Source organism: Schistocerca gregaria, chromosome 3 (assembly GCF_023897955.1).
Source record: "Schistocerca gregaria isolate iqSchGreg1 chromosome 3, iqSchGreg1.2, whole genome shotgun sequence".
NCBI lineage: Eukaryota > Metazoa > Arthropoda > Insecta > Orthoptera > Acrididae > Schistocerca > Schistocerca gregaria.
This window is the reverse complement of record NC_064922.1, coordinates 821,528,524-822,681,956: the sequence shown is the minus strand read 5'-3', so window position 1 is coordinate 822,681,956 and position 1,153,433 is coordinate 821,528,524. Positions and strand designations below refer to the sequence as shown.

At 44.1% G+C, this 1,153,433-nt stretch overlaps 1 protein-coding gene and 2 pseudogenes across 1 annotated transcript; 1 reads left to right on the top strand and 2 right to left on the bottom strand.

Annotated features, from left to right (window-relative positions):
* Positions 1–555,228: 555,228 nt before the first annotated feature.
* Positions 555,229–1,044,054, bottom strand: LOC126355612 (netrin-1-like). Its single transcript, XM_050005974.1, has 3 exons — positions 1,043,130–1,044,054; positions 988,952–989,399; positions 555,229–555,356 (listed from the first exon to the last, which is right to left on the bottom strand). Exons 1-3 carry the CDS (start codon positions 1,043,919–1,043,921, stop codon positions 555,229–555,231), a joined length of 1,368 nt encoding a protein of 455 aa, XP_049861931.1. The 5' UTR covers positions 1,043,922–1,044,054.
* On the bottom strand, positions 742,737–742,855 carry LOC126357240 (5S ribosomal RNA; annotated as a pseudogene).
* A 91,029-nt stretch (positions 1,044,055–1,135,083) lies between the features above and the next one.
* LOC126357334 (5S ribosomal RNA) lies at positions 1,135,084–1,135,201 on the top strand (annotated as a pseudogene).
* The last annotated feature ends 18,232 nt before the right edge of the window (positions 1,135,202–1,153,433 follow it).

Sequence of the window (1,153,433 nt, the reverse complement as noted above, 5' to 3'; positions counted from 1 at the left end):
GCTGCGGAACTGGAAGCTGAAAATACCAATCTCTGAATATTCGCAGGATTTGTAGAAGCATCAAAGTGCTCTCAAATCAGCTGCTGAAATAAAAGAGGATAACTTTAAAAAATGAATAATTTTGTAATCAATCTTCTCCAGAGGAAGGTATTCTATTACTAAATCGTTTGGATTGCAAAGACAAGCAGCATTTCTGTCTGAATGCTCTTTCTAGACCGTTCTGTCAAGTAGACGTCAATAACATTAGGGAAAAAATGACTCTGAGCACGACGGTACTTAAAATCTGAGGTCATCAGTCCCCTAGATTTAGAACTACTTAAACCTAAGGACATCACACAGATCCATGCCCGAGGAAGGATTCGAACCTGCGACCGTGGCAGCAGCGGGGCTCCAGACTGAAGCGCCTAGAACCGCTCGGCCACAAGGGCCGGCAGCATTAGGGAGATATATGAAATAAACATCACGTATTTAAAAAAACATGTGTAACGAGGAAAACAATGTGCATAGTTTCCAAACCATAGACTGGTTTGATCACGATGGATTCGGTGGATTTTGTCTTTCAATAGATTTTACAGTAGATACAATACCACACCGACCCCTGGTAGAGACAAATAGTCCGTGTACGATTTCGTGTTACAACAGCGATTGGTCTACGATATTCTTAACATGCAGATCGCTGTTCTTGACAGAGAGCCATCCAAAGATACAGAAATTATTAATTACTTCCATGGTGACACAGACAGTGTCATGTACAACTAAAGAAAAAAACCCTGGATGATTAATTGAAGAGGAAGAACTTCACGCACTGAGCAAATCAACAACGTGAGACTTCCTGACAGATTAAAACTGTGCGCCGGACCGAGACCTTTGCCTTTCGCGGGCAAGTGCTCTACCAACTGAGCGACCCAAGTACGACTCACGCCCCGTCCTCACAGCTACAATTCTGCCAGTACCTCGTCTCCTACCTTCCAAACTTCACATGAGCTCTTCTGCGAACCTTGCAGAACTAGCACTCCTGGAAGAAAGGAATTTGCAGAGACATGGCTTAGCCACAGCCTAGGGGATGTTTCCAAAATGAGATTTTCACCTTGCAGCGCAGTGTGCGCCGATATTAAACTTCCTGACAGATTAAAACTTCTTCCAGGAGTGCTAGTTCTGCAAGGTTAGCAGAAGAGCTTCTGTGAACTTTGGAAGGTAGGAGACGAGGTACTGGCAGAATTGAAGCTGTGATGGCGGGTCGTGAGACGTGCTTGGGTCGCTCAGTTGGTAGAGCACTTGGCCGCGAAAGGCAAAGGTCCCGCGTTCGAGCCTCGGTCCGGCACACAGTATTAATCTGCCAGGAAGTTTCGTATCAGCGCACACTCCGCTGCAAAGTGAAAATCTCAGTCTGATATCAATAACGCGTTTATGCAGCCTTGGTCGTTATGCAAGCAGTTATTCGGCTTGGCACTGAAAGATAGAGTTGTGGATGTTCACCTGAGGGATATCAAGTCAAATTCTGTCCAACTGGTACGTTAGAGCGTCAAAATCCCGAGCCGGTTGAAGGGCCCTCTTCATAACTCTCCTAACGTTCTTAACTGGGGAGAGATGAGCTACGGCGACCTTGCTGGCCAAGGTAAGAGTTTGGCAAGCACGAAGATAAGCAGTAGAAACTCTCGCCGTGTGCAGGCAGGCATTGTCTTGCTTAAATGTAGGCTCAGGATGGATTGCCATGAAGGGAAAGGAAATGGGGCGTGGAATTTCGTCGATGTGCAGTTGTGCCGTAAGGGTGCAGGACTCCTTTGGCTGTCATCTGCGGCACCCTTACAGCACTAAGGTACGTTGACTGTATTCTACACTCAGATTCTTTGCCCTTCATGGCAAGCCATTCTGGCCTTACATTTCAGCAATATAACGCTCGCCCGCGCCCAGCGAGCGTTTCTACTGGTTGTCTTCGCGCTTGCCGAACCCTACCTTGGTCAACAAGGTCGCCAGAGCTGTCGCCAGTTGAGACCGTTATGAGCGTTGGGGATTTTGACAATCAAACACGCCATTTGGGCAAAATGTGGTAGCATATCCCTCAAGAGGACACTCAACAACTCCAGCAATCAATGCCAAGCCAAATAACTGCTTGCAAAAAGGGAAATGGAGGAGCAACGCGTTACTGACTTGGTCAGTTTGTGAAGGTCTTTCTCTCGAATATATCAATATTTTTTTTAAATTGTAATCATTTCTTTGACTGTACATGCATATCGCATCTACCGATTTCCGTCCCATTCTTGTTCGTGGTGAGTCATTTTTTGTCTTGGACTGTATTTTATATTGAATTAATTAGTGAATAAATTTAGTTTCACATGTACTGTAAGATAACACTCTTGTCAACTTAAAGATGGTTAGTTACATCTGAATGTAGATACAATTATGTTCTTGGAGGGAGATGTAAGTGTAGTTGTGTGTCATTAGGTTATCAGAGTGTCGCAACAGGGTTTCCTCATACAAATACGCTGGCCAAATAATGGTTGAGGATACTAACTGGAACGAGAAAATTGATTCAATGGTGATTGAAGTACGAGAGACGGTTAGATTCATTACCAGGAAACTGGGAAACAGCAGGACTAATGTACGAAGACTTTCACCAAGAAATTACGTCGCTCTTTGTTTTGGTGGTTGGCGCAAAGTATTTACTGACAGTACGAGGGTGCCGAGTATTTCTGTGGGACATACCTTCTACTAGGGAGCCGTTGGACATTGCTGATCTTTGTTGTTAACCTACAGAGCCGTCTGAACTAATTGCTGACTAAACTGCCATGTTCCACGACATACTGCATATAACAGAGGTTCAACTCGGCAGAGTCCGGACATTCACCAATTCCATACGTTCTCTGTTGTTCCTTGCAAGAGGAGCTTCGGGGATAGCTGCAAACTATCTTGCGCAATACTTCCTAAGACACATTACTACCCGTAAATCTCTTGCCAGTGGATACAAGGGCACATGAGCATAAGGGGGACAACGAACGCGTTTCCACTTTAATATCCTTCCGCAATGTGATTACTACAGGTTTGCCTTAAAGCAAAGGCTGCATATAACGAGGATATTATCTTCGCATGAACTACGTACTAGTCTTTTCAACATCGCATACCTCGTAGTTCACTGTTTGTTAATTGTGGTCTCAAGTGGAAGGTGACTGGCACCGTTAATAGGTTAATGCCCCACGGTTACCAACAAAACGAAACACTTGTAACGGGTAACAGCCTTTACGGTGAAGAAGATTAACATGCTTGCCGTGACGCCTACGTCATCAGAGATGGAGAACAAACTCGGTTTCGGGAAAGAGAGTAAGGAAAGGTCTGTGTCCTTTCAAAGGTACCTCCCCGACACTCACCTTTTTTCTCAAAACATACTTCTTGTTAAGAGTCAGAATTTTGTGACAACATACATTAACATGTCTTGTCAAGTCCTATCTTTCTACGTAGTCTCCATCACGTTCTATGGCCGTACGCCAACGTTGTGGAAGAGCATGTATTCCCTGCTGTTAAAAGCTGTTGTCCTGTAGTCGTAGCCTTGTTTTCACTGCGTGTGCCAACACTATCGTCATCTTCAAAGTTGCCGACAACTGTAGAGCCAATTGTCGAGTTGTGATGGGTCGATAGGTACGAATAACGGCATACTCGCGATTCAGCATGTCTGGAGCAGTGGCTGCCACAAGACATTCCGACCTGGCTGATCATGGAGCTCTGTTTCTGCAATTCCTGAGGCTGTAACATCCTTTACCCATCGCCCAGCTATACTCCTATCAACTGAAACATCGCCATACACTGCACACAAACGTTTACAGATGGTCACCACGTTTATTTTCCTGCACACTGTGGTTTTAATTACCACATCTATCGGACCACGAAAAGATAAGTCCTTGAAAAATAAAAGCAACATGCCATTAACTTGTTACGGTACGAGGGCTGTTCAAAAAATTCCGAAACATTCGCAATTTCGCGCCAATGGCGTCTTGGAGCGAGATGTGGTTGGTATTCCTGCGCACGCCTGTGTTTACTGTGTAACTTCAAATGGTTCAAATGGCTCTGAGCACTATGGGACTTAACAGCTGAGGTCATCAGTCCCCTAGAACTTAGAGCTACTTAAACCTAACTAACCTAAGGACATCACACGCATCCGTGTCCGAGGAAGGATTCAAACCTGCGACCGCAGCGGTCGCGCGGTTCCAAACTGTAGCGCCTAGAACCGCTCGGCCACCCCGGCCGGATACTGTGTAACTGCCGGAAGCTTCGTTGTGTGTGCGTTAGTTGCTATTCAATGCTGTATTGAGTAGAACGTTGTGTTGCACAGTTTGCGTATTTCGAGATGGCAGAGTTAGAGGAGCAACGCGTCTGCATTAAATTTCGCACGAAACTCAAGAAAATGGTTCAAATGGCTCTGAGCACTATGGGACTTAACATCTGTGGTCATCAGTCCCCTAAAACTTAGAACTACTTAAACCTAGCTAACCTAAGGACATGACACACATCCATGCCCGAGGCAGGATTCGAACCTGCGACCGTAGCAGTCACGCGGTTCCGGACTGAGCGCCAGGAACCGCGAGACCACCGCGGCCGGCGAAACTCAAGAAAACTGCAGGAAGCCGACGGTGATGAGTGCTTATGCCATAACCGGTGTTACGAGTGATTCAGATGTTTTCAAAATGGCCAGAACGAAGTTAAAGATGACCTCCGTTCAGGAAGCCACGTCTACTAACATCGCTCATGTCAGAAACGTGAATGAAGCTTTGTATGCCAATTGAAGACTGACTGTCCGAGAGATTTCAGAAGAATTTAACAATTCAACTGAATCATGTCATTATATCGTGACACTGCATCTTGGAGTGCATCGTGTTACCAGCAGGTTTGTCCCGTGACTCATGAGTCAAGACCAGAAAAGCCTTCCCTCGCAATCTGTTAAGAGCTTTTACATCGCGCAAATGGGAACGAGGGTTTCCTTAAGAGAATCATGACTGGCGATGAGACGTGGGTCTACGGTTATAGTGTTGAGACCAAGGTTGAGTCTTCACAATGGGTCGGGAAAGTAATCGTGTGAGACCCAACTCGCTTTATTTGTTCATGAGACCCAGAAAATATTAGATACGGGCTCTCAGGTAGATGCCACTTTCCTTGACTTCCGGAAGGCGTTCGATACAGTTCCGCACTGTCGCCTGATAAAGTAAGAGCCTACGGAATATCAGACCAGCTGTGTGGCTGGATTGAAGAGTTTTTAGCAAACAGAACACAGCACGTTGTTCTCAATGGAGAGACGTCTACAAATGCTAAAGTAACCTCTGGCGTGCCACAGGGGAGTGTTATGGGACAATTGCTTTTCACAATATATATAAATGACCTAGTAGATAGTGTCGGAAGTTCCATGCGGCTTTTCGCGGATGATGCTGTAGTATACAGAGAAGTTGCAGCATTACAAAATTGCATCGAAATGCAGGAAGATCTGTAGCGGATAGGCACTTGGTGTAGGGAGTGGCAACTGACCCTTAACATAGACAAATGTAATGTATTGCGAATACACAGAAAGAATGATGCTTTACTGTATGATTATATGATAGCGGAACAAACACTGGTAGCAGTTACTTCTGTAAAAAATCTGGGAGTATGCGTACGGAACGATTTGAAGTGGAATAATCAAATAAAATTAATTGTTGGTAAGGCGGGTGCCAGGTTGAGATTCATTGGGAGAGTCCTTAGAAAATGTAGTGCATCAACACAGGAGGTGGCTTACAAAACACTCGTTCGAACTATACTTGAGTATTGCTCATCAGTGTGGGATCCTAATCAGGTTGGGTTGACAGAGGAGATAGATAAGAGCGGCGCGTTTCGTCACAGGGTTATTTGGTAAGCGTGATAGCGTTACGGAGATGTTTAGCAAACGCAAGTGGCAGACTCTGCAAGTGAGGCGCTCTGCATCGCGGTGTAGTTTGCTGTCCAGGTTTCGAGAGAGTGCGTTTCTGGATGAGGTATCGAATATATTGCTTCCCCCTACTTATACCTCCAGAGGAGATGACGAATGTAAAATTAGAGAGATTCGAGAGCGCACGGAGTCGTTCTTACCGCGAACCATACGTGACTGGAACAGGAAAGGGAGGTAATGACAGTGGCACGTAAAGTGCCCACCACCACACACCGATGGGTGGCTTTCGGCGTACAAATATAGATGTAGATGTAGAAAGGTTCTCCAAGACCTAATAAAGCTCGTCAGGTGAGGTCAAATGTCAAAGCCATTCTGATAGTTTTCTTTGACTTTGAAGGATTATTTCATCATGAATTTGTGCCTCAGGGACAGACTGTTAATTAATGGTGCTATCGGGACGTGTTGCGAAGCTGGGGAGAAAATGTGATACGGAAACGGCCTGAAATGTGGCTAGACAATTCATGACTATTGCATCACGATAACGCATGCGCACATTCCTCCCGGTTGTTGCGTGACTATTGCGCGTACACACGCACACACACACACACACACACACACACACACACACACACACACACAAACCGAAACCACTGTGCTGCCTCATCCTCCGTACTCTTCAGACCTAACTTCCTGCGGACATTTTTATATCAAAAGTTGAAAATCCAGTTGAAAGGACGAAGAGCAGCGACAGACGAGATAATAGAAAATTCGCAGACGGAGCTTCTTGCGATCCAGCACAAGATGTGCCAGTATTGCTTCGGGAAGTGGGAACGGCGTTGGGAGCGGTGTATCAATTGTGTAGGAGAGTATTTAGAAGGAGATTATGCACAATAAGTATGAGGTAAGAGTAGAAAAATTTTGTGGCCAAAGTTCCGGAAATTTTTGAACCGGCCTCGTATAGTGTGAATGCTGCTGCTGAGATGACTGTCGCTCAGTGCGCGGTATGTGAGACGGCGAGGGCGCCGATGCCGGCTTCCCGCCCAGGCCGGGCCACCGGCAGCCACGTGGAGCAGGTGCGCGCCCCGGCTAATGCGATGAGACGCGCCACGCCTGGGGCAATCAGACTGCCTGCCGCGCCGCGCTAATTGTTAATCACGCCCGGAGACGCCGCGACGCCAGACTGTCGCCCATTACGCGCTAAACGCCGCCTGCCGCCTCTCGCCTCCCGGAGATAGAGCTCAGCCGCAGCCCCTAGCCGCGCAAGAGAATGCCGCCTTCCGCAGCCAAAGCGAATCTCCAATCTGCGACAATCTGCCGCAATTTCTCCACCGAAGGAGGGCACCTCGATCTTCCATCACCTGCCACCCCTCACCTGCCAAACCACCGAGCGGGGTGGCGCAGTGGTTAGACACTGGACTCGCATTCGGGAGGACGACGGTTCAATCCCGCGTCCGACCATCCTGATTTAGGTTTTCCGTGATTTCCCTAAATCACTCCAGGCAAATGCCGGGATGGTTCCTCTCAAAGGGCACGGCCGAATTCCTTCCCCATCCTTCCCTAATCCGATGAGACCGATGTCCACGCAGTCTGGTCTCCTTCCCCGAACAACCAACCAACCAACCTGCCAAACCTGTACACGAACTGCTGCCTCCGTATTCACCCGTTTGTGGGCGGCTGTGCAGTGCATCAGAACCACTACTCGTCCACCGAGCCAGGTGGCGCAGTGGTTAGCACCCTGGACTTGCATTCGGGAGAACGACGGTTCAATTCCGCGTCCGACCATCTTGTTTTAGGTTTTCCGTGATTTCCCTAAATCGCTCCAGGCAAATGCCGGGATGGTTCCTCTGAAAGGGCACGGCCGACTTCCTTCCCCGTCCTTCCATAATCCGATGAGACCGATGACGATGTTTGGTCTCTTCCTCAAAACAACCCAACTACTCGTCCGTTCCCACCCCTTTCCCCCCTTTGCAGCATCAGCAGACAATGCGCGGCACGTACGACAAGAGTGTCATAGTCATCGTGTGAACCACCTCCTACAGGAGATAGCAAACCGAAGGCCGGACACGACCGTTCAATGTGGTGGTAGACGGTTGTAGTCCTGTTGATGGAAGAAAATTTTATTGCTAATGCTTGGGTGGCAAGGGGAGGAGAGGCGATGGCGTACAGTTACTGATCAGCGGACTCCTTTTTCATCTATAGGGTGTTTCCATAAAAGCGTGCAAGAATTTAACAAGACATGCAGGACGCACTACTGAACAATCTGGCATAGGGAAGCTGGGGTCGGAGAAGCCTGGTTAAGGAGATAATAGGAATATGATCACATTCCTTACAGTTCACTGCAGATACCATCATCGACCCAATGAACGCACGATTTGTACTGTATGTTACAAAATGTGCTGAAACTGAGGGCCTTCAGTCTCTGTGCAAGCATGACATCGGTGAACAAGATTGTAACGCACACTGGCAAATATCTCTGGTGTGTTTCGAAGCCATCACACGCAGCTACAATTGGAGCAGCTAATTCCATCTCCGTACTCACTGGGGCTTCACACACAAGTGACTTTAGTTATCCTCATAGGAAATAATCAGGGGGATTCACGTCAGGTGACCTCGCAAGCCATGGAATAGGACCTCACCTTCCAATCCAGCGACCAGCAAATACAGCACTGAGATGGTTGTGGGAATCCACACACAAGTCAGGCGGTGCACCGTCATTTTGCATCCACATCCTGTCACGAACAACCATGGGTACGTTCTCTAACAACTCAGGTAAAGCTATTTTCAGGAACCTCAAATACAGGTGGCCATTCAGACGGCCAGGCAGAAAATACGGCCCAGTGAGACTGTCTCCTGCAGTGCCGGCGCAGATATCGACATCAAAACGTACTTCGTGGTGTGTCTCTACTTCAGCGTGATGGTCTTCTTCGTCCCCCACATGGCTATTCATGCTGTTCAAAATACCATCACGATCAAATGAGGCTTTGTCTACATCTACATCCATACTCCGCAAGTCATCTGACGGTGTGTGGCGGAAGTTACTTTGAGAACCTCCATCGGTTCTCCCTGCTATTCCAGTCTCGTATTGTTCGCGGAATGAAAGATTGTCGGTAAGCCTTTGTGTGGGCTCTAATCTCTCTAATTTTATCCTTATGGTCTCTTCGCGAGATATACGTAGGAGGGAACAATATACTGCTTGATTCCTCGGTGAAGGTATGTTCTCGAAACTTCAACAAAAGCCCGTACCGAGCTACTGAGTGTCTCTCTTGCAGAGTCCGGTGAGCAGTATTCAACCAGTGGGCGAACAAGTGTACTGTAACCTACTTCTTTAGTTTTCGGATTGCATTCCCTTAGGATTCTTCCAGTGAATCTCAATCTGGCATCTGCTTTACCGACGATTAATTTTATGTGGTCATTCCATTTTAAATCACTCCTAATGCCTAGTCCCAGGTAATTTATGGAAATATCTGCTTCCAATTGCTGACCTGCTATATTGTAGCTAAATGATAAAGGACCTTTCTTTCTATGTATTCGCAGCACATTACACTTGTATACATTGAGAGTCAATTGCCATTCCCTGCACCATGCGTCAATTCGTTGCAGATCCTTCTGCATTTCAGCACAATTTTCCGTCGTTACAACCTCTCGATGTACTACAGCATCATACGCAAAAAGCCTCTGTGAACTTCCGATGTTGTCCACAAGATCATTTATATATATTGTGGCCGGCCGCGGTGGTCTAGCGGTTCTAGGCGCTCAGTCCGGAACCGCGCGGCTGCTACGGTCGCAGGTTCGAATCCTGCCTCGGGCATGGATGTGTGTAATGTCCTTAGGTTAGTTAGGTTTAAGTAGTTCTAAGTTCTAGGGGACTGATAACCGCAGATGTTAAGTCCCATAGTGCTCAGAGCCATTTGAACCATTCTATATATTGTGAATAGCAACGGTCCTACGACACTCCCCTGCGGCACACCTGAAATCACTCTTACTTCGGAAAACTTCTCTCCACTGAGAATGACAAGCTGCGTTCTGTTATCCAGAAACTTCTCAATCCAATCACACAATTGGTCCGATGGTCCATATGCTCTTACTTTGTTCATTGAACGACTATGGGGAACTGTATCAAACACCTTGCGGAAGCCAACAGCACGATTTGTAGGAAATGGATGGAGGAAATCTGCTCGATCAATCAGTTGTTGTTGCAACTATTGCCAAAACGCGACCCTTGGTAGAAAGTCAGTCACAAGAACTGCGTGGACTCGTGTGTGATGTGGGTGTAATTGTTGTTCGTGGAGTACTAGCCATACGCTAGTATGTGCAGCACCCATTTCAGGTGCAATACGACGGGTAGTTGCAGTGTGGTTCGATGCAACACGTACCACCACTTTCTCTTCAAAATCGGGTGCGCGAGTGGTCCTCATGTTGCCAGAACCCTCACTCCTTCTTTCCAATGAGCCAGTTTCCCAAATTCGTAGATCGAGAGAAATAAACACTCGTCGTGACGGATGAAACCTGTCGGGAAATCGCTTCCTGTATAGACTTTCGGCGACGAGAGCATTGCAAAGTACTTTCTGGTGCATAAGGTGCATGTCAGTGAGTTCTGCTGAACTGTACCGGTACTGCTCTATCGCATACGTTTCCGAATAGCACTGAGTAATGAATGGCTGTGTCGTTAATTCATGGCACGTTCTGTGATGGGAAAATGTAAATATGATACGACAGAGCCACTTAATGAACAAGTGAAGTAAACAGAACCTGCATTACGACTTCCTACTATTCGGCCGGCCGAGGTGGTCGAGCGGTTCTAGGCGCTACAGTCTGGGACCGCGCGACCGCTACGGTCGTAGGTTCGAATCCTGCCTCGGGCATGGATGTGTGTGATGTCCTTAGGTTAGTTAGGTGTAAGTAGTTCTAAGTTCTAGGGGAATGATGACCTTAGCAGTTAAGTCCCATAGTGCTCAGAGCCATATGAATCATTTCAACCTAGTATTCAGGCTCGCTGTCCTTGTTTCCTTGCAGTGAATAAAGAATGTACATGTAAATAAACGGCACAGTACGTGTAAACTTGTAAGCATGTTAGTTGTAAATAAGCTGAAAAGCAGTACGCTAGACATAACGGAAGACAAGTTTACCTGCATATCTCCTTATGGTTGGTTTCTCCGACCGCAGATTCCCTTCCTCAAACTGGTCAGTGGACCGGTCTCTATGTCCTGTTACATTTTTGCACGTTGTTACGTAAACACCCTGTATACTGCGCTAGCCATCGTATGGTGTATGATAGAGCGTACTTAGTGATCTGCTATCACTTCCCCCTTTTCTCTTTCAGCCACTACAGATGCGCAGGAAGAACAATTGTTGGTAAACCTCCGGGTGAAATGCCAATCTCATTTTACCGTCACGCTCTATCCACGAGGAAGGAATATTTTAGGTGCTTTTGCTTTTGGAAAATTTACAGTAAACACAGCGTGATCCAAAATATCTCTCTTGTCTAGTAACATCTGCCACTAGACTTGGATGTGCATTTCTGTGACGCTTTCCTGCTTACTAAACGAACCTGTGACGAAATGCGCTGGCTTTTCCTAGAATCCCCTTTATTTCGACTACCAATCCTATCAGTTTCGAGTGCCAGGCTGGCGAGTAATATTCAAGTATATGTCGAACGAGAATTTTCCAGTTAAATATTAATTAAACAATTTGTGCACTGTCTCACTAATACCACAATACGTAAGTTTATCTATAGGAATTCAGAGCATTTAATATTTGATCAGTGAAAGCTTATATACCATTTTCTGTTGAAAAGCCTTTCTGAAAATCAAACTGTCCTTTTATTAGAACTTGCATACATTATTTTTTAAGAATTTTTACAAAACTGTCAGGATTGACATTCGAATGCAGTTGTTAGCATCACACCTGTCCCCATTTTTATGCAATAGTTTAACAATATATCTCAGTATATCAGGAAAAATGTCGTGTTTCAATGAGCTGTTATGTATGTGGCTAATCCTACTTATCTTTTTCAATTCTTTATTGGAGATGTCTTCAGCTCCCTACGAGCTTTTACTTTTGAGTGAATTTATTATTTTCCTTATTTCAGTAGGAGAGGTGAGCTGAATTTCAATTTCATTAAATTGCATAGGTATTGCTTCTTACATATATAGCTTTGCCTTATCTAATGAACATTTATATTTTGTTTTCTTCAAATCATTTAAAAATGATTATTAAAAATATTTTCAACCGCTGAATTTTTGTTATTAAAAGTTTCAGTCTGATGGTAATACAGTCTTCCTGTGCTGTTGGTTGTCCTATTTCCCTTTCGACAATGTTCCAAATTGTTTTAATTTTACTATCGGGGTTGCTAATCTCAGACATAATACGCATACTTCTGGACTTTTTAATAACATTCCTTAATATAGTACAATAGTTTTTATAGTATTTTACTGTTTCTGGGTCATTATTTTTTATTGCTATTAGATACATTTTCCTTTTCTAGTTACAGCATAGACCGTCAGTAAGCCACAGTTTTTTTTACGTGGTTTCTTGCAATTATTTTTCACTATTTTCTTACGGAAAATGCATTCAAAAATACAAACATATCATAAAATAAAATATATTTCAAATTAGCGTAGAGTTCCCAGTACACCTTGTCCCAGTATAACTGCTGCAAGCTTTCCATAAACTTAGAAATCGCTAAACCGTTAACTGAATGCACCATTTTGGAAGGCTGCTTTACATTACTGTACAGAGCTATGTCATATCTGTAACTAGCTATGCCTCATGAGCAGAAAGACCACTCTTAACAGGATAAATGTGTATCTGATTAAATTTATTATGACAACATTATCTATCAGTGTGCTGATTTCTTGTACTACCTGAATAGGAGACTCAATAACTGATTTCAAATTGAAAGAACCGAGTAATACTTCAGGATCATTCTTCCTATCAGACTGTTTCAGCAAATCACACTGGAATCCCTACAAATAATAATTTGCTTTCTTCTGTCTGACAGATAACATAGAAAGGAATCCAAGTTTTTTAGAAATACATAAAAATTTCCCAATGGGAACTATACGTAACTACAGTTATGAATGTAGTATTATTTAGTTTAAGCTCACAGGCACAGGTTTCTGTACGTTGCTCTACACAAATTTTTTTAGTTTCTAAATTTTTCACACTATGTTAGCTTTTAATGTACCTGACAATTTATTTTTCCATGTGGTCTGTACTTACTTGTGCTCAAATATTATTACCAATTACATTTACCTACTCCATATCTGTGACTGTACGATGTTCAGACAGGAATAGTGCATCTATTGCATTCTCTGTTTCTAAATCTTCCAAAGTATCAAGAAATTCGCCTTCTGTGTTTTCAATCCCCTGATATTCTGATGCAATGGACTACCATTATTTTTCTCTGTACTTCGATAAAACTTTTGTGATATTTTAACATCTTTAATACCTGGCTGTCTGAACTTCTCATTATGCTTTAGCCGGCCGGAGTAGCCGAGCGGTTCTAGGCGCTACAGTCAGGAACCGCGCGACCACTACGGTCGCAGGTTCGAATCCTCCCTCGGGCATGGATGTGTGTGATGTCCTTAGGTGAGTTAGGTTTAAGTAGTTCTAAGTTCTAGGCGACTGATGACCTCAGAAGATAAGTCGCATAGTGCTCAGAGCCATTTGAGTCATTTTGAACCATTATGCTTTATTCCTTTCAATGTTGTATCACTGTTTTTAGCCTAAAACAGAAGTACTCCCATGAGTTTCATTGTCCCCTCCCCTCAAGGAAATTCCTATCAACCCAGCCAATTTACCCTTTACTTTCCTATACCTGTATCTATATTACGAATCTGCACCTGGTCCATATAATGCAGATATTGCATCATTAAATTATTACATTCCTAAATTTCAATTAGAAGTTTTCAACAGCTGTTATTAATACAATTTGGAAAGTAAAGCTTCATCATTACTTAACAATTTAAATTCATACTGTCGAATATTTATTTTCAAGTTGTGATATGATACTGTCTACATAAGTAAGTTTCTCTCTATGTTTTTCATTATACATTTAGTTATAATGGCGTTGGTATATCAGTAATGAAACCATGATAGATCAAATCAATGATAAAGGTTCGTATCAAGTTGAATAGTTTTAATTCAGATTTTAAATGCAGTATAAATTAGTTCATCCGAAGTAACACGTTACAAGAGATGCCATATAAATTTCACATAGCTAAATTACTTTCATTACCGAGCTCTTCTGACATTAACATAGCGACTGGTATAAAAATCCTAATTTCCTTTAAATCCTATTTCTTTGAAATGGTCTGTGCATTGCTTACTATGTTTCAGGTCGCTATCCTTTCCTTGTAAGTGAACAGATTTTCGGTGATAAATTACTATTCCAACACGGCTTATGTCCTTAGCTACTGGCGGACCGTTATTATACCGTATAACGTAAAATCATACACAGTAATAGTTTTATAGATTTCCCACGTTAACGCACTGCTCTCTCTCGTTGTGTGTGTAATACCAGTAACAGGTCCCTATTAATTCCATCAGGCAAACCACAAAAACACTGGCACTTACAATTAAAATAGGTATTCTAGTTTTTACGTGTCAAAACTAGGTAGCAACGTTGTAACCACTAATTTCTACTCACTCAGTTAAGATAAACACAGGATTAGTAGGCAATTAAAGAGTACTGGCGTCTGTAGTTGTAGAGCAATGACGTACGATATGCAGTCGTAAGGTTTCAAATATCAGCTCGAAGAGAATAAATTTACGTTATTAATTTGTTTGCAGTTTCATGTCTCTAGGCCTGATACACACTGAAATTACTCCTGCACAGCATCGTAACATGACGCTGGAGAAGACAAAATAAAATCATACCCCGATCTTCTCACTATCAATGCGCTTGCATTTAGATGTAATTTTTTAAACTTTCCGTAACTCTTTCTTTTTCCTCCTAAATTTATCGCGCACAATGCACATACAGTACAGCAGGAAGCAGTGATCGAAGAACAGTATGCCGACTGTTTGCTGTCTCATACTATAGCGGCCTGAAGGTCTAAATACAGGAAGACCGCCCACGGCTAATTGCCGCTGGATCTCCGCTACGGAGAGCACAGCCCAAATTGTCTGCGTTTCGAGAGCGGAGCAACTGGCTAGCCCGCTAACCCGGAAAGCCGGCCAGAAGTTGCCATTCAGCTGTCGCAGCGTGATCGAGAGAATGGACATTGCGACTTCTCGAAACGGATGGCAACTGCAACGTCCAGCAATCGTTTCCAAGTAGCCACGGTAACTTTCTCCTGGACCTTCGTGCACGTCGGTCTACTGTACATACTGATTGCGTTTCACCTTACAGCTGACCATCGAAAGCAAATCCTCAGTCCCAGAACAATATTGTGCACTGGTGTGTACCCTACAGAAAGGTATGGCAATCTGCGGTGAAGAAGTAAGCATAATGGTAGAGATTAGAGATTACACGTAATCAAGAGGAAAAGAGAAGTAACTAAGTGAGCCAGAAAGGGTGACATACGCAACGATAAAAATATTGGTAAGCGTAAGAAGACTATCTTTCGATCGTGGGATACTGCAAGCCTGCAAGCGTACAGATCGCGGTACGAGACAACATAGCGCATAGAGCAATGACCCAGCTACACAGCATTTTCTACTACAATGAAGATCCAAAGAAACTGGTGCACCTGCCTAACATCGTGTATGCCACCGCGAGAAAAAAATAATAAAAAAAAAAAAAACTCGTCGGATATTCATGTGCTACTGTTGAGAGAATCTACGGAAAGAGGTAAAAGGACAGTGAAACTACCACTAGGCGCGCTACATGGTTGGGCGTCCATGACTCTTCACAGAAAATGGGGATCAGAGGGTTGTCTGCTCTGTACAGTAGCACAGATGTTGATTTGTGGCACATAAGCCGCAAGAGCCCAATGCTGGTACACATACAACTGTTTCTGAGCACACCGTTCGTCGTACATCGTTGAAGAAGGAGCTCTGCAGCACAGCACCACCACGTGTTCACATGTTGGCCCATCGACATCGTCGATTACGATTGCTGTGGGCACGGGACCATCGGGATTCGACTGTCGATCAATGGAAACATGTCGGCCCTTCAAGTGGGTTACGTTTTTGGCACACTAGGCCGATGGTCGTCTCCACAAACGCCGGTTCGAAACGTGCAGAGCGCCAAGGATGCAGGCAGGTAGGAGCAGTATTATGCTGTGGGAGGCATTCTTCTGCGCCTGCATGGGACCTGTGGTAGTAATCGAAGACGCGCTGACAACTGCGAACCACTTGCATCCCTTTATGTAGGTGGTATATGTTCTTTTTCGGATATCTAATGCCAGCCACATACTTCTATAAACCCACCAACAAACTGTTGAATTCCTTGCAATAGAGGAACAGTCACGAGACGCTGATTGTATAAGCATGACAATTCACCCTGTAATATAGTAGCATCTGTGAAGCAGTAGCTTAAGGACAGTAACCTTCCTGGAATGGACTGGCCTAATTGAATACCTTCGGAATTACTCAGGACGTCACCTTCAATCCAGACACCAGCGTCCATCATCAGTACATTCTCTGGTCTGGGCTCTTGGGAAGAACGGCCTGCCATTCCTCCACATATCTTCATACACGTCACTGAAAGTGTCCCTGGCAGATTTCGAGTCGCCATGACGCCAAAGGGTGGACACACCGCATATTGATGTCCTCTAGAAATTGTTCGGATACTTTTCTTTAGATTAAGTATTATAAGACAATCTGCCACTAAAAGTGTATGAAATAGACGATGTGGCACGATGCAGATCTGAAGGGAAAGTGCAGAATTGTATACGAGAAGAACCAACAAAGAGAACGCTTTGGTGATTATCGCATTTTTGTTTTGTTTTTGTGTATGTTTTTTTCTTTCCTTTCTTTTTGGTGTTGACAAAAAGACACTGCGGAAACGAATAATCGGGTCGTTTTAGAAGAAAATCCAACTCATTATAAGCGTGAGTTTGTTGGTCAGGACGCGACAGGGATTCACCATTCCAACACGAAATATAAATACAATATTTGACTCTATCAAATTCAAAAAACATTTCAAAATTCCTCCGCTTAACTAGAAAGCGTTCACCGTTGGCAGTCTGATGCTGCCAGAGTGGAGAGTCAAACGAAATGCAAAACATTTCAATTATTCACAGAAACAACATGATATCCGTCTCTCACATCAAGCACACAGTCCAGCTAGCTTACAGCCCCACGATTTAAAACGTGAACCCTGCCAACCGATCGTGTGTGTGCTCACCAGGCAACAACACTCGCCCACAACAGCAGGAAAAATCAGTTTGAATTCCCCACCGCCACCCTGAAACACACTGGGATAATTCTTCCTATCTTTCCGTACTGGGGGATAAACTTCCGACGTCAGATGGATTTTCTCTCGTGTACGCGGAACTGAAATCCCGAAGACTTACAAAGTTTACGCAATTCTTTACATAAGTATTGCAGAACAGGGAGCAGTGAGCGTTAACTAAATATCAATTTGGCACATGAAGACATCCGTCAACATACTAAGTGTGCCGAAATTACGAACGTTGCGGTGTTTTCTACTCCCATCAAGAATCTGTCGGCAATTTACATTAAAACTCCCCGTGAATCTTCGGATGTGCCCCAGAAACGGCGCGCTTCCACGAATTTAAATGTTTGGTGGGACAGAAATACCCTGCTGCGACTGTTGAAATACTGTAGAGCGTCTGAATGTTTCTAGGGTGCTTCAGAGCACGGGCGTATAGATTCGACCCCGTGTGCTATGTCGGGTGCTGCAGACAGATCTATGTGGCGACTCGAATGCACGGGAAGCACTTTGAAAGTGACTCCGCAGTGCTGTATATAGATACGGTAAGGGCAGATGTCAGCAGTAGCTGTGCAAAACCGTACTGTATAAATTACCTCAAAAATAATTTCGTGACTAACTCTCGTTCTTGCTATGGTAGAATCAAGTGTGGCCTACTAGAACCGACAACGTGTGGGCGTCGAAACGTGCTGTTGCAATCTGTTTGTAAAGCGGACGGCGAATAGTCTGCAAAATAAATAAGGTAAGTATCAGCGCGATAATACTCGTTCCAGTGACACTAAAATGCACTGAAGGAAATGGAAGTGTTACACCATTAACCACCAGTCTGATATATATCGAACTATGTGGAGACGTACACCACTTTTTTTTTTGTTGTAAGTCATCAGTCTACTGACTGGTTTGATGCGGCCCGAGACGAATTCCTTTCCTGTGCTAACCTCTTCATCTCAGAGTAGCACTTGCAACCTACGTCCTCAATTATTTGCTTGACGTATTCCAACCTCTGTCTTCCTCTACAGTTTTTGCCCTCTACAGCTCCCTCTAGTACCATGGAAGTCATTCCCTCACGTCTTAGCAGATGTCCTATCATCCTGTCCCTTCGCCTTATCATTGTTTTCCACATATCCCTTTCCTCTCCGATTCTGCGTAGAACGTCCTCAATTCCTTACCTTATCAGTCCACCTAATTTTCAACATTCATCTATAGCACCACATCTCAAATGCTTCGATTCTCTTCTGTTCCGGTTTTCCCACAGTCCATGCTTCACTACCATACAATGCTGTACTCCAGACGTACGTCCTCAGAAATTTCTTCCTCAAATTAAGGCCGGTATTTGATATTAGTAGACTTCTCTTGGCCAGAAATGCCTTTTTTGCCATAGCGAGTCTGCTTTTGATGTCCTCCTTGCTCCGTCCGTCATTGGTTATTTTACTGCCTAGGTAGCAGAATTCCTTAACTTCATTGACTTCGTGACCATCAATCCTGATGTTAAGTTTCTCGCTTTTCTCAGTTCTACTACTTCTCATTACCTTCGTCTTTCTCCGATTTACTCTCAAACCATACTGTGTGCTCATTAGACTGTTCATTCCGTTCAGCAGATCATTTAATTCTTCTTCACTTTCACTCACGATAGCAATGTCATCAGCGAATCGTATCATTGATATCCTTTCACCTTGTATTTTAATTCCACTCCTGAACCTTTCCTTTATTTCCATCATTGCTTCCTCGATGTACAGATTGAAAAGTAGGGGCGAAAGGCTACAGCCTTGTCTTACCCCCTTCTTAATACGAGCACATCGTTCTTGATCGTCCACTCTTATTATTCCCTCTTGGTTGTTGTACATATTGTATATGACCCGTCTCTCCCTATAGCTTACCCCTACTTTTTTCAGAATCTTGAACAGCTTGCACCATTTTATACTGTCGAACGCTTTTTCCAGGTCGACAAATCCTATGAAGGTGTCTTGATTTTTCTTTAGCCTTGCTTCCATTATTAGCCGTAACGTCAGAATTGCCTCTCTCGTGCCTTTACTTTTCCTAAAGCCAAACTGATCGTCACCTAGCGCATTCTCAATTTTCTTTTCCATTCTTCTGTATATTATTCTTGTAAGCAGCTTCGATGCATGAGCTGTTAACCTGATTGTGCGATAATTCTCGCACGTGTCAGCTCTTGCCGTCTTCGGAATTGTGTGGATGATGCTTCTCCGAAAGTCAGATGGTATGTCGCCAGACTCATATATTCTACACACTAACGTGAATAGTCGTTTTGTTGCCACTTCCCCTAATGATTTTAAAAATTCTGATGGAATGTTATCTATCCCTTCTGCCTCATTTGACCGTAAGTCCTCCAAAGCTCTTTTAAATTCCGATTGTAATACTGGACCCCCTATCTCTTCTAAACCGACTCCTGTTTCTTCTTCTATCACATCAGACAAATCTTCACCCTCATAGAGGCTTTCAATGTATTCTTTCCACCTGTCTGCTCTCTCCTCTGCATTTAACAGTGGAATTCCCGTTGCACTCTTAATGTTACCACCGTTGCTTTTAATGTCACCAAAGGTTGTTTTGACTTTCCTGTATGCTAAATCTGTCCTTCCGACAATCGAATCTTTTTCGATGTCTTCACATTTTTCCTCTAGCCATTTCGTCTTAGCTTCCCTGCACTTCTTATTTATTTCATTCCTCAGCGACTTGTATTTCTGTATTCCTGATTTTCCCGGAACATGTTTGTACTTCCTCCTTTCATCAATCAACTGAAGTATTTCTTCTGTTACCCATGGTTTCTTCGCAGCTACCTTCTGTGTACCTATGTTTTCCTTCCCAACTTCCGTGATGGCCCTTTTTAGAGATGTCCATTCCTCTTCAACTGTACTGCCTACTGCGCTATTCCTTACTGATGTATCTATACAGTTAGAGAACTTCAAACGTATCTCGTCATTCCTTAGAACTTCCGTATCCCACTTCTTTGCGTATTGATTCTTCCTGACTAATGTCTTGAACTTCAGCCTACTCTTCATCACTACTATATTGTGATCTGAGTCTATATCTGCTCCTGGGTACGCCTTACAATCCAATATCTGATTTCGGAATCTCTGTCTGACCTTGATGTAATCTAATTGAAATTTTCCAGTATCTCCCGGCCTTTTCCAAGTATACCTCCTCCTCTTGTGATTCTTGAACAGGGTATTCGCTATTACTAGCTGAAACTTGTTACAGAACTCAATTAGTCTTTCTCCTCTTTCATTCCTTGTCCCAAGCCTATATTCTCCTGTAACCTTTTCTTCTACTCCTTCCTCTACAACTGCATTCCAGTCGCCCATGACTATTAGATTTTCGTCCCCCTTTACATACTGCATTACCCTTTCAATATCCTCATACACTTTCTCTATATGTTCATCTTCAGCTTGCGACGTCGGCATGTAAACCTGAACTATCGTTGTCGCTGTTGGTCTGCTGTCGATTCTGATTAGAACAACCCGGTCACTGAACTGTTCACATTAACACACCCTCTGCCCTACCTTCCTATTCATAACGAATCCTACACCTGTTATACCATTTTCTGCTGCTGTTGGTATTACCCGATACTCATCTGACCAGAAATCCTTGTCTTCCTTCCACTTCACTTCACTTCACTGACCCTTACTATATCTAGATTGAGCCTTTGCATTTCCCTTTTCAGATTTTCTAGTTTCCCTACCACATTCAAGCTTCTGACATTCCACGCCCCGACTCGTAGAACGTTATCCTTTAGTTGATTATTCAATATTTTTCTTATGGTAACCTCCCCCTTGGCAGTCCCCTCCCGGAGATCCGAATGGGGCACTATTCCGGAATCTTTTGCCAATGGAGAGATCATCATGACACTTCTTCAACTACAGGCCACATGTCCTGTGGATACACGTTACGTGTCTTTAATGCAGTGGTTTCCATTGCCTTCTGCATCCTCATGTCGTTGATCATTGCTGATTCTTCCGCCTTTAGGGGCAATTTCCCACCCCTAGGACAAGAGAGTGCCCTGAACCACACCACATAAAGGGTATTAAATAATTAAACTTTCACTCCATCCTGAACTGGTGTCTGTTACCAACATTGGTACGTGGTGTGAACGCCACGGGCATAAATACTGTGTTGTGATATGGAAAGAAACGGCCTCCAGATGCCATCATGAGTAATTTCTTGCTATGCCTAAAACAAATGCTGGATAAGTTGACGAAGATATCTGGTGGAGGCCTATACAAAACCGTGTGTCTTCACATACTGCGTCGCAGACGTATTCTGTAGGCGACGGATCAGGTGTTGGAGCAGGCCAGTCAAGAATCTATAAATTCATCAAAGAGTTTGTGATTCGAACTGGGGTGTCAGATCTTCTTTTACACAGCTCAGACACATCATTTTGCTCCACTGTTATGAAGGGTATGACAGTAAGGTTTACTATTAAATTTCTTTTGTGACGGCATCCGCCTTGAGCGAACACAATTTTTTCTTCTTTCATCCAGACATGTTTCGCTGAAGTTACAGCATCAGTGGTGGTTTTTTTTTCCTTTCCTTCCTGTTGAATGACAACAATAATGATCTTTACTGTATCTACAGATATAAATTTTGGCTTTTGATAAAGTATTCACAGCTTTGAAAACAGACAAGATTTTTTTTTAATACACTATAGGGTGCTTCAGATGGCCCTACCGATAACGTTATATGCCACCCGCAATGTTATATCTGGTTTTCAAAAGTCAGGCGCGAGATTTTCATATTCTCTCTCGCTACGTGCTAACTACGGTATCAATCCTTCAAAAAAAAAAAAAAAAAAAATGAGGAAGACGTTTGTTTAGGAAATTTATTGTGATTAAATTTTATACTTGGGTACGTTTTCGGTAGAGGCCGTAGTTTTAGAGTTATTCAAGGAAAAAAGTACAAAAGTGATCTTCGAATGCACCCACACTCCCAAATTCAGCCCTCACCGTTCAGGATTTCCAGTATATTGTTCAGGGCACTGTGTTCTACCACTGCACAAAAATTTGCGACTGCACGAACAGCTTCACACATTTGACCCGTTTTGTTCTTCGTTGACTCGCCTTACCAAGACACCGGCTTAGCCAAGCACTTACATTTTGTAAAACTGGCGTCTGAGTAAATTTTATCTAACAGTTTTGTGAATTTTAACAGCATACAATAAACAATTACATCGTTGTGTTAGTCAGGCTTTCAGGCTACGACTTGTAAGGCTTAAGTAATTATCAACATAATTAGTTTTATCGTAACGTTTACAGAAGCTATTTTTGTTTCATTACCCACACGGGCACGTTTAAATTAATAATGTTAAGGAATTAGCCGGCTGTTCTGGTGGCGTAACAGCCCAATAATCGGGAATAGTTCTTTTAGTTGGAAAGTTTTGTACAGTGGCAGTAGTGAGTGCCACGTACGACAAACTAGAAATGCTGACTTGTGAGCAATAAGCGAGCGGGCAAAAAGGTGCTGTTCGTTTCTTATTGTGGCACTAATAGTTAGCAAGCGAGAGAATATGAGAATCTCGTGCGCGGTTTTTGAAGGCGAGACATAGAATTGCGGATTGCACAAAACGACATCGGTAGGGGTAACTGAATCATCCTGTATATACCGTGTTACCATATGCTATCGATTTTGTAGTGTTCTATATTTTGCATTACCACAAAACTATAGCACCAGAGACGTACTCCGAAACTCACGCGGAACAGTACCGTTCTTATGGTCAAAGGGTCTAAATTGCGCACAGGTTCACCGTGAGATTCTAGCGGTATGTCGACCAAATATGGTGTCGCGTCCAGCCGTACTGAAACGTTGCCAACAACTTGAGCAAGGCCGCACAAACGATGGCGACACTGATAGGGAAGTCCAGCTCTTTCAGCACGCGATTTTCGTGCGAATTAACGCCTGAAGGGGGAAGGGAGTTTACAACGTTGAGGACATTCAAAAAGCGGTTCTAAAATGCCTCGCCGACCGAGGAGCGGATGTATATCGGCAAGGAGTCGAAGTCCTGCTAGAATGTTCCGATTGTTATTTACAGATATTCAGTGAGTAAGCTGAAAAACTACGTCATGTATGTATGTACCTTTTCTGTCTAGTGCACCATACAATAAAAGTTTCTTGGCCTACCGTAATAATGTGTAACTTGCGTTTTGAAGCACCTCCTAGGCTGCAGTAATAATGCAGATACGAAAGGAATTTCTCAGGATAGTCTAGCGTCAGGAATGCCGTCAAGCCAGTCCTCGGCTTAAGACGATAATAGTGTTGGGTGGTTGTTTGGGGGATCGGATTACGGAAGGACAGGCCCTTTCAAAGGAACCATCTCGGCATTTGCCTCGAGCGATTTAGGGAAATCATGGTAAACCTAAATCAGGGTGGCCGGACGCGGGAATGAAGCGTCGTCCTTCCGAATGCGAGTCCAGTCTGCTAGCCACTGTGCCACCTCGCCCGGTAGCAACAGGAGATTTAACTAATTAGAACGTCGAACAAACGCTTGAATATAAAATGTTTCAATTAAGAAACAGAACTTTAAAAAAAAATGTTAATACAAAATATGCACTTTGTATGATGCTTGCCAAATGGCATGCGAAAAGACACTTGGCACATGGCATGCGGTACTAAAATCGAAAGGAGTCACAAAGTAACCTCTACACTAAAAACTAAACAATAACAAAGCAATATCAACAGAAATTAAACACAAAAGCGCGTAATAATAATCTGCCGTCTGTCAGAGTCGCTTATCTCAGTGGACTGTCCATTTCCAGCCCACACCTTTGCTAGAGTTATCCGCCGTCCGTGTCCGTTCCGCTTACATACATGTGTAACTGCTGCACGTGCCCGCCAACAATACCAAGCAGCATCCAACGTTGCGGTGGGCGGTGCTCATGAGGTTTTGGCTCATCATTTTATGTCGGAATTCTACAGTGCTAGGATTACGCTCTCTAAGACTACGGTGTATTGTTATACGATATTACTGCTCACGTTGTTCAGAACCGTATGACTGTCGTGGGAATATTGAAGAGCTGTGCCCAGGAAGGCCACCTCAGCGCTGTGCAGGATGTCTGCCGCATACGAGACAGGCTCTCGACGCGTCGTGCAGCGTCGTACAGCTACTGCCGGATCACGCGCGGCGTGTCGGGAAATGGGCTGATTGCAGCTCCACATAGACACTGCGATGTCTGGAGCACCGCACACTTTCACCACGGGAACCACTGTTGCGGCTTCACTTGAGGCGGCAGTAGACAAAGGCGGGCCGACAGTGTCGCGCCCAAAATCGCTGCACACACGACTGCCGTCACGTCATCTTTCAAAAGCGTGCAGGTTCTGCATATAATATCACGATGGACGCAGCGAAGCCTCTTAGGAGAACGAAAGTTGCCAGATTGTATTTGTCACCGTCATACGGGCTCAGTATTTGGTGTAATGGTGTCACTGATTAGACAACACGGTCACTTCTGGTTTGCACATCTGTTAATTTAGTCAGCTGCCGTCACATTTCTGACGAGTATAGGCCAGTGGCTGAGCCCTAACTGGGGCGCTATCAGCGTCAAGTTATCTTTTTGCAAGTCAAAGAAAGCTTCGAAGATAGCTGTGCTGTCCTGACCTACGTAGATACAGACGCTGTCCGACTGTGCCCTGGCCAATTAGTTCTCAAGTCTCTCATCCATTGAGAAATCTGGTCATGGGTTGTCGAGACACTGGCACTCTTCTACTCGCCAGCCACTACCATAAATAAATTCTGGCTTTAGACTGAAACAGTATGGACTGAGGTGCCCGTGTCTGTCATCTAAGGTGTGTGTGACTGGATGCTGAGATGGGCTGGAGTCGTTATGGGAGCTCTGCGTACTAAACTACGCACCTTCTACAACCCCAACTCGGCTACAAATGTCATCTTGTATTCAGAATTAAATTTTCACTCTGCAGCGGAACATATGCTGATATGAAATATCCTGGCAGATTAAAACTATTGTGCCGGACCGAGACTTGCGCTCGGGACCTTTGCCTTTCGCGGTGAAGTATTCTACCCACTGAACTACCCAAACACGACTCACGACACCTTCTCACAGCTTTGCTTGCACCAGTACATCGTCTCCTATCTTCCAAACATCACAAAAGGTCTCTTGTGAACCTTGCAGAACTAGCACTTCTTTCATTCGGGATCATCCCTCACGCTATGACTAAGCTATGTCTCCACAACATCCTTCTTTCCAGAAGTGCTAGTTCTGCAACGTTCGCAAGAGAGCTTCTGCGAATTTTGCAAGATAGGAGACTCGGTACTGGCGAAAGTCAAGCTGTGAGGACTGGCCGTGAGTCGTGCTTTGGTAGCTCAGTCTATACAGCAATTGCCCGCGAAAGGCAACGATCCTGAGTTCGAGTCTCGGTCTGGCACACAGTTTTAATCTTGTATTCTTCCCACTGTGCTCTATAAGCACAATAAGTTAAATTACATTATTTTCTGTCCTTGCTGGTATAACAACTTAACGTTCAGAAATCGCAGTGGCGTGCAAAACCTGCGCACGAAAGTAACTTTCACATGATATGTTACTGCTAAGTAACATAGCTCGATAAAGCATAGAGATTAGATAGAAGAAACTGCTACAGTACTGTACAAAAGATAAGTGAAAAAGTATTCAAGTAAACGAACATTTTTATTCGCACACTACAATTACATTGAAGTCACGCGATTGATGTGGTCCCCTGGGCAATAGAAAACGCGGGACCTGATTCTTAACGGGGTATGTGTTCACCACGAACGTCAATGCATGTTGTGCAACGTGCTCACATGCTGGCCACATGGTCGGCGAGGAATTCCTTTGGCAGAACGTTCCATTCCTCTACTAGAACTGTTCACAACTGGTGGATGGTCGTTGGTGAATGTGGATGGTACTGTAACACGTCTCTCCAACGCTTTCCACACGTGCACGATGAGACTGAAGTTGCGACGAAGCGATGTGGCGCAGTGGTTAGCTCGCTGGACTCGCATTTCAGAGGATGACGGTTCAAACCCCTTCCGGCCATCCTGATTTAGCTTCTCCGTAATTTCCCTAAATCGCTTCGAGCAAATGCCGGAATCGTTCCTTTGAAAGGGCACGGCCGACTTCCTTCCCCATCCTTCCCTAATCCGATGGGACTGATAACGTTGCTGTTTGGCGCCCTCCCCCAAATCAACAAAGCAAGCAACAGAAGTTGGGGGAACGAATAGATCAGCCAATTCGCTGAATATACTGTCGTTCCGAGAGCTTTTCCATCTGTACTGCTCGACGCGGTCGCCATTGTCATTCATAAAAATGATGTCAGGGCCGAATGCATCCCTGGAAAGACGCACATGGGAAAGTAATGCAGCGTGACACTAGCGGTGATGGGTGAGTGCACCGTGTTCCAAGGATTTGCAGGTCAGTAGGCCGATGCAACATTATGTCGCTCCACAGCGTAACACCTGGACCACCAAAACGATCATGTTTGTCAGTGTTCGTGGGTGTATTACCTATTCCCACCTCTCGCTATACGAGGGTGCCTCCAACAATGCCCCGCTGCAGAGTGAAAATTTCGTTCTGGAAACATCACCCTGGCTCTGGCTGAACCATGTTTCTGCAATATCCTTTCTTCCAGGGGTGCTAGTTCTGCAAGGTTCGCAGAAGAGTTTCTGTGAAGTTTGGAAGGTAGGAGACGAGGTACTGGCAGAACTGAAACTGTGATGGCGGGTCGTGAGCCGTGCTTGGGTAGCTCAGTTTGTAGAGCTCTTGCCCAAGAAAGGCAAAGGTCCACAGTTCGAGTCTCGGTCCGGCACACAGTTTTAATTTGCCAGGAACTTTCACTGCCCAACATGATCGTTTTGCTACTCGCATGTGGAGGCGAAATGTCCGTCATGACGGACGGAACAAAGAGGACATAAATGGCAGACTAGCACTGCCAAAAAGGGCATTCCTGGCCAAGAAAAGTATATTAAAGTAAAACTAACGTCTTAATTTGACGAAGAAATTTATGAGAATGTACGTTTTGATTACAGCATTGTATGGCAGTGAAACATGGACTATGTGAAAACCAGAACACAAGAAAATCGAAATATTTGAGGTGTGGTGCTGCCGAAGAATGTTGAAAATTAGGTGGACTGACAAGGTATGCAATGACAAGGTTCTCATCAAAATCGACTAGGAAAGGAATATACGAAAAACATTGACAAGAAGAACGGACAGGTAGGTAGGACATCTGTTAAGACTTCACGGAATAATGGTTCAAAAATGGCTCTGGGCACTATGGGACTTAACATCTGTGGTCATCAGTCCCCTAGAACTTAGAACTAATTAAACCTAAGGACATCACACACATCCATGCCCGAGGCAGGATTCGAACCTGCGACCGTAGCAGTCGCGCGGACCCGGACTACGGAATAATGGTACTCGAGGGAGTAGTAGTGGGTAAAAATTCTAGAGGACGACAGAGATCGAAATACATCCAGCAAATAATTGACGTCAAAAAACTGAGGACGTCGTTTGCAAGTGCTACATTGAGATGAAGAGGTATTGGCAGCCAGCCTCCTCAAACCTATCAGAAGAGTGATGACTAAAAGAAAAACAGACAAATATCTTGACACTGCAGGGGCTTATTGACCTTTGAACACAGTACAAAGTTATTGTGATACTGTACTCCTTTCCCAAGTGCCTCTTTTCAGAGCTGCCTTCGAGTCTGACTTCATTTCTGTGGATAACAATGCGCGACCGCATAAAAAAAAAAAAATGGTTCAAATGGCTCTGAGCACTATGGGACTCAACTGCTGTAATCATTAGTCCCCTAGAATTTAGAACTACTTAAACCTAACTAACCTAAGGACATCACACACATCCATGCCCGAGGCAGGATTCGAACCTGCGACCGTAGCAGTCTCACGGATCCGGACTGCGCGCCTAGAACCGCGAGACCACCGCGGCAGGCGCGACTGCATTCAACAGAACAGGTGTAGAAGATCTCGGAAAGAAGGGTTAATCGACGAATGGACTTTCCTCCCGGGGCCCTGACTTAAATCCAATCAAGCACGTGTGGGATCCCGTGAGCAGATGTACTGCACCACAACCACTAGCGCCAATGCACCTCAGTTGACAACCGGGCCAGTGGAACGCCTTAGCACGTACACTACTGGCCATTAAAATTGCTACACCACGAAGGTGACGTGCTACAGACGCAAAATTTAACCGACAAGAAGAAGATGCTGTGATATGCAAATGATTAGCTTTTCAGAGCATTCACACAAGGTTGGCGCCGGTGGTGACACCTTCAACGTGCTAACACGAGGAAAGTTTCCAACCGATTTCTCATACACAAACAGCAGTCTGCCTGGTGAAACGTTGTTGTGATGCATCGTGTAAGGAGGAGAAATGCGTACCATCACGTTCCCGACTTTGATAAAGGTCGAATTGTAGCCTATCGCGATTGCGGTTTATCGTATCGTGACATTGCTGCTCGCAATGGTCGCGATGCAATGACTGTTAGCAAAATATGGAATCGGTGGGTTCAGGAGGGTAATACCGAATGCCATGCTGCATCCCAACGGCCTCGTATCACTAGCAGTCAAGATGACAGGCATCTCATCCGCATGACTGTAACGGATCGTGCAGCCACGTCTCGACCCCTGTGTCAACATATGGGGACGTTTGCAAGACAACAACCATCTGCACGAACAGTTCGACGACATTTGCAGCAGCATGGACTATCAGCTCGGAGACCAGGGCTGTGGTAACCCTTGACGCTGCATCACAGACAAGAGTGCCTGCAATGGTGTACTCAACGTCGAACCTGGGTGCACGAATGGCAAAACGTCATTTTTTCGGATGAATCCAGGTTCTGTTTACAGCATCATGATGGTCGCATCAGTGTTTGGCGAAATGGCGGTGAACGCACATTGGAAGCGTATATTCGTCATCGTCATACTGGCGTGTCACCCGGCGTAATGGTATGGGGTACCATTGGTTACACGCCTCGGTCACCTCTTGTTCGCACTGACGGCACTTTGAACAGTGGACGTCACGTTTCAGATGTGTTACGACCCGTGGCCCTACTCTTCATTCGATCCCTGCGAAATCCTACATTTCAGCAGGATAATGCATGACCGCATGTTGCAGGTCCTGTACGGGCCTTTCTGGATACAGAAAATTTTCGACTTGGCCAGCACATTCTCGAGATCTCTCACCAATTGAAAACGTCTGGTCAATCGTGGCCGATCAACTGGCTCGTCACAATCCGCCAGTCACTACTCATGATGAACTGTGTTATCGTGTTGTAGCTGCATGGGCACATGTACCTGTCCACGCCATCCAACCTCTGTTTTACTCGATGGCCAGGCGTATCAAGACCGTTATTACGGCCAGAGGTGGTTTTTCTGGGTACTGAGCTCTCAGGATTTATGGACCCAAATTGCGTTAAAATGTAATCACATGTCAGTTCAAGTATAATATATTTCTCCAACGAATACCCGTTTATCATCTGCATTTCTTCTTGGTGTAGCATTTTTAATGGCCAGTAGTGTAGCACAAGAGCGCCTTATGACCCTCGTGGGTAGCGTGAGAGCACGATGCAGAGCACGGATTGCCGAATGTGGTGATCAGGCACACGATTAAGAATTATGTCCCTCTTTTTCTAGTATTAAGGGGACCATCACAAATCGCGGTGGCTTCAGTACAAATATCGCCTTTCAATGAAAGTGTCTTTTCTGTTCGTCTAATCCTGTATTTCATTGAGTCAGCTTTCAGCATGTCTTTCTGTAGTGTACCAGTTCTTCCTACATATGCTCCAACCACCAATGAGCTATGTTATTTGGCAGTGACATATCATGCGAGACTTACTTTCGTACTCAAATTTTGGATACTAGTGTAGTTCTCACATCTGCTTGACATATAGGTTACAGTATGTAGCAATACGGCATAAACGCAACATAATGACTGTCACGCCAACATTTTATCTATGTTTAGCTCGGAAACTTCCATGTTTCTCTAACAATGGGATAGGTAGCCTACCAGTTTTCCTCGAAGTTCTCACGGCAAGTAGTCGGTGAACTATATAGCAATTTGCACGGCTCCTTTCGAATACACTCAGACACTTCCATCCACGAGACATGTTACATTGTTCAAATGCTAGGAGAAGGCATCCAGTCCTCAGCCGAGGAGTCCTATTCGATGCAGTCCGAGTAGCTGCAACGCTTTTCTAACCAACAGTTGTATGCAGGGCGGCTGCGTGGATGGGCGCCATTTGCAGTGAACCGCGGAGTAAGCTAATTCCCGCGAGCTAAGTGCGGCCGGCGCCTGTGTACGGCATGCCCGGGGTGGCAAGCAGCTGTGGCGAGACCGCAGCGCGTGACCAGACTCGTCGGCTGACGACTCGCAAACGTGCAAATGTTAATCCAATAGCAGCTGTGCACTTCTAATTAGCTCTACAAGCTGCGGTTCCACAAGCCAGTCACGAGTTAATCCCGAAACAGCGGCTGAATGCATACACTGCATGTTGAGTGCCAAATACGAACGAGAACCATACATTGTTGGCTTTCCGTCGTACACTGAGATGACAAAACTCGTGCGATTGCGATGGTCACATTTACACGAGGTATAAAAGAGAGTGCTTCGGCGGAACTGTCAAAAAATCAAATGGCTCTGAGCACTATGGGACTTAACGTCTGAGGTCATCAGTCCCCTAGACCTAGAACTACTTAAACCTAACTAACCTAAGGACATCACACACATCCATGCCCGAGGCAGGATTCGAACCTGCGACCGTAGCAGCAACGCGGTTCCTGACTGAAGCGCCTACAGCCGCTCGGTCATATCGGCCGGCGCGGAGCTGTCATTTGTACTTAAGTTATACATGTGAGAAGGTCTCAGACACGATTAAGACCGCACGACGTGAATTAACACGCTTTAGTTGGAGCAAGGCAGATAGGATATTCCATTTCGGAAATCCGCAATCCACTGTGTCAACAGTATCCGAGAACAAGCTCGCAATAAACATCAAAATCGATTTTCTCAAAAACAAAGGTTCGTCGCTAAAAAAGCGGATAGCCAGGTATTCAGGGTAAGTGCCTCTACAACATATTTGAAGCGCATCAAAATGCGTGATTTACAATATGGAGGGTCCCCTTGTTAGAGAGGAGCGCGTAGATTTTCACAAGCATCGATTTCATCCAATCAGAACCAGTCATTTTTCGACAACACCATCTCGCTCTGCAATTTTGATCCCGTAATCAGCAGAAGACTAATATGCATTCCGTTTTCCCAATAAAAAAAGGTAACACTGCAGTAGAAATTCAGATGAAATTAATTTTACTAAAACTACAGATAGCCGCAAAATTGAATTGGTTCCAAGTGGAGACGAAACAGAGAGACACTTCAGCGACAATAGGCAACTCTCACTGCAGAAACATTGCGACAGACCCGCTGAACTCTATACGGTGTGAGTGGAAAGCGTCGCTGAAAACCTCTCGAGAGCTCGGATCCGGCGCAGGCCGCACCGTCACGCACAATTAACGTCACCCGACAAAAATAAAGTTTATTTATTCACGACCGTTTGTTCTGGAACAAAGAAACACGTTTTATTCTCTTGTCAGGCGGGTTTTGGTTCCTTGTGGACACACTAATGACACCCGAAGGAATTTCCCCTTAACGCATCTGGAACAAGACCAACGGGAAGACGGCGGGTCTAGTGGTCAGTGGATTTTGATGCAACAGACGAATGTTAGTACACTCTGAGACAAAACTAACGACGCGCCACGAAAGAATTATCAAATGGGCGGAAATCGGTGGATGTGATGTACATGTTGAGACAAACAAGTGATTACAACTTCAGAAAAATTGAACAATTAATTCACGTGCGGCGCCCGTAGTAGAACGGTGCATCAACGATATTCTACGCTCAGTTTTGTCGCCTTTCATGATAAGCCACACTGGACTTAAATATCAGTATGACAATGCCCGCACGCACCCGGGCGAGTTTTTCTACTGCTGGTCTTCCTGTTTGCCAAACCCTTCTTTGGCCAGCAAAGTCGCCGGATGTCTCCCCGACTGGCGACGTTTGGAGCGTTATGGGTAGGGCCCTCCAAACAGCTCGGGATTTTGAAGATCTAATGCGTCGGTTGCATAGAATTCGGCACGACATCAGCCAGGAACACCTCCAACAACTCTATCAATCAATGCCTACCCGAAAACTCTTGGCATACGGGTCAGAGGAGGACCAACGCGGTATTGATTTGTTCAATTTGAGAAGCTCTATCTCTCGAACAAGTCACCCAATTGTTCAGAAATTGTATTCATCTACATCAACATCTACATCCATACTCCGCAAGCCACCTGACGGTGTGTGACGGAGGGAATCTTGAGTACCTCTAAAGGTTCTCCCCTCTATTCCAGTCTCGTATTGTTCATTTATTGATAGTACATGTACATGATATCTACCGATTTCCGGTCCGATGGATAATTCTTCCGTCGCACATCTTTTTTTAAAATTATGTTAGTCTTAGTGTGTGTGTGTATACCCATTTAAAGAACGCCTACCGATTTTCGTCCATCAAAAACGGGATGTAATAATACGATTAGTAGGAGCAATAGTGTGTTACTACAACCAAAAAAAGTTTACGATCACCACGGTTCCGACATTTCCGAAACCTGTACAGAAAACTGGAATAGAGATCAACATAAACGTCATTTCCGCCCTTTTTATTGCTCATTAAAAATACACATAGCATATTGTATCACCATACTGCGAGACCTTCAGAGGTGGTGGTGCAGACTGCTGTACACACACACCTGTACATACCCAGCAGCATATCCTCTTGCATTGATGAGTGCCTGTATTCGTCGTGGCATACTAGCCACAAGTTCATCAAGGCACTGTTGGTCCAGATTGTCCCACTCCTCAACGAAGATTCGGCGTAAATCCCTCAGAGTGGCTGGTGGGTCACGTCGTCCATAAACAGCCCTTTTCAATTTATCCCAGGCATGTGCGATAGGGTTCATGTCTCGAGAACATGCTGGCTACTCAAGTGGAGCGATGTCGTTATCCTGAAGCAAGTCATTCATAAGATGTGCACGATGGGGGCGCGAATTGTTGTCCTTGAACACGAGTGTCTCACCAATATGCTGCGGATATGGTTGCGCTATCGGTCGGATGTTGGCATTCACGTATCGTACAGCCGTCACGGCTCCTTCCATGAGCTCTTCCCACATAATGCCAACCCAAAACAGCAGAGAACCTCCACCATGCTGCACACGCTGGATTGTATCTAAGGCGTTCAGCCTAACCGGGTTGCCTCCAAACACGTCTCCAACGATTGTCTGGTTGAATGCATACGTGATGCCAATCCTGAGCGGTCCATTCGGCATGTTGTTGGGCCCACCTGTACCGCGCTGCATGGTGTTGTGGTTGCGAAGATGGACCTCGTCATGGACGTCGGGGGTGAATATGCGCATCATGCAGCCTATTGCGCACAGTTTGTGTAGTAACACGACGTTCTGTGGCTGCACGAGAAGCATTATTCAACATGGTGGCGTTGCTGTCAGTGTTCCTCCGTGCCATAATTCGTATGTAGCGGTCATCCACTGCAGTAGTAGCCCTTGGTCGGCCTGAGCGAGGCATGTCATCGACAGTTCCCGTCTCTCTGTATCTCCTCCATCGCTTTGGTTAAGTCCGAGACGCCTGGGTACTTCCCTTGTTGAGAGCCCTTCCTGGCACCTAGTAACAATGCGTAAGCGACCGAACCGCGGTATTGACCGTCTAGGCGTGGTTGAACTACAGACAACACGAGCCGTGTACCTCTCCTGTAGGAATGACTGGAAATGATCGGCTGTCGGACCCCCTCCATCTAATAGCCGCTGCTCATGCATGGTTGTTACATCTTTGGGTGGGTTTAGTGACATCTCTGAAGAGTCAAAGTGTCTGTGACTGTGAAACATTATCCACAGTCAATGTATATCTTCAGCAGTTCTGGCAACCTGGGTGGTGCAAGACTTTTTTGATGTGTGTAGTATATGATATTACCTACAAATGCCATGGATTGAGATTTTATTCCTCAGAGATCCGACTTTCAGACTTGTTCAATCCGCTCGCATTTGTGCTTATACTCAAAGATACGTTGCATTATACGCACCTGCAAAGTACCTTTCGCTTGATGGCGATAGTGACGAGTTCTGGCATGGACTCTGCGTAACGCCGAAGGTTTTGTGGGACCATCCTGACCAGCAATGGCTCAACCGGATGACGACGACATGTATGTGGGGGCCCATGACAGCATCGTCCTTAACGCCCGTACTAAAATTTCATGAGTCAATTGTGGCTAAAGGGCGCAAACTGATAAAATCTGAACTACAAGGAGAAACTCAAATATCGCCCGCAGAACGTACACGCGGGCGTACACACACACACACACACACACACACACACACACACACACACACACACACACACACACGTACGCGTCGAGCGCGCGCTACGAAAATCACGTACGTTGTCACTCTTCGTACGCTAAAAACGAAAAATCAAGGGAAGGAAGTGAAAGAATACAGCGCAGAGCTGTGGCTGGCTGTTCGCTCATACAAAAAGGATAAACCAGGTACTCTGGAACACACTATGATCATCAGCCTAAAAGCTTAGGTTACAGTTCATAGACCTTATAAAACTTGAAAACCTTCCCTCGTCAGCAGCTGAAATATAGGGCAGAGCCCCACCGAAATTCGATTCTGTCGTTAGAACATAAAGTGCACTCGGTGAAAAAATGGATCCTCCCGTCGGAGGTTCGAGTCCTCCCACGGGCATGGGAGTGTGTGTTGTCCTTAGCGTAAGCTAGATTAAGTAGTGCGTAAGCTTAGGGCCCAGTGACCTCAACAGTTTGGTGCCAAATTTACAAAACGTGGTGCACAGTGATTCGCGAACACACGGGCTGGAAGATCCTTTCGCCAGAGTTGGAAGTCTTGCGTTAGGGGACAATGCCCATTTCGGAGGTGGGTCAGGCTCAATTCATCCTGTCGGAGTGACGTGCATGACGTTACGGCCGGATAATTGGATTCAGCAATTGCAGGTGACTGTCCCTCGCTGCCAGCCACTCCTCACTCAATAATTGCAATAATTGCATGGATCTCTGACGCGACAGAGAAATGACAGCCTGCACGGGAATGGCACACTGTGTCACATTACGTTCCCTCGTTCCCTGAAGGCCTCCTCGGCGGCTCGGTCTGCTTGTTGATTTCCCCAAATTGCCAAGTGCCTCCGTAGGCTGCCGAATGATACCTGTTTCCGCCATCGCTGTAGGAAGTATAGTTGATCACATATTAGGTGCACCATTTTTTTCTGCAGGGTATATCCACTGCAACGATTGTAGGGCACTAAGGGAATCGGAGAGAACAAGAAACTGTTTGGTGGAGACGCTTCATCCGGTCGAGTGCCTTCAAGATCGCATGGAGCTCTGTAGTAAATTCGTGGGGAAGGCGAATCCTGAAGATATTGTATGGGGGCATTACTGAAAAGCCAAGACAGTCCACTTGTTTGGAAGAACTAAGAGTAGAATGGTGGAGGACATCAGTCGTGCATTTTCATATGAAGAATCGCTTAAGGATTTAGCGATTTCGTGAAATCCCGCAAAACCTAAATCTAGATGGGCAGACGAGAATTTGAACAGCCGTCCTTCCAAATACGAATGTTACCACTGCGTTAACTCGCCGTCTGCCGTCCCTGGTCTGCTCCATAGAATTGTACTAATACCAACAGCGTAGCATGCTTGCATTAACAAATTTGCTTCTCAAAAGGAAGTGAATTAATTGAAATGACTATTTCAAAACTTATTCTGACCAAACAATCTTTAAATTCTGGCAAACAATTTCAAACAAAGGAACTGACATTTTTACATATCAGGGTCCTGTTGCGTTTTTTAAAGAAATGGTATGGAAAGTTTCAGCAAGTTGAATGTAATATATGGCAAAGTACTCTCGTTCTAAAGAATGACTGTAAACATTATCATTGTATTTAATACCCACAGTGACTATTCTTGGCTAACTCTTGACAGTAAAATGAATGAAAAAGTAACGACATCTGCAGTCTTCTCATTAGTGTAATTACTTCACCAACGCACATGTCGAAGCACAGATCCATCTTTTTGGGCTGTAGTTGGTTATTGTCCATCGAACGAGCTTCACTGTTTTGTCAACATGACTGAAACGCGTGTTAGTGAATTTTACTGTTTTCTGTATAGTATAATATCGCACGGAGTATCTTCCTCACGTTACACACTTATATCTCAATACACAATTTTCACGGAATATATTACAATTTAAACGAATTTTGCGTATTAAATGGATATTTCAGTTCTTCGAAGACGACAAAAAACTTGGATTCTAGTAACTGTAACATGATCTCTGCACAAATTTCACTCATCTGTTTTATGGGTAAAGTAATATAGTCTAATCTTTTAGCACGTTGAAACTTCACGTGGAAACTAATATTACTGGTTGAAACACGTATACGAATTATTGAGCATTCGATGTAATTATTGACCAGACAATGTGACTTCCTACAGTTTTATATACCAGAATATCGTCTAGGAATGTAATGCGTAACAGCCATTATCTTCTGAGAAGAAATATGCGAGGTTTCCAATAATGAACCTATCAGTATTGACACGTCGAGAAGTATAAGAGAGGAGTGACTTGTCGCAAAGGTGTAATAGACGAAGTGACTTGTAGCAAAGATACAAGACAGGAAATGACTTGTAGTAAAGACATAGGTCTCGGAGTCCGCCGTTTACTTCATCTGCAAGTGAGCCTTTGCGGACTTATCGCAATTAATACACAACTGCATGACATGATAGGACTGATTATAATTTATTAATGCTGTAGTTAAAGGATTCAATTCTCTTTGTTTCGTGACTTTGAAAATTACTTCGATATGTCTCGCACAGAACTTCTTCATAGATTTTTTTATCATACACTAACCGCCAGATACAGCAACTAGTAACATCTGCTCTGTCATTAATTATAATATTAATAACAATGATTCTATTATAGTCCTCTGGCTAACATCAGATATTAGTTCAGCGTCTGTAGACCATATAAAGGAAGCAATGTTATAATTCAACGAATAGGTCGTTGTAGATGGAGCACTGGGGAAAGAAATAGGAAGTGTCCACCTAGGGGGAAACATCCCAGCATTTACCTTTATCGTTTTAGTGAAACCGCGGAACATCTACGTATGACCGCACATATATTCCACCGCTATCCACCTGAAGTCAAGTGACTATAGATGATAGTGTGGACTCTCCTGAAAGAAAAACTAATTTTCCATCCAATCGTAAATCTCCTTAGACATTTCTTTAGATGACATTTTAATCTAACCCTTTGTCTAGCATTGACAAGTAGGTGTCCAACGATAGGTTATCAGGAAGAAAGTGGGGATTTGTTGCATATTATTGCTGTAAATCAAAGTCCCACTGGTAAAGGAGAGCCAGCTAACGGCTTGCAGATTTCTTATAATTACAGCTTGCACTTGTAGGTAGTGTTGATTTGCTAAGCGGTTTGCCGTCTCGCATTCCCAGCCAATTAGTGTCTACGTACTGCACGCACATACTGACGTATGCCGTATCACAGTCGGTGCCCATACTGTAAAGTGAGTCAAAAACTTGGGGGATACACTATGCATCGATGCGTGTTTGTTTTATGTAGCTCTTTTAGTTTTTGCGGAGTTGTCTTCTGAAGACCAGGAGATACGAATAACGGTGTAATTTTTTTCTCATATTGTTACTTCTGACTGCAAAATTATTTAAAATAAGTATAAATTAAGGTCTTACATATAAAAATGGTAGGGAAAGGGCAAAAAGAGGAAAAACCCATCGTCATTTTGGGAGGACATTGCATTCGCTTCCCAAGGCGATTTGGTTTGCGTCCACTTCGGAAATGATGTCTTCATTCCGAAGCCAATAGACGCACCATGAAGAGGTCAAGTGATTGACCGATCGGAGTGTGGGGGTACGCAACGAGTTTCGCTGACGAGGCAAGTCGTCAGGTACAGCTGGCTGAGTAGTGCTTCTAGGTCGCGGCCTACGAAGCCCCCCCCTCCCCCGCGCTCTCACGCACGACGCAGCACGTCGCACGTTGCGCCGGCAGCTCCGCAATCTGCGTGCTGACGCGCGTCGCTCAGCGACGACGCAAAAATGGCCATCGATCGCGGGGGGGCTCGTTAAAAGTTGCCCGCGGTGCCGCGCTCCGCCTCGTTATACCGCAGCGCCTTTAAAACTTTCCGCTGCCGCTGCCGCCTAATTGGATAAGCGCGTTATCCCAGGCGGGCTACTTAGCCACAACAGGCGTGCCCTCAGTTATAACAATCACCGCCTGCGCTACGTGCGCTCGCCCAACTTCTGCCCGCCTATACGTAGCAACCTGTTGTCGATCGGCAGCTCCAGAAAATGCGGCCCAACTCACTAATTGAATTACGGACTGCACATACCGTGTATCAATGACTTTCAATACATACTGCGAATTTACGCAACATTCGTAAAAGCTGTCTGCGTTATTTCGTTACCAGCATCATAATAAATACGAAGATCTTTTTGTCTGCTTCGCAACAACCACTACTAATTCTGCGGGGGGCGTTCAAAAAGTAATTCTACCCTGTTTTCTCTGAAAGTGAGTTGGTTTTATTCAAGATTCCAATACACCACGTTATTCCCCACTCTTCTGGCTAAAAAAACCTATTTTTCAACATAATTTCTGTTCAATGCGACTACCTCACGCCCCCTTACTGGGAGGGCCTCAATGCCCTCATGGTACCACTCTACTGGTCGACGTCGGAGCCAACGACCTGCTACATCAATAATCTCCCCGTCATCCACGTACTGCATCACGCGGAGTGCACCCTTTATTGGGCCAAATAGATGGAAGTCGGAAGGTGCGATATCCGAGCACTGACCTTTGAGTACCCCAACTGGTGCACTAGTGTGTCAGCACTACCAACAGACAGCTCCAGTTGAGCAGCGAAGTTTTTGTTTGTGACATGTCGATCTCCTCGAATGGAAGTGTCCGCACGCTCCATTTTTACAGATGTCACAGCTGTGTGCGGTCGGCCGGAAAGCGGAGATCGCACGTGTTTGCGCGGCCTTGTTGCGATGATGACAGACGCTTCGCCCAACGACTCTCCGTGCTTCTGTTCACTGATAGCTCTCCGTAGACATTCTACATCGACATCGGCGTGATTACTCTGCAATTCACAATTAATTGCCCGTGCAGAGAGTTCATAGAACAACCTTTAAGCTGAAACTTCCTGGCAGATTAAAACTGTGTGCCCGACCGAGACTCGAACTCGGGGCCTTTGCCTTTCGCGGGCAAGCGCTCTACCATCTGAGCTACCGAAGCACGACTCACGCCCGGTACTCACAGCTTTACTTCTGCCAGTATCCGTCTCCTACCTTCCAAACTTTACAGAAGCTCTCCAGGTTCGCAGGAGAGCTTCTGTAAAGTTTGGAAGGTAGGAGACGGATACTGGCAGAAGTAAAGCTGTGAGTACCGGGCGTGAGTCGTGCTTCGGTAGCTCAGATGGTAGAGCGCTTGCCCGCGAAAGGCAAAGGTCCCGAGTTCGAGTCTCTGTCGGGCACACAGTTTTAATCTGCCAGGAAGTTTCATATCAGCGCACACGCCGCTGCAGAGTGAAAATCTCATTCTGGAACCTTTAAGCTACTTCTCTACTGATCCACTCTCGAGCAGCGCGTGTGAAAAACGAACACTTAAATCTTTCCGTGCGAGCTCTGATTTCCCTTACTTTGTTATGATGAATCGTTTCTCCCTATGTTAGTGGGCGCCAACAAAATATTTTCTCACTCCAAGGAAAAAGTTGGTGCTGGCCGGAGTGACCGAGCGGTTCTAGGCGCTACAGTCTCGAACCGCGCGACCGCTACGGTCGCAGGTTCGAATCCTGCCTCGGGCATGGATGTATGTGATGTCCTTAGGTTAGTTAGGTTTAAGTAGTTCTAAGTTCTAGGGGACTGATGACCTCAGCAGTTAAGTCCCATAGTGCTCGGAGCCATTGGAACCATTTGAGAAAGTTGGTGACTGATAATATCATAAGAAATTCCTGTCGCAGGAGAAAAGGCTTTAAAAAAAATTGAATGCCACTTATGTTCGTGTCATATCCGTGGTAGCCTCTCCCTTATTTCGTGATATTATTGAACGAGCTGCCCTTCTTTGAACATTTTCGATGTTCACCGTCAAGCCTATCTGATCCTACACCGTACAGCACTATCCACAAGAGGGCGGACAAGGGTAGTGTAAGCTGTCTCTTTAGCAGACCTTTGACGTTTTTTAAGTTTTCGACTTTTCCCACAACATAATCCACGAGATCATTCCAATTTAAGTGATTCGTAATTGTAATCCCTAAGCATTTAGTTGAGTTTACGGCCTTTAGATTTGTGTGCTTTATCATGTAACTGAAATTTAGCTGATTCTTTTTAGTAATCATCTGGATGGCTTCATACTTTTCATTATTCAGAGTCAACTGCTACTTTTTGTGCCCTACAGACGTCTTGTCTGAATCATTTTGCAATTCATTTTGATCATCTGATGACTTCACATGACGGTCATTTGCTAACAATTTAAGAGGACTGTTCAGATCGCTTCCTAAATCATTTATGTAGATCAGGAACATCAATGGGCGTACAACACATTCTGCAAGCACCTATGAATATCTGCGATGCTCTGGTTTTCCGCCAAAAGAAATTCAATAACAGCTCTCTGCTTGTATCGCATAACTGTTAAGAGGCCAATTTGAAGAAATGTATAGCACGACCACCTCTCAGAACTTCATGAAACTATTGGGGCGGAATCGGGAATATTCAACGATGTCCCACAATAAATTTCGCATTTTTTCAAGCGAAATTAGCCGAGAGAAAAATGATTTGCATTACTTACTGAACGCCCCATGTTCTGCTACAAGACTTACTTTAGGATGTAAAAAGGTGTGCTGGCGTTAACCCGTACCTTCCACTCTGCAATGGGGTGCAGGCTGTTTTGAAATTTCTCGACAGATTAAAACTGTTTCTGAGATCTGACATGTTTAAGGTAAGACGTGATACGTAATAGTCCACTATAATTTTATTAGTCTTGATAGCAATGTAAAGAAGCAATTTGATAACCAGTTTCCGTTGTTGAACAACCATCGTCATATCTAGGAGAAACAGAGGTAAATGGTTATGGAACGAGGGAAATGACATAGGTGGAAACTCAACATACAACAAAATCTTAAAAAAAATATTTTAAAACTAAGACATGATAACGGACGAAGGTTCCTAATGTAAGTGGTTTCGCAAAGCACATTGTGAAACATAACCAACTGCAGCATGTTTGGCTACTTGGTATGCCTAAAACCATAATTTTTTGCTTAAACACGACTCCAGCGTAGCAGACTGCCTTGTGGTAACGAGCTAATGCGTAGCTGTTCACGTCGATACAGTGTCTGCAGGTCTCATTGGTTGATCGTGGCGCGTCTTATACGGTAACGCTGCTTTTCCTGGCCTATGGCCGGCCGCGGTGGCCGTGCGGTTCTGGCGCTGCAGACCGGAACCGGGGGGCTGCTACGGTCGCAGGTTCGAATCCTGCCTCTGGCATGGGTGTGTGTGATGTCCTTAGGTTAGTTAGGTTTAAGTAGTTCTAAGTTCTAGGGGACTTATGACCTAAGATGTTGAGTCCCATAGTGCTCAGAGCCATATGAACCTGGCCTATGATACGCCATAATTAGGAGCAGAGTGTCCACTGGAGCTTGACAATGAGTTAGGTGGTAGCCGTAGCCAAGAGCGGTAGTCAGTAGGCCTGAGCAAAAGTGTGTTTACTGCTCAGGGTTTCAGTTTTAATACTTTGAGATTCAACATCAAATTCAGATCTGTAATTTCGTGGCTTGCGTTCCGAATAAAAGGTCAAACTGAGCAGTCAGGAATAAGAAAATATAATACTCGTCAGTCGTTTACAATGTGTAGCACCAAATGATGGTAGCTGAAACAGCGACAGTCAGAAGTGTTGCGTTAAGCATTCCAACTGCGGAATGAACTCCTGGCCCCCATTAAAATTTACGTTCTTATTACTGGGAAGAAGCCCTGCACGCTGTATAAGAATTTCACACAGCCCATCATCAACGGAACCACGACCGAATATGATCTTCTGCTTGAGAGACTCAACTTTAGAAGAGGCAATGTGACCTGTCAGCAATTAGGGGACGTGTGGCTAAGGTTACACATGTCCACGTGCACTGGTAGGCTGTTACAAACAGCTACACTCCCACGTCTGCATTTAAGAAGAGATGGTGCATGATAGGAGTGCATGGCAGAGAGAAAATTGTCAAGGAGTCGAAAATGTATCCATTGCAATACCAGCATGATGGACACCCGCCACTAACTACGTCCCAGACTGAGACTCGAACCCCCCTTGCTTTATCAGAATGGACGCAAAACATACGTTAGAAAATCAACCCATCTAAAACGCAAGCAATCTTTGCTGCTCACGATAGACTTATTGCTTCTCAATTCAGAGAATCTCTTCCACTCTAATCCTAAGCAGCACAAAAATACCATGTATTTCCTCTCCGGCTTAAAAAGGAACTCTCCCTCCTTGATTATGGTGATACTATTCTCCAAGGACTTTTATACGAGACATCACTTCCGCTGGAACTGGCGACGAATGCTTGTGTGCGCTATTTAGACCATATGACTCCGGCCTCTGAACGGTTACGATGGTTACGTGCAGATAATCGTATAGATTATCATATCCTTTGTTTGCCGTATCGTCTACTCAATCATTGCAGTCCTTCCTATTTTTCACCAACCCTTACACTACTGTCTGAACAAGATGGCATCTATATTTGTTCTCAACAAGGTAAAATCCACTCCGCACCATTAAATAACATTAAAATGTTCTCCAAATAATTTGCTGCACCAGGAATCCGACTTTGGAACAATCTTCCTCAAAATAATAGAGAAATTAAAATACTTTCAAGACAGTCTATCAGAACAACTGTCTCTTCTATAGACGCGTCTCCAACTGACGCTCTTCAACCCTCCCTCACCCACTACTTTCCCCTCCCCTTCTGTACAGAGTTCTCCATCGGAGCTCTCTTCTTTCCTAGAGGCCATGTCACTTTCATTTCAGTCTTATCTTCTTTCGCTATCCCTTCCACTTCTTCTAACAGCAAACAAGGCTTCAAAATGCGAATTATTGTGTCGTTATGCAATACTTTTTGTACGTGTTCTTCCTGGTCAAATGTAAGAGAGAGTCTTAAAGTTCTGACATGGTCAGGCTAAATAAGCACTAAATAAATAAAACCTCGTCTTCACAGGCACTACTCTTGCTGACTCAGCTACTCATCGTAGACAACCTATGACCTGATTTCACACCGTTGCTCTCAAAAGGCAATGGTCTGGTTTTGAGTCCCAGTCTAGCATATATATATATATATATATATATATATATATATATATATATATATATATATATATATATATAAGGGGCTGTCAAATGAAAACCAGACAGATGCAAAAAATAAGCTACCTGTTTATTATTTTAAAAATTAATCGCCATAGCTGTTAACGCATTTACCCCGTTGTGAGACAAGACGACCGGTGCCTTCATGTAAATATGTTGTCAGCTCCCTACAGAACCATGACTGTACCCAGGCATGCGTCTTTTCGTCCGAATCAACGAATATCTTTTTTTCAGGGCTTCAATTCTCGAAAAATACCGATATCGTATGAGGAGGTATCGGGACTCCATGGAGGATGTGTAAGCGAAACTTTTACAGCGTAGTCGCAACGAACTTGGCAACATGTGGGCGGGCATCATACGGCAACAGAATGATGCTATCGTCAACATTCGTGGGTATTTAGACTCGATTGCGAGCTCCAACTCTTGCAAAGTGTTCGCATTTTTCCATGAAGGCTGCGGGCTTTCACAATAATAAATGAGGTGGTGCCCCTCGTACCCTCAGACTCACTGTTGAAATATTAAGAGTTTTGGCTGGTTTCGTTGTATAGGGGCTGGGATACGTAGTTGCCGTATTATAATCCAAATACTGCCGAGTCTACAGTACACAATATGAATAGACACATGAATCGAATGGTCGAAGGTTCCTATCACTCGGCAATTGGGAATTTTTTTAATGTAACATAGTCATTTATAAATGAAAGATTGTAAGTAAATAAAATCTGCAAGTACTATCTTAACGACTCTAAATGATGAGTACGATAGCGCCAGTACCTTTAAGAATGTGATTTATTACTGTAAACACTTATTGGTGTAGATGATCCAGCAATTAAATAGAATAGAAGTTGAATAACAGGGAAACAATAGACTTCTACTTCACGTAATTAGTCATGAGCAACGACATAGTTCGCGGGACAATCTCTTCTAAACGCATACTACGACTGCACTGCAGAAGACACGGAAATCTTACAAGTGCACAAGTCGGTACTACGAAATATTTCTATCTCCCTCTACCTCGAAAAAGTGCTCCACACTCCAAATCTTTCGCGCGACTGTGCGTCCGTCAGGCTGTACTGTCCATCACTCTCCGTCCAGCATCTCCCGTGTCCTGTGCGACTCTCCCTCACGCCGCCCTGTCTAGAACTCCCCCTCCACTCACCCTTAGTAACGATAGCTGTGATTGGCGGTAGCGCTCCCGACATGTCTCCAAGCCAACGCACATTCACAAACATTTTGAAACATCAGAATGAGATTTTCACTCTGCAGCGGAGTGTGCGCTGATATGAAACTTCCTGGCAGATTAAAACTGTGTGCCAGGCCAAGACTCGAACTCAGAACCTTTGCCTTTCGCGGACAAGTGCTCTACCAACTCAGTTACCCAAGCACGACTCACGCCCCGTCCTCACAGCTTTACTTCTGCCAGTAGCTCGTCTCCTGCCTTCCAAGGTAGGGGGCTTCCTTGATGCTGATCAATAATTCAGTCTTCTGGACGGTGATCTTCGGGTCCGTCGTAACTGCTGCACTGTAAAGACCCTGTTAAGTCTTGAGCTGACTCCTCTATATTGTTCTTAGTACGGAAAGGTCATCGGCAAAACGTAGGCACGGTCCTCTGAGGTTACCTTTCATGCATCTTAGCTGCGGTCCAGCTCCTGCTGGTAGCATTGCCGTCCATTCTCTGATAATTGTATAGGACGCAGTTGAATAGACTGCAGCAGAACCCATCGTCGTGTCTGACTTCTGTTCCGACGGGGAAGCTTCCGGATAACTCACTCTACCTCTTCTAGTCTTTATATAAAGTAATTGCATTTTGTTTAGAATTGCATTTTTGAATAATTTTTCGACCAATTTTGATTAAGATTAAAAAAGTGACAACTGCAACATTCATGGAACGAAGACTTCTGTATAATCTTCAGTAGTAATACATGGATAATTATAGAACTATATCGTTGATGTCAATCTGTTGTAGAATTATGGAATATGTTTTATACTCAAGAATTATGACATTTTTTGTAAGCGGGCATCTCCTCTGTAAAAATCAATATGAATTTCGCAAACAGAGTTCCTGCGAAACTCAGTTCGCTCTGTTCCGCCATGAGATCCACAGCGCAGGTTGGTTGCGAAGTGTGATGTAGATGTAGTGATGGAAAGATATTTTTTCAACTTCTATTTGGGTAGCGTCTTCATTGTCACTCGCAAGTGGTACCATTCCCATACCTCCTGAGCCACCAAGCCATACATACTTCATTTGTAGTATAAAACTAATTCCATAACATGTATCTTTCTTAGAGTTGCAATTTTTCGCAAACGTCAGTCTATACGGAAGACCTCTCATTCATTCAAGGCGGTACCAGAGTGCCGTGGACTCTATTTGGTACGAGGGGGTCGTGGCTGGTGCCATCTTGCTGTCGCCGTGTTGTTTACGAGCTAAAAGATGTTTTTCGACCGGAAGCGATTCTCCTATGTTCACGGCGCAATTCAGCTGCTGCGATCTGCGTCTCTACTCTGTGACGACGCTGCACAGCCAATGGGCGTGAGCATTGGTCATTCCACATCTCGATGTTGAAAATATTTTCAGCTACCTTCTGTGAAGTTTGGAAGGTAGGAGATGAGGTACTGACGGAAGTAAACTTGTGAGGTCGTGCCGGGAGTCGTGCTTGGGTGGCTTAGTAGATGGACCACTTGCCCGTGATTGGCAACGGTCCCGAGTTCGAGTCCTGATCCGGCACACAGTTTCCATTTGCCACGAAGTTTCTTCCCAGGTCTTGGCGGCGTATGTCCATGCAGAGGGTGTAACTCATTTTCTTCTATTTTCTTCGTTTCGGAGCTTGTGGCTACATCCCGCTGGAATTAGAGAGGCAATGCCTGCCTTTCAGTATAATTTACCAACAGGAGTTCATTTAAAGCCTCCAGTAATTAGCCTTGCAGTTTCATTGAAGGCTACATCTACCTCTTTCATGCGAGCTGAGTTATACCACACAGGGTACGTATGTTGACCAGCCGAGAAACAGGGTATGGATCACCTGGGATTGAGCACCCCACCTACTACCAAGAAGTATCCAGGTGATGTTTTAGAGTGACACCTTACATATGGTAGTGAGTCAGCGCCGCCGATAAACCAGTGGTCTCTGTAAAGCAACTCCAAGATGACTGTACGAAAAACAATGCTCCAGCTCGACCTCTTTCCAAATTACTTACAAGTTCCCTAAACAGGATGTTTATTTCAGTATTCTCGGTTATAAAATATTGCCCTCTCGTCTACAGCTTGACGAAAATGCTGCGAACCTTACGTGCTCAGCTGGATATGAGGGATCAGAAGAAAGTTGTAGGCTGTCTACCTAGTCGTTATCAAGGCGGTATTACACGATACTGATGTGAAGTCTCCTGGAGTGACTAATTTTTGTCCTGTGAGGTTAAGTATATTCCGCTCTTTCAAAACTACTGAGTTTGATTTTTAGCAATTACCAGCCTTTTAACCATATCGTCGCCCACAAAAGTGTACTGCACATATGCTGCATGCATCTCCTCTTCCCCCTCTCTGTCGATCTCCTCGTCCTCCCTCTCTCATTCCATTTCGTCCTTCCAATCAGCTCTTTCCTTCCCCTCCTACCCCTCTCTCTGTCCACCTCCTCTTCTGTCCACCTCCCCTTCTGTCCACCTCCCCTTCTGTCCACCTCCTCTTCTGTCCACCTCCTCTCTCCATCTCCTCCTCCCTACCCATCTCCTATTGGCACCTCCATCTGTCCATCTCCTCTTTCCTCCTTTCTCTGCCCATTTCATCCTCCCCTATCTCACTATTGATCATCTCTCTCTGCTGAGACGTGCCCATCTGCATGTATACTTCCTGCAACAGTGCAACAGTCTGATAGTAGCTACAAAAAACGTCTTGCAGGCCAGCCTAGATGTCCGGCATTACCAATCCTTCCAACCCATTCTTACAGGGGCTAGGTGATTCTCACCTTCACAGAACATCTATCTGGACTCTGTGAAGTATATATACTAAATTTGACTGAAATCGGTCCAATGGTTTAGGAAATGTGGAACTGGTACACACATGCAACCATAAATACATAGAGGGTGTTTGTTTTAACCACAGCCAACAAAATATTTTGAAAATGATGCACTGTAAAAAAAAAAGTTCTAGTAAAGGGGACATCTGTCTGTGGTACAACTGGCCCTTTCCTAACTGCCCCTCCTGTGTGAGCAGAGACAAATTTGTGTTTTGAAATGAGAGCCCCCCCCCCATTTTTATTGCATATTTGTATCTTGCACCAAAAAACACCTATGGTGTTCTGAAACCATTGTTTTCCAGTAGTGCGCTGTAATCAAAAATTATCAAGTGTTCCTGTCCATAGCTCGTGATATAGTGGCTAGCGTTGCTGCCTCTGGATCACGGGGGCCCGGGATCGATTCCCGGCCGGGCTGGGGAGTTGGTCCTCATCATTTCATTATCATCATCATCATGCCTGACAGAGACTAGATTTGACTCAGTAAAAATTGTGGATTGTGGAAAAATTGGGACTTTCTATGGGCGCTGATGACCGCACAGTTGAGCGCCCCACAAACCATATGTCATCGTCATCAAGTGTGCATGTTTTGGAAGAAAGAAGATTTGGTTCCACATTTAATTTATGATGTAAATGTGAGCCTTCATGCTCTAACGGTTGATGTTTAATAGTTACTATGCTTATTCCTAACGTGATTGTACAGCACAAATACACTCCTGGAAATTGAAATAAGAACACCGTGAATTCACTGTCCCAGGAAGGGGAAACTTTATTGACACATTCCTGGGGTCAGATACATCACATGATCACACTGACAGAACCACAGGAACATAGACACAGGCAACAGAGCATGCACAATGTCGGCACTAGTACAGTGTATATCCACCTTTCGCAGCAATGCAGGCTGCTATTCTCCCATGGAGACGATCGTAGAGATGCTGGATGTAGTCGTGTGGAACGGCTTGCCATGCCATTTCCACCTGGCGCCTCAGTTGGACCAGCGTTCGTGCTGGACGTGCAGACCGCGTGAGACGACGCTTCATCCAGTCCCAAACATGCTCACTGGGGGACAGATCCGGAGATCTTGCTGGCCAGGGTAGTTGACTTACACCTTCTAGAGCAGAACGCTCCCCACACCATGATGCCGGGTGTTGGCCCTGTGTGCCTCGGTCGTATGCAGTCCTGATTGTGGCGCTCACCTGCACGGCGCCAAACACGCATACGACCATCATTGGCACCAAGGCAGAAGCGACTCTCATCGCTGAAGACTACACGTCTCCATTCGTCCCTCCATTCACGCCTGTCGCGACACCACTGGAGGCGGGCTGCACGATGTTGGGGCGTGAGCGGAAGACGGCCTAACGGTGTGCGGGACCGTAGCTCAGCTTCATGGAGACGGTTGCGAATGGTCCTCGCCAACACCCCAGGAGCAACAGTGTCCCTAATTTGCTGGGAAGTGGCGGCGCGGTCCCCTACGGCACTGCGTAGGATCCTACGGTCTTGGCGTGCATCCGTGCGTCGCTGCGGTCCGGTCCCAGGTCGACGGGCACGTGCACCTTCCGCCGACCACTGTCGACAACATCGATGTACTGTGGAGACCTCACGCCCCACGTGTTGAGCAATTCGGCGGTACGTCCACCCGGCCTCCCGCATGCCCACTATACGCCCTCGCTCAAAGTCCGTCAACTGCTCATACGGTTCACGTCCACGCTGTCGCGGCATGCTACCAGTGTTAAAGACTGCGATGGAGCTTCGTATGCCACGGCAAACTGGCTGACACTGACGGCGGCGGTGCACAAATGCTGCGCAGCTAGCGCCATTCGACGGCCAACACCGCGGTTCCTGGTGTGTCCGCTGTGCCGTGCGTGTGATCATTGCTTGTACAGCCCTCTCGCAGTGTCCGGAGCAAGTATGGTGGGTCTGACACACCGGTGTCAATGTGTTCTTTTTTCCATTTCCAGGAGTGTAATATGGCTAGACATGGAAATTTCTAGCAAATAAGCTACGCACATGTTAATGTAGTGTTGTACTCCATAAGGAGTTAATTGCAGTGGTTCAAAATGGTTCAAATGGCTTTGAGCACTATGGGACTCAACTGCTGTTGTCATCAGTCCCCTAGAACTTACAACTACTTAAACCTAACCAACCTAAGGACATCACACACATCCATGCCCGAGGCAGGATTCGAACCTGCGACCGTAGCAGTCGCACAGTTCCGGACTGCGCGCCTAGAACCGCGAGACCACCGCGGCCGGCTAATTGCAGTGAATCCCCAAACTATCGGAATGCTTGATTTCGGCAGCCGCCGTCGAATTCTGCCATCAGGATGACTGATTTTCATCCAAATGCTAACTCTCGTACTGGCCGATACACGGCTACTGGCGGAATGCTAGCCACACACGTTTAATAAGGTGAAATGTCCATGAAGCGATATTGACAGGCGTGCGTGCCATGGATATTCACTGGATTCAAGCATCCCAATGGTGTGACGCAAGGGGACTCGCCGGTAGCAAGCATCCCGATGGGAACAGAAAAATGTTACATCCGCATCATTGTTCGTGGATCACGCTAAACGTAGTTTTTAACCAGAAATTGTAACGGGTAACCATATTGCACTGTACAATCAAATCGGCTACAGTAAAGCTAACTTCGAAGATAAACATCAACCGTTAGGACAAAAATGTTTGCATTTACGTCGTAAATTAAGTGTAGAATCTAATTTGTCGGTTCTTATTTGGAAAAATAGACACACATGATATTTGTCGATGAAAGCGCCGTCTACAACGAACGGGAAACGATGAATTGGGCCAACTGTACGCATTTTTTGGCATAGAATCCGAATGCGCAACAACAAGCGGTGTGGGGAGGTTCCCATTCAAAAGCATAAAGTTGTTCCCACCCACGCGGGAGGGGGTGGTTATGAAGTGGCAAGTTGTAGCACAGACGATGTCCCCCTTTACTAATAGTAACTTTTCAGCCGGAACATTTTTCTTTTTCGTGCAATATGACGTTTTCGAGTTATTTAATTGTCTCACTTTAAAACAAACACGCTGTGTATTCAGCCATTCTACTTCAATTTACGTTTTTCCCCCATTATGCTCATGTTGCTAAAGTCTTGCTGTTGGTAATGCGTGGGTGCGTTTTCGGCTGCAGCCCGATGGTATCACCGGTGGGTGCGCCGCACCCAAATGTGGTTCTCTGAGTCCCGACGAAACTTGTGAAGGCGTCTACCTCCCGTCTCCATTACGGTGTTCGCAGGCGCGACCGTGAAAAATAGCGAGTTGCCTCAAAACCGACAGCGAGTATTAATTAAGCGGACCCGCTGCACCGGGAAGAAAAGCGGTGAAAGCGGCGAATTTTTTCCGTTAATTTTTCCCCTCCTTTCGTAGTCGTCCTTATCCGAGCTCTTTCCGCCAACACATTCTTATACTAAAGCGAAAGCGAATTAAATCCCAAATGTTTCTACCCAAATCTCTGAAACAGAAATGGAATTCCTTTCACGCAGTAAAACTAAAATATTTTGCCCTTTTTTTGTTTTAACTCTGTATCCCGTAATTACGTAAATACAAGATGTAAATTTTTCCTGGGAACAGAGCGAACAGAACGTTACGGTGCTCTGATTAATTCTGAAACGGCGTGCAATTAATGGCATACAAAAATGTAATATCTGCAGGGTCCAATTTTGTCGGTGAAGAATTCCTTTAAACAAATGGGGTTAATAAACTAATTGTACAGTTTAGAAGCTGTTCGTAATAATTTGATGGTTTTGTATGAGGACAGTTGCCCACTCACTGGTTAGCCGAACCGTCAGAGGGTTTTATGCCGTCTCGTTTCGAATTATGCAAGGTCTTAAAATATCCTGCACAGATTTTAACCATGTGCAAAGAGCAACAGATACTTACCTCGTTATAAGGTAAATAATTATGGTGGACGGACTGTTTTGCACTGAAATATCTCGCGAAGTGATTAGCACTCAATAACCATGGGGAAGAACGACATTTATTTTACTGGATTGTGCATTTGTCATGCGTATCTAAACCGACAGCAAAGGATGTGAAAATCTAGTAAGCTTGGTGGTCCGAAGCTTGTATTTGTTGAAGAATTAGATTTTCACTTTGCAGCGGAGTGTGTGCTGTTAAGAGACTTCTTGGCAGATTACAAGTGTGTGCCGGAGCCAGACTCTAACTCAGGAGTGGAGTCAATTTGTGATCGAAGACAATGCTTTTGCAGTCGAATCGTCACCGGCACGTAACCTACAAAACAACACAACAAGTCATTATAGTAATTATCATTGCGTCTAATTTTCTTTTTTTGTTACTTTGCGCTAAGAACACGAAGGGATAAACAAACAACCGTGACGTTAAAAGCCGAAGGAATACTACTTTAAGCTATTATGAAACAGCCTAGAACGATGTGGTTACAGAGGTATTTAAACCCACCTCAACAGGTGGAGGTTATTTTTCAGGCACTATCTACACCATGGAACATCAACTCAGTCTTATAGCAAGGTTTACACGACTACTCAGGGCCTCTGGCATATAACCGCACGAGCAATTTTGTAGCGTTTATTTGAACTACTTTTACAACAAATGACGAATAATCCGGTTTTAATTGAGCATTAACCGAGCGGTCTAAGGCGTTGCAGTCATGGACTGTGCGGCTGGTCCCGGAGGAGGTTCGAGTCCTTCCTCGGGCATGGGTGTGTGTGTTTGTCCGCAGGATAATTTAGGTTAAGTAGTGTGTAAGCTTAGGGACTGATGACCTTAGCAGTTAAGTCCCCTAAGATTTCACACACATTTGAACATTTTTAAGTGAGCAGTTTTAGGCGAATATCCCACCTTTTGAAATTAAACCTAACTTTTTCGTTTTTGGCACTTAACATGGATTCATTTTCAGTCGACATTTGACGTTAACCATCTAGCCGAGGAAATTTTAGAAAAGCTTTGAAATAATGTCTACAGTTTGTTGCAAGACACTAATTGCTCAGCTTATCAAACACTATAAGATTATAGCCTGGGTAATTTGTGAAACATTTCAAGCAAAAGATAGTTCTTTACACATCTCAATATTTATGGCGCCCTATATGTGAACACTGCCTGCAGAATGTGCTGCGAATAGCGTTACTAGTAAAGAAGTAATGAATTAAAGTGTCATGCCTAATGGTGAAGTTTTACTGCATCATGCTATTTCGTTTCGTCATTCTGTGTGTTCGGGGGAGAGGGTGGGGGGGGGTGGGGGGGGAGAGGGGAGTGGCAGTGATAAAAGTTTTTGAAACTTCGAAAAGATCTGTTGACAGTCGTTAACTGTTCTCATTTTTAAATACTGGATGGACATGGTCTGGGTATTTGCGCGTCCTGTGTTACCAACGTAACAATATATACACACAACGTCTAACTGTAATACATGACCTTGTGTATTAAACGTTTAACATAAGATTATTTCTCTTAATTAGTACAATGTGAGTGTATTTTACAATTTTCAAACTCTGTCAATAATTCGATGAAATATTGAAAATCAAATTTTGTTGCCGCTGGAAGCCGCTAGAGGTTGCACCTGTAACTGCATCTCAACGCCGTGAACTAGGTTAGTCTTCTGGTAACATACTGCATACGGGTGTGTAACATATCTTAGGCGAACATATTAGTCGTCTTGAAAGGCCTGACATATTTCTGTAAGGTATTCCAATTTTAAGGCGTCCCAACTTATCTTACACTTATAATTGCTTTATTTTGGTAATACGCAGTCTAAAACATGTAGTAGGTGCATTGCATACACAATAAATCAAACTGCGGGTGCAATTTAAATTTCTGCGAATATGTCGTCTGTGTGGTTGCTGCATACAATATTCAAGATTGTTGTTGTTGTTTTCATTGGTTTAATCTAATATCTGTGCCAGAACAGCGTGAACAATAGTTCCAGGCCAAATTAATATCCAGTTATCTCAAATTCAAATTCGTGAAAAAGACCAAAGGTTGAAATATTAGAAAAGGTAAAGGGGACAAAAACTACCAGAAAGATTTAAATGTATCCATACGCGAATTATTGCTCGGTCAAAATAAACCTGATGAGCATCTCAAATTCGCCTGTGTAACGCTCCTTACAAAATCTGCAAAGATGCACCATTATGTAGCAGATGGATGAATAAAGTGTCAGGAGTCGCTTAGTTTAAGTAGTAATAACACGCGTTTAGTTGAAAAACATAAGTCTTGACTAGTTATGGAGATGATGGACTCGTACACTGTTGTATTAAAGTTCCACTGAACACAAAAGTTAATTACGTAGGACTGTCAACTGAGAGTTCTAACCCCATTTAGGCTTACTCACTAATTAAAATGTTTTCTCCTTATGGCTGTTGTCTTAAGCGACAATTAACCATTTACGTGATCTAGTGCAATGAGAGCAAATAGACAGCACATTTTAGCGTATAAAACGTTTGATGATACAGCAAGTAGCACTCGACAGTGGTCTGGTAGGGAATGTAAACAGAAAACAACTTCAGTTTATGTATGTACAAAGAATTATACAGTCATGGGTGAAGCAATTTATAGGTTTTGACTACAGTGCATCTATGAAAGACATTCCATATAAAATGCTTATACGACCCATGTTGGAAACTGATCAAGTCTTCACAAGCACATCATCATTGATTAACACAGGACAACGAATATATAGGAACAATGGAAATACGAATGGTCGGTGCTGTTTGAGTCGTGGCAGTGGGTCTCAGAAATGTTAAAACACTTAACAAGTTTATTCGTCCGGAAAGATACCAAATATATCGCTTCAATCTGAGAACCATAACATGGAATTTACGAATATTCTTCAGGTTCCTACAAACTTTCCCAAGAGAAAATGAGAAGGTAAAATTTCATCCCAAAATTCATTGGTAAACGCAAAGTGAAGAAAATTTAATGCACTGTGCAGTACGAAGTCTCAACTTACAATAATTTGCACTATAGATGAAAAGCAATTGCTTAACAAACATCAACAAACCGCTCGCAAGACGGCGTTCTCCTGTGTGAAGAACACTTATTATGATACCTTCGACGTTCGCAAAGTTTTTCTTCCATCGGGAATCCATAGAAAACGTACATGAGTAAAAAGAAGACCAACTGAGTTACTGAAAGTAGCAGTCGGCAGATGTTGCCGACTTCCACCCCATCGCTCACTCCCCATACTAAGAACGAGCCCTCTAAATTAATCGCGTCACTTTCTTCATAAAGTCAATTTCCCGGTATCAGTAGTAAGATATGGCAAGTTTACCCACAAACTCTTCTCTCACACCTACCCTCTAGCAGTTCCTTTCTTTTTTATTAAACAAGCTGAATCCACTTCTCCTCTCTGGCAAAGTCAATTTTCTCGGCAGCCGGCTTCTTCTCCTTCCTCCTCCTCTCTCGAGGAAGTTTGAAACATACAAACAAAATTACATATTAGAATATAGATTAAATTTGGCGTCGCATCGATTGGGGACGCCCGGCGGTCTGGATTACCTCGGAGCGCCGGTACACCCACTGACGTAGACAACTTGCATCGGATGATCAGACCTGTCTCTCCATGGGAAGGCACACTACAGTCGTTTAGAAGCACGATAATCACACGCACATAGCGCCGTTGAAAATGGACCACGTCAGTCCACATGTTTACACTTTCGGTGAACTGATACTAAATATTTTTCAGTATGCCTGCATTCTTAGTTTTTACATCCATTAGACAACGCCACATACACGGAAAGCTTGTTAGGCGTCGGGCTACAGCTATGGTTTCACTAACTTAATGTAACTTTATAACTGAGCAGTGTTGACAGAAATCAAGCCACCACTGAGGGAGTGAGGTGGAATGGGGCAAGGCTGGTACCTTCCATTGCTGCGAATCTTGTAATACAAACCATTGTCAAGTACGCCAGTTTTTATCTCCAAGATCAATTATCTACAACTCGTAGCCTAAAAATATCGTAAACGGAGGCTGCCTTGTCTGCATAGAAATTTTAAAAAGCTACAAAATTGTGTATTTATTTCAGGTCACCATTTTTGAAATTTAATGATGGCCTCTGACATACACTACTGGCCATTAAAATTGCTACATCACGAAGATGACGTGCTACAGACGAAAAATTTAACCGACAGGAAGAAGATGCTGTGATATGCAAATGATTAGCTTTTCAGAACATTCACACAAGGCAGGCGCCTGTCGCGACACCTACAACGTGCTGACATGAGAAAAGTTTCCAACCGATTTCTCACACACAAACAGCAGTTGTCCGGCGTTGCCTGGTGAAACGTTGTTGTGATGCCTCGTGTGAGGAGAAATGCGTACCAACATGTTTCCGACTTTGATAAAGGTCGAATTGTAGCCTATCGCCATTGTGGTTTATCATATCGCGACATTGCTGCTCGCGTTGGTCGAGATCCAATGACTGTTAGCAGAAAATGGAATCGGTGGGTTCAGGAGGGTGATACGGAACGCCATCTTGGATCCCAAAGTCCTCATATCACTAGCAGTCGAGATGACAGGCATCTTATCCGCATGGCTGTAACGGATCGTGCAGCCACGTCTCGATCTCTGAGTCAACAGATGGGGGACGTTTGCAAGGCAACAGCCATCTGCACGAACAGTTCGACGACGTTTGCAGCAGCATGGACTATCAGCTCGGAGACCATGGCTGCGGTTACCCTTGACGCTGCATCACAGACAGGAGTGACTGCGATGGTGTACTCAACGACGAACCTGGGTGCACGAATGGCAAAACGTCATTTTTTTCGAATGAATCCAGGTTCTGTTTACAGCATCATGATGGTCGCATCCGTGTTTGGCGACATCGCGGTGAACGCACATTGGAAGCGTGTATTCGTCATCGCCATACTGGCGTATCATCCGGCGTGATGATATGGGGTCCCATTGGTTATACGTCTCGGTCGCCTCTTGTTCGCTCTGACGGCACTTTGAACAGTGGACGTTACATTTCAGATGTGTTACGACCCGTGGTTCTACAATTCATTCGATCCCTGCGAAACCCTACATTTCAGCAGGATAATGCCCGACCGCATGTTGCAAGTCCTGTACGGGCCTTTCTGGATACAAACTGACCTTTAAAGGTGGTGGTCAAATTGTCGACCACCAGCTTCGAAACAAGTTTCTACTCAGCCGAGAAAAGACAATATTCAATCATGTTAATGTCACCACATGTTAAAAGTGGGTTGCTGCGAAACGTGCGCGAAGAGAGTCAGTGAGGTTCTGGAAGGCACCAACAGGTATGTGGAGGCATGTCGATTCCAGCGTCGTTTCCAGGTGCGCTAGGTTTCTCAGTTGAGGATCCATGACGCGAACAGCCCCATGGAAGTGTTCCCACAGATTACCAATTGGTTTTCAATCCTGGGAGTTTGGTGACCTGGTGTTTTTCGAACGACACAGGTACACTGTGAGCTGCGAGACACGTTGTATTGCCCTGTTAATAGATACCACCGAGCTAAGGAAGTATAAAATGCATGTAGGAATGGACGGACCGCAACAATAGATGCGTACTTCTGTTGATCCAGTGTGCCTTCCTGAATGAGGAAATGCCCCAGGGAATGCCACGAAAATATTCCCCAAACCATAATGCTTCCTCCTCTGGCCTCGACCCTTTGCTTTCACACGTCTCAGGCTGTATACGCCATCTATCGGGTGGAGCATACAACGTGTTCATCTTAAAGGCATCTTAAAAGGTCACCTGTCGCCACTCAGTGGACGTCCAGTAGCGGTATAGGTAGGCATGCAATTTCTAGCTTTCGTCGTCGATGAGCAGCTGCCACCATGGGAGTATGAAGCAGCGCCCATTGAGGAAGCCCATACGCAGCAGCGTTTCGCTGAAGGGTCGTTGAGGAGACACTGCTGGTTACCCTTGGTTCACCTGGGCAGTCAGTTCCTCGACAATTGCACGTCTTATATCACGTACACATCTCCGCACACGTCGTTCACCCCCGTCGTCTATTGCCCATGGAGATCCACAGTGGCCTCGGCGCCAGTTTTGGATGGCGCCATTTTGCCGTGCACGGTATACTTTAACTATAGTGGCACACGAACGGTTTACAGATTTACGATTTCCGAAATGCTTCCACCCTCGGTCCGAAAGCTAATGACTATACCCTTTTGAAACACGTGTAAATCGCTCCGTTCCCGTATTGCGACACCGACCGCAGTGTTGTCCGCGTCGACTCCGACTCCGATACTGACGTGTCACCCTAAGGCACGTGTGTTGGCAGGATAAGCATTTTTGTGCTGTGCCTGCAGAACCTGAAATATGTGATTAAGAATGTCCTGACAGTTGCGGGGTCCTGGCGGTTGATGGGGGGTGTTTCCTAAGGCTGTTGAGGAGTGGGTCATTCCAGGTGAGGTTATTGGTCCAATCCCTGTATGAGTCGGTTGCGGGAGTGACCCGCTTTTTCATAGAACTGGCGTGCAATGACTTGGAAACGGTCATGCCTGTGTCCTTATGAAGGAGGGTGGAGGGATATAACCAGAGGAGGCCCAGCGCAAGTTTGAGCGCCTTGTTCCGGACCCGTCGTAGAGAGGGTATCGAGGAGTCGGGGGCATTGCCCCACACCACGGCCGCATACTCAAACAGTGGGCGCGCCAGTGTCAGATACAGCGTGATGCCGTGGCGCGGGGGCAATGTCGACTTTGGATTTAGTAGGGGATAGAGCACACGAAGCCGCCCTATAGCCCTATTCCTGATCCACTGAACGTGCGGGACCCAGGTGAGCCGCTGGTCCAATCTCACTTCGAGGTCTGTCGCTGTTTTGCACCACGAGATGGGGCCTCCCGCGATGTATGAAGGTTCCACATTACGTGATACTTTCCGCCTAGTGAAAGCAACCGCCTGGCTCTTCCCATCATTAAATATAAGGCGCCACTTGGTGGCCCAAGCACCAAGTGATTCACAGCCTTGCTGGAGGCGGCGTCCCATATAATTCAGGTTCATGCTGTGCACTCGCGGTGCGTCAGCTGTGGAGAGTGAGTAGAGCAGGGAACCATGTGCGGACCCCTGTGGTACTCCAGCACGAATTGACCTGACAGAAGACGTTCGTTGGTCCGCCCCGACGTGTCCTGCCAGACAGGTATGACCTGAGGATGACCCCGTGTGACGTCGGCACCCCTAGTACAAACAGTTTGTACACGAGGCCCTCGTGACACACGGAGTCAAAGGCGCGGGAGACGTCCAGGAATACCGGCCCTACTGCTGCCACCTGCCGTCTGCTAGTGATTATTACACTCGTCGAACATAGGCGGTGGTCTAATTTACGTGACTGATCTGTGTAGATGCACACGATTACGGCGCTGCCTGACATTTCCTATCCATCAAATGTTCACATAAAAGAAACATAGCACGGTTTGCTAATTCAAACATGAAATCATCTGATGTTCTGTGCGTTGCTTCATGCTTCTTTAAAAGCCTCAGCAGGTATCCGAGCGGAAAAATAACTGCTAAAATAAGTAATGCACTCACTTGTATCATGATTACATTCCAGGACTGCTCCCAGCGGAAAGCCCATGAACAGCAAGTGCTTTCTCACCTCCAGACATGCGCTACTTGCGCCAGAGTTTCAATACAACAAGCAACTCCCTTCGAAATTACAATAAATGTAGAAGTTCCACACACTCTGACATTCTAAAATATCCTTAAATGCTGAACTTGTTGTTTTTAACAAAATACAATCATTCTGTTACTTATGAAGGCAAATTCCCCATAATATATGGCACATGCACAGCATTACGTATACAATGTCTAAGAGGTCACAACTTCCAGTGAACATACGTGAGCCGGCGTCTAGGCCCGAGCGGATCTAGGCGCTTCAGTCCGGAACCGCGCTGCCGCTACTGTCGCAGGTTCGAATCCTTCCTCGGGCATGTATGTGTGTGATCTCCTTAGATTAGTTAGGTTTCAGTACTTCTAAGTTCTAGGGGACTGATGACCTCAGATGTTACGTCCCATTGTGCTTAGAGCCATTTGAACCATTTTTGAAGGCACGTGACGTGTGCGACTAACATGATAGAGATACTCAAAGATTCTATGGTGTCGTCTGCTAGAAATTAAGGATGTTATTCTAGCCTTATACTTTCTACCATTTAATCAGAAATTTCAGCTCAGGCAACAGCAATACAAGTGGACATGTCTAGTGATCGAGGTGGTGTGGTGTAAACATTTCATGCACACAGGACGATGATGCTGCTGATTTGTGGCGTGTTGCACTGCCCTGCTCAGAGTTGTTAAATCCTGCCTAGTCGTTGAATATGGGGTGTGTAGGAAACCTGCTTTCTCGGATCGCAAGGCAAAAAATTCAAACAAATCGTATTAATGAGTTTTATTACGAAAAATAAATGAGAATACTTAACTTTGAGAATTACATAGATGTGACGCAAGGAAAGGGCGACATCCTAAGTAAACTAGCTGCTTCAGTATAACAATTCTATACAAGCGAAGTAATGAGCTTTGACGCTTCTATTCAGGTCGCTACTCTTGAAACTTCCCTTCGAGTGGGCCGCTTATGTCCTTTTCGCATAGAAGCCGCTGCTGTCGCGTTGTCGTCCTGGAGAGGGGTCTGACGTCTTCACAGCACTGTCAGCTCTCTCGTTCCCGAATGGCGGGCCGGTGCTTGACGTAACGCCGTAACAATAGTAACAAAGCTGACGCTCCTATTCTCTCAAGTTTTTTTCAAGCTCCTCCAGAATTCCCAAAGACACGGCACTGTTCACTGTCGTCTCAAAGAATAAGGGCCCCATAAAGCGTGTGCCGGAAATGGCACACCAAACACCAATCTCCTCGTCATGTAACGGTACCTGGTGGATTGCGTGTAGATTTTCTGTCGACAAGTACTTGTTATTTGGGGAATTTATGTAGCCAGATAGGAGGAACCAAGCCTCGTCACCCATGATGAGCCTTAGTGTGTCCAACACACCACTTACAACATTCCTCAACAGCCATGAACAGAAATGCATTCTCTTCTGTAGTTCAGGCTCCTTCAGTTCTTGCATAGCACTTATGCTGTACGGTTGTAACTTCAGTCCCCTTAAGCCACGTCTGCGACTTCTCTCACTCGCGTGAACCTGTTGATTCGATTACCTGGTTGACTTGAGAGCACTCCTCGTCACTATCTCCTGCCCCTGCCTCTTCAAAGCAGGTGTGCAGACAGGTGGTGGTCTGTTCCTGTGAGCATTTTCAACCCATCCTCAACGCCGCCATTTTTCAATCAAGTCTTGTATGGTGCTTTTTGCTGGCACAGAACGTCTGGAAAGTTCTCGTGGAACGAATTCCTTGTTTACATAAATAGATCTAGTTCGAATGAATGCTTCAACAGTGGCAACACGCTCTGCAAGCGAATACGGCATTATCACATACTCACACTAACCCAGCTTCACACAACGAGGCCTTTTTCTCAACGGGTTTCAACAAGTTTCAGTGGCTAGGCTGCAGCTGCCTTATATAACAACAAAATTCCGCGCATTGTCGTTGCATCAGAGGAAATTTATGGTTCGTACGCGACTGTCTGAACGAACTTTCTCGTTTCCCATTGTCACTAACTCGCGCACACGCATTGCAACATTGTCGTTTTACGTGCCGCACCCTGTACGTTGCCGTATATCCTCTGGTGTATTCCGTACCTTTTTTGAACCGTGTTTGTAAGCCAATCACAGGTAAAATTATCTAAGGGCATAAAATCTTGTGAACGAGACGTCCAAAGTACAGGTCCCTTTCATCCAGTCCATGGACTATGTTTACCACGCGCTGAACAGTTATCCAGCCGATACAACACTAGTTTATGTACTACGTGATGTAAATATGAAAGTTGTCTGTTGCATTCAACTGCTCAGTTACGAGGGTATGATGCTCGTTTGTTTCCTGTGCAGTATGCGGACTGCACTGCGACGTCCTTGTCGGGTACTTCGCAATAGTTAAGAAGTAAGTCTTGGCAGTAAGTGCTCTTTACCTATACTGAAAAAGCCGATATATTACCTGCGTATGGAGGATGTAGGAAGAACGCCATTTGTTCTATTTGTTGTTGTTGTTGTTGTTGTTGTGGTCTTCAGTCCAGAGACTGGCTTGATGCAGCTCTCCATGCTGCTCTACCCTGTGCAAGCTGCTTCATCTCCGAGTAACTGCTGCAACCTACATCCTTCTAAATCTGTTTAGTGTATTCATGCCTTGGAATCCCTCTACAATTTTTACCCTCCGCGCTTCCCTCCAATACTAAATTGATGATCCCTTGATAACTCAGAACGTGTCCCACCAACCTATCCCTTCTTCTAGTCAAGTTGAGCCAGAAATTCCTCTTCTCCGTAGCTCTATTCAGAACCTCCTGCCCTATACGCGGCACGATATCCGTCTAGACGTCACCCACCTCCACCGTTGTTTGTCGACCTCTCAACCGGTCATGCTCAACGAGATGTAACAGCTAGAAAAGGCACGGGATACAACAGCTTCCCTTCACTGGTTGTTTCCATATCGTTGGACTGAGCGAAGTACTTTGACCGGCCAGTCCACGACAGAGCGATGCTTTGAGAAATGCTGCGATGAGAACGAATCGACAAAGAAAGAAGAAAACAGTATCGTCATTTTTTTCAGATAGCAATTTGTCGCAGCTGCATCAGACGCAGTGCATCATTCTGAGCCTTTCGTGTTGCAGATTTCAGGTCGGAGCTGCCGCTGATCAGATTAAGGACAGGAAACAGGCGCTATCATCTCGGGTGACTGCATTGCAAAAACCCATTTAGCTGCCGCCTGAAGCGCTGTAAGAAGCACGATGACAGTGGCGGATGATGCAAAAATGCCCGTCTGCAACGCAAACCGAGAGTGTGCTGCGCCAGTCAATAAGTGACAGGAAACTTATACCAGCTCTGAGAAACAGAAGTTGGTAATTATAACAGAAGCTACTCCTTCAGTTACTCTTACCCAAGAAAAATAATTAGGACTTCGCAGACAGAGCGATTTATAGTTTTAGGACAACACAAAATTTATCGTAAGGAATGCAGAAGACAGCAGATTCGCTGAAAGATTCCTCAGGAAGTATAGTGCACCTGCAGAAGGGTATAAGCTACATACTATCCCTGAGGTCGATGGTTAAAACAGAACCGTTAGCGTAACTTCTCTTTGGAGGTGAAAACGGTGGGGGTCGGCACTGAGATGTAGAAGAATGGGGAGTCACGCTTGCTATAGTGTAACGGAGATACGGAAGGAACCGTGTTGCAAAAATTTTGATACATGACACGTATCCACAGTTGCGAATGTGAATCTCATTCCTCTGTATATTAGAATTACAACAAAAATTTGTGCCAGTATTTCCCTCTTTACGCCTGTGGTCGCCTTAACCGTTTCGGCTATCCGTGCACGAATCATGGCCAGAACCAAGCTTCCAAATGTCGTCGTCCTTATAAGACAGTATGCACTCGTACGTTATGCATATTCCTGTCCAGGAAAGACAATTATTGAATGTCGAAGGCCTGGTATTGGCGGATAAATACGAAATGCAGTGAATATATTATTAAGAATGCATGCGTGTCCGAAGCAACAATGTATCGTACTTCTTAATAACATAGGCACTGCCATTTCGTCATTTTAAATTTGAATTAAAATGTGTTTGTTGATGTGCGTTCCTACACACACACATCAAGAAATACTGTTGAACGCATAAAGTTCTGTCGAACAGCGAGTATTACGTGCTTACGTCCGCATACAACTCCGGCCCCGCGTGTACGGAATTATTGGATTAATTATCGTTTGCTGGATTGGAGTGCTCGAATGTGAATGTTACGTCTAGGAATGCAAATATCCAGTTAGTAAACGATGCACACCTGGGAAGTGATCATTTGTTATCAATATACTGAAGTTTATCAGATTCATAGCACACCCACAAATTCCCTCCGTAGCAAACAGTGTATTTAGTACACATTTCAGCTTGGTGATAGCAGTGCTGCGGAGGAAGAAGCGAACGTGTACTGTACAGTGGCTGGCATTACGGTCGTTAAAATAAACTTGGAGATCCTCTGCAATGCTGTTCGTGTTTAGTGGGATTACCAAGTAGGCAGGGGCGTCAGTAGGAATACGTAGTGAGCAAGGAGGAGTGCTAAGATAGTTCGTGCAATTGTGCAGAGCTACTGAGTCAGGATGGCGTAGTGGTTAGCGTATATGTCTAGTGACCAGAGACCAAGGTTCAAATTCCGGCCTTGGTACAAATTTTCATTCGTCGATTCAGTCTGCATACATACATCCATCATAGATGTTTCAGATCTGGAAGAGTTTCTGGCATCATATAGTTTCGTTTCATTAAAGTATATTCCCTCCCAACCCACCTTTGTTCGACAAGAGAGGAAGCGTACAAAACCTTCGTTCGGCCGATACTTGACTATTACTTGTTTGAGTGACACCCTTACCACATAGGATTCGTAGGTAAAATAGAGAGGAAACAAAATGAGCTTCTCGTCAGAGGTTCGTTTAGTGGACAATAAAGGGTCACGGAAATGCTTATCCAACTCCAGTTGCAGGCACTGCAATAGACGCAGCGTGCACCATCCCGGATTTGTTTGCTGTTATCTTTCACAGATCATACTTTCCTGAACGAAAGAAGCAACATGTGTCTTCCTTCTTCATATATCTCGCGGAAATGCCGTGAAGGCAAGATTAGAGACATTTGAACTCGCAAGGAGGTTCATCAACAATCAGTCTTGCTGCGCATTATTCGTGATTGGAAAAAAAAGGAAGTGATACTAAAACACAAAGTAACCTTCGCTCCTTTCCGGGCGGGAAGAAGCGCCTGGTCCCCGACACGAATCCACCCGGCGGATTTGTGTCGAGGTCCGGTGCGCCGGCCAGACTGTGGATGGTTTTTAGGCGGTTTTCCATCTGTCTCAGCGAATGCGGGCTGGTTCCCCTTGTTCCGCCTCAGTTACTCTATGTCGGCGATTGCTGCGCAAACAAGTTCTCCACGTACGCGTACACCACCATTACTCTACCACGCAAACATAGGGGTTACACACGTCTGGTGTGAGACGTTTCCTGGGGGATCCACCGGGGGGCGAACCGTACAATAACCCTGGGTTCGGTGTGGGGCGACGGAGGGGTGAAATGGACTGCGGTAGCCGTTGTGGGGTTGTGGACCATTGCGGCTGCGGCGGGGACGGAGCCTCTCCGTCGTTTCTAGGTTCCCAGTTATACAATACAATACAATACAACCTTGGCTCACATCACAGGGCTGCTCACGTACTGCAGCTGTAGATGTACGTGTAAATGAAGAGAACACTGTCAAATATGTATGTCAGAGTTTCAGTTATAAACGGCACACACTCAATTACAGAATAGCAAACCAAACTTTTGAGGTTCGATACTCAACCTTCAGCTTTATGACTGCTTTACTTGATGTAACGATGTGAATGTTTTATTCAGGTAAAGGTGCGACAGTTTTGTGCAATGTGTTGTAATTAAAGCAAAGATAGCTTGATTAGCATCAGTCCTGAGAAGATGCAGAACCTTTGCTTAGAAACACAGTCGGTTCCACACAAAAGTGTACGCTGTTATCTGTTGAAATAAAAGACACTACTATAAATAAATGTTTACACGAAAATACATGTTATTACTAATTGCGCAATTACCTAATAGTTAGTCCAATCGCCGCCATGATCGTTTATAGCTTCGCATCTTTTTGGCATGCTTTTCACGAGATTACGTGCATATTCCCTCGATAATGATCTTCATATCGTCCCGTTTTTATATGATAGTTGCTTCAAAGTATGTAGTGCCTTTCCTTTAAGTTTATCTCAATATATAAGCAAACATTTTCGATCGGATTTGCATCCGGAGATTTTGCAGGTCAATCCATCGTGGACAACGATCATTATCTCTTTAAGCACCCAGTTTGCCTCTTTCGAATCAAATAGATTCTTAACAAACGTCAGAATGCACTTTTGATAAATATTGGATGTTTTCTCAGCGTTTAAAATTGGCTGTAAACAGCCAAAACTGCAACCGACAAATCAAAACATTCAACTCTCACTCTGTTTATCTATACACTGTGCAGAAGAGCACTGAATACAGATTCGAGACCAGCACCAAAGATGTCGCTGCGGACGTTACATTTAACATTATGGCGTATACTTTCTTATGGAACTACTGTATGTGAAATGAACACTAATCTGTAACTAATTCAAAGTTTGGTTACATGCAGTTGGGTGACGGTTTTTTGCACTACATGAGCTATAAGTTTCATACACGCCTTGAACTGTGTGAATTACAAATGGAAGAAAGGAAAAAATTCTCCATTGTTTTATACCTTATGATTCATAAACCTCGTACTCACTGGTACTATTTCGACAAATTATTTAAACTGAAATATGCAAAATGTTTCAGTAAGGCTTCTGTTGAAAACAGATTTTCCAATAAATTGCATTTTGAAATACTGGGTGAGGAGAGGATTTTACTGCCTTGCTGTAGTCCCAACTAGCGTCACTCACTCTCAGTAATTAACCGGGCGGTAGATAGAAAAATCAGTCAAATATTAAGAATTTCTAAGTACTGCTCGACAGTTAAACAACTAGGATTAATTTCGTTACAAATGAATTCTTTGTGCAGGATACGATGTATTTAGCGACGAGACTCGCCCGCAATGTCAGAACTATCCCGGGTTTCATACACAGGGAGTTTCGTCAGTTGAAGTCTTTGCAATATTACCGCCTTTGGAAGCAAATGAGAAATAAAAGAAGATTAAAGGGATCTGCAAGACGTGAGTTGTGTTAAAAGGAAAAACAATGGAGAATAGAAGTTCACTTGACAAATGCACATACTTTTCCATCCGTATCCTGATCTTAATATAGCACTTTCATTTTACTATAACTTGAGTATGTGATTTGTCACTTTTCCGGACAGGGGTAACAACATTTTTGAAAAGTCTAGTTTCTCTAGGAAATAAAAAAATTAGCTTCATAACGATTACTGCAAAGAAGACAGCCGACCTTCTAAAAATTACAAAGGCACTGCCTCGATGTTTCGAGCTACGGAGGACTCAGCACGATCATATTCGGCCTCATAATTTAGTTAACATGACCAGCTGATCGATCTATCTTACCTCTGCGTGTTTGAGAAAGTAAACTGTCCACTTCCTTGATGTATGCCTTTGAAGATGTCATATAATTCCTCAACCGTGTACAGCTTTTGAATAATGTTATGTTTATACTGACCAATACATTCGTCTTTATATACAGAGTCAAAACCAAGACGCGTAACTCTAAGCGATTTCTCAGGGAATTCTATTAATATAAACACAAAAGCATGAAAAGAAATTACATGGGAAACCCACAACTATTTCTTCAACTGCAAGTTCTCTCGTAACGCACACAGATACTGAAATTTCAGATTTCAATAACCAGTACACATGACTCGGTAAGCAACCAATTCATGTGTTATCATCCAAGCTAGCCAATTTCTTCTGTGAAAAACAAGAGGGCGTGGGGGCGAGTCTTTGAATGTAGTTAAACCATGTTTATGAAGTCTCATAATTATTTCTGGTCCTATAGAAACGACTATTACCGAATATGGAATAGAATTATCGTTATTTATTCTGCGAAAATACATGGCTATTCAGAAGAAGGAGCAGATTTCAAACATTTAATGCTTCCAAACTACAAAAGATAGAAACAACACAGTTCCACCGTTCCTGGAAAGAGAAAAAATTCAAATTTTGATACATTCAGTGTGAGTATCATGAATTGCACAACAAATATCAGAACGATGGCTCATTTTCTGCGACACATTAAAGCCGCTGTTCTCTTGTTATAGAATTCACAGCTTCAAAAATGCGATGTCGCAGACATTCGAAAGTGTCAGGCATAAAAGGGGGAGGAGGGGTTAAAAACGCGTTTTTTTACGTAACCCCACAGATAAAAGTCACAAGGTGTGAGATCTGGAGAGCTAGGAGGCCACCGGCTATGAAGTTCATCTTCTGCTCCCCCCCTTCGAATACAACGTCCCAGACCTCACCCTTTATGACATTTATCTGTGGGGTTACCTAAAAGAACGCGTTTTTATCCCCACTGAGCCTGATACTCTTGACGGTCTGCGACATCGCATTTCTGAAGCTGTGAATTCTATAACGTGAGACCAATTGCTTCGTGTGTGGCAGGAAATGAGCCATGGTTTTGATGCTTGTCGTGTTATTCATGGTGCTCCCGTTGGTTGCATAAGAATTTGAACTTCTCTTTCGACGAAAGTTGGAATTGTGTTTCTGTCTCTTGTAGTTTGGAAGCAATAAATGTTTGAAATCTGTTCCTTCTTTTTGAATTGACTTGTATTGATGATATAGGATTATATAATTGATTATGATACAAAACGGTAAGTACCTAACGTAGTACGACCAATTACCAAAGAGAAGTAAACTTTTTAAGCTAAAGTTTTTAAACAATTAGATTCAATTTTATTATCCTTTGGCGAATAACGAATAACCGTCTACGAAAAACCTGTATTATCTACTTATATATCCTCTTATTATTCCTAAATATGGGGGTGTAAGAAGTTTGGAACACGTGGTGAGACTTCAGTATCATTTTCTCAATAGAAGAGGGCTCAGTTTATACAATCATAATCTTTTACGCTACATGGTGTTGATGGACGCTGATGTGGGTTTGGAGCAGGTAAAATTGAAATTATTATGAATGGCGGTCTCTGGAATTTACGTACATTGCACAACGACTGTGACTAAAGAATGGCTGTAATAATCATGTTTCAGAGTTTAACATGATAAGAGCTGGTGTTTCGGATCGGGTAAATTCCTAGAATGGTATCTGACGTCCCTTCAACTGCTGCAGTGAAGATACGAACTACGCTGGTATAATATTACAGTGGTATCTCACGTGGCGAGCTAAGCAAAATACACTGCCTCCCAAACACCCACAGCTGAGGACTCGTTAGCTCACTCCCTGCTCGCTGAGATTTGCCTAAAAGAACCGAATTCTGCAGACGGCAGTAATTTAAAACTCCACACCCTTCTGCCGAGCTGGATAGGAGAAAACAATCGTGGACTAAAACGTGCACACCGAAGCATCAGTCACGGATTTAAACCTAAACATTCCTAAAGAACTCTCCCTGCAAGCTAAGTGAAAAGAAGAGACGATTCGCAATTGCTCTTCTTTCAAGCTAGAGAAATATATTTAAAAAAAAGAATTGTCACACAGTATGCAGTTAATTGACTACAATACTATGGACAGCCAATAAATGAATTTCGAAACAATATTCATAAACATTTACTAGTTCAAACCAAGCACAGTATCCCACATCTTCGAGGTATACAATGGAAATGGCAGAGAGCAATATATAGGGTGAGGCAGCTAAGTCATAACACCACTTGGGTCTCCCCAACCGTAACAGATACAAAGATGCCGTTTGGACAGTGAATTGCAGGGATAGGGGCTACTTGAATACATCACATTTCATGTTTGTGCTATATTTTATTACAGAGATATAAGGCCATCTTCATTTTCTTATTTAAATGGAACCCGGTATTAAATTTTAGCGTAACATGATGGGCGTAAAAAGACGGTTTAAATATGTGTATATCATAATATTTAGGCGAATAGTTTTGAGACACAGATATGTTCTCGTATCGTGTCAGTCCTTCAAAGTGGCGTTGTCCAATGTGACAATAATATCTGCGCTACATCATCAGTTAGTTTTGCGCAAAATATCGCAGTATGTATTACTTTTTTCGGTAAATGGGGGTGTTTGTGTGAGGACGGCCTCGCGACGTTTACCATGTAATCTTCACAAAAGGAAAGGTCACATTGAACAACGCGGCTTCGAGGGACGAAAACGATACGTGAACATATCTGTGTCTCAAAAACTATTCGCCTAAATATTATGATACACACATATTTGAAACCGGCTTTTTAAGCCCATCATGTTACGCTACAATTTAACATAAAGTTCCATTTAAAAAACCAAACATGGCCTCATATCTCTGTAATAAAAACAGCACAAACATGAAATGTGATGCATTCAAGTAACCCCTGTCCCTGAAATTCACTGTCCAAACGGCATCTCTGTATCTATTACGGCTGGGGAGATACAAGGGGGGTTATGACTTAGCTGCCTCACCTTGTATAAACAGTATTTCCTTTTCTCTAGTTGGCGACCACAGGTGATGGATCTCTTGTCTAATAGCGTCAGATTTAATTTACAAAGGAATGACGAAACGGCCATCTACATTTTTTTCAGTTGTTGACTAGATGCATTCGATGCCCTCGGCAAAATGTCCAAAAGTCATTAGCAAGATAGAGCGTCGAAAGACGGTGTCCAATTTTACACAGGATAATGTGTCACACTATAGTTTCTATTTTCTTTCACCTACATTTTTCTCCGTTGATCTTGTAAGATAAAATCCATGTTCTCATCCTGAAGGAAACGCCGAGAAGCGTACCATTTCTGAATCAACATATGTACTCTGAAAACGACTCTGAAGTACAGGACAAAAGTTACTTCCTGTACCCGTATTAAGATTTCTTATCCTTCCATCCGCGTATAGAGCATAGGAAGAACGATTGCTTAAATGTCTCTAGGCACGCTCTAAGTAATGTAACCTTGTTTCCGTGGCCACTGCCTACGGAGGCCAGGACGTGATGGGTTGCTTCATATTCTAAGATTCCTCACTTAATACTAAGTGTTCTTGACAGTCTATAGTCTGTCTTCAGTGCGGTAGCTGACTTTTATCTTCAAGCGTCTGCCGGCCCAAGATTTTGAGGGTCCAGTGACGCCCTCCCGTGGGTCAAACAACCCTGTGACCATCACAGTCATTCTTCTTTGTATGCGTCAGTAAAGTGTGTGTAGAGTCTTCACCGAAAGTGAAAGCACAAAAGGAGATTTTTCTGTTTTTAGGTGCTGTGGAACGTGTCATAAAGATGGCAAAATTGCATAGAAACCCATTTCACAGCAACCGAAGTTTGTCTTCTTTCCCTCCTGTAATCAGAGCTCTGTGTTTGTGGCTGTAGTTTGTCCAGAGAGTTTAATTTTAAGGCTGCCGGACTGTACAGCCCTGTTTCTCTCGTGCTGGCAGCGAGCGACCGACCGCAAAGGGCATCGGAAACGCAGGCCAAGCAGAAGGACGGGCCCTTATCATTATTTCAGGACGAAAAGAGATCGATCGATAGGCACGAGGAGTGTCCGTCTTAGGTCGCAGACCGTCTACAGGTCCTGACTCGCCGCCTTCCACTGTATCGTCCCATGTATTTGCCACTCCTTTCTCCGGCCAACTGCAAACCTCTGCACAGTCGCTTTTCAACACAATTTTTTTCTCCCGGATCCGTTGGTTCCGATACAAACACAATTCAACGATTCATTCCAGTGGGACGCGTCCACCAGATAACAATATGATGCTATCCGTGGCATTTTTAATACCGATCTCGCACCATAGCCATTTCTTACAGAGGATACTTACTGGAACGATAAGTGGATTGGACAGGGGGTAAAGAGAAGGTTGGTACTACTGTCCTAACCAGGCGTTCAACCATAACAACCATGAGCAAAGTTCCTTAAAGGTCTTTAACACCAAGGTAGGCGAAAACGAGTCTACTCCCATTTCAGTATCTGCCATAGTGACAATAATCTAAGTATTTATCATCTGCTCTGCTTCTTGCTTACGTTCAATTCTGGAGGACATTTGCTGAGTGACAAACCAAAAGTAGTTAAGTTGTAAGAAAAGTTTCGCGGTGCAGCCTTCGACAACTTTTCTAAGCCGTATATAGCGCACTCAATGCATCCTCCTACAGCGCAAGCGCTTTTTAACACGTGTCTATCTCTGGCTGTTATATATTATCAGACATGAAGCTGTCGATTAGTGAAATAATGATTAACATGTTCGCAGAAGCTTTTTCCGAGGCCTCAAAAGATTTGGAAACATGTGATAACCACCCTACTATCTTCCCGAACAGACGGTAAGAAATCATCTGATACATTTAGAGTGACTCTAAATGTTAAAGTTTTTGTCTATTTTGCGTAATTTCACTCACTAACCTCATGTAGAATATTATACTCAAAATAGTTCGAGACAAAAATGTTTATTTAAAAAACATGTAATGTGGGATTATAAGTGAACTGTTCTCACCTCGTCAACTGGGAATGAAACTTGACTTTCAAATGACAACTGTATAATGTATTATGTTTCGAATGGTGCTGGAACTTATCCATCTTGATGCAGTCTACGGATCACGGTGAATAAATACCTCAATTAGTGAATGAAGCGAATCAATGAATGAATGAATTATTGTTAATAATCAGGGAACGTAAATGAGAATATCTTGGAGAAAGGAAATGTTGTTATTGCGAAACCCTGTTTGATAAATTTAGAGAACCGATATTTGAGGGAGAATGCAGAACATATTTGCTGTCGCTATCGTATATCTCGGATAGGAATTAAGAGGATAAAAAGAGAGAGAGCTGCACCCACTCAGGTATAAAATGGCTCTGAGCACTATGGGACTTAATATTTGAAGTCATCAGTCCCCTAGAACTTAGAACTACGTAAACCTAACTGACCTAAGGACACTACACACATCCATACTCGAGGCAGGATTCGAACCTGTGACCGTAGCAGTCGCGCGGTTCCGGACTGAAGCGACTAGAACCGCTCAGTCACCGCGGGCCGGCCACTGAGGTATAGAGTCATTTTCGCCCTGCTCATGGCTCGAATGTATCAAGATAGGTATGGGCATATTATTTCAATGTACTCTCCACCACGCATTTACAGTGCCTTGTGGTGCGGAGTAGGTATGTATTGTGTTCTTCAGTATCTCACGAAATGACTGTGATGGTAAGGTCAGAAATGTCTAACTTATTACTGAGTTTTTCTGTTCGTATACGTGGTTTGGCGAGTTTAAATTTTGATCTAGACTTACTTCGTGAATGTGGTCACTGGATTAGGAAAATAGGTACCTACCAGCCCGTGAGTGTTATATAAGCGACAAACCGTAAAGCAGTGGTCACCAAACGTAAGAAGCTTCTGAACTACCGTACCGTTTGTAAAGAAACTGGGACAGAAATGAGAACATTTAAAAAAATTGTACTTTTTTATTGTCTATAAACTTGCATTTCTAGTAAATATATAATGATTTTTAACTAAACTGTAGAATGAAAAGAAATGCTATTCAATTGTACATAAGAAAGAAACTGAAATGTAGCTAGTAGGAAATTACAAATGTAAGAACAGATTTTTTTTATCAGACTTATTAACTTTAATGAGCTGTATCGCATTCTTTCTCATGATCAACAAGTCTATTTAATGATGGTACATTAGATAGAGGCTACCGTTCGAATACAGCTCTCCGAGTGTTGATCAGTCAGGCTGTCTCAGAGCTTGCTTTCTATAAATTCAATGCTGGAAAAAGAAACCTTACACAGGTATGTAGAGCTAAACATTACCTACACCTTGAGACCAGGCAGACCAAAACTGGGTATTTTCTTTAGGAACAAGAGGACACTTATTTTCAGAGCTTGAAGAAAATTATTTTAAGTTGTTACTTCATTCTTGTCTTATGGTTTTATAGATGTTGATTTTTTAAAATTAAGTTTGGATTTTATCTGACCTACCTCCTCTTATCTTAGAGCAGAATGCAGTGGTAAATCCTTTTCAATCCCTCAGTGAACGGTTTTGAATTGACATTCAACGTTTCCTTTCTTGCGAACTGATACACTTGCATAACACAGTAAACACATCACCACCACCACCACCACCACCACCACCACCACCACCACCACCACCACCACCACCACCACCACCAGTGTTCTGCTATGCTTCTAGGTCTTTTGCATCTCCAATTCTGCGATCCACTGATTTTTCCTTAAACACATTTGTCCCTTACCTGGATAAAGGAGTAGCCTGTTTTCCATTTCGAATGTAAGTGATAAGTTTTGTGCCTTCTGTGTCCTCCTGCTTAGCTGAGGGGTAACATGTTGCCTACCATGCAGCGGTCATGGGTTCCATCCCCCGGTCGCGTCCCCTCGTAGACTGACTGTTGTGTTGTGCTCATCATCCTTTCATCATGTTCATTAGCGACACGCAAGTCGCCCACTAAGCCGTCGACTGAAATACGACTGCAACCCGGCGGCCAAACTTCCCCGGATGAGGCATCCCGGGCAACAATGCCACACGATTATTTCATTCTTTCTGCCTTCTGCTGGAGCACATCATGATAAAAACAAACCTAGCTTCTTATCAATGTGTAAATCAATCTCCCCACGTTAGGAAATGTCTGATGTACACGCGGAAAACATAAATGCACAACCCCACGTGTATACAATCAGCTATGAGACTGACAATTAGTATTCTTGACTGGCAATGGGGCTTGTGCGGGCGTAACAAGTGATCGTTAACCTGAGCGCGATCGGAGCTCAGTGGAGCAAGTAACGTTAGCTGAACTGGGCGTTCCCGAGATCTACCGAAAACGTCGCCACGAACTACTAATAGCTCGAAATCGACAGTTTGGCGATCTCTGCCGCAACAGAAACGTACGAGGGCTATCCGTTTATTAAGTTCCGATCTATTGCGAAATGGAAATCACAGTAAAAAAAAAATGTTTGTGACAGTTAGCTACACCTTCCAGTTACTTCTCTACGTAGTCACCGCTCCTACTTAGACCAGCTTTCCAATAACCTCGTCACAAAAGGCAGTCGTCTGCGATTTCCGCCAATTCTTTACGCTGGTCTGCAGCTCAGAGTCTATGCCAAAATGTTGTCTTCATAGCGAGCGGTTCGTATGAGCAGAGATGAGACTCAGAGAGAGCCACGTCCCTGCTTGTATGGAGGCTGGTCAAACACTTCCCATCGAAAACGCGGCAGAAGCATTCTGACTGTCGCTGCAGCGTGAAGCCTAGATTTCAAGACAAAGGAACTGCACGACAGTTACGTTATGTGGGCTGCACGAAATCAGGAGAAATCTCTCAGCAGGTACTCATACTTGGCGGCAGACACTAACACATCTGTATTCAGAACAGGAAAGAGCCATAAGACGTGACTGACAGCCATACTAGAGAACTACCCTCCACATCTGTACAAATCTTTACTGGATTTTCAGTATGGTTTCCCTTCCGCGAGCGATCTGGCCTTGATAAACGAATAGCCCTCGTAGAAACAATGTCGACAACATTTTCAAGAAGCTAACGAACTTGATCATCTGGATTCGACACATTAATGAACATGTTAACGGTCGTACCTAATAATCCGCCTGCACAGCTGAAGCCATTAAATCACCGGCTCAGGGTTTCCGAGAAGTGAGCCTGATTTGGATGGAATCTACATAAAGCTGGCTGAAGTCAGAGATAAATTCTGCCGAAATTTTTACAAAGGCACAGACGGTGTTTAGAAAGGATAGATTGCATGCAACCGGTGGTGGCGTGTTTGTCGCTGTTAGTAGTAGTTTATCCTGTAGTGAAGTAGAAGTGAATAGTTCCTGTGAATTATTATGGGTGGAGGTTACAATCAACAACCGAGCTCGGTTAATAATTGGCTCCTTTTACCGACCTCCCGACTCATCAGAATTAGTGGCAGAACAACTAAGAGAAAATTTGGAATACATTTCACATAAATTTTCTCAGCATGTTATAGTCTTAGGTGGAGATTTCAATTTACCAGATATAGACTGGGACACTCAGATGTTTAGGACGGGTGGTAGGGACAGAGCAACGAGTGACATTATACTGAGTGCACTATCCGAAAATTACGTCGAGCAGTTAAACAGAGAACCGACTCGTGGAGATAATATCTTGGAAGTACTGATAACAAACAGACCCGAACTTTTCGACTCTGTAAGTGCAGAACAGGGAATCAGTGATCATAAGCCCATTGCAGCATCCCTGAATATGGAAGTTAATAGGAATATATATAAAAAGGAGGAAGGTTTATCTGTTTAGCAAGAGTAATAGAAGGCAGATTTCAGACTACCTAACAGATCAAAACGAAAATTTCTGTTGCGACACTGACAATGTTGAGTGTTTATGGAAAAAGTTCAAGGCAATCGTAAAATGCGTACCGAGTAAAACTGTGAGGGACGGAAAAAACCCACCGTGGTTCAACAACAAAGTTGGGAAACTACTGCGAAAGCAAAGAGAGCTTCACTCCAAGTTTAAACGCAGCCAAAACCTCTCTGACAAAGAGAAGCTAAACGATGTCAAAGTTAGCGTAAGGAGGGCTATGCCTGAAGCGTTCAGTGAATTCGAAAGTAAAATTCTATGTACCGACTTGACAGAAAATCCTAGGAAGTTTTGGTCTTACGTTAAATCAGTAAGTGGCTCGAAGCAGCATATCCAGACACTCCGGGATGATGATGGCATTGAAACAGAGGATGACACGCGTAAAGCTGAAATACTAAACACCTTTTGCCAAAGCTGTTTCACAGAGGAAGACCGAACTGCAGTTCCTTCTCTAAATCCTCGCACAAACGAAAAAATGGCTGACATCGAAATAAGTGTCCAAGGAATAGAAAACCAACTGAAATCATTCAACAGAAGAAAGTCCACTGGACCTGACGGGATACCAACTCGATTCTACACAGAGTACGCGAAAGAACTTGCCCCCTTCTAACAGCCGTGTACCGCAAGTCTCTAGAGGAACGGAAGGTTCCAAATGATTGGAAAAGAGCACAGGTAGTCCCAGTCTTCAAGAAGGGTCGTCGAGCAGATGCGCAAAACTATAGACCTATATCTCTGACACCGATCTGTTGTAGAATTTTAGAACATGTTTTTTGCTCGAGTATCATGTCGTTTTTGGAAACCCAGAATCTACTCCGTAGGAATCAAGATGGAATCCGGAAACAGCAATCGTGAGAGACCAAACTCGCTTTATTTGTTCATGAAACCCAGAAAATATTAGATACAGGCTCCCAGGTAGATGCTATTTTCCTTGACTTCCGGAAGGCGTTCGATACAGTTCCGCACTGTCGCCTGTAAAATATCTGAAAGTATGCGAACGGAACGATTTGAAGTGGAATGATCATATAAAATTAATTGTTGGTAAGGCGGGTACCAGATTGAGATTCATTGGGAGAGTCCTTAGAAAAACAAAGGAGGTGGCTTACAAAACACTCGTTTGACCTATACTTGAGTACTGCTCATCAGTGTGGGATCCGTACCAGATCGGGTTGACGGAGGATATAGAGAAGATCCAAAGAAGAGCGGCGCGTTTCGTCACAGGGTTATTTGGTAAGCGTGATGGCGTTACGGAGATGTTTAGCAAACTCAAGTGGCAGGCTCTACAAGAGAGGCGCTCTGCATCGCGGTGTAGCTTGCTCGGCAGGTTTCGAGAGGGTGCGTTTCTGGATGAGGTATAGAATATATTGCTTCCCCCTACTTATACCTCCCGAGGAGATCACGAATGTAAAATTAGAGAGATTCGAGCACGCACGAAGGCTTTCAGACAGTCGTTCTTCCCGCGAACCACGCGCGACTGGAACAGAAATTTAGGTAATTACAGTGCCCTCCGCCACACACCGTTGGGTGGCTTGCGGAGTATAAATGTAAATGTAGATGTACCTAGAGCATTAACGGCGAGAGCTGAGGAGCCAGGCAGACTGGATGTGGATTTAAGGCGATTTCCCACATGAACCTGGACAAACTATTGGCTAGTACCCGTGTCGCATCGCAGACACATGCTTTGTAAACATTTAGAAAACGTTCCACATTTGAACATAGATTTGCTCTAGAGGCAAACACACAATCCGCCATGTGGCAGTGGCGGCGTCAGAGACAGCATCTGGCCACTAACCACTACTAATGTTCAATATCGCTTCATCCATCCGTACTATGAGGGACGGCAGACAACCACCGACATAGATGTAGCCAGCAAGGAAGGTAAGAGACGAGGCACTGGCAGAAGTAAGGCTGTGAGGACGGAGCGTGAATCGTGCTTGGGTAGCTAAGTTGGTAGAGCACTAGTCCGCGAAAGGCAAAGGTCCCGAGTTCGAGTCTCGGCACGGCACACAGTTTTAATCTGCCAGGAAGTTTCATATCAGCGCACACTCCACTGCAGGGTGAAAATCTCATTCTGGAAACGAACAGAGTTTTATGTTCATCTCTGATTAATTCCAGAGGCAACTGGTTTTGGCATCCCATTACGCCATCATCACGCCATTTATGGGAACATAGTGACGGAGCTTTTATTGCCAGACAAAATATCATCCAGAAGCAACCGAGCGTCCGCTCCAGCGTATGTAGCACGCCTGTACATTCTCAAAATATCTGAGTGCTCAGATATATTGTCTGGCAATACAAGCCCAGCCACTATGTTACCATAGATGGCCTCATGATGGCATAATGGAATGCACAAATCGGTTGCCTCTGGAATAAATGTAGGAAGGTAATACAACTCTTGGTTTACTTGTTGCTGGCTATACAACTAACATTGCATCATCCCAGACAACAGTACTGACACCGGGAAAGAGCGGGGAACGGCAACAGAAGAACAAGGAGGAGGAGAAGAGAAAAGGTTACACCGGATTGATTACACCACGACTTTACCAAGTCATTTACAGTGCCGAGCTGCATGGAAGATTACGTTTTGCCGAATGGGAATGCCAGAAGCAGAAGATCTGGCAGCTCATTGTTCTCGGGCCCTGCTCTCGTAGCAGGTGGGCCGCTGCCTGCGAAAGCAACGTAATTCCAAGCCAGCTTCCGAACGCAGCCCTCTTTTTCTTGGACGCTTCTTCAGAGGAGTGCGAGCACCGTTCCGACAGAGCGGGCGAGGCAAATGGCCAAATAAAAATCATACTCCAGAGAGTGTTTTCACGCGCTGCAGACGCTACGGCGGCCGGCCAGAGGCGGCTTCACGGCCGCTGCTGTGGGCTGAGGAGGCGCGGCGCAGCGGTGCGGAACTGAGCAGCGGCGAGGCAGCAGCAACGAGAGGCGCACTGCCAGCCCGTGTGCTGCCGCTGAGGGCCGAGCCGAGCCAAGCCGCTACTGGCTGCTCCTCTCGACACTGACAGAAGTCGCCAGTGTGGTACAACAATCATCAAAAATATTGGGTTGGTGCATAAGTTCGTAGCATTTTTTGTAAGTCTAATACACTACTGGCCATTAAAATTGCTACACCACGGTCTACAGACGCGAAATTTAACCGACAGGAAGGAGACGCTGTGATAAGCAAATGCTTAGCTTTTCACAGGATTCACGTGCTTACATGAGGAAAGTTTCCAGCAGATTTCTCATACACAAGCAGCAAATGGCTGGCGTTTCCTGGTGAAATGTTGTTGTGATGCCTCGTGTAAGGAGGAGAAATGTGTACCATCACGTTTCCGACTTTCATAAAGGTCGGAATGTATCCTATCGCGATTGCGGTTTATCGTATTGCAACATTGCTGCTCGCTTTGGTCGAGATCCGATGACTGTTAGCAGAATATGGAATCGTTGGGTTCAGGAGAGTAATACGGAACGCCGTGCTGGATCCCAACGGCCTCGTATCACTAGCAGTCGAGATGACAGGCATCTTATCCGTATGGCTGTAACGGATCGTGCAGCCACGACTCGATCCCTGAGTCAATAGACGGGGACGTTTGCAAGGCAACAGCCATCTGGATGAACAGTTCGACGGCGTTTGCAGCAGCCTGGACTATCAGCTCGTAGACCATGGTTGCGGTTACCCTTGACGCTGCATCACAAACAGGAGCGACTCCAATGGTGTACTCAACGACGAACCTGGGGGCACGAATGGCAGAACGTCATTTTTTCCGATGAATCCAGGTTCGGTTTACAGCATCCATGATGGTCGCATACGTGTTTGGCGACATCGCGGTGAACGCACATTGGAAGCGTGTATTCGTCATCGCCACACGGGCGTATCACCCGGCGTAATGGTATGCGGTGCCATTAGTACACGTCTCTGTCACCCCTTGTTCGCATTGACGGCACTTTGAATAGTGAACGTTACATTTCAGATGTGTTACGACCCGTGGCTCTACCCTTCATTTGATTCCTGCGAAACCCTACATTTCAACAGGATAATGCACGACAGCATGTTGCACGTCCGATACGGGCCTTTCTGGATACAGAAAATGTTCGACTGCTGCCCTGGCCAGCACATTCTCCAGATCTCTCACCAACGGAAAACATCTGGTCAATGGTGGCCGATCAACTGGTTCGTCACAATACGCCAGTCGTGCTGGCCGCGGTTGTCTAGCGGTTCTAGGCGCGCAGTCATGAACCGCGCGACTGCTACGGTCGCAGGTTCGAATCCTGCCTCGGGCATGGATGTGTGTGATGTCCTTAGGTTAGTATAAAATAGTTCTATGTCTAGGGGACTAATGATCTCTAATGTTAAGTCCCATAGTGCTTAGAGCCATTTGAAACATTTTTTGCACTTCATGTATGGCAAAGCGAATGGCAGGGCCCTTGTGGCTGCACGATTATATGAAGAATGTTTTCCTTTCCGCAGGCAGCGAGACAGACGGACATTTTATCGTTTACATCAGCGCGTTAGAGAAACAGGGGCCACGCGGGATTAGCCGAGTGGTCTAGGGCGCTGCAGTCATGTGTGTGTGTGTGTGTGTGTGTGTGTGTGTGTGTGTGTGTGTGTGTGTGTGTGTGTCCTTAGGATAATTTATGTGAACCATTTTTAAGTGACTGAACTGTAGTTTTCACTAAGCCTGTATTTGGAATCCAACGTAGAAACGCGTGTAAATATATGCTGACGAACAGATTGTAGCGGACAAGTAGGAAGAATCCTTAACAAGTGGAATTTTTTTCTTGGCATATTGCACTTTCGGAAAAAAAAAGATTCGTGTCAGGATTCTGCAGTTCTTATTAGTAGTCAAAACTACTTAGGCACTGCAGCTGCTCAGTTTATTGGCTCATTCTTACAGCTACAAATCACATCCAGAAATTATGAAAGCATGTCTACTGCAACGTCTAGAATGTCACGAAACAGAACGGCGGCGAGAAAACGTACCTCAGTCACGTAGTCCGAAATACATGGTCTAAAAGACCTACCTTATGTGCTCAAACAAGCCGGTGATGGAAAGCAGCAGCATCCGTTCTTTTAGCGTACTGCCACGAATTTTACCTTTGCACTTGTAATGAATTCGCTCCCGATGAAACGCAATATTAAAAAGTATTATCATGCTCTGAAGAAGCAAAGAGGGGGTTTCCTGTTCTCACGACGAACAGAGAGGGGGAAATGGCCTCTTTTTCACATGTTTTCAGCGCACTCGTAATTACTACCAAGCGTAGTCAGATGGTTTTTATTTCAAATTTAAGTAATTTTTCTGTGTAGTTCCTACGGTTTTATTTATACAGTTCCTACTGACGTTATCACTCCACTGCTGACGTTGCAGACAGTGACTCAGCTGGCGTTAACTCCTGTCAGAACAGTCATTAAATCACCCGGGTACGCGTCGTCCTCTTTGTTCTAACGAAACCACGCGCACGGGAAGAATATTTTTATGAGAGTTTAAACGGCGTCCCAGGGGTCATCCGACGGGCAGACTTGATAAATCACCCCATAACAGTAAACACAGACTTACGAGCATTCCGAAACCGTGTTCAGTTCATCTCTCACGTCTCCTCGCATTCTCTGAGGAATCGAACTGTAAATCTTTCGTTCGCGCTGCGAGAGTATCTAAAGGAGCTGCATCAAAAGGAACATGTCGGAAAATAAATTCTGGCCGCAAGCTTCCGTGTGGCTGTGCCTCGCGTCACATCAATAACGCCAGGATGCGAGGGGAATAATAACTTTCACGCTCACGGGCTGCTTTGTTGCAGGCAGTAAAACTACGAATCGGCCGCCGAGTCGCCGCCGCCCACGCTGGCCGGTGCGTGTACCTGTCCAGGGCGGGGGAGTCGTTCCTGCGGCTCCGCTTCGTCTTCAGGGCTTCCTTCTCGTGGGCGGGAGTACACAATGAAACCCGCTGGCTGGCTTTCTAATCATCTTTTGCCATTTACATAACGTTCGGTGCTACTGGAGACCAATTATTATCGACAACGACATGTCTTTTTCCGTTTCTACCTTACACCAGTTGAAAAAGACCCTCTTCGCAGGGTCTTTATTGTCATTTGTAACTCTTACACTAATGTTTCTTGTACATGCCTTTGCGACCAATTTCTTTCGCGAACTTTAAACGTAAGTCTATTTATTTTTACAGCCTCACTCGATCCTCCTCTCTAGTAATTCTCTTCCGTTGTCAAGTTAAAGAAGTATTTCGCTTCTAATCTGCCTCATTTCTTCACTATTCTTTCCGCTTACTTATTTTCAATTCACCACAGTCCATATGTCTCCCTCTTCGACATAAAAGGTACCCTGTTAAATTTAATACTACTTAACACGTCAAAACTCCAATTTCTACAGTGTTCACTGCCTCAAGAAATTCACTTTCACTTCAACTTATACCACATTCTCTCTCTTTCCCTTTCTCCAATCTCCTCTAATCGATTTCCATATGCGTCCCGCCTTCACCTATTTATACCCTTCTGCGCTACACTATATGATCAAAAGTATCCGGACACATGGCTGAAAATAACTTAAAAGTTCGTGGCGCCCTCCATCGGTAATGCTGGAATTCAATATGGTGTCAGACCACCCTTAGCTTTCATGACAGCTTCCACTCTCGCAGGCATACGTTCAATCAGGTGCTGGAAGGTTTGTTGAAGAATGGCAACCCATTCTTCACGCAGCGTTGCGCTGCGGAGAGGTGTCGATGTCGGTCGGTGACGCCTGGCACGAAGTCGGCGTTCCAAAACATCCCAAAGGTCTTCTATAGGATACAGGTCACGACTCTGTGCTGGCCAGTCCATTACAGCGATGTTATTGTCGTGTAATCACTCCGCCACAAGCCGTGCATTATGAACAGGTGCCAGATCGTGTTGAAATATGCAATCGCCATCCCCGAATTGCTCTTCAACAATGGGAAGCAAGAAGGTGCTTAAAACATTAATGTAGGACTGTGCTGACATAGTGGCACGCAAAACAACAACGGGCGCAAGCCCCCTCCATAACACGACTACAGCATAACACTTCCGCCTCCGAATTGTACTGTTACACAAGCTGGCAGATGACATTCGCCATACCCACACTTTGCCATCTGATCGCCCCGTTATGTATCTTGACTCGTCACTCCACACAACGTTTTCCCACTGTTCAGTCGTCCAGTGTTTACGCTCCTTACACCACGCGAGGCGTCATTTGGCATTCACCGGCGTGATGTGTGGCTTATGAGCACCCACTGGACCATGAAATCCAAGTTTTCTCACCTACCTCCTAACTGTCCATAGTTCTTGCAGTGGGTCCTGATGCGGTCTGGAATTCCTGTGTGATGGTCATTACGACCCTCTTCAACTGTCGGCAGACCCTGTCAGTCAACAGACGAGGTCGGCCGGTACGCTTTTGTGCAGTACGTGTCCCTTCACGTTTCCATTTTACTATCACTTCATAAACAGTGAAGCTAGGAATGTTTAGGAGTGTGGAAATCACGCGTGCAGAAGTATGACACAAGTGGCACCCAATCACGTGACCACGTGCGAAGTCCGTGAGTTTCGCAGAGCGCCCCATTCTGCTCTCTCACGATGTCTAACGACTACTGAGGTCGATGATATGGAGTACCTGGCAGTAGGTGACAGCATAATGCACCTAATATGAAAAACGTTTGTTTTTGGGGCTGTCCGGATACTTTTCGTCACACAGTGTAAAACGTATCTCCTCGACAACACGACAATGGAACACACAACGGCATTCCAGAACTTTTTTCGAACATTATGGAAATTTCTGCAACATCATGGAAAATTCTAGCTCACTCTCGAACCTTCTGGAAGATTCTGTAACGTTATCCAACATTTTAGAAGAAACATTTTGACCTGTTTCGGCCACTTCGATACCTCTGACACCACTATCTTATAATGAAACTTCTGGAGTTCAAAACCGAAACCACCTCCGTAGATGTGGCTGTATGGATGGCTGTGGAGTTACAGCGGCGAGCACACAATTATCTGACATTGTATATCTTGTGCGTGTGAAGTTTTGTACAGCTTTATTTTATGTAATTTCAGTGCTATGCAGAGAGATAAAACGGTATTACTGCAAATTCAGTGAAGAGAAGTAGGGAAACAGGTGAAAGAGTGTTGCAGGAGTAGGATTATGGAATCGTAAAGAGAGAGGCTGTTCGAATTCTTTCTATGAAAGACGATTTACGGTGTACAAGGTCAATTATTTTTTTGTGGACGGATGTGTGTAGCAGAGGACGAATGGTAAATTATCAAGAAGCACTTTCAAGGTGAAAATCCTACAGGAAAGCTAAAGGACAGGGTGTGTTAAGAGGACATGGTAATGGGGACTGTCGATCTTGTTGGCCGCACAAAAATTTTGTACCCAAGAACATCAAAATATAATCGTATGTGTCGAACATGTGTCAGTAGTGCTCAGACTGCCTAAAGGTTTCCCAGTAACATCGTAAGGGAAACAAAGTGAGTGTACTGACTGCACAAGACATGTGGACTGTGTATCAAGAAGATTCTGCAAAATTGACGTGGGAGTTTTGGTGTATAAACAGTGCCGCACAACTGAGACTAACTAGCACGCTGACTTCATTGAGCGGCTAATAAATAACGTTAGCACCTCAGTGAAAACAAATCAATCGTTTTTGCAAACCCACGTCTACGCGAAAATTTTATATCAATCCCGTTCGAACATGTCATCCCAACTTCTTGAAAGTATTTGTTTACTCGAAAGCTGAATTTTCCAGTGTCTTAGGCCAAAAATGGAACAGCAGCAGTTTTAACAACTGACTTGCACATATTGAAAACTATGAGTCGCCACAGTGGAGGCAGCGGCATTAAAGCAGAAAGTGGAACTCAAATGTTCAAATGTGTGTGAATTCCTAAGCGACCAAACTGCTTAGGTCATCGTTCCCTAGACTTACACACTACTTAAACTAACTTATGCTAAGAACAACACACACACCCATGCCCGAGAGATGACTCGAACCTCCGGTGGGAGGGGCAGAAGTGGAACCCGAGATCGAAGGATGAAGTTGTTTTTTGTAAACAAATTTAGTCATCGAATAGCATTGACAGCAGACAGCGTTGTGAAGAAAATAAACTGTGTCTCGCAGCAGTTCAGAGTGTAGTATGCAGTTGTATTTTGAATTAACATAGAGTATGACTTAGTTCTTTCATCGGGTAAAAAAAAAAAAAAATCCCTCTCGCAGAGGACATTATACAAACATTTCTCATGGTTACTTGGTCGTGTTGAAGTCTGTGTACTGTAGGAATATCATCCATAAATGAAGGACTAGAAAAGTGTAGGGAACTCCGGACCTGAACCGTAGTGAATATGCTTTGACCACACGACAACACTGACTATTGTGTAAGCCCCAATAACCTGCAACACCTCTGAGATTAAAGCTTGCTAAAACCTACATATTTTATCATTTTAACGCCATTTTGTTGGATTGTTTCTATACATTAGCAAACATATTTTTGGATGCCTATATACTAGTCACAATTTATGTTTCAATTATTTTAGTTACAAAAATTGTTAGGCAGTGCGTAATCATTAAAAATGACAATACAAAAATATTTACCTTACGCGCTAACATATAAAAAAAAAGCACTCCGTCTCCAGGCCAGAAGTGGCCCATCGGTACCATCCGACCACCGTGTCATCCTCAGAGGAGGATGCGGATAGGAGGGGCATGTGGTCAGCACACCGCTCTCCCGGTCGTTATGATGGTTTTCTTTGACGGAGCCGCTACTATCCAGTCGAGTAGCACCTCAATTGGCATCACGAGGCTGGGTGCATCCCGAAAAATGGCAACTGCGCACGGCGGCCGGATTGTCACCCATCCAAGTACTGGCCACACCCGACAGCGCTTAACTTCGGTGATGTCACGGGAACCGGTGTATCCGCTGCGGCCGCTAACGTGTAAAGTGTACTAGTCTCTTGGATTGTTGTGGACTACTGTAATTATCACAAATTCGTGTCACGTTGTGAGGTTTTCTACCTGTTCCATTGCTGTGGTTCTCCGCACAGTGGTGTTCTATGTTGTTGGAAGTTTGTTGGTGGTGTACTTCTGGATTGTAAAAAAAAAAAGTGGACAGCAAAAAGTACAGAAGAGCACAGTGATGGGAGGTGGAGGGTGGACTGCCTTTTTTTATTGGTGGGGCTGCAAGTTCGACAACCAACTACACTCCTGGAAATTGAAATAAGAACACCCAGAATTCATTGTCCCAGGAAGGGGAAACTTTATTGACACATTCCTGGGGTCAGATACATCACATGATCACACTGACAGAACCACAGGCACATAGACACAGGCAACAGAGCATGCACAATGTCGGCACTAGTACAGTGTATATCCACCTTTCGCAGCAATGCAGGCTGCTATTCTCCCATGGAGACGATCGTAGAGATGCTGGATGTAGTCCTGTGGAACGGCTTGCCATGCCATTTCCACCTGGCGCTCAGTTGGACCAGCGTTCGTGCTGGACGTGCAGACCGCGTGAGACGACGCTTCATCCAGTCCCAAACATGCTCAATGGGGGACAGATCCGGAGATCTTGCTGGCCAGGGTAGTTGACTTACATCTTCTAGAGCACGTTGGGTGGCACGGGATACATGCGGACGTGCATTGTCCTGTTGGAACAGCAAGTTCCCTTACCGGTCTAGGAATGGTAGAACGATGGGTTCGATGACGGTTTGGATGTACCGTGCACTATTCAGTGTCCCCTCGACGATCACCAGAGGTGTACGGCCAGTGTAGGAGATCGCTCCCCACACCATGATGCCGGGTGTTGGCCCTGTGTGCCTCGGTCGTATGCAGTCCTGATTGTGGCGCTCACCTGCACGGCGCCAAACATGCATAAGGCCATCATTGGCACCAAGGCAGAAGCGACTCTCATCGCTGAAAACGACACGTCTCCATTCGTCCCTCCATTCACGCCTGTCGCGACACCACTGGAGGCGGGCTGCACGATGTTGGGGCGTGAGCGGAAGACGGCCTAACGGTGTGCGGGACCGTAGCCCACATTCATGGAGACGGTTGCGAATGGTCCTCGCCGATACCCCAGGACCAACAGTGTCCCTAATTTGCTGGGAAGTAGTGGTGCGGTCCCCTACGGCACTGCGTAGGATCCTACGGTCTTGGCGTGCATCCGTGCGTCGCTGCGGTCCGGTGCCAGGTCGACGGGCACGTGCACCTTCCGCCGACCACTGGCGACAACATCTATGTACTGTGGAGACCTCACGCCCCACGTGTTGAGCAATTCGGCGGTACGTCCACCCGGCCTCCCGCATGCACACTATACGCCCTCGCTCAAAGTCCGTCAACTGCACATACGGTTCACGTCCACGCTGTCGCGGCATGCTACCAGTGTTAAAGACTGCGATGGTGTTTCGTATGCCACGGCAAACTGGCTGACACTGACGGCGGCGGTGTACAAATGCTGCGCAGCTAGCGCCATTCGATGGCCAACACCGCGGTTCCTGGTGTGTCCGCTGTGCCGTGCGTGTGATCATTGCTTGTACAGCCCTCTCGCAGTGTCCGGAGCAAGTATGGTGGGTCTGACACACCGGTGTCGATGTGTTCTTTTTTCCATTTCCAGGAGTGTATAACAGACAGAAAGTACGATAAAGAGAGAAAAAGAAAAGAGAATGGAAAGTGACGTTCGATTCCGACGTCATAAGAGATGCGCTGTAGTTCGGCAGAAAGGTGGATGGAAGGCATTGTTTGTTGGCCACTTAAGGAAACAACCCTGATCTTCGTGCACTGCAATGGAGGGAAACCACGCAACGATCTTAGTTGAACAAAAAACGAGAAAAACCTCGAGAAAACATGAAATGTTACTTTCATACCGTTTACGGAGTAAGGCTACAACACAGGTCACATTTTTTTGTCACTGCACAACGCCGAGGAAAGAGGAACAATAGAGGATAGAAGCCCTTAATGAAAATTTCAGTCTGTAACTGAGTGCATGCAGGTAACGTAAATCCCTTTCTGATTGAAACTAATACCCCCAGCCAAGACTCGACGACCAACCTATTTAACTTGAGATGCGGGGGATCACAAAAGGCGGGACATGCGATCGAGTCTCCGTCCAGATGCAGTTTCAGTCAGGAAGTTTCAGAGAAGGGATAGAGTTGCCTCTCGTAGGTAACTAGCAGTCGCACGAGGCACGAGGCTGTCGTCTTTCGCAGCTGCACGTGCGGCCAGATATCCGGCTAAGGCTGCCTTTAAAACTGCACCGGTTGCGTGACGAAGCAAAGTGGTCACGAAGCTCCAGCCCTCCTGTGCAGTCATTTATTATTTCTCGTCAGAAGACTACTGCACAGCGCAGCGACTGTTCGCTAAAAGACAGATTCAGTTCTGCATACTGCTGCTGTACACAGAATGCGACTGCCGACTCCTATGAAATACTGAAAGGCAAGTAAGGTACCAGTGTAAAGTTTGTGGCGAATGATCCAGAGAGTATGGAGGTAAAGGTGGTACACTTCTTTGGGCTCACGACATCGAGGGCTTTAGTGGCACAGGTGACAAGGCGATTTGATGGGCAAGTGAGAGAAGGATCCAGAGTATCGAAACCGTGTAACTAAGCAACGCACTAGAGATGGCCAATTTCCTTTCAGTTCAGTGTTGACGACATATCTACACACACACACACACACCCTGAAATCCACCGTGCAATACATGCTGACGGGCACTTCACACCGTTAACAGGCCCAATTTATTCCAGTCCGTCTGCGTATGAAACAAGGGTAAATCAACATCTGATTGCATATCTACTATTCCCACATTTTTTGTGACCGATTTTTGCAGACCTTTTGGAACGTTCAGCTGTGTTTAATAATAGTGCATGTTGGGAACATTTGTATCGGCTATTTTCATGAATGATGTTCATACATTTATATATATTATAATGGCCCCGCCAGGTTTTTCTGCGTCTGTCTTGAAGGCTGTTCTCAGAAACTACTATAGGAATTTTGACGAACAAAAGGTACATTTTCTCAGTTTCTACGCAATATATTCCGCTGAAATTTTCAGGATTTACTCAAACGTATATTTTGCATTACATTAAGTTTTTTTCATATAAATATAGATATTCTTAACATATTATTGTCCTATAGGACGAAAATGTAAAAGAAAAGAATCATGCATAGACAAAAAAATTCTATTCATGCATAGACAAAAAAATTCTATCTTCCCTTGTAGGAAATAATACTAAATTCTTGTAATTTCATTAGTCACACAAGGAATGTATCTGTGATTCCTAAAAATTCCAGAACTTTTGCTTCCATACTATCTGATATAATGTACCTTATACTGAACCTAATTTTATATTCTTCGAATAAGGAATTCCGTTTTTCCTTCAGCAGGTGGTCATAACGTTTTTAATATTAAAAAGGAAAACACTTTCTAATGTTCCGCAAAATTATGTTTATTTGTCCACGAACCGCCTTCGGCTTCTCAGACTATCTTGAGGTGACAAATGACTGTCGCAAACACAGATAAACAATATGTGGGACTTACATAGGTGTTATTTGTACATCACGTTTATCTGAGTTTGCTACAATCATTTGTTACCTGAAGATGGCCTGAGAATCCGAAAGCCGGTTCTTGGCCAAGTAATTACAATTTTGCACAACATCAGAAAGTGTTTTCCTATTTGATATTATCATTACGTTCTCCCAAGCACTAACGGAAAATTCAGTTAATATCAATGTTTTTACTCGTCAGTGAATAACTGCGTCTTTGAACAATTGTTTTATCCGCTGCCATAACTCGTCTACAGGTAAATCTACATGGATATTCTGCAAATAATAGTTAAATGCTTGGCAGAGGGTTCATCGAACCACCTTTACAATAATTCTCTGTAACTCCAATCTAGAACAGCATGCGTAAGAAACTAACGCCTGTATCTTTCCACGTAACCTCTGATTTATATTATTAGGACGGTCGTTTTTAAATATGCAGGTCATCGTCAACATATTTTCACATTCGGAGCAGAAAGTTGGCGATTGAAATTTAGTGAAATTCCGCCGCAACGAAAAACGCCTTTGTTTTAATGGTGTCCAACCCAAATCCTGTATCATGTCAGCGACACTGTCTCCCCTATTTCGCGATAACACAAAACGTGCTGCTCTTCTTTGAACTTTCTCGGTGTATTTCGTTAATCCTGCCTGACAAGGATCGCACACCGCGCAGCAGTACACAAAATGAGAACGGACAAGCGAGGTACCTGTCTGTTACATTTTCTTAAGTGTTTTGCCGATAAAACGCAATATTTGGTTTGCCTTCACCACAACATTTTCTGTGTGTTCTTTCCAATTCAAATTGTTCGTAATTGTAATTCCTGGATATTTAGTCAAATTTACGGACTTAAGGTTTCACTGACTTTACACTTTTCATTATTTAGGGTCAAGTGCCAACTTTCGCACCATTCGGATATCTTTTCTAAATCGTTCTACAGTTTGTTTTGATCTTCTGACGACATTACTAGACGACAAACGACAGCATCACATGCGAAGAAGCGATGGCTGCTCAGGCTGTCTGTTACAGAAACCAGACGACTGTTATTGTTACGAAACGAGGTACATAAGAAGAAAGCAGTGGTTGGTCGGTTGTTTGGTCGGTTGATTTGGAGGAGGGGACGAAACAGCAAGGTCATCGGTCCCATCGGATGAGGGAAGGATGGGGAAGGAAATCGGCCATGCCCTTTCAAAGGAACCATTTGCCTGAAGCGATTTAGGGAAATCACGGAAAACCTAAACCAGGATGGCCGGACGCGGGTTTGAACCGTCGTCCTCCCGAACGCGCGTCCAGTGTGTTAACCACTGTGCCACCTAGCTCGGTCCAGACTGTCTCCTAAATCGCTTATATAGGTAAGGAACAGCGGAGGGCCTGTAACAGTACCTCGAGGAAAGGCCAGAAATCACTTCTGTTTCACTCGAAGAATTTCCGTCAGTTACTACGAACTGTGACCACTCTGTCAGGAAATCACGAATCGCGTCACATAACTGAGACGATTTTCCGCATGCAAGCATATTCACTCGATGCAGCTGCTGTGGTACAGTGTCAAAAGCCTTCTGGAAATCTAGAAATACGGAATCAATTTGAAATCCGTTGTCAATAGCATTCAGCACTTCATGCGAATAAAGAGCAAGTTGTGTTTCATAGGAATGATATTTTCTAAATCCGTGCTGACTGTGTGTCAACAGAACCCCTTTCTTCGAGGTAATTCGTTGTGTTCGAACACAGTACATGTTCATATATATGTCTATATCGTCTGCAATGTGCTGCCTAGAGCAAAGCCCTTGGGCAGAGGTCCCAGGAACTGGGACGCGGCTGTACCGTGACGGACAGTGTCGGAGTACGAGAGGTGACGTAATATGACGTAACGAGACGGGACGGAACGGCAAGGGCCGTCCGTGCAGCCGGCGGATCGGCTTTAATAAAACGCGCTGCCGATATTAGGCGCGCTGCAACGCGATGCCCGCCCGAGGCGTTTTATTGACTTTCACGAGTGGGGAGCGCTTGCTCCCGGCCCCTGCGGGCAATTTGTTTGCAGTCGCTAATGAAAACACAGCGGCGCGAGTCACACGTCGCCTGGGGCTGGAGGCGCCCGTCTTCCCCCACGTCCGCTCACAGCGCCGCTTCTTCCTCGCTTCCCCACTTTTTCGATGATCGCGTACAGCGACCACCAGTGCGTTCAATGGACGGCAAGAGACGAATTAGCCTAATTAACCACCGAGCACGTGACCTATACTGTATTACTGCACCAGTTGCAGGTTGCCTGTGGACCAGGCTACCAGGACTAACAAACATTTAATCTTCAATAGTGCGTGTTATAATTGACCAAAGTTTTCGATTTAAAATGCTGTTCTAACGTGCAGGGTGCATAAAATTTCGCTACTTGAGACGCCACCATAAAGAACAAGTGATCACAGTACAATGAAACTTCATGGAAGCCTTTGGAGCGCGGGTATAGCCGAGCGGTCTTGCTACACCATGGAACATCAACTCAGTCTGATAGCAAGGCTGACACGGCTACTCAGGGCCTCTGGCATATAGCCGCACGAGCATTTGTGTAGCGTTTATTTGAACTACTTTTACAACGAATGACGAATAGTCTGATTTTAAGTGAGCATTAGCCGAGCGGTCTAAGGCGCTGCAGTCATGGACTGTGCGGCTGCTCCCGGCGGAGGTTCGATTCCTCCCTCCTTAGGATGATTTAGGTTAAGTTGTGTGTAAGCTTAGGGACTGATGACCTTAGCAGTTAAGTCACATTTGAACAAACCTTTGTAACGTCGTACGGAAGAAATGTTTCAAATGGCTCTGAGCACTATGGAACTTCTTAACATCTGAGGTCATCAGTCTCCTAGAACTTAGACTACTTAAATCTAACTAACCTAAGGACATCACACACATCCATGCCCCTGACAGGATTCGAACCTGCGACCGTAGCAGTCGCGCGGTTCCGGACTGAAGCGCCTAGAACCGCTCGGCCACCCCGGCCAGCCGTATGGAAGAGGAATAACGAATATGTTATTGAAGGAAACACATTTTAATTTCTACATGAGAGGGGAACATTTGTTAATTGCTTATCATGTTTAAGATCCAATCTTCGGAGCGAAGACCCTACACCAAGAATAACAACAACAACAACAACTTGTTTGAGCTTTTCTGCCCACGTCCCGTTACTAATCCATTACATATGGAAACATTTCTAAAAGTCTTTCTTGCATTCACAGCGCCAGATCTGCACCTGATGGCAAAAATTGGAACGTTTTTCAGCAATACTTTTCGAACGGTGCCCCACAGAGCATTCAGCTGTCGCGACACAGCTCGTGCCCTGCTTGAAAATAGCACATTGCATCCAGTACATCTTCAACAATTTGTGACGCAGTCGGCCGTCGTCGCAAATCGCCAGTTAATTCGAATGATGTTCTGCAACCCTGGTGCGGAAAGAGAACCTCTCCATATTCCTGTAACGCGTCTGGACTCGCGAAGACGGGCATGACTATTACTGTCATTTTAATAATACAGCTTCACTAGTGAAGGCTTGTCCAGACGCGCATTGGTTGTCTGCAACTCTAATGTACACTGATAATCGTGCTTGAACGTTACGTCACCGTACCAGTAACGGCACCTAACCGCAAGTCATGACACTAACAATCTTGATTAATAAAATTCTTTTCCGGGCTATTATGCCGTGGTCTGATGGATTTCGCATTGTAAACCAACGTTTCGTCCCCATCTGCGGAGGACATCTTCAAGGGGGTTCGTGGCTTCTGTTAACTTCCGAAACACACACTGTCTCACTACTGCCTGCAGCAAATTTTTGTTTTCGCGTGCTCCCGCGCATAGGCGTGACGTCACATGTTTTGAATACGCGAGCGCAATTGGCCGTTGTCGGTTGCCGCCGTCCGCTGTTGCTATCATCCCATGGCGGAAGACTGGTACACATCTTCTTCAGCACCGGCATCCAGATGTCATTCAATTTCACGCCCTCCTCCTTCCTCCTAGAGCGAGGAACATCTGTGAACCTGGGCTACTGGATACGGAACTGGAACACCTCACTGATGCATTACTCAGGAATGGTTACTCGGCTGCTGAGATAAAAAGAGCGTTAAGACCGCCGCGTGAAAATCATAGCAATGCACAAGCGCTTGCAAAATCGAAAGTTTTCCTGCCTTTTATTAAGGACGTCACTGACCGCATAGGGAAAATATTGAACATCATCCCATGGCGGAAGACTGGTACACATCTTCTTCAGCACCGGCATCCAGATGTCATTCAATTTCACGCCCTCCTCCTTCCTCCTAGAGCGAGGAACATCTGTGAACCTGGGCTACTGGATACGGAACTGGAACACCTCACTGATGCATTACTCAGGAATGGTTACTCGGCTGCTGAGATAAAAAGAGCGTTAAGACCGCCGCGTGAAAATCATAGCAATGCACAAGCGCTTGCAAAATCGAAAGTTTTCCTGCCTTTTATTAAGGACGTCACTGACCGCATAGGGAAAATATTGAAAAAACGGAATATCGCGGTGATTTACAAACCTACCCGGAAGATACAAGAACACCTGAGATTGGCTAAGGATGCTCGTAAACCGCTGGAAAAAGCAGGAATTTACAGTATCCCGTGTAGTTGTGGGGAGGTATATGTGGGTACCACAAAAAGAACGGTCAAAAAACGACTAGAAGAGCACAAGGGCAATTGTAGAAGGGGAGAGATTGATAGATCAGCTGTTGCGGAACACGGTTTGCAGTCAGTAGACCACCACATTTATTTTGATAGAACTCAAGTACTAGCAGCCACAAGCGGATATCATGAAAGGCTTTACAGAGAGGCTATAGAGATTATGAAACACCCCAGGAATTTTAATAGGAAGGAGGAGGGCGTGAAATTGAATGACATCTGGATGCCGGTGCTGAAGAAGATGTGTACCAGTCTTCCGCCATGGGATGATAGCAACAGCGGACGGCGGCAACCGACAACGGCCAATTGCGCTCGCGTATTCAAAACATGTGACGTCACGCCTATGCGCGGGAGCACGCGAAAACAAAAATTTGCTGCAGGCAGTAGTGAGACAGTGTGTGTTTCGGAAGTTAACAGAAGCCACGAACCCCCTTGAAGATGTCCTCCGCAGATGGGGACGAAACGTTGGTTTACAATGCGAAATCCATCAGACCACGGCATAATAGCCCGGAAAAGGATTTTATTAATCATGACAGTTCCGGCCGTGAAAGTTTACATTTTACACTAACAATCTTAACAACGAAAATCCTGCAGCGCATAGTCTTGTCATCACTGCTGCCAACTTCGATTCTCACACGTTAGTTTTCCGTCTGCACTGGCTCAAGTAGCGAAAGTTTATTTATAATCGCACTGAACTCCTTAAGACATATAGTCTTAAAGGTTTAACAAGAGAAATTGGGTATTTGTCCTCAGGCAGTGTGGCTCAAGGCGCGCAAATTACCCACCCCATATTCATCCACTGTTTGAGAATGAGAGCACTTTGCGTCTACCAATGAACTTTCCACATACTTTGAAACCGTTTTGAAACTTTTTCTCGATGATTCCCTCAGCAAAATAATGAAAGGAAAAATAGTTTACCGCTCACTTAGCTTTCGCCGTTCATTCACAGAAACTTCAACATTAAGCATGATGATGTTATTTCGTACCTGCTAGCTGTACTCGCAACAATTTTCCGAATAGTATCCACAAATACCCTGAATATAACTACCAAAACATATCATTGTACGACACTAGGTTTGGTTTCGACTTTTTAATTGTCTGTGAATGACTAATCTAACGCCGGCCGTTGTGGCCGAGCGGTTCTAGGCCCTCCAGTCCGGAACCGCTCTGCTGCTACGGTCGCAGGTTCAAATCGTGCCTCGGGCATCGATGTGTGTGATGTTCTTAGGTTAGTTAGGTTTAAATAGTTCTAAGTCTAGGGGACTGATGAACTCAGATATTAAGTCCCATAGTGCACAGAGCCATTTTTTGAACTAATCTAAAACAAATAAAACGAATATACTTACGGTTTTGCGTCTTCAACTACACAGATATAACGCGCTTAAAGTCTAATATTAAACACATCAACTCATTTCTAAAACAATCAGATGTTTTACGTTGTTTTACACATGGATATATGGCGGGTGGAGAGTTAAAGTTTCTTCATATTCTCTCACTGCTGCAAAGATGAGTGGACCTAGCTGAAGTCCTTTGTTGCCTTTGTCACTGAACCGTAAGTCTTTTAGATTGTTAGGCCACATAACGGTCCTCTTGAAATCCTTCTTCTCATTCGATTTTTCGACGCCTCTGGTGGGATGTTCTTCAGTATCTTCTGGCATCCGCAGTCAGCTGAACACTGTCAAAGGCGGGTGACGCCTTCACTTATAAAAGGAAGTTTTTCGAGCTTGTTCTGAAGAAGAAGGGTCTAGATACAAAAACTTCCAGCTACTATTGCTGGCCCATCGTCATTGGATGGATGGCGATAGCAGGCAGAGAAATCGTGGGAGAATATTCACCAAAATATTGTCGTGTGCCGCAGAGGTGTCTTCCAGATAGTTCTTTGTATTCAACGAGCACCGTGGCAGGTAACGGAACGTCAGGAAAACTGCGGTCGGTATACAGATTTCAACAACGTATCGCTTCTACCCGAAAAACGTTATATTTATAGAAGGAAATATACACTCCGTTCAAGTCCGGAAACAGCTGGCAAAAATTCAGTTACAGCGATTTATAACCGGTAATAATTTGGCGAATTATACATTGAAGTATAACAATTGGCGCTTGGTTATGGCATTAAAGAAATTATTAACGTTTTATTATGTAAATTAGCAGTTCGATCCTAAATTCTTGGTTCCTGTCCAAGAAAACATTTTCGTGTTCGTCAACGAGCACAAATTTCTTTTGTTTCATTGTTTTACTTATTGAGCATTAACAATGATATCATTTGAAACATCCATTCTACTGCCTTTTTTTTTTTTTTTTTTTGCCGTTGACTGTCTGACGACGAGAGTACGATGATTAGAGATAGAGTACGTAGTTGGGACTACATTACCGATGTCGTTAAATGTTACTTATAGATAGATACATTCACAGCATTCGACAAAACGGAAGGTTTACAGGTAAGATGAAACACTTCACCTGTATTGTTGTGGTCATTACGAATCAAAATGGAATAGGCAGTTATCTTTTTGTGCGAACGAAATATACAAAATGACACCAGTTTCAAAGCGAAGTAATGTTAGTTACTGTTCATCGCATATTTGCATTTTCGGTCGCACGCAATAAACTGTCAAAGTGGTCCTGGTATGTTGTTGGTGTTTCGATCTCGTCGTTTTCTTTTTCCACAGCTTAACGCTAAATAGCTTCCAAGTATCCTATTTTGTAGCAATCGTTATAAAATAATCTGTACGAAGAACACGACAGAGAAAGCAATCAAAGTTCCGTACAATGACATTCTTCTTTACGACGCCAATAACCCGATGGGAGAGACGCTGCAATGTTATAAAAGTGGTGGCAATTATCCCTCAAAAAGAGTGTGGCAAGTGGCGGGGATATAAATTCAGGTGAGAACAGAATGTGACGTGGATGCCCTCTTACAGCGTATCACGGGTCATCGAGCGGATTCTCGTTACGGACTCCTGGCCTCTTGTAACGGATCTCAGGTTCTCGGAAATAACATATCAGGTATGTTCATTAAGTAAAGGGTCTGTTAGCCGCTCAAGACAGGCGACTCTAATGTCGCACAATATACAGACCCTCCAATTTAGGCAAAGTTTATCGTTACCGAGGATACAGCGTCCAGCCAGATTACTCGGGGTTTATTTATTACACACCACTTTCAATTTTGTGGGTAGTTTTCCATGGAGTGTCCTCTTTCTATCTGGAAACAGGCTTAGTTTATGCTTATGACTGAGAGACAAGGCGTTGTGTCATAGCTAAAACGGCCAAAATACCCGTGTGTGTGTGTGTGTAAAAATAGAAAACGACCGAGTCGTAGCAGTCTAAAGACTGATCCACTAGATTTCAGGCGTGCCACCGGAGAAACCCTGTGTCTTCACCTAAGAAAGACGTTCCTACGCGACAAGTAGTGAATAACATTAGCTCTCCAGATTACGATATTGCCGACAGCTTGAGGGAAAATGTGCCCAATATATATATGAAACTCTGAGGATCATTATAGTACAATTTAAATCAGTTATATTGAACGGTTCTAATTTATTGGTCAGCTTTGATGTGGTTTCCTTGTTCACTAAGATTACCCAATCTGTATCTCTTACTGGCAAAAGTTTTAATAAAGAACATATGGTTTTCTTAAAACATATTTCACCTTCGGCTTATTTCTTTTTCTAATTAATAGCTAATTTTTTGAACAGGCTGACGGTGTCGATTTGGTAGTACCTTCTACCTCTTGGTGGTTAATATGTATAAGGAAAAGACACTGGAATCTAATCGTTTTAAACTCACAGTAAAAATGGTTCAAATGGCTCTGAGCACTATGGGACTTAACTGCTGAGGTTATCAGTCCCCTAGAACTTAGAACTACTTAAACCTAACTAACCTAAGGACATCACACACATCCATGCCCGAGGCAGGATTCGAACGTGCGACCGTAGCGGTCTCGTGGTTCCAGACTGCAGCGCCTAGAACCGCACGGTCACTTCGGCCGGCCGAAAATCTCAGTATTTTAGAGATATGTTGACGATACGCTTATAGTCTGTTCCAATGTTGAGGGAAAATTACAGAGATTTTTAAAACTTCTTAATCCTATCCACCAAAATATTCAGTTTACAATAGAAATGAAAAGGAGCCTTTTGTTTGTTTTGTTTTAGGGTGCAAAAACAACTGATGTCATAATCTCCCATGTCATAACCTTAAAACAATAATAAGAAAAAGATATCAAAGGTGACTTCCCGTTAAGTCCAATCGCCAGAAGGAAAGAGAGCTAAAAACAAGAATTACCTCTTGGAAAGAGGTACAAAATACACCGGAGACAACGGAGGTCCAGAATCAAGCATTAAATCTCCCTCGCCATGTTGCTACGACGAATAAAAAGTAAAACGTGAACGCCTGCACGTCGTTCGTTAAAACGACCGATAGCTCATACGGCAAAAAAGTCCCCTAGAACTTAGAACTCCTTAAACCTAAGTAACCAAAGGACATCACACACATCAATGACCGAGGCAGGATCCTAACCTGCAACAGTAGCAGTCGCGCGGTTCCGGACTGAAGCGCCTAGAATCGCCCGGCCACCGTGGCCGGCTCATATGGCAAACATACACTAGAACGTAAGCAGATAAAAAAAAGGCATTCTATCAGGAAACGGCGAACAGTCAAAGGATGACGATAATGAGCACGAAGTGGTGTGGTATCACCACTCAACAAATGGCAAAGGCTAAAAAGACAGCGCCCAATATGCAATAAAGATAAAATGATCTCGCGACAAGAGCGGCGACAGGACGTAGGCCAAGCTAATAGGAGGGATTTAATTCCCCAGAGCTCGTTCCCGTTAAGAGAAGACCAGTGGCGATGCCAAAGTGATACCACCTGCCGACAGACGGCTACACGGAGACGATGCGGAGAAATGGAAGAGCTAGCAGGACGAGGAGGCAGGACTGCAGTATTGGCAGCAGCCTCATTCCCCGTCAGACCGACATGACCAGGAACCAACATGGACATCACGGTGGCTCCCCCAACAGCGAGCAAGTAGAAGCTTTCTTGGACCCGTTGGGCTAAGGGATGGACTCTGTACAACACGCACAGGCTAAGAAGGGCACTGACAGAATGGGAGCAAATGACACAATTAAAAAGCCTGTATCGCCGGATGTACTCGGTGGCCTGATACATGGCAAAGAGTTCTGCTGTAAATATTGAGCAGTCTTCTGGAAGCTGATACCGAAAATGACGAAGGCACACCCGGCACCACGGTCACTCTTAACGCTATCAGTGCACACGAAGTGCTGTCGCTAAGCTGCGTGTGAAGACCGAGGAACCTACAGCGATATATCGAACCCGGAGTAGTTTCCTCGGGAAGCGAATGATGTCCAAGATGAACACGGGGCACCACACGAAGCTAAGGCAGTGAAGGGTTCACAGCCATCGGGAACGTGGCAGACAGCATGAAGTTAAGCTGCCAGAGCAGTAGCCCAAAGCGAACTCTGGGAGGTAACAGAGAAGAAGGAAGCGCCCCATACTGGCAGTCATGGGAGTCATCGAAAAAGAGGGCATAGGATGGGTGGCCGGGAAATGGAGACAGACGGCACGAGCGCTGTTATGACACTGGTAGTTATGAACCTTCTGTATACAGACTCTCTAGTTCAGAAGGTGCCATTGGCCAAACGCATTTCACGACGGTGGGTTTTACTAACCCAGCGTAAGATGGACGGACGTGCTGGTCAATCAACAAAACAATTATAGTCTAGTTTCGAACGGACAAGGAATCGGTACAAACGGAAGAGGTAGGTCCGATCCGCACCCCAGAAAGTACTGCTTAGGACACGTAGGACTTGAACTGTGTGAAATGTGCAGCCGAGTAAGACGCGTGGGAGGACCGAGAAAGTTTCCTGTCGAGCATGAGCCCCAGGAATTTGGTAGTTTCAGCGAAGAAGAGCAACAGGCTCAAGTTGTAAAGTCGGTGAAGAAACCCATTGCGGCCCCAGAAATTCATACGAACGGTATTGCCAGTGGAAAAGCAAAAGCCATGTCGATGCTCCACGAGTAAAGACATTTCTGAAGATGCTGATCGAGGAGACAAGTCCGTGGCGAACTACAATAGATCATAAAGTCGAGGACGAAAACGGAAACGGAGATGGCTGGTGGGAAACTGGCTGTGGTAGGGTTTATGGCTACAGCAAAGAGGACAAAGCTCAGAACGGAACCCTGAGGCATGCCGTTTTCCTGGATAAAGGTGTCTGACAAGGCAGAACCCACACGTACCTTGAAAACTCGGTTTTTTAAAAATTCGTCAAAGAAACGGGGCAGGCGACCACAGAAGCCACACGTGTAGAGAGTACGGAGGCTACCAGTCCTCCAGCAGCTGTCGTAGGCTTTCTCCAAATCGAAAACTGCCACCACAGTCTGGGATTTCCACAGAAAACCATGGTTTGACAAAGTGACGACATTGTTAACTGCAGAACGGCGAGCCAGAGATCCACATTGTACAGTGGTTAGTAGATTGTGCGAGACTCACCAAACCATCTGGCTATGAATCATACGATCCGTCACCTTGCAGACACAGCTGGAGAGAAAAATGTGGCAGTAGCTAGAAGGTAGGTGTTCGTCCTTCCTGTGTTTAGGTGTGGGTATGAGAGTGGATTCACGCCAGCGTCTAGGAAATGTGCCATCTGCCCAAATACGATTGTGTGTATGAACGAGAAAGTGCTTGCTCGCAAGATAAAGGTGCTGCAACGTCCTAACCAGGGACGGAAGATCAGGATAAAGTGAAAGAACTGTCTAGCTCCCTCATAGAAAACGCGGCACTGTAGCATTCACGATCCTGAGAGGAAAAGGATATCACCCAAGCCCCCTCCACTTGTTTCCGAAGGGAGCAAGACGGGGTGATAGTGGGCAGAGCTCGAAATCTTCGCAAAATAGCAGTCTAAGTTGTTGGAGATAGCAATAGGATCCATAATGACATCATCTGGTACGGTCAGAATGGAAATCAGGGAACAGACCTTGGTTCCAGAGAGCCCACGGAGGTTGCCCCACACAATGGAAGAGGGAGTGAAACAGTTAAAAGCATTAGTATATGAAATCCAGCTAACTTTCTTGCTATTCCGAAGAATGCGACGACATTCCGCACTCAGCTATTCATAAAGAATACAGTTCGTCATCATAGGAGGACGGTTAAAAACGCGGAGAGTACGACTCTGCGCGCCAATCGCGTCGCGGCACGCCTCAGTCCACCTGGGGACCAGGACACTGCGAGGTAAGGATGAAGTTTGAGGTATGGAACGTTCTCCGGCGGTAAGAATGGCAACATCCGTAAGGTACACTACCTGGGCCTCACAGGGGAAATGATGTGATTCTTGAGTTTCTCCAGGCGTATTTGATAATCAAAATATCCACGGGTGTACTGCCGGTCTATAGTGTCCAACGGGCACAATATTTCGGCGATCAAACATGTCGCCATCATCAGGTGAACTGACGGACTGAGCTCCTGTGAACGTGCCGGCACGGAGATCCGTACGCTATGGCTGCTCAGGGGGAACTGGGTTCGGTCGCGGCGGCGGCCGATTTGAATACCCTCCGCCCGCGGCGCGCTCCCTCCGCCGTCCGCGCCCCGCGCCACGGTAGCGCGGTGGAACAGATTGCGACGGCGTCTGAGATGACGTCGGTGTGATGGCTCTGTCCGCCGTGGTCGTCACAACTATGTGTTTGCAAGACGGGGTGATAGTGCAAACGCATAGTTGTGACGACCACGTCGGACAGAGCCCAGCACGAACTCGCCAAAGAGTGATGAGTCTCCTGCGGGGAAAAGGTGGAATGTGTTCCACTCTTGGATGCTTTGTTTCGCCGCAAAGCTGACTCATACGGGTTGTCACCACCTTTTCCAGACGCTTGATACTGGCAGAAGTTCAGTTCACAGAGTAGACAGCACTACTGACAAGAGCAGTCTGAAACATTAACTTTTACATTTGAAAGGAGTTCTACATCTACATCCATACTCCGTAAGCCACTTGAGGGTGTGTGGCAAAGGGTACTTTGAGTACCTCTACCGGTTCTCCCTTCTATTCCAGTCTCGTATTGTTCGTGGAAAGAAAGATTGTCGGTATGCCTCTGTGTGGGCTCTGATCTCTCTGATTTTATCCTCATGCTCTCTTCGCGAGATATACGTAGGGGGGAGCAATATACTGCTTGACTCCTCGGTGAAAGTATGTTCTCGAAACTTCAACAAAAGCGCTTACCCAGCTACTGATCATCTCTCCTGCAAAGTCTTCCATTGGAATTTATCTATCATCTCAGTAACGCTTTCGCGATTAATAAATGACCCTGTAACGAAGCGCGCTGCTGTCCGTTGGATATTCTCTATCTCCTCTATCAACCCTACATGGTACGGATCCCACACTAATGAGCAATATTCAAGCAGTGGGCGAACAAGTGTAATGTAACCTACTTCCTTTGTTTTCGGATTGCATTTCCTTAGAACTCTTCCAAGGAATGTTAGTCTGGCATCTGCTTTACCGACGATCAACTTTATATTATGATTCAATTTTAAATCAGTCCGAATGCCTACTCCCAGATAATTTATGGAATTAACTGCTTCCAGTTTCTGACATGCTATTTTGTAGCTAAATGATAAAGGATATTTCTTTCTATGTATTCGCAGCACGTTACACTTGTCTACATTGAGATTCAATTGCCATTCCCTGCACCATGCGTCAATTCGTTGCAGATCCTCCTGCATTTCAGTACAATTTTCCATTGTTACAACCTCTCGATATACCAGAGCACCATCCGCAGAAAGCCTCAGTGAACTTCCGATGTTATCCACAAGGTCATTTATATATAATATGAATAGCAAAGGTCCTACGGCACTCCTATGCGGCACACCTGAAATCCCTCTTACTTCGGAAGACTTTTTGAAGAAATTTGGTATTCTCCATAACAGATACGTACCGCGCTACGGTGGACTTTACAAATGAGCAAGATGACACGGAGAGGTGTAAGTGCGCAGCATTATATTAACATACGACCATATCTCTATGTCTTTCACGTTTTTGTCAGGCTGTGAACTTCACAGCGTAAAAAAGAAAGGTAAAGAAAAAGAAAAAAGTATTACTTTTAGCAACAAATATTTCTCTTAAGGAAATCGTTAGTGTACAGAAGGCAGCGGCATAAAATCTTCCGCTGCATTAGCCGTGAGTGGACCAGGTACTAAAGCTTGCGCAATACGGTGTAGTGAAGGCGCACCTCGGGAGTGCACTTAAAGCACGCTGCCGGAACAGCTGAGACCTCGGTGAGTCAGTGCGCGTGATGGTGCCGTGACGGGAGACTCCGTCGGCTTTCTTGCGAGCGGAGAACGGCGTGGTGGGTCCGGTGCCTCGGTGTAATGGCCGGCAATTGCGATTCTCAGAAACGGATGCAATTAGGCGGGGGCTGCCGCGGCCGTAATCGCGGCTAAGCGAAGCGGACCAAGCAGCCCGAGGCACCTGGCCCTCCGGTCTGCGAGGAAGCACCGGGGATTAACTGTCGCCTCCGTCGCCAAGTGCTCTCTAGCGGTCCGTCAACGTCTCTGTAAGTGACCTAGCTGTGTCGCAGTTTCCTGCTTCCCAATCGCAGCTCGTAGAATGGCAGGAATCCTTAAAGGGGAATGCCGTACTGTGATTCTCTGATCCTTAAATATCGTTAAAAAGAGTGAAAATAACTACGTCGTTATTACAGGTGACGATCTGCTCGTATGGCGTGACGCACAGCCCTCTATCTTCCCAGCCAGGGCGCTGAGTCAGACGTGACAAGGATCGAGTTCGCGCGACGAATTAACGACCGCGGCTGATGTACCTAAGTGTGATTTCCCACGCTCCTTTACCCAAATGCTGGGCTAGTCGCCGACACCCGCCTCAAGAAATACAATACACAGACAGTCAGACAGAATCACACAAAAAAGGCGAATAACGGACATCTTGCCATTCCCCCATTTATCCCTACACAAGTATCACTTGCTACAAGGGAAATTACAAAAAAAAGATACATTTTTGTAGCTTGCGTAATTTATTTTTGCACAACGTGTTTACTAGTTGAAATTTCGAAATTGTTCGATGAAACTGAGCACTAGGTACCATGACGAACGAAAAAAATACGGCTTTCAGATATACAGGGTGACAATTATTGGCATATATGAAAAAAAGTAAATTAGATACAAACTACGGCGTGGGCACACTTTATTCAAAATGCAAACGTCTCTACGAATATTCAGATTTAGGTTATGACATGTTAGGTACGTCTGCCACCATAAGCGATGTTGTGGCGCAGATGAATAGCGAAATTCTGCATAACCCGCTGAAGTGTCGGAACGTCGATGATTTCCTGAATGGCTGTTTTTAGCTAAGCAATGGCAATGGTTTTGGCATTATTGCTGTACATCTTTTCGTTAATATAGCCCCACAAAAAGGAGTCGCATGTGTTCAGATCCGGAAAATATGGCGCCCAATCGAGGAAGATACCAGAATGCAATCCCCAAATTATTCGTCCTGGGGATCCAGCTTCGTCTTGCATGAACAACATCTTGCCAAAATCAAGGTCATTTGCATAATGGAGATGAAATCTTCCAAAACCCACACGTACCGTTCATAGTCACCCTGTCATTAAGGAATATCGCACCGATTATTCCGTGACGGGACATTGCACACCACACAGTCACCCGTTGAGGATGAAGATACTTCTCGATCGTGAAATGCGGATTCTCAGTCCCCCAAATGCGCGAACTTTGCCTATTGGCAAACCCAACCAAATGAAAGTGAGCTTCGTCTAATTCCCGTCATCCCCCCCCCCCCCCCCTCTCCCAGGCCAACCGTGCAGTTGTAACGCCCTAACGCGAACAATTTAGAAGTTATGACGATTTTATTTCACATAGCTCAATAATTTTCACCCTATAAAACCTGTGTATGTAGCTGTAGGGGTCTTAAACTAGAGACTGTAAACGTGAAACAATATTCTCGTTTATGCAACTGCAGTACATATTGGAATCTAGATTAGGAAATAATTCCAACTTACAAAATAAGTCAAAGTCCATTCGGCCCCTCCAAGTCGTCCTCTTACCTGAAACAAAACGAAAAATTGTTCTAAACGTTGAAGATTTCAAAACATATAAACATTAACCGCGTATTAAATGTTTTACACACACAGTGAATGCATATGGTATTCTACAGGTGATAGTGTGAAGAGAAGAAACAGGAGGAGGTAATTACTGAGAACATCCAATGTATTTCCCATTCTTCACACTACGCTACGCTTTCAAGATCTACAAATTATTTATCTGTAGTCAAAAATTTGTGCTTAATAATTGTGAAATATGAATACGCTACAGAAGATTGATGAAATGCTTTTCTAACTGCTCTGCAAAATACCATAGCTCTGTTGCACAATGAACTGCGTGGAAAGCAATTTTAATACCAAATTAGTTCTCACCGGTTTAGACTCTTCAAGAAGATTGAGACTGAGATGTCTCACCCTACCCTCACCCTTCCCCCAGTCAAACTCTATTAGTGCTCATCTCTAATAATAGCGCATCTGTTGGAAGGTCATGCTAATTGGAATAGCTACGAAAGTAATCTGAAGCGGAATTGAAAAATAAACGTAGGTGCAGACGTCTGCGAAAACTGCAACACCAAGTGAATAAATGTAACTGAAACGAACTTTATACAACAAATAAGAAGCATGATAATACACAAGGTAAAATGATTACACGTGAAGCTGCAGCCACTGTCAGAAACTCTATTAATCGTCTTAGCACGGACTGCGACAGAACTTCAGTATTTTCACTCCCCGTGGTTTGTCTAGGATTCTAGAGAGGTTTCCGACCAGTAAGCGTACATTTGGTGTCGAGTCTTGTACCGTACGAAGCAAGGGAGAGGAAGCTGTTATGGGTGGCCGTTATCCTCTTTCTACAACCGAAATGCACACGTGGATTAACACGGATCTTTATTTACAAGCAGCAGCTACTTAACATGAGTAGAGTCCATGTTGAGGAACAAGCTCGTCACTAATAGTCCTGTTGCAGACAATATCGGTAATCTTGCTATTACACTAATCTGGTCGCTAGGTACTGTCGCAGCCTGTGATGTGAACTATTAGCGGGTCAATATTGCCCTCCGGTCAGCGACGGCGTCCTAAATACGTGCTGTCGAGAGGGTATTGGCGGCGTGTTGCTTGTCGGTGTGTCTCTGGCCTCTCTCGTGGCAGGTGCCCTTGATCCAGCGCCTACTATCGATCTTCGTGGTATATCTTTTCCGACTGGTGTGCTGGCGACAGCTTAAGCCAGCACACTTGGTAGTAATACAATGGCATCGTGCACTGGCTGCTCATGTACACCTGCAATAGATCTGATGGCAGTTCTTAGATAACCGAAACTACTTACCACCAGTAAAACTAAAATTATGCGATTCGATCTGATACTTTTAATGCATTCTAACAACAATCTTAACATACTTTTAATGCATAGTAACAACTATCTTAACAATACAGATATCATCTGTGACGTCACGCTCCGTGACGCTCCTAAAGGGTGCTGTGAGGAGCCAAAATACCTGGTGGTTATAATGGAAGTGCAGCTACTCATGAAGGTCCAGAGTGAGCCGTAATTATCGTGTCGCAGCGAAACTTGGTAAACATGCTAAGGCGTTAATGCGAAACCGATTTACGCTAAAAAAAATTAGTTCCCATTTTGGTATTAATTAGTGTTACCTCTGCGTTGCAGAGGTGGGTCTCGCTAACCATTACTAAAATCGTTGGCTTCTGGGGCACGCTGGAAGCGGGGGCGACAGTAACAAACTGAACCCCCTACCACCAGAACTGAACCCCACATTCTCATCAGGACTAGGTCAGAACCTTTCTCTGTTACGTTTTATTTATTCTTCTCGATTAATTCTTTAATTATTTTTGTTTATAAGTGTTCTAAACACCTTTCTGTAAATTATGCACTGATTCATTTTATGATCAGGTAGCTCTGGCTCATACGGAACCTGATGAACAAATAAATATTTTTTAGCGAGGGTCTATAACACTATGTATTACGTCAATTGTTGGCTTTCGCGGACGTTATCAATTCCTCTGGCATGTAGACTGTGTCGCGTTGAATAAATGATGAAACAACGTTTCGGCCACTACTGGAAGTGGATTTCGTCAGGGTATATTACAGGGTAGTTATAACAAACTTTCGCTACTGGAGGCAGCGTAGACGAAAAACAATTTACCGTAGGGGTCTCCTACATTATGGGGATGAGGTTCAGACGGCGTGTTTCTCGATTTTTGCTGTTAGTGGTGTCAGCGTCACGAATTATCGTTAGATGCCGGTAATGGTGCGGCGAAATAGGTTCAAATGCCAGATCAGTGTGCATTACAGCTGCAGACAGTTAACATGGGTCTAGACGAGGTGAGCAGGGCATAACGCGTAAAGCTGTTTCATCACAAGAACACCAATAGTGCTGCAGCTCTTTGCGATTATCGACGCATTTAAGGAATGCGGAAAGGTCCCCTTGATTCGGAAGTGCCGGCCGAGGTGGCCGAGCGGTTCTAGGCACTACAGTCTGGAACCGCGCGACCACTACGGTCGCTGGTTCGAATCCTGCCTCGGGCATGGACGTGTCTGATGTCCTTCGGTTAGTTAGGTTTAAGTAGTTCTAAGCATAGGGGACTGATGACTTAGAAGTTAAGCCCCATAGTGCTCAGAGTCATTTGAACCATTTTTTGATTCGTAAGTTCGAAATAACTGGCTATCTGAGAACTGCTCATGGGAGAGACCGACGGCCACTTGCCCCACAAATTGTTAAAGTCACTGTTACCGTGGCTGAGAATGTTGGAAGCACTGTGCAGTATTCGAGCAATGCATGAACTATGTCACATCAGCTGAACACTCCACGCTCCACCGTTCGAAACATTCTGCGAACAGTTGTGGAAAGGTAGGTCTAGTGCGTTTCCAGGCTGTCGTCGATGAACATGGTCGCTACAATGAGGAACATTTGTGACATGGACTACAACTTGGTACTTAAGTAATCATATGTTAACCTCTTATGTGGAAATTAAAATGTGTTTCTTTCAATAATTTATTCGTTATTTCTCTTCTGCGCGTCCTTGCCAACTTTCCCAGAAGGCTGGCCGGTGTGGCCGTGCGGTTCTAGGCCCTTCAGTCTGAGACCGCTACATTCGCAGGTTCGAATCCTGCCTCGGGCATGGATGTGTGCGATGTCCTTAGGTTAGTTAGGTTTAAGTAGTTCTAAGGTCTAGGGTACTGATGACCTCAGATGTTAAGTCCCTAAGTGCTCAGAGCCATTTTTTCCCAAGAAGTTCACTGTCCTACTATCACCCTTTTTCAGGCGGCCCATGTGAAGTAGCGATATTTTACTTAGAACCACCCTGTACATAAGCTGCGTATAACCCAAAGGGACACCACACTGAGGTGATAAAAGTCACGAGATACATCCTAATATCGTGTCGGAACTCATTTGTCCCGGGGTAGTGCTGCAAGTCGAGGAGGCATGGACACAAGCCATGCTGCCTCTACAACAAATATCGCAGGAGCAGGATTTTGTGCTTGAACTGAACTCTAGATTGTGCCCAATTAATGTTCGATGGGAGTCATTTCTGACGCTGGAACTGTTACCCCGTGACATGGCGCGTTGTCATCCACCGAAATAGCATCGTTGTTTGGGAACATGAAGTCCATGATTGGCTGCGAATGGTCAATGATCGGTTCAGTTGGACCAAAGGACTTAGTCAATATCATCTAGAACAGCCCGCACGACTATGGTCCCACTACCAGCTTGGACAGTGCCTTGTCGACAACCGTGCTCCATGGCTCTGTGGGGTCTGCGCCACACTCTAAATCTTCCATCTGAAATTTGGACTCGTCTGACCAAGCCACGGTTATCCAGTCGTCCAGAGCGCAACCGATATGGTCGTGAGCCCAGCGCTGAAGCTGTTGCCATAGACCATTAACGTTAAGGTTCGTCCGCACCGTCCTAACTCATACGGTCGTCGTTCGTCACAAATTGATTTCTGCGGTTATTTCACGCAGTGTTGTTTGTCTGGTAGCACTGATCAACTGTACGCAAAAGCCGTTGCTCTCAGCCCTTAAGTGAACACCGGCGGCTATTTCGTACTCACAAGGGAACCTCCCCATCGCACCCCCCCTCAGATTTAGTTATAAGTTGGCACAGTGGATAGGCCTTGAAAAACTGAACACAGATCAATTAAGACAACAGGAAGAAGTTGTGTGGAACTATCAAAAAATAAGCAAAATATACAAACTGAGTAGTCCATGCGCAAGATATGCAATATCAACGTGGGTGTGAGCTTAGGAGCGCCGTGGTCCCGTGGTTAGCGTGAGCAGCTGCACAACGAGAGGGCCTTGGTTCATCAAGCCTTCCCTCTAGCGAAAACTTTGCGTTCTTTATTTTCGGAAAGTTATGATCTGTCCGTTCGTTCATTGACGTCTCTGTTCACTGTAATAATTTTAGTGTCTGTGTTTTGCGACCGCACCGCAAAACCGTGCGATTAGTATACGAAAGGACGTTCCGCTCCAATGGGAACCGAAAACATCGAAAGGTCATAGGCCAACCGATTCCTCCACAGGAAAACACGTCTGATTTATTGTATACGACACTGGTGACGGCATGGGCGTCACATGACAGGAATATGTTGTCGACCCACCTAACTCGTACACTTGGCGAATGGGTAAAAAGATTCTTCTACCTTGCCCGATTTAGGTTTTCTTGTGGATGTGATAATCACTCCCAAAAAAGTGATGAAAACATAAGAGTTTGGAACATAAACTGCAACAAATGAATGCAACAGTTTCACAGTCGCACAGTTTTCCCTGTGCTCTGTCAAAACTTATGTTTTTAATGTTTTCAAATTTTTCTGTGTGTAGACCCTCAAATCCTGCACATGTCCAAGCAAATCTGAACATGTCCTGGAATTTTGGAGAGCGAAGTTGATTATGTGTGTAATTGTCTTAAAATAAAAAATTAAACTTTTCACTCGAGAGACGACTTGAACCAAGGACCTCTCTACCCGCAGCTGCTCACGCTATACACGGGACCACGGCGCTCCTGAGCTCACATTACCCTTGATGTTGCATATCTTGCCGCATGGACTACTCAGCTTGTATGTTTGCTTATTTTCTTCATAGTTCCACACAACTTCTTCCTGTTTTCTGGATTGATCTGTGTTCAGTTTTTCAAGGCTTATCCACTGTGCTAACTTAGGACTACATCTGACGGGGGTGCGATGGGGAGGTTCCCTTGTCAGTGGTGGGTGGTAATGTCTGAAATTTGTGGTAATGTCTGAAATTTGGTATTCTGGGCACTCTTGACATTGGGGTCCTGGAATATTGAATTCCCTAACGATTGTCCCACGCGTCTAGCTCCAACTTCCATTCCGCACTCAAAGTCTTTTAATTCCTATTGTGCGGCCATAACCACGCCGGAAACCTTCTCACATGGCTCACATGTCTGCAAATGACAGCTCCCCCAATGTACTGCCCTTTCTTCAACTTGTGTAATGCGATACTACCGCCATCTGCATACGTGCATATTGCTGTCCCATGACGCGTCACCTCAGTCTATGAAAATTCCAGAGGCGTGTTTGTGTTTCAAAGCGCTGAACGAAGGTACGTTTTCGGCATGCGACTGGCATGCCCGAGTGCTCGAGTGCTGCCTGCCCCTCGGTTTTCGGCGAGGCCGTCAGAGCTGGCCTGTGCGAGGCTAGTCTAGCCTAGCCTAGCCTAGCCGAGGCGCCACAAATAACAGCCCCGGTCAGCGCGTGGCCGTCACGGTGAGCAAGACGCATGGTTCGCCCGCCGGCCAGATAATGGCGGCCCATTGCCGCAATTTGGGGCCACGGCGGAGGGCGGGGCGCGCCGGATCGCCACTTTGCGCCTCTCCGGACGTCTCTATCGGCAGCGGCCACGCTCCGGTGCTGCTCCCACTGACAGGCCCTTCCAGGGAAAGTCGCTCTCCAGCACCGGCCGCGCTCCAGAGTTCGTGGAGCGCTCGCCGCTGACGATTTGTACTGTGCTGAATTACAGCGTACACTTGACAGCCCGTAGCTAGTAATCTTGCGAGGAAAGCATCGTGGATTGATCAATGCAGTCCGGCGTGAATACAGGTAACGTCAGATCACCCAAGCGAAAATGAAACATTTCCTTACTCTACTAATCATCAGCATTTTTTGTTATTCTGAACGTAAAACGTACACCGCACCTTTTAACAATTTACCCATTACATACACAATATCTTATCAAAAGTTCCCTGACACACCCATATAATGCAGAAATTGCCAACAGATGTCATGACAGATGGATACGCCACCATAAAACGAGACGGGGATTATTGAGTTGTCAGTAGAGAAGCAATAATATCAGAATGGGGGCGATCAGAAGAGGTCAGTGACTTCGAACACGTGCTAGAAATCTCATGTCACCTGAGAACATATCCATCGGGCACATTTAAAAGCGACCCAAGTCGATTGCTGCTGAGGACACTTGTAACGCCGGAAATGCATATCCTCCTATTTCAATCTATTGTACTATAATTTTTTCCCTTATTTTGTTAACTGAAGGTATGACATTTCTGTGTCTTTATATATATATTGTAATTGTTTTACAAGTGTGTGTGTGTGTGTGTGTGTGTGTGTGTGTGTGTGTGTGTGTGTGTGTGTGTGCACGTATAATTGGTTTGTTTTGTAAATATTATTTGTATTTTTACACTGGGTTTGGCCTAGGGAAAACTATGTTATCGAACGATTACATCGATAGGTCGTGTGGAGAACCAAAGTGTTTAGGATCTTTTGTAGTGTTAACTCTTCCGCGTGGAGCGCGGGCAGAGCAGGGAGAGTCTGGCTGGAGTAGGGCGGTGGAGCAGGTGTGGTTTAGCAGCATGTAATTGCGCTCGACTTGGTATGATAGTTTCTGGCACGGTGTCGCGGACGGGAGCATTAGCTGGCGCACATCAAGAGCCCCTTTCACCTGGTGACTGTGTCGAGAAGGAGGCGCGCCAACATCCAGCTTCTGCAACAGCGACGGCCGATAATAAGTGATTGTCGCCACCTCCTCGATGGACGGCTTCAAACCTTCAGTCAACCAACAAGAAAGACTGAAAGCACGTAAAGTTTTAGAACTGCATAGCAGACGTCAGCTTTTCAAACTGTTTCATTTTCATCACTAAAATACAGCATCTTAGCATGTACCTTTGTTGCTCATTGTCCCAATTGCATTACCAAGCAGGGTCCCTTCCTTTTCCGAATGAACCCATGTGGCGTTGATACTCAAACGCCAGCATTGAAGTAATATCATTCCATTTCACTGCTTTAATTTCAAAGTTCAGTTAAAGCAGTCATAGTTGGCTACAATATTTAGGTCACACAAGCACAAATTAAGAGTGCGAGTTTTGTTACCATATTTTAGCTTACCTATGACTGCAGCTCACCTTGGTGCGTAGTAAATTTTACTATTGTTAATTTTTCAAAATCATTTAATTCAAGTTCAAAGTTAAATCCCTTATTTCTAAATTGCGTAGATTCAAGTTGCTTTTGAGGTGATTGTTGAGGTAGTCGAAGACTAACCGTACTTTATTTAATTTCGTAGTGCTTCAGAAACGGAGTTCACTACTAATTTCAGTTACTAAATTAAATTTCAATTTTCTGCTTTTATTAATTATTTTCCTAAATTAAGTCAGAGTGTAGCGCAATTTATTACTTCTGACAAACATTCAGTTTTCACACAACACGTGTCAACCCTCAGTTGTCACGCTTTTATTGCTAATTACATGTGCATTAACCTTTATTTTTCAGTTATTATAGTAGTTGTCCATAGAACTAGCGACCGTAATTTCCCCCAAATCTCAAATATCTAATTAACGCCAGTTAATTGTTAACGTAACGACCGCACATTTACTTTCTTCATAAACTTTACCCTTTTTCAAAATCAATTTCACCAATTTCATTTGCATTTTTCCTTTCATTTGCATTTTTCCTTTCATTTAGATATAACCCTTCCTTCCTCTTTACCGACAGATTAACTTCGGTGACGATTGCTTTTTCCAAATTTCCATAAGGTACACGCGGTTTAATTTTTCACTGTCACTAAGGTCGATAAGTGACGGGGAGGTTACAGAGTGAAGTGGAAACACGGGGGAACAGCTATTGCTAAACCGAGACCAGGCACTCGTCCAGTGCTGATCAACAGGGATCGTCGAGTACTGAGGAAGGCGGCTGTAAGAATCGTATGAATTCAGCGGAGGGACTCACACGTCAGTTTCGAGTCACCAGCATGGCAGTTACCACGACAGCTGTATGTAGGGAGTTGAAAAGAATAGAGTACAATGGTCTAGCAATTCTTCATAGGGCGCAAATTTCTGCAGTCAGTGCTAAGCGACGCTGCAGGTGGTGCAAAAAGCGACGGCACTGGACATTCGAGAACTGGAAACGAGTGATTGGGAAGAACCCATCACGCTACACCGTGCGGCAATCCGATTGTAAGGGTTTGGGTTTGTCGAATGCCTTGAGTACGTTACTTACAATCATGTGAAGTCCCAACAGTGAGGAATGGAGGACGGCGTGTTAAAAAAAAAAAAAAAAAAAAAAATGGCTCTCAGCACTATGAGACTTAACATCTGAGGTCATCAGTCCCCTAGACCTAGAACTACTTAAACACTTTACAGCGCTACGTACAATAGAGGAGCTGAGAGATGATTCTTGATTATATCAGCATAACAGTACACCCTGACATAAAGCTGCATCTGTGAGGCAGTTGTTTCCTAAAACGGACTGGCCTGTTCAGAGTCCCGACCTGAACCCAATGAAACACCTTTGGGATGAGTTAGAACGTCGACTTCGCTTAAGAGCCAGAATACAACATTATTCCCTTACTTGGGTTCGGCTCATAACTAAGAATGGGCTGCCATTCTCCCCCCACCCCCCCTCTTCGCAAGCAATCAGACATCTCACTGAAAGTAAGCAGCAGTGTTCAGGCCATCATAGATGCGAAAGGTGGACACACCCCATATTAACATCTGTTGAAGGGTAGCCGCATGCATTGAGCAGTTAGTCACGAGGATGCAGTCCCAATTTGGAAACAGAAGAGGTGTCCTTAGCTGAATACGCAAAGTTATCAATATTTTCACCAATGAGTTCCCTTTTCTACAGGACTGTTGGATTACCGATGGTATCGATGCAACTCGGTTGATTACTGAGAAACACTGCGAGGAGTCCAAGTAACTTCTCTTGACTTTCCTGGACGTGAAAAGGCTTCTGACCGTGTATTACACGATATTATGTGATTTTCCGTCCGAGAGAATGGAGTACTTCAAACACTAACTGAATGCGTTTGGCTAATCTACCACGATTCTAAAAGTCAAGTACATTCTGCTGCTGATGTATCAAGTGACTTTCTTTTTTCTGTGGGTTCCCATCGGGCATCTGCTCGTTCTCTGCATCTCTTCATCATAATATCTGACACGGTGACCAGAAATCTTCAGAAATTAGTACCTTTGTGACTTTTGTATGCTTGTAATGCTCTGCTGGCTGCTGAAGACGGGACTAACGTTCAGTGACAAGTCCAAGCATGGAAAACCGCCTACAACAGTCCGGAATTCAGCATTAAATTTCGGGCATGCAGCCGAACAAATAAAATTTCCCCCACTGATATTTCGGCCGCGTACCGATCCTGAGAATGAGGCACAAGACTGACGACAAGATGCCAAGCGCGGCCTTACATGCTCCACCCCGGCGGTACTACGCATGCGGGCCACAGATGCCGGTCGGCGGCAAAGAAATACGCTTACACATGCGCCGCCTTGGCGAAGGCGTACAGGCATTCGATTCGCTTATCGATGTATGGTCGACGGCGGTGACACCATGACGACTTCTCTGCAGTTTGATTAGCCCAAGAGCCGGATTCCATGCTTTGTCCAAATTAAAACCTTTATCTCTATTTATTAAATTATTACGTCATCTAACCTCTATAGCTTCCTTGAACACAGATTCCCAAAAGGAAGAGGTGGATGTTAAAATCTTCACATCACTGTAATTCATGGAATGCCCTGTGTCAGTGTAATGTTTGGCCACAGCTGACTTGTCTGGCTGTAATAAGCGTGTGTATCTCGATGCACCACACATCTCTCACGAACAGTGTGCGTTGTTTGACCTATGTACGACTTCTCACATTTTCCACAAGGAATCTGATACACACACGCTTTACGAAGCTGTAAAGTTGCAATCTTCGTGAGGGGCTGGAAGATGGATGGGCCATCCCCACCAAAAATATACTTTTTTCTTAAGTTCTACAGACTTGGTTTGACTGAACTTTACCGTTCCCGGACTAAACTACAATATAGCAATAATGTTTTAAAAAAAGAACTGTGATAACCATTCGGTCACTCTCAGACAGTTTACAATAATCATAAATAAAGGATTGTTCATAAATAAATAAGCTAGCTTTTATGCTCAAGTATGCTCCGGACAAATGACAACAGATTGTCAATAATATTGTTCAAACAATTACTTGGGCCTGCTTTTCAGAAGCGTCTTCTGGCACTTTTTAGTAGCTGTGTCAGCTAACACACTCAACTCAACAGTTTTCAACTAGTACATTTTTAATAGCTCTTGAAATGAAAATTCAAATGAAGTTATTGGAAAATAGTAAACTGTTGATTAAATGAATACACAAGTATGACAATATGTGAGTTATTCATGTTGTATTCATATGCTGTGTAATTGTGGAGCATAAAACACTCTGACAAATATTTGTGTGAAAAAAATACAGAAAAGACGACGTCGGTTAATAAATAAAACAGGTACAGATGAGTGGCTTTCAGGGATGACAGCCGTCATGCAATGCTGTCATCTGAGATATCGTTTGTTGAAATCGCGTGAAGCGTTTAAAAAGTTGTTGATTCAGAGATTCATCGTGAAAATGTTTAGGCACTGTGAAATATAACTTGAGTATTTTTTAAGATACTGAAAATATTGTTGTGTTATTGGATGCACCTCATTTTCCTGAGGTCATAGATGTATTCAGGTTTGCTTTAATACTACACTGTACATTATTATAGATTCTCAAAAAGCTGTAAGAAGCCATCTTGCAGCTTGTCTGACACTCCGCCATTTTTGTGCACCTCCTGCATGAAGTCCACACGAGCAACAACCCTTCAAATTCCGAACTTCGGGATTTACCCTTTCCAGCGACTCTACTCGTCTTTGCACCTAGACCTACCACAGCCCACCTTGAGCCCTGGGCTCGTCAGCGTTCAGCCTTACAACAAATTCATCTTAGCTTGAGTTAATACTGGGCGGCCAACATGCACGCCTACATACGCGTAACGTTACAGGGTCTTTGTGATGCAGCTGGCTCGCTCGCTCCCCAGCCTTCATCGAGTAGAAATGGTGAAAACACAGCATGAGAATTCGTTTTGCTTCCTCATTTTCAACAGCAGCAATTCAGTTACAACTGCATGGTGTGATTCTGGTCGGAAATACGCCACTACACTTCCGACAGTTTAAGAGGTTTACAAATCTGTAGTTAGCATTGGTATCCAAGGTCACCTGATATCAAAGCATGTGATACTTTTTTTTTTAAAGGGGATTTGTGAAAGACTGCCCACGCCCTTGTATTACTTTTGTGTGGAAGATAATGCCGCATAGAATCAGCTGTGAATGTTTTAACTCCACAAATGCTTGCAACACTATTGTGCAAGTTTGAATATGGCTTGGATGTCTGTCACATGTCTGATAGAGGGCACACTGAACTTTTATGAAAGACAAAATGAAAGCTCCCATCCTAGACATAATCGTAATAATTATTTAAATAAACACACATTTATAATATAAATTATGTTTAAATTAGATTAAAAGTTTAAAAGAATTTCTCCAAACCCCATACAGATAGTTCTGAAAATTTGTAATTGTAAATTTTTGACAGCTAATAAAATCACATTTTTCATTATAAATATTACACGCATTTGCACTGCTATTAAAAATTCACCGCCACAAATTTTCAGAATTTGCTGTCTGGGGTAACGAATCTGTATGGAGCTGGGTGAAATTATTTTATCCTTCTCAGTCCATGTGCTATATTAGAATCTCTTCATTTAATTAATCATTTTTTACCTTTAATCTTGTGCGTGTAAAATTTCTGAATGGATTTTAAACATTCTGATGAGATCATATTATTGTTGTGAACTATTGTAATCGCAGTCCAACAAGGATCTTGTAGCAAACTACTGTAAATGCAGTCCAACAAGGATCAGGAATGAATCAAAGCACCAGTTGATACTGGCGGATTGCTCAGGTCCTTCAACAGTGCTTAATCAATTGTGACCAGGAGCACAACAACAAGAGGAAAATAGACAGACAACACAGCGTAACATGACAACAAAGCTCAGATGAGTAACCTGAGAGTGAAAGCTTAAGGCACAGCGGAATCCGAGATCAAATCAGTCGTGTGTAATCAGAATGATACAATGGCGCAGCGAATACTAAATTGTAGGCAGAACCGCGGACAGTTAGCTTTAAAGCGCGAAGGCGAGCACTAATTGGTTGGCAAGGTGGGCGTGGCCCTGTGGCGCTGTGAGGCTTGAGCAGCGCTCACAGATGTACTAGCAGCCGTCATCGAGTTCCATGCATACCGCCTGGAACACATTCTGATACTGCCGACACAACATACCGATCCCACAGGGCAGCAGAGATGTAATGTGTTACCAATCACTTTCACCACAACCCTCACCCCTATTTGAGCTAGGTGGCTCACACAGACAAAAAAGCGAGTTAAAATCGCATTGTTATCCCGCTTTAAGCCATGTTTTAAATTTAGAGTCTCTAGCACAATTTGCAGTTAGTTTAAATTCAATATCAAAATTTGTACAAAGAGACAGACAGACAAGGAAGCGACCTAATAAAAATGTGTTAAAAAGTATACCACAGTTTATGAGCACTCATGTAACTTTTTAGACCTATATGTAAGATAAAATTCATCCCAAGTTTCTGTCTTTATTAGTGCAGAAGATATAGTCTTGCGAAATACTCTATATTTTTTATTGGTTCCACTTCACAAGTTCTCGAGAAGCTTAACAGAGTAGCAGAAAGTAGTTTGGGTTGAGAATAAAGACAAGCAAATTTTTTAACAGATCATTATCCTGGTTGACTGTATTTCATAGTGATGACACTAAATCGCTACCAAAATCTTGTTATTCGACAGAGTGCAGCTATTTTCTTTGGATGTTTGTGATGCATCATGTGTATATTAGCAGGCCACAATGAATTGCTGCGCTTGACTCTGAAATCTCATGTCAAACTTCTGAAGAAAAACACTACAGTAATGAAATAAAGTCATGAAGAAATGTATGGCAACAAGTAAAGTATTTCACAGAATGGCGAAGAATATCAATATAATTTAATAGTAAACGGAGGAAACTGCAGTTGACAAAGCTTTCTATCACACCCTTTACTTCTGATATCCATCTTACTTTCATTTATGTCGGTAAGAGACAAGATAAAGACATGCAGTAATCATGAATACGAATGGATAGACAACATTACAAAGAAAAGAAAATTTTCACAGAAAACATTTTTATTCCAGGATTCATTCCAAACTGTTGTTGACCATGATACACAAGTTAATTAGAACTGACACAGGGTCGAAGATGAGAACAAGGAATCACGAAACGATTGTATATTGCTTCCATTAATAAGGAACACTACAGAAATCAATGTAAAATGGTTTGATTGTGAGAGAAAATTACATCTTATGTAACAAAATCTGCTGACTACAGACATTAATAACTGTCCCACGCATCATACTAATAACATCGATATAAAGATACAGAATACAGGGTAGTCTCAAGTGATGTGGGCTAGCTCCTGTAGTGTCAGTGAAGGTACGTCAGGTGATAGAATATGACTACTGGACCTACAAATATGGTTAGCTAGTTACGGAAAAAAGCAGTTCATGAAGCGAAGAGACTCTTACCATATTACGAATTGTATAGGAATACAGGTCAAAGACCTTTTAGCGGCAAGAAACAATCAATGCCTTCTCTGCGTGATAACAATGGAGATACTATCGAAGACAATGCTGCCAAAGCACATTTACTAAACACAGCCTTCCGAAATGCCTTTACAAAAGAAGACGAAGTAAATATTCCAGAATTCAAACCGAGAACAGCTGCCAACATGAATAACGTAGAAGTAAATATACTCGGAGTAGTGAAGCAACTCAGGTCACTTAATAAAAGCAAGTCTTCTGGTCCAGACTGTATACCAATTAGGTTCCTTTCGGAGTATGCTGATACATTAGCTCCATACTTGACAATTATATACACCCGTTCGCTAAACGAAAGATCCGTACCCAAAGACTGGGAATTTGAACAGGACACACCAATATTCAAGAAAGGTAGTAGAAGTAATCCACTAAATTACAGGCCCATATCGTTAACATCGATATGCAGCAGGATTTTAAAACATATATTGTGTTCGAACATTATGAATTACCTCGAAGGAAACGATCTATTGACACACAGTCAACATGGGATTAGAAAACATCGTTCCTGTGAAACACAACTAGCTCTTTATTCACATGCAGTGCTGAGTTTCAAATCGATTCCGTATTCCTGGATTTCCGGAAGGCTTTTGACACTGTACCAAATAAAAGGCTCGTTGCATGCTTATTGAATATCGTCTCAGTTATGTGACTGGATTTGTGATTCCCTGTCAGAGAGGTCACAGTTCGTAGTAACTGACGGAAAGTCATGGAGTAAAACAGAAGTGATTTCAGGCATTCCCCAAGGTAGTGGCATAGGCCCTTTGCTGTTCCTTATTTATATAAACGATTTGGGAGACAATCTGAGCAACCGTCTTCAGTTGTTTGCAGATAATGCTGTCGTTTATCTACTAATAAAATCATCAGAAGATCAAAACAAACTGCAAAACGATTTAGAAAAGATATCTGAATGGTGCGAAAAGTGGCAGTTGACACTAAATAATGAAAACTGTGAGGTCATCGACATGAGTGCTAAAAGAAACTCGTTAAACTTCGGTTACACGATAAATCAGTCTAATCTAAAAGCCGTAAATTCAACTAAATACCTAGGTATTACAATTACGAACAATTTAAATTGGAAAGAACACACACAAAATTTTGTGAGGAAGGCTAAACAAAGGCTGCGTGTTATTGGCAGGACACTCAGAAAATGTAACAGACCTACTAAGAACACTGCCTACACTACGCGTGTCCGTTCTCTTTTACAATACTGCTGCGAGGCGTGGTATCCTTACCAGATTATACTGACGGAGTACAGCGAAAAAGTTCAAAGAAAGGCAGCACGTTTTGTACTATCTCGAAATATGGGAGAGAGTGTCACAGAAATGATACAAGATTTGGGCTGGAAATCGTTAAAAGAAAGACGTTTATCGTTGCGACGGAATCTTCTCATGAAATTCCAATCACCAACTTTCTCCTCCGAATGCGAAAATATTTTGTTGACACCGACCTGCATAGCGAGGAAAGATCACCACGATAAAATAACGGAAATCAGAGCTCGTACGGAAATATATAGGTGTTCATTCTTTCCACGCGCTATACGAGATTGTAACAATAGAGAATAGTGGAGGTGGTTCGATGAACCCTCTGCCAGGCACGTAAATGTGATATGCAGAGTATCGATGTAGATGTAGAGGGCAGCTACGAATGCACATAGTGTTTCAGTACAGTGGTTAGAAACTTTCAGGCGAGTGAGAGTACACCTATGGAAAATCACATAGCAATGCATGGTCGGAAACACTGTCCTGGCGCGATAGCACGTAATAAAACACAGGACAGGAAGAACACGAAAAGAGTGAGAAACATGTTCATTATGCATAGTACAGGAGAAATAAAAAACCAGACCTAAAACAGTAAACGGTCGCCATCACAGGTGTTCAAAGTTACGATCCCCGACTGTGATGCAGGCCTCATATCTTCGGGGCATGTTTCTGTTCGTATTTCTTGGTTTTGTGCTGTAGTTAGCATAATAAATATGTTTTCTCACCCTATTCGTATCCTTCCTTTCTTCACTACCGCGCCAAGAAAGTGTTTCCCATCATGCATAGCTATGTAAATTTCCGTCGTCTAAATGTACTCTATCTCTCCTAAAGGTTTACAACCGCTCTGCTGAAACACCCTATTATACAAAAAAGGTATTGCATAAACGGTCGTATAGCACTGATAAAGGAGGACGAACCTATAAATTCATCAAAAGTATTCCACAGATTGTTTAACCATGATGCTCCTTTCATCCGTACACGTTCGTGACCATCGATGCAGTGACTCAATACCACTGGATACGGCGTCATTGCCACAGCAGCTAAGCAGGCACAGATAATTCTCCGTCATTAGGAGTCTAGGCGGCCAGGACCAACGGTGTAACTCAGTGCTAAAACGACCACATACTCATTTTACTGTCAGCTGAGAGAATATATTCACATACTGTACAACCTGTACAAAAGACATGATAGCAGGTAAGTCAAGAAACAGATTTCAGAAAGCACGTGTTTTTCCAAGTGACATTTCATTCTTGTGTTCGATTTCAAATGGCTCTGAGCACTATTGGACTTAACTTCTGAGGCCATCTGTCCCCTAGAACTTAGAACTACTTAAACCTAACCAACCTAAGGACATCACACACATCCATATCCGAGGCCGGATTCGAACCTGTGACCGTAGCAGTCGCGCGGTTTCGGATTGAAGCGCCTAGTGACACTCGCTCACAGCGGCCGGCTTATTCGATTTCATTATGAAGCAGCGTTACGATGCTTCTACAACGTCAAACACATTTTTTCCCCACAAACGAAAATATTTTCTATGTTGGATACAATATCTCTGCTGTCCTCGGCAATAAGACTTTTTCCATGTTTTTTTCCTGTCAGCTAACCTGCATGGCATTTTATTACGACAGAGTTTAAATATAAATTACATTTTTTTACCTTTAAAAATGAATTAGCTTTTTAATTCCCCGCGTATGTAAATATAGCATGTTATTGCTGTCCGTGCGGATCAACGGATTGGTAGCAAAATAATTGAAAAAAACATTAAATTTTAATTACAGTCCTGGATCATTGCGCGTCCCAGCACCTACAAATATAGTCCCGGAATGAATGGCGTCGACATTCAATTGACGTGGGGTAATTCTGGAAGCTGCGCGAGCGGCAAATTGGCTTACGACCTGCGAGTGGAGCGCCGCGCGATTACTGTGTCTGCCGAAGGCGCTGCTCTGGACTAAATGTCACCTCGTTATGTGGGTCAACCGCGGGCGACCTGAACGTCGGTTCGGTACAAGGGACTATAGAAATAGTGGAAACATCGCTGTTCCGGACGGCAGCCCAATTTGCATGACCACAAATGCGCTGTCAGTTCGATTGAAGTTAAGCGGATTAATTAGCTTCCTCAACGGCTATGAATTCTGTTAGACGTATCTAGATCGTTGTAGCATACGGATAACGTCGTATTATGGATTTGAGGCACCAGAGTGATCCAGAGATCACGTAACATTCGAGCGTTCAATTTACGCACAAGTTATCAACATAGCAAGTTAATCATAAACACAAGGTATTTTCCGACATTGAATATAAAAGAAAATATGGCAGTGAAACTGAAGAGCTTAGTAATACAAAAAAAATTTAAAGGATTCCAAATTACCTGGGCATTTACATGTTCATCTATATCCTGCAGAGCAATGTGAATTGCATGGCAGAGTGTATGTCCCTATGACCCAGTTATTAGGGTTTTTACCTGTTCCATTCACGTAAGGTGCGTGGAATATTGCAGATTAAATATTTCTGTAATTGTCGTTAATTGCCGTAATCTTGTTCTCACAATCCATGTAGGAGTGATACGCAGTAGGGTAAAATATAGAGCTATAAATTAAATCGTCCGCCCCGATAGCTGAGTGGTCAGAGCGTCGGACTGTCATGCCAAGGGGTCCGGGTTCGAATCCCTTTGGGTCGGAAATTTTCTCCGCTCAGGGACTGGGTGTTGTATTATCCTAATCATCATCATCATCATCATCTTATCGCCATCGCCAGGCAAGTCACCGAAGTGGTGTAAAGTGAAAAGACTTGCACCAAGCGACCGACCTACCCGACTAGAGACCCTAGCCACACGATATTTCATAAATTAAATCCGGTTCTCGAAACTTTGTGAGCGGGATTTCTCGGGTTTGTTTACATATTATAGTTTGTCGTGGTGTGGGAGGTGCTTTTATGTTGAATATTTAATTTTATACATTAATACTGCCCTATATATCGGTACTCAACAAAACAATGATAAAGGAGTTTATTCTACTGTGAAATTGGAGGAGGATTACACGTAAATTAAAAATAAGTGGTATAATAATCATTGCCGGTAATAACGTAATGAATTGGGAATTTTGGACAGGGGATATTTAACGTGAAAATGAACTGTGTCTGGGTAAAACAAGTCGTTACGTGACTGCCGAATGTTAGTGTATAAAGATACAAAACGCTACAGAAAAGTATGCATTTACATCTATGGTCGGAGTTGAAAGCATATGGCGCCTCTAATCGCTAACATACGAGGGTTTAAAACTGTGTTCCGCACCGAGACTCGTACTCGGGACCTTTTCCTTTCGCGGACAAGTGCTCTACCATCTGAGCTACCCAAGCACGACTCACGCCCCGTCCTCACTGCTTTAATTCCGCCAGTATCTCGTCTCCTACTTTAAAAACTTCGCAGAAGCTCTCCTGTGCACGCTCAGCTTCTGAGTGAAAATCTCATTCTGGATACGAAGGTTGTTCCCACTTCTCTACATAGTCGCCGCTCCAACTTCGAGTGTTGTCGTCGTGTTGTATCAACTTTCCGATATCCTCGTCATAGACAGCAGCCGCCTGTTCTTTCGGCCAGTTATCTGCACTGGTCTGCAGCTCATTGTCTGGGGTAAAAATTTTGTCTTCATAGGCAGCGGTTCTTGTGAGCATAAATGAGACTCAGGGAGAGCCAATTACGGACTGTATTGTGGGTGATCAAACAGTGGACAGTGTGCGGCCGAGAATTGGCAGGAGATAGGAACTGCTCGACAGTGGCGTTATGTGGGCTGCATGATACAGGCGAAATCTCTAACCAGGCCCTCATACTTGGTGTGGGACGCTATTCCCTACGTATCTTCACGTGCTCACTGTTCACTCGAAACTGAAAAGAGCGACACGACACGATCGACGGGCTTACTAGAAACACTGCCCAACACATCTGTGCAAAGCTATACCGGATTCTCCCAGTGGTTTCCATTTCGCGAACGATCGGAACTTCTTTCTGGACAACCCTCGTATTTTCGGAATGAAACTTGGAGTTACTAAACACAGTTAAAAATGACATGACTTGTCCTACACCTCACATCGCTCTTGCGGCTAAATCACACCATATTCATTATCTGCAAGCGGCAATTGAAGTTGTTGCAACATCGGTCATTGGCTCTCTAGCAATAATTCGCTGCTGCATTTGAGTTCAGCTCAATCTAACGAAAGCTTTTTGTCTCCGGAGTAAGGTCCACTCATGGAGATCACTACAAGAGAAGTCCATCAAGATACTGAAATTCGACGTAACTTTCCATTATGCGCCTCCGACAAGGAAGACTAAGTTCTCTGCGTTTTTGAAGCATCATGTAATTTTGACTGCCCGAATAGTAAATATTCCGAGTTTCGACCAGTAAGATGTTGTCTTAAAAGATGCTGACCTCTCACCATTACTATCACATTTCATGTGGCTAACCAGCTACAAATTTCATTATACTTCACACTCCGAAACTGTCTCCTACTCTCTCCCTCGCTCTCTCTGGCTACATTGAAGTGTTGTAAAATAAGGGAGCACACCCATGTTTGTTACTCCCAAATCTAAGCTATTTACGCTAACCAGTGGCAGCTGTTTTTACATATCCTTAAATATTCTTTCTTACGGGACACCACTGTGGTTTTCGCGTCTCATAATATTCAATGGAACCATAAGCTTTCTGTTCCCGTTCCACTCTATACGTTGTTATCTTAACGACCCACGTGTTTTGACAAATTCAGATTTTCTGCAGTTATTTCCACAGTATCTGTTCTTCTGGGACACGCATCCCGTCCCCTCGACCACACACAGATAGCTAAAAACGATCTTCATTGTCCTATCACAGCCTGGGGATATGGTTCAAATGGCTCTGAGTACTATGGGACTTAACTGCTGAGGTCATCAGTACCCTACAACTTAGAACTACTTAAACCTAACTAACCTAAGGACATCACACGCATCCATGCCCGAGGCAGGATTCCAACCTGCGCCCTAGCAGTCGCGCGGTTCCAGACTGTAGCGCCTAGAACCGCTCGGCCACCCCGGCCGGCCCCTGGGGATGTAATCTGATTTGTGACTTCGATCGCCCGGCAGAAAGGCCACGCCCTACAAAGTAGTGTCCAGTCCAACCATCTGGTGTGAACGGGCCTTCCTCGAATTTTCTGGTCGCTGTTTCCCTGCTGACTTTTTTGCCCTACAGATCGTGTGCTCGCCTACAGCCGAGTGCACACGTGCCTTCACAATGGCTTCTATTGAGGTGCGGGCAACGGCCTTGCCACAGCGGACACACCTGTTCCCGTGAGATCACCGAAGTTAAGCACTGTTGGGCGTGGCTGGCACTTGGCTGGGTGACCATCCAGCCGCCATGCGCTGTTGCCATTTTTCGTGCACTCAGCCCCGTGATGCCAATTGAGGAGCTACTCGACCGAATAGTGGCGGCTTCGGTCAAAAATACCATCATAACGACCGGGAGAGCGGTGTGCTGACCCCACGCCCCTCCTATCCGCATCCTCCTCTGATGAAGACACGGCGGTCGGATGGTCCCGGTAGGCCACTCGTGGCCTGAAGACAGAGTGCTCTATTGAGGTGTACATACAGTTCAATATTTATAATTGTAAGAACTTGCAGTCACACGTACTTAATCATATTTCATTTTTCTGTGCTAATTCATTTATCCCGATTTGATGTGACTTTTCCTTTCGAGTTGTATATATGTTATTGGACAGTTAAAAAAACAGTCGCGTAACAGTCTAGCTTCAAGAAACTGTCAGTTCAGATTCTTCAGCTTCTCTGTTACTCTCCCACCCGTCAAAAAAACCTGTGTTGCCCTTCTCTGCATGCATTCAGTATCCTTAATTGGTTCTATTTGATACGGGTACCACATACTTGACCAATATTCTAGGATGGGATAATTTTGAGAGAAGCTATGCACGAGGGTGGCGCCAAAAACCATTTACCACGAACTAGCCGCACGACCATAAACTTTTATTCCAACGACATTTTGAAGCTCTTCCGTTGAAAGGGGGCTGTCCTATTAGACGTAGTGATTTTAATATAGTTTCCGCCAAAACTGTGAAGGAAGATGTGAATTTGATAAATGTACTCAACCTCCATGGGATCGATATAACCATATTCTTTGCAGGTCTGTCCCTGAGACCACGGTTCTTGGTTTTACTTTGTAAGAGTAACAATCAGTGTGTATTAGACAGCCTGGAAATATAGTTCGTTTGAAAAGGATGGAAGCTGACCTTTCGTATAGTGGAGTCAGTATTACTTAAAAAAGGATTTTGTGTAAATATATTCTGAGCAAAAATTTCGTGGGACTGAGGTGACGTGAGTGCAAGAAAGGCAGAAGGGAAGTTTTCTAAGGTAACCTAGTTCGTGTATATGTAGCTAAAATTTACTGTAAAAATTTTACAGTGAATCACATTAATTTGTCTCATAATTGAAACAAGTGTCAAGGAAAATAATTGCACTCATGAAAATTATTACGAAATATTTTTCTAAGTGTCAAGTTGTGAGAAGTTCATGAAAGAGTGTAATGTTGTTATGGCTTAATGAAGCACAATTTGACTTCGAGTCTTGTTACCATTTATCAGTCAAGTGTAGTTCCTCATTTTCATTCTTTACCTTTTTGAATGTGTTTGTTTACTCGCATTGCACATAGCGAGCTGTGTGCTGCAGAAGGATTTTGTGAAAACTGCTATGATACCGCCTTGCATTGCATATCGCAAGTACGGCAAATGAAATTTGGTTTTGGACGGTCAGATTAATATACGTAATACTAACGGGTGGCAACACAGACGAACGTTCCTTGCGCGCAGGTAGGCCATCAAATTTAATTATTATCCGAATTCATGTCCACTATAAAGTACATGATTGTCGGAATGTATTAGTGAAAATATCGATTTAGAAATTTCACGTCAGTTAGAGGTTTCAGCAAAGTGATATCTTCTAAGTTTTCACGCAGTTTATCAGCAAGTTACATGTGTTAATTTATAAGTTCATTTTCTTTGTAATTACAGAAACTATTCTGGTATAGTGATTGTTTACAATACAGAGATAAACTATATTCAGGCCCCAACATTTTAATTTCAATCATTTCGTTTGCAGCCAGATAGAATACGTAAATTGTATTGAAAACGAATTACTCTCTCGCAGGCCAGTTATTTGATATAGTGACTAGTCTGGATTTCGCATTGGTCCATGAAGCATGGACCTTCCCATTAGTGGGGAGGCTGGTGTGCTTCAGCGATACAGATAGCCGTACCGTAGGTGCAACCACAACAGAGGGGTATCTGTTGAGAGGCCAGACAAACGTGTGGTTCCTGAAGAGGGGCAGCAGCCCCTTCAGCAGCTGCAGGGCAAAAGTCTGGGTGATTGACCGAACTGGCCTTGTAACATTAATCAAAACGACCTTCTTGTGCTGGTACTGCGAACGGCTGAATGCAAGGGGAAACTACAGCTACAATTTTTCCCGAGGGCATGCAGCCTTACTGTATGGTTAAATGATGATGGCATTCCTTTGAGTACAATATTTCGGAGCTAAAATAGTCCCCCATTCGGATATCCGGGCGGGAATATTCAGGAGGACTTCGTTATCACGAGAAACGAAACTGGCGTGCTACGGATCGGAGCGTGGAATGTCAGATCCCTTAATCGGGCAAGAAGGTTAGAAAATTTAAGAAGAGAAATGGATAGGTTAAAGTTAGATACAGTTAAGTTCGCTGACAGGTGAATACAGGGTTATAAATGCAAAATCAAATAGGGGTAATGCAGGAGTAGGTTTAATAACGAATGAAAACATAGGAGTGCGGGTAAGCTACCACAAACAGCATAGTGAACGCATTATTGTAGCCAAGATAGAAACGAAGTCCACGCCCACCACAGTAGTACAAGTTTATATGCCAACCACCTCCGAAGACGACGAACAGACAGAAGAAATGTATAATGAGATAAAAGAAATTATTCAGATAGTGAAGGGAGACGAAAACGTAATAGTCATGCGGGACTGGAACTCGATAGTAGGAAAAGGAAGGGAAGGGAAAGTAGTAGGTGAACATGGAATGAGGGTAAGGAATGAAAGAGAAGCCACCTGGTAGAATTTTGCACAGATCATAACTTAATCATAGTTAACACTTGGTTCAAGAATCATGAAAGAAGGCTGTATACATGGAAGAGGCCTGGAGATACTGAAAGGTTTCAGATTGATTATATAATGGTAAGACAGAAATTTAGGAACCATGTTTTAAATTGTAAGACATTTCCAGGGGAAGATGTGGACTCTGACCACAATCTATTGGTTACGAACTCTACAGTAAAACTGAAGAAACTGCAAAAAGGTGGGAATTTGAGGAGATGGGACCTGGATAAACTGAAAGCGGCAGAGACTGTAAACAGTTTCAGAGAGAGCATTAGGGAACGATTAACAAGAATGGGGGAAAGAAATACAGTAGAAGAAGAACGGGTAGCATTGAGAGACGAAATAGTCAAGGCAACAGAGGATCAATTACGTAAAAGGGCGAGGGCTAGTAAAAATACTTGTATAACAGAAGAGAGATTGAATTTAATTGGTGGAAGAAGAAAATATAAAAATACAGTAAATGAAGCAGGCAAAAAGGAATACAAAAGTCTCAAAAATGAGATTGACAGGAAGTGCAAAATGGCTAAGCAGGGATAGCTAGAGGACAAATGTAAGGTTGTAGAGGCATATCCCACTAGGGGTAAGATAAATACTGCCTACAGGAAAATTAAAGAGACCTTTGGAGAAAAGAGAACCATCTGTATGAACATCGAGAGTTTACATGGAAACCCAGTTCTAAGCAAAGAAGGGAAAGCAGAAAGGTTGAAGGAGTATATAGAGGGGTCTATACAAGGGCCATGTACTTGAGTGCAAATTATGGAAATGGAAGAGAACGTAGATGAAGATGAAATGGGAAATATGATACTGCGTGATGAATTTGACAGCGCACTGGAAGACCTAAGTCAAAACAAGGCGCCGGGGGAGGATTACATTCCATTAGAATTAACGATAGCCTCGAGAGAGCGAGCCATGACGAAACTCTACTATCTAACAAGCAAGATGTGTGAGACAGGTGAAATACCATTAGACTTCAAGAACAATATAATAATTGCAATCCCAAAGAAGGCAGGTGTTGAAAAGTATGAAAATTACAGAACTTTCAGTTAAATAAGTCACTGCTGCAAAATATTTACAGACGAATGGAAAACCTGGTAGAAGACGACCTCGGAGAAGATCAGTTTGGATTCCGCAAAAATGTAGGAACACGTGAGGCAGTACTGATTCTACGACTTAGAAGATAGATTAAAGAAAGACAAACCTACGTTTCTAGCATTTGTAGACTTAGAGAAAGCTTTTAACAATGTTGACTGGAATACTCTCTTTCAAATTCTGAAGGTGGCAGGGGTCAAAAACAGGGAGAGAAAGGCTATTTTCAATTTGTACAGAAACCAGATGGCAGTTATAAGCGTCGAGGGGCATGAAAGAGATGCAATGGTTGGGAACGGAGAGAGACAGCGTTGAAGCCTATCCCCGATGTTATTCAGTCTCTACATTGAGCAAGCAGTAAACGAAACAAAAGAAAAATTTGGAGAAGGAATTAAAATCCATGGAGAAGAAATGAAATATTTGAGGTTAGTCGATGAGACTGTATTTCTGTCAGAGACATCAGAGGGCCTGAATAGGCAGTTGAACAGAATAGACAACGTCTTGAAAGGAGGAGGTAAGATGAACATCAACAAAAGCAAAACGAGGATAATGGAATGTAGTCTAATTAAATCAGGTGATGCTGGAGGATTTAGATTAGGCTATGAGACAAAGTAGATGAGTTTTGTTATTTGGGGAGCAAAATAACTGATGATGGTCGAAGAGAGAGGATATAAAATGTAGACTGGCAATGGCAAGAAAAGCGTTTCTGAAGAAGAGAAATTTGTTAACATCGAGTATAGATTTAAGTGTCAGGAAGTCATTTCTGAAAGTATTTGTATGGAGTGTAGCCATGTATGTAAGTGAAACATGGACGATAAATAGTTTAGACAAGAAGAGAATAGAAGCTTTCGGAATGTGGTGCTACAGAAGAATTCTTAAGATTAGATGGGTAGGTCACGTAACTAATGAGGAGGTACTGGATAGAATTGGGGAGAAGAGAAGTTTGTGGCACACCTTGACTAGAAGAAGTGATCGGTTGGTATGACATGTTCTGAGGCATCAAGGGGTCACCAGTTTAGTATTGGAGGGCAGCGTGGAGGGTAGAAATCGTAGAGGGAGACCAAGAGATGAATACACTAAGCAGATTCAGAAGGATGTACGTTGCAGTAGGTACTGGGAGATGATGAAGCTTGCACAGGATATAGTAACATGGAGAGCTGCATCAAACCAGTCTCTGGACTGAAGACCCAACAACAACAACAACAACAACAACAACGTGTACTTCACATGCTTCCGTTCAAAATTTACTCTGACCACAGTTCTGTTGCGCTGCACTGAGATTTACGGATTTCAATATTATAATAAGTTTTATACATTTATCAAATATCAACCAGATGCAAACTCGTGTTTATAATTTTGTTTAACATTTCAGCCTGAACTGACAATCAAAATAGACATCGGTGAATTACATACGTCCTTTAGGTTTGGGCAGATTCACTGTTCATCTCAAATATTTCTGGAATTGTGAGTGACATCGTAAACCTGTTTCCAACCGGGTAAATTGTAAAGAAAGTTATCACCCTTGTCATAGCTATGTTAACCACAGAAATATCTTTATCAGCTTCATTTTTTGAAACAGTACTGTAGTTCTGCACTTCTATTTGGAAGGAAGAACAAATATTAGTAATCCTAGAAAATTGAGGTTAAAATTCATCTTTGTGCAGTATCGGAATTTATATTTCTGGTGGGGGGGGGGGGGGCGGGAGGGGGGTTATCTTATTTTGTCAACTGAGCTATCCAGACATGACTAACGAGCCACCACCATCACAGAGTCACTTCTAACGGCACCTTCGTCCTGATCTTCCAAACTTGACAGCAGTTCACCTGCATAAATTGAAGGACTAGCAATTCTGGAAGAAAGTATGATATGGAGAAATGGCTTAGCCACAGCCTAGGGGATATTTTCAATAATTAATCTTTCACTGCGCAGCGCAGATCCATGCAAGATGACGAAGCCTCATAGAGGATGATTTTGCTGAATTCGGACAAAATGCAACGACGCATCCTCAGATGACGAGGAGCAAAAAAAAGTCATATGCTGGATATTTATACCAAGGGAGATACCGCTACTTGAAAGTGGAGAGAAAAGATCTTTAACAATATAGGTTTCACTAATTCACAGCACACGTGAGAACACAGCAACCAAATAGGAATGTTCTGTCTGTACTTGTTTTAACTCCGCACTCAAGAGAACAGTGAACTAAAGCACCATCGTGTAGCTGCCTTATTACCGTTCGTACCACCAAAGGCAAGCACTCCGAAGAGCGAGCAGGTAACCGCAGGAAATGCAGATGTATTCCGCCTGTGAAGCGTTGGGGAAGGTTGACTGGGCCCACAAGGCGATCGCCAGTAATTCCCACCGATCACAGAACACAGAAATACAGGTTGGCAACTACCGAAATATATGTAATAAAATCGTCATAACGTGTGAAAAGTTTGCATTAGGTCGTTCAATCTGCACTGATGGCCTGGGGGCACGATGGGAATTAGTACGCGCACGGATGGTTTGGTTGAACAACGAGGCTCACTTTCATTTGGATGGGTTCGTCAATATGCCAACTTGGCACATTTTGGGAATTGAGAATCCACATTTCGCGATCGAGAAGTCTCTTCAACCTCAACAGGTGACTATGTGGTGTACAATTTCCAGTCACGGAATAAACGGTGCGATATCCCTTGACGGCTCGGTGACCACCGAACGGTACGTAAAGGTTTTGAAAGATGATTTCATCCCCAATATCCAAAGCGACCTGATTTCGACAAGATGTGGTTCACGCAAGACAGAGCTCGACCTCATCGAAGCTGGAGAGTGTTTGATGTCGTGGAGGAGCACTTTTGGGAACCGCATTGTGATTTTGGGGTACCCAGAGGCCACTGGCATGGGCCTTAATTGGCTGCTATATTCTCCGGATCAGAACACATGGGACACCTGCTTGTGGGGCTAGATTAAAGACACGGAGTACAGGAATAGCCCCAAAAGCATTGTTGAGCTGAGATTCAGGAGGTCATAGACATCATCGATGTTCCGACGACACTTCAGCAGGTCGTGTAGAACTTCGAAATTCGTCTGCCCAACATCATCGTCAAGGATGGCAGGCGCATGGAACATGTCATAACCTAAATCTGAATATATCAAGTGACGTTTACATATTGAATAAAGTGTAAGCGCGCCGTAGTTTTAACTAATTTAAGTTTTTTTTTCATGTAGTTCAGTAGTTGTCACCCTGTACCTACAGAAAGCAGCCGCGCTGCTGTTTACTATTTCCGCTTGTTTACTCATTGCCTCGCTTTTACGTATGGTTTGCTTTAGATTTGTTAATTTTAAAGTTAATCATAGCTAGTTCATTTTAAAACTGCCGTCGTCAGAGCGCGAAACTAAACTTCGTTTACGTACTGACGGGACCGAAGGTGTCCGACAGTACTGTATAGTACACCCTAGACGCATGCGTTCGGCATTGTGCGGTTGCGTTTTAGTGGTAGTGCGGTACCATTTCTGCGTCTTCTTAGCGTCTGCTGAAATGAAAAGCCTTCTCGTAAACATACGCTATAGAAGACTATGTGCAGATGGAAAAGTATTGATAAATAACGTAGGTCAGTTTTGTCGAGAAGAAAATCGAAAAAGTTTGTGCGGTTTTAAAAAATATAAAACTAGATCACTTCTGTTTGAGGAGGAGGGCGTTTTGGCATGGCATGCACGCTTTCTTAGAGCAATTACAGAAAATGAGAAAGGCGCAAAAAAAACCTGCAATTGTGAGTTGAGCACAAACTTCAGTTGTTAGACTGTAACACAACAGTTTTATTTTAGTTTTGTTTTTCATTTCCTACACTCTCCTGTAGAAAAAAATATTTGAAGACTAAGTACCGTTGCCTCTCACATGAACAGCTGCATTGTTCGAGCGCGAAGTAAGTTTATTTTGATGTTGTTCATTTCGGTTGTTGTTCTGTAGAAGAATGCGTTAACAGAATGTATGTTTGATTTATTTGCTGCACGTATATCAAGTACAGCTGAGGAACCGGGCTAGAGATCGACAGTGCACAGTTATATCGTTAGTAGGTCATTCAAAACAGCCAATAGCAGAACACACCAACAGTTCGCAGCGCCCTCGGCTGAAATGGCAATAGCAAAGTGGACAGGTTATATATAAATGCGCGAATAAATTCAGCAGTACAGGCTTCGTTGTGAACAAAATAATATGGGTGGCAGTTGCCTGAAGCCACGCAGCATAGACTGAAAAAACATCCAGTCAGAGTAATGGACTAATAACGTACGGTGCCTTCATTTGCGTAAATTTTTCTTTCATTTCCAGGATCGGTTCGTATCGGCAAAATACGAATAAGAGAAACACGAGGCAGCTTCGCACTCCGCATGGCAGGGGACAATAGCCGCGCATGTGGAGCGGAGCTGCCAACCTCGTCGCAGTCTCCAATGTATCTAACGTATTTTCTCAAAAATGGAAAGAGGTATGGCTCTCCTTCCACCTTTAAAAACAATTTCGATATGTTAGCTATATTTTGTGGGCAGTAAAGGTTAGCATAAAACGCACCAAACGTAAACTGGCCAGGCACTACGTTATTCACTCCAAAATTTTCAAAAGTGTAGTGTAGCAATTTACTATGTAGTATCACGATAACTATTAGTCATAACGAAAAGAAAACAAGTTTATTGTGAAGCTTCAATGTATTGTTATAAGATGAGGAAAAATTATATTTTTCTATCAGACAGTTTCCCCAAAACAGAATGAGAGAAAGTGTGCACAGCCGAGGACACGTGCATCGAAAAGAAATGCTTCTTTTTGTGCTAAAAGTAAACGTTTCACTGAGAAATTAAGTACAGTGACAAATGCAACATTGCTTCATCTACATAAAAAAATATTTTAAACAAATCAGAAGAGTTGAAATTTCGCTCCCTGTGTATCGTGCGATACGAGTTGCGCCGAGTTACCAGCAGCCCATTGGTTGAGGGGGCCCAGAGGGACGGGGGAGCTTGTCACCTCGCGCTCCCCCAAAGACCACTTTGTTTAATTCTATGCTCTGTGCCGCCCACTTACTAAGGCCAAACCGTCTGTCATTTCCCATACAGATTAAAACTCTCCGGCGACCCAGACTCAAACTGCGGACCTTTGCATTTCGCGGGCAGCGTACACTCCGCTGCAGAGTGAAAATTTCATTCTGGAAACATCCCCCAGGCTGTGGCTAAGCCATGTCTCCACAACATCTTTTCTTCTAACACTGCTAGTCTTTCAAATTTCGCAGGAAAGTTTCTGCAAAGTTTGGAAGGTAGGAAACGATGCACTGGCGGAAGTGAAGCTGTGAGGACGTGTCGTGAGTCGTGCTTGGGTAGCTCAGTCGCTAGAGCATTTACCCACGAAAGGCAAAGCTCCAGAGTTCGAGTCTCGATTCGACACAGAGTTTTAATCTGCGAGAAAGTTTTACGATAGTGAAGCAAAGAGTCATAAAAACGTTTATAAATGGTTTGCTTGGTTTCGTGTTGGTAGTGACAGCGTACCAGATGATCTACGTCCGGGAACACTAAATTACTAAAACAATTGTGCATCACACAATTACATAAAATTAGAAAAAAAGGGAATTTATTGCCGGTGTGTGCCTTACTCGTTCACTGACGATCAGAAAGATTGCAAATGGAACACTGCAGAGACGTGAATAGGGATCAAGATTTCATGTCTTGCATCGTAACAGATGATGCAACTTGCTGTTTCATTATGAATCACTTTCTAAGCGCCAATGATCAAATGGAAAGGTCCAGAATCACCGAGAACGCAAAAAGTGCGCGTGCAGAACACTTCTCGCTGTTTTCCTTGATTCAAAAGGAATTATCCATGAAAAATTCGCTCCACAAGGTAAAACAGTGAGTGCATATTACTGCCTGGCTGTTTTAAATCGCTTATTGGCGTTGATTGTTGGGGATGAACGTGAATACCGGAATCAAGGAATATAGTTTGGCCGACCGGAGTGCCCGAGCGGTTCTGGGCGCTACAGTCTGGAACCCGCGCGACCACTACGGTCGCAGGTTCGAATTCTGCCTCGGGCGTGGATGTCTGTGATGTTCTTAGGTTCGTTAGGTTTAAGTAGTTCTAGGTTCTAGGGGACTGATGACCTCAGCAGTTAATTCCCAAATTCCCATAGTGCTCAGAGCCATTTGAACCATTCTGAGTAGGGTTTTTGTTGCACAACAACGCACAAAATGAAGATCGTGTTAGATTTTCTGGCTAGAGGAAAATGTACTGTGCTGCTTGAAAACCCTCGTTATTTGCCTCATTTGTCGCTGTGTGACTTCTGCTTATTTCCGAAACTGAAAATGGCAATGAAAGGAAAGCGTTTCGACTCGAGTTCAGATATCCAGAAGGCTATGAGCATGGTACTGCAGGTAATTTCAAAGGCTTAGTATCAGAATTGTTTCTAACAATTTTTGTAACGCTACTAGTTGTGTGTTGAGTCACCAGGAGCCTACTTTGAATAAAAAGTCATTAAACTGGAAATAAAGAATGTCTTGCATTTCAGTTTACATCAGTCCCGTATCATTTGGGGCAGAATTTATACATGTATGTATATAATCGTAGCTTCAGTTTATTTTCTGCATGTCCATTACATACAGAAACGGACCATTTCCCCACTTCAACACACGCTATTGTTTCAAAAATGTGTGTAAATTCCTGAGCGACCAAACTGCTAAGGTATTCGGTCCCTAGACTTACACACTACTTAAACTAACTTACGCTAAAGACAACACACACCCATGCCCGAGGGAGGACTCAAACCTCCGGCGGGAGGGGCCGCACGATCCGTGACATGACGCCTCAAACTGCTCGGCCACTCCGCGCGGCGCTATTGTTTCAATGCCCAGAGTAGCACTCTAATTACTTTTTTAATAAGTGTCCATTTTAGCAGTGTTGGATACATAATGTAACATATTATATAAATTTTTCATTGCTATCCGAATCATGTAAGCAAAAAGGGGTCTTAAAAACCAAGAGAGGAGGACTTCTTAGAACGGTTAAGACTTTTTTTAGACACAGCTGCAGCTCTGGGTCACACTTCTTAAATAAAAAATATGACATGCAAAAAACAGGAACTGTATGCTCTGAGGAGACCAGAGAAATTATAATACCGCAGAAAATGTAGAGGTGGTATCAGGTCGCGCGTAATGAGGGAAGTACCCGTTGCATTAGTGTCTGGATACTTTTCCTAAACCACGCCAGGCTACTTCCTCCAATTCCTCGCCGGTTCTAGGCAGTATTCGGCGACATCTCGTTGCCATGACCCAGTTTGCTGCGGACGCGAGGTCCTTGTTTTCACGAGTGTGCGTCAGCTGGGACCCGGCAGCAGGGGAAGTGTGCGCTCGCGTGCTGTAGATTACAAGTCACGGAGCCTTCATTTATCCCACTTAGCTCCTCTGCGTTTCATCTCGCCTGTAATTAGCAGCTCCTAAGGCGTCAAGCGACGGCGGCGAGGCTCGTAAAATAATCGTTACTCAGGCGCGGGACATCTGGAGACTCCCACAACACCTCATTTCGTTTCTAACGTGCCGCTGGAGAACGCGTTGTCTCCTTAATGACTTCCAGCGCTATGTAGGTTCGGCACTTTCACATAATGAAGTTTCATTAGAGACAGATACCAAACAACGTTAAGTCATTCGTTACAGATTTTTCTTTTTTAAATTAAATCTGCGATACCGAGCACTGAATAAATACTGGCTCGTACTCGAGATAAGCACTGATCAGTCAATTTGATGCTCACCTGTGCCTCATATTCAGCTTACAGAGGTTTTCTATGATGTTCAATGCAAACTCCACGTCTACTGTGATTTTCTGTATCATTGTCTTACGGCGTTAGTTAGGTGACGCACTTACATAAACACTTAACTCACATTCGAAAGAAGCGAAATTAAAAACCCCATCCAGTCATTCAATCTCAATCCTACTACACTGAAGCGCCAAAGAAACTGGTACAGGCATGCGTATTCGAATACATAGTTACGTAAACAGACGGAAGGCGGCGCTGGGGTCGGCAACGCCTATATAACACAACAAGTGTCTGGCGCAGTCGTTAGATCGGTTACTGGTGCTCAGTGGAAGGTTATTAAGATTTAAGCGAGTTTTAACGTGGTGTTATAGTCGGCGCACGAGCGATGGGACACAGCATCTCCGAGGTAGTGACGAAATTGGGCTTTTCTTTTACGACCATTTCACGAGTGCACCGTGAATAGCAGGAATCTGGTAAAACATCGAGTGCCTGACGTCGCTGCGGCCGGAAAAAGATCCTGCAAGACCGGAACCAACGACGACTGAAGAGAATTGTTCAACGTGACAGAAGTTCAAGCCTTCAATAGGTAATGCAATATATTTTTTTCTGTCGACCAATTTCGGTAGAATTTATGCGGAATTTGTTGTGGGACATAGTAGAACATTCACGCTTCAGACCCTATAGCTGCATGAAGTTCCAATTAGTTGCAGCGCAATCGAAGCCTTGTAAATGGTTTCTGTAACCGAGCTGCGTTCCAAGCACAGAGCTGTCATGGAGTTTCCTTTGGTGGAAAACTAGAGCATCGCAGGTACTGAAAGGTGCTTGCAGAATGTCTACGGAGACCTGCAGTGGATGACAGCACGGTGAGTCGTTGGGCGAGGCTTCTATCACCACCGCAGCAAGTCACGAAAATTTGCCAGATTTCCTGCGTGCCAGCCATGTATTGTACCACTCTCACGGAACTGGACAAATAACTTCAACGTGTTCGTCGCTATAAAACTGCAAACGAACTTCCCAAAATGCACGTCTGCCCACACGAGAGGAACTCAAAAAAAAAAAAAAAAAAAAAAAACTCCAACAGACTGTTCTTGCTCGTCCACCGTACAGCCCGAATCTCGCTCTTTCCGACTTTCCATCTGTTTGGCCCACTCCGCGTGGAGCAATACGCGGATGATGAGAGGTTATTGGCGTAGGAAGAGGTACCACGCGGGCACACTGGCCATCCTAGTAAGGTGGTTTAAGGCTGTCCCACTGAACGGAGCGTATGTTGCAAAGTAGGGTCTTGTAGCCCCAAGAGTGGTGTGTTGGAATCCTAAATATAATCAATCTACTTTTAGAAAAAAAAAGATATTCTGTATACATAATGAAAGCCTCTCGTATTAGACTGAAAGATAAATTAATGAACTAAAAGGAATTAAAGACAAAATTGATTGAAATCAAAGAGACAAGAAAACGTGGATTAACTGAACACGTAACTCTAAATGACAGTTTCAGGAAGAATATCTTCGTAGGAACACTCCTGGGAAAAAATCGAGGGACAGTCTTAGAACTTCCGTATTGCAAAGTGTTATCATTGGGATCAGTTGCAGCACATACAACCAAACAGTACAGATGGCGAGGGCCTGAGAAGGATGATTGTATCAACAAGGCGTTGCCTTTTGTGTCTGACAATGGGCAAGTAACACTGTCAACATGTACATATATACTGCAAAAGCCATCTGACGGTGGGTGGCAGAGGGTACTTCGTCTAACACTGAAGCCCTTTCCCTGTTCCATTCGCATATGGCCCGTAGGAAGAATCACTGTCGGTAAACCTCTGTTGTTGTTGTTGTTGTCTTCAGTCCTGAGACTGGTTTGATGCAGCTCTCCATGCTACTCTATCCTGTGCAAGCTGCTTCATCTCCCAGTACCTACTGCAACCTACATCCTTCTGAATCTGCTTGGTGTACTCATCTCTCGGTCTCCCTCTACGATTTTTACCCTCCACGCTGCCCTCCAATGCTAAATTTGTGATCCCTTGATGCCTCAAAACATGTCCTACCAACCGATCCCTTCTTCTAGTCAAGTTGTGCCACAAACTTCTCTTCTCCCCAATCCTATTCAATACCTCCTCATTAGTTACGTGATCTATCCACCTTATCTTCAGTATTCTTCTGTAGCACCACATTTCGAAAGCTTCTATTCTCTTCTTGTCCAAACTAGTTATCGTCCATGTTTCACTTCCATACATGGCTACACTCCAAACAAATACTTTCAGAAAGGACTTCCTGATACATAAATCTATATTCGATGTTAACAAATTTCTCTTCTTCAGAAACGCTTTCCTTGCCATTGCCAGTCTACATTTTATATCCTCTCTACTTCGACCATCATCAGTTATTTTACTTCCTAAATAGCAAAACTCCTTTACTACTTTAAGTGCCTCATTTCCTAATCTAATTCCCTCAGCATCACCCGATTTAATTTGACTACATTCCATTATCCTCGTTTTGCTTTTGTTAATGTTCATCTTATATCCTCCTTTCAAGACACTGTCCATTCCGTTCAACTGCTCTTCCAAGTCCTTTGCCGTCTCTGACAGAATTACAATGTCATCGGCGAACCTCAAAGTTTTTACTTCGTCTCCATGAATTTTAATACCTACTCCAAATTTTTCTTTTGTTTCCTTTACTGCTTGCTCAATATACAGATTGAATAACATCGGGGAGAGGCTACAACCCTGTCTCACTCCTTTCCCAACCACTGCTTCCCTTTCATGCCCCTCGACTCTTATTACTGCCATCTGGTTTCTGTACAAATTATAAATAGCCTTTCGCTCCCTGTATTTTACCCCTGCCACCTTTAGAATTTTAAAAAGAGTATTCCAGTCAACATTGTCAAAAGCTTTCTCTAAGTCTACAAATGCTAGAAACGTAGGTTTGCCTTTTCTTAATCTTTCTTCTAAGATAAGTCGTAAGGTCAGTATTGCCTCACGTGTTCCAACATTTCTACGGAATCCAAACTGATCTTCCCCGAGGTCTGCATCTATCAGTTTTTCCATTCGTCTGTAAAGAATTCGCGTCAGTATTTTGCAGCCGTGGCTTATTAAACTGATAGTTCGGTAATTTTCACATCTGTCAGCACCTGCTTTCTTTGGGATTGGAATTATTATATTCTTCTTGAAGTCTGAGGGTATTTCGCCTGTCTCATACATCTTGCTCACCAGCTGGTAGAGTTTTGTCATTACTGGCTCTCCCAAGGCCGTCAGTAGTTCTAATGGAATGTTGTCTACTCCGGGGGCCTTGTTTCGACTCAGGTCTTTCAGTGCTCTGTCAAACTCTTCACGCAGTATCGTATCTCCCATTTCGTCTTCATCTACATCCTCTTCTATTTCCATAATATTGTCCTCAAGTACATCGCTCTTGTATAAACCTTCTATATACTCCTTCCACCTTTTTGCCTTCCCTTCTTTGCTTAGAACTGGGCTGCCATCTGAGCTCTTGATATTCATACACGTGGTTCTCTTCTCTCCAAAGGTCTCTTTAATTTTCCTGTAGGCAATATCTATCTTACCCCTAGTGAGATAAGCTTCTACATCCTTACATTTGTCCTCTAGCCATCCCTGTTTAGCCATTTTGCACTTCCTGTCGATCTCATTTTTGAGACGTTTGTATTCCTTTTTGCCTGCTTCATTTACTGCATTTTTATATTTTCTCCTTTCATCAATTAAATTCAATATTTCTTCTGTTACCCAAGGATTTCTAGCAGCCCTCGTCTTTGTACCTACTTTATCCTCTGCTACCTTCACTACTACATCCCTCAGAGCTACCCATTCTTCTTCTACTGTATTTCTTTCCCCTATTCCTGTCAATTGTTCCCTTATGCTCTCTCTGAAACTCTGTACAACCTCTGGTTCTTTCAGTTTATCCAGGTCCCATCTCCTTAATTTCCCACATTTTTGCAGTTTCTTCAGTTTTAATCTACAGGTCATAACCAATAGATTGTGGTCAGAGTCCACATCTGCCCCTGGAAATGTCTTACAACTTAAAACCTGGTTCCTAAATCTCTGTCTTACCATTATATAATCTATCTGATACCTTTTAGTATCTCCAGGGTTCTTCCACGTATACAACCTTCTTTCGTGATTCTTAAACCAAGTGTTAGCTATGATTAAGTTGTGCTCTGTGCAAAATTCTACTAGGCGGCTTCCTCTTTCATTTCTTAGCCCCAATCCATATTCACCTACTATGTTTCCTTCTCTCCCTTTTCCTACACTCGAATTCCAGTCACCCATTACTATTAAATTTTCGTCTCCCTTCACTATCTGAATAATTTCTTTTATTTCATCGTACATTTCTTCAATTTCTTCATCATCTGCAGAGCTAGTTGGCATATAAACTTGTACTACTGTAGTAGGTGTGGGCTTCGTATCTATCTTGGCCACAATAATGCGTTCACTATGCTGTTTGTAGTAGCTTACCCGCATTCCTATTTTCCTATTCATTATTAAACCTACTCCTGCATTACCCCTATTTGATTTTGTGTTTATAACCCTGTAGTCACCTGACCAGAAGTCTTGTTCCTCCTGCCACCGAACTTCACTAATTCCCACTATATCTAACTTTAACCTATCCATTTCCCTTTTTAAATTTTCTAACCTACCTGCCCGATTAAGGGATCTGACATTCCACGCTCCGATCCGTAGAACGCCAGTTTTCTTTCTCCTGATAACGACATCCTCCTGAGTAGTCCCCGCCCGGAGATCCGAATGGGGGACTATTTTACCTCCGGAATATTTTACCCAAGAGGATGCCATCATCATTTAATCATACAGTAAAGCTGCATGTCCTCGGGAAAAATTACGGCTGTAGTTTCCCCTTGCTTTCAGCCGTTCGCAGTACCAGCACAGCAAAGCCGTTTTGGTTAATGTTGCAAGGCCAGATCAGTCAATCATCCAGACTGTTGCCCCTGCAACTACTGAAAAGGCTGCTGCCCCTCTTCAGGAACCACACGTTTGTCTGGCCTCTCAACAGATACCCCTCCGTTGTGGTTGCACCTACGGTACGGCCATCTGTATCGCTGAGGCACGCAAGCCTCCCCACCAACGGCAAGGTCCATGGTTCATGGGAAACCTCTGTATTAGCCCTAATTTTCAAGTTTTCTCATTGTGATCATTTTGCGAGATTTATGTGGGAGGAAGTAATAAGTGGTCCGACTTTTCTTGAAAATGCTCTCTCGGAATATCAATAGTAAAGCTAATCGTGATGTACAACGCATGCTACAAGGCATCTACCACTGGAGTTCGTAGAGCATCTCCGTGACGCTCTCACGCCGACTGAAGGATCCAGTGACGAAACGCGTCGCTCTTCGTTACATCTCCTCTGTCCTTACTGTCAGTCTTATCTGTAAAGGGTCACAGGGTGATGAGCGATATTCAAGAATCGGTCGAACAAACGCCCTATGAGTCGCTAATGAGTTACATTTCCTGTAGCTTCTTCCTATGAGTCTTAGTCAGACACCTGCTTTCCCTACTGTTTGGTTTATGTGGTCATTCCACTTAATGTCGCTCGGGATGATTACTCCTACATATTTTACGTTGGGCATTGTTTCAAGCAATTTGTCATGAATAGTGTAGATGTACATATCTCTTCTTGTGTATGCGCAATATGCAACATTTATTCACAGTCTGGGTCAACTCCCATAGCCTGCCTATTCATCAATCCTCTGAAGGTAATTCTGCAAATCGATTCTGTCTTCTGACCTTATTACGTTCTAGCAGACTACAGCATCTTCTGCGAACATTCTTAAAGAGCATCCAATGCTTTCTAATGGATCATTTATGCAGCGTGAACATTAATGAAACTGACAAACTGCAAGAACGGATTCCTTACTGGAAATAGAAAAGGTCCTACGATACGTGTCCGGAAATGCATCGTTCCCACGGTAGACGGTGCTCACGAATGACTGTTGCTCTGACCACGGCCCGCGTATTCTTTGTGTGCTGTAGGCTGTGTGATTGATTGACGCAACTTACTCTAAGCAGCAGAATGGTCCGGTATTCATGTCGTGGAACAAGCTGAGATAGTGTTCGTGTACGGTCAAGCAGGTGGAAACTATCGAGAGGAACCAACCTTATCACACAACATTTCAAGGCATTTTTGGCCGTTTGTGTGATGATTGGTCCTTTCAGACAGACGAACGTGCAGGGAGGCGACAGACTGTGCGTCTACAGATTTGGAGGACCAGGTTATACAGGGTAATGAGACGAAAGTAAGTACAAGCTCCAGGCATGTGGGTCGCCAACATGCTGTCAGCCAAAGTACAATTATGTGTATCCCGTATGGCAATCGCTATTATTCCCGTCACCGGCAACGAGTGGAAGGATTATCAGCGGCGGATTTCCCTCTACGGGAAGGACTTTGTCGATAGTTTTTGCACAGGAGCATTACAATTATGGGATTTCTGCCATCAGTCCTCTTTACTGACGAAGCAGCCCTTACCAGAACTGTCATCATCAACCTGCATAATCGTCATCCGTGGGCTACAAACAATCCTTGGGGAATGATTGAGGCGTGTCATCAGCATTGGTTTAGCATGAATACATGGGCAGGGATTCTCCGCGCACACATACTTGGACCGGTTACTATTCCACAACTCCTATATGGAGGAAAGTATCTGGACTTCCTAGGGAATACTCTGCCTGGGCTGTTAGAGAATGTGCCTTTGGCAATACGACAGGTTACGTGATTTTTGCGTCACGGAGGACCACTCCATTTCCGCGCTACAGTTTGCCGAAACATCAACAAGGTCTTCCCCGGGACCTGAATAGGACGTCTCCTAGATCACCGGACTTGAATTCTTTGGATTTTTACCTCTGGGGGCATCTGAAAAGCGTTGTGTATGTTTAACCGGTTCCTGATGTGCAAACGCTTCAACAGCGTGTTCGCGGTGCCCCAGACGCTGTTCTGAGAAAGGCCGTAAAGTGCGAAACAGTACGTCAATCCAAGTTGCGGCGTGTGAACGCGTGCAGTGCATCCCGTCGATGCCACTTTGAACATCTGCTGTGATGTGGATGCGATGCATTTCTGCCATTTTTGTTGTCGCTGCCCGCACTCCGGCCATTACCGGACACATGTTCATGTTCATAGGAACGTTTTTCTTCCATTCTCAATCATGAATGCGCCCCTGCAGTTAATCGGTTTTTATTAATGTTCGCCCTAAGGTGCAGAGATTGGCCTGCTTAGCCATAACGGGCGGAATTAGCAGCACACCAACCGCTGGAATGGAAGCCATGCTGGATATGCCTCCACTTCACCTTTGGGTTAAGATGGAGGCTGCAGCTGGGGCACACAGACTTAAAACGAGCCAAAACTGGGTTTCATTCGGATATCCAGAAACACACACACGCACACACACACACACACACACACACACTAACATAGTGAGTGAGGTAAATATAGGTATGGCTGGGGAAATGCCTGCGGACTATATAATAACTACCAACTGCTTCGACAAGCCTTACAACATAATAATTGGAAGGAGGAAGCAGTGGGAGAAAACACCGTACGGGGGACATCGTTTGGTTCACCGAAGGGGTCGAAAACAGACCAAGGCATTGGGGCAGGGTTGTATGGGGTTCAGCCAAGACTGGGGAGCATCATCTCTATAGGGAAACTGGCCTCTGTATTCCAAGCTGAAATTACTGCAATCAGGGCATGTGTGGAGGAGAATATGCGTAGGTGCTACTATGACTGTAGCATCTACGTCTATTCAGACAGCCAGGCAGCCCTGAAATGATTGGCAGCTCCTGCAACAATATCTAAGATTGTTGCACATTGCCACAGGGCTCTGGTGGAGCTAGGGGGAAGCAATAGCGTGAACCTAGTGTGGGTCCCTGGCCTCTCAGGGATCTGTGGCAATGAACAAGCCGATACATTGGCTAGGATGGGGTCAACAACATTTATTGGACCGGAACCTGTCCTGGCAATCACAAAGGCTATGATCATGTTAGAACTACGCAACTGGCTTAGGAAACAGCACGTAGGATATTCGATCAAGGTCCATAAACAAAAACATCGTAAGGTAATGATGCCCAAGCCATGTTTTAAAAGCAGCTCTGTAATACTGGGACTGAACAGGAAAAAGATAAAACTCATGACTGGACTGATGACCTGCCATGGGAGTTTCAAAAAACACCTACACACAATGGGCATAACGGAGGAGGATCCTAAATGTAGGATCTGTGATGAGGGTGAAGAAACTGAATTACACCTAATCTTCGAATGCATGGCATTGGAGAGTAAAAGATACAGAATCTACGGGACAACAAGACCTGAAGAAATTGTGTCTAACAAAAAGCGGGTAGAGGGACTCCTTGCACTATTTAAAGGCACTGGTTGGCTTTACTAGATATACAGGGAGCGATACCGCACAATAAACGACGCTTCGGTGCGGGCAGTGGCGGGTGAAACCTAAGCTGTTTTAGCTCCCTGTTGAAGTCAATCAATCAGTCAATCAACGTTCACCCTGTCTTACATTGCAAACAGTAACGGTCCTATCAGCCTTCATTGGGGTACTCCGGGAATTACTTTCACATCTGTCGATTTTGATCTGTTAAGGGCGATGTGCTGAGTTCTCGAGGAAGTCACAAATCTGTTCAGATACTGCGTTAGGTCGTTTTTCTCTCACTGATCAGCAGTGCTGGCACGTGTCAAATGGCTTGACGAAGTCAAGGAACCCGGAATCAACGCGAACGCCGATACCTACAGCGCTGTGGATCTCATGGACGAACAGAGCCTGCTGTTGTTGTTGTGCTCTTCAGTCCAGAGACTGGTTAGATGCAGCTCTCCATGCTACTCTATCCTGTGCAAGCTTCTTCATCTCCCAGTGAATACTGCAACCTATATCCTTCTGAATATGTTTAGTATACTCATCTCTTGGTCTCCGTCTGAGTTTTTTACCCTCCACGCTGCCCTCCAATACTAAATTGGTGATCCCTTGATGCCGCAGAATATACCATACCAACCGATCCGTTCTTCTAGTCAAGTTGTGCCACAAATTTGTCTTCTCTCCAATTCTATTCAGTACCTCCTCATTAGTTATTTGATCTACCCATCTAATCTTCAGCACTCTTCTGTAGCACCACATTTCGAAAGCTTCTGTCTTCTTGTCCAAACTATTTATCGTCCATGTTTCACTTCCATACATGGCTACACTCCATACAAAGACTTTCAGAAACGACTTCCTGACACTTAAACCTATACTCGATGTTAACAAATTTCTCTTCTTCAGAAACGCTTTCCTTGCCATTGCCAGTCTACATTTTATATCTTCTCTACTTCGACCATCATCAGTGATTTTGCTCCCGAAATAGTAATACTCGTTTACTACTTTAAGCGTCTCATTTCCTAATCTAATTCCCGCAGCATCACCCGATTTAATTCAACTACATTTCATTATTCTCGTTTTGCTTTTGTTGATGATCATCTTATATCCTACTTTCAAGACCAAATCCATTCCGTTCAGCTGCTCTTCCAGATGCTTTGGTGTCTCTGACAGAATTACAAAGTCATCGGCGAACCTCAAAGTTTTTATTTCTTCTCCCTGGATTTAAATTTAAATACCTACTCCAAATTTTTCTTTTGTTTCCTTTACTGCTTGCTCAATATACAGATTGAATAACATCGGGGAGAGGCTACAACCCTGTCTCACTCCCTTCCCAACCACTACTAAAACTCTCTTTGCGGAATCCATGTTGATTTCTATACAGGACTTTTTTCGTTCTCCAAACAGGTTATAATATTTGAGCATAAAACATGTGCCATAATTCGACAGTGTCTCCACTGAGTGACGACGCGCAGTCATTAGCACACTGGACTCGCATTTGGGAGGGCGACGGGTCACACATGCTTCCGGCCATCCAGATTTAGGTTTCCCGTGATTTCCCTAAATCGCTCCTGGCAAATGCCGGGATGGTCCCTTGAAAGGGTACAGTCGATTACCTTCCCCATACTGAAAAGGATCCGAGATTGTGCTCCGTCTTTAATGACCTGAAACTTAATCCCCCTTCCTTCTTCTACGACGTCCCGGATACACGCCCGAGAAACTGTCCAGTTTTCACGCGAAGTAGAGATGAACACAGAGCGGCACGGGCCGGCGGCCTCGCTGCGACGCGTTCCGACTGCTGTCGGTGCGTCGCGTCTTGAGACGGAGGAGGCGGCGGCGGCGGCGCGCGGATATTGCGTGGCGTGGCGTGCCAGCAGCAGAGGCAGAGGCGCAGGGCTCCTTATTACCGGGCCCGGGGCTCTAATTGAGCTAACGAGCGTGCCGCCGCTGCCTGCCCGTCCGCTCTCAAGTGGCGCTGCTAATAAATTTATCAGCCCGCGCGGCTTATTAACTTATTAGGGGGCGATATTGCGGCGAGCGTTACGCCCCGCCTTCCGACTGCAACCACTACAACCACAACCGCCACCACCGCCACTTGCGCGCTCGCGGCAGGTTCCCCGGCTCGTGGCGTGTACCTGCGAAACTTGCGTGCTGTCCAACTGCCGCAACTTTGTAAAACTCAATCCTACTAAACTGAAGCGCCAAACAAACTGGTATAGGCAGATGCAGAGACATGGACGGAATACGGCGGTGCGGTCGGCAACGCCTATATAAGACAAAAAATACCTGGCGCAGTTGTTAGATTGCTTACTGCAGCTACACTGGCATGTTATCAACATTTAAGTGAGTTCGAACATGGCGACACTGAAAACAGGTACAACATTCTTCGTTATTGTTGTCAGAACAACATATTTTTTTTGTAATAATAACTCAATTTCACTTGAAACGCCCCTTAGAAAAATTATACACGACTGTGCTTAAACTGACACAATATTTTTTTAGCGCAACGCAATCTGTCTTTTAATAATCCCTACAAAAGAATGGCCCTGACTAACATTAACCTATACCTTTCACAAATCACTTACCTCACAAAAATCCTCGTTACTCGAACTACTGCAATACAGCGAGCGCCACTACTGCCAGCTAAATAAAAGATTCAAACTACTGAAGGAACTAACTACTGATAGGGATAGTTAGCAAATGAAAGATTTTAATACAGAACAAACAATGTATTTACTTTAATAGTCATAATACATATAGCAGTTCATGACATCAATTCTTACAAATTTCAAAACTCCGCTATCTCTCTCCCCACGTCCACCACTGCTGGCGGCTCACCTCCAACTGTGCAACGCTACGCGCTGTTAACATCCAGCTGCCCAACGCTACAATGGCGAGTATTACAACAATGCCACCCAGCCACAGACTGCACACAGCACAGCCAGTGATTTTCATACAGTGCGCTACGTGGCGTTACCAATAAGAAAACCTAAACAGCCTACTTACACACTTAATACACCGAAGCTGGATCCAGTGTAGGAAAGAATGACAAGTTATTTATTTAACTGATCACATGTGCACTCCCACAAAATAAATCCCTCCATCCAATTAGGTGAGATCTGTGAAATGAATGAATGTATGGTCGTCTGCTAACCGCAGATGGTGAATGTGCAATATACGATCATCTTTGAGACGGTCCTTTGGTGGAACCAAAGAGATGAAATTTACCTGAGCTTTGAGCGCCTGAAATGTGGCTGACCAATACAGTAGCATGGTGTTCCCCTACCTCGACGGAGGTGCGAGATGACCTGAAGAACGGCCATGTTGGATCTTGTGTTGCTAAGACCTGTCTTAGGTGTGCTCCGTAAAGACAAAAGAGTGGACACAATGGTATACTTGTGGATTACTTAAAAGTAGTTAGAATAATAATTCCTCTATTTCAGGAACTTTTGTGGGCAGAATTAAATGTCAGGCAGGTAATACTAAGGGGATCGTAGTAATCTTCGGAAGTGACCAACGGTCACAATGAGACCACGTGTAGCAACAAGTTGAAATACTTCCGAGTGCTCAAGTTAAGCTGAATTACTGGCGTGTGTACTATAAGTTGGAAATATTTAAGAAATAGCGTGTGCAGGACTTGAAATTAGAGACGAGCACTTCTACGTGGTGAGTACTGTGTAAGTCTCAATCTGTGTATGAGACAAAGGATAAAGATAAGTACTCGTCCATGGTATCAGTTGAGGACTCGCGTGTGTGACGAATATGACCTTAATATTACTCTGTGTGTTATGTTTCCGTGTGACGCTGGATTCAAACTGTAGTACTCTGGGAGAGAAGCAAGGTGAGTCAGCCGTCTATCCAGCAACGCCACTTCGCTTGCATCGCACAGGAAGACGTGCATGTATCCTCCAGAGTTCATAGTAGGGAAGAAAAGTTACGAAGTGGGGCAGTGTCGTGTGAAACTGGGATGAATACTCATTGAAGTGGGAAAGCTGAAAGTGAAGTGATTCTAACGTTGTGATGTATTGTATGTTGCCAGTGTGACGTATTTCATGTAATTTAAGTATTTGTGGTTTGCATGGGACAGCAGCAAGATAGGTTCAGAGGCAGTGGGTTATGCATGTTCCTTTTTGTACCGCTCGGTCTGGAGGAAATTTTCGTGATGATGGGTGTGAGAGTCGAAGTGTGAGATATAGCAAAAAGATCCACCATCCTATCCAGAAAGTGGACTGCAGCGATAGATCATTATGAGACCATAAGATAGAGAATCACCAATGTAAAGCCACGCCCACTGGGCGGAGTTTCTCATGTGTAATTGTAGTATAAAATGTAATGGTGTGTTTAGTTTATCTGTGAATCATAATAGAATTTATTTGAATAAAAAAGATAGTGAAAAGAAAAAGATTGGTGGCCTTGCTCTTCGAATAGTGTGTAGTCATGATTTACCAGAATTTATAACGTGAGCGTCATTCATATTCAGTGCGATGGCCAAAAGAAAATGTGGTATTGCCAGTGCGTAGTGAACAATCAGAGTTGTGTAAATTTTTAATAGTCATATGTGCGTTATCCTTTTCCGTTGCGTAATGTTCAAACAGGAGAATAATTTGTAGTCTAATTGTGGGTAATAGAGCTTATAATCAGTCATTGATGTTACACGAGAAATAACAAGAAATCCACTCGCTTGGCAGACCACTCATCTTGCAGGCCTGACTGCTTGATGCCACAGTATGAGTAAGGCATGTGGGTGCCTCTCAATGTAGCCGGCGCACGAGCGATGAGACACAGCATCTCCGAGGTAGTGAGGAAGAGGGGATTTTCCCGCACGACCATTTCACGAGTGTACCGTGAATATCAGGAATCCGGTAAAATATCAAATCCCCGACATCGCTGCTGCTGGATAACGATCCTGCAGGAACGAGACCCATATGCTAGCACATACAGATTCTTAACCCAATAAAGATAGTCCTGAACATTTGTGTCTGTGAATTTTTAATAGCTATGACAATGTTTATAAGACTTATAAAGAAAAGCGTAGGGTACATGCAATACATAATAGATGCACATACAGTTATGACTATTAAGTACTGCATAAACCAACGTTTTCCATTATAGATCTTACAAATATAGTCACACCTTTTAAATTTTCTCAAGCATAAACGTTCAGTACTATCAGTATGGGGTTAGGAGCCTGTACTGGATAGGAAATATTATTTTGTACTTTTTAATCTGAGTTAAAAATATGTAACATTAAAAATTTGATTTTCTTTAAATAATCATTATCTTCTTTTAAGTCGGTGAGTGTAAAATTTCTCAATACATTTAAAAAAAATTGATGAGATTATAGTTTTTATTTAAATAATTATTTACATACCCTACCTTTTTAGTCGCTACTTTGCTGACGTAAGCATGTCACTGTAATGGCACTTGCAAGTTGTTTCCAAATAGGTATAAGTAAGATTAAAAAGGAAGCAATGCGCTGCAGCAGAGATGCTGTTAGATGAAATCTGTGTGACTGTCTCTTTTCTGAGTTCTTTAATTAGGCAACACAATCAACAATTAGCAAGTTATACAGCAGTTGTATTCAAGACGACCATCACAGTAGAAACGAGAGGTGAAGTTTCCCACTGAGAAAAAATACAACTAAGAGCTTTCTCTATTAAATTTTCTAAAAAGTTTGTTTCAGATACGTTGGATGATGTCTGTTCGGCAGCAGGCCATAAAATCATTTCATTAGCGACCATTTATGACGTCACTGTTAAAAATCATGAAACACTACCAATTCAAAAATTCCAATACATTATCTAACCAGTAGTAAAAATAGAATATAATAGATTACATATATTGCAGACCATCTCCTCCTCGCCCACTCTCTGCTCGGCTGCGCCAACACACTCACATATTGCTTGCAATACGTTCTCATACTACCCACATAGCATGTCAGTGATGCGGGGCAACCAAGACGTCAGGCGTTACCCCAAACATTTTCACCTAGATCCCCCCCCTCCCAACAAAACAGGCTGCCAACATAGCTAGTTAGTACTGAACTGTCATCTTACGAATTCTGCTTAAAATTTCAAGTCTCTAGCTCATCGTGTGATTAGTTTAAAATAAATTGCAAAATTTCTACTGAAAAGACAGAAATGAAAGCGGCCTAATAAAGAACGTGTTACAAAGAAGGGCAGGCTTTCGAGATTAACAAAAATTGTTCTGGTTTCTGTAGGTTCCCATCGCGTTCACGTTTGCTTATGCCATGCAGTTCCCTCGTCAGTCTATTTCTTGTTACAGAGTGACAATTATCGAACTGTATGAAAAAAAGGAAATTAGCTACAAACTATGGCGTGCATTCACTCTATTCAACACGTAAACGTTACTACAAATATTCGGATTTTGATTATGACGTGTTCGAGATGCCTGGTATCATTGGTGATGACGTTGCGCAGACGAACAACGAAATTCTGTACGACTCGCTGAAGTGACACAACATCGATGTTGTCGATGATCTGCTGAATGGCTGTTTTCAGCTCAGCAATCGTTTTGGGATTATTGCTGTACACCTTCTCTTTAATATAGCCGCACAAAAGAAGACGTAGGTTCAGGTCCGGAGAATATGGCGGCCAATCGGGGCCCATGGCAGTGGCCTCTAGCTACCCTACAGCCAGAATGCGGTCCCCAAAGTGCTCCTCCAGGACCTGAAGCACTCTACTGCTTCGATGGAGTCGATCTCCGTCTTGCATGGGGGTCCCATTGAATACTGGTGATGAAATCATCTTCCAAAACCTTCATGACCGTTCGGCAGCCACCGTGCCATCATGAAATGTCGCACCAATTATTCCTTGAGCGTACAGTTCACACCACACAGTCACCTGTTGAGGATGAAGAAACTTCTCGGTCGCGAAATGCGGATTCTCAATCCCCCAAAGAGGACAACTTTGCTTACTGATGAGCCAATCCAAACGAAAGTGGGCTTCATCGCTAAACCAAACCACAATAACATTAAAGTGCCGTTCGTCAATTATGTGGGCAATAGTGTTCTCGAAATACAACGCTGTTCCATGGTCCAGGGCTTAATGGCTCATGGGTTTGGATTTTGTTTGGGGAGATGTGCAGGTCTTCAACAACAATTTGTTAGAGTGTTTCCCGGTTGATTCCCACCTGTTGTGCACCTCGTCTGATCGATTTCCTGGGGCTAGTTTGGTGGTGGTGGTGGTTAGAGTTTAACGTCCCATCGACAACGAGGTAATTAGAGACGGAGCGCAAGCTCGGGTTAGGGAAGGAAATCGGCCGTGCCCTTCCAAAGGAACCATCCCGGCTAGTTTGAAACACAGCGCGTGTCTTCTTGATGTTTTCAGTTGTTTTCGTCGACCGACATTGCCAACACTGTCATAATGAACACTACCCGTTCTCTGAAATATGCGAATCAAATTCTTCATTATGAGCACATTTCGACCGGTTGTCTTCAGCTTTAACTCTGTCACAGATTTCAGTTGGGCTGTGACTGTTCGCATCGTAGGTCTTCAGAAGCGCTACACGCTCAGGCACTCTGTACCACGACACTTTCACGTGCAAACAGAGACCAGTAAAGTTTCCGTTGCATGTGCTGAAAAGTGACTGAACGAATCTGTTGGTGCCCAGTCTTGATCGGTCACAGGCGCTGCGGCGCGACAGCTCATCCGGCGAGATGCGACGCAGAGATTGGCATCAGAGTGTGTGAACGGCAGAGGAGAGGTGAGAACGCGCTGGAGGCGGCAGATGGCGTGCGTGGTTGTACCTGGTCCGTTTCCGGGGCTATTTGCGGGCGGCTAAGTTTAGCGGCACCTGTGGCCGCTGCCGCTGCCTGCCGACCATTGAGTCGGCCATTCAGGGCTGCTGTGGGGCGCACGGCGTGTGGGCAGCTGCGAGCGGCGCCCATTCATCCTCTCACGCGGAGACGCTCGCTTCCGCCGCGCCGCTCTCGGCCATTAACCTCTTAGCCCGCTCGGCCGGCTGGCCGGCGCTGATTGTGGGCACGCTCCCACCTGTGTGCCGGCAGCCATCGACTCAGTCATTAGCGACGCTCCATTCTCCGACGCAGGCGCGGATGTAGCAGGGGGACGGAGGGGAGTCTTCATGACACCCCCCCCCCTTCCCACCACAAAAAATTTAGAGCTTTTATGTTTCTACATTGATGACACTGTCCGCCTCCGGTAGCTGAGTGGTGCCGGCACAGTAGCTCAGCGTGTTCGGTCAGAGGGTTTAGCTACCCTCTGTAACAAAAAAACTGAGCGAATGGCTCAACGAACAACCTGAACGAATGTCATGGGACGTCCGCCTCGAACATATACAACGAACAATATAGACCAAAATGAGATGCGAAAAAAAAGTGGTGAGCACGGACTGTCAGTCCTAAATTCCCGACTGGGTCGGAGATATTCTCCGCTCAGGGGCTGGGTGTTGTGCGGTCCTAATCATCATCATTTCATCCCCATCAACGCACAATTCGCCGAAGTGGCGTCAAATTGAAAGACTTGCACCAGGCGAGCGGTCTACCCGACGGGAGGCCCTCGTCAGACGACATTATTATTTATACTGATGACACTGCTGCCCTGAGTAAAGTGAAGAAGAATCACATGATCTGCTGAATGGAACGAACAGTATAACGACTACGGAAGATGTACTTAGAGTTAATCGAAGTAACACGGAACTAACAGGAAGTAGTAGGAATGAGAACAGCGAGAAACTTAACATCAGGATTGATGGTGAAGAAGTGGATGAAGCTAAGGAATTCTACTACCTAGCCAGTAATATAACCAATGACGGACGGAACAAGGAGAACATCAAAAGCAGGCTAGCAATGGCAAGGGCATTCCTGGCCGAGAGAAGTCTGCTTCTATCGAACATAGGCCTTAATTTGAGGAAGAAGTTTCTGAGAATGTACGATGGAGCACAGCTGTGAACGGTCATGAAACACGGGCTGCGGGAAAACCGGAACAGAAGCGAATCGAAGCATTTGAGATGTGGTGCTACAAACGAATGTTGAAAATTAGGTGGACTGGTGTAACACGTGTATATTTCTATTGTCTACTGTCAAACCACAATTTATGAAAGATGTTTATATTTTATTAATAGGATTAAGTAGGAATAATTAATATTTGTGATGTTGGAAGTAATTGTGGTAGCAGCGAATGTCTGCACCAAAGTATTGTTGGCAGGAGAGACCATACATTGATAAAATTTTAAAAGGGCGGGAGAGACCGCGTATGGATACATTTTAAGAAAAGAGCGGGAAAGACCGCTCATTGATACATTTTGTAATGGCAGCAGGGATTGTCTGCACCAGAAAGCATTGTTGGCGGGATAGACCGCACTTTAGCGTTTGTAGGAAGTCAGTAGTAAGCGAGTCGGTAGCAGGTCTGAAACGAGAGGTTGAGAGGAGCGGTGTGCCTGCCAGCCCCCAGCTATGATTTACAAGAGATTATAAACGGATGTACAGAGACATCAGCTAACTATTATCATAGAGGAACTAATATTATTGAACTATTTTTTTGAGAAACTCAAGACTACTGAAGGTATGTTTGCGCAATCCTAGTTGTAAGATTATTGTAAAAAGTAAGTCCCATTTGAACGTTTGTAAAATAATTTCATTCAGAACATAATTTCTTTTTGCCAGCAATACTGCATTACTGATTATAATACATACCAGAAACCATCAACGTAAGACTTTGCAAAATTTTATTGTTGTCAAGAAAACGTTTAACTATGGATTACTTAAAGTGAGTCAAATTAATTAAAGAATAACGTCAGCTTTGGTAATAAATACAGCCACTTGTTATGACAGTCCACCAGCAGCTAATAAAGTATAGTAAAACAGAGTAAGTATATTCATATCGCAATTCGATGTAGCAGTCAGATGGCGATACAGTAACAGTAAAAAAGGTAAGGAACAGTTTTGGTTTATTGCAGGTAACGACTGAGGGCCACGACGACGACACATTCTATGTTTCGTCGAAATAATCAGAAAATCACTTTTAAAAAGCAGCAATTAAATTTGTATACGAAGATTGAGAAAGAGAATAAATTTCAAAGGGAAGATTTCATTTGTCATTATTAAGCAAGAGATAGAAATCCTAAGGGAAGGTTTCATAGGTTATTGTAAAAGGAAAGGTTGCGTAACAAAAGAGATATAGAGGAGACAGGAAGGTTTCATTTCACCGGTAAGGTGAGGACTGAGAAGGATCTGCGCAGAATCGGAGAGGAAAGGAATGTGTGGAAAACAGTGACAAGGAGAATGGACAGAATGATACGACATTTGTTAAGACGTCAGGGGATGACTTTCAACGTATTAGAGGAAGCTGTAGAGGGCAAAAACTGTAAGGTAAGACAGAGATTGGGATACATCCAGCAAATAATTGAGAACGTAGGTTGCAAGTGCTGCTCTGAGATGAAGAGGTTGGCACAGGAGAGGAAATCGTGATTCGTGGTGGGCCGCATCAAACCAGTCAAAATACTGAGGGTTCAAAAAAAAGTTAATTTTTACATTCAGGGCATTCGGAAAATCCCGTTCAAACCTTTAGAGGGGAGTAAGTAGATAATATTCTGAATAGGAATCCGTGTCCGGAAACTTAACGTTCCCGCGCTACACGAGTGTGCTAGGGAGGTATGCTACAGGGTAGCCATCGTGGGTGTGCTTACGTTGGATCGGCCGAAGTCGTTTGTCGTCTGTCTTAACACTCTGACCTTGTCTGAGTCTCACTCAAGTGTCTGCGAGTGTCAGAGCAACACGGATGAGTAGAAGTTTGCAGAATACACCTAAATGATCCTTCTGAATGGCGAACCTCACGGTAATGGAACAGCTTCTTGTCGTATTTATCAACGTCGTTCTTCACATTGTCCCACTACATCTCGTACCCCTTTCTCCATCCTCGTAGGCTGTTTCTACACTCCTGGAAATTGAAATAAGAACACCGTGAATTCATTGTCCCAGGAAGGGGAAACTTTATTGACACATTCCTGGGGTCAGATACATCACATGATCACACTGACAGAACCACAGGCACATAGACACAGGCAACAGAGCATGCACAATGTCGGCACTAGTACAGTGTATATCCACCTCTCACAGCAATGCAGAATGCTATTCTCTCATGGAGACGATCGTAGAGATGCTGGATGTAGTCCTGTGGAACTGCTTGCCATGCCATTTCCACCTGGCGCCTCAGTTGGACCAGCGTTCGTGCTGGACGTGCAGACCGCGTGAGACGACGCTTCATCCAGTCCCAAACATGCTCAATGGGGGACAGATCCGGAGATCTTGCTGGCCAGGGTACTTGACTTACACCTTCTAGAGCACGTTGGGTGGCACGGGATACATGCGGACGTGCATTGTCCTGTTGGAACAGCAAGTTCCCTTGCCGGTCTAGGAATGGTAGAACGATGGGTTCGATGACGGTTTGGATGTACCGTGCACTATTCAGTGTCCCCTCGACGATCACCAGAGGTGTACGGCCAGTGTAGGAGATCGCTCCCCACACCATGATGCCGGGTGTTGGCCCTGTGTGCCTCGTTCGTATGCAGTCCTGATTGTGGCGCTCACCTGCACGACGCCAAACACGCATACGACCATCATTGGCACCAAGGCAGAAGCGACTCTCATCGCTGAAGACGACACGTCTCCATTCGTCCCTCCATTCACGCCTGTCGCGACACCACTGGAGGCGGGCTGCACGATGTTGGGGCGTGAGCGGAAGACGGCCTAACGGTGTGCGGGACCGTAGCCCAGCTTCATGGAGACGGTTGCGAATGGTCCTCGCCGATACCCCAGGAGCAACAGTGTCCCTAATTTGCTGGGAAGTGGCGGTGCGGTCCCCTACGGCACTGCGTAGGATCCTACGGTCTTGGCGTGCATCCGTGCGTCGCTGCGGTCCGGTCCCAGGTCGATGGGCACGTGCACCTTCCGCCGACCACTGGCGACAACATCGATGTACTGTGGAGACCTCACGCCCCACGTGTTGAGCAATTCGGCGGTACGTCCACCCGGCCTCCCGCATGCCCACTATACGCCCTCGCTCAAGGTCCGTCAACTGCACATACGGTTCACGTCCACGCTGTCGCGGCATGCTACCAGTGTTAAAGACTGCGATGGAGCTCCGTACGCTACGGCAAACTGGCTGACACTGACGGCGGCGGTGCACAAATGCTGCGCAGCTAGCGCCATTCGACGGCCAACACCGCGGTTCCTGGTGTGTCCGCTGTGCCGTGCGTGTGATCATTGCTTGTACAGCCCTCTCGCAGTGTCCGGAGCAAGTATGGTGGGTCTGACACACCGGTGTCAATGTGCTCTTTTTTCCATTTCCAGGAGTGTATTTCCCTGGTATTCTACCAATAAATCGCAGTCCGCCACCTACTTTGCCTACGACTGTGACTATGCGATCGATCCATTTCATATTCCTACCCAGTCCTAGACCACGGTACCTGTATGAGGTGGCCCTTTACAGCTATGACGTCCTCATGTTATAGTCATACAGTTTGTTTGCTTCTGTAAACTACACAATTTTACATTTCTAAACATTATAAGCAAGTTGACAATCTGTGTTGCACCACTTTCGAATCTTATCAAGAAGTAGCTGAATATTTGCACAGATTCTTTCAGACAGTGCGTCATTATACATAACTGCATCATCTGCCAAAAAGTTGAGTTTACTGTTAATAACTTCCGCTAAATCATTAATATAAACGTGAACGAAAAGGTATCCAAAACATTTCCCTGGGGCAAATCCGAAGCTACTCCTACATCCGTCGATGACTTTCTATGCAAGATAACTCCCTGCATTTTCCTTACCAAAATGTCCTCAATCCAGTACAAATTTCTGTTGATACTCCATACCATCGTCGTTGGTAATACGGGTTGATGTGGTACTAAGTCAACAGCGTTTTTGAAAATCGAGGAATGTTTCGAATGATCTATGTTTTGTAGTCCGTGCTGGTTGGCGTGGAGGATGTCGTTATGTTGGAGATACCTCACTGTGTTTGAGCTCAGAATATGTTCCAAGATTCTACAACAAACGGGTGTCAAGAATAATAGATGTAAGTTCTGTGGACCATTGTGCTATCCTCCTTGTGTGCCGATGTGACCTGAGCTTACTCCGAACTACATAGCACTACTTGTTGTTCGAAGGATCTATGGTAGATTACAGTTAAAAAAGGGGCTAATTCAGCCACAAATTCAGAAGAGATTCTGATAGGGATTCCACTGAGCCCTCGAGATTTGTTAAATTCTAACTATATCAGTTGTTTCTCTAAGCCACTGACTTTAGTATTGCTACGCCATCTATTTATTACGTAGAAGTATCCACTATAAACAGTGTTGCACCTGTTTACCACACATGGTGATACATCCTTCAGTCCTCCTTTGCAATGAATCACGACCTCTTTCAAATACACTTGGCCGCATTCACATTACATCTCATGCATTGATCATACGCTCCTACGCTTCTGCACATTGTCAATGGGTTAGCCAAACACAAGCGGTTTTAAATGTCCACCTAATCAGACCTCCACAGGATTCATGTCCGGTTAACAGGCAAGGCATGTTTCCGGAACTCCCCTACAGTCAGTCGCTCACGAAACGCTGCAGTGAGATAGTGCCGCAAGATCCGCTGAAAATCGGGTTGTCCGCCATCGTGGATAAACCACAGTAGTTATGTCTGTACAAGGATAACGTTCTCCAAAGGCACTAGTAATTCATCGCATAGAAATCTGTAGTGCACAGCACCTGCTTATCTGTTTGGTATAGTGTGTTGCCCCAAGAGTCTGACACCGACAATTCCTGGCCATACACTGATACTGAAGCTACCTTCATCCTTACCTCCATGACTGCTCGAGGATTTTCATCTGTCCACAACTGCGTGATGTAGTACTTTACTACGGCATCGCTTCTGTATCCTGCTTCATCTGTAAATACTGCACATTACTCGTCACAAGGAAAGCTACTCGTATTTCAATAGGCAGGAAAATTTTTCTAGTTTTCACCGATACTACATTCGGTAGTGATAAGAGACACTTTTCCTTAAATGGCCTGTAAAATCTTCAGCTAACTTTCGGAGAGTAATGTAGCACGAAAAGTACGTATTGTAAATTGCACAGAACACTACGAGGGTTATTCTACAATTATAGCATGTTCATTTCTGGAAGGCTGCGCGCGGTAGTCGCGCGGTCTGGGCGCCTTGTCATGGTTTGCGCGGCTTCTCCCGTCGGAGGTTAGAGTCCTTCCTCTGACATGGATGTGTGTTATGCTAAGCCTAAGTTTAAGTTATATTATCCACTATCTAAGCCTAGGGACCGATGACCTCAGCAGTTTGGCCTCATAGTACCTCACCCCAAACTTCCAAATTTCTGAAGGCATTTTTATTCCAGGCAGTGAAAGGGAACTTGTTTTGCAACGTCGTTTGGTATCTTAGCTATTTTTCTACGTCCACCTTCAAAAGGGTTGAAAGGTCTCTGTTGGATTCCTTTCATGTTTATTTCTGAAATCTGTTGTCATTTACGGCATAAATTCTTCTTCTAAATTTACTGTGGTGTTTCTGACTATCTGGGAGGAGAATGAGCAGTGAAACGTGTTACTTTCACACATAAACAAGAACGATCTGTCACACTATCACACTGTAAAAAACAGTTTATATGTAATTCATGTCACACAGTCTCATACGGAACCTAGATCCGCTTTCTTTTATATACTGTAATGATAAGATACTGTCATCCCCCATCCCTTCTGTGTGAGAGGATGAATGAGCAAATGTATTTCTAGTTGCATGCTGGATGGTAGCAGACAAGCCTGTCTGCTAGAGAACAGTAGAACTAACGTCGGAACAGGTAGCTACGCTTTCTAAAAGCAAAGAGGTTTCTATCCTTAGTATGGTCCTGTCCGTCCCTTGTCATGTTGGTATAGGAAGCTGTCTCTCTGGTCACTTCCGTTTTGTATACGGAAGCACCCTTGGTAGGAGCCCAGGTCAGTCTGCCCGCGGCGAGCGTCTGAAGTGGTAAGATCTCCGGCTAAGCGCTTGTCAGGTAAGTCCGTAGGACAATTGATTTCTTAAGATCAGCCTAACTGAAAACTTAATGACCTTTATTTCAGGTTTATCTCTAAAATATCTAATGTTATCTTAAATTGCAACGCAGTGTATTTCGAGTGTGAAGTTCAAAATGTCTTCCAGTAGTTGCTTTGTCACTACTTTGTGAGTAAAGTGGAACCACGTGTTGATCAGTAACTCTAACTAAGATCATCAATCTTAAATGCGAATGTGCGTGAGATTATAACGTCTCGTCTTGACAATATTTTTCAATATAGCAACTTTTCTTTATGTTCAACCCACGTGGGGTGTACTTTCTGAGAGCAGTACCACGTGCTTATAGAATTGTTGGACCCATCAGGTTAATCGTAAGATGATAGCAACCAGTTCGAGGTTCTTCTTTAGTAAATTGCGTTTTGATGTAATTTATTTTAATTATCAAAATTACTGTGGAATTACCCTCTTTGTGTAAACCAAGTTGACCACGTGAAGCATGTGGTGTAAGCAACAAAGTAGCCCTCAGCTATTCTTTTCGGGAAGATTTAACAGATAGTTAGTATGAATTTAGTATACCAGTGTGTGGTAATTTCATGACGGACAGGATTGCGCTACGAACGTAACTTCTTTGGGTGAAAATTGAATCGGTTGGTTGTGGTTAACTTCCTCTTGCATATGTTTCAACGTTCTTCGTGTGTTATTTTATGAATGCAGTGTTGTATGCAGTCTCCCAATCTTGGCTCCATATTTGATGTGTTCCGTAAGATTACAAACTCACATTTTCACAATCCTAAATAAGGCACCAGTTTAGTTATGAATCAAGTTTAATACGCTGAAATTTCAATGATCAATGTTAAAATAAATGTCCAAAAATAAACTTATTTATTTCGTTTTATTTAAATAATATATATCACCGGTTGTCGTATGACAATTAAAAGATTATAATTAATGTTAGTCTGGTTAGTAATTTGGTAAGCTAGGCTTGATACCTGCTGAAACAGTTGCTCAGTAATGCACGGTTAATTTCCCCATACAGCTCACAGCTTTTAACCCGCTTTTGTTGTCTATCAGCACCGCCTTCGTATCAAATTAATGCAACAACGTTACAGGGTTTACCTCGCTTGGAAAGCGTTTCCGACCGTATGTTGTTATGATCTTTTGTGTGTGAAATCTGATGGGACTTAACTGTTAAGGTCATCAGTCCCTAAGCTTACACACTACTTAACCTAAACTATCCTAAGGACAAACACACACACACACACACACACACACACACACACACACACACACACACACACACACACACACACACACACACACACACACACACACACACACATGCCCGAGAGAGGACTCGAACCTCCGCCGGGACGGGCCGCATAGTCCACGACTGCAGCGCCTTAAGCGCTCGGATAATCCCGCTCGGCCCTTATGATCTTCTTTGCTTCTTATCCTCTCGGGGTCGTTTGCTGAAGTTTGTCCCCACTTGTCAAACTCACCCTGCACACTTTCCTCACCACGCCACGTGCCCACAATGCCACCAGGCGAAATTCTGTCTCGCGTTGGATAATGGTCATAATGTTTCTGCACATTCTTGCATTTTTACTTCATTAGCTTTCTCCGTGTAATTCAAGTTTTCGGTATTAGTTTCCTGTTCACAAATTATCCCAAACATTACTAACATTTATTGGAAGTCAGAACCACATCTAATTCGCAGCGATAAAGAGGTATTGTGTGGTACAGCTTCCACAATCTAACACACAAAACTTGATGCAGAGAGCACCGCTGAACTCTCTTTTTGACACGACATATTCTATAGAAAGTATTCTAAAACAACCGAGTTATCACATTTGATATTCTAAATCAAAAATACTGCGATACAGGTATTTTATTTGATCTAAAATACAATGAGTTAATTAATATCAGTTAACCGAAATACCTGTAATTTACAAAGTACTTTCCCTTGGTAGAATGCGATTCCAGATTACTTATCTACAAAAAAAATGTATTGTTTTCATACAGAAAAGTGAATCACCAACTAAACGTCAAAATCAAACACAATGTGATAGATGTAAACTTCCTCTTCTTGAGCCAGTGCAGACGAAAAACTATTTAATCTGTGGGTACCCAAATGCTTCAAATGGCTGTGAGCACTATGGCACGCAACTTCTGAGGTCATCAGTCCCCTAGAACGTAGAAGTACTTAAACCTAACTAAGCTGAGGACATCACACACATCCATGCCCAAAGCAGGATTCGAACCTGCGACCGTAGCGGTCGCGCGGTTCCAGACTGTAGCGCCTAGAACCGCTCGGTCACTCCGGCCGGCTGTGAGTACTCAAACTTATGCGAATTATGTTCAGACTGTGCGCTGCAAGATTTGCGTTGTTAGTAGTGTTAGTGTCATGGATTGACGTAAGACGTCGGTACTGGTACGGCGGCGTAGGTTTCAATAGAAGCACCAGTGTGCACTGAAGTTGGTGTACGATTGTAAGCTGTTTTATCTATAAAATAAATAAAAAATAAAACAGCAATACTGCTGTTGCTCTTCTCGAGTATTGACGCATTAAAGGAATACGGAGAGGTCCTCTTTCCGTACCGGTGTTGAAGTACGTCATTTGAAAGTTCGAATTAAATGAAGATTTAGGTATTGCTCCAGGGAGAGGCCACTGCCACTTGCGCCGCAAATTGATGCAGAAGCTACTCTTGCCCTGGCTGAGAATGCTGGTGCAATGTGCGTTATTCAAGCAGTGCACGAGGTGCCTCACGACAGCTGAACATTCCAGGGTTCACCCTTCGCAAGGTGCTGTTAACAAATCTCAAATCGGCCAGCCGCGTGGTCTAACGAGCTGCTACCCGAGTGGGAAGGTGTGCCGGTACCCGGCACGAATCCGCCCCGCGGATTAGTGTCGAGGATCGGTGCGCCGACCAGCCTGTGGATGGTTTTTAAGACGAGTTTCCATCTACCTCGGCGAATGCGGTGCGAGCTGGTCCCCCTTATTCCGTCTCAGTTGCACTATGTCAGCGACTGCTACGCAAACACTGTCTCCACGTACGCATACACCATAATTACTCTACCATGCAAACAGTTGGGCCTACACTCGTCTGGTATGAGACGTTCCCCCGGGGAGTGTGGCAATGTGTCGGAGGGGGGGAAAGGCGAACCGCACAATAACTCTGAGTTCGGTGTGGAGCGGCGGTGGGGTGGGTGGACTGCTGTGGGGTTGTGAACCACTGAGAGCTACGGTGGGACGAAACCCCTCCGTCGTTTCTACGTCCCCATTTAAATACCCAATACAATTCTCAAATGGTATGCAGGCTGTCATCGTGGATGCAGATGGTCGCAACATTGAGCAACGTGTGTGCCTTGGAACGTAAACAAGTTACCCTCTCATGTGTTCATTAAAATAGCTTTCTTTCAATGGTTTACTTGCTATTCCTCTTCCACATTCCTTACGAATGTTTCCACAAAGTTTCTTCGTTCCACGATCACTAGTTTTTCGTGGCTGCCCAGTGAATCAGCAGAAATTTTATTGGAACTAACCTATATATAAAATCAAATTATGAATGTCTTTCAAATGCGAAAATATAATTACATTTTGTTTCATATTTATATTGACATTTTTGTGGTGGTTTTTGTTTGTCTTAACCCTTCTATCCTTTTGTCAATCCGGTTCAAGAAATATATTTTGAACACGATTTGCTCGCAATCAGAACTACCAGTCTGAATTTTAATCTGATCCACTGAACCACACTGAAAATTGTCCATCAAAGTTATTTACAACTGTGCAAATGATAATTTCATTCACAAGACACTCAGAGGGGCTTACAAAACAATGACTTCACAAGCCAAAATAACAAAAGAAGCTGATTCATCTCGAAGGAAGGCAGTCCTGGAAGGTTCTTCAGACAGCTGTGGCGGCCACTAGCAGAGTGAGACGAGCAATAGGTGCTGGTTGACAGCTCCACGTACCACCGTGCATCATCGATGCTGATAAGAATTTTGTGGTAACAATGACGATGGTGATTTTAAAACAAAGTGAGTTTTTTTTGTATTTTGTGCTGAATAATGTAACTATTACAAGAACTTAACATGCCATATAAACCTGTAGACCTGCAAGTCTGGTCAAAAGGACTGCAAAAAGGTAAGTGTATCCATAGCAGTTGTGTATTTGGGAAACTTCTGACTGGAGGTTCTACTTCATGCCCTGAACAAAACACCGGCAGATCTCAAAGATTATGTACCCAAGTAATGTCACCCGGTTGTGCTGTAGCGAGATAATTTGACAATGCCACTTTAGATTTCCATACGGTCACTCTACTGAAACACGTCTTTTTATTTTCACTGACATTATATAGCGTGTCCCAGGTATATGACAATAACAATAATTCAAAGAAAAAATTTCTAGTAGACATGGGCACTACTTCATCTTCGCTGATGTAAAATATCTCTCTTCTACCGAAGAAGTACTTACAGCTTGTGAGTTATGCATTTTAGAACCCATGTTTACTAGACATTTTTGCTTCGAATGATCGTTTTTGTCATATTCCTGAACGTTGACCACTCCTCGTGAAACACCATGTGTTAGGACCTTCTGACTTGACTGACAAAAAATTGTTGGTCACATAATTCTATTACAGTAGTTACGCTTTTGTCGGATCTTACATAGAACACATGCCCGATTTAGTTCCTCTTCGAGATACAAGATGCAAGCTACAGTGGGCTGTTCGAATAATCGACAAAGGGAAGACGTCTCACCTCAAATGTACTATAAGAAAGTTAATTGGGTTTTTTCATAGAGTTCGAGCAAAACCTTCTAATCTCTACAATAATTCAAAAAAATGTCAAATGTGTGTGAAATCTTATGGGACTTAACTGCTAAGGTCATCAGTCCCTAAGCTTACACACTACTTAACCTAAATTATCCTAAGGACAAACGCACACGCACCCATGCCCGAGGGAGGACTCGAACCTCCGCCGGGACCAGCCGCACAGTCCATGACTGCAGCGGCCTAGACCGTTCGGCTAATCGCGCACGGCTACAATAGTTAACTGCGTTTACTAAAACGAGCACTGCGGCCTTACGGATGATTCCACATGTATTTAGACTGGTTATTTGATTCAACGCTTTTTAGAAGTGGCACCTAGCAATAGAAGTCGCCACTACCTGTACGAAAACAGTTTTAATAGGTTTTGGACCTGTTCTCATAATCGTCAAACTGATGTAGGCCGTCAACAGTTGCGGCTCAAATGCTGGAGCTATTTATTATACTACGTGGTTACACACCTGCAACTCTTTATTTCAACCGTTAGTGGTAGTGGAGCAGCTAAGCCCGTAACAACTTCCAATCTTCTCTATTCATATAGATATATAAAAAGTTGTGTGTGTGGGAGAGGAGGCCAGTTGTGTGCGTATGGTTATCATTGAGAAAGAGTTCACACTTAATGCCTGGAACAATTTTTAACCTAAATTAGTACGTGTATAGCTTACTGACTGCAAACAAGTACTATTGGGACACGACATCACTAGCATCTTTAGGGGTGGTGTGCGGATGTGAAGACGGTGATACAAGTATAATTGAAAGCGGTCGTTAGTGCTATCGAATCCATAGTTTTCGAGGCTGTCTGCTGACATTTCTGGTGACATTCGACTCGTAGGAGTGGGATAGCGGCAGGAACGGATCACATGTGAAGCGAAACTAGGGGCGTATGGAGTAAATTCAATAAAACATGGTGCGTACAATAGGAGTATAGGGCTGTGACAAGTAACCAGGCTCCTCCGGCAAACGGCTGTGTGCAAAGTGTAAGACAGAACATCTCGAGCTTCAAGTCAAGCACGGCGAAAAAACGTCACTTCCGCTACATCCCAATTATGGCTCGTATCCTGGTCCGACAACAGATGGTTTACAACAGAAACTGTTTAACGGCCTCGCACTTACAATGGGTCACCTTCTTTGGTGTTCTACCTTCGTCCCTTTCGTAGCCACGTACGATCCGCCCACAGTATTCTGCGTAAGAATGCCTGCAGCGGGGTGAGCCGTGCTGCGACACTAACAGGGGGATCCCCAGGCCGAGATCTGGCTTGTGTGTGCTGCGGCCGTACGGTGGGGGAAGGGGTGGGGGCGAGGGAGGGAGAGCTAAACGCCGCCATTTGTCAGGGGCGACAAGGTCCGCGCTGCGCCGCATCGCATTCCCGAATAATGAGCCCGCGTGGCGTGGCCCGGCTCGGCCGTCATTGACGGCGGCCTTTGTGGGTCGCCCCGGGCTCCCGTGAATGGGGCGAAACTGGCCCGCTCGGCTCAGCTCACGTGAGAATGCCGCCGTGCAGTCGCGCCTCGCACGCCAGCCCCGCATTCCTGTCTGCTTGGTCCCAAGCCAAACTGATCGATTACCGATTTTTCTCTCCGCGAGGCCCATGCCGCACCATGTCGTTACCGACCCAACAGACTCGATTTGACTCCACAGCCTGAGCCGAATTCGGTGGATCTATGGCATACGCGGCTCAGCTGTTGGTCATCGGAATGGTAATGACAGCATACGCACACACATTACTGATCACGTAGGTCGTCGTCGTCATCGTCATCAACAACATTCCATAAACCTCCCCATCAACATCACCTGATCTCAATCATCATCTCTCACCCTCCATATCTCCATCATTATCACCATCACCACCACCACCACCACCACCACCACCACCACCACCACCACCACCACCATTCCTGTCACCATCATCCCCATCATCCTCTCATCGTCCAATCATCATAATCATCATCAAAATCAACCACACCATCGTCCCCATCGTCACCCAACCATCACACCCAGCCATCACACCCAGCCATCACACCCAGCCATCACACCCAGCCATCACACCCAGCCATCACACCCAGCCATCACACCCAGCCATCACACCCAGCCATCACACCCAGCCATCACACCCAGCCATCACACCCAGCCATCACACCCAGCCATCACACCCAGCCATCACACCCAGCCATCACACCCAACCATCACACCCAACCATCACACCCAACCATCACTCAGTCACCACTCAACCATCATCAGCAGCAGCAACATCAAGTTATTTGTAATAAAAACGTCACAACGCCTTACGGTTGTCCACGTCTGTAGACAAAAGTGTTTATTTACTATGAAAAAGGAAATCCGTTTCTTGGTTCAAATGGATCCGAGCACTATGGGACTTAACATCAGAGTTCATCGGTCCCCTAGAACTTAGAACTACTTAAACCTCACTAACCTAAGGACGTCACACACATCCATGCCAGAGGCAGGAATCAAACCTGCGACCGTAGCGGTCGCGCGGTTCCAGACTGAAGCGCCTAGAACCGCTAGGCCACATCGGCCCACAAATCCGTTTCTGATTTTCTACAAAAACTTTTGATGATGGTCTAATAAGCCGAGAACTGGTTTGGGACCAAATAAAATACGTTATAGGCTTTCACGTCAGGTGTTTGTCATTTTTTGAAAACCCTTTTTTCCCTATGGGCCGTTGATCGTATCCCAGGGTCGTTTCTGTGTCTAAAGTTTTGCCCACACTGAGAGTATCCTTAGAAGCTATGTTGACTGTTACTATTTTCAAATTTAATTAAACTCTGCAATTTCAACAGTTTTAATTTCAGAAACGGTTTAAATTTGAAAACAGCAACATTCTTTATAGCGTCTGAGGATTTCTCCAGTATTTAGCGGGCGGAGAGGTTAGGCACATAACCAAGCCTTCGGCCACGCTGTAAAGCCCATATAGCTAAAATCAACAAGTATTGATATAAATAACAGTTACTGAGTAAGAAGGAGTTCCCATTTTATATTGTTGTCCTGTTGTGCAAAGTATCGACGGAGAATTCAATTAATGACAAACGTTCATTTTTTACGTGGTGCAGCATAACCAGTAATTTACACGCACTGAGTACTGGTTTGGATCCAATCCTATTTCACGTTGTTAATCGCATGTTCTCCTTCCACAAACAAAGCTTTGTGATGGCGTGCGGACCGCGAACTCACGGTTAATCGACGAACCGGGACAGAGATCATTGCCATTCACTCGCGATTGTTTCAGAGGGTGTCCTGCTGACCATTCTCCTTCAGTCCTTCAGGTGTGCACCACTCTAAAGAGGGTAGCAGTCTCCAGCGACTCAGCTGAATGGGGCGACCGACCAACTGTCTACAGCCACGCACGCTCATGTTCTTGATGTTTGTTTTCTAATGTTCTCTGCCCAACATTCGTTAGGTCGACTTCTCACTCATTTATTCTTATCTCTTGGAATTCTACCGTGATTCTTCTACCAGTCGCTCGCCTCTCAGCTACAGTATCGTTTTCATCGCATACACAGATACGTTTATACCTCTGATATCATGCTTCGTCTGCAACAGGAGTCAACACTTCTCCACAAAGTACACACCACAACTTCGTGGTCAGAATGATTAGACATGATTGCTTGATACTTCTGACAGTAAACAGTTTTTTAAATAAAAGTGTTCCAACTATCACAACGAACTTGGTCCGCTGTACCTGTATTTATTCAGGCCACTTATAAACCCAAAAAATCGGTTTCGCAACTTTTGAGTTGCATCTTGTGGTGCAAATATACATGCTACGTCAATGACGAAAGTCATTATTACCATTGTCATTGACGATGGGATTTTTTGTCAATTTACCGGTGCTGACATATTTACGTAGCCACACCAATTGTTACAATGCGGCATTCTGTAACATATGACACAGAAAACAACCATACTAGGATTTTTTCCTTCACTTGTAATCGTAAATCTTGCTTCTTGCCAAATTTTATTATTCTAGGTCAACCGGAAGCACTGATTTGTGCGTTTTCGAGTACCAAAATATGTGACGTAAATGGCCATATCTTTTGACTGAAGTGACTTAGTAGCTTAAAATATTAACACCTCCAAGGTACCACAGACTTTAATATGTGGCATAATTTTGAAGCCCATACATCAATCCATTCCTGAGAAAACGGGTTCTTCACTGTCGGACAGATAGACTAACGACCAGACAAGACAACAAAGAAATCCTGTAAGACTTCCATTTTAATTGATTGAGGCACAGAACCCAAAAGATGGAAGCATATGCTGGTAAATTAGCTCTAATGATCTGCACACTTCGATGAGAAATACCCTCATAATTGCCTTCCCAAAGGTGTAACTAAAATCTAGCAACCAGGGGACCCACGCGAAACTTTCGTACTTTTGTAGTTTTAAGTAATGCCAGTATTTTGTATCCGTGTAGTCGTTGGAGTAAGAGTTGAGCTAGCGTAAGCTGTCGCCAGCACAGCGGCTGGCAGAGACGTTGTAAGAACATCGATAATAGGCGCTGAATCAAACGCATCTACCAGAAGAGAGGCCAAGGACAGAGTACATATATAAAGATGGTGTCTGTTCTTTCGGACATATCCATCGGTGACCGTGGGCCGCGGTGGCCGAGCGGTTCTAGGCGCTACAGTCTGGAACCGCGCGACAGCTACTGTCGCAGGTTCGAATCATGCCTCGGGCATGGATGTGTGTTGTCCTTAGCTCAGTTAGGTTTAAGTAGTTCTAAGTTCTAGGGGACTGATCTCCTCAGAAGTTAAGTCCCATAGTGCTCAGAGCCATTTGAACTTGAACCATCGGTGACCGTGCAGCTCTTTAGAGTGAAATTACAATGAAATCAGTACTATGAAATGAATACCCTTAGCTGCATACAGGCGTTGATATACGTCAACGGCGACGGTTGAAAATGTGATCGCCGACCGGGACTCGAACACGGGATCTCCTGCTTACATGGCAAACGCTCTATCCATCTGAGCCACCGAGGACACATAGTATAGTGTGACTGCAGAAGTTATCTCTGGCACGACCCCCGTGAGACCCACATTCCCATCTAATTGTTCCGCTCTATATTCGTATTACTCCTGCCCATCACACTGATTAATCGCGGCTGTACCGATTCCCGTAAGAGTTCGGGCACTGTTTGTGCATCCGCACAGATGATGGTCAAATGGCCGGTGAGCCTTAACTATTTATATGAAGATGGTGTCTGTTCTTTCGGACATGTCCCGCATACGCACGCACGCACACACACACACACACACACACACACACACACACACACACACACACACACATTCATTCATTCATTCATTCCCATGTATTCACACCAAAAAATAACAAGCAAATAACAATTTTGAATTATTTTTATACCAAGTGACGTAGAGTAATTAAAGTTTCGAAAAGAAAATTCCAATTAAGTCATTTTATGTACTGTGAGCTTTGTTATGACTTCAGATGAAAATAAAAGAAATTTGATTATTGTTCCTAAAAGTTCTGAAACAAAGTGTCGGTTTTAGGATATTTAATTGATTTTCTCAACCTCTGTAACTATAATAGATAAAAATCTGAAATTTAGAAAGGATCCCTTCATTAATAACAAAAGATTGCGTACCAGGTTTGAACAAAATCGGATGATAGTTACTATGGTTTATTTAGGGGGTATGACTTTGCGCACCGACTGAATGTTACTTGAGACCGTTCGCACGGCCGGTAACGTCAGCTGCGCTGTGAGTCAGAGTTAAGAAAAAACATAGCCGTCCTGAGGCCACCGTGCTATACGGCTGCGTGCCTTACTGCATCGAATGTTATCTCGTACTAACTTACTATTTTACAACCTCTTCATCTCAGAGTAGCAATTGCAACCTACGTCCTCAATTATTTGCTAGATGTATTCCAATCCCTGTCTTCCTTTACAGTTTTTACCCTCTACAGCTCCCTGTAATGCCATGGAAGTCATTCCCTCATGTCTTAATAGATGTCCTACCATCCTGTCCCTTCTTAACAAGTGTTTTCCACGTATTCCTTTTCTCTCCAATTCTGCGCAGAACCACCTCATTCCTTATCAGTCCACCTAACTTTCAACATTCGTCTGTAGACTACATCTCAAATGCTTCGATTCTCTTTTTTCCGATGTTCCCACAGTGCATGTTTTACTACCATACAACGCTGTACTCCAGACGTGCATTCTCAGAAATTTCTTCATCAAATTAAGGCCGATATTGGATATTCTCTTTGCCAGGAATGCCCTTTTTGCCATTGCTAGTCTGCTTTTGACGTCCTCCTTGCTCCGTCCGTCACTGGTTATATTGCTGCCTAGGTAGCAGAATTCCTTAACTTCATCTACTTCGTGACCAGCAATTCTGATGTTGAGCTTCTCGCTGTTCTCATTTCTACTACTTCTCATGACCTCCTCCTTTCTTCGATTTTCTCTCAATCCATACTCTGTACTCATTAGATTGTTCATTCTGTTCAGCAGATCATGTAATTCTTCTTCACTTTCACTCAGGATAGCAATGACATCAACGAATCATATCGTTCATATCCTTTCACCTTGAATTTTAATTCCACTCCTGAACCTTTCTTACCATCATTGCCTTCTCGATGTACAGACTGAACAGTACGGGCGAAAGGCTACAGTCTTGTCTTACACCCTTTTTGATACGAGCACTTCGTTCTTGGTCGTCGACTCTTATTATTCCCTCTTGGCTCTTCCTCATGCTGCATTTGACCCGTCTCTCCCTAGAGCTTACCTCTACTTTTATCAGAATTTCGAACATCTGTCACCATTTTACACTGTCGAACGCTTTTTCCAGGTCGACAAATCCTATGAACCTGTCTTGATTATTCTTTAGTCTTGCTACCATTATTAACCACAACATCAGAATTGCCTCTCTCATGCCCTTACCTTTCCAAGAGCCAAACTGATCGTGATCTAGCGCATCCTCAATTTTCTTTTCCATTCTTCTGTATATAATTTTTGTAAGCAACTTGGATGCATATGCGATAATACCCGTACTTGTCAGCTCTTGCCGTCTTCGTAATTGTGTGGATGATGCATTTCCGAAAGTCAGATGGTGTGTCGCCTGACTCATACCTTCTACACACCAGCGTGAATAATCGTTTTGTTGCCACTTCCCCCAATGATTTTTGAAATTCTGATGGAATGTCATCTATCCCTTCTGCCTTATTTGATCTTAAATCCTCCAAAGCTCTTTTAAATTCTGATACTAATACTGGATCTCCTATCTCCTCTAAATCGACTCTCGTTTTTTGTTCTATAACTTCAGACAAATCTTCCCCCTCATACAGGCTTTCAATGTACTCTTTCCACCTATCCAATCTTTCCTCTGCATTTAACTGTGGAATTCCCGTTACACTCTCAATGTTATCAGCCTTGCTATTAATGTCACCGAAGGTATTTTAACTTTCCTGTATGCAGAGTCTGTCCTTCCGACAATCATTGCTTTTTCGATGTCGTCACATTTTTCCTGCAGCCGTTTCCTCTTAGCTTCCCTGCACTTCTTATTTATTTCATTCCTACGCGACTTGTGTTTCTTTATTCCTGAGTTTCCCGGAACATTTTTGTATTACCTCCTTTCATTGATCAATTGAATTATTTCTTCTGTTACCCTTAGTTTCTTCGCAGTTACCTTTTTTGTATCTATGTTTTCCGTCCCCTCTTCTGTGATGGCCCTTTGTAGAGATGTCCATTCCTCTTCAACTGTACTGCCTATTGAGCTATTCCTTATTGCTGTATCTATAGCCTTAGAGAACTTCAACCTATCTCGTCATTTCTTAGTACTTCCGTATCCCACTTCTTTGCGTATTGATTCTTCCTGACTAATGTCCTAAACTTCAGCTCACTCGTCATCACTGCTGTATTGTGATCTGAGTCTATGTCTGCTCCTGGGTACGCCTTATAATCCAGTATCTAATTTCGGAATCTCTGTCTGACCATGATGTAATCCCACTGAAATCTTCCCGTATCACCTGGTCTTTTCCAAACATACCTCCTCATCTTGTCATTCTTGAACATAGTATTCACTGCTACTAGCTTAAATTCATTACAGAACTCCGTAGTCTTTCTCCTCTCATATTCCTTGTCCCAAGCCCATAATCTCCTGTAAACTTATCCTCTTCTACTTCTCCTACAACTGCATTCCAGTCTCCTATGATTACTTTCAATACCTTTTTACATATCGTATTACCCTTTCAATATCCTCATACGCTTTCTTGATCTCTTGATCTTCAGCTTGCAGCGACTGCATGTTTACCTGAACTATCGTTGTCGGTGATGGTTTGCTGTCGATTCTGATAAGAACAACCCTATCACTGAACTGTTCACAGTAACACACACTCTGCCCTACCTCCCTACTCATAACGAATCCTACTCCTGTAATACCAATATCAGCTTCTGTTGATATTACCCTATACTCATATGACCAGAAATCCTTGTCTCCTTTCCACTTCACTTCACTGACCCCCACTTTATCTAAATTGAGCCTTTGCATTTCCCTTTTTAGATTTCTAGTTTCCCTACGACATTCAAGCTTCTGACACTCCACGCCCCGACTCGTAGTACGTTATCCTTCCGTCGATTATTCAATCTTTTTGTCATGCTAACCTCCCCTTTGGGAGTCCCCTCGTGGAGATCCGAATGGGGGACTATTCCCGAATCTTTTGCCAATGGAGAGATCATCATGACACTTCTTCAGTTACACTCCACATGTCCTGTGGATACACGTTACGTGTCTTTAATGCAGCGGTTTCCGTTGCCTTCTGCATCCTCATGCAGTTGATCATCGCTGATTCTTCCTCATTTATAGGCAGCTTCCCACCCCTGAGACAAGAGAGTGCCCTGAACCTGTGTCCGCTCCTCCGCCCTCTTTGACAAGGCCGTTGGCGGAGTAAGGGGTGACTTCTTATTCCGGAAGTCTTCGGCCCCCAATGCTGATTATTAATCAAAATTTTAGCAGCGGCGAGGTTCGAACCCGGGATCGAAGCCGCTTTTTTTTATGATGAATCATAGACGCTACCCCTAGACCACGGAAAACAACAAAAAACGAAAGAAGTAGGACCTCTGCTATAGGGGCTGGTCTTTCGTTCGTTCACAGTGCGCGAAATCAGTGGATGCCCGGAAGCGGGAACAGCACGCAGCTCAGCTACCGGCGGGCGACGCGAGGCACATTTGTATGTAAACGAGCCGTCGGCGGCTTACGCGGTGTTTAGAGAGCATTAGCCGGCCGTGGGGGCCCACGCGCTGCATTTGCATACAGCGGCAGGTGTTGCGTTGGCTGCAACCAGCGTCCGCCGGGCTTCCTTTACGGGCAGGGCTGGAGTAGATTACATCACGATGCGAGTATACCGGCGAAACAGCCCTCTGTTTCGCATTGCTAGCATAACAGCTAGCGATTGAATTGTACTTAAACCTATCTGTGTTCTATAGAACCGGATGAGGTCTGCGATGTTTCACGAAATTTATAAACGACACGCTTTTCTGTTCCGGTCTGTTTTGCTGTGCACGACCTCGTCCAGAATGGTAAGGCTACAGTGCGATGCTAAAACTGTCGTCGTAGGAAACCTGGACAGGAACAGAAACGATTATCGAAGAAGTAAACGCAGCATTCAGAAGATTTACTTAAATCGTATTTCTTCAAGCGTGCGAAGACTCATTACAAATAGTGCAGCAAGGAACTGATTCCAGCTATCACGATGTCCACCAGGATGAGGCTCGCTGTACTTGGCGCGATAGCGGAGAGGCTCTACGTAGTACAAATGGCTGAATGGCTGCCGTCGACCGTCCAGAAGAGGTGAGTAAATGTCCATTAAATCGCACTGTCCGAAATTCGCAACTAGCCCCGGATGTACGAGATGCGTTCAATAAGTAATGAAACACTTTTTTCTCGGTCTGTTTTGACTAAAAACTACGGAATTTGTTGTGCGATATCGTGGAATATTTTCGCTTCAGCCCTTGTAGTGTCATTAAGTTCCTATAGGTGGGGGCGCTAACGTAGCATTCAAAATGGCGTGTGTAATTGACGTGCGTTCCAAGCAGACAGTTATCATCATTGGCTTTCGTTTGGCAGAAAACCAGAGCGCTTCCAGAATGTCTACACACACATAACACTGAACAAAAACACGGTTAGTCGTTGGGCGAGGTGTCTGTCATCATCGCAACAAGATCGCACAAACCTCTTCAATCTTCTGAATGCCGGCCGGCCGCACACGACTCTTGCAGTGCTGGAACGTGCGGACATTCTTAATGGAAGTGATGGACAGTTTACAATCAAACACTCGTCCACTAGTTAGATACTGAAACATGTGTGCTGGCAGGGTTTATCACCGCAGACCATCAGGAGTATCTACTAGCCGGCCGGAGTGGCCGTGCGGTTCTAGGCGCTACAGTCTGGAAACGTGTGACGGCTACGATCGCCGATTCGAATCCTGCCTCGGCCATGGATGTGTGTGATGTCCTTAGGTTAGTTAGGTTTAAGTAGTTCTAAGTTCTAGGGGACTCATGACCTGAGAAGTTAAGTCCCATAGTGCTCAGAGCCATTTGAACCATTTTTGAGTATGTATTTGGCCCAATGTAGGATCACGCCGCGGGAAGCAACACGTGGATAACGGGTTGCCTATTGATGCAGCAAGACGTTGGTTCCGACATCGACCAATATGATGGTATCATGGGGGCATACAGGACTTCCCAATAACGTGGCATAAGGCCGTCGCAACGAGCGGAATTTATGTTGAAAAGCAGAGTTTTGTAGCCAAAAGTGTGGGGAATAACATGTTGTACTGGAAACCTGAGTAAAACCAAGCTGCTTTTAGAAAAAAAAAAGGTACATTGTTTACTGAATGCCATTAGGAGGAGAGCAGAGTGCTCTAATACTACAGAGATGCTAAACAAGAATTATAATGCCGAAACTTTTACATTCGAAAGTTTCAACCATTTATTTAGTTTTGTGTCTGTCGCAATAACATCTTTTTTTCTTATTACCCGTACTGCTACTCGTGTTCCAGAGCCAGTGGAGGCGTGGCGCACTGGGCATGCTCCATTGGTTCCGTCCGATCCTGCGCGACCGCTACTGGCGTCTGACGGAAACTTGAAATTCTGTTGCTGTGATGAACATGGGGTGGTATCCGTACATAATACCACACGTTCATTTTCCTCAGCCCTTATGTGGCGTTTATACCACATCCAATGTTATTTTTTTTTCTATTCGAGATAATTAACTAAACTTGGAATACCTGGTTGTAGCGTGTACTTTACACTATGTGTTTTCCACGCATCACTTGTTTTCGTTGCTGTAAGCTACCAGTAAGTTTCAGAATCTCCTGGAAGAAAGCTGTACATCGCCACGTCAGCATGGCTTCGACAAATAGAGGTAATTTCTGTTCATTTTTACTAATTTTGAACTAGAATGTATTAGAGTATCCTACACTGCCGAATAAGTGATTGCTTGTTTCATTACAACACTTTCTTTTTTTTGATGTAGCACTGTGTCTACATTCGGCAAGGCCTATACTTTCACATTCAACATATAGAATCCAAGAGGAATTAGAAGAGGAGGAATATGATGAGAAAGATGACGAAAAACAACCAGGAGAAACCTTTCAGATCTCGGTTGCCTATCTGTAAGGGTTTCACATTTGTGAAGTGCACTAAATGCAAAACATATTTCCGTTTCACAGGAAAAAAAATGCGTTTTCCCCAATTCTAGAACAGATTGTAGAATATTATGGAAAAATTTTTGATTGTAATTTCATATGTATTACAATAACGTTCTGTGTCACTTCCAAAAATATACTCGTATAAACTGAATTGAAGTACCCACTTATCATGGCACAACGGTACTGAATCGTATTTAGACATTCAAAAGAACGATCGTTATTTTGGGGATTTTCCCAAAACTCGTAATGAAGGCCTGCTATTCATTTTGTAACAGAACAAGTGTGTTCATGAAGATTGTACACCTCGTTTCTGACTTGAAATACACCCCCAGACACTGAACATGTTCCATTAATAAAGCAATCTGATTACCATTATGAAGTTTCAGAGATGGCAAAACTTTTGCCACGTGCAACGAAATCGGGGGGGGGGGGGGGGGGGGGTTGCGGCGACGGATTACTCGAAAGTAACACACACGAAATTTACATTAGAACACTGACTGTAAACATCGTGCTACTTTGCCACAAAGTGTAATATATTTTTCCTCACAGGCTCAGTTTGTGAAGGACAAATGTGTGTGTCGTATGGGACTTACCCCGCTTTATACCTTTAAATAACTGCGAGCTCTTGTGGTGGAACAATTAGGTCTGATGACGCCGTCGCTGCCGCCGTGTCTTCCGAAATTCTGCATTTCCGTTACGCTACCTGAAGTGTTGTAAAATTCTTTCGCGGAGATACCTGTAAGTACTGCTACCTCTGAGCAGGTTGAAATGTAAGTGAATGCAGCACGATTCTGGAGCAAATCGTAAGTGTTCACTTACAGAGATAAGGGAAACGGAGTAGCGATCGCAAACAAAGGAAGAGGAACAAGATGATAAATTCGCTAAGACTAAACGAATGATAAACGGAATAAAAAGCTTAAAAATACAACACACAAAAGTTTACTCGTCATGGATGAATACAAGCATCGTATCAACCAGTTTGACCCCGCTCCGGTCATCATAGCACAAGAATATTCGAAATAACATTAGAGGCTTGTGAAATATGATCTCCCGAGTTAGAGAGACATTAAGTCACTTGCGTTTACGGCCGCTTAACTCAGAACACCGATCAACACCTGTTCTGACGAGATCAGAAGCGAGAACTCAGGCAAAACATTTCTCAGGCCAAGACCGAATCCACACGCAATGCGAGAAGGACACAATTCTGCATAAACCCAAAGTACTTCTGTATTCCAATCGCATGATGAGTCACTCCCAAGCAACATAACTCGACGAAGCTTGGACTATAAATAGAAAGAGCTGCTATAATGTGGTTCGGGAAGTAACAATGAAATACTAGTGAGACGAACAGAACTGACACTTATTCAATAACAATAATGCAAAAATCATCAGACTGCTGTAACTATGGAAGTATCAAGAATGGTGCCACACAGGGTTCAGTCTTGGGTCCCTCATTGATCTTAATATATATTAATGCCTTGTGCCGGCCGGAGTGCCCAAGGGGTTCTAGGCGCTACAGTCAGGAATCGCGCGACCGCTACGATCGCAGGTTCGAATCCTGCCTCGGGCATAGATGTGTGTGATGTCCTTACGTTAGTTAGGTTTAAGTAGTTCTAAGTTCTAGGGGACTGATGACCAAAGATGTTAAGTCCCATAGTGCTCAGAGCCATTTGAACCATTTTTTGTAGTTTTATTAGCCTAGTGATAGCCTTCACGTGAATAGTAAGTAGGGAAGAAGAAGACTTCTAGGGGACTTATGACCTCAGTAGTTGAGTCCCATAGTGCTCAGAGCATTAATGCCTTGCCACTCTACATTGCTGAGTATGCTCTTCTTGCTGATGATGCAAATATAGTAATGACACCCAATTGGTAAGAATTAGACGAGGAATTTTGTAAATAATGTATTTTAGAAAGTTTTTTGGGAACTGGCTCTCACAAAATTTTTAGAAATAACAGTACATACAATTCGGTACAGTAAATGGCATAACACCACCGATAAATGTAGACTTTGAACAGAAGCCTATTGCTAAGGGAGAACATTCAAAATTTCTTGGTGTGCTCACTGATGAAAAATTGAACTGGAAGAAACACTTTGCTGATACGCTGAAAGGATTAGATTCAGCTACTTTGCTATTAGGGTTATTGGAAATTTTGGTGGTAAACGTACAAGTAAATTAGCCTACTGTGCCTATTTTCATTCACTGCTTTCATATGGCATCATATTTTGCAGTAATTCATCATTAACAGAAAAGTATTAGTTGCACAAAAGCGTGTAATGAAGCTGGAGCCCAATAAAGATTACCATGCAGACATTTATTTAAAGAACTCGGGAAATTCACAGTACCTTCGCAACACATATATTCATTTATGAACGGAAAACGTGAGGCAATACTGACCCTCCGACTTTTCTTTGAATAAAGATTAAGGAAAGGCAAACCTACGTTTCTAGCATTTGTAGACTTAGAGAAAGCTTTTGACAATGTTGACTGGAATACTTTCTTTCAAATTTTAATTGTGGCAGAGGTAAAATACAGGGAGCGAAAGGCTATTTACAACTTGTACAGAAACCAGACGGCAGTTATAAGAGTCGAGGGACATGAAAGGGAAGCAGTGGTTGGGAAGGGAGTAAGACAGGGTTGTAGCCTTTCCCCGATGTTCTTCAATCTGCATATTGAGCAAGCAGTAAAGGAAACAAAAGACAAATTTGGAGTAGGTATTAAAATCCAGGGAGAAGATATAAAAACTTTGAGGTTCGCCGATGACATTGTAATACTATGAGAAACAGCAAAGTACCTGGAAGAGCAGTTGAACGGAATGGACAGTGTCTTGAAACGAGGATATAAGATGAACATCAACAAAGCAAAACGAGGCTAATGGAATGTAGCCGAATTAAGTCGGGTGATGATGGGGGTATTAGATTAGGAAATGAGACACTTAAAGTAGTAAAGGAGTTTTGCTATTTAGGAAGTAAAATAACTGATGATGGTCGAAGTAGAGAGGATATAAAATGTAGACTGGCAATGGCAAGGAAAGCGTTTCTCGTTAACATCGAGTATAGATTTAAGTGTCAGGAAGTCGTTTCTGAAAGTATTTGTATGGAGTGTAGCCATGTATGGAAGTGAAACATGGACGATAAATAGTTTGGGCAAGAAGAGAATAGAAGCTTCCGGAATGTGGTGCAACAGAAGAATGTTGAAGATTAGGTTGGTAGATCACGTAACTAATGAGGAGGTATTGAATAGGATTGGGGAGAAGAGAAGTTTGTGGCACAACTTGACTAGAAGAAGGGAGCGGTTGGTAGGACATGTTCTGAGGCATCGAGGGATCACAAATTTAGCATTGGAGGGTAGCGTGGAGGGTAAAAATTGTGGAGGGAGACCAAGAGATGTATACACTAAGCAGATTCAGAAGGATGTAGGCTGCAGTTGGTACTGGTAGATGAAGGAGCTTGCACAGGATAGACTAGCATGGAGAGCTGCATCAAACCAGTCTCAGGACTGAAGACCACAACAACATGGAATTTGTTACTGACCCGTTCCAATTAAAAAATAACGACACAAGTGCATAGCTACAACGCTAGAAGAAAGGATCATCTCCACTATTCTCGGTTAAATCTGACTCTGGAACAGAAAGGGGTAAACTATGCTGCCACAAAAATCTTTGGTCATTTGCCAAATAACATTAAAAGTCTGACAGGTACCCATCTAACGTTTGAAAATAAATTAAAAGAATTTGTGAATGAAAACTCATTCTACTCAGTAGACGAGTATTTGGATATGAAGTAGTGTCTATAAGAAAAAAATTACAGTGTGTAAAAGAAAATTTATGTTAAACTGAAGTGTTCCACATCGTTACGAAATGTCGTATTCATGATCTGTGGAACAAGTATCAATGTTATGTACTGTAAAGTTCTTAACGGTGTGTGTTATCACCACAGACTGGAGTGCGTCTTCTGCAACGTAGTTCCACACTGGCACGAGGATGGTAAGAACTTTTGGTAAGGTCCAGGTGTCCATCATGATTCGCGATGACTTCATCGTAATCACTGTCTTTGAATAAAATAATCATTCGTGTTAGTCTCATTGTATACTCTTTTCAGTTACAATACTGGCCATTAAAATTGCTATACCACGAAGATGGCGTGCTTCAGACGCGAAATTTAACAGACACGAGGAAGATGCTGTCATATGTAAATGATTAGATTTTCAGACCATTCACACAAGGTTGGCGCCGGTGGGGACATGAGGATTTCTCATACACAAACAGCAGTTGCCTGGTGAAACGTCGTTGTGATGCCTCGTGTAAAGAGGAGAAATGCGTACTAACGCGTTTCCGACTTTGATAAAGGTCGGATTGTAGCCTATCGCGATTACAGTTTATCGTATCGCGGCATTACTGCTCGCGTTGGTCAAGATCCAATGACTGTTAGCAGAATATGGACTCGGTGGGTTCAGGAGGGTAATATGGAAACGCCGTGCTAGATCCCAACGGACTCGTATCACTAGCAGCCGAGATGAAAGGCATCTTATCCACATGGCTGTAACGGATCGTGCAGCCACGTCTCGATCCCTGAGTCAACAGATGGGGACGTTTGCAAGGCAACAACCATCTGCACGAACAGTTCGACGACGTTTGCAGCAGCATGGACTATCAGCTCGGAGACCATGGCTGCGGTTACCCTTGACGCTGTATCACAGACAGGAGCGCCTGTGATGGTGTACTCGACGACGAACCTGGGTGGACGAATGTCAAAACGTCATTTCTTCGGATGAATCCAGGTTCTGTTTACAGCATCATGATGGTCGCATCCATGTTTGGCGATATCGCGGTGAACGCACATTGGAAGCGTGTATTCTTCATCGCCATACTGGCGTATCACCCGGCGTGATGGTATGGGGTGCCATTGGTTACACGTCTCGGTCACCTCTAGTTCGCATTGACGGCACTTTGAACAGTGGACGTTACATTTGAGATGTGTTACGACCCGTGGCTCTACCCTTCATTCGATTCCTGCGAAACCCTACATTTCAGCAGGCTAATGCACGACCGTATGTTGCAGGTCCTGAACGGGCCTTTCTGGATACAGGAAATGTTCGATTGCTGCCCTGGCCAGCACATTCACCAGATCTGTCACCAGTTGAAAACGTCTGGTCAATGGTGGCCGAGCAGCTAGCCCGTCACAATACGCCAGTCACTACTCTTGATGAACTGTGGTATTTTGTTGAAGCTGCATGGGCAGCCATCCAGGCTCTGTTTGACTCAATGCCCAGGCGTATCAAGGCCGTTATTACGGCCAGATGTGGTTGTTCTGGGTACCGATTTCTCTGTATCTTTGCACCCAAACTGCGTGAATATGTAATCACATGTCTGTTCTAATATAATATATTCGTCCAATGAATACCCGATTATCATCTGCATTTCTCTTGGAGTAGCAATTTTAATGGCCGGTAGTGTACTTGATGTACTGCACTTCACTGTACCGCGACAGTTCTTTGAATGTATGATCAAGCCTCATGGAGCTATGTTACTTGGCAGTGGCACGTTAAGAAACAGCTGCTTCCATCCTGGAGTTTTTCACACCATTGTCGTTAAAAGTATGCCGGGAAAACATCAGATCAGATTGATGCCAGATAATTTAAACCGGTTTATAGGGCGTCTCACACTACTGGGAACACAATATGTTCCCCTCAGCACCTTGTGATGTTGCACATGCACAGGAGGGAAACGGCGGGGGACTGTGGGTACACCTAACGGCTCCGCCTCTGACGCACGGGAGGGAGCAGAGCGTCACGCGCGTGCCGTGCCGTGCCGTGGCGCCGCCGCCCAGGAAACCCGAGAGCCGCGCCGAGGGCCGGCGTGAGCGCGGCCGCGTGAAATCGCCGTGTCGACACCGCTGCTGCGCCCCGCTTACGACATGTGTAGCGAGCACGCCACCATCCAGCACAGTCCAGCCGTCGGCCCCTCATCTCACCGCCCAGTGGCTGCCGCCGTTATCGCACGCGGTATTGGTAAAAACAACAACAAAAGTTAATCACCCAGGAACACTCAGTCGGATGCCAAGGTGACTATGTACACGTAGACCACCACAGTAGCAATTCTCTGTAGCACGTAAGATATCTACCAGTGCAACAGTGTTGTTTGTGTATAGTGTTGTTAGCAGGCCTGGTATCGTAATACGCTATTAACAAATGAACATGAAAATAGAAGTACCGATTCTTAATAATAATTGCACTCTGAAGAGTCAAAGAAACTGGTATACCTGCCTCACATCGTGTAGGGCCACCGGGAGCACGCAAGCACTCTGAAGAGTCAAAGAAACTGGTATACCTGCCTCACATCGTGTAGGGCCACCGGGAGCACGCAAAAGTGCCACACCACGACGTAGCATGGACTCGACTAATGTCAGAAGTAATGTTGGAGGGAACTGACTCCCTGAATCCTGCAAGGCTGTCCATAAACCCGAAGAGTACGACGAGGTGAGGTCTCTTCTGAACAGCACTTTGCAACGCATCCCAGAAATTCTCAATAACATTCGTGTCTGGAGAGTTTGGTGGCCAGCGGAAGTGTTTAAACTCAGAATTGTGCTCCTGGAGCTACTCTTTAGCAATTCCGGACGAATGGGTTGTCACATATCCCTACAGGAATTGCCCAAGTCCGTCGGAATGCACAATGGACACGACGAATGAACGCACGCGATCAAACAGGATGCTTAAGTATGTGTCACTTGTCAGAGTCGTATCTAGACGTATCAGGGGTCCCATATCACTCCAACTGCACACGCCCCACCCCGTTACAGAGCCTCCACCAGCATCAACAGTCCCCTGTCGACATGCAGAGTCCGTGAGTTCACAGGGTTGTCTTTATACCCGTACACGTCCATCCGCTCGGTACAATTTGAAACGAGACTTGTCAGACCAGGCAACATGTTTCCAGTCATCAACAGTCCAATGTCCGTGTTGACAGGTCCATGCCAGGCATAAGGCTTTCTGTCGTGCAGTCGTGAAGGCTGCAGGAGTGGGCCCCTGGCTCGTGATGTAGAGGTTTACCCCATGGCCAGCAAGGTCTCTTAGACCTGTCCCCGAGAAAGAGTTGTGGGACCAGCTCGGACCTCAACTCCGTCTCAGTGGCTGTATCCAGGAAATCGAAGACCAGTTTCAAAAGTTGTGGGCCACCACATCTCGGGTGATCATAAAACGGCTTTATGACACCCTTCCCAACCGAATCATTGCGCGCACGCACACACACACACACACACACACACACACCCACACACACACACCCACACACACACACACACACGTTCTGTGCCAACGTTTCAACAAGTTTGCTACTTTTCATATTCAGGCGAAGACTTCGCCTGAAGATGACAAGTAGAAAATTTGTTGAAGCGTTGCCGCAGAACGACGCCTTGAGTCGGCCGATAACCCGAGAAGACTTGATCATCAAGACTCTCGACATTCGCCGAGAAAGTCTAAATTCGCTTATAGTAGTGAATCTCTTCGCCTATTTATGCGCCGTATCTCATGCTCATTGATGTTCAGAGTCAACTGACAGCGCCTGTACCAACCGTCGATCTGCCTCAGGTCTCCCTACATTTTTTGCTACTGTCTTCTGTTCTTGATATCTTCCTATACAAAAAAAGAGCATCGTTCGGGATTGGCCTCACGGAAACTGCTACAGTATGCATCAGGTCATTAATACAAACTGTCAACAGTTATGGCGCTACAACATTTCCTCGTGGTTCTCCCGAAATTAGCTTTAGATCTATCGATTTTGTTCTATTAAGAACGACCTGTTGAGTTCTGCCTATAAATGAGTCCTGAATCCAGTCACAAATCTCGTCCGATACTCGGTAAACTCTTATCTTGTTCATTAATGACAGCGCAAAATCGTATTGTATACTTTCTTGAAGTCTATGAGCATGGCATCTACCGCGGTGCCTTTATCTACTATGCTCTGGACCTCATTGACGAAGACAGAGACCTGACTATTGCTAGACCACTGCTCACGCGGTTCATGTTGATATGATGGCTTTCACAGAAGACATTATTGTTCTCCAAAAACGCCAAAAGAAGTGACTATAACATATGTTCTATGATTCTACCATAGATTCACGCCAGCGATATAGACCTATATTTATTCACAGATTTTTTCACAACAGTGCAGCAATACATCAAACTTTCCTTCATTCAAGATGTTGATCGAATCTTAGCACCTTACTAACATCTAAAATTCTTTCTGTAGTCCTATTCGGCAGGAGCGTTGTTCAGATGCCCAACAACGCAGCTTGATTCACATTTTTCGTGGTTTCTCTAAGCACTCTGTGCGATGCCTGCGTGTTCCCATCAGTTAACACAACCACCATCAGCGTTTTACAGCCTCATAAACCATCTCTGATGTTGTCACTGACGACACAGTATTTTAATACTGCGGGGAAGTTAGGTCTCACATTGATACAGATTAATAAAATGTTCGAGTTTCGTGAAGTTAAATTGCACGTGCTTACCGCCGAGTATCCTCGGACATAATAAAAAGCTAACAGGCTGCTTTTTTTCAGTCTACTGTTTGTCAGTCCGTTGTCTTCTCGGACTGAAAGCAGAACGTGCGCGCTCTTCATATACACTGATTCTAAATACTACGAAGATCAAAATAAAACCATTAAAAGATCAAATACGAAGATGTAATTAATTAAGAGAGTGCTCTTAATGTGATGGTGAATGACTGCTGAGTATGATGAAGCTGTTGTAATCCTGGTGACGGCGATCAGCCTGGGACTTTCAGCTGAATGGTGTTTGATTGTGGCAGTGAAAATGGAAGTGGAAGAGGGGTATAGTTGAAGAGCTGATGAGGATACGCGGGTTGGGGAAAGGAATGTCAAGTAAGTACTTCGAGGATTAGGATAATGTAACAGGATCTGGTTGTGCTTTTGGTGACGACTGGTTGAGTAAGATTTGAGATCCCGCACCATGGTAAGGTGGGAGTGAGATTCAAAAGAACTAGGGGGAAGCAAGTGAAAGCAGTACTGGGAACGGGTTACGCTGGCATTGAGTGAAACACAGAGGGAGCAGCTCGTGTGATTTGTTCCACGATATGGGGTTAGTAGGATGTGAGGTCGCAGAAGCAGGTAGATATTTTGGAAAATGGTTGTTACCAAAAGGATTACCTCCTGGCTGACGGCAGTGAGACATAATGCCGCGCCGGATTAGACGAGAGGTCTCAGGCGCTGCAGTCATGGACTGTTCGGCTGGTCCCGGCGGAGGTTCGAGTCTTCCGTCGGGCATGGGTGTGTACGTTTGTCTTATGATAATTTAGGTTACGTAGTGTGTAAGCATAGGAACTGATGACCGTGGCAGTTAAGTCCCATAAAATTTCACACACATTTGAACATTTTGAGACATAATGAGTTTATTGGGAGAAATGGCCTGTCAGTAGGCGGATAGAGACAGTTATTTAAGGCTTCCTTAAAAAAAAAAAAAGCTCTGAGCACTATTGGACTTAACATCTGAGGTCATCAGTCCTCTACACTTAGAACTACTTAAACCTAACTAACCTAAGGACATCACACACATCCATGCCCGAGGCAGGATTCGAACCTGCGACAGTAGCGGTCGCGCGGTTCCAGATTGAAGTACCTAGAACCGTCCGGCCACAACGGCCGGCTAAGGCTTCCTACAAGATGGTTTTGCCTTATACGTATAGTACAGTAGCTGAACTATGAAAGTTTCCAGGTGTTACACAACGGCGAGAATTGGAGGTTGAGACACACTTCTAGGTGGTGATCAGCACAGCAAGTGGGAAAATTTGGGGAATTTTTTTATCTTTGCTCAGATGGTCGTTATACGTTACGCCTTTCAGGCAAGAGCATAATTACGAACGATATTTGCAGGATACAACGCTGCGTCTATGGTCGTAAATAAAGAAACAGTTGGTAATGAGCTAATCGATACTTGTAAAGGACTCTGAAAAGACGAAGAATGTGGGATTGGAGACGTCATTGCTCCGCGAATATAAAACACATGTTAGGTGTAACGTTCTAGATTGAGTGTTGAGTGAGTGCGTACACTCGTAAAACTACCGTATGGCAGTAATGTAATTGCTCCACTGTCCATTGCGGACGCGACACGTAAATATTGCTTTGTTTAGCGATGAACTGAGCTCCACTGACGCAGGAAGCTGACAGAATGGTTTGACAATAAAAAGACATCACGGCAGTCGTTAACATTTCGCAGTAGAGTGCAGGCGTAACATGGAGAATATTTTATTAAATTACAGTTTATTGTTCATAATACGGTATGCTTGTCACACAGTAAGACATCTGACACTACTTTTAATTCTTACAAAGTGTTTATAGACAGAATCAACTCAGCTGCAAGACACGGCTTTTTCAGTTGCGTTCACTGGAGCCGAAAAATTGTATATCGTAAAGAGATGAATGATAGTGGTTCCAGGAGCAGAATTAGTTTAGAAGGGGCAGCACGCAATTACAACCGTCACACATGCGGCAGAATAACACGAGTAAGGCCAAAAGTTTGCGATGTATGTTTCCTCCCACATGAAAATAATTATACTATTACGCATACTTCAAGTACCACGAAGTGTGCAGGAACCTGACCAGAAAATAGCGAATTAGAAAGGTAACGGAACGCAAACTCTGAGATTAAACCTAAATACACCTGGGATATTTCTTTATAATGTAACGAGTACAGCTGACTTACCACTTCTCGGTCTGTTTTGCTGGTTCTTACCTGAAAACAAAAGATAAACAGTATGTTAGAAACTCTTATACAACAGACCACACATTTTACCACATATTATATACAACATGTATGTATATCAACAGTTTGGTGCTTATTGTTTTCATAGACCGTTCTACAGCAATAAACTGCGTTAATTGTAACATATACCTAAGTAAATTTTACGAAGCGTTGTAAGAGCACACTGTTTGAAAGAGATTTCGATTTTTTAAAAAAATATGCTTCGTTACGTAGTTTCTCCGCATCATACGAGACTGGGAAGTAACAAGCAGAGATACCGAAAACCACTCGTACTTCTACGTAATACCACTTGCCGGAAACCCTGTTTACGTTCTTAATTCGTTTGTGCAATAAATGTGTGCGTTCACTTTCCATACCTCACTACGTATGCGCCTTTCATACTTCCATTTTATCCTGTTCCCAATGTCGTTATTTACAATGGGTGTAGGTGGTACAAACACTTCATACCGCAGCGGCTGATACTAATGCAGTGACATAACTAAAAAGAAAGCAGTAAATCTTAAAATTAAAATCTTGTTCTTATTAAAGAAAATAATTCTGAGACACTTTCCATAACGAATAAGTATCGCTGCAAATACGGCCGAAACGTCTGTTTTTACATTGTTTCGTAATTACGCGAGCCCGTAGTCAAAAAGATGTAATTGAAAGTTAGACTGACCGTAGAAGCCTCAGCATTTATAATAAAGACTTACATATGGATGTAACAGATTGTGCACCAAGGTGTCGAAATCTCAGCGCAGTGACCCATAGAGCCAGGACTTATGCATTTAAAAACGATTCCACTCTTCCTGGCAAATTACATGTCTTACCAGACGAAGTTTCAAACGAGGACGTGTGCCTTCCGTGAGCAACGCTCTAGCCCTCAAAGCAAGAGCGTCAGTCCCCACGGCCCCAGTCAAAGTCTCATTGTATCAATATAATAATACTTCTTTGGAAAGTCACATGTTACACTCCGCCGCAGAGAAAAAAACAAGCCTTTTAAAAAAACCTCAGTTGAAACCGGCACCCTGTATTATTTTCACCTTTATGCTGCTCTTAGTTGCTGGCAGTAGCTTATATAATATTTTCTCCATCCCAATAGAGGTGGGTTGTTGGAAGTGTAATTATTCGATCCGAGGAGTAATTTTACGTGCCCTAATTGCAGAGCGGCAGACCGCTGTAGTCGTGAAGAGTGGGACGAGCCATAGTGGCGTTTTCGTAAGGCTTTCCGAACTGCACGGAAGCTGGAATAATCCCTTTGTCGGCAGCTTTGGTAGTATGATGGGTTTTCTGGAATCTGAGAATGTTCTCACTGCACCGATCATTCAGAGGGTTTGCCGTGACGTGGTGAGAACTTTACTTATCGTTAGTTTGCCAAAAGGTTGGTGCACCTAGAAAGTAGCACTGAGGAAAGTGCTGATATTAGCTGTAGAGGAGGATGAACCAATAAAATATTTGCAGACAGGCAACTAACAAAATATTCCTTAGCTTCCACGTTGTTAGGTTAACAACATTAAATGTTACCGAGAACTAAGGACTTGCTCTGAACTGGCAGAATTTGGCAGTCGGTTTTTGATAGACTTCGTTATTTTAGCGCGGGCTTTGAATGATTCCTAATCAGTTTTCACCTAACACATTGTACTTAATGGCCAAGATGAAAGAGTGCTTGGTGCTCTTTTACTATGAGTAACTCTTAGATCAATTAAATTCTTCATTTTTTTGGCCATATTGTCCATAGTTACTTTACAATATTCATGAAGGTATTTGCGTTCTGTCGTTGCAGCTACAAAAAAGCGTGGTTTTTTCTTTTTTCAAAAGACACATTTCGCTTTATTGAGGTAATGAATCATCAGTGGTCTGTGATTAAATTACAGTTGATTTGCTTTAAGGTCGAAAAACATTTCTTTAACATACTTTTGGTCTAATTTTTAGTTGTTATGCAGCACTATGCATTTTTTTAATGTTTTACGCAGCACACTTTCTCCCATATCATTGTTTTCTGTTTGTTTTTGCTTCTAAGTATGTGTTGCGTGTTGTGGTTTGTGTTTTGTAGTGTTGTCAACTTAACCTTGCCACCTTGCCACCAGTTTGTCTTTGACATACAGTCTTTTTTTGTGGAGGAGGGAGAAACCATGACGAGCGGACTTAAGTGCATAGTTGTCTGATGGAGAGAAAGTTAGAGGAGAAGGTGAGGAGCAACAATGAAATTTGGAGGGGGCGCGTGGGAATTGAGAGGGAGAGTGGAAGGGAGTGAAAGATGGAAAAGGCACTTTTCTTTTTCATACAATTTTATCAGTTATTTTTTTATAGAGTCTGGGTTTTTATGTTTATTTGGTCATTGAGCAACTGTTTATTTTGTATGTGGAAATTTTCTTGGAAAGAGAGGTGGTGTGTGTCTTACCCATTTTTATGATATTCGTAACTTTTTCAATAATGCTTAGTCTATGGTGTTCTTGTTTTAGATGATGTGCAAATGTTGAATGGTTTATACCGTATTTAAATGCTCTAACGTCTTCTTTATGTCTTGTGTCGAATGTCCAGCCAGTAATTCCTGTGTATATCTTTTCACAATCTCTGCAACTCAGTTGATAGATACCAGATAGTTGGTATCTGTCTGGTTTTGATTTCAGTTTTGGGACGTGCTTTTCTATCGAGTTGTTTATTTTGCAAGCAATGTTTATGACTTGTCTTTTGAATATGTTACCTATTTTATGCGTGAATTTGTTGTGGTGGGTCATTGTATGCTATTTTTATGTTGTAGGTTCAAATGGCTATGAGCACTACGGGATTTAATATCTATGGTCATCAGTCCCCTAGAACTTAGAGCTACTTAAACCTAACTAACCTAAGAACAGCACACAACACCCAGTCATCACGAGGCAGAGAAAATCCCTGACCCCGCCGGGAATCGAACCCGGGAACGCGGGAGTGGGAAGCGAGAACGCTACTGCACGACCTTTTATGTTGTAGTGTAGGTTGTATTGTTTGATTAGTTTTTTCATTATTTGTCTATTTTTCAGTTTAGTTTGTCTATAATAGTTTCTTTGTGTCCATTTTAACGCTCTTTGTTTTAAAACGAGAAGCTCTTTCTGGTAATCACAAGTGTTTAGGGGGATACTGTTCAATCTGTTTAACGCGCATCCGACTGCAGCCTGCTTCTGACTCTGTGCGTGGGTTGAGGTTGCATTTAAGATATGTCAATTCTTGTGGGTTTTCTGTATACGTCAAATGTGTGATTGTTATTGTCTTTTCTTACGGTTTTGTCTAGAAAGTTGAGTGAGTGTTCTTGTTCTTCTTCTATTTTGAACTTTAGGTTTTTGCGTATAGTCTTTATGTCTTTGTGTAGTTTCTGTATTACGTTTTTAGATTCATGTGCCATGCACATTATCTCATCCATGTATCTGCACCAGTAGATGATGTAGCTTTGCTTTGTTATTAAGTCTTCAAATATAATTTTTTCTATATGATTCATGAAAATGTTGGCGAATGTTCCAGAAATAGGTGAATCCATGAGGAAACCTTCAAATGACGAATAAGTAATTCAATTAAAACTGAAATGAACGGTTGTAAACTTGATAAAAACACATCAAAATAAAATATTAAATAATCAAATAGCTATTGAAAGTGCCAACAAGCAGTTTGGTTTGGAGAAGCCCAGGCTGAAACGTCAGGTGAATTACATGAAATAACATTAGGATCGCAATGAAGAAATAACTGGACATTTATCTTCTAGTTAAATTATTCTAACACAAGCGATACCAGATAAAATTATAATCAGAAGCGAATTCTGGTGCCTGATACTCATTACACAATACGGCTCACGATCACGAATTATGCCTCAACATTTTGGAAGTATGTAGGATAAGTAAAAGAAGGGTTTAACCAAGCAAGCGCGCGTTAGACAACGTGCGTTCTCGACGCAGAGAGAGAGAGAGAGAGAGAGAGAGAGAGAGAGAGAGAGAGAGGGAGGGAGGGAGAATAGAATCTACATTGGTACTGGTCAGCCCCATGGTCAGAAACTTTCATAATAGTTCCCAAATTCGGAAATACAAAATAAAGAAACATTTTGAACAAAAACAATTTGGCACACGATATAGAACTTAGATTGAACAACGAACCTGAACACACAAATAACAAGGCTACACTATTCAGTAATACACAAAGTCCTCCTCCAGTAAACGAGCTTGAAGGTACTGATCTCTCGATAAATACAACAAAAAGAAACACAATTACCGAGATTATGAATTTAGTATTCAAAGTGAGCAATTCCACCAAGCGTCGTGAACGCACGTTGTCTAACACGGACAAGAAACACAACGCGGAACACACAACTCGCGACATATATTTGTACTCAATAAAATCACACTCACGCGAAAGATGATTAAAAAGGCTGCAGCAAAATACGACGAATTATCAAATCTGAAGGGTAAGTACACCACAACACATGAGAAACAAGTGAGTGCGATCACACAATCTTGCATGCTATGGGAAAAATGAAAGAAGCGAAATGAAATGAAATGAAATCGAATGACAGAAAAGAAATTCTGTCAGGAAAATGCACAAAACACACAACCCATTCACACACAAGAGATACACGCTAACTGAGCTTAGACATATGCTGGCTGGATCACTCTCCCCTCTCTAAGTTCCGGTGGGACAACGGATCAAAGTAAAGAAATTCAGTATTAATAAACATGTTGCCACTCCTAACTGAAATGAATCACACGACAAGATTTGCAAAATTTACAACTGAAAGAAATTCATTAGGACTTCAGTCAAAACTAACTCCTGCACGTTCCAACTTCCTATTTTACACTACTACTAGAGATTACCAAAGTTATACTCATTAATTTATATCAAATTTTAAACTTTGCGGTAGATTTTATTCTCCAGACCAAGATTTACAATCTGCTTCGTTTTTGCTAATTATTCCTCTACACCCACCTTACTGGAACTAAGTAATGCCAATTCACTGTTAAGTGAGATGATAACAACTGCTTATCTGCTCTATCTAGCAGAAACACTCTCCTAGCCTTCTTGACTGATTTATTAACTTTCGTGATTATATAGCTTGACTCTTACACAGAAAATGATAGTGACCATTCACAAGTAGCTGGTTGCTGTTATTTTCTATGTAATAGTCAACCTACATTTTGTACACAGCCACGGGCTTTGAATGTCAGCTTTCGACAAAATAGCATTTCGTAATTATAGTTGCTATAATAACATCGTTATCGCTAATTCCCGTTTCTACACTGACATTGTCAATAAGGTCCGACCTATTTGTAGCTGCAAAGTCCTAAGATATTTACATTTCGTGTCGGGAGCAGGGATAACTGCTCAAGACAGTTTTCAGAAAACGTGTTCAAAGGTATTTCGCATGAATGTCTGTCTGTACTCCCCGTAATGAATCCATGGACATATCAGACTGTGTTCGGTAGGTTAAAGTTGCCTCCAACTAGTGCTGCATTATCTGAGTATTTACTCGCTACTGACAGTAGACTTTTCTTTGAATGACTCTAGAACTGTCACAACGGAATCGGGTGGCAGGTAAAACCATCCAACAATTAACTGGTTTTCACCTATAACTGTTATATGCGACCAGATAACTTCAATATCACGCTCAACTTCGACCTCAATAGAGACAGTATTAGTGCCAACTGCAGTGAACACTACCCCTTCGCCCTAATTTGAATTTCCGATGTACGTTCCATGACTCGCTAAATACCTCAAAGCTTTCGACCAAGGTTTTTCCCAAGAATAATTTGAGCGCGAGTACTTTCCTGAGGGGCAGTTAATTCAGAAACTTTATTACGAAAGCTTCGACAGTTTACTGATAAAATTTTGTCAGCCAAAGTGTCTTTATTGTGAACGCCGTCTGACTTCCCTTGCTTCATATCGACTGACGAATGTTCATCAGGATATCTCAAACTACCGTCTAGACTGAACATCTATCAAGTGCACTGTACAAGTACTCTGCTACCCGAGGAGCTGCTTTCTCTGCGTAGTGCAGCCTTAACCTATCAAGGGGAGCCCAAAAATCCCCACACGAATACGCAAGTCCATCACAGAGTAGATGAAGCCTTCGGCTGAGACCCTCCTCTCGGCTCCAAACCAAAGGACCCCGATCAAATCTGGTAACAAGGCTACAAAATGCGATCTCTACTTGCCGCACACACGAGAGGCTAGCAGTTTTCACCGCCTCTGTCAGCCACCTATATGAACTGAGGATGGACTCAGAACTCATGAGACATGCGTCGTTGGTTAGCACAAGAGCCACTCTGCGCTCCCGATAGACGCAGACAAGATCGCCTGCACACCACGGGTGAGGTCCCCCAGTAGAAATACTGAGTGCATGTTGACTTTTATTCTAGCCCTGAAGGCTATCTGCATAAGGCGCTGCGTAACACGACTAACTAGTAAAACCCTCCCCCTGTGTGCCTCCTCGGATCCTGGTGAAGCAGCGGCCACCTGTCCACTCACAGGATGAATGGGCGAGGCCATCCGACCAGTCTACTCACTGGCCCTCCACCTCGAGCGACGCAAACCATTACAACACACCGCTCGCCCAGCTCCGAGGGTGGTTCCAGCACATGAGATGTTCTAGGAGGTGCCTTGGAAGCAGAGTCTGTGAGCAAAACAAACGACACCTGAGGCGTCCCATGTGATGGGCCAGATCGTCCACGATCGCTACACCCCTAGACAGCAGCCTAAAGGTGACTGATCATAGCCAAAAGCACATTCAGCTGTTCGCGAAATACAGCCCATTCCACCTGGATCTGCATACAACAGATGCACATCCTAACCATCCTACCAAGACTAACTGAAGAAGTAAATTATGAAAGCAGAAAGAATCCTAAATGTGCAACTTGCTAACCTCTTGATGTGTAACCAATGGAGGCTCATCCATTAATGAGCTATGTAGCTGCCTATTCAGTGAGCAGCTACTACAGTGAATAAATTTGCACTTACAAAAATCGCTAGATTAAAAGTCTTACACAGAAAAACATGCACGAAATTTAAACACACACACACACACACACACACACACACACACACAGGCTGAACTCGTGGTAGAGGGCCTGGCACTAACAATGTTGGGTGGCGGCCTATCGCGTCCACGCCTGTCACGAAAACATTTAAAGACCGCCGCTGAGCCCACTGGTGACTGAGAGCTGAGTGTTTTTACCAGGCCTCGTAGGGTATACAAGGGGTATATAACAGCATTGGATGTTGAAGGATCAGTGTGAAAGACACGGAGGTGCCTCGTACTTGTGAGAGACAGCGTTATCAGCACCTGTCATGGTTCTGAAGGGTGTTCATTATAGGTGTCCATTTGGCCTTCTCATCGTATCATGCTATACCCAGAATTGTTGGGTATTCTGGTATGACAATGGCTCGATGCTGGACTGTAGAGGAACTTGAGGTCAGGCATATCCCATGTCAAGGTTCCGGTTGCCCACGTCTGATAACCAAAAGGTAGAATCGCCGTATTGTGCACCAAGCGTGCTTTAAGACCGACACATCTGCACCAGCTGTCCGAGAACAAGTAATGTAAACCTTGTGTGTCATTCCGCACCACTGATCGGTGGCTAGCAGCATCCAGACTAGGGAATTACCATCCCATGCACAGGCTGTCTTCAACACCACACCACAGAAGGCTGAGTTTTGTGTGATGCTCTGTTCAAATCAAATGTGTGTCAAATCTTATTGGACTTAACTGCTAAGGACATCAGTCCCTAAGCTTACACACTACTTAACCTAAATTATCCTAAGGACAAACACACACAAGCCGGAGGAAGGTCTCGAACCTCCACCGGGACCAACCGCACAGTCTATGACCGCAGCGCCTGAGACCGCTCGGCTAATCCCAGAAGGCTGTGATGCTCTGCTAGGGAAGGATGGACTGCAGATGACTGGAGTTGCATTGTGCTGAGAGATTAATCGCTGTTCTGCACTATCTCGGATGGCCAAGGTCGGCGAGTATGGTGGTGATCTGGGAAGAAGTTAATTTCATCCAATGTTTTGTAAAGGCTCAGCCGTGTTACTCCTGACGTCATGGCGTAGGGGAAACATTGGTTATGATTTAAGGTCTTTGCTGGTAGAGATCGAGGAAACTCTGAGGTCACACTGGTAAATAGAAAACGTCCTGCACTCTCACGTTTAACGCCATCATGCGACAATATTGTAAATCTGATTCTCAACCACACATGCCATGTCTATAATTTTTCTGCGTGATATTGAGAGTCTCCTATGGCCATCAGGATCCCCAGATCTCTCCCTGAAAGAATACCCACAACGAGCTATTATACATGAAATGTCATCGGCAGAGTACCACTAAGACCATGTTTCTACAAGGATATGTCACTAATATGAACGACTTTGGTTGTTCCCTATGTCAACACACAATCAGCTCCATCGTTTTTGGGTCTCAAGACAGGTGATTTCTCCAGACAATGTGAGATACATACATCAACATCGGTGAAATTAATCCAAACATTCTACACTCATATCTCAACCCGTCAGCACCTCAACCCCATTCCCAATCTCTCTGGTCATGACTTTGATGATTCGGCCTAGCACCATGAATACTATGGATTCGACATTAAAATTCACAATTTTTTTATTTTTATTTTATGTGCTGCCCACCCCAAATGGAAAATCAAACCTAACCATGCCCCAAAGAGTGAAATATCTTCATTAGTGTGGCCGATCATCCTAACGATACTGGAAACCATGGGTTCGACACTAATATAAACCATAGTACGATGACTTTTACATGTACCCTTCTTCACGCAACCAGTCCTAGTGGTTCCAGGCCTGAGGAACCTCCCCCTCCCCCACCCCCTCCGACCCTCCCCCGCCTCGAGAAACATCTTTCATATGTACTACGTACAATCGTAAACACACACCACATGTCGAACTCGTGGTAGCGGGCCTGATAGTATCCAGGATGTTGGGTGGCATCCATGGCGTACACGCATGTCTCTAAACCACTGTAGAGACCGTAGCTAAGCCCAGTGGCGGCAGAGACTTCAGCGTCACCACTTACGTTCCGATGAACGTGTTGCCTAGCTGCACGCACTCTCACACCCAGCCCAGTATCTTCGACGCGGCGTATTTTCGTTTGACGGAGATTCTGGAAATGGATTCCTATACTCCATTTCCTTTACATCGAGGCACTCTCTACAGCCGGTCGATATTTGTCGGTGTGCTTTTAAACGGAATGTTTCATTCGATCTGAAGGTCTAGGTGGAGAGTAAAAAAGCGGAGCCGTTGGTGGCTGCTGCGGCCGCGAGTGCGCTGAGCGACCTCCGCAAACGTCGGCGAGGCAGCGGAGTGAGAAGGACGTAGCGGCTGCGACGGCGCAACCCGAGACCAGCGGCTGGCGACCACGTCTCGCCAAGTGTCCAGCGCCGGGCCGACACGGCGCCCATTTAAGGAGCGCGCCGCACCGCCCTGCCACGTATCAGGTCGCCAGTGTCCGATGGAACATAGGCGGCCTCCCAATTTGGCAGCACAGACTACACACTTGAGGAGCCAAGCGGGCTGTCTGTTGACTCTACGTCGCCATTTTATGGAATTTTTTTATGACCCACAGTTTTGTTTCTTCCTTTACGGAGGCCTGTGGGGAAAGAGAGAGGGGCGGTTCATAACATTGAAAAAACCTAATATTATTACACTACTGGATATTAAAATTGCTACACCACGACGATGACGTGCTACAGACACAAATTTTAACCGACAGGAAGAAGATGTTGTGATATGCAAATGATTAGCTTTTCAGAGCATTCACACAAGGTTGGCGCTGGTGGCGACACCTACAACGTGCTGACATGAGGAAAGTATCCAACAGATTTCTCATACACAAACAGAAGTTGACCGGCGTTGCCTGGTGAAACGTTGTTGTGATGCCTCGTGTAAGGAGGAGAAATACGTACAATCTCGTTTCCGACTTTGATAAAGGTCGTATTGTAGCCTATCGCGATTGCGGTTTATCGTATCGCAACATTGCTGCTCGCGTTGGTCGAGATCCAATGACTGTTAGCAGATTATGGAATAGTTGGGCTCAGGAGGGTAATACGGAACGCCGTGCTGTACCCCAACGACCTCGTATCACTAGCAGTCGAGATGACGGGCATCTTATCCACATGGCTGTAACGGATCGTGCAGCCACGTCTCGATCCCTGAGTCCACAGATGGGGACGTTTGCAAGACAACAACCATCTGCACAAACAGTTCGACGACGTTTGCAGCAGCATGGACTACCAGCTCGGAGACCATGGCTGCGGTTATACTTGACGCTGCATCACAGACAGGAGCGCCAGCGATGGTGTACTCAACGATGAACCTGGGTGCACGAATGGCAAAACGTCGTTTTTTCGGATGAATCCAGGTTCTGTTTATAGCATCATGATGGTCGCAACTGTGTTTGTGCGACATCTCGGTGAACGCACATTGGAAGCGTGTATTCGTCATCGCCATACTGGCGTATCACCCGGCGTGATGGTATGGGGTGACATTGCTTACACGTCTTGGTCACCTCTTGTTCGCATTGACGGCACTTTGAACAGTGGACGTTAAATTTCAGATGTGTTACGACCGTGGCTCTACCCTTCATTCGATCCTGCGAAGCCCTACATTTCAGCAGGATAATGCACGACCGCATGTTGCAGGTCCTATACGGTCCTTTCTGGATACAGAAAATGTTCGACTGCTGTCCTGGCCAGCTCATTCCCCAGATCTCTCACCAATTGAAAACGTCTGGTCAATGGTGGCCGAGCAACTTGCTCGTCACAATACGCCACTCACTACTTTTGATGAACTGTGGTATGGTGTTGAAGCTGCATGGGCAGCTGTACATGTACACGCCATCCAAGCTCTCACTCAATGCCCAGGCGTATCAATGCCGTTATTACGGCCAGAGGTGGTTGTTCTGGTTACTGATTTCTCAGGATCTGTGCACCCAAATTGCACGAAAATGAAATCACATGTCAGTTCTAGTATCATATATTTGTCCAATGAATACCCGTTTATCATTTGCATTTCTTCTTGGTGTAGAAATTTTAATGGCCAGTAGTGTATTATTATCATGTTCGCCCCCCGGTAGCTAAGAGGTCAGTGCGACAGAATCTCAATCCTAAGAGCCCGGGTTCGATTCCCGGCTGGGTCGGAGATTTCCTCCGGTCAGGTGCTGGGTGTTGTGTTGTCCTAATCATGATCATTTCATCACCTTCGACGCGCAAGTCGCCGAAGGGCCGTCAAATCGAAAGATTTGCACCTGGTGAACGGTCTACCCGACGGGGGGCCCTAGTCAAACGACATTTAAATTTACATTATTATCATGTCATCAACATACATAAAACTCAGTTTATAGGATCATTGACGGATCAACACAATTTATATAATTTTTAAGCACAATGTGGCCACTCCAAGTGCATTTTCCGTTGGCTGGTACAGGTCACCTTCTGTGCGGGTGGCTCGACACTGCCGACACTGGAGCGTGTGTTGAACAATCTGTTCTTCCCCGCAGTCACAATGGGTTTTCCTTTCTTCAATGTAACCTCATTTTGCCAGATTAGCCCGGATCTGCCGATTCCTGACCTCAGCCCATTCGAGGACTTCCACCAGATTGGCTGATTCTCGTCATGACCAGGGGGTAAAGTTTCTGAAAACCTTTTCCAACTAGGAGGGTGGCATGTCTCACCCTCCATAGTTGCAGCCTAGCTTCATAATCAGTTTTTGTTACTTTCTCCAATGTTCTCAGGAAAATTTTGCATGAATTTAGTCGTTGCGTGTAGGATTGTTGCCCATGCATGGAATCCTCCCTCGGGCATGGATATGTGTGATGTCCTTAGGTTAGTTAGGTTTAAGTAGTTCTAAGTTCTAGGGGACTAATGACCTCAGAAGTTGAGTCCCATAGTGCTCAGAGCAAACCTTAAACAATTTTGGCTGATTTTATGACAAAATCTATATATTTAGTCAACATACAGGGACACAATTGGAGGTACACTCTGAGTTAAAAGAAAACAGAACTTGAAATATACATCGGTGGTTTTAACCAAGAAATAAATGTACCAGAATCTGTCAACAGAATTAAGTGTAAAATGTAATACCCATAGAAAAAAAAAGATCACAGGGAAATTACCCGGTTCAGTCATATTGTGACCACCGCCTATGTTCGACATCAAAGTGTAACAATCACTCTCAGACGACAGGTAGCTTCACTGGTAGTGCAGGGGATATAAAGCGTGCTGAAGGACGCAGAAAACAGTACAGTCGTTGTCGTAATGGCGAAACGGAGCCATTTATCTGAAGTCCGACAGGGCATGGTCATTGGATTTCGGGCCAGGGGTGGAAGCATTTCCGATACGGCTAAGTTTTTAAATCGTTCACGTGCCACTGTGGTTAAAGAAATGCTATCCAAAACTAGCATTGAGGAAACAGTGGTGCACCACTACCCATTGGTGACAGGGGAGAATGATGGTTGTGGAGATGTGTATGGGCGAACAGACGAGCAACTGACCGCCCAGATGAACCAAGGGACCACGCCAGCGTCTTCTCTGCGACCATTCAACGGACGTTGTTGTGCACGGTCCTCAGCAGCACATGTCGCTGTAATCTCCTGGTGAAGTTCCTCCAGGTTGTGTGGCTTACATACGTCGATAAACGTTATCTTTTACAGTTCTCCACAAGTAAAAGTCCATAGATGTTAGATCTGGGGACCGAGGAAAGAACTCAATGGGCCCTATTCGACAATCCAATGCCCCGGAAAATTGTCATCCAGGAAAGCTCGTACGGCTAGGTGACAGTGTGGTGGCGCCGTATCCTGTTGGCAGTAGACCTCTTCATCAGTCCATAAAGCGCACGTATACCTGGTAAAATTCACGTGCATAACATTTCCAGGTTCACTTTTCCAGTGACAGTAGCATCAAAGGAAAAGGGTCCTACTAAGCCCCTAGATGACTGTCCACACCACACATGAACCCCTGGCAGACTGACCGCCTTATCCACATAACAATGCAGATTTTCCGGTGCTCAGTAGGCACTGTCATGCCTAGTCATGGTTCCATTGTCCGGACCCGGTAGCTGAGTGGTCAGCGTGACGGAATGTCAATCGTAAGGTCCCTGGTTCAATTCCCGGCTGGGTCGGAGATTTTCTCCGCTCAGGGACTGGGTGTTGTGTTGTCCTAATAATCATCATTTCATCCCCATCGACGCGCAAGTCGCCGAAGTGTCGTCAAATCGAAAGACCTGCACGAGGCGAACGGTCGACCCGTCGGGAGGCCCTAGTCACATGACATTTCATTTCATGGTTCCATTAAGTTTAAATAGTGCTTCGTCACTCCACACTACCTTCGTCACAAATTGTCCGTCATCAGTTACCATTTGCTGATACCATTTGCAAAATTGCATTCCGCGATCAGGATAATCTTTATTAATTGCTTTCAGTAATCGTGGAACGTAAACTTTCCACTTTGCAGCTTTCCGAATTCTTGTACTGCTAACCCCCACTCCACGTGCACATTGCGGAGCAGACTTTGGTGGAGAATTAACAAAAGACGAGAGTCAATTAGATTAGATTAGATTAGATTAAGACTTGTTCCATAGATCATGAATACGACACTTCGTAATGATGTGGAACGTGTCAGGTTAATAAAAGATGTCTGTACAAGATATTACATTACACAAAATATTGCATGAAACTAATGTTTAAGCTTTTTTCCCCTTAATTTATGTCTAAAAATTCAGCCAATGAGTAGAAGGAGTTGTCATCTAGAAATTCTTTTAATTTATTTTTAAATGTTAGTTGGCTATCTGTCAGGCTTTTGATGCTCTTTGGTAGGTGACCAAAGACTTTTGTGGCAGCATAATTTACCCCTTTCTGTGCCAAAGTCAGATTTAACCCTGCATAGTGAAGATCATCCTTTCTCCTGGTGTTATAGCTATGTACACTGCTATTACTTTTGAACTGGGTTGGGTTATTAACAACAAATTTCATAAGTGAATATATATACTGTGAGGTTACTGTGAGGATCCCTAGATCCTTAAATAGATGTCTGCAGGATGACCGTGGGTGGGCTCCAGCAATTATTCTCATTACACGTTTTTGAGCAATGAATACTTTTCTACTCAACGATGAATTACCCCAGAATATGATGCCATACGAAAGCAGTGAATGAAAGTAGGCATAGTAAGCTAATTTACTGAGATTCTTATCACCAAAATTTGCAATAACCCTAATAGCATACGTAGCTGAACTCACACGTTTCAGCAGACCATCCATGTGTTACTTCCAGTTTAACCTCTCATCAATGGACACACCTAAAATTTTTGAAAATTCTACCTTAGCTACAGACTTCTGTTCAAAGTCTATATTTATTACTGGAGTTGTGCCATTTACTGTACGGAACTGTATATACTGTTTTATCAAAATTTAGAGAGAGTCCATTTGCTGCAAACCACTTAATAATTTTGTGAAAAACATCATTTACAATTACATCACTTAGTTTTTGGTTGTTGGGTGTTATTACTATACTTGTATCATCAGCAAAAAGAACTAACTTTGCATCTTCATCAATGTGGAATGGTAAGTCATTAATGTATATCAAAAACAGTAAAGGACCTAAGACCCAACCCTGTGGGACCCCATACTTGATAGCCCCCCAGTTTGAGCTGTTGTTTTAACATTACATAACCACTTATTTCAACTTTCTGCATTCTTCCAGTTAAGTATGAATTAAACCATTTGTGCACTGCCCCACTCAAACCATAATGATTAAAAGAGTTCCATGATTTACACAATCAAAGGCCTGTGAGAGATCACAAAAACTACCAATGGGTGATGTCCGGTTATTCAGAGCGTTTAATATTTGATCAGTGAAAGTGTATATAGCATTTTCTGTTGGAAAGCCTTTCTGAAAACCAAACTGACATTTTGTTAGTACTTTATTTTTACAAATATGGGAGGCTACTCTTGAATACATACAAGCAAGACGCTGTCTTCCTGATCTTCCTTTGTGACCATCACAAATCGTTCCATGCAATTCAAACTTGTCAATGATGCGTTTAATTGCTAGGCGGGTTGGCGGTTTTGATTCAAACTCCTGCCTCCACTGATGTTGCACTTCAACGGCATTATCAAACTTGAAAAACCGCTTCACAAAACATTTTAGTTGTTCGAAAGTAAAGTATTCTCCAGCCATCTTATTTTCTCAATACCGAGACGGAAGTACTAACAACTGTTGAGCCAAAGACCGTACTAGAACACACTCGTAACTCAAATCGAATGACAATATCGGTATCTCAATAGAGCCTGACGAAGAGTGTATACATTCTTCTGGCGGACTCTTTATAATTAAGCACGAAATTCTGTGCTAATGACGTCTAATAGAATGGCTGGAGAACAGAAATACTATGTAGTTCGGTCTATAGTCTGAGATGTGTGTCTGTGCTACTGACATCTCTGTAGTGTCGTTTGGTTGCCTAACGAACGCAGGAAGTTAGTCAGCGCTGGGCTGTGCTTGTGCAGGCAGCATTAGCCGTGTTGCATGCTGCAAAACCGACGCGTTATGTGAAACGTTAGCAGCGAGTTTCTTGCGCGTAATTGGTTCTGTCTTTTCGCTTTGTTGAACTATGGGTCTACCTCGTAGTTTATTTCGTTTTTGGTGCTTTTAGTCTTTATTCCCTTTTGTATCACTTACAGCTGTGTCAGTTGGGACGAGAGGTACAAGCCCAACACGCGAATTGAAATGGGAGAATATAAAAGGGCTACAAAGTCAAGCGATTTCGTATGTTCGGCGCGGAACTACATTCAGAATAAAAAGTAAAAGCGTGAGCCCTTGTTTCGTGTCATTCAGCTCTCAAGGGACCTCAATAGCTTTAAAAATAAGCAAGGACACTGTTGTACCGACAGGAAAAGTACAATACAGTACATCTGTGGTGTGAGTTCCACAATAAAACTGCAGACACCAGGAAGAAAGTGACCGAGGAAGAAGCAAGTGACAGTTTTGTATGATTATCATGCGTCGTCATACACCATGAACTGTTTTAAGAGAAGAGAACATCCTACACTATCGAAACTGCTCGTCACTGCAGTTTGACGAGCTTTTTAGAGACAGAAAATATTCATGACGTATGACTACAGTACTCAAAACCATAGGCTTTAGCTGTAAAATATGAACGAAGAGGACGTATGTTGTTGCATGGCAGAGTAGGTGTCCGCAGAGAATCAACGGGTGTGGCATTCAGAAGTATTTGGTTAGAAGAAATTTTAGTTTACTCCAATCGAAGTAAAAGTTGCAGTGATGTAACCCCGCGGCAGACCGGTATCGTCTGTTGGAAAATGAGTCCAAATTACTGTTTTACGTGCAAGCGCATTGAAGGATTTTGTACTAATCGCCTGTTACGTTTCGTTCGAAAACGCAGCGATTATCATGAGGAGATGAATAGTTTAGTTCCTAGGAAGTAGTTCTGAAAAATCGCTTATGGTAAATCTCACAGGGTCATCAGTCATTGTTGTGGATAAATGTCCGTATAATTCAGTTGTTCATGATACAATACCAGCTTCGGCAACAACGAAAGACGAAATTTTTCGAAGTTGAAAAGACGATATTTAGATCTCACAGTAGATTGGAAATAAGATGGATTTCTCGTAATTTGGTACAAAAGAAACCACAATTTGCCTCATACGTTACACGTCCAATTACGACATAGGTGTTGTCGCAGTTTTTGTTCTTGCCGCTTGAGAGCGCGAGTAGTAGTGACCGTGCACACGCTGCGAGAATTGTCAGTACTAACCACTCCCCTCACGAACTATAGGACTTAGGACCAGCAGTTTTCGCTATGGTTTAAATCATTAAAAATACTGTAACTTTAAAAGTACTTAGTCTTAAAGATATATCAGTCTATCGGAGTTTCCATACTGTAAACAGGAGAGTGGGGCACTGTCTTGAGTGAGTATGGCACGTCATACACTCAGTCTGGTAGCTGTAAGAGACCAACGACCATAAACCTCGTGTGCATGTCAAACTAATTCTTTCACGAATATTTTTGCTGCTAATATGTCATCTTGTGTCACACACAATTTTATTCTCCCGCTTATATTGTGCTTGAAGACTGTGTATTACTAGCAAAAACATTCCTGCCCTATAAATTAGTCACGGACAGCCTTTGACGAAATATCTCTTAATAACTGATGTACTGATCGACTCCCTTTCTAGTAAGATAGCGTTCTACACGCCACGCTGCATGAGAAGTTAAGGAATCGTAAATAAGTCACACAACAAGGTGCGCAGCACATGTCGATCTAGCAGTCAAATTCGCTCTGTACACTGAAGAACACACGTACTTTCACATACAGTAGGGCTTCAGTTTTTTTGTCTGGGATATACTGTACCACAACTAAATTAAAAATAATTCCCTCTTGTATTAAAAATTAGGACTCCCTCTACTAACAGCTTGTCTTGTATCTAGCTGAAAAGCACCTGACTCTACGTGGATTATTACTGGATCAGCCTGTTGTAGCTAAAGAATGAAAGACATTTAAGATAACAAGTACAGAGGACATCAGGTACCTAACTTCCAAAATACTGCTGTTTAATAAATTGTGTTATTTTCTTCTAAGATTACCTATGAAAATTCCTGATACATTAAAACTGTACACAGAAACTTTGTCTAACGTAGGCAAATCCTCTAGCGACAGAGCTACAGTTTCATTCCGTTCTTAAGTTTTTCCCTCTCATGTTACGACCCAAGTAACGACACGAATTGCCGTAGAAAACAGCCTGTGACATTACTGTCCAGTATCACTATGCGATATCAATTGATTTTAAGGCCAGTATTTTGCCATTAGGTTTGTGGACACTTGGACTGTGTGCTAGAAAAGAAAATTTCACACCCTTCTAGAGTCTCAAGTTGGGCCCGGTGGTCGTATTGTCAGCAGTAAACTTCATTGCGTCAACCATACCTCCTTGGGTGGAGGGTGGGGATCGAGGGAGGGGGAAGCTGGGGGGGGGGGGGGAGGTGGGTGATTGATTAGCCATGGAGTGAGGCAAGGGACGACACTGAGTGTAGACAAGTGACGCCAGTCTGGGGAGTGGACGTCGCATCTGCCTCGCCACCCTCTGGAGAAAAATCAAATACAACAATTGAAACGCCCCTTACAAAAATTGTGCAAGAGTGCTTAAGCTGACACACAATATTTTTTAGCGCAACGAAATCTGACTTTGAATAGTCCCTAGAAAAGAATGGACCTATACCTTTCACAAATCACTTACCTCACCAAAAATCTTCGTTACTCGAACTACTGCTATACAGCGAGCGCCACTACTGCCAGCTAAATAAAAGATTCAAACTACTGAAGTCACTAACTACTGATAGGCACAGTTAGCAAATGAAAGATTTTAATAGAGGACAAATAATGTATTTACCTCAATAGTGTTCAAAAGTCATAGCAGTTCATGACATCCAGTCTTACAAATTTCAAAACTCCGCCATCTCTCTCCCCACACCCAGCACTGCTGGCGGCTCACCTCCAACTGCGCAACGCTACTCGCCGCTAACAGCCAACTTCCCAACACTACAATGGCAGACAACAATGCAAACCAGCCACAGAGTGCACACAGCCCAGCCAGTGATTTTCATACAGAGCGCTACGTGGCGTTACCAATATAAAAACCTAAGCAGCCTACTTACACAAGGTGACTTCTCTGTTCTCGCTTTTTAACATCCGACACCGCTGCACCAGCCGGGTAGTGTGGAAGTATCATCTCTGTTTGTCCTCCAGTGATGGGTTAACGCACTGAGATTGCACCGTGACGCATAGTGCAGGGCGTGAACAGGCTGAACAGTCGAGATTACACTGCTTCCAAGAACATAATACATGCTTCGTGTATGCGAAGAGGGAGAAGTTTTCTGTCCTCTCCCTGAGTTTCTGAAATTTTTTTCAAATTCCTCATCCGTCACATCGGCAGCAGAAGAGAGCCAGCCTCAAAACCTGGAATTTTTGAGGGGCTGCATGTTGGTCAGAAGGAAGCACCTTTTCAAGGATTTTGGAGCTGAGTTTCGAGGGACGCGGTCGGTAATCGAGGGAGACGAGAGCTGACGGCCATCCGGGTCAGTTTGCAGCACTCTGCTGACCGGTAGCAGGGCCCAGCTTTCTCAATTCCTGGTAGCACGATCTGTAAACTGACCATTCTGCTTCTCAACTGTTTCGGATGTGCCACCTAAATTGCTGATTTAATCCCAGTTTGAATTTCCGTTCTTCAGTCTTGCATCAGCGAGCTGTACCGTTGAAGATATCTTGGCGCTGTAGCCTCCATGCAGTCTTCCTACCATGCGGTTCCTCCCACAGCGTTTTGCTCACTTTTTGCTAACGTAATGCAAGGTTCAAGGAATTCTGTTTCACAGCTAACTTTTGATTAACCTAAAGCTGATTTCGTAGTAAATTAGTTTCTGTTAAAAGCAGATTAATCGTGATTAACAAGTGGTTTATTTAATAGTAAATGAAGTTCTGTTCAAGGTCTATACCTTTTTATTTACTTCTGCTAAACTTTAGAGTAAATAAAATTCGGTTTAAAGCAGACTTGATTAATAGATCGTGAACTTCTCCTGTACCTCCTCGTCAGTTCGTGTGGTTCAAATAGCACTGAGCACTATGGGACTTAACATCTGAGGTCATCAGTCCCCTAGAACTTAGAACTAATTAAACCTAACAAACCTAAGGACATCACACACACACACACACACACACACACACACACACACACACCCATGCCCGAGGCAGGATTCGAACCTGCGACCGTAGCGGTCGCGCGGTTCCAAACTGAAGCGCCTAGAACCGCTCAACCACAGCGGCTGGCTCAATTCATATAAAGATAAGCTGGTATACTATTAAGTTGTGCTTTGCCGTGTCGGTGTTGGCCACTGTAACGATGTAATGAAAGCAACTTAAGCACACACGATCTAGCACATAACTAACTAAAAAAAATATAATCGCACTACGAAGAAATTATCTGAATGGGGCGGAAATCGGTAGATATGATGTCGATGTACAGACAAACAGATGATTGCAATTTCAGGAAAACTAGATAATTTATTCCAAGAGAAAGAGTTTCACTAATTGAGGACGTCAATAAAGTATCGGTCCACTTCAGGTCCTTATGCATGGAGTTATTCGGCTTGCGATTTATTTACAGAGTAGTGGAATGTCTTGCTGGGGGATATCGTGCCAAATTCTGTCCAATTGGAGCGTTAGGTCTTCAAAATCCCGAGCCGTTTGGAGGACTCTCCCTTAATGCTCCCAACATTCTCAGTTGGGGAGATACCTGGCGACCGTGCTCGCCAAGGTAATGTTTGGCAAGCAGGAAAAGAAGCAGAAGAAACTCTCGCAGTGTGGGCGGCCCTACCTTGTTGAAATGTAGGCCCAGGACGCCTGGCCATGAAGCGCAATAAAACGGTGCGTAAAACATCGACTACGTACCGATCAGCTGTTAAGTGTGAAGCGGGTGATAACCGAAGCAGTCCTCTTATGAAAAGAAATGGCACCCTAGACCATAATTCCTTGTTGTAGGGCCGTATGGCGGGCAACACTCAGGTTGGCATCCAGCCGCTGTGCGCGGTGGCTCCAGACACATCTACTCTGCCCGTCGAGATTCACTTCGTACCGGGACTCATCGCTGAAGACAATTCTGCTCCAGTAAATGAGATGCCAGGCCGAAGGCATGTTTGGGGGTGACTCAGACATCGGTGGGATACCACCAACCTGAGTGTCACCCTCCTTAGGGATCAACACCCACAAATGATGCCCGTACCAGGACCTGTTTGGATGTCCGCTGCGGCACCCTGCTGGCATGCCGGTCTGTCGACGATATACTACGCCCCGTTTTGTTGCCCATCTTGGCAAACCATCCTGGGCTTATATTTCAGTAAGATCATGTCCTTCCTATCACAGTGAGAGTTTATACTGCTAGTCTTCATGCTTGTGAAGCCGTACCTTCATCAGCAACGTCGCCGAATCCCTCTCCAGTTAATAATGGTTAGAGCATTATGGGCTGAATCTCGTGACTCCGACGCTCTAAAGCATCAACTGGACAGAATATGCACAGTACCTATCAGGAAGACATCCAACAAATCTATCAATCAGTGCCAAGCCAAGTAACTGCTTGCAGAAGGATCAGACCGACGCGTTGACTTGCTCAATTCGTGAAACTCTCTCTGAAATAAATGATCCAATTGAAATTGTAATCATTTGTTTTTCTGTGCATCTGCCGAGCGCTGTTGGAAAGCGGTGTGCACTCAGCCCTTGTGAGGCAAATGAGGAGCTACTTGATTGAGAAGTACCGGCTCCGGTCTTGGAAACTGACATACGGCAGGGAGAGCGGTGTGCTGACCACATTCCCTTCCATATTCTCATCCAGTGACGCCTATGAGCTGAGGATGTCATGGCGGCCGGTCAGTACCGTTGGGCCTTCATGGCCGGTTCGGTAGGAGTTTCTAATTTTTAAATCTACCTATTTCCGTCTCATTCTGATAATTCCTTCGTGGGCATCACCCTCTTTTTCTTTTTTCTTAGAGTCTATACAGAATCAAATCAGATTTAAGATGACCTATTCCCAACTTTGTTTGCTGGTAATATATAATTTAGCACAACTTGAAATATATATTCCAAGAGAAATCGACCTTTCTTCAGTACTGAAATAAAATCTTGTACTAATTTTACTAAACCAAGGAATCGGCAGAATTTTTGGGACAACTGGCAAGTCCGATATCTTATTAAAATGTATTACTTTGTTTCCAACAAAGCATCGTAACTGTCTAGAAAAGACGGAAGTTTCTTTTTAAATTTAAAAATTTATTGTGTGTAACAGACTATGTTTCACACAGAGTGAGAAATTCCATGGTTGAAGAGAACTTCCATTTGATAAATTCTTATGGAGATAATAAAACGTGTCGACGGAAGTAACTAATTGTTTAATACAGAAAATTCAATAACTCAAAATATTATGTTACTCGTTTGTCACGTTTTGGGGGAGAGTATTTCAGCCCAGCGCACACTTTGCGCGAGACAAAAAAAATGAAACACAATGGATCCACGAACATGATAAATTAAAAGGGTCCAACACTACCTGATTTATTTAGGCTGGCAGGCCAGCCCTTTCAGATTCGGCAGAAAAGGAAAATAGTTCAGGACTGTAAATTAGAAAGCCAAATTTAATTAGATTTCTGCCGAGAAGAAATACTGCGGCCAGTGTGAACACGCCGGCGCCCACACGGGCCGGCGCGGCGGGAGTTCACATAATTCCCGCTGAGGCCGCCCTGCGGCTATACTACCGTAGCAGCATCTGCTGCAAGGCGCCCTCCCACAGCCGACCGATGGTTTTGCTGCCAGCTTACAAGCTCTTCTGGAAAATAGCTCGCTCTCACTGCACCTTACCTATTTGCTGTGTAACTACTAAACCTATTAGACAAGTCGCAGTTCCTCTGTGTCACCTGTTTGAGAGCTCATTTATTTATCGTGTCAGAAGCATTCATACACTGAAGGGCCAAAGAAACTGATACACCTGCCTAATATGCTGTAGGGCCTTCTAGAGCACGCAAAAGTGCCGCAACACGACGTGACATGGACTCAACTAATGTCTGAAGTAGTGCTGGAGGGAACTCGCACCATGAATACTACAGGACAGCCCATAAATCCTTAAGAGTACGAGGGGGTAGAGCTCTCTTCAGAGCAGCTCGTTGCAAGGCATCCCAAAATGCTCAGATGTTCACGTCCAGGGAATCTAATAGCCAGCGGAAGTGTTTAAACTCGGAAGAATGTTGCTGGAGCCACTCTGTAGCAATTCTGGACGTGTCGCATTGTCCTGCTACAATAGCACGCACAACTGACATAAATGGATGCAGGTGAACAGACAGAATCCTTACGTACGTGTCGCCTGTCCGAGTCGTATCTAGCCGTACCAAATGTACCAAGAGTCCCAAATCACTCCAACTGCACACGCCCCACACCACTGCAGAGCCTCCACCAGCTTGAACAGTCCCCTGCTGGTATGCAGGGTCTCCATAGCCGTACACGTCCATCCGCTCGTTACAATTTGAAACGAGACTCGTCCGACCAGGCAACATTTTCCAGTCGTCAACAGTCCGATGTCGGTGTCGACAGGCCCAGGCGAGGCGTAAAGCTTTGCGTCGTGCAGTCATCAAGGCTACACGAGTGGGCCTTTGGGTCCAAAAGCCCATATCGATGATGTTTCGTTGAATGGTTCGCACGCTTACACTTGTTGATGGCTCAGTATTGAAATCTATAGCAATTTGCTGATGGGTTGCACTTCTGTCACACTAAACGATTCTCTCCAGTCGTCGCTGGTCCCGTTCTTGCAGGATCTTTTTCCGGCTGCAGCGATGTCGGAGATTTGACGTTTTACCGGATTCCTGACATTCATAGTACACTCGTGAAATGGTCGTACAGGAAAATCCACACTTCATCGCTACCTCGGAGATGCTGTGTCGCATCGCTCGTGCGCCAACTATGACACCACCTTCAAACTTATTCAAATCTTGGCAACCTGCCACTGTAGCAGCGATAACCCAACTAGCAACTGCGCCAGACACTTGTTGTCTTTCATAGGTATTTCCGACCGCAGTGCCTTATTCTGCCTTTTTACATAATTCTATTTGAATGCCTATACCAGTTTCTTTGGCGCTTCAGTGTCCATCAAAGAGCTGTACTACGGCTTAGTTACATGTGTCATAATAACTAAAACAGAAATGTTATGTTGACATCTAATGGTAATTAAAACATAAGTAGCTACTGTATAACATGTGTATTAAATTTTCGCGGACCAATGTTTGCCCACACAGAATGCACACGCGAAGCTTTGTTCAGATCGGCAATGAACGTAGCAGGGCACAGACTGCATTGCAACAGGTGGTCCGTAGCTTGTTAAATACCACACCTGCACAGCGCTGAGTCCACTATGAATGCCTTCCAAGTGGTCTCCAGAGGGTCTTCTCTCGTCCGATACATGTCAGCCTTTGATGTGTTGCCTCCTGGTGCCCCACTCAAGTCTTGCTTGCTTAGGGAGTTCTGCAAGCACCAAGCTTACAGGACTTAAGTCTTGGTTGTGCTGGTAAACCATCCTGGCATTACATTTCTGAAAGTTAATGCCCATCTGCAATCGGTGTGAGTTTCTAATGCTTGTCTTCGTGTTTGCCAAATTCTAGCTTGACCTGTAAAGCCTCCATATCTCTCCCCAACTGTAAACGTTGGGAACACTACGGGCTGGGAGCTCCAACCACTTAGAGATTTTGACGATCTAACGTGCCAATTTGAGAGAATTTCGCACGATATCCCCCAGGAGGACATCTAGCAACTTTTCCAGTCAATGCCAAGCCGAATAAAGGTTTGCGTAAGGGCCAGAGGTGGACCAAAGCGTTATTGACTTGCTCAATTTGTGAATCTCTTTCTCTCGAATAACTCACCGAATTTTTCTGAAAGTGCAATCATTTGTTCATCTGTACATGTTGTTTTTTGTCTTAGTGTGTACTTTGCACTTGTGTTTCACGTTGAGCTAATAATGCGATGTTCTTGTTGTTGCTGCCGCTGTGGCTTTCAGTCCAGAGACTGGTTTGATGCAGCTCACCATCCTACTCCATGGTGTGCAAGTCTCTTCATCTCCCAGTAACTACTGCAATCTACATCCTTCTGAATCTGGTTAGTGTATTCATCTCTTGGTCTCCGTCTACGATTTTTACCCTCCGCGTTTCCCTTCAATACTAAATTACCGATCCCCTGATGGCTCAGAACATGTCCTACCAGCCGATCCCTTCTTCTAGTCCAGTTGTGCAACAAATTCCTCTTCTCCCCAGTTCTGTACAGCACCTTCTCATTAGTTACGTGACCTACCCATCTAATCTTCAGCATTTTTCTGTAGCACCACATTTCCAAAGCTTCTGTTCTCTTCTTGTCCAAACTACACTCCTGGAAATGGAAAAAAAGAACACATTGACACCGGTGTGTCAGACCCACCATACTTGCTCCGGACACTGCGAGAGGGCTGTACAAGAAATGATCACACGCACGGCACAGCGGACACACCAGGAACCGCGGTGTTGGCCGTCGAATGGCGCTAGCTGCGCAGCATTTGTGCACCGCCGCCGTCAGTGTCAGCCAGTTTGCCTTGGCATACGGAGCTCCATCGCAGTCTTTAACACTGGCAGCATGCCGCGACAGCTTGGACGTGAACCGTATGTGCAGTTGACGGACTTTGAGCGAGGGCGTATAGTGGGCATGCGGGAGGCCGGCTGGACGTACCGCCGAATTGCTCAACACGTGGGGCGTGAGGTCTCCACAGTACATCGATGTTGTCGCCAGTGGTCGGCGGAAGGTGCACGTGCCCGTCGACCTGGGACCGGACCGCAGCGACGCACGGATGCACGCCAAGACCGTAGGATCCTACGCAGTGCCGTAGGGGACCGCACCACCACTTCCCAGCAAATTAGGGACACTGTTGCTCCTGGGGTATCGGCGAGGACCATTCGCAACCGTCTCCATGAAGCTGGGCTACGGTCCCGCACACCGTTAGGCCGTCTTCCGCTCACGCCCCAACATCGTGCAGCCCGCCTCCAGTGGTGTCGCGACAGGCGTAATGGAGGGACGAATGGAGACGTGTCGTCTTCAGTGATGAGAGTCGCTTCTGCCTTGGTGCCAATGATGGTCGTATGCGTGTTTGGCGCCGTGCAGGTGAGCGCCACAATCAGGACTGCATACGACCGAGGCACACAGGGCCAACACCCGGCATCATGGTGTGGGGAGCGATCTCCTACACTGGCCGTACACCTGTGGTGATCGTCGAGGGGACACTGAATAGTGCACGGTACATCCAAACCGTCATCGAACCCATCGTTCTACCATTCCTAGACCGACAAGGGAACTTGCTGTTCCAACAGGACAATGCACGTCCGCATGTATCCCGTGCCACCCAACGTGCTCTAGAAGGTGTAAGTCAACTACCCTGGCCAGCAAGATCTCCGGATCTGTCCCCCATTGAGCATGTTTGGGACTGGATGAAGCGTCGTCTCACGCGGTCTGCACGTCCAGCACGAACGCTGGTCCAACTGAGGCGCCCGGTGGAAATGGCATGGCAAGCCATTCCACAGGACTACATCCAGCATCTCTACGATCGTCTCCATGGGAGAATAGCAGCCTGCATTGCTGCGGAAGGTGGATATACACTGTACTAGTGCCGACATTGTGCATGCTCTGTTGCCTGTGTCTATGTGCCTGTGGTTCTGTCAGTGTGATCATGTGATGTATCTGACCCCAGGAATGTGTCAATAAAGTTTCCCCTTCCTGGGACAATGAATTCACGGTGTTCTTATTTCAATTTCCAGGAGTGTATTTATCATCCACGTTTCACTTCCATACACGGCTACACTCCGTACAAATACTTTCAGAAACGGCTTCCTGAAACTTAATCTATACTCGATGTTAGCAAATTTCTCTTCTTCAGAAACGCTTTCCTTGCCGTAGCCAGTCTACACTTCATACCCTCTCTACTTCCACTATCATCAGTTATTTTGCTTTCCAACCACTAAAATTCATCTACTACTTTAAGTGTCTCATTTTTTAATCTAATTCCTTCAGCCTCACCTCATTCAATTCGACTATATTCCATTATCCTCGTTTTGATTTTGTTGATTTGCATCTTATATCCTCCTTTCAATACACTACCCCTTCCAATCAACTGCTCTTCCAGATCCTTTTGCTGTCTCAGACAGAACTACAATGTCGTCGACATACCTCAAAGATTTTCTCTCTTCTCCATGGATTTTAATACCTACTCCGATTTTTTCTTTCGTTTGCTTTAATGCGATATAATTTGCAAATCTTACGCGGTGAACGTGAATCCCGTTCAACAGTTTTTTCCCTTTGAAAACTGTCATGGCCTTTTCAATGAAAAGGTTGAAAAATGAAAGGGGTACTGTGCTTCTTTGGCTTACATTTTTTCTAATTTTGCCTTTACGTTTATTTTCTATTACTGTCAATCTTCACACTTTGGTTTTTTGTGTGCTTAATAATGTTCTTCTAAGATTCCAGCCCAAAGGTTTATCTTCCAGAATCTTTAAGAGCTTCTTCCACGTAAGAGTATGAAATGCCTTTGCTATAGAATATTAGCTTACTACGTCTACTTATCATTATTCTGGACATCAAAACCGGGTGAATTCTATTGGTTTCGTCGCTATAAAGACGTGTAAGATACAGCTGTATGGACGCCCGTTCTGACAGGTGGCAACTCGCGCCCTTATACGTCTTACCGGGAGCAGCGTCCTTCACGCAGGTGGTGGGGGAGGGATCAGATAAGACGCGCACTCTAAGAAATTCATGCGTCCCTACAAGCTGCGGCTGCACCTTGCCACTCGCTGAGTCTTAACGCATTTCTCCTCGCCCTTTCCGTGCGCGCCGCTCAGGCGCTGCGATTTAGATGCTATCTTCGCCGTTAAATCCGAAAATTTATAACCGTTCTTGTAACCAGGAGCAATGAGATTTTTGTCGGCTCGTATAGCAGCGAACGTTAGAGGCGCAAGAAGAGAATATTACTGAAACAAGAGCCAATAATGTGGAACGGATAGGGAAATAAACACTGTCTTAACACGCGGTTTATTGGCCAGAAGTCTCTCTTATGTACCCGACCGCGGCTACCTGTCAACCGGCTCGCTGCTTCTAGAGCCCGTGTGCAGTTATTAACGGCTGAGACGTCAGCTCCAGAATTCCATGTAAAATATGAAACCAGTCCGCGTAAGGGCTGTCTATTAAATTCCTTGTAGTAAATGCCGATCGTAATTTCTCGAACGGTCGCAGCAATGAAAGTTAAATTTGTCGTAGTTACCGTTCACCGTTGAGCTGCATCGGTGAAGGTCATCAGCTATAAACTTAAATGTGGGATTAATTTTAATACTGTTTTAACCTACCTCTTGCAAGGCTCGGAATTATTTGTAAGACGTGCCTTGTAGGATTATTTCGTAAATCAGGTAACAGCGCTGCAGTGAGAGAACTGTTGGTTCAGCTACTCTCGCAGGAATGTACAGAGTGCCCCAATAATGTTTTACAACTGCTCAACGAAATTACATGAACGAATATGGGCCTGCAACGTAAAGTTATTTCCGCATTTATTGCAATTAAGAAGTAAGGCAGACGTGTATCGTTTCGTTGATGTTGGGGCCATTAGTATCTGAACACAAGGTAGGACTGGGGAAAAATGTGGATCGGACATCTGGTTTCGAAAGGAGTCTTACCGACTTTTGCCTTAAGCAACTGGTGAAACATCAATATAGTATCACCGTCCTCCTGAAAGATTTACTGCGCCAAGTCTTTCAGTCTTTTACAACACATGCAAATGGAGATTAACGTAATGTCTGGTAAGTTTCAGGCCGAGTCCGCAAACGAGCCCTCATAATCGGCACCTTCACTTTTACGGACAATTCCCATTCCATTTTAACTATGCAGGCACGAACCACGGCTCATCCCGATGGCTTCAGCATTACCAGATCCTACACGGATTGTGAATATAAAGTGAAAATTATAAAATGAATCAATGTGTGAAACTATATATTGAAATCTGATCAGAGCGGTTTAGAGGAACTTCACAACATAGTACGGCAATCATAACGTTCTCTCGCCAATCAATACTGAAAATGGCACAACATGGTGAAAGAAAATAATTTTGATATAATGCCAGATAACGGCTGGCGTGAAAAAATCATTAAGAAATTTTACATAGGCGAGTGGCCTCACAGAAGCCGCCAAAAATACTTGAATGTACTGCAATTAATGAAGACTCTTAAGTCCATGATAGACCTAAAGCATATGATTTTCTGAGAAAATTCTTCTACATTTGGAAAAGGGTTTACTTTATCTGAAGACAGTGGCATTTTCCGTTGAACAAACTTTTTAAATCTAGGGGTATAGTCAACGAACGTTGTGTCGCTATGATACTGGATATCGCAAGATTACATGTGTCGCGTTGTCTGATAGCAGAAATTACCTTATCATGCAGATCCTGTATCTGATGGCAGCTTGCAAAATCACATGGTGTGCAATTTTCTCTACCCCCGAAAACTAATTGCGGACAAGCCACTTCTATAAGAACTAGCCTTTAAAAGTTTATGAGCCAAGTTAAAAGGATAACGCGAAAATTACAGCCCTACGCATAGCTCTTAAAGTAGTGGATTTGCACAAGATGCCGCTCTCATTAACACCATCTGACCGCAGTAGCGTGTTCGATATGATTTAAAACGACTGCTAATATCTTCGTGAATATACACTGAAGCGTCAAAGGAACTGGTATAGGCATGAATATTCAAATACAGAGATACGTAAAAAGGCATAATACAACGCTACTGTCGGCAAGCCTATGTAAGACAACTACTGTCTGGCGCAGTTGTTAGATCGGTTACTGCTGCTACAGTGGAAGATTATCAACATTTGTGTGAGTTTGAACGTGGTATTATAGTCGGCGCATGAACGATGGGAGACTGTATCTCCGAGGTAGCGATGAACTGGAGATTTTCCAGTACGACCTTCTCACAAGTGCGCCGTAAATATTAGGAATCAGGTAAAACATCAAATCTCCGACATGACTGCGGCCGGAAAAACATCATTCAAGAACGGGACCAACGACAACTGAAGACAATCGTTCAACGTGCAAGTGCAATACTTCCACAAATTGATGCAGATTTCAATGCTGGTCCATCAACAATTGCAAACCATTCGACTGAACATCATCGATATGGGCTTTCGGAGCCGAAGACCCACTCGTGTACACATTATGACTTTACACCTCGCCTGGGCCCGTCAACACCGACATTGGACTGTTGGTGACTGGAAACAAGTTGCCTGGTCGGACGAGTCTCGTTTCAGGTTGTATCGAGCGGATGGACGTGTGTGGGTATGGAGACAGCCTCATGAATCCATGGACCTTCCACGTCAGCAGCGGTGTCTTCAAGCTGATGGTGGCTCTGTAATGGTGAGGGGTGCGTGCAGTTGGAGTGACATGGGACCCCTTATACCTCTAGACACGACTGTCGGGTGACACGTACGTAAACATCCTGTTTGATCACCTGCATCCATGCATGTCCGTTGAGTATTCCGACGGACTTGGACAATTCCAGCAGAACAATGCGACACACCACACGTCCAGAATTGTTACACACTGGCTCCAGAAACACTCTTCTGAGTTCAAACACTTCCGTTGGCCGCCAAACTCACCGGACATGAACATTATTGAACATATCTGTGATGCTGTCCAGAAGAGACCTCCACCCCATTTTACTCTTACGGATTCATGGACAGCCCTGCAGAATTCATGGTGTCAATTCCCTCCAGCACTACTTCAGACGTCGAGTCCATGCCAGGGCGTGTTGCGGCACTTCTGCGTGCTCGCGGGGGCCCTACACGATATTAGGCAGGTTTACCTGTTTCTTTGGCCATTCATTGTACGTTAAAAGCCTACAACTTAACGTATGTGAAGACATCGAACAGGAAAAATGATTAAATTCAATATTCCCATTTATTCATAAACATATTTTTCGGATCAACATATAAATCAGTAATCTACCAGAATTTTCATGAAGAGTAAATGGAAATCGGTGTGACTCTCCTATCAGTTGAATTACTTCTTGTCTTCTTAATATTTACTGTCTCCCGATATTCAAACGTAACTGACAGCTATTTAAACCTGTAACTCTCGATCGGAACAGTGACTGGAATTTGGTGACAAAAATCCAGAAGTCTACAGAGTCATTACAGGTGTAAAACGAGATAACACAGTGTAAAATCAAATTGGTCTTTTGGTGCTGCAAATTACGCTCGCCGTAGTATAACTGGACTGCGTCGAGTTGTGTGCTGCAGACATGCTGGCCACTTTGCGAAGACGGAGTCCTAATCACCTTTGTGGGACATCAGGATGCGGCAGCCTCTATCACGCTGTTAGCCCAAGTCGATTAGGCTACTGGAATGTCGAACCGGACACTTGCGTCTTTCCGTCTACTACTTCTCTTGCAGCGTTCACTTATAACCTTCGTATTCCCAGTCGCCAAAAGATGCCAGTCGCCAATAGCAAAATCACGAACCACGGCGGCTAAATAACGAGGATTCCGTCCGCCCTCCGACCCCCTCCCCCCCACCCTCACCTCCCCCCCCCCCCTCCCCGAAGGACAATCCCGCCGAAAACAGCGCGTCTTGTTCCAGCCTACAACAACAACTTGAAACTCTCCCATAGTAACAAATAGCATTAACTTCAACGCTGCAATCTGACATCACACTTCTTCACGCCAACTGCACGTTCTCCCGTCAATATTCATAGCATCCCAACTGAGTTTACAGTTCTTCCCTGTGGCCTTCACTTTCACAAGCGGCAGATGCTAATCTTCAAATGAAGTGAGAAACCACTGAAAGGAGGCCGCGCCTCCCGCACATCGCGCCATGTCACCCTTGGCCGGTATTTGTCGCAAGCTGTCGTGTGGGAGGACAATGGTAGCCACCCCCTGAGGGTTGCAGACGACTCCAGTAATCTTACCCCAACCAGCCACGATGCCGACCTGCTTGGTCGAAGCGTCTCCTGTTGCTCTTTCTCAAATCCAATGCTCTGCACATTTTCACGCACCCCAGTATCATTCATAGTTAGTTAAAAACCGTCTCTGGGGTAACAATGAGACACGCAAATTACACAGGGCAATCTACTGCCAGTTACCGTGTTGCATAATACCAGTAACATTTTTATACCAATTGTCCCTGTTGACGGCCGCAGAATGATAAGTGTATTCTAATTATTGACGTACATGAGATGCAAAATAGTTTCCCCGTTTCAAACTATTTGGCCATCAGACGATACGGTTTTCGCGGAAAGGCAATCTACCAATGTCTTCCTCTGATACGGCTAAATGTGTCCTCCACAGCATCCTTCATGAGTAGTATTCCTACTGTCTTAACTATAAATTGAAGTACACGTCTAATGACGCCGCAATCCTTCGAAAAAACTTCGAAAACAAAAAATACGAGCGCTATTAAGTACAAAACATTTCAAGTATGTTAAGTAATAGATGGTAAATGAAAGAAAAGCTTATCGAATAATTTATATTTTCGCGAAATCAAAAATGGTTCAAATGGCTCTAAGCACTATGGGACTTAACATCTGAGGTTCAAAAACTGTTCAAATGTGTGTGAAATCTTCTGGGACTTAACTGCTAAGGCCATCAGTCCCTAAGCTCACACACGACTTAACCTGAAGTATCCTAAGGACACACACACACCCTTTCTCGAGGGGGGACTCGAACCTCCGCCGGGCCCAGCCCCATAGTCCATGACTACAGCGCCTAAGACCGCTCGCCTAATCCCGCGCGGCTGACATCTGAGGTCATCGGTCCCCTAGACTTAGAACTACTTAAACCTAACCAACCTAAGGACATCACACACATCCATGCCCGAGGCAGGATTCAAACCTGCGAGCGTTGCAGCACCGCGGTTCCGGACTGAAGCGCCCAGAACCGCTCGGTCACAGCGGCCGGCTTCGCGAAATTCGTGTTCCGATTCCCCAAACTGGTACGTTATTTTTTACTTTCACTTACAAATTATATGAAGCGAGGAAATTTTAAACTTTCTAAATGTCAAAACTCACATTTGTCAGGAAAATAAAAAATTTTTTTTAATCTACTCGTATCTGTTTTTGTACACAACTCATTTGCACACCACAAAATTGAGAAACTATACTGATACCACAGAACTGGCCTGCTCACCTTGTGAGAGGCTAATTTGAATTAACCAACATTGCGGTAGTTTTAATAATCTGTTCTGCCTGGACTGAATGAGAAACACATTGCTCCCCATGAGCTCAGATACGGAAATGATTCTATAGTGCACAGGATCATAGGAGTTTAATTAGAAAAAGTGGCCATCGAAAATGAGTCCTGGGTGTTAATTCTCAGTAAACATTAAGTATTAATAACTGGAGCGGGTCATCTACTTACTGAATTGAAAGTCTTAGTTCAGTTTAACCCCATTTATATTTGCTCTTCGGAAGCATACACACAAAAAAGGAAAGGAGCACACATTAATATGAATGTTAAGAAAACAAAAAAGAAAAGGGATGACAAATACTGAACTCTACTCTGAAACGATTTAACTGAGTATTACACCAGCCTGACAAGATCCCCAAAGAGTTGCTAAAATATGAATGACCATCATCTCAGTACGCCGTTCTCTAACATTCATGATCACTGTTGGGTGTGCAGTGTACCGGGAAATTAGGTGCAGATTCCACAGGCAACTGCCTACACCCTCTAGCTCATGGATGAGCCCCCGACTACAAGACTAGACACTGAATCGTGTTACCTAACCATGTTCAGTACGAAACGAATCGGAAATGCCTAATCATAATCCTTCCTAGGTAACCAACGCTGCAATCTCCTCTCACCAGAACCGAAGACTCAAGATGACCAAATACTGCATCTGTTGCAGCTCGATGGTGGCAACAGTTCTTCAATGGTGATGTGATGAATTGGTTCTCGAGCTAGTAGTCTGCGTTTCGTACCACGTCTCCCAGCCAAGTCTGTCTTCTTCTTCATCTCCACCCAGAGTGTCCCGAAACATTCCGCATTTTCTCTCTGCTCTGCACAAAGTCAGCAAAAATGCTCTCCGACCAATAGGAATAGTTCAGCCAGTGATTAAGCAATAAGACTATTGTAAAGTGCGACCGAACGCCCCACCTAGCACATATTTTTAACTCCCCCATTGAGCTGCCTTCTCGCAAATGAAATTTTGTGAACTGGAGTTCCAAGTTCCCACTTAGCTGCCGTCTCACATTGCCAGAGATAAATTTGCAGTCCACGTGGAATGACGTCGAGTGGCGTACCCAGACGACACGAGGAGGAATAAAAAAAGTTTTGACAATAACAGCCACATGGCTTCCAAAGTAAAACCAGGAAGACGACCTGCTTTCGGCTAGCGGAGTCATGAAACTATTTAAATACAGGACATGAAACTAAATATACAGAAGGGAAACTGAACTTAGATGTGTGTTAGCAACTTGATCTATGCAATCACTGAAACTTCCCATGGTATCAACCCAAATATGGCAGTCGGTACAACTGTCAAGCACATTTTGATAAGCTTGTGTCAATAGAAACGATATACGAAACACTTCAGTCCAGAGTGATGCGTTTCAACCTTATCACTGCAAAAAATGAGACAAACTGGAAAATAAATAATATACACTCCTGGAAATGGAAAAAAGAACACATTGACACCGGTGTGTCAGACCCACCATACTTGCTCCGGACACTGCGAGAGGACTGTACAAGCAATGATCACACGCACGGCACAGCGGACACACCAGGAACCGCGGTGTTGGCCGTCGAATGCCGCTAGCTGCGCAGCATTTGTGCACCGCCGCCGTCAGTGTCAGCCAGTTGCCGTGGCATACGGAGCACCATCGCAGTCTTTAACACTGGTAGCATGCCGCGACAGCGTGGACGTGAACCGTATGTGCATTTGACGGACTTTAAGCGAGGGCGTATAGTGGGCATGCGGGAGGCCGGGTGGACGTACCGCCGAATTGCTCAACACGTGGGGCCTGAGGTCTCCACAGTACATCGATGTTGTCGCCAGTGGTCGGCGGAAGGTGCACGTGCCCGTCGACCTGGGACCGGACCGCAGCGACGCACGGATGCACGCCTAGACCGTAGGATCCTACGCAGTCCCGTAGGGGACCGCACCGCCACTTCCCAGCAAATTAGGGACACTGTTACTCCTGGGGTATCGGCGAGGACCATTCGCAACCGTCTCCATGAAGCTGGGCTACGGTCCCGCACACCGTTAGGCCGTCTTCCGCTCACGCCCCAACATCGTGCAGCCCGCCTCCAGTGGTGTCGCGACAGGCGTGAATGGAGGGACGAATGGAGACGTGTCGTCTTCAGCGATGAGAGTCGCTTCTGCCTTGGTGCCAATGATGGTCGTATGCGTGTTTGGCGCCGTGCAGGTGAGCGCCACAATCAGGACTGCATACGACCGAGGCACACAGGGCCAACACCCGGCATCATGGTGTGGGGAGCGATCTCCTACACTGGCCATACACCTCTGGTGATCGTAGAGGGGACACTGAATAGTGCACGGTACATCCAAACCGTCATCGAACCCATCGGTCTACCATTCCTAGACCGGCAAGGGAACTTGCTGTTGCAACATGACAATGCACGTCCGCATGTATCCCGTGCCACCCAACGTGCTCTAGAAGGTGTAAGTCAACTACCCTGGCCAGCAAGATCTGCGGATCTGTCCCCCATGGAGCATGTTTGGGACTGGATGAAGCGTTGTCTCACGCGGTCTGCACGTCCAGCACGAACGCTGGTCGAACTGAGGCGCCAGACGGAAATGGCATGGCAAGCCGTTCCACAGGACTACATCCAGCATCTCTACGATCGTCTCCATGGGAGAATAGCAGCCTGCATTGCTGCGAAAGGTGGATATACGCTGTACTAGTGCCGACATTGTGCATGCTCTGTTGCCTGTGTCTATGTGCCTGTGGTTCTGTCAGTGTGATCATGTGATGTATCTGACCCCAGGAATATGTCAATAAAGTTTCCCCTTCCTGCGACAGTGAATTCACGGTGTTCTTATTTCAATTTCCAGGAGTGTATTAAGAACGTTTCAAGTCCCAAAAAGAAAGATTTTCTTTCAAATGCCATTAATACAGAGATATTATTTTTTTTTTTTTTGATAGTACAAGTACAGAAACTGAACAGTAATCATTTAACTAGTAGAACTATAGTCAACAAATACCTTTTCTCATATCTTTTCAGTTTGTTACGAGAGAATAACAAACGCAAGGAAAGATCTTTCAGCGCTGACTTCTATTTCTTACTCCACTCCTCTTTTGGATCAGATGTTGCAAACGCTACTGTCGAACACCCTGCGCTGTTGCGGAAGAGATGGCCTTTCATAACATTTTTCAGAGAGATGTTGTTTTGTCTGTTCATTTCTCCAACTCTTTTTTACTGGTTTTGAAACCCAAGTTATGTACTTCCACTACAAAGTTGTGCTACTGATACAAACAAAAGCTTAGGTATACTCTTCTTACCACACAAAAGGCGCGTCAGCTAAAAGCAAGAGATTTTGAATCAGGCCACATGGAACTCTAGAGGGAAGTACAACGTGGCACAAAGGCCATGAGGCATCTAGTATTTTCTTCTTAATTTGGCACTTAGAAGAAGGCTAGGGACATGCAAAAAAGTATCAAGACCACAACGGCACTGAAAATGCGTGAAAGAATAGTATTTAAAAGGTAAACTCCCCATCGCAACCGCCTCAGACTTAGTGACAAAATGCCGCAGTGGATAACCTGTCAAAAACTGAACACAAATCAAGCTCAAGATGTGTAACATCCAGCGACGACTTGTAAGCACTACAGTGCGGTGGTTGCAGGGTCGCGTGATGGATTGCGAAAAGGAGATTCGACTTCAAACCTCATTTGTCCCACATTTTTTTCACAAATTTACAGCCTGTCCGTCCGGTCATTGTCTGTTCTCCTCCTGTAGTATTGGCAATTGGTTATAGAATATGAGTCATGTTGCAAGAATATGTTACCGTCGCAAGTATTGCGATGAATAGCGAGAGCAAGCGAGGTGCCATATAGAGCTCCCATGGAAATGAAAGCAACAAATAAACAGGTGTGAAATACGTTACAAGGAAATAGTTCAAGAGTGAAAACTTCCAAAACGGAACGCAGGAGAAGTAACTTGTGCTACTTGTGTAGAACAAATAGAAGGTACGTTTGGAGGACCTTTCTTTACACGTCGCTGTTTTAAACGAACATTACATCACGACATAGATACAAATTTGAATACAGAGAACAGACATGTCAATGACCGAACGGACAGTTGATAATACTGTGGAAAAAAAAGTGGGTCATCTCCCCCTTCGCATCCCAACACCGTCACCACATCATCACGACACCCCATTGATTCAAAGTCGCTCGGTGTTGCACACGTTGATCTTGGACGGCTCACTGTTTCTATTTTTCTTCTTTTTCCACAGTTCAGTGCACGTTCTTTCTGTTTTAGTGCTTCATCTCTTCTCAGTTTTTGACGGTTTAGCCAATGGACCATCTTACCACTAAATCCGAGGGTGATGCGACGGGTTGTTTTCATTGTTAGAACATCTGACATTTCCACTTTTCATATATCTATTATCAAATTGAGATTGAGGTAGCAATAAGTACCTTAACAGGCATAAAAATCTTAATGCTTGAAGTGCAGAAGATGATGATCATCAAATGAAAATGTTAATTCACAAATGCTGAAACATAATTTTTAATAAAAATTACTTCGATTTATTTTCCATCTCTAAATGCACAAAAATAAATTAAAATTTGATAGAGACATGAGAAATGGCTTATTATTAAAATCAAAAATTATCTACATCAATGACACTGTTTACCCGCCGGCCGGTGTGGACTAGCGGTTCTAGGCGCTTCAGTCTGGAATCGCGTGACTGCTACGGTCGCAGGTTCGAATCCTGCCTCCGGCATGGATGTGTGTGATGTCCTTAGGTTAGTTAGGTTTAAGTAGTTCTAAGTTCTAGGGGACTGATGACCACAGATGTTAAGTCCCATAGTGCTCAGAGCCATTTGAACCATTTGAACTGTTTACCCTCTAGGAATACCGGAGTGCTTCATTTTCTATTTGATATTTCTCATAACGAACCAATGACCTCACAAATACGAAACATATATCCTAGATGCTATTTTGACAAAAACTGACATTCTGAGCCCGTGACTATGTACAAAATATAGATTGACTCTTACATAGAAGATAACAGCAATCATCCACTTTTTGCAGTGTTATTTATTTATTTAAATAGCACCGGTACCAGTTTCGCACGGACAAGTTCGTCTTCAGACGGCTAGGTCACGTTAAGATACATTTTACATTAGCTGTCGCTTTTTGTTTACCCAACTGATGAAGTTTCCTTATGGTGACTGATGTAGAATGTATCTGGCGTGGACTTTTCATCGGCATCACCACCCCAAGGAAACTGCATCAGTTGGGAAAACAAAAAGCAACTGAAAACAAAAAGCGAAAGCTATTGTAAAATATATCTTAACGTGAACTAGCCATCTGAAGATGAACCTGTCGCTTCGAAACTGGTAACTGAGCTATTTAAATAACTAAATAATATTGCAAAAAGTGTTGGGTTACTGTTATCTTATATGTAAGAATCTATATATTCTACAAGTTCAGCTCGCGAGAGATTACTTTAATGTGCAGTTAATATCCTGTACTCAACAGTGATTGGAAATTTTCTAATCTTCAGAGCCGATTTTTTTGAGTTCTTAATAGAAAATTCTCCTATTGATTTAGGAAACTGATGTCCAGACACTGACTTTCAGTCTGCTCACTCCTGATTTAATAGTCCTCAACTGCTTTGGTTTGTAACTTTTATCTTGATTTCACGTATATTTTATATAAAAAGAAATGGGTATGAACTGTTTCTTTTGAGGGCAGATACAAGTCGAATTTGCTGCTTCGGTGGCCACAAGCTGCAAGCTGCTGCACTAGGCGGAAAACTCTGACACTTCTGATAACGCTGGAATTCCTCTGGAACACAGTTGTCACTGTGTCTAGTTTTTCCTCACTCGAGTGTCAGTGATAACACAGATGGGATCTCTCATCTCTTGGCGAATGGCGAATGTGGGAACTATTAACAAAGTGGCCCCTTTGTGGAATAGCAACAGGTAAATTACCAACAGGTAAGAAGCACTTAAATTTTGGGAACTTGTCTGAGTGCCTAATCTGTTGGGCCCACTCCATATTTTCAAGTCTGCAAGTCCGCAGAAGTGCAGAGTATGGGTATGCTCGCCATTTCGAACTACAATGTCAGGCGGTCAATGGCGCTCCTCAGAATACTACGAGACAGATGCGGGGAATAGACCAGTTTGCACTTGTTAAGCTTGCCGGGAGATGTCGTTACCAACGTACATGAACGCTTAGAATCAGTTAACTTATAGGATGACTTCAGTGGTCATGAGGCCTGAGAGCATCGACGAATACAGAATTCACAAGGAGTGATAAGAAAGGTAGGAGACTATTTTTGCTTTGCAAGGATGACAGGTTACAAGAATGAGGAGTCAGCAAGAAATATCAAGGTCCGAGGACGAAGATGTGGAGCACAGATGGGTAAAATCCATTAGCATTTTCCAGTTTCCATTCACACTAGAAAGTGTTAATTATGTAGGTAATAACACAGACCGGAAAATACACTTGTCTGCATTTTGAAAATCCTCCAGCGAATATAACCAATTGGACTTTACATTGGTAACTGCTAATTGTACGTGTGTGGCCAAAACTAATTTTTGATTGTTAACGTCAGAACTTTTTATATATACATAATGTTGCACCACACCCTAGCCTGGAGAATTGAACTGCCTGGCGTCATTAGGGAGAGAAGTGCCATCATTGTGGTGATCCCACACTATGAACTAAGAAGACATATTTAGAGTGAAAGACAGCTTATTCGGAAATAACTAGCCAGCACCTCTGCAGGGTGAAGTTGGGCAATATTACAGCTCCGGTTAAGCTGCTTCAGGAGCTGAGTAAACAAGGTCAACAGAACGGATGAAGTAATGGCGACACCCGGCTGCTGCAGCCTGTTGTTACTTCCTGAGGGGAGTGCTGCTGTTGGAGACGTATTGGCCGGCAGGCTGTAATAATTGTACTCCCAAATCAGATTCTCACTCTAAGGTGTTCGCCGCAGTTCTCTGTGCACCACCGTGGTGTATGTACGTGACGCCTACCACCATTGTCTCCATCACCTGCTGACTCCGAGATGGAGACTATGCAGATCCAGATGAAGCATCCAGTGACCTACCAATGACTTCACCTCGAGGAGCAGCTGGCAAACACCAGTTCTGGGGACCACATGCAGACGCCCACCACTTGGTCTCCCACGGGGTTACCACCTCCTGCTGGTAGACACCTCTGTAGTGTGACGCCCAGTCAGGATGGGTGTAGTCCAGTCTCTCTGTTGCTGTGCGCTGGCTTCTGGAGTCTTGAATTGACAATGATCATCACCCAGAGTGGGCACACGCCTCCACTGTTGATCATGCTGGGGGCTACGATTTGAGTACCCTGGGCTGTACTCTGGAGCCCGGGCTGGACCAGCAACCGGGACAGAGTTGTCATGCATTGCTGTAGGCGTGGTGCGCGATCTGTGCCAGCTGTCAACTGGCACGCTGCTTCTTCAGCTGTCCTGCTAACTTCAGCGGGAGACGCTTCTTATGCATCCCGCAGGCCACGTGTACCTGCTGATGACGGCTTGAAGAGCTCTTCCAGGGCCAACGGCCTCTCCTCCAGTAACGACCACACGTCTTTAGCTAATATGAATAAAACTCTGATTCAATCAGGGGTGTCGTACTAGCGGTTTGCCGCCCATTTCCAGTCACCACCACCGCCACCACCACTCTCAACTGGCATGATGATGATGATGTTTGGTTTGTGCGGCAATCAACTGCGAGTTTATCAGCGCCTGTACAAATTCCCGACCTTTCTCAGTCCAACCTTGCCACTTTCATGAATGATGATGAAATGATGAGGACAACACAAACACCCAGTCATCTCGAGGCATCAACTGACATCTCGGCAAAGGAGGTGGCGTTACTTCCTGATCTTGGCATAGCTTTTTGCTCCGCCACCAGCCACTAAAACATCAACAACAATTCATTTTCGTAATATTATTGAAGTTTCTCTGTGATACAGTCACAAATATCTTGACAATAATTCGTGTTCACGTTTACATAAATACTGTCTGCAACAATAATTTCCATTTGTTGGTGAATATTGTACACTTCTACATTCTTCCGATTCTTCACAATATTCAAGCCACTTTTCAACGAAGAAGTGCCCGAAACATTTCCACGTTCTGTACAATGCGATTTAGACTGCAATTCTGCACTGTCTAGTTACTCACGTGGTTCTCAACACACGCTGACTGCCACGTGTCCGTCCAGGCAAACACGACCAGCTCCAGCGACACTGCTTAAGCAAGTGCCGGTGCGATACTTAAATATCCAAATACTGCGCAAAGCGCAAAGAGATTACGCTCACAAGTTGCGAATTACATTGCCTGTGAAATGCCTTCCCTGTGCGAGACTCGGTCCCACAAATAGTTTGTCTATTAGGAGGGTGCTCATGAGCAGATGGAGAGAATATTTTAAAGAAATCCTGGAGGGTAATCACACCGACGAGGAACAGCGGATATATCATACAGTAGAAACAAGAACAGAAAAGCATACCATTGCAGAAGTACAGAAGGTAGTGAATTGTCAAGAAATCACAAATCTCTGGAAAATGGTGGTATAATTGCCGAGCTGCTAAATGGCAAATGCATTACTTTATACAAACGGATACATAAACTTACCTGCTTAATCTAGAATTAAAAAATAATTCCAAAAGAATGGAGTATAGGTGTAATTTAGCCCATAGATAATAAAGGTGACACGACGTACTGCTGCTCTAACTACAGAGGGATCAATGCACTGAACGTCGCATATAAGGTTTTACCCGGAATCTTATACAATAGAGTAGTCCCACATGTGGAAGATGCATTGCATGGATGAATAGCAGTGTGGCTTTGGGCCTAATAGGTCCCACGATTCGAAGATAGCTGAATATCAATGTGGTCTTAGGTGTAATAGATCAACTGTGGACCAAATATTCGTGCTGAGAAAAATAGAGAAAAAATCTTATAAACAGGACATGTTAGGAGATATAAAACTGCTTGGCATGCCATCCAAATATAATTCGGTTATTAACAACACACCCTTTGCAGATTCCAAGGCAATGGTGAGGGTGAACGAAGAATTAACCAACTGTTTCAATATCAGTGAAGTAGTTAGAAAACGTGATGCTCTTTCCACAACGCTTTTCAGTTTGGCCTTAGAAACAATACTACAAAAACTGCAGATATCTGGGCACATAGGTATTAGGACTACACAATTGGCTGCATATGCTGATGACGGTGCGATTATTAGTAGACGAAGGATTTGATTGGAGAGAGTAGTGATGGAACTAAAAACCCGCACAACACAGGGGACTGGAAATTAATGAATAAGAAACTAAATATATTAAGTTCCATAGAATAGGGGACAATGTCCTAGATAACTCGTCTGCAGCAGGTTTTAATTTTCAGCATGTGGAGGACGTTGAATACCTATGGCCTAATATTAAAAAATAATTTCCATAGCCACTGAAACAAAGGCCCGTGTTTTAAGTGATAACAGGTTTTATCACAGCTAGAATAGTAAACAAACAGCTCAGAATGACTATACTGGGTGTCCGAAAAGTCTTTCCCTGAGTACATAAATTGATAACTCAGGCTAGAAGTAAGATACAAATATGAAACTGATGTCTAATTGTTTTCAAACTATCAAAGTTGTTTTATACATCAGTAAACTTCCACATGAGCACCTTTTGTACCACGTAGCACATCTAGGCGATATTCTGTTTCCGTCCACACATTAGCCAACATCACTGGAGGGATCGCTTCAAACGACTGTGGTTATCCGTTGCCGCAGGGTTTCAGGATCTGGTACACGCGTTCGGTAGACCTCGTCCTTGACATAACCCCATAAAAAGAAGTCTAATGGGGTTACGCCTGGAGAGCGTGGAGGCCAAACCGTTGGTCCATAACGACCAATCCATCGCCCAGGAAAAGTTCATATCGAGATAGGCACGGACGTCCAAACCCCAATGAGGTGGTGCACCGTCTTGCTGAAATACGACATCGGGGTGATACTGAAGCAGCTGAGGAACAGCATACAGTTGCAACATGTCCAGATACACTGCAGATGTTAAAGTAGCCTCAGCGAAGAAGAATGGCCCGATAATTCGATCGTGCAATAGCGTGCACCAAACATTCACCTTTGGACTGCCTCTGCTGCACTCCATGACTTCGCCAGGGGGTTGTGAACCCCAAATGTGCACATTATGGCGATTCACTATTCCACTGACAAAAAAGGTCGCTTCGTCTAAAAAGGCAATCCGTGTGAGATAACCACCATCGTCCTCAATACGTGATAGCATTTCGACCGCAAAGTCATATCGACGTGTACCGTCATTGGGCAACAAGGCCTGAACGATTTGCACTTTGAATGCACGAAACAATAAACGTTTGTGTAAAATGTCATGGAGAGCGCATTTTGGCATCTGTAATACACGTGAGGCCCTGCGCACCGATTTCTTTGGACTTCGCAGAAAAGACTGCCATACAGCTTCCAGCCTGTCTGCTGAGGTTCTTGGTCGACCAGACCTCCGAACCGTGGTGGTCTCGCGGTTCTAGGCGCGCAGTCCGGAACCGTGCGACTGCTACGGTCGCAGGTTCGAATCCTACCTCGGGCATGGATGTGTGTGATATCCTTAGGTTAGTTAGGTTTAAGTAGTTCTAAGTTCTAGGGGACTGATGACCACAGCAGTTGAGTCCCATAGTGCTCAGAGCCATTTGAACCAAGACCTCCGAAGGTCAGCAACTGATACTGTGTTCTTGAACTTCTCATGCCAGGCTTTAATGCTCTTCATGTCAGGTGGATTCGTTCCAAATGTTGTCTGGAAGTGTCTCTGCTCTGTGGTTGGTGATCGTGTCTCATGGTACCACAGGGCACACTGTGCCTTCTCTTGAATGGTTAACAAGCCAGTGGTTACATGTGGATGTGAAGCATGAGCGCTAAACAGAACTTATGAGCAACAACTCGGAATATTTCAACGAAAATACTACGGAAGATTTATGGTGGGATTCTAAACAATTGTGGCAGCTGGAGAGCAGGGACCAGTTATGAGTTGGATCATCTCAAGGACGGAGGGGATATTGTAAGACTGATTAAAAGTAAAGGGTAGTCTGGCTGGGGTATGTCCTAAGGAGGGAGGACACAAGTACTTCAAATAAAGTCTCCCCTTGGTAACCGACAGGAAAAAGATTAAATGGAATATCGCGTAAACGATGACTGGACGAAGCGGAAGAAAACATCAGAGCCCTAGGATTCGGAGGCTGGAGAAGGGCAATAAACGAGAGGCCAGAATCGAACTAAATTGTCACGAAGGCCCAAGAGAAAGGAGGACGTAAGCATCACAGACTCCGCTGCATAGTGAAAGAGGCATTCTGTGATCAACATTAACTTGTTAACGTGGGCTAAGCAAATCGCCGTCTACACACTTGTAAGACGGATGAAATAGCTGATGAATGAAATTCACTTACAGTGAGACTATATCTTTTCTTTATTGTCTTGTTGAAGATATGGAACATTGCCGGATATAGGCGTGGTGGCAGACGGACAAAGAAATTGTTCTGAGCACTAAGGGATTTATCATCTGAGGTCATCAGTCCCCTAGAACTTAGAACTACTTAAACCTACCTAGCCTAAGGACACCACACACATCCATGCTCGAGGTAGGATTGGAACCTGCGACCGTAGCGGTCGTGCGGTTCCAGACTGAAGCGCCTAGAACCGCTCAGCCACACCGACAGGCTGCAGACGGACAGAACTAGCCTGGCGTTGACTGAGTGCTGCATCCGCGCGCGTGGGCGTGCTCCACGCTACGCCACGACAAAGGCGTCCGCGGTGGTACGGGCGGAAGGGAGGGGAGGGGCAAGCAGAGTGCTGGGCTAGGCTGCGGCCGCTACCTGCTACCTGCCGCGACCCTAATTAACACGGGGTCAGGGGTCAGCGCAAGCCTTTGTGGCGCCGCCAGGCACTCTGCGAGCGACCGCAGCGCCTCGCCGCGCCGCCCCTTGCAGTCATCCCGCGTCAAGTGCCGCGGTTAAAACTCCTCTGTGAAACCACACACACGACGCGAATCTCTTGCCCAACGTAAAGTCCCGAGCGGTGACTGGAAAAAAGCGCAGGTGACGCCTGTATATAAGAAGGGTAGAAGGACGGATCCTCAAAATTACAGACCAATATCTTTAACATCGGTTTGTTTCAGGATTCTCAAACATATTCTCAGTTTGAATATAATGAATTTCCTTGAGACAGAGAAGCTGCTGTCCATGCATCAGCACTGCTTTAGAAAGCATCGCTCCTGCGAAACGCAAATCGCCATTTTTTCGCATGATATCTCGTGAACCATGGATGAAGGGTATCAGAGGAATGCCATATTCCTTGACTTCCGGAAGGCGTTTGACTCGGTGCCCCACTGCAGACGCCTAACTAAGGTACGAGCATATGGGATTGGTGACCCAATATGTGAGTGGCTCGAAGACTTCTTAAGTAATAGAAACCACTACGTTGTCCTCGATGGTGAGTGTTCATCGGAGGTCAGAGTATCATCTAGAGTGCCCCAGGGAAGTGTAGTAGGTCCGCTGTTGTTTTCTATCTACATGAATGATCTTTCGGGTAGGGTGCATAGCAATGTGCGGCTGTTTGCTGATGATGCTGTGGTGTACGGGAAGGTGTCGTCGTTGAGTGACTGTAGGAGGATACAAGATGACTTGGGCCGAATTTGTGATTGGTGTAAAGAATGGCAGCTAACTCTAAATATAGATAAACGTTAATTAATGCAGATGAATAGGAAAAAGAATCCTGTAATGTTTGAATATTCCATTAGTAGTGTAGCGCTTGACACAGTCACGTCGAGTAAATATTTGGGCGTAACAATGCAGAGCAATATGAAGTGGGACAAGCATGTAATGGCAATTGTGGGGAAGGCGGATAGTCGTTTACGGTTCATTGGTAGCATTTTGGGAAGATATGGTTCATCTGTAGAGGAGACTGCTTATAAAACACTAATACGACCTATTCTTGAGTACTGCTCGAGCGTTTGGGACATAGAAGCAATTCAGAGGCGGGCTGCTAGATTTGTTACTGGTAAGTTTGATCATCACGCGAGTATTACGGAAATGCTTCAGGAACTCGGGTGGGAGTCTCTGGAGGAAAGGAGGCGTTCTTCTCGTGAATCGCTACTGAGGAAATTTAGAGAACCAGCATTTGAGGCTGGCTGCAGTACAATTTTACTGCCGGCATCTTATATTTCGCGGAAAGACCACAAAGATAAGATAAGAGAGATTAGGGCTTGTACAGAGGCATATAGGCAGTCATTTTTCCCTCGTTCTGTTTGGGCGTTGAACAGCGAGAGAAGATGCTAGTTTTGGTACGAGGTACCCTCCGCCACGCACCGTATGGTGGATTGCGGAGTATGTATGTAGATGTAGACGGCATTTTGTCCCGGGAAACTCGAGTGTCAATTCCGCTAAGCCTCAAAGTATCCCTCTAACTCACTACATTTATACTGTTTGACAATTGCTGAAGTTAGTGCTGTTCAGGTTGAATAGATACGGTGAAGAACGCTTAGCACGAAAATGATGAGATCGAAACACTGGATAATTACACTCTAAGACAAAAAACGGAGTCACTACGAGGGGATTATATGAAAGGAACGGAAACTGTGGATGTGATGTGCAGGTACAGACAAACAAATGTTAACAATTTCACAAAAAAATGAGATGATTTATTCGAAAGAAAGAACTCTACGCGTTGAGGAAGTCAATAACGTGTTGGTCAACCTCTGGCCCTTACACAAGTATTTATTGGCTTGGCATTAACTGATAGGCTTGCCGGATATCCTCCAGAGGATATCGTGCCGAATTCTGTCCAAATGGCACGTTAGACCGTCAAAACCCAGAGCTGATTGCAGGGTACTGCCCATAATATTTCAAACGTTCTCAATTGGAGAGAGACCTAGTGACCTTACTGGCCAAGATAGGGTTTGGTAAGCTTGAAGACAAGCAGTAGCATCTCTCTCTTTATGTAAGCGGGCATTATCTTGCTGAAATTTAAGACCATGATGGCTTTCCATGAAGGGAAACGAAACGGGGTGTAGAATATCGTCGACGTACCTTTGTGCTGTAGCGGTGTCGCAGATGACAACCACGCGGGATTAGCCGAGCGGTCTAGGGCGCTGCAGTCATGGACTGTGCGGCTGCCCCCGGCGGAGGTTTGAGTCCTCCCTCGGGCATGGGTGTATGTATTTGTCCTTAGGATAATTTGGGTTGGGGACTGACGACCTTAGCAGTTAAATCCCATAAGATTTCACACACATTTGAACATTCGAATTTTTGAGCAGGTGACAACCAAAGGAGTCCGGCAACGAAAAGAAATGACACCCCAGAACATCATTCCTGATTGTCGTGCCTTATGGCAGCCGTCAGTCAGGCGGTATCCCACTGATGTCCGTGGTGTCGCCAGACACGTCTTTGCTCTGGAATCTCATTGAATGGGGCAAAATTGTCTTCATTGATGAGTCCCGCTTTTAAGTTCAAATGGCTCGCTTTTAAGTGAGCCGCGAAGATCAGCGGAGACGTGTCTGGAGACTAGACAGTGGTGGAATACCAACCTGACTGTCGCCCTCCATAAGCCCCGACAACCAGGAGAGAAGGTCTGGGGTCCTGTTTATTTTCACAGCAGGACACTTTTGGTTGTCAGCCGTGGCACCCGTACAGCACAGCGGTACGTTGACGATATTCTATGCCCGTTTTGTTGCCCTCATGACAAAGCACCCTGGGCTTATATTTCAGCAAGATAATGCCCACCCGCATACGGAAAGTGTTTCTATTGCTTGCCAGTGTGGTTTCCAGACCCTACCGTTTTCGGCGGGATCGCCAGATCTCTCTCTAGCTGAGAATGTTTGGATAACTTTGGGCATAGCCTTCCAACCAGCTCGAGATTTTACGATCTAACGCACCACTCGGATAGAATTTGGCACGACGTCTCTCAGGTGAACATCTAAAAATTTTTTCAATGAATGCGAACCAGAAATACTGCTTGCGCAAGGGCTACAGTTGGACAAACGCGTTATTGACTTGCTCAATTTGTGAAGCTCTTTCTCTTGAAAATGTCATCCAATTTTTTCCGAAACCGTAATCATTTGTTTGTCTGTGGATATACATCGCGTCTATCAATTACCGACGCATTTGCATAATTCCTTCGTGACGTATCTTATGTATTAATTTCTCTGTTTTTGTCTTGGAGTGTATAGTAAAGCCCATGAAACATTTCAAAAGGCAGGTACAGCTAAATGTCCAGCAACAAATCATGTAGAAAGTGAAAGACAAACTCTCAAAGACGTTTTACAATGGTTATTAATGCTCTTTATGTGCATCTTTTGGAAGACAGCACACATGTAACGGGACCGCAGCTCTTGGTATAGTGGCTAGCATTGCTACCTCTGGATCATGGGGTCCTGGGTTCGATTCCCAGTCGGGTTGGGGATTTTCTCTGCCGGGGACTGGGTGTTTGTGTTGCCATCATCATCATCATCATTCGTGACAGTGGATAGATTGGACTGTGAAAAAATTAGACCGTGAAAAAATAGCGACTTTGTACTGGCGCTGATGAACGTGCAGTTAAGCGCCCCATAAACGAAACATCAGTAATCAGTGGTCGAATTCTGACCATTCAGGTCGGGACTGTGTGGATGTCAGTAAACTTCAGGAAACTGACTGCCCACAAACTATTGCCTCACGTATGTTGCTTTATGGTAGAGCACACTGTTATGATGACAAAAACAATCATCGTATTCGATCTGTTCCTTTGCTATACCCAGTACGCACTGATATAGAATTTATTTATATCCGTCCTTCTTAGCACTTCCTGAAGTGCAACAAGGGGACAACATCCTAACTACGAAAGCCGGCCGGAGTGGCCGTTCGGTTCTAGGCGCTACAGTCAGGTCGCTACGGTCGCAATTTCGAATCCTGCGTCGGGCATTGATGTGTGTGATGTACTTAGGTTAGCTAGGTTTAATTAGTTCTAAGTTATATGGGACTGATGACCTCCGAAGTTAAGTCCCATAGTGCTCAGAGCCATTTGAACCTAACCACGGAAAACACTTTCATACCATAACAGCACCACCATAACTACTGACATCCTGTACAGTGCTGTTCACAACATTGTCCGTTGAGTACAGTTATCGTTGAGAATGACGGCCGACATGTAGAGTATCTGTTATAAAGAGCGCAGTCTTTGCTAAAAATCAACTGTCACGTTTTATCATACGAAACGCCGTTTCTTTGTCATTTTGAGCACTTTTCTTGGTCATTCCAAGTACGTTGATGGTGTTGGGACAGCAATCATCTACAAATTTACTTTCAGTTCCTTTATTCAAAGGGTACCATTACCGGTTTCGAATCGTTGTGATTCGTCTTCAGACGGTTTACACGCTTTCTTTATAACACGTTGTGTGTTTTTTTACAGATTAATTGTCCTAAAATATAAATAATACATAGTTATAAGCACGCCACACACAGATGGTTGTGTTGGAGATTTTCGTTGCTGTCCCAAACCCTCAACATATTTCTTCAAATAACACCCACGGTCTCCAGCCATGTCATATGAAAAAATTGCATTCCAAGTGTGTGTTAAATTTTAACTTTCTACCGAACTATCAGTTTAATAAGTCACAGCTGCAAAATACTAACACGAATTATTTACTGACGTATGGAAAAACTGATAGAAGCCGACCTCAGGGAAGATCAGTTTGAATTCCGTAGAAATGTTGGAACACGTGAGGCAATACTGACCTTACTACTTATCTTAGAAGAAATATTAAGGAAAGACAAACTTACGTTTCTAGCATTTGTAGACTTAGAGAAAGCTTTTGACAATGTTGACTGGAATACTCTCTTTCCAATTCTAGAGTTGGCAGGGGTAAAATACAGGGAGCGAAAGGCTATTTACAATTTGTACAGAAACCAGATGGCAGTTATAAGACTCGAGGGGCATGAAAGGGAAGCAGTGGTTGGGAAAGGAGTGAGACAGGGTTGTAGCTTCTCCCCGATGTTATTCAATCTGTATATTGAGCAAGCAGTAAAGGAAACAAACGAAAAATTTGGAGTAGGTATTAAAATCCAGGGAGAAGAAATAAAAACTGTGAAGTTCGCCGATGACATTGTAATTCTGTCAAAGACAGCAAAGGACTTGGAAGAGCAGTTGAACGGAATGGACAGTGTCTTGAAAGGAGGATATAAGATGAACATCAACAAAAGCAAAACGAGGATAGTGGAATGTAGTCAAATTAAGTCAGGCGAATCCGAGGGAATTAGATTAGGAAATGAGACACTTATAGTAAATTCTGTCACAGACAGCAAAGGACTTGGAAGAGCAGTTGCACGAAATGGACAATGTCTTGAAAGGAGGATATAAGATGAACATCAACAAAAGCAAAACGAGGGTAATGGAATGTAGTCGAATTAAGTTGGGTGATGCTGAGTGAATTAGATTAGGAAATGAGACACTTAAACTAGTAAAGGAGTTTTGCTATTTGGGGAGAAAAATAACTGATGATGGTCGAAGTAGAGAGGATATAAAATGTAGACTGGCAATGGCAAGGAAAGCGTTTCTGAAGAAGAGAAATTTGTTAACATCGAGTATAGGTTTAAGTGTCAGGAAGTCGTTTCTGAAAGTATTTGTATGGAGTGTAGCCATGTATGGAAGTGAAACGTGGACGATAAATAGCTTAGACAAGAAGAGAATAGAAGCTTTCGAAATGTGGTGCTACAGAAGAATGCTGGAGATTAGATGGGTTGATCACATAACTAATGAGGAGGTATTGAATAGAATTGGGGAGAAGAGGAGCTTGTGGCACAACTTGAGAAAAAGAAGGGACCGGTTAGTAGGACATGTTCTGAGACATCGAGGGATCACCAATTTAGTATTAGAGGGCAGCGTGGAGGGTAAAACTCGTAGAGGGAGACCAAGAGATGAATACACTAAGAAGATTCAGAAGGATGTAGGATGCAGTAGGTACTGGGAGATGGAGAAGCTTGCACATGGTAAATTACCATGGAGAGCTGCATCAAACCAGTCTCAGGGATGAAGACAACAACAACAACTGAGTTATTCTATGAAGTATTGAAATTTTCAGCTGTTAGCTGACTTTTTGATCACCCTGTATATAAGAACAGAATTTCATTTAATAATAAGCGTAACAAGGCGAAGACCGCTCATAGCGGTGGAAGAGGGAGTAAGTGTGGGCAGCCTGGCAAGAGTCGGTGAGGGCGCTGCGGACGCGAAGGGCAACGAAGATTCGGCTGGGGGGGGGGGGGGGGGGCGTGGCGGCGGCCGCGACTCCTCTGGGAGTCGTATAGTCCTCAGACAGAGGGCAGGCGACAGCAGGGGACGGCGCGTTCCGCTTTACGACCACCCCGGGCGCCCGCAAAGGGTAGCGGCCAATCTGAGGCCACTCTCCCGCGGCGCCGGCAGGCAGTAGTCCTGCGGGAGGACTTACAGGCCGCAACCACCTCCAGGCTGGAGATGGCTGCCGGAAGGAGGCCACTGCCCCCCGGCCTCTCATCGCTGGGCTGGACAGTTGCCCAATTCCTGCCTCCAGGGAACTCTGCTCCAGTGCCTTTTTTTTCTTTTCTACTTACTTTTCACGTGAAGGCTATCACTAGGCTAATAAAACTCCATTACCCGCTGAAGTTTCAGGTCTAAGTAGCAAATATCGTAACTTACATACGAAGTTCTACAATGTCACCAGCGAGGGGCGTACAGATTTTTTTTTTCTGGAAACAGGCTGGTTTTATTCAGGATTCCATTACACCTTGTTATTTCCCACTATTTTGGCGAAAAAACATTTTTCAACACACGTTCAATGCGACAGCCTCACGCCACCTTCCTGGGAGGGCCTGTATGCCCACATGACACCACTCTACTGTTTGACGTTGTTATATTTCTGGCTTATTCAGCCGTCATATTAGTCTCCAGGAAGCTATTCCCAGGGCAGTGGAGATGCAAGAAGCATAGAGATGACGCAATGTGGGATGAGGTACCGGTGACAGATGTTAGATTCGATACCATTCCCGTGAGAAAGACTACCAGCATGACGCTGCTGCTGTGTGATTGGCTGCTGTGTTCGGGGGTAGGGAGCCAAAACGTCAAACTTTAGTTGCTATTATTAATTAAACCTGTCATCCAAATTACTTCATTTTTTAAATAAACACCTCTCAACAGCCAGCTCTCAATCAGTCATTTCAAAACTATTAAAATCAAAGTATAACTAAAACCAAAGACTGACGATATTACTGCCGATGCACGTCGGTGGCGTTCGGGTCACGCCTTGCTGGCTTGGCGCGCCAAGTGTCTCGGGCAGTCCGGCTCTCCAGTTCTGGCCGCTCCAGTAGACAGAAACGTTGTCTGTTATGGTTCGTTTCCATCTTTGTGGCGACGAGTCACTGACGTTCCTTCTTCAATTTTCTGAGGATTGCACACTTCACTTCCCAGTTGATCGTTGCACCATGAGCGAGGACATCAAACAGAATAGCCCCGTCACAGTACTACAAGACTGTCGCCACCCGCCAGGATAGCCGAGAGCGCTAACGCGCTGCTTCCTGGACGCGGGTATGCGCGCCGGCCCCGGAACGAATCCGCCTGGCGGATTAACGACGGCGGCCGGTGTGCCGGCCAGCCTGGATGTGGTTTTTAGGCGGTTTCCCACATCCTACTAGGTGAATACCGGGCTGGTCCCCACGTCCCCCCTCAGATACACGACTCGCAGACATTTGCAACACATTCACACTATTTCATAATGTACACTAGACCCATCAGCTGGGGTACCCACCCCTTAACTAAACCATGCCAAATCCGTCCTTAACCCTGTCAACCCTGCGCCCACTGCGGGATTAAGGCAGTAGCGTAAAAAAGAAAGTACCACTAGACTGTCGAGGTGACTTTACCGGCCAAAGGTGCGGGTTTGAACTTTTTCTTCGGAGGAGAGGTAGTGTCACGCCACTCCGTGGGTTGGCGTTTTGCCTCATGTTCGAAGAAAAAACCAATCTTTCATTTCCTGTAGGGATAATCGACAAGAAACTGTCACAATCAGCCTCGTAATACGAAAGAAATTCCGCAAAGATGGTCCTTTTCTGCTCCCTACAGTCTTCTGTTAGGCGGTGAGGAAACCAGCGTGCACACACCTTTGGGAACCTCAACTGGTGGACGAGTTTGTCAGCACTACCAATAGAGACACCCGGTTGTGCAACGAGGTGTTTAATTATAATCCGTAGAGCCCTTCGAATGGGAGTGTGCGCACTTTCCAACATTGCAGGAGTCACACTTGTGTGCAGCGCGCCCGCGCCGGGAAAGTCGGAAAGGTTTGCACGACCTTGTCGCCCAATAACTCGCCCTGCTTTTGTTCACTGCCGGGTCTCCGTAGACATTCTGCAAGCGCCTTTGAATATCTGTGATGCTATGACTCCGGTCAAAACAAACATAACGCTCATCCGTTACAGACACCAATGTGAAGGCTACTACAGAGTCATCTATCGAAACTTCATGAAACTATAGAGGCTGAAGCGTCAATATTCCGCCACGTCCCACAACAAATTTAGCATTTTTTGAACCTAAACTGGCAGAGAGAAAAAATGTGCTCCATTACTTATTCAACGTCCTTCGTAATTTCATGGTAGCCATTGTGTCTATTCTTGATGATGATCTTTGGTTTGTGGGGCGCTCAACTGCGCGGTTATCAGCACCCGTATAATGTCCCAACCTTTGCTCAGCTCAATTTCGCCGTTTTTCTGGATGATGATGAAATGATGACAACACAAACACACAGTCATCTCCAGACAGGTGAAAATTCCTGAACCCGGCGGGAATCGAACCTGGGACCCTATGCTCGGGTAGCGAGAACGCAACCGTGAGACCACGAGCTGCGGACTGTGCCTATTCTTGGAAAAACCTAGTCAGATAAATGAATGGAAAACTTGATACTAAAATCCGTCTATTGTCTTATCAATCGCGTGTTTTAAATCGCCGATGTACATTTCCATGTTCAAATGTGTGTGAAATCTTAAGGGACTTAACTGCTAAGATCGTCAGTCCCTAAGCTTACACACTACTTAACCTAAATTATCCTAAGGACAAACACACACACTCATGCCCGAGGGAGGACTCGAACCTCCGCCGGAACCAGTCGCACAATTCATGACTGCAGCGCCGGAGACCGCAAGGGCTAATCCCGCGCGGCTTTCCATGTCGAAGATGAAGTGCGGACAGAAGTTCAAAACGTACGTTGCGAAATACACTGCTTGAAAAAAAAAAGTGAAGCGACCGCAAGACATGGTCGGATGTCAATATAACGTCCTACACGTTCACACCATCGGCGGGTACGTGAATGTTTACGAGGTGAAGTTCTCTCTGACAGAATGGGCACCAAAATACATTACTGTGGCTCGTTTGTTTTGTTCAAAAATGTTCAAATGGCTCTAAGCATTATGAGACTTAGCATCTGAGGTATCAGTCCCCTAGACTTAGAACTACTTAAGTCCAACTAACCTAAGGACATCAAACACGTCCATGCCCGAGGCAGCACTCGAATCTGCAAACGAAGCAGCAGCGCAGTTCTCGACTGAAGCGCTCGGCCACAGCGGACGGGTGTGTGCACGGTGTCTTACAAATGTAGTGAAAGGGTCCTGTAGCCACCTTTCATTCGTTCGGTAGCCCATTTTCATTACCATTTCTCTTTCTTTTCCTTGTTTCTCTTTTCTCTTTACTCTCATAGTGGCGTGATTGAATGAATGTGGTTGTGTGTCACGTTGCTAGACGGTGGCGTAGTCTGCTGCAGAAAGTCTGCGATAGTCGTACAAATTCATCTGCAGTTGTACAGAATAGCCAACTCGCGTAGTGTTCAAGTCGGCAAAGAGGTTTTCGCGCTACTTGTGAGAAATCCACCTACTTTAGGTTGGTGGAGGAAATGGCATCTTTGGGTTTTCCGGGCCACGCGGAGCGTGGAACAGGCTGGAGAAGCGGGAGGCAGTCTGCCGCCGGTACGGGAAGCGTCCACAGCTGTGCTCCAGTCGAAGAAGGGTGAGTTAGACTGACCGCGTGGCGCGTTGTTACTTGGCGAGGGGAGAGCTGTTAGCTTTTGGTCTCGCTTTTCAAATCTGGAAGATTGCTTTGCCTTGTCGCAGCAAGGAATGCAAATTTCTGTAGCAGACTTACATCCGCCGGAAGAGCTCCACACAAAGGTGTTGATAAGAAGTGAGCACTCGCTTCTGTATGAATGTCTGTTTGCCTTCAGCTGTGCCTGCATAAGCTTTCACCTTTCTAAATATTTAGAGCTTTGCCTTCCCGTAATTTTTCCTTGCTTTATGTGTCTTTCGTCCGTGGAGAGCCAACCACGTGGTAGAACTTTATAGTTGTTGGGCTACCGGCATCACTAACTGTCCGATCTCATGTTTGTTTTAGATAAAGTTAACATGATTGTGTGATGTGATATTGTTGGAATTTGGGCACTATACCTAGAAATTGTATCTCCACAAACGACGTGTTATCAGGAACCGTGTACATGTCTCACATCCTTATCTTCGGAATAAATGATTTTATCTGCAATTTTCTCTTGTGTTCCGAGATTACGTTTTTGCACTTAAGCCACTCACCTCGTAGCTTTCCCGTTAGCACACCCAATGCGTTTCCTTATGCACAGGTCCAGTGATTAGTTTCCTCTTTTATTTTAAAACAGGTGTTTCAGATTAAGTCTTATTTTCAGGTGTGTTGCTGGGAGCTGACCTTATGCAGTGTTCATGCATGTTCTATTTTATTTTAAATGTTTGATTGTCGTGAACAGTGCGCGGGCAATACTATTAATTACATTGTATCCGCTATGAGCGACATCACAACGTATGCATTTTTGTGTGTTTTTGGTCTGTGATCAAATTAATTTATTTTCCGACTCGACCAAACTTTCGATTAGTTGTATGGTTAGAGTCGGTGGCGACCCTAATCTTCTCACGTTAACTTTCCAAGCAATAAGTATTTACATTCCCAATAATAACGTAATAACCCGTAGAAACAGGTTAGTTACAGTAGTGACGAACTTCTAGGAAAGGTCGGGCGCATCTCAAGGACTGAGAACTGCAGAACAACCCGTAGCCGCAAATGTCGCCGTACGTCGCTAGGTGGTGCTGCATACGAGAGTACACGAGGTGAACGCGAGGATTTCCTCATTTGAGAGCCAGCCAGCACTCCAGAAGCACGGAACGGTAAATGAACGGCGAGCTTGAAGTCGTGTTCTTGATCAATGGACGAACCGCCTGACCGCTTCGAATTATGAAACGTGTCTGGAACAGATTCTTCCTGGACGTTGTTCCAATATGATGGGTCGATTGTACATTTTGAACTGGCTGTTCGTAGGCATTTGACTAGGTCTCGTCGATGGACTGGGCGTGCTGGACAGGTCAGTCCCTATGCACACTGGATTTATCGAGCCCTGATTTTTTTCTGTGGGGAGCCACCTCTCATGTATGACGATCCTGTGAAATCTGATATGGATCTGGCAAGAATCGTCTGGGCAGCTGTTGCAATCAAAAGAAGTACTGCTTTATTCGAGCGTCGTCGGCAGTCATTGTTCCGTCAATGTCAGGCAAGCGTGGCGCGTAATGATGTAAACTTCGAGCATCTTTTGTAACATTAGAGCTGCACTAATTTAGAAAACCATGTGTACTGATTATTTCCAGTAAATGTTTCAGATGAATCACTCTGTTGTTTCCTTTCCGGTCTACGATCTCTGCTACCACTTGGCCCTGACGTTTGCGCCCATAGATCGCTATGCGATTATCAATGCTGGGGATGCGCCCCACCTTCTCTAGAAGTTTGTAGCGTCATTTCTGGGCCACCTTGTATAAGGGGGCGCGCACAGTGCCACATGTTAAGTGATCACTGTGAAGGACACGGAGATGCCATTTGCTCATCTGAGTTAGCATTATCAGCACCTAACAGAGTTTCAAATAAGCCTCATTACGAGTCGCCATTTGGCTGGCTGGTCCAATCGTCCGAAACGAGTATAAAGATTTGTGAGGCATTCGGATGCGACAATGTCCAGATTTTGGCCTGCATATGAGCGTGAGAGCTGGCATTTCCATCGTCAAGGGTTTGGCCCACCACGTTTGACCACCCCAAGAGAGGAACGCTGTACTGTCTACAAAGCACATCGTAACGCCTTCATATCTGCGTCTGCTATCCGATAACGAGCAGTCGACACTCTTCAACGTTTTGTGTCATACAGCACCACTGATTGCAGAATAGCAGCTGCCTGTCTAGGAAATTACCGTCCTGTACGTAGGCTGCCGTTAAGGGGGGACGTTGATGAAATTGACTAAAAATGTCAATTTTCGATTTATTATTAGTTTCATTTTTTTGGTTTGTACAACTCATGGACAATAAGTTCCCAAAGTTTCAATGTTGAAATCGCATCCGAAGAGCCTGAAAATGGATTAAAAGTGTGACGCGGCCTTCATGACAAGCCCACGTTATGAAGCAGCACTTCAACACCAGATCAGTGAACAACGATTCTGTGTATTACTTTCAACCAAACATGTGCGGGTTATATCTAGAAGGCAGTGATACATACTATTTGGTTTTATAGATCATCTTTGACTATATTCAGTATCATATAAACAATAACAAACTAGCTGCATCGTTTATAACGAAGTTTTTTTTTCCTTGTGATACTGACGACGATTTATACAAGTGTTCGGGAGTGATGACCTCAGATGTTAAGTCCCATAGTGCTCAGAGCCATTCGAACCATTTGAACCATGATGGGAACGTCGGGAGGTTGAAGGTATTAGAAAGAATGGGCTTAAAAATAGGAAATTTCACTAAAGACATTCTGAGAAAAATAGATTTACAGCGCGTCTCTGCTGCTGAAAAGTCAGTTGAAGACTTGGTAAAGGAAAGAAGACAGACAACAAACCAAAAGAGAAGCCTTGAAGGGAAAGACGACCCACAGTACAAATGTGGTGCCTTCTGAAGAAGTGACATGAGGAAAAACGTTAGTTGAACTTTTAAAGTGCGTTTCCTAAAAAGTTTGTTTTTTAAAGTTTATTTACCTTTTCCTAAGATTCTATGAATGCTAGAATTATGCAATTTTGAACACATATTTCTGTAAATCTAATAAACGTTGTCTCAAGAGCAAGTTTTGAAATTCTGATTGCAAGTTGAGATATGGGGCAAAGTGCTTGGAATTTTGCATTAATTTAAAAGTGTACTTGTGCAATTATAATTAAAAAATTATGAAAATTCTCCTATTTGGCCTATTCTAAAAACCTCGTGAGAGAAGCTTACAACATATAAAGAGATGAAGCAGAGAAATTTTTGTAGAAATCTCTTGAATACTTTCTGAGAAAAAGGAAAATACATTTAAAAAAAATAAAACTTCAAATTTAATTTAAAGAAAGGATTTTGTATTTAAATGTGTTACTTTCATGTAAAGCGTGGTATATAATTTCAATGCAATATCTCCAAAACTGTGGATTTGGTGCATTTTTCAAATAGCGGGTGTTTTTCATCATTGTCCCCCCTTAAAGTCAAAAACTTTACGGACTGTGCCTAAAGTGGACCTGTGATCGGGAAGTATGGAATGCTGACGAATGGGGTCGCACTGCGTTGAGCACTTAACCGCGGTTCTGCGCTACCACAGATGACCGTCGTCAGCGATTATGGCGGCGACCTGAGAAAAGATTCCAGTCTTCCAATATTTTGGAGAGGAACAGTGTTGTTACTCGTAGCGTCATGGCTTGGGAGCATCGAGTATGACTTCAAGTCATGGCTGGTAGTGACTGAAAGAACTCTGACGGCACAGCAATACGTCACGGACATCATGAGTTCAAAATGGTTCAAATGGCTCTGAGCACTATGGGACTTAACATCTATGGTCATCAGTCCCCTAGAACTTAGAACTACTTAAACCTAACTAACCTAAGGACATCACACAACACCCAGCCATCACGCGGCAGAGAAAATCCCTGACCCCACCGGGAATCGAACCCGGGCGTGGCAAGCGAGAACGCTACCGCACGACCACGAGATGCGGGCGGACATCATGAGTCCTGACGTGTTACCTACCTTGTGACGGTATCATAGTGCCATTTTTTATCAGGACAATGCTCATCCATAGGTCACATGTGTCTCCGAAATGGCTGCACTATGGTGACCTACGTCCGAGATCAGCAAGATTCCCAGCTCTGTCCCTGACAGAGCATAGGTGGAAACAGCCTGGATGTCGGTCAGTATCCAAGATATCAAGGACCAGTTGCAACAGTTGTGGAGCTTGCCTCAGGACAGGACAGAATGGCTCCATGACACCCTCCCCAGCCGGCCGCGGTGGCCGTGCGGTTCTAGGCGTTCCAGTCCGGAGCCGCGCTGCTGCTACGGTCGCAGGTTCGAATCCTGCCTTGGGCATGGATGTGTGTGATGTCGTTAGGTTAGTTAGGTTTAAGTAGTTCTAAGTTCTAGGGGACTGATGACCACGGCAGTTGGATCCCATAGTGCTCAGAGCCATTTTGAACACCCTCCCCTACAGAATCAGTGCATGCATCTTGGCCAGAGATGTTCTAACGTCATGCTTATAAGGGAGCTCATATTGCAAAATTCTCTGCAAATTTGACATGATTTTGTAATCACTGAAAGAACAACACATTCCCTCTCAACCTGTGAAGTTTCATTTCCTTTCCTCTTTCGCCTCTTGGTATTTCACTTTTTTGGCAGTTAGTCTAGTAGAAAACGGTGCTGATAAGACTGTAGGCCAATTTCACGCCCACTTACTTTTCTTCCACTTCGACTTAGCGTCTAAAAAACTCTTCTGTACTGGACCGCTGAACGTGTCCAAATGATACTAAAAGGAAATGGTCCGGAGTTTTACTTTTCGTCAAATAGAAGCATCATCTGCAGTAATAATGCTGATAGCTTGCTCATACTCTCTACACTCAAATGACAATTTTACTGTCTTCGCTAAGTCGCAGGCATTCTCTTGGAGTTCGACCAACACAATATGGTGTTATCTCGTGAGCCTGATACTTCCAAGCACGCCAGAACCCCAAGACAACATTCATTTCAGAAGTATGATCCATGCGATACAAGCGTGCTCGTTTTGCCCAAGATATCCTGCAAACCTTGGATGTAGGCCAACACATAGTTTCTGTACTCCTAGGTTGTCAGAAAGCATTTGCCTCTGTACGAGAGATTAGAGTAAAAAAATTTCGAGAGTACATAATGGGTACTTAAACGTGTGACTGGCTCAGAGACTTGATTAATAGAACCCATTACGTTGGGGTAGTAAGGCGTACTCAGAAGTAGGTACAGACTACTATAAGTACTTGTAAATTACGAAAAGTAGGTTGAAGGTTAAACAAGTAGTATAGCTTAATTGAAATCTTTAGCAACTGTAATAAAAGTCTTACGCAGGCCTGGTCTGAATAATACTTTTGCTACAGTTGCTAAAGGCGGCAGTAAACTACACTACTTATATAAGTGTGTGCAATTGCGGTAAAAGAGGAAAAAAAAGAAGCAAAGAAGACAAACAGTAAAGATTAAGCATATCATCGGATCGGGAACAGTCGACGTATAAGGAAGTGGGATGCTGAAGTACCGATTGATTCCAATTCTAAAGAAAGCAGGTGCTGACAAATGTGAAGACTTCCGAGCTATTTATTTAGTACGTAATGAATGCAAAATATTAACATGCATTATTTACAGCAGGGTGGAAAGAAATTTAGGATCATACGAGTCAATACTGACTTCACGACTTATTTTAATATATACGCTGAAGAAAGGCATATTTACGTTTATAGTACTTACAGAGAAAGCTTTTGATACTGTTGCCTGGAACACATTCTATGAAACTGTGCTGGTTGCAGGAATTGAAGTGGCACGAAAGGGCAGCAATAGTTGAGGAAGGAGGGGGCAGGGATGTATCCTATCTCCAATATTGCTCAATTAGTACACCGAGCAAGCAGTTTAACTTCAGGGTTAAGAAATAAAAACATTGAGGTTCGCTGATGGAATTGTACAACAGCCATAGATGTCACTGGACTTCGAAGACCAGCTGAAAGGGATGTATACTGCTTTGAAAAGTGAAACAAGACGAATGAAATATTGTCGAATGAAACCAACGAATGCTGACCGCATTATGTATGGAAAAATGGTTCAAATGGCTCTGAGCACTATGGGACTTAACATCTATAGTCATCAGTCGCCTAGAACTTAGAACTAATTAAACCTAACTAACCTAAGGACATCACACACATCCATGCCCGAGGCAGGATTCGAACCTGCGACCGTAGCAGTCGCGCGGTTCCGGACTGAGCGCCTAGAACCGCGAGACCACCGCGGCCGGCTATGTATGGAAGTAAGACACTAAAAATATATCACTTTATCTCTTTGGGCAGCAAAACAATTGTCAACGGCAGAAGTAGAAAGGATATTAAAAGTTCAAAAGAGAAAATTGTGAAGTTGGAAAAAAAATTTAAAAGTTGGGAAAAGTTTTCAGCAGCTATTTGGTTGGAGCATAGCCTTGCACAGAAGTGAAAAGCTAATGCTTAAATAGTTTAGGTAATAAGAGAATAGGAACTTTTATGTGGTGCTACAGAACAAGGCTGAAGATCAGATGGTAGCTCGGGTAACTAATGAACAGGGCTCGATCTAAATGGGGGGAAATGCGATGTATAGTACAAGTTAATTAAAAGAAGGGATCTGTTGATGCGACACATCCTGAAGTATCAATCAACTGTCACTTTAGTAATGAAGCAAAGTGTGGGTGGTAAGAAGTACAGAAGGGGAGCAAGGTTTTTACTATGGTAAGCAGGTTCAAACGGCCGTGGTTCGAACAAATGACGCAGATATGAGGCGGCTTGCACAGGGTAGGCTATCGTCTAGAGCTGCATCAGACCAGTGTTCCGACTGAAGACAACAAACAAGACGAAAAATAATGCTCGTTCGAAGTTTGTTTGAGGCTGGAGGTACAGCAGTACTGAATACCAGACTAGGTAGTCCACTGAGCAGGAACGAGAATCTCCAAAAAGAACAATGCGTCAAGCAGATATTGGTATAAGATAGTTAACTGTGAAGTTAGTGACAGGCCAAATACCTAGACAAAGGAATACGTCGATGTATGCCACAAACAGAGGAAAGCAACGGCAAAACAGATAACGAGAATGGAAAATGGACAAAATTTTAAAAAAATTGTCGAGATGATTTAAGGAATTATGAATCTCGAAATATGGCAGAAACCCAATGGTTCCTGGAGGTATGTAAAAATTCACCAGAAGCAAGACACGATCAATACCTTCACTGCGTGACAGCAATGTTAATGTCACTGATGACAGAGCCGCTAAAGCAGAATTACCACACACGTTTTCCCGAAACTCCCTCACCTAGAAGACGAAGTGAACATTCCAGAATTCGAATCTGTATCAACTGCCAACACGAGTAACTTATAAGCAGACATCCTCTGTGTAGCGAAGCAGCTTAAATCTTAAATCGCTTAATAAAGGCAAGGCTAATCAGGTTCCTTTGAGAGTATGCTGATACAATAGCTCCATACTTAGCAATCACATACAACCACTAGCTCGTAGAAAGATCCGCCCCTAAAGACTGCAAAGTTCCACAAATCATTTCAATATCCGAGAAAGGAAATGGAGTAATCCGCTGAATTACAAACCCATAACACTAGCATCAATTAATAGTAGAATTTTCGAACATATACTGTGTTCGACCATTATGAATTACTTCGAGGAGAAAGATTCATTAACAAATAGTTACCACGGACTCAGAAAACACTGTTTTTGTTAAACACAACTACTCTCACGAATTGATGAGCGTTACCGACAGGGAATGTCAAATTGATTCCATATCGTCTTGTATTATGGCGAAATAGGGTAAAGAGTGCCACGGACAGGATACGTGAAGTCGTGTGGCAATCATTAAAAAAACGACGTTTTTGTTGCGGCAGCATCTTCTCATGCTATTTCAATCACCAACTTTCTCCTCCGACTCCGAAAACATTTTATTGGTGCCCACCTACACAGGGAGAAACTATCATCATAATAAAAATGAGACAAATCAGAGCCCGCGCGGAAAGATTTAAGGGCTCGTTTTACCTGCACGCAATTCGAGAGTGGAACGGTAGAGAAATGGCTCGAAGGTGACTCGATAAACACTCTGCAAGGCACTTAACGCTGAGCTTCAGAGTTATCACGTAAATGGAGCGGAAGTACCTTCATTGTCGACTGTAACGTGTCGAGAGATCGATGGAAGAAATTTAAAGTTGCTTTTGCACACCAATGAGACTGTTTCAGCCAACAAAACAACAACAATAAAACAACTATAACTGAATGTTATAATGAAAGGAAATGTTAGGTCACATTCAGGTAATGTCCTGGCGTAAACAGAAAGCAAAAAATGTCACGTTGGAATTTAATGTACGGCACTGTTGTACAGGATTTTGATAGTGCTCTTGTGCAGCTAATTTTTATGCTATGCGATGAACAGAACACGGGAGGTGTCATTTGTCCTAATGTTTCCTATTGTGGTAATCACCCCAGGTGAACGGAAATGCTACCTTGAAATTATTTGACAATTACCCTAATTCGCTTGAGATAACTACGATACCACGTAATCCTAATGTAGCTCCGGTGCGTAGCCCTGTCGAGTTATGGATCGTGAAACATAATGATACGTGACAACATTGGTGGTAACGACTGGAAGTGCGAAATATGCTTAGCCACTCTATTACAAACTTTAATGAGAGGCGCATTCATAGATGATGCGATTAAGCCGGGGGAACTACACGACCCATGAAATAGGTGCCCGTTTCCGAGAGTGGAAAAAAAAGGATCGAACAGTGGAAAAAAGCTACAAATAAATTGTGGAACTTACGCCAATTAGCTGAAAACAAATATAGATCGTCCACTGAGTACATACTAAAAATGTGAATCCTGTTCGAAGGCCTCGAAAGAATGAAATTTCTAAAATCCGCTTAAAACAGATTGCAGATAAATTAGTAACGTCGAATTTAACACAGAAGCGAGTAAATGAATCTGGTGAACCTATTTTGTAAAGTTCCTTCTGTGATCGTTTCGAACACAGCAACATCGAACCGAAGAACTGTTTTAAATCTGATTTACTCGCCTGTCCGTACTTTTGTCAGACATTAGTAATATGAATCAAATTGCAGTTCAGATTTAAGACATATCATTTGTGCGCAAAGCTAAGAATAAAAAAAGAACCTTCACTACTTTTTTCGTAAACAAAGTTAATTACCTGAATATAGTTGTCTCCTATAGTCTTTGAACAGATTGTGTGATCATTTCCTCCATCTAGAACTAAAAGATGCGAAAAGATTTGGCCGCAATGTAAGTAAAATTGATCTTCTGCGCAGCAGAAAACAAGAACGTGAAACATAAACAATACTACAATATCTACCGGTGCTCTATGCACGCCATGTATGATACATCGGAGCAAAAATTATCTCGATTTATCTCATGCACATATTTTTAATACCTACTGTAGTTTTGATTGTTGTATTCCTGTGTCACTGTTGCAACCGTGATATAATTTACGAGTACAATACATGTTACGTTTCATGTCTTGTACACTATATTACCAATGAAAGGCTGTATCAGAGCTAAGTCCACTGTAAATAAACAACTGATAATTGCGCAAGCAATAGAAGCATCACATAAGTCACTATAATTGGTCTCCGCATATCCCACTGAATTACTGGAGATTCCTAGAAATCTTTAGGTAATGTAAAGGACAACCGGAAATCTAGTTTTCTGACAAACCTCGTTAGTACTTCGCTATTTTACCTGTAATGTCGCATTCATGAATATAACTCGTATGCCTTTCTTCTTTCGCATTTATATATTGCTTTATCGATGTTGTAATGACGACACGCAATTGTATAGTTCTATATGGAGGTTATTAAGCAATTACGTCACTTCATTCATTTTCAAGGAAACAGCGCCAGACGCTGCACGTATGTACGGAAGCGCGTTCAGCTATAAATAATAATTCCGTAAAGTGCAGTTAGTTCCCGACAGCAAGTTCGTACAGTGGGATGCATGCCTTGCGTATCAAGAAAATCAACAGCACACCACAGATTTAATGGCTCTTATCCAGGCTTTACATTGCAGCGTCTGTGATTTCCACTTTCTGCAGTAATGGAAGCTGTCTTTGTGGAGAGGAAAAGTAGCGAAGACGTTTGCAATATTACTCTATTTGTGAAAGCTTTACCAGAAGATATGCGTGGAAAGTCTGCAAGTCGGCCGCGGTGGCCGAGCGCTTCTAGGCGCTTCACTCCGGAACCACGCTGCTGCTACGGTCGCAGGTTCGAATCTTGCCTCGGCATGGTTGTGGGTGATGTCATTAGGTTTCATTAGAACTAAGTCTAGGGGACTGATGACCTCAGATGTTAAGTCCCATAGTGCTTAGAGTCATTTTCACATTGTTGAAAGTCTGCAATGTCGTAAGGAACTTACAGAATCAGCGGTAAATTTTTGTTGCAAGAGGACTTTTTCCAACTTCGTTTTTGCTTTAAGAGTTCCTTCCTGACTTTTAAGATTAGGCTCGGGTTCTTTGTAAACTAAAGATACACAACAGGTGTGAGTGGAAGGAAATTGCTTTCTTCAATGTTTTGTGGGACTGTCTTTTCTTCGACTATCTACACAACGTACCAGACTAAATCAAGCCTCAGTTGGACGTTGTGAATAATAAATGCAAAACAATCTTGCCGGTTTCAATTCATCTTCTGCTCTTAGTGAAAACTTAGTAAAAGAAAGGAAGGAAGGAAGATTAATATTTAACGTCCCGATGCACAAGCTCTGGTTTGGGAAGTTTAGTAAAAGAAATCTGTCGAGTTCTTTTCAACCGGACCATCCATGTATTTGCCTTAGGCGATATCGGGAATCCGCGAAAAACCTAAATTTGGGTGGCGGCCGAGGGGGAGGGGGGGAGGGGGCGGAACGGCGATTCGAATCGCCGCACTCCCGATGGTACACAATGCACGAAGTGTCCACTCGGCTGATGTTCGTGCTAAGTTCCAGTTTCTGCATGCGAGAGTAGAAAGGGCTGCCGGATTTTTACATCTACATCTACATCCATACTCCGCAAGCCACCTGACGGTGTGTGGCGGAGGGTACCCTGAGTACCTCTATCGGTTCTCCCTTCTATTCCAGTCTCGTATTATTCGAGGAGAGAAGGATTGTCGGTATGATTCTGTGTGGACTCTAATCTCTCTGATTTTATCCTCATGGTCTCTTCGCGAGATATACGTAGGAGGGAGCAATATACTGCTTGACTCTTCGGTGAAGGTATGTTCTCGAAACTTTAACAGAAGCCCGTACCGAGCTACTGAGCGTCTCTCCTGCAGAGTCTTCCACTGGAGTTTATCTATCATCTCCGTAACGCTTTCGCGATTACTAAATGATCCTGTAACGAAGCGCGCTGCTCTCCGTTGGATCTTCTCTATCTCTTCTATCAACCCTATCTGGTACGGATCCCACACTGCTGAGCAGTATTCAAGCAGTGGGCGAACAAGCGTACTGTAACCTACTTCCTATGTTTTCGGATTGCATTTCCTTAGGATTCTTCTAATGAATCTGTCTGGCATCTGCTTTACCGACGATCAACTTTATATGATCATTCCATTTTAAATCACTCCTAATGTGTACTCCCAGACAATTTATGAAATTAACTGCTTCCAGTTGGTGACCTGCTATTTTGTAGCTAAATGATAAGGGATCTATCTTTCTATGTATTCGCAACACATTACACTTGTCTACATTGAGATTCAATTGCCATTCCCTGCACCATGCGTCAATTCGCTGCAGATCCTCCTGCATTTCAGTACAATTTTCCATTGTTACAACCTCTCGATACACCACAGCATCATCCGCAAAAAGCCTCAGTGAACTTCCGATGTCATCCACCAGGTCATTTATGTATATTGTGAATAGCAGCGGTCCTATGACACTCCCCCGCGGCACACCTGAAATCACTCTTACTTCGGAAGACTTATCTCCATTGAGAATGACACGCTGCGTTCTCTTATCTAGGAACGCCTCAATCCAATCACACAATTGGTCCGATAGTCCATATGCTCTTACTTTGTTCATTAAACGACTGTGGGGAACTGTGTAGAACGCCTTGCTGAAGTCAAGAAACACGGCATCTACCTGTGAACCCGTGTATATGGCCCTCTGAGGCTCGTGGACGAATAGCGCGAGCTGGGTTTCACATGATAGCTCGTTATTGTCTGATTATGTTTACATCATGAATAAGCAAAATGCAACAAAATGATGTCGCAAATTTCAAAAGAGAGGAAGTGATGATAATGGACTCTCAGAGGTTTTTCTGTGGTGAGGGGAGCGGATTATTTCCAAATCCATGAATAGTGTGCCAAGGATGGGGGCAATCACCCATCATATACACACAACTGACCTCAAAATTACAACAGTAAGCGGGAATGAAAATTAAATTTTACTTATTATCCACAAACATTGAGATGACAAAAGTCATGGGATACCTTGTAATATCGCATCGGACTTCGTTTCGGGCGACTTTGTGCGGCAACTCAATGGGGCACCGACTCCACAAGTCGTTGGAAGTCCCTTGGAGAAATACTGAGCCATGATAACTCTATTGCCGTCCATAATTGCGAAAGTGTTGTCGGTGCAGGAGTTTGTGCAGGAACTGACCTCTCGATTATGTACCATAAATATTCGATGGGATTCACGCCGGGTGATTTGGATGGCCAAATCATTCGCTCAGACTGTCCGGAGTGTTCTTCAAACAATTCGCGAACAATTGTGGCCCAGTGACATTTTTGGGAACATGAAGTCTACGAATAGCTGCAAATGGTCTCCAAGTAGGCGAACATTGACATTTCCAGCCAATGATGTGTTCAGTTCGACCAAAGGACCCGGTCCATTCCATGTAAACACAGTCCACACCATGATGGGGCTACCCTACCAACCGGCTTGCACACTGCTTTGTTGACAACCTGGATCTATGGCTTCGTTCGGTCTGCGCTGCACTCGAAACCTATCGTCAGACCTTACCAACTAAAATCTGGACTCATCTGACCAGGCTACGATTTTCTACTAGAGTAGGGTCCAATCTATTTGGTCACGGGCCCAGGAGAAGCGCTGCAAGCGATATCGTGCTCTTAACACAGGTACTCGCGTCGGCCATCTGCTGCCCATTAACGCCAAATTTCGCCGCACTGTTCTAATGGATACGTTCGTCTTACGTCGCACATTGATTTCTGCAATTATTTCACGCAGTGTTGAATGTCTGTTAACGCTAACAACTCTTTGCGAAGGCCGTTGCTCTCGCTCGTTAAGTGAAAGCCACAGGGCACTGCGTTGTCTGTGGTTAGAGGTAATACCTGAAATTTGGTATTCTCGGCACACTCTTGACACTGGAGATTTCGCAATATTTTAATTCCCTAACGATTTCTGAAATGGAATGTCCCATGCGTCTAGCTCCAACTACCATTCCTCGTTCAAAGTCTATTAATTCCCTTCGTGTGGACATAAATCAACTAAGTACAGTTCCGCCAATACACTGCCCTTTTATAGCTTGTGTATACAATACTATCACCATCTGTATATGTTCATATCGCTATGTCACCTCAACATTTAAACTGTGTCTTTTATTATTGTCAGTGTGTTGCTAGTTTATTTTTTTTTCTCTCTGGGTCAAACATTCTTCCCTCAAACACATCAGATAATTTACTACCTGATATTTGCTGCGTAATCATAACTGCTCCACTAAGTGGACTACGCCTGCAATACTGAATAACAGTTTTACTTCCACGCGTACACACTTGAATATCTGAATTGTTGCTGCCAAGGTAAAAATAAGCACTAAGGGGTTGTTATTGCTACATGTATTTGTAGTTACTAATTAAACTAAAAGCAGACTACTTTAGTAGTAATAATTATTACTTTGCAAATGAAATAAATACTGACGAAATCTTGTCCAGTGCGCTATCTTCAGTCATCAATAAAAGTATATCCTCTTACGCCTGTTACACGCTGTACATATTTCTCGTCCTGATGCGGATGTTACTGTTGATTGTGATAGCTAAGTTGAACATTTCATTATTGTCTTTCTCCCTGATAATTCCTACCAGCTCGTCCCTCTCGTGCTGGTAAAAACAAGAACCTACAATAGTATTTTTTTTTTAATTAAAAAGGCAGCGAAGAGAAGGTAGTTTGGATGGAAGCATACCGAAAGACGTAATTTTTATGTGGGATGCAAAATCCGGTTGACGTAAGTCCCGAATTCATATTCAACAATTAAATAATAAAATGAACATAAGACTACAACTCAAGCAACAACACCTTTGGTGACCTACTTCATAGCGCCGGTGACCCAGTATTTTAAGTCGTTTATCTACGATGAAAACGTAAGTGGTCGTATAATGCTATCCTGGGACACAACCGAAAGTTGCTTTCGTTTCTGCTGAATACTGATTGACCAGTATACCATATCGGGCCTTATTAGTGAAAGGTTCCTCCAACCAGTCCCTAAGAATTTACCGGATTATGATTTTTTTTCCAGCGTGCTTTCCTTCTAAATTCAGATTTGTCGTTCCATCGTCTTCACTTGAGAGTGAGAATTGCTTGTACTACTCTGATATGGTACTTTTATCTGTGATCCGACTGCATGTATATAAATACATATCTTTATGATGTGATTTCGAGTGTTCAGCCGAGTTGTTGATTCAATTTTTCCGAGCGATATTTCGACGACCGAACGAGTCGTCCTCTTCTTCCGGTGCTGCGAGGTGTATTATGTGTACTCGCCGCCGGGACTGCAACCAGATGGAAATAATTTTTTCCAAGAAAAAGAACTTCTAGTAGTATTGCGTTGCTGTTTGAAGTGCATTTCCACGTTTTGCGCACACTGTGTTCTCATTTGTTGTTCATTTCATTTCATTGCTATTTCGTGGAACACTATTCTGTCATCATTTTATAGCTCTGGTCTGTGTGGCGGTAGGCGAGATCTCAGTAAATTGAGTGCCAACTCTTGTTTAAATTGAAACCTACGTTTCGGTTTGGCAGGTCTCCCGATATCAGAGGCTGAGAGACGGTGCATTTCACGGAGTAACAGCGCGGGTGCTGGAGGACAAATGGGCTTCAAAGGGCTTGGCGGTCACCGGGAGTCGAACTCGGCCGTAAATAGAGCAGCGACACCAACGATCTCTCATTGTCTGGTTGAGGTATAGGCAGCAAGTGTGCCTAACAACGCAGCTCGTAATAGCTGAAGAAGGCGAGTGAGTCGCTCGTCGAAATACCGTGGTGAAAAGTGACGTCAACAACTTGGATGAACAACCGAAAGCACATAATTTCTCGATCACGGTGAAAAACTCTGAGAGATCGGAAATATCTTTATTGGAAAGCAGGCTTCCTCGGCGAATTTGGATGCTTGCTTGTTGGAGTTAAAGCGACCAAACTGCGAGGTCGTTAGTCTCTTCGCCCTAAGTGTATCGAGCCAGAAATAATCCTCACAGGGAGATAAATCCTGGGAAGCCTAGTATTAGCTAATATATAATAAGACAGATATAAAATCAAGGAAAAATAGGAGGTGAGTGAGAGGACGTACTGTGAGCGACCCGCTCTGCCCAGAATGCAGGTGGAGATCCCCTGGGCATGGTATGCTATGGAAGACGCACTCTCTGCATCCCACCAGCCCTACCTTGCCGCCCATTAACTCAAGAAAACGAGTGCCACAGATAAAATGACAAAATTAGAGGAAAGATAAAACGTTAGAAACACCAAACACGAGAGAATGAGGAGAATAAAGTGGTGGGAAGGGTATGGGCTAGGCTGGACCGCAGAGCAAGGGCTACAGTGGTTCCTCTGGGCCAGAGCAGGCGAGGGATGGCCCTAAGGCGGTCAATGAGACCACAGGGACGAGTGGAAACCACTGTCGCGGGAGAAACGTAAAACTAGGCCAGCAGCTTTGGCATAGCCCACTAGCAACAGAGTTAGTGCGTCAGGAAATTTAAGATATCACCGCAAAGTAGCCAAATTTGGGAAATCTAGTAGAATGTAGACCACTGTCAGGCGAACGCTACATCAGTCTTAAGGTGGATTCTCAAGTCGGATAATGTGGACGTGGGTCAGGGCTAGGCTGGACCGCTCAATGTGTAGCCAAAAACGGACAATGGATTCCCTGCAAGAAGTTTGAAGTGAAGGCTGCCACTTGGTTGTGGTCTCCTTTTCTCGTCCTCTGTTTGGGGAGTCAAGGGTGGACCATTCCAAGTTGCACATCTCCAACAACTGATGGCGTAGAGTCACCGAAGGTCTAGTTCTGGGACCACTATTTTCAAAACCGGCACTCTGATAGCCAAATTCGCCTACTGGTAGTCGTGTTCATTTCCTGAGATGCCAACATGTCCAGGGGTCCGAACAAAGACGACCAGCGATCAAGCTTGATGGAGGTCATAAAGAAGATCGTGAACAGTCGTGACTAATGCATGACGGGGGTAGCACTGGTCAGTACCCAGAAGGCTGCTCAGGAATTCACTGCAGATTAGAAGTATCTTGCCGGTGAAAGAACAAGCATGGCTAAGGGCTCATCTGATGGCCACAAATTCAGCATTGAAGATACTGGATCCATTTGCTAGGGATCGTACGTCACTGCACGCTGCGTGAGTGTATGCAAAACCAGTTCGCTTATAGACCGCTGAACCGTCAATATGTAACACTTCCGAAGCAGGAAATGCATCAAAGAGGCCGGCCGCGGTGGCAGAGTAGTTCTAGGCGCTTCAGTCCGGAACTGCGCGACTGCTACGGTAGCAGGTTCGAATCCTGCCTCGGGCATGGATGTGTGTGATGTCCTTAGGTTAGCTAGGTTTAATTAGTTTTAAGTTCTAGGGGACTGATGACCTCAGACGTTAAGTCCCATAGTGCTCAGAGCCGCTGGACCGCAGGCGCCACCAGAGAATCGCGAATGGCTCAATCGCTGGACACTCGACAGAGGAGACTGTGCTCCAGCCGCTCTAAAGGAACGAACTGCCCACGAACGCGACATTGTCCTGAGGATGACGAGTGGGAAACTGGTCGGAACGCTGCGACAAAATGACGCAACGTTTCGACTGATAACATCATATCTTAACAGACAACCCGTGGAATACTGGAGCCATTGCACTGCAGACAGTAGTGTTTACCATCTGGCGGCGGTGTTTGGATTCGAAACAAAAGATCAGGAACGAACTGAGCAGCCCGCTGGCTTACGAGGCTGCGCGTCCCTTCCCGACAAATGGCAGCCACTCGGGCTGTCATCGCCCGCCGCCAGCTAATGGTCCATTATCACCGCCACTTGTCAGCGCCAATTACCGATTGCCTATAATTGGACATTGTACTTCTCGCCGCGGGGGAAGGAGCGGGACGCCGAAAGCAATTATCGCGGCAGTTTGTCGATGACAGTTTTGATTTGGGGGCCGCGCTGATACGGCCAGGGCAGTGTGGCGGCTCGGTCATTAGGCGCGCGGCGACACGGGGTTATTGATGCCGCCGAGTGCTGGCTGGCCGTGAGCTGGCGCACACCTGGCCGCCGGCGGGCGACTGCCGCCTAATGGAAATCCTTAACAGCGCGAGAGTAGTCGTCGCGTTAAGAGCCTCTTTCAAAACACTCGCGAGTCCTGCGGAGGAAAACACTGCGTAGGCGTATCGCCAACGACGCACGTCAGGCCGTGCAGCTGCGACTCGGCTCTGCAGACGCCACACTCTGCGCCAGAATCCCGGAAAAGTGGCCACAAATAAAAATGGTTCATAATGGTTCTGAGTACTTTGGGACTTAACTGCTGAGGTCATCAGTCCCCTAGAACGTAGAACTACTTAAACCTAACTAACCTAAGGACATCACACACATCCATGCCCGAGGCAGCATTCGAACCCGCGACCGTAGCGGTCGCGCAGTTCCAGAATGAAGCGCCTAGAACCGCTCGGCCACACCGGCCGGTCATTCATTTGTTAGCGGCGCGCCGAGCTACCCGAGCTGGGAAAGTACTGCGTCGTTCGGATGAAATATTTTTGTTTAGCGAAATCAGTGCGATTTTTTTTTTTTTTATGGACACGACATGGACATGATACAGGGCTGAGGGTGTACGTCACTAAAAGAAAAGTGTTTTTCGTTGCCGTGGGATCCTACCACAAAATTTCAATCACCAACTTTCTCCTCCGAATGTGAAAATATTTTGTTGACACCGATTTACAGAGGGAGGAACGGTCACCACGATAAAATAAGGGAAATCAGAGCTCGAAAGGGAAGATTTAGGTGTTCGTTGTTCGAGAGTAGAATAACAGAGAATAAGTGCAAAGCTTGTTCGTTGAAGTCTTTGCCAGGCACTTAAGAGTGATTTGCAGAGTAGCAATGTGGATGAAGATTCCAGTAGCTATGTGCTTAATTACGTACACTTATATCATTATTATGACATTAATCAAGAATTGGTTTTTGTTAATTAACTTCTTCCAGCGTCGCAAACTAGAAAACTGCAAAATGAAAGAAAGAGAATTTTTAGATTCCAGGACATTCCAATTTCGTTTTCATTCCGTCCTTAGGCACGTACTGTTCGTTATCTTCGCGAATCGGCCTTAAAATCCAGCAACTGGTCGCAACTCCAGCTCTCTGTCGCTTTTTTAAAAGACAGTTGCAAAATTTTATTATCTACACAGAGAAAATACAAATTGGCGTCTAGGAGTTCCGAACCAGGTCGGAGAGTTAGGACAGTCAAATGACAATAGCTGATGCAGCGTAAGGATCTCATCCACCCCTCTCCCATCATGACTACAAAAATGTATTCTAACGGCTGTGGCACGGGAACGGTACGTTTCCGGTGACAGGTTCCTGTTCAAATTATTATCCACTCAGTCCCCTCTATATGTCCTAGAAGTTTCTAACGGGTATTTCCAAACACACTATATACAGCCCATAGCTTGTGTAATACAGGCATTAATAGGAGAAGTTTTGTAAAAAAGTTTAGCATTAAAATTATAAATGTCCACAGAAAAATTTTGTCCACTTCGTTAATTTTGTCCAGATTCTTTTCGCCATATGGGATCCACCATTTTGAATTTTTCAATTGTGATGCAAAAATTATTATCAGAAGGGCCAGAAAATGCATTACATCAACTGTTGGCCATGCTGGAGCAGTTTTGAAATTTTTGCCTGGTTTTCAGGATTCTGGCCCACTGTGCGCCACAGCGACACAATTAAAACACAGTTGACATCCAATTGTCAGAAAGCAGCAGCTACATGATTCGTAATCACGGGGCACACATCTCTCTCTGTCTCGCCCTCCGCCCCCCCCCCCACCTCTCTCTCTCTCTCTCTCTCTCTCTCTCTCTCTCTCTCTCTCTCTCTCTCTCTCTCTCTCTGTCTCTCTCTCTGACGTCACCTCGTATCTTGTCACCACTTTTTCTTTGCCGCAGTCCCCTCGACGCTGGAGGGAGATGTGAAGGCAGCACCAAGTGCATTCGGCCAGATTGCTTCAATGACAAGTGCAAGGCAAGTAAATACAAGTTCGTAAAATAGAGATAGTCAACAGATGAAAGAGAAGGACAATTATTTGTTTTAACACAAGACACAATTGTCAAAAAAAGAAAAAAAATCTTAATTTTCTGAGATTGGATCGTTGTCCAGTGAGAAACTGTGTCGCTCGCTGTCTGGCACCATTACGCAACAGGCACTCAAGCTGACTCATTTGTTTTAAATTCTTAGCACCTAATGATGATGTGATCTTGCCAAGTCTAAAGAATAATTCATGAGATTACGTAATAGGTACAGTTAACTGACGAAGTACGCTATCTTGACTCTCATGATCTTGAGCAGGTTCGACGTTCACATTATGTATTAGCGTACTACTTCGATGAAACTGTGGCAAATTGGTGACAAATTGACAATGACGTTAACTAATGGGAATAATCTCCACTTGTCCCTTGTTGAACGAAAGAAGGATAAATGATAATGAATTACCGGTGTCTGGCGCATTCTACCTTTCCGGCGACGTATTCAGCACCCGCCCTTCATTATGTAAAGTCACGAGAACGGAGTAGTAAGTGTGAGAGACTTCTTACACGGATGAAGCAGTTCGTCATTTTCAGTGCTATTTTGGAGCTATATTTTACGGATTAACCTTCCAAGGAACTACAATAATTTTTAAGTATTTGGTCCGCTTAGCGAATGTCAAATACTTATACTCGGAGTATCATAAAGAATTGAACAAACGCCTACCGTTGAACGTACACGATACTAAAAGCAAAAGAATCGCAGTAAACGCTAACCGTTTGCGAAACAATCGCAACTTTATGGTTACCAGCCACTCATGACTTGATTCTGTGTAAACACTATTCCAGTTAGGTAAAGGTAAAAGTACCGTAGAACTTTGAGGAAGGTTATGAGAAACACTTTGGAAGAAGTGCAACGTTTTGAATGAACAAGACAAAAGGTACATGACTGTACATTTGGTTAATGGGGGTGTTGAAAGTGTCGTCCTTGTACCGAGATGCAACCATCCATCCGTCGCCGCAGTGAGTTTCGAAACTTTTCAAACATGACTGGATCGTTTTTAAGCTCCTGGTAAGTACCGACAGCTGCCTGCTCCAATCTTCAACAGTTTTAACCGGAGTGGTCCCACACATAGAAATCCATACGGTTCAGATCATGTGATCCTTGAGGCCACTGTACAAGTCGTCCTCGCCTCCATATCGGCGCCTTAGATGTCCTCTCATCACAACAGCAAAATGTGCCGTTGTTCCATCAAGCGTCTACCGTATCCTCTGGCGTTACTCCAAGCGAACATCCTCAAGCAATCCTGCAAGTTGATGCCGCAGAAAGCGAATGTAATTCCGTCCATTGGGTTGGTTTGGTAACATTTACGGCCCAATGCGACGATCCTCTAGTTCCCTTAAACACACGTTCAATGAGAAATGTCGCTCATGTTGAGACTCGTGTACAGCATCTGCGTTGAAGCCTTAATTATTCCAAACTTGAAAACTGTGATAAACTCACACCATCACGGTTGAACCCTGCTTCACCTATATGAACAAAAATGTAAATGTTCCTTCATTCGAAAGCGATTCCCTCTGAACGTTTGAAATTTTGACACAACGTTGAATTCTAATACGAGCATGTTTTTAGGTACCTAGTTCTTTAATATACGTAAATCTTTAATACATACTCGTGTAATACACGTTATTACCAAAATTCTCAAATGTGCGGTTCCGATTTACTTAAAATGTTTACATGTTACTGTAATAAATGTTTAGACACATATAGGCTGTATACTTTTTAATAAACAATAGTGTACAGTGCTTAATTTGTGAAAAAAGTAGGTTCTAGGAAATGACCTTCCAGAGGTGTTTTTCTTAATGTAGACGCCTTAAAACGTTATTTTAACGCTGTTTTTGGTCAGTGGTACCTGTGCGTACCATCACAGAACACTAAACACACACACACACACACACACATATATATATATATGTGCGGATGGATGTGTGTGTAAGCGCGCGCGTATACCTGTCCTTTTTTTCCCGTCCTTTCCCCCCCCCCCCCCCCTAAGGTAAGTCTTTCCGCTCCCAGGATTGCAATGACTCCTTACCCTGTCGCTTAAAACCCACATTCTTTCGTCTTTCCCTCACCTTCCCGCTTTCCTGATGAAGCAACCATGGGTTAAGAAAGCTTGAATATTTGTGTGTGTGTGTGTGTGTTTTTTATTTTATTGTGGCTATCAACATACCAGCGCTTTCTCGTTTGGTAAGTTAATACATCTTTTTATATTCATATATATATATATATATATATATATATATATATATATATATATCCCACGTGGAATGTTTCCCTCTCCCTCTCTCTCTCATATATATATATATATATATAACTTTGTTAACAAACATGACAAACAGGGATGTTGCATTTATGGCTTACTTGTAGATGATTAGAATACTATCACCGAATCTGAATTTACAATAACAATAAATAGGGCTCAATATCAGAGAAAGGAGGAAGACGAGATTGACAGAGAGGTGGGATGAAATACACACAGAAAACTGGAAGGATGAGATGCACAGAGCAAGGAGTAGAAGGAGAGAGAGGGGGAGGAAGAAAGATGGACAGAGAAAGGGGGCAGGACGTGATGGATTGAGAGAGGGGGCGGGAAGAGGAGCAGGAGGAGATGGAGAGAGAGGGGGGAGGAGAAGGTGGGCAGGGGAAGGGGAAGAGGTGAGGGATGGAGAGAGGGAGAAGGATCAGGAGATGGACAAAGATAATGGTAGGGGGAGACAGACAGAGACTGGGGAGAAAAGGAGATTAGGCCATATATCCTAAATTCCCATACATCTTAGAAACGTGTACTCTCTCTTTTCTTTCTTTTCCACTAACGTAGACTGCGCCACAGCAAAGTGTGGCTGGGTGCAGCTAGTTTGTAAACAAAATGTTACTGTCGAACGTAGCATTTTCCTGCAGCTTGTTTATACATCCACTGCATGAACGTTGGTCTATGACAAAAAGTCCTCCTCACTAAGGCACTGAACTAGTTGGAGGTGGTACAGATACACTGCACTGCGATGCATTATTCCCCAAACACTACTGTGGCTCATTCCAGGAATGTGTTTGGCAAGTATTCTTATAGACATTCCTGGAGTGTGTTCGCCTGTTACGAGCACTACATCTTCAAGCGCAGGTGTAATTCGTACAGGCCTACACACCCCCGCAGCAGCTCACAGTTTCTTGAAGGCGTTGATGCACACTTGTAAACGTTTGATTTTCGGGCTTCTTTCGGGAAGTATATGCTTCTTCCTACAAGCACTGCAGCCTCGTGTGCATTGTCGTTAGCCCTGCCAGACATAAAATGCCTATGGGCACATTCCTCACCGCCTGTTGTGGCCGAGCGGTTGTAGGTTCTTCAGACTGGAACCGGGTGACCGCTACGGTCGCACGTTCGAATCCTGAATCGGGCATGGATGTGTGATGTCTTTAGGTTAGTTAGGTTTACGTAGTTCTAAGTTCTAGGGGACTGATGACCTCAGATGTTAAGACCCATAGTGCTCACAGCCATTTGAACCATTTTGGCACGTTCCTCGTTAAAATGATGTTCCATTTTACCACTAACCCTCGTACAATACAACTGATGCGTTAAGGTGGCACAGTAGGACAATAGGAAACGTAGAGCACGACTCGACACAATTCGGAGATTGCAGCACTATAACGCTATGTCCACTCGAACATCTATAGATTCATCTTCATACACACTAAGGTGTAAGGTGTCGATAATAGAGCGATAAATACCTCCGTACGAGTCCTCATTTTGTCGGCGGCTCGTGGTCTAGTAGCTAACGTTACTGCCCCTGGATCACGAGGCCCCGGGTTCGATTCCCGACCTGATTGGCGAATGTCTCTGCCCGGGATGTGGGTATGTGTGATGTCCTCCTCATTTCATCATCATGATTCGCAATAGTGTCTAGATTGGACAGTGAAAAAGAAATTGGACTGTGTAAAAATTGGGACTTTGTACGGGCACTGATAAGCGTTCAGCACAAACGAATCACCATCATCTCGAGTTCTCAATTTTATTATCTCACCTTCCTGGTCTTTACGCGAAAGTGCGTTGCGGAAGTAGAATCGTTCTGCATTCAGTTTCAACTGCAGGTTCTCTAAATTTTCTCAGCAGCGTTTCTTGAAAATAACGAAGCCTTCCGTCCAGGGTTTCCCATTTGAATTCCCGAAGCATCTCCGTAACACTAGCTTGTTGTTCGGACTTAACGGTAATAAATCTAGCTACCTGCCGCTGAATTGCTTCGATTGCTTTATTTAATTCAACCTGATTCCGATCCCAAAAACTCTAGCAGTACTCAAGAACAGGCAGCACTATTGTCTTATACGCATGCAAATTTATCAAGTGTAATATTGCTACATGGCTGCATCAATGAAAACTAGTTGACATATGATGAAATTAATCGAGTAGTATTCAGTCTGGTCAAAATATAGAAAGCTCGTATTACAAACAAAAATACGTCAAACCTATTGTAAACACAGGCTGAGATCATCCTTTGTAGGATTAATACACAAAAGCGTAATAGTAATTACACAAGTATATTGTAACTGTGGTGTAATTAACAAAAATATTAAAAAATTGTTATTAATGAATATTTCAAGAAATTTAATTATGAAAACCGAAATATTTAACCACACTAATTCTATGAGACATACGTTCATGATATTGTAAGGCAAAATACGTAACCAGCTTTGTGAAAGCAACTAAATTTCAATTGTAAGTTCAATTACGTTTAAATTACATAATATCTTAAGTAACGTTGTAATTGCCGGATCCTATAAAAGGACCTGTGCCGGTATCAGAGACGAGTAAGTATAGGGTTAGTGTTGCGTCAGTCTTACATTAGGATTTGGGCACTGAACCGTCGTCACTTTTATCTGCATTGTGAAGCAATAAACATACAGTGAGGTGACGAAAGTCATGGGATAGCGATATGCAGGTACACTGATGGCGGTAATATCGCGTACACGAGGTGTGTGAGGGCACCGCATTGCCGGAGTCGTCGTCTGTGCTTAGGAGATTCATGTGAAAGAGTGTGCGACGGGATTATGGCCACACGACGGGAATTAACAGGCTTTGAACGCGGAACGGTAGCACTGCACATTCCATTTCGGAAATCGTCAGGGAATTCAATATTCCGAGATCCACAGTATTAAGGGTGTGCCGACAATGCGACATTTCCGACATTACCTCTCACCAAGGATAACGCAGTGACCGACGGCCTTCACTTCACGACCGAGAGCAGAGGCATTTGCCTAGAGTTATCAGTGTTGGACAAGCAGCACTGCGTGAAATAAGCGCAGAAATAAATATGGGACGTACGACGAACGTATCCGTTAGGACAGTGGGGCGAAATCTGGCGTAAGTGGGCTATGGCAGCAGACGACCAACGCGAGTGCCTTTGCTACAACCATCCTGGGCTCGTGACCATATCGGTTGGACGCTACATTACTAGAAAACCGTGGGCTCTTCAGATAAGTCCCGATTGCAGTTGGTAAGAGCAGATGGTTGGATTCGTGTGTGGCGCAGACCCCCACAAAGTCTTGGATTGAAATGGTTCAGATGGCTCTAAGCACTATGGGACTTAACATCTGAGGTAATTAGTCCCCTAGACCTAGAACTACTTAAACCTAACTAACCTAAGGACATCACACTCATCCATGCCCGAGGCAGGATTCGAACCTGCGACCGTAGCAGCCACGATGTTCCGGACTGAAGCGCGTAGAACCGGGCGGCCACAGCGGCCGGCGGATTGAAGTTGTCAACAAGGTACTGTGCAAACTAGTGGTAGCTCAACAATGGTGTGAACTGTGTTCACATAGAATGGGCGGGGTCCCCTGGTCCAGCTGAACCGATCATTGACTGGAAATTGTTATGGTCGGTTACTTGAGGACCATTTTCAGCCATTTTTTGTTTTATATAAAATGGCTCTGAGCACCATGGAACTTAACATCTTAGGTCATCAGAACTACTTAAACCTAACTAACCTAAGGACATCACACTCATCCATGTCCGCGGCAGAATTCGAACCTGCGACCGTAGCAGTCACGCGGTTCCGGACTGCAGCGCCTAGAACCGCAAGACCGCGGCCGGCTTTCAGCCATTCATACATGAAATTTTCAAGGATGACAATGCACCATGTTACCGCGCCACAGTTGTTCGCGACATTCTGGATAGTTCGAGCGAATAACTTTACCACCCAGGTCGCCTGACATGAATCCTATCGAACATCTATGGGACATAATGGAGAGGTCAGTTAGCACACAAGATTCTGCACCGGCAACACTTTTGCAATTCTGGATGTTATTCTGGCAGCACGACTCATTATTTCTGCAGGAGACTTCCACCGACCAGTTGAGTCCATGCCACGTCGATTTACTGGACTACGCCTGGCAAAACGAGGTCCGACACAATATTAAGAGATATCCTCAGAGTTTTGTCATCTCAGCATGGCTAAAGAGTATTTTGTGCTACTTTTAAAATAAAAACCGCGTTTCTTGCTGCATTGCACCAAGAAAAGGCGGTTTTTATTTACAAAATGAATATTTTTGTGGGGCTGGGTTGATTTGGGGAGAAGAGACCAAAAAACGAGGTCATCGGTCTCATCGGGTTAGGGAAGGATGGAGAAGGAACCACGCCAGCATTTGCCTGAAGCGATTTAGGTAAATCACGGAACCCAAATTAGAATGGCCGGACGCGGGATTGAACCGTCGGTGTTTTTTTTTTTATGGCCACAGAAACATTCCTAGTATTTTGTGTGTTTGGACTACGTTATTTCTTGGTGAACGCGTCGAAATTTACCTGACAGTACGTAAAACTGAAGCCAGGTGATATTTTATGTGGATGATCTGTATTAAAGCTGAGTTACACACATAATTTCTTCGACTATCATGACGTTCAGTAGCTGAGATGAAACCACTAAAAGTGATTCCTTTTTAACGGTCCGGAAACAACTCACATGGCAGCCAATCTGACTGTGGGCTATGCTACCATGATACCATTGCACCTGACCTTCCTTGTCCTTTATTGGAAACGGGCGGTGACATCACAGTAAATAAAAAGGACACAAATCTTTTCGACTGTCGTACACGCTGTTTAAGTGCGACTGGCTTCCCCCGCAAGTAGTCTTGTCGTTAAAACAGCAGAGCACACAGTCTGGTCGTCTTAAGCGCACAGGCAAACACACGAGGCGACCGAAGCACCCTCACCCCCAGGTGCAATAATAGCGTGGTCGACTAATACTATATGTCGTGTCCATTCCGTTTACAACTGCACGTCTCGACAATGTAAAAAAAGACGACAGTACGAACTGGCATGCGGTGTTTGCACGGATCACGTCAGCAGTGGCTGGTGGCCATAAAGTCGCATTCGTCTCTCATATTGTTTGTGGACCTACTTTTATTCAGACGTTTTGGCTTCTAGTGTCGGGTGCTTGTAAACTGTATGCGTTTAAGCCATTAATCAGGGTACACACCTGTACTGCTAGCCGTCAGTACTTAAGTTTTAAATAATGAGGCAGGTAGTAGTTAATCAGACCCAGGTAAACACGTCACCTTTCGCTTAGCCGAGCGAAACTCACACCGGTTTCCAGTTGTGCCTTCTTCGCCTGCAGACGCACAGGTCGGTGGAAAAATGTTAGTGTAGCTGAGTAGCTTTCCGTCCCGCCACTTAGTTTATAAGCAGAAATAGTGGCTCGCAGGTCAGTACTGATTAACTTTTTCGAGTTATTGTTGCAATTATGAATACGGAAGCGCATTTATTAAATTGTTTATGCCACACTGATTTCCAAGATTTTTCTTCATTCCCTGTATGGACAAGTGGTGTTCAATAAGTAATCCAACAGTTTTTTTTTCTCGGCGAATTTAGACTGAAAAAATGCGGAATCTGTTGTGGGACACGGTGGAATATCCCGCTTCCGCCCCTATAATTTTGTGAAGATCCGTAATTGGCGGCGCTATTCGTAGGCCTCGAAATGGCGTCTGTATCAAATGTGGGTTCCAAGCAGAGACCTATTACTGAGTTTCTTTTGGTGGAAAACCAGAGCATCGTAGATATTCACGGGCACTTGTAGAGTGTCTACGGAGACCTGGCAGTAAACAAAAGCAAGGTGAGTCGTTGGGGATGCAAACCTCTCCGATGTACCGCATGCCGGCCGGCCCCGATAGCTGTGACTTCTGCAATGTTGGACGTGCGGACGCTCTCATTCAAAGTGATGGATGGATCACGAACAAACTCCTCGCTGCACAACTAAACGGCTTCGTTAGTAGTGCTGACACACTCGTCCACTAGTTGGGGTACTCGAAGGTTTGTTCCCCCTGGGTTCCTCGCCGCCTATCAGAAGACCATACAAAGCAGCGAAGGACCATCCGCGCACAATTACTTGCTTGTTGTGAGGGTGATCATGACAATTTTTTGCCGAACATAGTCACAGGCGATGAAACATGGTTTCTTCACGTCGAATCCGGAAAAAAGAGTAATCCATAAGAAGGCGCCACACCACCTCTCTTCTGAAACAAAAAAAAGTTCAAAGCTGCACCCTCAGCCGATGGCGACGGCCTTCTGGGACGCTGAAAGGTTTTTTTTGCTTGATGACCACCCTCATGGTGCCACGACCAACTCAGAAGTGTCTTGTACTACCCTCATGAAATCGAAGAAACGACTTGAGCGTGTCCGCCGCCACAAAAATGCAACCAAGGACTTCTCGTTCTCCACAAAGTAAGGAAGCGCAACATAGAGCAGCTCACACAACTTCATTAGACCATTCTTCCTCATACACTCTACAATCCGAATCTCGTACCTTCCGGCTTACATGTGGGCCAATGAAGGATACACTCTGTGGGAAGCAATACGTGGATGATTCAGAGGTTATTGAAGCAGCAAGACGTTGGCTCCGATATAGAGTGGTACCACACGGCAATACATAACCTCCCAGCAGGGTGCCGTACGGCCGTCGTATTGAACGGAGATTACGTTGAAAAATCGAGTTTTATAAACAAATGACTGGGGAATAATATATGTTGGAATCTTAAATGAAACCAACCAGATTTCAGAAAAAAATGTTAAATTGCGTCCTGATTGCCCCTCGTACATTTATCTACGCCCTGCTGCGACGTGTCGATGTCTCCAGGTCTTTATTCGCCAGAAGCAGACAAATGTAACTAATTAATTTTAATTCGTTAAGATAATGTATACGTGAAGAGCAGAGTTCGTAACGATATAGCTAAAGAGGAGGGGGCATGTAAATACTTTTATTGTGCTTTATTTTGTAATGTTTAGTTCAAGTACCTATGTGCACATTAAATGCAAATTTATTTTTTAATAGAGTCTCGAAGTATGGGTTCTAATGGTTCAAATGGCTCTAAGCACTATGGGACTCAACATCGTAGGTCATCAGTCCCCTAGAACTTAAAACTACTTAAACCTAACTAACCTAAGGACATCCATGCCCGAGGCAGGATTCGAACCTGCGACCGGAGCAGCAGCGCGGTTCCGGACTGAAACGCCTAAAACCACTCGGCCACAGCGGCTGGCCTAAGTACGGGTAAGTAACCTTTGTTGTGATAGTGAATCGAAATACAATGTCGATAGTGATATGTAGGCAGAGTGTTTGGGATGGTAAAGCATGGCTCTTCGTTATTTTCCCGTGTGTCGTGATGCTGTTACAATGTAGTAATTGCCGTGTGGACTGGATTACTAAGGGAAGCACAATGGCAGTGACTAGCGGTGAATGACCGGTGAACTGTGATTCTGAGCTCAATACACAGGACGGTTTCGTGAGAAATATGGTTAACAATTTCACGCCTATAGTTCAAACAATATTGCGTGATGTTAACATCACCAGTACGACGACTCCGAGTATCATAACTGTGACGTAACTGTGAATTTTGGTATTGCTGTTGTTGTTTTCGTCCGACCACTGGTTTGATGCGGCTCTCCATGTTGCTTTATCCTGCGCAACACTCTTCATCGGAGAGCTACGCAACCTACATCCTCCTGAATGTGCTTATTGTATTCATCTCTCTGTCTGTCTCTATGATCCCCGCGCCCCCACCACACATCCCACATGTCATCAATATTAAATTGGTGATACTTTTCATGTCTCAGAATGTGTCCCAGTAATCGATCCCTTCTGTTATTCAAGTTGTGCCACAAACTTCTGTTTTCCCTATTCTGTTCCGTACCTCCGCATTAGTTACGTGATATACCGATCTCATCTTCAGCAGTCTTCTGCGGCACCACATTTCAAAAGGTTCTATTCTTCTCTAGTCTAAACTGTTTATCGTCTATGATTCACTTCCACATAGGGCTACACGCCCGACAAATACCTCCAGAAGAGACTTCGTTTAACTTGTATCTATATTCTATGTTAAGAAGTTTCTTTTATTTATTTTATTGCCATTCTCCGTTTTACATCCTTCCTACTTCGGCCATCATCAGTTATTTCGCTGCCCAACCAGCAAAATCCATCTACTACTTTTAATGTCCCGTTTCCTAATCTAATAACCTTGGTATCACCTGGTTTAACTCGATAGTATTCCATTATTTTTGCTGATGTTCACCTTAGATCCTCCTTTTAAGGCAATGTCCGTTGCGTTTAGCTGCTTTTGGAAGTGCTTCGTCATGCGCAAATAAACAGACAACTACGGTTTCGCGGTCATTAACAGAACACTTAATACTTTCACGTGAAACTGGATTAATCTGAAAAGAACAAGGGCTGTAATTAACTGGGAATAAACTATGGACTATATCATACAGCAAGGCAGACAAATAATGTCCTGTGGCTAGTGCAGAGTGCTTAAGTATGTGCTCAGTTACACTCTGTAATGAGTTATATGGCTCGTGTTCATACTGTACACGTCTAGATACCGGGAGCCGGCTGTATAAAATCTCGACTATGAAATGAAGAGGGTTATTGTCGGAATACTGCCTAAAACGTACAGATAAACAGTCTGAAGTTGTCATTCATGATCGCCGAATGCAAGCATTGCAAACAATTATCGTCAGAGAGTACTAGAATCCAGTAACGAAGTAAAACACAGTCAACACAGAGGCGCCTGTGATGGACTTTTATAGAAAACAACCTCTCATATTCGGAAAGATATTTGTTTTGCATTACCGGTAGACCAAAAGAAGTTGCGTAAATTTTGATGATTTTGTAATTAACAAAATTCTTTTGATCTCCCTCTATCTGTACTAAGCGATGGTTATTACTGAAACTTATTTCATTCTACAGTGTAATAATTTTCGATATCAGTTTGTCCTAAAATTATTTTGCTTCGTGATTCAAGCGCGAGCGTGTAAACGTAATTCCAGCGGTAGTGAAGATCGTTAAATGGTTGTCATTAATGACAGACTGTATCAGAACCCTACTTATAAATTGTTTCTTTCGCGGGTGAATGCAAAACAGCTGCTGATAAATTACGCTGCTGTCATTAATGTAAAGTTTATTACCACATTACTTTTTTCATTCACTTGGCTACCAATTCGCCGGAAATTTTTATATCAGTACGCATACATATGAAGTAATATTCAGCGCATATTGAAAGATCTATCAGGCAACAACTTTACGCGTGATAAGATTTTGTAAACTTAAGCGATGAAACGCTTATACCGTGCGCGCGCCAGCGTAAACATGATCTCTGCTGCTGTTCTTTAGCACCGTAAACTATGAAATTTCATTGTTTGTTATGTTTCACTTGGGGTTTCAACAGATTGTCTACCATATTCAAATAGTAACAACACAAATAAAACGAGTTCATGTCACCAACTGCATACATAGCTAATTCCTTTACTAAAATAAGGTCCACCACTCCCGACTTTCGTTTAAACTCACATCCCCAACCGTGCGTCTTCGTTCAGAAAGTAAGAAGAAAACATCGTAAGGACATGACACACGTTCTATGCTCTTCTTCTCTTTGGACTGTTAGCGTAAAGCATATTTTCTCCTCAAGCTATTTTCCCCGTGGCGAGAGTGTGCAGTTATGACCGGATAATGGTTTTTGTTTAGACTACTAAAAATAGTTTTATTCCGACGGCATAATACCGTCGACTACTGCTTGAATGCTGAGCGTAAGCTGCTGTGGCCGAAGCAAAGAATGGGGGAGATTTAGTTTGATTACATTTATCGCGATAAAGCAGCTCACGTGCACGCCACTAACGTTTCACCATCACGCCATGGGCTGAAGTTCAGAAGAGTTTGAGAGGAAACCCTACCGGCCCAGTTTTTCGAATAAATAGCGACGACTGAAGCAAACTGTCTGTAATGTGACTGCATAAGACGATCATCAAATAACCTATCGAAGGTGTTGGACTACTTGAATCACAATATCTTTTGAAGTAAATTAGAATATTACAATATCAAAGGAAAAGCCACAAAATGGTTAAAACCGTACCTCTCCAACAGGCAACAAAGATTTTCCATAGGACAGAGACCTCTATTAAATTATCAGTCACCACCCCATTAACAACTAATTACATGTTGTGTGACACAAAATTTTATCTTAGGGCCATTTTTTTTTGCGTGAATGGTCCATCGTCAGTAACATTACAAATGACACTTTGAGTTTTCAGGTACTACAAACTTTATGATAAATAGCAAATCAAGCATCGTTTTAGAAAGAGCAGTTAATGAAATGTTCATGCTCATTAATAAATGGTTTCTACCAAACTATTTGTAAATTAACTTTGAAAAGACACATTATACACACTTCAGAACTTTCAAGCGACTTCTTCTCTGTAAATAGTTAAAATATTGCAAGTAGACGGAAGAGGTTGACAACGTTAAATCTCTGGGATCACTACTTGATAACAAATTGAACTGGTAGGAACATACCACTGAACTACAAAACTGCCTACATAAATCTTTATTTGCAATGCGGAAGATAAAGGGAATAGGTTATAAAGCTACTTGTTCGTCGAGCAGCTTTATATTTATAAACTTAACTTTTGGGGGTTCATTTTTAGATGAAGAAATCGGAGAATTCTTCACACTTCACATTATTTATTTACAGGCGTCACTTGTACAGACTCTCCAGCCGAAATCATCACAAACAACTGACTGACCCTGACCTCGCATCATCTCTGCTTATATAGAATTTTAACAATCACTCACAAAATATTGCATTATTAATTCTGAAGAATTTCAAAGTTACAATTAAAATGTACAAAATGTTTGCGAACAGACATTACATCCGAACAAGGAAAAATTAACAATATTAATTGACGTAATTTTTGTAGTGTCATCACTAGGTTTAAATATTAAAATTCGATATGGTTCTAATTACAATAATGTCTTTTGTGAATTTTGAGTTATTTAATTAATTACAGTTCGGTTTCAGATACTAACATTTAATGACATCACAAATTCTGCTTTCTATCAGACTGTATACAAGGAAGTTACAAATACGCCCTGAAATACGAAAAATCTGAACATTGTGTGATGCAAACAATTGGAGAGTTAATCAAAATGTGTTTACAAAGTACATTAATTTCAAAATAGGATATAAAATGAATAACAAGTACGAATACATTGCTTGGTAATCACTTAAAAAGCTGTTTCTCAAGATAATGAAGCTTTTTCTATACTAATACATTTCTTGTTCCAAATGATCGTAATTAGTGGCTCTGACCACTTACACCAATACTTCTACAGTATCTTATTATCCGTTACTTTACATTTCTTAGCTCACCCTGCTGATGAATCATTTAATTTGGCATTTATTATGTAATTCCGTTAATGACAACAATGACGACAATAAAAGTCTTTTCACAATGAATACAGAATATTACTAGTAAATGCGACAGACTAATATATAAATACACATAGGTACACATACAAATCCCTAGGGCACTGAATTGTCCAATAACTACACAGTTACATATCAAAAAACAGTTGGTATCAGTCATTTCAGTTAACCCACGGGTCGGGCTGTATTGTTATAAGGTGATAGAAAAATAAAAAAAGGCGCGAATCTTTGTTTACTTTTGTTCCATGATGTCGTGTGTGGTGATATCTTGGAGAAACTCGTCAAGTCGAGCTCAAATTTTCTCGAGTCCAGAACAGTGCAACAGAAATGACGTTTGGAGTAACATAAAAAATCCAACGGTCTTGGAGCAGTGGTTAACACCGTTTACCGTCAGATCACCGAGGTTAAGCGCTGTCAGGCTGGGCTAGCATTTGGATGGGTGACCATCCGGTCTGCCGAGCGCTGTTCGCAAGTCGAATGCAGTCAGCCCTTGTGAGGCAAACTGAGGAGCTACTTGATTGAGAAGTGGCGACTCCGGTCTCGTAAACCGACATGCGGCCGGAAGAGCGGTGTGCTGACCACGTGCCCCTCCATATCCGCATAAAATGACGCCTGTGGGCTGAGGATGACACGGCGACCGGTCGGTACCGTTGGGCCTTCCAAGAACTGTTCGGAAGGAGTTTAGTTTCTGTTTTAGTAACATCAAAAACGTCCTGCGGAGGCCTTTTCCAGGAACTGGAAATTCTAACGTATCACATCCCAGTATTCTGATTCCTTAATGAAATTTGTCATAAAAGGTGTATGAATATTTTAAGCCAACAGCTGAGTTCATGGTATCAACATTAGGTACCCGAATAATTTAGACAAAAGTATAACGTCACTCACTTTGTTCCAATTAACATTTGAGGATGCTCGCGACTGATGAGCGAAAACCATGAAGCACACTAAGGGAAGGTGGCGCTACAGACTTAGGTCGTACATCGATGTGAGCCCGCGCTGCCATGTTAGTAGTTCCTGAACATTAGCAGACTACTTGTTCTTTATTTCTGTCGTGTTCACGCAATAGCTGTTGTAAACAGAAAAATTTTACAATGCTTTCGTAAATAACACAGTGTTAGAAAGGCATTTTCAGGTCTTAAAGGCAGATTTGATCCAGTAATACGACATTTTGCCTCTTTAATGTAACTTCCTCTTTGCTACATGTTTCGAGTACCAAGAAGCGAAGCGTTTGCTGTGAAAAGGCTGCTTCCACAATCCAGCATTTTTTTTTAATACCGAAAATGCCAAGAATATGGTTTGCTATGTCTGGACGGTTAGCAATATTTCCTTCTGACGGCGTTAAACGAGAGTGCTCTACGACTTGTAACTGTAGGAAATCTTAAGCCAGACTGCAGACATAAAACTCCTATAGTAAACGTGACCAGCACAGTTAAAATTCATGTGTACAGAGGAAAATATCTCTTGAACGAGTCCACTCACAAATGGAATTTGATTCCTTTGCACTTTACACTACCATCAAAACAAGTGATAGACCTGTAAATGGTGCAAACTGCCATTTTTTATCAAAACTCTTCACAAGGTAATGTTTGGAGGTACTAACACGGCGGACGTCGACTTCAAGTTCTGACGTCATGACAACTTTCCTCATTATACCTCCTTGACAAAATTAGTAATAAGTGGAATGATACGTGAGTTTGGTTTTTAACTCTGTATGGGGAGGGGGAGGGCGGAGGGTGCTTATGGGCGTTTAACGGTGAGACTATCAGCACCCTTACGTCTAAAATGCTATAAAACAAGTAACAGTAAATATTATATGGAATTGTATTCACTTCTCCACAAACTCCCTGTCACACACTTAATCACACTATCTCACAGCGTTGAAAGACTGGCAAAAATACGGTTAAATGTTATATAACTGCCAATCAAAACATACGCAATAGAAGCAGGAGGTGAAAACAATTATTCAGGGATATGTGGCTGGTTGATCACTTGAAAAAAAGAAAAGAAAAAAAATTGGAACCCAGTCTACTAACAAAATAAAAACTAATCACTAAAACTTTAGGGGACAAGTCGGGCAAAGCACAGAATCTCAAGACTCCAACTGAGTTCGACATGCCACTTAGTTGTCACCGCTCTATGAACTCTAATACTGTAACGAAATGTGCGATGGAATAAGGGTATTAAATGAATGGATCTAGTAAGTGAATTCTGGGTATTCGTTCTCTCAAAAATATGTCGGAAATGACAAATCTGAGATCGTATAGCTACTGAAACGAAATATTGGTTCAAACTGACCCCGATGTATTGCACTATTCCCTGTGTGATCATACATGCAAATGATACTAGGACGAAACGTTATTGTGATCCATAAAACACAGAGAAAACGAAAACTATCATTTAGGAGCAACTGACAATATAATGGGAGCGCTTATCATGTCACAATGCACTGAGAAAAAAAAAATGAACGTTACAGTCACACAGTGATTGTACCGATGTTGGCAGAAGGAGGTATGATAACTATATGCAAATAACATAAATATCCTAGTCACTGGTGAGCCTACGATCATACAGACTAGCCGTAGAAATCGCGGAACCTAATCCAGCCTACGCAAAGCGCCTACCGGCGGCTAACAACTCTCATTTCCCGACTGCCAGCGCTGCGGGTTCTCACCGTAATTTATACGCTGGAGAATGGAGTGCGGCGGCTGGTGTGGTCCGATAACAGCAGCTGGACACCAGCCACTGTACGCTGAGGAAGCTGAAGAGCAAGTTCTCTGTTGACAGAAGCCGAAGACGAAGTCTTCTCATCCGCAGACAGACTAAGTGTTCTCTCCCGAAGCTGACGGCTCAGTCTTTTTAGACAAGACTGTTCTCTCCCAAAGTGGAAGTCCAAGTGCTTTCCCGACCAAACTATTTTATCTCAGCTCTCCAGAAGTCCGAGAAAAATCAACTGATCCATTCAGATGGCTTCATCAAAAGTTGTCCAACGGTATTTTTAACAAATTACCCTAATACTCTCCCAGTAAAAGTTTTAACTGGTAGCCACTTGTCTCTCTTCCTCTATAAGCCACGTCTCCAGAGTTACAATGCCAAATGCCCGTTTCCGGAGAAACCAGTATTAGAATCAGAATTTGTGAGAGCTTTGGAGGACCTAAGATCAAAAAAGGGTCCGCATCTCGTGGTCGTGCGGTAGCGTTCTCGTTTCCCGCGCCAGGGTTCGATTCCCGGCGGGGTCAGGGATTTTCTCTGCCTCGTGATGGCTGGGTGTTGTGTGTTGCCCTTAGGTTAGTTAGGTTTAAGTAGTTCTAAGTTCTAGAGGACTAATGACCATAGTTGATAAGTCCCATAGTGCTCAGAGCCATTTGAACCAACAAATAAGGCGGAAGAGATAGATAACATTCCATCAGAATTTCTAAAATCATTGTGGGGAGTGGCAACAAAACGCTGGCGTGTAGAACTTATGAGACTGGCGACATACTTACTGACTTTCGGGAAAATATCATCCACGTAATTCCGAAGACAGCAAGTGAGAACTATCGCATAATAAGCTTAACAGCTCATGGATACATTTTACTAACAAGACTAATAAACGGAAGATTGGAAAAGAGAACTGACGATGTCAGATGACGCTCAGTTTGGCTTTAGGAAAGTTAAAGACACCAGAGAGCACCACAGACGCAGTTATGGCGTTCCACGTGAGAGCAGAACCAGGAGTGAGAAAATCAAGAGAGTTTCATACGGTTTGTCAAAATAGAAAAAGCAATCGACAAATAAATGTTACAACATGTTTAAAATTATGAGAAAAAGAGTAAGCTATAGGAAAATACGGTTAAGACAAAATGTATGCTAAAACCACGAGGGGACAGTAAGAATGGAAGACCAAGAACGAAGTGCTCGGATTAAAAAGGGTGTAAGACAAGAATGCAGGCTTGGCACCTACTATTCAATCAATACATCAAAGAAGCAATAACGTAGATAAAATAGAGTGGGGTTAGAACTCAGCATGAAAGGGTATCAGTGATGAGTTTCGCTGATGGCATTGCTATCCTCAGTGAACGTGGAGAAGAATTAAAAGATCCGTTGGATGAAATGAATAGTCTAATGAGTATAGAATACTGATTGAGAATAAACCGAAAAAGGACATAGATAATGAGAAGTAGCAGAAAGAAGAAGAGAGAGAAACTTAACATCTAAACTGATGATCACGAAGTAGACGAAGTTAAGGAATTCTGCTATCTTGCAAGCGAAACAGTCCACGATGGATGATCCAAAGAGGACACAAAAAGTTGACTAGGAATGGAGAAGAGGGCTTCCCTGGCCAAAAGAAATCTGCTGGTATCAAATTTAGGCATTAATAAGAGGAAGAAATTCCTGAAGATGCACTTTCTGAGAACAGTGTTGTATGGTAGAGAATCGTGTACGGTGGGAAAACCGGAAAAAGAGGAGACTCTAAGCGTTTGACATGTGACGCTACAGAACTACGTTGAAGATTAGGTACACTGAAAAGGTATGGAACGAGGAGGTTATATACAGAATCGGCGACGTAAAGAATATATTGAAAATACCTATAAGAAGACGAGGCAAGATCTTAAGAAATCGGGAAGTCCCTTCCATGATACTACACGGAACTGTAAAGAATAAAAACTAAAGGGGAAGGCACAGACTGAAATACATCCAACAAGTAACTGAGGACGTGGGATTGGCTTGGACTGACGGGATTAAAAAGACCAAACAACAATGTCGCTGGTCCCTCCATTCTATATGCATCAAGCTGGGAGTAGTTCTCTCAGTGGGAGGACACAGAAGGCAAAGCCTGATGAACCCAACTGTAACCAAGAATCAATAAAACCATGAGACAGAAGTGAGAGACGGGTAGAAGGAGTAAGGTGGAATAGTTGTTTTGCCCATAAAGCAGTTCGAGACACCTGGGACATGTTAAGTGACGAGAGAGACGCCCCCTTCCATCTGACTGGTGTTTCCTGACTGGTGTTTCCTCATCGTCCATTATCACAAGAAAGCTAGCAACGCGGAGAAGCTGATAAAATCTTCAGAGAGAGAACTTTAATGACAAACAATAAAATCAATTAAAGAGGTGGGAAGGGCAGGAGGCAGGCTGGACCATATGACAAGAACAGCTGTGAGTCAGAGAAGGCTATAGGGCACCCCTGAAGCAGTCGATGAAGCCAATGTGACCTACCTGACAACGAGTATAATAAACCACCTTCATGGGTAAAATGTAACACCATATCCGCGACTTTGGCGTCGTCTTCTAGCTCTAAAGACAGCGTATTGTGCTGTATGGTTGCCAAATTAGGGAAGTCTAGTAATATATGAGCAGCTGTCAGACAAGTTTCGGATCGACAGTGGTGTGGATCCTCAGAACTAGGATGTGACCATGAATCAGCCAACTGTGGCCAACTAAAAGTCGACAGAGAGAAATAGATTCTCTGCAAGAAGCAAATGGTCCTGGTCCCCTTTATTGCTCACAGTTTGCTCAGAGAAGAAATGGCAGATTAAACTATGTAGCAAGCCTCCAACAATCGACGGCTGAGGGTCGACCAAAGGTCGTGGTCCATTACCCTCATCCAAAGTCGGAATCCGAGTAGACACCTTGGCTGACTGGTGAGCATGTTAGTTCTTCGAGATCCCAACATGAATTGGGATCCAGACAAAAACCACCAATCATCCAACTTGATAGGTCAGAAAGGAGATCCTAGATAGTCACAACCAATGGCTGTGGAATATAGCACTGGTTGATAGCTAGAAGACTACTCAGGAAGTCACTGACGATTAAGGACATCTCGCCAGTACTAGAACGAAAGTGACTGAGGGCTCTGCGCCTGCCGCTGTGGTCGGGGCGAGCGGTTCTAGGCGCTTCAGTCCGGAACCACGCGGCCTCTAAGGTCGCAGGTTCGAATCCGGCCTGGGGAATGGATGTGTGTGATGTCCTTAGGTTAGTTAGGATTATGTAGTTCTAAGTCTAGGGGACAGATGACTTCAGATGTTAAGTCCCTCATTGCTTAGAGCCATTTCAACCGATTCTGCTCTCAATACACTGGAACCATTTCATAGGGAGTGTTGTTCACTGCCCCTTGCAAGTGTGTAGGTAAAACCAATGCGTCTCTCAATTGCAGATATTCTCCAAGGATGGGAGGTGGTGAAAGAACATGGGGTCAAAGCAGTCTTTCGGGCCAAAGGATAGACTGTGGCAGTTCTGAGGATGGGGCAAATTAGAGTTCTCTGCAGGGACAATGTACGAGAACTGCCAGTCGTGGGCCTCTGTGGTGGGAGGTGAATCTCCTACCAGTAAGAAGAACACAGTAGTTCAGATGCTCAGAGAAACAGCAAATGTGTATCACATATTTGAGCAGCAGTTATTGGCGTCTAATCTGTAGCGGAGAAACCCCATCCATCACACATACGCTGTTTACAGATCTAGTCTGAAAGGCATCTGTCGCAGGTCAGACCTAGCAGTCGGTTCCACTGTAGAGCATTAGCCTGACTCCTGTAATCTCAACGGGACAAAATGGTTCAAATGGCACGGAGCACTGTGGGACTTAACACCTGAGGTCATCAGTCCCCTAGAACGTACAACTACTTAAATCTAATTAACCTAAGGACATCACACACATCCATGCCAGAGGCAGGATTCGAACCTGCGACCGTAGCAGTCGCACGGTTCCGGACTGCGCGCCTCGAACCGCGAGACCACCGCGGCCGGCACACTGAGACAGTGAAGAGTATTAAGGTGTGACCAGCACGTTCGCTTCGTTGGCGAAGACGGGGAAAGTCAGCTAATGGGGAACCGAAGACCAGTCCCAGAAAGTGGTAACACTGCACCACGACGAGCAATTGGTCGTCACGGTGTAGTTCAGCTTGGGATAGAGAAAAAAAAATGGTTCAAATGGCTCTGAGCACTATGGGACTTAACATCTTAGGTCATAAGTCCCCTATAACTTAGAACTACTTAAATCTAACCAACCTAAGGACATCACACACACCCATGCCCGAGGCAAGATTCGAACCTGCGACCGTAGCAGCCCTGCGGTTCCGGACTGCAACGCCAGAACCGCACGGCCACCGCGGCCGGCTGTGGATAGACAGTACACCAGCAATGGAAGTGCATGACGCATGTCTTGGCGGTTGAAAACTGGTGGCCATGTGTGAGACCCTATGACTGCAGCTTTTTTATGGCACCTCGCAATCAGCGTTCACCAAATTCACAGAGGACGTAGGATGTAAATGCTACTCTGAGATGAAGATGGGAAATAAATGTGTGCTGGTACCCACCAGAGAGATGTCCTTCCATGTCTTTTGCAGGTGGAGAAGGGCGTCCTGGATAGTCTAGACTACTTTATCCGCTGCGTTATTGGAAAAAGTGAAGGACACTCTGGGAACCGGAACAGTCGAGGAATGTAGCAGCCGCAACACGTATCATCTGCTCCAGCGCTCTCACGATATTGTATGATTCCGCATCGAACACTGAATTCTCGAATACTCGGATGCCCCACTGATCGTCTGCATGGTACACTTCGCACGCACATGCGACGTTCCCACCCCCTTCCCGCTATTTCTGGTACGGTAAGTGGATCAGCAGAGCGAGGTCTCTCGCGCTTGGCGGGGTCCAGGTCGCTGAGTGACGGGCGCGTGTGTGGCGGCCGTTTCCGGCCGTGTCGTGTTGAGCCGCGACGCACATATAGCAGGCGGCGGGCGACCACCCAGCACCGCTGCTGTGTCGGCGTCGGCAACAGGTGGACGCTGCGCCGCGCCTCGCCACGCCCGCCGCACCTGTTGACTGATAATAACCGCCGCCGCCCCTGCGGCCCGGCCGCCTACTTATAAACGTGACGGGATGCCGCCCAACGCCCACCGCCCGGAGTCGCTATTACCGTCACTCGCCTCCCCCCAGAATCCCTCCGGCACACGACCGACTCCCACACACTCTACAGCATCAAAACGCAAAACTTAGCAGATATTCGTGCGTCTATTAAAATACCATAATTTTAACGGGCACGTTAGCGAGGTAACATCCATCTGTTCCTGATGATGAATATTAGGGAAAAAACCAGTTAAGATCACATAATCATTTAATAAAATGACCTCTTTCGGCACGTTTAAGCCATCTTCAGATTATGAGACCATTTGCCTGTAGCTGGCGGCGTGATGAACAGATGCGTGTGGTCAGAACGGTGACTGTCTTTTGAACGTGCCGAAAGCGGTGGTTTCAATACACCACTGGCCATTAAAATTGCTACACCGCGAAGATGACGTGCCACAGACGCTAAATTTAACCGACAGGAAAAAGATGCTGTGATATGCAATTGATTAGCTTTTCAGAGCATTCACACAAGGTTCGCGCCGGTGGCGACAGCTACAACGTCCTGACATGAGGAAACTTTCCATCCGATTTCTCATACACAAACAACAGTTGACCGGCGTTACCTGGTGAAATGTTGTTGTGACGCCTCTTGTAAGGAGGAGAAATGCGTACCATCACGTCTCCGACTTTGATAAAGGTCGGATTGTAGCCTATCGCGATTGCGTTTTATCGTATCGCGACATTGCTGCTCCTGTTGGTCTACATCCAATGACTGTTGGCAGAATATGGAATCGGTGGGTTCAGGAGGGTAATACGGAGCGCCGTGCTAGATCCCAACAGCCTCGCATCACTAGCAGTCGAGATGACAGGCATCTTTCCCGCATGGCTGTAACCGATCGTGCAGACGTGCTATTGTTTGACGGTTGCACACACTCGTGTGGAGGGGACCGAAACAGGCCTTTACTGGCGTTCATGAGCAGCTAAAACAGCTGGCAACAAATAAGTCGCCATGACTGGATGGAATACCAGTTCTGCTTTACAGAGAGTATACTTCGGCTCTGGTCCGTCACTTAGCTTGCACTTACCGTATTCTCTCGACCACACCAAAGTCCCAAGCGACTGGAAAAAAGCGCAGATGACTCCCGTATATAAGTAGGGTAAAAGAACGGATCTGCAAAATTGCAGACCAATATCCTTAACTTCGGTTTGCCTCAAAATTCTTGAACGTATTCTAAATTCGAATGTATAAAATTTCCGTGAGTCAGAAAACCTTCTGCCCACAAATCAGTACGGATTTAGAAAGTGTCGGTCACGAGAGTCTCGGCGAACACGCACACACACACACACACACACACACACACACACACACACACACACACACACACAGACACAGAGAGAGAGAGAGAGAGAGAGAGAGAGAGAGAGAGAGAGAGAGAGAGAGAGAGAGAGACTAAGTATCAGCTATATTTTATCATTTTAAAAATAATAGGGTTCCAAGAAAAGTCTTTCATTCTACAGTTTGGTTAGGTGTTAAAGTGGGTTGGTGATAATGTGGGGGTGGGAGCGGGTTGCGGTAGGGCAGGGGTGCTATCTAATGTCTGATTGCACCCAGGAGTAATGGTCTAACAAAGGTTGGGAACCATTGACTTAGACATAATTCTTATTTTATACGGTCGATGGCAGCTTGTTATAAATGTGTAAAAATTTAAGTTAATACAGATGAATAGCAAAAAAAAAATCCAGTAATGGTCGAATACAGTATTAGTGGTGTGATGCTCGACATCTACATCTACATCTACATGACTACTCTGCAATTCACATTTAAGTGCTTGGCAGAGGGTTCATCGAACCACAATCATACTATCTCTCTACCATTCCACTCCCGAACAGCGAGCGGGAAAAACGAACACCTAAACCTTTCTGTTCGAGCTCTGATTTCTCTTATTTTATTTTGATGATCATTCCTACCTATGTAGGTTGGGCTCAACAAAATATTTTCGCATTCGGAAGAGAAAGTTGGTGACTGAAATTTCGTAAAAAGGTCTCGCCGCGACGAAAAACGTCTATGCTTTAATGACTTCCATCCCAACTCGTGTATCATATCTGCCACAATCTCTCCCCTATAACGTGATAATACAAAACGAGCTGCCCTTTTTTGCACTCTTTCGATGTCCTCCGTCAATCCCACCTGGTAAGGATCCCACACAGCAATATTCTAACAAAGGACGAACGAGTGTAGTGTAAGCTGTCTCTTTAGTGGACTTGTTGCATCTTCTAAGTGTCCTGCCAATGAAACGTAACCTTTGGCTCGCCTTCCCGACAATATTATCTATGTGGTCCTTCCAACTGAAGTTGTTCGTAATTTTAACACCCAGGTACTTAGTTGAATTGACAGCCTTGAGAATTGTACTATTTATCTGAGGTGATAGTATGGACCAAAACATAAGAAAAGATTTCCAGTAATCATGGGCTTTAAACAGCGTATCTTAAGAGCTGTGAGGCATTGTTCAGTAGAAGAAATAGATTTCACAGTCACATATCGTGGTGTAGGGCCAAAAAGTGACACGGAATGGGACGAAGACGTAAGGACGACAATAGGGAACGCAAATCGTTCGGTTTGTTGGGAGCGTTATAGGAAATTGTAGCACATCTGTAAAAGAGGCGGCGTAGAGAACGCTAGTACGACACAGTCTTGAGTTCCGCTTGAATGTTTTGGATCAAAAAGAAAATAAAATAAAAAGGGCTCTGAGCGCTATGGGACTTAACATCCCAGGTCATCAGTCCCCTAGAACTTAGAACTACTTAAACCTAACTAACCTAAGGACATTACACACATCCATGCCCGTTTTGGATTCCCACAAGGTCAGATTAAAGGAACACACAAAGCAATTCACAGGCACGCTGATAGGTTTCTTACCGGTAGTTCCAATCGACACGTTAACATTACGGGGCAACGGTATTCAGTGGAAGCAAGACGACTTTTTTTTTCTCCTTGCGAAACACTGATGAAGAAATTTACAAAACCGGTATTTTTAGTGACTGTATAACATTACTACTCCCACCAACGTAGATTGCGCTTAAGGACCGCGAAGGCAACACAAAAGAAATTGCAGCTCGGATGGAGGCGAACAGGAAACGGAATGACTAGCAGTGGCACATGGTACCCTCCGCCAGGCACCGTATGATGATTTGCGAAGTATGTGTAGAGATGAAGGGGAGGGGAAGTGGGGTAGGGCCCTGACCTACGTAACACCACCCTACGATCAGCACCTGAACAATAATTCCCACTTTACTTTCCGTCCTCAAGCTCATATTCACCACTTCTCGGTCTTTTGTCTGATTTGTTTCTCCGGTATTGTTTTTCTGAACCAGAATTAAAACGATAAACTTTCTGAGGTGATAGTATGGACCAAAACATAAGAAAAGATTTCCAGTAATCATGGGCTTTAAACAGCGTATCTTAAGATCTGTGAGGCATTGTTCAGTAGAAGAAATAGATTTCACAGATGCGAAGATGAACAAGTACTCACATCTGTTTCAGTATGCATTTTAGAACCCATGTTCTCCAGACTTTTTTCTAGTTTCTGAAAGTTTGTCGGTGGACTTCCGGTTCACACTGTACATTATAAACGGAAACACAGGATGGTCGTATTTTCTCTGCCTCGTGATGACTGGGTGTTGTGTGATGTCCTTAGGTTAGTTAGGTTTAAGTAGTTCTAAGTTCTAGGGGACTGATGACCATACCTGTTAAGTCCCATAGTGTTCAAAACAATTTGAACCATTTTGAACAGGGAGGTCATTCTTACCTTTACCTCTGGTACACACAGGTCCCACGTCAAAAACCAATGCTACATACGTCTCCCATCTTTGGAAAACGAAAGGGTTGGAAATATTTTTCTTTTTTTCATATTATTGCTTCTGACTATGACATTAATTAAAATAACCGTACATTAATGTCTTTCATTCCGGAAAAATAATATCAGTGATAAGGTTAGGAACTATGCACTACTGTATGGTTAGGTCTGCTAATGAAGAAATTAATGCAAGAACAGTACTGCGATACTGCACTGAGCCGTTCCTGCTCTTCTGTATCTGAAAGTTGATATAACTACGGTTTGGTGGTAGCGTGTTACAAATTTTTTCGCTGTCGTGAAAATATCTTCACAGAACAAACCAAACTGCATAATAAACCGAATAAATCGCTTTTATACGATTACTTTGTAAAGAGCCATTAGTATCTTATAACAAAATTTTCAGACATCATCCCTCAAAGACATCCGAAATTTTGTCGGTGGCGATCTGGTTTACCTCTTATTTTGTGTCTTACAGATTTAGAAATAAAGTTATAGAGACTACAATATGTTCCACACTTCATAACTTACGAGCGTATGTAGCCGGATGGCTCGCGTACACCTGTACGGTGGCCCTCGACTCGGGGGTAGGCCGGTTCGAATCCTAGTGATAGATAACATTCCCTCTGCCAGTATTTGGCTGGGAAAGGAAGGAAAGGTAGTGGCCTTACGCACACAATGTCGTGTACTCAATCCCAAACCTCTTCGCAGCGTCTCATGAAATGAGGGCATTTGGCACTGTTGATGAGGAATCGTCCTTCATCCACTTTCGATAGCTCACGACAGTGATACACGAAGAGCCGATAGTTTCCCCGTTTCTGAAATGCTCGTTTCCAAACACTGGCAAGAACCATCTGAACATTGTAAAAGTCGCTTACATCAGTTTATTTCCGCATTTGCGGATCCCAACGCCGCTATAATGATTTCCCAGTAGTCTCTGCTCCGTTGACATACTCTGCTCAAAAGAGTTAGGAGAACACGTATATCAACATCTGTTACGTTAAATCTATTTTAATAGGGGCCCGAGATCTTAATTTTCAATGTATGAAGCGACTAAAGTCATTCACAATTTACCGGCTGTTTTGCATTCCAGTATCAGGTGATCCTTCAGAAAGAAATGGGCACCGCTGTCTCACTGTTCTCTAGTGAGAGACACAGACGGCTGTTTTATTCAGTCAAGTACACGCAATGCGTTATCTTCATCCAATGGAAGTTGCAAGGGCAGTGTGTCTGAACCAAGAAGGATGGACTTTCCTTTGCATTCCTGCAGATACCAATCTCTGTCCATCCGTCATCCATAAGCTGTGGATATGTTGCAGGGAGACAAGTCAGCACACAAGACAATTCTCACAAGGTCGACAACCCCTCGTGAAGACCAATATATGGCCATCTGTGCGTTGCATCGTCATACGGCTACCGCTAGAGCCTTTCAAGGTGCTCCCAAAAGAGCCATTAGAGCCGCTGTCCCTGATTAGACAGTAAGGTTCACGTTACAGTTAAGGCCCTTACGACACTGACGTCCTATCTGAGTACCCCCTTGACATCTCATCTGGCAGCTCACTTCAGTTCTGCCGTTCCCATGTCAACCGGCAATTTCGTCGTTAGCGAAACGTGTTATTCACAGACGACTCCAGATTTCCAATGATGCAAAGTGTTGGCCATGTTCATGTGTGGACACGCCATGGTGAGCGGTACCTGCCGAATGTTTTCCAGGAAATCGTCAGATTCAGGAAAGGTTCTGGGATGGTGTTGGGGGTTATCATTGTTGATAACGGTTGCTGCCGTACAGATCTTGTCGTGTCCATGTTCGCCTTGTCCCCAGGCAGTACACCGAACAGATGCTGTTGGAGCACGTGGGTACAGCTACATACCGTGGTGGCCATAAATGTCTTTTCATGCACGGTACTACCTAGACCCTTGTGGCAGCCGTGATCAGGGATGTGTTGCGAAGCCCGGACACTGAAGTAATGGAATGGCCACCTCCAATGAGTCCTGACCTAAACCCCTTCGAGTATGAGTGGAATAGGCTTAACAGACATGTTTGTGGTGGTCCAGTTTCAGTACACTCTCCAACAGCTGTCAAGGGCTCTCATTGAGGGTGGCTTCCGTGGACTTATACAGAGCTTTTCACCTAGGTGTCAGGCTGTGATAAATGCTCACGGGGAAAATAAAAGTTATTGAAACTTAATGTTCAAAGGGAAGAACCCTAAGTGACGGGATGAATGACTGTTTCCACTTCGTTTAAGACACCTCTCAGACAATTCAGTTCTTGTTATGTAACTGGCAGAGAATGTAACGATATTTTGTTTCGTACATAATTTGTGAAAGATGAAGGTACGAGGGCTGTTTGGAAAGTAAGGTCCGATTGGTCGCGAAATGAAAACCAAAGTGGAAATTAATTTTTTTTTTTATTCGCGACAGTTAGTCACACTTTCCAGCGACCTCTCTAATTAGTCGCGGCTCCGAGTTAGACATTTCTCGAGGCGTTGTACAAACTTTCCAGTACCTTCGACACAGAAAGCAGCCGCCTATTCTTTCCCCCAATTCTCTACGCTGGTCAGCCTTTCGTTATTTGTGCCAAAATGTTGTCTTCGTAGCCAGCGGTTCATGTGAGCAGAGATGAACAACGGAGGGAGCCAGCTAAGGGCTGTTTTGTGGGTGATCAAACACTTCCCATCGAAAAGGCTGCAGGAGCGTCTTCATTGCCCCTGTATAATGAGGCTGAGAACTGTCTTGAAGACAGAAACGCACGACGTTAATGTTACGTGAGCTGCATAGCTTCAGGCGAAATCTGTCACTAGATCCACATACTTGGCGGAAGATAATGAACTGAAAAGAGCAGAGTGAAGCAATCGAAGGGCACACTAAAGACACAGCTGTGCAAAATTCCATCGTATTTGCACAGGTGTTTCGATTTCGCGACTAATCGAACCTTACTTTCCTAATACGCCTTGTATAATTTGGTAACATATCCAGTCCTAATTAATGCTAAGTGGAGTATGGAAGACCCCTGCAGTCGTGTTCTCTGCATTCTTTAGAGCAGCCTGTTTTATTTACCACATAACTTGCCTGCAACGCCAGCAGGTGGCAGTTAGTATCGCGAAGGACAGTAGTCATAACGTTTTGGATCAAGAGTGTGCACTTGATGGCTCTATGATGCCTTTTTTTCTTCTTAAAGGAAGATAGTGACATCTACAGGAATTCAAGATCTGGTTATCCACTTATGGGGGTTCTGTTAAACGGCAGAAAATAAACATAGGCAGCTCTCTCAAGTGTACTTATTATCGCGAAGACTGCCGCACCATTAGAATTATACCACTCGAAGAGCGGTTTACAGCGTACTGGTGTCATTAACGCCTGGCAGCTCACTCGCAGAAGAGGAGGGGTGCGGCTGAGTGTTGCGTGGGCCGCACCTGGCAGAGCACACACCGCCCACGCGCGCGCGTCGCAGACACTTGTTTTACGACGGCCGCCAAACGCGTACATGCGCGTCGACAGCAAACAACCCAAGTGAGCGCCGCTGCCGGCTAGGGCCGCTGAGCCGTCACGCGACAGTTACAGCTGCGAGCGCGGGCGGGCTCTTCAGCTCGTTGGGATCTCCTGGGCTCGGGGGCAATGGCAGGCTGGCTGTGGCAGTAAATACTGCAGAGCGGCGCCTCTGCCCCTGCTGCGACGCGCCCATTAGCTCTGACAGCTAGCTGTATCTCAGACACGTGTATTCGCGATAACTACCGCTACGGCCGGAGGTTATCTCCGCGGGCTACCTGCCGGAGTGCTTCCGACAAGCTTGTTGTTAGCAGACCTCAGCTACTGGAACTGTTCCACTGGCTCTTTGCAGCTGCAGCATTGCGAAGATCGCTGTTACGTAATGGGGCTTTGAGAACGAGCTGGAGCGAGAGTAATATTAATGTGGAATGTTCAACATTTTCGTTGCTAAACGTCTCAGTCTACTTCTACATGACTAGGCTGCAATTCACAATGAAGTACCTGGCAGAGGCAGCAACGAGCCATCTTCAGACTATTTCTCTACCGTCTCATTCTGGAACAGCGCGCAGAAAATAGGTCCACTTAAATCTTTCCGTACGAGCTCTTATTTTTGTTATCTTATTGTAATCATCCTTTTTCCCTAGTTACGTGAGCCCCCCCCCCCCCCAAAAAAAATACTTTTGCTTTCAGAGGAGAAAGTTGGTGATTGAAATTTGGTGAAACCATGTCGCCCCAACCAAAAACGCCCTCTTTTTAATGACTGCCACGCTAACTCGCCTAGCATATCCGTGACCCACTCTCTCGTATTTTCACGAAAATACAAAACCGGTTGCCCTGCTTTCATCTTTTTCGATGTCCTCCGGCAATCCTATTTGATGTGGATCCCATACCGCGCAAGAGTGACATAACAGTATATATCTTAGGTGTTGCGAAACAACTCAAATCGCTTAAGAAAGGCAAGTCTTCCGGTAAAGATGGTATACCAATCACGTTCCTTTCAGAGTATGCAGAGACAATAGGACCTTTCTTAGCTTTCTAAAGACTGGAATGTAGCACAGGTCACACCAAGATTCAAGATAGGAAATAGGAGCAACCCATTCAATTACAGACCCGTATCACTGACCTCAATTTGCAGTAGGATTTTGGAACATATATTGTACTCGAACATTATGAATCACCTTGAAGAAAATGAATCATTGATACATAACCAACACGGATTCAGAAAATATCGTTCTTGTGCAACACAGCCAGCTCTTTATTCTCTTTAAGGAATGGGTGGTTTACAAGGGATCTCAGATCGATTCCATATTCCTAAATTTTCATAAGGCTTTTGATACCGTTCCTCACAAGCGACTATTAATCAAGCTGCGTGCATATGAAGTAACGTCTCCGTTGTGTGGCTGGATTCGGGATTTCCTCCCAGAGAGGTCCCAGTTCGTAGTGATAGGCAGTAAATCATCGAGTAGAACAGAAGTGATATCTGTCGTTCCACAAGGTAGTATCATAGGCCCTTTGCTGTTCCTGATTTATATAAATGATCTAGGTGATAATCTGAGCAGCCCCCTTAGATTGTTTGCTGACGACGCTGTAATTTACCATCTAGTAAAATCATCAGACGATCAAATTCAATTATAAAATGATCTGAAGAGAATTTCTGTATGGTTCAAAAAGTAGCAATTGGCATTAAACAAAGAAAAGTGCGAGGTGATCCAGATGGGCACTAAAAGAAATTGGATAAACTGCAAAGTAACCATGTAAATGTAGATGTGCAAGAGAACCGGCAAGCTTTAATGTGGGCAGTCTGTGTAGACCTTTGCACCTTCTGCCAATAAAATGCAACTACAATTCCTCAGTACGCCACAGGAGATAGTCCTTCCGCCAATGTAAGTAACATGTTGCTCTTTCAGCCAATCAGAATCAGGAGCAGAAGTCAGCATTCTCAATGAGCATTTCCTCCTCCTCCTCCTCCTCCTCCTCCTCCTCCTTTTTACAGCGCTTCTGTAAGGTGCTACCTTACTTTAAGAACTGTTTGCTGTAGCGGATGCTGGAAACACATGGCCGTCATGGGGAAATTACTCTCAACGTACGGCAGCCATGAGGGCTTCGGCCAGGAGCCTTTTAGGAGTATTAGGGAAAGACCGGTTCATCACCTCCAAGTTGGAGAACACCGCCTTTCTCCGGATATACCTAGTCCTGGCAGACACAATAGCCAGCCACCTAAAGAGCCCACAGGTATGGCAAGGAATTGATATGTCACACCCGTGCCAAGATCCGATGCTGTGCACATCTTCCTGCAACTCGACACAATTTTCCAGCGTTGCGTCTGCTCTATAAACAACAGAATCATCTGCAAAACTCATGGAGTTTTCGACATTATCCCTTGGGAAACATCAGCAATACAGCGCGATTCAAAAATTAAAAACAAATTTCAACTGTTTATTATAGACAAATTGTGAAAGAGAACTGTTGCGCATGTCACTGGATAGAAGAGGATTCAAAGCTTTATGTTCGCAAAGACACTATACCATACATTCAACATGAGCACCATGTGTTGCTCCAGAAAGATAGAAACGCTTGTCCATTTCATTCCACTTGAAAGGTCTCTGTTGGATTCCTTTCATGTTAATTTCTTAAATCTGTTGTCATTTACGGCATACATTCCACTTCCGAATTTACTGTGGCGTTTCTATCTGCGAGGAGACTTAGCAGTGGAACGTGCTACTTTTACACATAATGAACGATCTGTCACACCACTACATATTAAAAACAGTTTATATGTAATTCATGTCACACAGTCTCATGCGGAACCTACATACGCTTTCTTTTATATACTGTATATGACAAGATACTGTCATCCCCCTTCCCTTCTGTGTGAAAGGATGAATGAGCAAGTGTATTTCTAGTTGCATGCTTGATGGTAGCAGAAAAGCCTGTCTGCTAGAGAACAGTAGAACTAACGTCGGAACAGGTAGCTACGCTTTCTAAAAGCAAAGAGGTTCCTATTCTTAGTATGGTCCTGTCCGTCCCTTGTCATGTTGGCATAGGAAGCTGCCTCTCTGGTCACTTCCGTTTGTATCTGTGAAGCACCCTCGGTAGGGACCCACGTGTCTGAAGTGGTAAGATCTCCAGCTAAGCGCGTCTCTGCTAAGTCCGTAGGACAATGGATTTCTTAAGTTCAGCCTAACTGAAAATTTAATCACCTTTATTTCAGGGTTAGATCTAAAATATCTTATGTTATCTTAAATTGCAACGCAGTGTAATTCGAGTGTGAAGTTCAGAATATCTTCCAGTAGTTGCTTTGTCACTACTTTGTGAGTAAAGTGGAACCACGTGTTGATGATACGTAACTCTAAGATCATCAATCTTAAATGCGAATGTGCTTGAGATTATAACGTCTCGTCTTCACAATATTTTTCAATATAGCAACTTTTCTTTATGTTCAACCCACGTAGGCTGTACTTTGTGAGGCCAGTACCATGTGCTTATACAATTGTTTGACCCATCAGGTTAATCGTAAGACGATAGTAACCAGTTCGAGGTTCTTCTTTTGTAAATTGCGTTTCGATGTAATTTATTTTAATTTTCAAAATTATTGTGGAGTTACTCTTTGTGTAAACCAAGTTGACTACGTGAAGCATATGGTGTAATCATCAAAGTATCCCTCAGCTATTCTTTTTCGGGAAGATATCACAGAGAGTTAGTATGAATTTAGTATACGAGTGTGCGGTAATTTCATGACGGACAGGATTACGCTACGAACGTAACTTCTTTGGGTGAAAATTGAGTCGGTTGGTTGTGGTTAACTTCCTCTTGCATATGTTTCAACGTTCTTCGTGTGTTATTTTATGAACGCAGTGTTGTATGCAGTCTCCCAATCTTGGCTCCATATTTGATGTGTTCCGTAAGATTACAAACTCATATTTTCACAATCCTAAATAAGGCACCAGTTTAGTTATGAATCAAGTTTGATATGCTGAAATTTTAACGGAACATTGATCAATGTTAAAATAAATGTCCAAATATAAACTGATTTATTTCTTTTTATTTAAATTCTCTTTATGTATATGTATCACCGGTTTTCGTAAGATGACTATTAAAAGATTATAATTAATGTTAGTCTGGTTGGGAATTTGGTAAGCTAGACTAGATACCTGGTGAAACAGTTGCTCAGTAATGCAAGGTTAACTTCCTCAGATAGCTCACGACTTTTAACCAGCTTTTATTGTCTTGAATATCAGCAGCGCTTTCAGAACAACTTAATGCATCAACATTACACACTCACGAACGGAAAGGTCCCTGTTTGCTGAATCGATAGCCTCAACAATTCGATGTCTCGTATCTTGAAGATTAGCTGCCACAGGTGGGGCAAAGACACTTTCTTTTATGTACCCCCTCAGAAAAAAAATAGCAAGGTGTGAGGTCTGGCGAAGTGGGAGGCTAAAAAGTATGAACGAGATCTTGTCTGCATCTTACAATCCAATGTTGTGGGACAGTATTATGAAGATAACGCTGCGCGTCAACGCGGAAGTGAGGTGTGGCACTGTGGTACATAAATATCAAATCATTGGAATGTTCGTGAAGATGAGGAAACAACTAACTTTGCAGCATGTCCATGCATGGTATTCGTGTCACCGTGTCCTCCCCAACAAAGGAAGGACCATAAATTTTGTGGAAAAAGTCGGCACAAAACACATTCAGATTCGGTGACTCATGTTAGACAACAACGACGCCAGGATTTTGTGAACACCAAATCCTTACATAATGGTGATTTACTTTACCCAATGTATGAATCATCGATTCGTCCGAATACAACAGTCGTTTGGAAGAAATGTCCTCTGGCATATCCTAGAGCATTGAAATGCTAAATTCGTACCTTCTGTTATGCTTTTCGGCACGCAGTTACTGCAGTAACTGTAACCTTTAAGGCTTCACATGCTAGTGTCGTTTCAGAACACACAGAAAGGAGTCTACTGGAACACATTTGTATGTGGCACCCGAATATGATTTTATAAACGATTTATGTCTTTGACAGGTTTTATATCGCTGACTGTGTAAGACCGCAGACCCAGAGATATTGCTTCTGGTCTGAGATTATTATAGTGTTGGACTAAGAGCGCTTGGCGCACAGTTGAAGATAGCTGTCTGTGAGCGAAAGAGGATGGAGTAGGCAGAATTTGTCGTGTGCTCTGTGAAGCCACTAAGTGTTAGAATAATGTAGGTATGTCAATATTGTTGAACATGGAAACAGAAGTCTGCATGCAATCAATGTAAAAATGTTAAATAATTATAATTTTTGTTTTTGGCAGCGCGTTAGTATAGTTGAGTTGGCTGATAATTTGTGGTTGTTGAGTAACCCCAGAATGTACGTAAACTGATTTGATATAAAGGCTAGTTAGATATTTCACTATTGTAATGCTTCTGAGATTTGTTAAGAGAGCTATATGTCATTTGATAATTTGCAATTATACAAATGTTTTTGAATGGGGTCCGCCTTTAGCAAAACACAATTTTGTGTTTTATCCTAAACATATTCACTGCAGTTGCAGCATATTCAGTGGGCTTTTATTTTTATGGCTATTAAAGATAAAGAATGTTCTTTACTTTTTGTATCGATGTAAATATTAGTTTTCAAAAAAGTAATTACAGATATTTGAGGAAACACATAAAATTGTGAATTCATACCTTTTTACCACATGGTGTGGTTTTCATGATGTGTTATGTTTCTACAGTGACTTTTGTTTCACAGTTTGTCATCTTCAACCACATACACCTTAAGGCAGATAAATTATTTAGGCCAAAATCACGATTTGAAGACTGTTATGGCTTTGCCTAAAATTAATTAATTCTGTGTGGACGGTTCTGTGTGTGTGTGTGTGTGTGTGTGTGTGTGTGTGTGTGTGTGTGTGTGTGTGTATTTACATTCTTACGTTTTCTTTTTCCTCATCTTCTTCACTGAGAAGCACTATATATTGAGCTGCCACTGTCACTGTTTCACTGTTTTACCAATTGTAAAAACAAACATGGCTGACAGTGGAACAGTTGAAGGTGTTTCTGGCAGTTGTTCTGAATATTTCTTTGTGTGTGTGGGGGGGGGGGGGGGGGGGCGGGAGAGGGTAAAGCTCTACAGGTTGGCCTTGTCTAATAGTTCTTTGAGGGCAGAGAACAGAGTTCCACTGTAGAGAACTGTGTATTCATTTTTCACTGTTTTCCTTCCACTACGGCTTTTTATATTTGATAATTTTATTCAGTTATTTGTTTTTGTGGGGGAAGTTTGCAATTACGCTGGTATAATGAGGTTAGATATTACTTGCTGTTTAAATCTCATTGTTTGTGAAATAATTGTGAGTAATTTAATTTCAATTGTTAGATTTTTTTGAAAAGACAAACTCGCAATATAAGTTTGCTAAAAAACTCAGTAATTCGCCACTATTTCCTCCCCCCCCCCCCCCCCCCCCCCCCCCTTGAACCATGGACCTGGCCGTTGGTGGGGAGGCTTGCGTGCCTCAGCGATACAGATGGCCGTACCGTTAGGTGCAACCACAACGGAGGGGTATCTGTTGAGAGGCCAGACAAACATGTGGTTCATGAAGAGCGGCAGCAGCCTTTTCAGTAGTTGCAGGGGCAACAGTCTGGATGATTGACTGATCTGGCCTTGTAACACTAAGCAAAACGGCCTAGCTGTGCTGGCACTGTGAACGGCTGAAAGCAAGGGGAAACTACAGCCGTAATTTTTCCCGAGAGCATGCAGCTTTACTGTATGGTTAAATGATGATGGCGTTCTCTTGGGTAAAATATTCGGGAGGTGAAATAGTCCCCCATTCGTATCTCCGAGCGGGGACTACTCAGGAGGATGTCGTTATCAGGAGAAAGAGAACTGGCATTCAGCGGGTCGGAGCGAGGAATGTCAGATCCCTTAATCGGGGAGGTAGGTAAGAAAATTTAAAAAGGGAAATGCATAGGTTAAAGTTAGATATGGTGGGAATTAGTGAAGTTCGGTGGCAGGAGGAACAAAACTTTTGGTCAGGTGAATACAGGGTTATAAATACAAAATCAAATACGGGTAATGCAGGAGTAGCTTTAATAATGAATAAAAAAAATAGGAGTGCGGGGTAAGCTACTACAAACAGCATAGTGAACGCATTATTGTGGCCAAGAGAGACACAAAGCCCATGCCTACTACAGTAGTACAAGTTTATATGCCAACTAGCTCTGCAGACGATGAAGAAATTGATGAAATGTATGATGAGATAAAAGAAATTATTGCAGAAGTGAAGGGAGACGAAAATTTAATAGTCATGGGTGACTGGAATTCGTCAGTAGGAAAAGGGACAGAAGGAAACATAGTAGGTGAATATGGATTGGGGCTAAGAAATGAAAGAGGAAGCTGTCTGGTAGAATTTTGCACAGAGCATAACTTAACCATAGCTAACACTTGGTTCAAGAATCATAAAAGAAGGTTGTATACATGGAATAATCCTGGAGATACTAAAAGGTATCAGATAGATTATATAATGGCAAGACAGAGATTCAGGAACCAGGTTTTAAATTGTAAGACATTTCCAGGGGCACATGTGGACTCTGACCACAATCTATTGGTTATGATCTGCAGGTTAAAACTGAAGAACCTGAAAAAAGGTGGGAATTTATGGGCATGGGATCTGGATAAGCTGAAAGAACCAGAGGTTGTACAGAGTTTCAAGGAGAGCATAAGGGAACAATTGACAGGAATGGGGGAAAGAAATACAGTAGAAGAAGAATGGGTAGCTCTGAGGGATGAAGTAGTGAAAGTAGACGAGGGCAGACGAGGGCTGCTAGAAATCCTTGGGTAACAGAAGAAATATTGAATTTAATTGATGAAAGGAGAAAATATAAAAATGCAGTAAATGAAGCAGGCAAAAAGGAATACAAACGTCTCAAAATGAGATCTACAGGAAGTGCAAAATGGCTAAGCAGGGATGGCTAGAGGACAAATGTAAGGATGTAGAAGCTTATCTCACTTGGGGTAAGATAGGTACTGCCTACAGAAAAATTAGAGAGACCTTTGGAGAGAAGAGAACCACGTGTATGAATATCAAGAGCTCAGATGGCAACCCAGTTCTAAGCAAAGAAGGGAAGGCAGAAAGATGGAAGGAGTATATAGGTTTATACAAGGGCGATGTACTTGAGGACAACATTATGGAAATGGAAGAGGATGTAGATGAAGACGAAATGGGAGATACGATACTGCGTGAAGAGTTTGACAGAGCGCTGAAAGACCTGAGTCGAAACAAGGCCCCCGGAGTAGACAACATTCCATTAGAACTACTGACGGCCTTGGGAGAGCCATTCATGACAAAACTCTACCATGTGGTGAGCAAGATGTATGAGACAGGCGAAATACCCTCAGACTTCAAGAAGAATATAATGATTCCAATCCCAAAGCAAGCAGGTGCTGACAGATGTTAAAATTACCGAACTATCACTTTAATAAGTCACAGCTGCAAAATACTGAAGCGAATTCTTTACAGACGAATGGAAAAACTGGTAGATGCAGACCTCGGGGAGGATCAATTTGGATTCCGTAGAAATGTTGGAACACGTGAGGCAATACTGACCTTACGACTTATCTTCGAGGAAAGATTATGAAAAGGCAAACCTACGTTTCTAGCATTTGTAGACTTAGAGAAAGCTTTTGACAATGTTGACTGGAATACTCTCTTTCAAATTCTAAAGGTGGCAGGTGTAAAATACAGGGAGCAAAAGGCTATTTACAATTTGTACAGAAACCAGATGGCAGTCATAAGAGTCGAGGGGCATGAAATGGAAGCAATGGTTGGGAAAGGAGTGAGACAGGGTTGTAGCCTCTCCCCGATGTTATTCAATCTGTATATTGAGCAAGCAGTAAAGGAAACAAAAGAAAAATTTGGAGTAGGTATTAAAATTCATGGAGAAGAAGTAAAAACTTTGAGGTTCGCCGATGACATTGTAATTCTGTCAGAGACGGCGAAGGACTTGAAAGAGCAGTTGAACGGAATGGACAGTGTCTTGAAAGAAGGATATAAGATGAACATCAACAAAAGCAAAACGAGGATAATGGAATGTAGTCAAATTAAATCGGGTGATGCTGAGGGAATTAGATTAGGAAATGAGACACTTAAAGTAGTAAAGGAGTTTTGCTATTTAGGAAGTAAAATAACTGATGATGGTCGAAGTAGAGAGGATATAAAATGTAGACTGGCAATGGCCAGGAAAGCGTTTCTGAAGAAGAGAAATTTGTTAACATCGAATATAGATTTATGTATCAGGAAGTCGTTCCTGAAAGTATTTGTTTGGAGTGTAGCCATGTATGGAAGTGAAACATGGACGATAACTAGTTTGGACAAGAAGAGAATAGAATCTTTCGAAATGTGGTGCTACAGAAGAATGCTGAAGATAAGGTGGACAGATCACGTAACTAATGAGGAGGTATTGAATAGGATCGGTTGGTAGGACATGTTTTGAGGCATCAAGGGATCACAAATTTAGCATTGGAGGGCAGCGTGGAGGGTAAAAATCGTAGAGGGAGACCAAGAGACGAATACACTAAGGAGATTCAGAAGGATGTAGTTTGCAGTAGATACTGGGAGATGAAGAAGCTTGCATAGGATAGGGTAGCATGGAGAGCTGCATCAAACTGAAGACAACAACAACAACAACAACCCTATCAACGTCATATATTTTTCAAAGAAATTGAATTTTCTTAAATGTTCTCGCTTATCAGCCCAAAGACTTTCACGTGCATTTCAAGTATTATGGCCACTACTGAACCTGTAGTTAGCATTTGTGTGTGTTTTATGAGAGGCCAGAATATATCGCGTTACACTGTTGTTGTTTTAGAGGTAAGACAATTAAATTTATTTGTTATGTACACAGGAACCAAAGCTGTCAGTTTTGAACAGGCCAGATGATTCAGTGCCTAAGGGGGCTGAATATATTCTACAGTGTCTGTATTTCTTTATTGGTATTGGGAGTTGCATTGCCAAATCAATTCGTATGAAGTTTTTGCTAACACAGAGTAAGCTCTCCACTTATAGTCACAACACGCAGCACGACAATTCGAGTTCGGCACCCATTCCACAGATGAGACATTTATTCAACGTAATCGTAAAGCATTAATCATTTTTAAAAGAACGTTACACCTGGCGACAGCTCTGCCAGTAGTTCGCTTTATGCAGTCTTTGATATTAAAATGGTCATATATAAATTTTTCCACAGTTCATCGAAATTCTTATGCTCCACCTTGTTTTCGATTGATTCGATTGTTCAATATTTTCTGTCTTTGGAATTGCACCCTGTATATGATTTACGATGTCGCGCAAAAGTGTTAAGGTACCGGTGCGTAATCTTACAATTAGAGATATCGAAATAAACGACTTTCCTGTTACTGACAACAATGTTGAGAATTCTGCGGTGCAACAGGTGCAAAACACCACAGAAAACGTGAGTTCCTTTTCCAAATAAAATGTACAGTTTCCTGACAGTATAATTTCACCCACTAGTTTTTACTAGTAATCAGACGGTAGATTCTGGTACTGCGGACGCCGCTGATCTGCACAATTCAAATCTTGATTGTTTACCTAATGAGGTCAACGATTTATCCACTTTTCACACAATTACTTAGATTGCCAATAGTAAGCCGGAGGAAACAATACTGCATAGTACTCAGTATATTCTTTAACATCCGTCAGATTCCATTAGCGGTAATTATGCAGATCATGCAACAAACTTTATGTCCATGTTTGTAGATGATGTCTCCACACCACAAAAACTGCCTATTCCATCGCCTTTCGCTCACAGACAGCTACCTACAACTGCGCGCCAAGCACTCCCTTACTCCCAACATCATAATAATCTCAGACCAGAACCAATATCTCGGGGTCTGTGGTCTTACACAGTCAGCGATATTAAGCCTATCAAAGACGTAAATCGTTTACACTACTGGCCATTAAAATTGCTGCACAAAGAAGAAATGCAGATTATAAACAGGTATTCATTGGAAAAATATATTATACTAGAACTGACATTTTCACGCGATTTGGATGTATAGATCCTTGGAAATCAGTACCCAGAACAACCACCCAAACAGAGCTTGGATGTCATGTACAGGTACAGCTGCCCATACAGCTTCAACACGATATCACAGTTCATCAAGAGTAGTGAATCATGTATTGTGACGAGCCAGTTGCTCGGCCACCATTGACCACACGTATTCAATTGGTGAGAGATCTGGAGAATGTGCTGGCCAGGGCAGTAGTCGAACATTTTCTGTATCCAGAAAGTCCCGTACAGGACATGCAACATGCGGCCGTGCATTATCCTGCTGAAATGTTGGGTTTTGCAGGAATGTAACGAAGGATAGAGCCACGGGTCGTAACACACCTGAAATGTAACGTCCACTGTTCAAAGGGCCGTCAATCCGAACAAGAGGTGACCGAGACGTGTAAGCAGTGGCACCCCATATCATCACGCCGGGTGAAAAGCCAGTATGGCGATGACGAATACACGCTTCCATTGTGCGTTCCCCGCTATGTCACCAAACACGAATGCCACCATCATGAGGCTGTAAACAGAACCTAGATTCATCCGAAAAAATGACGTTTTGCCATTCGTGCACCCAGGTTCGTCGTGCAGTACACCATCGCTGCGTCAAGGATAACCACAGCCATGGTCTCCGAGCTGATAGTCTATGTTGCAGCAAACGTCGTCTAACTGTTCGTACACATGGTTGTTGCATTGCAGAAGTCCCCATCTGTTGACCCAGGGATCGAGACGTTGCTGCTCGATCCATTACAGCCATCTGGATAAGATGCCTGTCATCTCGACTGCTAGTGACACGAGGCCGTTGGGATCCGGTACGGCGTTCTGTATTACCCTCCTGAACCCATCGAATCCATATTCTGGTAACAGTCATTGGATCTCGACCAACGCGAGTAGCAATGTCGCGATACGGTAAACCGCAATCGCGACAGGCTACAATCCGACCTTTATCAAAGTCGGAAACGTGATGGTACGCATTTCTGCTCCTTACACAAGGCATCACAACAACGTTTCACCAGCCAACGCCGGTCAACTGCTGTTTGTGTATGAGAAATCGGTTGGTAACTTTCCTCATGTCAGCACGTTGTAGGTGTCGCCACCGGCGCCACCCTTGTGAATGGTCTGAAAAGCTAATCATTTGCATATCATAGTATCTTTGTCCTGTCGTTTAAATTTTGCATCTGTAGCACGTCATCGTCGTGGTGTAGCAATTTTAATGGCCAGTAGTGTATAAAAGCATATTCGGGTGACACATACAAATGTGCCCCTGTTTGTCTGAGGAAAGTGAAGATCTCGGCTTGCACGTCTTGTGGTCTTCCGCGGGCTCTGCGTAAACGCATTCCTATTCGCTCGACATTTTTATCAGAAGCGCGTGGTCGTCGGCCAGTGCTCTTCCCTTTGCATATGCAACCCACTCCTAAAACTTTAGTATACCAGTCATAAATCTGACAGTGCAGAGGCGGCTTCTTGCTGAATCGACGGCGGAATGTACGCTGCAATTTAACAATGGACTGATTTCGCGGAAATGCCGAGACAAAATGATTTCTATTGTCATGTAGCACCTACGGTGCTACAAACAACGCAGCTATGTCAAAACTTTGGGCCTTCCTCTGTTCAGTCTATCCGGTGACAGGCACAAGTGTTTGTGCCTGCCGGCCGCTGTGGCCGAGTAGGTCTAGGCGCTACAGCCTGGAACTGCGCGACCGCTACGGTCGCAGGTTCGAATCCTGCCTCGGGCATGGATGTGCGTGATGTCCTTAGGTTAGTTAGGTTTAAGTAGTTCTAAGTTCTAGGGGACTGATGACGTCAGATGTTAAGTCCCATAGTGCTCAGAGCCATTTGAACCATTTTCTTGTTTGTGTCTTTTCACAGTTTGCCTTGGCTATGGCTCTGAGCACTATGCGACTTAACTGCTGAGGTCATCAGTCCCCTAGAACTTAGAACTGATTAAACGTAACTAAACCTAACGGCCGGCACAGTTTGCTTGTAAGCAAAAACTGAAATCAGCTATTTCCTTTTGAATCACCCGGCACTGCCGGTGGAGTTACTGATTCAGCCTGCATATGCAAATGTAGACTTGGACGGGCAGCGGGGTGGCGGCACAGCACGCACCGTGCCGCGGCGCTGTCGGCTCTCGTGAATCACTCGTTACGGCGCGTCGCCGCCGCCGCCGCCGCCGGCAGAGGCGGAGTCCAGAGTCCGAGGCGTGATCGCCGCCTTCTCGCCGCCGCGGCCGGCAGGCGTGCTGAGCTGTGCTGCGCCGCGCCGCGCCACGGCGATCGTATCGCCCTTCACGCTCCACCAGCCGCAGCCGCCCGCCGCGCCGCGCCTCCTCTGCTCTCCACTGTGCTCAGTTCTTCTCACGCCGCGCCGGCCGCCAGCCGCCTCCCGCTGCTCCGTGCCGTTCCCTCACCTGGCCGTTCGCACCGTGTCTCACTGCCCTTCCTCGAATACAGACACAGCTCATGCTTTCGACGCGACATGCGCGACGAAACCGATCGGAAATCTTTTTCCGCCACAGTGTCTTACATATTAGTCCTGAAACGATTCTACTGATCTGATAAAATAATACCTACAATATTGCAGTGCCTGTGTCGTTAAGAAGTACGACGCGATTTTCCTTCGAACATGCCTGCTTGCCCAAAGGAACACTGCATCGTTCTTCATAACAGCCACTGCAGTATCCTGTTCATCCGCCGATGTCAGGCACCGACTTTCAATTAAAATATGCTCCCCTGCACAGGAACTATGCAATTTTTGTACAGATTGTGGGGCATGGACGACGACATAAGTAAGTCTGGGGATGGCTGTGACTCGTGCGCGGATAGCGAAAGCGGTTAAAGCCACCACCTGCATTAAGGGGAAATTCAAGTCCTGGTCCGGCACAGGTTCCCGTTGTCATTATTTCCTTACACAGCTGACTGTTGTCTGTATTCTCAATTGTGAATATGTTGCAATTGCGTAACACAAATCAGATACAGATATCAACTGCATAGTAGTGTATCTGTATCTTCACATTATTTTTCGTGAAAAGAGATGTAATTTCTTTATGGTGTCAGAGGAGGATGACTCAATATTAGAGTTTAACACCACACTGACAATGAGTCCCTTGAAGATTGTGAAACCATCCCAGTTATCACCATAACTGATATGGGAGATGGCAAAAATATTAAATCTGTATGGCTGGACGGGGATTTGAACAGCCATCGTCCATAATACGAGCACGGTGCCACTTCACTCAGTCAGCAAAAGGAACAGGGGAGGGAGACGCAGAGGCAGAGGAATGTGAGCAGGAAGAGGCAGGGGAACAGCAAAATGGAGGACAAGGTAAAGGTCTAGTTGAGGGACAGGGTGAAGAAGAATGTGAAGACCAAAGTGATACAGAAGATGAATAGCAAAGTGAAGAAGAAGGTGTAGATGAAGAGCAAGAGGGAGGTGAAGTGCAAGAGGGAGGTGAAGAGCAAGAGGGAGGGGAAGAGCAAAGTGGATAAGAAGGTGTAGAGTAGGAGCAAGGTGAAGGACAAGGACAAGGACAAGGACAAGGACAAGGACAAGGGCAAGGAGAAGGGAAAGGGCAAGGAGAAGGGAAAGGGCAAGGAGAAGGGAAAGGGCAAGATGAACAGAGGTAACGATTGTTAATGAAAAATATTAAAAAGACCTACCCACTCCAATTACTATGTGCAAAGCTTTCTTTATATTCACATATATCAAGTAGTTTGTCCTGTAAGTCTAATGTGCTCATTGTTCAAACATTATTGCACTCCACAGCAGACAGTCAATATGGGTCAGGAAAAGATGAGCAGGGCTTTATTTGTAAAACTGTTTTATCAAAATAACAGTCATAGGGCTGCAGGTCTTAATGAGTGTCGACACACTAAAGGAATACGTGGAGGTCCCTTCCTGCACTGCAACTGAAAAACGTGGTTCGGAAGATCGAATTAATTGGCGATTTGGGGACTGCTGGTTGGAGAGGCCGGCGACCAACTGCGCCACAAGTTTTTGACGGAGTTACTGTTGTCACTGCTGAGAGCGTTGAATACAATGTGCGATCTTCAAGCAGTCCATGAGCTGTGTCACGGCAGCTGAACTTTTCCTGACCCACCATTGATTTGGGAAAGAGTATAGCAACCTCTAGTGCGGCTCCAGGCTGTCGTCGATGGAGATGGTCATCGCATTTACCAGTGTTTGTATACGGAAACGTAAACATGGTACGCAGTTAACAAATGTGTCCTTCTCGTGTGGAAATTAAAATGTACTTCTTTCATTGGTTTATTCGTTATCTCTTTTCCGCATGTCCTTACAAAGTTTCACAAAGTTTCATTGTCCAACGACACCCAGTTTGTCACGGCGGTCTTCTCAAGTAACGAATGTTTCATTCAAACCACCCCGTATTTTCGATGCCCCACAATGCATCCTATCAACCCATCCCTTTTGAAGCCACGGATTCAGAGAAACCCGTAACAGTCAAGATTGCAAATTTGATTTTATACGATTCCTAGTTTCGGCTTATCTACGAGCCCTCCTCAGATCATAACAAATTTCACTGATAAGTGTAATAGTGCCCAACGGTGGGAGCCATCGTCATAATTCTTGTGAGCTGGATCGTTTTTTATGCAATCTAATGGAATAATAATATCTGGCAGTTGTATACTAATCAATGTAATTTGTTATGATCTGAAAAAGACTTTTAGATTTGTGTTACTAAACCCCTAAAACGGTGCACAATCTCAGTTGCAGGCTTCCTCTCGAATTGTTTCCAGGGTAAACAATTTTTTTTATTATTTGATATAATTAACGCTCAAATTTAAAAATTTTAAATGCTGTCTAATATACCCATTAAGAGGCCTAATCCTACGTTAGAGGTTTAAAGCAAATTTAGAAACTGTGTACATGTGTTGAGGCAGCGTAACTGATGGCGTGCAAATTACCCATACTATACATCCAGTATTTGGAAACCAAAGTAGTAGCAACTTCCAACAAATTCTGTACGTAAGTTCAAACCATCACGAAACTACTTCTACCTGGCACCACCCGTAGAATGGTGAAAGGTATACCGTTACGAGTACGTGAGTGAGTTATTCGGCAGCTTAGGCTTGGCATTGAGGAGAGGCGAATTTTCTTAATTGGTGAGTGCGAATTTGCGTAACCGTTATGCGGTGAGCCCAGATCCAGGGGCGACGAGCACGTGGCTGGAAATGGGTACATCCTGGACAATTTGGACGACCATTGCTCGTTTAGGACGACATGAGATATACCAGGAATTCTGGAGTGTTAGTCTCACATGTGACTACTTACAGCTCTTAGAAAATCTATAATAAATCACAGTTATATAATCAAGCAAATCTGAATACATCATCCATCTCAGAAAAATGAGGCGCATAAAATGAGAGACAATGATTTTTTAGTATCTTTAAAACTACAAAAGTTAATCATTTACAGTGACTAAATATTTTCACAATTAACTTTAGAATTAACATCTTTTAAATACTTCATGCCATTTCAACAAACGATATCTGAGATGATAGCACTACACTATAACTATCATCCCTGAAAGCTACTGATACGATCTAATTTATTTATGGATTTATTATGTATTTTTATCTTTTTCATGCAAGTATCTAACAGAATCATCATGCTCTCCACAGCAGCAGAATGCAGCATCAATACCTCATATCTTGTCATACTTGTATAGTTATTAAAGGAATACGCTAGTATTTTGCCAACTGTTGTTTACAATTGATATAAAATATTGTGGTAATTGAAAAGAGTTAGCTGACACCAACATTGAAACGAGAACCAAAAGACGCTTATCTCAAGAAGACATAAACAATTGCTTAAGCGATATTTAATGACAATCTGTTGTCACTTAACGTGATCCCACTGCCACAAGAATGCTGGTATATTTATTTATGAACAAACTTATTTATATCCATTATGATTGGTTTGAGTATGACTCACTGTTTAAAACATTTTCTTATTTCAATATTGTTGTAATATATTATTTTGGTTCAGAAAGTGGTCACATTAAGGCACATCATATCTGAAGAACATAATAATGATGTATTTTTGATGGGAATGCAGACCTGTCTATAACGCAGTGCTCTGTTTGGTCGTGTGCGTGATGAATGGTTGCCACAATACTTTAACTTCTGAAGGAAATCTAAGTCTGTAGATGTCTACATGTGCTCCATTGTAGAACTTCGCCTTTTTCCACTTTCTTTAACACGGAATTGAAAACAGATGTTTGTTATATCTTGTGTGTTGTTATGCAGATCGTCATACCGAACTCTGAATTATTTTGAACTCATAAATATTTCGTGTATTGTGATCACGAAATGGGATTAGTTTTTCCACATGTCTTGTATAACCATTTAGCTTGGGGATTTTGCTACCAATCTCGTAATGCCCTCAATGCAACATTACTGCATTTAATAACATTATTTCCGTCTGCATTGTACTTAGTTATCGCAAAGCCACTTTTCGTGTATTTGTGATATATCTTCTTGAATAAACATTACTCAGCATAATTCCCTGTCGTCTGTATCAATTTCAGACGTTAGAACAGAATGCTTTTTGATAATTATTGCTTAAAATTTAATAAATCCGTCTGTTTATTGTATTAATTCACAATTATAACTAGTACGCAGACTATTTGACTCCAGAATCACAACTATAGATGATTATTTGCAGCGAGTTAGCTGTTGAACATGAAAGCAGACATGTGCGACTCTACCCTCCGACATCACTGAGCTGTTCTTTTTAAACAGAGCCGTACATAGCCCAGTTACCTAAAGTTCGGGTCAGCGCAGGTAAAGACGCAGTTGGTTTGCTCGTACAGGATGCTGGTTAGAGAAGCTACTATTCAGCAGTAGAACATCCATTACGTAAACCCACAAAGGAATACGTCATCGCTTACTAGATATCAGTTGTTTACACAGCAAAACTTCGGTATCATCCACTGCCATATAATTTATTTATTTATTTACTACTAACTCGAAACACATTTTGAAAACAGAAGCTACACATACCACTGAATAGACCTGCAAAATTATATCATACTACGACACATTTGTTAGGAAGTATACTGTCATAAATAATGAGATGCGTGAAAAACTAGCTTTTCAAAAAAACCACTGAGCTCTATCATTTATAGAGTCGGAGGTTCAATTCCAGATTTTCCAGATTATTAACACTGGCATTCAATCTCCGAATAATAAATATCGCCTTCATGGAATTTAGATCATTCTTAATTTATGTTCTACGAAACAGTACAGAACCTGATTGCAAATTTACACAAAATGTCAAGTATCATACATTTATCAATATCTGCTCCATTTACAATGCGTAAAACTGAGTACTCACCTCTAGGCAACAGTGCTACTTAATGTTGCGAATCTCTTTTCTTATTCATTTTCCCATATTTCATGGTATTATTATAAGCTTTTTTTATCGCATGGTAGCGAATATATAAAATCTTACTCCGGTGACAATGACCTACTATGGTTGAACTACAAAGGTGGAATTGCTAACACTGTTCGACAAGGGTTCTACATCTACATCTACATCTACATGACTACTCTGCAATTCACATTTAAGTGCTTGGCAGAGGGTTCATCGAACCACAATCATACTATCTCTCTACTATTCCACTCCCGAACAGCGAGCGGGAAAAACGAACACCTAAACCTTTCTGTTCGAGCTCTGATTTCTCTTATTTTATTTTGATGATCATTCCTACCTATGTAGGTTGGGCTCAACAAAATATTTTCGCATTCGGAAGAGAAAGTTGGTGACTGAAATTTCGTAAAAAGCTCTTGCCGCGACGAAAAACGTCTATGCTGTAATGACTTCCATCCCAACTCGTGTATCATATCTGCCACAATCTCTCCCCTATAACGTGATAATACAAAACGAGCTGCCCTTTTTTGCACCCTTTCGATGTCGTCCGTCAATGCCACCTGGTAAGGATCCCACACCGCGCAGCAATATTCTAACAGAGGACGAACGAGTGTAGTGTAAGCTGTCTCTTTAGTGGACTTGTTGCATCTTCTAAGTGTCCTGCCAATGAAACGCAACCTTTGACTCGCCTTCCCGACAATATTATCTATGTGGTCCTTCCAACTGAAGTTGTTCGTAATTTTAACACCCAGGTACTTAGTTGAATTGACAGCCTTGAGAATTGTACTATTTATCGAGTAATCGAATTCCAACGGATTTCTTTTCGAACTCATGTGGATCATCTCACACTTTTCGTTATTTAGCGTCAACTGCCACCTGACACACCATACAGCAATCTTTTCTAAATCGCTTTGCAGCTGATACTGGTCTTCGGATGACCTTACTAGACGGTAAATTACAGCATCATCTGCGAACAGTCTAAGAGAACTGCTCAGATTGTCACCCAGGTCATTTATATAGATCAGGAACAGTAGAGGTCCCAGGACGCTTCCCTGGGGAACACCTGATATCACTTCAGTTTTACTCGATGATTTGCCGTCTATTACTACGAACTGCGACCTTCCTGACAGGAAATCACGAATCCAGTCGCACAACTGAGACGATACCCCATAGCTCCGCAGCTTGATTAGAAGTCGCTTGTGAGGAACGGTGTCAAAAGCTTTCCGGAAATCTAGAAATACGGAATCACCTTGAGATCCCCTGTCGATAGCGGCCATTACTTCGTGCGAATAAAGAGCTAGCTGCGTTGCACAAGAGCGATGTTTTCTGAAGCCATGCTGATTACGTGTCAATAGATCGTTCCCTTCGAGGTGATTCATAATGTTTGAATACAGTATATGCTCCAAAACCCTACTGCAAACCGACGTCAATGATATAGGTCTGTAGTTAAATGGATTACTCCTACTACCCTTCTTGAACACTGGTGCGACCTGCGCAACTTTCCAATCTGTAGGTACAGATCTATCGGTGAGCGAGCGGTTGTATATGAGTGGGCTATAGTATCAGCGTAATCTGAAAGGAACCTAATCGGTATACAATCTGGACCTGAAGACTTGCCCGTATCAAGCGATTTGAGTTGCTTCGCAACCCCTAAGATATCTACTTCTAAGAAACTCATGCTAGCAGATGTTCGTGTTTCAAATTCTGGAATATTCCATTCATCTTCCCTGGTGAAGGAATTTCGGAAAACTGCGTTCAATAACTCCCCTTTAGCGGCACAGTCGTCGATAACAGTACCATCGGCACTGCGCAGCGAAGGTATTGACTGCGTCTTGCCGCTTGTGTACTTTACATACGACCAGAATTTCTTCGGATTTTCTACCAAATTTCGAGACAATGTTTCGTTGTGGAACCTATTAAAGGCATCTCGCATCGAAGTACGTGCCAAATTTCACGCGTCTGCAAATTTTAGCCCATCTTCAGGATTTCGCGTTCTTCTGAACTTCGCATGCTTTTTCCGTTGCCTCTGCAACAGCGTTCGGACCTTTTTTGTGTACCACGGGGGATCCGTTCCATCTCTTACCAACTTATGAGGTATGAATATCTCAACTGCTGTTGCTACTATATCTTTGAATTTGAGCCACATCTCGTCTACATTCGCATAGTCAGTTCGGAAGGAATGGAAATTGTCTTTTAGGAAGGCTTCTAGTGGCATTTTATCCGCTTTTTTAAATAAAATTATTTTGCGTTTGTTTCTGATGGATTTGGAAGAAATGGTATTCAGCCTAGCTATTACTGATATTAAAGTATGCGCTTCTAAACTAGTTTACCATGGTAAATTCAAATATGTAAACAAAATATAGTTATCAGAGATACTTTTTATGGAATATGTATACATATAACCAATAAATATATAACCAAAATACATGACAAACACAGGGACGTTGTAGAGAAATACCGGTGTGTTGCCGCATCCAGTAGGGATGGAACGTGACAGTTTCTTGTTCACCATCAGGTGTGAAGAATCAGACGTCGTTGGGTTATCCCCCGCCACACGTATGTCATTACGACCACCTGCAATAGCTCATTAACTCGAACGCTGACAGCCGGTCGCTGCCCCGGCAGTAAACCTCCAGGCTTCCCAGAGGCAGGTGCACCGAGCTGACGGCAGCGGTGTTAGCCGTAATTTGTGTCATACTTAACGAGTGGATGTTTTGGCTGCCTATTAGCCGTCTCTGTCATATTTCCGAGCACAGTTGAACTTATAAGTTTCTGTGTTTAAACTGATTTAGCCTGGTGCTGAAGGTAAATTGACTGTTTATTTTTACGTATCAGCGTTTCTCTAGTTCTCTAGTTTTAATGTAGTACGGGTCTTTTACTGAAGAGGTATTTTTAAGTTTTCAGAAATTTCACGTCGTCGTGGATGTCAATATAAGTCAGAAAGTTGTGCTATACCTGAGGGAAGTTCACCTCTGTCAGAAATAGGAAAAAAAACTTCAACAGTCATAAAGAAGGCACATAAACATTACTTTGGAGTAGAGGTAGGAGACCAAGATGAAGACTGGGCACCACATTTCTGTTGTGCTACATGTTACTGCAAACTAATTCATTGGTGGGAAGGTAAACAAAAATTCAGGGTTTTACAAACAAATAATCGAAGAGGCACATTGTTTACCCAGATCTGCCTTGAGCATTCCGACAGCCTTCCAGTACCTTCAACAGCTCCAGGTCAAATTCGGAATGACAGTGTGATCAAATCATATCAAGATCTGGGGTGCAATACGTCATTGAAGGTATAAAATGGCTCTGAGCACTATGGGACTTAACTACTAAGGTCATCAGTCCCCTAGAGCTTAGAACTACTTAAACCTAACTAACCTAAGGACATCACACACATCCATGCCCGAGGCAGGATTCGAACCTGCGACCGTAGCGGTCGCGCCGTTCCAGACTGTAGCGCCTAGAACCGCTCGGCCACCCCGGCCAGCTTTGAAGGTATATATGATGGACTCTCATCAGAACTACTTCACAGAGGATTGTTGTGACGTATCAGATGAACACGGCGAAAGATTCCACAAACACATTTCTACCACAGAAAAAAGGTGTGAAGGGAAGTGAATACCTTCTACGTTAGCAGAGTATTGATGGAATATCATTCGAGAGAATGAAGATTCACAATACAAGAGAAAAAAGTGATGTGCATTACAATACAAGGGCTCATTTTTTTGTCAGTCTTCTGTAATTTCTCATGTCAAATAAACGCTACAAAGCGTATACACAAAGATTACAGTGTTATATGTTAGATCTATCCCTCCACTGATGTGATGAACTTATAATCTGATAAAAAAGTGAATTTGTTTATCGAATTTCACCTCATGTTTTCTGCACAATATTGAAAACAGAAAAGAGAAATAAAATTGCGATTGCTCATAAACTATACCTAACAAAAAATTAAACTAAAAACCAGTTATGAATTCAGCACTAAGTACAAATAGGAGCAAAAAGTATTTTTTTCAGAAACAGAAAAAAAGTTCGCCATGAGTAGACTGCAGCACTGTTTGAAGTATTTCCTTCTTTTCTCACGTGTTTACGCTTTCATCAGGGTGGAAATATGGTTAGGCTAACGAGAAACTACTGCTTTCGAAAGCACCAATCTGTCACTTCCTCTAACAGTAGTAACTGCAGATGAAAGACACACGATGCTTCAGTAGACCACAGCATTTTCGTTGCGTGTAGCACAGTTGCATGTTAACAATCCTTCCTCTCCCTTCCCACCCCGAATCCCCTTTGCACTCTGTTCTTTTCCTGTCTGCGGTCAGAAAAACAAACAACGTGAACGCTACGTCGTGAAAGGCCGTCGGACATAAATATTGGAGCTTCCATTACCCGCAGCATGCAAAGACGGGCAGAAAAGTGACACAGGGAACGTATAGAAGACAACCTCGGGCAGCCATCCCTGCTCCGCTTTCCAGGTGATTTAACCAAACTCACCAACTCACAATGTAAGTGCAATCCGACCGAAAGATTCCCGCATGAAAATCCAAACCAGGTAAAGAAAAGTAGCCGTTAAAGATCAGCTTTGCGTTTACCATCAATGAAGGTGTCCGATATTTTTATATCGAGGAAAAAGGCCTGACTAAAGAGAAGCAGGGGTTTAATTTTCAGAACGAGAAGTATCAGGTAAGCACTTTAGAGGACGACGAATGTACTTGTCTCACAATGTTACTGGTGGCTATTTCTATGAACTCGCACGCTGACAACGACTGGCAGATAATGTGGGAAGTTACAATCTAGTATGCAAAAGACTGGAAAGACATTTACAAATACACCGTTACCGAAGCGCAAGTACGAAAGCATAATAAATACACGCGAATTCCGTTTTTTAGGTGGCCTATCACAGCACCGAAGCACAGTAAGTCTGTTTGGCACCACTTACCAATTTTCTGTGCTAGCGGAAGCACTTAAATACTCACTGATCGGTGTGAAGTGAAGTGTTAAATGTAGACTGAAGGTGGAGGTGGAGGTGGAGGGGAGCGGGGGAGAAAATAAAGGAAAGGGCAGGGCAGGGCAGGGCTTACTGGTGTCAGCTGCATCGGGACATTACGCGGAATCAGCGACGAAGAGTGAAAATGTACACAGGACCGGGATTCGAACCCAGGATCTCCTGCTTACTAGGCAGATGCATTAACCACTGCACCATCTGGGACACTGTTATCGCCACGCCTCACGGCCGACCCTCATTTTCACGAAACACCACCTACCCGCAGTCCTTGTCCATTTCTTTCATATTCGCTTCTCTGAAATGTTCGCAGGAGGTCAGATGTACTTGTGCATCCGTACGGAAGAAGGTGGATACGTTGCCCATCTAGGCAAATCAGTTATACACTCCTGGAAATTGAAATAAGAACACCGTGAATTCATTGTCCCAGGAAGGGGAAACTTTATTGACACATTCCTGGGGTCAGATACATCACATGATCACACTGACAGAACCACAGGCACATAGACACAGGCAACAGAGCATGCACAATGTCGGCACTAGTACAGTGTATATCCACCTTTCGCAGCAATGCAGCCTGCTATTCTCCCATGGAGACGATCGTAGAGATGCTGGATGTAGTCCTGTGGAACGGCTTGCCATGCCATTTCCACCTGGCGCCTCAGTTGGACCAGCGTTCGTGCTGGACGTGCAGACCGCGTGAGACGACGCTTCATCCAGTCCCAAACATGCTCAATGGGGGACAGATCCGGAGATCTTGCTGGCCAGGGTAGTTGACTTACACCTTCTAGAGCACGTTGGGTGGCACGGGATACATGCGGACGTGCATTGTCCTGTTGGAACAGCAAGTTCCCTTGCCGGTCTAGCAATGGTAGAGCGATGGGTTCGATGACGGTTTGGATGTACCGTGCACTATTCAGTGTCCCCTCGACGATCACCAGAGGTGTACGGCCAGTGTAGGAGATCGCTCCCCACACCATGATGCCGGGTGTTGGCCCTGTGTGCCTCGGTGGTATGCAGTCCTGATTGTGGCGCTCACCTGCACGGCGCCAAACACGCATACGACCATCATTGGCACCAAGGCAGAAGCGACTATCATCGCTGAAGACTACACGTCTCCATTCGTCCCTCCATTCACGCCTGTCGCGACACCACTGGAGGCGGGCTGCACGATGTTGGAGCGTGAGCGGAAGACGGCCTAACGGTGTGCGGGACCGTAGCCCAGCTTCATGGAGACGGTTGCGAATGGTCCTCGCCGATACCCCAGGAGCAACAGTGTCCCTAATTTGCTGGGAAGTGGCGGTGCGGTCCCCTACGGCACTGCGTAGGATCCTACGTCTTGGCGTGCATCCGTGCGTCGCTGCGGTCCGGTCCCAGGTCGACGGGCACGTGCACCTTCCGCCGACCACTGGCGACAACATCGATGTACTGTGGAGACCTCACGCCCCACGTGTTGAGCAATTCGGCGGTACGTCCACCCGGCCTCCCGCATGCCCACTATACGCCCTCGCTCAAAGTCCGTCAACTGCACATACGGTTCACGTCCACGCTGTCGCGGCATGCTACCAGTGTTAAAGACTGCGATGGAGCTCCGTATGCCACGGCAAACTGGCTGACACTGACGGCGGCGGTGCACAAATGCTGCGCAGCTAGCGCCATTCGACGGCCAACACCGCGGTTCCTGGTGTGTCCGCTGTGCCGTGCGTGTGATCATTGCTTGTACAGCCCTCTCGCATTGTCCGAGGCAAGTATGGTGGGTCTGACACACCGGTGTCAATGTGTTCTTTTTTCCATTTCCAGGAGTGTATGAATGCGTGGTATATGGTATATCAGACAAGTCCGGAAAAACAGACACCACACATGCATGTAAGTGAAGCCTTTTTGACCATATCGATTTTGATACAGCGATATGCCATCCAGGATTGGTTAGCGAACTAGCACCTTTCTCTCGTTGCGTTGCACTATCGTTAGCCTGTAGCTTTTTGGTTTTAATGAGTGAAAGTAAATGAAATTGCCGGTTAGCGAAATACAGTTTTTTCTAGCTGAGCAAGTGTCAGTGGGCGTAAGAATAATGAAATTTACACACTCACTCAGGGCTTTGTGGATTCTGAATGTCTTCTATGTTGTGTGTGATGTCCTTAGGTTAGTTAGGTTTAAGTAGTTTTAAGTTCTAGGTGACTGATGACCTCAGAAGTTAAGTTCCATAGTGCTCAGAGCCATTTGCACTATTTCTTCTATGTTATTTTCGCATTACTACCTCGATGTTTGTGGTTCATCACTCTGTTCCTACTTAATGGGGTCTCTTGAATCTGTATGTATAGCGTTTGAACATCAGTTACCAGTGACAGTGCAGTACTTAGTCATATCTGCGATGTTACAGACGAAAGCAGGGAGGTATTTAAACCAGGTGCCATAACTGCGACTGTGTTTTCAGCAATCATGAGCATTACCAAACCAAACAATTTCTTCCAGTGATCGTATTAGTCCTCAAAGCTTTATTCCACCATTGTGTCAGACTTCGGAGAAACACCTGTTATCGAAAGCAGGCTTCTTGCTCGTGTTCTGCAGCAAACAGCTACACCTTCCTTTCCCAACAGCTCAGTCCCCTCCCTCTTCCTGTCGGCAGTTCTGCCGAAGGAAATCAAGTTGTTTCTAGCAGCAGGCTACAGCTTATCCATAAAACCAGATTTAGTGCCTACACCCACGCATTTGAATCCTCAGAATATTCAGTTATGAAAACTATAATTGCTTATCCCCAGTCACAAGATTTGATTTCTATGTAGTACAACCATCACTTACTAACGACAAAACGAAGCTCGTAACAAAAACCAGAGATCATAAAAATTAAAAGGTAGACTTTTTCACTTTCAGAACCTTTATGTCACAGGAAACGTAATATACATTTATGACCGGAAGACAATATAGAGGGATTAAGAGTGGAAGACTAAAGATATCAGAGATGAAATCTGCTCTCGATTGAAACTTAGCAAGCAGAGAATCAGTACTACCAATCTCTCCCCCCTCCCTGCCAGAGTTTAATCTTCCCAATCACGGCTAATGCAAGAACAGACAGAGTCGCATCGATCTTATAAAGGAGTGAAGAATGACGAAGATATCAATCTTTATGAAGACCAAGGGATAGTGTGAAAATTCAAATTCAAACCATTTAATACAGCGTTATTTATTTTTCTTGCCTACTTCGTCAGTGTCATTTCAGGACGAGGAGAGAATGTGAGTAAAACTTACTTTGCTTCTTGGACCCAAACAAGCAGCTTCTTTCATAGCGTAATGTGGCGGGTAGTTTGCCTGTTTACACGTGAACAGGTAGCTAAGGAAGTGAAAGTTTGTCAACAGAAGATTCCTGACGAGAAAGGACTGTGAATAACGCAACGTAACCATGACACAGGAGGCAAATGATGGAGAGATGCTACCAACAGCTTTTAATTTTATTGTAGAAGATGACACACTTACTTGTATTTACTGGCTAATAGTATGAGAACAGCTATTATTTTGGTTTCCTAAGTTCACAATACGGATTGGTAAGTTAAACCCCCCATGCCACCTGTGAGCGGCTGTTAGTAAACAAATACAAAAACGTGAATTTGTGTGTCAGCGTTATACAATTGGGATTGCTATAGCGTTGTGGGTACAGTTTTTGTGTGCACTAGATTGTTACGTAGTATGTCGTGCACTCTCGTTAGTTGGACGGCTTGCAGCTATTTTTATTCACAGAAAAACGTAACTTTTGTACTTTGATCGTAATCCAAAACATTGCGCCATTTTGCTGTTCTTGTGTGTCGCGAGAAATGTATCGCATGCAGCGAGGATTCTGACGACTTCTGTTTCTTATTTTGTCACTGCGTTTTTTATTTTTATTTATTTATTTATTTATTTTTTTTTTTTTTTGGAGGGCGTGGGGGCGGGTGTCGGGGAGAGGTGGTTCCTTCGCGTGTGCGTGTTTCCCGTTCCGTGGCCTCTGTCAGTACTCTTAGAGTGGTAAAGAGTGTGTTGTTGCAAACTGTTGTGTTTTAGATTATTACGTTTTTCCCTTCCACTATTACCTTTTGTATGTAATGAATTTCTTCTATTGTTAGTTGTCTGTATAAATTGTTGCTGTTTTTCAGGTTTTTTAGATAACTTTCTATATCAATGGGGCTATGGGTTTTTGTTCATTATGTGTTCTGCGAAAGTGGAATGTGTGCTGGCACTCTTCAGATCTCTCATAAGCCCTGTGTACCTCGTTCGGAATTTTCTGCCCCACATTTTCCATATTGCTGTTTTTGTATGTAAATATGGTCCCATGGAAGAAATGGCTCTGAGCACTATGGGACTCAACTGCTGTCGTCATTAGTCCCCTAGAACTTAGAACTACTTAAACCTAACTAACCTAAGGACATCACACACATCCATGCCCGAGGCAGGATTCGAACCTGCGACTGTAGCAGTCGCACGGTTCCGGACTGCGCGCCTAGAACCGCGAGACCATCGCGGCCGGCCCCATGGAAGAATTTCAAGATAAAAAATTATTGTTTTGCATAGCACTTTATTTCGACCCCTATCCGTCTTTTATGCCTTCACCTTGGTTTGGCTTGTAACTGGTACGATATTTCTAAACAAATTTCTTTAATTTATTTTTCTCAACTTTGTTCAAACGTGTGTGAATTCCTAAGTGGCGAAACTGCTGAGGTCATCGGTCCCTAGACGTACACACTGCTTAAACTAACTTTACTAAGAACAACACATACACACATCCATGCCCGAGGGAGGACTCGAACCTCCGCGCAGCATATTTCAGTTTTAAGTCACTAAATGACAATCATCGGCACTTAGCGTTGCTATCAGTTGATGGCACGCTGAGCGGTTGAAACCAGTTCTGCATCTAAATCTCTACGCGGCAAGCCACCTTAGCGTGTGTGGCGGGGAGTACTTCTGCTACCACTATAGTTTTTCCTCCTTCCTTGTTCCTTTCGCGAATGGTATGTGGGAAGAATGACCACCAGTCTGCTTCCGTGTAAACTCTAATTTCTCTGATTTTATCGTAGCGGTCATTTCACGAGACACGGGTGAGCGAAAGTGTTGTTCCCGACTCTTTTTCGAACATATGCTCTCAGAATTTCAACAGTAACCCCCCTCCGTCACACAACGCCTCTCTTGTAGCGTCTGACACTGTTCAGGATCTCCGTGAAACTCTTGCGCCTACTAAACGATCAAGTGATGAAACGCGCCGCTCTTCATCGATCTCTCTCTTTCTCTCTCTCTCTCTCTCTCTCTCTCTCTCTCTCTCTCTCTCTCTCTCTCCCCTCCCACCCCTAATAATCCAGCCTGGTAAGGAACAACACTCGGGTATCGGTCGAACAATTGTTTTGTAAGCCACTTCTTTCACAGTTGCTATTTATTTCATTTAGATGATTCCCGTGACAGCCTGCAGTCTGTTTTCCCTACAATTTATTTTATGTTGGCATTCAGCTCTCGGTCGCTCAGGACAGTTACTCATAAGTATTTTGAGGTTGTTACTGTGTCCAGTGATTATTCACTAAACGTGTAAACAAACACTAAGGAACCTCTCTACTTACTTACTCGTAATGTTACATTTACTTTTGTTCAGGCCTCGGGCATGGATGTGTGTGATGTCCTTAGGTTAGTTAGGTTTAAGTAGTTCTAAGTGACTGATGACCTTAGCAGTAAAGTCCCATAGTGCTCAGATCCATTTGAACCATTTTTGAACTTTTGTTCAGGGTCACCTGCCACTCCATGAACTAATCACTAATCCTCTGCAGGTCTTTCTGCATTTGCTCCAGTCTTCTGGCGTTACCTCATCTTCCTATTTGCAGGAAGTCTCATGCAGCGTCCGACGTTACTCAAGATGTCACTTAGGCATATGTTGTAAGCAATAGTGGCTCTACACACACATACACACATACACACACACACACACACACACACACACACACACACACACACACACACACACACACACACACATGCCCGAGGGAGGACTCGAACCTCCGCCGGGACCAGCCGTACAGCGCATTTGGATACTCCCCTAAATTACCTTTGCATCTGTCAAAGTCACAAAATGTTTTGGAATTTTTAGTCAGTTTGGTTTGCTAAATTTTACTTTGAAATTCATTGAGATCGTCTCCCATTGCTCTCCTTACACTTATTTTGGCTACGTTCTGCTTTTGTTTGTCAACTAGACTTTGATTTCGCTTGAATCTGTGATGAACCGTCCGCAGCTCATGGTCGTGCGGTAGCGTTCTCGCTTCCCACGCCCGGGTTCCCGGGTTCGACTCTCGGCGGGGTCAGGGATTTTCTCTGCCTCGTGATGACTGGGTGTTGTGTGATGTCCTTAGGTTAGTTAGGTTTAAGTAGTTCTAAGTTCTAGGGGACTGATGACCATAGATGTTAACTCCCATAGTGCTCAGAGCCATTTGAACCATTTTTTTTTTTGTGATGAACCGCTCTTTGATTTCGAAACAAGTTTCTAACACGGCTATTGTACCACGGTGTGCCTCTATGATCTCTCACAATCTTGAGCGACACTTACCTGTCTCAGGCGTGTTCTACAATGTTTCTCAACTTCATTATGACATACCATTCGTGTGACTGAGGATAAAAAGTAAATAATTTACAAGAAGTTCACTGTGAATCTCTAGTCTGTTAATGCCTCTTGTCTTTTGAGCAGTTTCCTCTAGGTCTTTATTCCGTTTTACGTTACTTCTACGAGTGACCTCAAACTATGTAAAACGAGTCTTACGTTTAACTACACGAACGGTATGGTCCTTGGTTGAGACATCCGCATATTCGACTGGGACACAAAGGAGCTGCGATCGATCGTCGGTCCCGTCATGGATTTTTCTTTTGTGGGAAGACGGGAAAAGGGTCAGGTCAGCACTGCGATAACAATTGATGAGCTGCCTTAAGAAGGGGCGGCAACGCTTTCTGCGGTCAAATTCGTCGGCTGGGACTGCGATGTGCTGAGTGTTGCTGCTCCAACAGCCACCGCCGTCTTATTAGGCTTGTCCTTTACGGATATTCTTTAATACGTGATTGTGTATTGAACATATATTCGGAAAAACTGCGACTACTCACTTTCTGAAATACTTGTTTATTCCCATCAACTAATTTTCGCGTGTTTTCCATGCGCGAACTCATGTGGGGCATGCAGAAGTTACATCTTTACTTCCATACAATGAATATACACATAAATACTGATCGACACCATACATCCAGAACCATCCACAATGTTCTGTACAAGTGATGTAAATTACGAAGACCATCACACAACGATATAACATACTTTGCACAGAAACAGTTCTTTCAATTTTCGGTGTATAATACCTGATGCAGCAACAATTCAATGTATGCGATGGAATGGTAGGCAGTTGTGTCTGTCTCTCTATGGCCTCCTGCCATTTCTGCTTGTTATTGTCTGAAAGAAATTTATTCATAAAACTCTTCTAGACAAGCTACATGATCTGTTCATGTTAACAAGAGGAAGCACATTCCAGTGATATCTCCTACGTAACTTGCGTGATATCTATTACGACGGATGGATTGGCAGGAAAGAACCAGTTCTATGGCATTCACGGCATACGCCTGATTATTTTCGAGGAGACAAGCCAAACTAATCGGATTATGGAGCACAGATTTTGAACCCAATACGCTTCACCAGCGTGTCACAAGGCTTGCGAAGACATTCTTAATCGCTACAGGGGGTGCCACAGCCCACAATCCGACGAGTGCATGCCTGATTATAAGTAAGTGAAGGACATTTTGAATATTTGTTATAAATTTGTGACTTGAGAAGTTGCAAGGAGGAGTCCGCAGCAGTGGTATCAACTCTTTGAAACTATCTGTACGGTGATTTCAGTTATTACCCCCTGCAGCCATTCACCTGGGTGGACCCTCGTTTGCGAGTTATCGACGGAAAAAAGCTGAATTTTGCATGACGTTCAATAGCGTTAAGAAAGTAATAACGTGTCGAATGGTTCCGTGGTGTAATGGACGGACACTGCTTTCACGTTCAGAAGGTTGTCGGTTCAAACCGTATCAGGCTATTTCAATTTTTTATTTTTATTTTTGAATCTTTATAGAAATGACTTTGATCACTGGCTTTTTTCAGTTAAGTAGTTTAAATGTAATTTTATGTGTCTATTCCTTTATCACGTCATTTTAATCATCATATCAATTTCTTCATTTGTCCTCATTTTTCTATCATTCTTTTTCCTCTTGAAGTCTTTGCTCGTCAGATTTTAATTAATTTTACGTATTAATTTCGATTTAATTTCTTCTTTCGTTTAAATCTACATCTACATTATTTTGTCTGTAGTGCTATAGGAATTTAGGCCATGTTTAGATATTTTTATGATGATTACCATCCAAAAACAAATGCTCATCTTTTAACGAAAAATACATTTTGGACACCATTGTACCGTCGACATAGATTATTTCGTCTTTTGTTTTTTTAATCGATAGATTGACATTTTCATATATTTAAATATCATGAAAGATAAATATAGTTAAACACACATTCATAAAAATTTGAAGTGGGAAAAGAATGATAGGAAGAAAAATAAGGGCAAATAAAGAAATTGATATGATGATTAAAATTTGACAAAGGAATGGAAATATAAAATTACATGCAAACCACTTAACTGAATAAAACCGAAGCTATTCCAATAAAGATTTAAAAAGAATAATAATGTAAGTCACCTGACAAGCTCTAAATCCAAAACCTTTTGCACGTGAAGACACTTGTCTGTCCATCCAACCACGGAACCAGTCAACACAAACGTAATGATTTTACGTTATGGAAAGCCATACAAAGTTCCTATATTTTTTTGTCAATTATTCGCAAACGAGGATCCACGAGGGTGTATGACTGCAATGGGTGATACCTGGCATCTTAACCTACATCACCGTATAGATGGTTTCAAAAGACGAGCCCATTGTTAGGACCCTCTCTTTCTTAGTAAAATGTTTCACTATTAACTCAGTTTTCGGATTAGGTGGTGTTATGGATTAGATAGAGAGGAATTATTGCAGAATGCGACACACACATTTAGTAATCATGCCGACAGACTTTTAGCAAGTATGCAGATGATTACTATTACAACATTTATTTTTCACTAACACTGATTACCATTCATCACGTCATCTGCAAGTATACTCAAATTATTTATATAAAAGATTGGTTCCTTTGTCAGTTAAAGACTGGTACATTCCACGTATTTTCTCAATTCCAAATATAAGCAGAAACACGCCATGATTCTAGACATGGTAAAGTTCTGCAGATATTAGTAACATATTTCGAAAAGTAATATGTTTAATTTAAAACTGTTAATTTATGATTATTAAAAGCACATACCTTGCAAAAGTGATACGGTACTGATGTATACAGGGTGTTCCGGAACTATGCGTTCAAATTAATACAGCAGACAGGCAACATCAAAAAATATTTTCAGGTAACAAACATATGGTTTCTGAAGTCATCTTGTAAGATTACGAAACATTTGGTCAGAGGTGCTGACGTTAGAGACTGTCACTGTCGTTAAATGGGAATGTATACTGACACTCAGATATCCACAGTTTACAAGTTTGGGCACACGTGAATTCACGAGTTACTTTTGAGTACCTCGTGAATTCACATGTGCGAAAAGGTATTCTCGGTGATAGGTTTATTGGATCATAAATTCTTCCATTTCGTCTCAACGAACGGAGATACCGCATCTTCGTGGAACATGTCTTCCGAAACTTCTGTAGGATGTACCTCTGAATGTTAGACAAAGGATTTACTTCCAGCACGAGGGGACAGCAGCCCATTTGAGCATTGCTGTGAGGAATCATGTGAGAGTCGCCTTCAGGAATAGATGTATCGCCCGAGGTGGTCCTGGGGCCTTACCACTAAGGTCACCTGACCGCATGTGTCTGAATTTCTTCTTCTGGGGCATACGAAGCAGCTGGTGTATGAAACCGTTGTAGAGGTGTAAGAAGACCTTGTCGCTAGAACTGCCGTCCTTTCTGGTACCATAGCGGATTTGCCAGGAACCTTCGAACGGACATGGTCCAACTATGTACTACGTGCATGCAGGCCCATGGTCGCTCATTGTAGCAGTTTCTGTGAATGCCACTGCTGTACTTAGCATGATAAACTACCTTCTGTGTAAATCACCCCTAGCATCAGAAACTGCCGTCAGGGATCATTGGCACAATAACGGAATATATTTGTTTTGATGTTTTCTACCTTCTCTATTAATTTAAACGAATCGTCTACGAACAGCCCGTATTACTCAGCTCTGAGTATAAAATTTGTCTTTACGTTCCCTCAGTGCGTCATGATGAGCTTCAATAACTTCGTAATTGAAGTAATTTTTTGTAATTATAATTTATTAAAAATGTTATTGTCAACAAAATGTAATCTTGTTCTTCTTCCTCCTGGCGTTATCGCATATCTCCACGGGATTTGCATGTTATTTTGCAGATGTTGTACATTTAGGGGTAGTAGGTGGCCAGATGCCGTTATGTCCATATACGTAAACCACGCACATGCAGACACACGTGATGTGTGATAACATGCATGTTACAGAAAACGAACTTTCTCATTTAAAATAAGTGGGCAAGGGAAATATACCCGAGTCATTTCAAACGAACCACCCCAGAATTTGCCTGGAGCGATTTAGGAAAAATCACTAAAAATCTTGATAGTCGGACACGATTTGAGCCGCCATCGTCCCAAATGAAAGTCGAGCGTGCTAACCTCTGCGCCACCTCGCTCGGCAGGATTCTTCGGAAAGAAAGTGTAATACTTATGATAAAGTACGAGGGTTAGTCGGAAAGCAAGGAACGATCGGTCACGGAATGGAAAATACAGTGAAAATCTGATTATCTTTGCACAGATGTGTTGGGCACCGTGTCTAGTACGCCCGTCGATCGCATCATGTCGCTCGCTTCAGTTCTGAGCTCACAGTGAGCACGTCAATATGGCTAGAAATTAGCGTCTTCCGCCAAGTACGAGGGCATGGCAAAAGATTTCGCCTGAAGCTATGCAATCCACATAACTTAAATGTCATGCAGTTCATTCTACGTGACAATTCTCGGCCGCACTCTGCAGGGGTAATGAAGATGCTCCTGCAATGTTTTCGATGGGAAGTGTTTGATCACCCACAATACAGCCCGTAATTGGCTACCCCTGAGGCTCATCTCTGCTCAAATGAACCGCTGACTATGAAGACAATATTTTGACACAAACAAACGACCTGCATTCCAGAGTAGAAAATTGTCGAAAAACACTGGCGGTTGTCATCTATAACGACGGAATTGATAAGTTGGTACAATGCTACGACAGATGTCTAAGTCTGAGCGGCGACTGTGTAGAGAAGTTGCTGCAGGTGTAGCTAACCGTTGCAAATAAAACAGTTTTGATTTTCACTGTGGTTTCCATTTCGCGACCTATCGTTCTTTACTTTCCGAATAGCCCTCGTAATTTGGTAATTTCATTTAAAGTATCGAATGAAAATTTATTAACACACACAATTACGTTTAGGCTACGTACACGAATCATATCACTTTATTGGTCTCTCTGCATATCTGACACTGGGCCACCTGCATCACTTTGCCTGCAGACTCCCAGAGACTGCTATTATGCTGCAGCAGGCCCTGGGTTGTGGGGCGGATTACGCTCTAAGGAAGCATAAATGCTACTTTTGAAGCAGCTGCGAGGAAGTTAGGCCTGGAATTAACATACAGGGTGTTTCAGAAGTGATGGTCAATAATTCACGCATGGAAAGTATAGGGCAAAAGTAGCAAAAAATCTCCAATAAACATGGGTCCGCAGCTGAAACGTTGCTGTGGCATAGCATTAATTCGAGATGGGAACTAGCTGTAAACGCCCCTGGATACCGCGGTATTTAAGTTGGTTTCTCAAGGGTTGGGATCGATTATCTGTTTTTTTACGCACGCGCAACTACTTTCCTTTCCCCCTTCGTGCACTGTGCTAAACCGGCCTCACGATCAGTTACGAACGTGAAGGTACCATGGACAGAGGTAACATCTATGAAGAGTACGCTGATATGTACTTCATGTATGGCAAAGCGAAGAGCAGCGCCCTTGTGGCTGCACGACTGTGTGAAGTTTTTCCTCTCCGTAGGAAGCCCGACAGGCGTTCATTTAGTAGGTTACATCATCAGCGCCTTAGAGAAACCGGGAGTTTTGCACACCATGTATTAGACGGTCGACCCAGATCCGTAACACCCGTTGTTGAGGAAAGGGTGTTACGCATTGCACACGCAGGTCAGAGTACTTCAACAAGGGGGATTGCTACCCAGAAGTATGTCATGAGCCATAGCAGTGTGTGGCGGATTTTGCAACGACAAGTACTCTATCCACGTCATCTCCAGCGAGTGCAAGTCAGCAAGAACGCAAACTTCCCTCCTAGAGAAAATTTCTGCCAGTGGGTGCAACAACAGTGTACCCAGAATCTCCTGTTTGTAAGCAGTATCCCGTTCATGAAGAAGGCTGGATTTGCCCGGGACAGTATTTTCAACTACCATAACTGACACACTTGGGCCGATGTCACTCCTAATGCAACACACATATCACGACTTCAGCAGCGTTATTCGTTGAACGTCTGCGCGGGGCTGCTCGGAGGCCGTATAATTGGACCACACTTCCAACCACAGAAACTAACCGAACAGCAGTGCATGCGGTTCGTGACGACTGTATTTTCAGATATACATGATGATGTCCCACTGAATCAACGCCTGAACATGTGGTTCATGCGTGATGGTGCTCCAGCACATTTTCATTTTCGAGTGCGCCGGCTTCTGACTCGGATGCATGGTCAGCATTGGATAGTTAGAGAGGGGCCTGTGCCAGGGCCACCAAGCACGATTTAAACCCCAAGAATTCCTGTCTGTGGGATCACGTCAAAAGCCTGGTCTAGGCTTCCGAAGTCAGCTCTCTTGAGGAATTACGCTGTGTGCCGGACCGAGACAGGAACTCGGGAACTTTACCTTTCGCGGGCAAGTGATCTTCCAACTGAACTACCCAAGCACGACTCACGCCCCGTCCTCACAGCTTTACTTCTGCCAGTACCTCGCCTCCTACCTTCCAAACTTTACAGAAGCTCCGCTTTCTTTCAGGAGTGCTAGTTCTGCAAGGTTCGCAGGAGAACGTCTGTAAAGTTTGGAAGGTAGGAGGCGAGGTACTGGCAGAAGTAAAGCTTACCTCGCCTCCTACCTTCCAAACTTTACAGAAGCTCCGCTTTCTTTCAGGAGTGCTAGTTCTGCAAGGTTCGCAGGAGAACGTCTGTAAAGTTTGGAAGGTAGGAGGCGAGGTACTGGCAGAAGTAAAGCTTTGAGGACGGGGCGTGAGTCGTGCTTGGGTAGCTCAGTTGGTAGAGCACTTGCCCGCGAAGTGCAAAGGTCCCGAGTTCGTGTCTCGGTCCGGCAGACAGTTTTAATCTGCCAGGAAGTTTCATATCAGCGCACACTCCGCTGCAGAGTGAAAATCTCATTCTCGATACCTACTTAACGTTTAGAGATGCCATGTGTTCCTAGACACTGATGAATCGCGACAGAAAATGTGTTGCATCTCGAAAATGGCTAATTTATGTATTCACGTTTATTGTACTTTTTTTAGCTACTCTTGGCCTGTACTTTTCACGTGTGAATTATCGACCATCCCTTCTGAAACACCCTGTAGATAAAACAAAATGTATGATGGAAGATCATGGTGGGGATAGAGAAGATACTTCAATAAGAATAAATGGGAAAGAGTACCTATTCTATTCTATCGCTTGCGCCTTGTCCCGCGGTCACGCAGGGTCGGCCATGCTTAACCAGATTTGGCATCTTAATTTTAAGGGATGGCCGGATGCCTTTCCTGCCGCCACCCCGTACCCTCCAGGACGGAATTAGTGTACCCCAGCTGTCTGCATCGAGTGTAAATCGTGAAATAGTGTGAATGTGTATCAAATGTCTGTGAGTCGTGTAACTGAGGCCTGACGTGGGGACCAGCCCGGTATTCATCTAGTAGGATGTGGAAAACCGCCTAAAATCCACATCCCGGCTGGCCGGCATACCGGCCGTCGTCGTTAATCCGCCGGGTGGATTCGATCCGGGGCTGGCGCGCCTACCCGAGTCCAGGAAGCAGCGCTTTAGCGCTCTCGGCTATCCTGGCGGGCCAAATGGGAAAGAGTACCAAAGAATGGAAAAGAATAAATACCTAGACTCGATAATAGTGGAACATAACAGGGCAGTAGCAAAAATTCACCAAACGATAGCAACTAGATGTTGTTAATTGCAGAATGTATTCATATCCAGAAATGTCAGTAGGAAAAGAAAAAATCTAAATGTATTGTACTATATTAAGACTTATAGCGATATAAGGACCAGAAGGCTGGGCAATGATCACAGAGGAGGAAGGCTAGTTGTTAAGATAAGAAAGAAAGATTTTTTAAAAGATATTTGGGGCGCTGAGAGAGGAAGGAAACTGGAGAATAGGGGCGACTGCACAACTACAGACACTTTCTGGACACATGGGCTTTCAAAGGAAAAAATAATGGATGGAAGAATAAGATGGACTGGACACTTAAGAGAATGCCAGAAACTCTAAGTGTTGAGAAATTGTTTATAGGAAAGCCCGAAAGGAGAAGAGGAAGAGTCATGAAAAGATGGCTTGAAGATATGGAGGAAGACCTCAAAGCAACGGGAGTCAGGATCTGGAAAAGTGAAGAGATGGACAGAGAAGAATGGAGGCATGTGACAAAGGAGGCCAAGATTCTACAACGCCTGTAGCGCCGACTAATAAATAAGAAAGTATCACACTCTCTTCGCCGGGCCGCGTCGCGTTGTAGGGCGCAGATAGGAGATACAGAGCAGCGATGGTAACACAACAGAGCGTGTATGGCGCACGTTCGCCGCTGCAGGCGGCGCGCGGCGGGGCAGTGTGGGGTGTGTTGGGTTGTGGCGTGGCGAGGTGTGGGTGGCTGGTATCTGGTGTTTGAGCGGCAGCTAGCCAGGGCGCTTATCGCCCCGTGCTGGGTGCCGGGCGGCTCGCGCCCGCCCTCACAAATATTGACTCGCGCGAGATCCGGAATTGGGTCAGCATTCACAGTGCAGCTGTGCACAGGAACGGCCGACACACTGGGAACAAACCGGAAACATCTCGCAGCTCGTCAACTTTGCAGACGTACAAAGGTACAGAAAGGAAGGTTCAGAATCTCCATATGGATCAGGACTGGGCAGTGAGTAGACGGTGCTTTTTTTTTCACGGATCTGTACCTCAATTGATAAAAACAGAACCCTTATGGAATCACTTCGTTGTCTGCCCGATTTTTAAGACTCCTTTTTGTCAGCAATGGATGGAGTTACCGTGCTGAAATTTACGTCACATGCTAACGCCTACAGTTTGTTGGTGCGTAAAAAAAAATTAAGGTACTAAGCCAATGCAGTCAAGAGATAGGGCCACACATGTCACATATTTTGATTCTCGCATACTCACTCATCAAAATCTATTGATGAATATCTGTATACATTGAGGTGACGAAAGTAATGAGGTAGCGATACGCACATATACAGAAGGCGGTAGTATCGATTACACCAGGTATAAACCGGCAGTACACTGGTGGAGCTGTCGTCTGTACTCAGGTGATACATGTGGAAAGGATTTCGACGTGATTATGGCCGCACGACGGGAATTAACAGACTTTGAACGGGAATAGTAGTTTTAGTTAGACGCATGGGACGTTCCATTTCGTTAGGAAATTCAGTAGTCCGAGATCCGCAATGTCAAGAGTGTGTCGAGAATACCACATTTCAGGCATTACCACCGAGCGAGGTGCCGCAATGGTTAGCACACTGGACTCGCATATGGGATGACGATTCAATCCCGCGTCCGGTCATCCTGATTTAAGTTTTCCGTTATTCCCTAAATCGCTCCAGGCAAATGCCAGGATGGTCCCTTTGAAAGGCCATAGCCGACTTCGTTCCCCATCCTTCCCGAGACCGATGACCTCGCAGTTTGGCCTCTTCCCCCCAAAACAACTCAGGCATTACCTCTCGCCACAGACAACGCAGTGGCCGACGGTCTTCACTTTATGACAGAGAGCAGCGGCGTTTGCGTATATGTGTCAGTGCTGACAGACAAGCAACACCAAATAAATCACTGTGGGACGTACGATGAACTTAACCGTTAGGACACAGCGGTGAAATTTCGTTTTAATGGGCTATGGAAGCAGACGACCACGCGAGTGTCTTTGCTAATTGCTAGACATCGCCTGCAGAGCCTCTCCTGGCTCGTGACCATATTGGCTGGACCCTAGACGATTGGAGTACAGTGTATTGATCAGATGAGCCGATATTTCAGGTGGTAAGAACTAGTGGTAGGGTTCGAGTGGTGCACAGACAGCACGAATCCATGAACCGAAGTAAACGATCAAAGTCTCAAAAACCTTCAAGGATGGACATACACGAACTTGGTGAACCGAAGTTGTCAACAAGGCACTGTGCATGCTGGTGGTGCCTTCATAATAGTGTGGACACACTGGGCTGGGTTTCTGCTCCAATTGAACCGATCGTCGACTAGAAACTGTCATGTTCGGTTATTTGAAGACCATTGTCAGCCATTCATGGACTTCATGTTGCACAAATAACGATGACATTTGTAAGGCGTCAGGCAAATCCAACACCTTCCATGAAAACCCTGACATGATAAGCAAATCCAGTAGTATGTCACATAGCTCCGAATAATCGTGACATTAAATTAACCAAAGTAATACAAGCAACGAGTGAGCAAATGGAATACCACAAACTAACACAAGAATGCCTAAATGCATGTCGTACCTTCCCACCGGGAGGCAGACGCAGTTCCGAGGGGAGAAACGAGGACAGAAGCCGAGAGCAGAACCGTGTTAAGCTAGAAGGTCCTACGATAAGGGACGGACCGGACACCCACGTCGCCAGCTAACCGCTAAGACCACACCACCCGCAAGTTTTAGCGTGAGACTTTTTTGCGTGTCTGTTACGTTAGGACCACCCCCCAACCCATGTTAAAAGATAGAGCCCTCCAGTAGAACAGTATAGATCTTACGATAACGCTAAAAGGACCACACCAGCTGCAAGTTTTACCGTGAGACTTTTTCGCGTCTCTGTTACGTTGCAAACTTTAAAAACATTGCCCCACCGCGAAAAGTATAACGTTTCTCATTGGATGGACAGAATTTTTGTAGGCGGAGCTTAAGGTTAACATTGAGACCCTGATTGGTACAGCCAAATAGTTTAAAAAAAAAAACATCTTCGGTAAATGGTAGTAAGGAGAAGTGAGGAAAGAGTTGCTTCCGAGATGGCGAGGTAAGCGGAGCTGTGCTGCGCCGGCCGACGCCCTGACGCTGCCTAAACACCGACCGATGCCGCATTTTTGAGCGCATAAGGCTTCACTCAGAACTGCATAAGTCTCATCTGTTACACCCCCTTTTTGATGAAATACTAGCGTCGATCGTCAATTAAACCTCATGGTGCTCACATTTGGCACTTGAAGTAAAAATCTGAAACGCGATGATTTCTCTGTTATATAATTATTGAGAAGCCACAACAGCCACTGTAATTTACGAGAAGGTAGATATGTAATTAAAGATAATTGATGGTCACTGTAGACCATTTCGATAGTTTTCTCTTTTGTGAAACTTAATTTAAACCTAGATTATAGATTTGTTATGGCATAGGTCATCCTTCGATCCATTGTAGAACTTGGGAACCCATTCAGGGAATATTCGTTCACATTTTTGTTGAACGCAGTTGGTTTTTACCATCCTGTATTGAAACATTTCCTATTATCAATAGTGCAATTTATAAACAATGTTTTGTGAGTAGAATAAAATTTCCAATGGTAAACTTAACTGCTTTTTCGACGTTATTTTACCAGCTAACTAAAAATAGGAAAGCCTTGAACCCCTTCCACTAAATTTAGTTAGTATTAAGATTATTTTACAGGAAGTGCAGTGGAGCTGACGCTGAGATCATTAAGTATTTGGTTATATCATGGCTAGTCTCACTGAACTCTTCTGAATTCTACATGTCATGTGTGCTCTGGCGTCTCCTTACCAGTAACAGGTCCCAGGTTCAAACTACTCAATTCCCTAGAAAAACACGCTCAGAGCGTCGTTGCGGGAAAGTGGTAGGGAGACACGATATAGAAGAGACAGACAACACCATGGATGTTAGATATTTTTATGGATGGCAATGCACCCGGCCACAGATCTTCGCTGTTGGTTTGGAACAAATTCCGGACATTTCGAGTGAATGATTGAACACCCAGATCGCTTGACATGAATCCTTTCGAACATTTATCTGACATAATCGAGAGCTCAGTTCGTGCACAAAATCCTGCAACAGACACACTTCCGCAATTATGGATGGCTATAGAGGCAGCATGGCTCAATATTTCTACTGGGGACTTCCAACGACATGTTGAGCCCATGCCACGACGAGTTGCTGCACTACGCCGGGCAAGAGGAGATCCGACACGACGCTAGGTGGGTTCCCATGAGATGTCACCTCAGTGTAAGATTACGGCCCACCGCGAGATTGAACGCCACGCGGTGGCGTTGCGGGCACTTGAGTCGGTAAAAAGAAGACGTAAGCGAAGCAGAGACGAATGGGAAATCATTCTAGCGACGGTAAGGGTCACAAATGGTGATATGCTCTGATAAAAGCGACTTTGATCAAGGCGAGATTGTTATGGTCTGGCGCCTCAGAAGAACATATGGAAACGCCAAAACTGGCCAGCTGTTCACATCATACTATCGTCAGCATGTCTGGGCAGTGAATGAAGGACTATTACATTGTAAGTGACGATGTGCTGGACGTGTACGTCTCTTCACAGAACTTGGAGGTCGGCTGTTTCCTCGCTCTGTAAAGCAAGATAGGCGGCAATCTGTGGCTGATCTGACGACAGCCTACAGTGCTGCACAAGTCTTTCGGAGCTCACCGTTCAGCACAGATTATCGAACCTGTCTCTCCTCGGCAGACGACCTTTTCTTATCAAAAACGACGTTCAGGGTCCGTGAGCGTTCCACTGCGCTCCGCGCCAGTGGTTGGTGCAGGACGAGAAGGGGCGTCTCAGTGGCGGGCGCAGACTGTGCGGCGGCAGAGACCCAGACGCTGATGCTGACGCAGCCACCGACGGAGGTGCGGCGCGGCCCCCTGCGCTTCCCGAGATAAGCGGCCGCAGTTTGTTTTTACGCGCCCCGCCGTGGTGGCTGAGATAGCGGCCAGGCCTAGCTGGGATCGCCACACTGCCTGCCTAATTGCCTCCCGCCGCGAGATCCTCAGATAGCGCGACACGGGCTGCATACACAGCAGGCGCGCCGACCGCACTCCGCCGGCGTCTCTCTTAAAGACACACCGCTAAAGACAAGGACAACTCCCGCGTGCGATACCTCCTGATAACCTGCCTCTCACCCTAATCGGTATATGTAGGTGAAATTGGCCGCCATCACTGTTCCTTGTGCTCGGTGCTACTCTTGGACTATGCTACATTCTGAACTCGCTTATTTGTTTGTTGTACTAATCTTTTTTTTCTTTTTGTTTCCTATTTCTGCTGGTAAAATTGTTCACCCACACAACCAGTCCTTGTTTACATAGTTTCATTGTATAAGCGGATACACTTTTTCCATGAGTTGTTCCTCTGGCTCTCCTGCGTTGCACAATTCATCGGTTAAGACGATTTTTCCGAAGTATAGATCATTCGAGAATATTTTAGAAGATTCGAAAAGATGCATTATAGCGTTCATGCAAGGCAGGTGTTGTGGTTGTAGACAGACAAATACTTTAAAAGGTCGTCAATCACATCGTAGTGGTCAACTGAGCAGGCCGGCCTTGTGACCGAGCGGTTCTAGGCGCTTCAGTCTGGAACCGAGCGACCGCTACTGTCTCAGGTTCAAATCCTGCATCGGGCATGGATGTGTGATGTCCTTAGGTTACTTAGGTTTAAGTAGTTCTATGTTCTAGGGGACTGATGACCTCAGATTGTATGTCCCATAGGGCTTAGAGCCATTTGAACGTTTTTTTGTCAACTAGGTATCATCTGTCACTTTCGCAAGGGGAAAAAAGTCGAGATTGTTCGACGATACTCCCGAGATTTATGAATATTTTCGAATGCTGTTGAATATTCTCAAGTACAGAATAAGCAAGGGAAGTTCCACTAGAACTACATGACGGGTAAACTAAATTCACGAATGTATAAATAAATGACAATACAACACAGTAGGAAACCCCTGCAGATTTATTACCAAACGTTTGAAGAAGTAGATGAGTTTAAACCTCTTGAGGCAATAGTAAACAACAGAAATGAAGAGAAAAAAAACAGACGCGACAACCAAAGTGGAACCCAGAACGTCATATTCACTCAACAAATTACTGTGAAATAATTTTTTTCAAGAGGAACCAAAATATGGATACAGAAATAAATAATGAGGCATGTATTACTATAGGCACCAGAAATAAGGTGAATAGAGGGGCATATACAGAGAAATGTAACTGTTTTTGAAAATAAAACCCTACAGAAGATATATGGACCAACTTGTGAAAGAAGAGAATGGCGATAGAACACTGTGCTCAGGGAGATAAAATGAACAAGACGTTGTTTTGGAAGTCAAGAGAAGGAGATTGGAATTGGGTGACCACGTCTGTAGAAGTCAGACTGAATAGAGACAGAGTGAACTGTCTAGGAAGAGCCCCAAGGACAAAGACCTGTAGCAAGACTGAAAATCAGATGGATAGACCGGGCGTCTAAGGATCTTCAAATACTTAGAACAACGAAAGAAGATGCCAAGTGAAAACCTCTGTGGACAGACTAACTGACAAGGCCAATAACTCAATGCGGTCTTTGGGGCTGAGAAAGTACGTTTAGGTAAGTAAACAAGGAGCATAAAAGCTATCTGTTCGAATTTCATACCGGGTGATCAAAAAGTCAGTATAAATTTGAAAACTTAATAAACCACGGAATAACGTAGACAGAGAGGTAAAAATTGACACACATGTTTGGAATGACATGGGGTTTTATTAGAACCAAAAAAAATTTAAAATAAATAAAGTATTGCTAGATGCGTGAAAGGTCACCAGTCCCTAAGCTTACACACTACTTAATCTAAATTATCCTAAGGACAAACACACACACACATGCCCGAGGGAGGACTCGTACCTCCGCCGGGACCAGCTGCTCTTTATTTCATACGTAACCTCTCTTATACTAATTGTCAACGATTAACCGGTCCCTCTATTACATTACAGTCGTGTTAGTTCAAGTGGCCGTGTCTCTCCAGCTCGCTGCGGCTACTTATCCGCATGACTTCTACATCAGCGGTAGCAACTCTGCTCTAAGTGCTAACTCATCGTCGACGTTACTCTCCTGCACACAAAGGAACATGCAGCTACATGCAATAATGCTTTATATTTTTTATTTAAATTAAACATAGTTTTAATCAGTGAGTTCGGATCAAGGTGTCCGAGAGGTTTCCCTTGATCAAATGATAGACACTCGAATTTGTAATCGCCTGCGTAACATTTCCCTAGGCGTAAGACTAGTAAAGAATAAGAAAAATAGAAACCCGGATCAACTATTATGCACAGGGCAATAAATGCACTTTTTTTGCAGTCAAAACAGATACAAATCCAAGGACCAACAGAATGGTGCAAGTAACTCCACAGGAGATTAAGAGATTACAAGAATGTATAATGACATGAAGAAAATTGTTCAGACACTTAAGGGAGACAAAAATTTAATTCCGATGGGAGACTGGAACTTGACAGTAAAGAAACGAAGAGAAGGAAAAATCTAGAACAACGTGGACGGGAAAAAAGGGAAGTCGTCTTTTACAATTCTGAACAGAGCACAATTTTATCACTGGTAACACTTGGTTCAAGAATCATGATGAAGGTTGTATACGTAGAAGCGGCCTCGAAACACTGGAAGGTTTAAGACGGATTACATAGTGATAAGAGTGTAGATGTTGACTATGGCCATAATTTATTAATAATGAACTGCATATTAAAGCTGAAGTTATAACAGAAAAGGTCTGAAAATAAGGAGTAAGGGTATACATAAACTGAAAGAACTGGAAGTCGTCAAAAGTTACAAAGAGATCGTTAGGGAACCACTGAACGAAATAGGGGTGACTAACATAGTCGGAGACTAACTGATAGCTTTGAGACACGAAACACTGAAGACAACAAGAAGCAAATAGACAAAAAAATAAGGTCCGGTAGATTACTTGCATAACACACGGGTATGGAATGTAATTGGTAAAATGAGAAAATAAGCAAATGAAATAGGCAAAAGGGAATACATGCGCTTAACGGTGCGATTGACAGAAATTACGCAGTATCAAAGATGGAAAAGCAAAAGGACTAAAGGAACACTGTAGAAGGAGTTTTCTTATTGGTGGCCCAGAAGAAAATTCCAGTTACATCGTAGCTATGAATTGACACGAAAGGCCTTAGCGGGTTTCTCAAAAGGCGTCAATGAAAGAGCCCCGTCCCTTGGAGCACTGATTCCCACATATTTGGCGGTCTGAAACGACAAAAACGACAGTTTGCAGTGCTATGAGCAGCAGAACGACGTTCTTGATAACTTCTGAGCGTGGTCGCACCCCTTTGGGATGTAGACCGTAATTTTTGCTCTAGTGTACAAGATGGAACCATACGGTCCATTCGAAACCGAATCTGATTCTTAGGTGTCGGTGTGACAGTCAACCAATTCGACATCACTCACTTGAGTAGCGCTGAACCAGCGCCTGCTGGTTGCCTGTGAAATCTAATGGGTATCGGAAGGGATGGCTGTCACACCGGCTCCTAGCAATCAGTGAATGGCTGTCTCTGTACAAGGATTTAGAGTGCACACCAAAGGTGCGCGGGTGATTCCAAGGTTGTTGCCAAATTAGCGGGTGTTAGAGCTACACTTTATTGTTTTATTAATCTATGTGCCAATGCTGCATCCCGCTCCCCCTTTCATCACGCGACATGTGAACGCAAAAACAGGAGTTCTAGAAAAGCATAACAACTTACACTGCCTCGGATCACGTTCAGATTTCATCGAACGATTTTAAACGGTCCCTAGCGGCTCCACCTAGTAAGCGAGAGTAAAAATTACGGTCGCAGTATACTCCAAAGGGTTGCGATTACTTTCAGTGGGGTTGCAGGTCGAGTATGTCCTTAGAGAAGGGTCTAATTGCCCGAGGAGGAGGGGAGGGGGAAAGGTTATCAGCAGTGTTAAAGATTGTCAGGAATGGCACTCCGAACTGTCGTTTTCGACTGCGAAATACGTAGGAATCAACGTCCTAGAGGAAGCGGTTATTTCGTATTCCATCCACTGAGGCCTTTTCGTGTCGCTTCCGAGCAGCGGGTGTGGCTGAAATGTTTTCCTCGGGTACTGCGTGATTTCTGTTCTCGGTGTCGCGTCTCTGACTCCCATCACAGAGGCGTCTTTTACGAAGGCCTGAGATGTGGGTAAAGAGGGGGTGTTAAACCCTTCCCGTCCCGTGACACGCCCAGTGTGGACTTGACAGAACTGTGGTGAAATTTGGTGCCAATATGATATCATGAACCCACCTCGCAGCTTACTTGAACTTTTGACTTCTTGCCTTTTTTCGCGTGTATACCTTGCCATTTGTAGCGTCTCTGAGCCCGTGGGTGGGGTCGCACGGCGGCACGCTTTCGCATCATTACAGAGAAACATTGTAGGCAAACTTTGAGAAAAAATTTACAACTAATGCGTCGCAATGGCGGCCTGCTAGATTTGTTACCGGTAGGTTCGAACAACATGCAGGTGTTACAAATACGGGAACTCAGACGGGAATGCGTGGAGGGAAGGCAACGTTCTTTTCAAGAATCATTATAGAGAAAATTTAGAGAACCGGCATTTGAAGCTGACTGCCGAACGATTCTACTGCCGCCAGCATACATTGCGCGTAAGGACTACGAAGTTAAGATACGAGAAATTAGAGCTCGTACGGAGGTATATGGACAGTCGTTTTCCCCTCGTTCTATTTGCGAGTGGAACAGGAAGGTAAAGGTATCCTCCACCACGCACCGTACGGTGGCTTGCGGATTATCTATGTAGATGTAAAGCTTTGGTGTTTGAAATAAGCTAAGCTTTAGTTGTTACGGAGTGTAGAAGCAATGAGGTTAGTTTTGGCACTTCGATTTCTTGAAACCGAACAGAGTTCTCAAGGGTTTGTACTCTATTTCAGGTTATCTACTATCATCCCAGATGTTCACTGTCCTCTATGAAATACTAAATTAAAATATGTCGAGAATTACTTAATCATCAGCGTCAACATCATGAAGAAACTGTTGACTAGAACTTTTGGGGTCAGTGTGAACACGAAAGTGCTTTTGTGGCAACAACAGGTAATTTGCCCTTAAACGTACTGAGCAATCTCCAACTCCATCGACCGATACGTGTACGGTGCACTCAGCTCCGATCAATCTTCGTTAACTGAAATCCTGGCGGTGATTTCAACTCCACGAGGTAGCCCTGACATAGAAGCGATTGGGAAAACGGGTCCAGATGAGACATCGCAGAATCGCTACTCGCCTGTTTACGCGAACTCCGCAAAACGCCAATCAGGAGCTGCGAAGGGGAGATGAAAAGCAGCGATTCCCGATGTAAGAATGGCGATCGCTACCGGGGCCGTCCAGAAGCGCAGGCGGCCGTGAAAAGCAGGTAGCGAGCGCGTCGGCGTTTCGTTTTCCCGGGTTGATGACCAGCTGACGAGTCGCGGGCCCGTTTAGCGAGCGGAGCGTAATTAGGCACCGAGAGGGGGCGGAGGGAAGAGGAGAGAGGCAGAGCCGGCAAAAAGCAGAGGCCGGCCGCATTGTGATCGCCAGCGCACGTGCAGCCTCCCGCCTGCCTACCGAATGGGCGTCTTGTCGCCTCTCTGCCCCCTGCAATTACCACTACACGCAACCGAAACTGAAGTGCAGGCCAGCACAGCCTCTCCTCCTCAGTTCGTATCACTCCGAACATCTACACGGAGGTGACAAATATTACGGGAAAGCGATATACACATCTAACTGGGAGCGGACCAAAGAGCGAGGCGTCGGTCCAAGAGGATCAGGGAAGGATGGGGACGGAAGTGGGCCGTGCCCTTTCGAAATAACGATCCCGGTATTTGCCTGAAGCGGTTTAGGGAAACCACGGAAAACCTAAATCAAGGTGGCCGGATGCGGGTTTGAACCTTCGTCCTCCCGAATGCGAATGCAGTATGATAACCACTGCACCACCTCGCTCGGTGTATACACATGGAGGTAGCATCGCGCACGCAACATATAAAGCGGCAGTGCTTTGGTAGAGCTGTCATTTGCAGTCAGGTGATTCGTGTGAAAAGGTTTCCGACGTAATTATGGCCGCGCGACTGGAGTTAATAGATTCTGAACACGAATGTTAGTTGGAATAGACACATGTGACATGCCAGTTCGGAAATCGTTGGAAACTCAGTATTCCGAGACCCACAGTGTCGAGAACGTGTCGAGAATACCAAATTTCAGTCATCACCTCTAGCCACGGACAACTCACTGGTCGACGGCCTTCGATGAACGACTGAGAGCAGCGGCGTTTGCGTAGAGTTGTCAGTGCTAACAGACAAGCAACACTGCCTCAAATAACCGCAGAAATCAATGTGGGAAGTACGACCAACGTATGCTTTTCGATAGTGCGGAGAAATGTTAGTTAACATGTGGCAAACAGTATGTTTAACAAATTAGAATGATTAAAATATTAAACAAACAAATTATCATAATTTCGTTATTAACAATTATTGCACGATACAGTATTGCATATTTTCACGTGATATGTTAATTTTCGTGTGAAGTTCAGTTTCAATTGATCATATTTACACGGTATACTGATGGAACGTTTGCATTTGTGACTGATACTGACGTATGTATTCAAGAACAACACACTGATCAGCCGTTAACATATTTGAGCAAATAAAGTCCTTAGCCAGAGCGTTTGCAAACGCAACAAAATATGGTTTTGGTGGTATCGAATGCGTAAGTATATGCTCTCCGTTTGTTACATTACACCACCTAATGGGGCCGGCCGGAGTGGCCGAGCGGTTCTAGGCGCTACAGTCTGGAACCGCGCGACCGCTACGGTCGGAGGTTCGAATCCTGCCCCGGGAATGGGTGTGTGTGATGTCCTTAGGTTAGTTAGGTTTAAGTAGTTCTAAGTTCTAGGGGACTGATGACCTCAGAAGTTTAAGCCCCATAGTGCTCAGAGCCATTTGAACCATTTTGAACCACCTAATGGGAAAAAGATGAAGGGTGCGTCCCGGTCGACGATGAGGACATTAGAAACGGAGACTTATGATATCAATTTTTAGCGTAGGTCACGACGCCCTACTGTTTTGCTTTTACGTGATTCTTAACTATAAATACGACATCACCACTGGTTGTGAGTGTGACCGCGTCTCACCCATTTCCTGGATGTGACCCCCCCCCCCCCCCCCCCCCACACACACACACACACACGCACGCAAAATCACTTCATCCATTTCATACTCCAGCCGCAAATAATGAGTAAGCGTCCATATAGCATCGAACATGTCTAATTTTACCTTCATAGACTAATAGACTATTCTCGACGTGCATGTAGGACGAAGTAAATGTTGGTGGACGTACAGCCTAGTAGTTTTAATAGTACGATATATCGTCAGGCATAACGCCTGCATGTATGTCCGAAGTAATACTGCAGCATTCTCCTTAACAACAGAAGCACAGAAATATCGTAATGTTTTCATTTCCTAGGGCTTTCATATGCGTCACGTTGTTAAAAGGCCGCGACAAGTACTCTTTGACCATTATTAAGTGGGAATGACTGCTGCTGGGCTGTCGGTACGCCCGTATGTAGGCGAGCTACTGAGTGTGACGTCACTGGTTCCCAAGACATCAAATACGCGTTCAGTGCGCCCGCTTCAACCTCGCGATAGCTGAATCCACAGTCACAATAACCTGTAGTCCAAAGTATCTGTCATAAGCGCCGTCTGTAATTTTTATTTAAATGTCTTCTTTAATTACTCTATCCCAAAAGCAGTTACTGCGAGTCACAACGGAGGCGACGTCGAACTTGCTCCCGTAACTGTTCTGCAAAGCGTACTCAGTACGTGGCAGCTTAGGCGAAAGCATCTCTGACGCCCATCCATTCAAGGTGATACATTTGAAACGTTCCCTTCGACCGTGTTCGGATATTCCGAAGCGTCTTTCAATGTCCCAGTCTCGTCTGCAACCAGAATTGACACACACTTTAAGCAACATGCGGCACGCGAGACGAACTATGCAACATATGTAATCAATTTGTTTTGTGTGTCTCAGTTAAATATCTGCACTACTGCACTTACAATATCTGCCTAAGTGAGGGTCACCAGGCTCGCTTCGACCAACATGAGGAAGTTAAACTTCTACCTACCCCAAGATCAATAATTAAAAAATAGTTCAAATGGCTCTGAGCACTATGGGACATAACATCTAAGTCCCCTAGAACTTAGAACTACTTAAACCTAACTAACCTGAGGACATCACACACATCCATGCCCGAGGCATATTCGAATCTGCGACCGTAGCGGTCATGCGGTTCCGGGCTGAAGCACCTAGAACTGCTCGGTTATCAAGCTACCTTCAGAATGATTTCGAGGTCAAAGAACTGGACTGGAAAACGTACGCCGCAGACACTCCAAACACCGCCTCCAGGAGCCTCCTAGCAACTTTCGCCAATAATCAGCAAAATAACAAAACAGGAGTGACCTTCAAATTCAGTTAGTCAGAAGAAACATGGGTACACCATACTTTCCACGCTGACAAACGTAACTTGTCTTCAATGAAACTTCAAGTCCGTCACTTTCGTCACACATCATCTCCCTATTAGGTACTGGACCCGTGACATGATATAGGGACTGTTCGTACTTAGCATGTGTGCACCCGTTCAAGCAACATCCGCCGAGCACAAGGAATTATGGAGGATTACAGAATGACCCACCCATTATCTCCAGGCTGGACAAGCCCTCTTGACGCCGCCGCCCCCTTCCCCACCCCTCCTCTGCCCCATCACGGTTACCCGAAACCGATTGTACAGTAGCTACACAATATTTACTCGGCGAGCACGCAGGAGCGGCAGTGACGTCACAGCTAGCACCTAGGATGTACAGGGTGGGCAAAATAAACCTTGTCCAAAAAATGTATCACGCACCTTAAAATATGCAATCCAAATAACCTCATCAGTCCTGGGTGTGGGTGATGTAAGTTATATTGCCTGTCTCAAGGAGAATGAAACATTTTTGGGCCAATTTTATTTGCTCATCATGTACAGTGTGACAATTACTGAACTATATGGAAAAAATAGTCGTAACGTATGAATGGTTTGCGTTAGGACGTTCAAACTGCATGGTTGGCAGTGGGCCATGATAGGAATTAGTATGCGCTGTCAGGTTTGGTTTAGCGACGAAGCCCGCTTTCATTTGGATGGATTCGTCAATAAGCAAACTTTGCTCATTTGGCGGACCGATAATCCGCATTTCGCGACCGAGAAGTCTCTTCACCCTCTACGAGTGACTGTGTGGTGTGCAACGTCTGGTGACGGAATAATCCATGCGATATTCCTTGATGGCACGGTGAGTACTGAATGGCATGTGAAGGTTTTGAAAGACGGTCTCATCCCCATTATTCAAAGTGACCCTGATTTCGAAAAGATGTGCTTTATGCAAGACGGAGCTCGACCCCACCAAAGCAGGAGAGTGATGTCCTGGAGGAGCACTTTGAGGACTGCATTCTGACTCTGGGCTACCCAGAGGCCACTGGCATAGGCCTCGATTGACCGCCCTGTTCTCCGGATCTGAACACAGACAACTCCTTTTTGTTGGACTATATTAAAGACAAGATGTGCAGAAATAACCCCAAAACCATTGCTGAGCTGAAAACAGCCATTCAGGAAGTCGTCTACAGTATCGATGTTAAGACACTTCAGCGGATCATACAGAATCTCGCTATTTGTCTGCGCCACATCACCACATCACATTTTGTAACCTAAATCCGAATATTTGTAGTGTCGTTTGCATGTTGAATAAAGTGTGTGGACGCCGTAGTTTGTAACTAATTTACTTTTTTCATATAGTTCAATAACTGTCACCCTATAGTATATTATAACTAGGCTAGTAGTAGTGATTCCCTCCTGACAATGGGCAATGTGTATCTGCTCAAAAACTCGTGGTACTTTAGTGATTCGCAGCCGCGGTCGGAAGCCGGAGGGCATTTTAAAATGGTGCGGAGCTCTGCATTCTTTCAATTCTTGGTGATTTACTGATTAACAACTAGCACTGACAAGCGGACAAGCAGCCCACAACTACCGCCTGTCAGTCATACTTCCTCCAGCGCTCGCCACTGTTCGCCTGGGTCCCCCCCCCCCCCCCCCCCCTCCCGCCACGCCTTCGCGGGTCGTGGCGGGGTTGATGCGGCGACGGCGCCCGGGTGAGTCACGCCGCAATCTGCGCGAAACGCCTCGCCTCGGAGGGTAGCGTCCGGGCGGATCGCCGCGGTTGCGAAACGGCTTGGCCCCTAATTAGTCTTCATTGCTTGAGGAATGCCCTGAATTGGGCACGTGGACGCAACACTTGGCGCAGATGGTGCGATACCCTCGCACTTTGTTAGCGCCTCGTCTTCTCCGAAGCGTTACACAAACACTGTTATGACCGACTGCCTGATCCGAGCTGTCAGCCCAGCTGCACAGTGCCTTGTCATAACGTGTATGCTTTCACGGCCACCCGTCTTCATTAATTAATACTTCCGAGCTAAGGGGCCGTAGTCGAACAGTAGAAATACTTCCTCCTGACGTTTCGTTGCCAACTGGAAGCAACATCTTCCGAGGTGAGCCAACGACTGGCTGCTAGACCATGGAGATGCAGTTTATATAGAGTGCGCTACCATTCATCACGGGGTGTCGACGGTAAAACTATCTCTAACGCCATTACTCTCGATCAAAGGTAATCGACTGCCACATCGCTAGTAAAAAGTCGAGCACCATTTCTTATCTAACTTTAAACCTTCTTGATTTCTGTTATAATTATTGTGGTATTTATAGATCTCTATGGCTTCTCTGTATATACGTGCATGATAATGACATGTCTTAGCTAGCAGGCTCGTCTCATTAAATTTTATTTCATGATCATCGTCTTCGAAAAATGTAGGCATGCCGCTAAGGCCGAGAGGTTCTAGACGCTTCAGCCCGGAAACGCACTGCTGCTATGATCGCAGGTTCGAATTTTGCCTCCATCATGGATGTGTGTGCTGTCCTTAGATTAGTTAAGTTTAAGTAGTTCTAAGTCTAGGGGACTGATGATCTCAGATGTTAAGTCCCATAGTACTTAGAGCCATTCGAACCATTTTTTTGAAAATATGTTCCGCTTGAACATCCCAGATTTTATTCCTTTACTGAATTTTATGCAATTTATTGAAGCCGCCAAACAGTTAATTATTATGATTATATGACCGTGTGCTTAATGGAAGAAAGGTTATCGGTTTTTCTTCTGGTTTCGGGGGTATTTCAACCGAGTGCGGCTGTTCCAATATTGAATAGTGGAAATGATAGAGGGTTTGTCTATTATTAAGGACCACAAAGGTTGCGATGTACAAACTGATATATATATTTCCTACAAACATACAAATGCTGAGGCAGTTGCTACCTTCGCCTTACACGTCTAATCACAGTTATATCTTTTTATTGGTTGTTGTTTTTCAGTACTTCGTCACACGCAATGCTGATGGTTAACATTCACAACAATCCTCACGCGAAACACGTAATTCGGCACTTGTCACTTTTGGTGTGACATCACTCGCGAATCGGTATCGATGAGGGTCCACCCCACGACGATTAGGGGGACGCGCTCATCTGTCACACTTCGGTAAATTTACTCGACCACCATTCTTGCCCGTCTCTCCAGCACTACTTCTCACTCGACAGTCTCTATTACTATTCGCACTCAACACTAGTCTCACTGCCTCCTCCAGCGCTCAACAATCGATTCCTGTCTACTATCGACCTTGGCTTCGAATACTAGCAAACTATGTTCGTGGGATCGCGGATCCCTTACACGCTACAGCCGATTTGTCGGTGTGCCCTAGACGACAGTTCAAAACAATGTTCAAATGTGTGTGAAATCTTATGGGACTTAACTGCTAAGGTCATCAGTCCCTAAGCTTACTCACTACTTAACCTAAATTATCCTAAGGACAAACACACACACCCATGCCCGAGGGAGGACTCGAACCTCCGCCGGGATCCATGACTGCAGCCCCGAGACCGCTCGGCTAATCCCGCGCGGAGACGATAGTTCCTTTTGTGTTTCGTTATTCCAATATAAGCTCTCTGTATAAACTGGACCTCCACCGCCTAGCAGCCAGTCGTTGGCTTGTCTCGGAAGAAGTTTCCCGCAGTTGGCAACGAACGTCAGGAGGAAGAATTTATACTGTTGGACCACGGCCTCTTAGCCCAGAGGTTTTAATCAATAATGCACAATGCCTTGTTCAAAGGAGTAACTATAATTACATTCCTTCTTCTGACTTCTTCTGGACTGGTGCGGCCGGTTCCCATTGGAAATTATATACACTGACGGGCAAAATATGAAGACCGAAGTAAATTTCGCTTTATGTGTCACTGTGTACTAACGTAACTCGATGAAACTTGGACACTGCAGAATTGTACAGGATGTAACTGAAAGAAATACGCAACGAGACCAACAGAAATGACACTTTTATTCAAACATAATAATTACACTGAAGGCACCACGGTTCATGATCGTCCCCTGTACATTGTAAAAGGCGGGACATGGTTCTTAATATAGTGTGTGATCACCTCGAACAGCACTGCATGTTCTGCAATGTGCCCCCACGCTGGACAGAAGTTTGGTGAGGAGTCCCTGTGGTGTAGAGTCCCATTCCCCCACCTCCGCGGTTGCCAACTGCTGGTTGGTGCAGGTGGAAAGGCTGCAGTATGTCTCCCCAACGAATCCCACATATGCTTGATTGGATTTAACTCATTTATGTCGGCGGAAAGGGAAAGCCAGCCCGTTTGCCGAGTATTCTCTCGTTCCAAAAGCTCCTCCACCTGCGTAACCAAGGGAGGTGACGCAGTCGTTAGCACACTGGACTCGCATTCTGGTGGACAACGGTTGAAACCCGCGACCGGTATCCTGATCTAGGTTGTCGGTGATTTCCCTAAATCGCTTCAGCCAAATGCTGAAATGATTACTTTGAAAGGGCATGGCCGACTTCCTTCCCCATCCTTCCCTAATCCGTTGGGACTGATGACCTCGCTATCTCGTTCCCTCCCCCGACAGACCGACAGACACATTCATACATACCGACTGACAGACACATTCATACATACATTCCGACTGACGAACCAACCAACCGACAGACGAAAAACAGACAACCCGCGTAGTTCGACGCGGGAGTACACTGTCATCCACAAAAATATAAAGTGCGCGCTGACTGCACCTCAGAAAAGACCCATTTGGTGAAGGAGTACAGTGCCATAATAACGATGACAGTTGAGTGTACCACGTTCAAAGATTTGCAGATCTTGTAACATTATGTCTCCCCACACCACAATACCTAGCCACCTAAAAGATCATGATCGTCAATATCCCTGGGTGCTTTAGTTGTTGCCACATAACACTATATGAGTGTACGACCAGCGTGGTCTAACATGTCGCGGTGCGAATAGAAAGAATGTAACATAAGATATTTTAAATTATTTGCTGACATGACCACTTGGTTTTTAATTATATAGTACAACTAGCCAGACCCATTTTTTCGTATCAGTTCCTTTAATTAAATACTTTAAGAATATGAATCGTTCTCGAAGTTACTGTATATCGTATTGAATTTATCTTGAGCATCTCAGTATTTTTACACAAATGCAAAGTTAATGTGAAGCAACGGCTATTCATAAACGTGGACGAAAATTTCAGCTAAAACTACTTATTGGCACTGTATAAAGCAAATATCGAGACGATAACAACACTGACGAGAGACTAGAACAGCGTTCAGTTAAGAATAATGATTTAACAATGCCAAAATGATCGAATGCTTACGCTCATAATTGTATGCGCCGTGGATCAGACACTCCAACAGTCGCTCGTCGGGGTGCAGAGGGGTGCGAACTTGGTTACAGATCGTTTATAGTGACGGCTAGACATACGCTTAACTGTGAAACTGAAGCACCAATGTGTGAATATGTACACTCCTGGAAATTGAAATAAGAACACCGTGAATTCATTGTCCCAGGAAGGGGAAACTTTATTGACACATTCCTGGGGTCAGATACATCACATGATCACACTGACAGAACCACAGGCACATAGACACAGGCAACAGAGCATGCACAATGTCGGCACTAGTACAGTGTATATCCACCTTTCGCAACAATGCAGGCTGCTATTCTCCCATGGAGACGATCGTAGAGATGCTGGATGTAGTCCTGTGGAACGGCTTGCCATGCCATTTCCACCTGGCGCCTCAGTTGGACCAGCGTTCGTGCTGGACGTGCAGACCGCGTGAGACGACGCTTCATCCAGTCCCAAACATGCTCAATGGGGGACAGATCCGGAGATCTTGCTGGCCAGGGTAGTTGTCTTACACCTTCTAGAGCACGTTGGGTGGCACGGGATACATGCGGACGTGCATTGTCCTGTTGGAACAGCAAGTTCCCTTGCCGGTCTAGGAATGGTAGAACGATGGGTTCGATGACGGTTTGGATGTACCGTGCACTATTCAGTGTCCCCTCGACGATCACCAGAGGTGTACGGCCAGTGTAGGAGATCGCTCCCCACACCATGATGCCGGGTGTTGGCCCTGTGTGCCTCGGTCGTACGCAGTCCTGATTGTGGCGCTCACCTGCACGGCGCCAAACACGCATACGACCATCATTGGCACCAAGGCAGAAGCGACTCTCATCGCTGAAGACGACACGTCTCCATTCGTCCCTCCATTCACGCCTGTTGCGCCACCACTGGAGGCGGGCTGCATGATGTTGGGGCGTGAGCGGAAGACGGCCTAACGGTGTGCGGGACCGTAGCCCAGCTTCATGGAGACGGTTGCGAATGGTCCTCGCCGATACCCCAGGAGCAACAGTGTCCCTAATTTGCTGGGAAGTGGCGGTGCGGTCCCCTACGGCACTACGTAGGATCCTACGGTCTTGGCGTGCATCCGTGCGTCGCTGCGGTCCGGTCCCAGGTCGACGGGAACGTGCACCTTCCGCCGACCACTGGCGACAACATCGATGTACTGTGGAGACCTCACGCCCCACGTGTTGAGCAATTCGGCGGTACGTCCACCCGGCCTCCCGCATGCCCACTATACGCCCTCGCTCAAAGTCCGTCAACTGAACATACGGTTCACGTCCACGCTGTCGCGGCATGCTACCAGTGTTAAAGACTGCGATGGAGCTCCGTATGCCACGGCAAACTGGCTGACACTGACGGCGGCGGTGCACAAATGCTGCGCAGCTAGCGCCATTCGACGGCCAACACCGCGGTTCCTGGTGTGTCCGCTGTGCCGTGCGTGTGATCATTGCTTGTACAGCCCTCTCGCAGTGTCCGGAGCAAGTATGGTGGGTCTGACACACCGGTGTCAATGTGTTCTTTTTTTCATTTCCAGGAGTGTATAAAGTGCGCGCTGACTGCACCTCAGAAAAGACCCATTTGGTGAAGGAGTACAGTGCCATAATAACGATGACAGTTGAGTGTACCACGTTCAAAGATTTGCAGATCAGTACGACAATGTTACATTATGTATCCCCACACCACAATACCTAGCCACCTAAAAGATCATATTCGGCAATATTCCTGGGTGCTTTAGTTGTTGCCACATAACACTATATGAGTGTACGACCAGCGTGGTCTAACATGTCGCGGTGCGAATAGAAAGAATGTAACACAAGATTTTTTTAATTATTTGCTGACATAACCACTTGGTTTTTAATTATATAGTATAACTAGCCAGACCCATTTTTTCCCATCAGTTTCTTTAATTAAATACTTTCAGAATATGAATCGTTCTCGAAGTTACTGTATATCGTATTGAATTTATCTTGAGCAACTTAGCGTTTTTACACAGATGCAAAGTTAATGTGAAGTAACGGCTATTCTTAAACGTGGACGAAAATTTCAACTAAAACTACTTATTGGCACAGTATAAAGCAAATATCGAGACGATAACAACACTGACGAGAGACTAGAACAGCGTTCAGTTAAGAATAATGATTTAACAATGCCAAAATGATCGAATGCTTACGCTCATAATTGTATGCGCCGTGGATCAGACACTCCAACAGTCGCTCGTTGGGGTGCAGAGGGGTGCGAACTTGGTTACAGATCGTTTATAGTGACGGCTAGACATACGCTTAACTGTGAAACTGAAGCACCAATGTGTGAATATGTACAATACTTCTGCACGAAACAATATACCTGGTTCTTTTCAAAGGCTGTAAAATGTAAACAGGTTTCTGGGCATGGGTATGATTTCTGTAAGGTAATTTTTTGCACGATAAAGTGTGTCCGAGATAGGACAGTAATGATCATTCAAAACCACTAAGTCTAGTATAAATGGGTTCTAGAATGAATACCTTATGAGTACTAGCACTTGTTTAGTAGAAGAGACGTGTTTCACAGTATCGAAGAAGATGAAAGAGTGCTCATCGTTCTATAGCCCATGTTTACTGAACTTTTTTGCTTAAAATTACCGTTTCCGTCATATTGCTGAATACTCACCATACCTGCTGGCACACGCTCCTCACAAATTAATTTCTGAAAGTTTAAGGACTAGATTCAAATAATTTTAATTAATAGACATCATCAAATCTTTTCCGTAAAACTGAATGCAAACAGTGACTAAAATTTGACAATGTTCGTTTCTTCTTCACGTATCCCTAAGAGAACTTTCATCATCCTCAACTGTGTATCCCCGACGTTACATCAGCTTCGTTAGTCCTGTGCTCATTGAATCTGGAGAAACTTAATCCACAGCAATATATTAAACAGTTTTAAATGTAGGAAAGGAGAATTAGTCCATACAGTACACGATTAAAGAAATATCTGTAATGCTTATTTTAAATTTCGTGTCTCTTCTGAGATGTCCTCATGTGTCCCTGGGTTAAGTCAACCCTTTCTGGAATGAGGGGAAGGGGGGTGGGGGCGGCAGAGTATTATACAGGGTGTTTCAAAAATGACCGGTATATTTGAAACGGCAATAAAAACTAAAAGAGCAGCGATAGAAATACACCGTTTGTTGCAATATGCTTGGGACAACAGTACATTTTCAGGCGGACAAACTTTCGAAATTACAGTAGTTACAATTTTCAACAACAGATGGCGCTGCAAGTGATGTGAAAGATATAGAAGACACCGCAGTCTGTGGGTGCGCCATTCTTACGTCGTCTTTCTGCTGTAAACGTGTGCTGTTCACAACGTGCAAGCTTTGCTGTGGGCAACATGGTTTATTCCTTAGAACGGAGGATTTTTCTGGTGTTGGAATTCCACCGCCTAGAACACAGTGTTGTTGCAACAAGACGAAGTTTTTAACGTAAGTTTAATGTAACCAAAGGACCGAAAAGCGATACAATAAAGGATCTGTTTGAAAAATTTCAATGGACTGGGAACGTGACGGATGAACGTGCTGGAAAGGTAGGGCGACCGCGTATGGCAACCGCAGAGGGCAACGCGCAGCTAGTGCAGCAGGTGATGCAACAGCGGCTTCGGGTTTCCGTTCGCCGTGTTGCAGCTGCGGTCCAAATGACGCCAACGTCCACGTATCGTCTCATGCGCCAGAGTTTACATCTCCATCCATACAAAATTCAAACGCCGCAACCCCTAAGCGCCGCTACCATTGCTGCATGACAGACATTCGCTAACGATATAGTACACACGATTGATGACGGCGATTTGCATGTGGGCAGCATTTGGTTTACTGACGAAGCTTATTTTTACCTGGACGGCTCCGTCAATAAACAGAACTGGCGCAAATGGGGAACCGAAAAGCCCCATGTTGCAGTCCCATCGTCCCTGCATCCTCAAAAAGTACTGGTCTGGGCCGCCATTTCTTCCAAAGGAATCATTGGCCCATTTTTCAGATCCGAAACGATTACTGCATCACGCTATCTGGACATTCTTCGTGAATTTGTGGCGGTACAAACTGCCTTAGACGACACTGGGAACACCTCGTGGTTTATGCAAGATTGTGCCCGGCCACATCGCACGGCCGACGTCTTTAATTTCCTGAATGAGTATTTCGATGATCGTGTGATTGCTTTGGGCTATCCGAAACATACAGGAGGCGGCGTGGATTGGCCTCCCTATTCGCCAGACATGAACGCCTGTGACTTCTTTCTGTGGGGACACTTGAAAGACCAGGTGTACCGCCAGAATCCAGAAACAATTGAACAGCTGAAGCAGTACATCTCATCTGCATGTGAAGCCATTCCGCCAGACACGTTGTCAAAGGTTTCGGGTAATTTCATTCAGAGACTACGCCATATTATTGCTACGCATGGTGGATATGTGGAAAATATCGTACTACAGAGTTTCCCAGACCGCAGCGCCATCTGTTGTTGAAAATTGTAACTACTGTAATTTCGAAAGTTTGTCCGCCTGAAAATGTACTGTTGTCCCAAGCATATTGCAACAAACGGTGTATTTCTATCGCTGCTCGTTTAGTTTGTATTGCCGTTTCAAATATACCGGTCATTTTTGAAACACCCTGTACATACCTTAGTTGTACGTGTTTATACCACTGCTTTAGTTCAGTTAATTTAATTACTACACGCTGCTTGCACACAAAAGACTGAATGAAAAGTCCAACCGATATGTAAAACTACTCCCGAATGAGTCAAGTGTTTCGGAATAACCGACTGAACGATTGTTTTCGTTCTGGCACATCCCTCCTACTCCCAGCTCGCCTGGTGTTTGACTGTAAAATCTGTGACTCTCCAACTCATCGTACTCGAACAGACTGCTCTACCTTTAGGGATACTCCGTATTCAGGCCACGAGTGGCCTACCGGGACCATCCGACCACCGTGTCATCCTCATCGAGGATGCGGATAGGAGGGGCATTGGGTCAGCACACCACTCTCCCGGTCGCTTTGATGGTATTCTTGACGGAAGCCGCTACTATTCGGTCGAGTAGCTCCTCAATTGGCATCACGAGGCTGAGTGCACCCCGAAAAATGTCAACAGCGCATGGAGGCTGGATGGTCACCCAGTCAAGTGCCGGCCACGCCCAACAGCGCAACCTTTTAGGGGTACGCCATGGGAAAAAAAAACGCATTTGCTTAAAAAGTGATAATCCATAGTTTAGAAAAGCCACTTGTATCACTGTAGGTGACTGATGTGTATAATAAACATTTTGAAGCCAGTAATAAATTCACTTACGAAAAAAGCCTAACTGTTGTTGTGGCCATAGAAACTACTTTCGCCCGACCACAACTGTAGATTCTGTAAGTGTTCTGGACGATGGTTCATTTTTAACTATGACAGATGAATTATTGGTTACTTTATTACATAAGTGAACATAAGATTTACTTAACTCTGACACGCTTCTTTGCCACAGGATTGTTTGTTAACTTATAACTGTTACTGACTATTGGAGTACATTTAAATGAACGATTCCACCGGAAACTTTAACCATAACATTGCACTGCTGTGCTGAGAGGAAGGTGTAGTTTGCTGGAGAGCCTTCCATATTTCGTTACGAAATGCAGCGTGCTCTCGCTAATGCCTGTGGTATCGACTCGCTTTGCCAGCTTTGATGTGGCACCGCGATCTCTGGGCAGTTCCACAACTATTCGACCGATAGCAACTGTACAAAAATTATGAAAATTTTACAGGTGTCCATCATCGCATATGCGCATGGAATTAAATTTGTGCGTTGTGAATGACAGTTTTCCACTGTCAAGTAGTGGCAGAAAAGTTGTAAGGAAGTAAAACAGAATAAAGAAAAAAGATACAGTTACAGCGTGTGTTCAGGGTGAAAAGTATTTAAACCGACAAATTCTGAGATGTTCTACGGGACACAAAAACAAATATTTTTCCCTAATGTCATTTTTCCTATGAGGATTATTTAAACCGGTGGAAGCCGTATTACGCTCTTCAGTTGTTAGAGAGGTTAGAGGACGTATTACGCTCTTCAGTTGTAGGCAACTGCTGTCCACCAGTGTAGTAGTGCATTGTCTCTGTTCACTAATGGAGCGATACACCTGGAGTGAGTACAGTGATGTGGTTGGTGCGTATTACGTAGCGCACCACAACTGACGAGGTGCACAGCCGGGATCCTTCAATCAGCACTCGTGCAATTGCACGTAACATGAGGACTAATCAGACGAATGTAAGAACAGTCCTTCGAGAGCAACCAGTTGATTATCCACCCAGAGCACAGATTTCGCAGTGGTACCTGGAACAGTGTGAAATGCGTCCTACTTTTCCATCCTCTGTGTTGTTTACCGATGAGGCAACGTTCGGGCGTGATGGAGTCTTCAACATGCACAATTCGCATGTTTGCAGTGAGGATAACCCACATGCCAGAGTTACTAGCGTTCATCAAGTGCGGTTGTTCGTTAATGTGTAGGTAGGTGTTGTTGGGGACTGTTTAATTGGGCAGTATCTGCTACCTATGCCATTAAATGGCAGGCACTATTACAATTTTCTCGCCATAGTATTGCCAGAATTGCTGGAAGACGTCCCGCCCCCTACAAGAGAACGTATGTGGTTGCAACATGACGGGGCGTCGATTCTTGCACAGACGGTTCCCAGAAACGTGGACTGGCGGAGGTGGCCCTGTATCATGGCCTGCTCGATCCCCAGATATGTCCCCCTCTGGATTTTTTTTTTTTTTTTTTTTTTTGTATGTGAAGAGATGCACAACCTTGTTTACACGACTCCTGTTGCATAAGAAGAGGATCTGGTTGCTCGGATAGTAGCAGCAGCAGCAGGAACAATTCAGGATACTCCTGGGGTTTTTGCCTGTGTCAGACAGAATATAATTCGACAGTGTAACCTTTGTTTACGTGTCAATGGAGGCATTTTTGAAAATCTACTGTAATAGAAATTGGGTTGTGTTGATGTGTTGTCAAATGGCTCTGAGCACTATGGGACTAAACTTCTGACGTCATTAGTTCCCTAGAACTTGGAACTACTTAAACCTACAGACATCACACGCATCCATGCCCGAGGCAGGATTCGAACCTGCGACCGTAGCGGTCACGCAGTTCCAGACTGAAGCGCCTAGAACCGCACGGCCACACCGGCCGGCTTCTTGGTCACAAAAAAAAATGGAACAGTGTTTGTTGGTTTAATTAATCTGCCGCCAGAGAAATCTCCCTCTACGAGTTTAAATACTCCTCATAGGAAAAAAAATTACATTAGGGAAAAATATTAGTTTTGATGTCCCCTACAACCTCCCGGAGTTGGTCGATTTAAGTACTTTTCACCCTGTATTTCGTGTACTAGAATCTGGCAAAGTGAATGACGTCAAGAGGAGGGAACACTCGTTTGCGTCCTGACAGTGGGAGTAGGGAAGACGAGGACGGAGAGACGGTGCGATCTTGTGCGCCGACCGCACAGCGTCGGCACAAGCCAGAGAGTGGGTGGGCGGAGGGGGGGGGGGGGGGGGAGACAGCCCGTGCGGCCCGGCGGCGGCTGCTGGTGCGGCAATACGGCCGCGGGCGACTTCCACGGATCATAACGCCGCGCCGGGCCAACTCGGCGCTAACAAGCCGGCTTGTTACCCGCTGCTGCTGATGCTGCGGTGCGGCCGAACCGCCCCGTGGCGAACGAGGTGAGGCGCCCGCCTTAATGACGTTCCCGGGAAACCGCCGCCAAGTTCCGACGCGGCGCCAGACATCCGCCCTGGGCGGCCTCTGTAGCGGTCTGACCTACAAGGCCTGCGCGCACACACTCGTGTAGAAGCCTTCCTAAGTTCCCAGTCTGGCGCCGGCGGAAGCTCGCCCAGACACTAATGCGCGACGAAATTCAGCGCGCTGAACAATCTGGAAGCCATGGGTCAGGGCTAATACTCTGGCGGGAAAAAAACCCAACATCAAGACGTAATTAATGTACAGTAACGAAATTTCTCCATATAATATATTTAAATGATTAACGTTGCAAGTTAACAAGTTAATGTAATAGCAAGATAAGCCGTTGCAAATGTGAAACGCTGGTACATTAATAACCAGAGTAACTGCAAAATGCTAGATGCAAACACGCACGCATTGTGTCGTACACGTACCGGGTGTCAGTTCGCGGGATGGATTTTCTAATCTCCCCCTCCTTCGCGTTTACAGTTGTTGTTCTTGTTGTGGTCTTCAGTCCTGAGACTGCTTTGATGCAGCTCTCCATGCTACTCTATCCTGTCCAAGCTTCTTCGTCTCCCAATATCTACTGCAACCTACATCCTTTTGAATCTGCTTGGTGTATTCATCTCTTGGTCTCCCTCTACGATTTTTACCCACCACGCTGCCCTCCAATAACAAATTGGTGATCCCTTGATGCCTCAGAACATGTCCTACCAAACGATCCCTTCTTCTGGTCAAGTTGTGCCACAAACTCCTCTTCTCTCCAATTCTATTCAATACCTCCTTATTAGTTATGTGATCTCCCCATCTAATCTTCAGCATTCTTCTGTAACACCACATTTTGAAAGCTTCTATTCTCTTCTTGTCTGAACTACTTATCGTCCACTTTTCACTTCCATACATGGCTACACTCCATACTTTCAGAAACGACTTCCTGACACTTAAATCTATACTCGATGTTAACAAATATCTCTTCAGAAACGCTTTCCCTCCCATTGCCAGTCTACATTTTATATCCTCTCTACATCGACCATCAAAAAATCTGTTATTTTGCTCCCCAAATAGCAAAACTCCTTTACTACTTTGAGTGTCTCATTTCCTGAACTAATTCCCTCGGCATCACCCGACTTAATTGGACTACATTCCATCATCCTCGTTATTGCCCACAAAAACAAAGTCTTTTGTGAAAAATCTGAGAGGAGCGAAGATTACAATAAACCTTCTAGTTCACTTAGCTTTTCATGTAGAGTTGGCGCCGGCCACCACGGTCGCAGGTTCGAATCCTGCCTCGGGCATGGATGTATGTGATGTCCTTAGGTTAGTTAGGTTTATGTAGTTCTAACTTCTAGGGGACTGATGGCCTCAGATGTTAAGTCCCATAGTGATCAGAGTCATTTGAACCATTTTTTTTGTTAAATGACCTGAAGTCCTTGGCAAATATCTCCAGAGACTTGTCGTCAAATAAAGGAAGAACGCACACTGCTGGAAGAGCAGTATTGCACATGTACGTTTGAACTAGTGATACATTTACTATTACAAGGGATAGGCAAAATAATGTGAACGTCTGTACTTACTTGGGAATGGTTTATTAATAAGGGGGGCTGGATCCCCATTTGCCCGTAACACAGCTGCGATTCTACTGCCGTGGCCGTGTGAAAGGGTCCATTATCGTCCTGAAATATGGCTTCATTGTTGCGGAGCAACATTCTAATCATCGGGTACACCCGATCCCCTAAAATGTTCACATAATCGTTGGCTGTAACACAACCTTTGAGAGTAATGATGGGACCAGAAGAATGCCATGATATAGTTGGGCAAACCATCACACTTCTACCTCCACATTTAACCTTTGGAATCAAGCAATCAAGATTCTAGGTTCCTTTTGACGTTCTCCAGGCGTAAACCCGGCCCGTTGTTGGAAACAACGAAAACGTCGCCTCGTCGGACCACATGGTGCGTTTCCACTCATTACCCGTCCAGGATTTATGCTCCTGGCACCATGTTTTATGCTTCTTTGCGTTGGTTGTCGTCACTCTTAATTTCGGTATAGGAGCTCGACCATCAATATTCGCTTTATGGAGTTCTCAGCTGACAGTATCGACAGATACGGGGTCTCGAAGATGGCTCTTGAGCTTGCAGTCATTTTAGCCGCCGTAGTTTTGCGTTGTTTCGACACAATTCGCGTTAGCGTACGGCGACCTCTGTCATTTAGTTGTAATTTGCGCTGACCATTACGTTTACACAATGATGTCTTTCCATATTTTGTGTAGGCTGCCGTGACTGGTGAAACAGTTGCTCTTGAAACATTCATTAAGTTGGTTATCTTTGTTACTAATGCTCTAGCTAACCGAGTATCCACAACCTGCCCTCTTTGGAACTCTGTAAGGTCTTTCATTGCACGTCGACCTCCGCCTCTGAAAGCAAATACGAAGTGTGCACTACTCGTAATCAACGTGCACTGATGCCTGGTCCCTACTGCACACGCACGGTCCAGGGCGGCAAGTGCCTCACCTACATTGTTGACCGTCAAACACAAAAAAATGGCTCTGAGCACTATGGGACTTAACATCTATGGTCATCAGTCCCCTAGAACTACTTAAACCTAACTAACCTAAAGACATCACACAACACCCAGTAACGTCAAACACAACCGACCCATTACTACCACTGTTCACATTATTTTGCCTATCCCCTGTGCGTCTTTCCTTCCACCGTAAAGATACGACCCACTTTCACGTCTTGTCGTGGCACAATCTACGTATCGTGGTACAATCACAGCCTAACATAACAGTCACGACACTTCGCCTCGATTTTGTTGCCCAGCACACTAGCAGCGCCCCAAGTTGCCAGTAACTTAAACTGTGAATTTGGCGCGATCGTGAAAGCGAATAGTGGTTGTTTATTTTGATTTCTACAGTGATTTTTGCAAGCTGGAGCGTCTGTAGCGCAAGAAATTGCAGTAACAACAGGAAGAAGACACCACAGCTGTCTTTTTTTTAGGTTTCCTAAGGATCCTGAGAGGTTACTAAACTGTATCGTCAGGTTCAAATGGTTCAAATGGCTCTGAGCACTATGGGACTCAACTGCTGTGGTCATTAGTCCCCTAGAACTTAGAACTACATAAACCTAACTAACCTAAGGACATCACACACATCCATGCCCGAGGCAGGATTCGAACCTGCGACCGTAGCAGTCGCACGGTTCCGGACTGCGCGCCTAGAACCGCGAGACCACCGCGGCCGGCTGTATCGTCAGGATTCACTTGCAAACTACATGTGAATTAATGATTAATGTTTCGTTTTAGGAGCAGTAAATCGTTAGTCAGTAGCAAACGAGAAGACCTCATGAAAAAGATCCAGTTTACCTGTATAATAATATTAGGCTTTGTTCGCTACATTTCGAACAAAACCTGTTCATGAATGTCGACAATAATAAACTCGTGTAGAATGCAGTACCCACACTGACTGACATCCCACTTACTTTACTTTTTCGTGTCCGGAGATTTGTTTCAAAGCCTTTCAGTCCAATGTCGGGCCAAGTCCAATGTTTCTCTCTTCTCAAGCCATAGTTCGTCAAGGGTACACCTTGTGGGGCAGATGGAACACTGTAGAAGGTGTTCCATATCCTGAACTTCACCACAGTCTCATTTGTTATCTCCTTCGTCCTTGAAGCCTCATTTCACTAGGTTTGCTTTAACTGGTGCTACGCCTTTTCTGATGCGGTTCATTGTTCTCCAAATCTTCCAGCTTGATGTACTGCCGCTGGGTATTTCTCGTGAGGCAGGGTAGTCCTTCGGAGGCTCGTTCAATTAACTAATGAGAAATCTCTTGCGGGATTGAACCACATGAAGAACCATGCAGCGGGTGGCGCTCGTCGAAAATCTGTTTTGACGTCCCAAATAAGCCACCTCAACTGACGATGACGAGGAAACTGCCACAAAGATTCGACAATCCATCTAAAGCTGTACAACAGACCTATGACACAGCAGCAGCCCTCTCAGCTCTCCATGTATCAAAAAATGGTTCAAATGGCTCTGAGCACTATGGGACTCAACTGCTGTGGTCATGAGTCCCCTAGAACTTAGAACTACTTAAACGTAACTAACCTAAGGACATCACGCACATCCATGCCCGAGGCAGGATTCGAACCTGCGACCGTAGCAGTCGCACGGTTCCGGACTGCGCGCCTACAACCACGAGACCACCGCGGCCGGCTCTCCATGTATCAGTGCCAAATTCGTGTTAATCGTCAACACAGACTTTCTTTGACGATAAAGTGGTTAGATTAAGTGGAGTTATTCGAGTCTTACAAAAAGGTTTGTTGTTAGTCAATTTTCCTTGCTTCCTTCGTGTGATGACATTATTTTGTTAGCACCTTGTTCACTGACAGATTGTTTGAAAATTATTCAAGTATTTGGTTTTGCGCGAAATGTAATGTAACCAGCTCATTATAATGTTTTCAACATATTTCTCCCACTATTTGGCAGTTGCTTGCCCTACTTAGAATAATATAAAGATGAAGGTCGTACCTGTGGCAACAGGCGACAACATGATAGAACGATAAATGACCTGCCGATCGCTTTTGCATGTAAAGGTACATGTCTGTGCTTCTTCCGTGTGAATCTGTGTGTTTATATTCTTTTGATATCAGTGTGGTAAAACTGCAGTTCTATCCGATGTCCCAAGTGTTTCTTCACGAATGTGTTGCAGCTCGCCACTCGATTTACGGTTTTTGTCCATACTTGTGCTTATTTTAGAATCATTTTTAGAAACATATATGCCTTCTGATACTATACAAACCCTTAGAGGAAAGAAAATAACTCCAATATTACGTAAATTACGTAGGAAATGGATGCTAAACAAACGTTACGCTTACGACAAGTCTGACGTTCATCTTGCTCGCCGCTTGGAGAGCTAGTGTCGCTCTATCTGTCAAACGGTAACAACTTTTACAGCAGTGAGTGCCGCGACTGAAATAAAAACCGGAACGAGTGCAGTCGGCTGCGGTAGTGGCGTGACGTTCTGCTCGCAGCAGACGGTAGGCTGCGACGGCAGATGGACCGCTGGGAGAGTCCCTCCCCCACCCTCGTCCTCCCGCTTAGCGCCCGAGGCGGTGCCGGCTCCCCTCGGCCCCTGGAGGAGAGGAGGGCAAACAGCGGCCGGCCCGGGTATCGTGTTATGAGTTGTAGCCGGGGATCACTTATCGGCTCTTCCCGCCTGCATCTCTGTGCAAACACGGCCGGGACGCGGCCCCTGTCCCTCCGGCGTTCTGTAATCGAACTGGGCTGGCGGCGCGCTCCAGCCGCGGCTGCCGCGAGCTTCGCTGTCGGCCCGCCACGGAAATGCCACTCTCAACAGGCGGGACACGTCGACGGGAAACATGTCCTCCTCCCTTTAGCGCCCGTTCCATTCATTCTATAGTCGCCCATCTACTCGTGATCTGTTCTTAACAAAATTGTACAATAGCTACCAACCAATGAAAATTACATATTAAGGAAATAACTTATTCGTAATTTTATATGCTTTCGGTTGTTTCTTTCTTGCTTTTATATTACTGTAGACGTGACCTTCCCATGCAACTACACAGGTTCCAAAATTAAAGCAAAAAAAGCGCTGTTTCTCCTTGCTGTATCTGATTCACGATATAATAATACAAAATTGTCGACAGATGTCCGTACGATCGCGTTCTGCACGGAAGATGGCATTCCAGTCAACGGACAACTAGAGAGCCTGTATAGGACGATACGGCGGCCATTTTTCTGCCAAACTGCGGGCGGGACTTTCGAATGGCCAGTAGTGGAGTGCACACTCAGTGAATCAAAAGCTCAAGACAGTATGGTGAAATCATTCGTTAAATGCCTTTGTTTATAAGAATAATGGTTATAATAATTTTCACACAGCCAATTTACGGGTCTGTTTTCCAATTTAACTATGTATATTGCAAGATGTTTTATATGTAGTAAAAAGCAAAAACGACTTACTTCGCATAGATAAGAGTACTTGGTTGGTTTCCACAAGGCTCCTGTTTATGTCAGCCCAGTTGACTGCGACTGCCCACTGCTTTCGTCTTTCTTCATTGCGTGGAAATGCTAACATGCGAAATCCACCTTCGCCTCTATTGGAACAACCAAATGCAGCACAACCTGGCATCGTTTACGAACGTCTGCAGAACGAATTACTGAAGTCAAAAACAATACTGAACAATTACTGACGTGTTTACTTCAAACATGTAGGCCTAGCGACTTAATCACAAAACGCTTCGTTATTTCAACTCGTATTTAAGATCGCAAATGCTAATTACGTACTAAAAACGATATACAACTAAATCGAACATGCATGCACAACGCATAACAAGTCTCTCAATAATTCAAATACCTTTTAATCGTTTTCAAAAGTCCTCTGAACTTCAATTCAACTCAAAAGCACGGCGAACATAGGAAGCGCGAGAGACGTTTGGCGCCATTTTTCGCCAAAGCTAATCAACCAATCACGGGCAACTTCACCTATGGCCAATCTCTCTGTATACAGGCTCTATACGGAGAACCACGCCAGCAATGACGTCAGGGCACCAATAAATAGAGTAGTTTTTGTCGGGTAATCCCACACCCACAATCGCTGTGTACATACATTATTTAAAGACGGTGCAGTATGGCACAGAGAAGACTCCTGCCAGACTCTCTGTAATGGAGAGGATATGAAGAATGGATGCAAGACAGACACAAAATAATGTGGCCCGATGATTTAAAGTGGGTCGTTCTGTTGTTTCTCTGATGTAGCGACAGCTAAGAGCGACCGAAATTGTATCCCAAAGACCAGGGCAGGGCCGATCATGTGTGACATTAGAAACACAAGATCGTAATTTGGCTGTAGGGGTACAACGATACCGCCTTAGTACTGCACTGCAACTGGCACCTCACCTCGGAGCATCCAGTGAACGTGTTGTATCGAGGCAGACGGTATACTGAGGACTTCGGCAGAGTGGCCTTCATTGTCGGAGACTTGCTGTATGTGTACCTCTGACGCGTCTTCACAGAAGGGGACGTCTGGAGTGGAGTCGTCAACATGTCATCCGGACTGTCGAATAGTGGGTCAATGTTCTTCTCACAGGTAAGTCCCGATTTCGTCTGGAGAGTGATTCTCGATGGATTCGCGTCTAGAGGGAACGTTGACTACGACTTCAGGACCCAAATATTGTGGAAAGAGACCGATATCGAGAAGGATCCCTAATCGCGTGGGCAGGGATTATGCTGGCCACTCGTCCAGTTTTTCATGAAATATTACTGGTGAATCGACAAAGTTTAACTGCTGTCAGGTACCGTGACGGGGTCTTGGACCTCATGTGCGGTTGTTGCGAGAAGCTTTCGGCACAGTCTTCGTACCGATGGACAATAATACTCGATCTTATAGAGCACAGGTAGTTTATGTTTTCTCGGTGTAACACCCCACCCGTCACTTATCTGGTTTTGGTGTGTGTTCACTCCAGGTAATTGACTAACAGATCAACAGAGAGTGCAAAACTGACGCAATGTCGGATAACGCAAAGAAAGTAATAAGGCCCTGTGACTCCTGACTGAACTGCGGTGGCAGTGTTGACATTAATTGATTCACAATTGGTCCCTTTTAATTAAGAAGGGGTGAACATTGATGCTAATATTCAGCTATTGAACTCCAGATGCAAATGTTGAACATAAAATTAATTAAGAAAGTGACTTGGGATTTCAACTATTTGATTGAAAACAGATGCATTCGATTAGCACAGATTGATATCAACTCACGACTTTCAATCACCACATTACATGACTCTCCTAACAGGCAATTGTAATAAAGTGCATTTGCGTGTAGTAAAGCGCGATAAATCAAAAGTAATTCCTATCGACTGACCCAGGCGTAATGCGAAATACGAGAAGAATTCTGCGATACACAGCCCATGAAACCCTCGTGGAAACTTTGCCGACGTGATCCAACAAATTAATCAGTGGCCGGAGCGGGCGTAATATCACCGAATACAGCGTGGCGGAGCGGCGACGTTGTGCAGACGTCGCCTGACCTCGTAGTGCTGCAAAGCTGCGTTCGCCCATTCACTCCTAGCTATCTTGCTCAGTACATAGCTGAGCCAAAACGTCCTATCTCCGAGCTCAATCGTTCCATTTGCTAAGTCCTAAACTGCAGAGATGCTCACTCTTTCCAGGCAAGCTGAGTAAAGAACGCCACGTCCGCACTCTAGGCAAGCTCGGAACGGAAGACCTCTACTGAGACTTCTGCCAGTCCGCTCTTCGCCTCGGTTTCCCCTCCAGCAAAATCACTTACGCCAATTGCAGCGCAAGTCACGTTAATTATGCATCTCTTCCCAGGGCCGACCAACGCCTGCTCTGAGAAGTGAACAAATTCCCACAAAATTTCCCTTCCTCCCAACTTCTTCTATTTAGCTCCCCCCAGGCCAAATGGTTCAAATGGCTCTAAGCACTGTGGGACTTAACATCTTTGGTCACCAGTCCCCTAGAACTTAGAACTACTTAAACCTAACCAACCTAAGGACAGCACACGACACCCAATCATCACGCCCATAGGCCACCCATCAAGGTTAGCATCTGCACAAACTTCAAGTTTTCCAGAATTCTGACTCCCAGGAGAGTACTTCAAATTCATTGGCCCTACGTTCCCATCAGATCCTGGCGTATTTCATGCTGTCGCTCTTCACCTGATTTACTTCAGGCTCTGCGGACCGTGAAGTCAGCGTGAAGTTGCTATAGTCACAAACACGCATATTTTGACCTCTGTTGACCACTCCACCATAGCTTTGCGCAGTGCTGTCACATGTTTCACAGTAAATGGGACGACGGACATATATCAACAGGCGTACAAGTTCTCTGTCTCTTTCCCGGTACACCACCATGGAGTCGGGGTCAACCACCCACTCACAGTCACTCATCTTAAGGCGGCTGGAGGCCGCACCACGTTACCACTTTCTCAGAGCTTGAGCTGCTTTAAGCTGCCTATTCTCGCTTCCCTTCACCGTTCCCCAGACGGCCACGGTGAACTCTAAATGTTTCCCTGGGGTAAACTAGCGTCCAGTAAATCGACTTGTTTCCACAAAGTTTTCATGTCGTGTGAATTACTTTAAAACCATCACCCGACATTAATTATTCCAATACGTCCATACTATACCCTCTACAAAATGCATTGTGCCTTGTCAGTCATTTTTGTGGAGCCCTACTGATCGCTCAACGTGAGTTAGGTGATCTTTAATGACTTCATGTAAGGGGCATAGTTCTTGCCATCTTACATCAGAAACGGAAGATATTGCACGCATGGCGTGGCCTGCTCGCTCTCCCAATTTGAATCCTATAGAGCATTTCTGGGATGCATTAGAGAGACGGGCTCTATCATGTCAGCATCCACCAATTGCTCTGGAAGACTTGCGAGCAGCTCCGCAGGAAGAATGGGTGTTACTGCCTCAACAGGATCCTGATAACATCATTCACTTCATGTCCCGTCGTTATCAGGCTTGTATTGCTGCCAGAGGTGGTCACACCCATAAAAAACACATTAATCAGTTGTCGGAATGTGTATGCAAATCCTTTAAGTTCGAAAAAACGAAGAACATTTTTGTCTACTGTTATGCATCTTGCAGTTGTCTAGGTTCTGTATCCTTTACATTGTTTCTACTTTACCATCGCCTGTTTATACTAATTTGTGGCCAAATAAACGCAACTTTGCAAAATTTCCGTTTGTTGCTTTAATTAAAGACACTAGTGTAAATGAAAGGATGTTTGTTTTGTGCCATATGCGCTCGCTTCTTTTTATTTATGAAGCCTCTTCATTGGGCTGTTAAACGTGTGTGGTTTTTCTATACAATAATTTTGAGACTACGTGTACGAAGTGCGACAATACATTGATGAAACTCGTTTTTTTTTTCTTCCCTAGGGCGGCAACCCTGCAGCCTGCTACCGCAGGCGGTGTGTGACCATCTCTCCCCACCACAAACTCAACTGACGATGACTGTGAAAGAATTGGCACGATTAGTGGGAGTGACACAGAGAACATTTCAAAACGTCTCAAGGCTGTGGGCATGATTCAGAAAGAAGGAACTTGGGTCCCATGTGAGCTGAAACCAAGAGACGTTGAGTGGCGTTTTTGTGTTTGTGTACAGTTCCTTCAGAGGCAAAAACGGACGGGATTTCTGCATCGCATTCTGACCGGAGATGAAAAATGCGTTCATTACGATAACCCTAAACGCAAAAAAATCATGGGGACATCCGGGCAATGCTTCCACATCGACGGCCAAACCGAATATTCACGGCTCCAAGGTCATTCTCTGCATTTGATGGGACCAGCTCGGCGTCGTGTACTATTGTAATGTTGTCGCTTTAATTTGTTATGTGAAAGCGGTGCTGATAGACAGTAAAAGAGGGTTAAAAGCGGTGAGTTATCTGAGGAAGTTAACGTTGCATTACTGAGCAACTGTTTCACCAGGTATCCAATCTAGCTTACCAAATTTCCAACCAGACTAACATTAATTATAATCTTTTAATAGTCATACGAAAACCGGTGATACATATATAAAAAAGAGAATTTAAATAAAAATAAATAAATCAGTTTATATTTGGAAATTTATTTTAACATTGATCATTGAAATTTCAGCATATTAAACTTGAGTCTTAACTAAGCTGGTGCCTTATTTTGGATTGTGAAAATGTGAGTTTGTAATCTTACGGAACACATCAAATACGGAGCCAAGATTGGGAGACTGCATACAACACTACATTCATAAAATAACACACGAAGAACATTGAAAGATATGTAAGAGGAAATTAACCACGACCAACCGATTCAATTTTCACCCAAAGAAGTTACGTTTGTAGCGCAATCCTGCCCGTCATGTAATTACTACACACTGGTATACTAAATTCATACTAACTCTCTGAGAAATCTTCCCGAAAAGAATAGCTGAGAGCTACTTTGATGATTACACCACATGCTTCACGTGGTTAACTTGCTTTACACAAAGAGTGTAACTCCACAATAATTTTGATAATTAAAATGAATTAGATCGAAAAGCAATTTACAAAAGAAAAACCTCGAACTGGTTACTATCGTCTTACTATTAACCTGATGGGTCAAACAATTGTATAAGCACGTGGTACTGGTCTCACGAAGTACACCCCACGTGGGTTGAACATAAAGAAAAGTTGCTATATTGAAAAATATTGTTAAGGCGAGACGTTATAATCTCACGCACATTCGCATTTAAGATTGATGATCTTAGTTAGAGTTACTGATCAACACGTGGTTCCACTTTACTCACAAAGTAGTGACAAAGCAACTACTGTAAAATTTTCTGAAGTTCACATTCGAAATACACTGCGTTGCAATTTAAGATAACATTAGATATTTTAGATGTAAACCTGAAATAAAGTTGATTAAATTTTCAGTTAGGCTGAACTTAAGAAATCCATTGTCCTGCGGACTTGCAGACACGCGCTTAGCCGGAGATCTTACCACTTCAGACGCTCGCCGCGGACAGACTGACCTGCGCTCCTACCGAGCGTGCTTCCGTATACAAAACGGAAGTGACCAGGGGGGCAGCTTCCTATACCAACATGACAAGGGACGGACAGAACCATACTAAGGGTAGAAACCTCTTTGCTTTTAGAAAGCATAGCTACCTGTTCCGACGTTGGTCCTACTGTTCTCTAGCAGACAGGCTTGTCTGCTACCCTCTCACACAGAAGGGAAGGGGGATGACAGTATCTTATCATATACAGTACATAAAAGAAAGCGTATGTAGGTTCCGTATGAGACTGTGTGACAAGAATTACATATAAACTGTTTTTCACAGTGTAGTAATGTGACAGATCGTTCTTGTTTATGTGTAAAAGTAACACGTTCCACTACTCAGTCTCCTCGCAGATAGTCAGAAACGCCACAGTAAATTTAGAAGAGGAATTTATGCCGTAAATGACAACAGATTTAAGAAATTAACATGAAAGGAATCCAACAGAGACCTTTCACTATGAAGTGTTAAAACCAAGTGAATCAATCACAGGTGCTCGTTACCGAACGCAATTAATGCGGTTGAGCAGAGCATTAAAAGACAAACGGCCGCAGTACAGCGAGACGCAAGATAAAGTGATTTTGCAGCACGACAACGCCCGACCCCGCCTCGCAAAAGAGGTCAAAACGTACTTGGAAACGTTTAAATGGGAAGTCCTACCCCACCCGCCGTATTCTCCAGACATTGCTCCCTCTGACTATTACCTGTTTAGATCAATGGCGCATGGCGTGGCTGACTAAGACTTCCGACCTTATGAAGAAGTCACAAATTGGATCGATTCGTGGATCGCTCCAAAGATGAACAACTTTCTCGCCGCGGGATCCCTATACTGCCCAAAAGATAGGAGAAAGTAGTTGCCAGCGATGGAAAATACTTTGAATGATACATGTGTATCCAATTTGTTTCATTAAAGCCTCAAATGATGGGGAAAAAAACGGCAGAAGCAAAGTTGTACACCTCATATGTAAAGCGTTCCACCACTAACTTGCACCCCTGTGAAAATGCCAGCACGAAATATTCATCAATCCATCGTAACTAATACACAGTCTGAGAATTCGAAGGAACATTTTGCCAAACGATAGCACGCAAAGAGAAGAGTATTCTGCTGCATGATTAATATGTACAACTCCTATCTCTACCACGATATTCAAGAAATTACGAGGTGCATTCAAGTTCTAAGGCCACCGATTTTTTTTCCGGACTGGAAGAAGATAAAAACATGCGCATTGTTTTAAAATGAGGGCGCGTTCATTGTCAATACGTCCCAGAGATGGCAGCACCGTACGGCAAATGGAATTTTACCGCCAGCGGCGAGAATGAGAAGTGTTTTAAATACTTAAAATGGCGACGTTTTCCCTACTTGAACAGCGTGCAATCATTCGTTTTCTGAATTTGCGTGGGGTGAAACCAATTGAAATTCATCGACAGTTGAAGGAGACATGTGGTGATGGAGTTATGGATGTGTTGAAAGTGCGTTCGTGGGTGCGACAGTTTAATGAAAGCAGAACATCATGTGACAACAAACCGAAACAACCTCGGGCTCGCACAAGCCATTCTGACGACATATCGACAAAGTGGAGAAAATTGTTTTGGGGGATCGCCGAATGACTGTTGAACATATCGCCTCCAGAGTTGGCATTTCTGTGGGTTCTGTGCACACAATCCTGCATGACGACCTGAAAATGCGAAAAGTGTCATCCAGGTGGGTGCAACGAATGCTGACGGACGACCACATGGCTGCCCGTGTGGCATGTTGCCAAGCAATATGAAGCGCAACGACAGCATGAATGGGACTTTCTTTTCGTCGCTTGTGACAATGGATGAGACGTGGATGCCATTTTTCAATGCAGAAACAAAGCGCCAGACAGCTCAATGGAAGCACACAGATTCACCACCACCAAAAAAATTTCGGGTAACCGCCAGTGCTGAAAAAATGATGGTGTCCATGTTCTGGGACAGCGAGGGCGTAATCCTTACCCATTGCATTCCAAAGGCCACTACGATAACAGGTGCATCCTACGAAAATGTTTTGAAGAACAAAGTCCTTCCTGCACTGCAACAAAAACGTCCGGGAAGGGCTGCGCGTGTGCTGTTTCACCAAGACAACGCACCCGCACATCGAGCTAACGTTACACAACAGTTTCTTCGTGATAACAACTTAGAAGTGATTCCTCATGCTCCCTACTCACCTGACCTGGCTCCTAGTGGCTTTTCGCTTTTTCCAACAATGAAAGACACTCTCCGTGGCCGCACATTCACCAGCCGTGCTGCTATCGCCTCAGCGATTTTCCAGTGGTCAAAACAGACTCCTAAAGAAGCCTTCGCCGCTGCCATGGAATCATGGCGTCAGCGTTGTGAAAAATGTGTACGTCTGCAGAGCGATTACGTCGAGAAGTAACGCCAGTTTCATCGATTTCGGGTGAGTAGTTAATTAGAAAAAAAAAATCGGAGGCCTTAGAACTTGAATGCAGTTCGTATTGATCTTTTCAGTGAAATAATATAATTTTTAAGAACCACCGAAATTGGGCGAAACGAGAATTGTCAGTTTTGCAGTAATGTAGATGAAGGAATCCCATGTTCATTTTTGCACTAAGAATGGGCTTTTTCATGAACTGCTGACCTGTCTTGCCCTCTGTTGCTAGTTCAACTGCATTAGAGTGTTAGTGAGACGAATATTTGTAAACTCTGTTGTGGTTTGGCAAAAGAAGCAGATTTTAACATGGAATCAAGAAAAATTACGTATTACTCAAAACTCGTCACAGTTCCTCATGAATCCATGTCTCCTCAACAACCTTCTTAATATGGCTGACATCTAGAGCCTAGTCCTGCGGTGTAACATTTTCAATGGTTTGTTTTGTCATCATTTCAACCTCACTGCACGTAAACTTCTTGCTATTTTTTGCCACATTACATTTCGCTTAGGCCCATGTATTCACAGTCGAATTTAAATGAGCATGATACTGAGGAAGTCTGATTGAACTATGCCCTTTAGCGTTAGTCAGTTCGTCTACCTGGCAGCATGGAGTTTTTGCTTGTATAACACTAGAAGTTCTCTTAAGTCCGCCTTATACATGGTAGGTTGAATGGAATACTTTTTTTTTATCCAGACCAAAATACCCGCTTTCCTCCATTGCATTGTTGGAACTTTTCCATCGCAACAGAATCGCATGATGCGTTGTCCATACTACCATCGAATTCAGATAAATGTTTTGCAGCAGAAAATTATGTTCACAGCCGGTGAACTTTTTCATGGACGATCAGTTTTATTGCCAGTCTCGCGTTCAGATGTGCTGCTCTGTTATTACTGACTCAACGCCAACACAAAATACCTGATGATTGCAGAACACTTCAACGCAGGACGATACCACTTTACAACGAAAACTGACGAATGTAGATGCATCTAACGCGCGAAAGCACATGGTACTGTTTATCCACGGCGTGGCAAGAGGGACGCTTTACCAACCAAACAGCTGACGGCGTGGCAGGAAAGCCGGCTGCCAGTTTTGTTACCTGGGCAAAGGCGTCGTTTTACCTTTGGTGAGACAAACGTCGAAAGTCGCAACTAATCATAAAGGCACTAAGTTCCTGTATTAGGAGTCGTGTCGCAGGGAAGCAGCCTACTCGCGCCATATAAAATTCATATGCTTTCCATCGTGTGCCAGCCTAGTCCTCTGCAACTAGCTATGACGTCACGAATGTTGCGCAATACCTTAAAAATAAAGTAAATAATCAGAAAAGTTAATAGCATGTCATGCTAAAATAATAATGTGTTGTGTTAAGTTTCAGTTTGGTAAGTTCAACAGTTTTCGAAATTTGGACATTCTATGTAAAAATCATCGGCGCAACAGGAAGGAGCTAGAAACTTCAAAATTTATATTCACATTCCTTTTTCATTGTAAATTAATGGTAACAGCATGCTGGATCTCACAAAGTAATATTTTGGTTGAAATTCATGATTTTCTGTTTTTGTGTCCTAAAAGCTCGGAAGCTAGATAGATTAAGTAAGTGATTACATAAAGCTAGGATGTTTAGATTTAGGTAGAATGGAGATACGCTACAATAGTATAATAACAAACATGTGAGAGGTTTCAAACAGGTGGCTATAAAACAATATCTGTAGCGTCTCTCCAAAAGGCAAGTTCAGAGTTCATCTATTGCGTGCAGTACAACTCAAATAATTCTCTCGCCAAAAGTATTTAGCCTAGCCACGTCAGATTTTTATTATAAATACTTCCCTGTGTGATTATTGCACAGTTAAATTCAGAGTTTCATTGGCCTTCAGCGAATGAAAAAATTAATAATTTAGTAACTTGGAGTGGTGCTTTGCTAGGCCGAGCGGCTGGTCGGCTGGTCAAGAAGGCAAATGTTGTCGGCTGCACCTCCAGCGGTCCGCACCGTAGCTATATACATAAGAGCGTGCGAGCTAGAGTAATGCCCCAATTCCCTTCTAGATTCGAATCAGGGAGCACTCCGTATCGGAAGGCGCGTCGCGTTTGTGCAGTTGCAAGGAACAGCCTTGGATGCCTTATTGTGTAACTCGATATGCACTTAAAAATGAGTTCGCATTGGGGTAAAGTGTTAATTACGGAACGACTCCAGTGATTTAGTCTCAATTTGCGTACGTCGTATTTTCACGTGTCACCGCAGGACAGACTTTCTACCATTACTAGCGTGGCGTTTGATGAGTATTAACATCAAATTTTGGCGAGCATTCACTTTGAACATTTACATCGATAACGATTATTGATCAGTTTCATTATCAAGGGATGATAGGATCCTTTCAATAGACTCTGAACAGCTCTGATAGTACAATAGCTGATATGGGTAATCATTTGTCTGGAATTTTACGCTTCATCGTTTTCAGAATATAGTGAAAATTGTTATAGTAAACTGCATTTTCTGTGAATCCCCGACATCATCCTAAATCCTCAGCGTAATGAACTTCAATAATCAACCATTATTTTTGTCCATCAGAGTGGGCACAGTGAACTTTAATTGCAGGCATTCAAGTTTTTGCTAATCTCTTTCTCGTTGCCAACGTTGTAGTTAGAGAGCCTGTGTTTAGAACGGCATACAATACAAAATATATAAACTAATTTTACAACCTGCCGCCCCACAGAGTGACCTGTTTGTCAGGACAACTATCAACACCTTTGAATGCCCTCGCGCTTCATCACCCTCGGGTGTGAGTTGTTTGTTGCTAACAAGGGAAATTCCCCATCGCACCCACCTCAGATTTTGTGGTAAGATGGCCAATTGGATAGCCCGTCAAAAACTAAACACCGATCAAGCATGAAAGCAGGAAGAAGGTACATGGAACTGTGGAAAAAACCAAAATAGGAACAGTGAACGGTTCAAGTTAACAAGTGTAATACCGAGGAAAGATCAACAACAGCCACGTCATGGTTAAGTGCCCACGGTGTTGGACTGAAAACCGGACGAGCCGAAGCTCTCTCGTGCCATTTTTTTCTTCTTTAAGACATTATTAACTGTCCGTCCGGTCATTGAAATATTTGTTCTCTTTCTGTAGTCTTGGAAGTTGTCATACTAACCAGTGGTTATAGAATATGAGTCCTATGCTAAGAATACGATCACAAGTAAATGTGATGAATAGTGAGAGCAGACGAGACGCCACATAGACGTCACCCAGAAATGAAAACAACAAATAAATGGCTGTCGAATATGTTACAACGAAGGAGTTCAAGAGTGAGAACTTCCAAAACGGAACGCAACTTCAAAAACGTTAAAAACATTTAATTTGACACAGCACAGAAAAACTGTGTGAGTGTGAAGCTGCTGAGTTCATTTGTTGCAGCTCATGTGACAAACTATAATGTTTTCGTCATTTCCCTGGGAACGGGCAAGGAGGCACATCTCACTCACTCACCAGGCGTACAAATTAGGTGCGTCGATAACAGATTCCTGTCACATGACACTCTTACTGTCACTAATGCCGTGTATGACACACCAGGCTTGGTTTCCGGTGGATGAGTCGGCTGACTTGTTGCCTTGTAATCAAACGTTTGTGGTTCCCATTGTAAAGCCACTTCCTTTCGGCTACTAATAGAGTAGTTGTGGAGAATCAACTGTCATAGTTCCCTACCTTACAACCCGCTGTCGCAGACGGACTTTACACCACGACACAGTCACAACTTTGAATAAAGCCAACAGTGACCAAAAAAGGGAGGTCTGAACACGGCTCACCCGACTGGCACTTCAACGCCGTGGCCGCTTAACCACGACGCCGTTTCCGGCTGCTCTATCTTGCACTTCTTATCCTTACACCGCTCGCTGTCTCTATTCTGTTTTTTTATTATTTATTTTTTCCACTGTTCGGTACCTGTTCTTCCTGTTTTCATGTTTGATCTGTGTTCAGTTTTTGACAGACTATCCACTGGTTACTGTTACAACAAAATCTGGGTTGGGAGTTTCCCTTGCAGGACACTAGAAATCCAACAAGCTACCTGCTACGTCAGGTCCATTGTACCACAATTATTCAGTGACATCTGTCGCGGTGTAGGGTGCAGACAGTGTAACAGATAATCACTGGGGTAGACGAAGGCGACTTCTTTTTGTAGCGCCTGGGAGCCGAAGATCGACGAGCAGTTTATAATTAACGCACGTTTAGCGTTTCCGTGCTCGGCTGCCGCGCTCCGTGGAAACAGAAATAGCTGCGCGCTCGTCCTTCCACAGTGGCGGCTCCCACCAATTTAACCCCAAACTTCCAGCTTACACGGCTACTTTTTTATACAGACGATTACGGTAGGCCGCCGAATGCAGATGGCCGCCTACATCGCAGAATGGAAAGCCGACAATAAAAATAAAACGTAATGTCCGGCGCTCAGCGCTTTTCCCTCCAACCGTGACAAGATGAGAAAGCAGATACTTCTGCGGCACCCGAGATCAGGCACAAAGTTAGCTCCAACAAATACACTTACGAAACTGCCTATTCGCAACATCCTTTCGTGATCACGCCATTGTAGACCTGAAGAGAGAGTGATCAGTAATGACTCAGTTCTCGCGAATGGCTACAGTGTAATGGTGTTAACACGGGCGCAGTTAGCAATAAAGAATAACGGCTTTCACGATGAAAATAATCCTTCATTGCGACGCTGACCTCGTAGCGCATAATTTGCTTCGAACTTTAGTGTTTTCACTCGGAATGATAGAAGAAAGAAACCTGATGGCTTAACGTGCCGTAGACAATATGAATATTTGAGGCATAGTACGAAATCGAATGGTCATGCCTAGAGACAGAATTGTGACGTTACCCTACTGTATTGCCCAATGCATATATGATTCAGTTTTCCCAACCACCCGTCCTGTTCTTCACCTTTAAAATCTATATTAATTCATAAACTGATATTTTCTTAGAAGACCACAGAAAGGCTTATAAGCAATGTGGGATATGTAGACCACACATCTGTACACTATTTGATGTATCTTCAGACTAAGATTTATTTACCATGTGTCGCCAAATGAAAAGAGAAGATATACCACTGAGTGTTCGTATAATTAGATCTGAGACATCGTTCGAGGTATCGAAATGAATGATTTCACTAAGATGGCGGATGAAGGCTGTAACTCCCTTTGTGAGCCGTCTTGTCACCTGCGGAAGAGTACGCGGTGATTTGTTTTAATGAATGGGACAATGAGTACTGGAAATGAGAGAAAAATCCGATACACATTTCCAGAGACAGAAGAGTTTTCGTGGCTACGCCAGTAAGCGGAACTGAAAGGGTGGTAGTGGTGGTAGGTGGTTGATTCGGGGGAAGCGACCAAACAGCAAGCTCATCGGTCCCATCGGATTAAGGAAGGATGGGGAAGGAAGTCGGCTGTGCCCTTTCAGAGGAACCATCCCGGAATCTTCCTGGTGCGATTTAGGGAAATCATGGAAAACCCAAATTAGGATGGCCGGACGCGGGTTTGAACCGTCGTCCTCCCGAATGCGAGAGGGTGGTAGTGTTTCAACAGGTAAAACGTATTTACATCATACACTATAACTGGAAACAGGTATCGAACAGCAGAAAAGAAAAGAAAATTGGGAATATTGTGAAAAACCACTGGTTCCGCTTCAGTACAGTTAATACGGTGTCAGACATATGCCATGGGGCCCATAACCTAGCTGTTTGGTTGGTTGGGAAGTTGGTTGGTTGACTGATTTGGGAGAGGGGATCAAACGTGTGTTACTAATAATTCAACAACTCTTTTTAAGGCACGTTACAGTGAATGGCAGACGGTACTCCGTACCTACATGGATCGGTCATGTGACCTCAATGTCTTCGAATCATTGGATGTCACCCGACTGATAACCCACCAGGGGCATCTGAACCCTTAAAAATCTGCCCAAGTCGAATGTTGGTGATGTGATTGTGAAGTGGAAATGCGAAGGAACAACCAGAGCTAAACATATACCAGGTAGACGTCATGTACTGACGGACGGAGACGGTTGAGTTTTGCGGAGGGTGACTGTAAAACATCGCATGAAATCAGCAGACGGAATCACTCGTTAATTCCAAAGTGCAACCAGCAGATCAGCTGGGAATGTTAAACAGAATGATATAGAATGGTCGAGCAGCTCCTCATAAGCCACATATTTCTACAGTCAAAGCTAAGCGGCACTTTGTAAGGAGTACAGAGCGATGCCACTGGACAGTGGGTGGCTGGAAACGAATGATTTGGGGTGATGAATCATGCTACACCCCGCGGAAATGCGATTAAATGGCTTGAGTTTGTCAAATTCCTGGAGAACGCTACCTGCCATCATGTGTTGTGCCTACAACGAAGAACGGAGGAGATGGTGTCAGGGAATGAGGGTGCTTTTAGTGGTTAGTGTGAGACCCAATTACTGAGCTTAGCAAAGCGCTAAATGCGGAAGGATATGGACATAATTTACAGCACTGTTTACTGCGTATAGTAGATGAACCATTCGGAGACGATGATGGTTTGAGCACGATAGTGAACCCTGCCATAAAGCAGCATCCGTGAGACAATGGTTTGTGCAAAGTAACATTCCAGAAATGAACTGTCCTGACCAGTTCCCATAACTGAACCCAATGAAACCCCTTTTGCATGAGTTAGAGAGTCGACTTCCTCCAGACGCCAGCGTCCAATTTAAGTTCAAATGGTTCAAATGGCTCTGAGCACTATGGGACTTAACTGCTGTGGTCATCAGTCCCCTAGAACTTAGAACTACTTAAACCTAACTAACCTAAGGACATCACACACATCCAGGCCCGAGGCAGGATTCGAACCTGCGACCGTAGCAGTCGCGCGGTTCCGGACTGAGCGCCTTACCCACTAGACCACCGCGGCCGGCCAATTTAAGTGCCGCCTCCGGTTTCGGCTCAGAAAGAATAATGAATTACCGTTCTTTCATAGACATTCAGACACCTGATTGAAACTGTGCCCAGCAAATTTCAAGTGGTCATGAAGGTGAATAGCGGATACATCCCACATTAATGCCCAGTGATAGGTGTCCGGATACTGTTGATCGTATGTGTATGCGCCTGCATATAATTAATGCCATGATGTGTATCATCTCGTTCACGATTGGCGTAGACGCATTCTCATGGTTAAATATCTACCATACGGAAGTGGTGATAACCCATTTACATGTCAGATATTGTTTAAGGTTTTGACATGAGTTGAAATATAATGCCTCTTGAATCCCTCATTTGTGCGGCCATAGTTTCCGTCGTAGCTTTATAATTCATGGGGATATTTTTGATCCGTCGCTGCAACTACAAAAATGCGTTATTTTTTCACCAGACGCTTTTCGCTTTATTGAGGTAAAGCATCATCAATGGTCTGTAATTGAGTTTACTCACAGTTTGATTTGCTTTTTAGATAGAAAAACAGGTCGTTAAGGATAGGTTGATTTGTACTTACGGTGATTTTTCGGCTGATTTCTCGCTTACATCCGGAAATGCCGTCTGCTAGCACATCGTTGTTTTTCTGTGTTAGACACACACAATTTTCGTCTACTTTTTAGATGTTCTGCGGTACTATGCGTTTCTCACAACACGCTTTTATGCACACCACTGTATTCTGGTTGTTTTCGTACATTAAGTACGTGCTGATGTTTGTGTTTTGTAGTGTTGCCAACATAACCTATCCACTACTTTTTCTTTGACCTACAAATAGTCTTTTTTAAATTAGATTATTGTATTTGTGTAGTTCTACATAAGTATGTTTCTGTGTGTGTATTTATATACTGTGTAAGAGTAGGGAAGGAATAGCGATGGAGATTTTTATTTAGTTATTGGGAGAAGAAACCATGAAGAGTGGGCATAAGTATATACCAATGTGATGGAATGTCGGTTAGAAGCGAAGGTGAGGAGCGAGAAGTGAAATGAAACTGTGAGGGGCTCGGGCATGGATGTGAGTGATTTCCTTAGGTTACTTAGGTTTAAGAAGTTCTAAGTCTAGGGGACTTATGATCCCATATGTTAAGTCCCATAGTGCTCAGAGCTATTTGAACCATTTTGTTAGATTATAAGAGAAATACAGAAATAGATGTTATCCTGGATATAGGATAAAGTCAATTGACAATGAGAGGCTAAAAGTATCACTGGGCCACTCGTCCTCAGCTCAATGTCTTCCTAAGCACTCCCTCCTGGATAGCATCGGTGGTGGCATTCTATGAACCTAAATCTATTTCCTATCTTCCTATGTTCGTGTCTTCTCAATACATAGACTGTTAATGTTAAGTTGGTTGGTTGTTTGGTTGGTTGACGTGGGCGAGGGGATCAAACAGAGAAGTCATCGGTCCGATCGGATAGGGAAGGATGGGGAAGGAAATCGGCCGTGCCCTTTCAAAGGAACCATCCCGAAAGGTGCCTGAAGTGATTTAGGGAAATCGCGGAAAACCTAAATTAGGATAAACGGAAGCTGGTTTGAACCGTCGTCCTTCAGAATGCGAGTAGACTGTGCTACCCAGTGCACCACCTCGCTCGATGTTCATTTTAAGCATTTTCGTTTCGTAATTAGCTTTAAGCTTACGAGTATTTAAAGCTGCAACACTGTTAAAACTGTGTTAAAATAATAAGAAATCAAACAAGCATCATATTATGTACGTGTACAATTTAATATTGTGGAAATTCAAATGTGTGTGAAATCTTATGGGACTTAACTGCTAAGATCATCAGTCCATAAGCTTACACACTACTTAACCTAAATTATCCTTAGGACAAAAACACACACCCATGCCCGAGGGAGGACTCGAACCTCCGCCGGGACCTGCCGATTGTAGAAATGCGACCTGTCTTAATCATCAGGTGGCACGCCATTTGTAAATGGCAGCATATAAAACAAGGGAGTCTGCAAATAATGTGATAACGGCGCTGCTGTTTCTAGCTGGTATCATTTATGTACGATAAGAAGTCTTCAGTCCTCTTACGCTTTACGCTTCTGTGGGTCACAGCCTTAGAAAACTGGAATGCTGAAGGATGACAATAGTCGCGCGGAGTGGCCGCGTGGTTTGAGGCGGCATGCCACGGATTGCGCGGCCCCTCCCGCGGGAGGTTCGAGTTAGCAGTGTGTAAGTCCAGGGACCGATGACCTCAGCAGTTTGGTGCCTTAGGAATTCACACACATTTGAACATTTGATGACAATATCTGGCTCTAATATTGCGGTGATTACCTAGTATTTACCTAGGCCAGGTACCGAGGAACAAACTAGATCTCGTTTCTTTACGCCTTTTAGGATTGACATTTACCAGAGGCAAAGCTCATGTTAATGTTTGTCTTAACATTACACAGACTACAACGTGGCCCTGATTGAGTAAAGCACCAAGCGTGCGCCAAAATTGAGTGATTTCTCCATTCAGAAACAAGACAAAATATAGAACAATCTTTTGGAGAATAATGAATTGCAATTTCCTCCCACCTGTGTAAAGAGACATGTACGACGCTGCCATCAGCGTTCTGTGTGCCCGCGACAGCGCACTATATTCAGGAAAAATATTTTACCAGATGTGACATACAGAAGATAGTACTCAACTACGATCATGTTTTAGTAACTGCCGTGAAATTCGTTTGTGATGAATTTGCCAAATCAAATAATGCATGTTTCAGTAAAGTATATCTATCACTGTGGTTTCTCTCAATCAAGCATCCGGACACTTACAGCCTCTGCGACACCCTGAGAGCATGTAGATCACTGAGAAACTGAACTGGTTCTTGCTAATTTTACGTCAGAAGGACTGAGGACTGATTACAAGTCTCGAGTCGGTGTTTGTTAGGCGACTCATTGAAAAACGGGTGGTGGGCGCTGGTCGGTTCTGAAGACACCTTCATGGAGCAGGTGTTTGCTGTTATGGCACCTAGCTCGTTCGATTTCTGTTTCATTCCGGCTAACAAAAGCAGAAGAAACAATCAGCAAGCGTGCAATGACGTATGTCAGGGGAACAAAAGAGTTTGCAGACGGCGCTCTCGCCAACATTCAAGAAGTGATTCATTACTTTTTTTATATGCGAGGTAGGAGGGGAGGAAGAGCAGCAGTCAAGAGCAGTGTCTGTGGGGCGCAGGTATGCTCTGTTCTCACGTATGGGCGTTTAAAGGAGACAGTCAGCTCAGAGTAAAAGCCAGCCAGTACCTACGTATAAGCTCTGGTATTGTGCTTGCACACGGGACATGTTATTGTAAATATCGCCCATGGCTTGTGTTTAAGCAGCAGGGATGTCTCTACTTTAAACGGCCGTTTCCAGTAAATGAATCGATATCTAGCCGTCAACCAGCAAATAAATCGTGTTATAATGTTCAGAATGTCAATAAACTACATCTATACTTAGAGCAACTATGAAATTACATGATGTACGGTGATTTTTTTAAATCCTGTATTACAGTTTCATCTCCCTACGCTAATGATTAGAAAGTGGGAGTAATTGGCTGCCTATACACATCTGAGCGAACTGCGATTCGCAAACTTTAACCTCTACTGTCGAAACAGGGGCGATAGACAAATGGCTACTAAAATTATCGTATTCTCTATTTAGAACCGATTCATGGAATTTGTCAAGTAACTAAGTATCATGCAAATATCTTCGGGTGTCTGACAGAGATTTTCCGCCATTTTCTTTATACAGGGTGTTACAAAAAGGTACGGCCAAACTTTCAGGAAACATTCCTCACACACAAATAAAGAAAAGATGTTACGTGGACATGTGTCCGGAAACGCTTATTTTCCATTTTAGAGCTCATTTTAGTTTCGTCAGTATGTACTGTACTTCCTCGATTCGCCGCCAGTATACCCAATTGAAGGAAGGTAATGTTGACTTCGGAGCTTGTGTTGACATGCGACTCATTGCTCTAGAGTACTAGCATCAAGCACATCAGTACGTAGCATCAACAGGTTAGTGTTCGTCACGAACGTGGTTTTGCAGTCAGTGCAATGTTTACAAATGCGGAGTTGGCAGATACCCATTTGATGTACGGATTAGCACGGGGCAATAGCCGTGGCGCGGTACGTTTGTATCGAGACAGATTTCCAGAACGAAGATGTCCCGACAGGAAGACGTTCGAACCAATTGATCGGCTTCTTAGGGAGCACGGAACATTCCAGCCTACGACTCGCGACTGGGGAAGACCTAGAACGACGAGGAGACCTGCAATGGATGAGGCAATTCTTCGTGCACTTGACGATAACCCTAATGTCAGCGTCAGAGACGTTGCTGCTGTATAAGGTAACGTTGACCACGTCGCTGTAGGGAGAGCGCTACGGGAGAACCAGTTGTTTCCGTACCATGTACAGCGTGTGCAGGCACTATCAGCAGCTGATTGGCCTCCACGGGTACACTTCTGCGAATGGTTAGTCCAACAATGTGTCAATCCTCATTTCAGTGCAAATGTTCTCTTTACGGATGAGGCTTCATTCCAACGAGGTCAAATTGTAAATTTTCACTATCAACATGTGTAGGCTCACGAGAATCCGCACACAATTGTGCAATCACGTCATCAACAGAGATTTTCTGTGAACGTTTGGGCAGGCATCGTTGGTGATGTCTTGATTGGGCCCCATGTTCTTCCACCTACGTTCAATGGAGCACGTTATCATGATTTCATACGGAAACTCTACCTGTGCTGCTAGAACATGTGCCTTTACAAGTACGACACAACATGTGGTTCATGCACGATGGAGTTCCTGCACATTTCAGTCGAAGTGTTCGTACGCTTCTCAACAACATATTCGGTGACCGATGGATTGGTAGAGGCGGACCAATTCCATGGCCTCCACGCTCTCCTGACCTCAACCCTCTTGACTTTCATTTATGGGGCATTTGAAAGCTCTTGTGTACGCAACCCCGGTACCAAATGTAGAGACTCTTCGTGCTCATATTGTGGACGACTGTGATACAATACGCCATTCTTCAGGGCTGCATCAGGGATTCCATGTGACGGAGTGTGTATGCATGTATCCTAGCTAACGGAGGACATTTCCTGTAACAAAGTGTTTGAAGCCACGCTGGTACGTTATGTTGCTGTGTGTTTCCATTCCATGATTGATGTGAGTTGAAGAGAAGTGATAAAATGAGCTCTAACATGGAAAGCAAGCATTTTCGGACACATGTCCACATAACATATTTTCTTTCTTTGTGTGTGAGGAATGTTTCCTGAAAGTTTGGCCGTACCTTTTTATAACACCCTATATACAGGGTATTTCTGTAAGAGCCTGCAAAAAGGTAACAGAACATATACAATGATCAGCTGAACAATCTGAAGTAGTGAACCTGACCTCGGAGAAGCTATCTTAAGGAGATATGGAAGTAAATTTGTCTACCACTTTGTCTAGCGTTACTGTTTCCCAGCTTATTTATAACTAACATGCTTACGAGTTTTCACCTACTGTGCTGTTTATTTACATACATATTCATTATTTCCCGCAAGGATAGAAGCGAGCCTGATTGCCAGCAAGTCATGATGTAGTTTAAGTTTACTTCACTTGTTCAAAATGGTTCAAATGTCTCTGAGCACTATGGGACTTGACATCTGAGGTCATCAGTCCCCTAGTCCTAGAACTATTTAAACCTAACTAACCTAAGGACATCACACATATCCATGATCGAGGCAGGATTCGAAGCTGCAACCGAAGGAGTCGCGCAGTTCCAGACTGTAGCGCGTAGAACCTCTCGGCCACCTTGTCCGGCTTCCACTTGTTCATACAGTGGCTCAACTGTATCGTATTTACATTGTCCCATGACAAAATGTGCTACGAATCAATGACAGACCCATTCATTTCTCAGTGCACTTTAGAGATGCACAGTACAATACGATGCAGCAGTATCGGAACAGTAGTTCCCTGTCGCTGGATTGGAAGGACAGGTCCTGATCCATGGCCTGCGAGTCATCTGACCTGAATCCCCTTGATTGTTGTATATGTGGATATCTAAAGCCATTTGTGTATGAGACCCCAGTGGATACGGAGATTGAATTACTTGCTAGAATTGTAGCTGCCAGTGATACGATTCGAAACACACCAAGGATAGACTTATTTGTCAGGGTGCGCCAGAATCTTGTTTGCCGTTGTCATGCTTGCATTGAGATTGATGGCCGTCAGTTTCAGCTTATTTTGTAAGATGCAGTATAGGTTCATTGTGTCAGTGATTGGATTTGCAGTTACCTGTAACTAATGAAAATAAAAATGTGCGCAACAATGTGATTTAATTCCTAATATCTCCTTAAGCTGGATTCTGCGACCCCAGGTTCACTGTCTCAAATTGTACAGTGGAGCATCATCTATGCTCTATGAAATTTTTGCACCCTCTTATGGAAACACCCTCTATATCCGTGAGGTTCACAACTCTAGTGCTTTTTCTATCCGTTTGATATCCTCAAGTGCAACGTAACATGAATGTCAGAGTGAAACGCTTTCGGGTACAGGCGTTGCAAGTGTCTTCTGAGTCTCTCAACAGACAACAAAATTAACAGAAGAAGAGAGGATTGCCTGAAGTGCTATTGGTGCGTAAACAGGGCTCTCAAAATTAAGCTTACGATTCGTCTGAAATGTTATTTCTACCATGGACATTTGATCACCATAAGTAGCGATTCCTCTCGGTTGTGGAACAGACGATAACTGATAAGCCGTTACACTCCTGTCGGTTAAGATATTTACACGACCAGTATTTTTGTGCTATCTTACAAGACTGCGAGTGGTGCAACATTCCGTGTAGACACGTTGGACGGTCCTCTTTGGCAGACCAAGAAATCGGCTAATTCTCTTCACGGTGTGGTCACAGACACGTCCAAACACGACAACTCTTTCCTGCCGTCGTGTCAAGTCTCTGCGATGGCCCATCTGGCTGCGGTGATTCAATAAAATTTAATGACGTCCCTCCCCTACTTTACACACACACACACACACACACACACACACACACACACACACACACACACACACACACACACACGAGAGCGCTCGCTCACACGCACACCAGTTCGTTGTCACCAGATCGAAACCACGCAAAGTGACCAGTGTGATATTTTTAAGGGAGTCACTAATAATTTATCCGGTGGGGTTACATCTATGCCGCCGATGACTCTTCGTCCAAATAAAATATTGTACCCTATCTGCCAGCTGGTACTCATTTCAGTAACAATCCTGCTTAGGTACGCCATTTTTAGCAGGCTGGAGCCAGCGTCAACAGCTACATGTCTACCTGTTTTATGAGACAGAAATGAGATTCAATCGAATCCTACCTGTTTTATGAGACAAGCTCTCCCGAAGTCCCCCTCTCCCCCCCCCCCCCCCCCCCTCTTACAGAAATGTAAATCGAACGCATCCCCAGTCGGGACTACAGAGCGAGTTGAGGGTTCCGAGGTCCGGGCGCTCTGCCGTGTCCGGTCTCGGCCGCGAGAGGCGGCAGAGGAGCAACAAAATGGCGGTGTGACGTATGGCGGCAGGGCAGCGGCGCGCCGGCATCTGATAAGCTAACTGGACAACGGTCGGCGCGGGACCGCGCGTGATGCAGCGATACGGCGACAGAACTCCTGTACTCGCATCGTCGGCACTAAATCAAAAATTCCAGCGGCGGCCATTATAACGAGGCGGTGGGACGCAGCAGCCTCGAGCGCCGGGGGCCGCCGTCGCCGTCGCCGTCTCCGCGGTCGCCTGCCTCGTCACGGGCCGGGACGGCGGAGCACGAAATTTAATGAGGGCGGTAAATCTTTATTAAGGCGCCGCGACACGCCGACAATTTGTAGGACCGCTCTCGCGTCCTCTTCTCGTCTCGCCGGGCCAGACGGGCCGCACGGCCCGCAGTGTTGCGCGGGCCTGCCCGGTCGGCGCCGTCTTATCTCCGCCGCTGCTACCGCAGAGCCGAGTCCAGTCGGCTCGCCTTACACGTGCAACTCACGGTAGCTGCCGGCTGCCGGCGGCCGCCTTAATGGTTATTTATTCGCTCGACCGACCGCGGCCGTCTGCCCGCCGTGCTGCGTCCAACGGGTTGTTCTGCGCACCTGTCCGAGTCTGTTCCCACACTTCTTGCAGGCCACCAAGTTTCCCGGAAGAAAAGCCGTAATTTAGTCTTGTCCGCCGTGTGTGTGGACGCAGTCAACTCCACGACTACACTCATACTACTCTCTTCAATTTAATAGTAATATTGTGTCTCATTTTATAGCATCATCATACAGTGTCATCGTACAGTGTCAACACAACTATATCAGTGTACAGTATCAGATGGTTCAAATGGCTCGGAGCACTATGGGACTTAACTTCGGAGGTCATCTGTCCCCTAGACCTTAGAATTACTCAAACCTAAATAACCTAAGGACATCACACACATCCATGCCCGAGGCAGGATTCGAAACTGCGACTGTAGCGGTCGCGCGGTTCCAGACGGCAGCACCTAGAACCGCCCGGCCACACCAGCTGGCGTACAGTATCATCGTAATGTGTCATTGTACAGTGTCAACACACTATGTCATCGTTGAGTGTCAACACACCAAGTCAGCGTACATTGTCAAAATGTGTGTGAAATCTTATGAGGCTTAACTGCTAAGGTCATCAGTCCCTAAGCTTACACACTACTTAACCTAAATTATCCTAAGGACAAACGCACACACCCAGCCGGCCAGTGTGGCCGAGCGGTTCTAGGTGCTTCAGTCTAGAACCGCGCGACCGCTACGGTCTCAGGTTCGAATCCTGCCTCGGGCATGGATGTGTCTGATGTCCTTAGGTTAGGTAGGTTTAAGTAGTTCTAAGTTCTAGGGGACTGCTGACCTCAGAAGTTAAGTTCCATAGTGCTCAGAGCCATTTGAACCATTTTTGAACACACACCCATACCCGAAGGAGGATTCGAACCTCCGCCGGGACCAGCCGCACAGTCCATGACTGCAGCGCCTTAGACCGCTCGGCTACTCCCGCGCGGCGTGGGGAAAGAGTACCATGTAATATTTAATAAGAAAAACACTGATTAGCTAAAAAAGAAAAATTAGATGGTCGCCAGCGCACTAGGGCAATGGTTTCCACTATCCTATGAAAGGTAATAACAAAGAAAATCAAGCAATCAATCACTGGCGTGGCAATAGAAGATTGTCACGTTTTTTCACAGCACAACAGTTCACGAGAAAATAAATATATCAGAAACCACTGACTTTGCAGTTACTTGTTCTGAAATACTAAATTTTGAAAGAAAAGTCAAATTAAATTGCTGGTTAAATAAAAGACTGACTGTGACTGAAGCATTGTTGGAAAAAAAAAAAAGGAATTTCAGGAACCTCGGTATAACGTAAAGCAAAGTTTGCAAAAAGCTAAGCAATCTATTTTTAGCTATTGAAAGACTGAACTGAATTTACTTTTAGTAAATGAGCAACCGATTTCCTTTTAACATAAGAACAATAACATATGTACTAACCCAATAGAAGTCACTCGCTAAACTAAATACAGAATAAATGAAATTGCGCTTTCTTACTCTGTGCTGTATCTTTAGTTATTAGTTTTACCTGGGAAATGTTTCGTTATTTTAATTGAGTGAACTTGAATATTCAAAACTGCAAATTAATTAAGCGTCTGTTATGCAGTATAAGACTGAACACTTACACAGGCAACAAATTTAGACAAAGTGGTCATTAGCGAACAAACAAAACTGGCAGTAAATAGTTAACCACTTTTCATATTTTTACGACATTCGGTGATTGCACGGAAAGGAAATGGACTCTGCTTGGTAATAATGTCTGTGGAAATAATAACACAGGTGCTCTGCAAGTTTCTTGGCTAGTACAGGTTGTTACTCAAGGAAGTTAGTCATTAAAGTTTGTTACAGAACTGTCACTTGGTAATGCCTGTACCATATTAGTTATACTCTGACACTTAACAGTCGTTGACGATGTTGTAGCTTTAAGGACGACGAAGAATGTAGCCGAGGACAATGCTGGGCTACTGCTGTTGCTGCTGGTTGAGAACTACGAGTCGTCTCCAGAGGCACGAAAAATTATGGGACGGGCAATAGTTAGAAATGCAGCTTCCTCCGCCTGTCCTCTCCTTCCGTGCTCTCAATACTCGCGGGTTAACGTATCAGGCGCGCCTACACTGGAGCGGTCATAACTGCACACCGCGTCAGCGGGAGCGCCCAACAAACGCTTCCGCACTCTTTCAAGACTCAAGCTGCTCTGCTTCCTATCTGTCCGCAGCGCGAAAGTGACTATCCATACGCAAAGACAAACAACGGCACAGCTACTGCCATTTTGTCATTGCTATCGGTACATTTGAACGTTGTTCCCTTAAGGGTTAACCAGTAATTTACAATATTTACCTTACAATTACAATCAATGATGTACGTTCACTAATAAACACACTATTACATATATTACATAGAGTTTCAGTAATAAAGCTTATCTATTCAGAAATAGCGGTGGTGGTTGTTAAGGTCTTCAGTCCAGACACTAGTTTGATGCAGCTCTCCATGCTACTCTATCCTGTTTCTAGCTTCTTCATCTCCCAATACCTACTGCAGCCTACATCCTTCTGAATCTGCTTAGTGTATTCATCTCTTGGTCTCCCTCTACGATTTTTACCCTCCACGCTGCCCTCCAATACTAAACTGGTGACCCCTTGATGCCTCAGAATATGCCCTACCAACAAATCCCTTCTTATAGTCAAGTCGTGCCACAAATTTCTCTTTTCTCCAATTCTATTCAATACCGCCTCATTAGTTACGTGATCTACCCATCTAATCTTCAGCTTTCTTCTGTAGCACCACATTTCGAAAGCTTCTGTTCTCTTCTTGTCCAAACTATTTATCATCCACGTTTCACTTCCATACACGGCTACACTCCATACAAATACTTTCAGAAGTGACTTCCTGACATTTAAATCTATACTCGATGTTAACAAATTTCTCTTCTTCAGAAACGCTTTCCTTGCCATTGCCAGTCTACATTTTATATAATCTCTACTTCGACCATCATCAGTTATTTTGCTCCACAAATAGCAAAACCCATTTACTACATGAAGCGTCTCATTTCCTAATCTAACTGCCACAGCATCATTCGATTTAATTCCATTAATTCCATTATCCTCGTTTTGCTTTTGTTGATGTTCATCTTATACCCTCCTTTCAAGACACTGCCCATTCCGTTCAGCTGCTCTTCCATGTTCTTTGCTGTCTCTGACAGCTTCCATGAAAACCCTGACATGATAAGCAAATCCAGTAGTGTGTCACATAGCTCCGAATAAATCGTGACATTAAATTAACCAAAGTAATACGAGTAACTAGTGAGCAAATGGAACACCACAGACTAACACAAGAATGCCTAAATGCATGTCATACCTTCCCACTGTGAGACAGATGCAGTTCCGAGGGGAGAAGCGAGAACAGAAGCCGAGAGCAGAACCGTGTTAGCTGGAAGGCCCTACGATAAGGGACGGACACCCACGTGGCCAGCTAACCGCTAGGACCGCCCCAGCCGCAAGTTTTAGCGTGAGACTTCTTCGCGTCTCTGTTGCGTCAGGACCACCCCCCAGCCCATGTTAAAAGCTAGAGCCCTCCAGAAGAACAGTATAGATCTTACGATAACAAAAAAAGGGCCACACCCCAGCCGCAAGTTTTACCGTGTGACTTTTTCACGTCTCTGTTACGTTTCAAACTTTAAAAATCATTGCCCCACCACGAAAAGTATAACGTTTCTCATTGGATGGACAGAATTTTTGTAGGCGGAGCTTAAGGTTAACATTGAGACCCTGATTGGTTAGATGAAAACACAGCCAGATAGTTTTTTTTAAACCAACTTCGGTAAATTGTAGTAAGGAGAAGTCACAGGGAGTTGCTTCAGAGACGGCAAGGTGAGTGGAGCTGTGCTGCCCGCTGCCCGCCGCCCCCTGACGAACACCGGCAAGGTAATGAACGCACGCGATGCCGCATAACAGCGCATAAAGCTTCACTCAGAACTACAGAAGTCTCATCTGTTACACCCCCTTTTTGCGTAATACTAGTGTCGATCGCAAATTAAAGGTCATGGTGTTCACATTTGCCACTTGAAGTAAAAATCTGAAACGCGATGATTTCTCTGTTATATACTTATTGAGAAGCCACATCAGCCACTGTAATTTACAAAAAGTTAGATAAGTAATTAAAGATAATTGAGGGTCACTGTAGACCATTTTGATAGTTTTTTCTTCTGTGAAACTTAATTTAAACCTTGATTATAGATGTGATATGGCATAGGTCATCCTTCGATCCATTGTAGAACTTTGGAACCCATTCAGGAAATATTCGTTCACATTTTTGTTGAACGCAGTTGGTTTTTACCATCCTGTATTGAAACATCTCCTTTTATCAATAGTGCAATTTATAAACAATGTTTTATGAGTAGAATAAAATTTCCAATGGCAAACTTAACTGCTTTTTCGACGTTATTTTACCAGCTAACTGAAAATAGGAAAGCCTTGACCCCCTTCCACTAAATTTATTTTACAGGAAGTGCAGTGGAGCTGACGCTGAGATCATTAAGTATTTGGTTATATCATGGCTAGTCTCACTGAACTCTTCTGAATTCTACATGTCATGTGCGCTCTGACGTCTCCTTACCAGCAACAGGTCCCAGGTTCAAACTAGTCAATTCCCTAAAAACACACTCAGAGCGTCGTTGAGCGAGAGTGGTAGGGAGACACGATATAGAACAAATGGACACCACGCGGAATGTTAGACACGTCATCGACGAACCTCAAAGTTTTTATTTCTTCACCATGGATTTTAATTCCTACTCCGAATTTTTATTTTGTTTCCTTTACCGCTGTATATTACAAGTTATCTGCAGATACTAAACGGCGAAATATTTTGGATGGTGCAGTAGGTATTTTACCTGCATTTTCTGTGTTACAACCTTTATGATTGATTGTATGCGAGCACACACGCCGTATCATATACTACTACAAAGATGAACCCCGTCTCACATCACTTCTCAATAAAATGACCTTGTCCTATGGAGTGTTGCATTCTTGTACGTTAATCAGGTCGTTCCGCTTGTTTTATTAACAGCTTGCAACGACTTTGCGAGGTTTTAGGAGATCAGATTCGTGACTTGCGTTTGATTGTATCTGTACTGTTTCTTATTTGTATTGGCATATGTTCATGAACTGGTAGCAAAAGATGTGAGCCAGACAGCTGCATTCCCTAATTTCTACTTATCCCTCAATTTATGAGGGTTCATACATTTGATGGAGAAAGAGGGAGGTAATTTTTGGTTTCGAATTCCGCCAATGACGAGGTCACTGGAGACGAATGTTGGGAAATTATGAGGAAGGAAATGAGCTGTGAACTTTGTCGAATGAACCATGCGAGTATTTGCTCCGGGAGATTATGGAAAACACAGAAATTTAAATCCAGATCATGGAACCGAGATTTGAACCGCAAACCTCTAGAAACGATACTCAGTGTCTTAACAACTCCGTTCTGGAGTGAGATACGGTGTTTCTTGGGTAAGGACGCAGTGGTGAAACTGAGGAGTGTGTGCATGTGAAGCAGCTAAAGGTCGACTCGCGGCGAGCGCTGCCTGTTAGCAGGCACGTAACGTGGGACGACTCGGAGGCTCAGAAGCGTGGCTGGCCGCTCTCAGGCCCGCTGTCAAGGCGGCTGGCGGAGCTCTCGCCTCAGCTGAAAGGCAGCGCGGTTCGCCTCGTCCTTTTCTCTTTGTCACTGCCATCGCGCGTGTGAAGAATCTTGAATAATTTATCAACGGCAGCGCGCGCCAGCCGGTGTGTGTGTGTGTGTGTGTGTGTGTGTGTGTGTGTGTGTGTGTGTGTGTGTGTGTGTGCACGCGCTATGTAAATGCTCGTCCGCCTACACGCCAAGCTTGAGAGCCTGCAGCCTCCAGCGCGGACTATTGTCCATCGGAACCTGCAGTTTGACAGCGCCAGATATCAACATGGCCAGACAAGGCGGTAAATATGTGAGGTTGCAGAGTCCGTTAGCAAGTTGATTATTACTCTAATAGCGCTGGCATCGAATTTGACTGTGTCAATCGCGCTAGTGTGTGTGTGTGTGTGTGTGTGTGTGTGTGTGTGTGTGTGTGTGTGTGAGAGAGAGAGAGAGAGAGAGAGAGAGAGAGAGAGAGAGAGAGACAGAGAGAGAGAGAGAGAGAGAGAGACAGGCAAAGTGCAAGAAGACAAGACACGGAGGTAGAGAAAGAGGGAGAGGATGGAAAGAAACACAAGAAAGAGGAGGAAGATACAATGAGGTTAGAGTCGAACGTTTAGTTGATAGCATGATTATTAGAGTCTACAACTGATCGATGATTGAAGGTGGAGAGAGGAACTGGCTGCACAAACTTGATCAAGGGAAAAAAGTAGAGAGGGAAAAGAAAAGAAGAAGTGAAGTAAGGTAAGGTAAGGTAAGGTAAGGTAAGGTAAGGTAAGGTAAGGTAAGGTAAGGCAAAAAGGTAAGGTAAGGTAAGGTAAGGCAGGGTAAGGCAGGGTAAGGCAAGGTAAGGTAAGGCAAGGCAAGGCAAGGCAAGGCAAGGCAAGGCAAGGTAAGGCAAGGTAAGGCAAGGTAAGGCAAAGTAAGGTGAGTGTATTGAGAAAATAAGGACGAAGATGAAGAGCTGAGTGAGCGAAGTTGAGTGGAATAGTGAGAGGGTATAGAGGGGCAACGCAGAAAAGGAAGCGAGAAGGAGAGGTGGTAAGGAAAAGAGGAAGAAAAGGAGAAGAGAAGTTAGAGTACAGAGGGATAGAAGTAGAGCGGAGGAGAGGAAGAAGCCTATCAAAATGGAACAGTTGCTATTCCTTTAGAAAGTGTGTACAATGACTTCCTTCAGTTGCCTCTAGACCCATTCAGTGAAAGTTACAGAGTAGTAGTAAGAGGATAAATGTAATTAAAATTATTATTTACTCTCATTTCTTATATTGGTCGGCAGTATGTCTCGACCTCCATTTCTTCCTATTTTCTGGAGGGTTCTTCAGGTCATAGTATGTTGTTACTTTTGTATCCCGTGTTCTCTGTTCAGTGTACTGTAGGCTTGATATTAAGTTGCTTATTCGGTCGTACAAGGTCCAAAAACGTTAATAACGCCAAACCGAGGTAGGTTTGTGCGGATTTTTACACCTACGTGGAATATGAGGCAACCATGGTCCATACCGAACCCAAAGTCGCCTGTCAGACATCACTTGCAAAGACGAGGTTGATGATCCTACACCGATGATATAAAAACGCAGAGACGTCATCCACGTCGTCTGTATAAAGCGTTATTGTAATAGTACTGAGGCGCAGACCAACGATAGCGCCTTTGAGATGCGACCTGAAAAACCACCCAACAACCGACCTTAGGATGTGAGTACAAGACCAAAATGCGAAGATCCACAGCGCTGCCATATGATCACTGACTAGATCAAAACCAAGGTTGATACAGAGTACTCTGAAACAGGGTTCCTGTTATGCGAGATGAGAGTGCAATGCTAAGCGTTGTCCGCCGTAGTCAAAGGTTACTTATCACAAACATCTGTGATTTCTGGAAGCTATTTATTGACTGAATATTGTAATTACATAGAACATTCCATGTACGAGTCAACTGGAACAAACACTCCTGAGATGGCATTTCAGCCGCGGCGTTACTTCGAAGTGCGCTCAATAAACATGTTTTCGTGAGGAGTGTTAGTTGTGCTTGACGAAATTGATTTCTTAACTGATACCTGATTCTGGCTTATACGTGGCAATTTTTGTGCTATTAACACTGAATACTATTCCGTGAAAGCACCGGATTGTTCACGAAAATAGCCGCACAAAAACCCTGACACAGGGAGGTAGAACAATGTTAAACGCAAGAAAAACCACAGAATGGAATTCATAAAGATACACTACACCGTAGGATCGAATACTTCGAAAGATTCAATATAAAAAGTGGCAACAATAGTACACCTAAGGCCTCTAGAATACACCTAAAATGAAAATGATGATATTTTCGAAATTTGCATTGCAATATGTCTTCGTAAACTGAGGTGACGAAACCCATTAGATACACACATGTGGATGGCAGTAGTATCGCAAACACAAGATATAAATGGGCAGTGCATTGGCGGAGCTGTTAAGAGTACTCAGGTGATTCATGTGAAAAGGTTTGCGACGTGATTATGTCCGCACGACGCGAATTAACAGACCTAGAACAAGGAATGGTAGTTGGACTTAGACGCATGGAACATTCCATTCCGAAATTGGTACGGAAATCTATATTCTGAGAGCAACAGCGTTCTAATTGAGCCGAGAATACCTAATTTCAGGTATTACCTTTCAATATGGACAACACAGTGGCCGTCGACCTTCACTTAACGACCGAAAGCACTGGCTTTTTTCACTTCAGTGTATTTGTCAGGACATTGGTGTTATACACTACACCGTGAACTACTGTTACTGGTGAATAGAGATACAATTGTCTATGTATTGCTAGTACGTGTTGCGTGTTGAAGTAATGTCCCTAGGAATTCTGTGAAATAACTATGTCAGACAAGTAAAACGACCATCAACATCTGAGCGACGTGTAATAGGTAACACACACACACACAAAGTATACAGGATGTTTCAAAGCCTTTGTATAAAGTGTCTAGGTGTGATGGATCACGTCAAGAGGAACAACTCTTGTTAGAGACAGAATGTTCATTAACGTTTTCCGACGACGTAAGGAGTCTTTTTCTTTCTTAATTCGCTGGCCATGGGACGGAGAGATTTCAGCGAACTGGTAAGGTCTACTAAGCAGATGTACTGCATCTGCATACTACCTATCCCAGTAAACTGATCGAGTAATTGGCAGCAGAAAACCTGAAGATTGGGTGTCTCCAAGCAGAGAAAGATATTCCTGAAGCTCGGCCTACCCCCTTCCATGGAGATCACATGTCTGGATGATAGACTTGACTATGTATATAGTGCAGACTTTCCAACAATCAGGCGCAGACATATTCACGTTGCGACCGCCTCTCCGTCCCTATTCGTTTGACGATTTATTGTTCAGCGTATTCAAGGAAGTATGGCTCTGTATACAAGTTGGTTTTATTTTGTATTTATTGTACTAGTATTATACCAGCACGTATTTTTCTCTCTTTTATACAGATAACCTAATGATGACTTTGCAATAAGTCGAGAAATGCTTTGATACTTTTTGCGTTACCTGAGGTTGAAGTGTATAAAAATATAAAAATACACTACTGGCCATTAAAATTGCTACACCACGAAGATGACGTACTACAGACGCGAAATTTAATCGACAGGAAGAAGATGCTGTGATATGCAAATGATTAGCTTTTCAGAGCATTCACACAAGGTTAGCGCCGGTGGCGACACCTACAAACGTGCTGACATGAGGAAAGTTTCCAACCGATTTCTCATACACAAACAGCGGTTGACTGGCGTTGCCTGGTGAAACGTTGTTATGATGACTCGTGTAAGGAGGAGAAATGCGTACCATCACTTTTCCGAATTTGATAAAGGTTGTCTTGTAGCCTATCGCGATTGCGGTTTATCGTATCACGACATTGCTGCTCGCATTGGGCGAGATCCAGTGTCTGTTATGGAATCGGTGGGCTCAGGAGGGTAATACGGAACGCCGTGCTGGATCCCAACGGCCTCGTATCACTAGCAGTCGAGATGACAGGCATCTTATCCGCATGGCTGTAACGAATGGTGCAGCCACGTCTCGACCCCTGAGTCAACAGATGGGACGTTTGCAAGACAGCAACCATCTCCACGAACAGCTCGACGACGTTTGCAGCAGCATGGACTATCAGCTCGGAGACCATCGCTGCGGTTACCGTTGACGCTGCATCACTGACAGGAGCACCTGCGATGGTGTACTCAACGACGAACCTGGGTGCACGAATGGCAAAACGTCATTTTTTCGGATGAATCCAGGTTATGTTTACAACATAATGATGGTCGCATCCGTGTTTGGCGACATCGCGGTGAACGCATTTTGGAAGCGTGTATTCGTCATCACCATCCTGGTGCATCACCCGGCGTGATGGTATAGGGTGCCATTGGGTACATGTCTCGGTCAGCTCTTGTTTGCATTGAGGGCACTTTGAACAGTGGACGTTACATTTCAGATGTGTTACGACCCGTGGCTCTACCCTTAATTCGATCCCTGCGAAATCCGACATTTCAGCAGGATAATGTACGACGGCATGTTGCATGTCCTGTGCGGGCCTTTCTGGATACAGAAAATGTTCGACTGCTGCCCTGGCCAGAACATTCTCCAGATCTCTGTCCAATTGAAGACGTCTGGTCAATGGTGGCCGAGCAACTGGCTCGTCACAATACGCCAGTCACTATTCTTGATGACCTGTGGTATCTTGTTGAAGCTGCATGGGCAGCTGTACCTGTAAACGTCACCCCAGCTCTGTCTGACTCAATGCCCAGCCGTATCAAGGCCGTTATTACGGCCAGAGGCGGTTGTTCTGTGTACTGATTTCTCAGGATCTATGCAACCGAATTGCGTGAAAATGTAATCACATGTCAGTTCTAGTATAATATATTTGTCCAATGAATAGCCGTTTATAATCTGCATTTCTTCTTGGTGAAGCAATTTTAATGGCCAGTAGTGTATATTTCACTAGCTAGAAACATTCTTTCTAGCTCTGATACACTAAGATCTGTACTTTGGTGTAACCGTCAGACACATGTAACGCGGTCAAGTGCGTGTAGACCATTTTGATGAAACCAGAGGTGCAGGATGGGCACTTCTGCCGCAGAATGGCATGAGCGCGAGTTGTGACATGGGAACTTCAGGTACCACGGAGAACTCTGAATCGCGAGAGCTTACTGAACAGCAACATTCTTACTTGATCGATGCTTCCATACAGGAGGTCGACGACTGTTGGCCCGTGCAAGCCGCGGCTAGTGGGCGGCGAGTGATATCACGGAGGCAGTAGAATGTTGTGGCGGCACAGCAACGGATGGCGTCGTGCGGCCTTGCTGACGCGAGACGGTCGTCCGTGATGTGACTGCTGAGTCGAAAACACTGTACGCGGTCCAAGGAGGCTGCGATGAGTCCAGAACTCGTGGAACTACCTGGAGTGTCGGACGGTGGCTCCCAATGGGTGACCTCGGCTGGGCGATGCGAATTGAAAGCCCACAGATAGATGTAAATCACACAAGGGTCAAGTCGGGACTGTATGGAGGATAATGAAGCGAAGGCGTCGGATTGCTTCAGACTTCGCAGTGCTCGTTTGTGGTGTGGCATTGTCGAGGGTGGTCCGTGTTTGGACGAACACGTCGATTTCGTTTTTTTCAGTTTTCTGAGGGTTCCTCACGCACTGACAGTATCGTTACAATCGACCGTGTTGCACACTACAACTAGGAGCCCTCTAGCGCAACTTGTGTCAGAGAAGTATGAAAATCGACCGAGTATTGCGTATTACATGACATGTACAATAATAGCTCAACCGATACTGAAAACAGGATATAAAATCGTAGGCATTACCTTTCACCATGCCCTCGTAAAAGGGGATAGCATTGAAGGCCTGTGGGAACATGGATGGGCTTGTCGGTAGACTGTTGCAGATGTTGGGCGCATTGTTTCAATGGTGAGTCGGTGCTTTCAGCAGTTGTCTGTGGAACATTCACACGAACGCACTACAGATTCCTGAAGTCCGAGAAGTACAGACAAACGTTGAAATGATTATGACGATGATGATTATGTGTTTAAGGGACTAAACTACTGGGTCATCAGTCCTTCTTATTGTGAAACATGTTAAAAGCGAGAACAATGGCGACTTGGCTGCTCGAACTGTATAAGCAAGTCAAAGAGTGGCGAGACAGTAGTTGTAACTCGATAGGTGAAAGAAAATGGAGATAACGTAGGCAGCATCTTACACATGAGGGTCTAAAGGCACGACAAGGTGAGAGGCGAAGAAAGTAACCAGCGGTCACTTGCTGTGTACCCGCCACGGGGGAAGGTTCTCTCTCTCACAACCTCTCCTAACAATGGAAGTGGAAGAGTGATATAGGTTACAGTAAAATTCGCCATTCCTCAGGAAATGCAACGCTTTGGTAGTGGCTGTCATGTCATCCGCAAGCATCTGAGATAATGAGGTGCCAAGCTCAGAGAGTGTCGCACATCGGCCAGCAGAGGGCACTTAACAAGAACATGTGCTGTCAAAAATGTTCAAATGTGTGTGAAATCTTAGGGGACTTAACCGCTAAGGTCATCAGTCCCTAAGCTTACACACTACTTAACCTGGAGTCGAACCTCCGCCGGGATCAGCCGCACAGTCCATGACTGTAGCGCCTTAGATCGCTCGGCTAAGCCCGCGCGGCATGTGCTATCATCAGCAGAGTACCGCAGCTGCAGTGAAGGGGATCCTCCTGGCGCAGAAGGAACTCATGTGTGAGTCTCGTGTGGCCATTGTGTAGTCTGTGGGCACAACACAATGGCGTCTATCCGAGAGTACTGGAAAGATGTATGCCACACATTAGTGGACCGTTTAATCGTCCACAACTTGTTTTGGGTAGTAGTAGCTCGCCATTCCAATTCCTGTAGCCTCAAAATATTGCGTAGAAGTAGTAATCTTAAGTCTGTTCCCAGTATCCCGACGTCAAATAGATCTCCTGTAGTTGCGTCTTTAGCTAGACGGTCAGCGAGTACTTTTCCTGGAATGCCTATGTTGCTCGGTGTCCAGGTGAAGGTAATTGTCTTTCCAGAGCTCAGAGGTCAGCCAGTAGGTCCTGAATGTTGGTGACCAAAAGATTTTTGGGATACCACAGGACTATGCCTTTTAAGCAACTCATGGAATCGCTACAGATCAGAAAATGTGTCACGGCCTGGGATTTGACGTACCCCGAAGCCTGAGAGATGGCAACCAACTCTGCAGTGTAAACTCTGGACTGCAGGCACTCGTTAGAGAGAGATTCTCGTGTCCCCTTGCATATGCAAAAGCTGTCGTTGACTTTCGGTCCACCTGTGTGGATCCATACCAAATTAGGATAATAGTGAAGGATTGAAAGCAAGATGTGTCGGAGAAGGGTATGATCGGAATTATTCTTGGGCCACAAAAGAGGTCCATCGGTATCACAAGACAGGGTACAGCCCACAGACACACGTCAAGATCTAAGCATTGTGTGAGCGGCCGGGGCTAACCGTAACTTCCATCAAACCTGCGATTACATCATTTGTTTCTAACTTATCTTCCCATTTCACGATATCGTGTTCTTTATCTTGTTTTATAAGTCAGAAACCTATTTGTAATAATCGTCACTCTTGTATTCGCGTGTCCTCCTTTATACTTTCTCACACATTATAATAGACTCGTATTTTCGGAACTGCAGTACTGATACAGTCAAAAACCTTCTGTAGGTACAAGATCAATAGGTGACCAGTTACGGAAGACAACCATCACTCTGGTTCCTACGTTCTATCTTTCTCACATTTAATATTTTATTTATTATACAGAAAATGTGTTTCTGATACCGTACAATTAGGAGTCTTTTGATACAAGTCACTCCATATACAGTTGCATGTACGGCTATCAACGAATGAATGCAAATTGCGTTTCTCGATCTCTGTTATGCACTGAAACTTAATTTCTGTGGCAATTATTTTCGAACGTTGTTATGCAATAACGACGGTCGCATAATGGGCTTTGTATGGGATTACTTCATTAAGAACTTCATCAAACCTAAAATGTGGCGATTTGCATATAACTCATTATATTACTTAAAATTAGTCACACATTAGTGTAAATATGCCATTGCGAACGATGCTGGATGGTGAATCACTCAGCGTATGCAGTCGAATACATTTAATTGGGTATGTTTCAGTAAATACTGAAGTAATCAAAATAAACTGACAACCGCATTAATAACCTTTAGCATATTTAACTCTGGCCACATTAAACAATGGACGTAATCATTTGATACTTGATGCAAAAAAGTTATACACAATTTTTTTATGCATTACACAGTGCTGGATAAAATTTAGTTATTTTTCTTTTCCAATATTTTATCTGATTTTCCTTGACATAGATCTGGTTCAATTAAATTATTGTAAACTAGGATTAATCTCCGAAAGAAAGATCAGCTTGTAACGGTCTTCCCTGTGGCCGAGCGCTTCTAGGAGCTTCAGCCAGGAACCGCGCTGCTGCTACGGTCGCAGGTTCGAATCCTGCCTCGAGCATGGATGTTTGTGATGTCCTTACGTTAGTTAGATTTTAGTTGTTCTAAATCTAGGGGACTGATGCCCTCAGATGGTAAGTCCCATAATGCTTAGAGCCATTTGAACCGTTTGTAACGGTCTTCCCCGATTGCAATAACAATTTTATTTATAACCGAAACTATCTCATTACGTTATTTAAAGAAGTTTCGTGAATTACAACTCGTGATGTAGTTTACCCTGCTTGGAAATAGAATTAGAGCTCAGTAACAATCAACACGTACTAATAACTTACAGGTGGTGTGGTTCGGACGCGACACAACCGTTAGTGATTATTCCTCTATTTTAGGTAGAAAGGCAATTTCTGGCCGTCATACTCAACGAATAAGTATCTTATATTGTATTGACAGTTGGGAAGTGTGTTTCTGTGATGTAACAAACAATACGGAAATAGCATGACACTTCCTGGCAGGTTAAAACTGTGAGCCTGGCAGAGGCTCGAACCTCGGACCTTTGCTTTTCGACGGGATGTGCTCTTACGACTGAGGTTTTTTTTTTATAAGTAATAAAACCATTCATTGTGCTGAAACACAATGAAATACAATGTTTTATACATGTTAATTCAAAGCTTGCCGTTATCAATACATTCTTCAAATTATTTACAGTAAGAAAGAAAGTAACTAATTAAAAAAACGAAAAGAAGAAGACAATCCATACGTAGATTTCGTATTCACAAGATTTGTATATTGTTTAAAACAATATAACAGAATTAAATTCTTGTTGAATGCTTTTTTCTGTACCACGTTCATACCCTATATGAACTGCTTTTAAATGTAAAATAGAGAAATTGAGAAGAAAAATCGTGAGAGTTGCCACAGATCATATTTTTTTCCTAAAATAAGAATTTCATGTGAATTACAAAAAATAAAATTGTGATATGTATGTTATGATGTGGACGATTCATTCATATTTTTGTTGATGAAAATTGTTGGTCCAATTTTTTTGTTTATTAAATTATATACATAATAAAAATAGATGTGAAAATTATCCAAGCACGAATCACGACCCACCCTCACAGCCTTCTTGCGGCAGTACCTCTCCGCCGCAGAATGAAAATTCATTCTTGATAAAAATAACTCATTGATACACTCCTGGAAATGGAAAAAAGAACACATTGACACCGGTGTGTCAGACCCACCATACTTGCTCCGGACACTGCGGGAGGGCTGTACAAGCAATGATCACACGCACGGCACAGCGGACACACCAGGAACCGCGGTGTTGGCCGTCGAATGGCGCTAGCTGCGCAGCATTTGTGCACCGCCGCCGTCAGGCTGGTGCACGTGGCCGTCGACCTGGGACCGGACCGCAGCGACGCACGGATGCACGCCAAGACCGTAGGATCCTACGCAGTGCCCTAGGGGACCGCACCGCCACTTCCCAGCAAATTAGGGACACTGTTGCTCCTGGGGTATCGGCGAGGACCATTCGCAACCGTCTCCATGAAGCTGGGCTACGGTCCCGCACACCGTTAGGCCGTCTTCCGCTCACGCCCCAACATCGTGCAGCCCGCCTCCAGTGGTGTCGCGACAGGCGTGAATGGAGGGACGAATGGAGACGTGTCGTCTTCAGCGATGAGAGTCGCTTCTGCCTTGGTGCCAATGATGGTCGTATGCGTGTTTGGCGCCGTGCAGGTGAGCGCCACAATCAGGACTGCATACGACCGAGTCACACAGGGCCAACACCCGGCATCATGGTGTGGGGAACGATTTCCTACACTGGCCGTACACCTCTGGTGATCGTCGAGGGGACACTGAATAGTGCACGGTACATCCAAACCGTCATCGAACCCATCGTTCTACCATTCCTAGACCGGCAAGGGAACTTGCTGTTCCAACAGGACAATGCACGTCCGCATGTATCCCGTGCCACCCAACGTGCTCTAGAAGATGTAAGTCAACTACCCTGGCCAGCAAGATCTCCGGATCTGTCCCCCATTGAGCATGTTTGGGACTGGATGAAGCGTCGTCTCACGCGGTCTGCACGTCGAGCACGAACGCTGGTCCAACTGAGGCGCCAGGTGGAAATGGCATGGCAAGCCGTTCCACAGGACTACATCCAGCATCTCTACGATCGTCTCCATGGGAGAATAGCAGCCTGCATTGCTGCGAAAGGTGGATATACACTGTACTAGTGCCGACATTGTGCATGCTCTGTTGCCTGTGTCTATGTGCCTGTGGTTCTGTCAGTGTGATCATGTGATGTATCTGACCCCAGGAATGTGTCAATAAAGTTTCCCCTTCCTGGGACAATGAATTCACGGTGTTCTTATTTCAATTTCCAGGAGTATATTTTACTACTGCATTTCCTGCATCACCACATTCGCAAGCCGGCCGGTGTGGCCGAGCGGTTCTAGGCGCTTCAGTCTGGAACCGGACGACCGATACGGTCGCAGGTTCGAATCCTGCATCGGGCATGGATGTGTGTGATGTCCTTAGGTTAGTTAGGTCTAAGTAGTTCTAAGTTGTAAGGGACTGATGAGCTCAATGTTAAGTCCCATAGTGCTGAGAGCCATTTGAATCATTTGAACCACATTCGCAACTTCCAGAATATGGTCTGAGTACCACCTATAGAACCTGCAAACTGCCAAAACTTGTCATTTGTTTTCACTATGGCTGTGTAGTCTTTGAGGCAACTACCATGAGGGGGCTCCGAGTTTAATGTAACTGATATAATAATAATAATAATAATAATAATAATCGCCGAGGCATTTGTTGACAGAACTGAACGAATCACCAGACGCGCGATTTACGAACACCAGGGAAACTATAAATCACTGTCACTCGACTAAGGCTTAAACCGTGCTCCCCAAATGTACGAGGGTTGCCCAGAAAGTTTTTTCTTCAACAATTCTTTAGTGAACATACTGAGAATTACACATACGAAAGAATGGTGTTTTTTTCCTCCATACCCTATTTTTCTACGTAATCTCCATCCCTTTCTATGGTCTTCCTCCAGCGTATATGCCCTGTCGGTACCAATCTCTGTCCTTGTGGTGGAGCCACTTCTTCACTCTTGTATTACCTCCAGACGCAGCGCCAATTCCGAGTCGTAATGCGCCTGTCCTCGCGAATGACGACAGCAGCTCGCTGCAACGTGTCAGGTGTGGAGTGTCTTCCGGGCCGCTGCAAATCATGGATCTCCGCTGAACCGCCTTCCTATGACCTCACCCTCCGTGCCCAGCACCTAACTGCACTTCAGTTGACAGCAGATGCTACATAGACTTTGCACAAGCGTTTGTGAATATTCCCCAAAGTTTCTTTCGTTGCAGTGAGAAATTCAATGACAGCACATTGTTTGTAACTGCAGCTAAGCTATCTGTCGGAAGCGACGGAAACCTGCAGCGCCCACTCAGGAGACTTGACAGAATACATACGCAACGTTACGCATTCCTAGCAGTGTCTTCGGTTGAGAAAAAAAAAATGTGGTGCATTACTTTCTGGACAACCCTCGTAACTAATACTTTGGCTCCTCAGAATGGGTACATTTAATTCAGGCTCTAGAGGCTAAAGCTATTTTCAAAACATTGTCTGCAGGACAACTTATATTTCGCAATATGAAGAATTTGTGGTACATCGTCAGAAAACGTGTGGTTTGCGTGAGCCTTTCCTCTGAATACATTCATCTCCTTCTTACACAAGGCTAATTCTAACGCAATCCTGCGTCAAAATCACAGGTATGGTCTTCACATCGCATCGCTGCTGGTGTTAGATGTCGCAATAAAAAAAGAAAAAAGGTCAACCAAGCTGTAACGTGGCGTCAATCTCAGCATTACGTCCACAATGCCGCTGAAGACAGAGAGGATTCCAGTTGCCCATAACTGCGTACACGAGTTAAAATAATAAAAGATAAAACGTGAATACGAGTACTTTCGATCGTGTAAAACCGAGGCAGACAGAAAAGTGCCATTAAAACAAGTCGCTCTCTCGGCAAAATTATTTTATCTGCATTCAGACATCTCGCTTTGTTCAGAGCCTCGCCGCTGGGTTAAATAAAATTTCTTCAAAAGCTCAGGCCGTCAACCTGTTGAGAAATCAGAATCTGTTTGTCAGGCCACTGTTTCTTCCGCATTTTCCTTACTGGCCGTAACTTGTCTGAAACTAAAAACGGACAAACAGAAACATGAGCAGAAGCACATTACCTTCAGGTTTATGTCTATTAAGAATGGGAAGACAGAAGGAACAGGAGGCAAAAATAAGTACTGAACCGCAATCTTACAGTTGTAAATAGAGTAAATAGTGAGATAATTTAAGTGTGATGCGCGGAAACATTACATATCTCAAAACAAAATATGAATAGCTAAACAATCATCTCTAATTTTTTATAAATCACTGATGATCCCTAGTACCAATAGGTGAAACACGTTTGACTGAAAATAATATTACCCGTTGAGTTGCAAAATACATATAGTATTTACTCTTACTTACATGAAAATAGCCGGCCACTGTGGCCGAGTGGTTGTAGGCGCTGCAGTCCGGAAGAGCGCGACTGCTACGGTCGCAGGTTCGAATCCTGCCTCGGGCTGGATGTGTGTCATGTCCCTAGATTAGTTAGGTTTAAGTAGTTCTAAATCTAAGGGACTGATGACCTCAGATGTAAAGTCCCATAGTGTTTAGAGCCATTTGAACATGAAAACATAAATTATGTTTTGAGTTGGGCTATGTGGAAAGCAGTTTCCTGTCCCAAAGAAACGACGACTGGGTTGAGCTGAGGTAACTTCGTCTTGGTACCAAGTGTATGTATAATTTTTAGTTTTTTTATTCACACTTTTTGAAATTTGCAAGTAAAAAGTTGTTAATTATTATTTATAATTACCACAACTAGATATATCACAATTACAACTGTGACAGAAAACTAGAAACACAGTTATTAGAAAAAATCAGCGTTCTCTCAAATTCGATGTTAACATCTGAAGAGTAGCAAATGATCACAGACATTTGGTCCAACGTAAGCTCAACTCGAAACTAATAGCGATAATGAAGAAGAAAAATGGTAGTTTTGGTAGCATCTTTCATGCAAATAAAACTTCTGCATTTGTAATAAACAATTATGTTGTATACTGTGCATATGCCATTATGAGATTACTGACTTTTGTATTATTTTATATTTCGGTAAATATTCCTTACTAAGAACTCCGCATTACTCAGTCAATAAACGAAGACATTATGAAAGTTTTATATAGCACTGTTTCTCTCTTCCTCCCACAAAGAAGAGCAGATGTGTAACATGGTAAGCTCGTAACTGAACTCGCATAAACACCAGACACTTCCAAACAGCCTAAGGCTCGGTATAAAACAATAACACAGGCTCCCCAATTTTCTGATCTGACAGCTTTGGATGTGACAGAGCTCCTTTTTGTGCTTTATGGACAATAATCTCACTGCCGAGAGCCGCGTAGTGACAAAGTAACAACACGGTTAACTAACAGAAACGTACTCCTTTGCAATAATATTTTATAGTGTTCCTCTCCACTGCAGCACTTCGCCTACACATGGTATGTGGGGAAACGTTTATAAACATTTTTCTCGCCGAGCTGTTTTACGTAACCGGACGTTAGGTTGTGCCGCAAAGGCAGTAAAACCTCCGTTTGTATGCAAAGTTCATAACCATAACTCGTTTACAGTAGAGCCAAGTTTCTCTCCTTGGTACAAGCAAGGTGTAGCAGCTGGAATCGTAGTCGGGCAAATGTGATTCGAAACACGTCGTATGAGAAAGCAGGAACCTCCACAACGGCGTCATATTTTCCGTAAATACCATTAAGCGTAACTAGCCATTCCTCTTGTCAAAGTTTATCCCATGGCGGAAGGTAATGTAGCGATAGAGCAAAGCTGGTTATTCGAGTAATTCGACAGGGATACTGACCGTACTTAATGGCGGAGGCTACTTCTAACTAATTTTATTGATTTCATACCATATTCTGTTCGCGTACTCAATGAGGGCAAATAATAGTGTCTATTTGTCTCTGGGCCCTCCTTCATCTCTCATGCTCATGTGATATATAAGAGTGCACGGTGCAATACTTTAGGAACGACTTAAGACTTTGTTATGAACTGACAAAGTTGCACGATTAGCGGTCTGTTATCGGAAGTGCAATTATAGTCAATCAAGCATAAAGCAAAACTATACACACTTGAGATACCGTACCTATGACACGTGTTACTTTTTTAAGGGAACAATTGTATTTCAGAAGAATGAAACCGTCCGGGTCGTGTGTCAAGAGACCGTTTCTTCATTCCTGTCCCCAAAAACAGCTCGTAATAACACTGTAGACACTTTGGTGATATGTATTCTTGCACTGTGTTACAACAACAACAAAAAACCAGTGGCATTCTTTGAATGAAAGGGGGTGGTTGCAAGTTGTTCACATACCCATTAAAAGTTATGGTTTGGCAGAAAAAATCGGTCTAATAACCCCTGTGGCACTAACTGCGCATCTCACTCCTGTTGTATTACGCAGAGATTCTTTGTATGACGAGACTTTTCAGAATTCCAACATCTATCGTCGTGCAGGTCACCTACATCGATACATGCAGCCATATCTATTCTCATAAATAGAACATTTAAGGCTCATCTTATTCTCACGAGCAGAGTGCAAGCGCCAGAAACCAACACGCCGTTGCCACTATCCCAGCGATGGGCCATAATACCATAGGGCGTTCGCAGCCTGCTTACGGAATATTGATTCCCGTGCTGCGCAAGAAAATGCGGCTCGATTGTATGAGAAACAAACCGAATTACAAAAATATTTTTTATAACTTTCACTAGTGACAAATGCTGTTGTAATTACTCTAATTTACACTGAGGACGCGTGCGTGCGTGCGCGGTTGTGTGTGTGTGTGTGTGTGTGTGTGTGTGTGTGTGTGTGTGTGTGTGTGTGTGTCTCGCAATATTTAAAGTAATTCGTGTTACGCGGAAACAGAAACTTCCCACGTTAATATTTTTGAATCAGGAAAGAGAGATCACTGAGATTTAATATAACTGTTGTGATAAGAGAGCATTGGATATTTACGTTTGAACATCTGAGTTAGAGATACTGTTGTACCTACACTGTGTCATAAAGAAAGTGATGCACCAAGAAGGTGTGGTCAGATATCAGCTTTAGCGTAACATGGTTTTCTTGGGAATATCCTGTCCCACTATAAGATTCCACAACAGCTAAAGATGATCGCGACGTTCTGTAAGTTAGTACGTAGTATGTAAGTGGGGAGCATCCACTGTGCGTGCCCCGCTCGGTGGTTTGTGCAGATGGGGCGAAGGGCAGCGGCAAACCGTGACGTGAGGTAGAAGGAGTAACTTGCTGTATGGGCCAATTTACGTTTAGGGATAAAGACTTGGTGGTGGCCTGAACTCCTAAGAGTAAGAAGACCGTTGACAATGTCAACGGGCGGCCCGAAAAAATGAAAAACGGAATCGCTGACTTCAAATTTTGATGTACGACTTGAGAGTCGGGCGATGTATATGTCATGCTGACGTTGATTTATAAAGCTTTTTGTGAGCTGCTTGATTGGTATCTGTCTATTAGTGAGTTAAAGGGTTAATATATAGACGAGTTTTTGTGGAGTCGAATTCATTTAGTAGCTCGGAATACTTGATACTTTCTTACAGCACCACCCCTGCCAGGAAACGAAGACAGTAAGAAGAAGAATGTCGTACACGGCCGTGGGACGGATTAACTGGACCACAAGAAGCATCAACAGATACTACCGTGTGTTTGAAAGATTTGTTAAAGGTAACATTCATTGAGAGAGTGACAGATCCAACGCCACTGTGACGTATCACACATACCTACATTGCATTGTACAGTGTAACTCCGTACAATGGTGGATACATAAGAGATTAGAGTTACAGTTCTCTATGGCAGGTAGAACAACGGCCACCGTAGTGCATTACTTTTGTTCGCGTTTGTTGTTGTTGGCGTGCCGAGTATGGTACATCAGGGGTGTAAACAGAATCTTAGGTTGAGCGGTCACTGTGAAGGACACGGACACGCCGTGAGCTCGTTGAGACATCGGCGTCATCATATGACAGTTTGACAGAGCCTCATACGGGTCCTCCATTTAGTATTCTGGTCGAAACGTCCCATATCCAGATTTATAGACGTTCGTATTGTAATAAATCCTAGCTTATTAAAACTTATGTGATGAATAAACGGGAAAAATGGTTACACATTAGTGTCACTCAACTCAATGAAAAATATAAAAGGAGAATGGTAATGGTTATTGTTATTGTTATTCTTTAAATCTTTGCGTTATTCTTTAAGTTTCACACGCAGTTCATATAAGTTGGATTATACAACACTGTTAAGAGAATGATGTCCATTTCACGTAATAGTACCGTAGTTAAAATCGAACTTCTCAGAGTAATTACTATTTGCTTAAAGATGTCGCTACCTACTTAAGTGTGTGGCAAATGGCTCTGAGCACTATGGGACTTAACTTCTGAGGTCATCAGTCCCCTAGAACTTAGAACTACTTAAACCTAACTAACCTAAGGACATCACACACATCCACGCTCGAGGCAGGATTCGAACCTGCGATCGTAGGGGTCGCGCGGTTTCAGACTGTAGCGCGTAGAGCCGCTCGGCCACTCTGGCCGGCCCTAAGTGTGTGACGTCGACTGCTCTCTCAAATAGTAGATTAAATAGGAGTACATGAGCTATCTTGTTTACAGGGGAAATGTGGTTTCTACATGTACGTGTGCTGATAACCAGGAAAACGTTTATAAGCAACTGAAAATAGTAAAAGAAAATTCTCTCTGTCAATGTTTAACGTACGTGGCTGGCTGTGTCCTGGTGTACCTGAAATAATTTAAAATTCTGATCGTATGTGCTTGTATTGCTTTCACGTTTTATTTCTCTTGTCTGACGAAGTCAGTTTTTAGCGAATATGTCGACGCCACGGCCAGCTTTAGCAGAATTTAGAAAATGTTGCAGCAATGGCTGCCAACAATTAATGTACTGAAAACGGTAATAACTCTGAGGAAAGGTGCTTTACACACACATGAACATTAATTAAATAATTTATTTTCTGTTAACGAACACTAATCATTTACTGAGATAACAATTTAGAAATTATTACGTCACAGACTTTCTGTCAGCGTAATGAAATGTTAACGTACGAATTTGCGCCTTATTCTTCCAAGGACTCGCACAGAAGTAAGTGTTAACAATGAACACTATTTTCTTTGATTTTGTTACATCGCAAATACGACTATTATCTTAGTTTATTTGATTTTGTGCTTTTGTCACTTCGTGTCTTTTCATACGGAAGAAAACATTTCTTTAGCATTTTACATCTACATGGTTACTCTGCAAACCACATTTAAGTGCCTGGCAGTGGATTCGTCGAACCACCTTCAACAATTCTCTGTTACTCCAATCTCGTATAGCGCGTGCAAAGATGAACACCTATATCTTTCCGTACGAGCTCTGATTTCCCTTATTTTATAATGGTTATAGTTTCTCCCTATGTAGGTCGTCGTCAATAAAATATTTTAGCATTCGGAGGAGAAAGTTAATGATTGGAATTTCGTGAGAAGATTCCTCCTCGACGATAAACGCCTTTATTTTTATAGCGTCCATCCCAAATCCTGCATCATGTCCGTGACACTCTCTCCCCTATTTCGAGATAGTACAAAACGTACTGCCCTTCTTTGAACTTTTTCGATGTATTCCAACAATCCTATCTGGGAAGGATCCCACAATGCGCAGGAGTATTTTAAAAGAGGGCGCACAAGAGTAGTGTAGACAGTCTCCTTAGTAGATCTGTTACATTTCCTAGGTGTCCTGCCAATAAAACGCAGTCTTTGGTTAGCCTTCCCCACATTTTCTGTTCTTTCCAGTTTACGTTGTTCGTAATTTTAATTCTTAGGTATTTAGTTGATTTTACGGTCTTTAGATTTTACAGATTTATCATGTAACCCGAGTTTAACGGATTCATTTCAGCACTCAAGTTGATGACCTCACACTTTTCGTTATTTATGGTTAACTGCTAATTTTCACACCATACATATATCTTTTCTACATCATTTTGCAATTTGTTTTGATCTTCTGATGACTTTACTACTCGATGAACAACGGCTGCTCTGTTTACCTCCCAAATCGTTTATACAGGGTGGTCCATTGATAGTGACCGGGCGAAATATAGCACGAAATAAGCATCAAACAAAAAACTACAAAGAACGAAACTCGTCTAGCTTGAAGGGGGAAACCAGATGGCGCTATGGTTGGCCCGCTAGATGGTCCTCCCATAGGTCAAACGGGTATCAACTGCGTCTTTTTTTCTTTTTTTAAAAAATAGGAACCCCCATTTCTTATTACATATTTGTGTAGGACGTAAAGAAATATGATTGTTTTAGTTGGGCCACTTATTTCGCTTTGTGATAGATGGCGCTGCAATAGTCACAAACGTGTAAGTACGTGGTATCACGCAACATTCCACAGTGCGGACGGTATTTGCTTCGTGATACATTACCCATGTTAAAATGAACCGTTTACCAATTGCGTTAAAAGTCGATATCGTGTTGATGTATTGCTATTGTGATCGAAATGCCCGACGGGCGTGTGGTATGTATGCTGCTCGGTATCCTGGACGACATCATCCAAGTGTCCGGACCGTTCGCCGGACAGTTACGTTATTTAAGGAGACAGGAAGTGTTCAGCCACATGTGAAACGTCAACCACGACGTGCAACAAATAATGATGCCCAAGTAGGTGTTTTAGATGCTGTCGCGGCTAATCCACACATCAGTAGCAGACAAATTGCGCGATAATAGGGAATCTCAAAAACGTCGGTGTTGAGAAAGCTACATCAACATCGACTGCACCCGTACCATATTTCTATGCACCAGGAATTGCATGGCGACGACTCTGAACGTCGTGTACAATTCTGCCACTGGGAGCAAGAGAAATTACGAGACGATGACAGATTTTTTGCACGCGTTCTATTCAGCGACGAAGCGTCATTCACCAACAGCGGTAATGTAAACCGGCATAATATGCACTATTGGGCAACGGATATCCACGATGGCTGCGGCAAGTGGAACATCAACAACCTTGGCGGCTTAATGTATGGTGCAGCATTATGGGAGGAAGGATAATTGGCCCCCATTTTGCTGCCATGAATGCTGATTTCCTACGTAATGTTCTACCGATGTTACTACAAGAGGTTTCATTGCATGACATAATGGCGATGTACTTCCAACATGATGGATGTCCGGCACATAGCACGCGTGCGGTTGAAGCGGTATTGAATATCTCATTTCATGACAGGTGGATTGGTCGTCGAAGCACAATACCATGGTCCGCACGTTCACCGGATCTGACGTCCCGAGATTTCTTTCTGTGGGGAAAGTAGACAATTCGCTCGGTCACAGCGGACGGCGTATCGAATACGGTAAAGATACTTCCAGTAGATCTGAGAGTTCCTCAACAACCGCTTTAAAGTTGAATTGGTTGTCCGATAAGCGCCGAGTGCTTGACCCTTAAGATCTCCGAACCTGAATATATCTTGATTTTCTCTTACGGAGATTCATCGAGGATATTCTGTTTGTACTACCCGTAACGAGTTCTCTAGCAGAACCCAGAGCAAGACTTTACGCCGCAGTTGAGTGTTCTACCCACAACAAGCTGGAGCGAATTAGAAAAGAAATCGACTTTAGATCGGATGTGTCCCACATAAGTAAAGAGACGTTTAAGCTGTTTAGTTTTAAGGTAAAAAGAAATGCTCTTTGCTCTAAAGTGACACCAGAAACCAGATCTATGGCTCGTATGAATAAATATGCACGAATTTTGAAAGTTGTTTAGTCATTTTACACTGAAGAGCTAAAGAAAGTGGTACACGTGCCTAATATCGTGTAGAGCCTCCGCGAGCAATGCAGGATTGCCACAACAGGACGTGGCATGCTCTCGACTTGCCTGAAATAGTGCTGGAGGGGACTGACACCATGAATCCTGCAGGGCTATACATCAATCCGAAAGAGTACACGGGGGGGGGGGGGGGGGGGGGGCGGGGGTTTGGAGGTATCTTCTGAACAGCACGCTGCAAGGCAATCCTGATATGCTGGATAATGCTCACGTCGGGGGAGTTTGGTGACCGCTTGAAGTGTTTATACTCAGAAGAGTGTTCCTGGAGCCACTCTGTAGCAATTCTGGACGTGTAGGTGTCGCATTGTACTGCTGGATTTTCCCAGGTCCATAAGTATGCACAATGGACATGAATGGATGCAGGTGATCAGGCAGGATGCTTATGGACGTGTCACACGTCAGACTCGTATCTAGACGTATCATAGAACGCATATGACTAACTGCGTACTCCACACACCGTTACAGAGTCTGCACCACCTTGAACAGTCCCCTGCTGCCATGCAGCGTCCATGGATTCATGAGGTTGTCTCCACTCAAACACATCCATCCGCTCGGTACAACATGAAACGAGACTCGTCCGAACAGGCAACATGTTTCTTCCAGTCATCAGCAGTCCAGGGTCGGTGTTGACGCGCCCAGGCGAAGCGTAACGCTTTGTGTCGTGAGATCATCAAGGCTACACGCGTAGGCGGCCTTCTGGCTCCAAAAGTCAATATCGATGATGTTTCGTTGAATGGTTCGCACGCTGACACTTGCTGATGGCCCAGCATTGATATTAGCAGTGATTTTCGGAAGGTTGCACCTCTATCACGTTGAACGATTCTCTTCAGTCGTCGTTGATCCCGTTCTTGTAGGACGTTTTTCCGGCCGCAGCGATGTCGGAGATTTGATGTCTCACCGAATTTCTGATATTCACGGTACATTCGTGAAATGGTCGTAAGGGAAAATCTCCACTTCATCCGTACGTCGGAGATCCTGTGTTCCATCGCTCTTGCACCGACTATAAAACCACTTTCAAATTCACTTAAATCCCGGTGCCCTGCCACTATAGCAGCACAGCCCGATCTAACAACTGCGCTAGGCACTTGTTGTCTTACATAGACGTTGTCGCCCACAGAGCCGTATTCTGCCTGTTTAGGTATCTCTGTAGCTGAATACACATGCCTGTTCCAGTTTATTTGGTGCTTCGGTGTAGCAACACCTTGTGTTTTATTAAAGAAATAGTGTTGCATTTTGCGTTTGGGAGCGGTGTCAGGTCGAGTTACTCTGTTGTACCTGCTTTGGATGGCCCTGCGGGGTAATGGTCCGGCACACAAAGGCGTCGAGCCGTGTCAGGTTGCTGCGAAGTGCACAAAGAGTGGCCGGCGCGGTGTCCTTGCTGGGGAAGCGGCGACCCGCAGACAGCGCCGTGGCCGGCCGCAGGCGGCGGCTCGTAGCTGGCCGCTGCGCGAGGCGGCGTGGCTCCGGTCCGCTCTGCGGAGCGGCCAGCCATCGGGCGGCCGACACGTTCTGTTCTTCCAGGCTGCGCGCGGGAAGCACAGTTAAGCCATCGTCGCACGGAGCTGACGTTGGCGTGGCGGTCTAAGACTCTTGGGCTGTCGTCATCGCAAACACTGAGTTCTGCGATATTTCGGCAATGTTCCACGTAAAGTAGAAACAGTAAGAAGCAAGAAAGCCCCTACCTCACAAGCAGAAAGCAAGACGCCATACTGTATGTGTCCAGTTCATTGGTGAGTTTATTGTTATACGTTGTTGTTGTTGTTGTGGTCTTCAGTGCTGAGACTATTTTGATGCAGCTCTCCATGCTACTCTACCCTGTGCAACCATCTTCATCTCCCAGTACCTACTGCAGCCTACATCCTTCTGAATCTGCTTAGTGTATTCATCTCTTGGTCTCCCTCTACGATTTTTACCCTCCACTCTGCCCTCCAGTACTAAATTGGTGATCCCTTGATGCCTCAGAACTTGTCCTACCAACCGATCCCTTCTTCTAGTCAAGTTGTGCCACAAACTCCTCCTCTCCCCAATTCTATTCAATACCTTCTCATTAGTTATGTGATCTACCCATCTAATCTTCAGCATTCTTCTGTAGTACCACATTTCGAAAGCTTCTATTCTCTCCTTGTCTAAACTATTTATCGTCCACGTTTCACTTCCATACATGGCTACACTCCATACAAATACTTTCATAAACGACTTCCTCGGATTTAAATCTATACTCGATGTTAACAAATTTTTCTTCTTCAGAAACGATTTCGTTGCCATTGCCAGTCTACATTTTATATCCTCTCTACTTCGACCATCATCAGTTATTTTGCTCCCCAAATAGCAAACTTCCTTTACTACTTTAAGTGTCTCATTTTCTAATCTAATTCTCTCAGCATCACCCGACTTAATTCTACTACATCCCATTATCCTTGTTTTGCTTTTGTTGGTGTTCGTCTTATACCCTCCTTTCAAGACACTGTCCATTCCGTTCAACTGCTCTTCCAGGTTCTTTGCTGTTTCTGACAGAATTACAATGTCATCGGCGAACCTCAAAATTTTTAAATCTTCTCCATGTATTTTAATACCTACTCCGAACTTTTCTTTTGTTTCCTTTACTGCTTGCTCAATACAAAGATTGAGTAGCATCGGGGAGAGACTACAACCCTGTCTCACTCCCTTCCCTACCACTGCTTCCCTTTCATGTCCCTCGATTCTTATAACAGCCATCTGGTTTCTGTAGAAATTGTAAATAGCCTTTCGCTCCCTGTATTGTACCCCTGCCGCCTTTAGAATTTGAAAGAGAGTATTCCAGTCAACATTGTCAAAAGTTTTCTCTAAGTCTACAAATGCTAGAAACGTAGGTTTGACTTTCGTTAATCTTTCTTCTAAGATAAGTCGCAAGGTCAGTATTGCCTCATGTGTTCCAACATTTCTACGGAATCCAAACTGATCTTCCCCGAGGTCGGCTTCTATCAGTTTTTTCCATTCGTCTGTAAAGAATTCGCGTTAGCATTTTGCAGCTGTGACTTATTAAACTGATAGCTCGGTAATTTTCACATCTGTCAACACCTTCTTTCTTTGGGATTGGAATTATTATATTCTTCTTTAAGTCTGAAGGAATTTCGTCTGTCTCATAAGTCTTGCTCACCAGATGGTAGAGTTTTGTCAGGACTGGCTCTCCCAAGGCCGTCAGTAGTTCTAATGGAATGTTGTCTACTCCAGGGGCCTTGCTTGGACACAGGTCTTTCAGTGCTCTGTCAAACTCTTCACGCAGTATCATATCTCCCATTTCATCTCCTTCTACATCCTCTTCCATTTCCATAATATTGTCCTCAAGAACATCGCCCCTGTATAGACCTTCTATGTACTCCTTCCACCTTTCTGCTTTCCCTTCTTTGCTTAGAACTGGGTTTCCATTTGAGCTCTTGATATTCATACAGGTGTTTCTCTTTTCTCCAAAGGTCTCTTTAATTTTCCTGTAGGCAGTATCTATCTTAGCCCTAGTGAGATAAGCCTCTACATCCTTACATTTGTCCTTTAGCCATCCCTGCTTAGCTATTTTGCACTTCCTGTCGATCTCATTTTTGAGACGTTTGTATTCCTTTTTGCCTGCTTTACTTACTGCATTTTTGTATTTTCTCCTTTCATCAATTAAATTCAGTATCTCTTTTGTTACCCAAGGATTTCTACTAGCCCTCGTCTTTTTACCTACTTGATCCTCTGCTGCCTTCACTACTTCATCCTTCAGAGCTACCCACTCTTCTTCTACTGTATTTCTTTCCCCCATTCCTGTCATACCCTATGAATGTACACTGTTTATAAGCAGTGGCATGGCTCGAGAACAATCCGTTATTGGTACCAAGTGTTGCAGTAAAATGACGGGAAACGTCATATTGGTGGCTAAAGAACTTTCGCATTCAGTTAATTTCGCGGTACAACTCCCGTGTCATGAGCGAAAACAATTTTTAGGCAACGACCCATTGAAGATTCATGCAAACGTTTCATTCTTGTTATGATTTGTTATAATTGTCGATTAATGACATTTCGGCGATTAAATTCTTTATAACACTGTAACAAAAAAGACGGGGTCGTGAAAAGCACAGATTCAGCATGGCGATGTTTTTGTGTATACAGGGTGGTCCATTGATCGCGACCGGGCCAAATATTTCACGAAATAAGCGTCAAACGAAACTTGTCTAACTTGAATGGGGAAACCAGATGGTGCTATGGTTGGCCCGCTAGATGGCGCTGCCATAGGTCAAATGGTTATCAACTGCGCTTTTTTTTAAATAGGAACCCCCATTTTTATTACATACTCGTTTAGTACGTAAAGAAATATGAATATTTTAGTTGGACCACTTTTTTCGCTTTGTGGTAAATGGCGCTGTAATGGTCACAAACATATGGCTCACAATTTTAGACGAACAGTTGGTAACAGGTAGGTTTTCTAAATTAAAATACGGAACGTAGGCACGTCTGAACATTTTATTTTGGGTTGTTCCAATGTGATACATGTATCATTTCTGAGAACGCACGCTGTTACAGCGTGATTACCTGTAAATACCACATTAACGCAACAAATAATGAAAATGAGGTCCGTCAACCTCAAGGCATTTGGCAATACGTGTAACGACATTCCTCTCAACAGCGAGTAGTTCGCCTTCCGTAATGTTCGCACTTGCTACGGTCGCAGGTTCAAATCCTGCCATGGGCATGGATGTGTATGATGTCCTTAGGTTAGTTAGGCTTAAGCAGTTCTCAGTCTAGGGGACTGATGTCCTCAGATGTTAAGTCCCATAGTGCTTAGAGCCACTTTTTTTTATTCGATACGAAAATTGCGTGGCGCTGTTGCCGCAGAATGATTCTTCGAGCCAAAAAGTTCAGCTAGCACCTTTGTGACCGGAGGAGACCGTCATGTTACCTGCTCTTGTCTTGACCAGTTCCCGTTGGTGTGATTCGCGCTAGTCTACTATCTGAATCAAAACTTCATATTTTTATATTCTACAAAATTATTCCAAAACTGGCTACATAAATCCTATCATTAAATGCGAACGAATTTTCAAATTATACAGCCATTTCACAACACTACCTGATGAAATACATCTATGTCTACGTCGTACTCCGCAAGCCACCTAATGGTATGTGGCGAAGTGTACTTTCGGCACCACAATCTGATCCCTTCAACCCTGTTCCACTCGCGAATAGTGCGTGGGAAGAATGATTGTCGGTAAGCCTCTGTATTGGCTCTAATTTCTCTAATTTTCTCCTCGTCGTCAAAACGTGAGATCTATGTGGGGAGAAGTGATGTCGTCCGTCTCCTCCTGTAAAGTGCTGTCCCGAAATTTCAGTAGTAAATCTCTCCCTGATGCACAAAGCCTCTCTTGTAACGTCTGCCAGTGGAGTTTCTTTAGCATCTCCGTAACGCTCTCTCGCCAGCTAAACGATCCCGTGACGAAACGCGCCGCTCTTCGTTGGATCTTCTCTATCTCCCCTATCAGTCCCATCTGATAGGGATCCCAGACAGATGAACAATACTCAAGAATCTGGCGAACAAACGCTTATAAGACACTTCTTTCGTGAATGAGTTACATTTCCTTAAGATGTTTCTGATGAATCTGAGTCTGGTATCTGCTTTACCGCTATCTGTTTTATGTTATCATTCCACTTAAGGTCCCTCTGATAGTTACGCCTACATATTTTACGACAGACGCTGTCTCCAGCTGTTTTTCACCAATAGTGTAGCCACACAGTAGTGGATTTCTTTTCCTGTGTATGGGCAATATGTTACATTTATTTACGTTCAGGGTCAACTGCCGGAGACTGCACCATTCATCAATTCTCTGCAGGTCGTTCTGTAAATTGTTACAACCTTTTGGCACTGCTACTTTGGTATAGACAACTGAGATCGTTTATATATATTTTAAACAGCAACGGTCCTATCAAATTTCCCTGTGTTACTCCGGATATTACCTTTACAACTGTCGACTTTGTTTCGTTAAGAGCGACATCTTGAGTGCCACCTGCATCAGAGTCTTGAATCCAATCGCAAGTCTGCTCTGATACTCCGTAAGTTCCTACGTTTTTCCGTTGAGAGGTAATGCGGGACTGTGTCAAATGGCTTACTGAAATCAAGGAACACGGCATCAACCTGAGCACCGTTGTCCACTGCGCTGTGGATCTCGTGGAGGAACAGAGTGAGCTGAGTGCGTACGTCGCTATGTAATGCGGAACTGACGATTTAGTGTCACTACACGCGCACCCGAGACTGCACGAGTAGTTGTTACCAGTAGAGGAGTAACAGCAGGATGAGGCGGTCAGGAAAGGTCACTGACTTCCAACGTGGACTGGCCACTGTGTGCCGCCTGAGGGACGAGCCCATCACGGACAATCCAACTTAAGTCAGTGTTTTCCCTCCTGGGGGGGTAATTACTCCCTAAGAGGTAAAATGAAATTTTCTGAGGGGTAAAAACATAACGACGCCATTACGCTTCGATCGCGAAGCTAAATACTTTTTGAAGGCCATTACTATTATCACTATTTCGTAAGACTGTAATACTGATTACACAAGTTACCAATAATTACAATTTATTTTGAAAGACTAGCGCTAAGGTGGGACACAGTGCGCCAAAGGTTACACCTCGTCAAATGAATTTATGAACAAGCAGTTCTATAAAAGTTTTTACTGGTTGAAATGTCGCGCTTTGACTAGCATTCCTGCTGTAGGCAGAGAATACAGGAGTGTTCATAGCCTAAGTTAAATACAGACTGCACGATGCATGCATACCACGAAAGTAACAGAGTCTTTAAACATCCATTTCATTAGTGGCACAGGAATGCTAACAAATCGTACAGGCCGCAGTCCAATTCGTGATTATTTCAACTCAAAAATAATCGCTGATACAAGGAAGAAACCAATATTCTGTACGTGAAACAAGTGGCGTACTATGCCACCACACGAGGAAAGGTTGAACAACAACAAAATTATTAGCAAATTCTGGAAACATTTAAGTAAACGGGAGTGTGACGTGTTGAACACCTCTACCATTCGGATGGATAAATGAAAACCTGAATCTGTACCCGGTGCATCGATAGCCAACCACTTCTCACTAATCAACACAAGTAAGAACACATTAAAAATCTAAAAATGTTGCAAGCAATATAACGCAAGATGTGAACCACAGCCTCACCATACTTTTGTTGCCTTTTGCGCGAGACTTAAGTTGAAAAAACTTGCACAGCCGCCCTGAGTAAGACTATGTGTGTGTGTGTGTGTGTGCGTGTGTGTGTGTGTGTGTGTGTGTGTGTGTGTGTGTGTGTGAGAGAGAGAGAGAGAGAGAGAGAGAGAGAGAATTATTTTTGTATATATGTAAGTCACAATTTTGTTTCTATCTGATATTACATACATTCCGCAAATTCTATGCCTCTATAGAAGTGACATGTCTACGTCGTTGTACAAAATTATCGCAGTATTTCATCATCGCCGTCGCCTTTGCCGTTGCCGTCGTCGTCGTCATCAACATTATTAATAAGATGTCGGTTATTATAGTTTGCGTTTAGTGAATACAGTCACATACGAAACTGCAAATTAACAATAAAATTATATTAAATGAAGTAATGTTTACTCACTTTTGAGGGTCACGTCAAGGCCTTAAGTGGCTTTCACTCACCTGAAACATAAGAAAACGATAGGATAGTATTATTATCAAACAACACAACTGGAAAGTGTCATTCACTTGATCTTAAACGACAAAGAAATACAGAGCTCATGAAACACGGGTAAATGGATAATTTGAATATCGGACTGTTTATTATTCAGGGCAGAAAATTACCAAACTTTCATTCGCCGTATCAAAGAGTCGTAACGCTTCCTACTGGTGCAGGGACACACGAGGCAATAATGACCATACGACTGATTTTAGAAGATAGGCTGAAGAATGGCAAACCAGCGTTTATAGAACTTGTTATGTTAAAGGAAGCTTTTGATATAGTGACTGGACCACACTCTTTAGAATTCTGAAGGCGGTGGGGATGAAAAGCAGGGAGCAAGAAGTTATATGCGGTCTGTACAGGAATGAGATTGCAATTATAAGAGCCGGAGGACACGAGAGGAAAACAGTAGTCAACAAGAAAGTGGGACAGGGTTGTAACCTATACCCCATGTTATTCTATCTGTACGCTGAAGAAACTGGTAACGAAAGTAAGAAGTAGTTCTGAAAGGTATTTAAAATTCACAGAAGAGAAAAAAAAATCTTTGGTTTATCCGATGACACTGTAATTCTGTCAAAGACTTCAAAGCACTTTCAAAAGCACTTGAGCTGAATGAATAGCGTCTTCCTAAAATGAATATCAACTATAGTATCCAGTAATAATGACATTTAGACTAAATAAATCAGATGATACTGGTGGAATTAGATTAGTAAATAATACATTAAAAGTAGTAGATGAGTTTTGCTGTTCAGACAGCAAAATATCTAACAACGGCAGAAGCAAAGTAGATATACACTTTAGATCCAAAGAAACTGGTACACCTGCCTAATATAGTGTAGGACCTCCGCAAGCACGCGGAAGTGCCGCAATACGATGTAGCACGGACTTCACTATTGTCTGAGGTAGTACTGGAGGGAACTGAGACCACGAATCCTGCAGGGTTGTCCACAAATCCGTAAGAGTACGAGGGGGTGGAGATCTCTTCTAAACAGCACGTTGCAAGGCATCCCAGATGTGCTCAATAATGTTCAGGTCTGGGGAGATTGGTGGCCAGCGTAAATGTTTAAACTCAGAAGTGTGTTCCTGGAGCCACTCTCTAGCAATCCTGGACGTGTGAGGTGTCACATTGTTCTGTTGGAATTCCCCAATTCCGAAGTCTGTCGGAATGCACAGTGGACATGAATGGATGCAGGTGATCGGAGAGGATACTTACGTACGTGTCAACTGTCAGAAACGTATCTAGATATATTAGGGGTCCCGTATCACTCCAACGGCAGACGTTGCATGTCACTACAGAGCCTCCACCAGCTTTAACAGTCCCCTGCTGACATGTAGGGTCTATCGATTCATGAGGTTGTCACCATACCTGTACACGTCCATCCGCTCGATATAATATGAAACGAGACTCGTCCGACCAGGCAATGCGTTTCCAGTCATGAACAGTCAAATGTCGGTACTGGTCGCCACAGGCGAGGCGTAAAGCTTTGAGTCGTGCGGTCATCAAGGGTACAAGAGTAGGCCTTAGGTACTGAAAGCACACGTCGATGATGTTTCGTTGGATGGTTCGCATGCTGATACTTTTTGATCGCCCAGCATTGAAATCTGAAGCAATTTGCGGAAGGGTTGTACTTAAGTCACGTTGGACGATTCTCTTTATTCGTCGTTGGTTCCGCTCTTGCAGGATCTTTTTCCGGCAGCAGCATTTGATGTTTTACCAGATTCCTGATATTCACGGTACACTCGTGAAATGGTCGTACGGAAAATTCCCACTTTATCGCAACCTCAGAGATCCTGTGTCCCATCGCTCGTGCGCCTACTGTAACCCCACACTCGTACTCACTGAAATCTTGATAATATGTCATTGTAATAGCAGTAACCGATCTAACAACTGCGCCAGACAGTTGTTGTCTTATACAGGCGTTTCCGATCGCAGTGCCGTATTCGGATTGCTTACATATCTTTTTATTTGAATACACCATTTTGTTTGGTGCTTCAGTGTAAAACGCAGTCTAGTATTAGCTCGGAAACCATATCCGTAGATTATAAGAAGACAATAGAAGATTGTGAAATGTGGTTCTACAGAACAATGCTGAAGATTAGGTGTGTAGATCGGGTAAATAATAGGGAGGTTCTAAACCGGACTGAGGAAGAACGAAATCCATGCCACAAGTTGACTATTCCGAGCAATATAAGCGAGGTGACTCAGTGCTTAACACACAGCAGTGGGAATGTGAGGACATCGGCCATATTTTTCATATTCATAAATAGTTTAAGGTATATAATGCATGACTCTTTTCAGAAGGAGTAACAACCCCTGCCTCCTCCTAGCTGGTGAGGTATCAGACTGAAATTACCGTGGCATTTTCAGTGCCTACTAGAACGTTAAATTACTACGATATGCTGTATTGTTTCCTAGCTAAGGAAGACAATGTACAAAAACAATCCGTATTGGACCTTGTAGTGACTTCGTAAACTCTCCCGGCGTAATACCGGACAAGTCTGACTCCTAGCGATTCCTCCGCTCTCAGAAAAGTACCCAGTTACCTCATGCCTATAATAGGTAGTGAAGAACCTACAAATTGTTATGCAAGTGTGCTAATAAAAATTTTCTGAATAAGTTACAAGTGAAACATTTATTGTGTCAACCAAAAACATCGACACTGGAGTGCAGTTTGCATTTGTGAGGCATGTTCCATGTAAGTAGAAGACATTATGAATATTATTTCTGAAATAAATGAAGTTACAAGCTACTCTCTTGTACACTTTCCATCGTATTCTGGTGGAGAGCGACGGGGGGGGGGGGGGGGGGGTGAGGAGGGGAGGGAGATTCTTTTTAGGTCAGGACTGTGCTCTTGCTGCCATTTGTTGGACGCATTCTGTCAGGTAGAGAAGCGCATTGCCTTGTTGGATAAAGTTATCCTTCTTTCTGAAAACCATCATAGTGTACGATGTAACGTGATTCCTCAACCATATCGGATAAAAGTACTTCTACATGGGCTACTGCTTTTATGGATGGTATCAGGCCACTTGCTCACATCATTACTTAGACCCTGCCACTGTTTTTTTTTCCTCTCTCTCTCTCTCTCTCTCTCTCTCTCTCTCTCTCTCTCTCTCTCTCTCTCCCCTTACAAATCTGATACATTTCTTCCTTTATCAATGTCCCAGGGAGAGAGAGAGAGAGAGAGAGAGAGAGAGAGAGAGAGAGAGAGAGAGAGAGAGAGGCGGTACGTGATCGATTGTCAAAGATCTCGTGATTCCTCGCTAGGAGCTGACAGAGTTGGAACTCTCCGAAAGAAAGCAGCGGTCACGTCCCGGCTGTGATCTTCTGTCCCGCCTGCCAACTATACTCTACGTGGCACCGGACGAGTAGTGTCTGCAGCGCCGGCTCTGTTGTTGTTGTTGTTGTTGTTGTTGATGTGAGTTGCGAGAAGATCGTGCAGAAGTTGTGCGGTGGCGTTCTGGCTGTTGCATGCGTGGTGTCGCTTTGTGGCCGACGTAATGTACCTTGCATTGGAGTAACCGTGGCAGCCATAGTGGATGGCAGCCCGATACGGAGTATTAATTACGGCCGAGCACGCCGGCAACTGGAAACACCAGAGGGACTTGTCGGCCACCTCCCGTATTAGCTGCCTTCTGTGGATACTTCCCGAGAAATGTTAGCTAATGCAGAACGAGGGACCACTTCAGTGCATGGTGAACGTCATGTTCGCATGCAATTTTTTTTTCATTTGCAGTAGGACAAAAGCCTCATTTGTGCTCTGAACGTTCGGGTGTGTGTTTGGGCCTTGAATTTCCTGAGTTCGACAGGTCCTAAGGCTTTTGTTGGTTTAAGAATTTGTTGTTTTGACAATGGAGATAAACTGGGTAAAATGCAGTATGTATTTGTCTTGAAAATACCTTTTAAACGTTCTTATGGTGTCGGCCCACTTATTTTAGTGCAGTTAAACTTTCTGTAGTTCGTTTTAATTAAAATGGCTATGATGCGTGAAACAAATGCCTTGTGTCGTTCTATCAGCTGATGGCACTGAGCCGACATTGAGTTCACATAACTTGCAATAGTTAAAATTGTACCTTAATGTAAAGTGTATTTTATGTTAATTTTTGTCTGGAGCTCTTGGGCATAACCTTTTTAGTGAATATTATGAGACGCACTTAACTTGATTTTCTCCACAAGACTGGCTACGTAAGTGTCAAACAGGCTTCATTTAATTATGCTGAATGATTATTTGTCAGTGTACGTTTTGTAGCTTTTTTTTAATGTGTGTGTTTTAGATTTTGCCTGTACCCGATATGTGTTCTTGTGCCGTACAGCAAGAACACAGGGGCTGTTTCCCGGCCTGAGTGGACGAACGGTTCTAGCCGCTACAGTCTCGAACCGCGCGACCGCTACGGTCGCAGGTTCAAATCCTGCCTCGGGCATGGATGTGTGTGATGTCCTTAGGTTAGTGAGGTTTAAGTAGTTCCAAGTTATAGGAGACTGATCACCTCAAATTTTAAGTCCAATAGTGCTCAGAGTCATTTGAACCACTTGAACAGGGGCTGTTTGTTTGAAGGCTATGCCATTCGTTGTGTGCCAACGTCACTGTAACTTGAAAATTTTGTGAACCATTGAGACTTTTTTCTGGTAATTAATTGTTGAATAAATTTTTACAATTTGTGTGTTCTTCCACGACAAAATTGAGGGTGCTTAAGTTTTTTGTGCAGCTGTACGACTAGGACTGATCAGAGACTACAAGCTCGGAATGGATAGAGATCGAGAAGGTATTCGGTAGTAGTTACATGAAACAAAGTATTTAACGCCACAGTCTTAATCAGTTTAGGGAAACTACTAGAGATCTAAATCTAGGTGGCATGACGTGGATCTGAACCGCACTCTTCTTGAACGCGAGTCCAGTGTGCCAACCACCGCGTGACATTGTTCGGTGCGATACGAACAAGTGATTCAAATGGCTCTGAGCACTATGGGACTTAACTTCTGAGGTCAGCAGTCCCCTAGAACTTAGAACTACTTAAACCCAACTAACCTAAGGACATCACACACACGCATGCCCGAGGCAGGATTCGAACCTGCCACCGCAGCGGTCGCGCGGTTGCAGACAGTAGCGCCTAGAACCGCTCGGCCACCCCGGCCGGTTGATACGAACAACCCGCCTGCAGCTCCCTGGCGAACACATTAGCAGATGGTACAACGAACAACGCGCTTAGCTACAGATTTACGACTATGTGGCGGTGACGGCAGAGGCGCTCGGAGAACTTCTGGACTGGCTGCCTGTCGCGAGCTGTGGGGAGCCCCGACCGGCTGCAACGCGGCGCGCAGAGTCGCGTCGAGTCCGCCGGAGCAGGTGTCCGCGCGCGGCAGAATGCCATATATTAGGAGCCATTATGCATCCATCAGGGCGAAACCTGTTCACATTTCACGCGCGTTATGTAAATGTAAGAGGCCGGCCGGGCTCGTATGCAGATGAGGCGCGCGCGGCCACGTGCCTGCGGCCGCTTGTCGCGATTTATGATTCGTCACCGGCTGGGTGGCCACCAGCACCTTGCAGCCGGCAGCTGGTTGTTGGTTGCTGGAGCCGCCGGCAACCGGCCGCACGCAGTCCAGCGAGGTGTAGAGGCCGAGGGGTTCTCTGCTTCCAAAATAGCTACAGCATCGTCGAGTCACATTAATAGTGGCCACCTTCTGGTTGTAGCTTCTACAGTTCGGGGCTCAAGACATATGAGCGCTGGTCAGCAACAGAAACTGAGACTGATTTATTTCACAGATGTTGAAAGATACCTCTCATATTTTACTAGAGCAAGATACTGGTAAGATCAGATTCGTGAGGTCTCTCTTTTATGATTTGGTTCAAATGGCTCTGAGCACTATGGGACTTAACATCTATAGTCATCAGTCCCCTAGAACTTAGAACTACTTAAACCTAACTAACCTAAGGACATCACACAATACCCAGTCATCACAGGGCAGAGAAAATCCCTGACCCTGCCGGGAATCGAACCCGGGCGTGGGAAGTGAGAACGCTACCACACGACCACGAGCTGCGGACGCCTACGTTTATTGAAATATTAATTATTAAACCGATAAAAACCCTGAATCCTTGTACGCTAGTGAAATGCTTTATCATAAAAGAATACAAAATTCTAAGGTAGTAGGCCCCAAAGGAACAGTCGATAGATGTAGATTACAGTCTCTAAAATCAACCGAAAAAGTATCAAATCTTACGGCGGACATTACAAAAAGGAGACTGAAATGTTACGGGCGCATCCGCAGACTCCCAACAACACGATACACAGAATATGAAGGACTGCTACATAGTACCCTTCCATGGCTCCAGCAGGTCAAGAAGAATTTACCATAGGCTCGTACAAGTCCATCAGAAAATTTTAGCAGACAATCATACATAAAAAAAAAGATTAGCAAACGGTAAGTAGGATCAGAGAAGAAGTCAACACCGGGCGAAGCAGCAAGTTAAGTGAAGAAAGGAAATAGATCTATGGAGAAAAAAATGAGTGCGGCTTGAAAACTTTGAAGATTTAAAGCATCTTGCACGATAGGTTGTGCTGGAAAAGCATCTGTCACGTTCCGCAGTTAAATAGCACTGAAGTCAGCCAATCAGGCCACTGGATGCGTAAATTCAAACTGTCCGCCAGATATGGTGTCATCAAACGTATACTTCGTTTGGTTTCCTAAAACCGAACATGAAAGCGATACAAAAATTGGATATGGAACCCTAGTAAGGATCGAACCCAAACAAAAAGCTGAGTTGTCTCGCTTCTTCAAATACTGGTATCTGTAGATTTCTACGTGATACGGCGATCACTTTGAGGGGAACCGATGTTGGAAGCTTCCTACATGTCGGTCAGGGGCCTGAAGATGGCGTAATAAATCGCCAAAACTTGTAACCGAATATCCTTACAGTTTGTAAATTAGGCGACTGAAAGGTATTTTATTTGACCTCCTGTGCCGCAACCGTCTCTGACAAAGAGGGGGAAACAGAAACTAATTGCATCTGGTGAGCCGCTTGAATGTCCGTTCATAATGGTCTGATTCGGTAACTCAGTGTTAAATAACTCGGAAACGACGCAGCGTACCGAATTTTTTTCTTAAAAATTATTTTTCAGCTCTAACTGAACTGTAACATTCTTACAAGTTATTCAGACTGTTTGTGACCACACGGTATATATACACCGAGACGAAAGGCTTATCACTTCGTCACCAAACTATAAAAAAAAAAGTTACGACGATTAAGATTTCCGTTTACATTTGGATATTAACAGATATACTACAAAATGAGGTTATTTATGTCTTAAAACGTGGTAGAAGTACTGTAATAATTTCTGAGATGGTCTTTATGTGTTAAGTGTTGTGTTGTGTTGTATTGTATTGTATGTTAACCGGGAGCCTAGAAACGACTGAGAGGCTCCGTCCCCGCCGCAGCCGCAGTGGTCCACAACCCCACGACGACTACGGCAGTCAACTTCACGCCTCTGCCGCCCCACACCGAACCATTCTTTCAGGGTTTTTGTGCGGTTCGGTCCCCGGTGGAAGAGTGTAATCACTATGCTTGCGTGGTAGAGTAATGGTGGTGGACGCGTACGTGTAGAACTTGTTTGCGCAGCAATCGCCGACATAGTATAGCTGAGGTGGAATAAGGGGAACCAGCCTGCATTCGCTGAGGCAGATGGAAAACCGCCTAAAAGCTATCCACAGACTGGCCGGCACACCGGACCTCGACACAAGCCCGCCGGGGGGATTCGTGCCGGGGACCAGGCGCTCCTTCCCAATTCGGAAAGCCGTGCGTTAGACCGCACGGATAACCGGGCGGGCTATGTGTTAACTAGCCATTCTGCTTTGGGTTGGCCAGACTTTTTTTGTCTTGGAATTAAACCGGGTGAATACTGAAACGGTTCTTACTCACTGGCCCTGGTCGATGCTTTCCCCATTCATTGTCTACTCTTAACCTTTCAAAGAATGAAGCAAACTTTATGTCGAATATTTATCGTTACTGTTACTATCATTTTGCAGTTTCGTACTTCACAATTTCACATTGCTACCATTTCTTTAAAAATACTCTTAGCTTATAAGAATGTGGTCTACTGTCAGTTGAGTAAAAGACAGAAATACATATGTAGTTCAAGTTCACTTAAATCAGCATATTTGTTTACCATCCTCAGTTATCGGGAAAAAAATGTTCCATAGGAGGAATCGTTTCTCATTTTCATGGTCACTCCACTCGTTAAAGCGCAACTTTAATGTACAGCTCGGACAGCAGACAATCTGTTGCCATTAACGCATCGTGGTAGTGGCGGGCAAACAAAGCCGCAATGAAGCACGTCTCCCAATGGTAAACCAATAGCCAGCAAACAAAAGATCATTCGCAAACAATCGCTCGGTAAATCGCAAGCGCAAAATTTAATGCACGCGACGTAAACATTTGTAGAGCGGCGCAATGCAGCCACTGTTGATCGAGTAAATAAACGGCTGTATATGTTTGCCTCGCACGGCGGGAGTTCGCCCTGCTGAGTGGGGTGATCTGGAATTAGGCGGCTTGGTCGAGGGCAGTCACTGCCGCAATTGCTGACGCTCTATTAACGGAAAGTCTGTCAGTTACTATTTACTGTTAGCGACAATTTAGGAGTACAAAGATGTGCACTGTTATAGTCCTGAAATATCAGACGCTGATTTGGAAGATACCGAATTCAAATTTTGTTATGCGCATGCTGACTTATAACATGCTGCGTAAAGGAAACGATATAAAATATACGCTTATCTACGCAGCAAAGCTGTTTGTCAGACCGTAAGCAAAGAATATAAAGAAAAAGGTCATCATGATGGAACAACATGTTGCCTCATGCTAATCACGTGATATTTATCTATTATGGAACGTATATGCCATTTACAAAGTTAGAGGCAAGAATGAGAGGGAGACTTTCCTTCAGTTTTTCTCCTTCAAAATGAAGCACAGTATAATAGGTATAATTTGGCGAGAAAGTGTCTTACAAGCATATTCAGTATTTAATTTTATGCTTTACTTTTTATGCAATAAGGAAATGTGGTTTTGCCTTAACGAAACACAATTTTTCTTTTTTTACTACCATACATATTTCGGAGAAGTATTTTCATTTTCAGTGGGTTTTCTTTATTATTTGCTGCAGTGGATTTTATTTATTATCTGCTAGAATAATTGCCTTCCAAAAATGGTTCAAATGGCTCTGAGCACTATGGGACTTAACATCTGTGGTCGTCAGTCCCCTAGAACTGAGAACTACTTAAACCTAACTAACCTAAGGACATCACACACATCCATCCCCGAGGCAGGATTCGAACCTGCGACCGTAGCGGTCACGCGGTTCCAGACTGTAGCGCCTAGAACCGCACGGCCATCCCGGCCAGCTATTGCCTTCCAATTCGCAGATGACTTACTGGAAGGTAATAGTAGCTCTGCTGAAAATAACAGACAGACTTGTTAATGCTAATATGTAATAAGTGGGACCAAATGTTTCTGTTTCTGTAAATACTTATAATAATGTAAAGACTACAGTCTCAAAAAACCAGCAAATATCTAACTGCATAAGTTATTTTTACACTGTTCAAGAGATAATAAACGAAACCTACTGAGTATGGTGAAACTTCTCCGAAATATGTTTGGGTAGTTAGAGAAAAAAGATTGTGTTTGTTCAAGGCAGAGCCATATTTCGTCATGAAAACGCGGACATGAAAAGAGCTTCGACCAGAAAATATAACTTCCTTATTGCAAATCTAATTTTACTGCCACTGACCAGAAGTCAAGATGGTAAAAATATAACTGTCCCGGAAAATATTTACAGTAAAATTAAGGCGTGATTGAACCTCGTTAATGAACATCACACAAGTTGCTGTAAATGGCCAACGTTGACCTCGATGAACCTCTATGTCCACTTTATCGAACTAAAAGACACGCGAAGCACGTCTGCAGGAGGGATAGCAGCAACAGAGTTTTCTGTGATCTATTGTAGCTGTTCCAATGTAAAAAGATTATTTTATTACAACTGACCCGTCAATGTGGCCCACGGGTAAAACCGATAGGTAGTGAGATCAGGCTATGAGATGGCGAGGAGATCACACAGTCTCTGCTGAGTTTCGTCTCCCAGCCGAACGCCTAACGCACTTTTGACAAGGTCGTCAAGGCACTGTGTGCAGTTGCTAAGTCTTCCTGAAAATATTCTTAACAGTCGTTCACGTTCTGCGAGTTGATACACCACATATGATAAAACACTTTCTTCACTAGTGATCCACTGCAAGAATAACTTACTTATTACCTCGTCAAAGCTCCCGCTCGTCTTGTGCAGTACAATATAGTTTCTTTGATAATCAGTGTAAAAGCAACGAGCACTGTACTTTTTCATCCTGCATCAGTATACCATGTTCTCAAGTGGTGATTGGTTGGTTGATTCGGGGAAGGGGACCAAACAGCGAGTTCATCGGTCCCATCGGGTTAGGGAAGGAAGTCGGCCGTGCCTTTTCAAAAGAGCCATCGCTGCAGATGGCTTAAACGATTTACAGAAACCACTGATAACCTAAATCATAATGGCCCGACGTGGGTCTGAACCGTCATCCTCCCAAACGCGAGTGTTAAGTGGTGGCGTGTGAAAGCAATGAGCATTGCAAGCGTTCGACTTGCAACACTGGACACACGAGGATAATGGTTCACTTTATCTTTGGAATGTTCCTTTCAGCAGACATTAATTGTGATGCTCACGTTTACACTATGTTAGCGCTTGCAGAATGATACAACCACATTCGTGGACATTCGTATGGTTTTAGAAATCAAGAAGTACTTCGAACAATTTAAATAGCTCATACGGCATGTGTTAGGTGCAGATGGACGTCTGAGGATAGCGTTAGTGACTGCAAAATCGGCAATATACTTTAACTTCATAAACAGATACAATTAAATGGTATATAAAAAAAGCACTCCGTCTTCAGGCCACGAGTGGCCTACAGGGATCATCCGACTGCCGTGTCATCCTCAGTGGAGGATACGGATAGGAGGGGCGTGGGGTCAGCACACCGCTCTCCCGGTCGTTATGATGGTATTCTTGCCCGAAGCCGCTACTATTCGGTCGAGTAGCTCCTCAATTGGCATCACAAGGCTGAGTGCACCCCGAAAAATGGCAACAGGACATGGCAGCCTGGATGGTCACCCATTCAAGTGCCGACCACGCCCGGCAGCGCTTAACTTCGGTGATCTCACGGGAACCGATGTAACAACTGCGGCAAGGCCGTTGCCACAAATGGAATATACGCAACAGATATTTTATCGAATAAAGCTAAAAATGCAAGAAGTCCAAATGCAAAGATTGATTAGTTGAAAAAAGTGGAGAAGAGTTTCGCCGTATTGTTTTGAGTCCTCTAGCTGCCTTCTGTGCTAGGATTTCAGTGTGTACCAATATTGCAGGCATATAGCTTTCATCAAATTTACTGTGTTCTCCAGAAGATACGAAACATAGACGTCCGTGGAAGAGTGCTGCCTAGCACTCAGGTGCGAGGGAGTCACGGCTACTATTCAACAGAGGGCAACCAGGGCAAGACCTGTTATACGCTTCTGCCCTGCGTACCACAGATATTTCCCCAATGGACATACAATCGCCGAACACGGACGTAAGAAGACACTTGGCTCCACTCAACACAGCATCCCCAAAGCATCGAGACAGCATCAGCCTCGGGTCTATAGTCGCCGGCAGGCCGAAGTTTCCGAGCGGTTCTAGGCGCGTGACCGCTACGGTCGCAGGTTCGAATCCTGCCTCGGTCGTGGATGTATGTGATGTCCTTAGGTTAGTTAGGTTTAAGTAGTTCTAAGTTCTAGGGGACTGATGACCTCCGATGTTAAGTCCCATAGTGCTCAGAGCCATTTGAACCATTTCTACAGTCGCCGCCAGGAAGAGAGAAACCGGACATTCTGCAAGTGATGGCAGTTGTCATTCACCGGATCCACGGCTACAGCAGACAAAGACGTAAGTGCAAGTGAACTCTGAGTTTCTACGGCATGTCATCTTGATACCGTAGTGCAGTATTTTTAAGGTTTCTATGAACAAATTATTATAAATTACTGATAAACTGCGTTGCCATCGTTCCCCATAATGTTACCTAATCCTGTGTGGCCTTCTGAAGAGACCATATAGCTGCAGTTTTCAAGGAAACCACCCCATGACACAAATTTTTCTTCTTTATGGCCAGTAGCATAATGTATGTGTGATAACGGCATGATTATTACTTTCGATGCACCAAGTAGCTGCTTATAATAAGCATTCTTTATTCACGATAGACTGTTTCCGATTTATCGCCATTTTCAAATATGTCTAAATTCATGAGACGCCTAAGTGGGGTCGGAAGAGTGGAACTTCAAACTGCTGCCACATCGTGATTAACATTACTTTACAACATACTGACGTCATTTACCGTCTTACTAAAACAGTGACAGTTATGAGACAGTCCACTAACGACTTAATATGGACGTCACATCAGTCCAGACGGTCTTGCCAGTGGTGATAAAGCCGAAACAGTCTGTCGTGAATAAAGATTACTTATTATAAGCAAGTATTTGGTGCCTCTAATGTAATACGGCTTACCTTACAAGAAAGATTAAGGAAAGGCAAAACCAGGTTTCTAGCATTTGTAGATTTAGAGAAAGCTTTTGACAATGTTGACTGGAATACGCTCTTTCAAATTCAGGGGTAAAACACAGGGAGCGAAAGGCTATTTACAATGTGTGCAGAAACCAGATGGCAGTTATAAGAGTCGAGGGGCATGAAAGGGAAGTAGTGGTCGGGGAGGGAGTGAGACACGGTTGTAGCCTCTCCCCGATGTTATTCAATCTGTATATTGAGCAAGCAGTAAAGGAAACAAAAGAAAAATTTGGAGTAGGTATTAAAATCAATGGAGAAGAAATAAAAACTTTGACGTTTGCTGATGACATTGTTATTCTGTCAGAGACAGCAAAGGACTTGGAACAGCAGTTGAACGGAATGGACGGTGTCTTGAAAGGAGGATATAAGATGAACATCAACAAAACAAAACGAGGGTAATGGAATGCAGTCAAATTAAATCGGGTGATGCTGAGGGAATTAGATCAGGAAATGAGACACTTAAAGTAGTAAAGGAGTTTTGCTATTTGGGGAGCAAAATAACTGATGGTCGAAGTAGAGAGGATATAAAACGTAGACTGGCAATGGCAAGGAAAGCGTTTCTGAAGAAGAGAAATTTGATAACATCGAGTATAGATTTAAGTGTCAGGAAGTCATTTCTGAAAGTATTTGTATGGAGTGTAGCCATGTATGGAAGTGAAACATGGACGATAAATAGTTTGGGCAAGAAGAGAATAGAAGCTTTCGAAATGTGGTGCTACAGAAGAATGCTGAAGATTAGATGGGTAGATCACGTAACTAATGAGGAAGTATTGAATAGGATTGGGGAGAAGAGAAGTTTGTGGCACAACTTGACCAGAAGAAGGGATCGGTTGGTAGGACATGTTCTGAGGCATCAAGGGATGACCAATTTAGTATTGGAGGGCAGCGTGGATTGTAAAACTCGTAGAGGGAGACCAAGAGATGAATACACTAAGCAGATTCAGAAGGATGTAGGTTGCAGTAGGTACTGGGAGATGAAGAAGCTCTGACAGGATAGAGTAGCATGGAGAGCTGCATCAAACCAGTCTCAGGACTGAAGACCACAACAACAACAATCAAGTATGTCTACATTGATGAGACGTCCATACAGCGCCGTAAGAATGGAACTGTCTAACTGCTGTCACATCTTAATTAACATTATTTTGCAACATACTGACATCGTTTACCATCGTATTTAAACACTGACAGGTATAGGACAGTGGACTAAGTTTACCATCGTATTTAAACACTGACAGGTATAGGACAGTCGACTAAAGACGTGATATAGACGTTACATCAGTCTAGACGGACTTGAAAATGGCGACAAAGCCGAAAGGGTGTGTCGTGAATAAAGATTACTTATTATTAGCAGCTATTTGGTGCATCTAATGTAATAATCGGAACGGCAAGTATTTAGGAAGGGGAGGATGAGTAGAGGGTTCTCTTCCTGCCACATATTTACGTATGAGACGAGTATTTTATGAATAAAACGTAACAAAAAATTCATTACGTAAGTATAATTTTTCGTGGTGGTAATGAAAACTTCGTGACCACCCGTCGTACATTGGTTAGATGGCAACTACACGTTAGCTCTTCAACAGCTGCAAGCAAAGGCATCGTACATGTTTTCCCCAGCAGGGGCTACGGAGGAAAAAACGTCGATCGTAAAAGAAAAAGAAATGCACATGACAGCTGAGCTGCGATTGGATGGTCAACAACAAAAAGATGACTCAGTTCCCCGAGTCCTTGGGCAGGTAAAGATACGTCTGCCCTACCAATCTCGCCCGTGTCCCTTCCCGACACTACCCTGCTGTGTGTGTGTGTGTGTGTGTGTGTGTGTGTGTGTGTGTGTGTGTGTGTGTGTGACAAACAAGTGAAACGAACTCGTTAGGCAGAATAAACAGAGCAGCGGCGCGGGGCCGCGCGCCCCCGGCATACTAAGCGGCCGTGTGCAGGGGGCGTGGCTGCCCGCCGGCGTAGGGGACTGGTCGCCGCTCATTTCGAGCCGTCGGCAGCCGCCGTGACCACCGTAATCAGCGCGGCCTCTCACGACACCGGCCACGCGCCGCTCCTTATAATCGCAGCGCCGCTCGGGCTACAAGCCGGCCGTAGCGGAGTACACTGAGGTCCAGCTGTCTTTGTGATACACACGGTGTTTCAGGAGGAATCCATATCATGGAAATGGATGTACGTATGTTCCACATCACCTCCTAAACAACCGGACTGATTTCAGCCACACGTGGTACACAAATCACTTACTGTATGGAGGGAAGTGCTGCGCGAGTAACAACTATCTATAAAAGCCGGCCGTACAGGATGTCAAATTAAATGCCTTTCAACCGTCTAGTTTCCAAACTTATTTTATTCGGCTACCAGTTTCAGTGTCTTACTACGCCATCTTCAGGCCTCTGACCGACGTGTATGAAGATTCTGCCTCGGTTTTGACCAGAATCGAGGTAGAATCGTCCTACACGTCGGCCTGAGACCTGAAGATGGGGGAGTAAAACGCTGAAACTGGTAGCCGAATAAAATGAGATTGGAAACTAGACGGATGAACGGTATTTAATTGACGTCCTGTATCTAGCATAGGGACGCGGACGAAGGTGAAAAACAAGTGTAGCTCATGACGTGACAATACACAGTCTTCATTCGACCAGTATCTCAGAATGAGTGCAGTTTGCGACTTTTAACAAACTTCAAACATTATTTCAAACCCTTACGAATCTTACCCTCGCTGATGACCTCCGCAAAATCACGAAAGCCGGCACGGTGTGACCGAACGGTTCTAGGCGATACAGTCTAGAACCGCGCGACCTCAACGGTCGCAGGCTCGAATCCGGCCTAGGGCATGGATGTGTGTGCTGGCCTTAGGTTAGTTAGGTTTAAGTGGTTCTAAGTTCTAGGGGACTGATGACCTTTTTTGATAATCATGAAAACAACTAATTTTATCGCTTACTACATTTTCGCTGTAACACTGCCGCATCAGGCAGGACATTTCAATTTATTACTTCTTTGCAACTACCTGAAGTCGCAACCACATTTGACAAGTATCTTTCTCTCTTTCTTTCTTTTGCTACCGCCTTTATCACGCATTCTGCGCAGAGTCGGCAGGGTTAAGTACGGATTTGGCAAGGTTAATTTTAAGGGGTGGCCTGATGCCCTTCCTACCGCCACCCCATATCCCCCGGGATGGAAGTAGTGTACTCCAGCTGTCTGCGTCTAGTGTAAGACATGGAATAGTGCGAATGTTTTTCAAATGTCTGCGAGTCGTGTAACTGAGGCGGGACGCAGGGACCAGCCCGGTATTCATCTAGTAGGATGTGGAAAACCGCCTAAAACCCGCATCCAGGCTGGCCAGCACACCGGCCGCCGTCGTTAATCCGCCGGGCGGATTCGACCCGGGGCCGGCGCGCCTACCCGAGTTCAGGAAGCAGCGCGTTAGAGCTCTCGGCTGTCCTGGCGGGTTAAACAGTATCCACGTATGCTGCTGAATATATCTACAAAATTATGTCATTGTACAACACATAGTTCAAGAGATTTGATGTTAACATTGAGACGGCCCAAAACGGAACTGCAGTATGAAATTGCTAGTGACATACATGGGCGACGCCATGAGTAATGAAGTCCTTCTCAACCCCTGGAGAGAAATAATTTGAGGGAAGAATGACCAACATTCTGTTGGGGCACGGATGATTGATAGAGAATGGTGGATAAGAGGGTATGGAAGACTAAGCGGGGTTAAGGAGGCGATGGACACAGATATGGAGGGAGAGGAGACGGACACAGAGCGCGGTGGTGATTGACACAGAGAGGGGAGGAGAAGATGGATAGACCGAGGGGAGGAGGAAATGGAGAGTAACAGGAGGATAGATAGACAGAGGAAGATGCAGTCGCCAACGTACGTTTCGTGTAAGGACTATAAAGATGAGAGATTCGGGCTCTACAGAGGCATATAGACAGTCGTTTTTTCCGTGCTCTATTTGCAAGTGGAAGATGAAAGGAAACGATTAGTAGTGATAAAAGGTGCACAATACAGTGGTTCGCGGAGCACGGATGTACACATAGACGACGAGATGGAGAGAGGGGGCGCGGGGGGGGGGGGGGGGGGGAGAACAAGAGATGTAAGGAAATGGAAGAGGACGAGATAGACAGAGGGAAAGTAGGAGATGCGGTGACAGTGGAACGGTGGAGGAGATGAACAGTGAGAGGAGGTATGGAAGATGGAAAGAGAGGGGACAGAGTACTAGATGGACATAGACTAGGGGTCGGAGGAAATGGACAGATAGGTGAGAGAGAAAACGGACGGAGATAGAGAGAGGGAGCAAGGAGATGGACATGGAGGGGTGGGAGGAGGTGGTGAACAGACAGAGGGAGAAGGACTAACAGAAGGTAAGAATAAATAACTCACACCACGCCAGATACTCAGCTGGCAGCAAACATTTTAGAAAGTGGTAGTGTAGACTGATTCGAATGAACCATGACCTTTGACTGATTCGAACCAATGAGAACGCAGGCCGCTAGAATTCCGTTGTAACGGCATGACATGAACGAGATTTTACACTTGCTTCTGGGTCCTGTTTTGGAGTGGTAGATGTTCCGGCGAAAGACGGTGGTGTTTCAGTGCTTCTCTGCGCTGTCTAGTACAACTGGGTGCGAATTCTGGCACCTACAGCCCTTATCCGTGCAATTCTTTCTCGTTGTTTTTGTGGTTCCTGTGTTACCGAGATGTTTTCTACTAACGTTTATTCAAAATAACAGCCTTCCGTGTCATGTATCGATAATTTTCAACAGAAGTTTGTTATTCCTTGGTGATCCGTTCGGATCCATACGCGCACATGGGTGGCGGTATCCGGCTATAACTGTTCCATTTGTGAATGTAAATGTCTCTTAGTATCTGTCTCGTAAAACGCACAGGAAACACTGTGTTGTTTTCATTATAACTTTCACCATCTCATTATAGTACACCATTTGCTAACTTGTGCATCGCTTGTACTAATGATTTATATTACCCATGTGGGAATACAATTTCGGTGCTATTACTTCCAACATTATAACATTCATTGTCCACATTTTTCGTACGCATATTCATTGCAGTAAAGAATTTACTTTGCCGACACACATGCAGGGTGATTCCCTAAGAGCGCGCAAAAATGTAACAGGACATTAAGAATGCTCCATTGAACAATTTGTGGTAGGGAACCTAGTGTCGGAGAAAGCAGCTTAAGGAGATATGAAAATAAACTTGCCTACCGCTTTGCCTTACGTTACTGTATTCCAGCTTATTTACAACTAACATGCTTACAAGTTTACACGTATTGTGCTGTTTATTTACATGTACATTCTTTATTTCCTGCAAGAAAACAAGGACGACGAGCATGATTACAGGAAGTCATGATGCAGGTTTTGTTCACTTTATTTGTCCATAAGCTAAGTCTGGTGTCTCGTATTTACATTGTCCCATGACAGAGCGTACTGTGACTCAACGACAGACCCACTCATTACTCAGTGCTGGTCAGAGACGTACATCAAAATACGATGGGGCATTATCGGTATAGTACTTCCTGGTCGCTAGATTGGAAGAGGAGGTTATATTCCATGGCCTGCGAGGTCACCTGACCAGAATCTCCTTGATTATTTCCTATGGGGATATCTAAAGTCACTTGTGGATGAGACCCTTGCGGGTAAGGAGATGGAATTAGTTGCCAGAACTGCAGTTGCCTGCGATTTGATTCGAAACCCACCAGGATATTTGTCAGGTTACGTCAGAATCGTCTTCGCCGATGCAATGCTTCCATTGAGGTTGATGGCTGTTAGTTACAGCACGTTTTGTAGATACATTACAAATGATACGTTCATTGTGTCAGTGATGGTATTTGCAGTATATAACATAATGTCGTGTGCCTAGGGCCTCCTGTCGGGTAAACCGTTCGCCGGGTGCGAGTCTTTCGATTTGACGCCACTTCGGCGACTTGCGTGTCGATGGGGATGATGATTGGGAGAACACAACACCCAGTCTCTGAGCGGAGAAAATCTCCGACCCAGCCGAGAATCTAACCCGGACCCTTAGGATTGACATTCTGTCGCGCTGACCTCTCAGCTACCGGGAGCGGACGGTATTTGGAGTTAAAAAATGTAAATAAAAAAGTACACAGTAATGTGATGTTATTCCTATTATCTTCTTAAGCTGGCCTGTCCGACCCTAGGTTCCGTATCTCAAATTGTTCAGTGGAGCATCGTATACGTTCTGTTAAATTTTTTCACGCTCTTACGGAAACACCCCATACAGCCACGTCACTGCGGTCATTCACACTGATGCGAGGTAGTCACCTGGGACGTAGCTCCTTATTTCTGTGTAGTCTGGTCTGAAAACAAAGCACCTATTCACTTTGCAATGTACGAGTCAGCTATCTTTCGTAATAGTTCTCAGCAATAAGGGAAGCATGGTGCTCTGCGGTTCCTGAGATGCTGCTTGAGTAGTGGTTCGATAATTTTCAAGTCCAGCACAGTTCGCTATTCAGTAATTTTGCAAGTGGTAACTACAAGGTACGGCAAGCACGATTGCCTTGAGGGAACTGAGCCCTTTTGGTTAAATAAGTCTAAGACACGTTTGGACTTTGTTTAAGGAGTATGTATTCATAGTATTCTATCTGTGTTAAATAAAGAAATAAAAACACACACGTAATACTGTTTCGCGCTTGCGAACATTCTCCAACGTCAATACGTAAATTTTACAACTCATTCTGGGATATGCAGTAGACGATATATCGTCAAAGGACGTTCGCTTCCAAGAAATAGAAAAAGTCATAGATGATGATCTAATGGAAGGCGGGTAACATCGTGCTTCCTGAAGACTGAAGCGAGTGGAAAAGTATAGAGGCGGCGTTTATTCAGCAGTGGATGTCACCTGGTGGTGGTGGTGGTGGTGGTGACAGCAGCGGTAGTAGAAGTAGGGGTGGCGGTGACAGCAATGACGGTGGTGACACTGACCATGCCGACCGCGAAGATGACGATACGACAACGATGTTGATGATGATGACAACAATGATTATGATGTGATGTATTTTCAACTCTAAGAGATTACAGAAACATTGTTAATGTAAGTTATTTGTTAAAAATGATATAAAATGATAGTTAATACATGAAGTAACCTGTTTCGTTTTCGAAAGCGGCATTTCAATGCGCCCCAGTGTTGGCGCCCACTGGCAATGGTTATTGGTAGCAGTGATTCGAATTCTGTCAAGGACCACGCAAGCGGTTAGGAATTCTGCCGTGCTGTGAGTAGTTTGGTCCACATCTCGTGTTGTTTGGGTGCGCGCCTAGGTTCAAAATGGTTCAAATGGCTCAGAGCACTATAGGACTCAACATCTTAGGTAATAAGTCCCCTAGAACTTAGAACTACTTAAACCTAACTAACCTAAGGACATCACACACACCCATGCCAGAGGCAGGATTCGAACCTGCGACCGTAGCAGTCCCGCGGTTCCGGACTGCAGCGCCAGAACCGCACGGATACCACGGCCGGCCGCGCCTAGGAGAGCGCCGCGGGACGCCACAGGAATCCTAGTGTGCGTGGGCGGCAGTTGCTGCCTATGTGTCCCAGCTGCGAAAACAAAGCAGGCACCGCGGGGCGGGCAGCCGCCTACCGCTACCGAGCTGCGCACGCCAACGTCTCGCTCACGCCCATAACGATGTCTTCTGAATTCGGGCTTTTGCACGGCACAGTCACGTGGAGCACAACTTGCTGCGGGCTGCGTGTCGTTTCCATTCAGGGCAGTGTCAGCGTTTGCTGACGACGATGTTGTCTACGGCAAAGCACCGACGATGTACAATCTCAAGAAAACACCAAAAATAACTTAGATCAAATTTCTACTTGGTGTAATGTGGATAACTGCAAGATAATGAACTGAACTCCGTACGAACAAGCCTCGGAAGGCTCAACGGCACCGACCGAACGCCGTGTCATCCTCAGCCGATAGGCGTCACTGGGGGTGTGTACGGAGGGGCATGTGTCCAGCACACCGCTCTCCCGACCGCTATCAGTTTTTTGTGGCCGGAGCCGTTACTTCTCAGTCAAGTAGCTTTTCAACTGGGATCACAAAGGCAGTGCCAGACAATTCCCCGAGACATGGCAAGTTTGCAGATGACATGCTGTCAAAAAAAAAAAACGAAAACGAGCACTAAAATAGCTACAGTTCAATTAGCGATGTAATTTTAAGGTGAGTGTCCAAACAAAACTAATCAAATTGTAAATATTGTATTTCTTAGGCCTACAGTAATTAAATTATTACAAATGTTATATTGTACTTTACAGAAAATAAAAAAAATTAATCCACAGAAGATGACATATTGGAGTCGAAATATGTCTGAGGAAATATAAAAATAAAATAACTGTGTTTGCATAATACTAATTTCCAAAATAACCCAGTTTTTAAATCGCAAACATAGAAGAACGAGAAGAAGAGCTACAATCCTTAGTAATATGGGTATAAAAGAACCCGTTTGTATGTGATTAGAGTATGAGTGGGTAGCTTTTGGAACACTTCACATCATTGACATTTTCATAGGTGTTACTTAGCGATGCATAATGAGACTAACACAAAGAGTCACCACTGGGAAAACCAGTATGGTCGGTCTGTCTGTCTGTCTGGATGGGTAGGGTGCGAGTTTAGCTCTGAAAGTTATACGGGTTTATTATCGGCGACGCAGCTTTGGAGTACAGGAACTCGGCAGTATCCCAAGCAATATGAAAGTCATGCCGCCTTTTGCGACAGTATAAAATCTTATCTGGTCTAAATAAAACTTATTGCAGTCTCAAAAACGGCGTAACTCACATATTAGTCTTAAAATTGTGACTACCCAAGAGGGGCCTTGAAAAAGAAAACGACAACATGTCAGGAGCTCCCACTGACTCGCAAAACAGACCACTCGTTCAATGTCTTTAATTGCATTTATGCAATCGCCATATTAATTCCGTCATTCGCAAGAAACTTTATACCTCTAATTCGGCTTCCAGATGGCATGAGTTGACTTAATCTCAGTTATTCCATATAACTTGGAAAAGTAACAGAACTACATAACCGAAATTACTTAAATTAATTTATTTTCTAAGTGCCATTTACGTCTTTTATCGGTCTTGAGTATTGGTTACCTTCGAGATTGGCCGTGGTGAGCTGATTTAGTGAAGAATGCATTCCGGGAGACAAAGACGCACCTTACTTCGTTTGAACGTGGTCGTGTAACGGGGCTATGAGAAGCTTGATGTTCGTTCTGTGATACTGGAGAAAGACTTGGCAGGAATGCAGCCACTGTGCATGACTGGCAGCGGTGGTCACGAAAATGTACAGTGCAAGAAGACTGTGCTCCGGACAGCCACGTGGCACTACCGAGAGCAAACACCGCCGTGTTCGGCGTATAGCTCTTGCACATAGTATTGTACCTGCATCAGCACTCTGAGCAGCAACTGGCACAACGAACTGTTACAATTCAGTAACTTCAAGAAGAGCTACGAGCCAGAGGATCTGTAGCGTTCATTTCATTAGCACCAAACTACCGCCATTTGCGACTTCAGTGGTGTCAAGCGAGAGCTCATGGTAGGGCAGCATGGAGGTCTGTTGAGTTTTCTGACAAAAGCTTGTTCTGCCTCGGTGCCAGTGATGGCTGTGTGTCTGTTAGGAGGAGGACAAATGAGGACCTGCAGTCAAATGGTTCAAATAGCTCTGAGCACTATGGGACTCAACATCTTAGGTCATTAGTCCCCTAGAACTTAGAACTACTTAAACCTAACTAACCTAAGGACATCACACACACCCATGCTCGAGGCAGGATTCGAACCTGCGACCGTAGCAGCCCCGCGGTTCCGGACTGCAGCGCCAGAACCGCACGGCCACCGCGGCCGGCCGACCTGCAATCAACCTGTCTGCGTGCTAGACACGCTGGACCTACACTTTGAGTGGATGCGACCTCGTATGACAGCAGCAACACTCTCGTTGCTACATCACGCACCCTGACTGCAGATTTGTACGTCCGTCTGGTGACCTGACCAGATGTGCTGTCATTCGTGAACAGCATTCCTTGGGGTGTTTTCCAACAGGATAACGCTCGCCCACATACTCTTATGTAACCCAGCATGCTCTTCTGAGTGTCGACGTATTGCCTCAGCTTGCTCGATCACCAGATCTGTCCCAAACAGAGCACATATAGGACATCATCGGACGACAATTCCATCGTCATCCACAAACAGCATCAACCGCCTCTGTATCGATGAAGTGTACCGGGCATGGAACTCCAGCCCACAAACTGACATCCAGCACATGTAGAACACAATGCTTGCATGCTTGCAGTCAACAGTCTGACGGCTACACTGGTTATTAACGAAGACGTAAGACAGCAAGGTCCAGTTATGTAATAACTTTTACCAACGGCCTCTTTCGTTTAGTATGAGGCAGTGGTAATAGTTGTCTGTTAAAACCGATCTTCTCTCCAGGTTGTTTCTGAAGTCGTCTTAGACAGACCTTCCGGGTGTTCTACTCTGCATCCACACCACGACGAGTAGTTTCTGCTTCTTGAGTTCTACAAGTACTGTTATTGGGTAAACATGAATAAACACACATTCTCTGAGTTAATTCTATTAAATATGTTCCTATCAGGGGCGTTCAAAAAGAAACTAGCTGGAGGCATAATTACAGAAACCACTACCTGAACGTTAAAAGTACTGACCTTGGCTGTTGAGACTCTTGTCCCACTGTGACACAAGGCGGTGAATGGCTCTCTCATAAAATTCCCGGGGCTGCGATGTTAACCAGTTCCGCTCGTACAGCTGGACGTCGTCGTCTGAGGTGAATCGTTTACCCCTCAGAACCTTTTTAAGAGGACCAAAAATGGAGTAATCACAGGGGGGAGATATATGGACTGTATGGGGGGTGGCCGAGAACCACCCATTTGAATTTCTACAGGAGTGCCGCGACTGTGTTGGCCGTATGAGGCTTTGTATTGTCGTGGACCAGAATGACCGAATGGGTGAGATTGCCTGGTCGTATTGAATTGATCACTAGGCGAGGGATGATCAAGTTTTGCGATTAACGCTAGGCTTTCACTGTTGTCCCGTGCTGGAGGACGTGAATCAGAAGGGGGGCCACCTTGGTCAAAGAAGAACGTCAGCACAACCTTTCCTGCAATCATGTGGACGGCGACGTCCACCTATATGTGCAGAACTGGTTAACATCGCAGCCCCTGGAATTTCATGAGACAGCCATTCACCGCCTTGTGTTACAGTGGGACAAGTGTCTGAACAGCCAGTGTCGATACTTCTAACATGCAGGTACTGAGTCTGTTATTATGCCTCCGGCTCGTTTCTTTTTGAACGCCCCTTATATATATTTGGAATTTTAAATTTTGCTTTTATTACTGTTGCATTCCACCACTTACGAGCTGACCAGCTGTATTAACATTCATTCGATCTCCTTTTCCTCTTTTACAGCACAGTATCATTGATCTAAATTTCTTCAGCGAACTTCTAAGTATTCATAACTTTTGTTCGCAGTAGCTTGGGATGAACTAAATTGGTAAGGTCGTCATGAAGTCAATTTTATCATGGGGCGTTTATATCCTGTACATGAGTTTTGAGGGAAATAAATTGGATTTTTATAGACTATAGAGAGTTTGTGAGCGATTTGTTATGCGAAGTTGGACTTTAAAAATTCCTACTAAAACCAAGTGGAAGTGGTGAAAGTAAAAAACACAGGAGTGTTTCTGTTATGAAATACATAGCAAGGTTACAGCATACAGCCATTGTTGTATAGTTTATATGTGTAAGCAGCAGTCAAGGAAGTGAAAGCAAATTTTGCCGGCCGCGGTGGTCTCGCGGTTCTAGGCGCGCAGTCCGGAACCGTGCGACTGCTACGGTCGCAGGTTCGAATCCTGCCTCGGGCATGGATGTGTGTGATGTCCTTAGGTTAGTTAGGTTTAAGTAGTTCTAAGTTCTAGGGGACTAATGACCACAGCAGTTGAGTCCCATAGTGCTCAGAGCCATTTGAACCATTTTTTTTGAAAGCAAATTTTAGAACAAAATCATACGTGCAAGGTGACATGGTTAAAGAAGGCAGAACAACTGTTAACTGGATTTGGTAGCCCAAAATTCAGGGAATGTAGAGTAGGTGTAATAAGAAGAATAAGATAGCTGTAATGAAGAATAGCAGGAAGAATAAATGAATTAAAAAGAGTCTTTAAGGCAACTGCGAAGACCTTAATAAAGACATACCACTCATACTAAGACCTCTGCTGTTTCATCTGATTAGACGCTCTAGCAAGAGTTGTTTTATTGCTTTTAATACGTTGTCGAAGGAAAATTGTAAGCTAAATTTTGGAAATTAGTGGTAAGATCGTGTGGGACCAAACTGCTGAGGTCATCGGTCCCTAAGCTTACACACTATTTAATCTAACTTAAACCAACTTACTTACGCTGAGGACGATACACACACACACACACACACACACACACACACACACACACACACACGCCCGAGGGAGGACTCGATCCTCCGATGGGGGGAGTCGCGCGGACCGTGACAAAAGGCCTGAGACCACGCGGAAATTTTTTAGCTAACCTGAAGAAGCCCCGTGAAGGTGAAAGGTGGTGTTAATAAAAGAATAAGTTGCCACCGTAAGTGTTTTTGTGGTATCATGGATCGATATCACCCTGAACGGCGCCTCACAGTTTGCAGACAGTCGCCAATAGCGATCGCAGGGAGACATGGCGGATCCAATGATGCTCGCCCGCTGCGCCACGCCTTCAGCATCTCTGTCTACGAGCGCCCTCTGCCGCTGCGATACAGGCTGGTTGACAGCAGCTACACGAATAGTCTGTGACAGTCTTCAACAATCTTCAGTTTTGACAGTTCGCCTGTGCATTAGGAACGAGAGCTTTGCACTGTACGATACTCCTAATTTGCTTGTTTGTAAGAGATGGACTTTATTGCTGTTTGTCCTTTTGTATAGTTTCTTCACAACGCTTTTAGAAAGCTACAAGTTACGTAAAACTTAATGTTTACCGTAATCACTTCTGCTGATGTCCAGCAAATCTTAATGTTTACTGTATTTACGTTTTTGCTAATTATTTCTGTTGATTTCCTGTTTCCTTATGAGGACAGTTGCTGCATAAGTCTGTAGCTCACCTCTTCTTATCGTTGTGTATGAAGTAGAACAGCATTTTAAAATCAAATATTCCACATACAGTAGCCAACGGCCTTGCAGCAATGGTAGCACAAGTCCCTGTGAGATCACTGAAGTTAAGAGCTGTCGGGCTAGGCTAGCACATGGATAGATAACTGTCTAAGTGCCGGTGCTGTAGACGAGCGGTTCTAGGCGCTTCAGTCCGGAACCGCGCGACTGCTACGGTCGCAGGTTCGATCCTGCCTCGGGCTTGTTTGTGTGTGATGTCCTTAGGTTAGTTAGGTTTAAGTAGTTCTAGGGGACTGATGACCTCAGATGTTAAGTCCCATAGTGCTCAGAACCATTTGAACTACACTCCTGGAAATTGAAATAAGAACACCGTGAATTCATTGTCCCAGGAAGGGGAAACTTTATTGACACATTCCTGGGGTCAGATACATCACATGATCACACTGACAGAACCACAGGCACATAGACACAGGCAACAGAGCATGCACAATGTCGGCACTAGTACAGTGTATATCCACCTTTCGCAGCAATGCACGCTGCTATTCTCCCATGGAGATGATCATAGAGATGCTGGATGTAGTCCTGTGGAACGGCTTGCCATGCCATTTCCACCTGGCGCCTCAGTTGGACCAGCGTTCGTGCTGGACGTGCAGACCGCGTGAGACGACGCTTCATCCAGTCCCAAACATGCTCAATGGGGGACAGATCCGGAGATCTTGCTGGCCAGGGTAGTTGACTTACACCTTCTAGAGCACGTTGGGTGGCATGGGATACATGCGGACGTGCATTGTCCTGTTGGAACAGCAAGTTCCCTTGCCGGTCTAGGAATGGTAGAACGATGGGTTCGATGACGGTTTGGATGTACCGTGCACTATTCAGTGTCCCCTCGACGATCACCAGAGGTGTACGGCCAGTGTAGGAGATCGCTCCCCACACCATGATGCTGGGTGTTGGCCCTGTGTGCCTCGGTCATATGCAGTCCTGATTGTGGCACTGACCTGCACGGCGCGAAACACGCATATGACCATCATTGGCACCAAGGCAGAAGCGATTCTCATCGCTGAAGAAGACACGTCTCCATTCGTCCCTCCATTCACGCCTGTCGCGACACCACTGGAGGCGGGCTGCACGATGTTGGGGCGTGAGCGGAAGACGGCCTAACGGTGTGCGGGACCGTAGCCCAGCTTCATGGAGACGGTTGCGAATGGTCCTCGCCGATACCCCAGGAGCAACAGTGTCCCTAATTTGCTGGGAAGTGGCGGTGCAGTCCCCTACGGCACTGCGTAGGATCCTACGGTCTTGGCGTGCATCCGTGCGTCGCTGCGGTCCGGTCCGAGGTCGACGGGCACGTGCACCTTTCGCCGACCACTGGCGACAACATCGATGTACTGTGGAGACCTCACGCCCCACGTGTTGAGCAATTCGGCGGTACGTCCACCCGGCCTCCCGCATGCCCACTATACGCCCTCGCTCAAAGTCCGTCAACTGCACATACGGTTCACGTCCACGCTGTCGCGGCATGCTACCAGTGTTAAAGACTGCGATGGAGCTCCGTATGCCACGGCAAACTGGCTGACACTGACGGCGGCGGTGCACAAATGCTGCGCAGCTAGCGCCATTCGACGGCCAACACCGCGGTTCCTGGTGTGTCCGCTGTGCCGTGCGTGTGATCATTGCTTGTACAGCCCTCTCGCAGTGTCCGGAGCAAGTATGGTGGGTCTGACACACCGGTGTCAATGTGTTCTTTTTTCCATTTCCCGGAGTGTATCTAAGTCTATTGAACACTGTTGACAAGCGGGGTGCACTCAGATCTTGCGAGGCCAATGGAGCAGCTACGTGACTGACAAGTAGCGACTCCGATCACGAAAACTGACAACAGCCGCGAGAGTGGTGTGCTGAGCACGTGCCCTTCGATATCAGCATCTAGTGACGCCTATCGTTCAGGATGACATGACGGTCGATCGCTCCCATTGGAGCTTCCGAGGCCGGTTCTGACGGGGAGACAAGAGCGTGGGAAATACGGCTGCTGTACCTGATGGCCTAATGGCGTGGAAGAAATTTTACAGTAGTAAGAATAGTGAGGAGTGAAACATCGAAGAGTTGGGGACGCTAAAGTGAAAGACGCAACAAGATTCTGCCCTTTAGAAAATGAGCTTACTAAGAGACGTAGGCATAAGATTTTAATTATCATCTCCATAAAATAAAGTTTAAATTCTTTTATTTTCTTCAGGTACGTGACTGCAGCCCCGGTACACGTCCAAATCCTCTGGCAGCAGTACCGTAGCAGGCTGCTGAAGAAACCCAAAAACGGTGCAGACCACTGACGAAGGGGACAGAAGTTGCGCCATTTTGTGTTACGTGAACCAGGACAGCCGACATGCACAACAACAAAAAAAGAGAGAATACTGCATTTCTTCAAGAATTTACGACTACCTTTCGCCGTTAGAATAACATTGGCGCAGGTTTGTAGAGCATTCTTCAATAAAATGGTCCTACTGGTACCACGCGTTGACAGCGAATTATATCTGGAGCACAGTACTGATTAGAAGTGAGATGTGAACAGTGGAAAAACCATAAACAGAAGGAACTAGAAAATTGTAAATATGCTGGCAAACAGTAATTTAAAAATTGAGCGGATTAAGTAAGAATTAAGGGAATACTACACACGATAAATGAAAAGTCTACAGGAAACTTAATACAGAAGTATCTTGGCATTGAAAGGAGTAGCAAAGAAAAGAATATCATAAGTGTAGATCAAGTACGGAATGTTTAAAACACGTCATCCATTACAGAAGGTATCCCAGGATGAAGAGAATGGGATCAGATAGAAAGACAACCACAGAACAACCGAAAGAGTGTTGAGTATTTGGAACAAAACCGAACTGGACTGCTGATTTCCATTACAAATATTTCTCATGTCAATTTTTTTCGGGCTGCGACTGATTTTGAGACTGACTTGGAGACCATGCTGGAAAAGTCGTTTGGGAGTCTGTGTATGTTAGCGCCGCTGTAATCTGCGAGTGCTGAGCTGATGTTCCAATTTGGACCCAGATAACGTTGCAAACGGAGACCACTCGGCCATCCACAAAAAAGGAGACGCGGCAGGCAGGGATCGCTGTAGGCCTGGTGCGTGCGCGCCTTTGCCGCTGCCGGCGCGGCTGGAATCCGGTTAGGAGCGACCCTTGTTTTTCCAAGGCAGCCGTCACCGCCGCGCCACCAGTAGAAAGTGTTGAAAGAAGAGCGGAACGTGGGGGAGGGGGCTAGGGAGGGAGCGTGGCCTCTGAGGACAGCTGGGCTCTAGCGCAGCCAGCAGGTGGCCGGGTCAAGGACCACTTCATCTCCAGCCGCTGTGTATACTGCACTCTACAGCTAAGCTACTTGCGGCTCACTCCTGTGTCACTGCGCCCTCGTACAGACACTATTTCCGGGAATCTAATGTCCCTTTTCAACGATCGACTTTTCTGTCTCAATTGCCTATTCGTGACAAGTGAGTCTACCGCAGCGCCCTTTGAGGAGAAAAAGCGCACTTGTAAGATGTTGGCCCCAACAATCAATTCGCGATAAAATATAGCCCGTAATTCTGATTCTGAAAGTACAGCTCTTAAATTTTCGTGCGCACCGATTGTGACTAGCTCCACCCCACTGCACCCGCCTAATGCCCGATAGCCAAGCACTGTACAGCGGAATGAATAAGAGGTTCGTGTTTGTAATGTCGGTGAAGCAACAAGTGGTAGTGCTTTGCTCGTTGTGTCAAAGTGCGCAGTTTCCACACTGTACCTGTACCGGTTGTGTCTTTGCTTTGAACCGTTTTATGATGCGATTCACAGATGCAGTGCAATGTTAATGAAATGAATGAGTGTGTCATTAAAGTAGTTGTTTAGTGCTAATCAATTAACTGTGTTGTGCGCTATTTCGTTTTGATTGAAAACACATTATTAAGGCGAAGTTTTGCAGGAGTTGCGCTATTCTCCAATGTGATTGGCCAGACTAAATTATAAATCTCAAATCCATTTCGTAATAATTCAATTGCTTACGTCTGTTCAGTTTGAGTTCAAGGCATTTATATAATAATACTGAATACAGAAGTGCGTCAGTATGACATATTACGCACTATGTAAGTCAGCAGTCTTTCGTGGTCATTGTCACTGTGTTTGAAATCTTCTGGATTGTTAGGTCGCGTCATAGTGCTGCAAACATTCGACGTTTTCATTCCTTTGCTGGGATCTTCTTCAGGATCTTATTGTGTCTACTGCACAGTGGACAGTCAATGCCTAATCTACAGGGGACACCACAAGATCCTGAAGAAGAATACAGCAAAGAGGTCGAAACGTCGATCATTTGAGGAAATATGACGCGGTCTAACAACCCAGAAGATTTTAGCTTCATATTGCACACACTTTTCGAGTAAAATAACACATTCACAAACAATATTTCAATATCTTTGTCGTTCCGAGAAAATACGTTAACTTCCGATGCCAGCTGACGCCTCCAGTCCCCTGTTTCTGAGAGTGGTGAAGTATGCAACATAAATGGATCCTCAGAACTCCACACTCTGTATAGTCAACTCACCACCGAGGGCACTGTCTTCCTCGCGACATGATTGGCTAATGATTGACACGCAAACAAATGATGTGCAGCCAAAACGGGTAGTCAATATTGACCGGGAAGTGGCAGGTCTAAAGCAGTCTCAACAGATACTGAAACTTCCTGCCAGATTAAAACTGTCAACCGGACCGGGACTCGAACCCAACACTTTGCCTTTCGCGAGATGTGATCAATCCGCTTCAGATAACCAGGCACGATCCACGAGCAGCCCGCCTTTATTTACCTCCCACATTCCGAACTTCACGCAAGTACTACCGCATAACTGTCATGAGTAATACTTCTATAAGTAAGGATAATGTGGAAAAATGGCTCAGCCACAGCCTAGGGGATCACTTAACCGCAGAGTGAAAGTTCATTCTGAAAAGGCATAGCGACACTTGCAAGTCATGCGTGGTATAAAGCCGGGTCAATTAATAATGACATTCCGGAGCCTTTCTGCACAATATTTCTGTGACTGAAGGGAATGTTTTTGCTCACTTCAAATTGTCCAGGCAAGCACTAGCTCGACATATTTGTTAACATATTATGACACTTCATCCTCGCTTAAGTGATGCACGCACAAATAACACACAGATTACAAGTGTAAATGATATCGTGGCTACTTTTAATGAAACGTATGTAGTCACCCAAAAAGTGAAAGTGACGCCGAAATGGGTTCTGCTAAATTTATTCGGTAGTAAACCTGGTGATGCAGATAGTACTCTGCTTTTTGGATGAAATTCTAATCTACAATCGCAGAGCTCAAAAACTTCCACTTGTAACACCTATAAAATAAATTTCTTGCGATTGAATTATGTAATATTTTGAATTTATAGATCGGTATTACCGATCTCCCATAACCTCTAACACCAGAAATTATTAATGGGATCAATTTGACTCCTAGACATCACAACCCAGAAAGACTCCATCTCGGTTGCAATGCTTGAGAGGTCTTATACGTATGTCCTATCAACCGACTCCTCCCTGTGCTTACGTTGTGCCAAACATTTATTTTCTCCCCAAATTAAATGGAACATGGCACGTAATCTGCTGGTTTCACAATGAATGCTAGAAAAACCACAAATGTTGAGTATAAACCAGAGCAAGAACTCCCGGGACCCGGTTACTTCCTGTTTATCCACAATAATATCCCTCCAGTTTCAGGAAAAGATTTATAGACGTTATAGAAAAGTCACATTTGCTAAAAATTTAATAGCGTATTTACACAAATTTATGATCTTCAATAGCACCAAGAACGCAGTCTGTCCGAAATTGTGCCGCAAAGACAACACGCCACGTTAACTACGTAACTATAATAATAAATAGCAGCCTTGGGTGTCAAATATGAGGACGGAGGTACCTCAGAAGTTATGATCTATGTAACAAAATACTATTATATAAATTTCATCGATTTTATTGCCGAATCGTTTCCTTTCCCTAGATCTTTATCTTCAACATGTAGATAGTTTGAAACACAAATACACTACTGGCCATTACAATAGCTTCACCAAGAAGAAATGCAGATGGTAAACGGGTATTCATTGGACAAATATATTATAATAGAACTGACATGTGATTACATTTTCACGCAGTTTCGGTGCATAGATCCTGAGAAATCAGTACCCAGAACAACCACCTCTGGCCGTAATAACGGCCTTGATACGCCTGGGCATTGAGTCAAACAGAGCCTGGATGGTGTGTACAGGTACAGCTGCCTATGCAGCTTCAACAAGGTACCACAGGTCATCAAGAGTAGTGACTGGCGTATTGTGACGAGCCAGTTGCCCGGCCACCATTGACCAGGCGTTTTCAATTGGACAGAGATCTGGAGAATGTTCTGGCCAGGGCAGTAGTCGAACATTTTCTGTATCCAGAAAGGCCCGCACAGGACCTGCAACATGCCGTCGTACATTATCCTGCTGAAATGTCGGATTTCGCAGGGATCGAATGAAGGGTAGAGCCACGGGTCGTAACACATCTGAAATGTAACGTCCACTGTTCAAAGTTCCGTCAATGCGAACAAGAGGTGACCGAGACGTGTAACCAATGGCACACCATACCGTATGCCGATGACGAATACACGCTTCCAGTGTGCGTTCACCGCGATGCCTCCAAACACGGACGCGGCCATCATGATGTTGTAAACAGAACCTGGATTCATCCGAAAAAATGACGTTTTGCCATTCGTGCACCCAGGTTCGTCGTTGAGTACACCATCGCAGTCACTCCTGTCTGTGATGTAGCGTCAAGGGTAACCGCAGCCATGGTTTCCTAGCTGATATTCCATGCTGCTGCAAACGTCGTCGAGCTGTTCGTGCAAATGGTTGTTGTCTTGCAAACGTCCCCATCTGTTGAGCCAGGGATCGAGACGTGGCTGCACGATCCGTTACAGCCATGCAGATAAGATGCCTGTCATCTCGGCTGCTAGCGATACCAGGCCGTTGGGATCCAGCACGGCGTTCCGTATTACCCTCCTGAACCCACCGACTCCAGATTCTGCTAACAGTCATTGCATCTCGACCAACGCGAGGAGCAACGTCGCGATAAGATAACCCGCAATCGCGATAGGCTACAATTCGACCTTTATCAAAGTCGGAAACGTGATGGTACGCATTTCCCCTCCTTACACGAGGCATCACAACAACGTTTCACCAGGCAACGCCGGTCAACTGCTGTTTGTGTATGAGAAATCGGCTGGAAACTTTCCTTATCTCATCACGTTGTAGGTGTCACCACCGGCGGTAACCTTGTGTGAATGCTCTGAAAAGCTAATCATTTGCATATCACAGCATCTTCTTCCTGTCGGTAACTACAGATCACTTATTAAAAGGATGATCGTTATCTTGGATTCCACTTTGAAAGAGCGTTAATCGCTTTGCTGCGCATGTTTCTCTAACAAATTCGTGTGAAAGTGCATTTTCTATTATTACTAATGAGAAAACAATTAAACGTGGAAGTTTCAAATGGTTCAAATGGCTCTGAGCACTATGGGACTTAACATCTGAGGTCATCAGTCCCCAAGGACTAAGAACTACTTAAACCTAACGAGCCTAATGACATCAGACACATCCATGCCCGAGGCAGGATTCGAACTTGCGACCGTAGCAGTCGCGCGGTACCAGACTGAAGCTCCTAGAATCGCTTGGTCACCGCGACCGGCTTTTGTTTACACTCTGTAGTTCATAATCAATGAATAAATCGTCCCAAAATGTAAACTAATTAGTATAAACAAAAGTTATGTATATATTCCAAGCCACTGAAGATGCCTTGCAGTTAATAAAGGCGAAACGCATATGGCACAGTTGTAATTAGACGGTCCTAAAGTAAAAATTATCATCATACTGTAATATTGTGAATATTATACTTAAAATTTGAGTTTCTATAGGTACAGATGTTAAAAAGCAATTTTTCCTGTTGTTTAATAGAAGGTAAAATAAGAACCCCACTGACGTTGCTGCAACTTCATTGAAAAATGTCTGGGTAGAAACGAAAGCCGGCAAGAGTGGCGGAGCGGTTCTAGGCGCTACAGTCTGGAACCGCGCGACCACTACGTTCGCAGGTTCGAATCCTGCCTCGGACATGGATGTGTGTGATGTCCTCAGGTTAGCTAGGTTTAAGTAGTTCTAAGTTCTAGGGTACTGATGACCTCAGAAGTTAGTATCTTAGTGCTCAGAGCCATTTTTTTTAGAAAAGAAGCAAAAATGTTTGTTCAAGACTGAACCTGCCCAAAAGAAATTTATTTATAAGCAAACGTGGATACAAGGGTGACGTTCCGCCCGAAGACGAAAGAAGAGTGTAAATGCATACACGGTGAGAATTCTTGAACTATCTGAAAGAAAATCGTCATAACTTCTGAACGGTTTCCGTTACGACGTTCAAACTGCACACTTGGCTGCGGGGCATGATCGGAATTCGTACCCGCATTATGATTTGGTTTACCGACGAAGCCCACTTTCATTTGGACAGGTTCGTAAATATGAGAAATCGGCGCATTTGAGGGACTGAGAATCCGCTATTCGTCATCTAGAAATCTCCTTACCCTCAACGGGTGACTGAATGGTGCGCGCTGTCCACTCAAGGAACAATCGGCGCAATATTCCTTGACGGTACGATGACTACCGAACGGCTGGAACATTATTTCATCCCCATCATCCAAAGTGACCCTGACTTCGACAAGATATGTTTCATGCGAGACGGAGCTCGACCTCATCGAAGCAGGAGTGTTTGACGTCCTGGAGAAGGACTTCGGGGACGGCATTCTGGCTCTGGGGTACCCAGAGTCCACTCACATGGGCCTGGATTGTACCCAGAGTCCACTCACATGGGCCTGGATTGGCCGCCATATTCAGCGGATCTGACCACACGCGTCTCTTTTTGTGGGGCTCTATTAGAAACACAATATACAGTGATAAACCCAAAACCATTGCTGAGCTGGAAACAGCCACTCAGGAGGTCATCGACAGCATCTATCTTAAGAGACTTCAGCGGACCATGCAGAATTTCGCTATTCGTCTGCGCCAAATCATATTCAATGATGGCAGGCATATCGAACATGTCATAACCTAAATCCGAAAAGCTGTAGTGACGTTTACATCTCGAATAAAGTGTGTGCACACCTAGTGTGCAACTAATTTATGTTTGTTTTTCACATAGTTCAGTAATTGTCACTCTTTAAATAGGAGACACAAAAAAAGGAAGGAAGCTTATTATTCAACGCCGCATCGACAGCAAAGTCATTAGAGGCGGAGCACAAGCTTATCTAAATCTACAGGGATACTCTGCAAATCACATTTAAGTGCCTGGCTGAGGGTTCATCGAACCACCTTCACAATTCTCTATTATTCCTATCTCGTATAGCGCGAGAAAAGAATGAACATCTATATCTTTCCGTATGAGCTCTGATTTCCCTTATTTTATCGTGGTGATCGTTCCTCCCTAAGTAGGTCGGCGTCAACAACATATTTTCGCATTTGTAGGAGAAAGTTGGTGACTGGAATTTCGTGAGAAGGTTCCATCGCAACGAGCAACGCCTTTCTTTTAATGATTTCCAGCCCAAATCCTGTATCACTCCTGTGACACTCTCTCCCATATTTCGCGATATTACAAAACATGCTGCCTTTCTATGAACTTTTTTGATGAACTCCGCCAGTCCTATCTGGTAATGATCTCACACCACGCAACAGCATTCTAAAAGAGGACGGACAAGCGTAGTGTAGGCAGTGTCCTTGGAAGGTCTGTTACATTTTCTAAGTGTCCTGCCAATTAAACGCAGTCTTTGGTTTGCCTTCCCCAGAACATTTTCTATGTGGTCCTTCCAATTTAAGTTGTTCGTAACTGTAATACCTATGTATTTAGTTGAATTTACACCTTTTAGATAGACTGATTTATTGTGTAACTGAAGTTTAACGAGTTCCTTTTAGCACTCATGTGGATTACTTCACAATTTTCGTTATTTAGGGTCAACTGCCACTTTTCGCACCATTCAGATATTTTTTCTAAATCGTTTTGCAGTTTGTTTTGATCTTCTGGCAACTTTATTAGTCGATAAACAATGGCATCATCTGCAAACAACAGATTAGGGAACAATGGGAAGGAAATCGACCGTGCCTTTTCACAGGAACCATCCCGGCATTTGCCTTAAGCGATTCAGGAAAATCACGGGAAATCTAATTCTGAATGGCGAGTCGGGGTTTTGAACCTCTGTCTACATCTACAACTACATTTATACTCCGCAAGCCATCCAACGGTGTGTGGCTGAGGGCACTTTACGTGCCACTGTCATTACCTCCCTTTCCTATTCAAGTCGCGTATGTTTCGCGGGAAGAACGACTGTCTTAAAGCCTCCGCACGCATACTCCCAGATATTTTACAGAAGTAACTGTTACCAGTGTTTGTTCCGCTATCATATAATCATACAATAAAGGATCCTTCTTTCTATGTATTCGCAATACATTACATTTGTCTATGTTAAGGGTCAGTTGCCACTCCCTGCACGAAGTGCCTATCCGCTGCAGATCTTCCTGCATTTCGCTACAATTTTCTAATGCTGCAACTTCTCTGAATACTACAGCATGATCCGCGAAAAACCGCATGGAACTTCCGACACTATCTACTAGGTCATTTATATATATTGTGAAAAGCAATGGTCCCATAACACTCCCCTGTGGCACACCAGAGGTTACTTTAACGTCTGTAGACGTCTCTCCATTGAGAACAACATGCTGTGTTCTGTTTGCTAAAAACTCTTCAATCCTGCCACACAGCTGTTCTGATATCCGTAGGCGCTTACTTTGTTTATCAGGCGATAGTGCTGAACTGTATCGTCCGCCTTCCTGAAGTCAAGGAAAATAGCATCTACCTTGGAGCCTGTCCTCCCAAACGCGAGTCCAGTGTGCTATCTACTGCGTCCTCTCGCTCGGTGACGCAAGGATGAAAAGATAGAGAAGAAGTAGTAGTTGGAATGGCACCCACATCGCCGAACACGCAACTAAAAACGTAGTAAGGAAAGGAGAGCATCCGCACTGGTGAGCTTCAAATGGATTCAGTTACGCCGAGTAATGAGCTGTGTGACTCGACCGTACCTACGCCCACGAGGTGTGATACGTAAGAGATAGCCGTGTTTTAAGCGTGAGCCCTGGACGGCTGCGGCCGCTGTGTGTGTGTGTGTGTGTGTGTGTGTGTGTGTGTGTGTGTGTGGAGTCCCCCATTACGGCGGACAAAACGCAGGCCGCCCGCCTCACTTCAAACAGGGCGCAGCAGAGCCAGCGCCACGGCCGCCCGGCCTCAATAAGCACGTCACGGCCGCTCGCTTTCAGGGCAGGAATCCCATTGTGGGGAGATCTCCGCGCACAGTAAAAATCGGGCCGCCTCGCCGATGCTGCGCGCCCCGCCCACAATAGCCGGCGGCGTCTCACGGCTCGGGACGCAGGGGTGGGTCCGGCCGCGCGCGCGCGCTACACGCACAAAGGTAACGGCGGCGAGCCGTGACCGCGGGTACACCAGTGGCGAGTCGCCTCCTCCAGCTGTGGCTGCCTAGCCGCGCCATTACCGCGTCGCGCCCCGTTCACGTTGCGTCGTTCCACTGGCAACAGATCCTCGGGAGAAGTACAGCAATGCTACGTACATCTACGACTGTAAGCCGCAAGCCACCCCTCGTTCTGACGTGTAGCGCCTTAACATCGCGCCTATAGAAGGCACGTCGTAAGGCGTGCTTAGATGGCTCAGTCGGCACTGTACTTGCCCGCGGAAAGCAGAAGGTGCCAGATACGAGTGCCGGCTCACTAATCTTCCGTTACGCCTAACTTCCATAAAGGGGATTTCTTCCATCAACAGTATTAATATGACACAGAAATCACTTTATTTAAACAGCTAAATGCAAAATCTTTCACTAATTATATTAATGTAAATTATCGTACTTGATACTGGATTAGCAACTGACGATATAACAAATCGAGAATAAAGTCATAAGACTGTCCACAAATTATTGCCGGCCGTGGTGGCCGAGCGGTTCTAGGCGCTACAGCTGGAACCGCGTGACCGCTACGGTCGAAGGTTCGAATCCTGCCTCGGGCATGGATGTGTGTGATGTCCTTAGGTTAAAGTAGTTCTAAGTTCTAGGGCACTGGTGACCTTAGAAGTTAAGTCCCATAGCGCTCAGAGCCATTTGAACAAATGTATTAAGAACGATGTATTGATGAACTGAAGCAAAATTTACATTTAGGTACGTTATTATTATTATTATTATTATTATTATTATTATTATTATTATTTAAACTAACCTCAGAAGCTCTAGAAATTTTTTTCATATTTTTAAACGGAAAAAAACCACCTTCACTCTGCTTGGTGGCGTAGTACTTTGTCACGAATGAAACCGTGTTGCGAAGTTTTAAAAAAAAGTTGGTTGAAATGAAATGTAGCTTGTTTCTTTACATGAATTTGTTCTAAGAAGTGTAGTACAAACTTCCACAACGAATGGAACAATTTAATAGAAGTAGTCTGACAATAAGCTTGAAGATCAGTAACAATAAGACTAGAATAACGACAATATCGAAAAATATTACCAACTGAAAAGCAGTTCAAATAACCAGTTGATAGTTATTTGTATTCAGGAAGCTGGAGACGAAGATTTGATAGACTGCCAAAGAAATAAACAGGAGAATAAAAGGTGGCGGCAGTTGTTTTGTTCAACGTCCGTTATGTTTGAAAAGGAATGTTTACTGTCGGTATGTATTACTAGTTTTGAGTGATGACAGTGAGTCTTGGATTTTGATACGGAAATGTTTAAAAATTCTTCAATTTTTTTAGTCCGATAACGGACCACAAAAATATTTATGAATCTGACTTGAGTGACCCATCCAAATGCTAGCCAAGCCCGACAGCGCTTAATTTTCGTGATCTAACGGGAACCGGGGTTAACAAATTGAGGCGGCATATGTAAAAATGGAACAGTCACATGCAATGAAGCCTTTCACGACCGGATGCCATATTTGCTGACTAGTCTTTCGGGGTTTATGGCTGTAGTTGAAGAGACTTTTCCGTTCCTGACGTTTCGACCGGAGTTCTGCTTGACATTTTCGAAGGTGCTCCTGGCGACTCTGAGTCTTGTCAGCTTAGTCGTCAGGATTCAGCGTCGCTATGAGCATCTCCGAAAATTTCAGGCGCAACTGCGGACGAAATGTAAGGAAGCGAAAAATCTCTTCAACCGCGGCCATACAGCCCGGAACGCTCCTCAGGTACAGTCACAGTTATTAGCCAAACAAACTTCTTCATTCTCTTATAAAATCTTAGTACCATGTGCATAGCTATAACAGACGTGCTGACACACTGTGTCTAATCAGTTTCTGCAGAACTCAAGCAGTCTAGTATCATCGTTCGAATGTGTGACTAGTGTGGCGTTTGATACTGGACAGGTTGAATTAAGAAGTGACGTTACGTGTGAAGAGATGGCTTTAGCCTGATGTCCATATTGTTCTGTTCCACTTTGCTTTGACCACTCTATTAAAATTTCACGCCTGAGCGTTGACGACTGAATAGCTGTCAATAACCACCAGGTCAGTAAAAGAAGTTGGTTGTTCAAATAGCGTAATTATTTTATGCACAGGGAAATATATAAATAGGTCAGTGTGTAATATAGGAATTTTTGATCCTATTATACCGGTATTTTGTTTCTTCGCATTACTGAAGTTCCTCTTTAGATACTTGAATAACTTATCATCCAAACAGCTCTCGTGATTACACACGCAGTTTTGCTTACAAATTGTTCATACCACTATTTTTGGGATAAGCGAATTGTATTTTAAGTACATTTTCTTGAGGTTTCGAGTGTTCGAGATCATGCACTTCCCTTGTAAGAAAACACCACCACCGCAACAAGCGGCATATTACTTCAACACCCGCACAAGGTTGGTTGCCGACTGCCCCCCATCGCTAGTTCCAAACAAGTGCAGGGCGACACCTGCCACCCTTGGACAACGACCTTCCCCTGTAGCCGCCTCCACAACCAAATTTGGAGGAATTGGGGACGAGGATCCCGACATCTCCAGGCTAGAGAAAGGTCTCCAGAAATTGAAAACTGGCTCTACTACAAGCAAAACAACATGACGAGCACAAAGGCCTGCCGAGAAAGCGATATACACTGTCCAGTAACATTACTGTGACCAATCAGTCCACGCCCGGGTTCCCGGGTTCGATTCCCGGCGGGGTCAGGGATTTTCTCTGCCCCGTGATGACTAGGTGTTGTGTGCTGTTCTTAGTTCTACTTAAACGTAACTAACCTAAGTTCTAGGGGACTGATGACCATAGATGTTAAGTCCCGTAGTGCTCAGAGCCATTTGAACCATTTTGAACCAATCAGTCAAAAGCCTAAATAACCACCTTCTAAAGCTTGAACGTGCAGGAATAGAGTCAATGCTGTTCTGGAAGATACCGTCAGGGATGTGGAGCCATACCGTCACTATTGCCGCGGCCAGCTGTATTAGATTGCTCGGCTGAGGGTACATGACCCGAACAGCCCGATCCAGATGATCCGAAAAATTCTAGATTGAATTTGAATTCTGGGAGTTTAGCGGCCACGAGGGAAAAGTAAAATTCTGTTGCTCTTCGAGCTGTGTGACACGTTGCCTTGTACTGCTAGCAGATGACATCGTGCCGAGATAAAAAAAAATCTAGAGGTGAACATGGTCCCCCCCAAGGATAGATGTATATACTTATGTTGATCTATTGTACCTTCCAAGATGTCGAGATCACCCAACGAATACCACGACCATAACGCCCCGACGATTGTTGCAGAGTGTTTGCTTTCAGACGTTTCATACCGTACATGCCAACGGCCATCTGTCCGGAGGAGCATAAAATGTGATTCCTCTGGAAAGGCCACCTGTCTCTACTTAGTGCACGTCCAGTTGCAGCACTGGCGTGCAAATTCCAGCCTGAGTCGCCAATGAATAGCAGTTACAAGGGTGTATCGATCAGGAGGCTTCTGCGGAGGTCCATACGCAGCAACGTTCGCTGAACAGTTGTTGGAGAGACACTACTGGTAGCCCTTGATTCATCTGGGTAGGCAGTTGCTCAACAGCTCCACGTCTATTCGTCAGTAAACATCTCCGCAGCAATCTCTCACCCCTGTCATCTGTGGCCTGCGGTGCAACACAGTTGTCTTGGAACCGATTTTGGATAGAGCCATTTTTCTATGCACTATATACTTGAGTCACAGTGGCATGCGAAAATTTTGCAAACTTTGTTGTTTCGGAAATGCTTTCACCCTCGGCCCGAAAGCCAACGAACATGCCCATTTGGACGTGAGATAAATCGCCCCGTTTCCGCATTATGACAAAGACTGCACCGTTTTCCTCATCTCCGGAGCCTCTTCAGATAACCTCCACTGCAAATGCTGTAACCTCCCGTCTGTGAGTGGTTATTGCAGGTTAATGTCAACATAGGAAGTGGTCACATTAATGTAATTGGACTGTGTATTGTCGGTCCAGGTGTGGCGCGCAAAATGAGCACATAAGATACATCTACCGTCGACTTCACTTCCTGGCCCGCAAATCCCGCACCATGTGAGTTAACGAGTATTTCGCTCTCATTTAAATATATGGCGGGAACAGCCAGCCTTCAATAATTGTGAAATGAACCCTGTCGGCCAGGACCGTGTGCTACAATGAGAGCAGATTCGCCACGAGATGGGGAAACTCACAGGCGTCTATTGTGCTGAATAAGGCCTAGGTGTTGAACTGTGCGAGCGAGACAGACAAGAGCCTACGTCATAGGGAACCCCTGTAGAAGGCTTTTGGGGCCAGGGAGACATAGCAGTGTTAAATATGGCAGACCTAAGATCGGCCATAAAGGAAAACATTTATGAAAACTACTTAATTCTGCAGTAATTCAGGGGATGAAGCCCCAGTAATTTTAATCTACCGTCCTTCATAAATTTTCATGGTGATCCCGATAAAACATGAATATTGATGATATCTATAATAGTTTAGGATTTAATGTCAAAGTGAAATTCACAAGTTTAGTAACAGTGACCTGAATGCTAAAATCTGAACGCTTTTGTCGATCTTAAGGATCGACATTTCATATAGAAGCGCATCATTAAAATGACAAATGTTGTAAATAACAACCCTGTAACTTTGTTTACAAGACATAGTAAATTTACACCACCAATATTTTCAGTTAAGCATCAGATCATCATTTCCTCCACATAAAACACATTGAACGATAGGAGCATGACATCTTACTAAATCGTTAGGATGGTTGGTTGGTTTAAGAGAGGGGGGAAGGGACCAAGCTACGAGGTCAACGGTCCCTTGTTCCTAATAAAACAATGCCACAAGTGCGAGAATAAAGCAGTCGAGACGCATACCACAAAACGGAAAGAAAGGAAAAACCATAAGAACGAAGGAAAGGCAACGAACACTAAAAGGAACAAAAGAGGACAAGAAAACAACAGAGACGCTAGAAACAGAAGAGAGCAAAACAAGAACGCAGATTGCAGTGGCTGGCCGACCAAGAGAATAAAAAGGAAAAGCCAGCCACTCTGCAACACATTAAAACCTCCACCCTAAAAGCGCTAGGGTGGAGGACACAGAGGGACAAAGGACATGCGCTAAAAATTAGATCAAACGATAAAACCCACCCACACGAATAAAACGTAAAGCTAAATCAGCCGATGAGGAGTTGTCAGATAAAATGAGTGGCAACCAGTCCGGTAACCCAAGATTTCGTCGCTGTGCAGTCAAAGTGAGACACTGCGCCAGAATTTGGGCCACTGTCAACCGGGCGCCACACCGGCACAGGAGCAAGAGGTAACCTTGGGTCGCCCAAGCGTGGCCAATGCGGAGCCGGCAGAGGACAACTGACTCCCTGCAAGAGGCCCGCATGGAAGATTTCCACACATTCGAAGTCTCCTTAACGAACAATAGAATATACGTTGTAAAGTTTAGTGCACAATAATTACTTTTGTTCTTTATTTATTTATCAGAAAGCACATTGGTGCAAGGCTACTGGCTGTGACATTCAAAGTTAAGAAGGAAACTGTATTGGTATTATGTAAAAGTTTAACGTTTATTATATAATGGATTCCGTAGAAATGTTGGAATACGTATGGCAATACTGACCCTACGACTTATCTTAGAAAATAGATTAAGGAAACGCAAACCTACGTTTATAGCATTTGTAGACTTAGAGAAAGCTTTTGACAATGTTGACTGGAATACTCTTTCAAATTCTGAAGGTGGCAGGGGTAAAATACAGGGAGCGAAAGGCTATTTACAATTTGTACAGAAACCAGATGGCAGTTATAAGAGTCGAGGGACAGCAAAGGACCTGGAAGAGCAGTTGAACGGAACGGACAGTGTCTTGAAACGAGGATATAAGACGAACATCAACAACAGCAAAACAAGGATAATGGAATGTAGTCGAATAAAGTAGGGTGACGCTGAGGGAATTAGATTAGGAAATGAGACACTTGAAGTAGTGGATGAGTTTTGCTATTTGGGGAGCAAAATAACTGATGATTGTCGAAGTAGAGAGGATATAAAATGTAAACTGGCAATGGCAAGGAAAGCGTTTCTGAAGAAGAGAAATTTGTTAACATCAAATTTAGATTTAAGTGTCAGGAAGTCTTTTCCGAAAGTATTTGTATGGAGTATAGCCATGTATGGAAGTGAAACGTGGACGATAAATCGTTTAGGCAAGAAAAGAATATAAGCCTTCGAAATGTGGTGCTACAGAAGAATGCTGAAGATTAAATGGGTCATTACATAACTTATGAGGAGGTATTGAATAGAATTGGGGAGAAGAGAAATTTTGCAGCACAACTTCACTAGAGGAAGGGATCGGTTGGGAGGGCATATTCTGAGGCATCAGAGATCACCAATTTAGTGTTGGAGGGCAGCGTGGAGGGTAGAAATCGTAGAGGGAGACCAAGAGCTGAACACACTAAACAGATTCAGAAGGATGTAGGCTGCAGTAGGTACTGGGAGATGAAGCTTGCACAGGATAGAGTAGCATGGAGAGCCGCATCAAACAAGTCTATGGACTGAAGACCACAACAACAACAATGTAGTTTAAGCTGTAACCAATCAGATGGACGGCTTCAGGAAAGGGAACTGCCCTAGTCAGTTGAGCGAGGATATTCGGCGTGCGGGAAAGGCGGCCGGGGACGGGCAGAGACGAACAGTACTGGTTCACACGTGAAAGCGGACAGGGCAGTTCTGGTCCAGAAGCCAAGGGGTACAGTACTGGTGGAGGCGTGAAAACGGACGGTCGGTCTTTAGGTAGATACCAAGTGAAACGCCTTAAAAAATGTCGCGTTGTGTGGTATAGCGGGACTTAGTCTCTGAACCGCGCGCCGGTGTGAACTCTCAACTTTTCGCGTAGTTAACGACGTGGAGTATTGGACTTCCAATCCAAACCGCGATGAGATTGCCAATGATCGAACTATGTCAAATGGACATGCGCTCGGCTGTAACAGTAATTCTTAATACGACCACTTTCGCTATTAGTTTTCTTTCTGAATAAACATTATTCTAAACAAATCGCAGCGGTGTGGCCCACATCATTTATGGGTAGTTAATGTAGTTCCCGATGTTATCAGTACTGTTGTTATATATTGTATTAACGTTGTATGGTTCATACAATCTCACAAACTTGCCATCAGCCAGAAAATTTAACCAAAGGGTCACAAGTGTCTAATTTAGGGCTCGTAATGCGACACGTGCGGTTCAACCCCTAGACGGGTTTGAGCCAAGACATTTCGAATAAGGGGAACCGCATGTGAGCCCGAACATCTTTGGGATGCTAGCTCGCAAACCAGCCACATGGTATGTCCGGCACATGGGAAAGCGGGAATGCTGTCCGGGTGCCGGAGAGGTTCCACGTTCGGGTGCGCACTCGCCCCGCAGCCCGGCTACCACACAGACGTAAACAAGTCGCTGCTGGCGGCTTAATGTGCGTCCAGTTCACAGGTCTCCCGTGACCTCGGCAGGCGACGGCGGGCACCACCGTGACCCTGCGTGCAACCTTCTGTTTGCTTCTTTGCAGCGAGTCACATCTGCTGTGTGCAGCTGGCAGCTGCTGCCTTACCGGTAAGTGTAAGCCGGCGAGAACACTGTTTGGTTCGACCACGATCTAAGAACACTACGGCGGACCAGCAACAGAGATCCAACTAAACGGCAGTGTTGGTTAGTGGAAAACTTGATATTTAATTTGCAATTTCATTTGCATACTGGAAAGACAACGAGACACACGTTTTACGCCCTTTGAGGAGGTCGTCAGTGACCAGATGGCCTCTACAGAATGCAGAATGCCCCTAGTGATGTCTTATGCAGCCCGCAATGTTGTGTCTGGCCTTCAAAAACCACGCACTACATTTTCATATTCTTTCGCTCGCTACACGCGAACTATTAGCCCTACCGTAAAAAGAACGCGACCGTTTAGTAGTAAATGTAATGTAGTTCAATTTCGTACTGGATTAAGTTTTCGCTGGAGACGACGTACAAAAGTGACCTTCAAGCTCTCCTCCAACCCCACTCTCAACCTGCACCAGTCAGGATTTCTAGTATGTGGTTAGTGGCACTCCCTCCTATCGCTGTATATTTCCGACAACACGAGCTACTACTGATATTCTATTCGACCTTTTTTTGGTCCCTATTGACTGGGCTATTACGCCACGAGCATAGTCGGCTATTTCATTAGGATTATTAATTTAAAATTGCCCATGGGGGTATTGAAATAAAATGAGTTTTGTGAATGATACGCTAATACTAAGTACCTTGGCAATTCGATACGAACTTAATCCTTACGAGCAGAGTGGTTTCGTAGTTAGAACGCCTGACGAATTCACAAAATTGTCAGGTAAGATTTACACAAACCTAAGTTTTACAATTTCTAGGTGCTCGACTAAGGTGGTGGCGTAACAAGGTGAGTAATGAAACTCACGAAAGGTTGTATGCGGGAAATAATTCTTAAAGTCGCAATTTTTTATAATATTGGTAGAGGGCAATGCCATGAACAATATACTATAAATTCTGACCGGTGGAGGCTGAGTGTGGGAGTGGGGGTGCGTTTGAAGGTCGCTTGTCGCTTTTTCAAGTTTTTCTTGGATAACTCAAAAACTACGGCCTTTAGGGAAAACTTATCCCAGTATAACATTTAACTACTACATTTCCGACAAAAAGTTGCTGCTCTGTAGGAATAATAGTTTGCGCGTAGCAAGCGAGAGAATATGAAAATCTTGTGCTTGGTTTCTGGAGGCCAGACATACCACTGCAGGTTGCATAAGACGAAATCGGTAGGGACAGTTGAACCACCCCGTGTATCATTCGCAACCAGGTCGTCCACTTGGCTGCCAGTCACAGGACATATTACTCTCAGTGCCTACATTTCTGGTGTTGTAATTTCCGTATTGACTTCAGTCTATATATTATACACGTAAAAAAAATCAAATTCACCTGTGGTACACATGCCTGTAGAGGCTCTAAGCATGTTAAAAATCTGTTGTTCAGTTTTAATTGGGAACAGAGTTGCGCTAATTTATTCTGGCCTTGAGACGTTCATATGTCAAGGGAAGAACACTGCTCGACCACGAACGACCGATGAAAATGTCGTGCGTATCTGTGATGCGTTCACGCGTAGCCCTCTGAGTTCCACAAGATGGGCAGACCAGGAACTTAAACTTCGTCAAACAACGGTGTGGTGTGTTCCGAAACGACGCGTGCATATGAAGCTTTACAAGTTGTAGTTACTGCGTTTGGTGGCCATAACAGAAGGTAAGAATTTCGCATTTCTGTTCTCCATCATATGGTGCAGGACAGTTTCTCCGAACGGGTCACCTCTTCGGAGGAATTGATGTTTCATCTACGCGGTAAAGTAAACCGCCATTACGTAAGAATTTGGGGATCACAAGATCCTGGAGTCATCATCGAACATGAAAGAGACTCACAGAAACTAAATGTGTTTTGTGCCGTTCTGTTCACTAAGTTCACTCACCTTTCTTTTTTGGGAAGGAAACTGTGACGGGAATGTCGTTCCTGGGAATGTTGCAAAATTTGTTGGTTTCTCAGCTTGACGCAGATTCCAGTGGTTTCATTTTCATGCTAGATGGCGCCGCGGCTCACTTTCACCATGAGGTGCCGCGGTATCTGAACAACACCATTCCATAATCTTCGATTGGAAGAGGGAGGCAACAAGAACCTGTTCAATGTTTTTGGGCTCCCTGGTCACTAGAACTCACACCTTGTGAATTTTTTCTGTTGATTCGCGGGTGATGTTTCTCGATCAACAGATGGCGCTCATGTTCAGTGTATGGTGTAGTGTCTGAGCAAATGTAATAATCTGAACCTTCCTGTATACAGTCTCTCTGTAATAAACAACTAAAATCTGTTCTTTCTTTTTGAGTCCCCCTGTACTTTCCATAGCACGTCACGTAGCCGAGGCGTCACCAGTCGGCATTTTACTTCGCGGTGGGCAGTGGTCGTAACATCTTGCTCACCAGTTACCTATTAATCAGCATTCCGCATATTGTCTATAACGAATTTTCCCAGTTTCTCCGTGTAATCTGATGACATGAAGGAAAGGAGCTGTCGCGATTTCACGCCGTGCACTTTGTCGCTCTGCGTCGGCAGCAGACGCTTGGGAAGAGTTGGGCGTGGAGTCCCGGGCGCTTGTCTCGTCTCGTCTTCGCCCGGAGGCAGCGGGCGTTCTCAAGTTGCAGGGGCGGAACTTTGTAATCGCCGCGCCTAGAAAGTGAAACTCATTTATCATATTTAGCTAATCGAGGTGGGTGGCATTTAGAGCTATTAGGGGAGCAACCCCATCGTACCCCGCGGAGAGGCGGAACGCGCCAGACAGCCTGATTAAAAAGTTCTGCACTCTCTACTCCAGCATCGCGCCATTCCGGTGCGGCGTAGGAAACTGTAGTGAGAAACCGCCCCCCGCCCCTTCCTCACAGGCTGTTTTGTGGTTCAATTACGGTAAGAATACTGTGATGGTGAGAGTTGGTGTGAGTGAGAGAGGGAGGGGGTGTGGGAGGGAATTGAATGACAGAGAACTTCCGCGGCAGCTTCTTTATCACCGTATTCAGTTGCAACTAAGGCCCATAAGCGGGCCGCCCTGATTCTTAATACAAAACTATTCTGAAATGCGTTTTGATCCCTTAAAGATTTTTTTCCCAGACAAATGGATGATTACGGTTAGCCTTCCAGTCCAAGACGAGGCCATTCCAGCGAGACTGTGGACAAACTTATACCGGACTAGTCAGACAAGAATTCGAAAATGGCTATACCAGAAACATTACCCGTATTTGCCTTCCAAAAGTGGTTCAAATGGCTCTGAGCACTATGGGACTTAACATCTGAGGTCATCAGTCCCCTACAACTTAGAACTACTTAAACCTAAATAACCTAAGGACATCACACACACCCATGCCCGAGGCAGGATTCGAACTCGCGACCGTAGCGGGCGTGTGGTTCCAGACTGAAGCGCCTATAACCGCTCGGCCACACTGGCCGGGTGGCGTATTTGCCTGAAAAGATTTATAGGAACAGTCGAACACCCAAATCACTGTGGCTTTGTACAGGGTAATAATAATCCCACTGCTGTGAACTGGCGGGTTACCGTCTAAGTGACACAGTGGACTCGCCCTTAGCGGAAGTGGGGTTCACACCCCGCCCGACCATCCTGCTTTAGGTTTCCCACGATTCCCCTAAACCGCTGAAGGTAAGCAGTCCGCCTCTGCACCCGAGTGGTCGGCGTGGACAGCTATCATACGTAGGAGCTGGATTCGATTCCCAGTACTGCCAAGGACTTTTTCTTGCTGGAAGAACTAGTAAGGGGTGAACTGAGCCTCTTGATGCCAAATGAGGAGGTACCTGGATGACAAGTAGCGGCTGCAAGGCCTGGAAAGCCGACGAAACGGTCTTAAGAGCGGTGTGCTGACCACATGTCTCTCCAGGCCGCATCCTCAAGACCGTCAACAAGTGGAGTTTGAGTCCTTTAAAACTCTGGCCTCAGCCTCTCAGCAGCTGTAGGCGAATTGGTCTTTCTGATGCTCACCTATGGGATTCCGTCCACAGATTCAATCCAACTTTTCCACTTCTGGAGCTCAGTGCTAGATCGACAGGGTGTTTGAAAATTCCCGTTACAGGTTTTTAGTGTATATAGAGGGGACGCAGTACATCAAGTTTTGATAGTGAACCCATAGGTGGAATCTTGACACTTGGGCATAAAATAAGTTTGAAGATCGCATCACCTTCGAATCTGCAACTGGAATCTTGTAAAGAAGTCGAGTTTTAGATGGATCTTTAACGCGCTGGTAGCTCCGTTCATAATAAAACGCTCGACAATGTAAAATGGTGCAAGATGTTCGAAATTCTGAGAAAAATAGGGGCAAGCTATAGGGAGAGACGGGTAATATACGAGATGTACAAGAGCCAAAAGGGAATAATAAGAGTGGACGACCAAGAACGAAGTGCTCGGATTAAAAAGGGTTTAAGACAGGGACGTATTATTTTGCCCCTACTGTTCAATCTGTATGTCGAAGAAGTAATGATGTAATTAAAAGAAACGTTCAGGAGTGGAATTAAAATTCAAGGTGAAAGGATACCAATAATACAATCGCTGATGACATTGCTATCCTGAGTGAAAGTGAAAAAGAATTACATGATCTGCTGAATGGAATGAACAGTCTAATGATTACATAGTATCGACTGAGAACAAATCGAATAAAGACGAAAATAATGAGAAGTCGCAGAAATGAGAACAATGAGAAACTTAACAGCAGGACTGATGGTCACTATGTACGAGTAGATGAAGTTACGAAGTTCTACTACGTAGGAAGCAAAATAACCACTGACGGACGGAGAGAGGAGGACATCAAAAACAGACTAGCGTTGGCAAAAAGGGCATTCCTGGAAAAGAGAAGTCTATTAGTATCAAACAAAGCACTTAATTTGAGGAAGAAATTTCTGAGAACGTACGTTTAGAGCACGGCATGGACTGTGGGAAAACCGCAACAGAAGAAAATCGAAGCACTTGAGATGTGGTTCTACAGAAGAATGTTGAAAATTAGGTGAACTGATAAGGTAAGGAATGAGGAGGTTCTCTTCAATATCAGAGAGGAAAGGAATATATAAGAAAACAGTGACAGGGAGAAGAGACAGGATGATAGTACATATGTTAACACATCAGGGAATGACTTTCGTGATGCTACAAGGAGCTGTAGAGGAAGACAGAAATTGTAATACATGCAGCAAATAATTGAAGACGTTGGCTGCAAGTGCTAATCTGAGATGAAGAGGTTGACACACGAGAGGAATTCGTGGCGGGCCGCATCAAACCAGTCAGAAGACAGATGACTAAAAAAGAGAGCAACACAAAGCTTTTTTGCATCACAGAAATTTTAGTACAAAAACTCATCAAATATGACACTATGCCACAAGAACAACAAAACCAACTATAGCGTGTTCCCATTAGTTTCCCATCAGCCAATCACAACACAGGGGTAGCGGCGTGCTAGTGGCTAGACGTGATTAGTAATATACGTAAGTACCGATTAACGAACATCTTTTCTCGATGAAAATTCACTCTAACACGTCTTGAAGAATTCTTCTATAGTCGCGGAATCGAAAAGTTAGCCCATCGTTAGCAAATTGTAGTAAATTGTGAAGGAGAACTTATTATTGATTACTAACGTCTCTGTTAGGTGTCTCTCTCAAGCTTACTAAACTTACGCTACGAACATGTGCGACAACCTAATATATTCCATTGTACGTGAACAGATATTTGGCGACATTAGGCATTACGCTACCATACTATGTGATGAGAGCGAACCTTTCATAGATGTAAACACATTCTGTTAGAACAACCATGTAATTGCTAAAGTGCGGCCTTTATAACGCATGCAAGATGCCGAAAAAATTAGTGCTTCCCCTGTCTTTACGATGAAAATCATCCCAACACGTGTAAATCATAAACTGCAAAATAATAACAGTATCTAATTTTATACATGAAAGTGTCGCGTACCGCCTTACAATCCCTTCCTGGAAATTTATTTGCAATTCCAAATTTTCCTTCGCGTTCTCGTTTCATACATTTTTTGAAAATGTTAATAAGTAAAATATACTAAGCATTATTTCGATTTATTTGCAGTGTAAGTAATGTAAAAATTGAAAAATTAGGGCCTTTTTTTTTTACTACTATCGGTCTATCCGATCATCCTCCCTTTGTACACGCCCCCCCCCCCCCCCTGCTGTTACCACCACCAGCAACATCTAACGTCACAACAACGCAGATCTCCTATTGCATTTTTAATCATTAAACTAAGGTCATTTACTAGGGACTGTCCTGTTTTCATGCTTTGTCTACAGTTGTTTTGAAACTGATTGAGGACAACAAGTGTCCTTATTTTATTTTTGTCCTCAGTTTTTGAAGTTTTCCAAAATAACTGAATTAGGAAGAACGTGCTGAACAATTTAAACTAGGAACATAATATGCCAGTGCAACAAAATTTGGCATGAATTATTTATTGAATTGCAAGATAATGCAGTATGCAGTAACGTGAAATTTATACTGAGACAACAGTTTGCAAGTGCAAGGCATACAGTTTCTATAATTATGTCCCGTCGATAAAAAAGTCATGACACTCTCTTCCCTATTATTATTTGCCTGTAAATCAAATTTTAAGAAAAGAACAGATCATTTGTTGGAGAAAAGACAGTGTAGGTCTTTTCTCGTGCTGTGAGTCTCACTCAGAGACAGAATTACAGAGAGACACCAACTCATTTCTACCTATGGGTACAACGAACTGCACTTACCTTTTACTCTTTTTAGGTACGTTGAAAGGGAAGTACAAAACCTAGCTTCTAAATTCGTAATCGATTATCCACAGGAAACAATAGTAGAACCAAAAACACCTCCAGAACCACTCAATACAGCTGATGCTTGACAAACGATCGGCAAAGATAAAAGAAAGAGGGACTGAGGGAGGTAACCGCAAGTCTGGGTTTAACACTTTGCAAGGATGTGGAATGGCATGATCGCATAGGTTCAGTCGTGGGTAAAGCAAGAGGTAGACTTCGGTTGGTAGAATACTGGGGATTTGCAATCAATCCACTAACGAGATTGCTTACAAATCATTCGGGCGATCGTTTGTAGAATATTTCTCAAGTGTGTGGGACCCGTACCGGACAGTACTAACGGGGGATACTGAATGCATACAGATAAGGGCAGCACGAATGATCACAGGTTTGTTTAATCCGTTGCAGAGTGTCAGAGATACTGAAGGAAGTGCACTGGAAGACTCTCGAAAACAGACGTAAACTATCCCAAGAAAGTCTGTTAAAGTTTCAAGAATCGGCTTTAAATGGTTGCTTTAGTAGTACACTACAACACCCTACGTATCGCTCACATAGGGATGGTGAGGATAAGATTGGAATCATTAATGAACGCACAGAGGCATTCAAGCAATCATTCTTCCCGGGCTCTATACCTGAGTGGAACGGGAAGAAACCCTAATAACCGTGACAGGTGGACGTACCCTCTGCCATGCACCTCACGTCGGTTTGCAGAGTATAGATGTAGATGTAGGAGTAGAAGCCAGCTCACGTGCCTCGCTCCAGCGCTCGGCAGAGATGAATCGAAGTCATATTTGTTCCCGCTTCATACTCGCAACACGACTGGTTTCATTTTGAATTAGGTACAGGAAATTTGTTTACATTCGTCAAAGTAAGTAATACGTTATTAACTAACTTTCTGTATGCTTTTGAAAACAATACGATGTTTTAATTTCTATTCTTTTTCAATATTTCTCATTTCCTCCATTTTTTCACTATTTGATTTGAAATTAATTTTTCCGCCTTTTGCCTCCATTACAATTTTGCCACGCTAGGCGGTTGCCTGGACTTGCCTAATGCTAGACACCGCCCTGCAAGTACCGAGACATCACGCACACTATAAAGCGTGAGAGGAGGGGATCGGGAGGAGCGACGAGTGACAGCCGTGAAGCGCAAGGCTGCAGACACGTCAGACCCGACATCTGGGAGCGGCTGCGGCTCGGATTCAATTTAGCGGAAGGCGCGGCGAGGCGGGTGTGGGTCGCGTCTCGTCTCGTCGTTCTGGGGCCACCTGGCGCTGGCTGCGCCTGTGGCGCGCTCCGTTCCGGAAGCGGGCGGTGTTTGCGGGATCGTCGGCAGGGTTCGCACGCGGTCGCATTTTCCGCGTGGCCGGGCGCGCTCTAAAGGTCGCATTCCTCCTGCCCTGCCAGCGCCGCCATTCAGGGCCGCCGCCGCCGCTGCCGCAGGGATTTGAGCCCCACGCGTTCTGATCAGGGGTGTACAGCGCGCAGTGGACCGGCTGGCTGGCCAACAGGCACGCGACAGCGGTTAGTGCAGAAGGCGCGGCGTGAGGGCAGAGAATTTGCAGCTAAGTGTGACGAATGCACTTAGAGAGGTTACAGTGAGGCAGTTGGCGACGGAAGTGGAGCAGCAGTGATTAGCGCGGGAGATTTTGTACTTTATTCCCCAACATCAGCGAACGGTTAGAAATGAGGTACATCGGCTTCGCTGCGGCACGGTCTACTTCCTGACTGGACATGGACCTTACACCATGCATTTTCCCCCTTTTGTCTCGTGTAAAAGGGAACAAAGTACGCTATTGGCCATTAAAATTGCTTCACCAAGACGAAATGCAGATGATAAATGGGGATTCATTGGACAAATATATTATACTAGAACTGACAAGTCATTACATTTTCATGCAATTTGGGTGCATAGATACTGAGAAATCAGTACCCAGAACAACCGTCTCTGGCCGTAATAACGGCCTTGATACGCCCGGGCATTGAGGCAAACAGAGCTTGGATTGCGTGTACAGGTGGTACAGCTGCCCATGCAGCTTCAACACGATACCACAGTTCATAAAGACTAGTGACTGGCGTTTTGTGACGATTCGGTTGCTCGGCCACCATTGACCAGACGGTTTCTATTGGTGAGAGATCTGGAGAATGTGCTGGCCAGGGCAGCAAGCGAACATTTTCTGTGTCAAGAAAGGCCCGTACAGAACCTGCAGCATGAGGTCGTGCGTTATCCTACTGAAGTGTAGGGTTTCGCATGGATCGAATGAAGGGTAGAGCCACGGGTCGTAACACATCTGAAATGTAACGACCACTGTTCAAAGTGCCGTCAATGGGAACAAGAGGTGACCGAGACATGTAACCAATGGCACCCCATACCATCACACCGGGTGATACGCGAGTATGGCGATGGCGAATACACGCTTCCAATGTGCGTTCACCGCGATGTCGCCAAACACGGATGCAACCATCATGATGCTATAAACAGAAGCTGGATTCATCCGAGAAAATGACGTTTTGCCATTCGTGCACCCAGGTTCGTCGTTCAGTACACCATCGCAGGCGCTCCTGTCTCTGGTGCAGCGTCAAGGGTAACCGCAGCCATGCTCTCCTAGCTGATATTCCATGCTGCTCGAAACGTCGTCGAACTGTTCGTGTAGATGGTTGTTGTCTTGCAAACGTCCCCATCTGTGGACTCAGGGATCGAATCGTGGCTGCACGATCCGTTACAGCCATCTCGACTGCTAGTGATAAGAGGCCGTTGGGATCCAGCACGGCGTTCCGTATTACCCTCCTGAACCCACCGATTCCATATTCTGCAAACATTCATTGGATCTCGACCAACGCGAGCCTCAATGTCACGATACGATAAACCGCAATCGCGATAGGCTACAATCCGACCATTATCAATGTCGGAAACGTGATCGTACGCATTTCTCCTTCTTACACGAGTCATCACAACAACGTTTCACCAGGCAACGCCGGTTAACCGCTGTTTGTGTATGAGAAATCGGTTTGGAACTTTCCTCATGTCAGCACGTTGTGTGTCGCCACCGGGGCCAACCTTGTGTAAATGTTCTGAAAAGCTAATCATTTGCATATTACAGCTTCGTCTTCCTGTCGGTTAAATTTGGCGTCTGTAGCACGTCATCTTCGTAGTGTAGCAATTTTAATGGGCAGTAGTATACTTGTCGGAAGAGATGCTTCGCAGAGCATGTCACAATACACTGCAGACTTCACACACAGTTCAGACGACTAGGGCCCGTATACGAGGACTTATAAAATACGATTAGAGACGAAACGGCATAGAAAGACATCAATAGTATGGGAGACAAGCTCCAAAGCCTTGTATCGTCAGTACACTGATACGGGGCCGTAGATAATACCGGAGGAATTTCTCTATTATCTGGATGCCACGAACGCGTCAGCGCCTTTGTGCTGTTTGAAATTATAAGCGCCCAGTATCATTAGTGGCGCTGTGTGTCGTGGGAGCTTGCTTGGACCATCTCAGCTTTGTAAAATGCACGGACGATGATGTGCATTGTTAATCGTGAGATGAGGAGAGAGAGTTGACGGCAGTGGTGTGTCACGAATAGTAAGTATGACACAGGCCGAGCGGTACAGCCGCATTTATACTCCAAGGAAGTGGAACGCGTTGAATTAGTGATTAATGATTTAAGATGAGGAACGAGATTGATGTATTCTGAGAAGAATATCTAATTGTGATTATTTTGAAGAGTAATAGAAAATAATTTCATATAAGGTAACTGATTTCAAATTTTGCGGCAGCTTGGAATTACGCATTCTTGGTCCAGACACTAGAATACAGGGAAAGATGAACATCCACGCATAATTTTCAATTTGAATTTGTGTGTAGAAAAAACTGTTGAACATTTAATGTCATTTTTACGAGCTGCATTTGTGAAAAGATCTCCGTTGATGTTAGAGAATATTTAAGTTTGTCCCTCAAGAATGGTAGTTTTAGTGTTTGTGAAGCAAAAAAGAGATAATTTTCGATACAGAACTTTTCTACTCAGAAAACTAATTACATTTCTTGTTATAATTTATCGCAAGTCACTGCCAGCATCCAAATCCGTGCCAAAATAAGAGTTATAATTTTTACTTATTCAGATTTGTTATGAACCAAGTATATTTTGTCTTTTTTTAAAAGATAGGCGTATTGCACCAGGTGCATCTTAGTTGTAACTCAGCAAATGCGACGCGCTTTCAACACTAGAGCAATGTCCCGGTGTTTCCTTTGTGCAACAGGTAATCCAAAATTAAATAATAAAAAAAGGGAACATTGAGGTTTTCCAGGGCCAGTTTATCAGTTTATAGGTTCACAGTGTTGAATTCAGACTGTAATCTTGCCACTACGAATGCTTAGACAGACAAGCAACCAGACAAGTACTTTCTAGATACTTTCAAATGGCTCTGAGCACTATGGGACTTAACATCTGAGGTCATCAGTCGCCTAGAACTTAAAACTAATTAAACCTAACTAACCTAAAGACATCACACACATCCATGCCCGAGGCAGGATTCCAACCTGCGATCGTAGCAGTCTAGTTACTTTCTCACAGTCAGAAATTTAAACACATTCTTGCAGTCGAACTCTTATATTAAAAATTACGAATTCGTAAAGTTGAAAGTTTATGTAAGCTTACTATTTTTACTGACATAACATTCACACAAAAGAACGAGAAAATAGACCTGACATGGAATCCAGCGCACAGTAAACAAACAATCTAACACACCTCCAACCAAGATTGCGAAACTGATCCAAGCAACAACACAGACGAAGATTGTGACAACTTCATTGACCAAACACCTTAGAATAAAATTCATAAGAGTTTATGTACCTAGTACCACGTAAAGCCTGTAAATGAGAAGTAGACACACAGCTTAAGTAACAACACAAACCAACAGTATGTGCATGTCTAGGTGTCTTGGTGAATGTAAGTCTATACAATTGTTTACACTAAATACATTCAGGCACGTTACTATGCTTTTATGAATGAAACAGATTACAAAGTGGCTCGACAAATATTAATATCCTTGTGCAGTTCAGGAGCAGAAGACATGCAGATGACCAAAACACCAATATAACTGAGAATTTTAGCCGTCTGAAGAAGAGCGTGGTAGCCCGAAATCAGCCATAGCATTGAAATAAAGCATTTGTGGCTCGTTCCGTTATTCATGAACAATCATCAAAAGCCGCAGAATTCACAAGATCCAACTTGCGTAAAATAACATTAATCGCAGTTTTTACTTCAGTTGTGATCTACTGCCATCTTCAGGTCAAAATCACACCTTGGGCCAATAACTATAAAGATGAAACTAGGGGACTGATGACCATATATATGTTAAGTCCCATAGTGCTCAGAGCCATTTTTGATGAAACTAGTGATTGTCATCAGGTATAATAAAAGAACAAAAAGAATCGAAGAAACATGTTTACAGGAAGCATCGAATGTCCAAGAACATTGCATTCTTGTCTGTGGTTCTCTCTCTCATTTCCCTCTCTATTTCAGTGCTGACTGATTTAAATCTCTGAACATTTGAACAATGTATACGTGACCACTAGTCTTCGTTAGCACAGTGCAAAACACAAAAATTACGATATTAAAGACTAATAACCCATCGAGATTGAATAACATCAAAATTACTCTTGGTTGCTTCCATCCATAATATTAAACTGGGAAAAACTAGAATGAGGAGCTTCTTGATGGAATGTATCTGAACCACCTTTTTTTTCCTTTTATGGTGGTGTTATGTTTGTCTGTAGTGCAGAGAAAGTTGAATTGTGAATTGAGAAATTTAAAAGGGCAAGTGTGAAAGTAGACGTCAAAAGAAATTACAGTATGGCAAATATAGCGCCAAAGTAATCATCGAAAAAAATTAGCACAAACTGAAAGAAAGAAATTGTGGCTTTTGAAGAGTTACAAACCTATATTTCGCTTATTACGTAACGGTTAAGAGCTGAACGTTATATTAGTGTCATTATAATAGTGTCATTCTATACGTAATTTCTCTATGGTTACCAAACTGGTAATAATGTTAATAGGCAGAGATGTGAAATATTACACAGACCTTTTTACACAAGTCCAGTACCTGTCATATAAAAAAAAGAAAAGGACATTAGTTTACGCCTTAACAAAGGCAGGCAAGCTACATGAATAGGAAACTTACTCGTCAGCTATCCACAATTATTTATGAAAAATAATAGCCCGTTGGCGAAACAGTACATCTTTGAACTGATATCACTGATTATTTTTGGTCTACCATTATTGCAGATAAAAAGTCAGCCTGAAATTCACCTGGAGTCGCATTACACATACGAGAGTTGTTCGGAAAGTAAGGTCCGATCGACAGCGAAATGGAAACCACAGTGAAAAATCCCATGAAGCTTCGCGCAAAGGTGCTGAACTGTGCCCGTGGTACGTCCGCCGATCGTGTCACGTCGCTCTTTCAGTTCCGAGAGCAAAGTGAGCACGTATAAAGCATAGGAAACAGTGTCTGCCACCAAGTATGACAGCCTGTAAGAGATGTCGCCCCATTTCATGCAACACCACATAATGCAACTGTCATGCATTTCCTTCTTCATGACAATGTTCGGCCGCACATGGCAGGAACAATGAGGAAACCTCTCCAGCGTTTTAGATGGGAAGTGTTTGATCACCCACCGTACAGACCAGACTTGGGTCTCTCTGATTTTCATCTCTACTCAAATGAACTTCTGGCTATGAAGCCAGCTTTTGGCAAAGACAATAAGCTGGAGATCAGTGTAGAGAATTGGAGGAAAGCTGAGACGGTTGACTTCTACGACAAGGATACGGAAAAGATGATACAATGCTACGACGTGTCTCAGGCGCAGCGGTGATTGTGTAGAGAAGTAGCTGGAAGGCCTAGCTAACTGTTGCAAATAAAAATTTGAGATTTTCACTATGGTTTCCATTTTGCGACCGACCGGACCTTGCTTTCCGTATAGCCCTCGCACATAGTAACCCTACCAGTAGGTATTTTTCTGTGGAAGGTGATAGGTCAGATCTTATTGGTTAACAAGCTAGAAGCAGGGGACTAGTGTTTTCTAGGGAGAATTTTTGTCGGTCGGTGCTCGGAAGATCTGGAGTCCACCAAATCTGAATTTAGGAAGTGTGCAAAACGTGGAATTGCAAGGCTTCCTTTTAATTAACATTCGATCAGAAATCATTTGGTCTTCGGGATCCTCTACCACCTGATTTCCACAACGAGAGCAGCCATGACATCGAAATAAGTGTCCAAGGAATAGGAAAGCAACTGAAATCACTCAACAGAGGAAAGTCCACTGGACCTGACGGGATACCAATTCGATTCTACACAGAGTACGCGAAAGAACTTGCCCCCTTCTAACAGCCGTGTACCGCAAGTCTCTAGAGGAACGGAAGGTTCCAAATGATTGGAAAAGAGCACAAGTAGTCCCAGTCTTCAAGAAGAGTCGTCGAGCAGATGCGCAAAACTATAGACCTATATCTCTGACGTCGATCTGTTGTAGAATTTTAGAACATGTTTTTTGCTCGAGCATCATGTCGTTTTTGGAAACCCAGAATCTACTCTGTAGGAATCAACATGGATTCCGAAAACAGCGATCGTGTGAGACCCAACTCGCTTGATTTGTTCATGAGACCCAGAAAATATTAGATACAGGCTCCCAGGTAGATGCTATTTTCCTTGACTTCCGGAAGGCGGTCGATACAGTTCCGCACTGTCGCCTGATAAACAAAGTAAGAGCCTACAGAATATCAGACCAGCTGTGTGGCTGAATTGAAGAGTTTTTAGCAAACAGAACACAGCATGTTGTTATCAATGGAGAGACTTCTACAGACGTTAAAGTAACCTCTGGTGTGCCACAGGGAGTGTTATGGGACCATTGCTTTTCACAATATATATAAATGACCTAGTAGATAGTGTCGGAAGTTCCATGCGGCTTTTCGCGGATGATGCTGTAGTATACAGAGAAGTTGGAGCATTAGAAAATTGTAGCGAAATGCAGGAAGATCTGGAGCGGAAAGGCACTTGGTGCAGGGAGTGGCAACTGACCCTTAACATAGACAAATGTAATGTATTGCGAATACATAGAAAGAAGGATCCTTTATTGTATGATTATATGATAGCGGAACAAACATTGGAAGCAGTTACTTCTGTATAATATCTGGGAGTATGCGTGCGGAACGATCTTAAGTGGAATGATCATATAAAATTAATTGTTGGTAAGGCGGGTACCAGGTTCAGATTCATTGGGAGAGTCCTTAGAAAATGTAGTGCATCAGCAAAGAAGGTGGCTTACAAAACACTCATTCGACCTATTCTTGAGTATTGCTCATCAGTGTGGGATCCGTACCAAATCGGGTTGACGGAGGAGATAGAGAAGATCCAAAGAAGAGCGGCGCGTTTCGTCACAGGGTTATTTGGTAACCATGATAGCGTTACGGAGATGTTTAACAAACTCAAGTGGCAGACTCTGCAAGAGAGGCGCTCTGCATCGCGGTGTAGCTTGCTCGCCAGGTTTCGAGAGGGTGTGTTTCTGGATGAGGTATCGAATATATTGCTTCCCCCTACTTACACATCCCGAGGAGATCACGAATGTAAAATTAGAGAGATTAGAGCGCGCACGGAGGCTTTCAGACAGTCGTTCTTCCCGCGAACCATACGAGACTGGAACAGGAAAGAGCGGTAATGACAGTGGCACGTAAAGTGCCCTCCGCCACACACCGTTGGGTGGCTTGCGGAGTATAAATGTAGATGTAGATGTAGACAACTACTCTATCCGCTTGCCACACCTACTGAGCTGAAGCATTGGGATCTTAGAAAAGTTCCGAGCTGATCTGCGCTTAACTGCTGGCGAGGGTCGTTGGCTGCACCAATGTTCGGTTCTGCAGCCTCTTCTGCCTCAATCTGCAGTACTATAGTGAGATTGAGCCACAACCGTGAGATAAGGTGTACCGACATTGAAGTCATTTTGTCTCTATTTTCCTACTTCAAGGTTCACTCTGAATACTTGTATTCTAACTTCAGTGAATAGTCTGCTTTAAATCCGATCACATGTGTGATGCATACCCTTCTCTAATACCTTCGGTTTTCAATTAACATTACGACTATCACGGACACTTTGTGATTACAATTAATCCACTTGCGCGATTATTAGGATATTTTCCCTTGACTCATATTCCAGATAGATCGCAGCTCTTATTATATTAATGTTGCCACAGTTTGTCATGTATTTTGCAAATAATGTTACTGGAATAAATGAAAGTAATTATGATGTGCGTTTCATTTAGTATTCATCAGCTTCATTATTTTGGAGGACACCCCGATATTACTGAGATACCTGCTGGTCTTACTTTCCAATTTAAAAACCAAGCCACCTTACAGCTGCACCTAGCTCCCGTCTGTGACGATAGTCTCTAAACACCTTATTACCAAAAATAATGCATTAACGCAATCCACATAGTGCCTAAACAGAACAATTTAGATCACATGTGATACGAAGACAGCAATATGGTTCGATGAATCATAGTTCACTTTCTCCCACAATAGATAAGGCACTATGTACACAGTGGAGGCAAGAAGGATCTTACGATTTCTGCTGCCTATCGTCAACACAATGTGGTTCTACAGTTACTTTATAAAACTGAACAATGACCAAAAATTAAAAAGGACAACCTCTTCAAGCATGATATCACCACCGTATCGACTGATACCTCTATTCAGGCGTGGTCTGATGAACATGGTAATTAATGTCAACATTATTCTGCCCTGCCAGGTTACCAGCTCTGAACAAAGAGCTTCTAATGAAAGTTGCTTCTGCATTTGAGACAACGCAGGAATCTCTCATTGCTATACTGCGTATGATCTCTATAAATGTATTTTGCCATCCTTCGCTATCTGTCAGGAAGCGTCACGTGTGTGGGTGAATTTGAGGGTTCTTACTTCCTGAAGTGTAGCATTTTGTTTGTGTTTATGTAGTTACGGATGTGAATGTAAAAAGAGGGTTCAGGGATGGAAAAGTATGCATTTACGTAGGCTCACACGAATAGTAACAAGTGGGCTGCTGCGCTTGAAGTTCCCACCAACCAGACGAATTAACAGATGCTACATGCACTCACTTCATGAGAAACTACCTAGGTCTAAGAAACTGCGCTGCACCACTTATTCTGACATTCTTGGCGGAATACTGATGCTGTCCTGAGCTTCCGAAAGCAAGATATTTCATCAGCCGCCTCAGAGATGACAGAACAGTCAACAAGTGATCTTGGTTACATAGATAAGTGTTCTGTTGCGTGAAAGGTTTACTTTGATAGACACTTGTATTTGGCGCGCCTTTTAAACACTATACACTTAATCGATCGATAACCAGACAGATGCAACCAGAAGTGATTTTAATCAGCACGGTTGGGAGCGTCAGAGATCTTACTTGTAGTAATTACTTATGAAGAAACAATCACGATGGCAAAATATCATTTATTTAAAATGGCCAATTTCGACACATACAGTAGGCCATCTTCAGATTAATTGCGCTGTGAAGATTGTAAGAGAGTATGGCAGTTAGGAAAGTCAGTCCTGCATAAGACGTGCAAATATTAAACTGAAAACGAGATGTTTTACCCAGCTCCAGCACTCTCATATTACATCCTAATTTCATGAAACTTTACAACACTGTTTTAACAGTGGTTTTATAATCTGGATGTTTGTTGTTGCCCAAAAGATTGGCCGCCACTACTTTAAATAAAACCCAAGTCGTTTTTCTCGCTGTATTCATTGTACTTCCAAACAAACTGTCATTAAACTTCTCATGTCCAGCCTCACAAAGATACCTCCTTCAAATTTCTCTTAAGATACTTCCGGAAATCTTGTTACCAAGTCCAGGAAGCTGTCAACACATTTTGAAAGCGCTCTAGTGAACATTTTTCGTAATCCAAGTTTGATTTTGTAGAGGCGGTAGTAGTACTTGCTTGGTTGAACAATTTGTTCTTTTATTACATGTTGTGAACTGGACTGGAGAGTTTTTTTTTTGGGGGGGGGGGGCTGTTTACCAACTTCCGGTGCTTACCTTTGGCTTGGCTGGCCAGCTCACAAATGAAACAACCCATTTTTGTGTAGGCCGTTTTGGTAACCAAGTAACATGCCCACTACATTCAAATTCCCACATACTGTCCAAGAATGTTTTTCATATTTCAGGTATGTCAACATAGCTTTGAGGCTTTTATACATCTGTTGATCGTGTACTAAAAGAGCAACAAATTTCCTTTATTTAGAAGTAAACTTGTCAGTCTACGTTATGGCGAGTCTATGAACACTAACCACTGCCTTGTAAATATCACAACAAAAAACCATATGGCCTCCTTCTTTAAAGAATTTTATTAATTGCTTAATCTCTGTCCCTGTACCGAGAGAACGATACTCTGGGTAGTAGAATTTGTTTTGCTTCCAATCTTGACCCAAGCAATTCGACGCCATCTTCTGACAGATTGAAGTTAAATCTTTTATTTCGTTTTGAATTAACAGTTCTGGTGCAGAATCATCACCATTGTCGCAATGATTTTCTGAGCTACTCTCCTGTTGCAAATCTTCAAGAACGGTAAGTGGAATAGTAACAGGGACAGATTCCCTAACGTAGCAGGTCGTAAGGGTGAAGAAATGTTAGGATATTTTATATCCTTGATACCTTTTGCGTTATGACCTTCACAGTTAAAAATACAAAATTTACTGTCTTGTTCCTGTTTTTGTGGCTGTCTTCAAACAATGGGAATTTCAAAAGCCATTGATTTCCTCTTCCGATTTTCTCGCAGTTGCTATCTCTCAGCACATATGCGGCATAACTTGTGCGGTCCCCTTGCATCGTCTAGATCACCAGAAGTATGCTTAGCAGTCATTATTCACGAAACTGTTAATGTCCTGCCTCTTTTTAGAAATTACGTAACTACAGCAAACGAACATATTAGAATCCGTTTGGGTTATTCAAACCTAGAGGGAACTCATTTCTAAAACACTGCAGAACTACGATTTACGGCAGAAACGTAACCTTACAAACACTGTGGCATGTCAATAATGAATTAACGTTCCCTGCCTAGCAACCACGTGAGTGTCCCAAGCGTGGTGAAATATTCCGTCTGTCTACAATAAAATTTCCCGTACTTTAAACAAAATTTGTCTCTGTGGAACTTGCGTTTAAATGAAAAACGTTGTACTTGATTTGTGAAAAACTGTACTTGATAGAAAAAAAGTAAGAACAGATCTGAAATCAGCACAAAATCGTGCTTCAGGTACAGCGGAAGTTACGAAAACGTCAAAAAATCATGTTGCATAGTATTACCTCTGTACCACTGTTACAATCGCTGTTAATTATTGTTCTTACACTACTTGAATACAGCGCCCGAGTGTTGGACTGTTGAAAATTCGCATGTGCAGTCTGCGGTATATATTTACATATTAATTAACCAGGAAACGAGGTGAATCTACCAGTTCATACACACAAGCACACTATTTCAAATCCGACTGGAGTGAAACGATCATTTATAATGTATAATTACTTAGCATGCAATGCCGTTTCGCATTAGAGAGCTTAAATCCTGTTAAGTGTACTGGAAAGTTTCAGTTAAACTATTCATGTTACACGGATATCCACCAATATTGTCTGCTTAGGGGTCAAATAATTTAATTATGACAAGAGAATACCTAGATCGATGTTCGCGCACGCTTCAGCGTTTCGCATCAGTAGCTTGCACACAAAATAATGAGACATTCAGTAATTCATGGCATGTGCAGTTTTACTTGCGATTAAAGAACTTAGAAATTCTTTAAGTAGAAAAGGATTAGAATGTCTCATAGGTCGTCACTGACAACCTATTATATGTTTAGAAAATTATTTGATTACGCCAGGCACAGAGATTGTAAAGTGTTATTAGCATGACGCATAAGTAACACGACATTACAAAAATTATTACTCTCTTTATAGTTCAGTATCAGGGGTTAACTGGTTTCTATTGCCCTTAGATGATGTCTATATTATTTTCGTTTTTTTTTTTTAAATATATAAGCCTGTAAATTTGTTCTGCTATTTTATTGAGCATATTAATTTGTTCTATTGAGGTTTCAAACTTTATAGCTACAGCTATTTCACCTGTGAAATGTAAACTACTAATACTACTACTACTACTACTACTACTACAATTATTATTATTATTATTATTATTATTATTATTATTATTATTATTATTATTATTATTACTTACTGATTTGTCTCTCAGTTCAACAGCTATTATTCGGATATTGCTACACAACAATGCTTGAACACAATTTATCACATATTACATTTGTATACGTATATTTTATGTTATAGTGGTTGATACCCATATTATTCTCCCATGTTCAATATATAAATAGCATAGGTGAAGTACCGTTACATCTAAAGCTCAAGTCTCCATACGAAAATAGAATGTAAGCCGCAGTTTTCTTATTACGAGTTGTCAACGATGCTGGCACCCAAACCACAGAAGCAGATGTTTTCAGTTCATCACTAGCAGGGCTTTAAATGAGCAAAAGAATGTGACGTTATACAGTGTCCACCTACTGACATAGTATATGCAAGGTGGTATATGACGAAGTGACACGTATAACGATCATACGTGCCAGAGTATTTGACTTTGAAATCTGTCTTCTGGTTGACCAGTAACTGATCAACAAAAAGTTGTCACTACACTCATTAAAATGAATGATATATATATTAAGTTTGAAACAAGTACTTCAACAGTTTATTTCGATTAATACTATGATCTACCAACATCAACAGAGGAAGAATCCTTACATCCCCCCCATGTGAGGCAGATGTGAGCGAACTTCCAAGACAGCCATATGGAGGCATCAGCTATTTATTTCATATCTGAAGATTAAGTTCCAGATGATAGTGACCGCATTCCGCCAGATATACCATGGTGCAAGTTACTCATTTCCCACACTGCACGTGTTTGCACACCCATATACAGTGAAATTGTCCGAAACAAATAGATATTGGTTCTCTGCATGTAAAATGTAGATGGTCTGAGTTTTGATTCTTGATACCTATTTGGAGATAGGAAAACAGGAACGTAGGTAGGAAACAAGAGCGGGAGAAATGGAGTGATGGAGGTAGGGAGGAAAAAAGATACATGGGTGGTTAAAGAAGGAAAGAGGGGTGTGGGAAAGCAGCAAGTGAAGGTGAGATAGAAGACGAAGGAATAGCCAGAATGGGAAATCGAGGTGGAGGTTTGATGGGAGAGAAGTTTTTTTTTACTTTTCTAAAATTTATTTACTAGTGTTTTCCCCATAGCTTTAGTGGACATATATTTGGCTCACAACTCCCTCCCTCCCCCCTCTCCTCTCTCTCTCTCTCTCTATCTCTCTCTCTCTCTCTGTCTCTCTCTCTCTCTCTCTCTCTCTCTCTCTGTCCATCTCCTCCTGCTCCTCACTCTCTACACCTTTTCAGTGTCATATCAACCTATTCATCTCCTCCTCCCCCACTACCTATTCACCTTGTCCTCTCTCTTGCTCTCTCCATTATTCCTTCCCTCTCTCCTCCTCCTATCTCTGTCCCTCCTACTACTACACTCCCTCTGTCCCTCCAGATCTTTCTGTCTATCATCTCCTGCCACAATCTCTACCTATCATGCCCCTGCCTGTCCCCTCTACTGTGTATCTTACATTTCCCAAGAGCATGCCTATCATCATAGGTAATATGTCAATGAAGCAGGCCAGTACTACTACCGCAACATGGCTGCTATGTAGGGCAGCCTACAAGTCGGGAGGGGGGGGGGGGGGGGGGGGGTTGATGCTGAAATACAGGCTGCCCAGCAATGCAGATCGACAAGGCAGTCTGATATCATTCCCATAAAACAAATCTCCCACGTGGGACAGTCTATACAGTTGAGAATTAAAAAAGAAAAAAAGCACATTCTTTTCCTGATCTTGACTGCAGTTACAAGTAGGAGATTGCAAATCAAACAGTGCTGCTACTCATGAAATTTGCTGTTCCTATGTCAAGTTTGCTTGAAATCGATCTAGAGGTTTGAGGTCTGATCCTGGACTTACATACATACAGTCTGCTAGTATATAATATACTAGCTGTCTCCCCAAGGCTTCACCTATGTACATGTTCAACATATATATTGCACACACCTCCTAAACCACTATTTCAGTCCATATCCTCTTCCCCCATCTCTTCCATGTTCTCCTGGCCCCAGCTCTGCACATCTCCTTCTCACACCCTCGCAGCCCCCTTCTCCTCTTGCCATCCTCTGTCTATCTCCTCCCACCCTCTACCTGCACTCTCTTCCCTCTCTGCTCATGCACCCCCCTCCCCCTCTTCCTATCCATCTCCTCTTCCTCCCTTTCTGCCCATCTCTTTGACCACTCTCCATTTCCATACTCTCTCCCCTCAGCCATCTCCAGCCCTTTCTCTGACGATATCTTCTTCCCCCTCCCTTTGTCCATGTTGTCCTCCCCTTCCTCTGTCTATACCCTCCTGCCCTCTTCCTTTTCCACCTGCCCACTACCCTTCTGTCCACTCCATCTGCTTTTTGCATCTCCCCTCTCAATGTGTAACTCCTCCTCCCACTCTCTCTCCATCCCCACATCGCCCCATTTTCTGTCCATCTCCTCTGCTCCCCTATCTCTGTCCATCTCCTCCACTTTTATTTATCTGGGCACCTCATCCTCCCCTGTCTCTCTATGTACCTCCTCCACCACATCTCCCTGCTCAACTGTGCCAATCTGTACATGTTCTGCTTGGAAAGAAGGTCGATATAGTAGGTGATATTACTTCCAGACAAAAAGCCTGTCATGCACAGTACCATATATGTTGGAGCTGGAAAACTGTTTCTTACATTTCTTATCCCTGATACATAATTTGTACTGCAAAAGCAGGGTGGTAAGGCAGGTTGATACTATTCCCACCCAAGCCACCTGTCATACAGGGCAGGCTATACACCAGGGGCAGAAAAAGAAAAGGAAATAACGTTTTTGCCCATATCTCTGCTTCTATTGGAGCTAACTTATAAACCTGTCATAAGGGCATAGTCCATGGCGCTACTCTCTGCCTAACGTTTCGTCTTCGTTGGTGGGGACATGAGAGGCTTCAACACCTCATAAAAGAGTTAGAGATTCAGACAAATTCAACAAGCGGAACAGCTTACATGTATCCACGCAACGGTCAGTTCGTGACATGATCAGGCCACTGCCTAGGGCTACACTTTCATTGGCTGTGGGTTCCGACCCACCCAATGTGACGTCGCCACTCGGACTGTCAGGAGACTAACGCACTGGTGGGATGCAACTGGGGCTTTTATAATACAGCCGATGCTGGCTAAAAGGCCAGGCCCAGTCGCGTCAACTACCTGCGAGGGGTCTGAGCCGACCAAACTTGTATATTTCGGCATGAGTAGTGAGCCCGACTTTGGGAAGTGCTGTGGTTGCGTTGCAGGAGAATTTGCGTCTGAAAATGGATGAAAGAGTTTCGCGAAGTGAGCAAGCAATTCGGGATTTACGTGTCTATCAACATCACAACCTTGATCTAAAATAAATGCTCACAGGAACTGTAGACAGTCCTCCACATATATCGCATCTGAGTACCTTCAATGTATGAGTTCCTACGATGACTGTACCACTGACATCTAAGACTTCCTCACCAGCATCCCTCTTCCTGACCACCGATTTTTCTACAGAGTTCATCGGTCACATTTTATCATTCTGGGCTCCAGTTGATGGGGAAGAAATTCATCAGAGCAACGTGTTTGGCCCCATCCTGTTCGTAATGTTAGGTGTACTGTAAAGTTGCACCCCATGAGTTTTTTAGTCTCTGGCCTGTCGACCCGACTATGGGGATCACTCCGTGATGCAGTTTCCTCAAACTTTTCATGAGATTTATAACTTCTTGCAAAACCTAGCAATACTAAAAGGAGTTATAATAGTTTGTATGTGTAACTGCCTCATAACTGTGATATGAAAAAGGGTGCTGGCGATACGGAAATCGTCTGTAGATCAGCAATAACACTAAGCACTTTCCATAGAGATGTATACAAAAATGAATTATGTGGCTGGCTGTTCTAGACACATGAACCAGACATTCCAATGCCACGTTTGTCAAGACTTTTCTTTCACTACGCGGAATACAGGTATGTGCTGGCATGAACGCCACTCTTGGAGCAAGTTGGAACTTGCAGTGTGAGTTGCATGAGCCCTTTCACAGCAGATGGCCTCTGGAGGGCTGCCGTCGAAGATTGCTGCAAGCTCACCAGCAAAGTCTCTACCAAATTGTTGACACAAAGCCATGGATCATCCAAACACTTTATAGTACACAAGATGGAGCAACATAGTACTGAATGTTACCCACGAGCATATTTTCATTCTACTTCACAGACGCACCTTTTCACTTGTGTAAATTTTGCTCTTATTCTCTTTGTATATACTACAACACACACATTCATCCACGCTGATGGAGCAAAGCATTTGCTTAATGGCTTATATTAAAAAATAATTTTAGATAATAAATATTTTAACTGTGATTTCAGAAATAGTTACGTCCCGGCTCCTGGTAATGAGTATCTCGAAAACTGCAAAGTCCTTAGTACTCCTACGCTGGCTTCGTGAAAACTACCTGACACGGCACTCTAATCCCCGCCATGACGACTTGGCGTCCTTGGGCGCTCTGTCGCCCCACCTCGCGGCAATGGATTACTCTGACCTCCGCGCACTGCCACGAATTCTGATTTCAGTATTGAATTAAAACTGAAATATCTCGTGAGCCTTAACGCTGATCACGTGGAGTTTGCGCCAAACGCTCTTAGTTCTAGATTCCTAAACCTTCATCGAGCGAAGTGGCGCAGTGGTTAGCACTGGACTCTGACATGGGAGAACGCCGGTGCGAACCCACGTCCAGCCATCCTGATTTAGGTTTCCCGTGATCTGAGTAAATCGTTTAAAGAAAATGCCACGATGTTTCTTTAAAAGGGCACCGCCTACTTCCTTCCCTATCCCACCCTAATCCGATGGGATCGATGACATCGTTGCTTGGCTCCCTCCCCCGAATCAACCAACCAACTATCACGGTATAAGTGTACATTTTTATTTTTATAATTATATATTTTATGATTTTTGTTGGGGTGGCTTTAAATATTGTGTGCTAGCATGAGACTTTTAATTAACTTATACCGCGATAGCTCTCGTAGGGACATCGGCTGCCCCGAAGTACGTACGATATACACTCCTGGAAATGGAAAAAAGAACACATTGACACCGGTGTGTCAAACCCACCATACTTGCTCCGGACACTGCGAGAGGGCTGTACAAGCAATGATCACACGCACGGCACAGCGGACACACCAGGAACCGCGGTGTTGGCCGTCGAATGGCGCTAGCTGCGCAGCATTTGTGCACCGCCGCCGTCAGTGTCAGCCAGTTTGCCGTGGCATACGGAGCTCCATCGCAGTCTTTAATACTGGTAGCATGCCGCGACAGCGTGGACGTGAATCGTATGTGCGTTGACGGACTTTGAGCGAGGGCGTATAGTGGGCATGCGGGAGGCCGGTGCACGTACCGCCGAATTGCTCAACACGTGGGGCGTGAGGTCTCCACAGTACATCGATGTTGTCGCCAGTGGTCGGCGGAAGGTGCACGTGCCCGTCGACCTGGGACCGGACCGCAGCGACGCACGGATGCACGCCAATACCGTAGGATCCTACGCACTGCCGTAGGGGACCGCACCGCCACTTCCCAGCAAATTAGGGACACTGTTGCTCCTGGGGTATCGGCGAGGACCATTCGCAACCGTCTCCATGAAGCTGGGCTACGGTCCCGCACACCGTTAGGCCGTCTTCCGCTCACGCCCCAACATCGTGCAGCCCGCCTCCAGTGGTGTCGCGACAGGCGTGAATGGAGGGACGAATGGAGACGTGTCGTCTTCGGCGATGAGAGTCGCTTCTGCCTTGGTGCCAATGATGGTCGTATGCGTGTTTGTCGCCGTGCAGGTGAGCGCCACAATCAGGACTGCATACGACCGAGGCACACAGGGCCAACACCCGGCATCATGGCGTGGGGAGCGATCTCCTACACTGGCCGTACACCTCTGGTGATCGTCGAGGGGACACTGAATAGTGCACGGTACATCCAAATCGTCATCGAACCCATCGTTCTACCATTCCTAGACCGGCAAGGGAACTTGCTGTTCCAACAGGACAATGCACGTCCGCATGTATTCCGTGCCACCCAACGTGCTCTAGAAGGTGTAAGTCAACTACCCTGGCCAGCAAGTTCTCCGGATCTGTCCCCGATTGAGCATGTTTGGGACTGGATGAAGCGTCGTCTCACGCGGTCTACACGTCCAGCACGAACGCTGGTCCAACTGAGGCGCCATGTGGAAATGGCATGGCAAGCCGTTCCATAGGACTACATCCAGCATCTCTACGATCGTCTCCATGGGAGAATAGCAGCCTGCATTGCTGCGAAAGGTGGATATACACTGTAGTAGTGCCGACATTGTGCATGCTCTGTTGCCTGTGTCTATGTGCCAGTGGTTCTGTCAGTGTGATCATGTGATGTATGTGACCCCAAGAATGTGTCAATAAAGTTTCCCCTTCCTGGGACAATGAATTCACGGTGTTCTTATTTCAATTTCCAGGAGTGTATTATTATTTAAACACAGCGTGAGACTCGCCACCTTCTAATAAATAGTTTGCGTGAGCGCTGTTATTTAGAAAAGAAAATGTGCGTATTCTTACGTATACTCTAATTATTAATATGGGTCTCAGGGGCTACTGGTTATTTATGTGCCAAATTACACAAAGATTAACTGAGATATTGCGGAATGTAATGCTTTTCAATATTTGTTGTTCATTATTTGCAAGGCATAACTGGAGAGAATCTCGTCTGTCGTTAGGCGGCCAAAATGAAACATACTGAGCTCATTCAGTGCTGCGAAGTTTGGTTCAAAATGGTTCAATTGGCTCTGAGCACTATGGGTCTCAACTGCTGTGGTCATTAGTCCCCTAGAACTTAGAACTACTTAAACCTAACTAACCTAAGGACATCACACACATCCATGCCCGAGGCAGGATTCGAACCTGCGACCGTAGCAGTCCCACGGTTCCGGACTGAGCGCCTAGAACCGCGAGACCACCGCGGCCGGCGCGAAGTATGGTAACTGAAATCAATTATAACTTCGAAATTAAAGAAAATCAAAATTGAGAAGGCTCTCGCATTTACATTTAGTATTCATCATCATCATCATCATCATCATCATCATTTAAGACTGATTATGCCTTTCAGCGTTCAGTCTGGAGAATAGCACCCCCTCATAAAATTCCTCCGTGATCCCCTATTCAGTGCTAACATTTGTGCCTCTTCTGATGTTAAACCTATTACTTCAAAATCATTCTTAACCGAATCCAGGTACCTTCTCCTTGGTCTGTCTCGACTCCTCCTACCCTCTACTGCTGAACCCATGAGTCTCTGGGGTAGCCTTGTTTCTTCCATGAGCGTAACATGACCCCACCATCTAAGCCTGTTCGCCCTGACTGCTACATCTATAGAGTTCATTCCCAGTTTTTCTTTGATTTCCTCATTGTGGACACCCTCCAGCCATTGTTCCCATCTACATCTACATCTACATCCGTACTCCGCAAGCCACCTGACGGTGTGTGGCGGAGGGTACCCTGAGTACCTCTATCGGTTCTCCCTTCTATTCCAGTCTCGTATTGTACGTGGAAAGAAGGACTGTCGGTATGCTTCTGTGTGGGCTCTAATCTCTCTGATTTTATCCTCATGGTCTCTTCGCGAGATATACGTAGGAGGGAGCAATATACTGCTCGACTCCTCGGTGAAGGCATGTTCTCGAAACTTCAACAAAAGCCCGTACCGAGCTACTGAGCGTCTCTCCTGCAGAGTCTTCCACTGGAGTTTATCTATCATCTCCGTAACGCTTTCGCAATCACCAAACGATCCCGTAACGAAGCGCGCTGCTCTCCGTTGGATCTTCTCTATCTCCTCCATCAACCCCACCTGGTGCGGATCCCACACTGCTGAGCAGTATTCAAGCATTGGGCGAACAAGCGTACTGTAACCTACTTCCTTTGTTTGTCTACTAGTATCTGCAGTCATCTTAGCTACTTTCATATCCGTAACCTCAACCTTGTTGATAAGGTAACCTGAATCCACCCAGCTTTCGCTCCCATACAACAAAGTTGGTCGAAATACATATGGTGCACAGATAACTTAGTCTTGGTACTGACTTCCTTCTTGCAGAAGAGAGTAGATCGTAGCTGAGCGCTCACTGCATTAGCTTTGCTACACCTCGCTTCCAATTCTTTCACTATGTTGCCATCCTGTGAGAATATGCATCCTAAGTACTTGAAACTATCCACCTGTTCTAACTTTGTTCCTCCTATTTGGCACTCAATCCGTTTGTATTTCTTTCTCACTGACATTACTTTCGTTTTGGAGATGCTAATCTTCATACCATAGTCCGTACATTTCTGATCTAGTTCTGAAATATTACTTTGCAAACTTTCAATAAAATCTGCCATCACAACTAAGTCATCCGCATATGCAAGACTGCTTATTTCGTGTTCATATATCTTTATCTCACCCAGCCAGTCTATTGTTTTCAACATATGATCCATAAATAATAAAACAACAGTGGAGACAGGTTGCAGCCTTGTCTTACCCCTGAAACTACTCTGAACCATGAACTCAATTTACCGTCAACCCTAACTGCTGCCTGACTATCCATGTAAAGACCTTTAATTGCTTGCAAAAGTTTGCCACCTATTCCATAATCTAGTAGAACAGACAATAACTTCCTCCTAGGAACCCGGTCATATGCCTTTTCTAGATCTATAAAGCATAGATACAGTTCCCTGTTCCACTCATAACACTTCTCCATTATTTGCCGTAAGCTAAAGATCTGGTCCTGACAACCTCTAAGAGGCCTAAACCCACACTGATTTTCATCCAATTGGTCCTCAACTAATACTCGCACTTTCCTTTCAACAATACCTGAGAAGATTTTACCCACAACACTGATTAAAGAGATACCTCTGTAGTTGTTACAATCTTTTCTGTTTCCATGTTTAAAGATTGGTGTGATAACTGCTTTTGTCCAGTCTGATGGAACATGTCCCGACTCCCACGCCATTTCAATTATCCTGTGTAGCCATTTAAGACCTGACGTTCCACTGTATTTGATGAGTTCCGACTTAATTTCATCCACCCCAGCTGCTTTATTGCACTGCAATCTATTGACCATTGTCTCCACTTCCTCAAATGTGATCCTATTTCCGTCATCATTCCTATCCCATTCTACCTCGAAATCAGAAACATTGCTGATCGTATTTTCACCTACATTGAGCAACTCTTCAAAATATTCCCTCCATTTGCCCAAGGCATCCACAGGATTCACCAGCAGTTTTCCTGACCTGTCCAAAATACTTGTCATTTCCTTCTTACCTCCCTTTCGAAGACTGCTAATTACACTACAGAATGGTTTTCCAGCAGCTTGACCCATAGTCTCCAACCTGTTTCCCAAGTCTTCCCAAGATTTCTTCTTGGATGCTGCAATTATGTGTTTGGCTTTGTTTCTTTCTTCAACATAACTTTCTCTGTCTACCTGAGTTCTAGCATGTAGCCATTTTTGATACGCTTTTTTTCCCTTCTACAGGCTGCCTTGACTGTGTCATTCCACCAAGCTGTTTTCTTCATCCTATTTTTACACACCACTGTTCAAAGACATTCTTTAGCCACTTCTAGTACTGTGTCCCTGTACCTTGTCCATTCCTTTTCCAGTGACTGTAATTGACTACATTCAACTAACTGGTACCTTTCTGAGATCGCTGTTATGTACTTGTGCCTGATTTCCTTATCCTGAAGCTTCTCCACTCTTCTCCTCCTACATATGGACCTGACCTCCTGCACTTTCGGTCTCACAATCCCAATTTCACTGCAGATTAAATAATGATTAGTGTCTTCAAAGAATCCCCTAAATACATGTGTGTTCCTCACAGCCTTCCTGAATTCCTGATCTGTTATTATATAGTCAATGACAGATCTGGTTCCCCTGCCTTCCCAAGTATACCGGTGAATGTTCTTATGTTTAAAAAAGGAGTTTGTGATTACTAAGCCCATACTGGCACAGAAATCCAAGAGTTGTTTCCCGTTCCTGTTGGCCTCCATATGCTCTCCAAATTTACCCATAACCTTTTCATACTCTTCTGTTTGATTTCCAATCCTGGCATTAAAATCACCCATGAGCAGAACATTGTCCTTGTCCTTTACTCTAACAACTACATCACTGAGAGCCTCATAAAAACTATCGATCTTATCTTGATCTGTCCCTTCACAATGCGAATATACTGACACAATCCTAATTTTCTTGCTAGACACAGTCAAATCTATCCACATCAGTCGTTCGTTTACATACCTTACTGCAACTACGCTGGGTTCCATTTCTTTCCTGATTTAAAGCCCTACACTCCATTGTGCTATTCCTGCTTTGACTCCTGACAGGTAGACCTTGTATTCTCCCACTTCCTCTTCTTTCTCACCCCTTACCCGAATGTCACTAACAGCTAAAACGTCCAGCCCCATCTTACTTGCAGCCTCTGCCATCTCTACCTTCTTCCCAGAGTAGCCCCCATTAATATTAATAGCTCCCAATCTCATTACCATTTGTTTGAAAAGTCGTATTTTAGGAGTCCCTGGTTTGTCAGTTAGAGGTGGGACTCCGTCACCTCCAAAGGTCCGAGGCATTTTGCTCTGATTGTTGTCAACTGGCTGCAGACATTTAATATTATGACCTGAAATTTTAATTAAATAATACAATCAGCGACAATGGCCGACTAAATCCTGCTAGGGGAGATGAACTCCCTCCACTACGAAGTTCTGTAAAAAAATTTTTAATTATAGTTAATGGTTGCAATCATGATAGGTGACGACTAAGTCAATAATACACACTTTCTAATAATTTCTATTATATTTTTCAAAAATACAGATAAAACTTACGTTAATTATCAGACAGTACTACAATGGCGGCCTACCGCTAGATGAAACAAAACAGGAGAGATCGTTCAATAAAAGCATTGTCGCTGATCTTCATGGCCTATGTTACACAGAGATTATACCAAAAATACTGTGTTTTGTTAATTACATCGATATTTGTGTTTTGATAATAACAACTTACGTTCTTTACTATTTGTTATACATCGTGCACACGTACACAGTCTTGAAATAATTTGTAATTCACACGTCCAATAGCCGGCCGGGGAGGCCGAGCGGTTCTAGGCGCTACAGTCTGGAACCGCACGAACGCTACGGTCGCAGGTTCGAATCCTGCCTTGAGCATGGATGTGTGTGATATCCTTAGTAACAGTTAGGTTTAAGTAGTTCTAAGTTCTAGGGAACTGATAACCTCAGAAGTTAAGTTCCATAGTGCTCAGAGGCATTTGAACCTATTGTTCAAGGTTAGATAAACGACCGCTTTCATACACCTTTTGTTCCAACGTGTTCCTCATCTTAATCAGTTCTTATGCTTCCAAAAATAAGAGTATCGCCAGTGAGAAATGTCTGTGTTTGTATGTGTTACTACCATGCCTCAAGACAGCAATATCTCTCACTGGATGCGAGACATTTAACTGCGACATGTTCACTTAGCAAATTCGAGCCTGACAAACTTCCGTGTGCGTGTTCTGAGGTGCAGAGAGCCTGGCGTGCCGGGCGCATCGCGGGATACCTGGCGCCTAGGGCGCGGCTGGCCATCCCTGCGCGGTGATAAAGTGCTGCGGCCGTGGCGTCGGGCAGCGCCAGCAGCCGCTATTCACACCGCGCCGTCTGCTGCCTGCCCGTCTACCCACCCACCTCCGTGTACCTAAAACCTAAACCAGTACCTCCAACTGCCCTGCCAGTTGTCTGGCCGCCTTCTGCGCCCACACAATTACGTCTCTCCAACCCCTGGGGTAACGTCTACAGTCCGTCTGCGATAAGCGCGTCCCCGAGGAGCTGACGTTGCATGCCGCTGACCCGTGTGCAGCGACTCTGGCGTGACCAAGTATTTTCCCCTGACGCTGCTTGTCTTTTCTGCACAATTCTTTAGTGGGTTAGCCAGATTAATGCCACCTTAGCAAAAGAAATGTCACCTACTAAAATGTTATTTTTATTTTGTCCATTAAAAATGACTGGCGACAACCTCAAGCCGCAAAAATAATGGTTGTATTTGTTTTAAAACAATATTTACTGCTCCCATTCGAGATTTTCCTTATTAATCTACCTATTTGTTGCACGGCGCGCCTCGAAAAATGACTCCCATTAACCAGCGTATTTTTCGTATGTTATGAAAGGGAAGCAGTGGTTGGGAAGGGAGGGAGACAGGGTTGCAGACTCTCCCTGACGTTACTCAATCTGTATACTGAGCAAGCAGTAAAGGAAACAAAAGTTCGGAGTAGGTATTAAAACTCGTGGAGGAGAAATAAAAACTTCGAGGTTCGCCGATGACATTGTAATCCTGTTAGAGACAGCGAAGGACTTGAACGGAATGGAGAGTGTCTTGAAAGGAGGATATAAGATGAACATCAACAAAAGCAAAACGAAGATAATGGAATTAAGTCGAATTAAGTCGGGTGATGCTGACAGTATTAGATTATGAAATGAGACACTAATCTGGAACCGCGCTACTGCTACAGTCGCAGGTTCGAATCCTGCCTCGGGCATGGATGTATGTGATGTCCTTAGGTTAGTTAAGTTTAAGTAGTTCTAAGTTCTAGGGGACTGATGACCACAGATGTTAAGTCCCATAGTGCTCAGAGCCATTTGAACTATTTGAGACACTTAATGTAGTAAAGGAGTTTTGCTATTTGGGGAGCAAAATAACTGATGATGATCGAAATAGAGAGTATATAAAATGTAGACTGGCAATGGCAAGGAAAGCGTTTCTGAAGAAGAGAAACTTGTTAATATTGAGTATAGATTTAAGTGTCAGGAAGTCATTTATGAAAGTGTTTGTATGGAGTGTAGCCATGTATGGAAGTGAAAATGGACGATAAATGGTTTGGACAAGAAGAGAATAGGAACTTTCGAAATGTGGTGCTACAGAAGAATGCTGAAGATTAGATGGGTAGATCACATAACTAATGAGGAGGTATTAAATAGAATTGGAGAGAAGAAGAGTTTGTGGCACAACTTGACAAGAAGAAGGGATCGGTTTGTAGGACAAGTTCTGAGGCATCAAGAGATCACGAATTTAGCATGGGAGGGCAGCGTGGAGGGTAAAAATAGTAGTGGGAGACCAAGAGATGAATACAATAAGCAGATTCAGAAGGATGTAGGTTGCAGTAAGTACTGGGAGATGAAGTTTGCACAGGATAGAGTTGCAGGGAGAGCTGCATCAAACCAGTCTCTGGACTGAAGACCACAACAACAACAACATGGTATTTATGCGTAATGTTTGCATTGTATGACTGCAGCACTAAACTGGTGCCTTTATTGCGAAGTACTGCGTGTCTCAGGAGGAATGTTCAATATTCAGAGATATGAGAGGAATAATCTTCCGAAGCAAAAGAATTCGAGTAAATATGGCCTCTAAAATGCATACCTAAAGAACTATGACCACTTGTCCAGTGGAAAAGATCTGTATCATAGGAGAGAGAGTGCACAAGTGCTCATAGCGGTTAAGATACGCGTTTCAGAGCCCATGTGTGCCGGCCCTTTTTGCTTCGAGTAATCGTTCCTGTCATATCCCTGAGTACTATTTCAAGAGCGGCACTCTGTATAAACACGTGAAATTTTTTAATTAATGGATAATCTTTCGGTACAGACAACGAAAAAATTCAAAATAATTTTTACTTATGGATTTCTTGTTATCCTCTTTAGCTGAAACTTTCCCATATTACTCATGACTTACAGAACTGTCATTCCACGGTAGCCATCAAAAGCGGAAACATATAACAAGAAACAATAACAAATATTTTTGATGTATGTTTCTGTTATTGACGTGTACTATCGACTGCCTATCGTGTAACTGATGTACAATACGTGTGAGTTTTTGCGTAAGAGGAGACAAGAAATTCGCAAATCATCATCATCATCATCAACAACAACAACAACAACTACTACAGCAACAAAAGATTAAATTCATAGCGGAATGGAGGCTTTCTCGGATAATTTCGTGGGTGAAATCTCGTATCATCAGCCAAGTTGTGAAGTCGAGTTGCCGCTACGTTCCGATGACTTCTTTCTTCATCTTCAGGCAAAAATGGCAAGTAAGAAACTCGTCGAAACATGGTGACAACGCAATAACCCGACTCAGCAATGAAGTTCAAAGTCAATAACGAAAGAGACACGGAAAACACTATACTCAGTTTTCGACGAAAAAAATTTACGGTTCTCTAAAAGTTTTGATATGGTCATAGTATGGATGAAAACACGACAAAAATGTCCGATTAACATGGGCCCAAAACTAAATACCTTAAGATCTTTGAGCATTCTTTCGTCTTCGGTACTTTGAAACCTATCTCTTCTACTTCAGGCTCCTTACTATTACGGGCGACCTCCACAAAAATGGCTCTGAGCCCTATGCGACTTAACTTCTGGGGTCATCAGTCGCCTAGAACTTAGAACTACTTAAACCTAACAAACCTATGGACGTCACCCACATCCATGCCCGAGGCAGGATCCGAACCTGCGACCGTAGCGGTCGCTCGGTTCCAGACTGTAGCGCCTAGAACCGCACGGCCACTCCGGCCGGCGACCTCCACAATTCAGTAAACAAATGAGGACACGTTCCATTGTTACTGTCCACGGATATGGCATGCAGTAAACACGTTAGTGTTGTTACTGTAAACCGTACCACAGTTATGGGTAAGTGCATCACATATATTAGTTTTTGTTTCGATAAGTTTGTGAAAAGCTTTTACATTCTAGTTGCATGGCGTCATTAGAACCTATTATTCCACAAGGGAAATGACAGATATGACCTCCTGCTACGGTATGGCAAACGGAAGCAACTGTCTAGCTCGTGTCGTGAATGTTGAAAAATACCACAGTCACCGAATCATGTGTTCTCGTTTCTTTAATGCATTTTTAAGTAGTTCGTAACGGCTAAGACCTTGCAGCAGAAGAGATGTGCTTCACAGTAGCGAAAATGAGTAAATGCGCGAAGGTCTTCTTGTTTTGGTATATACTACCACCTCTCAAAATGTAGAATACTTTTTTAAAACACTGTGTAATTTATTGGCTTTAATGAAGCCTTATCAACTCAGTCTTGTTCACACCGCTGAGATAGCTACTATGTATGTAAATCGAAGGTGGAGAGAGGAAGAAAGGAAAGGAAAGGAAAGGAAAGGAAAGGAATGACTGCTGCATTGAGACGTTACACGGAATCAACGCCGACGAGTGAAAATGTGCATCACAGCGGGATTCGAACCCGGGATCTCCTGCTTACCAGGCAGGTGTGTTAACCACCCCGCCATCTCGGACGCAGCTGCGAGGACTGTCTCGGCACGTCTCTCAGCCGATCCAAATTACCATCAAGCGCCACCTTCCTGTACAAAAGGACACCGCGCTTGCGTATAATGAGGTAGTTACTGTTTTGCGACATACATGTTGTGAAAACGTTTTACGTATCGATATTTCTTGTTTTATGAAAAAATACTTACGTTTCATCATCTTAATTTTGGAGATTCCATCCAGTTTGTGGAGTTACTACGCGAAAATTTTGTATCGCGGTGTCCGAACGACGTCATTGAGGTGATTGAGAAGTGTGTGAGAACGGCCCCGCCCATCTCGTGAGATAAGAGGGAGATTTATAGCGGGGAGCCCCGCGCCCTGTCCTAGGTCTTCCTCCTCGCGCTGTTCCCAGCCGCAGGTCGCACGGGTGGAAGGAGCAGGCCGCACTTTATTGGGTTGTCCGGCGGTGATAGACATCGCACTTGTCGGCCGCCTCGTTACAACAGCCCGTCCCGCGTCGGCTGGACTAAGGTGGACTGGACTGGACGCACACCCGGAAGGTCGGCACCCTCTCTACCTCTCCTCCCACACCTCCGTGTCCTCTACCGGCCAGCCTCTCGGCGAACGCCTCACTACTGAAACTAGCGAGCCTCTACTGCGTGAGGTAGTTTTCCTACAAGTTACAAGACAAGGCTGACAATCACCATCACAGCACGCATCGATGAACCAAAACATTATGATCACTTCCCTCTGCAAGAATGAATGACGCTGGTGGCGTTGCAAGCTCCTGAAGTGGACCAGAGACGAGTGGATGTTCATTCTAGCGACGGTACATCCAGCAAAGCGGGAAAATCCACAGACACAACTGACTCTGACAAAGGGAAGATTGTTAAGGTAAGGGGCCTGGGAATGAGTCTATCTGAAACGGCGATGTTGAACGGCTGTTCGCATGATACAGTCGTAACCATACATGGAAAATTTAAGTCCGCGAAAAACTGTTGCATATCCAAGCCTCATCAGAGAGTGTGGAGGTCGGAGAACTGCCCGGTCTGTTATGTGGGATATGTGTGACAGTAGCTGATCTGACGGAAGAGCAGAAAGCTGGAAGTACAATTGTTTCGGAACACACCGATCAGCGCAGATTTCTGAACGCGTAGTTCCGCGACAGAAACGTTCCGTGTCCCCATGCTAACCCGACGATATCGTCAATTAAGACTGCTGTGGACACGGGATTATCGGTACTGGATGTTGGATCAATGAAAACATGGCGCCTCATGAATCACCTTACTTCTTACACCAGGTCGTCGACCGTGTACGGATATGCGTTCATCCAAGCGAACATCTGCTCGAAAATACGCTGCGCCACGAAAGCAGGTCGGCGGGAGCTATATTATGCATTGGGGACATTCAGCTGGACGTCCGTGGGACCTGTGGTAAAATTCGAAGGCACCATCACGACAGTGGACTACTGAAACATTATTGCCGACACCCCTGCATGACTTACCGCTTGACGTTTTCAGCGGGGGCGACGGCTTCTCCCAGCAGAATCGCTGTCCGTGTCAAATGACCAGAATAAGTCTACAGCTGCTTCAGGAGCACCATAATGAACCACGATGATGTTCTTCTCCTCTTATTATCGGGTGTGCATATCCAAGGAGGACTCTAACTCGAACTGCAATATATATTTTGATCACCCATGTGCAAGTATCATTACTAACGCGTCTGTTGATTTTTGTGGTCTTCAGTCCTGAGACTGGTTTGATGCAGCTCTCCATGCTACTCTATCCTGTGCAAGCTACTTCATCTCCCAGTACCTACTGCCACCTACATCCTTTTGAATCTGCTTAGTTTATTCATCTCTTGGTCTCTCTCTACGATTTTTACCCTCCACGCTGACCTCTAATACTAAATAGGTGAGCACTTGATGCCTTAGAACATGTCCTACCAACCGATCCCTTCTAGTCAAGTTGTGCCACAAACTCCTCTACTACCCAAATTCTATTCAATACCTCCTCATTAGTTATGTGAGCTACCGATCTAATCTTCAGCATTCTTCTGTAGCACCACATTTCGAAAGCTTCCATTCTCTCCCTTTCCAAACTATTTATCGTCCACGTTTCACTTCCATACATGGCTACAATCCATACAAATACTTTCAGAAACGACTTCCTGACACCTAAATTTATACTCGATGTTAACAAATTTCTCTTCTTCAGAAACGCTTTCCTTGCCATTGCCAGTCTACATTTTATATCCTCTCTACTTCGACCATCATCAGTTATTTAGCTCCCCAAACAGCAAAACTCCTTTACTAGTTTAAGTGTCTCATTTCCCAATCTAATTCCCTCAGCATCACCCGACTTAATTCGACTACATTCCATTATCCTCGTTTTGCTTTTGTTGATGTTCATCTTATATCCTCCTTTCATGACACTGTCCATTCCGTTCAATTGCTCTTCCAAGTCCTTTGCTGTGTCTGACAGAATTACAATGTCATCGGCGAACTTCAAAGTTTTTATTTCTTCTCCATGGATTTTGATACCTACTCCGAATTTTTCTTTTGTTTCCTTCACTGCTTGCTCAATATACAGAGTGAATAACATCGGGGTGATGCTACAACCCTGTCTCACTCCCTTCCCAACCACTGCTTCCCTTTCATGTCCCTCGACTCTTATAACTGCCACCTGGTTTCTGTATAATTTGTAAATAGCCTTTCGCTCCCTGTATTTTACCCCTGCAACCTTCAGAATTTGAAAGAGAGTATTCCAGTCAACACTGTCAAAAGCTTTCTCTAAGTTTACAAATGCTAGAAATGTAGTTTGCCTTTCCTTAATCTTTCTTCTAAGATAAGTCGTATAGTCAGTATTGCCTCATGTGTTCCAATATTTCTACGGAATCCAAACTGATCTTCTCCGAGGTCGGCTTCTACTAGTTTTTTCCATTCGTTTGTAAACAACTCGCCTTAGTATTTTGTAGCTGTGGCTTATTAAACTGATAGTTCGGTAATTTTCACACCTGTCAACACTTGCTTTCTTTGGGACGTCTATCGGTGTAAAGAAAGAATGACAACATGTTCGTCCTGTTTGGACGCATTTGACAATAACGTCGCCATAGTTCACGTTTCCGCATTTACATCACGCACGTCCGAAAGACAAGTATGTCGCAGTAATCCGTTGCCGACATGTCGGTGCTTATATACCCTCATATAAGTCACGCAATATTGCATATACGCTGCAGCAACATCCTCCGACCAAAACTCGGTGATCGCCTCCTCATAATTACGTTATTTCGTATGGCCTGGGAACACTGTGGTAGTTCAGAAAAACGCGATCCGAAAGAGGAAAAGCACATGCCGATCGGAAAGCAGTATAGGGTGAACAATACGTAATTGCAGATACCGTTAACGTATCTCCTGTGGACAGTAAATTTCCGAAATATCGCAAGCATCGTTGCCTGGATACTGGACTTTAGAACACAACCTGTGAAGCCTATAATCCTCGGGCAGTGCACTAAACAACGCCGAGCGTCTCCACGTTAAGTTATAAAAACGAGAGTTCCTGAATGTACAGTCTTTTAGAACCAACCTCGCCTGGCTTGATGAGGTTCTCGGATAACGGTGCTTTTGTGTGGTGGCTCACTACTGTAAAACCTATGGGCAAAGCCGGCTCCTCCACTGGATGTAATTTTGACTTACCTTACGACGGAAAGATAAACGAAGGCAAGGTGAAAGAGCTGACTCAGCCTCTGTATACCAGTCTCCTCCTGATGATTTGCTATGAGCGCACATGTATTCTCCATTTATTTGACTTTTCCGATCGTCCTTGGCCTTGCCACCGATCAGGTGGAAGATAAACTGGAGACAGAACGTATTTCGAGTTGACTCATTCAGATGACTCGTTCAGATGACTCCTCTCGCATTCCCAGTCACAAGCGTCATCGGATACCACCTCACCTCACGACTCTGGAGACCGGAATTCCGCGCACCCAACAAGGCGCTTCTGCAGTATGCGAGGGATCAAATTACGATGCTGCTGGATACGACACGCGCCGTGAACACGGCTAGATAACGCCTTCGCATCCTTGCAGCACCGTAACAGGAGACTCCGACACCCTGCAGCTGAACAGGATGCAAGATAACTTCATATGGTTGTCCTGGATGGCAATATTTTCTGTTTTTCCTTAAAAGTTTGATACATCTTGGAATACTTATGTACCGGAGCACATCATGCACAATGTGGTGTGTTGATCCATGACTAATCTGTAAACATGCTGCAGTGTCATTCAGTGTCACTCGTCGGCTTTCCTTCACTATGGCTTCAACTGCTGCAACGTTCTGTGGAGTCACAACTCGTTGTGCCTGACCTGGACGAGGTGCATCTTCCACTGAAGTCACGCCATTTGCGAACTTCCTACTCCATTCGTAGACTTGGTGCTGTGACAAACATGCATCACCGTACTGAACCTTCATTCGTCGATGAATTTCAATAGCTTTCACACCTTCACTAGGCAAAAACCGAATAACACAACGCTGTTCTTCCCTGGTGCAAGTCGCAAGTGGGGGCGGCCATCTTTATACTGATACTGCACTACGGTACCACCTACAGGCCATTCTGAACGGTGTTTGTAGCACGCTTACCAACTTAGAGGACAGCGGAGCGAAATTTCGATTTGTTATTACAAATTTAAGGTTTTCATTTGACTCACCCTCGTACTTTTGATGATGTAGTGTATTAGAAACATGTCAACATTGTTATGTAATGTGTGTAGCAGAACTGACAGCCCGCGGTAGCTCTGCAGTAGATACGGTTACCTTGTGAACAGAGAGACCGCGAGCTGCGGCCGGAGCAGGCTGCAATGACGCGAAACCAAATCCGGATGTGAGGACGCGGGCGCAGACAGCAGAAGTGGAGACGTCCACAGTGGGGCGTGTAGCTGTCTGCCCGTCCAGCTGAGTGGGTCGGTGTCTCTCCCAGCGCCTAACGATGAAAAATGGACGCCGCCGCCTGGGCCCCACCTGGCGTCGCCGGACAAGGTGGCGAGGCGTCGTTTTATTACCGGCCACCGGTCACAGGACGACCCGTTTCTGGAGCTCGTTACTGGGACGGCATGGAACAGCCGAACCCACTGCCCGGGCAGCTCGGATTCTCCGTAAGCGTTCAACCAGCTCACAGCTAGACAGAAGCAAACTAGTTAACTTTCGGCAGTGTGTGAGATGTCTGCCATTTCTTCAAAAAACCGCCAAGTAGAGTTGTATCCCAAAAACATGAGGGCGGATATTTGCATCATACAGTGTAGATTTAAAAAAAATGTATACACACTTCGATAAAGAACAGAGGACCAGTTTGAAACTATCGCACTTTCATTTTTCTAAACAGTAACAGGACCTTGGATAAGTGTAGCCTCTGGGATAAGTATAGCTGTGGGGATAAAGAGGAAACATGAAACTTCCTGGCAGATTAAAACTGTGTGCCGAACCGAGACTCGAACTCGGGACCTTTGCCTTTCCGGGCAAGTGCTCTACCAACTGAGCTACCCAAGCACGACTCACGACCCGCCCTCACAGCTTTACTTCTGCCAGTACCTCGTCTCCTACCTTCCAGACTTAACGGAAGCACTCCTGCGAACCTTGCAGAACTAGCACTCCTGAAAGAAAGGACATTGAGGAGACATGGCTTAGCCACAGCCTCGGGGATGTTTCCAGAGAGTGATTTTCACTCTCCAGCGGAGTGTGCGCTGATATGAAACTTCCTGGCAGATTAAAACTGTATGCCGACCGAGGTACTGGCAGAAGCAAAGCTGTGAGGGCGGGGCGTGAGTCGTGCTTGGTTGGCTCAGATGGTAGAGCACTTGCCCGCAAAAGGCAAAGGTCCCGAGTTCGAGTCTCGGTCCGGCACGCAGTTTTAATCTGCCATGAAGTTTCATATCAGCGCACACTCCGCTCTAGAGTGAAAATTTCATTCTATAAAGAGAAAACTTCTTTACAAATGAACCGAACGACGTATAATGATGTGATATTTAAAGCTTGCCCGGCGTACTGATTGCTCCATAAAAACAAGGGAGAACAACAGGATATCAGTAACGTCCTGCCACGATATTTCGGCGCAGAGTCTTCTAGTGATCTTCAGGTGAGTGCCACTGTAATAGTATTGGCGAGTACGCGCTGGGCTCCACTATTTAAAGTCATACTCAGGTGACATTGCGCATGCCCTGCTTAGCGTGCGCGTTCATAACTCCGTGCGCTGCGCCTCGCGCCCTCCGCGGTAAAAGCTTGGCGTATCGATATCAGGTCGATTTTCATCTTTATGCAGATACCTACGTCGACTACGAAGTTTCTCTATAACAGGATTACGAGCAGAGTTTAGCTGATAACCGCTGTCTCGACTGATGAGAGTCTCGTTGTCAAACAATCTTATTTCCACAGATTCATTGATAATAGAGCTCCAAAAATTCGACGTATGGGCCAAAATTTGTGTGTCGTCGTCATTCATGGAATGGTCTGTGTAAATACAATGTTCGGCGATTGCGTACTTCGTGGGTTGTAGAAGGCGAGCATGCACAGTTCGTGTTGTTTGCCCTGTATATCATTTGCCGCATTCACACGGAATTTTGTTAACACCTGATTTACGCAGCCCCGGATCGTCTTTAACAGATCCCACCAGTGATGATATTTTCGCCCTCTCCTTCTCCAACCCACCAAGTCCGCAATCGCCGAACATTATATTCACACAGACCATTCCATGAATTACAACGACACAAAAATTTTGGCCCATACATCAGACTTTTGGAGCTCGATTATCAATGAATCTGTGGAAATAAGATTGTCTGACAATAGTCAGATAGTGGTTATCAGCTAAACTTTGCTTGCAATCCTGTTATAGAGAAACTTCGTAGTCGACGTAGGTATCTGCATAAAGATGAAAATCGACCTGATGTCGATACGCCAAGCTTTCACCGTGGAGGGCGCGAGGCGCAGCGCTCGGAGTCGTTATGAAGGCGCACCTTGAGCAGCGCATGCGCAATGTCACCTCATTATGGCTTTGAATAGCAGAGCTTAGCGCGTACTCGCCAATACTACTACAGTGGTACTCACCTGAAGGTGGCCACAAGACCCTGCGCCGAATATCGTGGCAGGACGTTACTGATGTGCGGCAGTTCTCCCTCGTTTTTATGGAACGACGTATAGCGATAACCTAGAATTTATGAAACATCTTTGTATGTATAATTCTATGCTCATATTTTTGAACAAAATTCTTTACAGAGTGTTTACAACACCTCGGTGTATACGATGTACATCTACATCTGCACCCACTACTTCAAAAAAATGTTAAAATGTGTGTGAAATCTTATGGGACTTAACTGCTAAGGTCATCAGTCCCTAAGCTTACACACTACTTAACCTAAATTATCCTAAGGACAAACACACACACACTCATGCCCGAGGGAGGACTCGAACCTCCTCCGGGACCAGCCCCACAGTCCATGACCCACTACTTCAAAGATACTACGCAAGCCACTGTGAGTGAGGAAGGGAGGGTCCCTGTACCAGTACTACCCATTTCCTTTCCTGTTACACTCGCAAAAACAGCAAGGGAAAAACGCTTGTCTATATGCTTCCGAATGAGCCCTAACTTCTCCAATCTTATCTTCGTGGTCCTTACGCGCGAGGTATGTTGGCAGTAGTAGAATCGTTCAGCGATCAGCTTCAAATGCCGGTTCTCTAAATTTTCTCAGTAGTATGTCTCGAAAAGAACGTCGCCTTCGGTCCAGGGACTCCCATTTGTGTTCCCGAAGCATCTCCGTAACACTTGGGTGTTGTTCGACATACCCGCCTCTGAACTGCTTCGATGCCTTTCTTCAATCCGACCTGGTACGGATCCCAAACACCCAAGCGGTACTCAAGAACAGATCGCACCAGCGTGCTATACGCGGTCTCCTTTACAGTTGAACCACTCTTCCCTAAAATTCTCCGAATAAACCGAAGTCTGCCATTCTATATCTGACTTAAGAATGTTATCTTACATTTTGTTTTTCATTTTCTTTAAAGGCTACAAATATGTTAGTTGATTTAGTTACCCTTGAAAAGCTTACATACAACTGTTCGTGAGTAAAGATGGAACTCAGTAAATACAATCCGCTATTCGAAGCTTATGACTCTGCAAAATGTTTATGTTGGAACGTGGTGTTCGCTTCGTACCTGGTATAGCACTATCCACAATAACCTCTGACTGTATTTTGAGATTTTAGACGCACTTCGTACATTATGATGTTGTTGCAACACGTAACTTCACTACAGAAGCACCAATTACTAATATATATTTCTGTGTCTAAAATATGTTTTTCATTCGGAATGTTTGTCCCGGCTTGTATGACGGGCAGAGATCAGGGACTGTCAGTAGGGGCACACAACCTCTACCTTTAACTCGACAAACATTTTCAGTTAAAGTAAGCACGTTAGGCCTAATAGCAATACGTAAATCACAGTTCAGTGCGACAGTGACAATATGTTTGTCGTTTGCGGAAGTGCATCCTATTAGAAAAGTCAACTTACGACGAGCAGAGAAAAGCTGCAAAAGATTCCGGTCATTCTTTCCGATACATTCGCACCCGACGAGGCAAGATAAGCAGTGTGGGATCGGAGTTAGCGCCTAGCATTTGACTATTGCTCCCCCTCCCCCACCTTACCACCACCACCACCACCACCACCAGAGCGGCGTCTGACCCAATAATGATAGAAGAGGTGTTGACCGATAGGAGCACAAAAAGGAGGCACGATGTAGCAACAAACTCAGTCTACAGGCATCACCTGAAGATGATGCCATGGTACGCTGTCGAAATATCGTGTTTCGTAAATAGCTGAGCCCGGCTGGATACGCGAGAACTATAAAGACGCTACTAAATTTAATTCGTGCCTCCTTTTCCGCAGCAACCACCCCGCGTCACGCCAGCAACTTCATTTACCCCAGAGATTAGTAGCTTCTAATCCATGTGTCAGTGAGTCTACAAATTCCTCGGCTCTTCAGATATCAATGAGAGAGGCACTTTAGATTGTTGGTGTTACTCCCACAATTCTGAGAAGCAATCTGAGTTTGATGTCTCCATCCAGTATTTCAGTTGACCTCAGAGTGACGAGATGAGCAAAGTGTGCAACGTTTTAGGGGGAAAGGCTCTCACGTGGCACATTACACCTGTGCCCTTACAAGCCAGCAGCACGTAAGGGGGCGGAAATGTTATGTCGATCGGCGCGAGATGCCACCGTTCCCACCTCAGACGCGATCATCTCAGGTGAGAGGAACGCAACAACCGGTTTAGAAGCGGGAACTGATTCAGGTTTCTCTCTTCTTTTTAAAGGATGGAGTTGATACCGTTCGTTTTTTCCTCGCTGTCAGGTAAACGAAATCGTACAGAAACTCGGCGCGATGCGGCTAAGTAGTCGTCCACTGGAACATTATTTCTGCTCCTGGAATTTTAATAGAATATCACAACTCACTGCTGTGCTCCTCAGAACGGTTGGCTGCTTAAAGAGCACACCTGTAACAGATTCTTAATGATGCCACTTTTAGAAGGCTGTCTGCGAGTCACATCGATGGAAGAAACACAACAAGCGCAAAAGAAAACACGTCTCTTCTCCAATACAGGTTGGGTGAACTGCGAAGACAGTATGTTCGGAGAGTAAATCAGAGAATTTTTCAGTGTTCAAGGTTGCCGCTAACACTAAAATTACCGAGCAGGGTGGTGCAGTGGTTAGTACACTGGGCTCTCATTCGGGAGGACGTTGGTTCAAACCTGCGTCACGACCATAAACATTTTGGTTTCCGTGATTTGCATAAATCATTCCAGGCAAATGCCGAGATGGTTCCTTTGAAAGGGAAAGGCAGATTTCTCTCCGCATCTTCCCCAATCAGAGCTTGTACTCCGTCTGTAATGACCCAGATGTCGACGAGACGTTAAACACAATCTTCCTTCTGTCTTTTTTCCTTTTAACACTAAAATTCAGAAATATTTATAATTTCTCGCCTGTATCATTCCGATTTCATCAAAGTCACCAAAAACCAGACGAACAGCGCACCAAGAAAAATAGCGAAATCGTAAACAAATTAGACTCTGATTCGTATGTTCGAGACCCTGCTCAATTATCCTAATTGATATTTTCCACGGATTTCCTAAATAATTTCACGCAGTTTACAAGATCGTTTGTCCTGAGAGAAACAGTCGACTTCTTGCAGCACTGTTTTTGAAAAAACGCACTTTTGTGTCTAGAGATTTCTCATATCGAAGAGCCTATAAGCAGAACTCGATTTTATTACATGTAGAATACGGAAAGAAATATTCCTAAAATGCACCTGTAGAAATGATGTAAGAAACTTCTGTTGCATGTGTGTCTTTATGCAGTCTTAAATATAAAGCAGAACATAATGTAAATGGTTAAAATGGCTCTGAACACTATGGGACTTAACTTCTGAGGTCATCAGTCCCCTACAACTTAGAACTACTTAAACCGAACTAACCTAAGGACATCACACACATCTATGCCCGAGGCAGGTTTAGAACCTGCGACCGTAGCAGTCGCGCGGTTCCGGACTGAAGCGCCTAGAACCGCTTGGCCACAACGACCGGCTTATTTCATATAGTTTAATTATTGTCGCCCTGTAGGTTCACAGCCGCGCACACACCGATACAGAGCGAAAGACGTATTTCGGTCTTGCATTTTTTGTGCGTCTTAACTGGATGTCAATCTCTGCAACTGTTAAATTGGTGACTTCCCATTTGCTGTGTAACCAGGGTTAAAGTTGGTCTGTTTTCCTCTGAAACACAATACAGCATAGAGTGGCCCTCATTGCAAAGCTTCACTTGTTTAGGCTGACATGCGTCGTTTCACAGACCACAGGAAGTATCCTGGACACCGGTTTCTCTGTAGAGTTTATTAAATTTGTCATGTTTGTCAGTGATCCTAACTGAACGCAAAATATATGGGCACGCACGAGCCTCTCGAAGAGCAAACAACTGCAGCGTCATTGGAGGGCGGGTAAACACGCAGCCAGCCAGCCAGCCAGCCGGCGTCTGAGATCACTTACGTAGATAAACAAGGCTAATGAACCCATCACGCTACGTAAGGAAGTCAGAATCGTGAGTTAGCTCAGGCTAACAGCGGGCCGTTTACAGCGATTAGTATGGTTACATATCTCTCTCTTCCCAAATTATCTTCACGCGTTCTTTGAGTCGTTTCTTTAGGTCATTTGCGATCTTACACTTTGCCCTGTTATTTTGCCCTGTGGTTATAAATTCATGTTTCTTCACGGTATTCCTAAACTGATCTCCATCTTTGAAGTAATCTGCTGTCGTACCGACTTATCTGAGGTCACTTTGCTTTATCCGCTTGGTTTTTTCTGACAGCATGGACAGCTTCGAGATTTTTACCGCGATTTAGTTTTCGTTTATTCTGTGAGTGTGTCAGCATTCTTCCTTTACTCAAAATGTCCGTAATTCCATCCGTGTGCTTGTATATTTATGATGTTGGACTCTTGGTACAAATTGTCTCTCTAATTATTGGTTCCAAAACTTTTCCAGCCGGCCGCTGTGACCGAGCGGTTCTAGGCGCTTCAGTCCGGAACCGCACTGCTGCTACAGTCGCAGGTTCGAATCCTGCCTCGGGCATGGGTGTGTGTGATGTCCTCAGGTTAGTTAGGTTTAAGTAGTTTTACGTTCTAGGCGACTGATGACCTCAGATGTTAAGTCCCATAGTGCTTGGAGCCATTTGTATTTTCAACGTTTCCAAGTATTTACTCGTTCCTGATATTATATTTCTTTAATTTTTGCCTGTCCAGTTTACGTTGTTTCTATTGTATATAGCGCTACCAGAAGTATAAATGTGTTGCAGGTCCCAACCTTCCGTTGATGAATATCAATTTTTTCCTTGTAATAATTCCAAGTGTGCGCGAATGCATTCCTATACTACTTCTCGGGTAAATCCGCCAAATTTTGAAAGAGCGAGAGCTTTGGTTCAAAACCGTACGCCATTCTCCAAGAATGCTGTATCAGCCGAATCACGAATGGCTATACGTTTATAATGATCTAAGCCCGCAATAACGGGTATGGTCATTTATTTTACTGTGGTATGTCCCGTTATAAAGCTGTTGGTCTAGTCTTCAGTGTCGTGAAATTACCTCCTTTCAGCGGCCCACTGTCCCCTGTTTGTTGCAACACACGCGATCCCGCTTCTAGAGGTAATTACGCTACAAAGCGATGGATTTGTGCTGCTATATTCCAAACAGAAAAAAAATAAAATTTGGTCGATCTCCCCTTGACGCCGGGCCCTTGGACACAGGGATAAAGTTAATAATGGTGAAGGACATGAAGTATGCAGTTTTGAAGGGAACCATCCGGACGTTTACCCTTTTAGATTTAGAGTAACGACGGGAAACTCATGTCGTCTTGACGGACGAGAATTTTAATGACCGCTTGCTCGAATTCGAATCCACTGTCTGACAAGTGCGCTTTGCTATATTAGATAAATATTATTTGATTATGGTCGCTAACCTTGATTTAACTCTAAAGGCAAATTAGGAAAGATTCAGCCTTGACAACTAATTATTACCCGGTAGGAATCCGAGTCTGCTCTGTAGGAACGCGATTCTAACACGGGAAACGCCCCATCGCACCCTGCTCAGATTTAATGGTAAGATGTCTGAACGGATGACCCGCCAACAGCTGAACACAGGCCAAGTATGAAAATGGGAAGAGGGTATTCTGAACTGTGGAAAAAGAAGAAAAATATAAACAGTGAACGGTCCAAACTTGAGCTATACAGTATCGAGCGAATTTGAACAGTCAACGGCGTCGTGGTTCTGTGGCCACAGTGTTAGAGATACACGTTAAAACATCGCTCGTGCCCCGTTTCTTTTCTCAAAATTAACGGCTGTTCGCCGGTCATTGGCGTGTCTGTTCACTGTATTCAAATTTGTACCTGTGCCGTGGTGCAACGTCCTTCTGCAACAGCCAGGTGTAAGGACGTACGTAACTCTCATACTTTCCACACAAGTACCACATGTTATGACTTTTGAGTTCCTTTTCGGAAGTTTTGACTCTTGAATTCCTTCTTTGTAGCATAGTTCACACCCATTTGTTTGTTGTTTTTATTTCTATGAGAGATTTATGCGGCTTATCACCTGGTCTCACTGTTCAGTACATTTACTTGTGACGGTAATATGTTCCTACGATATGACTCATGCTATATAACCAGTGTATAGTATGACAACTGATACGATTACAGAAGGAGAAGAGTCATGTCAATGACCGGACAGACAGTTCACCAATCTGTGACAAAGATGTTGGACACAAGTGAGACTGGAAGACGAATCTCCCGCTTTGCAGTCCAATACCGCGACCACGCAACTACGCCGCCGTTGTTTTTGCACTGCACTGGATGTTTTACATCTCGAGTTTCTCTTTTTTCACATTTCAGTACACCTTCTATCAGTTTTCATGCTTGATCTGTGTCCTGTTTTTGAGGGGCAATCCACTGGGCCATCTTTCAATTAAAACTGAAAAAGCGGGGGGGGGGGGGGGGGGGGGTCGATGCGGAGTTTCCCTTGTAAGAGAAATACGAAAATATAACCACTGGTCTGCAAGCACACCGTGCTAAAAGCTCTAGTGAACCCCAACTAACTCTTTGCAGCGTCCTCGAAAATGTCAGCAAAGAGAAAAGTATTAGGGTAACAACTCAAAATTATTATGAAGTTTGGGAAATCATACCAACAAAAATACACTCCAGTTTCACGGAAAAGAATGCAGTTTCTTCCTGCTTATTCGAACGCATCTTCTATAGGTATCTACATGCTCCGTGATCGAATATGTAACTGCCTCTGAACGGCAACTCAATTTCGGGCTAAGTTACCGCACCCTCAACTTTGAGAATCACACTCATGAAAAGCCGCTTACAAAACCCTCATTTGAACCATATTTGAGTACTGAATTTCTTTAACCATTACTAGACAGGATTGCTACGAGAAGTATTTATTCATTTATTTAACCTGATAAAATTATGGCCGTCAGCCACTGTCTCATATCTGACAAATCATTCTACTTATTTTATATACACTTAGTACAGTAAGCATGTCATATTACAGAAGCAGAGAAGATACAACGGAGAGCAGTCCATTTCATTACCTGTTCATTCTCTAATTACGAAAGGGTGCACGGGGATACATATCCAACACCAGTTGTAACGTATCGGTGGTGTGCTGTTTGAAAGTCACGACGATCTAGCCCTGCTACACGGTCATGTTGCAAAGCGATATGAAATGGGCGAGCACGTAATGTCGGTGGTGGCGAAGGCAAATGGTCAGTTTATTGGGAGAAAACTAGGAAAGTGCAGCTCATCTATAAATGAGATTGAGTACACAACACTAGTGTGACTCGTTCTTGACTACCGCTCGAGTATTTTACAACCCACGTAGGTCTTATTAAAGGAGGACACTGAATAAATTCAGAGGCATGCTCCTAGGTTAGTTACTCGTAGGTTCATGAGCATCACGGAGATGCATCATGATCTCAAATGGAAATCCCTGGAGGGAAGACGTCGTTCTTTCCACGAAACGCTACTGAGAAAATTTAGAGAATCGCCATTTGCGGCTGAATGCAGAACGATTCCAATGGCATCAACTTATATTTCATGTTTACACGTGAGCTAAGAGGAATTAGGGTTCATATAAAGGCATACAGATACTCGCTTTTCTCTCATTGCATTTGAGCAGTCACAAAAATTGGTACCTCAACGTCATCTCACCGTCCTACATCATGGCCAGTTTGTGATAATTTCAAAGGTTAGTAAAAATTCCGAAAAAAATATTAAAAGTCTCTACGTTAAGTCTAGAATATAATGGAGTGTTTTCTGAAAGAAAACTGTTGCCAGCTGCTAAGAAGAAAATAAGAACTACCATTACAAGAAATTTTGAAAAAAAAACGTTTTTGCTTCCATCATGTGGATAAAAATAGAATCACTGGCATATTTCGATTGATAAGTTTCAGAGTTTATAGACGGATGTGATACGTATTTTACTGTGAAAACATAAATGTACCCCGAGGAAAAAAATAAGATATGATGGAGGTGCGAAACTGTTCCGGCTCTGTAACGAAAAATGCTGTCGCTGATAAACATGCGCTCTATTGGACCACGTAGAAACTTCCAGCGAGGAAGTTGAAAAGGAAACTATGAAATTAATTGTGGCAACATCCGAGTAATCATCAGTGTACCAAATGGCTCTGAGTACTATGGGACATCAGTCCCCTAGAACTCAGAGCTACTTAAACCTAACTAACCTAAGGACATCACACACATCCATGTCCGAGGCAGGATTCGAACCTGCGACCGTAGCGGTCGCGCAGTTCCAGACTGAAGTGCCTAGAACCGTCATCAGTGTACCGTGTCACGTATGAACGCATTTTATTTACATGACACTTCATGCGTAGCAGAACTGTATACCGCCGCAGGGATTTTAGTCCAGATGGCTCGCCTTAATGCGACCGAGCATATTCCCTATCCTCGGAATCTCTTTATTTGCAGCTCTTACTGACCCTTCGTCACTGCACCCATCACCCAAATCCCCGATAAACGCTACACAAAAGAAACCAAGTTCTTTCGAGCCAATATTTCATTCGAAGTAGACCGAAATATATTTTGCGTGTGGTTTTGTGAAACCCAAGCTTCAGCGAAGGATACAACAACAGTATCGTCTCCAGCACACAATAAGTGCACTGCGTACGGGGAACTTCGTTGATGCTGCTGCTGCGTCTTTGCATTCAATTAAAATTGTTTGTCTATCACTACACTTTCTAAAACCAAGTGAGCAGAGAAGACAAAGAACGAAAGTCTCTGAGCCAGTATAACTCCTTTCAACGTGATCACCCTGTATTTTTCTAGCCATCGGATACTCTCATCGGTCGTAATATGTAGGTACAGTTCTGTGCACTAACGTATTTATGAAAATCGTCAAATTCCATAGATTTCCATTTTCATTTATGTTCCTCGCTTGGAGAATGAAACAAACGCTCATATCTAAAGATTCTGCCGACGTTAGTGCACTGTTAATATGAAATTAGTCGATTCCGAAATACAACAAGGTTTTGTTGCCATTTTATGAATTGGCACGAAAGTTATATTATTTCTGATTTCTTTACTGTCATCCAGATCAATAAAAACTTCTGTACATTCGATACGAAAATTTTAAATTCTTTTCGAATGTTTCTACGCCCTCTGCGCAGGCCTTCGCTCGTGCCTTTTTCCCTATACTAAACACACGTCAGTGCTTCATACAACGGAAGACTGAAATCACCCGTGACCACACGATATCACACCGAAAAACAGAACAATCGGCTGGCCTTGACCTCCTGCACTGCCATCAATGTGAGAACTAAGCTATGCGATAGGCGAATCACAGCTCTTGGCTCCTGTGGACTGCAGGTAAAGGTGAAACTTCCTAGAAGATTAAAATTGTGCGCCGGACCGAGACTCGAACTCGGGACCTTTGCCTTTCGTGGGCAAGTGCTCTACTTACTGAGCTACCCAAGCACGACTCACGCCCCGTCCTCACAGCTTTGATTACGCCAGTACGTCGTCTCCTACCTTCCAAACTTCACAGAAGGTCTCCTGCGAACCTTGCAGAAATAGCACTCCTGGAAGAAAGGATATTGTGGAGACATGGCTTAGCCACAGCCTGGGGGATGTTTCTAGAATGAAATTTTCACTCTACAGTGGAGTGGGCGCTGATATGAAAATTGCTTGGGTAGCTCAGTCGCTAGAGCACTTGCCCGCGAAAGGCAAAGGTCCCGAGCTCGAGTCTCGGTACAGCACACAGTTTTAATCTGCCAGGAAGTTTCATATCAGCGCAAACTCCGCGGTAGAATGAAAATTTCATTCATTGCAGGTAGAGGTGTCTAATTTCATGACAGCAACTCAGTAGTGGTACAAGATACCCGCAGACTCATAATCCATATAGTGGTTTGAGGAGTTATGGTTCAAATGGCTCTGAGTACTATGGGACTTAACTTCTGAGGTCATCAGTCCCCTAGACATAGAACTACGTAAACCTAACTAACCTAAGGACATCACACACACCCATGCCCGAGGCAGGATTCGAACCTGCGACCGTAGCGGTCGCGCGGTTCCAGACTGAAGCGCCTAGAACCGCTCGGCCACACTGGCCGGCTTGAGGAGTTATGCACGTAGATCCAGAGGTGGACGGTACAAGAGACGCGGTGGCCCCATCGTGGTGTGATTTACTGTCAAAATTACAAGCGCATACTTTCCAAGCTGTGTCAGCTTTATAATCACTTCTCGTCTCATAAATGTCGCGACATGGCCACGTTAGGAAAATCAGAGAAATTAGAAATTATTGCAGAGGCTTAGCAATTATCATTCTTCTCGCACACCAGACGCGAATGAAAAAGTAAAGGAAGGAAGAATGGTGGCTTGCGGAGTGTTAATGAGACACAGAAATAGTATCCAGGCGTATAAAGAAACAGCTTCGTGCAGAAAACAAATTGTAACATGTCAAGGGTTCAGTCTTTCAGACACTGTAGTGTCGTGCTAAATTTAAGAGACCTGTGCAGACGGCCAGCTGTGTTACACCGCTACGAGTCCTCGCTTCCGTTGTAAACACGTTCGAGTGCCGAAGACGTTAATTTAGGAGAGGCGGCGGCGGCGGCGGCGGCGTGTCGCAGAAAGGCAGCTGCGCCAGCAGCCGGTTTACGGCCGGCTCATCACGGCCGGTGTTTTCGGGCGGCTATTAGCCGACACGAGAGAGCGCGCCCGGCCGGCGACACGCGGCTACAAGGCGGCCCTCATTTCACTCCCAAATGCTGCGGCGATAAACGGACGGAGCAGGGCCAGCCAGCTAGCATTGCCAGTCCGCGCATTCGGCCACACGGCTCGCTGTCCCCTCGTGTCGGCTCTAGCAGACCACCTCCATTCGTTCCACCGCTACTTCGGGCACAAAGTAACTGCTATACCCCGTCACATTGAATGCACCTCTCTTATGGATGCAGTGAATCTGAATACTGTTACTGACGGGGACCGTGTACGGTTTCGGAATGAGTAAGCACAAGCTAAGTTCGGAGTGACGCCTTATTTTTCTACGACAAAAAACACTCTTGAAACAATACTCGCAGATAGGGCAGCTCCCGGGGTAAGTGGTGTGGGAGCAACAGGGAGGGAAGTGCCCCTCCCCCCCCCCCCCCCATCCCCTCACTTTGTGAGTCAGTCAGTCAGGCAGTAGTAGCTGACCAAGACAGATGCAGCAACAGGGAAGTAACTGCTTTTGTGACGTTTACGAGTTCCTAACCAGGAGCACGTCCGAGTCCTCCGATTGGTTCTCACCGGTCGACAACCCAGTTACTGCTCGCACTGAGGCTGATCTCTCATCTGTGTGCCTTAATAGTTTAGTTCCTTGAGATTTGCGTGTAAATTTAATATCTAATAGCCACTGTTCTCGCGTTTTCGTTTGCGTCGGAAAGCAAACCAACTTTGTGACATGTGACATGTTACATCTACATCTACATCTACATCTATACTCCGCAAGCCACCTGACGGTTTGTGGCGGAGGGTATCTTGAGTACCTCTATCGGTTCTCCCTTCCATTCCAGTCTCGTATTGTTCGTGGAAAGGAGGATTGTCGGTATGCCTCTGTGTGGGCTCTAATCTCTCTGATTTTATCCTCGTGGTCTCTTCGCGAGATATATGTAGGGGGTGGGGGGGGGGGGGGAAGCAATATAATGCTTGACTCTTCGATGAAGGTATGTCCTCGAAACTTTAACAAAAGCCCGTACCGAGCTACTGAGCGTCTCTCCTGCAGAGTCTTCCGCTGGAGTTTACCTATCATCTCCGTAACGCTATCGCGATTACTAAATGACCCTGTAACGAAGCGCGCTGCTCTCCGTTGGATCTTCTGCATCTCTTCTATCAACCCTATCTGGTACGGACCCCACACTGCTGAGCAGTATTCAAGCAGTGGGCGAACAAGTGTACTATAAACTACCTCCTTTGCTTTAGGACAGCGTTTCCTTAGGATTTTTCCAATGAATCTCAGTCTGGCATCTGCTTTACCGACGATCAACTTTATATGATCATTCCATTTTAAATCACTCCTAATGCGCATTAGCAGATAATTTATGAAATTATTTGCTTCCAGTTGCTGACCTGCTATATTGTAGCTAAATGATATGGGATCTTTCTTTCTATGTATTCGCAGCACATTACACTTGTCTACGTTGAGGTTCAATTGCCATTCCCTGCACTATGCGTCAATTGTTTCTGAATAACTGCCTATTATTAGACACAGTTCCTGTGATTTTTTTTTTTCTTCAGGGTCTACAGGACAGTTGCGCAGCCCATGCCGATAGTCTGTTTATCTGCATAGTTTAGTTTTCCACCGTCTTTAGTATGGACAACGACTGCGATTGTTGTGTTGCGGATGCGAGCCGAGTTGGTGACACTTCGCTCTTAGCTTCAGGCTGTGATGGCTTCTATTACACAGCTTGAGGCTGCGGTGGATGAGCACCACAGTTGTGGGACGGCTGTGGAGATCCAACGGGCGTCCAGCACGTCCGAGTCCTCAGTCCTCACTGGTGGACAACCCAGTTACAGGGGAATAATGCGACTTTAGTCAAGGAAATAATCGAATGCCGTGTGACATGCACACCTGACAAAAGAAGTGACACTCCTGGAGACATGGTCGGACGTCAGTTACGAGCAGCGGTCAGTAAGGAAGCAAACCGTTTCCTTCCTCGGCCAATTTCAGTTGTAGAAGTATGGAATTTGTTGTGGGACAGCATGAAATATACTCGTTTCAGCCTCTGTGCTTTCATGAAGTTCCGGTAAGTGGCGGCGCTATACGTGGCCTTCAAAACGGCGTCTCTGACGGAGGTGCCTTGCAAGGAAAGAACTGTCACCGAATTTCTTCTGTCGGAATACCAGAGCATGACAGATATCCACCGGCGCTTCCAGAGTGTCTACGGAAACCTGGCAATGAACAAAACCACGGTGAGTCGTCGGTGAGGCCACAACAGCTGTGATTCCTGCAATGTTGGAACGTGCGGACACTCTCATTCCAGGTGATTGATAGATCACAATCAAACACCTCGCAGCACAGTTTCACGTCTCTGTTGGTAGTGCTGACACGCTCGTCCACCAGTTGGTGTACTCACAGGTCTGTGCCCACTGGGTTTCTCGCCACCTAACGAAAGACCACAAAGGAGCAACGAAGGACCATTGTGCAAAATTGTTTGCGCGTTACGAGGTTCATCATGACGATTTTTTATCGAACATCGTCACAGGCGATGAAATATTGCTCTATCGTTTCGAACAGCATACAAAACCCCAATCATCTAGTGGCGCCACACAACCTCTCGCCCGAGAAAACATTCAAAGCCGCGCTCTCGCCGGCCAAGTAATGACGACCGTCTCATGGGTCTCTCAAGGGTTCGATGTCCTCCCTCGTGGCGCAACGACAAACTCAAATATATTTGCTACCATCACGAAATTGCATCACATAATTGCAAACGAACTTTTCCTTCTTCATGACAACCCAAGGCCTCGCACAAGTCTGCGCACCCGAGATTAGCTCATAAAACTTCATTTCACTGTTGTCCCTCAACCACCGGCCGCGCAGGGTAGCCGCGCAGTCTGAGGCGTCTAGTCACGCTCCACGCGGCTTCCCCCGCCGGAGGTTCGAATCCTCCCTCGGGCATGGGTCGTAAGTTAATTTAAGCTAGGTTAAGTAGTGTGTAAGCTTAGGGACCGATGACCTCAGCAGTTTGGTCCCATAAGCCCTTACCACAAATTTCCAATTTTTTTCCTCATCCACCCTTCAGCCTGGATCTCGTACCTTCCGACTTCTATCTGTTTGCCCGATGAATGATGCAATGTGCGAGAAGCTGTACGTGTATGATGGGAGGTTACTGATTTAACAAGCCGTTGGTTCCGACGGCGACCAGTAGAGTGATACAACGAGGGCTCGCATTGAGAGGAGATTATGCTGAAAAATAGGGTTTTTTTTAGCGAAAAGAGCAGCTAATAATACTGTGTTATGGAATTCTGAATAAAATCAACCAGTTTTAGAAAAAAAATGTTCCATTACTTACCGAACGCCCCTCGTAACTTCTTAAATGTACACAAAACTAGGGGTTTAAAATATGGTTCAAATGGCTCTGAGCACTATGCGACTTAACTTCTAAGGTCATCAGTCGCCTAGAACTTAGAACTAATTAAACCTAACTAACCTAAGGACATCACACACATCCATGCCCGAGGCAGGATTCGAACCTGCGACTGGAGCGGTCGCTCGGCATCAGATTGTAGCCACTCCGGCCGGCGTCAACTAGGGGTGGGGGTATGTCCTGTGTATCATTGGTCAGAGACTATCAGCAGCCGTACTAGGGAATCACCGTCCCTTGCCTAGGCTGTCGTAAAAACCACAACACAAGCGGTAGACTGATGCCATGACTGGGAAGCACGGATGAACGGAAGCAGGTGGACAGCTCGTGGGCAGCCGGTGTGTTGGGCTGCGGCCGCTGCGGTTAACGCACCCTGACGTCTGAGGTCGTTAACATTTTTCAGCCGCCGCCGCCGCCGCCGCCTCGCGCCGTGACACTCCCGTAGAGCCCCGTCAGCCACCGCGCGATACGCGTCACATCTCTCGGAGGTCGGGCCCCGCTGAGCCGGCTTAACGGCCGCCCGTCCGTCTCGCGTATTACGGGACGATTGTCCATCTCGACGCCCTATCTCACATCATTTCACCCTACGTCAGCAGCAAGAGGCTGCCGCACGACGAGCAACAGTCGGCTGCTCGGGCGGACAAGGCGATAGACATTACACTAGTGCTCGAAGCTGATGATGATGCGGTGAGCGCGGAGACAAAACACACCTGAGAGGTTCCGAAAAACCCATTGTTGGCATCCCCACAGGGTCATAACCACTCAGAAATTTCTGCCTTTGGAAATACCTTTACGCTGGACACGTAGCCCGTAAAAGTCACTCCTAGTAACGTGTCGGACCTCCTTTTGCCTTCTATACTGCAGCTGCTCCACGTAGCATGGAGTTAACAAGTAGATGGTAGTCCACTGTAGAAATACTGAGCCGCGTTGCCTCTACAGCCTTCCGTAACTGCGTAACAGTTGGCGGTGGAGGATGTTATGCACGAACTGATCTCTCGATTAGGTACACTACTGGCCATTAAAATAGCTACACCACGAAGATGACGTGCTACACAAACGAAACTTAACCAACAGGAGGAAGATACTGTGATATGCAAATTATTAGCTTTTCAGAGCCTTCACACCAAGTTGGCGCCGGTGGCGACACCTACAACGTGCTGACATGAGGAAAGTTTCCAACCGATTTCTCATACACAAACAGCAACTGACCGGCGTTGCCTGGTGAAACGTTGTTGTTATGCCTCGTGTTAGGAGGAGAAACGCGTACCATCACGTTTCCGACTTTGATAAAGGCCTATCGCGATTGCGGTTTATCGTATCGCGACATTGCTGATCGCGATAGCCGAGATCCATTGACTGTTAGCAGACTATGGAATCAGTGGGTTCAGGAGAGTAATACGGGACGCCGTGCTGGATCCCAACGGCCTCGTATCACTAGCAGTCGAGACGACAGGCATCTTATTCGCATGGCTGTAACGGATCGTGCATCCCCGTCCTGATCCCTGAGTCAATAGGTGGGGACGTTTCCAAGACAACAGCCATCTGCATGAATAGTTCGACGACGTTTGTATCAGCTCGGAGGCCATGGCTGCGGTTACCCTTGACGCTGCATCATAGACAGGAGCACCTGCGTTGGTGTACTCAACGACAAACCTGGGTGCACGAATGGCAAAACGTCATTTTTTCGGATGAATCCAGGATCTGTTTACAGCATCATGATGGTCGCATCCGTGTTTGGCGACATCGCGTTGATCGCACATTGGAGGCATGTATTCGTCATCGCCGTACTGGCGTATCACCCGGCGTGATGGTATGCGGTACATTGGTTACACGTCTTAGTCACCTCTTGTTCGCATTGACGGCACTGTGAACAGTGGACGTTACATTTCAGATGTGTTTCGACTCATGGCTCTACCCTTCATTCGATCCCTGAAAAAACCTTCATTTCAGCAGGATAATGCACGACCGCATGTTGCAGGTCCTGTACGTGCCCTTCTGGATACAGAATGTTAGACTGCTGCCCTGGCCAGCACGTTCTCCTGATGTCTCACCAATTGAAAACGTCTGGTCAGTGGTGGCCGAGCAACTGGCTCTTGATGAACTGTGTTATCGTGTTGAAGCCGTACACGCCATTCAAGCTCTGTTTGACTCAATGCCCAGGCGTATCAGGGCCGTTACTACTGCTAGAGGTGGTTGTTCTGGGTACTGATTTATCAGGATCTATGCACCCAAATTGCGTGAAAATGCAATTACATGTCAGTTCTAATATAATATATTTGTCCAATGAATACCCGTTTACCATCTGCATTTCTTCTTGGTGTAGCAATTTTAATGGCCAGTAGTGTAACATAAATGTTCGACGGGATTCATGTCGGACAATCTGAGTGGTCAAATCATTGGCTCCAAATATCCACAGTGTTCGTCAAACTAATCGCGAACAATTGTGGCCCGGTGATATACGGCGCATTGTCATCCACAGAAGTTCCGTCGTTATGTGGAAACATGAAGTCCATGAAAGGCTATAATTGGTCTCCAAGTAGCCGAACATAACAATTTCCAGCTAATAACTGGTTCAGTTGAGCCAGAGGACCTAATCCATTACATGAAAACGCAGCCCACACCATTATTGTGCCATCACCAGCTTACACAGTGCCTTGTTGACAACTTGGGTCCATGGCTTCGTCGGCTGTGCGCCACACTCGAACCACGCCAACTGAAATGGAGACTCATCTGATCACACAACGGATTTCCAGTCATCTAGGACACTTCCGATACGGTCAGGAGCCCAGGAGAAGCGCTGAAGGCGATGTTGTGCTGGTAGCATAGTCACTCGCCTCAGTCGTCTGCTGCTACAACCGTTTAACCCCAATTTTCACTGCACTGTCCCAAACGCATACTTCTGTCGTAAGTCTCACATTGATTTCAGCGGTATTGCACGTGGTATTGCTTGTCTGTTAGGACTGATAAATAAAAACCATAAGTTTAAAGCTGACTTTGAATCACAGTGCGACTTGGAATTTTTTTTACACTAAAGATCATTGGAGGATGAGAAAAAAGCTTTAAGAGACAGAAACAGTCGTAGGACCGACTGGGAATTCAACATTAGACCTCTGGATTCCTCGTCTGACTTACTCACTAAATCATTGATTATGGAATGAAAGGTAAGTCTGTTTTGTTATATGTATTTCATTTTCTTTCAATACGTTGTCTGATAAGAGGAATGTCCCTTGCTGAAAGTGTGTAAGTGCTGAATACCCCATATTTAAGGTAGCTAAGTTGGAGAAATAGGTAAAAACTATAAGCCTACGGTTTACTGTTGAAAAACTTCTTAAGTATTTCCACGACTTGTGATATAGTTGTGCAGGAGGAGCTATGACCCCGGAATATTTACTACTCTCTTTGTGTTTACAAGGGAAACTTTATCAAGTAATTAATTTAGAACTACAGAGATCGCCTTCAGACATGGGTACAGGAAAGAGTGCTAACATATCCAAACAACGTGCATGACTGTCCCGAACTTACGTAACTGATTCGTATGGGCCGGCCGGTGTGGCCGTGCGGTTCTAGGCACTTCAGTCTGGATCCGCGTGACCGCTACGGTCGCGGGTTCGAATCCTGCCTCGGGCATGGATGTGTGTGATGTCCTTAGGTTAGTTGGGTTTAAGTAGTTCTAAGTTATAGGGGACTGATGACCACAGATGTTAAGTCCCATAGTGCTCAGAGCCATTTGAACCATTTTTTGACTCGTATGTGTTGGCTCTCTTTCCTGTTCTCACGTCTGAAGATGATCACTCGGGCCGAAACCAGCTGCCTGTTATAGTTTTACGATTAGTAACTGGAAATAAGATGATGATATTGCAGACGTCTTTCTTCACATGGACAACCGTTCCACCCGTCGCCAGTTCCCTCCAAGGTCTGCGAGCCTCCATTGTATTACGATTGCATTTAAGATTCGTTCATTTTCTCTACGCTCTTATGTTCAGAGACTTTTCGCTAATGAAACAGATATTAACTCCACTCATTAACTTCCGCCGTCAGCTCCTCCGTCTCTTAATTTAAGATGGCGATCTCTTAATATGCAAAACAGCCGATAATTATTGCTATCATATTTAAGTGCCACTCTGTAGCGGCCTCAGCTTTCCACTTTTGGGATAAACGCGGAAGTAAGCTCAGGGGGACCTGTCACGAAAGGTCCTCTTCAAAGGCTGCCGCCCTAATTTTGGGAAACTATAATACGATAATATACTTTCCATCAAAATAGTTCAACTTTCATCGCTCGTTCGGAGAACTGAATCCTGTAATTCATTTTGGGCGACGGAGTATCTAATCTTAAAACGGGTACTCATTTTCTCGTTGATACACAGAAAAAGTCAGATACTTTACTGACAGTTTATCGTATCCGTCCTTAGTTCTGGCAATGGGTGACAATTCAGACTAGCCGCTGTGTATTGCTGTTACGATACGGTGTGCTGCCTATATCGTCAGAAGCTTCGTGATGCTGTTGACACAAGGAAGTAGCAACGTCAGAAAACTTCAGCGAAATGTAAGATCTGCGGAGTATCAACACTTGAAGTAGGGTGTATGGCCTGGCTGTTAGACCCCAAAATAAATAAATAAATGACACATATTAAAAGGAAATTTACTGTCAGTCACTTGGACACATGTAAAAATAATATGTAATACACAAAATAATGAAACGAAAATATAAGAACTCGTTAAAAATGGAGTATATAAATAAAAAAGATTAAAACTGAAGAGAAATTAACATTAAATACACGAAATTTCGCTATAAAATCATAGTTTTGGGTAACTACACACAGTATTTACAAAACTGGCTAAGGAAGAGACTGTGCGTATAATGGTTTAAACAAGGCTTTATAGCGGCTCATAACATGCCCGGTATACTCTTCTCAGCATTTGTCAATGTTGCTTTCTGCGAAACAAGCGTGGGCATCCGTCTACATACCAGGCCCAACTGGAAAGTTGACGACATGTCGCTACTCAAATAAAAACGCTACCTGAGCACTTACCGTAAAACAACCTTTTACTCGCAGACTCTGCACCATTCATAGCACATTCTCAAAATGCCCTTCAGAGGCTTATTGACGAGTCTGCTACTGCATAGGAACTCTACGTCTGTAAGTGTGAAGAAAACTGCGGTTATGGCCCAAAGGTACATGGAGTTGGCTGCCATAATATTGGCTGATGGTGGTGGTAAGTTCCTATGGTACCAAACTGCTTAGGTCATAGGTACCTAGGCTTACACACTACTTAATCTAACTTAAACTAACTTACGCTAAGGACAACACTTACACCCATGCCCGAGGGAGGACTCGAACCTCCGACGGGGGAGCCGCGCCAACCGTGTCAAGGCGCCGAAGACGGCGCGGCTACACCGAGCGGCAGAATATTGGATGATTCCCAGTTGAATGCAGTCAACTGATTCTGCTACCTGAAGTCGTTAGTGTCAGAAGATGTCTCTCTGGGCGACGAAAAAATATGCGAGAATTGGCAAAGTTGCAAATTCTTCCGGGAAGGTCCGGACAAGAGTATGGGACAGAAAACAAGTAACGGTAGACGCAAAACTGCCCGTCCATCAAGCATGTATGTTGAGCGCATTTTTGTATGGTACCGAGACTTGGACATTATGTGTTAAACAATAACGTAAGCTCAACATCCTTTGTTTGCGTTGCTTATGAAATATTCTAACCTTTACATGGAGGGGCCATGTGACAAATGAGACGTTGCTGAACACTGTGAAGCAAGCGAGTACCACAGCACCTGTCAAGGAATGTCGCCTGCGGCGGCCAGGACTCTGACGTCACATGGAGCGCTCCCGCATTTTCCGTTGCACGTTACTAACGAGAAAAACTCTCCATCGCATCTTCCTCAGATTTAGTGACAAGATGGCCAGTGGATAGCCAGTCAAAAACTGAACACAATTCGAGTATGAAAACAGGAAGGAGATGTACTGAAGTGTGGGAAAAATGCTAAATAGAAACAGTGAACCGTCCAAGCTTAACAGCTGCACGATTGAGCGATATAGGAGAGCCATGACGTCGTGGTTAAGTAGTCACGGCGTTTGTCTACGAGCCGTGTTCAAGACTCCCTCGAGTCAATTTTTTTTTCTTTTTTCACAAAAATATGAACTGTGCGTCCGGTAACTGGAATGTTTGTGCATTTTGTGTAGTCTTTGCAATTGTCATGCTACACATCGGTTGTAGACTATGAATCATGTGGTAAGAATACATTACCGTCGCAAGTAAATGTGAAAAATAATGAGAGCAGGCGAAGTAACACATAGACATTTAACAGAAATGAAAGTAACAAATAAACGGATGTGAACTATTTTTCAACAATGAAACTCAAAACTTCCAAAACGGAATCCAACTTCAAAAACATTAAAAAACTTGTGTTTGATAGAGCACAAGAAAACAATGATTGTGAAACCGTTGATTTCATTTGTGGCAGCTTATGTGACAATCATTTATATATTCATTACTTTAGGAGTGATCAAATTCACATCCTTAGGATCAGGCTCGCGCGATCATAATTGAAGAGCAAATACGCAATGCCACTTGATTCGCAACAGTAGAAAATAATTGTTTTATAGCTAGATAATAAGATTAAATTAAGCCTAAGAACAAAACTGTCACGGTTACACAGCATTCGAAACGATTTACAATGTAACCGAACAAATTATTTATATGACTCAAATACTCCTTACGACTGCGAGAGACAGATTATCTCTGACTATTAAGATAAAAACTTTATGGATAGAATGTGGAACATTACGTGTACAGTGGACAATTGAGAATTTCGGAGAGTAGTATTGCAGTGGAATTGTAATTAGCGACACTGTTGTAAACTGCCATTTTGAATCGGAATGTAATTTGATTAATAATGATAACATTTCATCTCATAGGAAAATCATTTACGGAAAAATATAACTTCGTGAATGGAAAAGATACGTTCAATTCTTTGGTTATTTTAACTTCTCCCTTGTCTGTGAGTCGGAACATTATTTGGCGTGTCTTAACTCGTAGGGAACTTTTTATCCTGGGAAGTCAGTAAAGCCTGCACCACGGTCGCGAATGCTCTGTGTTGAGAGATTAATTTCTGGACTTTTATCGAAATTAATGCACAACTCTGACATTGATCCCCATGCTGCAGGATAAGTACGTCGTAGCACTCAAGACGGATTCCCCACGGCGTACGATCGTGCCACTGACTTAAGAATTTTCAGAGCCGACAGTCACCGGCAATCTGCGGAGGCACAAAGATTTTATTCCAGGTGCTGACTTCGACAACGAGAGTCAGAAAAGGTATGATTATGTACTGTAACTTCTAATAATTTTGTTTTATAGATTTGATAAGTCAAAATAGTAACAAAATTTCTACCTGGAAGAGGGAGATAACTGTGTAAGAATATTGAGTAAGCGACTTCTCTTCCCCAAAAGATTCCATTCAAGTAGCTAGTCATAGTAATTTAACTTCAATTTCAAGGGGTTGGAAGTCAAACATTCGCGTTCACGTCTTCCTTATACACATCCTTCTCAACAATAGTCGCCGAATCTTGTTCACTTCCATTTACTACTACTGTTATCTTGGTCTATTGGATAGAAGGTGTATGTCGTACTGCGGTATAGTTGTCTGTTTCACAGTGTGTATCATACCTTTACGAGAGACTGTAAGATCGGGTTAACCCAGTACACTGTAGCAAAGTCTTGTGACGAAAAAGTTTCTGCCGTTACCTGACCTCCGTTTCCGACCAAGTACTGGTGAACAGTTTTGTTGCAGCACCGCGATGGGAGTTCACTTTCTAACCGAGCAACACCACAGCGGCATGCGTTCACCATCTCCGCTACGAAGGAAGTCGCCTTAGAACTTACAAGGACGTTTACATCTACTCTCTGCGAACCACCTGGTGAGGTGTGGTGTAGGGTACCACTGCCTCTTCTTCCCTTTCCCGTTCTAATCGCGAATGGTCTGCAGGCAGAAAGATTGTTGGTAAAACTCTGTGAAAGCTCGGATATCTCAACTCTCATCTCCGTGTTGATTTCGTGAGATATACGCTGAAAGCAGCAATGTATCGTCTAAGAACGTACGCTCATGGAATTTTAACAGCGGGCCACAGTGTGATGCACGACGCCTCTCTCGCAGAAACTCTCGATGGAGATGGGTGAGAATCTCCGTGACGCTTTCGCTAACTGAACCTCTGACGAAACAGACTGCTCTCCCTATCTGATACGGATCAAAGACTGACGAGCCACATTCAAATATTGGTCATTACCTACCTCCTTGGTGGATCGACCACACTTCTAATGAATCTCTATCTGGCATCTGCGTTATTTGCGATCAATTTAATGTGATCTGACAAATATGAATCTGGCTAGCCGCATAGGAATTCGAACTGCCGTATGCGTGTACACACACACACACACACACACACACACACACACACACACACACACACACACACACACACACACACACGACAGTATTTCATGAGTGAGAATCAACACCATACACCACCGAGGTTAACACCGTGATGACGCTCCGAGGTAACAGTCAGAGAAATAAATTAGTGACAGATGGCGGCCACAGGGTAAGGAGGCCGCAAAAAGACCTTGTTATACACTGATGAGCCAAAACATTACGGCAACTGCCCACCGCGACGTTGGATATCGCCTGGTGAAATTGAGCGCACGTGACGCGGAAGCAAAAGTATGTAAGCGGAGCAGACATGGACGGGGGATCTCTCTAGCGAAGATATGGGCTGAAAACGGGGAAATACATTGAGATAAGCGACTTTGACAAAGGGCATATTATTATTATTATTATTATTATTATTATTATTATTATTATTATTATTATTATTATTATGCAGAGCCTGTGACGAGTGTCTCGAAAACGGGGAAGCTGGTTCACGTGCTACCGTAGTGAGCATCTACGGAAAGAGGTAGGACAGTAGAATGCGCTAAATGGTTGGACCTCCACGACTGTTCATAGAATGTGGAGTTCGTTAGCTTGTCTGCCCTATAAAGTAGAATAGGTGGTGATCTGTGGCATCTCTGCCGACAGAGCACAATGCTAAAGAGTTTCGGAGCACACCGTAATCGAAGACAGGCTGACAGCTTCGGACCACCTGCATCCCTTCATGCTTGACGTCTTCCCCGACGGCGATGTCATCTTTCAGCAGTACAGGTGTCCGTGTCTCGGAGCCAGAACCGTTCTACACTGATTTGAGGAGCATTATGTTACGCTCACGTTGATGTCTCAGCGACCAAATTCGTCTGATGTAAATCCCATAGAACCCATCTGGATCGCTGTCGAGTGTCGTCACCGCGTACGCAAATCAGCGGCGCGTTATTTTAGCGAATTACATGACCTGAGCGTAGACATAACGCCACATAACTCCACAAACCTACCAACAAACTGTCGGAGCCCTGAATGAGCAGAATCAGTGACGTATTACGTTTCGAAGGCGGACAAACAAGCTAGTAAGCACATGGTCATAATGTTTTGGCTCATCAGTGTATGCAGCGATATGGCCGCCATTCACGGCATCCCAACGCGACAGTGAAGAGCTGCCGAGGGATCGAGTGGCCGCTGAACCCAGCTAATGTGAAAGGAGACACTCGCTGGCACTGCTGAGAAGGGCGGGCAGCCGTCCAGCGGTCGGTCGAACGCCTTTGCAGGGCTCTCTCTTTCATCCACAACGAGCTACTTAGTTCCTACCAACAGCTCGAGAGAAGCCAAACGGCTATCAAAACGGAATTAAAATGTAATGATACTTCTCGTGAAATGTGAATGACTACTTCCGGTTTTTCATTTTGCAAGTTATTAACTTAAAGCTTTTTTCTTAATTTTAAAGAGCGCTCACCCTATAAAATATTAAAACGGCACAGCCATCGCTTTCGAGCGCCGCACACATTACACAGCTGGTACCATTCGGTCAGCCCGCCCGGTTAGCCGTGCGGTCTAACGCACGGATTCCCGCGTCGGGAAGAGCGCCAGTCCCAGGCACGAAGCCGCCCGGCGGATTTGTGTCGAAGTCCGGTGAGCCGGCCAGTCTGTGGATGGTTTTTAGGCGGTTTTCCATCTGCCTCGGCAAGTGCGGGCTGGTTCCCCCTATTCCGCCTCAGCTGCACTATGTCAGCGACTGCTGCGCAAACAAGTTCTCCACGTACGCGTACATCACCATTAGTCTACCACGCAAACATAGGGGTTACACTCGTCCGGTGTGAGACGTTCCATGGGGAGGGGGGTGGGTCAACCAGGGGCCGAAACGCACAATAACCCTGGGTTCGGTGTGGGGCGGCGGAGGGGTGAAGTGGACTGCGTTAGTCGTCGCGGAGTTGTGGACCACTGCGGCTGCGGCGGGGACGGAGCCTCTCCGTCGTTTCTACGAGTAGGTCCCCGGTTAACATAACAACCATTTAGTCACGTGAACGTCCACGGTTGTCATGTCAGTAAGGTGGTGTGTGTGTGTGCGTGTGTGTGCGTGTGTGTGCGTGCGTTTGTGAGCGTGTATTCAGCGCAGTCGAGACCTACGAGAATGAAGAAAAAGAGCTACCTCTTTTGGACGCGCCCAAGACCACACCATGGAATCGTTGCCAGATTGTTAGTTGTACCAACGCGAAATGTAGAAAGAATGGTATACCACTGGCAGCCACGTGTAACAGTGATCACAAAACGTTTCTTACCACAGGAAGCGGAGGTGCTGTTTATGACTGCAGTGAGAAACTACCGTGAAGACCAGATAGCCTCAAGTCTTGTGCACTGCATTTACACTCGTCCCATCTAACAGGCCCATCTAACAGGTACATTGTCTTCTCAGCAGAACTGTAGCATTTCTCACACCACTTGTTTGTTCCTCGCTTCTGCCAGAATTGTTATTAAAACAGCACTGATCCCTTTTCTTATTTTCCACAACAGCCCAATATTTCAAGGCAACGCAAATTTGACGAATAAAAATTACTCGTTCTTTAAAAAAGGTTTAATTAAAACGAGAAATTTTACAACTGCTGCTACAGTTAATTAATATTTCCATTTTTTGTCCGGTTAGTAGTTAAAAACACCTGCTATAACCGGGACCAATCAAGTACCGAAAATATCTGTTCTACAGAACTAAGATACCTGTATCAGTTTTAAGTGTTCGGTTTTTCTCACCCGTAGTCTAGGTTCATTATTGTAGCCACAGCGCTAATTAGTAAACACACATTCCCAGCCTGTCACTCTTTAACGTGAATCCCTTCAAATTAATGGTTTGTATTATCTTTTCGTTTCTCTTCAAGACTTGACTTTCCGCGTCTAGTCGTTCCAGCCAACTACACGTGCGACTACACGAGTGCTGCATCGATGGAACAAACCCGAAGAGTAGCACAGGACGTTTACTAAGATTAGCAGAGCCCACTATTCTTTCAATAACCTGCACAGATGCCCCAGTCAGTCTGTCTGAGCCTATCTTGTATTTTGCATCTATCCCTGCCTCCATTATTCTGCATTTGCCCTTAAATATCACTTTTCCTTTCGAACACATTTCCACATTTCCCATCCACCCCTGTCGCCGATAAGATTGGCATATAAAATAACTCCATCCATCCTGGAGGAGCCCACCGTAAATCGTGACTTGAATTTATGACTTTCAGTCGCCTCTGACAACCACCTACTCCATCTTGCCCACATCCCCTTTTTCTGCCTCCTATTCGCAAGAGAGTATTTCACTTGTCACCAGCGCGAGAAGCAAAATCTGTTAGTTTATTGCATTAATTACATTTTTTTTCTTGGAAAAATGCTGAGAGCATTTACTGCGTAAGGAAACTGATAGATCAGCGATAATCAACCCGCTCCCTAGCACCCACTAGTGGGTGCTCCAGCTTTCATAGTGAGCGGCACACAGTAACAGATTTCGAAACCCGTTTCATTAGGTTTTCATAAATTTTTGATGCAGTATATCGTAAGTAATTATTACAGTATGTTTGAACTTGCTGTAACTCTGCTTTATAAATTTAGTAAAGTAAAGTTACTTCTCTACTCTACAAATCACCATTACTGCAGAACAGGTGGCGATTAGAAAATTTTACTGCTAAAAGAAATAAAAAAAGTTGGCGGTAGGTAAAAAAAGTTGATTACTCTCGCGTTAGATTATCGTAACATCCCTACACATCTGACCCAACATACGCATACTACTAAAAGGCTCGTAAATTATTCTTAGTACTTGTGTTCGGTTAAGACTGTTTATGAGAAAGTTGCAGGCACTGTCATTCGGCTACGTGTTCTGTAACGATATCAACAGTGTACTACAAGTAAATGCTGAGCTGTTACGTTCCTCCCATCTTGTCAATGAGCTCGTAAAATTTGAAATTACCTTGCTGCATTCAACAGGTTAAGATGCTGTAGCAAGACGTTCAGCAAAACACCTCGTGAACTGTTGTGATTAAAGCGTAACACACCTGTCCATTTAAACCAACTCCTAAGCAAACTGTCTCTATCCTGAACTTTTATGGCTAAGATTCTGTTAAGTAATATCTGTCTCTAAGAATGATTGACTGAGGACGCAGATACGGAAGAGGAGGAGGAAATTAGTGTTTAACGTCCCGTCGACAACGAGGTCATTAGAGACGGAGCGCAAGCTCGGGTGAGGGAAGGATGGGGAAGGAAATCGGCTGTGCCCTTTCAAAGGAACCATCCCGGCATTTGCCTGAAGCGATGTAGGGAAATCACGGAAAACCTAAATCAGGATGGCCGGAGACGGGATAGACCCGTCGTCCTCCCGAATGCGAGTCCAGTGTGCTAACCACTGCGCCACCTCGCTCGGTCAGATACGGAAGACAAGCACATTTCATTCACATAGAAAATAAATATATTTAAGTGAGACACAAGAACGGATTAAATACTGTTTAGAAAGAGATGCTGTAGCAATACATAACTCTGGAAATGTGAGTAGGCAGTGAAAGTTTGTTATGCGGGAAAGTCCTTTATCAAGCTAGGTAATTTGATGTATAGGCCTATTGGCTTATTACTGTCAGCAGTTTAGATCGGTTAGAAGGTCTCAGCGTAAACGGTTATATCAACATACCTTGTTATGAGACAACTACGTACAGTTATGGCATTTGAAATAGCCCTTCACGGCACAGAGCGTAAATTTAATCTGAGGAGTTACTGGAGAAGATCTGTTTGAACGGTAAATTGAAAACTGTCTTGAAGTCACTAAAGCACTTTATCAATGGGTGTTCGTACTGACAAACAGCAGTGATATAATGTCCGTTAATAATCGGGAATGTGATTACAGAGATGTGCGTGCTACAGCTTCTTACCTGGAACGACTGCTCTAGGATCTCTGGTGCCGATGCTCCGTTGTCTCGTTGTTCGCTGAACCGTCGAAATACTCCATCATCAACTTTCCTTGTTTCAGAAGAAGGGGACAAGCCGATCGATTAAATTTAAAGGTAACAACACAAGATGATTTCCAGAAAACAGCGGTGGACGGCTGGCCGAATATACACAGCAGGCAAACCTTCCGTTCATAACACAATGTCAGAATTGAATTGTTTAGGAACTAGGCCTCGCATAAATTTCAGATACAGTTTTGAGCACACGGAACCTGACCATACACAGTTCACCGTCTGAAATGACAACAATGTGTCTCACTCGTAATGTCCAGCATTACTCCTAAACGCAACATACCATCACTCACTATCGCTCCTCAACTGCCTTTTTTTAGCACTTTCCTCCAATATTAATTTTCCTAGCGGGGCGAGGCTTGTCGAATTACAACGAAATTACATTACACGTGGGAACAATATTAGATTATAAATAATAACACTGATTCTACATAATACATTACACTGCATGAGAACATACGAAATAATTATAATTAAAGACAAGCAACGTTAAAACAAACCAGAAAAATATACATGCAGACTTCATTAACGTTCTGCAAAACAACGATCAGCAGTAGTACGTGTAGTACGTGTAGAAGTGTAAATTAATGCAAATGAATACGGAAAAAAATCTCGTAATGTTTGAATACTCCATTAGTAGTGTAGCGCTTGACACAGTCACGTCAATTAAATATTTGGGCGTAACACTGCAGAGCCATATGAAGTGGGACATGCACGTAATGGCAGTTGTGGGGAAGGCGGATAGTCGTCTTCGGTTCATTGGTAGAATTTTGGGAAGATGTGGTTCCTCTGTAAAGGAGACCGCTTATAAAACACTAATACGACATATTCTTGAGTACTGCTCGAGCGTTTGGGATCCCTATCAGGTCGGACTGAGGGATGACATAGAAGCAATTCAGAGGCGGGCTGCCAGATTTGATCATCACGCGAGTGTTACGGAAATGCTTCAGGAACTCGGGTGTGAGTCTCTAGAGGAAAGGAGCCGTTCTTTTCGTGAATCGCTACTGAGGAAATTTAGAGAACCAGCATTTGTGGCTGACTCCAATACAACTTTACTGCCGCCAACTTACATTTCGCGGAAAGACCACAAAGATAAGATAAGAGAGATTAGGGCTCGTACATAGGCATATAGGCAGTCATTTTTCCTTCCTTCTGTTTGGGAGTGGAACAGGGAGAGGATGCTAGTTTTGGTAGGAGGTACCCTCCGCCACGCACCGTATAGTGGATTCCGGAGTATGTATGTATGTATGTATGTAGATGTACCACATAACAACACAAGCCAAGTAAGCCCGTTACATTACTACTGTCTCTGACCATTAAGTGTGGTGGTTTTGTGTTTAACATCCCGTCGACAACGAGGTGATTAGAGACGGAGCGCAAGCTCGGGTTAGGGAAGGATTGGGAAGGAAATCGGCCGTGCCCTTTCAAAGGAACCATCCCGGCATTTGCCTGAAGCGATTTAGGGAAATCACGGAAAACCTAAATCAGGATGGCTGGAGACAGGATTGAACCATCGTCCTCCCGAATGCAAGTCCAGTGTGCTAACCACTGCGCCACCTCGCTCGGTGACCTTTAAGTATTCAATTGGGCTACAAATTTCCAACTGCCTGCTCGCCACGTGGAAATGTCAGTCAGACTAGGAGTAAGGCCGAACATCAGTATGACAGCAAAGCTTTGGACACAGCAAGTTTAGTACCTGCAGAATTTTAATTTAAGGACCCAGTTTGCTCCGCTCCAATTATTTAACGAGGGCTGGGCCAGAGCACCGTATGCGCCTTGTAGCTCTGACTGCTTCCTCTGCAGTGAGACGGGGGTTACGTTTAGAACGCTTGCTCCCATTCTTTGCAGCAGCTTTCTCGCATCACTAGTCACGAACACACTCAACAGAAACCGCGGCAGTCTGGCACACACTACTATTCCTGCTTACACCGCGCATTAGCAACACACAGGGAAACATCTAGAGAGCATTACACATTGTAATCTTGGACTTGAAGTGAAAGTAAGTGCACATTCATCCTGAACAATAATGACTGAAACTGTGCTTACACTATCCTCTATGTGAAGATCTCTGTGTGTTTCGCGGGCGTTCTCCACAAGTCTATCTTTCTATATCATGGCGAATGGAGTTTCGCCACCAAATTTGGATCTTCCTCTTCTTCGAGTTCCGCCAACCTATATAGAAACTGTTAAATTAGGTGACACACTGATGAGCCGAAACATTACGACCGTATGTTTAATAGCGTGTTGGTCCACATTTGCAACGCAATGCAGCAGCGCTCTGCGTGGCATGGATTCGACAAATCCAAGATGTGTTCAGTCGGAATCAGATCAGGTGAACTTTGGTGGCCATGATATCAAGGTGAGTTCACTACCACGTTCTTGAATCCGCTGTAGAGGGATGACGTTGTGACATGAACTATTATCCTGTTGGAAAATCCCATGGCCGTCGGGAAAGACATCGAACTTGAAGAGATCCATTAAGGTTCATAACAAGTTAGTTTTATATTGCTTTCACTGGCAACCCGGAACCGCTGCGACAGTTTTACAGTAATTCAAAGAAAGCCTACGGCCAATAGCGCGTAAATACCCCACATCATGCGATAATAGTTGGAGGCGACTTTAACCTTCCGAGTATAGACTGGGATGTCTCTGGATTCAGTGAAGGGGGGAGGGGGGGGGGGGGGGGGGGGGGAGGCTGCGGACAGACAGTCTTGCGAAGTACTTTTGAACACGTTTTCCGAAAACTATACTGAGCAGCTAGTTCGGCAGTCCACATGCAATGGAAGTATCTTAGAACCTGTAACTACAAACTGACTGGACCTTATCCATGACGTCAGTATAGAGACGGGGATTAGCGAGTATGGTATCATACCGACTATGGTTACGAACGTTAATAAATCGATCATTAAGGTGAGAGTGTGTTTCTGCTAAAACGAGCAGATAAGTAATTGTTAGTATCTCACACGGACGATGAACTGAGACCACTTAGTTCCAGTATGATTGACGCAGAGGAACTATCTGCTAAGTTTAAACGAACTGTAAATCGTGCTCTGGGAAAGTAGGACCTAGTAAGTGGATCAAGGAAGGGAAAGATTCACAGTGGTTTAACAACGGAATCAGAATACTGCTGAGGAAGCAAAGGCTGTTGCACTCTCGATTCAAACGCGAACGCGCAACTGATGATAGGCAAAGGTGCGTAAAGATTCATGCATGTGTAAAAAAAACTGTACGTGCGAAGCATACAACTACCACTGAGATAACTTAGCGAAAGATCCGGCCGACAACCCGAGAAAATTCTCGTCTTGTGTAAAATCGCTAAGCGGGTCTAAGGCTCCCATCCAGTCAGTCCTTGACCAATCTGATGTGGCAATTGAATACAGCGAAACATAAGCCGAAATTATAAATTTCGCGTTCAAGAAATAGTTCACGTAGGAGAATCATACAAACATTCCGTCGTTTGCCTGTCGCAAAGGGTCCCGTATGGACGACAGAGTAATAACCATCTCTAGCTTAGAGAAACAACTGAAAGAGTTGAAAAGAAATAAGTCACCAGCTCCGGATGGAGTCCCAGTTCGGTTTTACAAAAAGTTCTCTACGGCATTGGCACCTTACTTACCTTGTATTTATAACGAATCTCTCAATCAGCGCAAAGCGCCAAGCGACTGGAGAAAGTGCAGGGGACTCCTGTATGTAAGAAGGGTAAAAGAACGGACCCGCAAAATTACAGACCAATATCCTCACAATAGGTTTGCTGCAGAATTATAGAGCGTATTCTGAATTCCAATACGATAAATTTCCTAGAGACAGAGAATTTTATGTCCACGAATCAACGTGGTTTTAGAAAGTATTGCTCATGCGAGACACAGATTGCCCTTTTCTCTCACGATACTTTGCGAACTATGGATGATGGGCAACAGGTAGATTCCATATCCGTAGATTTCCTAATATCATTTGACACCGTGCCACACTGTAGACTGTTAACGAAGGAAAGAGCATATGGAATACGTTCCCAGATATGTGTGTGGCATATTCGGAAAAATAATTCGATTCACACGTTTCAGTTAAGCTGAAGTTCTTAAGTATTTCAACAGTTAAACATAACGAAGTCCTAACTCAGCCTGCTTCCTATCACCTAAACCCCCCGCTCCTTAAAAGCTACAATCCGTACTCACCAAGCGTTCACCGAAGAGTGCCCCTTTCTCTTTCGAGATTACCTAGCTCCCCGTGCAACGGAAGCTACCAGAGGGGTAGCCCTCCGTCACCAACCTCACACACAAAAACAGCCTTCGACTAAGATGGGTAAACCTCTCTGTTCAGGTATTGGAAACCTAAGTTGGTCTGCTCCCAGCAGACGATGACCAACTAAGCGTTTCCCACAAAACAAAACCGAAGCCGCACATTAAAACACACATCTAATATTCAATTGGCTTTGTTTGAGTGCTCAGTCCTGGAAGAGTTCATGAATTGAGCTAAAATCAGGTAGTAAAATGAATGAGTTGCACCGAATTCGACAAGCGTCTTATGAAACGACTTTACAGAGACGTTTCACATGTAGTCCTGTTTTGTTGTTCTGTATCATTATGATTCTGTCCTGGAAATGCTCATTAAGAAGACATCTGCTTAGGCGGGTCTGGTACTGTACTATAAGTCCTAAAGCTGGAGTCGTTTGTAATCAATTTTAACAAATTTACTATCAATATTCTGTGTGATAATGTTCAGTAATGTAGATGGGTGGCGTTCCTTTGGCTCACTTCAGAGAACATGATACAATTTTCAGCGTTTCCTATCGCTATCTTTACTCGGCAGATGAGAAGATGAGTCAAAACAAGAATCATCACTTATCTTTCCGGAGCAAGAGACGGTATGTTGTGAGGTTCATTTCCTGGTCACCAGAGTGTGCACTGATCTGCTCGATTAAACTCTACGGTCTCCGCTGCGTCTCCTGAAGCAGGGCACGTGGTGTTTTTTGTGGCATCCGTCGTCGGACGGGGTCGTTAAGCTCCTGAGAGTGCTGGGTGTTATTGTAGAGGAGCAGCCAACGTGCCGACATCAAGTTTCATCCCGCCTCTCCTCTCACGCCAAACTCATCCGTAACAACACAAACACAGCGCTACGCTGTACTTGCGAAAGCACGATTCGCCGCCGCAGTCACCCACACGCAGGAGGAAAGCGACGGCAAAACCAATCCCCATACAGCACTGTCGAAATTGCGAACTATCCTCATTACTCACTCAGCGACAAGTATGGTATTAACTTAGACTTTGTAAGTCAGTACATGTCTCTTTCTCTCTGTTTTATAAGTGTACTTATTTATAAGGCGCTTAAGCATCTATATGGCGGCTAGCGTCGCTTTATTAGATCGCGCGATCCTACGTTAGATTCCCGGCTGGGTCGGAGATCTTCTATGCTCAAGCACTGGGCTGAGTGATTCTGCTGTGCCAATCATCCTATCTGTTCTTCATGAACGCCCAAGTCGGCAAGTAGCGTCAGATAGGATGAATTGCACCAGGTGGCTGAACAACGCCAGACGGTGACTTCCAACCAATGATGCTATACCATCACTCTCTCGTTTAAAAGCGATTCCGAAAGAACACTGCCTGTGTGTGTGCGTGTGTCAAAACTTAAATGTTAATTTCTTGTAATAAACTCTTCTATTGCGCCAGACCTAACAACACAAAGTTTTATGTTTGAGGTTGAGTTTAACGTTCAGTTGTGAGACACAGTTCTTACTGTAATTCAGAATTATGCGGCCACAACAGCAATCATTCTCTAGGAGCTCATCGTTTCATTATGGCAGTACAGAGCTTCGAGCCACTTAGTATACAATAGGGAACCCCTTGAGGACGAGGTCACAAAAGACCAATGATGCTGACGGTATTCGAGGCCCCACATTTTGTCTACCACGCAACCACTATATCGGCTACTAATGGACACAGGGGGCAGAACTGCAGGTGTCCAATGCCAACGCCACCCAGAGGAGATTTTCTGTGAAATTTGGAAAGTAGGAGACGAGGTACTGGCGGAAGTAAAGCTGTGAGGACGGGACGTGAGTCGGACTTGGGTAGCTCAGGCGGCGGCGCGGGTGAGCAGTTCATCCTGACTGTGCAGCGCGGAGCGGCAGCCGGATCACGGCACGCGGTTTTACAGCAGAGCTTGACTGCGCTTGGCGCGCCTCACCATCGCGGACGTTTCCGCCTTCGCAGGCTGTACTTCTTGCGGAGAGTCGAAGAGGTGGAGAGACGAAGAAGGGGAAGGCGACTAAGCATCTCCAGCAAGAAGTACAGCATGCGAAGGCGGAAACGTCCGCGACGGTGAGGCGCGCCAAGCGCAGTCAGGCTGTGCTGTAAAACCGCGTGCCGTGATCCGGCTGCCGCTCCGCGCTGCACAGTCAGGATGAACTGCTCACCCGCGCCGCCAGACAGCTCGGCGACAGCGTGCCGGCACCGCGCTGGCTGGCAGGCTGGCCGGCCGCCAGGAGACACGCGGCGGCGGCGGCGGCGGCGGCGGCGGCGACCCGTGTCTCCACACCGCCGCCGCGACAGGCCACACCGACAACGCCGCGGTCGCCAGCTTACCACGAAATATTCTCCACTCTCGCACTAGTTACTCTCCCACTGGTACACTTACCAGTAACAGCTCATACGAGGCTCCACTCAGTGGTTCTGCAAAGGCAGTTTATGGTAAGTTCAGCTAAATAAATATTATTGGGATGTTCAATAGGAGCCGACTTTCAATGATGCCCATATGCACGCTGTCTCTGCCTTGATGATTCCAGCACTAGGGGTCTAACGGGTAAGTTATACACTGTGGTGAGGAGAGTCATGGGACAGCGATGTGCACATACACAGGTGACGGTAGTAACGCATACACAAAGCCTAAAAGAGTAGTGCAATGGGGGAGCTGTCATTTGTACTCAGGTGATTCATCTAAAAATGTTGCCGACGTGATTATGGCCGCTCGACGGGATTCCACAGATATTGAACGAGTTGGAGCCGGACGCATGGGACGTTTCACTTCAGAAATCATTAGGGAATTCGACTTTCCGAGATCCACGGTGTCAAGAGGGTGCCGAGAATTCCCAGTTTCAGGCGTTACCCCTCAACGTGGAAAACGAAGTAGCCGACTGCCTTCACTTAACGACCGAGAGCTGCGCCCTTTGCGTAGAGTCAGTTGTCAGTGCTAACAGCCAAGGAACACTGAATGGAATTGCCAAAGAAATCAGTGTGGGACGTACGGCGATCGTATCCGCTGGTACAGGCTATGGCAGTACACGGCCGATGCGAGAGCCTTTGCTGACAGCACGACGTCGCCTGCAGCGCCTCCCCTGGGACCTAGACGACTGGAATATTGTGGCTGGTCATATGAGTTTACATTTCATTTGGTAAGAGCTGATTGCAGGGTTCGAGTGTGACGCCGACCCCACGAAGCTGTAGATCCACTTTGTCAACAATGCACTGTGCAAGCTGGTGGTGGTTCCATAATGGTGTGGGCGGTGTTTCCATGGAACAGACTGTGTCCTCCGGTCCAACTGAACCGATCATTGACTGGATATGGTTATGTTCGGCTACCTGAAGATCATTTGCAGCCATTCATGGACTTCATGTTACCAGACAACGATGAAATTCTTACAGATGACAATGGACCATGTCACTCAGCCACAGTTGTTCGAGATTGTTTTTCAAACCAATCTTGACAGTTCGAGCGAATGATTTGACCACCCAGATCACCCCCATATTAATCCCCTCCAACATTTATGAGACATAATCCAGAGATCAGTTCGTGCACAAAATTCTGCACTGGCAACACTTTGGCAATTATGGACAGCTAGAGAGGCAAAAAAGCTCAAAATTTCTGCAACGGACTCGCAACGACCTGTTGACGCCATGCCACGTCGAGTTGCTGCACTACGCAAGGCAGGAGGAGCTCCGACACGATATTTGTAGGTCCCTCATGACGTATCACCTCAGTGTACATACGCCGTGATCAACGTGTTTGAACTGCGAGCAGCGCGGGGTAGCGTGCGGTCTAAGGCGTCTCGTCACGGTTCGTGCGTCTCCCCCCATCGTAGTTTCGAGTTCTCCCTCTGGTGCGCGCGCGCGCGGGCGTGTGTGTGTGTGTGTGTGTGTGTGTGTGTGTGTGTGTGTGTGTGTGTGTGTGTTTTGTCCTTAGGCTTAGTTAGTTTAAGTTAGATTAAGTAGCGCATAAGCCTAGAGACCGATGACCTCAGCAGTTTGGTCCCATAGTCCTTACCACAAATTTCCAATTTGAATTGCGCCACGATTCACGTTTATCAAGCTGACCAGTCTGTATAATTCCCCCTTCCTTCCACGGACTTGCTTTTGAAAGTCTAAATTTTCAGTTATGGTACCTACTTGAAATCTGGAAGACCTCACGATGAATTTATAAAGTTTCTTGCGATTCTGAGAGAAATGAAGGTGCAGCACCTGTGGTTTTTCTGTCGACGAAATGACACGATGTAGTAAGACTACATTACATAAACCCAAATAGAGAGACAAACATTAGAGTTTAGTTCCCCGTCGACGTCGAGGTCATTAGCGACGGAGCTCCGAATTAACAAGAAACGGGAAGGAAATCTGCCACTACAGAACTACCCCAGCATTCGTTGCAATCCGTTTCTGGAAAGATCGATAGCCGTTATTCTTCAATGCTAGTCCAGTGTTTTAACCATTGGCTGCGTCGTCTGGTAGCTTGAGAAGCAATATGAGAGTATCCTTTGATCCTTCTTTCCTTCATTCATTCATTCATTCATTCATTCATTCTTTCTTTCTTTCTTTCTTTCTTTCTTTAACTCTTTCGTCTGCCATCTACAATTCCGCTGGCAGAGCCCATACGGACGACCAGAACCCAGGAAACGGTCGAACGATGATTCCGTAAGAACTCTTTCGTACGTGAGTCTTTACTATTGTTGCAACAACTGAATCGGCTTGCCCCTTAGTTAATGAAATCAGCTTGTAGCGATAAAAAACGAGCGAGTGCAACGCTTGTTACTGTCACAGAATGTAAGAGGAAAACCAAATCGTACTGGTGCGAGACTAGTACGAGCAATGCTCGTTGCTACCACAAAATAATAACTTATCCTCGTAGTTGGTTCAAAAATGGCTCTGAGTACTATGGGAATTAACATCTATGGTCATCAGTCCCCTAGAACTTAGAACTACTTAAACCTAACCAACCTAAGGACAACACTTAACACCCAGCCATCACGAGGAAGAGAAAATCCCTGACCCCGCCGGGAATCGAACCCGGGAACCCGGGCGCGGGAAGCGGGCTCCTCGTAGTTGGCCACTGTGCAGAACAACAACACCGCCACAGTGAAATGAAATAATTGTGTATACAACAAGTTGCATTCATTTTTTTAACGAGGCCTAGAGAGGAAAAGCTTTAAGACAAGTTAAAGAATCTTGAAATTAAGCCAAGCCTTAAAGTAACAGTTATTTATCTTCTCTTATGATTGACATAAATTGCAATGGAATTAACAGGGAGCAAATTTCTATGTAGTTCCAACAAAATTACAAAGTGACGGCCGGCCGTTATGACCGAGCGGTTCTAGGCGCATCAGTCCGGAATCGCGCTGCTGCTACGGTCGCACGTTCGAATCCTGCCTCGGGCATGGATGTGTGTAATGTCCTCAGGTTAGTTAGGTTTAAGTAGTTCTAAGTCTAGGGGACTGATGACCTCAGATGTGAAGTCTCATAGTGGTTAGAGCCATTTGAACAATTTTTGAAAAAAAAAAATGACGCTAACACAGTGGGGAGGTACCAATAAGTGTAGAAGACAGTATGTAGAAAGCACAACAAGATACGCTGTTCTAGGCAGCTCGCGAAATAAAAGTTAATTATACATAAAGAGGACACAAATTAGCAACGCAAGTTGTGTGAGAAAGTAACCAAGTAGCGGACTGCACACAATACGGATCGTGCTACCGCAGCTGCGACACCTATATTCCCCTAAACAATTAGCATGAGCCGATCAGCACCAGGCAGCGCCCGAAGGTGATCCACCCCAGCTTTCTACTTCCAGAAAACTCGACATGTAGGGCATGACTCCACGCTGTTGTCAATGTGACGGACAAGAACTGTTGCTAAGTTCATTAAAAAAAGAGGAGGAAGGCACACGTAAAGTCCCTTCTTTTGCATCCAAGACGCACAATCTTAAATACGAAGCTGGTACTGGGCCAAAGAAGTGTCTCCATAATTAGTGAACCTTCTGCAACAAGAACACTGTCCACAGCAACACAATGTCAATGGGTGAACCAAATTTTTTGAGCAAACGCAACTGACTCCCCCACACCGGACGGACGGTGTCACAGAAACTGACTCTTTGAAGTATCGCAGCATTCACTGACAGAGAGTGCAAATACCTGCCCGGCATTCAACAGCTGCGAAGTGGGTCACTTTTCAAAATTATCTGAAATTGCTCGTATCCCCAGAGGAGGCCCTCTTGACCTAATGAGATATGCAGGCTGTCTTCTGCCGGAAAAAAAAGAAACCACTTCCGAGAAGTTTTAATTGTCTCACTCAGTATGGCGAGTGGGAGGCTGCCTTTTCAAACACACTGATCCAGTATTCTCGCTAAAATAATAGCGAAATAAAGGTATAAAATGAATTAATATCGCACGGTGGTATATGTCAGCAACGTCAGACTGCAATCAAGTGTCACGGGATCTAGTCATCTACTTACTACATTTTCATTCTATTTACAGAAAACAAAGCTCAAATTCTATAATAATATGGTGGTACAGCACATTTACAGAAGGCTAAAGGGAGAGTAAAAGTGGAGTTTAAGCATATGAAGTGAGATTTCTTCCAGGTCAGTTGCCCTATTTCCCAACAACTTACTAACCATGCGATCTCCCTGCTCACAAAATCCTTGCAACTTTCAGCAACCAATTACATGTAAAAGCGTTTGACTCAGTGCCACAGCTGTGTTTTTCACCAAAGGTATTATCATACTCGATAATTGGGGGTGGATTCAGGATTTTTTTGGAGGATAGAAGCAGCATGTAATCTTGGCTGGAGAGTTATCGTTAGATGTAGTAGTAACTCCGACTGTGCCCCAGGGAAGTGTATGGGACCCTTGCTGTTCATGTTATCTACTAATTACCTTGCGAAAAGTATTAATAGTAGCCTCGGATTTTCTGCAGATGACTCAGTTGTCTAGAGTGGCGAACTGTTGGAAAGAAGCTGCATAAACATTTAGTCAGATCTTGATATGATTTCAAAGTGGTGCAAAGACTGCTTTAAATGCACAGAAATATAATTCTGTGCACTTCACAAAACTAGAAAATCTAGTACACTACTGGTCATTAAAATTGCTACGTCTGAAATGTAACGTCCACTTTTCAAAGTGCCGTAAATGCGAACAAGAGGTGACCGCGACGTGTAACCAATGGCATCCCATAGCATTACGCCGGGTGATACGCCAGTATGGCGACGACGAATACACGCTTCCAATGTGCGTTCACCGCGATGTCGCCAAACACGGATGCGGCAATCATGATGCTGTAAACAGAACCTGGATTCATCCGAAAAAATGACGTTTGGCCATTCGTGTACCCAAGTTCGTCGTTGAGTACACCATCGCAGACGCTCCTCTCTGTGATGCAGCATCAAGGATAACCGCAGCCATGGTCTCCGAGCTGATAGTCCATGCTGCTGCAAACGTCGTCGAACTGTTCGTGCAGATGGTTGTCGTCTTGCAAACGTCCCCATCTGCAGACTCAGGGATCGAGACGTGGCTGCACGGTCCGTTACAGCCATGCGGATAAGATGCCTGTCCTCTCGACTGCTAGTGATACGACGCCGTTGGGACCCTCCTGAACCCATCGATTCCATATTCTGCTAAAAGTCATTGGATCTCGACCAACGCGAGCAGTAATGTCGCGATACGATAAACTGCAATCGCGATAGGCTACAATCCGACCTTTATCAAAGTCGGAAACGTGTTGCTACGCATTTCTCCTCTTTACACGAGGCATCAGAGCAACGTTCCACCAGGCAACACCGGTCAACTGCTGTTTGTGTATGAGAAATCGGTTGGAAACTTTCCTCATGTAAGCACGTTGTAGGTGTCACCATCGGCATCATCCTGTTGTGAATGCTCCGAAAACCTAATCACTTGCCTGTCACAGCAGCTTCTTCCTGTCGGTTACATTTCGCGTCTGTAGCACGTCATCTTCGTGGTGTAGCAATTTTAATGGCCAGTGGTGAATAACATCAGTGAGTCGCAGTTGAAAAGGCTAACTTGCAAGAGTACCTGGATGTAATACTGTGTAGGGTTATGAAATGAAACGATCACAAAGGCTCATTTGGGGTAAAGTAGATGGTAGACTTCGGTTTACTGGTATAACACTGGGAAACTGCGATCACTTTACAAAGCAGATTATTATAATAACTCTTGCGATCCATTCTGGAATACTTTAGAAATATGTGGAACCCATACCAAAGATTACTATCAGTGGATACTGAAAGCATACAGGGAAAGGCAGTACGAATAGTCACAGGTTTGTTTGATCTATGGGAGAGTGAGTCGCTGAAGTAAGATTCTTTAAGATAGACGTAAACGACCGCGAAGAAGCCTACTTACTAAGATTCAAGGCCAAGCTTTAAGTACTGATTCTAGGAATATTCTACAACCACGTATTTACCGCTCATACAGTAATCGTTAGGACAAGATTGGATTAATTATATAGACTGCACAGAGGCACTTGAACAATCATTTTTCCCGCGCTCAATTTGTGATTGGAGTGGGAGTAAACCCAAATAATTGATACCCTCTTCAGACTGGTAGAACTTTTCAAGGGGCATTTTCTGAGCAGCATGCGACCTCTCACTGAGCGATGTGACAGCTTTGATCAGACCGCAGCTGGCCGGCTTAGTGGATTGCGTTGTGTTACTACTTCCCGGTCGCACAACTGCTGTGCCCGCTGTATAAGGCGAACTTTCACCTGTCCGGTACTTATTCTACTACGGAAAGACTACTTCTTGCCTGACGCGAGCAAAAGTACTGCCCATCTACAGCAGCCTGCAGTTAAAGCTTTCAGCAGATATGGCAACAATTAAAACCACTGAGGAAATTCTGACTTCATCGCCGAAATACGAGCTGCGGGTAGTTCAAAAGCTGTATAAAAGTCGTTGAACCAAAACCATACTAGTTGCGTGTACATGCCTGCACCTTGCTTAATAAATGTTTTTAAGTTTACGCCACCTACCTGTCAAAGCTATCTGATTTTATTTATTAATCAAGTCTGTTTTTCGTTTTCAGTTTGAAGGAGAATTTCAAAAACAAAATACGGTGAAATTTTATCTGATTTCTTTATATCAGTTTTTTGTTAAAAGTGTAAACTGTCTTTTTATCTGCGAGAAACGAACAAATCTGAGGCCCTGCGATTGTAACAATATAAACCTGATGTACTCATAAAGACTCTGTAGCGTGACGATAATTAAAGACCCTGAAGTGTTGGTTTTGCCGTGGTTCGAACAAGAAATATTCCGTAACAGACAATGAAAAGGCTTGTAAAGAAAACTAAACAGAACAAATACGGGCGAACGTGGAGAATTAGAGTTGTGGCTGTAAATATTATGCCTGTTCGTTTCGAGGATCAGCAGTAGCAGCCGCCATTTCGTATCTACTTCCTGATAGAGCTCCCACTGAAATCCCTCATACATTACAGAGTTGAACCACTGACGTCACCAGCGTCTCTCATCAAATAGTCGTCCCGGTATTTTCTTAGTTCTCGGAATTCGCCGGAAATCGAAACTTGCTCTCTCATATCCCTCGATTCATTTTAGTAGATTATCTGCGTGAAGATTACAGTATTAGTGACAAAATGATGGCAGTTCGCGTGTGTTCAATTAAGACATGTTACGGCTTAGTTTCAACACTTTCAGGATCCAAAAGCTTTCTATAGGGCAGATAGGTGTTGTGGCACTGTGTGACACCTTTATGCGAGTCTTCTCTTGATTTATATTCCTCTCTATCCCGAATAATTTTGATGGAAGCTAACGCACTGGTGGGCATATTCTTTACGTACAGTAAGCTGAATGATATGCCATACATCTATCCACTTGCTTTCACAGCGTTAACTGTATGTTCAACATATATTACCATAATGCACATTTTGCACACACTATTTTAAAATTTGAAGCCTGCTAGATTGTGACAAACCAGCACGATAGTTGCATCATAGTACCAATTTTAGCAGCTTTTTGGAAGTATAACGAGTAATAGCATTCAGCGAATTAAAGTTACAATACGTGTTGAAAGATTACGTTAAACAAGGGAGATATATTTAAGAGGCAATCAAATAAAAAGGATAGAGATAAAAAAAACGTACGTAAACTGTTTATTATTTTAAAGGTGATCACCGTAACGGTTGATACATTTATCCCACTGTGAGACAAGAAACTCAGTGCCTTCATGGAGAACTGTTTGCCGTTGTCTGCAGAACCACGTTTGTACTGAAGCAAATAGAAGACCTCGAACGTCTTTTATTGAAGGTCTCAAATATAAGGAAATCGCCTTTCAAGAGATCGGGACTGTAAGGGCTTCGCAACGGAACCTCTGCAGTGCACTGTAAACAACCTAGGCAACATGTGGGCGGCCATTAATCTGCGACAGTATGATACTGATCAACATTGCGGCGCGCTTCAGTTTTTGCAAGCGTCCACGTTCCCCCGTGCGTTAACTGTGGCGCCGTGTTACAGGAAGTCAATGAGCAGCTGGTTGACGGACCACATCGTTCTGTTGTGGGTTGATGGCCACACAGATGTTGCCAAGATAGTTTCGACTACGGTGCCGACGTTTCTCCGAGAAGCCCTAACACATTCTCCCCACGCGATTTAAATTTTTTGGAGCCCTGAGAATACGTGGCCATCGATTTGCTTCGACCGAAGAGCTGTGCGCCTGGGTAGAACCATGGTACCGTAGCCACTGGCAAATTGTTTCCATAAAGGCGTTGACCGTCTTGTCTCACCATAGGATAAACATGCGGCGGCTACTTTTGAAAAAATGAACGGTTTACTTAGTTGAAACAAATAATTGTAGCTTCGTCGTAAGTTGAATTGATAAGTAGCTGTTTTTTATTTCTTTGTTGTTGTTGTTGTTGTTGTTGTTGTTGTTATCTTCAGTCCTGAGACTGGTTTGATGCAGCTCTCCATGCTACTCTATCCTGTGCAAGCTTCTTCATCTCCCGGTACCTACTGCAACCTACATCCTTCTGAATCTGCTTAGTGTATTCATCTCTTGGTCTCCCTCTACGATTTTTACCCTCCACGCTGCCCTCCAATACTAAATTGGTGATCCCTTTATGCCTCAGAACATGTCTTACCAACCGATCCCTTCTTCTGGTCAAGTTGTGCCACAAACTTCTCTTCTCCCCAATCCTATTCAATACTTCCTCATTAGTTATGTGATCTACCCATCTAATCTTCAGCATTCTTCTGTAGCACCACATTTCGAAAGCTTCTATTCTCTTCTTGTCCAAACTATTTATCGTCCATGTTTCACTTCCATACATGGCTACACTCCATACAAATACTTTCATAAATGACTTCCTGACACTTAAATCTATACTGGATGTTAACAAATTTCTCTTCTTCAGAAACGCTTTCCTTGCCATTGTCAGTGTACATTTTATATCCTCTCTACTTCGACCATCATCAGTTATTTTGCTCCCCAAATAGCAAAACTCCTTTACTACTTTAAGTGTCTCATTTCCTAATCTAATTCCCTCAGCATCACCCGACTTAATTCGACTACATTTCATTATCCTCGTTTTCCTTTTGTTGATGTTCATCTTATATCCTCCTTTCAAGACACTTATTTCTTTATGATTATTAATATCGGACACATGTGTCCGTTTTCAGACCATCCGTTCTGTAAGTGTGACAAACACAGGCGATAGCATGCTGCTGTTAAGTCGATAAAATACTGCTTTGATTAATCCAGGGGCAGTTTGTCTACATGGGCTATCGCCTTTATTTATCGCATTTATAGCGAGCACTCCGTCTTCGGGTTACAAGTGACCCATCGGGACCATCCGACCGCCGTGTCATCCTCAGCTTAGGATGCAGATAGGAGGGGCGTGTGGTCAGCACACTGCTCTCCCAGTCGTTATGATGGTTTTCTTTGACCGGAGCCGATGCTATTCGGTGGAGTAGTTCCTGAATTGGCATCACGGGGCTGAGTACATCCCGAAAAATGGCAACAGAGCATGGTGGCCCAGATGGTCACCCATCCAAGTCCCGGCCACGCCCCACAGCGCTTAACCTCGGTAATCTGACAGGAACCGGTGTATCCAGTGCGCAAAGGCGGTTATAGCATGGATGGTTTGAAAATGGACTCAGGTGGAACTTGTCACCATCAAGAAATAAAAATTAGATACTTTTGAATGCAACTTACGGCGAAGCTTCAACCATTTGTTTCAATTACAAGACAAGTTGCGGACCTTGTATTCAGGTGCAATATGCTGCTAGTTCGTAAGATGTAGTTCCTTTTTCTGCACCTATGTGGGTTTATTTGACTGATTCTTGTGTATATTATGCACATGTAAGCATACTGTAATATAGCTGCCTATCCTGAGGCAGTATTATTACTCGCCGCTGTGGAGCGCACAGAGAACAGTTGTCGGGAGTCCTGGCTGAGCATCTGTGCTCTGTGTGTGTGTGTGTGTGTGTGTGTGTGTGTGTGTGTGTGTGTGTGTGTGTCACGTGCAGCGCGGACGTCATAGCTGGAAAGCGCAAACTGCTTTATTTCGTTGAGCTAATTAACATCTTTACCACGGAAGTTGCGTATTTTACATCAGTGTGGTATGTGTTACACTGAAGAGTCAAAAAAACTGGTACACCTGCCTAATACCACGTAGGGCCCCCGCGAGCACGCGCAAGTGCCGCAACACGACGTGGCATGGACTCGACTGATGACTGAAGTATTGCTGGAGGGAACTGACACCATGAATCCTGCAGGTCTATCCACAAATCAATAAGAGTGCGAGGGGGTAGATATTTCTTCTGAACGGCGCTTTGTAAGGAAGCCCACATATGCTCTGGAGAGTATGGTGGCCTGGGGAAGTGTTTAAACTCAGAAGAGTGTTCCTGTAGTCACTCTGTACCAGTTCTGGACGTGTGGTCGCATTGTCCTGCTGGTTTTGCCCAAGTCCGTCGGAAGGCACTATGGACATGAAGGGCTGCAACTGATCAGACACGATACTTACATACATGTCACCTGTCAGAGTCGTATGTAGACGTATGAGGGGTCCCATATCACTCCAGCTGTACACGCCGCACACCATTACAGAACTTCCACTAGCTTGAACAGTCTCCTGCTGAAATGCAGAGTCCGTAGATTTATGCGGCTGTCTCCATAACCGTACACGTCCTTCCGCTCGATACACTTTCAAACGAGACTCGTCCGACCAGGCAACACGTTTCCAGTCATCAATAGTCCTGTGTCGGTGTTGGCGGGTACAGGCGAGGGGTAAAGCTTTGTGTCGCGCAGTCATCAAGGGTACAGGAGTGGGCTTTCGGCTCCGAAAGCCCCTATCGATGATGTTTTGTTGAACGGCTCGCACGCTGACATTTGTCGATGGCCCAGCATTGAAATCTGCAGAAATTTGCGGAAAGGTTGCACTTCTGCCACGCTGAACAATTCTGTTCAGTCGTCGGAGATTTGATGTTTTACCGGATTCCTGATATTCACGGTACACTCGTGAAATACTGGCACGGGAAAATTCCCACTTCACCGCTATCTCGGAGGTGCTGAGTCCCATCGCTCGTGAGCCAAATATAACACCACGTTCAAATTTACTAAAATCTTGATAACTTGCCATTGTAGCAGCACTAACCGATCTAACAACTGTTCCTGGTACTTTTTTTAGTCTTATATAGTCGTTGCCGACCGCAGCGCCGTATGCTGCCTGTTTACATATATCTGTATTCGAATACGCGTGCGAATAAGTGTTTCTTTGGCACTTCAGTGTATGTCATATCTCCATAAATTGTCCCACCCAAGTACTTGTGTAACTTCAGTAATTCCCGTTGTAAGTCATTCACATTGTAGTCATACAACGCTAGTGAAATTTGTGCAGATTTTTCCAGGTACATCATTACAGGTAGCTGCATCATCTGCAACAGCTAGTGCTCTATCTCTAACGACTTCCACTTCGGGGCAAGTAGTTACCGACTGAATTTCTGTCGAACTCTGATGACAGCAGTCAACCCGAGTGTTTTATTAGGACGGCAATAGGTTTCATTTTTACCTTGCAACTATCAGATAAGTACATTACAGTCTCTAACAGTCGCTTTTGTGTGAGCGCACCCGAAACGTGCTGCCATCTAACGAATATTACAGGATTTTAGCTTAGCTGGAGCGGCAAGAGGACAACCGCCGAGCGGAAACGCGTGACTTCGGCGCACGCGGTTATAAAACACACAATCCAAATGCATTTTTTTTACATAACTTTGTGCAGCAATCACTAAGAGAATTTTTGTTATTTTCTACGCCTGGCGTGTTGCACTCTCCTACACAAGTCAAAGTGATTCCACGTGGGACGTTCAGTAAGCAATGCAACACTTTTTTTTCTGAAAGCAAATTGCTTTTATTCACGATTTGAATATTCCATACTACTCCCCACTCATCTGGCTACAAAACCCAATTTCAACAATATCCGCAGGTGCTCCTTTCTCCTGAACTGTTTTGATCGTTGTTTAAGCTGATAATCTCAAACACGTTTACCACTACAGCATAACTGTAAAAAAGTCACAAAAGCATAGAATACCGCACACTAAAATTTTTCCTCTTGATTATTCTTATGGCCTTAATGAGTGAATCGATAGGCCACAAACAGTACACTTAAAGCGCTTATATTTAAACAACCGACTGACATGAACCACTATATAAGCTAGAACAGGGCTGAAACTACTTCGTCGCCGGTCCCTTTTGTACAGGCGCTTGTCTCTGCGCTCCCCATCTTTTGCTGCAGATGTAATTAGCATTAACAGTGCATACAAACGGCCGAAATATTAGTTTCCAAATCAAGAGATTTAGACTAATATGTGGTAGCAAATGGCAGAAGTGATGACACTGCCACATTCGGCAGTGCGTTGACACGAAGCCAAAAATTCGAGGTTGTGGCTTGCGTCACAGAGCAGGTCTGCATATTCTCCTCGAGATGTTTTTACATGTTACGTTTCTATGGAGAACGACAAAATTTTGCTAGAAAATATTTCGAAAATTTGTTTTCCAAACATACTAAATGATTAATTATGGCATGCTTAAATAAATCAAAATAAAACATATTCTGAGCAATAAAGCTGACTGTATGTCAAAACGTTTCAAACGTTCCAAATTTTAATTTAATTTCTTCAAAAAGCAGACTGTTACATATATAGTGTGAAGATATCTGTGTTTTCCCTGGATATGCATTCAGTTCGTTGCTCGTCCCTCAAATATAACTTACAAATAGCGTAATTTGAACACCCACGTAGCATTATTAAAGAAATTGACATATTCACAATCTTGTGGAGTCAAAGACAGTGCTGCAAGCCATGACAATATTGAAAAATTCCGAGAAATTTTTATTTTCATATCGTGACGTGAACCAAGAAACGGTGGCAAGGCATCGTGGCCTAGAAACAACACGTTGTCACCATGCACACTGTTGCCAGCTACGGCGACACCAGCGCAGGGCATCGTGGCCTAGAAACAACACGTTGTCACCATGCACACTGTTGTCAGCTACGGCGACACCAGCGCTCCGAGTGCTGCTGGCCGTTGTTGAGCTCCATATATGCCACAAGAATCAGCTTACTTTCCATAGAATTGTACGAAACGTTTCCCTCTCAATGGCTGGTCCGACACCAGAACAACAGATTATCGACAATGCTCATGCAAATGATTACAGCTTACACTGTTGAAACCAAAAGAATATAAGCACACTATTCCACACAAAAGAAAGACGGAAATGTACATCCACTGTACTTCCACGAATAAAAGGGTTGGGTTGATTTGATGCAAGAGACCAAACAGCGAGGTCATCGGTCTTATTTAGTTAGGGAAAGTTGGGGAAGGAAGTCGCCGCGACCTTTAAAAGGAACCATCCCGCCATTTGCCTGAAGCGATTTAGGGAGTCCGCATCTCGTGGTCGTGCGATAGCGTTCTCGCTTCCCACGCCCGGGTTCCCTGGTTCGATTCCCGGCGGGGTCAGGTATTTTCTCTGCCTCGTGATGGCTGGGTATTGTGTGATGTCCTTAGGTTAGTTAGGTTTAAGTAGTTCTAAGTTCTAGGGGACTGATGACCGCAGATGTTAAGTCCCATAGTGCTCAGAGCCATTTTTTCGATTTAGGGAAATCAAGGAGAACCTAAATCAGGATGGCCGGACGTGGGATTGAACCGTCGTCCTCCCGAATGCGAGTCCAGTGTGCTAACCACTCCGACACCTCGCTCTGTCACGAATAAAAGAAAGAACTATTACCAGTGTTTTATAAGGAATTTGAGATGTATGTAACTTTAGATACCTGATACGCTTCGTTATGGCCACGCTGTAACCTTGTAAAAGATAAATATTTCCTTTTTGGAAGCAGGTAACAATTGGTGCAAAGCAGTACCTTATGAAGAGATACACTGATTATATGTAAAATAATGCGATGACATTTTTGTCGCTAAACTGAATAAAACCAGTTTATGAAGATCGAAAATAATAATAAGAAGATGAGTTTAACGTATCGTCGATATCTAGATCATTAGAGACGGAGCACAAGCTCGGATTGTGTCAAGGATGGGGAAGGAAATCAGCCATACCCTTTCAAAGGATTTAGGGAAATCACGGAAAACCTAAATCTGCTTGGCCAGGCGCGGGTTTGAACCGTCATCCTATCGAATGCGAGTCCAGTTTGCTAAATACTGAACCACCTCGCTAGGTAGGAAAATAATAAGCTGGTATGAAATGCAGTATCTTCATTATTTTACAACTGTAGCTGAAAATGCCACAAATGAGACGGAACTTCGCGTGTACTAAAATAAGTCTCAGACCTAAAAATGAGAACTTCAGTGTCTTTTAATAGTTGTCGCAACACATATCCTCGTCTGTAAAATATGCAGACCAATGAAACAATTCGAAATGCGTTCGTTAAAAACCAAACTAATTTGCTGGCAATTTGGCTGGCTGCTGTCGCAGCAAGTAACATATATATGATCAAAAGTTTGTACTATACGTGCTTGTCTGTTTGTTGTGGCAAGGATGCGAGAAGCAGCGAGAGCAAAACCGCTGGAGCTAACATGTGGGTAGTTAAGAATCAGTTATTGGGAAAAGTGGAAGTAGCATGAAAGAACACATTATCAGAGAAAGACATAGAAAGCAAATGAAACTAGAAAACTGGTTCTAATATAAAACAAGTGTGGTGGAAAATCTGTTCCAAACACAAAGAACATAAATGCGATACCGTTCGAACACGAAGATTGGCGATATTGAAGCTTCATTCAGAATCTTGAAATAATACATACGTGATCCATTTGTGACACAATACATATATGTATGTACATTGAGATATTTAACAGTGCATTGTCACATTTACAACGCACGATCCGTGTAGCAGCGATTAACAAGCGCTATGCATAAAAGAAACAAACTGGGGCGTTGTTTTAAACGTGATAATGTGGTCTAACTTAAGACACATGTACACTTAACAAAGGAAACCCTTTGGCGTAGTGTGCATCGTTACGGAAGTGAGCTTGTAGTAAACCACTGATGTTCTCAAAATGAGTGGTGAACTTTTTTCTTCAGGAGAATTTTAAAGTTATGTAGTGTTGCTTTGTCAGTACCACCACATCATAGTACAACTCACATCTTCACCAAAGGCAACGGATCACGCCTTTGACTGGGTTCAGGTCTGTATTTTCTTACGTATTCCGCGAGCCGAATATCTAGGCTTTTTAAAAAGCAAATATTGTCAGCAAACTAATTCAATTGGCCTCGTATTCCGCGCTATGATAATCATTAATGTGTTTCACTGAATACATACATAATTGAAATACTAAAATAACATTCACAAGCATCTGCAACAAATGTAAGCTTTTGTGTTAATAATTATCAAAAAAAAATACATAATCTGACAAAGAATATTCTAAAATTAAGTTGGCGTATAACTGGTACTACCTTTTTCCTCGTGGCATGCTGGATGGCAATGCATAGAGGGATGATGAAGGAAGGCAGCTTACCTGTGAAAAAGAAAATGATATATTAGCAACTGCAGCTAAGGGATCAGTGGATTTCGGTACGTTTGTTATAAACATAGTATACTAATAAATCAGCAACACGTCTCCTTTCAAATAAATGACTTTAGCACAAGTTCCGGCTGAAAGAGAGAGAGAATTTTAATTGAAAGACGGCGATCATATTACTTAGTAAATAAGCACCTGGAAACACACTAAACTGATTTACCGAAGCGTACTATAGTAATTATTGACCATAATTCGTTAAGCATCAGAGGTGGGTTTTTTTTTTTTTTTACTATCAGTGGAAAATACAAATGGGTTTTCAGTACTGTGACTCAGAATCGTAGTGATTTTTTCCCTTCATTTATAAGACCCGCTAGAAAAGACCAGTGATTGTTGAAAACTGCTCAGACAATATTTTCAAAAAGGATAACATTGTTGTGTACTTAATGATTAATTCACTACCATACTACATAAAGTGGACGAACAACGTTCTTTGTCAGAAAGATATTTAGTTGCTCTATTGCAATGAAGATCTTTGGTCTACCTGATGACAATGTTCGGAATTCGTATAACGTTCGCAGTGTATTTTTATTTTACAAAAGAAACACTTTATGCGACTCCGTGAATTCAGAAATGATTATCTGCCGATTTTTGCAGAGTAAAACATTTACAGAAGATCGTCGAACATCGAACGGTAAGTGGAAATTACATTAGGAACATTTTCTCTTCTTTTGAAACATTAGGGTATACTGCTTTGCAGTAATTGCAATCTGTTTGGAATTGTTATATTAAACGTCAACAGTCATTTGAGAGATTTTCTCCATACAAGGCACGATTAGAAAGTAAATGATTTTAGCTTCTGTAGCAAAGACACTAGTTCCGGAGCAGAACAGCTTTTCATTCAATGTTTTTCAAACACTGGTGTTCACGGAAGCTGGCCCATTATTAGAATTAAATGTAACACTTCTGCATGCAGGTCCGTGTACTAAGTGCTTTATTTGTTGTTAACATGTATTTATACCTTTGTTGTGCAGTTCTAAAACTTTATCTGTTATCTGCACACATTCGTCGAAGCGCACGAAATTTTTATGATTATAGAACAGGAACGCATAGATAATTAAAATGTTTCTGCCTTCCAGCTTATACATCACAAATTATGTGCACGAACTGCGTTATTTCTGCTGATGTTCCTTTTAAGTAAGGGTTTTTCTCTTTTTTTTTCAGCCATTTAGCTCGATTGTACGAAAAATATAGCAAATTATTACCCACTTTTTAACTCCAAAGAAGAGTGACTACTGAAACTTGTCTTGCAGGTATTATTTATAGACAGTATCTCTCGTGAGTCATAGCGCGGCTTTGTGTTTTTTTTTGTGTCATTTCATATTGTTGGAATGAGAACAATACTGCTAACGATGCAGAAATAAAAACACGTGCGCATGACGCTATTTTACTCAGTTTGACAATTTCTCGTAGAAAAATCTCCATAAATCTGAAGAGTCAAATGTCAAGCACAACAAACGTATAAATAGACATTTCGTTTGTTTTATCGCCTGTTAAGATGTTGTCAGTCATCTCATATGAAGCGAAGCAATATATTTCCTACATAAAATGCAAATTCCTAAAATAAAATGTTCGCAATCTGGAGGAATGGATTTAAAATCTACATCCAGATATTCAAATTTAGATTTTACTTTGACTCCATAAATCGTTTAAAACAAATGCCTCATCGTTCCGTCTTAAAACACACCGATGATTTTGTTACCCATTTCTGTCCAATCCGAGCTATGCTCCGTCGAATGATAGCGTCGTCGGCGGAACTTCATTTTTTATTTTTTTGCGAAAGGTAAGGCACTGTGTCAGCGCAGAATGATGCTCGAAGTGAGAACAACGTGGTATGAAATTTGGAAATAATTAAATCCTGGGTAGTAAGATTTCTCGATATATCGCGTAGAGAAACAGCCTAACCTAATTGGAGATATACGTAAAAAATACACACAACTCGTTAGGCTGGAAGGCTGTTTCACCTACAAGGCAGTACGAGGAGCTATCTACGTTCGTGGGGCATGTGGTGAGCACGTCGCCAATCCCTCCAGCTGTTATTGCCAGTAGATGAGTCCTGCTGATGCCACTGCTTCTTTACTCAAGCTGCTCCTCACAAGCTTGAGCTGACCCTTTTCAGACCTACCTTTCTCAGAAAAATCCGAGATGATACCCAGAAACGAACCCGGGTTCTTCCGTACTAATATTTTGGTTACGAAGACCTCGATAGTGTAAGTAACAGATAAAAGAGTTACCAGCTTTCGATGTGATTTTGTGTATAACGCAATGTTCTCAATCTGAAGAAATGAAAACTGTTCGGAAAGTTGAGTCTAGAATTCTGAACAGAGCAAAAGAAAAAAAGAAATAAAAAAAGAAATATAAATCAACTACGACTAAAAGTTGTCTAACATTCTGCGTGGTGTCTGTCTGTTCTATATCGTGTCTCCCTACCACTTTCGCGCAACGACGCTCTGAGCGTGTTTTTTAGGGAATTGACTAGTTTGAACATAGGACCTGTTGCTGGTAAGGAGACGTCAGAGCACACATGACATGTAGAATTCAGAAGAGTTCAGTGAGACTAGCGATGATATAACCAAATACTTAATTATTTCAGCTTCTGCTCCACTGCACTCCCTGTAAAAGGATCATAATACTAACTATATTTAGTGGAAGGCGTTCAAGGCTTTCCTATTTTTAGTTAGCTTGTAAAATAACGTCGAAAAAGCAGTTAAGATTACCATTGGAAATTTTATTCTACTCTCAAAACATTGTTTATAAATTGCACTACTAATACAAGGAAATGTTTTAATACAGGATGGTAAAAACCAACTGCGTTCAACAAAAATGTGAACGAGTATTCCCTGAATGGGTTTCCAAGTTCTACAATGGATCGAAGGATGACCTATGCCATAACACATCTATAATCTAGGTTTAAATTAAGTTTCACAAAAGAGAAAAATTATCAAAATGGCCTACAGTGACCCTCAGTTATCTTTAATTACTTATCTAACTTTTTGTAAATTACAGTGGCTGATGTGGCTTCTCAATAACTATATAACAGAAAAATCATAGCGTTTCAGATTTTTACTTCAAGTGGCAAATGTGAACACCATGAGGTTTAATTGACGATCGACACTAGTATTATGCAAAAAGGGGGTGTAACAGATGAGACTTCTGCAGTTCTGAGCGAAGCTTTACGCGCTGTTATGCAGCATCGCGTGCATTCATTACCTTGTCGGTGTTCGTCAGGGGGCCGCGGGCAGCACAGCTCCGCTCACTTCGCCGTCTCGGAACCAACTCTCGTACTAACTTCTCCTTACTACAATTTACCGAAGTTGGTTTAAAAAAAAGTATCTGGCTGTGTTTTCATCTGACCAATCAGGGTCTCAATGTTAACCGTAAGTTCCGTCTACAAAAATTGTCTATCCAATGAGAAACGTTATACTTTTCGTGTGGGGCATTGTTTTTTAAGGTTTGCAACATAACAGAGACGCGAAAGAGTCTCACGCTAGAACTTGCAGCTGGTGTGGTCCTTTTAGTGTTATCGTAAGATCTATACTGTTCTTCTGGAGGGCTCTATCTTTTAACATGGGCTGGGGGTTGGTCCTGACGCAACAGAGACGCGAAAAAGTCTCACGCTTAAACTTGCGGCTGGGGTGGTCCTAGCGGTTAGCTGGAGACGTTGGTGTCCGTCCCTTATCGTAGGGCCTTCCAGCTTAACAGGGTTCTGCTCTCGGCTTCAGTTCTCGTTTCTCCCCTCGGAACTGCGTCTGTCTCACGGTGGGAAGGTATGACATGCATTTAGGCATTCTTGTGTTAGTCTGTGGTATTCCATTTGCTCACTAGTTACTCGTATTACTTTGGTTAATTTAATGTCACGTTTTATTCGGAACTATGTGGCATACTACTGGATTTGCTTATCATGTCAGGGTTTTCATGGAAGGTGTTGGATTTGCCTGACACCTTACAGTTGCAATGGACTTTAACGTCGAACATGAACTATATTACGTCTTTACCGGCACCCTTCAAGTTATTTTGAAGCACAGAGCAAAGGTTATCTTTATTTTGCAGCTTACATGGAAAGTTTGTTTATGTTCTATCACGGTTGAAGCATTGGAGTAAAGCGTACTTATATGTCTAAGGGCGAGGTGCAATAGATTTAAACCGCGATACCGAAGGCAGATTAGTTTTGATTGTAAATGTGTTCAAGTTTCGGTTGAACTGGTTCCAAAAAGCATGTTTCATAGTTAACTTGGCTCCAAATTCCGTTCATAAACTATAAGATTACACTGGCTTTTTAAAAAGTTTGGCGGTTTTGACAGTTTATTCATCGTAGCTTTACAGCTCTCTCACTAACATCAATAGCCGAAATTATAAAACGAGGTATAAAGAAATATCATGTAATGGACGTACGCAATATTTTGTCGAGCGCTTAAAACCGCATAGTCATTGCCACATAAATATAGGATAGGACATAAAGTTTGTCGAAATACATAATATCAAGAAATATCTCACAGCAGTGCAAAAGAATTTATAGCACAGGAAGCAACTAATAAACGACCGAACACACACACAACCAATAAATAATTGCTACTGATGTAAAATAAACACACACACACACACACACACACACACACACACACTAAAATGAGTAGTTACCCCAGATGCCATCAAATACTACCGATAACAAAGCAAAGAACAATAACATGGTAGGATGGTATGCACACAGCTTGCGTGCTTTTCTGACAGCTGGTTGCGCCGAAACTAGCTGTTTGAATTAAATTTCTTTGACGACACGGCTGGGATGGTTAGTTATCTTTATTTACGTCATCAGCCACTGTCCCACGTCCACCAGAATGGACGGACTTCCACAAGTTCCCATGATGGTTAGTTCATTGAGACCTTGCCCGCCTGCTGACTTTGGTCTGCCGAATGTCGGATCAGCCAGAGGAAGAGGAAGAGGGAGGGTCAGTAAATGAGTACACGGTGTTTAGGGAGTGGAGTGAGGCTGCGACCGCGTGGCTTTCACAAGGCGCGGCTAATGCGCGCTGCCGAGCCCAGATTTATTCCCCATGCCTTCTCCGAACGGAACGCTTTCTTCTGTTCACGTCTTAATTAAGGCCTCTCATCAGGCTCGGGCCGTGTACCCACTCGCTGCTTACATCGCCGGCCATCACTACCCGCCTTACTTAGCATATCGGTTCAATTAAAATGTTTGAATTAATAACGAAGAGGGTCTCTGTACAGGCCTAATAAAAGGTGTGTGTGGGCGAGACGCCGTGCCTCCGGTATACGTGACACGCTCCATTCAACTGTGCCGACAGCGATCGCAGGATACAGTAATCATCGTGGAAAGGTTGATTTCACATCTTGAGGAAGTCAGCTCGATCTGTTGACCGGTGAGACCCAGAAGGTCGTGTGAAAAAATTGACACGTTGTAGCCATGTTCTCGACTACCTGAAAACATTCAGTTCTGTTCCACACTGCCGCGTATTGAACAAAGTACGAATAACTGAATATGCCACAAGCTTTGTGACTGTATTCAGAATTACCTTGCACATATAACTCAACACATGATTCTTAACGGGGCTAACTGGACAGTTTGAAAAGTAACTGCGGAAAATGAGGTCATAAATGAAATGAAATGAAACACGTCGTTACTGTTCGCGATGTGTACAGGGTGTAACAAAATTACCTTTGCAGACTTGAGGACAGGTTCCTTACACCAAAACAAGAAAAAATTCTAGTAAACGTAGGCTCAAACTTTAACAGCTGTGAGCACTTGTTCATCCTCGATACTGTAAAATGAGTCTCCTTTACTGCAAACTCTTTGCTCTGAATATTGACCACAACACTGGAAAAATGTCCAATAAACGTGGATTGTAAAATGCATACCTTTAGGTACTTGTTCATCTGCGCTACTGTGAAACATCTCTTCTATTGAACCAGTGCTCACAGCTCATAAGATATGCATTGTGGAGTCCATGTTAAAAAAATACATTTATTTCTTGTTTTAGGGTAAGGAATCGCTTCTTAAAATCTGTAGAGAGAATGTAGTTACACCGTGTAGAAATGATTTAGTAGACAACGCCGAAAGCTCCGTAAGATTGTCAGTGGATGATGCTGTTCTAGAGGTCGGTGCAGAGAAACGGAAAAATTTGAAATAAGTAGAAAAAAAATTAAAGATACTTACGATAACTTTATTTGATACTGAGATGTGTTTTCTACACGAACAGAAATTACATTAGGGATCACTGTTTAAAAATTATGGTATGTGAGTGCTGTCCCTTTTTCTGCATACATTCAGTAAGCCGATACTGAAGATTTTGCATGGTGTGGCGCAATGTGTCCTCCGGGTTGTTGATGATGTTATCTTCACTTTGAGTCCTGAGCTGCGCTAGGTTTGTTGGTCTCGTCTTGTACACAACGCTCTTCCGATGTCACCATAGCACGTAGTCACAGTTTGAGAAATCTGTCAACATTCCTTGAAATTATGCGATCCCCAAACACAAGTTTTGCTGTAGCCACAGACAATCTGACCACGTGTTAGGTGGCTCCATCTTCATGAAACACTCTGTACTTAATGTCAAGATCTGGAAGAAAATGGAGTCTTGGAGACAAAAATATCTCTGTCATTCTGACATAACACTGAGACGCCACACTGACAGCGGAGCTCCTCCATCTTCAAAGAAGTAAGGGCGTATCACCCCCATGACAGGCAACTGCGCACCATACAGTAACTTTAGCACTGTGTAACAGACACAGGTGAAGTGCAGTAAGATTTTCTCGTGTGCAGAATTGCCGTATTCTGCTCTTTTATGTATCCACTAAAGTGAAAATGGGCGTAATCTGACATTAAAAAATGTTCAGTGAACTTATCATCCTTATTGATTTTATCCAACAGGTTTTCACAGAACTGTGTAATACAGAATTATTAGATTTCAGTTCTTGAACAATCTGAAGCTTGAAAGATGAAACTGAAGACTGTGGACGGTTCTTTCCATGCTCCGACGTAGAGCCTCAATGAAGAAGTTATTTTTTCAACCGAGTGTGTGGGGTCCTGCCCACTCGTCTCTTATAGGTTGCTAAAGGATGTTGCTTTCTTGGATATCTATACAACAATTCAAGTAAATCACATTAATGGTTTTTATTACAATAAATTAGGTTGATAATACTTAACTTTGCTACGAATTTCCGCAAGCGATGGGCGACACGCAAACAATCAATGTCCTTCGCTATAGACGATGTCCACATAAGCAAGTAATGTAAGGGAATTGTATCAGTATAACAGTTAAGACGACGGCTCTACTAGTGTGCGTCTTCTACTGCCCGGGTCTGCTAGTGCCGGTCTCCTCCTGTGCGGCCGGAGCTTGCAGGAGCGGCGCTTATATTCTCCTGTTGTAGGGGCCGCTCCTGTCGTGGTGCGGTCCTACTCAGCGAGATATTGGCTGACGTCTCACAGCCTTCTCTGTTCACCCTGATAGTTGAGTGGTCAGCGTGACGGATTGCCGTGTTATGGGCCCAGGTTCGATTGCCGGCTGGGTCGGGGAGTTTCTCCGTTCAGGGACTGGGTGTCGTGTTGTCATCATCATTTCATCCCCATCCGGCGTGCAGGTCGCCCAATGTGGCGTCGAATGTAGTAAGACCTGCACCAAGGCGGCCGGACCTGCCCCCGCAAGTGGCCTCCCGGCCAATGACGCCAAACGCTCATTTCATTACAGCCTTCTCTGCTCTTGCGTTTATCGTCTTTGTCCGTCACTCCTTGTTACGCCGGAACAAAATGATTGACTCCTCGCAGTTGTTGCTCGCGCAGCATCGTGTTTGTTGTGGTATGCACAGGCAATGCACCCCATTACTCTCTTTTTTTCCAAAGCTAAAACAATCTCTTCAAAGCTATGGACCTACGATTTGAATGAGTGTGAAGAAGGAAATTAACAGTGGGGCGGAATCTTGTAGTGTGTTGCTGTCACACAGTCACCACGTTGGTAGTATGCACTCACGACCACCATATGTTTCGCTCCGCTCTACAGCACTCTCGACAAATAGGTGCCCTCCCTCCCTCCCTCCCTCCCTCCCTCCCTCCCTCCACACACACACACACACACACACACACACACACACACACACACACACACACACACACACACACACACACACACACACTTATTGAATATCTACATAACTCCCAACATCAGCTTTCAAAGTTCCCGATTCTGTGATTCACACAGTATGCAGAAAACTATCGACTCTAAGCAACTGTAGGTCAGACATGTAAGACGTGTGGAGAATCGATGGTTCATGCTTGGAATAATAGGTGACGCTAGGAGTAAACAAATAAAAAGTATTGGTGCTACAGGAGAATTACGAAAACTAAATGGGTAGGTCACGTTACTACTCAGGAGAAACTTAATAGAATTGGGAAGGAAGGAATATGTGGCAAAACCTGACAAATAGAAGGGATCGGTTCATGGAACACATTCTGCGACATCAATGTATCACCAGTTTAGTATTCCAGGGAAGTGTGTCGGGTAAAAATCTTAAATGGAGACCAAGAGCTAAATACCGTGAGCAGAGTCAGAAGGATTAGGTTGCAGTAGTTATTTGGAGATTGGCAACGGCCTTGCCGCAGTGGATGCACCGGTTCCCGTCAGATCATGGATGGGTGATCATCCGGGCCTCCATGCACTGTTGCTATTTTCCGGGGTGCACTCAGCCTCGTGAGGCCAACTGAGGAGCTACTCGACCGAATAGTAGCGGCTCCGGTCAAAGAAAACCATCATAACGACCGGGAGAGCGGTGTGCTGACCACATGCCCCTCATATCAGCATCCTCAGTTGAGGATGACATGGCGGTCAGATGCTCCCGGTGGGCCACTTGTGGCATGAAGAGGGAGCGCTAGCTATCTGCAGATTAAGAGGCTTGTACAGGGTGGAGTAGTATGGAGAGCTACATCAAACTTTGGAGTGAAGACCACAACAACAACACTGCGCGAATATCAGTGCGAAGACTCATCACCTTGCGATTACGCCAATGGCGATAAATAACTTGAAACAGTACCAACTCGAACATAACCTGAAGTAACGGCCCGGTGCAACATGAAGTGGAATGAGAATTAACTAGTCAATTAAGTTTTTTAGTATTTTACTATTCAAAATTAAACATCGTAGTTCAACAACCAAGAACTGATAATAAAAACTCCGTTATTTTCAACTAGTTTCAATATTCAGATCATTATCATGTATCCTGCACATTAACGGAGCGAACACATGGAATTTATTTCTTATTTAACTGTCAATACAACGCTATTTGATGTACATGGTCACTAAAACTCTCGTAATACGATGTCACATACTCACTAAAAGTCATTTTAACAGCTTACATGGCAACATAAAACCTTAAAGCGAGTATGTCACACAGTATTACGATAGCGTTGACAAATATGAAATATGTTTCATTTGTTCTCTCCATTGACACACAGAATACCTCGTGAGGGTATAGTACATTTCGCTCGAATTCGTTTCATCTACTTTTTTTCTCCTTACATTTTCTTGTGCTAACAAGCTATAGTTCTCTATAGAAGATTAGTGTATGATCACGGTCACTCACGTGATTGGAACCGGTCAAGCAATACGGAAAAGAACGTTTGTGTCGCCTCGAGTCGGCAAAAATGGTAACTTCTAATGGAAGGTGTGAAGGCAATGTGTGATCAGAGACCGACAGATGGCAGCACAGTAGCTAAAAGTCAACGAAATAAAGATAAACTTGGAAGAATAAGTGGAGTTCCGAAGACTAACATTTTCAGTGGACCTTCAATCTGTATTGTCAAAGAAAGTAAACAGTTATAAAAAACATATATATATATATATATATATATATATATATATATATATATATATATATATATATATTGGTTGATTGTTAATGTAGAATGAAAATTCTTCTGTAACTACATTCTGTCATTCTCTTGCAGACATTATTTCAGAAATGAATATTAAATAGTTACCAAACAGAAGGATAAAGTTAGTCGATAAAGTTATTATTAACTTGTGACAGCGCACTGTTTTCCTTTGTTGTCGTCTTTCTTCTTTATTACCGAACAATTAAAAGAAAAAATAAATTCCACCTTTCACACTGGTTGTGACTGATTTAAAAGCAGAAAATCACTTTATTGGCTAAGTATTTTTTCGTGTTGCTGTCGAAAGCTGCTTACGGAAAGGTACAGAAAAACTTTTTTTTTCTTTTTTTACTCGACAGTGATTTATGACTCTCTGACCTGGAGCCGAGCTACAAACGAGTAACCGCAGACTGTTCTCGCAGTGTTATCAAATGTCGACATCACTAGCATTTTTTTCGTTTCTTTCTATTGAGGCTGTCATTGCGCATGATGTTCGGCGATCGTTTTTATAGACTCCGTTCTTTAATGTTCTGTTGCATTATATCTACACAACAAGTCTTAGAATATTAAATGTTTATTGAAGTTCTCTCGTTCTCAGGAAATCGCACCCTCATGATGATCTGAAAATTAAAAGTCGATGTGAATACAGAAGAATAGTAGGCAGCTCTTGACGGTTCGAGCACGACATTCTTTAAACATTTAAGGTGTCGGGCATTATATCCACAAAATATTTTACGATCCTTTTTTTTTTTCTTTCTTTCTAAGCGGATCACGTGATGATGCCTTCGTTATATTTCGAAACCAGTTATGATACTAGTTGCGTGGCCTGAGGATAAAGTAAAAAAACCTGTCACCTCGCCGGCTGGAGTGGTCGTGCGGTTCAAGGCGCTGCAGTCTAGAACCGAGCAACCGCTACGGTCACAGGTTCGAATCCTGCCTCGGGCATGGATGTGTGTGATGTCCTTAGGTTAGTTAGGTTTAATTAGTTCTAAGTTCTAGGCGACTGATGACCTCAGAAGTTAAGTCGCATAATGCTCAGAGCCATTTGAACCATTTTGAACCTGCCACCTCCTAACCAAATAAAGCTCGGACAAAGCATCTGACTACAACAATACAGAGGCAAAATAGTAACTGTATTTAGTCTCTGTCTGCGCACGTAGAATGTCACACGCCACAGTGTCATTAAGTCAGGGAACGAAGCCGAGGTCTGTTTATGTAGCTTCAACCGACCCGAGAATCTGTGACTTGCAGGCGATTTGGGGAGCAACTGTCGGACAGTACAGTGATTGCAAAACAGTGGACGATCCCGCATCTGGGAGAGAGAGCTCAGAAACTGCTGGCCTTTGTCGCCGATTGGAAGGACGGATGGGGTGTGTTGACAGGCGCGATGAGACGGCCTCGGGCGGGGCGTGGCCGTGACGCCGGCGTCGCCCGCGGCGCGCCCTTTGATCCCGGCAGACGCGCGCGCACGCGTGTGTGCGGCTAATAATGTGTGCGACTTAAATCCCCCGCGGACGCCGTCAGCGGCAGGCAGCGCGCAACCACGCCGGACCTCAAAGCGACGCCGCCTCCGCAGCAGCAGACCACCTGTCCGGCCGCCGCCTCAAAGTGACCTCCTGCTCCTCCCTCCACCCGCACCTGTGCTCGGGTCGCGCTGACAGCCGCCTGATGAGCGCGGCTTGAAAGGGATCCTCATGTTGCGGCCTGATTGCGCTGAATGGACACACGTCACGGCGTCTCCTGCACCACTCTGCTCTGACGGAGATCTCTCCCATTATTGCTGTGGATCCCATATGAAGTGTACTTGGAATAATTGCCATCCGCTCCCTCCGCTCCCTCTGCTCCCTGCTTCTCAGTTCTAACGTATCACCTCTTTTAAAACAATTTTAATGTATTGTTTATTTTTCAGTCCCAGTTACACATTTTTTAACAATATTGTAAGTAAGGTTCCAGTACAAGGCTTAAAGCATTTATTGATTATTCCAACAGCGGTTTCGGAAGATTTCCATTTTTAAGTACGTCTACATTGTCCTGACGCATAGATGTGTTACATCTGGCGTGACTGTATCTGGTGACTGTTCTAGTTATATTTCACGTGAAATCCTAAAATGTCGATTTCGAGGTTTTTTATCCAGTGAGGCATAATACACTACTGGCCATTAAAACTGCTACACCACGAAGATGACGTACTAAAGACGCGAAATTTAATCGACAGGAAGAATACGCTGTGATCTGTAAACTATTAGCGTTTCAGAGCATTCACACAAGGTTGGCGCCGGTGGCGACACCTAAAAAAGTGCTGACACGAGGAAAGTTTCCAACCGATTTCTCATACACAAACAGCAGTTGACTGGCGTTGCCTGGTGAAACTTTGGGGTGATGCCTTGTGTAAGGAGGCGAAGTACGTACCATCACGTTTCCGACTTTGATAAAGGTCGGATTGCAGCCTATCGCGACTGCTGCTTATCGTATCGCTACATTGCTGCTCGCGTTGGTCGAGATCCAATGACTGTTAGCAAACTATGGACTCGGTGGGTTCAGGAGGGTAATACGGAATACCGTACTGGATCTCAACGGCCTCGTATCACTAGCAGTCGAGACGACAGGCATCTTATTCGCATGGCTGTAAAGGGTCGTGCAGCCACATCCCGATCCCTGAGTGAACAGATGGGGACGTTTGCAAGACAACCACCATCTGCACGAACAGTTCGACGATGTTTGAAGCAGCATGGACTATCAGCTCGGAGACCATGGCTGCTGTTACCCTTGCGCTGCATCACAGACAGGAGCGCCCGCGATGGTGTACTCAACGATGAACCTGGGTGCACCAATGGCAAAACGCCCTTTTTTCTGGTCAATCCAGCTTCTGTTTGCAGCATCGTGATGGTCACATCAGTGTATGGCGACATCACGGTGAACGCACATTGGAAGAGTGTATTCGTCATCGCCATACTGGCGTATCACCCGGCGTGATGGTATGGGGTGCCATTGGTTACACGTCTCGGTCACCTAATGTTCGCATTGACGGCACTTTGAACAGTGGACGTTACATTTCAGATGTGTTACGACCCGTGGCTCTACCTTTCATTCAATCCCTGCGAAACCCTACATTTCAGCAGGATAATGCACGACCGCATGTTGCAGGTCCTGTACCGGCCTCTCTGGATACAGAAAATGTTTTAATGCTCCCCTGGTCAGTACTTTCTTCAGATCTCTCACCAATTGAAAACGTCTGGTCAATGGTGGCCGAGCAACTGTCTTGTCACAATACGCCAGTCACTGCTCTCGATGAACTGTGGTATCGTGTTGACGCTGCATGGCCAGCTGTACCTGTACACGAATCCAAGCTCTGTTTGAATCAATGCCCAAGCGTATCAAGGCGTTACTACTGCTAGAGGTGGTTGTTCTGGGTACTGATTTATCAGGATCTATGCACCCAAATTGCGTGGAAATGTGACCACATGTCAGTTCTAGTATAATACATTTGTCAAATGGTTCAAATGTCTCTGAGCACTATGAGACTCAGCTGCTGTGGTCATTAGTCCCCTAGAACTTAGAACTACTTAAACCTAACTAACCTAAGGACATCACACACACATCCATGCCCGAGGCAGGATTCGAACCTGCGACCGTAGCAGTCGCACGGTTCCGGACTGCGCGCCTAGAACCGCGAGACCACCGTGGCCGGCATTTGTCCAATGTATACCCGTTTATCATCTGCATTTCTTCTTGGTGTAGCAATTTTAATGGCCAGTATTGTATTTTGTTTAATATTGTAGATATTTCCTGTAATTTTTAGCCGGCCGCGGTCCGGAACCGCGCGACTGCTACGGTCGCAGGTTCGAATCCTGCCTCGGGCATGGATGTGTGTGATGTCCTTAGGTTAGTTAGGTTTAAGTAGTTCTAAGTTCTAAGGGGCTGATGACCACAGCAGTTGAGTCCCATAGTATTCAGAGCCATTTTTGGTAATTTTTAGGATTTCACACCATAGATGTTTTAAATTTACATAGTAACAGTATGCCTCACTGTATAAAACAATACAAAATCGACGTGAAATAGATATCTTAAAATTTCACGTGAAATATAACTAGAACAGTCACACCAGATGTAACATATACATACGTCAAGACAAAACAGCTGTCGTAACAATCAATGTGGGCTTTAAGCAGGGTTACTGGAACCTTACTTACTATTATTGTTTTCAGGCCCAATCAAATTGTTTTAAATATCAGTACGGGTGCCGATTTCTCTCGCGACGAATATGTCGGTTTCACTGGGTGATCAGAAACAGTATGAAAAGTCTGTAAGGGTGTTGCAGGATAGGATGCGCTGAGAAATAATCGTGCAGAAAAAACGATATGTTTCTCCGTTTCTAAGTTAACTAGCACTGACGTTAAGCAATCAGGCCGATGCGAGCTCAAATTCAAGCGGCCCGCCAGAGACGGTGTCACCTACCGTGTTCTTCCTTTGGGTTTTCTAAAATCGAACAAGAGAACAATACAAAAACTAGACCTGGTATGATAGCAAAGATCGACCCCGAGCCAAAGACTGAGCGATCTCGCGCTCTATCATCTACGCTTTGAGAACAACTGAGACTATAGGAAATTCAGGAATGTAATAACATTATGAAAATGAAAGTTGCTACTCACCATATAGCGGGGATGCTGAGTTGTAGATGGGTACAACAAAAGGACTGTCACGAGTAAAGCTTTCAGCCAGTAAGGCCTTGGTCAAAAACAGACCCCTCCCCTCCTCCCCCCCGCCCCTACACACACACACACACACACACACACACACACACACACACACACACACACACACACACACACACACACAAACGCAGCTTTTACACACATGCAGTCTCAGGCAACTGAGACCACACTGAAGCCTCAGCTCATTCGTTGCATCTTATGCCATTGTGTCCTTGTGGTTACCAAAAACAGGCTTTTGGCGAGGGAGATTCCTTAGGATGTTCAAATATGTGCGAAATCTCATGGGACTTAACTGCTAAAGTCATCAGTTCCTAAGCTTACACACTACTTAACCTAAGTTATCCTAAGGACAAACACACACCCCCATGCCCGAGGGTGGACTCGAACCTCCGCCGGGACCAGCCGCACAGTCCATCAATGCAGCGCAGCTTAGGATGTACAGCACCAGATAGTTTGCAGTTTACTCCGAAGCTGTTCTTGAAAGGCTTAACAGAACAAAAAACAATCGGTGTGTATTATGAATCTGTTGACTCCATTTAGTACGACCGATAATGACAAGCCGAGCGGGGTTAGCCGAGCGGTGTAAGGCGCTGCAGTCATGGACTGTGCGGCTGGTCCCGGCGGAGGTTCGAGTCCTCCCTTGGGCGTGTGTGCGTGTGCGTGTGTGTGTGTGTGTGTGTGTGTGTGTGTGTGTGTAAGCTGAGGAGCTGATGACCTTAGCAGTAAGTCCCATAAGATTTCACACACATTTGAACATTTTGATAATGACAACGTTCATCTGTATTACACATGTTTCTGTAGGTGGCAAGGATATCTATCTCACCGTAAAAAGAACCTTCCGGAGAGATATCTGGTATTTTTCGAACCATCTGTAAAAAGTTTGTGTCAGCAGCTCCAAAAGCGGTATAATTTAGTCTTGTGAGACTCTTAAGTCACTCACATAGCCTGTCTCTGTCCCAACTTCATAACCATATACTGAATAATGCACACCAGCTGCAGTATCATTTAACTGCGACCAAGTTCACAGGAAAATACGAAACTGATAGTGGACTGGTAAACATCCAAGCACAGTGCAAAGCCGGTAACAATGGTTTGCGGTTCTTCTAACAAACAAGACGTCAAGCGCAGAACTCTTAGGGTGCAACACTTAACAATAGTTACAAATTCGTTGTTGAAATTTTTACGTAGCAACGGTTGCTCACTGCCCGTAACAATGGCAACACAATTCGAATAAAATGCTACTACCATAAATTCGAATGAAGAGAGGAATCCGGTGTTACCAAGCCTGCTCTAATAAACAGGCCAACTTCTCAGCATCCTAAGGCATTTAAACCAGAGGGGGCACACAAATTTGGGCGGTAAAACTGAAAATTTTAAGTCACTGGATTTTACTCGTATATTCATGTTAGTAACGGTTTATGTCTCCTGACCAGCATGATATAAACCATAATACATCACAAAAGCTTCATATAGTGGACAGTAAACAATTTCAGTATTTACAACTAATGTTCAGAGTGGATTGTACTACTAGAATTTTACGCGTTTCGGCTATCGCCATCGCCAGAATGATGATACACTATACCTATTCAAGACTAGTACCACCAATAGCATTACTAGTCCTACTGTATTTATTTTTATACTAATGGTCTAGCCGACAGTAAAACTGTATCAGATGTTTACGTAGCTCTGCTGTCTAGCGTGAAAATTGTAAATAACACAAGAACACAGCGAGACAGCACGTAACGGCCGTTATAATGGAATCACCTTCTCTATTTTCGACGGCTATTCTCGTTTTTGTTTCGTTGTATCTTCCAAAATAAAAGGGGTGCTACTGTCAAAAGAACGTCGTTTTATCTTTTGACAGCTAGTTAAAACTATAGTCTTAACAGTCACTAGGCTGATTTTAGCTCTATTAAAAATTAATCTGCTGCAGAATGAAGTCCACAACCAACTGTAAAGCACATGCAAATGAGTTGTTTGAAACTAGGGTACTAACTGAACGTCCTCTTAAAGCTAAACTGCAGCAAATAGAATAAGTGAAAGTACATAAATAATAGAAATTCGTCGGAGCAATCAAAATTTTCGAATCTGTACCCTCTCTCCATCAATAACGATTTCATTATTACAAACCCGCTACGTAACGTTTTCTTTACGGTTTTATCGGTATCGATCTACAGCCATACAGAGAAGAACCGCATATCTACCAACTTCTTTTGTTTTGGTTTCCTCCAGATTCCAGGAGATTCTGCAACTGTTTCGGAGCTGAGGGCTACGCCACTTCTTCCACAGCTCTTGGTGAATGCAAGTGAAAGTTCGGCTTATTGTAATTCTGATACTGACGAAACAAAGCAGGAAAACAGATGGAGCATCTAATACAGGACTGAGTTAATGTACCAATAATTTACGGACTAACTGTCTCGACTTGCAAACGAATTCCAGTAAAATACAGGGTGTTCCAGAAAGAATAGCCCGATTTCAAAATTCCATATTTATTGACAAAAACATACTACAAACATGGAATCAATTACAAAATACAAAAGCTTAAAAAAAAGCTTAGCTATGGTATTACAAATGCTCTATTTGACCACCAGTGGTAGCAGCTCGAACAACCGTCTAGACGATAGTTAAATGCGTCATAAACTTTACACAATGTATCTACACTAACAGACGTTATGGCGTCTGTTATTTTGTTCTTCTTTTCTTCTATATCACGGGGTAGAGGGAATATAAACACACTTTCCTTCAGGTATCCCCACAAAAAAAAAGATTGCAATGCGACCATATCTGGCTACCTGAGACCCCAAGAATGTAGGGCTATCTAGCGTTGAGGCAGCATCATTGAGAATTTGACGTACGCCGTTGTGTCAGTGTGGTGGAGCTCCATCCTGTTGGAAAATTAAGTCATCGGAGTCCTCCTGAAGTTGTGGAAAAAGCCCATTGTGCACCATTTGAAGATAGCTCATTCCACTTGCTGTGTTTTTCTCAAGAAGGAAGGAAGGAAGGAAGCGTACACTTTTTCTCAGACAAAGTGTTTACCATTCCGTGCTCAATAGTGTCATGTGGCTTGTGAGTCCCCATATGCGCACGATACTGCTAACATGAAATGTTTCGTCGCTGAAAATGAACTGTGGTGAAAATGTACAAACATGTCTACGCTGCTGCTCGTGGACACACTGAGCGTTTGTGATAGCGTAACTGAAACTTCGAGATTTTGTGATTTTTTTTTGCAACTAATCCCATGTTTGTAATATGTTTTTATCAATAAATATGGAGTTTACAAATCAGGTCATTCTTTCTGAAATACCCATTGTATCGAAGTTTGTCACGTGAGCCTCTTCATTTCATCCTTTTTTCCGTATCACCAAGTAGCTGCATTTGAAAATTCGGAAAATTTCCTAGTAAAAGTCAACAATAATTAGTCTTAGAGAAAATGTAGATTACGTTTGCGAATTTACGTGACTGACAAAAGTTAAACCGGTAGTTTAGCATTGTAATATGTAACTTATATTCCAGTACAGTGGAAATATATAACAAAGAAAGTATTATATTCACAGAAAAAATTAAGAGCAGAAGGACGTGTCCGAAACAATTCTTATCTTGTAAGCGGCGTTGATCTTTTTATTCTCGTTTACGTAATTCTACACAGAGTTAAGGATATACCCACTAATTCCAGAAAAAAAACTCCAGATTTTTAAATTTTTACCCAAACATGTTTAACTTCCAAGTACCCTCATCTGTGCGTTTCCATTTACTGTACTATTTTAGTGATCGGCACCCTCAGAATTTTTAAGGTTTGTACTCTGCATACACCTGAAGTCCGCAAGCTACCTTATGGTGTTTGGAGGAGAGCTTGTTGTGATTTATGACCTTGAAACCATATTCTCGTCAGTTTTCCACTTTAATTTCTGTAACAAAAGCTGCAAAACTTCCTTATGCTAACATCTTTCTAATAAAGAAGACTTCACACAACTAAATCTCAAGTAGTTTGTTACGTCTTCTAGGCGCAGTAGATAATTTTGTTTTGGAAATAATTTGAACATCTCGTGGTCGTGCGGTAGCGTTCTCGCTTCCCACGGCCGGGTTCCCGGGTTCGATTCCCGGCGGGGTCAGGGATTTTCTCTGCCTCGTGATGGCTGGGTGTTTTGTGATGTCCTTAGGTTAATTAGGTTTAAGTAGTTCTAAGTTCTAGGGGACTGATGACCATAGATGTTAAGTCCCACAGTGCTCAGAGCCATTTGAACCATTTTTTTGAATAATATGAAACAAATTTTCAGTTGCATTTCAGCAGTATATAAATCACATGGGTTACATAACGAATTGTAAGATGCTAAGGAAGAAGTGATTTTAGAACCGCATAATCTCGTATGAAATCCTACTGAAACGGAACTAAATGAGCGCATATAAGCAGTTTAGCATGTACGCGTGAGACTGTATTTTCTCAGGGTAGTCTGAGTAGAATTTCCATGAAGCTCTGCGCAGCCAGAGGTAAGCTGCAGCCTCCACAGACGCCGTTGTCCACGAGCCCTACGAGCGACCCCTCCTCTGAGTCACTGTGCAACCAAAGTTCACCAGCCTGTCCACCCCACGTGTTCATCTGCCTCGCAAATGACCTCCAGCGACAGCCGACGCTCTAATATTGCTTTTGTACGAGTCTAAACATGTCCTGTCGACACGCACGTAATTAAAGCCGAGGAACACGGACTGCTTTAAGTAACGGGCGTGCGACCGATGTAAGGGAAATACGGCCTTTGATCTAACAATTTCTGAAGGACAAGGCGAATAAAGAATGTCGATCTGAGATTTCTGGTCGACCACGGGGTACAGAATTGGTACAACGGAGTGGCTTCGAAATTAATTTCTACAACCGCCATCTACCGCCTTAGAATCCAGATATCACCAATGACACGCAAGAAGAAACAGGCGAACTCTATAAGGATCTGCAGAGACCCAGTCTTGTGGCTGCCCTAACGCCTGACGGTAGGCAAACCGCACCTGAACGGTGTAGAGGGCGCTGCGTCAAATAAAGACTTATCAGGACGGGCCTTCCGACGAAATATACCATACAAACATTTCATTTACATGGGGCTAGAGCGTAGGGTATTACGTATCATATGCGATTTTGACATAACGCTCCAGTGCACTGATACTGAGACGATAGTAAAAGTAGAAGCAAGGGGCACGAAGCACGTATAAACTGACTCGTGCCAATGTGAAGACACAATAGGGAGTAAGAAATGTTATATGGACAGGTATGAATCTAACAATGGAAGCATACGCCAAAGGGGTCACCGATTTTTGCTCATGTTTTTCACGATTTTAGTACTTACGTGCACAGGGTGAACAAAATAAAACCGGCCAGGAAAGTAGACTATGCATAAAAATTGAAGGATCGCTTTCTCGAAACCCCGTAATTTTCTACCATTGCGACGCATAAGTTTGGAATTTAACTCAAAAGTGCCTACTACCTTCCTCTGTAGTGGTGCCAAAGCGCGGCTCCCTGCGACGTCATCATTGGGCTCAGTGACGCTTGGAGGACCAAGGTGTCGAGAAATGCAACAGAAGGGCATACCAAGTGGTCGTGTCACACGATGGCAAGTTCGGCAACAGTCTCAGTGCCATCCATGCACCTTTGTTGATCACTTAAAAATGTACCCGTCGCAGAGACCCAGTCTTGTGGCTGCCCTAACGCCTGACGGTAGGCAAACCGCACCTGAACGGTGTAGAGGGCGTTGCGTAACCGTCACGGAAAAGAAGTGGTGAAATGTGGGTAAGAGGCGGTGTGACGACCTTCCCATCACGTGACACCTCTGCTGTGTCGTTGGGCAGAATTGGTGAAATTCTGTGCCAATGTGACATCATTAACCCACCTTAAAGCTTACATGAACATCGGAGCTGTGACCGTTTTCGCATTAGTCAGCACCTTGGTGTTTGCAGTGCCACTGAACCAGATCGTGACGTCGCAGGGCGCCACGTTTTTGCAACATTACGGTGAAATTAAAGTGCATGATGTAAAGCAAGTCTATACTGAATTTTATGCTGCATTACATTCTCGCACCATTGTTACAGAGGAGATTTAAGCGACCTATTGAACGTTGGCGGCTTCTCTTTACATGTGAGGTAGTACAGAACAGCGTAGCTGAATACTGGCTGACGAAATATTTCTATCCATATGTACACACTGTAGAAAGCGCTCTATTCAACTCCAGGTTTACTTTCAACGTCACCGCGCAGGTGGATGTTCGTAGTGATTTTTGTTTGGTCTATAGAGCTTGTTCCCTCTGAGACTACTGTTCAATATGATACGCAAAATTTCTCTTTCTGGCGCATGGAAATCACTACGTTGCAAGGCAGTAGCATTGTTGCGGGTGCTACGTTCACATGTATTGGCTGGAATATGATGCCTTCAAAAACTTATTGTTTTATAATATTTATTGCAAACCGCATCTCATTCGAAGTTAAAGGAGAATTATAAGACGTCTACTCCATTTTCAGCATTAAACTATTATTATGGAATTTTAAGTTATATTCGCGTGCTTGCAGAGAATAATAATGAAGTAAAAGTAAAGAGTGTCCGCCTTTTTGCTAGAGCGCAGTTTTTTTTTATTATTATTAATACTCAAACACGTTTCGCCACACTTGTGGATCCTCAGTGGGCTTTTCTTCCATTGTTCCTGGAAGGACGTTGTGAATCGCAGCTAAGAGCCTAGTAAAATATTTGCCGGTATACAATGAAGCGGAGAGTGTTGTGTTGTGTTGTGTTGTGTTGTCACACCCAATAACAGCAGAATGGGTCTCTAAGGAGAGGGCATTGACTTCGAACGTGGACCAGTAATTTGATGGCACATGAGTAACAAATCTGTCAGGCATTTCAACCCTCTAAAAGGTGCCGAAGTTGACTATTGGTGATGTGATTGTGAAATGGAAACGAGAAGTAACATCCACAAGTAAACCTAGACCCGAGAGACTAACTGTAATGACGAACAGCGGTCGCGAGCGTTGTGCAGGGCGGTTGTAAAATATCGAATGGAAGCACCGGAAGGGATCATTCGTGAGATACTAGTAGTCCAACTACACAGTGACTGCGTGAGGAGAGTTAAAAAATGAGTTGTGTTGGTCGAGCAGTCCTCATAAGCCACACTTTCCTGCAGTCAGTTCTAAGCGTCACTTGAGGTGGTGTAAAGAGGAACGCCACTGGGCAGTGGATGACTGGATTGGCGCAGGATATGATTCATCAGTCCAAATCACTTGTTTCCAAACGAAGCGACTAGGTTTGGCGTATGTTTGGAAAACGTTACTTATCATGGTATGTACTGCCAACAGTGAGGTACGGGCACGGTGATATGAGGGTATGGGGATGTTTTTCGTGGTTAGAGTGCGGTCTCATTGCACTGAAGGAAACGCTCAATCTGGTAGGGTTTGAGCACACTGTACAGCAATGTGTATTGCGTACAGTACAGGAACAGATCGGAGGCGTTGATTGATTGCACCAGTATGAAAGTACCCCCTGTCAAAGTACCATCTCTGAGGAAATGGTTTGTGGACATGAACATTCCTAAAAATAGACTGGCCTGCCCAAAAGACCGACCTGAATTCAATGGAACACCTTTGGGGTGAGTTATAACATGTTCTTCACTAATGATCCCAGCGTCAAATATCACTATCCTCTCTGGTTTCGGCTCTTGAGGATGAATGACCTGCCATTCCTCCACAGCCTTTCAGATACCTCATAGAACGTGTCCCCAGCGGAGTTGAATCGTCATAAAGGTGAAGGGTGGATACATCCCATGTTAGTGCCCACTTATAGGTATCCAGATACATCTGATCAGATAGGGTACGAGCAAAAATTTCGTAGAAGATATGTGGGGCATTATTGAAAGCCGTTCAAAATCAAGTGCGAAAACGAATTTTTCTTTAGTGTATGGAACGGTAACTGATTGCGTGTGTCAGTTCGCTAGTTCTGTTACCCCTGCTGAGACATGGGTCTAGTGCTTCGCCCACATTAACGAATCAACAATCGGAGCAGTGCGTGTAAATCCGAAGTACTGCATCAGAAAAAGTGATTTCGTCTGCTGAGAATGTTATGGCACGTGTTTTCCGCGTGTCCTTACAAACTACCTTGCAAAGAAAGGAAAAATACACAGTTTAATTTGGGAAAGAGGAGAATCTGGAACTGGGAAAGACAGAAGACGGACAGTGTCCTATTCACGGGAGACATCCACGTATTTGCAGTAAGTGATTAGGTAAAGACACCGAAAGAAATAAATCTGGGTTCTACTCTTACGAATGAGATTCCAGCGTCTTAACCACTTGTCGTCGCATTCGATATTTTTCAGTGGGTGAAGTTATTCCTGGTGGTCCTACAGTTTTGCAATGTTGTCTTGCTAATTTAAATAAAATTTTGTGGTAATTGCTATACAAGAAAAACAAATAATTCCTGGCACACATCTTTCAAACCTTTGTACTCCTGAGGCATACTGAGTCTCACCTTTATCCATATCTCAGGAGTACCAACTACTGCATATGTGATTAATGTATCATCTACGCTTCAGATACAGGCAGGATTAACCCCATTTCGGTCACTGCTAAGCTTCTATTCCAGTATTGCAGAACCTTGATAATACTGATGCGAGTGTAGAAGGTGAATGGCAGTGGGCTGAGGCATGAGTTGAAATTTGTATTTGTGAGGTAGACTATTAGGTCAGTCCATGTCACTGTGGTATCTGTGGTGCCAGTGTGGCGTAACAGATGATAATCTGCCTAATAAGGAGTCCCAGGTTCAGATCCCGGCGCTGGTACATGTTTTACTTCACTGCTTTCGCGTACATCATTGTCACACTTCTCAAAGTATCTGGAGAAAAGGATGAAAAATACGTGAGAAGAGTTACGGATTACAAAAACCTTTAAAGACGACAAACCATTTGCTTACAAGCTGTTTTGGTTATGAGAGAACTGAGGGATTTGATATAGGAATCCTTGAAACATCGAATTTAACTGTCATAATTACCACTATTTGACTTCCTCCTATTTCGACATCTAAATAAACTTTGGTTTTAATATGGTTTACGTTAAAGTTAGAAATTATTTTGGCTGTAGACAGTTATTTTTCATAACTCTCAGTATGCCATTTCAGGACCGAAATTCAATCAGTAGAAAAATGTTAGTGAAAATGAATTTATCCAAAAGGGACTAGGATTACAAGTCGGTTCAGTTTTTACCTTGCATAACATTCTTTCACTGCTACACATAAAATATCTGAAGTACCTTTCTCGCTCGGATGTCCCAAGCTGACATAATAACTGACCGTTTTATTTCGATAAACACGCCTTACCCACTAGAATAAAACGGGTAATTAAATAATCTTTTATTATACCTGCTGCGGTGCCACACACACTTTGTTGCAAAGAAGGCATCGATGCACTGTAATCACTTGATAGTTCACAACTGCAGTCACCTTTCATGTCGTCGTAAATTGGAAGAAAGTATCGCGAGAAAATTCAGATAGTCTAGCGTCAAGTCAAAGCGTCTCTAATCTGAAGAACAGCAATTCCAAACTTAGTCCAGCTGAAATCCAGTAAACAGCCAAATCAGAAAAGTACTATGTAAGCGAGGAAAAGACTTTGGTGCTGCACGATTCGACGTTCTTGCAGTGTACTGGCCAGTGTAACGGCCCTCTGGCGCCTCCCACCAGCTGCTGCAGGAATCGTTGACAGCGGACATCCCACGTTATGGGCGTCGCTGTCGTATGTCAGAGATACAGCACTTTTAGTCGTCATTGCGGGTTTTATAGCACTGAACGTAGTTGACATTATTAAACGAACGTTATAATTATAGTAACTGGGTAATTATTAATTACATAATTTTAAAGAACTATCAAGATCTGTCCTAGGTTTGCGTTTAAAGCGTACAGTCGGTGCGTTAATGAAATACAGCAACTGTGTCAATTAAGTTTGTCGTGTCATTCGTAGCCGGGATGCGTTATGTTTAATTAAGGAATCATGAAGCGTCGCACTTGTGTGCTTTGGGAGTCACGAAGAATGTCTAATTAAAGTTGGATGTAAAACAGCAGTAGCACAGCGAGGAGACACTATTGTACTCCGTATTCGAGCACACGTTGGCTCTTTTGTGTCCCGGCGCTGGCACGTTTATGGCAGCACAGATACCACCTCTTTGTGCGCAATCCAAGAATTACGGGACGGCGCCCGCACGACGCGGCAATAATTGCTGTTTCGCCGAATGTTGTTGCGTCGGCGGCACGCCAACCCCCTTTATGGCTGTCCTGGGGGAGGAGATAACTGTAAAAACGCCGCACTCGCCTCTGTACTTGAAAAGATTCCAATTCTAGCGCTCAGCTTTACTACATTGTCACGTTATCTCTACATCCGGTCACAGCCAAGCCGTCTCATCACATCACATTAATCACAACGTGACTTGTGATTAACAGAAATGAAACAGCGGTGGAGTATCTTCATTTCGTTGTTCCTCCGTATTCGTGTGACGCATGTTACACCAAGAAGCACCAGGGCATCAATGCCATATATAACAAGGGTATTCCCCAGCTGCAGGAGGTACTTTCAGGGGATGGACAAATGTATATAAACATCAAACACACTGCATATTCCCGTACCTAATAAGGTGTGCGAAACCTGTTGGCATTCAATATAGTTTCCAGTCTTCTCGAAATGGGTAATATAGGTATTGTATAACATTCAAGAGTATCTTGTAACACTCTTCCTCGAATATAGTGGCGATTTCAGGCAACAGTGATGGAGGTACATAGGGATCACGTACCTTTCTGTCTACAGTAGACCACAAAGGCTTAATAATATTGAGATTCTGTGATTGTGTTGGCCACGGAACATGCACACTTGAATCTCGTGCTCACAAAACCAAACCTGGAAGATGCGTCTTGTGTGAGCGCAGCATCGCCATTCGGTAACAAACGCTTTACCATGTGATGGACATGATCAGTCTTATGGTAACATAGTCCTTGGCAGTAATGCGATCTTGCAGAGTAGTCATGGAGCTACGGAATACCACGATATTGCTGCCCAAATCATCACCGTAGAACGTCATGTTTTACTCTTGGAACGTAAAATCTGCCCTAATTTGGGAACAGTGTTAAGCAAGACTAACTACCAAATGAATTTCGTCAATAGCTCCATAGTCCAGGTTTTATGGCCTCCACACCACGTTTTCCTGTTATGTGCATTTGAATCACTGATGCGTGGCTTTCAAATTCCAGCCCGCCCTAAAATTCCCGGATGATGGAGCTGCTCTCTTCTTGTTTCGGTGCTGACAGCGTTCGCGAGAGCAACATTCAGTTCTGCAGTAACTTTTGCAGCTGTCGCCGTCTTATTCTCCCCGTAATCCTTTTCAGTAACACACAGTTTCGTCTCTATTGTGACTTAGCGGATGAGGTTTTTCAGCTTTCCTGTATGCGGTATAAACCTCTTACATCTACATAGATACTCCGCAACCCACCTTATGGTGCGTGGCGGAGAGTATCCTGTACAGCAACTAGTCATTTCCTTTCCTGTTCCACTCGCAAACAGAGCTAGGGAAAAACGATTGCTTATATGACTCCGTATGAGTCATAATTTCTCGTATCTTATTTTCGTGGTCCGCTGTGTATGTTGGCGGCAGTAATCTTCGGCACTCAGCTTCAAATGCCAAATATGATACAATACGGTGCTTCTTGCAACACCAAACATTTGGGGTACCTGGGTTATGGAAACACCCACCATGCAAGCCTGAACAATTTACCTTAGATCGAACTCACTTAACCCCGGCCCGCATCTCGTGGTCATGCGGTAGCGTTCTCGCTTCCCACGCCCAGGTTCGATTCCCGGCGGGCTCAGGGATTTTCTCTGCCTCGTGATGACTGGGTGTTGTGTGTTGTCCTTAGGTTAGTTAGGTTTAAGTAGTTCTAAGTTCTAGGGGACTGATGACCATAGATGTTAAGTCCCATATTGCTCAGAGCCATTTGAACCATTTTTGAACTTAACTCCGGCATAACGCACACACAACTACACACAGTACTGTTATGACGACGATTGACGCTTGCAACGTATTTGAGAGAAATTTCACTGTCAAATACAAAAACGCCACTTTCGGGCTTGGCTGACGTCTGTATTTACGTTCAAGCATGCATTTCTCGGTGTGTCTCGATATTTTCGTTTAATCTCTGTACAATCAGCACGGCTAGATACTTCATAAGTGTACAAGATGAGACTAGCATCGCATTCTGTGCTTAGAGCTTACTTTTGAACAATTAGAATTCTCTTCTAGGAAGATTACTGCGTACAGAATACTTTTAAATATGAAAATAGCAAGCAAAATTAGGGTATCTTCATTTGTTCACCAAGAAGCACTAGGGCATCAGTACTGCCACACACAACAAGAGTATTCCCCAGCTGCGGAGGTTACCTTCAGATGTATTTTCTGAATTAGAAGCCTGGAAACCCAAAGGTTTATAAATTTAGTCCTTTGACAGCGGAGGGAGGGGGAGAGAGAGAGAGAGAGAGAGAGAGAGAGAGAGAGAGAGAGAGAGAGAGAATATTGGCCATGTGTAATATTATTGATTGAATTTGCTTACGTTACCAAGGTGACGTGAAAACCTTACTCTTTCCATAAAAAAAGGGGGAAGCCACTTGTAGAAAATGTGTCTTAATTCAGATCAGTATGGAAAAAATACTGTTATATTCGATTACAGAGCTAGTGGCGTGTTACTCTACACAGTAGTGTCGATTAAATATCTAGACGTAACACTGCAATGTGCAAGATATGGAACGAGCACGTAGGGTCGGTTGTAGGGGAGTCTAGTGGTCGACTTCGGATTATTGGAAAAATTCTACAATAAAAATATGGCATTTATTTATTTATGCATTTATTTTACCTGGCAAGATTAGGGCCTTCAGGCCCTCTCTTACACCTAACCAGGCATACTCAGATTGAACGAGTTACAGTTTCTACATAACATTAAGGACATATAACGTATTATGCAGTATTTATGTTAAAGAAAAAAATAGAGACTGTAAAAGTAGTACAATGGTAATTATAACAATAAAAAAATAATTTAAGTCTTTGATCGCTACTTTTTATTTCCAGTGACCGGTTTCAGACGAGCTGCCCATCTTCAGATCATAGTTTTGTACTGACAAGTTACTCTGTAACTGCAATATATGATCTGAAGATGGGCAGCCTGAAACCGGTCATTGAAAATAATAAATAGCGATCAAACACTGAAATGACAAATTTTTATTCAAAGAACGATCGCAGCAATCCCAATAAGACAATCATGTCTACTTTTGATAAAATTCTACAACACTGTAGCTTATCTATGAAGGGAACCGCTTACAGAACACCCATGTTACCCATTCTTGCTTACTGCTCTAGTGTTTGGGATCTCCACGAAGTTGGATCCAAAATTTGTTATCAGTAGATTCGAGCACCATGCTAGTGTAACGGAAATGCTTCGGAATCCTTGGACGGGAAAAGACGTTATATTCACGAGAACCGGTAGTTGCAAACAGACTACAGAACGCTCTGCTGCCTCCAATGTACATCTCGCGTAGGGACCTCGAAGACAACGTAAGAGAAATCAGGGCTCGTTCCACACCGTACTCATAATCCTTTTTTCCTTGTTCCATTTTCGAGTCAAACAGGAAAATGAATGACTAGTGGTGGCTTTTCAAGTATGTAGGCAGACCAAGAAAATATCTAAATGAAGGCCAAGGAGTATAATAAAATATAAATTATAATAGTTATTAGAACTAGCAGAAAGTCGGAACGATACAGCCAGTGGAGCCGTACCAGGATGGGGCAGCGTTAAAATCTCAGTCAGTCTATCTTGTTCAGCTTTCCTGTGTTTTCTCTTATTTATTTAAGTTGTATGGTTTCTAGTTTATTTTTGCTATTTAAGGACTGTGATATTTTATTTTAATTATATGTTTTATAATTTCTTGTGCACTGGACATTTTTGAAACAGTGATCTTCAGTAGCCGATATGATACGCCACAAAGGTTCTGAGAGCAAACACTGTGAACCCTGGTTGCCAGTAACAATGCCGTTGCTGTTGCATTTTGTGAGAAGTAATTGAGGCGGGTGTTGGTCGCACTACTGAGCGCTCTAGAAATTTCTAACAGAGCACATAGATACAAATGAAAATGATATTGAATTTTGGGGATATGGTTTGGTAAAGACCGACTTGAGATCTACGAAGATATTCAGGTAATGTTGTTGCTGCATTGCTTGCTGGCATGTAGTTTATGAGGTGTTTGTAACAGGGAAAGTTTTAGTGGGATTTTCCTTTATTGGTATGGATTAGTTAGTTTCACTATTCATAAGTCATTAAACAAAGTTATTTGCTCACGTAACTTGCACTCCCAGGTTCAGATACACCACACCTTTACCATTTCAGAAACTAATCTCGTCACAAAGTAACATATTTTTGCATAAGAGATTTTTGAAAAGATGATAACAATTGTTAAGATATCAGAGATTCAGTATAGTTTTTGAATGGTAGACTCTCTTACATCATTCAGTTAAATTAACTCCTCCGTACCCTCACGAAAATTATGATTTTTAATTGTGTATCACAAGATTGCACTTCGCGGAACACAGTGGTTAAAACTAAAGCTTTATGTGCCTGGCATTAGCTGGTTTGCTGCGGTGCTGTATTTTTTTATGCTCATTACTTTCGAGCAGTATCGAGTTTCCGTCTCCACAGATAAGCCATGAAAATTTATCAGGGGCAATTCCACATTACACTCGGAACATAGTAATATCATTGAGTTAAGCTTTGCATTTCAGAATTATTACTAAGTTCGGTTTAGATAAATTTCAGTGCAGATATTATTGAGAGTTGCAACGTTAAGGTGTCTCTTCACCTGTTTGACTTGCGGCTAAAAACCGTGCAGACATTCTTATTCTTGAAAGAGCAGAGTTACGTTTATGTATGCATCATTTAGTGTTTTGAATTTTGTTTAGTCGCTATGGATTCGTAAAATTACTGGGCATTTACACAGAAACATTTTCGTTATTTACTTTTTTCAAAATTCAATTTGTAATTTTATGTAGTTTTTGTATTGTGTCAGTTTTGTATGCTTGAACTGCAAGTCACGTACTTCTACCTCACGCGTTGAAGCATTGTTCCCTGCACTGCACAATAAAGTAATTCACATGAGCGATTCTTTGGTTTACTGCGTTGGGCTTTGTAATTAATCTGGTTGAAGTTGAGTGCAACACAGTTACAGCTACGTTTGGCGACTCATTTTATCAGATAGTATTTTCGTAATTACGCCACTTGTATTGTTCAAGATTAAAACACTGATTCAACACGAAGCTGAAAACGGGAAACCATTTCAGTTCAGCTGACTTATAGTTCACGTTATTCAATACACTATGTTATTTTTTATTATATATAAGACTTACAAGTTAAAGCCATGGGTAGATCCCATTCCCCATTGCCATCCTATCTGTGCGAACACTGATTATGCATTAATCTTCACGCCGATGGGAAGAAAAGCTCTTGTCTTTTCATTAATTCCTTGTGATTTCGTCCGATTTTTCGAGGAAGAAGAGGAGGAGATTAGTGTTTAACGTTCGTTCGACAACGATATCATTACAGACGGAGCACAAGTCATATTAGGGAAGGATGGAGAAGGAAGTCAGCTGTGCCCTTTCAGGGAAACCGTCCCGGTATTTGCTTGAAGCTATTTAGGGGAATCACGGAAAACCTAAGTCGGGATGGCCGAACGCGGATTTGAACCGTCGCCCTCCAGATTGTGAGTCCAATGTGCTAACCGTATTGCTACCTAGCTCGGTTAATTCTTTGTTTAACTATTTAGTCAAGAGAAAGTGCTTCATAGATTGAGCTTTAATAAAGCTTTCGCCTCCCTCTGGCCATTACGCAAGAAGATATTCGGCTTGGGATGGACTGATACCGTGATGGATGTCCTCCTGACGGATATCGTTCCAAATTCTGTCCAACTGGCGCGTTAGATCGTCGAAATCCCAAGCTGGCTGGAGAACCCTGTCGATAATGTTCCATATGTTCTGAATTGGGGAAAGATTCAGCAACCTTGTTAGTCAAGGAAGGGTTTCGCAGCACGAAGACAAGCAACAGAACCTCTCGCCATGTGTGAGCAGGCATTATCTTGTTAAAACGTAAGTCCGCGATCGCTTGTCAAGTAGGGCAACAAAACGTGGCCTAGAAAATCGTCGACGTACCGCTGTGAAGCAAGGGTGCGGCGGATGACAGGTAAGGGGATCAAGGGGATCGCTGTCTGGGGCCTCTCCAGAAACGTTTTCGTTGGTCATAGGGGCTCAATTCGAACCGGGATTCGCTAGTGGAGACAATTCTACTACAGTCAACGAGAGGACACACCAGAGACATGTCTGGTGACGACCCGGTCGACGGTGGGATACCAACTTCACTGACGCCCATCATGTGGCCCCAAGACCAGGAGTGATGCAGCCTTATGCAACGGCGGTACGTCGACGATACTCTACGCCCCGTTATATTGCACTTCACGGCAAGCCATCCTTGGCTTACTTTTCAGCAAAATAATGCCCGGCCACACAGTGTGAGAGTTTCTACAACTTCTCTACTTGCTAGCCAAACTCCATGTTGGCTAGTAAGGACGCAAACCTCCCCCCAGTTGAGAACGTTTGGAGCATTAAGGGCTGGGCCCTCCAATCTCGGGATTTTGACGATCAACACGCCAACTGGACAGAATTTGACACAACATCCGGAGGACATCCAGCAACTCTATCGATCAAGGCCAAGCCGAAGAACTGGTTGCATAAGGGCTAGAGGTGGGCCAATGAGTTACTGACAGTATGTGACGTTCTCTCTATTCATCACTTAGGCTTTTTCAAATTGCAATCATTTGTTTGTCTGTACATGTACATGGAACTTCCGTCCCATTCGGATAACTCCTTCATGGCGGGTCGTTTCTTTTTATTCTTTTTTTCTTAGAGTGTATACACTACTGGCCATTAAAATAGCTACACCAAGAAGAAATGCAGACGATAAACGAGTATTCATTGGACAAATATATTATACTAGAACTGACATGTGATTACATTTTCGTGCAATTTGGGTGCATAGATACTGAGAAATCAGTACACTGAACAATCACCTCTGGCCGTAATAACGGCCATGATTTGCCTGGTGCATTGAGTCAAACAGGTGCTGTAAACAGAACCTGGATTCATCCGAAAAAATGACGTTTTGCCATTCGTGCACCCAGGTTCGTCGTTGATTACACCATCGCAGGCGCTCCTGTCTGTGATGCAGCGTCGAGGGTAACTGCAGCCAGGGTCTCCGATCTGATAGTCCATGCTGCTTCAAACGTCGTCGAACTGTTCGTGCAGATGTTTGTTGTCTCGCAAACGTCCCCGTTTGTTGACTCAGGGATCGAGACGTGGCTGCACGATCCGTTACAGCCGTGCGGATTAGATGCCTGTCATCTCGACTGCTAGTGATACGAGGTAGTTCGGATCCAGCACAGCGTTCCGTATTAGCCTCCTGAACCCACCGATTCCATATTCTGCTAACAGTCATTGGAACTCGACCAACGCGAGCAGCAATGTCGCGATACGATAAACCGCAATCGCGGTAGGCTACAATGCGACCTTTATCAAAGTCGGAAGCGTGATGGTACGCGTTTCTCCTCCTCATACGAGGCATCACAACAACGTTTCACCAGGCAACGCCGGTCATCTGATGTTTGTGTATGAGAAATCGGTTGGAAACTTTCCTCATGTCAGCACGTTGTACGTGTCGCCACAGGCGCCAACCTTGTATGAATGCTCTGAAAAGCTAATCATTTGCCTCTCACAGCATCTTCTTCCTGTCGGTTAAATTTCGTGTCTGTAGCACCTCATCTTCGTGGTGTAGCAATTTTAATGACCAGTAGTGTATTTTGCTCACGAGAGCCCGTCATCGAATGTTTAACAACAAAGTGAGACGGGTGATCAGAAAATAAGGGTAAGGGGAACTGTTTTTCATGTAGTGTTTGCCTCATTATTTCCCGCACGTGGTTAGGGTGCACGACATACTATACAATATGTAATTATTTGCTGCTGGACATACCGAAGGAAAGTAAAAGGGATTTCTGTCCTTTGCGACAAGAGGTTATCGGCGAGTCCCGCTCTTGCTCATCATTTTTCCTTCCACATCAAGAGCAGATGACACGGCGCCTGGCTGCGGATAATCCAGGGCCCGCAACGAGCCGCCTGCGGCTGACCACCGAATGCCGCTCCCTGCTATTGGCGTCCCCTCCTTAAAAGCCTCTGTTCATGGGGGCTCCGAAAGCCTGCGTTCTGCGGGCGCTTAATCTCTGCTTACAACTCACTGGCGTGTCATCGACAGCGAAATCGCAGCTGTCTGCGTACCAGCTTAGGTGGCCAGAGAGGAGGGAACTCCTCGCCCTGTCCCAGCAGCTGGGAGTAATCAACATACGCAACGATTAATTCACACAAATCGTTGAGGTTCTCACTCACTTTTTGTACAGAGGAGGACTGGGAAAAACGATTAGAGAATGAAAGGAAATCTCACATTACCTGCAGAACAGTCTAATTCACTCTGCAATCATACAAAGAAGAATGTATTGGAATGCAATAAATTTTTTCTGTCGGCCAACTTCGATTGAATAAATGCGGAATTTGTTGTGGGACATCGTCGAATATTCCCGCTTCAGTCCCTATAGTGTCATGAAGTTCCGTAGGTGGCGGCTCTATACGTCTTCGTCCACGTGATTACTCTGCTATTCATAATAAAGTGCCTGGCAGAGGGTTCAATGAACCCCCTTCAAGCTGTCTCTCTACCACTCCACAATGGCGTCTCTAGCGAAGGTGAGTTCCATGCAGAGAGCTATCATCGACTTTCTTACGGCGAAAACACAGTCTATCGCAGCTATTCGTAGGCATTTGCGGAATATATACGGAGACATGGCAGTAAACAAAAGCACGGCGAATCGGTGGGCGTGGCGTCTGTCATTGCAACAAGGGCGCTCAAACCTGTCCGATGTCTCGCATGCCGGCCGACCCCACACAGTAGTGAGTCCTGCGATGATGGAACGTGCGGACACATTCATTCGAAATGATCGAAGGTTCACGATTAAGCACTTCGCTGCACAACTTGACGTCTCTGTTGATGATGCCGACACATCCGTTCACCAATTGTGTTGCTCAAACGAGCGTGCGCGCTAGGTTCCTCACCAGCTAACAGAAGACCGTAATAGAGCAACGAAGCGCCATCTGTGTGGAACTGCTTGCACGTTACAAGGCTGATCATGACGATTCTTTGTCGAGGATTCATCACTTCGATCCGTAAACGAAAAGGCAATTCATGGAATGGCGCCACAAAGTCTGTCCTCCGAAGAAAAAGTTCAAAGCCGCACCCTCAACAGAAGACTATCTTCGGGGACTCTGAAGGGTAATTCCGCCTGATGTCCTCCCTCCATCATCTCTGCGATACCCTTACGAAACTGAAGAACCGGCTTCAGCCGTGATCGTCACCACAAAGATGCAAACGAACTTCTCCATAACAACGCAAGGCCTCACGGCGCACGTAGAGCAGCTCACGAAACACAGAACAGAACTGTTCTCCCTCATCCATCCTGTGGCCTGGATCTCGTACCTTCCGATTGCCACGAACCTGTTCGAACTACAAAGGATGTATGTGACGTGTTGTGGTCCGGCTGTTGTGAACTTGAATTGCACCCTTATGTTATGACATAATCACCAGCACTGTTGAACTTAATGGAAATAGTAGACCTGTTCTTGCACTCCGCCGGAAAAAAATATACGAGACCTGGCACAAACTAAGCTGCTAGAGAAAGTGTGCATACTTGCCGGCGTGTTGGGTTATTGGTGGTCGCTTTAAAAATAGGACGCATCTGAGTACATACAGGTGTTCATTCAGCCATTCCATTGCTCAATTTACTTCTGTACGCTGTTTTTCTTGGTACTACACTGGAAGTTCACTGGTCTGGTCTTCTGGTGGAGATCAGTAAAACGCATTCACTCAAGTGGTCTTCCATTCTCACCAAATTTATCCATTTTCGTACAAATATGCAAATTATCACAGGGTGAGGATGTTGTTCGAAATCGAAAAACGATTCACACTAAAAAGCCGCGAGAAATGGTTCATTAGTAATGCGAGAAGTCCCGTCCCTTTCTTGTCGAACTTTGTGCTTCTCCTCGACAGTTGACAGAGAATAATAAGCAGAAATTGTTTCCCTCGTAGCGCATGTGAGGTGCAGCCAGTTCCACTCTGCTTGACAGCCAAGGTGAGATTCGATGCAAGAGATGCGTTGCTCAAATAGCGGAGTACCGAGAATAGGAACTGGCCAAATAAAAGGTGGATTATTATTGCAGAGGATGTTGCGAACGGAGAATGTGGTCAAAAACGTCATTTTGGACAATACTTGTTAGTTATAATTTGTTTACTTGCGGATCCTTTGAAGGAACGACATTTGTGCCTATGTGTGTCTGGTCTAAGCTTGGAGAAGTGTGGTGGAAAGGGGTGGAGAGGCAGGGGAGGGAGTGAAAAAAGTAAAATAAACAAAAAACAAAACAAAAACAGAGAAAGGGGGAAAGGAGATGCAGGGACTTACAAAGTGGCTATCAAACATTTCTTGCCTCTATTTTGGCCATACTCAGAGTGAACTAAACTGTCGGATATAAACAAATAGTACAAACACATAAAATTATTCGCAGTTACATATACATACGACCATCAGCTGTGTGAGGGAATGACGACGATGAAAATTTGTGCCAGATAGGGACTCGAACCCAGATTTCCGACATTACGCGAGCAGTCACCTTAACCGCTTTGGCTATTCGTGCTCAACTCACGACGAGACACAAACTTCCATATATCGCCATTCCTGCGTCACAACCTTTCCTACACAAATTATGTGATTCCCGTACAGGGAGGGTATTTTAATTGAAAACCGCTACCTGTTATCGGCGGATAGCTACGACTTCACAGTGCTTGCGTTGTTAAGACGAACGATGAAATGTTGCTTCGGACATACATGTATCGTCCTTCTTAACACCAGAGGCATCGCAATATCGCAAAAAGTACAATGGCTAGAAAGTAATGTTTTATGAATTCCAAAGTTATTGTACATGTCACATTTCCTTGATCGGCTTTGGCTGAGGGAATGACTCCGCAATAGATTCATGAAAGCAATTATTCAACTGAAGGTATGTAGTGAAAACACAAACATTTTAAATCAAAATGGCGGGATAAGAATTTCAGTAGTGTTTCTAGTGAATGCGAGTTTACTGTCTGATCCACTGCGCCATCTTGTTCGACAATGACGAAGATATCTAACACTGGCTCTGAGCTTCTAGCAGCGGAGTATTGTGTCTCTGGCTACACACAATATCCTGATTCTTCTCTGGTGGGAATACCTTAGTTAAGTCAGGTATACCTGAAGTCCAACTTTTGGGCACTTTGCGGCATCATCAACAACGATCTGTTTTTATTAATCTTGCGGATCGGGAACGACCATCTTGAGACAATACTCTGACAACATTTCAAGTACTCTCCATTCATACTTACCCATATCGACCTGTGTGACATTTTAAAATAAATGTAAATGGTTCTTCAGTGTGCATTTTATCTTAACTGTGTTACACTGCACTTCACTAAGGAAAGAACATGTATTGTTTTTCTGTGTCACAAAAACGATAAGTAAGATTACTATTAACGTGTGTTCAACGTAATAATATTCTAAATGCCGGCTTCCCGTACTGGTGGATCACGTACGAGGTGTATATTGTTTTAGCGGGTGAGCTGAAGAGTAACAGTTAATCTCGTGATTTCTAGTGTAATATCAGGCCTCCACAAAGAGTGTTCTTGCCACTCCATTAGAGCCCTCCTCATAATGCGAAGTCTACCTCGTTTCCTCCGCCTTTGGGTTTTCCAATAAACAGCCTATTTCACCGCTAAACATGCCCTTTCCTCAGTGTGTCCCATACGTTTCGAGGTTCCCCTTTGACCAGTTTCTCTTTTTGTTTCTGCCTAACTGCTAACATTGACCTGCTACTGCTTATTATTCGTACGTTCGATCACTATGTTTGTAGCTGGTTTCTAAGCCATGTGTACAAGGAGGTCGAGATTTCTCTCGTCATTTCTTCAGCCATTTTCCACTAATCACCTTCTTACAGGAGTATCTTCGATAAGTTACTCTTAAATATTCGCATCTTGTAACTGTGCCGAATTTTCTGCCGCTTCTTTATTAAATTAAATAAAATCTCGGTTTGCAGGCCTCGTCACAATGTGTTAAAACTCTAAGTAGGCTGTTTAGGTTTTTATGTTGGCAACGCCACGTAGCGCTCAGTATGAAAATCACTGACTGCGCTGTGTGCAGTCTGTGGCTGGTTGGCATTGTTGGAATATTCGCCACTGCTATAGCTAGATGTGAACAGCGCGTAGCGTTGGGCAGTTGGAGGTGAGCCGCCTGCAGTGGTGTATGTGGGGGGACAGATGGCAGAGTTTTGAGAGCGGCCGATCTGGACGTGTGTCCGTCAGAAAAAAGGAAATTTGTAAGACTACCTTGTTGTGGCACAGTCTTTGCTTCTTAGCAGTCTCTTACATTCTTAGTTGAAGTGTGATACGTGATGGACTTATTCCGTAGTGCTGTGCTATCTTGTGATTGTATCTCTTAGATGAAGAAAGATTTATTGAAAAGGGCAGCAAGGATAAATGTGATATTGGTAGGAGCAAAGAAAATTTCGAGTAATGTTATTAATTTTGAAGAGGAGAACTTTGAGGTAAGACTGAAGCACCGTTCAGCTAGTTTGTCGGAATGATTATTGTCAGGTAGTTAACTGTATTTGAAAAGCAGTCAGTGGCAGAGTAATAACAGTCGGTATTTGTCACGTTTACGTATATTTTCTGACAGACAGCGTTATCGTGAGCTACTTAACACAGTAGATTTTCCATAAAGGGTTCTTAGTCTTTGATTACTATTGGCGATGATTATGGCAACTAACATCATTACATCCCAGACTAACCTTATTTGTGTGCATGGTAGACGCGTCCATCCTACAGGTAAGATAGCGCGTGTCCATTTTGTCAATCTTTGTGAAACTTCCTGGCAGATTAAAACTGTGTGCCAGACCGAGACTTTAACTCGGGACCTATGTTTCTCGCGGGCAGCTGCTCTACCGTCTGAGCTAAAGCACGACTCACGACCCATCCTCACACCTTCAATTCCGCCAGTACCTCGTCTTCTACCTTCCAAACCCTTTGTCACACGATTTCAAAGTCATTACGGCCATTTACTAAATTTAACTTTTGTTCGTTTGGAGCATACGACAGTCTTATGCTGCAATCTCAATTCAAAACAAATTTCGGCATTCAAAACTGCGGCTATCTATAGTGAACTTTAATTTATTACCGTTTTTTATATATCAGTTGTTGTACGCAGTAACAAAAACTCGTGCTACAGCGATCAGGTCGTAACTGTCTACATTCTAGTGGTAAACGTTGATCTTGGTATTCGGTACCTTGTTTTCACAAACAATGGAACGTTAGGTACACGTGTCACAATAATATCTTACAAACTGTGTAGAGTATAAATACGTTATAACTGTCTCGAGGTTAGCGGCATAATGGCAGCGTAAGGAGCCGAAATCGAAAGGCCGTCTAAAGCCACGAAACTAAGACAATATTCCCTTGCTATGACGTACACGTCAACTCAGTCGACAGGCACTGGTGGACTCATCGGAACCGACCGGCTGCCGTGTCAGCCTCTGCCTATGCCGTCATCGGTTGCAGTATGAGGGGGGGGGGGGGGGAGGGAAGGGAAGGGAGAGGGAAGGGAAGGGAGGGGAGGGTAGGGAGGGGAGGGTAGGGTACAGCGCATAGCGCATCGCTGTCCCGGCCGTTGTCAATCCTCGTGCCCTGGAGCTGGTGCTACCCCTTGGTACGAATGAGGGCCTCACCAGGGATCGAAGCCGGCCGGCCAGAAAGCGACAGGAGTGTCGCGACTGCGCAACCTCGGTCGGTCGCTGACTCTGGAGACTGGAAGCGGTGCCGCTCGCGGAACAAGGCCAGCGGTTGGTTGCGCGGCCGTAGCGGCCTATGTGAAGGCCCGGGTTTATTCGCGGGCGGTGACGCGGAAAGGTTTCCGAAATCACATCAGAAGCAAGCGCTCTGGAGCCGGGACACCGTAAACGGGCCGAGAGCTACTACTTTTTAAAGCCCTGCGGAATGCTGGTCGGGAACAAGAATTTCAATGAGCTACACGTATCTGTAAGCACATTCTGCAGCAATGTCGTTAAGTCTAAGTCTTTATTACTGCGGCAGCTGAGAAAAGGAACTCACGTCATTAAGGGAGCTTAAGCGCCCAGTAGCTACCTACGTCCACCCCGTCGAAAGTAAAGGCTCTCAGTGGAAGTTAGATATTTTCTTGCAGTTATTTTCCGATGTCAGAGATCTATAAATTAACAAAGTAAATGTTTCAGTCTTTCGTATACCGCCACAATGTAAATTGCATTACACCGCCGCGTGGGATTAGCCGAGCGGTCTGAGGCGCTGCAGTCATAGACAGTGCGGCTGGTCCCGGCTGAGGTTCGAGTCCTCCCTTGGGCATGGGTGTGTGTGTTTGTCCTTAGGCTAATTTAGGTTAAGTAGTGTGTAAGCTTAGGGACTGATGACCTTAGCAGTTAAGTCCCATAAGATTTCACACACATTTGAACATTTTTTTGCATTACACCAACACGGGAGACGCACTTAATGTTAATATTAGCCGGCCAGGGTGGCCGAGCATTTCTAGGCGCTACAGTCTGGAACCGCGCGACCGCTACGGTTCGAATCCTGCCTCGGGCATGGATGTGTGTGATGTCCTTAGGTTAGTTAGGTTTAAGTAGTTGTAAGTTCTAGGGGACTGATGGCCTCAGAAGTTAAGTCCCGTAGTGCTCAGAGCCATTTGAACCATTTTTTGTTAATATTCCTAATGTCGGGAACGGGGTAGTACCCGAAAGATTGACATTTCCTAATCAATTTCCACGACGTGCAAAGCGGAAAACCTTTACTCATTGCCTTTATCTGTGGAAACTTTTGCATACTAATGTTTGTGACGGCATAGTACCTCTTCAGTAGCATTACTGAAACGAGATTGACCTACGATGTCATATTCCCTATACACTGAGATGACAAAAGTCATCCGATAGCGATACGCACGTACACAGATGACGGTAGTTTCGCGTACACAAGGTGTAAAAGGGCAGTGCATTGGCGGAGCTATCATTTGTACTCAGGTGATTCATGCGGAAAGGTTTGCGACGTGGTTATGGCCATACGACCGGGAGAAACAGACTTTGCTAGCGAAATTTTAGCTGGAGCTAGACTCATAGGCAATTTCATTTCGGAACTCGTTAGGGAAAACAATATTCCGAGATCCACGGTGTAGAGAGTGTGCCGAGAATATTAAATTTCAAGCATTACCTCTTACCACGAACAAGTCAGTGCCCGAGGGCCTTTACTTTTCGACCAAGAGGAACGGCGTTTGCGTAGAGTTGTCAGTGGTAACGTAAAAGCTACACTGCGTGAAATCCGCAGAAATCAATGTGTGGTGTACAACGAGCGTATCAGTCACGAAAGTGCCTCGAAATGTGGCTTTTATGAGCTATAGCATCAGATGACCGACTGGAGTACCTTTACTAACCGCACGACATTGCCTGCAGTGCCTCTCCTGGGCTCGTGACCATATCTGTTGCACCCTAGATGTTCAAATGATTGTGAAATCTTATTGGAATTAACTGCTAAGGTCATCAGTCCCAAAGCTTACACACTACTTAACCTAAATTATCCTAACGACAAACGTACACACCCATGGCCGAGGGAGGACTCTAACCTCCGCCGGGATCAGCCGCGCAGTCCATGACTGCAGCGCCTCAAACCGGTCGGCTAATCCCGCGCGGCGGCTGGACCCTAGACGACAGGAAACCCGGGCCTTGGTCAGATGCAGATGAGTCCCGATTTCAGTTGGAAAGAGCTGATGGTGGGATTCGAGAGTGGCGCAGACTCCACGAAGACATGGACCCAAGCTGTCAACAAGGCACTGTACAAGCTGGTGGCGGCCTCATACTGGTGTGGGCTGTGTTTACATGGAATGGACTAGGTCCTCTGGTCTAACTAAGCCTATTCTTGACTGGAAATGGCTATTTTCGGCTACTTGGAGAACATTTGAGCTATGTATGGACTTCATGTTCCCAGACAACGAAGGAATTCTTATGGATGACAATGCACCATGTCACCGGGCCACAGTTGTTTCCATTCTGGACAGTTAGAGCGAATAATTTAGCCAACCACATCGCCTGACAGAGGCGTGCACAAAATTCTGCACCGGCAACACTTTCGCAATTATGAATGCCTATACAGGCGGCATGGCTCAATACCTCTGCGGGGGATTTTTGACTACTTGTGGAGTCCACGGCACATCGAGCTGCTGCACCACTTCTGGCAAAAGAAGGACTGACGCGACATTAGGAGATATCCCATGACTTTTGTCACCTCACCTGTTTGCCGACGTACCATGGAACGCATGATGGGTTTTGCGTCTCTGGAGAAGATATTAAAATCTAATTTTATACAAAGAGCTGAAGAATATTCGCAGATCACACCAGCAAATCCTGTTCTTGCTATTTGTTACTGACTTTCTCCCAGTGTCTGCTCGTTTTGTTATTGAACTATTTTTTCTGTTATTGAACTATTTTGTTTAATCACCATTTGAGATCCAAACAATCCCGAAATCATTCGCACTACCCTTCTTTACAAACGCTTGATGTTCCTGGCTAGAGCCATCTGACGCAATTCTCATCCACCATAGAAATTTTAGACATACAGAACTGAGGTACTGCACTGTAGCAGTACAGCGTGACATTCACCACTGGCCCTTATAATGGTTTCCTTGTCGTGGTAAAGAATTATGACTTAGTTTGTTCTTTTGGGTGTATTACGTAAGGTATTGGACTCATGATCCGAAAAAAAGGGGGGCTGCAAATCCCCCTCTGGCCATCCCCTTTACATCACTACAGGCAGACGCCAGTCCAGAGTTCCTATTCCAAATCTTCATAACGCTAGTGACCTACCTTTAATGGCCACTATGCTGATGAGTCGCGGAAATTTTACTACTACTTTACTCCCACATGTCAATTACACTCCTCATTCAGGTTATTGACCGCTGCAGGGCACAGATGAACGGATAGTGAGCGATCAGTATCCACATAGCCGCGAAGAAGTCTTTGGTATTCGAGTAACATTAAATTGCACGTTATTTGCAGATGTTATATTTCAAGAAGACAACTGACTTCACATATCCAGAACTAAAATTTCACTCTGCAGCAGGCGATTGGCTGTTGTGGAAGATTCCTCCTATAGACAGCAGCTAAGATGTGGCTCAAGTCATTTCTCCGTGCCACCTTTACTTAAGGAAGAGCTGGTTCAACAAGGGGTGCAAAAGAGCTTCCGTAAAGTCTGGAACGCAGGACAGTTGTACTGGCTGAAGTAAAGCTGTGAGGATGACCCATGAGTGGTGCACATCGTATTAAATTCGTTTTATCTGGTAACTACCAAACTTTCATGAACCAGGCGAATACAACAACTTCTCTTTTGAATGGTAGTCATTCCTCACAATACAGTTTAATCGATTTAATATGCAGCTAATATATCTTGCCTAGAATGACTTGAATTGTAGGCTTAATTCGAAGACAAGACAAGTAACAGCCGAGGAGCAGACATTTTGAAACTTCCTGGCAGATTAAAACTGTGAGCCGGACCGAGACTCGAACTCGGGACCTTTGCCTTTCGCTGGCAAGTGCTCTACCATCTGAGCTATCCAAGTGCGACTCACGCCCCGTCCTCACAGCTCTACTTCTGCCACTACACCGTTTCCTACCTTCCAGCAGACGTTATGTTTTTCGATTGTACACGGAGTGGCAGAATCTATTATTTTCTAAATGATCTCTTTCTCCACACCCCACTGTAAATATGGTCATTGTTCACAACTGAAATGTCCACTGCATAGTCATATTCAAATGGCTGTGGTAACAACAAACAGATGACACACATACCGAAGAGAACAGACACGTAAGTAACGCATAGCAATTTAAACAGTAACAGCTGGGCCGTAAGGCACTCAGTCTTTTTGTCTCTTTTCATTTACCAAGCTTCTTGGAGATCAGTATAGCTTTCTTCTTTTCCGACAAATGCCGCACTAGCTCTTAGCAGGGTAGACGAGGTGGAGATGGCAAAATTCCAGTTTCGGATATTTTCATGCAGTCAAGCCTTGTCCTACCCCGGACGACTGAAGTTATTTTTGATGTGTTTCTGGGACGAAAACTTTTAGATACAAATATGACAGAACGCGCGCGCGCGCGCGCGTGTGTGTGTGTGTGTGTGTGTGTGTGTGTGTGTGTGTGTGTGTGTGTGTGTGTGTAAGTAACAAGTGAAATCTGTCACTTGCTCCACATGCATGAGTTTCAGACAGGTAAATCAACTCCAAGTGACAACAATACATCATTTGTACGTCAATGAACGAAGCGGTAATATACAAGTTGACAGAAACGCAGGGGTGGACACGCACTTTGTGTAGCCTCAGTGTCGTCGAACAATAACTAAAGCAACAGCTAGGATGACATGGTCCGACGACCGTAGCGCAAATTTCAGATACACTAATTGTAGACGTAATTTCCCAAATCTGTGTAGATGTAAGTCTGCAGTATATGCACTGTGTAAAGAAAATGTCGATGATGTTGTGTTCAGTCCGAATATTAGTTTGATGCAGCTCTCCATGCTACTCTGTTGTTGTTGTTGTTGTTGTTGTCTTCAGTCCTGAGACTGGTTTGATGCAGCTCTCCATGCTACTCTATCCTGTGCAAGCTGCTTCATCTCCCAGTACCTACTGCAACCTACATCCTTCTGAATCTGCTTAGTGTACTCATCTCTCGGTCTCCCTCTACGATTTTTACCCTCCACGCTGCCCTCCAATGCTAAATTTGTGATCCCTTGATGCCTCAAAACATGTCCTACCAACCGATCCCTTCTTCTAGTCAAGTTGTACCACAAACTTCTTCTCCCCAATCCTATTCAATACCTCCTCATTAGTTACGTGATCTATCCACCTTATCTTCAGTATTCTTCTGTAGCACCACATTTCGAAAGCTTCTATTCTCTTCTTGTCCAAACTAGTTATCGTCCATGTTTCACTTCCATACATGGCTACACTCCAAACAAATACTTTCAGAAACGACTTCCTGATACATAAATCTATATTCGATGTTAACAAATTTCTCTTCTTCAGAAACGCTTTCCTTGCCATTGCCAGTCTACATTTTATATCCTCTCTACTTCGACCATCATCAGTTATTTTACTTCCTAAATAGCAAAACTCCTTTACTACTTTAAGTGTCTCATTTCCTAATCTAATTCCCTCAGCATCACCCGATTTAATTTGACTACATTCCATTATCCTCGTTTTGCTTTTGTTAATGTTCATCTTATATCCTCCTTTCAAGACACTGTCCATTCCGTTCAACTGCTCTTCCAAGTCCTTTGCCGTCTCTGACAGAATTACAATGTCATCGGCGAACCTCAAGGTTTTTACTTCGTCTCCATGAATTTTAATACCTACTCCAAATTTTTCCATGCTACTGTAGTCATTAATGATTCTAACTGACCTCCACTGAGGTTTTTCCACACTGTAAGGTACTATGTCATTTATCCTGACTAACTGTACATCATGATCAGAGGGAGCATTTGTTTCTGGGAAAACAGCTGCTTCCTTGCTTTGTGCCTCATCAGAGAAAATATGATAAATAGGGACCTACTGTCTTTATCCACCCACGTAGGAAAGTTAACTACCGAGAGCAAATTGTGGGACCTAAATAAGGTTTCCAGTTCGTTTTTCCTATCAGAATTCTTTAGAAAATCTGCATTGAAGTCACCAGAGACTATTAACTAATTGCTGATGCGTGGCACATAGCACAGTAAGGAATCCAGGTTCGTCATAAATAATTCAAAATTTCCCAGTGGGGATCTATATACTGTTACAATTAAAAGTGAACTGTTTTTCAGCATTAATTCACAAGCACACACTTCTATATGCTGATCACTACAAGATCTACTTGTTTATTCGTGTTAGTATTTGCAACCATAACTTATCAAATTAATAGTTCGGTAATATTCACACCTGTCAGCGTCTACTTTCTTTAGAATTGGAATTATTATATTCTTTTTGAATTTGAGGTTATTTTCTATGTATCACACATCTTACTCACGAGCTGGAACAGTTTTGTCACAGATGGCTCTCCCAAGGCGATCAGTAGTTCTAACAGAATGTCGTCTACTCCGGGGCCTTGTTTCGACTTAAGTCTTGTAGTGGTTTATCAGATTGTTCTCATAGTATCATATCTCCCATTTCATCTTCATCTACGTCGTCTTACATTTCTATAACACAGCCCTCAAGTACATCTCCCTTGTACACACACTATGTAGACTCTCCACCTTCCAGCTATCCATTCTTTGCTTAGAACTGGTTTTCCATCTGAGCTCTTGGGATTCATGCTTCTCTTTTCGCCAAAGGCCTCTTTAATCTTCCTGCAGGCGGTATCTATTTTTCCCCTAGTGATATATGCTTCTAAGTCCTTACATTTGTCCTCTAGCCACTCCTGTCAATATCCATTTTTAGATGTTTGTATTCCACTTTGCCTGCCTCATTTTCATTTATTATCTCCTTTCATCAACTAAAGTAAGTACTTCTTGTGATACCCAATTATTTCTGCTAGTCCTCACCTTTTTACATATTTGATCTTCTGCTGCGTTCATTATTTCATCTCTCAAAGCTACCCATTCTTCTTTTACAGTATTTCTTTTCCCTGTTCTAGTGAACCGTTGTGTAATGCTCCCTGTGAAACTATCAACACCCTCTGGTTTTGTTCAGTTTATACATGTCGCAACTTATTAATTTCCTAACTTTTCGCAATTTCTGCAGTTTTAGTCTACAGTTCATAATCAATAAATTGTTGTCTGAGTCCACATCTGACCCTGGTAATACCTTACAATTTAAACCTGGGTCCTACATCCGTCTTGCCATTATATAATCTATCTGAAACCTTCCAGTGTCTCCAGGTCTCTTTCACATATGCAATCTTCTTTCATTATTCTTAAAAAACGAAGTGTTAGCTATGATTCAGTTATGCTCTGTGCAAAATAATGCCAGGCGGCTTACTCCTTCATTCCTTTCCCCCAGTCTATATTCACATACAACTTGTCCTCCTCTTCCTTGTCCTACTATCTAATTCCAGTCCCCCATTATTATTAAATTTTCGTCTCCATTCACTATACAAATAATTTCTTTTATCTCATCATGCATTTCTGCAACCTTTTCATCAAATGCGGAGTTAGTTGACATATAAACTTGTACTACCATGGTGGGTGCGGGCTTCGTGTCCGACTTGGCTACGATAATGCGTTCACTACACTGTTCGTAGTTTAGCCGCATTCCTTTTCTTATTCTTTCCCTATTTTATTTTGTATTTATAATCATGTACTCATCTCACCAGAAGTCCTAGTCCTTCTGCCACCGAACTCCACTAATTTCCCCTGTATTTAACGTTAACCCATCCATTTCCCTTTTTAAATTTTCTAACCTACCTTTCCAATTAAGGAATCTGTCATTCCACGCTCCGATCCGTACAAGGACAGTTTCGTTTCTCCTGATAATGAAATCTTCCTGAGCAGTCCTCGCCCGGAGATCCGAATTGGAGACTATTTTATCTCCCGAATATTTTCCCAAGAGGATGCCATCATCATTTAACCACACAACAGAACTGCGTACTCTCAGGAAAAATTACGGCTGCAGTTTCCCCTTGCTTTCATTCGTTCGCAGCACCAGCACAGCAAGGCCGTTGTAGTTGATGTTACAAGGCCAGATCAGTCAGTCATCCAGACTGGTGCCCCTGCAACTACTGAAAAGGTTGCTGCTCCTCTTCCTGAGCACTCAAACCTCTCCACCCAACGGCAATGTCCATGGTTCATGGGAGGGGGGGACGTAACGTACACAAAATCTTAGTACGTGGGTACGTTTACAGGAGATACAAAGAAACGCTTTTCCATGTGAGATTTGTCACAGAAACACCGTTTCCCCACTGTGGATCCATGATGATATTGAAACTAGTGATGTCTAGAGATGGCGTTCAAACTGCTGTTGAATGAAAATTGCTGTAGAAACACTGTTTAAAACGTCGTCCGTTGACATTGATGCAAAATTGGCATCTGCTTGCTAATGACTAACACGCCCAAAACAACCAGATCATTTTTTGTGTCACACAACAAATGTTGCTTTTTATCACCTCTGTACTCACTAGAATTTGTGCACGTGGTCTTCTTACGTCCTTTATATAGTTTCCGGTATTGTTCTTAAGTTTTATAAAGTTGTTTGTATTCAGCGAGACCATGAATTCGATTCAGATGAAATTAATGGAAATATGAGTAACTATTTAAAAACATTTAACTTTTCCGTTATCTTGCACTCACCGGAAGCTTTGAACCGTTTATTTGTAATGACATTTTTGTTTTTGTACCATAATGCACTGGTCTGAAGCACACCTCATTTTCATGTTGATAAGTACTAGTCACATACGGAACAAATTTCACGTTATTTTGGATGCTACCTAAGCGACGGAATAATTTCTGGCAGCTAATTTATTTACATACTTCACTGAAGCTTCGTTGATGTGTGTTGTCCCAGTTGGATGGATGTATACCGGTAAGAGACCTCCCACGGAGTTTCTGATGAATCATTCCGAGCTTCAGCTCACATGTGACTCATATAAATCACGTGAAATAATAACCTAGGGACGTGACGTTGAGAGATGACCCGTGCATTAAGTGCCTCCTTGGAGGATTTCTAATCCAACGTTTCTGTAGAGGCTGTAAGGAGGAGAGATTGTACATCATCGCATGTGGCAGCAAATCTTCAAGCAAAGTCGCGCTTGAGAAACATGCTTACTATTTCCTAAAGGACGAGAAACTATCACTCTACCTTCAAAAACGCTGAGTCCGACCTTAAGGCGTTATACTTTAATCCAACGGCTTTACAGCACACTTCTACGATTGACTGGCTCATTGAGTAACATATAATTCTCATACAAGATATCTGTCTTGCGCCTCCACCTGTCGCACTCTAGGAGACGTTTAAATTGAGACAGATGTTTTGACGATTTTATGCTCTTTTAGCCATTTATTCTGTAGGTATGTTTCAGACATGACGTTTCCATTTATTACTTCTGTACTACAGACACTGTTTGCAGCACAGTTTGCAGACAGTATCCGCATATACCACTGAATGTACCTGCAAAATTATATCGTTTCACGACAGATATTTTAGGAGATATGTCATAACGACTGAGATGCGTAAAGAACTAGCTTTCGGTTAATATGAGGCTCAGATTACCCAGACTGTAATCATGCAGCGTTGTGTGAACGACACACTTAGCTTCTTCAAACAAACTAAGAGTAATTTCGAATCTTTTACAATTTTTTTCTCACTAACATGATTAGCGTCAAATGTTTAACAGATTAATTCATTTGTTAAGTAATCAGACGTTTGAAGTTGCTTTACACATGGGAGTTTGATTCTTTGAAGTATCGGGGATTTACTGATTTCATAATAATGAACAACATGCTGATGAGGACATCCCTGTTCTCTCATAGTTACTAACCGTATCTGAGAGAATAGATACCAATGGTTGTGAAGTTACTGATCTTAACTATCGCGCCAGACTCGGCGGTAGCGCACTTCTACATAACCTAAGTTTGTACTAAGTTAGTTTTCCAAACATTCTTTATTTAGGTTGGTAGAAGTCTAGGCTTTAATATTGTCGCAGAAGAAGCTGAGTAGTACGGTGGTGTGGTGGTTATGATACTAAACTGTTGAGTGGAGGGCCGTGTGTTCTAAACTCACCTGTACTATACCATTTTAATTTCTATATACGGTTCGAGTACATTCTAGAACTATCCACAAATGTCAAAAATAATTGTACTGGAATTTTCTGTAGCTATATATATATATATATATATATATATATACTGTATGTGTTCTGGCTGGAGGCAGTTTGCTCCGCGCTCTTGTATGTGCAAGTGCTGAATAAACATTCGTTAAGTGAAGTTAGTGTTCGTCATTCATCTACTTACATCTTCTTCTACGTGACAATATGACGCTCTTGCGTGACGTGGCCTGTTTATTTACATATCAGTGACCACAAAAATTAGGATTGTTACAGGATACTCATTCGTACTGTGAATAACTTCTGGCTCACAATGGCATCATCAGACAATAACTAACTACCGTCTAAGGCGCTGCAGTCATGGACTGTGCGACTCGTCCCGACGGAGGTTCGAGTCCTCCCTCGGGCATGGGTGTGTGTGTGTGTTTGTCCTTAGGATAATTCAGGTTAAGTAGTGTGTAAGTTTAGGTTCAAATGGCTCTGAGCACTATGGAACTTAACTTCTGAGGTCATCAGTCCCCTAGAACTTAGAACTACTTAAACCTAACTAACCGTAGCGGTCGCGCGGTTCCAGACTGTAGCGCCTAGAACCGCTCGGCCACCCCGGCCGGCCTGTAAGCTTAGGGACTGATGACCTTAGCAGTAAGTCCCATAAGATTTCACACACCATTTGAACAGTTTTGAACTATCGTCATCAAGATGTCACAAAGCGCATGAAAAGTTTTGCGATGTTTTACAGTAAAGTATCTATAAATATATATCCGTAGCGATTTTAAGTGGAACGACCACTTAGACTTAGATGCCAGAAGAATTTATAGGAATAATCTGTAAGAAAACTTAACTCAGTCATGGAGGTAGTTGCTTATGAGGTGCTTGTTTGACCGATTGATGAGTACTGTTCATCAGTATAGAATAGTTACTAGGTAGGACTGACAGGATAGATAGATAGATAAGATCCAAGGAAGAGCGGCGCGTTTCCTTACGGCTTCGTTTAGTCGGCACGAAAGCGTTACACAGATACTCAACAAACTCCAGTGGCAGACGCTTGAACCGTTCGTCGGGTGCAAGTCATCCGATTTTACGCCACTTCCGCGACTTGGGCGTCGATGGGGATGAAATGACGATGATCAGGACAACAACACAACACCTAGTCCCTGAGTGGAGAAAATCTCCGACCCAGCCGGGAATCGAACCTGGGCCCTTAGCATTGACATTCTTTCGCGCTGACCACTCAGCTACAGGGGGAGGGGAGGCGACCTTCAAGAGGATGACGGAGAGGTTTACTGTTTATATTTCGACACAGTACGTTCCGGGGAGAGTCTGAAAACGTATTACTTCCTCCCACATACTCATGCGTCTCGCGAAATTACCACAACGAGAAAATTACAGATAATGCAGAGGCTTGTCGACAATCGTTCTTCCATTACGTCATTCACGAATGGAACAGGGAGGGGGTGAGGGGTGGGGGGGATGGGGGATACGTCGTACCAAAGTATCCTCCGCCATACACTTACAGCTGATGGCTTGCGGATTATTGACAGAAGTGTAGATATTTTGCTGTGGAGCTTGTTTAATACATTCTAATATCACATGGTTGAGATAAAAAACTTTCTTTTTTTTAAATTGCGAACTGCACTGATCATTGCCGGCCTTGGTGGCCGAGCGGTTCTAGGCGCTACAGTCTGGAACCACTCGACCGCTACGGTCGCAGGTTCGAATCCTGCCTCGGGCATGGGTGTGTGTGATGTCCTTAGGTTAGTTAGGTTTAAGTACTTCTGAGATCATCAGTCCCATAGAACTTAGAAGTTTTCGGGAGGACGACGGTTCAATCCCACGTCCCTAAATCACTCCGGGCAAATGCCGGGATGGTTCCTTTGAAAGGGCACGACCGACTTCCTTCCCCATTCTCTCCTAATGCGATGAGACCGATGACCTCGCTGTTTGGTCTCTTCCCCCCAAACAACCTAACTAATCTCAGAAGTTGAGTCCCACAGTGCTCAGAGCCATTTGGACCGTTTGCACTGATCATTGGTACAAAAATTCTCCTACTGCGTTGTTTCCCATTACTGTTCCCACTGCCAGTACGCTACTTCTCTTGAAACGTGTAGAAAGTGTAAACAGCAAAGAAAAATATATAGCTCTTTCCCTTATCAGATGCCGTATTTTGCGCGGCCATATACTGTACTGATTACGTGTTTCTTTAGCAACATCAGACGAAATGTTTTAATTTTTTCTTTCACTTTCATTATCGAGTCCCAAAAAGTTAAGTGAATGAGTCTGTCAGAAACGGAGCCGTTATAAAAGCATATTCGCAGCTCGTAAAGCTTAGGCCACGACAGGCGTCGCCAAATTGTGCTATCGAGCCTGAAATTTCCGGCGCAGTAAGATGCTAGTCACCCAGCTAGTGTCACTCTAAAAATATTGCAACAAGCAGAAACAGCTTCCGCAACAAGCGGCCACCTTCTTTATGGACTCCTGCAGAGGTCCAGAAGCGACATGTGTTCGCCTTCCTGCACAAGGTGGCTACAGATTGAGACGTACAGCTTCTTTCAGCGCCGGTGGGCGGCGGTCAGAATGTATGTTGTACGGATCGGGAACACATTAACGTCAGAGATTCCTGAATTCATGTCGGGCGGCGGGCTAAGCACAGCGCGGCTCGCATAAACCTGCTGCCGCCAGTCGCCGGGCGCACCCGTGTTGAAAGGTAACGACGCAGTTGGCTTGCTCGCCCACGGTACCGAGATAAACAGCCGCGTGCGGACGTCCCGCCGGATAAACGGAAAATTACATTTCAATTTATGGAAAACTGCTCGTAGCGCGCAATAAGGCGGCCATTTGAATTACAGATGCGGGACGCCCACGTCCGGGGAGACACGTCCAGGCCGATCTGGGAGCGAAGAGTGACTCAGCGGAACACCTGCAGCGTGGGCGAAAGAGTGTCCCAGCGTCACAGCTCATACGGTGGTCGCCGATGGACACGGCGATACCCGGGCGGTAATGAAGGCTCGAGACGCGCCGCGGTCCAAGGCCGCCTCCGCTAGCTCTGTGGCCCGCTATTATCTGCACCAGCTGAGGCATTACTGCAATCCTCGGTGACAGTGCCGTTCACATCTACACAAACTGCAGCACTTCCTCTAAATGTATTTTACAATCTCGGTGGGGGTCTTTGGACTGCAATGGATGGCACTGTACAGGGTGGTCCATTGATAGTGACCGGGAAAAATATCTCACCAAATAGGCATCAAACGAAAAAACTACAAAGAACGAAACTCGTCTAGAATCAAGGGGGGAACCAGATGGCGCTGTGGTTGGCCCGCTAGATGGTGCTGCCACAGGTCAAACGGATATCAACAGCGGTTTTTTTTTAAATAGGAACCCCCATTTTTATTACGTTTTCGTGTAGTACGTAAAGAAATACGAATGTTTTAGTTGGACCACTTTTTTCGCTTTGTGATAGATGCCACTGCAATAGTCACAAACGTATAAGTACCTGATATCACGTAACATTCCGCCAGTGCGGACGGTATCTGGTTCGTGATACATTACCCGTGTTAAAATTGACCGTTTACCAATTGCGGAAAAGGCCGATATCGTGTTGATGTATGGCTGTTGTGATCAAAATGCCCAACGAGCGTGAGCTATGTATGCTGCTCGGTATCCTTGACGACATCATTCAAGTGTTCGGGCCGTTCGCCGGATAGTTACGTTATTTAAGGAAACAGGAAGTGTTCAGCCACATGTGAAACGTCAACCACGACCTGCAACAAATTATGTCCAAGTAGGTGTTTTAGCTGCTGTCGCGGCTAATCCGCACATCAGTAACAAACAAACTGCGCGAGAATCGGGAATCTCAAAAACGCCGGTGTTGAGAATGCTACATCAACATCGATTGCACCCGTACCACATTTCGATGCACCAGGAATTGCATAGCGAAGACTTCGAACGTCGTGTACAGTTCTGGCACTGGGGACAAGAGAAATTACGGGACGATGACAGATTTTTTGCCCGCGTTCTATTTAGCGACGAAGCGTCACTCACGAACAGCTGTAACGTAAACCGGCATAATGTGCACTACTGGGCAACGGAAAATTCACGATGGCTGCGAGATGTGGAAAATCAGCGACCTTGCCGTGTTAATGTATGGTGCGGCATTATGGGAGAAATGATAATTGGCCCCCATTTTATCGATGGCAATCTAAATGGTGCAATATATGCTGATTTCCTACGAAATCTTCTACTGATGTTACTACAAGATGTTACACTGCCTGACAGAATGGCGATGTACTTCCAACATGATAGATGTCCGGCACATAGCTCGAGTGCGGTTGACGCGGTATTGAATAGCGTATTTCATGATAGGTGGATTGGTCGTCAAAGCACCATACTATGGCCCGTACGTTCACCGAATTTGACGTCCCCGGAATTCTTTCTGTGGGGAAAGTTGAAGGATATTTGCTATCGCCTGATAACATGTGTCAGCACATTGTCAATGCATGTGAGGCCATAACGGAAGGCGAACTACTGGCTGTTGAGAGGAATTTCGTCACACGTTTTGCCAATTGAGGTTGATGGAAATCATTTTGAGCATTTATTGCATTAATGTGGTATTTACAGGTAATCACGCTGTAACAGCATGCGTTCTCGGAAATGATAAGTTCACTAAGGTACGTGTATCACATTGGAACAACCGAAATAAAATGTCCAAGCATACCTACCTTCTGTATTTTTATTTAAAAAACCTACCTGTTACCAACTGTTCGTCTAAAATTGTGAGCCATATGTTTGTGACTACTACAGCGCCGTCTATCACAAAGCGAAAAAAAGTGGTCCAAGTAAAACATTCATATTTCTTTACGTACTACACGAATATGTAATAAAAAATGGGGGTTCCTATTTTAAAAAAAGACGCCGTTGATACACGTTTCACCTCTGGGAGCACCATCTAGCGGGCCAACCATAGCGCCATCTGGTTTCCCCCTTCAAGCTAGACGAGTTTCGTTCTTTGTAGTTTTTTTGTTTGATGCTTATTTGGCCCGGTGACGATCAATGGACCACCCTGTATGCACGAGGGAATCTAAAGAAAACGATACACATGCGATAAGTGAGTAAACTGTTTATTATTTCAAAAGTAATCGCCAAGACCGTAAAGAGATTTACCCCACTATGAGACAAGCCGGTCAGCGACTTCATGGTGAAATGTTTGCGGTTGCCTACGGAACCATGATTGTCTCCAAACCAGCATCTCTACCCGAAGCAAATCGAAGGTCCGATATCTTTCTTCAGGGCTGAAAAAAAAAAATGTAAGTCGCATGCGGATAGATAAGGACTGGACGGAGAATGTGTAAGAGCTTCCTGGTGAAACTTCTGTAGCGTAGTCGAAATAATGTTGGAAACCTGTGGGCAGGCGTTACGCTGTAACAGAATGATACCGCCCGTTAACGTTCCTGGGCTCTTGAACCTGATGGCGCGCTTCAGTTTTTTCAAAGCGTTCACTTACCGCTGTGCATTAATCTTTGGCACCGTGTTCCAGAAAGTCAATGAGCAGCGGGCCTTGTCAGTCAAGTAAAAAGGTCATTATGTCTTCCAGGAGATGGCGTACCGGTTGTGTTGATTATTTTGCGGAAGTTTCGCTAGGTCCAAAGGGAACCACGAACATTTTTCCGTGGAGGTACATCTACATCTACATGACTACTCTGCAATTCACATTTAAGTGCTTGGCAGAGGGTTCATCGAACCACAATCATACTATCTCTCTACTATTCCACTCCCGAACAGCGAGCGGGAAAAACGAACACCTAAACCTTTCTGTTCGAGCTCTGATTTCTCTTATTTTATTTTGATGATCATTCCTACCTATGTAGGTTGGGCTCAACAAAATATTTTCGCATTCGGAAGAGAAAGTTGGTGACTGAAATTTCGTAAAAAGGTCTCGCCGCGACGAAAAACGTCTATGCTGTAATGACTTCCATCCCAACTCGTGTATCATATCTGCCACACTCTCTCCCCTATAACGCGATAATACAAAACGAGCTGCCCTTCTTTGCACCCTCTCGATGTCCTCCGTCAATCCCACCTGGTAAGGATCCCACACCGCGCAGCAATATTCTAACAGAGGACGAACGAGTGTAGTGTAAGCTGTCTCTTTAGTGGACTTGTTGCATCTTCTAAGTGTCCTGCCAATGAAACGCAACCTTTGGCTCGCCTTCCCGACAATATTATCTATGTGGTCCTTCCAACTGAAGTTGTTTGTAATTTTAACACCCAGGTACTTAGTTGAATTGACAGCCTTGAGAATTGTACTATTTATCGAGTAATCGAATTCCAACGGATTTCTTTTGGAACTCATGTGGATCATCTCACACTTTTCGTTATTTAGCGTCAACTGCCACCTGACACACCATACAGCAATCTTTTCTAAATCGCTTTGCAGCTGATACTGGTCTTCGGATGACCTTACTAGACGGTAAATTACAGCATCATCTGCGAACAACCTAAGAGAACTGCTCAGATTGTCACCCAGGTCATTTATATAGATCAGGAACAGTAGAGGTCCCAGGACGCTTCCCTGGGGAACACCTGATATCACTTCAGTTTTACTCGATGATTTGCCGTCTGTTACTACGAACTGCGACCTTCCTGACAGGAAATCACGAATCCAGTCGCACAACTGAGACGATACCCCATAGCTCCGCAGCTTGATTAGAAGTCGCTTGTGAGGAACGGTGTCAAAAGCTTTCCGGAAATCTAGAAATACGGAATCAACTTGAGATCCCCTGTCGATAGCGGCCATTACTTCGTGCGAATAAAGAGCTAGCTGCGTTGCACAAGAGCGATGTTTTCTGAAGCCATGCTGATTACGTGTCAATAGATCGTTCCCTTCGAGGTGATTCATAATGTTTGAATACAGTATATGCTCCAAAACCCTACTGCAAACCGACGTCAATGATATAGGTCTGTAGTTAAATGGATTACTCCTACTACCCTTCTTGAACACTGGTGCGACCTGCGCAATTTTCCAATCTGTAGGTACAGATCTATCGGTGAGCGAGCGGTTGTATATGAGTGCTAAGTAGGGAGCTATAGTATCAGCGTAATCTGAAAGGAACCTAATCGGTATACAATCTGGACCTGAAGACTTGCCCGTATCAAGCGATTTGAGTTGCTTCGCAACCCCTAAGGTATCTACTTCTAAGAAACTCATGCTAGCAGATGTTCGTGTTTCAAATTCTGGAATATTCCATTCGTCTTCCCTGGTGAAGGAATTTCGGAAAACTGCGTTCAATAACTCCGCTTTAGCGGCGCAGTCGTCGATAACAGTACCATCGGCACTGCGCAGCGAAGGTATTGACTGCGTCTTGCCGCTTGTGTACTTTACATACGACCAGAATTTCTTCGGATTTTCTACCAAATTTCGAGACAATGTTTCGTTGTGGAACCTATTAAAGGCATCTCGCATCGAAGTACGTGCCAAATTTCGCGCGTCTGTAAATTTTAGCCCATCTTCAGGATTTCGCGTTCTTCTGAACTTCGCATGCTTTTTCCGTTGCCTCTGCAACAGCGTTCGGACCTTTTTTGTGTACCACGGGGGATCCGTTCCATCTCTTACCAATTTATGAGGTATGAATATCTCAATTGCTGTTGCTACTATATCTTTGAATTTGAGCCACATCTCGTCTACATTCGCATAGTCAGTTCGGAAGGAATGGAAATTGTCTTTTAGGAAGGCTTCTAGTGGTACTTTATCAGCTTTTTTAAATAAAATTATTTTGCGTTTGTTTCTGATGGATTTGGAAGAAATGGTATTGAGCCTAGCTACAATGACCTTGTGATCACTAATCCCTGTATCAGTCATGATGCTCTCTATCAGCTCTGGATTGTTTGTGGCCAAGAGGTCAAGTGTGTTTTCGCAACCATTTACAATTCGCGTGGGTTCGTGGACTAACTGCTCTAAATAATTTTCGGAGAATGCATTTAGGACAATCTCGGAAGACGTTTTGTGCCTACCACCGGTTTTGAACAAGTATTTTTGCCAACATACCGAGGGTAGGTTGAAGTCCCCACCAACTATAACCGTATGAGTGGGGTATTTATTTGTTACGAGACTCAAACTTTCTCTGAACTGTTCCGCAACTGTATCATCGGAGTCTGGGGGTCGGTAGAAGGAGCCAATTATTAACTTAATTCGGCTGTTAAGTATAACCTCCACCCACACCAATTCGCACAGAGTATCTACTTCGACTTCACTACAAGATAAACCACTACTGACAGACACCAACACTCCACCACCAATTCTGCCTAATCTATCTTTCCTGAACACCGTCTGAGACTTCGTAAAAATTTCTGCAGAACTTATTTCAGGCTTTAGCCAGCTTTCTGTACCTATAACGATATCCGCTTCTGTGCTTTCTATTAGCGCTTGAAGCTCAGGGACTTTTCCAGCGCAACTACAACAGTTTACAACTATAATTCCGACTGTTCCTTGATCCAAGCACGTCCTGTAATTGCCAAGCACCCTTTTACATTGCAGCCCATCCCGCACTTTCCCGAGGCCTTCTAACCTAAAAAACCGCCCAGTCCACGCCACACAGCCTCCGCTACCCGTGTAGCCGCCAGCTGAGTGTAGTGAACTCCTGACCTATTCAGCGGAACCCGAAACCCCACCACCCTATGGCGCAAGTCAAGGAATCTGCAGCCAATACGGTCGCAAAACCGTCTGAGCCTCTGATTCAGACCCTCCACCCGGCTATGCACCAAAGGTCCGCAGTCGGTTCTGTCAACGATGCTGCAGATGGTGAGCTCTGCCTTCATCTCGTAAGCAAGACCGGCAGCCTTCACCAAATCAGATAGCCGCTGGAATCCAGAGAGAATTTCCTCAGATCCAAAGCGACACACGTCATTAGTGCCGACATGTGCCACCACCTGCAGCTGGCTGCACCCTGTGCTCTTCATGGCATCCGGAAGGACCCTTTCCACATCAGGAATGACTCCTCCCGGAATGCACACGGAGTGCACACTGGATTTCTTCCCCTCCTTAGCCGCCATATCCCTAAGGGGCCCCATTACGCGCCTAACATTGGAGCTCCCAACTACCAGTAAGCCCAACCTCTGCGATTGCCCGGACCTTGAAGGCTGAGAATGATCCTCTGAAACAGGGCAGGCAGCTGCATCTGGCTCAGCCAGAGACAGTGCCTGAAACCGGTTTGTCAGACGCACCGGGGAGGCTTTCTGGTCAGCTTCCGGGGACGCCTTTCGCTGCCTGCCACGCCTTGGAACGACCTCCCAATCAACCACAGGCGAGGGCTCAGCTCCACTGCGGGCAGCAACCGGGGCAACCACAGCGGCAGACCGATCTGGGGACAGACGGGACGAGGTTGACATCCCCGTGATACCCGAGTCCGGCTCCCCACAGTGGTGCCCATTGGCAACAGCCTCAAGCTGCGCGACCGAAGTCAGCGCCGATTGCAGCTGTGAGCGAAGGGATGCCAAGTCAGCCCTCATCCGAACACAGCAATCGCAGTCCCTGTCCATTCTAATCGATGTTTAACAACAGTTACTGAAACACGAGTCGGTGCCTAGATAACGCAAGCGGAACACGCAAAGAATGTATCAACTAACCTGTACAAATGCCTAACGACTGCGCTACAATCTGCTGAATTTACGATTACAGTAACTAAAACTGGAAATTGCACCTCCTATACGAAACTCACACGCAATTTAAATAAGAATCTACGAAGTAAACACTAAAGCGCGATGCTTCAACTGACCAATACTATAATACGCCCTAAATATATGAATTAAACAATGCAAGCACCCAAAAACACGCAAAGAAATTAAACTATGTAACAAATAAGAAGCTAGGGTTATACGACTTGCTGCTGCAGCTGCTTATCCAACGGCGGCAGGGAGCACACTGACTGGCCAACCGACTCTGGCCGTTCACAACAAAAACAGAAGACAGATGACTACGCAAATTTGCACTATTCAGGTACTAAGGCGCGATGCTACAACCCTCAAATACTATAATACGCCCGAAATATACGAATTAAACAATGCAAGTACCCAAAAACACGCAAAGAAATTAAACTATGTAACAAATAAGAAGCTAGGGTTATACGGCTTGCTGCTGCAGCTGCTTATCCAACGGCGGCAAGGAGCACACTGACTGGCCAACCGACACTGGCCGTTCACAACAAAAACAGAGGACAGACGACTACGCAAATTTGCACTATTCAGGTACTAAGGCGCGATGCTACAACCCTCAAATACTATAATACGCCCGAAATATACGAATTAAACAATGCAAGTACCCAAAAACACGCAAAGAAATTAAACTATGTAACAAATAAGAAGCTAGGGTTATACGGCTTGCTGCTGCAGCTGCTTATCCAACGGCGGCAAGGTACTGAACTTCTTGTCTCAAAGTACGATACATCTACATCTACATCCATACTCCGCAAGCCACCTGACGGTGTGTGGCGGAGGGTACCCTGAGTACCTCTATCGGTTCTCCCTTCTATTCCAGTCTCGTATTGTACGTGGAAAGAAGGATTGTCGGTATGCTTCTGCGTGGGCTCTAATCTCTCTGATTTTATCCTCATGGTCTCTTCGCGAGATATACGTAGGAGGGAGCAATATACTGCTTGACTCTTCCGTGAAGGTATGTTCTCGAAACTTTAACAAAAGCCCGTACCGAGCTACTGAGCGTCTCTCCTGCAGAGTTTTCCACTGGAGTTTATCTATCATCTCCGTAACGCTTTCGCAATTAGTAAATGATCCTGTAACGAAGCGCGCTGCTCTCCGTTGGATCTTCTCTATCTCTTCTATCAACCCTACCTGGTGCGGATCCCACACTGCTGAGCAGTATTCAAGCATTGGGCGAACAAACGTACTGTAACCTACTTCCTTTGTTGTCGGATTGCATTTCCTTAGGATTCTTCCAATGAATTTCAGTCTGGCATCTGCTTTACCGACGATCAACGTTATATGATCATTCCATTTTAAATCACTCCTAATGCGTACTCCCAGATAATTTATGGAATTAACTGCTTCCAGTTGCTGACCTGCTATTTTGTAGCTATCTTTCTATGTATTCGCATCACATTACACTTGCCTACATTGAGATTCAATTGCCATTCCGTGCACCATGCGTCAATTCGCTGCAGATCCTCCTGCATTTCAGTACAATTTTCCAGTGTTGCAACCTCTCGATACACCACAGCATCATCTGCAAAAAGCCTCAGTGAACTTCGGATGTCCGTATGCTCTTACTTTGTTCATTAAACGACTGTGGGGAACTGTGTCAAACGCCTTGCGGAAGTCAAGAAACACGGCATCTACCTGTGAACCCGTGTCTATGGCCCTCTGAGTCTCCTGGACGAATAGCGCGAGCTGGGTTTCACACGACCGTCTTTTTCGAAACCCATGCTGATTCCTACAGTGTACATTTCTAGTCTCCAGAAAAGACATTATACTTGAACATAATACCTGTTCCAAAATTCTACAACTGATCGACGTTAGAGATATAGGTCTATAGTTCTGCACATCTGTTCGACGTCCCTTCTTGAAAACGGGGATGACCTGTGCCCTTTTCCAATCCTTTGGAACGCTTCGCTCTTCTAGAGACCTACGGTACACCGCTGCAAGAAGGGGGGCAAGTTCCTTCGCGTACTCTGTGTAAAATCGAACTGGTATCCCATCAGGACCAGCGGCCTTTCCTCTTAAGCATTAACAGCTATGGCGATTACTTTTGAAATAATAAACGATTTATAACTTTGTTCCACTTGCATTGTTTTCAAATGACTGCGTCTTATAGTTGGTTATACGGTCCTAGACAGTCCACGTGGTATTGACGAAAGCTTGGGGAAATACGAGGGTCGTTCATTAAGCAACACCACAATTTTTTTTCTCAGAACATATTTATTGTTAAGAATCAGAATTTGGTGACAATATGTATCAACCTGCCTTGTCCGTGTCCTATTTTTCTACGTAGTCTCAGCACGTTTTGTGGCCGTACGCCGACTTTGTGAAAGCGCATGTATTTCCTGCTGTTAAAAGCTCTTCTCCTGTAGGCGTAGCCATGTTTTCACTCCGTGATTGGCACTCTCGTCACCTTCGAAGTATGTTCCCTGTAAAGAATCTTTAAGCGGCCCTAAGAGGTGGTCGGAACGAATAATGGCATCCGCACGATTCAGCATTTCTAGAGCAGTGGCTATGACAAGAAGTCCCGAGCTTGGCTCATCATGGGGCTCTGTCTCTGAATTTCCTGAGGCTACAACTTTCTTTACCTATCGCCCAACTGTATGCCTATCAATGGCAGCATCGCCATACACTGCACACAAACGTTTATGGATGTTCACGACGGTTTCCTTTTCTGCACAAAAGAATTCAATATCAGCACGCTGTTTGTAACGTTAGTCGCATGCAGACGCCATTTTGACGCTGTACTATCGCTCTGCCATCTGCCAGAACGGATCCAAACCTCACCACCGCACAGAACAAACATCTACATCCACATCCACATCCATACTCCGCAAGGCTCCTGACGGTGTGCGGCGGACGGTACCTTGAGTACCTCTATCGATTCTTCCTCCTATTCCAGTCTTGTATTGTTCGTGGAAAGAAAGATTGTCGGTATGCCTCTGTGTGGGCTCTAATCGCTCTGATTTTATCCTCATGGTCTCTTCGTGAGATATATGTAGGAGGGAGCAATATATTGCTTGACTCCTCGGTGAAGGTATTTCTCGAAACACCATCATAAGCCCGTACCGAGCTACTGAACGTCTCTCTTGCATTGTCTTCCATTGGAGTTTATCTATCATCTCCGTAACTCTTTCGCAATTACTAAATGATCCTGTAGCGAAGCGCGCTGCTCTCCGTAGGATCTTCTCTATCTCTTCTATCAATCCTATCTGGTACAGATCCGGTGAGCAGTATTCAAGCAGTGGGCGAACAAGTGTACTGTAACCTACTTCCTTTGTTTTCGGACTGTATTTCCTTAGGATTCTTCCAATGAATCTCAGTCTTGCATCTGCTTTACCGACGATTAATTTTATACGGTCATTTCATTTTAAATCACTCCGAATGCCTACTCCTAGATAATTTATGGAATTAACTGCTTCCAATTGCTGGCGTGCTATATTGTAGCCAAATCATAAAGGAGCTATCTTTCTGTGTATTCGCAGCACATTACAATGTCTACATTGAGATTCAGTTGCCATTCCCTGCACCACGCGTCAGTTCGTTGCAGATCCTCCTGCACTTCAGTATAATTTTCCATTGTTGCAACCTCTCGATATACTACAGCATCATCCGCAAATAGCCTCAGTGAACTTCCGATGTTACCCACAATGTGAAGCACCAACAAAGACGTTTGTCTGTATATATTAATGGCTTTTTAAAAAAATATGGGGCATTACTTACTGAACGACCCTTGTACGTACACTATGGAATCATAAGTATACAAACACCCATATGTAATGTATTATTGGTTACTGTCACTAGAGACGGAATGCCAGTATGAATAGAGGCGTGAGGATTGTGATGTCAGTAAAGAAGCAGCACCAGAAAAATAGGTTGATCAGAGAACTTATTGACTTTGAGCATGGATTAGACAGCTGGTGTCACGTGAGTGACAAATCCATCAAGAGCATTTCAACCGTTCTGAAGGTGCCCACGTCCATCGCAGGTGATACGATTGTTGAATGGATATGCCAAACATTTTCCTAGGGCGCGCGCGCGCGCGCGGGTGTGTGTGTGTGTGTGTGTGTGTGTGTGTGTGTGTGTGTGTGTGTGTCGTCCTTCGTGTAAGTTAGCTTAAGTTAGATTAAGTAGTGTGTAAGCGTCAGCAGTTTGGTCCCATAAGACCTTACCACAAATTTTCAGTTTCCAAATATGCGGATGAGCAACCACAGATAAACCAAGACCAGACAGACCTCAAGTACTGACGGGCAGGGACCATCGAACATTAGGGAGAATGGGTGAAAGAATCGCATCAAATCGGTGGATCAGCTAGTACAATGACTGTGCGCAGGAGTTAAAACGAATGAGGTACAATGGTGGGGCAGCTTATAAGCCACACATTTCTGTATTCTCTGCCTAGCGACACATGAGGTGGTGTGAAGAGACGATGCCTTTCGATAGAGGATCATCCGACGAACAGGATGAGCAGCAATGTGCGGCTGCTTGCTCATGCCGCTGTGGTGAACCGGAAGGTGATGCTGGTGATGATATTCGATTTGTTTGGCGTTGAACTGCGCGGTTATCAGCGCCCGTATAAATTCCCAATATTTACACAGTCCACTCTCGACATTGTCCCGAATGATGATGAAATGATGAGGACAATCCCCCACCCAGCCGGGAATGGAACTCTGGACCCCGTGATCCAGAGACAGCAGCGCTAGCCATTAGACCACGAGCTAAGAACGTACCGGCAAGTGACGACGTTGAGTGACTACAGTAGGACACAAAATGACAAGTTAATGAAGACGAGTAGGGAAAACAACCCTGTCATGTTCGAACGCACCACTGGTGGTATCCTGCTCGACACAGGAGGAAGAGATTAGTGTTTAACGTCCCGTCGACTACGATCTAGTTAGAGACGGAGCACAACTTCTGATTGTATCGAGAATGGGAAAGGAAATCTGCCGTGCCCTTTCGAAGGAACCATCCCGGCATTTGCCTTAAGCGCCTTGGGGGGGGGGGGGGGGGGGGGTACGTAAAACCTAAATGTGGATGGCCGGACGCGGATTTTAACCTCCGTCTTCCCGAATTCGATTCTAATATGATAAACATTGCCTGACAGTCACGTCCGTTAAATATCATGCCGGCCGAAGTGGCCGTGCGGTTCTAGGCGCTGCAGTCTGGAACCGCGCGACCGCTACGGTCGCAGGTTCGAATCCTGCCTCGGACATGGATGTGTTTGATGTCCTTAGGTTAGTTAGGTTTAACTAGTTCTAAGTTCTAGGGGACTAATGACCTCAGAAGTTGAGTCCCATAGTGCTCAGAGCCATTTGAACCATTAAATATCATGGTGTAACGCTGCAAAGCGATTTGACATGGAACTAGCACGTAAGGGCGACAGTCGGCAATTTAATAGTCTTCCTCGGTTTATTGTGACAATTCTAGGAATATGTAGTTTATATGTAAACGAGGCGGCATATAGGACACAGAGGCGACCTGTTGTTGAGTGCTGCTACAGTGTTTGGCATCTGCACTTGGTCGGACTAAAGGAGACAGAGAAGCAGTTCAGGACGGAGCCAATAGATGTCTTACCAATAGATTCGATCAACATGCGAGTATTACGGAGATGCTTCGTGAACTCAAATTGGAATCCCTGGAAGGAAGACGACGGTCTTTTCGCCAAGCACTGTTGCAAAAAATTAAGAGAAACGGCATTTGAGACTGACTGCAGAACGATTCTGTCGCCGCCAACACACATTTCGCATCATGGGCTCGAAAATAAGGTAAGAGAAATTAGTGTTCATACGGAGGCATATACACTTTAGCTCGCTCTATTTGCAAGTACCACAGCCAAGGAAATGATGATGATGATGATGATGATGATGGATTGGTTTGTGGGGCGCTCAACTGTGCGCTAATCAGCGCCCGTACAAATTCCCAACCTTTGCACAGTCCAGTCTCGGCACTTTCATGAATGATGGTGAAATGATGAGGACAACACCAACACTCAATCATCTCGAGACAGGTGAAAATCCCTGACCCCACCGGGAATCGAACCCGGAAGACCGTGCTAGGGAAGCGAGAACGCGGCCTCGAGAGCTCGAACTGCGGAAGAAAGGAAATGATAGTAGTGGTGGAAGGTGCCCGCTGCCATGTACGATATCATGCCTTACAGAGTATGTATACTGGAAATGAGTAGATACTAATGTCCACTAGTATATCTAAATTTATTCGCCAACTGGATATTCTATTATATCAGCTTATTAGGTGTAGATGTAAAACTTTAGTGCGATGTGAAAATTTGTGGCAGACCGGGACTTGATCATGATTTCCCACTTATTGCGAGCGGTCACTTTAACTTCTTCGGCTACATGCGCACCCTCCCTATACCGGCCCAACTGCCATATGTCATACTATCTACATCCTCATTCCATAACCTACTATATTCATCACCTACTGCTCGCCAACATTATAAACTGGATTCCCGTTCAGGGAGAACGAGACTATGAGGTTCAAATGGCTCTGAGCACTATGGGACTTAACATCTGAGGTCATCAGTCCCCTAGAACTTAGAACTACTAAAACCTAACTAACCTAAGGACATCACACACATCCATGCCCGAGGAGGGATTCGAACCTGCGACCGTAGCGGTCGCGCGGTTCCAGACTGAAGCACCTAGGCTATGAGGAATCGAGACGAATATTGTTGTCGTGATATGTCCGTCTAGGCATTGTAACACTTCCTTGGGTGTCTGAAATAACGGACATCGTTGACAATCCACAGCTGCAGGAAGTAATTCAAAATTTATTCGCCGACTCCTAAATCTTTGAAGTTCTTGAAATCCGGGTTCAAGTACTGGTCCTGTAAAAATTTTCACGTAGCACTAATAGGTAGTACATCCGTAACTAATATAGCTGATGTCAAAAAATCTGTAGTCTGTGAATAAATTTCATACAGCTATGGATCACCAACAATGTCTTGTTTCAAAGACACAATTAAGTACCACTAGGAAGAGTCCTGATACTTTTGATCGGATGATGTAAATCGGATGGTATGTGGTTCCGGAGCAGGACAAGGTCGCCTACGTTAAAAATTTTGTATTTCATTGTATTATCATGCTGCGTTTCTCGAATCTCTTCTTTGCAGCTTATTCGACAGGCACAAGCTGTTTAATTTCCTTGTGCGCTGATACAGGGTGACAATTTTTGAACTGTATGAAAAAAAAACTAAATTAGTTACACTCTACGGCGCGCACACACACACACACACACACACACACACACACACACACACACACACACACACAATTCAACATGTAAACGTCGCTACAGATACTTGGATTTAGGTTGGGACATGTTCGATATGCCTCCTGTCACTGGCAGTCAAATGGCGCAGACGAATAGCGAAATTCTGAATGGCACACTGCCGTGTCGGAACATCGATGCTGTCGTTGACTTCCTGAATGGCTGTTTTGAGCTCAGCAATGGTTTTGGGGTTATTGCTGTACACCTTGCCTTTATATAGCCCCACAGAAAGGAGCCGCAAGTGTTCAGGACTGGAGTTTATGGCGACAATCGAGGCGCATGCCAGTGGCCTCTGGGTACCCCAGAGCCAGGATGCGGTTCCCTTCCAGTACATCAAACACACTCCTGCTTCGATGGGGTCGAACTCCGTCTTGCATGAAGCACATATTGTCGTAATCAGGGTCACTTTGGATAATGGGGTTATAATTGTAAGTACGCTGTTTAGGTTTTTATGTTGGTAACGCCACGTAGCGCTCTGTATGAAAACCACGGACTGTGCTGTGTGCAGTCTGTGGCTGGTTTGCATTGTTGGAACATTTGCTATTGTAGTGTTGGCCAGTCGTATGTGAACAGAACGTAGCGTTGCGCAGTTGGAGGTGAGCCGACAGCAGTGGTGGATGTGGGGAGAGAGATGGCAGAATTTTGAGAGCGGACGATCTGGACGTGTGTCCATCAGATGCAGTAAATTTGTAATATTGGATATCATGATCTGATATACCGGGTGATCAAATCATCATCATCATCATCATCATCATCATCATTTAAGACTGATTATGACTTTCAGCGTCAGTCTGGAGCATAGCCCCCTTATAAAATTCCTCCATGATCCCCTATTCAGTGCTAACATTGACAAAAAGTCAGTATAAATTTCAAAACGTAATAAACCACGGAATAATGTAGACCTCAGTCCGTGCGATTATTGGCTTTGGGGTTACCTGAAGTCGAAAGTGTATCGTGATCGACCGACATCTCTAGGGATGCTGAAAGACAACATCCGACGCTAATGCCTCACCGTAACTCCGGACATGCTTTATAGTGCTGTGCACAACATTATTACTTGACTACAACTGCTGTTGAGGAATGATGGTGGACATATTGAGCATTTTCTGTAAAGAACATCTTTGCTTTGTCTTAGTTTGTTATGCTAATTATTGCTATCAGATGAAGCGCCAGCTATCGGAAGTTCTTTGAACGTTTGTATTTTTTTGGTTCTAATAAAACCCCATGTCATTCCAAGCATGTGTGTCAATTTGTACCTCTTTATCTACATTATTCCGTGATTTATTCAGTTCTCAAATTTATACTGACTTTTTGATCACCCGGTATATATATATGACGACTTATGAACATTATTAAGGTAAATACATTGTTTGTCTCTATCAAAATGTTTCAGTTGCTAACTATGCCTATCAGTAGTTAGTGCCTTCAGCAGTTAGAATCTTTTATTCAGCTGGCAATATTGGCGCACGCTGTATTGCAGTAGTTTGAGTAACGAATACTTTTGTGAGGCAGGTGATTCACGAAAGCTATAGGTTATTGTTAGTCAGGGCCATTATTTTGCAAGGATTATTGAAAGTCAGATTGCGTTGCGCAAAAAAAAATATTGTGAGTCAGTTTAGTGATGATCATAATAAGTAAAGAGAGAAATGTCTGAGTACGTTCAGTTTTGCTCAGCTGTTTGAAAATCAAATAACGTAGAGATTTTGCAGCACTGTCAGTGAGGACCGGCTGCTGTGGCCGAGCGGTTCTAGGCGCTTCCGTCCGGAACCACGCGGCTGCTGCGGTCGCAGGTTCGAATCCTGCCTCGGGCATGGATGTGTGTGATGTCCTTAGATTAGGTTTAAGTAGTTCTATCTCTAGGGGAGTGATGACCTCAGATGTTAAGTCCCATAGTGCTCAGAGCTATTTGAAGCATTTGAATCGCCCGTTGAGCGTGTAGAGACTTCTTGATCGTGAAATACGTCGCCCGAATGAACCAATTTTGCTTATTATGAGCCCATTCAAATGAAAGTGGGCTTCGTCGCTAAACCAAACAATACGCATACTAATTTCCATGATGCCCTGACAATGGTACAGTTTGAACTTCCTAAAAGAAACCTTTGAGAAGTTATGACGATTGTATTTCGTGCAGTTTAATAACCGTCGTTCTGTGTGTACTTTATCCTAATTCCTGCAAGGAGGTCGCCAAAATAATCGAGTCTTTACATTGACTATAACTAAGAAAAGTACTGGCACATTAAGGCCGGAACCGCTGTGAAGAGTTTGGTAAACACGGGAGCAGGTGTGAGAGGAATGGACTCTGCGAGCCACGTCCCGTTCAGTGGCAGAGGCGGCGGCGGCTGCAGAGGCAGTGGCTCTGGCGGCGACTGCGGTTGCGCCAGGCCTCCCAAAACGGGGTGTGGCGGCCGCCGCAAAAGGAAGCGCCGTTTAGCCGGCTGTACAAAGACTGCCGAGCAGAGCCGCACCTGGCGAGCCGGCGGGAGCAAAGGCGAGGCACGTCGCTGGCAGCCAGCACCGGCCAGGAGCCGCTGCCGCCGCTGCTGCTGCTACTGCTTCTGGCGCTCTCCTTACCTCACCCGTCAGCCCCCTACATCTCTCACATCCATCCTCCCCATAGCTGGCATTATACGAAGACGTACGGTAAACAAAGCTCCTACAGCTACAATTTGTTTCTAGACCGATAAAAAAAAGCACTCTGACTTCAGGCCACGAGTGGCCTACCGGGACCATCCGACCGCCGTGTCATCCTCGGTGTAGGATGCGTATAGGAGGGGCGTGAGGTAAGCACACCGCTCTCCCGGTCGTAGGGTGGTATTCTTGACCTAAGCTGCTACTATTCGGTCGAGTAACTCCTCAATTGGAGGAGGCTGAGGCTGAGTGCAAACCGAATAATGGCAACAGCGCATGGCGGCCTGGATGGTCACCCATCCAAGCGCCGACCACGCCCGACAGCGCTGAACTTAGGTGATCTCACGGGAACCAGTGTATCCACTGCGGCAAGGCCGTTGCCCTTCTAGTCCGATAAAAAGTTTCGAAATTCTGAGAAAAATAAGAGTAAGCTCTAGGGAATGACGGATATGTGCAAGAACCAAAAAGAAACAATAAGAATGAAATACCAAGTACGAACTGCTAGTCTTATAAAGGTCCTTTCGTCCCTGCAATTGAATCTATACACCGAAGAAGGAATAACGAAATACGTTCAAGCGCCAAAGAAACTGACATAAGCATGCGTATTCGAATACAGACATATGTAAACAGGCAGAATACGGCGCTGCGGTCGGCACGCCTATATAAGACAGCAAGCGTTTGGCGCAGCTATATCCACAACCATAGGTGGAAGCACAAGCGGCCAAAGATACATCTAGCTAGGGCATAACCACCTATGGTAAGCTAACATACGCGAACAAGCGACAAACGCCGGCAAGCCCCTGCATATCAGCAACACTGACCGGTAATTACCAGCTGCTATTAGAGCCGAGCAACAGGCCACAGCAGGGACACCGACGAGCTCGCCCACTGACGCACAAACAAACCGCCAACGTTGCATTACACTCTGCTTCCGACATATGACCTGTTGTTGTTGTTGTTGTTGTTGTTGTTGTCTTCAGTCCTGAGACTGGTTTGATGCAGCTGTCCATGCTACTCTATCCTGTGCAAGCTTCTTCATCTCCCAGTACCTACTGCAGCCTACATCCTTCTGAATCTGTTTAGTGTATTCAGCTCTTGGTGTCCCTCTACGACTTTTACCTTCAACACTGCCCTTCAATACCAAACTGGTGATCCCTCGATCTCTCAGAACATGTCCTACCAACCGATCCCTCCTTCTGGTCAAGTTGTGCCACAAACTTCTCTTCTCCCCAATCCTATTCAATACTTCCTCATTAGTTATGTGATCTACCCATCTAATCTTCAGGATTCTTCTGTAGCACCATATTTCGGAAGCTTCTATTCTCTTCTTGTCCAAATTATTTATCGTCCATGATTCACTTCCATACATGGCTACGCTCCATACAAATACTTTCAGAAATGACTTCCTGACACTTAAATCTATACTCGATGTTAACAAATTTCTCTTCTTCAGAAACGCTTTCATTGCCATTGCCAGTCTACCTTTTATATCCTCTCTACTTCGACTACTATCAGTTATTTTGCTCCCCAAATAGCAAAACTCCTTTACTAGTTTAAGTGTCTCATTTCCCAATCTAATTCCCTCAGCATCACCCTACTTAATTCGACTACATTCCATTATCCTCGTTTTGCTTTTGTTGATGTTCATCTTATATCCTCCTTTCAAGACACTGTCCATTCCATTCAACTGCTCTTCCAAGTCCTTTGCTGTATCTGACAGAATTACAATGTCATCGGCGAACCTCAAAGTTTTTATTTCTTCTCCATGGATTTTAATACCTACTCCACGTTTTTCTTTTGTTTCCTTTACTGCTTGCTCAAATACAGATTGAATAACGAGATAGGCTACTCCGGGGGCCTTGTTTCGACTCAGGTCTTTCAGTGCTCTGTCAAACTCTTCACGCAGTATAGTATCTCCCATTTCATCTTCATCTACGTCCTCTTCCGTTTCCACAATATTGTCCTCAAGTACATCGCCCTTGTATAAACCCTCTATATACTCTTTCCACCTTTCTGCTTTCCCTTCTTTGCTTAGAACTGGGTTCCCGTCTGACCTCTTGATGTTCATACGAGTGGTTCTCTTATCTAGATAGGTCTCTTTCATTTTCCTGTAGGCAGTATCTGTCTTAGCCCTAGTGAGATAAGCCTCTAAATCCTTACATTTGTCCTCTAGCCATCCCTGCTTAGCCATTTTGCACTTCCTGTCGATCTCATTTTTGAGACGTTGGTGTTCCTTGTTTCCTGCTTCATTTACTGCATTTTTATATTTTCTCCTTTCATCAATTGAATTCAATATTTCTTCTGTTACCCAAGGATTTCTACTAACCCTCGTCTTTTTACCTACTTGATCCTCTGCTGCCTTCACTACTTCATCCCTCAGAGCTACCCATTCTTCTTCTACTGTGTTTCTTTCCCCCATTCCTGTCAATTGTTCCCTTATGCTCTCCCTGAAACTCTGTACAACCTCTGGTTCTTTCAGTTCATCCAGGTCCCATCTCCTTAAATTCCCACCTTTTCGCAGTTTCTTCAGTTTTAATCTACAGGTCATAACCAATAGATTGTGGTCAGAGTCCACATCTGCCCCTGGAAATGTCTTACAATTTAGAACCTGGTTCCTAAATCTCTGTCTTACCATTATATAATCTATGTGATACCTTTTAGTATCTCCAGGTTTCTTCCATGTATACAGCCTTCTTTTATGATTATTGAACCAAGTGTTAGCTATGATTAAGTTGTGCTCTGTGCAAAATTCTATCAGGCGGCTTCCTCTTTCATTTCTTTGTCCCAATCCATATTCACCTACTACGTTTCCTTCTCTACCTTTTCCTACACTTCAATTCCAGTCACCCATGACTATTAAATTTTCGTCTCCCTTCCCTATCTGAATAATTTCTTTTATTTCATCATACATTTATTCCACCTCATGGTCTAAAAATAGAGTTAAAATATTTTTCTCCATTACAATTATTTATTTTATTTATGTGGCTTCTAAAATGATGACTTATTTATTTATTACAATATTATTGAGGTACAAGTTCCCGACACACTGTATTTTTCATTGTAAGTTCCAATCAGTTCAGTGAATACAGTAATATGACTTCTTACAGTTAGCATAGTAATAATTGCACAATGCACATCACAAATACAATGCTAGATGAACAATGAGGCCTAACCACATTAACGTTCACGTAACATTTCTAGAAATTACATTTTTTGCAGCTGCCAAGCCACTTCACCTTCAGGGTTAACGAAGTAGTTTGCAAATCCATCTCTGGCACTGTTCGCAATATTTCCTCCACGGACTAAACGAGGTGACATGTCCTGCAATCCCTGTATAGTTAACGTATCCTCAAACGACAAAGAGTGTAAAACAATCCTTTCTCCAGCCGATCATGTAGCAGTGGATGTACGTGTAATAAACGTTTTGCCTTCATTCTCCTCCTCCTCCTGCTGCTGCTGAGAAGTACCAACGATAGTTGATCCTCGCTCGAGTCCATTTCACTAACTTATCAGTTGGCAATACCTGTGGTGTCGGACACCGGTGATCCAGGCATGTTCACCAAAATTACCGGTGACCGTCACTGGCGACCGTCACCAGTGTCGCAGTTCGCGAGGCGTTGTGAAAGACAACCAGTTCCATCTGTTCCATTGGAAACTTTTGGTACTTTTGTGTGTGTCGTCTTTCTTTCTAACTTCAGATTTTAATCCAGTTTTCTTTATGGAGGAGATATTACAAACCGGCTGAAGACCGTTTACTGACTGTTTGCACTACTCGTTTCACAATCCAATGAATCGAAAGCAGCTGTATTACTACAGGGCACTGATTAATTGTGTAGAAGAAGTGGCTGTTTTTTAACCCCCTCTCGCGTGGCAAAGCAAGGCTTGTGGTCCTTGTTTATCACCGTATCACATGTGTAGCAGTGGATGGAAAATGATCTGGGTCCGTCGACAAACGTTTTCGAGGGAGACTACAGAGAAATACGTCGCACTCTTTGTTCGCGCACCGCGGCAGCACTGTGGATCTTCGATGTGGAAGCTCCAAGTCGACAGGAAAGAAGGATCATCTCATTAAAAAGCGTCGCTAGTGCGAACCACGGTTCGAACTTTCTACACACGCTATCCTGTGAACCACGAATGCAGGCAAAAACGCATATTTTGTATTCCTAGATTTCCGGGTCGACAATGTACCGCACTTTATTATGAAACGTCTGTCCATAAGGTTCTCAAACATGTGACTGGTTCTAAGACGGTTTGAGAAACATAACCCTGTACGTTGTCCTCGATGACGAGTGTCCATCAGAGACGATAGGGAACGAACTGCGGTGTCAGAAAGGGAAGATCGTGTATTTGAACTCCTGGTCTGCATTCAACAAAGTATTCAAAAAATGGCTCTGAGAACTATGGGATTCAACATCGGAGGTCATCAGTCACCTAGACTTAGAACTACTTAAACCTAAGGACATCACCCACATCCATGCCCGTGGCATGATTCGAACCTGCGACCGTAGTAGCAGCGCAGTTCCGGACTGGAGCGCCTAGAACCGCTCGGCCACCGTGTCCGGCTCAACAAAGTATTTACTGAGCTAAAGGTTTCAATATTTTCTCTTAATACAGCTAATTCTGTTATAATAATCTGCTATTTCATCAGTTGGTAGTGAAATCCAGCAGCAAAAAAGGCAAGAGAAAACGATTTTAATCATCAGAAGATTTTCGAGAGACTTCAAGCTCCACATCTGTGAATACATCAGTCTAAGCTCGACACACAGTTAACTTGCAAGATACACTATACCACGCTTGCAGGCAGATAAACTGTTTATTAACTTACGTATATACGTATGATTACTCATACAGGTGCGTCACTGCAGCACGATTTATGTAGTAACAACGTGTTTGCATATTTTGTGAATAGTAACACGAGAAGGGTGGCAATTTTAAGAATTATTCGCTATGACTCAGATTGCGGCGATTATTTCCAAGTTGAAACACAAGCAGATCACATTACGAAACTTCCTGGCAGATTAGAACTGTGTGCTGGACTGAGACTCCAACTCGGGACCTTTGCCTTTCACGGGCAAGTGCTCTACCAACTGAGCTACCCAAGCACAACTCACGACCCGCCCTCACAGCTTTACTTCTGCCAGTATCTCGTCTCCTACCTTCCAAACTTCACAGAAGCTCTCCTGGTCCTGAGTTCGAGTCTCGGTCGAGCAAACAGTTTTAATCTGCCAGGAAGTTTCATATCACCGCACACTCCGCTGCAGAGTGAAAATCTCATTCTAGACCACATTATGTTCAAAGACTTGTAAGAAACGTATCGAGGAAATCGTCCGAACCGATTGAAGGATATCTTGGAGGAATTAAAAGCGTTAAATAATTCAGTCCTGGATTTACTAGATGACTATGAATCAAAGTTCAACTCGGTAACATATGAAGAGTATACATAAGAAACGCAAACGGGTTTCGCTCTGAAGGTGCATGGGGCTTTTGTGGAAGAATATATTCAAGGGATAGGAATAACGCTGATATTGCTGCAACATCATCTTTATAGCGCAGCAACCCCATGTAAACGTCTAGCATCCACAGTGAAACTACATTCATATGTGGGAGATACAAAAACCTGACTGCAGGTGACTTGAAAGTCTAAAAATGGACCAGCTGAACTATGCCTCGCGTAGCCCCAGCTGCTCGTGAGTTTGCTCTTGTTCTTGTCTTGGTTATGCCCGATTATTCGATCGTCTGCTGCTGTTTCACATCATGTTGCTGTAAATCTGTTGGTGAGATCGCTGCAGGCCACTGGCTTCAGCAGCACATTGCCAATGTAATCGGTATCGTCGCGCGGCGTGGCTGCGCGGTTAGAGGTGTCATGTCACGGATTGCGCGGCCCCTCCCGTTGGAGGTTCGAGTCCTCCCTCGGGCACGGGTCTTTGTGTTGTTCTTAGCATAAGTTAGTTTAAGGTAGTTTGAGTAGTGTGCACGTCTAGGGACCAATGACCGCAACAATTTGGTCTCCTAGAAATTCACACCCATTTGAACATTTTTAATCGGTATCATTCATGTAGGAAGAGCATGTTTATCCAATGCCGCTCTTACATTTAGATATGGTAAATCTCTTTCTGTTACTTGGCGCTTCGATTCAAAACGGAACTCAGCTCTTTATGGTGTCCACTGTCCACGTCCACGCGGAGCGGAATATCCATGTGTGCTACTACCGTCTATGATCATGCCAGACAGTAAAGCCCCCTCGCGTTCAGAAACTGTCAGTGCCATTCTTTGATATTATTATTGCGTGTATCACGTAAAGTGAGTTATTTCTTTTGTCCTCAGTTTGAATTTCGATGTTGATTAAGGTTCAAAAAAATGGTTCAAATAGCTCTGAGCACTATGGGACTTAACATCTTAGGTCATCAGTCCCCTAGAACTTAGAACTACGTAAACCTAACTAACCTAAGGACATCACACACATCCAAGCCCGAGGTAGGATTCGAACTTGCGACCGTAGCAGTCGCGCGGCTCCGGACTGAGCGCCTAGAACCGCGAGACCACCGCGGCCGGCGTTGATTAAGGTGGTTTAATGTATGTCTGCATATTTTGTGAAGGGAATGGTTTCCTAATAGAGCGAATTATTTACAAATTTGTTGCAGCTGTGTGTATTTTGCCGGCCGCTGTGGCCGAGCGGTTCTAGGCGCTTGAGTCCGGAACCGCGCTGCTGCTACGGTCGCAGGTTCGAATCTTGCCTCGGGTATGGGTGTGAGTGATGTCCTGAGGTTAGTCAGGTGTAAGAAGTTCTAAGTCTAGGCAACTCATAACCTTAGATGTCAAGTCCCATAGGACTTGGAACCATTTGATTTGTGTTTTTCGAAACTGTCTTTTTCTGGTAACCACGAGCTTATGTAAGGTCACAATGACCGCATGCCCTGTTTAATTTCACCGGCACTCATAAATACGTTGTGCGTTTCAGAGCAGCGTGAATACTATTCTGTAATGTGTGATTTTTCATCTTTTTTGGTAAGTACTTGTACAACAGACATACGGTAAACGCAGCAGCACAGCCAGTGTACACTGCAATTCAGCTCTTAGCAAATGCTCGGAGAAAAGCTGTTCATCGGTCAGAATTTTTGCATTTATTGTAAGGTTGATAGTTGTTTCATATTATACAAACTGCACAGACATGCGCATTGCCCGGGAGGACGTCTGTAAGACTACCTCCATTACATTAAGAGTTTCTTCAACTTTCCACCCAACTTAAGGGAGTCTGAGAGTCATGAGTCAGCTTTCTGTTGCTCTTACGAAGGTTAACTGTTGTCACTACGTAAGTCCTTTTTACTGGGGCCTACCAGAAAAAAAAAAATGCTGCAGTCATTTACGAGTATTTAAAATTTTTTGAATTGCTGATATTAATGAGGACAGTACTTATCGTCCAACGTTGTCTGTGTTTTTCTCATTCGCCAACAGCTTGACATGGTTTGTAGATACCACACGAAAGTAATAACTTTCCTTTCATGTCCGATGACATGTTACTGAAGCTGCTCACAAACGAGAATCTCGTTAAGTTGCATATTTAGTAAGCATTCAATGTGTTCTAAATTTCTCATTGTACCCACTCTAAATATTTCTCCACGCGTGATACTTACATTTTAGAGCTAAAAGATTCAGCATTATCCTGTAAACACGGAATGGCTACGTTTTCGTCACATCGCTGGCTAAGGTATGATCAACTATTGCACTATCGATTTCAGCCTGAGCCAATTTCAAGTGGCTTATTAAGGCGCCAAACAAAGTGAAAATATTGTATCCTGTAAATGTTGTAAAGTATACCCCAAAAAAAACCACTCTGGACAAAAACCGTTGAGAATTTTCTAAGTAACATACGAGAAACGCACAAAGTATTCAGACGGCATTCAACAAGTCATAATGAGATCAGATTTAAATTCGTGGAAATCGTATCTGACATGTGTCTGTCAACGGCCGCGATCTCCTGCGTTAAACATCTGGCGCGCTGTGTAGAAACAGATGCGATGACGGACGCGTAACCAGCGCCGGTCAGTTCTGGCGTTTACATGAGTCTCTGGTCGCAGGACGCCTCCCTTCTCAGCGTAAACACCGGCATCCTACACTGAACACTCAGTCCATCTCTACACTTCCGGCAGCAGCACTTCATCTGTCTTTCCCACCGCTGTTCGCAAAGTATTTCTGCTTGCTGAAAAATAACGTCGTGGATCTACGTCACAATGCAGTATTTAATAAAAGTTACATGGCCTGCAGTAATAAAGTGTAATTATGAATGAAACACAACATTGGTGCAATATTCTACAATATTTATTATTTGTTACACGATCCGGTTTTTGGCTGTTACGTCGTCATCAGATACAAAGATAAGTATGTGGTGCATTGAAACTAAAGAAGGTGATAGTAACAAGGTGAAAAATGAAGTATTACATCACATCCACAAAGGAAGGAAGATGAACTGTCTCAAAATTACGGAAATTAATAAACACATGTTCATCAACCCAAGCCTATTACTGAATGACCAGACACATTTCCCTTACTCTTCTGACTGCAAGTACTAATCATAATCCCATCCAGGCCACGTTGTAAATTATCACTCTTACTTACATGCTCCAGCTCCTTAATTTCACTTCCTATAGATTTTCTTGTTGTGTTAGAAAATTTACATTGTATAATCACAGCTGCATCGCTCTCTTACTTATCAGTATTATATCTCATCTGTTTGGAATTTACGACGTATTAAAGACAAGATTACCTTGTTCAGCCACATCTTCGAAATTTCTAATCAAAGCTATTGTTCAATTACGTTGTTGTATGTACAATTGCTGTAATTTGTATATAGTTCATTAGTTAGTGTGTCACATATTTTATCTTAGTTAAATAAATGTACAAAATATTGTACAAGAACCGACGGAACTGCCAATCATTGCAATAAAGTGTAGCTTACTTTATTAAGTTCCCTCGTACCAGCGCAGCATAAAAGTTGATACTCTTGTAATAACGAATCATGTCCGTATCTAAATACACCCAAAAGGATTTTGCCACCTACAGTGAAGTAGTGCAAAGATTCCCATTAACCTCTATACATTTTTTGTCTCCCTGTTTTCGAAGACTGAGAGAATGCCAGAGAAGCCAGTTTTTGTTTCTCACTGAAACCAGTAGGACGCTCTTTATTAACCGGTCCGCCATTATCAGGTACCCGCAATTAGAACGATGCACATAAAGTGGCAGCGTACTTAAAATTACTAGCGGGGAAATGTGTAAATACAAGTACATACTTGGAATAATTGTATGCACAAAGGATAATAGCCGGCTTGGGTAGCCGAGCGGTTCTAGGCGCTACAGTCTGGGGCCGCGCGACCGCTACGGTCGCAGGTTCGAATCCTGCCTCGTGCATGGATGTGTGTGATGTCCTTAGGTTAGTTAGGTTTAAGTAATTCTAAGTTCTAGGGGACTGATGACCTGCGAAGTTAAGTCCCATAGTGCTCAGAGACATTTGAACCATTTTGAAGGATAATAAAACCACTAAGGTAACTTGAAAAGTTAACACGTTTCTTCTATGTAGTATTTATCCTAATGAGTTTTATGTTCCAGGCATCATATCCACAGAGAACCAACTAAATATTTTATTGTTGTTTTCTTAGTCCGAAGTCAGAGGCTGCACGGTACACAGCTATTTAACTTGTATGGAACAAATATGGTACATAATTACCAAAACAATCCAAAATAGTTGAAAGACAACAAACTGAAGCAGTAGTGTAACTCCTGGTAGAGAATAGATCCATGGACTGACGAACTGAGTCCCGTTCGTAGGGGTGCTAAGAGCTCTTGCTCCCTCCCAAAGATAGGATGCGAAATATGTCATAGTTGTTGGTTCCTTCAAACTTCTGTCATCGCCCGTCACTCTTGTGTCCACTCACTCGTGTCTCTGAGCCTCAGCAGCAAGGTAACTGTATGTAGGGAAAGGCATATTATCCCACATTATTTCAGATAAAAGCTACCTTCATGCAAAAAATTTACGTATTTGTTTCCAAGAATTCCCTGGTCCCCATCGCATCCTACCAATAAAACACGATCTTGTTGAGGAAAGATTCAGCTGAAGATGAAAGTGATTGAAAAATGAATGTGAAGCTGCAACCATACAGCTTACTCGTATGACAACTTTGTCGCTATTGTTAAAATTTCTAGAAAATGAACGTCTCTCTTGGAGGTGACAAGTTTGATTGCTACAAAAATTGATGTAAATGAGACAGCGTCACGGAATTTATTAGGACAAAAAAGAAACAAAACTATATAGTTCGTAAAACGATTGTCTTACTGTGCTCATCACATTGTCGATCCTGTTTTAATTGCGAAAGTCGACCATACATATGATCTCGAGAGACTGACGATATAGAAAATAGACTACTGATACACAGAAAATAGAATTCTGACGATACAGCTACTCTCTACAGCCATCCTCATTAGGAATTTTCTCACTGCTGTGGTATATTTTCGCACAGCATTCTTCTAGACAAGCGTGTAGTTACATGATGGAGCATGAGCGACCAAGAGTGTGACTGACGAGAGCTAAGCTCTGTCTTGCTTGGTGTCTTGATTTCTGCGGTGAAACATCATGGTAAACCAACATTTTTCCTATAGTAACACCAGGTTTCAGCGACTGCCTGGTGAACACCTATGGGTCTTCGTATATATTTAGTGTTTGGTGTTTCAAAAAGGACTTTACAACTTTGAAAATTCATATAAATTAATTCACAGTACCTACAGAGCTGACTGTAGTGTCAATTTGTAGAGAAATACATCAAGTTTTGTCTCTCGTAGTTCGCTAGTGCCGAATCGCTCCGTAAGGAGCGCTAGCGGCAGTTACGTTAAAGATGGCTGCCTTCACTTGATCCGTGCGTGTGAGTTTCGGTTTGAAGAATCGAAGTCGGCGACAACGTATCAGCGTCAGGGAGCTCGGTAAGACGCAGAGAGAGTGAGACAACGTTTGGTCAACAGCCCCACGTAATCGACCCGACGTGCATCTCGCGAACTGCAAATCCCACATACGATTGTTTGACGTGTGTTGAGAAACCGTTTGCATTTGAAACCGTACAGATTGACGTTCGTATAAGCAATAAAAGACACTGATAAAATTGCTCGCAAGAACTTCTGTAAGAATATGTTATATCGATTACACGAGGATGAACGTTTCTTGGACAAAATCATCTTTTCTGACGAGTCGACTTTTCATCTAAGTGGCAAAGTTAACACATACAACTGTAGGATTTGGGGCAATGAAAATCGACATCACACATTGCAACATGTTCGTGATAGCCCTAAAGTGAACGTTTTTTGTGCACTGAGAGAACCATCTACGAGAGAGTTTACCTGGAGATGTTAGAACAATTTTTGATACCTCAGATCGATGAGGACGACCAAAAATGAAATATTTACTTCATGAAAGATGGTGCACCACCACACTATCTGGCTGATGTCCGAGATTTTCTCAGTGACCGCTTTCCAGGTCAATGGATCGGCTGTGATGCGCTAATTGCAAGACTCCCACGTTCTCCCATGTAAACACCTACAACGCTGCAGCGAGTTTGGGAAGAAACTGACTTCCAAAAGGATGTGTGCAGGATAACCAACGGAAGGCACATACAACATCTTTAGTTCACGGTAAAAAAACTCGATGTGTGTTTTCCTACAAAATAACACTAAACCCTGCTCTATGTCTTCTTTCAATAAATTTGTATGAATTTTTAAAGTTTTGAAGTCCTTTTTGAAACATCCTATATATAAAAAGACAGATAGGTTAAACTTGTTAAGGTTTCATCTACATCGATGGCGCGCGGTATTAACCTGAAGTGATTTATTGAAGTTACGGAAAACGTAAATCCGTCTAATCGGACAGGAATTCCAAACAAAGTATTTTTGAGTCACAAATCCGGAGACTTAGCCGCAGCGCCAACTCGCGTGACGTAAAATATGCAGAGGTATATATATGCCACGATCCCTGTAATTTTTATCAGGAAAACATGCGTAGTAAGTCTTGCGTAAGATGCCGTGTTCAGCTCTCATCGTTGTTGTACATAAAAACAATTTGATTTGTATTTAGGACTTGTACCACCACCGTTATGGCGAGTCAACAGAAAAAAGATCACAGCGGAAGAATTCTTAATGCCGAGAAGCGGATGTCAGATTGCATAATCACATTAATTTGCTTACAAGTGTGTCGGCATGCGAGGTAAAATTTGAGGAATCCTGCCTTGTCGGTCCTGACAAAAGGAATAATGAGGCTCTGAGCGCTGCATGAGCCGTGGCTGTAACACGAATTCGGTGGCAGCGCTGAGAAAATCGTGTCGCGTCCTCGGCTAACATGTGTGTCGGGCCTTCGGAACGTCCTGTTCAACTTGGAACAGATATGTTAATTTCATTATATGTTTTGAAACAACGTTGTTAATCTGAGCTCTGAGACTGTAGAGAAGAAATGAAACGAAATGAATTTCCATTTGAAGTTTTCGGCAGTGAGAGTTAGTGGTAGAAAGGTAACGGAAAAGAGAAAAGGTCACAAAGTAATAAAGGACGACACACACACACACACACACACACACACACACACACACACACACAGAGAGAGAGAGAGAGAGAGAGAGAGAGAGAGAGAACTTTCATCAACGTTGTAGACTAAAGTGAAGAACGTTTCTAAGAATGTCATAAATCAGACCACGTTTATATCTACATCCAATCTTTTGGAACGCTACGCTCTTCTAGAGACCTACGGTACACCACTGCAAGAAGGGGAGGACGTGCAACAGGCACATTGTAAACAAAAAAGATCGTAAATGTGTATGGTTTCGTGATAGAAGGTACGAGGGACACTTAAAGGTAGTGACGTGTCTGTGATGCTACACCAATTGTGCATGTAACAGGCTAGTCGCCATGTTACATCGATCTTTGTATACATCTACAGAGATTTTAAGTCGGTCAATATTCTCACTGCTCCCCACATGAGTGCAGAAAAAAGGTTGAATTACATTTATATTTAAATTTTCAATTGCAATAACTGAACTATTACGTAAAATTTTTTAAAATCATCTTCATGGTTTCTAAGTGAAGTGACTCAGTTACTTCCAAAACTGTAATAAATGTTCAAAAAACAGAACGACTAATTTCTTTCAGTTTCTAATGAAATACTGTCTGCTCGCATACGTAACACACTTTAAGTGCACAAACTTAATTATATAAATCGAAACATAACAGAACCGTTAGTATCAGATATTACAAAGTAACTAATACCATATACTGAGACAAAGGCAGTAGAACGGGTGGACACATGGCAGGGAGATCAAAAGGAAAAAAATGATTCAAATGGCTCTGAGCACTATGGGACTCAACATCTGAGGTCATCAGTCCTCTAGAACTCAGAACTACTTAAACCTAACTAACCTACGGACATCACACACATCTATGCCCGAGGCAGGATTTGAACCTGTGGCCGTAGAAGTCATGCGGTTCCGGACTGAAGTCCCTAGAACCACACCGCCACCACGGTCGTCCTCTAAAGAAAAACGCACAGTCAAAACAATGAAGGTGATTGGCGGGCTACGAACTATCAGACAAGTAGTGGTGCACAATTATTGATACAGTTCAGCATTCTGTTATATCTGTGCAGACCTCATCTCTGAAAAACAACTGAAACTTGCGTCCACTTCTACTTGCTTACTATAGGCAGGCAATAATTCAGAGTGACAAGTGTCAGCGAGATCATTAAGAATGATGGAACCAACTGTGGAGTGTGCGGAGCTTAAATCCGGACAAATTTCAGTCTGAATTTCCTGCCATATCGTAGTTCCGCCGGAGGGCGCGATTGGCGTTCTTGAAAGCCATAGGCGTCTAGTAAACAGTCAGAGCCTCAAAATGGCCGATATGTTACGGACAAGTACGGAGTACAACCGAAGAATCGCGATTATCTAAAGTCTTCGCTCTGGGCGTTCGCCCACCGAAATAGTTCGATGCTTTGGGTACCCGAGATCAACGGCTTACGATGCTGTGGCCAAGTCTAATGCTTCAGAGAAGTCTAGGGAAGGTTCTACTAACCCCATACGAGGAAATGTGTGTCACAAACTGCGGCTGTCATTGAAAAGAATCAGGCGCTGATGTCGGAGGACCCGAGGCAATCGCTAGTCAGTATTCAACGTTAGCGAGCGGACAATGGGTGGGATGGCAGAGGAGGACCTCATACGAGCCATTTAGTCCAAACTGGCTCCCGGATGACGTTGACACGTTCTGGTCAAAGGAGTTCTCGTCTCCCATCAGCTTGAATTCGACGTCCCTCGACTACAATGTTTGGAGCGCAGTCGAAAGAGTTACCTGTAAGACGATACACTCTAAGCCGCATCTCTACGCACCACTATGGAAGCAGCATTTGCGAATATGTACAGAGCTGTTTTAAAGAGTGCGTGCGATCGCTTCAGTACAGGATTGGAGGCGGATATTGCGGCTGAAGGGGGTTACATTAGTAACGTTACTCTTTAAAGATACCACCATATTTATGTAAAAGGATTGTCATTTTCATTTGTACTTTGTTTTAACAAATTTGCTTTTAAAAAAGTTTCATTTTGTCAGAATTTTACAAAGATTAAAGCCAACATCAAAGTCATAAGCAGAAAATGAGTGTGCGAGGGAGGATGCAGGAATACTGCATCGTCGCTCTTGGTAAGTTTTTAATGGGGGTGGTTCGCTGTTGCCTTCCTGCGACCTGTTACGAAGCGTCCAACACGTATCTGTGTAGCACAGTGTAATGCAGGGCTTGTTTTGCTTTGACTGATTCAAGGGAAGGCATATCGCCTACGCCTCTCAAATATCGTCAGTGGGCATACGGAAGTTAACGTCTCCATCCGACGAACGAATCTTCATCGACAGAGTCAAATGCACTCACTTCATGCGGAGAGATTTGTAATGTAATGCCGGACATTGGCGTAAGGCCGTTGACGCACGACGTCTCCTCCTCTTCGCGGCCAAATACTGGTAGTCAGAATCTTCCACAATCAGGAGTGGAGCTGGTGTACCTTCCTGTCGACCACCACCGCACAGGCTTGCGTTACCGTCCTCGGCTTAGGAAGAGGGGAACGACAACGTAATACCACAACTAACTCTCATATCATCGATCGAAGGTAAATAAGTAGACCAAAGAAGAATGGCAGAAAGGAGCTGAACAAACACAGTATTTATCTGAGCGGTATAAAATAGGCTATAAACACGGAAATGGCCAGCAGGCGAATGAAGGCTGTTTATGATCCTGCCCCCTTTATAAGGATATTCTGAAGGTACTGGACACTTGAGGGATGCCGTAGGTGAACAGACAGAAGATAATTTAGGGCTCTACAGTCTTATCTTTCGCTCATGATATGCAATGATAGTAGTAAGAGTTCCAGTCCATCGTATGTAACTGTAACTCGCACAAGAACACTACCACCACATGCATCAGCAGAGTCCTGTTAGCACGCAGGCTGCTGACATAGCCCCATGTTGCTTTCAGCGTACTGCTACCCCTCCGTCGGGGTGTACTGGTGTATAGCGCGTTTCGTCAGCGTGGGCGACCTCGACCGAGTCAAAGCATCCATCAGCAGTGTTTTGGCACCCATACCAATCTCACTGATCTGTGATTCACGGAGAGCAGAGGTACGTAAGCGGGGCAAATACTTTGGACCTCACAAAGCTGGGGTGCGTCTCAGTGGTGCGGACGTTCACTAGTTGTCATTGTCACGCAGAACTGAATTAGTGATTTGCTGCATTGTGATCCGTACATCCACAGGTACAATTTTCGATAGTGAATGGTTCTCCCTGTCATCAAACCTATGATACAGGCGCGGAGCCAAAGTGGGAGGAAGGGCGAAGCTATTGGAGACATGCCAGCACACCAGCCCTTCACCAGCACGCCCTGCGAGCAACATTTGACTAAAAGTGTTCACTTTTTACACTGATCATTTACCAGTTTCGTAGACAAGTTTCTGAAAAAATGGCAAGGAATTTGCGACGCTACCTAACGGTTTTCTGCTGGTTGGTTGCTCTTTAAGCAGCAGTCCATTCTATCAAAGCGGTTCCTACTTTGCCTGATGCTGGTCGCGCCTGAGGCGACTGGGGAAATGCACGGCTCTGCTAAAAAGAATACCTCGACAACGCCGTAGGGTCGAGCCTCACACGTCTGCTTTCTTGTCCTGCAACTAACTCGCTGCATATAACAACTTGTAGCTGTGATGCCACAGTCAAATTATCTATGCATTGGTTCGCATTGCGCATTAACAAAATAAACACATTAAATAAAGACAAAAGAATAATTAAAGAATATAATTCCTTATCACAGGCAAACCACAAGAAGTTGAGTAAGCCAAGGCAGAGGGATAGGTCGTGCACTAAGAGACAAAAAAAACTCTGTCTTTTCTTACCCCAAGCGAAAGCGACCAAAAGAAATATTAATCCTTCCATTTGCACACTCGAATTGTCATCGTCGTCAAATGTGCATTCACGGTATTAGTCCTAAGTACTAACAATGCTGGTGTATGTACCCTCCGATATTATGTAGTTTAAATTAGTATTCTTGTAATATGCTTATTATTATAACATTAAAACATCACTTATATTCAAGGTCTCTCTCGTAAGAGTAGTGGGAAAAAAATACCTCTCGTTACGTCTTTCAACAGAAAGTCTCATTTTCCTGGATTACTGGTTATTTATCATGTTTTACTGCCCCTGTTAATGCATTTCCGTAAACAAATATGGCATCAGACCAATTTGGGATCTCTCTATTGAATGGACAAGTAAATTGACGCTTTAAAATAATTTCGTCACTAAATTGTAACAAACTGACGATTTTCCGTTTACACTGGAACTCGATATCTGTGTGGGCTGAGTCGGGCTTTCTTCAGTCTTCTCACTGGTTTTATGTTTGATGCTGCCAGCCATGAACTACTCTCCTGAGCCAACGTTTTCATCTCACAGTAGCACTAGCCCTCAATTATTTGCTGGATGTCTCCAGATCTGTGTCTTCCTCTACAGTTTTTATCCTCTGCAGCTCCCTCTAGAACCATGGAAGCTATTACCTGCCGTCTTAAAAGAAGTCCTATCGTCCTGTCTCTTCTTCTTGTCAGTGTTTTCCATTTATTCCTTTCCTCGCCGATCTTGCAGAGAATCTCCTCATTCTTTGCCTTTTCAGTCCACCTAATTTTCAACATTGTTGTATAGCATCACATCACAAATGCTCCTGTTCTCTTTTATTCCAGTTTCCCACAATCCATGTCCAGCTGCACACTACAAAACCGAAACAGCAAATATCTGGAAAAAATCGCTGGACGTTTAAGAACAACCTACCTATGAGAGGGGCGGGGGTGGGGGGTGAAATAGCAGTGTAGCTCACGATGCGCGAATTCGCAGACTTTATTCGTGTTTGAGAATGAGAACACTTCGAGATTTGCAACAGACTTTGCGCATAATTTTAAATCTTGACGAAGCTTTTAATCGCTGACAACCGCCACTAAATGATAAATCAGGGTAAGTTTATCGTTCAGACCATTTTGGCTATTCATGCAGTGAAACTGCCGCATCAGCCATGACATTTTAAATGACTACTTTTTAGTACTAACTTTATTCGCAATGTATTTTGCAGACGATATTCACATATACCACTGAACGTAATGCAAAATTATATCATTGTACAACACACAGTTCAGGAGGTATGAAGGTATGACGTCATAAACATTGAGATGCGTAAAATCGAAACTGCAGGACGAAATTCTCTACAGATACAGGACAAACAATAAATGTACGTTAAACGTACACTATGTGATCAAAAGTATCCGGAAACTCCCAAAAACTTATGTTTTTCTTATTAGGTGCATTGTACTGCCACGTAGTGCCTGGAACTCCGTATCACCGACCGCAGTAGTCATCAGATATGGTGAGAGAGCAAAATGTGGAGATCCGCGGACTTGGAACGTGGTCATGTGATTGGGTGCCACTTGTGTCATGCGTCTGTACGCGAGATTTCCGCACTCCTGGACATCCCTAGGTCCACTTTTTCCGGTGTGATAGCGAAGTGGAAACGTGAAGAGACACATAAGGACAAAAGCGTTCAGGCCGACCTCGTCTGTCGGCGGACAGTGACCGCCGACAGTTGAAGAGGGTCGTAATGTGTAATAGGTAGACATCTATCCAGATCCAGACCATCGTACAGGAATTCCAAACCGCATCAGGATCCACTGCAGGTACTACGATAGTTAGGTGAGAGGTGAGGAAACTTTGATTTCATGGTCGAGTGGCTGCTCAGAAGCTATACATCACCCCGGTAAATGCCAAACGACGCCTCGCTTGGTGTAAGCAGCGTAAACATTGGACGATTGAACAGTGGACAAACGTTGTGTGGAGTGAAGAATCACGGTACACAATGTGGCGATCCGATGACAGGGTGTGGGTATGGCGAATGCCCGGTGAACGTCATCTGCCAGCGTGTGTAGTGCCAACAGTAAAATTCGGAGGCGGTGGTGTTATGGTGTGGTCGTATTTTTCATGGAGGGAGCTTACTTCCCTTGTTGTTTTGCGTGGCACTATTGCAGCACAGGCCTACACTGATGTTTTAAGCAACTTCTTGCATCGCACTGTTGAAGAGTAATTCGGGCATGGCAATTGCATCTTTGAACACCATCGAGCACCTCTTCACAATGCAGGGCCTGTGGCAGACTGGTTACACGACAATAGCATCCCTGCAATGGACTGGCCTGCACACAGTCCTGACCTGATTCCTATAGAACACCTCTGGGATGTTTTGGAGCGCCGACTTCTGTTAGGCCTCACCGACCGACATCAATACCTCTCCTCAGTGCAGCACTCCGTGAAGAATGGGCTGCCATTCCCAAGAAACATTCCAGCACCTGGTTCAACGTATGCCTGCGAGAGTGGAAGTCGTCATCAAGGCTAATGGTGGGCCGACACCATATTGAATTCTAGCATTACCGATGGAGGGCGCCATGAACTTTTAAGTCATTTTAAGCCATGAGTCCGGATAGTTTTTATCACGTAGTGTATGTCAGATATATGTGATATGTGCGTACTCTGGGAAAGCTATGGTTAAGAAGCTGCTGCTAAATTCCCAGATCTCTTCCTAGTTAACGTGGTATAGACACAAGAAAGAAATTCGGTAGGAATGAGAACCAGCAACATCCTGTTTAGGAGGGGGAAGGGGTGATAACGTGTAGACAGAAGGGGGAGAAGAAATGGAGAGAGGGGGACGAACAACATGGACCATGGTCACAGACAAGTATGGGCATTAGCAGATGGACACAGAGACAGGCAGGGCGAAATGGACAGTAAAAAAATGATAGGAAGAGATGGACTGATAAGGGGTGGAGTAGGAGATGAATAGTGAAGAGTGGGGGAGGGAGGAGATGGACAGAAGGAAGGGTGGAGGAAATGGACAAAGAGAGGGGGAAGGTGGAAATGGGCTAATAGAATTGGAATAAATACATACCCAGGCAACGCTAGGTGCTCAGTTAGCTTTCAATATAATTGAATGTAACTGCTCATGACTGTAGGACTCACACCTTTCTAATGTCACTTTTCGACACCTACGACGCTTCTTCACGATATAGGAAGGAAGATTACAGTTTAACGTACCGTCGGGGACACGGTCATTAGTGACGGAGCACAAGCCCTGACTAGCAAAAGATGGAGAAGGAATTCTGCCATCCTTATCAAATGACCCATCCCTGCTTTTGCATTGATCGATGTAGGTAAATCGCGGAGAACCTACGTCTGAACTGGCGGACGAGGATTTGAACAGTCGTCGTTCAAATGCGAATCAATTCTTCACCTCGAAGTAGTTCCTCAGATGTTTGCATGTGGCTGACTTAACCTCCTCCTTCCCAGAAAATTTGTAATCGCTAAGATCGAGAACTGTTTATCGAGCAGCAGTCGTACATGGTGGGTGTATGATACGGCTATGATATCTCGCCAGTTATTTATTTTCTCGTAGAAGCAGCACGTACGGACTGCTGTAACTAGCGCTTGGCGAAAAAACCGCTGCTGTTAGCTCATTTCCCGCGGCCAGAAGAGGCCGTTGTGTGAGTTCTTAACTGGTTTCCGCGAGCGCCGAGGCACGGCCAGCGGCAGGGAGTGGCCGCGGCCGTCCGGCGCGCTCGTCAGACGCCTGGCCTGATGAGTAACTGCAAAAACTCTGCCCTGCTCAGAGCTGCGCTGCTCCACCAGACCGTCCCAGCCGGCGCGGCGCCGACGACTCCTGCAGGCCAGCTCGCTGGGAGCGTCAGCCAGCAGTCAAAGGCCGCTACACACCGAGTTAAACATCAGCTGGAGGCCCGTCTGGTGACTCCTAGTGTATGCTCCTAAGCAGACGGCGTTAGCTAAGACAAAAACGATGGGCCACAAAGGAATTATACGAATAGGACAGAAATCGGTAGATGTGGTGTACATGGACACACAAACGAACGATTACAATTTCAGAGAAATTGAATTATTGATTCAAGAGAGAGCGCTTCACATATTGAGAAAGTGAACATGTTGGTCCATCTGGAACCCTTATGCTAACAGTTATTCGGCTTGGCACAGTTGTTGGATGTTATATTGGGGGATACCGTGCCAAATTCTGTCCAATTGGCGAATCAGATCGCCAGATACCCAACTGGTTTGAGGACGCTACCCATAATGCCCCAAACGTTCTCAGTCGGGGAGAGATCCGCCGAACTTGCTGGCCAAGGTATGGTTTGGCAAGCACGAAGAAGAAGAATAGAAACTGTCTCCGTGTGCGGGCGGGCATTATCTTTCTGAAATTTAAACCTAGGACGGCTTGCCAAAAAACGGAGCTTATAATATCGTCGACGTACCGCTGTGCTGTGAAGAGTACCGCGGATGACAACCAAAGAACTCCTGCTATAAAATGAGATTGAATCCAAGCCCATTATGCCTGCTTGTGCCAGCACTGTCCGGGGCGTCTCCAGACGTCTTCCTCCTGGAACCTCATTCACTGGAGTAAAATTGTCTTCAGTGATGAGTCGCGTTTAGAGTTCCTCTCCGATGACCAGCAAAGATGCATCTGCAGACGCCCCGGACAGTGGCGGTATACCGGCCTGATTGTCGCCCGCCACACCACGTACCACAACAGCTTTGATTGTCATTCTTGTCACTCTCACAGCCCAGAGGTAAGTCGATGATATTCTACTCCCTCTTTGCATGCCCTGTATAGCAAGTCATCTTAGGGTTGTATTTCAGCAAGATAAAGCCCACCTGCACACAGCGAGTGCTTCCACCGCTTTTCTTCGTGGCTGCCAAACACTAACTTAGCCAGCGAGGTCGCCGAATCTCTCGTCAATTGAGAACACTGAGCATTATGGGGAGGGCCCTCCAACCATCTTGAGGGTTTGGCGATCTAAGGCGCCAATTGGACACAGTCTGGCACGATACGGTCAGGGTAACATCCAGCAACTCTGTCAATTAATGCCAAGCCGAGTAACGGCTGGCGTAAGATCCAAAGGATGACCAACACGTTACTGACACATTTAATTTGCGAAACTCTCTCTTGACGGAATCATCCATTTTTCTATGAAATTGTAATGATTTGTTTGTGCATGTACATCACATCTACCGAGTTCCGTCCCAGGCGTATGATTTCTTCGTGGGGTGTCATTTTTTTTCTTTCACTATGGACATCTGCTTGCCTGCAGCGAGATTCACATGTTTTCGGACGATAGCCGCGGTGCTATTTTCTTCATGTATTTTTGTCTCAACACAATCTTGCCAGCCTCGAGTTCTATCGGCGTCTGACTCCGTAGCTTTAAGCGTGGCTATCTCCGAAACACGCTTGGTTGGAATCTAACCTCACACTGACTTTACAGTGTCACAATGGAAAAATGAAGCATCTGCGAGAGACTCTCGCTTTAATGCTCCATTCTTACAACTAAGGCTAGAGTTTCAAATGTTGCACTGTTGGTCACTGATTCCAACACCATGAAGACGGCAACCAATATGTAAATTGCCATAAAGTGTACTACATGCTTGGATCTTTAAGTGATTAGTATTTCAGTTCAGCCACACGAAGCTGGAGGAACTGAAGCCATCTACAGATACAGATACAGGGTGAACGACAATTCTAGCGACAAACTTTCGGAGGTTGTTCAGGGATGCTTACTAAATATTGTGATTGGAGGTAGCGGTCTTCATTAAATCCTTAGGGAGTGTTGTTGTTGTTGTTGTTGTTGTTGTTGTTGTGGTCTTCAGTCCTGAGACTGGTTTGATGCAGCTCTCCATGCTACTCTATCCTGGGCAAGTTTCTTCATCTCCCAGTACTTACTGCAACCTACAGTCTTCTGAATATGCTTAGTGTATTCATCTCTTGGTATCCCTCTACGATTTTTACCCTCCACGCTGCCCTCCAATGCTGAATTGGTGATCCCTTTATGCCTCAGAACATGTCCTACCAACCGTCAAGTTGTGCCACAAACTCCTCTTTTCCCCAATTCTATTCAATACCTCCTCATTAGTTATTTGATCTACCCATCTAATCTTCAGCATTCTTCTGTAGCACCACATTTCGAAAGCTTCTATTCTCTTTTCGTCCAAATTATTTATCGTCCATGATTCACTTCCATACATGGCTACGCTCCATACAAATACTTTCAGAAACGACTTCTTGACACTTAAATCAATACGCCATGTTAACAAATTTCTCTTCTTCAGAAACGCATTTTGAGAGAAAAAATGCAATTGTGCTAAGAAACGAATAATTCAAAATGCCTTTACAACAGCGATAAAGCCAGTAATATACAATCACAAATATGTACAACGGAGAGCACAGAGCAATGGAATATCGTCAGATGTGATGGGGTTACTGTTATTGTGGGAATAGCTGAACGTAGTATCACTCCACGGTTCTTCTTCCGCATTCAATGAACCCGTACACGAATTGTCTACAGGCCAACCCTACAGCAGTAAACCCATCTCCACTGCTGTAAATTACTGTTAGTGCATAACTAATATTGCCGGAAAACGGACACTAGCCAGAAACGAGGACGAAGAGTGAACAGCACTCTTGTTAACAGCAAGTACCATGAGGGAACAGAACAAGCTTGTTTCCAAACAAGACAGACAGTGCACGGCGTCGACATTTGCGCTGTTGTGCAGATATTTTCTCTGCAATGCAGATACAAAAATAAATTGTGGTAAGATACCAAACTAAATGCAGTTTAAGTGCCACCGTAAACCTACAGTTTCTGATACCAAAGTACTCAGAAACTGTGCCTGAACAACGTCCAGAATTTTGGCAACAGAGTCTGGTTCACTCTGTGTATGAACCGTAGAAAACCAGAGTGGTTTCTGCGCTGTGCCATACAGTTTACTCACAATGCACGGAAACTTGTTGTGGGAAAGCAGTATAGTGATAACTCGCACCGGAGTCACTTGAGAGCTCCAAATGCACGCCAGGGCCAAGTGCGTCGCGGGAGTAGTGATGTAAGTCAAACGGCGAGGCCACGTGATCTTGTTGTTCTGTGTTGTTTTGCGTGTTTGTTTACGCTCTAAAATCAAAAACGCATTTCAATAATGCTAATAAGTATTATCATTGTGCCGGCCGCGGTGGTTTCGCGGTTCTAGTCGCTCAGTCCGGAACCGCGCGACTTCTACGGTCGCAGGTTCGAATCCTGCCTCGGGCAAGGATGTGTGTGATCTCCTTAGGTTAGTTAGGTTTAAGTAGTTCTAAGCTCTAGGGGACTGATGACCATAGATCTTAAGTCCCATAGTGCTCAGAGCCATTTGAACCATTTTTTTATTATCATTGTTTTCTTTCTTTACACTTGTAATATCCAGATATTATTAAAGCAACAATTATCTTAATAAAGGAAGTTTGCACTCCATGTCGATGTCTAGGTAAAACCTACCCGAATCAAGCAATGGCATCTCACATTAAATACATAAACCATAAAACCCGTCCTCTCAACAATGCTGTGCGATCTGTCAACACGGCGAAAAAGACCCTTCTCGTGCACATCTCTCCGGTGCGCCACGCTTTCTTCGACCAAGTGACAGCTGCAAGTTCGTCTCAGGACTCTGGACCTGGACATGTTGACCCTTTGGCACAGGAAGGTGATGTGGCGGTGAAATCGAATAAACAGACATGCTCCATTATAGAGCCTCTTGAAGTATTAGCATGACAAGAATTACATTTTAAGAAATTGTGACATTTAGAAACAACAACTTATTTATAATCCGTAGATGAACGCAAGTCTGAACTATTAGACAGGCTCAGTTGGTAGCATTCCAGTAATTAACGACAATAATGAAACTATTTTAAAAATATTGTAAGAGAAAAGTGCATAGCGGGAACAATAAGTGCAGACACGTTTACTGTATAACTTTACGTTTATGTTTTCGAAATTAATTGCAATTATGGAGATTAAAAGACAGAGTATTTCTTCTCAGAGCCGGCCGGTGTGGCCGAGCGTTTGTAGGCGCTTCAGTCTGGAACCGCGCTACCGCTACGGTCGCCGATTCGAATCCTGCCTCGGGCATGGATGTGCGTGATGTCCTTACGTTACTTAGGTTTAAGTAGTTCTACGTTCTAGGGGGCTGATGACCTGAGAAGTTAAGTCGCATAGTGCTCAGAACCATTTGAACAATTCCTCCTCAGGGATTCAACTTTACCAAAACGTTTATACGAAGGGTAGTAAAACTTGTTGATTTATACCACTTCACCTTCACTGAGTAAATTTCTCAGAGGAAAAACGATACTCCAACTTTTAGGAATCATAAAAAGGAATTTAAGGTATAACTAACTAAAATGTCTGTAGTAAACGTAATATTCCATTTGTAGATTTCATCAAATTAATCACGAATTGTTGTAGTCATATACATTAAACGAAACACAAAACTTTTCACTCTGAATTAGGATAAATTGTGTTATACCACTTTGGCTCTCAGCGACTCATGTATAGAACGACTATCCAGCATGTTTCCCATTACAAAATGAATTTTGCATGCTTGCGAGAAGATCGTATTATGGCTGGTGTAAGAAGTGGAAGCGTCTAACAGTATGTGACGGAACTGGGAAGTGTCAGGATCGCGGCTGTGGTGTGCTGGACACGTTGGGGGGATAGTGAGTGCTGGTGACAGGCCGTGGGGCCCAAGGCACGCCCTTAATTTGCGAAGAACTCTTGGGGTTGTTTGGGGGAGGAAACGAAACAGGTCTCATCGGATTAGGGAAGGATGGGAAGGGAAGTCGGCCAGCCGGCCCGAGTGGCCGAGCGGTTCTAGACGCTACAGTCTGGGACCGCGCGCACGCTGCGGTCGCAGGTTCGAATCCCGCCTCGGGCACGGATGTGTGTGATTTCCTTAGGTTAGTTAGGTTTAAGTAGTTCTAAGTTCTAGGGGACTGATGACATCAGAAGTTAAGGCCCATAGTGCTCAGTGCCATTTTTTTTTTAAGTCGGCCATGTCCTCTGAAGGGAACCACCCCGGCATTTACCGGAAGCGATTTAGGGAAATCACGGAAAACACAAATCAGGATGGCCAGACTCGGGATTAGACCGTTGTCCTCTTGAATGCGAGTCCAGTGTCCTAACCACTGCGCTACCTCGCTCGGTGAAGGACTTTTATTGATTTCGATTCAGGAGAGGAATTCGTTGGCCGGCCGCATCAAATCAAACCAGTCTAAAGACTGACGACCCAAAAAAAAAAAAGTAGTACGTAGTGTAGTGAGGCAGGCTCATCTCTTCCCGTTGCCCGTGGCTGGTACTGATGAAAGGGCGGTGGCTTCCGCCAGCAGCTGCCGTGCTGGGCGCTGCGTCTGTGAAACCGGCAGCCTTTGGAGGCCACGGCCGTTGACGTCAGCGGTGCTACGTGTTCTGCAGCGATGGCGTTACCCCGGGAACGGCCCCTTCTCTCCTCGCGCGGCCGCGGTGGGTGGGTGAGTGAGTGAGTGAGTGAGTGAGTGAGTGAGTGAGTGAGTGAGTGAGTGAGTGAGTGAGTGAGTGAGTGAGTGAGTGAGTGAGTGAGTGAGTGTGCTGGCCTCAACCCGTCGCCATCAAAAATGTGCCGGCTAGAGACCCACCAGGAGCTCAATTCGGTGGCGGCAGGCACAGGCGGCATGGCTGTAGCACCAGGTCCCGTGGAGGACTTAGTGGTGGCGGTACGCAAAGCTCGGCCTCGAAACCGTGGCTTCTGCTGGAGATGCCTACTCCTCTGGCTGGCTGACGTCGTGTTAGTCCTGTTGGCTTCCGGGGATTAAAAGCTGTCATCAATATTCAGACTTATTTATGTGCCTCTGGTGCCTATTTGTTTCACTAAAACCTGGCGCCTCGTCTCGTTGCCCTAAAAAGAACCTCACCCTGGCGTAGGGATACTGCACCACTTGCTACATTATCACCACCGTGTGTCGCCGTTTACCGCTGTTCTCGACTATCCTCGCTTCGCAGTCCACTGGTGTGTCAGTTATTGTGACTCACATGTCGCTCCTCTGGCGGCTACCGATCAGCAGCTGTTAAGGCTGTACGGCACTTACATGTTAAAGACTAATTACATTTCCGTCCCGAGAGTGGGTCGTGACACTACACAGCCTAACGAGACCGCAATTTATCGCTCCGCGATATTGCTGATGGCACCGATCAGGACCTCACGACTGTTAAACAAATTTGAGTTGAGTTGTTGACTTTAGGATTGCCACACTACACGTTATGCAGGGTCTGAATGGTCTCACGTGACTAGCGCCTGAGGGAACAGACATGTTTGCTCGGCTGTGCAAGATACAACCACATCACTTATCTTCAGTTGGAAACAGACTTGTTTGAAACAAGACAAGTGTCCAGACAAACAAAATGTCGATGCGTGTACTACCACCAACTGTCAATAAGGCGATCATTATATGACTTCCCCTGATGCTGCAGCAAATGGTACAAATGGCTCTGAGCACTATGGGACTTAATTTCTGAGGTCATCAGTCCCCCTAGAAATTAGTACTACTACTAACTAACCTAAGGACATCACACAAATCCATGCCCGAGGCAAGATTCGAACCTGCGACCGTAGCGGTCGCGCGGTTCCAGACTGTAGCGCCTAGAACCGCTCGGCCACTTTGGCCGGCGATGCTGGAGCAGTGACACCCGCTAGCAACGGTATGCCACGTAACAGGAGTGGCACCACGTCGTATTTTCAGATTAGTCGCGCCCGTCTGAAGTTCCGCTGGAAACGAACGTTTCCAGATTGTATTCGTTGCGATCCAAAGGGCACAGCACCTAGCACGATGATTCGAGATGTCATCGGATATACAACGCGATTCACATAGCCAGTAGTTTGGAAAACAGATGATACATTTCTGACATGTCATGGCTAGTGGCTGTGTCTTATCTTAGAGTTCTCCGTGACCTTATCTTTCAACGAGATCGTGTAGGATCGCAGACAGCCCGTGCTGTTCCGACGAACGATATAAAGGCTGTTCAGCTGTTGTCCTAGCCAAAAAAAATCTACAAATCTCCTCCCACTAAAAAAGTCTGGTCAAAGGTTCTCAAGAGACTGGTACGCCACCACTCTCGAGCCACTACGTTTGACCATCTCCGCTATGGAGTTGAAGCAGCGTGGAATGATATACCCCGCTTCTGTCTTCCAAGCTCAACATCACTTGATGCCCACCAAAGTGCGACGACAAGAGAAGTGGCAGCTCTGTGTACTATATTTTTTTTATTGTATACCATCCTAGAAATTTAACTACATACCCTTGTTGCTGTACAGTATAAGCACAATAAGTAACACTTTATAGTATTTCAAGATGCTACTCATCAATACGATGCTTCAAATTGAAAGACTAAGTTTCATTCGAATGCTAACAACACTAGTGCTCTCTGTATAATACAGAGAACATTCTTCCGAATTTTTCTTTTTTTCCATTTTCCTGAAACCACCAAAATACCTAGTATTGCAAGTTTTCTCTGAGCGTTGACACTTGAGACGGCCATTTGACCATCGAACTACACGTCGCAGACCTGGGACAGTGCGACAGCTACGATAGGGGAACTGGTCGCCCCTGATGCCTGAAACCAACAGTAAATTGGAAATATGTGGTAAGATCCTATGGGACCAAACTGCTGAGGTCATCGGTCCCTCGGATTACTTAATCTAACTTAACTAACTTCAGCTATAGCCAACACACACACACACACACACACACACACACACACACACACTCATGCCCGAGGGAGGACTCGAACCTCCGACGGGGGAAGCCTTGCGAACCGGGGCAATGTGCCCAGACTGCACGGCCAGCCCGCGCGGCCCTGAAAACAACAGTCAGGCGTTCCGTCGAGAAAACATGGTAATGTTGCCCCATGTGACATGTGGGCTTGAGGATGGCACGCGCCCGGCTTAGATTTCGTGTTCCTCGCTTTATGTTTTTATAATCTCAGGTCTGTGTCCTCGACCACAAGAATCCTCTTAACATCTTCACTTGGCTAGGCCGCGTTCTCAAGCACAACGAATCTTCCAAAATTTCGATAAGCGGTTTTACAACATCAAATAATGCTATTCATGCTAAATATGGCTCGATCGCTGTGAACTACAAATTATAGTGCAGAAGTTTGTGTACAGGGCGGTATAGTACTCTTCTTTCTGGCAGACGATAGCTTTAAACCGTCCAGTAACAGAGTCGCTGTGCTGAATTTCTTATTTATTCACAGACCTAAAGACGATATATGGAGATGTATTGCTGGAGGTTGCATTCGCACAAAACAATAAAAAAAAACTGTTGTGACGACTTCGTACACAACGGTAAGGAGAGGTGGTTACAGAGTGGCGCTACTGTCATCGTAGGAAAGCTGGACGGGAGCAGAAATGATTACTGAATAGCTAAGACAGCAAACAGAAGATTTTCTTAACTTTCATTTCTCCCAACGTACGAAGACTCGTTACGAATATTGCGACAACTGATAGAGTGCTGCTCATGGTGTCCACAAAAAAGAGGCTCCCTGCACCACAGTGTGAACTATGGTGTTAACTAGGCGGTGTGTGCATAGCAACAGCTCAAGACGTGGCTCTGAGCGTGAGTGGGGAGAGCCGCTGCCTCCGGCTCACCTTTATTGCGGCGGGAGGGCGCGCTCGTGGCACAGAGCTGCTACGGGCGTGGCTCAGCGGGCGTATTCCACTGGGTCCACCGGATCCCGCACGAGTGCTATCGGTGACTCAGGGAAACTTGAAGTCCCGTTGTTAGGACGGTGGGGTAGTATGAGTACATGATACCCCGAGAACAACCAAAAACCAACCAAGGCTGATGGACTGGCACATTTACAGGGTCCGTCTTTTAGATTTAGGGCACAAAACAGCTGAGGTCATATGGCTGTGTATAAAATACATCGTACACGCTCGCTATGCAGCATATGGCGAAATTTTTTTAGTGGGAGCTCCCGCCTGGAAAGTGTGGTTTTTGTTGTGTTTGTCATCAGAATGTGTTTGTATAGAGTGTAGACATGTATGGAAGGAAACGTGGACGATAAATAGTTTGGACAAGAAGAGAATAACAGCTTTCGAAATGTGGTGCTACAGAAGAATGCTGAAGATTAGATGGGTTGATCACATAACTAATGAGGAGGTATTGAATAGAATTGGGAAGAAGAGGAGCTTGTGGCACAACTTGACAATAAGAAGGGACCGATTAGTAGGACATGTTCTGAGACATCGAGGGATCACCAATTTAATATTGGAGGGCAGCGTGGAGGGTAAACATCGTAGAGAGAGACCAAGAGATGAATACACTAAGCAGATTCAAAAGGATGTAAGTTGCAGTAGGTACTGGGAGATGATGAAGCTTGCACAGGATAGAGTAGCATGGAGAGCTGCATCAAACCAGTCTCTGGACTGAAGACCAAAAAAACAACAACAACAAAAAAACAATAACAACAACAACAGAGTTTATTAACATTCAGTGTGAGGTGGATGTACAGATCGAACCTGTGAGACGAGTCTTACGGTGAGAAATACATTCTATCCGCAGAATAGTGTATTGGCAATGACTTCTTAAGGTTGCAGTCAGACAGGACAGACAAAGAGCTAGCAGCGTCTCCTTTTGTAGGAGCCCAGTTACGCGAATGTGGAAACGCGAGAGTGAGTACAGGTATGTCTCGGTGATGTTGATGGGATCCAACACATCAGAATGTGAGAATAATTTGGAACCGGGAACAATGTTCGATCTTCGAGAAACGGCCTTGCATTGCCGCAAAATTTCGCCTGCTACTGGGAGCGCTCTTATAAGAACAGTTTTGTCACGCATGCGAGCACGCTTGCGGGAACGTGTGTGTGTGTGTGTGTGTGTGTGTGTGTGTGTGTGTGTGTGTGTGTGTGTGTGTGTGTGTGTGCGTGTGTGCGTGTGTGCGTGTGTGCGTGTGTGCGTGTGTGCGTGTGTGCGTGTGTGCGTGTGTGCGTGTGTGTGTGAGAGAGAGAGAGAGAGAGAGAGAGAGAGAGAGAGAGAGAGAGAGAGAGAGAGAGAGAGAGAGAGGGGGGGAGAGAGAGAGAGGGAGAGGGAGAGGGAGAGAGAGAGAGGGGGGGAGAGAGAGAGAGAGAGAGAGAGAGAGAGAGAGAGAGAGAGAGAGAGAGAGAGAGATGAATGGATAGAAGAACGTGATACCCAAGACAGCAGCGTTATAGTCCGTGGAATTTGACCACAGATGGATGGATACTGTTCTCTTGTTCGCCTGACCGTAAAAGGTCGTATATCTTAATTCACAATTCCTTCACGGTACTGGATGACGGCAACAGATGTGGAACTGTCGGAATCGACGATTCGAATCCATCTGCTGCAGGATGGACTGGCCACACACTTCGACGTCGAATGTCCAAAAAAGGAACGCTAAGCTCCTCAGACCACAAGGAGAGTGAACACAGTTGCTCCTGAGTTTTCGGACAAGTCCTCTTCAGGTAGTCCTGCGTTCCTGAAGGAAGGACAGAAGATCAGGATTTAACGCGATGTCGACGACTAGATCACTATAGAAAGAGTACAAGCCCTGACTAGGAAGGAAAATGCACGCATCTCTTTCAAAGGAATCATCCGGACATTTGCATTAAGCGATGTAAGGAAACCACAGAAAATCTAACCGCCTCGAACGACCTCAACGGGCGTTTAACCCAAATCTATCTATCTTTCTTCGTTCCTTCCATCCCTCCGAAAATCTAAATCGCTATGGTGGAATGGGATTTCAAACCACCGCACTCCTGAATTCGAGTCCACTGTTTTGCCACCGGTACCACCTCAACATTGTCCCCATACGTAACAGACGATACCATTGTGACGTCAGTCTGGCAGCTTATGAGTGTGTCGTCATTTCCCAGACCACCAGACTTCACTCTGTATCTGGGTTAAACGCCAAATCACACCACAGTCTCTGTCACAGTTATGACACTTGACACTGCTGATAATGATCTACCCGTTACACACTGGGGATGGTATACACCACAGGAGTCGCCATGTACGGAGACCAGATTTCATCCTCCACTTTCCTTCGTTCGATAACTATACAGCTAGAACAGTACATTGCAGTACGTGTTATGCCGAGAGCGTGAACCACTGAGCTATCGTCCTCACCTTACGTCCTGCGAACATTTAAGCAAGCTGACTGAAATGTTCTGATTCAGACTAATGACTTACCGTTTCAGACTATGGATTTTGTAGAGATACTTTATGCAGAACACCAGACAACATTTATTATGGGATACCTCACGGCTGAAGTTTGAAGCAAAAGGTAACAACAACACGATAAAACGTGTCGTATTTGAACAAACGAATTGGGAAATGCCTAGAGAGGATATAAGAATACACAACTATAATCTTTTTAGAAAGACGATTCTAAATAATAAAAATGCGAAGAAAACAAAATATGAACTCATGTTGGGTAGACAAGCACATTTCATCACTCAAACTGACCGATAGAACAGTAGCTTAGAATACAGAAAAATTTTACAGGTACACTGCGGTCTCTTTAAATGTTCTCATACCTCAGTAGATGAATCAGAAATACAGCTACTGCATAATAAAAACAACAACACTGAGCAAGTAATGCCAAGTGAGGTATACAGACCTACTCGGGTTATGAACAAAAGATTTCCACCTGAAGCCGTAAAATGGTGCAATTTTAAAACCGCAGCCACAGCAGAGGCCACGAGTTTCTGTGTTTAGGGAGCTGGGGACGACTGAATTGATGCGAAAAAAAAAAAGAATTCATTGGAATGCTTTTAAAAAACTGAATTGGGTTTCCAAAACAAAGTTTCAAGCGAGGCCGAAATGACGAACTTCTACATCTTTGACTATCCCCTCTCTTTGGAACGAATGTTAGTCTGATCATGCCTTCACCATTGGCTGTACTACCAGTTATGATTCATAGCATGAGACATGGACTTTTAACTTGTAAGCCTTCCAAGAACTGAGTATTGGTCAACAAGTAATAGTGAGAAGCATGCTGAAAATAAAAATTAAAGTCAGGAAAAGAAAATAATGAATCAAGGAATACATAGGATTCGAAGATGTGAATGTAGCAGGAATGAAAGAAAAGACAGAAACGATGTGGATGATGACTTTTAGGTTACTTTTAAGCAGTTCATGTTACACCAACTTGCCAGTCCACATCCCTCTCCCAAGGGAGAGGCAGGAAGAAGCACGATCCAATACAAAATATAAATTGAGGTCCATTGATAGTGACCGGGCCAAATATCTACGAAATAACCGTCAAACGAAAAAAGTACAAAATATGAAACTCGTCTAGCTTGAAGGGGGAAACAAGACAGCGCTATGGTTGGCCCGCTAGATGACGCTGCCATAGGTCAAAAGGATATCAATTGAGTTTTTCAAACAGGAACCACTATTTCTTATTAGATATTCGTGTAGTACGAAAAGAAATATGAATGCTTTAGTTGGACCACTTTTTTCGCTTTGTGATAGATGGCGCTGTAATAGTCACAAACGTATAAGTACTTGGTATCACGTAACATTCCGCCAGTGCGGACGGTATTTGCTTCGTGATACATTACCCGTGTTAAAATGGACCGTTTACCAGTTGCGGAGAAGGTCGATATCGTGTTGATGTATGGCTATTGTGATCAAAATGCCCAACGGGCGTGTGCTATGTATGCTGCTCGGTATCCAGGACGACATCATCCAAGTGTCTGGACCGTTCGCCGGGTAGTTACGTTATTTAAAGAAAGAGGAAGTGCTCAGCCACAAGTGAAACGTCAACCACGACCTGCAACAAATGATGATGTCCAAGTAAGTGTTTTAGCTGCTGTCGCGGCTAATCTGCACATCAGTAGCAGACAAATTGCGGGAGAATCGGGAATCTCAAAAACGTCGGTGTTGAGAACGCTACATCAACATCGACAGCACCCGTACCATATTTATATGCACTAGGAATTGCATGGTGACACTTTGAACGTCGTGTACAGCTCTGCCACTGGGCACAAGAGAAATTACGGAACGATGACAGATTTTTTTTTTTTTTTTTTTTTTTTTTTTTGCACACGTTCTATTTAGCGACGAAGCGTCATTCACCAACAGCGGTAACGTAAACCGGCATAAAAGGCACTATTGGGCAACGGAAAATCCACGATGGCTGAGACAAGTGGAACATCAGCGACCTTGGCGGGTTAATGTATGGTGCTTCATTATGGGAAGAAGGGTAATTGGCCCCCATTTTATCGAAGGCAATCTAAATAGTGCAATGCATACTGATTTCCTACGTAATGTTCTACCAAAGTTACTACAAGATGTTTCACTGCGTGACAATGACGATGTACTTCCAACATGATGGCGGTCCGGCACATAGCTCGCGTGCGTTTGAAGCGGTATTGAATAGCATATTTCATGACAGGTGGATTGGTCGTCGAAGCTCCATACTATGACCCACAGTTCACCGGATCTGACGTCCCCGGATTTCTTTCTGTGGTGAAAGATGACGAATATTTGCTATCGTTATCCAACGACAACGCCTGACAACATGCGTCAGCGAATTGTCAATGCATGTGCGAACATTACGGAAGGCGAATTACTCGCTGTTGAGAGGAATGTCGTAACACGTTTGCCAAATGCATTGAGGTTGACGGACATCATTTTGAGCATTTATTGCATTAATGTGGTATTTACAGGTAATCACGCTGTAACAGCATGCGTTCTCAGAAATGATATGTTCACAAAGGTATATGTATTAAATTGGAACAACCGATATAAAATGTTCAAACGTACCAACTTTCTGTACTTTAATTTAAAAAACCTACCTATTACTAACTGTTCGTCTAAAAATTGTGAGCTATATGTTTTTGACTATTACAGCGCCATCTATCACAAAGCGAAAGAAGTGGTTCAACTAAAACGCTGCCTCTTGGTGGCCGAGTGGTTCTAGGCGCTTCAGTCTGGAGCCGCACGATCGCTACTGTCGCAGGTTCGAATCCTGCCTCGGGCATGGATGAGTCTGATGCCCTTAGGTTAGTTAGGTTTAAGTAGTTCTAAGTTCTATTGGACTGACGACCAGAGATGTTAAGTCCCATAGAGCTCAGAGCCATTTGAACCAACTAAAACATTCATATTTCTTTACGTACTATGTTATAAAAATGGGGGTTCTTATTTAAGAAAAACGCAGTTGATATCCGTTTGACCTATGGCAGCGCAATCTAGCGGGCCAACCATAGCGCCATCTGGTTTCCTCCTTCAAGCTAGACGAGTTTCGTTTATTGTTGCTTTTTCGTTTGACGCTTATTTCGTGAGACATTTGGCCCGGTCACGATCAATGGACCACCCAGAATTGTGAGACGTTCTTCTCGATACATCCAGTATCTTCAACAGCAGAAACGTTTCCTAAAATTGAGTTCATAAGACTGAAATTTTCATGAACGACACTTATTTGATCTTATAATGTGTGAAATGTGAGCTGGATTAGCGATTTAGGAGCCCGAAAACCACGCAGCGGAGTATGCACCTTTTTAGCATTATCCTCCGGCACGAGTGGAATATTCCGATTACATCTCCGAAGCCGCCAAATAAAAGTGCGAAGGGAAAGACCCGAAGCAAAGCGATAGGGCAGGGCACACGTACTCAGCAAAAAAAATCGCCGAGCGGGAGGAAGGCGCGTGAATGGGCCAGTTCAATTTGCGCGAACGACCGCCGCGGTGGCAATGGTGGCGGCGAATGTGGGCCGAGAGCGAGCCGCGATTACGCGGGTGGAGGTGGGGGGGTGGGGGGGGGGGGGGGCGGCGTCGCGAGGCGAGGCGAGTCAAGGCGCCGCTTACATATTCATGAACCGCCGCAGCCACGGCCCAGACCGAGCATTTGCATTCCGGCGGCGCGCGGACACTCGGGAGACGAGTAGGGACGAGCGGCGTGGCTCTGTCCACCTGCACCGAGGTCCGGCAGCTCGAGAAATTGCCGCCCCCAACACGACGCATGCCGGGGCTTTCAGGCGCGTTAGTTTTGTCGCGCAGCTTCACCAAATCAATGCATATCATCGCAACATCGACTTGCGTTACATTTTTATCATTGACAGTATCGGTATCGTGGACTTCGGCACCGACGATACCGGTATCGCTGTCAGCTTCAGCGTCAGCGCCGTCAAGTTCAGCGTCAGTGCCATCAGCTTCAGCGTCATCAGCCTCAGAATTATCGGCTTCAGAATCAGCGTCATCAACTTCAGTAGTAGCATCACCAACATCATTCTCAGGGTCATCAGCTTTTGCATCAACACCGTTATGCCATTAGCAGTATCTGTCTCACCAACACAATCGTCATCAGAATCATTACCATAAGCGTCATCATCATTAGCAGCAGCGTCAGTGTGTCATCATCAAACCATAAGTAGTAACAACACCAGTACTACTATAATTATCATCATCATCATCATCATCATCATCATCATCATCATCATCATCATCCGACTATTACCACTACCACTGGCCGAGTCGTTCTAGGCGTTTGAGCCTGGAATCGCGCTACCACTACTGTCGCAGGTTTGAATCTTGCCTCGGGCATGGATGTGTGTGATGTCCTTAGGTTAGTTAGTTTTAAGTAGGTCTAAGTTCTAGGGGACTGAATACCTCACATGTTAAGTCCCATAGTGCTCAGAGCTATTTGAATCATTTTCTTTATCTCTCTATCTATCTAGTTACTAACTCAGTCTCCATCCCCGTACTTTGCATTCGCTGTCCACTTTCACTACCTGAACTCCTATTGGCCCCATTGCCCCCCCCCCCCCCCCCCACACCAGCTTACTCTCCATTTACATCTTCGGCCCCTCCCCCTTCTCCATTTCGCTTACATACTAAATAAATTCATATCATCATATTTAAAATGACATGATACATATGTGGCAAACTGCAAACGAGGAGACCATTTTTAGATCAAGGGAAAACCGCAACTAGTGCTTAAATTGGCAACACTCAGAGCCATTTTTTGAACCACCACCACCATCACCACCAGCACCATAGTCATTAGAATCACCACCATTTGGATCAGTACCAGTAGCATCGTCTTCAACATCAGTACCTGTACGATCATATTCACCATTACTATCAGCATAGTAAGCATGAGTATCGCCATTCCGCCTCCACAGGCTAGGTCGTCAGCGCGCAGCTATGCAGTGGTGCTAGACTCTGAGGTAAGCCAGCTCCAATACTGGTGGTGGGACAAATTTTCACCGCTGGTACTTGGTCGGCAAGATGATGGCGAAATTTTCCTGAATACAACACTTTGCGCCAGTGTTTTGCGTTAAATTCTAACCTCCCTGCAGTGCCTCATGGAGTAACGGCATGTGACACTGTTGGTAATAAAATGCCCATCAGATGCGGACGTTAAGGCCGACAGCCCCCTTCGTGCTATTCGAGACAAGTACGCTATGTGCTGTCAATGGCTTCGACCGTTGGGTTGTTTGGGAGGAGGAGACCAAACAGCGAGGTCATCGGTCTCATCGGATTAGGGAAGGACGGGGAAGTAAGTCGGCCGTGCCCTTTTAAAGGAACCATCCTGATATTTTGCCTGGAGCGATTTAGGGAAATCACGGAAAACCTAAATCAGGATGGCCGGAGGCGGGATTGAACCGTCGTTATCCCGAATGCGAGTGCAGTGTGCTAGCAACTGCGCCACCTCGCTCGGTCGGGTTCGACCGTCTTTTCTCCCACCATGGTACAATGCAAACAAGATACCAAACCATACCCACCCACCACAGTAACACTTAACTGATGTACTTAACTGCCAAATCCACATTCAGCAAAGAACAGTTGACATTATACGCACAGGAAAGACAAGCCTTTCAGTTTGGCAGCTGAGCCTGTTTCTCAGTATCTCCCAGGCAACCATGCCACACGATAATCACTCAATCAGTATTGCCACAGACACCTTCAATATCGCCGCCACAGCTGCAGCCACCATCATCATGATAAACGACCAACACCATCATTAACGACCAACACCAACATGCATGACAAACACCATTTTCATTGTTGACGTCGTCATTTTCTAGTCTATATTTATTGGTTGTTACGGCGAAGTGCTAGTCATCTCTTTTTCTTGTACTTTTGCTAGTATCAATGCAGCAGCGAGTAAGAAGGTGTGGGACGCAAAAGTTTTGCATTCACTGTGCGAGAGAGTCTCATTAGCACTGTTGTGTAGGGCGATAACACAGTTTGAGAGAGGAAACCCTATAAACTACTGGGTCGAAAGTTATAAGGAAAACGAGAAAACTTCAAATTTACTGTAGGTCTTCTAAGGCCGATAAACATCTAAATGGCTACTTTTTTGAAATAATTTCTTTATTTGCTCATCATTTACAAGGCGTCCCACCGCTGATATACATTACTGTGGCCTAGATATATTTCAAAGCACTCTCTGGCACGATGAACAATCACCTTCTGAGGTGGTTCTAGGAACGTAAACAGTAGTGGCAATAAAGTGCTGCACTTATAGCTGCAGACGTGGTTATTTACGAACAAAACTTTATAAAGAGCAGAAGGAAGGCTGCAATAGTAGCGTCTCGTCGACCTCGAGATCAACAGGGACTGAAGGCGGCGCTGCGGTCGTCAGGCACCTGAGACCAGATGGCGGGGGCGCGTTTTTGCTCTACGCGGGACTCGAAACCGAGTCTCGCGCTCGTGCGCCCTCAGATTTACGGCTGCAATTTCAGGAGTAATCTCCGCAGCGACAATAGCGGCTGAGAGCCAGCCAGCATCCCGGGTTCTCAGAAGAAACCCCCCCCCCTCTCCTCCTGCTGGAAAACGTTGCATGCCTGTCTCTCCCGGATCTTCCCACAGCCTTGTTCCGGCACGGGTGGCTTCCAAAACAGACATAGCTTTTAGCTCACTGTTTCACACTCTCTCTCTGCAAGAGTATCAGGAAACAGAAATTTAATTTCTGTCGTTCACCTCAGAAACGTAATATCTGGAGAGTAAATCACTGCCAGGCTGAGAAACGTACTGAGGTGGCGTTGCTCATGCACAAATTAAGTCTTTCACGAAAGTCTTGACCGATTCAATGGTAATTATAGTCCTTCCATCTGGATTTCTTATAAAATAAATTTGACATAAAACAGAAAGTTCGAAAACGACTTGCGCGATCTGTCACTGAATTATTAGGGCCTTCACTGAGAGGTACTACAGGAAGGTGTTACTGAATGACATTGCTTTTAAAAATCAAATCCCTTGATTTACGAAAGGAGTTAAACAGCATAGAAAATGTACTACATAATTTTAATCATCATGAAGTTGGTAGATCAATACCTCCAGTATTCTTCTGAAAATATTTAACGAACATCAAAAAATTTGAAAAGTAGAACACCTTGGTATAATCAGGAAATATATTGCTAACCTGCTATCCAAAAATTAAGGGAAACATTTCCACTTCAAATTAAAACAAAATGAAACCTATATTTAGTCTTGCCAAGTCTTTACTATTGTGCTGCAGTTCAACATGACACAAATAGTGACAATTCCGAAACACTCGAGCTAGCTATGAAAGCGCAACATTCTGTTGATTCATCATACAGAGTTATTTGTTCCACAGTGTAAAAATTCTAGGGACTGATCGACATGAGGATACGGAACCAAAAAGGTCTAATGAACCAGATCTGGAAACGCATGGTTTCCGTGCTAGAGATCATTGACTCAATCACACATTGTTACAGGGATTTCGGTCTAATAATCGCTGTACCATGCAGCCACAGTAACAGCATGTGTGGTTTCCTCCTATCCTCATACGTCATGCCCTAGCACCCTCTCCTGCCGTAGTAATCGTAGTGGACATGATACAGCGTCGTACACAGTTGCTCCGTATTCGAATCGAGAGCCTGACGACATGGTGTTGACTTAGGGAAAAACAAATGGCAACGGGCGACGGGCACCAAGGTTGTACCAGGAGACCTATCCCCGCAGACAACCACCACAGCATTCACTGTTTGGAATAGTGCTTCGCCGTTTGTCTGAGACAGGGTCGTTCCAGGAAGCAGGAAATCATGAAGAACGTACCAGGACACCACACCGGAGGCAAATATGATAAACACTGTGGAAGGCGACCGCCGTGTCAGTACTAGGCAGTTGACCCGCCAGTACAGGGTTCACCAGACGACCGTGGGGAACACTCTCGAGACAATTGTTACTATCCTTATCACTTATAGCGTGTGCAGGGCTAACTAGCGACAGACGTTCCACATCTGGAGCAGTTTTGTCACTGTTTTTTTTCACCAGGCAACCACGTTTCCGGGATTTGTGTCATCCATCCTATTCACGGATGAGGCCACCTTTACGCGGAGAGATACCTTCAGCTTTCATGACAGTCATCTGTGGGATAGTATGTAGAACCCCCTTGGTATGGTAACAGCAAATCATCAATATAGGTCCAGCCGGTATGTGTGGGCCAGGATAATTGGCAACCGTACTTTGGGACCAGCCTTCCTTCCACGTCGCCTAACATGTCGGAACTACCAACGTTTCTTGCAGATGACTTTGCCTCCCCTTCTGGAAGAAGTGCCATTGAGGATTCGAAGGGTTATGTGGCTGCTACATGATGATGCGTCATAGTCTTCATCGAAGAAACCAGATTCTGCCTCCAGGCAAATGACGGTTTTCTGCGGGTACGAGATAGACCTGAAGAGCGCTGCCTCGTAGAGTGCATTCGTTCAAGACTTACTGGCCCCCCTTATAGCCTGGTGTGCGATAGGCTACTGTTCAGCTCCGCTGCTTCTGGAGCGGACATTAATCAGCGCTCGGTATGTGCAGAATGTTGTTAGACCAGTGTTTTTGCCGTTCTTTCAACAAAAAGGCGACGTGTTGTTTCAGAAGGGTAATGCTCGCCCACGCACTGCCTGTGAAACTCAACGCGTTCTGCAGGACCTGCAGCGACTTGCCTGGTCAGCACTATCTCCGGAATTGCCTCCAATCGGGCACGTGTGGGATGTGATGGGATGAGAAGTGAGTCGTCCAACTCGTCAACCAACAACTCTTACACAACTACGTGAACAGGTCGAGCAGACGTGGCATAATGTATCCCAGGACAGTATTCACCATCTGTACGATCGAATGGATGTCAGATTCAGCGTGGAGGTTACAGCGTGGGTTGATACCTGGTATCTCTGAACACCGCGTACTCCATATGTACTGTTGCAACAATAAATCTTGGGTGAACTGGAAACCTCTAAAAGGGTGTACTAATATTTTCCGGCAGATTATGTGACCACGTCAACAGTACTGTGCAAACTACTTTCTTTTCATAAATGGCGCATCTGTTTGAAGATCCGCTCAGTGAAAGATAAAATTTTGTCAGAGCATTCATTCTAGGTCTTTATAAAAAAAAAATGTGCGTTGAGATCCAGTATATGACGTACATACCTAATCGTTACTGGCAAGTATTTACAAATTAGTTCTCACTATAAAGCAGTGTAAGAACAGCCCATTTTATGGGGTTTCAGAGTAACTAAAAAGACAAGAACAAAGGTAACTATTGATCTCTGTGCTTAGTGTAGCTCAGACTTACTTTGTTATTTCAGAAATACGTGCTTGTTTGCGAATTAGTATAATATTTATGCCAAATGCTGAACACTTCGACGGAAGAACTACGGATTATATTCGATCAGCCTTGAAAATCTTATGCGATACTGTAAAAACGTGTATTTATGAGTAGGGTGTAATTAAATTTGTAAAGATTTTGATATGCTTGTTACGCAACTTTTCTCTTCCGTATGCACCCTCGAGAGCCTACAAGCATTCACTTGATAACGTGTGTCCTGGTCCAATCTGGCTGAGAAGAATATGACAGTTATGAAATACAACCACGAATATAGTATCCAACAACGATAAATTTGCTATCGATCTAGTGTAATATGAGACGATACACAGCTTCTGAAGAGCGTGTGTGTATTTTCAATTTTGTTTGTGAAGTGTAAATCACTGTAATCGCTTTAGCCTTATCGTCCCGACGGCGCTAGACAAACTGGGAGATTGGAAAACGCGGTGGAATTAAACGGCCTCCACCGTAATTTAAGCAGGGAATCTCGCGCTATCGCCTGGGACGATCAAAGTAATAAAAGTTAACGACTGTGCTTTATGGCGAACCATAGTTATTGTGTTTCACAGGGAGTAATAGGCAACAACTGTGCTCTTCGATGGAGAGCGGGCCTATGTGCCGTATATTAGTGGATGTCGCATCTACATCTACAATACATACTCCCTAATCCAACGTACGGTACCTGTTCCACTCGCTAACAGAGCGAGGGAAAAACGAATGCCTATATGCCTCCGTATGAGACAGAATCTCTCTTATCTTTTCTTTGTGGTCCTTGCGCGAAATGTATGTTGGCGCAGTAGAATCATTGTGAAGTCAGCTTCAAATTCCAGTTCATTAAATTTTCTCCGTAGTGCTTCTCGAAAATAAGGACGCCTTTCCTCTATAGATTCCCATATGAGTTCCCCAGGCATCTCCGTTAACACTTGTGTGTTGTTCGAACCTACAAATCTAGCAGCCCGCCACTTGACTGCTTCTATGTCTTAGTTTAATCCGACTTGGTGTGGATCCAAAGCACTCGGGCAGTACTCCCTAGTGTCCTATATGCGATCTCCTTTACCGATGAAACACACTTTTCCAAAATTCTCCCAATACAGCGAAGACTAATATTCACCTTCCTTACCACAGTCCTCACAGTCTCGTTCCATTTCTTACTGCTTTGCAGTGTTAAGATCAGATATTTATCAATTCAAATGGCTCTAAGCACTATGGGACTTAACATCTGAGGTGATCAGTCCCCTAGATTTAGAACTACTTACACCTAATTAACCTAGAGACATCACACAGATCCATACCCGAGGCAGGACTCGAACCTGCGACCGTAGCAGCCGCGTGCTTCAGGACGAAAGCGCCTAGAACCGCTCGACCACAGTGGCCGGCTCAGATATTTAAACGACGTGACTGTGCCAAGCAGGACACTACTAATGCTATACTTTGGCATTATAGGTTTGTTTTACGTACGCATTCGTATTAACTTTATTTTTTCTACATGTAAAATTAGCTAGCACTCATCACACTAATTATAAATTTTGTCTCAGTCATTGGTCTTTTTCTTCAGTCACTCGACTTCGACAACAGCAGTTTGCTGCCCACCCGGCCTGCCAAATCATTTATGCGTATAGAAAACAAAAGAGGTCCTATCACACTTCCCTGGCCACTTAGATAACCTTGTCTCTGATGAACACTCGCCCTCAAGATCTACATAATGGGTTTACTTAAGAAGCCATCTAGATACCCACATATCTGCGAACAAGTTCCATATGCGCATACCTTCGCCAACACCTTGCAATGGGGCACCGTGTCAAATGCTTTCCGAAAACCTAGAAATATGAAATACTGTTTCCAGAATGAGATTTTCACATTGCAGCGGAGTGTGCGCTGATATGAAACTTCCTGGCAGATTAAAACTGTGTGCCGGACCGAGACTCGAACTAGGGACCTTTGCCTTTCGCGGGCAAATACTCTACCAACTGAGCTACCCAAGCAAGACTCACGACCCGTCCCCACAGCCTTAATTCCGCCAGTACCTCGTGTCCTACCTTCCAAACTTCACAAAAGCTCTCCTTTCTTTCAGGAGTGCTAGTTTTGCAAGGTATTCAGGAGATCTTCTGAGAAGCTGTGAAGATTTTCATGAAATCTTGTTCGCTTCATCCATAGTTCGCAGTATATCATACGAGAAAAGGGCAACTTGAGTTTCGCTTGAGCAATGCTTTCTGAAAGCATGCTGATTTGTGGACATATTTCCCTGTTTCAAGAAAATTTATTGTGGGATCCTACCCACGCGTTTAATATAGGGTGCCAAGGAACTTGTTTTCTCGGCCTGGTAGACAACATTCAAGCAAATCTTATTAATGAAGTTCATTACAGTAAATTAAATTGGCAATACTTAACTTTGCCTTTTTACAAAAATTGGCGATATGCAAATAATCAATGTCCTTCGATATGTATGATTTCCATGGAAGCAAAAGAAAAGTCATGACTAAAGACTTTTCTAGCGCTGCCGAGGTTAGCTGGAGGGGTTCTTATATTCTCTCCGTATAGGTGCCGCTCCTGCCGTGGTGCTGTCCGAGTCAGCGTACTATGGGCTGACGTCGTCTCACAGCCTTCTCTGTTGCAACGTCACGGGCCGTCGTGTCAGCGCTTGATGTTACGTCGGAACTTTTATTAGATTCGAACTGATAATATGTTCAAGGATTCTGGAGCATACCGAAGTTAGGAATATTGGTCTGTAACTTTACCGGTTCTTTCTCTTACCCTTCTCATATACCTGAGTCACCTATGCTTTTTTGTCAGTCGCTTGGAACTCTGCGCTGGGCAAGACATTTGCTATAAATTCAAGCTAGGTAATAAGCCACTGCCATAGTTTATGACCAACCTTCGCCTTTATGTCGGCTTGAACTGTGCTGGGGACGCTTTCAATGTGGTCTCTCAATGTCTGTGGAGGAATGGAACCCCGTTCTTCCTCGAGAGCCGAAATCAGGGAAGGTAGGGATCTTGGACGCAGTCGTTTGGACCAAACTCGACTTTCTACCTCATCCTAAAGGTGTTGCAGCAGGTCCTGGCCGGAACTCTGCGCAGGCCAGTACATTTCAGGATTGTCGTTGACCGCAAAGCATTGCGTCACAGATGGTGCTTTATGAGAGGATTCAATGTCATGGTGATACAAACTATCATCATCTCCGAACTAGTCCTCTACTGTACGCGGTATAAAATTTTGTAGAATGCGTTAATATTCTCCAGCATTTAGAGTTTTCTTAAGCGAAATAAGGGGATAACACTTACAATGAAACGAGCCTCCATACCGTAACGCCACCACCTCCATGCTTCATTGTTGGCACTACGCAAGATAGCAGGTAACGCTTGCCTCGAATTCACCAAACACAAATCCTTCCATCGCATCGCCACACGGTTTAGCGCGATTCATCGCTCCAAATCACTCGTTTCAAGATATTCACTGTTCAGTGGCGACGCTGTTTACTCCACCTCAAGCGTCGCCTAGCACTGACGACAGAAACCTGTGGCTTATGAAGAAATGCACGAGTATTGTGCGCCATTCTTGTAACTTGCTACGCTCAGTCACTGTGTTAGCTGGATGGCTGTTAGCACTTTGGAACTCACGAGTGATTCCTTCTGCTGACTTCATGTGTGCCTTTAGAAGCAGCCACCGCAATGGTGGGCGGTCTCCTAAGTCAATTTTGTTCTGTTTTAGGGAGCAAAAACAACTAGGGTCATACGCGCCCATGTCAAGACCGTAGGACACAAAGACAAAGAGAGGAGTTCAAATCGACTACACGTCGATCCCAGTCGACGGAAGAGAAGACAGTTAAAAACAGGAACGTGGAGAAAGATCTATAAAATACACCACAGAGAAACGGAGGTCATGAGCTAAATTTATATGGCCTTCGCCAATTGCTACGGCGGGTAAAAAGTAAAAGGCTGTCGACAGCACGAGCTTCGTTCGCTAAAACGGCCGATAATGCATACGGCAACCACAAATGAAAACATAAGCGGTTAAAAAACAGAAAGAAAAGAAAGACAGGGAGTATTCCAGCAGGAAATGACGGACCGTCAAAAGTTGGGCGCAATCTACACGAAGTGATGGGGAGCACCACTTAACAAATGGCGATGGTTAAAAAGACAGTGCCCAATACGTAGCCTAGTTAAAATGATCTCGCAGTGAGAGGGCCGAGAGGAGGTCGTCCAAGCCGCTGCGAGAGGCTAAAACCCGGAGCTTGCTCCCATGAATAGAGGACCAGCCATGATGCCTAAGTGATACCACCTGCTGACAGACGGCAACACAGAGATCATCGGACGGAATGTAAGAACTAGCGCGCTGAGGGACGAGGACTGCAGCCTTGCCAACAGACTCAGCGGTCTCTCTTTCCTGTCAGAGCAACGTGACCAGAAACCCACATAAACATCACAGTGGCTCCATCATAAGTGATGAAATCTCGAACAGCACCACATTACTCTGAAAATCTCTAATTCACTGCGTTATATTTCTTTCCTACGTTCGCACCCTGTAAGCCACTACACAATCGGTGGTCACTTCGTGTCAATATTAGCGATTGTACGCGCCATAAACATTGTTAGACCCCTACGCCAGATGTGCAGGGAAGACAGCGGATTAGTTTCTCAGTCGTGCTGCAGTACCGCCGCTCAGAATTTGCTCAGCAGGATTGTACGAAACACCCGTCGCCCTTCTTCCAGATATTCTCAGTTAATTTCGAAAGGACTGCTTTGACCAGTACGACCTCAGCAACACGTCTCTGAATTTGTTCGATGATTCCAGAATGAGATTTTCACTCTGCAGCGGAGTGTGCGCTGATATGAAACTTCCTGGCAGATTAAAACTGTGTGCCGGACCGAGACTCGAACTCGGGACCTTTGCCTTTCGCGGGCAAATACTCTACCAACTGAGCTACCCAAGCACGACTCACGCCCCGCCCTCACAGCTTTACTTCTGTCAGTATCTCGTCTCCTACAGAAGTGGTAGTTCTGCAGGGTTCGCAGAAGAGCTTCTGTAAAGTTTGGAAGGTAGGAGACGAGATACTGGCAGAAGTAAAGCTGTGGGGACGGGGCGTGAGTCGTGCTTGGGTAGCTCAGTTGGTAGAGCACTTGCCCGCGAAAGGCAAAGGTCCCGAGTTAGAGTCTCGGTCCGGTACACAGTTTTTATCTGCCAGGAAGTTTCTTGTTCGATTATTGTTGTGACGTCTACTTGATGAGGACTCCCAGCTAGTAATTAAGAATTGGATACTGTAGACGTTCAAACGATATGCAGTTTCGGAGGTTTAATTCGAACCATCCCCGTCGTTACTGATATTGGGACGATCTACAGAATATCTTTCTTTCTCGGGCCTTTGTCCCGCTCCAACGTGGGGTCGGCTTTGTTATGACGGAATTGGCAGTGTTAATTGCTTAGGGTGGCAGTTATTAAGGCAGATAGTGATAATTTGTCTACGAGTGAGAACTTTATGAAAAAGGTGTATTGTTGTCATGGCTTAATTAAGCATGGTTAAACTTGGAATCTTTGTTCTCTTTTACCAGTCGTTAAGATCAGTTCCTTATTTTCATTTAGCTACATACTTTCTTTGCACACTCGCATTGCATATTGTATATTGGGAGTTGTGTACTGAGAAGCATATTATGAAAATTGATATGATACCATCTTGCATTGTACACTGCAAGTACGGCAAATTAAATTTGGTTTTTTGACAGTCACATCGATACTCGTAATAGCAGCAGGTTGCAGAGCAGACGAGCTTTCGGTGGTTACAGGTATGCCAATAAATGTAATTATCATCAAAATTCACGTCCATTGTAAGGAACAGTGGTTGTTGGAGTGTATTTGTGATAGTAAAATCATGTCATCTGAGAGGTTTAATATCATCAGAACATTTCAGTGACGTGCTATCTTGTGAATTTTCAAGTAGTTGAAATAGAAAGTCAGATGCGTTAAGTTTTATGTTCATTTGTTCTGTAATTACAATAAGAGTTCTGATACAGTCATTGTTTGTATTACTATAGATAAAGATAAGCTATATTCACGGCCAACATTTTAATCTGAGACATTTGCTTTTCAGTCAGATGGCACATATAAATTTCATTGCTTTCACCCAGACGAACTGTTTGATCTACCGGTTAGTCTGGATTTCGCATTGTGTATCGTGAGTTCCATGCAAATCCGTTCAAAATTAAAATTTCATGTAGTTCTGGTGCGCTGCGGTGAAATTTATACATTTCGGCATCAAAATAAGTTTTACGCCTTTGTCGGATATGATCTTGACACTCAGAAACATGAGTTTAGGTATTACAATAAACTTTCAAAGCAAAAAAGTTTAACGCACATTAAATTTTTAATGTTGAATAATTTATTTGTACAATAGTCAGCCGTTCTAAGCCGTTTTATACATGGAACTATGATTCTTTAAATGATCAAGGGTGGGGGTGGGGGGGTTATTAATTTTTATTTAATTTAGAAAACAAGGGATGTAAGTTTATTGTACACCATGACATTTTTGCCTCCCTCATACAAGCTAAATTCTACAAGCTAAATCTGGAGATTCCACAGATTTATACAGGACAGCCCAGTATTAAAAGGCATAACGAGCCGGTTATTACGCACTTATCTGGATTTTCTGCTTTCTTAAGCGCAAGGCATGCTCATGACGTGCACACGTTAATGCTGCGGAGCCAGATGAGCAATGGCGTTTTAACATCTGTTCGGTTGTTATTCTTTGCTTTTTATTTACACGAGGAGAAAGTGCGTTATTTCCACGTGCAGTAGTTGGCCGCGGCCTCCACAGCTGCGACTGTTCTCGGCCAGCACGCACATCTCGCTGTGGGTGGAGTTTCCCTTCCCCTTAAAGCTGCTCGCCGTCTAAGCTTGTCCACTTCACTTCAGAGAAGGCCATTCTGGTTAACGAACATTGGCAGTAATTTCCAATAGAGTGGCAATAACTGCTGCCCCACACATTTCACCTAGTTAACGCGTATGAAAGACGTCAACAGTGCTGGCAAGTGGTTCGTATCAAGTTCCGATACGGTGCGAGGTGGCGCAGTGGTTATCACACGGGACTCGGATTCTGGAGGAAGGCGGTGCAAACCCGCTCCCGGCCATCCACATTTGGGTCTTCCATGACTTCCTAAATAGCTCCAGGCAAATTCCAGGATGATTGCTTTGCAAGGGCACGGCTGGTTTCCTATCCTTGAAACATTCCAAGCTTGTGTTCTGTCTATAATGACGTCGATGTCGGTGGAACATAAAACATTACTTTCCTTCCTTCGTTCCTTCCTTACCCGAAATCTTGATCCACGGTGGACAGACCAGTATTCGTGGCCATTGTAGGAAGTAGAGGGTTGACCAATTTTCCCTAACTGGTAGTGAGAGTCTGTGTTCCGATCTCCTCATTAGCTAGTTCTAATTTTCCGCCACATTCTGTGCTTCGGTCTCGATTCAGTTTATGCTGTACCAACTTTAAGTGATTCATAAAATACCGTTAAAGTGCTGTTCATAGTGTCTTGAGGAGACAATGTATCACGAAAATGTAATCCAAAACTTGTGCAAATTCTCCTTCACTTATTTTTTTAATGCTTTCATGTTTAAGCTGTATGAAATTAGAATGGTGCAACTTCAGGCAGCGACAACAAGAACTAGACCGTGTTCAGGGCAGCCGTTCCTTAACTTCTATGATGTAGCTGAACACGATAAAAATAGTGAAAAGTGATTAAGCTGCGTTGTTGCCGTGAATGATTACGCATATATGACTGCAGTCCTTCCTATGGTCATTTAGGGTAAACGCTATCAGATAGGTCACGTGATTTTTAACACACACTGTTTCTTCATCGCCTTCTTAAATACACTACTGGCCATTAAAATTGCTACACCATGAAGATGACGTGCAACAGACGCGAAATTTAAACGCCAGCAGGAAGATGCTGTGGTATGCAGATGCTTAGCTTTTCAGAGCATTCACACAAGGTTGATGCCGGTGGCGAAACTTACAACGCGCTAACATGAGGAAAGTTTCCAACTGATTTCTCATACACAAACAGCAGTTGTCCGGCGTTGCCTGGTGAAACGTTGTTGTGATGCCTCGTGTAAGGAGGAGAAATGCGTACCATCATGTTTCCGGCTTTGATAAAGGTCGTATTGTAGCCCATCGCGATTGCGGCTTATCGTATCGCGACATTGCTGCTCGCGTTGGTCGAGATGCAATGACCGTTAGCAGAATATGGAATCGGTGCGTTCAGGAGGGTAATACTGAACGCCGGGCTGGATCCCAACGGCCTCGTATCACTAGCAGTCGAGATGACAGGCATGTTATCCGCATGGCTGTAACGGACCATGCAGCCACGTCTCGATCCCTGAGTCTGCAGATGGGGACGTTTGCAAGACAACAACCGTCTGCGCGAAGACTTCGACGACGTTTGCAGCAGCATGGACTATCAGCTCGGAGACCATGGTAGCTGTTACCCTTGACGCTGCATCACAGACAGGAGCGCATGCGATGGTGTGCTCAACGACGAACCTGGGTGCACGAATGGCAAAACTTCATTTTTTTGGATGAATCCAGGTTCTGTTTACAGCATCAAGATGGTCGCATCCGTGTTTGGCGACATCGCTGTGAACGCACATTGCAAGCGTGTATTCGTCATAACTATACTGGCTTATCACCCGGCGTGATGGTATGGGGTGCCATTGTTTACACGTCTCGGTCACCTCTTGTTCGCATTGACAACACTTTGAACAGTGGACGTTACATTTCAGATGTGTTACGACCCATGGTTCTACCTTTCATTCGATCCCTGAGAACCCCTACATTTCATCAGGATAATGCACGACCGCATGTTGCAGGCCCTGTACGGACCTTTCTGGATACATAAAATGTTCGACTGCTGCCCTGGCCGGCACATTCTCCAGCTCTCTCACCAACTGAAAACGCCTGGTCAATGGCGGCTGAGCAACTGGTTCTTCACAATACGCCAGTCACTACTCTTAATGAACTGTGGTATCGTGTAGAAGCTGCATGGGCTGCTGTATCTGTACACGCCATCCAAGCTCTGTTTGACTCAATGCCCAGGCGCATCAAGGCCGTTGTTACGGTTGTTCTGGGTTGTGATTTTTCAGGATCTATGCACACAAATTGCGTGAATACGTAATCACATGTCAGTTGTAGTATAATATATTTGTCCAATGAATACCCGTTTATCATCTGCATGTGTTCTTGGTATAGCAATTTTAATACCCAGTAGGGTAATACACACCAAACATACGAAATCCATAGATATTTCTGTTCTGGAAGGACTGGGATATAACTTAACACACAAATGTTCGTTATTTCGACTAGTTATCACTCCTTGATTCTCACACGGCTGCAATTTTGATCAAGGACGAGGCTACAGAATAACAAAGAAAAAGCGGACACACCAAAGCTATTTCGATTCTGATGTGGAAGCTTTGGCAATGAATAGCCTCTGGTGTAAACAGGAGTGTTGTGTAACTGCCTTGCCTCGCGACTCTAGGTGGTGCCATTACGAATACCTCGGTCGGCACGTACGTGGACAGCGCCTCGTGTACGACGTTTAGCAGGCACCTTCGACGCCCTCGCCTGTGGGAGCGGCCGCTTTCAGTCGCGGCCGTGTCGCGGTGATCCGTCACGAGGTGGACAGGCAGACAGCCGCTGCAGCGCGCGCGGCACTCATCGATAAGCAGCTGGTGGTGGCGGTGGTGCGCGATCGCATCTGCTGCACTTTCCACCTCGCTCCTCGCGCGGCGACGTGCACCGGCGCGCTCTGCGTGCAGAGCCTATCGAACGCCCCCGCTGCACGTAGGCTGCCCGCGTGCACGTACCGCCAGCGTCACGCGACCCTGCCGCGTTCACGTTTAAACTGCGCGGGAACTGCTTATTATGAAGCCCGGGGGCGTGACGGCTAACCTACGACAACTTCTTCGCTGATGGCTAGTGTGCAGTTTGTAACCTGCCGTATAGAGCAAATTAATAAGGTTTTCTTCCTCAAACAGTGTAAGCTTTCACGGCTGGCACTGACGTCAATTAAAATGAACCGTAGTCGATGAATAAAGCTTTCTCCTAACGTTTCCTCCCCGATTGGGAGAGAGATCTTCAGAGGTACTGCGGCGGACTGCAACCAGAACTCCAGCGAGCGCCGAATATATGGGCAGTGCAGAGGGCACCACAGTTCGTCGTGTGACGTCGGATACGAGACGAAAATGAAATTATCGTGTGGCGCTGATGGCCGAGTTATAAGTCTTATTTCAGGTGACGTCACATTGGGCGACGTGCGTGCCGGTGATGAAATGTTGATGAGGACAACACACAATCCATGAGCGGTGAAAAGCTCCAACGCGGCCGGGAATCGAACACGGGCCCGCTGCTTGGGAGTCAAATACGTTGCCACTTTTTGTTTAGTGGAAAAATGAGGTGAAATTATCGTATGGCACTGCTGGCTGGGAGACCCCAACCGCGGATGTTCGGCCGCCGATTGCGAGTCTTACTGCTGTCGACGCCACACTGGGCGACTCGCGTGGCGGTGATTAGGATGAAATGATGACGAGGACGACACAACACTCAGTTCACGGGAGGAGAAAATCTCCAGCCCGGCCGGGAATCGAACCCGGCCCACTGCATGGGAGGCAAAAAACTTTACCATCCAGCTAAGCAGGCGGACTTTAATGGAAAGATAAGTATATTAATATAAACTGAACGTGAAGTCGCTCATCTTCATAAAGAAAACATAAAATCTTGTATCCACTTTAAGTTAAAACTTTTGTAGAACATGAAATTTCTTTTCTTATCACATAAGCCGATTAAAAAAATAAAAGAAATGTTCTGTCTTCTTTCTTTATGAGGATTTAGTCATGCGCATCTCACCTACGCAGGCGGATGCCTCCGAGATTATCTGTGGTGATACAAACAGTCTCGATTGAAAGTAACCGACAGTCATTCTTACGTTGCAATGTTGACAAACAATTTTTTTCTAATTTAACTCCTTCCTCTTTTCTGTTAAAATTATTACGGTGTTCATTAATTTGAACAGCCTCTCTATAAATGCGACGTTTTCCGTAAGGCACTCGTCTCATTGAATTTTTTTTCAGGATCACCCGCTTGGTATAGATGTTGCACTACGGCCGATTTATCAGTTAAGTCCCAGGCTGCAAGTCCTCTCGTGTTCGACCAGACGGGTGTTAACACTTTCTTTTTGTGGTACCAATATTAACGAGTCCAGAACTACAAGGAATTTTGTATGAACTCGGTACAGCCAGAGGATGTCGTATATCTTTTGCCGATCTTAAGCCTTCTTTTACCTTCCTGGTGGGTCTGAAGGTAGTTTCCACACCACACTTGCTCAACACTTTTCGAATGCGATCTTTAATTGTACTGATGAACGGAAGGAAAACTTTCCCTTTGGGCGGCCATCTTTTCCTCGTAGATCCTGATTGCTTCCCTAGGGCGAAGAGCTCGAGCTGCCTCCTTGTTTCAATACGCATTCTTCTTGAATGTCGACCGTCAATGTCAAAGCTCATCTTTTAAATAAGTCAGTTCACACATTTTGTACATCTTGTCCACCAAGATTTTAATGACACCCCTTTCTTGTCTCGGAGGTTTTTTTTCCATTTTGTTTTCGTGAAAGTACAAGTAACGTACGTGCCGGGAGCACGGAGGCAGTCGCATCGAAATCAGCACCCCTCTAACACCCGACAAGTCTTGCAAGTTTCGGAAATGCTCGAGCCGAGCCTCCGGGCCATCACAACTGCCTTCGATCCAACTCAGATAGATCACGCGAATTCCCCATTCTACATACGAACAACACGCTCACTGCTCCTAGCAGTCATTCCTCGCCAGGTGACGTTGCTATCGCCTGGACGGATTTATATCGACAGTAGGTCGGTGGTCATAATGTTCTGGTTGATCAGTGTACTTGGAGACCGCAGAAGGTAAGGTGAACATCTCGTACCACGCTACGACCATTGCCCAACAAGATTGGAGCATGATCACGAGAGAGTACAGGTTCTGGTTTCTCTGCAGACACAGTTCCGCTGCTGTAAGGATAACATGTGCGTTACACTGTGGGAGCGAAACACAGCGGCAGTTGGAAACATACTCCAAAGTTGAAGTACGTGGGACATCACGAGCGCTGTAAGCAAAACGTCTAAACTGCACACAGATTCAGAGTGAAATTATGACGGTACATGGACCAAATTCGACGTCGCATCCAGCCGTAATGACATGGTGCCAACAATTTGACCAAGGCCCCATAGACGGGGTGATGCTGATCGGGTAAGGAGACCATGAACATCGACCGCAGACGACAATGTCCGTGCAATCAAGGAACTGATTCGTAGCTGCAGCAGAGTCACTATTGCGGAGATTCCTCGCAAGTGAACCGGACGAACTTCCATACATTGATTTTATTCTTATTGTGAGGGAGTGTAGAGCACGTCTCGGACTTCAACTACAGGATGGGGCAAACAAAAGTGGCGCAAACGAGTGGCTACGATTGGAAGCATTAACGGAGAAGGAGAAAAAGTATAGTTACTTCCAACAGGATGGAGCAACTGCACATACAGGCGGCCGAACCTTAGAGCACATTTACACAATCTTCACGTCTGACAGAGTTGTTAGCAGAGGTCAGTCTGGTCGTGGCCCTAGCTGGCCACCCAGGCCACCCGATTTGTCGGTGTGCGATTACTTTGTGTGGGGAGCCCTGAAGTGTAATGTGTATCGCAACGACCCTCATAGTCTTCGAGAACTGTAACAGAACATTTCGGATGAGACTGCAGCAATTCTAGCAGTCCAGCTTCGATCCGCCTTCAGCAGCTTGCTAACCCAGGCCCGAAAGTGTCTAGAGAGGAATGGTGCTCACTTTCAACATCTGCTACAGTCAGGGTAGTACTGTATTTCCTTTCCTCTGTTGTTTTCCTTCGTACCCTGGAACTCTGCTCTCCGGACAACTTTTGTCATAAACACAACTATCAACCGTTTTCAAGAAAATCGCTTTGGAAATTTAAGGCATGCATGTGTACTTTGTATGGTCGTTAATATTCAATTATTCTGCAACCGAGTGAGTAAGCGGTTGCTCTCATAAGCGCGAGGTATCGGCATCGAATCTCGGTGCTGGTACTTTTATTTCATTCCCCTGTATTTCTAACAACAGATATGCGTGCAACACCGCTAAATTGTGTCAAGACCGAGAACCGTTTGTGAATGCAAATGATGCTTGTTTTACGATATACACCCTGGAAAAATCACGCGCATTGCCGGGTTTCAAATAACGAATGAAATGATGTGGTGGCCCTCAACTACGCAGCCTCGGACTCGCTGTTGAAATATTAAAACTTTTGGCTGGTTTCGTTGTCTAGGGGCTGGGATATGTAGTTGCCGCATCACAAGCCAATACTGCTGAGTCTACAGTATACAATATGAATACACACATGAATCGAATAGTCGAAGGTTCCTATCACTCGGCAATTGCGAATGTAACGTAGAAATTTATAAATGAAAGATTGTGATTAAATAAAATCGTGAGGTACTATCTTAACGACTTTATGTGATGAGTACGATAACAGACGTACTTTTGAGAATGTGGTATATTTCTGCAAAACCCTTATTGATGTTGATGGTCCAGCAATTAAATAAAATATAAGTTGAATAACAGGGAAACAGTAGATTCCTACTGCACGTAGTTAGTTATGAACAACAACATAGCTCGCGAGATATTCACTTCTAATGCACACTACGTCTTCACTGTAGAAGCCACGGAAATCTCGCAAGTGCACAAGTCGGCACTATGAAGTATTTCTATCTGCCACGACCACGCTTAAACCGCTCCACACTCTCCAAGTCTCTGCCGCGTCCGTCGCGTCCTGTGAGCTGCCCTTCCCGTGCTGTACTGTACTCTCGCGCTGCACTCTCCCGAACTCTTCGCGTCCTTTGCGACTGTGCCTCGTGCCGCACTCCTCCACACTTCCCCGCGTCCTCTCCGGAAAACGATCCTCCTCCCCCATTTCCATACAGTCTCTCCACGTGTCCTCCTTGGAACGATCGCTGTGATTGGCTAGAGCGCTCCCGCCCTGTCTCCATGCCAACCCACATTCACAAAAATATTGAAACACTTTCGAAATACTGGACTTACATTTAAATAACTTGAAATTAAATAAATATTCCTACGCCTGGACCATAAACACGCTCAAACACACATTACTAGATACATAAACAAATTAAATGAACATATATCAAAGGAATAGAACAAAAGGTAGGCCAAGCGACAAATGTCTCTGTGCTTTCTACAGCAGAGTAAACATTTACCCCATTTCTTCATGAATAGTATATATCGAATATAAACAAAGACATGGGCGAATAAATACCGGGTGATTAAAAATGTCAGTATAAATTTGAAAACTTAATAAACCACGGAATAATGTAGATAGAGAGGTAAAAATTGACACATGCTTGGAATGACAAGGGGTTTTATTAGAACCAAAAAAAAGAAACCCTATATTGCTATACGCGTAAAAGATCTCTTGCGCGCGTCATTTGGTGGTGATCGTTTGTTCAGCCGCCACTTTCGTCATGCTTGGCCTCCCAGGTCCCCAGACCTCAGTCCGTGCGATTATTGGCTTTGGGGTTACCTGAACTCGCAAGTGTATCGTGATCGACCGACATCTCTAGGGATGCTGAAAGACAACATCCGACACCAGCGCCTCACCAAAACTCTGAACCTGCTGTTCACTACATTATTCCTCGACTACAGCTATTGTTGAGGAATGATAGTGGACATATTGAGCATTTCCTGTGAATAACATAATCTTTGCGAGGTCTTACTTTGTTATGCTAATTATTGCTATTCTGATCAGATGAAGCGCCATCTGTCGGACATTTTTTGAACTTTTGTATTTTTTTGGTTCTAACAAAACCCCATGTCATTCCAAGCATGTGTGTCAATTTGTACCTCTGTATCTACATTATTCCGTGATTTATTCAGTTATCAAATTTATACTGACTTTTTGATCACCCGGTATATTTATAAGCATGCTGCTATAGTTTTTTCACGTAACGGTGGAGTACTTATGGCCTGACATGATCGATAGTAATCGGCCACTGACTTCCAATAACTGATGTACTATTCGAGTTACATGCCTGTAATTTATACTAATTTATTTTTACATTAATAGCTTCCTAAAGACATGTCAATCGACGAAATCGGATGAACCGTTTAAATTTTGGAAATTCGTTACTGGGTAATACTTGTATAATTTACCGTCAGATACTAAACTTTAAACTAATAATGACACTGAAAATCTGATTACACCATCAGAATCTTCGTGCAAATAATGGTAATGAACATGTTTCTTTTTGAGGTATCATGACTTATCTAGCTACTCTTAATTTCTATACGAACTGTGAAATGTCTGCCTTGATGGTTTCACAAAGTCCGCCATCTTTGGCACTCTCGGCATACAAGTCTCTTTCATCGACACAGCGTCACCATGAGATTCCCAGCGGCGCGGTCGCTGAACCCCAACTAGCGTTTGGCACCACGTGGCCGCAGCCCGCCGAGAGAGCTGGCCGAAGTGGCCGAGCGGTTCTAGGCGCTTCAGTGTGGAACCGCACGACTGCTACGGTCGCAGGTTCGATTCCTGCCTCGGGCATGGACGTGTGTGATTTCCTTAGGTTAGTTAGGTTTAAGTAGTTCCAAGTTCTAGGGGACTGATGACCTCAGAGGTTGAGCCCCATAGTGCTCAGAGCCGTTTGAACCAACCCACCGAGAGGCCCAGCGCGGCCAGCCAACTCTGAACTAAGGTTATTTCCAGGACGCCACAACTTGCCCGTTACCTCACAACATGCAAAAATTTGGCGACCGTTATATGTGCTGTGTGTCACAATATATTTTTTTTTTCATTTTTCTATGTTCACCATAATCCCGATTCGTACAGTGCTGCATAGGTTACGCTTTATGCTTGTCATAAATGTAGACAGAACATTAAAAAAATAAAATTACCATACTCATCTGATTGAAAATTCTTGTGCATTCGTCATTATTTCCAATCTGCGTATGAAAATTTTTCTCCTCCTTTTGTTAAGATAAAGATTATCGAAATAACAAATGAATCGTTGAATATTGGTAATTTGAACAGTCATAACAAACATGTTGTTAAAATTACGTGAGAATGAAAATAAGAAGTACTGGTAGCGAGATCGATCCAGACATCTTGCGCTTTTAAAACTAGCCGTTTACTCGCTCAGCTGCGAACTCATTCAGTTCTAGCTACCATGGAAGTATGTAAGCACGCTTACAATTTTCGAACTCTATTTTCTCGAAAACGATTGAGAATTGAACCTTTCTGTTTACATACGTGAAAGGCCTAGCCGTACCCTACAATACAGTATCAATGTGAATCAAATCGGTGAGGGGGAATTTCGGACGGTCCCCTCGTCAGCAGACGTGCATCGCAACAGCCAGTGCTCACTCCATCTCCCGAGATCTTCTGCAGTATCGGATATTGTGGTCACGTTGGCTTATGCAATCACTGATCAAATGGCTCTGAGCAATATGGGACTTAACATCTATGGCCATCAGACCCCTAGAACTTAGAACTACTTAAACCTAAGGACATCACACAACACCCAGCCATCACGAGGCAGAGAAAATCCCTGACCCCGCCGGGAATCGAACCCGGGAACCCGGGCGTGGGAAGCGAGAACGCTACCGCACGACCACGAGATGCGGGCTGACGTAACGGTTCTTGGATCTTCCGTGACCAAGGAGTGGATTTCTGTTGTCGAGGAAATGCAAGATTAGTAGGACGCTCCGGCGATTGTCTACAAAGACCTGGTGACAATGCTGAAAAATAGTGTTTGTTTCTGTGTCACTTTGAAGTGCAGTGCAGCGGTCATTAAAAGTTACTTGGCCTGCCGCAATAATGTGTAAGTTGTTGTTCTAAGTCTCCTCGTATGTAAATATAGACCTCGATGGAGACTGACTTTCTTTCCCTCGTTCGAACCACAAAATAAGAAAAGTCTGTCAAGTCTCAAAACGAACAAGCGGAAGTAATATTTGTGACTAGTGACAGATAAAAATAAAAATGTTGTTGCAGACAAAAAGTGGCTACGAATTAAAGTTTATTACTTCTTCAGTTTCGTTACCTCGGCTGACAGCGTAAATTACGGCAGCGATAAAGAGCAGTAAAAGTGAACGTCCAATTTGCTGCTCTCACCCGGGGGTCGTTAACGGCCTCTGGAGAGCGCTAAACGCGCCAGCACACGCACATTACAAACAGTGGAACCCGGGCGTTCCGCGTCTACTGAGATATCTCAGGGGAGTGGGGTACGTCGCGAGGACCTGGGGCCAGCCGAGAGCGAGATGTGCTACCTGCGAGCCGCGCCGTAATCCGGAGCAGATAGAAGCTCCGATAGCGCGCGGCCACTTACACCGTGTCATGCCGGCGTGCATCCGGCTCCGAAAACTGTCGCATTCGCAGTTCTAACTTTGCGAGTTTCTTAGAACGCAATCTCAATGTGGACTCTGCCTGTAACTGTATTCCTCAGAACGCAGCTGAAGGAAGCCTATCTGACGCAGCGCAGATACATGCAACGTTCGGGTAAGCTATTTTAGTCGTGCCTCCGTCCCCTACGAGAATTCTTCACCTCAGTCAGGTCACTTACGTCTCTTTGAGCAAATGCGTAGACGATGTTGTTATCCCTGTAGCTTCTTACTTGTTCTTGTTGTTATGGTGGTGGTCTTCAGTCCTGAGACTGGTTTGATGCAGCTCTCCAAGCTGCTCTATCCTATGCAAGCTTCTTCATCTCTCAATACCTACTGCAGCCTACATCCTTCCGAATCTGCTTAGTGTATTCATCTCTTGGTCTCCCTCTACGATTTTTACCCTCCACGCTGCCCTCCAATATTAAATTGGTGATCCCTCGATGTCTCACAACATGTACTACCAACCGATCCATTCTTCTAGTCAAGTTGCGCCACAAGCGCTTCTTCTCCCCAATTCTTTTCAATACCTACTCATTGGTTATGTGATCTACCCATCTAATCTTCAGCATTCTTCTGTAGCACCACATTTTGAAAGCTTCTATTCTCTTCTTGTCCAAACTATTTATCGTCCATGTTTCACTTCCATACGTGGCTACACTCCATACAAATACTTTCAGAAACCACTTCCTGACACTTAAATGTATACTCGATGTTAAAAAATTTCTCATCTTCAGAAACGCTTTCCTTGCCATTGCCAGTCTACATTTTATATCTTCTCTACTTCGAGCATCATCAGTTATTTTGTTCCCCAAATAGCAAAACTCCTTTAATAACGGTTCCATATAACTGCCGTTATTAAAAAAAACACCCACAGCGAATGAAACTGCTCTGACGCACGAGAGGCAGTGGTGGTAAGTGATTAACATGTAGCTAGTATTTTGTGAGGCTACTATTAGCTCATTCAACAGCGAAGTGTGGTTAGGGTTTCAAGTCCCATGAACAATGGGACCACCCCACCTCGCTCGGTAATCATATTACTAAATCGGCCCCTAGACAGTCAATAATATTAGACAATGATATTTTTGCTGTATTACTGACGCTGTCCCCGGACTATTCAATAATATTGTGCAATAATAGCGTGATTCGGATGAAGACGCTGGTGCTGTGATAATTGCTCTGCTTTGTTGCAAGCAGAGAGAAGAGGTGGATCAAGAATGGTTCAGGGAGCCTGTAACATCAGTAACGAACTAAGCTTTAACGAAAATAAAGATTATATAATTTTTTGTTTGTTGATGTCCAATATTTGATACATTCCTTGATATGGTTCCCTCTATACGGTGACGTTCCCATATATGGCCACTTTCTTAACCCCTCCCCCGCCCCCTTCATCCCCCGCCCCAGATAAATTTCGGCAGACGTCCATATACCCATCTTCAAAGAACAAAATAATACAGTTAGAGGCGCAGTTTCACTTAGTCAGCGCTTATCTATTACATTACGATACACTGCTACTTGTAATTCTTTCGAAGATTTGAAATTTCTTGAAGTGCAGTTTCACTTTACAGTATATGAGAAACAGCTATGGAAACGTGTCATGCAGTAATACGTTGTAATCCACCCCACCTTCCTCATTCCATCTATTGTCCACAATAAGCAAAGTCTTTTATGAAGATTTGAGGGGAGCGAAGATTACAATAAATTTTCTAGTTTACTTAGCTCGTCATGTAGAGTTCGCTCTGGTTCTTCTTGTCTAGGGGTGCGATTCTTGAAGCCGAAAATGTCACGTTTGAGATCCTCACGATTCAACTGATCTAAATAAATTTGAAGACTGTTGTTGCAGGACTTTTGTTTTTACGTAAATTTTTTTTCACATTTTAGTATATCATACAGTATTTTGATTTTCCCCATTAACAAAGCCGAAATTACATCGTTCGCACAAAATGTAAAAATATGTCCGATCACATCAGAGGCTTGTATACGACTCTTACATTCTGCGGAAATAACCATATTCCAAACGGCTTACAGTTTGTCTTAAAAAAAAAATTTCTACTACATTCTGTTACATTGTTACTCTCGATTATTATTTCATAAATGAACTCAGCAATATAGTAACCAGTACAGTATTGCGCAGTTAATTATACAAATTATAAGTGTGCCAACAGTTCGTAATTTCAAATGTTTCTAAACCCTAATTTAACTTCAGATTCAGAACTAGTACTTATCGATAACATCGAGACTAAATCATTTTACAAAGTAATTCATTTTCATAAATTTTAGCTTGAAATATAACACTGTCTGTATAAAATACATGAAAGTTTTCATAAAAGCTACTGAAATAATACTGGCCTGTCCAAAATTCGAAAAATAATACTGGTATCGAGAACTACTGTTGAGTAAAAGTAATGCTAGAGGAGAATGTCCCATTACAAAGTACACACACTAAAGGATTATATTCGGGTAAGTATATAATCATAGATAAATAGCTGCACCTATGTTTATTCATAACTTTGCATTAATTACATTGTTTTTCAAAATATCATCTTTCGTGGCTGTTCCCTACATGTTATGAGCAACGACACATAGGCCTACGATTCATCATTCTTAAAACTTTGTTTTTGTATTCGTTTATGCTAACATTCCACGATGCCGGTAATACTTATACATTTCGACGTACTGCAATAACGGAGCTCTTTCGTCTTGTTTCGAATTCATTTTCCACTCCACAACAGCAGCAACAATGACAAGAACAACAACAAAAACTGATCTAGCCTAACGGCTTTCGTCTGTGTAGGACCCGAGAGACTGCGAAGAATATTGACAATATGTTGCACAACATTTCCAGGCACTAAAATCTATTTGCAAAGTTGTTGATATTCTCAATATTATTGCCCAATGTCTCAATCTCACTGCTCCAGCGCATTGTGGAAAAACTGTCGATATTATTGACCATGTCGGTGCAACTTAAACGGCTGAAACGGTCGCACGAGTCCAGTTGCAGGTTGCCTATCTAACGGCTTCCAGTGAAAAATCAGTGAAAATTTTGTAAGCCATAAACTTTTTACTTTCATTATTTTGTTGGGGTGTCAGCAAGAAAATGTTTCTTAGTGGTTTGCAATTACGTGAAAGTTTTGTTGGAAGTCACTAATTGCTCTCATTCTCAAATACTAGATGACTAGTCTGGGTAATTTGAGCACCCCGAGTTACACTGCCTGGAAACACATACACAGTTTCTGGTTTCATCAATTCTATTATTGTGTTAAACATTTCACTTAAGTTTATACTTCCTAATGTGCAAACTATGACAGCACTTTAAATTTTAAAATTTCAGTCAATAACAACGTGAAATACATAAAGAAAAAATTTTTTGCCCCGTCGGAAGCCCCAAACCTCACGCTCCACTAAAAGACAGGAAATGAGAGTATATCACTCCGACTGAAACAAATAGGGCCAAAAGAATAATAATGGTCACCTCATTGTGAGAAACGTCACTCACCAAAGCTGTATGATAGTAGACTCAGACTCTAAAAATTTACTCAAAGTTCCCGTTTTCATTCATTTAGAAGATATAGTCGACACTTACTTCGTCCAATGTGGTGTCAATTGAGAAAACTTGCACCTCGGCGACTGAACTTCCCCAGGAGGGGACTCCTGGCCATCAATGCCATACGGTCATTTTTCATTTTCTCAGTAGTGTTTCTGAAAAACTGTATATTAAATTTCATACCAGGCTGTAAGGAGTTTATGGGCCCCTCTGAAGATCCTACCGTGACAAGGACACAGACCAAGATAAAGCTTTAAACATACAATATCCAATCAACAGTTTCTGGACACCCATTAGTGGTCATTAATATGGTGTGTGTGTCCACCTTTGGCATTGACTACTTCAACTCTTCTGAGGACACTTTCAATGAGGCGATTAAATGTCTAGGAATGGCAGCCCATTGTTGTTCACGAGCCTTAAGCAGAGGAGGCTGTGATGAACGACACTGGTGTCCGGAGTGAAGTCAACGTTCTAACTCGTCACAGAAGTGCTCCATTGGGTTCAGATCGGGTCTCCATTCTATTCCGGGAATGTTACTGTCCACAAAACAAAACAGAAGTATGAGTAATCCGCTGAATTACAGGCCTATATCACTAACGTAGATTTGCATCGAGTAAAACAGACGTAATATCCGGCGTTCCCCAAGGATGTGTTATAGGCCCTCTATTGTTCCTTACCTATATTAACTGTATTCGAACATTATGAAGTACCTAGAAGAAAACGATTTATTGACACATAGTCAGCACAGATTCAGAAAATACCTTTCTTGTGAAACACAACTAGCTCTTTATACTCATGAAGTAATACGTCCTATCGATAGGGGATGTCAAATTGATTCCATATATTTAGATTTACAGAAGGCTTTCGACAACGTTCCTCACAAGCGTCTTCTAACCAAACTGCATATCTACGGAGTATCGCCTCAGTTGTGCTATTGGATTCGTGATTTCTTGTCAGGAAGGTCACAGTTCGTAGTAATAGGCGGAAAGTCATCGAGTAAAGCGTAAGTAATATCCGGCGTTCCCCAAGGATGTGTTATAGGCCCTCTATTGTTCCTGACCAATATAACGACATAGGAGACAATCTGAGTAGCCATCTTGGATTGTTTGCAGATGATGCTGTCAGTTACTGTCTTGTAAAGTCATCAGATGATCAAAACAACTTGAAAAATGATTTAGATAATATATATGTATGGTGGGAAAAGTGTCAATTGACCCTGAATAAAGGAAAGTGTGAAGTTATTCACATGAGTACTAAAAGAATTCAGTTACATTTCGATTACGCCGTAAGTCATACAAATCTGAAGGCTATAAATTCAGCTAAATACTTAGGGGTTACAATTACAAATAATCTAAATTGGAACGATCACATAGATAATATTGTGGGTAGAGCAAACCAAAGACTGTGATTCATTGGCAGAACACTTAGAAGGTGCAACATGTCTACCAAAGAGACTGCCTACACTACGCTTGTCCGCTCTATTCTGGAGTACTGCTGTGCGGTGTGGTATACGCATCAGACTGGACTGACGGATGACATCGAAAAAGTACAAAGAAGGGCAGCTCGTTTTGTATTATCGCGAAATAGGAGAGATAGTGTCACAGACATGAACGTGAATTGGAGTGGCAATCATTAAAACAAAGGCGTTTTTCGTTGCGACGGGATCTTCTCATGAAATTTCAATCACCAGTTTTCTCCTCCGGTTGCGAAAACATTCCGTTGGCACCCACCTTCATGGGGAGAAATGATGATCACGATAAAATAAGAGAAATCAGGACTCGCACAGAAAAATTTAAGTGCTCGTTTTCTCGTTTTTCTCGCGTGCCGTTCGAGAGTGTAACGGTAGAGAGACAGCTTGAAGGTGTTTCATTGAACCCTCTGCCAGGCACTTTATTGTGAATAGCAGAGTAATCACGTAGATGCAGGTGGAGTGCTTCACAGGTGATGCTTTATGACGGGGTGCGTTGTCATGCTGATTCAATCATTGCCTGCGAACTGTTCCTCTACCATACGAAATACACGATGCTGTAAAATGTGTTCGTATCCTTCCGCATTTAGAGATTTCTGAATAGTAATTAGGGGATCACATCCTAAGAACGAAAAAAACACCCATACCGAAACACTACCTCTGCCACACTTCACTGTTGGCACTACACTTGAGAACAGGTAAATTTCTCCAGGCATTTGCCAAATCCAAACCCTTCCATCGAATTGCCACAGGTTCACTTCAGGTCGCTCGTTTCCATTCATCCCAAGACCAGTGGCGCCGTTCTCTACCTCACTTCAAACGTCGTTTAGCACTGACAGCAAAACTGTTTCCTTATGCGGAGCTGTTCAACCTTTGTACCACATTCTTTTTAAGTCGCTAAGGCCGGTATTACACTATCAAATTTCTTCGCTCAATACCTTTGTCAAATATCTTTGTCAAAGAAATTTGATGGTATAATAGGGAACTTTGTCACATATTTGATCAAATCTAGGTCGTCGCTGTAGATTTGATCAAAGAAGTCGCTTGTCTTCTGTTCACTGCAATGTGACATGTTACCACGTGGAGCGCTAGCATCGCTGCAGCGTTTTGTCTTCTATAGTGTTTTTATAAACATTGCTGGTAAATACAATTGGTGTGTACCGACAACTACAATATTACTAGAGATTGTAAAGATAAAGCTGATGATGCGCTTTAAAACGTGAGGCACCCTGAATACAAAAACAGATTAAGAAGATTGGAGACCTAACCTATCGCAACCCAACCCTCTCCTGTAGCAAGGAATCGGAGTGTTACAGTGAGCCTGTCTTCTGCAGATATAGGAATCCTTAAGTGAGTATTGTGCTTTGTGATATGAGGATACACTCCACTGAGCACATACAGAAATGTATGCTCATCCGTTCGTAAGTAATTGATTCACGACTTGACGCCCTCCACTACAAGCTCACGTAACAAGTTTTGTTGACTGCTTTTATCGTGTCGTCGTAAAACCCACGGCTTCACCCAGGTACGTTTCCCTCCCCCCCCCCCCCCCCCCCAACTTCTCTTCAGCATGTGTACGCAGTACAATTGTGGTAGATGCTACTGCTGTTGACAACAAGTTGTTGTTGTCAGCCATCTTGAACTTTGACGGAAAATATGATGACAGTGTAACACTCTGGAAAATGTGCTGGCCAGTGCAGCAGCCGAACATTTTCTGTATCCAGAAAGACCTGTACAGGAACTGCAACATGCGGTCGTGCATTATCCTGCTGAAATGTAGAGTTTCGCAGGGATAGAATGAAGGGTAGAGCCACGGCTCGTAACACATTTTAAATGTAACGTCCACTGTTCAAAATGCTGTCAGTGCGAACAAGAGGTGACCGAGACGTGTAACCAATGGCACCCCATACCATGAATTCAGGAAATACGCCAGTATGGCGATGACGAACACACGCTTCCAATGTGCGTTCACCTCGATGTCGCCAAACACGGGTGCGACCATCATGATGCTGTAAACAGAACCTGGATTCGTCCTAAAAAATGACGTTTTGCCATTCGTGCATCCAGGTTCATCGTTGAGTACACCATCGCATGCGCTCCTGTCTGTGATGCAGCGTCAAGGGTAACAGCAGCCATGGTCTCCGAGCTATTATTCCATGGTGCTGCAAACGACATCGAACTGTTCGTGCAGATGGTTGTCGTCTTGCAAACTTCCCCATCTGTTGATTCAGGGATCGAGAAGTGGCTGCACGATCCGTTACAGCCATGTGGAAAATATGTATGTCATCTCGACTTCTAGCGATAAGAGGCTGTTGGGATCCAGCACGGTGTTCCGTATTACCCTCCTGAACCCACCTATTCCATATTCGGCCAACAGTCATTGGATCTCGACCAATGCGGGCAGCAATGTCGCGATACGATGAACAGCAATTGCGATAGGCTACAGCCCGACCTTTGTCGAAGTCGGAAACGTGATGGTACGCATTTCTCCACTTACACGAGGCATCACAACAACGTTTCACCAGTCTACGCCGGTCAACTGCTGTTTGTGTATGAGAAATCGGTTGGAAACTTTCTAATATCAGCACGTTGTAGGCGTCGCCACCGGCGCCAACCTTGTATGAATGCTCTGAAAAGCTAATCATTTGCATATCACAGCATCATCATCTTGTCGGTTAAATTTCGCGTCTGTAGCACGGCATCTTGGTGGCGTAGCAATTTTAATGGCCAGTAGTGTAGTCAGCTCTGTATTACTTAGGCGTGTCCGCATACTTTTCACCAGATAGTGTACTGAAAATGGACTTGCCTCAGCAGCTGTTGTTCAGGACAGACGGTATCGCTACTCGTTTCCAAGTAGGCTAGCAGTGGTAGCTACTTTCCCCAAGACCCTCAGAGATGGGGTTCTCGGTGTTGTGGGAGCCGCAGAGCGGTTCTCGGCCGCCGACGACCACCGCCATCCTTCGCAGCTGGAGGCGGATGCTGGGTGCCCGCTTTATGGCCAGATCTGAGCTGACCTTTTCTACAACCGCTGGACGTGACCAATTCTTGCCCTCAGTTCATCGGCGTTGCGGTTCACCTCCGCGGACGAATTGCCAGCGCTCTCTGCACCTCGGCCGTGCCGTAACGGTTTCCGGAAAACGGAACACCGCTCCTCTTCAGCACAGTCAGGATCAACTTCCTTACACAAGAAAGAACTTTGTTGTTGCTTTTTAAATATTTTATATGTAATTATAACGTGGTTACACCAGTGCGTCGTACATTGTCAGTAGCTACCTATAGTGATTGAGTGTCGATTTCCTTGCATCCTTTAGTAAGGGATGTGCTACACTACTCATGCATAGAACGATGACAGTGCTTTTTGGCGGGTAAATGGCATTGTGGAGGGAACCTTTAAACTAAGGAACTATCCGCAATAACCTTTCTAGTGATAGTCCTGAAAGCAAATCATTTTGCGGTAAGTACTTAAATACTGGTTTTTGCCGGAGAGATAGGCCTAGTTGCAGTTCCAATAGTTGAGTCAGACTGCGACGCGTGACTCGACAGATAACTTGCAGAGGCCTTTGCCAGAGATGGCAAAGGTCTGGAAGAAACTAAGAAATGAAGGAAGGACGAAATTGAAACTTAACGTCAGAAAAAAAATTGTTTCTCTCTTTTATATATACAGGGTGTTTCAAAAATGACCGGTATATTTGAAACGGCAATACAAACTAAACGAGCAGCGATAGAAATACACCGTTTGTTGCAATATGCTAGGGACAACTGTACATTTTCAGGCAGACAAACTTTCGAAATTACAGTAGTTACAATTGTCAACAACAGATGGCGCTGCGGTCTGGGAAAAACTATAGTACGATATTTTCCGCATATCCACCATGCGTAGCAATAATATGGCGTAGTCTCTGAATGAAATTACCCGAAACCTTTGACAACGTGTCTGGCGGAATGTCTTCACATGCAGATGAGATGTACTGCTTCAGCTGTTCAATTGTTTCTGAATTCTGGCGGGACACCTGGTCTTTCAAATGTCCCCACAGAAAGAAGTCACAGGGGTTCATGTCTGGCGAATAGGAAGGCCAATCCACGACGCCTCCTGTATGTTTCGGATAGCCCAAAGCAATCACACGATCATCGAAATATTCATTCAGGAAATTAAAGACGGTGGCCGTGCGATGTGGCCGGGCACCATCTTGCATAAACGACGAGGTGTTCGCAGTGTCGTCTGAGGCAGTTTGTACCGCTACAAATTCACGAAGAATGTCCAGATAGCGTGATGCAGTAATCGTTTCGGATCTGAAGAATGGGCCACTGATTCCTTTGGAAGAAATGGCGGCCCAGACAAGTACTTTTTGAGGATGCAGGGACGATGGGACTGCAACATGGGGCTTTTCGGTTCCCCATATGCGCCAGTTCTGTTATTGACGAAGCCGTCCAGGTAAAATAAGCTTCGTCAGTAAACCAAATGCTGCCCACATGCATATCGCCGTCATAAATCCTGTGCACTATATCGTTAGCGAATGTCTCTCGTGAAGCAATGGTAGCGGCGCTGAGGGGTTGCCGCGTTTGAATTTTGTATGGAGATGGCGCATGAGACGATACGTGAACGTTGGCGTCATTTGGACCGCAGCTGCAACATGGCGAACGGAAACCTGAGGCCGCTGTTGGATCACCTACTGCACTAGCTGCGCGTTGCCCTCTGTGGTTGCCGTACACGGTCGCCCTACCTTTCCAGCACGTTCATCCGTCACGTTCCCAGTCCGTTGAAATTTTCCAAACAGATCCTTTATTGTATCGCTTTTCGGTCATTTGGTTACATTAAACCTCCGTTCAAAACTTCGTCCTGTTGCAACAACACTGTGTTCTAGGTGGTGGAATTCCAACACCAGAAAAATGTTCTGTTCTAAGGAATAAACCATGTTGTCCACAGCACACTTGCACGTTGTGAACAGCACACGCTTACAGCAGAAAGACGACGTACAGAATGGCGCACCCACAGACTGCGTTGTCTTCTATATCTTTCACATCACTTGCAGAGCCATGTGTTGTCGAAAATTGTAACTACTGTAATTTCGAAAGTTTGTCTGCTTGAAAATGTACTCTTGTCCCAAGCATATTGCAACAAACGGTGTATTTCTATCGCTGCTCGTTTAGTTTTTATTGCCGTTTCAAATATACCGGTCAATTTTGAAACACCCTGTATATATGAGCCCCATTGCTCCCTTGCTCCCCCCTTTCCCCCAACTTACTCTCCATTTACATCTTCAGCCCCCCTTCCCCACTATTCCATTTCGCTTACATACTAAATAAATAAATATCATCATATGTAAAATAACATAATACGTATGTGGCAAACTGCAGACGAGGAGACCATTTTAGATCAACTAAAAACCGAAACTAGTGCTATAATTGGGAACCCTACATACACAAAAACACATAGAAACGCGTTTATCCATAAGTGTGCTATTTTTGTCTTATATCACATCCAGCAGTCTGTACTGCAAACCAAGGCCGAGTGAAAAAAAAAAAAGTCCACACATCAGTGCACAACGAGGTAATACCTGAAAAATGCGCAAGTGGCACTTTGTGATATAATCGATAATCCGACATACAGTGCCGTGGGTAAGAAAACACACACCTCAGTACCTTTTACGGCGAACTGTTCTTTGATCTAGAAAGGAAACCAAAATTGTAAATATGTTTCATTGAAAACCATTGACGATGCTTTACATCAATAAAACGAAACGCGAATGGCGACGTAAATGCGCATTTTATGGTTGTTTTATGGAAATTAAATACCTTGAATGTGAAGCACCTACGGACATTACGTCCACGCAAACGGAGAATTTTAATACAGATGGACAAACGGAGACGTTACTACCACTCCTTCAAAATGCGGGACCAGTGAGGCAACATTTTCTCCACCTTCTTCGATGTCAAAGACTGTCGACAACGGTCCTCTAGTACACTTGTTGAAAGGCCTTGAATACACTAAACAATAAGTAAATAAGATGTTATCTCCGTAGACTCGGAAATCACACGTTCAAAAACGGCACGAATATTTATTTAAAATAAAGACAGCAAGTAGTATTCAAATGATTACTGAGATCAAAAAGAAACGAAGATACACGCAGTTTAAGGAAAAAGTGAATGGTAAGACTATCTGCTAAATTAGTACGGAGATGACTACGCACCCGTTTTTAAAAAGTATGTGGTTTATTTAATACAACATGTTTTAAGACTATATTATCCAATTACCAAGTTTCTTCGTATTAGTACACGTACTAACACAAACATGACGTAAACCTACCTATAATGTCCTGTAGTATTGCAAATCTTAAATTTACTATGCCATTATACACAGTCAAAAATAAAAAGCAACGAGGGAACATACCTTGTCAAGCATATAAGACTCTTCTTTGTACATTTTGTGGTGGCACACAACTGTTTCACAAAGCACAGCTTATTAGTTGCTGTCAACTATCCTCACTGGGAAAGATCGTTCTATCTCGTTACATGTGTATCATAGCCACCAACGATGCTGCTGTCGACATTAAATTTTCTGTTCGTTCACGTGAAAAATAATAGCAAATCATAAAAACAATCTTGCGACTAAGTTTCAACGATTGATCGTTTTATAGAACTTGATAATGGCATTATGTAGTCCCGAAACACGTTGTGTTAAATAAATTATTCATTTTCCGTAACAGGTGCATAAAGTGTCCTTACTGAACCGTGACATAGTTGCACCACTACATCTACACACATACTCCTCAAGTTACCATACGGTGCATGACGGAGGGTACCTTGGACGTGTATTAGTAATTTTCTATTGTGCTCCGCTCTAAGGAAAACAATTGTCTATAAGTCACTGTAAGAGCCCTAATTTCTCCTATCTTCGTGGCCTTTACGCTAAATGTACGTTGGCGGCAAAAGAATCGTTCTGCAGTCAGCTTCAAATGCCTGTCCTTTACATTTTTGCCAATAACATTTCGCGAAAAGAACGTCAACTTCACTCCATATATTCCCATTTAAGTTCACGAATCATCGGCATTACTCGCCTGTTGATCGAACCTACCAGTAACAAATTTAGCGGCATGTCTATCAATTGTTCCTTTAATACGACCTGGTCAGTGTTCCCAAATACTCTAGCAGTACCGAAGACTGGTACGCTCTGGTGTTCTATACGCGGTCTCCTTAACAGATGTGCTACACTTCCCTAAAATTCTCGCAATAAACCGAAGTCGACCATTCGCATTCTCTACAACCGCTCTTACGTGCTCGTTACAATACCACTTTGCAACGTCACGTCAAAATTTGTAATGGACGTGGCTGAGTCAGACAGCACACTAGTAGTGCTGTATTCTAACACTACGCGATTCTTTTTCACACTCACCTGCATTAAGTTACGCATTCCTACATATAGAGCAAACAGATTCCTCACACCAGCTAGAAATTCTTTCCAGGCGATGATTACTATTATTAATATTAATATTATTATTAAGATTGGTTTGTGGGGTGCTGAACTGCGCTGTTATAAGCACCCGTACAAATTCCCAAACTTTGCTCAGTCCAATCTCGCCACTTTCATGAATGATGATGAAATGATGAGGACTACACAAATATCCAGTCATCTCGAGGCAGGTGAAAATCCCCGACCCCGTTGTCAAAGATATCTTGTGTCCACCAGCAGACACTGAACGACGACATCTTCCCATTCACCAGCATACAGCCGCAGACTGCTGCTCATCCTGTCCGCTGTACGATGGCTTGACAACAGATAACTTCCCGAATTGTTCCTCTGACTAATGACGCCGCGATATGATGTTCCTATTCATTTGTGGTAACGTCGGAGATAATTTTTTTTTCCGGATTGTTACAGATTTTCGGGAAGTTGAGTCGAAACGTTGATCTGCCAGAGCAGCGAACTCCTGAGTATGTGGTAACGCCAGGAGAGTAGACACTGCCTCTGCATCGCAGCCCGGGTACTCACACCGCCAGTAACAGACGACCTGGCCCGGCCAGCCAGCGTCTGTGTACCTCGCAGTTGCCGCTGAGGTGTTTGTGCGGCGGTCCGCTGGCAGCAGCTGCCGCTACTTAGCTGCCTCGTCCCTCAAAGGACAAGCGAGGCTGCGCTTTGAGGTCCCGTGTACCCACCCACAGTGCCGGGTGACCGCTGCTCTAGTCAGTTCCCACAGAGTGGCTGCATCCCTACGGCCATTCCGCTGACGTCAGTTAAGTGCCTGCGTGGAGCGACGAATCCAAGGTCTCAACACATACATCGTGATGTGCAAGCACAGAGCTAACACATTCAAACAACGCTTCTGTTTATCAAAAGCCCTTGCCACTCGGAATAGTAATTATTGTAAACAACAAATTTATGGAATATGAATACTGGATACACAAGATCCGTCGAGAGATGTTCTTTGCGACTTGGTGCTACTGCAACGTCATGCGAAGTCTCACTGCCCGCCGCAGTCAGCATCAAACCATTCTTTGGAATGAGAAGTGTGCGAGAGGAGTCACGTGACTTATAGCTACAAAAATTAACTAGGGAGTAGTTGTAACAAATTTCCTGCCCTGCTACGCTATTAACCAGCTTCACTCTAACCCGTAACACACATTTAAATTTGTCACTGCTCGAAAACTAATAGTTTATGCCTGTAGCTGTTTAACTGAATTCAGAAATTCAGACCATCGGGATCAAAATGTACATTAGTACGAGTCTACACACCACATCCACCTTGTTTCTAGCAACTTAAGCGGTCACTGCCCACGAAAGAAAACAGGATAATAGTTCAAAATTAGAATGTTGAAGAACTCATAAAAAATCGCACCTCGTTTCTACGGAAATTATTCTACTTTACTTCCCTGAGTAACACCTAGCCAAGACAGTCTCTTTTAAAACTCCTGGGATCTAAAGTCCGCACACGGGAACGCCTTTCGATAATGAAAAATCTTAGTGGATCATGAATGATCAAAAACTTCTGACTATTTTTTGGGTCACCGGTCCTCTGACTGGTTTGATGCGGCTCACAACGCCTTACTCACCGGTGACATTTTCATTTCCGATCAGCACTTGCACCGCACGTCCTCAATTTCTTTGATATATTACCACTAGTTTTTACCCTCTACAGCTCCCTCTAGTACCATGCAAGCTACTCCACGATGTCTTAACACATGCCTATCATCTTGCCCCTTCTTCTTGTCATTGTTTCACTTATCTTCCTCTCCTCGCCGGTTCTACACGAAAGCTCGTCATTCCTTATCTGTCCACCTAATTTTCAACATCCTTCTGTCGCATCTGAACTCTAACGCTTCGATTCTCTTCTTTTCCGTTTTTCCCACAGTTTGCGATTCACTGCCGTGCTACCTGTGCTCCGGAAGTGTATTCTCAGATATTTTGGTCCTCAAATTAAGGCCAATGTTTGATGTTATTAGACTCCTCATGGTCACGAAAGCCCTCTTGGGCAGTCCTGGTTTGCTTTTTATCTCCTCCTCGCTCCGTTCATCATACGTTATTATACTTCCAAGTGTAAGTAAGCTGTTTAGGTTTTTTTATTGGTAACGCCGCCGCCACGTAGCGCTCTGTATAAAAATCACTGCCTGTGCCGTGCGCAGTCTGTGTTTAGTTTGCATTGTTGTCTGCCATTGTAGTGTTGGGCAGCGGCAGCTGGATGCTAACAGCGCGCAGCGTTGCGCAGTTGGAGGTGAGCCGCCAGCAGTGGTGGACGTGGGGAGAGAGATGGCGGAGTTTTGTAATTTGTAAGACTGGATGTCATGAACCACCATATATATTTTGACTATTAAGGTAAATACACTGTTTGTTCTCTATTAAAATCTTTCATTTGCTAACTATACCTATCAGTAGTTAATGCCTTCCGTAGTTAGAATCTTTTATTTAGCTGGCAGTAGTGGTGCTCGCTGTATTGCAGTAGTTCGAGTAACGAAGATTTTTTGTGAGGTAAGTGATTTGTGAAAGGTATAGATAGGTTAATGTTAGTCAGGGCCATTCTCTTGTAGGGATTTTTGGAAGTCAGATTGCGTTGCGCCAAAAATATTGTGTGTCAGTTTACGCACAGTCGTGTATAATTTTTCAAAGGGGACGTTTCACAAGGTAGCAGAATTCCTGCACTTCGCGTATTTCGTGGTCCACTGATTTGATGTTAAACGTATGGATAATCTCATTTCTACTACTACTCACTCCTATCGTATTTCTTCGCTTTCCTCTTAATCCGTATTCTGTACTCAGTATAATGTTCATTCCATTCAGAATACTATGTAATTCTTCTGATTGCAATGTCATCAGCGAAATTTATCATTCATATATTTTCAGCCTGAACTTTAATACCAGTACTGAACCCATTTTTTTATTTTTTATTTCCCTCATTGCTTCTTCGATGTGCAGACTGAACAGCAGGAAGAGGACGTTGATACTTGCCATATGACGTTTCTAATACTAGCCCTTCGTTTTGTTCAGCCATTTTTATTTATTCCTGATTAGTTATAATTCTTTTTCTAAGAATTTCGAACGTATTGCTGAACACATTTTCTAGGATCAGAAATCCTATGAAGGCATCTCCATTGTATCTGGCATAATAAATATTGAACACTTCAGGACACCACATCAGCCCCGCGACTTGTCCCCTACACACGTGAGTGCGCTCAGACGACACCCCAGTGTAATGAGTCCCAAGTAGCTGCACAAGACTGTTTGAACATTTAAGCCTTTCAGCCAGTCAGCCGCAGGAGCAGAAAGACAGGCGCTCCCGTTCGTCATTTCCTGTTCCTGCTAATACCACTCCCCTGTCTGCACTCTTGAGAAGTTTATGTCCAACAGGTGTGGGAAAACACTCGTCTTCATAGAATAGTTACGAAGACTTAAGACAGCCTGGTAGATTAGGCTTTACATGGTTTGCAAAAAGATCGATTCATCAGCTCCCAAATGAACATAATCCTCTTCCACCAGAATAGCAGAAACGGACTCTAGCATCCTCAGTCATGACTGATACGTTATAGACTGGCCAATATCCAAACAGCAACATCTGTTGAAAATACGTACATTAGGAAACATATAAATGGATTTCCTATCAAGACGCGCTGTGTAAGGTCGAACACATGTCTACTGTTCATACTGAAGTTAGCAGAGAGAAAGCAGAATCATTCAATTTCGCATTTGAAAACGTATTTTACACCTGAGTATACTCTACAAACAATGTTTCATCGCCGCACAGGCAGAGAGATTGATACAGACACACCCAATATTGGAAAATTATTAGGAGTACTTAGAGTCAAAAACGCACTAGATCCTGATGGAAATCCAGTTAAATTTTGAATTGAGTACGCTGCGTAGTTATCCCCTAGCTTTGTTAATATTTAATGAGAATCTCTTGTGCAGCGAATAGTTCGGTGCGATTGCGAAAGGCTCATTTCACTCTCGTTTACAGAGAGGGTAATACCATAAATGCAGAGAATTATGGGCAAATGTCACAGACATTTGTCCATTTGTAGAATCCTAGAGCACATTTTAAGCTTTAACATGATATTGTCAAAGGAAAAGAAGCGTGTCAAAAGAATCATCACTAATTCAGGAAGATACAGTTTTGCGAAACAGCTTCCTTCGCTCGACCAATATCTTTCAAATAGTACTGGCATGTGAACAGGTGGATTCCATCTTCCTAGATTTCCGAAGGCCTTTGAACACCATACCTAGAAAGATACGATCGGAGTATCTTCGCCGATATGTGCCTGGCTTCAGGGATATTTGGCTGAAAGAACCCACTATGCTGTAGCGTACGACGAATGTTTTGCAGAACTCAAAGTAACATTTCTGATGTTCTCAACGCACAGAGTGTTTTACCATTTCTATTACAACTTCTAAGGGTTGAAGAAGAGACTTAGTAGAGAAAGTGCTGATAAGGAATCGATGCCGTGAAATGTACCGTTTGGTCGTAAAATAGTTTTGAAGATCAGATCACTTTCAAATCTCCCGCATCACAGTTCGCATGCAGAGGAGACAATGAACTCTTTGTTGTACGTCCTACAGGCGCCCATGGCTAAGGTAATGTTTCAAGCACTTGTTGCGGGATTCTCATCTGCGTGAGGAAAAGAGTGCGATACGTGCGTGTCGCTCTACGATCAACTCATCTGGTTGTAATTGCAGGAAAATTGTGTGTGATCTCATAACTACGACAGCTACTGATGACGGTGTCCTCTTCGCAGTTAGTGTCCGTACCGCGAAGAGAGGGGGGGGGGATTTGAAAATGAGCGGATCTTCTCGGATTTTCAGCCGCGTTAGAGTGATTTAAATTGCGCTAGCTTTCCTAAAAGCACTCCTTGGCCATTGACAAGCGGTATGACAGACACTGGGCTGCTGTTACACCCTCATAAATACTAGCTGCCGGTTATGACGTCATTGCTGTTCGCGGCATCGCCACTCATTGACTCGGCGTTCGATGTGCCTGCTTCAACGACGCGATCGCTGAATCCCACCGTTCGTTTACCAACATGTAAGCTGGCGAAGTACTTAAGCATTGTCCTCGGTGCACGTGAGAGACTTCGAACATCATATTAAAAACTCGGCAGATTTTAATAGCGGAATTAAACTTCTGCGAGTTAGTGACGGTGACATCTCGGTCGGAAACGATGTGGTGAAGCTGTTTGCGAATGCGCCTATCAAAGACTCTCTGGATCTACTGTCCTAGTTAGTTCTAAGGACGTGGTCGAGGCATTAAGGCATATTCTTACGTCTTCGTATTTTCTGTACAACGGCGAGTACTGCGACCAGACGGACGACGTCGCAGTAGGTCCACCGTTAGTTCCAGCTGCTGTAAACTCCATAGTGGAGGATTTTGAGGATACTGTCTTAGACACGGCACCATTAAAGCTCAGTTGCTTCTTTCGATACACTGGCGACGTATTCGTGATTAGACCCCACGTCAGAAACTTGAGTTCATCAACAGCATTAACAGTAACTTCCAGTTCACCATTGTGGAATAAAAATGCAGTGCATTGCCACTCATTCATGGCCTCGTCAGTCGCGAACAAAACGGATGCATTGGACACACAGCGTCCATAAAAAACACACCTCGTCGATCTGTACTTGCCCGCCATCATCACCCGGTTGATGTTTGATTTACACTTTCTATTTAATTCCCGTAAATGCGCCATTGACGAAAACTGATTTTCGTTGGACGAAGAAATTCAAAAAATAAGTATAAATCTCAATATCTAGTCCCGAAATCATAGAACTAAAGTAATACTGAAAAAAATAGAGCACAGCATAGGAAAACACAATTCCAAAAAAAAAATGGCTCTGAGCACTATGGGACTCAACTGCTGTGGTCATCAGTCCCCTAGAACTTAGAACTACTTAAACCTAACCAACGTAAGGACATCACACACATCCATGCCCGAGGCAGGATTCGAACCTGCGACCGTAGCAGTCCCGCGGTTCCGGACTGCAGCGCCTAGAACCACACGAACCGCGAGACCACAACACAATTCCAGACAGCTTGTTTTTTTTGTGGTAAGTTCCCACGGGACCAAACTGCTGAGGTCATCGGTCCCTAGGCTTACACACTACTTAATCTAACTTAAACTAAGTTACGGTAAGGACAACACACACAGCCATGCCGGAGGGATGACTCTAAAGTCGGACGGGCGGAGCCGCGCGACCGTGGCAAGGCGCCCCAGACTAGGCGGATACCCCACGCGGCAGACAGCTTGTTACAGAGCGTATTGCTATGCCCAGCGCCTGGGACTGATCAACTCGGAAACTGAAAATCCCATCGGTTGTTCGAGTGCTAGTGTCGTGATCATATGTTGCAACTGTCTGAAGGCCGGTGAGACCACGGGCGGCCGACAAGATGATCGACTTCAATGTCTCATCCCAGAATGTGGAGGTCACATACTGGCCCGATCTGTAAAGCAGGACAGGCAGCAATCTCCAGCAGATCTCACAACAGAGGACAATGCTGGTGCAGGCACAAGTGTTTCCGAGCTTACCATCCGGGACACATTGTTTAAGATCGCTCTCTGCAGCAGACCTGCCCTATGTGTTGCCATGGCGACCAGACAACAAAGTCAGTTGCGATTGCAGTGGGCACGAGATCACCGATACTGGACAGTGGATCAGTGGAACAGCGTCGTCTGTTTGGATGAATCGCGTTGTTACGCCATTTCGATGGTCAAAACATTACACCGTTATCCAGGAGAGCGGTTGGTCGAAGCATGCACCATACCACGGTCCCAGGCGGAGTAGAGAAGAGAAAAGCGGGAGGTCATCTTTATTTTCCATCCTACCTATTACTATGTATTACATCATAACAGTTGCGAAACTTACTGAGGACCACCTGCAGCTGTTCATGCGTCATGTGATCCCCGACAGCAATGGTATCTTCCAACATGATACATGTACATGTAGTAAGGCAAGACTGGTGCTGCTGTTGTCTAAGGAGCGTGACAGTAAACTCACGTTGATGTCATGAGCACACACTCTGCCTGACCTCAAACCGATGGAACAAATCTGGAACGCTATGGGGGAGGGAGGAGGGGGAAGGGGAAGGAGGGGGAGGGGGGAGGGGGAAGAGGAAAGGGGGTAGGGGAGGGGGACGGGGTCCATGCTCACAAACGACTGGCCCACAATTTATGGGAACTGTACGACCTTGAACGTACCCATCTGTTCCCGCTGGCATTTATCAACTTACCAAGGACGTGTCTAATCCAAGCCACGCAGAATCTTTGTTTTACTGCTCTGGGAACGTGTAACAACACACCAGAAGCAGCTGGTCGTAATGCCTCATGTGGCACCAACTTCAGAACCGGTAAGCCTATCGCTAGCAGCCATAGAGCACAGAAGAGAAATGTTTTATGGTGTTGATCATGGTTTCTTGAGCTTTATGCCAAATGGATATGGTAATTCACGTCATATTGGTCTGGCAGGGAGCAAGGGCGTAGGAAACGTCTGTGAGCTACAAAATGCTCTCTCTCGTGACGAAGTCTAGCATCCTCTTTGGAATTGCATAGTTAAGAGAGACCTGATGACACTTTTTTAGCTTAAACACTGGTTCATCCATGGCGTAACAATTTCCCCTTGTGCAACAGTGCAATGTACACCTTTTGAGCGAATGCAAGATGTTCCCTTTGCGGCAGTAGTTCAGTAACAGCGTGGTAATACGCATTATATTGCCTTATAACGTAATAACACGTTTCCTTGGTAGAGATTTGAGGGCGTGGAGACAGACACATATATCATCACCTTATAAGGATGCGTAGTTTTACCTGGCTTCTAGTCGGCTAGAGGCGAAACGACAGCCGCACCTATTTATGCTGATGGAAAAAAAGGCCGGAGACAAGATTTGACAGTTATATGGTGTGGTTACGCCAGGAGCGGTTGTTCATCTGCTAACAAAGTAGTTGAATGTACATGAATATTTATTTTGTAGATCAGTATCTGAAGATTTCTTTTGTGGACCTGTCAAAACCGTGTTTTATAACAACCACATGACTGCGAACAGCTTTATTAATTTTTACAATCCACCTCAGTAAGACGTGTACTGGTGTCCTGAACGGTTTGCTGTATCACTGACAACTTTCCTCTTCTTACCGATCAACGTAGCGCCAAAGGTGTGCCATCTACGCATCTGTGACCACGTGCTGCCTGCTGCGATAAGGGGCATCGCAGAAGCTTCGAGATGGTCACTAACCAGTACTAAGCGACATGTGCCTGGAGAGCCCATGTCGTGGTGCGACACGCTGTGTGAACTGTGGAACTGTCACAACCATTAGCACGATCACGTCGTTGGCAGTGACGTCATACGGAGTAACAATATTTACAAGTCCACAATGCCGTGGCTACAGCAAGAGCACCAGTGATAGCCGTTTTCTTCGGATACAGGCCAAGACAGGAGTTAGTCACATGTTGATGCTCTCCCGATTCTGACGACTCGGCGGTGGATAAATATGTCCGCTCGCCAGATAACAAAGTAGTGGAAAATTTGTAAAATTCCAGCGAGAAAATGCGTAGTGGTTTAATAGCCTCAAGGGAGATTTCTGTCTCCTGTGAAGAGTTATGAAGTTAGGTCGAATGAGTCAGGTACTAGGTAGATTAGCGTTTAACGATCCATCAATGACTGTCATTAATCCTTTGAGCACCAGTTGTTCCTGCCTTAAACCACTAACTCATTAATTTTGTTTTTATGTACCAGTGCAGTTCCCATGAACGCACCGCTGTCATTTCAAAGACAGAGACATCTAGCGGTTAACTGCTGTACTTCTATGAACGAAGTGCACTATAATATGTAGTTACAGCGTTCAAAGCAACAGTCGGCGCGTAGACTGAGCTGTGTGCGTTGTAAAAGATTGTGGCTCGTGGTCTTTTTGTATCTTTATCGTACTGGGATGATCACTTACAGTGAAAAAAGTACGTCTAAAGCTACTGTAAAGTAAATCTAAGTGTGTGCTGCTGCTTTTATGAATGGTTTCGAGCTGAAACAACTGGAGCAATATGTACTTATACAAAAGTTTATTAAATTGTAGACCCATGTCTGCTTGTTACTGATGACTAATTTCCTTCAGGCATTAGGAGTTCATGGGAGTTTCGAAATGAGGGCTTGTGTCTAGGAAAAATGCGAAATTGCGTTCAAATGTGTCTCATGAAATGACGGGTGGTTGGAAACTGTATGTCACAGTGGTTCCAAAGTGAAACCACATCCTTAAAACCATACTGATTGTTTACATTTTGTGAGTTTCTTCTGCTTTCGTCGCTTACCATAATGATATACGTTAATTTTGTGAACAATTTTAAAATTATAATTTTTCGTATTTTCGGGTCTCAAGGGGTTAAAAAGTGGAGCACAGTCTCTGAATGAGGAAGGTAATCGTCTCTGCCCTTTGTCACGAACCATCCTGGAATTGGCCTTAAGCGAGTTTTGGGATCACGAAAGTGCTAAGTCCAGATAGACAGACGGGATTCGAACCTCCGTTCTCTCGAACACTTGTCTAGTGTGGAGCGTCAGTGCCGGGGGCACAGGTATGTTATTTTGGATACCGAAGAATACGGCCTCTAGAAGTTCTCGAGGTTAGGGAACAATGCAAGATATGTTCCCAGAGCTATTAACCATCAGCGAATGCGTGTGGGTAACCATCACCATTCCCAGCGCGGCCATTAGAGTACCACTGATTATTCCTCCACTAAGCTGCATCGAATACGTCATCCATAGCGTAGTGAAAAGAGCTATGTTCATATGTTTGCGTAGTCGCACAACATTTTCGTATGGCTTTGTGGTCTAGAAGTAAATTTCGCGCCCATAAACCGACGTCTCCTGGAATGAAATCTCTGTCGGACAACGGCATTTTTTGGTTAGCTCTTAATGTAGCCTTCACGTCTCAGTTATGTGAAAATTGGAGAATAGTATGTGTCTCGTATTCCACGTTAAGCTTTTGACACCACGTGTTTAAACAGAAGTATATTGTTAGTAGTGTACTGCGTGTACTTAATAATGAAGGGTGATCACAGTAGCAGAATGAAAGAAAATGTTTAAATTTTTCTTCTCTAGTCTTTCCTTTTGCTGTCGACAGCGAATTTCGGCATCAGTCAGCATCCTGCACCTTTCAGTTTCCTGACCTTTTTTTATTTGGGAAAGGGCGATATTCTAATTCAAACGACGTACCTAAAATTCAACTGCAGTAAGCTTAAATAATTCTTGAAAAAAATTCCACGAAACGACACACGCGACCTTGTACTTACAAAGTAAAACTTACTTAGTCCGAGTTAAATTAACTTGGTGGACGCAGCAACTATTTAATAAAGTTGTTACAATACAATCCACGATTTAAACCCTTACAGTAGTTAAAGAATAATAAAAAGTTACGAACTTACAAATGTTCAGATACAGCATGCGTTTTACACAATACAAAAATATGTTTGACATGAAATCTTGACGAAAGTTTATTTTTCATTACTAACATTTTCACATGGTCTCATACAGAAGCTGAATATCTTAGTAAAGTTGATGTTTTCATTATATCATCGTAAATAATTTTAAGCTGGTCGTATGTTTTTCTGTAATTAATTATACGTAAATCACTTGTGTTTTAAAATAATTTTAAGGTTATGAGCATTTACAAGCTCGTACAGCATTAACTGATGAGTGGCAGAATATTAAGAGAAGTTGTAATGTTTTACAGTACTCGCACCATCGTATCGTGTTGTGTACTAAATGAGTATCGACTTCTTCACTACTACCTTCTCATTGTATTACGTTACACACTTTCCCCGCTGGCATTAGTGGTGTAGGGTAGGAACACACAAGACATCACTGTGGAGGCTAATCATAAACTAACACCAGGCCGCCGAGCCACACGAAATTGTACACTCGCGTTAAGAAGAGACAGAACACCTTGAATAACTAGAGACAGGACGTTCATATTCACAGGACATATACATTCTTATGTTCTGAAGAAATGATTAGCTTCTCAGTCACCTATGTTCAACATGTGTCCTGTTGCCTAGTAAGCACAGGCTCCGCCATGGTCCCTGATATCTTGCAGGCGTGATCACATCGACGCGTATAACGCACGAATGGCGTCCTGTGGTACAGCCATCCATTCTGCATTCACCTGGTCCCGAAGTTCATCTGTGGGGGTTGGCATCGGGTCACAGCACTGCACCCATCGTTTCACCGTATCTGACACATTTTCGGTTGGCGACAAGTTTGGTGATCTAGCATCCCAAAAAATAGCGTCTGTGGTATTGTGCAGAAAGGGTATGGCTACCGGTCGCAGGATTTCATTTACGTATGTCGCACTGGTCATAGTGCACTAGGTCTGCACCAACTGTGATTTGTGGCTGTACACAGTAACAGGGCTTGAGCTGGCGCTGTACGTCTTGTGCAGATGCAGTCACTGCGATGCCACGCCCCCTGTCTGAGGCGAACCAAAATACGGCCATCATTTTCAAACAGAGAGAACCTGGATTCGTCCGAAAACACGATCTGATGTCATTCCAGTCCCCTGTGATGTCGTTACATACACTATTGCCGTCTAACATGTTTCTGCACATTCGTCAAAGGTAGGTGGAGAAGTGGACGACTCGCACGTAACCCGTTCCATAATGAACTGCGACGGACTGTCATCCTCGACAGTGTACGATGTGTCACACTGTTCCACCGTTGCGCCAGAGTCGAGAACGACGCAGATCTGTCCTGCAATGCCATTCGAATGAGGTGTCGATCTTCTCGGGGTGTGGTCTGGCTGGTCAGACCTGGCCCATCTCGTCGTGTTCTACGGCCTTGCGTGAACCATTCCGCACACATGCGTTGCACTGCCGAAACATTTGGTCCTACACGAGCAACAGTTTCCCTGATGGATGCATCACTTTCTCTCATGCCAATAATGCACCCCCTTTCGAGCTCACTGATCTGACGTAAGTTTTGCGCAAACGCTACGAGGCATCCTGCAGAGTGCTGAAGTCACACTGATCCGTTATCTTTGGGTGATAACGACAACAAGTGTCTCAGACACGTTCTACCGGTAGGTGGTGTTGCACCGAGATACCAACGTTGACCTGTGTGGCGACATGCTTCAAATGCTAATCATTTCTGCAGAACATACTGATGTATACATCCTGTGAATATGAGCGTTCGGTCTCTAGTCGTTGAATGTGTTCTGTTATTTCTGAACATGAGTGTACTCGTATATTGCACATTTTAAGGTGCTAAGAAAAATATAACGCACGAGAGGTCTCGTCTTCGATTCCCAGAGACTTCTGCAGGTATTTCTGGGACGAGAAGATCTGTACTCTGAAGATGCCAAATGAGGGTGGGTTAGAATAAAGTAGCGGCAGAGACATAGCGAAAGCCGTCCAACTAACGCCAAACTGAACAGCTTGCGCCAAATAACTATAATTTTCTGTCGTTCGCTATAAGTGCCGCGATAAGCAATGCTTGCCTTCCAGCTGATAAGGCGGAACTGTACTCTGACTTGCCAGGAATTCGCCGAAAGTACAGAAATAAAAATGCGCCGTGTGGCGCGGCCGACGTCCAGGGGAACTACCGGAAATGGCGGCGTAATCACGGCAGTAAATGGCCAGCGGAGCACAGTGATTCAATAAAAGAGGCTCCCGCGCCGTTGACACAGCCGCGGGCCAAATTGTGAGGCAGAAATGTCGCGCGCAATTTCGTGTCCACAGTTGTCCACCGCCGATGGCAGCGCGATTTTATTCCCCTGGCAACAGCGAGGGCTAATAAAACGGGACAAAGCGGTTCACACAATGCGTCGTCGTCGTCGTCATCGCCGGCCGCACTCAGCACTGGGGTCGCGGACAGCCGTGTATACCCCTGGCGACTGCATTAGCAATGTGTTATTGGTCTTCTCTCATCCGTAAACCTTTCCCTAGATAAACGAAAAGGCTTAGTATTCGCAAGCCACACACTGGACACAGCTTTAACGAAAAGTAAAATCCTCCACGTGTACTTGCACGCTCACATACATACCGCACAGACTACAATGTACGGCGAGATTCTGCTTACTACCCGCTTTACAAATGTTCTGCCTTAACCCACTTGCTTACTAAGCAAAAGGGTGCTTTTACACACTACCTAGCTCGGTGTTTGTGCTAATACCTCCCAACTTGTAACGGTCTGGGGAATTAGAACTGTGTACCGCAGTGGGACCCGAACCCTGAACCTTGCCTTCCGCAGGCAATGCTCTAACCGACTGAGCTATCCAGCTACCACTGACCACAAACGACCCGCCGTCAGAGATTTACTTTCGCCACCACTACATCTCCCACTTGCCCAGGGCCAACGAGATATACGGGCCCTGCAACGAAGTTGTGACGTCACACTAGTAGGCTTGTCCGCCACACTTTAGGAACGCTCGGCTCCGTGCAGGGACCAAGGGAAATCAGTATTTAATCCGACATGTACCGACTAAAGGTCGTAATTCTGTCATGTGCTATCGAGAACTTGCATACATTTAAACGTGCAGTTAAGAATTATTGAACTCTTCTCAAATTGTTACTTGGTCCCCTCCAGAGACGGTTGCTGGCACTCAAGACCTTCGGTGTCACGTGCTCTGACGTACGCGGCACACTATCTTTCTCATAGGCGTCGCAACTTGTTGAACTCCGGGAGTACTGGAAACTGGGAAAATACACTGGAGAGCCAAAAAACTGGTATACCTGCCTAATATCGTGTAGGGCCCCCGCGAGCTCGCAGAAGTGCCGCAACACGACTAACGTCTGGAGTTGTGCTGGAGGGAACTGACACCATGAATCCTGCAGGGCTGTCCATAAATCCATGAGAGTATGAGGGTGTGGAAATCTCTTCTGGACAGCACGTTGCAAGGCATGCTCAATAATGTTAATGTCTGGAGAGTTTAGTGGCCAGAGAAAGTGGTTAAACTCAGAAGAGTGTTCGTTAGAGTCACTCTGCAGCAATTCTGGACGTGTGGGGTGTCGCATTGCCCTGCTGGAAGTTGCCAAGTCTGTTGGAATATGCAATGGACATGAATGGAAGCGTGTGATCAAACAGAAGGCTTACGTACGTGTCACCTGTCAGAGTCGTATCCAGACGTATCACTCCAATTGCACTCGCCTCACACCATTGCACAGCTTCTAGTAGCTGCAGCACTCCCCTGCTGACATTCAGGGTTCATGGATTCACTGATACAATTTGAAACGAGACTCGTCCGACCAGGCAACATGTTTCCAGTCATCAACAGTCTAATGTTGGTGTCTACGGGCCCAAATGAGGCCGTAAAGCTTTGTGTCGTGCAGTCATAAAGGGTAAACCAGTGGACCTTCGGCTCGGAAAACCCATATCGATGATGTTTCGTTGAATGGTCTGCACGCTGACACTTGTTGATGGCCCAGCACTGAAATCTGCAGCAATTTGCGGAAGTGTTGCACTTATGTCACGAACGTTTCCCTACAGTTGTCGTTCGTCCCGTTCTTTTTCCGGCCGCAGCGATGTCGGAGATGTGACGTTTTACCGGATTCCTGATATTCACGGTACTCTCGTGAAATGGTCGAACGGGAAAATAGCAACTTCTTCGCTACTTCGGAGAAGCTCGTGCGCCGACTATTACACCACGTTCAAACTCACTTAAATCTTGATAACCAGCCGTAGTAGCAGCAGTAATCGATCTAACAAATGTGCCAGTCACCGCAGTGTCGTATTCTCCCTGTTTCAAATGTGTGTGACTTACTAAGGGACGAAACACTGCTGAGGTCGTCGGTCCCTAAACCTACACACTACTTAAACTAACTTATGCTAAGAACAAAACACACACACACACACACACACACACACACACACACACACACACACACACACACACACACACTCACACACACACACTCTACCCGCGCAATCAGTGACATAGCGCGGACACTCCGCGCGGCATACTGCCTGTTTCTATGTCTCTGTATTTGAATACGCATGCCTATACCAGTTTCTGTGGCATTTCAGTTTTGCTACTGACAGTTAGCGCTAATTTATAGTGACAGAGTCCGCCCGATAGCTGAATGGTCAGCGTGAACGACTGCCATCCTCGGTGGCATGGGTTTGATTCCCTCCTGGGCCGGGACTTTTCTCCGCTCAGGGTTTGGGTGTTGTGTTGTCTTCATCATCATTTCATCCCCATCAGGCGAGCAGCTTGCCCAATATGGCGTCGAATGTAATAAGACCTGTACCACGACGGCCGCAAAGGTCCTCCCGGCCAATAACGCCAAACGCTCGTTTCCATAGCAACAGAAGAGAGACATCTAGTGCCATAATTGAGAGTTACGTGCACAAAATAGCGGAATTCATTCAAATACCAATCACTGCGGTATTCTGATGAATATCAGCGTTGTTCCCGGACGATATTTCAGTAACTTAACTCGTTACATTAATCATGTGCTAACTGAGATTTCTATGTCGTAGGTAGCAGCTGATGAAGACGACGGGTTACGTTATCGAAATACGTGCAAGAACGACGCTGATGTCCTACAGTACACGCGGAATCTTAAAGATGTCAGTAGATTGCCGGCAAAGCTGAAGAGCTGCATAGCACTGACTTGTTTTATACATAAAATATTGCTATATAAAACGAAGATAAGGTTGTATTGTGTTATTTTATCACAATTTTTTCAATTTGAAAAGGTCCTTGGCTGTGGCCAAGCTGGTCCTCTGCATTACATACCATATATTTTCATTTATAGTCAGCCGCCAATACTTGCACCAGGCACTGACGATTTGCAAAGCTTTCTGGAATTCTTAAAAGATTTTTAATGATGACACTTTCTTTTAAACTAATGCATCAACTGAAAATAGCCTCATCGCGCTACGTCGGTAACTCAATGAGGCTATTTACAGATGATTATATATATACATACAGGTAGTTAGAAAGCCTTTGTAACAAACGTATAGGAGTGACAGATCACGTCATGGGGAACAACTTTTTTTACAGAAAAAAATGTTCGCTGGCGCTATAACGACGCTAGGCATCCCCTAGTATTCGCCGGTTCTCGGACGATGAGATTTCACCAAATTTGCAGGGTATACTAACCAGGTATGTACCCTGCCACCTACCCCAGTAAATCGATAGATTGATTTTCGACAAGAAAACCAGAAGATTGAGTGTCTCTAAGCGGAGGACGCTATTCTAAAAGAGAATCAGGATAATTACTTTTGCCCTACCCAGCTCTTTTCACACGGAGCAGATGACTGGATGATAGGCATCACATATTGCATACGAACGGCGCCGGGTGCCTACCCCGTGCCGCCTCTCAGGGGCATAAGTGGTCTCAAATGATGCCTACCACCGCCGGGAAGCGGCACTGAACATTTTGTCTCTAACAGAAGTCGCTCCCAGTGATGTCATCTAGCAGCACCAGACGTCTGTTACAAAGACGTTCAAATATATATATCCCTACCACAGAACCTAGCGGTATGTATACGCTACATTTTTTTCCTTTATCTTCAGGCAAAACCCTTTCGACTAGATACAAGTATGTATCACAAAGAGAATGTGTGTTTGTCATAATTAAATAACTCACACTGTGTTGTAGAACACCTAATAATATAAAGATAATTAAACAATTACGTCTGGCAATAATCCTAAAAATTACTTTACTCTGGCTGCACCGTTACAGTGGAAGACCAGTTTATATTAAAACTTAATTATATACAGGATGATTCAGGAGTCATACCCCATAGAACAAAGTCTACATTAGTGATTCGTTAGTTTTGGCCATGGGACGAAGTTATATTCAGGAATATGACAGGAACGATCTCCCGAAGTAATAATATCTATTGAACATCCATACATTAAGAGCTATAAGCACCAGCACGTCTTCGGTACTGTGAAACATCTCTTCTACCGATCAGGCGTTCGTAGCTCTTAGCGCATTCATTTTAGAATCCATGTTTACTAGACAATTATTTCTTATTTTGGTTCGTACTACCTCCTCCCAACATATGGAGGGCAATGAGTTTGCAGTAGAAAAGATTTGTTCCATAGTATCGAAGATGAAGTACTGCTAATACTTATTAAGGAACACATTTGAGGGAACGTGTTTGCTAGACTTTTTCGCTTCGAATGATCGTTCCTGTAATATCCCTAAATACGACTTTGTCCTAAGGACAAAGACTATTTCATTATCAATGTAGACTTTGTCCTGTGGGACACGCCAATCTCAGGAATGAATGGAAAGGCAACTGACCTACTCGTGCAACTGAGTTCCACTGTAAGAGAAAAATTACTCGTAATTTTTAGAGCATTCCACAGTGCAACTGATTTTATAACATTGGGCGAAAGACCTGTGGGATCAGAAATGCCAACTTATTGAAAATCCTGAAGAGCGTGAGTGGCTTCGAAAGTATAACTGTGATAGTGCTGGCACAGAACTCGACAAGAAACTTTGGGTCAGACTCTCTCTACAGAGTCTTGGGTTTGTGACTGTGGAGCTCCGAACCAGACAATCAAGCACATTAGAGACGAATGCCCCTAGCGTTCCTATCAGGGGAGTCGGAGCCACCTCATGAAAGCGATGATACAAGTCTTATATGGATTAGTAGCTTAGATATTCAGATTTAGTTAGTTTTGCATGTAGTTTTGTGTTTTCGTTTTCTTGTTATATGCTATACTAATGTTATATACGTCTATTTTTAAACTGCATGTGAGCCATACGAATGAATAAAAAAATGGATGATTGGATAACAACATTCTACTAATACTTGTCCAGTGTGCTCTTCAATGAAGAAAAAATTGCATTTTTGAGGGGGGGGGGGGGGGGAGGGGTGGAGGAGGGAGCAGGTTCGTATTCATTTTTACAAATGTCTCGTTTTGACCTGAACTTAGTTTACTAATAGTAATGACTGCTTTTCTCGAGAGCTCCGATATGAGGAATCAAAAGTGGAGTGGAATATATTGCTATATCGCCCAATATCATGTCCCTTTTTTTGTTGCTGCCCAGATCCACTAACATGATCCATTTGGTTTTTGTTTAGTTAGTGAGTGAGTCCAATACGAAATTCTCTGTACGTTAGTGGCTGTTCGGTAGGGAGTAGCTGCCAGTAGGTAAGTATTTTTAGGAGAAGGTGTGTAACCGTGTCAAAAGTTCTCTGTAATTCAGTGAAAAAATAAAAATAAAAAAAGTGTTAATGTGAGTTGAGCCTTTCGGGTAATATGAGCTGCCAGAGTTAGCTGGTGTTAACGTGATCGCTACTAACGAAAACCGTGTTTAGTTTTACTTTACGGACTAGTCTGTGTGGTTAGACCTGCCTATAACCCGACATTGCTCTTTCTAGGGAAGCCATTATGTATCCTATCACTATGTGAATTTCGCGTTGTGTCTGCGCTATGTGTAAGTTATACAGAAATGTAGGATCTGACCTGCATTCGCCGTTACCGTTACTTGTCTACCAAAACATCGATGAAGATTCTGCTACACGTATCTAATCTGGATTTGGCTCATTACCTCGTGCTGGACGCAAGTGCTTGACACGTATCACTGTCGTTAAGGGAGGCGCTGAGGAGAAATACAATGGCCTCGTAATCAGGATTCCAAGACAAGTCGAGTTTTCTAAAAAAATGTGAGGATTAACGAGCGTCTGTCCTTACTTGGTCGGTACGGAAGTAAGATGTGAAGTCAACGTTGGAAACAAGACGACTACGTTTGTTAAGGGGGCGTGGTTTCAATGAATGTTAACGGTTAGGCTGCGCATGTTTGGAGTTTTATCTCTGCTTCCAATTGATGTCCTAAGAGGCGAGAACAGCGATTGCTCTGACCAGGTTCGGTTAAAAGAACGACAAGTGTCGTCGCTGATTACCCATCTGAGCTATCAACATGGAGAGATTTACAACCTTACTACTGGAATAAATCAAGTTAATCGGCGCTAGAATCTCTGAACTAACCACAAGCTGCTCTGGAGTTTGATCTTGGCGTTCGGTGATACTCAGTGGATACGGGATGACGAAGACAAAGTTTAGTTATTACCTTCCAGTCTTTCCGTGTGGTTTTTAATACGTGCACAGTAGGAGTAAAACAAAACTATGCCACTACTACAAATGAAAACAATGCTTCTCGTGTATGCTTTTTTACAGCAGTTATGGTGAGCTTTCATTCTTCCGTTAGTGTTCTTAAGAAAGGATTTTAAAAACCAATAGTTTGATTCTTCCACATTTATACTGCAGTAGATGGTATTGCTGCAAAGTTTTCCAAAAGTAACGTGCTACAAAAGAGTATTTTTCTATACGAATAACAACATTTTTATCTCCCGAGATGGAGGATAATTTTAAATGGCTCTGTGTACTGTTTGTCAACTTCAATCAGGAGTTCGGATAATTGGAGCACAGTGACATGAACATTGTTAATGTTTCTGAAGACTTTTCAAAAGAGAAGTTTAAACAATTTGAACAGGACGACGATTCATTCATTTTATTGCAGATTCAGCATTTGTAACTATTCTTCACCGGTAACATTTTTTGTCAAATGGCTCTGAGCACTATCGGACTTGACATCTGAGGTCATCAGTTCCCTAGAACTTGGAACTACTTAAACCTAACCAACGTAAGGACATCACATACATCCATGCCCGAGGCAGGATTCGAACCTGCGATCATAGCGGTCGCGCGGTTCCAGACTGTAGCGCCTAGAACCGCTCGGCCACCCCAGCCGGCACTTCATGTCAGCATCTGCATTAATTTCCTCTCCATTGATTCATTCATATAACTTAAGCGAGCATTATCCAGTTTGTACATACATGTCCCTTGAGTCATGGTAGGGCACGATCCTCTACAAATTCCGTTCTCCCATTTCCCCAATTGACTCACTGACGATGTAAACTGAAGTTAGACCTGGAAGCGTGCTTAGATAGTAAAACAGTTAAGATGACTACCTGGAATAAGCAGGAAATCCTGGTTATAATTAGCGTGAGGCGCGAATTTTTATTAGTCAATACACATTCAGTTATTTTTACCATACACAACTTATGAATGAAACAGGGCGGTAAACAGCTAGTTTTGATACAAAGCATCTGCCGTCATGTTCAATACAGAGATTTGCGACATATATACAGAATATACAAATGTATGGTTTCGCTGCGATACGTGTTGATAAAATTCTCTCGATCTTCCAGCCGTGTCAAGTGATTTACCAGCAACCAAAAGACAGTCACCAGTTGACAATGGGCGAAGAGTACCCGGCCCTCGTAAATTTATTGCACTTGACGCAGTTAGAATCTCGAGATAATTTTATTATATCCAACATGTTTGTTAACAACGCAAGGTGCCATAAAATGCTTCATTTCAATGCCATAATCACTTTCGGGCTATCTTGCCTATCTTCAGATGGCCGACATTTCCAATTACATTTCTGTTTTGGCCATCAGTATGTCTTCTGCTCCTACAACGCGTTCCAGTGGAAACGATTTGTTCGCTTAATTCAGGACCAGACAAAATGCTACTGACCACAACATCAATGCAATTGGAAATGTTAGCCGTTTCAAGATGGGCACGGTAGCCCGCAACTGGCTATTGCATTGAAATAAAGTATTGTAAAAGTATTTGTCGATGGTTGGGCTATTCAACAACAATCACTAACGGCCGCGGTGTTCACAAAATTTAACATGGATAAGATAATATACAGGGTTATTCAAGAATGTGCGCACAAATCGAATATCTGACAGGAAAGTTGAAATACAACAGCTTTGTCATAGGAATTTGTGGCCTTGGAATCAATCTCCATCCAGTGAAAGCTTTGGAATGTCAGGAAGAACAACGATAATCAATGCACACTCACCGTAAGTTCATCAAAGGTAATGTACATGTTACTCATAAATGTTGTGCGTTGCAGAAGGTGTCCAAAATGGTGACGTTAAGTACAGGCATAACATATTCGTCGAAAATTCTAGGGCACTCAAGTACATAAGGAATCGGACGAACCTCCTTAGACGCTGGAAGTATCCTGCCGGGAAGAGTGTCTTTGTCAGGAACTAGAATATAAACAACAGATGTCAGATGAAGGCGAAGAGGTGGCCATGCAATTCGACTTCCCCTTCCGATCAAACGGCTACGACTGTGGCTTTGCGTACATCATGTACTTGCACAGAAAAGTGTGCAGGTGCGCAATCTAGTTGCATCCAACCTTGCGTATGCAGAACCAGTACATTTTCTTTGCTGAATTTAAGGCGGTGTGCATTGATTGTCCTTGTTTCTGACATTCTAAAGCTATTAGCGATGCAGAATCACTTCCAGTACCATTCGTACTCCAGAACTGCTGTATTTCCACTTCTCTACCAGCCCCTTCAGTTTATGCGCAACCTTTTGAATCACCCACTGCAGAAGCTGAGTTTCGCACAGGATTTAGTGTAATTGACAATATCATCAGTCTATGCGAAAGAATTAGTAGAACAATGAGTACGATCTACCTCTTTGCCTTGCCCTTACATATATTGAAGAGGCAAGGCATTCGATTAGATCACTCAACCAGCTGTGTTTGAGGTTGTAAGAGAATAAAGAGCAGAACACGGCTATATTGCCCCGATTAATGGTGCTAGCAAACTGGCGTAATGGTTAGCGTCGTTGATTAGCGTACTGTATGTTGCCAGTTCAGACCCAATGTCCAACAATTATTTGTTACTTATAATTCATTATTTCTTGAAATGTCTTCTGCTTTAGTGCTTGTATAATCTATGTCTGTGCAAATAATGGCATTCTGGAATATTCGACGTTTGTATAAAAATCTGCACTCTTGTGGCGACTTTGCCTACCGTGGGGTCTTAAATTATACGCAGCAATAGTCTGTAAGATGACTTTCCTGCCATCATGAACTGACTGCACTGTAGTTCTCATACTTACACAGGTGCAAATGTCCACAGAAGGGACAAACTAAATCCCCTGTTTACGCTATATCCAATATGTAACAAACCCTAATAAATTATACGCATCTGACTGCGTGGGGTTTCGAGTTAGAGCTCGTTTCAGCTCACAAACGCTAAAATTTCAACACCCACGCGACTTTCATAAAAACCTAATGATAACTAATCACTTTTCGGACAACCGAATCACTTAACATAACTTATCTCAAGTTAATCATAAGCACCTTGACTATCATACAATAATCACATCACATTCAAAAACTCTGGCTGTAAGAACTACTATAAATTATCTGCTGTAAAGCGGATATTATATTCTTCATAATATTACATAGATACTGCGCCTTTTTTTCCTGTCTAATCTGAAGTTTTTAGATCGATTAATAAGATGCAAAACAAGCTTTGGCCAGGCGCATAGACCCGTTCATGATATAATCCAACCAGTGCCGAAGATATAACATTATTAGAAGGCATTTAATTCTCTTCAGTCGAGGCGGCAGAGCATTATTCAGCTCTCGGCGGATTGTCGCCTCCACGTCATCACTGTAGATTGCAGGTACTGTAGTTGCACAGGCTCTATAGCAGACAGTTTGACGTATTCTAGTAAGAGACTTCCGCAGCATAATCAGTTCCACCATTAACATACACGAAATTCCCCACAACTGAGAACCATTTGACCTCCCAGCAGTCTATACAATTAAAATTCTGATAACGTGGCCAGGTACAAAGGGATTAAAACAAATCTTGACAGGTGCAATAGATTCCTTCCTGGTCAGTTCTGTTCTGGCTGCGCGTTGGTGTCCTCAATAAACGTCCTTTCAGTACCAGCAGTTAAACTTCAATGACGACCGTCTCTTCGAATTTGGACTCAATTGTGGTTCAGGCGTTACAATATGAAAATCCTCTACAATGTGTACAAAGTTTTTGTGAGTGTTGCTGAAGAAACAATGGAATTTCCCATTGAAAATTGTGTAAAACAAGGTGACTCCATATTTTCAAAAGTATTTTCAGCAGTCCTAAAGACAGCAATTTCTGAACTGAATTAGAAAACAGAGGAAATACAAGTTCAGGGGAAGAGGTTAAATAACCGGAGATTTGGTTTCATATTATTATATTTACAAATACTGTAGTACAGAAGAACTTCAAATATTAGTCAACGAACTTGTGTGATGTCTGCTCTGAAGTTCATCAAAAATGAACTATGACAAAACCAAGATCACGATGAATGATTGCAAAGGGGCAGGAATGTGTCTTTCTGGGTCAACTTCTAAATATGAAAGGAGACTTAAAACCAGAAGTATCTCGACATATTAAATTAGGATGGAAAGCTGATGGAAGATACTCTCCAATTTTTAAACGAAAGATATCTGCTGAGCTGAAGCAACAGGTTTTTACCGATGTATACCGCTAGTGCCTTTGGCTGTGAGATACGGGCATTAAATGAGTTCATTGTCAGAGAACTCCTAATAGCTCAAAGAGGACTGGAAAAATGGTAGGCTACACAAAGAAAGACAAAAGGAAACCAGTATATATCAGATGTACATTAAGATCAGTGAGATAATGGAAAGAGCAAACACTTTGAAATGGGAGTGGGCTGGTCACGTCGCTCGGAGATACAAAGACGGCAAATGGTCAAAAGAAGTACTAGATTTGTGCCCAATTTACCAAGCACTAGCGAGGAAAAGGCCACCGGCGAGATGGGACAGAAACTTACGGAAGACAGCTGGATTCAATTGGCAACAAGAAGCTCAAGATCGGCAGAAATTGAAGAAATGCTGGGATCATATGTTGCACACCGGCTCAGAGAGGCCACATCACCAATTAATTCAATTGCCTGATTATATACGAGGGTTGTATATAATCACATTTTTTTCTCAGAACATATTTATTGTTAAGAGTCAGAGTTTGGTGTTAATATACAGCAACATGTCCCATTTTTCTACGTAGTCTCCGTCACATTCTATGGTCGTACGCCAATGTTGTGGAAGAGCATGTATTACCTGCTGGTAAAAGCTCTTGTCCTGTAGGCAAAGTCATGTTTTCTCTGCATGACTGACACACTCTTCATATTTAAAGTGTGCTTCCCACAGGGAATCTTTAAGCGGAACAAAGATATGGAAATCCGAGGATGCCAGGTCTGGACTGTAGGGTGGATGAGGCATGAGCACCTCTTTGAATATCCGAGAGCGTGAATCACTGCAGATGCACTTCCAATGCTGACTACAACTGTAAAGCCAATTGTTGATTTGTGATCCGCCAGTGAGCACGAATAATGGCATCCGCACGATTTGGAACAGTAGCTGTGACAGGACGCCTGGAGCCTGGCTGATCATGGAGCTCTGTTTCTGCATTTCTTGATGCTGTAACTTTCTTTACACATCGCCTAACTGTACGCCTATCAACTGCAGCATCGCCATACATGGCACACAAACGTTTACTGATGTTCACCATGGTTTCTTTTTCTGCACACAAGAATTCAATAAGAGCCCGCTGCTTGCAACACGAGTCGTATGTGGACGCCATTTTGACGCTCTACTACGGCCCTGCCATCTACCAGAGCAGTTCGAAACTTCACCGGCGCACAGAACAAACATCAAATGTGAAGCGCCAACAAGGACGTTTGTCTATGTATATTAATGGCTGCTAAAAAAAAAAAAAGGGGGGGTATTACTTATTGAACGACCCTTGTATATTACGTACATCGGCTTGTTACATCCACTGATAACGTTACTGGTGCGAAGAAATAAACTTAATCCTCTGTCCTCTGTTATTTACTACACGTTTAAAAGAAGAAAGACTCTGAATGAAATTGATTTCAAATGCCACACCAGTTAGAAGTATGTCAAGCGAAGAACTGTTTCGCCCATTATTTCCGTTGCGAGTCTGTGGTTGTCTAAATATGCAGTTCGCATCTGCTTCGTGAGATCACGTTCCGATTGCTTCAGTCGGATAGAGTTCACTCGGTTTCTCCCGCAGATGACTTCGATCTGTTTTACAGCGCAACTAGGTGCCCGCCTATTACGTATTCATGAATTCCAGAGCCAGCCGCCCACTCTGGTTTTCTCTGGGGGCCGGCTTTCTATTATTACCTGGCTCAAGTCCCGCTGCACACCACGAGACAATCTACGTTTTTGTGTGACACGCATCTTATTATCCCTGTATTCGGAGATCACTAAATTACTCGTCCACAGCTGCTTCCACACTGGATTCAATTGAGAACGAGAAATGTGTCTCCAACTTAGGATACGTTTTCGCTGATTTCGTGTCCAGATTTCTGAGTCATTATACGCTAACGCTGTACGATTCAATGGATTAATCTTTCATCCCCAGCATGCTACACCTGAAGCCTTCCGTGTCGTGTAATATCGTGTGTTGGCTAACAAAAAGGGCCTAAATCCTGCTATCCACACCTTTCGATGAACTTTGGCTTACTATTCGGGGGCACTAAAGCAAGTACGCTTGAATTTTTTGAAAAAAAAAAAAATCGGTATCTAAGATGCAGTTATAGGACTTGTTTGAATCCAGGTCGAATCGCTAGAAGCCTCTAAAATAAGGAAATTTTTATTTACACTACCAGGCCCTAGTAGTTTCCGAGAAACGGAAGATTTAGTGATTTTTATCCGTTGCAGATATACTTCGGCAGAAGCGCCAGTGACGACTGAGGTAGTGGCTATGTAGCGCGTTCAGATCACAGTCAGCTTGGGTGCTGTCGAGTTCGAATGCCACTGCTTGCAGTACATATACATATGTTTTTTACTCTTCTGTAAGCGAACGAAAGCCTTCGTGAAATTTAAATATTGTTATTTTAAATCATATTGTGAACAGTGAGGAAGAAAGTGATCAGCTTGATTCGCTATAAACTTTGACGAGGCGTGTTTAGACCTTGGTGCTGTTTGCCTTATAGAGGTAGTTTCTTTACGAAAATCCTGTAATTACCGCGCCATCTTACTGTTACATATCGAGTCATTAAATGCGTAGTTAACGCAATGCCTATTTCAAAAAATAGTTTTTACTGCAATGCTAGAACTATTAAGGAACTTTCTCTTCGCCAGCATCTACGACATGCGTTTTGAAAATAGAAGTTCAACAGCCACAACGAAGGCGTCAAGTTGCAGTCAGGCTGTAAACAACAATTAGAGCTGAAACCCTGAAACCAGGCGACAAAAAAACTATTAACTGATAAAAGCACTGTATGGCTGTGGATCTTGTATTTACGAAACAACTTCTTTCTCAGCGAAGAACCTACAAGCAAAATTATCTTTCAAAAATAACTGAGATCATCATGTGAAAGTGGAATAGCTTATTTTCCAGGAATGATATGAAATCCCACCGACCGTTATTCGGAGTTTATAAGCAGTGGTAAGTGCAGACTACGAAACCAAAGGCAGACGGTTGGATTCCCATTCGGTCTTCTGATTTCTTCTGTATTATCGCTTCTTTCATCTCTGGCAGTGATTTGTCGACGTTTAAATACCAAGTTGCACAGATTCCGAACCACGTTAAAATGTACATTCTCCTGTAACTGGCCGAGCACGTCTATTCGAAGGTTGAAGGGAAGCAAGACCATACCGCCTCTAATAGCATCTAGTCCGGTCCGTCAAATCACGTGCGGGTTGTGAGAAGCGATACTTGTTATACGCATCAACTTTAAGGACTACCCCACATGTAATCCTACACCATACGATATATTTATTTTTTTTCTGACAAGATTATGACATCTAATCAGGTATTCTACGAATTATTCAGTATCTCCTATATGAAATGCAGTGCTCATAAATAACTGTAGCATAAATAAGATGTTGCAGTGCCTGTGTTACACTGAATTAGGATGTAAAGCTCCAACGACAGCCGTTATGAAATACATTAAATGTATTCGCAATTGCAAATACATCTGATGTATGACATAAATAGCGGAGACAGTGTAAGAGAACTGCTACGGTCGCAGGTTCGAATCCTGCCTCGGGCATGGATGTGTGTGATGTCCTTAGGTTAGTTAGGTTTAAGTAGTTCTAAGTTCTAGGGGATTGATGACCTGAGATGTTAAGTCCCATAGTGCTCAGAGCCATTTGAATCATTTTGAACAGTGTAAGATAGAGCAGTAAAAAAATAACAGTTTGTATTCCTTCACGAGGATTAGAACAAGATAGCAAACCACAAAAGGTGGATACAAACATACAAACTGAGGGTATTGACAGCAATGGACGAAAGAGTAGGGGAGAAATAGAGGAACATGATAGAACACGAATAATACTGAGGGGGAGGGGGGGGGGGGCAATTGCGATAAGACAGGAGCGTATATTTACAGTTTGACAGACAACAACTGGCCATATACGATAGGTATTAAGGAAACGTTATTACGTTGACAAAGGGAAGTACTAGAAATGCAACAGGGCACTAATTTGTGCTCAGAGTACAGAGTAACTTTTTACAGAGGCTGTCAACTGCAGACAGACACAGAATTTCCGAGAATTTTTGTCTTATGTTGGGCACACTAAGGTGGATAAGTTTAGACAATCTTGTTCTGTGATGTTGAGAAGACAGGTAACTGATTTCTGATGCCAAGTTCTGGGTGGGTCGATGAAGTAGACGTAGCCTAATGTAGTCAAATAACTAGTCCCACCGCAACCGTGCGAACTGGGTGTATGAAACACTGACGAGGAAAACAGACAGATGTTACAAATGTGACGCGCACAAGCATGCGTGGTTAGTACTAAACATATAGAATTTTCATTACTTCAGCGGGTCTGATTACATTGCAATAGTGGAGGTTCGGCAGAATGAGTGACTGCCCAAGTTTCTGTTACATATCCTTTGGAAATAAGTTCCGAACCTCCTCAAGGGCATACATCAGTGGTCGTCTAACGTTTTCGCTCAAGAGCCAAATATTGGCCTTGTGGGGCAGCACATCAAACGGCATTTACACTGACCAAAAAATTTTTTGTGGTAAATTGCTATGGGACCAAACTGCTGAGGTCATCGGTCCCTAGGCTTACACACTACTTAATCTAACTTAAACTAACTTACGCTAAGGACACCTCACACACCAGTGCCCGAGGGAGGAGTCGAACCTCCGATGGGGAGAGCCGTGCGAACTATTGCAAGACGCCTCAGACCGCGTGGCAACCCCGCGTGGCCCATCCGAACTTATTAATAATTGGTAACTGAAGCGCCAAAAAAGCTGTCATAGGCATGCGTATTCAAATACAAAGATATGTAAACTGGCAGAATACGGCGCTGCGGTCGGCAACGCCAATGTACGACAAGTGCCTGGCGCAGTTACTAGATCGGTCACTGCTGCTACAATGGCAGGTTATCAACATTTAAGTGAGTGTCAACGTGGTGTTATGATCGGCGCACGAGTGATGAAACACAGCATCTCAGAGGTAGCGATGAAGTGGGTATTTTCCCGTACGACCATTTCACAGTGTACCGTGAATGTCAGGAATCCGGTAAAACATCAAATCTCCGAAACCGCTGCGGTTGGAAAAAGATGCTGCAACAACGGGACCAACGACGACTGAAGAGAATCGTTCAACGTGACAGATGTGAAACCCTTCCGAAAATTGCTGCACATTTGAATGCTGTGCCATCAAGAAGTGCCCGCGTGCCAACCGGTGAATGAAACTTCATCGATATGGGCTTTCGGAACTGAAGGCCCACTTGTGTACACATTATGACTGCACGACACAAAGCTTTACGCATCGCCTGGGCCCGTCAGCACCGAATTTGGACTGTTGATGACTGGAAACATGTTGTGTGGTCGGACGAGTCTCGTTTCAAATTGTCTCGCGCGGATGAACCTGTACGGGTACGGAGAGAACCTCGTGGTACATGGACCGTGCACGTCAGCAAAGGACTGTTCAAGCTGATGGAGACTGTAATGGTTGTGAGCGTGTACAGTTGTAGTGATCTGGGACCCCTGACTAGTCTAGATACGACTCTGACGTAAGCATCCTGTTTGATCACCTGAATCCATTCATGAAGTTATAATGAAATCTGGACCTTTCGCTGCTTACAGGCGTTGATGAATGGACTTGAGCAATTCCAGCAGGACAATGCGACACCAAACACGTACAAAATTGCTACAGAGTGGCTCCAGGAACACTCTTCCGAGTTTAAATACTTCCGCTGTGCACCAAACTCCACAGAAATGAACTTTATTGAGCATGTCTGTGATGCTTTGCAATGTGATGTTCAGAAGAGACCTCCACCCCCTCATACTCTTGCGGATTTAAAGACAGCTCTGCAGGATTCATGGTGTCAGTTCCCTCCAGCAATACTTCACACATTAGTCGAGCCCATACACGTTGTGTTGCGGTACTTCTGCGTGCTCGCAGGGACCCTGCACGGTAATAGGCAGGTGTACCAGTTTCTTTGGCTCTCCAGTGTATATATATATTATTGTGTTGCGAGCCCAAATAGCCTAGCTATACTAAGGGCACGGTAAGTTGGCCGCCGGCCCCCATATACCGATCGCTGAAAGTTGGCACGATTCGGAACACTTCGAGTTGAGTGTTCCCTGTTTTTGACTGCTGCCAGCCTCTCCAACAGCAGTGATAGCAGAGACGTGTTGAGAGGTATTTGTGGATTTGCCATGTCTGTGGATCACTTTCACTAATAATACTACTTTTCCTTGTACTTAAATGCACTGTTGAGTATGAGACACCATCACAGAAGTTTTACAATTGATTTAAGTGCCTGTTATCATCTACTCACTGCGCTGGATTCCAACAGCCTTAATTAATTTAATATTGCTCGGGGCAAATAGGTACCGTATTTTGAAGTCACAGCCTCTGTAATGTGCGTTCACAAATCCAGGTTACTAACGTGCCAAAATTTATACTACAGCACCTCTTTGGTATTAGGCAGACACGCCTATGAGCTGTCAGCAATGCACAACTGTGGTAGCGATTGGTCCGATGCCACAACGTAGTCCCGCTCTGCTAGATTGGCACTACGAGAGACACCGACGACACCGCCCTCTAGCCGGTGCTGACGAGGTCTACGAGCTCCGCGACTGCTTCAGCCCATTTTGATCAGGTGCAGCCAGCCAGGACACTTCGCTTCAGTTTCGCACCTCCAGGCGGGATACAAAAACAAGACCAACATATGACATTCCCCCACCTCCTCTTACTTCCTCTGACCCCTCAGTGGCCGCGGCACTTACCCCTTTGCCCTGAAATAAAATGAAAAACTTTCTTAGTTTGGGACCGAATTCACAAACGTCTATTTAAATTGGACACATGTTAAAATACTGGTCTTCTTTTTTTACTGAGCAGTAAAGCCACATCCTTCAGAAGGTGTTAACGTCAGCGGACGTTTTTTCTGCTACGGCTTGTTAGATGAAAATTATTATGAAGTATGGCTGAGAAACGGGACCCGCACAAATACATGACTTGGACAGCTTGCAGCACGCGGGCCGCGGTTTAGTGACCCCTGGCAAAGAAGGAAGCGGAATTCTTGTCGCGCTGTGTAAGTGAGCATCAATCTCATTTTGTCCAATTCCAGTTTTGCAACAGACGTCAGCCATGTTTTAGACCTTGAGTCAGCCATGTCCGAGGTGTTGAATAGTTTTAACGTTTTGGTTTATTTCTCTAAACGTGGTTCGTGTGAAACACAACTGGCTCCTTACTCACACGAACTGCTGAGTGCTATTGACAAGGGATTTCAAATTGATTCCGTATTTCTAGATTTCCAGAAGGCTTTTGACACTGTACCTCACAAGCGGCTAGTAATCAGATTGCGTGCTTATGGAATATCGTCTCAGTTATGCGACTGGATTCGTGATTTCCTGTCAGACAGATCACAGTTCGTAGTAACCGACGGAAAGTCATCAAGTACAACAGGACTGATTTCTGGCGTTCCTCGAGTTAGTGTTATATGCCCTCTGCTGTTCATTATCTATATAAACGATATAGGTGATAATCGTCTAATAAAGACATCAGAATATCAAAAATAAATTGCAAAACGATTTAGAAAAGATACGTATGGTGCGAAAATTGGTAACTGGTTCTAAATAACTAGAAAGTGAGAGATCACCCACGTGGGTGCTACAAGGAATCCGTTAAACTTAGGTTACATGATAGTCAAATCCAACGGCCGTAAATTTGACAAAATACTTAGGAATTAAAAATTAGGAACAATTTAAATTGGAAAGAACACACCGAAAATGTTGCATGGAATGCGGACCGAAGACTGCGATTTATTGGCAGAACACTAACAAGATGTAACAGATCTGCTAAAGAAACTGACTACTCTATGCTTGTCCGTCCTCTTTTGGAGTACAGCTCCGCGTTGTGGGATCCTTAACAGATGAGATCGACGGAGTACGTCGAGTAAGTTCAAAGAGGGGCAGAACGTTTTGTACTATCGAGAAATAGCGGATGGTGTGTGACTGACGTAATATAGGTTTTGGGGTGGACGCCATTAAAACAAAGGCGTTCCTCGTTGCGGCGGGATCTTCTCACGACATTTCGATCACCAACTGTCTCCTCGGAATGCGAAAATATGTTGTTGACGCCGGCTTACAAATGGAGGAACGATCATGGTAATAAAATAAGGGAAATCCGAGTACGCACGGAAAGCTAAAGATGTTCGTTTCTTCTTTTTTTTCGCGCGCTGTTCGAGATGGGAATAATAGAGGATTAATGTGAATAAATGAAAAGCGTTAGTTTACTTTTGTTCTACGGTATTACTTTTATTGTGCTAACAGGGTTTCGGCTTACAAGGCCGTCTTCAGACTTTTACTGAGTATTGTCACCAAAATGAGAGTGTTTGTAAACAACATTGGAAAAGAAGTTACACGACTAGACAGAAGCAAAAACGTACAGTAAATAACATCTTTGACATTGTGGTGGTAATGCAATGTAAAACATTGAACAGTAAATAAACGAAAACGGAGTGAACAGGAAAAACTTTCAACACAAAACAGGAACAGCAAGCCTACATAGCATTTTATATTACCAAACAAAATCAAAATTAGTATTTGACAAGGCTCGTAAACTTGGAACAGCAAGCATACAGAGCAGTTTTTATTAATAAAAAAAACCAATACAATATTGGTTTTGTTTATGAATATAAACTTATGTAGGCTTGCTGTTCATGTTTTGTGTCAAAGTTTTTTTTTCTGTCTCCTCCGTTTATATTTATTTACTTTTTTTTTTTTTTTTACTTTTTACACTGCATTACCACCACATTGTCAAAGATGTTATTTACTTTATGTTACTGAATGTTTGCGCTTCAATCCAGCCGTGTAACTTCTTTTACAATGTTGCTTACAAACATTGTAACTTCTTTGGTGACAATACTCAGTAAATGTCTGAAGATGGCCCTGTAATCCGAAAAGCTGTTAACAAAATGAAAGTATCGTAATACTGTAGAACAAAAGCAGAGTAGCGCTTTTCATGTGTTATAATGTTGTTCTACCAAGAACCGACGGAAGACTCAGATAACGCAATTATTGTGAAGGTGGTTCGATGAAACCCCTGTGAGGCACGTAAGTGTGATTTGCACAGGATCCATGTAGATATGTAAGACGAATAAATTTCCCGCCTGGTTGTGAGCTAGGAACTGACTGCTTGGCAGCGCCACGTCAGGAGCTGTACCCATATGTTCCTGAGGAACGGCACAATACCGACAGCCAGACAGCCAGCCAATTACGCGGCTGGGAGGCGGGCGGCCCTGGATATCGGTCGGCGATCGCGGCCGCGAAACGAAAACCGCGCGCCGCCGTAACGACGGAGGCCGCAGTTGCCGCCAGAGATGCCCCTAACGAGATCACAGGGCCCAGATAGAGGGCAGGCCCGGACAGATGCGTGCCGGCCCTTCTCACGCGGCCGCCGGCCAGCGTGGGCGGCGGGGGCGGGGGCGCTGGCATCCGTGGTGGTCCGTCTCGGTGGGCGACATCTGATACGCAGTCTACTTACTCTCATTCCTGCCGCGCCACACGGGCGTCTACACGATGTCGAGTTACACCATTACCGCCGTATTATCAAACAACGTTTCTGTACACAACGTGTGTATAAAGCTCAAACGCATCACTCTCGAGAAATGTACTCGACGGCGGTGCAGAGGACTGCTGCAATTTCGACATCGCCAGCTTCCCTGTAGAACTACCAGCGAGCTCCACATCGGAATGAGCACCTTGCAACAATATAATGCAGACGTGCTAAGTAGCATACTTTGCCCTCTATGTTTCTTGTAAATGAATCGATAAAAATCAGAAACCCTTCCTTTTTGCAAAATGGGATAATGTCCGCCGCTCGGGGTCTAGTGGCTAGCGTTGTTGCCTCTGGGTCAGGGAGTCCCAGGTTCGATTCCGGGCCGGATCGGGGATTTTCTCCGCCCGGGGACTGAGTGTTTGTGTTGTCCTCACCATGTCATCATCATTCTAGACGTGGCGAGACTCGAAATGGAAGGGTTGGGAACTGGTAACGGCGCTGATGACCACGATGTTGACCGAGACACAAACCAACATCATCATAATAAAAATGACGTAATAGTGGATTATGTATCTTTCAAGATACTGACAGTGACAGAAATACCTCATCTCGGCTTAATGGCTTCCATGTTATGGGATGGTAAATTTTACTCTTTTGTTCAGAAACGCCTCATGTCCAGTAACATGTGGCGTTTCTACACTTAATGAGTGGAAATATCGCTCCCTTTGATTTCTCGTTGGTTTCCTCCGTGGTTTGTGTGTGTGAAATCTTATGGGACTTGACTGCTAAGGTCACCAGTCCCTTAACTTACACACTACTTAAGCTAAATTATCCTAAGGACAAACACACACACACCCAAGCCCGAGGGAGGACTCGTACCTCCGCCGGGATTAGCCTCACAATCCTTGACTGCAGCGCCTTATACCGCTCGGCTAATCCCACGCGGCCCTCCGAAGTTTACTTTTTTCTCTGTGGTTGTTGTACCTGACTGCTAAACTCATGACAATAATATACACAAACGTTACATGAGTTTAGTGTAAGTACAGGGTGGTCCAAAAGTCCGGAAACACCCTGATAAAATCCAAATGGAGTTGCAAACAAGGAAACAGAGTCACTACACACGAGGAACGGTAAGAGGTAAACTTTATAGGCTATGCCACCAACATGGCGGCCATCTTCAAGCCGCCATCTTGGACTTAACTCCAAAATTTGAAATGGGAACGTTGTAAGGCCATTGCTTTTTTTTTATTCATTAGTATTTCATAGCGTATTGCTGTCCGTATTAATGGTGAGATAGTGGACAGACACTGCTCAATTGGAATGGTGACCATATTAATTAATTGCTGTATTATTTCAATTAGTTTCGTTTTGGACTCTGAGTCATGTGTTACCCCTTTTCGTTTCGTATCTTACGCGAGTAATGCCACTGTTTTAAGTATTAAACATAATCCACAAAAGTAACAAGATAAGGAGTAGAACACGTTTATACTTCTCTAAGCTAACCGATCAAAATTTCTTCGGAGACGATGGCCTCGAAAGAAATTAAATTCGTTAGGAACGCGCGATTGTGGTTATATATCGCATTAGGCGATTAGTCTGGGGGGAGATTACAATCAGATGGAGCCCAGCATTCGTAACGCGTTGTCAAAAATTAAATTTTACTGACACGTTACTATGTGATTATTTAATTATTGTTACAAAAACTGATCTCTTCAGGCTCACGAAGTTTACATCAGCACATTAGCAGAATTTGCTTTGTATACATTACGTGTAGCACGAGAGAGAGAGCCGCAGCCAGTGAATAATTTGCGGTAACCGTGACCCCATAATGTGTTCTGTGTTTTATTGCCTTGGTGCGAGATATCCCTCGTTCAAGCACGACATAGGTAACACAGATTTTTAGTGAGCATACAGTACCTGATTAAAGTATGGGGGCATTTACAATAGTCATTAATATACGATGTGTCCATCCCTCGTCTTTATAACAGCTTGAACACTTCTGGGGAAAATTCCAATGACGTGTCTGCATGTCTGTGGAGGAATGTTCTTCAAGAGCCGAAACCAGAGAAGGTAGTGACATCGGACTCCGGGGTCCGGGGAGAATTCGGCGTTCTACCTCATCCCAAAGGTTTTCAGTTGGGTTCAAGCCAAGACTACGGGAAAGCCAGTCATTTGACGAATGTTATCGCCCACAACCATTGCCACAGAGATGTTGCTTTATGACAGGGTGCGTTGTCCTGCTGATACAATCATTCATTGTCTCCTAACTGTCTCTGTACTGTACGCAGAACACAATTCTGTAAAATACGTTCATAGTCTTTGGCAATCAGCGTTTTCTTCAGCGTAGCAAGAAACCCCAACCTTACCACGAAAAACACCTCCACATTGTAACACCATGCCCTCCTTACTTCACTGTTGGCAATAGGCTTAAGGGTAGGTGACCTCATTGGCGAGACAAAAAAATTACATCTGAGTGTCACAAGGGGACAGCGTGAATCATCACTCCAAATCATTCGTTTGCGCTCATTGTTCAGGGACGTCCCTCTCGAGAGTCGCTTAGCGTTTGCTGCAGTAATGTGTATGAAGACGGTATCTGTTCCTTCGAAGGAACAGATACCAGCGGCGGCCATGCAGCACTCTAAAATGAAATGATAATTAAATCAAGACCCTACGCTGTCGACAGGTGTTGATATACATAGACAGGGACAGTTGTGTGCGCCGACCGGGACTCGAATTCGGGATCTCCTGCTTACATGGGAGACACACTACCCATATGAGCCACCGAGGGAACAGAGGATAGTACGACTGCAGGGATTTATCTCTTGCACGCTCCCTGTGAGACCCCCATTTCCAACTTTAATGTCCACACACCACATTCGTAGTGCCCCTGCCCTTAACACTCATTGCTCACGGCAGACCATCTTACCGAGTCCCGTAAGAGCTCGGGCAACACGTGTCCAAAACAACACCTTCTTCTCTGCGCATGCACACGTATTGCCCGAACTCTTATAGGACGTATTGCCCGAACTCTTATAGGACTCGGTAAGATTGTCTGCCGCGAGTAATGAGTGTAATTTGCAGGGGCAATACGAATCTAGTGTATGGACATTGAAGTTGGAAATGTGGGTCTCACGGGGAGCGTGCAAAGGACAAATCCCTGCAGTCGCCCTATCCTCTGTGCGCTCACTGGCTCAGATGGATGGAGCGTCTGCCATGTAAGCAGGAGATCCCGGATTCGAGTCCCGGTCGGGGCACACATTTTCAACTGTCCCCGTTGATGTATATCAACGCCTGTCGACAGCGTAATAAGAGGTTTATGGGGAGCTGCTCGAACACTGCGCCCCATTCTTTTAAACTCCCTACGCACAGGCAGTGTACTAGCTAAAGTTCTGGTAGCACTTTGGAACTCTCGAGTGATTCCTTCCAATGAAATCATAAAATTCTTTATAATCATCTTTCGCAATCTGTCCACGTTTGTCAGTTAGGGCTGTGATAAAATGCTGAAATACCGATATACCAATATTTTTTCCAAAAAATATCGATATACAGGTTGTTTCAAAAACAATATACGTATTACAAAGTATTATTTTGTCCAAACTATCGATCGCTACGCCTCGGCTCTGCTACTACAGAAGCCAATACATAGTCTAGTTTATATTAATAGCCGCTAGATGTCACTTGTCTTCTGTTTTGCTTGGTAACCGTCATATGTCTAAAATGGCTACTCTGCAGCAGAAATCATTTTGTGTTCTCGAATGTGCGAAGTGCAATTCCGTGATTACAGTCCAAAGACGTTTCAGGCAGAGGTACCAAATTAATCCTCCGAATGGGTGGAACATTCGCAGATGATGTTGACAGTATCTAGATACAGGATGTGTATGTAAAGGAAAGAGTCCTGACCGTCCAAGTGTTCCTGAAGAAAATGGTGCACGAATTCAAACTACTTTCCAACGTAATCCTTCAAAATCAAATCGTCGTGCCAGTCGGGAGTTACAACTGCCTACTACAAAAATTTGGCGTGTTTCGAGGCGTCGGTTGGTTATAAAGCTGTACAAGTTACAGCTGTTACAAGCTCTGCGTCCTGATAACAAACGCAAATGTATAGCATTTTGCAACGAGATACTCGATGCTATTGACAATGATAACAATTTCGCACAACGCATCGTATTCAGTGATGCAGCGACTTTCCGTGTTAGTGGCCAGGTAAACAAACACAATGTTCGAATTTGGAGCCTACAGAACCCACATGCAGTCATTGATCATGTACGAGATTCAGTGCGTTTTGTGAGACATCCCGATCAACTGTTTACGGCCCACTCTTCTTTGATGGAAACACGGTTAACAGTCAACAGTATCTAGCTATGTTACCAAACTGGGTCTTTCCGAGGCTGCGCGAAGACAACTTCATTTTTCAACAAGATGGAGCACCCCCTCATTGGAGTCGCAAAGTGCGTGAATATCTGAATGAAACTCCACCGAACCGTTGGATTGGTCGTCAAGGAGCTGGCGACTGAGCATGTCTCAACTGGCCTCCACGGTCACCGTATTTGGCTGCCTCTGACTACTTCTACATCTACATCTACATGACTACTCTGCAATTCACATTTAAGTGCTTGGCAGAGGGTTCATCGAACCACAATAATACTATCTCTCTACCATTCCACTCCCTAGCAGCGTGCGGGAAAAACGAACACCTAAACCTTTCTGTTAGAGCTCTGATTTCTCGTATTTTATCTTGATGATCATTCCTACCTATGTAGGTTGGGCTCAACAAAATATTTTCGCATTCGCAAGAGAAAGTTGGTGACTGAAATTTCATTAAAAGATCTCGCCACGACGAAAAACGTCTTTGCTGTAATGACTTCCATCCCAATTCGCGTATCATATCTGCCCACTCTCTCCCCTATTACGTGATAATACAAAACAAGCTGCCATTTTTTGCATTTTTCGATGTCGTCCGTCAATCCCACCTGGTAAGGATCCCACACCTCGCAGCAATATTCTAACAGAGGACGAACGAGTGTAGTGTAATCTGTCTCTTTAGTGGACTTGTTGGATCTTCTAAGTGTCCCGCCAATGCAACGCAACCTTTGGCTCGCCTTCCCCACAATATTATCTGTGTGGTCTTTCCAACTGAAGTTGTTCGTAATTTTAACACCCAGGTACTTAGTTGAATTGACAGCCTTGAGAAATGTACTATTTATCGAGTAATCGAATTCCAACGGATGTCTTTTGGAACTCATGTGGATCACGTCACACTTTTCGTTATTTAGCGTCAACTGCCACCTGCCACACCATACAGCAATCTCTTCTAAATCGATTTGCAACTGATACTGGTCTTCGGATGATCTTACTAGACGGTAAATTACAGCATCATCTGCGAACAACCTAAGAGAACTGCTCAGATTGTCACCCAGGTCATTTATATAGATCAGGAACAGCAGAGGTCCCAGGACGCTTCCATGGGGAAGTTTCGTTAAAAACAACGTTTATGTACCACCACTCCCACAGAACCTGGAAGAGCTGAAGAACCGGATCTGTACTGCCATAACATCAGTGACGAAGGACATGCTTGCCAGAGTATGGGAATAATTTGAGTGTCGCTGATGGAGGATATATTGAACATCTGTAATCTGAACTTGAGAGGTCCGTAAACGTGTGTATAAAGTTTCATATTCGTATGTCTTACAGTTTAATAAATACATGCATTCGAAATGCTTATGTTCTTTCTCGAACACCCTGTATATCGGCTCTATTCTTATTCCAATATATCGATATCAAAATGGTAATATCGAGTGGCGATAATTTTATTTTATATTTTATTCTTTCGCTATTTTCGATAAATATTTGAAATTTTTCTTCTGAAATTGTAGCAGAACATAATTTTACTTTCACTGTGTGAAGGAATTTTACTACTCTTTGAGCTTTCATGAGGCCCTGTCTTTCTTTGTGACTGCATGAAGCAAGTATGGATGGAACGAAGAATAAGTCCGATTGCACTGGCGGGTGGCAGTGTGAATGAAATAACGAGATATCCCGTGTGCAGAAATAGTACTCAAGTTTCGTTAAAGAACTAGTTTTAGCTCAACTAGTGTGCTATTTCTTCACATCGGCATTCTTCACAAACAGTTCCTGAAACTGATGAACATAAATCTAAATGACAATATTTGGTCTTTGCAGTGGGCGGAGACGTGTGAGGGGAAATTCTGGCGTAATCGGCGCTCGGTTTTACCAAGGGAAACAACAACGTCTAACAAGACCTCGCAATTTTGTCGCTACAACGGCTAGGTCACCAGCGTTTGCAGAAATGAAACAAAACAGATAAGTCGACGTAAAGTGTTCCAGACAAATTTGATATGTGACGAGATCGAACGATGGACCATCAGACAACTTTTATTGTGCCACTTACATGCAGTTACCATTGGTAACGAAGTGGTTACCATTGGTAACGAAGTGGTTATCGCAAAGCATCGTTTTCTTTTCAGTTCTTGCTGTAAAAGGGTAAGCACGCTGACAGATTGGCGATGTAAAGAATATCTAATAACAAATCAATATTTAAATATAGGCCTACAGCTCTAAAATTGGCAGTACATGCAACACTGTCCATCTTTTTTTCTTTTTTCTTCTTTTTTTTGCTTGTACGTCGATATTTTTTCGTAGAAAAATCGATAAGTTATTGCAGGAAGATAATAATTTCTTTGACTATCGATATATCGGAGCCAGTGAGCTCTGCTGACCCACCCATTCTGCTGTCACTGCTTCTCTACTGACAAAACGATACACACCGCCCTGTTTTATACTGGCAGATCAGACTCCCATACTATAAGCACTCAGCTCCGCATTACATTGGAGTGTCCGGACACTTAATTTCTTTTGGTTACATAACACGTCGCTCGAGAGACCACAACAGCTGAAGCGAAATTTCAGGTAACCGAGACTTCATCGGACTTATTGTGTCTTAATGTGTTTGAGAGATCTCTCCCTATGTTCGGGCACGACACGCGTAATTGCGGGATTCTGAACGAACATACTTATTATTTAGCACTGTGGAAGGATTTGGAATGCTCACGCAACATTGTCGTAATTTATGTGATAAAATGGGATACCTACAGCCGTACTTAGGAAGTTATTTATTGTAAGGTTACCAGTTTCGGTGCTTCAGTTCAGGTCTTAACTGACACTGAGGGGGGGGGGGGGGGCAATCAATATATGGCTTTCTCCTATGTACGAGGTGCGACAAAGTGATGAGACTGATGTGAAAAAAATGTTGCTTACGGTTTTAGTCAAGTTTAGTGTTGTCTCCTTCAAAGTAGTTCCCTTGTGATTGCACACACTTTTTCCGGCGCTTGTGCCATTGATGGTAATATTTCTGGAATTCTTCTTTTGTAATATCCTCCAAGAACCTCGTCACAGCTTTTTGGACATCTTAGGTTGTTTGAAAATGATGTGCCTTGACCGCCGTTTTGACTCTTGGAAATAGAAAAAAGTCGCAAGGAATGATATCTGGTGAATAAGGTGGCTGTGGTAGTACTGAAATTTGTTTTGAGGTTAAAAATTGCTGCACTGACAGAGCAGTATGGGATGGCGCATTATCGTGATGCAGAATCCAATTATCAGCAATGTTGACACGGACACGAAGAACTTTTACGAAGTCTTTCGTAAGTTTCTTTGTAGTAATATTGGTTAACCATTGCGAACTTTAGCGTTTTGTTTCTGGATCGTACTGAAAAAAACAACTTTCATCACCAGTGATTACACGGCACAACAATTCTGGATTGATTTTCGTTTACTCTAACAGATCGGCAGCCAAATTTTTCCGTGGTTCTCGCTTATGCAGTGTGAGATTTTTCGGGACCATTTTTGCACAAATCTTTCTCATACCAAGATCTTCAGTTATTATTACACGAACCGTTTCTCGATTGATGTTAAGTTCTTCTGCAATCATTTTCACGGATAATCTATCAGATAGAACGAGTTCACGGACCCTGGTCAAGTTGAGATTCGTCCATGAGGTTGATGGTAGTCCAGTGCGGTCTTGATCTTCAACATTCGTTCTGCCTTCACTAAACATTTTATGCCAATGAAAAACTTGAGCTTTGACATAAGCTCCACTCCAAAAGCCTTCTGAAGCTTACCGTAAGTTGTCGTAGCGTTTTCACCCAATTTAACGCAAAAAGAAATGGCATACCGTTGCTCAGTATTATGCGATTCCATTTCCGTGACGAGAGAGACAAACATATGTTAACTTGAAACTTCCTGGCAGATTAAAACTGTGTGCTTGACCGAGACTCGAACTCGAGACCTTTGCCTTTCGCTGGCAAGTGCTCTACTAACTGAGCTACCCAAGCACGACCCGCGCCCCGTCCTCACAGCTTCACTTCTGCCAGTATCTCGTATCCTACTTTCCAAACTTTACAGAAGCTGTCCGGGTTTGCCCGCGAAAGGCAAAGGTCTCGAGTTCGATTCTCGGTGCGGCACACAGTTTTAATCTGCCAGGAAGTTTCAGATCAGCGCACACTCCGCTGCAGAGTGAAAATCTCATTCTGGATATGTTAACTTATTACATCACAACTTACGACTGAGCAGTTGCATCGATGTGCCGCTTGGACTAGAAGCAGCTTATAGACCGAGGTCAAAGATGGACTAGAAGCAGCTTATAGACCGAGGTCAAAGATATTGTGCTTACGGTAGCCTGCAGGGTTGCCACATCTTGCAAAGAAAATCAGTCTCATTACTTTATTGTCGCACTTCATATATCTTGCGAAAAAACCATCAAGACAAAATTAGAGAGATTGGGGCCGACACGGATACTTACCAGTAACTGATCATATGGGACTGGGAAAGGAAAAAAGGCGAAGTGACACTAGTAGACGAAGTACCCTCCGCCACACACCGAAAGCTGGCTTGCGGCGAGAAGATGTGTATGTTACGCGATTACAAAACGTTCCAGTATAAAAGATGGCGGAAAATGATCGCAGGTCAGATGTAACAGAATCTCATATGGATGATCATTGTCCAAAGAGCGCTAATGGAGACTGTTAAAAAGAACCGTCAGGCGTTTAAGATACGCCTCATCGGTGAATGACACAGTTGGGTGAATGGCGTAGCCCGCTTTGACAGCCTTAAGCTGTAATTTTAATAAAAAATAAACTTTAATTAGTTTAATTCAAATATTTAAGTTTAAATACTAATAGTTATAAAAAGAATACAATATAATCCTAAGAGGGTAAAGGATTAAGAATGCTCTAGATTATAATTCGTTTGTTTGTATTAATCTATAACAGAGACAATAGCGTCTCGCTCTCACTTTGTTCAGGTTGTTCTGTTAGCTCATTTTGGTACGATCACCTCGTCTGCTCATTGAGTGTTTATTTTAGTTTGCCAGTGTGGACTCAGTTGCCTGAGACTGCAGTATGTGTGAGTTGTGTGAGTGAGTGAGTGTGAGTTGCGTTTGCGTGAACGCATGTGTGTGTTTGCCGTCTAATTATGACGAAGTCCTTCTGGCCGAAAGCTATTTTTGTGATAGTCTGCCTGTTGCGACTCATAATCTCCGCTATATGGTGAGTGGCAAGTTTCCTTTTCACAATATTATTTCGTCTACTTTTTTTAACTGATAGAGCGGACTTTTCAAATAACTGAATACTGTAACAGACAAATATATTTAAATTCACGTTTGCAAAAATTCCGATTGGAAAAAGAATGATATAAAGAAAAAATGAAACAAATGAAATAGTTTATACGGTGATTAAAATAATTTGGCAAAGGAATGGAAGCAAAAAATTAGACTTACACCGAAAACAGAATAAAAATATTGATCTAAGTCATTTTGATAAAGTTAGAATAATATAAAAATCTACTGCACCTCACAAAATTCGAACCCCTCAACGTCCTGCATGTGTAACTATTATCCTACTAATTACACCACGCAAACCGTTTATGTAACACCACCTATTTAACGCTGTTAAGCATCACGCAAAATTTTGAAACTGTTTTCCTCAATTACTTGCACAGGGAGGCCCACCAGGGCGAATGGCTGAAGGGTGTGATACATGGGATGTTTACTAACCTTACCGTACATTCGGTTTCAGAAAGTCGATCCCATTGCTGGGGGATCACTGCTTGTTAATGTTCGCTGATACTGATTTTGAACTGAGAGCCTCCCTGAGGGAATGCACGCATTTCATTCCCACTGCTATACAGACAGTAATGAGAAAAACGAAAACGTGGCGTCCTGAATACCCTCGTCCATTGTGATAAATTCGTCTCAGACGCAGAAAGTCTGCCACTAGAACTGAGCCACCGCCGAAAAGTCTTCCGGGAAAACGGGTACAGCCACAGACAGGTGTCAAACTATATCTGGCGTGACACGTAACAAAAACACACCAACAGAGAAGAGAACACCACCGAAGAAGAAAGCAAGAAACTTGTCTTTTTGCCTTTCTGTGGTACAGTGTCAGGAAGATAACGGCCTTGCCGCAGTGGATACACCGGTTCCCGTGATATCACCGAAGTTAAGGGCTGTCGGGTGTGGTCGGCACTTGGATGGGTAACCATCCAGGCTGCCATGCGCTGTTGCCATTTTTCGGGGTTCGCTAACCTCGTGATGCCAATTATGCCAATTGGGGGGGGGGGGGGGGGAGGCTACTCGGCCGAATAGTAGCGGCCATCGTAACGACCCAGAGAGCGGTGTGCTGACCCCACGCCCCTCCTATCTGCATCCTCTATGAGGATGACACGGCGGTCGGATGGTCCCGCTAGGCCGCTCATGGCCTGACGACGTAGTGCTGAAGAGATATAACATTTCATTGGTGTTCGGGCGCACAGCAAAAATTCTTAAGTTCATGAGGCCTGTGAAGGACGATCTAGGGCTTAGAACGTCTGGAGTGTACAAGACGCCATGTCAGTGTGGGTCTCACTACGTCGACCAAACAGTACGAACGGTGGAGCAACGCCGGACGGAACACGAGAGGTGCTTACTCTTAAGGTGTCCATAAAAATCAGCCATGGCAGAACACGCCTTAGAAAACTGACACCGAATTCTATTCGACGAAACATCTGTCGCTATGAAGACGAAGGGATTTTGGGATAAAGTCATAAAAGAAACTATTGAAATAAGAACCTCTGAAATCACCATCAGCCAGGACAGAGGTTTGCTGCTAAGCACAGCCTGGGACCCGGCTATCGCGATGTTGAAACGGGCGCGACGGACGCGAAATCAAAACATTATCATATATGGCGAAGAAGAGAGCACCACTGACGTCACAGCCAGCAGTGCGGCTATACAGGGTGTTACAAAAAGGTACGGCCAAACGTTCAGGAAACATTCCTCACACACAAAGAAAGAAAATATGATATGTGGACATGTGTCCGGAAACGCTTACTTTTCGTGTTAGAGCTCGTTTTATTACTTCTCTTCAAATCACATTAATCATGGAATGGAAACACACGGCAACAGAACGTACCAGCGTGATTTCAAACACTTTATAACGGGAAATGCTCAAAATGTCCTCCGTTATCGAGGATACATGCATCCACCCTCCGTCGCATGGAATCCCTGATGCGCTGATGCAGCCCTGGAGAATGGCGTATTGTATCACAGCCGTCCACAATACGAGGACGAGAGTCTCTGCATTTGGTACCGGGGTTGCGTAGACAAGAGCTTTCAAATGCCCCCATAAATGAAAGTCAAGAGGGTTGAGGTCAGGAGAGCGTGGAGGCCATGGAATTGGTCCGCCTCTACCAATCCATCGGTCACCGAATCGGTTGTTGAGAAGCGTACGAACATTTCGACTGAAATGTGCAGGAGCTCCATCGTGCATGAACCACATGTTGTGTCGTACTTGTAAAGGCACATGTTCTAGCAGCAGAGGTAGAGTTTCCGTATGAAATCATGATAACGTGCTCCAGTGCGCGTAGGTGGGGTCCAATCATGACATCAACAATGCCTGCCCAAACATTCACAAAAAATCTGTGTTGATGACCTGATTGCACAATTGCGTGCGGATTCTCTTCAGCCCACACATGCTGATTATGAAAATTTACAATTCGATCACGTTGGAATGAAGCCTCATCCGTAAAGAGAACACTTGCACTGAAATGAGGATTGACACATTGTTGGATGAACCATTCGCAGAAGTGTACCCGTGGAGACCAATCAGCTGCTGATAGTGCTTGCACACGCTGTACATGGTACGGAGACAACTGGTTCTCCCGTAGCGCTCTCCATACAGTGACGTGGTCAACGTTACCTGGTACAGCAGCAACTTCTCTGACGTGACATTATGGTTATCGTCAAGTGCACGAAGAATTGCCTCATCCATTGCAGGTCTCCTCGTCGTTCTAGGTCTTCCCCAGTCGCGAGTCGTAGGCTGGAATGTTCCGTGCTCCCTAAGACTCCCATCAATTGCTTCGAACGTCTTCCTGTCGGGACACCTTCGTTCTGGAAATTATCTCGATAAAACGTACCGCGCCACGGCTATTGCCCCGTGCTAATCCATACATAAAATGGGCATCTGCCAACTCCGCATTTGTAAACATTGCACTGACTGCAAAACCACGTTCGTGATGAACACTAACCTGTTGATGCTACGTACTGATGTGCTTGATGCTAGTACTATAGAGCAATGAGTGGCATGTCAGCACAAGCACCGAAGTCAATATTACCTTCCTTCAATTGGGCCAACTGGCTGTGAAGCGAGGAAGTACAGTACATACTGACGAAACTAAAATGAGCTTTAACATGGAAATTAAGCGTTTCCGAACACATGTCCGCATAACATCTTATATTTGTTTGTGTGTGAGGAATGTTTCCTGAAAGTTTGGCCGTACCTTTTTGTAACACCCTGTATAACGACGCGGCCACGGCGACACAGCAGTCTGTCCTACCACTTAACAATGACCGAGGAGAGCTCGGTCGAAAGCTCGTGGGATTTTAACCACTTGCCGCGGCGGGAAGCCCGAGAAAATTTTATTAATAATGAGAAAAATTAATGACTCCGTTCCGCCCCCCTCCCTACAAGACACGAACTGGCAGCGGATGGTAAACACGGGGCAGCAGTCAGCACCTCCAGGAACAAAGAGCCGTTTGAATGAGTTGCGTCAGCTGTGTCTAAGTAGAACACAAGGAACCGGTCGAGATGAGCGTGTTAGCGATAAGAGTGATGGAGCAGTTCCGCCGCCCGTCTCCTAATGGATGTACCGCGTACGACCCCCGAGACGGACAGGCCCGGCGCCGTTGTTGTTGCGCGCCTCTGCCCGCGGCCGTGGAAAGCCGGACTTCATTCACGGCGTCGCCGTAGAAAGCGGCCGGGCGACCTCTGGGGCGGCGGCGAGGCCGGCGTTGAGCGCGCGACGCCGGTGACAGCGGCTGTCGGGGACCGCCGGAAACCACGACGACCGCTTGGCTGAGCCTGTTGACAGCTGGCCGCTATTGGTCTACGACAACGACGGAGGCACTCACTCCCTCCTAGCAAGAGACGCCGCGTACGATCTTACCCGTCCGAAGGTACCAGGTGTACCGGTATGAAATGAGCGTTAAGGTACAAATGTTCGATAGGGAACATTTGTTGTGAACGAGCGTTAATTTTTTGTTTGTTTGGTTGCTATGACATCTGTCAAAGATATTTAGTATACATCGAGTCATGGAACGGACATCATCATATGTTTTCATCGTGTTAACAACGACGGATTTTGCACCAGAAAGTGATGATTTACGGAAAGCATTAATATTTTGTTTTCATTTGAAAAAAAAAAAAAAAAAAAAAAAAGAAGTGCTGCAGAGTCGCATCGAATGCTTGTCGAGGCATATGGTGATCATGCTCTATCAGAAGCAACATGCAAAAGATGGTTTCAACGGTTCGGAAATAATAATTTTGATGTAAGAAATGAAGAACGTGGAAGACCACCAAAAAACTTCGAAGACGCCGAATTGCAAACAATATTGGATGAAGATGATACTTTGAGTCAGAATCAAATGGCATCAATGATAAATGTTGCAAACAAACAATTTCTCACTATTTGAAAGCTATGAGAAAGATCCAAAAGTGTGGAAAATGGGTGCCACATGAATTGAACGAAAGACAGATGGAACACCGAAAAACCATTTGTCAAATTTTGCTTCAAAGACATGAAAGAAAATCAGTTTTACATCGAATTGTTAGTTTCAATGAAAAATGGATGTATTTTAAGAAACCTAAACGGGAAAAATCGTGGGTTAACACGGGACAGCCATCAACATCGACTGCAAAACCAGATCGATTCGGCAAGAAGACAATGCTCTGTGTTTGGTGGGATCAGAAAGCTGTGCTGTGTCATGAGCTTCTAAAACCCGGCGAAACTGTGAATACTAATCGCTACAGACAACAAGTGATCGATTTGAACTATGCATTGATCGAAAAAAGACCAGAATGGGCCAGAAGACATGGCAAAGTAATTTTTTTATACGACAATGCACCTGCACACAAAGCAAAACTGGTTCAGGATACAATCAAAACACTTGGTTGGGAGCTGTTACCCCACCCGCCGTATTCACCAGACTTGGCCCCTTCCGACTACCATTTGTTTTCATCAATGGAACACGCATTGGCTGAGGAACACTTCGAACCCTACGAAGAAGTCGAAAATTGGGTGCCTGATTGTTTTTGCTTCAAAAGACGAAAATCTCTATTGGCGTGGTGTCCACAAATTGCCAGAAAGGTTGTCAAAATGTATAGAAAGCAATGGTCAGTACTTTGAATAAAATGTTTTTACTTTTCAATTCAAAATTAGTGTTTCATTTACACAAAAATAACGCTGATTTCGTACCGGTTCACCTGTCAGATCAGCGTTTCGCGTCCCGTCGATGACGTCTTTTCTGACGGAAATGCTCGTGGTGTCGGCGTTTTCAACTTTCGCTTAAATGCTCTTAGGTTCTGGTCGTACGAGACGTTCACCGGCGGCAAAATCCAATCGAGGCCTTCACTGCGTGATAGTGGTGGTAACGTTACCGACGACAGTTGCCATTAAAGCGAAGTTACTAAACATAATAAGCAAACACCGTCCGAATATACCTTGAAGGCCCAAAGCACCGACCGGCCGCCGTGTCTTCCTCACTCCTTAGGCGCCACCGGATGCGGGTACGGAGGGCGTGTCGTCAGCACACCGCTCCCACGCTTGTTGTCAGTTTTCGTGACTGGTGCCGCTACATCACAATCAAGTAACTCGTCAGTTGGCCTTAGCGGGGCTCAGTGCAACCCACAACCCAACAGCACTCGACTGACCCGGACGGTCACCCATCCAAGTGCTAGCCAAGTCCGACAGCGCTTAACTTAGATGATCTGACGAAAACCTGTGTTACCACTGTGGCAAGGCCGTAGGCCGAGTTATACCGCAATTCCTTTATCTGATACCAAATAAATACTCCAGGATTCGAATGAACAACTGCTGCCAACATAATTAACTTACGAATAGATATCCTCGGGGTAGTGATGCAACTCAAATCATTTACTAAAGGCAAGTCTTCTGGTCTGAAGAGTACACCAATTAGGTTGCTTTCGAAGAAGGGTTTTGATACCGTACCTCAAAAGCGGCCTCTCATCAAATTGCGTGTCTACACAACACTGACTCGTGATTTCCTGTCATTATATACACTCCTGGAAATTGAAATAAGAACACCGTGAATTCATTGTCCCAGGAAGGGGAAACTTTATTGACACATTCCTGGGGTCAGATACATCACATGATCACACTGACAGAACCACAGGCACATAGACACAGGCAACAGAACATGCACAATGTCGGCACTAGTACAGTGTATATCCACCTTTCGCAGCAATGCAGGCTGCTATTCTCCCATGGAGACGATCGTAGAGATGCTGGATGTAGTCCTGTGGAACGGCTTGCCATGCCATGTCCACCTGGCGCCTCATTTGGACCAGCGTTCGTGCTGGACGTGCAGACCGCGTGAGACGACGCTTCATCCAGTCCCAAACATGCTCAATGGGGGACAGATCCGGAGATCTTGATGGCCAGGGTAGTAGACTTACACCTTCTAGAGCACGTTGGGTGGCACGGGATACATGCGGACGTGCATTGTCCTGTTGGAACAGCAAGTTCCCTTGCCGGTCTAGGAATGGTAGAACGATGGGTTCGATGACGGTTTGGATGTAGCGTGCACTATTCAGTGTCCTCTCGACGATCACCAGAGGTGTACGGCCAGTGTAGGAGATCGCTCCCCACACCATGATGCCGGGTGTTGGCTCTGTGTGCCTCGGTCGTATGCGGTCCTGATGGTGGCGCTCACCTGCACGGCGCCAAACACGCATACGACCATCATTAGCACCAAGGCAGAAGCGACTCTCATCGCTGAAGACGACACGTCTCCATTCGTCCCTCCATTCACGCCTGTCGCGACACCACTGGAGGCGGGCTGCACGATGTTGGGGCGTGAGCGGAAGACGGCCTAACGGTGTGCGGGACCGTAGCCCAGCTTCATGGAGACGGTTGCGAATGGTCCTCGCCGATACCCCAGGAGCAACAGTGTCCCTAATTTGCTGGGAAGTGGCGGTGCGGTCCCCTAAGGCACTGCGTAGGATCCTACGGTCTTGGCGTGCATCCGTTTGTCGCTGCGGTCCGGTCCCAGGTCGACGGGCACGTGCACCTTCCGCCGACAACATCGATGTACTGTGGAGACCTCCCGCCCCACGTGTTGAGCAATTCGGCGGTACGTCCACCCGGCCTCCCGCATGCCCACTATACGCCCTCGCTCAAAGTCCGTCAACTGCACATACGGTTCACGTCCACGCTGTCGCGGCATGCTACCAGTGTTAAAGACTGCGATGGCGCTCCGTATGCCACGGCAAACTGGCTGACACTGACGGCGGCGGTGCACAAATGCTGCGCAGCTAGCGCCATTCGACGGCCAACACCGCGGTTCCTGGTGTGTCCGCTGTGCCGTGCGTGTGATCATTGCTTGTACAGCCCTCTCTCAGTGTCCGGAGCAAGTATGGTGGGTCTGACACACCGGTGTCAATGTGTTCTTTTTTCCATTTCCAGGTGTGTATATGAACACACCACCATTTGACCGTATTCTTGTTCATTTAATTACGCCCCACGATGCGACCCCCTATGTTATTTTCGGCCTTTTATGCCATATCATTAACACACAATGCAGGACCTCAAGCTCAAAATTGCCCATAAATTAAGAAAATTATTTGCCCCCCATGAAATGCCAGATGTAAATCGCCATCTTGTAAAAATACCAATAAATAATAGTGGGAGCACGTCATATTTAGCAGAAACATGTTTACTTAGGTGTATATGAAAGATGAACACACATCCTAGGGTCTTAATGATAGAGAAATCCCATGGCATTAAAGGCCAAAACCTGGGTGGTATTTAAATAAACAACAGTACAGTCAAATGGCGGTGTGTTCATTTAAAAATTGTTTGACTGCTGCTCAACAACATCAAAAACTGTTTCCCTTCACATAGGTCACAGTTCCTAGTAACTGGCAGGAAACCATCGAGTGGAACGGATGTCATATCTGTGGTTCCTCAGGGAAGTGTCATGGGCCCTCTGCTGTTCACCGACTACGTGTAAACGATTTCTTAGACGATGTGAGCAGCCCTTTTCATATTGCGTCCACATCAGGCCATAGTTTACTGTTGTAAAAAGTAATAGCAAAATCAAAACCAATTACAAAACGATATAGACAAGGTATTTGCATGCTGTGAAACGTAGCATTTTACACTAAATAATAAAAAGTGTATGGGTGTTCTAAGTAATAAAAGGAAACCGTTAAGCATCTGTTACATGGGAAGATACACAAATTTAAAAGTTGTCAGTTCAAGTACATACCTAAGTAATACAATTAGGAAGAACTTAAACTGAAACCAAGAGATAGAAAATCTAATGGGGAAGACGAGCACTTAGAAGATACAACAAATCTAGCCGTAGAAAATACTTACAATTACGCTTGTCTTTTCTCTGCTAGAGCATTGTTGTGCGGTATAGGATCCTTAGCATTGACGGAAGACGCCGATATTGTTCAGAGAAGGGCAGCCTGTTTTGTTTTATTGCAAAAAAGGGGATGAGTGTCACCGACATGATACACGCCTTGGTACAGCATATGCATTCTTCCATGGGGGTGAAATCTTTTCACGAAATTTGAATTACCGACTTTCTCCTCTGAACGCGAAAAAATTTTTATTGACACCGACCTACATACGACCATCGTAATAAAATAAGAGAAATTTGAACTCGCACGATGAGGTTTATGAGTCCGTTTTTTTAAAAGTAGACCGGCCGAGAAATAGTCAATGTGGTCCTATGAACATTCATCATAGCACTGGACTGTGCATTGAAGGATAGTCATGTAGACGTAGCTTGAGTTTTCATTCTTTTATTTAAATGCTCTTGGTATCGCGTATTTCACTTTTACTGAAAAAGGGAATGGAACAACAGTCCTCTCTAGGGCCAAGAAACAGTCAATACGGCAATCAGTATAACATAGATACTTTTTATGCGATCTCTGAACTCCAACTGGCATTTTAGGGAAGATCACATTTTTATAAAAAAAGCCTAATTAGGGAAATGTAATACAATTCGAAACTGTAATAAATTGAATTGTAAGGTTTGCTCATTATTTCATACAGTAAATATGTGTATTCAGTTTACTGTAATGTGGAACGAGAGAACAAGAATCATTGCTGCAGCCGTAATTTTTTCACATAGGAATGTGGCGTGAAAACTACAGCAATGTATGCATGGAAAAGTTAGTAATATACTGAGATTACTGAAGTGTGTGATAACTGGTTTCGGAAGTGGACAAAGTTACGATGTAATGAACGGTGACAAATTTTGCTCTCTTCCAGTGAGTGCAGTATGACTAATTACAAGTAAACTGCATCTAAAGAACGCAGACGTGGTTTTCTGTGCGGAACAGTATTGTGTTACCTGGAGTGTGAACTGGAAGAAATTTCTAATTAGTCAGTGGACTCCGATTTTCTTTGTATCTGAGCAGAGACTACTGAAAAAGGTTAAAACTTGTCCCAATTTTTAAGTCTAAGCTCGAGTCAGTCTCTTTGGTTGTGTTCTCATGATTAGTTCGCAATTACAGTTTACAGACAATTAATAATAGAGTAATTTTTGCTCACACGGAGAGCTGGCGACCGTTCTTAGGTAATTTGCAATCTACAATTGTGACAGACTCAGTTTATATACTCTGAATCCCACTATTTCTTATTTTTTTCCTTTTTTTTGTCAATTTTCCTTTCGACAGTCATCGTGCAAAATTGGTCACGAAATAACGGTTATAACGGTACCTGCACTTATCTGGATTTCCATTATTCCTCGGAATGGATGTCTTTACCTAATAATAGGGAACATTAGGTGCACGTATCGTTTAAAAAATATGAATTAATACCAAATGTAGGTCTGATATAGCTCTCATCAACGGACACAGTTTGAAATACAACATTTACGGATTATGTAATCGGTACGAGAACAACCGTCTGATTGAAAAGGTGCCTTCATTTCAGATTATTTCTCGGTTTTTTTGGCAATTGTTGTTTCGGTTTTAGATAGGAAAGTTTCTCAGAAAGTAATGGGCCGCATTTTTTTCTCAGCCGAAAAAAATGCTACGAATGCGAAACGTTACGTATGTATTATTTGAAGTCTGTGAAAGAGAGCGCGCGCCAAGTTTCCGCCACTTCCGACAGATGGTGTAGCTGCAGGACAGTTTCAAAATGGCGTCTGTGGGTGATGTACGTTACGAGCAACGTGCCGACTTTAGATTTCTCACTGCAGAGAAAGAACCTGTGGGGAATATTCAGAACGCTTGTGCAAAGCCTACGGACCATCTGCTGTCTACAGAAGTATAGTTAGACGCTGGGCACGGAGAGCGAGGTCATCAGAAAGCGGTTCGGTAGAGCTCTACGATTTGCAGCGGCCGGGGGGACCATCCACGGCTGTCACACCTGACCTAATCCCAATTGTTTGGGCCATTAAAGGATACCATTCGTGGAAGACATTTTGAGGACGATGAGGAGGTGATTCCCGCAGTGAAGCACTGGCTCCGCCACCGAAAGGGCATACACGGCCTTGTTTCGTTCTGGAGAAAGGCCATAAAATGGAATAGAGGTTACAGGGAAAAATAGGTTGTGTAGATAAAACCCCATTCTTTTGTGTTGAACAAAGAATCGTTAAAGAAAAAAATGCAGTGCATTACTTCCTGAGCAACCGTCGTAGTTCAGCTGTTTTTTCCGTGCATAATGCATACTCCACACATCTTAGATTTTAGATTGTGTCGCTGAGACAAACGTGCATGGCACGTGAGTTTTGATATATACTTATTCGTGTAGTAGAAAATTAGTTGAAGCTCAAAACCAGGGGAAAGAAAACTTGAAAACTTTATGCTGCACCATAAACGTCGTTGTCGGATACAGAAGTAATGCATAACGTTTCACTGCGCGAAAGCCACCGCAAGAAAGTGAAGTTGGAGGGACTAACTGTGAGAGTTCAATTTACACTTTATTTTACAGGCTTGTCTTGATCACACATACTTTTACACGACTGTATTATTGGTATCGGCTACTACGATCTTCCAATGTGTTACGAGCAAAGACAGGGTGTAACCAAGTAAGTTCAGTTTCCTGACGCTAAATCTATAGGTGGTCTGATGCTACACAAGAAGAAAGTGTTTACACGATTAACAGCAATTCATACCATTAATTATTCTGATGTAGTACCAACGTCAAACTGAAGATGTAGATACGGAGTAAGTGCTGCTGATGATCATAATGCGTCTGGTGTTTATACAGAGAGTTGAGGCCAGTAGAGGACACTATAGCTAGCGTATATGATTAACCAGTATCGCAAATGTAATGCTTACAGTACAGTATGCGTAGTTAAAAAAATGGTTCAAATGGCTCTGAGTACTATGGGACTCAACTGCTGTGATCATCAGTCCCCTAGAACTTAGAACTACTGTAACCTAACTAACCTAAGGACATCACACACATCCATGCCCGAGGCAGGACTCGAACCTGCGACCGTAGCAGTCGCAAGGTTCCGGACTGCGCGCCTAGAACCGCGAGACCATATGCGTAGTTATTAATTGAAGTTACTTCACATGGCAAATCGAGCTTCTGACAATCAAATATGTACTGACATACTATACGTGCAATTAGATCTATACTTAAACCCTACGTAAGAAGTGCAAACACTAATAAAGTGAAGTTGTCTGGCAAAGTAAAACATACAATCGTGTAAAAGCCAGTATAAAAAGTTAAGAAAACAATCATATCTAAAAACGAAATCTTTCCAGCATGACAAAAAATTACAGAAACCGTAAGTGTAAGGTAACTGATGAAAAGTGACTATTTAATTAAAAAAATTAAGAATCGGTAGTCGTAAAACATCTGCAGTGGGATCTCAAATGGGGGCGGATCGTGGCTTCTCTGGATGACATTCTGGTTTCCCTGCAGCGGAACTGGCAGAGAAAGGCCCAGTGTCGTCGTCGCTGGCTTTATGTCTTCAATTAATAGTTCAATTTCCATGTCAGCACTGCCTAGAGGTCATTAGAGATCTAGATTAGGGTCACAACGGCCAAAGAAATATGACTATTATTATAGGAATTAAAAGTCGAATGTTATGGAGTACGAGTTCTTTGCGCCACCCCACTCAGTGCTGGACTAAGGAGCACCTCGGACTGCGCGCATGGAGTTCAGCTGCTGTTTTTTCTGGCGCAATGCGCTCTGCAATCCGACGTCTAGGTTTCGGAGGTAATCTTTAACTTTAAGGAGGGGATGACAGACAGGGATGGCGGGACAAGCGAGGGGATATGAACAGCGAGAATGTAACGGTGGTGGAGGAGGAGAGAGAGAGAGAGAGAGAGGGGGGGGGAGGGGGCAAACGAGGCGGTGACGTGTTGATACGGAAACTGTTGCGATGACGGTGGCTCCGGAATTGGGCAGCGCGCCAGAGCGGGCCGTGCACAGTTCGGTGGCGCGCCAGCGAAACGTCAGCGACTGGCGTCACGTCACGTACGGGACCGGGGGACGAGATGGCGGCCTTTGATCCGCGATCCGCCCGCCAGCCCAGCGGCCTTCTCTCTGCATTCCAGCGGCGGATGGCGGGATCTGCATGCGCTCCGCGCCGCGCCTCGCTCAGGGAAAGCACGGGACGTGTTTTGGGAGGACGACAGCATCGGCGATGCGGGACCAGCACTCGATACTGCGGCCCAGCTGTGCGCGATGTCGCAAAGCGCCACGCGCTAAAGTAGTATCGATTGTAGCTGAAAGAATGGCGACAGGACCCTTACAATTCACTGTACGCTGGTCAGTCACAACATTACGACCACCTACCTAATTGCCGTACGTCCACCCTCGGCACGGACAACAACTGCGACGCGCCCTGGCATTGGAGCAACGAGGCCTTGATAAACCGCTAGAGGGAGGTGGCATCACATCCTCACATACAAGTCTGACGCCACATTCAATAACATCCGAACTGTGTCCGATCGGGTTCATATCCGGCGAGTTGGGGAGCCATCACATCAACTGGAACTCGCCACAGTGTTCCCGAACCACTCCATCACACTCCTGGTCTTGTGACAGGGGCATTATCTCACTGAAAATTCCTCCGCCTTCGGGAAACATGATCCTAATGAGGGGGTGTACGTGGTCTAAAACCAGTGTACGATACTCACTGGCCGTCTTAGCGCCGTCACAGGACCCATTGATGCCCACGTCAGTGTCTCCCCGAAGTGTACTGGTGCCGCCGTCAGCTTGTCTCCGTAATGCAGTATAGGTGTCGGGGAGCTGTTCCCCTGGAAGACGACGGATTCGCTCCCTCCCATCGGCATAATGAAGAAGGTATCGGGATTCATCACACCATGGGACGCTGTGCCCCTGCACCAACGTCCAGTGCCAGTGGTCACATGCTCATTTGGGTCTTAGTTACCGATGTGGTATTAAAACTGGCACATGCTGCAGAGGCCCACTATTTGGAGTCTACGGTGCACTTTGTGTTGACACACATTTGTACTACGGCCAGCGTTAGAGTCTGATGTTAGTTCCGCCACAGTCCGCCGCCTGTCCATTTTACCAGTCAGCCCAGTCTACGACGTCTAACATCTGTAATGAGGGATGGTCGCCCAACCCCACGAGTCTGTGAGTGTTTTCACCTTGGTTTCGCCTCATGTTGAAGACACTCACCACAGCAGTCCTGGAACACCCAACAAGTCTGCAATTTCCGAAAGGCTCGTGCCGAGCCTCCGAGTCACCAGAGTCTGCCTTCAATCAAACTCAGATATAACGTGCACCTTCCCCATTCTGCACACGGATAGCGCGCTCACTGGTACTACATGCACCGGGCGTGTGTCTGACTAGCGGTCATTCGTCACCAGTTGACGCTGTTATTGTCTGTTCAGCTTTATATCAATAGTAGGTCGGTTGTCATGATGTACTGGCTGGTCAGTGTACACAATGGGCCAAATAAAACAGGCGCGGAAATTGTTTTATGCACCTTTGGACAGACAACCCAGCCGACGACAACAGCACCACAGAATTGATGATGTAAGGTGGGTTGCCTATCTTAAGGGTCATGAAATATTTTCCGCGCCACTTTTACTTGGGGTCATCTTGTAAATAGAAAATGGAGGAAAACAACATTACCTCTCAGTGTGGGGTAGGGGACATCGAATCGAGGCAAATTTTCCGGTTAAGAAATCAACCAATGTGGAACTATACGCATACAAAGGTAGCCAATCAGCAATAAGCGCACGGAAGTGAGTGCATTTAAATGAGCTTGTCCCGGAGAGTTCTTGTCGTGCTAAAGAGCGCAGTTACTAATTAAATCAGCTAAAGATAATTGTTTCAGCTAAACAGGCAAAGTCAAGGGAGTTCTGTAAACTGCCCCTAGTGAAATATTACCCCACAAGGGGTCCATTAATTACTTGGCAACTTGACCAGCAGGTACAAGAGCTGAGGTGTGGTACACTAATGGTGAGGAGGACTGGAGATTCTCGAGTAAGAACTAAAAGACAAATTTGTTTCAGTCGGAAGTCGCCAACTTGTTCTAGTTTGTCTGGCGCAGTTACAAAATTTTTGCTTTTGCCCCTATCTTCAGCAACTGCAATTTAAAACAAGAAAACCAAATTAAAAATTAGGAATTTAATTTTTTTTTCTCCTGCACCTGGCAAACAACACTTTAATATTAATATAAAATGAAATATGGGCCATACCCGTGATCGGGGTGTCGTACAAGTAATTGAATACACTGACTGAGAAAATCGCATCATTAAAAAATTATTAAGATAGAGTACAGTAGAACCCCTCTAATCCGTCACCTTCGGTACCGGGACCACGGTCGGAACGAAAGAAAGGTCGGATTATCCGAAAGATCTAATATTTATTGCAAAAAATATAAAAAGACATTTAGTACAAAAAATTCAACGATATAAGAACTAAAACACGTCTACTGTAATATAAAAAGATGTTTTTTGCATAGTGTTAAACAATATATTAACTAAAAAACATCTACACACACTATAATACCGAGCGAGGTGGCGCAGTGGTTAGACACTGGACTCGCATTCGGGAGGACGACGGTTCAATCCCGCGTCCGGCCATCGTGATTTAGGTTTTCCGTGATTTCCCTAAATCGCTCCAGGCAAATGCTGGAATGGTTCCTTTGAAAGGGCACGGCCGACTTCCTTCCCTAATCCGATGAGACCGATGACCACGCTGTCTGGTCTCCTTCCCCAAACAAATCAAAATCACACTATAATATGTATTGGTTTTAAAAGGAAAAACAACAAACAAGTTACAGTACTGTTCTGTACTTAATAACGTATAAATTATATATACTGTAAACTACAAAAAATTATAGCACTGTATATAAAAAAGAAATTTTTTATAAAGAAATAAACTACTGTATGTATAAACTAAGAAATGATTATACTGTATGCATTGTTTTTACAGTAAAAACGAAAACAAATTACTTGGAAAAAAGTTAGTGATACATTTTTGTTTAGTAGATGTTATTCTAGATTTAGCTGCAGTGTCCCTTTTTTCCACACAACGTACATTGGAGCTGAAGTTGGATTCTGCTCGATTCATTGAAGGGCGATGTAAAAAGCGTTTTTTGCATCGTTGTGTGAAATCCTCGTGACTCTCCAGTAATAAGTACTGTAGAGAACACGGAATAAAGCAAACAACAACGTTTTCTAATCGGAAAAAAGGAATAAAACTGCACAATAACGTACAGTATAACAATATGCACAGCGACAGACACCGCAGCAGTGGCCCGACAGGCGTCCAGTCAGTGAGTGTCGGCACAGGCTTGCGAGCCTCAGCATGGTCGGACTAACCGGGGAAGGTCGGATTAGAGGGGTTCTACTGTAATTAAATTTCGGGAATACATTTGTCTAGATAAGATATTTAATTAATATTGCAAGGTAACAAGTTAACGTTAGCGCGAGATCAGCCATTGCAAATGTGAAATGCCGGTACATTAAAAGCCAGTGTAACCGCCAGGATGTTTAATGCAAGCTCGCAAACTCGCAGACATTGTGATGCATCGACGTCGGACGTCAGTTAGTGCGATGGAGGTCCGTGAGTGTTGCAGTACAGGAACGGCTAATGCTGGTTGAGCATGACGATGGAGTTGTCTTCCGATGGTGTCCCAGATGTGCCCTCTCGGAGACAGATTTGGTGATCGAGTAGGCCAAGGAAACATAACGACACTCAATAGAGCATGTTGCGTTACAACAGCGGTATGTGGGTGAGCGTTATCCAGTTGGCAAACACCCTCTCTAATGCTGTTCTAGAATGGAGCACAACAGATTAAACTGCCAGATTAGTTCAAATGGCTCTGAGCACTAAGGGACTTATCGTCTAAGGTCGCCGGTCCCCTATAACTTAGAACTACTTAAACCTACCTACATCTACATACACACTCCGCAATCCACCATACGGTGCGTGGCGGAGGGTACCACGTACCACAACTAGCACCTTCTGTCTCTGTTCCACTCCCAAACAGAACGAGGGAAAATGACTGCCTATATGCCTCTGTAAGGGCCCTAATCTCTCTTATCTTAACTTTGTGGTCTTTCCGAGAAGTATAAGTTGGCGGCAATAAAATTGTACTGCAGTCACCCTCAAATGCTGGTTCTCTAAATTTCCTCAGTAGCAGTTCACGAAAAGGACGCCTCATTTCCTCCAGAGACTCCCACCCGATTTCAAAAAATGGCTCTGAGCACTATGGCACTTAACATCGGTGGTCATCTGTCCCCTAGAACTTAGAACTACTTAAACCTAACTAACCTAAGGACATTACACACATCGATGCCCGAGGCAGGATTCGAAACTGCGACCGTAGCCCACCCGATTTCCTGAAGCATTTCCGTAACACTCGCGCGATGATCAAACCTACCAATAATAAATCTAGCAGCCCGCCTCTGAATTGCTTCTATGTCCTCCCTCAATCCGACCTGAGAGGGATCCCAAACGCTCGAGCAGTACTCAAGAATAGGTCGTATTAGTGTTTTATAAGCGGTCTCCTTTACAGATGAACCACATCTTCCCAAAATTCTACCAATGAACCGAAGACGACTATCCGCCTTCCCCACAACTGCCATTACATGCTTGTCCCACTTCATATCGCTCTGCAATGTTACGCCCAAATATTTAATCGACGTGACTGTGTCAAGCGCTACACTACTAACGGAGTATTCAAACATTACGGGATTCTTTTTCCTATTCATCTGCATTAATTTACATTTATCTATATTTGGAGTTAGCTGCTATTCTTTACACCAATCAAAAATCCTATCCAAGTCATCTTGTATCCTCCTACAGTCACTCAACTATGGCCCTCATCTCGTGGTCGTGCGGTAGCGTTCGCGCTTCCCGCGCCCGGGTTCCCGGGTTCGATTCCCGGCGGGGTCAGGGATTTTCTCTGCCTCGTGATGGCTGGGTGTTGTGTGTTGTCCTTAGGTTAGTTAGGTTTAAGTAGTTCTAAGTTCTAGGGGACTGATGACCATAGATGTTAAGTCCCATAGTGCTCAGAGCCATTTTTTTTCACTCAACTATGACACCTTCCCTACACCACAGCTTCATCAGCAAACAGCCGCACATTGCTATGCACCCTATTCAAAAGATCATTTATGTACATAGAAAACAACAGCGGACTTACCACACTTCCCTGGGGTACTCCAGATGGTACCCTCACCTCCGATGAACACTCACCATCGAGGACAACGTACTAGGTTCTATGACTGAAGAAGTGTCACAGCGGTAGATGGGTCAAAGCAAAATGTCCAGACACAGTGTGACCAAAATGGTACTGAAACACAGGATGACAGACTAAAGGCCGATATACTAAATGTCTTTTTCCAAAGCTGTTTCACAGAGGAAGACTGCAATGCAGTTCCTTCTCTAGATTGTCGCACAGATGACAAAATGGTAGATATCGAAATAGACAACAGAGGGACAGAGAAACAATTAAAATCGCTCCAAAGAGGAAAGGCCACTGGACCTGATGGGATACCAGTTCGATTTTACACACAGTACGCGAAGGAACTTGCCCCCCCCCCCTTCTTGCAACGGTGTACCGTAGGTCTCTAGAAGAGCGTAGCGTTCCAAAGGAATGGAAACGTGCACAGGTCATCCCGTTTTCAAGAAGGGACGTCGAACAAATGTGCAGAACTATATACCTATCTCTAACGTCGATCAGATGTAGAATTTTAGAACACGTATAATGTTCGAGTATAATGACTTTCCTGGAGACTAGAAATCTACTCTTTAGGAATCAGCATGGGTTTCGAAAAAGACGATCGTGTGAAACCCAGCTCGCGCTATTCGTCCACGAGACTCAGAGGACCATAGACACGGGTTCCCAGGTAGATGCCGTGTTTCTTGACTTCCGCAAGGCGTTCGATAGAGTTCCCCACAGTCGTGTAATGAACAAATTAATAGTATATGGACTATCAGACCAATTGTGTGATTGGATTGAAGAGCTCCTAGATAATAGAACGCAGCATGTCATTCTCAATGGAGAGAGCTCTTACGAAGTAAGAGTGATTTTAGGTGTGCCGCAGGGGACTGTCGTAGGACCGTTGCTATTCACAGTATATATAAATGACCTTGTGGATGACATCGGAAGTTCACAGAGGTTTTTTGCGGATGATGCTGTGGTATATCGAGAGGATGTATCAATGGAATATTGTACTGAAATGCAGGAGGATCTGCAGCGAATTGACGCATGGTGCAGGGAATGGCAATTGAATCTCAACTTACACAAGTGTAATGCGCTGCGAATACATAGAAAGAAAGATCCCTTTCCATTTCGCTACAATATAGCACGTTAGCAAGTGAAAGCAGTTAATTCCATAAATTATTTGGGAGTAGGCATTACGAGTGATTTAAAATGGGATGATCATATAAAGTTGATCGTCGGTAAAGCAGATGCCAGACAGGTTCCTTGGAAGAATCCTAAGGGAATACAATCCGAAAACGAAGGAAGTCGGTTACAGTACGCTTGTTCGCCCACTGTCTGAATACTGCTCAGGAGTGAGGGATCCGTACCAGATAGGATTGATAGAAGAGAGAGAGAAGATCCAACGGAGAGCAGCGCGCTTCGTTACAGGATCATTTAGTAATCGTGGAAGTGTTACGGAGATGATAGATGAACTCCAGTGGAAACCTCTGCAGGAGAGACGCTCAGTAGCTCGGTACGGGCTTTTGTTAAAGTTTCGAGAACATACCTTCACAGATGAGTCGAGCAGTATATTGCTCTCTCTTACGTATATCTCGCGAAGAGGCCATGAGGATAAAATCAGAGAGATTAGAGCCCACACAGAGGCATACCGAACAATACGAGACTGGAATAGAAGGGAGAACCGATAGAGGTACTCAAGGTACCCTACGCCACACACCGTCAGGTGGCTTGCTGAGTATGGTTGTAGATGTAGAAGTCTTCGAGCCACTCACATATTTGGGAACCAATAGCATATGCTCGTACCTTAGATACGAGTCTGCAGTGGGACACCGAGTCAAACGCTTTCCGGGAGTCAAGGAACCTAAGGACACCACACACATCCATGCCCAAGGCAGGATTGGAACCTGGGACAGTAGCGGTCGCGCTGTGCCAGACTGAAAGCCTAGAACCGCCCGGCCACACCGACCGGCCGTGCCAGATTGACGTTCAAATTTGTGTTCAGATTAGGGGAGATAACCACGAGAGAGCTGCTCCTGTCATACGAAACCGCACCCAGATCATAGCTCCAGGTGCAGGTCCAGAGCGTCTAGCACGTAGACAGGTTGATCGCAGGCCCTCAACCTGCCTCGTTCTGACCGACACACGGCCCTCATTGACACCGAAGCAGAGCCGGCTTTGATCAGAAAACATAACAGGCCTCCACCTTGCCGTCCAGTGAGCTCTCTCTTGACGCCACTGAAGTCGCAAATGGCAGTGGTTTGGGGTCAGTGGAATGCACACTACAGGGTTCTGGATCGGAGCTGTCCTTGAAGTAGCCGATTTGTAACAGTTTGTTGCTCAGATCGCTGCTGCAGTTGCATTACGACATTACAGATTACTGAGCCATAAGCCGAAAGCCGAAAACGATGGTCTCCCCCCCCCCCCCCCCCCGCGGTAGTGCTATGTGGTCGTCCGAGAGCCCGGTCTCCTTACGACCGTCCATTCCCGTGACACCACCGCCAGCCATCACGTAAAGCGTCTACGTTCCTGCCATGTCCTCCTGCAGTATCGTAACAGGAACATCCCACTTCTTGCAGCCCTCTAACACGACTTCGCTGAAGCTCTGGTGTGTTGATAATGGTGTCTTGTTGCCTTAAATGCATCCTTCACTAATACCAAGCCACTACTACCATTACAGAGTATATTTAAAGCAAACCTTACTTCCATCTTCACAGTGGCGTTACTAACGCTACGCTTATGCGACTTGTTTGAAATACGAATAGACGTCATCTTTCAGATGTAGAAACACGCCTACCAACTTTCGTTTATGCCGCACAACTTCTACTGGTGTTGTGATTTTTTTTTTCAATTTGTGTATGTACATGACATGTGTTGTGCTAAATAAGGGGGCAGGATTATACATGCATATAAGTAATATAAGGTGTGTCTACGCAGCTTCTCCGGCAACTCTCCTCTGTCTGACATCAAACGATGAAAATAACTTTGTTTATAATTTTAATTCTCCATTCCATTATCATTACTGCCAAGTGAAAGGTAGACGACAATTACAAAATAGTACATTAAAAGAACAGCGCAACCATCACACAATTACACGTAAAGAGAGAGCATTAATCATAAAAGAAGGAAAAGCAGGATTTAACATTAGAATCAGTGTAATAAGTAAGAGGCCACGACGTAGAACGTTATGTACACCAGAGGTGGTGACCCTCTTCCGGCAGCAGGGTGTTGACGATGTTGGTCAGTTGCTTGGGCGACCTCGACGGGGGCCGGATAGAGCGCCATAGCCCTCACTGCGGGCCCAAGGAGCGTTTTCGCTCTGACTTAGTGTTCAAATGGCTCTGAGCACTATGGGACTTAACATCCGAGGTCATCAGTCGCCTAGAACTTAGAACTAATTAAACCTAACTAACCTAAGGACATCACACACATCCATGCCCGAGGCAGGATTCAAACCTGCGACCGTAGCGGTCGCGCGATTCCAGGCTGAAGGGCCTAGAACCGCTCGGCCATTACTTAGTGTGCAGCTAGTTTCTAGGAATACCGGGCCCACCCTCATTTATAGCACTACTATGTGAAGTGCTTCTTCCTCGCCTTCCTGAGAGCATTTTCAGAAGTTTCTTTCCAACAGGTGATGGAAAACATCGGCCATCATCGGAAAGTCTTAAGCCTTCAAGCCAGCCTATACGTCTTGACCACAACACTCTTAGAAGGAATAACAAGAACACCAGCCCATCATCTCCAAACTCAATAAAACTCTCTGTCCATAAATACCAGAGACAGACTCTAGCGGCCACAACACCAGACAGGATGCGCACAACGTCGCAGCCAAGATATTATTTGTTGCAATGGGATCGATATGACAAAGTAGGCTTTCTCGGTGAATTCCATCGATGAAATCTTCGCGGGTTGTCAGGCGACCCGTGGAGTCGTGCTGTCGCAATTTTTCGGCGAGTCTTCTGGCCGTCGTCCTCAGGCGCAGTGTTGGTTCGTGTCCAGCTCGTTCCACCGGACCACAGACTACTTTGCCGAGCAACCAACGGATATGTCAATAGCGTAGCCCCGGAGACATGGGAGTGACACCCCGTTACGTCCTGGACAACGGAATCTATGGTCCAGCTGCTGTAATGAAGGAACTGGCCACAAACCCGACATCTCGCCTGAAGATGACGTGTAGGAAACACGCCGAAACGTCGCGTCAGCGCGTCGTCACGACTCGGCTAATATTGCGAAAAGATTTTATCAGTAGGATCGATGTCTTTATTAACAGGCCATCTCGTCAATTATGTACGTCGGGAACTGTATCTTGCGAAATGACAAGTTCTCTAGACTAAATTATCAGGCACCTGACATTTAACGTCCTACGACACGACGTTGTATTGATAAGTACTGTCTGCAGACAACCGCCACAGCGCTCCGTCCGTTCACGTGACAAAAGTCATGGGATAGCGATTTGCGAATGTACAGATACGGTACTATCGCGTGCTCAAGGTATAAAAGGGCATTGACGTGGCGGAGCTCTCATTTGGACTTAGGTGATTCATGTAAAAAGACTTCTTAAGTGATTATGGGCGGGCGACGCGAGTTAATAGACTTAATAGGCACAAAATCGTGCACCGACAACACTTTCGCAATTACGGACGGCTATAGCGGCAGCTTCTGCAGGGCACTTCCAACGACTTGTGGCCTACATGCTATGGGGGGAGGGGGGGGGGGGGGGGGGGGGGGGGGTTGCTGCGCTACTCCGGGCAGAAAGGAGGTCCGGCACGACATTAGGAGGTATCCATGAGTTTTGTCACCACAGTGTAGCTTCAATGTATCTGCCTCAGAAAACAATTCTGTGGAGAAGTTGGCATTCACGTATGGCCTTTATCTCTACAGCATCTCAAAGTATCTCAAAAATCAGATCGTAAATCTAGTAAGGACTGACTTTAAGCTTTGTTTTTTTTCAGTAGTCGGTAGTTTCGCGTTCAGAACAGCTTCTTACTTAACAACCGGCAAGCACAGCGTCTTACACATCTTGAAGTGGCATGCATTGGCAGCTGACAACTCCAGATTTTCATTGGTGTACTGCTAGGGGCAGCAGTAGAGCCTGCTCGCTGTCAACTGCCAGCTGATTTAAACGGGACTAGTTACTTTTCTGTTAACACTTCTTCAACTGTAACTTTGTGACACGTAACCACTGAACAACGACTCCCTGTAGTAAGGGGAAGAGTTCAAGCATTTTCCTTCTAATAGATTTGTGTAGAACGTTATCTATAGCAATTCCTAATGATTTTACTGGACTTGAAAACAAAGAATTTTCAAGCCATTTTTTGAAATGTATCATGATTTGTTGTTTCTTGACACTCAGACGTCTTCTGTGGTCCGAGGTACAGTTGTCAGCCGATAATACTGTGAAGAATGCTTGTACCACTTTACCAGTAGAGAGCGTGAGAAATATTTTCGTAATAGATTATCGAATTAAAATCGATTGCAACATCTGACAAAAACACTTTGAACCAAATCAAAGTTTATATTAAGTAACTTACATTTTTTCTGATACATAAGATATATTTGCAGATACAGCGCAAAACTGCCAACTGCTTGCTAAGTCCCTAGAGACCATACAATCCTTCTGGCAATATACTTTTGGATGCTTATTTCGAATGTTGAAATCAGTTGGATTCATCATCCTCTATTTTGATATCGTGAACTGAAGATTTAAAACAAATAAAGACCATAATAGAATAATAGGTTTCACGAGGGTCCAACTCATTTGGCTAATTCCAAGAAAATATCAGATACTAACAAACGAAGGTGGTGTGGAATATTAAAATTCAGATAATCGACTGTTTTGAAAAGTATTATTTATTTAGCAGACGCTGGAGGACAAAAGATCTTGTTCCACACATAAAATTGTACTTCAAACAGATCAGGTGAATTAAAAGTGTAAATCGTAACATTAAATTTTCCGTAACTTCAGTGATATTAGAGGTTCACCAAATTTAGTAGTAGTTTTGGAATTAAGATGGAGGCTCTTTAAGATCATTTGTAAGCCATTTTAACTTTCGTTAAAACTGCATTTGTTTTATTATGCCAAGGTAACAGACATGTTGGTGGAAATTATAGTACACTCAACTATGGTTCTTGCTGTAATACACAATCCAACAGCTTAATGCGCAACAGGAAAACTCTTTGTAATATTACTACACAAAAATAACGGTAGCCTTCAGGCAGCTTAATCCTGCAATTAAATATTTTTCTTTACTGACTGGAGGAGGGGGGGGAGGGGAGAGACGCCTAACTCTGAACACTAAAAGAAGGAGGGGGGGGAATGTTGCACTGCTGTACTAAACCATCGTAAATTGTACTAATACAAAATTATTCAGAGGATGTCATAATTTACAGTTTATGCATTAGTCACTTACAGTTATTAGATCTCCAATGGTATGTTACATACCAAATTAAGTACAAAATATCCCGTTTTATACCCTAACGCAAACGTAAATTTTACGAGGGTTTAGGCATCTAGGGTTAAATATGCTTTTGCTAGACACCAAGTGTCGATTCAGAGTTAACTGATAATGTGCTAGGTTATGTACACATGAAGTACTTTTAATTTTAGTGACTACCAACCAAGTCCTGTGTCAGTTGTGCCTGAATGTCTTATGTCAGTTGTTCATGAAAAAAATACTGTGATGGGAAGACATGTTTTTATTTATCAATATTTATATTGTCCTTTGTTGCAAGTATCTGGTAGTACAAGTGAAGTCTGGGACCCGAGACCTGGTATCGACTGCAGACATTGAAGTCATTACGTCGCACGACGATGATGAAATCCGAAAGTTGGCAAGACTTAATGGCAGCTCACACTATTTTTATCGACTCCAGCATAAGTAACGCCACAAGTGCCATACTTCCCCCTTACATCTTAATTCTACAGTTTTATTTCAGTATGGTTAGCGTTTTCCCATTCTTCGGTGATCAAAATTATGTCTTCGAAATTAACGTCTTCCACTTCCAGTAAAAATCAGAATCCGCTCCACTAAAATGGAACGGCATAAAATTATTTTCTGTTTGAAAGCAAAACTGTCAAGAACGAGTTGCAACGACAGCTAACTGCCTCTGAAAAATTCTGATTCACATAATGTCGTAAGAAAGCAAGATGCTACCTCAGCATGCAGTTCTTCAGGAATATCAGCCACTTACAAAAGTAGGGATATCACCAACCGAAAAACACTAAGAAGTCACCCTGATGAAGGGCGTCTACAACGGTAGTCGAAATGCCAATTATAATACCACGATGCTGTTGCACATCCGGAAGAATACGAAGGATGTCTGACATACGACGTATATTAACACGTTTAATGTCTTTCAGGTTTTTTCTGAGTACTCCGTCGCCAACTCATTAACATCTTGCACTTTTTTCAGGAACATTGTTAGGATGACTAAGTCGACATTACGAGCGATCACACTTCCGAGCGCTTGTCTGTTCGTGGTTTGTAATTGCGTAAAGATCGGCGTAAGACTTACCGCATTTTCCAGTCCCGCAATAGAACGTGACTAGCAGCAATCATGCAATTGGTCAAGGCACAGCACTTACCTGGAAAAAAAGAAAAAGGACATTAGAAAATGAAACGGAGCAAGTCAATTCTTTGTTGGATGTGAATTACAGTAACGTGCTATCAGTCAGTTGCCTCGCACACCAATCGTCTCACTTCAGAGTAAAGCCGAGTTAGAAATGTAATTATTATGGCTTCTGCGAGAAAGATCTCTCACACTTTTCGCAATATTTGACCCGCACGAGCGCCCAGTAACGTTAGGTATGTATATAACAGTCACACAGTTAACAAAGGTTTTAAATCTATCCTAAAATAATTTCTTCTGGACGACTCCTCCCATTCCATGAGTTAACTATTTGAAAACTCAGAGGCTGTAATAAAAAACTTCTTTTTAATGCAGTTGGATGATTAGGAGTAAGCCGGCCGCGGTGGTCTCGCGGTTCTAGGCGCGCAGTCCGGAACCGTGCGACTGTTACGGTCGCAGGTTCGAATCCTGCCTCGGGCATGGATGTGTGTGATGTCGTTAGGTTTAATTAGTTCTAAGTTCTAGGGGACTAATGACCACAGCAGTTGAGTCCCATAGTGCTCAGAGCCATTTGAACCATTTGATTTGATTAGGAGTAAAAGAATGTGTTCATTATTTTAACAAAAATCATGCATACACACTCTGTGAACTTGGAAATCGGTGAGTGTCCTCATTACGAAACATTGGATCAATATAGCTGGGTAATTTGCACTCCGTTTTAAGCAAAATCAAGTTCTTTAAGCATGCAGTTTTTTATCACATCATATCTCCTGAACTATGTATCGTACAACGTTATAATTTTGCATGATATATGTAGACACAGTGAAGAAGCACTAAATTAAAACCTCATGTCCTATGCTGCAGTTTTACTGCATGAACAGCGAAAATGTAGTAGCCGATAAACTTTTTTCCTTTTATCATTTCGAGAGACGGGGACGGGGGGGGGGGGGGGGGGGGGGGAGAGGCAGGAGGAGGTAGGGAGAGGTGTTTGAGAGCGGGAAAAAGTTTCGTGAAGACTTGAAATTGTGTCAGAAGTTTTTTTGGAAATCGCTACATGCCTTCATTCCGAAATACTCGACGAATGAATTTCGGGTATTTGTGCATAGTCAGTTGCGTTGCCATAAGGCGAACACGCAGTTTCTAACTGTATTACTTGTCTTATTCTATTGTTATACCTCTTAACGAGAAGATTAAACTATTGAATTCAGTCAGTAGTCACGAGAAATACTGGAAATTAAATTTTTATGGGCCATGGAATCCGTTAGTTAGGCAACCTGCAACTGATATACGGTTTCCGAGATAGTCGCTTCACAATTTAAATGAGGATAAGCACTTACAGCGGAAACCAGTGAAAACGAAACCATGGATGTATGAACCGTCTCGGCAATGGAGGTGACATTGAACATAAAAGGTCGAGCATATTCGCCGTGTGAGTAGTAGTATTAACATTTTAATTTGATTTAATGCTGAAGCAAACCGAGATTTGGCTCCTTTTTTGATAAAATAAGTTCTTCACATTTTTGAAACCAGAAGTATCTAGTGTAAAATTGTGATTCTTCTCTTGGTGAAGTCTTTGTTTTTCTCATCCATGTTCTTATAATTGAAATCAGGCACAAACTTCATTATAATTTCTTGCCATATCCCGAATAGCAGGAGACTTTCTACTTCAGTTAGAGAATCTTCCATGTTAATCAAATCTAAACTCATGACCACAATGTGTACAGTATAATGTACAATGAATGTTTCGATTCTCAAAAATGACTGCCTGTCGGTTGGCAAATATGCATCGCTGTGTCTGTGATCTGTATACCAGTGTGAACACTCCAATTCAAACTAATGCACGTCTGGCAGAGACTGCTCTAAACACAGTGAGTTTGTCCATCACATGTGGCGAGGGTGAGTAACTGCTGGGTCACAGTGGCTCGATGAAGGAGTGTAGTGTCCATGGTGTGAATGCTCCAGTTCAGACGAATGTATCTGTGTCGGTGACTACGGCTGGTGACCATCATCAGTGTCCCAGTGCAAAACGGGTCTAAGACGCACAGCGACACAATAAATACATAACTGTGCCAGCTTACCAACGCACAAACCAACACTAGTACACATGGACACACAAACACACAAACACCCAAACACCCACCAGCAGGCACAAGGTACCCACTAGCAGGCACAAGGCACCCACCAGCAGGCACAAGGCACCCACCAGCAGGCACAAGGCACCCACCAGCAGGCACAAGGCACCCACCAGCAGGCACAAGGCACCCACCAGCAGGCACAAGACACCCACCAGCAGGCACAAGACACCCACCAGCAGGCACAAGGTACCCACCAGCAGGCACAAGGCACCCACCAGCAGGCACAAGGCACCCACCAGCAGGCACAAGACACCCACCAGCAGGCACAAGACACCCACCAGCAGGCACAAAACTCCGAGCAGTAGGCACAAAACTCCGAGCAGTAGGCACAAAACTCCGAGCAGTAGGCACAAGAAACAAGCAGCCACCAGCACAAATCCACACACATCAGCACAAATCCACACACATCAACACAAATCCACACACACAGAGTGTGTGTGTGTGTGTGTGTGTGTGTGTGTGTGTGTGTGTGTGTGTGTGTGTTTGCATGATGGTATTATTTAAAGCGGCGAGGCTCGTAGCCGCAACAAGCGGGCCACGGCAGAGCGCGGCCAGTGCGGTAATTTGGTTAGCGTGCGAGGCGCGGGCGCGTCGCCGGTAATGAACCGGGAAGCGAACAAAAAGGAGCGACCCGGCCGGCCGAGCCGGGCCGACAATTAGGAATGCGGCGCCCGACAAGTGGCGACACGCCGCCGATAAAAATCACGGATTAGGGCCGCCTGGCCGGGAAATTTATAATGGCATTACCAAATGGCGGCGTAGCAGTCCGGCCGCACAAGCGAGGGCCGATCCCAGCCACAGCGCGGCCGTCGACACGAAAGGACGGCCTAATCCGAGACCGCGGCCGTCGCCGAGGAAACGAGAGGGGAGGGGTGAGGAGGGATGCAAGAGGGGCCAAGTGCCACCTGCTGGAATACAGACCCCCATTCATTACAGAATTATCGCTCTTTTGTAGAACTGATTGCGTGTGATGCGACTAAACCAATGATTTAGGAGTGTCGAGAGCGACGGGGAGCATTGTGTCTGTAGAGAGCTCTAAATAACTTGCGTTCATTCGTTTATCCGACTGTTAACGGTAAATTATATCGTCACCTCGGCACGGGGTGGCGATTTTGACATCGTTTTTCAGTCATGGAGGACGGAGAGCTTCGCGGAACATTGCCTAAATATAATCCCCAGCTGGCCGAGTGGCCCAGTGGTTCTGGGCGCTTCAGTTTGCAACCGCGCGACCGCTACGGTCGCAGGTTCGAATCCTGCCTCGGGCGATGAATGTGTGTGATGTCTTTAGGTTAGTTAGGTTCAAATAGTTCTCAGTTCTAGGGGACTGATGACCTCAGATGTTAAGTCCCATAGTGCTCAGAGCCATTTATCATACAGCGCAAGTTTTTGAACACACTGCAAAATGGAGTCCATTTAATGTGACCGAAGAACTATGAGTCCAGTTGAGGAGATGGGGACTGTATTTGTTCAGTCCTGGCCCTTTCGCTGCAGTGGCCGTGTATACCCGTCCTGCCGCGTCGTTCCACTTTAACAGGGTAGCAGGAAATAAAGGGGCGGAACGATTAGGAGGTCTTTACTTATCAATATATTTATTTAAAAAAATAAAGACACTCCAAAAATCAATAACATTCAACATGCAAGTGTCGGAAATCATTCATTAACAAAAATCACCCACAATTTTAGAAAAACACAACAGTAAACACATCTCTATTAAACAATAGACTTTCATCCCTTAGGCTCGTCAACACACGCAAATGGTAAATAAGAAAATATTCCAAGTATTAAGTATAAACTAATATTGAATGAAAACTAGCAATAAGAAAATTTACAAACTGTCCTCCCTGAAACGACTTGCCGATTTCTGCATAATCAAACGTAATAACAGTACAGAACTTGACAGAGAAAGTGCTCCCTTGTGCAAGAGTAACCCACTAAATGTCCGTTGAATGATACCACATTAAATACAGAACAGCATCTAATTACCGTGCATTAAAATCAGTTCAAGAGAAACACTATCATTAGCATTGAACAAAAAGAAATCTTGCAGCCGGCCAGTGTGGCCGAGCGGTTCTGGGCTCTTCAGTCTGGAACCGCGCTGCTGCTGCCACGATCTCAATTTCGAATCCTGCCTCGGGCATGGGTGTGTGTGATGTCATTAGGTTAGTTAGGTTTAAGTAGTTCTCAGTTCTATGCGACTGATGACCTCAGATGTTAAGTCCCATTGTGCTCAGAGCCATTTGAACCAAATCTTGCAAATAGGCATATACAGGGTTGTCCATTGATCGTGACCGGGCCAAATATCTCACGAAATAAGCGTCAAACGAAAAAACTACAAAGAACGGAACTTGTCTAGCTTGAAGGGGGAAACCCGTGTGCGCTATGTTTGGCCCGCTAGGTGGCGCTGCCACAGGTCAAACGGATATCAACTGCGTTTTTTTTTAAAATAGGAACCCTCATTTTCTATTACATACTCGTGTAGTGCGTAAAGAAATATGAACGTTTTAGTTGGACCACTTTTTTCGCCTTCTTATTTCTGCCGCGGAAAACACTTTCATACACATCTGCCTTAGTACTTGCGGAACAACACAGAGCAATAGTCATCTGTAACAGAACAGGTTTAATAACTTTCACGAACAATGGTGAAAGATGGTTAATTCCCCAGTAATCCACAAGACCACTTCGTTGGGAGCACTATAAGCGCTGTAAGTGGTTTACTATAACACCGCGACCAATGACAATCTCTCTATCAGAAACATTTAGCATGCTCGGTGGCACTGCCTATCCACAATGCATGTTCCAATCCAGAGACTGCCAAACGTGAGCAATCCGAGTTCGTCCAAGGCGCTGCGGTAACCGAGGTCGAGGCGCAACGTCCCACCGCCTCCCTCGTTTCGTTCTACGCTCCGCGCATCGGCGAATAGCCGCGTCCTTTGCGTCGGACACGAACCCGATGCCCGCCAGAGGTGAAGTTGCCAAAGGTGATACGCACCTGTGCCGACACGCACACCATTCTGGACGTCTGAATGCCGCCGACCTCTCACTGCTGCGGCCGAGTTACCGCCACAGCATGCTGAATAAAAAGTTTCGAATGTTTATCATACAACTATGTGCGCCATTGCGCGCTATAACTTGCAAAAAGCTACATTTCGATATCTTGAATCGTTTATTAAATATGACGATTGATATGACCACACGATTCACTATGCGCGAGGACGTGAGTAGATGCAGTACATGGGATAGTCATTCAGATATAAAACCCGTTAACTCCAGACCGAAATGACATACCCTTCTGCTCTCAATTTTAAATAAAATTTCGTTATCTTATTTACTTTTCATTCGCTACAATGTATGCGCTAAACTCAACCATAAGCAGACTTTACACAAATCGTTTTTACCTTTCGTAGCTCTTAAGAATTCGTGCAATGTTTTATTTACTTTGGTGCACCGCAGTAAGTATGACGATAACGAAAAGCAATTAGTTCTTTATGGAGTGAAGATATACTGTAAGATAAGCTAAAATATTTTTTTTCACCTAATAGTTTTCGAAAAACTGGATGATACGTATTTCATAGCAACAGGATCGCCTTCTTTCAGAACAGGCACGAGCATTTGACGAGCCGTACAGCTGTAACAAAAGACGCGTCAACATGGAATGCAAAGAGCATGGTTAAGTTTTCAAGAATCGGTTGAACCTCACGGTTGTTTTCAAAAAATTCTGTCAATTATCTTGTTGAACACTTGTCCTCGGTTTTCATCTTACCCAAATAACCAAGAACATTTGCTTTGGGAACACATTTTGTTGAACTTTTATTATAACAATGAACATTAGAAAATGAAACACATAAAAGTAACCAAATACATCCACTGGCATGATCAGATATGAAATTTTTTAAGCAAAAAACTATGGCATAGAAGCTGAGTATGCGTTTTTCTGTGAGTTTATTTCGTGTTCCCCACTTATAAGAGCACAGGACTGGCACGAGGTGCAACCAGCCTCTTGATGGCAGCTGAGGAGCTACTTGACTGAGCTGCAAAGGCTTTAATCCACGAAAACTAACGATACCCGAGCGAACGGTGTACTGTGAATGAAGGGCAACAGGCTGATTTCACATTTCTATATTTACGTGAAGCATTTGACACTGTGCCCCCATTGCAGGCTATTAACGAACGTACGAGCATATGGAGTATGTTCGCAAACATGTGACTGGCTCGAAGACTTCCAAAATAATAGAACCCAGAATGTTGTCCTCGACGGCGAGTGTTCATAAGAGGTAAGGGTATCATCAGGAGTGCCTTAGGGAAGTGTGATGGGACCGCCGCTGTTCTCTATGTATACATAAATGATTTGTACGATAGGGTGGACAGCAATCTTCGGTTGTTCGCTGATGGTGCTGTGGTATGCGGTAGAGTGTCGAAGTTGAGTGATTGTAGGAAGATACAAGAAGACTTTGAAAAAAATTCTAGTTGGTGTGATGAATGGCAGCTAGCTCTAAATGTGAAGAAATGTAAGTTAATGCGGATGGGTAGGAAGAACGAACCTGTAATGTTCGAATACAGCGCTACTAGTGTCCTACTTGACACAGTGCAGTCGTTCAAATATCTTAGCGTAACGTTATTAAGTAATATTAAGTGGAAAGAACAGGTGGGAACTGCGGTAAGGAAGGCGAATGGTGGACTTTTGTTTATTGGGAGAATTTTAGGAAAGAGTCGTTCACTTCTAAAGGAGACCGCATACAGACGGTGGTGCGACTAATTCTTGAGTACTGCTCGAGTGTTTGGTATCTGTACCAAGTCGGATTGAAGGAAGACATCGAAGCAATTCAGAGACGGGCTGCCAGATTTGTTACTGGTAGGTTCGAACACCGAAGTGTTACAGAGATACTTCGGGAACTCAAATGGGAAGCCCTCGAGAGAAGGCGACGTTCTTTTTGAGGAACAGTATGACAAAATTTAGAGAGCCAGCATTTGAAGCTGACTGCCGAACGATTTTACTGCTGCCAATATACATTGCGCGTAAGGAACACAAAGGTAAGATACGAGAAATTAGGGTTCGTACGGAAGCATATAGACAATCATTGTTCCCTCGCTCTATTTTCGAGTGGAACACGGGAGGGATTGGCTAGTAGTGGTACGTGACACCCTTCGCCACGCACCGTACGGTGGCTTGCGGAGTATCTTGGTAGATGTAGATGATCCCCTTCCCCTGCAGACAGCATTAGAGGATTACACGGCGGTCGGTCGATACCGATAGGTCCACCAGTGCCTGTGGACGGAGTTAAATTTTATTTTGCAACTCGATGGAAATGATATTAAAATAATGCACTTCGTGGAGACTAATGAAACATGCTTACCTATTTGAAATGAAGGCAGTTTTCAAAAATGTATTGAGTAGACAACTGCTTAACATTTGTGATACAGAAAGTTTTGTGTACTTCTTGACAAAGTTCTTAGGACTCAATACGCTCTCGAATTCCCGTAATCTTATATAAATGTGGTAATTTCAGTATGTTGCGGCCTGTTGGAAAAACTTCTATGACGCCCATGTTCGAGACGTGTGAAGGTTTCACAACCAGAGTCCGTTTGGCTTTGGCCAAACACTCCGTCGTCGTCGTTGTTTGTGGCTACGACTAGGTCTGTTTGTCCAGATTGTAAGGGCGGAGATAACGATAGTGGTACTCCATACATCGAAACATTTCCCTTACTCGCCCTTGGTCCCAAGATCGCGAATGGCGCGGAGTTGCCCACTCAACTAGGGAGTGGTGTAAGGTTTTGGCATCTGCAGAAGAGGCGCGCAGGCAGTTAGTCTGCCAGATCGGCTCATGGAGTGAACAAGCACGAGTAGAGGTACAGTCTCCATTGGAGCGAACAGAGGCGCAAAGTATTTATTTTACGGTTGCTGTTGTGCAATTCGGAAAGAAATGTTTTTATTTACCGCGATGGAACAGAATCTTAGAAGGCAATGGTTAACTCAAATGAAAAATGTAAATAGTTTGAGTTCAAGTAAGCTCAGTGGTTTTTAGATAGACGTAGGTATCTTGCTCTGGGACTTCATACAACATATATTCCAGTAAAAAGAATTTAGAACGACTGGAGGAACACCACAGTAATCCCTTTATTCAAGGAGAAGCGTGACATTCATGACTGTAGTACTTATAGAAGAATGAAAGTAATTGCATGTAATTTGAAAATTTAAAAGAAGATAATAGACGCGTCCGACAAGAAATAGCAGTAAGGAGGAACAGTTCTGATTCATACTGAGAAAAGGAATAGTGGAGGCAATCTATGCACCTCCGTAACATATAAAGGAACACAGAGGAAAAAAAGGAATTACATACGATTTTCATAGATACAGAAGACTTACGACAGAATGCCACGGCAACAAGTCTGGTGGTGTATGAGGCTTAAGGAAGTGCCAGAGAATACAGGTTGACCATGGACGAGTGGTCAGCACTGAGGGGTATGACATGAGCGTTAAGTCTTATTGACCAAATCAAAGAAAAAATTGTCTAGAAACATTGGCACTAAAATGCATACGTTAAGGGCTAAAAAACACTTGTTCAGCAGAAGAGATATTTATCACAGTAGCGAAATGAACAAGTGCTTATAGCTCGTCAGGCATGCATTTTAAAACCGATGTTTACTAGACTGTTTCGCTTCGAACGATCGTTCCTGTCATAACCCTGAATATTCCATTCCTCCTGGGACACCCCGAATGCAGTCTCACTGAGGTCATGTGTAATGGTACCAGAATGCGGGTAAGCAGCAGTGTAGTTACAATGGAATGAACACCCTTAGGTGCTTACAAGCGTTGACATACGTCAACGGAGACAGATGAAAATGTGTGCCCCGACCGGGACTCGAACCCGGGATCTCCTGCTTACATGGCAGACGCTCTATCCATCTGAGCGACCGAGGACACAGAGGATAGCGCGACTGCAGGGATTTATCTCTGGCACGCCTCTCGCGAAACCCACATTCTCAACGTATTGTCCCGCGCTACATTGGTAGTGCCCCCGCCCATTATATTCATTACCCGCGGCGCGTTGCCGAACCCTTAAGAGTTCGGACACGGTTGGTGCATTCGCACAGATAAAGAAGATGGTCAAGTGGGCGGTGAGCCTTAACTATATACTAAGAAGGTATCTGTTCTTTCGAACATTATATAAAGAGAGGACGCTGATTGGTGTATGTTGTTCGCAGATTATATAATGCTATGTAACAGCAACAAGCAGATCGGAAATTTGGGGTAAAAGCTGTGGAGGACACAGGGATTAATTTCAAGGATTTTAATACCTACTCCGAATTTTTCTTTTGTTTCCTTTACTGCTTGCTCAATATACAGATTGAATAACATCGGGGATAGGCTACAACTCCCATCCCAACCGCTGCTTCCCTTTCATGTCCCTCCACTCTTATAACTGCTATCTGGTTTCTGTACAAATTGTAAATAGCCTTTCGCTCCCTGTATTTTACCCCTGCCACCTTCAGAATTTGAAGGAGAGTATTCCAGTCAACATTGTCAAAAGCTTTCTCAAAGTCTACAAATGCTAGAAACCTAGGTTTGCCTTTCCTTAATCTTTCTTCTAAGATAAGTCGTAAGGTCAGTATTGCCTCCCGTGTTCCAGTATTTCTACGGAATCCAAACTGATCTTCCCCGAGGTCGGCTTCTACTAGTTTTTCCATTCGTCTGTAAAGAATCTGTGTTAGTATTTTGCAGCTGTGGCTTATTAAACTGATTGTTCGGTAATTTTCACATCTGTCAACACCTGCTTTCTTTGGGATTGGAATTATTATATTCTTCTTGAAGTCTGAGGGTATTTCACCTGTCTCATACATCTTGCACACCAGATGGCAGAGTTTTGTCAGGACTGGCTCTCCCAAGGCCGTCATAGTTTCAATGGAATGTTGTCTACTCCGGGGACCTTGTTTCGACTCAGGTCTTTCAGTGTTCTGTCATACTCTTCACGCAGTATCGTATCTCCCATTTCATCTTCATCTACATCCTCTTCCATTTCCATAATATTGTCCTCAAGATCGTGAAGACATGGATGACAATCACTACACGTTACTGTCATATTGCTGAGAAGCAATTAAACTCACTCTTGTCATTACTACGAACAACTGATGACAGAAGTTCGCTTCGACAAAAAGTAACAGAGTGAAAATTCCATCCATTATTAACTTTTCTCTCTGGAGTATATGGCACGAAGTTTAAATAGATCAATATCGAATTCCGACTGCACGAGATTGATCTTAATCGTATGAAGTCTAGTCACCAACAACTTACTTTCTCACTCTGCGATTACTTAAAAGATCCCGCCTTCTTGCAGGAACACAATTACGTTTTATTCGCCACATATGTTTAACACAGTCGCGGTATCTCTCTTTGAAAAAATTATCTGGATTAGGAATAAAAATATGCTGCTAGAGTTTTTTTTGTTGTTTAGATTACATACGCAGTTATAATTTCTCTCTTTTTTTTCTCTCATTGTATATGCCATGTGAATGTCAAACTAAATCGATCATTAGTCTGTATTGTTGTCATATAATATGCTGGGATACTGAGGAAATTTGTGTGTGTGTGTGTGTGTGTGTGTGTGTGTGTGTGTGTGTGTGTGTGTGTGTGTTTTTACCTAGCTCGTCAGCTGGAATATTCCGCCTGAGCAACAGTAAGAGGTATACAGCAATAATTAAATAAACATAAATGATAATTTTATCGTGTTCATTATATGCTTAAGTACTCCAGCCCCACATGAAAATGCCCTGCAGCCACGTAACCACCACAACCAACCACAGTCCAAAATTCGAACGATTGACTGAAAGAAGCACAAATACTCTGGCTCCTGGCTCCCCAACCATCTGTATGGAATTTTGTAGAAATTTCCACTCTGGCAAAAGTCGTTAATAATTCACGGTTATGTCAATCAAGAGTGACAACAAAATTGATACAGCTCGGACTGTACTAGGAAAAAAAACTGCAGAGCTGCGGCTTGTCGTACTGGGTTGATATAGGTATGTTCCCATCATTGGCTCTGTGATGATTCCCACCGATAACAAGCCCTCCTGGGGTAGCCTGTAGTGGAGGCTTGGTGTGACCGCAAGGTCAATACGACAGTTTGTATTATGATGGGATTATCAGTCTAACAACAAAGCGCGAAGGACGCCTTTTGCCGCCTCTCATCTGTCTCTGTGTTGGTGTGAACTGGGAGGGATATACAGGGATGATGTTGGACTGCGTTTAGCTTGCAGTGCCGAGAAATCTCAGGAGTGGATTATTGAAAACCCACCGAGATGTCAGAGGCGTGTTTACCGGAATTTCTGGATGCTCCGGTTCTGTTTACTGGTACTGAAGTCCGCGCCTCCGTGGAATTTGAGGTTGAATTGTATGGGCAAGAATGTATGTGCTAAGAAGGGAATTTTGCTAAGACTGTTTGTGCTCTGGCATCGGTGCTGTTCGTCTATCCTTGTCAGGCCCTATCATTCTGTGCCCAGTTGGTTGACACAGCTGCCTGTTTATGCGATTCTGTGCACAAGCCTTGGGCAGCAAAAGCTCATTCTGTCCTCCTCCAGCAGTGTTATTTCTTCCGAGCACCGCCGTGGCCTCTAATGCTGCTGTTTAAAAGTTAAGTTAATATTTTAAAGCAGTTCCAAGTCATTCTGTTTGTTAATTAAATGAGGCTCCTTATGGTTTCTTTTAAATTATTTTAACGATTTACTAGAGATTGAGATCTCAACGGTCATTCTTATTAAATGTGAATTCTAATTATTTGAGTATCACTGTGGAACCCTGTAAGCCTTGCTATAATGTCCACTTTTTGTCCTCCTTTGGTCACTTTGAGTATAAGAAGTCTTTGGCAGTGGCCTATTATGTGCCCGGTTCAGTTTTATTAAATTTTCTGTTGGCGTTTTCTGCTCATGAAGTTTTGGTAATTTTTACGGATGTTTAAATTTGGCTCAAGTTTGTATCATTGTTCCTTTATCTTACGGTCTGACAAACAGCGATTTCGCGCATGTTATAACTGACATTTTCTGCTATCACTGAGTATCGTTCAGTATTCAGATAAATTGTTCTTTTATTAAACTCTTAATTGGGTTTAATATAATTTAGTCTGTGCAAAATAAATTTGTATGTTGTACCTGTGAATGAACTGTGCGAAATCCCAGTTGGTCTAACCCTTCCTCGTTCTCTTTCCTGACCAAATGAAGAGGTCTTATATTCACATTGCAGTGTGTTAGCTTTATTCAAACCTCGTAAAATCATTCTCCTTTATCAAATCCTACCTACTCTTCTGTACCGCCGTTTGCTGTAAGATCAATCTCCGAAGAGTTTGGTTACCTTTTCTAACAATGAATCTTGTATGACTGCTGCAGCCGACTAAGATTACTGTCCTTGGAAGTTAGTAGTGCAGACTGCTTTTCGTATATAAATCCTGGAATATTTTATCCCCTGTTGCCTTTGTGATAATTTAGTAAGTTACGTTCCTTTCAGTCCGTCGTTCAAGTTGCGTTGTTCATTAAGTCCAGAGCATACTGCTACATTTCCCTACACTGAAAAGCTTCAAGACTTTGTTCAACGAGCTCCAGTGGAAGATGCTACGGAAAAGACAAACACCACAGGTAAGTTTGCACTTTGAATTCCAACAGTGAAAGTTCCAAGACGTTCAATTACTACGTGATTTCACTTTCAACAATCATGACTAATTACAGGAATTCCAATTTATACGGAGGTCAGTCTTTTGCTGCATTATTCACGACGCGCGAGTGTAATAGGAGCAGAGGAAATCACAGAGGCGCAATTATTGCCCCATTTTGATGACGAATACAGTGAAAGCCAGATAGCACAGGAAGTAAGAGCAATTTTTTCCTCATTATAGACACTGCTGTGATAACATTTAATTCTTTATTTATTTTTATTTAATTATTTCTGTATGTGACTTAGTGCTGAACAACTGATGACGCCTAAATTTACGATGTGTAATGTAGCCACTGGCTCCAACGATTGTGTTACAAATTTAGACAGACAATACAGCAGTGCTGCAGCACTTATTTGAGGTAATCAATCAGGATATTCAATCGCATCGGTCGACTAATATATGTGAAAGCAGCCGTTCATGGGCAACTGTGAGTACAGCTAGAAGCAACCAACAGTTAAGTAAGATTAACTATCAACATGCGGGCGTGCTTAATGACTTGCTGCTTCATATGCCCGTATCCGCTCCTCCACCCTTGAGTGTATCACGGTGCGCCCCGTGCAGGAGAAGTGCACTCCCCTAATTAATGAACCCCCCACCACCACCATACCACGTTCCCGCTCTCATATTCTTCAATGAAGGCAACCCCATTGGATAACGATCTCCGTAAGGAGTACAGGAGGAAGACATCCTATTTTTTTTTTTACTTGATCGTTCGAGTAATCTGACCTTACACTATTTATTGCTTCTGCCATCAGATGACATTTCTTGTCAACGAAACATCAGCCAAGAACATAGAAACCCTCCAGAGAAGTTGGATCCAAAAATGTTCGAACTGATGCAACAGAATTTGCTGTGACGTTCTCATATCCCTATCGTACCCAGGTTTTGGGGTAAGGGTCTCCTGTCATTACGTAGAGTGTAAATCTCTTTAGGTCTTTATGTGGTTTTAGCATGCATGAAAAATTTCCATATAAATTTACCACATTAAATATGTATGCGCGACTAGCGTTCCTTACTTCAAAATTTTGCCTTCCGTTTTGTCATTCCGATTTTCCATCACAACCACAGCAAAGTCTTACAAAACGATTTTCGTGATACGACTGTACTGGGCACTACACGTTGAAGTTTGACTAGTTTTGCTCGAGCCCACATGTGCTATAGTACGAAAATACACTCCTGGAAATTGAAATAAGAACACCGTGAATTCATTGTCCCAGTAAGGGGAAACTTTATTGACACATTCCTGGGGTCAGATACATCACATGATCACACTGACAGAACCACAGGCACATAGACACAGGCAACAGAGCATGCACAATGTCGCCACTAGTACAGTGTGTATCCACCTTTCGCAGCAATGCAGGCTGCTATTCTCCCATGGAGACGATCGTAGAGATGCTGGATGTAGTCCTGTGGAACGGCATGCCATGCCATTTCCACCTGGCGCCTCAGCTGGACCAGCGTTCGTGCTGGACGTGCAGACCGCGTGAGACGACGCTTCATCCAGTCCCAAACATGCTCAATGGGGGACAGATCCGGAGATCTTGCTGGCCAGGGTAGTTGACTTACACCTTCTAGAGCACGTTGGGTGGCACGGGATACATGCGGACGTGCATTGTCCTGTTGGAACAGCAAGTTCCCTTGCCGGTCTAGGAATGGTAGAACGATGGGTTCGATGACGGTTTGGATGTACCGTGCACTATTCAGTGTCCCCTCGACGATCACCAGAGGTGTACGGCCAGTGTAGGAGATCGCTCCCCACATCATGATGCCGGGTGTTGGCCCTGTGTGCCTCGGTCGTATGCAGTCCTGATTGTGGCGCTCACCTGCACGGCGCCAAACACGCATACGACCGTCATTGGCACCAAGGCAGAAGCGACTCTCATCGCTGAAGACGACACGTCTACATTCGTCCCTCCATTCACGCCTGTCGCGACACCACTGGAGGCGGGCTGCACGATGTTGGGGCGTGAGCGGAAGACGGCCTAGCGGTGTGCGGGACCGTAGCCCAGCTTCATGGAGACGGTTGCGAATGGTCCTCGCCGATACCCCAGGAGCAACAGTGTCCCTAATTTGCTGGGAAGTGGCGGTGCGGTCCCCTACGGCACTGCGTAGGATCCTACGGTCTTGGCGTGCATCCGTGCGTCGCTGCGGTCCGGTCCCAGCCCGACGGGCACGTGCACCTTCCGCCGACCACTGGCGACAACATCGATGTACTGTGGAGACCTCACGCCCCACGTGTTGAGCAATTCGGCGGTACGTCCACCCGGCCTCCCGCATGCCCACTATACGCCCTCGCTCAAAGTCCGTCAACTGCACATACGGTTCACGTCCACGCTGTCGCGGCATGCTACCAGTGTTAAAGACTGCGATGGAGCTCCGTATGCCACGGCAAACTGGCTGACACTGACGGCGGCGGTGCACAAATGCTGCGCAGATAGCGCCATTCGACGGCCAACACCGCGGTCCCTGGTGTGTCCGCTGTGCCGTGCGTGTGATCATTGCTTGTACAGCCCTCTCGCAGTGTCCGGAGCAAGTATGGTGGGTCTGACACACCGGTGTCAATGTGTTCTTTTTTCCATTTCCAGGAGTGTATTTAGTTAGAGACAGATAAAATTGGCTTCGTTGGTATATTCCTTTTTTATGTTGCATGAGACAGAAACGTTTGCTTATAATTACGAAACATCATTTCTGAAATTGGTAGTTACTTGGGCGTGTTGTAAAAAAAAATATACACTGCCTGACAAAGTGAAGCACCCAGGAGACATAGTGGGATGTCAGTATAACTTCTATATGTTCTCACCATCAGCTGGCATGTAAGTGTTTGTACTTGCAGTTCTCTGTGACAGATAGAATGGCCACCAGAGTGCATTAGTGGTTTTAAAGTTACCCGGCTTGATAGGGTGATAAGGGGCATGAACAGCTTCAGATGTCCAGTGGTCGCTGCAAAGGACACGGACATCCTGCGTAGTCGTGTGAAACAACGTTATCGGCACATTATAGAGTTTGAAACGGGACTCATTCTGGGTCTCCATTAGGCCTGCAGGCTTAATCGACAATTTAATTTTTGAGGTCTTGTATTGCTCGTTCGTTCTTGAAATGCAGGTTTCCCGTCCAAATGGTGTGTGATTATTTCTTCTAGGTATTTAAATTGTTTCACAATTTTTACTTTCCTGTTAATGGTAGCAGACCCACAAGTAATCAGCCATGTAACATTATCTCAGTCTTTTCGAATTGTATCTGGAGTCCTGTTTTTTGTGCTTTATTTTGTAGGCTTATTATTTGACTTCTGTTTTATTGAATGTTATTAGCTAGGAATGCCAAGTCATCTGGAAATCCCAAGAAGATTGTTTATTTTATCTTCCTTGGGCTGAAGTCTTAGTTTTTACGATTTTCCTTGTACCGTTCCCTCATCACGTACTCCATAGCACAGATCAAAAGTGTTGGCGATAAACTATCTCTCCCCCCCCCCCCCCCCCCCCATCTTAAACCTGTTTTTATTTTAAGTGTCTCAGATATTTCTTCTCAGAACTTTACTTTTAGATTCAGAGTGTGTTAGAACTAAATTTATGATTTTTATTAATTTGGGATTGAAACAAAAGTTCCTTACCATCTTCATCACTGAAGATTGAGTGGATAGAATCATAATACTTCTGAAGTCTACAAAAGTTATGGCTTGTTTGTTATTTTTGTACTTTTTTGTAGTATTCCAGAACCAATTTATCTGCTCTGGGCAGCTTCTCCATTAAAACGTTGTAACACGGAAGCTAATTACTGTACGAAGAACAATCGTGGTAGCATTAATGTCAAGGGCATGGCGAAGAGGAATAATTCAGAATCTATTCTATTGAAACACTTTTAATGTTTTGCTACGGTACGTTAAGTGCAGGATAGCAATCTGCACAGCAGAACGAATCATGTCCGAAGGTATGCTGGCTACCTCTCTTGATACAATGAACTCCAGAGCAGCTCATGTGTGAATGTTACCCTGGTAAACCCTGCCCTTCAGGTAGCCCCACAAACAGAAATCACAGGGATTGAGACCAGGTGATCGTACCAGCCAAGCATTTCGAAACGATTGGCTGATAATTCGATCGTTTCCAAATGTGTTACCGTGAAGCAGGTGAACTTCACGAGCGATGTGCAGTGCTGCCCCATCTTGCATGAAAACTGTTGAGTTCATTGCGTCTCTCTGCTGTAGGGTGGGTAAGACATGCAGATGAACCATATCGCTGGCCAGTTACACTGCACATCTTTGGAAAATTGCACAGGTCTCACCAATATTCAAGAAAGGCAGTAGGAATAATCCACTAAATTACTGGCCCATATCATTAACGTCATTATGCAGCGGCGTTCTGGAACATATATTGTGTCTCAACATTATGAATTACCTAGAAGCAAACGGTGTATTGAAAAACAGTCAACATGGATTTAGAAAACTTCCTTCATGTGAAACCACAAATAGCTCTTTACTCGCACGAAGCCGGCCGAAGTGGCCGAACGGTTCTAGGCGCTAAGGTCGCAGGTTCGAGTCCTGCCTCGGGCATGGATGTGTGTGCTGTCCTTAGGTTAGTTAGGTTTAAGTAGTTCTAAGTTCTAGGGGTCTGATGACCATAGATGTTAAGTCCCATAGTGCTTACAGCCATTTTTTTTTTTACCTCGCACAAAGTGTTGAGTGCTACTGACAAAGGATTGATTCCGTATTTCTGGATTTTTGGAAGGTTTTTGACACTGTACCACACAAGCGGCTTGTAGTGACATTGGCCGCTTACTGAATATCGTCTCAGTTATGTGACTGGTTTCGTGATTTCCTGTCAGAGAGGTCACAGTTAGTAGTAACTGACAAAAAGTCACCGAGTAAAATAGAAGTTATTTCTGGCGTTCGCCAAGGCCGTGTTATCGGCCCTTTGCTGTTCCTTATCTATATAAACGATTTGGGAGACAGTCTGAGCAGCGGTCTTAGGTTGTTTGCAGGTGACTCTGTCGTTTGTCGACCAATAAAGTCATCAGAAAATCAAACAAATTGCAAAACGATTTAGATAAGATACGCGTATGGTGCGAAAACTGTCAGTTAACCCTAAATAACAAAAAGTGTGGGGTCATCCATATGAGTGCTAAAAGGAATCCGTTAAACATAGGTTACACGATAAATCAGTCGAGTCTAATGGCCGTAAATTCAACTAAATACCTAGGAATTACAATTACCAACTTAAATTGGAAGGTACACACAGAAAATGTTGTGGGGAAGGCTAATCAAAGACTGCGTTTTATTGGCAGGACACTTAGAAAATGTAACAGACGACTGCCTACACTACGCTTGTCCGTCCTTTTTTAGACTAGTGCTGCACGGTGTGCGATCCTTATCAAATAGGATAGACGGAGTACGTCGACACGTTCTAAGAAGGGCAGCACGTTTTCTGTTACCGCGAAATAGGGGAGGTAGTGCCGCTGAAATGATACAGGACTTGGGGTGGGCATTATTAAAATAAAGTCATTGTTCGTCGCGGTGGAATCTTCTCACGAAATACAAACCACCAACTTCCTGCTCCGAATTCCTAAATATTTTGTTGGCACCGGCCTACATAGGGAGAAACGATCGCTATGATAAAATAAGTGAAATCACAGCTCGTGCGGAATGATATAGGTGTTCGTTCTTCCCGCGCGCTATACGAGATTGGAATAATAGAGAATTGTGAAGGTGGTTCGATGAACCATCTGCCAGGCACTTAAATGTGATTTGCATAGTATCCATGTAGATGTAGATGGTACTTGAGTGTCGACCTGTTCATAAAAGAATGGAGCAATTATGAACGTAGCCGTGAAACCAGGCCATACGGTGGCAAGTTCACCATACAGAGCAACTTCTTGCACCGGAACTGGAGGTGAAGATCCCCACACTCGGCAGTCTGTGCACTCGCACTGCCTGAAGATCGGGATTTGCGCGCAGCGTTATCTGCCATAGCAATAGCGATTTCATGAATCACATGTTGTGCAACCGGCCGTCGAACTCTTTCCGGAGCGTCGCCCAGTCCTCCAACAGATTCGAACTACTTCATCATGCAGGTGGAGAAAGTGGGCCCTTCAGCAATCCGTTCAGCCGGGGATATTCCGGAAGTGCAGCTGCAGCATTGCTGTTGTTTTGATAAGAGTTTCACCCTGCTGCTTTAGTCCAAGCTCAAGTTGACAAGTCAACAAGTGCAGTGCAACTAGTCAGGTGTGTAAAACTATGAATCACGATGACTGATCACGGCACCCGGTGGCCAAAGTTGGAACTGGACGGTGGCGCTGTGACTCATGGAAATCGTGCACCTCGTACTCTGGACCTTAGTGCTACGAAATTTGGTAGTCGTAGGGTAATTACACTACTGGCCATTTAAATTGCTACACCAAGAAGAAATCCAAATGATAAAAGGGTATTCATTGGACAAATGTATTATCCTAGACCTGACATGTGATTACATTTTCACGCAATTTGGGTGCATAGATCCTGAGAAATCAGTACCCAGAACAACCACCTCTGGCCGTAATAATGGCCTTGATACGCCTGGACATTGAGTCAAACAGAGCTTGGATAGCGTGTACAGGTACAGCTGCCCATGCAGCTTCAACACGATACCACAACTCGTCAAGAGTAGTGACTGGCGTATTGTGACGCGCCAGTTGCCTGGCCACCATTGACCAGACGTTTTCAGTTGGTGAGAGATATGGAGAATGTGCTGCCCAGGACAGCAGTCGAACATTTTCTGTATCCAGAAAGGCTCGTACAGGACCTGCAACATGCAGTGGTGCATTATCCTGCTGAAATGTAGGGTTTCGCAGGGATCGAATGAAGGGTAGAGACACGGGTCGTAACACATCTGAAATGTAACGTCCACTGTTCAAAGTGCCGTCAATGCGAACATCAGGTGACCGAGACGTGTAACCAATGGCACCCCATACCATCACGCCGGGTGATACGCCAGTATGGCGATGACGAATAAACGCTTCCAATGTGCGTTCACCGCGATGTCGCAAAACACGGATGCGACCATCACGATGCTGTAAACAGAACCTTGTTTCATCCGAAAAAAACGACGTTTTGGCATTGGTGCACCCAGGTTCGTCGCTGAGTACACCATCGCAGGCGCTCCTGGTCTGTGATGCAGCGTCAAGGGTAACTGCAGCCATCGTCTCCGAACTGATAGTGCATGCTGCTGCAAACGTCGTCGAAGTGTTCGTTGTTGTCTTGCAAACGTCCCAATCTATTGACTCAGGGATCGAGACGTGGCTGCACGATCTGTTACAGCCATGCGGATAAGATGCCTGTCATCTCGACTGCTGATACGAGGCCATTGGGATCCAGCAGGGCGTTCCGTATTACCCTCCTGAACCCACTGATTCCATATTCTGCTAACAGTCATTGGATCTCGACCAACGCGAGCAGTATTTTCTCGAAACGGTAAGCCGCAATCGCGATAGGCTACAATCCGACCTTTGTCAAAGTCGGAAACGTGGTGGTACGCATGTTTCCTTCTTACACGAGGCATCACAACAACGTTTCACCATGCCACGCCGGTCAACTGCTGTTTGTCTATGAGAAAATTGGTTGTAAACTTTCCTCATGTCAGCACATTGTAGGTGTCGTCAGTGGCGCCAATCCTGTGTGAAAGCTCTGAAAAGCCAATCATTTGCATATCACAGCATCTTCTTCCTGTGGATTAAATTTCGCGTCTGTAGCACGAGATCTTCGTGGTATAGCAATTTTAATGGCCAGTAGTGTAGTTTCCGTGTTGTAACGTGTAAAAAAAGGGAAGTTTAATTACGACCACCAGATATTAGGTGGTAATGCCATAGTTGATGTTGATGTTTACAACGATTTTCTGTAATATTACAATGCTTTCAGTGTAATTTAAAATTGGGAAAATAGTGCCTTGTCAGTGTGTTCACGCTGATCCCTGACACCCACACACTCTCATTGAGCCGTTCGTCCCAGTTCCCAGCACCGCCTCGACGGCCCACGAATGGCTCGCGCCTGCTGTCTGAGCCGTGTAGGGGCGTTACGGTGTCGTGCTGCTCTGTTTGGGTATCGCGCCTCTCCGCGCGTTCTGCGATGTGCATCATGCTCGAACGGTTTCTCTCTGACCCAGAGCGGCAGAGCCTTCACCGCCCCTCTGCCGTGGTTCGTGCGATCCGACGGCGGCGATGATTTATCGGGACGGAGGAGAAATTCCGGCCGCGGCCCGACCGGTCCGCGCCGGGCGAGTGGCGGAGGGTGCTTGTGGCCCGGCTGCCGGTAGTTGCGGCGCGGCGCGGCGCTTTACGAGCGCCGGCGCGCCGAGGGCCCTTATAAGGGCCCGGCCCTGCCGCCCTTCTCGCCACCTTGTTAACCTCTGCGCGCAGGCCTTAAATACAAGCGCGCCTACAACGCCGAACACCATCTTGTTCCCCCCCGACTAACTGCCGGGCGCGATATCTTGTAGCCCCACAGACTCTGAGCAATGGATATTAGGACCGGGCTCGACGAAACATCCAAAGTACTCGCGTACAGTAACGAGGCAACCGGAAGAGTAGTAAAATACGCGGCGATGACGGCGGAGTAATCGTAGAATTTGAAATGGACAGTCAAAGTGTTCAATAGCTCGTCGGCGTAAATATTCGAGAAAATTAGGTGGCAGTATTAACGCTGTTAATAGCGACACTACAGACTAATGCCTTCGGCGTTTACGATTTCTCGTTAACGCCTCCGTAAATGTAGTCCCCATGGGTGGTCACGGAACGTGAGAAGAGAATGGAAAAGCCTTTTAATACGCAGTACTCGCGACCATCTTTCTAGAGAGTGCTTTCATAGTCAGTTACTAAATTAATGACCTTATGAAGGCGAGGTAATCACGTAATAAATTGTGGGAATTGAAATGACGCGAGAAGCAGTAATATGATTCAGTGTAGCTAATGAGTGGCGTCTCTAGCGGAAATCGTTGTGGAGGGGAGAAACAATGTGGGGAGGGAAGGTGCTGGGGACGTGGGAGGCTGAGGGGGGGGGGGGAGGCACCATGTCTACTTGCATGGCACTAATTCGTTGAATGGTTTCTCTGATGGAGGAGATGGCGTGTAATGAAACTCGTCAGCCGCTTCATTGGTTTAACGGAAGAAGGGCCCAATCTAACGTACGTATGGAATAATGTTATACATTCGTTCGTTTTTTTACACTATATCAAAATGTTTAAATGTGTGTGAAATCTTATGGGACTTAATTGTTAAGGTCATCAGTCCCTAAGCTTACACACTTCTTAACCTAAATTATCCTAAGGACAAACACACACACACCCATGCCCGAGGGAAGACTCAAACCTCCGCCGGGACCAGCCGCACAGTCCATGACTGCAGCGCCTGAGACCGCTCGGCTAATCCCGCGCTGCACACTATATAATGCTTACATATTCATCTAGCTTTCGAGCCATTGTAAGGAGTGATTTACCCAGTAAAAACACCCTTAGAGTCAAAAAAGAGGACGTACCACGAAGCAATGATCAGAATGGGACGGAAATCGGTAGATGTAGATGTATATCTACAGAAGAAGTTTCAGAAAAATTGGATGATGGAATTCATGAGGAAGACCTTCACAAAATGAGCAAGTCAGTAATGCATTGGCCCATCTGTGGCCCTTATGCAAGCATTTATTCGGCTTGGCATTGACTGAGAGCTGTTTGTCCTGCTCAGGGAAATCATGCCACATTCTTTCCAACTGGTGCATTTGGTCGTCAGAATCCCGAGCTCGTTGGAGAGTGCTGCCCATAACGCTCCAAACTTTCTCAACTGTGGAGAGAACCGGCGACACTGACTGACTGACTGACTGACTGACTGACTGACTGACTGACTAGTCCCGCTTCTACATCGATAATCCGCAATACTCCTTCCAGCCTGTGGCGGAAGGTACACTGTACCACTACTAGTTATTCCCTCCCCTGTTATACTCGCAAACAGAGTGAGAGAAAATCGACACTATGAGCCTCCGTAAGAGCCCTAAATTCTCGTGTCGTATCTTTGCGGTCCCTTCACGCAATGTATGTTGGCGGCAGTAGAATCGTTCGGCTGTCAGCTTCAAATGCCGATTCTCTAAATTTTCTAAATAGTGTTTCTCGAACAGAACGTGGCCTTCCCTCCATGGATTCCCATTTGAATTCCCGAAACATCTCCGTAACACTTACGTGTTTTTCGAACCTACCGGTAGGACACCTAGCAGCCCGCCTCTGAATTGCTTCGATGTCTTCCTTAATCCGACCGGTACGGTTCCCAAACACTCTAGCAGTACTCAAGAATAGATCGCACCTGCGTCTTATGTACGGGCTCCGTTGCAGACGAACCACACTTACCGAAAATTCTCCCAACATTCCGAAGTCGACCATCCGCCTTACCTACCACAGTTTGTAAGAGGTCCATGATTAAGGAATTTGTTGCTAGCGCACTCGATATGTAAGCTATAAGAGAATCTCAGACCAGAGAGCACTGTTGTACGCAATAAGAGCAGTGTTTATAGCAGTTGTAGTAGTAGTAGTAGTAGTAGTAGCGAGCAGTCGTGTGTATGGAGTTGGCTGGGCCGGTCGTGGGGGAGCGATGGCGGTGCCTGAGCGATCTAGTGTAAGGTAGAAGCAGCCTCGCCCGTATGTACTGTCGTTATATCAAGTCCCGTGTTAATGTTTTTAAAAATCTCTTAATAATCTTTCTCATAAAAATTAACTTTTGACAATCATTCATCTCAATTTAAAGAATTTACTAATTTCTCCAGTCCATGGTCATCCAGATTATTGTACAGAAAAATCAGTTGTTTCCTTTTATACATGACAAATCTATCGGCCAGCATTGCACTGCGCTGTGCCAGAAACCTTTCTTACAGGAGCAGATATATACGCCTTATCCGCCGACTTCATTGAGGTAAGATCTTTCAATTTACTCAGAATGATCTTTCAGGGCCATGACGCAGAGCTGCTGACGTCCAAAATTTACCAGTTTAAATTCACAGTCAATTATTGAAACGTTATAAGTGAGCCACAATTTTATTGAGAGATTAGTCACATTGTATTATTGGTAGGTTACGGAATTTATCTTTTGGTTGGTTACATACACTAAATGCGAATGGTATACCTACTTTTATGTGTTGGGAGGTTACAAGTTCTCACATGGTCGTTCCATTCCTTATCTCTTAGCAACGTTACGCCCAGATATGAAAACGACTTGACTATGTAAAGTAGTATACTATAAAAGCTGTATCAAGATTACTTTTCCTATTCATCCGCTTTAACTTACGTTATTCTACATTTAGATCTATCTGTCATTCTTCACACCAACTAGAAATTTTGTCTGAAACATCTTCCTACAGTCACTCAACTTCTACACCTTACCGTACACCACAGCATCATCTGCAGAAACAACTGCATATTTCTGCCCACCCTGTCGGCCAAAACATTTATGTATGTAGAGAATAATAGCGGTCGTATCACACTTCTCTGGGCCACTCCTGACGATATCCTTGTCTCTGATGAACACTCGCCGGCGAGGATAACATACTCGGTTCTATTACTTGAGAAGTCTTCGAACCATCCATGTAGCTGACAGCGTATTCCATTTTCTCGTACCTTCTTTGACAGCCTGCTAATGGTCACCGTGTCGAAAAATCCACATTTCCGGAAATCTACAAATATGGAATAGCCTGAAATTTCCTGGCAGCGCACACTCCGCTGCAGAGTGAAAATCTCATTCTGGAAACATCCCCCAGGCTGTGGCTAAGCCATGTCTCCGCAATATCCTTTCTTTCAGGAGTGCTAGTTCTGCAAGGTTCGCAGGAGAGCTTCTGTAAAGTTTGGAAGGTAGGAGACGGATACTGGCAGAAGTAAAAGCTGTGAGTACCGGGCGTGAGTCGTGCTTCGGTAGCTCAGGTGGTAGAGCACTTGCCCGCGAAAGGCAAAGGTCCCGAGTTCGAGTCTCGGTCGGGCACACAGTTTTAATCTGCCAGGAAATTTCATATCAGCGCACACTCCGCTGCAGAGTAAAAATCTCATTATGGAATAGCCTGTTTCCCTTCGTCCATATTTCACAGTATGTCATTGAGAATAGGGCAAGCTGAGTTTCGCACAAGCGATGCTTTCTAAAACCGTGTTGATTCGTGGACATAAGATTCTCGGTCTCAAGAAAGTTTACTATATTCGAACTGAGAATACGTTCAAGGATTCTGCAGCGAACCAATGTTAGGGATATTGGTCTGTGATTTTGCGGGGCCGTTCTTTCGCCCTCCTTATACACAAGGATCACCTGCGCTTTTTCCCAGCTGTGCGAGACACTCGCGATAAATGCAGGATAAGTAAGCGGCCAATTCAGATGAATTACAAGGAAACAGTATCTTACCAATGACCTGGATGAACTGTATGTAGAGGGGAGGATAATAAAAAAAAATGGTTCAAATGGCTCTGAGCACTATGGGACTCAACTGCTGTGGTCATTAGTCCCCTAGAACTTAGAACTACTTAAACCTAACTAACCTAAGGACATCACACACATCCATGCCCGAGGCAGGATTCGAACCTGCGACCGTAGCAGTCGCACGGTTCCGGACTGCGCGCCTAGAACCACGAGACCACCGCGGCCGGCGGAGGATAATCACAAAGATCAAATGTTTTAGTTACCTAGGGGTCCATTTTAGAAAAAGAGGAAAATTAAAATTTATAAAGTAGTGAAAGAGTTAGCCATGGAAGCAATGTCATTTGGATACTTAGTTCTATCTTATGGAGCAGGAATGTGATGAATAGAACAAACATCCTATTCAAGTCTATACTATGGAGTACAGTCCTCTACGGATCAGAGACGTACTGTATGAAAACGTTGGAAGTACTGGAGTTGGATTTCTGGAGAAAATCAACGAGAATCTCAAGAAAGATCATGTAATCAACTCCAAAGTGATAAATAGATGTAAGTGGAAGAACGAATTTGTTATGTGATGGATCGAAGAAAACTGCAGTGTTATAACAACAGCAAACAAAGCCAGTGAGTCTATTATGCTGCCTTTCGTATTTCATTACTAGTCGGACACTTCCAAAGCGTTTAGGATTGCTTTATGTGTCGGAACAATGGAAAGCAGCACTAGTTTTCGTAAAAAAAAAAAAAAAACTCATGAACGGATAAAGAGAGGTATTTTCTAGAGGAACTCATTGATGCCGTTTGCTGCTCATCATTGCCTCTATAGCACTGTCAACTCTCTTAGACAGATTAAACTTGAGGTATCAAACAGTGAGAAATTCTCAGAAAATATCCCACTTGCCGCATAGAGATTACCTGAAGCTCTCTGGAAAGCCTGGAAATGAAATCTAGTTTTTGAAAAATACAGTCTGAATCTTCAGTAATGATAGCAGTGTGCAATTCAGATTAGCTAAGTGCACCCCACTGGCACTAAAGACTGGCAAAATCTCAGGAGGTGAAGGTATCTAAAGGCCAAATGGACAAACCATGAAGTGCTACCAACCAGAAGCCTTCAAATATCTAAGTACTTTAAAGTTGGCAACATCAACCACGGACACACAAAAATATATGGCCAGCAAATAGTACATTCAAATCGTCAGAATTTTTTTTAAGATAACTAAATAGCAGCATCAAGCAAGAAGAATGCATCAGCAGACTTCGTGAGAGATGGCAGAGCAGCAACTCTGACTGAAGTCAACAATAGTAAGCTTGTCAAGTAACAGGAAACCAAGAATCAATATTGGTGGCTGTCCTAGAGTGCCATACTGACAGTATATGCAATAAAGAATTGCAAGAAAGGTTTCTGTATAAAACTGTGTTATCATTATTATTACAGAAATACTCTTGTTACCTCGTTATTCCTCCTTTACGAATATGATACTCGTTGTCTCGTCTTGTATTATCCATGCTTATCTTTTGAAAACGTCTCGTGTAAATGTGGCTGTAGTAAGAATGTCGCCTCGTAATTTTCGAAAGCTACGATAAATAGCATTAAAGTCAGTTTTCAGCTGTTCCGAAACAAGGTGGTCTGAATTGTTCTTACGTGGTCTTGATGCCGAAATCATTTGATGATTCTGCGAAGAGCTCCAGTGATTGTAAACTTGTGCATGCGGAATATAACAGTCATTATAATAATGCAGTGCTAATTGCTTTTACCCTGCGTCCTTATTTACATTTGTAATCATGCAGATGAGTACACCTTTTTTTTCCCAATGCCACTTCTATTGTATGCAATACACACACACTTAATAACGGCACTCATCTCCCAGCATGTGTGGGCACATCACAGAAATTCTGAGAAGGCTGAACAGCGCCGCTACGAGACCTCAGTCACTTTTACGATTTCGTAAGTCAGAATTGTTAAATACAGCGAATAACATACGTTTTCACATAGTGCAACACTCTTGTACGCAGCCCCTGCTGGCTACTAATGCTTGTTATACCGTCAGTAGTGTTGCTTCTGAACAACCATACACGACCTCATCTACATCTACATTTATACTCCGCAAGCCACCCAACGGTGTGTGGCGGAGGGCACTTTACGTGCCACTGTCATTACCTCCCTTACGACGCGTGGAAGGCTGTCATTCACACCACCTTCTTGCCCATACTAGGCTTATTGTTTAGGGGAACACGTGTATATCACTTTCCTTGAGAACAATTGGTTCCTCCGGCGTTCAGATAGAGATTCTGGTGCTTTCCCCCCGTTTATCCATTAGGGACACTAACAGGTTGTTAAGCTGGTTTCTGCTATTGAGAGTCATTTAGATACATCCATTTATTGTAACATCACGCTAAGTATGAGATTGTCAAAGCTACTCGTATTTACTTGAGACACATATGGGCGAGACAACAATGGATTGGAATATGTGCTTGCTACTGCAAGTCTGTAATAGTCAGCAGTAATGTAACCACAATATGAAAACTTTGCAATCTCTGTGGTGCTACGTTACAGAAGTACAGGTCTCCTAGTCATGTTTCAATCACTCCGTTTAATGTCTTTTCCGACAATACTGTAATAATATAAGTCACACAAATCTCAAGGTTGTAAATTTAACTAAATACTTAGGGATTACAATTACAAATAACCTAAACTGGAACGATCACATACATAATATTGTGAGTAGAGCATACCAAAAACTGCGATTCACCGGCAAAACACTTAGAAGGTGCAACAGGTCTACTAAAGAGACCGCTTACACCACTCTTGTTCGCCCTATACTGGAGTACTGCTGTGCGGTGTGGCATCCGCATCAGGTGGGACTGACGGATGACATCGAAAAGTTCGAAGAAGTGCAGCTCGTTTTGTATTATCCTGAAGAAGAGGAGATAGTGCCACAGACATGATACGTGAATTGGAGTGGCAATCATTAAAACAAAGGCGTTTTTCGTTGCGATGGGATCATGCCATGAAATTTCAATCATCAGTTTTCTCCTCCGTTAGCGAAAACATTCTGTTGGCACTCACATACATAGGGAGAAATGATCTTCACGATAGGGTAAGATAAATCAGGGCTCGCACAGAAAAAAATTTAGTGCTAGTTTATCACGCTCGCCTTTCGAGAATGTAACGTGTAACGGAACCTATTGAAGGCTTTATTATAACGAAGTATGCGATACCCTCCTAATTCAACCAGTTTAACTATCAATTATGATAATAGAAAAGTAAGTGTGTATGTTAGCAATGACTGCATAACATGTCTACATAAACATTCAATCCATTAAAATATAATTATTAACTGACCCACACAAAAGTTGTCACCACTTGAACACTGATAGATCAGATATCATTATGTAAAAAAAAAAAAACTATATTCAGCTGAAATAAGTAATATGAAATATGAACAATATTGGTCAACTTACGTATTTTGGATCTCCTTAAATATAAATTACCCAGTGGAACCTATTTATTCACTACGACTGTTTTCACTCACTATTCGCATAAACACATCTATTTTAAACGAGAACCACTGTAATTTTTAATAATTCACATTATTTACTTATGTATGCAAATGAGAGAAGTCAATAGATGTACCTTTGAAAAACGACCTTTTTGCAACAACAAAATGGTTCTGACAAGTTGAGAAATCTGTCTGTCATTTTAATGACCTGTTAAATTATGTCACTCGATGTAAATTAATAACTTTTTTGCACAAATTACGATAACAGATAGATGAATGACTTATAAACCACATCTCTTCTTAGCAGTTGTTTGACAAGGCTATAAACACAAGCAGCAAGAAGCCACGTCAGCTCAGTCTTGAAAGAACTTTTATAAAGTGTGTATGTTATTGTCTTATGTGGAAAAACAATGCAAAGATGTTGTAAAAGAAGTGTTACGCTGTACTGTGACAATGTCTTCGGGTGGTCAGCGGAGTTAAGGTGGCTGCCATGCCAATAAATAGTTGGAGTTCACATATGATGTCGTCCATTATTTATCAACAAGCACATCAACAACACGGGACATCTTTTTACCCCTTGACGAATACATATAGAGCCAACATTAACATCAAGATACAGCATTGAATCAGCCAGCAGCAGCAACTACTACAATACAGTTTAATGGCGTCAACCCAATTCTCTACATCAAGTGCTAACAAGCTTCGTACATTGGAGTGATATAGTGCGAATGTAAATTCTAAAGGCGTCAGGGGTAAAATACAGGGAGCGAAAGGCTCTTTACAATTTGTACAGAAACCAGATGGCAGTTATAAGAGTCGAGGGACATGAAAGGGAAGCAGTGGTCGGGAAGGGAGTGAGACAGGGTTGTAGTCCATTCCAGATGTTATTCAATCTGTATATTGAGCAAGCAGTAAAGGAAACAAAAGAAAAATTTGGAGTAGGTAATAAAATCCATGGAGAAGAAATAAAAAATTTGAGGTTCTCCGATGACATTGTAATTCTGTCAGAGACAGCAGAGGACTTGGAAGAGCAGTTGAACGGAATGGACAGTGTCTTGAAAGGAGGATATAAGATGAAGATCAGCAAAAACAAAACGAGGATAATGGAATGTAGCCGAAGTAAGTCGGGTGATGCTGAGAGAATTAGATTAGGAAATGAGACAAAATAGTAAAGGAGTTTTGCTATTTGGGGAGCAAAATAACTGATGGTCGAAGTAGAGAGGATATAAAATGAAGACTGGCAATGGCAAGCAAAGCATTTCTGAAGAAGAGAAATTTGTTAACATCAAATATAGTTTTAAGTGTCAGGAACTCGGTCTGAAAGTATTTGTATGGAGTGTAGCCATGTATGGAAGTGAAACATGGACGATAAATAGTTCGGACAAGAAGGGAATAGAAGCTTTCGAAATGTGGTGCTACAAAAGAATGCTGAAGATTAGATGGGTAGATAACGTAACTAATGAGGAAGTATTGAATAGGATTGGGGAGAAGAGAAGTTTGTGGCACAACTTGACCAGAAGAAGGGAGCGGTTGGTAGGACATGTCCTGAGGCATCAAGGGATCACAAATTTAGCATTGGAGGGCAGTGTGGAGGGTAAAAATCGTAGAGGGAGACCAAGATGGTTCGAATGGCTCTGAGCACTATGGGACTTAACATCTATGGTCATCAGTCCCCAAGAACTTAGAACTACTTAAACCTAACTAACCTAAGGACAACACACAACACCCAGCCATCACGAGGCAGAGAAAATCCCTGATCCCGCCGGGAATCGAACCCGGGCGCGGGAAGCGAGAACGCTACCGCACGACCACGAGATGCGGGCGGGAGACCAAGGGACGAATACACTAAGCAGATTCAGAAGGATGTAGGTTGCAGTACTGGCCGATGAAGGAGCTTGCACAGGATAGAGTAGCATGGAGAGCGGCATCAAACCAGTCTCAGGACCGAAGACAACAACAACAACAACAACAACAACAACAACATGGTGCGAATATAGGAATATCAACGATTGTCGACCATTATAAACGGTAGTGAGACAGCTTGAAGGCAGTTCACTGAACCCTCTGCCAGACACTATTGTGAATAGTAGAATCGTCACTTAAATGTGTATGTAGTTGTAAATAGTTGAGGTGTAGCTCAACAGCAAAATATATTTTCCGGCAAGAGGAAAAACATATGAATATGCGTCTCCAATGACGTTGGATACGCCATCGTTGTCGACGATGAGGATGACGGCGAGTGGTGGTGCAGAAATGAGGGGGGGGGGGGAGAGGGGGGAAGTAGGTGGGGAGTGAACGTCGAGGTGCATGGGCCGCGTTGCGGCGCGCGACTGTACATTCCGATAGTATCCGACGTGTAGGGCCGGGCCGGGCCGGGTCGGGTCCGCACCGGATGAATGGCATTAGCAGGTGAATGAGCGGCAGAGAGGGAAGGGGGGGGGGGGGCGAGGGTCGGGCGCTAACAACAGGTGCCTAATTAACACCGCACCCACAGCCTTCCCGCTCCACACGCCACACGGCGGGCAGGCTGACGCCCTGCGAGCTGCGAGGCGCAGGCGCCAGCGGTCGGCCCACGCCGTGCCACGCCACGTCTTCATCTCTGCGCCGCAGCTCCGCGCCTCACACAGACGCCACACTGTAGTTCCTGACCTCCGGCTGCCGAGATGTGTCTCGGGTTTCTTGTTTTTCATCCTTAATTCACAACACGTGGCTGCCAATCCCACTTCGTGCGCTACTCAAATGAATTGCGGCAGGCTGCTTCCTTACAAGAAGACCTCTGCTTCTCTCCTTTTCTTTATTTCTTTTCCCGTGTGAGCTCTTCACGTCATACGAAGTCTCTGAGATAGTCAGAGATCACGAAATTTTCCTTCTCCTCAGCGTCGCAATTGATCCGACGGCCGCTCGTCACACAACCTCGATGTAACATTCTTCATGTTGGTTTACTGGACATTTATACTGAAGACACAAAGAAACTGGTACAACTTCCTAATGTCGTGTAGGGCCCGCAAAAGCACCGCAACACGACGTGGCAGAGACTAATGTCTCAAATAGTGCTGGAGGGAGCTCACACCGTGAATCCTGAAGGTCTGTCCATAAATCAGCATAAACATCAACAACACGGGACATCTTTTCACCCCTTGACGAATACATATAGAGCCAACATTAACATCGAGATACAGCATTGAACCAGCCAGCAGCAGCAACTACTACAATGCAATTTAATGGCGCCAACCCAATTCTCTACATCAAGTGCTAACAAGCTTCGTATATTGGAATGATATAGTGCGAATGTAAATTCTAAAGGTGGCAGGGGTAAAATACAGGGAACGAAAGGCTCTTTACAATTCGTACAGAAACCAGACGGCAGTTTTAAGAGTCGAGGGGCATGAAAGGGAAGCATTGGTCGGGAAGGGAGTAAGACAGGGTTGTAGCCTCTCCCCGATGTTATTCGATCTTTATATTGAGCAAGCAGTAAAGGAAACAAAAGAAAAATTCGGAGTAGGTATTAAAATCCATGAAGAAGAAATAAAAACTTTGAGGTTCGCCGATGACATTGTAATTCTGTCAGAGACAGCAAAGGACCTGTAAGAGCAGATGAGCGGAATGGACAGTGTCTTGAAAGGAGGATATAAGATGAACATCAACAAAAGCAAAACGAGGTTAATGGAATGTAGTCGAATTAAATCGGGTGATGCTGAGGGAATAAGATTATGAAATGAGACGCTCGAAGTAGTAAATGAGTTTTGCTATTTGGCGAGAAAAATAACTGATGATAGTCAAAGTAGAGAGAATATAAAATGTAGACCGGCATTGGGAAGGAAAGCGTTTCTGAAGAAGGTAAATTTGTTAACATCGAGTATAGATTTAAGTGTCAGGAAGTCGTTTCTGAAAGTGTTTTAATGGAGTGTAGCCAGGTATTTAAGTGAAACGCGGACGATAAATAGTTTGGACAAGAAGAGAATAGAAACTTTCGAAATGTGGTGCTACAGAATAATGCTGAAGATCAACAACAAAAACAGTTTCCAGCGGTTTCTGATCAATAGTGTAGCTATACAGTAGTCAATTTCTTTTCCGATGTATGCGCAAAATGTTACATTTATTTACGTTCAGGGTAAATTGCCAGAGCCTGCACCATTCATCAATTCTCCGGAGGCCATTCTGCAAATTGTTATTATCTCCTGGTGTTGCTACCTTGTTATAGACACACCGATCATCTGTGAACAGCATTAGAGGGCATCCGACGCTTTCTACTAGGTCATTTATATACATTGCTAACAGTAACGGCCCTATCATACTTCCTTAGAGTAATCTGGAGATTACTTTTACATTTGTCGATTTTGTTCGATTATGAGCGACATGTTGAGTTCTGACTGCAAGGAAGTCTTGAATCCAGACACAAATCTGCTCCGTTACTCTATAAGCTCGTATTTTTTCACTAAACGGCAGTGCGGAAGGGTGTCAAATGCCTTTTCGAAGTCAAGCAACACGGCATCAAACTGAGTGCCATTGTCAGCGGGGCTGTAGATTAAATGGAGGAAGAAAGCGAGCTGAGTGTCGCAGGATCTCTGTTTGCGGAATTCATGTGAATTTCCAAAGAGGAGACTTTCGTTTTCGAAAAACGTCATAGTTCTTGAGCACGGAACATGTTCCACAATTCTAAAACAGATTGACGTCAGCGTCATTGATCCTAAGGCCCTTCTTGTAAACGGGAATGACCTGCGATTTCTTCCAGTCTCTTCGTTGCTCAAGCGATACGATAAATTACTGCTGGAAGCGGAGCAAGTTCTTTCGCATAATCTTTGTAAAATCTTATAGGCATCTAATCTGGTCCTTACGCCTTTCCACTAAAAGCGATTGTATGCTATCAAGGAGAAGAGTCCAAATTCGATTCCTTAACTGCGACTGATTCTACAGCCCAGATTTAAACAGCAACGCAAAACGAATACCAAATACAGAAATGGAAATGAAGACACTAGTGCTCAAAATCAAGTTTACATTTTATCAGTCATCAATTAAGATGAAAATTACAAAATTACAATCACTGATGCCCATATAAGCAAAAATAACTTAATAAAAGCAAACCTTCGGTCCAGGTTGTATACCAGTAAAGTACCTTTCAGAGTCTGCTGATACAATAGCTCTTTACTTAGCAATGATGTACGACCACTAACTAACTCGTAGAAATATCAATACCCAAAGACTGGAAATAGGCAGAAGTCACACTAATACCCAAGGAAGAAAATAGGAGTAATCCGTTGAAATAACAGATCCGTATCACTAACGTCAATTTGCAGTACGATTTTGCAACATACACTGTATTCGAACATACCAATTACCTCGAAGGTTACGATTTTTTTACGAATAGTCAGCACGAATTCAGAAAACACCGTTCTTGTGAAACACAATTAGCTCTTTATTCTCGCGAGATAATGAGTGCTATGAACAGATGTCAGACTGATTCCACACTTTTAATTTTTCACAAGGCTTGTCACCGTTTCTTACAAGCGACTTCTGATCAGATTCCATGCCTATGGAGTATCGTCTCAGTTGTAGGACTGGCTTCGAGATTTCATGTCATAAATGTTAAAGTTCGTAATAACTGTTGGAAAGACATTGAGTAAAATAGAAGTAATATCTGGCGTTCCCCAGGCAAGTGTTATAGACGCTCTGCTGTTCCTGATCCAAATAAACGATTTCGGAGACAATCTAAGCACCGATTTTAGATTGTCTGCAAATGGTTGCCACCTATCTTGCAAAGTCAACAGATGATGAAATTAATTACAAAATTATTTATAAATAAGATATCTGCACATTGCGGAAAGTAAGAATTGACCCTAAATAATGAATACTGTTAAGTCGTCCACATGAGTACTAAAAGATATCCTCTCAATTTCGGTCACACGGTAAATCACATGAATCTAAAGGCTCTAAAATTGAACTAAATACTTAAGGATTAAAGTTACCAATAACTTAATTTGAAAGGATTACGTAGATAAGGTTGTAGGGAATTCAAACCAAAGATTGCGACTTATTGGCAAAGCACCGAGAAAATGTAATAGGTCTGCTAAAGAGACTGCTTTCACTACGCGTATCCGCCCTCTTCTGAAGTACTGCTGTGCGGTGTCGGAGTCGCGTCAGATGGGTCTGAAGGACATCACATAAGTCCGAAGACTGGCAGCTCGTTTTGTATTATCGCAAAATAGGGGAGAGCGCAGTGGACATGATACGTGAATTCGGATGGCAATCATTAGAACAAAGGCGTTTTTTGTAGCGGCTAGGTTTTCTCTTGAAACTTCTGTCGCAAAATTTCTCCTCCGACTGCGGAAATATTTTGTTGGCGCACACCTACATAGGAATGATTATCGTAACAAAATAAGTGAAATCATAGCTCGCACAAGTACCGTTCGAGAGAGGAACGATAGAGAAATAGCTTTAAAGAGGTTCGATGAATCCTCTGTCACGGAATGAAGTGTGAACTGCAGAAAAATCATGTAGACGTGGATAGCTTAATTTCTCACAAAATAAGCGTAGTTTCACAAGCAGAGCCGGCCAGTGTGACCGAGCGGTTCTAGGCGCTTCAGTCTGGAACCGTGCGACCGCTACGATCGCAGGTTCGAATCCTGCCTCGGGCATGGATGTGTGCTATCTCCTTAGGTTAGTTAGGTTTAAGTAGATCTAAAAGTTCTAGGGGATTGATGATCTCAGGTCCCCTAATGCTGAGAGCAATTTGAGTCATTTCAGAAACAGACACATGTGAGGCGATTTGTAAACAACGGCATTCTTATGTGGTGGGCTGAGGCAGTTCTGGAGGTAATAACGACTTTGGGATGTCTGAGGTATATATTTGGCAATTTTGTTGTTGTTGTTGTTGTGATGGTGGTGGTGGTGGTGGTGGTGGTGGTGGTGGCGGCGGCGGCGGCGGCGGCGGCGGTGGTATTGCTACGGCAACTGCTTGCCATTTAGATTTTTGAAGTATGACTTTCGTAACCAGAGGTCAAATTTTAGTCGGAATTTCCAAGCTTCTCAGTCCGCGGAGAAGGTCTGCTGCATCCCTTATCCATGCCGGTGCCCTCTCGAATGCGACTGCAGCGCGCCAGCTCACTCTGTTAGTACCGGGTGAATATACACTCCTGGAAATGGAAAAAAGAACACATTGACACAGGTGTGTCAGACCCACCATACTTGCTCCGGACACTGCGAGAGGGCTGCACAAGCAATGATCACACGCACGGCACAGCGGACACACCAGGAACCGCGGTGCTGGCCGTCGAATGGCGCTAGCTGCGCAGCATTTGTGCACCGCCGCCGTCAGTGTCAGCCAGTTTGCCGTGGCATACGGAGCTCCATCGCAGTCTTTAACACTGGTAGCATGCCGCGACAGCGTGGACGTGAACCGTATGTGCAGTTGACGGACTTTGAGCGAGGGCGTATAGTGGGCATGCGGGAGGCCGGGTGGACGTACCGCCGGATTGCTCAACACGTGGGGCGTGAGGTCTCCACAGTACATCGATGTTGTCGCCAGTGGTCGGCGGAAGGTGCACGTGCCCGTCGACCTGGGACCGGACCGCAGCGACGCACGGATGCACGCCAAGACCGTAGGATCTTACGCAGTGCCGTAGGGGACCGCACCGCCACTTACCAGCAAATTAGGGACACTGTTGCTCCTGGGGTATCGGCGAGGACCATTCGCAACCGTCTCCATGAAGCTGGGCTACGGTCCCGCACACCGTTAGGCCGTCTTCCGCTCACGCCCCAACATCGGGCAGCCAGCCTCCAGTGGTGTCGCGACAGGCGTGAATGGAGGGACGAATGAAGACGTGTCGTCTTCAGCGATGAGAGTCGCTTCTGCCTTGGTGCCAATGATGGACGTATGCGTGTTTGGCGCCGTGCAGGTGAGCGCCACAATCAGGACTGCATACGACCGAGGCACACAGGGCCAACACCCGGCATCATGGTGTGAGGAGCGATCTCCTACACTGGCCGTACACCTCTGGTGATCGTCGAGGGGACACTGAATAGTGCACGGTACATCCAAACCGTCATCGAAACCATCGTTCTACCATTCCTAGACCGGCAAGGGAACTTGCTGTTCCAACAGGACAATGCACGTCCGCATGTATCCCGAGCCACCCAACGTGCTCTAGAAGGTGTAAGTCAACTATCCTGGCCAGCAAGATCTCCGGATCTGTCCCCCATTGAGCATGTTTGGGACTGGATGAAGCGTCGTCTCACGCGGTCTGCACGTCCAGCACGAACGCTGGTCCAACTGAGGCGCCAGGTGGAAATGGCATGGCAGGCCATTCCACAGGACTACATCCAGCATCTCTACGATCGTCTCCATGGGAGAATAGCAGCCTGCATTGCTGCGAAAGGTGGATATACACTGCACTAGTGCCGACATTGTACATGCTCTGTTGCCTGTGTCTATGTGCCTGTGGTTCTGTCAGTGTGCTCATGTGATGTATCTGACCCCAGGAATGTGTCAATAAAGTTTCCCCTGTCTGGGACAATGAATTCACGGTGTTCTTATTTCAATTTCCAGGAGTGTAATTTAAGTGCAACTACTCACAGGCGTCCAGTGTAGGCTGTACCACAATGTTACAGCGAAACTTGGCAGATATCCTGATGCGTTAACACGAAACCGATTTACTCCGGAAAATAATTAGTTCCAGTTTTGGCAACCAAGTGCAAATCTGGCGCTGTAAATGAAAGAAAGAAGTATATAAATGTTTCCATATGTAATGGATTAGAAACGAGATGCGGGCAGTAAAGATCAGACGAAAGGCATAATGTTAATTTTATTATTAATCGCCGCTTAGACAATTTGTTGAACATGAGCACCGGATACATCGACGAGGCGCCTTACAGCGCCATATTTTCACCTGGTGGCTAATATTGGAACTACATTTTTCCCAGCACCAATGTGTTACATACTAATGCATTAGCGAATGTACCAAGCTTCGCAGTCATTTGGCAATTACACCTCACACTGGGCTTCCACGTGTAGCTGCACTTCAGTTATAACCACTCTGTACACCAGCCGAGCTCGGTAGTTGTCTGACTGGCGCCGAAGACGTGGGACGTACGACGGGACGGACGGCGGCGCGGCGCGGCAGCGCCAGCTGCAGCAGCGCGTGGTCGCGGTCTGGCCTGCCGGCTTTGTCCCACGTAATTTCGGCGCCGGTAATGGTCCGAGCCGCGTTTACGAGCGGCCGCTAATTACGCCGTCCCCTACCGGGGCAGCACTGCAGTAGGCCTGAATCTGTGCGGCTGCCTGGCTTCACCCGCGCCGCCTCTCGGTCGCCAAGTCGCGACCGTCGCTGCCGACAACAACAGGTGTCTACCGCCACCGCCTCAGCGTCTGGGATTCCCTCCCGCTTTTAGAAAACGAGAAGCAGGCTCAAACAATTTTGCAACAGAAGTGATGAAGTCCTAGGTTACGTTACATTTATGTTTCAGTCACATAAGCAAGGTGTAAGGTGCCCGGCTGCGCCGAGCCGTCAACTTCTACTTTCGCACATACTGCTTACGTAATCTTGTTTCTTGCGGTCTGGTACTGCCTAAGTTCGTAGCTCTTTTGTTTTGAGAGTTGGCATTCCAGTTGCTATAGGTTTATTTATCGACTATCATTTTTATTTGCATTCACTGTTGCTATTTGAATTTACATGTTCTCATTATGTCATTTGGAGATAGCGAGTAGAACTGTGGACGTCAGAAAATTGACTGCCAAGTCGAGAAACCGGAACATTTCCGACACATTCTTTTAACTGAGTTCTATAGGTAAGGGGGGGGGGGGGGGGATGACAGGAGCGGACGCATCCAGAAACATATACTGTATTCAAACATTATGAATCACCTCGAAGGGAACGATCTATTGATACATAATCAGCATGGTTTCAGAAAACATCGTTCTTGTGCATCGCAGCTAGCTCTATATTCGCACGAAGTAATGGTCGCTATCGACAGGGGATCTCAAGTTGATTCTGTATTTCTAGATTTCCGGTAAGCTTTTGACACCGTTCCTCACAAGCGACTTCTAATCAAGCTACGGGCCTATGGGGTATCGTCTCAATTGTGCGACTGGATTCGTCATTTCCTGTCGGGAAGCTCGCAGTTCGTAGTAATAGACGTCAAATCATCGAGTTATAACTGAAGTGATAACAGTTGTTCCCCAGGGAAGCGTCCTGGGACCTCTGCTGTTCCTGATCTATATAAATGGCCTGGGTGACAATCTGAGCAGTTCTCTTAGGTTGTTCGCGGATGATGCTGTAATTTACCGTCTAGTAAGGTCATCCGAAGACCAGTATCAGTTGCAAAGCGATTTAGAGAAGATTGCTGTATGGTGTGTCAGGTGGCAGTTGACGCTAAATAACGAAAAGTGTGAGATGATCCACGTGAGTTCCAAACGAAATCCGCTGGAATTCGATTATTCGATAAATAGTACAATTTTCAAGGCTGTAAATTCAACTAAGTACCTGGGTGTTAAAATTACGAACAGCTTCAGTTGGAAAGACCACATAGATAATATTGTGGGGAAGGCGAGCCAAAGGTTGCGTTGCATTGGCAGGACACTTAGAAGATCCAACAAGTCCACTAAAGAGACATCTTACACTACACTCGTTCGTCCTCTGTTAGAATGTTGCTGCGCGGTGTGGGATCCTTACCAGGTGGGATTGACGGAGGACATCGAAAGGGTGCAAGAAAGAGCAGCTCGTTTTGTATTATCACGTAATAGGGGAGAGAGTGTGGCAGATAAGATACGCGAGTTGGGATGGAAGTCATTAAAGCAAAGACGTTTTTCGTCGCGGCGAGATCTATTTACGAAATTTCAGTCATCCTCTTTGTCTTCCGAATGCGAAAATATTTTGTTGAGCCCAACCTACATAGGTAGGAATGATCATCAAAGTCTCCTAGAACTTAGAACTACTTAAACATAACTAACCTATGGACATCACACACATCCACGCCTGAGGCAGGATGTGAACCTGCGACCGTAGCGGTCGCGGGGTTCCAGACTGAAGCGCCTAGAACGGCTCGACCCCCTGTGCTAAGCACTTAAATGTGAATTGCAAAGTAATCATGTAGATGTAGATGTTGATGCCTGTGTGATCTACCTGAGCAACCGCAGTTGTCTTCTGTCACCTTCAACCATTCAGTCTCCTACTGTCACATGATGCGTCGATCTCTAATCTGGTCTTGACATACCTATGGGAGCGCACGTTGGGGGCACGAAACTACATCTACCAGCAAAAGAAGTGAAGTGCCCAGAATTCGTGGAAGAAAAGAAATGAAATTTCAGGGGTTGAGAGGCTATGTGATGTTATTTCAGTGACTACAGAATCGAGGCAATTTTGCGAAGAACTTTGCAGTAAGAGCTCTTTTTGAACCGTTTAAACGCATTAACCCACAATAAGTCACATCAGTGTTCTCTAGAACTGACAAATGTAATATTGTGCGACATTTACATGCAGAGGGAAAGGTTCAAAAATCACATGTAAGGAGACCGCCTATTCTAAGCCAAAATGACAAAAATATGCGGCTGGCCGTACGTGAAACTCTGCTTGCTGGTCATGAACTGCCTCGTGAACAACATCGGCCATTCCTACCCTGTATCGTTACTGCTAACGATTAATGATGTCTTTATGATAACGTAAATAATATAAAGGAATGGCTGAACCGAAACGAAGCAACAACTCCCCGTACACCGACATGTTCGCATCCACAAAAGATAATGTTATGCATCTGGCGGGACATCGAAGGTGTGATGTACTACGAATTGCTTCCCGAAAGTGTAGCCATCACTGCTGGCATTTATTGTCAACAATCGAGACGTCTTGAGGCGCAATGCAAGAACAACGACCAGTAAGATTGTGTGAAGCAATGCCACTTGGCGATAACACCCTCCCGCATTCTGATAGATTGACAAAAACACGACACAGGAGTTTAGTTGGGAAGTCATTCCGCACCTACCTTACTCACCGGGTCTTGCGCCCTCAGGTTTTCACCTTTACGGCTCTCTTTCGAACTATCTTCAAGGAACCTCCGTTTCGGATAAAAATGTGCTCCGAACACGACTACTCGTGTTCTTCGCCTCAAAACCATGTCATTTTTACAGTCACGGAATTTAATTGTTGCCCCAGCAATGGCAAACTGTTGTAAATACTGAAGTAGAATATATTATTGATGATTAAAGTCTCTGTTAAGTGTATCTGTTGTGCTTATTAAACTTAGGGAAAGACGCTACACACTTATACACCAACCCAACACCGATACTTCAAGAACTGCTGTTAAGTGTGTGGCTGATGGAACTTAAGATTGTTCCCTGCATTTAATCTGATGATGACGATGATTTCAGGTGAGGACATTATGGTCATCAGCGCACTGACGAACAGTCAGCGTGAATCTCATGCTTGGTACGAAGGCTGTCCCCATATGCGGAGCAGTTCATAATGCATCTAACCCTGCCTCTCTTTCCCACCAATTTAGGGATGAGACCTGACAGTTCAGAAAAGTCACCACTCTTGTAACACTGGAATCAATATCGACGAGTATGGTGGGCCGATCTCCAACTAGACTGTTGGCTGCGCTGGTATCAGTATATCAGACACACGTTCCCAAAATATGAAGAACTGAAGGTGGCACACCACAAACCTCACAAACTGGTGTATAATCCTTCCGGAGGAGGAAGCCATGTGTTACATGGGTATGTCCGATGCGCAGCCTCGTAATCAGAACATCCTTCCGGCGGTGAAGCCGACATGAACTCCGCCATGCCTGTGTGATCCATTTGAACAACCGCAGTTTTCTTCTGTCACCTTCAACCATTCAGTCTCCTACTGACACATGATGCGTCGATCTCTAATCTGGTCTTCACATACCTATGGAAGCGAACGTTGGGGGCACGAAACTACATTTATCAGCAAAAGAAGTGAAGTGCCCAGAATTCGTGGAAGAAAAGAAATGAAATTTCAGGGGTTGAGAGGCTATGTGATGTTATTTCAGTGACTACAGAATCGAGTCAATTTTGCTAATAACTTTGCGGTAACAGCTGTTTTTTTTTAAATCTTTATTCAACCAATGAAATTCTTACGTAATAACCCACCACCTTAGACATTAGTGGGTCTTAAATACTACAGTAGAGTTATTTACTTTAGCAGCATTATTACAATTTCTACCTTCTACCATGCTACAGGATGTGAGAGTGTCCGTTTGCTATGGGTAAGTCCACATTCTATTTTCTACTTTATCTACCCTGCTGTGCTAACAAGCTACTCCTGCATCGTTACAGATGTGCCAGTTGGTCTATAAACATATAACTTTTGGCCATGCCCACCGAGCTAACCCAGTGGGTGTGCCCCTGGCGCTGGCTTGGCCTTAACCTGGAATTCGCTGCAGGTACTGTTAATGGATGTCCAAAATCTGCTGTCTACTTAAAACCTGCCTACCTACTATGAGTAATTGTCTGTGTTCATTTCGTAAAATCCGGGATTTTTAGCATCTTCCCCCTACTCCAAGACGTGGCGGATTCCGACCGTCACGGCGATCGGCCAGTCCACGCACCGGCGGAATTGGATAGGTGCGGCTATGTCATATTATGATCACGATTTATAGACTGTCCCTACGATATTCTTGCAGGACCTTTGCCGATACCTCGCTGACAAGACTATCGATGATCTTGAACGTGGTTGCGCCCCTAATCAGATGGTGTTTTTAGTGGGTAATTGGCGTCTTAGATCGGTGGCTACGTCATCGCAAATGGGACACTCGTGTATCACGTGGTCCGGAGTGCCAATTTCAGCACCACAGTCACACGAGGGGGTAGCCCTCTTTCCGAAGCGGCAGAGATATGCCGGGTACGGCCCACGAGTTGTAAGGAAGTGCAGCAATCCCTTGCTCTGTTTGAAGGGCAAGAGTTGAAGTCGTTCCTTAATATTTGGAAGAAGCTGGTACGTCCTTCTGCCTCTCTCTTCTCTGCCCCAGAATGTCTGCCACAGTTCTTCCCCTCTCCTTCTAATTGCAAAATTGTCCCCCACCCGCACCCCCAGAATGTGTTTGGTTTTTTTCAAATTCCCCTCTTCTAAACCGATACCAGGCTGCTTGTTCCCTGATTTTAATCTCCAAGGAACATAATCCCATGAGAATTAGTAGTGCCCCCTAGGAGATGTTCTGTAAGCACCGACAGAGCGTTAAAGCATATTGCGCTGCACCCTCTTCACAGGCACGGCACGCACGATCCTCGTGAACCTGTGTGCCCAGACCCCGGACCCCCACGATGGAGGCGAGAATGGTGTCGTAATAAAGTCTATTCAGATTTGGGGGGGGGGGGGGGGGAGGTGAAATCTCCTATGCCCAACCATGATAAGGTTATTCAAGGCCTCTAACGACTTTTGGGTTACCGCTTCCATATGTTGGGCGAAGTTCCATTTCTCATCTATAACACCACCCAGATACCGGGCCTCACGACGTCGAATAACTGGTGAGGTCTCGATCCACACTGTCTGATTTCTGGCCAATTGGCCCTTTAGTAACAGTTACATTGATTTGTTGGGCGCAGTTTTTATCTCGGTCCTTTGCCACCATTGTGTTAGTATCGTTGTAGCCCTTTCGATATTTGGTTCAAGATCTTCGCAGCTACGGCCACCCACCAGCAGGAGGTGGTCGTCCGCGTAGGCTATCGCCTCTAGCACATCTTCACTACTCTCCAGGCTCTCTAGGAGAGGCTCCATGTTTATGTCCCAAAAGAGTGGCCCCAGGACAGAGCCCTGTGGACACCCCTTTGTGATTTTTTCGCCAATTCTCCAGCTAGGGGACGATAGCCAGACCTCCCTATCCATACAATAGCTCCTCAGACAGTCATACAGCGGCCCTGGACACTCCTTCTCCCGCAGTTGAGCTCGTTTGTCGATATCATGTTTCTCTCCGTGTGGCGAGTATACATGCATGATTCGGCTGGAAAGTATGTCATAAATCAGTTGTATCCTCTTGCGAGGGTAACTGGTCCTCAGCTGTTGCAATTGGTCTTTGGTGTCCCTGATATTCCACATTGGGACAGAGTCGAGGCCAGAGCTGGTCCCACACATTTTACTGGGCACCACGGTACTGCCACATGAGAGGTGACGACGCAGGATGTTCGTGACGTATCACTGTGCCGCCAGAGTTCCCTCCATCACTACCATTTGTGAACAGAGGCCATACCCGATGGGTCCTCACACCATTACACTAGGAGTAATACCGTAGTGCCTCTCCAAAACGGTGGAAGAATGGCACCTCCCTTCACGCTGCCATATTCGCTTATGTCCGTCACCTGAAATACTGGAGAGAAGCTACTGATACCTGAACACTGTGCGCTACCTTTCATCAGCAGTCCAAGCTTTCCAGTCGCGTCACCAATCCAAGCGCAGCCGTTTGTGTTGTGGTGTTAAAGGTAGCCCGCGCCTGGGACGGTAATTCCGTAGGCCGACTGCTGCTCGTGTGCTGCCAATGGCGCTGGATGACACGGAATGTAGAAGAGATTGCATTACTTGTTCCCTGATGGCAAGCGCAAATGTGAAGGGTTTACGATATGCCTGGTGCAACACACATCTATCCCCCTTGTGGTCGTGAGGTGTGGTCAAGCGGAACCTTGACGATGAATGTGCATACCTGCACTTTTCCATGCAGTGCAACATCGGACCACTGTTGCATCTCAGTGCCTCACTAACCTGGAAATTACACGGTTCGACCACCTGCCCAAATGCCAACCCGCAGTGAGGCTTCTTTCAAACTGTCAGTTGATGATAACACTGATTCAAACGAGTACGTAACATATTTGTGTGCCTCACAGTGATTGGTTGGTTGTTTGGGGGAGGGGACTAAACAGCGACGTCATCAGTCTCATCAGATTAGGGAAGGATGGGGAAGGAAATCGGCCGTACCCTCTCAAAAGAACCACCCAGGCATTTGCCTGAAGTGATTTAGGGAAATTGTCGAAAACCTAAATCAGGATGACCGGACCAGAGTTTGAACCGTCGTCTCCCAAATGCGAGTCCAGTGTGCTATAAATGGTTCAAAAGGCTCTGAGCACTATGGGACTTAACTTCTGAGGTCATCAGTACTCTAAAACTTAGAACTACTTAAACCTAACTAACCTAAGGACGTCACACACATCCATGCCCCAGGCAGGATTCGAACCTGCGACTGTAGCAGTCGCGCGGTTCCGGACTGAAACGCCTAGAACCGCTCGGCCACCACGGCCGGCTCCGATGTCCTAACTACTGCGCCACCTCGCTCGGTCCACAGTGATCACTCAACATCTGGCGCTGTTCACGTCCTTTATATACCCCACCAGACACTAAACACGGGCAACACTAATACAGTCTGGTGGTCTTTCTACCTGTCACAGAGAATTTTATTTCTATTCATTTACATACCCGCTGACGGTGTATATATACGAACGGAAACAATGAGAACACAAAGGAGGAGTTGTGCGACATAAACGGCATGGTTCTATATGTGAAAGATGATGTCTATTCAAATTTCATGCTAGTCGCATAAAATGCCGTTAGTAACGCCACTGTGAGGTTGCAAATCATGTTTCTTTTAAATACGCACTGTAACAGTTGTGAGCGTTAGTTACCTTGAGACTGGACATGGTGAGTGGATGAGAGTAAAAAATGCCTGTAAGACGGCAAAGACGCAAGTACCAACACTTCACTGAGGTTGAACGAGATCGTGTACTAGGGCTATGAGAAGCTGGATGTTCCTTCTGACATACAGCAGGAAGACTTGACAAGAATGTAGCCACTGCACATGATTACTGCCAGCGGTGGTCACGAATATATACCGTCACAAGAAGGACTGCCACTGCCACTGCCACGTGGCACTACAGAGAGGGACGACCATCGTGTTCAGGAAATGGTTCTGGCGCATCGCACTGCACCTGCAGCAGCAATGCCGACTCTCTGTAGAGCATGTTGGATTACAACAGCGTATGTGGTCGAGCGTTATCCTATTGGAAAACACCCCCTGGAATGCTGTTTATGATTGCCAGCACGACAGATAGTATCACCAGACCGATGAACGATTTTGCATTCAGGGTCCATGGGATAGCCGTGAGGGTGCTCCTGCTGTCATACGAAATCGCACCCCAGACCGTAACTCCAGATGTAGGTGCAGTGTGTCTAGCACGCAGCCAGATCGTTTGCAGGTCCTCAACTGACTTTCTCCTAACAAACACATGGCCATCACTGGCATCGAGGCAGAGCCAGCTTTCGTCAGTAAACACAACAGACCTTAACTCCGCCCTCCGATGAGCTCTCGTTTGACACCACTGAAGTCGCAAATAGCGGTGGTTTGGGGTTAGTGGATGGCACGCTGTTGGGCGTCTCGCTAGGAGCTGTCCTTTCAGTAACCCAGTTACTACACTTCGTTGTCACTGTGGTGCCAACTGCTGCTCATATTGCTGCTGTGATCTTGCCATCACTTAATTATTTTACCTAGACAAATGTATTCCTGAAATTTCACTACTCCACATTAATTATTTGTTGATGTTGCGATGTTTTATCAGTCGGTGTGTGTAGGTGTTACACTGACATCGGGCCGTATCCTCCGTATGCTTCATTTGTTATTAGACTGCTAATATAACCCTGTGTGATATTTTATGATGGCTTTTGTAGGACAACCAATGTCTCGATTCGCTCCATTTGGGTTTCAATGGAAAAAGGAAAGCGTGACCTTCCACCAGCCTGTATGCACCGAGCCAATATACCATTCTGTTCGGACCCAGAAATTTAAATGAAAAGTAACATCCGCGACTCTTGAATATTGATTATTTTTCTGGGACGATTACCAAACTGGATTCAAAGAAGGGAGACAGAGGAGTCAACGCGGGCTCGTTCGTTCAGGCGCGAGAGCGGCGGGGAGAATGTCAACGAACTTCAGTTGCACACGCTGCAAGAGAGATGATGTGCATGACGGACAGGTATACTTTTAAAGTTCCGAGAGCGTACACCCCGGGAAGAGTAGGGCAACCCGTTACTCGCTCCCACATAGATGCGTGTCGCAAAGTGACCGAAATGAAACAATCAGAGAAATTAAAGTTCATGCAAAGATTTACGTATAATCATTCTTCCCACGTACCATTGCTGAATGGACAGGAAATGAGATGAGGCAGGGGGTGGTGGTGGTGGTGGTGGTGGTGGTGGTGGTGGTGGTGGTGGTGGTGGTGGTGGGGACTAAGGTAATAGCACCCCAATTACCCTCCGCCACTCACCGTAAGGTATAGTGAAATGATACTCGAGAGCAGACAGTGGTTCAAGCCCTCTGCTCGTCTTTCTGGTTTTTTTAATCAGAATGCAAAACTATATGGGCAGTCGGACACAACGCTGCGTATTGACGCCGTTCGCTGATAAAATTTTACAGAATTGAATGTCGACTTGTCGGCGATCGCCTGAGCACAAAAAGGAACGCCAATGGTGCTTTCCGGGTGGCTTCTGAGTCTTACTGATAAAAAAAAGAATGATAATGACAAACTCTTATTGTAACGAACAAATGAACACTTGCGATTGAAAAGTGTGTAAAGAAATGATGAATGGCACATGGAACTTCTTTCCCATGAAGTCGGTGCTTCAATTTCTACACTGTCGTTCTGCACATCGTGAATAGTGTCCACGCATGTGCTTTGACACAGCCGATTTATTGGGCTGTAATAGCCGGGTGTACCTACGACATTCAATGCATCTTTCATGGATTCTGTGAGTCATGTGTCCAATGTATGAAAGTCATATTCGCAGCGGATCTGGTAAACTCCAGCTTTGCAGATCATCAAGTCGTCTTTGAAGGAACCCTACAGTGCTGCTGTCTTCTGTGGAGGACGAAAAATCGCTTCAACTTTGTGCCTGGTAAGCGTTCGTCAGATGACACGAGTTTCGAACCCTTACGGGAATCGAGAAAATGCTGCGAACAATGAGGATAATAGACAAGGAAGACTACGTCAGTAGTGTGTGGGTAAGTTGAGATTTTAGTGCTATGGTAGTCCATGCAGTCGCAGTGACCACTGGATAGCTCAGTGGCCAGACTCGCTGTCTAGTAAGCAGCAGACCCGGCTAAGAATCCCGGTACTGCACAAATTTTCAACTTTCCTCACTGATTTCTATCGACACCCACTCGCAGCCAGCGTCGGTATTTCCCATGTGTCTCAGCTGAACGAGGCAGAGGTTTCAATCTAGACAATTCATGAAATCCGGCGCTTTCTTTGACATCTCGCGAACGCGTCGTTAGACTGTTGCTAATAATGGTACCTCGATATGCCAAGAACGATCGACCGCGTAACCACAGAGTCAATTTACGCGTAGTTTCCCGCCGAGCAGCATCTCTGGCGTTTGTGTATCTGTGTTTATAACGATGAAACGAGTACTGTAGCTTAAGTCTGTCGGATCACTCTGAAGGTGGTAGAAAAGTATACGGTGGAAGTATTTGAAGAAGAAGAAGAAGAAGGGAACGGAGTTCATTCGGCTGCACTTCTAAAATTTAGTGCATCAGTTATTGTGTTGGAAAAACATGAAGTTGCATTTCAGCAATTTATTCGCGCTGTTTCAAAATGTGATAATCGTAAAAAGGCGAAGGACGGTTTATGGACGACAAGGCACGATTCCTTATTCTACGCTTGCTAACACGGTATACCTCCCAAAAGTGCGATGAGAAATGGATTCGTCGTGAACATCCATTTGTATGGCCTACTGGTTCACCTGGCCTATATTCCTGTCGACTTCTGATTATGAAGATACTGAAAAGAGGTTGCGTAAGTTCCGACTGGAGAAGTATGAGGAAATACAACGGCCCTGTCATGTTCGTAAGACTATTTGCAGTGTTTGCCTTAAGTGACTTAGTGAAACTACACAACGCCTATATCATAATACGCGGGTAGATATATGAACCGGTGTCCTCCCGAAGTGGCTTACGCCGACCGGCGTGGACGAGCGGTTCTAGGCGCTACAATCTGGAACCGCGCGACCGCTAAGATCGCAAGTTCGAATCCTGCCTCGGGCATGGATGTGCGTGATGCCCTTAGGTTAGTTAGGCTTAAGTAGTTCTAAGTTCTAGGGGACTGATGACCTCAGATGTTAAGTCCCATCGTGCTCAGAGCCATTTGAAACATTTTTTTGAAGTGGCTTAGACTCCACCCTCCTGCTCGGTGACACTGGGGAGGATTGTACTACGTACTAAACATCGGCGAGGTACACAAGTTAAAAGGGCGCCGCCTTGTGTGTGGCCAGCCATGTGTGTTATTGTTTCAGAAAAAAAAAACTGTGTAGGAATAGGTAGTAGCCACAATGAACACTTACTGTGATGTCGAAATACATATCTCTGTCACAGGACAGAATTTCTCATCTCACCAAACTTTTGTTCCAGATTGATGTATAAACGACTTTTCTCTAGTTCTGACCAAAACTAAACTCTGAGCAATTTTTCAGGCACCTAGTATAGCTCATTGTCGCACACACTAAGAAACTCCCAGGGTGAATTTTTCACTCTCTACAAGAGTGGAAAATTCATTCTGACAACAGTCCCCAAGGCTGTGGCTAAGCCTGCAATGTTCTTTCTTCCAATAATGCTAATCCCACAAATTTCGCAGGAGAACTTCTGCGAAGTTTGGAAGGCAGAAAACTAGGTATTGGCGAAAGTAAAGTTCTGAGGACGGGTCGTGAGTCGTGCTTGGGTAGCTCAGTCGGTAGAGCACTTGCCCGCGAAAGGTGGATGTCCTGGGTTCTAACCATGGTCCGGAGCACATGACTAACCTGCCAGAAAGTTTAACACAAATAAATAACACCGAACAGCTTGTAACAGACGAGCAAAACTTAATGTATTTTTCCAGTTCTCTTTCGCCAGGCTCTCCATCAAAACGCCTTAACATTCCAGTAGTGAATACCCTTAATTTTAATCCTCGCAAAATGTGTTCTACGTTCAATTTTCTCTCCCTGATATACGGTATTTCGTGTCTACTTTGAGAGATTATCTCCCCTTTGATTTCGTAATGATGTGACTACCTCTTTTTCTCATCCCCACAAGAACTATTAGTAATGATCCATCCCTATGTCGTTGTCGAGCAGTCCGTAACGACAAACGCGAATCAGTTAATTAAAAAAAAATGCTGTCTTTGTTTGAATGCAAGAGCGGACATATTGCAGAGTATTTCCAGGTCCCTGGCTTGATGTTCGTGAGTGTCCGATAGTGCATGCAAAATGGGTCGCGAGCCAGGTGCCTTTTAGCATACGTGTCGGTGTACAATTTATCAAATAGTCTGCTGATTGCATTTCCATTCCATTAGCGCGCTAAAAAGCGTGAGAGAGCAGATCGAATTAATGCTTCAGCGGATTCCGGCATAATGACTGTTGCCCTCGTCTATCCTGTTACGCTGCTCCATAAATACATCCACAGATTTTCGTTTCCAGAGATTTTTTATAAAAGAATTATAACAATGAGAACTTCTGGCTATACTCTTGAGCAGCGAAATTAGAAACAATTCTTTTATAACGTGTGGTGCATCCTTTCACCTTGATTACGGCGGGAACGCGATGTGGTGTATACTCCAGAATGTTCAAAAGCCATCCAGATCCCATTTGTGTCTCAGACACGTTCAGTGGGGCAAGGCCCCACAGTCTACCTGACGTCCGCAGAGCGTTCGCCAAGCGAGTCCGACATTAGGGTAGCGATGAAGCGGTGACAAACATACATAGGTTTGCCTCATTACTCTGTAATTTAAACATTTTATGTTTAAACGAACTTTTCATTCTCCAAACTGCTATATGCATCAACTGAATTTTCTGTGGATGCATGACAAAAAATGGCTATAAAATTTAAAATGAAACACTCTCGTGTGATGTACTGAGAAATTATATTTATGTAGTCATGAGCTGACTTCCGGTTTATTAGTTCATCGTCATGTGATAAGTGAATAAGACAACCATAGAAAAAATTAAGTACGAAATGCACAGATATTAATGGTACGTCAGATATCGTGATGGGATACTAAGTGTTCATAAAGGGAAGTATTTATTGCTTGTCTATCTTACGCATAGATCATTACACTCAACAAAAGCCGGCCCTGTTGGCCGAGCGGTTCCAGGCGCTACAGTCTGGAACCACGCGACCGCTACGGTCGCAACTTCGAATTCTGCCTCGGGCATGGATGTGTGTGATGTCCTTAGGTTGGTTAGGTTCAAGTAGTTCTAAGTTCTAGGGGACTGATGACCTCAGAAGTTAAGTCACATAGTGCTCAGAGCACTTGAAGTGTGGTAGGTCCGCTGTTGTTTTCTATCTACATAAATGATCTTTCGGACAGAGTGGATAGCAATGTGCGGCTGTTTGTTGATGATGCTGTGGTGTACGGGAAGGTGTAGTCGTTGAGTGATTGTAGGAGGATACAAGATGACTTGGACAGAATTTGTGATTGGTGTAAAGAACGGCTGCTAACGCTAAATATAAATGTAAATGTAATGTTTGAATACTCCATTAGTAGTGTAGCGCTTGACACAATCACGTCGATGAAATATTTGGGCGTAACATTGCAGAGCGATATGAAGTGGCAGTTGTGGGGAAGGCGGATAGTCGTCTTCGGTTCATTGGTAGAATTTTGGGAAGATGTGGTTCATTGGTAAAGGAGACCGCTTATAAAACACTAATACTACCTATTCTTGAGTACTGCTCGAGAGTTTGGGATCCCTATCAGATCAGATTGAGGGAGGACATAGAAGCAATTCAGAGGCGGGCTGCTAGATTTGTTACTGGTAGGTTTGATCATCACGCGAGTGTTACGGAAATGCTTCAGGACATAAGGTGGGAGTCTCTGGAGGAAATGAGGCGTTCTTTTCGTGAATCGCTACTGAGGAAATTTAGAGAACCAGCATTTGAGGCTGACTGCAGTACAATTTTACTGCCGCCACCTTACATTTCGCGTAAACACCAAAAAGATGAGATAGGAGAGATTAGGGCTCGTACAGAGGCATATAGGCAGTGATTTTTTCCTCGTTCTGTTTGGGAGTGGAACAGGGAGAGAAGATTCTAGTTGTGGTACGAGGTACCCTCCGCCACGCACCGTATCTACATCTACACCTACATCCATACTCCACAACCCACCTGACGGTGTGTGGCGGAGGGTACCCTGGTACCTCTATCGATTCTCCCTTCTATTCCAGTCTCGTATTGTACGTGGAAAGAAGGATTGTCGGTATGCTTCTGTGTGTGCTCTAATCTCTCTGATTTTATCCTCATGGTCTCTTCGCGAAATATACGTAGGAGGGAGCAATATACTGCTTGACTCTTCGGTGAAGGTATGTTCTCGGAACTTTAACAAAAGCCCGTACCGAGCTACTGAGCGTCTCTCCTGCAGAGTCTTCCACTGGAGTTTATCTATCATCTCCGTAACGCTTTCGCGATTACTAAATGATCCTGTAACGAAGCGCGCTGCTCTCCGTTGGATCTTCTCTATCTCTTCTATCAACCCTATCTGGTGCGGATCCCACACGGCTGAGCAATATTCAAGCAGTGGGCGAACAAGCGTACTGTAACCTACTTCCTTTGTTTTCGGATTGCAATTCCTTAGGATTCTTCCAATGAATCTCAGTCTGGCATCTGCTTTACCGACGATCAACTTTATATGGTCATTCCATTTTAAATCACTCCTAATGCGTACTCCCAGATAATTTATGGAATTAACTGCTTCCAGTTGCTGACGTGCTATTTTGTAGCTAAATGATAAGGGACCTATCTTTCTATGTATTCGCATCACATTACACTTGTCTACATTGAGATTCAATTGCCATTCCGTGCACCATGCGTCAATTCGCTGCAGATCCTCCTGCATTTCAGTACAATTTTCCATTGTTGCAACCTCTCGATACACCACAGCATCATCTGCATAAAGCCTCAGTGAACTTTCGATGTCATCCACCAGGTCATTTATGTATATTGTGAATAGCAACGGTCCTACGACACTCCCCTGCGGCACATGGTGGATTGCGGAGTATGGATGTAGATGTACACAGTAATTGCTACACGTAATGGTAGCCATGCGTTAAGAAATAACGTAAAAAAAAAAGACGTAGCGTGCCGACCTGGCCAAACATCAACTATACATATCAGAGACGTGGTACGTTTACCGCGCCGAACAAGCGCATGTCGTGTGACAGACGGCGTCGGTGAGCCGCGCCAAATGTAAACAGAACGTCTCTGACACGTTGCGGAGCTGATCGAGTACACGCGGCATACACGAAATGCTCTTCGCCGCATTCGGACCTGCCGACATTACAAAAATACTTTCACAATGTTTGGGACGTGTAGTAAACGTGTTCACGAGGAAAGGGAGACGTGTGGTGGCATAGCCAACAATGATTTTGCAGGATATTTGGACAGCGGCAGTGACAGTGGTAGCGACGTTTTACCTCCTCCTGTACGAAAACGGTGTAATCGGCTGGTGATTGAAGATGATACTGACGAAGAAGAGCAAACCTACCAGCGACAATCAGAGTCGTGGATGTGGCAAAAGGAAGTCAATGAACCAACAATATGAACGTGTAAGGAAATTCCCGGAATAAAGGAAGCAGCTTTACAGCACGTGAGTACAAGCATAAGAGAATTAGACGCTTTCTATGTAATATTTTGGGAAAACGTCGTAACTGAGACGAACAGATTGCACAAGACGTACTCGACAATGAACAGAAGAGAGAAAAAATAGACCAGAAGTGGTCTCCTATCGGCTGTCATGAAGTAAAAATATACATTGCGCTATGTATAAACTTAAAAACCGTCTTGATTGCAAATATTTTTATTCATAGGACCGGTTTCGGTTCATTCAGAACCATCTTCAGATCTGTAAAAATAATGATACTGATATTTCAGTTACAGGAGTACCCCGTCCAAATCCAGCAGTTTTCACATGCTACGTCACATTTTTTATGACATTTTATGTGACGTAGCATGTGAAAACTGCTGGATTTGGACGGGGTACTCCTGTAACTGAAATATCAGTATCATTATTTTTACAGATCTGAAGATGGTTCTGAATGAACCGAAACCGGTCATATGAATAAAAATATTTGCAATCAAGACGGTTTTTAAGTAACATTATAATTTCACTGATTGCTGTTGTCCCAAAAGACATTATGTCTGTTTTTGCAAAAAATGCTATGTATAAACATGGCTGAAGTAAGGAAACCGTCGATTCAGATGTATTGATCTAGAAGGGCCGTTATAGAAACGCCAATATTTAGGAAGACGATGCCATTCAGGAGATTTCTGTACGTAAGTAGGTTTTTGCATCTACCGAATAACAGTTTAGCCAACAACACAGAAAAAAACTGTACAAACTAAGGCCAGTCATAGGTATGTTCAATCAAAAAACTAAGGAAGTCTACATACTGCACCAGAATATTGCCATTGATGAATCATTAATGAAATTTAAGGTGCACTTTTCCTACAAACAATTTAACCCATCAAAAAGAGCGAGGTTTGGTATTAAAATTTATTAACTGTGTGAGTCAATTTCAGGATACTGCTATGATTTTAAGATATACCCAGGTAGTTCTAGAACTATCACAGACGGTATTACACAAAGGGCATGCTCAATATTTAGATAACTGGTTTTCTGCACCGAAACTTTTCAAAACTCTCTTCACCAATGAAACTAATGTGATTGGAACAGTGCGCTCAAAAAGAAAAAATATGCCCACAGACTTCCTGAAGGCAAAATTAAAGAAGGGAGAATATACAGTGAGGAGTTGTAATGGAGTATTGGCACTAAAATGGAAAGATAAACGAGACGTTTACATGCTTTCCACAAAGCATTCAACAGCGAAAGTGATTGCCACAGGCACACCTCTGCGAAATGCGTCGTGGAAACCGACATGTGTCGTTGAGTACAATGGAGGCATGATTGGAATTGATCGCCAAGATCAGATGCTCGCATGCTTCCCTGTGACGAGAAAATGTATGAAAGGATACCGCAAGATATTATTTTACCTATTGGGTGTTGCTTTATTTAACACGTACATTTTGTGTTACATAATACGTTGCGCCAAACGACAGAGCTACGCAGAAAATAGGATTCACATTAAAGAATCATTGTTGAAAACTACACTGAGTCGTGGTAAAAATTGCTGGTTTGGAGGCCGTGCCGCAGCACGTAGTGTGAAGCAGTCGCCTTCCGTTTCTGGCGGTGGCGCCGCAGTGGCAATCGCAGCTTTGGTGTCTCCCTCTGGTGGGAAAGGGGAAAGGTTACATGCTCACGTGCATTTAAGGGGCGCTATGAGCTCGCCAGTCGGTCAGTCTGGGTCAGTCTCTCGTTCCCAGCTTCCTAGTCTGTCTCTCGTCCGAATTTGTGAGGCAGTTAAGTTCGTGACTGTCGTCCGGAGTGCTAGTATGTCTTTCGTTCGGATCAATCTTTAGAGCCAGATAAATGAGTGTCTTTCCACTCCTCCAGTAAGAGAACTCAGCGAGTGGTCGCCCGGTCGGGGCTTAGTTCCTGCATCTGAGTCTGCGTGTTAGGCCGCCAGTCTGCTCGAGTTGCTCAGGCAATGGTCATCGGCGGTTGGTCCGTCGCGCACTGAGACACAAGATGACTTGTCCGCCTTGAGCGTCGGCGCATGTGAGGTCGCCACGTGAGTCCAGTGGGCCGCGCTGTACAGCGAGGGGTAGTGGCTTCGCGGTCGACACGAGAGCAACAGGAGTCAACCCAAGGCATCAGTCTGGCCGGTGCGAGCTGCGACGGCTTGAAACGGGAGATCGGCGCGCCTTCCTGCGTCCGTTGAAGCGGCTGGCAGCGGACGGTTCGGGAGAGCGATTTCGGGGTGCTGCGCCAGGTCGTCTCGAGAAATCGCAGTTTATTAGAAGTTAAGTGATTGGTGATATGCTGTGTGATTTATTCTTGTTAAATGCTACTTGTTTTCTTGGTCACTCTCTGGTCCCCAGATTGCTCGTCTGTCTCCCGTCCACATTTCTTAGGCAGTTAGTGTCTGTCTGTCGTCCGGAGCTGCCTCCGTCATGTTTGTCGGATTCGGTGTGTTAATGAATTTAATGCTTGGAGTGTAACGGCCTAATTCCTGAAATACGTTTTGACCTTGCCTATTATCTTGAGAGGCGGTATCTGTGTACTGTAGAGCATGTTAACTTGTTTGGCCAACCTTGTATAATTTAATATAAGATTGCACTTCATGGGCTTTTATTTAAATGGTCATTTTCGGATATAAAGTTGCCACCCTTCCACCGTAAGACTTTCCTTAGAAGTTAAAATCTAGTTGCACCTTCGGTGGCAAAGATAATATCTCGCGGTTCTAGGCGCGCAGTCCGAAACCGTGAGACTGCTACGGTCGCAGGTTCGAATCCTGCCTCGGGCATGGCTGTGTGTGATGTCCTTAGGTTAGTTAGGTTTAAGTAGTTCTAAGTTCTAGGGGACTGATGACCACAGCAGTTGAGTCCCATAGTGCTCAGAGCCATTTGAACCATTTGAAAGATAATATTTTAATTTTAGTCTTTTGTACCATTTCCATCCCTCCTACGGGGTGCGTAGTTTGTGTGCTTGTGTGAATTGTTAAAACTTTTAGTTTAAAGTAATCTGGTGTGTTGCAGATTTGCACCAGTGTAGTCTTTCATAGGTGGCTGTGAGCGGTCGTAACTACGGCCGTGTCAAAAGGGAGCGACAAGATTCTCAGCCCGCATGCTCATATAGTCAAAAATTTGTTTCTTTCTGCCTCTGAATAAATTGTAACTTGTTATTTAGAGGGTGCTTTCTGATAATAATTTAAAATCTGTTTCTTTTTTGAAAAAATGCTTTAGGCACCATTAAAGTGAATAAATTACGACTTTTAAAAAGGGAATTTTCTTATGATTTCATGTTACTCCCTGGCAACTACTTCCACGCTCACATAGTGTGATTTAATGTGTTAATGTTTTTGATAAATCGCTAGTAAGTAGAATAAATTCTTAGGAATATTTTTTGAAAATAAATCACAGCTCATACACCTTTACCGAAATACAATCGGACGGGACGATTAGCATCCGGCGATATACCACAAAGACTGCACGCGCAACGTTGGGGACATTTTCCCATACATATTGATCCAACACCATCATAAGTAAATCCTGCGAGAGCTTGTGTAGTGTGCAGAAAGCATAAACGACGCAAACAACGTGGAATGCAGAAAGTACTCGGTTACGTTAGATGTGCCAGATTATTTTGAACGCTATCATACAATCAGAGAATTAATTGGTATACATGTCATTGTGAAAACGTTGCGTTTGAAAATCTGTTTGCCAACGTGCTAACGTAACAGGTCCCAAAATGTTTTGAACAAAATATTATTCCGTCTTAGATCATTGCATTGTTGTGAACATTATTATTAAGATGTATATCATCAATTTATGTTTGGTTATAAAGGGAAATAAAACGTTTGTGAATATAAATTCAAATGGCTCTGTGCACTACGGTACTTGACATCTGAGGTCATCAGTCCTCTAGAACTTGGAACTAATTAAACCTAACTAACCTAAGGACATCACACACACCCATGCCCGAGGCAGGATTCGAACCTGCTACCGCAACGGTCGCGCGGTTCCACACTGAAGCGCCTAGAACCGCTCGGCCACACCGGCCGGTGTTTGGGAATATATCGTTGCGTTTGAGACAATGAATGTTTCGTTTCCAGTGGGCAACTAACAGTCATTATTTATGATACCTGTAGAAATGTCACGTTACTGGCGTCTCACACACGTACTTACAAATCACGAGGGCGTCTGCACGACTTCGGACGCCACCAGGTGTATTGCACTGCAGCCTTAGCGTGTGTAAGCGCCGGGAATCATAAGGCGCATCCGAATCTTGCAGCCACTTACGACTCAATCTAACGGAACTTAAATCGTAAGATAAAGGGTTAAGCTTAGGCATTAAAGCTTCCAGACTCCCTGTCTATAGCGAAATGTGCGCTGCAGTGAAATTTTGAATGTTGAACAAGACCGCATATTCTGCACTAAGAGATTCATTCTGAAACTTGGCGTCAATTTTGTGGTGGTATTGACATCCGAGGTGGTCGTGCCATCGGCAGCGCTGCTGTTGGTTACCAGCGGATGAGGTGATAGGGTGCAGAAAGAAAGAAGACAGCAGGCGGTGATCGCCTCTTTGTCCCGCGCAGCTTCCGGCGTTGCCGGCGTCCAGTTCACTGCTAACCGGAGGCTGGACTTTCGACGAGTCCGTCTTCCGCACCAGCGACCCCCATACCGCTCGGTTGCGACATCAGAGAGGAACGCACGGCGCTCTGCCAATCCTTTAAGAGGATTAGCCACACAAATCTGGTCGACGTGTACTACATCTTGCTTTCATTTTTCCAGCTGACAGTCTCATTAATCCTCTAATTCGTATTCGATTGCAGGCGCGATTATTTTCCGCGAGAACATATCGTATTTCACACTCCACTCGGCTTGGAATCCAAGTGCAGCTACAAAATAACAGTAGCTCAGTGTCGCTTTCTCGTTTTACTCATTACATAAACAGGAGGATCAAAAGACCTAGTGATGAGAGAAATAACAAGTAGTGGGTGGATGGAAGAGGAGGAGGGAGGGCAGAGCGAAGATACCAAACATCTTTCAGCAAATTTTTTTCATACGTCGACAACAAAAGTGAGGCATAATGACGTTCAATTTTCGGCATGTACAATCGTTGGCCACGCGTACACATCTAGTGACAAGTTCGCGAAACACGAATTGTTCTGCAACATTTATAGACATGCGCTTCTGTCACAAGAAATTCGCATGTCTACGGTTCCCATCGACAAGGGAAATACGCAGCAATGGAGAGCGTTAGGACAGTCTGCACATTCACTGACTCAGTTTCTACTGGTCCGCCATGAAGGCAACACTGGAGATAATTGAAGATTTTCAGGCCCTCTCATGTCTTGGGGATGTGACATTCCAAGACTACAAAAACGGAAGTCAAAGGAGGGATTCTGTAAAGAATTGGGGGAAAGAGTTATAAAACGACATTGAGAATAAATACATGGTTGAAAATCATGGTTCAGGAGAGAATACAACAAAGTGTGAGAGTCTAAAAAGAAATTATTCTTCTCCGAGGAAGTCAAACTGGTTTGGTTACCACCGATTACAATCTTCGCTATAAGGCATGGAGTCCTGGGTAAGTTGGCGTACAGAATGCAGTGACGGCGATGACGATAAACAGTCACCGTAAAGTAAGTACATTTTATTTTATTTCACGATTTATATACACTAAAGAGCCATAGAAATTGGTACAGACATGAATATTCAAATATATGGACATGTAAACAGGCACAATACGGCGCTGCGGTCGGCAACGCCTATATAAGACAACAAATGTATGCTGCATTTGTTAGATCGGTTACTGCTGCTACAATGGCAGCTTATCAAGATTTAAGTGAGTTTGAATGTGATGTTACAGTCGACGCACGAGCGATGCGACACAGCACCTCCGAGGTAGTGATGAAGTGGTGATTTTCCCGTACGACCATTTCACGAGTGTACCGTGTATACTAGGAATCCGGTAAAATAACGAATCTCCGATACCGCTGCGGCCGGAAAAAGGTCCTACAAGAATGGGACCAACGACGACTCAGGAGAATCCTCCAGTGTGATAAAAGTACCACCCTTCCGCAAATTGCTGCAGATTTCAATCCTGGGCCATCAACAAGTGTCAGCGTGCGAACGATTCAGCGAAAATCATCGGTAGTAGCTTTCGGAGCCGAAGGTCCACTCGTGTATCCTTGACGACACAAAGCTTTACGCCTCACCTGGACCTGTCAACACCGACATTGGACTGTTGATGACTGGAAACATGTTGCCTGGTCGGAAGAGTCTGTAGACAAATGGTATCGAGCGGATGGTCGGGTACGGGTATGGAGACAACCTTATGAATCCATGGAACCTGCATATCAGCAGGAGAATGTTAAAGCTGGTGGAGGTTCTGTAATGGTGCAGGCCGTGTGCAGTTGGAGTGATATGGGACCCCAGTATGTCTATATAAGACTGACAGGTGACACGTACATAAGCATCTTGTCTGATCGCCTTCACCCATTCATGTCCATTGTACATGTGGGCAATTCCAGCAGGGCAATGCGACACCCCACCCGTCCAGAATTGCTACAGAGTAGCTCCAGGAACACTCTTCTGAACTTAAACATTTCACTGGCCACAAAACTCCACACACATTAACATTATTGAACGTATCAGAGATGACTTGCAACGTGCTATTCAGAAGAGACCTCTGCCCCCTCTTACTCTTACGGGTTTATGGACAGCCCTGCAGGATTCATGGTTTCAGCTCCCTCCAACACTGCTTCAGACATCAGTCGAGTAATGCTACATCGTGCTTCAGCATTTTTGCGTGCTCGCGGGGATCCTACATTCTTTTAGACAGGTGTACTAGTTTCTTTGCCTCTTCAGTGTAGTACGGTACAGTGACTTTTACCCGTGCTAAAATGAGAGCTATTCATTATGTACTTCTCAATACACAAATTGTGACAAAATTATTTACGTACGTGTTTAGTAAGTTAATACTTCCTCATCCGCATGTTAATCGCGCTGTTATTATAGATCCTTTTATACAAGCTTTGTTTTGGTTTATCTGATCTTTGCCGCTCGATCTCAATTATAACCTGTTTTTTATTTGATTTCCTTATTCACAAAACCATTATAATTCACAATGTAACCCACCACCTTATTTGATTAGTGGGTCCTTAGATGTTACAAATTATTATAATTACATGTTAACAAGTGAACTACAGCCAGTGCCAGTACAGAGTTACAATGGGCAGCTATATTACTACTGAAACTCTACTTTGTAAGTTAATAATGTCTAATCACTACTGCCTGCAGCCTCACAGGTGTGTCAGCAAGTATGTAAACCTACTATACGGCCTTGCTCTTCGAGCTAGCCCCGATGAGCGTGCCCCTGACACTGGGCAGGCCAATGATGTCTAATCGCTGCAGGTACCTACTTTAATTTCCTAATTCTAAGTCCTATAAACTAAGGTTCGAGTCTATATCATATTTGGTGCACGTCACGATTCGCTCCCCCTGGTCCTGCATGTGGCGCATTCCAGCTATAATGTAAGTCGGCGTGCCCACGCACAGGCGGTGTAGGATGAGGGCAGTGGACACGTTTGGTGTTTATTATTATTCACGGATGTCCCTCAGATATTCTGTCAATACTTTCCGTGATACCTCACGTGTCAAACTGTTCAGTGTTTGAAATGTGTCTTCACGTCTCAGTAAGTGGTAGGTGTCATTGTTAGGTAATTGGTCTCTTAGTGTGGTTGCTACATCATTGAAAAGGGGACACTAGTAGACCACATGGTCGGGAGTACCCACCGATGTGCCACAGTCACACGTGGGAATAGCCCAACCGGCATAGGTATGTAGGGTAGTGCCCACGACCAGTGAGAAAAATGGAACGATCGCTGGGTTGGCTCGAAGTACTTCATCCCTAGTCGTTCCTCCACACCCGGTAAAAATCCAAATGTTCTTCAGTCAGTTTCTTCTGCTTCCCATGATTCCTGCCACAACTCTATACCTCTTCTCCTTATCGCCCCCCCCCCCCCCTTGTCCTCAACCCTTACGCCCACTGTGGGCCCACTATGACGCTGCCTGTTCCCTGATTTTGATGTCCAGAGGATAGAGCCCCATTATGAGCAAGTGGGGCCCCCCTGGAGATGCCCCGTAGGCCACCACAGACCTTAAAATCATGTTCCTCTGCACTCTTCTCGCTGCCATGGCGGGCACTACCATCGTGAGCCTGTGCACCCAGACTCCCGAGCCGTAACCCACTATTGACGTAAAGATGCTGTTGTCGTTTAGTTTTACGAGATGAGGGGAAGGTGAAATCTTTTGTGATCTATGGAGATGAGATTGTTAAATACTTGCAGGGGCCTCTGGGTTACGGTTTCAATGTGCCTTCCGAAGTTCCACCTTTCGTCAATGATACCTAGGTAACGCGTCTCGCGTTGCCTTATAACCTGTTTAACATTTTCCGGTGTCTGAATGTGGAATTACAGTTTCTTCACTCACGAACGAAACTAAAGACAGCCGATAATTCACGGTGTCTCGCGAAAAACGCCCGGGAAGGGGTCGTTGGTCGCGCGGCGCGTTTTGCCGGGTGTTGCCGCTGCGTCTGCCGGTTGTTGCTATGCGTAGTTCTCGGACACCAAGACGCCGCGAGTGCCCTCTGTACACTGTGCGACTGAGTGTACTGGTGCTTACTTTTAAGTTCTTTTGTCGAGTTTAATCGCTTCAAATATTGTTGCTAGACTCCACTATTGCAGGTGCGCCGAGTCCCGGGCTCTCCCTGTCCGAATGTCTCTGGGCCGCTTCTCAGACAGGAACACCTTGCACGCGTCTTCTCTACTGTGCTACTGAGTGTTCGGGCGTTTGGTTTTCCGTTTACTGTCGAGTTTCCATTCGGAATAGTGCACACGAAGGATGAACGATTCTTTTTCTGTTTTTTACTAAGCAAAAACAGAATCGTATGTGGAATGTCGGCCCCAATTCATACGAAAATTTCGCGGTGTGCACGCTCCCAATGATTCTACGATAGGCAGATTAGTGAAGAAATTTCAAAAGACTGAATCTGTGTTACGCAAATGAAGGCCTAGAGAACCTACTGTTTTAAGCGAAAATAAATTAGACGGGATAGGGGAGGTCTTGGAAAGAAGTCCGAGGAAATCTCTGCGCCGTCTGGCACGTCAGACTGGTGTGTCAATGGCATCTGCTCACACAGCTATGCACAGACTGAAATTGAAACCGTACATGACAACGGTAGTGCATCAAGCGAGGAACTCAGATACTGTTGCTTGACGTCATTATTGCAACTTGCTGTACAGTCTCTGCATGATCGGTAAGTTGCTCCCGAGATGCTTTTGTTTCTACATCTACATTTATACTCCGCAAGCCACTCAACGGTGTGTGGTGGAGGGCACTTTGCGTGCCACTGTCATTACCTCCCTTTCCTGTTCCAGTCGCATATGGTTCGCGGGAAGAACGAGTTCCGGAAAGCCTCCTTGCGCGCTCGAATCTCTCTAATTTTACATTCGTGATCTCCTCGGTAGGTATAAGTAGGGGGAAGCAATATATTCGATACCTCGTCCAGAAACGCACCCTCTCGAAACCTGGCGAACAAGCTACACCGCGATGCAAAGCGCCTCTCTTGCAGAGTCTGCCACTTGAGTTTGCTGAACATCTCCGTAACGCTATCACGCTTACCAAATAACCCTGTGACGGAACGCGCCGCTCTTCTTTGGATCTGAGTAAGCATGACTGCATTTCTCATGGTACGTAATTTATCAGAACAATCGACATTGGTGCTCCGAAGATCATCATGAATTACATCGACCACCTCTGCATAATGTGAAAACGGGAGTGTGCTGTGTAACTAATGCAAGATGAATTATTGGATCAATCTTTTTCCACGAAACAGCACGTTCTGGCAGGTAGGTGAACAACAGAATGCATCCATTTCTTTTTTTTTCGAGGACTAACATGTAAGGAAAAGTTTTATGGTTATTTCATGCAGGGCAGGGCGAGACCAGACATCGCCAATGCTTCTATGACAGCAATACGAAGTGTTTTTGATGATAGGATACCTGACTGCCCTTCTCGTTCTAAAGATCTATATTCCTGTGATTTCTGTCTCTGTGGAATGTTAAAAGACAAGGTGCGTACAACCAATCCCTACGTGCTAGAAGAGTTGGAAGACAGGGACAGGCTAGTCATTTCCCAGATTTCGACAACCGAAATTCGTCGAGTGTTTGCTAATGCGTTCAGGAGATGTCAGGCTGTTCTTACGACAAAGGGACGTCATTTTGAGTTCCTACTGTAAATAAAGGTAAGCTTGAGTTAATCAGATAGCAACGTTGTTTACGATTAGTTCAGGGGAAGAGCCGACTACAGGCGGCTTACTGGCCGAGAGTGGGGCGCAGCGGAGGCCGTGCCGCGCTATCCTCGGTCCCATCCCCGTAGTATTTCGCGAGAGAGCCTGTATAGACAGGCAGTTGACACTTCCTACTACAATGCGCGTGAAACAGCCGTGGTATTTCCCTACAGTTGCCAATATGAGAAACAGCAAATGCGTTTTTTTTATTTTTAATGATATTAGTCAGATACAAATTAAGAGTACAGAGGCCAGATTCGTCGAACATCGCGTTCTGCTTTCTGCAGTGTGACTTGGAAGGTGTGGACGAGCGATTCTGCGTAGCGACTGTCGCGGTACAACGTCGCACGACTGTCCCTATACAATGGCGCACTACTTTGTCGCTGAATGTGTGTAAGACTTCAGACAAAATTTGGTAGTACTATGAACAAAGAGCGACGGCTTGAAATGTGGTATTTGAAAAGCGGCTTAAAGAATACAGAACGGGAAGTGCGAGAAAAAGTAAATTCATTTTTCATATACTTTTCATTGGGAGACAACGTTGCAAGTAATGTTGTTTTCCCTACGTAATCCCACAAACCGTGCACTTGGTCCTCGTGACAAGCTTTCTCATTTCGTCCTGGAAGAAACTCTGTGGCGTCGTTACAGAAGACACTTCTACTGCAGTCAGTGAGACTGCAGGCAGAAGACGTGTCTGGAGATACCCCAGGTGGTGTACTACAAGCCTGACTCTCCCATGCAACCAGAGGAACTCATGGTCTTGGTGCCACTTCCTTTGAGAGTAGGAACCCTTTGCTTGTCATCCGCGCCACCCTTACACCACAGCAATACGTCATCGAGATGCTACGCCTCGTTTTATTACTCTTCATAGCAGGCTGTCCTGGACTTACATTTGAGCAACATGATGTCGGCCCGCACGCGGCGAAAACTTCTATTGCTTGTCTTCGTTCTTTCCGAACCCTACATTTGCCAGCAAGGTTGCCGGATCTCTCCCCGACTGAGAACGTTATGGGCACGATGGGCAGGGCCCTGCAACCAGCTCTGGGTTGTGACGATCTAACGCTCCATTTGGACAGAATTTGGCACGATACCTCTCTGGAGGACATCCAAGAACTCTTTCAATCAATGCCAAGACAAATAACTGCTTTCGTAAGGCCAGAGGTGAAGCAACGTCTTTTTCCTATCAATTTGTGAAGCTATCTCTTTCGAACAAATCGTCCAACTTTTCTGAAATTTGACTAATTCGTTTGTCTTCACATTTAATTACATCTACCGATTTTCATACCATTCGGATAATTCTTTCGTGGTGGTTCTTTCCTTTTTGTCCTACAGTGTATTATTCGTTGACACGGTAAGTGGAGCGCCCACATGACATCGTCGGATGCCAGTGTAACTTCCTAGACGTACATCTCATCGGCGGACAGGTAAATGATCAGAGCTACCTGTGGCAGGTATAACGTAACACTGCAGGGCACAGAAGTGCCGCATACTCGCGTGCGGTAGCGGTATCACCACCTGAAAGTGGCCTCACAGAGGGCCTCCATTCGACCGGATGGCCGAATCGTACAATATCCCAATTTGTGGGGCATTTACAGTCATGCTCATAAATTAACGATAATTGCAGAATGTGGTGCCACACAACGTGGCACTTCACAAAACTGACGCTAATAGCATAGACACATAGGGAACACACATGACACAGGTTTGTAAGTCCACGGTGTTGGTGATAAGTTGAGAAAACCGTCCCGAAACGCAAGTGCTACAAAACGACACTGGTTCCTGTGCATGTACCCCGACATCAATATGGGACATGACCATCATGCACAAGTACACAGGCCGCAAAACGGTTTGGCATACACTGGATCAGGTGGTCGAGCAGCTGCTGGGGTACAGCCTCCCAGTCTTGTACCAGTGCCTGTCGCAGCTCCTGAAGTGTCGTAGGGGTTTGAAGACGTGCAGCGATACGTCGAACGAGAGCATCCCAGACGTGCTCGATGGGGTTTAGGTCTGGAGAACAGGCAGGCCACACCATTCACTTGATATCTTCTGTTTCAAGGTACTCCTCCACGATGACAGCTCGTTGGGGCTGTGCGTTATCATCCATCAGGAGAAAGGTGGGACCCACTGTACCCCTGAAAAGGAGGACATACTGGTGCAAATTGATGTCCCGATACACTTGACCTATTACAGTGCATCTGTCAAAGACATGCAGGGGTGTGCCTTCACTGATCATAATCCCACCCCACACCATCAAACCACGACCTCCATACAGGTCCCTTTCAAGGACATTAAGGGGTTGGTATCTGTTCCTGGTTCACGCAAGATGAAAACCAGGCGAGAATCACTGTTCAGACTATACCTGGACTCGTCTGTTAACATAGCCTGGGACCACTGTTCCAATGACCATGTACTGTGTTCTTGACACCATGCTTTACGGGGTCTCCTATGACCATGGGTCAGTGGAATGGACCTTGCAGGCCTCCGGGTGGATAAACCAAGTCAGTTCAGTCGTCTGTAGACTGTGTGTTTGGAGACAACTGTTCCAGTGGCTGCGTTAAGGTCCCGTGCAAGGCTACCTGCAGTAGTCCGTGGCCGTCTGCGGGTACTGATGGTGGGATATCGGTCTTCTTGCGGTGTTGCACGCTGTGGACGTCCCGTACTGTAGCGCCTGGACACGTTTCCGGTATGCTGGAATCGTTGCCATAATCTTGAGGTCACACTTTGTGGCACATGGAGAGCCCTTGCTACGACCTGCTGTGTCTGACCAGCCTCCAGTCGCCCTAGTATTCTAAACCTCATAACGTCATCAATGTGTGTTCTCTGAGCCATTTTCAACACACAGTCACCATTAGCATGTCTGAAAACGTCTGCACACTTACTCGCTGCACCGTACTCTGATATGCACCAACACACCTCTGCGATTGTGGACTGCTGCCAGCGCCACCGTGCGACGACCGCAGGTCAAATGCACCGCACGGTCATACCATGAGGTGATTTAAACCCGCAAACCGGCCACCAGAGCGTAGTTTCACCATGTATCAGCATTTTGCTTAATTTATGAGCATGTGTGCAGATGCGACACCAGCCCAGTGTTTGACTCCATAGCAACGTGAGGCAAGGCATACCCTTCGTCAACATTTCGGCCGAGCACGTTTCTCCCCCACAAGTGGATTGCCACACTGCGCACTCAGCACATCGTAATCCCTTCATATCTGCACCAGCCATTCGAGAACAAGTGTCGCACTGCCTGCAACATTCTTTGTCAGTCTGCACCACTTATCGGAGTCTACCAGCGGCGGGACTAGTGAATCACCGTCCCTTCCGTAGGCTGCAATTAACAGCGCAACACAAACAGCTGCGTTTGGAGTGATGCCGTGATCGGGAAGCATGGACTGCTCATGAATGACATCGCATTGCGCTCAGAGATGAATAGCGCTTCAGCGTTATCCTGGGAGACCATCGTCGGTGAGTTTGGCGGCGACTTCGGGAGAAGTCCTGTTCATCCAGTGTTAAGGATGGGCTCAGCAGCGGTACTCCTTGTGAGGTGGTGTGGGCAGCCAACGAATGATGCCTGCCCCCAAGTTTCGATGCACTCCAACATCGGGCCACTCTCACTTCCGAATGCACAGCGAATCTGGACATTGCACGATTCTTGGAATAATAATAACAAACCAGCGGCTGTATTTGAATCCAAGTCGTTTATTCTTTTTAACCCATGCTACCTGTTTCGACAGCGAATGGTATCATCTTTAGAACCAAGCGTATCTTGCATCCTGGACCTGAAGATAACACCATTTGTTGTCGAAACAGGTAGCACGTGTTAAAAAGAACGAACGACATGGATTCAAATACATCCGCTGGTTTTGCAATCAGTATTGAAATACTTCGTGTTCGGCTGCAGGCCCTCTTTCCTTGATGGATTACCAAACATTGAACGATTAAGCCAGCAAGCCTAATGGAGACCCAGAGTGAGTCCCGTTTCAAACTCTATAATGTGCTGATAACGTTGTTTCACACGACTACGCAGGACGTCCGTGTCCTTTGCAGCGATCACTGGACATCTGACGCTGTTCATGCCCCTTATCACCCTATCAATCCGGGTAACTTTAACACCACTAATGCACTCTGGTGGCCATTCTACCTGTCACAGAGAACTGCAAGTACAAACACTTACATGCCAGCTGATGGTGAGTACATATAGAAGTTATACTGACATCCGACTATGGCTCCTGGGTTCTTCACTTTTTTGTCAGGCGGTGTATATTTTTTTTACAACACGCCCAAGTAACTACCAATTTCATAAATGATGTTTCGTAATTATAAGCAAACGTTTCTGTCTCATGCAACATAAAAAAGGAATATACCAACAAAGCCAATTTTATCTGTCTCTAACCAAATACAATACTTACCCAAATGAAAAAATATAACTTAAAATCCCAGTTTAAAATAATCTTACCCGCTAATTGGTTTGAGCCTGTACTCCATACTAATGAAGCTACTTTTCATAACCTAGTTGTCTTAAAACGGCACTTCCGGAACCAAGGGAAGCAAAACTTACAACCCGTCCGCTGACACGGAAGTGTCGAGAACCATTTTTGATCAACTACAATTTTGCAAAGGACATTTTCCTACCGTTGTTTATTATCACAATGTGAAACATGCATTCTTCGGGCTATCTAGAAATTAGGAAAATAGTTTATGCGCCCTGATTTCGACGACCTGAAGGATTTACATGCGAACTTCAGTGAGAGATGCTAATTATAGTTTCCACAACGAAACTCTGTCTCGAAATCTGGCAGTAAACCGAGGGAGATTCTGGTCGTTTGTAGAGTACACCAGTAGCAATACGTAGTCAATGCCTTCATAGCGCGATAACGATAATAATGTTACTGATGCCAGTTTGACCAGAGTAAAGTTACTAAACACGATTCTCCGAAATGCCTTCACAAAAGAAGACCAAGTAAATATTCCACAATTCGAATCAAGAACATCTTCCAACATGAGTAACTTAACAGTAGATACCCTCAATGTAGCGAAGCAGCTTAAAACACTTTTAAGAAAGGCATGTTTTCCGGTCCAGATTGTGTAAGTACAACGTTTCTTTCGAAGTATGCTGATACGAAAGCTCCGTACTTAGCAATCATATACAACCGCTGACTTGTAGAAAGATCTGCATCCAGAGACTGGAAAGTAGCACAAATCACACCAGTATCCAAGAAAGGAAGTAGAAGTAATCCGTCGAATTACAAACTCATATGATTAACGTCGATTTGCAGTAGGATTTTGGAACATATACTGTGCTCGAACATTATGAATTACCGCGAAAAAGACTATTTATTGACTAATAGCCAGCACGGTTTCATAAAATGTCGTTCTTGTGAAACACAACTAGCTCTTTACTCACACGAAGTGTTGAGTGCTATCGACAAGGGATTTCAAATTGATTCCGTATTTCTATATTTCCAGAAGGCTTTAGAAACCGTACCTCGCAAGCGACTTCTAATTAAATTGCATGTCTGTGGAGTATCGTCTAGATGTGACTGGATACGTGATTTCCTATCAGAAAGGTCGCACATCGTAGTAACTGACGGAAAGTCATCGAGTAAAGCAAAAGTAACATTTAGTGTTACCCTAGGAAATGTTATAGACCCCCTGCTGTTCCTGATCTATGTAAACGATTCAGGAGACAATCTGAGCAGTTCTGTTAGTTTGTTTGCAGATCATGCTGTCATTTTCCGTCATACAAAGTCATCAGATGATGGAAACGAATTGCAAAATGATTTAGACAACACATCAGCATGGTGCAAAAAGTGACAACTGACTCTAAAACATGAAACATTTGAAGTCATTCACGTAAACGCTAAAAAGAAGCCGCTAAATCATGCTATAATCATACAAACCTAAAGGTTGTAAACTCAACTAAACAGTTACAATAACTTGAATTGGAACGATGACACAGGTAATTCTGCGGGGAAAGCAAACCAAAGACTACGATTTTTGGCAGAACACAGAAAATTTAACACGTCTACTAAAAAGACTGCTTACAGCGCGCCTGTCGATCCACATCAGATAGGACTGACGGAGGACACCGTAAACTTACGAAGAAGGGCAGCCCGTTTTGTATAATTGCGAAATAGCGGGGTGAGCGCCACGGCTGTGATACACGACTTCAGGTGGCAGTTATAAAAGCAGAGGTGTTTTTCGCAGCGGCAAGACCTTACCATGAAATTTCAAACACAGAATTTTTTGTTGGCGCTCACCTACATAGAGAGAAATTGGCACCATAATAAAATAAGAACTCGCATGGAAAGATCTCAGTATTAGTTTCTTCCGTGCTGCTCGAGAGTGGAGGTAACTTATTAGTTGAGGTGAGTCTGACGTTCATGGAAGGAGAACCCGTGAAACCTGACATATCGAAAGGAAAGAGCTTGCAGTAGAAGAGTTTTTTTTCCACAGTATCGAAGACGGACAAGTGTTCATAGCTCTTAAGGTGTGCATTTTAGACTCCATGTTAACTGGAGTTTCTTGCTTCGAGTGCTCGTTCACGTCATATCCCTGAACATTGACTATGCCTCCTAGGACATCCTGTGTACAGGGTGAAGAAAAAATCGAGCACTCTTTACTTCGCGAGTCCCCACATACTAACAATACAAAAATATCTGTCATAAAATTTCGTCTTACTAGTATTTCCGGTAGTAAATGGAGGTCAACGATTGGCAATCTGGCATCACCGCAATCACATGTAGGCAACTACCTCTGTGTAGGTGATGCAGTGGGTAGCGTTTTGGGTTAGTATGCGGGAGGTCTACGGTTCAGTTCTGGATCGAGGCGAATATATTTTTATTTGGTAAATGTAGTCTACGTGGTAAGGTGACTGGCGTCTTAATGGTTATACAGACTATTACAGTTGATCTTCTATAAAACATATGCACATACGTACTACGAACACATAAACAGAAGTACGGTCGTTTTCGTTGGTCAGCTTTTGAAGAAGCCTTGTGCACGTCATGGACCAGAGTTGTTTCTCACCACTGCATCTACTAGATTCGAAACCTGTTTTCTGTGCACCTTCGTCTAATGGTCGCGTGTATTAATACCAATGATTACTCTTACCAAGTTCAGGTCCACTCTATTTCGTTAGGAATGTACTGTGTAAAAGTCAGATACAAGTGGCTTGAGTAAATGTGTATACTACAGTATTATTGGGCAGAAGGAAAATGGCAAACAAAACCACACCTCGACTCAGAATCGAGCCCTCGGTCTCCTGCATGCTAACCCAGAACTCTATCCACTGCACCACCTGCATAGCGCTACTCCTACGTGCTGACAGAGGTAGTTACCGTACATGTGGTTACTGTGTTGCCAGATTGTCTATCTTTAACGTCCATTTACTGCCGGAAATATGAGCAGCACGAAAGTTTGTGAGAGACATTTGTGTGTTGCTAGTACGTGAGAAATCGCACTGCGAAGTCAGAGTGCGTGCATTTTTTTTTTCATCCTGTATAAAGAAATTATTTATGGGCGTTACAAAGAACAGGTAATTAAATAATCGAAACACCACACAACGAAGGTTCGTCTCCCAAAGAACCAGACCCTACCCGCCCACCCACTCTCAGCAGCTCCCTGTCCCCTGTCTCTCTCTCTCTCTCTCTCTCTCTCTCTCTCTCTCTCTCTCTCTCTCTCTTCTTTCCGCTCACTCCCCGCCCGCGGGAACAAGGTACAGCCACATACTGTGTGCATCACACAGAAGAGAAAGAATTCATCATCCGGAATACTCACTCAGCAGAAAATACAAAACAATTATGTTTTTGTAAGGAAAGACCATGCACAGTAGATAAGACGACGAGCGGCACGATATGGTGGAGAGGCGTTTAGGATGAATGGCGGTGTGTTGTATACTGACAGGCAGAGGGGAAATGGGGCGTCGGCCACAACAGAAATGCGTCTCTCTCTCTCTCTCTCTCTCTCTCTCTCTCTCTCTCTCGGGCTGGTCCACACTAGCGTGAAATGGGCGCCTTCCTGGTGACGTCATCCGGGCATCCGCCCCCGGAAGGCGCGCGTGCGGCCTCTGCTTCCCAGCTCGCATCTCGCAGCTGTGCGGCTGGACCGCAGAGACTGCGCCCTGCTAGTGCTGATGCCGACTCTCTACCTCAAACACTGCCAACCGAGTACACGCCTCCTTAACGAATCGATCCACGAGTAAATTCCACTCTCTCGCTGAAGTTCCAATCACTCTAGACAACCACCACCACCACCACCACCACCACCACCACCTCCTCCTCCTCCTCCTCCTCCTTCCCCTCCCGCACTTGTCAGGGATACGAATTTTCACAATGCTATCACTCACTCAGCGTCGAAACCCATTTCACTAACACAATTACCAAATGAATCTTAAAAATGTTGCATGAGGTATCAAAGCAGCATATATGACTTCCACTCCCCGTATCGCACAATCTTCCTAAGTAAGAAGAGAAACAAGGTTCAGTTTTTAATTGGATCTTCTTCTTCAGCCTCTAATTGTCCACTTGTGGACAGGAGCCTCTTCCCGATACTTGCACGTCGGTCATTTCTAAGCGGTATGAATCCAGTTCTCCTCCCCCCATCCGCCCCCCTCCCCTCCCCGCTTGTAGTTGGATGTCGCCTCTTCATCTCGTCAGCGTCCAGTTCTCTTTGACTATCTCGGATGCTATTGCATCAGATAGTTCCGATGATCCACTTCGAGCTGTTCTTGGCTGCTACGTCTTACCTTAATGAAAAGACACACGGGTGAACTCTTGCGCCTAATTAAAAAATCCTACAGGGGGAATCATAGCAACAATGCCAAATGATATTCCTGATTGTGAACTGCCGCTTAACAGCTACTACCATTATTTCAGTTAAAATTTTTGCGAGTCTATGTCAATTCTGTTTCATGGACGGTAAAAAGCTATTAAAAATACAGGCTGAAGCAAGGAATTAAATTTTGTACCAGAGCTTGGTACAAATTTTGTTTCATTGGATCGCCCTGTATTTACTATAGATATAGTAGTAGTAGTAGTATTAGCAGCAGTAGCAGCAGCTTTATTCATGCGTAGATATCTTTTTACAAGGATATACGACATCTCAAAGTTTTTACAAGTTTAGACCAATTTAAAATAAGCTAATTCGTGTAAACTCACACTTAAAGTTTTAAGGGCAATCATTAGATGTACTCCTGGTATACAATACTTTTGTTTTCCAATAACTTATCAGATAATAAGTCTCTACACACACTATACACACTTTGTTTCATAACGATTCACTCACTACACACTCTGGCCATCTCTGAACCATTTTCTGTACCGCAAATTCCCATGTACTATGCTGAAAAAGTGAGTCAGCATCCCATTATATTGAGTGAAATGTTGAACTCAGAAAAAGGAAGAGGTGTTAGTATTGTGCTATGCGTAGCTTGAGGGTAAGTTTCTCTAGTAAAGGAAAAAAGAAGGATTGAACATAGTGTGAAGGTGTTATGTTAAATGTTGGAAGTTTTATAATCATTATTATCATTTTTTATTTTTTTCCCGAACCTCTACCGTTTTATCTAAGTAATCCTTCAATGTATAAAATGTATTGCGTAACAGGTACTTTTTTAGCTGGCTTTTAAGTAAGCGTATTTTTGCAATTCCTTTAATCTCTTTTGGTAATTTTTTGTACAGTTTTATTCCTAGGTAGGAAATGCTGTTTTGAGTTTCATGTTTATTTTTTCTTGATAAATGCACTTTGAGTTTAGCTCTTGTTCCATGGTCATGGACAGAGCTGTTTGTGCAGTAATTACCAATGTTATTTTTCATGTATACAACTGACTGGTAAATGTATTCATATGTAGCAGTTAAAATCACCAGTGTTTTGAACAGATCTTTACAATGAACTCTACTAGTGTTTTTGGTTATTATTCTTATGGCTCTTTTCTGGAGTTTGAAAATTGTGTTCATATTTTGTGCATTTGTTCCCCGAGAAAGAATACAATAGGTAAGAACTGAGTGTACCTATGAACAGTACGTAACTAAACGACACGGCATCTTACGCACTGATGATAGGATTCTAAGGGCATAACATGCTGATGACATTCTCTTTGCCAGTACCTTTGTGTGTTCACACCACTTCAACTGAAACTCAATATTCATTCCTAGAAATTTTGCTTTTGTTACACAGTCTATAGAGGTGTCACCTACATTTAATTTAATATTATCATTTTCCCCTCTTCATGGTATTAGTTTTCTTTACGTCCAGTGTCACTTTATTGCTTATCGACCGACAGTAGCCGGCTGCTGTGGCCGAGAGGTTCTAGGCGCTTCAGTCTGAAAAGGCGCCACCGCTACGGCCGCAGGTTCGAATTTTGCCTCGTGTGTGGATGTGCGTGATGTCCTTAGGTTAGTTAGGTTTAAGGGGACTGATGACCTCAGATGTCAAGTCCCATAGTGCTCAGAGCCATTTGAACGACAGGACGCCTACGTGTGCGTCAACAGTCAGTCTCACCTAGAAGTATGAGGGATCCCATATCGCTCCAACTCAACACGCCCTACACCATTACGGAGCCTCCACCAGCTTAAACATTCCCCTGCTGACATGCGGTGTCCATGGATTTATGGGATTATCTCCATACCTGTACACGTTCATCCGGTCGATAAAATTTGAAACGAGATTCGTCTTGCCAGGCAACATGTTTCCCGTCACCAAACAGTGTAATGTCGGTGTCGACGGGCCCAGGCGAGGCGTAAAGCTTTGTGTCGTGCAATAATCAAGGGTACACGAGTGGGCCACCGGATTCGAAAGTCCATAGGGCTATCGATGATGTTCCGTTGAATGGTTCGAACACTGTCACAATTTGACGGTCCAAAAGTGGAATCTGCAGCAATTTGCGGAAGGGTTGCACTTCTGTCACGTTGAACGATTCTCTTCGGTCGTCGATGTCCTCGTTCTTGCAGGATCTTTTGCCGGACGCAGCGATGTCGGATATTTGATGTTTTACCGTATTCCTGATATTCAAGGTGCAATCGTGAAATGATCGTACGGGAAAATTCCCACTTCATCGCTACCTCGGAGATGCTGTCCCCCATCGTTCGTGCGTCGATAACAACACCACGTTCAAACTCAATTAAATCTTCATAATGTGCCATTGTAACAGCAATAACCGATCCAACAACTGCGCCAGACACCTGCTGCCTTATATAGGCGATGCCGACCGCAGCGTCGTATTCTGCCTGTTTACGTATCTATGTATTCGAATACGCTTCCCTGTGCAAGTTTCTTTGGCGCTGCAGTGATACTGGGATTTCATTGTGTTCCAGCCAAGTGAACTAGAACGTGGGTGAATTGTTGGTGCTCATATGATGAGTGCTACCTTAACTAAGATATTCGAAGTGTGTGATGTCTCGAGAGGCACCGTGACGAAGATTTCTACCGTAAAGATTTGTAATTTTCTACTGTATACAGGAAAAGCGGAAAAACGTCACCCACTAACTCACAATGTGGACGAAAGCGTGTGTTGCGTGATCGTGACGGACTGTCATTGGAGAGAACTGTGACCATGAATAGGTAAACGACGGCAGCGAAAGTCACTGTAGGACTGAATGTCGCACTCGTGAATCGTGTCAGCACCAAAATAACACGAAGGGGGCACCAGTAGCAGGGAATGCGGAGGGTGAACTGAAATTCCGTAACTGCTCATCGGTGACACATACCCATAACAGAAAATATCGGTGCCGAAGCCATAGAAGCTGGACTAAGCATAATGGAAGAATTTAATTTGGGCGGATGTGTTTGCTTCATATTACTTCTAACTTCTGGTTACTCTGCAAGGCTGCACTGTTGCCTAGGATTACGCGATCATTTTGACCGACCCCCCCCCCCCCCCCCCGGTACAATGTTTGTTTCCCAATACTGAATATGAGTTCCAAGACGATAGAGGCACTATTCACACATCTCGCATTGTCCAGGACTGGTTTTGTGAGTACGAGTATGAATGGTGGCTTTCGTGTTGCCTACCACAGCCGGCAGATATCAACATTATTGAGGCTATGTGGTCTGGTTTGGAGAGAAGGGTTTGCGTGTGATAGCCTCCCCAGTTATCGTTACCTAAACTTGCCACTATTTTGCAAAAAAGATGGAAGAGATTACGTTGAAAACCATACAGGACCTTTATTTATCCATTGTTGGACGACTGGAAGCTGTCTTCAATGCCAACGGTATTAGACTGGTAATCTATAGTGTTCCTGGTGTTCCCGTATTTTTGCCCATCACTTGTGTGAATAGCTCATTGTAACTGCCAAAAATATTTTTTTTTTAATTTGAAGTAGTATCATATTTGTAACATAATAATACCACTACCTATTAATTTCTTCATACTGGCCAGCAGATACTAAATCTTGAAAAGTTTCGAGTCATTACCTTATCGAGGCGTGGATGATAAACGTTTCTGTCAAGTATACCATGCGTTTTATTGCCGATTTTGTATGCCGTTTAGTAATGCTGACATGAATGACCGCGAAATTTAATTTTCTTTGTCTATCTTTTAGTCACGATTGTCGGATTCTTGCTGAAATCAGCGTCGGAACTGGATCGAATAGTCGTTGCTTCGTCCGATGGCATTTGTTGTTGTGATTGCTTCTATTAGTAAACCTCAGCAAATTTTCAGTGTTATTTTTTCTTTATTATCAAATTACAACGAAACTAAAACACAGTGAGACAATATAACGTTGGAAATTTTCCTGAGGTTCGTAACTTTAAAACACTGGCTTACATTTTATTTCAGTGGCGAAATCGGACTACAGTAACTGAATAGTTTAGCTTGTACAGTGGTTAGTTCGATCCATAAATTGACTACGGCCATGATCTGCTTACAGTCAAACTGAGCCCCACTTCCCACTTAAGCATGCTATTGCTTTGCAGATCAGAGGTTTACAGTAGCATCACGTGTAGTGTTAATGGTTCGCTGCTGATCGATCAAGTTGTTAGCGGGGGCAGTTTAGTCCGCTTACGTTGCATTAAACACTCGCTCCATTACATCATAAACTGGACGTCATACTACCACAGAATTTGCATAGAGAGAAGCAGGAAAGTAATGAAGATTTCAGACAGCGGTATCTTGTCGACGACGGCTTTATTAGAGACGAAGCATTAACTCACTTGGACTAGGATGCGGAAGAAAAACGTGCGGGAGCTATTCAAAGTACCAATTCCGGTTTTCGTCTGAAATAATTTAGGGAAATATTTTCTATGTTGTTGATAAAAAAATCATTCCGTCGAGCGTGAATGAAGTGTCTTAACCTCCATGCCAGCTCGGCCACAAACACATGAAGGTACTATTATTGTTTGGAAGCATGATTTCCATGGAGTGAGTACAGAGACGTAACTGCTGAAGAAACCCATCACCACTTGCTTTAGCCTTTTATGTCCTACTAACTTTACGCACCTTGTGCCTGTCCGTCTAACTTCGGTGCTGTAGCCTGCTACTTCCCCACCACCACGCTCCTCTCTCCACAAAGGAAACACGCACCCACAATAAACTCTAGTGGTAAGTGAATTGTGCCACGCTCTTTATTTCCTGAGCTATAATTTTTTTTCGCTGTTGTGCAACCTCTTATTCCACAGAGATGGGTGTGGGTGAGACTGCAAACGTACGAAATACTCATCAGCCGGGACCTTAAAATTGAGCGGTATCTGTAATACTTAATAAGTGCTTGAAGGCTTAAAAAATAAAAAAAAAAGCATTCGACTCTACCGAAAGAAAAACTTCCTCTACGGTTTTAGAGGAACTCTGAATTTATAGGAAAAGGAGGGAAATCGCAAAACAAAACCTGACGGACGCTATTGTGAGGGTTTTTTGGAGAAAACTTGGGAAGAATCTCAGCAGTTCGACGGAATAACTGGAATTCGTCTTTGTCAGGAAACAAAAAAACCTGGAAATCAGGCGTTTAGCTTTCGCCGATAACCTAGCTCTTTTAGCCAGAACCGAAAACATGCGCATAGAATACTGCAGATGTTGTATGAAATCCCTGAACAAACGAGTCGAAGTCTCATATGAAAAGACGGAATATACGAAACACGGACACCAAGAGGAGATATACACTATGTGATCAATAGTACCCGGACACCTGGCTGAAAATGACTTACAAGTTCGTGGCGCCCACCATCGGATGTGGTGCTGGCCCTGCCTTAACCTTGATGACAGCTTCCACTCTCGCAGGCATACGTTCAATCAGGTGCTGGAAGGTTTCTTGGGGAATGGCAGCCCACTCTTCACGGAGTGCTGCACTGAGGAGAGGTACCGATGTCGGTCAGTGAGGCCTGGCACGAAGTCGGCGTTACAAATTATCCCAAATGTGTTGTGTAGGACTCAGGTCAGGACTCTGTGCAGGTCAGTCCATTACAGGGATGTTATTGTCGTGTAAGCACTCCGCACAGGCTGGGCATTATGAACGGATGCTCGATCGTGTTGAAAGATGCAAACGTCATCCGCGAATTGCTCTCCAACAGTGGGAGGCAAGAAGGTGCTTAAAACATTAATGTAGGCCTGTGCTGTGATAGTGCCACGGAAAACAACAACGGGTGCAAGCCCGCTCCATGAAAAACACGACCACACCATAACACCACTACCTCCGAATTTTACTGTTGGCACTATACACGCTGGCAGATGACGTTCACCGGGCATTCGCAAAACCCACACCCTGCCATCCGATCGCCACAGTGTGTACCGTGATTAGTCACTCCACACAACGTTTCTCCACTGTTCAATCGCCCAATGTTTACGCTCCTTACACCAAGCGAGGCGTCTTTGGTACTTATTGGCGTGATGTGTGGCTTATGAGCAGCTGCTCGACCATGAAATCTAAGTATTTTCACCTCCCGCATAACTGTCATAGTACTTGCAGTGGATCCTGATGCAGTTTGAATTCCTATGTGATGGTCTGGATAGATGTCTGCCTATTACACATTACGACCGTCTTCAACTGTCGGCGGTCTCTGTCGGTCAACAGACGAGGTCGGCCTGTACGCTTTTGTGCTGTACGTCTCGCGTGCAGACGTATGACACAAGTGACACCCTATCACCTGACCACATTCGAAGTCCGTGAGTCCCGCGGAGCGCCCCATTCTACTCTCTCACGAAATCTAATGACTGCTGAGATCGCTGATATGACGTACCTGGCAGTAGATGACAGCATAATGCACCTAATGTGAAAAACGTACATTTTTGGGGGTGTCCGGATACTTTTGATCACATAGCGTACTTCGAAGGAAAGTATGGGAAAGCTAGTAAGACAGATGAATTCAAATACCTAGGAGAATGGGTCCATCCCAGTGGACTGGATAAAAAGCCAATCAAAGGAAGAGCCAGAATTAGAACTCGCTTACTATCACAGAACAGGTATAACAAAGGAGCGATATTCTACGAAGCCAGTATCAGGCACAATAATTCAGTTATAAAAGCAGAAGGATTCAATGCTTCGGAGAGTCTCGTTTTAAATAAAAAGGGAAAATTGGGTGTACTTTATAAAAGGAAAATACAGTTGTCGGGTAATACTGGGACCTCGGAAGATACTGGTGGGACTTTGAAGAAAAAGGAAAACGAAAAACTCAACAAGGACATCGGAAAGATCGTGGCCACAATGAAGAACAACGGCCGAAGCTTTAAAGGGACGAAACTCGACCGAGCAAAAAAATATTCAGTTACATCATATCAATAAAGTTTACCTCTATATGGGCAGAAGAGGTCAAAAGAGATGCATAAGAAACCTATGTTATACTAGAGACGATCCAAAACAGAGACGAATTTAGGAGCAAAGTCAACTGCATTAAATTATTTGAAGAGATGCCACGAAGAGCGTGGTTTATATGTTACTTTTCCAAGGAGAAGAGAAAGAAAAGAAGCGAAACATTGAAAAGGTTCTGGAAAGAGAGAAAAAGTAAGCGCAAGAAGCCAAATGTTCTTTACGGTCCACAGTTGGCCATATTCGGAAAAAAATTGTATTATAGAATAATGATCTGTAGCAGTCAGCCACTATTTATAATATGAAAATTATTTTATTAGTCTCTGGAGAATGCGTCTGTTTTCACGCGTACTCGGGAGAAGGGCTCAGATTACCATATAAAATAAACAGAAGCCCTGATGTTTTCTCTCAGTACTTGCAGTATCATCTTTCTTCTTAAGCATGTTACCGGCGAAGTCTTAGGGAAATGAAATTCAAACTGAGGCTATACATCTCCATTAGGTCACAATACAAGAAGATACAGTATCGGAACGCCATCTGATGTTACAGTCGACTGTTGCACTATCGACTTGTACAAAATATATTTATAGATCGCAATGATTTTTTTTTTTTGTGGAAACAAAAACGTGAATTGTACTTGGCTTTTTACGGCATTTCACGTCGTATAATCGAACTATCTATCCACAGGACCTGAGGCGGTGTCCAGCAACAAGAAACGAAACATCAGGCATTCAAATGTGATTTGGAGTACAGCCAAAAACAAAACAAAAAAGAGTTGTCTCCAAGAATGTGGGAAGTTTATTTACAACGCTGAAGAGGAGAACAGCGCGCGTGCCTGTGACTGCTACTCGATGATAAACTGCCTTCGTTGCTCGAACGCAATCAGTTTCGAGACAATCGATTAGCCGCAGGAGATGCTGACAAATGAATCTCTATTGGAGTATGTAAATCAGTCTGCTGCCGTAAGAAGCAGGTTCGGAATTGGATGATTGCGGCTAATGAATTGCTGTAATCTCTGCTGGAAATAAAACATGTAAATTGCTGCCGAGAGGTCACGTCATGGCGTACGCTACCGTTATTAAGCCCTGGAGTACGCTGGCTTCGTCGCCGTCCTTTAATCCTCCGGCACGGTTAATTTTAAACCGTTTGCCCGCGTCTCCGGGTCACCCGGCAACGAACGAGGGGATATGAATTCATGGATATGGCCGATCGCATGGTTCCGTTCCGAGAAGGACGACGGACAAGAAATTGTTTTCTTGTTGTCTAACAAGTGTTTACAGCTGCCATCTGCATAGTAATCTAGTTTGTCATGTATGTCCCTGATATCACCGACAGGGGCTCTTGTTTCTGATCAGTGTATTTCGGAAATACTTTGTTAGGCACCTTCAAAAGTGATAGGTAGTCCGCATGATGAACATTATTCCGAGACCTCACAAAAGTGTTGCATAATGACTAGCTGGTGTCATTGAGACTTCACACTCTGGAACCGACAGCACCAAATCGGAACACCCGAGTTGGGAACTTCCACACTGTAACTACTCACAGAAGCATTATGACACATGTATCAGAAGTATAGACAGTTAACCAGCAAACAGTAAAAATGTTGAGGCAACGGAGATGGACTTTTGGACGCAGTCTGCAGGGATATCGAGACGATAAAGAATCAGAAATGAAGTCATCAGGAAGAAAATGGACGTTACAAATTCAGTACATGATTTTATAGAAAAAATCAACTGTTTTGGTGTGGAAATACAAAAAGGATGTCAAAGGAGAGATTACTACAGAGAGTTATGGAATGGGAGCCAGCAGGAAGAAGAAAAGGGGAGACGCCGACAACATGGATACAAGGAATCTACCAGAAGCAGAAATATTGAAGAAAATTTACGAACAGACAGACAAAAACTGAGAATGAAAATCAAATTTGGTGTGTAGTCGTGGGGTACCGGAAAATGTAAAATATTATATTGTGAAACCCGATAATAATAATAATAATAATAATAATAATAATAATAATAATAATAATAATAATATAATAATAACTACAATCAGTAGCAATGTACAAAGAAAGGGTCAGAAAATAACTGATCCATTAAGCTTTGGAAGTGCAACACCAGAAACCTTCTTCTTCTAATATTCCGACCGTATACCTATCGGCCATCTTGAGCGTCAGCCGATATACTTCAGCTACAGTATTCGTCCCGTAGTTTTAAGCTACTGATATGCAAAAGCCAGAGACGTTCATCGGCGGGTAACAGCACGCATAAATTTAATTTGTGATCTTTTCATGCTGCGGTACTGAAGTATCATTATTGCCGGGAGCTGCACTGCAGCGACGTCTTTGCGAGTTTATTAAAGAAAGTGCCTGGTTCCATGATTCTTCCAGGTTGAAACAGCCGTCTCTGTTGATTAAATACTCCATAACTGCTTCTTTCACCAACAAGTCCAAAAAGACTAAGTCGACGCTACAATTTCGACAGTTTCACATCGCACAGAGTAACCACTGGTGATGTACTGCTCTGGCAAACACGATTTATTGTGTGTTAAATGCATATATTCTGATTCAAGTCCATCGCTTTCCTATTATGTTTGGGAAGACTGTCATCAAAAATAGGTCGGATGCCCACCAAGCGCATAGCTGAAGTGATTTTTCCTTCTGGTCCGTAAACAGCAGAACTTGACTCGCTGAGTCCATTAAACATCCGTTGAGCATATTAAGAACCCCCAGCTCCTACAGCACAATCAATCACCCGTGGCGAAGCACTGCATGGACACCGCTCACTCGATGCTGTATGAAAATTTCGAAGTTGTAGGGTTGACTTAATCTTTTCGAGACTGGGTGGTGAAAGAATCAGTTGAGATTCCACTGGCGAAGAATTTGTTCAACAGAGATAGTGGTTTCATTCTGGACAAATCATGGAATCTGACGCTTTCTTTAATGAACTCGCAAAGACGGTGCTGCAGTGCAGCTAACAGGCATTCGATAACCTAGAGTGGTCCACCGCATAACCACAGATTCAATTTAAGCATACTCTTTGCCTCAGACTAACGTCTCTGGCGCTTGTCAACCTCTGATTTAAATCGACGAAACGAGTACTATAGAAAGCGGTTCCCTCTGGAGACAGTAGAAAGGGAAAGGACGAATTATTATAAGATGAAGAAACGCAGTTTCTGTGGCTGCACTCCTGAAATTTTGAATACCATTTACTGCACCACGAAACTATGAAGCACTGAATGTAATTTTTTGCATAGCCATTTACTACTAAAAGAGTCATCAGTTTTTGGATGAGTGTTGCCAATAAATTGAACAGTTTGGGGGAGGGGGGGGGGGGGAAGAGGCAGTTCGGATGAGAGTGGATAAGTGGTGTCTACCAAATGACCAATCAACGTTAATTTCTTTTGAAGGGAGAAAACCATCGGCAGAAGTATCCAGCACTTGGACGCAGGCCACGGCTCCGCTGAGTAATATGGTCTCACCTGAGCCTGTGAAAAATTGCTCACAACCCTTATATATCCGTCTCTAAATATAAAATAAAACTTCCTGACATACTAGGTAGTCATCGCCCAGCCCATTGTTTAAGCATTGTTTAAGACAGAATTTTTCGAAATTCTTCCCCTAAGGTGGTGAAACAGAGGATGAATTTTTTTTTTGAAAACATGTCGCTATTAAGGTGATTTTGAAGCTAGAACTACGAAAATTGGCGTTCAATTTTTCGACCAGAAATTAAGATATACATGTTTCAGCATTCTTGGAAATTTAAACCCCATTAGGGTGAAACAGTAGATTTTTTTTAAAATGAATAATTCCTGAAGAACTACTAAAGCATGTTAAGGCTACAGCTATGAAAACTGGTGTTTGAATTCTCTGTTAGAAATTAAAAAATGTGTTACTGCGTTTTTGGAAATTCAGTGAGTAAGGGGGATGAAATGCTTCATGAAAATATTTCATTATAAAAGCACTTTTGAAGGTAAATCTATGAAAATTGGATTTTGTCTTTTCGATATAAATAAAAAATTACGTGTTCCAGTATTTTTGGAAGTTCAACCCATAACGGATTGAAATAGTGGAGGAAAATTTTTATGAAGATATTTCGTTATATTAAAACATTTTTAAACCTAAATCTATGAAAGTTGGTGTTTGTCTTGTGGAGAAACAAGTTTGTGTGGAAATATCACCACAAGAACTCAAAAGGCTGGATTAACAAAGACCTCTGACGTCAGCTGCTACAATAGTTTTTGGTGAGACGTACATTCGAAAAGATGACGCTTCTGTGGCCTCCATTAGCGTGAAAAGTTTCTATGATGTTGCCATTTGTGAACAACATAAATATTCCATTAAAGAAAAAGAAAAACTCATTCCAGACCATACAGCCTACGCGAGCTAAGCAGCGGGCACTGAGCTAGTCATTAATTACTGAAACTTGTGTAGTGGTAGTACACTACCAACTACATACGATGTATATAATTGTACTTTACTACTGAAGTAATCTTGTCCTCCTCCTGAAGGACGGACTGAGCACTGCAGCACTTTATTATGTGTGGTCATGTTGGGCGATGGTATATCCTTCCATCCCTGCTTGATCTAGTCAGTTACGAGGGTCCTATAAATCTCAAAATTGTACGCGATTGGTGATATTATTTCGAAAAATCAAAACTACTAAAACAGTGAAAGCATATCATGGAGCTGTGTATGAAACTATCAAAAGCAACCGACTGAAATTTTCTATCCGAGTCTTCTCCTGTTATCTGAATGAGAAACAGGGAGCTAAAAAGAAATTACTAAACGGAAATTGTTTTTAACGTTTACAGAAAAAATACAAGCCTGACAAAAAAAGTTAAGCATCAATGAAAGGGGGCAGAAAACAAAATGAAACTTCCCTTATATAGATGGTGTGATTTAGTATTTCAGTTGTTTACAAAGAAGTTGGCAGCACAACACAGTTTACCAGTGTAAGGTTCCCCTCCCTGTGGACTGAATACAGGCACTCACTCATTCGGTTGGGGCGAATGTTAAAGGGAAACTGGCCTGCAAATGTTGCATGTGGCTCTCGGTATCATATAAAATGAAGCGCCAAAAAACTGGTATAGGCATGCTTATTCAAAAACTGATATATGAAAACAGGTAGAATACGGCGCTGCGGTCGGCAAGGCCTATATAAGACAAGTGTCTGGTGCAGTTGTTAGATCGGTTACTTCTGCTACAATGGCAGGTTATCAAGATTTAAGTGAATTTGAACGTGGTGTTATAGTCGGCGCACGAGCGATGGGACACAGCATCTCTGAGGTAGCGATTAAACGGGGATTTTCCCGTACGATGTTTCATGAGCGTATCGTGAATATCAGGAATCCGGTAAAACATCAAGTCTCCGACATCGCTGCGGCCAGAAAAAGATCCTGAAAGAGAATCGTTCAGCGTGACATAAGAGCAACCCATCAGTAAATTGCTGCCGATTTCAGTGCTGGGCCACCAACAAGTATAAGCGTGCGAACCATTCAACGAAACGTCATCGATGTGGGCTTTCGGAGCCAAAGGCCCACTAGTGATGATTGCACCTCACAAAGCTTTACACCTCGCTTGAGCCCGTCAACACTGACATTGGACTGTTGATGACTGGAAACATGTCGCCTGGGAGGACGAATCTCGTTTCAAATTGTATCGATCGGAAGAACGTGTACGGGGAATGGAGACAACCTCATGACTCCATGGACCCTGCATGTCAGCAGGGGACTGTTCAAGCTGGTGGAGGCTCTGTAATGGTGTAGGACGTGTGGAGTTGGAGTGATATGGAACCCCTGATGTGTCTAAATACGACTGTGACAGGTGGCACGTACTTAACTATCCCGTCTGATCACCTGCATCCATTCATGTGTATTGGGCATTCCGACGGACTTGGGGGGTTTCCATCAGGACAATGCGCCACCCCAAACGTCCACGGCCACTAAACTCCCCGGACATTAACATTATTGAGCATATCTGGGATGCCTTCCAAATTGTTCTTCAGAAGAGATCTCCACCCTGTCGTACTCTTACCGATTTATGGACAGCCCTGTAGCATTCATGGTGTAAATTTCCTCAAGCACCACTTCGGACATTAGTCGAGTCCATGCCACGTCGTGTTGCGACACTTCTGCGGGCTCGCGGGACCCCACACGATATTAGGTAGGTGTACGAGTTTCCTTGGCTCTTCAGTGTATATTGCACTGTGGCGGAGCTGATGTCGCAAGCTGATTTCACACATGTGGTATCTGGTTCAGATCTGAAGACCTTTCTGACCACAGCAGTATCTGAACATCGCACAGACAGTTCACAGAGTCACGTGACGTATGTGGACGAGCATTGCTATGTTGAAAACTGGCACCACGATAATGTCGCTTAGGAGGCAGCACATGAGGACGCAGCGTGTCCGCGGCATACCGTTGTGCCCTGAGGGCCGCGCAGGGTAGCCAGCCGGTCTTGGGCGCCTTGCCACGGTTCGCGCTGCTTCTCTCCCGTCGGAGGTTCGAGTCCTCCCTCGGACATGGGTGTGTGTGTGTGTGTGTGTGTGTGTGTGTGTGTGTGTGTGTGTGTGTGTGTGTGTGTGTGTGTGTGTGTTTGTGTTGTCCTTATCACAGGTTAGTTTAAGTTGAATTAAGTAGTGTGTAAGCCTAGGTACTGATGACCTCAGCAGTTTGGTACCATAAGAACTCACTACAAATTTCCAATTTTTTTTGCCGTGAGAGTTCCTCAAATACTAGCAGCTGTTACCTGAAGTCATGTCCGATGGCACCTCACGCCATAACGCATGGAGTAACTACACTGTGCCCCTCTAGAACACTGACCGAACGAGAAGCGTGCAGAGGTCTCCGCCTTACTCAGCGACGATATTCATCTGAGATAGTGCAGACCCCATTCATCAGCAGTCCATGCTTCACGGCCACGGCACGACGCAGCTATCTGTCTATTTATTGAAGGGGCAGTCTACAAATACAATGGTAATTCTCTAACCTGGCTACTCTAGTCCCTGACGAATGGCGCATAATACACAGAATGTTATAGGCAGGCGCATATGTGAATGGCTCACGATATGCTTGGTGCACAGTACGACGACATTTTTGTGGTGCTCTGACGTAGTCAGTGGGAACCTTGACGTGTATGCCTGCCCTCATGCACTCATTCTGTCTAACATCGGACCACTATCTGGGTACTGCATGATTCGATCAGGGAGCTAAATGGAGACCCACTGTGGCCCCTTTCAATCTCTGCCAGGTGATGACAACACTGTATTACACGAATCTGCGGCATTTCTGTGTCACTCAACATCTGGCGCTGTTCACGAGGCTTATACGTGTTTTCAGGCCTGGTAAGAATATCAACATGATATCAAGCTGGTGACGGATCAGCATTAACAGAGAACTGAAAGTCTAATCGTTTCAAAATCCTCCAATGGTGTCGATGTGTATGAAGTTATAGGCACATCCGACCATGTATTCTGCATATTTCAGGTTTTTGGCAGGAAGCGTTTTTACCAAAGTACTAACTTCATAATTCGATGTAGAGTTGCATCAGCAATAAAGTAATTTTTATAAGAGTCGTAGCGGCAATTGTTTTCTGTTGGTATTTTCCAAGTGTGAATAGCTCAAAATCTCGCAATATCATGAGAGGTGCCTGCCTTCACAGAGGCTACATCGACACAACTGTTACTTAACTTTGTTTCGCACCATCATTTTAGTTCCAACCAAGGCTCGACAGTTCTGAGTGCCATCTGTGTTCGTGAATTAATGTTCGACGGTTTCCAATCTTGCGCAAGGATGAGTGTGCCATCAGCATAGATGGCTAACGTCGTGTTCTGTGTTGCTGGAAAGTAGTTAATGTACAGGTTGAACAAGATCGGCCCTAGGATGCTTCCGTGGGGTACTACAGCTTGGATATCGTGTTGTGTTGGCTGATTGTCCTGCACGCCAGTGTTGTAACATCTGTTCGTGAGATATGAGTGTATGAGACGTACGAGTCCGTCCGGGAAACTAGCTTCGCTTAGTTTGCGTATAAGGCCGTTGTGCCAGAGACGGTCGAAAGCTTTATCGATGTCCAGGAACACGGCCCCTGTGGCTTTGTTCATATTCTAGCCGTGTGTGATATGTTCGACTACGCGGAAGAGTAGTTGTGTATTCGAGTGGTGATTCCTAAAACCGAATTGCTCCGGTCTTAGGGTGTTATTGGCGATGTAGTGCCTAGTGGTGCGTTTTAATATTACTTTCTCAACAATGTTGCTAAGCGAACAGACTGATGGTTCCGTAATTTTGTGGGAGGGAGTGGTCTTTCCCTGGCTTCCTGAACATCAGGGCCTTGGCCACCTTCCAGAAGTCAGGGAAGTGTTAGTGTTTCAGGATGGCATTCGTTATGTCTGTAAGGTATTCTACGGCTCTATCCGTGAACTCCTGGAGGACACAGTTTTGGATGCCATCAGGCCCAGTGGCTTTCCTAGCGTTGGTATGCTTGATAGCCCATGTAATTTCATTTGTGCTTGTGCGTCTAATTTCATCGCGCGTCGACTGCGCTACAAGTCGTGTAACCTCCTGGCCCATTTCAAGTGTGAATACTGGATCTGAAGGAGCCACATTCGGCATGAAAGGGGCTGCAGTTGTTGTGGCCATAAGCTCGGCATTCTCCGCCGCGGAGTAACCTGGGTCGTCTGGTCCTTGTAGCGGGGGATGTAATGTTTCTCCCTGGTGAAGTGTCCGGCTAGCTTCCACACGGCAGGACGAGTGGTATCTAGCCCAGCGAATTTGTGTCCCCAGTGTTCGTTTCTAAATATTTGTATTTTGTCCCGTATTATACCCTGGAGCAACAGCTCCGTACAACGTCAAAGGTATAGACATGCATGACACCCAGTATTAACAAAGCCTACCCTTGCATTACATGTCGCAGGCAGCAAGACATCGACTACTGCTCGTACCACCCGCTCTTACTACCGCAGAGGTTTTATTTTCCCTTGGCTTTTGCCTTGTCACTTTTTCCTCTGCCCTTCAAACCGCTACCCTTCGTTTGACTTTCAACCCAATCTACCTCCAGATGAGCGCGTATTAATGGTTAACCTTAACCAGACGTACGCCAACATCACAGTACCCACATCCTGAGACACCTTACTTTGGTGAAAACTAACCCTTATGCAGAGATGGCAGGAGACCTTTTGAGTTGGCCATCAGGCCGGTGTTGGCGTGGAGGGGCTCCACCTCATAAACTTCTTCACCTTACTACAGTTGTTGTTGACATTGTCGGATACTGTGGCAGATGGCGGTATTTTCCTAGTCTAATGTCACAGACGCATTGCCAGTGAATTCTCTTGCACTGATCTGCATGAAACAATTGTACGACTTTCCTTTATGTGTTAGTTCTCTAAAAATGTCTGCAGTATATTGTTCACATACTTATAAGATGATCTGACTTAGTAAAAGACGTTCTGTCCGGTAACTGGACACCGCACTCCGCTTTTCACATTAAACAATAGCTTTGAAAGTGACTGACGAAGATATAAATAGAACATTTCACATCAAACTCCCAATCACACACAGACTGCAACAGCCAGATGCTGTGCTGACGTCGAGCTATATCATTTGAATCGGTCAGTCGATACTTTTTCACGTTTCAGTTTGGGTCTTTGTACGTAAGCAGGTACTAATGACAACAGGATGTAGAGCTGTATGGTTGAACGATTCTCTCCATGTTGGCTGAAACCGATATGCTGCCAGTGACACTGGCCGAAGTGTCATGCAATACTCAGCGCCTACCTACCAAGTGCTGAGCTACCCTTGCCTGCATCATATGTGAAATATTCTGTACTTCATTGTACCGGGTGGTTATAATTAAAGTTTTCCTATTTAACACATTATTTCACGGAAAGTAGTTATTGTACGATTACCAAACTTGGTAGCATTAATATCGAAGACATCGGGAAGATAAATAATGCAGAATCAGTTCAAGTGAAAGACTTTTAATGGGTTGCTACGTTACATCATCCCATTACATACCTGTACCATTACTGCTACAAAATGGGCTCAAAATGGCGGCTATCATTGTCCAGAAGTGTCTTAATATGCAGGATTGCATTCTGCATAGCTGAACGAAGCATGTTTGCAGGTATGCTGGCTACCTCTCGATATGCCGCGCTTCCCCTGGTAAGCCCTGTATTTCAGGTAGCCCCACAGCCAGAAATCACAGGGACTGAGGTCAGGATAGTGCCAGCGAAGCATTTGGAACCAAGACGTTTATAATTCGATCTTTTCCAAATGTGTTTCAGAGAAGGCAGGTGAACTCCACGAGCGATGTGCGGTGGGGTCACATCTTGCATGAAAACTGTTGGATTCAATGCCTCTCTCTCCTGTAGCGAGGGTTTGACATTCTGGCGAAGCATATCGCAGTAACGCTGGCCAGTCACGCTGCACGTCTTTGGTCCTTGATCACCAACCTGTTCAACAAAAAATGGGCGATGATAAACGTAGGCGTGAAGTCACAACATATGGTGACACGTTCACCATACAGAGGAACTTCATGCTCCGTGACTCGAGGTGAAGATCCCACACTTGGCAGTTGTGTGTGTTAACCTGTCCGTCGGAGAAAAATGAGCATCGTCATCCACAGGATGGTCCAGGGCCCGTCCTCGTCAACGTCAATCCTTGCGAGAATGTGGAGAGCCAAGTCAACGCGTCTTTGTGCATCCTGTAGTGCAAGTTGCTGTATGATTTTGATCTTGTACGGATACCATTTGAGAATGGCTCGAAGCACCTTCCGTGCAGTCGACCACGGGATGTTCAACTGTCGTGACACAGCACGCGCACTGCCTGACGATCGGGAATTTCGCGCAGCGTTGTCTGCAACCGTAACAGCGATTTCATCAACCAACTGCTGTGCAACCGGTCATCGGCCTCTTCCCGGAGCGACGCCCAGTTCTCCTGTTGATTGTCGCCCGGTCTAAGACGCCTTGCCACGGATGACCTCTGCAGTTTGGTCCCGTAAGACCTTACCACAAATTTCTAAATTTCTTGTTGTTTCGAACTACTTCATCATGCTCCGCACAGCAGGTGCAGAAAGAGAACCCTTCCGTAATCCTTTCAGACGGTGATATTCTAGAAGTACAGCTGGAGAATTACTGTCTCTTTGCTAATAGAGCTTCACCAATAATGCCCTGCTCCTTTTGTCCAAGCTCATGTTGACACCTCAACAAGTGGACGCCGACAAGTCAGGTGTGTCAGACTACGTATCACGATAACTGATCACGGGACCTGGTGGCTATAGTTTCAACTGGATTGTGGCGCTGTGACGCATGAAAATCATGTACCTCAGATTCTGAAAATTAATGCTATCAAGTTTGGTAATCGAATGGTAATTAGTTTTCGTGTTATATCGTATTAAATACGGAAAGTTTAGTTACAACCACCAGGTACGTTCACTCTCCTAATATTGGTCGTTCTATCAAGGTGCTCCCTTGTGAAAGTTGCGTTTTTTCAGCACTCTATAGAATAAAAAAGGTCCTTCAGGGTAAACCAGCTGATCGTTTTTGTTAATGTTTGCAGAAGTTACACTCGCACTGAATACACGTACGTAAATATTGTACGTAATTTCGCGTTGGTACTAAGCACCGTGGCATGCTACCACAGCGGAAGTGTACCGTTCAGACTATCGATTGCTCATCGAAAGTGCAAAGCTACATCTTTGGCGTCTCTCCAGAGAGCGCGCGTGGTGACTTTAATACCGAGCTACTTTATCTCTTGGTCAGTTCCGTCTTGCCGCTAGGAAGAAGAAAGTTCCTGAGCAGTCACAATTGGTCATTCCCTGGCGCTGTGAACCTACGAGCATTTCTTGGCACTTGGCCGTCTTGCGAGTGGGTCTTGGACTGCTAAGCTCACTTGTCTGAGAAGCACCACACTGGAGTTCCAACACGCCTTGGTGCGCCTTTTCTGCTTGGTCCGCGGGTATACAGGTGGAGTGCAATAGCGAACGCATATGGGTATGTTACGTGAGCTGCTTCCTTGGTCCTTCGGCGTGCTTGTTCTCAGTTGCCAAGCGCACCCAGGGAGATGTACTAGCAGCAATGTTATTGCGTTATTTTACCGACGTGCAACGGTAGCACTTGCCTTTTAGTGTGCACGCGTTTAACAAGTGTGTGCTACACGAGTACAGCGCAAGGGTAAAATCAAGGTTCCTAGTTTTTTATTTTTATTTATTTAGATATTGATTTATTCTGTTATTTCTTAAGTCCATTAATGAGGCAGCTGAGTCTTTCAGTCTCTAAGTCATTAGTACCTCTTTTAATGTTGCTTATTTGTTTAAACAGAAAATTTTTTAATGTACACTTTATTTAACCAATACTCAGCACTTTTAAATTTACGATTATTGGACTTTGAAGTTCCGTATTTTGAGCACACTTGTTCGTGAAATAGCTGGGGTCCCACTTTCTTGGTCATGCTTATAAGTTGTTTTGGGTTGGTTGGTTGGTTGGTTGATTGATTTAGGGGAGGGGACCAAACAGTGAGGTCATCGAAGCCATAGAATTAGGGAAGGATGGGGAAGGAAGTCAGCCGTGCCCTTTCAAAGGAACCATCCCGGCATTTGACTGAAACGATTTAGGGATATTACGAAAAATCTAAATCAGAATGGCCGGACGCGGGTTTGAACCGCCGTCCTTCCGAATCCGTACTGGGTCCACTTGTAATCGTTGGTTGTGATGGCTCACTGATTGATCTGGACCAGTTCTTAAACCTCCCTGAATGCTGTTTGTCATCAATATCTCAATTTTTTTTCTCTGCTTCAATACTGTTTTCCGAAACAGATTGAACCAAGGGACAGCGAACACTACAACTAATTAACTTACGCCTTTACATACCTCCTGTAATTATGTTATTGACATCTCAATGTTTTTAAGTTGTTGCACATTTGCTTCAATACTGTTTTAATAGGGAAGTCTTTTCGCTAAATTAATATTACTCACTAAGTAGCATACTCAACCTCTACATTTTTCAAAAAAATTTTGAGCTGTAACAGGCATTCGTTCTGCTCCCATGAGAAATCTTTTTGTTATAAAAAGCGAAGTGGAATATCTGAATTTTTATGGTAATTCATTTGAACTGATGTTTTCAAGGAAGTGTATTTTCTGACGCAAACATCAAATTTTACTTCCCAGCATGTTTCAGTTCACAGCTCGCCACAAGCTGTCCCATTTCAGAGTGCCTTGACACTGGGAAGCCTTTTTCAAACTTGACATCGATGAGAGCCATCAGGTATTTTACAGGTTGGAGAAAAACAGTCTGTTAAGATTAAAAAGGACTAGAGGGGCCTCGACTCAGGCAAAATTTTCCAAATGGCCACCAGTCGTAAAAGCACCGTGTGGAGCTAAGGCCATAAAACGACAGCCCATCTGCGACGAACACGCGGAATTGTGTGCAATTAAACTACCATGCCACACCTAGTACGTGTTATGCTAAAGAGGTGAAGATAATACTTTCACCTTAGCAATCAAAGTCAGGCAAACTCTGAATTCCTATTCGTTGCTCATTACGTTATAAGCCAATTTTCTGTAATGTTCATTGGGTACATCTTACCTATTAAATTAACTACACTAAAAATACAGCGATGTCATTAATCTGTGAAGATAATAAACTGCAGTAATGTAGTCGACATGCTGTACTGTAGCTGTAATGTTATTAATGGAGAAATCTAAAAGCCAAGTGTTTTAGTTTCTGATACGAGCATAGGGCATGAATGAACTTTTATTGTAACAAGTGCAATAGATCAGTAAGAGTGAATTAAGCCAACAGTGAAAAAGTGGAGAGAAATAAAATTATGAACACTTTTTCGTCATTCGAAATCGCTGCAACCAACATCGCTTACAAAGTTGACACTGTCGAAGAAATGATAGGTGCACGTGCAACATGACTGTTACTGATCCAATCCGGATCCTGTGTCAGTTCAGACTGACCAAAAGTATCCTCTACTTCACACTCTAAATAAGAGTTAAGGACACCTGGATTTCAGGAAACAGGCACTACAAACAAAAATCTTGGGGCTAGAGCTGCATTGAAACATTGAACTGTCAAGCATCAATTGGACGGTAAACGAAGTGTCAAGGCGAAGAGAACGTGGACAGAAGAACGTAGAAAAAACCACAGTAAGAAGATGATGACTTTTTGGCAAGAGAAAAAACAGAGTACCGCCGCGAAGTAACTTCAGTCGCGCTCCATAGCTGGGCATAATGATATTAAAAAATTAGACGGACGAAACCTCACTGATACGCCCACCCAAACACGTTCTCTTACCGGACAAACATTCGCGCGGTTGTCTGTCGTTTTACGGCCAGAGCTGCAGAAGGGTGCATTCCTTACCTACAGTTGTTCGGAAGAAGTTCTTCGTCCCCTACGCTTTTGACCGCCGCCTGGAGGCTGGACCCGCTCTTTGGTCTGCATACCTCGTCAGCGGGGACCGGCACGGTAAGTCGCTGCCAGCTGGCGGAACCGCTCCACAACACAGCACGCGGTGCCGCGCTGACAGCAGGGCCTCCGGGAAATGCCTTCCACTGTTGCGTTCCTCCGCGCTTTATTTAGCAGTCGCCTGTTGGCCGATCTTTACTGCCGAGGTCTCTTGGAAGGACTATAATAAATCATTTTCGCGCTGCGGTGCCAACAAGAACTCACTGGGCTGTGTACAAGGTGACAGTCTCTATTATTAAGGCCACTATGTCGTAGACAGCTTTGTCACCAGGCCCATCCTGCTCGGTATGCGAACTTCTCTTGATTTCGTGACAAACGACGTAATCTCTTTATCATTAATTTTAAACTCGTCTTTGATTCGTGTCAGCAGAGAATTGGAGTCTAGACACGCTCTAACACCAACACGCCAGTCTTCCCGAAAGAGTATTTCGATAGTTGGCTTTCATCGCTGAAAATCTGTAAAAACTCCGAATATCTGTAGAGAGAACGCAGTGACTTGCGATTTTATTTGCAGAAACATTTCATTTTCCTTCCTAATGCAGGTTTAGCGAAATAAAACTGGCCCGAAAAGTATTAGATTGGTGCGTTTTTCCGTAAGTTTAATAAACACAGAAGAGACACATAACGAACACTTTACTCATCAGTAATATACTCTCCTTCACCATTTACAAGTCTTATAAAGCTGGGGTAACTTTTCGATTCCGCGGTTGTAGAAACCACGTTGTTCCTGAGGCGAAGAATGCGCTAAGCCAAATACAGAGCGCATTTTCATCCGGAAAGGAATTTCCCTCAAGGCTGTTCGATAGAGAGGGGAAGAGGTGAAAGTCTGAGGGCACAAGATCAACTGGATGTAGAATGACTTTCCAACCCAGCTCCTGTATGACGTTTGACATTCTACCAGAATGCGGGCGAGTGCTATCATGGAGCAACATTATTTCGCACAGTCTTCCGAGTCGTTGCTCTTGGATTGCGTCTGCTAGACGACTCACTTGTCGCCAATAAATGTCATCAGTGATGGTTCCACCTTGGAAAAGCTGCCAGTTTTGGGCTATCATACCCATGCACTTCTAGTACACCACACCGTCGCTGTTCCACTAAATGCATAAAATTATACCTCGTGGATAAGCGCAGGTCTTTGTACGGGGAGTTACTGCTTTGCTTGGCCTAAACAATTACTTTCTTTTCCTTATTTTACACTACTGGGCATTAAAATTGCTACACCACGGAGATGACGTGCTACAGACGCGAAATTTAACCGACAAGGAGAAGATGCTGTGATATGCAAATGATTAGCTTTCCAGAGCATTCACGCAAAGTTGGCGCCGGTGGCGACTCCTACAACGTGGTGACATGAGGAAAGTTTCCAACCGATTTCTCATACGCAGACAGCAGTTGACCGGCGTTGCCTGGTGAAACGTTGTTGTGATGCCTCGTGTGAGGAGGAGAAATGCGTACCATCACGTTTCCGACTTTGATAAAGGTCGGATTGTAGGCTATCGCGATTGCGGTTTATCGTTTCGCGAAATTGCTGCTCGCGTTGGTCGAGATCCAATGACTGTTACCAGAATATGGAATCGGTGGGTTCAGGAGGGTAATATGGAACGCCCTGCTGGATCCCAATGACCTCGTATCAGCAGTCGAGATGACAGGCGTCTTATCCGCATGGCTGTAACGGATCGTAGAGCCACGACTCGATCTCTGAATCAACAGATGGGGACGTTTGCAACACAACAACCATCTGCACGAACAGATCGACGACGTTTGCAGCAACATGGACCACCAGCTCGGATACCATGGCTGCGGTTACCCTTGACGCTGCATTACAGATGATATACTCAACAACTTACCTGGGTGCACGAATGGCAAATTTTTTTTCGTATGAATCCAGTTTCTGTTTACAGCATCATGATGGTCGCATGCGAGTTTGGCGACATCGTGATGAACGCACATTGGAAGCGTGTATTCGTCATCGCCATACTGGCGGCGTGATGGTATGGGGTGCCATTGGTTACACGGTTCGGTCACCTCTTGTTCGCAAAAAAAATGGTTCAAATGGCTCTGAGCACTATGGGACTTCACATCTGTGGTCATCAGTTCCCTAGAACTCAGAATTACTCAAACCTAACTAACCTAAGGACATCACACACATCCATGACCGAGGCAGGATTCGAAACTGCGACCGTAGCGGTCGCGCGGATCCAGACTGACGCGCCTAGAACCGCTCGGCCACAAAGGCCGGCTCTTGTTCGCATTGACGGCACTTTGAACACTGGACGTTACATTTCAGATGTGTTACGACCCGTGGCTCTACCGTTCATTCAATCCCAGCGAAACCCTACATTTCAGCAGGATAATGCATGACTGCATGTTGCAGGTCCTGTACGGACCTCTCTGATACGGCTGCCCTTCCCTGCCCTGCCCTGCCCTGCACTGGCCAGCACGTTTTCCAGATCTCTGACCAATTGAAAACGTCTGGTCAATGGTGGCCGAGCAACTGGCTCGTCACAATACGCCAGTCACTACTCTTGAAGAACTGTGGTATCGTGTTGAAGCTGCATAGGCAGCTGTACCTGTATACGCCATCCAAGCTCTGTTTGACTCAATGCCCAGGCGCATCAAGGCCGTTATCAGAGGCGGTTGTTCTGAGTACTGATTTCTCAGGATCTATGCACACAAATTGCGTGAAAATCTAATCATATATCAGTTCTAGTATAATATATTTGTCAAATGAATACCCGTTTATCATCTGCATTTCTTCTTGGTGTAGCAATTTTAATGGTCAGTAGTGTAGCATAAAGACACTATTTTTCGTCGTCAGCGAAGACAGGAATGGGCGGTGCTGTTCATGAGTCAATTGATGATCAGCAAACAGAGACGCAATTTGGCCACCAACTGATTTTTGTAATTTTGGCTTAGAGCATTCGGTGTCCTTACACCCTATTTTTTAACCTTCCCCATTTTGCATGCAAATGTCACACGATGGTGGAATAATCACAGCTCACCGTTTTTCTCAGTTCTCGAGTACACTGAAGTGGATCACTGTGGATTAATGATCTTCATGAAATCCGAAGCTCTTCCTGAACGTGGAGAGTCACTAATATCAGAATGATCCTCCTTCAAACGAGAAAACCATTTTCTATCGCGCCCTTTCCAAGGGCATTATCCCCAAACGCGGTGCAAATGTTTCTGGCTTTTTCCGCTGCTGTAACCCTTCTACTGAACTCTAACAGAAGAGTATGTCAGAAATATTTGTTTTGTAAACAAAATAAAAAAACAAAATCATTATGTCGGAAATGTTCCAATGAGACACTTGCCACTCCATTTTCTAGCGTCCACAGCACCTGTATCTCCAAATGACAACATACGTCATCTCATATGGCAAGCGTGAAGTACAAATAAAAAAATGACAATCAAAAAATAAATACTTGGTAACCCGAATACCAGCAACATCACTACGAACTTGTGCCTCAGCCTAGTATTTATAAGACTGACGCCGAACTGTCCTTTGTTAAGTAACAGGAGAAATGCCCGTAACAGAAAATGGGGGGAACCGTGATTTTATGCCCCAACCAGTCACTGTCACACGTCTGCCGGTGGTTGCTGAGGTCCTTAGTTTCTCCATTTCTGCAGAGGATGTCTGGTTGAGCCTGTCGGGGAATGCGAACTCACAATACATCCGTCATTATGCATCAGGCAGTCCCCATCAGTACTTTAAATAGCCGTTTCATAACCTCAAGGTTGATACACAGCGCGCCATGTCTAGCGTCCGCACAGTAACTCAGTTCTTTCGCCACACTGTTAATGCTAACCTGTATGTCTAGAAACTGCTTAATCCATAAGTAGATCAACTGAAGGAAGGTGAACGACCGAATGGTTATTTTCAGCTAGGCAGAGCATCTGTTTCGCAACATAGTCGCGAATGCATTACGTGTTGGGTGATGAGAGGGCAATTAGCATAGGCAGTTTACTTTCCTGACCACTTCGATAGCCTGACCTCTCCATCGTAATTTTTACCTGTGGGCTAAACTGAAGGGTCATGTGTACTCAAATACTCCTCACACACAGGAAGAGCTATACCATAACAATGGAAATGCTATTTCTGCTATCCCTCGCACAGAGCACCTACGTGTGGGTCACAGTTTGATAAACACAGCCCTGAATCAAAGTTAAAGGCGGCTATTTCTAGCATCTTCTATGAAGTTCATTAACGAGGCTCAATCCCGCGTCAGTTTTGTAGTAAGTATTTTCTAAACTAAAACTCCGTCCGAACAGGCCTTGGAAGGCCCAATAGTACCGACCGGCCGCCGTGTCATCCTCAACCCACTGGCGTCACTGGGTGCGGATATGGAGGGGCATGTGGTCAGCACACCGCTCTCCCGGCCGTATGTCAGTTCACGAGACCGGAGATGCTACTTCTCAATCGAGTAGCTCCACAGCTTGCCTCACAAAGGTTGAGTGCATCCCGCTTGTCAGCAGCGCTCGGCAGACCAGATGGTCACCCATCTAAGTGCTAGCCCAGCCCTACAGCGCGTAACTCCGCTTGTCCCATGGGTACCGATGTTACCACTGCGGCAAGGCCGTTGGCAAATACTTTCTGAGTTACTTTTATTTTGACGACTCCGTACATGCTATTCCCCTCCCCCTTCGATTTTTTTTTTCAAGCGGGCTTCAACTGAAATAATTTGAAGAACGATCATGTGAATCATTCGTCCGTAAGGCTGAAGTCAGAGGAACTCATTTAAAGATACCGACAAACTTTAGTTCACACACCAAGAACTACGCCTGCATAGTTCCCAGCAGATCCGTTTCAGAGAATTATCCTTCATACACTCCTGGAAATGGAAAAAAGAACACATTGACACCGGTGTGTCAGACCCACCATACTTGCTCCGGACACTGCGAGAGGGCTGTATAAGTAATGATGACACGCACGGCACAGCGGACACACCAGGAACCGCGGTGTTGGCCGTCGAATGGCGCTAGCTGCGCAGCATTTGTGCACCGCCGCCGTCAGTGTCAGCCAGTTTGCCGTGGCATACGGAGCTCCATCGCAGTCTTTAACACTGGTAGCATGCCGCGACAGCGTGGACGTGAACCGTATGTGCAGTTGACGGACTTTGAGCGAGGGCGTATAGTGGGCATGCGGGAGGCCGGGTGGACGTACCGCCGAATTGCTCAACACGTGGGGCGTGAGGTCTCCACAGAACATCGATGTTGTCGCCAGTGGTCGGCGGAAGGTGCACGTGCCCGTCGACCTGGGACCGGACCGCAGCGACGCACGGATGCACGCCAAGACCGTAGGATCCTACGCAGTGCCCTAGGGGACCGCACCGCCACTTCCCAGCAAATTTGGGACACTGTTGCTCCTGGGGTATCGGCGAGGACCATTCGCAACCGTGGGCTACGGTCCCACACACTGTTAGGCCGTCTTCCGCTCACGCCCCAACATCGTGCAGCCCGCCTCCAGTGGTGTCACGACAGGCGTGAATGGAGGGACGAATGGAGACGTGTCGTCTTCAGCGATGAGAGTCGCTTCTGCCTTGGTGCCAATGATGGTCATATGTGTGTTTGGCGCTGTGCAGGTGAGCGCCACAATCAGGACTGCATACGACCGAGGCACACAGGGCCAGCACCCGGCATCATGGTGTGGGGAGCGATCTCCTACACTGGCCGTACACCTCTGGTGATCGTCGAGGGGACACTGAATAGTGCACGGTACATCCAAACCGTCATCGAACCCATCGTTCTACCATTCCTAGACCGGCAAGGGAAATTGCTGTTCCAACAGGACAATGCACGTCCGCATGTATCCCGTGCCACCCAACGTGCTCTAGAAGGTGTAAGTCAACTACCCTGGCCAGCAAGATCTCCGGATCAGTCGCCCATTGAGCATGTTTGGGACTGGATGAAGCGTCGTCTCACGCGGTCTGCACGTCCAGCACGAACGCTGGTCCAACTGAGGCGCCAGGTGGAAATGGCATGGCAAGCCGTTCCACAGGTCTACATCCAGCATGTCTACGATCGTCTCCATGGGAGAATAGCAGCCTGCATTGCTGCGAAAGGTGGATATGCACTGTACTAGTGCCGACATTGTGCATGCTCTGTTGCCTGTGTCTATGTGCCTGTGGTTCTGTCAGTGTGATCATGTGATGTGTATGACCCCAGGAATGTGTCAATGAAGTTTCCCCTTCCTGGGACAATGAATTCACGGTGTTCTTATTTCAATTTCCAGGAGTGTATGAAAAGTGTGGTATGTGTTCTTTCGGACATGTGTGAAAGAACATACCACGTATTCATATAATTGATATGCCTAGCTGGGCAATGGATCCACCTTTTTCAGTGCGGATGCACAAATACGTCTGACCTCCTGTGTGAATTTCAAAGTGGCGAATGGGAGTATAATGGACAGGGACTTCAGATAGATGGCGCTCCGTAGAAATGTGGATCGAACGCGAGGCGTGCAGAAATAGACCGCCTAGTTGGGATAATGCTGTGTCTCGGATGGCGCAGTGGTTAACGCACTTGCCAAGTAAGCAGGAGATCCCGGGTTCGAATCCCAGTCCGGTACACATTTTCACTCGTCGCCGCTGATTTCGCGTAATGTCCCACTACAGCCGACAGCAGTGATCGCCTTCAATTTAGAATTATCCGTAGGTTTACTAATTTCACCAGACTGAATTAATGAGAATTGGATGTGATGTGGAGAATAGCTATGCAGTGTTTCATGAATGTGTTTCATCAGTGTGGGCAAGAGACTCTAAAGGACTGGCGTTGTGCGTTATGGTGTTAAAAGTTCCTAACGCGTGTATTCCAAGAAGAGTCTAGGATCAGGATTCTCCTACTCACATCTCGCCCAGCGAAGGTGACAGTGACGATCAGCGCATGTCGATATTGCGCTGAAGAATGTACTCAGTCATTATTCCCCAGTATATAAGTAATTTTCAGAGTGTGAATACAAAAATAAGACAGCATAAGCGACGAAGTGATTCGTTGTCAAGGTAGCTATCAAAATTACATGTGTAACCATACAGAAAACCAATCGGCTCTTTGAGAGGTCTCACTTGCCCAACACTGTTTCAATATCTCTCCAAGTGTTACTGAAATACTGTGGCTGTTCAAGTAACGTGAAGTAGCCTGAGTATAACAACAACGAGAACTTCTACGACTTACGTAGATAGCTGATACTCACATCCGAATTTACATTTATCTCTTATATTTTCCTTTGATGCGTCGCATTTCAAGTGTGGGTTTAGCAGAGCAATCCTGTCATAAAACATGCGGCCGCATAATAGAGTACGGAGGGCATGGCTGATCCTGACTAACTTATCGTCTGTGGTCTTTCTCATTATCCAGTTTTCTACGTTCCTGCTCAAAATGTAATTCGGTGCACCAATTTTTCAGGTCAGCGTTTAGACTTTTTAGGTACCTCTTTAACTGATCCTCATAGTGCTTCAGGAGAGCACCAAGTGACCTGTGCTTCCTTCACTGTAAAAAGAAAAAATTGTCGAGGAAGATACGTTTCTCACGTGCAGGAGATCAGCAATCCGTCAGAGCTGGTGGCCACTGACAGTGACTTCTACAGTCTACTATTCGTCTTCGTAAGTACAGTTGTGTTTGGTATGAAATTATCCCATTCGTTCCCTTAAGTGAGCCTGTCTCACACAAAGGACGAAGCACTGTTGCAAACAATGTTCAAGTTGCTGTTGGCGGGTATAGACACCTTCGCCGGTGTAGTCGTGTTGCCGCCCGATCACTGTCATTTGTCTGTCTGCATTCAGAGACCAGGTACATCTGTTCCTGGCTGGTATACTGAGTGGTCGGCGCTCAGCGCTGCGCTCCACGAGAGACGTCCGAGACACAGGGAATGGGCAACAGCAGAGAGGCGGATGCCCTTAGTACCCAAGAGTGAGCGCGCCATCTTCATGGACAACATTACTGCTCTCTGGAGTGTGGGTGTGAAACACTTTTACAAAATGGCTCCAAGCACTATGGGACTTCACACCTGAGGTCATCAGTCCCCTAGACGTAGAACTACTTTAACTTAAGGACATCACACACATCCATGCCCGAGGCAGGAATCGAACCAGCGACCGTAGCAGCAGCGCGTAGAACCGCTCGGCCACAGACAGAACATTGCCAACTGCCTGCTCGTCTTCTGACTAACTACACTGCCGGAAAAAAAAACCGTATTGCGTTTTAGAGGTTTCCAGCTCAGTCAAGATGTACTGTTGCAACAGTGCACACGAAATGATTACCTTTACAGATCAATAGCACAAGCGGTTCTTAAGAACCAGGTGTCGAGCCATGCTGAGACACCTATATTAATATTTGATATAGCCTACACGGACGGCAATACAAACGCTGATTCTGGCATCCAGTCGCCGGCCGGTGTGATCGAGCAATTCTAGGCGCTTCAGTCCGGAACCGCGCGGCTGCTACGGTCGCAGGTTGTAATCCTGCCTCTGGGGTGGATGTGTATGATGTCCTTAGGTTAGGTAGGTTTAAGTAGTTCTAAGTTCTAGGGGGCTGATGACCTCAGATTCTAAGTTCTAGGGGACTGATGACCTCAGATTCGAAGTTCCATAGTGCTCAGAGCCATTTGAACCATTTGGCTTCCAGTCAATCGTACAAACAGCGAATACTGTCCTGGGATATGTTATTTTTGCCTGCTCGAATTGTAGATGTAAGAGTCTTTGGTTGACGAGCCGCACAAGTCACTTGCCATCCCATCATATCTCACACCTCGTCGATTGGAGACAAGTTCGGAGATCGTGCTCGTCACGGATGCTTGTGCACGACTTGCAGAGCACGTTAAGTTTCACGAACAGTGTGTGGATGAGCATTATCCTGTTGGATCAAAACATCACCTTCCTATTGCTAAAACGGCAAAAGAACTGGTCTAACAACATTCAGCATGCACCGAGCGCTGTTTAGCGTCCCCTCCAGAAACACCAAAGACGAACGAGAGTTGTAGCTTATCACACCCAATATCATAAGGCCTGGGGAGGGACCACTGTGTCTTGGACGAATGCACTCTACGAGGCAGCGCGCTCACCAGATCTACGTCGTACGCACAAACAACCAGCACTTGCGTGCAGGCAGAAGCTGCTTTCATCGCTGAACATCACATTGCGCCATTCAATCTTCTAAGTGATCCTCTGAAGGCACCAGTCGCTGCTGTGGTGTGAGTGGAAGACGTATAGAGATGTGCGTGTCCGTAGTCCCACTGCCAACAACTTGTTCGCAATACTCCGCATTGATACGCCTGGCTTCACTAGCCCTCTTATCTGTGTTGTGGTAGCTGTACGATCTGCCACAGCTGCCGTTACGATACGACGATCCTGGTCGGCGTCTGTGCTGTGAGGACGTCCAGAACTTCGTCTACGGGTGTGAAAATATTCACAAGGCTATTGATACCAGCTTCGTTGAACAAATGACGCAGCACGTCCTATTTGTGTGACAATTCTTCAACAGGAGAATTCCGGAAAATGCCACAATTAGATCCCTTTCAAACTGAACCAGTTGACTGTAGGAAGGACGAACGCGTCTCTGAGGCATGGTTGGCTGCTTGCTTCACACGTTCGCACCACACTGAGCCCTCTGGCTGTGAACATTCCCTGATGAAGGACAGCCACAGACAGCGCTCTGGTAGCATCGCCACTGGGCTATCTGCTGCCGACGTTAAAAGTACGAGGGTCACTCCAAAAGAAAAGTAAACTTTTTTTAAAATCCATCTTTTATTCTACGTGTTTGAAAGTTTTACAGTGTGTAGATACATCCTTTAGGAACAGTATTTTCATTTCTTCACATAATTTCCATCCCTCTCAACTGCCTTACGCCATCTTGGAACCAGCGCCTGTATACCCGCGCAGTAAAATTCTGGACCAACCTGTTTCAGGCACTGTTTGGCAACGTGCACAAAGGAGTCATCATCTTCAAACCTTGTTCCACGAAGAGTGTCTTTCAGTTTCCCAAAGAGACGATAGTCACATGGAACCAGGTCAGGACTGTAAAGCGGGTGTTTCAGTGCTGTCCATTCGAGTTTTGTGATCGTTTCCATGGTTTTTTGACTAACATGTGGCCGTGCATTGTCGTGGAACAGCAAAACATCCTGCTTTTGCCGATGTGCTCGAACACGACTTAGTCGAGCTTGAAGTTTCTTCAGTGTCTTTACATAAGCATCAGAATTTATGGTGGTTCCACTTGGCATGTCGTCTACAAGCAGGACTCCTTCGAAATCGAAAAACACCGAAGCCATAACTTTTCCAGCAGAAGATGTGGTTTTGAATTTTCTTTTCTTGCGTGAATTTGCATGACGCCAGTACATGGACTGCCTCTTCGTCTCTGGTGAAAAATGATGGGGCCGTGTTTCATCACCTGTCACAATTCTTCTAAGAAATTCATCTCTACCATTCTCCTACTGTTCCAAAAGTTCGCTGCACACTGTTTCTCTTGTTCCTTTGTGAGCCACTGTCAACATACTGGGAACCCAACTGACACAAACTTTTTTTAACGCCAACACTTTCAGTATTCTGCAAACACCTCCTTCCCCTATCCCAACATAGCGCGACAATTCGTTCTCTGTGATGCGTCTGTCAGCAGTCACCAATTCGTAAACACTCTGCATATTGTTCGGAGTGTGTGCAGTACGAGGTCTGCCGGTGCGAAGACAATCCTCAATATTGCCAATGCCCGCTTTCATCACGTAACCTGCTTGCCCACCGACTAACTGTACTGCGATCGACAGCAGCATCACCATACACCTTTTTCAACCTCTTGTGGATGTTTCCCACTGTCTCGTTTTCACAGCACAGGAATTCTATGACAGCACGTTGCTTCTGACGAACGTCGAGTGTAGCAGCCATCTCGAACACATGCTGTGACGGCGCCACTCACGGGAACAGGTTGAACTAAGTTTGAAAACAAGCGGGAAGGATGTATCTACACGCTGCAAAACTTTCACACATGCAGAATGAAAACTGTATTTTTACAAAAAAAGTATGCTTTTCTCTTGGAGTGACCCTCGTATTATCTGTACATCTACTATCTTCCAGTCTGCGTATGCCGTCATCGGATCAAATTCGACGTCGTCTATCCAGGTGTATTTTTTTTCCTCGGTGTATCACTGAGTTCTAAACTGTCTAAGATCTTATTTTCACCTTCAAGTGGATAGACCGCCCCTGGAATGCATTTCCGTTCCGTCCATGTGACTTCGTTTTCTTCTTGTTTCAGTGATCGTTTCCTGCAGTTTATCCCATTTATCAAAATCATCAAATTCCCCCCCCCCCTCCCTCTCTCTCTCTCTCTCTCTCTCTCTCTCTCTCTCTCTCTCTCTCTCTCTCTCTCTCTCTCTCTCTCTCTCTCTGTGTGTGTGTGGGGGGGGGGGGGGGAGGAAGGGAGAAGGGCGGGAGGCAACACACGCGACTGGCTACACGCCTGCTAACAGGCGGTGCGCGGTGGACATTTGTTTCGCGAGGTGGCATCGTTAGCAGGGCAGACAGCGACACGGTGCGACAGGAGAGGAGAGGAGAGGAGAGGAGAGAGGAGAGAGGAGACAACAACAGGACGGCAGCGGCGGTGTCGGGCAGAACGCCAGGAATAGCCGGCGCGCCGCTATTAGCCACGCAAATAGAATACAAATGCGCGCGCCCAGGCGAGAGCCGGGCAGAGCCGCGGGCTCATTAACGCGCCGGCGGCCGGCAGCGGACGCCTAAATAAACCTGTTGGCGCGCGCGAGCTAGCTAGCAAGCTACTAGCTCTGTACCTCGCCTCCTGCCATTCAGCAGGTGGCCGCAGGCACCTAGTCCGCGCGCACCGACCCCCTGCACACGACTCAAACACGGGTCTTATGCAACTTCAACTCTGCGAAATTGACAGGAGCACATTCCGTATAACGGTTCGTGAGTCCACACGTGCACGTCCGCAGCTCGTGGTCTAGTGGCTAGCGGCTAGCGTCGCTACTTCTAGATCATGGGGTCCCGGGTTCGGTTCCCGGCTGGGTCGGCGATTTTCTCCGCCCAGGGCCTAGGTTTTTGTGTTGTCCTCATCATTCGTGAAAGTGGCGAGACTGGACTGTGTAAACAATGGGTAATTGTACGAGCGCTGGTAACCGCGCAATTGAGCATCCCACAAACCAAATATCATCCTCATCACACACACAGGTGCACTATGTGACCGAAAGTGTCTGGACATCTATTAGCAGACATTGATATGGTGTGTGTCCACCTTTCGCCTATATGAGGGCTGAACTCTGCGGGGGCACGAGGTTTCTGCTTGTCCGTGTAGTAATGGTGGCCCCATCTTCCTCAAGAGCCTGATCCAGAGAAGGTAGTGATGTTGGACGAGTAGGTCGCCTTTCCAACACATCATAAATGTATTCCACTGAGTTAAAGTCGAGACTCTGCACAGGTCAGTCTATTTTAGGAATGTTAGTATCCTTGAACCACTGCCTCACAAGTGGTGTTTTGTAGCAGGTCGCACTGTATTTCTGATACAAACATAGCCTCTGTATCATTCCTTTCCCACACACAGCACACTGCGCTGTCTAACGTGTTCATATCTTTCCGCATTTAGCGTTTTTTTCTTGAACGCAATAAGAGGACTGTACCCTAACCACAGAAAGCAGACGCATATCGTAATATCACATTCTCCATACTTCTCTGCTGGCACTACAATAATGTATTAGGATACAGAGTAGGACTATAGAGATAAGTGTAACTATAGTGAAAATGAAATTAGGGAGGTGAGATTTATAGCTCCAGATAAAATTGGTGGTTAGTTGGAACAAGGATGCATTTTAATAGATTCCAAAAGGCATGGAAAGACTGAGTATACAGTCTACCAGTAAATGGATTTGTGAAATAAGAAAACATGTACGAGCAACATGGATTTCTATAACTGAAGACCACAGTGAATGAAGAAGTGTAGTGGCAACCTACACTCAATAGTGAGTGTCAGGTGGCAGTTGATGATCGTGTCTTGAATGGCCCTAGATGACTGGTAACAAAGGGTAAAAAGCAGAAATAGAAGCAGTTGTTTTGTATTGGATGAGGAGGAGGAGGAGATTAATGTTTAACATCCAGTCGACAACTAGGTCATTAGAAGCGGACCACAAGCTCGTATTAGGGAAGGATGGGGGAAGGAAATCGCCCGTGCCCTTTCGAAGGAACTATTCCACAATTCGTCTGAAGTCGTTTAGGGAAACCAGGCAAAAATTAATCTGGATGGCTAGACACGGGTTTGAACCGTCGTCGTATTGAATGCGAGTCCAACGTGCTAACCACTGTGACACCTTGCTCGGTCATATTACTGAAGATGAGGAGAAAACATGTACGCAATGAAACGGCTGTCTTACACTATTTGAGGAACTTCAGGAGTTGTGGTCAGTTACTTTCGAAACATACAATTTATCAATCGTCAATAAACCATTTTATTAATGGTACCGACCTTCAAAAGAACATGTGTGTACTTCTGTAATTAATGTGCATATAATATATCACGGAAGAAATTCTATATTAATTTATGTATGTTATGTAAATATACAATGATATATATTATAATGTAAATTATGTAACGAGAAACATCAATTTGTAAATGTCTTAAAAATTGTATGTATTTAACCAAAAAGTACATGTACAAGCATAACTTCAATTAACGAAGCCTGTTAGGTGGAAAACATGGTGAAAGGCTAAAACATGAACATCTACCCAAGAAGGCAGCCAACATTCTCTAGGCATCCGCCCAACCCAAATTCTACCATCGGATTGCCTGAAGGTATCAGGTGATTCATCACTCCAAATCACTCGTTTACAATCGTCCAGTGTTCAGTGATACTACCTCCAGCGTCCCTTAGCACTGATTATAGAAATCTGTGGTTTATGTGGAGCTCCTTGACCGTTGTACCCTATTATTTTTAACTCCCAACAAGCAGTCATTATGCCAACTGCACTACCGATGGCACTTTGAAAAGCTCCAGTAATTCCGTTTCTTGCGATCTTTTCAGCCATGTTCCGCAATACTGTATGGTCCCTGTCCGTTAGTTCATGAATTCTCCTAGTCTTTGTATAGTTGCGATTCTGTCTTCACGTTTCCTCTTCCTGATAACATTACCAACATTCGACTTGGCCAGTTTTAGAAGTATTGAAACGTCTCTCATGGACCTGTTACTCACACGCGAAACTCCCCATCGCACCCATCTCAAAGTAAGTGGTAAGATGTCCTAGGGGATAGTCCGACAAAAACTGAACACAGATCAAGCACGAAAACAGGATGAAGGTGGACGGAAATATGAAAAAAGCAAAACAGAAAAGTGAAAAGTGAACGGTCCAATTACAAGAAAAGCAATAAAGAGCAGCGCAAAATAGCAACAGCGTCGTGGGTAAGCTGTTACGGTTTTGGACTGCCAAGCGGGCGAACCGTGTTCCGAATTACCTCGTGATGGTGACTGGTGCGACGTTTACTGATGCTTTATCCCGAGTTCATCAAATTTATTTTCCACAACAATATGAACTGTCCGTCCAGTCACTGAAATGTTTGTTCCCTTTCTCCAGTCTTGGCAGTCGTGATACACTACACTGATTATACACACATCAAAAGACGTCTTGCGCCACCTCTGTTCCGAGAGTTCCGGAACCTGTACAGATAACTGGAACAGAGATCAACGTAAACATCATTTCCGGCCTTTTTACTGCTCATGAAAACCACACAATGCATGTTGTACCACCATACAGCGAGACCTTCAGAGGTGGTGGTCCATACTTCTGTAAACACCAGTACCTGTAATACCCAGTAGCACGTCCTTTTGCATTGATGCATGTCTGTATTCGTCGTGGAATACTATCAACAAGTACATTAAAGCACTGATGGTCCAGTCCCACCCTTCAACGCCGATTCGGCGTAAATCCCTCAGAGTGGTTGGTGGGTCACGTTGTCCATAAGCAGACCTTTCCAATCTATTCCAGGCATTTCGAAAGGGTTCATGTCTGGAGAATATGCCGGCCACTCTAGTCGAGCGATGTCGTTGTCTTGAAGGAAGTCAGTCACAAGACGTACACGACGGAGGCGCGAATTGTCGTCCATGAAGATGAATGCCTCGCCATTATGGTGCCGCTATGGTTGTACTATCGGTCAGAGGATGGCATTCACGTATCGTACAGCCGTTACGGTGCCTTCCGTGATCACCAGAGGCGTATGTCCAGCCTACATAATGCCACCCTAAAACATCTGCGAACCTCCACATTGCTCCACTCCCTGAACAGTGTGTCTAAGGCGTTGCCTCAAAACACGTCTCCGACGATTGTCTGGTTGAAGACATGCGACACTCATCGGTGAAGAGAACGTGATACCAATCCTGAGCGGCTCATTCGGCATGTTGCTGGACCCATCTGTACCGTTCTGCATCGTGTGGTGGTTGCAAAGATGGACCTCGCATCATGCAGCATATTGTACACAGTTTGAGTCGTAACACGAAGTCTTGTGGCTGCACGAAAAGCATTATTCAACATGGTCGCATTGTTATCAGGGTTCCTCCGAGCCATAATCCGTAGGCGGCGGTTATCCACTTCAGTAGCAGCCCTTGGGCGGTCTGTGCGAGGTGTCATCGACACTTCCTATCTCTCTGTATCATCTCCACGTCCGAACAACATCGCTTTTGTTCACTCCGAGACGCCTGGACACTTCCCTTGTTGGGAGCCCTTCTTGGCACAAAGTAACAATGCGGACGCGATCGAACCGCGGTGTTGATCGTCTAAGTATTGTTGAAATACAGACAACACGAGCCGTGTACCTCCTTCCTGGTGGAATGACGAACTGATTGGCTGTCGGACCCCCTCCGTCTAATTGGCGCTGCTCATGCATGGTTGTTTACATCTTTGGGCGGTTTTAGTGACATCTCTGAACACTCAAAGGGACTGTGTCTGTGATACAATATCGACAGTCAACGTCTATCTTCAGACGTTCTGGGAACTGCAGTGATGCAGAACTCTTTTTGGTGTGTGTAGAATACGAGCCATGTGGTAATAATACGTTACCGTCGCAAGTACACGTGATTGATAGAGCAGGAGAGATACCACACTGACGTCTCACAGAAATGAAAACAACAAATAAACGGGAGTGAACCATGGTAGAACAAAGCAATTCAAGAGTCAAGATCTCTAAAACGGAACGCAACTTCAAAAACGTAAAAATGTATGTTTTGACAGAGCACAGAGAAACTGTGTGATTGTGAAACTGTTGCGTTCATTTGTTGCAGCTTATGTGAAACTATTATGTTCTCATCATTGCCTTGGTAGTAATCAGAATCACATTCTAACGAACACCTAAATCGGGCAAGGAGGCATATATCTCTCACTTCACAGTCGCATAAATTAGGTGCGTCGATAATAGATTCCTCACATATGACAAACGTACTGTCAGTAATCCTGTGTATGACACAGCACACGTGTTTTCCGGTGGAAGATTCGGTTGACTTGTAGCCTTGTCATCAAACTTTCGAGTTTCCCATTCGAAAGCCACTTCCTTTCGGCTGCTAACAGAGTAGTTGTGCAGAATCAGCTGTCATTATAGGTCCTATCTTAAACCTCGCTCTTGTTAACGGACGTTACACCATGATACAGGCATAAATTTGAATAAAACAAACAGCGGGAAAAAATTGGTGTGGGAAATATTTAAACACGTCTTACCCACTTGCAGTGCAGAACCAAAACTACTTAACCACGACGCCATTTCCCTTGCCGCCTGCTCTACATTTTACTTCTTGCCTTTGGACCGTTCACTGTTTCTTTGAGTTCACTACACCTTCTTGCTGTTTTCATTCTTGATCTGTGTTCAGATTCTGACCGGCTGTCCATAGGGCCCTCTTGCCACTAAATCTTAAGGATGTGCGATGGTGTGTTTCCCCTGTCAGGTGACTAGTCCACACTCGAAGTCCTTGAGCTATCCACAAATATCTGTTGCTGCTTCTCTACTGTACTGTAACACAATACTCCAACATCACATTTCATAGGGGTGTTCGGACACTTCTGGTGACACAGTGTGTGTTGTGAACATTAGATATCCCATTATACATTTTTTGGATCACACCAGATAGTACTTTCGTTCCGGTGGGACATCCGCCGTCGGAAATATAACATGCTGGGTCCTATCATCAAAATAGATCTATAACAAATCACGTATCTGCGAAGATATGTGCCATTTTTAGTAACCGATGGTGCAACTAAGTGTCTAACGCCTTTCGAAAATGTAAGACGACGGAATTTACCCTTCACCTACTTCTATTGTTTGGAACACACAGTGTAAGAATGAAGCAACCATGGTTCACTTCGAGTGAATCCACGCCGATTCTTTGAGAAGCTTGTTTCTGTGAAGTGTCATCATAATGTTTGCGCTTAAAATGAACTCTAGGAACCTGCAATGGGTGGACGTCAATGACACTGACCTGCAATTGTGTAAATCCAATATTTTACCCTTTTTTTTAACCGGCGTGACCTGCGCTCTTTCTGAGCTACTCTGAAAGATAGCCGTCGTATTTGTCATTGCCATTTCCAAGAAATTTTGACCATACATTTAAAGGTAATTGTGAATTTGATAAATGTACTCATCATCTGTAGTATCGATATAACCATATTCTTTGTAAATCTGTTCTTGAGACCACAGATGTTGGTAAGAGAGGTTCCTTCTTTTGATGAGAATAACAGAGTGTAGTGTGTGTTACACTATCTGGAAAGGTACTTGGTTTGAAAAGGATGGAAGTTGGGTCACCATTTAGTGGAGGTAACATCATTTAAAAATGATTTTGTGCTAATATGTTTTGAAGAAAGAAAAGGATATTATATCAACAGAAGTATGTCGAATAGGCAGCTTTTAAGGTAACAAAGTTTCTTATGTATTGTAACTGTATAGTTTCTTTGTGACAGAACACAGCATGTGGTTGAAGTTCTCGTAGAAATTTTATAATACAACATATGGTTTTGTTTTATAGTTGAAATAAATGTCAAGGAAAGTAATTGTACACAGGAAAGTTATTAACAGACCAGCGACGCAGCTGATCACGTGAAATGCCCCGTTGGATGAAATTACTTCAGAAGGAGGATTAAGGGGAGATATTTCGACGCAATTTGAAGGTAGGCCGTTTGCGATTGGCAGAGGTAGTTTCCACAAAATGAAAGGAACGCTCCCATTGGTCTGAAAAAGCCACGACATGAAGCACGAAATGTCACAGATGGGGGACAGTTTGCTATGAAAGACACAAGACTGAAAACTTCGGGGACTCTCCTCTGAACCAGTGTCAAGTGTAGAATAGAGCGCATCACGCCTCTGTACGACGCTAAAAGTGGAATTTTGTGTGAACACTGCGTTCACTTTGCCAGACATTCAGCTAGAAATTAACCGAAGAGTCGTTGATCTCCGATAGCAGAGAAACGAAACAGCAACGTAGTTAATTGTTCTTGCGAGAGTTGAGAGGACATCAAAGTTTACACGTTGCACTATCTATGCATGTATATATCGCCATATTTTCCATACTAGGGATGAGTGCATGTTTTCTCGCCTAATGAGAAACATAGGACAGTTTCTGCTGATAAAATCAGTAAAGATTTTGATTAGCTTTTTGTAGGATTTTCAGAGGGGTGACAGCAGCCATGCAGGCAACAGCACATCGCAGCTAAAAGGTAAATGCAGTTGGCAGAGGCGTAAACTTGTTGGTTCACCAGCTTTCATCCATTGTGAACTTTAGCAACCTTGAGTAATCTTGTCACAAAAACTAACCATCCTTCGTAGACTTGATTGTCATCCTAAATAGCACCGAACTTAGAGCCGGAATCGGACGATTTGTCGTAATATTGGCCAACTTCACGGTGTATAGGCAAGAAAAATCTTACAGAAGACCTTCTACTTAAATTTGATATTGTTGAGTTCAGTGTTGTTTCTGCTAAACAGGACGTAATGCATTATCTTGACAACCGTCCTGACAGTGTCACGTCACAGTCTGTGTCAATTTGTGTACTTCTTTGGCAATAATTCTGAAATTAAACAAATTGTGTACAGTTAAACACCAATGTGTTCTGTCATAGAATAAGGGTCCACTCCTAACGCCAGTCATTTATTCTAATGACGCTAACGTACTCACAGGGTGTTTTTGCTGATGTGTGACAAACGTGAAAAGGAGTGGAGTGTCAGAAAGGATAAGAATTTACTATTAGCAGAAATGGCGATCTCTTTAATCTGACTGTCAGTTCAGGTTAAGTTTTATCCTCCCACGTAAGTAGCTTCGAAATCTTCACTTTAACATTTGTCAGTTTCATAGTTATGTCTATTACATCTGACGACTGATTGTTTTCAGAATTCGTGAAAATGACCACGTTTTGAATCTGCAATCGCAGTGAATAATATTTTAACAAACTATAGGGGAATGAATTCATTTAAAAATATACTCAACCTTTTATAGTATGGAAAACTTGGACTCTGTTGTGTAGTGGAATACTACAAGCGACTTTCGGGACTACAGCTCGGTATTTTCCTATCGCCCCCGGTCTGCAATACCATTTGGCTGTCAGGAACTAACAGTAATCAGTCGAACGTTTACAATTTCTATCAGCAGGAGATAATACAGACAGAGTGTGTTTAGAGCTGACTCCCCCCTCTCCCACCGTTTACAAAGCCTTTTTGCATCGTACTGTGTGTGTCGTTCGCTTTCTTTCTGCCAACTAACGTCAAAAAACAATTCTTTCTTCTTCACAGTAGTTGACTTATTTAACACATTTTTGTTAGGTCGCTTTCTTGGCTGTTTTTCTGTTCGGTACAAATTTTGTAGTTGATTTTAAGCTAACTTCCCATGAAATCGAGACTGTAAACATTTCAATTTAGCTCAGAACTGAATGACAGTGCAATATTAACTCGCTTTGTCCGGTGTGCAGCGGAGTGTTCTATCTGTAAAATTGCTATTTCCCTATTTTCTTATTTCTGTCGCGAATGTTTCCGGGTAAGAATGAGTGCTGGTGAACCTCTGTGTGAGCTAGTCTCTAATTTATACCTTTGCGGTCCTTCTGCGCGACATACGAAGCCAATATAGTGATTGACTCAGGTGAAGAGGAACTGAAGTTAACCTGAAATTTACCATACGTGTTTATTGTAATCTGATCTAAGCAATTAATATCGATTGAGAAATTTCAAACACGCAAGTGTAAAATGCAGAAAATAATTATTTAAATGAAAAACATTTTAATATAACACGTTTTTAAAACGGACTAAAGCGTACAAAATAGTTTATTCCAACCTGATGTAGACTTCTATCCCTAAACAGTCTTGAAAATTTGTGCTTCTGACTGTTTAACAACTGCGACAACAGTAGTAAAATTTAAAACGAAAAACGTGGGGCGAATGCAACAGATAATTGCTGCATGAATAATACACCTAAGTCACTAAAGAATTTTATTGCGATGTAAATGATATGAACTGTTATTGTGACTTTTCTTGACGGCAGCTATTCTTTACTTTCTGTATTATTATTATTATTATTATTATCATCTGTTACAGACGCCCCAGGTTTTTTCGTTTTAAATTCTACAAATATTGCGATACCTATTAAAAATTCACAACCATAAACTTTCAGTTAGCCATATGGGACTTAGGAGAAATTATTTTACACCTTTTAGTCCGTTTTAAAGAACAGTTACATTAAAAAATTTTATTCAAATAATTATTACAGTCTAGATAATATTCAATAACATATATTTTTATCTAATTATGTTCTTACTTAAGCACAGAGTAGGCTTTTTCTTTTGCCAGGTATTGTAAAATCTAAATCACTTTTTGTATTCAGATATTTGTTGAGCTGGTGGTAGAAAGCTGAAGAAAAATATCACGTGCAATCTTCGCTAAGTGTGACGGAAACAGACCAACATGTACAATGAAGATTAAGAAGGCTTAGAAGCACAAAATCCATTACTATACTGCGTTAAAGCTCCTGAAAGCACCGACAATTTGTTATTCGTCTTAAACTATTGGTCGTTTGCATTTAGACATCTCACATAGCCATGTTTTGCTCGAGTTGTTGTCTTTATTTCATATGTAATCCCTTCAGACACGTTCGTAGCGTGGACCTTGAAGAACACACCTATCAGATCCAAACTTATGTCACAGGTCGGACAAGAACCATGACATCTGCTTTACAAAGCAGAGCCGAGTGTGGTTGAAACTGGAATTATCATAGCTGCTCTCAGACACATTCCACCCACATCGGTGACTGTCTGATAGATTTCACGTTCCACTCTCAAGAGTCAGTGATATATTGGCGAAATGTTATGAAGACTGAATTTTGACTAGGAAACTCTAAAACGTTGGCAACAGCTACTGGCAATATCTTTCGACGTGTGCTGAAGCCACAACAACACGCTTCCCTGGAAATCATGAGCACAGGCCTTCGACGTGTGCTGAAATCAAAGCGACAAAACTTCGTTAGAAACCGACGCCAGCAGCTTTCGACTGGCATGTGAAAGTGTACCCATTATTCGTATAATTCCTCGAAATATGTCAGATATTTGGATTCCGTGGGCACAGGGCAGCACATAAAAGCCAGGGTCATCCGACTGAACGCTCGTCACACATTACAACAGGGCACAGTGGGTTCGGAAACACAGCAAGAGGATCATGTGGCGTGATCGCTGGAGCGACAATGTGGTGTTATCGCGTAGTACCCGATAAATCGAGCTGAAGATCTGGTCAGGGTTGTGCTATCGCCGAGAAATCGGAAACGAGATATAGTAATAGCGTACCCTCCAGTATCCTTCCAAATGCGGTCATGTCTGTAAGCCAATGCCGTTCTCGTTAAGAATTGAACACTGACCCCACACTTTTTTTACTATAGTCATGACTGTCATTAAACTTACTCGTATCTGCATGAATACACGTCTTGCCTACGTATACCAGTTGCCACTTTAATTTTTATGCTTCGTTCAATGGAAAAAATATGCTGCACTTTATCTGTTTATGCGCCAGTTCTTGTTCGTCTGTCTCTCTAACACGCCTGCGCATAGCTTTCTCTACGATCGGACCTAGTACGCTAAAAGGAAACCCCACAAATATATAGTGTTACAAAGAGGTACGGCCAAACTTTCAGGAAACATTCCTCATACACAAAGAAAGAAAATATGTTATGTGGACATGTGTCCGGAAACGCTTACTTCCCATGGTAGAGATCATTTTATTACTTCTCTTCGAATCACATTAATCATGGAATGGGAACACAGAGAAACAGCCAGCAGTGCGGCTATACAGGGTGTTACAAAAAGTTACGGCCAAACGTTCAGGAAACATTCCTCACACACAAAGAAAGAAAATATGTTATGTGTACATGTGTCCGGAAACGCTTACTTTTCGTGTTAGAGCTCGTTTTATTACTTCTCTTCAAATCACATTAATCATGGAATGGGAACACAGAGAAACAGAACGTACCAGCGTGACTTCAAACACTTTGTTACAGGGAATGTTCAAAATGTCCTCCGTTAGCGAGGATACATGCATCCACCCTCCGTCGCATGGAATCCCTGATGCCCCGTGATGCAGCCCTGGAGAGTGGCGTATTGTATTACAGCCGTCCACAATACGAGCACGAAGAGTCTCTACATTTGGTACCAGGGTTGCGTAGACAAGAGCTTCCAAATGCCCCCATAAATGAAAGTCAAGAGGGTTGAGGTCAGGAGAGCGTGGAGACCATGGAATTGGTCCGCCTCTACCAATCCACCGAGGCTGTTGTTGAGAAGCGTAGGAACATTTCTATTGAAATGTGCAGGAGCTCCATCGTGCATGGACCACATGTTGTGTCGTACTTGTAAAGCCACATGTTCTAGCAGCACAGGTAGAGTATCCCGTATGAAATCATGATAACGTGCCCCATTGAGCGCAGGTTGAAGAACATACTGACGAAACTAAAATAAGCTCTAACATGGAAATTAAGTATTTCCGGAGACATGTCCACATAACATCTTTACTTTATTTGTGTGTGAGGAAGTAATCGCTCGTTCCGGGAAATTATAAAACAAATGCCAGAGATAGAACAGTTTCTCTCGTGCTTCTTTTGCTAGCCTTGAAGGCCAGTTATGAGCTACAAAATCTGTTACGTATCGCAGGCTTCTTATTTCCTTGTATTTTTATAATATCGCATAAATTTCTAGATGGTAACCTATTTTTCGAGAACCTTAGTGAAATATTTGTTCTGTGTACTATACTGTATCTTCACTGGTGTAAATATCTAAATCCCACCGCACTACGCATTCCGCTCATCCAGCCGTAATTTCGACTTACTCTACTTCAACATTTTTCGTCCACGTCCCGATAACTTTCCTGTCAGCACAGTTACTCCCTTCTCCGTCGCATCGTCAGTAAATTTAACGACGTTATCAGAAAGCTGTAGGGATGACAGCCAAGACATTGTTCGCTATCACTTTCTTTTAGGTGAGGTAACAAAGTGCGTTGCTTTGAACTGGAACATGACTTATCGACTCACGTGAAAAGTTAATTCGCTCTACCGTGGAGCCTACGGTTCGCTTTGCCGAGTAATACGTACATGGCTTCGGCATATGTCATGCACATATTGTTTACATACGCACAATTTTCCCATAAAAAACCTGCCACAAGACGCATTGTGGTATTGGTTCAATATTCGTGACGTAGTATTCGCGTACTGGTTATATTCTTCGGTCTATGTATGTTAAAGTCAATCCGATAATAACGTAATTTCCTGTTGCCCACGATGTAGCTTCAATTTGGAAATTATACTTTCATTTTTCGGTATGAAAGTGGTTCACTCGTAAAGCGTTCAAATGGTTCAAATGGCTCTGAGCACTATGGGACTTAACATCTATGGTCATCAGTCCCCTAGAACTTAGAACTACTTAAACCTAACTAACCTAAGGACATCACACAACACCCAGTCGCCACGAGGCAGAGAAAATTCCTGGCCCCGCCGGGAATCGAACCCGGGAACCCGGGCGCGGGAAGCGAGAACGCTACCGCACGACCACGAGCTGCGGACCGTAAAGTGTAAGACATAAGTTAGCAGTATGACGTCGCATCATTTGCTGAAATGAAATATGAGATCAGGGCACCAAAAGACACATTAAATAATCACAGAACTGTTTACCACGCTGTGGGAAAGAGGGCAAGTACTATTTAGTTAACTTCCTATTCTATTTGTCAGTTGGGCGATACGTAGTAACGACACGAGACAGTCTCATTTGTGACTTATTTAACATAGCTCCTATTTAACTGGGATTATGTGTCGACCATTTGCAGATTATTTCGAATCGTGAACGAGGGACAGAATTTGCCGACATAAAGCAGCGACAGAGAATCTCAAGATGCCTGTGAGCTCTGTACGTCCTCTAGCGCTTGAGAAACAACTAAAGATTTGGTCTATATTGAAGAGAAAGGTGGTGGCTGTGGAATACACGCAGATGTTAGCTCTGTAAATTCTAATGTATTGGTAAAGCAGTTGTATAGGTTAAGTTTCTGATGTGTTAGTAGCCGTACGCCAAATAAAAATACGATCTATTCAAACAAGCATATAGAATACTTACTTTCACAAGTCACGTGTGCAATAAATCTGCTACAAACCTGTTAATAATTGACAGAGGTGCCCGAAGAAAAACATACCAGCCGAAATGAAGTTAATCTTAGTGGAAACTACTTTTAGATCCTTTCAATTGGCTATCTATCTCTACATCGGAATTTTGGACAGTCTGCAACACATATGTTATATGTGGTTTCATAGTAAAATAAGTCATCTATCACTTTTATAGCAGCTTGTTGCCGTGACTACTAGAAGACGCAGGTCTTCAACTTCGCATGGAAGTTTCTCTTTAGTTCACACGAATCTCAGTTTCATGTTCTTGGATGCGAAAGTCTAGCGTCTAAAGTGGGCCGTGAACAATTGCTGTACCCGAATCATCTACAACGCATTCAGGTCCTAAGGCCACATGATCTTCATGACAGACGGCGTTCTGTCAGTGGCTGTCGTAGAAGTGTGCCACAGATCCATTGTTCACATCCAAGATTTTATTTGCCGATGAAGCAGGGTTCACAAGAGATGGTGGTGTGGATTTGCATAACCAGCATGTACGGGCAAATGTAAATCCCCAGCAATTCAGGGGAGAGGGCATCAACATTGATTGTCTATCAACGTGTAGGCAAGTGCACTTCACGATAGATTAATACGGCCGGCCATACGTGCTACTGTGGTTAACTGGGACGGGGGGCATTATCTGGACTCTCTCATTAATTTACTGCCTACCTTGCTGGAGGCTGCGCCATTTCAGCAACAAATTCAAATGTAGTTCATGCATGATGTCTCACCAGCACACTTTCGTCACAATGTGCTCGAACGTGTGACGCAGACACTCCAGGACCACTGGATTGGATGGAGGGGGGGGGGGGGGGGGGAGGGGGGGAAGAGGGAGGGGGAGGGGGTCACACCCAAGATCTCAATACCCTGGACTTTCGGTTATGGAGACACTTTAAAGAATTAATCTATGGCACGTCAATCAACGATATGGGAACACTGCAGGCTTGCATCTTCAATGCATGCCAGCAGGTACACCAACAGCCGGGTATACTTCCAAGGGTGCGTCATTCCTTATGCTGGAGGGCAGAGGGTTGCATTGTTATGAATGGACGCCACGTTGAACACTGTCTGTAAACATATGTTTATGGCACAGAGTATGCATTTCCTGACCCATGTTTATTGACAGTGTTTTTTTTTATGAATACTGCAATCACTCAAAGTATTCGGCCTTGTTTACAACACCCTGTATACCATAATAGTCAGGAAGTATCTCTGAACAGCTTCCGACATTTTGCGTGAAAATAAAACGTCAGTCATGGAATAAACGTCAAAACTAAATGTCGGAGTTGGGATAGTTACTACTTCATGTTACTCGCCATTTAGCATGTATTCTATGAAAACACTCTTTCGCAGTGAAGGGATATTACAGAAGAATGGCAACCCCCTTAGACTCAGAAATAAGTAAAACAAAGTTGTATAATAATAATAATGACTGCAGCTGCTGGTGAATCTTCCGGGATGTATTATCATGGTCAGTGTAGCTTCCCATTCGTGACCCGTCCAGAACTGTGCTGAGTGTGTTCAGAGGTGCACCTGGCTGCGCTGAATGTTACCGACTGGCCAATCGGACGTTGGATAGCGACACAAACACTGTAAAAAAGGGGCGTGGTACAAGTTTTCACAGGATCGGCATAGATAAAACTTAACTACAGACTGTTGTCTGTCGAAGATAAAACTGATGAAGTGGGCCTTTAGATCGCAATGACAAGAAATAATTATCTGGACCTGAAGGATAAATTATCTACGCAATTCTTCCTTTCATTACTTTTATTTTATCAATAAAATGTTGTTACATAATCTGAAATAGTGTATAGATATATTTAACTTGAGCATTACGACGGCAGAGAAAAGCGTGCTGTTACGGATTAAGAACGAATAACGGGTAGTCTATCAAAAAGATAGGTATAGCTCTGCGGTGAGCTCTTCTCCTTGTGGTTATTGAGCACAGGCAGACGTCATGGACTGTCAGTCATGAGTTGTCAGTTAAGGGGAGATGGGAGGCAATGTTGCCTAGTATTATGTATACTTGTATTGCGCGCTCTGTTCTGAAGTTAATGTTAAAATTGTGTACTTTCCTGAAGTGAAATAATAAGCGAGTTACAGACGATAAAAAATCAGTATCAAATTATTTCAAGTTGTGTCCCAAGAGAGCCTTACAGTAAAAGAATTCTGGACAAAGGAAATTAAGTCCATATAACTGCACGACGACCGAACTTCTACACAGGAACCGATAAACAAATCTTACACTATGTAATCAAAAGTATCAGAACAATTCCAAAAACATACGTCTTTCATATTAGGTGCATCGTGCTACCACCTACTGCCAGCCACTCCATATCAGCAACCTCAGTTATCATTAGAAATCGTGAGAAAGCGGAATGGGGCCCTCCGCGAAACTCAGGACTTCGAACGTGGTCAGGTGATAGGGTGTCACTTGTGTTACACGTCTGTACCAGAGATTTCCACACTCCTAAACATCCTTAGTTCCACTGTTTCTGATGTGATAGTGAAGTGGAACCGTGAAGGGACACGTACAGCACAAAAGTGTCCAGGCCGGCCTCGTCTGTGGACTGACAGAGACCAGTGACAATTGAAGAGGGTCGTAGCGTGTAATAGGGCGACATCTATCCAGACCATCACACAGTAATTCCAAACTGCATCAGGATCCACTACAAGTACTGTGGCAGTTAGGTGGGATGTGAGAAATCTTGGATTTCATGGTCTAGCGGCTACATGACTACTCTGCAATTCACATTTAAGTGCTTGGCAGAGGGTTCATCGAACCACAATCATACTATCTCTCTACTATTCCACTCCCGAACAGCGAGCGGGAAAAACTAACACCTAAACCTTTCTGTTCGAGCTCTGATTTCTCTTATTTTATTTTGATGATCATTCCTACCTATGTAGGTTGGGCTTAACAAAATATTTTCGCATTCGGAAGAGAAAGTTGGTGACTGAAATTTCGTAAAAAGGTCTCGCCGCGACGAAAAACGTCTATGCTTTAATGACTTCCATCCCAACTCGTGTATCGTTTCTGCCACACTCTCTCCCCTATAACTTGATAATACAAAACGAGCTGCCCTTTTTTGCACCCTTTCGATGTCCTCCGTCAATCCCACCTGGTAAGGATCCCACACCGCGCAGCAATATTCTAACAGAGGACGAACGAGTGTAGTGTAAGCTCTCTCTTTAGTGGACTTGTTGCATCTTCTAAGTGTCTTGCAATGCAACGAAACCTTTGGCTCGTCTTCCCCACAATATTATCTATGTGGTCTTTCCAACTGAAGTTGTTCGTAATTTTAACATCCAAGTACTTAGTTGAATTCACAGCCTGGAGAATTGTACTATTTATCGAGTAATCGAATTCCAACGGATTTCTTTTGGAACTCATGTGGATCATCTCACACTTTTCGTTATTTAGCGTCAACTGCCACCTGACACACCATACAGCAATCTTTTCAAAATCGCTTTGCAGCTGATACTGGTCTTCGGATGACCTTACTAGACGGTAAATTACAGCATCATCTGCGAACAGTCTAAGAGAACTGCTCAGATTGTCACCCAAGTCATTTATATAGATCAGGAACAGTAGAGGTCCCAGGACGCTTCCCTGGGGAACACCTGATATCACTTCAGTTTTACTCGATGATTTGCCGTCTATTACTACGAACTGCGACCTTCCTGACAGGAAATCACGAATCCAGTCGCTCATAACCCACACATCACGCCGGTAAATGCCAAACGACGCCTCGCTTGGTGTAAGAAGCGCAAACATTGGACGATTGAACAGTGCAAAAACTATGTATGGATGACGAATCACGGTACACAATGTGGCGATCCAATGGCAGGGTGTGGGTGTGGGTGTGGTAAATGTCCAGTGAACGTCATCTGCCAGCGTTTTTAGTGCAAGCAGTAAAATTCGGAGGCGGTGGTGTTATGGTGTGGTCGTGTTTTTCATAAAGGGTGCTTGCACGCCTTGTTATTTTGCGTGGCACTATCACATCACATGCTTACATTGATGTTTTAAGCACGTTCTTGCCTCCCACTGTTGGAGAGCAATTCGCGGATGACGATTGCATCTTTCACCACGATCGAGTACCTGTTCATAGTGCACGGCCTGTGGCGCAGTGGTTACACGACAACAACAATCCTAAAATGGACTGGCCTGCACAGAGTCCTGACCTGAATCCTATAGAACACCTTTGGGATATTTTGGAACGCCGACTTTGTGCCAGGTCTCACTGTCGTCGATACCTCTCCTCTGTGTAGCACTCCGTGAAGAATGGGCTGCCATTCCCCAAGAAACCTTCCAGCACCTGATTGAACGTATGCCTGCGAGAGTGGAAGCTGTCATCAGAGGTAAGAGTGGGCCAACACCATACAGAATTCCAGCATTACCGATGGAGGGCGCCACGAACTTTTAAGCCATTTTCAGCCATGTGTCCGGATACTTTTTATCACATAGTGTACGTCACCACCTCGTACACAAAATAAGATATACAAGGTATTGTAATGACTTATTAGCAAAACTTTTAACAGTATAGAACAGTTCTGTGTAAAAAACATATTCTGTAGGAAGCCGGTTTAATTACGCAGCGACTGAGGACTGAATGTTGGTACTGTAGGGCTGCATCTAGAGGTATCAACTTCCAATTCAATAAATTTAAATACAGAGTTATACTCTCCTTTCTATAATTAAATAACATCTCTTTATTGCTCATTTATTTAAAAAATGGTTCAAACGACTCTGAGCACTATGGAACTTAACATCTGTGGTCATCAGTCCCCTAGAACTTAGAACTACTTAAACCTAACTAACCTAAGGACATCACACACATCCATGCTCGAGACAGAATTCGAACCTGCGACCGTAGCAGTCGCGCGGTTCCGGACTGAAGCGCCTAGAACCGCTCAGCCGGCTCATTTTTTATAATTTAATTACATTTTTATTAGGTCTTGCTACACTGATCTTTCTTCCTGTACAGTTACTGTCCATAGATCAAGTTTCACAGAGAAACTATCGAAATCTTTAACTTTGACAGAAGGCATTCCGAGAGTTAATTTTTGTTTCTGATAAGGATTATCTCCGCCGGTCACACGTAAACTTCTACTACGCCCTATTTTCATAGTATTTAACTGCCTCTCCGACATCCTAACCGTCAGTCTGCAGCACTTAGCGGAAACAAGAGCACTTCTGAAGATACGTAGCGCAGCTGTGTACGAAACGTCAGGAAAGAAAAAGTTTCATGAAGCACGATGATGTAACACCGAAAATTCACCAGCAGCTAACAAATCCGGTCATGAGAGACTTCATTGTCTAATTAAGAATGCAGCTTTAGAAATTATCAATTTGTAATGCAAGATTTCTTGTAATACGTCGTGCTTCAATCAGCCACTGCCCTCGGTTTATCCGGCGTGCCGACTAATTCGTGACCTTCGCGCCTGTTACACTTGGCTCCGTCACGCGGGATGCTACTCCGTGCGGGCCGACGTTATACAGTCACTCCAAAGATGGCCCACCAGCGTCACTGCCTTTTAGAGCGCGCCTACGTGAGACATACCTTCCATTAAATGTGACACGATTCGAAAGCTCCATTCGATTGCAAAACACGATACGCGAGCCTCAGCGCGAAGGTTGGCTACGAGCTTGTTCCGAAACGCGCCTTCCGCCATTGTATTGATCTTATGATCAACGGCGACTACCATCGTGAAGCATAAATTTAACAGCTGCTATAGTCAATGTAAGTCTGAACAAACACCTTATACAATTGCGGCATATAGTATATTGCCTTTTCCGCAGCCTCCTGCGGAAGATAGTGGAACTTCTTTAACATTTTTGCATAAGTCGTGAAAATTCCTTATTGACCTGCAGCTCCGCTAACAGCTTCTCTCATTTCTTCACTCATTCCGATTTGTCTAAGTCCTCAGAAAAAGTGAAAATTACTTCAGGATAGATTAGGCGAGTGTTCAATGACTATTTGTCTACCTGTGAAGCAAGATCGTCCTCCCATTGAAATGTAGTGTTGTCTTATTGATCTTAAGACAAAGTGATCGCCCTATCCTACATCTACGTAACTAGTCGGCAATTCAAACTTAAATGCCTGGCCGAGAGTGCATCGAACCAATTTCAGACTGTTTCTCTGCTGTTCCTCTCCGGACCAGGTTCAAATGGCTCTAAGCACTATGGCACTTAACATCTGACGTCATCAGTCCCCTAGATTTAGAACTACTTAAACCTAACTAACCTAAGGACATCACACACATCCGTGCCCGAGGCACGATTCGAACCTGCGACCGTAGAAGCAGCGCGGTTCCGGACTGAAGCGCCTAGATCCGCTCTGCCACAGCGATCGGCTCTCCGGACAAGAGCGTGGGGGAAGTGTACACTTAAGTATTTCTGTGCGAGCTCTGATTTTTTTTTCATCGGATGTCACTTCTGGTTCACTCGACGACTTTCCATCGATTACTACGAACAGTAATCTTTCTCACAGGATACCACGAATCCAGTCGTGCAACTGAGACCATACCCCAGGGCCAGCACTTTCATTAGAAGAAGCCTTTTTTGAGGAACGGAGTCAAACATTTTTTAGATATCTAAAAATCTGGAATCAGCTTGAGATCCCCTGTCGATAGCACACATTACTTTGTCATATCAAGAACTAGTTTCGTTTCTGAATCCGTGCCAGCTGTGTGTCAATAGATTGTTTACTTCGAGGTCGTTCATAATGTTCTAACACAATATATATTCAAAAATTCTACCGCAAATCGACGTAAGCAATATGGATCCATAATTGAAGGCGTAACTCCTGTTTCTTTTTTTAAGTATTTGTGAGACCAGTGATTTAGATTACGAACGATTCCTCCATTCGAAAAATATAAGGTTACTTGTGTAACTTACGCCACTTCCGCACACGTTTTGAACCAATCTGCATCTAATTTTCTGTCAATATTCCTGAATTTCAACAACTCTCACTAGATAACGTTTCTAAAAAAATGCCATCGTCTGCGACGAATCCTACAGAGTTAGCGACGCTAATTATTAAGTCTTTTACACAGGTCTGTCGTCAAAGGAAATGAATACCTGCTTATTTACACTGAAGAGCCAATGAAACTGGTACACCTGCCTAATATCGTGTAGGACCCCACGAGGACGCAGAAGCGTCGCAACACGACGTAATATGGGCTCGACTATTGTCGTAAGTAGTGCTGGAGGGAATTTACACCATAAATCCTGCAAGGCTGTCCATAAATCCGTAAGAGTACAAAGGAGTAGAGAAAAGCACATTGTAAGGCAATAATGTTCATGTTTGGGGTGTTTGGCAGCCAGGGAAGTGTTCAGGCCCAGAAGAGTGTTGCTGGAGCCACTCTGTAGCAACTCTGCCGTGTGGGGTGTCGCATTTTCATGCTGGAATTGCCCAAGTCAGTTGGAATGCACAATGGACATGACTGGCTGCAGGTGATCAGACAGAATGCTTACGTGCGTGTCACGTGTCAGAGTCGTATCTAGGCGTATCAGGGGTCCCCCATGTCACTCCAACTGCACAAGCCCCACACCATTACAGAGCTTCCACCAGCTTCAACAGCCCCTGCTGACATGCAGTGTCCATGGATTCATGAAGTTGTCTCCATACCCGTACACGTCCATCCGCTCGATACAATTTGTAACCAGACTCGTCCGACCAGGCAACATGTTTCCAGTCATCAACAGTCCAATGTCGGTGCTGACGGGTCCAGGCTAGGCGTAAAGCTTTGTGTCGTGCAGTCGTCAAGGGTAAACGCGTGGGCCATCGGCTCCGAAAGCCCATATCGATAGTGCGCCATTAAATAATTCGCACGCTGACTCCTGCTGATGGCCCATAATTGAAATCTGCAGCAATTTGCGGAAGGGTTGCACTTCTGTCACGTTGGATGGTTCTCTTCAATCGTCATTGGTCCCATTCTTGCAGGATCTTTTCCCGGCCGCTGAGATGTCGGGAGATTTGATGTTTTACCGGATTCCTGACATTCACGGTACACTCGTGGAATGGCCGTACGGGAAAATCCCCACTTCGTCGCTACCTCGGAGATGCTGTCCGCCATCGCTAGTGCACCGACTATAAAGCCACATTCAGACTGACTTAAATCTTGATAATGTCCCATTGTAGCCAGCAGTAACAGATCTAACAACTGCGCCAGACCCTTGTCTTACATAGGCGTTGCCGACCGCAGCGCCGTATTCTGTGTTTACATGTCTCTGGTATAGGCATGCATATTCAGACACAGTTTCTTTGGCACTTTAAAGTTGATATGCATGCTTTTATAAGTAGTTTCTTTTGTTCCTTTACAGTCTTATTGTTGTACAAGATAAATACGTTATAAATTATGATATTTGTTTTGTGGAAGAGCACTGGATAAACAGTGTAAGAGTATGGGATAAGTGCAGTGAATAACTTGTGAGGCGTCTGCGAATCAAGCTTGCTATTTGTGATTAAGTGACAAATTTGGTGTAAGTGGCTTCATGTTTGGTGTGGAGAACCAGTTAAAATTTGAGTAGGATGGCATGGTGACCTGAACGCAAATTATGTGGTACTGTGATAGAACGTCCATGTGTCGAGACACATCATGCAGAAATAGTGTATAGACCAAAAAATTGATCGTCCTCATCATGGTCAGTTCTGTAGACTAATGTTTAAAAGAACTCGCACAAGATGATGGCGTCATTCTAAAAAAAATCTGTTTGTCAAAGCAACTTTCGAACTCAAACACTGTCGCCTTTATGGTTCAAATGGCTGTGAGCACTATGGGAGTTAACATCTGTGGTCATCAGTTCTCTAGAACTTAGAACTACTTAAACCTAACTAACCTAAGGACATCACACACATCCATGCCCGAGGCAGGATTCGAACCTGCGACCGTAGCGGTCGCGCGTTTCCGGACTGAGCGCCTAGAACCGCGCACCTTTATGATCCAACGGAAAATCTCCCTTTACAATATCGAACAATAATTTAATCAAACTATAACAACAATTTATAAAACACTTCTTTCTTGCTGGACGAAGCTGAAAATGTAGTTTTCGATGTCTACCTAGGCATCAAGACAGAGGAGTTCTACTCTGACCAAGCGAGATACTCTTTCGATTATGCTCAACCTGTGAGTGATTTGTTTGGGTGAGAATTGCGCAGTAAATGAATAGGTACATGTGTCTCATGTTAACTGTCACGACGATTCCGCGATTTAACCTCTGCTGAAATTTTCTTTTAGGTGCATTATTAAATGAGACGTTTGTGAAAGTAAAAACCACACAATGACACCAAAGAAATCATTCATGAATCGTGCCGTAACACCGACTAGATCGATAGCTGTGGGTTAAAAATGCCTCTCCGGTGGCACTGCTTTACTAAGGCGTGAATCAGTGCTGAAGTTAAGTGACTAATACTCGTACAGAGAATTAATAATAGCAAACTGTACGTTGCATCGTACTCTGAGATTACTACGAAATATCAGTACGTAGTGTGTCATTATTTTCAGCATTTATTTAGACATTCTATAGTTATATTTTTGCAGCGGCAATACTACAATACATCCACGATGTATATTTGACGGTAACTACTCATCCGATGATGGCTGTCAATCTAAAACGATATGCTGAACTCTACCTGTTATGGTATCCTGGGTCCGGTTGTTGATCAGATAGGGTACTCTAAGCGCAAACTTTTATCTCATTACTAAATGCTGATGCGGAATTTATGTCATTCACGAACAACGAAGCTTCAAAAAACTGCCACAAACGGTATCGAGATGTGAAAAAGAAAAGCTAGGGAACGGGTTAGGCCTTAGCTGATTCTTTAATTTTCCAGATTTACGTTTTGGCAGCCATGACCCGCCTGGACTCAGAATTTCAGTGCATTTGTATCAGTCAGTATTACTGATTAAGCTGAAGGGTCGTTTAGCCACCGACTTCCTTCGCTCATACAAACACCTGTTTTTCGCTAAGTACAAACGATGTGTTTTCGTGCGTCTACAAGGACACATACGTGTCTAGTACAGTCTGTACGGTTTACTGTTGAGTTTGTGGCGGGAAAGAAGAACGTGATACCTGTTGCGAGCACAAACTCTACTCCGCTTTAGTTTTAGCGTCCCTATCTGATGGACCGTCTGCCCCCGTAGCATAGCGGTAGCGTTACCGCCTACCACGAAGGGGGCCCGGGTTCGATTCCCTGCTGGGGACTGGGTGTTGTGTGTGCATCATCACTTACATTATCATTAACACGCAAGACGCCGATGTGGCGTCACCTATAAAGGACTTGCATTACGGCTGCGTTAATCCCCCGAATGGGACCTCCCGACCATAATGCCACTCGACCATTTCCATTTCCATGTGACGGACTGAACAACAACAGGCCAACACATCAGCTCCCGGGTACATACGCCCCGGGAAATCCGGGGAAAACGAGGGAAAGTTTTAATCTGGGAAAAACACGGGGATTTTTTTAGAATTTCAGAAATTTTTCATTGCTTTCTTCTTCAGATAAATTTTTGAAACTTTGACAGGTGAGAACTGAAGCCGGGACTCTGACAAAGAATTTTTCTCTAGCTCGTTACCGCAGAATAATCCTCCAGCAATGAAGCATAAACAAAAGAATAACACCAAAATAAAACATAAGCTTCAAAGAAAATGCGCCATTTACAACAACAAAACACAGTGGACCCACAAAATTCTGCCTGCAGTAAAAATATGTTAAAAACTTTAGAACGAAGACACTGTAATACTTCGTAACAACAAACTGCTTTCAATGAGTTTGTCATCAAAACTGTTTAAATATTTAAGTCGCAGGAAAGTATCGCGAACGATGGTTTGAGAAACGTTACTTTCCTTTTACGTAAGATGAATTATGTTACATGCGATAATGTACGATGGATTTCTTAAACCACGGAGCGTTTGACTCTCAATCAACACTTAACCTCTTTGAGGACCAACCAGGTACAAACATTAGTGCATTGTCATTCGAAGATCTTTCCAAAACGCGTAGTTTTTTACTGTGTTCCGCTTCCTAAAACGCTGGGAATTTCTATGCCGATGTATAAAATAGTTACCATTCAAAGGATTGATAAGTTTCACAGCTCTGAGGGAAAGTATACTGTCACCTAACCTGGGAGAAATGTACCTTCACCCGGGAAAAAGTGTATTTTTAACATCGAGGTCCGAGAAAAATCCGGGATTTTTTTTTCTTGTCCGAATATACACCCCCTCTCTACACGAGGCACTGCGGAGACGTTCGGACATTGGCTCGAAGCATGGTAGTCACAAATTGCGCCTCAACAGCTCTTATCAAAACTCAACCGGGCTACCTCCGGTCAGAGAGCCATGCCACGAGAGTGTGTTAACTCCCTCGGAATCCTCGTGCAACACTACCGTATTTTAAGGACTGTAAGATGTACTTTTTCTTCGAAAAATTGCCTCCAAAATTCAGATGTATCTTATACTCAAAATTAATACAAAAATGTCCAGTGTTTGATTTAAAATTCCCGCCAACCTTAAAAATGCCCATATATTCGATGCCTCGGGAGACCTACCTCAATTCGGCAACAATGGATTCAACTGGCGGCAACAGCAGTGTACAGATGCGATGTAAATGAGTTGCGGTGATTCACAAGCTTGCCAACAGTGTCTCCCTCCCGCCCCACCATCGCAGACCCAGAACACTGTCTAGCCTATGATGCATCAGTGGAAGCCATTGTCCCAGTGAACTTCAATTGAAAGTGATTTGTTTTAGCGATAACAGTACAATGTTTTCGTTAGTAGCTAGTTTCGTAATGGAAAAAAATAAAAGGTATTCCTATGAAGCTATCTATAAATTGAAAGTAATAGCATATGAAGAACACGTAAACAGAGCAGGTGAGTGGCATTTCTGCCGTCCACCAACAGAAAAGAACCATTCGTGACAGGCGGACTAGTAAAGAGGAACTGAAAAAAATGCGGAAGACTGAATGTGGAAATAGAGGACTGGATGCAAAATGCCAAAACTAGAATATGATGTATTGAAATGAATTCAAGGACACCGTCAAAATGGCATTGGAATTAATAAAAAAATGATTTAGATACAAGCTCATAAGGTAGCGCTGGTTGTAGTTACAGGTTTATGAAGCGTCATGGACTTAGCATGCGAACGAAAACCAAAATATCTCAGAAAATGTCAGAAGAGTACGAAGAGAAAATATTATCTTTCCATCTTTCCATCCATTACTCAACATCGAAAGAAGACCAGTGAGGAAATAAGAAATACGAACGAAGCTCCTCTGAAACGTAATGTGCCGAGTAACAAAATTGTTGCCATGAAAGATGCTAAAACTGTAACTGTAACTATAACAAGTGGACATAAAAAAATGCACTACACTGTTGTCCTTACATGTTGTGCTGATGAGACTAAACTTCATCCAATTATCATTTTCAAGCGCAAAACAATGCCAAAACCTTCTGAAATACCGCCAGATGATGATGTTCACGTACATACAATGGTTGGATGGACGAGGATGGTTTATTAATTATGATAGTTGTGGATTAAAAGAGTGTGGGAGAGAACAAAAGGTGCCTTATTGAAGAAGAGCTCTCTTATTGGGCCAGATGAGCTTAGCAGTCATTTGAAAAATTCTGTGAAAGAGAAATTGAGACAGGGAAACACAAGAGCTTGCCGTTATTCCGGGAAGACCTGCTTCACAATTGCAACTTCCTGATGTCTCGATAATAAACCATTTAAAGTGTAAATGACACAGGAATGGAGGAAATGGATGAAACCCAATATGAATTCATGCTGAAGGAAGCTTTAACATGACCTAGAATCAAGTAAGTGTGTCAGTGGATAATACAATCGTGGTCTAGAGTGAGAGAAGACATTATTACTAAACCTATGTAGAGCGGCATAAGTGAAGGCCATCTTATATATGAAGAGGACAGGGATGGCGATTAAGAGGAAGAAGGAAGTTCAGAAAACGAGTTTCAGGGATTTTATAGGTCACCTTGATTTTATAAACTAAGAATTTTTTTAGTCAGGCTTTGCAGGCTAATAAAAATGGTAAAAATGCTTTTTTCAAAGAAATTGCTTAGAACTGAAGGTGCGTCTTATAGTCCGCAAAATACGGCAAACAAGCTGCTTTGTCCTCCATCACTGTCATCCCAGTTTTGCGGCGACGCCTGCCAGAAGCTTATGTTCTTGGAATGAGCGTGTTGTTGCAGATAGAAATACAATTTGGACTCCACGCAAGTACAACAAGGCAGAGAGGAACGGCTGTAGTGATGAAGGTACTGGCAAACTGCTGAACTGGCGGACGCGTCACAGGCCAGACTCTCCGCTCCGCTATTCTCATACTCTTCACTGTTTCCTGTTTTCCAGTGCTATTTGAAAATACAAATGTACATCTACTTTTACAACATCCCTGTTCTAAAAGAGTTAATACGAGGGTGGTTTGAAAAGTTAACGGAATCACCACGAGAGGTCAGCGCTAGCGTAACGAGTTGCTCACGTGACATTCATTGAACTGTTGCCTGTAAACACGTGCCACGTCACTGCTTATGGAAGAGCTATGGCGGTGACGTGGTTCTGTTGTTGTTCCCGTGTAGTGATTTGCGAAGATGGGAAAAATCGAGATTCGAGCAGTAATTAAGTAGTTCGTAAGGAAAGTTATGAAAGCAAAGGACATTCATGCCGATTTCCAGAATATAGTGGGGGACTCTGCTCCTTCATATTCAACTGTTGCCAAGTGGACAAATGAATTTAAATTTGGTCGGGAGAGCTTAAAGATGTGACACTACTCCAGAAATCATTGCAAAAGTGCACAAAATGTTCATGGAGGATCACCGATTAAAAGTGGGTGAAGGTGCTTGCCAGATCTCATCTAAAAGGGTATATCTCATTTTAACTGAAGAATTAGAAATGAAAAAATTATCTGCAAGATAGGTGCCGCCACTCTTTACGCTGGATTAAAAACATGGGCCTTCGCCATGGCAAAATTACACGAAATAAGGTATAAATTGTTGCCACACCCGTCTTATTCACTTGATGGCTCCGTCAGACTTCCATCTCTTCCCAGAACTGAAAATTTTTCTTGGTGCACGAAGATTCACTTCAAACGAAGAACTGACAGCCGGAGTTGACAACTATTTTGCAGACCTGGAGGAAACTCATTTCCGAGATGGGATCAAGGCACTGGAACATCGTTGGACCAAGTGTATTAACCTACAAGGAGACTATATTGAAAAATAAAGTTTCAGTGCTGTAAGCACTTTTTTCCTACTCCGTTCCGAGAACTTTTCATACCTCCCTCGTAGATATTGTTACTAAGTCGCTACGTTTTCTCGCAGATGATGCAGTCACTGTTAGAGAAGTGATCCAGTTACCTTGGGAGAGTCGGTCACGTTCAGAAACATTCACAGAAAGTTGGACAGTGATGGAAGTGTGAGCAACTCCAACTGCCGTAATAGCCCAAAGAACTCCTCATATTGCGAATCACACCACAACGGATGGCGAATCCCAATACTTCATTCTTTCTCACGAAAATGGTTATGGTGAAGAAGCTATCGATGGCTGGAAAAAACGCTGAACAGCTCCCCACACAAAATGGTTTCAAGCAGCTGATGCCCATCAGAACTTGCTTCAGAGGCATCAGTTACCAGGGAATACAGATTTTACTATGTTAAGACTTAATGGGGAAACAATATCTGCAGAGCTGATGACCCAACCGAAGTGCAGTATACAAAAGCCGAAAAATAGGTGATATTCTGCCGTAGGATGACTGTATACATCCGAAATTTTTAACGCCGGTGGAATACAGTTTTGCTGAAGTCCACTTTGTCTTCAGCCCATTAGCGTTGTGGATACCACTGCTCCACGGAATGAACCCTATCCTGTTAGGTATATTTATATCTGTGGAAATGTTTGTTATCATGTAAGAGTGGTGTGACTAAACTAGATTTTTCTAACCTTATTTATGGAATCCAACTGCCACAGTTCATCACATATACTACATGTCCAACTGACTGACTAGGACTGGCATAGATTTATATATTTAGATCATCAAAACGTAACATTTTTCGTGAACGTGACAAATCATCCAAGCAAAACTGACCCCTTGAAACCTCGGAACACTTTATACGTTCAGTTATTTGTTATTATTATGATCTATATGCCCCAATTCTATCAGTTGTCATTACAAACGTTTGGAGTCTCCTTCTTTGTCTTCGAACGTCCATTAAACTAAAAAAGATGTATACATTCAAAGTGTTCAATTGACACACAGTTTTCTTTAGTTCACAAACAGAACAAATAATTTGCAAATCTATGAAATTAAGTGGTAACTTAAATTGCAGCGCTTCAGATAACGATAGGCCGGTGACAAATTGTTGAAGTCCTAGCGACCCACTACTGCGGCAACCAAAAAATAAACATAACGAATTTAGGCAGCACCCAAAATTAAATAACAAACAGCTTCCAACACCAGCCACAGTAGGAAGATGGATTAGGCCTTTTTCGACCTGTCGAAATCTGGTTCAACGTCTCAGTTGGAGATGGACGGGGAAGGACTCACCCGTGTCCTGTCTTCCATCATGCACCTAAAGCAATTTTCGGACACATGGCAAGCCTCTTTACGTATGGCTGATATGATACCCGCTGCGTAAAAGGTTAATCTTCACTTGAATCTCCTAATCATAGAATCTGCATCATTCTACGTGCCAACTACCACAGAGTGCCTCTCATTAAATTCTTCCATCTTTAATGTACCACTTGAAACAACAGTGAAAGAAAAACTGTATGTGGCTACCGTAAGAGTATCTCTTAGCCAAGCAAAATCTGCATTGTAAGAAAATTGTCTACTTGGGATATTCTGAGTAAAGAAGACGAAGTTAATTCAAACATCTGTGCCAGCAAACTGTTTCGCTCCTCAAAATTCATGTCATGAAAAAAAAAAAAAAAAAAAAAAAAAGCAACAGCGTGTCTCGATGCTCTAGACAAGAAACAGTGAGCAATTGTCGGCGTAAACGTCCTTCTCAAGGTTGAAACTGACATCTAAGAGCAGGTTTGTAGAGACGAAGGCGAGGAAACGAGAAAGCAAAAAATTATATAAAGGCTGCCGCGGTCGCTACTTCAGAAACGAGCATTGCTAACTACGCTTAATCCGTTCCCCGTGCGTGAACAGGTAGTTTATAAATAGCTTAATCCTGTTTGTCGCATAGCATAACGTAAATCTCACGACGCGCTCTTGATATAGTGTGACGCTGTAGTTTGATCGTGGGACAGGTTTTCAAGCAGTTCAGTCACGTCCTTCGCAGCTGATATATGCACCTTCAAAACTGCTACAGCCCGTTTTACTTTTGTTTCTACTATCACACGTCGTAAGGAGTTTACGTTGAAGCACGTGTTTAATTCAAAAAAATTCATGAATATATGTTAGTAACTAGACGTAAGGTGTGAAACTCAAACACTGAAATAACTTATAAAGAAAAGGATGAGAGATACTTAGGTTTTGAAGATGTTCAGTTGGACACGAAGTTCGTAAACCGCTTTATCTTCCACAGAGCGGCCACTTACCTACGAAAGAGAAAATTCATAAGTAAAGCATACAGATGAAGGGATAATATTGCTATTAATCACTTTTACAATTATACAATTATATAATATGAAACATGGGGGTCATTTTATCAGTGGTAACGAGACAAATACTTCCTGAAATCTAACCTACCAACTAAGTTTCAGTTTTTTCCAGGCAACAACCTTCGTTTTAGTTATTATTCGTTCCCAAGTGTGTTAAGTAATAAAAATTTTATTCCAGCTCACAACGACACATTTGGACAGATTTTATGTTTTTTTGTGCGATCTTGCCGTCTTCGGTATAAACACTGAACACAATTGAGAATGACTCTTAACTTAATTGCAACCATGCTACTTTATTCGCATAAATAGTTTAACTGGGAACTTGCGCCTATTATTTTGCAAAACAGGTAATCAACAATTCCGGAACAGATCTGCCTGCTGTCTGTTAGATGAGTGGTAAACACACACTCTCTCTCTCTCTCTCTCTCTCTCTCTCTCTCTCTCTCTCTCTCTCTCTCTGTTAGTTGGAGCAGCCAATGCATAACATGAAATAAATTAGTGTTCGGTTCCTAGTTGGGTACAAATGAAATTCAAAACGGTAATAAAGAGAGGACAGTTTTAAAACTGCGACACGAACGTATGTAGAGCAGCGTCTACAAGATTGGTAACTAGAAACTGAAACTATTATTATATCACAGAAAATCGGAAAGTAGCAGAACTTTTTACAACCTCAATGTACAGCTTGTAAAACAAATTTGTGTAAACACAAAATCTTTCACGCCACTGATGATGCCTTTCAAATAATGACGTCTAACCGCGTGTGGCACGAAACATTCTATTTATTCAGTTGTAATTATCAACATAATATTGCATGCAACTGAGGATGGTACGACAACAAAAGTCAACAGGGGCGTAACGGTTGCGCATCTACCTTGTGAGCAAGAGATCCAGCTTCGAATCCCAGTGTTGGGGCAAATTTTCATTCGCCGCATCAGTCTGCATATACAGGGTGTTACAAAAAAGTACGGCCAAACTTTCAGGAAACATTGGTCGCACACAAAGAAAGAAAATATGTGATGTGGACATGTGTCCGGAAACGCTTACTGTCCATGTTAGAGCTCATTTTATTACTTCTCTTCAAATCACATTAATCACTGAATGGAAACACACAGAAACAGAACGTACCAGCGTGACTTCAAACACTTTGTTACAGGGAATGTTCAAAATGTCCTCCGTTAGCTAGGATACATGCATACACACTCCGTCACATGGAATCCCTGATGCAGCCCTGGAGAATGGCGTATTGTATCACAGTCGTCCACAATATGAGCACGAAGAGTCTCTACATTTGGTACCGGGGTTGCGTAGACGAGAGCTTTCAAATGCCCCCATAAATGAAAGTCAGGAGGGTTGAGGTCAGGAGAGCGTGGAGGCCATGGAATTGGTCCGCCTCTACCAATCCATCGGTCACCGAATCTGTTGTTGAGAAGCGTACGAATACTTCGACTGAAATGTGCAGGAGCTCCATTGTGCACGAACCACATGTTGTGTTAGCTGCTGATAGTGCTTGCACACGCTGTACATGGTACGGAAACAACTGGTTCTCCCGTAGCACTCTCCATACAGTGCCGTGGTCAACGTTACCTTGTACAGCAGCAACTTCTCTGACGCTGCCATTAGGATTATCGTCAACTGCACGAAGAATTGCCTCGTCCACTGCAGGTGTCCTCGTCGTTCTAGGTCTTCCCTAGTCGTGAGTCATAGGCTGGAATGTTCCGTGCTCCCTAAGACGCCGATCAATTGCTTTGAACGTCTTCCTGTCGGGACACCTTCGTTTGGAAATCTGTCTCGATACAAACGTACCGCGCCACGGCTATTGCCCCGTGCTAATCCATACATCAAATGGGCATCTGCCAACTCCGCATTTATAAACATTGCACTGACTGCAAAACCACGTTCGTGATGAATACTAACCTGTTGATGCTACGTACTGATGTGCTGTAGAGCAATGAGTCGCATGTCAACACAAGCACCGAAGTCAACATTACCTTCCTTCAATTGGGCCAACTGGCGGTGAATCGAGGAAGTACAGTACATCCTGACGAAACTAAACTGAGCTCTAACATGGAAATTAAGCATTTCCGGACACATGTCCACATAACATCTTTTCTTTATTTGTGTATGAGGAGTGTTTCCTGAAAGTTTGGCCACACCTTTTTGTAACACCCTGTATACATCGCAGATGTTTGAGACTCGAAAAGGTCTCTGGAACAGTATAGTTTCATTTTATTAAAGCACCTACGTCTGGCTTTCAGGCAGGATCCCCAGTTTCGTTCAACGTTCAGGTGCTATAGCAAAACAGTTGAAGAGCATCTGCAACGCTGTTCGGGTTTAGCGGGAATACCAAGTGGGGTGAGGCGTGAATGGGAATTAGGACTGAGGAGGGGGGGGGGGGGTGTACTAGGATAGTCCGTGGAGTTGTGCAGAACCACTGTGCCAGAGAGGTGCAGTGGCTAGTGCATCTGCCTAGTGATCAGGAGACCCGAGTTCGAATCCTGGCCTTGCTACGAATTTTCATTCGTCCCTTCAGTCTGCACACATACATCATAGATGTTTGACAGTTGAAAAGGTCTCTGTAACCAAATAGTTTGATTTGATTAAAGTTAAGAATGCTGCATTATTTTGTGGAAGATTGTCGGGATAAGGTATCGAGACATTCACTTCTAGTGGCGGTATCGGCAGCAGGTGCATTACCTAGGAGCATGGGCAGAGCGCGTGCCCGCGCTCGCTAGTCCCTCCCCCGGCTAATGAGGCAGGGTCTCCCGTTGTTGTTTCAATGAGCGCTGATGAAGAGCCGCCGCCCACAATCACCGTGTGACGCAACCACCACCGCAACGGCTCCGACCAGCGTTTCTCGCAAACGCACATCGCACAAGCCGCACAAGCTGCAGTCAGCGTAGGCCGTTCGCGCGCCGTGCGACTTGAAAGGACCGGAACGGAGTGGCGAATACATCTGTGACTCATTAGCGTCGCAGTTCCGCACACGGCACAGCTCCGAGGTGACAAACTGCAGTTGCCGTGTGCAAGCGTGGAGGAGAGCGAAAAGCGATTGCTGCACCCGGGCATCTTTTTGGTACACTCGGCACGTCGAATACAGATTCAAGCTCAGAGACTTGATACTCAATAGGATGTCAAATCAAACACCTTTCTACCGTCTGATTTACAAACTTATTTTGTTTGGCTACCAGTTTCGGCGATTTACTACGCCATCTTCAGACCCCGGGAGTAGACAATATTCCATTAGAACTACTGACAGCCTTGGGAGAGCCACCCCTGACAAAACTAGACCATCTGGTGAGCAAGATGTATGAGACAGGCGAAATACCCCTCAGACTACAATAAGAATATAATAATTCCGACCGCAAAGAAAGCAGGTGTTGACAGATGTGAAAATTACCTAACTATCAGTTTAAAAAGACACGATTGCAAAATACTGACACGAATTCCTTGGAGACGAATGGAAAAACTGGTAGAAGCCGACCTCGGGGAAGATTCTGTAGAAATGTTGGAACACGTGAGGCAATACTGACCCTACGACTTATCTTAGAAAATATATTAAACAAAGGCAAACCTACATTTCTAGCATTTGTAGACTTAGAGAAAGCTTTTGACAATGTTGACTGGAATCCTCTCTTTCAAATTCTGAAGGTGAAGGGGTAGAATACAGGGAGCGAAAGGCTATTAACAATTTGTACAGAAACCAGATGGCAGTTATAAGAGTCGAGGGACATGAAAGGTAAGGAGTGGTTGGGAAGGGAGTGACACAGGGTTAGAGCCTATACCCGATGTTATGCAATCAGTATATTGAGCAAGCAGTAAAGGAAACAAAAGAAAAATTCGGAGCAGGTATAAAAATTCATGGAGAAGAAATAAAAACTTTGAGGTTGGCCGATGACATTGTAATTCTGTCAGAGACTGCACAGGACCTAGAAGAGCACCTGAACGGAATGGGCAGTGTCTTGAAAGGAGGATATAAGATGAACATCAACAAAATCAAAACGAGGGTAATGGAATGCAGTCAAATTAAATCGGGTGACGCTGCGGGAATTAGATCAGGAAATGAGACGCTTAAAGTAGTAAATGAGTTTTGCTATTTGGGGAGTAAAATAACTGATGATGGTCGAAGTAGAGAGGATATAAAATGTAGACTGGCATTGGCAAGGAAAGCGTTTCTGAAGATAAGAAATTTGTTAACATCGAGTATAGATTTAAGTTTCAGGAAGTCGGTTCTGAAAGTATATCTATGAGTGTAACCATTTATGGAAGTGACACATGGACGATATATAGTTTTGACAATAAGGGGATAGAAGCTTTCGAAATGTGGTGCTACAGAAGAATTCTGAAGATTAGATGGGTAGATCACAACTAATGAAGAGGTATTGAATAGAACTGTGGAGAAGAGAAATTTGTGGCACAACTTGACTAGAAGAAGGGATCGGTTGGTAGGACATGTTCTGAGGCATCAAGGGATCACCAATTTAGTATTGGAGGGCAGCGCAGGGGGTAAAAATTGTAGAGGGAGACCAAGAGATGAATACACTAAGCAGATTCAGAAGGATGTAGGCTGCAGTAGGTACTGGGAGGTGAAGAAGCTTGCACAGGATAGAGTAGCATGGAGAGCTGCATCAAACCAGTCTCAGGACTGACGACCACAACAAAAACTGCAGACCCCTAACCGACGTATAGGAAGATTCCACCTTGGGTCTGGTCAAAGTAGGGGGCTAGCTTTCAAATTCTAGTGTTTGTAGATTTCTGATTGCCGTAACGATCAATTCAACAATTATCTGCCAACTGTTAGATAAATAGTCGGCAGATGATGGTTGAAGTGATCGCTGTAGTAATTAGAAATCAACCGAGCGAGGTGGCGCAGTGATAGCACACTGGACTCGCATTCGGGAGGCCTACGATTGAAATGGCCCCTTAGAAAAATTATACAAGACTGTGCTTAAACTGACACACAATATTTTTTGCGCAACGTAATCTGACTTTCAAAAATCCCTACAAAAGAATGGCCCTGACTAACATTAACCTATACGTTTTACATATCACTTACCTCACAAAAATCTTGGTTACTCGAACTACTGCAATACAGCGAGCACCACTACTGCCAGCTAAATAAAAGATTCAAACTACGGAAGGCACTAACTACTGATAGGCATAGTTAGCAAATGAAAGATTTTAATAGAGAAGAAACAATGTATTTACCTTAATAGTCATAATATATATAGCAGTTCATGACATCCAGTCTTACAAATTTCAAAGCTCCGCCATCTCTCTCCCCACATCCACCACTGCTGGCGGCTCACCTTCTACTGCGCAACGCTACGCGCTGTTAACATCCAGCTGCCCAACGCCACAATGGCCAGTATTACAACAATGCCAACCAGCCACTGATTGCACACAGCACAGCCAGTGATTTTTCATACAGAGCGCTATGTGGCGATACCAATAAAAAAACCTAAATAGCCTACTTACACGGTTCAATCCCGTCTCCAGCCCTCTTGGTTTAGATTTTCCGTGATTTCCCTAAATCGTTTCAGGCAAATGCCGGGATGGTTCCTTTGGGAAGGAAATCGGCCGTGCCCTTTCAATCATTCCCTAGCCCGAGCTTGCGCTCCGTCTCTAATGACCTCGTTGTCGACGCGACGTTAAAACACTAACCTAATCAGAAATCTACAGATGCCAGTATTTGAATGCTGGCCCATGATTTGATCAGAACCGAGATCTTCCTACATGTCAGTCAGGTGTCTGAAGATCTCGCAGTAAATTGCTGAAACTGGTAACCAAATAAAATAAGTTTGGAAATTAGACGGTTTAAACGTGCTTGATTTGACATTCTGTAACGAAGAGCCGAATCCTGCGACCATCTCTGAAAAGATTGACATACAGAGACTTCATACTCTTGTTAGTACACATTAATGAGAAAACGCAGAGAATTCTGCGTTAATTCACCTGCAGATGTATTTGGAAATTACACTAAAAAGCCGAAACGCCATTATCACTGCCGCCTGGTGGTGTTTTAGGCGTGTTACGCGGTGAGGAAAGACTATAATAGGGGCAGCAAAGAAGAGTAATCACTTCAGCGCCTTTTAATGGCCGCAAATGATAAAATCCACCGACACCAGAGACTTTGGCAAAGGGCCAGTTAATGACATTAGAATCTGCATGATCCCGTCGTACGAAGGGATCTTTGAATATAGATAATGGAGAAAAGAACAGTAATCGATCGCGAAATCTAGATTTCAAGTATTATCGAATCCTCTTCAGTGCATATAACAATAGTGACAACAACACTTAGTGTCAAGAAACATACAAATGGTTCAAATGGCTCTGAGCACTATGTGACGTAATATCTGAGGTCATCAGTCCCCTAGAACTTAGAACTACTTAAACCTAACTAACCTAAGGACATCCCACACATCCATGCCCGAGGCACGATTCGAACCTGCGACCGTAGCGATCGCGCGGTTCCAGACTGAAGCGCCTAAGAGCCGCTCGGCCACCCCGGCTAGCCGAAATATACAATATTGGTTGGTGTAGAGTGTAAGGGAGTCTTAACATGAAGATGACTATGTAACACGTAACTCTTCTGCAATAAAACGACGGATTTCGCAATCGTTTGCTGTTCTTTTCTCCAATGTCTACCGGGCAGATTGTTAAGGTCTGACACCTGTCAAGGACTATCTTGGAAACTGCGAAGTAGGTCGCCTTATAAGACTACAAAACAGTAGTCATATTCTTGGCATTTTTTACCTTCATATTTCTCGTAGTAATTTCAGATTATAAATGTATATTTTTTGTTATTTTACGGTCAGTACTAATTATCTAAAGTACTGTAACGCAAATTTATTGTAAATCATTTAGAACTACTACTGTAAAAGAATGTATTAGGAGCAGCCAAATGAAAACCTGACACCACAACGGGACCATAGAATGGTTTCATTCAAAAGTAATCACAACTCGCGTTAAGACATTTATTCCAATGGGACGAGTCGATCAATTAAAGTTTCATAAAAGGCGGTCAGCCGCTGACGCATCCACAACTATACCCACCATTGCACTAACTCGTCCGACTCAAATCAACGTCCACGCTTGTCCTTCAGGTCGCCAAAGATATGATAAATCTTACACTGAAATATCTAGGTTACACTGTTTCCCAACCAAATCGCTGAGGAGTAGCTTGGCAGTGTTTGGGCGGACATTACCTTGGAGCAGGATGATTCCGTTGGACAGCATTCCGATAGCCCGAAGGAAAACGGCAAAACCAACAGTGAGAACATCCCACATCTCCCCGCCAAAGAAGCTGTTTACTTACACTTTGGTAAGGTCATGATGACTTTCGAATGCAGCAGTCCTCTACTTGCCGAGTTCCTAGAGGGTGGAATAACCATCAATGCGCAGCGCTTTGAAGACACTTGGCAGAAACAGCGAAGCGCCATAATATCAAAATGCCGAGGGGTGCTGTCGGACGGACACATTCTCTTGCACGGTAACGTTCGCCCCCACTGTCAATCGCATGGAGGCTACGCGACAGCGATTTAGTTGGGAAACACTTCAACATCCTCAGTTCAGCCCGAATCTTTCACCGTGTCATGTACAAACCTTTGGTTAACTGAAGAGAGGCACGCGTGGAAGTCGGTTTCAGTCGGAAGAGGAAGTGCAAGACTGGTGCGGTTGTGGATCCGTCAGCGGCCGATCATCGTCTCGTCTCTCAGTGTGATGAATGCCCTAACCTTTGTGGTGAATACTTTTGAATGGAGCCATTCCATGGTCCCGGTTGTTGGGTTTTCATTTGAGTGCTCCTTACAGTAGACACGTTGGCAACGTCAAGGTTTTCGCAACGTACAACAACAGTAACCTCTGACCACAGATGATTTCGGCATGGCACTAACATCTTTGGTACACAAGAACGCGCACATAGCGTTGGCAGTGAGAAAGATTGGACGTGTGTAATGGCGTAAACGCTCGAGTAACAGTCTGTGATCTTCATAGCGATAAAGTGTCGGGCAAGGCATTGTGGAAACAACAAGTAACAGTAGTCTGAGACACAGAACCATAATTATTTGAGAAGAACTTCGAGTGTATCCATGGCCCTAATATTTCATTTTTTTCATAAACGAAAGGAAGAGCCTGTTGCACTATCACCAGTAGGATCCTGTTGCCATAACTGTAATAATGTAGAGCCGTGTAAAGGAAGCTACTACCAATTTAAATTTATGGAAGATTCATACTGCAATCCTTAAGTTTTGTTAGTTCAGAGAAAAGTGACGCTTCACGATTTAAATGACACTGTCGATTAATTTTGCAAAATTAAATATTTTCATTACATTTTTTGTGAAATACATTTACAAATCATTTACATTTTGTCTGAAAAAGTATTAGTACGTAATTTTTTTCTACTATGTTATGTGAACTTTATTTATTTGTCTGTATGTTGTCTGCTTCTTAGCTTTTGTGCTTTCAACGTTGCCTGTTTCCGTTGCTGCTGATTGTGAGGTATTCAGTGCTAATTTATCGTGTTCCTAATTATGAGTTCTGTTTACTGAAAAAGGATGATTAGGGAATATTGATGACACCAAGCACTAAAGTGAATCAACGTTTCTCTATCATTATCGTGTTACGTTTGACAACAATTATTAGTAGATGATATCTGATAGTCATAACGAAGTGTTCAGTGTAAAGCATTTTTTACCGAGCTCTCTCGAGTTCACAGTTCACTGACCGTCACCGTTCACAGAAATTTCAGTAATCATCACCACCACCACCACCACCACCATCACATAATCATCATCATCACCACCACATCATCATCACATCATCACCATCACCATCATCATCATTCATTGTGTTTACGCACATCGGAGATTTGTGGCTTTCTGCCGTTTCCACCATTCGTTTGCACAGATAATGTAATTTTGCAGGATGTCATGAGCGCCGCTAGTCACACAATAGAATACGCCAGTTTTTTTGTATTCAGTATATGTGTAGTGCACTACATACTTGCCATTTGAACTGTATGCCTAGTCGCTGATAACACGTTGCTAGCGATCTACTGAAGCAGGATCGTCTGCAGAGTTCTATACTCTCATAAAGGAAATTATCCGCAAGCGACCAGTTACAAACGCGCGTCGTCAGCGAGTTTCATTTGAGTTACCCCGTGTGTGGAAAGAGTGTCTGCCAATTACCTATACTTCTTATGCAAATAGTCTTACGACGTATGGATTCGATTTCATCCTCCCAAGGCTTTCTTGCCCATTTCGTATCATGGCAGTTAACACAATCCTAAACTAAATTTGCGTAACAATTATTTTCTACTAGTAAACTGATCGAAAACCGTTTTGCGTCACGCTGACAGAGTCCGATGCTTTGTTTCTTTTTAAATAAGAAACTCTCTCATCTCTTTTGACTACAGGGAATCACTAAATAACAGTGTAAGAGGTATTTCTGTGTGCATCTTGTGTTGACTGTTCAGTCTGTAGTCTTGTTTCGAACGATCCTTTCTGGCTTGGACCTTGCTCCCGCTGTCACGTTATGGGAAGTGGGGTTGTCAGAGAGAGAATGATTCCGACGAATTGGCCATACACCACATCCATCAGCGAGCAGCGACATCATTCGGACATTCACCTACCATTATGAGAGCCCAACCAATGAACATTTGACTCCTAGCGGTCTTCTGCGGTCAACACCACCAGCTGCTGGTAGCTACCTGCAAATTATGACTGAGGTACTCCAAGATGGCAATGGCAGAAAAGTGCAACTAAGTACGGGAACTATCGCGCAATCAGCTTAACGGCTCATACATTCAAGTGAGTGACAATAATAGTAAGCAGAAGAATGGAAGAAAAAGTTGAGGATCTGTTGGATGATGATCAGTTCGGTTTTCAGGAAGGTAAGAGCACCCGAGAGACAGTTCTGACGTTGAGACTGAAAATGGAATATAGCTTAAAGAAAAATTCGAAACACGTTTCTAGGATCTGTCGACCTGAAAAAATGAATTCGACAACGTAAAATGGCGCAAAATCTTCAAAAGTCTGACAGAAATAGGAGTAAACTATAGCAAGAGATGGGTAATATTCAGTGTGTTCAACAATCAAGAGAGAACAATATGAATTTTTCGGCCCTCGTATAAATCGAAGAAGCAAATGGCGGAACTAAAAGAAGGGTTTTCGAATGGGATTAAAATTCAGAGCTAAAGGATATCAATGATAAGATTCCGTGATAACATTGCTATTCTCAGTGAAAGTGAAGTAGGGGTGCAGGACGCAGTGAATGGAGAACACTCGAGTGACTGCAGAAAGTAAATTAACAGTAAAACGAAAGAGGCGAAAGTAATAAGAAGCATCAGAAATCAGGTTAGGAATAAACTAAACGTCAAAACTGGGTGCCAAACAGCTCAGGAAGTTAAGGAATTCTGTTATATTGCAAACAAAGTTGTAAGTTGGCTGTTTTGGTTTTTATATTGGTAACGCCATGTAGTGCACTGTATGAAAATCACTGACTGTGTTGTGTGCAGTCTGTGGCTGGCTGGGATTGTTGCAATATTAGCTATTGCAGTGTTAGGCAGTTGGAGGTGAGCCGCCAGCAGTGGTGGATGTGGGGAGAGAGATGGCGGGATTTTGAGAGCGGACGATCTGGACGTGTGTCCATCAGAAAGAGTAAATTTCTAATATTGGATATCATGGACTGATATATATATTATGACTTTTGAACACTATTAAGGTAAATACATTGTTTTTTCTCTATCAAAATCTTTCATTTGCTAGCTACGCCTATCAGTAGTTAGTGCCTTCAGTAGTTTGAATCTTTTATTTAGCTGGCAGTAGTGGCGCTCGCTGTATTGCAGTAGTTCGAGTAACGAAGATTTTTGTGAGGTAAGTGATTTTTGAAACGTATAGGTTAATGTCAGTCAGGGCCATTCTTTTGTAGGGATTTTTGAAGGTCAGATTGCGTTGCGCTAAAAATATTGTGTCAGTTTAGTGTTTATCAGAATAAGTGAAGAGAGTAATGTCTGAGTACGTTCAGTTTTGCTCAGCTGTTTGAAAATCAAATAATGTAAGAGGTTTATCAGCACAGTAATTCATTAATTTTTCTAAGGGGACGTTTCAAAGTCATTAATGACGGACGAAGTGAGGAGGATACAAAAGGCACAGGTAGAATAGCCGTTCCTGGCCAAAAGAAGTTTTTAGCATAAAACATCGGCTTTGATCTGAGGAAGAAATTTCTTAGAATGTATATTTGGAGCACGGTTGTATGGTAGCGAAACATGGATTGTGAGAAAGCCAGAAAAGAAGAGAATCGAAGGGTTTGAAATGTTGTGCTATACAAGGTAGCTGGAAATTAGATAAACTGGTACGGAGTAACGAGGTTCTCCGCCGAATCGACGAAGAAAGGAACTTAGAGAAAACAGATACAAGAAGAAGAGACGGAATGATAGGATATGTCACGACACCAGTGAGTAACTACCATAGTACTAGAGGGTAAAAACTGTAAAGGAAGACAGAGAATAAAACACATCCAATAAATAAGCCAGGACATAAGGCGGGGGGGACTACTGTGAGATGAAGAGGTCCCGTAAGAGAGAAATTCGTGGCAAACCGAAGTGAACTGGCCACAAGACCTGATGGCTCCCAGCACTGTGCTGCACGGAAAATATGACCTACCGAACACCTGATACAGTACCTGCATCAGTGACATCAGGTTCCCTTCATCGACGATCGCGGGGTTTCTCTGACGCCTGCAGATTAAGGCAGAGATGAGTGCAGGTAACAATACACATATCGGGCATGCAGTGCCACACAGATGTCGAAGGCCTGTCATCGGTATTGAGGGTAATTTGAGGGCTGTGCAGTACAAGACAGAACTCTCCAATTTATTGCCCAACCCTAGCGTCGACATTTCAGTGAATGGTTGGTCTTTCATTGCGATAAAGGACAAGCACACCCATTCACATCTCTTGAATATCTTCCCCCTGGAAGCGTCTGCTGACTTTGACCCAGCTGAGAATGCTTAGTACTATTCAAAACTTGCAGCATGTCGTCACAGACCCTCTCGATAATCTCAGGAAGACCACTATCTAAAAGCTAGTGAAGGACAGAGCAACAATTTATCTACTAGTTTTCAGATAGCATGCCCAAGGGGATACGAACACAGCCACAGTCAAGATTGGCAGGATAATGTAGAAGTACAACGTAAAAACCATCTTCCGTTCAATAGTTAAAATGAAGAACGTACTTGGGAAAGTCGAAGACCAACTATGGCTACGGCGAATGGGGGTCTATAGCATCACTTGCTAGTGTGAGATGCAGTATATCAGCTAAACCGGGAAGTCTGTTGTGGCAGAGCAGCGTGTCAATGAAGAACACACATTTGTTTTTAACAGGCAAACATGCTATTCCATTTTATTGTATTCAGGGATTCGGTCACCAAAGACGCAGTGGAAATACACCTACATGACAATTTTGTCAACTAGGACAGTGGTTTCCAACGGAGCTCTGCCGGAAATGTGGCACTAGCGAAAACACATCAGGAACACACTGATGTAAAAGCGGCGAAGGCAGCTAGTAGAATAGACAGGCAACACCAAAACTGGAAGCCCAGAGCTCCGGTCCACCCTGCTGGGAGGACGTACCTTCCCTCCATCAGAACACCCTTACTCCTTCCCACCCACCACCAGCCAAAACTTCTCTTCTGGAGGCATGCGACTGGCCCACGTCCTTGACCCTTGGCAGAAGTGTCTGCTGTCCAATAGCTAGAAAGGAACAAACTGGGCATGGACCAGACACTTCGCCTGAAGGTAAGTAGATAACTCGAGAGAACGCAAAATGGTAGCTGAAGAAGTACGAACACTCTTTGCTACTTTGGATCGTCAAAGGGTTTTCATCAGTCCCTAGTCCTGGCAGCACGTTCTGGTATCACTGATGTATAAATACACAGATGGGAAAAACATCCTAACACCAAGAAATAATTAATGTTAAATAATGAAATTTCGGGAATACATTTGTCTGGATAAATTATTTAAGTGATTTTCGTTGCAAAATCGCAAGTTAATGCAGTGCGAGCAAAGCCATTGAGAAATGCTGGTGGATTAACAACTACAAGCGGATTCGACTCGTCCAGAAAGCTGAGCGAGTACACGAGTTCTCAAGTATAACTGCAGACTCGCGCCATTCCCGCCTCATTTGCAAAAGCTTTAAACGATATTTCTGTCGTTAAACAGAAAACTACTATTGATTTGCGCTGGACGAAATTTGTGTCTTCTTCTTCTAAAGCGGGGACTATAGCGTGAAACTTTTTTCTCCTCTAACGGAACGCACTTACAGTTGTATACTCCGCACCAATTAATGTTCTTACATCGTCCACAGTCTCACAAAACCCAGTTTCCTTAGAGGCCACCTGATCCCGACAATTCATTTGGCTCTGTCAGTGGTAGTTCCCAGCAGCAAAACGTGTACTCATTTTCTGTACTAACAATAAGTCACACTTAGCCTTACACCTCTTCAGTAAGAGAAAACGAGTAGACGAGTACTCATATGAAGGAACTGCAGTGCCACAGTTCTTAAACTCTTACTCGCGGAAGTACAGCGACAACGAAGAAAGCCCGTTATTGCTGATGTGATATTCTTAAATGTTTTATTTTTCTTGTTTCCTAATTGTTTGCACCAAACACGCATCGATTTAATAGCTGAAGATCTGCTGAAGGCTCTCACACATAAGCGAAACGCCACTCGACCACAGCTGGACAGAATTTCGTGCTTTTCAGCAGTAAAGACTAGAACCGCAAGGAAACAGGTCCACATATACGAACAGGAAATGCAAATCCTGATGTAAATGCAGTAGCTGCCGGGCTAATGTTTCATCGGCTTAACTGGCTAAGCCATATCAATTGTGATGAGACGGCTGAATGCAGCGAGATCTTGAATGGGACCTCATACTCACTACTCACTATGCACATGACATTTCATATACATGAACTCGACCTAGCGCGAAGCTACCTGAACAGTAATAAAGTCGTTGGAATTAATGGGTTGTGTTCCGAAATCAAAGACTGTTTAATAAAGCTAAGTGATCGCAATTACCGAAACCAGGAGAATAAGAAATTGATGCGGCTACCTGTCAACCTCTGTCTACCCATCACGTCGTAAATTACTGGGGAGGCTAATTCTCAATCGCATCGAAGATGTCATCGATAAAATAACCCCCGTCTAAAAGGGTGGAAAAACAAAAAATTGGAATTGGTGCGGTCATGTGGTAAAGCCTGCATATTTTCAATCTGGATATCAGACATATGAAATCCGCTTTACAAGTGTGTTCCACGTACTTGTAACCCTGTGGCATGCTACCGTGCTTTTCTTCAGTGTTCACTCCAAACATTTCATTCCAGTGCCCATTGTAATTTACACTGCGCAACACAGTTAAAGTACCACTTTCCCAAAACGCTGTAATTGTCTTCTATTGCAACGCATACGTTTGAAATTTGGCTCCACGGTGCCTGCAACCTCCCTCTGTAACCACGCAACAGCGTGGCGTCCTCTGCGACGCTTCGAACACCAAGGTGTCGAAACATGCGAAAAGAAGGCACTGGTCAGAAGTTCATGAGAGCTGAAAGGTGGGTTAAAGATGTCACCTTGGCACCAAATTTCACCACAATTCTGGCCAACACCACCATGGATGTAACATATGATGCAAAGATCGTCACACCCTCTCTTACCCACATTACACCCAGAGTTGAAATGACACGGTTTTCTTACGAGTGACAAGGAAAGCATTTCAGACCCACCGGCGCCAATAATCGACACGAAAAGACCTCAGGTGGTGGCATAAAGGGCGTCAATAAAACTAACGGTTCCCATGGGCCATTGATTCCAACCCATCTCGCGGTCGAAAGCGACAATACGCAATGCAATCAGCAATAGCACGACCTTCTTGAGATATCGAAACTGCTGTCACCCCTGGGTGTTCCTGCATTACTCTGACATCGTGGGGCTGTAACCGCATTGAAGTTGATCTGACCCCTTTGTAGTGTAGTGCGACTGCTGTGCTTGCTCCTCTATACTGGTTGGAACCACTAGGGACTGATCAAAACCTTTTGACGGTCCGAAGTAACAAGGAGTGTTTGTACTTCTTCAGCCTCCATTGGTCACTAAGGGTTGCAACATTAAGACCTGCTGAATAAAACGACAAATGGACACCACCGTTCGGCAACATCTTCGGTGCCACCCAAGCCCCTTTCTGAAGCATGTCAAAAATGTACCTACCCAAACCTTCACCACACGTTCAGCCTCTCAACCGCTCTAGTGTCTGAAGAAAGGCAAACCACACCTAAGGGGTGTAGGTCGAAAGGGGTGGCGGAACCCCAGGTCTGTTGTGTTTTCTGATGAAATCCGGTGCTTATCCCATGCACCATGACTAAGTATCTGTACATCAATCTGGCAATTCTAACTGTTGTGCAGCCATTCATAAACAGCATTCCAGGGGGTGTTTTCCAAAAGTATAACACTCGCTCACATACTGCTGTTGTAACCTAGCATGCTCCCAGATCTGTTTCCAGTCTAGCCACACGTGGACTATCATCGGACGACAACTCCTGTGTGATTCACAGTTTTAATCGTCCATGTACTGACTAACCAAGTACGACAGGCACTCAAGTACATCCCACCAACTGACATCCGCCTGTGCGACACAGTGCATGCAAGTTTGCAAGCTTGCATTCAACTTCTGGTGGTAACACAGCAATCTGCAGCAAGATTAAAATAAACAAACTTCTTACATATGTAACTTCATTAAAACCGCTCTGTGAGCACATGTTTCTAAAAAGAAGAAAGAAAGCTTTTTTTCTGCAATTACAGAGGTAGCTGTTCGGTTTGTGTGTCCAGTTTTCGCGCCTTGAATTTACAAGTCATCTTTTTCACCTACCTGTCTGAAGGAAACCGATAGAACTTATAGCGACCACGTCTGCTACTATTTTAGCTGTTTGGAGCTGCACACCCAGCCATTTGAAGCTGTGGAGCCGGTCGGTGTGGCCGAGTGGTTATAGGCGCTTCTATCTGGAACCGCGCGACAGCTACGGTCGCAGGTTAGAATCCTGCCTCGGGCATGAATGTGTGTGATGTCCTTAGGTTAGTTAGGTTTAAATAGTTCTAAGTTCTAGGGGACTGATGACCTCAGATGTTAAGTCCCATAGTGCTCAGAGCCTTTTGACGCTGTGGAACAATAAAATCAAGAACAACACGCTGATTCACTTTCCTAATTCACGTGAAGCGTACAACACTGTCCTCGGATTGAGGTTCAAAAATGGCAGATTGTTCAGCTCGCTATATACAGTGGTTTAGTCACAGCCTGCCTTTCTCGAGGGTCAACAGCGTTGACGCAATGGTAACTCCGGTTCAAGTCAGATCACCAAAGTTAGCGCTGTCGGGCTGGGCTAGCACTTGGATGGGGGACCATCCGGTCTGCAGAGCGCTCTTTGCTAACGGGGTGCACTCAGACCTTGTGAGCAAACTGAGGCGCTGCTTGATCGAGAAGTAGCGGCTGCGGTCTCGTAAACTGGCTGAGAGAGCGGTGTGCTGATGAGATGCCTCTCCGTATCCGGATCAAGTGACGCCTGTGGGATGACACGGCGGCCGATCGGTACCGTTGGGCCTTCACAACTTGTTCGGGCGGAGTTTAGTTCAGTTTGGCCTCGCAACAGACTTACGTGACGAGTGGGCTGCGGCGGGGACTCGCGAGTCGAGTCTACGGGCACACGGAGAAGGCGAGTTTGGAGATGACGTCACAGGATTCGTTAGCGAGTTTAAAGTGAGTATACGGGGCTCATTTCTGATCTCCAGTTCCCAGTCACGCTCCTGTTTGATGATGCATTAGTTTGCCGGGAAACTTCAGTGGTCCCGGGCTACGCGAAACCGATCTGTAATCGCCCGAACCAATCGACTAGTCACGGCGAAACGGCGCGCCTCCCGCGTGGGGCAGTTGTTGACTCGTTCGGCGATGAGTGGAGAGGTGAGAGCCACTGGCCCCGGCGCACGATTCGTGACGCCGCGTTTCGCACAGCGCTCACGCACCAGCGCCGGCTGCGTTTGAACTGCCGCGAACTCCTCAGCCTCTACGAGCGGCTGAGCAAACGGCGGGCGGCTTCTGGCAAGCGCACGTGCGTGCTCAGTGCCAGAGGCTCGCCGAAGCGGCGGCCCGTATTTCACCGCCGTCCGGCCCTCCTCCAAAGTGGGGTATTTTAACTCCTCCGCGCCGCAGCCGCCGCCGCCGCCGTCGGCCCATATTTTGCCTATCTCTAGGGGAAATAAATTAAGCGGACAAACTCCGCTTTCGTGTGAGGTAGTCAAAACAAACTCCAGAAGCCGGCACTTTCTGAACTAGTGGCACGGCGTCTCCACACCCTGCGGACAGTTTGTCGCTGTTTTGCCCCAGAGAAACAAACAATGTGACCGTAGTTAATGATTGGTATTCCAGTTCGTGCAGCAGCCAAGTGTGTGTTCTTTCTCTCCATCTGTCTGTGTCAGCAAGAAATACCTTCTGCACTGCGTGACTCATTCAGTTGATAGTGTCGGCGCAGCGTTTTGAACCGGGTGTCTCTCGCGTTCGTAATATCTTCTTCGTCACCGTTTTCTTGAAACTAAACCGGTTGATCTACGTCTACATACGTACTCTGCAAACCCACATGCGGTGCATGGCGGAAGGTACTTTGCGCCATTACTAGAGTGGCCATCATGAAATGAACACCTCAAGGTCACACCCACCGCCTGTAATTCTCAGGCGCCAAGCGCTTTGATTCGCCCGACTCATAGTTTTGTTGCCTCATACACACCGTTAACAGTGCAGTACGCCAGCGCCAGTTGACTATTCAGAGTTTCCCTGCAATATCACCAGTTCGCCGTGTGGTTCAGTCTTCCGTGGAACGGTGCGTTGACTCGCGTTTGGTAGCAAGCGAAATGCAGGAGCAATGGTCTACGTGTTATGCTGCTTCGTCCAGTGTGCGTAAAGGCCTGAAAGACATCCGAAAACGATCGAAAATTGTCGTACCGAATGTACTGAACTTCCTTATTTGTTTGGCCAACAGTGAAGAAGCCACGAATTGTATAAACTTCGCGCAAGTTCATAAAATGACAACAATGCCTTATGGTATTTACGAATCGATTGTATTCCGTATTAACAGTGCAGTAACATCGGCAGAGTCTCTAGATGTGGGCACATGTTTTGATTCCCCAAGAAATGGATATAGATGAAAATAGATTTATACAGAATTTGACGAGTTTGACAAGAAACTTACTGCATACAACTGTGCTTCGGTACGACGACAGAGGATACGAGGGCTATAAAAGTACAGGACGATCTCCGTGGAAAAAAATTAAATATTCTGGTTCAGAGACCTCCGTTCTTTGCCTTCTACGCTAACTTTGTTTTTGATTCAGAAAGTTTAATAATGGACGAAAATTTTTAAGGGAATGCAAAACACTACAGGACCAAGAAAGATGTTTTCTGTGCAGTGCACTTATTGCCCGCCGAGAACAATAATCTTTTAGTATACTTCGATAAAACTCAGGTATCACATGACCGTACGCATAAACGTATTTTGCTCGAATTCAACGACAACATTCACTTGAAAATAACTACAGTCACTTTTATACACAGTAAGAGATGGAAACAGAAAATATTCAGGAGGTAGGGAATACTCTCGGTCGTATTAAGGAGAGCCGTCAGAACTGAAGTTCTGGCGCTGCACAGTAGTACGGCAGCTCTGCCGCGCATGTAGTCTCTCGTAAATAAAATGCACTCGTACGTGACACGATACAATAATGACGCCGCAGACGTTACCAAAATTACAAGAGTTTTCTTTTGAGCTAGTACTCCATCACATTCTACACTAAAAATAGTGATGTCTAATATTTTTTCGGAGTTTTACTAACATTTGAATATTTCGCTAACTGGCAATTCTGTAAGATGGCGAGATGACCTTGATGTGCCTATTTTCGTGACTGCCGCTATAGTCATCCCCTTTCATATTATGCATGCAATCGGCGCGAGGGAAAAACGACTGTCTATGTGGCTCCTTATGGTCTCTCACTTCTCTTATCTTCTATTCGCTATCATTACATGAAATGTACGTTACTGGCAGTACACTCGTTCTGCAGACAATTACAGGTTCTGTTCTCTAAAGTTTCTCAAGAGAAGAATGCCGTCTTTCCTCCAGGGAATTCCGTAATATTTGCGTGTCGATCGGACCCGCTAGCAACAAATCCAGCAACCCGCTTCGATGCCTTCCTTTAATCTGACAAGCGAACAGATGACTGGTAGAGAAACGGGACGACGTTAAGAGAGTCGTTGCCAGTAGCCGTTTGATAGCTACTGTGGGATAATGATGTCTTCAGTTACTTTCATCTGTTCTGAGCCAATTGTTTTACGTCATTGTCTGGTACTCGTCTTGGTTTTACGTTATGTTTGGTGTTCAATAAACATTACTATTGATCCATATACATCCACTCACCTGGCTTCAAGTCCCTCCCAACTGTGTTTCACTTTCGTAACAGTCAAAATAACATCTTTCACCACAGGTCGTTCGTAGGTCCATTTGTTTGTTTTCCTGTCTCCTTTTCAATAGTTCCCAACATGTATCTCTCCGCTGCTCGCTGAGCAACCTTCACAGGATTGGAATACTAAAGAAAGTACCGGGCCATTATAACGAAAGCGCAGCTACTCGTGGAGATCCAGTGTGAGCTGTAATTGTCGTATGACATTGAAACACGGTAGATATGCTAACGCAGTAACGAGGAACCGATTTACGTTGGGAAAAAAAGTTAATTCCGACACTGGGCATCAGGTGCAAATCTGGTGCCGTACCGCATCTCATCGACGTGTTTGGTAATTATATTCAACAAATTGTGTAAGTGGAGCTTAATTATAAAATCAACAGGATGCCATTCTCACTTGTTTGACCTTTTCTCCCCACCTCCTGTTCCTAATCCACTGCATACGGAAAACATCTCTGTATGTCTTTCTTGAATTCACAGCGCCAGATTTGCACCTGGTGCCAAAACTGAAACTAATTTGTTTCCAGCATAAAGCGGTTTCGCGTTAACATATTGGAATATCTACCAAGTTTCTCTGTCACACGACAATTACAGCCCACATTGGACCTCTGTGAATAGCTGCACTTTAATTATAACCACCCACTACTTATGGATCAGACTGTCCATCTTGACATTTTCTTGACGTACTGAATGAACTTTTTTTATGCAGTAAGGTGTATCAGTTGAGCACCTTGCAAAATATCATTTCGTTGTCGCGTCTGTGTATTCGTCCTGTGGCTATTACGTATACCAGAGCTGGGATACTAGCATCTGAAACTAGTTAGTAATGACAGGTCGATCTTTCCCCCATTTCTCTAGATGGTTTTTGGTAAAAACCTACGAGGCGGGGTTAATGATGTGTTATTTTTCCATGACAACAGATGTTTATCAGCAAATGTTAGAAATAAAGTTTTGAAAGTTCCTGTCCAAAAGCGGCAGTGGGGTGCTGTTAATGCAAACTTTGCTGCATCTGGCTACTTAATCCAACTGGGCGAAGGACCTGGATGATTGAACAGTTTTCGTGGTGCGATTTGGAGCTCGCAACATCGATCCGGAGTTGCTCAGGTTAAGTCCTCTTCCGATTTTCTGCGCGACTATTGCCTTTCAGTGAGCGTTCAAATAATTGATACGAATAGATATCTCACACTGAGAGAGTGGAGATATTAGCCAGCTGGGGGTAATGTTTACTGAGCAGACTGAGCCTGGGAAGTTAAGTTGACGCGAACAACTTCCATTTCTTTCCATAGAAATTTGAGAGTGGTATTTTTGCATGTCCTTTCGCCTGTTTTGGTTGCACGGCGTTCCTGCTTTTGTTGTTGCGGAGATCATCGATGGAACTTGCTAGAGACCAGCTGGTGTACAGTTCCAGTCCGGCGATCAGATACTGGAATCTTTCTGTCGTTAGACAGCTGCGGGACTTTAATTACTGACATTGGGGTAGTGCAATCCTGACCTGCTGATCCTAATTTAAACTGATTTAATAGTTTAGCAGTGCAGAGGGAGCACTCGGGTTTGCCAATAAACGTTTCCATCACTGACTAGTCTTACACGCCGCACATCGCCATGAGCGTGCGAATTCTGGCTGCATCGCAACTGTGACGCCATGGAAGAAAGACTTTCCAGCCTGCCAGACATCTTCAGGGTCTTTGCAAGCACCCGCACCGAACTGCGCGCAAAATATTAGTCTTGTTGCAACCACTGTTTCAATTATAAACGCTGCCAGTCATGATGCACGCCTGAAATCGGCTGGAGGTTTCGTGGGTCTGGGACAGTTTACGGTAAAATATGGGGAGGAGGTCTAATACTGATGTAGTCCCATGGGCAGATGCTAGCTAGTTTACTTAGAACATGTTCTCTGATCGACGATAGCCTTTTTTTCTGAATGGCAAAGCTAGCAGCTGCAGACTCCCAAGGCTTTATTTCAGGCTGAACTATCCGGAACGGCTTTCCGACACCACCTAGGAATTTTTTTTAAACTCGCAGGAACACGTCCGCACTGGACATTTAAAATACTATAGCTGTATTAATTGTATTCTTAAATTCAGTATTGTTATAATTATTCACTTTTCCAATATCTAATGTGTTTGTATTGTATCTGTGAGATTTATTCGATCAAATAGAAATATGATAGATAACAAATACAATACAGTACTTTTGTTCCCAAAACAGCAATATCTTAAAAATTTCATTTTCAGAGGAGTATTTTGTAACAAATCAATTCTCACAATAAATTTTATCGTAAGTTTAAGCACAAGAAAACCAAGAACAATGACCTGTCTCGGTTATCAGTCCTAGCTGCTATGCTGTTTAATTTGTAAGTTCCCGACATGCCAGCTACTACTTCTTGTTTTTGTGGTCTTCAGTCCAAAGACTGGTTCGATTCAGCTCTGTATGTTACTACTGCAGCCTACATCTTTCGCATCTACTTACGATATTCATCTCTTGGCCCCCCTCTAAAGATTTTTTACCCCCTCCCCGCCCCCTCCCCCTTGCCTCAAGTAATAAATTGATTATCGCTTGAGCTCTCAATGTGTCGCATCAACCGATCCATCCTTCTAGTCAGGTAGTGCCACAAACGTCTTTGCTCCCACTTCTATTTAGTATCTCCTCATTAGTTTTGTCAACTAGTCATCTGATCCCCATCATTCTTCTGTAGCACCACATTTCAAAAGCTTCTATTCTCTTGTTGTTTAAACTGTTTATCGTCTATGTTTCACTTCCATACATGGCTACTCTTTATATGAAACTTTCAAAAAAGACTTCCTGTCATTTAAATCTATACTCTGTCCATCGACCATCATCAGTTACTTTGATGCCCAAATAGAAAAACTCAACTAGTGCTTTAAGTGCCTCGTTTCCTAATCTAATTCCCGCAGCATCACCTGATTTAATTCGACTACAATCTATTCTTCTTGTTTTTCCTTTGTTGTTGTTCATTTTATATCCTCCTTCCAAGACAATTTCCACTCCGTTCAACTGCTCTTCCGAGTCTTTTGCCGTCTCTGATAGAATTACAATGTTATCGGCAAACCTCAAAGTTTGTATTTCTTCTCCCTGGACTTTTAATTCCTATTCCAAATTTTTTCTTTGTTTACTTTACTGCTTGCTCAATCTACAGGTGAAATAACATCGTTGGTAAGCTAAAACCTCACTCCCTTTCCAGCCACTGCTTCCCCTTCATGTCCCTCGATTCTTCTAACTGCCGTCTGGTTTTTGTACAAGTTATAAATAGCCTTTCACTCCCTGTATTGTACCCCTGCCACCTTCAGAATCTCAAAGAGAGTATTCCAGCCAATATTGTCAAAAGCTTTCTCTAAGTCTACAAATGGTAGAAACGTAGATTTGCCTTTCCTTAATCTTTCTTCTAACATAAGTCGTATGGTCAGTATTGCCTCACGTGTTCAAACATTTCTACGGAATCCAAACTGATCTTCCCCGAGGTCGGCTTCTATCAGTTTTTTCCATTCGTCTGTAAAGAATTCGTGTTAGTATTTTGCAGCTGTAACTTATTAAACTGATAGTTCGGTAATTTTCACATCTGTCAACACCTGCTTTCTTTGGTATATTTACATAAACACATTATTTTGTTTATTGCTGGCTGCTGGTGTTTTGTCGTATTCGTGTAATCGACCACGGTTACAAAAATTTTAATCCATGTTGTATAAGCAAAATTCATTTAAGAAAGTTGTTTTCTTTTGATGCACAAACTGCGTTAGTTCCACTTTTCGTTACTGACGAGCACACCGGTTGCTGTCTGTCCTGTGAGCTGGCCTATTCATGCGTACCATAGCTTAGTGGTTACGTTCCAGCATCATTTTATATGCAAACGTAAGACCGCCTTAGGCGGATATATGTTGGAAGGAAACTTTGATCTACCTTTCCTGGATTCCAAGAGATTGGAACATTAGACAACTATTTAAGGGAAGATGATGATGATGATTAAGTTTAGAAAGCACGCAAGAGCAACATGGAGGCATACATGTACTTGGAAGATCGGAAACCATAAAGTCTGGAGGACGTCTTTGTCCATCCAGCAGTGGGTGATTAATGGACGATTATGATACAAATTACGACAACAGGAGCCTATTTTTATCGTTAATTTTTGTTTTCTATCCAGAAAATTCATGTCGATGCTGATGGCAAGCTAACCCACGCATGGTGAACGAATAGTGTGTAGATGAAATGAAGTAGTAAGTTTACGCCAAATTTGCAAACGACCACATTAAAGTTATTATTCAGTTTTAAATATTAGTTATCAGATGAAGTAAAGATCTTCTGATTATGGCTTGTCTGAGCAAGAAAAAAAAAAGCGCAGTACCCATTCATTCAGTCATTATCTTTGCAAATATGATACTGCAGAGCTTATTTCAAAACATGATCAGGCTAATTATACTTCATCGTTCAAACACAATTTTTCGATTTTTTGCTCACTGTTGAGGACAATAAAGACTCTCCTTTCACTCCTATTCGTCGGCAGTTTCTATTAAAACTCCTTGTGGCGATTATGGGAAGTGTAAATTAAGTGCCTCACTCATGGCTTACAAATATTACGGGGAAGAACACTTAATAAGGTAAATAACTCTCTCTTCATATGGCTCTGAGCACTATGGGACTTAACTTCAGAGGTCATCAGTCCCCTAGAACGTAGAACTACTTAAACCTAACTAACCTACGGGCATCACACACATCCATACCCGAGGCAGGATTCGAACCTCCGACCGTAGCCGTCGCGCGGGTGCAGACTGTAGCGCCTAGAACCGCTCGGCCAGCCCGGCCGGCAAGCGGTGAGGAACTGGTACAGAGAGGTCATGTTAGTGCTCCAGTGTGACGTAAGTCATGTCAGTGAAGTAATGTCAGTGAAATAGTGTGTGTGTGTGTGTGTGTGTGTGTGTGTGTGTGTGTGTGTGTGTGTGTGTGTGTGTGTGTGTGTGTGGTGTCATGATGAAAATATACTATTTAAAGAAAGCTTTTATTGTCGGTTTTAGTTTTCTAGAATTCTAATTCATGGTTTTGCGCAATCGCCTTTCAGATTATCATGTGCACAGGTTTGGATTGCACGTCATATTGCATCTCCCCATATAACGTGTGGTACGAGCCGGTACTTAAATCGAACAAACGCAAGGGTGTACCACCTCCATCAGAATTATGCCGACTAAAGGACTCTACAGACCGATTAAGCCTTCAGAGTGAACACGGCTTTACTCTTTGTTGCACTCAAGTTTTATTCAGCTATCTATCCGTTAGTCGCCGCCAAATGGCAACACGCGCACATAAAATTTAATCAAATGTATGTAAGTCATATGAATGACTTTTACCATTACCGCAATTTCTGTAGTGTGATTTGTGAAAAGTGCAACTTACATCAATTTCATTGGAAGCATAACACCGAAATACCCATGGATTATCAGTGTCATATAAACCTGAAATCCGGATATTTGTCAGGACTTCTTCAGTGAAGCCGTGTGCCTTACAGTCCATTTTTGAAATATTCCCCGCAGGATAGGAACGTGTTTCATAGAAAGATAAACCGGTTCTGAGATTTGCATATAGGATGGAAGGCGGTATCTGGAAGTGAGAAATGATCAGCTGTTTGTGATCGTTTGAACGATGGCCACAGTAATTTTTAGGGACGTGCTTAGAATCCGCTGAGCGAGCGGTATTCAACTGTTGCAAAAGGGTAGCCGCGAGAGGGCACCGCTGTTTTCGCGGGCACCTGCTTCTCTGAGATACTGCTGTAGGACGACTTTCACAGAAGCAAAAACAAAAAAGAAAAGAAAACTCTGTGGCAGCGGCGGTCGACTGCTGTGTCATACACCTGATGACGAGCGAGCGGAACAAGTTAGAGAGGGATTAAAGACTGGCTACTTTTTGTCGCTATGCCGCTGCTACGAAAATGTCGCTCCGCCTAAAACTCATGTTTTTAAATAGAAGCCTGTAGTCGGGAGCTACTATTTAGTAACAGCTACAAAGCTGTGTGACACGGTAAATTTTCGTCCCTAGTCGTTAGGTACATGATTTTTCCAAGCTATTTTTTTTTCTTTTCCGTCGCGCTTTAATGTCTTTCTGGCAGCAGGGTCATTAGAGACCCTGCTAGTTCAGGTTCAGCCCTTGTGGGTGGACGAAGACTGCAGTATCCTTGTCGAAAGAGCTTTCAGTATCTGCGAAGCGTGGTTTTTGCAAACGACAGAACAATTCCGTTCAACGTGGAAGTTCTCCCACTGGCCCATCCTCTGAGTATTGTGCCTGCTTCTGCCTGCTTTACCACCACATGGATGAACCAGAATGTGGGTTTGCGTTCTTAGTTACAACATATGTACGACAGGAGCGGCCTGTAACTATCATGCACAGCAGCTGTTCGCCCTAATTACTGTCTCCTCACACGATTCGTGTAACTGCAGAACAATGATGGACACACGCACGTCACGAGCACGACGACAAACTTCCTGGACACACAGATTTTTCACAGCGTGTCCTGTCTTCGTACAATCCTGAGATTCAGTCTGTTTGGCAGAATGAGGAAATATGTAGGGACTCATCCTATATATTCGTCTGGTAACACAAAACACCTTTTACTTCATGAACGGTTCAACGCATCGAAACGAGGTTTTCCCCAATTGATAACATGCTGTGGGGCACGTAACCTGTGTGAACGATGCTCTGAACTCTGGTGTTGCAACTTTGCTGGCGTAATCTGTCACCAGCACACCCGTTGGCAAAGAGGTTGCAAGAAGACCGATAATAGATGCTGAATCATGCGCGTCTCTCAGGATAGAGGCCAAAGACAGACTCGCAAGCAACGATCCGCCAACACCCTCTTGACTGCCAGTATTTACAAGGACCGGACGGCCCAGTCAGAGACAGTAAACCCACTCACCGACAGAATCAGTCGCAGTCAGCTCAGTTACTAGTTCGGTCACTATTCTGGTTGGCGTTTGTCAGTTCACCTCACCAGCTAGGGGAGTGTACTGTTCATAGCGAGACTTTTACTTCACCAGCAGCGAGGTTAAAATGGACTATTACGGAAGACCTTGTACCACAACACAAGGTCTAGTTTAAAGATGAGTAGCTTCTTGTTCTTGTCAATAAAGAAACCTGTTAATACATGTGTGCAGTTGTGTTGCAGAAAGGGGATACCGGCCACCAAACAACGTTCTCTACCTTTCTTCCCCTGGTACAAGACTCTGCAGTGTTATCGACGACACAAAAGAAACAAGTCTGTTTGTTTTACTGGGACTGTACACTTTTCATAACTGCATTCAATATCCCTTGCAAACACAATTACAGTGATTTAGGGCTTGTTGGCATTGACGTTGATACCTTTCTCAAAAAAGCCCGAGAAATGCACTGAACTGGAAAGCAATCCGGCCAGGCTTAACTACACTACTGGCCACTAAAATTGCTACACCACGAAGATGACGTGCTACGGACGAGAAACTTAACCGACAGGAAGAAGACGCTGTAATATGCAAATGATTAGCTTTTCACAGCTTTCACACAAGGTTGGCGCCGGTGACGACACATACAACGTGCTGAAATGAGGAAAGTTTCCAACCATCTGCAGGAACAGTTCGCCGACGTTTGTAGCACCATGGACTATCAGCTCATAGACTATGGCTGCGGTTACCCTCGACGCTGCACCACAGACACGAACGCCTCCGATGGTGTACTCAACGACGAACCTGGTTGCACGAATGGCAAAACGTCATTTTTTCGGATGAATCCAGGTTCTCTTTACAGTATAATGATGATCGCATCCGCGTTTGGCGACATCGCGATGAACGCCCATTGGAGGCGTGTATTCGTCATCGCCATATTGACGTATCACCCGGCGTGATGGTATGAGGAGCTATTGGTTACACGTCTCGAACACCTCTTGTTCGCATTGACGGCACTTTGAGCAGTGGACGTTACATTTCAGATGTGTTAGGACCCGTAGCTCTACCCTTCATTCGATCCCTGGGAAACCGTACATTTCAGCAGGATAATTCACGACCGCATGTTGCAGGTCCTGTACGGGCCTTTCTGGATACAGAAAATGTGCGACTGCTGCTCTGCCCAGCACATTCTCCAGATCTCTCATCAATTGAAAACGCCTGGTCAATGGTGGCCGAGCAACTGGCTCGTCACAATACGCTACTCACTACTCTTGATGAACTGCGGTATCGTGTTGAAGCTGCATGGGCAGCTGTACCTGTGCACGCCATCCAAGATCTGTTTGATTCAATGCCCAGGCGTATCAAGGCAGTTATTACAACCAGAGGTGGTTGTTCTGGGTACTGATTTCTCAGGATCTATGCACCCAAATTGCGTGAAAATGTAACCACATGTCAGTTCTAGTATAATATATTTGTCCAATGAATACCTGTTTATCATCTGCATTTCTTCTTGGTGTAGCAATTTTAATGGTCGGTAGTGTATTTGAGTTGTAAACAACGCCAAGCAGAGCTCAAATGTCATGCTGCGTCGTTATATGTGCAGCAAGATGGGCTTGCGCTGCTAAGAAAGAACCTCTTTTCCATTACGGTATGTCATCGAAACTATCCGGACACCCTCAAAAACATACGTTTGTCGTATTAGGTGCACTGTGGTGCCACCTACTGCCAGATACTCCATATCAGCGACCTCAGTAGTCATTAGACATCGTGAGAGGGCAGAATCGGACGCTCCGCGGAACTCACGAGATTCGAACGTGGTCAGGTGATTGGGTGTCACTTGTGTCTTGAGTCTGTACGAGAGATTTCCACACTCCTAAGCATCCCTAGGTCCACTGTCTCCGACGGGAGTGGAAACGCGAAGGGACACGTACAGCACAAATCGTACAGGCCGACCTCGCCTATTGACTGACAGAGACCGCCGACAGTTGAAGACGGTCGTAATGACTAATAGGCAGACATCTATCCAGACCGTACACAGGAATTCCAAACTGCATCAGGATCCACCGCAAATACTATGACAGTTAGGCGGGAGGTGAGAATACTTGGATTTCATGGTCGAGCGGCTGCTCATAAGCTACACATCACGCCGATAAATACCAAACGACGCCTCGCTTTGTGTAAGGAGCGTAAACATCCGACGATTGAACAGTGGAGAAAAGTTGTGTGGAGTGACGAATCACGGTACACCATGTGGCGATCCGATGGTAGGATGTGGGTATGGCGAATGCCCGGTGAACGTCATCTGCCAGCGTGTGTAATGCCAACAGTGAAATTCCGAGGTAGTGGTGTTATGCAGGTGTTCGTGGAGGGGGCTTGCACGCCTTGTTGTTTTCCGAGGCATTATCACAGCATAGGCCGACATTGACGTTTTAAGCACCTTCTTGCTTCCCACTGTTGAAGAGCAATTCGGAGATGGCGATTGCATCTTTCAACTCGATCGAGCACCTATTTAAATGCACTGCCTGTGGCGGAGTGGTTACACGACACTAACATCCCTGTAATGGACTGACCTGCACAGAGTCATGACCTCAATCCAACAGAACACCTTTGGGATGTTTTGGAACGTCGACTTCGTGCCAGGCCTCACCGACCGACGCCGATACCTCTCCTTAGTGCAGCATAACACTGCATGTCAGCAGGGAACAGTTCAATCTGGTGGAGACTCTGTAAAAGTATGGGGTGTGTGCGGTTAGAGTGATATACAATACCTGATACGTCTATAAATTATTCTGACAGGTGACACGTACATAAGCGTTCTGTCTGATGCCCTGCATCCATTCATATCCACTGTGCTTTCCGACGGTCTAGGGCAATTCCTGCAGGACAATGCGACACCCCACATATCCAGAATTGATACAGAGTGGCTCCAGGAACACTCTTTTGATTAAACTCTTCCGCTGACCACCAACTTCCCGCACATGAACATTATACATCACATCTGGGATGCCTTGCAACGTGCTGTTCAGAAGAGATTTCCACTCTCTCGTTCTCTTAAGGATTGGTGGACAGCCCTGCAGGATTCCTGGTGTAAATTCCCTCCAGTACTTCTTTAGACATTAGTCGAGTCGATGCCACGTCAAGTTGTGGCACTTCTGGGTGTTCGCGGAGAGCCTACACGATATTCTGCAGGTGTACCAGTTTCTTTGTCTCTTAAGTGTGTATAAACTGGAGAGGCAAGTCTTAAGCAAGTCGCTTAAGCTCTGAGACTAGCCAAGCAACTTTACTCCTTGATGTGGAGAATTAGAGGGGGCAGCATGGTCCGTGGACAAATGGACCCACTTCTCTTCCGCTTGCTGCCGCATGAGCTTGTTTAGTGTAGACGCTGGGTCTTGTAATACAGAAATAAACACATTGAGGTGACATCGCCCTAGACTATTGTGATGAAATTGCTTGTATTTGCGTAATTGCTCGTTACGTGGTTTTCCAGATTTGTTTACTCGAGATACTTTGCAATTATATTTCACGTGGGCATCACTAGTTATTAAGTTAGAGTTCACTGCTTGATTAAAACAGATGGGAATCTACACCAAATGACATTGGTTCTCACACTGTTCTGCAATCACTGGATAATATTGTGGCCTTTAATATGAATATGAGATTATTATTTTCTGTTGTCTTTTATGAATTTATCGTCTTGTAAAATTACATAATCCATTCATGAGCACTTTAAGATTTTGTAGTCAGTTCCTGTACAATATGCACAGGTGTATTCAGGATTCGGGTATCCTTTCGAAGTTATTTTTCACTCCTCTGGTCTTTATTCAAATTCTCACATATGTTCTAATACGAACTTTGTTAATGAAAAACCTACGTTCTGTTTCATTACATTTAAAGTGAAAAGAGAATCAACTGCTTTCAGAAAAGACGACATTTTTACAGTAATTTTCGGCTAACAAAGTTTGTGCGTGAATCTCCCTGGCAAATTAAAACTGTATGCCGGACCGAGACCCGAACTCGGGACCTTTCCCTTTCGCGGCAAGTGCTCTACCACTTCAGCTACCCAAGCACAACTCACGGTGCGTCCTCACAGCTTCAATTCTGCAAGTACCTCGTCTCCTATCTTCGCAGAAGCGCTTCGGTGGAGCACTTGCCCGCGAAAGAAGCAGGTCCCGAGTTCGAGTCCCCGTATGGCACAGTTTTAATCTACCAGGAAGTTTTATAACAGTGCACACTCCGCTGCAGAGTGAAAATCTCATTTTGGAAAGTGTGTGCGTGTTGTTGTGGATGTTCAAGGCACGTCCTCGCACTGATGAAGACGTCAATATTTATCTAGCATACCAGCTCATTTCATTTTATTAGGTGTTGTAAGATACTGTATTGAAGTACATTTACACTGCACAAATAACGCCTAGGAGTGACTCATTAACACAAATGGGGAGTAGCAAAACGAAGTCTGTTGTACGATTTCTGTTTATCTTGGGTAAAAAAAAAAGAAAAAGAAAGAAAAGAAATAAAATGCACTCCGTCTTCAGGCTACAAGTGGCCCACCGGGACCATCCGACCGCCGTATCGTCCTCACCTGAGGATGGGGAAGGAGGTGAGTGTGGTCAGCACACCGCTATCCCGGTCGTTATGATGGTTTTCTTTGACAGGAGCCGCTACTATTCGGTCGAGTAGCTCCTCAATTGGCATCACGAGGCTGAGTGCACCCCGAATTGTCTTGGGTTAGCTAATGTTAAATTCCCCTTTCATACTTCCGTTTGCTATGAAAAATATCTTTATCACTACAGTATGTAAAATACATTTAGCTGAATCGAGTTTTTGTACATTTATGGGCCAGATTTCAGATAAAGAAGTATGTTTTTAGGGCTTTAGAACCGGAAGTGTATTATGAACTCGCAGGCAAAAATGTAATGTAATGAAGGTTTTGATGCTTTATCGAGAGGATAACCTGTTATATTTTGAGGGTACCGTCCGGGAAAGCGTTAAAAATTCCTCCTACACCCAGACGAACGTGATGGTAAAATGAGATAAATTAGAGCTCATGCGCAGACACTCATCGACAGCTGTTCTTCCCACGCTCCATTTGCGAGTGAAGCAGGAACAGGTGAAATTTTGGTGATACTGGAAACATCCATCACAATACGGTAAGGTTTATTGTGTAGCGTATGAGTGTGGATGTAATCTATAGAGCACTCCCTCGCTTCCTCAGGCCCGTTTCTGTTCGTAGAGAAACCAATGAAGTCCAACGCCATTCACTTGGCAAACGTCTCCCACGTTCTAATACTAAGGCTATTCACGTATACAATATTTTTATTTTTTTTAATCTATTTTTGCTGGACTGGTAGTACATTTACACGATCTGGCAGGTCTGTGCTACGATCTACTGGCTGTTTATGTAACTTACTGAAATGCGTAAATTCAAGTTTTTGTGAATTATGATATTAATTTTTTTGTGTAACGTTTATACGTGTAATCCATTTGTCGTAGAAATGTAGCAAATCAGTGATAACATTTATATTAGAAAGAACTTGTAGACAACACCTACATTGCGAGTGGTCAACAGGGAATTATGGCACTTTTGAAATAATTATTTCTTGTGTGACGGTCACGCAGTAACAGGAATGCGACCGGACTTGGACTAAGTGCTGAGCATGTTGCAAATGGGATATATCAAGTGTCTTACTAGTGTGGAGAAGATGCCCATACCATTACTCGTGGAGATGCATTACGGTTAACTAAGTGTGAAATTGCTCATTGACGAAGCTGAGGGCGCTGGCAACATCTTTGTTGTCAATAGCTATGGTAACCTGCTGAAGAACTGCTATACCTCTGTTACATCCCTGTCAGTTTTGTAGATTGACCACTCAATAACTTTATACACAGAACTGGGAATATAGTACTTCACATATACTTTAGATGTGCTCTGTCCACGTGGAATATTTTACGCTGAACTGAAGCTCTAAGTAGTAACTACATGCCGAGACCATTCCCAGCAGTCGAACGCCGGATCACCCCCCCCCCCCCCCCCTCTCCACCCCAACGGGACACGGGACGCCGAACCCAGCGCCAGGATTAAGTGGTGGGGAGAGGCAGCCGCAACTTAGGTATAATACAGGACTACAGGATGTAACGGGTAGAAGTATAGACACTTGTATATGTGGTAGCTTAATATGTACGCAGATAAATGTGTCGGTTATTTTTTTTCTCCATGTCTAACGGTCTTCTTACGCACATGTCACAAACCTTACGACTTTATGGCTTTTTTTTCGGTCCTAACTTCACAATTAAGTGAACTACGCCTATCAGTATAGACTACCTGTTTTGCGTTCATATGTCTACACTTGAATATCACACCTGCTGCCCAGCGGAAAATAAGCGTTAATGGCTTGCTATTGCCGCATGTACTTGGAGGTACTATCCAACCTAAAAACATATGACTAGTGGTCGCTATAATTATTAGCCTGCAACTGAAGTAAATACGGGCGTGGTGTTCAGTACGCTGCCCTCAGTCGATAAAATTATTTGCCCTTTACCATACACACCCAGGATATTTGGGACACCTGTGTGATCATATCACTTCTCCATAAAGTGATCAGAGTCACACTCATCAAAATGTAATTTCAAAGCAGCCATTTGGAAAAAGCCTTAGACTGTTTCGTTTGCAGTATACTCCGGGAAAGCCTACATTTACCTGTTTTTCAGTTAATAAACTATGGCTACTTTATGCAGCACAGTGAAAGCGCACACAACGCCAATGCGCATATGACAGTACAAGTTGTTTAAAAAAGAATGACCTGATTTCCGAACTCATTCATTGATAAAAACATTCTAGAAACATGGGATGAACTGCAAAATCTTAAAGTTTTAGCTATGCTATTACAAACGCTCTGTGTGTGTGTGTGTGTGTGTGTGTGTGTGTGTGTGTGTGTGTGTGTGTGTGTGTGTGTCCAGTAGCAGCAGCATGAACATCTAGACAAGCTTTACACAATGTATCTGCTTTTACAGAAGTTATGGCAGCTGTTATTCTGTTCACCGGCCAGGGTGTCCGAGCGGTTCTAGGCGCTGCAGTCTGGAACCACGCTAGCGCAACGGTCGCAGGTTCGAATCCTGCCTCGGGCATGGATGTGTGTGATGTCCTTAGGGGACTGATGACCTTAGAAGTTAAGCCCCATAGTGCTCAGAGCCATCTGCACCATTTTTTTGTTATTCTGTTCTTCTCTTCTCCTATGTCACGAGGTATGAACATGAAGTGCTGCTTCATCACTGAAAATTAATCCGTGGTAAAAATGTATCGTTTTCCATGTCCTCTAACGGAGCACTGCTGAAGTCAACCAGTTTCCTTTTATCGCCAACCCGAAGAGCTTGCACTATTGTACTCTATGTATGGTTAACATACCAAACGACCTCTTAACACCCGCCAGACGGCTGTATGCCAGCCTCTGCTTGTGTTCCGAGTAAACACAAGTGGACTCCGTTCAAACGTCTCCCGAATTCTTTCCACCATGTCATCGGAAGGGCGAGGTCGACATGGACTCCTACCCTTGCACAAGCATCCTCTTTCTTCAAATTGGCGATACCAACAACGAATGTTGAGTGCAACCGGATCAACGCCAAAACGCTGACGAAAAGCAATCTGGACCGAAATCAGTGACTCACAAACAGCAGCGCACAAAACGCTTTCTGTTGACCGGACGCCGTCTCTGAGTGACTGCAAACTGAGAAGACGCATTGATTGACATCTAACGGAAATTTCCTGAAACTCTAGGCCACGCCCATACAAACAAGACATTTCCTTGCCAGCACGTCCCATGTTACGTTATTATTACAGTCCAAACTCAGGCTATTCTTTTTGAAATCCTGGTATTACGAGGAGCTTCTGACACTCCAGGCTGAAGTTTTATATGTCGCAATGATTTTCTCTGATTTCTTTCTAAGGTAGTTGCTAGCTCTGAAACGTCCGTCCTCTTCAGCTTTTGTGCCGTCGTGTAAAATCTCAGTCGCGGCGGCTGCCAGAATCCCCTTACTCTTGGCCGTAAGCGGCGTGCTAGACAAAATACGTGAGGCAATGCTCCGCAGATTTAATCGTCAACGTTTACTGATGTTCCCGGGTTAATTCTCTCTTCAGGTAAACTTTCAAATCGCTCTAAGTAAGGGACACCAGTCTCGCGAGACAGGCTTAAGCTTCTCATTACTCCGACGTCAATTATCAAAGCCCAGCACCGATCCAGCTACTTGCAGCAAGATTCCGAGATGCGAGCACACGAGTAAAACATGTTCATGACTACGAGTTCAGTACACAGCCTACGACTGGCTACTGTTTTCTCCCCCTCTACAACCGCAGCAACAAAAAAACAGGAACACAGTTTGTATTAACAGGAAAATAGACACACACACAAAAAATCGCTCTCAAATTTCCGCGGGTACAAATCTGATTTAATGGCTTCCATGAAATCTCGCAGTCTGCCTCTTTCGCTAAAACACCACTCGCCAGCTAGCTGCAAGCTCCGCCATCTGATGTAAGGGTTCTCCCTCACTACACCGCTCGGCAACAAAACCAGAAAGCGCCTAAGCAGAATTAAACACACAGGTTCACCGGAACACACACTCGAACATGTGTAAATTTTTCCGTACAGATAAAAACCTCGGCTGAACCCTGAGGATCACCAGCTTACGACTTCTGAAGACCGCAACGAACACGCCAGCTCTGATTCCGGAGAGAAACACGATTCACACCCTCACAAGGGCTACCGTCCGTCTTCTCGATTTCGCCGCATCTCCAGACCGCTTCATTAATTTATTTAACCTTCGCACATTCAGGCCAGTCAGAATCAGGAGTAGAATGCAGGCATTTTCATTGGCCGTTTCTTGCTGCCGTTAATAGAGTTTTTGAGAAGAGCTGCTTCCAACATGGGTTTCGGTAAATAGCGGCCATCGTGAGAAATCAGAAACCTGTAAGCCGGCCGTGTAGTGTTCGGCCACAACTCATTTAGGAGCATTACGGAAATACCCATCTACCATATCGAGGCTACAGACCACCACCTTCCCCCGCATATTGGCTCCTGTCGGCGCTGTAGTTACCTGTCATGTTTTGAGTCATCTGTCTTCTGATTGGTCCGATGGGGTCCACCGTGAGTTCCTCTCTTGCGTCAACCTCATCCTCTCAACAGTAGCACTTGCACCTTACGCCCTCAATTATTTGTTGGATGTTGTCCAGTCTCTGTCTTCCCCTACAGTTTTTACCGTTTACAGCTCCCTCTAACATCATGGATGTTATTTCCTAATGTTTTCATAAATGTCGTATCATTATGTTCCTTCTTGTCAGCGTTTTCCTTAAGTTTCTCTCCTCGCCGATTGTGCAGAAATCTCTCTCATTCCTTATCAGTCCACCTAATATTCAGCATCCTTCTATAGTACCACCTCTCAAGAGCTCCGATTTCCTTCTTTTCTAGTTTTCCTTCTGTCCACGGTTCACTACCATACAATGCTATGCTCCAAACGTATACCCCCTGAAATTTCTTCCTCAGATTAAGGGCAATTCTTGGCACCACGAAACTTATCTTTGTCAGAAATGCAGTCTTTTCCTATGCTGGACTGCCTCTTCTGTCATCCCTGCTTCGTTAGTCATGTGTTTTTGCTTCAACGGTAACAGAATTCCTTAAGTTCGGGTCCCCAGTTTTGATGGCAAGTTCAGAGCTAATCGCATTTTTGCTAAAGCTCATAGCTTTCGTTTTACTTCGGTTTACTCTCAGTCCATGTTTTATACTCACTACACTACTTATCCGAAGCAACATGTCCTGTAATTCTTGTTCACTTTCACTGAGGCTAGAGTAAGCTACCGATTTTAGAGGTGTTGGTGCTGGTGGTTTAAAAATTTTGATCTTTAATTGTATATATTGAAACGGCTCCCTGTATCTCACATAATTAAATAGCTACGTACCAAAACAATGATAAAATAGTTCTTTTTACTGTGAAATTAGACAAAGATCTAATTAACTCAGTTTGTTACATATAAATGCAAAAAAATGCTTTAATAATCATCGACAATAATTAGCTAACGCCTAGGAAAACATGGGCAAGGGGTCCGGAATATGATTCAAATGAACACATATCTAGATAAACATTTACATTCACGAAAACCGTACTGTGATTGCCGAAATTTAGTACAGAAGGATGGAACACCTTAAAGAAGAGTGTACGTTTGCATCTACGGTCGGAGTTGAAAACATTTTCAGCCTCTACCTGTCTTCAGAATTATCTTTCATTTCCGTCATTGCTTCTTTGATCTAGAGACTGAACCGCGTGGTCTAAATTCTAAATCACTGCCTTCATTCCTCGTCTTCGATTCGTATTGTTATCTCTTGATTTTTGTGCATTTTTTGTATTATCCAACCTTCCCCATAGGTTACTCCTATTTTTCTCAGATCTTCGAACCTCTTGCACCATTTTTCATTACAGAAAGCTTTTTGTAGTTCGACAAAGCCTATGAACGTGACTTGATTTTTCTGTATAGTATTGCTTCCGTCACCAAGTGCAATGTCAGAACGGTCTCTCTGGTGTCCTTACCTTTCCGAAAGCTTGACTGAATGTCATCTGATGGATCCTCACTTTTCTTTTGTGCATTATTCTTGTCAATAATTTAGATGCATGAGCCATTAAGCTGATTGTCCAATTTTTCTTGCATCGTCTGCCTACCCATCTTTGATATTGTGTGGATGTTATTTTTTTCGAAAATCTGACAGTATGTCTCCAGTCTCATTGATTCTGAACGACAGTTTCAACAGTTGCTTCGTAACTGCTTGGTCGTATGATTTGAGAAATTTCGAAGGAACGTAATCTATCCCTCCTGATTAATTTCTACATCTACATCCACACACCGCAAGCCACCTGACGGTGTGTGGCGGAGGGTGCCATGAGTACCTCTATCGGTTCTCCCTTCTATTCCACTCTCGTATTGTTCGTGGAAAGAAAGATTGTCGATATGCCTCAGTGTGGGCTCTAATCTCTCTGATTTTATCCTCATGGTCTCTTCGCGAGATATACGTAGGAGGGAGCAATATACTGCTAGACTCCTCGGTGAAGGTATGTTCTCGAAACTTCAACAAAACCCCGTACCGAGCTACTAAGCGTCTCTCTTGCAGAGTCTTCCACTGAATTTGATCTATCACCTCCGTCACGCTTTCGCGATTACTAAATGATCCTGTAACGAAGCTCGCTTCTCTTCGTTGGATCTTCTCTATCTCTTCTATCAACCCTATCTGTTACGGATCCCACACCGGTGAGCAGTATTCAAGCAGAGGGCGAACAAGTATACTGTAACCTATGTCCTTTGTTTCCGGACTGCATTTCCTTAAGATTCTTCCAATGAATCACAATCTGGCATCTGCTTTACCAACGATCAACGTTATATTATCATTCCATTTTGAATCACTCTTAATACCTACTCCCAGATAATTTATGGAATTACCTGCTTCCAGATGCTGACCACCTATATTGTAGCTAAATGATAAAGGATCTTTCTTTCTACTTATTCGCAGCACATTACAGTTGTCTACATTGAGATTTAATTGCCTTTCCTCGCACCATGCGTCAATTCGTTGCAGATGCTCCTGCATTTCACTACAATTTCCCATTGTTACAACCTCTCTATATACCACAGCATCATCCGCAAAAAGCCTCAGTGAACTTCCGATGTCATCCACAAGGTCATTTATGTATATTGTGAATAGCAACGGTCCTACGACACTCCCCTGTGGCACACTTGAAATCACTCTTACTTCGGAGGACTTCTCTCCATTGAGAATGACATGCTGCGTTCTGTTATCTATCAACTCTTCAATCCAGTCACACAATTGGTCTGATAGTCCATATGGTCTTACTTTGTTAATCGCGAGTCTTCCAAATCTCTGTTACAAACCGGATGTCAGAGTAGTAGGCCATCATCTGGTAGTAACTAGCTAGCGTGCACAAAAGATTAGTGCGTAATGGTGCGAATCCTTTAGATAGCCCAAGTATGCACCACGTGCTTATATCGTGGATTTTGAGAGTTTTAACATTACACATCCGATCACATTCCGCTATTTGTACTGTACAGTTAGAGCGTTGTGACTGCTCCTCGAAGACGTTGGTAAACAGGTCACGTCACACTGTAGGAAATTCTCCCTCGAACAAATGAAGCGCCCGGACGACAAGTTGTAATCCCAGTGCGTGGCTGGAATGTAAACCGGAGGCGTTCCCCGCCGGGGCCTGGTGTAGAGTTGCACCTGCGGCGCCTGTTCCCAGAAGCGTGTGTCTCTCAGCGCCGGTTGCGGACCGCCGTAACGAAGGGCCGGCCCTCGACCTGCGCCTCTTAATCGCCGAGGCTCGGCCGTCCTATTCCTGGTCGCCCCTGTCCCCGTGTTGTTTGCGCCGCGCCCCGCTCCACAAATCTCGCGATACCGGCAGCCGTATTTCTGTCAGCGCCTCGCGACATCAGGCGGCCTCTGCTGCTGCTGCTGCTGCTGCTACTGCGTCGCCTCTTGGAGGCAGAGGCACGCCGCTTCGTCAAACCACTGCCCGGCGGCTGTGGCTCTCCTGCCCTGTGGGGCTGGTTTCAAGAATCAGGGTACCCAGTCTGGAACTGAACTGCAGTAAAGCACTGCGTAGCCCTCATGTGACTATGTTGTACAATTTACCATTGTTAAACCCTCTACAACCTCTACAAGAGAGGTGACAGGAGAGATGTAAGTGACTACTGAACATTTTCATCGCCAACATCATTTTCCAAAATCCTCCGACAGATGAAATATTGTAGAATATATCGTATGAGCGACAATAACATCTTAAGTAAACGCATTTCGTGTTTCAGAAGAGTTGTTCAACTGAGAACCTCATTTACGCTTTCACTCACCAAATTTTACAACCGTTAAACAACATACAGGGCGAGAATTGGATTTTCACTCTGCAGCGGAGTGTGCGCTGATACGAAACTTCCTGGAAGACTAAAACTGTGTGCCGGACCGAGATTCGAACCCGGGACCTTTGCCTTTCGCGGGCAAGTGCTCTACCATCTGAGCTACCCAAGCACGATTCATCCCGTCCTCACAACCAGTTTTAATCTGCCAGGAAGTTTCATATCAGCGCACACTCCGCTAAAGAGTGAAAATCTCATTCTGGAAACATCCCCCAGGCTGTGGCTAAGCCATGTCTCCGTAATATCTTTTATTTCAGGAGTGCTAGTTGTGCAAGGTTCGCAGGAGAGCTTCTGTAAAGTTTGGAAGGTAGGAGACGAGGTACTGCCAGAAGTAAAGCTGTGAGGACGGGGCGTGAGTCGTGCTTGGGTAGCTCAGATGGCAGAGCACTTGCCCGCGAAAGTCAAAGGTCCAGAGTTCGAGTATCGGTCCGGCACACAGTCTTACTCTGCCAGGAAGTTTAACATACAGGGCGAATTGAACTATATGAAATCAAATCGTTATTACTTCTGAACGGTTTGCGTTAGGACGTTCAAACTGCACGATGGATCGCTGGGCACGATGGGGTTTCTAGTATGCGCATGAGCACGTGCCTTGTTGTTGTCGGCCATTTAGACTTGAAAATGTCACGGTACAGACTGCCAGACCATATAGCGACTGTGAAGGCCTACTACGTGAGCAATAACAGCCCACCTGTGGAAGGAGGAAGTTTGCGATCGAGTTCAAGCTGAAGACAACCGGTCCAAGTGTGCTAAAAATCAAGGATTAGATACGCACGTTTGAGAGAGCGGGTAGTGTTCTTGGTGACAGTTCTGGTAACGGTGAAAACGCCTGAAAACATCGAGAAGACACGCGCTGTGTTTCGAACCAGACCCAGCAAATCGATCAGACGAGCTGCACAACAGGGGGAATCAGCTGGGAGACACTGTGATATATTGTTGTTGACGACCTGCTTCTCTTCCCATGGAAAATTCTAACTCATCAGCCATTAAGCCCCAGAAGCGTGGAACGGCGATTGTGTTTCGCTAACAGTATTGTCCATAGAATTGACGAATAGGACTTTGTCGTGAATATGGTTTCGTTTAGCGACGAAGGCCACTTTCATTTGGATGGGTTCGTCAATAAGCAAAACTGCCATTTGGGGGATTGAGAACCCGCATTTCGCGATCGAGAGGTCTCCTCACCGTCAACGAGTGACTCTGTGGTGTGCAATGTCCAGTCATGGAATAATCGTTGCGATATTCCTTGATGGCCCACATTTCGGCAAGATGTGGTTCATGCAAGACGGAGCTCGACCCCATCGAAGCAGTCGAATGTTTGATGTCCTGGAGGAGCACTTTGGGGCCCGCGTTCTGGCTCTGGGGTATCGAGAGGCCACTGGCATTGGCCACGATTGGCCACCATATTCTCCGGATCTGAAAACATGCGACACCTTTTTGTGGGGCTACATATTGCTCTGTATATTGAGCAAGCAGTGAAGGAAACAAAAGAAAAATTCGGAGTAGGTATTAAAATCCATGGAGAAGAAATAAAAACTTTGACGTTCGCCAATGACATTGTAATTCTAGCACAGACAGCAAAGGACTTGGAAGAGCAGTTGAATGGAATGGACAGTGTCTTGAAGGGAGGGTGTAAGATGAACATCAACAACAGCAAAACGAGGATAATGGAATGTAATCGAATTAAATCGGGTGATGCTGAGGGAATTAGATTAGGAAATGAGACACTTAAGGTAGTAAAGGGTTTTGCTGTTTGGGGAGTAGTAGAGAAAGTATAAAATGTAGACTGGCAATGGCAGGGAAAGCGTTTCTGAAGAAGAGAAATTTGTTAACATAGAGTATAGATTTAAGTGTCAGTAAGTCATTTCTGAAAGTATTTGTATGGAGTGTAGTCTTGTATGGAAGTGAAACATAGACGATAACTAGTTTAGACAAGAAGAGAATACAAGCTTTCGAAATGTGGTGCTACAGAAAAATGCTGAAAGTTAGATGGGTAGATCACATAACTAATGAGGAGATACTGAATAGGATTGGGGAGAAGAGAAGTTTGTGGCACAACTTGACCAGAAGAAGGGATCGATTGGTAGGACATATTCTGAGGCATCAAGGGATCACCAATTTAGTATTGGAGGACAGCGTTGGTTGGTTGGTTTGTTTTGGAGGAGGAGACCAGACATCGAGGTAATCGGTCTCATACGGATTAGGGAAGGACAGGGAAGGAAGTCGGCCGTGCCCTTCCAAAGGAACCATCCCGACATTTGCCTGGAGCGATGTAGGGAAATCATGGAAAACCTAAATCAGGATGGCCGGACGCGGGATTGAACCGTCCTCCTCCCGAATGCGAGTCCAGTGTGCTAGCCACTGCGCCACCTCGCTCGGTATGAGGGTAGCGTGGAGGGTAAAAATCGTAGAGCGAGACCAAGAGATGAATATACTAAGCATATTCAGAAGGATGTAGGTTGCAGTAGGTACTGGGGGATGAAGAAGCTTGCACAGGATAGAGTAGCATGGAGATCTGCATCAAACCAGTCTCTGGACTGAAGACCAAAACAACAACAACAACAACAACAACAACAACAACAATAACTACAACAAGTGTCCTGCCAATGAAACGCAACCTTTGGCTCGCCTTCCCCCACAATATTATCTGTGTGGTCTTTCCAATTGAAGTTGTTCGTAATTTTAACACCCAGGTACTTAGTTGAATTGACAGCCTTGAGAATTGTACTATTTATCGAGTAATCGAATTCCAACGGATTTCTTTTGTAACTCATGTGGATCAATGCTGCAGACAATTCTCCTTTTCTTATAAAATGTCTCTTTCCCAAATGCTATTCTAGTTTTAATTTCTGTTCTGCTCTTCCAGCCAGTTTCCGTCCCATTTCCGAAGTATTTAAAGGTTTGCTCGTGTTTTAATACTTGCCCATTCGGCATTATCTTCATTTTTTATTTTCTCGCAGTGCCACTACCTACGTTTTCTTTGTATTCATTTTCATTCCCGAAGTCTTTCCTTTGGCATCAATGTGACATTTTATAAGAAAAGGAAAATTGTCTGCAGCATTGATCCACATGAGCAACAAAAGAAATCCGTTGGAATTCGATTACTCGATAAATAGTACAATTCTCAAGGCTGTCAATTCAACTAAGTACCTGGGTGTTAAAATTACGAACAACTTCAGTTGGAAAGACCACACAGATAATATTGAGACGAAGGCGAGCCAAAGGTTGCGTTTCATTGGCAGGACACTTGTTGTGGTCTTCAGTCCTGAGACTGGTTTGATGCAGCTCTCCATGCTACTCTATCCTGGGCAAGCTTCTTCACCTCCCAGTACCTACTGCAGCCTACATCCTTCTGAATCTGCTTAGTGTATTCATCTCTTGGTCTCCCTCTACGATTTTTACCCTCCACGCTGCCCTCCGATACTAAATTGGTGATCCCTCGATGTCTCAGAACATGTCCTACCAACCTATCCCTTCTTCTGGTCAAGTTGTGCCACACACTTCTCCCCAATTCTATTCAATACCTCCTCATTAGTTATGTGATCTACCCATCTAATCTTCAGCATTCTTCAGTAGTACCACATTTCGAAAGCTTCTATTCTCTTCTTGTCTAAACTATTCATCATCCACGTTTCACTTTCATACATGGCTACACTCCATACAAATACTTTCAGAAACGACTTCCTGACATTTAAATCTATACTCGATGTTAACAAATTTCTCTTCTTCAGAAACGCTTTCCTTGCATTGCCAGTCTACATTTTATAACTTAGAAGGTGCAAAAGGTCCACTAAAGAGACAGCTTACACTACACTCGTTCGTCCTGTGTTAGAACATTGCCGGGCGGTGTGAGGGCCTTACCAGGTGGGATTGACGGAGGAAATCGAAAGGGTGCAAAAAAGGGCAGCTCGTTTTGTATTATCACGTAATAGGGGACAGAGTGTGGCAGATATGATACGCGAATTGGGATGGAAGTCATTACAGCAAAGGCGTTTTTCGTTGCGGCGAGACCTTTTTACGAAATTTCAGTCACCAACTTTCTCTTCCGAATGCGAAAATATTTTGTTGAGCCCAACCTACATAGGTACGAATGATCATCAAAATAAAATAAGAGAAATCAGAGCTCTAACATAAAGGTTTAGGTGTTCGTTTTTCCCACTCGCTGTTAGGGAGTGGAATGGTAGAAAGATAGTATGACTGTGGTTTGATGAACCCTGTGCCAAGCACTTAAATGTGAATTGCAGAGTAATCATGCAGATGTAAAATACGCACATAAATTTAAGTGAAAGGCTAATGAAATGTTGTACATGCAGTGTCCTCCTGTGTTGTGCTGCAACGTTGTCACTGAAGAAGAATACTGGAGGCTTTCGAAATGTGGACATCGCGGAGGATGGAAAGAATAATTTGGATGGCTAAAGTGAACAATTCAGAGGTACTCAGAAGAGAGAGACAGCAAACACAATTGCTGGCTGTAATAAACAAGAGGAAACGACACTGGATTTGACAGATACTAAGAAAGAAGAAGGGATTACAAAAACAGTCTTTGAAGGGTATGTGGTAAGAAAGAGAAGGTGATGGAGGGAAGAGGTTTCAGATCCTGGATGATCAAGGGAACCACATTCACCGGCATTGGGAAAGATGCAATGGATCGCATGAAATGGGGACACACAGGACCTGCTGAAGTAACAGGAAACTGATGATGACGATGATTATGATTATCACCACCACCACCACCACCACGAGCATAAATTCACAGATTATGTTTGTAAGTAGTCGTGATCGACTTGACCAATAATCTATAGTCGACTATAAAACTGTATCACAACTGTGAGTATGCCACTTTTTAAAACGAGTACGTGACGCCCGCTAGGCTGATATGCAAAGACTGGCGAGCACCCCAGGTGGGTGTTTGCCGTCAAATTATTGTGTAGTAAACTGAGAGGCGGTCTCGCCTCGCCTCCCCTTCCCCGTGCGCCGCTCGCCATTGAGCAGAGTACAGAGGGAGCCGGCAGCCGGGCAGGGCCACAGAGGGCCGCTGATTAGCCGGGCCGCGCCCGGCTGTTTACCGGCCGTTTCCCCACACCACACCTCAGCACACCTCACCACACACACTGGCCTAGCGGGACCCCCACCCCACCTCGGCAGCACAATGGGTGCGGCGTGTGCCCGCCAGCACGGCGGAAGCAGCTGCCCAAGCCGGCACCGCACGGACCGACAACTTTCGCCTGTTTTGAACGATACTCGCGACTCACGTTTCGAGACCAGCTGACGACGGCGCCCGTCTCCGACAAACACTGAGGGGTCAGAACAGTACAACCACCTGTTTAGTAGCGGGTCGGGCCACAAATGAGACACTGTACAGCTGCAGTTCTCTGTGGCACGGATTCGACAAGTCTTAAGACGGGTTCACACAGGCAACAAAAGTATCGCCACCACTAATGGCGAAAAGCAGTTGCTTTGTAGTTGCATGTGTGAACTCCTAGTTTTCGGTGGCGCCATTTAAGAAGAGCAATTTTTGTCACGCCACAAAAAGTTGGTTCTACTTTGTTGGGCCATTTTGCCTTCTCCACAATCTAATAACGTCATTCGATAGCTACCTCGCGGCTGGATTCAAACCTTTCTAGTGCGTATTCGTTCGCAGATAGTGCTTTTGTTTGTGCGTTTGCTATTAAAATGTCGAAAAAGTGGTCAACAGCGACAATTATGAGATTCTTGCAGGTGTATCAAGAACGAGAATGCATTTGGAACCACAAAAGCGAACCATACAAAGACAGAAATTTGAGATATGCTGCATTAATTGAAATAGTAAATATGATGCGTGAATATGTACCTGGAATTGATGTAGCTACAACAAAATTAAAAATTGGAAGCATTCGGAATGCTTACATGAATGAACATAAAAAAGTACTGAAATCACTTATGAGTGGTGCGTCTACAGACGGTATTTATGAACCCAGCCTTGCTTGGTTTGAAGCTGCAGTCTGGTTCTTAAAACATGTAGTCGAGACAAGAGAGACGAGGAACACTTTGGTAAGTAATATTTTACATTTATTATGTTTCCAAAACATCTTATTTAGTAATATATACAGCCGTTTAATCAGCTGAGACAGGTGACGCCATTTTGCAAACTGCGCAATTACGAAGAATTTGTGGCGTCCTGTGTGAACGGTAGCTCACAGCGCCACTCGAGAATGACTTGACTTGTGGCGATACTTCCGTTGCGTGTGTGCACCCGGCTTTAGTTTACCTTAGCGGAGGCACGAAACAACAGACGTCCAAGCACAGTCACGCAATTCCTGTAAATTACCAGTCGCTGAATTGTGGGCGCAGAGATGACGACCGATAAAGTCCCATATGCGGTTCATCTCAGGCGACAGCACTGAAATACCAAAGTCGAAACAAGGCCCCGGAAGTAGACATCATTCCGTTAGAACTACTGATACGCCTGGGAGAGTCAGCCATGACAAAACTTTTCCATCAGATGAGCAAGGTACATGAGACAGGCGAAATAGCCTCAGAAGTCATGAAGAATGTAATAATTCCAATTCCAAAGAGAGCACCTACTGACAGGTGTGAGAATTACCGAACTATCAGTTTAATTAGTCACGGCTGCAAAATACTAATACGAATTCTATGCTAACGAATGGAAAAACTGGTAGAAGCCGACCTCGGGGGTAGAGCAGTATGGATTCCGTACAAAAGTAGGAACACGCGAGGCAATTCTGACCCTACAACTTATCTTAGAAGACATGTTAAGACAGAACAATGTAACGTTTATACCATTTATAGACTTACAGAAAGCGTTTGACAATGGTGGCTGGAATAATCTCTTTCAAATTCTGCAGATGGCAGGGGTTCAATAAAGGGAGCGAAAGGCTATCTACAATTTCTACAAAAACCAGATGGCAGTTATAAGAGTCGAGGGGCATGAAAGGGAAGCGGTGGTTGGGAAGAGAGTGAGACAGGTTTGTAGCCTCTTCCCGATGTTATTCAATCTGTATATTGAGCAAGCAATAAAGGAAACAAAACAAAAATTTGGAGTAGGTACTAAAATCAATGGAGAAGAAATAAAAACTTCGAGGTTTACCGATGACACTGTAATTCTGTCAGAGACGGCAAAGGACCTGGAAGAGCAGCTGAACGGAATTGACAGTGCCTTGAAAGGAGGATATAAGATGAACATCAACAAAAGCAAAACGAGGATAATGGAATGTAGTCAAATTAAGTCAGGTGCTGCTGAGGGAATTAGATTAGGAAATGAGACACTTAAATTAGTAGATGAGTTTTGCTATTTGCACTGCAAAGTAACTGATGGTCTAAGCAGAGAGGATATGAGATTTACACTGCCTATGGCAAGAAAAGCGTTTCTGAAGAAGAGAAATTGGTTAACATCGAGTATATATTTAAGTGTCAAGAAGCCCTTTCTGGAAGTATTTTTTGGAGTGTAGCCAGATATGGAAGTGAAACATGGACGATAAACAGTTTCGACAAGAAGGGAATAGAAGGTTTTGAAATATGGTGCTACAGAAGAATGCTGAAGATTAGATTGGTAGACCACATGACTAATGAGGAGGTACTGAATAGAATTGGGGACAAGAGGCATTTGTGGCAGAATTTGATTAGAAGAAGGGATCGTTTGGTAGGACACTGAGTGTCATCAGGGGATCACCAATTTAGTATTTGAGGGAAGCTGGAGGGTAAAAATTGAAGAGGGATCCCAAGAGATGAATACACGAAGCACATTCAGAAGGATATAGGTCGCAGTAGTTATTCAGAGGTGAAGATCCTTGCACAGGACAGAGTAGCATGGAGAGCTGCAACGAACAAGTCTTTGGACTGAAGACCACAGCAACGTAAGTTGAATTTGGTGATCAAGACATCAACGTGAGCTCACCATCATGCTCCCCAAAAGATACTGGCCTTGGGACACTGACAGTTATCATGCTGGAATACGCCACCTCCATCCCGGAAGACGTGGAGTATGAAAAATGAAAGTTGTTCGTAATAATAGGAGTGGTCTACTTCTAATCTGGCACGGAAACGGGAGGGTCGAGTAATATGTGGTGTAAGTTCGCGAACCTCTTGTTGACCACTATTCAGTAGACCGGAAATTCTGACACTGGCCTATCAATACTTTTTCTTTAATGTCGTTAGTTGTTAATTATATCAGCTTCTTTCCAAGAATTAGCAGCTTTCACTCAGTTAATAAGAGGCAAAAATCTAATCTGCATTTGGAACGCACCTCCTTCACTTTTGTAGAGAGATGCGTGTAGTATTTTGCTGCATCCATTTTCAACAAGCTGCCACAAAAATTCAAGAATCTTAGGAGTAATTCATGCATTTTAAAGTTTACACCGAATAATTCCCTCATTGCTCACTCCTAATCTGTCAAGGAACTTCTAGTAAATTTAAAAAAATTGAGCTAATTCCCCAGTTACGTTGTTGATTACGTTTATTTAAACTCATAGCTCGCCGTTTGCGTAAGATTCATGTATGTTACATTTTTATCCATTATTATTCTTCTGTTCGAATTTCATCTACTGACCCGTTCCATGATCATGCTGACTTGTTCCTCAATTTCGTCCTAAGGAACATTACAAAATAAATAAATAAATAACGTTTACGTTGTACACAGGTGACGTGGTGCCTTTATTACTACCAGAAGTCCCATGAACGTTCAGTTTAATGTCCGCTATAGCGTAGTAAAGTCACTCACCATCTTGCCCATCTTGCCTCTGCGGTGTAGTACATGTTGCGAGTACCCTTTCGCCTGTATAGGCGGCTTATCTGTACACGATCATCGATCTGGTGCCAGAAGTTAAGTAGTTAATTAGATAATTATATGTTTAGTAGAACTATTCGTTTATCGAAAGGACGTGGAGCTAGTAAATTTACAGCATATGTATACGTGATTAGTATTAGCACTAATGAACATTTTTTTAGACCTACTCAAAAAACTACACTTTAAGAGTATGTCTTTTCACAGCCTACCAGTTTCTAAATAGAAATTTAGGGCATAGAAGGAATTGTCCTGGAGAAATGAATTTAGATAACATTTAAAATTTGCTTTTCTACCTGTTATACAGTGTTTCCTGGCTACATGATCGAAGATTTGTGTTGGTGCATATTGATCTCCTTACTGAGCCACTGACAGCTTCGATAATCGATAATGAAGGCTCTTCTCCTCTAGTGTTGTAATCATGGCTCTCACTGTGCCGGCCACGGTGACCGACCGGTTATAGGCGCTTCAGTCCGGAACCGCGCGACTATTACGGTCGCATGTTCGAATCCTGCCTCTGGCATGGATGTGTGTGCTGTCCTTAGGTTAGTTAGGTTCAAGGAGTTCTCAGTTCTAGGGGACTGATGACCTCAGATGTTAAGTCCCTAGTGCTCAGAGCCATTTGAACCATTTTGAAGCTATCACTGTTTTTCTGAAATTGTGATGGATTATTTGTGATGAATATCATTAGCAAACATATTGTATTGTGATGGAGCAATTGAAACGCCTAGCTCGTTGAAAAAGCTCCTACATGACGCCCATCGGTGAAGATCGCATATTATCCTCACTGCTGGCTTTTATGGAATCGGTGCCGTCAACGCAAGAGATCAGTTATCCCACAGAACTGTTCCGTAACACGTTATTGAGTAGAAATAACCAACATATGCCTAGGAATTACATGAAGAGCAGAAGCTGCTGCACGCAGTTGTTTGAGCATCTCAGTAATATGATTGTGCCACTTTTTTTTTTATCAATACAAGGTCTATTCAAAAAATTCCGTAACTTGGTGCACAAATTTTTTCTGTGCTTACGCTTTACTTACTGTGCGTGGTCTCCTCAGAGATAGTCTCCTCCACAAATGATACACCGTTCCAAACGCCGTTTCCACTTCCGAAAACAGCTTTGGTACGCCTCTTGCTGGATTACGCGAAGCTCCGTCTGCGAGTTTTCTTTTATTTCGTCTATCGTTGCAAATATTTGTCCTTTCAAGGGGATTTTCAACTTTGGAAATAAAAAAAAGTGTTCAGGGGCTAGGTCTGCAGAGAGCGGAGGATGAGGCAGCACAAAGACATATATATTGTAAGTAGGCTGTTTAGGTTTTCTTATTGGTAACGCCACGTAGCGCTCTGTATGAAAAATCACTGGCTGTGCTGTGCGCAGTCTGTGGCTAGTTTGCATTGTTGTCTGCCATTGTAGTGTTAGGCAGATGGATGTGAACAGCGCGTAGCATTGCGCAGTTGGATGTGAGCCGCCAGCAGTGGTGGATGTGGGGGGAGAGATGGCGGAGTTGTGAGAGCGGATGATCTGGACAGAGACAGTAACTTTGTAAGACCGGATGTCATGAACTGATATATATATAATATTACTTTTGAGCAATATTAAGGTAAATACATTGTTTTTTCTCTATCAAAATCTTTCATTTGCTAACTATGCCTATCAGTAGTTAGTGCCTTCAGTACTTTGAATCTTTTATTTAGCTGGCAGTAGTGGCGCTCGCTGTATTGCAGCAGCTTGAGTAACGAAGATTATTGTGAGGTAAGTGATTTGTGAAAGGTATAGGTTAACGTTAGTCAGGGCCATGCTTTTGTTGTTCAAAGGGGACGTTTCATATGGCGACCCTGATAATATGTGTTTCCAACAGTAATGCACGTACAGGGATGAATGTGCCGGTGTGTCATCGTGATGCAAGAGCCATGAACTTTCTCGCCACATTTGAGACCGTTTCCTTGTCACATTTTCTTGCAGGCGTCGCAACACGTCCCAATAGTACCACCGATTGATAGTTTGTCGCTGTGGCACGAATTCGCGATTAACTAATCTTTCAGTAAAATAAAACTATCAGCATGGCTTTGACATTTGGTCTGACCTGACCAGCCCTTCTTGGTCTCGGAGAGCCTTTCCCGACCACTGGGAAGACTGAACCTTGGTCTGAACATCATAACCGTAGACCCACGTCCCATCACCAGTTATGATTGCCATTTTCGCGATCCAAAAGCTCTTCACAGATTACGAGGCGAAGGTCTTTCTGGTCTTGACTCGTGAGTCGTGCTTGGTGGCAACGCGATGCATTCCAACATGCTGTGTCAGGATTTCATGCCATGCCATGATCCAACTGAAATGCCGCGCGGAGTGGCCGCGTGGTTTGAGGCGTCATGTCACGGACTGCACGGACCTTCCCGCGGGAGGTTCGAATCCTCCCTCGGGCCTGGGTGTGTGTGTGTTGCTCTTAGAATAAATTAGTTTAAGCCTTGTGCAAGTCTAGGGACCGATGACCTAAGCAGTTTGGTCCCTTAGAAATTCACACACATTTGAATATTTGAACACAACTGAAATGTTACATTCTTCTGCAATCTCTCTGACAGTCAGTCTTGCATAGGCATCCACAATTTCGTTGACGTTCCTGACATGAGCGTAGTCGGTAGATAACAAAGGGCGTCCTGAACGTGGGTCATCTTTTATTTTTCGTCCAGCCATTTTTAAACCGTGTCTACCATTCACAACACCGAGTGAGGCTTAAGCACTCATCACCGCAGGCCTCCTGCAGCATTTTGTGTGTCTCTGTAGAAGTTTTCTTGAGTTTCACACAAAATTTGATGCAGACCAGTTGCTCCTCTAACTCTGTCATCTCTAAGTTTGCAAACTGTGTGACATAACGTTGTACTCAATACAGCACTGAACAATAACAGACATACAACAATGAAACTTCCGGAGTGTTGAAGTGTGCCGCATTTCGCTCCAAGACACCATTGGTGCGAAATTACAAATCATCTTAAGTTTTTTTTTTTTTTTTTTTTTTTTTTTTAGTAGACCTCGCATGTATACCCAAAACTTCGGAGCATTTTATCCTATTTACTGGCTCCCGTTCACGAAATTGATTCAGTCAGGCAACACTTTCCAGTTCATCTTCCAGTTCATCCACGCAGGAATCCAGATGATACCGTGCCCACTGTAATCTTAATTGACGACACAGTTGTGTCGACAATGGAGCACATGGTAGCCGTGTGCTGCCGAGTCCCATGTGCGTGCTGGTGTGCTCCGAAATACTTTTGCCTGCATCAGCGGTGTACTCTTACCAGATCTGCCACAGATCCCGTCCTATCCTCCTTTACGGAGAGGACACGCCGCCGATCTCCACGTTACGTGACGAGGCGCTGACGTCCGATAACTTGTCGCTCGCTTCTGCTTTCACCGTCCTTCGGCCACTTTTCTTATACCGTCACAACAGCAGCACGTGAACAGCTGACCAGCATAGCCCTTTCCGAGATGTTCGTCCGTAGGCTCCAGGCCTTAACAATATGCCACTTGTCAAAGTCCCTTAGGTCAGTGGGCTTCTCCATTTGTGTCCCGTACCGTCGCCAGAATCTACATCCATACTCCGCAAGCCACCTGACGGTGTGCGGCGGAGGGTACCTTGAGTACCTTTATCGGTTCTCCCATTTATTCCAGTCTCGAGTTGTTCGTGGAAAGAAGGAAGAAGAATAATACCCCTTTCCTAGCTGATCTACTTACACACTTCCCTTACCGCTATACTTGAACTAACTAAAAGTGGAGGAAGAAAGGAAAGGGAAGGAAGGGAATAACTGTCGTCAGCTACATCCGGACATTACGCGGACCAGGGGCGAGTGAAAATGTGTACCGGATTCGAACACTGGATCCGCTGTTTACTAGACAGACACGTTAAACACTGCGCCATGCGGGACCCAGCGTTACTGCAACCGCGCGGACTATCTCAGCACGCCTCAAGGCCGACCCACATTGCCACCGAGCGCCGCATATCCGCACTACCCCTCCATTTCCTCCATGTTCGCTCTCAGATTCCTATAGGAGGTCGGATGTATTTGTGCACCCGCACTGAAGAAGGTGGATCCATTGCCCAGCCAGGCCTATCAGATTATAGGAATGCGGACAAATCCGAAAGAACAGTGTAAGTAGGCTCTTTATGCTTTTGTATATAGCGCTCTGCATTAATAACTCTGACAGCGCCGTGCGCACTCTGCAAGAGACACTGTGGCAGGTCGGACTAGCAGTTGGAGGTGAGGTTAGAGGTTTGAAGTGTTAGCGAAAGCGGACGATCTGGACGTGTCCGACTTGGAGATTTAATATTATTCATGATTATATAATTTTTGGAACTGGATGTCACGGTCGATTATATACAGGGTGAGTCACCTAACATTACCGCTGGATATATTTCGTAAACCACATCAAATACTGACGAACCGATTCCACAGACCGAACGTGAGGAGAAGGGTTAGTGTAATTGTTTAATACAAACCATACAAAAATGCACGGAAGTATGTTTTTTAACACAAACCTACGTTTTATTTAAAATTGAACCCCGTTAATTTTGTTAGCACATCTGAACATATAAACAAATACGTAATCAGTGCCGTTTGTTGCATTGTAAAATATTGATTACATCCGGAGATATTGTAACCTAAAATTGACGCTTGAAACCTCCGATGTTTAGTTTCGTGTTGTAACAAACACCAGCCACGGTCGGCGAGCAGCATCTGCACGGACATGTTTACGATGACGACCGTGTTTACGAGTGTGGCTGTAGTGCACTGTTGGGTTTGGTCTAGCTGTCGCAGTGTCCGCATGTAGGGCAGTAGTTAGAATCTTTTAATTAGCTGGCAGTAATGGCGCTTGCGATAGTTCGTGTAATGAAGATTTTTGTGAGGTACGTGACTTATGAAATGTATGGGTTATTTTTAGCATTTCTTCTTATTCACGGCCATTCTTTTGAGTTAATTTTAAAGCAGTCAGATCGCGTTACCGTTGAATATTGTGAGTAATTAATTAATAGAATAAGTTTGAGCTGTATTAATCAGGGCAAATTCTGTGCGTTAATGTTGAAATGGAACGATAAAGACAAGTAAAGAGACAGTGCGTTCAATTTCACTCAGTGATACAAGCAAAAAGAAAAAATTATTAAAGGAATTTCAACAGACAGGACACATTTATATAAATCCCTCACTGCGTTAAGTGTCCGCAGTCCCACTACACGCCATCTGTTTAGCTGTCGGATGTGACCACGATGTTTTCGTTTATCGGTGTACGCGCAGCAATTCCATAAACTGCCGTCCACATCTATGCTCTGCAGACTTTTGAGAAGTGCATGGCAGAGGTTACTTCTCACTTCACCACTTACTACGGCTCCTTCCCCGTTCCATTCCCAAATGCACTGTGTGACCAATGACTGCTTCAGTCCTTCTGTGTGCCGTGTAATTAGTTCAATTTTGCTTTCGCGGTCCCTATGAGAGGGATACGCGGGTGCTTGTCCTATAACCCTAGATTAACCGCTGAAAGCTGGTGCCGAGACAGTTTTCGTTTGCTTTCAAACATCGGTCTTTTCAGGTTTCTCATCATCTCCAACACACTCCAGAGGGTCATACAAACTTTTGACCATTCATGTCTTCTTATTTGTGTACAGTGAATATTACTATGTATGACACACACACAGACACACACACACTAGAGCAATATCCTAACACTGAATGCTTAAGGGACTTTTAAACAATTTCCTTACTTGTTCCCAAGTATCTTGTCAATGAGCCGAAGTATGGTCCAACTGGCTGTCAGCACTATGGGGCTTAACATCTGAGGTCATCAGTCCCCTAGAACTTAGAACTACTTAAACCTAACGAACCTAAGGCACATCACACACATCCATGCCCGAGGCAGGATTCGAACCTGCGACCGTAGCAGCAGCGCTGTTCCAGACTGAAGTACCTAGAGCCGCTCAGCCACACCCGCCGGCTTTCATAAGGGCCAGATGTGAACTAATGCTTTTTATTTTTTTCTTAAAGTTTATTTGGAGGAGTTGGTTGATTTCAATTGTGGCAACCTGAAATTACAGTCATACTATACTAAGTTTATTTCTATTTGTGAAACGCATTATTTCAGATTTCTGAACATTTGTTTATGGATAGTTTTCGTATAAAAAGGGGTCTCCTCGGCTCTCCATGTGCCATTCATACTGAACTGTTCATACTATTCCATCCTTCAGAAATGTTACAGATTTCTTATGGACCTTCAACTGTCTTCCCAATACTTGTGTAAAATTTCTGGCTTTGGGCCAACATATTCAGCTATAAGAAGCTCTTTTTAGAGCAGTTGAGAAGGCAGCTGAGGCAAGATCGCGTAACGTGGTGTGAGGTACCGATGACAGGTGGTTTGTTCGGCTCGGGTATCGTGAGGAAGACCGTCTAAATTGTGGTCCTTCTCCGTGATTGGCTGCTTACTTCGAGAGTTGCGCGCAAAAATGATAATCTTCTACTTTTAATATTTGAAAAATTAAACAGCGTATTTGCTTGAATTTCGAATTTAAGCATCTCTCAATAGCGCGCTATCATTCCATTATTTCAGAAGTATTAATAACCAACAGAATAATAAACAACTGCAAAAGGAAAAGGCAGACGAAGCACGTCGGTGATCTGCGGATGGCACCTTACTTGGATGGCGGGCGAAGTGGTTCGGCTGCAAGATCAGAGCTTCTTCAGTAGTCTCTGAGGACAGACATGTTGTCCGCCGCGGTATCAGTTAAGACTTACTTAGCAATGTCTGGTGTGTCGTACGAAAGACATGCAGTCTGCCGCGTTCAGTACTAGTTAAGACTTTATAAGCAATGTATGGTCTTTCGGACGTATAGTTGGGAACAGTGTGATACTAACTACGTAAATATGCAGTTCATTAATTTATTGTAGAATAAAAATCATTTGTGACTCTAAAAAGGAACGTAATTGTGCAGTTTCTCGTGTTCTGATAATAAAAAGCGAGTGGCATCCCGTACAAACAAACTGATTGGAAATTAAATCATTTCTATAGCTAGAATTTCTTACAGTCTCAAGATTATCGATTCACCACCTACGTACTGTTTTCTGTGCAGGCTGCAGGTTGGTAAACTTTTATCAGAACTTGTGCATTCCACTCAGGGCGATGGAAGCAAATAGGCACCTCACGTGTACTGCGATCTTAGTACAAATGAGATCAGTGACACGTCATCTGTGGTAACACAGAGGAGGTATGGAGGAGAGAAATATTTTTGAGTGAAAGATTTTATCATATAACACCCCCCCCCCCCCAATCCCCCCCTCCCTCTCTCTCTCTCTCTCTCTCTCTCTCTCTCTCTCTCTCTCTCTCTCTCTCTCTCTCTCTCTTTCAGCTTGCCGTACATGCTACACAAAAGAGAGACTACTAAGACTTATTGGGCCAACGGCCTTGCAGTAGTGGCGACACCGGTTCCCGTGAGATCACCGAAGTTAAGCGCTGTCGGGCGTGGTCGGCACTGGGATGGGTGACCATACGAGCCACCGTGCGCTGTTGATATTTTTCGGGGTGCACTCAGATTCGCGATGCCAATTGAGGAGGTACTCGACCGAATAGTAGCGGCTTCGGTCAAGAATACTATCATAACGACCGGGAGAGCGGTGTACTGACCACATGCCCCTCCTATCCGCATCCTCCTCTGACGATGACGCGGCGGTCGGATGGTCCAGGTAGGCCACTTGTGGCCTAAAGACGGAGTGCTTTTTACTTTTACTAAGACTTACTGACTGTCGACAGCAGGGAAAAGATGTAATTTCTTTCTCACGCTCAATGACTCGACCTTCGACTTCTCCAGTTGTGTCACTGGGACACTAGCGCATTTTTTCTATACCGAAGAGGGAAGTCTGTGTTCCCCCTGGCTTCCTCGCTACCTAACAGAAGACATGAAGAGTAATAGAGGACTCTCTCTGAGGAGTTGCTTGCGAGCTACAAGCCTGATCGTGATAAATTTTTGTCGGGCAGATTCACAGGCGATGAAACATGGGCTCATCACTTCGAAGCGGAAACGAAACGGCAATCCATCGAGTGGCGGCATCCCTTCTCTCCTCCAAAGAGGAAGTTCAAAGCCGCAGCCAGCCAAATCATCGTCGATTTTCTGGGTCTCTGTACGGGTATTCCATCTGATGTCCTCTTTCATGAGGGCTCTATCAACTCCGAAGTTTATTGTGCTACCCTAGAAATAGGAAAGACCTCTTCAACTGTTCGTCACCAAAAAATGGAAGCTAACTTCTCCTTGTCCAGGATAATGTAATTTCTTTCTCACGCTCGGAGTAGTGAAGCAACTTAAATCACTTAATAAAAACAAGTCTTCTGTTCCAAACTATATACCAATGAAGTTCCTTTCAGACTATGCTGGTGCATTAACTCCATACTTAACAATCTTATACAACCGTTCGCAGGACGAAATATTCGTAACCAATGACTGGAAAGCTGCACAGGTCACACCAATATTCAAGAAAGGTAGTAGGAATAATCCACTTAATTACAGGCTCGTATCATTAACATCGATATGCAGCAGGATTTTAGAAGATGTAGTGTGTTCGAACATTATGAAGTACATCTAAGAGAACGGTCTAGTAACACACAGTCAACATGGGCTTAGAAAAAAATGTTCTTGTGGAACACAACTAGCTCTTTATTCGCATGAAGTGTTGGGTGCTATTGACAAGGGATTTCAGATCGATTCCGTATTTCGGGATTTCCGGGAGGCTTTTTCACACTGTACACACAAGCGGCTCGTAGTGAAATTGCGTGCTTATGGAATATCGTCTCTGTTATGTGACTAGATTTGTGATTTCCTGCCAGAGAGGTCACATTTCGTAGTAATTGACGGAAAGCCATCGAGTAAAACAGAAATGATTTCTGGCGTTCCTCAAGGTAGTGTTGTAGGCCCTATACTGTTGACAAAAATCTGAGCAGCCGGATTAGGTTGTTGTAGATGACGCTGTCGTTTATTGATAAATAATGTCATCAGAAGATCAAAACAAATTACAAAACGGTTTAGAAAAGATATCTGAATATTGCGAAAATTGGCAGTTGACCGTAAGTAAAGGAAAGTGAGTGGTCATCCACATGAGTGCTAACAGGAATTCGTTGAACTTTGGTTACACGATAAATGAGTCAAATGTAAAGGCAGTAAATTCAACAAAATATCTGGGAATTACAGTTACGAACAACGCAAATTGGAAGGTTCAAATGGCTCTGAGCACTATTGGACTCAAAATCTGAGGTCATCAGTCCCCTACACTTAGAACTACTTAAACCTAACTAACCAAAGGACATCACACATATCCATCCCCGAGGCAGGATTCGCACCTGCGACCGTAGCAGTCACGCGGTTCCGGACTGAAGTGCCTAGAACAGCACGGCCACCGCGCCCGGCTCAAATTGGAAGGAACACACAGAAAATGTTGTGGGGAAGGCTAACCAAAGACTGCGTTTTTAGGCGGGACACTTAGAAAATGTAACAGATCTACTAAGGAGATCGCCTACACTACGCTTGCCCGTCCTCTTTTAGAATACTGCTGCGCGGTATGGTATCTTTTCCAGACGGGACTGACGGAGTTCATTGAAAAACTTCAAAGAAGGGTAGCACGTTTTGTAGTATCGCGAAATATGGCAGGGCGTGTCACTGAAATAATACAGGATTTGGGCTGGATATAATTGAAAGAAAGTGTTTTTCGTTGTGACGGAATCTGCTCACGAAACTCCAATCAGTGACTTTCTCCTCCGAATGCTAAAATATTTTGTTGGCACCGACCTACATAGGGAGAAACGATCACGACGATAAAATAAGGGAAATCAGAGCTCGTACAGAAAGATATAGGTGTTCATTCTTTCCGCCCACTGTTCGAGTGTGGAATAACATAATTGTTGTGAAGGGGGTTCGATGAAACTTCTGTCAGGAACTTAAGTGTGATTTGCAGAGTATCCGTGAAGATGTAGAACGTAAGGCCTCACACAAGACTACGCACCCTAGAGGAGCTCACAAAACTTCATTGGACTGTTCTACCTATCCATCCTACAGCCCGGATTCGCCTATTCCGACTTCAACCTGTTTGGCCGTATGAAGAATGGAGTCCACGGGAAGCAGCTCTTGGATGATGGGGAGGCAACTGATGCAGCGAGACGTTGGCTCCGAGTTCGTCCAGTAGGGTGGTCCCATGCTGGCACACAGGCTCTCCCACAAAGGTGGCTTAACGCCGTCGCACTGAACGGAGATCATGTCGGAACATAGAGTTGTGACACTGACGGGTGAAAGAAAACGGCCTCTCTTGATAGACCCAGTGCAGAAACGTTAGTGGCGCTGCAGTAGTTTCACTTGTAACGAGCAGTCTGTTGAGACAAAGTCGACCGTGTTAAGAGAGGCAGTTCAGTAACTGCGGTGTGACGACCACCCTAGTCGTACAAGCGGAGAGTGTCTCAGAGCAACGTCCGGAAAAATTTCCCAACTGCGAGGGAGCTGGTAGACCCCCCCTTTGTCTGTGGCCTTACAGGGATGCTGGGTTCCCCCCCCCCCCCCCTCCCCGCGCATCTGAGCATAGAGAGGCACACGTGGTGCTTTCAGTGCGCCAAGCACTCAGACGGTCTCTCTCGCGCGGCAGTGGAAGCCTTCCTGGTCTTTAACTGGCTTTTGGAAAGGATGGGGCTAAACTCTGCAAACAGACAAACAATATACAAAATCAGCGAAAGTCACGCGAGAGTTTTAAAAGCGCAAACTCAAGAGAGATGAATTAGTATTATGAAAGATGTAAATCAGAGTTACAATTTGTTACCTCTGCCGTTCAAGTTGTACGTCGAAGAAACAATGAAGGAAGGGAAATAAGATTTTGGAAGAGGGCAAGAACGTGTAAGCGGAACAGATACAAATGCTAAGGATCGCAAACGATACAGACTTTCTCGCTGATCGTAAAGGAGTCTTGGAAGACATGTTGAGAGAAATGAACATGTAGCTTTTGTGTCTCGGAGCCCCACGTCAGGAAACGTTGCACGACTGATATCAAATTATGCTTATAAATTAATATTCAATGAAGAGTAGCGTATCTCAGGATGATGATGTCAAAGATTAAATGGTGAATTAATACTTACGTTCACTTAGAAATAGATACCCTCTGAGGAATAAATCGATTTCAGTCACACAATAAAAGCAAGTCTTCCGGTCCAGACTGTGTACCAATTAGGTTTCTTTCAGAGTAGGCTGATGCAGTAGCTCCATTCTTAATAATCATATACTACCGCTCGCTCGAAAAAAGATCCGTACCTGAAGATTGGAAAGTTGCACAGGTCACACCGATATTCAAGAAGGCAATAGGCGTAATCTACTAAATTACAGGTCCGTATCATTAACGTCAATATGCAGCATGATTTTGTAACATATATTGCGTTCGAACATTATGAATTACCTCGAAGAGAAAGGTCCATTAACATACAGCCGACATAGATTTACAAAACATCGTTCTTGTGAAAAAATTAGCAATTTACTCACACGAAATATTGAGTGATGTCGACAAGGGATTTAAAATTGATTCCGTATTTCTAGATTTCCAAAAGGCTTTCGACAGTGTACCTTACAAGGTTATGAGACTGAATTCGTGGTTTCCTGTCAGAGAGGGTATTCGTAATAATTGAGGGGAAGTCAAGGAGTGAAACAGACGTGATTTCCGGCGTTCCACAAGGGAGTGTTAAAGACCCTCTGCTGCTGATTATCTATTTAAACGATTTAAGAGATAATTTGAGCAGCCGGTCCCGGGCATGGGTGTGTGTGTTTGTCCTTAGGATAATTTAGGCTAAATAGTGTGTAAGCTTAGGGACTGATGACCTTGGCATTTAAGTACCGTAAGATTTCACACACATTTGAACATTCTCTCTCTCTTTTTTTTTTTTTTTTTTTTTTTTGGAGCAGTCGTCTTAGGATGTTTGCAAATGATGCTGTCGTTTATCGTCTACTAAAATCATCCTAAGATCAAAACCAGGTGCAAAACGACAGAGAAAAGTTATCTGTATGGTGCGAAAACTGGCTACTGACACTAGATGATGAGAAGTGTGAAGTCATCCACATAAGTGTTATGACAAACTGAAATTGGAAACAACACACAGAAAATGTTGCGCGGGAGGCGAGCCAAAGACAGAGTTCTATTGGCAGAATACTTAGAATATGCAACAGATCTACTGAAGAGAATGCCTACACTACGCTTGTCCGACCTCTTTTGGAGTGCTGCTGCGCAGTATGGGAGCCTTCCCAAATAGGGTTAACGGAGTACATCGAGAAAGTTCAGAGAAGACCAACACGTTTTGTATAATAGAGAAATAGGGGAGAGGGTGTCACGGACATGATACAGGATTTGGGGTGTACATTATTAAAACAAACGCGTTTCTCGTTGTGGAGGGATCTTATGAAATTTCAGCCACCAGCTTCCTTCTCCGAATTCGAAAATATTTTGCTGACGCTGAATTACACAATGAGAAACGATCATCATAATAAAATAAGGGAAATCAGAGCTCGCAAGGAATAATACACGTTTTCGTTTTTTCCAGTCACTGTTCGAGAGTGGAATAAAAGAATTGTTGTGAAGGTGGTTCGATGAAACTTCTGCCAGGCACTTAAGTGTGATTTGCAGAGTAACCATGTGGACGTAGATTCAGATTGGACCTGCTGCCCTAAATACTACTTCCACTCCTGTCCTTAGATACATGATAGCTTACCTGGAGATCTTATCGTGGCAGCATTTATGTTGGAACCTACTGCAGGTGCTTCACTCAGACAATATCGTAGAATAAGTGACATGAGAAGGCCACAAACACCTAACAGAAAGGCACGAAGTCAATTCTTGAAAGCAACTGAAAACAATAGAAAGCGTGACAGTATTAGGTTACGGGATGTCACCAGGCAACAATCTCGGATCCTCTACAAGGATAAAATTTGTAAGAAAATTGATCAAAGTTGAATAAAATTCGACTAAGATCTAGGAAGTCGTCCTGACGGAAAACCACATTGAGGTGGACATGGGAGAGATTGTCGAGTATGACAGAAACGCAGATCAGGATGTGTGCGCTCGTAATACTGGTGACTGCGGTGGGCGCGTGGATCCTCTCACAGTGTGATGGGATTGTTCAAATGGTTCAAATGGCTCTGAGCACTATGGGACTTAACATCTAAGGTCTTCAGTCTCCTAGAACTTGGAAGTAGGCTGTTTAGGTTTTTTTATTGGTAACGCCACATAGCGCTCTGTATGAAAAATCACTGGCTGTGCTGTGTGCAGTCAGTGGCTGGTTGGCATTGTTGTAATACTCGCCATTGTAGTGTTGGGCAGCTGGATGTGAACAGCGCGTAGCGCTGCGCAGTTGGAGGTGAGAGATGGAGTTTTGAAATTTGTAAGACTGGATGTCATGAACGGCTATATATATTGTTTGCTCTCTATTAAAATCTTTCATTTGCTTACTATGCTTATCAGTAGTTAGTGTCTTCTGTAGTTTGAATCTTTTATTTAGCTGGCAGTAGTGGCGCTCGCTGTATTGCGGTATCTGGAGTAACGAAGATTTTTTTGAGGTAAGCGATCTGTGAAACGTATAGATTAATGTTTAGTCAGGGCCACTTTTTGTAGGGATTTTTGGAAGTCAGATTGCATTGCGCTAAAAATATTGTGTGTCAGTTTAAGCACAGTCTTGTATAATTTTTCTAAGGGGACGTTTCAAACTTAAAACTACTTAAACCTAACTAACCTAAGGACATCACACACATCAATGCCCGAGGTAGGATTCGAACCTGTGACCATAGCAGTCGCACGGTTCCAGACTGTAGTGCCTAGGACCGCTCGGGCAGCGAGGCCGGCTGTGATGCGATTTTTAACGATACACACTGAAATGACAAAAGTCATGGGATAGCGATATGCACACATACAGATGGGATTAATATCACGTACACAATGTATAAAGTGACAGTTCATTGGCGGAGCTGTCATTTGTACTCAGATGATTCGTGTGAAAAGGTTCACGAAGTGATCATGGCCGCACGATGGGAATAACAAACTTTAAATGCGGAATGGTAGTTGGAGCTAGACACATAGAACATTCCAATTTCGAAATGGTTAGGAAATTCAAGGTTCCGAGATCCACGGTGTCGAGAGTGTACAGAGAACAGCATATTTCAAGCTTTACCTCTCACCACGGACAACGCAGTCTCTGACGGCCTTTATTAACGGTCGAGGGCAGAGGCTTTTCCGTTGAGTTGCCAGTGCTAACAGACAAGCAACACTGCATGAAATAACCGCAAAATTTCATGTGGGGCGTGCGAAGAAGGTATCCGTTAGGACAGTGGGGCGAAATTTTGCGTTAATGGTCCTTGGTAGCAATCATCGACTGTATAAAACAAAAGCAAAATTTGCAACTTCAGACTGCTTTTTTTCTTCTACTGATTAAGAGAAGTTGCTGATCCACAGCTACTCCTGCATGCAGGAAGTTCGGAAGTGCGTGGGGATACTGCCTGCGAGGACTTTGGTGTTGTTGTTTTGGCTTTGGGGTGCAAAACTGCTATGGTCATTAGCGCCCGGTCTTTGACTTAGCAAACGGTAAAAAACGAAAATGGAAAGCAGCAGCAATGGGAACGAGAGACAAAAAATTGGAGAAACTAAAACCAGAAGCTCAAAAATCCACTACAGAAAGGGGTTGGTTGTCCTCAAAAAAGAGCTTCAAATGACTGACGTCATCTCACTGGCACTAATAAACTCGAGAACGCGATCGGCCGAGCGCGTGTCATCTGCTAAAATGGACGGTATATCAGGCGACAGCTGTAGACGGGCGCGTAACGGAGTAAAATAGGGGCACTCAATTAAAAGGTGTCTTTCCGTCCACAGCTGAGAGCAGTGGGGGCAGAGTGGGGGAGGATCGCTGCTTAAAAGATGTCGATGGCTAAAAAGACAGTGCCCTATCCGGAGTCTGGGGAAACGAGCTCAGAAACCGAACTAGTGCAGTCGCTCGGAAGAGGGCAGCGCGCGGCTGTACTTTTGGTGCGGTCGTGATCCCAAACAAGAGGTGGAGGAGGAGGAAAGGAAGAAGCGGGGGAAAGGCTACAGGGCGCGGTGCGAGGTCGCTGGGTGGCCTTGGCAGCAGGCACGGCACGGCACGGCGCAGCACGCGTGGGCGGCCCGGCAGGGCAGGTGCCCGCACTGTCGCGGAAGACGCCAGGAGCGTGCGCCCGGGGGCTGCTATCTTCTGTTGTCTTCTTCGCCACACGAGTTTCGGTCCATGTACCGTAAGGCGTGCGCCATAACTTCCGCAACCACTTGCTGCGGTGTTTACATCCTACACCTGCAACTGCACTGCACATGCCTACTTGCGGCGTATGGAGGTACTTAGTGTACCAGTGTCACTCTCACAACTTTCCTGTTCCAGTCGCGAACGGTTCACGGCTCAGAGCTCGAATCTCTCTCTAATTCTATCTTCGTGGTCTCTTCGCGGTATGTACAAGGCTATTTGAAAAGTAAGGTCCGATGGGGTGCGAAATGGAAAACTCGATGAAAATCCGATGAAACCTTGCACAGATATGTTGGGCAGTGTGTCTAATAAGCCCGTCGATAGCGTCGTGTCACGCTTTTCAGTTCTAGGCGCAGAGTGAGCAAGTAAAGATGCTTAGAGCGATATTGTCTCCTGCCAAGTACAAGAGCCTGGTGTGACATTTCGCCTGACGACACGCAGCCCACATAACATAACTGCCACATGTTTCCCTCCTCGGCCGCACTCTGAAGGGCCAATGAACATGCTCCTGCAGCGCTTTCGATCGGAAGTGTGATCACCCACAGTAGAGCCCGTAATTGGCTATCCCTGAGTTTCATCTTGGCTCGCTTGAACCGCTAGCTATGAAGACAACGTTCTGGCACTGACAAAGAGCTGCAAACCAGCGCCTCGAGTTGGCACAGACCGCTTGCTACTATGACGAGGTATTGGAGAGTTGGTAGGACGCTACGACAAATGTCTCAATCGGAGCGGAGATCATGTGGAGAAGTGTAGAAGGTGAAGGTAACTATTCCAAACAAAACATTTTTTATTTTCACAGTGATTTCCATTTTGCAGCCGATCGGATCTTACTTTCCAAATAGGTCCCGTACGTAGTAGATGATGATGATTGGTTTGTGAAGGCGCTCAACTGCGCGGTCATCAACGCCAGTACCAAATTCTAATTTTTTCACAGTTCAATTGTTTTTACGCAGTCCAATTGAGCCACAGTCACGAATGATGATGATGAAATGATGAGGGCCAGCCGCGGTGGCCGAGCGGTTCTACGCACTTCAATCCGGAACCACACGACTGCTACGGTCGCAGGTGCGAATCCTGCCTCGGGCATGGATGTGTGTGATGTCCTTAGGTTAGTTAGGTTTAAGTAGCTCTAAGTTCTAGGGGACAGATGACCTCATATATTAAGTCCCATAGTGCTCAGTCACATTTGAACCATTTAAAATGATGAGGACAACGCAAATACCTAGTCCCCTGGCGGAGAAAATGCCCAACCTGGCCGGGAATCGAACCCGGGACCCCATGATCCAGAGTCAGCACTGCTAGCCACTAGACCACGAGCTGCGGACCCGTACGTTGCAAAAAGCCCCATGTATTTGTTGACTCTTCCGGGAACGCAGGTTCAGGGAATTTTAAATGTAGATAACACTGTTAAGCACAACGATTCTCTTGTAAAAACTGCCAAAGCAATCGGCTGAGAATCTCAGTAACGCTTTCGTGCTTACCAGATGTACCTGTAACGAAACGCTCTGCAGTTGCTATATTGGTCCTATCTGGAACGAATTCCAGACCGACGAGCAATATACAAGTATTGGTCGAACGAGTGTTTTGAATGCTACTTCCTTTGTTTGACGGACTACGTTTCCCGATTATTCTCCCAATGACTCTCAGTCAGGCATCATCACCCTTACCCCCCATTTTTTATATGTGGTCATTCCATTTCAAATTGCTCCAAATGCGTACTCCTCGACATTTTATATTACTGATTGCTTCCATTGATTGTTCTGCAAACGTGTAATCTTACAACAAAGGTTCTTTCTGTTTATGTGTTTGCAACACTTTAAATTTGTATATGTTGCGGGTTAACTAATTGCCGCTCCCTGCAGCAAGCATCAATTCTCTGTAGGTCATCCTCCATTCCTCTACAGTTTTCAAGCACAAGACCATTATCCTCGAAAAGTCACATGGAACTTCCGATGTTGACTATTATGTCATTTACATATACTCTCGTAAGCAGTGGTCCTATAACAAGACACGTCCGAGTGACATACTGCATTCTGTTTGCTATAAACTCTTCAGTCCAGTCACACAGTTGATTCGTTACACCGTACGTCCGTATTTTGTTTCCTTAGCAGCAGGCCAGAAATGAATAGAATGCCTTCCGCAAATCAAGAAACACAACATTAACCAGGGCGTCGGTGTCAATTAGGTTGGTGCCAGGTTTGTAGCGTTTTTCGTAAACACAACAGATACACATAACAGAGACTCTAGTCATCAATAATATGTTCTCCTTGACAGTTCACTACAGCCTGCCAACGCTAGGATAACTTTCCGATTCCGCGACTGTAGAAATCACGTCGTTTTGAGACGAAGAACTCGACGATCCACGTTCGGAGTCCATTTTCGTCCGGAACGGAATTTCCTTGAAAGTTTTTCTCCAGAAAATGGAGAACGTGAAAATCTAAGGGCGCAAGATCAGGTGAATGAGGTCGATGCGAAATGACTTGAGAATTCGAACAGGAACTAAATTTATACCTGGAAGTGTGCGAGATATGTGTGTTAAAATACTAGGTAAGAGACTTCTCTCGCGCAAAAGTTTCCATTCAAGTAACTAGATATTATTCAGTCATAACAGTTTAACTTCGGGTTAATGGAGAGAGAAGTTAAAAAAGAACACTGCTAGAAGTCATAATATCAACTGATTAGTGTTCAGATAGACACCACAGGTAGTATATAGTATATTATTTGATTTGTTTTCACCGATTTCGATCATCAGACGAAATGGCCACTGTGTAATCGTTGCCTTTGTAGCAAGACGTGGCTTAAGGGCAACGTTCGGTTGATGAAATGTTTACGATCGAACTCTCTCACTGGCCATTCGGTAACGATTGGCCGCCCTCTCATCCTCTGCCAATGGCGTCACTGGGATGCAGTACAGAGGAGCAGGGTTCAACACGTCACTGTCTCTTGGGGACCGCATCTTCACACCTTAACAGCTCGTTAACTGACCTCACGAATCTGAGTGCCATCTGTTTACGTCTTCCCACCAGGGAAATAAATATGTAAGGAAGCTCAAGGCTGATGAGCGGAACGAGTCAATACATGAAATAGACGATGGGTCGCGGTTTATTTGAAAATTAATCGCAACAGTCGCTGAGTCCACGACAGACCTTGTAACACCTTTAATGCAATCTTGTGGTCATTCTATATCTTCTCCCCACAAAATGGGATTAATACGAGTATTTCTTGTCTGTGATCTTCGACCCAACTCGTATATCCCGACCTTCTGAAACTTCCCTTTGAAAAAATTATAAAAAATTGTGCTGGTAAACTTTTACGTTATTTGATACAGAAACAGCTGAGTAAAATTCAACGTACTCAGACATTTCTCTCTTTACTTATTCTGATCGTCATTAAACTAACACACAATATTTTTAGCGCAACACAATCTGAATTTCAATAAATGGCTCTGAGCACTATGGAACTTAACTTTTGAGGTCATCAGTCCCCTAGAACTTAGAACTACTTAAACCTAACTAACCTAAGGACATCACACACATCCATGGCCGAGGCAGGATTCGAACCTGTGACCGTAGCGGTCGCGTGGTTCCAGACTGTAGCGCCTAGAACCACTCGGCCACTCCGGCCGGCTGAATTTCAATAATCCCTACAAAAGATTGGCCCTGACTAACAATAACCTATACCTTTCATGTATCACTTACCTCACAAAATACTTCACTACTCTAACTACCGCAATACAGCGAGCGCCAATACTGCCAGCTAAATAAAAGATTCTAACTACTGTAGGCACTAACTACTGATAGGCATAGTTAGCAAATAAAAGATAATATATATATATATAATCTCAGTTCATGACCTCCATCTTTACAAATTTCCTCTCTCTCTCTCTCTCTCTCTCTCTCTCTCTCTCTCTCTCTCTCTCTCTCTCCCCCCTATTCCCACATCCACCACTACTGGCGGCTCAGCTTCAACTGCCCTACGCTACGCGCTGTTCACATCCAACAGCCCAACACTACAATAGCGAATATTCCAACAATGCCAACCAGCCACAGACTGCACACAGCACAGCCAGTGATTTTCATACAGAGTGCTACGTGGCGTTACTAACATAAAAACCTAAACAGCCTACTTCCACTTCAGGCAGCTCTCTTGAGGACAACAGAATGTTCACTGCTTTCAGTCTATGCAATAATCTCTTCCCCTCCCCCTCCATTCCCTTCGTATCCACCGCAGCCGAATATTAAAAGAATCTCAGTTTTAAATTTATAGTGCCTCGGTAATTTCTTAACAAATTCTTCCTCCCTCACTACTCGACCGGCTCACAAGCCTCAGCAACCGCACCCCCGCGTTTAAATGCATGCATTTACACCGAAATAATTTGCATATATATCGTGTGTAAGTAAAGCCCACGGAGCCGGCGCGCGCTGGAAGTTCTACTGGGCACATTAGTTGGCGCCCCGCTCGCGTCTCGGGTGTTGGCCCTTTTGTCTTCGCGCGATAGCCATCGCAGGATGGGTCTTTTACTTACGCCTTATCGCCCTCACACATCGGAATAATAATGTCCGCCAGAAGGACGACACACGACCGCGCCGGCGAAAGGAGAGCTCTAACTCTCTCGGAAGCTGATCGTCTCCTCAGGACTCGCAAGAACCAACTGGAGTCTGCCACTTCTACGCTACTGTCTGAGAGAACGTGCAGGAAAAACAAAGATGATCTCTGGGTAGCTTAAATGGCGTAAGAGAGATGACGATGACACAGGTCCTGAGGCAGAGTGTCATTCGTCTCGCGAAGAAGCCCCATGCCTGAATCTTCAGTGAGTCTCACAACACGTTATCAATTATTTTCCGTTTGCCACTTGGACAGGGATGATAAAGAAATATTTAAGCAACTCAATACTACCATTTTACTACCAATACTGAGAAAATGCACCATGGTTTCAGTTACAGTTGGTAGTTTCCGAAATCAAGAAAGAACATCGCACACACTCCAACAAATACCTGGAATATCATTGCTATCTCACTTGGGAAAGCTTAATACTGTAATTCTCGCGGATCGTACTATGCCACTAACGGAAGACTTAATACCACAGACCCAGTGTGGCTTCTGGGCTTCTAGAAAATCACAGATGTACAAGAGTTGGACCAAAATAAGGGAACAACGAGAGAAACACATACATGAACGTAAACGCAGGTGCTAGCCAAGCCTCCAGATTGCGCTGCTGTATTTCCCCACGAACGGAACCTGTACGATCTATTCAACACGTTGCAAGAGCCAGCCGTGGACAGAACAGTCTTCCGCGTAGTCGTGAGAGGATTATGTTGGTGCTAAGTGAATTCGAAGGTATGCAAATAGTTGCTGCTCGTATGGTGGGTGACTCTGTAACCAAATGAGCCGAAGGGTTTGGTATTTCAAGAGTCACCGCGTCGAAGATCTATACCGCATACATATAAAGGGGACTATCATCATCTGCTAAGTTATAACGAGGACAAAACTGTCTGTTTAGTGATAGTGAGAGACGGTCACTGAAGAGGATTGTGACGAAAAATTAGAGGACGACAGCTGCAAAAGTCACTGCAGAACTCAATGCCCTATCTGTAACAAAACAGCACGAAGGCAGCTTCATAAACAGGGAACTGCACAACTGCACGGAGAGCTGGACTCTCAAAACCACTCACCATTGACCGAAATTCCTGTAGTTGGAAAGCGTGGGGTCGAGGCGATAAATCCTCCACTGCGGAGCAATGGAAAAATGTTATTTGGCCATATAAGTCTTGTTTCACACGGTTTCCAACTTTTGAACTATGGCGAGGGTTGAGTGATGATACGCGAAGTTATGTCGCGGTATTCCATGGACTCCATGGCTACTCTGCAAGGTTTCATTACTTGAACGGGTTGTGTTACCGTTTTGGATCATCACGTCCATCCCATGACAGAATTTTTGTTGACCGGTGGTGATGCTGTGTTCCAAGATTGTACAGCTCCTCTCCAGACAGCTGACGTCACCCAAGACTCGTTTTGTGAGCACCAGGATGAATTTTCGCATCTCCCCTGGCGGCCATAGTCACCAGATCTTATTATTATTGAGCGTTAGTGGTCTACTTTGGAGAGAGGCGTGCGTGATAGCTATTCACCTCCATCATAGTTGCCTGAACTTTCCAATATTTTGCGAGAAGGAGGAGGTCATAAAATTCCTTGAAAACCGTACAGAACCTGTATTTATCCACTTCGAGATGACTGGAAGTTGTTTTTAATGCCAACGGTTTTCCTACAACGTATTAGGCAATGTCCTGTGTTTCCATATTTTTGTTTGGCACTTGTAGTCTCCAAAGTCCATCAGCTTAAGGAATTATGCAGGAACATAACAGACCTCTTTACACTCACGTTACTTAGGCACCTAACCATGAAGCTTTGTGGAAGATTTTACGTCTGCGTATTAGAAATTTATTCCAATCTTGAAACTGCTCCACACAGATATGACAAAGTTGTCATTGGTAACTACTCTTGTTGGGAAGTCATTCCATGTCAATATCCCCCCCCCCCCCCCCCCCGCCACCTCCTTCCACTGTTTTCCTTTTATGTAATAAGTCAAAGCTGATCTATCTTGATTGGATTGTTGGGGTGGCGTATAAAAGGACCAAACTACAGGGTCATCAGTCCCTTTTTACTGGCGCAAACAAGTCTCAAGGTGAAGCAACATCCAAATTAAGTTTGGATAATTAACAAGGGGAAAAGGAATGGGGAACGAAAGAAACGATCAAAAAACGGGGAAAACGTACACCACAAAGAAAAGTAGAGGAAGGGATTAAAACCCTAGAGCAGATCGTTTGGGCTGACTGATCACAAGAGTAAGAGACGGTGAGCCTGTCACTCTGCACCACACTAAAACGCCACCCCCCCCCCCCAAAAAAAAAAAAAAGACAAGGTGAGACGAACGCACGTAGGGAAAAAGCTAGCACCGTGTCAGTAAAGAACAGATCCTTCACCAACCCTCACCTCGGGAAGGACAGAATGAAACCTTTCCTTGCCTTGGCGGCACTTTCTCTCATTAAGCGCAAACATGGATTTGGGAATTCAGTACAGAAGTAACCGACTAAGATCTCGAGTACTTGATAATCGTGATACCAAAATACCAACAACGATCATCGTGCACACTTCGGTAGTAGTTCCGGTGCTGCACAGTGGTTCTGAATCCTGAAGATCTTGCAGTTATCTTGAAATACTGGAACGTTATCATCAGGCATGCTTGAGGATTCTGGGTATAACATGACAACACAAACTCACAAATGTCAGCATCCTTGAAGAGACACATTCAGCCAGTACTTAAATGATAGTTTTAAGAAGACGGTTACAATAGGTAGGACATGTAGTCTGCGTGTTCAATAGTCGTGTTCGTAAACAAGTGGTTACTCTGAGCTGACAACACAAAAAGCTGTGTTGGAGGTTAGAGGAAACCGTCTAAGGATGTACTTAAAGCTAATACGAAAATGTATCACAAAATTTGACAAGTGGGAGGCCTCTGACCTCAACTTCTCATCCTGGAACTCATTATTCCATCGCGGGACACTTCTTTTTGAAGACGACAGCCGGCAGATAGCGACTGATAAAAGGTAGCGTAGGAAAGAACAGGAACTGGCGCATTTAAATGAAAAGATAGAAGCTGCTCCACCTACGACGATGTCATCACTGCGGCGAAGTGTGTACCTCTCACATCGGACCATACTCACGGAGGGCACGAAGGCAAACCTACACGCCTATGAGTGTTTACGATGATGACTGACTGCATCTACAAGAATACACCGCACTCCCCTATATAGCACATGATGGAAGGTATTTCGCAGTAATACGGTCCCACGTCATACATAATTGTGCATTTACGATCTTGCTACGCATAACAGTTAATGGCAAGTTATTTACGAGACTGGTATATCCACATCTACTGTAAACGACCGCACTGGCTTTGAGAAACGTTGCATGCAATGCCGTTGCAGAACGTTTTATATTTTAACTTTAATTCAACTCTTCTGTGTCATGTTTGCATTTGAATCTGAGAATGAAAAATCTATAAACTAGCTAATAGAGCTTAATAAAGTACTATTTTAAAATTATGGGCTGGTAGAACGCGAAAGTGAGACTAGCTTATCTGTACCTGACTTCATAGACACGTCACAAAGGGGATCCCCAAGAGGTCGGATTAGAGGAAGGCATTCAAGCATTTTAGAACAATATTGCCAGATGTATTACCGATACGTTCGATCAACGCATGATTTTACAGCGATGCTATTTAACTCAAATGGGAATCTATGTAGGGAAAACGATGTTCTTTTCACAAAGTTTAGAGAACTGGCATTCCTGCGACAGACTGCAGAACGATTCTACCGCCACCAATGTACATTTAGCGTAACGGCCACGCAAATAAGAAAAGAGAACTTAGAGCTGCTACAGAGGCAAATGTCAGAAGTGTGTCTTAGCTAATGGTGATTACACTGAAGGCCAATAAAGGTAATTTGCTTGTAATTCTTGTTTCATTTAATTTCTGAGCCTCCACTTGCACCTTGCATGTATCAAAGAAATCTAACCTAGTATGGCAATATACAATATATCTATGGAGATCAAGTTCAAATGGCTTGAGCGCTATGGGGCTTAACATCTGTCGTCATCAGTCCCCTAGAACTTAGAACTACTTAAACCTAACTATCCTATGGACATCACACACATCAATTCCCGAGGCAGGATTCGAACCTGCGACCGTAGGAGTCGCGCGGTTTCGGACTGAGCGCGTTAACCGCTTGACCACCGCGGCCGGCGGAGATCAAGTAAATACTGTGATACGGAGTTGCGCTTGTACGAAAATACCAGAAATACAAAAACCTTAAACATTTTTAGGCCGGAAACGATTAGAGCATCGCAAAAAAAGGTCTGCAGTTATTGTGAACGATCATAACAAATAGTACGTGTTAAGAAAAATGTATCGTAATGAAAATAGAATACTAAATCGGGGAAATATTACTGTTATTCGCACTGAAACAAAAAGGCAGTATTTTGTTTTCAGTATACACCAAAGATTAAAAATATTATTCTTTTTGAAACCAACGAAATTATCAAAATGAACAGCGTTATAAATAAATGCACTTCAAAACTCGCACCAAGAAGTGACATCACGGCAGCCATTACAATTACGTCAATGAACACAGCTGACTGCTATGATTAAATTTTCCATCGATCCCTAAAGACAATATTTTTATGACAACTCCCTTTCATTGAATACCTTGGGGTCAAAAGCTCTTTGTTTATACTAAATATATGCCTCAAAATTATTTAACAGACTATTTTACAGACTTTATTTATAGTGAGTGAGTGTATGCATTATTTCTTGGCAGTCCCAAACGCTAAAGTGACATTAGCTGAAGTAAACCTGAAGTGAGATTCAAATCGCAAAGGGCATCCGTAGGACGCAACCATAAGCTTGGGGAGAGGGGGGGGGGGCACCTTCGATTCTAAGTAGTATGCTACATTTGCCAATTCTGAGTTTCACACTACCACAACTCTGTGTGTCTACAACGTTGTCTGGAAACTGCACAATACACACACTCCGCAAAGTTATCTTGTACGTAATAATGAAATGTGGTGTGCCTTGGGAAAGTTGCACGGATTGACTAATACTCCCCTCAATAAGGACAAGTATAATAATGATCCACAAATAATCAAACAAACAGCAGTTGTAAACGGATAGAAAGCGGACCTGATAGACAAATTAAAACAAAAATGAAAAATGCACCCAACCGTAAGAAAACCACAATCACAGAACACAAACACAATCAACACATCCGAAAAAGAAGCATCCGCAACAACAACAAAATGGTACATACTCACCTACAACAACAAAGCAGCTCACAGAATAGCCAGAAACTCAAAAAAGAGGGACTGAAAATTGGCTACAGAACGACAACTCCATACAAAAGAAGCTGAGGCCAAGTATCTACAGAAAGTGAGTTCACACATTTACGTAAATAATCTGCTCCCCGCCCGCAATCAATATTACACAAAGCCTAATCACAATCACCTTGCATTTCAACACATTTTTCGAAAAATATTACTGTGATTTAAAAAATGCAAACCGAAGATTAAAATAATTAATCTTTGTTTACAAAACGTAATATAATGTCAATAGCGCTATGAGAAAATATCGGTATCACATTAGTCCTAAAATTACGTAACAAAACGTTGATAAACATTATTAATTTCAGATAACATACTGGAAGGCAATAATTATAACTGTACTGCAAATAACAAACAGACTTGTGAGCATCAGTACGCGATAATAAAGTGTGAAGTCAATCGGGGTAACTTAGTATCACTTTTTATCATTTTTTAAAGTACTGGACACAAATTACGCATCACAGCAGGCATTGAAACATTTTACATCTGTAGTTACTGAGTGCTTGGAAAAGTGAACATGTGTACTAACTGTGCCCTTTTAGAGGAAAATGTCTGTTTTAATACTGGTACAAAGTCTTAACAAAATAAATAAAGGTCCTATATCTAACGCTCTGGATAAATTTAGATCATATCAGAAGGAAATCAGATGCTAATAAGTAATAAAAATTGTTAATACAGCTCTGCAGGTTTACTTTGAAAAATCAAGGCATTTGTATCGACCTGGCTTTGTTCAACTTAAAACACCGTCGCCAGCAGCTCTCTTCACAAAGGATAATCACAAACGTAAAAGATTGTAGAAAGTTGCGAAGACAACTGAAATACTAACTAGAAATCACAGAGGTAGTAGAACTGTCCTTTAGTACAATATAAAGTAAGTAGGTGGAGCAGCAGCTGTTTGAAACAAAAATTGTGATACGAAGATACTATGACGTAAAAAATTTACTCCGCTTGACTGTATATTCATTCTTCATGTAAATATTTCTGCAAGTACTATAGTCTCAAAAACTGGTATATACCATAATTCACAAATAAATGCTTTATGTATTGTTCAACAGATAATAAATAAAACCCACTGAAGATGGAGAAACTTCTCCGAAGCAAATATGGACGGTAAAACAAGAAAAGTTTTTACTCAAGGTAGCAGCACATTTTCTTATTACGTATTACGAAGCAAATGCGGACAAGGAGTGAGCTTCGATCACAAAAAAGCTTTTCTAGACCGTTCCATTACGCAACACGCAGGACGCGAACTTAAGCTGGGGTAATTGCGCCCAATTGAAATGTGAGCGGCGAGGAAAACGAGTACAAGATACCAAGTACTGTTGTTACCTTGTGTTCCGTTTAATCTTCAGCCGCGGAGACGTCGCGGGATGTGCCCCATCACGCGTGCCAGCTAATCGAAATTTCTACACCACCACGACTCGAGAAACAGCGCTGATCGTTCGTAACTAGGCAACGGTCCTCCCATTGTGTCAAGTCACGGACATCACCGAATACTTCCGACGTAGGTCGATTGTGAAACCTGACAACATTCTAAAGCATTACATATAACGAAACACGATGTATTCTAAATAACGGATTACATGCTAATGTTTTAGCAGGACTTCTAAGATCCCCGTAGGATATGCAGCCTTGCATTAGTCGATGGTATAGGATAATGCCACTAAACGTGCACCAGTTTATCGGCCTATTGACCGACAAAATATGCTGGTGTAGGCCGGCCGGCCGACCGACCGACCGACCGACCGACCGACCGACCGACCGACCGACCGACCGACCGACCGACCGACCGACCGACCGACCGACCGATTTTTCTTGAGGGTTCAGTTGGGAACGACCATCCGACAACAGGAGCATGAATTTCTCTCTGCATTTTTGGCTTTGTTAGCTCTAAAACAGCCAAGGCAGTTTTTGTGTCTGGGTAAGACTAATCGGTGTCTCGTAGAACATAACCACAATGAAAGTAAGAATAAGTTCTCAACTAGCGATAGGAACAGGGCGGCTCTGCAATCGCTGGGTGCATGTGTTCGGACAGAGTGTAGGCAGCCACGAAATTGGTTGGTCGGTAGGTCGGCCGCTAACTCGGTGCGTGTGTAGGACTTTATAGGCGGACGCACGCGTGCACCTGAAACTTAAGACGGATCCAGTGGCTGGCAATGCGTCGTCCTGTTTGTCGTAGAAAACGAATGTGGCAAACACAGCCGCAGACTACACTGAAAACCAAAACATAATGAGCACATGCGTAATAGGGTGCTGATCCACGTTTCCAACATAATACAGCAGTGATTTTACGTGTCATGGTTTAGACTGGCCCTTAGTAGGTTTCTGGAAGTATTTAGCGCTCGGTGCCAACACACGTATCACGTAACTTCCATTAAGGCTGGCCGCAAGATGAGACGCAGGTCCGTGAGGTGAAGCAGGGTGACTCACGGTGAGTTTTTGCGAACCACACAACTGAATGGTGCCGCGCACGTTAGAGCGCAGCGTGACGTGACGCAGTTCCAGCGCTCGGTGACCCTGCGGACCGCAGTCTCCTGTACGCAGTTTACGGCGAGGCTCACGGTCGTTCTGGCTGTTGGTAGTTCGAAATGGAGGAAAAGCTAATTGAAGCCGTACGTGTTCACAAAGTTCTGTATGATACAAGCCATGAAGATTACTTGAAAACGAAGCTGAAAGCTGAGAAGTGGGAGGAAGTGGCCAAGGAAACGGACATACGAAATGATAAGTTGCAATGTAATTCTTTGTTAAGATTCTGCTACTCTGTAGCAAATTTTCGTGATGTGCTCTGTCCTGGTTAAATGTTTATCAGAAAAGGTGCCTAGGTTCCTTACAATATCATTCCTTACTAGCATGTAGCCCTCCATATCTACCAGTGAAAACGGAGTAGATGGATTTAACCACGTCTTTGATATCAATATAGAATCGAAACTGTCTTCCGAGTACATTTCATTCTTGATGAGACCATGCACTTCTTGGAATTGATCACGGTTTAATCTAAAATAGTTCGCGAATTTTTCATCATGAAATTCCATAGTTAAAGCGAATTCCCCATGACTTAGTCTTCTTTTCATGTACCCAATTTTTTCTGCTTTTTGGTTCATCAAAAAATGCATGGTTAACACTGTACTGTCTTGCAATATATTTATTCACAACCAGTTTCGATCATTGATCATCTTCACAGTCGAACTCAGAATCGGAATCCGATTCTGAACTTATATCTATTAACGTAGCAGAAGTAGTCGCCATCTCTGCCAGAGCCAAAGTTCCTCAGCAAACTGCGTATTGAACCTGTGACCCAACTTGCGATGATCGTGGCCGTGACTCACACTGCCGTGAATAATTATGGGCCGTTGGTTTCTGGACGCGGTGCTGTTCGAGGGCTTCCCAGCTGTGTTCCATAGGGTTCAGACCAGACGAATTAGGTGGCCGAGATCTCAGTGTTAGTCCACTGCCGTTCTGCTCAAACCACCGCAGCACGATTCTGGACTTGTAACACGGACAATTAACGTGCCAGAGAATGCCGCGGGCGCGGGCAAAGACATCAACCATGGAGAGATGCAGGTGATCCGCTATAATGTTTACCAAGTCTATAGTTGCCATGCTGTCTTCTATTACTACTACAGGTTCCGAAACCCCAGACGAATGTCTCCTATAGCACAAAACCGCTCTCTCAGCCTTGCGTCTTCGATGCGATGCATGTTTGGAGCTGCCGCTCACCTAGATAATAGCATGTCCGGACACGAACATCGACCAGGTGTAAGCAGAAACGACAGTTATCCGACGAGGCAACACGTTTCCATCGGTAAAAGATCAGAACTCAATGATTCTGCGCCCGCTCCAGTGATAAGTGACAATGTGGGCCTGCTGCAGCTTTGCACTCTGTCGTCAGAGCGGGCAAACCTGTAACCTCCACCTTCTGTTAGAGGTGTGGACTCCAACACCTTGTGGGCCACTCACGTTTAGAGCGTCCTTCAGTCACCGACCACAGATGCTCATCAAAGTAGTATGCAAACAGCCAACTTGCTTCTCTGTTTCCGAGAAGCTTGTTTCCAGGCCTCGTACCGTCACTACAGTGATTTCCTATTTGACTCCGCTCCGCTTATATAGTTTTCTTTACCGCGCCTTCGCCGCCGCCCCCGCCGCCTCCGCCGCCCCCGCCCCACCCCCCTCCACCCTAACACCACCAGGCGGTATTCACCATAGCGATGGACGTTGGCCGTAATATTCTGGATCGCTATGTATTACCAGAACGAAGGATAAATTTATGTTTACATTGGATATAAATACGACATAGCAGTACTGCACTTATGCAAAGTCTCCAATGTGCTTACCAACAAATGGAAGAAGCGATCATTTACAAACTGCTGAAAGAATGCTTTGCACCGTCCTCACGTGTATTGCTGTCAGCAACACCAGCTGGTGACAGCTGTCTGGAGTTATACCTCGTGCACACCCCTAACAGATAGCAAAAGAACCGCATGTTGCCTTATTGGAGAGAACGCGGCAGTAGCCACACGGTCACTTTGGCCTCCAGGTGCACGTTACACACAACAATGCAGAGTTCCAAGCAACGTGGTGCGCTTAGGAAGTGGGCAACGGAACCCGCGGGATGCAACCTGGATAAAGGACATAAGATTCTTCTCACTAACGAGAGTAGGATTTGTCTGACACCGACTCTTAGCAGTGTGTTGAGTTGAGGTAGCCAGCTGCCAATTTACGACTCAGACGTGTAGTCCACGGGGAGAAAAAGGAACCCAAGCTTTCGACTATTACCTCCATCGCCCTTGTCAGAAGCAACTGACTGTCGTAAATGCTACTACAGTAACCTCATATAGAGAGCCTGTACGGGGAGAGAGTGGCCAACGGGATGATACGGCGGTCATTTTTCTGCCTAAATGCGGGCGGGACTTTTGAATGGCCAGTAGTGGAGTAGTGTACACACTCACCGAATCAAAATCTCAAGACAATATGGCGAAATCATTCGTTAAATGCCTTTCTTTACAGCTATAATATACTCACAGTAGCCTACTACGTACAGCACAGGAAAATTTGATACAGTGGTTGTAAAAGTTGTTCGTTACTTGCATTTATCTCCTTTACAGTTCGTTTACTAGACATATTGCAATGAAAGTAACCTAAATTAAAAGAATATACTATATAGCATTTGTTTTGTATCGGTAGTGCACAACGCTAAAGATTTAACGTACCTGTATTACTTCAGATGAATCAAAGTCGTAAGCAGTTGTTTACTTGTGACATGCAAAAAGTGTGAGACGTATTAGTACTTCTTGTAACGTCTTCAAACTTTTTGCATGCCACAAGTAAACAACTGCTTACGACTTTCATATATATATATATATAACTGAATACCTCTCGTAGATAACAAACGAAAAAGATTACAAAAATCAGGTAATGTTAAATGTAGGCTACTGCAATAACGAACAAACATAACAAGAAAACTACCGTATCCCTTCTACCCCACAGTAAGTAGGCCTTTTAAAAACTGTAATCAAGAGTACCTACAATTATTTACTACGAATAATGTTTCAGCAACCACGACAGCTGCGGAAAACGTGCTTACAACTTGCCTGCGTCAACAGTCAGGCAATAATACTGAAACCAAAATAACGCCTAGTGTTCTGATTCGTAACGAAATAAAGTTTGACGCTATAAAGTCGAATGAGCATTGCACAACATTTACAGGAACTTTCCGTTTCCACCAAGGACGGTCAGATATTGGGTCCTCTGAACTTCAACTCAAAAGCACGGCGAACATAGGAAGCGCGAGAGACGTTTGGCAGAAAATTGGCGCCAAAGCTAATCAACCAATCACGGGCAACTTCACCTATGGCCATTCTCTCAGTATACAGGCTCTCTAACCTTATACAGTCCATGGACGACTTCTGATGATCGGCAATCACGTCTACTGACACAGACGCTATCACCGTCTGTTCTGTTGAAGCCGCCGCTGCCACAGAGGGTAAACAACGTGGCGGATTTCTGTTTCTTCTCAGCATCGAGAGCTCACTTCCACGCGGCACTAAGATTGTATCTGCTGTCCCGGCTGAAGTTACCCTTACACATTGTTACTACTATCACCATCACAGCAGCAGGCCCTACAGTCAATTGCTCCTGTCCCGGATGATGGTGATTATCGTCGAAAGCTCGAGGTTTTACCCAGAATTTACACTGCAAGAAGTACGATAACACACTGGTATGCAAACTTAAGGAAGAAAGTAACTTCTGCATAATCTGTCACTACCAAGAAACATAGTTCGTCATTATTTGGATCATATATAGAAGGAACTGTTACAATATTTTACAGAAGGCAACTGAAAGAAAGATACAGTGACACAAACAGAAATGATACTCTACATCTATATCTACATGGTTTGCAATTCAGACTTAAGTGCCTGACAGAGGGTTCATCGAACCATTTTCGTACTACTTCTCTACCATTCTACTCTGGAATGGCGCGTGGCAAAAAGAAACACCTAAGTCTTTCCGTTCGAGCTCTGATTTCTCTTACTTTATTATGATGATAATTTCTCCCTACGTAGGTGAGTGTCAACAAAATATTTACGCATTCGGAAGAGAAAGTTGGTGATTGAAATTTCGTAAATAGATCTCGCCGCAAAGAAAACCGCCTTTGTTTCAGTGACTGCCACCCCAACTCGCGTATCGTATCAGTGACACTCTCGCCCCTATTGCACGATAACACGAAACGAGCTGCCCTTCTTTGCACTTTTTCGATGTCCTCCATCAATCCTACCTGGTAATGATCCCATACCGAGCAGCAGTATTCAAGCAGAGGAAGGATATGTGTAATGTAGGCTGTTTCTTTAGTGGGATTGTCGCATCTTCTAAGTGTTCTGCCAACAAAGCGGAGTCTTTGTTCCGACTTCCCCAAAATATTATCTATGTGTTCTTTCCAATTTAAGTTACTCGTAATTGGAATTCCTAGGTATTTAGTCGAACTGACAGCCCTTAGATTTGTGCGATTTATCGTATACCCAGAATTTATCGGATTTCATCGGATTTATCTTATTCCAAGACAACAGTTACACTGAAGTCACTGCGATTTATTATTGTTTCCAGGACATTTCAAAATGCGCGACCTGTTTCCTGTTCAAATGTATGTGAATTCCTAAGGGACAAGGCTGCTGAGGTCATCGGTCCCTAGACTTACACACTACTCTAACTTACCCTAAGAACAATATACACACCCTTGCCCGAGGGAGGACATCTGTGACATGGCGCCACAAACCGCGCGGTACCTGGTCCTTACTACGGCGTGTGAGCACCGTGGGCGACAGTGCATGATCTGTAACGCGCTCCCATGCTGGCTACGAGGTTCGTAAGTTCTTGTGGCAGGTGGCTGCTGCATTGTCGTTTGGGCACGTGCACGTGCGCGTAGCAGTGAGTCACCCCAGCTCATCCCACACCTGCCCGATGGGATGGGAAGTCGGGAGGAACGGGTAGGCCAGTCGATTCGCCGAATATCCTACCTCTCTAACAGCTGCTTCACCGTCACAGTCCGACGCAGTCAAGTATTATCAACCATAAAGATAAAGCCAGGGCCGAATGTACCCCTTAAAATATGCACATGGAGAAGGTGTACAGTGTCACAATAACATTGACTAGCGAGTGTTCCATGTTCAACGATACGTAGATCTCTACCCCAGGATAACATTTTGCCTTCCCAGATCACAACACCTGCACCACGTAAACGACCATGTTCGACGATGTTCCTGGGCACATTGCATGTTCTTACCTCTCGCCATGTAAGGGAATGACGAGCAGTCGTCTTGCTGGTGCAGTGTGATGATGTGAAGAGGCACAAGGTTCCGTGTGCGAACTGATCTCCAAAACTACGATCACAGTACAGTGACCAGTCAGCGATGTTGTTACGCTGAATCCTTCCCCTTGTGAATCTTTTCAGAGGTGCATTCAGCATTGACCCCATCTTTATGGTTGACCGCATCGAACTGAGGAGCAGCTCTTGGAACGAGGGAATACTCGGCAAATGAATTGGTCTGCCCATTCCCAAGGCTAAAACCATATTGAATACGTGAGAGATGCGTTGAGGACATGTACTGCAGCATGCACATACAAGAAAGACCATCCAGAAATGGTTCAAACGGCTCTGAATAATAAGGGACGTAACATCTGAGGTCATCAGTCCCCTAGACTTAGAACTACTTAAACCTAACTAACCAAAGGACATCCATGCCCGAGGCAGGATTCGAACCTGCAACCGTAGCAGCAGCACGGTTTGAGATTCAAGCGCCTATAACCGCTCGGTCACAAAGGCCGGCTACCATACAGAAGTTTTAAGCATCGCTGTTGTAGGCATAGAACGTCCGAAGACAGGAACTCCTTATCAACCATGTAGCCAGCATGGAAACAGATTGTAGAGCATCCATTACTGTCCGTGGTGATTACACACCCTACCAAGCACCATATCCCACCTTTTTTATGCCCAGGGAGTGATCATGAACCGCGCTGACTGGAGAGTAATATTGTTGTATTTAAATAAAATACACTACTGGCCATTAAAATTGCTACACCACAAAGATGACGTGCTACAGAAGCGAAATTTAACCGACAGGAATATGATGCTGTGATATGCAAATGATTGGCTTTTCAGAGCATTCACACAACGTTGGCGCTGGTGGCAACACCGACACGTGCTGACATGAGGGAAGTTTCCACCCGATTTCTCATACACAAACAGCAGTTGACCGGCGTTGCCTGGTGAAACGTTGTTGTGATCTCTCGTGTGAGGAGGAGAAATGCGTACCATCACGTTCCCGACTTTGGTAAAGGTAGGAGTGTAGCCTATCGCGATTGCGGTTTATCGTATTGGAACACTGCTGCTCGCGTTGGTCGATATCCAATAACTGTTAGCAGATTATGGAATCGGTGGGTTCAGGAGGGTAATACGGAAGGCCGTGCTGGATCCCAACGGCCTCGTATCACTAGCAGTTGGTATGACAGGCATCTTATCCGCGTGGCTGTAACGGATCGTGCAGCCACGTCTCGATCCCTGAGTCAACAGATGGGGACGTTTGCAAGACGACAACCGTCTCCACGAACAGTTTGACGACGTTTGCAGCACAATGGACTATCAGCTCGGAGACCATGGCTGCGATTATTCTTGACGCTGCATCAGACAGGAGCGCCTGCAATGGTGTACTCAACGACGAACCTGGGTGCACGAATAGCAGAACATTTTTTTTTTTTTTTTGACGAATCCAGGTTCTGTTTACATCATCATGATGGTCGCATCCGTGTTTGGTGACATCGCGGTGAACGCACATTGGAAGCGTGTATTCGTCATCGCCTTACTGGCGTATCACTCGTTGTGATGGTATGGGGTGCCATTGGTTACACGTCTCTGTCACCTCTTGTTCGCACTGACGGCACTTTGACCAGTGGAAGTTACATTTCAGATGTGTTACGACCCGTGGCTCTACCCTTCATTCGATCCCTGCGAAACCCAACATTTCAGCAGGATAATGCACGACCGCATGTTGCAAGTCCTGCACGTTCCTTTCTGGATACAGAAAATGTTCGACTGCTGCCCTGGCCAGGACATTCTCCAGATCTCTCACCAACTGAAGACGTCTGGTCAATGGTGGCCGAGCAACTAGCTCGTCACAATACGCCAGTCACTACTCTTGATGAACTGTGGTATCGTGTTGAAGCTGCATGGGCAGCTGTACCTGTACACGCCATCCAAGCTCTATTTGACTCAATGCCCAGGCGTATCAAGGCAGTTATTACGGCCAGAGGTGGTTGTCCTGAGTACCGATTTCTCAGGGTCTATTCACCCAAATTGCGTGATAATGTAATCACATATCAGTTGTACTATAATATATTTGTCCAATGAATACCCGTTTATCATCTGCGTTACTTCTTGGTGTTGCAATTTTAATGGCCAGTAGTGTAGTTATTCTGTTTGTCTCATTGTGTATTTATTTCACTTCGCGCTTGTGCATACTGTAGCACTTCTTTTAATGCGTGGTCCAAGTTTTATCGAGCTACGGTTTTTGGCACTGATTTATCGTGCGAAAGATACTTCCGTGCTTATGTTTTGGGCACCAGTGTATCTCATACAAGACTGACGTCTCGATAAGCTTCGTTTTCATATGAAAATCTCATTTCTGTACATCTTGAATTGTAGCGCCTCACTGAGAACTGAGACAGCCAGATTGGATAACAGCTCGCCCAGCGCCGGTGCGTTGCGTTTTGGTAACAATGGCGAGTGTTGTGAGGTTACATCCATCCCATTCTCTGGCTGAGAGAGTCTGGAGAAGTACAAAGCGCAGCACGGCACAGAGGAGCGGATTCTAGCGAGAGCTGGGAACAGACAACAAGTCGTGACGGACAGCCGGTCCGGTAAGGTGCCTGACGCGCCGGGGCGTCGCCGGCCACAAACAGGGAGTAAGCGCTGGGCGTGAGGCGCCGCCCACGGCCGCCGGTAGCCCCGAGGGGGGCATTGTGACTCGGCCCCCACCTGCTATTGGCCGTCATTATCGAGGAACATGCGAGCGGAACGAGGAGGTCCATTCCGGGACGACTGCGCCTCCTTTATGCAAACTACAAGTTGCGAAGGCGTCGCTACTGCACGACTACTCGTTTCCGTCTCTGCCGGTGTACCCCTCTACCCAAGTTTCTACCTTGCTTGTTTCCTCCTCTCCACGGATCTCCTCTCATCTGATCGTAAGTATCAGGAACCCACTGACCACTAGACGTCACAACAGGTGGCGCACCAGTATGAAATGAAGATGGGAGTGATGAGTTGTCAATACAGAAGCAGTAACAGCAGAATGTGTTGGTTAGGAGATCTCAGTGACTTTTAATGTGCTCTAGCCATTGGATGTCGCATGACTACATCCATCAGGGATATGTCGACCCCTATAAAACTGCCCGTGTTGACTGTTGGTGATGTGATCGTGAAGAGCCGGCAGCGGTGATCTCGCGGTTCTAGGCGCTCAGTCCGGAACCGCGCGACTGCTACGGTCGCAGGTTCGAATCCTGCCTCGGGCATGAATGTGTGTGATGTCCTTAGGTTAGTTAGGTTTAAGTAGTTCTAAGTTCTAGGGGACTAATGACCACAGCAGTTGAGTCCCATAGTGCTCAGAGCCATTTTGAACCATTAAGGAGTTTCCTCCAACACCATAATTCAAAGGTATCTATGCTACGCCGTCCAGCCTTTCTTACAGCCCAGGTATCCCATCCGCATAACACAACTAGGAAGGCGATTTGCGATATTGCGGTGCCTGTGTTATTGCGAATTACGATGCAAAGTTCCTGTGGACATGCAATCATGTCCATATATGTCCAGAGCAACGTGCACTGCGGCAACTACAGCCGTTATGAAATATATTAAATGTATTTGCAATTGCGGTTATGGACAACCATTAGCTGTAGAATGGAATGGCGACAATGAAAATTTGTACCGGACCGAGACTCGAACCCGGCTTTCCCACTCTCCAAAACATCGAACTCTGGATTTAAAATCACATTAACTTCAACATCATCAGTGTGCAGTTCTTTCTTATATCGATCTACAAATATCAATGGCCTCTTCTTTCTTTGGACTTTTACCTTTTCTGTCCTCTATCATTCCAATTCTCCCCTTGATTCTTCTTCTGATGTATGAAAACTTTTGATCAGATAGTGTATGTCTTTGCAGAGAAACTTGTCCAGAAAATCCAGGCGCATGGTTTCCTGCAGAGAAGCAAGGTGCAGAGGAGTTACTCAGTTAGGTAATGGAGCCGGGATTGCCAAGTATCACAATTCAGGTAATTTTGTCCCGATTTTCCTCTTGAAAAACACCACTAACGATTAAACCTTTAAATTTCCGGTTACACCTAAACAGATGTTTTTTACCCTTCTGAGGAAGACATGAAGAGCTGAGGCAAAATATTTGACAATAGCCTCATTAGAGAATTAATGGTGTAGATGACCTGTTCATGTGCATGACTGCTGTTTCGTCGTTTACTCAGCAGAGAAACGCAAAGGTTCTTCTCAGGAGATTGGGAAATAAAAAAAATTGTCAGTAAGGTTCAATTCATGGCTTCTATGTTGTGTCATATGTGTAGTTCTAACGCCCTAACTAGTAAAAATAATAAACCAGTAATCTTGTTAAAATAAGAAATCACCACAACTGTATTGATACACATTTATATTGTGAATACCGGTTTCGTACAAAGGAACATCAGGTTATACTGCCAGCGTGGCCTGATGATAGTCTTTTGAATGAAGTAAGTCTTAACAATGTAAATGTATATCAATACAGCAATGATGGTTTCTGATTAATATTGTACGAAATAATCTTGTTCCACAGGTCGCTTTGGAGGCTTCTAGGTATAGTGGAGGGGACTTAGTGGATAATGTTTTGGTAAGGTACCTATGTCCAAAAGCGTGCCGTTTGGTAATGAAATTAGTTTGAAGACGGTATCACTTTCGAATGTCCCGCTTCACGGTATGCACACGAAATGACAAGAGGGCGCTGTTGTTAGTCCCTGTTTTAATGTTATGACGTCATATACCAGTTCCGTCCAACTACAAAAACGGCTGCGAGAAGGTGAAACGTTCGCAACTGGGGCGGTTGTCTGTGGTGCTCCAGCGATGCGTTACTCTCTCTCTCTCTCTCTCTCTCTCTCTCTCTCTCTCTCTCTCTCTCTCTCTCTCTGCTCTGAAAAGGACGTCCTTCGTCACGTGGAAGAGGACCTGACGATTACTCGAAACATTGCCCGTCCCTTGGGGACACACATCAGAGTACATCATCCCCAATGTCTGTGTACACTGAAGAGGGAGATTCGAAACCGATCCGATCTTCAAACTTATTTTGCATCCATACAGCACATTTCCGGATAAAATCACAAATTTTTGTTTAGTTTTGAAATGTCTGGATCGCAAAATTATCCCAACTGTTTCGATAAATGCCTGCAGCTCTAACTGGAGCACGTCGACATTTACGATTAGAGGTGGGTGTTTCTTACAGTCAGTTCCATACTGTGAATGTTTTAAATGTCATATTTTCGAAATAAGAGCCGCAAGTTTTATGTTGTTATAAAGTCAACTGTAACATTTAGAGACGCAGGTGTATACATTAGGAATCTGATATACCTATATTTAAGTATCATTACCGTCTCTCGATATATCGACAGAAAAAAATACCGACATATATGCCTGTAAAAATATCGGCTGCACATTGTAAAAATACTGCTGGTTTTAGAGCTGTATATTTAAATATTGATTTATTATTAGAAATTCTGCACATCAACAGCTAGCAGCCTGCCTGCCCCCCTTAGCGCAAAAAGTGAAAGGTAAACGATGCACTTTCACGCTTGGCGATAACCACTTTGCTAAATTATAACATCATGTAAGTAGCACAATAAAATGTGTCTGAAGGGTCCGTCGTTCGGTTTCGTTACGTATCGAATTAGTCAACTTCCCTGTTTTTCTCATTTCTGCCAACCCCAGCAACCTAGCAGTTGTAGTGTCGAAATTCCGTGGTGAAGCTAAACGTTGCAGTTTCTGTTGGTATCACCGAGTGCCGATGACGTCAGCATTTCGTGCGTCTCCGTCCACCGTAAGGACCAATCTCGTCAGTTACATTTTTGTTTATAATTTCCAACAACTGCTTTTGAAGAATGCCGATATAAAGAAACAGACCACTAGTTGCGTTAAAAATTGTTTTTAACGCAACTGGTGTGCTATTTACTCAAATTGAAAATCTTTTTATTTCATTCACACAGCAACTGGTAAGACTCCTTGAAACAGTGAAAACGAAATTAAGTTCCACTGCAGTTTCAAAAGAACAACTTCAAATATTTACCGAAAATTTTGAAAAAAAATAAAAAATAAAAATATCGCTACTCTATCAGCGATATATCAGAGGAAAAATATCTCCGATGAATATCGCTGTTTTCCGGAAAAATATCAATGTTCTATTGACGGCACTTTACATTGTGCGCTCCTCTACTTGCTTTCTTCGTTGTACTTTCACCGCAATTGTTGAGATTCTAATTTAGCTTGTCAGTATTTTACTATTCCCTTTTTCCTTTTTACGTAGAATAAAAAATAACGTTTCATGAAGTGGGAAGCGGTTATTATACCGTTTGAGTGAACTGAGGCCGGAAATGCACAATTTTTGTTTAGTCTACAGGACAGTCAATCGCTGTCTTCACTTTCAGCTCTATGCGTAGTCCTTGTAAGGCACTCCAGACCGCTTTCATCCTGTATAACGGTGTGCCTTGGAAAGGCGACACCTGTAATGTGTGTTAACAGTCCGCCTCATTTTCATTGCACGTTGTCTGCATGCTGATAAGATGGAACTAAGTGATTTATCCCGATAAATGATCTCAGTTGTAGGCGACGATTAAACGGCTGAAAAACGAATTTAAAATTTTGCAAGCAATCTGAACCACCCACTCCCAGGGAACAGATTTCAGAGCTTCATTGAGTGATTTCCTTCCCTTTTTTTTGTATTAGTGGTCTGCCAGTCATATGTATATCGAGATATTCTTACTGTATTTTATCCAGCTAATCTAAACTTCACGGTTGCGGGTTTCATAATATGATTACCACAGTTTTATTTTATATCCTTTGTATTTTCCTGAAAGTAGAGGCAATATTAATTATTAGTAAGTCCTCAGGGGGGTAAGATAAGATGAATATGTAGTAACATTGTGCATCCACCACCATCATATACAGGATGTTTAAAAAAAATGGAAGGCATAATTTCATGTGTGTGTTCCGCACATGTCGACAATGAAAAATAACTACATATATCCGGAAATGCTTGGTTTCCGAGTTCTAGTCTCCAGAACAGTGTTACTCACCGGAACATTATTCTTCCGCGGGAAGTTGCCTGGACAGAAGAGTTCAAAATTTATAACGGAGGATGCAGGTTTAAAACTATGTTCAAACTCAGTTTTATCATTGTAAAAATAAAATCTGTTGTGCTTTTGTACTGTTCATAGTATCGGTCATCTAAAGCCTATGTTTAGTGCTGTTTCTATCCACTGTATAAACTCTAAAGCTTCTCTCTTATATCTGGCTAATAGTAAAGTATATCTCAGTATTATTTATGACCTAGAACACAACTTTATTTTTCGTATTTACTTACAGTTTTATTACTGTGTTGGTAAACTAGTGCCCATGTTCAAGGACTGTTCTGTTAAATGTACAAGTACTTTATCTTATCACAATGTAAAATTCGTAATATCTGACTGGGTAGCCTACACCTATACATGTTTTATTGTTTGTACACAATATTTGCTTTTGTAATCTTAGCAATTCAACAAATGCCGTTACAGAGTTCATTATACGTAATTTTACTTCTCTTTTGCCCGCATCTCGTGGTCGTGCGGTAGCGTTCTCGCTTCCCACGCCCGGGTTCGACTCCCGGCCGGGTCAGGGATTTTCTCTGCCTCGTGATGGCTGGGTGTTGTGTGATGTCCTTAGGTTAGTTAGGTTGAAGCAGTTCTGAGGTCTAGGGGACTGATGACCATAGATGTTGAGACCCATAGTGCTCAGAGCCATTTGAACCACATATTTTACCGTGCGTATACAGAGCGATCCGAAAGTATTCGTTCAAACTAACACTGCGGGTAGAGAACATCAAAATAAAAATATGTAGTAATGGTACATATGGTCCCGGCTGCTATTTCTGATGTAAGGTCCATTTAGGCATAAGGTAGTTTAGCCTGCTAATTACAGCAGCTGCTCGTATATGTGACCAATGACCTGTCTACACGCAGTACATCGCCAGAACATTGTCGTGTCCGTTCGAAATTTCCTGGCATGTTCTGAATGGTGCCAGCAGCGACGGCAATTCTAGCAATGAGGTCTACTGTTTCCACAACGGTTTCATACACCAGGGCTTCATACGTCCTAAGAGGAAAATTCCAGACACTTGAAATCACGTGACCTGGATGGCCAGATCACCGTGTCACCTTGGCCGGTTCATCGATTCCCAAAGGTGACACTCAGACGGTTACTTACACCAGTGCTCCAATGGGCTGGCAGCCCATCGTTTTGGAAGTACAGCCTCTGTCTAATACGCGGAGGTACATCCTCCATCGCTTCTGGATACACACGTTCCATGAAGATGCGATATCTCCGTCCGTTGAGGTGGGGTGATAGAATGTATCGTCTAATCAACCTATTACCAAGAATTACGGCCCACACGTTAACACCAAATTGCTGTTTATGAGCACGAAATCGAGTGCCTCGTGGATTCACATATGCCCGAACATGCGCAGTGTTTAACAGTAAACAAAGCGTCGTCGGCGTATAGGACCTCGGCCGAAAATAAAGGATGCAGGGCAGTCGGTCGTAAAAATCGCTGCGCGAACTGCACGCATTGTTGATAATATTCAGATGCTATTGGTGCCAGCGCTGAAGATGGAAAGGGTGAAGCTGCTGGTCACGTAGCACATTCCACACAGGGATATGTCTGGTGCCAAAGATGTATACAATTAGTCGGGTGCTTGTAGGTGGGGTGTCTTCAGCATGGCGCTGATCTTGTTTTACATTTCGCACTGTCCGTTTCCGGTCTGTGTCATGCATACTTGTACTTGTACGGAAAGTGTATCACTTACCAGGCAATGCAGATGTCCGAATGTTTGGAGTTGTGGAACCAGTGGGCTGGAAAGCGCTATCGATACTCTCTCACTGCATCTGGGCCACTTCCATTCACAGACCCATATACCAGATGCTTTAATCCGTTTCAGCCCACGTAAACTGTTCCACGTTGACCGATGTCCCTAGTCTGTACTGATCGAGACTGAATTAGTGTGTTTATAAGGAAGTCAAAGGCAGTGATGCGAATGAATGTGCATGTTTCCAAGCAGAGCTCAGAAAAAAACCATCCGTACACAGAGCAGTTTTAAATGTCAGTACGCATTCCCAGTCAACGACACCGCCCCAACAGTGTACATCAGTACCACTAAAGAAATGTTATATAACGTTAATAACTCAGGGACCATATGTTTCCCATCGAGTTATAGTTGTTATGTTCTCTGCCTGCTGTATTCACTTGAACGAACTGTTTCGTGACACCTCGTATATTCTATACAGGGTCCGTAGCTTAACATCTTTACTGTTCCAACATCTTTGAAAGTTATGTTTTTGTTAGTGATGTGAAGCTAGCCCACGACTTTTAAATCTTGAGCGTATGCGTTCAAGCAATTTCCCACGAATTTAACTAGTCACGCAGTGCAAGTGCCGAAATGTACAAACTTTAAAATGTGTAAACACGCATGACGAATGTTCAAATGGCTCTAAGCACTATGAGACTTAACATCTGAGGTCATCAGTCCCCTAGGCTTAGAACTATGTAAACCTAACTGACCTGAGGACATCAGACACATCCATGCCCGAGGCAGGATTAGAACCTGCGACCGTAGCAGCAGCGCGGTTCTAGACTAAAGCACCTAGAACCGCTCGGCTACAGCGGCAGGCCGAAGGCATACAAAAACTTGTGCCACGCTATTGCAAGTGCCTACAAAATTTCGGAAGCTATGTAGAAAAGTAGTTTAATGGTTGTAGATTTTTGTGCAATAAATATTTTTTCTATATCTGTACACGTTTGTTTTACATAGCCAAACGGAACTTACTTTCAGGACACACCTCGTATTATATATACTATTAATGAAACTGAATTTGTATGATATAACAAGTAAAATCACATAATGTACGACCTGCTTTGTAATAACAGATAGCAGGTCTTTGTATTGTATTGTATGTTAGCCGGGGACCCAGAAACGACGGAGAGGCTCCGTCCCCGCCGCTGCCGCAGTGGTCCACAACCCCACGACGACTGCCGCAGTCCATTTCACCCCTCCGCCGCCCCACACCGAACCCAGGGTTATTGTGCGGTTCGGCCCCCGGTGGATCCTCCCAGGGAACGTCTTACACCAGACGAGTGTAACCCCTGTGTTTGCGTGGTAGAGTAATGGGGGTGTACGCGTACGTGGAGAACTTCTTTGTGGAGCAATCGCTGACATAGTGTAACTGAGGCGGAATAAGGGGAAACAGCCCGCATTCGCCGAGGCAGATGGAAAACCGCCTAAAAACCATCCACAGACTGGCCGGTTCACCGGACCTCGACACAAATCAGCCCGGAAGGCCGTGCGTTAGACCGCACGGCGAACCGGGCGGGCTAGCAGGTCTTTACTTGAGAAATAAACAAAGTACGCCTACCTTTGCACTCGTTGGCGTGCGTGGCGGTGGCGCGGCCCCAGGGCCGGTCGAAGTGGAAGGGCTTGCAGCGCTCGCAGTCGCGGCCGGCCGTGTTGTGCTTGCAGTCGCAGGCGAGCTGGCCGTCGCGGCCCACGGGCACGCAGCGCGCCGCGTGGCCGTTGCACTTGCAGCGGCCGCCCACCGAGAAGTCGCTGACGGCGTAGTGGGCCGGCAGCGGGCCGCCCTGCCCCGGGGGCGGCGGGGGCGGCGAGGCGAGCGTGCCGCCGCGGTACACCAGCAGCCCGTTGGCGCCCGGCTCGGCCGAGATGCTGGCCGCCGCCACCGGCAGAGACTCCGGGGGCGGCAGCGGCGACGGCTCCCCGCCGGGGCCCGGCGCCGGCCCGGCCGCCGCCCCCGCGGCCTCCTCCTCGTCCAGGCTGTGCGGCAGCGTCAGCCGGTTGAACACCACCTGCCGCACGCAACCCACTCCGCGTCACCACACTCCTCTGTCTGCTTACGGCGCTCAACATCGTTGCTACCAGCATAATGTGCTTAAAATACCTATAATGCACACATATGAAAGGGAAGCATTGGTTGGGAAAGGAGTGAGACAGGGCTGTAGCCTCTCCCCGATGTTATTCAATCTGTATATTGAGCAAGCAGTAAAGGAAACAAAAGAAAAATTTGGAGTAGGTATTAAAATTCATGGAGAAGAAGTAAAAACTTTGAGGTTCGCCGATGACATTGTAATTCTGTCAGAGACGGCGACGGACTTGGAAGAGCAGTTGAACGGAATGGACAGTGTCTTGAAAGAAGGATTTAAGATGAACATCAACAAAAGCAAAACGAGGATAATGGAATGTAGTCAAATTAAATCGGGTGATGCTGAGGGAATTAGATTAGGAAATGAGACACTTAAAGTAGTAGAGGAGTTTTCCTATTTAGGAAGTAAAATAACTGATGATGATCGAAGTAGAGAGGATATAAAATGTAGACTGGCAATGGCAAGGAAAGCGTTTTTGAAGAAGAGAAATTTGTTAACATCGAATATAGATTTATGTATCAGGAAGTCGTTTCTGAAAGTATTTGTTTGGAGTGTAGCCATGTATGGAAGTGAAACATAGACGATAACTAGTCTGGACAAGAAGAGAATAGAAGCTTTCGAAATGTGGTGCTACAGAAGAATACTGAAGATAAGGTGGATAGATCACGTAACTAATGAGGAGGTATTGAATAGGATTGGGGAGAAGAGAAGTTTGTGGCACAACTTGACCAGAAGAAGGGACCGGCTGGTAGGACATGTTTTGAGGCATCAAGGGATCACAAATTTAGCATTGGAAGGCAGCGTGGAGGGTAAAAATCGTAGAGGGAGACCGAGAGATGAATACACTAAGCAGATTCAGAAGGATGTAGGTTGCAGTAGGTACCGGGAGATGAAGAAGCTTGCACAGGATAAAGTAGCATGGAGAGCTGCATCAAACCAGTCTCAGGACTGAAGACAACAACAACAACATCGTAAGTTACGCAACATCACACTCATTCTTTCTTACATTAAAATACGTGGTCACTCTACAACTGAACTGAACAACAGAGTTAAAGGGTCACTTTTGGATCTTTTTTTCTCTTCAGTTTCTGCCTATTATTTAATGACATATCTTCTAATTGCTTATGGTGGGTCTTTAAGAGCCTCTTGGCCGTCGTGACTGTAATCGGGGTCCGAAATCGCTATGCAATACCATCCCGGCTCCCACCTCCACTCATACCGATGCCCTTCTTTTGTCACGTTGGGGGGGGGGGGGGCGAGCTCTCGTTTCTTTGGATTCGCTGGTTCGTTGATTTGGGGCAGGGGACCAAATAGAGTTCATCAGTCCCATCGGATTACCGAAGGCTGGGAAAGAATGTCGGCCGTGCCCTTTCGAAGGAACCATCCCGGCATTTGCCTGGAGCGACTTCGCAAAATCATGGAAAACCTAAATCATGATGGCCGGATGCGGGTCCAGTGAGACACTTTTTGGAAACCCAGTAATTGCGTCCCATTGCGACGCTTAAGTTTGAAGTGTTGCTCAAATGTGCCTACAACCTTCTGTAATCGTAAAAAAGCGTGACGTCCTACGAAGTCATTCTCTGGGACGACGACGCCTCTACCAACAAGGCGTCGACACAAGCAAAAGAGAACCCGCAGTTCAGAAACCCATGTGACGCATACGGTGGGTTAATGATAGCACATTGGCACTAAGTTCCACAAAAATTTTGCCCAACGCCACCGCGGACGTGACAAGATGAGAAGGTCGTCACCGCCCATGTTACTCACATTTCCTCTGGCGCGTTTGCGATGGAGGTCAGAAGCGCGGCGCCCAGCGTAGCTTTCTGATGTCTGGCCAAGGACGGCATTTCAGATGCACCACCGCTGACAATCGACACGAAGAAGCCTCAGGAGGTGGCGTAAACGGCGTCAATGAAACCGGCCCTTTCCATGGGATATGTATTCCCACACGTTTAGCGGTCGAAAACGACAGTTTGCAGTGTGATTAACAAAAGGAAGACATTCTAGACCAATCTTCGATGCTGCTAACATCCACCAAATGCATAACCATTCTGTAAGGACATCGTGAGCTAGCAACTCATTTGGAGTGTGGTGCGACCATAAGTTTTGCTCTGGTGTACAGGGTAGAACCATTAGGGACTACATAAACCATTCGACGAACATGAGCCGAAGCAGCAAAGGGTCTTTTTGCTTTTTCAGCCATCCTGCTTCACATTCTCCTATGGTGTCATCACAGAGGGGGTGCAACGTTAATACATGCATGAACATAACGGCAAAGGGTTCCTCTAACAACCTGCCCTTTGGAAAAGCTCTAAGTGGCACCCACTCATTCACTGAGAATTTTAAAAATGTGCCTTTATCGATAAAGCAAGTGAAGTAGTACTAGGCGCCAGCCATAGGGCAACCACTTGACACATCTCTGGTGACAGTCGTCTGCCTGTAGGCGCCTAGGAGTACTTCACAGCTGCCAACGAGGGTTTGGCCGAAATGGGATTCTTAGAGCGGGGCACCTTGCCATTTGCTTTCACGCATGTGCCAATGTCGCACTCCTCTGATCACCCCACAATACTGCTTGAAACAAGAGGGGCGAAAAACCATACGCACCCTTTGATGCTTCCGGTCACGTTCAAATTTACCCTGTACACCTGAGCAAAAATTGCGGTTGCACTGCACTCCAAAGCTGTGAGATCACGTTCAATGGAGTTCGTAGACCACGATGTCCTTAGAGAAGGACATCAAAGACTGTCAAGAACAGCTTCCTGTAGCTCATCACACTGCAAACTGTCGTCTTTGACCACGAAATGAATGAGGATCCAAGTCTCTAGGAAAGGGGTGGCTTCATTGACGCCCTTTATGCCACCTACTAAGGCGTTTTCGTATCGGTCGTGAGCGGCGGACTGTCTGAAAAATTTACCATCTCCACACAGAAGAAAAACAGTGGGCATCGCGATTCTGACTTCCGTCGGAGAGGCATCAAAAGAAAGGGTGAAATTTGGCTAAGAGTCTGTGTGGACTTTTCCATCGTGTGACGGGTCCAAAGTGGCGTTGTACGCATATGACATCATTAAATCACCTTACGGGTCACATGAACCTCTGAGCTCTGGCCTTTATTTATCATGTGCTGAGATTCTACTGTGTGAAGCGTCGTCGGGACGCCACACTTCTGCACAATTACAGAGGAAGCTTGTTGGCGCCTTTGCACTAAATTTCACACTTGTGCGTCACAATGGAACACAATTAAGAAGAGTCGAAAACGTTATCTTTTAATTCCGTTACGCGGTGTACATCTGCATGTATACTCTGCAAACCAATGAAGTGCATGGCCTAGGACACGTCCTACTATAAAAGTTGTAAGGGTGAAATGACAACTTGAGAGACTACTGGATTCATACAGATATGATTTTTATGTATACAGACTGAAATAGCGAGAGATTTGTAGCTAGTCCGGGTATCGAAACCGGTCTCATGTTTATTAGGAAGATGCTCTAACCATTAAGCCACCTTGACACAGGAGTTTGCACAATTGCACGGATTACTTGACAGCCTCTCACATTCACCCCAGTCTACTTTAAATTCCCCCTTACACAAGAACAGAACCGACGAGGCTGTCCATGTTCTGGAATAGCGCCTCAGCATCGAACGTGAATGAGGGATCCCGCCCGCCTGAAACCCAGGTGCAAGTACTCATACAAATGAGATGACACAATTTGACAGACTTTACTGGTCTCATACATGTATGATGACTGAAGCGGTGAATGAGGGAGGAGGGAGGCGTGCCAGGGTAATCCGTGCAGTTGGGTGAGCGAAGATGGCTTAGTGGCTAACGCACCTGCAATAGTAAGCAGGAGACGCGATTTCGACTCCCGGCCTTGGGACAGGTTTTCACTCGCCACTTCAGTCTATGTACACAAAATAGTTGTAATGGTTTTTTCCCATTCCATTTATGTACAGAGCACTGGAAGACTGTTTTAACTCGTCTGTATGTGCCGTATTTTATTTAATCTTGCCCTCAAGATCCCTACAGGAATGACATGCAGAGGGTTGTAGTATATTCCTACAGTCATCATTTAATGCCGAATCTTGAAACTTTGTAAATATTCTCTCTCGGTATAGATTCCGTCTATCTTCGAGAGTCTGCCGTACTCTGAAAATCGCTGTGAAAATGTTCTCTAGATGGACAAATCATTCGCTCGAATTGTCTAGAATATTCTTCAATCCAATCGCGAACATTGTGGCCCGGTCTCGTGGCGCATTGCAATCCATAAAAGTTCCATCGCAGTTTGGAAAAGAATTTCATGAACGAGTGCAAATAGTCTCCAAGCAGCAGAACGTAACGACTTCCAGTCAATGATCGGTTCAATTGAACCAGGGGATCCGTGTAAACACATCCCATACTATTATGGAGCCACCAGCAGCTTGCACAGTGTCTTGTTGGCAACTTGCCCTGCACCACATTTTAACCCTACCAACAGGTCACCAACTGAAATCGTGACCAATCTGACCATGCCACTGTTTTCCCGTCGTCAAGGGTATAACCGGTACGGTCACGAGCCCGAGAGAGGCGATGTCGTGCTGTTAGCAAAGGCACTCGCGTCAGTCGGCTGCCACCTTAGCCCATTGATGCCAAATTCCGCCGGCCGCGGTGGTCTCGCGGTTCTAGGCGCGCAGTCCGGAACCGTGCGACTGCTACGGTCGCAGGTTCGAATCCTACCTCGGGCATGGATGTGTGTGATATCCTTAGGTTAGTTAGGTTTAAGTAGTTCTAAGTTCTAGGGGACTAATGACCACAGCAGTTGAGTCCCATAGTGCACAGAGCCATTTTTGATGCCAAATTCCAACGCACCGACCTAACTGATACATCTACATCTACATCCATACTCCGCAAGCCACCTGACGGTGTGTGGCGTAGGGTACCCTGAGTACCTCTATCGGTTCTCTCTTCTATTCCAGTCTCGTATTGTACGTGGAAAGAAGGATTGTCGGTATGACTCTGTGTGGGCTCTAATCTCTCTGATTTTATCCTCATGGTCTCTTCGCGAGATATACGTAGGAGGGAGCAATATACTGCTTGACTCTTCGGTGAAGGTATGTTCTCGAAACTTTAACAAAAGACCGTACCGGGCTACTGAGCGTCTCTCCTGCAGAGTCTTCCACTGGAGTTTATCTACCATCTCCATAACGCTTTCGCGATTACTAAATGATCCTGTAACGAAGCGCGCTGCTCTCCGTTGGATCTTCGCTATGTCTTCTATCAACCCTATCTGGTGCGGATCCCACACTGCTGAGCAGTATTCAAGCAGTGGGCGAATAAGCGTACTGTAACCTACTTCCTTTGTTGTCGGATTGCATTTGCTTAGGATTCTTCCAATGAATCTCAGTCTGGCATCTGCTTTACCGACGATCAACTTTATATGATTATTCCATTTTAAATCACTCCTAATGCGTACTCCCAGATAATTTATGGAATTAACTGCTTCCAGTTGCTGACCTCATATTTTGTAGCTAAATGATAAGGGACCTATCTTTCTATGTATTCGCTTCACATTACACTTGTCTACATTGAGATTCAATTGCCATTACCTGCACCATGCGTCAATTCGCTGCATATCCTCCTGCATTTCAGTACAATTTTCCATTGTTACAACCTCTCGATATACCACAGCATCATCCGCAAAAATCGTCAGTAAACTTCCGATGTCATCCACAAGGTCATTTATGTATATTGTGAATAGCAACGGTCCTACGACACTCTCCCTGCGGCATACCTGAAATCACTCTTACTTCGGAAGAGTACTCTCCATTGAGAATGACATGCTGCGTTGTTATCTAGGAACTCTTCAATACAATCACACAATTGGTCTGATAGTCCATATGCTCTTACTTTGTTCATTAAACGACTATGGGGAACTGTGTCAAACGCCTTGCCGAAGTCAAGAAACCCGGCATCTACCTGTGAACCCGTGTCTAAGGCCCTCTGAGTCTCGTGGACGAATAGCGCGAGCTGGGTTTCAGACGACCGTCTTTTTCGAAACCCATGCTGATTCCTACAGAGTAGATTTCTAGTCTCCAGAAAAGACATTATACTCGTCGTTCGTCCCACACTCATTTCCTGCCGTTATTTCAGTCTGTTAACACTGACAGTTCTTCGCAAACGCTGCTGCTCTCGGTCGTTAAGTGAAGGCCACCGGTCCGTGTTACGTTTGTACCGAGAGGTAATGCCAGAAATCTGGTATTCTTGGCACACTCTTGACACCGTCATTACATACCGGAATATTTAATTCCCTTACGATTTCCGAAATGTAATGTCCATGCGTCCAGCTAGAACTACCATTCCGCATTCAAATTCTGCTAATTCCCATCGTGGGGCCATAATCACGTTGCAGATCATCTAATTACAAATAACCGTTCCGCCTATGCACTGCCCTTTTATACTTAGTATATGCGATACTACCGCCATCTGTTTGTCTGCATATCGCTACCCCATGACCTCTGTCATCTCTGTTGATATATAAAATACCTTTGACTGTTTATAATTAATTTTTCCGTTTATAATGTGCACTGTGCACTGAATTGTGTAAGCAATGTTTAATGTGTGTCGGTCTTTTGCGTAAGAGGACAAGAAAATCAGGAGTAAAGTTTTTTTCCAAAATTCGCCGTGAGCTAAACAGCAGAATTCGTCATTACAAAATTGCAAGTGTTTACAGATTAGATTAAACGTAACAGGATAATGCAGCAGCTTGCACATCGCGATTATCACGCGTACATGTCAACACAGAAAAAAAAACGCGCTTTAAAATGGGAATCATTTCCCGAAACGCGTCGTACAAGAAATAAATCGAACAAAATCTTGACTGGCAGGAAGAGAAAATTTTTTATAAGAAATAAAATTATTGTTCTCGCCGTCCGAGCCTTCACCAACCATTCCTAAATGGATAAAAAAATTTGACTTACTAACAGATACGTAGTATAAAATAACGTTTCAAGTCAATTCATTTGCCGAATAGACTTTAGCAGGAGTATGAAACAGACAATAATAATTAACAAATATCGACAGATGATACCTCATTACTGTCGTATGTCACAAAACAATGGTGGTGATAGGACTGTTTTTCTCTGTTGTTTCTTCGGGCCACCGTAACTCTTTAAAGCTCTTCGTAGCCCAACAGCCACGAAGTCAGCCTGACACATATGCAACGTGCTGGTCACGCCCGATATGCACGTTGCGTATGAACGTATTTCCATCCTCGCTTGACAAAACGAAGAAGAAAGAAGCCCAAGGAGAAGGAAAAGGAAGGGGAATCGACCCTCAAAGACCAGGTCCCTGGGTACAGCTGCAACGAAAAAGCCTCTCCACTTCTGCCGTCTTACTGTTGGATCAGAGAAACCGTTCGCTGCGAAAACCCGTCTTTTAAGATTCCTACCCGTTAACGATGGGTCCTTTCGGCAGTATTTAACTGTTGACAACTAAGAACGAAGTTGTACGAATTGAGAGCCATCTACTGATCTACATTTATCCATAAATTGCGATTTAAATAACTTTAAAACTATACTAGCTATTAAATGGTTTTCAACATATTATGAGGTAACCCATAAAGTTTTTTTACCTTCCAGGTGCCGCAATTTTGATGCAAAATTGAACTGTAAAGCCTGTTAGAATGTGGTGGACCCCACAGGAAAAAGCTCAGCGTGCCCCCTGGCTAATACTGGTGACACCCGGTACCCTAGTGCAACGCAACTTTCGAACGCCGTATGGAAAGCAACCGCTGTCCCCAATAACTGTTCGGGCTTGGCACACGCATTTATGAGAACAGGCAGTGTTCACCATAAAAATGGGGCGGGTCGCCCGTCTATTTCAGACGTCATGTGGACGAGGTATGACAGAGCGTTTGCAATAAGTCCGACAAAATCGGTCGTTGCGGCGGCCAAAGAGTAGCAAATGCGACGATCAACAGCGTGCAATGTCTTGCATAAGAGGCTACGACTGTATCTCTAGAAAGTGCAGCTGCTTCGGGCATTAAAACCTATGGAAAAACCTCAATGCGAATAGTTCTCAGTGTATTTGCTGGGCAAGATTGACGCAAAGAATGATTTTTTGGAAAAAAACAATCGTTTCCCCGATGAGGCAACGTTTCATATATCCGGCAAACTGAACCGTCATAACGTTCTATGGGGACTCGCGTCATCTTCACGTTACACGTCAAATGGAGAGTCTCACGGTCAATGTTTGGTGTGGACTGGGGCAAAATTGCATCATTGTTCCGTTCTTTTTCATCGAGTCTGCCGTGAACGGTGGTTTTACCTGAACATGTTACGAAAGTTTGCTGTGCCATTACTGGAACATCTGCAAGCTGATGTATTCCAGCATGATGGGGCGCCACCCCCAATGGACCCTGAGTGTCCGTTAATTTCTAGAAGAAAAGTTTCCGGGTTGGTGGTTTGTAGGAGATGGTCCAATTCAACGGTCGTCACGATCCCCTGACCTCACACCACTAAGCTTTTTCCTGTGTGGTTTTGTGAGAGATCTGGTGTACCGAACCAAGGGCGCGAAGGCACGCATTCGAAATGCATTTGAACATGCGACCGTGGAGATCTCTAATGCTATGTGGACAGAAATGCCAGAAGTGCCACTAAGCGTACACACACAGATCTGCATAAATAAGGAAAAGAAAATTTGTGGGTTCTCTTACCACATATAAAAAAGTAATTGTTAATATACTAAGTTTCAAAGGTATTAAAGTCGTAAGTTGAAAAGGTAATTTATGGACACCCCGTATATTACTACGTAGCTAACCAGGTTCATTGTTCATGGCGCACGTTTCAATTACAAGCTTCCTATTTAACAGATTCCAGGGCTAACAAAAATTTTATTTCAAATTTTTCACACAATTACTGATATAATTTAAAATGCGATAATAATGTACTTATTAAGATGTAACACTCCCGCCCGGTTAGTAGTGCGGTCTAACGCACTGCTTTTAAAGCGGGAAGGCGTGCTGGTCCCCGGGCACGAATCCGCCAAGCGGATTACTGTCTACGTCCGGTGCGGATGGTTGGTTTTTAAGGCGGTCATCCATCTGCCTTGGCGAATGCGGGCTGGTTCCCCTTATTCCGCCTCCGTTACACTACGTCGGCGATTGCTGCGCAAACACCATCTCCACGTACGTGTGCACCATAATTACTCTACCACGCAAACATTGGGGTTACACTCGTCTAGTGTGAAACGTTCCCGGGGGAATGGGGTGGGGGTCCACTGGGGGCCGAACCGCACAATAACCCTGGGTTCGGTGTGGGGCGGCGGTGGGGTGAGTGGACTGCTGTAGCCTGTTGTGGGGTTGTGTACCACTGCGGGCTACGGCGCGGACGAAGGGTCTCCGTCGTTTCTAGGTCCACAGTTCCATACAATACAATACAAGACGAAACACAGTAATAGAAATATTACAATTAGAAACTCTGCATGTGTCTTCAGGCAGCGTAACTCAGCCGCGCAAATATACAAACTTTATTGATCCAGTATTTGAGAATGAGAGCACTTAGATACTTCCAAGTAACTTTAGACATTATCTGAAATCTTCCCTGAACTTTACATGCTTCAGGTCAAATATCTAACACAGTAACTCATCTGTAAAGTAATCAGACGTCTGAAGCTGTTTTATACTCTAAAAAATCCGGGGGTGGCGTGTTTAGTGGCTGCTTACTAAGCCACAGCAGCAGTCATTTTGCTTCCGCACTCATCCGAGTCTGGGTGATAAACGGTGGTACCTTCGAATATTTGTACTCCCGCTATTTGCGAAGTGCGCGCTACTCAAATTCATCAGATGTTCTGTCAGATTTATGGCCTACAGCTGGGAGAGAATGAACAAAAGGGCCGGTAAGTGCTAGTAAGACTTTCACTCTAAGGGTTCCGTACGTCCGTACAAACTTAATTAGGCAGATAATGATGATAATTTCTGAAGGTGTAATAACCTGGTGCAAGTCTCAATTGGACGCCATTTCGGCGACTCACGTATCCCTAACCCACCCTAGATATTGCACCGGAGAATATAGCGAAACTGGCTGACACCGGTATTGCAGACGACCACCTCCAAAGTCTTGACGCTGCTAGAAGAGTACGATGGTGCGAGATGAAAGAGAAAGTAAACTTCAGACATTCAAGTAAAAAGGCACGGAAGCTTCTGCGTAAGCTGGGCGGAACCTCTAATAAACCTGGGCAGAAGCCTGGTATTTCAGGTAACTAAATCGCTAACCAAATGGTTGGAACATCCAGATCATCCCGTGACAAACAACATACTTGCAAAATACAACGAAAACTCACCTCTCTAAAAGATCAGCTCCCAAACGAATCAAATTTCTCTTCACTGTTTATACTGGCTGCATTGGATGAGATTGAAAATGGTTCAAATGGTTCTGAGCACTATGTGACTTAACTTCTGAGGTCATCAGTCGCCTAGAACTTAGAACTAATTAAACCTAACTAACCTAAGGATATCACACACATCCATACCCGAGGCAGGATTCGAACCTGCGACCGTAGCGGTCGCTCAGCTCTAGACTGTAGCGCCTAGAACCGCACGGCCACTCCGGCCGGCATTGGATGAGGCCTTTAAGCAAACTAAACATGGTGAAACATCTGTCTAGATAATATACACCCGGAATTCCTAATAAACATGAGTAATGTGGGAAAAAATGGCTGGTCCGTTTCTTCAACATCCTAGATAGTGGATCACTGCCCAACAAGTTAAAGAGAACAAAGATAGTGGTAATTTGGAAACCAGGTAAACCGGCTGACCACTTTTAAAGTTTCAGACCAATTTCCCTTTTGAGCTGTACTTATATACTGTTAGAGACGTTCATTCATAAGAGAAATAGCGGTTTCGTTCTCGAACGTATCCCAGCTGAGAAAGCGGGTTTCAGATTGCTGCGACCAGGTACTGGCCCTTACAACTTTCATACAGGCTGCGGTCCAAGAAAACTTCAAGACGTTTGTCGCGTTCGTGGACCTAACCGTGGCATATGGAAGTCTGGAGAGAAGGGATGATATACAAATTACTAAAAACAATCCGAAGCCGAAAAACTGTAACTCTCGTCAACACCATGATAACCAACAGGTATTTTCGTGATTCCAGAATGAGATTTTCACTCTGCAGCGGAGTGTGCGCTGATATGAAACTTCCTGGCAGATTAAAACTGTGTGCCGGGAAGTTTCGTATAAGCGCACAATCAGCTGCAGAGCGAAAATCTCATTCTAGAAACATCCCCCAGGCTGTGGCTAAACCATGTCTCCGCAATATCCTTTCTTTCAGGGGTGCTAGTTTTGCAGGGTTCGCAGGAGAGCTTCTGTAAAGTTTGGAAGGTAGGAGACGAGATACTGACAGAAGGACGGGGCGTGAGTCTTACTTGGGTAGCTCAGATGGCAGAGCACTTGCCACGAAAGGCAAAGGTCCCGAGTTCGGGTCTCGGTCCGGCACACAGTTTTAATCTGCCAGGAAGTTTCAGGTATTTTCGTGTTTACTTGGGAGAAAATATGAGCAAGGAGAGAAAATTTAGTAGTGGTCTATCACAGGGCTCCGTCTTAACCCCTCCTATTATTCAACTTATATATCTCCGGCCTCCCCAATACCAGGTCAACAAAATTCTGCTACGCGGACGATATTGCTGTTACTTCTACAACTAAGGATCTCTGACAAGAGGAGACAATTGACATCAGAAGATCTAGCCGTTATGGGCTTCTGTTTTAGAAAGTGGCAATTTAAACCCAATATAAGTAAAACATTCCATTTGAACAAGAAACAAGCTAACGCAGAGCTCAGGGTGAAACTTAACGGAAACACTCTTTGCCATAACAAGTGCCTTAAGTACCTTGGTGTCACCCTTGACTCCACCTTTTCATGTAGAAAACACATTTGAAATACTGCTACCAAGAATGACATGGGGGACCTTCAGCAGATACGTTGCGCACATAATCCATTGCGCTGGTCCTCTCAACAGCCGAATATTGTGGTGTGGCTACACAGCCACCAATGCACACATCCACCCTTTTCCAAATAAGCAATAAAATCCGAACTTTAGACATACTGTAATAAACAACATACAATGCAGTAGACCAGTAATGCACATCTGAACTCTGAACTGTAAACAAACCATGTGCTCGTGTAATATTTGACAACAATCACTTCATTCACAAATTTAAAAATGTTGTACCATATTTTTCCCAAAACATAAATACATAATAATTTTACAGAAAGGAAATAAAGTAACTTTCCGAAGACAGCACAAAAAGTGCTGAAACATATCTGGGTAAAACAAAACTGTCTTGCATAAGGCGGAGTTCCTCATCCAATTTTCTTAGTAAGCACGGAAATAAGAAGAACTGCAATAGCACAAGATGAGAGAGAAAATATTTGTAAAAGGTTTGAAATAACACGTAAGCTGTTGGAAGCAGTTAAGTATTCTTATTCGAATTACTGGCTGGATACAACTGGGTAAACTGCCTACCGTGAGTTGCACTGCACTTTCTTATGACGTGCAGACGCTGTTTCTAACCGTAATACTAGACCTATTGTGTAACGTCTTCAACGTGAGATTGTATCTCCTAATGAGTAGATTATGACAACATTTAATTTTTTTAAGTTCGGTCAGCAATTGTATGAAATACTGAAAATTAAATTATAGTCAATGGTAGAAACCGTTTAATAAGCAATCTATGACTTTGGGTGGGTGACCGTTTTAAGATGCTACTGCGCTAGTTTTCGGAACAACGACGTACGGGCTGATTCACGAAGACGTTAAAATGTTTTAATATGTTATTCTACAAGTAAAACTAAAGAAAAAACGTCGTATAAACATAGGTCCGCAAATGTTTGGTTACGGAATTACGGCTAATAAAAGATTCTGTCTGAAATTTAGCAACTTTGCTAATACGAAGCCGTCGCAAAGCTGTACGAGGTTAAAGTAAAATATGTTTTCCATGTATTTTGCTGGGTCTGGTGAATCTAATAAAACATGTCTGCGACGTGTATGTACAGTAGTTTTCCAGACCATCCAGAGAAGCAAAGACGTAATTTCGTAAAAATTTTAATTTATCAACTACTTGGCCTAATTTGTTTTTTAAATTCAAGACAATTGCACAAAGTTTGCAACAGAAGTTGGAGAGAATTTAATTTTGGAAAAATGATGGTAACTGAAACTGTATGAATGTGTCAGATAATCAGCTTTTATTAATACCATAGCACACGTGAATTCGTGTTAAATCGGAAAAAAACCAAAGCTCAATGTTAAGGGAGTTGCCCAGCGTACATACAATTTCACAATACGTTCACTATAAATGTTGAAAAATGTCTCCACCGGGTTCAAATTGTTTAGCTGCACGTGCATGAACAGATTTTGATGCTCGTTTCAGTTTCACATGGTTGTTCTTAATTCCACCTATTCCCTTCATAACGTGAGCAATTAATGCCTCACGTGTATTGACTTCGTCCGTACCGCATTACCATCACATTTTTCATAAATAAACGCCGTATGGTTGTATTCCTCTGTCGTAAATTTGAAAGGCATCCCTATTTCATAAATAATCTACAAACGTAACAGTTATGTGGTTTCACATAAACACAATTTTATTGTGTTCTTTCACTGAACAATAAGAAAACTAACTCGTTTCAAGATTAGGAAACGACTGAAAGAACTCACTAACGGTTGCCAACAATCACTTAATCGTTTAGACATTCTTAATGGAAAGTAAACAAATTTACTTGTATAAAAATCTTTGCTTCTCTGGATGTTCTGAGAAACTACTGCAGATACACGTGTGGGACATGTTTGTTAACCAGAGCAGTAACAACAAAAGAAATGGAAATCGCGCTTTACTTTAAACTGGTACACTTTTCCGATGGCCTCATATTAGCGAAGTTGCTAAATTTCAGGCAAAATCTTTTATCAGCCATAACTCCATAACTAAACATTTGTGGACCTATGTTTGTACGAACTTTTTTCTTTAGTTTTAATTGTAGAATAACATGTTAAAATATTTGCATATTTTCGTGAATCACCCTGTATATGGGCCCTGCAGCGAACTTGTGACGTCACACTAGCAGGCTTCTCCGCCACACTCGGGGAATGCTCGACGCCGTGCAGGGCCCACGAGGAATCAATATTTAACTGAAAAGCTACACACTAAAGGTCTGAACTTTGTCGTGTGCTATCGCGAACTTGCATGCAGTTAAAAGAGCAGTCAAGAAAATAGTTACTCGCTTCGCGCCCGGGACTGCTGTTGGTACTCTTAACCCTCTGCCATACGATTTAAGTTCCGTTAGCGTGAGGAGTAAGTGGCCGCAAGGTAGGGATGCGCCTTACGATCCCCATCGCTGACACACGCTAAGTGCACTAAGCCTGGTGGCGTTCGAAGTCGTGCAGACGTCCTCGGGATTTGTAAGTACGTGTGTGAGATACCAGTAACGTGAGATGTCTACAGGTATCATAAGTAATGACGACTAGTTGCCCACTGGAAACGAAACATTCATTGTCTCAAACGCAACGATATATTCACAAACGTTTTATTTCCCTTTATGTATAAGCAAACATACATTGATGAGATACATCTTAATAATAATATTCACAACAATGCAATGATCTAAGACTGTATAATATTTTGTTTAAAACATATTTTCGAATGGTTCAAATTGCTCTGAGCACTATGGGACTTAACATCTGAAGTCGTCAGTCCCCTAGAACTTAGAACTACTTAACCCGCAGGATTCGAACCTGCGACGTGGCGGTCGCGCGGTTCCAGACTGAAGCGCCTAGAACCGCTCAGTCACAGCGGCCGGCGCTTATTAGTATCTAGTCAATTTTGAATGCTGGCAGGAAGGTGAATATGACGAATTAAGTCAGGATAGTGACAAAATAGGTAGCATAATGTGTAGGTAGGCTGGTTAAGTTTTTTTTAATTGGTAACGCCACATAGCGCTCTGTATGAAAATCACTGGCTGTGCTGTGTGCAGTCTGTGGCTGGTTTGCATTGTTGTCTGCCATTGTAGTGTTGGGCAGCGGCAGCTGCATGTGAACAGCGCGTAGCGTTGCGCAGTTGGAGGTGAGCCCCCAGCAGTGGTGGATGTGGGGAGAGAGATGGCGGAGTTTTGAAATTTGTAAGAATGGATGTCATGAACAGCCACATATATTATGACTATTAAGGTAAATACATTGTTTGCTCTCTATTAAAATCTTTCATTTGCTAACTATACCTATCAGTAGTTAGTGCCTTCCGTAGTTCGAATCTTTTATTTAGCTGGCAGTATCGGTGCTCGCTGTATTGCAGTAGTTCGAGTAACCAAGATTTTTGGTGAGGTAAGTGATTTGTGAAACATATAGGTTACTTGTAGGGATTACTGAAAGTCAGATTGCGTTGCGCTAAAAATATTGTGTCAGTTTAAGCACAGTCTTGTATAATTTTTAAAAGGGGACGTTTCAAATGGAACATGAAACAGGTATAGGTTCTTGTAAGTCATGAGAGGATCAGATAACTTATGCCACTGAACAGTCAAATCTGGTAGGCGGCGCTCACATAGACGGTGCAATAGATGCCACAATGTTAGAAAATGTGAACCGTACAGCGAATGGCAGTACATATGAAGAAGATGAGGTCACTTTTTGCATTCCCACGTTGTTTCGCTGCCCACGTTGTTTCGTTGCGTCGCTTATGGTTTCTGTACACTACACAAGCTCTCGCAGGATCTAGTTTCGATGGTGTTGGATGAATATGTATGGGAAAATGTGGCCAATGTTGCACGTGCAGTCATTGTGGTATATCGCCGGATGCTAATCGTCCCTGCAATTTGAATCCTATATTCTGCGTAGCTCTGTGGTTTGCCGCAATGTATTTTGTAATATAAAATGTACGTGTTAAATGGAACAACATCAAATAGGTAAAAGAATATCTTGCAGTATCCTTTCATACAGTTTCTCATCACAGGGAAGCATGCGAGCATCTGATCTTGGCGATCGATTCCAATCATGCCTCTATTGTATTCGACGACACATTTCGGTTTCCACGACGCATTGCGGAGAAGTGTGTCTGTGGCTATCATTTCTGCTGTTGAAGTTTTGCGGAAAGCATGTAAAGGTCTCGTTTATCGTTCTATTTTAGTGCCAATATTCCATTACAACTCCTCACTGTATATTCTCTCTTCTTTAATTTTGTCTTCAGGAAGTCTGTGGGCATATTTCTTCTGTTTGAGCGCACTGTTCCAATCACATTAGTTTTGATTTGTAAATAATATATTTCAGCTATAAGTAGTCCTTTGGAATTTTTATTGGCAGATCTACATTCCGGCTAGCAACTAGCCATTCTCAGTGCACTATCCTCAATGCAGTGTGTAAAAAGACAGACCAACAGGCATTACATGCATTGACCAACAAAAGGATAGTGCATTGAGAATGGCTAGTTGACAGCCGAAATCTAGATTTGCCAATAAAAATTCCAAAGGACGACTGATAGCTGAAATCTATTATTTACAAATCAAAAATAACGGTCACATCGTGCAACAGCCTCTGAATGGAGGGTAACCTGATGCACATTAGTTTTATTGGTGAGGAGAGATTTGAAAAGTTTCGGTGAAGAAAACCAGTTATCTAAATATAGAGTATGTTCTTTGTGTAATACCGACTGTGATAGTTCTAAAACTACCTGTGTATGTCTCAAAATCATAACAGCATCCTGAACTTGACTCACACAATTTATAAATTTTAATACTAAACCTAGCTCTCTTTGATGGGTTAAATGTTTTGTAGGCTAAGCGCCCCTTAAATTTCATTAATGATTCATCAATGGCAATATTCTCTTGCATTGTGTACACTTCCTTAAATTTTTGATTGAACATATCTATGACTGGCTTTAGTTTGTACAGCTTATCTGTGTTGGATAAACTGTTATTCGCTAGATGCAGAAATCTACTTACGTACAGAAATCTCCTGAATGGCATCGTCTTCCTAAATATTGGCGTTTCCATAATGGCCCTCCTAGACCAATACATCCAAATCGACGGTTTCCTTACTTCAGCCATGATTATACATAGCGCAATGTATATTTTTATTTCATTATAACCGATAGGAGACCACTTTAGGTCTGTTTTTCGTCTATTCTGTTCATTGTTGAGTACGTCTTGTGCATATCTATACGTGTCAGTTACGATTTTTTCCAAAACTGTACAATTAAATATTACATAGTAAACGTCCAATTTTTCTTATGCTTTTACTCACTTGCTATGAAGCTGCTTCCTTTATTCCGGGAATTTCCGTACACGTCCAGATTGTTGGTTCATTGACTTCCTTTTGCCACATCCACGACTCTGATTGTTGCTGGTAGGTTTGCTCTTCTTCGTCAGCATCATCTTCAATCACCAGCCGATTACACAGTTTTCGTACAGGAGGAGGTAAAACGAAGCTACCACTGTCACTGCCGCTGTCCAAACATCCTGCAAAATCATTGTTGGCTATGCCACCACATGTCTCCCTTTCCTCGTGAACACGTTTGCTACACGTCGCAAACATTGTGAAAGTATTTTTGTAATGTCGGCAGGTCCGCAACGTGTCAGAGACTGTCTGTTTACATTTGGCGCGGCTGACCGACGATGACTCTCACACGACACGCGCTTGTTCGGCGCGGTAAACGTACCACGTCTGTGATACGTCTAGATGTTTGGCCAAGTCGGCACGCTACGTCTCTCACACGACATTGTAAGCTAAGGGGTTAAGAGCTGAAGTGTTACGTTCTGTGACGTACGCTTCACAGTCTGTCTTTCTCGTGGGCCTCGGCTAGTTTTACATGACGTCGTGTCCTATTTTCCGTTTCCATGACAACCTAAATGTGCCACAGAGGCTGAGACTTGCGTCTTCACATGCCTATCCAGAGGCCGGAGGTCTTTGCAGATTTTTGCTGTAACTGTAGACGAAAGAGGCGGGCTGCTGTCAATCCTAGCGCCGCCAGTGCAACCCTGAACTGTCCGGCTGACAGCGCGTTACACAGTGGCGGAGAGCGGCCTAAAGAGGGGAGGCGGACCAGCAGCTGCGGCAGTAAAGTGTCTCCCCGAGAAAGTAGCGCCGCCGTCGGTTTGCCGCCTCTCTTTGATCCAATCTGCGACTGTGCCGTGACAGAGCCAAGGCGACAGAACTACCAGAATAGCCAAGTGGTCGCAGGCAGGACCTATTGGCACACAACCAGCACCGATTCAGAAAATATCGTTCTTGCGTAACAAAACTGTCTCCTTACTCACACTGAGTAACGAGTGCTATTGACAGGAGATCTCAAGCTGATTTCGTATTTCTAGATTTCCAGAGGGCTTTTCACAGTTTTTCTCAAAAGCGACTTCTAAGCAAATTGCGTATGTGTGGAGTATAGTATCAGCTGTGAGGATGTATTCCAGATTGGCTGTCATGAATGTCACAGTAGTAGTTGACGGTAAGTCGTCTAGTGAACCCCAAGTTAAAACTGGGGTTTTCCAAGGAAGCGTCACAGGTCCTCGACTGTTCTATAAAAACGACTTAGGGCGCAATCTTGGCAGCCGTCTTGTTTGCAGACTATGCTAGCAAAGTTATCAGAAGATGAAAACAAATAGCAAACTGATTTGGGCATGCGCAAAGTAGGAATGGACCCTTGATGATGATAGGTTTGTGGGGTGCTCAATTGCACGGTCACCAGCGCCCGTACAATGTTCCAGTTTTCGCACAGTCAATTTTTTTTTTTTTGCTTAGTCCAGTCTAGTCACTGTCACGAATGATGACGAAGAAGAAATGCTGAGGATAACACACACACACACACACACACACACACAGTTCCTGGGCAGAGAAAATCCTCCATCCAGCCGAGAATTGAACACGGGACCCCGTGCTCCAGCGGTAGCAACGCTAGGCACTAGACCATGAGCAATGCACCCCGAAGAAAAAAAATGTAACGACGGGAACGCTAAAAATTCGTTAAATTTGTTACACAATTAATCACACAAATTTAAATGCTTTCAGTTCAACTAAATACCTAGGAATTACAATTACGAACAACTTAAACTGTAACGATCACAGGACAATGTTGTGGGAAGGGTAAACCAAAGACTGCGTTTTACTGGCTAAACACCTAAAAGATGCAGTGGATCTACGAAAGAGCCTACACTACGCTTGTCGGTCTTCTTCTTCTTCTTCTTCTTCAGTACTGTCGCGCTGTATGAGATCCTTACAGAATAGGCGGAGGACATCGAAAATACACTTCAAAGAAATGCAGGTCGTTTAGTATTATGACGAAAAATGAGAGACTGTACGGATATGGTAAGCAGGTTCGGGTGACAGCCATTAAAACGCGATGAGATTTTTTCACCAAATTTCATTAAATTTTTCAACACTGGTGATTTCTGCCTCAAAGCAGCATTTTATTCATTTTTTTAAGTACCAGTGCGTTTCGGAGGAAACCATCGATTTTACTGCAAGACAGACACATCTAGTGGTACACTGAGATGCTTCTACGAATATAATGCTCTGTAGTAGTTATTTACAGCTCTCAAAGCTCTAATTGTGATGATACTGAGGAACTCATTGACAGTGAAAGTAGGCCGATCTAGAATTACTGTAAAGTAAATTTGAGTTTGTATTTCTATTTTTATGAGTAGTTTCGAAACGACACCCCCTGGGATGTATAAACTTTTGATATTAATTTATTAAATTTTGGTCTCATTTACTTGTTATTTAGGACTCCATTTTGTTTGGGCATTATGAGATCATAGAAGTTTCGAGATGTAGGATAGTATCTAGGGAAGGTGGGAAATTGCTTTCTCATGAAATGACCGGTGGTTGAAAACTACCCGTCCTAGTGGCTCCAAAGTGAAAGCACAACATTAAAACAACAGATTTTCTTCTTGCTAATTTTATTTATTTATTTTATTTATTTTTGTACTCCTTCCTTACTATGGTAATAAAGGTTAATTTCGAGAAAATTTTAATTACATTAAAATAATTACACTTACTTATATATTAATATTGTTCGGAATCAACGGGTTAACCAACTTTTATCTACAAATGTGAAAATATTTTACTGTTCTCACCTACATCAAAATGGCCATCATGAGAAACTAAAAAACAGAGCTCACGTTCATTTCGTCCACATGGCATGTGAGGACGGTAAGGTACATAACTATCCAAAGTGGTTCTAGAAACACTCTGCCAAACACTCAAGTGTGAATTGTACAGTAATCATGAAGCATGATCTGGTGGGAAACTTGAGGGCTTCAAAGCAGATCTGATGCCAACCATCTAAGCATACATATGACACCGAAATGCAATGAGCAGTTATCTGCGAAAGGTAACTCATACATTTATCTGCCATTACATCTACGTCCGTTAACATACCGTAAATTTAACTTCCCCGCCGCGTTTTTCAGTTATGTTTGAAGCTTAATCTTAAGAACTATTGTAGGGATTCTGACGCGATTTTCGCTCATAGATACAGTGATTCACGAAGGATTGCCGCCAGTCCAGACAAGAAGTGTAAGATGCGATGATGTTCCAATCACGGTGCATGAACTAAACTGTGGCTCTTTTCAGTTTGGTAAAAAACTTTACTTAACCGAGATCGCATAGATCCTTATTTTCGACAACTAGTTTCGACAGGCTTCCGGTCATCTTCTCGTCTTCAAAAAATTATTTTGGTTTCAAAAAGTGTTCATTGCGAGTTGGAACCTCATGCCAAGTTGTCGTATCAGTAAATATAAAATAGCACTTTGCGCTACTGTTTGTCAAAAACAAAACGTTTACATTCAAAAGGCAGTTTGTTTAGATGGCCACATCTGTAAATGTAGCGCTCTCAGATGATTGGTTCTCAATAAAACGCAACGTACAGTGAAATTTACAATAGCACATGTGTTTATGTTAGTTTGACATGTTCTATTAATTGATGAACCACCTTTGACGACGTATCTACATCTACATCCATACTCCGCAAGCCATCTGACGATGTGTGGCGGAGGGTACCTTGAGTACCTCTATCGGTTCTCCCTTTTATTCCAGTCTCGTATTCTTCGTGGAAAGAAGAAATGTCGGTATGCCTCTGTGTGGGCTCTAATCTCTGATTTTATCCTCATGGTCTCTTCGTAAGATATACGTAGGAGGGAGCAATATACTGCTTGACTCTTCGGTGAAGGTATGTTCTCGAAACTTCAACAAAAGCCCGTACCGAGCTACTGAGCGTCTCTCCTGCAGAGCCTGCCACAGCAGTTTCGCGATTACTAAATGATCCTGTAACGAAGCGCGCTGCTCTCCGTTGGATCTTCTCTCTCTCCTCTATCAACCCTATATGCTGATCCTACACTGCTGAGCAGTATTCAAGCAGTGGGCGAATATGCGTACTGTAACCTACTTCCTTTGTTTTCGGATTGCATTTCCTTAGGATTCTTCCAAAGAATCTCAGTCTGTCATCTGCTTTACCGACGATCAACTTTATATGATCATTCCATTTTAAATCACTCCTAATGCGTACTCCCAGATAATTTATGGAATTAACTGCTTCCAGTTGCTCACCTGCTACATTGTAGCCAAATGATAAGGGATCTCTCTTTCTTTGTATTCGAAGCACATTACACTTATCTACATTGAGATTCAATTGCCATTCCCTGCACCATGCGTCAATTCGCTGCAGATCCTCCTGCATTTCAGTACAATTTTCCATTGTTACAACCTCTCGATATACCACAGCATCATCCGCAAAAAGCCTCAGTGAACTTTCGATGTCATCCACAAGGTCATTTATGTATATTGTGAATAGCAACGGCCCTACGACACTCTCCCTGCGGCATACCTGAAATCACTCTTACTTCGGAAGAGTACTCTCCATTGAGAATGACTTGCTGCGTTGTTATCTAGGAACTCTTCAATACAATCACACAATTGGTCTGATAGTCCATATGCTCTTACTTTGTTCATTAAACGACTGTGGAGAACTGTATCGAACGCCTTGCGGAAGTCAAGAAACACGTAATCTACCTGTGAACCCGTGTCTATGGCCCTCTGAGTCCCCTGGACGAATAGGGCGAGCTGGGTTTCAGACGACCGTCTTTTTCGAAACCCATGCTGATTCCTACAGACTAGATTTCTAGTCTCCAGAAAAGTCATTATACTCTAACATAATACGTGTTCCAAAATTCTACAACTGATCGACGTTAGATATAGTTCTGCACATCTGTTCGACGTCCCTTCTTGAAAACGGGGATGACCTGTGCCCTTTTCCAAGCCTTTGGAACGCTACGCTCTTATAGAGACCTACGGTACACCGCTGCAAGAAGGGGGGCAAGTTCCTTCGCGTACTCTGTAAAATCGTACTGGTATCGCATCAGGTCCAACGGCCTTTCCTCTTTTGAGCGATTTTAATTTTTTTCTATCTCTCTGTCATCTGTTTCGATATCTACAATTTTCTCATCTGTGCCACAATCTAGAGAAGGAACTACAGTGCAGTCTTCCTCTGTGAAACAGCTTTGGAAAAAGACATTTAGTATTTCGGCCATCAGTCTGTCATCCTCTGTTTCAGTACCATTTTGGTCACAGAGTGTCTGGACATTTTGTTTTGATCCACCTACCGCTTTGACATAAGAACAAAATTTCTTAGGATCTTCTGCCAAGTCAGTACATACAACTTTACTTTCGAATTCATTGAACGCCTCTCGCATAGCCCTCCTCACACTACATTTCGCTTCGCGTAATTTTTGTTTGTCTGCAAGGCTTTGGCTATGTTTACGTTTGCTGTGAAGTTCCCTTTGCTTCCGCAGCAGTTTTCTAACTCGGTTGTTGTACCACGGTGGCTCTTTTCCATCTCTTACCATCTTGGTTGGCACAAGGTGTTTCATCAATTTATGTTAAGCTAACAAACACATGTGCTATTGTGCATTTTATTTTTTAAGACTTAATCACCGGTGAGCAGTACATATACTGACATGCCTAATTACGCAAGGCGCCTTCTGATTGTCGAAAATCAAACGTTTACAAACCCTTTCATGATGTGCTACTACTTTCTGCCTACTAATACGACAACTTGGCATGAGGTTCCAAATCACAATGAACGCGTTTTGTAAAGAAAAAGGAAATTGAAGACCTGAAGATAACAGCACAGCCTGTCGAAACCGATTTGTCTAAAATAAATAAATATCTATTTGATTTCGGCTATACAAAGTTTTTTACCAAGTAACACACACCGTTCCTTCTCAGTTCATCGTGAGAAATTTCCACCATGTAGGTCTTTTCCTTAGTTGTTACTTTCCTGAAAAAAAAGGCTTCCAGTATATTCTTCTCATGACTAACAGAATATATGGTTGGGTGTGTTGCATCAATTGCTCACTACTGTCCTGCTTCTATACTATACTGAGGCTCCTGGTGTAACTGAAGAGGATTTTTAAATCTCCAATGTAGACTGCTCTGCTAGTTCGTGTGTCCAGCAAATACAGTCACGCTTCACCAGAGAAGAGCGATTTCAGGAGCAACCTGGCAATCGTGCAACGACTGCAGCAACCAGTTTTAGTGCTGAAGTCGTGCAAAAGTATATGAACCGGTCAGTCGATGCACTATCGTTGTTTCGCAAGGTTTCAGTCTGAATTTTTTAACAGTTCTGTGAGTGGATGACACTGAGGCACCAGCCTAAAACGCCAAATGGCGCAACGATTTTCCGGGGCTTTTGTTCCGAGCACGCTCCTAACGCTGTCTGAAACAGCCACGTAGAACGCAAGATTGTGTAAGCGACACGGTTTTCGCGGGAAATAGTTGCCTCTTCCCTTCCTCCGACCAGCGATTATTGCGTCAATAACGAAGAAAAATCGCGGCAATAATGGTGAAGATCCTGTGAGAGATAAAATGAACAAATACACTGTTCAGGAAGTCTAGTCATGGCTGAATTACAGTCATATGTTGTGACATGGAATGCAGTTTGCTGTTTATTGGTTTTCAATCCTCACATTCAGGAACTGAATCTCATCTCGTTATTACCAAACTCGTTTGCAGATATTAACATCATCGTTTTCATTTCGGAATCGGCCAAATAATCGACAATCAAATTCGAATACTATTTCTGTTCATTCAATAAATGTGTGTGTAACACAGTGAAGAAAGTGAAGCGAAGTATCTGACTCAGTACTACAGAAACGCTTATTAGCCAAAGTGATATCGTAAGAGGTATCAAACTAAATAAGTGAGTGACTGTGCTGCGGCTTTCTTCGTAGGGAAGCTGCAGTAAGTTACCTTGGATGGAGAATCATCGGCAGATGTGCGCTTGGTAGACGTGTTATACTTGTACGCGGCGTGCTTTTTAAGTAATGTCCGTTTTGTTGTAGACACTAGTAGTTCGCGCTCGTACCGCAACGAACGCATGTACCGGCTTGCTTCTGGAACAACTGTACTCAGTTTCAGCTTTGAAGCTAATCTGCACAGTTCTGTTCTGTGCTTTCAAAATGTTTAAGACTATCAGCTCGCCCGACGAGTGTGAGGTTCGCTCAGTGATACGGTTTTTGTCAGCGTAACCTGTCTGCTGCAGAAATTCATCGACAGATTTGCGAAGTGTACGGTGATATTGTTATGAGTGAAAGCAAAGTGCGTACAGTAAGTGGGTACGAGAATTCAAAGACGGCCGTGACACCGTCCATGATGAGGACCGCTCCGGTCGCCCTTCTTTGATTACAGACGATTTGGTGGCTTCAGTTGAAGCGAGGATTCGTGAGAACAGGCGCTTCTTAACAAAAGGTCTCTCAAACGAATTTTCTGACGTGTCGGAATCAGTGCTTTACAACATTGTTTCTGAACACCTTAGGTAAGGAAAGTGTGCTATCTAGGGCCCTAAACTCCTAAGAGAGGACCACAAACACCAAAGAGTTGAGTGTGAGATGAAGTTCTTGACTCGTTAGCACGAAAAAGGTAATGGTTTCTTGAGTCAGATCGTAACTGGAGACGAAACATGGGTTTCACATATCACGCCCGAATCGAAGCTACAGAGCATGGAATGGACACACACACACACACACACACACACACACACACACACACACACACACACTCGCCTCTAAACGTGAAGGTCAGACAGTCACTGTCCCAGCTTAAAATCATGGCGTCGGTGTTTTGGCATAGGCATGGTCTTTTGTTGGTCGACTTCATGCAACAAGGAATGCAGAAGCATACTGTCAAACCCTGAGAAAGCTAGGCAGAGCGATTCAAAACAAAAGACGCGGCATGCTGAGAGAGGGAATTGTCCTTCTCCATGAAAATGCAAGACCTCACACTGCAGGTCAGACCCGCGATTTACTGGACAGTTTTGGCTGGGAAGTTTTAGACCACCCACCCTACAGTCCTGATCTTGCACCGAGCTATTACCATCTGTTCCTCCACCTCAAAGAACACCTCAGTGGCAACCGTTACGATGATGACGACGTGAATACGGCAGTGAACGCTTAGTTATCGGAGCAGCCGGCAAGTTTTTATGAAGAGGGTATTTTAAAATTGGTTGAGAGGTATGATACGTGGTTCAACAAACTTGGCAACTATGTCGAAAAATAGAGTGAAGTATGTACAGGGCGTTTCAAAAATGACCGGTATATTTGAAACGGCAATACAAACTAAACGAGCAGCGATAGAAATACACCGTTTGTTGCAATATGCTTGGGACAACAGTACAGACAAACTTTCGAAATTACTGTAGTTAAAATTGTCAACAACAGATGGCGCTGCGGTCTAGGAAACACTATAGTACGATATTTTCCACATATCCACCATGCGTAGCAATAATATGGCGTAGTCTCTGAATGAAATTACCCGAAACCTTTGACAACGTGTCTGGCGGAATGGCTTCACATGCAGATGCGATGTACTGCTTCAGCTATTCAATTGTTTCTGGATTCTGGCGGTACACCTGGTCTTTCAAGTGTCCCCACAGAAAGAACTCACAGGGGTTCATGTCTGGCGAATAGGGAGGCCAATCCACGCCGCCTCCTGTATGTTTCGGATAGCCCAAAGCAATCACACGATCATCGAAATATTCATTCAGGAAATTAAACACGTCGGCCGTGCGATGTGGCCGGGCACCATCTTGCATAAACGACGAGGTATTCGCAGTGTCGTCTAAGGCAGTTTGTACCGCCACAAATTCACGAAGAATGTCCAGATAGCGTGATGCAGTAATCGTTTCGGATCTGAAAAATGGGCCAATGATTCCTTTGAAAGAAATGGCAGCCCAGACCAGTACTTTTTGAGGATGCAGGGACGATGGGACTGCAACATGGGGCTTTTCGGTTCCCCATATGCGCCAGTTCTGTTTATTGACGAAGCCGTCCAGGTAAAAATAAGCTTCGTCAGTAAACCAAATGCTGCCCACATCCATATCGCCGTCATCAATCCTGTGCACTATATCGTTAGCGAAGGTCCCTCGTGCAGCAATGGTAGCGGCGCTGAAGGGGTTGCCGCGTTTGAATTTTGTATGGTCAGAGGTGTAAACTCTGGCGCATGAGACGATACGTGGACGTTGGCGTCATTTGGGCCGCAGCTGCAACACGGCGAACGGAAACCCGAGGCCGCTGTTGGATCACCTGCTGCATTAGCTGCGCGTTGCCCTCTGTGGTTGCCGTACGCGGTCGCCCTACCTTTCCAGCACGTTCATCCGTCACGTTCCCAGTCCGTTGAAATTTTTCAAACAGATTCTTCAGTGTATCGCTTTTCGGTCCTTTGGTTACATTAAACCTCCGTTGAAAACTTCGTCTTGTTGCAACAACACTGTGTTCTAGGTGGTGGAATTCCAACACCAGAAAAATCCTCTGTTCTAAGGAATAAACCATGTTGTCCACAGCACACTTGCACGTTGTGAACAGCACACGCTTACAGCAGAAAGACGACGTACAGAATGGCGCACCCATAGACTGCGTTGTCTTCTATATCTTTCACATCACTTGCAGTTCCATCTGTTGTTGAAAGTTGTAACTACTGTAATTTTGAAAGTTTGTCCGCCTGAAAATGTACTGTTGTCCCAAGCATATTGCAACAAACGGTGTATTTCTATCGCTGCTCGTTTAGTTTTTATTGCCGTTTCAAATATACCGGTCATTTTTGAAACACCCTGTACTTTCTGATAATAAATTTACTTTTTTGAAATAAACTTTCGTTATGTACTTAGGTTCAAACGGACCTTACTTAAAAAACACGCCTCGTATATTAATATGTTGGCAGATAGTGTTGACAGTTAACAAAAATTTTGCGGTTGATGCAGTAATCTATGATACATTATTACAAAAAAAAAATGCTGCACAAATGATCAGATCTTGAAATGTCGTGCGAAGACGCGGAACTTGTTCATAACTTACATAAATCTAAAATTATGCATTTCTCAAAACTGAAAACGTGTCCTGCGACTACAATAGGAATCTCTCACAACTAGAATCATACAAACAATTGGATGTAACTATTTGAGGGCGTACTAAATGGGAATGATCAGATAGGCTCAGCCTTAGGTAAAGCATCTGGGCACGTTTCAATTCATTAGTAGGTCAATGGGGAAAATGCGATCAGTGTATAAATAATATAATAATGCAGAGTCTCGCAGCGGTATAATTTAATAAAAAGTTCTCTGGTTTCCAACAGTGTCAAGTGATTAAAATTACACGAGCTTTCTGCCGAGCACTCGTTGGTCATTTTTCAGTGGTACGACTGCCAGTCGTACCACTTATATTCACTATATACACTAACTGCAGCTGTGACGTCACTGGTGTCCGCAGCATCGCCATATACCGGCGTATGGTGACTATGCATTCGATGCGCCCGCTTCAACCACGCGATCGCTGGATACCACGCCGTGCTGAGCTGCAGGCCACCAATTCTGTTTAGGGCGTTATCGGTGATTTTCATTTCGATAGCTACTTTAACTACAGATTATCAGCGTCTGATATTCTTGCACGCTGTACAAATGTTTGTAAAACAGTACTCTTCAGTGCCGAGTGATAATGGCTGACGGCGAGTAAGTACAGATTGGTGTGCATGGCTTTTCTATAGACGCTGTAGCGAGAATGTCAAGGAAAGGCAATGCATCGTCTTTTTCCACCTCCATGGCAAACTGGATTGTACTGTTAATGCCGTTGAGGTGTTCCAAGAACTCATCTAGTTTCTCACGTTTGTGGGGCCAAATGACGAACGCGTCATTAATGTATCAAAAGAAACAACTAGGCTGTAATGGTGTGGCGTTTAAGGTAATATCCTCAAAATTCTCCATGAAGAGGTTTGCAACAGCTTGAGTTAACGGGCTACCCATTCGAATATCGTCCGTCTGACAGTAATACTGGCCGTTGTACAGAAAGCAATAAGTTATAAGAGTGTGTTTTAATAGCTTGACCACGTCACTTACAAAGAACTAGTATAGAAGGTCTACAGAGTCTTTGACTAACACATCTGTACACAGCGCCGCCGTCTCAAAACTAAGCATAATGTCACCCTCACTAACTCGAAGACAGTTTATTTGATTGATCAAATCTGCCAAGCACTTCCCCAGCTCTTATGTTGGTGAACTAATGTGGATATGATGAAGCGGAATAGCTTATCGTCCCTGTGTATCTTCGGTACAGCATAAGCAGTTGGTCGTCTATGTGCCTGTGGGGGATGATTCTTCCATCAAAAAGAGTTTGAGAAGTTAATATATCATTATTATTCTCGATGATGGGTCGCGTGGGAGTCTACGGTAAGTATCTTCGTCCATAAGCGCGCAGATCTACTTATCACAGTACGCGCATTCCATAATGACGGCTTCATTATCGTTGTCAGCAGATGCAGAAACTAAGCCCCGACCGGGCGACCACTCGCTGAGTTCTCTTACTGGCGGAGTGGAAAGACTCATTTTGCCGGCTTTAAAGGTTGGTGCGAACGACAGAGACACTAACTACCTAACAAATGCGGACGAGAGACAGACTAGCAAGTTGGGGACGAGAGACTGACCGACTGGCGAGCTCATAGCGCCCCTTAAATGCACGTGAACAGGCAACCTTTCACCTTTCCCACCAGAGGGAGACACCAAAGCTGCGATTGCCACAGCGGCGCCACCGCCAGAAACGGGGGGCGACTGCTTCACACTACGCGCTGCGGCGAGCTCTTCAGAACAGCACATTTTACCACGGCTCGGACCACAATGCTTTCATCATTGCGTAGTCCTCCCAGGCCACTGCCCTCAGCCCTGGTCATGCTGAGTGCTGGTAATTTTGCAGCCATAATCGCGGAATAATCTGACTATGATACGAAGATCTGTGCGCTACTGGACAAGGCTAGTTATCGGAAACTCCCACGCGACTCAACATCGAGAATAATACGAACGACTTCTCAACTCCTCAACGGCTTTTCGTGGAAGACACTGTCGTCAAGAATCTTCTCCCATAGACACCTATGCCACATGTTGCTCATGCTGTACCGAAGGTCCACAGGGACGCGATGCCATTCCGCTTCATTGTATCCACCACTGGTTCACCAATATACGAGCTGGCGAAGTGCTTGGCCAGTCTCATCGCTCCACAGGCGGGACACTGCGAACATTATATTAAAAATCCAGTAGATTTTATCAACCGAATTAACTGTCTTTGACTTAGTGAGGATGACATTATCATCAGTTTTGATGTGGTGGCACTGTTTACGAATATGCCTGCCGAAGACTTTGGACATAGTATCCACGTTCTCTGTAACTGAAATGGTCGAGTTGTCTCGGCACACACACTCTCATTTTTTGTACAACAGCCAGTATTACGATCAGACGGACGGCGTTGCAATGGTTAGCCCGTTAGCTCCAGGACTATCATCAGCTGCAGAATTAAATGACGACAATGAAAATTTGCGCCGCAACAGGACTCTAACCTGGATTTCCTACTTATCGCGAGCGGTCGGTTTACCATTTGGCTATCCGTACACGACTCACGACCAGAACCAAACTTCCATACGTCGTCAGCCACGCTTCTACGACATGCATGCATGTCCAAAGGAACTTTGCATCGTTATCAGGATAACAAAGGGACAGCAATATCGTATTTATCAGCCGATACCGGGCAAGCTACTTTCAAGTACATCGTCTGACCTGTACGGGGTTATTGTTAGATTTATTTGTTTTCGTTAGGTTGATTTGAGGTCTTCAATTGCTTATTCTTCTGTCGCTCATATAAGAATGGTTATTGGTGGATTGATAACTATAGGTAATGGATGTATGAGTAGAAATCGTAGACGCATGGTTGACGACATATGGAAGTTTGTATCTGGCCGTTAGCCGTGCACTAATAGCCAAATGGTAGCCAAATGGTAAGGTGACCGTTCGCGATAAACGGGAAATCCGGGTTCGAGTCCCGGCCCGGCACAAATTTTCATTGTCACCATTTCATTCTACAACTGATGGTAGTCATTATTCGCAATTGCGAATTCATTTGATGTGCTAAATAGAGAGGGTGGCCTGGAGTTCACAACGGCGTAGAACGCCGAGTCAACACAAGCCTTTACGCGGCGATGCCGCGGGCACCAGTGACGTCACAGCCGGCAGCTACGAGGCCTACGAGAAAGACATGCCACGGCGCGTACGTCACGAAGGTAGGTCTGAGCTCACTCGCTCAACTCAGCAGACAAACTGCGTTTCTACCCATGTGAACTCTTAAGTAGGTGTGTATGTACAAACGAGAATGCATCTTCTACTTGAATCCGCTTTTATAGACTTGCTGGTATTAGTCTTCAGTAATCAAAAGTCCATAGGCCTACTTATAATTTATTACGGCTGTATTGCGCTACAATAAAATTAAAATCATGCCAAAATGATTTCAGTTGCGTAAGGCACAATTTCATGTATGAAATGAGAGCTGTTAAGCAGAAGAGACTAAATTCAGTAGCCGGCCAGTATGGCAGAGCGGTTCTAAGCACTTCAGTCTGGAACCGCACGACCGCTACGGTCGCAGGTTCGAATCCTGCCTCGTGGATGTGTGTGATGTCCTTACGTTAGTTACGTTTAAGTAGTTCTAACTTCTAGGGGACTGGTGACCTCAGATGTTAAATCTCATAGTGCTCAGAGCCATTTGAACCATTTTTGAACTAAATGCAGTAAACAAGCGTTTATACTATTTATATCGAATATTGGTCTTAAATTAACTTTTGTTGTTGCACTGTTAATCAGTAAGACTTCGTAACAGCGGATTCCATCAGAAGATGCAATTCTCGTTAGTACGTACACGCACGCCCAGCTGCGAGTTAACAGAAAACACTGTCTGCTGAGCTGAACGAGTGAGAGAGAGTTCGAACCCACCTTCTTGACGTACGCGCCGCGGCAGCTGGTGCATCTATGGCCAAAGATTGCTTGGCCGAAAGCTCGTGTAATTTTAATTACTTGACGAGGTTGGAAACCCGAAAACTTTTTATTCAATCGATAAAGGAGATTACTCACGAAACACTCGCGCGACCCATTTCAGAAGATTGCTCAAGTGTGAGGGACTCGCACCAAAAAGGACTATGAGGGGATACTGAGTGAATATAAAGTAGGGCAGCAAGTAGCACATGTTGTCACACGTTTTCATGACTCACGGCGGAAATGCTGCAAAACCCGAATCAGCACACGCATGAAGGTAGACGGCCAACTGTTCGGCGAAATTCTAATTGTAAAGTTTCGAGAACAAGTATTGAATGTAGACTGTACCACACACCCTTAGGCATCGTCCGAAGCTCGTGGTGTAGTGGCTACTGTTGCTGCCTATGGTTTATGGGTTCCCGGGTTCGATTCCCGGCCGGGTTGGGGATTTTCTCTGCCCGGAAACTCGGTGTTTGTGTTGTCCTAATCATTCGTGACAGTGACTAGACTGGACTGTGAAAGAAATTTGACTGTGTAAAAATTGTGACTGTCTGGGCGTTGATGACAGCGCAGTTGAGCGTCCCACAAATCATTCATCATCATCATCATCATCGTCGTCGTCGTCGTCGTCGTCGTCGTCGTCGTTCTCGTATAGTCTGCGAAGACATGATTGGACCAGTTTAAAGAACGAACACAGGCACTAAAGCATTCAGTCTTCCCGCGTTCCATGCCCAAATGGAACGGTACAGATGTAGATGATTGGAGCGCGAAGACAAGTGGGGTGATCCACGTACGTAAAAGCAAGTTTATAACAAAAAGTCCGAAATCAAGACTGAACAGTTTCGTTTAGTGCTGAAATAGTGACCCGTTCTGCGAAAGACAACTACTTTCGTTTGTTTTTCGAGGAATATATTTTCCCGAAAATATGGATAACTAAATCACATTTCCTAGATGCATCTTTCATGGCTTGTTTCGTCTTGCATTTATTTTTCGATGACGAGAATTATCTGAATCACAATAGAATCCTTCTATCGACAGTTCGGTCTTCGGGCTACAGATTAACCACAAAGGCCACGGCAAATTAGTAGAAGAGAAAATTGCTGCCAAGAAAACAACCACATGAACAGCTTCTATGGTGCTCTTTTTTTTCAGTTTCAAACTCAAGTCTAAGCGATCCTCACAAGCTGCTTTTTTAATCGTTTCCTAGGCGTGTCCCCACTATCTCTCCTCGCATTTCTCTGATACCTATTTTCATTTCACAATTGCAATATATCAAAGGATAGATTTGGTACACGAAGTGTCTTCGCTGTATTCTGTCACAACAGTAAATCTTTACCACCACCTCCTCCTCCTCCATTTCAGACATACGATTGTAGAACAAAGTAGCCTGCGACTGACGTAAAACTACTCTGCACTCTAGAGGACACTGACACCATCCATCCCCCACTCCCTCCCCCCTTCCCCTATCACCGCCACAATCAGTACACATATTCGAATGTTAACTCAGTAAGGATGTCTAATTACATGTAAGGAACAGCCTTAAGGCCATAATACTGTCAGATAAAGTAAGTATAAGCAGATAAGGAGCTGCAGATACTTGCATAACCGCACATTTGAAAAATACGATACGGTTAGAAAAAAACGCCTTTCTGGACTAAATTTGTCCAGTTTCGTCCTCGGGCTGTCTCCTAGATCTCGTGCTCTGGTCATGTAATGCAAAGTTAGTTGCTCTTCAAAGTTACGTTTGATATAAAAGCAATGGGTAGAAATGGGAAACCGCATATAAGAGACAATGTTCAGATACTAGGTTAGTCAGTGGTAGAACATTCCCGGCAGTGGGAGAACAAAAGCAAAGGACGGAAGGCGGATATTAATTAATCGTCCTCTCGACTTCTAAAACATCATAAACGGTGGACGGGAACAGTAAAACAAGAAAGGGAAGGAAATCAATTGCTGCCTATACAAAGGAAGCTGACCAGCACTCGCTTGAGGCGATTGGGAAACTCACAGAAAACTTTGAACTGGATGCCTGGATGGAAATTTGAACTTCGACCACACCGACTACAAGTTTAGTCTTTTAAAGACTGCACCACCTGGCTCGGTAGTTGATAACGACTTGCTAATTTACGCAAAATGGATCCCGTGCAAAAATATTAACAAAAATATTCGGGAGAGGTCCACCTCGAAACTGCAAGTTGTCCTAAAAGGAGGTGCTATAAAATGCTGAACTTTCCTCTGTGTTAGAGGATGGGTTACACAAGACGAGTGTTAGGGAAACTTACTTCTAGAGAAGACGTTGCTACGCCTGAGAACGCCAACTACATCTGACAGCTACGTGTGCCCAATACGATAACGAGCAATTTTGCAGCAAGAAAAAGTCGCTGAAACTTTCTCGCGAGTTAAAAGAGTGTGACAGGCCGCGATTCTAACACAACCTTTCGCTGCAATCATCTTATCTTATTGGCTTAAGGAGCCAGGCACCACTGGCAGTTTCACTTCTGCCAGCACTTCTTTCCTACTTGCCGAAATTCGGCGAATCTATGCTGCATACCTTGCTGGACTCCTTGGTTTACTGGACTAGAACTCCTGAAAAACAAAAAATAAATAACGCGGAGAAATGGCTCCGTCACAGTGTAGGACACCGCCGCCAAATGCTGCACACTGTGGAAAAGTGCCTAGGTGCGGCACAAGTGCTCAGTCAGTGGACAAAGCGGAACAGCTGGTTACGTATACCAAATGAGCAGCGACAGCTCCTCTTCCTTGTTTACCCGATACCAGGTGGACCGAAGCACACCGACTCTTACTTCTCTCTGGCGACTGTAGCCTTACGTGAGACTTACTAAGAAAAAGCAAAAGGCGGGAGATCAGTGTTCTCAGTCATTTAAACACCACTGGGAATAGAATTTTTTTCTTAACAGCGATAGGTGAAAAATTCATAGTGTTTGCTGTGCCGCCGAACAACAGGCGACCAACAAAAGTTCACGATTGAAAGACACTACAACTAGTTTTATAAAGAGGAGTATTGTGTACTGAACACCGAAGAAAGACAAGCCAAATCAAGCGCGCATAAGAAAATGGATGAGACATCATCAGGTTTTTTAAGCAAATCATGCTAACTCATACCTCTTGAACTCTTCGTTTCATGTGTTACATTCGTAACTACACACATCAAAAAAACTTTTGCATCACCTAGGTTCCCAGAAATCCTGAAGATAGACGATGACTATGGATATTGTATCACAGACACGGATTGTGATACAGTGACTATACAGAGATGTCACTAAACCCGCCCAAAGATGTAAACATCCATACATGAGCAGCGCTTATTAGACAGAGGGGGGGGTCCGACAGTATCAGTTCCAGTTATTCCACAAGAAAGGTGGTAAACAGCTAGTTTTGTCTGTAGTTCAACCATGCCTATACGGTCACTACCGCGGTTCGATCGCGTCCGCATTGTTACTACGTGCCAGGAAGGGCTCTCAACAAGGGAAGTGTCCAGGCGTCTCGGAGTGAGCCAAAGCGATATTGTTCGGACATGGAGGAGATACAGAGAGGCAGGAACTGACGGTGACATACCTCGCTCAAGCCGCCCGAGGGCTACTACTACAGTGGATGACCGCTACCTACGGATTATGACTCTGAAAAACCCTGACAACAACGCCATCATATTGAATAATGCTTTTTGTGCAGAGACAGAACGACGTGCTACGACTCAAACTGTGCGCAATAGGTTGCATGATGCGCAACTTCAGTCCCAACGTCCATGGCGAGGTCAATCATCGCAACCACGACGCCATGCACCGCGGTACAGATGGGTGCAACAACATGTCAAATGGGCCGCTCAGAATTGGCATCACATGCTCTTCACCGATCAGTGTCACATATGCCTAGACGTGTTTGGAGACAACCCGGTCAGGCTGAAAGCCTTAGACACACTGTCCAGCAAGTGCAGCAATTTGGAGGTTCCGTGCTGTTTTGGGGTGGCAGTATGTGGGGCCGACGTACACCGTGGTGGTCTTGGAAGGCGCCGTAACGGCTGTTCGATACGTGAATGCCATCCTCCGACCGATAGAGCAACAACATCGGCAGTGTATTAGTGAGGCATTCGTCTTCATGGACGACAGTTCGCGCCCCCATCGTACACATCTTGTGAGTGACTTCCTTCGGTATAACGACATCGCTCGAATAGAGTGGCCAGCATGTTTTCCAAACATGAACCCTATCGAACATGCCTGGGAAAGATTGAAAAGAGTTGTTTATGGACGACGTGACCCACCAACTACTCTGAGGGATCTCCACCGAATCGTCGTTGAGGAGTGGGACAATCTAGACCAACAGCGCCTTGATGAACTTGTGGATAGTATGCCACGACGAATACGGGCATGCATCAATGCCCGAGGATGTGCTATACTGGGCATTAGAGGTACCGGTGTGTACAGCAAACTGGACCAACACCTCTGAATGTCTCACGGTATTGTGGTACGACATTCAATGTGTGGTTTTCATATGCAATAAAAAGGGCGGAAATGATGTTTATGTTGATCTCTATTTCAATTTTCTGTAGAGGTTCCGGAACTCTCGGAACCGAAGTGATGGAAAACTTCTTTCGATGTGCGAATTTTACTGTACAACATATCTTCCCAATTTACCAGTACACAGTACATCTGCACTGCGATAAAGTTTCAAAATTGTATTCAGAATAGCAATACCAGGGAAGCGTTTTCCTAAAGGGAGTCTGTAAAAGATTGTCTGCTGCAAATGCTGCAGAACTTCTGTTTACCACGAACATTAGCAAGTACCAAGAAATCGGCATTTCCAAACCAACAGTGAGGAATCGACTAAACTAAACTCCGTCGAACAGGGAGTACAAGTGCTATAAACGACGATGTGCACAGGCGGTTGATAAATAAGGCTAAGAACTTCATTGCTTTCTCTGTTGCGTTGGATGAAGCAACATATCTTACTGATGCAGCTCAGGTAGTGATATACACTCCTGGAAATTGAAATAAGAACACCGTGAATTCATTGTCCCAGGAAGGGGAAACTTTACTGACACATTCCTGAGGTCAGATACATCACATGATCACACTGACAGAACCACAGGCACATAGACACAGGCAACAGAGCATGCACAATGTCGGCACTAGTACAGTGTATATCCACCTTTCGCAGCAATGCAGGTTGCTATTCTCCCATGGAGACGATCGTAGAGATGCTGGATGTAGTCCTGTGGAACGGCTTGCCATGCCATTTCCACCTGGCGCCTCAGTTGGACCAGCGTTCGTGCTGGACGTGCAGACCGCGTGAGACGACGCTTCATCCAGTCCCAAACATGCTCAATGGGGGACAGATCCGGAGATCTTGCTGGCCAGGGTAGTTGACTTACACCTTCTAGAGCACGTTGGGTGGCACGGGATACATGCGGACGTGCATTGTCCTGTTGGAACAGCAAGTTCCCTTGCCGGTCTAGGAATGGTAGAACGATGGGTTCGATGACGGTTTGGATGTACCGTGCACTATTCAGTGTCCCCTCGACGATCACCAGAGGTGTACGGCCAGTGTAGGAGATGGCTCCCCACACCATGATGCCGGGTGTTGGCCCAGTGTGCCTCGGTCGTATGCAGTCCTGATTGTGGCGCTCACCTGCACGGCGCCAAACACGCATACGACCATCATTGGCACCAAGGCAGAAGCGACTCTCATCGCTGAAGACGACACGTCTCCATTCGTCCCTCCATTCACGCCTGTCACGACACCACTGGAGGCGGGCTGCACGATGTTGGGGCGTGAGCGGAAGACGGCCTAACGGTGTGCGGGACCGTAGCCCAGCTTCATGGAGACGGTTGCGAATGGTCCTCGCCGATACCCCAGGAGCAACAGTGTCCCTAATTTGCTGGGAAGTGGCGGTGCGGTCCCCTACGGCACTGCGTAGGATCCTACGGTCTTGGCGTGCATCCGTGCGTAGCTGCGGTCCGGTCCCAGGTCGACGGGCACGTGCACCTTCCGCCGACCACTGGCGACAACATCGATGTACTGTGGAGACCTCACGCCCCACGTGTTGAGCAATTCGGCGGTACGTCCACCCGGCCTCCCGCATGCCCACTATACACCTTCGCTCAAAGCCCGTCAACTGCACATACGGTTCACGTCCACGCTGTCGCGGCATGCTACCAGTGTTAAAGACTGCGATGGAGCTCCGTATGCCACGCAAACTGGCTGACACTGTCGGCGGCGGTGCACAAATGCTGCGCAACTAGCGCCATTCGACGGCCAACACCGCGGTTCCTGGTGTGTCCGCTGTGACGTGCGTGTTATCATTGCTTGTACAGCCCTCTCGCAGTGTCCGGAGCAAGTATGGTGGGTCTGACACACCGGTGTCAATGTGTTCTTTTTTCCATTTCCAGGAGTGTACATATGAGGTGTTGGTAACGCTCTGCGTATAAGAGACGGCGTTTTGGACTTAGTACTTATGAATGGGACTACGACAGGTGTAAACTTTTACTCGAATCTGTTGAGCAAGCGATTGATGGTGTCGGCATGGATCGGTATCGGTTAATCTCATCTACCTACCAAGTGACAACGTCTGGAGCACGTGCAATGAGAAGCCACAGGAGATGACTCATAGCATTGATGCGCAAAAAAACTAGGACGCACAAAAGAGACGTTGTATGGAATTCATAATATTCTACATCGAGAGCCGCTTTGTGGAAATTTAGTAACGTCAGAGATCTCATGAAAACTGATGTGCGTACTTGAAACTCAATGAAGAGACAAGGGTTTACGCATCGCCAGTTTCGGCAGTTCTTGGAGGAATTAGGAGAGGAGTATGAAGACATGCCGTACTATACCGAAGTACGCTGGCTCAATCTAAGTAAAATGCAGATTTTTTTTTAACGTTTGGCTGCAGTGTACTTCTTTCATGAGAAGGGAAGGAGTGAACCGAAATTATAAGACCCTTACTGGATATCAGACCTTGCACTTCTCACGGACATTACGTTTCAAATGAACAACCTGAACGTCAGCCTCTACTTTGGCATCTGCATTGTTCTGAAACGTCATGATAGATTGAAAGTGTATGGGATCTGCACCAGCTGTTGGTGGGCAATGTTCCAAAACGTCGATATTTTTACAGTATATAAAAATCTACTAATGGTTGGAGTACCTTTAGACAACTTCTTGTGAAACATTACGTATTACTGTTATTAACGGAAGTATGACCATATGTGAGTGCGAAAGAGATCTGTGACTGACTTGCGAATTTCTTGGTAGGGAGACGGAACCCGTTATCTTGGATGGGAGTCATCAGCAGAGAGAAGTAACTTCAGTTCACTGTGCATAAATATTCATGTCTTACGTTTGTCGGGTGAACCGCATCTTGTTACTGTCAGTCTTCTCCGTATTTTTTAATTGTATTTTACACGTCCAGTTCTGAACGACGAAACTGAGAAGTTAATCTCCAATGTCATGGAACGTGTCAGTGGATGAAATTACAAAATAAAAGTAACTGCAGATGAAATAAAACGTTTATGAACCCAAAAAAGACAAACCATAAGTTTATGCAAACGCAATCAACAATATAACACAGGAATCAGCTTAACATTTCAAGAAACTATTCTACAGTGACACGTGAGGAAACTCTTCAGTTTAGATTGGACAGCACGTGGATTAATGTTAAGATTATTAAATTCTCGTGATAGCTTATTGAAAATTGATGCAGCAGTATACTCGCGACTTTCTGTGCAAGAATTAAGGAAGTGCAGATTGGATTTCTGCCAAGTACTAACTGAGTGAAATGTGCTAATTCTTGGGAATAAGCTGATATTGTTAACAAGAAACGACAGTAAAGAATATACGAGGCCAATGTCAGACTGCCCAGACTAGAGAACAGCGGTCGACAAGGGGTTCACGAACTGACACCACTTATTGCCCGAACCGCCAGTTTCTGAACCAAAAGTACGCATTGAGAATGGTAAGTGTAACCCCAAAATATAAACCACACAACATAAACGAATGAAATTAAGCAAATTAGACCACTTTTAGTATCGAACTATCACTTATTTCAGATACCGTTCGAATAATAAAAACGGCTGCGTTAAGTCTTTGAACAAGATTCTGAACTTGTGCTTTCCACCTAGAAATTTGAACTGTCCAGTTTCTGTGAAATTAAAACTTTATGTTTTGTTGAATTGTGTGTTAGAAACTAGTCTTAGAAACTGAGTCTTACAGTGATTTAGCGTTAGTTTATTTTCTACAAGCGATCAACTTGTGGCTTTTGTTATTTCCACTCTATTAACGATTTTCGAATCGGTCAATAAACTTTTATTAACAAAGACTTCAAAGATTCTATTCTCTTTTTCATTCAAGAAACTCATAGTGTCAATATGCAACACATTAATAAGCATAGAGACGGAAAAACTTTTGACTCAGTACCACACAGACGCTTATTAATAAAAGTGCTATCGTATTCGTTATCAAACGAAATTTATAACTGGAATGAGGCTTCCGTTGGTAGGGAGCACGTAGTACGTTATCTCGGACAAACATCTTTGACAGTTAATGTTAGGGGCGTGGAAGAAGTCTTGCAGTTGACGCAGCTAATGGAGTACTGTCTGAAGAGAAAGCTGCACAACAAAGATTTATTTCAGCTCTCACAGAGGCATTTAAGCATTTATTCTAACCGCACTCCATACGTAAATGGAAATGGAAGAAACCCTCATGTATGATACCGTTGGGAAGTATCCTCTGCCACGAATTCCACAGCGCTTTGCACACTGTGAATGTAAATGCACCAGGTCACAATTTCCAGACATGTATTTGTGTTATACACAAATCAAAAAAGGCTTTGCATCACCTCGGTTCCGAGAGTTCCAGAACCAGTACAGAAAATTGGAATAGAGATCAACATAAACATCCTTTCCGCCCTCTTTATTGCACATGAAAACCACACGTTGCATGTTGTACCACTATACAGCGAGACATTCAGAGGTGGTGATCGAGATCGCTATACACACCGGTACCTCTGTTACCCAGTAGCACGTCCTCTAGCAGTGATACATGCCTGTATTCGTCGTGGCATACTATTCACAATTTCATCAAGGCAGATTGTCCCAACACTCGACGGCGATTCGGCGTAGATCCCTCAGAGTGGTTAGTGGGTCACGTCGCCCATGAACAGCCCTTTTCATTCTATCCCAGGCATGTTCACCTCGGTTCATGTCTGGAGAACATGCTGGCCACTCTCGTCGAGTGATGTCTTTATCGTGAAGGAAGTCATTCATAAGATGTGCACGATGGTGACGCGAATCGTAGTCCATGAAGCCGAATGCCTCGCCAATATGCTGCCGATATGGTTGCACTATCGGTCGGAGGACGGCATTTACGTATGGTACAGCCGTTATGGCGCCTTCCATGACCACCCCTAAACAACAGGGAACCTCCACCTTGCTGCACTCACTGTACAGTGTGTCTAAGGCGTTCACAGCCTGACCGGATTGCCTCAAAACACGTCTCCGACCATTGTGTGATTGAAGGCATATGCGACACTCATTGGCGAAGAGAACGTCATGCCAATCCTGAGCGGTCCATTCGGCATGTTGTAGGGCTCATCTTCACCGCGCTGCATGGTGTCGTGGTTGCAAAGATGGACCTCGCCATGGACGTCGTGCTTGAAGTTTTACATCATGCAGCCTATTGCGCACAGTTTGAGTCGTAATAGGACGTCCTGTGGTTGCACGAAAAACATTTTCAACATGGTGGCGTTGCTGTCTGGGTTCCTCCGAGCCATAATCAGTAGGTGGTGGTCATCCATTGCAGCAGTAGCCTGAGCGAGGCATATCATCGACAGTTCCTGCCTCTCCGTATTTCCTCCATGTCCGAACAACATCGCTTTGGTTCACTCCGAGACGACTGGACACTTCCCTTGTTGAGAGCCCTTCCTGGTACAAAGTAAGGATGCGGGCGCGATCGGACTGCGGTATTAACTGTCTAGGCAAGTTTGAACTACAGACAAGAGCCGCGTATCTCCTTCCCGGTAATGAAATATCGTTTGGATAAGGCCTCCCGTCGGGTAGACCGTTCGCCTGGTGCAGGTCTTTCGATTTGACGCCACTTCGGCGACCTGCGCGTCAATGGGGATGAAATAATGATGATTAGGACAACACAACACCCAGTCCCTGAGCGGAGAAAATCTCCAACCCAGACGGGAATCGAACCCGGGACCTTAGGATTGACATTCCGTCACGCTGACCACTCAGCTACCGGGGCTGGACTCCTTCCCGGTGGAATGGCTGGAACTGATCGGCTGTCGGACCCCGTCCGTTCAAGAGGCGCTGCTCATGCATGGTTGTTCACATCTTTGGGCGGGTTTAGTGACATCTCTTCCCAGTCAAAGTGTGTGTGTCTGTGATACAATGTACACAGTCAACATCTCGCTTCTGGGAACCGGGGTGATGCAAAACCTTTTTGATGCGTACCTAGATGGGCAATGGATCCACCTTCTCCAGTGCGGATGCACAAGGACGTCCGACCTCCTGCGGGAATCTCCGCGTAGCGGGAATCTCCGCGTAGCGAGCATCGAGGAAAAGTACAGGGACTGCAGATAGGTGGCGCTCGGTGGCAATGTTGGAGGGCCGTTAGGCGTGCGGACTCGCAGTGGTGCGATGACACTGTGTCCCGGATGGCGCAGTGGATAACGGAACTGGGTAGTAAGCAGCAGGTCCCAGGTTCGAATCCCAGTTCGGTACACTTTTTCACTCGTCGCCACTGATTCCACGTCATGTCCCGATGCAACCGGTGTAATTCCTTTCGTTTCGTTTCTCCCCCTCCACCAGCAATTTACATATACTATATTTATATTTCACGTCGAAACCGTAACTGCATTCGGACACGATACAGTGCGATTGGCAATCCGCTCAGACGTCGTAGCATCAGATATTTGTCCGTTTTATTTAAACGGCACCAAGTCCAGACAAAGAACGGGTAGATTTTTTGTACATGGGCTACATTGCCCGTGATCGTTCGAAGTGGCTCATATCTACGTGTGCTGTTCGTAGCGTGGTACGCTTCGACAAACGTGCATTTACCAGGTACAGCTTCCGTGCTCCAGGCAGACTGAACATGAACATCCTTTGTTGCTAATTTGGAACTAGTTAAATAAAATGTCTTGATATTATCGCTCTTCTCAAGCTTTATAACGCATCCATTTACTACAGTGACCTTATTCGCCGAATATTACCGCATTCTCATGGAGCATTTCGGTAAGATGACAGGAAATGGTTTCAAGTGATATTTGCTATTCTTTACATTATATAAGGGAGGTTCAAATAGAAACGAGCCGGAGTCTGGAATGCGCAAAACGGTGACAGGAGGGTAATATTGTGGCGTGTGCAACGAGGTGTGGTTCCGAGCTTGGTAGTTCACAGCCCGCTGCTAGAAGGCACTCGTGCACGTCACGTGGTTATACAGAGGTAGCAGCAGCACGCATCAATCGTTCGTCGCTGCCAGTCGCATTGCAAACAGTGACATGGAAGCGTCAAACGAAGAGCAAAGAGGTCTTGTTCGTTTTCTGACAGCGGAGGCAGTAGGAGGAACGGACATTCATCGACGAATGTCAAAAGTGTACGGCGAACACTGCATATCCCTTGCAAGGGTCAGGGCGTGGCACAAGCGCTTCAGGGAAGGACAGGTGTCGTTGGCCGATGATGCACGGTCTGGAGCACCACATTGCGTTACCGATGACATCGTCCAGCTGGTGGATACACTCATCACCCAGGACCACCGACTGACAATGAAAGCCACAACCGCCGTGGGCGGATTGAGCATAGGAAATGTTCACGCCATCATGAAGGAACGACTGCACGTGCAGAAAGTGTGTGCCCAATGGGTGCCCCACGGTCTTCAACCACACCAGGAAGCATGTCGATGGCCCACTGTCTTGTTGATCTTCAGGGCTATACTCGGGAAGGGAATGCGTTCCTGGCACGAGTGGTGGCTGGAGGTGTCATCCCTTCGAATCAGAATCAAAACGACAAAGTCTCCGACAAAGCATCCAGTCACCACCACCACCACCACCACCACCACCACCACCACCACCACCACCACCACCACCACAGGGCCTACACACGAGGGCAGCAAAGGTTATATTGACGTTCTTTTTTGACCAAGGTTGCCCCCTTCTGATTCAATTCCTGCAGCACGGGACAATGGTGACTGCCCAGCACTACTCGTGAACCTTGACCACCCTTCGCCAAGTTATCAAATCAAAACGACCAGGCAATCTCACCCATGGGGTCGTTCTGCTCCAAGACAATGCGAAGACTCCTACGGCCAACACAGTCGCGGCACTCCTGCAGAAATTCAAATGGAAGATTCTCGGACATCCTCCATACAGTCCGGACCTCTCTCCCTATGATTTCGCCATGTTTTGTCCCCTTAAAAAGGCTCTGAGGAACAAACGATTCAACTCTGACGACGACGCCCAGCTGTACGTGCGGAACTGGTTAACACCGCAGCCAAGGGAATTTTATGAGAGCCATTCACCGCCTTGTGTCACGGTGGTACAAGTATCTCAGCAGCCAGGGTCAATACTTCTAACGTACACGTACTGGTTTCTGTAATTGTGCCTCCTGCTTGTTTCTTTTTGAACGCCCCTTATACATGGAGAATATCGGTAGATAAAATTTTAGTTGTTTTAGACGTGATTGAGTTATGTGGTCTGTTTAGTCTACTGATGTCTCAACAGTACAATCAAATAATCAATAATCTAATAAGAATCCACCAATATTATGGGAGTTCTCAACACAAAAGTTATATCTTACAGAAACAAAACCTGAATGAAGTTCTCTTTCTGCAGATATCAACAGTATGCTGGCAATTTACTACACTTGAGCCGTCTACTTTCATTGACTGACTTATCATAAGCGATGGGTCAGTCGAAAGTTAGCCTACAGTTACATTTCGGTCAAAACAACGCATGACTATTCGTCCTTTTCCTACTGTGGTACCCCAAAAATCGTAAAAACAGTCTTGTTTGCGGAACAGATACAAACTTATATGCGAGGATAGACGTTCTCCACATAGGAATCTTGTGTAGCTTGGTATTTTCATTCCAAGAGAAGACTAAATTTTGGAAATATGCTGATAAGATTACTTCTCCTACGGTGACCAAAACGCGTAGTAAAATCAGCGGAGAAACACGAGTAAAAAGTTTCACAATTCTGATTTTTGTATTTATTACTTATTGTATACTAGATGGCCAACCCGTAATTGCCAATTTTTATTAGAAACGAAAACTGTGTTTGTACTGAAGTGTCGAAAAAATTCATTTCCATTGAAACGTCCCCTTAGAAAAATTGTACAAGACTGTGCTTAAACTGACACACAATATTTTTTTTAGCGCAACGCAATCTGACTTTCAGTAATCCCTACAAGAGAATGGTCCTGACTAACATTGACCTGTATGTTTCACAAATCACTTACCTCACCAAAAATCTTCGTTACTACTTCTTTACTACTGCAATACAGCGAGCACCACTACTGCCAGCTATATAAAAGATTCAAACTACGGAAGGCACTAACTACTGATAGGCGCAGTTAGCAAATGAAAGATTTTAGTAGAGAACAAACAATGTATTTACATTAATAGTCATAATATATATATATATATATATATATATATATATATATATATATATATATATATATATATATCAGTTCATGACACCAATTCTTACAAATTTCAAAACTCCGCCATCTCTCTCCCCACGTCCACCACTGCTGGCGGCTCACCTCCAACTGCGCAACGCTACGCGCTGTTAACATCCAGCTTCCCAACACTACAATGGCGAGAATTACAACAATGCAAACCAGCCACAGACTGCACACAGCACAGCCACGTGGCGGCGAAGTTACCAATATAAGAACCTAAACAGCCTACTTACACCATATATTCCTGAAAATATTTTTGAAATTATGAAACAGTCCCGGGCAGTTTCTGTACGTTGGCAGCAGCTAATCCGCGTATCTACAAAGGGATTTTGTAAACGTTTCTATAGCAACGCCTCTTCAGAATTCAAAGCTACCGTTTCCATCTATAGCTGTTTGCGCTTCGAAGTTGAAAGTTACCAAAAGTGCTGCCAGGTGTCAGAGATTTCCTGACGTTGACTCGACTCTGGCAAAGTAATGTAGCAGAAATTCAATCTATTAAAACTTCATGCACAATGCGACAATTTTTCATGCACCTCAATGTTTATGGCGTCACATCTCCTGGACTATTATAGGTATCTGGTTCTTACCCCCACAGTGATTGTTGCCTGACGGTAAGGGATCTTTGGCTGAAATTGATCCAGTGGTTTGACGACGGTTCAATCCCGTCTCCGGCCATCCTGATTTAGGTTTTCCGTGATTTCCCTAAATCGTTTCAGGCAAATGCCGGGATGGTACCTTTGAAAGGGCACGGCCGATTTCCTACCCAATCCTTCCCTAACTCGAGCTTGCGCTCCGTCTCTAATGACCTTGTTGTCGACGGGACGTTAAACACTAACCACCACACACACACACACACACACACACACACACACACACGCACGCACACGCACACGCACACGCACACACGCACACGCACACGCACACACGCACACGCACACTTCTGTAACATATTTGGATTTCAGAAATAGTTATCGTCGTAACGAAGTTAAGTTCAGACTTCTAAATAAACGACTGGCAAAAAGAGGAACGAGTCTGCTTGTTTTACTAACTAATCAACCTCAGCGGACTACAGACCCCTTTATAAGAGCACACTGGTGGTCACCCTGCAGCGTTATGGATGGTTCATGGCAGTGAACTGACGTGTAGGTGGCAATCAGTTTTACGGAATCGGCTCGTTAAGTGGGGTAGAGATGGAGACGTGACAATGACGTAAAGGAGCTGTCATGTTTGAATGTGCCCAGGTTCACGCCGAGAATGAAGCTGTCCGAATTTTTGGTTGATCGATGCCGGCCTCTCTACAGGGAAAGGTGTAGCACTCCCAGACGTGTAACACGCCGTAAGAACAATGGCCGTAAAAGAATCCAAATCGACAGTAACAGGAAAGGACTGTCCAGCCCCGTCAAATGACAATCGTTTTAAAACCAGATAGGAATTCATCATTAACAATAAAATCCGTTAGAGTTGTAAAAATTATTTATTTCTAAAAAGGAAAGCGCATCCAATTTTCAGGACCTATGTCATATATTCAGGCGCACCTGCAAGATTAAAAATGGAGAATAACACCTATCCACGTCCTTAAGATAAGAAAAGCTAAACAGAACCAATAGGAATTTTTAGAAAAAAACCTGTACGTACATTAAAATGTGAGTCCATAAAGGATGCAAAACTGAGGTAAAAATAGGTTAAAACATGGCAAATTAGTATATATACATCGACAGCCCGGTGAGGTGTTTAGTAGCAGAATGTGGAGGTTGGGTGAGAGGTAATTCTGTGTATTATTATTATATCTTCGGCTTACTCACAAATCACGGAAGAAAATGTCACCGTTAAACGGTGATATGTTCACACCAGCCGGGACGCCAACGGAACGGCATGTCGTTCATTGCTGTCCTGTCGGCTCAAAGTGCGGTTAAGAAGAGGTCGTCCTTCTCACAAAAAGGCGGAATAGAGTTTATTAATGACCAATGGAAAGTTCTTAACGAGTGTTTTTGACAGACACTACGTATTTGATGGGACCTGAAGTCCCATCTAAACATTTCAGATCGTCGATATTTATTTGCATGAGAAAATATATGCATGTAAACATACTAAACAGTATTTAAATGGCAATATATTGCGCCGTTTCTACTTTGATCTTTGCGTCTTTTCTTTTTAATTGCGCCGGCCGGAAGTGGCCGAGCAGTTCTAGGCGCTACAGCCTGGAACCGCGCGACCGCTACGACCGCAAGTTCGAATCCTGCCTCGGGCATGGATGTGTGTGATGTCCTTAGCTTAGTTAGGTTTAAATAGTTCTAAGTTCTAGGGGACTGGTGACCTCAGCAGTTAAGTCCCATAATGCTCAGAGCCATTTGCACCTTTTTTTATATTAATTGCCAAATAACGTCGAAAACACTTTCTTCCTCTAGAGAGCTGGCATTTACCCCGTTGAATCTATTTTCATTATAAAAACTTTTATCTATTTCTACATTATCTTGTATCTTTCTCTACCCAGATATTGTAAAACCTTACTCATTTTTTATTTTCAGGTATTTGGTCTCTGTTGAGGGACCACCCGAACAGGAAAACTACAATTATGTTGCCTTCGGAATATGTCGTGAAAACTAACACACGATAAAACAGAGACTGAGATGAACCAAAAGCGAAAAGTTCACCGCCATAGCATGATGGAGAGAGGCCAGAATAGCTTAACCTACGATGCTGCCAGCCGACGTCAGTGTCAAAACTTTCTTCGTGGGAAACCTTGACGGCGGCGTTCAGTGCCGACCTCTTGACTGCCTTTGTGAATGTCGCCATTTCAGAACCATCGTGGAATGTTTCGATGTTCCTTTCCGTAACGTACAGTCTGAATGGAAGCTTCCAATGCAAATTCACAACGTTGTATGTACGCCTAACAGCACATTTTGAAACTGGCGCAAGTAATGCAAATGTACCAAAACAAGCCTCGTGGAACGACAGAAACGAACAGCATCCATAACGCTCTCAAAGAAGTCCTCCCTGAACGTAATAAAGTAAGGGAATTTCTTGATTCCTGTATGGCGTAACAAATATCAATTCAAGTTAATTAACCAAACAGTTCAACGGAATGACGCAAACTTCTTAATCTGAGAATGAAGAACGATAACAGGAAATTAGAAATAGAAACGTAACGAGCTAATCAGAAAAATTATGGAATAAAGTAATAGAGAAAATCAGTGACCTTATAGGAGGATTTATTTTTAAACTAGGATGTGTTAACGACTTTCGCATTGCTATTTATAGCTACACCGAGTGGATAGAGAGTGTAACGGGAGAAGCGCATTTTTGAATCCAGGGGGAGTGGTACTTTAATTTCTTATTTTCTTGTCAGGTGAAGATTGTTCGTAGCGATATATCTACGTATTTCTTTGAGGAATCAGTGTTCAGCGTATGATGGGGAATACTTAGTAGAAGAGTTAGTCTTTTCCTCTTTCGCGGAATAGTAATATGAGTGTGTGTATCCTTCGCCACGTTCCATAACCTCTGTCATGATGCCTAAAATAAGATACGAGACTGTTTGTCCTGCCCCTCTCGCATACAATTTCTAAATTTACCCAACATGTTTTCGCGTAATCGTCGATGGCTTTCTTCCAAAGAGGTTATCGCCTAGACCTTCGTATACCGCAGTTTTATTTTCCCGCTATTTTCCCAAAAATTAAAGTTTTCAGTTCGCCCTTTCTACTACTGATTTCTCGTAATTGTTCGATTTAATATAATAATACTATCTCTATACGTTCCCTCAATGTGCCAGGGTCCAGAAGTTTATTACAAAGTTATATACGCCATTTGATCAATAATACTCTGACACGGCTGTGCAGTCCGCCTGGTTAGCTGGGTAGTGACACGCTTGCCTCCCGTGCTGTGGGCCCGGGTTCGATATTTTCTCCGCTCGTAGACTGGATGTTGTATTATCGTCATTTCATCCTAATCACCGGCACGCAGGTCGCCCAATGTGGCGTCGACTGGAATAAGACTTGCACTCGGCGGCCGAACTTCCCCGCATGCAATACGCTCATTTCATTTGACGGCTGTGTAAAGCGGTATTGACCATTAGATGTCACGAGAGGCGAACCCACCAATGTATAAGGGGGTTGGGGTTTTGTGATTTGAACAGAAATGCCGTAATAGCTGGGTGGATCAGTTATGAGGGACTGTCTTCGAACGTGGTCTAGTCATTGAATGTAATCTGACGAACACTTCCATCACGGCCATTTCAACCCTTCTGATGCTGCCTAAGTCAACTGTTGATGATGTGATTTTGAAGTGGAAATGCGAAGAAACAACTACAACTAGACCAATATCAGACAGACACGCACTGTCGGACAGCGACCGTTGAGTATGACGTGAAATCAGTCACTCGTTAGTTCTAAAGTGCCACGAGCAGTCCAGCCATCACAATGACTGTTTCAAAAGGATTGTAACATAGTGGTCGAGAAGCTCCTTATGTGCCACGCGTTTTTGATGCCTGCAGTCAACACTGACTCTTGAGATGGCGTAAAGAGCGACACCACAAGACAGTGGATGACTGGAAACAAATAATTTGTAACCTATGGCAATTCCATGGTAGGCTTTGCGTTTGGCGAATACCTGGAAATCGTTACCTGCCAGCACGTGTACTGCCAACAGTGAAGTATGGAGGAGCTGATATTACGGTATTTGGATGGCTAAGATGTGTTCCCCATTACTGCGCATACGAAAAAGCTAAATGCGGAAGGATATCGACATATTTAGAGCTCTATGTATGGGATACAGCAGAGTAACAGTTTGCAGGTGATGACTGTATCAGTATGACAGTTTACTCCTCTACCATAAACCATCATCGGTGAGGCAACGGTGCGTGTTCAACAATATTTCTGGAATGGACTGGCCTCAGCACAGACCCGACCTGAACATGAAGAAATATCTGTGGGATGAGAGGACCGTTAGCTTCGTTCCAGATCCCAGTATCAAACGTCACTACCTTACGTGATTTCACCTCTAGGGAAAAATGCGCTGTCATTCTTCCGCAGACATTCACACCCGTTGTTGAGTGTGTCCCTAGCAGAGTTCAAGCGACCATAAAGGCGGAGGACATACACTATATTAGTGTCGACTATTAGATGTCGGGCCGGCCAGGGTGGCCGAGTGATTCTAGGGGCATCAGTCTGGAACCGCGCGACTGCTACGGTCGCAGGTTCGAATCCTGCCTCGGCCATGGATGTGTGTGATGTCCTTAGGTTAGTTAGGTTTAAGTAGTTCTAAGTTCTAGGGGACTGATGACCTCAGATGTTAAGTACCACAGTGCTCAGAGCCATTTGAACCAGACATCAGTATTTCGTGCAACACGAGATGTTGCCTCATGTTGGGCAACACCGCTGGACAATAAGTGCAGTAACACAGTTCCAGGCCAGAAGACTGCCCATGGTAGTGAGGCAGGAAATAGACGAAAGCAAGCAGGTGGAAGTGTGTGCGCGGCTGTTATACTTTTTCAATCCTCATTTCTAAAAAATGTAAAGAAAAATAATGCAGAATTTTAAACTGAGGCTAGACAACTGTCATTTTCAGAATGTCTGAACACGTTTTTTTTTTAATTTCTTTTGTACATGGCATTAAATGAAAGGATGCAAAGACCTATCTAATATGAGGCACTGTATACGCTTTAAATCGATTAGTGATAACGACGGTTTTGGCTACCAGTGATTTAGCACCGAGGTTTGACGTTTCGGTAAAATTGCATCGTTCATCGATAAACATATTCTTGCCAGAAATTTGACGAAAGTCATTTATGTAAGTTTTGAATAACGTTGAAGTACTACTATTTTACTGTGCCTTAGTATCCTGAAATACTGAACATATTCAACTAATAGTTACAGCACCATTGTACGTCTTTTATAATTAGCTGAAGCTGCAATGTCATAAGCTTTCCTGTCTTTCTCACGTGACTATTTTTGTGTTGGCGCAGTGGATCATCGAAGTTTCTAGTAACGCGACAGACCTCGTGACAGAATAGGGATGCGCATGTTAGTCAACGCTGATCAATTCCAAATGCAATGAGTAGTCGCAGAAAATGATTCAAGCTGAGGATGAAGCATTTACACGGTTGCAACATTTTGATTCCAGATCTTGAGCGCATACAGTAATAGTAGCAAAGTACTTTGGTGCTAAGGGCAGGACGGAAGCATTTACAAAGCCAGAAACGCGTACGACTGTCGCCCGAAATATCGTCCAGCCCACGTGGGCAACTCCAACACTTACAGTGGCTGGCCACGACGATCAATCACGGTTTTACTTCGGAATCCGTACGTTTTCAGCAGTCCATTACGACAACGTAATGTGCAAACAGTAAGGCGTACTACTTAGGCAATATCGATAGAACCGCAAGAGAAGTTTTACGCGCCAAACATGTACCAGCGCCTTGCTACTGAGCACGAGATGGGAGCTGTTTGGTGGTCAGCGCTCGAGGTCCATAATCGGTGGCTCGACCGACACTTGCTGAACTTCGTTCTCAAATGTATATTTTTTTCTGACACTGGTCATATTTTATATATGATGTAATGAAAAAATACATGTATTTGCACGAAATTTTATTTCATTTCCCTTTGTGTTTGTTTACTGATTCTGATTGCTGTAACAACTATTATACGTGTAATTATGAACAAGTAAACGACCGAATGCATGAAGTTTTTCTGAAAACGCCGAAAACAGCAAAATAACACTGGAAATCTAACAAAAGTTCATTCAAATGTACGTGTATTTTCATTATACTAGCTTTAAAATGTCATATATATAAATTGTGACCAATGCTAAGGAAAGATGCTTCTAAAAAACGAAAATATAAGCGGGGCTCGATCCACCGATTGCGTAACTTAAACGCTGACCACATGACTGCTGCCATCTCATGCTCAGAGTCGCAAAACACCGATTTGTATTCGGCGCGAAAGACTCCTCGTGCGATTTTCTTGAAATCGCCTAAGTAATACGCCTTTCTACTTGCACATTACGTTGTCCTAACGGACTACGGAAAGCGTAAAATTTGACGTTAATCCGTAATGAGAACGTCATGGCCTCCCCTTGTTAGACAATCACCTGTCCTTGCAATAATATGGCCGGGTCATTAACACATAATTATGAGCTATTTTCGGGTATTGCAGCAACGAACTACCTCAAAATTTAGCCGTGCAAATGGAGTAAGAGTTACGCGTATTGTCCCACCCCCCCCCCCCCCCCCCCCCTCCTCCATGCATTGTTATTAGTTGGTAACTGTCCACTATATAACAGCTTTTCTTATGTTATCTTGCAATTTTAGTTTTTGTGATTAAATGTGAGCGAACGTAGTGCTTGGACTGCGCTATAGACATATATGTCAGCACAATCTTCATTTGGCATTCAAACTCATTTGTTTAGCCAATTTCAACTAAATTGTCACCTTCGAGCAATTTTTGTATTATGGAGATCCACAGATGTAGAACTGCATCATGACAATTGTATAACTTTTTTTTTAAAAAAAAAGATCCAACTAGTTTCGCGGTTGAACATTTTTATCACGAGGGGAAAAGAATGTTGAGTCTTCTACTGGTTATCGTTTGAAATAAATTATGAAATAAACGTGCATTCTTGAAGACATGGCTCTAATGTCGCGAAACTATTTGGATAATAAATGAATGTTTGGTGGTGGTGGTGATTGGTTTCTGGATCGCGCAACTGCGTAGTTATCAGGGCTCGTACAACGTCCCAATCTGTGCACAGCGCACTTTCGCCTCTTTCCCGAATGACAAAGTGATGAGGACACCTGAAACATCCTGTCCCAGAGCGGAGAAAATCCACGAACAGGACGGGAGTCGAACCCGGGATCCCGTGAGAAGATTTGTCATACAGCTGAAGCGGTCTTTCTCATCATGGCACCACCTTCCATCATTACCTACAGCTCGGGCTACTTCGCTAGAGATTAGTCAGTGACGATAACTAAGTTTTCTGAGGGGTGGTTGAAATGGCTCTGAGCACTATGGGACTTAACATCTGTGGTCAGCAGTCCCCTAGAACTTAGAACTACTTAAACCTAACTAACCTGAGGACATCACACACATCCCTGCCCGAGGCAGGATTCGAACCTGCGACCGTAGCAGTCGAGCGGTTCCGGACTGCGCGCCTAGAACCGCGAGACTACCGCGGCCGGCGCAGCGAGGTGGTGAAAGGGGGATATTTACATCACATTCTAGTCATCAAAGTACTCGCCGACAATTTGTCTTATTTAATACCAGCCTTTCTGAATGTGACCTGCAGTTTTAGTTATTTGCAAGCGAAACTGCTTAAAAAGTGGAAGCCATGCTATAGTTCAATCATCGTAGATCTGTAACTCATTCGTATTCGTCACCGTCCAGTAGTTCAGTCTCTCACCGTAGACACGATTTCGATACTGGCAGAAGGGGGAACTATGTTGGAAACGCGCCTTTAGTTACGAACACCGCCTATTTCTTGTACTACCATCTCTATCGAGATGAAGTTGAAGTGTTATCCCAATGAGCAAGAGTGTCGTTAAAGTCTAGCAGCGATCGAGTGCACGCGCACGCCAGGGCCAAGCGAACTAGCGGGCCCAGCGCTGTCAAACAACCCGGCGTGGCGCGGCGCGTCGGACTGACCTTGATGTCTGTGGCGGTGACCCAGTCCTGCAGCACCGGGCTGTTGTCGAAGTCGGCGGCGCTGGGCCGGCCTTCGAGCGTGCTGAAAGCGATGCGCGACGCCCCCAGGCCGCCGCCGCCCCCGGCACCGCCTCCGCCGCCCCCGGGCAGGCCGTCGCCGAAGCGGTGCGCGTCGGTGCACAGCGCCTCCTGCTCGTTGGCGCGCGTGATGGTCGCCCGGTTGGGCCGGCCGTATACCTTGCGGCACTGGCCCGAGTAGAACTGGAAGGGCTGCCACGTCTTGCCGTAGTCGACGCTCTTGTAGATGGCCAGCGAGTCGGGCTTGGCGGCGCGCGGGCAGAACTGCAGGCTCACGTACGTGATCTCGTACTTCTTGCCCAGCGAGAGCGTCAGCGTGACGTTGTCGCCCGCGGAGCCGGCCGGCGGGTGCGACGGCTCGGAGCGCCAGCAGGTGACGTTGTTGGGGTTGTTGAGGTCGGTGAGGTAGGCGGCCGGGTGGCGGAGGCGCGCCTTGGCCTGGTCGCACACGCGGCACGTGCCGTCCGCGTCGCAGTAGCGCACCGGCGCCGACACGCCGCAAGTGCTCGAAGCGTGCACCGGCGCGCCGAAGGCCGCGTTCACGAAGTCGGGGATGCAGCGGCGCGGCCGGTGCTCGTCGTAGCAAGGGTCTTGAGGCGCTCCCTGCTGAGCCGCGAACAGGTCCAGGTAGGAGTCGTGGTGCACCGCCGCTGCCGCCCAGGACGACAGCAGCAGCAGCAGGTGCGGGAGCAGCAGCAGCGGCGGCGAGCGCATCGCGACGACAAGGCAGGACAGAACAGAAGGTAGGCGACAGACGGCGTGGCGCGCGCGAGCAGTCGTCCGCGCGGCGACCAGTGCCTTACTGAGGGCGAGGCGTCGGCTGTCCCTCGCTACCCACTCGCCGCGGCATCACGACGGCGACTGGGGCGGCGCGCGCAGGCGGGGAGCCGGCGCCCCGGCCCGGCCGCGGCCCGCCAATGGCGCGCCGCGCTGCCCCTCCACCGCGCCCCGCCGCCCGCCAATAGCGGCGTTCGGCGCGCGCCCGCGACACTCCGCACGGAATTCGCAGGTGAGGCGCGGCGCAGCGGAAGCGTCTTGCGCCTGCGGATTGCCGAACCCACCGGCCGCCTGGCTGGCGGACAGCTCTCGGGACGCATCCGCCAAGATTTCGTACGCGATACTATGGGGAGGACCGTTTTCAGGCCTAAGCGGCTGCTTCGGGTACCGAACCCAGAGGGTCATCAGATGCGCCCAAGTGCAAAACTTATTCAGAATGTTTCGTAATTAGGAGCTAAAACTGCCAGCGGAGTCGCAAAACTTCTTTCCACGAATCAGTACGTGCGAAACTCAGCTTGCCCTTTTCTCGCACGATATTCTTCGAATCGTGACTGAAGACCAACAGGCAAATTCCATACTCCTACCCGAAAGCGTGCCCCATTGCAGTCTGTTAACGAAAGTTCGAATGCACCGAATAGATTCTCAGATATGTGAGTGGCCAGAAGAGTTCTTAAGTAATAGCAGCCGGCACGGTGTCCTGGACGGCCAGTGTTCATCGGAGTCGTCGGCAGTGCTCCAGGTACATGTGACAGGGCTGCTCTTGTCCTCAACATACGTAGACGATCTGGCGAATAGGGCGAGCAGAAATCTGCGAGTTTGCTGATAATGCTGTAGTGTACGCCAAAGTGTCGTGGCTGAGTGACTATAGAAAGACACAGGATGGTTTAGACAAAATATTTGTTTCGTGTGTGAAAATGGCAGCTTCCCCCAAATGTAAAACAATGAAAGTTAAGTCTGCAGCTCGTGGTCTAGTGGCTAGCGTTGCTACCTCTAGATCAAGGAGTCCCCGGTTCGATTCCCGGGCCGACTGGGGATTTTCTCTGCCCGGGGACTAGGTGTTTGAGTTCTCATCATTCCACCATCTTTCGTAAAAGTGGATGGACTGGACTGTGTACAGATTTGGAATTTGTACGGGCGCTGATGACCGCGAAGTTGAGCGTCCCACAAACCAAACATTAACGTCATCAATGAAAGGCAGTGGAGCTGAGTAGAAAAGACAGTCCGGTAATGTTCGAATGCAGCATTAGTGGTAAGCTACTTGGCACGATCGTGTCGATTAAATATATGTGTGAAACGTTGCCAAGCGATTCCAAACGGAACGCGTAAGTAAGGTCTGTAGTAGGAAAGGCAATTGGTCGACTTAGATTTGTTGGGAGAATTGTAGGAAATTGTAGCCCATTTATAAAGGAGATTCCTACGCAGTGTGTTCGGAAATTCCTATTACAAGCTTGTAAGGCTTGTATGCCGGAGTGAGTACATAATATTTTGATAAGGTACCCATGTTGGAAACGTAATTCAACGAAGCTACTCAGCGCCGAAGTTACAGGCTCCGGCACCTGTATATGTACGTATGTGCTGGGTGCTTCTATCAGCACGATACAGACTTTCAAGGATGTTGAAGAAGGATAAATATACCAATTTGGGGTAAGGGTCTCTGTACCGGAAACGTTTGTATCGAAAATCGTTCTGATACGTCTGACAGTACAATACATGTATTGCTACTGTTGGTGCTAACATTGTAGGGTAGGCATCTTTCAGGAGTGGTAGTATGGACCAAAACAAGGAGAAAAGTCCAGTAAACAAGGGCTCTAAAGTGCGTACCTGAGGATCTTCGTGCACTTGTTTATCTTTGCTACTGTGAAACATATCTTCTGTATTGAACAAGTGCTTGTACCTCTTAAGATATGCACTATAGAGCCCATGTTTACTATACATCTTTTCTTGTTTTGGTCCATACTACTGCTTCTGAAAATTGCCTCTCCTGCAGCCGTAGCACCAACAGTACCAATACGTGTATTCTACTGTTAGAGGTATCAGAACGGCTTTCGCTTAGAAATTTCCAGTACAGAGACCCTTACCTCAAACTGACACATTTATTCTCCCCCATCATCCTAGAATGTCTGTAGAATCATCATGAACTCACCTTGCGGGCAGTTGTGGCCGAGCGGTTCTAGGCGCTTCAGTCCGGAACCGCGCTGCTGCTACGGTCGCAGGTTTGAATCCTGCCTCGGGCATGGATGTGTCTGATGTTCTTAGGCTAATTAGGTTTAAGCAGTTCTAAGTCTAGGGGACTGATGACCTCAGATGTTAAGTCCCATGGTGCTTAGAGCCATTTGAACCATTTTTGACTCACCTTGTATACACATATGACACTCTGTAGCGTCGTTGGATGACGTTTTCGGGCATCGGTTCATATTCAAAATATTATGTACTCATCCTCTTTACAAGTCCAAGAAGTATGTAAAGGGAATTTCGGACCACCCCGTACAACAATAGCGCTATTCATTCCAAAGAACCGCTCGAGTGTTTGCGATCCCATCAAGTCGGATGAAAGTAACAGGTCGAAAGAATTCAGAGCCGTGTTGCTAGATTTGTTACCATCAGGCTCGATCATCAAGCGAGTGTTTCAGAGACGCTTGGTGAACTCAGATGGGAATCCAGGGTGGATAGACGAATTTCTTTTCACGAAAGACTATTGAGAAAATTGAGAGAACCGGCATTTCGCGTCTCACTGCTGAACGATTCTACTGCTGCCAACTTACAATTTGCGTAAGGACTGCAAAGAGAAGGTAAGAGAAATTAGAGCTGCTACGAAGTCGTGCAGACAGTCGCTTTTGCCTTTGCGAGTAAAACAGGAAAGGGAATCACTAGTAATGGCACAAGGGAACCTCCCCCAGGCATGTATGAAATAACTAAAAGCACAAGGAAGACAACTAACGGTTGCGTTAAGGGGCAGCGGGGAGGGTTTAACATTTTTAAAAGTTCGGATAATAAGTTGCCGTTTCTTTATCTAAGAATAGATGACGAATGCAGCTGTGTAATGTCTTGTCTGTATAGACGTGTATCTGTTGCCTTTAAGATCCCTTCACTTTCACACGTAAATCTATACAGTAAAGTAAGGCCCTCCCAGTTCTCGGCTGATCCGTGATAAGACAGGCGAAAAATTAGACTACTGGAGGATTATTAGTATTATCTCTATTTTCATTCGCTCTCTCTCTTTCTCTCCTTTATCTATGTATAGTTTTGAATATAAGATTTCATTACGTGATATAATGATAAAAGAAATCAGCCAAATAGAGTCTTTGGTGGAGTCCTTCGTCTTGGTAATCAGCGGCTGGCTTGCTGTAAGAGATCTTTACATGTATTATTACTGTTAAACACTGCAGTCAGGCGGGAGAATCAGTCGTTTGGACAATTTGTTCCTTTTACGAAAGGTTGCGAATTCCAGATGTGTACGGAGCCTTTTTGGACGATTTAACATAGACTCAATGATTGCAGGCTCTCTTCGACACAGCTGAAACTTCCCCACTAATTACAGGGCCAACGTGATCAACAAATGATTCAGAAAAAACTCATTCGTTCATTCACTCCAGAACAAAAAGTCACAAACCTTATTCATGGAGGAAATCGTGTATTAAATCCACTCCATTACATGTCCAGATCTCCGGTGATTCCACGCCTTAATTATTTCCCTTTTACAATCTCTTTCTCTTAAAAACAAACAGCTAGCGGCACAAATGTTAATTGGCTCGCTTTAGCGAGAAGAAAAGCAGAATATGTATCTCTCAGAAACACGTCAATCCCTCAACAGATACTCCAGAAGATGCTCTAGTTACCCCCTCTAACAACCATGGAGAATGCATATACACATCTCTGTTATTTCAAAGAATAAACGCACTAGAAAATACTTTGACGTCGACGAGTTGTCGCCGCACATATTACGAGAAAATCAGATGAGATAACTTTTCCACGCCAAATGTGTCTCCTGTGCGGTAAAATATTCTGTATCACCCCTGAGTGTGGGGACGCGTCAGTCTTCAACAAACCCAGCGTAAAGTACTGTCAACGGTGACGTAGTATCCAGCGTCTTCCTTGATAACCCAACACAAACTTCTCCAAAATTACGTTCGGTGCACACCTAACGGAACAGCAAAATATTCCACAGTGCTCTTCAAATGACGGCCTTTACTTAAACTGTCAAACCCAAGGATTCTCGAGAAGAAAGTTGTAACATTGTTAATACGGTAAAGGCAGCGCGAGGAAGGGGGGGGGGGGGGGCACGGTGGTGTCGTCTGCTAACGTTGGAAGTTAAACTGTTTGTGCCCACTAGCGTTGTTGTAGTGGACATCGTGGCTTTTTTAAAATCTATTTTATTGTTTGATTTGTTTTTGTGACAAATTTTAAATGCTCCCTGATGAGTGTTAGACTATGGTTATCTATGGGGTGATTCAAAAGCGACTGTACAAACTTCTCGTGTGTGTTACTTAAAAACCGTCTTGATTGCAAATATTTTTATTCATATGACCGGTTTCGGTTCATTCAGAACCATCTTCAGATCTGATATTTGAGTTACAGGAGTAACCCGTCCAAATCCAGCAGTTTTCACATGCTACGTCACGCTTATAGGAAGATAAAGAAGAGGTAAATGGAACAAATAAAAGGAAGTCGAGTAGCAGTTAAGAGGAACAACAAGAAAAAATATGTAGCTCTCACTTACAATGGAAGAATTACAGATAAAATTGAAAGATGCTTTCGTAAATCCGACGTTAAAATAGGGTTCCGAACAAATAACACGTTAAAATTGAAGCTCCGGCATAGAATATGTAATAGTAGGAATAAATTTCAGGATTCAGGTGTATATAAGATCAAATGTAATGACTGCTGTAAACAATATATAGGGCAGACTAGTAGGAACTTTGAAACCAGATTCAGGGAGCACAGCTACTCTAAAAACAAAACAGCTTTTGGGGCGCATATGGCTGCTACAAAGCACTCAGTCACGAACATCGAACACAATTTAGACATCCTGCATAGAGCCCATAAGGGACGATTTCTTAACATTTTGGAAGAAATTGAAATATACACCCACAAAAATAAAGATCCGGATTTAATCCTCAACGAGCAAAGCGAATTCAATCATAACGCCTATTTTAGCATTTATGACGACCTACTAAGATGACAACTGTTGCGTGTGGAGATCCAGCCCAGGGGATGAGAGATGTGCGGGGTGGAGAAGCCGGAAGACGCGTGCAGTGCCTGGCGTCGTTGACGGGGCCCTCCTGTGCGGCCCTCTTGCCCGCGGCAAAAAAAAAAAAAAAAAAAAAAAAGATCTGAAGATGGTTCTGAATGAACCGAAACCGGTCATATGAATAAAAATATTTGCAATCAAGACGGTTTTTAAGTAACATTATAATTTCACTTATTGCTGTTGTCCCATAAGACATTATGTCTGTTTTTGCAAACTTCTCGTGTGTGTTGTGTGAATCAGAGTAGGAGTAAATTGTCAAATAAAGTTTTGCTTGAAACAGCGTTATTTACGAGTTATGATGCATAATGTTATTTGTGGCATGCCTAACATCATTGGCCAGTACATGCTTTTGGCGTGTAGTGTTCAACCGCATATCGACTGATGCTTCTTAGCCGACAGTGCTCCCGCACATTTCAGTCAGGAGTCAAGGGAGTGCCTCGTGGTGTTCATCCGAATAACTGGACAGTTCGTGCAGGACCAGCTGCTTGGCCCGTCGATCTCTGGATCTTGACCCTTCGGGGACATCTCAAGGAGCTCGTGTTTGGTCTAGCAACTGAGAATGTAGCGCAACTACGGCATTGGTTTGATTCTCGCGAGAAGAGCTGTTATTCCTTCAAATCTTAAATCTTCAAGTGACTAAATGCAGTCCGATTAACATCCATCACCATTAGCATACACGATCACAGTGAAATTTAATTCCTGTCACAGGAGTAACATCATGGGAAAACTGAGGCACTGAAAACAATAAGGGCCAAAAGTACAGAAACAAAGTTTCGTTTTTCAACCAAGTGTCAACATCCTGTACTTCTTAGAGTAGCCGCTTCATGTAATGAAGTATTGATTAATACTTATTTAATATTATATCCATTATTAATGGTAACGTACAAAATTCCCAGATATAGGTTAGTGAGAATAGCTTCTTTTGACAGTTGTAAAGTTTGTAATTAATGTGAAATTAGGATCAGAACTACCCTATGCACACAATTATGAACTATTCCAACACTTCATGGTACCTATATAAGGAAGGCTCTGAGGGATATCAACGCTGACAAAAACATTATCGTTCTTACCGCAGACAAGGATAATACCACGCTCCTGATGAGAGTGATATTAGTAATATTTTGGTTCCCATCACTTATAAAAAACTTCATAAGGACCAGATTACGAAGCGTCTTCACTCTCCTTTGACGAGAAGAAGCCACAAGGCAAAACAAAAGAGTATCAGCCTACGCTCTATGGATTACCGAAAGTACGCGAACCACATATTCCTTTGAGGCCTATTATGAGAGCTATCGGGTCTCCCTCCCACGAATTAGCTAGACAACTTGCCGCATTGCTCCAACCTTATGTAATGGAAATGGCTCTGAGCACTAACCCAAGGACATCACGCATACCCATGCCCGAGGCAGGATTCGAACCTGCGACCGAAGCAGTCTCGCGGTTCCGGACTGAATCGCCTAGAACCCCTCGGCCACCGCGGCCGGCGCAACCTTATGTACGTGGAACTGACTGCCGTATCAGAAATTCATATCATTTCATTAACAAATTAAAAGAAATACAGGCCAATTATGACAGCTACTGGGTCTCCCACCCATGAATTAGCTAGACACCTTGCCTCATTGATCCGATATTACGTAGGTGGAACCGACTGCCATAGCAGAAATTCATATCATTCCATTGACAAATTAAAAGAAATGCACGTGGGCCAACCTGGTATCCTCGCTACTTTTGATGTCGTGTCGTTATTTACCATGATTCCAGTGAAAGAAACTGTCTCACGTATAGCGGATATTTTTCCAGCAGATATTGTGGCGCTATTCAGACACTGCCTCTCCACGAGTACAATAGTGACTTTCATGAACAGATTGACGGGGTGGCTACGGATGGTCCTCTTAGTCCAGCTGTGGCCTATTTGTTTACGGGGAACTTTGAACAACGGGCGTTGTCGACTACCAGTAAAAGACATTGTTCCGCTATATCGATGATACTTTCGTAGCATGGACACACGGCGCAGAGGAATTGGATGCCTTCCTGATAAATCTCAACAGTATAAATCCAAAACACAATTTCCTATAGAGACGGAGAATAGTCGCCAACACAATTTCTTGAATGTGTCTGTTCTCATGCGAGGGGACGGAACATTGGGCCGTAGGGTATACATACAGCAAAGCAACGCATACTGACCGTTACCTACACAAAGATTCTAATCGCCACCCCAGACAAAAAAAGAGGTATGATCAAAACCGTGGTGTACGGGGGCACATAAAATTTGTGAACCGACTTATTTAAAAGATGAGCTTCATCTACGGTCGACGTTCAAGAAGAATAGTTTTGCTGACAAGGACATAGATCGAGAACTTCGCCCTAGGGAGAGAATCAGAATCGAAGATGAACGACATCCGCACAAAGAGAAAGTATTCCTTCCGTTCATCAGTACGATTACAGATCGCGTTGCGAAACCGTTGAGCAAGTGTCGTGTGGAAACTACCTTCAGACCCACCAGGAATATAAAAGAATGTTTAAGATAGCCAAAAGATACACGACATGCTTGGCTACACCGGTTATGTACATAAAATTGCTTTTAGACTGGTTAATATAGGTACCACAAGAAGAAGTGTTGACACTCGTCTGACTGAACGCAGGAGGAACTGCTGCCTGGGACGTACGGATAAATCTGGCGTAGCGGAACATTTCTACCAAGACGGTGATCATGAAATAAAATTCACTGAGACATGTGTCGTATCGAAAACATCACATTATCATGCCCGTATATATAGAGAAGCTATTGAGATTTATAAACACAGTAATAATTTTAACAGGAAAGAAGAAGGTGTTAAATTCGATAAAATTTGGATGTCAAGATTGCAACGTAAGAATGACGATCGATTACTTTCAGTCAAGAATGTTGGCACTACCAGAGATAACCTCGTAGCCGACGTAACGTGATGGACTATGATGCCTTATATACTGTCCGTGTATTCGACGATCTCGCGAGATTTGGTTGCAGTTCGACACTTTAATTTTGAAGATGTCTTCCGCAGTCGGAGAGGAAACGTTAGGAGAAAGTTTTATACACCGACCACGGTCTGTTAGCCCGGAACTTGTAAGTGACGAATATTAATCTAATAAAATCTTGGCGTATCGGACGTACTAGATCAGAAAAAAATATGTTAATAAACGGGCTAGTAAACTAATGAGGAAGTGCCCAATGATTGTCGTAATGTTAACTGAGACGGAAGGTGAAATGTCATACTTGTGTTCGTAGTTGAAAACAACTGTTCATCTCGTTAAAATGTATGGCTTCAGGGTGAGGCTTGAAGTATTCGAATTACTTTAAAATGATTTTAATGGCCCCACACATCGTCTCGGTGTTGCGGTCCGATCTCAGCATAACACTGGAGGCGGTGGCTGAAGTGGCTGCGAAATAGATCACTGGCACAACCAGTGACCCTTGTCAATGGATAAGTTGAGATTAGCGAAAAAATGTTGTAAGCCTCCAGTGCGTCTGCTCTGGCGGTTCGATAGCAGGTAGCGTCCCTCAACGTGGGAGTCTGTGGCAGAGACTCGTGAGGATCGTCACGAAGGTTGGAGATGAAGTCGGAATCTGATTTCTGATCGAGGGTTAGTTAAAAGGAAACCTCGCATTGCCACCTCTTGCGTCTGTCATTGACTTTCGATTGGTGTCGTTTCAGATCATCTGAACACTGACCCGTCACACTGCTTCTTACAGAAACACTAGTCCCTTTCCTCCAACTCGTTGACTAATAACGTGCGTCCTGACCTCTACGTCACTGTATCTATGCTGGCCGCCTGTTCATTACATATACTACTGGCCATTAAAACTGCTACACCATGAAGATAACGTTCTACAGACGCGAAATTTGACAGGAAGAAGATGCTCTGATGTGCAAATGATCAACTTTTCAAAGCATTCACACAAGGTTGGCGCCGGTAGCGACACCTACAACCTACTGACATGAGGAAAGTTTCCAACCGATTTCTCATACACAAACAGCAGTTGACCGGCGTTGCCTGGTGAAACGTTGTTGTGATGCCTCGTGTAAGAAGAAGAACTGCGAATCATCACGTTTCCGACTTTTATAAAGGTCGGATTGTAGCCTATCGCGATTGCGGTTTATCGCATCGTGGCTTTGATGCTCGCGTTGGGCGAGATCCAATGACTGTTATCAGAATATGTAATCGGTGGGTTCAGGAGGGTAATATGGAACTCTGTGCTGGATCCCAATGGCCTCGTATCACTAGCAGTCGAGATGACAGGCATCTTATCCGCATGGCTGTTACGGATCGTCCAGCCACGTCTCGATCCCTGAGTCAGCAGATGGGGACGTTTGCAAGACAACAAACATCTGCACGAACAGTTCGACGACGTTTGCAGCAGCATGGACTATCAGCTCGGAGACCATGGCTGCGGTTACCCTTGAGGCTGCATGACAGACAGGAGCGCCTGCGATGGTGTACTCAACGACGAACCTGGGTGCACGAATGGCAAAACGCCATTTTTTCGGATGAATCCAGGTTCTGTTCAAACCATCATGATGGTCGCATCCGTGTTTGGCGACATCTCGGCGAACGCACATTGGAAGCGTGTATTCGTCATCGCCATACTGGCGTATCACCCGGCGTGATGGTATGGGGTGCCATTGCTTACACATCTCGGTCACCCCTTGTTCTCATTGACGGCACTTTGAACAGTGAACAGTGGACGTTACATTTCAGATGTGTTACGACTCGTGGCTCTACCCTTCATTCGATCCCTGCGAAACCCTACATTTCAGCAGGATAATGTACGACCGCATGTTGCAGGTCCTATACGGGCCTTTCTGGATACAGAAAATGTACGACTGCTGCCCTGGCCAGCACATTCTCCAGATCTCACCAATTGAAAACGTCTGGTCAGTGGTGGCCGAGCAACTGGCTCGTCACAATACGCCAGTCACTACTCTTGATGAACTGTGGTATCGTGTTGAAGCTGCGGGGGCAGCTGTACCTGTATACGCCATCCAAGCTCCGTTTGACTCAATGCCCAGGCGTATCAAGGCCGTTATTACGGCCTGAGGTTGTTGTCCTTGGTACTGATTTCTCAGGATCTGTGCACCCAAATTGCGTGAAAATGTAATCACATGTCAGTTCTAGTATAATATATTTGTGCAATGAATACCAGTTTATCATCTGCATTTCTTCTTGGTGCAGTAATTTTAATGGCCAGTAGTGTATATACAGTACTATCTGGGGATACAGCCAGTTTTCTACATTTTGAGTACAATGGCATCTCCCACTAAAAACGGCAATCCTCTCTCTGCATTTCCAGTTCATGGTTGTTTTTGCCAGGAGTTCGCTCCATGGGAGATGCTATCAGTGTTTCTATTCAAAGCCTGACGCCCTGCGAGAGCACACCAAGGCAATAGCCGTGGGCCAGTAGGCCACTGACCATCCCCGTGCAGTCTTCGAAGGCCTGGAGCTGAGGGGTTCCAAAGTTCGCTAATTCTGGCGATCCGTGTGCCTTCTCACAGTTAAGTTGCTTTCAACGTTTTCCCACTTCTACAGTGAATGCAAGTACTAAATGGTCCAAATGGCTGTGAGCGATATGGGACTTAACACCTAAACCTAACTAACCTAAGAACATCACACACATCCATGCCCGAGGCAGGATTCGAACCTGCGACCGTGGCGGTACGCGGTTCCAGATTGAAGCGCCTAGAACCGCACGGCCATACAGGCCGGCTGCAAATACTAATTAAGACTATTAGGACAGTAAGGCTGCATTATTTCTAGTACTGCTGTTTATCATATTCTTCGGTGTCATTTAAGTACTCTGATCAAATGGGATTTCCCTTATGAATTTGCCTATTTTAGGAAATTGTTTTTGGAAATAAAAGATCCCATAACACGGTTGTTTCTCATATCAAGTAGGTGTACGTCATGGTGGATCATACATACATTCTAAAGACTAATAGTCCATATTCTTCAGAGAGAGTAGTTCTTTCATTAATCAGTAGTTATAGGAACACAGAATGAGAGATGGTTCTTTTCAGACCTTGTCTGCGTGACGTTTTCACATCATCTGGAGAGCCAATGTTACGCTAAGACAATTTGGAGTTGAAGACTACGGTACTGATGCATCGAGTACCGCTTGTCATTTCATGAGAACAATCGTCTGACTTTTAGCGCTACTAAATTTCGTGGACCTGTCTTTCGCTCATGTTTCGATATCTGTGCATGCATTTTGGTGTCTTCTCCTTGTCACATTTCGTCGTCTATGACTGCAGATCACTGTGGTATGGTCTGGATATATGTATTTCCTGACTTGAAGGGACAACGCAAAGCCTGCTTCTCGGAACCTGGTGACAGAGCTTCCCAGGTAACTGGAGAGGAATTGAACAGTAATTTATCTATTTGAAAAATTTATATTCGTGGAGATATGTACCGTCTACGCAAAAAATTGAAGGCAGTTTGTTTAGTTGCCATACATCAACATATGTTATCACAAAAATGGAAAGTGCAAGCGATATATGTGATGTGAGAAATGTTGGTGAAAGAACGCCAGAAATGGCCAGCTGGAGTATGGAAAGTAATGAGTACATTTCCAGGACCACACATATCAGTTAACAGCGCTGGAAATCGCCACTGTTGATGCTTTCCAAATAAAAGAAGCGAAACGCGTATGCGACTAAACAAACCGCCTTCAATTAGTTGCATAGACGGTAAATACCTCCACGAATATAAAGCAACTAAGGGAAAGACGGAAAACAGAAAAAATACGAAAAATTTATAAATGAGTCCCTGGTAGCAAATCTGTCAAATCCACTGGAGACGTGCACTAAAATCATTCCGCAATACTCTGCGTAGTCAAACATCAGGGTGACTTCTTCCACCACTCGAAGGTGTTAGAGAGGCGTGGAACATTCTTCACCAAACACGAATTGCTCATCGTGAAGCACAGTTTTGCTGATCAGCTGCAGGCTGAGCATTTCAGCTGAATCCTCTTGAAGGCCTTACTGGGCGTAGAGAGTAGCTTGAAGCACCTGTAGGAATTTACCCCGACTTGGGAAATTCTACGACAACGGCTCTCTTTCAAGCAGAGCGATAGGTTCTCTGGGTCATGATGTTGGTGAATGTGCGCCTTAACGTGTGTGGTCGCTACTTGAGGCAGTTCCTTGAGCATCTTGGCGTTGTTTTGGTCTCCTGTAGGTGCCTTCTTACGTGGTGGGTGCTTAAGACTTCTCAGGACTTCCTTTTCAGAGATTTGTTCGGTCCCCTGTTCTGTCTCCTGTTCTTAGACTCTCTTCTGTTCTTGCACTTCATGTAATAACAGTCTGTAGCACAAGTTCCTAAAACCAAAATCAGGTAGTCATTAGTGATACTTGGTGAAGCTGCTTGTCTTTTCCTGCCGTTCACCCATCAGTACACCCAGTATTTCCTAATGATGAAAGAGTTAGCGGAAGCCTTGGCTGTCGAAGCCCGTGGTTTGGCTGTTCGGGAAACACTCCACCTCGGAAATCGGATCGTCATCATCCCAAAAATACCTTCATCACTACAGCATCTTCATCAGAGAAACGTGGAAGTTGATACTAGGTGCCATACAAGGAGAATACAGGGCCGAGGATAAATTTGATAGCCCACAGAAGCAACACGTGTAGCATTATCCTGTGCAGAATGAATGGGGAAGTTATCGTGGAGAAAGACGCCCACCGAGATTGCTTCACGCAATGCTTCATCTTGACAGCCACCCTCAACCATGCCAGGAGATTTTGGTTGTATGTTCCTTAGGAGTATAATCTGTTAGCACTACAGCATGACAGCCCCCCCCCCCCCCCCCAAGAAAAAAAAACATTCGGAATCATCTAACCCAATTACGGTTAGGCTTTCGCCTTTCTCGACGGTGGTGAATCCATACATTTCCATTTCCTGCTTCGCTCTTATGTTTCATTGTCGTAATGATATACCCAGCCCTCGTCCTTGGTGGCTAGATACGCAAAGAAGTTACACGGATTAGAGTAACACAGCTGCAACATTTTCGCTGCTGCCTCGCTTCCGCTTGCTTTTTAAATGAGTGTGAGCAGTTGCGGAACCTAGCGGAATGGTGAGAGACCTTATTCATGCTCGAAGTGTCGTGCATGATTTTGAAAACTGGATCATGACTTTTTCCCATTGTCCCTGTCCAGTTTTTAAAATGGATTACTTCCAAAGGTAAGTTCGAAATATGCCCTAAGTGGCAACGCCCCCTCATATCCGAAGTTTAGATCCATGAATATATAGTAAAGCGATTTGACTGTAGTTGCATCATAACTTTATACTTGCTGTAGAAACAGTTAAGACAATCAGTCTTTGCTTATGACAAAATCCACTCTATGTCGAGTCGTTAAATGCTAAACGCAAAGTGTAACTGGAAATAGATTCACCAGAATAGGAAGGTGATAGCAATGAAGTTTTAAATATTTTGAAAATATTTGAATAGATAGAAATAAAATACAGGGCGGTTATAATTCAACTTTCGCTACTTGAGTCAGGGTAGAACGAAAACTAACTACCTTCTGCGTATCATACTCTATAGGAATGATGTTCACAGTGTGTGCTACAGGATTGGTGTTGTTAATAGTATTAGAGTCATGACTTGCCGCTAGACGCTAGAGTTGGTAGGGTGACGTAGGGTTTGAATATAAGCATCATTCTACATTAAGTTGCAGACAGTCAATATGTGTTTGCACAAGGTGAGCAGAACTTTACTCGTAAAGCAGTTTTATCAAAACAACAGCAATAGCACAGCTTTCTGCGATTTTGAGTTCGTGAAAAGTGAGTCTCAAATTGCACTGCAGCGGGCACTTCGTACCAAATTCGATATTCAACCACCAATTGAACAATTTAAACAGACTGGGAGAGTATGCAAAGGAAAGAGCACAGGCTGACTGCATGTGTCACAGGATGACCTCCGATGGATTCAAGAAAGTTTTGTGAGCAGTCGCAGCAAGTCTACCAATCGAGCCAGTCGAGAACTTGGAATAGCCCAACCAAATGTACGGAAAGGTCTGAGACAGCGTTTGCTGTACAAGCCCTACCGATTACAACTACAGCAGGCTCTCAACCCCAATGACAAAGAGAAGCGTCTCTCATTTTGTGGTTATGTGCTAGCAAAGATGGCGGATGACGTATTTCTACAGCGTGTAATTTTTAGCGATGAAGAAACGTTCCACCTTAATGGAAAAGTTAACAGACACAATGTTCGTACAATGTTCCACATTCACCATTGCAACACGAAAGAGTCACCAAACATCAACGTGCTCAGTGCCGTGTCCCATACAAAGATTTAGGGACCATTTTTTCTTGCGGAAAGAACTGTAACGGGAATCACGTACCTGGACAAGCTGGAACAATGGCTGGTCCCTCAAGTTACGAAAGATTCCCAGGACTTCGTTTTCCAACAGGATGGAGCACCTCTGTGTAAGAGGCTTTTTAATGATTCCCTTCCTGAGCGCTGGATCGGTCGCCGGGGACTTGAGGACCTGGCTCTGCATTCTGGCCGCTCCTCATCTCACACCCTGCGAATATTTCTGATGGGGTTACGTGAAGGAAGTTCTTTACGCTCCGCCTCTACCAACCACTCTGAATGATCTGCGGAACTGGATCACTGCTGCGGTGCACTCAATAACAGCAGATACGCTTTCGCATGTGTGGTACGAGTTTGGCTACCGCGTCGATGTTTGCCGTGCAGCCAACGGTGGCCACATTGAACACTTATAACAGTTATCATACAGCTTGTCCATAAAATCCCTTTAAAACTTCAATATGTTATTACAACGGCTGTTGTTGAAATATTTTAGCAACATTTCTTTTATTGTAATCAGCGCTTATAAAAGTTTTTTGACAGTGTTTAATAGACCTCTATATGGGCGCCTTTAGTTGCACGAAACACATCAACACGGTACTCGATTTCTTGCCATTTTCGCTATAGCATAGCGTCATAAATTGTGGCAATGGCATTACGAATCCTTTGCTTCAAGTCAGCAAAGTCCCGTATCTGTGTTTGACACAAGATATCTTTTACGTGCCCCCATAAAAGAGTCCAAAGGAGTGATATCTGACGAACGCTGTGGCCACGGAAATGGCCCACCCCTCCCAATCCATCTGCCTAGAAGTGTTTCATTGAGAAACCGACGAGCATGCAGTCCCCAATGTGATGGTGCACCATCTTGCTGGAAAATGATAGTTGGTTGTAAGTCAATCAGTTGTGGTGCTACATATTCGGTCAGAAGCTCGAGGTATACATCTGCAGTAACTGTTGACTCGTTGAAAAAAAAATAGACAAATTATTCTGTTCCACATGATTCCACACCACACATTCACTTTTGGACTATTCCGGTGAAGCTGCCTAATCACATGGGGGTGTTCAGATCCCCAGATTCTCACATTGTGTCTCTTTAATGTCCCAGAAACATGAAAAGTTGCCTGGTCACTGAAACAAACTCGCTTGAGGAATGCTTCATCCTCGGAAAGGCGTTCCAGCATGTTGAGTGCAAACTCTGACCGTTTTGGTTGTCATTTGGCTCAAGTGTCTGTAACAGTTGCACTTTGTCAGCGTACAACCGTAAGTTCTTGTGGACAACCTTATGCACGGTTGAACGTGGTAGTTGCAACTGTCTGGCAGTAGTGTGGATGGACTTCGTAGGTGAACGAGTGGAGACGTTTAAAACGCCATCGACGTTTTCTGCGGATATTCTTGGTTGCCCGCTCCTCTCTTTATCCAACACTGTCCCTGTCTCCATATTTTCTTTGTGTCGGGCACGGATTGAAGGGCGCGGTTGTGGATCTATTCCATACTTCGTTCTGAAGTTTCTTTTAGTCTGAACATCAGATTTTGTCTCAATAAAACAGAACACACATGGTGCCTTATCTTGAGGAGCTGTCATTTTATAGAGGTTCAGCTGCTTCCATCAACAAAGTATGCGAAACACAAAATGTTAGTATATATAAAAACTTTAGTAAAGAGTGATTGCAATAAAAGAAATTTTGTTAAAATATTTCAACAACTGCCGTTGTAATATTTTGAAGTTGTAAAGGGGCTTTATGTACACCCTGTATTTCTAATTATTAATTAATTATTAAAAACTTATTAATTGCAAATTATTACAAATTACTAAAATTATTCAATTGATATCAAAGACTTTGGAACATCCTTTTTTCATTGGTATAAAGCTTGTTCATTTTGGATTTGTACTTGAATAAATACGAAGTTTTGAAAATGGGTACATCATTTAGAATGAACCTGTAATTTCATGGCTTAAGAAGGCAATTACTCTGATACAGAAGTGAGCCATGAAGCTATCAAATAACTGAGCAAGCACGCGTAATGCAACACTAAAACACAATTATGAAAATAGTACCTTCTAAATACTATTAAAAGGTAAGAAAAACAGGAGTCTGTACTCACGGCTCAGCAATAAGCTCTGAAATTAACAAATAGTGTCGATTTCCATAGAATGTAACAAAAATATGACGAAAACAGTTAACTGTTATATTTTGTGTCATGGTGGCAGGCTCAACCGTCACTTCCTGTCGTGTTCATTATGTATCATGGTGTTTCCCGCTGCACTTCCGGAAGATATAGCAGCTAGGAGACAGTGCGCAATTTTGAAAGAGAGTTTCCATAAGATGACTCCAAAGCAGGTCGTGAAGTGTCTGGTGCCATTGAATGTGCGCACAGTTTCAGGTGTGCTACCATTAGTGTGTGACAAAGATTTGAATTCTCAAAATAGAGTGGGGCTGTGTTGAACCTTGAAACAAGGCCGTCCATTTCACTTCACTTTTTCATTTAATTTGAGTATTGTTCAGTTACTGGAGTGTGACAATGGGGTGGAATCCAATGGCAATGTTTTATTTAATATACACTACTGGCCATTAAAATTACTACAGCAAGAAGAAATACAGATGATAAACGGGTATTCACTGGAAAATATATTATACTACAAATGACATGTGATTACGTTTTCACGCAATTTGGGTACATAGATCCTGAGAAATCAGTACAGAACAACCACCTCTCGCCTTGATAACGGCCTTAATAAGCCTTGGCATTGAGTCAAACAGAGCTTGGATGGCGTGTATAGGTACAGCTGCCCATGCAGCTTCAACACGATACCATAGTTCATCAAGAGTAGTGACTGGCGTATTGTGACGAGCCAGTTGCTCGGCCACCATTGACCAGACGTCTTCAATTGGTGAAGGATCTGGAGAATGTGCTGGCCAGAGCAGCAGTCGAACATTTTCTGTATCCAGAAAGGCCCATACAGGACCTGCAACATGCGGTCGTGCATTATCCTGCTGAAATGTACGGTTTCCCAGGGATCGAATGAATGGTAGAGACACGGGTCCTAACACATCTGAAATGTAACGTCCACTGTTCAAAGTGCCGTCAATGCGAACAAGAGGTGACCGAGACGTGTAACCAATGGCACATCATACCGTATTGCGATGACGAATACACGCTTCCAATGTGCGTTCACCGCGATGTCGCCAAACACGGATGCGACCATCCTGATGCTGCAAACAGAACCTGGATTTATCCAAAAAAAATGACGTTTTGTCATTCGTGCACCCAGGTTCGTCGTTGAGTACACCATCGCAGGCGTTCCTGTCTGTGATGCGGCGTCAAGCATAACCGCAGCCATGGTCTCCTGTCTGATAGTCCATGCTACTGCAAACGTCGTCGACCTGTTCGTGCAGATGGTTGTTGTCTTGCAAACGTCTCCATCTGTTGACTCAGGGATCGAGACGTGGCTGCACGATCCGTTACAGCCATGCGGATGAGATGACTGTTACCTTTACTGCTAGTTACTAGGCCGTTGGGATCCAGCACGGCGTTCCGTATTATCCTCCTGAAGCCACCGATTCCATATTCTGCTAACGGTCATTGGATCTCGACCAACGCGAGCAGCAATGTCGCGATACGATAAACCGCAATCGCGATAGGCTACAATCCGAGCTTTATGGAAGTTGGAAACGTGATGGTACGCATTTCTTCTCCTTACTCGAGGCTTCACAACAACGTATCACCAGGCAACGCCTGTTAACTGCTGTTTGTGTATGAGAAATCGGTTGAAAACTTTCTTCGTGTCAGCATGTTGTAAGTGTCGCCCCCGGCACCAACCTCGTGTGAATTATCTGAAAAGCTAATCATTTGCATATCACAGCATCTTCTTCCTGTCGATTAAAATCCGCGTCTGTAGTACGTCATCGTCGTGGCGTAGCAATTTTAATGGCCAGCAGTGTATATCAGAGATTACACTGTTCGTACTGAACTCTTTCTAGCGTCATTTGCTTTCATGTAACACTGTACTGGAATCTGATATTTTCTGGATAATTTCTGTGTGCATGGGAAGGCACAGTGCACAGGGTTTGGGAGAGGCGGGATAGTGAATGCAGCGAAAAAAGCAGCCTCTTTGCCGTGAGCCCAGATTGGAGCCTCAGGGGTTTGTTTCAACGGAAGTCAGGATGCCGACGCCAACAGCGACCAAATTGAGGACATGGGTTGATTAAAGCAGCAGGAGAGTGGCACTTTCTCATGTTTTGCAAAGAGCCTTTCGAAGATATGCATCTTACGGTTTTCAAAAGAAACATGGTTTGCTATAAATAATGGTAAGCCTCAAGAGCAACTTTCTGTTTTCCGGGGATCCGTGATTCGAAGCTAGCTGCTGGGTGAGAAAATGCGCCAGTAAATTTGTCAGTAATGTAACACAGAGGGAGCTGAAACGGCAGTTTTTAGGTCTAGACGGGCGACGTGCAGTGTGACTGGCATTTTATAGTGACACACTGTCCCGCCGGGATTTTGTGTGGTTCAAGAAACTATAGGATAGCCACGTATGCACTTTCTGCTATTGGTGGGCAAGTACGGTCCAGTGGAAAGCAATAGCCGGGGTTAAGATGCTTTAAAAATAGTAAGGAGGCAAGGGAGAGCAGATCAGAGTCCGTATCCAGATGTACTGGTGAACGCATCTTTAGAGTTCTTTCGAGACATGGAGCTGAGAGGACCGGGAGCTTATCAGCAGTGTGCACTGCAGACGGACAGCGGTGCGCATCTTAGCATATGAGCGGGGTCCAGACTTGTTGTGGCGACGGCACGGCACTCTGCCTCTGCACAGAACCATTCACACGACAGTGACGTTCTGCACCGCTGTCAGTGAATAACTAGCAGCACTGGCGAAGCGACAGGACCTTTGCTTGCTCCGGACTTGCAGAAATCAGTACGATCAACTGCCTCAGGCTCACCACTGATGTCGTGAACGTATGAGTCTTTCATTTACTATCCGATCAACAGTCACTGCTTTCCATTTGGAGCTAACAAGACTGCCATTAGCATAAGATGGACATTTTCGTGCTTGTTCAAGTAACACTGCAAATGAAACTATCCATTGCTTAGAGTAAACATAAGGAATTTGTAAAACATTTCACATTCGTTTCATGATCTCTGTGGATAACGACGTCTTTACTAAACAAATTACTGTGTTAATGGAGAGACTGTTTTCTCTAAACCTTTACCATTAATATTAAACTTCCGCTTCAGGATTTATAGCTAGGGCCTTTAATAATTTGTATTTACTATCCTTACTATCTTCCGGAAAGCGTTTGACTCGGTGCCCCACTGCAGACTCCTAACTAAGGTACGAGCATGTGGGATTGGTTCCCAAATATGTGAGTGTTGTTTTCTATCTACATAAATGATCTTTTATGATAGGGTGGATAGCAATGTGCGGCTGTTTGCTGATGATGCTGTGGTGTACGGGAAGGTGTCGTCGTTGAGCGACTGTAGGAGGGTACAAGATGACTTGGACAGAATTTGTGATTGTTGTAAAGATTGGAAGATAACTCTAAAGATAGATAAATAAAAATTAATGCACACGAATAGGAAAAAGAATCCCGTAATGTTTGAATACTCCATTAGTAGTGTCGCGCTTGACACAGTCGCGTCGATTACATATTTGGGCGTAACAGTGCAGAGCGATATGAAGTGGGACAAGCATGTAATGGCAGTTGTGGGGAAGGCGGATAGTCGTCTTCGGTTCATTGGTAGAATTTTGGGAAGATGTGGTTCATCTGTAAAGGAGACCTCTTATAAAACACTAATACGACCTATTCTTGAGTACTGCTCGGGCGTTTGGGATCCCTATCAGGCCGGATTGATGGAGGACATAGAAGCAATTCAGAGGCGGGCTGCTAGATTTGTTCATCACGCGAGTGTTGCGGAAATGCTTCAGGAACTCGGGTGGGAGTCTCTGGAGGAAAGGAGCCGTTCTATTCGTGAATCGCTACTGAGGAAATTTAAAGGACCAGCATTTGAGGCTGACTGCAGTACAATTTTACTGCCACCAATATATGTTTCGCGGAAAGACCACAAAGATAAGATAAGAGAGATTAGTGCTCGCACAGAGGCATATAGGCAGTCATTCTTCTCTCGTTCTGTTTGGGAGTGGAACAGGGAGAGAAGATGCTAGTTGTGGTACGAGGTACCCTCCGCCACGCACCGTATGGTGGCTTGCGGAGTATGTATGTAAATGTAGATATCCATTAAAGTTATGTATACTAATTTGCAGCTCAGATGTTAAAGACATATCCAGCTCTTAATTAGCTTTCTGGGTCACATTAACATTATACACACAGGGAGTGTATAAAATTGGGGAAACTGTGGATAGAACCGTTCGGGTCTTCTGGGAACCAATCATAACTATTTTTATTCATTCATTTTGTGTTCATTGCGCGACTTGGCAAGAGACAGTATAACAGCTGCAGTAGTTTTACTAACTGCTGATGCAAATAAATAACTCATGTAATTCCCTTTCTCTAGCTTTATGTTCGTTGTTCAATGAATTCTGCTCCAGTCTGATGGTTTATCTGTGTTGGAAATCAGCATTGCAATGTTTTAGATGGTAATGTATTCTGTTGAGGGATACTATGATAGGCTACGATGAATATAAGTATCAATGGTAATATAGTTATGTCAATTTCTGTTTCACTTATTAGTATCTCGTCAATTTTTAATGCTGGCAGGAAGGTAAGCATGACTTGAATTAAGTCAGGATAGTAACAAAATAAGTAGAATAATGGAACATGGTAGAGTTATAGGTTCTTGTAAGTAATGAGAGTATCAGATAACATGCCACCGAACAGTCAAATCCAATAAGCGGCGCTCACATACACTCCTGGAAATGGAAAAAAGAACACATTGACACCGGTGTGTCAGACCCACCATACTTGCTCCGGACACTGCGAGAGGGCTGTACAAGCAATGATCACACGCACGGCACTGCGGACACACCAGGAACCGCGGTGTTGGCCGTCGAATGGCGCTAGCTGCGCAGCATTTGTGTACCGCCGCCGTCAGTGTCAGCCAGTTTGCCGTGGCATACGGAGCTCCATCGCAGTCTTTAACACTGGTAGCATGCCGCGACAGCGTGGACGTGAACCGTATGTGCAGTTGACGGACTTTGAGCGAGGGCTTACAGTGGGCATGCGGGAGGCCGGGTGGACATACCGCCGAATTGCTCAACACGTGGGGCGTGAGGTCTCCACAGTACATCGATGTTGTCGCCAGTGGTCGGCGGAAGGTGCACGTGCCCGTCGACCTGGGACCGGACCGCAGCGACGCACGGATGCACGCCAAGACCGTAGGATCCTACGCAGTGCCGTAGGGGACCGCACCGCCACTTACCAGCAAATTAGGGACACTGTTGCTCCTGGGGTATCGGCGAGGACCATTCGCAACCGTCTCCATGAAGCTGGGCTACGGTCCCGCACACCGTTAGGCCGTCTTCCGCTCACGCCCCAACATCGTGCAGCCTCCAGTGGTGTCGCGACAGGCGTGAATGGAGGGACGAATGGAGACGTGTCGTTTTCAGCGATGAGAGTCGCTTCTGCCTTGGTGCCAGTGATGGTCGTATGCGTGTTTGGCGCCGTGCAGGTGAGCGCCACAATCAGGACTGCATACGACCGAGGCACACAGGGCCAACACCCGGCATCATGGTGTGGGGAGCGATCTCCTACACTGGCCGTACACCTCTGGTCATCGTCGAGGGGACACTGAATAGTGCACGGTACATCCAAACCGTCATCGAACCCATCGTTCTACCATTCCTAGACCGGCAAGGGAACTTGCTGTTCCAACAGGACAATGCACGTCCGCATGTGTCCCGTGCCACCCAACGTGCTCTAGAAGGTGTAAGTCAACTACCCTGGCCAGCAAGATCTCCGGATCTGTCCCCCATTGAGCATGTTTGGGACTGGATGAAGCGTCGTCTCACGCGGTCTGTACGTCCAGCACGAACGCTGGTCCAACTGAGGCGCCACGTGGAAATGGCATGGCAAACCGTTCCACAGGACTACATCCAGCATCTCTACGATCGTCTCCATGGGAGAATAGCAGCCTGCATTGCTGCGAAAGGTGGATATACACTGTACTAGTGCCGACATTGTGCATGCTCTGTTGCCCGTGTCTGTGTGCCTGTGGTTCTGTCAGTGTGATCATGTGATGTATCTGACCCCAGGAATGTGTCAATAAAGTTTCCCCCTCCTGGGACAATGAATTCACGGTGTTCTTATTTCAATTTCCAGGAGTGTAGATGGTGTAATAGATGCTATCATGTAGGAAATGTGGGCCGTACAACGAATGGCAGTATAAGTGAAGCAGAAGATGAGATCACACCACAAAATGTGAAAGTGGCAGTAATGATTTGCAATCTTATGGAAGAGGAGAACAAGGAGTCGAACCAGATAGCGATAGACGTTACTCTGGCAGGATCACCTGCAGCTTCACCAGACCAAATTTGTGACAGAGGGGATGAAGAATTTAACATCGTAAAAGTTTTTAAGGCAATGAGGAAAGAAAATAAAGAGACTGGGGAAAAGATACAAAAGAAAACTAGGTAAAAGAATAAAGACATGGGAGAAAACGTAAGGAAAGAAAATAACGATATGGGAAAAAAGATAAGGAAAGAAAATAAAGAGATGAGAGAATGGAGAAAAAGCGAAATCCGGGATATAAAGAGAGAAACGAAGAAAATATCACAGGACTTGAAGGACGAGGACCTATAAGCAAAAAAGATAGCAAAAGGGACGAAAAAAACAGTAATAATACATATAACAGGAGTCATTGGGCAATCTAGAAGACAAGAAAAAGAGTCGAAAGCACGGAGACGTGACAAGAAGAAACAGAGTAAAATATCAACGAGATGTTGGATGAAGCGACAAAACATTAGCAAATGAAACCTGAGGTAGAATAGGAAGTGAAATACAGAAACTCAATAAGGAATCCGTTTTGACACTTCTCCTACTCAAAAATCAACAAGAAGTTATCAACTCCCGACAGGAAAAGAAGAGCGAAGAGGCATTTAAAAATTACGTAAAACTGCAACGGAAGGACAGGGCTACATCAGGAGAGAATGCCGGACCGAGCAAGTCACACACCTACATATCACGGGTTGTTAAAAAATGGTTCAAATGGCTCTGAGCACTATGCGACTTAACTTCTGAGGTCATCAGTGCCCTAGAACTTAGAACTACTTAAACCTAACTAACCTAAGGACATCACACACATCCATGCCCGAGGCAGGATTCGAACCTGCGACCGTAGCGGTCGCTCAGTTCCAGACTGTAGCGCCTAGAACCGCACGGCCACTCCGGCCGGCCACGGGTTGTAAATCACGGTGACAGTGAATATAGCTTTGGCCTTAACAATAGTGGGTACTCTTACAATGTATCGAGTCGAGCAGATGTTAGAAGAGTCAAATGAGTACTAGGACGATCATAGTGAGCGAAGTATCGATTGATTATAAGCACTTCTTGCAAGCTAGGAAATTCTAAAGTTAAAAAGTAAGTGAAAAAAGCTACATCTAAAAACTCGGATTTCGCAATTTGATGTACTGTTACCTCCGTCTTGGTCACTGATGTATAAGCTAAAAATTTGACTCTGGTCGCCGGGAAGGAAGGGTAGCAAAGAAACTGAGAGACACATCAACTACATTTTGCTCATACAAAGAATTTAGAGACAGGTTCCTGGAGAACTGTTCAAATGAAACACAGGAGAGAATGAAGCATGAGATGATTGTAACAAAAGATAATGTGGGCTCAGGATTCAAAAGTCCTTAGAAATTATTAACAATTGTTAGCAGGCAGATGCAACACACTGCACGATTTACAGTTTGCTTTCAGCAAGCAGCACAACCGAGAAGGAAGGCCCGATAACGAGAGACACTTCTGCAGACCGAAATGTCAAAAGAACTACAAGTACTACAATAAAAGGAACGGACGCTCAAACAGTGGTTCCCAAGACCCATGTTCATTAGTAGCGGATACGGTATATATATTCATGGTGGTGTAACCCTGGACCATAAAACGGATGGTGGAATAATGAAAGGAGAAACAACTACAGACCACATAATGGAGGTTGGAACAGTCAGAGCATTAATGATAATGGACCTCAAAACGGAGGATTGTATAATCACAGGAATAACTGTAATGGAGAATGATTTGTGCAGAATAACAAAGGAGCAGATATGAACTGAGAGCGGCCTGAAGTTATTGAAACTCGGGCACCAAACCCACCCAAAAACCAGGGAGGAAACAGCCCGACTTGGCACTGAGTGCTAGCAAATACGGGAGATGCCAGTTTTGCAGTAGTCACATCAGTTGGGACGAGACTTATCAATGGGATCACTTATAATGACATTTCGAAATTGTTACTAGGAAAGAGGGAAGTGACAAGAACCAAGGAGATCCATCCAGAGATAAATGTGACAATAGGAGAAGTCGAACTGTGAGGTATCGTGGACAGCAGGAGCCAAATTTTGGTGATAGCATAGATCACATTCGATAGACGCAGAGTAAACTTTAATTAGCCAAAACTTTCGATAAGAAAAATTGGAGTAGTGGGTACACTCGTGGGGAAACTTATAGAACTAAAACAGACAGGTGTGGCTGGAATGGAGTGCTAAGGACACACTCTAATAAGAAATTTCCTCGTGGTTCCTAAATTGGCGACAGAGTTAATAATCGATATTCGTTTCCTCAGTGACTACTGTGCACTGCTAGGCCTATGATACGGTGAAGTGATTTTACAAAAAGGGAAGAGGATGCATGTTCGATTTGAGCATCCCTGCTCAGATACTGGTAAGCTTATTGAAACTATGTATCGAGAGAGGAGATTACACGATAAGAAGGGAGAAGGTCGAGAAATTCAGAGGATAAACGATAAGAAAGGAAATTTGTCGAGCTATCAATCAGCATGTGGAACATATTACAAGCATCAGTGCAGAAGATTGAGAAGAGTGTGAAAAATATTATTTGACAACCAAGTTATATTTCTACCAAAAACTGGGACAATTAATAATTTTAAATATACTTTCGACGTGAAGGACCAATGAAAATTCATTGTACCTCCTTATGAAATTCCGCTAGCGTACAGACCGAAAGTAAGCCAAGAAATCGGACATATGTTATGAGATGGAGTGATCTAACATGTAGTTTCTACGTATAACAGCTCTCTCGGAATCGACGGAAAGAAGGACGGGTCTATACGCCTCGTATATGATTCAAGACAGAGTAACATAATTATCAAGCCGGAGATGGATGTGTCAAATGGCTCTAAGCATTTTGGGAATTAACATCTGAGGTCATCAGTCCCCTAGAACTTAGAATTACTTAAACCTAACTAACTTAAGGACATCACTCACATCCATGCCCAAGGCAGAATTCAAACCTGTGACCGTATCAGCAGCACGGTTCCGGACTGAAGCGCCTAGAACCGCTCGGCCACACCGCCCGGCCCGGAGATGGACAAGCACGAAGAACTCTTACAAAGATTTTACGGAGTGAAAGTTTCTCATAGATCGATCTTAGACCGGGTTTCTAGTAGATAGAGCTGCAAGTGCCTTGCTGCATGTATGTACAGGATGAATCACCCAAGCCGTGAAGAGCAAGTTTTGCGGAAATGGAAAGTGCCACTGATGTATAGTTTCCACATAACAGACTAATAGCCAGGGGATCGTATTGCTAGCCAGTCAACAGACTGTAATAATACATAGAAAGTGTATTTTTGTGCAGACATGCACCTTTTTAAATGAAACAATGCCTATTGATATTAAAATACTAAAAATAGGGTGAATTAGAACGTGATAGTGTTTGTTGCAGGATTCTAGTGCGAGCCGTTTACAAGATACTGTACTTTGAAAAGTTCCCACATCAACACTTGGACAATACCTGTGGTACCACACAGTAAAGAACAACACAGGTGCCTACAGTAGTTGTGTGGATTCTGAGCAGTAACGAGAACAGTTGACCATAACAATTGTGTTCAAAATGACCACAGGCAGAAGCAATACACACTTCCAGTCCGGTGTGGACCGACTGCTAGACACATGCTAACATTTCAGTGGAGGATTTCCGAGCAGGCTGCAGTAATACATCGTAGCGTATCACCGGGTGTAGTTGGTATGTCCCTGTAGACAGACAGCGTCTTTCACCTTTCCCCACAGTAAAATTTCTACACGTGTCAAATCTGGGGAAGGGGCCAGGAAGGGTACAGGTCTTCTGCGTCCAATCCAGTGATTTGGAAAACAATTGGTGAAGACATCCTGGAGTACTTTGTACACTATCAACTGGACAGCCATCATGTTGGTACCACAGGTTCCTCCCAGTCTTTAGAGAAACGTTTTCTAGTATCCGTGGAAGATGGTCTGTTAGTAGGCTGCAACACTCGTGCGCGTTCAGTATTCCATCTATAAGAAACGGACCCACGAGCTGATGGTTCACTGTCGCACATCACACGTTTACGCTCCATGGACTCTGACGTTCCACCTGAATAAGCCAGTGGGGATTGTCAATAGACCAATAGTGCATGTTTCGGCTGTTTACCTGTCCATGATTGGTAAATGTGGCTTCATCACTAAACAAGATACATGATACATCTGAAGTCTCCTGTCTTACAGCCTATGTACAGAATTTAACACGATTCTCTCTGTCTTTTCCATGCAGCTCTTGACGGAGATAGATGTGATACGGGTGGAACCTATGTCGAGGGATAATGCGTAGGACACTTACCTGACCTGTGCCACTTCCTCGTGTGACTGTGCGGGAGCTAACGTGAGGGTCAACCGCAACAGCAACAATAACATTAATTTTCCCCTCTTCTGTCTTTACTTGTTTCATTCTGTGACGCTGTGTAGTTGTTACACTACTACTTTAGCGTGATTAGTTGAAGAGGTTCTTCTTACATTCATCATACACCATGAGCATGTAGGTATTTTCTGCATTGGCAAATCCTATCGTCCACTGATGACCCACGTTTTTGACTGTCACACGTTAATTGACTAGCTATTCGCAATGCACTCACGGAACACACAAGCACACTGTAAGAATAGATAACAGCATCGTAACTAGCAACTACGGAGGCTGAATGGCACAAACAAGAGTCGGTGTGGAAACATTTCAAAATTTGATGTCTCGTAGACGACTTGCGCTAGTATCTTGCAACAAACACCACTGAGTTTCTAATTCACCCAACTTTTAGTTTGTTAATGTCAATAGGCAATGTTCCATTTAAAAACTGTATTTTTTCACAAAAAATACACTTTCTAGGTATTATTACGACCTGTTTAATGGATAATAATATCTGCCCCTGACTACTAATCTGTTCTGTGAAAAACTGCACAAAAATAGCACTTTCCCTTTCCGTAATACTTGATGTCCACGGTTTAGGTGATTCATCCTGTTTATTTCTTTTCTCCTACTTGTTCGGTGCTATCAGTTTCGATAACTAACCTTCAGCCTAAATTTATCTTCGGTGCATTTATTCGTGCATGAATGGAAATTCTTGATAAATCGGTAAAGAAAGACATCACCTGCTACGTTGACGACCTGTTGATTGTGAATGAGACAAATGGCTCTGAGCACTATGGGACTTAACAGCTGTGGTCATCAGTCCCCTAGAACTTAGAACTACTTAAACCTAACTAACCTAAGGACATCACACACATCCATGGCCGAGGCAGGATTCGAACCTGCGACCGTAGCAGTCGCACGGTTTCGGACTGCGCGCCTAGAACCGCGAGACCACCGAGGACGGCTGTGAATGAGACATGGAGAGATCAGAATACAGCGCTAAGGCATTGCTTTGTGCTCTAAAGAACCAAGGGGTAATCATCAATTTCTAGAAATCTTGTTTCTGTACAATGAAGGTTGAGTTTTTCGGATATATTGTATCAGCGGAAGGAATAATACCGAACCTGGAAAAGAAAGATAGAGGCGATCAGTTCCGGACAGCTTGCACGAGAAGTGATTTGAGAGGGCTTCTTGGAGTCATCAATTTCTATGAAAAATATGTCATGGTGGACATATTAGCAGCACCGAATCTTTGTGCATTAACAGGGGAGAAGGCGCTGTGGGTGTAGGATGCAAATGCAGTGAATTTCAAGCACTGACAATGCACTGGCAACTGCTCTGATACTGTCACATCCCAACTTGTCAGACATCATACAAAAATCAGCTGACAAGTCGAAGACACGCATCAGTATCATAATCTTCCAGGAGATTCAGGAAAATTGAGAGATCATAAAGAAGACAACAGCGTTTGGTTGGCGAGTGCTATTGAAATGCAAGAAAAAATTTTCATTTAGAGAATTCGAGGCTTTAGTCGCGCTCTGGGGCTTTAAGAAGTTTCGCTATTTCCCTTTCGGACACAAGATCAGAGTGTATATCGACCACATGGCACAAGCTGGAACAGCCAAATTAACCCACGATAGACTGACGCTGTGGGTTCTTCTCCTGCAGCAATTCGACTTCACAATCACATATGTTTAGGCCATTGGTCCCTAGACTTACACATTACTCACATTATCTGATGCTAAGAACAACACACACACGCATGCTCGAGGGAGTACTCGAACCTCCGGCGGGAGGGGCCGCGCAATCCATGACATTGCGCCTCAAACCGCGTGGCCACTACGCGCTACCATATGTTCCAGGTGTAACAAAAATAATAGCCGATACTTTATTCCATCACCTGTAGGCCTGAAGAAAGAGATAACTGAGGAAGTTGAGGATGACCACTTCAGTTTATCTGAGGACCATGGCCTTTGAGCCTCACATCGCTGTGTCACTACAGGAGATAGTCAAGGAGAAATACAAGGATCTGGCACTTAGACAGCTGAAAGAAAAATGAGAAGCTAGAGGGATAGTCATAATCAGACAATTTTATTTGGTTAGAAATAGAATTGTGTTCCATTGTGGGAATATTACTGATACACTGTGGTCCCTTTGCATCACAGAAGATTTGATAAACGAAGTGATATGTCCGTGCATTTTGGACCAAATAAATATTTTCTGAAACTGAATAACTTATGCCACTTCAGTAACGTGGAGTGGAGGGTAAGGAAGGCCCTTTCCATCTGCAAGGTATGCCAAAAGGCGAAACCAAGTATTCAGATGATTAAGGCCCCAGTGTATCCAGTTGTGACCAATAAATTGTGACACTTTGCGGTAGGAGTCTTACAGAGACCAGTGCTCGAAACATGGTACAGCTTTCAGTACGTATTCGTTGCGCTGTAGCTCATATTAAAATTTATGACTCACTCCGTTCCGTGACCGCTACGGTCGCAGGTTCGAACCCTGCCTGGGGCATGAGTGTGTGTGATGTCCTTAGGTTAGATAGGTTTAAGTAGTTCTAAGTTCTAGGGGGACTGATGACCTCAGATGTTAAGTCCCATAGTGCTCAGAGCCGTTTAAACCATTTGAACGCCTTTACACAGAGGTACCCCATTTATCGTATCGAAGTCATTGTGCGAGGACTTCCTGATGATGGCAGGGTGAGTTGATAATATTATCACAGAAACGGACTTGAGTTTCAAGATACAGGATGCAGCGTACGTACATCTCAGTATATCTCCTGAGGTCGAAGCCTGTGGAATGCATTATGAGGGAGCTAGGTTACTTGTGCCAAATCTACTGTCACAAGCAACACAACACCTGTGACATACCGTTAAGGGATTTTTCAGAATGTCATTAACGAAATACCGCACAACTCAACACTGTTTCCACGATTAACTATTCTAAAAAATCAGGTGTCTCCTGAGAAATTGAAAGAAATAATTGACTACTCACCGAGACCGAGGATACAATTTGGAGTACTAATTAAGCGGGCACTGCACGGGATCCGGGTGGTGGGAAGAAAGAGGAAGCAGAGAGTGGGTATGAAGATGAGGGTGAGGAAGTATCAGGTTGGGCAGAACGTATTTGTCAGATCATTCCGACTGCCAAACAGAAGGGGTTGTGCGACAAGTTTTTCTCTGTGTACAGCAGGCCACTAAGAATATCATCTATTACACACGCATAGTTGTATGAGTCAGATGCAAGTCAATTGGTGTACATTACATAAGCAACATCAGGCTTTTCTGTAAGTCAAATGCAATTAACTCCAAGAAGTCAGTTGGTATGCATTACATAAGCAACATCAGGCTTTTCGTAGAGCAGAGAAACGATAAATGTACTCATGCTCAGAAATAAAACAGAACACCTTGAACGACTAGAGACAGGACGTTCGTATTCACAGGACATGCGCATTAGTATGATCTGCAGAAATGATTAGTATTTGAACCACGGGGGCCTGCGGGTTCAAGGTCAACATCTATATCGCGGCGCAACACCGCCTACCGATAAACGTGCCTGCGGCTCTCGTTGTCGCTGTAAACCAAGTGTAATGAGAGAATGTGACTTGAGCAGACGTGCAGTATGCCTCGCACACGTATGCACGAAACGTACCGTTAAAAGGGAGAGCATTATTGGCATGAGAGAATGTGATGCATCTGTCCGCAAAATTTCTGCTCCTGTGGAACGAAGGGTGAAAGTAGGCTGTTTAGGTTTTTTTATTGGTAACGCCACGTAGCGCTTTGTATGAAAATCACTGGCTGTGCTGTGTGCACTCTGTGGCTAGTTTGCATTGTTGTCTGCCTTTGTAGTGTTGGGCAGATGGATGTGAACAGCGCTTTGCGTTGCGCATTTGGAGGTGAGCCGCCAGCAGTGGTGGATGTGGGGAGAGAAATGGCAGAGTTTTGAAATTTGTAATACTGGATGTCATGAACTGCTATATATATTATGAATTTTGATGATATTAAGGTAAATACATTGTTTGTTCTCTATTAAAATCTTTCATTTGCTAACTATGCCTATCAGTAGTTATTGCCTTCTGTAGTTTGAATCTTTTATTTAGCTGGCAGTAGTGGCGCTCGCTGTATTGCAGTAGTTCGTGTAACGAAGATTTTTGTGAGGTAAGTAATTTGTGACAGGTATAGGGCCATTCTTTTGTAGGGATTGTTGAAAGTCAGATTGCGTTGCGCTAAAAAATATTGTGTGTCAATTTAAGCACAGTTTTGTATAATTTTCTAAGGGGACGTTTCATATGTCGACCCTTAGCCGAGGATACCTCACTGGAATCTTCTGATTTTTTTCTTGTAGTTTGTGTAATTAGTGTAGCTTTTGTTTATTGCTAGCGTGTAATCATAGAGAGAATTTCCTTTGTAGTTGCAGTCTTTCCTTGTTGTACAGTAAAACAGTTGTGGCATGCATGTAGTTTTGCACGAAGTATTTCGCAACTGCGCTTGCAATTAACGAGATATTATTTTCAGTGCTACGTTAATGTGTTCTCTTATTTTTGCTATTCAAATTGTGCTTTTCTGTGTTATCGTGTGAAATATTGTGACAATAATGGCGTGTGAAAAACGTAATACTAGGCTCCAAAGTAAACTGAGAAATGACAGTGAAGACGAAAGCAGTGTGTTAGCGCCACCGAGTAATGAATTAAGTAATGTTCAAAGTAGTAATTTGGTAATTGTACATAGGGTAATGGAGCGGGGCGCAAATAATGGTGTAGGCAGTGAAACAATTATTGAACAGGGAAGTATTAGCGATCAATCGGTCGGCAACAGCTCGCGTCAGGAATACGAAATGACAGGACACAATCTTGCAAATACTGTAGCTTCAGGTTTTGCGTCCTCACCGTTTTCTCAAATAAGTCAAGACACATTTTCTGCTTTTCGAACTGCGAATATTGCCGGTTCAAACGCATTGCCGAATAGCACTGAGGAACATGTTTCAGACACCAGTGCATTGGTATTACAATTAATGCAAAAAATGGGACAAAAGCTTCAAAAGTTAGACACAATGGAACAAAATCAGAGACAAACACAGCAAACGTTAGACGCAATGGAACAAAAGCTTCAAAAGTTAGACTCAGTGGAACATACGCTTGAACAAACACGTGTAGATTTAACTACTGAGTTACATAAAATCGAATCGAAATGTCAAAAAGTCTGTAATGACGTAAAAACACAAATTTGTGAGCATTTGCAACCTATTTTTTCGCGGCATGAAAATGCATTACAGAATCACGAAGCAGCCATAAAAGAACTGCAAACTATTGTTCATGAAAATCATGAGACCTTGCAAGCTAAAATTGACTCAGTTGCATCTACCGATTCGGTTACGAAACTTGAAAAAACTCAAGAAAACTTAAAGGACACAGTAGATACTCTGAAAATCGGTTCAGAAAGACACATGGAGGAAATTAGTACATTATCAGAGAAAGTACTTGAACTTTCGGATCAGCTAAATAATTTATCTACGAAGGTAGATGATAATCTGAATGACACAAAACCGGTAGTCTTTAATGACACAGAAGAGTGCGAACAAATTAGGAAATTCAAACAAAATCTGAATCAAATTAATACGCAACACCAAAGAGAAATCCGGGAAGTACAAGATGAGCTGACACAGGTAATACAAGAATTACGTATTTCAGAGGACACTCGCACTCCAATACGGGAAGAGGGACATAGAAATACGGAACAGCCACAAAATAATAACACAGGGCACTTCGGAGATTATGAAAGATGGCAAGGTGCACCGAATTTTGAGGTGGAACCGCCGACACGACGTAACAATGACTGATATGCTACTCGCCGACACAGTGGTTTTGACTATAAGCTGTTCATTACTACACGTAAATTCAAAACATTTAAGAATTCTGGCAACGAGATTCATCCACAAGCGTGGCTCCATCAATTCTCTCATTGTTCCTCCCCCCCCCCCCCCCCCAACTGGTCATTAGAGCACAGATTAGAATTTATGTGTGGCTACTTGGAGAATGAAGCAGCTGTAAGAATGCGATCGGTCATTCACGATTGTCACAGTGAAGGAGAATTTTATCATGCCTTCCTCTCAGCATATTGGTCTCAAGCTACACAAGACCGAGTAAAACATAGCATCATTATGATGAAACATTTCGAACAAACTGAATTTTCCAGTCTTGTGAAATATTTTGAAGACATGTTGCACAAGAATCAGTATCTTTCAAACCCATACAGCCCCTCAGAACTCATCCGCATTTGCTTAATAAAATTACCTGAACATTTACGACAGATTATTTTAGCAGGACGATGCAAAGACGACATTGAAGCTTTTCAGGGACTGTTACAAGAGCTGGGAATTGACGCTGACAATCGCGGAATGCGAAAACAGGAGCACAATAATTACAGGTCACACCTGTCACAATTCCGCGATGAGAGAAATAATACACGACAAGGCTATTCTCACAACGAAAAACGTGACCAAAACAGACACCAGCCTTATGACAACCATTGGCAGAGTAATAAAAGTTACAGAGAAAGATCGCATTTCCGTAGTAATGAATATGACAGAGATAACCATAGAAACAGACAATATGGGAACAAAAACAATTATCAAGGGAGACAGAATAATTTCAGACGCAACGGTCCAGCGCGCAGTTACGATTCAGGGAGAAATTCTCCACCAGATGACCGACAAACAAGAAACTATGTAAACTACCGACAAAACGACAGACCTGAATTCCATCAGAACTGGCGAGCTTCAAATAGGGCAGGGCCTTCTCGTCAAGGTGAATTTGTAGAAGTTAGGTCTCATAATCCCAATAACGGCGCGCGCCAACAAAGAGACAGACAATGACTCGCACCGCAGGCAGCCGCGTGCGCCGACTGGCTCAGAGAAAAATAACATAGACGCTAACCTTGAGAAAAATTCCAGTATTCTTTACCGACGTATACCGCTTGATAATTGCGTTCAAGTTAACTCTGAGTACTAGGAAGAGTAAAGGTTTACACCACATTTGACATGTAAAACCGTTTATTGAAAGAAAATTAACTTTGTCTTTGCCATAAAACTTTTCTCTTCACGTTACTAATATGCGTTGCCACACTTTGAAACTGTTATCATGCAACAATGTTTTGAAGGTAACTATCCAGTCTAGAACCTAGAGAACATTTTTAAACAGAATTTACGAATGCATTGTTATAGTGAACAGACGACACGGTGTTGTTATTGGTACATTCTTGCTTGTTAGTTGCACGATTACGTAACGACTATAAGGCTTACATACTTAGAACATATACTGTTAATGAGATTTTAATGCAACATTTTGGTTTAGTTGAAAAGACATTCTTTATTTGAAGTACTTTCTGTGAGATTAAAGATGACTTAGCATTTGGTTTCTTTGATAGCTACCCGATTATTATCACGACGCTACTAATGTGTGACACAATTTACATTGTGCTTTTGCGGTGTATCTGTTTTATATCTGCACAGTTTTTCTGAATTATTCTGGAAAATAAAACATGGTTTAGTAGTAACTTTCATGGTACAGCTACAATGAGTCGGCCTTTTCCGTAGCACAACAATGCGTTACATTATAGTACTTTCTTGATCACGATAAGGTACGTAATAACTACGATACCGATACGCATAGCATTTCACTTTCGTTTATGATGAGGTAAGTACATTGACTTCAGCAGAACTTTGCTTACAGAGGACGATAACTACGACACTTCCACAGAATTATCTTACAGCAAGACCCACATTTAGCGCTACAGGACACGCATTTGACTGATTAGTTTTGTACTTAAACCATTTATTTTTCAAGATCTTTGATTTACAAAAAGAGTTTTTCCTGATACATTTCACTCCATTGTTGTAATCTGTCACACCTGAGGGTATAATTACATTAATCCTCAAGGGGGTACACGTTTACTTTGTGTACCAAGTGTTTGGCAAGCACAAGGAGCCCTAGCTAATATGGCATTTGCTTATACAACTTTACACATCGGCACCATATTTCTCTAACACATAAATTACACAGCTATCTGATCATTTAACTGAGAGAGACAAACATTTTTTTTACTACATCAGTGACATTTTTACGCAATTACACAGTTGGATAACTTCACACTTATGAAACTGTATTTTGTCTGTACTTTGTAAACTCTTCATATTTTTTCAGATCCATTTTGATTCTATGAGAACTTTGAATGTCGTATTTGGTATGGGATCAGGATTTTTAAAGTACGTTTGAGGTAGATGACATTATTGAAATGAGTAGAGAATTCTTTTTAGGTTTTGAAATTACTGCAGAAAGCTACGACGATTTTGAGATTTGACTGAGGTGTTATGATGTTATTATTACAATGACTGTGTATTATGCTGTTGCGGTATGTTTATGATCAATAAGCTGTTGCTATATGAGTTATTTGATTATGCTACATATCTGTTATGATGAAATATTGAAGAAGTGTCGACGAATACGGTAAGGAATAATGAGTAGTGGTTAGGAACTCTGGTTTGTGAAAAAGGTGGTTGGAAACCAAGAATCGTACTTTAAGAGTTATGAAATGTATGTAAATGCGTAAATGTATTACAATGCCGATGGAACTTTTTTAGACACTGTTATATTCATAGGATTTTGTTTCTACAGATTTGAAACGCAAATTCTCGACCTGTGAAATTTTTTATATGAGTGTTACTGAATTTAACTTTGTATTACTCTGTTAAGCTAGTTTTACTACTAATTTATTTTTCTTGTTGCCGCACATTGGCTCATATTAGTTGTAATGTTGCATTGCTTGGTAATTTAGATTTACTGTAGCTTGCTTCGAAAATTTCCATTTTTTTAATTGCTGTTTGTATTAATTGTTTTGTGCTGCTGCATTGCCTCATCCCTTAGTTTAGCATCTGAGCTTAGTAGATTTAAGTTAGCTTAAGAGGGGGTAGACTATATGAGATAACGGGTTGTGATGAATTGGAAGAAATGCATTGAGAAGTTATACAAAAAAGTACAGAAAGCAGGTACAGGTAGGATTTTCTTGGAAATAAATGATGAGGTAAGATAATGGAAAATAAATAATGAGGAAAGAAAAATAAGAAAATATGAATACAGAAAGCATGCTTGGAAAGGATTTTTTTTGGTGGAAACAAATGTTGAGATAAGACGAAAGATCTATGGAATGACGTTTTGGGTTGGACTGCAGTACCAAATGTTACACTGAAAACAAACCCTGTCCTTTCCTCCTGTGTTATTCCGCTATGTGTTTATGTATTCTTGTGTATTTGTCTTTTTCCTGTCTGTATGTGTGTAGCTAATAAGATTTATGTTGTAGAATTTTTCTGATAATATGTTATTTACCTTGTAAAGATGCTTAGACATTATTTATTCTGATTTATTTTAATGCTCATGTGTGAAGTTGATGTTTCAACAGTTATTCTGATCTTTTATGTATTTACTTATGTCATAATTCCTGTAACACTGATGCATATGTTAGTTCGATTCTTTTGTAAAGCCTGTACTACTACAAATTTATCTGTATTATTATGTTCTTTAATGATGTATTTTGTACCTTTGTAATTGTATTCTTACGTTGTAAATTTATAATAGTATAGACACCAGTTCTTCAAATTAAGTTGCATTTCACTGCACACGTTTCCATTGGTCATAGTATATGGACAATGTACGTGTGTTAATAATTCAGCAAGGGACTGGATAACGGCATTGCTGGTTCTAAGGACATTTAAAAAAAAATTGTGTGCACAAGTGGTGGTACATGGACTTGCTATATTCTCCGCAAGACTCTTCGATGGTGATTGCGCACCTGCACAGTGGCAACAGATGGCTGCTGGCCTTCTCTACAAGGACTACAGTGAGTCCTACACCTTTGATGACTCACCAATACCATTATTTCTACAAGGACTGCAGTGGGTCTGCACCTCTGGTGGCCCACCAATACCATAATCTCTGCTAGGACTACAGTGGGTCTGCTCTGTGATGACCAACCTACCAGTATTCCTCAAAACTTCGACTGACTCTGCTGTGGGTTTGCTCTGTTGTGGCCCATTACCTGTCTGCATGTCAAGAGTCAGCACTGTCTTTCCGTTGGAAGGACAACACTACTTCTTCAAGATGGCATGAAAATCCACTACTTCCGTGTGCCTTCTCTTTTACTACTCAAACTTTGAGAAAAAGAAAAACACTGTAATTTTACTGTGATGAATGATCAGGACTGTCTTTATGGGGCTGTGAGGAAAATTTATCTTTTGACCAACGTTGTATCAATAAGTGTGTGCATTTGATATCTTTGTTGTTGTAATTATGAAAAATTTTATCAAGTCATTATTGGCCACTGCCCAAAACAATTTGTAAAATTTTTTGTGGCGAGCATGGGGGCTATGTAAGTAGGCTGTTTAGGTTTTTTTATTGGTAACGCCAAGTAGCGCTTTGTATGAAAATCACTGGCTGTGCTGTGTGCACTCTGTGGCTAGTTTGCATTGTTGTCTGCCATTGTAGTGTTGGGCAGATGGATGTGAACAGCGCGTAGCGTTGCGCATTTGGAGGTGACCCGCCAGCAGTTGTGGATGTGGGGAGAGAAATGGCGGAGTTTTGAAATTTGTAAGATTGGATGTCATGAACTGCTATATGTGTTATGACTTTTGATGATATTAAGGTAAATACATTGTTTGTTCTCTATTAAAATCTTTCATTTGCTAACTATGCCTATCAGCAGTTAGTGCCTTCCGTAATTTGAATCTTTTATTTAGCTGGCAGTAGTGGCGCTCGCTATATTGCAGTAGTTCGAGTATCGAAGATTTTTGTGAGGTAAGTAATTTGTGAAGGTATAGGGCCATTCTTTTGTAGGGATTATTGAAAGTCAGATTGCGTTGCGCTAAAAAATATTGTGTGTCAGTTTAAGCACAGTTTTGTATATTTTTTCTAAGGGGACGTTTCAAGCGTTTCAGCAGCGCTCCGGGTGTCTGCGGAATGGCCATAGAAGGCTGCAGAACAGGACGAGGTGGGGTCAGGTCGCACCACCCAGGCGGCCCTCCGAGAAGATCGTCACCTCATCCGAACGGCATTGCATGACAGTTTTGAGTCCTCCTTGGCTTTGGGGTAACAGTGAAACAGTGTGATACATCACACACTACCAGCGGTTGCAGTCTGTCTCCATTTGACACGGCGTAGGTTACGTGCGCGTCGTCCACTTCTCCGCCTGTCTTTGACGAATGTGTAGGAACAGGATACAAGGCAATGGTGTGTAGAACGACGTCGCTGGGGAAAGGTTCTGTTTGTCTGAAACTAATGGCCGCGTTTTGGTTTGCCCCGGATAGGGGGAGCGGCATCGCAGTAACTGCATTCACACAAGACATACAGCGACAACTCAAGGCCTTATGGTGTGGGGTGCTGTTGGGTGCAGCCACAAATCACAGTTGTTGCGTGTTCTGGGCGCTGTGACCAGTGTGACCTACGTGAATGACATCCTGCTATCCGTAGCCATACCCTTTCTGCCCAACACCGCAGATGCCATTTTTCAAGAAGACATTGCACGACCACATATTGCTGCATCCCCACATGCTTTCTTGGTGTCACAGGCCTTGGCCCACCAGATCACCAGATTTACCGCCAATCGAAAATGTGCGGTATGTGGTGAAATGACAGGTGCTGCACTGTGACCAGATGCCAACTTTGGAACCAGGTGAATGCAGCACAGATGCCTATACAACAGAACGCCTTTCGCGCCTTATACCTGTCGATGTCGTCACGCATGGAACAGGTCACCAGGACCCATGGCGGACGCTGTGCGTACCAGGAAATAGGATACATGCTGAACTCAGGTGGCTGAAAGGCTAATCATTTCTGCAGAACATACTACTGCACATGTCCTGTGAATATGAGCGTCCTATATGTAGTCGTTCATGGAGTTCTGTTTTTTTTTTCTGAACATTAGTGTACAACACATCACCAGTGAATGTGAGGAGAGATTCACGGAAAAATGGTTATTGTTGTACCGTACAGGAGTGCACATACATAGAAGCAATGTCTAAGTGTGAAGTGCAAACGATGAGAGAGCGTATCAAAGCGTAGCATTCAGTGACAAAGAGAGGCCGGCCGGAGTGGCCGAGCGGTTCTAGGTGCTACAGTCCGGAACCGAGCGACCGCTACGGTCGCAGGTTCGAATCCTGCCTCGGGCATGGATGTGTGTGATGTCCTTAGGTTGGTTAGATTTAAGTAGTTCTAAGTTCTAGGGGACTGATGACCTCAGTAGTTAAGTCCCATAGTGCTCAGAGCCATTTGAGAAAAATAGAACCTACGTAAACATGTTTACTGTACCCCATCGTGCTGAGATTCACAAAAGAGAAAGTGCTGCAGGCGATTTCAAAGAGAGCATAACGCACCAACGTCTGGGACATGACGGATGGGTAGTTGGATGAGCATTATAGAAGAGGCCTGTCGAGCTGTAAGAGAGGCGTTATATATCAAGTGTATGCATCATGTCGGGTGGCTGTTGCAAGGGATACGATACAGAAACTGATTGCGAATCATGCTTGGTATTTCCTGGTTGTTATAATTGCCTGATCATCAATTGATAGTCTTACACTACGTAGTTTTACATCACGTACTCATATATATATATATATATATATATATATATATATATATATATATATATATATATATATATATATATATGGTCCATTGATAATGACCGGGCCAAATAACTCACGAAATAAGCGTCAAACGAAAAAACTACAAAGAACGAAACTTGTCTAGTTTGAATGGGGAAACCAGATGGCGCTATGGTTGGCCCACTAGATGGCACTGCCATACGTCAAACGGTTATCAACTGCGTTTTTTTTTAAATAGGAAACCCCATTTTTTATTACATATTCGTGTAGCACGTAAAGAAATATGAATGTTTTAGTTGACCACATTTTTCGCTTTGTGATAGATAGAAGTTCATGATATTTACAAACTTGCAAGTCATATACTGATTTTGCGCCGTTTTACAATAAAAGGTAGCTAGAAATATCAGCATAACAAACAGAAAATACCAGAGATATAAGACATACATCATCTTGTGCTGATGTTCGAGCGCTCTAGTTTACTTGAAACCAGAATGACGGTTGAGCTAGTACGATATTTGCAACAGATAAGTTCATACAGTTGTTTACATTTTGATACTCGACAAGCGATATGCAATCGCATAAATCTCGAACTACATGTGCCACTACTATGTCAAAAGTAGTTTTAATGAGATTGGAATGAAGAAGGAATCTGTATAGCGTCACATGTCGTTCGAGATTTATGCGAGTAAGCATCGATTGTCGAGTACCGCAAGGTAAATAACCGTATACAGATTTCTCTGTGCAAATGACGTACTAGCTCATTCGCCGATGTGGCTTTAAGTGAACGAGAGCCCTAGAACCTCAGCACAAGATACATGTTTTATATTTGTGATTTTTCTGTTTACCATGCTGATGTTCCTTGCTATGTTTCATTGTAAAACTACGCACCATCTCTATGTGGCTTCTAAGTTTGTAAAACTCATGAACTTCTCTTAATATGCTACAAGGTACGTTCTAATGCTTCAGTAATGTGTACAGTGTTTAAATAAGATCATATAGTATAATGCACCTTGACTTGGAATGTTTGTTTGTTAAACTTTTAGATCAGACGATGGCAAAACAGATCTGTCGAAACCGGTAATCAATAAAAAGATTTACAGGTGATCTTGGCGTACCTGATACATCAAACATACATAGGGTGGTCCATTGATAGTGACCGGGCCAAATATCTCACGTAATAAGCGTCAAACGAAAAAACTACAAAGAACGAAACTTGTCTAGCGTGAATGGGGAAAACAGGTGGTGCTATATTTGGCCCGCTAAATGGCGCTGCCATACGTCAAACGGATATCAACTGCGTTTTTTTAAAAATAGGAACCCCCATTTTTTATTACACATTCGTGTAGTACGTAAATAAATATGAATGTCTTAGCTGGACAACTTTTTTCGCTTTGTGATAGATGCCGCTGTAATAGTCACAAACATATGGCTCACAATTTTAGACGAGCAGTTGGTAACAGGTAGGATTTTTAAATTAAAATACAGAAGGTAGGTACGTTTGAACATTTTATTTCGGTTGCTTCAATGTAATACATGTACCTTTGTGAACTTATCATTTCTGGGCACGCGTGCTGTTACCAGCGTGATGACCTGTAAATACCACATTAATGCAATAAATGCTCAATGGTGGGACGGTGTGGGTTAGTAACGGCTGATCGGTACATTCGACGTCACCTCGCTCGCTCTGCACGTTCGGCCTACGAAGAAACCACAGGTCGCGGGCGTAAGAATAGCATTTGTTGGTATATTTTCTTTGCAATATATCGCCCTAATCCTCCTCTTACTTATTGGTCGTGGTTATGCCAGTTGCTTGAAATGAGCCTTGAGCGGTCCCCAGTAGTGCAATCAACTTTTTGAAACATCTATATTGTGATGTAGGTTAAGATCCCAGGTATCACACACTGCAACCATTCACCTTGGTTGGCTCCAATTTGCAAACAACTGACGAAAAAAGTAATTTGTAATGTTGTAATAGCGTTGAAAAGTTGCACCGTGTAGTCTAGTTGCGTGGATGTAATGGAGAGGACAACAGCTACGCATGCAACAGATTGCGGGATCGAATTTCACCTGGTGTAGCAAGTCACTTCTTTTATTTTTAAATCTTTCTCAAAATGACTTCAATCATCATTTTTATTCAATTAATTGATTTAAAGGTACTTTTTTAATTCCATTCCTTTTTCATATAATTTTATTCATTATATCAATTATTTCATTTTTCTTCCAGGCATTCTTTCTCTATTTTAAATCTTTGTTCATGGGTTTTAACTATGTTTTTGAATTAATTTCGATTTAATTTTTTTGTTTTATCTCCCTGTTTTTGTCTACATTATTGCGTTCATTATATCTATTTCTCTTTTTGCTTGAATTTCGTTCTACTTATAAACGTGTCTTTCATTTAAATTTTGAACTGCATTATTTTGTACATAGTGCAGTAGGTGTTTGGGTTATTTTTTTAAATGTTTGTATGACGATTACCGTGCAAAAAAAAAAAAAAAAAATGCGCATCTGGTAACAAAGATACACTTTCACACCATTTCACAAGTATAAACAGACGATTTCGTCTTTTGTTTTTTAACTGATACATCGCAATTTTCAAATAATTGATTATTATAACAGATAAAATAATTATATTCATATTCACAAAAATTTCCATTGGATCAAGAATGATGTAAAGAAAAAAATGAAACAAATGGAAAAAGTTCATACAGTGGTTAAAATGATGGGACAAAGGAACAGAAAAATAAAAATTAGATTTAAACTAACTAATTGAATAAAAATAATGATCTAAGTAATTTTGATTAAGATTTTAAAATTTAAAAAAAAGTTCGTGCGATTTACGAGAATCGAACCCACAACCACCTACATGTGCAGTTGCTATCCTATCCATTTCACCACACAACGACACCGTACGTTGCTGTCTTTTTAAACGTTATTGAGCAATATACAAAATTCCGAACTTTCTTTTCGTCAGTAACCCGCAAACGAGGGTTCTCCAGGATGAATGGCTACAGTGTGTGATAACTGGGATCTTAACCTACACCACCGTATAGATAGTTTCAAATAGTTGATCGCACCGGGGGTACCTGTCCTTGTTAGCTGCGCTTTCTCTACTTCATTGCCAAAAAGCCTAACAAAAGCTTTAGGGGCCTACATATTTGGTCAACACGACCGTAAAAGTCGTTCATGTCCTGCTAAAGCCGGTCTCCTGACAAACATAGTGGCGTGGCCAATTGGACGGTACGCGTGAACGTGCAGTGCCTATTTTATTGCAGAATTGTACCATTCCTAGTTCGTAGAAGTATTTTAAGAATTGCGGTAGCAACAACGTACTCCACGTGCTTTAAAGATTAAAAACAGGACGAGGCACAACGCATTTGATATGTCATGTAAGGAGAAAATATTCGTAAGTTCCTTGGAAGAGAAGGTAAATTTTATTGATATACCTATAATTTTATTGACTTGCTACAAACTTGAGATAATACTTGAACCCCTGATTCTGTGGTTGGTTCAGTGTGAAAAAGTGATACCATTCAAAAGGTGACGATGACGGAAGTTATCAATTAGTTATCTTTCAGTCTCACTGCCGCCACACCTGTCTCCTTCGTTTTCGCAATCTTAGCTGGAGACAATGGGACCGTTTTCTGCAGCAGCTTCAATACCATAACCGTCGTGAGCTCCTACTCCTTTATTTTCATTAGAATGTTTCAGTCTTTGTTGGAAGTCTACGATCGTTACTGGAAATAAAATCCAAAACCTGAAGTTGATTATTTCAGAAACCGGTTATTTTGAGTAATTTTAACAGCCACGTTAAACTGGGACGAAATGAACCGTTGTAACTGAAAACTAGTTTTTCAACAATAACCGCTCATCCCTAGTACAAAACCGAAACTTCAGTCTAAGAGAGGAAATTAATATTACATTTATTAAGCAGACCATAAACAACACTAGAGAGTCATTTAGGTGAATTTCAAGATCCTTTTAGGAAGGGGAGGTCATGCTCAGAACAAATACACTCCTGGAAATTGAAATAAGAACACCGTGAATTCATTGTCCCAGGAAGGGGAAACTTTATTGACATATTCCTGGGGTCAGATACATCACATGATCACACTGACAGAACCACAGGCACATAGACACAGGCAACAGAGCATGCACAATGTCGGCACTAGTACAGTGTATATCCACCTTTCGCAGCAATGCAGGCTGCTATTCTCCCATGGAGACGATCGTAGAGATGCTGGATGTAGTCCTGTGGAACGGCTTGCCATGCCATTTCCACGTGGCGCCTCAGTTGGACCAGCGTTCGTGCTGGACGTACAGACCGCGTGAGACGACGATTCATCCAGTCCCAAACATGCTCAATAGGGGGACAGATCCGGAGATCTTGCTGGACAGGGTAGTTGACTTACACCTTCTAGAGCACGTTGGGTGGCACGGGACACATGCGGACGTGCATTGTCCTGTTGGAACAGCAAGTTCCCTTGCCGGTCTAGGAATGGTAGAACGATGGGTTCGATGACGGTTTGGATGTACCGTGCACTATTCAGTGTCCCCTCACCAGAGGTGTACGGCCAGTGTAGAAGATCGCTCCCCACACCATGATGCCGGGTGTTGGCCCTGTGTGCCTCGGTCGTATGCAGTCCTGATTGTGGCGCGCATCCGTGCGTCGCTGCGGTCCGGTCCCAGGTCGACGGGCACGTGCACCTTCCGCCGACCACTGGCGACAACATCGATGTACTGTGGAGACCTCAAGCCCCACGTGTTGAGCAATTCGGCGGTACGTCCATCCGGCCTCCCACATGCCCACTATACGCCCTCGCTCAAAGTCCGTCAACTGCACATACGGTTCACGTCTACGCTGTCGCGGCATGCTACCAGTGTTAAAGACTGCGATGGAGCTCCGTATGCCACGGCAAACTGGCTGACAGTGACGGCGGCGGTGCACAAATGCTGCGCAGCTAGCGCCATTCGACGGCCAACACCGCGGTTCCTGGTGTGTCCGCTGTGCCGTGCGTGTGATCATTGCTTGTACAGCCCTCTCGCAGTGTCCGGAGCAAGTATGGCGGGTCTGACACACCGGTGTCAATGTGTTCTTTTTTCCGTTTCCAGGAGTGTATTTAGTCTCAAGTCAGTAATGCGCCACAGATTACTTAATTCAAAGGACATTGTAGTTATGTTAGTGGATTTCAAAAAGGCTTTTGAATCTATTGACAGAGAAACCATAGATAAAATAATTCTAGAATTTAACGTAAAGTCTAAACTGGCAAACCTAATCCATGAAACACTTAAGATACAGTCTGTAAACTAAAATTTATAGAGAAATTTCACAGCCTTTCAAAATAAAAATAGGTTATGACAAGGTGATGGCCTGTCCTCAATACTTTTTAATAACGTGTTAGAGAAAACAATGCGAATTTGAAACGAAGAACTTACTGAACACAACATCTTGCCTACAAGTTTAGGAAGAGGGAGCAAAAAGATACAAATCAACTGTCCTGCATTTGCAGGTGATTTTGCTATAATTTCCGGAAGTGGTGGTGGCTAGTATAACACAAATAAATTTCCTGGAAGAAATAGCCAGCAGATCTGGATAAAGAATTTCTGCAGAAAAACCAAGATTTGTAACAAACATTAAGGATGCTCCAAAATTCCTGAAAATACATGTTGGCAAATTAGAGAGGGAAAAAGTAGTCAGATATCTAGGGGAGATAATCCAAGAAAATGATTTGGGAAAATCTGCAATAGAGGAAACGTTGCATAAAATGTGGAGTGCATATCCAAAAATGCAAAAATAAGGCGGTACAACACAGTAGTGAAGCCAGAATGCCTATATGCAAGCGAATATCTGGCATTAATATGTAATTTAGATAAATTAGAAATACTAAAAAGGAGAATTATAAGGAAAATATTAGGACCACAAAACACAGCAGAAGGTTGGAAATTATGAACTAATGCTGAAATATATCAATATATAGTAAATATTTCAAACGTATGAGGAAGGTAAGACTCGTGTTTTGTGGACATTTATTTAGAACGCAAGACAACAGAATAACTAATAAGCTTTTCAAATATTTGTGGGGTAAGAAGTCCACAACAAGCTGGGTCAACGAATTATAAAATGACTCAGAAAGAAGCACTACAAACACAGAAGAAATAAACAACAGAGAAGCCTTTCGGGAGAAAGTATTGAAAGCGGAAGAGTTACAAGGCAGGATAACTAAAAAGACTGGTTCAAAATTACCTGAAGGCAGAAAGAAGAAACACAGTGAACAGGTGAAGCATACTGCTAGAAAAGAAAAGAACGAACAAGGAAGAATCGAAATAAAAACCAATAAATAAATAAATCAGTGAGTAAAGAATTTTAGTATGCAACAGAGGATGCAGAACTTTTTTGGGCGATATTCTTTGCTGTCTATTTGGTGTTTAACAAACTTGGAGAAGATGAAGTATGTTAGGTGAAAACTACGACACTGCGTACGGCGAGATGCAACGCCGGACACTTATAGAGAGACCTACACTTCAGCACAGTACCTGTATTTTTCACACAGGTGAAAGAAGCCACAGGTGACAGAAACAGTATCTTAGGGCCAACCAGAGATCGAGCTCCGAAATGTTGAATATCAAGCCTGGTACTTAGTCACTCATGCATCTAGAAACCACCTTGCATTTTCTACTATATAAATTAAAAATGTACCCCGTTTGAGACCCAGTAAACTGTTTTACTTGCGCACAGTTTACCTCATACTTCCATTACCTATGCCCTTGGGCTCCATGATATTTTCTGGAAAAGGGAAGACTTCACAAACTAGGTTGCTGTGTGCTTCGAACACTGGACAAGACTGGTTTTTACGTAACCGACCTCTCGCTTATTTTCCATCGGCTTCGGTATTATAGTCAGGTGCGTAAAGAAAAACACTGAAAGTAAGCTATACACTTTGCTGGATATAGCAAAAGTCGGCTGATGAATGTCCGGTATCTCACAAAGGAATCTGGAACCATTGTTCGCCGAAACACAGCGCTACGGTGAAAAAGCAAGATTTCCTCTCAACACGATCGCATTGTGCTGCCATTTTGAAATACTCGCTTATTGTTAGATACGTCCATTTTCTGAAGTTAAGTATGTGACTCCAGAAACGTGTCGTACATGTGGTATCGAAATCAGCGCTTTGAATATTTTACGCTGAATTCGGCGTTGTGTGGAGTATGCAATAAACAGCTGAAACTCGTTCTACAGAATAACACCAACAATACACACATCGGTTTGCGCTATTTTTTTCCACTGATGGGCAAATGTATCATCCAGATTTTTTCGTGTATATATTTGTCTTACCTTACCTCATTCGTATCAGAAACGTGTCTTTTTTTTACCTTCCCCATTTATTAGTTCTTCTTGGCTTTTGAGGACAGTTTACTTGACTGTATCTGCACTTTAGCCGTCGTAATTAGAACGAAGAACTCATTCCATTCCCGAGAACACTGGTGATAACAAGTCAGCGCCACGAAAGACCGAGAGATTAAGATAGTTGTAATGCTACTCCTTCAGTTGTGACGTAACGTATTTCCTTTAGTTTGACGGTCATAAATAGTCTGAAAAGCTTGTAAGGTGGTTCAGGGTTGGTTGTACAGAGAAATAATTGTTAAGAAAAAATTCGATGCGTTGCACCCTTTCCGAGTTAATTAACATTGAAGTTAGCTATCAGATAATTTCGCGTGCAAATTCAAGAGGGTCGACAAACACAATTAGGGTGAGTTAATCTCATAGCGTTGATGTTAGCGCACGAGACCGCTCAGCCTTTGGCTCTAGTTCGATCCTTACTACCGTCCCACACCCAATTTTAGTATCGCTCTCAGGTTATGTTTTAGGAACCCGAACGAACAACAAGTCTGGAGACACAGTTTTGGCGGCCCGGTTGAATCTGCACGTGCAACGGCCTGATTGGGTAACCTCCGTGCTAATTACGTCATAAATGGTGCAAAGCATTGAATTTTTTCTTAACAATTATTTCCCAGCACAAACTGCACAGCAACACCTTTACAAGCTTTTCATGTTGCTTCTGATGCTCGAAAACATACTTACCACCTGATTAGTAGAGAGCTTGTCCTCCTGTGGAACGCATTGAAGCAGCTATTCTGCGTGACATGGATCATAAAGTCCTTAGCGGATCTCTTGAGGTATGTGGCACCAGATGTCTATTCAAAGGCCTCGCAATTCCCTTGAATTACGATCCACTGGTTTGTAGGTGCCTAGCTGGCATTCGATAGCGTGTTCCGTCGGGTTCAGCTATGGTGAGTGTGGCGGCCAAGATATAAACGTGGCCAACGGCTTTGCCGCAGTGGTAACACGGGTTCCCGTCAGATCATCGAAGTTACGCTCTGTCGGGCTGGGCTAACGCTTGGATGGGTGATCATCTGGTCTGCCGAGCGCTGTTGGCAAGTGGGGTGAGCTCAGCTTTTGTGAGACAAACTGAGGAGCTACTTGACAGGGAAGAAGTTGCTCCGGTCTCGTAAACTGACAACGGCCTGTTCCGGTGGAGTTTAGTTTTTATTTAAAGATATAAACGTGAGTCCACTACCGTGCTCCTCAAACCACAGTATCACGACTGGCTGGAAGATGCCATCGCCGTTAAGGAAGATTTCATGCATGAAATGCTGCAGATACTCCGCAGTAATGGTTACGTAGTCCACAATTATCACTGTGGCTTTGATTACCTACATCTACATCTACATATATACTCCGCTAGCCACCAAGTGGTGTGTGGCGGAGGGGAAAATTCGCACCAAAGTCATTGTGACATTGTGCAATTTGAAAGTTATATGCTCTACATCCTCGGTGATGATCGGATTTCGGAATTTAGTGAGCAGCCCCTTCCGTTTAGCGCGCCGTCTATTTGCAAGTGTGTTGCACGTCAAACTTTCTATGAGATTTGTGACGCTCTCGGGATGGCCAGATGTACCAGTCACGAATCTTGCCACTCTTCTTTGGACCTTCTAAAACTCTTGAATGAGATCCAACTGGTAAGAGTCCCATACAGACGAACAATACTCTAAGACTGAACGAACTTAAGTATTGTAAAGATTTTCCTTTGTTGAAGGACTGCATCGCTTCAGGATTCTACCAATAAACCTCAATCTAGAGTTCATCTTACCCGTTACTTGTGTAATCTGGTCATTCCATTTGAGATCATTTCGAGTAGTCACACCCAGATACTTGACGGACGTCACCGCTTCCAAAGACTGGGCATTTATTTTATACTCGTACATTAATGGGGATTTTCGCTTTGATATATGCAATAGGTTACACTTACTAATATTGAGCATTTATTTTCCGCAAATCCTAATTGATTTGTCACAACTTTCTTATGATACTACTTTCCTGTAGGTTACAGCTTCATCGGCAAACAGTGTAATGCCGCTGTCAATACCATCAACCAGATCGTTTATGTAAATCGTAAAAAGCAGCGGACCTATTACGCTGCCCTGGGGCACACTTGAAGTTACGCTTGCTTCTGTTGAAGTCACCCCATTCAGGACGACATACTGCTCTCTGTCTGTTAAAAAACTGTCTATCCAACCGCATATCTCATCGGATAGACCGTAAGAGACAACTTTTTGAAGAAAGCGACAGTGCGGAACTGAGTCGAACGCCTTTCGAAAGTCGATAAATATGGCATCAACCTGGGAGCCGGTATCTAGAGCCTGTTGTATATCATGCACAAAGAGAGCCAGCTGTGTCTCGCATGACCGCTGTTTCCTAAAACCGTCCTGGTTTCTGCAGATGAGCTTCTCAAAGGTCATTATGTTTGAACACAAAATATGTTCCATGATTCTACAACAAATCTATGTCAGTGAAATTGGCCGGTAATTATGTGCATACGATTGTCTACCCTTTTTATAGATTGCTGTGACCTGGGCCTTCTTCCAGTCCCGTGGAACTTTCCGCTGTTCTAATGATCTCTGATAGATGATGCATAAGACTGGTGCTATATTTGTAGCATCGTCAACATATAACAACACAAGACCCACGGAAGCTCACGTAAACATCCCCCTTAGTGCAACACTGCTTCCATCGGCCATCGTCCGTGGCGCTATGCGTGTTCCGAGCAGGCGTTCGCCAGGACGGCGGCTCGTCTGGACACGACCATCCACCTGGTGTATCAAAGAACGTGACTCCACCAGCCAGCGGTCTTCAGTCAAATCTCTATGATACCGTGACCACTGCAATCGTAATTAACAATGTCGTTGAGTCACCATAAGAGCACGTAGGGGTCATCTGCTGTGGATTCCAATATTCGACAGTGATTACTGAATGGCGTGCTTCGAAATACTTGTGCTCTGTGTCATCGTACCTGACGCAAATCGTCACCTGTTCTGCTTTACAGGGTGGGCAAGCCTCCGACCTCCACATACCGTGCTGAGGCATAGACATCCAACACATTGTTCACAGATGGCTCTGAGCACTACGGGACCTAACTACTGAGGTCACCAGTCCCCTAGAACTTAGAACTACTTAAACCTAACTAACCTAAGGACACCACACACATCCATGCACGAGGCAGGATTCGAACCTGCGACTGTAGCGGTCGCGCCGTTCCAGACTGTAGCGCCTAGAACCGCTCGACCACTTCGGCCGGCCCAACTCATTGTTACCTACTCGTAGTTCCAGCGTCCTTCAGTCACTTTTCATAGACGCTGACGACGGTAGCACGTGATCAACCGGCGAGCTTGTCCTTTCCCGAGATGCTCGTTCCCAGCTGGTGAGCCATAACAGTCTGCCCTTTGTCAAAGTCGCTTATGTCAGTGGATTTCCCCATCTGATGCACGTATCCTCATCGCCTTGTCCTCTTCAGCCAGCTGGAGATTAAGTCGTTATTTTTCTTTATGTTTCCGGAAAGCTTTTGACACCGTTCCTCACAAGCGACTTCTAATCAAGCTGCGGACGTATGGGGTATCGTCTCAGTTGTGCGACTGGATTCGTGATTTCTTGTCAGGAAGGTCGCAGTTCGTAGTAACAGGCGGCAAATCATCGAGTAAAACTGAAGTGATATCAGGTGTTCCCCAGGGAAGCGTCCTGGGACCTCTGCTGTTCCTGATCTATATAAATGACCTGGGTGACAATCTGAGCAGTTCTCTTAGATTGTTCGCAGATGATGCTGTAATTTACCGTCTAGTAAGGTCATCCGAAGACCAGTATCAGTTGCAAAGCGATTTAGAAAAGATTGCTGTATGGTGTGTTAGGTGGCAGTTGACGCTAAATAACGAAAAGTGTGAGATGATCCACATGAGTTCCAAAAGAAATCCGTTGGAATTCGATTACTCGATAAATAGTACAATTCTCAAGGCTGTCAATTCAACTAAGTACCTGGGTGTTAAAATTACGAACAACTTCAGTTGGAAAGACCACATAGATAATATTGTGGGGAAGGCGAGCCAAAGGTTGCGTTTCATTGGCAGGACACTTAGAAGATGCAACAAGTCCACTAAAGAGACAGCTTACACCACACTCGTTCGTCCTCTGTTAGAATATTGCTGCGCGGTGTGGGATCCTTACCAGGTGGGATTGACGGAGGTCATCGAAAGGGTGCAAAAAAGGGCAGCTCGTTTTGTATTATCACGTAGGGGAGAGAGTGTGGCAGATATGATACACGAGTTGGGATGGAAGTCATTACAGCAAAGACGTTTTTCGTCGCGGCGAGACCTTTTTACGAAATTTCAGTCACCAACTTTCTCTTCCGAATGCGAAAATATTTTGTTGAGCCCAACCTACATAGGTAGGAATGATCATCAAAATAAAATAAGAGAAATCAGAGCTCGAACAGAAAGGTTTAGGTGTTCGTTTTTCCCGCTCGCTGTTCGGGAGTGGAATAGTAGAGAGATAGTATTATTGTGGTTCGATGAACCCTCTGCCAAGCACTTAAATGTGAATTGCAGAGTAGTCATGTAGATGTAGATGTAGATGTGCAATTACAAATTCTCCTACACTGCAACCATGTGTACGCTTAGCATTTTAGCTGTCTTCAGAATTTTTTCTGAGTGATATTTGGTTTCCGCTGTTGGCTACACTGGAATGTTGCACTCACTGTGTCATGGCGGCACAAAGAAGTGGTCTGCATGAATCTTCTTCCACTTCGTTGGCTTGGCGATTGTGAAGTCATGGACTGAGTGTAGAAAGGATCAGCAGGCACTGGGTACTAGCAAGAAATCAATCATGGATCTACTGGATTTTAAGATTTATTTTGGTGAGGCCCTGAATTCAGCGACAACTGCAGCACCACAGGACATTTACTCTTCAGACTCTGAATCTGAGTAGATGATACGTAGTGAGGAGGTCCTCCAGGATGTACCATTCCACAGGTTCCAAGTGGAATGATCGTCATTTTTAATGAACAACATATAAAAGAATCATTTTACAAATACTAATGCATTGAATTTAAAATAAAAAAGTTTTTTATGTATTTATAAGGTAATACACGTGTAATACAACTACTAAAATACACATTACTGCACTGAAATGGTGCAGAAGTAAGATTGTACTTACTCACACACACACACACACAAACACACACACACACACACACACACACACACACACACACACACACACACACACACTTACTTACAATGAACACATTACTACAGTGAAATTGTGCAGAAGTTATATATATATATATATATATATATATATATATATGGCTGCTGGCAAGTTACTGAAAATGTGTGTTCCTGAATAATGCACACGTTTTTGTTCAAGAGTTCACACCTTATTGTACAAGAATTCACACCTTTTTGTACAAGACTAAGTGACTTTAAATCCTTGTGAAGATTATTCTTGTTTCTAGTATTGATTCCATGAATTGAGCTGTTGGTTTGAAAAAGTGATATATTTTTAATGACAAATTTCATTAAAGAATAAATATATTGGGAAGCAGTAGTTAGTATCCCAAGTTCCCAAAACAGGCTTCTTCAGGGTGTTCTTGAGTTCACACCACATATAACTGCACGTTTTTGTGCCCGGAAAACTTTAGCTTTGCTTGATGAATTACCGCAAAAAATAATCCCATATGATATTGTGGAATGAAAGTAAGTACAGTATGCCAGCTTTTTCATGTTTATATCCCCTATGTCTGACACAATTCGCATTGCAAATAGAGCTTCGTTAAGACTCTTCAGCAGTTTTGTGGTGTGCTTTTCCCAGTTCAATTTATTATCAAGCTGTAATCCCAAGAATTTTACACTGTCCACTTCTTCTATCTGCTTGTCATCATATGTTAGGCATATACTCGTGAGACACCCCTCACATGTTCTGAACTGCATGTAGTGTGTTTTATCAAAGTTTAGTGACAAAGAATTGGTAGGAACCACTGATTAATGTCCACAAATATTTTATTAGCTGATATTTCTAAGACTACACTTGATTTGCTATTTATTGCAATGTTTGTATGTATGAACTTGGCATCTGGTAATGTTATTGATGAAAGGTCGTTGATATACACAAGAAAAAGTAAGGGCCCTAAAATGGAACCTTGTGGGATCCCACATGTAATTAGTTCCCAGTTGGATGATGCCTGATAGCTTAATACATGTCTCTTTCCTAATAACACCCTTTGTTTCCTGCCAGAGATATAAGATTTGAACCATTTTGCTGCATTTCCTGTTACACTATAATATTCTAATTTACTTAAAAGGATATTGTGATTTACACAGTCAAATGCCTTTGACAGATCACAGAATATACCAGTTGCCTGCATTGTTTTATCTAATGAATTAAGCACATTTTTACTGTAAGTGTAGACAGCCTTCTCAATATCAGAACCCATTAGAAAGCCGAACTGTGACTTTGCAGTATGTTATTTGAGATATGATGGTTATAAAGCCGATTGTACATTCCTTTTTCTAAAATTTTTGAGAGTGCTGGCAAAAGTGAAATTGGACGGAAATTTGATGCTATTTCTTTATCTCCCTTCTTAAAGAGTGGCTTAACTAAAGCATTTTTTAACCATTCAGAAAATATTCCACTGATAAACGACTGGTTACACAGATACCTTAATATGTCACTTAACTCAGAATCACATTCTTTAATTAGCTTTGTTGCATCTCACGAAGTAGCTCCTTGACTTCACAAACAGATCGACAACCAACTAAAAATTGCGTGTTTTCTTATATATTGCAGTGAAGTCAACGAAATGAAGCCGACTCTCAGACATCGACAACATCACATAGAAATGGCACAACAAACACAAAAAACGTACTTGAAAATGGGAATCATTTCCCGAAACGCGTCGTGCTAAAAATAAAGTAAAAAAATTCTTGACTGGTAGCAGATGAGTTGTTTATAAACAAACCTATTGTTTTCACAGTCGCATGCTTTCAGAACCATTCATAATGGATCAAATCAGAGATACTAGGAAAAATTAGAGTAGACATCTGCCTCTCTGCCCAGTCACAGACAAAAAAATGGAAGAGATGCCGAAACAAAAGCTGCGTAGCTAAAACCAAGTTCTTATGGTTCGAATGAGAGAAAATGTATCTTCCACAGATGAAAAGAGTTTGTGGTGTACTACCAGAATTTCAGAAATATTTATGACTGAAAGTGCTTTTCTTGTGTCATAATTTTGTAATACTCTGTAAGTAATGAATCTAAATGTCAAATAAATATTAAAAGACATAAATATGTCTTATTACGTTCATGGCCATATATCATGAATAGTCGCTTTGAGTCTCAGTGTCCAGCCGGCTGGATCGTCTCTATCCGTATGAACAGTAGCAAAAAACTACCATTACAACGCTTACTTGTTTTGGGTTCACAACGCCTTCGGGCCGCATTAAGTCTCGTCGAGAGAAGTGATCAGAATGTTCTGAAACTTCAATGTGTTTACTTATTATTTTATTGTTTTTGTCTATTGCAAATCAATTTGGCGCATACCTGAGTAAACTATATCTACGCTGACGAGTCATTGTCATTTCCCTCAACAAAAAATCAGACAAAAGGTGATAAATAAAAATAGCTTATTCTCTCTCCCTTGTCTTGTGGCAGTCGTAACGAGCGGACACAAGTCAAAAGCACGATCGCATTTGTATACAGTGACAATTAATAAGAACATAATTTTACACCATAATTACGTAGCTCACATTTTTGAGACGCATATAGTCATATTGTCATATTTTTAAGAAAAGCCACTACGTCAGTCACTGAAAACTGTAAAGTCGACTGTCACTTCCACAACTTCCGGTACTGAATTACTCTAGCGTGTTCTGAAATCGGAAGAACAATGCAAGACATAGTCTGTACATAGCTATCGATCACTGCGTAACTGTCTTCAACCATGCACAATCGGAGACTTGTATTACGCTCTGTGAAGAAACGAATCATGGTAGCCAATCAGTGTCGAAGGTAGCACATGGATCGTAGGAACGCTTGGATTTTGAACGCACCAATGATGTTCCAGTCGGCAGTAATTATCTAGAAAAGTGGATATGGTAAGATGTTTCATGCTTGTGTAAGATCTGAGTATAGTTGAGATCACTAGCGTGTAATGAGGCTTAGATGGTGATTTTCTCGGTCTTTTCAGAACTTTAAAACCTATATTTTAAATTGAGATGTTTCGTTGGTTGCTTTGTAAAGTGGGTTATTTTCGTTGCAATTCACAGAATCCATTAATCCATCCGAATATCATGGGTAATGAGTTTTTTCGTACATTCTCTGAGGAAGATAGATTATCTTTTGTTCAAGTCTTTCATGTATTGTGGCCTTTGTACCACGTGTTCTAAGTATAAATATTTCGTATGCCGTAGTGGACTGACGGCATTTTGGGATCAATTACACGTCGTTCTCCTTAAACTTTCTAAAAATCATTCACACTTCCTTGTCACTATTTTTATAATTTCTGACGATTTTAGGCACGATTTTCACTTTGCAGTCGGTATCAAAATATTTCAGGTAAGGCGCTTATTGCCTTCAGCAAAGCCTGTAGCTTCCTTAAACTGTTTTACGACCGTCCTTAAACTAGTCGTTGAATACGTCGATCAGTGTGCTCCACCATACTACGCATGCTTTTTCAGAATGGAAAATGAGCTAGTTCTTGCCGTTGCTGAAAGAATGGGAGTTCATCATCATAATCTTATATGCAGCCTGACTGTTTTATGTCTTGCATTGGGAGGATATGCTGATAAAATAGGTCCAGCATGCCCCAACAACAGAACTGGTCTATCAGCACAATTGTTTTTGCATTGCTTAATTTATTTGGTTCATGTAAATCTCTCAACTATTTTCTATGCTCATTATAAATAGTTTACGGAAAGCTAGTGTGTCCTGGTCATGGTCACATTTTGTTAACAAAGAAGACTAAACTTTAAATATGAGAGGGCATTTCATTTCACTATATTTATAGGGTTTACATTTGCATGTAATCCAATACAACAACAACATAGGCAGCTTAGAAACTGAATAAAAGGAGAATAACATTTTTTTGGATGTATAATGTTGTGGTTGGCAGGAGAGCCAACACAGGGTTACTAAAGGAGGCCAAAATGCACGCGTTTTAGCTCACGCAGGCTGGCGTGAGATCTGGAACATGACAAGGTATTACAATTGAGAAAAACGGACGTAGCTGGTGGAATACTTAACTTTAATCCATTAATGACGAACGTCGCTCTTGACGGTACATGATTCATAATATCAAAAATAACTCATAATGGCGTCTTGCTAGGTCGTAGCAAATGACATAGCTGAAGGCTATGCTAACTATCGTCTCGGCTAATGAGAGAGTATTTAGTCAGTGAACCATCGCTAGCAAAGTCGGCTGTACAACTGGGGCGAGTGCTAGTAAGTCTCTCTAGACCTGCCGTGTGGCGGCGACCGCAATCACTGATAGTGGCGACACGCGGGTCCGACGTATACTACCGGACCGCGGCCGATTTATAGGCTACCACCTAGCAAGTGTGGTGTCTGGCGGTGACACCACATATAATACAGTGGATTTGCATTTGAGAGACCCTTGATTCAGGTTCCCTTTTTATCATCCGGATTTAGAGTTTCTATACTTTCCTCGAAACATATCGCATCACAGCAAGAGAAATGAAGCAACTGAAAAATGCTGCACTTGGGAAAAGCCGACTTAAATAACTCTATAAGTACTGAAATAGTGTAAGCGTCCTTTAAATTTCAAGGAAGGAATTCTGACAGTCAATTCCATTATAGTCTGTACAACAGTAACGTCGACATGTTGTTGTGTTCTCGTCGGATTTGAGGTGTTATCAGGTAATTGTTAATTAATTCTCCGAGTCGTGTCACTTTTCTTGATTTTCTAAAAACGTTTTTGTTTTTGTTATGCCCCCTCAAGTAGTACTTTTGCCACATTTTTACCCCAAATAATATCTAGGCCGCTAGGGAAAAAGTGAATAAGTCAGCAAATTGTCAAAAAGTCTTGTTACACTCTTTGATCTGGTCATGGAAAGTGGTGCAAGTGATGAATGTCGCAATGCATGCTATCATTATAGAATGTCAATGGCGTATTTTTACCTCTCTGAGTACTATATGAAGCTGTGAACATTTAATCAGAGTACGAAAACATATTAATTCTCAGCATTATTACTGTACAATGTAGTGATATCTGGTGGTTAAATCACATGAATAAGACAGAATAATAGCAACAGAAGACAGTATACTCTTGAATATGTCTGTTAGGACATTAAGAATATTAGGATGTGCAAAGAAATCTTTAACACAGGACAAAAATGATGAAACAAGTAATGCTCTTGATAATGTTTAGTAAGGAATACACGAAGCAGTATTATCATAAATCGCTCTTTCACGGTCAAAATTTCCTGTTATTTAGAACTTGTTTCAGTGTATGTAAGTTTTTTCGTTTCAGTGTATTTCAGCTCTTAATGAAATTAATAGGAGAAAGATGGTGGTTAACCTGAAAAAACAGGAAGATACATAGTCACATGTGTCGCAAGAGCCAGCTGAGGAGATGTTAGGAGTAATCCAGGATGTTGAGGGTGCAATAGGCAATGATAGTGATCCTTTATCAGACATATCTGTCGATTGCGACATTGATGAAGGCTATGTACTGGAAGAGAAAGTCAGCCGAGGCTGAGGATACAAGTGTGTGTATGTTAGTGACCGCCGGAAGACCTTAAAAAAAAGGAAGATAATTGACGGTATTGCACAGGAAGTTGGCTCTGTAACTGCTGAACCAGAAAAAAAGTGTGCTCCAAATGCTTTGAAAGGTGTTCATTCTCTAAAAGAGAAAAAGAGGAATGAAAACGACAGCGGAAAACAGGACAAAAATAAATAACAGCCAAAGGAAAAGAGGTTACAACTAGAGCCCTAAAATTGTGCCGTTTGAAATGTAAAGAAAAACTAGACAAAATGGGTGATGAACAGAACACGGTTGGGACACGAATACTTATTGAGTATTGGGCTCTTAGTAATCGAGCAAAATAGTAAGTTATTTGGTCAAACTCATTGACTCAAAAGCAACTTCAACATCACGGAAAAGGACATGGGATCCCGAAGAAACAAAATGCCGTATGGTTCCTCATTTGTTTCATTTCCGAATAAAAATAGAACCATTTCGCGTTTGCGGAGGATTTTTCATGAATTCCTTTCATGAGTCCCAGATGTTCATAATATTTGCACTTACCAGCTGACAGGCTAATTTGTCTGGAATGTTAAGCGATGACTACAGGGGGGAAACACCACCCGGTAACAAACACTTTCCGGAGAAACTAAAAGAATTAAGAGACCACATTTCATCATTTCCTCGTTATAAATTATACTACACACGTACAGAAAGTAATAGAGTTTGTCTACTATCGTATTTGTATTTGCAAATGTACTGTGGTTGAAAGGATAGGTCAGTTTATAGAATAATATACGAGAGAGAGTTCTACAATATGAACCTTACATTTAAAGAGCCTTAAGTGGGTAGCTGTCATAAATGTGATGTCCTACATGCTAGAAAGAAATATGCATCCGTGAAAGACGGTTCTATGGAAGAAAATGACACCGAGTTAGATGCTCTTTACACTGAGGCAGACAATGCGTAGCTTCAAAAGGAGAAAGACAAGAAACGTTCCAGCTGAGATAGTTCGTTGCTATATTATACTTTCGATCTACAACAGTGTCAGCCGACGCCGTTTTTTAATACTTCAGTTGCTTTTTTATAAACGGTCACTGTCTACATACAATTACACCATGCATTAAACCACTACAGGCAACGTTACTTGCTACATGTGACATGAATCGTTGTGGGAATCAGACTGCAGTGTTTGTTTTCAAGGAACTGATATCAATTACTTCAGAAGTGAAACAAGTGACATTATACAGAGACAACCGCGAAGGACAGAATACAAAACCCTTATGAGGTTGCAATATTCTTGTTCGCCATACAGGAAAATCCAAATCTGAATGCAGTTTATCACAAGTTCATGGTTAGTGGCCACAGGCACTTAGAATGTGACGCTCACCTTGGCCTAATCGAAAAACAAAAGAAGCAGTTGAAGTTCCAGTGGCTCGTCCATATGGCTAGTATCAACTGGTACCCTAAGTTGCCAAGAAAAGCAAATTGGGAGGTGTAGTACTGTCAGATACTGACTTCTTGAATTTTTCTGGCGTTCTGAAAGACGCTTTACAACTTCGAGCTAAAGATGCACAGGGAAATCTATTTAAGTGGTAAGATGTTTAGTTTTACGAAAGAGTATGGCACAGTGTTTTTCACAAAGAGTCTCAATGAGGATGAGCAGTTTCAATCAATAAGCTTCATTCGTAGGGAGAAGATATGTGTTCGAGTGCAACTTGGAAAATGTTATCATGGATCACTACCAATTTCAAAAGAAGAAAAGATCTCCTCCCACTTCAGTTCTATAACTTATACTAAGATCTCAAAACAATTGAAAATAAAGACAACTACCCTGACACAGAGGAATTTCAGGTTAACTGAATTCATGCTGCTAACTTGCCAGTCATTTAGCTGTAGATTCTGTGAGAAATTGTTATTTCTTTTTATTTTCATTATTTAGAACTATGTTGATATTATTGTAGTCAAAGGTCGCAGTTGTATAATGCCTGTTCTTAGTATGGCAAAGTTGGCTGAGTTACATAAAACTTTAAATACATTACTTGGAATATATCGCTCTTCTAGATAATTATACGAGAGCAGATCATAATTATTAATAACGGGGAGAAAGTTCTTCCAGTTATTTGTTTCACGAAAGTCAATGAAAGATGTCTCCTGAAAAATGTAATTTTTTGACTTATACCCGTTTTCCCATATATATTTGTATACTGAAGTACTAATTTCCCCTGATGGAGATTCTAGTGTATTATAGGTTACAAATTATTGTACATTAGAATCTCCACCAGGGAAAATTAGTATTTTAGCTAAAGTAAAAAACGTGAAACTGTAATTTATGAAAAGCAATGCAACTTAATAAGGAACATCAATTAAGTACAATTTGAGAAACACCATATACAAAAACATAAAATTATAGGTGGGATTTTATAATGTAGGTGCACTTTTCGCGTAAAAAAAGATTCAATATGAACTCTCTTTATAGCAGAAATGTCAGTTTTTTTCCTTGTACGCTGCAACGTACGAAATTTTGTAATGATTACGGTAGCTGTAATCGTCAAAACAGTGTATGTTCCTTCAGATATGCATGCATGTCTGCAGGACATTGTAGTGTAAGATGGAGACACTTATAATATGTTCCTTCAGATATGCATGCATGTCTGCAGGACATTGTAGTGTAAGATGGAGACACTTATAAACACACACATTCTAATAATAATCAGTTATATTAAAAATACATTTAACTTCCCTTATACAAGAAAAGTTTCAAAAACTCAGACTATGCCTCTCTTCTTGAATGGCCCACGCACGCCTCGCAGTAGCAACGCCGAAGTGATACAGTGGTTAACCTCCGTGATGTATCCCACAACAAAACTGATAGAACTGCCGTGAAGTGGACAAATCGCAAGATAGAGATGCGACGCGCTTGGTGTACTTTGGAACATTTTTGACTGACGAAACCTAAAAATTGCCTTTTTTTGGCTTGTGTCACTTTTCTTGAAGATTGCGAAATTAGGGAAGGGATAGCGCCCAAAAAATTTACACTGTTCTCTGTGGAAACTAGCGCCGACAAGGAAATAAATATGTGGTCTTTACGCCAGTCTTGACTCAGAGTGGAATAAAATTCCAACAGATGTGCCATTAAAAGGACTGCAAAAACAGAGCTAAAATACTCGTTTCTCAGTGTATGCGGTGATTACTGAGGCACAATTCCTATTCAACTCCGCTCAGCAATTGGCGCCAAAGTAGGAGTATTCTTGCTGTGGGGGCGAGGGTGTTGGATTGCCAAAGCATACAACGGTCTATCTAGTGACGGGTGCGACTGAGGGACTCCACCTGGAAGCAGCAGAACAAGTGGGACAAGGCACAAGGAAGATACTTTGTGGCTGGCGACTTAGCAGGAGGATGACAAGCATATAGTGCAACCAACTGCATGGACGAGAGTCCGACTGCTGCTAACCCGGCGATGAGATGCCTGTAGCTAGAGTGAGAGTGAATGACAGTGACTGTCTCTTGTGATGTGTACCCAATACTGTAGGCTCTCCAGGTGGAACACTCATATTTGATAGCCCACCGTTTTCTTATAATCACTCTGAAATGACACCCGCCTTTCAATTAAGTACTTTAATTCACATATTGCAGTGCATTTGTAGTGTAGTGCTCGTTTCCTGTAGAGCTTACAGAACATTTTGAAACCTTTTCTTTTCTTTTAAACATATTGAGACGCCCTGCTAAACCCACAGGACAGGACAGGTAGTTTAAGTTGTGGAAAGGGGACAAAATAAGCGGCTGTCAGTTACGCTCGAACATACAACCTTTTATTTGATCAAACACACAAAAGCCAAGAAAATTTTTAAAAAACACAGCTTTGGAATTCGAAATTAATTAGCGGCTGAATGCACCGTACAATCTCATTTTAAAAACGGCTGAAAGCTGATAACTTGAAGTTCAACCAAAATCAAAAATTTAAAAGGAAAAGCCTTATCTTAAAACAGTTCCTTAATTGGGCTGAAGGCCCAAAGAATCTGACACTTTAAGAGCAAAACTACTTAAATTCAAAATCGGCTAGAAGCCATACAAGTACAAACAACAAGAACAAACAAGGAAAGGCAGTACACCCAAGGGCATTCAGAAGTTCCGAAGGTCGGCCTGGAATTCAAACACTAACGCTCGCTTAGGTGAGAAAGGCAGTCAGCCCAACCATTGTCAATTCGACGACAACCTAACCGACAGACGGTCAACGGATCCACCAACAAGATAACCTCAGCTTCACCTGATCAGCACCCAACAGGGAGTTCAATGGAACAATGTAGAAGGTATTGGCGCCCACAACCAATTATACATTGAGCTGTCAAACTACACACCGTGCTGGACAGCGACAACACAATGAGGAAAATACACTGCCTGAATTTACGTCAATATCCAGGGCAGGTAACCGGAACTTTAACGGCCACAGGGCAGAAGATTCCGCTGGTGCACTTCAGTTCAAATAACCAAGTACAGTTAAAATCCACCAGAGGGTGGCTAAAATTTGCCAACTTGAAAACACATGTTGTTGCTAGCAGGAATATCCCAACAGCTGACAACGAACCCCAAACGACACAATGTGAACAGTCGTGACTTGCTTGTAGATTAAGTCAAAACTCAATTTTCACGTCCAGGATCGGTGAGCCACGAACCTCGTAGCAATGGGAATAGCACCACACATTCCGACACCATGTAGATGCCGCCAGCGGGCCCGGCCAAACTACGCGCCGCGGAGATTTTCTTGCTGCTCCATGCCAACCGTCCAACACCCAGGCTTGGAAACGGTGAAAGGACCAAGTATAGGTCTGCCGATGAGACTACCAACCGAACGACCAATCAACGGTCGTCCCACTTAATTTCCCTCCATCGGACAGCTCACGTGTGTCGCCAGCGGTAGGCGAGCGCTGGCTGTCGGCGCCTCACCGGCTCCCCGTCCCCAACTTCACTGCTGCTGCGTCTGGACTGCTCTGCTGGTCCGTCCCGAACTGACTGCCAGACACACGACCACCCGAAAATACTATTGGTCGCTCCAGAGATGTTATGACAGTGCACTTATCGATACGCGCTGCTGCTGCCGCCCACGGACAAGTAGGGCAGGAAGTTAGTGATGCCAGTAATTGGAATAAGAAAACGATGCGGCAGTACCGTAATAGAAGATGACAAACAATAAATGGGATGAACGCGAGCCGTGCACGGCTCGGATATACTTTGTTCCCTTACTGTGTTTCTTGTTTATAAAGAAATCGGAGATAGAGCACAGATTTGATCATAAGGTTGTGTTGACTACTAAAATATATTTGCACCCCCAAAATCTCCTAGTCATATCCACTACTTAGCCTACTGCTGCTGCAAAATCTAGACTGTCAACGGCAGTAGAGTGTCGTTGGGTGTTGTGAGGGCGGTGTAGCTATAGAAAAGTTGTGTGAATTTGAGTTTTCCATTCCTGTCTTGTTTCTGATGTGGCTGCCAGAGACGTTCCCGTGTACTGCGAGGAGGATAACATGACCTAAGTACTGGCAATTCAATATTTTATATAACTTTCAGCGATCCTGATTCATTAAATTTCTGGAAGAGGAAATTGCGTTCCCAGCCCCATTTCGGGAGGTTGCAGACCAGGGTAGCACATTATGTATTTTTTCCGTTATTTGTAGCATGCAAAGAAGGGGAGAAAAGTTATGTTGTGGAGTGTCCTGTAGCATGCAAAGAAGGGGAGAAACGTTATGCTGTGGAGTGTCCTTGGGTAAAGGCCGCACAGAGTTGTCACTGAATGCCAGGTTGTCGGTAGCTTTGGTACTGGATAAAAGGGCTTTGCTAAACATCCGAGCATGACAGCGGTGGTTTCCAGGATCAGGTATTCGCCGGTATTGATATAGATACTGGTTGGTGGAACAAGTAATTTTCAAAGTTGTCTCATCCTCTTTTGGGAGTGATGAAAGAAGGACAAATATTTTCTATCAATACACTTCCATATCCTGTGCAGTTTTTGTATTACTTGTCGTCGCTCAGTGAGCAGAAACAAAGGTTTGGGATCTGAGGTATTGGATTGCTACAGATCTTGTGAGCACACCCAAAGACAGCGAGTGCCTACGCCCATGGTATCACGATAAACGGTTGACGGTTGTCATAAATTTGCTGTAAGGTAATCCTCACTAGGTCAGTAAGACATTTGACTGGCACCCGCTATGGTCACGAACAAGGTGTGGGAAATCCTTTGACGAGTATACGAACAGACATGTTACGATATAAGTTCGATGTACCCCACTGTCCATAGAGAACTGAGCGGAATACCATGTTATAATAGCCGGTCGCTGTTGCCAAGCGGTTGTAGGTGCTTCATTCCGGAACCGCGCTGCTGCTACGGTCACAGGTTCGAATCCTGCATAGGGCATGGATGTGTGTGATGTTCTTAGTGTTCTTAGGTTAGTTAGATTTAAGTAGTTCTAAGTCTAGGGGACTGATGACCTCAGATGTTAAGTCCCATAGTGCTTAGAGCCATTTGAACCATGTTATAATACGTGCGAAATGCCGTGGCCGCTAGATGTGTAGTCGGCTGGGGAAGTGTGGGGAGAGTGGCAGAGGTTGGGAGGGGGGGGGGGGGGGGGGAGGTCGCTCATAGGGCTGTAGAGGAAATGCCAAGTACTGGAGGGGAAGTGCCGATATAAACTGAAGCCTACACTCACATTTCTTGTTAATATTCACTGGGTCACCTCCACACCCACACTTGCATGGTGGCTATTCAAAAAGATCTGTTGTCACATCCGCTTTCGTCACTATCTAAAAGGAATTCCGCCGAAAATGCAGCCATTTATTTTCGCCTGGCTTCTTAACTATTTGTAACATTCAGAGAAGCGTCATTAGTGACGAATTTCGAGTAAAACCTATACATTTCTCTGGCTGTTATGTCAAAGTTTGCTCTTTTTCCAAGCAACGGCCGAGTTTACACTGCCTCACCTCACTAACATATGCAGACACAATTGCGAGAGAATTCTTAAGCAATGGTTTATTAAATGCATTACATGATGAACTGACGAAAAATAAAGGAAGTAGCTCATGAGAAAGCACATCCTCAGTACAAAAAAAAAGTGTGATATCTTCACACATGTTGATCCAAAACCTCAAGCATTTCTCGTTTCACCAGCTGTCGATGGTTCTTGAAAATTACATTCTTTCATCGAAAAGCATCTGTAGTCAGTGGAATAACACTCTCCTCTTCGAGTGCTATCATTTGCCAAAATTTGATTTAGATATCTCAAACCGTTCATTAAATATGATGAATGTTGTGGATTGTGTATTGTGTGTATTGAACAGTGGACGTAGAAACGACAGAGAGGCTTCGTCCTGCCGAAGCCCTCCGTGGTTCACAGCCCCACAACAGGCCACAGCAGTCCACCCACCTCACCGCCGCCCACATCGAAACCAGGGTTATTGTGCACCTGGCGACCTAAAATTATATGAATGTGCGGTGTTTGTCGAAGAGAACAGACACCATGCAGAATCCGCGGCTGTGAGACGTTATATGTAAAGTGAAGAGGGATCACTGCTGTCAGCTGCAGAGGGGCATTAAGCGGAATCAGTTCACTGGCACCGCAAATTCATATAATTGATAAGCCAAGCTGGCCAATGGATCTCGTTTCTTCAATACGAATGCACAAATACAAATCTCTGAGTAGCGAACGTGAGCCATCGTGGCCGATCGGTTCTAGGTGCTTCAGTCCGGAACCGTCCTGCTGCTACGGTCGCAGGTTCGAATCCTGCCTCGGGCATTGATGTGTGTGATGTCCTTATGTTAGTTAGGTTTAAGTAGTTCTAAGTCTAGAGGACTGATGACCTCAGAAGCCAAGTCCCAAAGTGCTCAGAGCCATTTGAACCATCTGAACAAGAGTATAATGGACAGGGATTGCGGATAGGTGGCGCTCGATGGGAGTTTAGACCGTCCGTGAGGCGTACCGAGATATTCCGTACACCTGCGATAACGCTGTGTCCCGAATGGCGTTGTGGTTACCACACGTGCCTAGTAAGCAGGAGGTCCCGGGCTCGAATCCCGGTCCGGGACACATTTTGGCTCGTCGCATCTGATTCCGCTTAATGTACCGCTGCAGCTGACTGCAGTGATCCACCTACAATTTACATGCTCAAAAATTTCCTAGCCGATCATTCGGTTTGTTGCCAATACTGGCCAATGGAATAATTTTCTAATATTTTTCACCCTCTCTCCAGTGGCTCCGTAAAAATTCCTCTCCTAATCAACTTCCTTACCGCCATTCTCAGTCCAAAATGTGGAACTCAGGAATATCAGCCGAGCGGTTCTAGGCGCTTCAGTCTGGAACGCAGAACAGTGGCTGCCAAAATGGAGAGACTGAAAATGGAACATGACAGTGCCCGTCCACTGCATGGACATAATCCACCACAGCAACGGCTGAGATCGCGAAAGAGCTTCCTGAGAACATCCGAGAAGCTCACAATTTCACCAGAGAAGGCAAGGCTGGAGTTATGGAAGAAGTCGACGCCTCACCTGCAGACGCCAGAAGCTGAAGAACTGCCACCTGGACACAACGGGAGCTGGCTGGTGTGGAAATCTTTAAACAGATTACGATCAGGAGTTGGAAGATCCAGAGACAACCTGAACAGATGGGGCTTCATAACAGAAGATAAGTCCTGTGATTGTGGACAAGAACAAACCACAAGCCACATGCTCCAGTGCCTTTTGTGCCCTACATCCTGCACGAAGATTGATCTCCTGCAAGCCACTCCAAGCGCCTTGGAGGTTGCAAAGTACTGGGCACATGTAAGATAAATTCAATTTGTATATATACACTCCTGGAAATCGAAATAAGAACACCGTGAATTCATTGTCCCAGGAAGGGGAAACTTTATTGACACATTCCTGGGGTCAGATACATCACATGATCACACTGACAGAACCATAGGCACATAGACACAGGCAACAGAGCATGCACAATGTCGGCACTAGTACAGTGTATATCCACCTTTCGCAGCAATGCAGGCTGCTATTCTCCCATGGAGACGATCGTAGAGATGCTGGATGTAGTCCTGTGGAACGGCTTGCCATGCCATTTCCACCTGGCGCCTCAGTTGGACCAGCGTTCGTGCTGGACGTGCAGACCGCGTGAGACGACGCTTCATCCAGTCCCAAACATGCTCAATGGGGGACAGATCCGGAGATCTTGGTGGCCAGGGTAGTTGACTTACACCTTCTAGAGCACGTTGGGTGGCACGGGATACATGAGGACGTGCATTGTCCTGTTGGAACAGCAAGTTCCCTTGCCGGTCTAGGAATGGTAGAACGATGGGTTCGATGACGGTTTGGATGTACCGTGCACTATTCAGTGTCCCCTCGACGATCACCAGAGGTGTACGGCCAGTGTAGGAGATCGCTCCCCACACCATGATGCCGGTTGTTGGCCCTGTGTGCCTCGGTCGTATGCAGTCCTGATTGTGGCGCTCACCTGCACGGCGCCAAACACGCATGGGACCATCTTTGGCACCAAGGCAGAAGCGACTCTCATCGCTAAAGACGACACGTCTCCATTCGTCCCTCTATTCACGCCTGTCGCGACACCACTGGAGGCGGGCTGCACGATGTTGGGGCGTGAGCGGAAGACGGCCTAACGGTGTGCGGGGCCGTAGCCTAGCTTCATGGAGACGGTTGCGAATGGTCCTCGCCGATACCCCAGGAGCAACAGTGTCCCTAATATGCTGGGAAGTGGCGGTGCGGTCCCCTACGGCACTGCGTAGGATCCTACGGTCTTGGCGTGCATCCGTGCGTCGCTGCGGTCCTGTCCCAGGTCGACGGGCACGTGCCCCTTCCGCCGACCACTGGCGACAACATCGATGTACTGTGGAGACCTCACGCCCCACGTGTTGAGCAATTCGGCGGTACGTCCACCCGGCCTCCCGCATGCCCACTATACGCCCTCGCTGAAAGTCCGTCAACTGCACATACGGTTCACGTCCACGCTGTCGCGGCATGCTACCAGTGTTAAAGACTGCGATGGAGCTCCGTATGCCACGGCAAACTGGCTGACACTGACGGCGGCGGTGCACAAATGCTGCGCAGCTAGCGCCATTCGACGGCCAACACCGCGGTTCCTGGTGTGTCCGCTGTGCCGTGCGTGTGATCATTGCTTGTACAGCCCTCTCGCAGTGTCCGGAGCAAGTATGGTGGGTCTGACACACCGGTGTCAATGTGCTCTTTTTTCCATATATATATATATATATATATATATATATATATATATATATATATATATATATATATATATGTGTGTGTGTGTGTGTGTGTGTGTGTGTGTGTGTGCGATGTCCTTAGGTTAGTAGGGTTTAAGTAGTTCTAAGTTATAGGGGACTGATGACCTCAGATGTTAAGTCCCATAGTGGTCAGAGCCATTTAAAGAATTTTTTTCAGGAATAGCCTCAGAGATCGTGCTTTTCCCGCTGATGCGATTTCGCCATTGTGGAAAAAAAAAAAAAGAAATGTTGTACTCTCTCGAAAACGGACTGACAAGCCACCAACCACACAATAAAGTCACAATTGGCGGTGTGTTTTGGTATGCTTCCTAAAAATGTTATCTGTGGCCAGAGACTACGCTTTTTCTCATCCTGCATACCATGCGTCACACCACCAGAAAAGTTTTCCCTGTCCACCTGACGTGGCGCTATGTGGCCTGCACGATTAACTTGTTGGGGGGGGGGGGGGGGAGGGGGAGGGGCATGAGGTCTGCGGCACCGGCCTGGTGGCTTTCCGTCTGCCTGCAGAAAGCCCTGTTTCTTGTTTTTCCTCATTTGTGAGTTCACTGTCCAACTTTTGAATGGACATCGCTGCCTGCATCCCAAGAGAAGAAGGTGCTGTAAGATGATCAATAGTGCGGCTCTGCCGGCCGCTGTGGTCTCGCGGCTCTAGTCGCTCAGTCCGGAACCGCGCGACTGCTACGGTCGCAGGTTCGAATCCTGCCTCGGGCATGGATGTGTGTGATGTCCTTAGGTTAGTTAGGTTTAAGTAGTTCTAAGTTTCGAGGCGACTGATGACCACAGATGTTAAGTCGCATAGTGCTCAGAGTCATATGACCCAGTGCGGCTCTAAGGAACATAAAAGCATCAGCGTGGCAGTTCCGAGTTACATGTAATTATGGAAGCAAGACTTAAGGAAAAACGAAGCATTCCATAGGATCCGTCGACCTGGGAAAAGCTTTCGACATTATGAAGTCGAGCAATATGTTCGAAATACTAAGAAAAACAGGCAACTGTTTAAGGAAAAGACAGTTAATACACCACAAGAAGAACAACCGAGAGGAACAATAAGACTGGAAGACCAAGATGGAAGTACTTGAATTAAAAATAGATACAATACAGAAATGTAGTCTTTCTCTTGTACGGTTCAACCTGTATACCGAAGAAGCAATGAAAGAAATACTGTAAAGTTTCTGAAGTGTGTTTCAAATTGAAGCTGAGAGGATATCAATGATAACACTCGCTAATGACATTGCTTCCTAACTGAGACGATGGAGGCATGGGAGATTAGAAGGAAATTAATACAGGCAAAGAGAGCATTCGTGTTCGAAAGACATCTGCTAGTATTAATTACAGGACTCAATTTGGGAACGAAATTTCCTATAGTATACCTTTGGAGCATAACGTTGTACAGGAATGACTCACGGACTGTGAAGACACCGAAGACGTAGAAAACTGAAACACTTGAAATGTGTAACCAGCGGAATCAGAAAATGAAGTGCACAAATCAAGAAAGGTGAGAGTCTGTAGAAACTGCGGAAATTGCACTTTGTGGAAAACACTGACTAGGCTCTGAGCACTATGGGACTTAACATCTATGGTCATCAGTCCCCTAGAACTTAGAACTTCTTAAACCTAACTAACCTAAGGACATCACACAACACCCAAACACGGGCTAGATGCAGAGATGGGGATGATAGGACATGTATTAATACATCAGGGAAATACGTCCAGAGTACTAGAATGAGCTGTCCTAGATCACACCAAAGGCCTTGTTCCCAGCATAGATTGGCGCGAGCCTGCATTTTTCTGATTGGCTGATATCACAAACAGCAAATCATGTTTCAGTATTATCTCGCACTAATCCGCGCTTTACTTCAATGACCAATCATAGTAAAACATTTCTTTCTATGGCAATTGCTAAATAAATAAATTTAGAAAAGTATCAAATATATAATTATTCTTTCTGAAATTACCGATTAATTTGTGTTCTACTCACGATTTATTAGTACCATAAACTGACTGCACATTTAATTATAGTAAATCCCCTGTATAGTTTAACTGGTACTTCGTGAATAAACAAAACAATTTTCATTTGCTTCTGTTCTTCTTCACTCATACAACACTCATACTGCTAATTACTACACATATAAAACAATTATAATTATGCAAATACATTAAATATTAATCAAATAAAACTGTACAACAATATTTTTGCTACGACTGCTAGCACTGTCCGTCAACTGCTGACCTCTGCCGCCTACTATTACAACTACGTGCAGCTCTGTAACTCAGGTCCATGTCAGCTGGTGACATCTGTCGATGACTCATGCCTATAACGATATCGTCCTAACACCCAGCTGTATTTCCAAGCCTGAGAACAGTGCCTCTGCAGTCACTGCCTAACAGGACTGTCGATATTTCTAAAAATATCGGAGTTCAGATACATTGTTATTTAAAAATATCATTATCAGCTCTCGGTACATCAAAATAAGTATCGATGTCTCGATACATGGCTGGAAGAAATAACGACATAATTGCCTATAAACATATCGGCTGCGTATTGTAAATACACTGCCGGTTTTAAAGCTGTATTTAAGTATTGATTTATTATTACATATTCTGTAAATCAACACACTAGCAGCGTTCCTATCCCTTCCAGAGCAAGAATTGAAAGGAAACCGATGCACGTTCACGCTTGGCGATAACTACTTTGCTCACAATGGTAACTGCACGAAAGTGGCACAATAAAGGGTAAACGTGCCTGATGGGTCCATAGATCGGATTGTCACATATCGGATTTCTCCAGAGCACATCATCTCAACTTCCTCGTTGTTTTCATTTCTGCAAATGGCAGCGACCTAGCAGTTGTAGTGTCAAAATTGTGTGGTGAAGCTAAACGATGCATTTTCTGTTGGTAGCGCCGAGCGCCGATTACGTCAGCATTTCCCCTCACTTCGTCGCCCACCGCAACGCCTAATCTTGTCATTTAGATTTTCAGCAACTGTTTTCAAGACCGTCGATGTGAAGAAACAGCACATTAGATGAGTTAAAAATTTTGTTATTCCATTCACGCCGCCACCCCCACAGTGTAATCGGAGTTCCCTTTTATTGCGCTACATATACTTGCTTCACACAGTCAAAGAGAAAGACTGGACGTGATGAAAGCTCAAAAAGTAGTAAGACTCCTTCACACCGTGATAGTAGAATTATGTCCTACTACAATTTCAGAAGAACAACTTCCAATATTTTACGAAAATTACGAAAAAAAAATAATATAAAATAAAAATATCGGCACTCTGTGTTGCAGTTTTTATCTATATATCGGGGAAGAAATATCACCGATATGGAATGATATTTCTTGGGAACGTATCGATATTTTATCAGGAGTACTACTTTCTGCTCGTCAGCTCGTTCTCTCTCACTGAAGTATGCAGCACCCTATACAGCACTGTAAGGTATGTCGTGACTTAGCATGACCAATTGTTGGGTTCAGATAGCTTCTAGAAAATATTGAAATACATTCACAGAAGTCTTCAAAAATGTTTTATACACATACATACATACACACAAATGTATATACGTGTACGTATGTACACACACACACACACACACACATATATATATATATATATATATATATATATATATATATATATATATATATATATATATATAATTAAGATCAGTCATTATATTGATAGGGCGAACGTTAATAAAACCGACAAACTGCAGGGACGAATTCTTGACTGGAAAAGGAGGAAAAAAGGTCATATGAACATTTTTGTGTTCGGATATGGATCATTGCTACAGCAGACGGCACTGATGAATGGAAGTTCCAAGTTCCTCTGACCACATGCCGTGTCTGTAACGCACCGATGCTGATTATGCAGATTGATGATACCAGTCCTGTAAAGGTTGCTTCGCCGGTAAAGAGGATTGATGACAGAAATCCCATAACTGTGATGGTCTAGTGCAAAAACCATCGACAAAATCCTTCCCGTAAAGGGAAATCCATTGCTAATAATCCTTGCACTGGTTGCAGGTGACAGGGCTAATAGCGGTTGTCACGCATGATACACATAATCATAGTTTGGCTTACACCATGTCGGCGGACCACTTGCTTGCACCTTGTGCTTGGGTTCGTCTCAATATCCTGTAGATCTCGGTCCTCCAAATCTGATGTACGCACAGGCCACCGCCTCCCTGCGCGTTCGTCTGGCTGAAAGGACTCATGATCACACGACCGCCCAAAAAAGGCTTGAAATGTTGTGTGGTGTGGCTGGTATCTCCGAGGGTACTTGCTTTGGTGCTGCCTGTCTATTATTTCCACCTGTTTAGCCGTACGCAAACACCATTGTGGGATGTTCCCGACCTAACTACCGGACCAATCTGCTGCTTACAGCACTCTGCGTAAATCACACGACCAGAAACACACAAGGACTGCACGGAACGTGGTCAGAGGAACTGTCATTCGCCAGCGCCAGCTACCGTGGCAACGACACATTTACGGACATCTGATCAGAAGACCTTTTTTCCTCCATTTCCAGCCAGGAATCCGCCCCCACAGTTTGTCGGTTTCGGTTTCATTAATATTTATCCCTTATAGTAATCGTCATGCCCGACAGTTGTATATGTGGTGGCAAACGAGTTCTCTTTTGTAGTTGATAACTCGTTTAGTCGCTCTGCTTTCTACGCCGGTATAGTGCGCTTACACTGACAACAGACTAGAGTGAAGAGTTTTCGGTTAAACGGGCAGCGGCGGAGACGCGCAAGTCTAATCTCCGAGCACACGAATACAGCGAGTTCGGAGGCGAAGTCACGGGACCTGCTGGTGCTTTTATAGCGAGTATACAGAGCTTATTTGCCATCTCTAATACGCGCATCTCGTTGTTAGTGGGCAGGCACTCCAGGCGGTGAAGCGGCTATGTTTCGAATTCGTATCATCCATGTGGTCGCAGGTTCGTTGTTTCCTGGCGCTGTACGTTCGTGCTTGCTCATGCCATATTTTTCTTCGCGTGGTCGGTGACTGCGGTAGCTATCTTATTGTATTTGTTAAATTCAGACATAGCTTCTTGTGTATTACTAAGCTGAGCATTTCTAAACTACAGTATTCTGGACAGATGGTGAAAGTGTTGCCTGCTAGCATTGCGTTGGCATGGTTCTACATCAAATGATTTTCAGATATGCAAATGTGTTATAATTTCACGCAAGCGTAGATCTCTTTGTTCTGATCGAGGCTTTGTCCATAGTACAAGGACCAATATCTAGTTTTCATTACGGCATCCGTGAATATTGGTGGTGTTTCACATTACTTTCTCACTCGTCTCATAATGTTGTCGGGATTCCGTGAACTTTCAGCTTTCTTCTTGAATATAACGTGAATTAATTTCAAGTCTATCTTTTGAGATTTTTCAGCCCGTAGATATATTAAGCTTTACGGCATTTATGCTAATTTATATGTGCTGATTTATCTTTTGCCCACGTCTGTAGTTAACGCGTGCATTGCTCATCGAAAACAATCTGTCTCCAGAGATGTAACATAACCAGAAACTGTTTTCGGCGGATACAGTATCCTTCTTCTTTGTAAGCTGTTTGCAACCATCTTAAGTTAGATTTGAGCTGGAGAGAACATCGAGGCACATCTTGCAGCACTGAGTGAGGCGAGAATTAGGCTCTTGATATTCATGGTTCTTACAAACAGGCCAGCAGCTGTGGCTGAGCGGTTCTAGGCGCTTCAGTGCTGAACTGCACTGCTGCTATGGTCGCAGGTTCGAATCCTGCCCCGGGCATGGATGTTTGTGATGTCCTTAGGGTAGTTAGGTTTAAGTAGTTCTAAGTCTAGGGGACTGATGACCTCAGATGTTAAGTCCCAAAGTGCTTAGAGCCATTTGAACCATTTGAATCTTACACACAGGAGTTAGACAATACAAGGTGCAGTCTACATCTACGTGGCACTAGCTTTCGCCACAAGAGGAGACGCACCTACACTTACTGACTGCATTACAATGACAGAATATTTTCGATTATAATTTTGCATTACTTTAACACATGTTAGAGTCCCCTTCGCATATTCCGTTGCGCTACGAAAACGTGCTTACTATCTAGCATTTCACTTACAGACATTTGATTGCATTGTTCTTCTTTCATGGCTCAAAATTTTGCAAAAATATCAAATACTCGTACTTTGAAGACATTTGTAACGTAGTCTTATTAGTTATGCAATCAGGCTGAGGGCAAACAGGTGGACGGCGACCTTTCAGTGTATCCCTGTGCTCAAAATATACATAAGCGAAGAGCCGAAATTGGGCTCCGATTTTATTTCTGACTGTTATTATCTTTCTCAAGTGTTTTTCTTATAAATTACTAATTCTTTTAAGTGATGAGGTATAATTCTGTCTGCCAGTTATCAGGTCCGGTGCTTAGGGGCCAGTAATTGAATCAGTTCCATAAATTCTGGTAGAGCCTTTGGGGTCTATAATCAGAGGAACCGGTTATCCCACACATGTGGTACAACAGCACATTCTCGCGTTAAAACCTTTGAAGATAAACTGAACCTACGTAAATATTTTGTCGTTCATGCTCATGGCAAGTGATTAATTTTAAATCCTCCCCAACTAATTATCTGCAAAACTGATCATGACATTTGCTCTAATCTCATTAAATTCATCAGCATATTTTGTTCACCGAGAGGTGAATGTTAAGGAAAATGTAAAAGGTAAATGCACATGTATCCAAGGTGGACATATCGGCTTTAAGTCCCCTTAATGTAATTTCTTCTTTAGAAATAGTCCAGAAGTCATTCACCAATTCTGTACAATATCTTCACTTACAAAGGGAAGTAAAACTTTTAAAATACGTTGCACAATTTTTTTTACTGTATTTATCATTTTGTGAGTAATTATGTAAATTACGTAATCTTTAACGTGTATACAGAAATTACCGCATTCCGACAAAATTACCAGTATAAATGTAGCAGGCATATCTGAGATAAAATAAAACCTAAATTAGCTACCTACTTATAAAACCTGAGACTGACCAGTAATGGCAGGAAAAAAGTAACCGTAGCATCTAAGCGAAAAATAGCTATGACAGCAACAAATTAGCCACAGGATCTACGTGAAAAATAGTCAAGAACGAATAAGTAAGGCCAAAGTAAAAAGTGCTGATAAGAATTACGTAATTACGCTGAACCATGTAAGCCTCACTAAATGTAACACTTATGAATGTTTTCTCCGATTCATCGAATGAGTTCAAGTGGAGTGAAATGAATAGACTGGGGCTGAAATGGTGCATCTGAACTATTGTAAAAAGGCTGTTAGTAAGATCCTAAAAAGGTGACAAGGTCACACAGTTTAAGTTGCAGGTTGCTCATCCACGAACAACAAAAATTTGACTTTCAGTATTTCATATATCTGTTGACTGAAATTGCAAATTTGAAATGTGGTCTTAATCTACACCTTAGGAGGTATAATATTAAGTTTAAAATTTACCACAATAAGCATGAAAGGTAGAAACTATGTGTCTGTCTTAACGCATCGTAATTCACAGCGCACGATTTACCCACATTATATTCATCCAGTATTCGAGAATGAGAGCACATGGTGACTTTCAATAAACACTGAACACTATTTCAGACCTTTTCGAAACTTAATTGTTGACATGCCTCACAAAATAATGTACCATTTCGATATAAAATAAGTTTCAAGAGCTGATCACTTTGCCGGGCCGTGTGGCCGAGCAGTTCTAGGCGCTTCAGTCTGGAACCGCACGACCCCTACGGTCGCAGGTTCGAATCCTGCCTCGGTCATGGATGTGTGTAATGTCCTTAGGTTAGCTAGGTTTAAGTAGTGCTAAGTCTAGGAGACTGATGACCTCAGATGTTAAGTCCCATAGGGCTTAGAGCCATTTGAACCATTTGAATTAGCTGATTACTTTAATCTCTCGCCCTTCACGGTACGCACACAAACTGAGAAGAGGGCGCTGTTGCAGTTACGACGTCACATACCATTTTCGTCCGACTGTAACAACGACGGCAAGAAACTGTTAAGTTCACACCTGGGCAGGATCATTGTGGTGATTTATGGACACGCCACACTCTCGACTTTGAAGAGGACGTTCTGCGTCACATAGGAGAGAATCCGACAACGAGTACTCGAAACATTGCCCATTCCGTGGGCTCCTTTAGAGCACACAGGCCACAGCTCATTGTCTGTGCAGAGTGTGTGCCGTGAAGAGGGAGATTTGAAAGTTATCCAATTTTCAAATTTTTTTATCAGAATTGTACATTTCCACACATGGGTTGCACATCGAAACTATATCTACTAAGTCTCTCTACAGCGCCTGGAAACTGTAAAAGGAATAGCCGGCCCCGGTGGTCTCGCGGTTCTAGGCGCGCAGTCCGGAATCGTGTGACTTCTACAGTCGCAGGTTCGTATCCTGCCTCGGGCATGGATGTGTGTGATGTCCTTAGGTTAGTTAGGTTTAAGTAGTTCTAAGTTCTAGGGGACTGATGACCACAGCAGATGAGTCCCATAGTGCTCAGAGCCATTTGAACCATTTTTTTGTAAAAGGAATTGTGATCAATGTAACTTACAAACAAATATGTGAACGGAATACGCTGACTTGTCAAAAGTAGACTGGGTGAGAAACGTAGTTATGATACAACTACAATGTTTGTAATTTAAGCAACATCCAGGCAAAAGTGTAGCTTAAACAAAAAAATGGTTCAAATGGCTCTGAGCACTATGGGACTCAACATGTGAGGTCATCAGTCCCCTAGAACGTAGAACTGCTTAAACCTAACTAAGCTATGGACATTACACACATCCATGCCCAAGGCAGGATTCGAACCTGCGACCGTAGCAGTCACGCGGTTCCGGCCTGAAGTGCCTAGAACCGCATGGCCATCGCGGCCGGCGCTTAAACAAATTTAGGTAACTCAAACTATTACTAGTTTCGGATTTATTATAAAAACATCTTCTGATGGCTTCTTGCAGCTTTCCTTCTTTTCTCACTGGAGCCTCGTGTAGTGTTCGTTACAAGTGTGCTGCACTACGCAAACAAAATGTTTTTCGTTGTATATCCACCATACCAATAACAAACACAAGGCCCCAGCAGGAAAGAAGAGAAAGGTGTAACAGTCAGCTGAAGATGGATTTGTAATTAATCCGAAACCGGTAATGGTATGAGCTACAAAAACTTCTTTAAACTATCGTTGTACCTGGTTGCTGCTTAAATCGTAAACCTAATAAATGAAAGCAATATTTATTTAGATAGGAACATTGGGGGTCGTCTTTCCCGCCGCAGTAATTGATGATATTCACATCGGGTCTCCAGCCGGAAGATAACGTCATCTTCACACAATATTTCGATCTGGCCGCCATCTTCAGGTGGCACTAACTCGCCTGAACTGAAATCAAAGAGCAGCGGCGGCTCCTTAAGCAGAATGGTAATACTGACAATGAGATCCGTCGTGCTCTACAGACTGTACCTCCGCGAGAACCGACATAAAATGCAAGCATATCGGTGGCGCTCTTTCCTTTTGCGGGAAGCATATCTTCAAAAATACGAAGAATTTTAAAGAGGTTCGATATTAAAAGTGTATTCCGTCACCCAGCTAAGAAGAACGCTGCTTGGATCAGTAAAGGATGATCCGTGTTTGAGGAAGCCCGGTGTCTACAAAATTCCCTGCCATTGCGAGAAAGTTTACGTTGGACAAAGAATTCTTACTGTCCAGGATCGATGCGAGGAACACTATCACCACACGCGTTTATTTTCGCCAGAAAAATCTGCGGTTGCGCAACTTTGTCTTACTGAAAGACATAAAATGTGCCAGGAAGTTTCATATCAGCGCACACTCCGCTGCAGAGTGAAAATTTCATTCTGGAAACATCCCCCAGGCTGTGGCTAAGCCATGTCTCCGCTATATCCTTTCTTTCAGGAGTGCTAGTTCTGCAAGGTTCCCAGAAGAGCTTCTGTAAAGTTTGGAAGGTAGGAGACGAGATACTGGCAGAAGTAAAGCTGTGATACTGGGCGTGAGTTGTGCTTCGGTAGCTCAGATGGTAGAGCACTTGCCCGCGAAAGGCAAAGGTCCCGAGTTCGAGTCTCGGTCGGGCACACAGTTTTAATCTGCCAGGAAGTTACATAAAATGTTGTATGACACAAATGGTTGCCCCTGAGTAGCGTTATTGGGAAAGAAGCTATTGAAATCCTGATAACTGACAATAACAGAGATAAGGGATACGCGTCAAGTAATATTTCGAATCTTGTTTTGCTTGACACTAAAAAGTTAAGTCTCTGATCGATCATCGAGGGGTGTCAACAGTTCTTGATAATCGATTTATCGCTTCAAAGATGAGTTTTCATCACCGGTGCACTGACATGATTTTTGCTAGAGAGTAGTTCCATTCACTCACGCCCGGTAGACCTGCAGGCGGTGTATTACGGAGCCGCTGCTGTGGTTTGCTTTCAGTTTCGGTGAAATAGTACGACGAGTCACTAACCTGAAGATGGCGGTCGGGTGGACCACTGAAATATTGTGTCAAGATGACTTTCTGGTCCGGCTGGAGTAGCGATATGAATATCATAAGGAGCATTACTCTTTCTGTGAAGTTCTCAACGTAGTACGTGTAGTTATCTTTCAGAGAGTTACACAGATTTATAATTTTTTTTTTAAAATAGCGAACTATGTTTCATATAACTAAAGGAACTATCCATATAGTTCTACAGAAACATTTCTTACCTGTCGAAATATCGTCGCTTGTCGACGAAATCATCCACCTACATTCCCGTAAATTATTTGAACGTTGTATAAGCCAGGAGAAACTCAGGTCTAACATTTCTTATATTTGCTTATATAAATACAAATATTTCATTCACTATTTGTTTTATTAATTACTGACAGAAATGTTTTATCTGAAATATCAAATGAAATTTAAAATTTAAATCCGGTCATTTACAATTGAAGAACTTTCCAAATTTTACGAGAAGCCAACACATGACATCATATATTTATTAGACATCGCATTTTTCAATCTCGACTGAATTGGTCCAAACCCAGAAACTACCGCCTCCCATTGCTCTTGGTACGTTGGACGATATTTTACAAAAGCAAATAATTACAGGCGTACATATTCTGTGTGACTAAACTTTTTTGTTCTACTATAGTGGGCTTACGAGCCGACATGCGCCACTGCCGTGGGGTCATTGGCTTCCGTTTTCGCACACCTGCTAGCGTCGGGCAGCGGTCGGCGCCTAGCGCGTAGTCAACAAGCGCAACACGTCGGCTCGGCGAGTAGCAGCGGCGACCACAACAGGGGCTGCTGGCGCGGCCGCAGACCGCAACACAGCGCGCAGCCCGGCCACCCCGTCTGCTCTAGGCTAGAAGCTAGACTGGAGGTCAGCGCGCGGCGTAGCCAGTTCAGCTGCTGAGTCCCTGCCCCAGTTTCCAGATTCAGTCACAAAAACTGAAAAACTCTTCTCTTTCTGTCTCCCTGTAGCGCCCTCCACAATTCGATCAGCAATATTATGAATTCCATGTGGTCGTAAGCCTAAGAGTTAGGAACAGTGGCGGTTGCTGTGTAAGAGCACAAGAGCACTTGAACACCCTAACTTGTGACACCTTGCTGATTTATTGGTTTTTACTTTCAATTCCATTAAACGTTATGTAGTTACGGTAACCTGAAATAAACGCCACTAAATCTGTCGCGCTGTACTACATATTGCTTCTCTACACTCAGTGAAACTTGGCATCAGGGTCGCGGGCACATCTTCACTTGTGCACGTTTTAAGCAGCTTCTGCGCATGCGCAACTGGCGTGACGTATTTACCTTACGGGCCAAACAATGTGCACGGTGTACGGCGTGCACTGCCAGCCCTTACCACTCAACTGCAAGTTTACGTCAGTGGCACCACGTGGTAGCACTCTCGTTCGACATAAACCCCGCTAGACGGTAGCACACTCCACAGTTCTGCGAATTCACTCACTAAATAGCAAAATTAGATCGCACATCAGTATGTGTTATATTTATACTGATAGAAAAACTTATTTCGTAGGATTCTGAATGAGATATAGTACAGTAAGTTTTGGATTTTATCATACAGTAATCTATATGAGGGGCGATAAGAACCATAAAGCAAATCATCGTCAGTTGTGAGGCTGTAGCCTTTATTCACTCTTCTGATGTCTGTAAATGTTATGGTAGGTCAGGTTTATCTCTGCTGTAGGCCCACATTGTACGTATATCTAAAAATTCGCGAAAAGCAGTCTCACTGATTTCTCTGATATCGAAGACGGTGTGATTTTGGCCATTGTGGCTCTCAGCTCCTCATTCGTATTTGAGTAAAGTGACCTTGTTTGTATTGTACTACTCGAATTTAATCATTTCCGCAAACGGCAGTTTGTGTTTGGAGTTGGTTATCTACTGTGCAGGAATCGTTTCCCCATGGAGTGTCAACATGAACTATGTTGAACCTATATTAAGCGCTAACAGAAAATAAAATTACCAGAAAAAGTTGACCGAAAAGAAACTAGGCCGTTCCAGACCAGATCAGTGGTCTGAGGAAGTGAAGAAATCAAATAAGCCTAACTACAAGCGAACGTTTAACAAAGAAGTGTGTAATAAGTGGAAGTTCTTGTGTGGATGCAACGTAATAATGCCTGCTTTTCAGTCCAGAATTTATTTCGTAAACTCCTGCATGAATTAGTGATCTTCTACATTTTCGTACTCTCATATTTTTCTGAATTTAAAAATTTGTGAACACCCAGAATGTATACCTATGAACCGCCACAGATTAGGAAAAAAGGCATTCGTGTCTGAAGCATAACCGCAACGAGATGGGGAAATGTACATACATTACCGAAAACTATTGTCTTCTTTCCTACTCAATATCGAATAAATGTATGTAGCGATTTCGAAAAATGTAGCGCTTATCTGAATTAGCGGACGTGCTCACTGAAATAAAAACGAACAAACCAATACGGTAGGGATGACGGTTATCGGTGAAACAACCAGTTTTTGGTTACATTGGTTTTTTCCAACACTAGTTTAACCGGACAATTAAACCCGCCCAAAAAAACCGGTTTCTGAGATCACCAATTCTTGGTTTCTTATTCCCGTTATTTTCTGTAATAAACATAGAAACTAAACAAACAATGACAAGTTTTTACTCCCTCAGTTTCAAGATAAATAGACTCAGAATATTAAATTAAACATGCAAGTAAAAGAAAACTTAGTTCGTCCACCCTTCGATACTTTTCTCTAAAAGTGACTAGATGTTGACTAGTACAAAAATCACCGGTATGCTCCAACTAATTCTAATTTTTTGAAACTCTGATCAAAAATCATACTGTAATCGGAGTTCATACCACTATTTGGACATTACGAATAGCCAGTGGTTTAGGGTGAAATCCGAGGTTGAAGAACTCTGTTCTTGTTAATTTGTCCGTTTTCAAGAGCTAAAAGCAGATGAGACATGCTATGTAGACACAGGTAACAGATCAGCTGCTTCCAATTCTTTTTGTAAACTGTTAATGAAATGTTAAGTTCGACGTTTTTTCCTTATGTTGCGTCACAAGCTGGTTGCGGTTCTTCAAGATTTTAATCATTTAAAGCAACTGGAGTGTTGTACTTAATTGATAACGTACTTCGAAAAGTACTTCCAGACTAGGAATGGTGGCATTCTTTAACACAAGTGATGTGCGACGGCGACAGCGAGAAACTACCATGTCGACCAGATGGGGCAAGTCTTGCACAAGGCATCTACTTGTGTACCATCTAATAGCCCACGCCATGTGGTAACAGGTACGTTATTGTCTCAGCAACGCTGTAGAAATTCTTGTGCCGCATGTTTTGAGCATTGTAATTAAAATACCACTGGTCGATTTTCAGATTTTCTGTAATAACGAGATATTTCAAATCAAAGCAAATTTTACTAATAAAAATTACTCAATTATTGGAACTTCCTGGCAGATCAAAACTATGTTCCGGACCGAGACTTGATCTCGGGAACTTCGCTTTTCGTGGGCAAGTTGTCTACCGTCTGAGCTACCCAAGAACGACTCCCGCCCCGTTCTCACAGCTCAACTTCTCTCAGTATCTCGTCTCCTACCTTCAAAAATGGTTCAAATGGCTCTAAGCACTATGGGACTAGACATCTGAGGTGATCAGTCCCCTAGACTTAGAACTACTTAAACCTAACTAACCTAAGGACACCACACACGTCCATACCAGAGGTAGGATTCGAACCTGAGACCGGCGCAGCAGCACGGTTCCGGACTGAAGAGCCTACAACCGCTCGGCCACAGCGGCCCGCTCCTACCTTCCAAAATTCACAGAAGGTCTCCTGCGAAACTTGCAGAACTAGCACTCCAGGAAGAAAGGATATTGCACAGACATGGTTTAGCCACAGCCTGGGGTATGTTTCCAGAATGAGATTCCTACTCCGCTGCAGAGTGGAAATCTCATTCTGGAAATATCCCCCAGGCTGTGGCTAAGCCATGTCTCCGCATTATCCTTTCTTCCTAAAGTGCTAGTTCTGCAAGTTTCGCAGGAGAGTTTCTGTGAAGTTTGGAAAGTAGGAGACGAGATACTGGGAGACGTAGAGCTGTGAGGACGAGGCGGGAGTCGCGCTTGGGTAGCTCAGACGGTAGAGCACGTGCCCGCGAAAAGCAAAGGTCCCGAGTTCGAGTCTCGATCCGGTAGATCGTTTTGATCCGCCAGGAAGTTTCATATGAGTGCACACTCCGCTGCAAAGTGGAAATCGCATTCTATTCAATTATTCTTCTTTAGGGCCAGCAGCATAATATATGTCTAACAATAAATCTTTATTTCCGACAGGCTGTTTCGGAATTTATCGCCATTGTCAAGTACGTCTAGACGTAGACTGATGTGGTGTCCATATTACGTCGTTAGTGAACTCTCTTATAACCTTCACTGACTTAATATCATGGTAAATGACGTAATATATTGAAACTAAAACATTAATTACGGTGTGACAGTAGTAAGAGTGGAACTGTCAAACTTCTGTCCCACAGTAAAAAATGTTTTGTTTTCAATATATTACGTCATTTATCATCTTATTAAACAGTTCGCAAGGAGTGGCCGCGAGGTTGGAGGCGCCATGTCACGGATTGCGCGGCCCATCCCGCCGGAGGTTACAGTCCTCCCTCGGGCATGGGTGTGTGTGTTGTTCTTAGCATACAATACTTTAAGTTGTGTGTAAGTATAGGGACCGATGACCTCAACAGTTTGGTCCCTTAGGAACTCACACACATTTGAACGTTTGAACAAATACACGTACTTGACAATGGTGATAAATGCCAAAACACTTCGTCGTAAATAAAGATTTATTTTTACAAGCAGCTACTTTGGTGGATCTATTGTAATATAAATTACTCTTTTTTTTATAAAGGTTTATTTAAAATCGAAAAAATTTAGCACTGGTGCTATCACTAATTGGTATTTTTATTATTTACGCAAGCATTAGTAAAAAACAAAAATATCTGTTATAAGCGAGACCGAAACGTACAGATTATTCAGAACTGAAATACCGGTATCACTTTTAACCGAACGGTTTTTCCAATCCCTACAATATTGTCGTAAGTCTACTGTGGACAATGCCACTTACAACGACCCTATCGCCACCTTTCCTTCACTCGAATATAGTGTTCTCTTTACGTTAGATTTTTCTAGAACCTGGTCGCGTCTATGAAACAGACTATGTTACCACTTGATCTACCTTACGTATCGTCTAAAAGCGGAATCGTGAACCCAAAGTACAATATTCGTTCTTTCAACACTATGCACTGTTTGAGTAACCTTGACCTCGTGTTTCTCTCATTAAAATTTAATTTGGCTATTGAACTTCTTTTGAAGTTTTTGAAAAATAATTTAAGATTTTTAAATGTGCTTGTTTGACAGAGAAACGTAACTAGGATTACATAAAGCAAACCTGAGTAAGCCATTCTTCAGCTGCACAGTAAGTGTAAGAGTCCTTAGGTTCGTTATAACTTGTGCTTGTTGTTTTGAAGTAACTGAACTGGTTCCTGTTTTCTGACATTCGTGTGTGTTTCTATTGAATATTAACCTGAAAAATGCAAGAGAACCAAGCGAGGTGGCGCAGTGGTTAGGACACTGGACTCGCATTCGGGAGGACGACGGTCCAATCCAACGTCCGGCTATCCTGATTTAGGTTTTCTGTGATTTCCATAAATCGCTCCAGGCAAATGCCGCATGGTTCCTTAGAAAGGGCACGGCCGACTTCTTTCCCCGTCTTTCCCTAATCCGATGAGACCGATGACCTCGCTGTCTGGTCGCCTTCCCCAAACAACCCAACCCAATGCAAGTGGTGTGATTACGTGAATGCTATCTGACAAAAAGAGTCGCCAAATCCAACTGAAATTATTGTCCAGTGCAGTGAAAAGCGCTACAATGCGAGACGTTACAACGCATAACATGCAGTTCCAACATACAAAACTAACAGAGTAAAAACTCGCAAATCGAATTTTGAAGGAATTAATGTCCAAACTCCTTTCCCTAAAATGATCTGTAAATTTACTTTCCAGAACTGACTAAATAAAATACAAAAAAAGTTCAAATTTGTGTGAAATCTTATGAGACTTAACTTGGGGGGGGGGGGGGGGCGGGTGGTCAGTGTTGGACGTCCCGTCGACAACGGGGTCATTAGAGACGGAGCGCAAGCTCTGGTTAGGGAAGGATTGGGAATGAAATCGGCCGTTCCCTTTCAAAGGAACCATCCCGGCATTTGCCTGAAACGATTTAGGGAAATCACGGAAATCAAAATGACTGGAGACGGGATTGAACCGTCGTCCTTCCGAATGCGAGTCCAGTGTGCTAACCACTGCGCCACTCGCTCGGTGGGGACTCAACTGCTAAGGTCATCAGTCCCAAAGCTTACACACTACTTAACCTAAATTATCCTAAGGACAGACACACACACCCATGCCGGAGGATGGACTCGAACCTCCGCCGGGATTAGACGCACAGTCCATGACTGCAAAACCTTAGACCGCTCGGCTAATCCTGCTCGGCAAATAAAATACCAAATATTACGTAACGCATATGCAAATGTAACTCTGCACTGTAAGAGTAAAAACAATGAAATTTGCGCTGTACTTTATCCAGCGTCAACCTGATGGCAATTTTGAAATGCAATGACTGTGAATGACTGTGAATAATCTTATTGTGTCCTGACTGAAATGTTAAACTGGCCCTAACAAATTTTCATGGTTTGCTTGTGGCAAAGGAAGCTCGGTACCATCGAAAGTGATGAACATTACATTCAAGTGCAGCAGCAAACCAACTAAAGGAAAATCTTGTCAAATACAATGCAAGGGAGAATCAGCTATTCTAAGCAGATAATGTTTTTTACTTTTATGCAGCTGTGTTGCACTCAGTGCCTTGCTCCGTTCGACAATCCTCAGAAGACCCAGCGGTAGCGACCGACCGCCGTGTCATCCTCAGGCTATAGGCCTCATTGGATGAGTATATGGAGAAGCGTGTGGTCAGCATACCGCTCTCCCGTCCATTGTCAGTTATCGTCACCGGCGCTGCTACTTCACGGTCAAGCAGCTCCTCAATTGACATCTCAAGGGCTGAGTGCACTCCGCTTGCCAACAGCGCACTACGGACACGGATGGTCGTCCATCCGTGTGCCAGCCCAGCCCGACAGCGCTTCACTTCCGTGATTTGACGGGAATCGGTGTTACTCTGCGGCGAGGCCGTTGGATCAGCACTATGCGGCGACACACAATTAGAAAATAAAGTTTTCGTGAGGAGGTGGTGGAAGATATTGTATCTACTAGCATTCAAAAACAGATTTGAAACTCTGATTCCTTAACAGCGGCGACCATCTTTACAAAAACCACTTATACGAAACTGATCACTCTGAAATCATAAAGGAGTGTTGCATTTATAGCTCTGAGTGCAAGCAATGTGAACAGATAACTTTGTTTCATCGCGTCTGGACAATAAAACAATAAAGAGAAAAATCGCCGAAAACTTGCCTTTCAAAACTCATTATAAATTAGGCGCTAGCAAGTAATTCAGCGACAACATTACCTGAAAATCTTCACAGTTCTCAAATCAATATTTATCAAATAGTATTTCCAAAACGCAACATCCTCTGCAATTCCATCTCTGCGTTCTGTAAGATTTCTAGACCGCACATTAGCGTAAGCAATATTCGAATCTCTCACTTCTCATTGAAAGCTAATGGCAACGACAAAGCTACTGACAATCAGAGATCACATTGCTTCTATTCAGAACATCTGTGACGTAACATATCGGCTATTGAAGAGTTCTATATGAAAAAATACAGCTCACAGATATGAAGTATGACATATCACTTTATTGAATACTAAAACGTAAGCTAGTAATCTTATGCCGTGAGCAGAATTTTTTAGAACGTGCAGTAATCAATTTTACACAAATCTTTAGTGACCTCCAGAATGAAATTTTCACTCAGCAGGGGAGTATGCGCTGATAAACTTCCTGGCAGATCAATCCATGTCTCCGCAATATCCTTTCTTTCAGGAGTGCTAGTTCTGCAACGTTTGCAGGAGAGCTTCTGTGAAGTTCGGAAGATAGGAGACGAGGTACTGGCGGAAGTTGAGCTATGAGGTGGGTTCGTGAGTCGTGGTTGGGTAGCTCAGTTTTGCCGGCACGGCATCTCAGCGTGTTCGATCAGAGGAATAGCTGTCCTCTGTATAAAAATGATAATAACGAGTGAATGTATCAACGATGAACTTGAACAAGCGTCATGGGACGTCCGCCCCGAGCAAATATAACGATCAATACGGAACAAAATGAGATTAAAAAACATTTTCCCGCCCAAAGCAAAGGTTCGGAGTTCGAGTCTCGGTCCGGCACTCAGTTTTAATCTCCCAGGAAGTTTCCTTATTGAACTCTTTCGTGGAATAAGTATTATTTTGATCTCAGCTGCGTTGCCCCAGAAAAATGTGCCATAGTACAGAATTGACTCCTAAGTATCCCGTCTGTAAGTCGACACAACAAGAGACACTTCTATGCGCGAAGCCGGAGGAACTGGGCATTTTAGTTACCTTATCCACTTCACACGATATACATCGTTGACTGATCTATATTTTGGGTGCCTATAGACCATTTTATTTGTTTTCTTACGGTTGGGTGTTGTGTAGATTTGTTTGGGCCTCTTATCAATGTCATCAGTAACATCATAGCTTTTGATCGTTCCTGCAGTGTCCTAGATTATGAACATTTTACATTGCGCAAGAATAGGTCTAGGCCTACCACCGGACCTTGTGGGGTGTCATATTTTATGTTTCCCTACTTTACTCCTTTTCCTGTCGTATCATTTATCAGTGTGACACTGTCTTTTCTGTTGTTAGGACACGACTCAATTCCTACAGGGGGACAGCAGTGTTAAATGGGCTGCCGCCCCTTCTTGCTGGAAGTGCATCCTTTGCCTAACATTCAGAGGTACACCCTCCAGCAGTTTTGGGAACACATGTTCCACGAAGATGCGGTATCTCCGTACGTTGAAGCGGATTGATAGAATGATTGGTCCAGGTAACCTGTCACCAAGAATGCCGGTCCACTACCCAAACATTAACACCGAATCGCTATCTATGAGCATGAAGTCGAGTAGCTCGTGGATTCACATGAGCCCAAACATGCTAGTTGTGGATATTTGAATGTCAGTAAACATTCCGTGTCAGCGACACTGACAACAGGTTAGATCAGCAGCATTAACAAAATGTTCCCTAACACCACAGTTTCACTTCAGAGACCAATGTCCTGTATCGAAATACACTGAAGAGCCTAATAAACTGGTACACGTGCCTAATATCGTGTAGGGCCCCCGCGAGCACGCAGACGTTCTGCAACACGACAGAGAGTGAACTCGACTAATGTCTAAAGTAGTACTAGAGGGAATTGGCACCATGAATCCTGCACGGCTGTCCATAAATCCGTAAGAGGCGGTGCACATCTCTTCTGAACAGCACGTTGCAAGGCATCCCCAGATATGCTCAATGATGTTCATGTCTGAGGAGTTTGGTGGCCAGCGGTAGTTTTTAAACTCAGTAAAGTGTTCCTGGAGCCGCTCTGTAGCACTTCTGGACGTGTGGGATGTCGCATTGTCCTGCTGGATTTGCGCAAGTCCGTCGGAATGCACAATGGACATGAATGGATGCAGGTGATCAGACAGCATGCTTACTTACTTGACACCTGTCAGAGTCGTATCTAGACGTATCAGGGGTCCCATATCACTCCAAATGCACACGTACCACGCTATTACTGAGGCTCCACCAGCTTGAACAGTCCCCTGATGACATGCAGGATTCATGGATTCATGAGGTTTTCTCCACACCCGTCTCGTCCGTCCGCTCGATACAAGTTGAAACGAGACTCGTCTGACCGCTCCATACAACTTGAAACGAGATTCATCAGACCGGGCAATATATTTCCAGTCATCAAAAGTCCAATTACGATGGATCAAATGGTTCAAATGGCTCTGAACACTACGGGACTTAACATCTGTCGTCATCAGTCCCCTAGAACGTAGAACTACTTAAACCTAAATAACCTAAGGACATCACACACATCCATGCCCAAGGCAGGATTCGAACCTGCGACCCTAGCAGTCACGCGGTTCCGGACTGAGCGCCTAGAACCGCGAGACCACCGCGGCCGGCCAATGACGATGTTAACGGGCCCAGGCGAGCCGTAAAGCTTTGTGTCGTGCAGTCATCAAGGATACACGGGTGGGCCTTCGGCTCCGAAAGCCCAAATCGATGATGTTTCATTGAATGGTTCGCACCCTGACACTTGTTGATGGCCCAGCATTGATATCTGCAGCAATCTGCGGGAGATTGCACTTCTGTCAATATGTCCCATCACACGTGCACCGACTATAACACCATGTTCAAGCTCACTTAAATCTTGATGGCATGCCATGGTATCAGGAGTAGCCGATCTAACAACTGTGCCAGTCACTTTTTATCTTATATAGGCGTTGCCTACCTCAGCGCCGTATTCTGTCTGTTTGCATATCTCTGTATTTGAATACCCATGCGTATACCAGCTTCTGTGGCGCTCCAATGCAGTTTCCCAAGTACAATGTTACGATATACTCAGTCGATAGCCTTTAAAGTAACTGAAGTTTGTATCTTTTTTGGAGAAAACCATATTTTAATGGTATACCCTTGCAATTTCAATCACTCTTTTCCGATGTTTTGTATGCGACATGTAACTTCCACTATGTATGTTACTTGAATAATCATTGTAATATCTGATATATTGCCGTGTCTGCAATTTCAGTTCAGTCACCTACCCAAATTCTTATCATGCAAATAATATTCACTGTGCTTTTGGATTTTTATTTCAGGCTTCATATAAGAGAGGGTGATGTCGAACTGTCCGACGGCAAGTGGGCGAACGACAATCGAGTTCTCTCGTGGCTAAAGCGTTCCTGAGATATTTCGTAGCGATCAGTCTTCAATAGCTTACGAGATCCTTTTCGTAAGAATTGTAGTAGGTTGATCGGTAACCCAGAGTATGACTTAAATTCTTTGTATCGTGTATGTTAATTTGTGAGTGATCATGTTGAACTCTGAACTATTTTGAGTTGGTGAATAATTCGTATACTGTGATCACGAAATAGCTTTAGTTTTCACATATCTTTGGTGACTATTTACTCTGGGGAATTCGGTGCCATTCTGACAACGCTCTTAATGTAACCTGACTGGATATTTTATGTCTTTCTTTTAACTGAAAATCGTAGGATCACTTCCCGTTCACTTGAGATGTCCTTTCTTGAATAAACGTAATCCAACACTATTCTCTGTTGTCTGCATCTATCACAGACGTTAGAATAGAATCCTTGCTATTACATTATTCATTTATATTTTGTTTTATATTTCCGTGTATTTTATTAATTCGCAACTCTAGCCCATACATGGGCTATTTGACTGCAGGATCACAGCTACAGATTATTATTTGCAGCGAGTTAGCTGCGGGGCATGAAATCAGACGTGCGCGGCTCTACTCAATGACTGCATCGAGTTATTGCTGTTCAACAGAGCCGTGCATAGCTCAGGTACCTAAAGTACGAGTAAACGCAGATAAAAACATAACTGGTTTGCTCGTATGGTATTCTGTTAGGAAGAGCAACTACACCACCAGTAACCGATAGGTACCGAAGCATGCTGAATGGAATGAAAAGTCTGATAAGTACAGGATATGGATTGAGAGTAAATCGAAAAAAGACGTAAGTAATGAGAATTACAGAAATGATAACAGCGAGAAAATTATCATCAAAATCGGTGATCACGAAGTAGATGAAGTTAATGACTTCTGCTACCTAGGTAGCAAAATAACGCACGATGGGTGGAGCAAGGAGGATATAAAAAGCAGACAAGCACTGGCAAAAAGGACATTCCTGACCAAGAGAAGTCTGCTAGTATCTGACATCGGCCTTAATTCCAGGAATAAATTTCTGAGAATGTATATTTGGAACACAGTATGGGAGCGAAATATGAACTGCAGGAAAACCGGAACGGAAGAGAGTCGAAGCAATTGAAATGTGGTGCTGCAGAAGAATGTTGAAAATTAGGTGGACTAATAAGATAAGTAATGAGGAGGTTCTCCGCCGAATCGTCAAGGAAAGGAACAAATGGGAAACAGTGAGACGAAGAGACAACGGCCTTGCCGCAGTGGTAGCACCGGTTCCTGTCAGATCACCGGAGATAAGCGCTGTCGGGCTGGGCTAGCACTTGGATGGGTGACCATCCGGTCTGCCGAGCGCTGTTGGCAATACACCCAACAAATAACTGAGGACGAAAGTTGCAAGCGCTACTCTGAGGTGAAAAGTTGACGCAGGAGAGGAATTCGAGGAGGGCCGCATCAAACCATTCAGAAGACTCATGACTCAAAAACAAAATCTCCTTAATTTACAATATTTAAGCAATTTCTTCAGTTTTAACCTACAGTTCATAACCAATAAATTGTGGTCAGAATCTACATCTTCCCTTGTAAATGTCTTACTGTCTAAAATCTGGTTCCGAAATATCTGTTCAAAATGTTCAAATGTGTGTGAATTCCTAAGGGACCATACACTTATACACTACTTAAAGTCTTAAACTATCCTATACTAAGAACAACACATACACCCATGCCCGAGGGAGGACTCGAATCTCCGGTGGGAGGGTCGCGGAATCTGTACATGGCGCCTCTAACGGCGCGGCCACTCAGCGCGGCAAAATCTCTGTATTATAATTATATAATCAATGTAAAGCCTTCTGGTGTCTCGAGGTCTCTTTCACGTATACGACCTTCTTTCGTGATTATTAAATTAAGTGGTGGCTCTGATTTAAATATGATCGGTGTAAAATTCTACCAGGCAGTTTCCTCCTTCAGTCCTTTACCCTCATTCCATGTCCACCTACTGTTTTCATTCTTTTCCTACTATGGAATTCCAGTCCATCATCACTATTAACTATCACAATAATTTATTTCATCTCATCATATATTTCTTCAGTCTCTTCATCATCTGCGGAGCTAGTTGGCATATAAACTTGTATTACTGTGGTAGGAGCGGGATTCGTGTCTATTTTGTCTATAATAATGCGCTCCCTATGCTGTTCATAGTAGCTTACCCGAATTCCTATTTTCGTATTCATTGTTAAACCTATGAAGGCATCGCTCCCTTCTGATTTTGTATTTATGGCCCCGTATTCACCTGACGAGAGGTCCTATTCCTCCTGTCACCGAACTTCACTAATCTCACTATATCTAACTTTAACCTATCTATTTCCCTTTTTAAATTTTCTAAACTACCTGACGGACTAAGGGTTCCAACATTCTACGCTCACGTCCGTAGAACGGCAGTTTCATTTTCCTTGATGAAGACGTGGTCCTGAGTTGTCCCTGCCCAGAGGTCCGAATGGGGGACTGTTTTATCTCCGGAATGTTTTACCCAAAAGGTTGCTATCATCCTTTAACCGTACAGAAGAGCTGCATGTTCTCGGAAAAAAACTACGGTTGTAGTTGCCCCTTGCTTTCAGCCGTTCGCTGTACCAGCACAGGAAGGCCGTTCGGGTTGGTGTTACAAGGCCAAATCCGTCAATCATCCAGACTGTTGCCCCTGAAATTATTGGAAAGGCTTGAAAGGTCTCTGTTGGATTCCTTTCATGTTAATTTCTTAAATATGTTGTCATTTACGGCATAAATTCCTCTTCTAAATTTACCTCGGTGTTTCTGACTATCTGGGAGGAGACTGAGCAGTGAAACGTGTTACTTTTATACATAAACAAGAACGATCTGTCACACTACTACACTTTAAAACACAGTTCATATGTAATTCATGTTCAAAAATGGTTCAAATGGCTCTGAGCACTATGGGACTTAACATCTTAGGTCATAAGTCCCCTAGAACTTAGAACTACGTAAACCTAACTCACCTAAGGACATCACACACACCCATGCCCGAGGCAGTGCCAGAACCGCACGACCACCGCGGCCGGCTGTAATTCATGTCACACAGTCTCATACGGAACCTACATCCGCTTTCTTTTATATACTGTATATGATAAGATACTGTCATCCCCCTTCCCTTCTGTGTGAAAGAATGAATGAGCAAATGTATTTCCAGTTGCATGCTTGATGGTAGCAGACAAGCCAGTCTGCTAGAAAACAGTAGGACCAACGTCGGAACAGGTAGCTACGCTTTCTAGAAGCAAAGAGATTTCTATTCTTAGTATGGTCCTGTCCGTCCCTTGTCATGTTGGTATAGGGAGCTGCCTCTCTGGTCACTTCCGTTTGTATTTGTGAAGCACGCTTGGTAGGAGCCCCGCAGGCCAGTCTGCCCGCGGCGAGCGTCTGATGTGGTAAGATCTCCGGCTAAGCGCGTGTCTGCTAAGTCCGTAGGACACTGGATTTCGTAAGTTCAGCCTAACTGAAAATTTAATCACCTTTATTTCAGGTTTAGATCTAAAATATCTAATGTTATCTTAAATTGCAACGCAGTGTAATTCGAGTCACAGTTCAGAATATCTTCCGGTAGTTGCTTTGTCACTACTTTGTGAGTAAAGTGGAACCACGTGTTGATCAGTAACTCTAACTAAGATGATCAATCTTAAATGCGAATGTGCGTGAGATTATAACGTCTCGTTTTGACAATATTTTTCAATATAGCAACTTTTCTTTATGTTCAACCCACGTGGGCTGTACTTTGTGAGACCAGTACCACGTGCTTATACAATCGTTTGAGCCATCAGGTTAATAGTAAGACGATAGTAACCAGTTCTAGGTTTTTCTTTTTAAATTGCTTTTCGATCTAATTTATTTTAATTATCAAAATTATTGTGGAGTTATACTCTTTGTGTAAACCAAGCTGACCACGTGAAGCATGTGGTGTAATCATCAAAGTAGCCCTCAGCTATTCTTTTCGGGAAGATTTCACAGAGAGTTAGTATGAATTTAGTATACCAGTGTGTGGTAATTACATGACGGACAGGATTGCGCTACGAACGTAACTTCTTTGGGTAAACATTGAATTGGTTGGTTGTGATTAATTTCCTCTTGCATATGTTTCAACGTTCTTCGTGTGTTATTTTATGAATGCAGCGTTGTATGCAGTCTCCCAATCTTGGTTCCATATTTGATGTGTTCCGCAAGATTACAAACTCACATTTTCAGAATCCTAAATAAGGCACCAGCTTAGTTGTGACTCAAGTTTAATATGCTGAAATTTCAATGATCAATGTTAAAATAAATTTCCAAATATAAACTGATTTATTTCTTTATATATATATATATATATATATATATATATATATATATATATATATATATCCGGTTGTTGTATGACTATTAAAAGATGATAATTAATGTTAGTCTGGTTGGGAATTTGGTAAGCTAGACTGTATACCTGGTGAAACAGTTGCTCAGTAATGCAAGGATAACTTCCCCAGACAGCTCACAGCTTTTAAACCGCTTTTATTGTCTATCAGCACCGCCTTCATAACACATTAATGCAACAACGTTACAGGCTGTTGCCCCTCTTCAGGAATCACACGTTTATCTGGCCTCTCAACAGATACCCCTCTGTTGTGGTTGCACCTACGGCACGGCTATTTGTAACGCTGAGGCAACGCAAGCTACATCACCGACGGCAAGGTCCATTGTTCATAGTGGTGACCTATGATTAGGAAAGCACAATCATAGCCAGTTATAAGTGAACAAAAATAAATTTGGACCTCACTTTAATATACGAACATGTTTTTGATTTGCGGTTAGCCCTAGAATATGAAGTAACCCATGGGGCTGCGTTTTATAATTTCATCGTCTGTGGTTACGCAATCTTTTATGCTACTACTGTCTGATATCAACGAACTAAATTATTTAATCGTAAACACAGTGAGTTGTCATTTCTCAGTTATACTTGCGGACTGCTCTTTCTTACTATATTACAATAGTATGTAAGTATTGACATCATTATAGTCATTACAAAAGCAACCACACCTTTTTATTACTATGTTCACCTGTGTGTATCATATGCTTTCATACCTATAGTTGTGTAGGTAGACCTAATGATGATGTGTGACTCCATCTAATTTTAAAGACAAAAAATGTTGCCACAGCAGCACTCGGTGGTCTGATGACGCCATTCCAAAACTCCAAGGATTCTTCGTTGTCGGAATATGTTGATCTCCGAAAAAAAATACTGGCCTAATGGAACGTCGCTGTAAGACGCTTTTAGTGGAGAATGTTTAATAAACAAGCTTGATGGCTGTTTTAACGAATTCAGCAGTTAAGTCAGTTAAGCAAATGGGCTCCATTTTACCTCAACTATTTTCGGCTACCTTGGAAGAGGTCGTCATATCAGTAAACTGGGTACGAAGAAATAGCAGGTATAAACGCATCTTACCTTACCCGTCTTCGATTTGTAGTTTATGTTATTTTCTTTTCTTCGGATCCAGGAGAATTTCAGCAAAGGATGGAGGAACTCAACAAGGAATGTATGATACTCTGCCTGAGGAATAATTACGGTAAGAAAAATATAGTGTTTAATTAGTACACTAATAGGAGATTGAAAACACCAAACGGGTGAACACTTGCAGAAAGAAACAGGAGTGTAAAATTGATTTGGCGCTTATTTTGGACACACTGCTATATTTCGGAAGTAAATTCCCGATGTGCCCTGAAGACCCTGGCCTTGTCAGATTATACAATGAAGTGACAAAACTCACGGGACAGCGATATGCACATATACAGGTAGCGGTAGTATCTCAATCACAAGGCATAAAAGGTCAGTGCATTGGCAGGGTTGTCATTTGTACTCAGGGGATTCATATGAAAAGATATCCGATGTTATTACAGCCGCACAACGGGAATTAACAGACTATGAAAGCAGAGTGATGTCGGAACTAGGCACATGGGACTTTCATTTCGGAAATCGTTAGGGAATTCAGTATTCCGAGATCCACAGTGTCAAGAGTGTGCCGACAAAACCAGATGTCATACATCACCTCTCACTACCGGCAACGCAGTGGCCGAAAGCCTTCACGTAACGACCGAGAGCAGCGGCGTTTGAGTAGAGATGTCAGTGCTAACAGATAAGCAACTCAGCGTGTAATAACTTCAGAAATGAGTGTGGGATGTACTACGAACGTATCCCTTAGGATAAATATGGCGCTAATGGGCTGTGGCAGCAGACGACCGACGCTAGTGCCTTTGCTAACGGCACGACATCGCCTGCAGCGCCTCTTCTAGATTCGTGACCATTCATTTCGGTTGGACCCTGGACGCCTGGAAAACCGTGGCTTGGTCACATGAGTCCCGACTTCACTTGATAGGAGCTGATGGTAGAGTTAGAATGTGGTACAGAACCCAGCAAGCCATGGACCCAAGTCGATAACAAGGCACTGTGGAAGCTGGTGGTGGCTCCATAATGGTGTGGCTCCTGTTTACACGCAATGTACTGGGCCCTGTGACCAAACTGAAAAGATCATTGTAAGGAAATGATTATGTTCGGCTACTTGGAGACCATCTGCAGCTAATCAACGATGGAATTTTCGTGGACGATAATGCGCTGTGTCACCGGACCACAGTTGCTCCTTATTGGTTTGAAGAACATCCTGGACACTTCGAGCGAATGATTTGGACGCCCAGATCGCCCGACATGAATCACATCGAACATTTATGGGCCATAATTGAGAAGTCGGTTCGTGCACAAAATACTGCACCGGCAACACTTTCGCAATTATGGATGGCTATACAGGCAGCATGGGTCAGTATTTCGGCAGGGGGCTTCCAAAGACTTGTTGAGTCCATGAAATGTCGAGCTGCTACACTATGCTGGGCAAAAGGAGATCCGACACGATAGTAGAAGGTATACCATGACTTTTGTCATCTCCGTGTACGTATACTGACGAACCGAAACGTAATTAAAAGCATGTGGGTCGACCTTCGGAACGCAAAACTGCAACGGTTCTGAGTGGCATACATTCGAATAGTCCTTTGTTATGTCAAAATCAAATGGTTAAAATGGCTCTAAGCACTATGGGTCATCAGTCCCCTAGACTTAGAACTACGTAAACCTATCTAACATAAGGATATAACATACATCCACGCCCGAGGCAGGATTTGAACCTGCGACCGTAGTAGCCGCTTGGTTCTGGACTGAAGCGCCTAGAACGGCTCGGCCACAGCGGCCGGCATGTCGAAATCATCGGCAGGCAGTGGCATAAAATAAATTTAATTTCTTAACCGTTTCCGGGCACTTAGTGCCTTTCTTCAGAAAGACACCTATCGCATTATTTGCGAATGCCAAAAATAAGATGCATATAGTTATTCCGTGGTCATGTGGTTCATAATGCCTATAAAAAAATCTTTTTGTTGACACTCGCAAATAAAGCGATAGGTATAACCTTCTGAAGAAGGGCACTAAGCGCTCGAAACTGGTAAAGAAATTGAATTCCTTTTATGCATCTGGTCGCTGATTATTTCGACATATATAACTACAGTTGCTGAGGGTGGATAAAATATTACGTCCTTTGTTAGTTTCCGGAAGTATGTGGTACCAAATGCCTACTCACAGGCCATGCAATTACCGTAAATTACTTGTTAGCGGTTTGAGGGCGAGGATCTGGCAACCGATTGTATCCCACATGTGATCTATCCGTTTCAAATCAGGGGAATTTGGATGCAAAGACGTTAACGTGAGTTCACTATCAAGCTCCCAAAGCCACTGTAGCACGATTCTGGTCTCGTGACGCGGTCATTTATCTTGGTGGACGATGCCGTTGGTGTCGGGGAAGACAGCAAGCATGAAGAGATGCAGATGGTCGGCTATAATGTTCGCCTGGTCCAGTGCTGTCTTGGGTCCTTCGATTACTATGACAGGTCCCATGGAATCCCAAGTGAATGTCCCGAATAGCACAACACTGTCTTCACCTGACTGCGTCCGTATCGCTGTGATTGTGTCGAGCACCCCTTCACTCGGATGACTGCGCACCCGGACACGTCCATCGACCTGGTGTAACAAGAAACATTACTTAGCCGACCACAAAGCTGTTTCCGTTGAGCTACGGTCCAATCTCGATGATACCGTGCCCAATGCAATAGTAATCGACAATATCGTTCAGACAGCATGGGAACGTCTATGAGTCGTCTGCTGCGGAGCTCCATGTCCGACAAAGTGCCTTGAACACTGAGATCCGAAACACTTGTGCCAGCACTCTGTCACCAGATATGTCACAGCCCGCCAGTATCCTTCTTTACAGAGCGGGCAGGCCACCATCATCCACGTTCTGTGATGAGACGTCGACGTCCTGCACCTCGTGACTGTCATAATTCAGAGTCTTTCATCCAGTACAAAGAGAAATATTAGCAAACAGGGAAAGAACGAAACTGGAGCGGGAAAAAAACGCATCGCATGCATAAGCAACAACCCTACCCACAACGACTAAAGTCAAGGAAAAGTTTCCTCAGAACGTCGGAGAAACTAAGAGCCACAGATGAAGAAGCCAGGTCGCAGCTATGAATGGCTGAGACACCCCACCCTTCTTCTTGGAAAAGATTTTCAGAATCTCTACCCCCTGGTCATGATGAGAATTGGTCAGTCTGGAAGTCCTTGAATAGGCTGAGGTCTGAAGTGGGCAGAGCACGGTTTAACCTGGCAAAATGGGGGTACATTGAAGAAACCAAAACTCGATATGAGTGCGCAGAAGAACATACTGTTCGACATTTGCTTCTTCAGTGTAGACTGCGTCCATCCACGTGCACAGAAGATGACCTCCACCAGGCAACGGAAAATACTCTCGAACTGGCCAGATTTTGGTCAAAGAATATATAAACTGTGTTGGTCTATCAACAATTGTATAAACTGCGTTTTATGTATGTTTCTAAGACGACAATAATGATAATCCAGTTTCCACAGATGATTCCGACAGTAGTATGCGAACAGCTGACCAGTTAACCGTTACCGAGTTGCTGGTTCCTAGGTGTCGTGTCATAACAATCTGCCCCATAGTTTCGATACGGGACGCAGACAAGACAATCCAGTGACATAAACGACGTGGAAAAACAAATTTTTATATCAGTGGATTTCCGTATTTGCGTCTCGTATTGAAACTACATACATCAAAGAAAGTTTTGCATCATCTCGGTTCCCAGAACTCCAGAACACAGAGATGTTGACTGTGGATATTGTGTCATAGACACAATCCCTTTGACTGTTCAGAGATGTCACTAAACCCGCCCAAAGATATACGAAACCATGCATGAGCATTGCCTATTAGACGGAGGGGGTCCAACAGCCGATCAGTTCCAGTCATTCCACCAGGAAGGAGGTACACAGCTCGTGTTGTCTGTATTTCAACCATGACTAGACGGTCAATACCGCGGTTCCATCAAGACCGCATTGTTACTTTGTGCCAGGAAGGGCTCTCAACAAGGGAAATGTCCAGGCGTCTCGGAATGAACCAAAGCGATGTTGTTCGGACATGGGGGAGATACAGAGAGACAGGAACTGACGATGACATGCCTCGCGCAGGCCGCCCAATGACTGCTACTGCAGTGGATGACCGCTACCTACGGATTATGGCTCGGAGGAACACTGACAGCAACGCCACCATGTTGAAAAATGCTTTTCATGTTGAATAAAGCTTTTCGTGCAGCCACAGGACATACTGCTATGATTCAAACTATACGCAATAGGCTGCATGATGCACAACTTCACTCCCTACGTTCATGGCGAGGTCCATGTTTTCAACCACGACACCATGCAGCGCGATACAAATGGGACCAATAACAGGCCGAATGGACCGCTCAGGAGTGGCATCGCGTTCTCTTCACCAATGAGTGTCGCATATGCCCTCAACCAGACAATAGTCGGAGACGTGTTTGGAGGCAACCCGGTCAGGAACCTATTCAGGCTGAACGCCTTAGACACATTGTCCAGTGAGTATAATAAGATGGAGATGCCCTGGTGTTTTGGGGTGGCATTATGTGGGACCGGCGTACGCAACTGGTGGTTATGGAAGGCGCCGTAAAGGCTGTACGATACGTGAATGCCATCCTCCGACCGATAGTACAACCATATCGGCAGCATATTGGCGAGGCATTCGTCTTCATGGACAACAATTCGCGCCCCCATCGTGCACATCTTGTCAATGACTTCCTTCAGTATAACGACATCGCTCGACTAGAGTGGCCAGCATGTTCTCCAGACATGAATCCTATGGAGAGATTGAAAAGTGCTGTTTATGGACGACGTGATCCACCAACCACTCTGAGGGATCTACGCTGAATCGCCATTGAGGAGTGGGACAATCTGGACCAACAGTGCCTTGATGAACTTGTGGATAGTATGCCACGACGAATACAGGCAAGCATCAATGCAAGAGGGCGTGCTACTGGGTATTAAAGGTACCAGAGTGTACAGCATTGTGGATCACCGCCTCTGAAGGTCTCGCGGTATTGTGGTACAACATGCAATGTGCGATTTTCATGAGCAATAAAACTGGTGGAAAAGATGTTTATGTTGATCTCTATTCCAATTATCTATACAGGTACCAGAACTAACGGAACCGAGGTGACGTGTGTATAATTAACAGCCTATTCGCCTATGCTCCGCTTAAATACTTGGCTTTTTATATCTTGTGGCCGTAACTCCACCACGAGGCATTCAAACTTGTGGTGAGCGCTGAATCATGTTTTTGGCTCCTCAGTACGAAAAAGGTAAATGTAACGGTACTTTGGTAAAAAGGCTCTCGGGAATGTTGTATGAAACAGAAGTCTGTAACACCAGTAATCGACAGGTTAACGTATAATTCGTGTAAGTTCTCTGCTGACATTGTACACTAGTGTATCTGCATAGTCAAGATCTTTGGTTGTGGAAATATGTACGAATTACGTTAATTATTTTGGCGTTTGAAGAAATTGCATTGTAACTGTACCTCTGGTTTTAATGTAATACACAGAGTGAATGTAATAATTTGTAAAAAAAACTCTGTATATTTTGCTGATCTATAAGTAGGGAAGTTAAATGTAAAACCTGTAGTAAAACCCCGCCGCTACGGAACGGGTTTGGCGGGAATGGAAAAGGTGGATTTGGCGGGCAAGGAATTTGATACCTTCGTGGCGAGTGTGGATAATCGGGTTCTGACTGTGTTACTGAGTGATAAGCGGCAACCTTGGTCACCTACTGTGGCATAAATTGAGGCAAGAAAAGATTGCTAGCTAGTCTACAGCATATAAATTAGACTCGGGTGGAATGTAAAGTACCCTATCGACCATGGTATCATTATTGTCCCTGTCTGGTTAAATTTACAATGTCAAGAAATGCTATATCAAGACGTGGCTAACATCAAGAATCATGGTTCCTTTACCGCCAATGTTGTAGCCACTGTAATTTACCACAAGCGCTACCACCTTCAACAGAAATGTTGTCCAAACATGTATATCCCATGGACCAAGTATTATGTTTTGAAAAATAACTTTTTTTGGGACCTTTAAATTACGTGTGCACACCCGTGATTATCCCCGTCACATTCCTAGGCAGGATCCTTTCCAAATGAATTAATTCCGAGTATCCTATTTTTATTAAACCGATTATTTTGGTAGAAAAGCATTTTGCAGTTATTATTAAATTTGTGGAGTATGAAGTTTGGTTAGTATTCCGTACAGTAGGAAATGGTTTACTCCGCATAATTTTGCATCTTAAAATTTTCTTAAGTGTGTTCACAAAGAAAGATTTTCATGACACAAGAAGGTACTATTAAAATAATCAATGACAAAAATATAAAGTACGTCAGTATTATTTAACTTTGAACAGGTTTCTAAACTAATAATCGTTTGTTCCTTTTTCTATGTTGTTTCAAAGTGGTTTTTCAAGTTGTACAGTCATTTACAATGCCACTTCGACTTTGAGTCCAATGAGAGAATAGTTGATAGGTCCCGTTGTAAACTATTGAACTAATTTTGCATTATTCACTTTACTTAAAATTGTTGCTAAAGGTAATTGCCATTTTCCTAATTTTCTGTGTTACCATTTACAGCGGAAGATGGTTCTTCAAACCACACCCGTTTAAAGGACCCCAGAAGCAACTTACCATGTGATAATTGAAAGTGAAGGCTCGTTCTAAGCAAGTGAAGCAACCAGTACAAACACTTACTCTGCACCAAAACTTTTCCTATAAATAATTGCCGTACTGACTACTGAAGCCCATAGTAGTCGATGCTGTTTCAAATCATGACATTTTTTTGTGATAGTTAATTAAAATAATAGTTGAGTTCGTTAGCAGGTTCTTATGTCCTTCTGTATTTGTTAATTATGCAACATAGTAGTTTTTTGCCAATAGCAAGTGTTATTGTGAGACAGTTTGTATTGCTGCCTTTAATGGTCATTCTGTATTCTCCATAAAGGTTATCTATCGTTTTGTTTGATAGGACACGTTACTGTGTATCATTGAAAGAAATTGTATTAGACGAGATTATTTAGGGTCTCAAGTCAGGTTAATTTTCTTAGGTGATGTTCATTTGCTCTTTGTCGTAAAACTTGATACCGCATTACCTAATTAGGCTAGAGACTGCGTGTATATATAATTACAGTTTATTTCGTATTAGTAGAACGTCATTTCAAAACCCATATGCTTTGTTGTTGTTGCTATTTCACTTACTCCACGATTACAAAATTTTAATCAGATTCCTTGTCATTAGGTACTGTCTACATCTACATTTACATCCATACTCTCCAAGCCACCTGACGGTGTGTGGCGGAGGGTACTTTGAGTACCTCTATCGTTTTCCCTTCTATTCCAGTCTCGTACTGTTCGTGAAAAGAAAGATTGTCGGTATACTTCTGTGTGGGCTCTAATCTCTCTGATTTTATCCTCATGGTCTCTTCGCGAGGTATTTGTAGGAGGGAGCAATATACTGCTTGATTCCTCGGTGAAGGTATGTTCTCGAAACTTCAACAAAAGCCCGTACCGAGCTACTGAGCGTCTCTCCTGCAGAGTCTTCCATTGGAGTTTAGCTATCATCTCCGTAACGCTTTCGCTATTACTAAATGATCCTGTAACGAAGCGCGCTGCTCTCCGTTGGATCTTCTCTATCCTTTATATCAACCCTATCTGGTACTGCTGAGCAGTATTCAAGCAGTGTGCGAACAAGCGTACTGTAACCTACTTCCTTTGTTTTCGGATTGCATTTCCTTAGAATTCTTCCAATGAATTTCAGTCTGGCATCTACTTTACCGACGATCAACTTTATATGATCATTCCATTTTAAATCACTCGTAATGCGTACTCCCAGATAATTTATGGAACTAACTGCTTTCAGCTGCTGGCCTGCTAAATGATATGGGATCTTTCTATGTTTTCGCAGCACATTACACTTGTCTACATTGAGATTCAATTGCCATTCCCTGCATCATGCGTCAATTCGCTGCAGATCCTCCTGCATTTCAGTACAATTTTTCATTGTTACAACCTCTCGATACACGACAGAATCATCTGCAAAAAGCCCCAGTGAACTTCCGATGTCATTCACAAGGTCATTTATGTATATTGTGAATAGCAACGGTCACATGACACTCCCCTGCGGCACATCTGAAATCACTCTTACTTCGGAAGACTTCTCTCCATTGAGAATGACATGAAGCTTTCTGTTATCTAGGAACTCTTCAATCCAATAACACAATTGGTCTGATAGTCCATATGCTCTTACTTTGTTCATTAAACGACTGTGGGGAACTGTATCGAACGCCTTGCGGAAGTCAAGAAACACGGCATCTACCTGGGAACCCGTGTCTACGGCTCTCTGAGTCTCGTGGACGAATAGCGCGAGCTGGTTTTCACACGATCGTCTTTTTCGAAACCCATGCTGATCCGTACAGAGTAGATTTCTTGTCTCCAGGAAAGTCATTATACTCGAACATAATACGTGTTCCAAAACTCTACAACTGATCCACGTTAGAGATATAAGTCTACAGTTCTGCACATCTGTTCGACGTCCGTTCTTGAAAATGGGGATGACCTGTGCCCTTTTTCAATTCTTTGGAACGCTACGCTCTTCTAGAGACCTACGGTACATCGCTGCAAGAAGGAGGGCAAGTTCCTTCGCGCACTCTGTGTAAAATGGTCAAGGTCAGGCTAAAACACATTATCGGCGATTGCCAATTTGGTAAGGGGCGGTAGTGCTACAAGCCCTTTCTCTTAACGTATGACCGAAAATACGTGATATAATGGTCGAGTAACGCTGACAGGAAATTAAGCGGCCGGGGCGCAGAGGGAGACACTGTGGGGCAGATAGCAGCAGGACACAGCTGAGTACTGGGCTGGCGGTGTCGCGAGCGTACAGGGCAGTGTAGCGGCCAGTGTGCACGTGTGCACGCGGCGACATTTCCATCACAATGCGGCCGTGACTCGCCGCTCCGCCCCCACAGCGCGCGGCCGGCGCCCGCCGCCACGGAGACTCACGGCCCCACATCTGAGGCTGGTCTCATACTGTCTCGTTGCTCCCTCATCCGAAAATATAGATTACTCTTTCTCCCCCCACGAATTCCTCACTTCCTCACTTATTTGTTGGACGTACCCCAATCTCTGTTTCTTCTACAGTTTTTACGTTCTACACTCAGTGGTTCCCAACGTTCCTTAGACCATTACCCCTGATTGCAATTAGACATTAGTTAGTACTCCCTCCTTCCCGCCCCCTTTGCCATCTGTTACCCCTCCCCACACACTTCCCTACATTATCACCAACTGTAGCAACTAACGTAACTGTAGAATGAAACACTTTTCTTGGATCACTTTTATTTTGAAACTGATGAAAGATACATGATTTTTTATTTGTGTGTGTGTATCGCTCTCTCTCTCTCTCTCTCTCTCTCTCTCTCTCTGTGTGTGTGTGTGTGTGTGTGTGTGTGTGTGTGTGTGTGCGCGCGTTAGAATCAATGGAGAGGGAATTCGTGGTGCATCGCATGTGTTACCCACAACTCCTTCTCAGGAAAGAAAGCTAACTATCCATAGTGAGGGTACACACTTGCTACGAATCATGCTTCCCCTGTATTACTCCTCTCCATTCAGGCATTTGCTTGACAGAAACAGTATTAAAAATCAACCAAGTTCAGACGTGTGTACTATACTTACTGTTCGTAAATGGCTCATTGCTGCACTCCGTACTTCTGAACTGGCAGAAATTGGACGACTTCAGGCTGTTAATACCTTGTGTCTAACCACTCGAATAACAATAAAAATAAAATTGTTTACAGCACTATAGTAGCCCTTATGTAGTTACTGCTGTGTCGTGCTTTCAGTTAATTTATTTATTTGTTTCGAAGCGAGTCATGAGGCAATTTATTGTATCTGTAGCTTGGAGAAGACATTTTCTTCAGATATTTACCATTTGCCGGCCGGTGTGGCAGAGCGGTTCTAGGCGCTACAGTCTGGAACCGCACAACCGCTACGGTCGCAGGTTCTAACCCTGCCTCGGGCATGGATGTGTTTGATGCCCTTAGGTTAGTTAGGTTTAAGTAGTTGTAAGTTCTAGGGGACTGCTGACCTCAGAAGTTAAGTCCCATAGCGCTCAGAACCATTTGAACCATTTAGTATTGGTTATGTTTATGTCTCACTTTTATCATCAGAGATCTACGGGACAAAGCACGACGTTTGTGTGTAATGGGTGGACTATGTGAGGGGCCTGTTAAGCCCATGGCACTACTGCTGCTAACTGAGAAAAAGTAAATTATTGATAACTTATTTAATTAGTATTCGAGTCTTACAAAATTGTGATAATAGTAATGATATTTTGAAAAAATTGAGTTTCGTGACTGGAACAGAATCGAATTGTTTAGTTTTTACCCCTCAGAAAATTTCATTTTACTCTTCAGGGTACAATTACCCTCAGTTTGGAAACCACTGCTTTACAGCTCCCTTTACTGCCATGGAAGCTATTCCTCGATCTCTAAAAATTTGTCCTAACATCCTGTCCCTTCTACCCGTAGTGTTTCTTGGATTCTCCGCCTCTCTTATCTCACCAGTCCATCTAATTTCTAAATTAACTTTCTGAGTCATCAGTCTTCTGACTGGTTTGATGCAGCCGACAAGAATTCCTCTCCTCCGTCAGTCTCTTCATCTCACAGTACCACTTGTCGCGTAAATTCTCACTTATTTCTTGGGAGTATTCCACGCTCTGCCTTTCCCTACATTTGACGCCTTCCGCGGCTCGCTATAATTCTAGAGAAGTTATTCCCTAATGTCTTAACTCAGTCCTATCATCCATTCCCTTCTTCTTGTCAGTCTTTTCTATACGTTCATTTCTTTGCCGACTCATCCACAAACTTTCTCATTCCTTATTCTATCAGCCCACCTATTTTTAAAATCTCAAACGCTTCGATTCTCTTGTTCGGTTTTTCCACAGTTCATGATTCACTACCATAAAATCCTGTACTCCAAAGATACATTCGCAGAAATACCTTCCTCAGATTAAGGCCTGTGTTTGATACCAGCATACGTCTCTTGGCCAGGAATGCCCTCTCTGCCTGTGCTAAACTGATTTCTGTATCCTCCTTGCTTCGTCGGCCATGAGTTATTTTGCTTCCAAGGTAGTAAATTTCACAGGTTTGTCTACTTCGCGGCCCTTAATTTTGATGTTAATTTTATCGATGATCTCATTTCTGCTATTCCTAATTACTTTCGTTTTTCTTCGTTTTACTCTGAATCTATATTCTGTGCTCATTAGCCTGTTCGTTGCATTGAACAGGTCCTGCAGTTGTGCTTCTCTTTGACTGAGGATAGCTATGTCATGAGCGAATTTTATTATTGATATCGTTTCTCTCTGAATTTAACCCTACTCTTTAACCTTTCTTCTATTTCCGTCATTGCTTCTTCGATGTATAGTTTGAACAGTAGGGGTGAAAGACTGCATCTGTGCGTTACACACTTTTTAAACTGGTCACCTCTTTCTGTCACGGTCGAATTATTTCCTCCCCCCATGAACCATGGACCTTGCCGTTGGTGGGGAGGCTTGCGTGCCTCAGCGATACAGATGGCCGTATCGTAGGTGCAACCACAACGGAGGGGTATCTGTTGAGAGGCCAGACAAACGTGTGGTTCCTGAAGAGGGGCAGCAGCCTTTTCAGTAGTTGCAGGGGCAACAGTCTGGATGATTGACTGATCTGGCCTTGCAACATTAACCAAAACGGCCTTGCTGTGCTGGTACTGCAAACGGCTGAAAGCAAGGGGAAACTACAGCCGTAATTTTTCCCGAGGACATGCAGCTTTACTGTATGATTAAATGATGATGGCATCCTCTTGGGTAAAATATTCCGGAGGTAAAATAGTCCCCCATTCGGATCTCCGGGCGGGGACTACTCAGGAGGATGTCGTTATCAGGAGAAAGAAAACTGGCATTCTACGGATCGGAGCGTGGAATGTCAGATCCCTTAATCGGGCAGGTAGGTTAGAAAATTTAAAATGGGAAATGGATAGGTTAAAGTTAGATATAGTGGGAATTAGTGAGGTTCGGTGGCAGGAGGAACAAGACTTCTGGTCAGGTGACTACAGGGTTATAAACACAAAATCAAATAGGGGTAATGCAGGAGTAGGTTTAATAATGAATAGGAAAATAGGAATGCGGGTAAGCTACTACAAACAGCATAGTGAACGCATTATTGTGGCCAAGATAGATACGAAGCCCACACCTACTACAGTAGTACAAGTTTATATGCCAACTAGCTCTGCAGATGATGAAGAAATTGAAGAAATGTACGATGAAATAAAAGAAATTATTCAGATAGTGAAGGGAGACGAAAATTTAATAGTACTGGGTGACTGGAATTCGAGTGTAGGAAAAGGGAGAGAAGGAAACATAGTAGGTGAATATGGATTGGGGCTAAGAAATGAAAGAGGAAGCCGCCTAGTAGAATTTTGCACAGAGCACAACTTAATCATAGCTAACACTTGGTTTAAGAATCATGAAAGAAGGCTGTATACGTGGAAGAACCCTGGAGATACTAAAAGGTATCAGATAGATTATATAATGGTAAGACAGAGATTTAGGAACCAGGTTTTAAGTTGTAAGACATTTCCAGGGGCAGATGTGGACTCTGACCACAATCTATTGGTTATGACCTGTAGATTAAAACTGAAGAAACTGCAAAAATGTGAGAAATTAAGGAGATGGGACCTGGCTAAACTGAAAGAACCAGAGGTTGTACAGAGTTTCAGAGAGAGCATAAGGGAACAATTGACAGGAATAGGGGAAAGAAATACAGTAGAAGAAGAATGGGTAGCTCTGAGGGATGTAGTAGTGAAGGCAGCAGAGGATAAAGTAGGTACAAAGACGAGGGCTGCTAGAAATCCTTGGGTAACAGAAGAAATATTGAATTTAATTGATGAAAGGAGAAAATATAAAAATGCAGTAAATGAAGCAGGCAAAAAGGAATACAAACGTCTCAAAAATGAGATCGACAGGAAGTGCAAAATGGCTAAACAGGGATGGCTAGAGGACAAATGAAAGGATGTAGAACCTTATCTCACTAGGGGTAAGATAGATACTGCCTACAGGAAAATTAAAGAGACCTTTGGAGAGAAGAGAACCACGTGTATGAATATCAAGAGCTCAGATGGCAGCCCAGTTCTAAGCAAAGAAGGGAAGGCAGAAAGGTGGAAGGAGTATATAGAAGGCTTATACAAGGGCGATGTACTTGAGGACAATATTATGGAAAGAGAAGAGGATGTAGATGAAGACGAAATGGGAGATACGATACTGCGTGAAGAGTTTGACAGAGCACTGAAAGACCTGAGTCGAAACAAGGCCCCCGGAGTAGACAACATTCCATTAGAACTACTGACGGCCTTGGGAGAGCCAGTCATGACAAAACTCTACCAGCTGGTAAGCAAGATGTATGAGACAGGCGAAATACCCTCAGACTTCAAGAAGAATATAATAATTCCAATAATGGAATGTAGTCGAATTAAGTCGGGTGATGCTGAGGGAATTAGATTAGGAAATGAGACACTTAAAGTAGTAAAGGAGTTTTGCTATTTAGGAAGTAAAATAACTGATGATGGTCGAAGTAGAGAGGATACAAAATGTAGACTGGCAATGGCAAGGAAAGCGTTTCTGAAGAAGAGAAATTTGTTAACATCGAATATAGATTTATGTATCAGGAAGTCCTTTCTGAAAGTGTTTGTTTGGAGTGTAGCCATGTATGGAAGTGAAACATGGACGATAACTAGTTTGGACAAGAAGAGAATAGAAGCTTTCGAAATGTGGTGCTACAGAAGAATACTGAAGATAAGGTGGATAGATCACGTAACTAATGAGGAGGTATTGAATAGGATTGGGGAGAAGAGAAGTTTGTGGCACAACTTGACTAGAAGAAGGGATCGGTTGGTAGGACATGTTTTGAGGCATCAAGGGATCACAAATTTAGCATTGGAGGGCAGCGTGGAGGGTAAAAATCGTAGAGGGAGACCGAGAGATGAGTACACTAAACAGATTCAGAAGGATGTAGGTTGCAGTAGGTACTGGGAGATGA

What these genes read in the sequence shown, in the direction of transcription:
- LOC126355612 (XM_050005974.1), bottom strand. Translation starts at nt 1,043,921, where the DNA reads ATGCGCTCGCCGCCGCTGCTGCTGCTCCCGCACCTGCTGCTGCTGCTG. An exon ending in TCACCGCCACAGACATCAAG is followed by an intron (nt 989,400 to 1,043,129) that starts GTCAGTCCGACG and finishes TGCGTGCGGCAG; the next exon opens with GTGGTGTTCAACCGGCTGAC. An exon ending in GCACGCCAACGAGTGCAAAG is followed by an intron (nt 555,357 to 988,951) that starts GTAGGCGTACTT and finishes TCTTTTTCACAG; the next exon opens with GTAAGCTGCCTTCCTTCATC.